Source organism: Jaculus jaculus, chromosome 17 (genome assembly GCF_020740685.1).
Source record: "Jaculus jaculus isolate mJacJac1 chromosome 17, mJacJac1.mat.Y.cur, whole genome shotgun sequence".
NCBI classification, from domain to species: Eukaryota; Metazoa; Chordata; class Mammalia; order Rodentia; family Dipodidae; genus Jaculus; species Jaculus jaculus.
Genome location: NC_059118.1, coordinates 67,704,033 through 68,857,465, shown reverse-complemented (window position 1 = coordinate 68,857,465; position 1,153,433 = coordinate 67,704,033). Strand labels below are relative to the sequence as shown.

Sequence of the window (1,153,433 nt, the reverse complement as noted above, 5' to 3'; positions counted from 1 at the left end):
GTGATGGCCTCTCTACCTATCATCAGTGTCATGCTCAATACCTGAAACATGGAAGAAGTTCATTAAATCTCTACTGAATGAATACTTGAATAAATGAATGAATTCACAAATGAATGAAGTAAGATGGATGTTGTGGAGAAAACAAAAATATTGTTGTACATAGTGAATGTAATCTAGTTGCAGAGCAAGGTAACTCACAAGTTCAGAGGACACAAGAATGTGGAGGTACCTTCCTTGCCCTACATACTAACTCCCTCTCAGAAAACCTGCCAACTTACATGTCTGTGCATGGCACAGCCCCAGGCATCAAGGTTGTTTCACAGAGCAACACCATCTTCTAAGACAGACTCACTGGACTAAGTGAATGACTTTGAATGCATAACTGGGTGGTGGAATGAGGCATACCAGACACTTTTCTCAAGAACTTGAATTGGGATGATGATCAAGTGGCCAACAGTGGAACTGGAGTGAAAATGGTGCTGAGAGGCCTCCTACAAGTTAATACCACAAATATTTCAACTAGAGATGTTTCCATCCTGGTTTCCTTGCTGCTGATGTGGGGTACCTGGGACCCTGAGGGCCTATGACATGAGAGGCCTGAGGGCCCAGCTCCACGCCTCCTGCTCCTGGGCTTCTGGTTCCTTGCTACTGGTATGGTGCTTCTGGAAAAGGTATTATCCTGCAGAAGGGCAAGCACGTGTGTGTGGATGAGAGAAAAGGTGACCCAATCTCCATAATGAATCATCCCCGTGATGAAGGTGTCAAGTCTCTCTGAGGCTCTTCCTTCATACACTGAATACCTCCAACCAGCCCCAGATTTCACTGAGGAATTAAGGCTCCAACACATGAACTTTAGAGGGACACACTTAGACTGTAGCACTGAGTAAAAGATGAGAAAAGATGTAGAGATAAGTCATAGCATAAAAGGTATAGAAACCCATGTTGGAAGAGGTTAATCAATGGCAATTGTGGTGTTCTGCAGAGATGAAATAAAATTACCCCTGTGAGGCCTCAAAGATTCATACAACTGTCCATATTCCATTTCTATGAAGTCCAGTTTTGCAATGCAACATCCCAGATTTCCATAAGAAATTCCTTGCATTGCATGCACAGCCTTACCATGTGCTTCATTTTCCTTCAGTTGTATCACTGTGTCTAGCAACCAGAGATATTTTTCTTATTCAGGGAGGGTTCTCCCAAGATAGGGCATGAAAATGACTGAGGAAAGAACAGCATAAATTCTTTGTAGAGAAAAAAAATGATACCAAAGCCTTGAATGAACAGAACGTTTTTAAATGAATTGGATACTGGAAAGGCTGGCCAAACAAGGCATACTGCATCATTGGAGTCCCAGGAACAGAAAGACCATATAGGTAATAAGACATCTATGCTTGTCATTGTCTTTTCTACAGCTAGGCCAGGCCCCACACTTTGCTGACCTGCAGAACAACTATACTTCCCAGATTTCACTGTGCTAAGACGGTCTGGCAATTTGGCCAAATAGGAGGCAACTCTTTTGGGAAATAGGATGGCAAGGGTCTCTCTATCTCTCTGTCCTTACTCCCTCACCTCATTCCCCTTTTCCCTTTCTCTTTCTTCTCCTTCTCTCTCCCTCCCTCCCCACCTGCTCGTCTTCCTTCTTCTCTCTCCCTCCCTCCCATCTGCCTCATCCTTATTATTCTCTCTCTCTCTCTCTCTCTCTGTCTCTCTCTCCCTCTCTCTCTCTCTCTCTCTCACACACACACACACACATACACACACACACACACACACACACACACACACATACACACCATCTCTAATAGCTTCAGCATCTGCTTAGAGTCAGAGGGAAGCAATTATGTTAGAATTCTTCAGAAATTAAGTGGTTAGAAATGAAAGGTTGATAAAATCCAGAGTTTTCAAAGACAGGTGCTCACATACACTTTGGCTGAAATTCACATTGTGCTACTATTCATAGGACCCATCAGTATCTAACACAACTACATGGCAATAGACCATTTGCCTTACCAATTAGAAACCTAGGAATTAAGATGCTATAAGTCTATACACCTAGAGATTTAGCCATTCTAGGAACCTACCTCTTGTGTAGAAATAAATGGTTGTAGACCCACAAAGTTAAGGGTTTTAGTAGAGACAAATTAGATCAATATAGCTAGTCATCAATTAGGTAAATCTTAAGTGAATTACAGTGTATCCATTATATAGAACATTTTTATCATTCTTTTTTTAAATTTTTTATTAGCATTTTCCATGACATTTGACTGCACTGAAAATTCTTGCTGATATTAAAACAATCAATGAGTCAATCAATCTCTGGTTGTATTTTAAAAGCAAGAAGCAGGGCAGGAAAAAAGGGGATAGTGGAAGTAGAGATAGCACAGACAGCTGAAGCTAAAGAAAGGTAGAAGGCTGCAGGAGTGGGAGAAGAGAAACTGCAGCCAAGATCACTGAAAGAGTCAAGCCTTCAGGCTAAGGGTCTCAAGCAGCCAAGCCTGGAAGATATAATGCTGGCTGCCGCCAGAGGCTAAGGAATTATGATGCTTCTGATGCCCAGAAGCTGTAATGCCAGCTGCTTCTAAGGCCTAATGAACCCCCACTTATGAGGCGAAGGATCCCATTGTTCTAAACCTACACAAAAGTTCTTTCTCATGGGTAGGGCTAAGTGCCCTTATCGGAAGCCTGCACACAAGTAAGGGCACTAGAGGGCGCCACCTGCTGCTGCGCCCACCTACCTGCCGCAGCAGCACAGGGCTGTAAACCAAGGGAGACAAACGCTGCAAAGACCAGCCCTTGAACAGCCGCTGCGCCCAACCTTGACCTCTGTCCCATAGAGCAAAAGAACTCCAGACAGCTGATTGGTAACAATACCAGAGACTGGAATAAAAATTGGCTGAGACCAGTTCCAGGCCACTGAAACCTGAAAGGTTTGACAGGAGATTCTTGGGAATGATTTTTCTATAGTATAGAGAATTAGCATCTGCTAACATTTATTTCAATATGAGGTGCTCCATCAAAACTCATGTTAAAGTTTAATACCCATTGTGAGGTATTCAGAGGTAGAACATTTAAGAGCTGACTAAGGCTCTGAGCTCATTAATGGCTTAAACCATCCATGTGATGATGGACTATTTCAAAAGTGGGTGTGCTGAAAGGGCCAGAATGTCTCACATGAGTTCTGTCTCTCGCTAGGTGGTGCCTGGCACCACCTTGGGGTTCTAGTAGCAAGAAGGTCATTATCAGATATAGCCCTTTGACCTTAGTCCAGAATTGTGATCTAAATAAGCCCTATCTCTTTATAACAGATCCAAGTCTGTGGCATTTACAACAGAAAGAGACTTGTATGGAATCTATATCTCTTCTTTCACTGTCTAACATCTGTGACACTGGCTGGCTCTGTACAAGTATGGTTATCCTGTGATGAATAAGCCAAGTATGAAACTGTCCTACATGGGAATGAGGTTCCCCTGGAACTCTGTAACTTGAATGTAGAAGGGCTCTGCATTCTGAATACCATAGAACCAAAAATTCACTTTTAGGGTTGTACAGTGCCAGCCTAGTCCCTCATCTGGAGCCCTTGTGGCCCAGAATTTCTCATCTCAACTCCCATGTGAAAGCAGGAAGGATTTTAATGGCTGCAGAGATGAAGGGGGAGGTTTGGATTCTCTTTCCCATTCCTAGCCTTCTAGTGAATCAAGGGCATTGATTATGGCTGCCTCCATATGGTAATGTCTTTGGCTGTCTCCCTGAGGACCAGCATCACATGCACAACCTGCTCATTTCTCCCCAACATTGTTTCTTCCCAGATAGATCAGGCATCTCAGATAGTTCCTAACCCCTCAAATATGCACCTCTTCTTTCCCCTTTCCTTTGGGATGTTTTCCTTCAACTTACCTCTTCTTTCAGTTTCCAGGATCCAGGGCACAAAGCTCAGGTGTTCAGCTGAAGGGAAGCTATAGCCTCTTTTTGAGTTTACGTTTTCTATCTTTGACCCTCCTAAGATGGATAAAGAAGCCCCAATGCATCTTCTGGTCAAGGTTGACCAACACACTAAGATTAATGTCAGGATAAGCAATGTGTACATATCAGAGAACTAGAGAGTTACTCCCTATATAAGGAAATGCTCACTAGAAATGATTTTAGTTGTTTTTTTTTTGTATTGTTTTGCTTTGTTCACTGCTAAGGTTGGAACCCAGTGCCTAACACATGCTAGGCAGGAACTTGGCTGCTATGCTACACCTCTAGACTAAAATTTTGTTGCTGTTTGGTTTTGTTTTGTTTTCAGAGGTAGGCTCTCACTCTAGCCCAGGCTGACCTGAAATTTGCTATGTAGTCTCAGGGTGGCCTCGAACTCATGTGATCTTCCTACCTCTGCCTCCTGAGTGCTGGGATTAAAGGTGTGTGCACCACACCAGGCCAGACTAAAATTTTACAGGAGTTATTCAATTTATAAGTCTTCCAAGCTCTTGTAACTAAAGGTCAAATGCAAGCAATGCCAGCTATTCTGTCAAGACAGAGTGGACATGCTTTCTGTGGAAGGGGCCAGCTAGTGCATATGCATATTTTGCAGGCTATTAAGTCTTCATGGCAAACAGGAAATTTGGCTTTGTGATTTACTAATGTCTAAAGAATGTCATAGAAATTTATGATATGAATTTTATTTATAATATTCCCATCATAAGCTACTATTCAGCTTCTGTTTTTTTTTAATTTTTTGGTGTGAATGTGTGTGTCTGTACTATGCAGATGTGTGTGTACCCCATAAATATGAGTTTTGAAACTAGAGAAACATTGAGAGACTGCCTCTCACTGTTTGGAGATCTCCATTTTGGGGCAGACTCCAAGGAACTCCTGTGATTTTCTTTTCTCTACCTTGTCAAAACCGGGGTTACAGGACTGTGTGGCCACACCCAGCTTTTTACAGGGTTCTGGTAATCAAACTCTGATCTTCGTGCTTGTGCTGGAAGTGCTCTAGCTTATGAGCCACCCCTGATGCATTTCTCAATATTAAGAACCCAACATCCATTCTTAGCTCAGAGGCCAGGTGCAGTATTGGTTCTGGAGCCTCATGATACATGCTTCAAGCTAACAGAAACTTCAGAATGGAAATTAGTCTGTCTCAACCAGGAGAGGAGAGCCCTTACGTTGGGACACAGAGATGAGCTCAAAATGACTTCCAGGCAGCCTTCTCTTGATGTATATGCTGCAGAAGATTCCTGCAGAGAACATAAAGTGTTGTTTATTAAACAAAATTTTTTTTATTAAACAAAAATCTTTCTGCCTGAGGCAACTGTAGCTTTCCAGAAAAGATGTAGGAACTGGTAGTATCATCCTCCACCAGTGCTTTTGGGCACAGCTCCATTAAGGAGAAAATAAAGAAAGCTACTTTTTGAAACCATCAGCAGGCTTAACCATTGTGTGGATTTTCTGTTATACATCTTCTCCTGGATATACTCTAACAGTGTATTCATCCAGCTTGAGCTATAACTGGAAATGCTCATAACCCACTGAGAAGCATGATCAGTGAGGTACTTCATTAAAGGAGCTGGTTCTGATTAACCTTCCGTGCCCAGGGAGCAGCCTCAGAGCTCCAAGGCAGGGAGCTGAGCCCCCAAATGCAGCAGCTGTCCCATGCCAGACTCACAGCTTGCCAATGCTTGAGGGGCTACATAGTGCCAGCAAGCTAAGAAGTAACTTTGTTCCACTCTTTATCTAATTTTTTGTTCTTTTATTTACACACTCAATACATGCTCATTTAAGATGTCAGTCCAGAAACGTCTTAAATAAATAAGCAAGTGACATCAGTTTAGCCCTTCCTTGCCCATTCCTCTCTTTTCTCCAAATTTTTTGTTGGCAATTTGACCCATATTGTGTCAATACAAACACACAAACATTATAAATAGGCCTTTGCCATTTTAATGCATTTTGACTAGTTTTCTAGCCCTTAGATAATTTTATTATTCATGAACATATTGCATGTTGTTCATATTCCAATCAGGGAATACTCTTATAGCCTCTTTTGCCCACTTCTATTCGACTGACGTCCATCCTCAGAGGGGTTACTGGTATTCACTGTGGGGTCATTACTGCATTAATCTGTGAGTTTCTCATTTGTGTCAGATGTCAGTAACCTCCACATGCTTATTTAAGACACTTAGTTTTTGGCAGGATGAATTTTCCTGACTTCTGACTACTTGAGACGCAAAACTCTTTTCTCCAGCAGAAGTACTGACTAGGTAGCTGATTCATCATGGTTTGTGTGTGCTGCTTATAGCCTATTCCAGCCATTCCCATGGATGCACCATTTCCCAAGCAGGCATAGTCCTGAAAGTCCATTGGGAGAGATTTACTGCTAGTAGTTCCTCTTCAGAGATTTTATTTATTTTGATGTTTCTGAAATGCATTTTAAAATGAGCCAAACTGCCCATGTGGTATGTGTGATATTATCTAGGAAAACTTTGGATCCCTTCAGAGTCAGCAATGTTTGGACATGTCTGATGAACACAGCCAAAGGGATGCTCTCTACCACCCAGAAAAGTAGGACAAACTCATACCAGGAAGAACAGAGGGAGGAAAGTACACTGGTGATGTAGGTGAGAATAGAAGACTCCAGTTTTGATGAGATACAAATTGTGCCCCATAGCAGTCACACCTTTTAAATGTGCAATTGGATAGTTTGCAGTCAATCTATAGGCTAGAATCTATCCCCATAATCTTGTTCACATTCCCACTCTGAGTTCAGCAGCTGCCAATCTACTTTCTGCCTCTACATATTTCACTTTTTATGGAAATTAAATAAAATGGGATAATAAAATTCACAGTCTTTGATTGGCTTCTTCCACTATGTTTATGGTTTATCTGTGCTGTATGAGTGTCCATTATGAATTCCTTCACAAAAAAGCTTCTGGCAAGCTTTATTAAAGAAATATTTTACATGGTTTATTTTTCATAAGTCTGCTCTGGCATACTTCTAACAATGTCAGAAACACCTAGATCAATGATAGTGTGAATACTTTGTAACACTTTGTGCATGCCAGTTCAGTATTATGTGCCCAGGTCAGTATTATTGTCTCTGTAGAAATAGACACAACTTTTGACCAACATAGCCATCTCCCCAACCTCAGACTTCACTCTTTCCACACTTATAATCAAGTTGTGCGTTTATTTACAGTTTTCTATAAGTCCACCTTTAGTCAGTTACTCCTTTTTTTTACTTAATTTTACTTATCATAAGTAATAACATTTGTGACATCACAAAAACATTGACAGTTATTTTTCTCTGATATAAATTAAAATGTATACTATTAAAGTTATTTATGTTTATGGTAGCTGAAATAATGTTATATACCAGGTATATACCTCAGTTTGGTAATTTAAAAAATATATTGTTGGGCTGGAGAAATGGCTTGGTGGTTAAACGTTTGCCTGTGAAGCCTAAGGACCCTGGTTCGAGGCTCCATTCCCCAGGACCCACGTTATCCAGTTGCACAAGGGAGCGCACACGTCTGGAGATCGTTTGCAGTGGCTGGAGGCCCTGGTGCACCCATTCTCTCTCTCTTTCTCACTATCTGCCTCTTTCTCTCTCTGTCTCACTCTCAAATAAATAAAATAAACAGAAAAATTTATAAAAAATTGTATTCATACTATGAAATATTATTTTATCATTAAAGTATATTTTTCCACAGGAAAATCTTATGATTTAAAGTGGTATAAAATATCAAAAGACAGCATGAAATAAGCAGTATAAAATATGCATATAAGAATACTCAAAAGTAAGAAGAATGGCTGGAGAGATGACTCAGCAGTTAAAAGCACTTGCTTGCAAAGCCTGATGACCCAGGTTCAATTCCCTAGCACCCATGTACTGCCAGATGCACAAAGGGACGCATGTATCTAGCATTCATTTGCAGTGGCAGGAGGCCCTGGCACACCCATTCTCTCTCTCTTTCTCTTTCTCTGACTCATAAATAAATATTTTTTAATGTAAGAGGATTAAGTAAATTACTTGCTATGTTCTTTATGATTTTTTATTATATTTTATAGCAACAGTTCTGCCTACTTTTAAACCACAGGCAGAAAAGCTTCATTTTCAAGCTCTTGATTGCTTCTTTGGTGAGTCTATGGGCCAGGAATTTCCCACAGGCATCCTTGCTTAGGAGAAAGAGGGAGCCCAGAGCCAGGCAGTGAGGATGAGCAGTGCAAACCTGCTCCAGAGGAGCCCCTCTCTTTCATCTGTGCTTTTTCTGCCTCACTGGCTGCAGCAGGGTCACATGGTTTTCTAGTGACCGAAGTGAGGAGATTCTGAATAAGCTCCTCTGAGGATAAACAGATGTCTAATAATATGTGGTGACTTTGATTGGATCACCAATAGCTGAGACCTCCCAAAGACACCTTAAAAGCCAGCCCTTGAGGCATTTTCACAGGGTTCTACATTTTTACAGATGGAACCCTGCCTGGCCCCTAAGACCTGCAGGAATCAGAAACAGATGTGGTCTCATTCCCTGTTCTCACACAAGAGAACCACTATCCCATGCAAAACTCACTGTGTCTTCTGAAAGCAAAGGAGAGGCAACCTGTGCTTATGCCAGATCAGCTCACCATAATGTAGATTATTATTTAAGTATGGTTTATGAAAACATGAATAATATGAATAAATCAATAAATGGAAAAAGCCATTACTAGCGAGAATAAGCAACAAGAGGTTAAGTCTGTGTTTGGATAGAATTTTGACCACCAGGGATGAACTAGCCAGCTGAGGATAACTCTCAGAATTAAAAGATAATGACAGGGACCTGGCCTGTGTGGGTAGGAAGAGTTCATCTCCAAAGGCAATTTTTTAATTACATTTAGATTCCCTCAAATGAACTGTTTATCCCTTGTAGGGCCCACCTTTCAGTGCTTCCCTTTGTCAAGTGTCATGACAACTGTCATAGCTTAATAACACATAACTAGATAGCTTGGTCAGAACACAACTTTGGTCAGGAAAAATGCAAGAAACTTTGTGAGGGATAATACTAATTTTACTGTTTCAAGGGAAGACAATGGCACATTAAATTTTCAGCTATTACTTTAAAATAATCAGAAAGCCTCAATATCAAAAAACTCTCCTAAACCTGAGCCAGTCTACATGTTGAAGCCCACACTTGGCAGATATGAGATGTACAAAGAAGAACTCAGTAAAAAGGAGAAAACAGAAGAGCTCCTGGCCCCACAGAATCAGAGACTTCACCCCCCCCAAACACACACACACATACACACATGCATACATACCAACACAGAGAGAAAGTCTCTGAACTCAAATGATCTTAAGTTGCCACCAATACTAAGAGAACAAAAGATCCTAGGGGTCCAACAGATCCAAGGAGATGGGTTAAGACTATCCTGCAGGTCACTGGGCATCACAAGGGAGGTGTGGGAGAGATGGTCTATCCTAATGCCCACCTCCCACTCAGCTAATCTCAATAGGTAACCCTGGACTAATTCTAGAATGTGCTCATTTGGCTCATTGAGGGGACATGGGAAGCTGTTTTGCTGAGGTCAATCAAGTGCTCTGGATGCTACAACATGATCACAAACTTGATTTTTTTTAACCTAGATCCAAGTGCTTAGCTCTACTATGAGCACTCTTCTATTCCAAGGCAAATTAAAGAAGCATATCATGGCCTAGCCAGTCTTGCAACATCGGGTTGCCTGTGTCATGAAGATTAATTTTGTCCATTTTAAATTTGTCAGACATGGAATGACCACAATCAAACTCAGTTTTTTTTTGTTTTTGTTTTTGTTTTTGTTTTTGTTTTTTGTTTTGTTTTTTTTTGAGAGCGACAGACACAGAGAGAAAGACAGATAGAGGGAGAGAGAGAGAATGGGTGTGCCAGGGCTTCCGGCCTCTGCAAATGAACTCGAGACACGTGCGCCCCCTTGTGCATCTGGCTAACGTGGGTCCTGGGGAATTGAGTCTTGAACTGGGGTCCTTAGGCTTCATAGGCAAGCGCTTAACCACTAAGCCATCTCTCCAGCCCTCAAACTCAGTTTTGACACAGATTTTTTATAACCACTTGCAACACCTTGAATCCTTATACAACCTAGAAATCCCTCTTTCTGTAGATCACAAAACTAGAAATTTGTGATCAAAGAGAAGGACAGACATACCACTATAATCCTCAAAATGGAGCTCAGGGCAGCTGTCATTTTTAAGTAGAAAGAAAGCCAAACCAGGTTCCAGTTTCACACTCAGATTTTAGTATAAATATCAAAATAGACACTATGCAGGACCATGTCAGTGCAAATATTAAAATGGTGGCATCTGAATTGAGTTCAAATGAGAATCAAATATTGAATTAGTTACTTTCTCCTTGCTGTGACCAAATACCTGACCTGAAGCAACTTAAAGAAGGACAGGTTTATTTAGGCTTAGAGTCCCAGGTTACAGCCCATTATGACATAGAAGAGGGCAGGATCTTGAGACAGCTGATCACATTAAGCCCACCGAGAGGAAGCAGAGAACAATGAATGTTGGCAATCAGAGAACTCTCTCCTTTTTATTGAGTCCAGGACCCTGGCCCATGGGATAGAGCCATTCATAGTGAGGGTAAGTCTTTCCACTTAAATTAACCTAATCATGAAAATCTATAACAGACATATCAAGAGATTTCTTTCCAGGATGATTCTAAGTTCTATCAAGTTGATACTCAGAGATTAACCATCATGAGTATCTACCTTTTCTTGTGCTAGATGAAAAAGGAATAAAAAGTAGCACCTATCAATGGAACTTTAAAAACTAACATCTATGTGTGAAACTTTGTACACTCTCTGTTTCTAACAGAGAAAAAAAAAATCTTTACTGTTCCTCAGTATTCCTTTATCACTGTCAGTAGCAGAAATCCCTGCATTTTATTAGCTAATGTCAAAGAAAAAAATTTCAACAATGTATTTTATGATCTTAATAGAAGAGGTTGGTTTCATTTGCAGAAAAAATTGAATAAAGCAGAAACAAACAGAATATCTCCAAATAGACTACTCATTTCCCTGTTACTTCCTTGTGTGCTCAGGACAGAGAGATAGACAATTTGAAAATGATTGATTGGATAATGGGTTACTTCAGGTTATATTTCTGGGGTCAGGATTAATGCACAGAAAATTTCATCATATGAACTTAATATGGACTATTTGGGAAATTTGGTGGTCTCTAATAGCAATTTCTCAAAAGTTCAGATAGACTTAGCTTGATAAGCAGAACTTTAGCATAAGCTACCCCATTTTAATTTTTATGTATATACAGGCCCATTCCAGGAGCTTGGTTTAAAAAAAATCCTTTTGAAATTTCTACTTATCCTTGGACATATGATCCCCAGTAAAAATTCTGAAATACATTTGCCAACCTCCTTTGCAACTTGATATTGATGGTGTGACTAAGGGCAATGGACCATGACTTGGAATAAAATATGAAATATTGTTCATTTTCCCAAACAATGACCTCCTTTGGATCTATGCCTCTTTTCTGGGTTAGAAACTACTGTAAGTGCTATGGTTGTGACAATCATGAATGGAGAGGGACAAAACCACTGCACCAAATACGAAACCATTCACCCTAGACTTTGTCCCTTAGGCAGTAAAAAACTTTATCTCTTACTTATCCACTTAATCTATAACAAAACTAAGTACAAGACACTATTCCTGATAGCAATACCTGTGTGGGGGTGGTTGAATGAGTGAGTGGAAAGGAAAAATTGAACGACAGGCAGACAGGAGAAATGAGTGATATGGGTTCATGTAAGCATTGTGAGATATTACACTCAGCTGTGAAGAATGGAAAAGACTAGACGAGGCAGGAGAAGGGATAAAGAGGGACTTGGAAACTCTTAAGAGTGCGAGTCCTGAAGGCTGTATGGACCCATTGCAAGAAGTATTGCGCATGGGGTCAGCTTTTAGCACCTGTCTGCATAATGACTGAGTGGTGCTCACTGTCCACCGCAGCTCTCAAGATGTACTTGCAGAATAGCTGGGATCTTAGTCTACTTTCTATTTTTATAACAGAATTCCTGATGTGGGGCCATTTATTTAGAAGAGAGTTGCTGTGTTGCTGGCCTTAAATACAGAGGAAGGAAAAAGACAAGAACACTGTTCTCTGCCTACAGCCACCAGAAAACTGCAAAGCTACTAATACTTGGATCTTAGCCCATGAAACCCACTTTGCACTTATGACTTCTAGAACTATAGGTAATACATTTTATGTTGTCTCATGTAAGAAGAAAAACAAAAAAAGAAGAGAAAAATGAAAGAGAAAAAGTTTATTTGGATCATATCTCTGGAAAGATAGATAGACTGGGTGACTATATCTAACAGGGGTCTGTACTACCATCACATGGAGAGAAATAATGTATGGAAGGGCAAATTTGCACATATGGATGGTATAAACAAAGAAGGGTGACCATTCTTTATAGCTTTATAACAATCCAGGCTCTGGGAGCAAGAGTTCATTCCATTAATGTGTCCCATGGGGGTTGGGGCTGGGAGTGTGCTCAGTGGTATGATGCATGAGAGACCCTGGGATCAATTTGCAGCAGGCAGGAAGGGAGCTAGAGGAGAGAAGAGAGGAAATGAAACCACTCCCACAAGAATATTACTGGTATCTCATAATAATCCACCTCCCAGCACCCCAACAACATGAGTTTCCCAGAGAGAAAACCATATTCTAACAATGCTTCTGGCAACCTGGCATAGTATTACACAAGGAGAACCTACTCAGCAGCCTGTAGAATTGTACCATTGCTGAAAATGCAAACAACCTGACGTGATGCTCATACAAGTACAATAGTGGCACATAGCCATGATGGGAAACCAACTTCTCTCAATATGGTTAACTGATCTGCTCAGTGGAACAGAATCCATAATTGGAGCTGGGAAACAAGTGAGAACCATATCCAAAAATGAACCGGCTCTACACTAAGCTATCTCTAAAAAACAATGGTTAACATATCTACTTGGTGCTAACTTCACTCTCCATTGGAGAATCTACTTTTCTTTTGTAGATAGATGCAGATCCAAAGGAGAGAACCACCCCATAACACCTCAACAGGGCCCCAGCTGAAACTAAGAATAATTGGGACAACATGAAAGAATGCTCTTTTCTTGGCGAACCGGGAACCAGCACAACAGTGAAGGAAATAGACACAGAGAATAATCAACCCCTACCAAACCAGATACCCAGAGACACAGAGGCACCCAAGATCTCAACATAGAAGCAGACCTAATATGAACCCAACATGGCTCAGGAAAATTTGTGGAAGAGGGGCAGGGGCTGGAAAGAATGTCAGAGCCACACGTTGGGCCATACATGGTACACAGAGACAATTCCTCCTACCTGAAACTAAAGGCTAACCCCACACAATGCACGACCCATATACCCCAACAAGGAGGGTCGCAGTGGAGTGGGGAGGACAGGGAGGAAGCTAACAATGGTACCAACCTGAATGTGTTCACTGGCTGCAAAAATAAAAATATAATCATATTTGTCACAAAACAGTATTTTATGTACACGTATAGGGCAAAGCAAGTTCCTATTTAAAAATAGTTAAGGATAATAAGAGAGAAATCATGTTTTATCAATATTTTGAGTGGCTAAATGTGTAAACATGTACAATTCAAGCTTTTATTTTCTCAGTAATTGAATATTAAAGAACACAATGAATTAGAAAAATACCTTTTCTTACCTAACAATAAAGTTTAAATATTATGTATCTTTTATGCCCTCATATTTGATAATTACTTTTAAATTCAGTTCAGATTGATATTTTAAAATAAATTTCTATTTGTTTAACTAAGAAAAATACTGGTGCAATATTGCACAAGGAGAACCTATTTAGCAGCCTGTAGAATTGTACTACTGCTGAAAAAAATGAGAAGAAGTTAAGCAAAATAATTTGGAGTTCAAGAAGGCACAGTGGGCATCTTGGGCACAAGGCATGAAGTGGGAAGTTCTGGGCAAACTAGAATGTGTGGGCCATTTAGAAATTAATAACTAGAGCTCATTTCTTGGGTTGCACCTTGATTTATAGTAACTTCCTTTTGCCAACTCTTTTCAAGACCATTTCTATATTTTCCAGGATCTATCAAAATTCTAAAAACAATCATTAACTTCTGTTTTATACTTAAAGGAAGTAAATATTTTTCATCTCCTTTCTCATCATCTTTTCTAGAGTAGTGGAATGTTACTTTTATAAAAAGAGCCATATTTAAAGTCCTGCATTTGCTCCACCCTAAACACACACACAGTACTGACAGGAATAGACTGACATTCTTCCACTTGAAGGCTGACATGCTGAGGATGCCTCTCTGTGTCAAGCCACAGGTCAGCTAAGGGTGTAGAGTGGGGTGACACCACATTAGAGACATGTTCCAGACGGGTGGCTATAGGAACTCCTTTACTTCAGGGTGGATTGATATGAGGATTAATTCAGTCCAGTGGAAGCTTTTCACCTCCTCATTTTAAATATTCCATATTAATAAGTTTTCAGAACTAAATGCCTCAAACATGACATGAGAGGGACTTACCTAGACTCACTGTGAATGCTTTGCACAGATCTTAGCACATGAACAATTTAGTAAACAACACCCACAGCCCCCTCCTCTCAGAGAGCTTTTAGAGGTAAATTCCCAGACAGGGAGGTAAACAGATTTCCCTCCACAGGGGCTCCCAGCAGCACTTCTTGTGGTGTCAATCCCTAGGGAGCTATCAGGCTGAGGCAGGTAAGAACATGCTTGAGCTCCCACCCAAATCAAGCATTTGCTGGTGAAGCTCAGCAGACATGGGCCATCTAATGGGATGTTATTAAACTCCACAGCATCTCAGCTGTCACTACCTGAATCCAAAATGGAAATTACTGTCATCCAGGATATAAGAGACCTCAAACTAAAGCTATTGCCCAGAACAACCCAAGGGATTCACCTAAGGTCACATAATAATGGCAGTGCCATGGTGCTGGCATTACCAAAGATTACCATGCTAGGGAATAGATGAGAGGTGGAGGTACAAGGACCATCTCTCTGAAGAAGCCAGGAACATGCCACAGTTCAGGTGCTGACAGCAGTGACTACAAACCACTGCTGAACCTTCCACTGGCAAGAAAATTGTCAGCATCCCAGATGTCCATTATCTGATGATTCTATCAACTGGAAAAACACAAGGGACCAAAATCCCCCCAAATTGGGGTCCTCAAGCCCAAATGCTGTGGGCTACATACAAAAATTTCACAATATGAATGTAAATGGAATTAAAGCCAAAGTGAGGCTAGAGAGATAGCTTAGTGGTTAAGGTGCTTGCCTGTGAAACCTAAGCAACCAGGTTCAGTTCTCCAGGTCCTCCATAAGCCAGATGCACATGGGAATGCATGGGCCTGGAATTCATTTGCAATGGCTTGAGGCCCTGGTGTGTCCATTTTCTTCATTTCTTCCTTTATCTCTCTCTACTTTTCTCTCTATCTATATGCCTCCTTCTCTCTCATAAATAAATAAATAAAAGCTGGTGTGGTGGCACACACCTTTAATCCAAGCACTGGGAGGCAGAGGTAGGAAAATCGCTATTAGGTCAAGACCACCCTGAGACAACACAGTAAATTTCAGGTCAGTTTGAGATACAATGAAACCACATCTCCAAAAAAAAAAAAAAAAAAAAAAAAGCCAAAGTGAACATTCTCCCAAACACCTACTGCCCTGATCTGCAACTCCTTTAGGTGTCGTTTCACCATATCTGCTGGTTTTAGAGGATGGTGCAGTTGAGAAGTTCATCAACTCAATTAGAGGACTCACAGTAAATGAGGATTAAATAATCACATTTTTTTTTCATTCCAACTTCAAAGCTATTGTATCTTTTCACTTTTATGCATCTACTTAGAACATATATTTTTGAAAATCCTCCAATAACAATCCATTTACTGAATGTGTTTTGCTCAGTTTGTGTCAAACAGAATTGAACAAGAACAAAAATGCTTAATTAATCTAACAAACTCTCTTCCAAGTATGGTTAATGATCATTAATATGGATTCCAGGAAAACTGGGACTTGGGACATACTATGGTTCATTAAATGTCACACAAGGGGCAAGATAGGCCTGGAAACTGTGATTTAATGTCTTCATGTGACTTTGTGACAAATCTCATTGTCACTGTCATTATCACTTTGTTTCCTGCATTGTGTATGTTTTTCTTTTTTTATTTTAGAGAGAGAGAGGAAGAGTGAGCCGGGGTTGTGGCGGGGGGGGGGGGAGAGAGAGAGAGAGAGAGAGAGGGAGAGAATTGGTGTGCCAGAGCCTCAGTCACTGCAACTGAACTCCAGATTATTGCACCACCTAGTGGGCATGTGTGACCTTGTGCTTCCCTCACCTTTGTATCTCTGGGTTTTATGGATCTGGAAAGTTGAACATGGGTCCTTAGGTTTTTCAGGCAAAAGCCTTAACCACTAAGTCATCTCTCAAAGCCTGTATCTTTATATATTTTTTAATTTTCAATTTTTTTATTAACAACTTTCATGATTATAAAAAATATCCCATGGTAATACCCTATATCCCTCCACTTTCCCCTTTGAAACTCCATTCTCCCCATCTCAATCAGTCTCTCTTTTATTTTGATGTCATGATCTTTTCTCCCTATTATGATGATCTTCTGTAGGCAGTGTCAGGCACTGTGAGGTCCTGTATCTTTTATTTTTTTTAAGAGATAAAGGTATGGTTGTCACTGGATTCCAAGGATATTTGGTTCCAGGCACAGTCTGATATCAAACTCCAAGATGTTCAAGTGCATCCTATAAAATGGTGTATTATTTTCACTTGGCCCACATACATGCTCCTGTGCAGTTTAGGTCATCTCATGTGACTTAGGATGCTTCCTATAGTGCCAGTGCCATGTAAAGAGTCATTATGCTGCATTATTAGGAAACAGTGACAATGAGAAAGCCCATGTATATTCTGTACAGATACAATTATTTTTCAGTCTACAATTGGTTGAATATAGTTTGGAATCCAGATATTGAGGCTCATTGTGCAGTAATTTTATAAGAATTCCCTCAGTAATTGCAAATATAGCCTGATACCTAGGGACAGTATGAAAATTCAAGATAAAAGCCATTAGTAACTCCTCATAGTATTGGTCTGTTGATACCTATCCCATCATGACTCAGTGTTCCTAAATTCACTAAGCATGTGCCTCAACTTGTCCTATCATAGTCTCCAGAATACGTCTGGAATGTGTGTTCTCCGTGGCTTGGAAATTTGGATATCCCATCAAAATAGAAGAACATGTTGTTGAAAAGAGCTGCTGAGAAATGGGCAGACAGACAGAGACAGACAAGGATACACATAATGTCATCATGTGGCAGTTTCACAGCTAAGAATGTAGCTTGGCTGAACAGACCATGAAAACTTAGGGAATGTTGTGAGAAATGTAATCCTTTGACATTAGTTTTTGACATTCTAGATGATATAAATAACTTCCCACATCACACAGGGCTAATACATGTGGGCTTGCTAGACGCAATTCTCTTTTACTTATGGAGTGGCAAGAAAGTCTAAGCAAGTTTCACAAGCCACACTCTGAGTAGAAGAAACATGCCTGAGGCTTCAAAGTGGTAGCCTGTCACCTATGCAGTGTTGAGGCACAAAATGGCCCCCAAGGACAACCCAAGCACTGATAATGAGATTCCAGAGACACGTCCTCCAGATGGGAAGAGGAGGCGACTTTGGTGCTCCTAAGTCTCAGGAACACTCCACTGTGAAGGCCTGGAACTCACACCCTAGGGAAAAGATTTGAAGGGGCTGTGTTGGCTTCACCTCTCAGATCCTAAAGCTGAAAACAACTCAAAATCTTGCTCAAGCTGCCAAATTTCCTTCTTATTTTCTCATGTTTTTAACATAAAATTCTTTGCTAAAATACCTAGCTTCAAAAGGCTAGAGTAATTTCATAATTTCTTTTCCTCCTCAACTTCTGGTAAAAATGTGTTCTGCCTATATTTCTCTGGCTCTTCAAAAGAGCAGAAGAAAAGCACACACTGCCTGCTTCCAGGAGGCAGTTCTATCCATAAGAATTCTTTGTAACCCAAGAGTCAAAGAATGAGCCAGGAGCACAGCACCCCTGCCTCTGCAGCATAGCAGGCAATATGCGGAACAGAGACATGGCTCAGCTTCATGATGTGGGGAGTCTAGGTGGGGATCACCTCCTCTTTGTTCTACTGCCACTGACAACTAACCAAAAGTTTTGCCATTGCTGAGGCTGCTGCTTACTGAGTTGTTTCTCATGGCAGCCATTCTTCCTGCTAACCTATGGACAGCCACCTTTGACTCCTGTCCAGTCAGCTGTGCAGGTAGAGCTAAGTTTTCCTCTTGTAAGGTGGGATGTGTCACACACAGTAGCTTCCACAAAAACAGCACAGCACTGGCCATTTCCTCAGGATGGAGAAGCACAGAACAGCTCCATGCCTGTCCTTAATCCAAAAGACAGGCTTTGTTTTCTTGCTGCAGTTCTTGGCACACTGAGTTCAGGTCTCTTTTTCTCCAGATGCAAGTTAAATTGCTTTCTCTGATGTTTTATAGCCTATGAAGGTATTTGAAATAGCTTGACCTGTTCTCCCATACCTTCCATCATCCTGGCTTACTTAGACTGACAGGACCCTCATATCTGGAAGAGCCTTCTTATAAGTGAGATAGTGTGAAGAAATGAAGAGAAGCAACACCCCACTTTTCAAGTAACCACCTTCAAATACCACAGGACTAAAGAGATCTAAAAAAACTAGTAAAAGCTTCCCATCAAATCAGAGGCTAAGCAAGAGCCTCGTTAGCAAAAAGTACATCAGGATTGAAGACATGCTTTCAGGCTAGCCTAGGCATTCACACTTAGCTGTTGAAGTAAAGAAAACCCTGATAACTGGTCACTAAGTCAAGACCATTTTGACAAGAAAAAAAAAAAAAACAACAGTTCTAGTGAGCATATCATATACTGGGGCAGATAAAAATCTCTCTCACCATGGGAATTACTTTCCTCCCATGCTAAACACTCTAGGGTACCCTTCCTGGAGCAGCAGGTGACTCTGACCTAGAAATCTCAGTTGCTTCTTGAAGAAAACAGTTGGCTTGGTTATTGTCATTGGCACAGAAATTGTAAGCACAGAGTAGAATCCAAGATGAATTTGGATTTTGCTTTGGATATTTGAAGGCAAGTAAGTACATCCGAGCTCTGGAAAGAAACCCTTTCTGGGAAAACTACATTAACATTCTGGGTGACACCCCACCTCCCATGATGTCTCTGAATGGTCTTGTGAACTGACTCATATAGACTGTGGCACCATCAGCAGTCCTTTCAGGTACCTTAAGAGTCTCTCTCTCTCTCTCTCTCTCTCTCTCTCTCTCTCTCTCTCTCTCTCTCATGTTTTTTTCCTTCTGCCCCTGCCCACTCCTTATTAATGTTCCCAGTTAATCACTGCATTGGCCTCTTAGATCAGCATGATTCAACCGCCTTTTCTGGGCTCACATGACAGATCCTGAGTGTTAGTCACAGAGCACCAAGAATGCCCCAAAGGAGTGGAGACCACAGACAGGATCATTCCAGATCTAACGTGCAAAACACAGTACTCAGCACTAAATAAACTTGGGGCACGTTCACCGTGTGGCCTGTATGCATGGCACTGCAGCCTCAAGCTAGGGTAATTACATACTGAGTCTTTAGTTTACATTTAGAATTTAGAACAGACTAAATCCTTGATTTAAGAAGGCTGACTTTCATCTTTTTGTCCTTAGAATGAGAGAACAAAACATGAAGAACTCCCTTGAAAGAGAAGGGTCCTGGGTGGAATGGGGGCCAGTGGAAAGGAGAAAAAGATAATGAGACAAGTCCATGATCAAATCATATGTTTGTATATTAAAATTATCCAAATACAAAAAAGAAGACCCACTTTCAATGTTGACATTGAACTTAGACATATGAAGGAAATCTGTGTGTGTATATATATGTGTGTGTACATATGATATATAGGGGTCTTAAAGACTTTCCTGGCTCCTAAAATATATGATTACCTCCACCAAAAACATCCATTTGTGTGTACAGTTACTTTGGATTAAAAATTAAAGGAATAAGTGAGGCATGGTGGCACATGCCTTTAATCCCAGCACTTGGGAGGCAGAGGTAGGAGGATCACCGTGAGTTCAAGGCCACCCTGAGACTACATAGTAAATTCCAGGTCATCCTGGATTAGAGTGAGACCCTACCTTGAAAAACAAAACAACAACAAATATATATATTAAAGGCATAGGCCTAAAAAGAAAACAAGGCCTAAAATACAAATATCCAGGCTATTTAATTGGACATTTCTCTCATTGAATAAAACTGCTCATTGATGTTTCGCTGAAATTAAGCATTACTGGGAATATCAACTGTCCAGCATGCACATGGTTGGAGCAATGAGTTCTGTCAGGGAGAAGCAAACAGCCCATAGCAAGCAGGTTTAGGGGAGAAATGAGGTCTCTTCTATCCTAGCACATCACATCTGGATCTTGAAAAGTCTGTCTTGCTCCCTAAATACAGTGCCAAATTAAATCAGTTGTACCATCCTGACTTCCATATCCTAAGAAATTACTGAAACTTGTAGTCAGGAAATGGCTGAGTCCTAGAGCTCCTGCAGAGTTTAAGGGGCTCCTGTCGTGAAAGTGCGCCTAAGGAGACAATCCACACACAATGACATGTGGAGCATGAGATGCAAACATCACATAGCTTTGAGATGAACTCAGCAAGTATTACAGTAGAAAGGCTCGCAGCAGAATTGAGGGAGAAACAGGAGCTCAGAATTTCCCCTGCTACTACTGAACATGACTCAATTACACTTCTATTATTGATGCATAGGACTTATAAGACTTTATGGCCATTTTAAAAATTATATCCCAATAGAATTTGTATGTATGATCTTAGTTTCCATATTTCTTTTCACTTTTGTACATTTAAACTGAAAATTTACTGAATGGGAGTGTTATAATGGATAGTCAGAGGTTTTCCTATTCAGTATTTTATCCCCATACATGTTATGCCTTCAGGAAACATTTATTTATGAATGAATGAGAAGAATGGGTAATTAAAACATAAACTATAGGATTATGCTTGCCATCAAAGATAATAGTACAATATTTGGATCTATTATTGAATTTCTCATCTCAATCAAGGTATACCATAGAAAAGATATTGTTGTAAACAATCACACCAGCCAGATGTGGTAACTCATGCCTTTAATCCCAGTACTCTGGAGGCTGGGGTAGGAGGCTCACCATGAATTGGAGGCTAGCCTGGCTACAGAGTACATGATAATGCTTCATATTTTTCTGAGGTAAATGCATCTCTAAAATTAAACAGTTCATAAAAGTACAAAGGTCTTTGAGAGTATAGAAAGAGCTCCTATTGTACCAACAATTCTGGATAATAATAGGGTAAAATAGGTGACCACCTGTTTCTCTCTCTTACCTCCAGAGAAGGGCACAGGAGAAAAGCCCAAACCATATAGAAGGAATGGAGCTCAGAGTTTCATGAGAGTCTACTTTGCTGTCTACTCAAACAAAAATGCAATATTTACCTGAGGAACATACTTTAATTCACGATTTCTATAGCAAGTCCTTCATTATATCCAGAAGAAACTCAAGAGAAATCTCAATGGGGTCTGATCAATAGTGACTGAGATGTTGTAATGAGCAATAAGCAGATCTGGATATTTCCAAGAGTGCGAGAGAGAATGAGAGTAAATCTGCACAAAACCCAGGCCCCATTTGAAAATTATATACATATACATATATATATATATATATATATACACATATACACATAATACATACATACATACATACATACATACACATATACATATACATACATATATATGATATTTGGGGGATGTTGAGGTAGAGTTCCACTCTAGCCCAGGCTGACCTAGAATTCACTATGCATTCTCAGACTGGCCTTGAACTCACAGAGATCCTCCTACTTCTGCATCCTGAGTGCTGGGATTAATGGCATGCCCCACCATGCCTGGAAGTATGTTTATTTTTTTAAGTAATTTTAAAAATAACTTTTTGTAACTCAACAAAGGGTAGACACTTAGCATACCAATAACTGGGGATTAACCCCACAGTGCACGACCCATTTACATCAACAAGGAGGGTCTAATGGGAGGGGGTAGATCATAGATGAGCCTAAATAATGGTACCAAACTGCCTGTATTTGATGAAAAGAAAACTAATAAATCAAATTAAAAAAAAAACAACAAAAACCAAAAATGCTATACTCTAGATGTACAATGTTGTTAAAATAATACAAAGGATTATACTCTATGCTGATTTTAAGATTGTTCAGCTAAACCATTATTTTGTATCCTTTATGTTTTGAACATGTTAAATTTTAAGTAGAGTTTCTTAGAAACATTCATATGTTATATAGAAAATATTCATAGTTTCTTAAGTAAATATTCATAGCAGGATATACACAAAGTTTGACAAGAGACAATTTAAAGTGTAGTGATCTCTGAGTTCTGCTTGGGAATATAAACAAAGTACACTTGGAGTGAAGCTCATCAGAGAAACAGACATTGATAATGAGCAAATGAAATTCTGGGTCTGAAAAAATATATATCAAAAATAAAATTTTACTCAATGAGCATAAAAGGATAGTGGAAATGATAAATTGGTGAGCTTGAATATAAGTTTAGAGAAATCAAACACTCTGAAGAACCAAGAGAAAAAATGGTGGAAAACAAGCAAGCAATCATCACTAACAAAATCAGAAGGTATCAAGGAGAGGAATATCATGTAATTAGTTTCAGAAGGAAAAAAGGTAGAGGGAGTGACACACTGCTTGAAAAATGAAGCCCATACTTTCCCAAGAGGGAGTGACACACTGCTTGAAAAATAAAGCCCATACCTTTCCCAATGTGGTTTAAGTTGAAAAAGTTCCAAAGAGTGTGAAGATAGAGTGATAATGAATAGAGCAGCCATATTCACACACTGTGGCGCTTCTTGCTTTGTATCGTTGGAACAGACTGATTTTCCACGTTGTGTTTGAGGTTAGGAAAATCATCTTTCTCTCACATCCTCATCATTTGTGTTTTCACAGAATATGATCAGAACATTTCTTCTTTTTAGTGCTTTCCTGTTTCTAAGTTGTTTTAATTCCACACATGAGAATTTCTAAAGTAATTTTAATATTAAACCAAACATTTGAACTTGAAATACTGTTGAACACAGAACCATAGCATGGATCTGTCAGGAAGGAAAACAAAAATTACAGATGGCTTCAAAGAAATCTCATATCTTTTCTTCTTCTATTTAGCCTTCACTTTAATATCTCAACAGATTAAATATGATATACCCTGAAAGTCAATAACTTTCTTCTTCCAAAAGGAAGGTCCGAATTTTGCAATAGATGAAGCTGATTTTTGTGGTTTGTTTCTCCATGACAATTGCTTAGTCTTGGCTACCAGGGTGACCTCTATGGTCTCAACATGACCCTTCTCAGTTTGCTGAGAATTGTGAATCAGCATGTGATTCCCAGGGCATGCCCGGGTCATCTGGAGATTGTAAAATTGCAAAACAAGAAAGTTCTCTGTATATCATGACTTTGAAGAGGCATGTTTACCTACTGAGCAAATAGTGGAGCATTATGCAGCTTTCCAGACACTTCTCTATGACAAAGGTGCAGAGGCTTACTGAAGGACTTCTTTTTCAATTGTTCTCCTTTCCAATAGACTAGAAATTAGCCTTTCAACTGAGGCCAATGATGCACATTTGTTTGGCCAACAATACAGGCAATGGGGTGTGGTGCAGGATCCTAGGAATCCATCTGCTCTGACAGATGATTCCAAGTCCCTACAGCCAACATCAATTCTACTTTTGCAGGCCACGTGCAGAACATATAAAAGGCAGCCTTCCCTCTTCTCACTAAGCATCTCTATTATTACCATCATCATTTCTTGGAGGGGTTTAAATAACGTGTTGTGCTTGCACAAAGGTGCAAGCCGCCAAAGGCTCTGTACGAGATGGGGAGTTAGTCAGCCTGCACTGTCAGTTCTGCACATTGACTTTGGCAGAAAAACCCATTTCAGCAGGGAAGAATCTGCATGTCAGCTGGGACATGTGATCTTCTCCCAGCGTCACTGCTAGTGCCAACTCGTAGTAAATTAGGCGCCTAACTTATTAATGGTGATGAATCCATTTGAGCTGACAGGCACCTGGCTGTGCTGCCTGCAGTTAACTGTGAGTGGTCAAAAGCACTGCTTGTGAACAAGCGCAACTCAGATGTCAGAGTCACTGCCTCACCTTCCTGTGATTTTGCGAAATTAAGTGGTCAGGAGAAGAATAGATGAGAGATGCATGCCTGTTTCAGACTGAGAATCTGAACTAAAATTAGACACACTTATGGCCTGGCACAAAACCTCAGATTACTGTAAAAACAGGACACTGAAAAAACAACTTTCCACAACTTGGCATAATTGGACGCTCCCTTCTTGTTTGAAACACTTTTCCTTAATGGCATGAAGCATTCAGAAGAAATGCCAAAGTCCCACCCCAGGGTTGGTCTGTCTGTTGGCAGCATGCCTACCTGCTTTGAAATCCAGTTTATGGAAATTACCACACAAATACTTGAAGGACTTTGAAAAGTGATTAATGTATTTCAAGCCATATGCATACACTTAAGAAAGCTAAGGTGGCCACTTTAACAGTACACAAAAGTGCCTTGAGATGGGACATGGGCTGGGCTGTGGAGATGTTTCTGTGTAGGTATGTGGGTGGGTCTAAAGGCACTTCTCTCTCAGAACCTGTCAGAGCTATATACTAAGTTCTGACTATAAATGCCACATGCATGTTTTGATCATCTTAAACAACATGGTTTGCTTTATATATAGTGAGTGGATTTTTTTTAATAGTTTACTTCTGTGCTTTGCAGAAATACTTCAGAGGGGCATTAACCAATCACAGCATTCCATTCAAATACCACCCCCATTTCCTATTTTCAATCCTACTATCATTCATTCTCAGTACAGTCAGAAATTTAAGATTATAGAATTTGTAGCATAGCAGAGTAATTCATAGTAAATATTATGAAACTAAACACTTTGAGTTTTATGGGACAGGGCAAACTTCAGCTCTATTGTTCAAATGCACTATTCTGAGCCAGCTCTGCTGGACATAGGACATTCCCAGCAAAGCAAGAAGTAAAGGATAAAATGATTTTCTTTTACAACCTCTACTCGTGTACCGAATATATCCTCAGGTCTAGAAAATGCATGTATTCATTTATTTGAAGAAGCTGGGAATGACTCAGATTACAAATGACATACTTGTAATGAGGAAAGACATCTTTGAAAGCACCAGAGTGTTAAGCATCCACTGCACTTCTGTGGCATTCTAACTCCCAGCAAGCTTCAAAGTTGCACTCATTGTTCTACAGCTAGGATGATGGTCGGGAAAAGAGATTTGATCAGGTTTCTCCCCCTGTGGTGTAAATGACCACACTTCCCTTTATGCCTAAACAGAGTTTGTTCCTAATCATATCCTCTTGACTTGGATTTCTTCCATCTTTCAGTTGTTACAGTACCAAACACAAGACTGTCAAACATCCCTAGAGCCTCATAAAGACAGGATTTTATTAATTTTGTTCACCTTTGGATTCTATTCTGTACATTAAAGATTTGTTGAAAGAATGAATTACATTTCTTAAAGACATAGAACAGCAATAGACTGTCATTTCTTTAAATCAGTCACTTACATTTGCTCCACTTGTTTTGAGAAATCATTTGTAGATTATGAAGATTGTGTCTTATGACCAGTTTCTATGTTTCTTATTTTCCTACCCAAATTCCAGCCCATCATAAGTTTCTAACAGGAACAAAACTTAGTGAGACTAATAAAGATTAACTCCATTTTGACATGTAATACAGTAAACCCATGAACTAAAATTTGAAAGTAACCAAACTGCACCTTATAAATTCTCCTAAGCTTAAGGAGTTCTGATCATGCATCCTAGATTGCTTTACTTCCTTGACAAATTCATATAACTATCCATCAACATCACAAAGATGGACTCTGTGTTGGCCCTGAGGCTTTATCTCTCCACTCAAACATTACCAGCGCCAAACCCAAACATCGACAAATCCAGTTATTTCTAAAAGAGCCTCAAGCATGTTTTTGGCCAGTTGGGGCTTGCCCACTTCACATGTCCTATAGATATCTCATCTGACAGTGGTCAAGCCACTGAGAAAACAGAACCTTTCTTGCCCCTAGCAGTGCTGCTTTGGGGAGCTGTTTTACCCAGGGACTCCCTGTCATTCTGCTGAGAGACAAAGTGCATTGCCCAGGGCTGTGGCTTACATAAAGTTTAAGGGTCTTTCAAAGGCTTGATCTTCACTGTGGAACTCTGGAGAAATAAGACCTATTGAAAGGTCTTTATTAGCCCTGGGAATGTGCTTTCTGAAGTCTTTCTTCTTAATACTTAGCTCAAGATATGACTGCTTGAGTCACCATGGGCCCTTTTTCAGAGCCAGAGCCTATACCATACTCTTCATAATTAGCCTGTGTTGGGTGTTTTATTGCAGTGACATACAGCTGACTAATATACTGAAACATACAAGTCTCAGTTAGGTTGTTCTTGACCCCTTCTGGATGGCAGTATCTATTGCACACCTCATGCTGCTGTGGTTCCTTCCTTGTTACTCTAGGCAAGTGGTGCCCAGTAAAGCTCAGTGTGTATTACTACTCTCAGGTCCTATCTATCTCCTCAACCTGTCCTTGAAAGAAATTCAAATCCAGCAAATATTTCCTCTATCAGAATTGCATACATCATGAAAAGAATATGTCTGATCTCTTCCTTTGCCTTGAGTGCATAATGTCACCCTTTGTGCTGGGCAGAGCACAGAGACAGGATGAAGACCACAGAGCAAATCTGCCATCCAGAGTTCTCATCAACCCCATGGTAGAAGTGGAATGATCACATAGTCTGAAATCACAGTGTGATATGCAGGATGTGGCCACAGTAAATATGTGGCACAGACAGTTACAGGCTCTAAGGAGAAGCAGAACCTTAAGAGGGGAGATGACAAGTATGACCAGAGTGCCTAAGTATAGCCCTCAGAGAAGAAGGCTTTTTAGCATGCTGATCTCACAAAAATAGGACTGCTAGATCATATGAAAGTTCTATTCTTAACTTAAGGTGGCAGGGGCTCCATTAAATTTGCCATACTGCTGCTCCTCATTAAATTTCCACCAGTAGTGCACAAAAATTTCCTTTTCTCCACATCTTTGATAAAGCGACAGTTATGTGCTCATGTATTATAGTATACTATGGCTAGGATACAGAAACCACCAAAGCTTACATTGACGGAGGAGTAGATAGAGAACTTGTGAGATTAGATAAGTAGATAGATAAATGTATAATGGAATATTATTTAGCCTTAGAAAAGGAAAACCTGTCATTTACCATAAGTAGATGAATCTGGAGGAGCTAAGTGAAATAAGCCAGTCACCAAAAGGCAAAAACAAATGATTTCATTTATGTGTGAAGTAATAAAAGTCAACTTGACAGGACCTACGATTCATTGTGAGGGATTATCTCGATTAGATTATTTGAAGTGGAATTACCCACCTTAACTATGAGTGGCGGAAAAAGCTGGTTTAGCTCCAGCACCCACCACTTTCTGCTCTCATTGTGGAATGCATGTGAGCAGCTCTGCCTCAACCTCCTGTCACCACGCCTTCCCTGCCATGATGGGCTGTAACTTGGAACTATAAACTGAAATAAACCCTTCATTCCTTAAACTGATATTTTTTCTTCAGGTATTTTGTCCAAGAATAAAGAAGGTAACTAATATAATAGTTGCTAGGGAAGACAGGGAAACATTTGTCAAAAGTGTCAAATTTTAGTATGTAAAATGAACAAACTTGAAGGAACTAATATAGAATGCAGTAACCATAGTCAGTAGTACATGTGTTGACATTTTAAGTGTGCCCACTGCTTACACAAACGGGTAACTATACACAGTGATGGGCATTAATTATGTTGACTATAGTAATCATGACACAGTACATATGTGCATAAAGTATTACATTTCTCCTCACCTAAAAGATATACTTTTTAAAATATGTATTTTAATACTTTATTTATATTTACTTATTTGAGAGAGAGATACAGAAATAGACAGGCACAGACAGAGAACCTAGAGCTGCATCCATCCTAAGTAAGTGCTCTACCAACCAAGCTATATCTCTAGCTTGTTTATTTTTCAATTTTTTTATGTTGAAACAGGGGCTCACTAGGTTGTTCATGCTGACTTTGAATTCACTCCACAGCCCAATGAGACCTTGAACTTTCAATATTCACTTCCCAACCTAAAAAGTGACTGGGATTACAGACCTGAGCCATCAGGGTTGGCCTGCAGCTTTTATAATAAAAAAAACTAAAAAACAAATAGAAATTAATCATAAATAAGGAAACGACACAGATCAAGGTGAAAGTTGGTGCAATAGAAAACACAATGCAGTAGAGAAAACTCACATCAAGTACTCTATTGAGACTTATCATGGAAAAAAGAAACAAATGTCAATAATAAATTGAACTGGTAATACCAGATATTAATGACATTAAAAGAATAAGGTAACAATATAAATTTATGTCAATAGACTTGACTTTGATAAAGTGTATAATTCTTCAAAAATATACCCACTAATGTTTGTTTAAAAGGAAATTACCAGCCCAGCCCTTTATCTGTTAAAAGAAATGACAAGACATTAAATTATCTGTTAAGGAAATTTAACAGATTTATTCTGTGTACCCCTTGCCCTAGAAATTAAAAAGAGAAAATACATCTCAACTCAGTCTATGAGCCTAGCATTACTGAAAAACAGGATAAAAACATTAAAATAAAAGGAAAAAAAGCCTAAAATCTTTCATGTATTTTAAACAAATATATTAACAAATGATTTGGCAAACTTAATCCATATAAATATAGATATATAGCATGATTAGTACAAATATCTCATCATCCCAGGAATGCATGACGAGTTTAACATTTAAAATTCAATGGATATAATCCAGGGCTGGAGAGCTATATTAGTGGTTAAGGCTCTTGCTTGCAAGCCTTGCTGACCCAAATTTGAGTCTCTAGGACCTATGTGAAGCCTGATGCACAAAGTGGTACATGCATCTAGAGTTCATTTGCAATGGAGCACCTATTCTCTCCCTCCCTCCCTCTCTCTCTCTCTCTCTCTCTCTCTCTCTCACACACACACACACACACACACACACACTTTGCTTGCAAATAATACTATTTTTTAAAAATACTAAAATCAATGGGCATAATTTTACATGTCAACAAACTAAAAAAGTAAAACCACATGAGGATCTCAATGGGAGAAAGAAAAAGTACTTTATAAAACTCATCTTCATAGAAAACTCAGAAGTTATTCAATTCTCTGAGGGAAGACAGGTAAACTTATTTTTTAAGGACATGCAGAGTGAGGGTTAATGCAGTGGGGATCCTTCTCGTCAAAAGAACCTGATAATGTAATCTTCATTTTTCAGAACCTGGAACATGGAAAACAACCAGTGTGATAGGAAGGGCACTGGTGTGTGAATCAGGTGCCTGGGCTTCATTCTGCTCCTCAATAGTAGCTGCTGACCTTCACTTAACATGCATTTAATCTCTTCCACACCCATTCTTAAAAAAAAATGGACACATTAGAACCATGTTTTTCTAGCTGTATTCATAGCAGGTGGATCTCCAAACTTGTTTTGTTTTTTGAGGTAAGGTCTCACTCTTTCAGGCTGACCTGGCATTCACTGTGTATATCAGACTGGCCTCAAACTCACAACAATCCTCCTACCTTAGCCTCCTGAGAGCTGGAATTAAAGGAGTGCACCACCATGGCTGGCAGAAAGAGAGAGAATGGGTGCAACAGGGCCTCTAGTTGCTGCGAACAAACTCCAGACATGTGTGCCATTTTATGCATCTAATTCTACCTGAGTGCTGGGAAATCAAACTTAGGTTGTTAGACTTTACAGGCAAGTACTTTAACCTCTGAGCCATCTCTCCAGCTCCTGATTTCCAAACTTTTAAAATTGCATTTCCCTCCAGGAAAAGTTGTGACAATATACATTTAGCAGATATTTATTCTTATGTGGCATATATGCATGTGCTATACCATATCAATAAGTTATAAAAGGTCAATTTTTTTCTTTATAGGTGAGATTAAAAAGCAAGCAGACTTGGGCTGGAGAAATAGCTCAGTAGTTAATGTATTTGCCCGCAAAGATTAATGATGCAGGTTCAGTTCTCCAGTGCCCACATAAAGCCAGATGCACAAAGTAGCAAATGAATCTGCAGTTCTTTTGCAATGGCTAGGGGCCCTGACATACCTTTCCCCTCTCTCCCTCTCTCTCTCTCTCTCTCTCTCTCTCTCTCTCTCTCTCTCTCTCTCCATATATATATATATCCTCTCTCCTCTTTGTATGTCTCTGCTTGCAAATAAATAATAATAAAGAAAAACCAAGTATGCTTTTTTCATTGTTTTTCCAGATGCCCATCAACCACTGCACATTTTGTTTTGGACGCTCAAGAAGGGCCAGGATTGGTGAGCAGCCTTGTGAGCATCCACATTGGTCCACTTTCTATTGCTATAACAAAATATATGAGGCTGGGAAAGTATAAAGATGATGAGGCTCATTAGCTCACAGTTCTGGAGGTTCAAGAGCATGATATTAGCTTATGCTCAGCTCTGCTGAGAACCTCATGCATGAATATGTGTGAGAGAAAGAGAAGATATGGCACAGAAGAAGCCAAGGAGCCCTGAGGAGACAGTCTTGCCCTTTTATAATAAGTTCTCTCTTGAGAACTTACTTTATGAGGTCAATACTATTCCCTTCCAATGGTGTTCCATCCACAGACTACGTTCCACTAGGCTATAGCTTTCAGCAGCTCTACCACCTCCTTGGCACCAGCCTTGTAATACATGAAACTTAGAGGCACAAGCCACATCTAAACTATTGCAGACATCAAGTTTTTTTTTTCAACTAAGCACCTTTCTTTTCTGAATTAGAGGAGCATTGATTAAATAACTTTAAAACACAATTGAACTACATGCTATGGTTTTTTTTCTTTTTCTCAAGAAACCCATATTCCTCACTATATTTCCTACCATATAAAGGATGATGTTCTCCTCTACTTTAGCCAGGAAAATGTAAACACTTTACTTTGGGGAAAATTTAAATATCATAATTAAACTTCCCCACATAGCAAACCATGTACATAGTACATATATTTCCTGATGAAAGAAGCAAGTTAAACTTCAATTCTGTTTTGTTTCATTGAATATCACCCCCCTTAACCATCAAGCATAAGAGAAGCTACGGTAGATTCATAAAAAAAAATAAAGCCCACTGTGAAAACATTTCTTTTCATATCGAAATTGTCTTAAGGAAAACCAGGAGAAGCAGTTCCCTAAATGGCCAAAGTTACTGTGAAATGGACCTCACAGAGACCTGCCAGGTGGCACCAGGCAACGCCATCTTGCTCAATAACCAATGCATACAAGAAAGAAAGCAGCCTGATTCCCAGCCTGTGGCCCAGCCCCAGGTAGCAGTGGCCCTGGCTGCATTGCTAGTCATCTCCAGAAGTGAGGCCAGGTATTTTCATACCTTTACAGGCCCAGATGACCCAAAAATAAATGCATGAGGCTTGGAACAAACCCACTTTATGGTAGGGCAATTCAACTTTTGAAGCAGGTTTTCTCTGGATTACTATCCTGGAAAGAGTGTTTTTCTCCTAAAACCCACCTTGAGATCTCTTCAGATCCAGCTCCTGAAAATCTTAAGACCCTATGGCACCACTGTCTCCTAAAGCTACTACAGGAGGTCCTTCCCATGAGACTGTGGAAGAACTAATGTAGTGGGGAACGTAGAAGTGTGGAGTACAAGACCTTACAGAGTAGATTGCAGGCTCAGCATGCTAATCTCATACTTAAAAGATTTATAAAGACACTAAATCCCAGTGAGAACACAGGTCAGGTCACAGGTCTTGACCAAGGCACTGATGAACAGTGGAATTGCTCCACGTGTGGCAAAAGTGAGAGTTCCTATTGTACAACCACCAACTGCAAGTATGACCAAAGGCCTATTCTTAGCTTTCTGCCAGAAATACCTCTTCCTTAAGGAGGATGGAATGCCTCAGACACCTATACAGAGCTTCCTCCAGCTTCCTCTGTCTCAATAGATTCCCGACGGAAGCAACCAACTCAAGAGATCCCAGAATAGGAAGTAGCTAGTTTTCTGATAGGAGGAGGAAGAAACTAGTGAGTCTGTGCGCCCCAGCAGCTCTGGGAGAGAAAGCAAGTGCCTGTTCTGCAATCAACTTAGCAGAGAGTGCTGTCTGAGCTGGACAGTCAGCACTCAGGGAAAGGTAGCTTCAAATGGTGAGGGCACATGGCAAGAATTCTTTCTGGTGGTGTAATAATAATTTAGCACACATGCTTATCAGCCTTGTCTGCCAATAACAAACTCAACAGATGAATATTTGAGAACCCTTAACTTGCACCTGACCACTTGCATATATATATATATAGGTTTTTCAGGGTAGAGTCTCACTGTAGCCCAGGCTGACCTGGAATTCACTATGGGGTCCCAGGATAGCCTTGAACTCATGACAATCCTCCTACCTTTGCCTCCCTAGTGCTGGGATTAAAGGCGTGTGGCACCACGCCCTGCCACTTGTTGCATTTTAAAAACATTTTATTTTATTTTATTTTTATTTTTTATTAACATTTTCCATGATTACAAAATATATCCCATGGTAATTCCCTCCCTCACCACCCCCACACTTTCCCATTTGAAATTCCATTCTCCATCATATTACCTCCTCATTATAATCATTGTAATTACATATATACAATATCAACCTATTAAGTATCCTCCTCCATTCCTTTCTCTTCCCTTTATGTCTCCTTTTCAACTTATTGGCCTCTGCTACTAAGTATTTTCATTCTCAAACAGAAGCCCAATTATCTGTAGCTAGGATCTACATATGAGGGAGAACATGTGGCGCTTGGCTTTCTGGGCCTGGGTTACCTCACTTAGTATAATCCATTCCAGGTCCATCCATTTTTCTGCAAATTTCATAAATTCATTTTTCTTTACCGCTGAGTAGAACTCCATTGTATAAATGTGCCACATTTTCATTATCCACTCATAAGTTGAGGGACATCTAGGCTGGTTCCATTTCCCAGATATTATAAATTGAGCAGCAATAAACATGGTTGAACACGTACTTCTAAGGAAAAGAGATGAGTCCTTTGGATATATGCCTAGGAGTGCTATAGCTGGGTCATATGGTAGATCAATCTTTAGCTGTTTTAGGAACCTCCACACTGTTTTCCACAATGGCTGGACCACAGTGCATTCCCACCAGCAGTGTAGAAGGGTTCCTGTTTTTCCACATCCCTGCCAACATTTATGATCATTTGTTTTCATGATGGTGGCCAATCTGACAGGAGTGAGATGGAATCTCAATGTAGTTTTAATCTGCATTTCCCTGATGACTTGTGACGTAGAACATTTTTTTTAGATGCTTATATGCCATTCATATTTCTTCCTTTGAGAATGGTCTATTTAGCTCCAGAGCCCATTTTTTGATTGGCTTGTTTGATTCCTTATTATTTAACTTTATGAGTTCTGTGTATATCCTAGATATTAATCCTCTATCAGATATACAGCTGGCAAAGAATTTTTCCCATTCTGTAGGTTGCCTCTTTGCTTTTTTCACTGTGTCCTTGGCAGTGAAAAATCTTTGTAATTTCATGAGGTCCCAGTGATTAATCTGTGGTTTTATTGCCTGAGCAATTGGGGTTGTATTCAGAAAGTCTTTGCCAAGACCAATATGTTGAAGGGTTTCCCCTACTTTTTCCTCTAGCAGTTTCAGAGTTTCAGGCCTAAAGTTAAGGTCTTTAATCCATTTGGACTTAATTCTTGTGCATGGCGAGAGAGAAGAATCTATTTTCATCATTCTGCATATATAGATCCAGTTTTCAAAACACCATTTATTGAAGAGGCTGTCTCTTCTCCAATGAGTATTTTTGGCATTTTTATCGAATATCAGGTGGCTATAGCTACTTGGGCTTACATCTGGGTCCTCTATTCTGTTCCACTGATCTACATGTCTGTTTTTGTGCCAGTACCATGCTGGTTTTGTTACTATGGCTCTGTAGTATAGGTTAAAATCAGGTATGGTGATACCACCAGCCTCATTTTTGTTCCTCAGTAATATTTTAGATATTCAAGGTTTTTTGTGATTCCAAATGAATTTTTGGATTGTTTTTTCTATTTCCATGAAGAAAGCCTTTGGAATTTTGATAGGGATTGCATTAAATGTGTAGATTGCTTTAGGTAAGATTGCCATTTTCACAATATTGATTCTTCCAATCCAGGAACAATGAATGTTTCTCCAATTTCTAGTGTCTTCTGCAATTTCTCGCATGAGTGTTTTAAAGTTCTCATTGTAGAGATTCTTTACTTCCTTGGTTAGGTTTATTCCAAGGTACTTTATTTATTTATTTTTTTTTGATGCAACTGTGAATGGGAGTGATTCTCTGATTTCATCCTCTGTGTGTTTGTTGTTAGCATATAAGAAGGCTACTGATTTCTATGTATTTATTTTGTATCCTGCTACATTGCTGTAGGTTTTGATCACCTCTAACAGTTTGTTAGTAGATTCTTTAGGGTCCTTTATGTATAGAATCATGTCATCTGCAAATAATGATAACTTGATCTATTCTTTTCCAATTTGTATCCCTTTTATGTGTGTCTCTTGCCTTATTGTTATGGATAAGACTTCCAAAACTATATTAAATAAAACTGGGGACAGTGGACACCCTTGTCTTGTTCCTGATTTTAGTGGGAAAGCTTCCAGTTTTTCCCCATTTAGTAATATGTTGGCTGTAGGCTTGTCATAAATAGCCTTTATTATATTGAGATATGTTCCTTCTATTCCCAGTCTCTGTAGGACTTTTATCATGAAGGGATGTTGGATTTTGTCAAATGCTTTCTCTGCGTCTAATGAGATGATCATGTGGTTTTTGTCGTTCAACCTGTTTATGTAATGTATTACATTTATAGATTTGCGTATGTTGAACCATCCCTGCATCTTTGGGATAAAGCCTACTTGGTCAGGGTGAATGATCTTTTTGATATACTCTTGTATTCTGTTTGCCAATATTTTGTTGATAATTTTTGCATCTATTTTCATGAGGGAGATTGGTCTGTAATTTTCTTTTTTTGTTCTATCTTTGCCTGGTTTTGGTATCAGGGTGATGCTGGCCTCATAGAAGGAATTTGGTAGAATTCCTTCTTTTTCTATTTCCTGGAAAAGCTTAAGAAGGAATGGTGTTAGCTCTTCCTTAAAAGTCTGGTAAAATTCAGCAGTGAATCCATCCAGGCCTGGGCTTTTTTTAGTTGGGAGATTATTGATAACTGTTCGGATCTCCATGTTTGTTATAGGTCTATTTAAGTGACTAATCTCATTTTGACTTAATTTAGGTAGGTCATATAGAACAAGCAAATCATCCATTTCTTTCAGATTTTCATACTTTGTGGAGTATATGCTTTTATAGTATGTCCCTATGATTTTTTGAATTTCTCTGGAATCTGTTGTGATGTTACCTTGTTAATCTCTGATTTTATTAATTTGTGTCTCTTCTCTCTTTCTTTTGGTCAGATTTGCTAAGGGTTTATCAATCTTGTTTATCCTTTCAAGAAACAACTCTTTGTTTCATTAATTCTTTGGATTGTTCTTTTTGTTTCTATTTCATTAATTTCTGCCCTAATCTTTATTATTTCTTCCCATCTACTGATTTTTGGTTTGCCTTGTTCTTCTTTTTCCAAGGCGTTAAGGTGAAGCATTAGGTCGTTTACTTGCGACCTTTCTAATTTCTTAATATAGGCACTTAAGGCTATAAATTTACCTCTTAGAACTCCCTTCATTTTGTCCCAGAGATTTTGGTATGTTGTGTTCTCATTATCATTTGACTCTATAAATTTTTTTGATTTCCTTCTTGTTTTCTTCATTGACCCATTCATCATTTAGTAGTGTATTGTTTAGTTTCCATGATTTTGTGTATGCTCTGTAGCCTTTCTTGCTACTGATTTGTAGTTTAATTCCATTGTGGTCAGATAGAATGCAAGGAATTATTTCAATTTTCCTGAATTTGTTAAGATTTGTTTTGTGTCCTAATATATGGTCTATTTTAGAGAATGTTCCATGTGCTGCTGAAAAGAATGTATATTCTGCAGCCTTTGGATGAAATGTCCTGTATAAGTCTGTTAAGTCCATTCCTTCTATGACCTCATTTAGTCCAGTTGCTTCTCTGTTTATTTTTTCCTGGGGTGACCTGTCAATTGATGAGAGTGGGGTGTTAAAGTCACCCACCACCACTGTGTTTGATGTTATCTGTGACCTTAGTTCTAATAGTGTTTGTTTGACGAATCTGGGAACCCCCATGTTAGGTGCATATATGTTTAGGATTGTAATGTCCTCCTGTTGGAGTGTGCCCTTAATCAATATAAAATGACCTTCCTTATCTTTCTTGACTGCCGTTGGACTAAAGTCTACCATGTCAGATATTAGTATAGCCACCCCTGCTTTTTTTCTAGGCCCATTTGCTTGAAACATCGTCTTCCTACCTTTCACCCTAAGATAATGTCTATCCTTTGTAGACAGGTGAGTTTCTTGGAGACAACCAATTGTAGGATCCTGCTTTCTAACCCAGTCTGCGAATCTGTCTTTTCTTTGGGGCATTGAGGCTGTTGATATTAAGAGATATTACTGGGCTGGAGAGATGGCTTAGCGGTTAAGCGCTTGCCTGTGAAGCCTAAGGACCCTGGTTCGAGGCTTGGTTCCCCAGGTCCCACGTTAGCCAGATGCACAAGGGGGCGCACGCGTCTGGAGTTTGTTTGCAGAGGCTGGAAGCCCTGTCGCGCCCATTCTCTCTCTCCCTCTATCTGTCTTTCTCTCTGTGTCTGTCGCTCTCAAATAAGTAAATAAATAAATTAAAAAATATATGTTAAAAAAAAAAGCATAAAATGTTTAAAAAAAAAAGAGATATTACTGAAAGGTGTGTATTTATGTTTGCCTCTTTTTTTTTTTTTTTTTTTTTTTTGTGGTTCCGGTTCTACCTGTGCTCTCTTCTGTTAACTAGTATTTGAGTATTGCTTGTTTTTTATAGGTTCCTTATATGTGTGCTTTTCCTTTTCTTCAGCATGGAGGATTCTATCAAGTATTTTCTGTAGAGCTGGTTTTGTCTTCAAATATTCCTTTAATCTGTTTTTGTCATGGAATGTCCTTATTTCTCCGTCTATTTGAATGGATAACTTTTCAGGATAAAGTAACCTTGGTTGACAGTTGTTATCTTTCAGAACTATGAATATATCACTCCAAGCCCTTCTGGCTTTAAAAGTTTGTGTTGAATAATCTGCTGTAATCCTGATGGGTTTGCTTTTGTAGGTAACTTGATTTTTCTCTCTAACCGCTTTCAATATTTTTTCTTTGGTGTGTGTGTTTGGAAGTTTAATTATAATATGGCGTGGAGAGGTTCTTTCCGGGTTTTGTCTGGCTGGTGTTCTAAAGGATTCCTGTATCGGCAATGGCACCTCTTTCCCAATTGGGGAAAATTTTCTCTATGATTTTGTTGAAGACGCCTACTATGCCTTTGGAGTAGATTTCTTCTCCTTCTACTCTGCCCTGAATTCTTATATTGGATCTTTTCATAGTGTCCCGAATATCTTGAAATTCCCACTCATACTTTTCTATAAGTTTGTCTTTCTCTTTGTTGGACTGTATTAGATCTGCCACCTGGTCTTCTAGCTTACATATTCTGTCCTCTCCCTCATCCATCCTACTGGTGAGATTTTCTACAGAGTTTTTTATTTCATTAACTGTGTTCTTCATTGCTAGTAATTCTGACTGGTTTTTCTTTATTATTTCTATTTCCTTATTTATGTCTTATATTGCCCTCTTTATTTCATTAAATTGATGTCCTGCTTCTTCTTTGATTCCTTTGATTTCCTCTTTGATTTCCTCTTTGATTTCTTCTTTGTTTCTTTTGATTTGTTATTTGACCTCTTTGAACATATTTATAATCATTCTTTTGAACTCTTTCTCAGGCATTTCCTCTAACTCGTTCTCGCTGGAGGACATTTCTGATGCATTAATACTTTTAGGTGGATTTATATCATCTTGCTTTTTAGTGTTTCTTGTGTTATAATGTATATATTTTTGTATCTTAGATTAAGTTAATGATTGGATTTTCTAGGTAGCTGGGTATTCTTAGCTGTATCAATTGATTTGATGTAATATGTTTTCAGGGTAGGAGCTTAAGGTGTTAGGTGTGGCTCTTAAGACTCCCAGAGTATCTACAAAGATGTTCTTAGGGGTTGAGTTTCCCTGCTATAGGAGTATTCAAGCAGGCTGAGTGGAATAAAATACAGGTAGATTCTAAAGTTTAACTAAACACTGTACACATTCAATCAAAAACAGCCCCAAGTATGTATGCAAGAGTAGTTATTATATCGACCAGATCCTCTATCAACAAAGAGGTTCAGATTTCTGGTCTGTTGAGGGATCCAAGTCAGCTTGCGACCAAGTGAGACCCTTCCCTGGTGCAATACCAGTTACCTTGGATGATTTTGGTCACAGACAAGTTGCTGCCTGGGTCGTCGGGCTGCTGTTCTGATTTCTGGAGCTGGGCCCTGGCTTTTCCTGCGGGGCAAACCGAGTCTGGCAAGTGTGGCCCTGCAGATCAGCACCCCTGCTGCTGGAACTGCTGCTCAAGCTGCCGCTGCTGGGTCTGTATCTGCTGCTGCTGAAGCTGCTGCTGCTGGACCCACCGCTACTTCTGCCTCTGCTGCTGCTGTAGCTGCCACTGCTGGAGCCCCCACTGCTGCTGAAGCTGCTGCTGCTGTGTCCACTGCCGCTGCTGCCACTGAAGCTGCTGCTGCTGGGTCTGCCGCTGCTACCACTCCTGGGTCTGCTGCTGCTGGGTCTGACGCTGGGGCTGTGACTGGAGCTGCTACTGCTGGGGCCGCTGTTACCGGTGCCGGAGCCACTGATATTGCTGTCGAACTCTGGTCCTGCTTGGGTCCTGCTGTCGGCTCAAGTTGGAGTGGCTGGGTCCTGGGACCGCTGCTCTGTTCGCCAGATCTGGGCTCAGGCAGTGGGGGAGGGGAGGGAGCTGAAGCTGCTCTGGTTCTCTCGCTGCTCCACGTGTTCTTCTACCTCGCGGTCTGCTTCTCCATTGCTCACTGCCACTCTCCCTTCATGTTTCCTGAGCTGTGGAGAGCCCCGGTGTGAGGGGAAGCTCCCGCACCTGTCTTTTCCTGCAGCAGAAGCCGAGCCTGGCAGCTTTCTGGTGCGCCGCCGCTGCCGTGGTTGGCCGAGCTGCCGGAACCGCTTTTGCCAGCCTGTGCAGGCTCTGGATGCTCTGGATCTCTTCTACTTCTCCACTGCTGCTTCAATTTCCTATTCAACTCACTTTTTAGTAAAAGTGTATATTTTGCTGAGTTTGTTTGGTCTTTTTTCCCTCCTAGGATGCTTTGGTGTGGTACCTATGCCGCCATCTTAACCGGAAGTCCTCCAAAAACATTTTATTTTTAATTGCCATATGATTATACCTATCTACAGGTATAGGTGTGGCTTCCACACAAGTATAAATTATAGAATCATCAGGTCAGTTGTGCTTGTCACATCTACCACCACATATGTTCATCTTTCTTTGATGTGTGGGAAGAGCATTCAAAATTCTCCTTTCTTGTTTCTTACTGTATTTTGGCTTCATGTTAAGACTACAGTGCATCCCTGCATGTGCAGATTAAGAGTAGGTGGACATTTCTGGCACAGGTGTAAAGAGTGCATATTGCAGTTTGTATGTGCCATAGGGTCTGAACCGTAACCACTATGACGCTGCCACTGCTGCTTGCAGATGTGTGAGCTGTGGAAACATTGTGTTGTTAACCAGCAATCAGGATATTAGAGAAGGGGAAAAATGCCTCTAAGCGGCCAAAATAAGGACAAGAAGTGGTTTTTTTTCATCAAAACTTTTATGTTCTATACACCAAATAGCACCTGATGTTTATAGTTTCAACTGATACACAGAAAGTGCATTGTTATTCTGCCTATTTTTAAAATAAAGTTTTATCAGTACACAGCCTTTGCCACTTGTCTACATATTGCTTATGGATACTTGGCAAAGGTAGGTGACTGGAACAAAACCAAAAATCTTTTTATCCTTTAGAGAAAAGGCTTGCCAATCCCTGCCTTACATCCTTGGGACCAGACTTGGAGAAGCCATGACCTAGAACACAGCTATTAGTGTCCTCTCTCTCTCTTTTGCTCTCTCGCTTTCTACATATTTAATAAAAGACCCATTGCCTATGCATATTTTCAAATATAACAGACTATGAAGGAAAACAAACAGATCTAATATCTAAAAATGAAGCTAAGACCCTCAAGCAAACAGTCACCGCTAGGTTGACATACTAGCTCTTAGAGGAGCTGTCCTAGCTCTGCTATCCAGATAGGGTGATTACAGTATTCATCGTTATAATAGTCATTCTTTATCTCCCTCAAGTAAGTTAAATGCACATGCAAATATTCACCAAATATTAAGATGTTTTTCATCATTTGACCTTTGAAATTTTATCAGATAACTTTTTGAAGGAAGAGTCTCTTTTGAATATGCCAGCAAAAGTGAGGTCATTGTGATTCCCAAAAAGAGATAATGAGTGGAAATGACTAATGATGGTAAATTCAGCCCATGGCTGAGTGGTGAAATGAAATGCAAGCAACTATTGTTTGGATATCGGTGCAATACTAGAATGCAAGGATGAATGGAAACAAAGAAATTGATCCAAACCATTTCTATGCAGATTCACAAACCAGAATTTGTGAAAGATTTTCTGCCTATCTTGGTTCTTCTTGCCTGTCATTGAAAGAAGAGTGAAAAGGGATAAATTCTCAGAAGAGAGAAAGAAAAAACTGCTCAAAATATTTCAAGTTCTTGAGTCTGGAAAAATTTGACATCAGTGTGCACCCCTGTCCTTCTGGATCTTTTCTCATTCCTCCGCCCCATTCTGTTACCCCTCCCTTGCTTCTCTCTCTACAATCTCTCTTCATTTCTTCTGCTTATGGTCTTTTCTGTTTTATATTTACTCTCTCATATCCAGACCTGTCCTTGCTGCCAGCCCTTTCCCATCTTGGCTGAGAAGGGTGCTGGGCTGAGCAGCATGTGTGGTACAGAATTGAATCACTGCTTTCTCTTCACTGAGGTCACAGGATGTGGAGACATAGCTATCCAGCGTCATCCAAGAACTCATTCTCTGATTACCTAAAATTTGTTCCCTTAGGCAACACAAAATGCCTTTTAGCATTCTAAAGTGTTCTGATTGAGGAAAGTTCAATTATGTTTCCTTACCCTCCTTAATCAAGGTGATCTGGACTGTCACCAATGTTTGTTGTTCCTTCCTTTGAGGAACTTGAAGGAACAACACTAAGAAAACCATGTTATAAGGCACTGGCAATATGGAAAGCACTAATGATGAGGATAAAGTGAATGTATATGGCACTTCATTCCTTCAGAACAGGCTTAAGTCCATTTTTAAAAATTATTTATTGCTTTTAATTTATTTATTTGAGAGACTGAGAGGCAGGGAGAGGGGAGAATGGGTATGCCAATGCCCCCAGCCACTGCAAATGAACTCCAGACACATGTGCCATCTTGTGCATCTGGCTTACATGGGTACTGGAGAATTGAACATGGGTCCTTAGGCTTCACAGGCAAGCACCTTATCCTCTGAGCCATCTCTTCAATCCTGAAGCCTACTTCTTCCATCAAGCCTCAGAAAATTCTTGTTCAAGTGTTGATAACCCAGAGTTCATGGGTGCTCAGTCAGTGCCCTGACATTTGTATAAGCATTGCCCTGAGGGGAGAGGCTCTAACATCTATCAACTTCCCAAATGCCATCTTCACCTCTCCAAGCACATGAGTGGGCACACATAATTACACACAGAAATTAAGATTTTGGTCAGATGTGGTGGTGCACACCTTTAATCCTCAGGAGACAGAGATAGGAGGATCACCATGAATTCAAGGCCATCCTGAGACTATATAGTGAATTCCAGCTCAGACTGAACTAGAGTAAGACCCTACCTTGAAAATCCCCCCAAAAAATTAACTAAGAGTCTGCTCTACAGCCTACATGTGTTTGGAACGGATGCTGATGGATTAGAGAAGCAAGCCTGGTACCATAGTCACTGACAAAGAAGGAAAAGCAAGCATGCGAAGGCACTAACTGGTGTCAGTGGAAGTGACATTTGGGGAATGACACACAGAGAGAAACCTAAAAGACCAAATTTTAGCTTCCATGAAAGCCATAAAGGGGTGCATGCCGTGCAAGAGAAGTGACTCACTGAAAGTTTTGGGGAAGAAGAAATATATACTGATGCTACAGTAGGGAGAAGATACTGGCTTGAAGAGGCCCTCTACGAAATGTACTTGGCAGATAAAGTCAAGGAAACACTTTCTGCAGACATGACAAGCTTAGAGAAATACTTCCTGCCCCTGGCACACCAAAACCCAAGGAGCTGAGTCAAAGAAGACATAAAATATTTTTGTGTGCCAGAGATAAAGCTCATGACCTCATACATGCTAGTGCAAGTGTCTATTAGTGACCTATATTCCCAACCACAAAATAATCTTGAAAATAATACTCAAAAGATTTGTTTGATCAAATGTGCTCAGAGACAGTTTTTATCTCTTGTGTTAAAAACTGATCTTTGTCCTTATGTTTCAGGAACTTTTACTTTTAACAAAACATGATATAATCATATGTATGCTCAAACAAGTTTTGGAAACAGTGTGCCTGTGTGTCTTATTTTCTGATTGGATAAGACTTCTTAGACATCTTGCTAATATGTCATTCTGTCGGCATCCTTAACTGCTCTAATGGCTCAATTGTATCCAAATTTACAAAGGTTCAAGTACAAGATAAAGTAATTCCAAATGGAATTGGGCCCTGAGTTTTAAAAATTGTCGAGTCCAAGTAAACTGCTAAAAGTTGCTTAAGCACCTATAGCCATTGACCCATACCAGAGTCAAAAACATTTTAATATCAGAAATGTCTATAACTATAGAGATGTTTTCTTCTTTTGAATTAATTTAAGTAAAATTGTCAAGAAAAAAAATACATTGAATTATTTGAAAATAGGTAAACTTGAATTTCTTGTCTTGTCCAAACCAGGAAGGAAGATACAGGGGCAGGAAAAGACTGACCCAAATTCATCATTAAATGTTTTTATGTTGACTTAGAAGAAAGCCAATTTGAGTTTATTTTGAAGGCACACATTTAACTTCTAGGAATATGAAATAGATTAAAAGTCCATATGCTGTTCTGATTAAACAAAAACCAGAAATACACGTGCAGAATAAGTAAGCCTATTATAATTTTTGCTGAAATAAAATGATTTAAATAAGTCACTGTCCTTATGTCCTGATAGTACAGTATGCCCAAATCCATGACTATATTTAGGAGTAACTGCTTGAACCAAAAATATAAATAAATACATAACATAGTCAATAGATCCTTTGTACCAAAATAATGCTTTCCAAAGTTTGTGGTACAGTACTTGAAAAATAATAATCAAAACAACAACAACTAGGTTTGACTAAGCACTCCATCTATTTTCAGGCATCATTTATAGAGCTTGATTTTCATTTTTTATAATATAATGAGAGCTAAGTAATGTGTATAGATAAATGTATGAAAACCAACTTTCAGAAAATGCCCATTCCCTGATTCAGTGTGTCTTCTCTTTGTGGTGTAAATGCTCCACTATGGCAGATCTGAAGCCACAAGTAATAGCTCCAATGCAGAAGAGGGAGACATGCCTACAACTGTCTCTTTTATTTGCTTTCACTGGTGAAGAAACAGAAGCAATGAGATATCCTAGAAATTTTAAATCAGAATTCCCCAGCAGGAAAAAAAAAAAAAAAACTAGACATGAGGCTTTGACTCCATTGATGGATGGGGTGGGCATCTCCTTACCATATGGGCTTCAGTGTGACCCATCTTAGGAGAAGGAGAACCCAGCTCAGACCCTGTTAACAGAACAAGCCCCTTAGTTAATGTGGCATCAACCCAGGGCTTGGTGGCTTCTTTTCCCCATCTGTCAGGTGGGGAACAGCCTGCACTGTAAGAATCCTGCAGCAATCATATACACAGGGTTCTGGGAGGCTTTGCATACATAAGTATTAATTGTTATTGTTGAAAGTGAGATTGTTTTTTTTTTTTTTTTTTTTTTACCAGTGTCTTCCATTTATAATGCCACACTTCTTCCTTTACACACTAACAAACAGGAGGAAAATTCCACCTGGACAAATGTGTCCTGATGCCAAAACACAGAACTGCCTGTGTGCTTAATGATGCCCAGCATAAATCAAGAGGCAGGGTATGATTTATCTATAACTGCTGATTTATGAGAGAGAAAACAGATAAGGGGCTATGATGCTGATTGGTACAGGCTAGAATGGAGGGGGCATCATTATTTTCACAAGCTCACCAAGCTATGATAGTTCTACATGCCAGCCTAGTGATACTGCCTAACGCTGGGCAGGGACCAGTAGTGCAAAGCCCAGGACACAGTGCACTACTCCTGACTTCTTGGGTGGGAGCACAACTTTCCTACACAGAGACTCACCCTCCCACTGGCCTACTATTCGATGAGTATTGGTTTCCCATCAGACTCCTGAGGTGAACTTTCAGACCCCCTGAATAAGCAAGGACTAAAACACATGTATCCCCAGGTGGACTCTGCCAGAGCAGGCAGTAGACAAGTGTGTGTTTGTGTGTGTGAAAAGATGTAGAAGAGCAGGCAGTAGAGACAAGTGTGTGCTTGTGTGTGAAAGGATGTAGAAGATCAGTCAGTAGACAAGTGTGTTCTTGTGTCTGTAAAAGGATGTAGAAGAGCAGGCAGTAGACAAGTGTGTGCTTGTGTGTGTGAAAGGATGTAGAAGAGCAGGCAGCAGACAAGTGTGTGCTTGTGTGTGTGAAAAGATGTAGAAGAGCAGGCAGTAGACAAGTGTATGCTTGTGTGTGAAAGGATGTAGAAGAGCAGGCAGTAGACAAGTGTGTGCTTGTGTGTGTGAAAGGATGTAGAAGAGCAGGCAGTAGAGACAAGTGTGGGCTTGTGTGTGAAAGGATGTAGAAGAGCAGGCATAGAGACAAGTGTGTGCTTGTGTGTGTGAAAGGATGTAGAAGAGCAGGCATAGAGACAAGTGTGGGCTTGTGTGTGAAAGGATGTAGAAGAGCAGGCAGTAGACAAGTGTGTGCTTGTGTGTGTGAAAGGATGTAGAAGAGCAGGCAGCAGACAAGTGTGTGCTTGTGTGTGAAAGGATGTAGAAGAGCAGGCAGTAGACAAGTGTGTGCTTGTGTGTGTGAAAGGATGTAGAAGAGCAGGCAGTAGAGACAGGTGTGTGCTTGTGTGTGTGAAAGGATGTAGAAGAGCAGGCAGTAGACAAGTGTGTGCTTGTGTGTGTGAAAGGATATAGAAGAGCAGGCAGTAGAGACAAGTGTGGGCTTGTGTGTGAAAGGATGTAGAAGAGCAGGCAGCAGACAAGTGTGTGCTTGTGTGTGTGAAAAGATGTAGAAGAGCAGGCAGTAGAGACAAGTGTGTGCATGTGTGTGAAAGGATGTAGAAGAGCAGGCAGTAGACAAGTGTGTGCTTGTGTGTGTGAAAGGATGTAGAAGAGCAGGCAGTAGAGACAAGTGTGTGCTTGTGTGTGAAAGGATGTAGAAGATCAGTCAGTAGACAAGTGTGTGCTTGTGTCTGTAAAAGGATGTAGAAGAGCAGGCAGTAGACAAGTGTGTGCTTGTGTGTGTAAAAGGATGTAGAAGAGCAGGCAGTAGAACTATGCACTTCTATCAAAATATTTGACCTAGTATCTATTTAAGATTTAAAAAAAAATGGTTAGCTGTACATAACAGAAAACCCAGCTACAGTGTTCAAAAGGAAAAGATTAGCTTGGCATAATGGAGCACAGCTATAATCCTAACATTTGGAAGGTTATGGCAGGGTGATAATGAGTTCTAGGACATTCTGGGCTACATGCCAATGTACTTTATGAAAAAGGAGAAAAAGAAAGAAGGAAAGAGAAAGATAGAATAAAGAAATGGAGAAATGGAGAAGAAAAGAAAGAAGGAAGAAAGAGTGAGGGAAGGAAGAAAAGTAGAAGGGAAAGACAGAGTGAGCTTGTGTGTGTGTGTGTGTGTGTGTGTGTGTGTGTGTGTGTGTGTGTGTGTTTGTGCACGTGTGTGTGTCAGAGAGAGACAAAGGGAGAGACAGAGGAATAAAGAAAGGGAGGAAGGGAGTTCTACCTTTTTTGCAAAAAAAAGTGCTGGTGTAGGCAGTTACTAGTATTGTTTCACAACTCACATCTCTGAACTTCTCTTGCTTCCCCTCTTGATTGCAGGATAGGGGCTGTAGCTCCGTCCACAATGACCACATGAAAAGAAGGCTACAGTAGAAACACCAGTCACATCTGGCCCTTTATCTGAAATGAAACATTTCAGAAATCCACAGGCAGGCTTATACATGTCACTAATTTGCTTGAACCATGGTATATTTGTCACTGTGTCAAATGTCATCCTTAGGTACATAGAAGACTAGAAAAGGAATGAGGGAGGGAAAGAGGAAGGGAGAGAGAGAGAGAAAGGAGATACTATCCTTGACAGCTTGACCATGGATTCCAGGAAGACATCAATCTCCAAACATACATTCATCTTGCATGGTCACCAAAGTTGGTGGTGCAGGGAACTTTGAACTCTATGCTTGTCAGGTCATTGCACATTGCAAGTCCTCATTACTTCCCGACTCCAAGATTATCTTCTGTCTTCTGAAGGGTTCCAACCATCCAAAGCTCTTATTAGTTAGGAATGGACAAGGACCAAGGCAGTGGTAGTGGTCCCTGCCACTTGCCTACTAGCAAGAAACACTGAGCTTTCAGAGGGGATGAGCTGACAACCATGAACAGTTGAAAATGGGGCTGGGACAATAAAAAATGGGCTATGGAGCTAAACAAAAAGTTCTCAAAGGAAGAAATACAGACAGCATACAAATATCTGAAAAATGTGTTCCACATCCTTAGCCATCAGGGAACCACAAATTAAAACTACCTTAAGATTCCATCTCTCTCCTGTCAGAATGGCTATCATCAAGAAAACAAATAATGGGCTGGAGAAATGGCTTAGTGGTTAAGCACTTGCCAGTGAAGCATAAGGACCCCAGTTCGAGGATTGATTCCCAAAGACCCACGTAAGCCAGATGTACAAGGGGTCACACACATCTGGAATTCGTTTGCAGTGGCTGGAGGCCCTGGCATGCCCATTTTCTCTCTCTCTCTCTATCTCTATCTCTATCTATCTCTCTCTGCCTGTCACTCTCAAATAAATAATTAAAAATTTTTAAAAAGAAAACAAGTGACAATAAATGCTTGTGAGGATGTGGTAAAAGGGGAATCCTTCTACACTGTTGGTGGGAACGTGATCTGGTACAGCCATTGTGGAAATCAGTGTGGAGTTTCTTGAGACAGCTGAAAATAGACTTACCACATGATCCAGGTATAGCACTCTGAGGCACATATTCAAATAACTTCTCTCACTATCAAAGAGATACTTACACAACCATGTTTATTGCTGCTCTATTCACAATATCTAGGAAATGGGACCAGCCTACATGTTCCTCAACAATAGGTGAATGGATAATAATGATGTGGTACATTTACACAATGGAGTTCTATTCAACAGTAAAGAAAAAATGAAATTATGAAATTTGCAGGAAAATAGATGGACTTGGAAAGGATTATACTAAGTGAGGTAACCCAGGCCCAGAAAGCCAAACATCACATGTTCTCTCTCATATGTGGATCCTAGCTACAAATGTTTAAAATTGTATGAGCGCTGGAACCAAAATTTGGTAGCAGAGGCCAATAAGCTAGAAAAGGGCTATCAGGGAGGGAGGAGAGAGAAGGACTTTAGGGGATGGTATTGCATATATGTAAGTAGAATAGATTATAGGGAGTGGAATGGCCTATGTGAGGCCAGGGGAAGAGATTGAGTAAAAGAAGGGTTGGGGAGGGTCAATCTTCATTCAAGATATTCTGAATAAGACATATGAAAGCCTACTTCTTTGAATAATGGCACTTCCAGAAGCCATAGATTGCTACTAGAAAATTTTCAGTGCTATGGATGGGATACCTTCCAGTGAGTTATTGGCCCTGTTGCATCCAAAACATTATAGGCTATTACCAAGACCCTTGGTTTTCCACAAGTAACAGATATTAAGACCCTATTGCTAAGATTTCACATGCCTGGACAGCAAGGTCACTCAGAAATCAAGCTAGTACTAAACTGAACACCTTCTCTCTGTAGACCAGCCAACTGAAAGCTCAGAAAAGCTGCACTGCACACAATCCTATGGGAGACAGAAGTCATTAGTGGTGAAAACAGTGGACACTGGAAGCCTCAAGTTTGGCCAGATAGGCCAAATGACTGAACAGTTGCAATAGTGGTATGTTTGCTCTGGGGAAAACCAACTGCTCTCTAATTGGACTGGAGGCCTGCTCTAAGGGAGGGAATACATACCTAGTACTGAAAGCCTAATCAAAAGCCTATGTCAGGGGAGATCATGAGCCTGATCTTGTCTGGCTAAATGCATATATATATATATATATATATATATATATATATATATATATATATAATTCTCACCAAACTGCCCTAAAAGCACTACACTTAATGTTCATATTCATATATAAATACTAATCTCACTTTTGATTAGAGAAGCTTCTCTTTTCAGGGTGGTGACCACTAGGATGACCCAAAAGACAACATAGAGCTGAGAAGAAGTGACAGAGAAGTGTCCAGCACTAAAACATCTCTGTTACACCCTCGAAGGCTCAAAGTCCATTGCAAAAGAGGTGGCAGAAAGAATGTAAGAGTCAAAGGAAGGGTATCACTCCTTACAATGCAACTGTCCAGACAGAAATTGGCCTCAATATCCATGACCTTGAAGTGCCTAGCAATACTTTCACAAGACCCTCATAATGGGAGAAAAATACAATGACATCAACATAAAAGAGACACTAATGGAGAGGGGGAGGGAATATGATGGAGAGTGGAGTAGTGAAGGAGGAAGTGAGGGAGGGAAAGGAATTATCATGGTTTAATGTCTGTAACTATAGAACTTGTCAATAATTTTTTTAAAAAATGGGGCTTGGAACAAATGGGGCTCAAGGGCTGGAGAGATGGCTCCATGATTAAGGTTTTTGCCTGCAAAGGCCACAGACTCAGATTTGATTCCCCAGTACTTATGTAAAGCTAGATGCACAAAGTGGTGCATGCATCGGGAGTTTGTTGGCACCATCAAGAGGGCCTGTCACACTCATTCTGTTTCTCTCTGTCTGTCTCTCTTCTCTTTTTGTGTGCAAATAACTAAATAATTTTTTTAAATTTAAATGGGGCTCAAGGTATACATGTTACCTAATTTCTTTTCTCTTATTTTCCAAGAAAGACCTTGAAATAAATGACCCTTGGAACTTACCAGGAAGTGAAAAATGCATGTGCTAAAGCCCCACTAAGCTGCTGTGCTGTGCTTTGCCCACCATCCTCTTGTTCTGGCAAGCTCAACAAACTTTTGCTATTACTGTAGGATCAAAACTTTGCAAAATTAAATAGATAGAGAGAGAGGGAGAGAGAGAGATCGAGATATATAGATATAGATATATAATGTGAACTATATATATTTATCAATCATACCTCAGTAAATCAAGAAGTCTGCAGTTTAAACTACTGATTTAAAAAGAATTAGAAGCAAAATAGAAGTGGAGTCAATAGTAAGACCCAAACTCAGAGAAATTCCATGTGCTTCTCTACGATGGTGGATTAATGGTCACAAATATTGATCCCAAGATCATGGAAAGTGGAGAGAACTCCACAAGCAATGAGAGGGTAAGTCTCAGAGACTGGGGACAGAGGAGCATATGTGTTTCCCAAGTCTAACTTGCGATCCTGAAGTACCAGTATATTCTGAAACAAATCGGAAGTATCTGCTGTCGGGTTATATGACATCTAACATGACTATCTGTGCTCAGTATGGACATTCAACTCATGTCTGATAAGTTATACCCAGGTTGCAAACAGTGCATGAAATATATGGGCTTCATTCATAGTACATCAGTTTTTGACCCTAAAGAAAGCACAACAACAGAAACAAGAGCCAACACCCTAATCTGAAATGGCCCCAGTAAGCAAGGGGATCCCCTCAGCACATGACATAGACCCAAGTTTCCTTCCAGACTCTAACAAGAAGAAACTAAATACCTTTATGACTAGGAGGCAGCGTGACACAGAGGAGAGCATGCCATCCCCTTCCATGAGGCCAAAGCACAGCAAATGATAGCAAACTGATGGCCCTGCTATTCTTTAGACATTCTCTGATATCCCCAATTCACAGATTCTATGGCTTAAATAATTCACATTTCCAGGTTTATCTGGGTGATTGAATATCAGTTCCCCTTAGGAGTTTCACATAGCTTTCCTATATAAGCACATGGAGCCGGAAAGACAGAGCTAAAGTTTTCAATTCAAGCATTAGTGCAAACAATCTACATATCATGTAATTTGTTCAATGTTTAAACCTAATAAAGTAATTTTCTCACCAAAAATGTAATAAATACTTAGTGGAAATATTATGCATGCATATATTGTCATTATGCAATATAAATGTTTGCAATCTCTATTGTTTAATTACCAAGAGTGATATTTATAGAATTTCTGTTATTAAGTAAGGGTCTAGAAGAGAGACTTGAGAGAGAGAGGAAGAGAAAGAAGAGAAATATTTAGGATATAGCAACTATATAAGATAATACGGGAGGTTGGAAGCTGCAGTCATATGGCTGAACACCTGGAATCATACCACACTCCATATTACAGCCCAAGTGCTTAGGGGTTATTTGGAATGTTCTTCCCTGTAAGATCCTTAACACCTACAGCAGTTTGGATCTGGAGTGCTACCCAAAGCCCCATGTGTTAGAGGCTTAGTCTTTAACTTGGGGCTATTAGGAAGTGAGGAAACTTTAAGAGGTAGGGACTCTTTAGTTAAGTGTGTATGTGACCATGAAGGGGAGGAACTATGAACACTGTTCTCTATCTTTTTCTCTTTCATTTGGCCTTCTTGGCCATGTGCTCCCCCATGATGCACTATGCCACCATCCACCCGTAGCAATGACATCAGTCAGCCATGGATGAAAACCTCTAAAGGCATGAGTAAAAATAAACCTTTTCTCGTTTTAAGTTATCTTATTTCAAATATTTATTATATTTGCAAACAGATAATGAAACCCTACCTCAAATCTCACACTAATACAAGCTGACACTGACATGCCTAGTTATTGACATGCTACAGATCAATTTTCTCCATAAAATGTTCAGTGCAGCTAGTATAAGAAATTTCATCCTGAAAAGTCTCAAAACATCTCTAACTCTGATATATTTGGTGAACTATATAATACATCTACACTTGGAAGCAAAAAATACTAGCTCTTTTGCTAAGGTACTTGAATGAAAATTTTAAAGTTCCTTGTATAAATCTTACTAAATATTGGAGGCTGGTGTGCACATATAGAAGTGATGAAATATCAAGGGCTGGGAGATGGCTCGTAGATAAAGGTACATGCTTGCAAAACCTGAATGACTGGGTTCAATTCCCCTGTATCCACATAAAGCCAGTGCAAAGAGCTGCATGTTTTTGAAGAAGCAAGTAGCCCTGGAACACCCATACTCACATTCTGTCTCTATCTCTCAAGTAAATGAATAAATAAATAAATAATTTAAAGCAATGATACATGGTGAACAAACTCAAGAAAGTCAAATTCTTAGTACTGTAGGAAAAGCAAAAAACCCACCTAAATTACATCAATAAATCATCCCAGCTCCTGGAAATTTCATGCATGGTTCAGACTGGTTTCTACAAATACGTTTATTATTTACTTATTTATTTGCAAGGAGAGAGATAGTAAAAGTAGGTATTCCAAAGCCTTCGGCCAACTGCAAGTGAACTCTAGATCCAAGTGCCATTTTGTGCATCTAGGTTTATGTGGGTACTGGGAAGTTGAACCTGAGCTATCAGGCTTTGCAAGCAAGAGCCTTTATCCACTGAGCCATCTCTCCATCCAAGGCTGGGGTTTTAAAGAAGGAGTTATGCTCATTCATCTCTGTGTCTGGTCATGTGGTGTGACTCTGAGCAAGAGGTCCAGCATCATTGAGGGTATGGTTCTTCCAGGGAACAAGGACACACAGGAATACTACACCTAGGTCTAGACCTCTGGGCTTTACCATCTCCAGTGTCTAGAAGTAGACATGTCAACAGAGGTCTTCCTTCAAAGTGGCATACCTTTGTTGATATGGTTTATCCAATTGTGGTATTGGCAGGAGTGACCTTTAAGACATAAAGAGGTCATTAAGGGAGATTAATATTTTTCTCCTTGGAGTTCTTACTGCCCTGGACAGGTTGTTCCAAACCATGGTCAGCAGTGAGCTTTGTCTTTCCACACATGTCTACTTGCCCTCACTAGAAGCTGGGGCAGTACAAGGCCTTTAACTGGGCTATGCTCTACTACTTCCCAGCTCTAGCACTGTGAAAGAAAAAATAATTCTGTATTCTTTATAAATTATAAGTCTCAAGTAGTCGTGACAGCAACAACAAAAAAAGACAAAGACACAAATGATTGTATTTGCCAAATCCAGCTAAGTGTCTTACAATTCAGCCCATGTTTTCTTATAACCCACAAAGGATAAGCAGAAAACACCATCTGTTGTAATCAGCTTCACTAACCATCAAGCAAACATCTGTAGTTCAAGTCTGATATCATAACTGACAGTCTCAAGATTGTCAAATTATACCCCTACAGCTAGGCTCAGTAACCAGGAAAAAACTGACCAAAGCCAACAGTGGTCCATGGTACCACTTGCACAGTCATGGTATATGCAAAACACCTTCAGGTCTCCACTGCAAACCATGGCCCATCTTCCAATGGCATCATTATCCTTGTGCCACATCTCAGCAATGGCTCCTGGAACCATGTGCACTTCATGATCACTCCACGTATTTTTCATGCTTCTGAAACCAATATCAGGTGTGCAGGACACAGCCACATTATTAATTCAGGGGCAAAATAAATCATAACTTTGAATAACTGATTCCTATCTTTCTAAGGAGTTTGCATTTCCACCATTCAGTCTTTCTGGGGTGGAATCACCTCAGGCATTCTTTCCATTATTCCAGTGTACAGCAGTTGGGCCATTCTTAATCATGATAATAGCTTAACAATAGTAGCTTCAGCAACCAGTCTTAGTGCCTATAATTTTAAACTTGCTTGAGGTTTTCCAAATTTAAATCTCAAATTACTCCATTTTTTAGCCAAGCACATCAGTCCATTACAAATTTAACCTTGATCACACTCTCTGGGCATGCACATCAGAATGCAGCCAGGCTTCATGCCAATATCCCAGTTCCAACAAAATTCTCTGAAGTCTTTCCTTCCCCTTTGAAAATTCATAAGCAGGCTGGAGAGATGACTTAGTGGTTAAAGCGCTTGCCTGTGAATCTTAAGAATTCATGTTTTTATCTCCAGGTCCCATACAGCCAGATGCACAGTGACACAAGCATGCATTGTCACACATGCACACAAGGGGGCACATGCATCTGGAGTTCATTCACAGTGGCTAAAAGGCCCTGGCATGTACATTCTCTCTCCCTCTCTCTCCCTCTCTCTCTCTCTCTCTCTCTCTCTCTCTCAAAAAAAATTTTTTTATATTGATAAGCAAACCTTCCAAATACAATTCTCCTTGTACTTTGCCTTTTCAAATTCTCACCAAAATAGTCCATAAAACTTGGCTTACTGTGCTGGAAGGCATCTTCAGTTGCAAGTACCAAGTCATGCCCATTGCTCCGAAACAAAGATCCTAAAAGACCAAAATCCACATGGTCAGATTCATCATACACTAACAACCCACTTCTGGTACTAATTTCTATCATAGTCAGCTTCATGTTGTTGGGATGAACCTCCAAACTAGACAGTTTATAGGAATAACAGAATTTATTTCAGGCTGATTGATTTAGGGGATGTTTCATAATAGAGTAAAAGACAAAACCCACCACCAAAAGCAAGAGAAAAAACTGGCAGCCAAGTAGCAGGGAACCCAGGCAGAACTCAAACTGCTCTCTGCATACCTTAGGCTGGAATTCCAGATGTACCCCCAAATGCACCTTGAGGCTGGACCCTAGGATCCACCCACAGCTATACCTCCTCTAACCACATGGCTGGAAATCCAAGTTACAATTTTGAATAATAGTCCTGAATCTATTAGGGAACATCCATTCAAATGACTAAACCATCAAATTCCAAATCTGAAGTCCACTTAATGTAGTTATGTAAACTGTTGCTCAATTATGTTGGATTTGAGTGTCATCTTAATAACCTTCTCTTGTTCTACTCCTTTTACATGTTTTTGCTGCAGAGCTTTATTACAGTATAACTAAATTATTTTTAAAAATAGACATCTAGAGTATAGAATGCAATGATTTGGGAATCCTATTTATTTTGAAATTACTGACACAAACAAATGGATTAACACACACAACACCACTCACAATTACATGTGAAACATAGTAAGGGCACTAATAATGAACATCACTCTCTTTGAAGGAAGAAGAAGGTGTGCACTGGCATGTGATAGTTTCACTTCTTGCCATTCCATGCTTGCCTCAACACAGATGCTGCACATATCTATGGAGCTCACTCAAAACACCACTCTTTAAAAATTTTCGTGACATCCTTAGCATTGTGAGGGGCACCACTGAGTCTACATAAGCAACACTCCTATAATCTATCCTTCCTGATGATAAGTGTTCTTAGCTAAGGACCCCTCCTTTTACCTTTTCCAAGTGTCCTTTAAAGATCTGAGTCATTCTTGGGTCCTTGTGTCAGATCACCCATTATCCTAGATGCCCCCTCCTTCCTTTTGGGGTTGATTATGACTGTATTGCCACACACAGATCATTTTAAAGCTAAGTCTCTCAGCATCTCTGACTATAGGATGGCACATCTCCTAGAACCAAGTACTATCTAGTAATCCTTTTTCATGACAAAAGCTCAAAAAACCTCACAAATCAGGACAATCAACAGTCTGTGCTAAGAGGCCAAGTCAGCTCTCAGGTATTTGACCCTGTGGTTTTAGGCATCTGCAGGTTTCTTAAGTTGTTGGAGACCACTGAGCCAGGTTGCCCCTCCTCCCAACTGTGTCATGTCTGGAAATGAAACCACTGACATGGAAGGGCTGTGGTCAGTTGTTTAACTGACAGACAAATACCAGACAGAGCCACCTGACTGCTTTGGTGTTCTACTGTTGCAAGCAGCCCAGGGCAGGGTCATGGGCCTCTAGTGGTTCTGTGCTCTGCTGAGTATGGCCCCATTGGAGGATTCCAATGTTAGTTGGGACTGCAGTTACCTAGCCTCTCACCTATACAGAATGGTCATGGTAGAGCTTTCACAGGCCTAGAAGTTGATGCTGGCTAGTGGTAGCTGCTGACTAGATGGTTGGCACCAGAGAACATCTACTTTCTCAGGGAGAGCTCCCCAAATGAAGCATTTCAAGGCGCAGGCATAACAAGGCTCTTTCCTTGAACTCACAAGGTACACCACCACTTTTTGTTAACCAAGTAAGCATTGAGGCCAGGCAAGGTGGTAAGTGAAAATTTCCACTGCTAGTGGGGAGTGAAGATATGGGCAGAGCTACCTACTGCTCTAGCTTCAATGTCATTTGACATCTCAGAGGACCCTAGCTTAGAGGCCCAGCTCTGAGATCGAAGAGCTTCATGACCAACACAGTCCAGCCACACCATAGGGTACTTAATGAAGAGCCGCCCTAGTCATGCACAAGCTATCAAATGTAGGAAGCCTCATTTTGTACAATCCTGAAGGCCCATTCTCTCCTCATTATTGTTCGAAAATCAAAACTTAGATATATATCCTATGTATTTCTGTCTGGATAGATTGATTTGTGGAAAGGGCCATTCCATGTCAGAAGTTCAGAAAGGAGTATTCAGACAAGAATCACTTATTAAAGGACCTTCCCCTAATCTCAACAACTGCATGAAATTAATCCAACATTGGGTCAACAAAACTGGCCCTGCCCAGGTGCCTGGCAGGCAGATAAATGGCATCAAAGTTACCTGGTGAGGTGCTGTGGGAGTGGACCCACCTCAGTGGGAAAGACAAGCAATGTAAAGGCTGACATGCAGATCAGTGTCACCCTTGTACAGAAAGGAAGAATAGACAGGACAAGGAGAGAGAGGGGGGGGGGGAGAGACTCTAGGCAGCTAAATTTGACCCTGTAGCTACAGAGGGCATGTGAGTCACACTTATGAGGCAAAAGATAGGGACAGCACAGTCTCCCCGTTTCAACCCCAAAGCCAAGCATATTGCTCCCCTTGGCTTTCTCTTGGGCCCAGGCAAAAGCATCATCATGTCACATTCGCTTTTTGGGTTTCCAGTGGCATTCAGGGAATTCCATGGTATAGGCTCTAGTCCCATATGCCCCAAGGCAGAGATTATGAAGTAAGCTGTGTTTGTATATTCAAGACATGAAACAAAATATTTGTATCATACCCATCGATTTTCTTTTCTTCTTTTTTTTTCATAATTTTTATTAACATTTTCCATGATTATAAAAAATATCCCATGTTAATACTCTCCCTGCCCCCCACTTTCCCCTATGAAATTCCATTCTCCATCATATCCCCTCCCCATCTCAATCATTCTACTTACATATATATAATACCAACCTATTAAGTACCCTCCTCCCTTCCTTTCTTTTCCCTTTATATCTCCTTTTTAACTTACTGGCCTCTGCTAGTGAGTTTTTTTTTTTTTTTCCTTCTCACACAAAAGCCCAATCATCTGTAACTAGGATCCACATATGGGGAAGAACATGTGGCTCTTGGCTTTCTGGGACTGGGTTACTTTACTTAGTATAATCCTTTCCAGATCCATCCATTTTGCGGCAAATTTCATAACTTCGTTTTTCTTTACCGATGAGTAAAACTCCATTGTATAAATGTGACATATATTCATTATCCACTCATCAGTTGAGGGACATCTAGGCTGGTTCTATTTCCCAGCTATTATAAATTGAGCAGCAATGAACATGGTTGACACGTAATTCTAAAAAAATGAGATGAGTCCTTAGGATATATGCCCAGGAGTGCTATACCTGGGTCATATGGTAGATCAATCTTTAGCTGCTTTAGGAACCTCCACACTGATATCCATAAAAGCTGGACCAGATTGCATTATTACCAACAGTGTAGAAGGGTTCCTCTTTTTCCAGATCCCCGCCAACATTTATGATCATTTGTTTTCATGATGGTAGCCAATCTAACAGGAGTGAGATGAAATCTCAATGTAGTTTTAATCTGCATTTACCTGATGACTAGGGATGCTTATATGCCATCCATATTTCTTCCTTTGAGAACTCTATGTAGCTCCATAGCCTATTTTTTGATTGGCTTGTTTGACTTCTTATTATTTAACTCTTTGATTTCTTTGTATATCCTAGATATTAATCCTCTATCAGATATATAGCTGGCAAAGATTTTTTTCCCGTTCTGTAGGTTGCCTCTTTGCATTATTCATAGTGTCCTTGGCAGTGCAAAATCATTGTAATATCATGAGGTCCCAGTGGTTAATCTGTGGTTTTATTGTCTGAGCAATTGGGGTTGGATTCAGAAAGTCTTTGCCAAGACCAATATGTTGAAGGGTTTCCCCTACTTTTTCCTCTAGAAGTTTCAGAGTTTCAGGTCTGATGTCAAGGTCTTTAATCCATTTGGTCTTAATTCTTGTGCAAGGAGAGAGGGAAGAATCTATTTTCATCCTTCTACAGATACACAGCCAGTTTTCCCAAAACCATTTGCTGAAGAGGCTGTCTTTCCTCCAATGAGTATTTTTGGCATTTTTATCAAATATCAAGTGGCTATAGCTACCTAGATTTATATCTGGGTCCTCTACTCTGTTCCATTGATCTACAGGTCTGATTTTGTGCCAGTACCATGCTGTTTTTGTTACTATGGCTCTGTAGTATAGGTTAAAATCAGGTATGGTAATACCACCAGCCTTATTTTTGTTGCTCAGTATTATTTCAGATATTCGAGGTTTTTTGTGATTACACATGAATTTTTGGGTTGTTTTCCTATTTCCATGAAGAATGCCTTTGTAATTTTGATGGGGATTGCATTGAAAGTGTAGATTGCATTTGGTAAGATTGCCATTTTCACAATATTGATTCTTCCAATCTAGGAACAAGGGATGTTTTTCCACTTCCTAGTGTCTTCTGCAATTTCTCACTTGAGTGTTTTAAAGTTCTCATTGTAGAGTTTCTTTACCTCCTTGGTTACATTTATTCCAAGGTACTTTTTTTTTTTTTGATGCAATTGTGAGTGGAAGTGATTCTCTGATTTCATCCTCTGTGTGTTTGTTGTTAGCATATATGAAGGCTACTGATTTCTGTGTATTTATTTTGTATCCTGCTACATGGCTATAGGTTTTGATAAGCTCTAACAATTTGCTAGTAGAGTCTTTAGGGTCCTTTATGTATAGAATCATGTCATCTGCAAATAATGATAACTTGATCTCTTCCTTTCCAAATTTGTATCCCTTTTATGTGCATATTTTGCCTTATTGCTATGGCTGAGACTTCCAGAACTACTTTAAATAAAAGTGGGGACAGTGGGCACCCTTGTCTTGTTCCTGATTTTAGTGGAAAAGCTTCCAGTTTTTCCCCATTTAGTAATATGCTGGCTGTAGGCTTGTCATAAATAGCCTTTATTATATTGAGATATGTTCCTTCTATTCCCAGTCTCTGTAGGACTTTTATCATGAAGGGATGTTGGATTTTGTCAAATGATTTCTCTACATCTAATGAGATGATCATATGATTTTTGTCCTTCAATCCATTTATATAATGTATTATATTTATCAATTTGCATATATTGAACTATGCCTGCATCTCTGGAATAAAGCCTACTTGGTCAAGGTGAATGATCTTTCTGATATATTCTTGTATTCGGTGTGCCAATATTTTATTGAAAATTTTTGCATCTATGTTCATGATAATTTCTTTCTTTCTTTTTTTTTTTTGTTCTATCTTTGTTTGGTTTTGGTATCAGGGTGATGCAGGCTTCATAGAAGGAGTTTGGTAGAATTCCCTCATTTTATATTTTATGGAAAACTTAAGAAGCAATGGTGTTAGCTTTTCCTTGAAGGCCTGGTAAAATTCAGCAGTGAATACATCTGGGCCTGGGGTTTTTTTAGTTGGGAGATTTTTGATAAATGTTTGGATCCCCATGTTTGTTATAGGTCTATTTAAGTGATTAATCTCATCTTGATTTAATTTAGGCAGGTCACATAAATCAAGGAAATCATCCATTTCTTTCAGATTTTCATACTTTGTGGAGTATATGCTTTTATAGTATGTCCCTATGATTTTTTGAATTTCTCTAGCATCTTTTGTGATGTTACCTTTTTCATCACTAATTTTAGTAGTTTGTGTCTCTTCTCTCTTTCTTTTGGTCAGATTTGCTAAGGGCTTATCAATCTTATTATCATCTCAAAGAACTAACTCTTTGTTTCATTAATTCTTTGGATTTTTTTGTCATTGTTTCTAATTCATTAATTTCTGCCCTAGTCTTTATTATTTCTTCCCACCTACTTATTTTTGGTTTGCATTTCTCTTCTTTTTCCAAGGCTTTAAAGTGAAGCATTAGGTCGTTTACTTGCAACTTTTCTAATTTCTTATTTATAGGCACTTAAAGCTATAAATTTACCTCTTAGAACTGTCTTCATTGTGACCCAGAGATTTCGGTATGTTGTGTTCTCATTATCATTTGACTTTGAAAATTTTCTGATTTCCTTCTTGATATCTTTATTGACCCATTCATCATTTACTAGTGTATTGTTTTGTTTCCATGATTTTGTGTATGCTTTATAGGCTTTCTTGCTATTGATTTATAGTTTGATTCCATTATGGTCAGATAGAATGCAAGGAATTATTTCAATTTTCCTGTATTTGTTTAAGATTTGCTTTGTGTAATAATATATATATGTGGGTATATAGATTTCTATTTTTTTATTTTTTTTGAGGTAGGGTTTCACTCTAGTTTGCCATATTTTTATTGTGGTTCTGGTTCTACCTTTGCTCTCTTGTGTTAACTAGTATTTGAGTATTGCTTGGTTTTATTTTTTTCCAGGTTCCTTATATGTGTGCTTTTCCTTCTCTTTGGCATGGAGGATTCTTTCAAGTATTTTCTGTAGTGGTGGTTTTGTCTTCAAATACTCCTTTAGCCAGCTTTTGTTATGGAATGTCCTTATTTCTCCATCTATTTGAATGGATAGCTTTGCAGGATAAAGTAACCTTGGTTTACAGTTGTTATCTTTAAGAATTTGGTATACATCACTCCACGCCTTTCTGGCTTTTAAAGTTGTGTTGAGTAATCTGCTGTAATCCTGATGGGCTTACCTTTGTAGGTAACTTGATTTTTCTCTCAACTGCTTTCAATATTTTTTCTTTGGATTGTGTGTTTCGTGGTTTGATTATAATATAGCGAGGAGAGGTTCTCTCTAGGTTTTGTGTGGCTGGTGTTCTAAAGGCTTCCTGTATCTGCATTGGCATGTCTTTCCAAATTTGGGGGAAGTTTTCTTCTATGATTTTGTTGAGGATGCCTACTATGTCTTTGGAGTGAAATTCTTCTCCTTCTAATATGCCCTGAATTCTTATGTTTGATCTTTTTATAATGTCCCAAATATCTTGAAATGCCCATTCATAGTTTTCTATTGGTTTGTCTTTCTCTTTTTGGACTGTATTAGATGTGCCACCTGGTCTTCTAGCTTAGATATTCTGTCCACTCATTCATCCATTCTACTGGTGATATTTTCTACAGAGTTTTTTATTTCATTAACTGTGTTCTTCATTGACAGTAATTCTGACTGTTTTTCTTTTTTATTTCTATTTCCTTATTTATGTCTTATATTGACTTCTTTATTTCATTAAATTTGTATCCTTTGTCTTCTTTGATTCCTTTGATTTCCTCTTTGGTTCCTTTGATTTCTTCTTTGACTTCTTTGAACATAGTTACAATCATTCTTTTAAATATTTCTCAGGCATTTCCTCTAACTTGTTCTCACTGGAGGTCATTTCTGATGCATTACTACTTTTTGGTGGATTTATATTGTCTTTATTTTTAGTGTTTCTTGTATTTTAATGTATATATTTTTGCATCTTGGAGTAAGTTAATGCTTGGATTTTCTAGCTAGCTGCGTATTCTTAGCTGTATCAATTGACCTGATGTTATATATCTTCAGGGTGAGAACTTAAGGTGTTAGGTGTGGCTCTTAAGACTCTCAGAGTATCTACAAAGGTGTTCCTATGGGTTGGGTTTGCCTGCTATGGGAGTATTCAAGTAGGCTGAGTGGAACAAAATACAGATGGATTCTAAAATATAACTAAACAATGTACACATTCAATGAAAGACAGCACCAAGTATTTATGCAAGAGTAGGTATTGTAACAACCAGATTCTCTATGAACAAACTGGTTAGGATTTCTGGTTTGTTGAGGGTTCCAAGTCCGCTTGTGACCAAGTGAGACTCTTCCCTGGTGCAATCCCAGTTACCTTTTTGGATGAATTTGGTCTCAGTTATGCATCCTTCTTTGGTGCCCTGTGGGTTCATGTAGGCTGGCTGGATTGCTGGACTGTTGTTCTGTTTTCTGGAGCTGGGCACTGTCTTTTCCTGTTGGGAAAACGGAGCCTGGCAACTGTAGCCCTGTAGACTGGCATTGCTGCTGCTGGAACCTCTGCTGCTGCTGCTGAAGCTGCTGCTGCTGGATCCGCCACTGCTGCTGCTGAAGCTGCCACTGCTATAGCTGCCCCTGCTGCTGGAGCTGCTGCTGCTGCTGGAACCACCACCGCTGCTGCTGAAACTGCCACTGCTGGAACCACTGCTGCTGCTGCTGAAGCTGCAACTGCTGGGTATAGCGCTGCTATAGCTGCCACTGCTGTTGCCACCGGAGCTGTAGTCCCGGCTTCCACCACTGCTGTTGCTGCCGGAGCTGTAGTCCCAGCTTCCACCACTGCTGTTGCCGCCGGAGCTGTAGTTCTGGCTTCCACCACTGCTTCCCCTGCCAGAACCAGAGCTGCCGCTGCTTGAGCTGTAGTCCCAGCTTCCACCACTGCTGTTGCTGCTGGAGCTGTAGTCCCGGCTTCCACCACTGCTTCCGCTGCCAGAACCGGAGCTGCCACTGCCAGAACTGTAGTCCCAGCTTCCACCACTGCCTCTGCTGCCGGAGCTGTAGTCCCAGCTTCAACCACTGCTTCTGGTGCCAGAACCAGAGCCGCCGCTGCCAGAGCTGTAGTCCCAGCTTCCACCACTGCTTCTGCTGCCAGAACCAGAGCCGCCACTGCCGGAGCTGCTTCAGCCTGCCTGTGCGGGCTCTGAATGCTCTGATCTCTCCTACTTCTCTGCTGCCATTTTAATTTCTTATATGCCTCACGTTTTAGTAAAAGTGTGTATTTTGCTGGGTTTTCTTTGGCTTTTTCTCCCCTAGGCTGCTTTGGTGTGGTTCCTATGCTGCCATCTTAACTGGAAGTCCACCCAATCAATTTCCTAAATAAAAAAATCTTAAGTTATATTTTATTTTCCTCATGTACATAAAAATACTATAAAAATATGTTTGAAAACATAGTGGGCTCAGCAGCTAAGAGGCTGGCTACAGGCCTTGGAGGGCCCAAGAGCTTTCAAATCCAATCCTCCCAGAACCTATGTAAAAATCTGGGCATTGTCATCCATGTATGTAACTCCATTCTGAGGGATGGATGGGGGTCAGAGTCAGTGGATACCAGAGAATTCCTGAGACTCAATGATTGGAAATGTCAGCTCCAGGCTGGAGAGACCTAGCTCAAGGCAGTAAGAGGCTGAATGATAGTAAAAGGCACCTAGAGTTCTTCTCTGAAATCCACATGCACATGTGTAGCCCATTTATCTACATACACACATGCATATAACACACCACCTGCTACTCACCAACCAATGACCAGCCTTGTCCTAAATGTGCCAGCTTTGGGAGAAGGGCTTTACCCAAAGATCTAAGTTCTCACTGAACAAGATTGGGGCAGGGCTGGAGAGATGGCTCACTGGTTAAGGCACTCTCTTGCAATGTGTAAGGATCTGAGTTCAATTTCTCAGTACATACATAAAGCCAATGCACAAAGTGGTGCATACATCTGGAGTTCATTCTGGAGACCTTGGTGTACCCATTCTGTCTGTCTGTCTTGTATTCCTCTCTGCTTACAATTAAATAAATTAATTTAAAAATATAAGAAAGAAAATTGGGGCAGTTGCTTGCCTCTTCCTGATCTTATTTTTCAAACCAGGGAGTCTGATAAGAACATCTCTAGACAACCTCCAACTATAACACATTGGTTCCAAAGTGTTAAAAACCCGAAAAGGCAAAAGCCAGAAAGAAAAGGCAGGGCCAGAAAAGAGAAAGAAGAGAAAGCTGCCTTCACTTATGTGGCTGCTTCCTGTCCAACTGTGATGTACATCTGTCTGTCTATCAGTGAAGAAAAATTCCTCCCCCCTCACATTTACTCCTTTTTGTATCTGAGATTTTGCTATAACTGACTGGGGTAATTTTGAAGTAGGAAGGGTCTTTAACCAGAAGGACCTCTCCTTCTGTCTGTGCTCAATGACAAAGGTACCAAGAATGCCAGAAGCAAAGGCACAGTGGCAAGATCACATTGATTCTCAGGAAGGGTCACCAACACCAGTGCCAGGCATTCATCCCACATGTGGGGTAGGAGGGAATTGCTGTAAATCTTGGTCTCTTCTTCAGCACATCTATGGTCATGCTGGAGCAACTTTACTTGCAGAATCATCTAATTCCATGGAATGGATGACAGCCCCAAAGTTCTTTTTGGGAATGAGTTAAATACCCAGTTCTCTCTTTTTAAATTTATTTATTTGCAAGCAGAGAGAGAGAGAGAGAGATAAAAAGAATATAGACAGTGAGAATAGGCACACCAGAGCCTCTAGCCACTACAAACTAACTCCATATGCATGTGCCCCTGGTTCATCTGGCTTACTGTGGGTCCTGGGAAATTGAGCCTGGGTCCTTTGGCTTCACAGGCAAGCACCTTAACTGCTAAGCCATCACTCCAGCCCACTCCCTCAGCTCTCTTTTATACTGAAAATTCACTATTCCTTTGATACTTCTGCAGGAGGCCTGGATAAAAGAAGTTACTTGAAAAGAAGGAAGTACCATTCTGGAACTTTCTGGACCATCTGATAAGTAATGGTGCCCACTGGATTGCAAGGAACCAAAAAAAAAAAAAAAAAAAAAAAAAAAAACTATAAGGTGGAGATTTCTTGATGAGGCTCATGTCAATTTAAGTGCCTTCCAACTCTAGAATCCCTAGAGCCATCATCTCTTCCTTCAAAACCTATCACATACACTAAAGAAAGGCTGAATTTCAGGCAAAATAGGAGAAGAATTATTCACCAGAGAAACCCTGCAGGAAATAAAAGAGGCGAGATCATGTATAATATACTATGTTTTCACAAGAGACAATATCAGTAAAGGAATTTATCTAGCTAGTTGAGATCCCTACACAGAAGCAGAATGGACTGCTGCTGATCAGTGTTGATAGGCTCTGGGAAATGCTTCTCCTGGAACACAACTACCCTTCTCTGCTTGCACCAGTAAGAGCCATAGAAACCTCGGCAAAAGGCTTCTCCTTCTCAGTAGGCTTGGAAATCAGAACCTTCCCATAAGCAAGCACCAAACAGCACATGTTGGAGGTGTCACCATTACTGATCTCAAGGTATATTGCAGAGCCATAGTAACAAAGGCAGCATAGTACTGGCACAAAACAAGACATGTATGTAGATCAATAGAACAGAGTAGAAGATCCAGATATTAACCCCATTCAGTTATAGCCATCTTAATTTTTAATAATAATTTTATTGGAAACTTTGAAATATGAACATATTGCAAATTGGTCTTATTTCCATCTGGTATTCCTCTTATGTCCCATCCATGCCTCTCCCACACACACTTATTTCAATAAATGCCAAAAACTCTCACTGAAGAAAAGAAAGCATCTTTAACAAATGTTGCTGGGAAGACTGGATAACTATATGTAGAAGAATGAAAATGGGTCTTTATTTCTCTCCATGCACAAGCATCAACCCCAAATGGATCAAAGACTTTAACATTAGGCCTAAAACTCTGAAACTGCTAGAGGAAAAGGCAAGAGAAACAATTTAAAATATAAGCATTCACAAGGACTTTCTGAATAGGACTCCAGCTGCTCAAGAAACAAGGTCAATATGTGACAAATGGGACCCTTGAAATTAGAAAGCTTTTGTTCAGCACAATAAATAGTCAACTGAGTGAAAAGCCAATTTACAGAATAGGAGAAAATCTTCACCGGCTATAAAATCTGACAGAGGATTAATATCTGTGATAAAAAAAAACTAAAAAAATAAAAACAAAAAATCAAATAACCCAATCAAAAATGGGCTATGCAGCTGGGCATGGTGGCACATGACTTTAATCCCACACTTGGAAGGTAGAGGTAGGAGGATAACTTTGAGTTCAAGGCCACCCTGAGACTGCATAGTGAATTTCAGGCCAGCCTGGGCTACAGTGAGACCCTACCTTGGATCCCCCCCCCCAAAAAAAAAGGCTATGAAGCCGGGAATGGTAGCGCATGCCTTTAATCCCAGCACTTGAGAGGCAGAGGTAGGAGGATTGCTGAGAGTTCCAGGCCACCCTGAGACTACATAGTGAATTCCAAGTCAGCCTGAGGTAGGATGAGAACCTACCTCAGAAAACCAAAAATAAACAAACAAAAAAATGGGCTATACTACTGAACAGTTTTCAAAAGGAGAAATACAAATGGCCAATAGATGTTTCAAAAATGCTCAACTGTGCCAGGCATGATGGTGCATACCTTTAATCCCAGCACTCAGGAGGCAGAGGTAGAAGGATTACTGTGAGTTCAAGTCAAGTCTGGGACTACAAAGTAAGTTCCACATCAGCCTAGGAGAGAGATATTGAGAGAGAGAGAGAGAGAGAGAGCCTATTTTGAGGAGGCGGGACACCTGTTCAACATTTTTTAGTTGTCTTTGAGATTCCATCTCATTCCAGTAAGAATGACCATCATCAAAGAATCAAATGACAACAACTTCTTGCAAGGGTGTATGACAGAGGAACCTTCATCCACAGTTGATGAGAATATTAGCTGGAGCAGCCATTATGAAAGTCAATGTGGAAGTGTCTCATATTTTTAAAACTAGATCTACCATATAACCCAGCTGTAACACTCTGTTCTTATACAATAAGGACTCTACACTGCTATAGAATTACTTTCCATCAGTGTTTGTTATTCCTCTATTCACAATAGCTAGGAAATAGAATCATCCTAGATGCTCATCAACTGATGAATGGATAATGAAGATGCTGTACATACATACAATTGAGTTTTATTCAGTTATAAATAAAGATGAAATTTGTAAGAAAATGAAGTAATCTAGAAAATATTATTCTAGTTGAGATAACCTGGGCTCAGCAAGACAAATGCTACATATTCTCTCTCATGTGTGGATCTTAGGCTCAAATGTTTAGATTTGTATATGAGCTAAAGTGAGGAGTCACTACATACCAGGAAAAGGGCCATGAGAAGAGCAAGTGAGGAGTGCTTATGGAGAATGGACAACGGATATTTAAGGAGAATACAGAATACTAGGTTTGAGTGGAATCGGGAGAGATGATGAAGGAGATTAGAGTATGGGAAAAGGGTTAACAAAAACCAAATAAATTGTGAAAAACCCATATGGAAACCTACTTTTTGTTAGCTATTTAAAAATATAATCTTAGGGCTGTAGAGATGGCTTAGCAGTTAAGCACTTGCCTGTGAAGCCTAAGGATCCCGGTTCTAGGCTTGATTCCCCAGCACCCACATTAGTCAGATGCATGAGGAGGCGCACAGGTCTGGAGTTTGTTTGCAGTGGCTGGAGGCCCTGGTGCACCCATTATCTCTCTCTCTATCTATCTATCTATCTATCTCTCCCTCTTTTTCTCTGTCAGTCACTCTCAAATAAATAAATAAAAATAAACAAAAAAAGAAAAATATAATTTTAAAAAGAGTTTTGGCAGAAGTACCCTATAGGGTAGGGTGCTCAGACTCCACAAGTTGTTACAAGAAAAACCCAATGCCTGGCATGAGTTTGCAGTGTGTTGATGGTCATGGAGGCCCCTAAAACAATACCACTTTTGGTTGCCCACCAGAAATAGATGTCTATAGCTAAAGACACCATATGCTTTGGTTTCAGGACACTGAGAAATCAAGATGGAACTGAGACCCTTCTTTCTACGGACTAGTTTTCAAGGTGCTGGAAAATACTGAGTAGGATGCTAGGGAAGAAAAGTCATCGACAATCCTAACCATCAGTGGACCTCGTATGTGACACTACCAATCTGCTATGCAAAATGTGCCCGTAGGTGCAGTAGTGGCATGATTGTTATGGGGGATGACCAACTGCTCTCTGATTGGATAGAAGGCCCATGCCACAGGAGAGAATTCATGTCCCATACTGAAAACCCAGTCAAATACCTATGGTTTGGAAGGTCATAGGCCCTATAAGGGAAGCTGCTACTGATATTTGGCTAAATGGATATGTTGTGCCCATCAAGTTATCCTCTAAATATTTATAATTATTTTATTTATATAATTATGTCCATGTATTAGTGTGACTTTCACCTTTGGTCAGAGAAGCTTCTTTTTGTAGATGGCATTAACTATTAGGGTGATTCAAAAAGTCATCAAAGTGCTAGGAATAAGTGACTGTGAATATCATGACATCAAGCCTCAGGGAACTTTGCAGAATAGGATGTGGAAAGCATGTAAGAGGACGTGGTGGAGTGTTTTGAAATTCTGTCTTCCAGAAAAGAAGTGGCCATCACATTTATGACCTCACAAGGACTGTTATTACATGCATAAGACCTGCAAAATATTGTACTCATCAACATTTTGTTATGGATGGTGGAAATTGGGGAAAATGATATCAAAATAGAAGAGAAAATATCTATAGAGAAGAAGAGATCCACTGAAATGAAGATGAGGGAGGGAGGACAAAGGAATGTAATGGGAGGAGATTGTGATGAAAATATATTATGTTTATATATGAAAATTGTCAATAAAAGTTTTTTAAAAGGGAGTGCACCCCTTTTCTATTTCATTTTCTCTGTAGTCAAATATTCTACCATCAATCTATAACTCCTTCTTTTCTTCTGAAGTTGCAGTCCTGCCCCAATCCTTATTACTCACTAAAGGAGTACAACCACCAGTTCCCATAGTTAGAAACAGAAATCTCCAAAAAACAAAAGCTCCAACCTGCCAAGCAATTGGTCATACTTTGGTATTTCCTTCTGCCTCTTCCCACATTAAGGGGGAAGTGGTAATATAAATGTCAAAGCTCCGAATAAAATCTAAGGTTCTTGGTAAGAACAGAACTGTTCAGAGATGAGAGGATGAGGGCCTGGGAAGTTTACTCACATTCAAGTTCTTAAATTTTATAATATGAAAAATACATGGACTGCAGGTTTGTTTTATGTATGTTGGACTGAGCATATAACTTTTCATCCACACTGATTATGAGAGCACAGGGGAAACCTAAGATGTGCTTTGGAAAAAATATACATGTATCTTTTATGTATTTTCCCATATTCCACATATGTATCCCATAGGTATTCCACTTAGATATGCCCCATATATATATAATCCCATATAAATATCCCATTTATACAGCTAACATTTGACCACTATAATTTTCCTTGAGATTTTAGACAATTGGATTTATTTATTTTCTAAAATTCACAGATGTTCTCTCTTGGATTTTTCATGACCTGGCTTCTTAGCTAAGCAAAGTATGGAGAATTCTTCCAATATCATGGATGAGCAATGGCTCTACCTGAAATGAGCACCTCTTCTCTCTCCTAGGCCAAAGAACTTATTTGCCTGTTGGGCTTCTGGGGAATCAAAATCCCTTTAAAATAGTATGTAAGCTTGGAATGCATATATGCTTACTAAGGGTACATTCCTACCTTGCATGAGCTTCTCAAAGGTTTAAATTCTCAGAAAGGGTAAGTATGATTCTGCCATATCAACCAATCCAAAACCTTTACTTGAACCATTTTGTTGATATTGATATGGTATTTCAGTTAAAAGGTAAAAGGTGAAAATGAGTCCAGCTTACACTATTTTCTATGAGGTACTAGAATATTTTTGAGACAAGATCTGTCTATACATCCCAGGATGCCCTTGAATTTGTTTTTAGTATGATCTTGAACTTATGATATTCCACATCTGCCATGTACAGCCACACTTGGCTTAAAAATCTTAATTACATAATTGCTTTAGGAAATTAAGAATATTGGAGTATGTTTCAGAAATTCAAACAATACAACTAGACTTTGATACATATATCAAATATGTGCCTCAAGAAAAATGCATGAAATAAAATTCTTGATCTTTTGAAAGTAGATACTTACCAAGTTTCCAGACGCTTTAAATTAATTGATTCTCTTTAAAAGTTTTAAGCAAATCAATGTACTTTTCATCAACTATTAATTTACCTACAAATCTCTTACTTTTTGGAAGATAGATCAAGGTGAATCAATTTGACTTCTGTCTAAATTGCCACACATGCCAATGCTAAGGCTTTGGTTGGCTTGTATTGTACCCATGAGAAGTGACAAAATGCTTGTGTACCAAGGAGATAACAACTAATGTTGAAACAAGTTGATATCAACATTGGATAATATTATATCAGGAGAAATGATAAGAGGGAAAGATTATGCCAAAGATTGGACACATTACATTGTTAGCCAGCCAGGAGCTGGGCAGAGGCAGGCTTGCTATCCATGTTCACACATAGGTGGTCAGCAATGGACACTTGCAAGAGTCCTCTAGCAAGGGTTTCCCCTCAGCCATGACTTCAATTCTGAACTCCATCTGTGGCCCAAAAATATTAAATCAAAATTCTAGATATAAATTCTAAGTTTCTATATAACTTGTATTGTAACATATTATTCTAATCATTCTATTGCTAATCTGCCTAATTTATAAATTAAATATTATTATAAGCAAGTATGTATATAATAAAACATCAAATTCTGGGTTCAGTACCTTCTGTATCTACAAGATTATCTTGCTCATCTTGAACCTTACTCCTTATAGATAAAGAAAATGCTATATTGACCTAGTAAGCTTGAAGTGAGCACAAGCAAAAATTTTAAACTGGTTTCACTGGAACACTTCCTAACATCTGTGTACCTCCTTATCTTTTCTGCATTCACTGGTATGATGCCCTCCCTTGTTTTCACTTCTCTCATTCTTACCTACAGTGTCACCTACCAAAGCACTTGCTACCTCTTCCACATCTGCCAAAGCCAGGAGAACTTGCAGTGGAAGTGGTGCCTTGAACACTGCTCTTGCTACTAGATTGACAACCAGCTCCAAGGTGATGGTGGCACACACAGTGATCAAACAAAAACTATGAAGGCATAAATCCAGAAGCTACAAAGAACTCAACATTAAATCATACTGCTAACAGATTTGACATGGTTCAGGGAACATTGCCGAAGAGTTGGCAGAAAGATTGTAAGAGCTTCACATAAGAAGTGGCCAATAAAGTCCATTTAAATTAAATCACAAAAATTATATTTTAATTAGTAAACAAAGAAGTAGATTTCCATATGGCTGTTTTACAATGTCTTTAGTTTTGTTTAACCCTTTCCTCATCCCATTTTCTCCTCCATCCCCCTTCCCTGACACTCCTTAAACATTTCCACCCACAGTATTCCTCTCCTCTACTTACATTTTTACTATCCCTCTCTTTAAGCCCTCCTGCTACTCCCCTCCCCTCACTCAAAGATTTTTAATGCCATTTTGTCCTTGTCATAATTAATCTGTATTGCCAACTTGATTAGATCCAGAATCAAGTAAGAGATATACCCTTTGGAAAGGCGAATGAGGGCATTTCCAGGAAGGATTAAATGAAGAGGGAAGATCCTCTCTCGGAGTGGGCAGCCTTTATAGTGGCAGTCTATTTTAAAAAGAGGTTCCAGGAGGACCTTTTTGTCTGGCTACACTTGGTACTTGCTGGTGGGTATATTTACCCTGTTGCTGCCATCCTTCACTGGCATCAGAACCCAGCTTCTTCAACCTTCCAACATGTACTGAAGACCAGTACCTCTCCAGAAATCCTCCAAGCTATAGACTGAAATTTCTTGGCATTTGGCCTTGTAGACTGAGTAGCCACTGAGTTCTCAGACTCTCCAACCTGCAGGTAGCAGTTATTGGACTATCTAGCCTTTACCATGTGAATCTCCTTTGTAATATATATATACCTTCTCTTATTCTTCTCTTCTAGAAAACCTTGACAAATGCAGTTAGCATCTCCATGTTTCCAATTCTGGCCTGCATATCCTTTCTTAGTAGGATTCACCTCTTGTTGTCTACAGCCTCTGGCATAGAGAAGGCACTACATTAATATGTGGCCTGGAAAAGAATCCTTCATCAAAAAGATGAACAAATAAGAACTGGAAAGATTGCTTAGTGGTTAAGACATTTGCCTGGGAAGCCTAAGGACCCATATGCAATTCCTCAGTACACTCATAAGCCAGATGCACAAGGTGGCACATGTGTCTGGAGTTCACTTGTAGTGGCCAAAGGTCTTGGCATGCCCATTCTTTCTATATATATGTCTCTTTCTCTCTCAAATAAAGAAATGAAGAAAAAACAAATTTAAAAATAGAAAAAAGCATGTCTTTGAATTGCATATTATCTTTATCCCAAAAGTTCCAGTTCAAAATAGGAAATCAAGATTTTGATGGATCCCCTGCTCCAGAGGGTTCATGTGCAAAATGGTAGCAAGGCCTGAGGAGATAAACTACCCTTCACACTTCAACCAAGCCACAGCTGAAACCACAGAGAAAATGGGGAGATGAGCAAGAGTGCTTCTTCCATCGTGAAGCTGATAATCAGAGCCAGGGTGAAGGATACAGACCCAGAGAACATTCAACACTTGCCAAGGCAGAGATCCAGAGGCTCCTAAGAGCTCATTACTGAAGTAGACTTAAAATTCACCCACCACTGCACAGGAAATTTTATAGAATAGGAGGAGGAGAGACTGTAAGAGCCACAGCTTGAGACATATGCCCAGAGGCATTCCCTCCCCCTCAAAATAACTGACTGCTGCTCCCACAACCAATAACCCACAACCCCATAGGAAGCACCTGCAACCCCACTGAGGACAGTCCCTAGCAGAATGGGGGCAAGGATGAGGAAAAAGGGGGTACTAATACATGATGTATCCATGTAATGTGTTGTTAATAATAAATAAATAAATATAATTTAAGTAAACAAATAAATATTATTATTACTCAATCTTCAGACTTATTGTAAAAGAACAAATAAGTATGGTTGTATGATATTGGTGCAAATTTAAACCTACCATGCGAACATAACAGAATCCAGAAACAGATCACATATCAATGGATGACTGGTTTTTATAAAGATACAAGGACAATTCTGTAACTAAATTATAGTTTTTCAAAATGTGATTCTGGAAGAACTGAATATCCATTTGCAGACCATCCTAACTTTGATCTAGTGTTCCTCATTGCTTATACAGCATGAATTCATACTGGGTAACAGGTATAAGTGTAAAACATAAAACTCCTAGTATGTGGACAAATGTAGAGGATGGAGGATAGGGAAGGGAGTGTTCTGGCTATGAATGACAAAGGAACATGAGATTGTGAAATAATATATATATTCTGTATCTTGATTTATATTAAGGATTCATGTGCATATGTCAAAATAAGTTTCAGGTTTTAATTATGGGCTATTGATGGCATACTAGCTCTGCTACAATAAAGCTATGAAACATTTTTTAAAAAAGATTTTGTCTGATTTTAGTTGATGCTTGCCATAGAAACAACAGAGAGACTTCAACTCAGACAAGGCCAGTCAGTGAGCTTGCTAAAAGTCTGACATGTCACCTGCCAGCTTTTACTGTGCGGTGTGCTTGGGGACAAGGGACCTGCAGCTACAAGCCTGCCTGGCACTATCCTAGGAGGTCCTATCATTGCCATACCAACAGGAGCAACCCTCCAGAAAATGATGTGGTCGACTTCATCTTCTTTGACAATTAAAGCTCAAGGGTGGCATGCTCGTGGAAAGGTGTAAAACACTACAGAGAGTCACTGTTGTTGCATCATAAACACTAATTAGCTTACATTAATTCCAAATAGCCTTGATTAAAATCTTTTAGGCAATGACACTAAAGAACAACATGGTCCAAATCTTCATTCATCAAACAAAACAAACACTGAACAGAACAGTCATACTTGGAGCACAGAGCCACAAAAGTAGACCCATGAAAGACAAGACATCATTCCAGATCATCTGAAGGCTCTCTGGAGAAGTGTCCAAATGTGGGCACAGCAAGAAGCCCAAAGCACCTAGAAGGTATAGGGGTTCAGATATACTCCTTAAAGAAACTACAGGAAGTTCCATATCCTTGGTAGATAAAGCAGACCATAATAAAACATGGACCAGATAGCAAGACCAGGTCCAAGACATCTCCTGCTGGGCTGAGTACAAGCTGGAAGCTGCAGAAGTGTATAGCTCACACTTCCACTTCCTTTTCCTGTTCCCTTGCTCCCAATCAGTATTCCAGTGTCCCATCAGCTATTCTAGCCTCACGTCTGTCTCATCCACCCTGTTCCACTTCTCTACTCTTGTATCTTAATGAAATCAATAGAAATACTGATGTTGGTTAATTACCATCTAATTCAAAAACATTCAGAGCTGGAGAGATGGCTTAGTGGTTACGGCACTTGCCTGTGAAGCCTAGGAACTCATGTTCAAATCTCTAGGTCACACATAAGCCAGCCACACAGCAATGCAAGCATACAATGTTACTCATGTGCACAAGGGGGAGCACACAACTGGAGTTTGTTTTCAGTGGCTGAAGGCCCTGGCACACCCATTTTTTTCTCTTTCTCTCTCCCTCTCTCTGTCTCCTTCTCTCTCTCTAACAACAACAAAAAAAATTCAGTCCCACAATTGTAATACATGTAATACATGATTGTATTGGCTGCATGATCAGAACTCATTGCACCTCTCACTTATTTCATACTGCTTGCCCCTCATCTAAGTCCCTTAGTGAGGTTTAGTGTTCATGAGAAGGGCAGACATGCTCTATACCATGGCTGAAGACAGGATGGATTTCAAGCTTCTATTCAATAGGAGCATTTTAAAAAATATTTATTTATATTTACTTATTTGAGAGATAGAGAGAAAGAATGGGCAGGCCAGGGCTCTAGCCATGCAAAGAAACTCCAGACACATGTGCCACTTTGTGCATCTGGCATATGTAGGTCTTGGGGAGTAGAAAGTGGATCCTTTGCCTTTGCAGGCAAGCACCTTAACTGCTAAGCCATCTCTCCAGCATTCAATAGGAACTTTTTATATGGGTCTTGGTGAGTCCAGTTTGGGTGGTCTCAGGCACTGACAGGTTATCGGAAAATGTTTTTAACCATTGATTCAGATTCATTTCCCAAGCTCCCAGAAGACTCTTTTTGAAGAACACCAGTGACTTGCCACATTCTTATATTCTTAATGAAAGGGTACTCAGGCACAGGTCACCATGAGCAAATCCAAGATCTTACTGTCCTGGTCACATTAGACTAGATCAAAAGCTGGTGCCTTACCCAAAGGCAGTTCAGGAGACAACCCAAAAATAAGAGCTTTGCACAATATAACTTCTCATTACAGGTAACAGACTGGAAGGAACTGATATGTTCCTTTGGTTGGGGTGTTCATGTTACATGTGGTGAGGTCAAAGACACATGAAAAAAAAAAAAAAAAAAAAACAGAGGAACCGGTAGACAGAATCCTTGGAGATGTAGGTTATCAGCAAGCAGATACATGAGATGAAAAGAAGATGAATTTGTTATGTAACACTTGTGAGTCTCTGGTACCTAATCACTGCCCAATACACAGGTATTTGAAGAATGACACAAAGAGGGAGAGGAGCAGAAGAAATAGCTCAGTTAGTAAAGTGTTAGCCACACAAGTATGAGGACCTGAGATCAAATCTCCAGCACTCATATAAAAGCCAGGCATCGCAATGCATATGGGAAATTTTAGAGCTGGGTGACAGAAAAAAGTGGCAGAAAAAGGTGGATTCCTAAGAGCTTGCTGGCTAGCATTAAAAAAAAAAAAAAGTGTGTGTGAGGCCGGAAGGATTGCTTAGCAGTTAAAGCGCTTGCCTACAAAGCTGAAGGACCCAGGACTGACATAAGCCACATGCACAAGGTGGCACATGTGTTTGGAGTTCATTTACAGTGCTTAGAGGCCCTAGAGGCCCTGGCATGCCCATTCCCTTCTCTCTCTCTCTCTCTCTCTCCCTCTCTATCTCCCTCTCAAATAAATAAATAAAAATAAAATATTCTTTTAAAAATGATGTGTTGAACAGTTGAATAAGATACCTGACATCAAATCTGGCCTCCACAGGCACAAACATCCTTGCACCTACTTGCACATACATGTGCACCAGATATATACAAACATGCATGCACACATGCATGCAAAAAGAAAAAAAGAATAGAGCTGGGGATGGTGGCACAGTCCTATAATCTCAGCTACTTGGGAGTCTAAGGCAGAAGAAACAAAAGTACAAGGCCAACTTGGGCTACAGAGCAATTTCATGTCCAGCCTGGACAACTGAAAGAGAAAGAAGGCTGGGGATGTAGCTCAGTACCAGAAGATATGCCTAGCATCCATTAGTTCCTAGGCTCAATCCCCAGTCAAAAAAAATGAGAAGAAACACAAATAAAAACAACAGAAAATAAAAACAGAAACCTGGGAGCTCTTGAGCATTGTGTTTGGACCCAGTGTGTACAGGGACTGTGCCTGCTGTGACTTCGCCATCTGCTGAGTGGCAACACACAATTTGATTCATAAAGGTTCCATATTCTATTAACTTCCCTATTTCCTAAGGCCAAGTTGGATCATTGTAGAGGCTGTTTCCTTTTCTCTCAGTCTTACCTATGTAATTTCAAAACAAAATGACAGTAACTCAATATTCTGATATGTTTTCTAAAACCCTTCAAAAGACCATTAGACCACATCAAAGTGAAAGTAAGCAAACACCTTGAACTGGTTGGAGTTAAAAATGAATGTAGGTCCAGGGAACTTGGAGGCCCAGGGTGTATACCTAGCCATTAATCCTCATGGTATCTTGACTTTGCCTTCTAATTCATAACTTGGATTAATAATGAGGCAGAAAAACTCTTAGTGGGCCTGTTACCAAGAAAGAATTATTCTTCAGATGTTAGTTCCCACACTTGATACCACCACACACTCCCTCTTGTCAGATCAAATGCAGGAGCTTTGTACCTTTGCTTGTAGGAAAGAAACAGGATCTGAACTTGATGATCTGCTCCCACTGAGACCTGGGGCAGATCAACTTCATGCCCAGCTCCAACCTGAGTGAGTCAGCACAACTGGACCCACCCCATAATCAAAGCATGATTTATTCTGGGGCTCTGAACCCACAGCAAAACATTAGATAACAACTAGCCTATTAATGAGAGATGAAAGTGTTATTTTTAGATTAGGCTTAACCTAGAAAAAGAAGTTGACTCAATTTTGGTTTACTAAGATGACCAAGATATGCCCATTATCAGCTCACCTATTTGTGTTCTCGGCAGTACTTAAATTAACATGCACACATCTGCTCTTCTAACTTCATGACAGTTGAATATAGAAACAGGTGATCAAGGTACAGAAGAGTCACCTCTGCAGACAGGTAGTTTTCTCTTTGCTTTTAGAAACTCATTTCAAAATAGCTTCCAAATGTACAGAGCCATGCCTGTAGAGATAGTACAGGTTCAGTACATGCCACTCTTGGATCCAGCTTCATACTAAGGGAACATCTGCTCATCCTCCTTCAGTTCTGTCCTGCAGTGGAAGATGACAGACATGGGCCTTATGACATGGTATAAGAGACTTATGCTGCTGGGTGTCAGAGTAAGATTTTGTTTATTTTTATTTATTTATTTGAAAGTGACAGACAAAGAGGCAGATTGAGAAAGCGAGAGAGAGAATGGTCGCACCAGAGCCTCCAGCCACTGCAAATGAACTCCAGAAGTGTGTGCCCCCTTGTGCATCTGGCTAATGTGGGTCCTGGGGAATTGAGCCTTGAACCAAGGTCTTTAGGCTTCACAGGCAAGTGCTTAACCACTAAGCCATCTCTCCAGCCCTCAGAGTAAGATTTTAAGAGTTCATTTCTCAGTTTCTACATGGAGCTAACTTATAAAAGAATGAGGAATGAGAAATAAGAGAGAATTTGATAAAAATTTTCTTTCTACTTTCACTGTACTCAGTAGTTGTGATAATTAAGTAGCTGAGGCAGCAATTCCATGTTATAGATGAAGAATTGAAGCCACAGGGCCATCTTCCCAGACTGACTTCCTGTTGATTCTGGAATTTTTAAAAGCTGATTTTTCCCACTTTAATTTTAATCTTGTGACTTTGGCAGCATGTATTTCATTATCTCAGTAGATAAAATGAAACCAAAAGAAAAATAGTAGTCCTGAATACACTCTTCTGAAACTTAGCTGCAGTTCCAGTGGGACACAAATGCTGCGGCAGTGTCCTTGGAAATCCACATTTCACGTCTGCCCAGGAAACCAAGATGGACCCATTAAAACCATAACATGAGAAGCAGTCTGGGAAAAGTAATTTCCTTTCGTAGTTGTCAATAAAAAAACAAAGAACATGACATTCATCTTACTGCCACTATGGAAACAGGTTCTAGATTCCACACTCCATCTAGAGTAATTTTTCTGCTGCATGTAAGTATTTTTTACTGCTATTAGAATCTATTCTTTTGACATTCAAATTTGTTTTACTTGCTTTAAAATGCATATCTTTAATTTGGTGTTGGTACACAATTAATTTTTTTTTTTTGCTGTCATTCTCTACCCCCCCCCCTTTTTGTTGTTATTTGGCAACTTTTAGCTGTCCCAATTATTGTAATATAAAGACAGATTTAATAATATTCTGTATCCATAGTAATAATTGCATCAAGCTTAAGTGAGAGATTTTTTCCATATATTAGCCTTTAAATCATTAATGGACAATTGGCTATAAAGGTAGGTCTGTTAACTTTCTTTGTGTGTTCCGGATGAAATTCACCATAGCCTTACAGCTTTCTCAGAAGGTAACTTGTTATAGAGAAATGGCATTTGCATTTCCAGAGTCAGAACCTGTACAGTATGTAAAGCATACAAACCTTGAGTTTAATTTTAGTTCACCACATTCAAGGTTACAGGATGCCAAATATATGTGTGAACATCCAAAACATTTTCTTTGCTGCTTTCTCTCCCTGTGACCTAGTTAAAGAATGTATTGTCGGGCTGGAGAGATGGCGTAGCGGTTAAGCGCTTGCCTGTGAAGCCTAAGGACCCTGGTTCGAGGCTCGGTTCCCCAGGTCCCACGTTAGCCAGATGCACAAGGGGGCGCACGCGTCTGGAGTTCGTTTGCAGAGGCTGGAAGCCCTGGCGCGCCCATTCTCTCTCTCTCCCTCTACCTGTCTTTCTCTCTGTGCCTGTCACTCTCAAATAAATAAATAAATAATTTTAAAAAATATTTAAAAAAAAGAATGTATTGTCGATTGGCATACAATACTGCCTTTAATAGAAAACTAAATGCTGGGGCACATTTCACATAGGACTACCTGAGAATTTGCTTTGTGTCCCACTGTTATTAAAGCAAAAAGTATAATGTTCTTCACTTGAACTAATCAAATACAATAGATTATAAATTGTGTATTGTAAATAAAAGTTCACTCTGTGAGTGCAAAAAGAAAGAAAAACAGTAGTTCCAACTCAAAGTTATTGATGAAAAACTACCATTATTGGCTCTGAGGAAGGAGATTTCATGGGTTCAACCATTCTGCCAAGAATGACTGCTTTTGCTGAGCAAAATACAGACTAAGTTGTTCAAAGACAACAGTGGTCAATTTAGTCATCACTTTGGGATGAAGATTCCAGAGAATAAAACATAAATAAAAATTTACATGTTCATTGTTCTTCCTCATTCTTCTCCTTGAAGCATGCGCTGCTTCCCAAGCAAGATGCCCATAGCTCCCACAGTAAGCAGAGGCTCATAGTACTCAGCAACTGTCACAGCCACGTCCTGGAGATCTAATTCAGAGAAAAGAAATATAGATGAATACACAAGAGAAAGATACAGAGGAGTAAAAGCAATATTTGAAGAGGAACTAGACAAGAATTTTCCCATAGTACCAAGATCGTTAACACTCATACTTTAAAAGCTCTGCAAAGTTGAAACAATATTAAAAATTAAATGGAGGAAAAAATTAAATACATTAGAGTTACATGGTGCTGAAATCACAGGCAGAATTTTATGAAAATAAAAAACAATTGGAAATAATAAACATTGCCAAGGATGAGGACTGGAGGTGAAGTGCATGCCTTTAGAGTCAAAGAAGTAACAATTGACCTGACAGTTGACTTCAAATGAAACACTGGAATCAAGAAAATGACCTCTTCAAAGTTAAAATCATAAATACATGTGAAAATCCAATTATTTGTGTAGTATATTTGTTCCTCTAATGTATATATGCCCTTCCAATCAAGATGTAGACCTGTAAGGAAGCAGTCAAATAAGAAATTATAAACTATTTTAAAAGTAATCATCCAAAGTATTGTTAGGTTCAGAATTTAGAAGACCACTGAGGCAAACTGTTTCTTTTTGGGCCCAAAGTTTTATTACTGGCAGCAAGGGAATAAAAGGGCTTATAGCAAAGAAGGGGGAGGCTTACACGACATTGGTATGGGTTGTCTGGTTCACACTCTATGACTTGTCTGGTTCTCCGTGATCTGTATGTAATCATAGCTTCCACCACTTCCCTGGAGGAGAAAAAGAGTATGTGGACCTCAGCCATATCTTTTGCAGACTCTTCACACTCCAGACCCTCACCACTAACCTCTTGGAATTGAAGCAGTCTGCTCTGTTCACCCTAAATGCAATTATCAACAGGTATTGCATGTTTTCTTGTTCCAATTGACCATTTTCAGTCAGCTTTTACCTCTTTTTTCTTTTTTTTTAGCACACTTACTTTGTTTTCATTTTTTAAGTTTTTTTTAACTTTATTTTATTTATTTATCTATTTGAGAGAGAGAGAGAGAAAGAGGCAGAGAGAGGAGACAGACAGAATGGGCACACCAGGGCCTCCAGCCATTACAAATGAACTCCAAATGCATGCACTCCCTTGTGCATCTGGCTCACATGGGTCCTGGGGAATCAAACTGAGGTCCTTTGGCTTTGCAGGCAAATGCCTTAACTGCTAAGCCATCTCTCCAGCCCAGCTTTTACCTCTTTCATAAAATATATGAACATGTCTGTGTAGGTAGCCTTCTTTCTAGTTTAAAATCATGAGAAAGAATAAATGTGAATATTACACCTGATATCACCCAGTAACTGCAATAGAGAAGAAAATGCCTTTCCCTCAGTATTGTACTCCTAATATTCCAGTGCTGGGTAGAAGAGTCTCAAAGATGAGATGAGTAGATGCATAAATTATCCATTAGGCATGCATGAAGAAATGTATCCAGAGACTATCTAGAAACACCATAAGCACCTTGCCTTGGTAAAGTAGCTCTGGCACCAGATAGTCCTTCCACACCACTCTGTATGCTCATCAACTTTCCAACTGATGGAAGCAAGATTTTGACCTCTATCAGTCTCCTTTTCTCCATTTTGAAATGAGAAAGGTAGTACATGCCTCCCCAAGCTGTGAATATTAAATGAAAGTGTGACTAAGAGCCCAATATAGAGCATGATTTATAATCAGCACTGAAAACATCAGGCATTGTTTTTCTTGTACAGACATACCAGGTAGGAGGAAAGTACTGAATGACAAAGCTTGGTGTGGGACATGGTACCTGATAAGTCCATTGTTGTTTTGAGAATCACTACAAAACAGTGTGTTATTTACACATGCTGGTTCCATATTCTGCAAGCTGTGAAGTTTAGTTGCCTTAGTGATGGGGTACTTACTACCCCTTGGTAAAAAATAAGCACACTGCTGAGAATTTATAGGAAAATGCATTTAATTAAGTGCCATTTGAGCCACCCACACTGTGAATGAGGATTCTGGCAACAGAGGGATTCCTGTTGCCAAGTTTCTGCCAAATGTTATTTTCTTTAGTTAGTTGTTTTTGTTTTTCTTAGTTTTGTTTTGGTTTTATTTCTGGCCAAGGCCTGAACAAAGAGTTCTAGACAGTAACATGAAGTAAAAAGCACCTTTGCCACAGACCAAAAGCTTCCCAAAGCCCAAAGAAGATTGGAAAAAACCTTTAAAAACATCGCCTCTGGGATAGAGCAAGAACATGGGCTGAACAGGCATTAAAGTGGGAAACAATGATGGTTTTGCTCCAGGATAATATCTTGAAAGATGTGTGTTAGCGTGTTTTCATTTTCCAGGCTGGATATGGTGGTGTATGTCTGTAATACTAGCACTTGGGAGGTTGAGGCAAAGGGGATTGCATGTTTGTGGCCAACTTGGGCTATACAACATCCTGTGACACAAAAAATTAGTCTTGCATCTTTGAACGTTCCCTACCCAACAAAGAACACAATGCTGAGGCTATGGAAAGGACATTTCTCACAAGCAGCTTGCTGGATTGAGTAGGATTGATCCTTGGAGGAGAGAAGACTGTCAAGTTCGCAAGAGCAGCATAAGCAATACCAGTCATTGTATTTGCAGAATGCAGACATGAACAGGGAACCTGGGACACTGATTCCAATGATTTAAATAAAATGGAGGTCAAAATTGAAGTGCATTATTTCATAAAAGGACAAATGACTTCATCACATCAAGCCCAAACTAACTTCCAGTCTTCCAAATATAATTGCATCTGACATATTTGTTGGACATAAGCTTACTTGCATTGATAGCAGAAAAATAGACAACAGTTTGCTGGTGCAGAGTAACTTCAGTTGTAAAAGAAGCCATAGTAAAAATAGTAGTCATGAGAGAGGCAGCTGTATGGATGGACAGATGCAGGTGTCTAGCTGGTGGCCCTGCAGCAGGGGAGCACTCTGCAGTAATAAACACAAGCACTTCTGCACATTTGGAAAGTAGAAGAGGAAGGGCTGTTTGAGGGTCAAGGTCATCCCTAGAATACTGTGATCACTCCACAGAGATGGCCATGTATGTCTGTAGACAAGCACTTCATGCAAAATACAACAAGAAAAAGAGAAAAGTGAGGCAAGACATGAGGGGGTAAATATTAGAATATGTGAAACATGGGAATTCAAGGCAACAGTAGCAAGGAATATATATACAGAAATTGGAGACGAGGAAACATGCATGCCAAAGACATGAAAATGAGGACAGCTAGAAACCCATGTCTTAGGCTCTGGCCGTTTGGAATGAAAGTGGTCAGAGTCTGCCTTGCCTCCAATACCAGGAGAAATACTATGTTGATTTGTAGATGCTGGCTACCAGGCAGCACAGGACAGGGATTCCCTAGAGACATGAACAAAATGGGCCCTAGGATGGTCTAATTAATTGATGAAGAGTTTTCTGAGAATACAGTACCAGAGAAAGAGCCCAAACAAACCCAACCAACCCCAGGTTGAGTATTCAAGGTTCTCAAGATGGTTATACTTGCAATGCACAAGGAAGTCTCCTGAAAGATTCCTCCAACGTCTCCCCTGTACTCTTTCTTTTCTTTACAACAGAAGCATACACAAAAGGAGAGCTCCACAAGTCTAAGAGTTCAGTTTTACTATGCCTGGCTCCTTCTCAGGTAATGGAGGTGAAGATGCAACCTGAATTGGGAGGGAGAAATACCAGGATGGAGTAAGCATAACACTCTCGGAACTTATATGGGGTGAGGAATACTTTCTATTTTCATAACTAGGGTGGTAAAGTCTGGGGCACAGAGTGAACCTAGAAGAGCACATGGCCCCAGACCAAAGGCTGCCAAGGGACCACCTACCCAAGCTTGAAAGTGTGTTTCAAAAGATGTTCCCATGTAACTTGAGTCCAGAACAAGGCCCAAGATTTAAAGAACACAAAAACACTCAACTCTCCTCAGACACTAATCCCAATACCTGGAAAAGAGATGTAGCTCAGTTGGTAAGTGCTGGTCCAGCATGCCCAAAGCCCTGGGATCCATCCTGGCACTTCATAATTGAGGCAGAAGGATCAGAAGCTCAAGATCATACTCAGCTATCAAAACAAGCTCAAGGCTAGCCTGAGCTACATGAGACCCTGACACAATAAAAATTAATTTTTGTCTGACTATGAAGAAAGCAATTACCAAATGGGCAAAGTAGCAGGCAAATATAATCAATAATTGGATCTACTGACATAAATAAACCCAGAGATGGCAGAGATGGAAATATCAGTAGATGAGGATATTCAAAGTTATAGCATTCAGTATTTTGCACAGGGTATAGAAAGGTACATCGGGAAGCCACAGAAACATTTTTAAAGAGAACTAAGTTTCAAAGAATAGCTTGTAGAAACTTAAATAATTTATCTGATATTTAGAATGGAGGCAGCAATAGCCAACATAATTGTCTAGACTGACCATTGTTTTACTACTTAGTAGTAATTACCTTGGGAACTCCACGTGTAAAGTGAAACTGTCCAGAGTGGCCGCCATGATGTGATAGTCTTGGCAAGAGAGATCAGGGGCAAGAAGCTATAGGACATGACCATCAAGCATAGTTGGCACCATAAAGCTTCAGTGCTTAGAAAGATGCTCACAGCCTCTTGGACATCTCAGTCACACAAGCAAAGATAGACCATAAATCTCTCTGAAACTGGCTTGTCCTCAGCAGATGTCCCCTCGTGTCCTTACTCATTGCATGGCTGTCTGTGGCCTCTCTCTGTATCTTCCACTGACAGATTCAGTCTCCACTCTACCATCATTTCCCCATCACAGCTGTCACACAAAACCACACTCTCAACAACAGAAGAGTTGAAAAAGAAGTGCTTTCCTGATTTGGGGTCTATATCCTAAGAGTTACCTTCTAGAATCCATGCTTTCACCCTTGACTGTAAGGTGAAAATGCCAGCTACCCTCTGAAGCAGGTAAGGTTTGCCTTTTAGAATACCCTCAAAGTAGATCAAACCAAGGATTGCCTAAGTGTGCCAAACCCTCTTGCAGTTAAACTGAATATTCTAAATTATTTGCCCAAGTGAGTCAAACTATCAGTGGTTGCCAAAAAGAAAGCTGATCACTTTCAAGGTAAAAAATCAGCCTCATGAAACTTCAACATTCCAATTTAATGGTAAGAAATGTCAGTCAAAAGGCATTGTGCAAAAGACACTGTGTTGGGGACTGGGGTGTCTCCTTATGTCAATGAGTCTCTGTTACTAATAATGAGATTATCACAGATCTTGACTTCATGTTATGACCTGATGTAAATCCAACCTAAACCTGTCCTGGAGCATGTGATAAGCCAGAGGAGCCTGGAGCTCCGTTGTCACCACCTTTTCAAATGCAGACATCTTAATTAAAAAATTATAAGCTAGACTTTTGCCAAGGATTCAAACAAAGCATCAAAAGGAAGGGAGATGTGTCTTTCTTTCACAAAAGCTCCCAGGTTGGGATAGGTACATAAAGCACAGAGGAGGCTCCTGAGGCCTGGGACAACATTGGCTGTAACAAAGACAGTTTTCATTTTGGAAAGAGATCCATGGCACAGATGACCATGTATAAATGCAAGTCTTTTCCATCCACTCCCAAGTCCTGTCTTTGAAAACAGGCCAGTCCCAGCATGTGGGAGAAACATACAGAGTATGTTGAGTTTAGATATGAATCTGAATACTATGGAAAATAGCCAAATAAGAAAGTGGGCTCTTTTCTGCCACTGACAGCACTCTGGCTTTCTGTGTTTCAGAACTAGAGCTCAGCCTTGGCTTCCAGCAGACGACACTTAAAACCCTGGGTGCCTCAACATCCATGTGCCATCCTAGTACCTGGTAAATGGTGCAAGGAAAAGTCCCCAAGTTTTACCATCAGTAGTTTCAGTAGATTGAAATCAATAAACATCAATGTTGACAATAGGAAAACTCTTTTCTGTCTATACATTCCAGTATATAATTTGGATATTTCAAAATAGACTTAGGTAAAATGTCCAATTCTTAGGTTGTGAGTGAAGGCTGGAGTTTAGAGAGGACAAAAGGCTGGATTTAGCTGATTTTCAGATGCTCCTAACTTCTCTTTTTCTTCTAGGGTAAAGGAGACTGAAAGGGTGCACAGCAGAGCCCTCACAGCTGGCCTGCCTTCCTCGAGCAGCACACGTCAGAGCAGAAAGCTGGGATTGGTACCCATGTTTCTTCCATCTTCCTCTCCACATTTGTTTCTTTGGGTATAAATTCAGAAATAAAAATCATTGTTATGTGACTATGACAAACTTCACATTTGGCTAAGGGAGAAAATGGAGGCTTTGTTCTCACATATCATTTACATGTACATGAAGGTATATGTGTCTGTATAATTCCTCCCATGCCTATTCAAATACTGTGTTTACATATACAACAATCATATGTAAGAAATGAGGAGTGCGAGCAATTAATTTGAGGAAGAAAAGAACCAGGATTTCAGACTTAACAATGGCTACTGTGAATTTGTATTCTTCTTTGAGTTTTTGGGAATGTGATGTTGATTGCTAGTCCATAAATAATCAGTTGTCCCAATAGGTAGCCTATGCTTCTTGATTTTAATTGGCCAACTAGCAATAACATCGGCTTGGCAGTGACTCATTTCCTTTGATTCAGTCCCAGTGAAATAGTTTTCCATCTATCTGGCTGAACCAGGACTGAAAAAGAACTAACCAAGGTATAATCAAGATGTGATAAATATTGCATACTCAAACAGAGGTAAACATCCATGGCAGTCACAATAAGCCCCTTATGGGGTGTGTCTATCCTTGTGATTAGCAGTGGAAGTCCAAAGTCAAGAAGGAAGCAAGCCCTAAGACAAGACACTGTCAGGACAGCTGAATTCCAGCATTAGTTTCCTCACTCACCACCTGGAGCTGCTAGGATGATCAAAGCTCTGAGAAGGCCTCATCTTGCTTTATCAAAAATAAATCCCTTTTAGCTGGGCGTAGGGGCACACACCTTTAATTCCGACCTTGGGAGGCAGAGGTAGGAGGATCACTGTGAGCTCAAGGCCACCCTGAGACTACATAGTGAATTCCAGGTCAGCCTGAGCCAGAGTGAGACCCTACCTTGAAAAAAGAAAAAAAAATCCCCTTTCAATTCCAGTTTACTATCACTCCAGACATCTCTGGGGATGTCTCTGTCACCTGGATACCAAATGGTATCCCATCAAACTCTTAGTTGGAGTAACCATACCCAATATTGGTGAAGAAGCTGAGGCTGGATGTGGAGAGTAACTACACCAACAGTGAGATATCAGCCATGTACTGCTGAAGTTGTCTTCACCAATGCACAAAGACATATTTGCCATGTACCCATAAAATGCCAGAGAAGACTCTGTACTAGATAGTTTCTTGATCCTATATTCAGGGCGTGATATATCAAAAGTTTCTCAACAAACAAACTCAAAATATTCTGGTTGGCCAGAATTAAATACCAAACAATTTGTTAGCAGGACAAAAAGGAAAATGAGCCTGAGCTTTTGGGATAACCAACAACCATCTAGAAAATAGCCAAGAACCCTTTGACCAGGGAAGAAAGAGAAAGCATGCTTCTCAGATATCAACACATGTTAGAAAGGCATAAAGTCAACACAAAGTGATATTGAAATAAGAATAATAAATCATTTGAATGGACTATAGTGTAAGATAAACCCCAAATGTTTTATATATATGTGTGTGTGTGTGTGTGTGTCACTAATATCTGTGTTATATCTATACAATAAAGGTTAGAATTTTAACTTAAAAGGAAAAATTAATTGTTTAATAAATGGCTTTAATCCTATACTGAGGTATATTATACATACACAAATAGATTACAGAGTGATATACAGAAGTTACCAATATAAGAATTAGAGAGCAATATAGGTAAATCCTTATCTTTTTATTTTTATTATTTATTTATTTATTTATTTATTTATTTATTTATTTGCAAGAGAAAGAGAGGGGGAGGAAGGAAGAGGAAGTGAATGAGCACACCAGGACCTCCAGCCACTGCAAAGGAACTCCAGATTCATGTGCCACCTTGTGCTTCTGGCTTATATGGGTCCTGGACTTATCTTAATACACAGAGTTTCTAAACATAGCCACAGAAGATATAATGAAGGAAAGACAACATGTTTAACTATAGAGAAATGTGAAGTTTTCTCTATAACAGACCATATATATATATACATATATACACACACACATACATACATACATACATATGTGTGTGTGTGTGTGTGTATAAAGAGTTTGAACAAAAGAACCCTGTGTAGTTGGAAAAGGCAACTTTTACACCTAGAAAGTTATTAAGTAAAAGTCTAGCTCAAAGGCAGGAATTGTTAGTCAGGGAGACTCCTAAGGCCCCCCAAATAGTACAGGCTATGTGGTGGCTGTGGGCTGTTCACCAGAACTTGGTGGTAATGCTTTATTATAGGAGATACTTCACACTAGTTGAAAGAAACAGAAATCAAACTGAAACTGATATAGAGGGTTCCTTTCTAATTGCCAGGGGACCCTACAACCTTAAGTATTACACTAACAACCTGCCAGGACAGATGTGCCCATTGGCACAATAATGATATGACTGCTAGAGGGTAACCAACTGCTGACTGGATTTGAAGCCCAGTCAACAAGTAAAATCTTATAACTGATATTGTAAACTTGGTCCAAAACCAGTGACTGGGAAGGTCATAGGCCTCAATGGGGAAGCTACTGCTATTTATGGTTTTGCTAAAAGGACATGTTGTGCCTGTCAAATTTCCTTCTAAGTTTGTTTTTGCCCATAGATTAGTGGTATTGTCAACTTTCAGCTGAGGAGCTTCTTTTTATAGTGGGTAGTGCAGAGACTCCTAATGGTTCAAAGTGCAGAGAATAACTGATTGTTGAGTGCTCAGCCCCTACATGGAACATTTGTACCACCCCTACCCCAAGGCTCAAGGAACACTGCAGAAGAAAGGATGGGAAGAATGTAAGAACCAGATCACAGGGAGGAGTGCTGTAAAATGCTGTTTTCCAGTTATGACATGACCATTGCACTCATGAACTCACTTGCACAAGACTGAGCTCCTCAACATGCCATCATGGGTGAAGAAGTTTCATGGGCCCCTCCCCAAGAAACTTCTGACAGTCAGTGATGGCTGCAGCAGGCTGAGATGATTTATTCAGTGAGATATCCACAAGTAAGCAGCCAATGATCTAGGAAGTAAGCCCCTACATTGTTTGCACAGGTAGGTCTCACTTAACCTCAGCAAGTCATAAGAAAGACAGTTGAATTGGGTCTAAGATTTGAAGAACAAGGGGTTCAGCAAGTTAGAGGGGAACAAGAGAAGGTAATGGAAGGTGAACATGAGCAAAATGCCATATATATATATATATATATATATATATATATATATATATATATATATATACACACACACACACACAGAGAGAGAGAGAGAGAGAGAGAGAGAGAGAGAGAGATTGAGAGAGAGAGTGCTCAGTAGTTAAGGCACTTGCCTGCAAAGTCTAACAACCCAAGTCTGATTCCCCAATACCCATGTAAGCCAGATGTATACAGTGGCACATGCATCAGCAGTTCATTTGCAATAGCTAGAGGCTCTGGCATGCCCATTCTCTATTTCTCTCTCAAATATATAAATAAAAATAAAATATATTTAATACATTTAAAAGTATAGAACAGGGCTGGAGAGATTGCTCAGTGGTTAAGGTACCTAAGGACACTGGTTTGATTCCCCAGTACTCATGTAAAGCCAGACACACAAGGTGGCACATATGTCTGGATTTCGTCTGTTGCAGTGGCTAGAGGCTCTGACACACCCATTCTCTATCTGCCTCTTTCTCCCTCTCTCATGCTCAAATAAATAAATAAATAAATTAAATATTCAAAATAAAAGACAGACTGATTGATATGGGGAGGGGATATGGTGGAGAATGGAATTTCAAAGGGGGAAGAGGGGGTAGGGAGGGTATTACCATGGGTTATTTTTTATAATCATGGAAAATGTTAATAAAAATTGAGAAAAAAAAGTACATAAGGGATAAAAGTGATTCCAGGGGCTATTAAAATATCTGTTTTTTCCTAATTTTATAAAAATTTTATGCACAAATAGTATAAATTTTGGAAATCAGAAAATGTCTCAAAGGATATATGAAACATATAACAATCTCTGTTATTCTACCACTATATGTATATAATATGCACATGGTTTCATATTTATGTACATATATACATGTGTGTATAATTTTGTATATATTGTAAAAGTAATATTTTTTTAAGTTGAGATAGGGCTGGAGAGGTGGCTTAGCAGTTAAGGCACTTGCCTGCGAAGCCTAAGGACACAGGTTCAATTCTCTAGGTCCCACGTTAAGCCAGATGCATATGGTGGCACATGTGTCTGGAGTTCATTTGCAGTGGCTAGAGGCTCTGGTGTGACCATTCTCACTCTCTGTCATCTCTCTCTCCCTCTATCTCTAATAAATAAATAAAAATTAATCTTTAAAAGAAGTTGAGATAAATTATAGAACCTATTTTTAACTTTTTTTTTTGAACCAATTTTGTGAACGTTTCTTTAGTCTTCTAAATTTCTTTCTACAATGTGGTTTTCAATGGCCACATAGAATTCCATGGAATAAATATTCCTCACTTGCTCCTTAAGTTGTTGATATTTGCTATTATGATCAATTATTTTGATTTTTTTATTTTGCAATGATTACATGATTGTTCCCTTAAAGCTCCATAAGTAGGGCTGGAGAGATGAGTTAGTAGTTAAGGTGCTTGCCTGCAAAGCCCAAGGACCTAGACTCAATCACCCAGTACTCATGTTAAACTAGAAGCCCAAGGTGGCACATTGTGTCTGGAGTTATTTGCACTGGCTAGAGGCCCTGGTGTACCCACTCTCTCTGTCACTGTCTCTCTCCCTCTCTCTTTCTATTTCAAAAAGAAGCTTCTTGGACCAGAGTCAACAGTAGCACTAATCTATGGGCATAAACAGAAATAAGTAGAAAGTATTTTTTTTTTAATTTTAGGTACATAGATAAGATAGAGAGAGAGAGAGAGAGAGAATTGGCTCTCCAGGGCCTCAGGCATGGTAAACGAACTCCAGATAGTTGTGCCACCTAGTGGACATGTGCAACCCTGTGCTTGCCTCACCTTTGTGCATCTGGCTTACATGGGATCTGGAGAGAGATTGAACATGGGTCTTTAGGTTTTGTAAGCAAGCGCATTACCCACTAAGCCATATCTCCAGCCCTAGAAAGTATTTTTTAATATTTTATTTATTTATTTATTTATTTATTTATTTATTTATTTATCTGAGAGAGAGAGAGAAAGGCAGGGAGAGAATGGATGGAGCAGGGCCTTCAGCCACTGCAAATGAACTCCACATTTCTATGCTACCTTGTGCATCTGGCTTTAAATGAGATCTGGGGAATCAAACCTGGGTCTTTTGGCTTTGTAGGCAAGCACCTCAACCACCAAGCCATCCCTCTAGCCCTATGGAAGGCATTTTGACAGGCACACCCTTTAAGCATCCTTTGTTCTTTAATCAAAATAATAACAATAGCTTCCCCATTGTGACACATGACCTTCTCAGTCACAGACTTTTGGCCAGGTTTATAGTATCAGATATAAGTTCTTCCTTATGGAATGGACTTCAATTCCAGTCAGAAAGCAGCTCACACGCCTATCATGGTCATGTAATGATTAAACAGTATACACATCTTGTCTGGCAATGCTAGTATGTCGGGTCCACAGCTGAGTTAGTCTGTTGATGGAACAGACCCAATAGCCTACATTGCACCTTCTGATAGGTAATTGAGTATATGTTTTTAAGATGTGTCCTTATGGCATTTTAGATTTCATTGGTATCTGCTGTAATGTCTCCCTTTTCATCTCTAATTTCATTATTTTTTGTCTTATCTCTTTCTTTTAGTTTGGCTAAGGATTATTGATCTTACTTATACTTTCAAAGTACCAATTTGTTGGTTCATCCTTGCATTTTTTTCCCCAATTCTATTTCATTAATTTCTGCCCTGATCTTCATTCTCTCTATCAACTAATTTTGGATTTGGCTGGTTATATTTTGAAGGTCCAAAACTATATCATTAATTTATTTATTTAAGATTTCTCTGATGTCTTCATGTAGTCACTTAAAGCTATAAACTTTCTCATAGGACTGCTTTCATGGTACCAGTAGATTTTGATATATTTTCTAAATTTTCTTAATGATCAATTCAACATTTGATAGTGTTATTTTTAATTGCCATGAGTTTTTTTTTTTCTGTAGTTGCTCATGCTGTTGACTATAGTTTGCTTCCCACTATCATCATGTAGAATGCAAGGAATTACGTAAATTTTCCTATATTCTTAAAATTTTCTTTTTGTTCCAATTATGATCAATTTTAGAGAGAATTCTATGGATTTCTGAGAAGAATGCATATTTTGAATATGGCTGTTAGATCCATTTTTTCTATGTTGTCATTTAGTTCAGATGTTTCTCTGGTTTTTTTTTTAACTTTTTTATTTTGACTTATTTATTTGAGAGTAACAGAGAGAGAAAGAGAGAGAGAGAGAATGGGCACATCAGGGCCTCCAGCCACTGCAAACAAATTCCAGATGCATATGCCACCATGTGCATCTGGCTTACATGGGTACTGGGGAATGGAGCCTTGAACCATGGTCCTTATGCTTCACAGGCAAGCACTTAACTGGTAAGCCACCTCTGCAGCCCATTTCTCTGTTTTTAGCCTGAATGACCTGTCAGTTGGTGACAGTGGGTGCTGCTGTTGTCCACTACTATTGTCCTGGGACTAATCTGTGAGATGGCATGTAATAGTGCCTGTTTTATGAAACTGGCTCACCTATATTTGTTATTTGTTTAGAATTATAACATCCTGTTGTTGGTTTGTTCTCTTAATTAGTATAACATGACCTTCTACATCTGTTATAACTAGTTTTGGTTTGAAGTCTATCTTGTCAGCTATAGAACAGTGACAGGTGCTTATTTCCTAGCCCCTTTTGCTTAAAGTATCATTTTCATCCTAAAATGGTGGTTTTCTTTTATACTAAAATATGTATATTAAAGGCAACAAATAGAAAAAGTCTGCTTTTTAATCATTTCTGATAATCTATTTTTGATTAGGGAATTAAGACCATTTATATTCATAGTTATTATTGAAAGATGTCTATTCATGTCTTTCATTCTTGTTGATTTTGTGGTGCTTGGTGTTTTCCTGTTCCTCTGTTGCTTAACTATTATTCGAGCAGTTTATTCTTTCCTGTAGATTCATGTATATATTTGCCTTTCCCTTCAATTCAAAGGTTCCCTTAAGGTATTTAGGCTTAGTGGCCATGAATTTGTTTTTATCATAGAAAGCTCTTCTTTCTCCTTCCATGATAGCAGATAGCTTTGCTGGGTCTAGCTGCCTGGACTGGCAGTTGCTATCTTTCAGAACTTGAAATGCATCATTTTAAGCTTTCTTCACTTTTAAAGATCTGTTGAGAAATTTGTTATTATTCTAATGGGCCTGGATTTATAAATGACTATTTCTGTCTTGCTGCTTTTGGTATATTTTCCTTGTTCTATATAAGTAATAGGTTATAATATTTATAGGGGATATTTTTTCTGATCTCTGGTTTTATAAATGCCTCCTGTATCTGTATTGGCATATTTTTCTCTAAGTTGTGGGGAAATGACTACTACTATGCATTCTTATATGTCCATAATTCTTAGATTTTCTCTTTTCATTTTGTCTTGAAACATGTCATGTCATGTCTTGAAAGTCTTGATCATGGGCTGGAAAGATGGATTAGTGATTAAAGCGCTTGCCTGTGAAACCAAAGGACCCACGTTCAACTCTCCAGGCCCCATGTGAGCCAGATGCACCAGGTGATGCAAGGTCACACATGTGCACAAGGTGGCACACGTATCTGGAGTTCAATTGCAGTGGCAGGAGGCCTTGGCACACCAGTTCTCTCCCTCCCTCCCCTCACTCTCTCTGTCTCATAAAACAAGAAATTCCTGATCATACCCTCTTTAATTTATCTTTTCCTTGTTGGAATATTTCAATACCTCCATCCTCTCTTCAAGGCCAGACGTTTGTGCTCTCCTTGATCCTTTCTACTGATGATACTTTCCATGGGGGATTTTTTACATTTAATTTGTGAGTTTTCATTTTTAGAGTTTTAGGGGTTTTTTTCCTTTGCCTTATTTTATCTTTACTGTTTACTTAATTTCTCTTTCATATCTTTATTAACCTAATTTCATTTAGCTTGCTTTATTTGTGTGTGTTCTCCTGGAATCCTTTCAGAAGTTTGTTTGTCCTCTTCAATTTCTTTGAAAATACTTATAATTTTTTTTGAGTTTTCTGTTGGGATGTCATAAAATTCATCCTTACTGGAAACCATTAGTATGGGATTAGTAATTTTTGGAAAAATAATGTTATCTTTATTATTATGTTTCTTATATTACTGCATTGAAATTAATGCATGTAGTGTTATTTCATATCTTGGAATTTTATTGCTGTGTTCTCAGGTGCACAGTTTATAAGATATTTTTGGTTCAGGTTGTAACATTGTCTAATGTGGCCTCTATATTACTGACAGGGCAGAATATTAATTGTGGAGACCACACATAGTGGATATGCCTACCATGCAAACATCATACTAGCTAATAACACAGTGTTTCATTTGACTTCAATAACTATAAATAAACAAACAAGGATGATATGGAGTGTACTTGAATTCTTAGTTATGAAGGTTATAAATGAGAGCAAAATAGTCAGAGGTTAATATAAGGACTAGAGCTAGATCATCTTTGAAAATGACTTAGGTGGAAAAGGTATCTTGGAGGGAAAGTTAACATACTGTTAGGGACTCAAATTTTAGAAGTAGTCAAAGCTGAAGAAGGTTGTAACTATGGGTTATAATGATGAGGTGTAAGGAAGAGAGAAATAAGAGATTGAGGGAAAGTTATGAATTGCATGTAAGAAGAATAAACAGAGTACCCCATTGTAGACTGGATGCAAATACAGGGAAATTACTTGTCACATAGTCTCAAAAAATGTTTGTTGCCTTCAACAGTGACAAGAAAACTTTCAGGGACCATTTGATTCCCTGTATTTGTATGGCTGGTTTCATCATGCGATCATAGTCACATTTCTTTTTCCTACCCTCAAAGAGGTGGAGACTGAGTGAAATATGAAATATCCCTAAGATCAAGAAGTAAGCTATGCAAAACATAAATAGAATCAAACACCACTTAAGCAGCTGCACAGACCTCACAATGCTTTTAGTGAACCTTCTCAAGACAACAGGAACAACAGTTATGACAGTAAAGATGCAATCATGACAATTAAACTTAATGGGGGCAATTAGGCCAACATAAATACATAGGCATTCTTTAGATGTCTTTCTTACTGTTCTTGGAGTTCAGAAGAAAAAAAATAAACATATAACCCCAAATCTTCCTACTGTAGAAAGGAGGAAACTGAAGGTGTGCCTCTCATGCCCAGACTCCTTCTTTAGGGAAAATCTGTAATCAGTACTATGAGATGAGTGGAGTCTAGATACAAGCCTTACAAATACTCATGCTTAACTAACTGTGGGAGAGGAGCAGATAGTACCCAGGCCTGAATGACTGTTTATTTATACCTTAATTAAACTTTGCAAGGCACCAACTTTACAAATCAGTTCCTAATTCATCAACAAAAGCAGCTGGCCGCTCTAGACCTGTTGCATTCAGGCCTTGCTCCTGTACACTGTCCCCCACAGCCAGCTCTAAGACCTTTCCTAGTGTCCCAGCCACCCATACCAGCAATTCTACAGGCTATTTGTACTCCTTAATGCTCTACTCAAATAGGTTTCAAACAGCCCTTCCTTTGGTTACATTCTTGTAAGCCACATTCTTACACAGTTTATTGTAATTCCTCAAAATAAAAAGGACCAATTTAGCAATTAAGTATTCATTTGCTTACCGTCTTCCTCCTCTGCCATCTGTTGGGTTATTGTGGCCCTGTCTGATGTCATCTGCTCTCCCTCATGTCCTGGCATCAGACCTGAGCCATCAATCCTATGCGAAAAGGAGAGAAAGGGAGGAAAGATGTCAAAGATGGAGGAAAAGAGCAGAGAAGGAAGCTTACTCTGTTCTGTGTTGCTATCACACACTGTGTAATTTACATGGTCCTAGGACTGGGGGAAACATAGGAGTACAGACAAGAGTCTGCTCACATGTCAGGAGGGCCTCACAGTGTCATGACATGGCACTCTGTGGTGAGACAGAGCAAGTGTGTGAAATCAGCCTCCTTCCTTGTCTCAAAACCCATGAGAGCCATTATGGGCCCCACTCTCATGACCTCATCAAATTCCAATTACCACTCAAAGGTCCCAACTACAAATACATATGGATTTGTGGATTAGGTTTCCAGCAAATGAACTGTGGAAGGAGATAGGCCTTGTCTGCATCCTCTTTCTGGGTAACACACCAGCATAGTGCTGGGCACAGGCTGCCTAGTGTCTAGTGTAGGGTGAGCAGAAACCCTACTCTAGGTTCTTATCTGAGATACACCCAATGTTCTCCATCATCTGGAGGTAATCTAACTGTAATCTAGCAATAGGCACCCCAGTTGTTGGTTTAACATATGCTATTTAATCTGCACCAGTGTCCTGAGACTCAGCTCTGCTCAAAACTACTTCACAAGACAGTAGACTTCTAACAGGTCAGTGTTCTCCTCCTCTACCTCTCCAAATACACTCAGGGTTGCTAGATAAGATATAGAGATCCTGCTAAATGATAAGTTTAAATAAGCCATCAATAGTGTTTATACATAAGCAAGTCCTAAATGGTGCATGGAACATATCTGTTAGGTTTTTTAAATTATCTAATCATAAACTCAGATTTAACTGGGGATACCATATTTGCTAACAATATTTAAACAATCTGTCTAATCACAGGAGTAAAGTATAAAGACTAGAAAAATATGACCATCCAGGTCATTGGACACTTGTACTGCATCAAGTGCTTCCTCTTCTTTGCCAGCAGCTCAAGAACACCAAAACCCCTCTTTTGCTTATCTATGGGGCCAGACACAGTTCTGTAGGAATACTGCTTAATCTGGAAACTCAAGCATTCCCTCTTCTTGGCATACCTAACAGCTACTGTAAATTGCCACCCATGGGCTCATTCCTGCCACTACAACAACAATGTTAACTGCCTTCCACACCAATCCTCTAAACCTGTCCCTTCAGAACCTCCTGGAAATGTCTGGAAATATAGTTGTCCCTCTCATCGGGGAGAGGGGAGATATGTTCCAAGACCTACAGTGATTGTCTGTAACTACAGAAGTTTCACACCATACATACATCATGATTTACCTTCACATACATACCTATGCCGAGATTTAATTCATAAATTGGGCTCTGAAAGAGATTAGCAACTATAACTAATAAACTGTGAATATGTGCACTCTCTGTATCTGTCTCAGGCTCTCTCTCAGGCTCCATGTTTCCCCAAATATCTCATTGTACTGTGCCTATCCTTTTTGTGATGACAGATCATACAAGGAGCTGAATAGTGGTGGTATTATGCAGAGCAGTATGCTGCATCTTTACCCTACAGAGTGAAGTATCACAGGACAGGAGTTATATGTTGGTTTGCTCCTTTCTCTCACTTTCCTTTTTATCATCTTGACCCATCAGCCTTAGTTCATTAAGCTTTCTCATGTCTTTCTGTTAGAGTGCCCATGGGCACTAGCATGCTGTATTTCTCAGTGTTTTTATTACTGAAAGAGAATTTAAGTGAAAACAAATACACAGACATGGCAAAACCATGACTGCACTTCCAACACTCAGATAGGACCCCTCTGTCCTACCATCTTCTGCCCAACTGTGTGCCATCACTGAGTGACAACTGCTGAACTTCCTGGGCCTGAGAGGCAGCAACAGGCTTGGGGGAAACTGACAACCCATGTGGTGTGTGACAAGGAGAGACACCTTCAGACACATAGAAGCAGTTTGTCCAATCCACTCTGATTCACAGTTCTTCAAGTTTATAAGGTACTTTTTTGGAGAAGGAGGAGGAAAAGGTGAAGAAGAAGGAGGAATATAGAAACATTGAATAAAGCAAATCTCACATAAGTCTCTGCTTCCTATAGCCTTCCTTCCACTTCTGAGAAATTCTGAAGCACCAGGAAGGGTTTTTCAGAACCACAGGATGGATGTAGCCCTAGTAAAGTAGTATATTGTCTGAGATATGTATGACTTTCCCCTTTAGGTCCCTGTCCAGAGAATGTGCCACAGACATCCTACACTTTGGTCCTGTCTTCTCATGCAGAAAGATCTCAATTTACAATGGTTCAATTTCACAGTGATATGAAAGACTTTGGCATTTGGTAGAAACCATGCCTGGAATTTTGAATGTCAATCTTTGCCTACACTAGCAATTTTCAACTCAATATTTTCTCATGCTGCTGGGAAGAGCTGTGAGCCATAGTTCCTGATCAGCCCTGCAACCATGAGGGGAAATGGTCAGCACTGAGTGAGGTGCTCTGCCTGAGCCCAGAAGCACCAAGGCCAAAGGATTGTGGTTGGAGCCTCCAAACCAGCAAGCCAAAATGAACCTTTTCCTGTCTTTAGTTGGTTATCCAGGTGTTTGTTAGTTCAGGAAAACTAATAGACACTTGTTATGCTAAGAACATGCAGCTCATCATCTCCCTGCAAGGATGTTACATCACACCTTATTAGAGCCTTTCTAGAGTTACTGACTTCAAATGTGGGACAACCTAATATGCATAAACCTAAGATCTTTATTTTAACTTTTTATTGACAATGCTCATACATATGCACAATATATCCTGATCACCGTCCTGCTTTGTTCCCTTCCTCTGAATACCTGCTTCTTTCCAGCTAAGCCCAAGATCTTGACAGTCAATGAGAGTGGAGGCTGCAGTAAGATTGCTCTCTGCCAGCCTCCTGCTGGTCTCCAAAGCCTCACAACCTTCTCTTTCACTGTGCGAGTGCTAAGTGGCCCTGTCTAATCTTAGGGTCTGTGCTGAATATCTTCCAAAAACTCTGGTGAGAAGATAGGTCTTGGCTTCGATTAGACTACACAGCCATATCCCAGCTTCCTTTCTAAATGAGCAACTGGACTAATAATTGAACTCCACGTGGAGCCGACCTACCCTCTGTGTGGTGTGTGACCTGTCAAACTGACCATCAATCATCACTGTGCTGTCTGCTCTCAATGCTCTGTTCCTTTAGAAGCATTATGGAAAGGGCAAAACGAAAATCTCTAACAATATGTCATGTGATGCATAGATCTCATGTCTTTATTCTTTCCTTACTGTAACAAACAAAATTAAATGATTTAAAATGTGGTAGCTATCTCATACATGAACCAAACAAGTTCAAAATGCACATGGTCTAAGTCCTGATGCTTGTGCTATCCAGTCATGGGTCCTCAAGCAACTTCCTTCACCTCACCTTGCCCATTTTCACAAGAAAGTTAAACCAACTAGCATACTGTCCTTTCTTGCACACACTTAGATTAAGAGTCTTCAAAATGTCAGGATATTCAGGCTGTCAGTACAAAGGTTTTATAGAGAAGAAATAGCCAACATTACAAAGAACAAACACTGAAGACCATGTTGTTTTTAAAAATAAAAGCTAAACCCTGTAATTAGAAACTTAGAGCCATGACTAAGTCTCTCAAAACAACCAGGGAACCACAGGAATGTGTCTGTGAAACTTGCCCATCGAGTGCTTCATGCTCTTGTCATGCCCACACCCAGTGATGCCCCTGCTCCAGGAAGAGCTGTTTGCTGGTAAGGACAGGAATGGGAGCTCATCTTTAATTTACCACTGGAAATAAAATAGCTAAGCTTCTGTTAACATTGGTGTTGTGTCCAGCGGCATCCTAGCAGGAGCTCAAAGCCAACCAAATTCATAGCACAGAGATAGGTGAAGGAGATTACCAGGACCTCACATCTCATAGCCATCCACTCAGTAAAACATTCACTAGCACATGTCATGAGATGTTCAGTTTGGTCCAACGTAAGAACCCAACTTGAAACCAAAACTTGGAATATGTCTGGAATGGGCCTTCTTCTCCATAGGAAATGACCCCTCGTGTTGAAGGAAACTTTCAGTTACTGTCATTTAAATATATAGAGACATGGTCTCCTACTTAGGATGAGTAAACATCAGTTTTCAACTTTTGGGATGAAAGTGAAAAGAATTTAGTAGATATAATACTTTGAGTTGTGAATTTAGACAAATCTTCCCTTATGATGCTGGGAACAGCAGTGAGCCATAATTCCCAGTCAGCCTCCATGAGAAGGGTTCAGGACCATCACTGCAGCATGCTGTGGCTATGGTACAGGAGAGGAGAGGCAGCAAATGAGATTCTGATTGACATTTTCCACTTAATATGGGTAGAAGCAGCCCCACATGTGGAGGAGCATTTGCACAGCTAGTGTGTGCATGTGTGTAGATATGGTGTGTTTATATATGTATACATAAATATGTGCATGTAGGTACATGCATTTGAAATTAATAACTATTGTATGGAAGAACAAGGACCTAATCTGATATGAGAACCAGGATAAACAATGTTGCTTACTTCCAAACATGTTAAATTAATGTTTACTCTAAGCCCTGCTGGTTTTTTTGTCCAAATCACTAAATTTATTTTTCTTATTTATTGATTGATGTGTTGTTGTCTTCCCTTTTTGTGCACTCACTCTCATCCTGCTCTGGGGACATTGTGAAATGAGTTATCTGCTATCTAACTAAAGGAGATCTAACTGTTTAACTTTAACATATGGATAAGGGTCTAAAATATAAAGGCAAAAATAGAAACATTGAGGAAAATATAATCAATGAAAATGTAAATACAAATGAAAAACTAAAGATAGTGAAAAAAATAAATAAACCTTAACGCTGGTTATTTGGAATGACCACTAAGGTCGAATGTCCTTCATCAACCTGATGATAGGAAAGAGATACAGAGAGCTTAATAAAATTAGAATGGTAAACTTCTCAGATGACCATCATTATTGCTGTAGTCAGATTCACATTGCTGGTAGAAATCACCCAACCAAGAGCAGCTTGTGGGAAAAAGAGGTTTATTTTGGTTTACAGGCTTGAGGGAGAAGCTCCACGATGGCAGGGGAAAACGATGGCATGAGTAGAGGATGGACATCATCCCCTGGCCCACATAATGTGGACAACAGGAACAGGAGAGTGTACCCAATACTGGCATGGGGAAGCTGGTTATAATACCCATGAGCCTGTCCCCAACAATACACCACCCCCAGGATGCTTTACTTTCCAATTGTCAATAGCTGGGGAACCTAGTATCCAGAATACCTAAGTTTATGGTGGACACCTGAATCAAACCACTACATTTATGAATAAAATCTTTGATAAATTTCACAAGTAGAATCCATGGAGTCTCAAAAGAATACAGAGAATAATCAATCCAAGTTCAATCAGGGATGTCCCAGCATTCACTATGAGGAAATACTAACATAATTTATCATCCCTATGAAAAAGAATCATACAAACAAATTAACATGCCAAGGTCTTTTGTAAAAATGGAATACCTGTTGAAGTGATGTCAGTTAAGTAGGAACAGAAATAATTGTAGACAGAAAAAATTTAAAGTCACTTCCAGTGATACCAGGAATGTCCAGGAAGGCCTATGACTTCCAATACTGGTCACATGGTCTGACATCCAGTAAGTGTAAAAAGAAGAAAGTCTAAGAGATGCTGAAAAGCAATGCTAGATATTCTTTATCTGCTGCTGATATGAGTCCACATGTAGAAAATCCAAGACATGGGGTGGGGAGAATTATTCAAATTAAACAAAGAATCTGGTAATGTAAATATACAAAAATAAATAATTTTTTATATCATGGTATTAAACTCATGAAAAATAGATGCTGGAGAAATGTTTAATTTGTCATAGGGACTAAATCTATAAAACATAAAAATTCAATAAGAAATACAATTCATGCTAGGCATGTTGGTACATGCCTTTAATCCCTGTACTGGGGAAGCAGAGGTAGGAGAATTGCTATAAGTTTGAGGCCACCCTATGACTACAAGTGAATTCCAGGTCAGCCTGGGCTCATGTGAGACTCTACCTTGAAAAACAAAATAAATAAATAAAAATGAATAAATTTAAAAATAGAGAAGTACAGTTCATTATGTTGCACATGTTGGTACACGCCTTTAATCCCAGCACTTGGCAGGCAGAAGTAGGAGGATCACCATAAGTTCGAGTCTACCTGAGACTACATAGTGAATTCCAGGTCAGAATGGGCTACAGTAAAATTCTACCTGGAAAACCAAAAAGAAAAACAAAAAGAGAGAGAGAGAGAGAGAGAGAGAGAGAGAGAGAGAGAGAGAGAGAGAGGGAGGGAGGGAGGGAGGGAGGAAGGAAGGAAGAAAGAAGGAAAGAAAGAAGGAAATTAGAAAGAAAGACAGTTCATTTTATGTGAAGTAAACTGTAAAGATGTTGAGAAACATTAAACATGCTCTGAATAAATGACAAATGTATTATTGAAAGATTTAATACTATGAAATTTCAAATTACAAAGAAAATTAGTGTATACTACAATTGGATTTAGTGGAATGTGGGTTGAATGAAGCTATGTTCATATCCATATGGAAAAATAAATGCCCGAAGGTAGCAAGAAAAACATTTAGGGCAAGCAGGGATGTGGCCCTTGCCTCACCTGCTACTAAAACACAGTAGAGTTTCACTATAAGAAAAATAAAATGATATTATTGAGAGATAAAAGTAGATTAATGAAGCAAAACAAAGAAACCAGTACCATAACTGAACTAATACAAGAGTTTAATGATGACACAGTTGGTATTTCAGTCCAGTTGACAGAGGTTGGCATACCAAATGAACAGTACTGGCATAAATGACTATCCATCTGGAAGAGAAGATATGTAGAATACCCACCTCATATTACATAAGAAGCACACACAAGAGGAGGGGGAGGATTAAATGGAAAACAACTACCAATGACAAATTCAAAGCAAGTGTTGTGAACACTTAAGTATTTTTTTAAAATAAGAGAAAGAGAAGGGGGTGATCACAGAGGTTATAGAGAAAAATAACTTGGGCATCATGTGTTTGTGTGTGTATATGTGTGTAGAAAAGTTTAACTATACTATATAAGGAAAAATAGTACTGTTTCCTTTTGGTATCCATGGAGGATTGTGCACAGGTCTCCCTGCAAATAACAAAATCCACAGGCACTCAAGTTCTTTCTATAAAACAACACAATGTTCACTCTGACCCTGTGCAAATCCTTCCAGGGCATGACATCATCTCTGGATGATTTATACCCCTTAATACAATTAAAATGCTGTGTAATAGTTCTTATATTGTATTTTAGAGAATGACTACAAGACAAAAGCCAATATATGCTAAGTGCAGACAAGAATCGGCTTTTTAAAAATATTTTTGATCTAAGGTTGGTTGAATCTGCAGATGGAAAACCCATGGACATGGAGGAGTGGCTGCACAAATAAACTTGAAACACAATCCACTAGAGAAAATATCTGTAATATTAATATCTTTTATTATTTATTTATTTCAATCTTGTCATTTCCATAAATGTATATAATGTATTTTGATTTTATCCCCCTCAATTCCCCCTCTCTTATCCCCTTCCCCCTTCCACTAACACCCTTCTTTTCCATTAAACTTCATCTTACTTTCTTGTATCTCTTATATTTATATTTTTTTTATTTATTTGACAGAGAAAGGAGGAGAGAGAGAGAGAGAGAGAGAGAGAGAGAGAGAGAGAATGGGTACAGCAGGGCCTCCAGCCACTGCAAATGAAATCCAGATGTGTGCGACCCCTTGTGCATCTGGCTAACCACTAAGCCATCTCTCCAGCCCTCTTACCTTTTTTAATTTGGGCTCTTTGCATGATCATTGGTGGAAAGATTCTTACCTTGGGATGGGCAGAACCACTGATGAATCTGACTTCTCTTCCACCAACCATTAGCAGCCATTAGCTACTCTGAAAAGTGCAAGGTCTCCTTTCCCCATTGATACTGAAGTATCTACAGGCTAAATATTTTTCAGTAAATCACAGCTGCTATGAATTCATGGATGTAACAGCTATGTCACATCTATAAGGCAGTGTTTTGCAGCCCTCCTCCACACCCTGGTACTTTTAGGCCTTTGCTGCCCCCTCTCACCTAAGGCTCCCTGAGCCTTGAATACAGTGGTGTAGATGTCCTGTCTGAGGATGATCCCACAGAAGTCACTTGTTCTCTGCAATTTGCAGCTAGGTTTAGCTTCATTATCCACTACCCAATGTAATAAGAAACCTCTGTGATCTAGGCCTCAAGCAGCAGCAATGTGGGAACAAATACAGATATAGAGAAATCAGCTTGACATGCTATTTATTTAGAATAACTACAATAGTGGTCTTCTTACCACCACCACCACCCTTCCTTCCCCTAGCCTATGTCCCTAGCCATAGGCTTTTGGCCAGGGTTACAATATCAGACATGAGTTCCCTCCTATGGACTGGGTTTCAAATGCAATCAAAAAGTAGTTTGTTACTCCTATAACATCCATACCACTATTGCACCAGTGGGCACATCTTGCCTGATAGGTCAGTTGTGGAGTACACAGAATCCACACGTGGGTAGAACTGTTGATGGCTTTTCTGCCCCAGTAGCTTCCTAGCACCTGCTGGTACAAAGAAAGCTAGCTGGGGGAGTGGGGAAACTTCCAGTTCAGATCCAGCTTAGTTCCTGTTTTCTGTAACTGAAATGTGTGGTGTCTTCAGCAATAAGGACTCATCTTCTACAAGCAAGAGCAATGACAGTGGCATATATTATTTAATGGGTTTCTGTAGCTTCCCTGACCAAAACTGTATCTCATCCCTGGCACTGAAATTTACAATTAATAGCCTAATTTTTTCAATCCTCATTGAAACCTTTTTTTTTAATTTTTAATTTTAATTAGCTTTCTAAGTAGTAGGCTTCCATATGACTTACTCATATTGCCTTAGTTTGTATTCCTCCTCCCACCATGCCCTTCTGTCCCTTGTTTCCTGCTCCTGACCCAGGTTTAGGCTTTCCCTGCCGCAATCACCCCACCTTGCATTCATGTCCTGTGTGTTCTTCTAGCCCACAAAAAGGTGCTCTCCCTGTGGCTCCCTTTGAGCTTCCTGGTCTCCATGGACTCTCACTCCAATTTACAGCCACTAATCTAGAATCTCAAATCCAGGTTCTGCAAATAAGAGAGAACATGCGACAGGAGTCTATGTTTACGTAACTTAGCATGACCTTTTCCAGTTCCATCAATTTTCCAGCAAATATCACAATTTCATTTTTCCTAAGGGTTGAATAAAATTTCATTGTGTATATTTACATATTTATAATCCATTTATCAGTTGATGGACATCTAGGCTGATTCTATTTCCTAGCTATTGTGTACACAGCAGCTAAAAACATGGGTTAGCAACTACCTCTGAATTAGAATGTATAGTTCTTAGGCTTTATGCTCAGGACTTGTATAGCTGCATCAGAAGGTAGTGCTATTTTTCAGCCTTTTGAGAAATCTCTACACTGATTTCCATAATAGTTGCACCAGTTCATACTCCCATCAATAGTAAATAAGGGTTCCTATTTCCCCATATCCTCCCTAGAATTTTTTGTGTCATTTGGAGGGTTTTTTTTTTTTTTTTTTTTTTTTTTTTTTTTTTTTTTTTTTTTTAGTACTAGCTATTTTGACTGGAGTGAGATGGAATTTCAAAGTATTTCAAATTTGATTTTTCCTGATGGCTAAAGATGTTGAATACTTCTTTAAAGATTTATTAACCAATTGTAGTTCTTCTTTTGAGAACACTTGGTTCAATTTCATAGCCCATTTTTCATAGGGTTGTTCGTTTTCTTGAGGTCTAGCTATTTTAATTCTTTGTATATTCTAGATATTAATCTTCTATCAGATGTATAGCTAGCAAATATCTTCTCCCAATCCATAGGCTGCCTCTTCATTCAATTGACAGTTTTCTGTACTGTACAAAAGCTTTTTAATGTCATGTGTTCCCATTTGCCAATCATCGGCCTTAAGTCCTAAGCAACTGCAGCCTTATTCAGAAAATCCTTACCTATGCTTATTTTTTTTTCTTTTTCTTTTTCTTTTTCTTTATGAGAGAGAGAGAGAGAGAGAGAGAGAGAATTGGCCCACTTGGGCTTCTAGCCATTGCCATTGAAATCCACATACATGTGCCACCTTGTGCACATGTGTGACCTTGTGTATATGGCTTATGTGGGCTCTGAGGAGTTGAATCTGGTCCTTAGGCTTTGCAGACAAGTGTCTTAACCACTAAGCCATCTCTCCAGACCATGCCTATATCTTGTAGCTTACTCCCCACTTCTTTCTTTAGATGTTTCATAGTTTGGGGTCTCATATTGAGATCTTTGACTCATTTGGATCTGATTTTTGTGTAGAGTGAGTGAAAAGGTTCTAGCTTCACTCTCATACATGTAATTGTATCAAATTTTCCAGCACTAATGATTATAAGTGCTTTCTTTCCTCTGGAGTGTATTTTTGAGTCTTTGTCAAAAATCATGTGGCTGTAGTTGCACAGACTGGCATTTGGATACTATATTCATTTCATACTGTTTTATTGATGTGGCTCTACAGTATAACTTGAAATCAAGTGTGATGATACCTCCAGCAGTATTCTTTTTGATGAGGATAGTTTTGGTATCTGGGCTTTTGTGCTTCTGTATGAATTTTACAATTATTTTTCCTGCTTCAGTGAAGAAGATACTGGAATTTTGATTGATATTGATTGCACTGAACCTGTATATTCCTTTTGGTAGGATGAAATTTTTATGATACAAATTCTTCCAATCCACAGACATGAGAGATCTTTTCATCTTCTGATATCTTCCTCAATGTCTTTCCTTAGTATTTTAAAGTTTTCACTTATAATTCTTTTACTTCCTTGGATAGGGGTACTCCTAGATAAATGGTGGATACTGTCAATAGGACTATTTCCCTGAATTTTTTCTCAATATGTTTGTCACTGGTACATAAGAAAGCTACTGATTTTTGCATGTAAATTTTGTATCCTGTCACTTTTCTGAAAGTATTTATAAATTCTGTGAGTTTTCTGCTGGAGTCTTTAGGGACCGTTATGTATAAAATTGTGTCATCTACAAATAAGAATATGTTAACTTCGTTCTTTCTTAGTTTTATTATTTCTTTTTCCTTTTCTTATTTCCCTAGCTAAGACTTCCAATTACTGTGTTGGATAGGAGTGAAGAAAGTGAACACCTGTGTCTTGTTCATGATCCTAATGGGGATGTTTGAGTTTTTCTACATTTAGCATGGTGTTGACAATAGGCTTGTAATATATAGCCTTCATTTTACTAATATATTCTTTTAATCCCTGGCCTTCCAGAACTTTTATCATGAAAGGATATTAGAGTTCATCAAATCCTTTCTGCATCAATTGAGATGATCATGTGATTTCTGTCCTTGAGTTCATTTAAACAATGAATTAAATTATTGGTTCATATATGTTGAACTATCCCTATACCTGCAAGGCCCACTTTATTATAGTGCATGATATTCTTGATGCGTGGTTGAATTTGGTTTGCAAATAATTGTTGGTAATTTTTAGGTCTGTTCATCATGGAGATTGGTCTATAATTTTCTTTTTGTTCTGTCTTTATCAGGTTTTGGTATCAGAGTAATAGTGGCTTCACAGAAGGAGTTTGGAAGGATTTTTTTAATTTCTATTTTATGGAATAATTGGGGAGCATAGGTTTTAGTTCTTCCTTAAAGGTCTAGTAGAATGCTACAGTGAATCCTTCTGGTCAACAGCTTTTAGGTTGCTTTTGCTTGTTTGTTCTTGCTGGGAGATTTTTTTTATTATTGCTTCAATTTTGTTGCTTATTGTAGACCTGTTTAAAGTATTAACTTATCTTGATTCAATTCTGGTAGATCATGTGCATGTAGAAATGCATCTTATTCTTTTACACGATCCAATTAAGTGGATTATGGATTTTTAAATTATATCCTTATGATTTTTTTTAAATTGTTTGTATCAGTTGTAATGTATCCCTTTTCATCTCTAATTTTATTACTTTGGATCTTTCACTCTTTATTTTTATTAAATTGACTGAGGATTGGTCAATCTTATTTACTTTAAAGAATCACATCTTCATTTAATTGATTCTGTGTATTGTTTCTTCTTCCTCTTCTTCTTCTTCTTTCTTTTCTCTCTCTTTTTCTCCCCCCCCCTTCTTTATCTTTTATATTACCTATCTTTTTCTTCCTTCTTTTCCCTTGGTGTTGGCCAGTAACTCACAGTACTATCATGTGGTTAACATCCACATTGATCTGTTGATCAGAGAGACCTATAAATTTTCCCAAAAGAAGACAGATTTCTGTCAGAGTACTTGATGACCCACCAAAGGTTAATGGTAAGACCCTACTACCAAAGACACCATATGCTGTTGGAACTGAATGTGGAATGACCTGGATGAAATCTGGAAGAGAGTCAGTCCCCAGACAGTTACCTCATCTAGTGCCAGAAGGTGCTACATGAGTGACTGAAGGAAAATGGCCAACATCTGTCCAGGCAACTCATGGTCTAAGCTACTCAGCAGCAAACAATCTGACATGATGCTCACACAAGGGCAATAATGGCACACATGGTGAATAAACAACTACTCTTGACTTGGCTAACTGATCCACTCAGTGGAATGGAACTCATAGCTGGAGCTTGGAAACAAGTCAGAACCATACCCAAAAACAAAGCCCACACCCCATTATCAAGCTCCCACAAATTGTGGGCTACAAGAGGGCCTACACCTATTAAATTCTCTCTAAAATAATAATGGTTATTCTATTTATCTGGTGCTGACTTCACTCTCCATTGGAGAATTTTTGAGATGGACACAGAACCTAAGGAGAGAATCAGCCCAACTCACCTCACCAGGGCCCCAGCTGAAACCTTAATTGGGGAAATGAGCAAGAGTGCTGCTTTCTTGGTGAACCTGATACCTGCACAAGGGTGAAGGAGAAATACATAGAGAACACTCAACTCCTCCAAAATCAAATATCCAAAGACACAGAGGCTCCCAAGACTTCATCACTGAAGTAGACCTAAAACCAACCCAGCATGGCTCAGGGAAAGTGAGAGTGGAAAGATTGTTAGAGCCACTTCTTGGGACACTATCCCCAGAGACGGTGCCTCCTCCCTATAAATGATGGCTAACCCCACAATGCAAAACCCACATTCCCCAACAAGAAGGGTCCCTGCAAAGGAAGGAGGACAGGGAGGAGGCTAACAACAATGGTACCAACATGGTTGTATATACACTGTGTGAATAACAAATAAAAAATTAAACATAAAGAACAAAAAAAAAAATAGTCTCTTCTGACACACACACACAAAAAAAAAACAGCTGGGCTGAAGAGATGGCTTAGCGGTTAAGCGCTTGCCTGTGAAGTCTAAGGACCCCGGTTCGAGGCTCGGTTCCCCAGGTCCCACGTTAGCCAGATGCACAAGGGGGCACACGCGTCTGGAGTTCGTTTGCAGAGGTTGGAAGCCCTGGCGCGCCCATTCTCTCTCTCTCCCTCTATCTGTCTTTCTCTCTGTGTCTGTCGCTCTCAAATAAATAAATAAATAAATAAATAATTTTTAAAAAAACCAGCTTCATTTAAGGTACCTATACAATTAATAAACAAGTTACATACTCCCAATTAAAAAAAAGAATCACATCCTCATTTAATTGATACTTTGTATTGATTAAATTATTATCATTATTTCATTAACTATGGCCCTAATATTATTATTAATAATTTCTTCATCTAATGCTTTGGATTTGTTTCTTCTTTTGACTTTTTCTTCTTTTTCCAAAGCTTTAGGGTGCATCATTAAGCTAATTATTTAAGATCTTTTTGATTTTTGAATGTAAGTAAGCACTTTGAGCTATAAATTTCACTCATAGGAATTTCATTCATTGCACACCATAGGTTTTAATATTTTGTGTTCCCAGTTTTATCTGATTCTAGGAAGCTTTTCATTTCCCTGTTGATTTATCCAATGACCCATTCATAATTAAAAATTATATTATTTAATCTATGTGAGTTTACTTCTTTTCTATAATTTTCTATAATTCCTTATGCTATTGATATCTAGCTTTAATCCATTGTGGTCATAACACAAAAAGTTATCTCAATTTGCCTATATTTGTTAAGATCTGCTTGGTTTCCACATTTAAAAAGTCTTATAGGCTTCTGAGAAGAACATGTACTCTGCAGTGTTGGATTAAATGTTTTATAAATATCTATTATTCCCATTTGATCTATGAGACCATTTAACTTCAATGTTTCTCTGTTTTCTGTCAGATTACCTATCAATTACTGAAGGTGGTGTATTGAAGTCAGCATTTCTTTTATTAAGAAATTAGATACACTGATTGGTGTATATATGTCCAGAATTGTCATCTCCTCTTGATGTTTTGTTTCCTTAATTAGTATTAAGTGACTTTCTTTATTGCTTTTGATTACATTTAGTTTGAGGTCTATTTTTTTCAGGTATTAGAAAAATGATGCTGCTTGTTTCCTAGTTCCATTGCTTGGAATATCTTTTATTTTCATGCTTCTGCCTTAAGATAATATCTTTCATTGTAAAGTATGTTCCTTGGAGACAGCATAAAGATAGAAACTATTTTCTAATCCAATCTGATAGTCTGTGTTGAATGGCGGAAATTGAGATAGTTAATATTAAGGGTATTATTAAAAGGGATGTATTAATTCCCATCATTTTGTAGTGTTTGGCATTTTCTTAGTCCTCCATTGCTTAACAACTATCATAGCATTATTTTTTCCCTGTAGCTTTTGTGTGTGTTTATCCTTTTTTTCCTTCTTCCAGTAGCCCATGTTGATCATGTTTGACAGTAATAAAGTTTTTAGCTTATTGTTTATCATGGAAAGTTTTTTCAACTTTAATTAGACTGATTATTTCTCTGGTCTGGTTTGACAATTGTGGTTTGTCATGATTTGAAATACATCATCCCAAGCCTTTCTGGCTTGTGGTGTTTCCATTTAAAAGTCAGCTGTTATTCTCTCTGCAAGAGTTTCTCTCTTGCAGCTCTGGATATTCTTTCTTTGTTCTGCACATTGACTGTTTTTACTGTGATGTGACATGGGAACGTTCATTTCTTGTCCTATCTATTTGGTGCTCTGTGTGCCTCTTGCATCTAGATAGTCATCTCTTCCCAAGATTTTTGAAACTTTCTACTATGATTGTATCAAAAATAGTCTCTCTACAATTGGCATGATGTCCCAGATATCTTGCATGCTGTCTCCAAAATTTTTTTTTCAGCAAAAATACATTTATTGGAATTCAGGAATTTGTCAGTGAATCACAAATTGGATTGTCAACTGATCATGTTTGTATCAAAATACAATGTTTTATTCTCATTTCTTTGTTTCTGAAAACATTGAAATCATCAACAGCAATATAACAAATTTGGTTCCACCCTTTTTGTTTATTGGCAGACATCATATAATTGTCAGGTCATTTATAAAATGTTAGTGGATAATTTATTTCCTTCTCATTTACAAGTAAAATTACTGCATAAATTCTGATTTCATCCACATGATTCATCATTCAGATGATATAGAGTGGGCTTAAAGTTGACAAAAAAATTAAAAAGTGAATACATTTCATAGGCTCATAGTTTTTTAATTATTTTTTATTAATTAGTTTTGTATTCAGCAAATACAGTCAGTTTGGTACCATTATTAGGCTCTTACCCTCTCCCCATTGGTCCCTCCTTGTTGAGGTATATGGGTCATGCATTGTGGAGTTAGCCCACAGTTATGGGTAAGATAAGTGTCTCTGCATATCATGACCAAAAATGTAGCTCTGACATTCTTTCCAGCCCCTATTCCACAAAATTTCCTTGAGTCATATTGGGTTCATTTTTGGTCTGCTTCAGTGATGAGGTGTTGGGGGCCTCTGAGGCTCTGGCTCTCTGATATGGTAGAAGTTAATTTTTCTCTGTGTTGGTCTCCTTCCCCCTTGTGCTGGTATCCGGTTCATCAGGAAAACAGCACCCTTGCTTGTTTCACCAATTTTTCTTAGTTTCAGCCGGGGCCCTTCTGAGGTATGATGGGGTGGCTCTCCCCTTAGGATCTACATCTATCTGAAAAAGAGAAGCAGATTCTCCAATGGAGAGTAAGTTAGCACCAGGACAAATGAGATAACCCTTACATTTTTTATAGAGAATTTAATAGGTGTAGGCCCTCTTGTAGCCCATGATTGATGGTAGCTTGATATTGGAGAGTGGGCTAATGTTTAGATATGGTTCTGACTTGTTTCCCAGTTCCAGATATGGGTCCCATACCACTGAGGGGATCAGTTAGCCAAATCAAGAGCAGTTGGTTCCCCACCATGGTTGTGTGCCACTATTGCACTTGTGTGGGCATCACAACCGGCTATTTGCTGCTAAGTAGGTTAGACCATGAGTTACTTGGACAGATATTGGTCATTTTCCCCCAGTCGCCCATGTAGCACCTTCTGGCACTAGACGCACTGACTGTCTGTGGACTGACTCTCTTCTAGCTTCCAGCCATGCCATTCCATTTTATGTGTCAACAGATCATTCTCAGTGAACTAACCCAATCATAGAAAAAAACATAGCCACATAGTCTCACTCATCTATAGCACCTAACCTGAGTCTATCCAAGATACCTTACATATCCAGCAAGCATCTTGTGGACTAGAAACTAGGATGGATGGGGAGGGAGAGGAAGGCATCGAAGGGGTGGGAAACACAAATCTAGACCCAAACAGCAATGGTATCATAAAATTCTACTTCCTAAAAGGCAGACCAAATGGCTGAACCTTCACCAGTCCCTTACAGGGAACACCTGAACCACAAGACACTGGAGAGTGTAGGATCGAGGCTAACCTTAATCTTCTACATCTTCCCTACCTCTCTCGCCCTCTCCCCCTCCCTCCCTCCCTCTCTCTCTCTCTCTCTCTTTCTCTCTCTCTCTCTCTCTCTCTCTCTCTCTCTCTCTCTCTCTCTCTCTTCTCTCTTCTCTCTTCTCTCTTCTCTCTAACTCTTGTATATTAGTTATCTTTTTCCTCATTTTCTTAGTAGGCACTGACCTGTAACTCCCAGTACCAGCATGGGGCTATCATCCACAATGAGCTTTTGATCAGAGAGACCTACAAGTTTTCCTAAAAGACAGATTTCTGTCAGAGTACTTGATAACCCACCAAAGGTTAGTGGTAAGACCCTACTGCTGAAGACACCATCCAAAATTGTTTTTATTTTATCCTTTTCCTTAACTGAACATACCTAATTATCTACTTTGTCTCCAAGCCCTGAAATTCTGTTCTCTCATGATCCATTCTATTGATGGGGGTTTCCACTGAGATTTTTACTTACTGTATTTTTCATATCCAGTATTACTTTGCTTCTTTCCAATTTTTCTCCTTTATAAATTCTATTTTCATTTCTTTCATTGACTTCCTTATTACACTTAACTGATTATTTATGTTTTTAGGAATTCCTGCATTCTTGCACATATTTATCATCACTTTCTTGAAATTCTTTGTCTGGAATTTTATTTAAGTCACTGTCATCCAGTGCTATCACTCCAGGATTGCTATATTTTGGAAAGGACATGTCTTGGCTTCTCATATTATTTGTGGGGCTTTTGCATTAGAGGTTAGATCATTGGTATATTTTTTTTATTTTCAAATTTATATCTCCTTACTTCTTTCAGTGGAGGTGTTTATTATATTCAAGAGGGACTGGCTTGTAGAATTTTCAAACTGACTGGCCTAATAGTTGGCTCTTTTCTGGACTTCAGCTCTTAGAATGGTGACTTCTCAAGGACATCCTCTCTTATCTTGAAAGGGAAGTTCCACTCAGAGTCTTAGTTCTGCACTCAGGCCACTGCACAGAGCTGAGAATTTCCTTTGCCCTGTAGTCAAATCGATGTGTGTGGGTAGTTACACAATTGTTCCTTGCTGCAGAGTTCTCTTGTTGCAGTTTGAGCCATTTGTCTCAAGCCTGTGATACTGTGGTGTCTAGGAGTGGCCCCTTTCTTCTCTGGAATGTGGAAGGATGGGAATATGGGGCAGTTTATGCCTTGGAAATTTCTTAATTTCAAATTTTCAAGCCCATTGTCTGGTGCTTGCCGGCACTCTCTTGAGAACCTTCCAAGTTCAGGTTTCATTTCCAGTGATATGAGGTACTGGAAATCTTACTCAGTTTCTTCTGTGGCCAAGAGCCTGGAGCTGTGCTTGGAACATGCACTGGATTTGGTGTGGCTGTGGTTCAGAGACCTCAATCTCCACATTCCTGTCTTCATTCAATTTTTTAAATATTTCTTCTTTGGATTTTTATAGGTTCTTCTTTCACTGGGTTAGAGTATTTAAGCTCTTATTTTGATTTTTTTTTTCTTCACTGGCTCACACTAAAACTGCTTCTAGTCCACTGTCTTACCCAGAAGTCTGCCTCCATTGGAGGCAAATGTCTATAATATTTAAAGAGACAGCTATATAAGAAAGGAATTGCTTGCAATATATACAGATATATCTTGAATTTCTAAGGTAAGTACACAAAATCTCAATGGGAAATGGACAAGGGAAGCGAGGTGATTCACAGCACACATCAAAATGGTCAGCACAGGGATGGAAGAAAGATTCAGTTGCACTGCTGCACAGGAAATGGAAAAGGAAAGTTTATATACTGTTCTGTTTTATTGACAACATCTATACTTACAGACAATAAGCCATGATAATTCACTCCACTCCTCCCCTTTCCCCTTCACTCCTCCACTCTCCATCACACCCCTCCTTCTTTCCATTCAGTCTCTCCTTTGTCTTGATGTCATCATCTTTTTCTCCTATTATAAGGATCTTGTGAAGATATTGCTAGGCACTGTAAGGTCATGGATATTGAGGCCAATTTCTGTCTGGACAGTTTCACTCTAAGAAATCGTACCCTTCCTTTGGCTCTTAAATTCTTTCCACAACCTCTTCCTCAATGGACCCTGAATCTTGGAGGGTTTGATAGAGATGTTTCAGGGCTGGACACTTCTCTGTCACTGCTTCTCAGCACTATGTTGCCTTTTGGATCATACCAGTGGTCACCACCATCTGAAAAGAGAAGCTTCTCTAGCCAAAGGTGAGAGTAGCATTAATATATGAATAGGAACATTAAATGTAGTGCTTTCAGAGCAGTTTTGTGAGAATAATATATACATTCAGCCAGACAAAAGCATGTTTTATACCCCTAAGGCTCATTACTTTCCCTACATTGGGCTTTTCATTAGGTTTTGAGTACTAGGCATGTATTCCCTCCCATATAGCAGGCCTCTAATCCAATTAGAGAACAGTTGATTTTCCCAAAGCTGACATGCCACTATTGCACCCATTTGGTCATTTTGTCTGTCTGGCCAAACTTGAGGCTTCCAGTGTCCGCTGTTTCACTGTTGATGACTTCTGTATTCAATACGGCTGCATACAGTGTAGCTTTTTCCAGCTTTCAGTTGGTTGGTCTACAGGGAAAAGGTTTTTAGCTCAGTACAAGCTTGATTTCTCAGTGACCTTACCGGCCAGGTATGTGAAGTCTTCAGCAACAGGGTCTTACTATCAGTTACTCATGGGAATCCAAGGGCCTTGGCAATAGCCTAGGGTATTTGGGAGGAAACAGGGACATCCCTGGCCAACAACTCACAGGAAAGTATCTCATCCTTGGCACTGAAAATTTTATAGTAGCAATCTATGGCTTCCAGATGTGCCACTATCTAAAATAGTAGGATTAATATGTCTTATTCAGAATATCTTGAATTTTGCTTGACCCTCCCCCACTCTTCCCTCTAATTTCTTCCTGTAGCCTCACTTAGGCCATTCCACTCCCTGTAATCTGTTCTTCTACTTACATATATACTATACCATCCCCCCAAATCCTTCCTTCTCCTCCCTCTCTTATAGCTTTTTTTTTTTTTTTTTTTTTTTTTTTTTTTTTTTTTTTTTTTACTTACTGGCCTCTGCTTCCAAGATTTTATTCAAGCTCACACACATCAAAACATTTGTAGCTAGGATCCACATATGAGAGAGAACATGTGACCTTTGGCTTTCTGGGCCTGAGTTACCTCACTTCGTATAAACATTTCCAGATCTATCCATTTCCCTGCAAATTTCATAATTTCATTTCTCTTTACTGCTGAATAGAACTCCATTGTGTAAATGTACCATCTCTTTATTATTCATTCACCTGTTGAGGGATATCTAGGCTCATTCCATTTCCTAAATATTGTGAACAGAGCAGAAACAAATATGGTTGTGCAAATATCTCTGAGATAGTGAGAAGAGTCATTAAGATATGTCCCCAGGAGTGCTATAGCTATAGAATCTAGGGTAAATCTATTTTTAGCTATCTGAAGAACATCCAAACTGACTTCCACAATGGATGTACCAGACTACATTCCCACCAACAGTGCAGAAGGGTTCTCCTTTTATTGCATCTTTGCCAACATTTGTTATTTGTTTTCTTGATGATAGCCATTCTGACAGGAGTGAGATGGAATCTCAACAAGTTTAATTTGCATTTCCCTGATGGCTAAGGATGTAGAACACCTTTTAAGATGTTTATATGCCATTCATATTTCTTCATCTGAGAACTCACTATTTAGTTCCATGGCCCATTTTTTTTAATTGGGTTGTTTGATTTCTTATTGGTTTGTTTGTTGAACTCTTTCACATTCTGGATATTAATCCTCTGTCAGATGTATAGCTGGAAAATATTTTATCCCATTCTGTAGATTTCTCCATTAACAGTGTCCTTTCCTGTATAAAGCTTTGTAATTTCATGATATCCCATTGGTTTTATTTCCTGAGCAATTGAGGGTATATTCAGAAAGTCGTTGCGTATGCCAGTATGTTGAAGGGTTTCCCCTACTTGTTTCTCTAGCACTTTCAGAGTTTCAGGTCTGATATTAAGGTCCTTGTCCATTTGGAGTTGATTCTTGTGCATGGAAAAAGATAAGGATCAATTTTTATCCTTCTACATATATATATCCAGTTTTCCCAGCATCACTTGTTGAAGAGGCTTTTATCCATTGAAGATTATTGGCATTTTTGTCAAAAATTAGATGGCTGTAGCTTCCTGGCTTAACATCTTGTTTCTATATTCTGATTCATTGATCTACATGTCTGTCTTTGTGCCAGTTCCATAATGTTCTATCTTTGTCATGTTTTGGTATCAGGGTGATCCTGGCTTTGTAGAAGGAGTTCAGTAGAAATCCTTCTTTTTCTATCTGATGGAAATGTTTGAGAAGCAGTAGTTCTCTCCCATGAAGATCTGGTAAAATTTAGCAATGAATCCATTTGGGCCTGGACTTTTTTTAGTTGGGAGATTTTTGATAACTGCTTGGATCTCCATACTAATTATAGGTATATTTAAATGGTTTAGGTCATATGAATTAAGGAAATTATCCATTTCTTTCAGATTTTCAAATTTAGAGGCATATATATTCTTAAAGTATGCCCTCAGATTTTCTGAATTTCTTTGGTGTCTGTTGTAATGGTGCCTTTTTCATCTCTAATTTTATTAATTTGTGTCTCTTCTCTCTTCTGGTCAGATTTGCTAAGGGTTTATCAATCTTGTTTATCCTTTCAAAGAACCAAATCTCTATTTCATTGATTCTTTGACTTGTTTTATTTTATATTTCATTAATTTCTGCCCTAGTCTTTATTATTTCTTCTAACACATTGATTTTGGTTTGCCTTATTCTTCTTTTTCCAAGACCTTAAGGTAAAGCAGTAAATTGTTTACGTGTGAACTCTCTGACTTCTTAATATAGACACTTAAAGCTATAAATTTCCCTCTTAGGACTGACTTCACTGTGCCCCAAAAGTATTTCTATGTTGTACTCTCATCATCATTTGATTCTAGGAATTTATTGATTTCTTTTTTTTTATTTCTTTAATGGCCCACTTATCATTCGATGGTGTACTGTTTATAGTCTTCGTGAATTTCTCTATGCTCTGTAGCTTTTCTTGTTGCTGATTTGTAGTTTAATCCCATTGTGGTCAGATAGAGTTAAAAGGACTATTTCAATTTTCTCATACTTGTTAAGATTTGCTTTGTGTCCTAATATATGATCTATTTTGGAGATTGTTCCATGTGCTGCTGAGAAAAATGTATATTCTACAGCATTTGGATGGAAGCTCTGTAGATATCTGTTCAGTCGATTTGTTCCATGATATCATTTAATCCAGATGTCTTTTTATCTTTTGCCTGGATGACCTGTCAATTGATGAGAGTGGGATATTGAAGTCGCTCCTACAATTTGCTTCATGTTATCTTTGACCTTAAGTTTAATTGTGTTTGTTTGATGAAACTAGGAATCCATGTTAGGTGCATATATGTTTAGGATTATAATGTCCTCTTGTTGGAATGTTCTGGTATTTAGTATAAAATGAGCTTCTTTATCTTTCCTCAGTAATGTTGGTTTGAAGTCTATCCTGTCAGATTTTAGGATAGCAATCCCTGCTTGTTTCCTAGGAATGCTTTCTTGAAAAACCATTTTTCATCCTTTTGCCCTAGTAGAGACAATGTCTATCTTTTATTGAGAGATGAGTTTCATGGAAGCAACAAACAGCAGGATCCTGCCTATTAATCCAATCAGCAAGACTGTGTCCTTTGGTTGGGTCATTGAGGCCATTGATATTAAGAGTTAAATAATAAGAAATCAAGCCAATTAAAAAATGGGCATGGAGCTAAATAGAGAGGTCTCAAAAGAAGAAATATGGATGGCATATAAGTATCTAAAAAAATGTTCTTATTGAGATGGGGAGGGGATATGATGGAGAATGGAATTTCAAAGGGGGAAAGTGGGGGAGGGAGGCTATTACCATAGGATATTTTTGATAATCATGGAAAATGTTTTAAAAAATTGAGAAAAAGTAAAATAAGATAAAAAAATGTTCTACATCCCTAGTCATCAGGAAAATGCAGATTAAAACTACATTGAGATTCCATCTCACTCCTGTCAGATTGGCTACCATCATGAAAACAAATGATCATAAATGCTGGTGGGGATGTTGAAAAACAGGAACCCTTCTACACTGTTGGCGGGAATGCAATCTGGTCCAGCCATTGTGGATATCAGTGTGGAGGTTCCTAAGACAGCTAAAAATTGATCTACCATATGACTCAGCTATAGCACTGCTAGGCATATATCCTAAGGGCTCATCTCATTTCCTTAGAAGTACATGCTCAACCATGCTTACTGCTGCTCAATTCGTAATATCTGGGAAATGGAACCAACCTAGATGTCCCTCAACTGATGAGTGGATAATGAAGATGTGGCACATTTATACAATGGAGTTCTACCCAGTGGTAAAGAAAAATGAAGTTAGGAAATTTGCAGGAAAATGGATGTATCTGGAAAGGATTATACTAAGTAAGGTAACCCAGACCCAGAAAGCCAAGTGCCACATGTTCTCCCTCATATGTGGATCCTAGCTACAGATTGTTGGGCTTCTGTGTGAGAAAGAAAAAACTCAGTAGCAGAAGCCAGTAAGTTAAAAAGGAGATATAAAGGGAAGATAAAGGAAGGGAGGAGGGTACTTAAAAGGTTGGTATTGTATATATGTAAGTAGAAGAATATATTAATGGGGATGAAAAGGCCCAAAGTGAGGTCAGGGGAAGAGATTGAGTAAAGGAAAGGTGGAGGGAGGCCTAATAAAATGTAAGAGGATACAAATAAATCATATGGAATCCTCTTGTTTTGGACAATGGAACACTCAGGAACCATAGATCACTGTTAGAAAATTTTCAGTGCCAGTGATAGGATACCTTCCAGTGAATTGTTGGCCAGTGAGGTCCTTGATACCCCAAAACATTATAGGCCATTGCCGAGGCCCTTGGTTTTCCACCAAGAATCGATGGTAAGAACCTATTGCTGAAGACTCCACATACTTGGGCTACAAGGCCACTGAGAAATCCTGCTGGAACTGAGCTAATAACATCCTCCATGTAGACCTGCTGACAGAAAGCTGGAAGAAGCCATTCTACGTGTAGTTCAATGGGAGAGATACCACCAGTGAAGATACTCAACAGTGGACACTGAAAGCCTTAGATTTGGCCAGCTAGCCCAAATGAGCCAACGGGTGCAATAGTGGCAAGTCTGTCATGGTGGAAACCAATTTCCCTCCAATTGGACTGGAGGCCCACTTCATGGGGGGGGGGGACACAGCCCTAATACTGAAAATTTAAAACAGGTGTAGTCATGAGCCCTAGGGGTGTAACATCTGCTGCTGTCTGGAAAAATGTATATAATATGCTTTTCAAACTGCACAGTAAGCACTTCTCTTAATATTTATACCCTTATATTAACACTACTCTCACTTGGGGAAGAATTTGCTATTCTTAGCCCTAAAGAAACCCCAGAAAACATCTTAGCTTTAGGCCCTAAGAAAGGGAGCCCTTGTCTGCCCACAGGACAGTTTTTTATCTCTCATTGGCTCTGTGATATAACCAGTACCAACTCTACTCAGGAAATATAAACATCATCCCCCAGCTTTGCTCTTCCAGGTCTTTAGCCTGAACTCACAGGTAGTCGGTGGGCCTTGGCCTTCAGCACAAGTAGAAACATGGCAACCACTATGGTCCAGGGGGATGCCTGAAGACTTGTCCTATTTCTGGCTGGGTCCTCCTCAGGTACAGCCAGCTGCAGAGTTCATCAGTCTATACCCATAGCTCTTAAATTGGGTCCCTAGTCTCTATAGGCAGAGGGCATCTCTAACACAGAGAGGCCAGTCTGAAAGGGGTGTTTCCTAATTAAGATCTAAGGGGATAGGCATGGTGGCAGAGGTAGGAGGATAATAGTGAGTTCAAGGCCACCCTGATACTACATAGTGAATGCCAGATCAGGCTGAGCTAGAGTGAGACACTGCCTCAAAGAAAAAAAAAAAAAAAAAGATCCAAAGGTTCTGTGGTCTGGGCCCTGGTCTGCAGGTCAAGCAGGCCCTATCTGAGGGATAGAGCCCACTTACATCTGTGAAGGAAGCAGGGTGTGACATCCTACCCCTCACCTCCTCAGAAGCACCACCTGTCTGGGTTCCTAGTGGGGCAAACCAATGAGCATGGCACAGAATGTATGCGAGCTGGAGGGATGTCCCAAGGCTGCAGACTTCTAGAATGTACTCCAACCATAGGTGTATGGCCCCCAGGTGAAATGAGACACCCTCTCCAAAATCCCAAGGGGACAAAAGGGGACCAAGTTCATGCACACAGTCTATATTGTCTCTGGGTCAGAAGAGTCCTTCATACTGTCCCTCTTGTCCACTGCCTTGTTATTCCTCAGTTCTACATCCCAGCAATTCAAGGCAAGGCCACTGAGATGGCCACAGCAAAGTGCAGCAGAGTCCCATGCTCCAGGTTAGCCGGGGATATGTTGCCCAGTGTACATCACTGACCTAGCTCTGGGATGGCCACTATATAAATACACTGCATGTTATGTGGTATAACAATGACATGTGTAAGCAACAGCACTTTCTGCCAGATGACACGCTGATAATATGTCACCCTGAGTGCTGATTTTGAAATGGCTTTGCCTCGCTACACTCTACACACAGCCAGTTCACCAGGCCACTCTGAGCACCGGTTGTTCTTGCTGAACAAGATTAACAATTTGAAACAAGTACCTCAAAGGTGTCAGTAACTTCTACTTAAACTAGAAATGAAGCTGGAAGCAGCCTGGAGTATTTAAGCTGTCCTTCCTGAAGCAAAAGTCCTTATGCTGCTGGCTTTGTGACCCTGAGCCCCAGCCACATGCACAGTGGAGATAAGAATGTTGTTGACTACAGAAATAATTTGAAGTTTTAAATAAGATAATACAAATGTTACCTGTCACATAGCTGTATTATTGCTAGTTATTAATATATGAATTTTTTTTAATGTTTTTGTCGTTTTTTCAAACTGCAAAGTAGCTATGAGGGCATTATGTTTCCACACTAATGAATCACAGATAGATGAGGAGCATGGAGCTGTAAGTAGCTCTGGTTCATGAAGCATTCCCTGTTGTGACTAGGAGACAAAAAAAAAAAAAAAAAAAAACAGAAAGAAAAAGAATACAACAAACAACATACTTATCCATGGTTTTCCAAATTTCTTGAGCAAAAAAAATGGTATTTTAACAACATACCTTTTTTTTGTGTGTCTTAACTGTACCAGTTAAGAATGAGAATGTAAAGAATGTCCCTAAGCCTGAATTGTATGGCCTTGTCACTAATTAACTGATCCACTTATCCAAACATTTACTTGCCTTTGACCCTGAGCCATTGTCTGGCCTGGGCTGGACCTACCCCTCCCCTGTGTAGAGTGCTGTGGTCAACATGGGTCCACCCTTACCCTTTCTGTGTCTTCAAAGCCATAGGGTTCTGACACAGTAACTGTCTGAAAATTTCACACTTAATTTTACACATGAACACCTTTATGTATCATTTGTCTGATCAATAACTATCTTTACTTATTGTATCCCAGCCATATGGATAGTTCATCATCTGAGATCACACTCTACCCCATATACTCTATTCTTGTCTATTCTTCACACTTAAGGGATGGAGTCCACCTTCTACTTTCTATCACTAAAAGCAAAAACTAACTTGGAACAACAGTTGAGATTTTTGTTTGTTTGTTTGTTTTTGTTTTTTTAATGTAGGGTCTTGCTCTAGCTCGGGCTGACCTGGAATTCACTATGTAGTCTCAAGATGGCCTTGAGCTCACAACAATCTCTTACTTCTGCCTCCAGAGTGCTGGGATTAAAGGCATGTGTCACCACTTCTCTGATAAGGTTCTTCAAGTAAGGGTGCCACACCAGAAAGCCAAACGTCACATGCTCTCTCTCATATGTGGATCCTAGCTACAAATGTTTAGATTTGTGTGTGAAATGGAACAAAAAATTGGTAGCAGAGACAGGTAAGCTAGAAAAAGGCTGCAAAGGAAGGAGGAGATGGAAAGACTTTAGGGGATGATATTGTATATATGTAAGTAGAAGAACAAATTACAGGGAATGGAATGGCAGAAGTGAGGCCAGAGGAAGAGATTAAGAGAAGGGTGGGGGGGATGGACAATCAAAATTCAAGATATTATGAATAAGACATATGAATCCTACTTTTTTGGATAATGGCACATCCAGAAGCCACAGATTGCAACTAGAAGATTTTAAGTGCCAGGGATGTGATACTTTGCAGTGAGTTGTTGGCCATGGAGATCCCTATTCCCTCCAGAACATTGCAGGCTAATGCCAATGCCCTTGGTTTCCCATGAGTAACAGATGGTAAGACCCTATTGCTGAAGACGACACCTGCCTGGGTGACAAAGTCACTGAGAAAACAATCTGGTACTGAGCTGAAAACCTTCTCTCCCTGTAGACCAGCCAACTGAAAGCTAGAGAAAAAGCTGCACTGCATGCAGCCGTATTGAAGACAGAAGTCATCAGCAGTGAAACAGTGGATACTGGAAGCCTCCAGTTCATCCAGACAGACCAAATAACTGACAGGTGCAATAGTGGCATGTCTGCTCTGGGGGAAACCAACTGCTCTCTAATGGACTGGAGGCCCTCTCTAAGGGAGGGAATACATGCCTGGTACTGAAAACCTAATCCAAAGCCTACAGCAAGGAAGGTCATGAGCCTTATGGTATAAAGCATGCTCTTGTCCAGCTAAATGCATATATTATTCTTACTAAACTGCCTTGACTACACTAAATGTTCATATTCATATATTAATGCTACTTGCACTTTTGGCTAGAGAAGTGTCTCTTTTCAGATGGTGTTGACCGCTGATATAACCCAAAGGCAACATAGTGCTGAGAACAAGTGACAAAGGAGTGTGCACACAGAAACATCTCTATCACACCCTCCAAGGCTCAGGGTCTATTGCAGAAGAGGTGGTGGAAAGAATGTAAGAGCCAAAGGAACAGTACCACTCCTTACAATGCAACTGTCCAGGCAAAAATTGTCCTTGATATCCATGACCTTACAGTGCCTAGCAATACCTTCACATGACCCTATAAGAGGAGAAAAATACAATGGCATAAAAATAAAAAAGAGACTAATGGAGAGAGGGAGGGGATATGATGGAGAGTGGAGGTATGAAGGGGAAAGTGAAGGAGTGGCAGGAATCATCATGGTTTATTGTCTGTAAGTGTAGATGTTGTCAATAAATAAATAAATAAAATAAGAATGACACTGCATACATGCAAATCTTCGTGGGGCAGCCTTGCAAGGCTTAGAGGTAGTGTATTACAAGATTTTGGAGGGTGGCTTACAACCTAGATGTATAGCAGTCCCATTGGTGGAATATGGAGCTAAGCTTCAGAGCAGGCTTTTCAAGATGTCAGGGCAACAACTATAGTAAAGCCCAGTCCAAAAGGAAAATGGTCCTAAGACGTATTTAAAGACAGACTCAACTCAGTGACCAAGAGTGGATACTCTCATGTGAACTGGGATACACTAAGATCAAACTATGGTCCTCCCATCAGAACTGGCATATATATTCATATCTGCCACCTCTTAGTGGAATGTGATCTGGAGTTACAAGGTGTTTGCTTTGCCTGTATTTTAAGTCAGATATTCCTAACATACTATTGGTGCAAAGCTACCCACTATTCTGTATGATGTAATATTAGGAAAGCAGTTCTTTTTGCTAAAATGATTTGTGATATACAGGTATCAGCTGTCTGGACAGTTGATAAGGCCACTGATTTAATCACTGCAAACAGAGAATGATAAAGTGGCAGGCAGAGATTAAAACTCAGCTTTTACCTGAATGGTTATTGCTCAGTTAATTTCCTGAGTGTGCTTCCTTATAGGACTCCTTGTGTTCCCAGCCTGGTTTTGATTCTAAAGTAAATTTAATAAACATATTAATTAACTAGTGCCTGAATTGATGGATGCTGGTTTGGAGAAAAGCAAGCCCCCATGCATAGTGCCACATCCCTTGGGTAATGACATGGGAGATAGGAAAACTTTTAAGAGGTGAGACAGACTTTCAGTTAAGATGGTGGCACAGGTACCACACCAAAGCAGCCTAGGGGGGAAAAGCCAAAAAAGAAAAAAAAAAGAGCAAAATACACACCTTTACTAAAAAGTGAGGTATATAGGAAATTGAAACAGCAGCAGAGAAGTAGGAGAGATCTAGAGCATTCAGAGTCCACACTGGCTGGCAGAAGCTGCTCCAGCAAGGCGGTTCCACACATGACAGCTCCCAGCTGCCAGGTTCGGCTTGAGCTGCAGGAAAAGCCAGGTGAGGGGATTTTCCACTCACACCAGAGCTCTCTGCAAACTCAAGAAACATGAAGGGAGAAAGCCAGTGAACAATGGAGGAGCAGATCATAAGGTAGAAGAACACATGGAACAGTGGGCAAGCTAGAGCAGCATGGGCTCCCTCCTCCTTCCCCACCGCCAGTGCCCATCCCTAGGGAACACACCAGTGGTCCAGGGACCTGGCCACGCCTACTTGAACTGACAGAGCACCAAAGAGGGACCCAATCAAGAGTGCAGCTGAGAACAAAATCATCCCAAAAGGTAGCTGGGATTACACAAGGTCAGTACCTGCCTAATAAACCTGGTATATAGGCCTGAACCAAAAGTGCTAATTGCACCTTCCATATCAGGATAAATTACATGTTAAATCAGATGGATGGTCAAATTTGCCATTCTTAAATAAGCTGTATTTTGGGCTTGTTATTTGTTGCTTCTTGAATTATAGTGGCTTTATTTACTCTTCTGTTATACATTAGGGAAGGGTCTCACCTGGTCACAACCTGACTTGGAACTGTCTACAGACCAGAAATCTTAACCACCTTGTTGTCAGGATTAAGGGAGTACATGAGGCACCACACATCCTAAGGGACAGACAGAGGATCTGGTTGTCATAACACCTACTCTTGGATAAATACTCTAAGCTGTTTTTCATTGAAAGTATACACTACTTAGTTAAATTTTAGAATATGCCTGTATTTTGGTCCATTAGCCTACTTGAATACTCTCATAGCAGGCACACCCAACACCTAGAGTCACTATTGTAGATACTCTGAGAGTCTTCAGAGCCACACCTAGCACCTTAAGCTCCTACCCTGAAGATATATAACATCAGATCGATTGATACATCCCATAATACCCAGCTAACTGAAAAATCCAATCATTAAATAATCCAAGTTACAAAAATATATACATTATAACACAAGAAATGCCAAAAATCAAGACAATATAAATCCATCAAAAAGTATTAATGCATCAGAAATTACCTCCTGAGAGGATGAGTTAGAGGAAATGCCTGAGAAAGATTTCAAAATAAAGATTAGAAATATGTTCAAAGGAACCAAAGAACACACAGGATGCCAATTTAATAAAATAAAGAGGTCAATACTAGACATAAATAAAGAAATAGAAATAATAAAAAAACAGAATTACTAGCAATAAAGAACAGTTAATGAAATAAAAAACTCTGTAGAAAATCTCACCAGTAGAACGGATGAAGGAGAGAACCAAATATCTAACCTAAAAGACCAGGTGGCAGATCTAATACAGTCCAACAAAGAGAAAGAAAAACTAATAGAAAAGTATGAGTGTGAATTTCAAGATATTTGGGACACTATGAAAAGATCAAACATAAGAATTCAGGGCATAGTGGAAGGAGAACAATTTCACTCCAAATGCATAGTTGGCATCTTCAACAAAATCATAGAAGAAAACTTCCCCCAAATTGTGAAAGAGGTGCCATTGCCGATACAGGAATCCTTGAGAACACCAGCCAGAAAAAAACATGGAAAGAACCTCTCCTCGCCAAATTATAATCAAACTACCAAACATACAAACCAAAGAAAAAATATTGAAAGCAGTCAAAGAGAAAAATCAAGTTACCTACAAAAGCAAGCCTATCAGGATTACAGCAGATTAGTCAACACAAACTTTAAAAGCCAGAAGGGCGTGCAGTGATGTACTCCAAGTTCTTAAAGATAACAACTGTCAACCAAGGTTACCCTATCCTGCAAAGCTATCCATTCAAATAGACAGAGAAATAAGGACATTCCACAACAAAGCAGGCTACAGGAGTATTTGAAGACAAAACCAGCACTACAGAAAATACTTGAAAGAATCTTCCATGCTGAAGAAAAAGAAAAGCACAAATATAAGGAACTGGGAAAGAACAAACAATACTCAAATACTAGTAAACACAGACAGCAAATGTAAAACTGGAAGAACCACAAAACAATGGCAAAAATGAATACACAGCTTTCAATAATATCTCTTAATATCAATGGCCTCAATGCCCCAACCAAAAGACATAGGTTTGCAGCCTGGGTTAAAAAGCAAGATTCTTCAATTTGTTGCCTCCAAGAAACCCACCTTTCCACAAAGGATGGACACAATCTTAGGGGGAAAGTTTGCAAAATGGTGCTGTAAGCAAATGAACCAAGAAAATAAGCAGGGGTTGCAATCCTAATATCTGACAAGGTAGACTTCAGTCCAACATTAGTTAAGAAAGATAAGGAAGGCCACTTTGTATTCATTAAATGCACCCTCCAACAGGAGGACATTACAATCCTATACATACATGAAACTAACATTGGCCCCCCAAATTCATCAAACAAACACTATTAGAACTAAGGTCACAGACAACACCAAACACAGTGGTAGTGGGTGACTTCAACACCCCACTCTCATCAATTGACAGGTCATCCTGGGAAAAAATAAACAGAGAGGCATCTGGACTAAATGAGGTCATAAAAGGAATAGAACTCACAGATATATACAGGACATTTCATCCAAATGCTGCAGAATATACATTCTTTTCAGTAGCACATGGAACATTCTCTAACATAGACCATATATTAGGACACAAAGCAAATCTTAACAAATTCAGGAAAATTGAAATAATTCCTTGCATTCCATCTGACCACAATGGAATCAAACTACAAATCAATAGCAAGAAAACCTATAAAGCATACACAAAATCATGGAAATTAAACAACACATTACTAAATGATAAATGGGTCAAAGAAGAAATCAAGAGGAAAATCAAAAAATTTTTAGAGTCAAACAATAATGAGAACACAACATACTGAAATCTCTGGGTCACAATGAAGGCAGTTCTAAGAGGTAAATTTATAGCTTTAAGTGCCTATAAATAAGAAATTAGAAAAGTCACAAGTAAACGACCTAATGCTTCACTTTAAAGTCTTGGAAAAAGAAGAGAAATGCAAACCAAAAATAAGTAGGCAGGAAGAAATAATAAAGATTAGGGCAGAAATTAATGAGTTAGAAACAACGACAAAAAAAAAAATCCAAAGAATTAATGAAAAGAAGAGTTGGTTCTTTGAAAGGATAAACAAGATTGATAAGCCCTTAGCAAATCTGACCAAAAGAAAGAGAGAAGAGACACAAATTAATAAAATTAGTGATGAAAAAGGTAACATCACAAAAGATGCTAGAGAAATTCAAAAAATCATAGGGACATACTATAAAAGCATGTACTCCACAAAGTATGAAAATCTGAAAGAAATGGATGATTTCCTTGATTTATATGACCTACCTAAATTAAATCAAGATGAGATTAATCACTTAAATAGACCTATAACAAGCATGGGGATCCAAACATTTATCAAAAATCTCCCAACTAAAAAAACCCCAGGCCCAGATGGATTCACTGCTGAATTTTACCAGACCTTCAGGGAAGAGCTAACACCATTTTATCTTAAGCTTTTCCATAAAATATAAAAAGAAGGAATTCTATCAAAGTCTTTTTATGAAGCCAGCATCACCCTGATACCAAAACCAGACAAAGATAGAACAAAAACAGAAATTACACACCAATCTCCCTCATGGACATAGATGCAAAATTTCTCAACAAAATATTGGCAAACCAAATACAAGAATATATCAGAAAGATCATTCACCCTGACCAAGTAGGCTTTATCCCTGAGATGCAGGGATGGTTCAATATATGCAAATCGATAAATATAATACATTATAAAAATGGATTGAAGGACAAAAATCACATGATCATCTCATTAGATGCAGAGAAAGCATTTGACAAAATCCAACATCCCTTCATGATAAAAGTCCTACAGAGACTGGGAATAGAAAGAACATATCTCAATATAATAAAGGCTGTTTATGACAAGCCTACAGCCAACATATTATTAAATGGAGAAAAACTGGAAGCTTTCCCACTAAAATCAGGAAAAAAACAAGGTTGTCCACTGTTCCCACTTTTATTTAATATAGTACTGGAAGTCTTAGCCATAGCAATAAGGCAAGAGACACACATAAAAGGGATACAAATTGGAAAAGAAGAGATCAAGTTATCATCATTTGCAGATGACATGATTCTATACATAAAGGACCCTAAAGACTCTACCAGCAAACTGTTAGAGCTGATAAAAACCTACAGCCATGTGGCAGGATACAAAATAAATACACAGAAATCAGTAGCCTTCCTATATGCTAACAACAAACACATAGAGGATGAAATCAGAGAATCACTCCCATTCACAATTGCATGAAAGAAAATAAAGTACCTTGGAATAAACCTAACCAAGGAAGTAAAGGATCTCTACAATGAAAGCTTTAAAACATTCAAACACGAAATTGCAAAATACCCTAGGAAGTGGAAAAACACCCCTTGTTCCTGGATTGAAAGAATCAATATTGTGAAAATGGCTACCTTACCAAAAGCAATCTACACTTTCAAGGCAATCCCCATCAAAATTGCAAAGGCATTCTTCATGGAGATAGAAAAACAATCCAAAAATTCATGTGTAATCACAAAAAAAACCCTCAAATATCTAAAATAATACTAAGCAACAAAAATAAGGCTGTTGGTATCACCATACCTGATTTTAACCTCTACTACAGAGCCATAGTAACAAAAACAGCATGGTACTGGCACAAAAGCAGACATGTAGATCAATGGAACAGAATACAGGACACTGATGTAATTCCAGGTAGCTATAGCCAACTGATATTTGATAAAAATGCCAAAAATATTCATGGTAGAAAAGAGAGCCTCTTCAGCAAATGGTATTGAGAAAACTGGATATGTATCTGTAGCAGGATGAAAATAGATTCTTCTCTCTCTCCATGCACAAGTATTAATTCCAAATAGATTAAGGAACTTAACAACAGACCAGAAACTCTAAAACTGCTAGAGGAAAAAGTAGGGGAAACCCTTCAACATATTGGTCGTGGCAAAGACTTTCTGAATACAACCCCAGTTGCTCAGGCAATAAAACCACAGATTAACCACTGGGACCTCATGAAATTACAAAGATTTGTACTGCAAAGGACACTGTGAATAAAGCAAAGAGGCAACCTACAGAATGGGAATAAAATCTTTGCCAGCTATATATCTGATAGTGGATTAATATCTAGGATATACAAAGAACTCAAAAAGTTAAATAATAAGAAATCAAACAAGCCAATTAAAAAATGGGCTATGGAGCTAAAGAGAGAGTTCTCAAAGGAAGAAATATGGATGGCATATAAGCATCTAAAAAAAATGTTCTACATCCCTAGTCATCAGGGAAATGTAGATTAAAACTACATTAAGATTCCATCTCACTCCTGTTAGATTGGCTACCATCATGAAAACAAATGATCATAAATGCTGGTGGGGATGTGGAAAAACAGGAACCCTTCTACACTGTTGGTGGGAATGCAATCTGGTCCAGCCATTGTGGATATCAGTGTGGAGGTTCCTAAGACAGCTAAAAATTGATCTACCATATGACTCAGCTATAGCACTGCTAGGCATATATCCTAAGGGCTCATCTCATTTCCTTAGAAGTACATGCTCAACCATGCTTACTGCTGCTCAATTCGTAATATCTGGGAAATGGAACCAACCTAGATGTCCCTCAACTGATGAGTGGATAATGAAGATGTGGCACATTTATACAATGGAGTTCTACCCAGTGGTAAAGAAAAATGAAGTTAGGAAATTTGCAGGAAAATGGATGTATCTGGAAAGGATTATACTAAGTAAGGTAACCCAGACCCAGAAAGCCAAGTGCCACATGTTCTCCCTCATATGTGGATCCTAGCTACAGATTGTTGGGCTTCTGTGTGAGAAAGAAAAAACTCAGTAGCAGAAGCCAGTAAGTTAAAAAAGAGATATAAAGGGAAGAGAAAGGAAGGGAGGAGGGTACTTAAAAGGTTGGTATTGTATATATGAAAGTAAAAGAATAGATTAACGGGGGTGAAAAGGACCAATGTGAGGTTAGGGGAAGAGATTGAGTAAAGGAAAGGCAGAGGGAGGACTAATCAAAATGTAAGAGGATACAAATAAATCATATGGAATCCTCTTGTTTTGGAAAATGGAACAATCAGGAGCTGTAGATCATTGTTAGAAAATTTTCAGTGCCAGTGATGGGATACCTTCCAGCGAATTGTTGGCCAGGGAGGTCCTTGATGCCCCCAAAATATTACAGGCCATTGCCGAGGCTCTTGGTTTCCCACCTGGCAACAATGGTAAGACCCTATTGCTGAATACTCCACATACTTGGGCTGCAAGGCCACTGAGAAATCCCACTGGAACTGAGCTGATAACCTCTTCCATGTAGACCAGATGACAGAATGCTAGAAAAAGCTATTCCACATGTAGTTCAATGGGAGAAAGAGATACCACCAGTGAAGATACTCAACAGTGGACACTGAAAGCCTTAGGATTGGCCAGCCAGGCCAAGTGAGCCAACGGGTGCAATAGCAATAGTGGCAGGTCTGTAATGGTGGAAACCAACTGCCCTCCAATTGGACTGGAGGCCCACTCCAAGGGAGGGAATACATGCCTGATACTGAAAACTTAAAACAGAGGTTGTTATGAGTCCTAGGGGTGTAACATCTGCTGTCGTCTGGATAAATGTATATACTATGCTCACCAAACTGCCCAGTAAGCACTTCTCTTAATGTTCATACCCTTATATTAATGCTACTCTCACTTTGGGTAGAGAATCTTCTCTTTTCAGATGGCAGTGACCTTGGGACAACTCAGAAGTTATCATGGTGCTGAAAAGAAATGACTAGAATACCAAGTAACATCTCGATCACACCTTCCAAGACTCAGGGTCTAATGTGGAAGAGGTGATGGAAAGAATGTAAAAGCCAAAGGAAGGGTAGGACTCCTTACAACGTGCTCCCTCCAGACATAAAATGGCCTCAATATCTATGACCTTATCATGCCTGACACTATCTACATAAGACCATCATAACAGGAGGGAAAGATCACAACATGAAAATAAAAGAGAGACTTATTTAGATGGGGAGGGGATATGATGCAGAATGGAATCTCAAAGGGGAAAATGGGGGGAGGGAGAGTATTAACATGGTATATTTTTTATAATCATGGAAAATGTTAAAATTGAGAAAAAATAAAATAAGATTAAAAATAAAATATAACAAAAAGAACCTATTAAAAAAAAGAAATGGGAATGAAGCATATGTCAGTAGAATAACATATTACTGGTGGTGGAATGTGAGGTCAAGGGAAGAGAATGAGTAAAGGAAATGTGGAGGAAGGGCCAATCAAAATATTAGATTGTATGAATAAGTCACAGGGAAACCTACTTTTTGGATAATGGAACACTCAGCATCCATAGATTGTTACTAAAATATTTTCAGTGCCAGAGATGGGATGCCTTCCAGTGAGTTGTTTGCCAGGGAGGTCACTGATACCCCAAGACATTACAGGCCATTTGCTGAGGCTCTTGGTTTCCCACATGGAATTTATGATAAGACTGAATACTGAATGCTGAATACCCCACATATGTGGGTTGCAAGGTCACTGAGAAATCCTGCTGGAGCTGAGCTGAAAACATCCTCTGTGTAGACCAGCTGGCAGAAAGTTGGGAAAAGATATGTTGCATGCAGTTTCATGGGAGAGAGAGAAATCACCAGGGGAGATAAACAACAGTCGACACTGGAAGCCTTAAATTTGGCCAGCTAGGCCAAATGAGCCAATGGGTGTAATAATGGTATGTCTGTCATGGGGGAAACCAATAGCTCTCTCATTGAGCTTGAGACCTGCTCCACAGGAGAGTATACATGTCTGACTGAAAACCTATGATGGGGAATGACATAAGCCCTAGGGGTGTAACTCCTGCTGATATTTGGCTAATGTATATACAATACTCACTCAACTACCCAGTAAGCACTTTTCTTAATATTCATACCCATATGTTAATGCTGCTCTCACTTTTTGTTAGAGAAGCTTCTCTTTTCAGATGGTGGTGACCTTGGGATGACTCAGAAGGCATCATACTGCTAAAATATGACAGAGGAGTGCTCAGCACTGAAGCATCTCTATCATACCTTCCAAGGCTCAAGGTCCATTGTGGAAGAGGTGGTGGAAAGAATGTAAGAGCGAAAGGAAGGGTAGGACTCCTTACAATACACTCTTCCAGACACAAATTTCCTGGCTATCCATGACCTTGGAGTACCTGATACTACCTACACAATTCCATCTTAACAGGAGGAAAATATGATGAGATCAAAATAAAAGAGAGACTGATTGAGAGGAGGGAGGAGTGTAATAGAGAATGGAGTTGCTAAGGGGAAGATGGGGGAGGAGTAGCATGGTTTATTGCCTATAATTATAGAAGTTGTCAATAAAAAAAAAGAAAGTTGAAATTCCTGGTTCTCACAAAGGCCTCTTATAAACTCCTGGTTTGCTCCATTGCCTGGATCCCTCTTACTGTATGCTCTGACCATAAGGTTGTCTATCACAATTTGAAGTGCCTAGGGGAAATTCACTAGAACCCAGTCCCATAGACTCACATGACTTTTCAGTTTCCCAAACATGCACCAAAAAGTACTACTTTTTTAATAAAGTACTTAGCCTTGGGTATTTCATGATATTAACAAAACATGTATCAATGCATGGCTAGAAACAGATGTATCTAGGATATACAAAGAACTCAAAACCTGAACATCAAGGAAACAAATGATCCAATCTCAAAGTAGTTTGTAGTACTGAAAAGACAACAAAGAAAATATACAAATGGCCAATAAATATTTTTTAAGTGTCCAAAATATTTAGCCATCAAGGAAATGCAAATTAAAACTAGTCACCCTAGTCAGAATAGCTATCATCAAGAAATCTAATGATAACAACTGTGAGGATGTGGGAAAAAAAGAACCATTGTCTGTTGGTGGGAGTATAAACTGGCATAGTCATTGTAGAAATCAGAGAGTACATGTTTGAGACTGCTAAAAACAAATATACCATATTATTCAGTTATGTCACTCCTGAGCATATACCCTAAGGACTCTAAGTTGTTCTATAGAGATACTTGCTCATCCATGTTTGTTAATTCCAATAGCTAGGAAATTAAATCAGCCCAAATACCCATCAACTGATGAATTCACAGTGAAGGTGCTGTACATATACACAATGGAGTTTTAATCGGCTGTTTTAAAAAAAAGAAATGATGAGATTTGCAGAATTGATGGATCTGGAAAGTATCCTACTAAGTGAGGTAATGCAGACTTAGAAGACAAATGCTAGTAACAGTGACTTGAAGTGGCTGTGGTGACAGGAAAGCCCCACCAGAGAAAGTGATGAGACTCAGATCTAGTGATTGCTGATAAGAGTAGCAGAGTGACTTGTTTACTGTTTTGCAAAACTTGTTTCACAGTCACAAACCAAATCACTGTCATTACAAAAGTATTTCCCACATTATTAACAAAATTCAGAGGTCAAGATCAAGATTATTATTCTAATAGCCGGAAATGAGGCTGTGGGTATCCCATTTTGGCATTTCCGCCTTCCTTCAGGGAGACTGAGAGCAAACTTATTTTGTTCATAAACATATAGGTTATCTTAAAGTTCATTAAAATGCCTTTGTGCCTTCAAATATGGAACATATCAGATAATTAAGGACAATATAATAAAATGCATAGGAGGTACACTGGGAAGACCATGAGGAAGTGAGTATGTGTGCTGCAAATAACAGATGCTTACATTTTCAAAGATACAATATCTGTTGGAAAGAAGACTCAAAAAGTCATGTTGTGGAACAGACTGGGGTCTTATCAATCATTGGCGCTAGCCATTAATACCATATTTTTTCAGCCACTAAGATATATGTAGCATGTTGTATATGATTAGCCACTGAAGCCAGCCAGCATCTGTGAAGGGAGCTACATAAAATCCTCCTCTAGCTCTGATTTGGAAAAGAGTTAGTACCAGAGTCATAGTTATTTAATCTTTGATGCCACTTTCTTTCCATTCTTGAAAGCCTATATAAGCTGTTTGGCATGGAGCTGCCAATTTTGGCTTATACTTTAAAAGTAAAATACTGTTTTAAAATTTCTAATTTGTGTTTATGTGTGAGAGTGTAGGCATACACATTTCACTGCATGTATGTGGATGCCAGAGAATAATTTTCAGGTTTCAGTCCTCATCTTCTACCTCACTTGAGGCAAGATCTCTTATTGTCTTTACTGTTCATTGCTGTGTTAACCAGGCTATTATGTCATCGAGTTTCTAGGAAATTCTCTCTGTCTTCCAAATTTCTGGGAAAGTACTGGTATTACAGTAGCCTGTCATGGATTCTGGCTTTTATGTGGAGTCTAAGGACCCAAACCTGAGTACTGAGGCTTGAGAGGCAAGCACTTTATCCATTAGGCCATTTCTCTCCAGCACTGAGAGCAATATATTATTAACGAAGAATGAATTTCACAGATTTGGCTAATAATTATAAATACTGGTTTTAGTAGAATTGTTCAAAAAATCATTTTCCATAAATAAGTACTAACTTTAGAAACCCTTGAACTCTGACATCTGATCTCCAGAGTAAGAAGGAGCTCACCTCCTCCCCTCAGCCTCAGCAGTGGAACCCAGCTAGAGATGAGAAATTGGGCCATGGCTCAACCTCCTAGCTGGCAGCCTCCAAGGCCTACGAAGGTAGGCTATATAGCACAAGATGGTACAGCTTTACCTGACTGAGATCCAGGCATGCCAATTACCACTTAAGCTTAGAGCACAGGTCCTGCACAGCCTCTGAGGAGACATGTGTCAGCTGTCCCAGGCCTCTGAAATGAACTCAGGTAGCAAGAAGCTCAGGGGAAAGCCATCAGGAATGTCTGGAGTAAAGGCCTTCCTTCCAAGAAGTTTGGTAGTCTTCCATAGTGCAGAAATACAGACATCTAAGAAATGCTACTGCACTTAGTTATTCAGCAAATCCTAGTGGAGAAACAGGACACTGGGAGCTCCAGACATGAGAATGCCAAAGTTTCAGATGATCACACCATTGCATAATCCCCTGAAGTCACAAAACATGAAGTTTCTTTTTGCCCAACATTTTTGTGTACCAAGTGACTTCCAACATAGAGAATGACCTCTTTAATTCATCCAAGTCATGAAAAGATACTGCCCTCCACTATATTTGAACTGTCTTAACATCTAGAAAACTTATTTTGGAAAACTTTTACTACCATGATAACTAACAATTGCCCTAAGATTGGCTTCTTTCCAGGAATTATGCTGATGCTGGGTGTTGGGAAAAAAAAAAATATGCCCTGTGGAAAACTATCCTTGAAAAGAGAGAGAGACAAAAGAAACCTTCAACTCATTCTGAACTGAAACTTTAAAACTCTATAATTTATTAACACAGGAATAACTAAATCTTTTCAACCTGGCTCTCCTCTCAGGTGACTTGAAGTTTTTAACACTTCACAAGAGGAAAGAGTTATCTTGGCCCACAGTTTTAAAGATTTGGGTGCATGATTGGTAGGCCTGTTGCATTAGGGTCCGTGGAAAGACAGTGTGTCATTGTAGAAGCACATAGGAGTAAAAATTCTCATCTTAATGCAGGGCAGCAAAAGCCAGGAAGAGCAAGGAAATGGTGTCCATCTGGCAGTCCCTGCAAGGATACATCCCCAAACCCAGAACTTCCATTAGTCCCGCCTCTTAAAGGCTCACCATCTCTCAACAGTACCAGTGCATTTCTATTCTAGACCCTAACTCTAACTGCTCATTACTAGAGCTAAATAGTGAAGGCATTTTAGTGTTAGAGATGTAGCTCAATATTAAAGCACTTACCTAGCATGCCCAAGGTCCAGCACCACACACACAAATATAATTACTGTCTGCTAATTACCACAAAGAGATGGCTCCTTCCAAAGTGGCATTTCCCAAATGTATCACAAGGGAAACTAATGATATTCATAGAAGAACACTTAGCATACAGTTGAATGGCACATTTTCCATGCTCCTACTAGGCATTTTTATTTATTTATTTATATTTATTAGAGAGAATGGTCATGCCAGGGCCTCTAGCCACTGCAAATGAACTCCAGACGTATGTATCACCATGTGCATATGGCTTACACGGGACCTGGAGAATCAAACCTGGGTCCTTAGGTTTCACAGGCATGTGCTTTAGCCACTAAGCCATCTTTCCAATGCTAGGCAGTTTTAAGGCGTATTTATATGTAAAGAGCCATTTGAGTATAGAACCTATTTTTGTAAGACTCTGGTAGGTCTTGAGTTCCCTAGACACTATTTGTAAAATATTAGTTTAAAGGCCTATGTGAGCAATTACAGACATGATTTAAAAAATTCTCATACATTTATTCCCATACTGGCACACTTCTTTTGAAGTACACTTAACAAGCTCAGGTTCCTACTCTGAAGAAGCAGCAAGAAACAATAAAACATCCATACAGGCCTACTGGCAAAACCTGAGCCATCCAGAGTTTACACGAGTAACTTATTTTTCCCATCCTGGCACATCAATATCTCCTTTTGGCACTTCAAATCCTCATGCTGCCTCCTGTCTTGCCATATCTGCTGAGAAGAATCTAACAGAAACTCACCATGATTGCAGTGCATCATAAATATATTGGCATTCTGTTGTGAACAAGAAGCCAACAACAAGCTTTAGACACCCCACAACCTCCCACTCTGCCCCTCTCCCTGTCTCAGACACCAGGGAGGTGTTGTGAATGAAAGAGGTGACAGTCCCATAGGAAGAGATGGGTATACAGTGTCAGACCCCAGCAGCTGACTCTGCTGAGTGAAGAAGAGAAAAGGAGTGATGGAAAACAGCCCTTGAGCTGAGCTGTGGGGATCTCACTGCATTCGAGAAGATGAAAAGGGGGCTGGAGTTAAGGCACTTGCCTGCAAAGCCAAAGGACTCCGCTTAATTCCTCAGGACTCATGTAAGCCAGATGCACAAGGTGGCACATGCATCTGGAGTTCATTTGCAGAGTCTGGAGAGCCTGGCACACCCATGCTCTCTCGCTCTCTCTCTTTCTCTCTCTCTCTCTGTCTTTCTCTCTCTCTCTTCCTCTCCCTCTCCCTCTTTCTCTCTGTCAAGTAAATAAAAATAAGATATTAATAAAATGATGAAAAGTAGTCAATTCTGGGTGTTCACACTAGCTCATGGAAAGAAAAAAAAGACCCTTGATAAAGGGAATATGGATGGTGGAACCAGCTGCAGGAGCTGTGCAGGACGTGTGGGAAAGAGCTTGCAGAAGCAAGGCCAACATCTGCTCCAACTCCTGCCTGCTGTTCCATACGATTTTCAGGAAGGTCCATCACTGTATGAGGTCTATGCTACAAGCAATGTTTCTTCACCTTATCAAGTCACCAGTGGGGTAAAAATGGAAATGATGGTGGAGTTAGTGGTTTCAGAGTGGCACAAGGGGAGGTAATATTTCAGGTCCATGCATCCCAGGGTTCACAGCTTTGGCACCAGTAGCATTTTGTACCAAATAATTCTATACTGCTGTGCTGCCCTGGAATTGTAGGATGTTTATCAGGACACCAGGACTCTGTTCTTTAGTCCACACAGCACACCCAGCACTATTCCTGGCAGTGACAGCCATTTTATGCCTCTAGATATTATCAAGTGGCTCCTGAGAGTGTCAGACCTAAAGGCCCTACTGTTGCTCCCTTTTCACCACAAAGTCACTCACCTAATCTACTGACAAGAAAAACATGCAGTGGGTTATCTGTGGTGCAGTGTTATCCCACATCACCAATGGGAAACAGGACTGTGGCAATACTGGGGAATGAATCCAGGGCCTCTCACATACCAGGCAAGCACTCAATTACTGAGCTATCTCCTGAGTCCTCTTATGTTGCTTTGTAGTTTAAGACTGTATTTCCTATAAACGTAAACACTGTGATGATTGGCTTGCTATATAAATCATGCTCTTCTATTCAGTGTTTTCAGCAAAAAGTCCCAATATACAAAATATGCCACAGAAATTAATACACTGGTCTCTACAAAGCCATATGCAAACCAGCCATAGGGTTTCAAAACAAACAAAAATATTATAATATTCAGATTGAGGGTGGAGAATGAATCTCACCATCACACTTAGAAACTAATATGAATACCTGACAACAATGGGATGAATGTACCTAGGACACAGGCTGGCAGACCCCGAGGGTAATGCAAATACCAAAGTCATCATTGTGCAATCCTTCTCTCCCTGTCAGCAAACTGGTATCAGCCAGCTTCACTGTCTTACAAATAACAATGGAACGGCCCTGTAATCTGTGTGTTTAAGAAAAGAGAACACACACACACGCACGCATACACGGCCTGACACCACTTCCTTCAAGGCACACATGCACGCATACACGGCCTGACACCACTTCCTTCAAGGCACACATGCACGCATACACGGCCTGACACCGCTTCCTTCAAGGCACACATGCACGCATACACGGCCTGACACCACTTCCTTCAAGGCACACATGCACGCATACACGGCCTGACACCGCTTCCTTCAAGGCACACATGCACGCATACACGGCCTGACACTGCTTCCTTCAAGGCACACATGCACGCATACATGGCCTGACACCGCTTCCTTCAAGGCACACATGCACGCATACACGGCCTGACACCGCTTCAAGGCACCACCAAAGCAACATCAAGAACAAATATCCTCCTTGGGAAGGTGCATTTCACCATGACCAACTGACAGGCAGGAAGGAGCCATTCCCACACTTGATTGCTGGCACTTAAAGGGAGGAACTGAAATCCCATCAAGGATGCTCATAGCCAGTCCCAGTAACACAGGCTTTTCATCCCAGTTACTTAAGGGGAACACATGTTCACCTACCTGGGTGTCAGAGTGTGTTCAAGGCCAGCCTGAGGAACTTAAAGAGGTTTCATCTCAAAATAAAAAATGAAATAAGAAGTCTGAGGTTATGCTCAATGGTCAAGTGTTTACCTAGCATGTGTGGGGCCTTAGGTTCAAACTTCAGTGTTAACAATATTTTTTAAAAGAATTCATATAGTAAATAGCACTGTTCCATGGAATACCACAAAAGTTAACTTCCTGAAGTGCTACAGACTAGCAACATAGACGGGATGGCCCACTCCCAGAAGGAGATAAGCTTCCTCCCCATATACTCTTCAATATGAACTGCAGCATGTCTTAGTTCTTGAGCTCCCAGAAGGTGAATTCACACCAGAATGCAGGTAGAATAAGCAAGTAGTCAAGGGTTGTTTTTTTTATCAGGTGAGAAAATAAAGACAGAAAATAAGTACATCCTCCAGAGAGGACGGTGAACTGTCTCTAGTGTCTGGATTTTTAAGTCTTGGTCTAACCATTTCTTCCCTCCTTGCCCACCAGGGTAGGCCCCTTCCCAGAATAGATGGAGGCTTTCTTAGAAGCCCTTTTCACGATTTTTACATTTCAGACTATTACAATTAGAAGTATTAAATCCAGGAATATGTATGAACATGCATGTTCTCACAAAGTTGAGATGTTTACAAGGGGAAAGGGCATCAGTGTGTGCTCCACAGCCAAGACCAGCTTTAGTTATTCCTAGAGCCTCATCCTTCCTCCGAGCTAGTTAACTTGGCTATCTCATGCCATTTCTCTTATTTCTCACCCCTTGGTGTTCTTCACCAAGTCATTTTAACCCTAATGCTTGTTTGACCTTAACAGAAGCCATACTTGCCCCTTTAAATGCTCATTTGGTCTTCAGATTTCATTTGAACTTGCCTTTCTGAGACCATTATCAAGGGGATAAAGATACTAGCAAGTCTGTTCTTTCCTTGTCTGGCACCTTTATCTGTACTTAATTGGATGTTCCCTGGAATTCACCCCTTCTGAGGTTGGGTGGGAGACAATGAAGCTGGGTTGGAAGGTGAGATCTGTGGTGCTGTGAATGAATCACTCTCCAAAGAGCACACAGTAGGTAAAATCTTAAGGGAAGCAAAGCCAAGTCAGTGCTCCGCAACCTTTGCAGCATTAATTCTCCAGTCCTCTAGGATTGCAGCTTGATAGGAGCTTTCTAAGCATTTGCAGCCTGGAGCCCCCACAGCATTCTCAAGGAAAATGCCTCCATGGAGAAGACAAGGGCCACATTTTTTCACAGCCTCCCACTGAAGTTTCAAGAGGCATACTTTCTAGATGAGCCCTAGACTTTCAAGTGCATGTCCACCCTCTGTTTCTTCATTGGCTCTGGGCAAGGGAGGCATGACCAGCTGCTTCTCCTCCTTCCAACTCAGTGCCCGTGTGCCTTCTTACTCCCTTCTTTCACTCGATGGAACCCAGAGGCCACAAAGGAGCAAACCTTTCTATGCCTTCTCTAAAACAGACAGGGAGCTGCTTCCTCTGAAATGGACAAAAGGAACTCACTCTGAGCAGATAAACAGCAACAGAGTCCTGAATGAAGGTTGTCACCAGAACAAAAGCAAGGACATTTCTTCTGTTTGGTTTCGACAGTTGAACGATTTATCAACAAGTGTTACTGGACATGTGCTAAAGGTTTCAGATAAAAGACAAAGTAACTGGAAAACATTCATTCATCCAACAAGGTCTGAGAACACACTGTGTGTCAAGCCCTAAACATTCAAGGATAAGTCAGACTCAGTCTTTGCTTAAGAGGTTCTCAGGCTAATAGGAATGGTACATGGGTAGACAGGAGTTCCAACCTTAGCACTACTGGCATTTGAGGTATGTTCTCCAACAACTTCCTTCACCCATTTAAACAATGTTCACACTGCCCTGTCTCAAGTGTGGTAACCAAAAATATCTCTGGACAGTGCCAGACATTTTCTTGAAAACAAAATGGCTACAAAGAACCACTAACATAGACAAACATTTACACTGTAGTTGTATTACCTACTTATATTGGTGCTGAAAAAAATACCTGACTAAAAAAAAAAAAAAAGAAGAAGAAGAAGAAGAAAAAGAAAAAGAAAGAAAACAAGATAAGGGGTGAGATGGTTTGAGTTAGGTGTCCCCCATAAACTTGGGTATTCTGGATGTTAGGTTCCCCAGCTGATGGCAATTAGAAATTAGCGCCTTCTTTAGGTGGTGTGTTGTAGGGGGCGGGCTTATGGGTGTTATACCCAGGCTCCCCTTGCCAGTGTTTGGAACACTCTCCTGTTGCTATTGTCTACCTTTTGTGTGTCAGGGGGTGATGTCCACCCTCTGCTCATGCCATCATTTTCCCTGCCATCATGGAGTTTTCCCTAGAGTCTGTAAGCTAAAATAAATCCTTTTTCCCAAAATCTGCTCTTGATCAAGTGATTTCTGCCAGCAATGTGAACCTGACTGCAACACAGGGAGAAAGATTTGCTTTGGCTCATGGTTTAGGAGGAAACAGCCCATCATGACAGAGGAGGTATGGCAGAGTTCAAAATGGCAGAGCAGGTGGCTGGAGCTACTCGTGTCAGGGACTCCTGAGAGGAAGAGAGCAGGTATGCTGGCACTTCTTTCTTTTTTTTTTTTTTTTTTTTTTTTTTTTTTTTTTGCTTCATTTGGGAGCCCCAGGCCATTCTAGGTGCGTCTTCCCTCCTTGGTTAACCCTTTCTAGAAGTACCCTCATGGACACATCCAGAGATATGTCCCCTACATGATTCCAAATTCATTCATATTGGCAATCAAGATTAACTTGAACAGTCATATAATAAATTTAGTATTGAAATACTGTATATATAGATTGATGTCACATGAAATAGAATCTAAATAGCTCTGCCTAAAAGAGGACTCAAAGGAGGCAATGTTTCAATGAGACCTGTAAAGAAAATAGCTTTTCAGTGAGATCAGAAAGATGAGTGGGATGGGCCAACCAGGCAGCAAAATGGCAGATATCCAAGGAAGAAGGCCAAAAACTGCAAGAAACTGCCTGCAGTTAGGCAAGACCAGACTACAGCGTGAGTGGGACAGCTAGGGGAAGGAGCTGGCAGGATAGAGCAGTCAGGCCATCATTCTTGGCAAGACACAGAAAAAAGGCCAGCTCATTTAATCTGTAAAAGACAGAGGCATGGAATGTTTCAAGCAACAGCATCATATGAATAGTATTCCTTCATTTGACTGAAACAAATGCTCTGAAGAAAACTATAGTCTAGCATAAAAAACATCAGAGAATGTTACACATGTGCTACAGGTGCAATGAAAAGAGGAAAGAAAAGTTATTACCAGTATGTTTTTTAATGTACCAATCTTTTATGAACAATATTAACTCTTGGGCTGCTATTATTTTTATTTTTAGTAAAACAGATTTGATTATTTCACCTGTGAATTGTTCAATCAGGAAACGGGGTATGTTTTATCTCCATACACCAACACTCAAGAAACCCTGGTGTGTTGACAGCTTCTGTAAGTATTCTTACATAAAGTTCCAGATCAGGAGTCATTGAACTTTGGTGATTCCAGATAGTAAGTATGCAGAGAAGCACTTTACGGAAATTGAGCTACTCCAGGGGTACAGATGTAAAAGGAAAAGGAGTATGTAGGGCCCATCAGCGTACATGTAAAGCAGGCCGTCCCGTCCTTGCTTGCACTTGGGCTCACTGACAGAGGGTACTGGGACACCTCCTTCTGGAGAATGGATTTCTTATAATAATATTAATCTAACACCCAGTGAGGAAACCCTTGAGGGTCTACTTCCTGTTGATTTTTCCCAAAATACTATAATTGAGTTCCCAGGACACAGTGGGCTTTGCAAGGCAATAGTAGTTTTAAAAAACTCCATGCATCCCTCAGGAACTGAGCATTGTTCATAGGCTGCTTCTACTCCCAAGGTCCCCAGGGGTCTCTTCTGTTTTTAAAATGAAAGGGTAAGAACTGAGCACCTAGCAGGTTGAGACAGGATGATTATGAGCTAGAGGCCAGTTTGGCTTAGGGTGGGGTGGAGAAGAAAGGGGAAAAAAGGGTAGAAGGAGAGAAAGAGGGAGAGAGAAAGGAAGTCTGCAGGAATTAGGGACATATTCCAGGTGCAGAAGCTCAAGTTACTCTTTACTAGTTTTGTTTTCATTGTGATCTGGAGATGGGTACAAAATAAAGAGAGAGAATGTGCAGCAATGGCGTTTCAAGTAGAAAACATTTTAGTGATACAGGAATCTCATATCTGAATGGTCCTTGAATGTCATGGAGTTGAAAGTCAGAGAAAGGGGCTGGAGAGATGGCTTAGCTGTTAAGCGCTTGCCTGTGAAGCCTAAGGACCCCGGTTCGAGGCTCAGTTCCCCAGGTCCCACATTAGCCAGATGCACAAGGGGGTGCACGCATCTGGAGTTCGTTTGCAGAGGCTAGAAGCCCTGGCGCACTCATTCTCTCTCTCTCCCTCTATCTGTCTTTCTCTCTGTGTCTGTCGCTCTCAAATAAATTAAAAAAAAAAAAAACTTATCTAAAAATTAAAAAAAAAAAAAGAAAGTCAGAGAAAGTGTTAGCAAGGCAAAATCCTGGGCACATTGCACAACAGAAAGGCAATAGAGGTGCCCCTTTATCTCCATCAGTTAATGTTGATTATTGATGTGGGATTCCTTTCCTAATGCTTTTATAGGCAAATACACCAACTTACATAAGCCATCTCACGTAAACCTCCATATACCAAACTAACACTCAAATGTTAGCTACACTGTAGGTGTTTGGAACAAGTCAACACAATTACCTACATTTCAACTCAGAAAACTTTCCATGGTCAAGTGGCATTTTCAAAATAGGATGTGAGACACTCACAAGAGGATCCCCAGAACAGCTGCTCACAGCATCCCCGCACTGGAGACGGCTAGGGTACTTGGCTTAGGTCAGGTACACCTACTGTTTCAAGCATACTAAATTATTGATTAGCATTGACTTAAGAGAGTCACAACTGTATTTTAAGCTAGGTGAGCACATTAATGCTGGAAATATATTCCCTCTCATACAATTTTTGGAACAACTAGAAATAAAATATTTGCAATAACAAAGAGTATGGAGTATTATAATTGATTGATGTCTTGACTATACCTTACTGTATCTCTTCTCTATACAACACCACACTCAAAGTCTGAATATTTTAAATTCTGAATAGGGAAAATTATGTATCCATTTGACCATAAATTGATGTTAAGTATAAAATAAAAGGAATAGATCTGGAAAGTGTTATACTCAGTGAGGTAATCCAGTCCCAGAAAGCCAAACATCAGATGTTCTCTCTCATATGTGGATCCTAGATACAAATGACTGGACTTCTAGGTGAGTAGGAATAAAACTCAGTACTAGAGGCCAGCAAGCTATAAAGGAGATATGAAGGGAATAGAAAGGGAGGGAGGGGGTACTTAATAGGATGTAGTTGCATATATATGTAAATAAAGGAACATATTAATGGGGTTGAAAATGTCTAACTGAATTGAGGGGAAAAGACTAAGTAAAGGAAAGGTGAAGGGAAGGCTAATCAAAATCTAAGAGGATATAAATAAGTCATATGGAAACCTATTTTTTGGAAGATAGAACACTCAGAAGTCATAGATTGTTACTAGAAAATTTTCAGTGCCAGGGATGGGAAACCTTCTAGTGAGTTGATGGCCAGGGAGGTCCTTGATACCCCACAAACATTACAGGCCATTGCCAAGGCCCGCAGTTTCCCACAAAGTATAGATGGTAACACCCTATTGCTGAAGATTCCATATACTTGGGCTGCAAGGCCACTAAGAAATACTGCTGGAGCTGAGCTGAAAACCTCCTCCATGTAGACCAGCTGACAGAAAGCTGGAAAAAGCCATGCTGCATGCAGTTCAATGGGAGAGAGAGAAATCACCAGTGGGGATACTCAACAGTGGGCACTGCAAGACTTAAATTTGGCCAGCCAGGCCAAAAGAGCCAACAGGTGCAATAGTGGCATGTCTGTTATGGGGGAAAGAAACCACTCTCTAATTGGACTGGAGGCCTGTTCCATGGGAGAGAATACATCCCTGATACTGAAAACCCACAACAAGGGTAGACATGAGCCCTAGCGTGTAATGTCTGCTGGTATCTGGCTAAATGTATATGCTGACCAGTAAGCACTTCTCTTAATCTTCACACCCATATATTAATGCTACTCTCACTTTTGGTTAGAGAAGCTTTTCAGATGGCAGTGAGCTTGGGATGATTCAGAAGGCACCATGGTGCTGAGATGTGACAGAGGAGTGCTCAGCACTGAAATATCTCTATCACACCTTCCAAGACTCAGGGTCTATTGGCAGAGAGGTGGTGGAAAGAATGTAAGAGCCAAAGGAAGGTTAGGACTTCTTACAGTGTGCTCCTCCAGACACCAAATGGCCTAGATATACATGACCTCACTGTGCCTGGTTCTAACCCTAACCCTAACCCAACATAAGACCATCATAATAGGAAGAAAGATCATGACATCAAAATAAAAGAGAAACTGGTTGGGGGGTGGATATGATGGAGAGTGGAGTTTCAAAGGGGAAAGTGGGAGTAGGGAGGCAATTACTATGGGATATTGTTTACAATTATGGAAGTTGTCAATAAATAAATAAATAATAAATTTGCTGGGCATGGTGGTGCATGCCTTTAATACCAGCACTCAGGAGGCAGAGGTAGGAAGATCACTGTGAGTTCAAGGCCACCCTGAGATGACAGAGTGAATTCCAGGTCAGCCTGGACTAGTGTGTGACCCTACCTCGAAAAACCAAAATATATATATATATTAAATAACAAATTCTTAAAAAGAAGGTTGGGCATGACAGCTCACACCTATAATCCCAGCACTTGGTAGGCTGATGCAGGGGAATTGCTTCCAGTTTAATTTCCATGCTAGCCAAAGATCCAAAGGGGGAAAAAATAAGCTGGATGTGGTATCACATACCTTTAATACCAGCACTGGGGAGACTGAGGTAGGAAAATCGTGCTCTCTCTCAAATGCATCTTTTAAAAATGGTAAAAATAAAATTTAAAAACATACTGCTTCCTGGGCTGGAGAGATAGCTTAGTGATTAAGGCACTAGCCTACAAAGCCTAAGGACCCAGGTTCAATTCCCCAGGACCCATATAAGCCAGATGCACAGGAGGGGGAGGGTTGCACACATCTGGAGCTCATTTGCAGTGGCTGGAGGCTGTGGCATGCCCATTATCTTGCTTCTCCTCTCTCTCTCTCTCTCTCTCTCTCTCTCTCTCTCTCTCTCTCCCTGCCTATTTCTCTCTCAAATAAATAAAAAAATAAAGTTAAAAATTAAAGGCATTAATTAATTACATACACAGGTAATGTTCTTTATACATAGAAATTAATGGCTAAAATTTGGTCTTAAAGTTTGAGTTAAAAGTTATTGGGATTGGAAATAATGTGCAGCCAGGATAGGAGGAGGGCAGAGATGGAGTGTGTGGAAGGTTCAAGAACAAACAGTACTCCATACCTTTGGAAGCTGGGAAATTTTGATAAGTTAGACTATGTGCAACAATAAGCCTAAGGTGGCCAGAGGGATATGAGAACTTCCCTGCTTGGTGTCTCTGCAGTGGTGGGACGCCTGCCTGCTCCCTGTGAATCTTCCTCCACCCACAGGCTCATCTTGGCTTGATTTGACATGGTAGAGGCTTGGAAAACTTAGGGCCTTCTTTGAGCTTTCATAGTGCCTTCAGAGGCCAAGGTACACATAGACAACTCACTCGGAGCCACTGTGGCTTTCTCAGTCTTCAACAACCTGGGCTTTATTTCATTCAGTTATAATGATTCTACTCTGTACACATGAGACAGAAGTCACTGATGGGGAATTCCACTTAGCTGGGCAAGAATTAGCATCCCTGAGTTCCTTCTACCTCTTACAAAATATATCAACATCAAAAATTACGTGGCCCCAACCAAGCTCATCTCAAAAGCCATATCATTTGTTCCATCCAATACTTTAAGACATCTGGAACCTTGGAGACCAGAAGAAAAGGGCAGGAAGGAGATTTAGAAACAACAGAGGAACTGGACAAAGGAGATAAGGGATATCAGCATCCAACTGACACCCAGATGTAGCCACAGCCAGCACTGACACTGAAGGGATGAGGGGTTGGGGAAGGAGATGCAGACAGCATGTGCTAGGAAATGACATCACCCACGTCACTCAGTTTGGAGGAGGGGCTCAAGACCTAACCAAGGAATATTACCATTTTCTAAGACATAGGGAACTACTGTGATGATTTGAATGTAAAATGTTCCCCCATAGACTAATGTGTTTGAGTACTTAACTTCCAGTTGGTGGCACTGTTTTGGAAGGTTGTGGTACCTTTAGGAGGTAGCATCTTGCTGGAGGAAGTATATCACTGGAAGCTGGACTTGAGTGTGATGGCTCAGCCCCATTTATCATGGGCTTTCTCTACTTCCTCCTAACTGATGCAATGATGTAACACCAGGGCTTCTGCTCCTGCCATACTTCCTCCACTGTGATAGTATTTCCTTTTTTTTTTTTTTTTTTTTAAATTTTTTATTTATTTATTTGAGAGCGACAGACACAGAGAGAAAGACAGATAGAGGGAGAGAGAGAGAATGGGCGCGCCAGGGCTTCCAGCCTCTGCAAACGAACTCCAGACGCGTGCGCCCCCTTGTGCATCTGGCTAACGTGGGACCTGGGGAACCGAGCCTCGAACCGGGGTCCTTAGGCTTCACAGGCAAGCGCTTAACCGCTAAGCCGTCTCTCCAGCCCTAGTATTTCCTTTTATACTATAAAACCTGTCCTTCCTTAAGCTACTTCTTGTCAGATATTTTGTCCCAGCAGTTAGAAAGTAACTAATGTACCCACAAATTTAACAAACCTTAGGATGATTTGTGGCCCAGCAAAGCAGGCTGAGGCTAAAGATAGGGATCTAGGGCTGATGTTTCAGTCAAGCGTCTTGAGAGTGTCACTGGTCATGAAAAGCAGAGCTAGTAACCCACGCTGAGACTTATTCAAATTGTCAAGGTGAGTCGATCTCCCATCACAAAAATGTTAAGTCGCATTACCTCAGTCACCTCACAGTCATGGCAGTAAAAGGCGTCCCCTTGCCTTCATGGAAGAGTTATAACCCTGTTCTCTGATCCCTGTGTGTATCCTAAAAGCCTTGCATGCCCTTGGGCAAGACTGCATAGCCTGTTTGATCAGATGCAGCTGGAAGTTCAGCATCATCCTCTTCCTAGGCACAAAAATGACTGGACCAAAATTTATAACACTTCCTCAACATCCCCAATGTCTCCACAACCTTCTAGACAATTCTAGATTCTCTTTTATTCAGAGAAATCTGTTGATGTACCTCTTGACTTTGGGCCTAGCACTTTCAAATCTATGGTGTTGACCTAGCTACACCATAGCTCTAAACTTCTATCTCCTTACTTATAAAATTGTAATTCTGACAGCACCCCTTCAAAGATTCAAATGAGAAAATCCTAAGGAAACACAGCACAGTGTCTAGCACACAATGTGGCCTTGTCAATGACAGCCAACCTCACTCTTGGTAGAGTTTCATGAAGCCCTGTGATCCTGTGATCTTGTAAACACACTGGCTACCTCAAAAGCCTAGTCAGTACAAACCAGGAAGAAGAAAAATATCTCCTTAGAGCTTGGAGAAACAAAGGTCTCTACAAATCTGTCTATGAGTTAAGCAGTATTTCTCTTTCTCTCTCATCTGTTCCTCCTCTTTCTTTTCCTTCTCCTCCTCCACTTCTTTTTTTTCTTCTTCTCTCTCTCCTCTTTCCCTCACTCCTTTTTCCCACACCACCTAGCCTATACTCCTCTCCTCTCTGAAAAACATTTCCTGTTTCCTGGGTCCACATGCCCAGGACACTGACTCTCACTGTCCCATGTACTGGCATTGGGACTCAGCTCTGCTGTCTTTCAACCACTCCCTCCTCTCTGTAACCCATCTAACACACACTTCATGTCTACAGTTCAAATTCTTGAGGCAGAGACACAGGTGCTCATCTTGAGTGAAGAATCTACACCTAGCCAAAGAATTTCAGCATCCAGGTACAACATGGAGCCTAAGCCCATCTATTGTGCAGAGAAAGACAGCCTGTGATCCACTGACAGCCACCAAGGTGACCAGCTTGTCCCAGTCAGAGCTGGGCACTGAAGCAGTCCAGGACCGCAGTCATGCATAAGGCTCTTTCTTCCCCACTCCTGGCTGCTCGACTTGCCTGCAGCTCAGAGTGCACACATTTCCTATGGCTCACTCCAACCGGATCAGGCACTGAGCGCCACACCAGGAAAGTGAGTGGCATCCATGTTCTTGACTGAGCAGGCCAGGACATGAAACAAGCAAGGTTCTGAGCCCAACCCTCTAGGTGTTTGCTTGGAATTCCAAATATAGGCTCTCTCAAATAACCCTTTAAGAAGCAACGGATCTGTTTTGCAGTTCGCAAACTCGCCTCCCTTTCAAAAGTTCCTTGGACAAGGAGGTGTCCATATCCCCCATGGCCTCACAGGGAAGGTCTTATGTATCAAGACATCATGAAAAAAATATTCTGCAGGTAAAAACCAGCATTCCCTACACTTGTTTAACCTGAAAACTTTTTTCTAGTTGGAACCATTCAATTCTGATCTTTTAGTTTTTATGATCCCAAAAGGACTGTTTAATTTTTCTATTTTAATGTACTTACTTACCACCACTTGTATGCAACATGATGGCTTGACACACACATATTTTATGTAATGGTTAGGACAATCAAAGTAATCAACACATCTGTCACAATCATACAAATCATGAGATTCCCAGAACTTGTTCTGAAATGGAAAGTTTGTTCCCTTCATCAATATCTCTGTTCCCTCAACCCTATAAACCTAAATGCTACAAGAAAGCCGTGTGAGTAGAGCATCCATGGATGTTATAGAGAGCACTCCTGGGTCACAGTGTGGACAGTGCTGGCCTGTGGCACTCCAGTTTTTTTTCAGCGCCTATCATACTGGACTTGTGCAACTCTATTTATATACTTCTTACTGTTCCAGAAGCCATGGGCACACAGAATACCAAATCTGACTAGAAACCACTTCCTTTATCCTGAACAAGACGGGCTTACCCATGCCCAGTTAGTAAGCCTTACACTCACTCACTCACTCACTCACTCACACTTACACCGTCCCACAGCTTGTCCTTCAACTGCTCCATTTTCCCACTGTTTTCTAAATATTGTGTTCCCAAAATTTACTCATCATTTAGTTTTTACACTAACAAACTGTTACTCTGTATGTTCTCTGCCACATGCCTCAGTCACACCATTCATTATCCCTATGTGTTGGAATGTCCTTTGTGTTCCCATGCTGGACAGGGAGACTGGACAAATCAACAGTAAAATCAGAGAATAGTGCAGGGAAAATAAAGAAATGGGGGCTTCAGGGTGCCCAGGGGGAAGTATAGCTAGATGAAGCTTAAGCCAACAGTGGGAGGGTACATGGCATCCAGTCATATAAGGCTTCTGTCACTAAAGGTTCAGGCTAGAGGCACTGCAGAGCAGGCAAGGGACCTAAGAGACAGGCTAAGGCAGGTTTCTAGTTGACCACAGTAAGGACTTGGGACAGGGGTCACTGTTAGTGGCCTAAAGTGGGCTGTCCACACCCAGTTGACAGTCAGGGCACACACTGGGAGCATACTCTGGCAGTTGCACAGGGTGAGGGAGGAGCCTGGGATGAATGATGCCCAGCACCATAGAGAGTAGGGGAGGGAACAAGGCCCAGGATGTCTGCAGAGACATGAGCTGTCCTGCCAAGGCTGCCCTCATTGGGAACCACCCCTCCAGCCTCATAGTGTGTTTGTTCAAAATCACCATCATTTGATTCACATATCTCTCTTCTCTCACCTTCACTTTATTTTTCACTAAGATTTTTCAAGACTTCAAGCCAAGAATTTCCCAGATACCACCTTCAACACCCCACTCACAAAATCCTGATAATCCTTCCTTTCTCTGTGGCATCCTTTGCCTCTGTCCTTCCCGCTCCATTCCTGTGGTCTGGCCCCAGCATCCCCACCGGTTCACTACATCCCCAAGTGCTCTTTTCTGTAGTCAGTCTTTAGGAGAGCACTGTCACCCATCTCTCATCCTGCTTCACATGATGTGGCTCTATGATACATTTCTACAACTCTGTATAATTTTTTAGTCCATCCAAGTTGATTTCTCCCTCATTGTCTGCTCTCATGGCATTGTAGTTCTCACACCCTTACCCAGAGAACTACCTCTTCTATATGAACCTGAGCCCACTTTATTGCTACAACTTCCCTTCCTTTCCCTGAATGCCAGTAACTCCCACATTCTGCTTTAATCCTTGCACATATAGAATACACTGTTATCCACTATCATCACCTATCTTACTCTTACACCCCTAAAAGACATAGATGGCATTTTGTATTTAGTCTCTGCTCCTGGTAAGCATAATAGCACCATAATAATGTTGTTGAGGATGGACTCTATGCTCCCACTGACTCTGAGTCATTATTGGCTAATCCTGGTCTCCCATGAATAAATGTAGCTTCTGAGTTTGCAACTCATCCTTGAGAAACAATTTGTGCAATAAAGAGAATAGCTCACTGGCTTTTTCCACAGATAAACTCTACAATGATTTCCAATTTTCAAACTTTCTAGAAAACAAGACAGACCTGTTCCACCTGAGAGCAGTTCTAAGAGGGTGTTACAAGTTTATTGTGAATGTTTACATTTATTTATTTGTTTATTTCTTTATTTATTACTTTTTAATTTTTTGCAGGAGGTTCTCACTCTAGCTCAGGTTACCTGGAATCCACTACATACTCTGAGGGTGGTCTCAAACTCTGAGTGATCCTCCTACCTCTGTCTCCCAAGTGCTGGGATTAAAGGTGTACACCACTACGTCTGGCTAAGTTTAACATTTATTGAAAGCTTATAATTTATTAAAAGGTATAACACAGGGCTGGAGAGATGGCTTAGCGGTTAAGTGCTTGCCTGTGAAGCCTAAGGACCCTGGTTCGAGGCTCGGTTCCCCAGGTCCCACATTAGCCAGATGCACAAGGGGGCGCACACGTCTGGAGTTCGTTTGCAGAGGCTGGAAGCCCTGGCACGCCCATTCTCTCTCTCCCTCTATCTGTCTTTCTCTCTGTGTCTGTCGCTCTCAAATAAATAAATAAAAAAAGGTATAACACATTTTAACCTTTGCATCATCTTATCACACTGCATGACGCAGTGTTCATTCTTTTTTTTCTCTTCAGGATCTGCGTCAAGTAGCACTTGTGGCACACACCACTCTGAGCATCACCATGGCTGCTTCTGCGATTTCTGTCTCACTCTGTGATCCACCCAGGAGAATGGGTTGTCTTTATCTTACATGTTTGTGCTACAGTTTTAACCACAGCCAATCAAACTCATGAAAATAACACATATTAGTGATATGGAGAAAACTGAACCTTTGTACACTTGATGGGAATATAATTAACATACCTATTATGGAGAACACTGTGGAGTATTCTCATAAAACTAAAATTAGGCCAGGCATGGTGGCACATACCTTTATTTAAACCCAGCACTCAGGAGGCAGAGGTAGGAGGATCACAGTGAGTTCAAGTGTACCCTAAGATTAATTTCAGGTCAACCTGGGCTACAGTGAGACCCTACCTCAAAAAAAACAAAAACAGGGCTTGAGAGATGGTTTAGCAGTTAAGCACTTGAATGTGAAGCCTAAGGACCCCAGTTCAAGGCTCAATTCCCCAGGACCCATGTTAGCCAGAAGCACAAGGGGGCACACATGTCTGGAGTTCATTTTCAGAGTCTGGATGCCCTGGCACACCCATTCTTTCTCTCTCTCTAACTGCCTCTTTCTCTCTCTGTCTGTCACTCTCAAATGAAAATAAAAATAATAATAAACAAAAGAAACCAAAACCAAAAAACTACAATTAGAACTACCAAGAATTCAGCAGTCTTATCACTGGGTGTATAGCCAAAGGATATTAAACCAATGTGTTGAAGAAACATCTACACTGTCATGTTTACTGCAGTACTATTCACAATGGTTATCAACATCTGAATGAATAAGAAACTCTAGAATAGCTGGGTGTGGTGGCACACACCTTTAATCTCAGCACTTGGGAGGCTGAGGTAAAATTGAGTTCAAGGCCAACCTGGACTACAAGGTGAAGTCCCAGAAAGGCTGAGCTAGAGTGAGACCCTGCTTCAGAAAGAACAAGGATATAGAATGAAAGGAAAAAAAAAAAGAAGGAAGGATGAGAAAGGAAAGAAACAAAGGAAGGGAGGAAGGTAGTATGTGTAATATGTACTCTCGATGAAATATTATTCAACCTCCACAAATAAAATAAAAACAGAATGGAGTTAGAAGGCATTGTGTTAAGTAAAACAAACCAGGCACAGAAAGATAGAGGTCACATGTTCTTATATGTAGAAGATAATGAAGTTGCTCTCAAAAAGGCAAAGCAGTGATTATTAGAGGTTGTAAAGCAAGAATGTGGGAGAGAGAGGCTGGATAATGGATATCAAACCACAGAGAAGAGGACTAAACCAACAGCATGGTGTGCTGACTATCATTCACCATATTGTTGTGTATTTTATAAAGAACTAAAAGAGAGGCATGTGTAGGTTCCAAACATGAAGAATGATAAATATAAGAGTAGATTAAGATACTAATTACTCTAATTTGATCCATATTTATATATGCATAGAACTATCACACTGTACCATAAACAGATAAAATAGGCATCAATTTAAAAATCAAGAGACAATTAACCCAAATAAACAAGATAAGTAAAATGACAGACTATACTGAGTTGCATTTAAACAGGCAACAAAAAATACTTGTTGAAATGAATGTTCTTTTGGAAATGCTGAATTTAAATTTCACCACAATCTTCCAAACTAAGTATTAGGTGCTGCTCTTGCAATGAGAAAACTAAGTCAGGGGTGATAGTGCATGTCTTTAATACTAGCCATTAGGAAACTGATGCAGAAGGATCACAAGTTCAAGGCCAGCCTAAGCAACATAATGAGATTATCTCAAAAAAAAGAGATAGAGAGAGGGAAAGAGGGAGGGAGGGAGGTGGAAAAGAAGAAGGGAGGGGTATAAAGCAATGAGAAAGTCAAGTCTAACAGAAGTGGAAAGCCTTGCCCAACATCACCTAAGCAGCATATGAAGCATGTTACAATCCTGCTTGGTTGGTTGAAGGCATACTTCTGACAAACTTCTAGCAGAGAACAACAAAAACGTCCACACACACTGTTGAGCCCAGGTGAAACCCCATGGGCAAAGCTGGTTTGTCTTTGCACAGGGCACAAACACATGAAAACCAGACCTGTGGTCAGGAGTACACACTACTGGGTAGGGTTTTTCCTCCTTAAAGGGAAGCATTTACACAGACTTTGCTACTTTTTAAAGCTAGGCTGATTGCCTTGCTAAGAGAAGAACAATGGTAGAGGTCAAGCAGGGCAAGACAAAGGGTGCCCTAGGCTACCTCCTAAAATGCCTGACAAAAGCAAACTCACCTTTCTGGAGGACCCTATTTCTACTACATGCCACATGGAACCCACGCTTTACAAGCAAATGTAATCTTGTCATTGTCCACAAACTAAGGTACAATAGATGGAGTCAGAGACAACTACCATTATTCCTCACTAGAGTCCAAACCCCTGCATAGCACAACTTCTAAATGACCAGGAGTCACATATGACAACAGCTAGCATAAAGAACTATAGCTTTAATAACTGTGTATTAAACTTTAGTACCTTCTAAGACATAAAAACTGTTTTCAATAAAATCCTTAGGGAATAAATAAATAGACAAATAGTCACTCTAGTTTCACTATCTTCAAAGGAAATGCTTCTTGTAAAGGAAATAGCCGGGCTTTGAGCTATAATGTATAATGAGAAACTCTGAATTCACATATAAAGAAAACTGGTCATAATGCAGGTGATTCACTTATTAGAAGGAGGAAGCTTATTCTTAAGATGAGAACATCTGCTATTCATTGCTGCTTGACTTAATAGTATTCACAGTATGATTCCTTGTAGTTCTACAATTAACCTTTAGTCATACCACTTTTCTTACATAAGACTTATCTAGACTGTACATAAAGCTTGTGTATGTACGCAAGGTCTTTGATCTGGAGCTGCCATCCACACAGGGCTAATACCATATGGTTGTGAAATTCTGAGGAGGCCTGAAATTCCCTGTGATGTTGGAGACAGAAAAATCATTATGTTTTGCTGTGCTATTCCAAGTGGCAGCGCTTTCAGTTTAATTAATGGTGGTAAATGGGTTAGTTGAGTGATTCTAAGGATGACTGTTATATTAAGACAAATGGATCTATTTCGAAGCCTGTTAAGTACAGTGTATAAATGGCCTGAGCATTTGATCAAATTGTATGGTTAATCCTCTAATTGCCCATTGAGAGACTGTTGCAAGAGTAATTATCATACCTGGTTCTGTTCATATGCATTGCTAATCCTTTTAAAGATCATATGAAGTTATTTGGCTTTACTGTAGACTGAGGCTAAAGGTTTGATAAACATTTACTTTAAATACTGCCCTGCATACACACACACACGCACACACACACACACATACACACACTTGCTTCCAAAGTACTTTCTGTATTTAATGTGTTCCAAATGTTTGCCCGAATTCTTATCTCCATCTGTCAGCTCTTCACTGGAATGAGGGAAAAGCAGACTTAGGAAAATGTATATTCTTTTCTAAACCTGAGTCTAGCCAATTTCTATCTCCCTAAAACTTACATTTTAACTTTCCTGGTGTGGTGACACACACCTTTAATCCCAGTACTTTGGGGGCAGAGGTAGGAGGATCACCATGAGTTCAAGGCCACCCTGAGACTACATACTGAATTCCAGTTCAGCCTGAGCTAGAGTGAGACCCTTCCTCAAAAAGAAAAAGAAAAAGAAAAACATATTTTAGATGTCACCTCCTGCATGCAGTCACTGCAGAGGACCCTTGTGGAAGTGAGCTAGCCTCTGTGATCCCATATGTTCTGCACTTCCTCCATGCAAGGACTGGGTGCTGGCGCTTCAGAAAAGTAAATGAGATCTGTTGCTGTTCTGAAATGAGAAGATAAGGAAGTACAGAGTAATAAGAGTTGTGTAGGTCTTGACATGGGGGGGGATGTAGAAAAGGGATTGGGATATGAGAAATCTGTAAAGGTTGAGGCCAGAGAAAGGATGTAAACAGCAGAACTAGTGTGTGAAAGGCAGGAAGAATCTAGACCACTGACTTAGACCATCTCCATTACTATTAAAAGTAGCTGAGCCTGGATTATATACAAAGAAAAGAGGTTACCTACACCATGATCATAGAGGCAGAAAAGTGTAAGCTTGGACAACCATATCTGGTGGGGGCCTCATGCTGAGTCATGGCAGATGGTACACATGGTGTGAGCTCATGTCCATTGAGTGAACAGTGAGTGGATACCAAAAAGAAAAAGAAGAGAGGGGAATAGCTGACCTGCCTTTAAATAAGCCACTCTTACATGATCCAATCCACCCACAGAAGAAGACAGTGAGTTCTCTTAAAGGACTTACAACACCACTATATTAGCAAGCAACTTTCCATGAATTGAACAGGAATAATCCACTTCAAAATCACAACACACCACTTTCACAGACTCCTGCAGGTTGCCTCTTAGAACAAGCAAAAATGAGGGCCACCTACAGTGACCTCTGAATTAAACCATCTATCTCCCTACCATGCATGAACCCAAGTGTAAATGGTTTCTCAGGCCAGGCCAAGACAATGGCCAGAGAGGTGTCAGCATTCCTCCTGAGATGCAGTCACAGAAAGATGAGTGCTCACAATAAGCAGAAGACTGTGGTAGAGAAGGGTAAACATTTGGACTCTTGCTCAGCTGCCACTCTTTCAGCTTCTTTTCTCAGCTTAGGGGCTATTTGGCCTTACAAGTTCTAATGAAGGCAAACAGTGTCCCTTTACAGGAAGTCAATCCTTACCTCTCTGGTAGTCAGGGCACAGGAGGGACTTGGACTCTGTGTGTCTGGTTGTGACTTAGGAGCTGGCCATGCGAAGGGACAAGTAAAGCCAGCTGCATTTCCTCTGGCCTGCAGGGACTCGTGTAGTTAAGGGAGGTGGCAGCCAGCTCTGATGATGCCCACAGCACAAGCATAGGGGTGCATTCATGTTCCCAGCTGGTATGCCATTGTGGAGACTGATCCCTGCTCTATAGCCTATGAGACCAGCCCTCATGGAAAGGCTGTGTTCTGAGTTTTACTTTGCAGTACATTATTTTTCCTCTTCACTTAGTTGGAACTGGGTTCTGTGTGGCTGGGAACTGACTGGAAAGGGTGGATGGAGTTTTAGAGAGTAGGCATGTGCTGTTTTCAGGGTGGACTTCTCAAAGAAGGCCTCGGGGCAGAAAGCCCTTTGCACTTGTCCAGTCAAGCAGTTCTCAGCAGAATCCCAGGGAGAATGCTTTCCTGCCTACCCATGGTGGAGAAGAGGCAAGGTGGTGGAGAAAGAAGTTGGGAGAGGGATTGTAGCCCAGTGTCCTGGTGGAGGCTGCACAGTCCCTATCCTGGATTCACCGAGAAGGATGACACCTTCGGTACCACACAGTAGATGTGAGCTTTCCTGTGTCCCGTTTTGCAGATGCATGTCACAGCCAGGGCCCTAGAACCTAGTATCCAAGTCCCCATACCCTCCTCCCTACTTCCTCCAAACATTGCTGGTTAACCTGCTTCCAGAACCTTCTGTGGTTTATTTTTCCCTGGGAACAAAGATTGTCCATGATGCTTAGAGAGGCCAAAACCTTGGTTAAGGTCAAGAAAGCATCAACAAGGGGACTAGAAAGAAGAACCACCCTCCACAAAAGGACAAGGTCAGGCCTCTGAATGAGGATGACCATCAGCATGTGTGAGAAAGAGCTGGTAATGGAATACATGGGGAGGAGGGACCAAGGTCATTCTTTCTCGTGGTGCCCCACATCAGTATAAGGAAGAGAAGAATCGCAATCTTGTTCTCCCTTGTGCACTCTGTAAAGTATGCACTAATTGCAGCCCCACTGGAGAGTGGGTGGCTTCATGGCAATTACCCTAAGCACCATAAGGATTAGATTCAACAGTATATGGCACACAGAATTTGTTGTGTTTTATTTTATCACAATACTGAGCCTACTCCTGTTTGTTCATTCTTCTCTTGTTCTAGTAATGTGCTAATCTGACAATAACGTAACCCAAGGGGAACACGAGTTCAGCACAACATGCCTGCAATCAGCACCCTGAGATGCCCTGCCCTCCACACCACCCACCAGTTGAGCTCTGCCATCTCCTCCACCCATGCAAAAGTTTTAGAGAATGGTAATGCTTGTAATTAATAGTATACCAGGGTGAATTGGGAAGAAAATATAAAATAGGTCTGTTAATACCTTAATATTTTTTTAATATGTAATATGTGAACATTAAGAAAAGTCTAACTAGGATGAAGCAATGGTAAAAGCCTAGTCAGAATAAATTAGTCTGTTATCATTTATGATATTTGCACTCCAAATAACTAAAGCAATAACCCCAAGCAGGGACTTCTGAGTGAATTCTCAAGTAGCCACATATATTCATCCCAGTAGTGATCTTTTAGGTGTTTCCACAGCTCAAATCACTATTTGAATTGTAAGCATCTTTCATTTCAGGGTATGGCTATGCCCTCTAGTCCAAAAGATACATCCCAAGATCCCTGGGGATGCCTGGAGATTTGAGAGCAGTCTAGTCATATCCTCACCAGACAGCCATGAGGATCAGTGGAACAGATGATCCCCAATGTCCACTGTTCTAGGGATCACCTTTGACATTTCTTCAGCAGCACCCACAACAAAACACCTCCCCAGGTGTCCCAGCAGGAGCCTCATTCTATATGAAAACCTGGCAGCCAATCACACATGCACGGACATCACCTGAAAACCTGTGCTGACCTGCCGGGGGCCAACGGCATCATGGAGTGGGCCACAGGACTCTACTGGGAAAGTTCATGGACTTCAGAGTAAGGTCCTGAAGTGTCAGCTTTGTTCACACACTCAATTTATGACCTCGGGCAAATTATTCAGCCACAATTTAGTCATCTGTAAAATGGGGATTATCTTGTGTGCTATGTTCATGAGGTTGCTTTGGACCTACATATAAAGTGAAACGTGGTGAGTATGAATCTTCTCCATCTTCAACAAAATTCAGTAAAGTCACTCATTCTCTTCTAATTTCTCCTATTTTCTTAAAATGAGGACCAATAGCTTCTGCCATTTTCTTCACACAAGATGTTGATAAGAAATATTGCATGGCTGTACTATATAGTCTATAAATACTTATTTTTGTAGAGTAGGAGTTATATGAAAGCAAATGGTTTAGTTTTTTAAGCTGCATTTTTCTTCCTATGATAAGTCCCACTTGAAACAACTTAGCATTGCTGTCATCATAATGTCCACTAGAGAATTGTTATTTAAAGCTAACAAACTTGAAATTTCATAAGGCAATAGATTTCATATGTTCTCATCACAAACAATGTAATGGAACATATGAAAAGTAAAGTGAATGTTAGACCAGTGAATTCATTCCATATTTATGCCTATTCCAAAACATCATGCTGTAAATACATTACATTTTTATAAATTTTTATTTTTTAATTTAAATTAGAAATAAAAATTTAAAACGCAAAATTTTAAATTTTAAGAAGTAAGCAGTGGGTCTGGAGAGATGACCAGTTAAGGCACTTGCCCACGAAGCCAATGGACTCATGTTTGATTCTCCAGTTCCCACATAAGCCAGACACACAAAGTAATACAAGTGTACAAGGTTGCACATGTGCACAAGGTGGTACACCTATCTGGAATTCAATTATATTGGCTGGAGGCCCTGGTATGCCAATTCTCTGTTATCTATCTATCTATCATCTATCTATCTATCTATCTATCTATCTATCTATCTATCTATCATCTATCTATCATCTATCTATCTCTCCCTCACTCTCATATAAAAGGGCCAGTCTGTTGGGCTTGCTTCAAAAAATGAATAAACAAATAAAAGTAGTAAGCAGTGCTTACTGGCACATGCCTATAGTCCAAGCTACTCAGGAAACTGAAGCAAAAGGATTATTTGAGCCCATAAACTCAAGACAAGCCTAGACAATATAATACCCTATCTCCAAAAATATGAAAATAAAAAAAATAAACTAATGAGCTGAAAAAAAATCTGTTTTTATGTTAGATAAAAATTACCAAAGCCCCAAGATTAATAATTTGTTACTATCAATAGACAACTATTTCAAAATGTACACACACACACACAGACCCTATTTTTACCTAATAAACAGTGTTATTCTGGAGACCTGCCACAAAGTTGTCTTTACAGAGGCTCTATCCCATCATGATATCCTTTTGTTCTTCCTCAGTCCCTAGTGCCCAAGGTATATATGCTACTCCCACAAATTCCTTTTTACCTCTAATAGTATTTGAAACAAAAGAAAAATTACCTCCTTACCTTCCATATGTTTATCAAGAAACAGCAAATATAAAGTATTTTCTCTTGCTAAGAAGAGAAATAATTGGATTCATATCATGGAACAGAAGTATTAAAATTCTATTACTTATGGAAAATCTGCCAACCAGGGTAGGTAGCATAAAGTAAGTACATAACCAATAAATTCTTGAAGAGTTTTTAAAGCATGTATAATATTTTTTTATTAATTAAAATGAAACAACCAACAAAAATGGATTGTTTGTGCATATACCAACTCTTATGCACTTAATCTGAGAGGTTTCATAAATTTCCAAAAATTATAGCCACTCAGCATTTATGTGCACATAGTACATATGAACATTCATAGATGATTAAAGAGATTAAGCCTGAGCTATGCCATAACATATCAAGTACTTTATCATCATTTAGTTAATCCTGAAATTCCTTTCCATCATCATGAGATAAAATCCTTGACCAGCAAAATTATGTTTGTTTATGTAAAAGACTCACAACATAAAACAATTTTTGACTTAGATTATATAATTCATTAACTGAGTAATTCTGTAGTTAAATATACTGCTTAAATAATGACACTAGCTAAAAGTATTAGATGAGTACAGGAGAAGGCAAAATCTGTAATATATTGATATACAAGAAGCAATTTAATTTTGAAATAGAGCTTAAAATTTGAGTTACTACAAACATAGTTAAGCAAATCTCTCTGGCCTGTGGTTTGAAGGTTTTAGGGTAGATGCCCAGTAAAGGAATAACTGGATCTGTTGGTATCTCTATATTCAGCTTTTTCAGGAGTCTTCATATTGCTTTCCAAAGTGGTTGTACCATCCTACATTCCCACCAAGAGTGGATGAGTGTTCCTACTTCTCCACATCCTTGCCCAGCATTTATTTTCATTTGATTTTTTGATGTTTTATATCCTTATTGGGGTAAGGTGGAATCTCATAGTTGTTTTAATTTGCATTTCTCTGATGACTAGGGATGATGAACATTTTCTTAAGTGTGTGTTTGCCATTTGTATTTCTTCCTCTGTGAACTGCCTGCTCAGCTCTTTGCCCCATTTTGTGAGTGGGGTGTTTGACTTCTTACTGTTTAGATTTTTGAGTTCTTTGTAGATTCTAGAGATTAGGCCTCTATCAGTTGGATAACCTGCAAATATTTTCTCCCATTCTGTGGGTAACCTATTGGCTTTGCTTATTGTATGCTTGTCTGTAAAGAAACTCTTCAGCTTCATGTGATCCCATTGGTTGAGTGACTGTTTAAGATCATGAGCTACTGGGGTTTTGTTCAGGAAGTCTTTTTCCATTCGTGTATCATGGAAAGTATTTCCTAAATTTTCTTCCAGTAGTATTTGAGTTTCTGATCTTATATTGAGGTCTTTGATCCATTTGGATTTCAGTGTAGTGCCTGGTGAAATGTGTGGATCAAGTTTCAGTTTCCTGCATTTGGTTATCCAGTTTGTCCAGCACCATTTGTTGAAGATGCTGTCTTTTTCCAGCCTATATCGTTCAGGCCTTTATCAAATATCAAGTAGCTATAGTTGCTTGACCCAAAGTATGGGTCCTCAAGTCTATTCCATTGGTCTATACTCCTGTTTTTATGCCAGTACCATGCTGTTTTTATTACTATGGCTTTGTAATATAGCTTTAGATCAGGTATGGTAATGCCTCCAGAGGTATTTCTTTTGCTGAAGATAGGTTTGGATATGCGAGGCCTTCTGCCTTTCCATATGAAATTTGAGATCATTTTTTCTATCTCTGAAGAACACTGTAGGGATTCTAATTGAATTTCATTAAATCTTTCTATTGCCTTTGGTAGGATTGTCATCTTCACAATGTTAATTCTGCCTATCCAGGAGCATGGGAGGTATTTCCACTTTCTCAAGTCCTCCTCAATTTCTTTTTTCAGTGTTTTTATGTCCCCAGACAGTCAGCACATCTCGTGCCAGAAGGTGCTACATGGGAAACTGGGGGAAAATGACCAATAAATGACCTGTAACTCCTAGTACCAGCATGGGGATATCACCCACAATGAGCTTTTGATCAGAGAAACCTATAAAGTTTTCTAAAAGGATGACAGATTTCTGTCAGAGTACTTGATGACCCACCAAAGGTTAGCGGTAAGACCCTATTGCTGAAGACACCATATGCAGCTGACATGTAAAATGGAATGACATGGCTGGAAGCCAGGAGAGAGTCTGTCCCCAGACAGTCAGCACATCTGGTGCCAGAAGGTGCTACATGGGCAACTGGGTGAAATGACCAATATATGTCCAAGCAACTCGTGGTCCAACCTACTTAGCAGCAAATAACCTGGTGTGATGCCCACACAAGTGCAACTGTGGCACACAGCCATGGTGGGGAACCCGTTGCTCTTGATTCGGCTAACTGGTCCCCTCAGTGGTATCAGACCCATAGCTGGAGCTGGGAAACAAGTCAGAACAATATCCAAACATAAGACCACTCTAGAATATCAAGCTACCATCAATCATGGGCCACAAGAGGGCCTACACCTATTAAACTCTCTATTAAAAAAAAGTAAGGGCTATCTCATGTGTCCTGGTGCTAACTTACTCTCCGTTGGAGAATCTGCTTCTCTTCTTCATATAGATGCAGATCCTAAGGAGAGAGCCACCCCATCATACCTCAAAAGGGCCCCGGCTGAAACTAAGGAAAATTGGTGAAACAAGCAAGGGTGCTGTTTTCCTGATGAACCACACCAGCGCAAGGGGGAAGGAGACCAACACAGAGAAAAATCAACTCCTACCCAACCAGAGAGCCAGAGCCTCAGAGGCCCCCAACACCTCATCACTGAAACAGACCAAAAATGAACCCAACATGGCTCAGTGAAATTTTGTGGAAGAGGGGGCGGAAAGAATGTCAGAGCCACATGTTGGGTCATGATATGCAGAGACATTTATCTTACCCATAACTGTGGGCTAACCCCACAATGCATGACCCATACACCTCAACAAGGAGGGGTTAATAGGGAGGGGGGTAAGGTAATGAATGAGCCTAATAATGATACCAAACTGACTGTATTTGCTGAATACAAAACTAATTAATAAAAATAAAATAAAATAAAAAATTGCATTACTAAAACAGTTTTAAAACAAATCACTCAAGAATTATTTTAGACTTCATTCTATTACATAATAAAAGTCTTTGCAATAATGTTATTTAGAAAGTAGGTGTGCCTGGGGGCCTTTAAGAACAAATGTGTCATTGCACTTTAGATTTAGAAAAAAAATAAAGCCAATATAAATGCTATCATAAAATAAAAACAACTAAAAGTATTTGACCATTTAAATATATGTTTTAAAAAAGGATCCATTAATTGAAAGAAATGCTCTTAGCAAACTAGTAGGAGAGGGAAATTCTTCTGACTGAATGTAGCAGTTACCTTAACATTGGTGAGACAAAACACCATCCAAAAACAGCTTATTAGAGGAAAAGGATTTATTCTGGCTTATAGTTTGGGGAGAAGTTTCAATGTGAAGGAAGCTGGATCACATCATCATGTATCTACATTCGAGAAAGAAAAGCAGTAAGAGGAAACAAGCTCTGAACATATGGTGGGCTAGACTAAAGAAAATCCCAGCAACACATGTCCTCCAGCAAGGCTTTACCTCCCAAAAGCTAGAAACTCACTTCTCACCAGCTGGTAACCAAGTAAAAGACACACGAATAGTTGAGGCTATGGGAGTCATTTTATATTCAAGCCACCACAATGATAAAAGAGAATCCATAAATAAAACCAAAAGTGAAGTATTGAGTACCTTGCTTTCTATCCTAATATGGAGAATAAGTCAAAGAAATATACCTTCACAATCCTATTGAAAAAATCATACTGGAAGTCCTAACCCTTGAAATGAGGTAAGAAAAAAAAATTAAAAGCCATAAAGATCATAAGGGAATAAGTAAAACTGTATCTATTTGTAAACACTGTCATAATTTACTTATAAACCCTATAAAATCACTAATCACAAAAGTTTATATGAATAATCATTAAGGTCTCAAGATAGATTATTATGCAAAAGTTAGATGTAACTTCAATACTTGCACAAATAACTGGAAAATTATTTTTAAAATATAAAATAGCACTAAAATACATAAATTCTTAGAAGTATTATTATATTGTGTCCAAAATTCTTAGAAGTATTATTATATTGTGCCCAAAATGATATGTGATCTCTACGCTGAAAACTATAAAATTTATATAAAATATATAAATATATTCAAATATATAAAAATAAAAATATATAAAATTTATAAAAAATAAATAAAGGAAAAATATATACCATGTTCATGGATTTGAAGATTAATTATTATTAGGATGTCAGTTCTTCAAAATTTGAGCTCTAGGTTCATAACACCTACTGCTATTTTATAGAAATAATTGCTTTATTCTAAAATGATCCCAGAATTTCCAAAGACCTAAAGGAAATGAAATAATACAAGAAGAATTGAAGGTTTTATAATATAGGACATCAATATGTATAGTTATCAAGAGAACGTAGCAATAGTAGAAGGATATAGACTGAAGAATGATTTTCTTTCTTTTTTTTTCCTGAAGGGGTGAAGGTAATGCAATATGGAAGAATACGATCAATGAAATTAAAAAAACAACAAAACTGGAAAATCTCTCTAGTATTATGGATGAAGGAGAGAACAGACTATCTAAACTAGAAGACCAGGTAGCAGATCTAATACAGTCCAACAAAGAGAAAGATAATCTATCACCAAGGTATAAATGGGAGGGCTGGAGAGATGGCTTAACGGTTAAGCACTTGCCTGTGAAGGCTAAGGATCCCGGTTCAAGGCTCAATTCCCCAGGACCCACGTTAGCCAGATGCACAAGGGGGCGCATGCATCTGGAGTTCATTTGCAATGTCTGGAAGCCCTGGCATGCCCATTCTCTCTCTCTCTCTCTCTCTCTCTCTCTCTCTCTCTCTCTCTTTCTCTCTCTCTCTGTCGCTCTCAAATAAATAAATAAAAATAAACAAAAAAAATTAAATGGGAATTTCAAGATATCCAGAACTATGAAAAGATCAAACATAAGAAATCGGGGGACTTCTGGTTAAGATGGCGTCATAGGTACCATGCCAAAGCAGCCTGGGGGGAAAAAAGACAAAAAAAAAAAAAAACCCAGCAAAATACACACTTTTACTAAAAAGTGAGGGGTATAGGAAATTGAAGCAGCAGCGGAGAAGTAGAAGAGATCCAGAGCATCCAGAGCCCACACAGGCCAACAAAAGCGGCCCCAGCAGCTCCAGCAACTGCAGCGGCAGTGGCGGTGCACCAGAAAGCTGCCAGGCTCGGCTCCAGCCGAAGGAAAAGCCAGGTGTGGGCGCTTCCCCTCACACCAAGCTCTCCGCAGCTCAGGAAACGTGAAGGGAGAGCGGCAGTGAGCAACAGAGGAGCAGACTACAAGGTAGAAGAACATGTGGAACAGCAAGAGAACCAGAGAAGCAGCGGCTCCCTCTCTTCCCCCACCACCTGAGCCCAGTTCCAGCGAGCAGAGCAGTGGTCCTGGGACCAGCCATGCCAACTTGGGCCAACAGCAGGACCCAGCAGCTCCGGCACCTGTAAAAGAGGCCCCAACAGCAGCAGGCCCAGGAGTGGGAGCAGCGGCAGACCCAGCAGCAACAGCTTCAGTGGCGGCAGCAGCAAACCCAGCAGCAGCAGCAGCTTCAGCAGCAGCAGTGGCTCCAGAAGTGGCAGCTACAGCAGCAGCAGCAGCAGAGGCAGCAGCAGTGGTGGGCCCAGCAGCAGCAGCTTCAGCTGCTGATAGACCCAGCAGAGGCAGCTTTAGCAGCAGCAGTTCCAGCAGTGGGGGTGCTGATCTGCAGGGCCACAGTTGCCAGGCTCGGTTTGCCCCACAGGAAAAGCCAGTGCCCAGCTCCAGAAATCAGAAGAGCAGCCCGACGACCAGGCAGCAACTTGACTGAGACCAAAATCATCCAAGGTAACTGGGATTGCACCAGGGAAGGGTCTCACTTGGTCGCAAGCTGACTTGGATCCCCCAACAGACCAGAAATCTTAACCTCTATGTTGATAGAGGATCTAGTTGTAATAATAACTACTCTGGCATACATACTTGGGGCTGTTTTTGATTGAATGGGTACAGTGTTTAGTTAACTTTTAGAATCTACCTGTATTTAATTCCACTCAGCCTACTTGAATACTCCCATAGCAAGGAAACTCAACCCCTAGGAACACCATTGTAGATACTCTGAGAGTCTTAAGAGTCACACCTAACACCTTAAGGTCCTACCCTGAAAATATATAACATCAAATCAACTGATACAGCTAAGAATACCCAGCTAGCTAGAAAATCTAAGCATTAACTTAATCCAAGATGCAAAAATATGTACATTATAACACGAGGAACACTAAAAAGCAGGACAATATAAATCACCTAAAGGTATTAATGCATCAGAAATGACCCCCAGTGAGAATGAGTTAGAGGAAATGCCTGAGAAAGATTTCAAAAGAATGATTGTAAATATGTTCAAAGAAGTCAGAGAACAAATCAAAGGAGGCAAAGAGGAACTTAAAGAGGAAATCAAAGGGATCAAAGAAGATGTAGGACACCAATTTAATGAAATAAAGAAGGCAATACAAGACATAAATAAGGAAATAGAAATAATAAAGAAAAACCAGTCAGAATTGCTAGCAATGAAGAACATAGTTAATGAAATAAAATACTCTGTAGAAAATCTCACCAGTAGAATGGATGAAGGAGAGGACAGAATATCTAAGCCAGAAGACCAGGTGGCAGATCTAATACAGTCCAACAAAGAGAAAGACAAACTTATAAAAAAGTATGAGTGGGAATTTCAAGATATTCGGGACACTATGAAAAGATCAAATATAAGAATTCAGGGCATAGTAGAAGAAGAATTCCTCTCCAAAGGCATAGTAGGTATCTTCAACAAAATCATAGAAGATAATTTCCCCCAAATTGGGAAAGAAGTGCCAATGCAAATACAGGAAGCCTTTAGAACCCCAGCCAGACAAAATCTGGAAAGAGCCTCTCCTCGTCATATTATAATCAAACTACCAAACACACAAACCAAGGAAAAAATACTGAAAGCAGTTAGAAAGAAAAATCAAGTTACCTACAAAAGCAAGCCCATCAGGATTACAGCAGACTATTCAACACAAACTTTTAAAGCCAGAAGGGCTTGGAGTGATATATTCCAAGTTCTGAAAGATAACAACTGTCAACCAAGGTTACATTATCCTGAAAAGTTATCCATTCAAATAGATGGAGAAATAAGGACATTCCATGACAAAAGCAGGTTAAAGGAGTATTTGAAGACAAAACCAGCTCTACAGAAAATACTTGATAGAATCCTCCATGCTGAACAAAAGGAAAAGAACACATATAAGGAACCTATAAAAAACAAGCAATACTCAAATACTAGTTAACACAAGAGAACACAGGTAGAACTGGACCCACACACACAAAAAAAATTGCAAACATAAATACACACCTTTCAATAATATCTCTTAATATCACCGGCCTCAATGCCCCAACCAAAAGACATAGGTTTGCAGACTGGGTTAAAGAGCAGGATCCTCCAATTTGTTGTCTCCAAGAAACTCACCTTTCTACAAAGGATAGACATTATCTTAAGGTGAAAAGTTGGAAGACGGTGTTTCAAGTTAATGGGCCTAGAAAACAAGCAGGGGTTGCTATCCTAACATCTGACAAGGTAGACTTTAGTCCAACGGCAGTCAAGAAAGATGAAGAAGATCACTTTATATTGATTAAGGTCACAATCCAACAGGAGGATATTACAATCCTAAACATATCTGCACCTAACATGGGGGTTCCCAAATTCGTCAAACAAACACTATTAGAACTAAGATCACAGATAACACCAAACACAGTTGTGGTAGGTGACTTTAACACCCCACTCTCATCAATTGACAAGTCATCCCAGGAAAAAATAAGCAGAGAGGCATCTGGACTAAATGAGGTCATAGAAGGAATGGACCTAACAGATATATACACGACATTTCATCCAAATGCTGCAGAATATACATTCTTTTCAGCAGCACATGGAACATTCTTTAAAATAGACCATATATTAGGACACAAAGCAAATCTTAACAAATTCAGGAAAACTGAAATAATTCCTTGCATTCTATCTGACCACAATGGAATTAAACTACAAATCAGTAGCAAGAAAGGCTATAGAGCATACACAAAATCGTGGAAACTAAACAATACACTACTAAATGATGAATGGGTCAATGAAGAAATCAAGAAGGAAATAAAAAAATTATAGAGTCAAACAATAATGAGAACACAACATATCAAAATCTCTGGGACACAATAAAGGCATTTCTAAGAGGTAAATTTATAGCCTTAAGTGCCTATATTAAGAAATTAGAAAGTCACAAGTAAATGACCTAATGCCTCACCTTAAAGCCTTGGAAAAAGAAGAACAAAGCAAACCAAAAATCAGTAGGTGGGAAGAAATAATAAAGATTAGGGCAGAAATTAATGAAATAGAAACAAAAAAAAAATCCAAAGAATTAATGAAACAAAGAGTTGGTTCTTTGAAAGGATAAACAAGATTGAAAAACCCTTAGCAAATCTGACCAAAAGAAAGAGAGAAGAGACACAAATTAATAAAATCAGAGATGAAAAAGGTAACATCACAACAGATTCCAGAGAAATTCAAAAAAATCATAGTAACATACTATAAAAGCATATACTCCACAAAGTATGAAAATCTAAAAGAAATGGATTCTTTCCTTGATTTATATGACCTATACCTAAATTAAATCAAAATGAGATTAATCACTTAAATATGCCTATAACAAACACGGAAATCCAAACAGTTATCAATAATCTCCCAACTAAAAAAAGCCCAGGTCCAGATGGATTCACTGCTGAATTTTACCAGACCTTTAAGGAAGAGCTTATACGATTGCTTCTTAAGCTTTTCCGGGAAATAGAAAAAGAAAGAATTCTACCAAACTCCTTCTATGAGGCTAGCATCACCCTGATACCAAAACCAGGCAAAGATAGAACAAAAAAAGAAAATTACAGACCAATCTCCCTCATGAACATAGATGCAAAAATTCTCAACAAAATATTGGCAAACAGAATATAAGAGTATATCAAAAAGATCATACACCCTGACCAAGTAGGCTTTATCCCAGAGACGCAGGGATGGTTCATCATGAGCAAATCTATAAATGTAATACATTATATAAATGGGTTGAAGGACAAAAATCACATGATCATCTCATTGGACACAGAGAAAGCATTTGACAAAATCCAACATCCCTTCATGATAAAAGTCCTACAGAGACTGGGAATAGAAGGAACATATCTCAATATAATAAAAGCTATTTATGACAAGCCTACAGCCAACATATTACTAAATGGGGAAAAACTGGAAGCTTTCCCACTAAAATCAGGAACAAGACAAGGGTATCCACTGTCCCCACTTTTATTTAATATAGTTTTGGAAGTCTTAGCCATAGCAATAAGGCAAGAGACACACATAAAAGGGATACAAATTGGAAAGGAAGAAATCAAGTTATCATTATTTGCAGATGACATGATTCTATACATAAAGGACCCTAAAAACTCTACTAGCAAACTGTTAGAGCTTATCAAAACCTACAGCCATGTAGCAGGATACAAAATAAATACACAGAAATCAGTAGCCTTCATATATGCTAACAACAAACACACAGAAGATGAAATCAGAGAATCGCTCCCATTCACAATTGCATCATAGTTGCAACATAAAGTACCTTGGAATAAACCTAACCAAGGAAGTAAAGAATCTCTACAATGAGAACTTTAAAACACTCAAGCGAGAAATTGCAGAAGACACTAGAAAGTGGAGAAACATCCCTGTTCCTGGATTCGAAGAAGCAATATTGTGAAAATGGCAATCTTACCAAAAGCAATCTACACATTTAATGCAATCCCTATCAAACTTCCAAAAGAATTCTTCATGGAAATAGAAAAAACAATTCAAAAATTCATTTGGAATCACAGAAAACCTCGAATATCTAAAATAATACTGAGTAACAAAAATAAGGCTCGTGGTATCACCATACCTGATTTTAACCTATACTACAGAGCCATAGTAACAAAACCAGCATGGTACTGGCACAAAAACAGACATGTAGATCAGTGGAACAGAATAGAGGACCCAGATGTAAGCCCAAGTAGCTATAGCCACCTGATATTCAATAAAAATGCCCAAAATACTCATTGGAGAAAAGACAGCCTATTCAGCAAATGGTGTTGGGAAAACTGGATATATATCTGCAGAACGATGAAAATAGATTCTTCACTCTTGCCATGCACAAGAATTAAGTCCAAATGGATTAAAGACCTTAACATCAGACCGGAAACTCTGAAACTGCTAGAGGAAAAAGTAGGGATCACTACAAAATAAGAAGAATGGTGAGAATAAATGCATACCTTTCAATAATAACTCTTAATATCAATGGCCTCAATGCACCATCCAAAAGACAAAGGCTTGCAGACTGGATTAAAGGCAGGATCCTGCCATTTGTTGCCTCCAGGAAACTCATCGCTCAATAAAAGTTAAACACTGCCTTAGGGTGAAAGGATGGAAAATGGTATTCCTAGCAAATGGGCCTAGGAAACAAGCAGGGGTTGCTATCCTAATATTTGACAGGATAGACTTCAAACCAACATTAGTGAGGATAAATAAAGAAGGTCATTTTATACTAATTAAAACAGCATCCAGCAGGAGGACATTATAATCTTACACATATATGCACCTGACATGGGGACTCCCAGTTTCATCAAACAAGCACTATTAGAGTTAAGGTCACAGATAACATGAAACACAATTGTAGTGGGAGACTTCAATACCCACTCTCATCAATGAACAGGTCATCCCAGCAGAAAATAAACAGAGAGACATCTGAATTAAATGATGTCAGAGAACAAATGGATCTAACAGATATCTACAGAACATTCCATCCAAATGCTGTAGAATATACATTTTTCTCAGCAGCACATGGAACATTCTTTAAAATAGACCATATATTAGGACACAAAGCAAATCTACACAAATATAGGAAAATTGAAATAATCCCTTAGACTCTATCTGAACACAATGGGATTAAACTGCAAATCAACACCAAGAAAAGCTACAGAGCATACAGAAATTCATGGAGACTAAACAATACACTATCGAATGATGAATGGATCATTGAAAAAATCAAAATGGAAACCAATAAATTCATAGAATCAAATAATGATGATGATAATACAACATAGAAAACCTTTGGGACACAATCAAGGAAGTCCTAAGAGGGAAATTTATAGCTCTAAGTATCTATATTAAGAAATTAAGGCTGGAGAGATGGCTTAGTAGTTAAGCGCTTGCCTGTGAAGCCTAAGGACCCCAGTTCAAGGCTCAATTCTCCAGGACCCACATTAGCCAGATGCACAAGGAGGCGCATGCGTCTGGAGTTCGTTTGCAGTGGCTGGAGGCCCTGGCACAACCATTCTCTCTTTCTATCTGCCTCTTTCTCTCTCTGTCTGCCACTCTTATATAAATAAATTAAAATAAACATTAAAAAAATAGAGAGTTCACAAATGAACAATTTAATGCTCCACCTTAAGGCCTTGGAAAAAGAAGAACAAGGCAAACCAAACCTCAGTAGATGGGAAGAAATCATAAAGATTAGGGCAGAAATTATTGAAATAGAGACCAAAAAAAAATCCAAGGAATCAATGAAATAAAGAGTTGGTTCTTTCATAGGAAAAAACAAAATTGATAAACTCTTAGCAAATTTGACCAGTAGAAAGAGAGAAGAGACAAAAATTAATAAAATTAGAGATGAAAATGTCACCATTACAAAAGACAATTATAATGACATAGTTTAAGAATATATATGTCTCTAAGTCTGAAAATCTGAAAAAAATGGATGATTTCCTTGATTCATATGACCTACCAAAATTAAATCAAGATGAGATAAACCATTTAAATAGATGTATAACAAGTACAGAGATCAAAGCAGTTACAAAGTCTCCCAACAAAAAGCCCAGGTCCAGATGGATTCACTGGCTAATTTTACCAGACCTTCATGGAAGAGCTAACACCAGTGCTTCTCAAACTTTTCCATAAAATAGAAAAGAAGGAATTCTACCTAACTCTTTTTGAAGCTGGCATCACCCTCATACCAAAACCAGCCAAAAACAGAACAAAAAAAGAAAATTACAGACCAATCTCCCTCATGAATATAGATACAAATTTCTGAACAAAATAGTGGCAAAGAGAATGCAAGAATATATCAAAAAGACTATTCACCCTGACCAAGCTGCCTTTATCCCAGGGATGCAGGGATGGTTCAACATTTGCAAATCAATAAATGTAATACATCATATAAATGGTCTGAAGGACAAAAATCCCATGATTATCACAATACATGCAGAAAAAGCCTTAGACAAAATCCAACATCCTTTCATGTTAAAAGCATTACAGAAACTTGGAAGAAAAGGTATATATCTCAACATAATAAAAGCTATTTATGACAAACCTACAGCCAACATTAATACTAAATGGTGAAAAACTTGAGAAGAAGGGACAGAGGAGTGTCCAGCGCTGAAATGTCTCTCACCCTCCAAGGCTCAGGGTCCATTGCAGAAGAGCTGGTGGAAAGAATGTATGAGCCAAAGGAAGGGTATCACTCCTTACATACAACTGTCTGGACAGAATTTGGCCTCAATATCCAAGACCCTGCAGTACCTAACAATACCACCACACAAGACCCTCATAATAAGAGACAAAGATGATGACATCAAATTAAAAGAGAGACTAATGGAGAGAAGGAGGGGATATGACAGAGAGCAGAGTTATGAAGGAGAAAGTGGGGAAAGGGAAGGGAGGGAAATACCATGTTTTTTTTGTCTGTAAGTATCGAAGTTGTCCCTGTCTCTCTCCCTCCCTCCCTCCCTCTCTCTCTCTCTCTCTCTCTCTCTCTCTTTCTCTCTCTCCATATATATATGTATGTATGTATGTATGTATGTATATATATATATATATATATATATATATAAATCATTACATTATTTTTTTGTTTTTTTGTTGTTTTTGTTTTTTGTGGTGGGCCTCGCTTTAGCCCAGGCTGACCTGGAACTCATTATGTAGTCTCAGGCTAGCCTTGAACTCATGTCAATCCTCCTACCTCTGCCTCTCAAGTGCTGAGATTAAAGGTGTGTTGCCACCATGCCCAGCTAAAAAATATCATTAAATTATTTTATGAAAATGAAAAGGCAAGATACAGACTTGCAGTGAACATTTGTAGAACATGTAACTGACCAAGAACTGGTATTAGATTGTATATGAACTCCTCAGTCTCAATAAAAAGAAGAAAAATAAGAATGAGCATCAGATCCCAACACTTTAATTATTAAGAAGAAACTTTGTATGGACACATCATGTGTTGATGCCATCATTCCCCTCCTCCCTCCACCCACTCCACTGAAGTCCCATCTCAGTGGGATTGCTAGTATTCACCACGGGGTTGTGGGTTATGAGTTGTGAAAGTAGCAATCAATCAATGTGGGAAGAAGGAGGACAATGCCTCTGGATATTCCCTCCCACCCTGAAGCTCTTCTCATCTTTCTACCCCTTCTTCCACAAAATTCCCTGAGCCTTGGCAGGTGTGTTTCAAATCTACCTTAGTATTGAACTCCCAGTGACTTCTGGATTTCTGCTTTGGTATGTTTTGAATTGTCAGGCTCACCATGGAAGCAGCACTCTTGCTCATCTCACCAATTTCTCTGTGGTTTCATCTAGGCCCTGGATGATATACAAAGGGTGGTTCATCTCTTGATAGGGAGTCACCTATCTTTTCTCATCTTGTTGATAGATTTTGGTTATCCTCAGTTCTCACTGCCTTCTGTAAAAGAAAGACAGATTCTCCAATAGAGAGTGAGATCAATATAGGTTAAAGGGGATAATTATAGCCAAGTTAGAGAGATTTTGATGAGTGTAGCCTCTCTTTTGACCTAAGACTATTGGCAGCTTCTCAATGGAGTCCATGGTTCTAGTCCATGATCATGGTCTCCATTGAATTCTGATTTGGCTACCAGTTCCACCTATAGTTCCTTTCCAATAAACAGATCTCTTAACCAACCAGAGAGCCATTGGTTATCCACCTAGGACTGGTGCCATTATTGCATAGGTGTATACATCTTGTGAAATTGGTTGATTTTATATAGCCAGTGTCCCCTGCTTGCTGAAAAAGTTGTTGACCATTTTCCCCCAGCAGTTCATGTAGTACTTTCTAGTACTATATGGGCTAACTATTTGGGAAGTGGCTTCCATCCAGATTCCAGCCCATCTCTTGATGTTCTGTATCAGCGGTATGTGGTACCATCAGCAATAGGGTCATACCTTTTATCTCAGACAGGTAATCACATGCTTCAACAGAAATGTGTCTTATTTGGGGAGGTCTCCCTGACAAACAGCTCAATGTGGATTGTCACAAATTTATAGTATAGTAGTGGGAGCTTAAAAGACATATCCAATTTTTTTAGGGTTAGGCTTCATCTCACCCTCTCTGGGGTCCTTTTTACCAGATGATCCCCCCATACTACTATCAAGGGTTATATCCTTTAGTATGCTATCCAAAGGAAGATTACTATGGTACCAATTCATTTTCACTTTAGTCTTGTGTATATCTTCCCAACCCTCCCATTCCTCCTTCCAAACACTTACACACTATTATCTGTCCCTCAAGTTGCCTGTCAAGTATGCCTGCAACTCAAGCTATTCCAGGTTAGGAATCATATATGAGGGAGTACATGTACCATCTTTCTTTCTGCATTTGTGCAAGTTTGCTTAGATCTAAGTTCCAAGTTGCCCATTTTCCTACAAATTTCTTATTTTATTTTTTACTGCTGGGAATTGATGTGTATATGTACCACATCTTCATGATCAATTCTTCTAATGGTGGGCATCTGGGTTGATTCCAATTCCTAGCTATTGTGAATTGAGCAGCTATAAACATGGCTGAGAAAATACCTCTGCAGTGAAGCATGATGCCTTTAGGGTAGATTCCCAGAAGAAGAGCAGCTGTTGGTAGCTCTATTTTCATCATTTTCAGAAGTCTTCATACTGATTTCATAGTGGCTGTACAAGTTTGTACTCCCACCAGTAGTGAATGAGGGTTCCTCTTTCCCCACATCCTCACCAACATTTATTGTCATTTGGTTTTTTAATGATTACATCTTGACTGGAGTAAAGTGGATACTCCCACACTTTCCAAATGAAGATTACACATGAAAACTGTTCAACATTATAATTAATCAGGGAAATATAAATTAAAACTACAGTGAGAGGCTAAGATATCACTATGCACAAAACAGAAAATTAGTAAAGATTGACAATGGTTAGCATTAGTCAGGATTCATAGCCACTACATCTCTCTTATGTTGTTGGTCTGGGGTATGAAATGTTAAAAACCACTTTGAAAAAAAGATCTTATAGCTTCTTATAAAACAAATGCACACTTATCCTATGAAACAAGTGTACTAATATTTTGCCTAAGGCAAATAAAAGTATATTTCTACAAAATTGTCTATATACAAATGTTTACAATAGCTTTATGTATAATAGCCAAACAGTGAAAACAGCCCATATATCCATCCATGAATAGTACACAGCAACTAAATACTCATCTAGGGAATGTCATTTTTTACTTAATAAGAAATAAATGCTGATTTGCACATAGATGTGCACAACTCTTAAATGCACTTTACCAAATGAGAAAAGGCCTACACAAGAAAACAGATGAAAGGGAATTTCTGAATCCAAGATAAACTATCCTGAGAATGAAGGAGGCAGAGCTCAACAGAGATGTGATAAATTTTAGGTGACTAATGTTCCATATTGTGATGAGGTTTGCATTACACAGTTTATGCTTTTGTCAAAATCAGAGTGATACTTAAAGTTTAGATTTCATTTCATGAAAATGTTATCTCAAAAATTTTTAAATCTATATAAACCATAAAGCCAACCTGTTTATGAAAAGAGTATATTCTTTAAACACATTGAGAAGTAAAATGGGTTGATGGATGGACAGGGAGTGGATATGAAGCATGTTATAAGGCAAATGAAGTCACATTGCTTATCTTGGGTAGTCTGAAATGAATGAGGAGTCCTCTCTGGGAGACTAATTCAGTTTTACTATGTGTTTAAATTTTCCATTGACAAAAAATTAAACTATATGCTCTTAATAACTGATTCAATTAGCTTCCAAGACCAGACAGGGCTTGGTCTTCATTCTACTGTCCCCAGAAAATCCTGGTCTCAAGAAGCATGATGGACACCTGCTCAAACTCAACCTTAGAAATGGTTGAGCTCAGTTTATAGAGTATAGAGAGACATATAAGAACTCATGGAATTTCATGAATTTGAAGTGAAATGCATTTCTATTTACAGACCAAACATAAGTTAAAACATGCCATGTTTTCACTGAGAAAAATTTATGACTATTTGAAGCAATCTACACAATGCTATTACAAATCTAAGTTGACATACAAAGCAAAAAAAAAAGATATAATGAGTTAAGAACATCTCAGTGAGCTTGTCCAATAAATGACACAGAAACAGCAATCACATGGGATTTCCTCAGCAGATAACACATGGAGCGGGCCTGAAGAAGCCTGTAAGTACTCTGAAGGTGCAGGTACAACTCTGCTCATCCAGCCCACTATCTGGACAGACTAGCCATCACATGCAGGGAGTAAGCCAACTCTAGGGACCCGGTCTTTCTGGGAGAGGCAGACCATCTCCTGGAGGGCTCATGTACAATTCTTCAAGGCAAAGGCTGGTCACCCAGTGGAGTAAGTTTGTCTGAATGTAACCCCTCCATGCCCATGCAGAAGACCCCATCCAGCTGGGGGAGGGAGCTGGTCAGACTTGACACACCTGGCCTACATTAGAGACTCAAGATAGCATATAGAAACAGCAGATTCTGATTTTGCCTGTCCAGCCCATGTGGGAGACACCAGTCAATACCCAAGAGACTATCCTAAGTCCCTGGAAAGGAGCTCTGAGACCAGGGCCCTCCTTGATCTCTGGTGCTAGAAAAGAACCAGCATCAACCCTCTACCAGCAAGCTCACCCAGAATCACACAAGTACTATCAAAGAGTTTTCTAGAGTAGCAATAACCAGATTTGTTGATAAATGAAAAATGGGCTTCACTGCCACTCAGCCTCAATAACTACAACGAACACAATCACTAGTGAAGTGGCCACTGGAGACCCTCAGAAAAGGAAATGGACTACAAGCAAATGCTGGAAAAAAGTGAGAATTTAAGCCAAAACAGATTCAAAAAAGAAAAAAGAAGGGAACAACTCCCATGTAATAGACACAAAACCACAAGATAGGGGAAATGTCAGAGAAAAAGCTCAAAACTCGACTTGTAAATGGGATCAATCGCCATATAGAAGACTTGTGCAAGCAGATAATGAACTAAGGACATCCACTCAAGCCCTGACAAGACAGTCTTCAAAGGGAGCAGTACTGTTAGCAAATCGGAAGAGAAAGTCCAAACCATGGAGGACACATCCAGCTAGGAGTTCAGAACACTAAAAAAGAACCAAACATGAATTCTGGAAATGTAACAAATAATTATTCAAATAAAAATCAGAGAACATCACCAATGGGAAACACATGCAAAAGATTGATTTCAGAGACGGAAGACAAAGTTGAGACATTAACACATACTGTAGCAGTTTACCCTCCTTTTGCTGCGACAAGACATCAAACCAGAATGTGGTGGAGTGACTCCACTGTCACCTAACATTCAACCTTAATGCACTCTATTAGTCAGGGTTCTCTAGAGGAAAGAGTCAATAGAATGAACATGTATTATAAATGGGAGTATTAGATTATCTTATAGGATATAAGCTGGGCAGCCTGACAATGGCTGTCTGCAGGCTGGAGAGTCTGAGAACCCAGTAGCTGATCAGTCCATGAGGTTGGATGCATCAACAGTCCCAATCTGGCCATGAAGGCCTGGAGGGATCCTGTAGGCCACTGGTCTTCAGCCCAGATTGATGAAGCTGGGTTCCAATATCCATGAAGGGTAGCAGCAACAGGTAGCAGTACTCATCAGTAAGTAGTACAAGCAACCAGGCAAAAAGCCTTGTGCTCTCTGGAAGCTTTACATAAAGCCCACCACTGGGAAGGCCACCCACTGTGGGGAAGGTCTTTCTCCCTCCATCATATCCTTTCTGGGAAGACCATCACAGACCCACCCAAGCCCTCTTACTTGGTTCCTAATCTGATCAAACTGACAATAGAATTTAACCTTCACAAATTTCCTCTTTCAGCCCCAGAAGAGAAGTCCTCTGTATCCATCTGACAGATTAAAAAAAAAAAAAAAAAAAAACTATGGTAGTACCAGACAAAGTGGCTCACTCAGAATCAAACAACAAATATGGAATGAAATTAGATTCAAACCCAGAGCCCTGCCCTGAGCATCAATGCTCTGTTGCCTGTCCAAACAGCAAAACCATTAGCAGGTAATGACAGTAAGAATACAGCCACACTCTGAATCCACAGGTTCTAAATTCAAGGATTACATCTACCAAAGATTGTTTACTCTAGGGAAAGAAAAACATGCCTCTGTTCAGAATATGCACAGCTATTTTCCATGTCATTGTTACCTGAGGATTCAGCTAAACAGCCATTCCCAAAGAGCTACCCTGAACCACAGTAGGACTGCACAAGCTGCACACAATTACCATGCCAGTCTCTGGAAGGAACTTGAGCGTCTGTGGATTTTGGTACCCATGGGAGTCCTAGAAGTCTTCCTCATCCCCATGTTAGGACCATATACACAAAAGGTGAGCAGATTCCACCAGAATTCCTCAAAGCTCAGTCTGTCAAGGCTCAAATGCCCTGAAAGTAAAGAAATTCTGATAGATGCCAGGGTCCTCCTGGATTCCAACTTTCCCATGTGTTGAATACTTCCAGAGAACACAAATCTGTCCTTCTATGTATAAATGCAGCAAGCTTATCTGCCTAGTGAGTTTGTGATATGCAAAGCAAAGCCCAGTAGTAACTTGGAAGAATTGGAGTCCAGTGTCCATGGAAGGGGTGGTACAGAGAACAGCATTCAATACTGCATATATCCTCATAGGAATGTGATGATATGTACACCATTATCAACTCCTTTTTACATTCCAGGAAACTGAGATGCAGAAAAGCCACAACACTTGATAGGTCACCCACAATTGAGTGGTACAGGTAGGATATGAATCCAATAGTCTACCTTGTAGTCTAGTCCAATGCTGTTCCCCGTGGCTAGACCAGAATCAAAGAGCTGGAAGTGAAAGATAGCACTCATGAAACCCAGGCCCCTTGTTCTAAGCCTGTTTATAAAGTAGCAAAGAATGGTAGACTCAGGAGTCACAGCAGAAAGAACATTCTACTCTAACTCTCAGAGCTAAGGGTCTTTGAAACCCCTCCATCATCCTTTTCCTTCTATCTAGAACAAGCTTTCTTCGCATCACACAGGCCTGTCATCCCCTCATTATGTCATTGGAAAAGTCCATGCTAGGTGTCATGACTTAAGAGGACCAACCAAGCCCCTGGCTCTTTACAAGGAAGGTTGTTTATGTAGACTCAGCTTGGGACAGCTATGGCCAGGCTTCCAGCCAACACATGGGTGAAGAAGGTCAGAACAATAACAAATCCTTTGTCTGAGGTCACAGGAATTGCTTAATTATACACTTCATTGTGTTATTACCCTGCTGCTTTCCACCTCCTGTCCTCAACCTCCCCACTGCTTCCCTGGGTGTGGCCACAGAAACTGCAGGTTTGCTGAAGGGTTTCCATGTACAGACTGGTGGCTTGACAATACAGTGGGCTGGAAGAAAGTAGCCATAGAAGACATGGCCAGCTGATCTGGAGGTAAAACGCAGAGCCAGGTCAGAATGAAAGGGTTTCAGGCTGGGCTCGCATCACACCGCTCCCAATCTACAAATGGTACTTTCTCTATTTTCTTACCAAACAAAAAGGATCACTTCCGTGTGGCTTGGTCGCTTAACAAGGAAAGAGGAACTGTTTCTATTCCTTATCACTGGTTGTTTATTCAGTGAACAGAGGTGAAGTCTTGATACTAATCTGTGGAAAATCCTGTGCCTAAACTGGAAATTCTGGCTTCTTAAGTAATCTGTTCATGAAAGATTATCTTAAATTGATTCTATGTTAGAAATATAGTTATTGCTGCTGATGAGGTATGTTTTAAGGTTATATTAGAGAAGTAAGACTAAGGTAACTTTCCATTATTAACTTATTTTTATTTATGTATTTACTTATTTTTTGCAATACTGGGCATTGAACCAGTGCCTTGCATATGCTAAGCAATGGCTCTACCCATGAAGTTATACCCTCATCCCTCTTTCTTCTTTAGGAAAGAAAATGAAATATAAAAGCATTACATTTAAGGAGCTCTGGAGATTGCTCAGTGGTCCTAATGATCCAAATTTGATTTCCCAGTACCGATGTAAAGCTAGATGCACAAAGTAGCACATGCATCGGGAATTTGTTCGCAGCAGCTGAAGGCCCTAGCATACCCATTATATTTGTCTGCCTCTTCTGTTTTTCTCTGCTTGAAAATAAATAAAAAATAAATTAAATTAAATTAAAATAAAATAAATAAAATTAAATTATTATAATTTTTTTAAAAAAATCTTTACATTTAAAAGGCACCAGTGGAGTGGTTTCAGACAAGGATATCACATAGGTCAATAGAAAGGAGGAGAGAGAAGACATCATCATATAATTGTTAATTGTGAAATTGGTCCTGGATTTTTGTTTAAGACATAGTGTCATTCTGTAGCCTAAGCTTATTGAACTCGCAGTGATTCTTTTGCCTAATTTTCTTGAGTTAATTATCACCTGGCTTGGCTTTGAACATTTTTGTTAATAAAAAAATTTTAATCATATTTTATTGATACTTTTAATACATGTATATACTACTTTTTGTCATAATTCCTCCCATTATCTTCTCTTGTCCCCCCCTTCTCTGTCCTTCTTCCATGGAACCTCTTCTTATTTCCAACTAGTCCTTCTTTTGCTATGATGTCTTCTTTCCCCTTCTCTACCATCTGTGATGCAACGTGAATAGGCCCAAAGTAGTACAGGTCTTGCATAGGTAATGACAGTTAATATGTCATGAGTGAAATGGCTACTTCATGTCCAGAAGACAGCATTTTAAAGCACTCCACCCTGTCCTCTGGCTCTTAAATCCTTCCCATCCCCTCTTCCACAATGTCCCCTGAGCCTTGGAGGGGCTAACATAGATGCCTCATTTAATGCTGAGTTATCAATGCTCACTTATTCTCAGCACTTTGAGAAGTTTGTAGTCTCCTGTACTCACTACAAACTGCACAGAAAAGGGAGTTTGCAAATCAGTCAATTCAGCAGTTAGCCACGGACATCAGATTTATAGTCAGAAGTTTTATTTACTGCTACAGGTGAATTGTGTCCACTCCCTAAAATTCATATTAAACACCTAAGCCTCAGTATCTTAACATGTGACAGCATTTTGAGTTATAATATTTATCAAGATCATTAAATTTAACTGAAGGCATTAGGGATGACCCTGATCCTGTATGATGGGTGTCCTTATAGAACACAGACCCATACAGAGGAAACCCATGTGAGGACACAGGAAGAGGATCATCTGCAATTGAAAGACAGAGGTCTGAGGAGAAACCAGCCCTGCCCACACCTTGACTTGGATTTCAGCCTCCAGAACTGTGGAGAGGAAGTAAAGGTCAGTGGTCTAAGCCTCTGTTGTGGCAGGCTGAGCCAATTAGCACATGTAGCCAAGAACTGTCAATTGAAGTAAGGAATGCAAAGAAATTTGGAAGGTTATCACTGCTGGCTTATCCTTATATGGAGTTCTCTTATCACCCAGAGAAGCCCTTGTGCTCAGGAAATATCCTCAGGGTTCCATGTCCCAGACTGGGAATCATACTGCTGTTCAGTGATGACCTGTGAGTCAAAGTTGGAGCAGAGATAGTAGAATTGTTTTTAAGCTGATTCCATCATGAGACCAGCAGGAGGGTTAGCAGAAAGCTGCTCCACACGTTTGCTCAGCGACTCCTTGAGCTCACTTCTCCCTCCTGAACAGCTCCCTCCACTCAGAGAAGCTGTCTGCAGCTGGATCTTCCTCCTATAATCTCAGGCTGCATCTGGACCCTTCCTTCTGCCTACAAAGCTATGCTGGGATTTTCCTTAGTAGTACCCTCTTGAGCTCCATCACCCTGACTCTTTGCATTCTCATTATTTTATTCTCATCATTTGCATTCTAAAGGACAGGGTAGTTTTGATTCTAGAAAGATTCCTGGCAGATAGTTATTTTCCTGTTATTTGTAAGGTAGTACTACATCAGAGCAATGACATGATCATCTTCAGAGCTCTGTTGCACCAAGGTTAAGCTTCCTCTCTGAGGGTGCTAACAGCAGCTGACAGCATAGCACATCACAATTTATAAGGCAGGTGAACACATACCACTTCATTTAACCTTCACAAAACCCCATGTATTCCCCTGTATATTCCTGTGTATTATGCTGTACATATCCATGGCATATTCCTGTTCAGTTCATGTATATTTTCTTATGAATATTTGTGTGCACAGTGCTGTATTTGTATGTATATTCCTGTGCATGTTCCTATGTCTGTTCCTATGTAAATCTGTATTAAGTTCAGTGTATATTCATATGGATATTTGTGTGTGTATTCCAGTGCTGCAGAGAATCAAATGACTGATTTTCAAATACGCTCAGAAGTTCCTAGTCATTCTGTGTTTGTTTTTTTCTGCTGCTGGACATTTGTGGCCAATTAGCAACAGTCTCTTTAGAAATAGCCAAAAGATCTCTGCTTGAACCAAATCAGAATTCATGAGTGGTACATTTGGCAGCACAGAAGCCCTAAAAGAATTCAGCTACAAAGCAAGATTCCCCTTGTCAGATATACTGCATCTTCCCACAAAGCCCACTCATCCAGGTCCTACAAATAATTGCCAATCGCAGATGCCATAGGAGAAAGAGGGTTATTTTTCCATTTCTAAGCATGAATCATGGGAGAGAAAAAGCGGCAACAGTTGAGGCACCATATGTGAGCCCCTCAGCGCCGGGCTTCATGCTGAGCTGAAGCTGTGGCTTTCTTTATGCACTCCCACAGCAGCATTCCTGGAGCTGTGGAAAGCTGTTGTCATCTCAGATCTGTTCTACTTGTGGTCGGCAGTCTTTCAAAGATTCGTGCATGGAGTATATGGCTACAGGACAAAAGCACAGGCATATTCACAGGCAGAAAATGTAAATTTATATAGCATGTATTCTCCTCTTCCCTCACCAGAAGGATCTCTTTAAAGTGTTCTTTATCATACTTAGTGCTGAAGTTAGCAGCTGAAAACTGTACATGTGTATTTGGCTTCTTCCAAATCAAGAAAACTTTCAGTCCTGTTACCAGTTTCACTAGCTGTAGTATTTTGCATTTCATCAAAAAGGATAGTCCTTTTGTGCCACCTGCAAGTTGCTTGTAAGTTGTTTTTGGTGTCCCAGGGAACCAGATATAAAATTTCTCTGTGCTTTATTATTTCATGTCTAAGTCCAATGTTGCTGGCATTCTTAAGGAGAGAGATTAGCAGTGGGTATTGGCAGAGGCTCTGCAGGACTGGGCCAAGCTTCAGCCTCATTCATATCACAGATCAGCAGCTGAGCCAACACCTGCTCAGGACCGAATCCAATGCAACCTGTCTAAGTGAACACAGCCCACTTAAGTGGTACTGTGGTATACATATAAACTACCCTATGAGCTCCCTTAGAAAACACATGTATGTGCCCACAGACATACCTCCTCACCACCATCCACTTGTCCATCCCCATAGGCTCCTCCTCATTCCCAGTCATATTATTCCTTAGTTCCTGATGCATTTTAAACCCTTTAGATGTTGGTATTTCTTACCTTTTTTGACTCAACTTAGCATCTCCTGTGGTCCATGGAGCAGTCTGGCCAGGTCTACTTGCCACTGGACACCCTATTGGGGAGGCAAAAGCAGTTGGCATAAAAGGAATGGCTGAATTTAGATGTAGAGAGTGAAAAATGTCTACACTACTGAGTCAAAATTGCAGCTCTGCATATGAATGACAGAACCTTTAGGGAGAAAAACTATAGGAGGAGAGAAGGACCAAACACCCCCAAAATTGAAATCACTTTTTAAATTATCTTTGAAATCATTTGCACTTTGTTTTTCTTACTGATGGAAGCCTTGCCAGAAGTTTGTCTCCAGTATTGGGCTATTAAGTTGCTCTAAGTTTGTAGAACACAGGTAGCCAGTCATTCTCTATTGTCAACTTGACTAGATTTAGCATAATCTAGGAAACTGAGATATACCTCAGTTCATGTATGTGAACATATTTCATAGAAGGTGAACAGAGAAATTGAGACATACCTGTGTGTATACAGGTGAGTGCATTCCAGACAAGAGGAACAGAGAAACTGAGACAAACCTCAGTGCAAGTATGTGAGTGTACTCTAGATAAGATTAATGCAAAAATTGAGGCCTACCTGTGTGTATGGATGTGAATGCCTTCCAGAGAAGACTAACACAAAGTGGAAAATCCCATCCTGAATGTGAATGCAATCATCCTATGGAGCAACCCACACTGAACAAAGAAGAAAAAAAGACAAAGTTAGTCAAATGCCAGCAATCCCTTTCCCTGCTTACTGGTCCATCACGATGCCAACAGCTTTCAACATGTATTCTCCACCCTGACTGACTGGATTCCTCTGAAATCATGTGCTAAAATAAATTTTTCCTACTTAGAGTTTGAATGTAAAATGTGCCCAAAAGACTCATGTGTGCCACCAGCTGGGCTTAAGTGTTCAAACTGAACACTTAAACCCAGCTGGTGGCATTACTTAGGAAAGTTGTGGAATCTTCAGGAAGATGGAGCCTTGCAGGAGGTAGTGAGTCACTGAGAGTGGGCCTTGAAGTTTTATAGTCCAGCACTATTTCCTGTTCATCCTCTCTATTCCTGACTAGATGCAATGTGACCAGGGAGCTACCTGTTCCTGCAACCATGCCTCCCAAGCCATACAGAGTGTACCTCTATACTCATAAGACAAAAAAAAAAAAAAAACTATTCCTTATTTAAGCTGCTTCCTGTCAAGTATTTGGTCACAGTAATGAGTTTGGAAGGCCAGAATGTCAAGAGAAATGCAGACAGTTGAGGTCCAGTTCATAAAGATTCAAAGGGAACCAAGTTTTATTCAACCACCAAGGATATTTATATTCCAACAAAGAATCTGTCTGCATTCTGTCTATGTCCTGAGAATCTGAGTGAGACAATATTTAGACGTAACCAATATACAACCTTAAGTTGTTTCTGCTGGGTATTTTGATCACAGAAATGCAAAACCTCATGTATACAGGGAACATGAGTACACTTCCTACCATAACAGTCAGCACCTTTTTCCTAAGCCTGGCCTTGGTGTCTATGAAAGAAATCAGTGTTTTGCAGACATCCTAATACTAAATGTTAAAAGCAGAGCAGTAGACTTCTCTATATGAGCTATAGAAACCTTGAAGGGAATACTGATCATCTTCCACATTACTAGAGGAGATAGATGGGATCCAGAAAATGAGAATGTTCACCCAGTCACTCAGCCAGCTATTGGTTTGTCAGTTGCTGATGTGTTTATAGAACCTCACAGTTCTGAGGCATGGCATGGTCCAATTAGCCCTCAGTGTTTTGGGCCCCACTATGTGTTCAAATACCAAACATGAGCCAGTAAGTTGTATCTAGGCTTCTGGGTGAGGAGATCTCTTTACTTCCTAAGGAATACAATTTTGCCTTTGAATACCTCTGAATGCTATTCATACAGTCCTATGTTTCATGTTGAGGCCTATAATAAAACTATTCTTTGCTTCCACTTTCCAGGAAATTAGAACAAGTGGCATTTAAGTTCTCTCTTGTTTCTCCATCATCTTTTGAAGGTACAGCATAAAGCCTCTTTGTAACCTTTTTCCTTTTATCTTGTCATCTTAATTGTGATGCCTGATACTGAATGGCAATATAGTCACCCCAGTATCCTCAAGGGAATCATTCCAAGATTCCCACTGGATGCCTGAACCAAACTGTACCAAACTGTAGCAGACAGATTCAGGTTCACTGAGATAAACTTCCAGACCAGGCACAGTAATGGAGGAAGGGATATTTATTGAAGCTTACAGACCCAGGGAAGTACCCTAATGGCATAAGAAACTGGCCTGCCTTCACAGGACCAAGCAGAGAGAAGGAGAAGTACAAGCCAAAAGCCTCACAGCACAGCACACTTCAGGAACTCCAGCTAGGCACTCTTTGCATATCTTTAGATTGAAACCTGAAACCCGCCACCACACCTTAAGATCCGCCCAGTGACACTGCCTCCAGCCAGGTGGCTGCAGATGCAAACTACAAACAGTAAAAAACTGAATATATTGGGGGCTATCTATTCAAACTACCACACAAACATTATATGCACTAAACTTTTTTCCTCTGCAAATATACCTATGATTAAGTTTAATCTATAAATTAGACACAGAAAGAGATAAACAACACAATAAGAGATAACAATCATAACAGCAAAGCATAATGAAAGTTATGTCTCTCTTCCTCTCAAAATACAGAATTTGCATTGATTTTTCATGAGTAAAAAAATACAGAGAACAAAACTATGTATAAAGGGAACTACTGTACTCCTAAAGTGGCTAGACTAGCCCAAAGAAGAGCAAGGCAGTCTGTATCATGAGAAACAACCCTCCACAAAGTAACTAAAGAAGGATTGAGCAATATATGGGGGCTACCTTCCATCATGGCACTATATTTTTTTCATACTTGCTGCTACTAAACCACATTTTAACTTTGGTTGCTAAGAAAATTAAGTCTCTGGACAAAAGCGAAGATATTTTACTTTTTTTCATTTTTTTATTAACAACTTCCATGATTATAAAAAATATCTCATAGTAATGCCCTCCCTACCCCCATGTTCCCCTTTGAAACTCCATTCTTCATCAAGGATATTTTACTTTTAAATTTAAATTTAAAGTTTTTAATTTAGCCTTTAAAATACCATTCCAATACAACATGAGGATTACACATAATAATATTGTGTTGTAGTCTATATATTTGCCAAGATACATTTTAGGTACTTTTTCACCTCTCACACTCCCCCACATATGAGATTATGATGGCCATGCTTGTTTCTTAACTATTGCAAGCATTTTATTATGGTTATATTAAAACATTGTATTATCTGGAAGGACACATGCCTGCAGTCCTCACTTCTCAGAAGGAGGATAGCTGTAATGGAGGAGATTAACACCAGTCTAGACAATAGAATGAGGCCCATCTCAAACAAAGAAATCATATTCTACATGACAAAAATATACACTAAGAAGGGGCTGGAGATGTAGCTTGCTGGTAGAGCACAAGGTACAGGGTTCCATTCATATAACCACTATGTGTGTGTATGTATGTGTGTATATATATATATATATATATATACATACATACATACATATACATATATATATATACACACACATACACACATACATACACATATATATATACATATATATATGTATATATTCATCATATATATGGGTATGTATAGCAGAGTGTGTGCTTAGCATGCACAAAACCCTGGATTCAATCACCAGCACATAGATACACAAACACACAGACCCACACATACATACTCCTATATAAATTTTGTTCTTTCTGACATGGGCTTTCCTTCTCACTTGTATTGTGAAGTCCTTTATACCTTGATCTTGTCTGGCCTTTCAATGTGGTTTAACACTGAGCAGAACAATGCTGAGTATCCTAGCTTAGCAGGAGGAGGGTTTCCCAAGGCACTGCTGCCCATTGCATTGACCTGCCCCTGCTGGGCATGTCCACTGAATCTGTTAGGGAAGTATCACCACCCCCACCTGACCTCTAGCCCACACACCTTCACTTCACTTTGTACACAAGGATATAATCACAAGATACTATGCAAACTCCTTGCTGAATCCATCATGGGTGCAGTATATTCTTGACCTACCAGTCTGGGTGGCCTTATCCAAAGAAACAAGAAAATTTGCTTTAATGTGACTTGTGCCTTGGAACCTAGACTTGAGCATGTGCCCTACTGCCCTACCTCTAACAAATATCAAATGATAGGCCCTACCCAGTTTATCAACCCTGAAACATAAGAGTCTGACAAACACTGGCTGACTTGAGGGAGGGGCTGTCTAGAAGCACTTAGAGACCACTGAGGTCTTAGGGCTCTGACTCCCCCATAGTGTGGCTGGATAGGTTTCCCAGAAGTCAAGCAGCACTTTCCTCCAAGGGCAGGAGGATCAGGATGGGGGAAGAAGCACTCAAGGCTGCTGCCAGCTTGTCCATTCTGCCTTCCAAGGGAAATCTCAGAATGCCTCACCTGCTCCTTGAAATAGCATTCTGGGATTGCTTGACTTCAGTCTAGCTCCTTCCTTCTGCAGGCCTGGTCCTTCTTCTGCCACACGATGAAAACCAACACATAGCATCACTTCTGGCCTTTCTGGGTCAATGTTATGAAGTCATGCTGCAGAAGTCTTCAGCATAACACCCCCTAATATATTCAGCACGATCCAGACAAAGGAAAAGATCACAGGGCCTAGGTCCTGCCTTAGACTCACAGATGCCCTCCTTGTCTGCATCCACACCCTAAGTAAAGTGAGAGCTGGCTCTTTGCCAAGCTACAAACCCTCCTGATCAGAATACAATCTAAAATTATTATAGATGGGCCTCAACTCTTTGCTTTGACACAGTGAAGCTCCTCTCACATTGCCTCTCTGGTTTATTGCATATGTATTATGCTGTCGTCATTCTTCAGGGTGCAAGTGGGACCATCACTAGAAGGCAGAGACATTGATAAATGACCCTACAGGTGCTGCTGCCCTTTAACAGATCCTCTAACAAGTAGTTAGGAGGACTGAGGTCATTTCCAGATGTGGCTACTAGGGAATGTTCTGCTAGTGGAATTTCAAAGCAACACCTCTGGGACATGTGTGAACATGGTCACTTTTGAAGAGATAAAATGTCAGTTCCATATGTTAGATTTCATTGAGCCAATATAAGCAAGTATTGCAGAAAACAATATTTGGATACTTGGAATATAGATAATACTATACATATTGTGTATTTTTCAAAGTAGGAAAACATAATAATCTATCCTAACAATATTTGGTGAGCTGAGATTTTTAACTACTCCTAACTATCTAAAGACTCAAACCCTTAAGAATTTGAGGGATTTATTTAACGTTGTTAATACTAGAGCTTATTTTCTTCAATCCAAAATATAGACTTTTCAAGGACAGAGATAGGGAAGGAAGTTGGAGAACCATTGGAATTGAACTAAAACAGACTTGGATGCCAATCCCAGCTTTCCTGATCATCAAACAGGAAGCCTTGAGTTAGTCATTCAAGTGCTTTGATTCTAGTTTCTTTATCTACAAAATGGAAAGATCCCCAACTCTTAGGACATGGCAAGTTAAAAAAAGATACTCACAAAGTACTTAGCATGTGCTGGTTCTTTCTAGAACACCACAGGATTCTGTTACCCTTAACCTTCCTCACTGTACAACAGTGATCCCAATGTGTACTCTACAAAATGTGTGTTCATGAAGTGTTATCCCAAGGAAATCCCCTCATTCACCACATCTGAGACACTGCCTAGCATTTCACTCTCTCTAAAATGCACATGTTATGAGTCACACTGGACTTCATTTGTCATGAAGACAGAAGCACACTGGTTTCTCAGGCCTGACACAAAGCCTGGCCTATGAGCAGCACCCACAGAAAAATGATAAAAAGTGACCAAGGTAGTATGCTCAAAAATAAAGAACACTGCTTCAGGAAATAAAAACTTCTTTCATTCTTTGGAAGTCAACATTACCTAGCTTGTATCACAGAGCCTATTCTCTGAATGCATGCAAGTTGCCTGGAATACCATTCTAGAGTAGATTCAGTTCTAGCCATACTCCAGGGTGGGGAGTCTGTAGATAGAGAGATGAGGAGAGGTAGAACCTGAAGGGTACATCCTACTGTTCCAATTTTACAAAAAACTTTTGTTGATTTTCCTTATATAAAATTAAGTTGAATATAGACTGTGGTGGCACAAGCTTAAAATCTCAGCACTAGGGAGGCTGAGGCAGAAGAAGCTTGAATTTGAGCCTAAGTTACATAGAGTCTTATCAATAAAGGGGGGGGGGAGAGATGGCTTAGCAGCTAGGGCACTTGCCTGCAAAGCATAATGACCAGGATTCAATTCCCCAGTACCCACATAAAGCCAGATGCACAAAGTGCACCTGCATCTAGAGTCTGAGGCAGCTAGAGGTCCTGGTGCACCTATTTTCTCTCTGTGTGTTTCTCTGTGCCTCTCTCTCTCTCTCTCTCTCTCTTTCTGTCTCTCTCTCTCTCCTTATAAATACAAAAGAAACTAAATATTTTTTAAAAAAATAAAGAAAAGAAAACATAATTGCCTTTCTTCTTCCACCAATCATCTTATAAAATACAAATGCTAATGTCGCTCTAAGTCCATATAAGAAAATAATCATTAGAAAGGTTAATGGTTAGTACAATGCAAATCTGGAATTTTCTCTAGTAGGCAGTGAAAGCTAGATTTATACTGTTATGATAACTAATACCTGAGCTGATCAACTTTTTTAAAGGAAGGATTTGTTTTGGCTCTCAGTTTTGGAGGTTACCCTAATAGCTGCTGGCCCCAGGCCAGCATGGAGTCAGCAGAACAGAGACAGTAGAGAACAGAAGCAGGTGGAAGAACCAAAGTAGGCGGAGGCAGCTGTTCTCCCAGAAACAGTCTCTGGGAGTAAAAGAAGAGACAGTTGTCCCATGACCCCATTTAAGGGCATGCCCTGGTGATCTAAAACCTCCCACCACACCCCATCTTTGAAAAGCTCCATCACCTTCCAGTAGCACCAAGATGAGGACCAAGCCTTCAGCATATAGGTCTCTGTAGGACATCTAGGACCTAGGGCTCTATGTAGAAAGTGTTAACATGTTGACTGAGACCAGCTCCTATGCATTAGTCTGAATTAAACTAACATTTAACTTGTGATGTGGTAGCATAGCTCTGTATTCCCAGCATTTGGGAGAATAAGGCAAAAGGATAGAGGGTTCCCAGGACAGCCTGGGCAGCATCATAAGTTTGAGACCAGCTCAGGCAACATAACAAGATCCTGTCTCAACAAAACATCTACACATTCTTTAACTTCTCCCTGGGAAGAATTGAAGGGAATCCACTTCTGTAGTAACAGAGAAATCTGAACTGAAGTCATTTCATGTGCACAAATATCTTTGTAGATATGATCCTTGCAGAGGACTGCGACCCCAATGTGAGAAAGGAAACTGACATGAGCAGGGCCTTGACGCTGCCCCTCATGGATCAAAGCTGAGGAACTTAGCTGCCCCAACATACCTCAGAAGGGGCCCAACTGAAACTAAGGACAACTGGCGAAATAAGCAAGGGTGATGTTTTCCTGTGAACTGGATACCAGCACAAAGGGGAAGGAGATCAATGCAGAGAAAAATCAACTCCTACCAAATCAGAGAGCCAGAGCCTCAGAGGCCCCCAACACCTCAGCACTGAAGCAGACCAAAAATGAACCCAACATGGCTCAGGGAAATCTTGCGGAAGAGGGGGCGGAAAGAATGTCAGAGTTACATGTTGGGTCATGATTTTCAGAGACATTTATCATACTAATAACTGGGGGCTAACTCCACAATGCACAACCCATTTTCAATAACAAGGAGGGTCTAATGGGAGGGGGTAGATCACAGATGAGCCTAAATAATGGTACCAAACTGCCTGTATTTACTGAAAAGAAAACTAATAAATTAAATTTAAAAAAAAAAAGCTGAGGAACATGGAACTCGCCTTGCACCTTGTTGTTGACAAAGTGGGAATGGCTCCCTTCTGCTGCAGGCTATCAATCTATGCTGGAATGAACATTCCAGCACACTCCTACAGTGCTCTTTTTTGCAACTTTGAGAGCCAGCTGAGTGGACTCCACAAGTAGTATTCCTGAATGCAAATCTGCCAAATATGGCAGGGCTGTGCAACCAGCAGGTGGAGAATGGAATCCTGCCAGCCATCCAAGACTATAGTCCAAGAGCTTCATTAATGATTGAGGGGGAAAAAAAGAAAACAACATCCCCCCCTGTAAAGTCCAGGTTTCTACCTGTGAATCTAAACAAAATGTGCTCTGTCCACATGAGAGAACATTATTCCTATTTGTAAAGGAAGGACATCTGGACCCATGCAACAGCATGGATGCACTTTACGGACACTATGATAAGTGTCATAAGCCAATAAAAAAATCAATTATGTAAGGCAGAAAGCAAAAGATGGTTGGTCAGGGGTTGGGGAAGGGACATGAAGTGCAGGGTTTGATGGACACAGAGTTTCAGTTTCACAACATGAAAACATTCTGAAAATCAATGTGCTGAAGGTGGCACAGTCATGGTAACGTGCATAATACCACATACTTTTGAACTGTGTGCTTTAAAATAACTAAGTGGTAAGTTTTATGTTGTATGTATTTTATTTAAAAAAAGAAACAAAGAACCACACATTGACATAATTCTAGCACTCCGGACACACGAAGGAGGATTTCCAGCTTGAGAATATGCCCAGCCTGAGATACATGACAAAATCCTGTCTCAAAACCACAACCCCATGGGGAATACCTACAACCCCACTTAGGAGTGACCCCAACAGAATTGGGCAGGTACAAGGGGAAAGAGGACACCAACACATGATGTATCCATACAAAATACGTTGTTAATAATAACAATAATAATAATAAACATCAAAAACACACCAGCTGTTATTTTCTAACTCCCTAGAAGTATGGACACATCTTATATGCTGCCCCCACACATTCACAAAAGCATGCTTCCTTCCCATCCTGGCACTCTGGCTACTTTAATTTCTGGCACTACTCACACACACGGGATGGCTGGCACTTTCTCTAAGGGGTGCTGCTGTGTAAGCAGGACATTAGCTCTTCCAGTGGGGTGAGGACAGGAGGAGGTGATCTGCACACTACCCACCCCAAAGGTACTCTGTGGAGCTCTAGCCAGAAAAACACACCTTTAGTAAAGATTTTCCACAACTAACACTCTTGCACAATTCTTTCTCTACATAATGGTTTTTTTAAGTACTTTTTCCCATAACTACAGCACAAACAAGTTGCCCCATGAGTCATAGAACTTGAATACACGCTAAGTCCATGTAATAATCTTGATATAGTTTGTTCCTTAGTCATTGCTGGCCCATTAGGCAAATATGTAATGTGCATTTCTTTGAAAAGAATTGGAGCCTTCATAGAAATTCCTGCTGTAAATAGACTGAGCAATAAAGTGTTCTGCAACAAGTTTAACTAAATGGGTATTTTTAAAGATAAAGAGCAGATTTACAGTCACGAATAATGAAACACCATGATCTCCACAAGTCCACCTGGGCATTGCCTGTCTTTTGAACTCCTATCTCAGCACTCAGGATGAATACTAAAGTCTTCTAACTGAGGTCATCTTTGGAAAGGGTGAATGGACAGAACATGGAGTTAAGCCTTTTAGCTCCCTTTGGCAAACTTGACCTTAGCCTTCAGGGATATACCTCCCAAAACCTCTACCAGCTGGAGACTAAGTAGGAAAGTTGATCCTCTGCCCTTATCTGCAAGTTTAAGAGGACATGATTCCAGGGCAAGATTGGACTCCTGAACCCTCTTCCTTGCTTTACAGATGTAACCACATTCATTTCCACCTCTACGAATGCCTGGGTCTTACCATGTCTCTACTAGCCCTATACTTGAGTAATATGACCCCATATTTTAATTGCCATAATATCAATAAAGATATTAAATGTAATTTTAGGTATATTCGTTGAAAATCAAATAGAGGATAATGTAGTAAAAATACTGTAGGTTGACAGCTACTATACCCAGCTTGTCTTTCTGACAAACCCTGGGTTCCTCTTTCCCTTTCCAGAGACTCAGGAGGATACTTCTTGGTGGGCCCTTCTCTGAATTCATCTGAGCTCCCCAGAGCCACTTGCATAGTAACTGCTAATGGGTTAATTTGCTGCACTGGAACTTGAAGTTCTTCGAAAGAGGGACTTCCCTTCCCCTTTACATCAACAGATCAGTGTTTTGTGCTACAGGTGCTGGGACAGACCCAAACCAATCCATCAACAGACACCTGCTGAGTATCTCTCCTTAGGCAGCTTGAGAGATACTATGGGTAAGGAAGAGTGTTGGGAAACAGCACAGGGGATACAATAACAAGCAAGAAAGGACATGTTTAGATAACGAAGTGTACACTACAGAAACATTTCAAAGGAAAGCAATTAGAAAAGCCAGAGAGAAGAATGGAAAAGGGTATCATGCATTTGCACTGCAAAAGAATAAGCTTGGGGCTAAAGAGATAACTCAGTCAGTAAAGTGCTTGTGTCAAAAGCATAAGAACTTCTGGGGAGTGATGGTGCAGGTTTTAATCCCAGCTCTGGGAAGACAGAGGTAGGAGGGTTGCTATGAGTTTGAGGCCACCCTGAGACTACATAGTGAATTCCAGGTCAGCCTGGGCTAGAATGAAACCCTATTTTGAAAAACAAACAAACAAGAGAAAAAATAGCATGAGAACCTTTGTTCAATCCTCAGAACCTGCTAGGCATGGTACTGTAGGCTTAAAATCTCAGCACTAGGAAGCAAAGACAAGTGGATCCCTGAGACTCATTGGCCAGTCAGTCTAACATAATTAGCAAGTTCTAGGTAAATGAGACACCCTGTCTCACAAAAAAGGGGGAAGACAGCACATTAGAAACAATGGTCGTGGTTGTCCTCGAGCCCCCACATGCATACATGTGCACATGCACCCACACACAAGCCAGTCGTGAATGGAAAGAGAGGAACTGGAAACAGAACACCATGAACTGAGAGGCAGTGGAACATAGAGGTTGTGTCTCATCCATTCTCTGTGGCTATCAAAGAATACTTGGCTTTGGGTAATATGTAAAGAAAAAAAGTTTCTATTTGGCTCTCAATTCTAGTGGCTGACGAATTCACACAGAACTATACCAGTGTTCTCCTGAAGCCCTTCCACTTCATTCTGATATGGTGGAGAATGAAAAAGGAACACAGACACAAGACACAAAATAGCCTTGCTTTGTAGAGCCTACTTCCATAAAACCCTCATTGTACACCACCTCTTAAAGGACCCACCATTTCAGAAACACTAATCTAGACCCAAACGGCAATGGTACCATAAAATTCTACTTCCTAAAAGGCAGACCAAATGGCTGAACCTTCGCCAGGCCCTTACAGGAAACACCTGAACCACAAGACACTAGAGAGGGTAGGATCAAGTCTAACCTAAATCCTCTACATCTTCCCTCCTCCCCTCTCCCTCTCCCTCTCTCTATCTCTCCTCTCTAACTCCTATATATCAGTTAGCTTTTTTCCTCATTTTCTCAGGGGGCACTGACCTGTAACTCCCAGTACCAGCATGGGGCTATCACCCACAATGAGCTTTTGATCAGAGAAACCTACAAGGTTTTCTAAAAGGATGACAGATTTCTGTCAGAGTACTTGATGACCCACCAAAGGTTAGTGGTAAGACCCCATTGCTGAAGACACCATATGCAGCTGACACGTAAAATGGAACAGCACGGCTGGAAGCCAGGAGAGAGTCAGTCCCCAGACAGTCAGTGTGTCTGGTGCCAGAAGGTGCTACATGGGCAACTAGGGGAAATGACAAATATATGTCCAAGCAACTCATGATCCAACCTACTTAGCAGCAAATAACCTGGTGTGATGCCCACACAAGTGCAATGGTGGCACACAGCCATGGTGGGGAACCAACTGCTCTTGATTTGGCTAACTGGTCCCCTCAGTGGTACGAGACCCATAGTTGGAGCTGGGAAACCATATCCAAACATAAGACCACTCTCCAATATCAAGCTACCATCAATCATGGGCTACAAGAGGGCCTACACCTATTAAACTCTCTATAAAAAAAAGTAAGGGCAATCTCATTTGTCCTGGTGTTAACTTACTCTCCGTTGGAGAATCTGCTTCTCTTTTTCAGATAGATGAAGATCCTAAGGAGAGAGCCACCCCATCATATCTCAAAAGGGCTCCAGCTGAAACTAAGGTAAATTGGCAAAACAAGCAAGGGTGCTGTTTTCCTGAAGAACCGGATAACAGCACAAGGAGGAAGAAGACCAACAGAGAAAAATCAATGCCTACCAAATCAGAGAGCCAGAGCCCCAGAGGCACCCAACACCTCATCACTGAAGCAGACCAAAAATGAACCCAACATGTCTCAGGGAAATTTTGCAGAAGAGGGGGTGGAAAGAATGTCAGAGTCACATGTTGGGTCATGATATACAGAGACATTTATTATACCAATAACTGTGTATTAACTCCACAATGCATGACCCATATATCTCAACAAGGAGGGGCCAATGGTGGGGGGTAGGTCATGGATGAGCCTAATAATGGTACCAAACTGCCTGTACTTGCAGAATAGAAAACTAATAAAAATAAATAAATAAATAAAATAAAGGACCCACCACTTCAAACACTGCAATACTAGTGTCCAAACTTCTACCACCAAAATCTTTGGTGCATCACATCTAAGCTATAGAAAATGATCCAGATTGTTGGACCTTAACATAGTCATTGCACTTCTTACTATGTGAGATCTATCAATATCATACTCACTTTCTGACTTTTTTCTCTATTAACTGAAATAAGAAAAATAATAATGATGTCTGTGGCAACATTAAAGAGATATCGTAAGTCTGATTATAGGGAGTTTGGAAGACCAAAATTATGCTTAAACGCTAATTTGGAAGAAACCTGAAGTTTTGGGAGGTGTTGTCCTTACCTTTGAGAAAAGAAAGAGGTGAGCCTGCCATCCTGTATGGAACCTCCTCATGCCATTCAAGAGGGTTCCAATGCCTGCCCAAGTTTAACATGTCCCTTCCAAGTACAGTAACATGTCTTGTGGGAGTTCCCACAAATTAAGCATTTCCTCTAAACCTTTGGCAGAGCTGTAATTACTCAGTGGGTTTTTGTTTTGTTTCTATTAACCAAGAGTAATGAAATAGGTTAAAGTAATTGAAGCTCTTCTCACCTCTCACTTGACTCCATGATCAGCTCAGGTGACATGTTCTTGTGCTCTTCATGATGTGTTATCTGTCTATCTATCTATCTATCTATCTATCTATCTATCTATCTATCTATCTATCTATCATCATCATCATCGTCATATATCTCTGTAAGTGGGTGGGAGGAGTGTGGTAGAATGCATATATGTACTATGGAAAGAACCTAGGGCATTGCTAAGCACTGCACCATTGAGCTATATCCCAGCCCTTTTTGCCTTTTTGAACTTTTTATTTTGAGATATCATCTCACTAAGTTGGCCATTCTAGCCTTGAACTTTCCCTGTAGTCTATACTGGCTTGAACTTGTGTCATCACTCCTAAACATATACTGTAAGCATCCCAGGTAAAGCTACTCACCACAATTCTGATACTTCAAGACAAAGCCATCATTTCTTTCATTTGTCTTTGTGATTAGAATATGAACTTACCCAGAGTATAAATGATTTCTTACTCTTCTCTTCCCCTGCCTACAGAGTGGAAAAATTAAGTTGGCCTGTCCACAAAAGGCACTGAATTTGGCTCCTTTGACCAAGCAATGGAAGCCACTAAAACAGTCTTAAGTGGCATATATCCGACAGACACAAAGACATTTTACCTGGGCTCAGAGGATGTGTCTTGGAGGAAAAGACTCCCTCTAGGATGTGCAAAAAGACCTTCCACATCTGGGCACAGTGATACATACAACATATTCTAAAAGGCCTCCTTATGCTTCCTACATCACCACAAGTGATAGTTAATCAGCCAACTAGATATTGGATTTCAATTCAAAATTGCTTGATGTATTTTCCACAAAATTAGTTATGATTCTGAAATTTTCTCTTCTGACTCAAAGCATCACCCTTTCCCCAGTGACCCAAGCTATCATGGGCCTCTGTCCTTCAGCTTAACCAGTGTCAAGAGTAGCCATAAAGCCCAAACCCCACTTCCTAGATGCCTCTGGCATCCATCTCCTCTTTGGCTTCATCATTCGCCTGGGTCACTGCAGCCACTTTCATCTCACCTCCACATCACCATCAAAGTGTCTATCTATCCAAAACCCTCAGTGGTCACCCATTGCAGAAAAGAAGTCCAAACCCCAAACTTGCATTCAAGACCATGAACCCATATTGCCTAATGCTCCCATTGTCTCTTTCACATTCCCCAAGATCAGCCTCCCTGCCAAGGCACACAAGGAGAGAGAGAGCATGCATTCATAACAACAAGATGCCTGCCTTCTTGTCTCCTGATCTTGGGACAGTGCAGTGGGCAAGGATGTGCTGCTAAACATGCAAAGAGATGGAGTCTAACACCCCCAGAGGATTCTCCTTTATTTTTAAAGCTCTTTGTATTATTGTGTGTGGGTGATAATAATGAGTGTGTGTGTGTGTGTGTGTGTGTGTGTGTGTGTGTGTGTGTGTGTGTGTTCAGGTGTATGTGTGGAGGTTAGACAACAACCTCTGGGGTCAGTCCTCATCTTCCACCTTATTTAAGGCAGGCTCTTTGCTATTGACTGCTGCATACCCCAGACTAGCTGGCCCACAAGTTTCTGGGGATTTGCCTGTCTTTGCCTCTCATCTTGTCATAGGCATCATGGGATCATAGATGTATGCTACCATGGTTAGCATTGTGTGGGTTTGGGAAATCTGAACCTCATGCTTAAATAGCAAACACTTTACCCACTTGGCCATCTCTCCAGAAATGGGACTCTCCTTTATAAGAGAAGCCTTACTCCTGAGCCCAAATCCTGATTGTTCATGGGAACCTGCATAATCTAAAATGCATCAAACTAATTTTCCATAAAGTAGTAATGACCTCATACTAATATTAATTAAAATTCTTCCTGTTTTGTTTCAAAATCAAAATCTTATACTGAAGAGAAACTAAAAAAGACACTAAATGGTGGAAAGGCCTCCTATGTGCAAGGATTAGGAGAATTAATATTGTTAAAATGTCCATATCACTTAAATGATCTACATATTCGATGCAAGGTTCATCAAAACTCCAGTAATATTCTACACAAAGTTGGAATCCTAAAATTTAGGTTATATAAAGGAATCCAAATTGCCTAAATAATCCTAAGCAAAAAGAGGAATGCTGGAATCACTATAGTATATGCTTTCAAACCTTCATTACAGACGCATTGTAATAAGACTAGCATATTAGCATGAAGACAGACCCACAGTCCATTATAACAGAAGGTGCAGAAGTAAATCACATCTTCAGCCAACTAATTCTCAACATAAATCCCAGAAATCTGCATTGGAGGAAAGGAGGTCTCTCCAATAAATGATGCCAAAATACTAGATATTTGTGTATAGAATTCTGAATGAGATCCCTGAGTCTTACCATATACAAAAATTAACTCAAAATGGGTCAAAGACCTTAATAATAGACCTGAAAATTTGAAGCAACTAAAGCAAAACATAAGTAAAACACTTCAAGATACTGGCACAGGCAGTATTTCTTGATTTCCTGGATGAGTCCCAGTAGCTCAGGAAAGAAGAGCAAGAATTGATGAATGGCTTCGATGAAACTTAAAAGCTTGTGCACAGCAAAATAATCAACAGAGTGAAGAAACTGCTTACAGCATAGGAACTAATATCTGCCAGCTATTTATTTGGTAAAAGATTAATATTTGGAATATATAGGAAAAAAAACAGCAAAAACTCATCTAATCAACTAAATGGAAATGACCTCAAAAGATACTTCATAAAAGGTAAATACAAATGGCCAATAATTATTCAAAAAAGCTAAACATATTTAGCCATAATGGAAATAAAAAGCTATACGCCATCAACAGATGAACAGATAAAGAAAATATGGCATATATACAAAATGGAATATCATGCAACCAGAAAGAAAAGTTAAGTCCTGTCATTCACAGGAAATGAATGGAACTAATTTTGAGTAAAATTAACTAGACACAGAAAAACAAGTATAACATGTTTTCTCTCATTTATGAGAACTGAAAAACAAAGTAAAACCACAAAAATTACCTGAAAGCATAAGAGGTGCTCTTAAGATCTAGGAAGGTGGTCAAGGAGAAAGGGGAAAGAAAAGAGAAGAGAAGAATTGGAGAAGAGAGATAGGACATGGCCAAACATATGCATATATGTCAAGGCCACAGTGATAACCACTGATTTGTACAACTTATATAATTATAAAAATAATTTCTAAATCCACAGAATATAATATGTGGGGGCAACAATATAGACAGATACAGTCCTTATACATTGCTAGGGGAAATATAAAATGATGTGGCCTCTGCAAAAAACAGTATGGGGTTTCCTAAAACAAATGAAAAAATGGAATTATCACCTGGCCCAGCAATTCCATTTATGGGTATGTACTCATAAGAATTGAAAACTATCAGGACTGGAGAGATGGCTCTGTATTAAAGATGTTTGTTAGCAAGGCATGGCAGTCTGGGTGCCATTCCCCAGTACCCACATAAAGCCAGATGCACAAAGAAATACATATGTCTAGAGTTTGTTTGCAGTGGTGACAACCCTGGCATACCCATTTTCTCTCTCTCTCTCTCTCTCTCTCTCTCACACACACACACACACACACACACACACATTTTAAAAAATAAAACCCTATTAAAAATAATTGAAAGCTAGGAGTTGGAGATATTTGTGAACCCGTACGTATGGCAACATTATTCACAACAGGCAGGAGATGGAGGCGGTGCAGTGCTCATCAATGAGTGAGTACACTGATAAAACATCACCTACTACTCTGCTTTTATTAGGAGGGAAATTCTGACACATGCAACAACTTGGATGAAACCTGAGGACATTAAGCTCAGTAAAATAAGCCAATAAGAGGAGGACAAATAGTAATGACTCTACTCATATCTAGACTAGCTAAGTATATAGATACAGAAAATATATGAGGGGTTTCCAGGAGCTTGGAGAGAGAAAAATGAAAACAGAGCTTCAGTTTGGGGTGATGAAAACATTCTGGAGCCAGATGGTCATGATGGTTATACAATGAATAGGCTGACTGATGTCTCTGAACTGTGCACATAAAGTGATTTACATGGTGAATTCTCTGTTATGTGTATTTTACAATACACAAAGATATTCAAGAGATAGACTCAGAAGCATTTGTGTCCAGAGGGGACAAAGTCAAGTTCCTTATTACAGGTTTTTATGGAACCTTCCTTCAAATTAGTCCGAGAACCTTTTCAGGACCATCAGTAATGTTCATTTTTGCTATTGTTCTTGAACTCTCAAGGTGAGAGCATATGTTTGTTTTGCTGACTCTTCTACCAGCATCAAGCAAGAAAGAGCTGTTGCATAGACCCTGAAGCCATGGGAAGAGCACATCCAAAGTCATAACTGACCACACAATGCCAAATGCACACAACTCCAAACTGAAACTCTGTCACTATTCCTCTGTTTGTCACTATTGCTCTGTTTGTAACTAACACAGCTTTTCCCAAACCTTAGTTGCCCAATATGACAGCCACTAGCCATGTGGGATTATTTAAATTTACACTAATTGTTAAATGAAATTAAGAAGGCTCAGTCTTCTAACTACATTTCAAGTGCTCAAGAGTCACCTATAGTTTGTAGGTATATATTGTATAGCTCAGGACTAGAACATTCTGTAGCTGCAGGAGATGCTACTGAATAGCCCCACCTCTCCTGAAGGAAGAAGAATAGGAAGCTACTCCAGGCTGTTTTGTTTTGTTTTGTTTTTTGACGTAGGGTCTCACTCTCGCCCAGGCTGCCACCACACCCAACTACTCCAGGCTTTTCTTCAGGAACACATCCTCAAGTCTGCTTCAAGGAATGACTATAAGGGCTCAGCATTTTGGAGTTCCTGAATAACCCTTTGTGATGGTATGAATAAAATGTCCGCCATCAACTCATGTGTTTTGAATACTTGGTCCCTGGATGGTGACAATTTGAGAGTTGGAGTCTTGCTAGTGGAAATATATCACTGGAGTTAGGCCTTGGGATTTTGTAATTCAGGACTTAGCTTGCTCTTGCTGCTTCCTTCCAGCAGCTATGACCAGGTGTGACACTCAGTTGTCTATCCTTGGCATCATGAAGCTTCCCCTTGAAACTGTAAGCCAAAATAAACCCTCTGCTTTTGGAATAAGCTGCTTCTGGCCTGGTGTTTGTCCCAGCAACAAGAAATTAACTGCTATAGACCCCTCATGAACTTCAGAATGTGGCCACAGCTAGCCAGGAAGAAAGGGGATTCTCCTGAGAAACACCTCCCAGGTGAAGCCTTATTTCATAAAAAGATTAAGAAAATGTAGGCTCTGGACATACATGGGAACAAAGTGAAAACATGGTTGGGATTTACTGGACAGCTGGGCCTCTGTAGACTGAAGAGATGGTAACAGGATGGTTTAATCAAGGGCTTCTCTGTGGTAGCTGCACATGAGAACCCTTACAGATGGCCAGGCTTCCTTCTGGGCCAGGGTTAGAATTCTGGAGCAGGGCACAGACATTTGACTACATGTCAGAGTCCCTGATGATTTACACATGTGCAAATGTGCCCCAATGTACAATGACTTAGTGATTTTTTCACTTTAGTAGTGTCGACATGATACCTATTTAGTTAGAAACCACAAGTGGAATTTTGCATTTGGATCTTTTCCTAGGATGTCAACATGTGGTACTAACCTCTATCAATGCTGGGCAGTGACACTCGAGATCACAAAGGGAAACAGCTGCTCTCCACAATGTATTGGCTGCTGCTCAGCTAAGTATGGTGCTTCTGATTAATTTTAAATTGATCTTACAAACATTTTGATGACATTTAAATTGCAACTTTCTTCTGAAAGTTACCAGATCTATAGGTGAGCGATAGCCATCCCAGATCTCTTTACTCTCTACCCACTACGTCAGCCTATGGCCGCTCATCACTGGAGAGCATGACCCTTCTGCTTGCCATGCTTTCCATAAGTTTGACATGTAGTTTGCATACATGGTTGAATCTATTACCAAAATGTCCATGTAAGCAGTGATCAGCATTTATTTATGCCTCAAAAGAAACTATAAATAACTTGTATTCTCTCTACTTGTGGAAACTATTTTAAAAAGAGCTGAGTTGTATAAATACTAAATACCCTCCCGGTCCTTGTAATGTAAATAAAAAGTACCAGCATTTAGGAAGACTGTCGTGTGTGTGTGTGTGTGTGTGTGTGTGTGTGTGTCTTTTCAAACTAAAAATTCCCATGGATTGTGGTCCCAATAGTACATCATTACCTCTGTTCATCATTACCCCTGCTCAGACAGCCCAGATGATGACAGATGATCCCTTCCCACCTACTGGTCCTCTGCTTCCCAGTCAGTCCTAGCCTCTGAGGTGGCTTCTATTAGAACCTCCACTGTGCAGAAAAGATAAGTACGACTTCCCAGAGGACATGTTGATTTGACTAAGGTCACCTAGGTTCTAGAGTGACAAGGCTGATATTTAAATTCGCACCCACCTACCTATTTGAGCCCAACTCTGAATCACCAAGACTGACTGCCTGTGTCAGTCCTAGAATATCTCTTTCTATAACATTCCTAGGATAGCCAGTTTTCCCAATCTTTCTGTTCTCAATTTTCTTATATACCTGACTTTATCTCTTAAACCTCCTTCACATACTTTAAAATATAATTCACAAGTCCCCTCCCCTACAGTTAAGCCCTCTGCTTCTTGCTCCTGGTATCCACATATTCTAACCCTGTTTTATGTTATCTGAAATCATAAAATCACCCAATCAGACCACCATCCAAAGGAAAGTTCACTGCTCCAGCTCAGAGCAGATCTGCCTCTCAAACCACTGGTTCTGGTTTAGATGAAAACTTCCCTCAGTCAAAAGTTACCCACATGATAAGCCATTCCCATTGCAATACTCAAATCCTGCAATAACTAGGTGCTCCACAGAAACAAAGCACATTTATGGCCACACGGACTTCAAGGGTTTCTTAGAGAAGGTTCTCCAATCCATCACATTCAACTCTAAATATAACCTCCAGTACACATTACTAAGACTTGGACAGAAGTGATCAAGCTCGGTCTCCAGGAGCATGAAAGTTATTCATTTTAATCATTGGACAGTTGTTCTCAACTCAAGACAGACTAGCACTGAACACTTTCATTACCCCAGGGAAACCTGATCCTCAACAGAACATTAACAGAAAGGCTAAATATAGTTCCTCTGTGGCTGCAGGAACCTTCTTATTCTGACCTCCCAGAATGTTACTGAATACTTTGCATTTCAGATCATAAAATTGCAAAGCCAAACATTGTAAGGATCTTTACTTAGTGCATATGTGTGTCCACATGTGTGTGAGGGTTGCACATGTGCATTCATAGAAGTAGGTTTCAGAGGACAACCTTAGTGTCATTCCTCAGATTCAACACCCAGCTCTTCTTGAATCAGGGTCTCTCATTGACCTGGAGTTCTCCAGTGAAGCTAAACTGGATGGCTAGTGAGCCCCAGCGATCCTCCCATCTCCTCCTCAATACTGGGATTATAGATGTGCATCATCATAGCCCATCATTTTGTGTGGGTACTGGGTATCAAACTCAGGACCTCATGACTAAGCCTACCAAGCTATCTCTTTAACCCATTGAGAAGTCAAACTTACTCACTTTAAGAGTAGCTCCATTTATGCATCTGCTTTAACTGTCATGTGTCAGAACTTGTGAAGGTCAAATGTTTGTGTGCACACCTAAGCACACATTCCCACACAAATACATGGTCCTCTATCCTTAAAGACTTCACTGGTAAGAATGGTATTATAAGCACATATGCTTTAGGGTACAGAGGGTTGACCCTGTATTCTAACCAGAAACAGCTTTCAGGTAAGGGACTCTGGACTAGATACATGTAGTCCTCTAAAATCCACATTGAAATGCTAGCCCACAATCTGGTGATACTGGGAGGTGGAGTCTTTAAGAGGTAATGAAGTCAAAAGGTTAAACCTTTCCTGAATGGTCCTTATAAAAGGGACTATAGTGAGCTCTCCCATCCTCTTTCCATCTTGAGAGATCACAAGAATGAAGTAGCCAACAAACCAGGAAGCCCTCATCATCCTGGACACAGAACATACTATACCTGGAACCCAGCATCCAGAGCTGTGAAAAGTGCATTTCTCTTGTTTATAAGCTACTGTGTATGTTATGGCATTTGGTTAAAACTACCCATGAGAAGGCAGTAGAGACATCTGATTTCTACCTGGCACAAATCATGGGAGAAAAGACCATTCAAAGTTACCTGAATAACTGAATCCACAGGGGAGTGTTTACCCAAACTACATTGAAGATAAACAGAACTGTTGTATGCAAATCTGTATAAATAATGAAAGAAGCCACTTGCCTGTCTTTCTTCCTTCCTGTTACCTGGACTGTGGGAATGAGGGCTGAGGCACTAGCCTTCACTGTTGGTAATGAGGTGGGAAATGATAGAACAGAAGGCTAGTGTCCGTGTCTTTGAGGACTTAGAGTAATAGCCATGTCCAAAGTGGATTTTCTCCTTCACCCTTGCTGAGGACACATCCAACATTACATTGGATTCCCTTGTTAACCTGAGCTTTCTAGATTTTGTAGCTAATCTTATTCCTACCTAAGATAGACAACAACAATGTGGACTATTGCTTTCCCTAAATTAAGTATTTGTTATCTGCTTAAGGGTCATGCTGATTAGCAGAATGGAAGAGGCTGCCTGTGCACTGGGTGCCTTTCATGCTTTCCAGAGCACACTTCACTGTCGGGAGGGATATCCACAATAGAAAGCAGCGTAGTTTGCAGCTGAATAAGCAAAGTGTCCAGTCCCCATCAGTAATGTGCTGGTTTCTCAGGGCCAATTTATGGCTTTTGTTATGCATCATTAAATACTAACTACAACTCCATCAATCTTCTGGGCCACACAGACCCAGAACTCCTTCCTAGCTGGCACATCTGCCTCTCCACTGAGACCATAGAAGCCTTCACATCTTACACATGTCTCCTTAAATGACAAGGCCCTTCTTTCATTAATGACCTGACTGTATTGTTAGTATTTTCCCTTCCTGTTGACTGATTCTAATGAAGATCCAAAGAGCAGTGGAAATTCTGTGATGGCACTGTATGGACAGAACCCTAATAAGTCCTCTGACCTGTGACTCAAAGCATTCTGAAATTGACCCGCTTGCACCATGCTACATTGTCTTTTTATTTAATCTGCTTCCTAGGAGTACTAATTTCTATAAACTTGGAGCTGATATTCTGAAAATGCTCTTGGTACTGAGCATTTGTTTTGTGCTCCAAAATGCCTGGACAAGGAAGAGAACCACAAAGTGACCCTTGCTCTCAGGTCCCCAAATGACAGCTACACATATTTCCTTGTGATTTTAAGAAAAGCACATAATTGTCACTTAAAATATGAATTCTCACTGAATATTAAACCAAAAGTAAGAATCAGAAATTATAAATCTGTTTAAATGAAAATTTATGTATAATAATAATATGGTTATCATCACTGAATTTCAAATGACCTTTTTCACTCACGGCAACAGATAGCATGGCTGTAATAGACAGAATGACAGTCACATTGAAGCAGCCCAACCCAGACTTGACCAAGTACTCACTAAGACTTAAGTAAAACTTCTCAGTTTATACCAATTTGTACTTCTTTCAGACTGGAAGGCAAAGCAATCAAATGATTTAACAGAAAACCACAGAGGCAAATTTTAACTCCCCCAGCTAATAAGCCAGTGTCCCTAGCCAGCCAGGTCTTTGCTGAAAATTCTCACGACAGAAATGGCACTGGCAATGCTCATCTCCAGGCCACTTGAGTAGAGTAAGATGCACTTGTGAGGGTGCCCAGCACAAGTCAAGACTTCTGTGCTCCAGAAAGACTGCAAATCTGAGACTCGCCCTGTTGTTTAAATGTAGTACCAGTGAGTGAGAAAATGTGGTGTCAATGGCTACCTATATGCTCTAGAAAGCTAACCAAAGGAATTTACACTGACCCTGCAGGAAATTAAATAATGGATATATTTTCAAATGAAAATCCAATATCAAAGAATAATGATGACAATAAATGTGTGTTCAATACTTACTATGTGCCAGACATGTTCTAGATATGTTGATCCCATAGGAAAGTGTTATTATCACCATTTCACAAGCATAGGTACACATTTACTAAAAGTGATAGATTCAGGAAAAGATTAGGAAAATCCCAGAGTGCTTGGGTCTAGGAGGGAAGAAGACCAAGTCTTGGACCACCTTGAAACTACCCATCCCAGGTAGCCTTCCCAGTAGGGTCCCTGCAGGATGAGTGGCAGAGATGCTCTGATGCAGGTGAGACCTTCCCCTATACAATCAAGTGTCAGACAGCATTAACTATAAACAACTCCAGGTATGAGGGAAATCTGTAAGGTATTTAGGAAAAAGAATGAAGGGGCCAAATCTGTGAAGCTGAAAGCAAACAGCTAGTAAAATACATTAGACAAGAAGAACTTTTCCTCATTGATACATTTTCCAGAGTCCTCTTTCAATCTGCGCTTTGAGGGCTCTCCAGACTTCAGACAAAGCATTTGCTTCAGTATTTGTCAAACCCAAACAGCCATATGCTATTTTCTTATGCATGTATATTGGTGTTCAATTATAAGAAGATACAGATACCTATCAGATTCCAAAATGACCTGTCAGTTGACAAGGTGAAGGATCTGCTCCAGACCTCCCCTACTGGGAGACAGATGGTGTCTCCCCAGGATGCAGCTCCACTCAGGCCCTTCCCTAAGGCTGACTCAAGCCTCTTCCACCTCCAGGAAGGCTAAGGCCAGCTATTCTGGGAACCCAGTCACAGAGTACAATCAATGCAAGACCCCTGAGCATACAGCAGGTTGAGGAAGCTGTAATCCCTGTGCAGCTCTCTCCAGAGAGAGGCAGGAAAGCTGAGGCCAGATCTGCAAAGGAGACAAAGGCCAGTCCTCACCCTCCCACCACAGTCTTTCATCCCCACATTCATGAGAAAGATGGAAGCACACTAAAGTGAAGCAAGTGGTTTAGGATGTTCTGCCCACACATGCCCACCTCCATTTGCACCCCACTCTGCCCCAGTTCCCTCTATTCTGCCTGGACAGACTACTCAGCCCTCTATGCTATTTCCTTTCTTGGTGTGGGCCCACGAACCTATGCATAAGAAACCCCAAATGTCCCATGAAGCGTGTGATGCCACATGCAGTGGAAAGCCACCTCCTGGCATCATGAAGTCAGCTTACTTCAGCTTGCTGAATCACCAGCAGTCTTTTCTCCATACCTCATTTGAGAAAGAATAGACTAGATAGACTTAGAAGATAAATGGGGTTATCATAATGACTTATTTTTTGTTGCAGTCCCTATGTGTATAAGATTGAAATTTAAAATGGCATATCTTCATCCGGAAACAACTTATAAAGGCATATGTAGGACTGCCCTGGAGCTCATGTTGTTGATGGCCTTCTGATAAGATGTGAAGTCCCTGGAAAATAAAGCCAAAAACATAGGGGACAGAGCACCTGAATTTGGATCCTTGATGTGCTGTGTATCCCTAATTGCTGTAATTTAGATCTTGAATATCCCCAATAGGCCCCCATGTTGAAGGACTGGTTCCCAACCCATGATGCAATTGAGATGTAGTAAAAAAAAAAAAAAAAAAAAAAAAAACTTTAAGAGGTAGAGCTACTAATAGGGAGCTAGAAACATGTCTTTGAAAGGGGGCTGCGGTAGCCTGGTCCTAGCTGCCCATTCATTTCCTGGCAATGAGTTAATTCTGCTCTGCCACACTCTTGTTGAGCACCACCCACATGTTCCTACCATGCTGTGTGTGCTGCTAGTCAAAGTCACAAAGCAATAGGTCAACGGATCATAAGCTAGAACCTCTGAAACTAGAACAAAAATAAATATTTGTTCTTTTTATTTTATCTATGTTTATGTTTGTGTGTGAGCAAGTGCACACATGTGCATATGTATATGGAAGTCAGAAGACAATGTCATTCCCTTCAGGTGCCATCCATCTTTTCTTTTTTAATTTATTTTTATTAGACATGGACATATTTAGTATGTAAATAATACGTGTTAGTACCAACCTTTTTTTCCTGCCCCTTTTATGAAGAGGCCTTAGACTTTGGGGATGCAGGACAACCCCATGGGAATTATGGGTCATGCATTATGGGGGCAGCAGTCAGTCATGGGGGAGAGGCAATGTGTCTGTGCAAAATGTACCAACTTGTGGCTCTAACAATATTTCTGCCCCCTCTTCTGCAAAATTCCCTAATCTGTGTGGGGTAAGCTTTAAGTCTACTTCAGTGATGGGCTCTTAGGAGCCTCTGGATCTCTGGCTTGGTAGCTATTGAGTGTCCTTGGTGTCTATCTCCTTCACCATTGTCCTGATATCAGGTTCATAAAGAAAGCAGCACTCTTGCTAATTTCCCCAGTTCCTCTGTGGTTTCAGCTGGGGCTGGGATGGAGTATGCTAAGTTGTTTATCTCCTCAGGTCCAGCTCCCATCTGAAAAAAAGAGAAGCAGATTCTGTGATAGACAGTGAAGTCAGCACCAGTTAAATGGGATAACCATTATTAATTTAGAGAGAATTTAAAGGGCGTAGACCCTCTTATAGCCCAAGATTAGTGGGAGCTTGACAATGGAAAGCAGAATCTGGATATGATTGACTTGTTTCCCAGTTCCAGATACTGTTATCTTTCCACTAAGAGGATCTGTTAGCCAATCCAAGAGCACTTGGTTACCCACCATGGATGTGTGCCACTATTGCACTTAAGTGAGCATCATGTCAGGTTGCTTGCTTCTGAGTCACTTAGTCTTTGAGTAGCTTGGACAAATGTTAGCCACTTTCACCTGGTAGCTCATGTAGCACATTCCAGCACTAGATGGGCTAATTGTCTGGGGACTGGCTCTCCTCTGGATTCCAACCAGGTCTCTCCATGGTCTGTGCAGATAGTGTATGGTGTCTTCAGCAGTAGGGTCTTCCCATTCATTAACCCTGGTGTGTAAGCAAGTGCTCTGACAGAAGTCTGTCTTGTTTGTTTTGGGAGATCTAGTAGGTCTCTCTGATCAACAGCTCATTGTAGATGTAAACCACATCCTGGCACATGGAGTTACAGGCCAGCGCCAAGAGAAAAGAAAAAGAGGAGGGAGATAAATAGTACAAATTTAAGGTTAGGCTTCATCTCATCCTCTCCAGGACTTTTGATTCAGGTACTCCCCCTAAGGTCCTCTTGAGGGTTCCACCTGTTAGTCTAACTTCCAGGATATAGTATAGTACCAGTTCAATTTGGGTTCAGTTTTGTATAACCGCCCCCACTCTTCCCCTTCCCCCAAGCCCTACTCTCCTTATTGTCCAAGCCTCAAGATGCCATTCAGATATATCAGCAACTCGGGCTGATCCAGGTTAGAAACTGCAGATGAGTGAGACCGTGTGACAATTGTCTTTCTGTGATTGTGTGAGTTCACTTAGAATGATCTGTTTCAAGTTCAACCACTTCTTTACAAATTTCAATGTGTCATTTTATTTCTTACTACAGAGTAGAATTCAATCGTGTAGATATTCCACATCTTGGTTATCCATTTGCCCAATGATGGGCATCAGGATTGATTCCAGTTCTTACCTATTATTAACTGAGCAGCTATAAGCATGCCATCCAATTTTTCTTATGACAGTGTCTTTCACTGGCCTGGAGCTCACCAATCAGGCCAAACTAGCTAATTAGCAAGCCGTAAGGACTGCATGTATCTGATTCCCTAGTGCTGTAATTGTAAGTGCATGCCTCCATGCTCTGCATTTTTACATGGGTTCTGGGAATTGAATTCAGGTCCTCATGCTTGTGAAGCCAGCACTTTCCTGACCCACCTATCTCCTTAGCCTTGCATTTTCTCTTTTTAAGTTGATTCTCTCAGGCACTGTATTACAGTAACAGGAAGCTGACAACAAAGAAGACAAGTTTCAGTCTTGTTCTGTCTACCTTAAAGGGCTGTCATCAGTTCACACGGAACCATGTGTCCAAATGTGCACCTGGGAGGGCAGGGCAGATGCAAGGCATTGTGTGATTTTGACCTGTTGTGAGAAACTCAAACCAGGAAGAGAGGAGATGGATAACAGGGTTGTTCAGGAGGTCCTGAGGACACAGAGCACTACAGAGCTTTCAGATTGATGGCTGTGCAACATCCCAGATACCTTGTATCCATTCAGATGAGACTATTTGGTGCACACAGCTGCAAGATTCCTCCTACTGCTATAAGTTCAAGCAAAACAAGCAAAGAAAATTCAAGGGTTTTTTGTTTGTTTGTTTTTGTGCAGCGTCATTGGCCCTGGGGCTAGTCTTTGACAGCACCTGAGTGTCTACAGCTGACCAGTTCTTTCTGGCTCACCCCACCCCTGAAGAGCCTTGGGAACCTATGCAACCTCTTCATTACTGATGAAGCAAGCAGACTTGAAGTACACACCTCTTACTGGAGGGAACACTGCTGTTCTTTCTATTTTATACAGAGGTGTTGCAAAAGACTACTTCTAATGTCTTCTTGCATGAGTCATAGACTCAGGAATGAAGAAACACTTCTGAGTGACAAACAAGGAAGAGAGAAAAGGAAGAAAGCTATGATGATGGGTTCTTGGAACAAAACCTCAAGTCAGCTTACATGAGCAAAATCAACATGTGGATCTGTGTAGGGTGTTCTGCTAAAGGACAAAAAAAGTCATTCATTTTCTTTTTGTCTGATTAAAAAGATAATACTACATAAAAATTAATTTAAAAGGTGTTTCCCCAGAAGGAAACAATGCCAGCATTTTAAAGTATATCTTTCCAAATATGTTTCTTATACTAAATTAACAGGTGGTTGTACAGCAATGAAGGACATGTAGAGATGATATCTCGGAACCCACTTTTGTTATCTTCAATGTCCAACAGTATTGTAGTCTGATGGTCCTGATAGACAGATAAAAACAAAAACCTATAGCAATAAGTTTTTTGAAGGCCACGGGGTCATAGAGAACCTGGTAACCAGTCCAGGCAGCACTGCCTTCAAAGCTCACTGTGTATCACAGAGCATATGGCCATTATTTTAATATGCAAGTGAGTATATGTGTTCATGTCCTTTGCCCACATTTTCAATTAGAGTATTCATCTTTTTCTTTGTATATTAAAAATATTCACTTTGGAGCTAGGAAGATGGCTCAGTGTTTAAAGGTACTTGTTTACAAAGCCTGCTGGCTGGGTTACAATTCCCAAGTTACCCATGTAAGCTGGCTCTTAAAAATGACACAAGTGTCTGGCATTCATTTTCCATAGCAAGAGGCCCTGGTGTATGCACTGTGTGCTCACATGCACAAGTAAAAAAAATAAATTCTTTAAGTACATTTACAGAAAGAATATTCACTTTCTAATTTTTTTCTTTGTGGAATGTAATGACGCCTATATTTAACTTCTATCTACTAATATAATATTAGCAATAACTGCTATACTTTGAATTAAACCTGCTGTCCCCTGGAGTGCACAGCAGTGAGAAAAGATGGCTTAGCCAAGTAAATAGCATCAGATGTTGCTAGTAGCCCAGCCACAACCAAGAGGTCTGGGCAACATATCACATGGCCACGGAGAGGGGAAGAAATAATAGGCAAGAGAGTCAGTGATCCAACAGCATTGACTGCCCCTTTAGCAAGTCTCCATAAGAGGGTGGTCTCTTTCTGAGAGTTTTCTCACAGGACCTTTTCTGACAGTCTCCTAGCTTTGGCTATCGTCTCCCAAGAAATGGAGTTTTATTAAGCAGCTCAGTGTATAGTGTCCAAAATCTCTTATCCCCAAACTTAAATCACCTATGATGAAAGCAAACAAATAAGTCTTTTTCTAGAGAACACACACATGCCAACCAAGGAATGGACACGTAGTGAGGGTCCCCAGCTTGAGTTCCACCAGGCACTGAGCTGGTGGTGTGGCCATAAGCAAATTGGTTTTCAATTTCTTCACTTCAGTTCCTCATTAGCAAAGATGAGAAGATAATAACTATGTCACAGAATGATGTGAGAATATTGTGAGAAAAGGTTTATTAAGTACCCATGCTCTCCACAGCCAGGAGTGGTTAGACAGTGTCCTCAGCTCTCACCAGGGCTTACAGATCACCCATACCAAAGTCCTTGAGGGCTCTCACTAGAGAACCATAGAAGATTCTGCTAGTAAGCTAGGACTTTAGTCTATGTGTCTCCAAAGTGGATCCAAGAGACTCAGAATTCCACAGCAGGAGAGCAGGTGTGACACGGTCCCAGCCACTTCCGACCCTGTCAGTCTCAGGCACCTGTACTCTTCTACTGTAGCTTAGGCTTTGAACCTTGTTTTTATCTCAGTGGCTCCCCTGAGTTCTGTGTCCCTGGTGCCTCTGTTGTCATATATGTGCCTCTGTTGATTATACAGGACAGAAGAGTATAGTTTTAATAGGCTAATTCTAGATTTATTCTGAGTAAACTCCCCAAAACATCAGAATTCCCTGTAAGGAACAGATGAGAAAGCCATCTTCCTCACTCACTAGAATGGCTGAAGCCACCTCTCCTTGCCACATTCCTACTACAAGTCCCTAGACACCCTCCCCAGTGGCTCCCCTGTGGCTTAAATTCTGTGGATTGCAATACATTCTTCTTTCATAAAGCCCTACAGGAAGTGGGCCTGTCTGGGTGAGCTTTATTTTCTGCAAAGTATCCAACAGTCATTTAATAAGGTCCATCTTATCACCTACTTAAGAAGGAGGAAACCGATTTGTCCAGTTGAGAAGTTCCTGAAGCAACATAACTGACCAATGACCAGACCAGTTGAAGTTCGCTTCATGTAGCCCATCCACTTCCCACCATGCCAGACTTCAGCTTGCACACTTGGTGAAGTGCCCTACATATTTTCTCTTTGATTTTCCCCAAAGTCCTTCAAGGTACCACAACTCTGTTGTCCTCACCTACTGGTGTGAGGCCTAAAGGGGCTACAGGGTATACTCCCTCACTTAGCCTACAAGGGGCAGGTGGGAACTAAGACTAACATGAGCTCACTCCCCTCCAGTCAGCCTCTCGCGATCACCAGTTCTTTCTGAGAGCTCTGGGGTGCATTGTGGAAGAAGGAAAAAATATTTTTACTACTTATGTAACACAAAATAGTCAACTTAAAAATATTTCTGAATTTCTTTTTTCTGTTTTGTCTTCTTTTTTCCTTCATTCCTTTTTATACTTGGGGTAGCACTCTGGGCATCAAATGAGAAATGACTTTCTGAATAGACTTCCAATAGGTCAAGAGCTAAGGATAACAATTGACAATTGGGACTATATGAAATTAAATAACGAAAAATCAAAAAGCACAATCAAAAGAGTGATGAGAGAGTCTATAGAATGAGAGAAAATCTTTGCCAGATACTGAGCCAACCAGAGATTAATACCCATAATATACAAAGAACACAAAAAATTAAACACACAGAGAAAAACAATCCACTCAATAAGTGAATAAAGGAACTGAAAAAATTAAATTGTACAAATGAACTCACTAAAAATAAAAAACAAGCATTCCACGGTGAAAGAAATATAAGGACTAACAAATTTTAAATGCTGATCAACCTCATTGATTAAAAAAATACTCTAAGTAACGACTGGAGAGATGGCTTAGCAGTTAAGGCACTTGCCTGCAAAACCTAAGTACCCAGGTTCAATTCTCCAGGTCCCACATAAGCCAGATACACAAAGTGGCACATGTGTCTGGAGTCTGTAGTGGCTGAAGGCTCTGGCATGCCCATTCCCTGTCTCACAAATAAATAAAAATAATTTTAAAATATATTTTTAAAATACTATAAGTTAAAAAATTAGAGCCTATCATTCCTCACCTAATAAATTGTCAATGATTTTAAAGATTAGCAGGAAACAACACCCTGGACACTCATAGACCTCTATACACTATTGGTGAGAACAGTAATAGTCACCTTCTTTCTGGAGAGGTATTTAAGAATCCTTATCAAGATTTAAGCTACATTTTCTTTACCCAACAGTTCTTAACCAGAGAATGTCCAACAACAATGCAGCATTGTTTCAGCTTAAAAATTGAGAAAAAATAAAATGGCCAACAGATACATGATAAAATTATCAACAACCTTATACACCAGGAAATTATAATTAAAACACATTGAGAGCCGGGCATGGTGGCACATGCCTTTAATCCCAACACTTGGGAGGCAGAGGAAGGAGGATTGCCATGAGTTCAAGGCCACCCTGAGCCTACATAGTTAATTCCAGGTCAGCCTGGACCAAAGTGAGACCCTACCTCCAAAAACAAAAAATAAATAAAAAATAAAAATAAAAAACACATTGAGATTCAAACTCAGTGGTCAAAATGGATATTCTCAACAAAACAAATAGCAACTGTTAGGGAGGACATGGCTAAGGAATGACTTTTACTTACTTTTGGTAGAAACTTAAATTATTCCAACCACTATGGATTCAGTATGCAGATTCCTCAAAAAAAACAAAAATCCAACTCTCACATGATCTAACCACACCAGTCATGGGTATTCACCCCAAAGAATCAAAGTCGGCTTGCTATAGAGATGTCTACACACCTATGTTCATTGTAGCACTACTCAAAATTTTCAAGTTATAGAATTAGCCTAGGTGTCCATCAAAAGATGAATGGATAAAGAAAAGTGAAATTTTGCTCCATTTCACATGAGAGTAATAAGCCAGCCATAAATAATAATAAAAATATGTTGCTTACATAAAAATGTTAAGTGAAGCCGGGCGTACACACCTTTAATCCTAGCACTTGGGAGGCAGAGGTAGGTGGATCGCTGTGAGTTCAAGTCCATCCTGAGATTACATAGTGAATTCCAGGACAGCCTGGGCTAGAGTTAGATTCTACCTCAAGAAATCAAATTAAAAAAATGTTAAGTGAAGTAAGTCAGTTCCATGGAGACAATTATTGCATGTTTTCTCTCAGATGTGAAATCTGGGGATAAAAAAAAAAAAGGACAAGAAAGTAAAGATGCAGAATTAGTATTAGGAAGGATTAGATCCCTATAAAGATAAAAGAGACCCCAGGTCAGTAAACTCCAACTCCAGGTCCTTGCCCAAGATAGCAAAGAATTGAAAATGAGGACTCAGAGAAAGGAAATTTATGAATTATGAGATTAGTTTAGGGAAAGTAAACAAGGAAAGAAGGCAGGAAGGCATCCAGACAAAAGGAAATCTATCCCCTTCCCAGCCTGGTTTAGAAGCAGGAGGGGAGATGGAGAAGAGCCCATCATACAGGGAGTTAAGAGAGGCGAAGGGGTCAGAGAGTCAGAGGAGCCAAGAGCTTACAGAAGGGACCAAGTGCCAAGAGACCCCAAATCAAAGGGCTCACATGTGTGCTTCCAGTCCATTTATATGAATCAAACTTCCAATTAGAATGAGCCTCATCTTCATCTTCAGACTCTGGTGTGTAAGGGAGAGAGATAATTGACTAGTGGGCTCAAGGAGCTATCTCAGGAGGGGATAGCCCATAGGTGTGCCAAACCTCGGAAAGGGTGATGAATAAGAAAGAAGCTGTTAGCTGGGTGTGGTGGCGCACGCCTTTATTCCCAGCACTTGGGAGGCAGAGGTAGAAGGATCACCGTGAGTTCGAGGCCACCCTGAGACTACATAGTGAATTCCAGGTCAGCCTGGGCTAGAGTGAGACCCTACCTCAAAAAAAAAAAAAAAAAAAAAAAAAAAAAAAAAAAAACAGATGAAAAGAAAGAAGCTGTTGCTGAATTGTTCTTGAAGCCATCTTGGATGGCACTAGATCAGACATAGTTATAGTCCTTCCAAGGCAGGCAAGGTAGCATCCATGATTCTGTGGGCCAGTCCCTAGCTAACTACCTATCTAAAAAACAAGCTGTCTTTATCCTATCCCATAACAGTAAAAGTAGGACTACATAGGATATATAAAGGAAAAGGAGAGGGCCAGAGGGATGCCAGGACCAATATTAGCCCGATGCACAAGGGGACACATGCATCTGGAGTTCGTCTGCAGTGGCTGGAGGCACTGGCATGCCCATTCTCTCCCTCCCTCCCTCTCTCTCTCTCTCTCTCTCTCTCTCTCTCTCTCTCTCACTTTCTCTCCTCTTTCTCTGTCAAATAAATTTAAAAAAAAAAGAAATGAAAAGGAGAAAGTGGAGGAGAGGAGATGAATATGATCAAAGTCCATTATACACATGTATGGAAATCCCATAATGACCCACCTCACTTTGTACAATTGATACTAAATAATATATCATAATAATAAAATGTGTAATACTAGTATTATATAAAAAATATACTAATAATATATAATAAAAAGGAAGGAAATACTTCTGAATATTTCAACAAGATGGAGTCAACACTGATCAACTCACTAGGTAATTCTGACTTCAGAAGCCTCAAAATCTCAATGGTCCTCCATAAGGTGATCACTTTGGCTTCAGAAAGAAGGCTGCTCAAAGAAGCCATCATCCCCTTTGAGGGTCAAGCCAGAGTTCAGTCTACTTGTAAACATTTCTTGATATAATTATCTTCTGAGGTCTGAATCCATGGTATAAAGGAAAAGCAAGGGCAGCTCTCAAAAAGAAATATAGTGTCTGTCGCTCTCAAATAAATAAATAAAAATTTAAAAAAAAAAAGAAATATAAAATACAGCCAAAACAAATGTTGCCTGATGAAGGATTAGAATAAACTACAAGAATATCTAGCCTCTCTGCCTCATTTAAGGGCATGAGTCAGTGAGGACAGCATCTCTGTAATGAAGCACAGCAGGATGGCTAGAATGCAACCATGTAAGCTGCTTGTGGTGGTCACCAAAGCCTTGGAGTGTTCATGCAGGAATCACTGTCTTTCTACACTGAATATGATCTTTGCAATAATCCCATAGAGTTCGTTGCCAATTAAGATTTTAAAACTTTTACTTGTTTATTATTTATTTGTTCATTCATTCCTTCATTCATCAGTGAGGGGAGAGAGAAAAAAAAAAAAGAATGGGATTTGACTCTGCACACAAACTCCAAACATATACCACTTTTTGCTTCTGGCTTTATGTGGGCACTGGGAAATCAAACTTGGGCCAACAGACTTTGCAAACAAGACCTAAACCACTGAGCCATCTGCCTGGCCCAGCAATTAACATTTGATAGAATTAATAACCAAGTAGTTTAGTGACTTTCTCAAAGATAAGCTGGTCAGTAACAAAAATAACCAGAATTTAGGGGTTCCATTAACACCTTCATACACATTTTCAACTCTCAAATTAATTTCCTTCCATTTCTCCTACATATATATGCACGTGCACACAGAGATATATGCATGCATCTATGCATAGAGACATATCTACACAAATGCCATTTATCCAGTTATTCAAATTGAACTCTGAATCCAGACATCTAAGCAAGGATAAACCAATAATTATGTGACCTTAGTTACTGTAGTGGTTGATTTCACTTCTGAATTTGATGGGATTAAGAAATATCTGGGAGGTTAGTAAAGCATACTAATGGGTGTGTCTGTAAGAGTATCTCCATAGACAATTATATCATGAGGACCATGGCCTAATGAACTCACCTTAATGGATTCATAATGTGATAACAATATTGGAAGGTGGTGAAAGGTAGGAGGTGGGACATAACTGGAGGAAGTAGTTCACTGCGGTGGTGTCATTGGGTTTTATATCTTACTCTAAACTTTTCCTGTGGTTCCCTCTGCTTACTATCCAAACTGAGATGGAGAATACCCCCACAACATGTCCTCACCCCATGATGTTCTGTCCAAGTAAAGGGGTCAAACAATGAAGGATAAAGCCCTCCAAAACTGTGAGCCAAAATAAATCTATCATCTTCTACATTGTTTTCCTAGTTATTCTGGTCACAGCTACAAAAAAATAGTTAGTGCAGGTAGCATCCTTACTATAATTAACACCTACAAACTCACTGACAGCCAGACCAGTAATAATACTGATCTACAAGCTTGTCAGCTGACAGAGTAGGCAAGCTCCACCATGATGGAGGTGCCTCACAGGTCATTTCTCATCAGAGTCCTTAAGGAAAAATAGGCTCTGCTCCCTCATTTCTGGCATCCATGCCTCCTTGGCTGTTCAAGAATAAATGAGGTGGTGCAAGGCTGGGTGAACATGCAATAAGTTCCAAATAAACAGAAAGGCAGCCAAGACTGCAATTTGCATATGATAGAGAAGTGCAGCATCCGACCTCTTTCTTTCCCAAAATCTAGGTCTCCAGTTTCCTCTTACAGAGTGAATTTTGCAATTTTATCTCATTGTTGTGCTAGGTTTGACAGTCAGCATCTAGTGTACTTCTGGAAAAGGGAAATTTCAAAGCTCCCAAAATTTACCTGGTCAGCAAGCCTTTGCCAAGGGACTCTGAGCTAACACAGTCCTTTCCTGGTTGACATCAGTAACCCAACTCTGCAATGCCTTCCCTGTGTTGCTGAAAGCATCTCACACATTCTCAAGTCATTACATCTGTGATTTCTCTCCCCAACTTAGTCACAAGGCCCTAGAGGGCAATAATTAGCCCTGTTCGGCTTCAAGAACATGTTGACCCTGTGGGAGCACAAAGTGTCTGTTGCCAGAATACCTCTCTTTTCACATTAGCTCACCCTTCCTTGGAAGAAGGCCCCTGACATTATCACTGTTCCCTATAAGTTTGATTCAGTGTGGCTAATGGCCTGGGTAAAGGGCGGGATGATCGCGACTTTTCCCTCTTCTCACATTCTGGACACCAGCTCCTCTACAGATGTCAAGAGCCTGAGGCCAGATTTCAACAGAGGAAGTAAGGCAGACCACTGAAGACCTGGTCCTGAACAGACTTGGAAGCTCTCAGGAATCTCATATGTCTTGCATATACACTGTAACTGGGGAACTATTATCCATCAGTGCAAACTGAAAGCAGTAAAAACTTAAGATGATGCTGTCTTGAAATATACATATGCTGACATTTTATCATATTCTCCCCCATGGTGGGAGTGGAATAACCCCATGGTGGGCACTACTGAAATTTCAAGAGTCCTTCCACCAGCTTCTGCTATGATTAGCACTGTGCAGATATGGCAGGACAAGAGCCCCCACAAAAATCTCCAGATATCTCCCAGGACCCCTGGGCACCCACATAAACAGTACAAGTGTATGAGCTTACCTCCCACTGGGCCATTCCTTGACAAAGGGAGGCCAGTGTCTCATGCTTCACCTTTCTGTGGAAAAATAGGCAGAGCTTAAGTACATTTCTAAGTATCATTTAGAATATCTCTGGGTTACACTCCCCTTTGTATGACTCATCCTGTCTCCCTCCCCCTGTTCCTTATGCCTACTCTCTGGAGTCATTTCTCTTAATAAACTACTGATGTAGCTCCCTTTTAGGCTCTGTGCCAGTGGAGTCCAGGTTCATGCCAATCAGTTCATTCAGGAAGATTCAGTGCTCATTACTTTTGTCAATAAATGGATTATGAGAACTTTCAAATGTCTCTGTGCCACTTTTGCATGTGGCAGGAAAATTTGGACTGGCTTTGGAATACCCAGGGCTCCGGGGCATTTGATTGGCCAGTGTAAATAGTTAGGAAGTTTGACACAGGGCTGTTCTCCAAGATGTTCCTTCTGACCCTCCCCAGAGACCATGCAAACCAGGTTTCACTTCACTTCCCTGGGAGACTGAGCCAGAGTAACACAGAATACTAGGTCTCATTTGGCCATAAGCCAAAATCTGGCCACATCAAGGCTCAGAAGCTGTCACCACACCTGAGTTAAATGGCTGAAATATCTTTGAAAGCACAGTCTCCAGAAAGTTGTGACCAAAAATTCCACACTAAACAAACAGTTTACCTCAAGAGAAAAGATTGCCTCTGAGTGGTGCCTGCTATGTGGTGGAAGAAAGACTACTAATGCCATAGTACTTCAATAATAAATAACATAGAGATTGAGTAATGAATACTGTGCTTTACCAAATATGCAAAATATCTTGGGAGCATCAGAAGGACACGGGTTACCTGCAGACTTGTACAAAGAACCAGACCAACTGCCAGTGTAGCTCAGAACCATTTGGGGGAGAACATCTACACAAATGACTTATAGGGCCTACCAGTGCAAGTCATGCCAGTGAAGACTTTGAGGATTTCTGAGCCACTGAAGAGAAATACAACTGTATCAGGACACAGTAGACCTGACCTACAGCAGCTTCGGGAAAGCTGCTAGAAAATAAGTTATGGGTACAGATATAGTGAACAGGGAAAACAAAGGGATCCTCTCCGCTCGTGCAAGGCATAGGGCCCAAGCAGGGAACAAGGATACTGAGGGCAGGAAGCTCTGGCCAAAGGAGTTTCTGAGTCCCTGAGTTTTGTGCACCTCGGCTTCCTAGTCTTACAAAATTAACTTGATAAAATGAGAAGATAACTGAGGAATTACACATGAAAGAGCACAAAAAAAAAAAATGTTTGACAATGATGATTTTATACCTTGTAGTGTGAGAACTAGGATAGACGGTCAGGTTTGCTTTAAAACCCTGAAGCCAGGAAATACAATTAAGTATCCAGAGGGATGGGTTCTAGTACCAATGGACCCATACTTGAAAACTCAATGCTATTTCTGACTATGAAAAACAGGGCCTCCTTGGACAAGTACGTAATTCCAGGTCTCTGTCCAAAAAAAAGAGCCTATAGTACCTTCATGTACTAGGAGTTCAAGAAGCTATGAATGGACTTATACCAAATGTGCTAAAAATCTGAGGATGCTCAGAACCCTTCCATAAAATGGTGTAGTATTTGTCTAGAATCTATGCATACCCCCATATACTTTAAACCATCTCTAGATGACTTATAATGCCTAATACAATGCAAATGGCGTGTAAACAGTTGTTATACTGTGTTGTTTAGGAAATAATAGATAAAAATGTCTATACATGGTCAACTTAGATACAATTGTTTTTCTGAAATAGTTTTGATCTTCCACTGATTAAACTCACAGATATGTAAGGCTGACTATATTTAAACTACAAATAGGCTTTAAGAAATAGGTCCTAATCTATTTTTATTTTCTTTTTGAAAATTTAATACATGTATGTAATTTATTTTGATGTTATCACCCTCATTACTCTCTTGTTCTCAGCAGCTTCATAAATTATGTCTCTGCCTTAACCTCTGCCCTCTAGTAAAAGAAATTTCTAAGATCCAGGCTGAGAGTAGCACTTACCTACAAGAATAAACATAAATATTTACAAAGAAGTTTGACAACTAGGAACTTAGTATCACAACAATAGTAGGTCCCACTCTAGTTCTAAGATATCCCTAGCCTCAGGCTTTTGACTGGGTTTACAATACTGGCAGTCAATTCTCCCTTGTAGAAAAGGCCTCAAATCCAATCACAAAGCAGTTTGTTACCCCCAAATCAGTAGAGCCACTAATGTGGCAGTGGGCACATTTTGCCTGGTAGGTCAGTTGTGCAGTACACAGAATCCACAGCTGGGTAAGACTGTTGATGATATTTCCCCTTGGCAGACTACACAGTGCCTTCCAACATCATGACAGCTAGCCAGCAGGGAAGAAGCTTCCAGCTCAGCTCCAGGTTGACTTCTCTGTCCTGTAATTGAAACACATGGTGTCTTTAGCAGTATTTAGCTGTGGTGGGCAATCAAGAGCAACAGAAATAGCCTATAATGCTTTGGATCCTCTGTAGCTACCTTGACCAACAATTCCTTGGGAGGTATGTCACTCCCGGCCATGGGATTTTCAATTAATAACCTATGACTTCTGGGAGCAGCTTTATCCACCTGCATAGGGTTCCTTAATTCAGTGAGGGAGAAGGTTAACCAAAACTAAGGACATATGAAAATGCCATGGAATCCTACTACTTTGTAAACTAATTAAAAATACAAATAGCTTTTACATTGACATTCTTTTTTTATTTATTTGAGAGAGAGAGAAAGAAAGTATGAGCACACCAGAGCCTCCTGCTATTGCAAATAAACTGCAGACACATGTGCCACTCTGTGCACTAGGCTTTGTGTGGGCAGTGGGGAATGGAATCCAGATCATCAGGTTTTGTAAGCAAAGCAAGCACTGAGCCATTGCTCTGACCCTACATTGCCATTCTTAAGTACTGCAGAAGCATCCTTATCCTACAGCTAATAGAAAAGCCATTATTGTTCCTTTCAAGTAGACCCAAGGCTACCTTCTCTCCTGGCACTACCTCTGCAACCCAGCTACTTAGAGTGTAACGTCAAACATAACACGAATTTATATAATTTAGGCTGACCCCTTTCTAGCTAGTCAACTTTTCCTTATGCAGGTAAAAAGGTTTTAGTAGAAAGTCCAATTTATCATTGTAATTAGTATTCTAATAAGGACATGGCTAGAAATAATGGTCTAATTTGCATAGAGAAATTCAACCTGGCTAAGTCCAAGTCTCCACGGTAATTAGCCAATTAAAAGAAGCTTTCATCTTCCATGGAAATACAGGCCCCGTAAGATCAGGAGTCAAAAGCCAGTACACAGGAACATCTCAAGTTTGGCCACATATAGTATCCTTTCTTTTTTCTTTTTTTTTTGAGAGAGGGTCTCATTCTTGCCCAAGCTGACCTGGAACTCACTCTGTAGACCTGATTGGACTTGGGACTTGAATTTATGGGAATCCTTCTACCTCATCCTCACAAGTACTGGGATTAAAGGCATGAGCCACCATGCTTGCCTTTGTTTTCCATCTTTAATGGCTCAAAGGTGTCTCCTACCAGCTTTGAAATCAAAAAGTTGAATAAAAAGTCAATATATTTCCTTCAATGTCAGAAAACTGACAATGAAAATGTCTCTTGAATTTGCCATTTGCCATTGTGTATATTCTCCTTACATAATTCTATTTCCATACTGATAACCCACAAATATCTGTTGCTACCCTGTGCTTCTCCTCTGAAGTCTGCAAATTCTTGTATACCCTATTCATCAAGGGGTTGGTCTAATTCCTTCCCTTCTAAAGGTGAGTAAGCCTTACTGCCTTGACACAGTACTACAAAATCTGATGCTACCTGACTTGGAAAGTGTGATTTTAAAAGGTCATGTGGGGACTGGGGAGATAGCTCAGTAGCTAAAGAAAGGTTCTTCCTTGCAAAGTCTCCCTGCCTGGTTCAATTCCACAGCCTCCCATGTAAAGCCAGATGGACGTTTGTTTGCAGCACCAAGAAACACCGGTGCACACATGTACACACAAGCACCACACAGATAAATAAATGGAAATTTAAAAATATTATTTCTAGGCTGGAGAGATGGCTTAGCAGTTAAGCGCTTGCCTGTGAAGCCTAAGGACCCCGGTTCAAGGCTCAGTTCCCCAGGTCCCACGTTAGCCAGATGCACAAGGGGGCGCACGTGTCTGGAGTTCATTTGCAGAGGCTGGAAGCCCTGGCGCGCCCATTCTCTCTCTCTCCCTCTATCTGTCTTTCTCTCTGTGTCTGTCGCTCTCAAATAAATAAATTAAAAAATATTACTTCTTAGTATATAATAGGAATGACTCTGCTGACTGCATGGGGCAATCTCGACAAGCTAAGATAAGCTGCATGAACTACCAATGGTGATGTTTTAACATTATGTGCACAGAAGAAAGTATGAATATGCTATGTTGACTAGGTTATTTTGAATGGGCTGGATTATAGGATGAATTATAATGAACTATATCTCCATTCAAATTTATGTGTTGAAGCTCTAGCCCCCAGTGCCTCAGAATATGACTACAGTGGAAATAAAACGATAAAAGAATCATGAAGACAAAATGAGTTCTTTTAGGTGGGCTCTGATTCAGTGTAACTGATATGCTTATAAAAAGAGATGAGTACACACACACACACACACACACACACACACACAGACACACACACAAGAAACCATGTGCAGACCCAGGGAGAAGATGTCATCTACAAGGCAAGGACAGAGGAGGGGCCTCAGAAGACATCAGGCCTACCCTGCCCACACCTTCATCTCAGATGTCAGGAACCAGAACTGTGAGCAAATAACTTTGTATTGTTCCAGCCACTCAGTTTGTGATACTTTTTTGTGGCAACCCTAGTAGATTAAAAACTGTCTTCAGATGGTTGCTCACAAGGTAAAGAAGGAACAAGGTAAAGAAACAAGAACCAAAACTGAATGTACCTGCATATGCATGGTCTTATAGCGTTGACTCTAAAAGCACATCAACTTTACATAACTATGAAACAACCCCCCCCAAAAAAAAAGTAAAGAAATGAAAAGTAAGATGTACCAACTAATGCTAATTGGATATTGAGTTGATGGCTTAATGACTAGAGACCAATTATCTCAAATCAGTTCAAATTTAACAATTTGACTGTGTGACTAGTGCAACTGAAACCCAAAGGGCAGAAAAGAAAAAGAAAAGCCCCAGCAGGTCTTTTGGCTTTGTATTTGCCTGCAAAGTCAAAGGACCATATTCGACTCCCCAGGATCCACGTTAGCCATATGCACAAGGGGGCACATGCATCTGGAGTTCATTTGCAGTGGCTGGAGGCCTTGCCATGCCCATTCTCTCCCCACTCTGTACTCTGTCAAATAAATATAAACAAAATATTTTTAAAAAAGGAAAGCCCCCAAACATGAAGCTCATGCTGTTTTAAGTTTTTATATTGTTGCCGATTTAATTGAAACTGATATCCCAAAATACTACTAGATAAGCTGAGATAAACTCACACAGGGATGATAAAGCAAACAAACAATTACACTGACATTATATTCTTCATAACAAAGAAACACAGATAGAAAATCAAAAAAGGTTTACTCTATAAAGGGAATGGAAGAGAGAAAGAACCCATAGTAAGAATGTAAAATCTAGTGACTGCATTTTTTAAATTCTTAAAAAGATAAGAATTTGATACTTGTACCCTTAAAACTTTGACAATGGTAAGAATTTTAATTTTTTGACATAACAGAAAACTAAGGTCTAGTAACTTAGGTGGTATAGCAGAAATACAAAGTCAATATCATCTACCTGCAAAGCTCTCATCTATCCAAAGTGGCAATGGCTCTTCTGGAATTGGAAAGTTGGAAAGTCTACCCTACACCCACCCCACAGGCACAGTCTAGATTGCGGGTCCAGGGACTAAGGGACTGGGGTCTAACACAGGAAAGACACCAGACCTTTCACTAGGTACATTGTGAAGTTTCTCTGCATGTTCAGTATGTCTCTCTCTCTCCTTTCCTCCCTCCCTCCCTTGCATGCACATGTGCTTGTTTGCTTAAGTTGGAGATCAACCTAGAACTAAACATGTGCTCCAACACTGAGCTATACTTCCAGTCTTGGCTTGTTTGCACATCTTGATATCTGTTCTCTCCAGGACACTAACTAGATCTCCTTTGTCACCTGCCAGTATTCTGTATTATTTATCTGACATCATAATAATGACTTGTTTAGGGAAGGTAAGAGTCATTTCTTCTCATGAAAGAACTGTCCCTTTATCATGACAAACATCAGGAAGAGCTGATTTTTAACTTATTCTGCTTTTAAAGCTAAGTTTAAAGAGAGTTAAGTAATAGGAAAACTGGACAGTCAGAATCCTGCAGATCTTGTCTTGTCTGAAGGATAGATCCATGTTCCCAACGTCAAAGCTATCATCTTACTGTAATAAATTAGCCCTGGACCATCTTTCATTCCCTGACATGACTTTTACAACCCATACTACAGTGGTTAGAAGTTTGTCTCTGGGTTACAGAACCAGGCTTTTCTCAATCGTCTCTAACCTTGGCAGGCATGGGAGGGAAGTGTCCTACTGTCACTTCCAACACTTTGGTGAGTTTTGAGTCTCTCTAGTAGTGACTTCCACCCGGGAAGAGCAGCTTCTCTGATCAAGGGTGACTGCCCGGGCTGGAGAGATGGTTTGATGGATCAAGCCCTGGCTGCTGGGGCTGCAGTGGCTGAGTTCGTTCCCCAGGACCCACGTGAAAAGCTTGAAGCTGTGACAGGCTTCCATAATTCTAGTATGGTGACACTGATGGCAAGATGGCAAGCAAAGATGAGAATTTCCCCGAAGCTTGAGGCAAAAACAACAGAATGAGTATCCAGAGTAAGAAGTCCTTGTCAAGCCCTAGATAATGTTTTCTACCCTCATACCATCTCTCCTTTAATCCTTCCTTAATTTTTCCTTACTTATTTTCTTTCTTCACATGATTAGACTTGCCTCCCCACCACTCCACACTTCCAAACACCTAATACCTAGAAATTATGTTCACTTAACCCAGCAATTCTTCCAGTTCAATGGGTTATCAAGGGGTTTCCTGATGGCTGCGATGCCCCTAGCTTCAAAAATAAATGTGAAGCACAGCCTGAAATTTGCATCTGTAATTTGCCCAGCCATATTCTAGGATTCTTTTCTTCAACGTTGCTTTCATCAAAAGGACCAAAAGAAGATTGCTAAAACAAGACAAGACAAACAAATCAGCCTGATCCTATTAACACCTTTGAAAAGATATGGGGAAGGGATACATGGAAACTATCCAGAATTTATCTAGCTCATCATATTCACCTCAGTCTCCATAGGATTCTTCCCAATAGTTTAGCATCTACACCTACAAAAGAATTCTGTCAGACTAGAGAGAGATGGGTTAGAAGAGAGAGCAAAGTATGGCTTTTCCTCTCCCATGTTTTTACTAAGACAAAGGGAGCTAGAGAGCTGGGCTTTACCTGTGTAGGAAAAAAAACAACATGCTACTTGGCTCCCAGCCTCCAAGTCAAGCCTTCTTTCAGCCCGAGACTCTGAGCCCAGGTGCGCAGCCTGAGTCTTGCCCTGGGACTCTCACTATTCATCCTTTCTGCATTCCTGAGGTCTCTCCCTTCTGAACTTTAAACTACAGACTAACCAAGACTCTCAGGTCTGCACCAGAAGGCTGTTTTGAATTTGCCTTCGCTTCAAATCCTGGGATGTCCAGTGTGACTATTGATTAAAAAAAAAAAGAAGAAGAAGAAGAGGGCAATCTCCATGTTGCTGAGTGAACATGAGGTGGTTCTGTGGTCTTCTTTATGCTGTCTACTGTCCTGATGCATACAGAACGCCATCAGTGTCTCCACTCCATACCAAGTGATCTGAGGTATTGTAGGAATTAAAATCTTTCTTTTCAAGATTAGAATTTAGAAACTAGGCAGGGAAGCATTATCACTTTATGGAAAGCAGTTTACAGAGCTACTAAATTACCTTTGGTGTCTGGAGATAAATATCTTATTCTTATCTTCCTAAAACCACTTTGATACAAGATCATAGAATTATGAGTCTACCCTCTGCATAGTCTAGCTACTTATCGTCAAAATAAATAAATAAATAAATAAATAAATAAATAAATAAATGGCACGGGGAGAAAGGAGCTAATGAATCTTTCTTACCTAGAAATCTTTGGCCAGGCTCTATCTAACCTATCAATAGCACATTCCAAAAAGATACAAGTAGAGAGGAGACATCTCTGAGAATTTGGAAAAAACTTACAAACAAAATTGAGTGTGTGTTCAATAACTGTCCCCAGACTTGAGGGTGTGAAGAAAGAGGTGCACAGAATGCATGTCCTTCTTCATACATTTGTTTCCTCTCAACACCTGCAAAAAATGAATGATTTCTTGGCTTCAAAATATAATACCAACATTGACTGCAAAAGACTCATTTTATTTCTGGTGTTGATTTGAAGACAAAATATAGCATTCGCTCAGCCAGTGGCACACTGGCAAGAATTAGGGGTCCTTCCATGAAATAAAAAAGACAAAACCACCCTGATGGAGCCTATATATTCTAGTTCCAGGATTCTTTTGTCCAGATGGCCTCCCCCTGCCATTCTCCCACAGATGTCTCCCTTTCCAAAGTCCACATAAATGCTTGAAGGCTGCTCCTGGCCTGGCCATTCCCACCTCTCAAGGGACTTGCTGAGAATTCTTCACCTTCACAAGATCTAAACTTGCCAATAGTAGCTAATTTGATAGGAGTGAGGAGTAGGCCAGTCTTTGCCCTACTGGATATCAAAGTGAGGAGCTGATCTGCAGCTGCAGCTGAGTGGTATGAAAAGGTGACCACAGGTCTGGAGGTGGTGCCCCTACCTTCCCTGGTAGCCACCAGTGATTCCAGGCTTGGAGTCTCTCAATGGCCTTCCTGAGTTCACCCTTCCTGGACTTATCTCCCCTCTAACATAGGCATGTGCCCTCCTGTGCTGGAGTTCAAATGAGGATATTCCTTATTAAGAAAGGTCTTTTATCTCTGGCCAAATCTATGCCTCTTTGCCTGATTTTTTTTTTTTTTTTCCTCAACCGGCTCCTCTTGTTGGTACCCAGGAACCATCAATTCCATGGCTTTCGCTAAGGAGAAACCATCTAGGGTGGCTCTTTCCCAGGGAAGGGAGGGAGAAGCCCTTCCCCACCCACTTTAATGGCGTATATGTAATGAACAGCAGTGTAATCTCAAAACCGAATAGCAGGCTCCACCGTGGATTTGTCATTCGGAATGCCTTTACAACCTCTTGACTGAAGATAAGAGAAGGCTGTGTACGTTTTCTACACAAATGCTGGAAAGTAATAAAATAAACTTCAGAGATGTGCTCCCATGTAGTCTTGGCTGATTTGCTATTTGCAACAAAGGCAGGAAAAAGGAGGAAACTGTGGCGTGGTAGGCAATGAGTCAAGGGTGCACCCTTCCCCAGGGCCAGAACCCCTCTCCCTGGAGTGTAAACACCAGTACACATGGGGTCCCAAGAACCCCAGGACAGCGAGAGGGCCCCTCTCCTAACTGCCTGACAGGATGCCACCGAGCCCATAACAACCAATAAAAGAGGAAAGTTGGAGAGGAGTGGGCACTCCTCCGTCTTGGCCCTGGCCCCTCCACAGGCTCTCCAGTTAACTGTCACAACAGAGAACTGAGCGGAGCTCTCCCTGATTCCCTAGGCTTCCTCAAGGGCTCAAGTGCGGGCACAACCCGCCACACAACTGGCCCACTGAAGAGTGGGACGCTGCCGTCATCCCCTGAGCTTCCAGGCGAAAGAAAGTGAAAGTTGGAGACCAGCGTCAGAGCAAGAGTCAAGGTTACCCAAAACGGATCAAACAATTCCAAGCCTCGTATTTTTTTTTTCATGGTAAAAGGTTAAAAAGCGGTCATTCATAAAAAGAAATCACTGGGAAGGCAGAGCTCGTAGCTTCCGAAGGGTGCCCGCGCGGTTGGTTTCTGCATCCGCGGTCACCAGCAGAGGGGTAGCGGGCAGAGAAGAAAACGCACCCCCCCACCACCACAAATCCAGGAAGTCAAAGGCCTGTGCAAAGTCCCAGTCCCTCGCCCAGCCTTTTTAGGCGTCCCCTTTGGAGTACCACAGAGTGTCTACCCTCTGCCTAGCGCACTGGCCCCTTCGTCTCCGGTCAGCGCGGGACGCGCAGGCCCCTCCCTGGCTGCCCGGGGCGCAGAGCTCACACCTGGGCCGAGGGGCGGGCCGGCGGGACCGCCTCCAGGGCACGCACCGTCAGGGACGCGCACTGCGCTGCCACTGGCTCCCCATTGGTGGGACGGGAAAGGCGGGGCGGCGGACCCAAAACAAACAACCTGCGCCGAGCGACTCCCGCCCCGCAGCCGCGTGGCCTGGGCCTGCTTGCAGCGCCGGGGACCGCGGCTACCTTGGCCACTTCGTTCCCCACCCCTCGGCCGTGGGCGCCCCGGCCCCGCCCCGCGGAGCTGCCACAGGGTTATATTGGGCTGGCCCGAAGGTAGAGGCGAGCTTCTGCCGCAGCCGGCCAGGCCGGACATGCTGCGCGCGAGGCAGGGGCGGGAAGGAGGCTGCGGGCCGGGCCGGGCAGCCGGGAGGACTTGACTCCATGGCCTGTCATAGATGAACAAGTCTGATTGTCCTCTAAGGTTGTGTGTTCGCCAGCCGGCATCAAGTCGGTGCCCTGAGGACTCCTGCCCAGGAGCTGGGACGAGTGAAGAACCCTCCGGGACTCCCGAACGATCGCAGGTGCTCGGGCTTCTTCCTAGAACGAAATCCTGAGCCCGGCGCGCCGGTAGCTCCGCAGACCTCGGATGCATTCACCCCGAAGTCTGTAATCCTCGGATTGAAGGAAGACAACACTGTCCCAACTTTTGTGTTCCCTGCCCTTTCTTACTCCACTCAACACTCATAACCCCTCAAAAAAAGAAAAGAAAAGAAATCGACATAGCGGCAAAGGAGGACTTCCACGGGAACGTGTCACTGTTGGAAAGAGGAAGAAAGACAAGCTCCCGGGAAGGCTGGACTTCCAGCCGCACTGTCGCCACCCCACGCGCGCAACTCGCTGCCCGAGGACCGCGCAGGAAAAGGGGGCCGCGCCGCGCGGGCTGCGAACGCGGGCATGAAACTGGAGGTGTTTGCCCCCCGCGCCGCGCACGGAGACAAGCCAGGCAGCGACCTGGAGGATGCCGGCGGCCCCGACTCGCCGTCCCCGCTGTCGGCGGCCGGCGACGATTCTCTAGGCTCCGACGGGGACTGCGCGGCCAACAGTCCGGCGTCGGGGGACGGAGCCAGGGACCCAGCGAGCGGCGGGCCGAACTCCCAGGGCCGTCCCGAGGCGGCCGCGGGCGGAGCGGAGCCCCGCGCGGAAGGGCCGAGGGCGGGCGGCGGCGGGGGCGCGCGCGGGAAGCCGTACACGCGGCGGCCCAAGCCCCCCTACTCCTACATCGCGCTCATCGCCATGGCCATCCGCGACTCGGCGGGCGGGCGCCTGACGCTGGCCGAGATCAACGAGTACCTCATGGGCAAGTTCCCGTTTTTCCGCGGCAGCTACACGGGCTGGCGCAACTCGGTGCGCCACAACCTCTCGCTCAACGACTGCTTCGTGAAGGTGCTACGCGACCCTTCGCGGCCCTGGGGCAAGGACAACTACTGGATGCTCAACCCCAACAGCGAGTACACCTTCGCCGACGGGGTCTTCCGCCGCCGCCGCAAACGCCTCGGTCACCGGGCAACGGGCCCCACGCCGGGGCTGGGGCCTGAGGAGGCGCCCCCGCCGCCCGCGCCCCCCGCCGCCCCGGCCTCTCCGCGCGCGCGCTCCCCGGCTCGCCAAGAGGAGCGTGGCAGCCCGGCGAGCAAGTTCTCCAGCTCCTTCGCCATCGACAGCATCCTCAGCAAGCCCTTCCACGGTCGCCGCCGCAGCGACGCAGCCTCCGTGCCGCTGCTGTGGGGCGCCGCGCCCTGCCCGCCGCTGCGCGCCTACCCGGCTCTCTTGCCCGCGGCTCCCGGCGGCGCCCTGCTGCCTCTCTGCACCTACGGCGCGGGCGAGCCGGCGCTCCTCGGCGCGCACCGGGCTCCGGTGCAGCCCGCCGCGCCGCCCCTGCTGCTCGGGCCGGTGTCCGCAGCGTCCCCGGCCACAGCCAAGCCCTTCCGAGGTCCCGAGGCCGGCGGGGCCGCGCACCTGTACTGCCCCCTACGGCTGCCCGCGGCCTTGCAGGCGCCTGCGACCTGCGGGCCTGGCCCGCACCTGCTCTACACGGTGGAGAAGCTCCTGGCCTGAGCTCCAGTGGGGAGCAGTGGGACACAGGATCCAGGGCTGTGCACTTGCTATCCAGAGGAAAAGAGACTTTTTCAAAACTCCATCAGAGTGCCTTAAAGATAAGCATTTTGACAGAAGTGTTTTAACTTAGTCCAGAATATTTTCCTTTGCGTTTTTTAACTTAACAGAGGACCAAAGCAGTTCTTTTCACTTGGCCAAGCCTGTCCTCTTCTTAATAAGGTCTCTCCTCCTCCTTCCTCCTTCCCTGGCCCCCAAGTCCTTTTTGTTGCACCTTTCACTGATTTATCTTCCTCACCCTCAAAAAAAAAAAAAAAAAAAAAAGCATATCAGGGAACCATTCCATGGGATAAGTTATATGACTACTATTTGGGGTTAGTGGGACCCCACTGGCGTACGTATGTGGCATTCATAGGTGTGATTGAGTGTGATATCTGTCAGACAGTCTTCGGTCATTGTTCTGCTACTGACCAATGCTTCACTGTGCCAAAAGAGGGGGAAATGTTGGGTTTTGTAGTTAAATTATTTATATATTTTTGAAAAACCTAAATTGAAAGTGTTGCAGGCAACGGCTACAACTTTATTAGTGGTTCTCTAATTATGGTCTCCTTGGGCCAAGCCATTTCTTTAAAGGAAAAGTTAACCTTATGATTCGGGGGTGCCAGGACCACCACCATGTGAAAGCAAGTATGATTTTTATTTTTAATATTATTTTGTTTGTGTCTGTGTAAATATTCATGTATAAATTTTAAGAAACCCAGATATAGTGCTTGTTGTTTTGTTTTTTTTAATAAATTCACAGTTGACTTCCACGCTTTGGAGGTGAGAGCTTTTTACCTCCAGGCCTTCAAAATGGGATTAGTGTTGGGTTTAAAGAAACTTCATTCTAGACACAAAATGCTTACAGCTTCTTTACTAAACATTGCTGAGCAAATTTCCAGGATGAACCTTTCACTGGTGCCTTGAAACTTTTAAGCATTCACTTAAAAGCACAAAACTATTTACCTGTCTCTCCCACCATAGTCCTTTCAGAGGCTGCCTGAGATAGTAACAAGCTATAGCCAAGCAATTTCAGGTCTTTGATTCTGATTTGAGCTCAAGGAGCTGGAAACTTGATCTTGGCATGAAACTAACTTAACACACCAAAGATGTCTTCAGGCAGTTTTCAGAGCAGGTTGAATGCCAGTGTTTTTAATCAAAACAAAACTATCTACCTTTTGGGGAATTAAAACATTCAACTCAAACATTGGGTGTGAACGTTGGTATTTTATTTTTCTTCACTCCTGTTTTTGATGAAGGTATTATTTGTAAATGTGGACACTGTTTCTCAGTAAGTTCAAAGTTGACAGATTCTAGATGTTTATAGATTGTTAAATTCTGAAGAGTGATGAAAATGGTGAAAACTTTAGACACAAGAAACTTGGCTTCTTAACCACTCCTGCCATTCTTGAGTAGAGCTCGTGTTTTCCAGGTCTGAAGCATGCATACTATAAGATGAAAGAAGGAGTGAGCCTGTTAGAGGATGTTCCTGTCATGGTAGGAGTGGGGGAAGAAAGCCCATGCCTATGTCTAGCTTACAGGTAGCAAGCCAGCTCAGCAGTTGTAAAGAACATTAATAGAGCTGGATTATGATGAAAGACATTTGCACCCAAAATGCTGATAATTAGACATGAAAATAATGCTCAAGCAGATATGCAACTGAGAACCAAGAGGGCGCACCTGTGGGCATCACCTCCAGAGAGCCCTCCGTCCAAGGCTGGGAGGGCAGGGAGCGAGCAGCTCTGACTCCATCTGCCCTCTCTCTAACAAGGTCCCATGCCTGCACAAAGCCCTGCCTGTGTGTGGATCTGATTTAGTTCTACTACTCTCATTTCTACGTTAACACACACTTTTCCTTTCAGATGGCATAAATCTTGTGCCATTTAGTAAAATTGCTGTTAATTTATTTTTCAAAGAATACAGAAACAAATTTGAAAGAAAAGTTAAAATGTGTTGCTTTAAAAGCACAACTATTTTCACCTTCCCTCAAAAAGAAAGCCCTCCCCTGAACACAAGTTGTCAATGAACTGCAGTTGCCTCCTTGGCCTCTGTCCCCAAGAACTGGAAAAATGGTCAGCCTCAGGGGGTTCTCTCTGTTCTACCTTTCTGTAGCTAGTTTCATGCTCCTATGCTAAGACCCAAAGAATGGTCACTTTCAGAGGGAGGATCCAGGAATTGGCAACAGCACAACTTCAGTTTGCTCTAGGAACAAAAGTGTTGTAAGGACTCTCAATTGAGGCTACACTGAAACTTCCTGGGCACAGTACAGATGCAGGCCTCCTGAGCTGCAGCTCCATCCTGCTGGCAGGACTGGCTCAAGCTGCAGTCTTGGCATAGTGGGCTTTGCATCCTACCAAAGGCCATCTCTTCTAGTGAGCACTCCGCAAACTTGACTTGCTGCCAGCAAAAAGGGCTTAGTTAGAGCTTTAGGGCCTTGGGACCTGGCTGCACCCCCAGGATTCCCTCTGCCAAGGTCAAGGCCTTTCCTTTCTTATCCTCCAGACTCTGCCAACCTCCTCTTCCCCTCTTCATGGCCACCACTGCTGCCTTCTGAAGGTGAAAACACCAAGCTGCTGTAAGAACTGACCCTGGCCAAGGGAGGGCTGGATCTGTTTGGTTTGGGAATTGCCCTTTGATACCTGTCAAGTCTGCCTAGAGCTCAGAGCTGCTGGTGAGGGCTCAGTGGGTCAGTTTTCAAACAACCCACAGGGCAGCTCTTGCTTGGCCCAGTCAACTCACTTCAACACCCTAGAAAGCTCCTCTAGGCTGGCTAAAAATGGGGGTGAAGAGAAATGTAGGACCCTACCACCACACTGGCCTGGTTCAGTCCGCAGAACTTTGCCCTCTGCACAGCCAAGAATCAAGTCTTTTGCCAGTAAAGGATGGGAAGTCTCTGAACAGTGACACCCTCCTTTAGCTCAGCGCCTGGGTCCAAAGACCTCTGTAAGCTGAACAGCACTGTTTTTGTGAACAGGGAGTGGGGGGAAGGGAGCTGGTGGTGAACTTACTTAGTCATAAGCCAAGAGCAGCCCACTTTCAAAGCTTTGAAAACCAATGAGTCCCCACCCCAGCAGATAAAGATGCTTCTCCTAAGTGGTTTCCCTTACATACTCGGAAGCACTACCAATGAAATCAACTGTGTCCACTCTGGCTTTACTTTGTACAATTTCCCAAGCTTTTTTTTTGTTTTGTTTTGTTTTGCTTCTGGGGATGTGTATTCACACCCAACATAGAAAACAAGGTCAACGGACTACTTGGATAGACTCATATACTTTCAATCTAAGTAAAGAACATTCATTTTATGCACAATAAAACGGTGGCCCACATATTTATTTTAAAACATTTTTATTTATTTATTTATGTATGTATTTAAGAACAACAGACACAGAGAGAAAGACAGATAGAGGGAGAGAGAGAATGGGCGCGCCAGGGCTTCCAGCCTCTGCAAACGAACTCCAGACGCGTGCGCCCCCTTGTGCATCTGGCTAACGTGGGACCTGGGGAACCAAGCCTCGAACCGGGGTCCTTAGGCTTCACAGGCAAGCGCTTAACCGCTAGGCCATCTCTCCAGCCCCAGATTTATTTTAAATATTCCCTGGTAAGTGGCAGACCTGGGTCTGGAACCTGAACATAATTGTTCAGAGGATTCAGACCCAAGCATGACATGCTTTAGCCTGAACCCAGATGAACTATACATGCCATTGTCTCAATTGACCTTGATGACAAGGGTCAGCAGAATCCCTAATTGACAAATGGTTTTTTTCGTTACTGAAAATGTATTCCCTCTCCCCTGAAATTGTCCTTAGTAAAGGTGGCCACATCTCCTCCTTGTCTGGGTGAACTTGAGGTCCAGTGTCTATATTATTATTGAATTAATAATTTATTTCCACAGTGTCTTCTACCACAGATCTTAGCAGCATGGTATTATCATGTAGTTTTCATTGAGTTGTTTTTTAGAGGCCATTATCTTAGACCTGCATTTTACTGCATTGCACATGCTTTAGTCACCAATGATGGTGGCCCTGATTCTGCTCACTTCTGCAGTCCTACAGAATCATTCCTGCAGAGAGAAGCAAGCCAACTTCTGCTTGGAAAAGGTCTGCTAAGAACTGGGTGTCCCAGCAACCCTTCTTCTCTGAAGACAAACAGAAGCACCTGGGCACACCCTGTAGACACTGCCTGTTTCCCCACACCAGACTCCAAACTCACAAACACAACATCCCTGTCCTCTTTTCTCCATTATGAATTGAGTGTCTTATAATGATTCAAGTTCCTTTATTTAGCTTAATAAAGGACAACACAAAGTGTTTACATGACTGATAACATTACCCACATAAGAGGACTGTGTTGTCATCCAGCAGAAAAGAACTTTTCTTCTTTGTGCTACTATTTTATTTTAATTATTTGGAGTACAATAGCTGAGCTTTGCTTCAGTTCTAGAAATTAGATCCTGAAGAGACTTTTAGCAATATTTCCTGCTTTCCAACACTACAGTATTTCTCTCTAAGTAACAGATTTTATAGTTCTCTAATGAGACCATTAAACTTTTGTTATGCTTTAACAACATAATTTGCTAATTCTTAATGTTGTCAACAAATGGCCCTAATAAGTATCTTCCAAGAAGAGCATGATCAAAAACATAAAACTCTAACTCTCCCCAGATTTGAGAACCTCTTTCAAGTTGGCAAACATTTTGAGGTCATGAAATGCTAGTGATTGTACAGTACTCAGCTCTGTATCTTATTTTGGCATTATTAAGATGGATGTGTGATTGGAAGCAAATGTTCTTGCATTTGCCAACTCATGCACAGACTAGGAAGAGAACTGTATCAACCTTTGCTTTTGGCAAACTGGAGGCAAACACAAACATTCACAGGGACCACACTTCCCAAACCATTCCTGGACCTCTTTGCGGCTCTTTTAGGAAGTTTTGCTTTGAGGACTTGCTATAACTGAGCCATTTGCTTTTATCACATCTTTCCTAAGCTCAAAGTAATATATGCATTTGTTGTTTCTGATTGCCAATTTCTAACCATTGAAGAAAAGATGGAAAGTTTTATAACCGTTGGCTGGTTCTGCCACTGTAGGTAAATGTTTGTTAATGTTCAAAGTCTCAAAAACAAGAGGCAGACTTAAGAAAGAACTCAAAATTGCCAAGGAGCTCTGCATCTGAATTTCACCTAGGTAAGTGGCCATCCCTATGGGCCTCAGAAGGGCAACAGTTGGAATAGTCATACTTCACATGGCTTTTCTCACAGTCACCTCCATGAAAATTCTCCAGTAATCTCCAAAATGACATGCAAGTGGGTATTTTTTTCCCTATATGCAACCATATTGATAGCAAATGTGTGCTTCAGGGACAAGTTTTGGCAGAGTACTAAATTTGGTTAAAGTTTTCATAGACGTTGCAAAATACATTGAAAACCATTAGCATACAATAGACACATTCAACTTGTCATTCTGATGTATCATGGTTTCTACTTCCAGGAACATTTTCTCCTAGTGTGTTCTTGACAGCTTAAATTTCTTACTAAGATCTTGGCTTTTGGAATTAAGCAAAAAACACTGGCATGCAGAAGCAAGAGGTAGGGGTTGAGAGACTATGGGCTTTTTTTTTCATAAGATTTCATCATAATCAAAACAATTTTGACTGAGATGAGAGTTCAGGCTAGTTCTCCATTTGTTTATTTAAGAGGCAGTTCTCATTGTGGCAAAGTTGATACAAACTAGAAATGCAGCTAGCACTCAAAGTCCTGAAGGCATGGAAATTCATGTGTGCACATGTGTGTATAAATACAATATAAAAATAAACTAAATAGTAAATGTGGAAAAAAACATAAAGGAGATAAATTTGAAAAGTAGATAAGTGCCCTGAAACCAGCCCAGATATTAATAAATATGGTGATTTAGGAAAATGTATTCTATTTAAATTTTCAAGACCAGGAAATGAATTAATAATGATGATTACATGGTCATCCTTGCAGACATACTCACTGGTATTTTTCTGGGAGATGCCACATTTGTGTCTGAGATCCTCTGTCCCCAGCATCCTTTCTTTTAATTTTTTGTTTATTTTTATTTATTTATTTGAGAGTGACAGACAGAGGCAGAGAGAGAGAGAGAGAATGGGCATGCCAGGGCCTCCAGCCACTGCAGACAAACTCCAGAACCATGCATCCTCTTGTGCATCTGGCTAACGAGGGTCCTGGGGAGTCGAGCCTCAAACCGGGGTCCTTAGGCTTCACAGGCAAGAGCTTAACTGCTAAGCCATCTCTCCAGCCCAGTCCCCAGCATTCTTATTTCTCTCCCTAGAGTAGACTCTGGACAGTCATCCTCCTAGCCTGGCCATCTCTCACCCCAGGGTGTTGGTTTGTGACTAGCAGGACTCAAGGCTCAAGTGCAAGTCTCATTAATGTGTTTCTCTGATGCACATTAGAGCTCTTCTTTCAGACCCCCAGAGGTGCCCTGGCTTCTCTTGCTCATGAATATGAATCTGTTCCTTGGGCATCACCCAGGCACAACTCTGGACAGCCAGAATTCAATGACAGAGTTTCAAAAGGAGACATCATGTGATTATATGTCCCATGACACTGTGAAAGGGGCAAAAGGAACAGAAATGAGAGCAGTGACTTCCAGGAGGTGTGGTGGGGTAGCTCTAGGATGCTGGAAGTACAACACTTGTGATAGTTTGTTCTATTACTATACACATGGCCCATACTCTAATCATACATCTGCAGGGGAGTTTCTATGGCATGCAAATTATCCTTCAGTCATCCTATTCAAGACTCATTCTTACAGAGAATGAATGCCAATACTTACTATGTTGCCCAAACTTGGCATATTTCTCACTAATGGTTAAATTTAAAAAATAAAACTGATTTTGTAGAATTTTGCTAACAGGCCCTGGTCAAGTATTTTTAGAGGAAAAGTAAACTGTAATTTTCCTCTTAAAGCTAGACATAGCACCTCTCAGAGCCTTTACAGTATAGGCAACACTGCCAATGGTCCCAGTGCCCACTGCTCTTCAGTGTGGGAACATGGTCAGAAAACACGACCTAAACGGGACACATTCTTCTTCAGCCATGTCAGAAAACATGACCTTAATGGGCACCTTCTTCTTCAGTCATATGTTGGGTGAGGAAATCAAGAGCTGACAGTCCAAGTTGGATGGAACTGTTTCTGGAGTCAGATTCCTTCAGAAAGTAGCTACTAAATGTAGCCCAAAGTCTAGACCCCCATAAGGAAAAGCCTGTCTTTCACAGACCTGAGACTGAACTAACAGGACTCTGTGAGACACTCATACACCCAGCTTACAGGAAAAAAGCCCCATTATGAAATAGATTGGAAAAGAATACAGTGCCCTCTACTTCCTGACCCCTACCTGCACCCCACTTCCAAAATCACAAGTGTCAGAATGTCTAAGCAATGTTGAGCAAACCAGGTACTTTTGACCCTCATATAAGTTACATATAGTTAGCAATCCAAAAGAGAATAATTATTAGTTCCTCTATTTATTAGATGAATCCTTTTGAATAATAGCCTCAGGGGACATTTATAAATGCAATAAAAGACCTCGTCACAGTTAAATGCATAAGGATGTGGCTCATTCTAGGTTTCAGCTGAAGCAAGCCCAAGAGCGTAGCAGAGCCCCTCTGGATGTGGAAGGGCCCAGATCTTGCTCCTGCTCCTCCACTGGGTCTGGCACCAGCAGCCACCTCAGAATCACAGAGGTTCAAACCAGTAAGATATACCTGAAGATTTGGATCCAATAAAAAAGTGAGCCCATGTTTTCAAACATATAATCCCAATATGACTTGTGAAAATCTGGTGGACCCTGTTTCTCTTCCAACTATGCCCCTGAGCTCACAGATTGGACCCCAGAAGCCTATCTTGCCCAGTGAGTCACAGGAAATGAAAACTTCTTTTATTTAGTCACTGTTGATTCAGTAGAATAAAGAGCCAGCCCCTAGCCATGTCCATGGCAGGTTGCTTGCACAGTGACTCATGAATGGGGCCCAGAATGCTCCTCAGAGAAGGTCTTTCCCTATAACTGCCTCACCAACTCAACCCCACACCACCACCAGATCACCGCAGCCTGTGATGCCATTTGACTTTGTCTACTGAGTTACATAACTTGAAATGAGCAGAGGTCCTACCAAAAGGGGAAACAAATAAGAATGAGGGTCACCATTGTTACACTAAAATGTGACGTTCCCTGTCTCACCTCTTTGTAAATGGCAGAGTCCAGGAGGATTGACTTGCTTCCCTTGGAGGATTCACTATGTACCCAGCACTCTATCCAGACAAACATGAACCCGTCTTCAAAAATAAACATCATCTTGGTGGCACTCTTAAACATTTTTATTACTCAGTGGCAGAGGTACCAGGTTAAAATGAAATGATACATAACCCTCCTAGTAATTGGTAGTATAGTAAATTTACACAGCTAATATGTCACAGTCTATCACAAATAGACCACAATTGGGGTTTTTTTGTTCATAGTGGTCACTGTTCTATTGTGACTAATGGAAGAGTGCATTTAAACATATTTTCTTTTAACGTTCTTGGACAGATCATGTTGCTCCCTCCTACACATGCTTAACCAAAGCTAAAATTCAAAATCAGGACTTAGTAGAACATGCAGGCTAGTATAAATTTGGGGTCCACAGAAATGAGGGTGATACAAGATATTCTGACAGGTTTGCTATGAATAAGAAGGAGGGTCCCGCTTGCATACTCCTTCAGTCACTCCTCTGGGGTCCTGGCTCCATGATCCTTTCCCTACTTCTTCTTTTTGCCCTTTGGAGGATGGAAATGAGTTATTGCCCAGCATGCCCAATAGCCAAAAACTGGAATTATCTGTAAGTCAGAAGCAATGAAGGGTAAAAGGGCTCAGCAGACTCAAACATATCAGTCGCAAATCTCAGTTCTGCCAGGCCCAGGGAACAGAGCTGTTCGAAAGACAGTGGTCCTGAAACATTCTGCTAAGGTCTTCATCATTCCGCATGAGCCAGCACCAGCTTGTCCTGCAGGGACATCCACTCCCTGATGTACTCCTACTGAGAGAGCTAAAGATCACGAGAACCCTCAAGATGATGTGAGATGATTCCTGCAGAGTGACCATCCAGTCTGAGAGGTTCTAGGATTGATGGAGGAAAGAGCTAACTGATTTCTGGTAATGTCTGGACTGTCACGCATTTGCCTCAGTGGCTTCTATCCATGTGTTTAAGGAGAGTCTGGAGCACATACAGTAACTGGCAGTAAACCCTCATCCTCACTGACTTGACCAAAGCCAGCCCAGTCAGGCTTTTTCCATCAAGTCTGGACTCTTCTAGCAGGAACATTGATTTGGGACATGGTCTCTGATTTGTAGCATCTGCCAATATTCATGATGTAAATGCTCTTGTGGTGGCCTGTATCAAGCAATCAGCAGTCAGACCATGGGCCCAGCGTTCCCAACCACTTAATAGCTAGCGGGTGTATTGGGAGCCAGTGAAAGCCTTCTCCGCTGATGTGGGGTAAGGTTGCATACCACCCCTGGCACTCAGGTCCTGAATCACTGGTCTTAGTTTCATTGTTTGTTGTCATCTGGAGATAGGCATCTCTGTAGCCAAACTGCCCAGGTCTGAATCCCAGATCGACCATGTGATACCTGTTGTATCCTTGGATGAGTACTTAACCACTGTGTTTCCTCCCCTATGATGGGCTCACACTGTTCTTGTAAAGGTTAAGTGAGTTGCTATGAACAATGTGACTACAGTGAGCCTGGAACCCAGTGAGCACAGCTTAGGATCAGCTGGAAGGAGCAGTTAGAGAGCCAGGATCATGAAAACATAATGAAGGTGCTTGGTTGTCCTGAAGAGTACGCATATCCTCAGCTATTCCAACCCAGACTTCATTCTGGAAGACAGGGAGAGATGGTAGTCTCCTTTATGAGATCAACTTTTTAATGGCACAATAAACAAAGCAGATCTATAAACCTGAGGTCCTGGAGGGATGGCCTGTGTGTTTGGGAATCAGTGTAGCCTGGACTCAGGACAAAGGTTTGTTTGTTATTGTATACATTATGGTGTACAAAGTGATAATTTGACTTAATGCATCTTATGACATGATCAAATCAAGATAATTAACATATCCATTCACCTCATGTGCTTCTCATTTGTTTGTAGTGAGAACATTTAAGATTTTATCTCCAGGCAATTTTCTTTTCATTTTTTTTGAGAGAGGGGGTAGGGAAGAGGCTCTTTGTTGTTTTGAGACAAGGTCTCACTATGTAGTTCAGCTTAGTCTTAAACTCACAATTCTCCTGCCCCAGTCTTCTGAGTGTTAGGATTATAGGTGTGCACTACCACCATTTTCAAGCATACCACACATTACTACTTGTTACAGTCACCAGTCTGTATAATGTATGACCAGAAGTGCTATTTAACTGAAACTAAACTACTTTTTTGACAAGCAACTCCCAGGCCTTGGCAGTCATCATTCCATGCTTAGTTTATGAGTTCAATTTTTTCAGAGTCCATGATAAAGTGAGAACAGGTTGCATTTGTCCTTTAATGCCTGGCTTATTTTCCTCATCACATGCGCTTTAGGTTCCATCTGTGAAAAAAAAAAAAAAAATCAGGATTTCTCATTTTTAAAAAATATAATTTATTTATTTATTTATTTATTTGAGCGAGAGAGAGAAAGAGAGAGAGAATGGGCATGCAAGGGCCTCTACCACTGCAAACAAACTCCAGATATATGCCCCACCTTGTGCATCTGGCTATATGTGGGTACTGGAGAATCAAACCTGGGTCCTTTGACTTTGCAAGTAAGTGCCTTAACCTCTAAGCCATCTCCCTAGCCCCAAATTTCTAGCTTTTTCTTTCTAAAATGTTTTTTTAAAATTATTTTTATTTATTTGAGAGAGAGATTGAGAGCGCATGAATGGGTGTGCCAGGACCTCCAGCCACTGCAAATGAACTCCAGACACATGCACAACCTTGTCCATCTGGCTTATTTGGGTCCTGGGGAATCAAACCTGGTTCCTTTGACTTTGAAGGCAAGCACCTTAACTGTTAAGCCATCCCTCCATCCTGGATTTCTCTCTTTTTAAAGGCTGTACAGTATTGTTTTGAATATACATTACATTACCTTTATCCATTCATCAACTGATATACACTTAGCTGATTACACACTGAGGCTATTATTAACATGGAAGAACTGGCATCTTTTCAATATGCTGGTTTCATATTCTTTGGATCTACAACTGGTAGTGGGATTACTGGACCATAATGTAGTTTTATTTTAAATTTATATGTGACCCTCTCTCCTATTTCTATAATGGTTATACTAATTTACACTCACAGACACATACACACAGAGTCAGTAACTTGACCCACCCAAGTGCTTGCAGCTGGAAGCTGACCTTGTCGTCTACAGAAACAGCCCTCACTGACCTGGGAGGCTCAGAAGGCGGGCAGCACGACCGAAGGCAGCACACTCAGCGGCCGCGTGGCCCAGGTGAGTCAGGACGGCCTGAGTCAGTGAGCCACGAGGGGCTGGGACAAAGGCAGGTTTCCACAAGCATGGAGATGTATCTCCAAGACTGGAAGATGACTGGACACGGAGGTCAGAAGGGGGACACTGGATGGGTAGAGAAGACATTCACATAACCAAGCATCAAGTAGTTGACCCTACTTGTGTGTATAAGTGCAATCTTTCAGAACTTTTGTGCACATACGGGAAAACATTCATATGAAATCATAACTTTGATTATCAGTTACAATAGATTTTGGGCAGGGAAAGTAAAGTATATTGAAAAAGAAACTACATTTCTCTAATTTGCCCCAAGCATCATCTGAGCCAATCAGTAAGAGGGACCATTGAGTATACATACATGTATGTATTGTGAACAAGAAGATGGAGCATTGACACAGTTGCTGAAGCTAATAATAAAGTGCTCCTGGGAACAGAAAAAGACAAATCTGCTAAGGATGTAGTAGTGTAAGACACTAGTAGAGGATGATGGTGTAGCCATGGGTTCCAAGAGAAAAGAGAAAAGCCCTGAGTGTCACAAAAAAGCAGAAAGAAATAGGAAGGGGTGGAGAGGGCAGAGGAAGGGAGAGGAGAGGAGAAAAAAAAAAAGAAGAGAAGAGATAAAGGAAAGGAAAGAAGGAAGAAAAGAAAAACATGTAAAGGAATCTGAAAGGGAGAGAAGCAAGAGAGGGCAGATGCTGTGAAACCAAGGAGAAACTGCATAGTCAGAAGACATGTCCACCAAGGGCCTAACCAAAAGGGCATCAAGGATAAAAAGTGAGTTTGACTGGCCATACTGACATTGGGAGTATCACTGCTGAGAAATGGAGGGTGAGCAAGCAATATGAAGACCCATTTAGGGACAAGAGCAGGACCTGGGATGAAACCCATAGAACACTGATCACAGAGAGGTCCCAGAAACCTTGGGAAAGAGGTTCTAGGGAAAATTGTCATTCTTAAAGGGAATAGAAAGGGGAAGGGGAAGGAAATTGACTTGATAAGAAAGAAGAAGTGGAGAGTAACTGAGAGAAGGAAGGGAACCAACAAGAGGGGGCAAGGGACATGGTAGAAGGCATTAAGGGAGGGAAAGAATGAAAACGAAGTGTAATGATACATATGTATGAACAATGCATGATGCAATCCGTTACTTTGTATGTGGACCTAAAATAATCTTCCAAGGTTGCTGGAGTGAGGGAGAAAAAGGAGAGGAGAGGAGTACAGAACTTCAAAAGGTTAAGCAACATATATTGCAGAAATACTGTTGAAATAAAAGTCTCAAAAAAATTCATTTTCAGGCTGGAGAGATGCCATAGTGGTTAAGGCACTTGCCTACAAAGCCTAAGGACCCAGGTTTGACTCCCCAGAACCTACACAAGCCAGATGCACAAGGTGACACATGTGCACAAGGTAGTGCATGTGTCTGGAATTCATTTGCAATGTCTAAGGCCCACATGTGCCAAATATTTCTCCCTCCCTCCCTCCCTCCCTCTCTCTCTCTCTCTCTCTCTCTCTCTCTGTTTCTTTCTGTCTCTCGTAAATTTAAAAAAAATCCATTTCCTGTGTATCTTTCTTCAGCAGAGTTGGATAAACATGGCAGCAGATTCCAACTGCCCAGCTATTTGTTCAGGCCAGGGATTCTGCTCTTATTGTTAAAAAAAAAGAAAGAAGCAAGACCTACCAGTCCAAACATTGTGAACATAAGTGGACAGTCCCATTTTTAATTTGTGTTTCTCCTTTCTCACCAGAAGCCTCCGTTCTCTGGTGTTCTCTTGACCTTCCTACCACCTGCCCCTTTGTTCTTCAAGGTCTCTTTCCAAGACAGCTGAGTATTCTCCTGTCTGGAAAAGAGCAGCGTCTTTGATCATAGAAGAAATGAGAATGAAGCAAGCAGCTTCCTGGACCTCATTCAAAGCCTACCTGAATTCTTTTGGAAGTGCAAAGCCTCCCCTGGGCAGCAGGCCACGATAGCCAGCAGGTTCATAGACAAGAATCAGGAGGATCCCTTCAGTCAATCCAAACCTCACTCCCTATACCAGAATATTTTTAAAGAGCAAAAACTTACATGTAAAGCAAATTCATGAGTATTCATAGGAGAAATTAAGGCTGACTTTTACACAAATCCTCAGTGCTACCAAAGGAAGGGCAGATTGTTTGACTCCATAAATACTACTAATTTCCATTAGTTTAAAATATGGCAAGGACAAAAAGCCTTTCTAGTGAATGAAGGCTAATGGCAAATCAACATTTTTATAAATCAATTTTTTAAATAACTAAGAAAACATTGGGTAAGATTATAGCCTTATTTAAAAAAGAAAACATTATGGCAAATAGGTCATAAACATGTGAAACAAGTTCATTTTTTCATAATTAAAATGCAAATTGAAATGATAATGTCTTGCCATTTTTGCCTATGGGCAAAGAATTAATGTTTGCTAGAACTGAGTCTGTGAGGTTTGGAGGAAATGGGTAGTTCTTCTAATGTTAATGGGGTTGTAAATTGGCACAACCCTTTTGCAGGGCAATTTGGCAATATCTATTAAAATGTAAAATGCACATACCCTTTGACCTAGCAATTCCATTGCTAGAAGTTTATGCTAAGGGTATGATCTCTTGACTGTGCAAATAGTACACATGAACTTTTCATATGTTATGATATTGTTAGTGATTCCCCCCAACTGAAAAAAAAAACCCTTAATGCCACTTTAAATAACTGGTTCCATTATTAGAAATATAAGCACACCATGGGCTACTAAGCAGTTAGGAAGTGCATGAGAAGGTGATGGAGCTGGTATAGAAGTCTGTCTGAAAAACATTGTAATATGGGGAAAGCAAGTTGTGGGACAATACATTGACTTTGAAGAGCACCACTGATCATACTGAAAATCTTTATATCCAGTTCAGCAAACACATCCATATGTATGAATGCACTCACAGAAGAAACTGTCAGAAAAATTCCAAAAGAGGCTTAAATCAAGTTACTTCTGGGTAATGATAGGGGCCAGAGAGGTCTGGATGTAGAAAAAGGTTCCCCTTCTTATTTTTACTTAAAAAAGAAATTTAACCATGTATATGTATTACTTAAAGTAAACAAATATGCATTACTGAAAGTAAAGTAAACCAAAGGAAAAAAGGAGAGAAAGAGATGAGGGTGAAGGCATAAAGAAGTGAAAGAGGGAGAAAAGGAGAAAGAAAAAGGAAAAGAAAAAGTAATCCTTGCGTATCCTTTTGAGTAGAAACCCTTTCCTGCATGGTGGGGAAGACTAAGGGCACATTTTAAAACTTTAGACATCTTGCCAGACCTCACAGACACCAGTTGTGGCTTCTTTCATAAATGAAAACAAGGAAGCACTCTATGATTGACTTTGTCCACACTCTTCCTTCGTTTCTGCAAACCACCACTGGGATAAAGTCCTTTCAGCAATTTAAGTCCTGGCTGACTCCAGGAAGCCAGCATGTTTCCTCCCCTAATACACAAAAGTGTATTTTGCCTGATGTTTTTGTCTCTGTGCCCAGATCCCACAGCGATAGGCGCCACTAGAGCATACAGACAGAGTCACGCCTGGTTCTGAAGAGGGGAGTCAGACCCATGGGGGTCAAGAGGCTGACCTTCTAAAGGCCACGGCTTCAGACCAAGTGGAGCAGACAGGGTCGTACTGGTGTGTGAGGCAGGCCGGTGGGAAGATGATGAGACTAAGTTTTCCTTCTGCCCCTTAGCATTCTGGTAGCTGACTAGAAAAGGCACAAAAATACTTCTCACTTACTTTTTAAAATCAAAATTAAAGTCATATTTGAGGCCTATTTTATAATCAATTTTAGTATATGTGCTGCCAAAGTGAGCACACATAATGGGTTATTGCCCAGGATTTTTTAAGACCTAGTTGTGTTGTGTTTTTTCTTTTTTAATTGAGAAATCTGGGTTTGGGAATAGAACTCTTGCTTATTTTACAAAATGTAAAATAAAAACAGAGGACTAACAATTTGAACTCTTTCTATGGCAAAGGAGGGAAGTTTAGAGTTCCCCCAGGGCTGACATATGCAGGACAAAAGTCCTCAAGAAAACTCTACTAGGACCTGGTCACTTCTCTTCTGCAGCTGTCCTGGGCCCTCAACCTGGACTGAGCCCTGCGGCCATTCCTAAAGCTTACAAAATCTTCTGTTGCTGCTGTTCTGGCAGTTTAAATATTAACGAGCATGTAAAGCTACTGGGGGTAAAAGCCTGGAGCGGTAATAAGGAGCAAGCCTCGGCTGGATTCTATAATTGCTTCTTGCGCAACTCCAAGTCCCAGTCACAGCTTCTGAGGATTACACACTTCCAGCCACTCTGGCAGGAGGGTGGTGACTCCACCAGGGTTGCATAAGCCCTCATAGCATGGTAATTAGTCATTAAGAAGCAGAACAAAGGGCCATTGGACCAAGGTGGAACTCTAACAGGGTCTGTATTTGCTTTTAGAAAAGGAGACATTTCTTGCACATTCTGCTCTAGAATGGGCATTGGGAAAGAAATGAAGTGTGAAAAGAAAGATGTAGGTGGAAAGAAAAGGAGATGAGCCCCAAATAGGGCAGAACAGTGGGGTCAGGGGGGAAGTCCTGCTACTACCTTTCTGATTGCTGTTGTTTAAATTCCACCCAAGCCAACAGACTTCCCTTGACCCTTTCCTCTAGGCTAGAGAAAGGGAGTTACCTCCTGCAGGGCCTCTCTGGTCAGCAAGAGAACGGCCCTGGAGTCCACATAGCTAGGCTCCATCAGCCAATACTCCTGGAGCCCTGGTTACTTTTAGTGAAACCTATATTTAGGGATCTGAGCCTTAGATATCAGGGCTGACCCATTCACTCTCCAGGGGAAGAAACTAAGACTACAGGAGTACTTTCTCATAACCCTCGAAGAGGCCTACAGGACACATCCTGCTGTCCTAGTTTCTCAGTCACAGCTCTCCTGGCTGTCTCTTTTCTGGCTGCCTATATCCTGCGCCTACCCACAACCCCCAGCCGACCTGTTTGTACACCTGTGATAATCATGGCAACAGTGCGGCCTGCAGGCCAGGGCGAGGATCACAGCGTGCACCTTGGAAGAGAGCCACCTGACAAGCAGAGACAGCACCTGTTGATGACATCCTGGATGAAAGGATAATGCCTGACAGGGAAAGAGGCTGGTGGGGTTGGGTTGAAATAGTGGAAACAATAGAGGTGGTGGCCATTCAGAGGTACACTTGCCACAGTTCCCACAGTACTGTCCACAGGATCGAGTCTTACTGTACTTTCTAGACAAGGTCTGAGAGGATGGAAAATGACTCCTGCTCACCTCTTTTCCTTCATCCACAGCAGCCATCACTTCTCATCACTAAGAACTACTCCAAGGCAACAAGGGAAAGCATCTTTTCACATTAAACTCATTTCACTATCCAAGAGAGTTTGTTAAATTAATTACTTATTTGTATGCCGGTATGTATGTATGTATGTATGTATGTATGTATGTATGTATGTATGTATGTGTATATATGTGCCACAGTGTACGTTTGAAGGTCATAGGACAACCTTGAGGTGTCTGTGCTCTTCTTTTTCCTCCTTTGCTGCTGCAAAGGAATGCCAGCCTAGCTGGCCCTTCAGCATGGGATTTTCTTGACTCCACTTTTAATAGGCTTGTTGGGAAGTCAGACTTTTGTATCTGGCCTTACATGGGTACCTAGGGCCACTTTATCATCCAGCTTTACATGAGTGCTGGGGAATAAACTTTGATCAGCAAGCTTTGCAAGAAAGTACCTTTAACCCTTAAGCCATCTCCCCTAGACCCTGCTCCTGACCTTAGAGTTTTATTTGATTACATCAGGGAAATGTCAGATGTTAAGTATCTAGGTTTTACTATGTCCCAAAACATCTTGAAGAACCTATACATAAATGAAGAAAAATTAAGTGACAGACGAATTGAGTAGACTAACTACTTGTGCCCCAAAGGTACCAGTGAAAGGATTAATGTCAGTCTACATAGAAGGCTCTGGAGACAGATCCAGGGATTCTTTTCACTTTATTTTCCAACAAATTGCAAAGAACTCTCTTCAGACCCCATTGCCATTTCCCACAAGATGTTTTTTCTAGCCATCTTATCTAAAATTTCATGTCTCCCTCAATTCCTATCCCTTCCCCTGTCTTATTTTTCTCCTTGACAGGTGGCAACTTCTCATTACACACACTTATGTATCACTGCCTTGCTTCTGTCTCCCCACTTGAATAAAGTCTCCAGGCAAACAGAGGTTTCCTTCCATGTTTCTTGCTATATCCTCTGTGCTGAGAACCATGTTTGCCACATATAAGGGCACCCAGGAAGTCATAGTCACTGAATGAAAGCATGGATGGATATGTGCTTATCAAAGTAAAGACAACATAAACCCAGAGGCTGGAGAAAATATTAAATAACAAAGTAAGCAACCACAATTATTTTGCAAGGTGATAACAGTAGTCTGAAACTAGCATGATGGAATTTAACAGGCTCTGTAAATCAATCCCACACTTACATTTCAGAAAACCAATTGCATAATAACAAGATAGGAAAGATAATGTGGCTAAATGACAGCACATGAAGAAATGACAGGGTCCCTGTTGGCTGCCAGCTCAATCTGAGTCCGAAAGAAAACCATCCCATCAAAAAGTGTCATCTGTGGTATCATCACTAATGAAAATAATCAGTTTTCAGTGCACAAGTGTGCTTCTATGCATTCCTTCACTTGAACTCAGTTTCATGTCTGTGTGCATAGTTCAGCCTAATTTGGAAGAGCAAAGATGAGAAATCCTATAATACTCATTAATAGGAACAGAATGAATTTATGACAGAAGCTTCATCATGGAATACATTCTTTTAAAAAATGTTTTATTATGAAATACATTGTCAAGTGAGAACAAGAAGATTCTTAATGACTCAGTGATTTAGAGCAATCTCTAAGATATTACGTGGTGGGGGTGACTAACAAAAAGAAAATAAATGCCAAGTTTTCTTTCCAGTAGGACTCTTGCTACAGGAGTGACCCCAGGCCACTAACATGGACATTCTGGAAGCCTGTGAGAAACGCAGAGGAGAGGACTGTCGGGCCTGACCCTCCTTGCCACTCAACAGAATTAGCTTTGTATTGAGGCTCCCAGATGATTGCTATGAACATAAAAATCTGACAAATACTATCTTATTTTCTGATTTGCAAATATTTTTATTGGGGCAAACTATGCCTAATATAAAACTGACCATTTTAAGAGCTTAATTCAATAGTGCTAAATACGTTCACAATGTTGTATAGGAGCTTCATTATTCATTTCCAGAACTTATATTGATTTAATAGAGGTTTTGAACTATGGGGGTGATTACATTTATCAAACACTTTTAAAGCATATAATATATAGTTATATTTTTCTTATGTGTTTTTGAAGACCCAGCTCCCATTATCTGACTCAAACATTCATTTGATTTGTATCTGTTGTTTATGCTCCTCAAGAAAAAAGAGGAAGAGAGGCACACACACAAAAGATTAGCAGATAAAGTAATGGATTAATGGGGACATTAACTAATTTATCTAGATAATCTTCCCTTCTTTAAATATTTCATTTCTTTATTTGAGAGAGAGATTAACAAAAGAGGGAGAGTGAAAGTAGCAAACAGAAAGAGAATATAGGCACACCAGAGCATTCTGTCACTGTAAACAAATTCCAGATACATGTGCCACTTTATGCATCTGACTTTATTTGGATACTGGGAAATTGAACCCAGGCCATCAGGCTTTGCTAGCAAGTGGCTTTAATGCCTGAGCCATCTCCCCAGCCTGGGAATCATTTCTGATTTCTCCACATACAGACAATTGTATCAAATATGTAAATCATTTTAGGGTGCTTTACTCCTCCCACCCTTCTCATCACTCTTCTTCATTTCTTTTTTTCATCACATTTCTTAAAGCTCCCCTTCTTCTTCTGGGGCCAGGGAGTCCTTACCATGCCCACCAGCTTTCAGTACACACAATAAGCACTGGGCACTCTATAGTCTTCCTTCATTATCCCAGAAGTATCTGGCTCAGCCAATTACTAATGGAAGCATATTTTATATGACCAAACTCTGCTTATCACATAGTATCTGTAAGATTGAGTCAGTTGCTTTTTCTGCTCACACTGCCCAGGTCAGGGCACCTGTTACGGACAGTTATTGCTGACTAAATGTTCACTCAGCAGAGTACCAATCCCAGCCTAGGTTGCATGTTCTCCAGGAATAAGCCCCAGGACACTTTCCATACTGCAGGCCGACTGACAAGCCACAGCACAGCACCCGTTTCACCTGCCAGGCTGAAGACCCTGGTGGAGGCACTATATACAGCACTGGCATCAGTGCTAGAAGCTCGGCATTGCAGTGGTGTCACCTCTGGTGGAGTCACAACCTCCTCCAGTACAGGTGACATCGGTTGTTCTCAGCCTTTCATCTTCTTTCTTCTTGGCCTTACTACCAATTGAGAGGTGATACTCAGCCATGGTCCTCACCCTACTGGGATCTTAGGGCCAAATATCAGCATGAATGAAGTCCTTGCTTATGGGTTGTGAATGTCAAGTTTGGGTTAGATATTTGTCCTGGCCTTACCGGAACTGCCTAGAAGGAGGGGGCACAAGTGTTCAAGGTTGCAAGGAGTGGTAGAGAACACACTAATATTCAGCCTCATATAGGATCTGCAGCCCAGTTATCTCCATGGCATGCACACACTGCTGCTTCACACACCACACGCACTTCATCGGTGCTTTGGCCCCTTCCATCCTCAGCCTTTCAAGAAGCATTCTTAAGTGGAACAAAGAAGATGTAGAACAGTGTCTGTTGAGTGCTCTTGGAATGGGGAGCCATAAGCTTTTATACACGAGTTGTTTCAGTGAACACACAAGGTGGCTCAGATGAATCCAGGAAGATGAAATCATGAACAGCAGTGGCAAGGAGATGGTGTCACAGTTCTTGTTCCCTTTGAATTTGGCACCATGCAAATTTATTACTTATGTAAAAAATATAAATTATAAGTAAATTAAAATATCTTCTTATTTTAACACACACAGTGTTATATTTTATTTAATCAATATACAGTGCCAATACTAAAAGGTGATTACTCTCTATTTTGTATTCTGCAGCATATATATATATATGTTTGGTGTTTATGTAATGAGACCCTTCCTTGTCTTTCCTTCTTCAAAATAGCAAGCAAGATGAACATGGTGGTGCACATCTTTAGTCCCAGCACTCAGGAGGTAGAGGTAGGAGGATCACTGTGAGATTAATACCAGCCTGAGACTACAGAGTAAATTCCAAGTCATTATGGGCTACAGGGAGACCCTACCTCGAAAAAATACAAAAATCAAGCCAAAGATATTCTTGTCTCCAAGATCAAATTGTCATGATGTCTTCACACTGTTCCTGTCCACAAAACACTCTCTCCTGCGCATTGTGTGCTGCACCATTCTTTGTCATAGTGTTAAGACCAGGACCAGCATGTGAGACTAACCTAAGAATGTTCTAAATATAATCTCAAATGATAAAAGCATCTATTAGCAACAAGTTGTGTTTACTGCTGTTATTAAAGATGCAATAATAAGTGGAGGGTTTCCAACTTCCAGGCAAGTATGTGGGCATCTTGGGCTTCATTACTTCCACCCTCACAAGAATAAAAGAGCTAAACAAACTAAACACCAACAATCTATTCAGTTTTCTTCCCTGGTAGGGATAAAAAATGGCTGAGCCACTTTGAAGACAGATTGGAAGCTGCTTGAAAGCTAAGTATTCTCTTACTACATGATTCAGCAACCTTACTGCTCAGTATGTCTCCACAGAAGATGAAAACTTTACCCATATCAAAATCAACACATAGAAACTTGTAGGGGTTTATTCAAAATTTACCAAGGCCAGAGACATCCTTTCATGGATGGACGATTAAACAAACTGTGGTATATCTATATCATGAAATGTTATTCAGCAATAAAAAGAAGTGAAAGACAATTTAAGAAAGTTATTTTTAGTTTCTAAATGAGAGAAGCTACTCTGAAAAGGCATTATGTAAGTAAGTTCAATCACATGGAACTCTAGAAAAGGCAAAAGTAAAGATAACCAAACCATCAGTGGTTTCCAGGGACTGAGGGAAGGAAGGTGGGGATAAGGAAACCACATAGGACCATTCAGCTCAGTTTATGAAAAAATTCTGTTTGATGTGCTGGATCTATGTAATTATAAATTGGTCAACAAATAGAATGTTCCATACCAACAGTGAATGTAAAGTTGGACATTAGACCATTACTGCAAGATGTATCTGAAAGGGAAATTTTTGTGAAAGGATGGAGGGTGGGAGACCCCTGGTCTTTCAATTCAATTGTTGTATAAACCTAAAACTGCTTTTTTAAAGTCTATTAAAAGGTTCGAGAAATGACTCAATGGTTAAGCGTTTACATGCAAAGCCAATGGACCCAGGTTTGATTCCTCAGTACCCAAGTAAAGCCAGATGCACAAGGTAGCACATGGGAGTTAGTTTGTTTGTAGTGGTTAGAGACCCTGGTGTGCTTATTCTCTGCTCTCTCTCAAAAACATTTTTTTTTATTTTTTCAAGTCATTTTTATAGATGTTTTATGTTTATTATTATTATTGTCAAGATGTTTCCTATGGATACATCATGTGTTGTTACCCTCTTTTCCCTTGTCTCTGTAACCAATCTACTGGGATACTCCTCAGTAGGTTTGCAGGTATTTCCCATGGGGTTGTAGTTTATGCATTGTGGTTACATGCATCGAATTCTCCCTAAATTATTAATTCTTATCCCATTTAAACTATGCTACTTCACTCTCGGTTGGAGAATCTGTTCTTCTTTTACAGAAGGTAGCGAGACCAGAGGAGATAAACCACCCCTTGCACTTCAGCCAAGCCACAGTTGAATCCACAGAGGAATGGGGAGATGAGCAAGAGTGCTGCTTCCATGTTGTTCCTGATAATCAGCGCCAGAATGTAGGAGACAAACCCTAAGGATACACAACACCCACCAAAGTAAAGATTCAGAGGTTCCTAAGAGGTCATTGAAGTAGATTTAAAGCTCACCCACCATGGCTCAGGGAATTTTGTGGAAGAAGGGGAAGAAAGATTTTAAGAGCCACAGGTTGAAACATCATGCCCAGAGGCATTCCCTCTCCATAAAAAAATTTTTTAAATAGCAAAATAAAGGTTATTCAAATATTCAAATAATGAGACCTAAAAATAAAAAAAAATAAAATATACTTACCATATGACCAAGCAATTCCACTTTTGAATATGAACCCAAAGGAAATGAAGAGGTATTTACACAATCATGCTTTTAGCATCATTGCTCACAACAGCCAGGAGGGAGTTACCTAAGTATCCATTAACAGAAGAATGGGAAAACAAAATGTGTACACAAATAGTCGTGTGACTAAGTCTTAGAAGGAAATTCTGATCCATACTACAACTTTGATGAACCTTGATCACATGGTATTAGGTGAAACAAGCCAATCACAAAAGGACAAATACTTAATGATTTAATTTTTACAGAGACCCAAAGTATGACAACCTTTTATAAAGGAGGATAGGCACATCTGTATATATGATTACTCCCCATCTAACCACTTCTCCCTTTCCTTTCCTCCAGTCAGTCTCCTAATGCCTTTAAATCTTAAAATAAAATTCCCAAAGCAGAAAGTTAAACATACCAAACAGTCCATTAGCCTTTTGTTTGTGAAATCCACAGCTCATAATAAATGGATTCTTATTATTAATTATGGACATACTCAGTGTGTAAACAGCACATGTTGGTACCATCCTTACCCTCATCCCTGCCCCACCACTCTAAGAGACCCTCCTCATTGGAGATGCTGGTCATCACCATGGGGATTGTGGGTTTGTGCATTGTGGAGGTATCTATCAGTTATGGCGAAGAGGCAATGTCTCTGTGCATAATGTCCCAACTTGTGGTTCTAACAATCTTTCTGCCCCATCTTCCGTGAATTTCCCTGAGCCATGTTGGATTGGTTTAAGGTCTACTTCAGTGATGACCTCTTGGGAGCCTCTGTGTCTCTGGATCTATGAGTTGGTAGGAGTTGAGTGGTCCTCTGTGTCTATCTCCTTCCCTTGTGTTGATAACAGGTTCACCAAGAAAGCAGCACTCTTGCTCATTTACCTATGGTTTCAGAAGGGGCCCTGGTGAGGTGCGATGAGCTGATTCCCTCCTTAGGTTCTGCTTCCATTTGACAGAGAGAAGCAGATTCTCCAATGGAGAGTGAAGTAAGAAATGGTTAAATTTGATAACCATTGTTAGTTTAGAGAGCATTTAATAGGTGTGGGCCCTCTTGTAGCCTAATATTGGGAGGGAGCTTGATATTGGAGAGCAAACTCATTATTTGGATAAGATTCTGACTTGTTTCCCAGTTCCAGGTACGGGTTCCTTTCCACTGAGCAGAGCTGGTAGCCAAAACTAGAGCAGTTGGTTACCCATGATGACTGTGTGCCACTATTGCACTTGGGTGAGCATCACATCAGGTTGTTTGCTGCTGAGTAACTTTGAGTTGCTCAGACAGATGGTCATTTTGCCCCAATAGCTCATGTAGTGTCTTCTGGCACTAGTCGAGCTAACTGTCTGGGGGCTGGCTCTCTTCCAGATTCCAGCCAGGTCTCCCCATGTTCCATACCATCAGCATATGGTGTCTTTGGCAGTAGGGTCTTACCATTAACCTTTGGTGGGTAATCAAGCACTCTGACAGGAGTCTGTCTGCTTATGACCTTGTAGGTCTCTCTGATCAATAACTTATTATGGATGTTAACCACATCCTGGTACAGGGAGTTACCAAGGGAAAAGAAGGAAGAAAAATATAAGTAGTAAAGAAGAAAAAGAAAGAATAAAAATAAGAGAGAGAGGGAGAGAGAGGAGAAAATTAAGGTTAAGCTTCATCATACCCTCTCCAATGCACATTGATTAAGGTGTTCCCTCTAAGGGCCTAATGAGGGTCCAATCCTTTATGCTGTCTTCTAGGATATAGGATTTTATGGTACCATTTCCATTTGGGTCCAAGTTTGTGTCCCCCTACCCTTACCCTCCCCTCCTGCTCCACTATTCCTATTGTCCAATTCTCAATGCCTATTACATATGTCAGCATTTCAGGCTGATCCAGGTTAGGAGCCACAGATGCATAAGACCATGAGACGATTGTCTTTCTGTTATTGGGTGATAAATGATATTTTTGGGCTGGAGAGATGGCTTAGCGGTTAAACGCTTGCCTGTGAAGCCTAAGGACCCCGGTTCAAGGCTCGATTCCCCAGGACCCACGTTAGCCAGATGCACAAGGGGGTGCACGCGTCTGGAGTTCGTTAACAGTGGCTGGAAGCCCTGGCGCACCCATTCTCTCCCTCTTTCTCTCTCTCTCACTCTCTCTCTCTCTCTCTCTCTCTCTCTCTCTCTCTCTGTGTGTGTGTGGGGGGGGGGTGCATGGGTGGGTGTGGATATGTGTCTCTTTCTCTCTCTGTCACACTCAAATAAATAAAAATGAACAAAACAAATTTTAAAAATAAATGAGATTTTTAAGAGGTTATTTTTATTGATGGAAGATAATTCTGCATTTTTCTCCTCTTTTGCTCCAGGTCTTTACAACAAAGCCAGCCTGGTATTCTTACTTTTCTAAGCTGATTTATATACCATTACTTATAAATAGTATTCCTTATTTGGGGGGAAGCGCCATGTCTATTTGTTTATGAAATGCCAGAGTAGATATCACCCCATTGCTTCATGCAAGATAGCACATCATATATACAGCCATGTCTCAGTATCAATGATGCATTAGCTCCCCATGGTTATCAGCCCCACAGATATTTACATAGAATCTACACACATCTCTTTTTTTAATTTAATTTACACACATCTTTTTGTATGCTTTAACGCACCTCTAGACTACTAGCAATGCTAGTGACAATATACCTGCTGTGTTAATAGTTGTTACACTGTGGTATGTATGGGATAATGACATGGAAAACTGTCTCTGTTCAAGACAGGAACAATCTTTTATCCTTTAGTATTTTAATGTATTTTTATTGACAACTTCTATACTTATAGACAATAAACCGTGATAATTCCCTCCCCCACTTTCCCCGTCACAAAGCCATGCTCCATCATATGCTCTCCTTCTCTCTCTGTTAGTCTTTTATTTTGATGTCATATTTTTTCCTACTATTATGAGGGTCTTGTGAAGGTATTGCTAGGCATTGTGATGTCATGGATATTGAGGCCAATTTCTGTCTGGAAAGTTGCATTGTAAAGAGTTGTACCCTTCCTCTGGCTCTTACATTCTTTCCATCTCCTCTTCCACAATGGACCCCGAGCCTTAGAGGGTGTGATAGAGATGTTTCAGTGCTAGACACACCTCTGTCACTTCTTCTTAACACTATGTTGTCTTTTGGGTCATCTCAGTGGTCACCGTCATCTGAAAAGAGAAGCTTCTCTAGCCAAAAGTGAGAGTACCATTAAGATATGAATATGCACATTAAGTATAGGGCTTACAGGGCAGTTTAGTGAGCATAACATAGGAATTTAGCTAGACAAGATCAGGCTTTACACCCCTAAGGCTCATGACCTCCCCCACCATAGGCTTTTAACTAGATTTTCAGTACCAGGTATGTATTCCCTCCCACAGAGTAGGCCTCCAGCCCAATTACAGAGAATTTGATTTCCCCAGAACAAACATTCCATTATTGCACCCGTTCAGTCATTTGACCTGTCTGGCCAAACTTGAGGCTTCCAGTGTCCACTGTTTGCACCACTGGTGGCTCTGTCTCCCAAAGGGCTGCATGCATTACAGCTTTTTCCAGCTTTCAGTCGGCCGGTTTAAAGGGAGGTTTTCAGCTCAGCCCCAGCTTGATTTCTCAGTGACTTTGTCACCTAGGCATGTGTAATCTTTGGCAATAGGGTCTTATCATATGTTTATGGTGGGAAACCAAAGGCCTAGGCAATAGCCTGTAATGTTTTGAAGCAACAGGGACCTCCCTGGCCAACAGTTCACTGGAAGGTATCCCCTCTCTGGTACTGAAAATTTTCTAGTAATAAGTTATGGCTTCTGGATGCACCATTATCCAAAAAAAGTAGGTTTTCATATGCCTTATTTAGAATATCTTGAATTTTTATTGACCCCCCACCACCACCCTTCCTTTACTCAATCTTTTCCCCTGGCCTTGCTTAGGCCATTCCACTCCCTATAATCTGTTATTCTTACATATATAAAATACCATCCCCTTAAGTTCTTCCCTCTCCTCCCTCCCTTATAGCCTTTTTCTAGCTTACTGGCCTGTTACCACTATTTGGTTCCAGCTCACACACAATTCTAAAACCATTTGCAGCTAGGATCCACTTATGAGAGAGAACATATGATGTTTGGCTTTCTGGCCTGAGTTACCTCACTTAGTATAATACTTTCCAGATCCATCCATTTCCCTGAAATTTTAATAATTTCATTCTCTTCTTATCCTTCAATATTTTTAATCCATAATTGGTTGAATCCATAGATATAGAGCCCAAAAGGACAACTATGTAGGTGCATTTATCAATTTTAAACATTTCCAATATCAAAACATCTGTAATTAGGGCTAGAAAGATTGCTTAGTGGTTAAGAAACTTGCCTACACAGGCTAAAATCCCAGGTGTGATTCCCCACAACCCACATAAGCCATTTGCACATGATGGTGCATGCATCTGGAGTTCAACTGCTGTGGCTAGAGGCCCTAGCCCACCCATTCTCTCACTCTCTTGCTCTCTCTCTCTCATAAACAAATAATTAAGTTTAAAAGCACCTGTAATTATGAGAAAATAATATATTTTGGATAAGCTTATATATGCACATATGTAGAAAAAAGAGTTTAGAATTCATGCATCATGGTTATCTATCTATACATTTTTGTCTCCTATCTAGACTCACAGTTCACAAAATGTGGTCTGCATCAGAATAATTGGATGGCTTGTGAAAAGGTATATCTCTAGACCCCATCCCAGACATATCATTGATTAGTCTGAGGTCATGCCCCGATCCTGAATTTCAGCTCTGTCCTCTAGATGCTGGCAGTGCCAGCCAACTGCTCAGACTTTGAAAGCTACACCTAAAGGCATTGGCCGCAAAAATCCACCAATATGGGTGGAAATTTTGAACAGAGAGAAATAAATAGCACAAGAGGAAACTCAAAACTGTGTTCATTTGCAAATAACACTGTCTAAACCATAAAAATGAGAAAATATTTAACGTCACTAGGACAGAAAAGCTTTGTCGTGAACTTTCAAAATTATCAGCAGAATAACAAGTGCAAGCTCTCTGACAAAGGTTGCCTGGCCTGTGCTTCTATCAAATTAGACTTAACTTGAATTGTGAAGTGTAAAGTTTAATGGTTTTTCTCCTGAGTCTCATGCCTTTCTTCCTGGGGCTCTTTTTGCTCCCCAAAATTAACACCTGTCTCTCATTTGGGGCCACCGGAGTCAAAGCTCAAAATGAGTTCTTCCTTTGTCTCTTAAATTCTTTCTACCACCTCTTCCACAGTGGACCATGAGCCTTGGAGGTTGTGAGATGTTTCTGTGCTGGACAGTCCTCCATCCCTTCTTCGCAGAACTATGTTGCCTTTTGGGTCATCCCAATGGTCATCACCATCTGAAAAGAAAAGCTTCTCCAACCAGAAATGAGTTTAGCATTAATATATGAATATGAACATGTAGTGTAGTACATTCAGGGCAATTTTGTGGCATAATATATGCATTTATCCAGACAAGAGAAGACTTTATACCCCTAAGGCTCATGATCTCACCTGCCATAGGAGCCAAAGGAAGGGTACCACTCCTTACATCCATGTCTGGACAGAAATTGGCCTCAATATCCAAGACCTTGCAGTGCCTAGCAATTCCTACACAAGACCCTCATAATAGGAAAAAAAGATGATGACATCAAATTAAAAGAGAGACTAATGGAGAGAGAGGGGGTATGACAGAGAGCAGAGTTATGAAGAAGAAAACAGGGGAGGGGAGGGAAATACCATGGTTTGTTGTCTGTAAGTATAGAAGTTGTCAACAAAAATACATATATTAAAAAGGAAAAAAACAAAAAAAAAGAGTTCTTCCTTTCCTTACATCAAAGCTCTAAATAAAATCAGATTTTATTATATTTTATCCATAATAAATATAGTTTTAGAGTAAACTAAGATTGGGTCAAACAAAAACATAAAGTGGCTGATTTTTTTAAAATATGTGACTCATCTTAGGAAGAACTGATCTAAAATGTTTTTCTTTCTCTCACTTAATACTGATATTTTGATGTTAGAAATGTTTTCTGACATCAGCCAAGGTTCAGGTGAAACCACAAAGGAATTGGAAGTTAAGCAAAAGTGCTACTCTCAAGGTGAGGCTGACCACCTACACCAGGGTGATAGCCATAGACGCTGAGGACACCTAAAATGTATCAAAGAATAAACCTAGAGGCCACTGAGAGCCTAACACTACAGTACACTGAAACACACTCACCTAGGCCCCTAACATACAGCTGATGTTTAGAGCCCAGTGATTCTGTGTACTTGGTTTTGATCAACAGTGGATCAAAAACTGATAAGAAAAATGTACATGTACAGCTGTTTGTTTTGCCATTATTTCATAAACAACATAATATATCAACTATTTCCATAGAATTTAAATGTATTAGATACCACAAGTAATCTAGAGATGACTTACAGTACACAAGACGATATGTGTAGGTTCTAGGGAAATATAATGTCATTTATATAAGAAAGTTGAGCATCCTTGGGTATTAGTATTCTTAGGGGTCTTAGACCCATTTTGCTCAGACAATAAGGGATGAGTCATGCACACTTGTGTTGCACACACAGGGGTGATGCTTCTAGAGCAGCACTGGATTTGGACGTGGTCTTCCCTCATGCCACATTGGTGCCTTTTTCACCTTATTCACAACCCACAGTTCCTCCTCACCCTCTAACAATATCACAAAGGTTGGTGATGATGAGCTCTGGACAATCTAATGGAAGTACCATAGCCCCATGGAGACGCTGTTTAAAATATACATTTGCTGTAACCAAAATCAGGGGGAGAGATAAGCCCAGAGAGAAAGAAGGTGGGGAAAGATGACAAGAAAAGCAACCTGGGAGAGTAATATCATGTTTATGACCCCCAAACACTAATGCCATGCTACTGATTTACCGTGGAGCCAGGCAGACCCTGAGTGACACAGTGTACCAGTGTCATGTCCCATGTGTGCCCATGAAAACTAAACCCTTGTAGGTGGCAATGAATTGGGGAAGCATCACTCCTCTAACCACAGGAGCAGAGAAAGAAGAAACAGGTCATGATGCAGACCAGACTCCTGCCAGGCTCTCCAGGAATCTCAGTATATGTGCAGCAGGCTCGCAGCACTGCCACCCCACCTGGCAGGCTGCTTGAATTTGGAAGGCACCCTTCACAGGCAGAGCCCAACCCAGGAAAGTTGGAGTCAGGCAGTGGGGAGCCTGGGACTTATTTGGCAACATCATCTCAGGAATAAACAGCATCTCCCAAGTCTTGGGTGACAAAAGCTTTTAGTGTGCTAAGGACTGAGAGCCTAGGACAAAAAGTCCCACAAGGCCCAGCCAAGCCTGCCTGAGATGCTGCTTCCCTCACATCACTTCCTGAGGACCTCAAGTGGTTGGCAGGAAGCAATGGCTTCTCCATGTAATCATGAGCACAGCTGCATGTTCTGGCATCCGCAGAGCACCCATCCCTCCAGAGTCTAAATTTAGCCTCAGCAAAAAAGAGATAGCAAGTACAATATTTAATTTTAAACTATGAAATCTTAGATTCAAATTTATAGTATGAATTAAAGAGTTCTAGATATGGCTTTAGAAAGCACAGAGAAAGGATTGAAAAGATGGCTCAGCAGTAAAGATGCTTGCTTGCAAAATTCCCCAGTACCCACAAAAAGCCTTATGTGCAAAGTGGCACGTGCATCTGGAGTTTGTTTGCAATAGAGGCTCTATCACTCCCATTCTCATATTCTCTCTGTGTGTCTCTCTCTCTTCTCTCCTTGCAAGTAAATAATTAATTTGGGGGGAGTAGGGTCTCACTCTAGTCCATGCTGACCTGGAATTCACTATGTATTCTCAGGGTAGCCTTGAACTCACAGCAATCCTCCTACCTCTGCCTCCAGAGTGCTGGGACCCTGCCTGGCTTAAAATATTTTTTTAAAAAAGAACAGGAAAATAACTTGAATGCTAAATTTCTTGGGATTTTAGAAGAGTAGTTTTGTCCCATAAGCATATCTTAACATTATTTTCAGAAATTGAAAATGTGATGTGCCCATCATAACCTCTGAAGCTGACATACAGGAGTTTCAGTTGCTATGGTTTTAAGAAGACACAGGAGGATTAGATCATAAGTTCTAGGACAGCCTGGGCTACATAAAGAAACTTTCTCAAAAATAAATCATATAGTGACCACCTTCCCAGGTCAAAAGATATAAGAGAACTGATTCCTTTGAGTAGCTTCACATATACCACAGTATAGATGTTCTTGTTGGCGGACCACAAAGTTGTCAAGCTATTTTCAGGTTTGCATTGTCAGACAACCCACACATCATGGTGAGTGGCAGGCTGAGACACTCCAGAGAGCCTTTTCCCCTAACAGTAAAGACATATTGGAAGAAACTGCCTTAATAAAGTCTCTTGACCTCTGGAAATTAGCCAAGGCTTGCAACAATCCGGGAAACCTTAATTCACATAAAACAGCTGAATCTCAGCAAGAACAGAAAGTTTTGTGGCATCTAACTTGCCTTGTTCCTGCCTCCACCCCAGCTTCTGGAGAGCCTTGAAAACCAACAGTTGCCAGCCATCAGCCGTACTGAAACCAGCAGGCTCAGCCTATAGACAGAGGAGTCAGCCTGTGACTTCCCTAGAAGCTCTCACTGGCAAGGCTTGTCTTTTTTTATTATTATTAGTTTTCTATTCTGCAAGTACAGGCAGTTTGGTACCATTATTAGGCTCATCTGTGACCTACCCCCTCCCCATTGGCCCCTCCTTGTTGAGGTATATGGGTTGTGCATTGTGGAGCTAGCCCACAGTTATTGGTACGATAAATGTCTCTGTATATCATGACCCAACATATCTGGCCTGTCTCAAATAAAGGACATCCATGTAAAGGTCATGCAGAGGAGCGGGGTAGATGGTGGAAAATAGATCAGTGGCAAATGTTTCATACTATGACCGTCTGAGACAGTGTTAACAGGTGGAACAAAAATAATCCAAAAAGGAAAAGGAAAAGCTAGGAAACAAGACATCTGTGAGATGTTCCAAAAACTTGTGACATTAGCTGGTGTGACGCCTTTAATCCCAGCACTCGGGAGCCAGAGGTAGGAGAATTGCCGTGAGTTGGAGGCCACCCTGAGACTATGTAGTGAATTCCAGATCATCCTGGGCTACAGTGAGACCCTACCTTGAAAAAAAATTTAAAAACTTCTGACACAATCTGGGAATCTAGAAGGCCACATGCTTATGTAGGGCTATGTACATGCCCTGGGCTGTGAACCTGCAAGGAATGAAGCTCTTTGACCTTGAAGCAAGCAACAAGTGAATACCAATACTAACTGCTGAGTATGGAAGGGACACTCCCACCTCACAGTAAAAGGTCCTTAGCAAGGACTAGAAAATATACTTGTTCCAGAAATTCAAGCAATCTTCTGTCCAATCTGGGGTAACTGGACAGAAATCACAGTGAGCACACATGACAAGGCCTTATAGGATGGCTTCAAAAAAGACAACAGTCTGCACACAAGAGAGAGAATTTAGAATTGTAGCTCTATATTACTTTAAATTTCTAGATTTTCTTTAAAAGTACAGGATACCAATAAGACCCAAGACTCATCAAGGTGATGAGATCCTCCAATGCTTACTACTAGGTGAGACATCTCTATCACACCTACCAGGGCTCAGAAAATATTGCAGAAGAGGTGGCAGAAAAATATTAGTGCTGCTTTCTTGGCTAACCAGAAAAGCTTAGCAATAGATATTGAGAAAACTGAAGGTTCATCAGAGTGCTGAAAAAAGGGGGGCTGTTGAGAACTCTGTACTACATAATATATCTCCATCATATCCTCCAAGGCTCAGGGAACATTGTAGAACAGGGAGCAAAAAGATTGTATGGGCTGCAGAGTATGGTGATATACTTTGGGGCACTGTCCTTATGACATAAATTGACAGGTGCATTCATGACCTCACAGTAGATGTTGTTATCTCCACATGATCTGCACAATATTAAGCACATCTACATTTTGACATAGAGAATGGAGGACAAAAAAAAAATGAGACATCAAAACAGAAAAATAACTACTTGAAAAGAGGAGGTTGGTCAGTTGAATAAGGGTACAGAAGGGAGGACAGAGCAAGATAATGGTAGAGGAATACAATCAAATCACAGTATATTCATGTATTAAAATTCTCTATTAAAATAATAAAATTTTAATATATGTAAAGAAATAAGAAACTAAGCTGGACATAGTGGCACACACCTTTAATCCCAGCACTTGGGAGGCAGAAGTAGGAGGATCGCCATGATTTTGAGGCCACCTGATACTACAGAGTAAACTCTAGGTCATCCTGGGCTAAAGTTAAACTCTACCTCAAAAAACAAATAATCCAAATTAAAAAAAATAAATTATGACCCTGATTTGTGGAGTGGGAGGAAGAAAGCAATGTTTAAGAAGTGTATACCTGAAGAAGCCCAGACATTAGATATACTAGAAAAAAGCTAAACAACATTTTAAATGTGTTTAAATAACTAAAAATCACATATCTTTAAAAGTAAAGTTTTCTGGCTAACTGTAAATGGTTGTTAGATTTTATTTAGAAACATCTAGGGTACCAGGGTGGAGAAGCTTCATGAGTTTGAAGCCAGCCTGGGCTATAGAGCAAGTTAAGGACAGTGAGTTATATAGTGAGATCTTGTTTCAGAAAAGTAGAATAAAAGGAAAAGAAATGTCTGGGGAACTAGTGAATCATAGGTGTACTTTTGATATTTCCAGAAACAAATTGAACATGAGCAATCCAACCCAATGAAGGAATTAACAGTGTGATAATATTGAGAAGTTGTGACTTTGTGCAGGTAGAAGGTAGAGCCTTTTCTAAGAAGTGGGTCCCTGGGAGTATGTCCTTGGGGTTTATATCCTCCATGATCTCTTTGGTATGTCCCTTCTCTCTGCATTCCATTTGCTGAGAAATGAAGAACAGCCTGTTCCTCAAGCTTCTGCTGCTATAAATGTCTGCACAAGTGTACGGGTGAACTGACACCTCTGAAATCATGACCAGATATAAATGAGTTATTACTTCTTTAATTTATATCAGGTATTTGGTCACAGTCATGCAAATGACACTAATACAGAAAGCATGAGAATGATATCTCACCAACGCTTAAAGAGAAATGTTTTAAGAAAAAGTACAAAACAGCAATTCTGGAATAAAAAAACAGCACAAGAATTTTAAATGACAATTCAGTAGAAGAGCCTAACAGAAGATTTGAGCCTGTGGAAGAAAAGAATCATCACTCTGAAAGACAGCTTGTTAGAAGTTACCCAAGGTGAGGAACAAACAGAAAAATGAGTGAAGGAGAGTAGTGCGGTACTCTTATGCACAGTGAGAGTCTAACAATGAGAGGATAGAAAATTACAGAAAGCATATTTGAAGAAACAATGACCAGAATAGTCCCAAATTAGATGAGCAATATTAATTTAACACTTGAGAAACTCAATGAACCCAAAGTGGAACAAATGCAGACAAAGTAAGACTTGGATACATTATAATCAAATTGTCAGAGACAAAGAAGGCACCTTAAGGACAGTAAAAAGTAAACTACTTAGGACATGCATGAACTCTGTGGTGGTTTGATTCAGGTATCCCCTATAAACTTAGGTGTTCTGAATGCTAGTTCACCAGCTGATGGCAATTGGAAATTAAAGCTTCCTTGAGGCAGTGTATTGTTCTGAATGGACTTATGGGTGTTATAACTAGTTTTCCCTTGCCAGTGTTTGACACATTCTCCTGTTGCTATTGTCCATCTGATGTTGGCCAGGGGTGATGCCCACCCTCTGCTCATGTTACCATTTTCCCCTGCCATCAGGGAGCTTCCCCTCAAGTCTTTAAGCCAAAATAAACCTTTCTTCCCACAAGCTGCTCTTAGTCAGGTGATTTCTGTCAGCTATGTGAACCTGACTACAACAAACTCCCAATATAGTTAACAACTGATTTCTCTTCAAAACCCACAAAGGTAGTAAAACAATGGAAACACATTCAAAATGTAGATGTGAATGAATAGGGAGATTGTCAACCAAGAACTCTAATTCCAGTGTGCAGTTAGGGCTCAGTGGAAGGGCATTAGCTTAGCATGCAGGAGGACCTGGGTTTGATCCCCAGCACCTTCCTCCAAAGTATGAACATCATGGACTTTCCAAAGACATTCAATCAGATAACTTTATAAGAATTCCATGTCTTGAAAAACTATCAATTAAAAATAAATGAGAAGGGCTGGAGAGATGGCTTAGCAGTTAAGGTGTTTGCCTGCAAAGCCAAAGGACCCAGGTTCAATTCCCCAAGACCCACATCAGCCAGATGCACAAGGTGACACATGTGTCTGGAGTTCGTTTTCAGTGGCTAGAGGCCCTGGCATGTCCCCATTCTCTCTCTCTCTCTCTCATAAATAAATAGATAAATAATTTAAAATATTTTAAAAAATGAATTAGAAATTTAAAAATATTTTGCTAACAGACTTATTCTACAACAAATAATAAGGGAAGAGTTCTTTTGGGCTAAAATGAAAGGATATTTTACAATAACTCAAATTTACATAAAGAAAGAATGTAAAGGTCTATAAAAAATAAATATAAGAGGTTATAAATATGTTATTACAACTGTTTCTGTCTGTCCAATTTGGAAGATGCTCAATCTTTCAAATCAACAACTGTAAACCTGAACTGACAAGTATAAAATACATAAAGATGCAGATTGTGTGATACCAGTGTAAAGGAAAGGGAGTAAGAAGGGTAGACAGCAGCAGCTGTTAGATGCTACTGAAATTATTTGATAGTAATCTAAAGTAGGTAGTTATCACTTAAAATATTGATTGCACAGGTTAAATAGGATAAGCATTATTAATTAGAGAGAATTTAATGGGTGTAGTCCCTCTTATAGCCCAAGATTAGTGAGAGCTTGATATTTGAAGAGCAAAATCATTATCTGGATATGATTCTGACTTGTTTCCCAGTTTCAGATATGGGTTCTTTTCCACTGAGTGTATGTTAGCCAATTCAAGAGTAGCTGGTAACCCACCATGGCTGTGTGCCACTACTGCACTTGGGTGAGCATCAGGTCAGGTTGTTTGCTGCTAAGTAGCTTAGACCTCCAGTTACTTGGACAGATGTTGGCCACTTTCCCCCAGTAGCTCATGTAGTGCCTTCCAGCACTAGAGGGGCTAACTGTCTGGGGACTGGCTCTCTCCCAGATTCCATCCAGGCCCCTCCATGTTCCATACCAATAGTATATGGTGTTTTTGGCAGTAGGGTCTTACCATTAGCCTCTGGTGGGTAATCAAGTGCTCTGACAGAAGTCTGTCTTGTTTTGGGAGAACTTTAAGGTCTCTCTGATCGACAGCTCCTTGTGGGTGTTAACTGTTTCCTGGTCTAAATTAATAACATTTATCCCATTTAACCTGTGCTGGCTTCACTTTCTGTTGGAGAATCTGCTTCTCTTTTTTAGACAAGAGAGGGATCTAAGGAGATAAATGACTCATCGCACTTCAGCCCAGCCCCAGCTGAAACCACCGAGGAATTGGGGAAATGAGCAAGAGTGCTGCTTTCTCAGTGAACTTGATATCAGGACAAAGGTGAAGGAGACAAACACTGAGGACACTCAACACCTACTACCAGAGATCCAGAGGCTCCTAACAGCCCATCACTCAAGTAGACTTAAAGTGCACCCAACATGTCTCAGGAAAGTTTGCGGAAGAGAGGGCGGAAAGATTGTGAGAGCCTCAAGTTGGAACATTATGCACAGAGGAATTACCTCACCCCCACAATGGGACTGCTGCACCCTCAATGCATGAACCACAATCCCCATGGAGATGGCCTGCATCCCCCATGAGGAGGACCCCTTCAGAAAAGTGGAAGGGATGAGGGGAAGGATGGTACCAACATGTGTTGTTTACATACTAAGTATGTCCATAACTACTAAACATAAATTAAAAAATAAAATATTGATTGTTATCCCAAGGGCAACCACTAAGAAAATAACTTCACCAAATGTACCTTAAAAATGACAATGATTTAAGTAGTATAGTAGAAAAAAATCTACATAAGGCAAAGTATTGTAGTATAATAGAGGAAAAAAGTGGTGTAAGAGATAGAAAATAGCAAAATGGTAAATATCATTCCTAACATATCACTAAGTACATTAAATTCAAATAGATAAAATGTCCACTAAAAAGATTGTCGATGGATTTAAATACATAAGTTAAATAAACATATACTATGTAATGTAGATGCACTTTACACTCAGAAACACAAACAGATTGCAAGTAAACATATGGAAGAAGATATACAGCATATGACAACAAAAAGAGAGATGATTAGTCTTTGCCTAGCATAACAAGGACCTGACTCATTTTCCAGCAATATACACACATACAGAGAGTGAGGCAGAGAGAGAGAGAGAGAGAGAGAGAGAGAGAGAGAGAGAGCGCTAAAGTGGATATACCAATATCACACAAAATATATTTCAAGATAGATACAAGAGCCAGAGGGCATTTTGCAATGATAAAGTGGCCAATGTATTTAAAATGACAATTATAAACACTTATCTAGCATATCTGCCAAAAATGTCCTCAAAATACATGACCAAAAGCTGACAAAAATTAAAGGGGGAAATAAATAACTAAACAGTAACAATTGGAAAATTCGATAGCCCATTTCAACAATGGATAGAATACTAGGGCAGGAAGAAATAGAAGGATTATTCAACATTGTAAAACAGCTAGCTAAACGTATATCCATAAAAGATAACACCAGCAAATGACACATTTCTTCTCCAAGATATAGAGCAATCTCCAAGACATGGAACTATCCTTATGTTGTTAATAAATAAAGTCTCAATAAATTTAAAGGGATTGAAAACATACAAAATTTTTTCTGAGTAAAATTTAATAAAATTAAAATCAATAGGAGACTGGTGGGCATAATGAGGAATGATATAACCTCAGAACCAGAAAGACTGGGGCAAGAGTGTCATACGTTTAAGACAAGCATGAGGATATAATGAGACCCACATCTCAAAAAAAAAAAAAAAAAAAAAACTGGGCTGGAGGAATGGTTCAGGGGTTAAGGCACTTGCCTGCAAAGCATAACAATCCAGGTTTGATTCCCCAATGCCCATGTAAAGCCTGATGCACAACGTGGTGCATGCATCAGGACTTTGTTCGCAGCAGTTGGCAGCCCTGGCACACCTATATTCTATATCCATCTATCTATCTGCTTACAAATAAATAAAAATAACATAAAAATAAAAACAAAAGACATAATAAAAAGAAGTTTGGTAATTCACAAGTATATAAAAAGTTTAAAAACATAAATAACTAATGACTCAATGAAGAAGTCATAAGGAATAACAGAAAATACACTGAGATTAACAAATACAAAACCAAAATACAGCAAAACTTATGGGATATAGTGACATAATTGCTTAAAAGCAAATTTATAGCTATATGTTCCTATCTCAATAAAAGATTTCAAAATAATAACTTAACCTTCTGTATTTTTCTGATTGCTGTAACAAAAGCAATTTAAAGAAGGAGGATCATTTTGGCATACAGTTTGAGAGGATATAGCCTATGGCAAGAAAGGCATGGCAACAGGAGTGTGAGGTGGATGGTCACACTGTAGCAGCCCTCAGGAAGCAAACAGATTCATCTAGTGCTCATGTCACTATCTCTCTTTTCCCTTCTCATTCAGTCAGGGCCCTCAGCCCATGTGTTAGTACCACCATCACTCAAGGTTTGCGATCCTTCCTCAGTTAACTTTCTCTGGAAACTCCCTCCACACATCCAATTATGTGTCTCTTGGGTGATTCCAAATTCAGTCAAGTTGATAATGAAAACTAGACATCACAGTTTCTATTTTAAGATACTAGGAAAAAAAGAACAAACTGAAAAGAAAGCAAAAAAGGCAATAAAAATTAAAATAGTTAATGAAAAAACATTAGAAAACAGTGGAACAAAAAGTTGTTTCTTTGAACAATAAACAAACTAAACAAAGCTTTAGCTAGATTGACCAAGAAAAAAAGAAAGAGGACTCAAATTCCTAAGATTATGTACTTAAGAGGAGACATTACCACTGATTTCTTTCCTTACCTCATATGAGAACATTAATTCCATATGATCATAGATCTGAATGTAAGAGCTAAAACAATAACTTCAAAAAAACAAAGGTGCAATAACCTTTGTGACTTTGATTATGCAAAGCCTCTTCTATCCATTTCCAATAGTCAACATGGCAAAAGGAAAACATAAATTGGATTTATTCAGAATTGAAAACTTTAGCTTTAAAATACACAAAAGTAAAATGAAAAGATAATTAATAGGGAAAATTATGCAAACCGTGTATTCTTCTTCTGGACTGAGATGGCTCAGTGGTCAAAGGCACTTCTTTGCCAAGTCTACCACCCTGGGTTCATTTCTTCAGTACACAAATAAAGCCAAATGCAGAAAGTAGCACATGCATCTAGAGTTCTTTTGCAGCAGCATGAGGCCCTGGAGCAACCAATGTTTACTCTCTCTGTCTCTCTCTCTCTCTCACACACACACAGTAAAAAAAAAGTTTTTAAAAACATGCCTTATGATATAGAAGATAAATGTATAATATATAATAAAGAGTAAGTACATTATGACCCTGGTAAGAGATTTATATTCAGAATCTATAATGAAGTTTTCCTCCTCAATATAAACAAAAACATTTTAAATAGAAAAAATACTTTGATGGACATTTATCCAAATATTTATATATACATATATAGAGTGTGTTTAAAATTGCACTCTATCAATAGTCATCAAGAAAATGTAAATCAAAACTGCGGATGCAGTAATTAGAATCAGTGAGAGTGTAAAGGACTTAGAACTGCATGTATTATTGGAATAGGAAATTTTGTTGCCTCTGTGAGTAATAGCTTGCACTAAGCAATTCTACTCCTTGGCATATACTCAAGAGATCTGAAAATACATGTCAACACAAAAACTTGTACATGAATATCCATATGAGCATGATTCAAAATATAGCCCAAATGGAGAAATAACCCAAATGGCCACCAACTGATAAGAAAATTAGAAGCTGTGACAGCTCTACAAAATGGAGTTTTATTTGGCCATAACAAAAGAAATAATGGGCTAGGGAGATGTTTCAGTGGGGAAAGCACCTGCTGCTCCGACATGGAGTCCTGAGTTCAGATTCATAGGATTTATGTAGAGCCAGAGGCAGTAGTACACACATGGAATCTCCGCACTCCTATGGCAAAACAGGAGGCAGAGATCCTGATTCAAACAAGATAGAAGGTGAGGGCCAACACCCAAAGTTGTTCTCTAACCTCCACTTGCACACTGTGGCACATATGTGCCTACACACACACATATAAAGGAATGAGATATTGACACATGCTACAACATGGATAAACCACAAACATTATACTGACTGAAAGAAACCAGGCATAAAACACTACATATTGTTTGTTACTGTGTATACAAAGGGGTCCGTGTGAGCCAATCTATAGCAACAGAGAGATCAGAGCTCTCTTCAGGCTGAGGGAGGAGAGTGGGGAAATGAGTGCTAATGTGCAGAGGGCTCTGCTGCTGATGGTGCTAGGAGGGCTGTGCTCTGGGGTTTTAGAGGTAGCATGGCAATACAACATTGTAAATATAACAATGCCCATGAAATGCATATTTCAAATGAATCAGTTTTATGAAACATGAATCTGAAAAAAAGCTAAACCCCAGCAACAAACACCTATGCCTATGCATTGTTACACATTGGGTTTTTCTTACTCATAGGATGATTCCTGACTGGAAGATGGTGTATCAAAGAAACATCAAGTTCGCCACCTGATTTTACAAATCTCCAAGTTATTTCCCAAGTGTTATGCTGATTCACTCTCACAACAAAAACACATTGAAGGTTTTATTTCTCTAAGTTCTGTATTACTCTCTCCTTTGCATTTTTGCCAAGCTGATGGGTAAAGAAGGGTATCCTTATTTCAACATCATTTCCCTTTTTTATGTAATCTGAAGTTTTCCCACTATGAACTACCAAACTTTCTTCTCTGCCTCTTTTTCACTGCTTTTGTCTTTTCTTAACAGTTAATGAGCATCTGTGTATTAAATATGCTCACCCTTTCTCTTATGCACACAGATTTTGCCCTTCTTTTGTTTATGATAGCTATATCTTTTTTATTAGTTTTGTCCTCAGTGTATACAGTCAAGTTGGTACCATCATTATAGCTGTATCTTTAAATGCCCAATTAGATTAATATAATGTGGTTCAAATAATTTGAAAGATCAAAGAATTACCAAGACAACTTCATATAGTCTCTTTCTTGAAACCTCTATCCTCTTGGGAGTCCTTATTCTCACTGATAAATTGAAACCCTCCAACGAGGAAGTTTTCCCACACCTGGTGCACCAGCTTGCCTGCATCTGTGGCCAGTTAAGTTTCCTAAGTGTTCATTCAGGATCATAGCTCCTGGGCACAACTGCTTTGATAGTTGAATTCGAACCTCTAAGGTGCTCCCTCCCCCCGCCAGGTACGGTCTGGAGGTACAGTCTCTCAATAGCCCAGGCTGGCCTGGAAATTCGCTTTGTAGTCTCAAGTCTTAGGCTGTCCTAGAACTCAGAGTGATCCTCCTACCACAGTCTCCCAAGTGCTGGAATTAAAGGCATGCATCCAAACCTGGCAAACCTCTGGTTTTCTATCAGTCACCATGTCCAGAAATTAGTAGGTGTCAAAAATGCTACTTTTGTCACTGCAAGCAAACACCAGACATTTGTACTACTTTGTGTGTCTGGCTTAAGTGGTTTTATTTGGCATTCAACTCAGGCCATATGGCTTTACAAGCAAGTACCTTTAACCACTAAGCCATCTTCTCAGGCTATAGCACCACTTTTTAAAAGCAGTGGTTAAAAATTTTGGGGTTGGGGCTAGAGATTGCTTAGTGGTTAAGTGCTTGCCTGTGAAGCCTAAGGACCCCAGTTCAAGGCCCAATTCCCCAGAACCCATATAAGTCAGATATACAAGGGGACACATGCATCTGGAGTTTGTTTTCAGTGGCTGTAGGCCCTGGTGTGCCCTCTCTCTCTCTCTCTTTCTCTCTCTCTCTCTCACTCTCAAACAAATAAATAAATTTTTTTAAAAATCTTGGGGTTGGAGAGACAACTTCAAGGTTAAGGCATTTGTCTGTGATGCCTAAAGACCCAGGTTTTACTCCCCGGAACCCACATAAGTCAGGTGCACAAGGCGGCACCCAGAGTTCATTTGCAGTAGCTGAAATCCTAGAGCATCCACTCTCCTCCTGCCCGTCTCTCTCAAATAAATAGGTAAATAATATTTTTAAAACCTCAGGATGTCGTTATACTTTTAAAAATTGAGGATTCAGGGTTGGAGAGATGGCTTAGCAATTAAGGCACTTGCCTGGGAAGCCTAAGGATCCAGGTTAAATTCTCCAGTACCCACATAAGCCAGATGCACAAAGTGGCGTGTGTGCCTGGAATTCATTTGCAATGGCTGGAGGCCCTAGCATGCCTAGTCAGTCTCTCCCTCTCTCTCTCTATCTTTCTTGAAATAAAGAAATAAAGCTGGGCATGGTGGCATATGCCTTTAATCCCAGCACTCGGGAGACAGAGGTAGGAGGATCACCATGATTTCAAGGCCACCCTGAGACACCATAGTGAATTCCAGGTCAGCTTGAGGTAGAGTGAGATATACCTCAAAAATAAATAAATAAATAAAATACTTTTCTAAAAATTGAGGATCCAACAAAAAATAAAATAATAAATATATAAAAATTGAGGTTCCAAGAGAGCTTTTATGTAGATGGTTTATATCTATCCTGTTTACTGTATTTGAAATTTAAAAGTTTTAATTTATTCATTTATTTTCAAAGAATAATCATGAATGTATTATATATTGTCATATAAACTGTTATTGACAAAATAATTGTATTGTCTAAAATAAAACATTAGTAAGACAGATGGCATTGTTTTAGATTTTTACAAATCTCTTTACTGTCTGGCCTGATGGACACAGTTGGATTCTCATACCTGTATTACATCTAATTTCTTGCAATATGATGTTTTGCTTTAAGTCCATGAAGAAAATACAGCTTTACACAGGCAAGCGGCTGCTATGGGGGAGCGGCAGCACTCACCTTCCTTCCCAGATACTTTGTGTATATCTTCTTTAAAGACTTACTACAATATGGAGCCTGAAACCACACAAAAGAACCTGTTATCACTGTCACATAAGACTGCAGGTCTCACTTGCATGATCTTATAACTGGTCATTTGGAAATACCAGCTCACTGAATCATAGCAGATTTTGCTAAATTTTGCCCATTTCATTATCGCTTTATTTTTAATTTAATTTAATATATAATAAGTTACAGTCTTTTGTCCCCTAACCCCTGCTCCCATTTCCTGGGGCCCTTCTCAATAGGGTTAGGGTATTTATTCACTCTGTGGTCGTGAAGGTCTTGGTCAGTCCTTACCTGTTAGCAGAGGTTGGCTGAGGGAATTCCTACCCACTCCGTGGCTCTTACACTCTTGCTGCCCCTCTTCTGCAGTGTCCCTGAGCCATGGCAGGCCTGTTGGCAGTCTGATTTAGTGCTGAGTTCTCTGTGGCCTCTGGATTTTAGCTTTGGTGGTTTTGATCACTGTGTCTGTCATGATAACCTTTTTAAATAAAATTTGTTAATATCACTTACTTTAGCTGAAAATCACTTTTTAAGAGTCTATCAAGCTGACAGTGGTGAACACATATTTTCCAAATGCTAATTTTTATTAGACAACTGGCAACAAAAACTATCAATTATTGCTTCTAGAAGTGACAAGCACACTTCAATAATTTTTAAGAAAAAAACCTGCCAAATATGTGAGTCAGAACATGCATAATATTTTGGTCATTCTTCCAGGTAGAACTAGTGTTCTGTGAAAACAGCAACTAATTCAGCTCTGCTCTAAAGAACTATATGATTGCTTCTGTTAGAGACAGCCTTGCAGGTGAATGCACAGGGGAGGAAAGCCTGATGTGGGCGTTCCACCTTGACACACAGGTCATACAAAACACTGAACTAGATTTCATGGGATGAGTAATTTTAACTGCTGCTTCTTTTGTTGTTGTTGTTTTGTTTTTCGAGGTAGGGTCTCACTCTAGCCCAGTCTGACCTGGAATTCATTTGTAGTCTCCAGGTGGCCTTGAACTCATGGTGATCCTCCTACCTCTGCCTCCCGAGTGCTGGGATTAAAGGCATGCGCCACCACGCCCGGCAACTTTCCCTTCTTCTTCTTTTTTTTTTTTTTTTTTTTTTTTTTGAGGTAGGGTCTCACTCTAGCCCAGGCTAACCTGGAATTCACTATGGAGTCTCAGGGTGGCCTCGAACTCATGGCAATCCTCCTACCTCTGCCTCCGAGTGCTGGGATTAAAGGCGTGCACCACCACGCCCGGCTTAACTTTCCCTTCTTGATGAAGACATTCTTAGGGAATACTGGTTTATGTTTCTTGTTTTACTTTTTTTTTATTGTGGGTATATAGTACTAGGAATACAGGCAGTTTCATAGACCACACATGTGGGGAGGCACCAGCAGTTTGACCCTCCTTTCTTCCATACCATCAGGATGAACATCAACACAGTCCTTCTAGAATAAGCCATGAGATCAGGAAAGCTACTCATTTGTCTGACTATTTCAGTATCATGTGTTTGTTACAGAGCATAGCTATTAAAGAAGCTTCCATTCAATGAGTCATTAATTTGACACCAGCTGAATACAAGCAAAACAGTAAGTCTAGTTACCATTTATAATCCAAAAGCACAATTTTTAAGACAAGCTCCTAACTCAGTCTTCATACCCATAGCTAGACCATTAGTTCAGTTTACTGCACTGTCAGAAAGGGACAATGCCATGTCTTGGCTCACTTTTCAGACCATGGACCTTCAGTGAGGCCAGCTATCCATACTTTGTTCTTCCCTAGGTTGTTGTGTCCACTTATCCAGCAATGTGATGTGGTAACTTGTAATGTTTCTGAAGGTCTTTCAGGTCTAGTCTGAAAAGGTATAAGAAATAAATTGGATTTTTTTAAGGACTCATCATGTCTATGTTTTAAGTGCCCAGTTCATTTTTTTTAAACTCTGATCAATTGGTCCAAAAATGAAGTCACAATTTAACTATTAACACAATACAATTTGATTTCCTTTCTGTTGCACAAGACAAAAAATGTGAATTTTTAAAATATACAGAGCTAAGGGAGGGGGAATAGATTTTAGCACATTTTCACTTCTTATCTACAGTTTGACCCAATTTCTTTGGATTCAATTTCTCTCTTCACAAGTGAGAGAATCCTCATTTTCATCATCTTTATATGCACCTTGAAAAAGCAAGTCTTCTTTTCAAAGCCAATCACCCATCCTTAAATATATAAAAATATGCTCTAAACTTCATATTATTTTGAAATAAAAATAGGTCCTAAAACAGTAGTTTTAGATGAAATTATGAAATTTAGAGTTTTTTTTTTTTTTTTTTTTTTTGGTTTTGGTTTTTCGAGGTAGGGTCTCGCTCTGGTCCAGGCTGACCTGGAATTAACTCTGTAGTCTCAGGGTGGCCTTGAACTCATGGTGATCCTCCCACCTCTGCCTCCCGAGTGCTGGGATTAAAGGCGTGCGCCACCACGCCCGGCTTGAAATTTAGAATTTTTAAAATGAAAATTAATTGAGACAAAATTATTTATAACTTTTGTATTTTGTTCAGTGCAGAAAAGCTACTGGGATTTCAAAATAACTATTAAAAGTCCAGTAGGCACAGGTGAGATGCTAGTAAGAGAAGTACTGAGAACAAACCATATGCACCTCAAACCCACTCCATTGAAAAATTCTGGAGAATATAAGAATATACAAGCACATGTTCCAGTAACCCTTGGAGAAGTGACATCTTTCATATGCCACATAACTTCTAAAAAACTCTACTTTGCTCTCAAGTAAAGGGAAAAATTGTCTTAGTGTTGTTATGAAGATATTATCACTCTCACACTTTCAGACATTGTGGAAATCACTGCTGTAGGCAGTTTTCTTTGGAGACTTCAAGAGTGATAGATTGAAATGGTCCTAAAGGTAGGATCCAGGAAAAGCAAGGACTTCTAGGTAGGAGCATGAGTTTCCTACTAGCCTCAGGAGCCTTGATTCCTTGAACAAGAAGAGTCTGTGAACACACTCGTGCTGTTGGGCCTTTTCCAGCAAGCTCAGGCTTCCAAGGCAGAAGAAGCATTCAGCAGTCAAGCACAGCCCACTTGTCTTTCTTGCTTCTCTGAAGCATGTCCCTCCACTCCTGGGGATGTGTTCAAACTGCACTGCCAACCTCTCACATGTGCACACCATTCTGGAGATGGGTCATAAACATTTAAACTATCTTGGCTCAAGAATGGGGACATTTTGGCTCCAGACTGTGCTGAACTTTGCCCATTCCAGAAATAACCCATAAGACATTCCCAAGGCACTGAGTGATACAGACCACATTTATCCACTTATCGTGGACAAAACTGCGACTGCAGCACAGAACCCAGCTCATTCCCTGAGAGAGGGGATTTGAACAGTGCTTATGATGCAAAGTGTCCTTCCCTCTTGCTTGAGGACATTGCTCCATTGCTCTATGATGATCTTTCCATTGTAGGAGCCATCCTTTTTAGCATCAGTATCAAATTCTTCTCTGCTTCTTTTTTAAACATTGAGTTTTAGTTTTTGGTAAGGTCTGGGAGACACCATCATTACCCTGTTTCAAGAGTTTTGCTGGTAGCAACCATAACAACAGGTGCAATGTTGAAATCAGTAGTCTGTTTTATTTGTTGTATACAAAGGTGGCAAGCATTCAAATTTTTTGGACATACTTTCTAAAATTCAGTTCTATTCAGGCCTACAACAAAGTGACAATGACTGATATTTGACCTGGTAGCCGGAGCACTATCCCTTTCTGTCTCATAGGAGTTTTCTATCTGGATCAGTTAAGTCACTGGCTATCATAACATGCTGCAGACTGAGCAGTTTATAGAACATTTATTGTCTTTTGTCCTGGAGGCTGAAGTCCAGGTCACAACACAGGCAGGTCTGGTTTCTAAAGCATCCTCTTGGCTTGCAGATAGAGTACTGATCATATAGTCTCCTTCTATCTCAATCTCAGCTCTTCTAATAAGGATACCACTGGATTAGGAACCACTCGAAAGGCCTCATTTCATCCAAATTACATCTTATAAGACTTTATATCCAGGTTTAGTCATATTCTGAGGTACTGAAAGGAGCTCAACATACAATTCAACCTGTAACATGAGCAATTCTGTCATTATTTTGGATTTCTTTAAATTGTTCTGTGCCGGCCACTTAGATTGATTCACTCTGTTCACAGCAGAATTGATCATAAAGATTCCTGGGATACAGAAATGACCCTATAAATATAACTTGAAAATATGAATGTTTTATTAATGTTCACTTATAGATCTATTAACATCACAAAGACGTAAAACATTAAAACTTAAACATACTGTTCTGAAGACATCAGGCTACAATTTCAGAATAATAACTATTTATGTCCATATAAAATGCTGCAAAGCATTACACACTTGATGAAATTCTTAAACCTTCAATTATTTCCTGAGTGGTAACAAAGTTATTCTATTGTATTTACTTAACATCTTAACCCTTTTTAAAAAGGTGAGAGAACTAAATAAACTTTTTAAATATTTATTTTTATTTATTTATTTCAGAGAGAGAGAAGGAAAGAGAGAGAAAGAATGGGCCTACCAGGGCTTCTAACCACTGCAAACTACAGATGTATGCACCACCTTGTGCATCTGGCTTATGTGGATCCTGGGAAATCGAATTTGGGTCCTTTGGCTTTGCAGGCAAGTGCTTTAACCACTAAGCCATCTCTCTAGCCCCTAAATAATCTTTTGAAATAATTTCAGAATTAGTTTTACTATTTTCTGAGAAAATATTTATTTTGGATTCTGAAGCAAATGGAGTAAATCTTTCCATGTTGATAGCAAATCTGTGTGTGAACACATTCTCACAATCCACAGCATGTGCACATTAAGGAAAATGCTTTTTAGGTGAAAATGTCCTCCCACGTGTTATCACACCATTCAATTTCACACGCAAATGAGCTCCTTTAAAACATAAATGTTTAAAGGAGGAAATTAAGCAAATCTGGGTTGTTGGGCTTCTCTTACTCTCCTTCTCTCTAAATAGAAAAATAAATGCTTCCCAAGGCATGAGGGAACATGGGGACATTTATATCCTCTATTCCATTGACTCATAAACATCTGCATTTGCATCTGGTGTTATATGGCCTGAGTCTCAACACTGAAAGTCATCCCCACACTGTATCTGGAAAACTATTCATCAAAAGGAAAAGTATTGCAGAATGTAGCTGCCTGTGAAAGGTCATGGAAAAATCTTAAGAAAAAAATCTGAACTCCACAGAATTGGCTGAAAAAAAAATTTGAAGAACAGTATTTAACTATGTCAGTTTTAGGAGCAGAGCATCCTGAAATGTCTTCAGTGGGGGCAACAGGGAGGACAGAAATAGCAACATTGTGTTGGCCTCAGTGGGCCACCCTGTCTATCCAGAACAGTAATCTCTTCTGCCAAGTTTAGGGCAAAGCACAATTTTAGGAAATCCAAACAACCTGTGAACCCATTGACCTACAGATAACCTATTCAGTAACAATTACATTTGCAAAGGACTACAGTTAAAAATAAATAAATAAAATGGAAAAGAAACTTTCAAAAGGGGAAAAACTTCCCCATTTCAGAAGATCTGATGATTCAGATCCCTGCCTTTATAGGTTGTGCTGACTTTGAAGCATAACTGAAGTCATTTTCCTGCAATACATAAATAACCACGGCCCTAAATTCAGGACATATCTCTTCTTGTTGGCACAGAACAACAATTCATAAGCATACAGAGCAGTGGGTGAAACCTCACTTGTAAGGGCCTCACGGTGGCTGCTGTGTGCCTGCTATTGTAGGAAATAACGGCTATGGAGCCCACAGGCCTTTCCAGGCTAAGACATCTCTAAGGTGAAAGTCAGATATAACAGCTCTTCCATGTGGGTTTCAAAGATGTAAATCCAAGCAGGGAGGAAAGGAGTTCAAATGCATGCCAAGATATACTGTTTTAAAGTCCTCCCTCCACTTCATGAAGACCCCATGACCAAATGACTGTTCATATAAATTCCATTCATTACAAAATATACTTGAAAAATCTGTTTTCACATTCAGATTGTAGAAGCCCAGAAAAGCAAAAAGACTTTGATATTTTTGCTTGGTTACTTTGAGACTTGCTCTTTTGTCTGAGACAAGACAAACTTGACAATGGGGAATTTAACAAACTTTCACCAGGATTTCAAGAAAAAAATCCTGAAGAGAGTTAGAATGAACACCTTGAATAGCAGGCACTTGCTCCAAATCAAGTGGAGAAGCAAGAATTTTTAAAGAAGTCTTTTTGCAAAGGAGGATTTGAAAGCAACAGTTTGGGCAGCCAGCGAACAAAGCAGTCCTGTGAAGAACGATCACCAGCAGCGTCACTGGTGGAGCACAGCAGAGTAGGCAATGGAGTGGGTCCCTGCAGGACGTCCCTGGTGTGGCATGATAGAAGCCCATCCCTGAGATGCTCCAGTGGCCACCACCACTCCAGGCCAGCTTTGCAGGATCCAGATAAGGGGGAATGACCTAGCTTTGGTCAACCCAGTAACAACTTCTTCCACAGGGACAAGCACCCGGAAAGGATCTTGGGGTTCCCCTCCTACTTGGAGCTAAAGTAAGTCCTGAGCTGGCCTAGTGCCCATCCATACCTCCTCAAGATACTTCCAGGTTTCAATTCTTGAAGCTTAGATACATTCTACTTTGTGATAAAAGACCATTTTACAAGCTTACCCTTGAAAAACACTGAATAACACTTCCAGTGAGAAACAGTATTGAGTTGGACAAGAAAAGAAAGAGAATGTATGCTTAGTCACAAGAAACCACTGTTTATATTCTAAGCAGTTTGCATGTAAATGTTGAACATTTTGTGACCAGTGGTCCAACTTATGAAGTAGAACCATAAAACAATTCTCTTCATTCCCCTGAAATTATAAAACTTAAGCCAGATGGTTCTTTGGTGTCTCAGAGGTACCGACAGGACTCACCCTCACGAACTCTGACATATTGCTCCAGCCGGCTTCATCTGTGCCCAAGCTCCCAGAGGTGCTCAGACATAGAAAAGCCAAACACAAAAGTAAAGGTGCAGTAATACTTCCACTACGGCAAAGCCTCCTCCACTCACAGGCACAAGATGTGTCCTTTCTTTCCACTGCCCTCTCCTCACTGTTCTCTCTCCCCCCTTCTCTCCTTCTGCTCCTTGGCTCCCTGCTCCTCCTCTTGCTCTCTCTCCCTTTCTCACTCACTCCCCTCCCCCTCTGCTTGATGCATGCAGGCATTAAATGTTCTACTATTGAGCTGTATCCCCAGACCATCTGTCATACTTTATTTTTTATTTGTTTAATTAATTTATTTGAGAGAGAGATTGAGAGAGTGACAGGGCCTCTAGCCACTGCAAACAAACTCCAGATGCATGAGTCACCTTGTGCATCTGGCTTACATGGGTCCTGGGAAATTGAACCTGGTCCTCACCTCCACAGGCAAGAACCTTAACTGCTAAGCCATCTCTCCAGCCCACACCTGTCCTACTTTCTTCGAAAGTCTTTCAACCTTGTTCAACCTTGCCAAAAAGAAAGAGATAAAGACTAACAACTAATACTTCATCTATACATTCCAAGCCTTCCTGTTTCACTCATGTTTCAACTTTATTTTCTTCACTTATTCAAATATGATTTCAATATTCATTAAAATAAAATTTCAAAGCTTTCATGAATCCTAGATTGGGGTTAAATACCAAGAGGAAAGGTAGATACAAGCTTTGTAAGAAAGATGGAAGACAATTCTGGTCCTAAACCTCTTGAATCAGGACTACACAGCTTCTCCTAAAATGCACTGTGTATCCATAGTCAGAATTGAAGACATGTGTATGACCCAGGGCTTGTGTAATATGACTGCATCCCATTCTAATGGTCCTCAAGGAAGCAAGGCAAAGGAAATTACTTGGAACATGAAAAGCGGCCTCAGTGAAAACAGGGAGAGGACGGGAGGGTTTGTAATAAGGTTCATAATAGAACATCCAAGAAGGGCTGAGCCCATTGCTCAGCCTCAGGGTATGCTACTAATAAAAGCAAGTGCTGGCCAGCCCTATGATGTCAGAATTCATTATGCACACAGGGGCTATTTACTGCCATATAAACTTGTAGACAAGGAAATTGTTAGTTTAGAAAAAAAAAAAAAAAAAAAAAAGCTTCCAAAGCTTAAATGCAGTCACTCATTTGGCGGTTCCCTGCAAAGACCACCGATCCATCTCCAAAGACTTTTGCAGCCAAAACCAAAATCCTGTGTCCAGAGTAATAAACCCTTTTGCCCTGGTTCTATTTTGAATACTTTCACCACGTCTGAGACTTGAGTCAAGATGAAGAGCATTCAGTTCTTATCTCTGAGGAACAGATATTTCTACAACCTGGCTAAGGTGAGAAAGCAGAAAAGAAATGAGGGGACCAGAGACAGATATCTGAACATTAATCATTGTTTGGTGGGCAAACAGCATGGTCTCAGGGCCATCTCTTCAAAACTTGGGTTAGACTGCCAATGTTAGGTATCAGCGGGTGCTAAAAGCTGTTTAAGACATAACATCCCAAATAGAGCCTGACACAGAGTAGGCACAAAAAGGAATTGATTGAATGAATAATGAGCAAAGATTATGTTATCTCTAGCTTCCAGCATGGATAAAGATGACAAGTAAGCCAAATATCACCTTTCTGGAGAAAAATGTATATATACTTCACTTAAGAGCATTAAGTTTACAAGAGCCTTGGGTAGTATTCTTATCAAAAAATATTTTCTAGATGCTAGAAACATAGCTCAGTGATAGAATATTTGTCTAGCCTGCACAAGAACCTGTGTTCAATCTCTAGTACCGTGTGTGTGTGTGTGTGTGTGTGTGTGTGTGTGTGTGTGTGTATGTGTAATGTATATGTCTATAGTTGTTGTTCCATAGCCTACATTTGGATCTTTTTCTTTATTGCTTGACAAGCTGATACCTTATATTCAGCAGCCATTGCTGGTCCTTTAAGTCAGAAAATAAAAATAAAAATATTTTTATTAAAGATAATAAATGATATCTGAGTTTATACTACATTAATGCCCAACATAATGCTTAATGATGAAATACTAGGAACATTCTCATTAATTCAGTGGACAATAAAATATCCTCTATCATTAATATCATTTACTGCTGTCTAGACATTCTAGCCAATGCAATAAAACCTGAAAAAAAAAAAAAGAGGTACAACACTTGGCGGCATTTCCAAAGGCTTGTCCCTGGAACACTTCTTTCCTGGAATGTTAAACAAAATAAAGCAGTTTCTCTGATGTAAGACTTTGCAAAGACTTAAATATTCTTATATTTGGCATGATTCTCAAAGAGGAAAAACATTATTGGACATTTGTCAACTTTTGCACATTGAATTATTTTTAAAAACATTTAAGGCTGGAAGGATGTCTTAGTGGTTAAGGCATTTGTCTGCAAAGCCAAAGGACCACAGGTTTCATTTCCCAGGACCCAAGTTAGCCAGATGCACAAGGGGGCGCACACATCTGGAGTTCATCTGCAGTGGCTGGAGGCCCTGGCGCACCCATTCTCTCTCGCCCACTCACTCTCACTCTCTATCCCCACTAGTTCTCTGTCAAATAAATAAAATATTTTAAAAATATTTTTAATTCTGATGTTCTCCTGGACCTAGTGGTGCATACCTGTAATTCCAACTACACAGGAGGCTGAGACAGAAGGATTGCAAGTTTGAGGCTGGGACAACTTAATAAAACCTTAGCTCAAAATAAAACATGAAAATAGGGTTGGTAATACAGGCCAGTAGTAGACTAGCATGCCTGAAGCCCTAGGTCCAGTTCCAAGGACTGCAGAAGAAAGCAGGTGTTTTTGTTCATTTGTTTGTTTTTCCCAAGGTAGGGCCTGTTTCTAGCCCAGGCTTTACTGGAATTCACTACCTAGTCACAGGGTGGTCTTAAACTCAAGGCTATCCTCCTACCTCTGCCTTCCAAGTACTGGAAACAATTCTTTGGGGGTGCCAAAAAGACTGCTCAACAGATCAGGTGCTTGCACACCAGGGTTCAATTCCCCCTTACCCACATAAAACCAGATGCACAAAATGGCACAGGCCTCTAGAATTTGTTTGCAGCATGCCCGTTCTCTCTCTCGTACTCTCTCTCTCTCTTTCTCTCTCTCTCTCTCTCTCTCTCTCTCTCTCTCTACCTTTCCCTCCTTATTTGCTTGAAAATCAAACAATAAAAATATTTTAAACTATTTTCATGTTCTGTAGACTGCTCTTTGGGAAGCTTTTTTTTAAAAGAAAAATTATTCCTTGCAGAGAAAGAGGGAGAGAGAGAGAGAGAGAGAGAGAGAGAGAGAGAAACACCAGAGCCTCTTGCCACTGCAAGCAAATTCCAGGTGTATGGGCCACTATGTGCATCTGGATTTATGTAGGTATTGGGGAATTGAATCTCCAGCTGGCAGGCTTTCTATGAAAGCATTTTTAACCACTCAGCAATCTCCCAAGCCCATCTTTGGGAAGTTTTACATAAATTTTCTGATCTTCAAGTATTTTTTTAAAAAATATTTTATTTTTATTTATTTATTTATTTAACAGAGAAAGAGGGAGAGAGAGATAGAATGGGCATTCAGGGTCTCCAGCTTCTGTAAACAAACTCCAGAAGTGTGTGCCCCCTTGTGCATCTGGCTAACGTGGGTTCTGGGGAATTGAGCCTGGGTCCTTTGGTCTTGCAGGCAAATGCCTTAACTGCTAAGCCATGCCCCCAGCCCTGATCTTCAAGTATTTTAATTCATATATTCAATCAAGTATATCTACTGCCATAATCTAAAACAGTTATTACACACAAAATCTTTGGACTCAGCTCAGTATGAATCATGTGTCTATATTAAAGGACTATAAAATTGTTTTCCTAGACATTCTATAAAATGGAGAATTATCTTACAAGCTATCAGAAATAGTAGATTAATTAATAAAGGGAAAATTACTTCACCCTGGTCATTTTTTAAAAATCAAATTAAGACAATCATGCAATTCTGTTACAAAATAATCAAAGCTAAAAAGAATGCCTTGGCATGCATTCTTCCCAAACCATGGCTGGTGAAGCTATACAACCACCATGAAAAGAAGTTATTTGAGCAGGGTGTAGTCCCAGCACCAGGAGGTAAAGGGTGGAGGACGCTGCAAGTTCAGCCACTCTGAGACTACATAGTAAATTCCAGGTCAGCCTGGGCTAGAGTGAGACCCTGCCTCAAAAAAACAAAAACAAAAAAGAGAGAGAGAAGAAGTGATTTTTGACAATGTAATTAAAAGACAAAATCATTCCTATCTTGTGATATAGAAATTTCACTTCCAGGAAACAATAATATGATAAATATATGTGTTGGAAAACCTTCTTATACTCACCAAATATTAGAAAGAATATAACATACATCAATAGTATCCAAGCAGTGTAACTTCCATTATGGGTGCTACATGTGGGTCTCTTATTTGTTGACTGTTTTTTTTTGGGGGGGGGTGCATTTCCTCCTGCTATGGCCTTCTTGGGAGCTAGTGCCTACCAATCAGAAATTGAGATGGGTGTAGAGGTAGGTATTTAAGGCAAACTCACCCAGTCACTATTTCTGTCCCTACTCATTGATTTGAGCAAGTAAAGAATTAGTTTGTAAATTAAATTATTGGGACTAAGTGTGTAGCTGAGTGGTAAAGCATAGCATAACATACATTTAGAACGTTCAATATCCTGGGTTCAACCCTCAGTACCCAAAAATAAGTTAGATTGCAAATAAAATGAATCATCAAACTGTCTGCTGAATATGTGTATGTCTGTGAGTCTGTGTCTGTGTGTCTATGTATGTATAACATCAATAGTATTTTTTAAATCTCCCCAGAGGTGTGTCTATCTTATATATCTTTTCAAAGAAAGATCTTTGGTTCTATAAATTACTCAGTACTGCAGAAGGAGGTTCTCCATTTCATCAATGTCTACAGTCTTCATTATCTCCTCTTTCTCAAATGTGTAAGCCATTTGTCATGCACATCTATTCTGTCCTCACCTCCTGGGAATTTTCTACATAATTAATGATCTGTCTTCCAAGGCAAGAGCCCAAAACTCACCTTCTCAGCCTGCTGTAGCAGAGCTTCCACATGTAACCTAGATTCTACCCATCAGACTCAGTTCTGTGAGGATTTTATTAGCGTGAGAGTACCCTGAGGAACCAGGCACCATACACCTTTATGTACTTTTCTGGCCAAAGTGATGGCAAAGACATTAGTTGAGGAGACTCTGGCATTGTCCAGCCAGTGGTAGTAGTGCTGGTGGGTGTTGGGACTATGGAAGGGTCTTTCTGCAGCTGTCAGGTATTAGAGTTGGCTGTTGTTTCTGATAGTACAGATTCCAGAACTGACAGGGTGACCCTCTTAAGGATTCAGAGTATTCTTAGCTGTCCTGTAATGAACATAGTTTCTACAGTATCTAATCAGTGAGAGCTCTGTAGCTTCCAAGTAATGACTCTGATAACTTGGGGCTGGGAATTTAACTTACTAGAGTTTTTACCTAGTATGTATGAGGACCTGAGTTTGATCCCCAGTATCACGAAAAAAGCAAAAGTAAAATCTAATCTAGCACATTGTTTCTTCAGATTTGTTCTATTGCCCTTTTTTTCCTCTAAATTTGAACTGTAAGTTTCTTAGTTATCACTCTTTCTTAATTTCTGACAATGGGTTTCAAAGCTATGAATTTCCTTTTAAGTAATAATTTAGCTGTGCTTTGAAGCTGTATTCCCAAATATGTTTTAAGCTATCTTTTTATGTCCTCGTTAAAAATATCTAAATTTATTGCATTGTGGTGACTGCCTATAGCTTATATGATGTTAATTCTTTGAATATCATGGAGAGATCTCTTTGTGGCCTAGGGAATAGTCAGTTTTTGCAAATGCTCTTTATGTGCTTAAACAATTTTCTACTCTGTATTCATTACCAGTAGTTTCCAAATGGGGTTTACCTGACAGGCAACGTAGCTGGCACCTCTGAATTCAGTTCTCAGATCAACATGACCCCAGACTCATGAACACCACCAACATCCAACACTCTTTCACTCTACTCTCATGTATCACCACCATAGGACTTATCTTTCATGACCGCCACCAACATCCAACACTCTTTCACACTATTTTCATGTATCACCACCATAGGACTTATCCTTCATGACCACCACCAACGTCCAACTCTCTTTCACACTACTCTCATGTATCACCACCATAGGACTTATCCTCTTATTTTGGTATGTCTGTCCTCATGCCATTTTATCTATATGAAATGTTTACATACATTGTGTCGGGTATTACAAGTCATCTAGATATAATTTAAAGTATATGGTAGGATACACATAGTCTATATGCAAATAATGAACCTTTTTAAAATTTGCACATAATAATTGTGCAAATTTATGGAGAACAATGTTATGTTGCAGTACATGCCTACACAGGGTAGTGGTAATTAGCATAGCCACAACCTCACATTTTTTATCATTTCTTTGTAGTGAGATCATTCAATAAAGTCTCTCACAGCTATTTTGAAAAATAGAACACATTGTTAATTATAATCATCCTACTGTATAATAGACCGCCAGAACTTCCTTCTATCCAACTGTAACTTTGTACCTGATAACCAGTCCCTTCCTCCTCTTTCCCCTCCCCACCCAGTCTTTGGTACTGTCTCACTGTTTAGTCCTGTGAGATTCATATTTTAGAGGCCACATGTGAGTAAGATTTTGTGGTATTCATATTTTTGTTTGGCTTATTTCACTTAACATAATCTCCTCCAGGTCAAACCATGTTGTGACAAATGATAGAATCTCATCTTTTACAACTACATACTATTCTGTTGTGTATATACTCCACACTTTATTTATGCATTCATCTAGTGTTGAACACTTGGGTCAATATCTTGGCTATTGTGAGTAATGGTGCCATTAATATGGGAGTGAAAGTGTATCTTCTACATAGTTGATTTTATTTTCTTTGGGTAATACCTACTAGTGAGATTGCTTGGTTTTATGGTAATACTGTTTATAATCTCCATACTGTTTTCCATAATGGCTGTACTAACTTAAATTCCCATCAACAGAGTACATGGGTTCCTTTTGTTCCACATCCCAGACAATAATTGGTATCTTTTGTCTGGATAAGGTGAAATATCATTTTGGTTTTCATTTTCATTTCCCTGTGAAGTTGTACATTTCTTTATATAATTGCAACCACTTACTTGTCTTCTTTTGAGCAATACCCACTGCTATCTTTTGAGCTCACTTTTAATAGCATTATTGGTTCTTGGTTTTTGTTGCTGTTTTGCTGTTGAGTTATTTGAATTCCTTATCAGATGTACAGTTTGAAAACATCTCCTTCCATTCTGTGAATTGTCTTTTTGCTTCATTGATTGCTTCCTATGCTGTGCAAGAGCTTTTAAATTGATCTTATTTGCCTGCTTTTGCTTTTATTGCCTGTGCTTTTGAGTTCCTATTTATTTATTTATTCATTTATGAGAGAGAAAGAGAAGAAGAGAGAAAAATGGTCATGCAAATACCTCCTGCCACTGCAAATGAACTACAGATGCATGTGCCACATTGTACTTTGGGCTTTACCTGAGTACTAGGGAGTTATGGCTATGGGGGAACTGAACTAGGGATGCCAGGCATTGTATGCAAGAACATGTAACCACCTAGCCATCTCTGCAGCCCTGAAATATACTTTACATAAAAGATTTCAGAATCTGAAGATTCTGATTTCTGCAGAACATCCTGGAACCAACTGCTGTGAGTACCAATACACAGAAAATTCTGTAGTCATAGAAATGTATGGCATCTTTATCCTTTCTTCTACCATAATGCTTTCTTTAAAAATTCTAAATTATTAATGATAATGTCAAGTTGTATTGACCTCAGGATTTACTTTCAATCTTCCAATGACTTCATTTTCCTATTTTCAAAAATGAGAATGTGATTGGCCTCTTCCACTTTAAGAAATTAATGTGAACCTTAGTAGATATGATAATTCCTCCCTCTATAAATGATAAAATGAGTTACATCATCAGTAAATGCAATGCAACTTTTCAAAAACAAAGGTAAAACTGAGACTTTTAAGGACATTTAAATTTTCAAAGTTAGATTGTTTTCTTAAAGTAATATTTAAAGATAATGTCAACTCCTTTAATAAGAATGAGTAGAAGCCTTGAAAGTAACTTTAGTGATGCAAATGAGCTTTTCTACATTATCTGAGTGATAAGACTTCCACTACTCCCATCAAATCCAATTTCACTGTCAAATTAAGACATAAACGTAAACTGCATGATGCCATTTAGAAGAGACATAAGTGAAAATTGAAGAAAATGTGAAATGATGCACACCAGAAAAAAAAAATTAAGATGTATTGCCTACATTTTGGTCTTGGACCTTTTACATCTTGGACTTTTTTCCATCTTGGAAGTAGAGTCTTCCAAGGTCCAGACATCAATCAAGGGTTGGCTTTAATGTGAGTTCCTACTTAGAAAGGAATGAGAAATGTGCTTGATGAATTCAAGACACCCAACCTTTTTATCCTATTTACATTGCTAGGAACTTACACAAGCAGTTGTTCCAATATTAAAACCAAACCAAACAACTAGCCTTCCTTTCCAGTCTTGCTAACTCTCACAGACACCTGAATTCTCATTATGTGAAATCCCTGTGCCACACAGTGCCAGCAACTCAAATGCAACTTGCAAAAGGAAATCAATTTCAGTCTCAGATCTTTACTTCAATTACAGAAAAGTCTTCTACCAGGAGAAAGTACAAAACAAAATTAAGTTCCAACAGCAAGGCAGATCCCACTTGGATAAGCACAATGTGCCACCAGAACAACCACCACCACCACCTGCCCAGAGCCTCTGGCCAGGGAGGGATGAAGAGAGCCTCAGCCAGCTTCCACATGGGAAGTTCTCTAGGACACCATTGTCCTCCCTACCTCTCCTTGGCTTTGCTTCTCCACAGCAGAGCCCTGAATGTATTCCATCAACATGCTGTGACAAGAAATCCCATAGCCTCCCTTTCTCCCCAGTCTCCATCCCGATTGCAGCCCACCTGGCTTAGCTTCCCAGCCTTCTGTGCTTCCTGGCTCTGGAGAGGTGGTGTGTTTCAGGTCATCAAACAGGGTTTCTTTCCATGGGAGGAACCCCTCCTCCCACTTTTGGTGAATGAAAAGATGACATGTGGACACAACTCCCAGTTTCCATAGTCTTAACATTGTTAAGAATCCGGAAATTTGAAAAGTAAGAAAAGAACCCAGAGATCTGAAAATCAAGTGTCTTGTCAAGTAGTTCATTCTTTAAAGTCCTGGGAAGACTGTTGCCACCATTCTGAAGACAAAACATAGGCTGCAAGACCCTTGAGAAAAGAAGCAAGGAAAGGAACTGAGATGAAAAATGGCTATTTTAAGAGTTTGTGTGAATGATTTTTTTAATGGCTATTAAACAGCAAAGGTGTTTATATATGTAAAATGTGCATATTGGGAGGAAATTAGCTGCTAGCTTAATCTTCCCAAGGGATAATCCAGAATCCTCAACCAATATTGGTCTACCGCAAAGCAACACCCCACCCCAACCTGGAACTCTTAAACAGCCATTCAAGGGCTGAAGAGATGGCTTAGCGGTTAAACGCTTGTCTGTGAAGCTTAAGGACCCCTGTTCCAGGCTGGAGTCCCCAGGACCGTTAGCCAGATGCACCAGAGGGAGCACGCATCTGGAATTCCTGCAGTGGCTGGAGGCCCTGGTGCGCCTCATTCTCTCCCTCTCCCCGCCCCCAGCCCGCCCTCCTTCCCTCTGTCCCTCTTTCTCTTTCTCGGTCCCTCTCAAATAAATAAATAATTTTTTAAAAGTCATTCAAGCCTCAGATGGACTCCGCGTGGCTCCATGTCCCCATCCTTCCATTTCCTTTTCTTAAACCACTTTGCGTGGGATCATTTCCCTCTTCACCCACCTCCCCTTAGGCTCAGCCTGCAGCCGCAGCTGAGGGGGGCTTTGCATTTGGCGACAGGTCGGGGCAGAACTCCCCGGGCAACATCAGACTTTGGAAAGAAGACATCAACAAGGTGGAACCAGTCTCTCCTCCAGCTTATAAATTGTTGCCCTGGGTTCCTTGCCCAGGGATTCAGTCAACCACTGTTGGTATCAACATTTGACCACTGAGCCATTAGACCAAGAGCGCTGTCTCAAGTCGCTTCTTAAGGACTAGGACCCACCCCACCAAGCAGGGGCCTCCTTCCACTGCACCTGCTTCCCAGGCTGCTCCTGGGGGAATCCTGCATGGGATCCTGACTCCCTCAGCCTTTTCCTGCTTTCTACCTCTGACTTCTTAAGCCCTAAGACAGGAGCTTGGTTGGAGACTGTCAAAGGCCTAGGGCCCAATTTCCCACTGGAGAAATCACCACGGGGGAAAAGCCCAAATCCATCGGGGTCCAACGGAATTCACTCCGGGACTTCAGGCCAGACATTTGCTGAGCAAGCGCCTAAGGCTTGTATAAGCGCTTGCCTGATACTAATTCGTTTCATCTTCCCAATGTCCCTATCACTACTATGATTACTTATTATTATCATCCCAAATATATAAAATAAAGCTGTAGTGACATAAGAGAAAGCGACGGGTTCAAGATCATGTAACCACTAAGGGATACAGGGACAAAAATTCCAGGGCGCGTCAGTCTTTGCAGAAAGGGCTGGGACTGCGAGCTAGACCAGAGGCGCAGGGCAGGGCGGGGGGGCTGCGGTCCCTGGAAACCTGAGTGCGGTGGGCTTGCGACCACTGGAACTTCCTGCTGGCCACCCACCCGATAGTTCGGAACCTGAATCTCTGGCTACAGAAATGGGACAGAAAAGGGGAAATTTCTGCCTGGAAAAACTCAACGGGCTGCTTCACACGCAGCCAAACCTGCCTGGAAGTCGGACGGGTCCCTAGAGGCGCTCTCCACAGTCCCGCCGCAGGCACGTCTGCTTTCCGCGCGGTTCGCGCTTTCCAGGATGGAGCAAAGAGCGCAGGACTCATCTAATGCAAACCCCAAGTGAGTGAGCGTCCAAGCCCAGACCTCCCGAAGCCCTTTTTGCTTTGGACCTGGAGACCAGTGGCTCGGTATCTTGTAATCTTCTGCCTCTCCCCACTCCATCCGCGCTACCAATTTTTCTCAGCGCCCGAGGCCACTACACACACACACACACACACACACACACACACGCACGCACGCACACCAGTCATGCCAGCTCGCCAGCCATACATAGTGCCCAGAGCAAATCAAGACACTACCCACAGAGCTGCGATATGGCACATCTCAACCCCGTCCGGGTGCTACGAAAAAGAGTCTGGTATCCGCCCCACCCCACCCCATCCCACCCCATCAAGGTCTTCTTGATTCGGCCTCCCGGAAAACACGCCCCTTCCACTCGAAGGTAACTTTGCGTTGGTGTTCCCACCCACAGCCTTGAAATGTCCATTCCGAGAGCTGCGACCCAGCCTGGGCTTAAACTTGGCTGAGGACAGCCCCACGTTTTCCTTATTAAATAAAAACCAATGTTCACCTAAAAGATTTGCATCGGGAAGGAATGGCAGCAAGTACATATGAAACAATGTGGTAAAAAAAAACGAATCGTAGCCGGGCGTGGTGGCGCACGCCTTTAATCCCAGCACTCGGGAGGCAGAGGTAGGAGGATCCTGAGTTCGAGGCCACCCTGAGAATACAGAGTGAATTCCAGGTCAGCCTGAGCCAGAGGTGAGACCCTACCTTGAAAAACAAAAAAACAAAAACAAACAAACAAACAAACAAACAAACAAAAGAATCGTGCTTTTATTGGCTGGGGCCAAAAGTAACAGTATAAATGTATATATGGTGGAATATTAATAACTTTTACAGCCATTATTTCATCCTTATAGCCACATGGAAGAGGCACTGTCATTATTTTTATTTTTTCCATTTTACAAAAAAAGGTAAAAGCAAAAGTTTAGAGACATTAAGCAACTTACTCAGTCACTAGAGCAGGTGCAATTCTCACACTGTAAATCTAGAGCTGTCACCACAGCATGGCCTCTTGTTCCATAAAGGTTACAAAGAAAGGGAAGACAACATTGAAGGAAGCAGACCTTGTTAGAGGCACAGAAAAATAATCGGTTAAATCACCCATGTCCTGAGGCGGGACTAGGATGCAGCCAATCAATACTTTTCCAGATGCCTCTCAGACCTCTTAGCCCCTCTAGGCTAATCCAAAATTCTCACACAGGCGCTTTCAAACTATGGGGGAAATGCTTCTCTAGCTAGTTAGTATCTGAAGAGATGGTTTGGAAAATGTTGTATGACATGCAAGGATGAGTACATGCATAAATGCATATGTACCTATTTATAGACATTTTTTATCCTGATGAAATTCTGTGTGTATGATGTGGTATCTGTGGAACTGACTATGGTAACTACTAAGACTAAACAGCACTTTTCAAGGCAACAGAGACAGCATACCCTCAGCTTCTAGTCAGAAGTTGGACGGAAAATTCTCCATCTTCTCCCAGCATTCAGCAGCCAGGGGAAACCAGTCAAGAGAATTCTGTTAGTAAAATATAACTGCAGAACCACGTCCTGCACTGACTATGAACTTCTCCAGTGAAACGTGTTTGCAGACATCAAATACAAAGTTAGGGTGCCAGAGTGGAGTAGAGTAAGTAGTAAGATGCATTTTTAAGAACACGAGGTCTAGAATTTTGCTTAAAGCGTTTCAAGGAAATGAAAACAGAGAAAATGTGAATAAAGGTAAGAGTGGCCAAACCCTGTTAATTATGTGCTTGATGTGTGAGGGCTTATTGAACACTCTCTTCACTTCATTGTACTATGAAACTTTTAATCATAACAAATATAAAATGCCAAAATAGAAATGAGCCCTTCACAAAATGGATACTTTAATAAATGTGAAATTTACCCTGCTAAAGCTCTTTTTTTATAAAGCAATTTTTAAGTTACTTGCTATGGGGACTGTCTTCTTGTCTCATATTTTAAAAAGTATTTTCAGACACCATGTCTAGGAGAAAAGTCATTAGGTGAGAAAGGGGTGTCTGGTTACAAGTCCAACGCTGACGAACCTATTCCCGCCTGCCTTAAAACACCCGCTTTGCATCCAACCTACCCCACTCTTTGCACTTCACCTCGCAGAATCTCGCCACAAGACGTTTACAGTGCTGCAAGGGTTTTTCTCAATTAAAAAATTATGAAAACAAAATCAGTTGCCTTCCCGTCACTGTGGACATCCCGAGACCCGGGAGTTATTGGGTCTGGAAGGCTCCTTCCGCAAACACATCCCTTTGGAAGGAGCACGTGTCTTCTTCACAAAGGCTCTCAGATGCTTTACTGTTCAGTGGTTGGTTCGCTTGCTCATTTGTTTTCAACAAGACCTCAGGAAAGCTCATGCTCCGGGCGTACCTTGAAAACCAAGGCACAACACCCTTGAACCTTGCTTCCAAGGAGCAAACTAAGGGGACTGAACTTTGCCTGTCTTTAGCGGGCAAGGCCTGACAAAGCATGTGTGCCCCATTCCCATAAAGGGATACCAAGTACCTGGATTATCTTCCTGTGGGAATGGAAGTGGGAGGGAAAGGGATGGAAAAGCAGAATGTGCCCTGAGGTGGCAGATCACAGTCTGCATTTCGGCGACTCCTGCAGCGAGCAAGCAAAGCGGAGCCCTGGACAGTGGACCTCGAACTGGACTGCCCCAAGGGCTGTGATTTCCAAGAGCCTGTCGCCACCAAGCGGAAGAATGAGGAACTCCTGACGCCTAAGGTGAAGAGTCCTCCCCAAACAGCAAAATCTAAGGCCAGCAGACTCCTAAGGTCTCTCCAAAAGGACACACCTGATGTTCCCAATTCACCCTTCTCCACCAGCAAGGACACGGTGACCATGCCCGGAAAGCATATGGACCAGGCCACCCACACTCTCCATTCCTCCCTGAATCCCAAGAAGAAAAACAAGAAAAGTGCTTTCTGTTAAAATAAAAACTACCCACCAAGGATTATTCAACACGGAGCGCAGTGTGTGCACTGGTAGGCTCGGGGGACAGTGAAGGAGGGGAAGAGTGGGCGGGGGGGGGGGGCGCGTAAATCATTTGGAGAGATTTTTGGCTGGGAGTCCCTGTTTCCGAAAGGTTTGGGGCAGCTTTGACGTTGATTATACAGCCTTTCTCTTTTCAAGTGGGCTCCCCTCCCATTGCACCCCCTTGGTGTCCAAGGATTGTGTTTGAAAGGGAGGAAGCATTCTTGAAGTGGTGGGTGATGGATTGTCTAAACCCTCCTGGGACATTCTGGGCTGGGGTTTTCAAGGCAGCTCATCCATAAACACCCCCCCCCCAGAGAAATGGGTGGAAGAACAGCCCCTGCTAGACAGTCTAGGGTCCCAGAAGGATTCCACTGCAGGGCCCTGGACCTGTAGCCATTGCAGCTTCGGGAGGAGGAGGGTTAGGGTGAGCGGCACAAGGCAGGCGGAGGCTTTCTTCCTGGGAAAGTCCCACTCTCCGCGTGGCCACCTGCAGGTTCAGAGGGTGAATCAATGGAGACAGGAGGCTCCCAAACCTGTGGTGTCAGGGAAGGAGGAAGGGCGCTCTGGAGGTGTGGAACACCCCTTCTGGTCATCTTCCTCTCCTAAGAATAGTTCTTTCTCTCCCCTCCTTTAGGTTCTCACTCGTTTCTTCACCATTTTTGCTGCTTGTAGTTCACTTTGGAGTAGATTTCTTTTCCAAGTCAAGACAGAAAATCTGCCCAAACCAGAAGAACTCATCATAGGGGGACAAGGTTTAAGAATGGCTAGTTTATTCCAACCTGAAGCCAGATGGCTGCAGCCTCAGACGCTGCAGAGCCACGTCACGGTCCCTGGGGAACCAACAGCCCTTGGAGTGCCCTACAGGGCCGTCCATGGACAATCCTGGAACGGGAGGCTACCAGGTACCAGGAGCCTTCTTCCCCAGGAAGCACTGGACACATGTTCCGCGAGTGGACTGCAAACTTGAAGGCACAATGGGCCTGGAGGTGCTGCTTGGACGCAAACTCCTTGGTGGCGCAGCTTTCCTGGCCTTCTCCTCCTCAGTCCCAGCAAGTCCAACACTCCCTTTTCCGTTGGGCTATGCGGAACATTCTCTCTCCAGGGTTCCTAGGTCAGGCTCTCGCTGCAAGGACGGAGGGGGACCCGCAGCCAAGCTGGAGGGGGGGGCGGGGTGCTTAGAGGAGCCTCCCCAAAGGCAGCTCCTCAAAGGCGGCGTCAGGGCACTCGGAGGTCCTAGTCGGCCCCTGGGCGCCGAGCACTTTTTATTTATCCCTTCAGAGGATGCTGAGGGACAAAAGAAATATTTGGACGTCAGAGCTGATTTATATTTTTGGAAGAGCTACGTTTCCTTTTCTGAGGAGAAGCGAGCGCGCCCCATATCCTGAGCTCGGCGGGAGGACTGGAGTGGAGTTTTGATGCGCCAGGAAGTTCATCTGCGCGAAGGCGCGCAGGGCCCGACGCCCCGCCGAGTTCGCTGCCCTTGGAGATATTTATTTATTTGGGGGCAAGGGGGGGCAGGGGGCGAGGAGACGAGCCAGACTAGAGGGGAAAAAAAAACGATCCAACCTCGGTTGGGACCTCCAGGGTGCTTCTGTGAAAGCCCGCGAGCAGCCAGGGGGGCGTCCGAAGCCAGCCTGGCGGCCTGCAGGCACCTTTGATTGGTGCTTCCCGCAGCCCTCCTCCAACACTCTGCCCCGTTCCTTGACCCGGGTGACCCCTCCGGGCCTTCCTGTGCCTCCGAGGTGGGCCGGGGTAGTGGGCCACCAATGCCCAGGGGACGGCCCGGCCTAACTATCTTCCTACTGAGCCTGGAAAGACGGGGAAGAGGGGCCTCGAGGCCACCAACAGAGAAAAAGGCACTTGAGCCTGGGGAGGTGCTGAGCGCCAGGGATCCTCAAAGCGCCTGCGCTGGGCATCCACTTCCTAGAAGCCACAGGCTCCCACCAGTCTCGAGAGAGCCTCAGTCCGAGTGAAGGCTGGGGAATTTCCCTTCCAACCGCACAAACGGAAACAAATGAACGTGGACGCGAGCATCCCGCCCGCACTTGCTTCCAGGAAGTCGGATACAGGCTTCCTCCCATAACTTCCTTCTCCGATGAGAGCCCACTGGTGAGCCTCCTTGAGAAACTCAATGATTTCTCCTCCAATCCAGGCTCCATGTCTCTAAGACAGAGCACCTTGCCCCTGCCATGAGAACTCTTTTGGGTCCTCGAGCACCCAAACCCAAACACAGCAGGCTGTAAAAGTCTTAGTGGTACGGTTAGGTGGACTGGTTTCTGGAGGCATCCTGAGGTTTCAAGCCCACTGGAATCCAAGGCCTCATAATTTGACAAGTAGAGACAGGAAGAGGCCGGGTCTTTGGAGGGGTCTGGTAGGTTAGGCCCTCTCCTTTCTCTTCAGCACCCTCAGACCTGGCCAAGTGGGTAGCGAGTCACGCTGCAACCAGGCCCAGGAGACCGACCAGAGGCTATCAGGACAGACCTCTCAGGATGACCGTCATACTAGAGCCCTACCGGGGACCTGGGCATTGGGAAAAGGAAAGGATGGTTCAAATTCGGCATTGGATGGCTGCGGTTTAGCTCAGGTCTGCGGAGGGAGGGGGCGGCATCAAAGAGGGGCAGCAGACACCATGAGAGCTGTAAAATTCCCAGCTACTCCGCCCAGCCACGTTCCCCTCTCCAATCCTGGCCTCGGAGCCTCAACGTTTTAAGAATTTAGAGGCCTCTGAAGCATGCAGCACACCGACACCTATAGACTCCTGCACCTTGAGCAACTGCAAAGTAGTCGTGAGAGCTGGAAAACTCTCTGCCCGCCTTAACACAGGGTGTACCTAACACCGGGTGAAAGCAACAGGTAGTTTCAGTCTGGACTCCACCAGGCTTTCCACACGGTCCCCAGAACTACTCCGAAATGGTCCTGAACTTGACTAGTACAGACATCTGTCCCGTCGCGACTGGCTTGATCTAAGTCAAGTCATTTCATGTAAAACCCACGACGCATGTTAAGAACATAAGATATAAACCGCAATAATGAAGAGATTTCCTAGAATAAAATGCCGATTACAGAACAAAATCAAAGAAACCCAAGCTTCCCGAAGTTTACATTCCCCTGCGCTGGGCGCTAGGGCAGGGCTAAAACCTAAGGGCTTGGCGCAGGAAAGGAATCCGCAGCCCAGTCTCGGTCGACCAAATCAAACCAACCATCCCATCCCATCCGGGGATGGAGTGCGGACCCATAGGCGCCCCCACGCCCGCTATGCACTGTACATTTCTGGGTTAACCAAGAAGCCTCTGGGCTGATCCAGAATCTTTTTTGGTTTTGTTTTGTTTTGCTTTCCGAGGTAGGTTCTCACTCTAGCCCAGGCTGACCTGGAATTCACTATGTAGTCTCAGGGTAGCCTTGAACTCCTACCTCTGTTCCGGAGTGTGCCACCAGACCTGGCTAGAATCATGTTTTAAATGAATCATACTTATATTTCCCTTAAAATTAAAGTTCAAGATTTGTATTGTTTATAGAGTCAGTCATTGGAGAACAAACAGCTCAACCCATAAGAAGGGACCTAGAAGGAAACAAATACCAACAGGCTGTGTTTCAGCAACAAAAACAACTTTCCATTTCAACCTGACTGCTGAACTGAGGGTGTAACTCAGGTGGAGCAGCTATTTAACTTGCAAAGTGCCCTGGATTCAATCTTCAGCACCAAAAATAAATAAATATGTAAATAAATAAACCGGAGGTTGACACTCTTGCCAAGGAGACTATAACTGACCTAATTTGTTATCAGATGCATTTTTACCCAATAAATTTGTGTGCATCAGCGATGGAAACGCAGGGTTTGCTGCACAGATAGGAAAGGAGAACTGAATTTAAAGCCTGGGTCCTCCCCCCATACAGCAGCTGTGTCACTTGCCTTGGTTCAGTCAGCCCCTGTCCAAGGAACCCCCGGCAGGATTGGGGTCTTCAAGAATGAATTTTGGAAGAGAGCCCTTACTGTTCTACTACTAACCAGTACCAAGCTCCCTAGCTTTCCAGAGTCCTAAGGGGAAGTATCTAGATGTCTAGAGAAAAAGCAGGTTTCAAATCTGTAGACCTCCACCTTCCCTCAATGCTTCCCACTTCTACTGTCTTTCCAGGACCTGCTGGAATGCCTCCACACTAACCTGAGCACAAGTGCAATTCTTGTAAGTTTAGTTTGGGTAAAGTGAGTACCATTGTTAGCTAGACAGAGAAGGGAGTCTTAAAATTATTTTTTTTCTTATAATTTAATAAGTTGAATTGGTAGAAACTAAAAATGTGTTGATATTTTCTTAAAGAGTACCTGAAACATAAAACCTAAGTATTCATTCCCAAACTTACAGATAATGGTGCAGGTTACTTATTTGGCCTTGGGTTTTATGGTTTAGTATTTTTTATTCCTGAGTCTCTGAATCCTAACCCTTTTGGGCCAGTTCTTTAAGACAAATTCCTCTTGACTGAGATACCCAGAATTCCCAGGTGCAGAGAATCAGAGCAGGTGCATAGTTGAATGGCTTTAATACTAACTCAATAAATGTTCCCCAAGCACACTGCTTACCACTTCCATCCACAAGGATGAATGTCACTCTTCTCCCCTGGGTGAATGCTCTTGTATGTGTGTGCATGTGCTCACACGCGTGCATGCGCGCGCGCACACACACACACACACACACACACACACTGACATCTATGACAATGGGGTTCTTTGGGAATATTACCATCCACCCCACCCAGTTTCTATTTTCATTGAAGTAATTATTTTCAGACACGTACAGCTTTGATCTGGTGAGCACATATTAACTTCTATATTTAGTCCCTTAAAACTTTCCATGTAACATCACAAAAGAAGATGTTAAAAAGAAAATAGTATGAAAGAAATGTGTATCTATCTCCCTCAAAATGCTCACTGATCAGTCAAAAAGAACTACCTAGAAAGTAGAATAACTGCAACCCCCCTTACCCACCCCAATGAAAACAGCCTTCCGGAAAAGAGTGACTTGTTTCTTTTTTCTCTTGCAAATGAGTGGTAAACTGAGTTCGGTTTGGCCATGTTTTCTTAGCTGACTCCTGGCTACAATCGGGCCATTTTCGGACACATTCCCATGTAGGTACCAAGGGTGCTCTGGAGGAAGCTGTCGACGCCTGTTCAGCTAATTTAGGTTTTCTTTGTCTAATTACTGTGGAGCTTAGGGAAAAGGAGCCCGGCTCAGGGCAGTAAACTGACACTCGGGCTCTGTGTGTGGTATCCAGGCTGGGTTTGATGGAAAAAGCCTGCTTCCACTCAACTTCAGGTCACTGTCTGGGGCCAGCCCCCTCCCCCCACGCCCACCCTCTCTTCTCCTCTCCTCTCCTACTCAGACCCAGCAACATTCTCAGCCAGGGACAGTCCCCAGGCACTAAGGGCAGGGCAGCGGAACGGTGCCCCCCAGGGGTCAGCCTCCACTCTGCCCCACTGGGGCTCTCCACAGCTTCTTTATCTGAGTCCCTGGGATCTCCTTCCCTCTCCCTCACTTCTCCAGGCTCTTCAGCGCACACTCTTGTACCTTGATTCTTTCAGAGTAGAAACAGGCGTGCCCAGCTGTACCTCCCGTTTGTTCCCCTGGTGGGCATCACCTTCCCTCTGGGCCTCCACCAGCCCTTGTGTGGCCAGGCCTGCTCCAGCCTCCGGCTCTCCTTCCTCTTGCAGGCCCTGTCTGGGGTCAGACTACATTTCCCCGCACGTGTAATCCAATAACTAACTGTCGGGTCTCATTGGAATGATTTCTCTCCAGGGCCATCCCTCTGAGCGCACTCCTACCGAGAAGGGTAGCCACAAGTGAAGGAGTGTTCCCGATTGCAAGTGAGCTGCACCACGGCTCGTGGGGCGGACGGGGAACACAAAATGAAACTAAGGGTTCACACTCACTACAGCTGGACAGTTCTTCATGGCTGATGATAAATGCTGTTATTTCCTCACCTCGGGGAAGGCCTTCACCTTGCCTTTGGGTTTTTTGTTGTTCGTTTTGTTTTGTTTTCTCTTTGCAAAACATGAAGTGGTAACAAGGCCCTGGAAGCTAATGCAAGGAATCCATGTGACCCAGTTTCCCCAGGATCTAAAACTTGGCCCAAGTTTCTTCATCCAAACCCCTCTGCTCAAAGTTCCAAAAATGCCCATAATTGTCCAGGCCACAGCCCAGGGCCGCCCATCGCTCACTCTACTACCAATTGTCCAAAGGCTGCAGGGACTGCCAGAAAGAGAGAGGATTGGCACTTTACCTTGGGGCGTCTGGCACCCTGGCGTGTGGCTGAGTGCGGCACTGTCTACGTGAAGTTGACTGATGGTTGTCAGTTCTGGCACTGGGGATTAGGAGGTTCCACGGCGGCAAGGTGGCCACACGGTAGGGCCCGGAGAAGATGGGGGTGGGGAAGAGGTGGGTTCACTCCCCTGGGGCGGATGGTTTCTGAGACAGGAAGTAGGGGCTGCTGGAAGGGGCAAAGAAAATCACTTGAAGTCAGAAGTGATCGGTTTTGCCAGTGTGGGGGTCCTCCTCCTCCTAGCAGGATGCCAATTGGTCTGTAGTGTCTAGGCTTGCAAAAGGGCGGATGGGGAAGGAGAACCATCCCAGGGTGAATTAGAAAAGGGAGTGGGACCCTGGGGAGCGAGGAGGACCGTCAGAGCAGGAGCTGGCCACCAGGTCGGGAGGGGGAGGAGTGACGCGGGTCCGGGCTGGCGGGCGGGCGGGCGGGCTGCGCGGTGCGAAGCGGGGAGGGGGCAGGGCGGGGTGGAGGGAGGGAGGGAGCGAAGGAGGGAGGGAGAGCGGCCGCGGGGAGGGCGCGCCAGGGAGGAAGTCCGAGAGACAGAGCGAGGAGCGCTCCTGAAAGGAGACGTCGGGCGAGTCCCCAGGGTCCGGGCCGCGGTCCCAGGGTTTGGGCTCATCTGCCCGGCGTCCGGCCTCGTCGCTTCCGCGGCCTGGGAGGCGGTGGTGCAGGGCTCGGGCCCCAGGCTCGGGAGAGGGATGCCCCGGGAGTTGCCTCCCGCGGGCCACGGTCGCCGCCGCCCGCGGCCCCAGAGGAGCTGAGGGAGGCGACGCCGAAGCGCTGGCCCGGAGCGGTCCCGGCTGCAGCGCGGGCGGCGGGCTAGGGCGCTGCTGGCCCGGCTTCTGGGCCGACCCGGCTCCGGCGCCTCCGCACCCGGCCCGGGATCCGCCCCCGAGGCCCGGCCTCGCTCCGCGTTCGCAGATGACCACCGAGGGTGGGCCCCCGCCGCCCCCGCCGCGCCCGCCGCCGGCCCCGCTCCGCCGCGCGTGCAGCCCGGCGCCTGGCGCGCTCCAGGCCGCCTTGATGAGCCCGCCGCCCGCCGCCGCCGCCGCCCTGGAGAGCGCCTCGTCGTCGTCGTCCTCCACTGCCGCCGGCCCGTCCGCTCCCGGCTCGGCCAGCGCCTCCTCGGCCGCCTGCAAGAGCTCGGCGGGCGGCGGCGCGGGCAAGAAGCCGGCGTCGGGGCTGCGGCGGCCCGAGAAGCCGCCCTACTCGTACATCGCGCTCATCGTCATGGCCATCCAGAGCTCGCCCAGCAAGCGCCTGACGCTCAGCGAGATCTACCAGTTCCTGCAGGCGCGCTTCCCCTTCTTCCGCGGCGCCTACCAGGGCTGGAAGAACTCCGTGCGCCACAACCTCTCCCTCAACGAGTGCTTCATCAAGCTGCCCAAGGGCCTCGGGCGGCCCGGGAAGGGCCACTACTGGACCATCGACCCGGCCAGCGAGTTCATGTTCGAGGAGGGCTCGTTCCGCCGGCGGCCGCGCGGCTTCAGGCGAAAATGCCAGGCGCTCAAGCCCATGTACCACCGCGTGGTGAGCGGCTTGGGCTTCGGAGCCTCGCTGCTGCCCCAGGGCTTTGATTTCCAGGCGCCTCCAGCAGCGCCTCTAGGCTGTCACGGCCAGGGCAGCTATGGCGCTCTGGATATGATGCCCACCGGTTACGATGCGGGCGCGGGAGCCCCGGGCCACGCGCATCCGCACCACCTCCACCACCACCACGTCCCGCACATGTCACCCAGCCCCGGCTCCACCTACATGGCCAGCTGTCCCGTGTCTGCAGGCCCGGGGAGCGTCGGCGCATCAGGCGGTGGTGGAAGTGGCGGTGGTGGCGGGGACTATGGGCCAGACAGCAGCAGCAGCCCAGTGCCCTCATCTCCCGCCATGGCGAGCGCCATCGAGTGCCACTCGCCCTACACGAGCCCTGCTACGCATTGGAGCTCGCCTGGAGCCTCACCTTACCTCAAGCAGCCGCCCACCCTAACACCAAGCAGCAATCCGGTGGCCTCTGCAGGCCTACACTCAAGCATGTCCTCCTACTCACTGGAGCAGAGCTACTTGCACCAGAATGCCCGGGAAGATCTCTCAGGTAACGGTGGCCCCATCCGCTGGGGGTATTACCTCTATATCTTCATCCCCAAAGTTACTGCCACCCCCCCATATTGGGGACTGGGGGTTACTGGAAGAAACAGGTGCTGGTGAGGGGAGCTGAGGGGAGAGTCTGTATCTTCTTGCCCTCCTTGGCACTCCCCATTAGGAGCAGGGCCTCCAGAATAGCCCAGCCTCCAGAAGGGTGGTGCAGAGTCCCAGACTTCTTAGTTTCCATAGGACACTGTGGGCTTCAGCTCTCCCAGTTCCAACCTAGCCTGGCTTTGAGAGAAGAAGTCATGTGGCCTTTGGAGACCTTGGTCAAGGGGTTGGGTCTACCCATTTGTTTTCCCTTAGACCTTCATTTTGCTGTACTTTAGTTTCCAAAATAAGTGTCGGAAAGGGAGAGGCACTGTATCTTAGCGTACAAGGGAGGAGGGTTCTTAGCTAAGCAAGTGTTGAGAGAAGTGGCAGGGCGGAAAAAAATCTTTGAGTCCAGGGTCCTCACTCAAAGTCATTCAACGGTAGCAAGGGACACCAAGCTGTTGAGGGGTAGAGAGCGGGGGAGGGATGAGAATCTGTTGGTGCCACACCAGTTAGTCCTGAGCAGCAGGACTTGAGGGCCCTACTGTAACATCCCTGAGAAATGTGCCTGGAAGCCACTTGTAGTGTGGCTGGTTTAAGTTGTGTGAGTTGCAGATTATGAAAATTTATTGACTTGTGAAAATTGGTGAAAGGTGGGAGGACAGGATGGGGTGGAGGAGAAAATTTGAGTGTTTGACTAGCTTTATCTGGAGGATGTGGATAAATCCTATTAACTCCCCTGAGGCTGCCACCGGGTGCAGATTGAAATCAAGGAGCTTGTCTGTCAAGGGCAAAGCCCAAGGATGCTCTTTCTCCCTCTCTCTCCGCCCCCCCCCCACACACACACTCATCTTCCATCCCCATCTAGAAAACTCACAGGATAAAGGCATACTTTATATGTTCGTGACTCTATGTGCAACAGAAGCACGGGGGAGAAGGGAAGCCCAGAAATGGGCAAAAGATGTTGGTTCCCTGGATGGAGAAATTTCCCAAATAGGCCTTTTAACTGAGGGTCTCAGAGGTTAACCAAACAAAGACAGTCTCGGCAGGACCACACCGGAGAGGATTTTAGGCTGACTTAACCCACAAAGAACAGAGTCTTGTTCAATTTTATGGGAATTTCAACAAGTAACCAATACAGATGACCCTCCCTTTTACTCCCCCTCCCCTTGCACTGGCTGTCAATCTCCCTCTGGCTTACTGGGCTGGATCCTGCCTCCCAACTCCTGCCTAGTTCTACTCTTCTGGGTTCTGCTGGCCATCCTTCTCCCTGTGCTGGCTGGAACCCATATTCTCAGGCTTCCCAGCCTCCAGAGAACAATACTCTAGGAACAAATGGACAAAGAAACAAACACATTTGCAGTTGGAAGAGGCTCCTGACCCTTCTGTGAGGCCCTTGCCCCGCGCCACACTAGGCCATGCTCAACCACACACAACTCCCTGGATCTGGAGCCTCAACCCTTTGGGAGAGTGCACACTGTTCAGCCCAGCAAGGGACCTCTGATCTCCGGTCCCCGGACGCTGTGGCTGGCCTTCCCTTGGGGCAAGGCAGCAAAGGCTCAGGCCTATGTGCCCTGGCTGTTCTTTCTTCCTTAGGGCTTGCCCTCCTCTTCCCTTAGTATTCTTTCGATTTGCTCGTGCCTGGTGGGGGGGGGGGGGAGAGGCGGGGTCCGAGGATGCCATAGGTTTGCTGGGCTCTGTCTGGCTTAATTCTCAAGTAAATGCTGCCCTTGGGGACCCACAGACCACTGAGACTGGAAGGGCGGGGGTGGGCTTAGGGCGCCCTCCCTTCCACCTCAGCACACTGCTCAACACACGCAGCAGGACCCTCTCTGGCACACCCATGCGCGCTGCGCCCTCGGCTCCCGGGCTGTGACCCTGCCGCATCTAGTCAGTCCAAGCTCACCAAGTCCTACGTTGGCTTTTCAAATTGGAACTCTGGCCTTTGTGGCCCCTTAAATTGCCCGCCCAGGCCCGGGGTCTGTCGAAAGTACAAGTGGGGCTGTCCACCCTTCGGCGGCGGGCGATCGCACCTGTGAGCAGCGTGGCTGGCCCAGGGCGCGCTGGCCCGAGCGTCTTCTCCGGAGCCGGGCACCCGGTGCGCTCCAGCTAGGTGCCCGGCCTGCCTGCAGAGTGAGCCACCGAGCCGCGGCCCAGTGGCTCCGAGGTTCCGTAGGGCCCAAACGCCTCCGGCTGCGCACATGGTTTTCTTCCATAGAAAACGATGGCAGATTTACGCTGCCCATTAGAACGAGTAGAAAAGACCCCAGCAAAGGACCTCACCAGCGCTGCGCCTGGAGGCCGGGCGGCGGAGAGATGCTGGCGCCTCACACCACGGGCTACCGCTCCCGAGAAACAAAAGCACAAGTGCGGGGGCAGGTCTGTTTTTGGGAAGCCAGACACAGGCCTGCTCATCCTCTGCTCCCACAGGAAATCTGTGCCATTTCCGATACCTCGAGCCTTAGGGTATTTCTTGGCTCCCCGAAGTCCTGCTAGGCTAGTTGAAGCTGAAAAGGCCTGATGCTCCGGAGGGGAAGAGAGGACTGCGCTTGATTTCCTCAGCCTTTTTCTGGCCTTGAGATTGTTTCCTGTCACCCTCGGTGGGCGCTGAGAAAATCCCTGCTTTCTGCTACTGGGACCTGCCAGTAGGAAAATGAGGCTCAAAAGCAGAAGGGCAGGAGGCGAGGATTGAGGCCTGGCAGAATGGTCTTCTAGTCCCAGAGGGAAGCGGGAATTCAGGAACGGATCTCACCCCTCAGGGCGGAACCTGTCTTCCCTTGCCCTCCAAAGAGTCTGAAACCAACGCAAGAGGCAGCCTGGGACTTCGAGATTCTTCCAAATCTGTTTTCCCTACTAGTTTTATAGCAATATACTCAAAGGCTTTTTGTACCCTTGGCCAAAATAAGACAAATTGACTTGAAAATTTTAAAGTAATACACCCCACCATTAGCTAGCTGGGTGACTTTTACTGAAGTTCTTCTTTTTCTCCTTTTCAGTGGGACTCCCCCGTTACCAGCATCACTCTACTCCAGTGTGTGACAGAAAAGATTTCGTCCTCAATTTCAATGGCATTTCTTCTTTCCATCCCTCAGCTAGTGGGCCGTATTATCACCATCACCACCAGACCATGTGCCAGGATATTAAGCCTTGTGTCATGTGAATGGACAGGCAGTATGAAAGCTGCTCTCCAGCTTCTGCCCGCCTCTCCTCTTCCTTCTGCTGGGATCCGCTAGAAACTGCTATTGACTCACATACTGTGCACGCGGGTAGCAGTAAGTAGCACACCACTCACTTAGCCAGATGCCTGCGGAGGCCTGTTCTCCCGTATTGGCATACCCTTGGAAGAGGGAGCTCTCGCAAGGCAGTGCCCCAGAGGAAGGAGAGAATGAAGACGGTGATGGTAGAAAGTTACCAGATGTAAAACAAACTTTCGATTCTGGTGTCCTTATTACCTTCACAAATCAGGGTCTGAGAAAGCAGACGTGTGTGTGTGTGTGTGTGTGTGTGTGTGTGTGTTATTGATCAAAATGTGCGTGCTTTTCAAAAAGGCAGTGCTAAGCACAGCATTTCAAGAAAACTTTGTCTTGTGGCCTAGCTCAATAGGAGAGCTCTTGTTTTCCCCAAACGCTCCCGTTGGATACAGGTGCCAAAGAACATTGTGAAAAAAGTAGAACCAATGAGTCTGGTTTAAGAAAATGGCTCTCAGTATTGTGACAATACAACGTTTTTACAAGGTTGTTTTCTACCACCGTATTTTAAAGATTTTTTTATGATTTTCGTGTATTCTCACACCTTGCTTGTATTTTAAAAGGAGGATATATTTGCACTTATGTATACTTCTACAGTTTGCCAAAATATTTTGATGTAAATTTTTTTTCAATAAAATGTGTATAACAAATAGTTGTTTCAGGAACCTCCTTCCTTTACAGTCACCCTGTGCTGACCACCTCCACCCCTCCTCCAACGCCCCCCCCCCGCATTGCAACTCTACACTGCCCACCCCCAAGTTGTATAATTGACGTGGTGTGGGGTCTCTGCCTTGAGTAATGCAGGCTGGCTCTGACTGTCATTCTCCTAGAGAAAGAAGCAGGGACGACATGACACTTCTGATGTTCTTTCTCTACTTCACCTTCACTTCTTCCGACCAAACCTAAACCAAAAGGTGGAAGGGATTTAAAAAAAAATAGGTAAGATATTGAAATGTATAGGTCTGATCTGAGGAACCCAAAATTTGTGCTACTTTTATTTTCTTTCCTGTGCCCCAAAAGAGTTCCACACTTTGCTATTTCCTCTTTACCACCATCACAGAGTGACACGGTGGTGACCAAGCAGAGAACCAGAAGCCAGAGCCTAGGGCTCCCTCAGAGGTTGCCTTTTCTTATGGGTGCTAGTGATCAAAAGGGTCCAGAGGACCCCTGCTGACTGCTCGGAACAGACTCTAAGCATAATGGTTTGAACTGGTATCCTCTCCACATAGGGCTTCCTCGGATTCCAAAGTCTCTGCTTCCTTTCTTGCTGGACTTCCTGGTCTAGAATGCTAAACACAGAACTGCTGGGGCTCAGGATTAGAGACAGAAATCAGACCAATAAGACCAAAGAGTTTATTTCCCATCCAGCCCACCCTTCTGTCTGCCCAGCCTTCACCCTGGGCTTCGGGGGAGGAGCAGGCGGCCCTGCTGGCAACCAGAGATTGAAGCAAGAGAAGAGAGATGTTCAACTTCAACCAGCTGTGGTCTCTCCAACTCCCAGCTGTATTCTTGTTTTTGGTTTTGCTTTTGCTTTCTGCACCTTTGTTTGTCATTCCCTTAAAGGCCTGCCTCCCACCAGTCTATCACCAGACACTTAAAACACTCAGGAGGCAACTCACTCTGGGATTTTTCTGTTTCAATGAATTTCAGCCAAAGATAGTCTCCTGAATAAAACGTTTTGTTTTCAGAACTCTTAATCATCTTCCTAGGTTTCCTTTCTATATTTTCCAAGATTAAGCACTGATTCAAACATTTTTATTTCTCTACTATCACATTTGCACTTAAAGCCTTCCCAGCCTTCATTTTTGTCTTTTATTCTGAGCTACTTGGGGGCCTGCTATAAATTATGAAGTCAGTCTCAGAGTTTGCTCCGACCACAGTGCTGTGTTTACATTCCTTCCGAGGCAGCCGGCATGGTCGTAATTTATATCCTAAACACTTGAACGTAACTTGTTTATACAGAGAATGATGGGACCTCAAAGACTAAAACTCCATGGGGTCTGGCGGACCGCATCGGGAGAACCAGAACGCCCTCTGGTGGCAGAGGAGACAGACGCATGGGCATCTAGGCTTTCAAAGAGCTTGAAAAAATGACCCTCCCCATTTCGTGTTTAGCCATGGAAACATTTAGAATATCTCACTTTAAGGAATTGTGCTTTCCAATTTTAGGAAACACTTTTTGTTTTATACTTTTTATTTTTTCCATCTACAGTGTCACTTGGGAACTGCTCAAGACTCACTGTCCCCTGACCACATTTAACATCTGGCTAAAATCCTAACTTGCCACTTCTACCATTTCTAGATTTCTCCCCAGCCAAGGTCATTGGTTTCCCTTTGAGTCAAAACTGCTTCTCTTTTAACTTCTCCCTCCAAAACCTAAACACACAGGCTTTTAAATATTCATTTCTTCTTTTTTGTTTTTAATTAAGAAACATGTAGTTCTTAACTTTAAATGTTTCTGAAATACTGGTAAGACATTATACAATAAGTGCCTTTTCAAGTGAAGATAAGTGAAATCAGTCAATTTGGGGTTGAACATATCAACTTTTGTGTGTGCTGGGGATTACAGTCAAGGCATCACATGTGCTCTGCCTTTGAACTACACCCCCAGCCCATGCCTCAACTGGCTCATAAAGACTTGAATGCTTAGAATGTTTGCTAATTGGCAGAATTAGATGCAAAAATATACTTGATAGTCAATTACTAGCTTTTTGTTTGTTATGTTTTTAGGGCTATTAAATATAAAGAAGAAAGACACTGGGTCAGGCATGGTGGCACACACCTTTAATCCCAGCAGAAGTAGGATGACTACCATGAGTTCAAGGCTGCCCTAAGACTACATAGTGAATTCCAGGTCAGTCTGAGCTAGAGTGAGACCCTACCTCAGAAAACCAAATAAATAAATAAATAAAGATGAAAGACACCGGGTAAACACTGTTTACTAGTGTTGGACATGATCTTAGTAGCTCTCATACATCATCTATTATCCTTTCAATTTCTTTATGATGTCCTATCAGTCAGCTTCCATTGCTATAGCAAATTCTGAGATAAGCAGTTTGCACAGAGGAAATGGTGATTTACCTCATAGTTGGGAGGTTCCAGGGATGAAGTTGGTCTGTAGCTTTTATGCTTGAGTGAGGCAGCACATCATGGTGGCAGTGTATGGTGGAGAAAACTATTCACCTCATAGCCAGAGGGTTAGAAAGGAAAAGAGAATGTCCCCACAAAATTCTAGTCAATCCTCAAGTGACCTGAAGACTTTCAATTTTGGCCCCACCTCTTAAAGACTCCCCACCTCCTACTAGCACCCAGACTAGGAGCACACTTTAATAAATGGGCCATTGGAGACATTCCAATCCTAACTATAGCTTGGAGACCTTGATCTTCTTTATAGATAATCCTTAGGTCATGAATTCCCATGTTCATGTGTTGCCCAACATTGCCTAAGATAGCAGACATATAGGCAGGGTAGTGGTCCTCTCCCAGAAGCTGTGGCTCTCAGACCAGAGGGACATTCATAGTGGCCTGGAGAGCAGCTGGGTTCAGTGGGTCTGAGGTAGAGCTCAAGAACCTATACACTTAAGTTCCTCAGTGATGTTGACAATGTTGGGGGACACACTCTGAAGACCATGGCTCTAGAATGATACTTCTGTAGGTTCCACTGGCAAATGCTAAGTCTAGCCAATTGATTAGTTAAGCACACATTTATTTTTTTTAAGAAAAGTAATTTTCCTATCCAAATGCTTCACTCATTGGTTACTGGAACCTGGGAAAATGCTAGAAAATAAAATTGCTTCACTTTTTATTAATTAATTAATCTCAGAGTGAAAGAGAGAAAAAATGGGCATACCAGGGCCTCTAACCATTGCAAATAACTCCAGATGCACATGCCACCATGTGCATCTGGCTTTCATGGGTGCTGGGGAATTGAACTGGAGTCCGTAGGCTTTATAGGCAAGCACCTTAACTGCTAAGCCATCTTTCCAGCCCCAAGATTGCTTCATTTTTATTCAAAGCCATAAGGAGTTATTTTATCCTGGCAAGAGTCCAAAAGAGGAGTCAGATGGCATCACTAAAGTCCCTTGCTGCAGAACAATACATTTCAGCACTTTTCACACAGCATAATGTTTGACAGAATTCTCCAAACAGAAACAGAAGGAAATGGTTGAGAAAAGATATTCTCATGCTGGTTGTACAAATTTCTAAAGGTGGCAGAGGAAGAAGACAAAGGTCCTGGGATCTCTGAGAACGAGCAATGGTGAGCCCTGGGTGTGAGGAGGTCAGGAGGCAAGACCACGGAACAGGAAGGGGGACTAAGAGAAGAAAGAAATGAAGCAGGAGAGAAAAGATGAGGGAAGGTGAGGAGAGAATAGGAAGGAGAAAGGAGAGGCAAAGAAAAGAGATGAGAGAAAAAACAGAGAGGGACAAAAGCAGAGAAAAATAAGAAGAGAAGAAAAGAAGAGACAGGGAAATAAGAAAGGTAGAGAGGAGGAGGAAAGAGGTGAAAGGAGAGGGAGAAACAGAAGGAGCAAGGTCGACAGGAGAAACAGAAGAACGTATCTTGAGCTCCTACCTATGGGGACTGCAGGATCCCTGTCCCCTGAGGCCACTACCATCTTTGTCTCCATTACCAATCCTTTGGAAGACCAAAGGCACTTGTTTCTTTGGGCTTCTGCCTAGGTTCTACGGGAAGTAAGTAGATTCTCTAGCTGGGTATGCCCAAGTTTTCTGAGGAGGTTTTGCAAATTTTAGAGAATTTAGGAAGAGTAGCACTGTAAAAAGTGGAAGTCAGGTTTCTGGGGGAAAATATGGATACCAGGGTGTGCCATTCATTAAGTGGAGTTTGCAAAGTTTTCCAAAAGAAAAACTCTGAAGATTTGAATATATCTAATTACTGTATATTATGTGATTAATTCAAAACAGGCACCAACTTATTTGGAATGGAAATATATTTTAATATATTTTATCAGAACGGAAATACATTTTGCCTAAACTGCCTCTGTGAAACACTATCTTAGCAAGGGAAAAGACCATAAGTGTAGACACTGGGCCAAGCAGGGCCAAACACACAGACAGCAAGATCATTGGGGAAAAAAATGAAAGTCTTGGAAGTTCTTTTGGAGTTCAGAGAACTGTAGTTTTCAGCAACCTAACCAATAAATATGCAGCTCTCTACTCCCTGGGGGCCCTGTGTGATAGACTGTGCTGCAGAACCTGCCCATCCATGTCTCGTTCACCAGCCCTCTTGGCATAAATGTATTCATGAGAGAACAGAGTAGAGTTCTAAGGAGCAGCAGAGAGTGATGCCATCAACTGCTTTCCTTCTAGAAAGGCCCACCTCAGGATCTTTAGCTGAAGGTCCTGCTAGTGAGGCCCCTTACCCCAACTGCTTTTAGTTGCTCTGAGTATAATCAGAATGTAAAATGACAGAGAGTTGCTTCCCCACTTTCTCGGTCTCTTCTAGTCACTGGGCAGTCATTCATGCAGCTGTCGCCCAGCACTGAGCACGCAGGAAACCTGGGGAGACCATGTGTACAGAGTAGCAGAGTCTTGGAACCAGGTGATAGTCCACCCTTCAAGCCAGAGGAAACCAAGCCAACTTGCTCTGAGAGCAGGTTACTGTCCCGGGTTAAGCACAAGCTAACCATGTCCAAATTCAGTGTGTAAACGGATTCCAAAGACATCAAGTTACCTAACACTTACCCTTGGTGCCAGCAATGACTGGATGATGTGCATACTGCTGGCTGGCAGGTTGTCACGAATGGCAAACGTTCTGTGCTGTGAAAAGGCACCCATAGCTGCAGCACCGGAGGGGTCACCTTACCCTTTTGGTCAGCTCATCTGATGGGGACTGAACTCCCTGTTTTTTAAAGCTGCTCCCTGAGATGAGCAGGAGATAATTATATTTAACCAACTCCCACAGGAACGGCAGTTTACAGATACAGCAGCCTTGTGCACTAATCTAAGGGTCTCTTGAGCTCTAATTGTGAGATAGCCCTGAGAACTCTATACTGTCCTGCCTAGATCTCTGATGAGCGGATGCCCGCCCTCACCCAAGCCATGACAACCAATGAAGCCAAGGCTGTGAATAGTTTCCTCTGAGCCACACCCCACAAACCACTCATGCAGCTGCACAATCAACTCTGTAGATCCCCTTTCCTTTTTGCAGGAGGATAAATTATGTAGGGGAGGAGAAGCCAGCCAGCCAATGCTGCCAGCTGTGGCAGCATCTATCAGTTACCTAGGCTCTGGGAGGCCCTGTGGAGTCAAGGAAACACACCACCAGTGTTCAGGACACGGGGCATCTGGAGCATAGACCCCACTATTTAACCCCGCGTTCCCCTGGACTGTCCTAGGAGGCAACTGTCAATATACTAATTTTTAGGGTGGCTGAGACTGGAGAGACCCGAAACTGTAAAGTACATAGCGTCCATGCAGCAAGACACAGAAGTACACCTGAAAAGGCCACAGAGAGGTTTGCCACAGGGTCTGGGAAAGAGCAAAGCCAACCAGGCATTCCAGGCCAAGCCAATTAAAGCACTGCAAAGAAAAAGTGCACTTCAGCACATGTACACACTCACACAGACATGCACACATATCTGAATGCCCATGCACACACACAGATGCATCTTACACACTCACATGCAGTCATACATATACACTTAAACACATACCTCATAGACATAAAGAAACACCTTGGGCTGGAGAGATGGCTCAGCAGTTAAAGGTTCTTCCTTGCAAAACCTAATGACCTGGGTTTGATTACATAGTGCCCACATCAAGCCAGAAGCACAAAGTAACACGTGCATGCATCCAGAGTTCATTTGCAGTGGAAAGAGGTGCTGCCATGACCTTTTTTTTTCTCTCTCTCTCTCTCTTCCTCTTTATCTCTCTCTTTATGCTTGAAAATAAATAAATAAAAATATTTTTAAAGGGCACACCTGCACAACCTATGCACACACAGAAATTAACTTAATGTTACTAGCTGGCATCAGAGCAAAGTACAAAGTTTCAAGGAAATAGTGTATACGGGTGCTTCTGTGTGGGAGTGGGTGTACCTGTGTTTCAGTGTGTGTGGCTACATCTGCTTGTTTATGGGTTTTTCCTTGTGAATGTGTGTAGGTGCTTCTCTGTGTATGTTTAAGTGTGTTTCTGTGTAACCATAAGGGTCCAGGTCTGTCAGGATATCTGTGTGCACGAGTATCCAGGTATGTCTTAATGTCTCTCTGTGTGGGAGTGCATTTAAGTGCTATCTTTGTGTGGGGGTGCAGCTATACATATATACAAGTGTTCCTGGGTTTTTCAGTCTCTCTGTGTGTACGTATGGATGTGCCTATGTATATGTATGAATGTCCACGTGTATTTTTTGTTTCTGTGTGAATGCATGATTGTATCTCTGTGTGTGCATGAATGTCCGGATGACTTTGTATGTGAGTGTGTGTATGAGTGTGTCTGTGTACACATGCCCACATGTGTCTTGATGTCTCTGTGTACATGCATGGTTTTATCTGTGTATGTGTGCATGAGTTCCTAGTTGTATCTTTATGTCTCTGTATATGAGGACATTTCTGGGTATGCATTAGTATTAAGGCTGACTATGTATGTGAGTATGTATGCATGTGTCTTGAGATAAGAATTGGCGATGGCAAGGTGGAGGTTGCTCTTCCTTAGCCTTTAATCATGGGAAATTTAATCAGCAATAAGAATAGGGTCTGGCGGGCTGGAGAAATGGCTTAGTGGTTAAGGCATTTTCCTGTGAATCCAAAAGACAGGTTTGATTCCCCAGGACCCACACAAGCCAGATGCACAAGGGCACATACATCTGGAGTTTGTTTGCAGTGGCTGGGGGCCCTGGCATGCCCATTCTCATTCTCTCTCTGTCTCTCCCCCTCGCCAACTCTCTGCTTGCAAATAAAATAAAATAAAAGAACAGGGTCTGGTGACCTCATTCTTCTTTGTATGGCCTCTTCTTTCCAAGAGGGTTCAAGTCCCAAGAGGAAGCAGAAAGGTTACCGGCAAGAAATTTTTGATTCAGGTGTAAGTCTCAGGCCACACCCTTTTTAGTCGCCACCACCAAGATGCTCCCACTTTGGCTTCCTAGTGGAGGGGTCAGCCTGCAATCAGGCTATTCCAGCCTGTAGGCTTGAGTCCTCTTCCCATTTCACTCCAGCAATTAATTCCTGAGGAAAACATACACTAAGGAAAACTGCCTAGGGAAGGGCTGAAGATCATCCACTGTCGTAGTTATCTTCTCCTTGCTGGGACAAAATACCTGACCAAAAGCAGCTGATGGGAGAAAAGGATTCATTTCAGCTAACAGTCTCGTGGGAACATGTCATCATGGTGGGGAAGGTTGGTGGAGCAGAGACTGGACATGTCATAGCACAGCAGGTATAAAATAGCAAGAGAGTAAGCTGAGCTCTGGCTAGGGGGAACTGGGCTATAGCACTCCAGGCGAATCACCTCCTTCAGTGATGCTCCACCCCCAAACTGCCATCTGGGACCTAAACCTTCAAATAAATGAGGCTGTGGGAAACACCTCATTCAAACCACCACACCCACTCAACCACCCTCACTCCATGAGTCCCTTCCAAAGAGCAACTGTTTCTCCCAAGAAGAAACTGGGCTATTAAAGACAGGAATAATTCTTTTCATTAAAATTCCAGTTCTGCCACTTGTAGCATGATATAAACTGTCTAGGCATGTTTTCTAAGCTGGACAACAGGCTACTACACCAACTCTCAGTGGCTATGGTGGCTTGAATGTGAATGTGTGTCTCCCATAGCCTCAAGGTATTTTTTTAAGATTTAAAAAAATGTATTTATTTATTTATTTAAGACACAGAGAAGAAGATACACAAACACACACACATACAGAAGGAGAATGGCCATGCCAGGGCCTCTAGCCACTGCAAATGAACTCCTGATGCATGTACTACCAGGTGCACCTGGCTTACATGGGACCTGGAGAATTGAACTTGGGTCCTTAGGCTTCACAGGCATGAGCCTTAACTGCTAAGCCATCTTTCCAGCCCGCCTCAGTTATTTTTGATTAAAGGTAAGCTTCCTACTTATGTCTCTAGCAGCCTGCTGAAGGAGGTGTCACTGGGGGCAGGTCCTGGGGTCCAGCCCTAAGGTGTGTGGCAAAAGCAGTTTGAGAAGTTGGAGTTTGTGCTGCTGGCTGTTGGTGGTTTCTTTCTGTGACAGGGAGCCAGCTCCATCCACCACTGCTGGAATTTCTGAAATAAATCCATTCTTCCCTTAGACTATGTCTGCTGGATGTGTTTGTCTCAGCAATGTGGAGCTGACTACAACAGTAGGGTTACCACCAGTACAGTACACATGCTAATGCTGAGGCTCAGGATTCAGCTCCCACAGTAGGTGATTACAGCGTGGAAGCTGGCACCGAGCTGGGAGAGGCCTGGTGCACGGTCCTGCACGCGCACGACTGGCCCACAGTAGGTGATTACAGCGTGGAAGCTGGTGCAGAGCTGGGAGAAGCCTGGTGCATGGTCCTGCACGCGCACGACTGGGCCCCACAGCGGCCTCCACAACGGAGAAGATGGCTGCCACCGGGGTTTGCTGCCGGGGCCATGCAGAGGAAAGCGCCAAGGCTGCTGTAACCCTGCTTCTGCGGCTGCTCCTCCTAGGCAATGAGATAAAAATGACGTTGCTCCTTTTTTTTTTGCGCTTCCTGCCCCACTGTGATATGCAGAACACTCTGAAACCAAGAGCCAAAAACTCTTTCCTCACCTCAGAGTAAAATAAACAGCAATTGATTGTCTCAGATGCTCGAGGGCCAATTAACCCTACATCCAAACATCACTAGGGGTGTTCCTTTGCAGACTAAAAGTGAGGGTCTGTTGCAGGTCTCTCCTGACATGAGAAACCATCTTTCTATGATGCCACCAACCAGGCAAGCTTGGAGCCCACTCTAGTGATTTCATTTTACTTTGACTGTCTTACTAAACATGTTGTCCCAAATAAGTTGCAATTGATGACTGGGATTTTGGATTAGTGCTGGTTATTCAGAAGAATAGAACTGTGTGTGTGTGTGTGTGTGTGTGTGTGTGTGTGTGTGTGTGTGTGTATGAGTTTATTGGACTGGCTTACACAGCCAGAGGCTTCATAGACTCACAATGGCAGTCTGGTACATTGGAGAAATGGAGAAATTGATAACTTGTCAATCCAAAGAGTTGTAAGTCTCACAACAAGAGGGGTATGATGCAGCCTTAGTTGCAGTTAAAGGCCCAGAGGCCCAGAATCCCAGGAGTCTGATGTTGTCCACAGGGTTGGCAGCAGCAACATATGCCTCTACTTGGAGAGTTGAGCACCTCTTCTTCAAGCTTCCCCTTCTGCTCTCTGTCCCATCTGGTCCATGGTCTATGGGAAGGTGCTTCCCACATTTAGGAAGGTCTTCACCCAAAGTTCACTGGCCCACATGCCAGTCATGCCTGGAAACATCCTCACAGACACACCCAGAAGTATCCTTGAGCAACCTCCTAGGAGTTTCTCAATCTAGCCCAATTGACAGCCAAGATAATAGACTTAAGCTTATGTCTTTGGAAGGGTAGGAATGAGCACAGTTCAACCCCCAACAATCATAAATCAAGTTTTCTACAGGACAGAGATATTCCCAGGCTCTGTGGTTCTCCACACAGGCTGTCTGCACTAGCCTAGGCTGGTTCCAGTGAAGCAAGTCTTCAGAAGGAAACTGATGAGAGAATGGCCTTTCTCTCCCTCGCTCTCCCCTTGAGCTGCCAAAGTCCACTTGCTGGATTCCCTTGCCTGTTAGGTATAAGCACTCGAATACAAAGCACATTTAAAGACTCTAAGCCCACTGGACTGCACTGATTGAGGAGGGAAAAGCTGGTGACTTCTTGATCCCACATGACTCTTGATAGGGCCTGGCTGTCTGCAGCCACATAGACCTCAGCTCCCCGAAAGGAGAGGAGGACAAAGTTGTTCTCTTTTTTGAACCTACAAGCATAATGGGCAGGGCCTCCCCTCTCCATCCAGCTATCTTCACTCCTCTGGCAGCATCATGGATATTATAAAGTGAGGCCTGATCACCAGCTCTGCTAATGAGCCGCATGCAGGACCTTGAGCCAGTCCTTGAAATAGTCTCACAAAGTAGACCTAGCTCACCAACACTGCTTTCTACACGATGGTCACACAGCTCTAACTGGGATTTCTGAAACTGCAACCCAAGTCCCACACATGAAAAGCAGGCAGCTGAAGTAAAGAAGAGGCAATAGTTATTCATAGAGTATAGAGAATGCTCTGGAAGGATGCCTATGGCCACATGGCCCTCTCAGTTCAAGAGGTGCACTGGCCCGGTGTCAGCACACTGGTGCTACTAGCGTGAGTTGCAGCCTACACCACAGAGAACAACCCAAAGGAGCAGAATAGAACTCAACAAAAGCAGTGCACCAGCTTCCAGGACTCTTGCACTTCCTCTCTAGGAGATCTAGCTACTTCAGGATTCTCCAGGCTATATGCCAACAGCTTTCCTTTCAAGTGGGAGCAAGCCATGTCCATAGCTGAGCCCAGCTCCAGAGGATGGAGGTCAGTGTGCTGGAAGATCACACTAAGCAGGCTCCATGGACCTCACCGGCCAACTTCCCAGGCACCCAACCTCCTGAGGAAGAGAAGACAGAAGACCTGGCTTCACTAGAAGGTGTGGAAGACAGGAGGAAGGAGAGTGCCAGTTCCAGTGTGCAGAGTGAGGACATGACCCTTGAGGAAGGACTGTGGCCTCCCTGCCACAGGGAGGTGGCACTGATGTGTCTCTTCCACATTGTGAGCAAGCTCCCTGGGTTCTGAAGCTGGGGACTGGACACTCGTTGGGACAGCAGCTCCCTGTAATTCCCTGGGCTTTGCATAGCCTGGGCAGTCCCACAGCTAGCTCTTCTCATTCCTGCAGGACTCCTTGTTTCTCAGATCACAGCAGAGACTGAGTCACTGAGGGACTTTAATTTGGAAAACAAGATTACAAAAGAAAGAAAGAAAGGAACCACAATTCTATTAACAATTAGATACAGAACAAGACCAGAATTACAACTTTCCTTTTTCTTCTCCAAATTCAGGGCTGACATTAAAGAAGGCCTTTCAAAATTTCCGAACAGGCTTAAATCTCCTGGAACAAACGAAAGGTGATGATGGAGTTGGGAAGGGGGATGGGCACAGCATGGACAGTTCATTTCTAGTACTTTTATTTGTTTCCATCAAAGCCCAGACAAAAATGCTAAATATGACTAAACTTACTGGGCTTTTAGGATGGATTGGGGTACAAGGATGCTCTCTAAGGAATAAATAATAAGAACCTGAAAGTAAGGACCCTGTGTGACAGAGACCTGGTAGCTACAAAATCCTCATGGCCACCCTGGGTTGTTATTGCGAACCCTAGGTGAGGGAGTAGCAATGAAGACCCCCAGGGAAGAGTGATTGGAGACCACCTTGTGTTCCTGACTTTGCATTTTTCCCAGGGCATCCAGATAGCCACCTTTGTTTTCCTGTCCCCTCTGCCAGTGCCTTCAGAGCAGGTCTTTCTGTCACTGCCTGGTTTCCTATTTGCAGATCTTGACTATAGTAGCTGAGGGGTTACGAGAAGTCCCTGTTTGGGACTATGCGGGGGCAGGCAGCGGCGGTGCTGCTGCTGCTGCCTGGTTTGCATTTCATTCCTTTCAAAAGGGGAAAAGCCATGGGCAGTGGACAAGCAACCAACACCATGGCCACAGTTGTATGAAGCCCCCAGCTCTACTTCAGCATGTCCCTGGGGTCTCTCTGGGGCCTGAAGGTCCTGGTGCTACCCACCAAGATGAGCACAAACCTTGTCCATGATGTGTTTACCCTCCAGTGACTCAGCTTAGCATCGGTCGTCAGCAATTGTCCATGATTACACAAACCTTCTCAGCTCCTAGAAAAATCACCAGCACATTATTAACTTCCAAGGCCAGACACATGTTTTCCATAGATTTCTTTAATGCTAGTGGCCACCACAGAGGAGCATGCCTTTGAGGAGGAAGAGTGTGTAATTAAGACGTAATCTCTTCTGCTTTGTAATATATGAAGCAGTAAATGGTGGCTGAGCTTGGGCCAACTTTGCAGCTTCCTCAGGCACTGAAATTTCCCAGCTGCGCACCTTCCCCTCACTGGATTTGAAAGCTGTGGGGAGGGCGCGCACAGCCAGAGTCCTCCTTCTGGGTCTCAGTGCCTGGCACAGTGGGGGCTGCATTCACATTACTGTCCACCTAGGAGTGCAGCTGCATGGAAAGCAGGTGATTCTCCTTGCTGGCAGCGAATGGGCTTTGCTTTGACTAGAGCAAGTGCTGGTGGTCTGGAAGATTTGGTCTTGTCAACATGTAGCTCATCATCGAAATTTCCTGCATAGAGCCCAAGCCAGAAAATAATGCCACATGGCTTTTCATGTTTTCAGAGACCTGCCCTTGATAGATGAAAATCCCGAACCACTATAGAGATCTCTACACGAAGGAAACTCCAATTCTACTACATTTGTCTGTGCAGAGTGACAAGATTTTGACTGGTCATCCAAGGACACAGATCTCGGCATCTTGGGCTATTGAGAGTCTCCATATTGAGGTTCTCTTTAGATAACAGTAATTTAAAATCTGCCATTCACATCTTATCATAAAGTTAGCCAATGCTAACTTTTAAATTTAATTTTCTTTCTGTCTTTTTTAGATCAGTTCTCACCCTGTTTGCCTGGACTAGCCTCAAATTCCTGGGTTTAGCAATCCTCCTGTCTTACCTTCCCCACTAATGGAGAGGAGATGGCAGGCATGTCTCCTCACCCATCTGCAGCTAACTTTTTTGGAACGAACTTTCATGACCCCAAGGCACGCAGTCCATCCATCATCTGCCAGGGAGCAAGCACTCTGAAGAATAGTCCTCGCAAAGAAAGACCTCTCTGCAGAGAGGGCTTAGTGGCTCAGGCACTTGACTACAATGCCCAAGGACTCAGACCCCACATAAGCCAGATGAACATAGTGGCACACGTGTCTGGAGTTCATTTGCAGTGGCTAGAGACCCTGGCATGCCCTCTCTCTCTCTCTCTCAAATAAATAAAAAGAAACAGCACTCTAAGTTACACTGAACAGGAACCTGAAAGCCACACAGGGACCTTGCAGAAGTCAACCATGTAATGGAGGAGGCTCCCTAAGGTCATAGACTACACTGCCTAGGCCTTGGCTGGCTTCTAAGTGATGGGCTTCAAAGTATGTAAGTGATGGCCACAGGTCACACTCAGCTGTGATCCAAAGCAGTCTGAGCTGCCCGTACCCACCTGCACCCAGCTCCCAATGCTGTGGAGACCGCCACTCTGCTGCTCTTAGGTGCCTCTCCCGTCCTCGCTGTCCTCACTACTGTTAATGTGTCTCCTTTCACCCTCTGCTTTCCTCAGAGAGTTCCGGGTCAATTTTCAGGGCGTTTTGTTTTTGTTTTTGGAGGTAGGGTCTCACTCTAGCTCAGGCTGGCCTGGATTCGCTATGTAGTCACAGGGTGGCTTCGAACACACAGCAATCCTCCTACCTCTGCCTCCCAAGTGCTGGGATTAAAGGCGTACACCAGCCTCAATTTTCAGTGTTTAATTTGTCATTTTGTTTTCAATTTATTGTATTTTGAATGGATATATGCACATAAAGACCTGCAATGACTTATATGCACAAATACCTACTAAGAAACTGTGTAAACTTCTCTACCACCTCCCACTGCCTCACAGAGTCATCCTGTGTCTGTCTTGGATGTCCTTCTGACAGAGCCTACACTTAAATGAGCAAGTGGAAATGGCACCTGGAGTCATGATAAAGTCCTGTCCTGATAAGTTTGTCAGGAACTGCAAATGTCCTAAGTTGAACATGAACTCCACCCACTGAACTCCCCGTAGCACTAGCCGAGCTGCACAGCAGGGTGGCAATGCTAAAGCTGAAGCACAGAATGCCCAACTGTCTTAAATTAGACCATTTACAGTAAATACACTGAACACTTGTGTTATAATTTTGACATGCACTAAAATAAGGTATGCCTCCCTCAATGTTCAAGCTGATAACTTACTCTTGATTCTCATCCATTTGCTGATCACAGGTGTTGCTTGGAAGAGCCGTGGCAGTCCTGGCACAGGCACACCTGCCCACACAAGTCACCTCCTTTTGCTCTAACTGTCACCTACAAACAATTGATCCCTAATCCATAAGGGCGCACATGAGGCAAAGGATCTCAGAAGACACAAGGGAGGTGTTTCCAGCAGTCCCATTTTGGAAAGCCTGGCTGGCCTGTCCATGGGGATGGAGAAGGTGCAGACATGTCTTCAGGCTGCCTCCCTCTGGGCCTCTACCAGAGCAGAGCAGAGCCTACATAGCCACTGTGGCCTGTGGTGGAAGGGGAGTGAGGGGAACTTCAAGCCATGGGGTTTGAAGCTTCAAACACAGTCTTGTGGCTTCTGATTTTATTACAAGAATCAAAAAACAAACACATTTTATTTATGTGTACATGCAAGTTTACTGCCATAATGGATGGCAATCCTGGGATGCCATGGAAGTATGGGTTCATCTATGTGTCCCCTTGATGACATTTGAGGCAAGTGGTTTTGTGTACACTGTGGGATTCTAGAAGCTTCCCTGGATATTATACTCTTCCTGGCAGTGTCACAACCAAAATCATCTCAAAATTGACAGATGTCCCATAGAGACAAAATCACCATGGTTAGGAACCATTGCTATGTACATTCTGAGACTTTTGACTTCCTTAGATGTCAAAGGAGAATTAAAAGTCAGGAATCCAAGTTCCCCCTGTGGATCCCTAAAGGCAAAATGGGCTCATGTTCAACTCTCAGGGCCCACTGGCCTTCTGTGCCTCTTTGGTGAGCTGCCTCGCAGCTAGGTAAACGACTTAATCGTTCTTAGCTGTGACTCCTTTCTCCATTGGCAACACCTATAGCTGCTCTGCTGAGGGTAAAGAGAAGACAGGACCAGGTGAGATCATACACGTGAATAGGCCGTCCTGACGGAGGACCTGGGTTTTCTCCTTGCTGCGTCTGCCCTGTTCCCAGTCAGGCCCCATTCAGGAAGGTTCTGTGTTTAGTAAAACATGGGTCAGTCTATGTTAGCATAATTATGTTTATACTTCCTGACAGCCAACTGACCTGGGCCTTGGTGCTAGATACTCAGGCGGAAGGCATGAGCTATATGCTCCCCCAACATTAAGAAGGGAAGAATCAGGGCTTTATATTCCAGCCCACCTGAATAGTTCCATGTTGGCTCAGAGTTCAGGCTGCTAGAATCCCACAATGTGTACAAAACCACTTGCCCCAAACATCATACAGACCAACAGAGACAGAAGTGCTCTGGTCTATTGGTATAAAACCTTATAACTCCTTTTAAGAAGTGTCATAAATCTTTAAGGGGATTATGGTTTCTGCAGCCACACTGTATCATCCAAATTAGACTTTCTCTGTGAAAGGGTTACTGGTTTAGCCCCTGTCCTTCAAGAGCGTGTTGTCCAAATGCATATGTCATCACTGCCTTTTCCATAGCTTGCTTTCCATTGTTTCAGTCAGCCACAATCTGAAAATACTAAGTGGAAAATTTCAGAAATAAATATTCACATTTTAACTTCAGGCCACTTCTGAGTAGCATCATGACATTCCACATAATCCCCTTCCCTCCTGCCAGGGACATGAATGACCCCTTTGTCTGTCGTATCCACCTGCTTGCTAGTCACTTAGTCCTGCTTACGAAATGGACTGTCATGGCCTCACAGTACTTCTGGGCAAGACAACCTTCATGTAAGTGTACGATGGGAAGTGGAAGAGTGGTGATGCTGGCACCCTTATCACAGTACATTGTTCCAATTGTCCTGTTCCCTTGGTGATTATGCTGTTAAATCTTCGCACCTAATGGATAAAGCTATAACTACACATGAATAAGAAAGAGTATACAATGTTCAGTTCAGCATCCTCTGCAGTTCAGCCATCCACAAAGGCTCTTAAAACCCCAGAGGGTAAGGCAGGGATTGCATTCTCAGTAATATCTACCTCCAAAAAGTTTCTAGTTTTGCCGTAAGTTTCTTCACCATGCTGAAGGTGACGCATCACGTGAATGGAGAGGAAGGCTCTCTGCCACTCAGCCAGAGGAGGATAGGAGACACACAGGGCACTTCCTGTGCCTGGAGCATAATGACCTTGAGAACTCTCAAAAGCCCAGTGATAGCAACTGTTTAGAACTCCTGATGAAGTGATGTTCCCAGAGTTCCCGGGGCTTATGATGAGATTTTAACATCCCTTCTCAGTGGCAGCTAGTTTATCGTCATTCCATACTATCCCAGACTGGGACAGCTCCTGCTGAACAAACCCACAGGGGACTCTGAAGCAGTCCCAGCCCAGGGACAGCTCGTCCTCCCCCAGATGAAAAAGGAGATGTTTGTGACGTGGCTGCTCCTCACTGCACTGCTCTGGGCATTTCTACATCTGGCAGTACCAGAAACCACAAGCCAAACACAGAATAATTCAACTCCTAACAAAGAGAAGGCCTCTGTCCCATGAACCCACTATCATTTCATTTCTCTTCCCCTGACTGCTCCATTCCAAAATCTTCACTAATTATGACAGGACATTTTGACTAGCAAAGATATACATAGATTAATCCTCATACCAATAAGCTAAGCTCCTCCAAAGCTATTTTTCTTCATTGTTATACAAAAGTTTTGAAATAACATTAATTACAATTAAAAAAATTAAACCTAATGCCATACTTCCTAAAAAGTGAACAATAGACATGGAAGGAACAAAGAAGGGGGATGAGCCTGCAAGCCTGAGAGCCCCAGCCATAGCAGCTGTGGACATGGCGAGGCTGATATTCCAGAAACCCAAGCTTTATGTAAAAAGTCTCATTTTCAAATACTTTCATGTATTTTTCATGTATTTTAGCCTCTATACCAGCTGCATTAAACATATCTGCAAGTTAAATGCCTACCACAGAACATCTCACTGAAACCTGGGGTGTGTAGTTTTGCCTCAAACATGCACAAGAGAAATGGCTGTAGGTCCACATATTCTGCACTTTTAATAATCAGAACTTGTTTAAAGGAATGTTCTCAATAGTATTAACAGCTACTCAGACTCTGAATGTACTAAGAAAATACTGAAATAATAATGTAGCAGAAGAAAAGCTGTCAGTAAATCAACACTCATTATAAACATTACCAGGGAGACATCTTGACCCACCAGACTTGCATGTATATAATTAAAAACTTTAGCAAGAGGATCTGAAGATGAGAAGATTCTAAGGCAATCAATGATGTCACTATGATGCCATAGGGTCAGGACTTCTGGTGCCAACTCAACTGGAACAAACATCTTGGAAGGATTAGTGAATATTAAAAATAGCAAAACTCTCTTTTCAAAGCTCAAGACATAGGAATTAAGTTTTAGTCCATTTCAGAAATGTTGGATAACTGGAGCATCATGTAGTCACTTCTGCTAGAACATTCCCAGTTTTTCTAGACAGTGTCTGACATACGTTAGAGTTTGAATTTTATTCATTCATAATTCAAGTTCACTCATGGACTAAATTCTTTCTGTTCATTTTTATCCCCAAGGGGCCATACTATGAAGCTCATGATGGCCTCGAATTCACAACTCTCCTATCTCAGCCGCCAAAGTTCTGGGAGCACAAGGCATACCAGAGAACCAGTGAGTTTATCTGCAGTTTACCCTCTGGCATCCATGTCCCAGATGCTGGGAGTATGGGATGAACAGAGGGACAATCTTGCTTTTAGTAGTGCAGGTCTGCAGTGGGGGCGGGAGGTGAGGGCTGAAACAAACACAGAGCAGAGACTGTGAAGCAGGGAGCAGTTCAACGAAGCACCAAGCTGCCTGCAGGGTCCCACCTGCATAGGACATCTGAAGATGCAAAGTGGCAAAGTATCCAGAGGTGTCTGACCTGGGAAAGCATAAAGTTTCTTCAAGGGAGACCTGAATGCATGAAGTTGTAACATTAGTGTAAATTAGTTACATTCTGCCATCAAAAGCAATTATTCCATCTGAAGGAAGTCACTCATTTCCACACTGGGCAGGTTAAGAAGACCCTGTTAAGAGGGAGTCCAGGGGCTGGAGAGATGGCTTAGCGGTTAAGGTGCTTGCCTGCAAAGCAAAAGGACTCACGTTCTCGAGTTTGTTTGCAATGGCTGGATGCCCTGGTGCACCCATTCTCTCTCTCTCTTTCTCTTTCTCTTTCTCTCCCTCTCTCTCTCTCTCTCTCTCTCTCTCTCTCTCTCTCTCTCTCTCTTCTGCCTCTTTCTCTCAAATAAATAAATAAAATAAAACATTACAAAAGAGCAAGTCAGGAACCTTCACTTTCCTCATCAAGGAAGTTGCAGATTGAGTAAATCCATTAAGAACCTGTTCTTCCAAGCCAACTTCCTTCAGAACTTACAATCACCATCATCAAGAATATTCTGATCCTGAGGACATACAGACAAGCAACCAGAGCAGAAAGCAGGGGCAGATGCAAAACAAGATTGGCTTTGGCTCCCTGTTTGTCAGTGAGGTGCAGGCATGTGTCAGATCTCTAGATTCTCCCAGTGGCTCTTTCAAGCATGGGGAGGGCAGAAATGCAATATGTCCTGTAATTTCCCTGCATCTGCTTCCTCAGTGGTGGTAAGAATTGCTCAGATGAGACCCATAGAAAACAAGGGCATAGCTGTTTGGTACCTGGATCATTTCTTTGCCAGTCACAATACAATCCCAGCAGGGCCTCCAGGGGATATAAACATAACATCCTAGGTGCTACTTCTTCATACCCACAGACTTCACAACCACAGTCTAGTCCATGGGCTGCAGGTGGCTGGGAAAGTAGCCACCAAAGCCTGACACCTGCTGGGTGCATCCTCATGACCTTCTAAATAGCTTTCATGAAGCTAGCTAGAGGTGGCATCTCTGACAAGGCCCAAAATGGTGTTGAGAAGCTTCACTAAGTTGCTTCACTGGGTGTGGTCACACATGTTTTTAATCCCAGCATGCAGGAGGCTGAGGTCGGGGCTTGATATGAATTAGAGGCCAATCTGGAGCTACAGAGTGAGTTCCAAGTTAGCCTGGGCTGGAATGAGACCTTGCCTTGAAAAAACCAAAACCACTTTTGAAAACAAGATACTTCAGGTTAAGTGCCTGCAACCATCCCTGGCATATAGCAAATGCTTGGTAAATAATTTGCAATTTCTCACATTTATAATAACTTTAATCTACATAACAATTACCACAAGCAAATGCTAGATCCTGCAACAAGAGATTAATACACATTTCCTTACTATCTCCAATTGCTATGTGGTAGGCTATTATAAAAAAAGAAATAAGGCTCAGAAAAGGAAGTAACTTGCCCAGGGCCAGAGAGCTATAGCTTTCATGACAAATGGTACAGAATGAAGACTGGGACCCCAGTCTGTAAGGTGTCCTCCTGTCATGTGTCTCCCACATTTTCTGGGTGTTTATAGATCAGAGACTTTCAAGGTACACAAGAGTGGGTGCTGTCAGATTTGCTGGCAGACAGTAGGTTTGGGTGAAAGGCCAGAGGCCACACACAGCAGCAGTGCTCACCATGCTGGGACCCTTCACAGAGAGATAGCCAGGTCAGTTGGCACAGGGTGCTCAGTGATGCCCTAGATTTTGAATGTACTGTGAAGACAAGTGTGACTTCTCATGGTTGGAGAAACCTAAGCTGCTGGTGTCACCCCACTTCCAGAAAGTGGGGAACTGATGCCTTGTGGGAGGGACCACCCGCAGGAACTCTAATCAGCATCTGGCTTCCCAGCACTGAGGACACAGGGGCACTGCAATGAGAAAGTCACCACCGTGAAATGCCTTCCACTCTCCCCAAGGCGACCACAGGAGCAGGGAGAGGGCTGAGGCAGATCCGCCACCCCTTAGTGCTGGGCTAACTCCAGGAGGCTTGATGCCTGGTCTTGCAGAGCCCAGCTTTGCTTCCCGGTGCCCACAGCCAGCCTCATTCTCTGGCTTCACTCTTCTAGTAAAGCCTCAAGGGTGTCTTTAGGAATACCTGTGCTTTAAATGGGAGGCCAAAGCCACAGGGCTACATCCAACACAGGAAAAGCTAAATTATAAAAGAAAGGAAGGCTGAGGGTGTGGCTCAGTTGCCTGGTTTCCATGCCCAGTACCACACAACAAAAGTGGGTCAACACCAGAGATTTACCTTGGGCTTGCCTCAATGTTTCTGGAAGACTCCTGAAAACACCATCTGGGCCTTGACACCAGTAGCAGAAGGAATTTGGAGACATGAGTGGGTGGCAATCGGGCTATGTAAAGGGCTTGCTTCAGACTTCGGTAGAGATGGCATCCAGCTAACCACACCATACCTTGTGGAGAAGGAAAGGCAAGATCTTTGGGGTCTTTCGGGTTTGCAGATCCTAGCCGACCTACAGTGGGAGGGCGCAGAGGAACAAAGTCGGGACTCTGGTGATTCCTGCACTCTAACCCCAGTCCCTGAGCCCCTCAAGCAGCCGTCACCGCTGTGCCACCAGGGTCCTCCTGCAATGCCCTCAAGCTAAGAGGACTCAAGCCAGAGTTCCCCCGCACTCCTCGGGTTTTCATGCCACCTGCACCTCCATCCCAGCCAGGACCACCCTGCACGGACCAGGTGCTCCTGCCCTTCCTGCAGGCTCCTGGGACCCAGGCAAGCAGGCTAGCACCCCCTCCCACCCGTGGTCTTCCTCCCTCTTCCTTCCTCCTCCCTGCCCCACAGTGTCACAGGGCCCAACAGCTCCACCCACCCCTGCTATGTGGTCCTGAAGACACAGCTATGCAACCCTGGCCAAGCAATGAGCAGAACTTGCAGAAAATCAACAAAGGGTCAATAATTGCATGAATTCTGTCCTCACTAGATTAGACCTAATAGAAAAGAACCAGAAAAGTTTCCAACAGACCCTGCTGTCCTATCCCCTCACTTCTTCGCATCACAGGACCATGCAATCCCATCCTATCCCACCCCCACCACATTGCAACACCAGTCTGCTTTGTCCCACTTCCCCTCTATTCCCTGTCCACTCAGGCAACCTGACCACACAGTCCCATACCCTGAGCCACCAACCAACAAGCCCCTTCATCAGGTCCTCAGGCTCTCACCAGAGCCTCATGGGATCCTTTCCTCTGAGCAGACAGGCCCCATTGTCATCAGAAACCTAATCAAGGCAAACATAAAAGGGAATAATCACTGAAAACACTTCAAGGGTAGACTACAGCTTCCTCCTAAATTAAATAAGATTCTCACACTGTGATAGGCAGACCACAGCACAAAAGGAATAACATGAAAAACCAAATGGAAGTAAATCCAACAAGGTTGCCCAGTTCCACAATGGAAGTCTCTAATCAAAACATAAAAGAGGGCTGGAGAGATGTCTTAGTGGTTGAGCACTGGCCTATGAAGCCTAACGACCCTGGTTCTAGGCTCGATTCCCCAGGACCCATGTTACCCAGATGCAGAAAGGGGCACACATGTCTGGAGTATGTCTGCAGTGGTTGGAGGCCCTGGAGCACACATTCTCTCCCCCCCCTTTCTTTTTTCTCTGTCACTCTCAAATAAATAAATAAATAAATGAACAAAAAAAAATAAAAAGACAGAAGAGACAACAGGATCGGAACCCCAAAATGAAGACACAAGCTATGCAACTCTAGCCAAGCAATTAGCAGAAAATCAACAAAGGGTCAATATTTGCATGAATTCTGCCCTGACTAGATTAGACCTAATAGAAAAGAACCAGAAAAGTTTCCAAAGACAGTTAAATGATCAGAAGGAGAGCAGAAAAAGAGGACCTTAGTAATCAGCTGGCTAAGCTCAATGGAGACATAAATAAATGCAAGGATGAATTCCAATTAGCATTAAGAAAATCAGAAAATGATGTGAAAAGGGAACTCAACAGAGGATGGATACTATACATTACAAGGCAGTAGAAAAATACAAACCAAATTCAAAACTCTATAGAAGCTCTTAAGAATAGAGTCAGTCATATGGAGAATAGAAACTCAGAACTGGAAGACAAAACAGAAGAAACAGTACATGAGTCCAAAAGTTTGAATAAGTTCAAAAGTTTTTGTGAACAGAACATAAGGGGACTGTAGGACACCCTTAAACATCCCAACATTTGGATCATGGGAATACTAGGAGGGAAGAAAAAATCAGACCAAAAGCATGGAGAACTTATCCAACAAAATTATCAAAGAGAACTTTCCCACCCTCTCAAAAGAAAGTCCCATCAAGTTACAAGAAGCTAACAGAACTCCAAACAGACTGGATCAAAGGAGAAACTCTCCAAGACATATTGTCATTAAGACTCTAAACATTGGTAACAGAAAGTCCTAAAAGCAGCTAAGGAGAAACAACACAGTACATATGAAGGTAACCCCATCAGAGTCACTTCAGACTTCTCAATTGAAACCCTGAAAGCTAGAAGGGCCTAGAATGGAACACTGCAAATTCTAAAAACCTATGGCTTCAAACCCAAACTACTCTACCCAGCAAAAGTATTCCTCATAATAGATGGAGAAAGAAAAACGTTCCATGATAAAACTCAGCTTTACAATTATATGAACTCAAAGCCAAACTTTACTTCAGCGAATTCTCCACACAGAAGAGTCAAATAACCAATCTCAAATGCCTACAAGAAGCAGATCACAATAACCAAACTCAGAGAAGGTGCAAAAAACTACAAAGTCCAAGAAACACCAAACCACATAAACCACCACAATATGGCAGGGATTATATCAAAACTCACAGTTAGTACCCTAACCATTAATGGCCTTAATTCACCCATTAAGAGATACAAGCTAACAGGGTAGATCAGAAAATTAGACCCCTTAATCTACTGTCTTCAAGAAACCCACCTCACCACTAAAGACCAACACCTCCTCAGGGTGAAAGGGTAGAAAATGATATTCCAAGCAAATGGAAATAAGAAACAAGGAGGTGTTTGTCCGATATGGAAAAAATAGACTTCAAGCCAAAAGTAATCACAAAAGACAAAGAAGACCATTCCTTACTTATCATGCGAATGATCCAACAAAAGGACATCACAATCATCAATCTTTATGCACCAAATACAGGTGCAACACAATTCTTAAAACAAAACCTACTTGATAGCAAACAGAAATAAATCCCATCACCATCATAGTCAGGGACTTCAATACTCCATTATCAGTAATAGATAGATCATCCAAACAGAAAATTAACAGGGAAGTAAGAAAGCTCAACAATACCATAGATAACAGAACTAATGGATATCTATAGAACATTCTACCCAAAAATCCACAGAATACACATTCTTCTCAGCAGCTCATGGTGCTTTTTCTAAAATAGATTATATACTGGGCCATAAAGACTACCTCCATGTATTTAGGAAAATAGACATAATTTCCTGCATAGTATCAGACCACAATTCTGTAATGCTGTAATTAACAACAAAAGTTGTGCCAGGAATCCCACCAGCTCCTGGAAACTGAACAACACACTTTTAAACAATAAATGGGTAGTGGATGAAATAAAAAATTAAATTGCAAAATTTCTAGAATTGAATGACAATGAGAACACATCAGGCCCAAACTTATGGGGCACAATGAAGGCAGGCCTTAGGGGAAAATTCACAGCACTAAATGCCTTAATAACAAAGACAGATCCAAAATCAATAATCTAACCATCCACCTAAAGGCATTGAAAAAACAAGAAGAATCCAACCCAAAAAGCTCCATATGGAAAGAAAGAATTAAGATCAGAGCAGAAATTAATGAATTGGAAACTAAGAAAAGTAAAGAAACAAAAAGCTAGTTCTTTGAAAAAATAAACAAGATTGATAAACCCCTGGCCAATTTCATCAAGCAAAAGAGAGAGAGAGAGAGAGAGAGAGAGAGAGAGAGAGAGAGAGAGAGAGAGACTTCAAATTAACAAAATTAGAAATGAAGAAGCAAAGATCAGAACAGACATAAGTGAAATTGGGAGAATCATCAGGACTTATTTCATAAACCTCTACTCTATAAAACTGGATAATATGGAGGAAATGGATGAATTTCTGGACACATGTCACCTACCAAAGCTAAACTCAGAGCAGATTAATCTCCTAAGCACACCTATCAAACCCACTGAGATTGAAAAGGTAATCAACCCCCCAGAAAATAAGAGTCCAGGACCAGATGGCTTTTCAATTGAATTCTTTCAAACTTTCATAGAAGAACTGAAACCAATTTTTCTCAAACTTTGTCACATAATTGGAGAACAGGGAAAGCTCCCCAACTCCTTTATATGAAGCTAGTATCACCCTATAGCCCAAACCAGGCAGAGATGCCACAAGAAAAGAAAACTACAGGCCTATTTCCCTGATGAACTTAGATGCAAAGATCCTGAACAAAATCCTCACAAACGAAATCCAACAACACATCAAAAGCATTATCCACCTTGAACAAGTAGGCTTTATCCCAAGAATGCAGAGTTGGTTCAACATATGGGAATTTGTCAATGTAATACACCACATAAATAAGTTTGAACACAAAAGCCACCTGGCCATTTCAATAGATACAGAAAAGGTCTTTGACAAAATACATCACTTCATGACCAAAACATTGGGGAGAATAGGCATGGATGGTTTATATCTCAATATAACAAAGGCTATATATAAAGCACAGAAAGCCCAAATAATACTTAATGAAGGAATTCCCATTGAGATCAGGAAGAATACAGGGGTATACACTCTAACCTCTGCTCTTCAACAAATTACTGGAAGTCCTAGCTCAAGCATTAAGAGCAGGAGAAAGAAATAAAAGGGATACAAATTGGAAAGGAAGAAGTTAAGTTAGCCCTATTACCCAATGACATGATTCTATACATAAGTGACCTGAAAACCTCCATCTTAAAACTCGTGATTAATTCCATCAACAAAGTAGCAGGATACAATAACAATGTACAAAAATCAGTAGCATTTCTATATGCAAAAGACAAAGATACTGAGAAAGAAATTAGTGACATTGTCCCATTTTCAATAACAACAACAACAAAAATAAAATACCTAGGAATAACATTAACCAAGGGTGTGAAATATTTATATAATGAAAACACTCAAAAAAGAAATTGAGGAGGACGTGAGAAAATAGAAAGACATCCCATGCTCCTGGATAGGCAGAATTAACATTGTGAAAATGTTAGTCTTACCAGAATATACAGATTTAATGTAATACTGATAAAAATCCCAACATTTTTCTTCATAGAGATAGAAAGAAAATGATCTCAAAATTCATATGGAATGGCAGAAGACCTCAGATATCCAAGTACATCCTCAGCAAAAGAAACACCACTGGAGGCATCACTATGCCTCACCTAAAACTATATTACAAAGCCATCATAACACAAATAACATGGTACTGGCATATAAACAGGATTATAGACCAATGGAACAGAATAGAGGACCTGGACTTTTGGTCAAGTAACTATAGCTACTTGATATTCGACAAAGGCCTTAACAAGGTAGACTGGCAAAACGACAGCATCTTCAACAAATGGTGCTGGACAAATTGGATAACCATATGCAGGAAAATGGAACTCGATCCACACATCTCAGCATGCACAAAAATCAAGTCCAAATGGATCAAAGACTTCAACACAAGACCAGAAACTCTGCTACTACTGGAAGAAAAACTAGGAGGATCTTTCCACAATATAGGAGTGGTAAAAGACTTCCTGAACAAAACCCCAGTAGCTCAGGAAATTAAACAATCACTCAGCCACTGGGATCTCATGAAGCTGAAAAGGTTTTTCACAGACAAACATACAATAAACAGAGACAATAGACTACCCACAGAATGAGAGAAAAATTTTGCCAGCTATACAAATGATAGAGGCCTAATTGGTAAAATCTACAAAGAACTCACAAACCTAACCAATAAAAAAATCAAACAACCAACTCACAAAATGGGATAGAGAACTTAACAGGGAATTCCCAGAGGAAGAAATATAAATGGCAAACATACACTTAGGAAAATGTTCAACATCGCTAACCATGCAGGAAATGCAAATTAAAACAGCTATGAAATTCCACCTTACCCCAGTGAGGATAGCAAACATTTAAAAATCAAATGAAAACAAATGCTTGTGAGGATATGGAGCCCTCGTCCACTGTTGGCGGGAATGCAAAATGGTATAACCACTATGGAAAGCAATATGGAGACTCCTAAAAAGGTTGACTATAGAGTTACCACAGACCCAATTATTCCCTTATGGGGAATTTTCCCTAAAAGCTCCATGCCTCAGTTCAGAGAGTTTCACCCAGCCATGTTTACAGCTGCTCAATTTATAATAGCTAAGAACTGGAATTAACCCAGATGTCCATCATTAGATGAGTGGATAACCAAGATGTGGTATACCTGCACAATGGAATTCTACACAACAGTAAGAAAAAATGTCACAATGAAATTTGAAGAAAAATGGTCAAGCTTGGAGCAGATCATGCTCAGCGAACTCACCCAATCACAAAAAGAATCATCACATGGTCTCACTCCTCTGTGGCTCCTAACCTGGATCTGCACAAGATGCTTACATACCTAATAGGCCTCTTGAGGACTGGACAATAGGGAGGGTGGGGCTGAAAGGGAGAGTAAGGGCGGGGGACACAAAACTGTACCCAAATGGAAATGGTACCATCAAATCCTATATCCTGAAAGACAGACTAAAAGATTGAACCTTCATCAGGTCCTTGCAGGGAACACCTGAATCAAAAGGCTCTGGATGGGGTATGATGAAGACTAACCTTAATCTTCTCCTGTTTCTCACACTCTCTCTCTTCATTTCTCTTTTATATTACCTACCTTTTCTTCCTTCTTTTCCCTTGGCACTGGCCTGTAATTCCCAATATCAGGATGCAGTTAACATCCACAATAAGCTGTTGATCACAGAGACCTACAAGGCTTCTCATAAGAAGACAGACTTCTGTCAGAGCACTTGATTACCCACCAAAGGTTAATGGTAAGACACTATTGCCAAAGAAACCATATGCTGTTGGTACAGAACATGGGGAGACCTGGCTGGAATCTGGAAGAGAGCCAGTCCCCAGACAGTTAGCTTGTCTACTGCCAGAGGTGCTACATGAGTTACTTGGGGGAAATGGCCAACATTTGTCCAAGCAACTCATGGTCTAAGCTACTCAGCAGCAAAAAACCTGACATGATAATCACACAAGGGCAATAGTGACACACAGCCCTGGTGGGTAACCAACTGTTCTTGGATTGACAAATGGGTCCACTCCGTAGAATGGAACCCATAGCTGGAACTGGGAAACAAATCAGAATCATATCCAAAAAATGAGTTCACTCTCCAATATCAAGCTCCTACAAATCTTGAGCTACAAGAGGGCCTACACCTATTAAATTCTCTCTATAATAGTGGTTGTCCATTTATCCAGCACTGATTTCACTCTCCATTGGAGAATCTACTTCTCTTTTTCAGATGGATGCAGAACCTGAGGAGACAATCACCCCATCACGCCTCACCAAGGCCCCAGCTGAAAACATAGAGTAATTGGGGAACTGAGCAAGAGTGCTGCGTTTTGGTGAACCTGGTATCAGCATAAGGATGAAGGAGATAGACACAGAGAATACTCAACTCCTACCAAACCAGAGATCCAGAGACACAGAGGCTCCCAAGACCTCATCACTGAAGTAGACCTAAAATGAACCCAACAAGGCTCAGGGAATTTTGCAAAAGAAGGGGCAGAAGGATTGTTAGAGGCACAACTTTGGACATTATGCACAGAGATATTGCCTCTTTCCCATAACTGATGGGTACCCCTACAATGCATGACCCACAATCCTCATGGAGATCACTGGCATCCCCAACATGAAGGGTCCCTTCGGGGGGCGGAGGGGAGAGAGGACGGTAAGGATGCTACCAACATGTGCTGTTTACACACTGAGTCTGTACATAACTAATAAAGAAAAAATGGTAACAAAATGACTGTCAAAACAACTGAACTAAGCTATTTGAATTTTGGTGGTATAATGTTTTAATAAAATACATTTATATTCAGAATAGTATAACTAATTTTCAATAAATCTTTTCCAAATATCAAAAACAATAAAGGGCTTGCTTTTTAGAAAAGATACCTTCATCCTGATCTTTTCCCTTTTTTACCCCATTGGTCCTGTAGACAAAGCCCTCTTGTTCCAGGTCAGAGGTGCTCAGGTGGCTCCTCTCCCAAGCACCCTGGACCTGGGCCCACTCAACTCCTTGTCTTGGCACAGCCTCCTTCACTCCTTGTGCCCTCCCTCCCTCACTTTCATCCTCCTTGGATGGGCCTTTAAGGGCACTTCTCAGCTAGCCCCAACCCTCTGTGTCCTAGCTCAAGGTGCACTGTCCCGCATCACAGGGGGGCAGGGTGAAGGGCTACCAAGTGGCTGTGTGCTTCTGGTCTCAGCTGTAACACTTTACAGTCTAGATTGTAGTGAAGGTTGAAGGGCCCAAGAACAAGGTAGAAAATGCTGTCAAGGTCCCTAGGCCAACTTTTGCCAAACTCTATGTGTAGTGGTTTGATTCAGGTGTCCCCCATAAACTTATGTGTTCTGAATGCTAGGTTCCCAGCTGATGGTGATTTGGGAATTAAAGCCTCCTGAAGGGAGTGTCTTGTTGGGGGTGGGCTTATGGGTGTTATCTCCAGCTTTTTCTTACCAGTGCTTGGCACACTCTCCTGTTGCTGTTGTCCATCTGATGTTGGCCAGGAGGTGATGTCCACCCTCTGCTCATGCCATCATTTCCCCTGCCATTATGGAACTAGCCCCCTCGAGTCTGTAAACCAAAATAACCCCACAAGCTGCTTTTGGTCAGAGGTTTTCTGCCAGCAATGTGAACCTGACTGCAGCACTATATCACACACAAACATCTCTTCTTCAGGCTTTTTGAATTTGCTCCACCTTGACGAGTATTCTGCTTTCTGTCCTTTGGGACATGTGGTGGTTTGAATAGATGACCCCCAGTATATTCAGTTCTTTGTTGTTTGTAGTTTGCATCTGCTGGCTACCTGGCTGGAAGCAATATCACTGGGTGATCTTAAGGTGTGGTGGTGGGTTTCAGATTTCAATCTAAGGATATGCAAAGTGTGCCTAGCTGGAGGTCCTGAAGTGTGCTGTGGCTTTTGAGCTTTAGGCTTGTACCTCTCTTCTTTCTCTCTGCTTGGTCCTGTGAAGGCAGGCCAGCTTCTTCTGCCATTATGGAACTTCCCCTGGATCTGTAAGCTTAATAAATCCCTTCCTCCATAACTGTACCTGGTCTGGAAGTTTATCTCAGTGAACCTGAAGCTGTCTGCTACAGGACACATAGCACATTGTTGAAAAGGCACCCTCAGTCTGAGGCCTGGCAATGTGTTAGCAAACTTTACAGCAAGTGTAGGACATAGAATCCTACATGACATAGGGATATACAGGAAGCAAGACCAGCCAGAGGCAAGCCTAAGGCTACCCTGATATGTCAGACTGGACAGCAGTGGACTCTCAGTCCTTTCCCGTCCCTGTAAGATCCTCCTACTCATACATACCTGGGGCATGCCTCATTTAGCCAGAAAAGCTATTTTCAGCATTCCTTTTTAAAATTTAATTTAAGTTTTTAATTAACTAGAAACTTTGTATGAATATACCATGTGTTGGTGCCATCATTTCCCTCTTTCCTGTCCCCATTCTACTGAGAGAACTCCTCAGTGGGATTATTGGTACTCACCATGAGGTTGTGGGTTATGAGTTGTGAGAGCAGAGGTTAGTCATTGTGGGGTGGGCAATACCTCTGGATATTCCCTCCCACCCTGTGACTCTTTCAATCTTTCCTCACCCTCATCCACAAAATTTCTTGAGCTGCGGTGGGTACGTTTTAAGTCTACTTTAGTGCTGAGCTCTCAGCAGCTTCTGGATTCTGCTCTGGTATATTTTGACTGTCCTCAGTCTCTCTCACCCTGGCTCAGGTTGTCAGGCTCACCATGTACGCAGCATTCTCAACTATCTAATTCCTCTGTGGTTTCATCTGGATCCTAGCTGATGTACAAGGGGTAGTTCATCTCCTGCCAGGAAGTCAGCTATCTTTTCTCATCTGGTTGATAGATTTTGGCTGTCCTCAGTTCTTTCTGCCTTCTGAAAAAAAGAAAAGCAGATTCTCCAATGGAGACTGAAATCAGCATAGGTTAAAGGGAATAACCATTGTTAATGTAGGGATATTTTGATGAGTGCAGCCCCTCTTACGGCCAAAGACTCTACTGGAGTCCATAATATTGACCTCTATAGGATTCTTTCTCATTTCCCAGTTCCAACTGTGGGTTACTCTCCACTGAGCAGCTCCTTAGCCAATCAGAGAGCCACTGGTTACCCACCTAGGCTGGGTGCCACTATTGTATGGGTGTGTACATCCTGTCAGGCTGGTTTCTTTCACATAGCAGTGTCCCCTGTTTGCTCACAACATTATTGGCCATTTTTCCCCAGCAGTTTATGCAGCGCTTTCCAGCACTGTACAGACTAATCTTATGGGAACTGGCTTCCTTCCAGGTTACAGCCAGAGATCTTGTTGTTCTATGTCAGCAGCATGTGGTATCCTCAGCAACTTGCTCTACTTTTAGCATTTTCTATTGCTGAATAACAAGCTCTGCCATACAGATTTTGATGGGGAGTTCCAGAGGGCTTGCTCTTCAAGAACTTGCAAACCTGTTCTTCAGAGGGGCAGATGGCAAAGAGTTTCCCTATGCAAGAAAATCACTTTTAGACATAAATAAATAGAGTCATGCTCCAGCTACATTTTGGGCTTGCTAATCTCTGCACTAGGGTGTTGATTCATGATTGGATTCTTCAAGTTGACCAGGGAAAATTGCTGTTTAGAGGACGTCAAACACAACCTGGTGTCCTGAGGGATAGCTTTCATGTTCACACACCTCCACACCACAAAGTGAAGAGTAAAGAATGTGGATCAGGCTGGAGATATGGCTTAGCGGTTAAGCACTTGCCTGTGAAGCCTAGGGACCCCGGTTTGAGGCTCGATTCCCCAGGACCCATGTTAGCCAGATGCACAAAGGGGTGCACACATCTGGAGTTCGTTTGCAGTGGCTGGAGGCCCTGGCGCGCCCATTCTCTCTCTTTCTATCGCCTCTTCCTCTCTCTGTCACTCTCAAATAAATAAATAAAAATAAAAATAAATTTACAAAAAAAGAATGTGGATCAACTTATAGGTAACATGATAGCAGAGCTCAACTTTTAATAGATAACATTAAGTACCAAATGCATGCTGGGTGTTATGGTTTGAATGTACCGTCCACCAAGTTCATGTGTGAACACAATCTCCAATCCAACTGAGTTGAGAGGCAGGTCCTTTAAGAAGAGATTAAGCCGTGGAGGCTCTGATTTCATGAATGGCCTAATGTCCTTGTAGGAATGGGATAGCTATCACAGGAGTGCATTCATCATAAAAGGATAACTTCAGGTGTGAGGTTTTTTTTTTTTCTCTCTCTCTCTCCTCTCTCTCCTCCCTCCCCCTCTTCTATATGATGCCTTCCTCCTGGTTATGTTCCAGATATCCCCTGGACATTGCAGCCTCCAATTAATATTTTGCTGTTTCTTTTTCTTTCTTTCTTTCTTTTTTTTTTTTTTTTGGTTTTTCAATATAGGGTCTTACTCCAGCCCAGGCTGACCTGGAATTCACTATGGAGTCTCAGGGTGGCCTCGAACTCACGGCAATCCTCCTACCTCTGCCTCCCGAGTCCTGGGATTAAAGGCGTGTGCCACCACACCTGGCTTATTTTACTGTTTCTTAATGGGCCCACCTCAGCATCACTTTTGCCACTGCTCAAAAGGAACTGTGATTCTAGTAAGGCAGGTCAGGCAGTTGCTCTTTTAATGTGCACTGAAGTAGTCATTCCCATGTCAAGACAAAACTGGACCTCCCTGCTAAGGCTTGGGAAGTGGCTCAGTTGGTAGAGAGCTTGCCTATCATGCATGAAGCACTGGTTTCAATCGCTAGCACTGCATAAACAGGATGTGGTGTGATGTCACACACTTCTAATCCCAACACTCAGGATCCAAACTTTGAAATTGGCATGTCCCTGCTTGTGCCACAATCTACCAGTGAAAGGGGTCTGCAGGACAATGGGGGTCTAATCTACCTGTGGCTGCTGCCTGGAGGTCGTGGAATGACTGTTCTAGAAATCTCACCAACAGCCACCTCTCTGCCTAGAAACTAGTGATTATGAACTATAGCAGACCTGGCTAGGGATCCTTAAAAGCTGCTGTTCTTCAAACCACTCTTTCGACATTCCAGCACCCTCATTTGCTGTTCTTCTGCTGAGCGTAATGACTAACATTGTGCCACAGAAGCCTTTGTGCCAGAAGTCTGATGAGTCCCCCACTCCTGCTGAGGCAGATATGGATTTGGAGACTCTAAGGCCTGCACAACCTCCCAGAGGACTTCCAACCTCAGACTGCCAGAGGAAAACAGACTTGGTGTCTTGACTGCCATCTAGTGACAGTTGCTGTCGCATGGCAGGATTCAATTTAGATGGGGTTGGTCAAATTAGACTAGAAAAATTAAGTTAGAAGTTTCAATTAGTTTTCATTCAGAGGCAACAAAGAAAGTGGTTGATAGTCACTATTTCATCGAGCCTGAGTACTACTTGTTTGGGGTCCTAGTTCTGGCACCTAACAGCTGTGTGACTTTGGGAATGTCACTTGACCTCTCTGATGTATGTGGTAAGGGTAGTTGTGTACACGAATAACTTGATCAGTTGGAAGCTTCTAGATCCTTATGTGCACAGTTTTAGCTGTGATGTTTCCCTTATGACAATCTTTCTTCATAAAGTTGCCACTTTTCTCTCTTAGGCCCAAACACAGGTTTAAACTACCAGCTGGAAGAGAAGTGAGTCCTTTATCTCAGCACTGAGCTGCCCTGAGGTTTCTCAGCCAGCTCCGCTTTGGAGAGAGTGCTCTTTGGAAGGGACTGCTTCTGAGTGGATTTTTTATTTATGAGAGAGAGAGAGAGAGAGACAGAGAGACAGAGAGAGAATGAATGGGTGCACAAGCTCCTCTTGTTTGACAAAACACCTGTGTCTTTGCCTAAGTGCAGCTGCACGCGGGTCACTGTAGCATCGCACATGCGCTTTGCATAGACAAAAGAAGACTTGCTTTAAAGTGACACATTTTTGGGCTGAGGAGATGGCTCAGGAATTGAAGGCACTTGTTTGCAAAGCCTGCAAGCCCAGGTTTAATTCCCCAGTACCCATCTAAAGGCCGTTGCACAAAGTGGCACATGTGTCTGGAGTTTGCTTGCAGTGGCAAGAGGCCCTGGTGTTCATTCATTCATTATTGTCTCTCTCTCTCTGCCTGCAAATAAATAAATAAATAAATAAATAAATAAATAAATAAATAAAAATTTAAAAATAAATTAACATTTTATTTGGGCCTTTTAAAACACAGCTCAGTGCTCTGTTCTTATGAACAAAATAGTTTGTGCTGACATGGTTCTACTTTTAAGCAGTGTGTTATCACTTGCTGTCTCTGGATTCTCACAGATAATCAGGTGCCAGCAGACAGAATGTGCTGTGAGCTGGTGCCAGTACCTTGAGCAGTAGTACAGGAGTACAGGATAGTGGCCCAAGCTATCATTCACTCAAGGCGCTCTGTCACCAAGAAGGGAGGGACATCATGAACCTTAAAATGAGCAACTGGCAGTAGACTTATAACTCACCCACCAAAGCTCAGGGAACATAGTAGAAGAGGGAGCAGAAAGATTGTAAGAGCCACAGGATAGGAAGGAGTATCCAGAGGCATCCCCCCTCCCCCCGCCAACACAATGATTGATTGCTGCTCTCACAACTCATAAACCATAACCCCATGGTGACTTTATAACCCCACTGAGGAGGACTTTCAGTGTATTGGGGGCAGGGAGGAGGGGAATTGGACCAATAGTGCAGGAGAGTCTGTGACTCTAGAAGGGCAGCAAAGCCCCTGGCTCTGCCCAGCACTGAGTGAGGGAAAGAACCTCCTTCAGGTGTCCCAGTCTGTTCTCAGTCTGGCAGCCAGAACATTCCACACCCCTATGCAAAGCCCATAAAGGCTCTCCCTCACTCAGCAATTTTTTATTTTATGAAAAAATATGATAACTTTCTAGAGGGGCAATAGACAGGATTAGCCTCTGGAACCAAAGAACTACAAAAAAGACATCAAGAAAATGACAGGAGCACACACCATGCAAACCGGATCCAAGAGACAGTGTGTACTGTGTGAACACTGGAGGGAAGCAAGGTGCTCTCAAAGGACACGATTAAGAAACCAGACATTTGGCTTCCTAGATTTGTGAAAAGTCAGCAATAAGAAGAAATGGAGCCCATCTCTTGCATTCTCTCCTCTCTTCCCCTCCCCTCCCCTCCCCTCCCCTCCCCTCCCCTCCTCTCCTCTCTTCTCTTGTCTTCTCTTCTCTTCTCTCCTCTCTCTTCTCATAAGTCCCTTTGTCTTTTCTTCCCCCTCTATCTTTCCGTCTCCCTCCCTCTTTTTTCTGACTCAGTTGTTCTTGGGTTTTGCAGAGCGTTTTTTCTTTTTTGTGGTCCAACACCGCCACCTTATGGACAAAGTTTATATGACTCAAAGTTCTTCCAAAGTGAACATTTTCCTACCGTAGGCCCTGAAGTGATCCATACACTTGAACTTCTTGTCTCAAATGCCATTTATTTTCAGAGAGAGTCCATACAGGATAGTCCCGTCTTTGAGAGATAAACACTTGCAGCAAAATCACATTTTCACATTGTCTTCACTTCCTTCAAGATTAAAACATCTTCAGCACTTGAATGTCATGAGAGGGTCCAGCAGACAGAGCACCTCCACAGATCACCCCCCAGCTCTCTGCACTACCTCTGGGCCTTACCTCCTTCCCAATCTTCTACTATTCTTGGGTATGCAGAGGGGTGCTCTAGCTGGACTCCCTCACCACCCCCTCACCACGAAGCCTCAGAACCACATCACTGCCCACTCTACTTGCCACCCCGTTGTCTTTCCAACTCTTTCCACAATTCCACTGCCATCACCCATTGTGCTGAGAGGGTATGCTGGGTCCCTCCCTCATGACTGCACACAACTGTAACCCCAAGGCTCAATTTCGTCATTTTCCTTAGTTTTGTCCACTGCTGGTTCCATCAGCAGCAGGCAAGTTCAAGGACACAGTAGGCTGCCAGAAAATGGATGCGCTTTGGCGCCAAAATACCAGTTTCAGTCCCAAGTTGATTTTCAGTAATCAAAGATCTCTGAGACACAGCATCAGCAGCATGATCCATCAGAGATCAAACCCATTCATCAGATCCTACCAGATTTAAAACCAAAACCTTTTGCTCTTCAAATAACACTGCTATGAAACTGAAGCCACAAACTGAGAGAAAATATCTGTGATAAAGGACTTGTGTCTGCCATACAAAGAATTCTCAGAACCAATTCTTTTATTAATTTTAGAGAAATATAGTAAGAGAAAGCATGGAAATGTTAGCCTGGAGCTAAGAGGAGAGGTTACAAAAAGGCATGAGGAAACTTAGGGGTGATGAATTTATTTATCATTTTGACTGTGAGTTCAAGGTTCCAACCTCTGGCAAGAACTTAGGCAGCCAAACTCTTTTTGGAAGAGCCTCTGTTCAGAGCATCTCCACGTGGGCCTGTGAGAACTCAGCCCCACATCCTGTACACCAGGCAGTGGCCAGGGCATCAGCCAGCTGCTCTGGCAGGTGTGTACAGTGACTTTCTGTGAGTGTTCATTTGCATTTCACCAGTGACCAAAGCTGTTGTATAGCTTTTCATCCCATAGGCTTTTCTGTTGGGCATGTGGTGAAGCTGGCTTGTCTTTTTAGACTGGCTTAGACTTCACCCGGTTCTTCACAATCACCTACATTCCCCGAACCATGCAGCCATGGTTCTGACCTGAGTTCCTTGTCATTCACACAGATTTCTGCCTACTGTAACTTACACTGTCTATAAAATCATGCCTCTCACACTTTGATTTCTTGGTGAAGCCCTGGAGATGGGGTTATCATAGTAGTTTCTGCAGGCCACACATATTATTGGTTAGCAGATCTCACCTGTAGCTGCTAAACTCTGAGATGCCTCTGTAAAGGTGTGTCTAACCCTCAAAGAAGGCAAGTTCTAACTTCCCAGTTTACATGTTTCTTTAACTTTACCTCTTAAGGCCTCAAATTCTTCAAGGTATCCAAAGTAACTCTTCCAGGTGGGAAGATGGCTCAGTTGTTAAAGGCATTTGCTTTCAAAGCTTACTGGCCTCATTTCAATTCCTTATCCAATCACATAAAACAAGATGGTCATTAGTTTGCTGTGGCAAGAGACTCTGCCATGCACCCCCCACACACAAATAAATTAAAGTTCAAAAACAAACAAACAAACAAACATGGGTCCAAGAAGATGGCTCAGCAGTTCAACATATTTGCTTGCAAAGCCTGCTGGCTAAGGTTCAGTTCCCAGTGCCCACGTAAAGCCAGATGCACAGCGTGGCACATGCACCTGTAGTTCATTTGCAGTGGTGAGAGGCCCTGGTTCATTCCCCCCCCCCCACACACACTTTCTCTTGAAAATATATAAAAGTAGTTTTTACAAAGTAATTTTTCCTAAAATGGTGTTAAACATTAAAGTCCTTTTGCTTTGCTGGTAGTGTGTTAAACAATTATGTTGGAAAGTGAGGCTATGTTGCCACCATCATCACCCTTTTACTGGTAAGGACCCAAAATGTATGGAGGCTAAACTATGTGTCCAGGGTAACAAAGGGGTCAAAATCTTTGACCTTTGGGAACTTCCTGGCCTCTGGTCTTTTACATTTCTTTTTTCAAGAGAAGGTCTCACTGTAGCCAAGGCTGACCTGGAACTCACTCTGTAGTCCCAAGCTGACTTCAAACTCAAGGTGACCCTCATACTTCTGTGCTGGGATTAAAGACATGCTTTAAATGTCTGTACTACACCAGGCTCTTTGTCTTTCCATCAAAATGATTGATAAAAATAGAGTGCTGGGGAGATGATGCTCTGATTTCCTTTTCATTGAAATGTTAAGTTCCTCTTCTTCTATAACATCTGATCCTTTCCCTTTCTTTCTTAGGCAGACTAATATATATCTTGTCTCTCTATATATATAGACAACTTCTATACTTACAGACAAGAAGCCATGATATTTCCCTCCCCTCCTCCACTCAGCCCTTCATAACTCTGCTCTCCATCATATCGCCTCCATCTCTCCGTTAGTCTCTCTTTTAATTTGATGTCATTATCTTTTTCTCCTATTATGAGGGTCTTGTGTAGGTATTCCTAGACACTGCGAGGTCATGGATATCAAGGCCGATTTCTCACATAGATTATTTTTTAGCATAAAGATCCATGTTCTTTGCTCAAAGAATTCCAGCATGGCTGGAATAGCAAAAGTAAGGAAAATGCCACCATATGAGCTTGCCTTCCTTAGCATTGAGTGATAATTCTTCCCAATCACCTTTGTGTGACTTCAGGGAGGAAAAAAGAGAGGGGAAATGCCTCTGGACAAAAAATTCTGAGAACCTGTACCTTCTATTCCCCACCCAGAGGTCACTAACATTTTTTAAGTTTTATTACATATGTGTGTGTGTGTGTGTGTGTGTGTGTGTATAGATCAATATAGATATTAAATATCCATATGTACAATAACAGATTACACTCTTGTATCCCCTCACCTCTGCTCCCATTTCCCTGGGGCCCTCCTTGCAGGGTTATGAGATTCACTTTGGTGTCTTGAAGGTCTCAGTCAGTCCCTATGGAGTAATGGGGGGACTGTGTCCAAGGGTATTCCTACCCCCTCCGTGGCTCTTACCATCTTTCTGTCCCTCTTCTGCAATGTTCCCTGAGCCATGGCAGGCCTGTTGGCATCTGATTTAGCATTGAGCTCTCTGTAGCAACTGGACTTCTGCTTTGATGGGTTTTGATTGGTCACCTTGTCTGCCACCATCACCTTGTAGCTGGTTGTCAGGCTAGCAGTGAGAGCAGTGCTCATGGTGCTGCTTCCACTGTGAGTTCTCCCTGGACTCTGCAGATGTGGAAGAGGTGGAAAGGCTCGTGGTGGGCCAACTTGCCCACCACGAAACATTAACATTTTTTAAGGCTCTGCAAGAAGTTTTGACATTACAAAAATCTCCCCAACAAGCATCCTCAAGTGTGGGTGTCCATCCCACTCTAAGATGAACTGTTAGTCAATCTGACCAGTCTCTGCTCTTTGTCAGGTCGTTACACCCACAAAACAGTTGTTATTTTTATATCTTTCTTCAGTCATTAATGATCAATCTAATGGTCAATTTGTAACTTGCTCAATACATTTTCTAATTTTTAAATTTTTCATCCTTTTAAAATATTTTATTTATTTATTTGAGAGAGAGAGAAAAAGAAACAGATAGAGAAAATGGGTGTGCCAGGGCCTTCAACAACCGCAAACGAATTCTATGTGCCACATGCGCCACCTTGTGCATCTGATTTACATGGGTACTGGGGAATTGAAACTGGGTCCTTAGGCTTTGCAGGCAAGTGCCTTAATGGCCAAGCCATCTCTCCAGCCCCATTTTGCAAATTTTTAATTTTGGCTTCCTTTGCTTTTTGTTCTGGAAATTTTTTCCACCACTTCCCAATAGTGTCACTCTGGGGAACGATCCATTGTCATATGTATCTTTGGGGGACATTCTACATCTAATCTATAGGAGCATCCTTCAATTACCATTAATAGGAGATCCAACTAGGTTGTATGTGGACATCAGTGGTCCACTATTCTGTAGGATTCTAACGTACCACAAGCTATTGCTTCCTACAGCAATTGAAGGACATATGAGGGGTGTGTGTGTGTGTGTGTGTGTGTGTTTATAAGCAATGTTGGTATGAACATTTGCCTACAGGTTTTATGAGAACATGTGTTTTCAAACTAGGGGTGGATTACTGGCTCACCTCATAGGCTGAATGTGACTATAATGGAGACTGCCTTTGTTTTCAGAGCAGCTGTACCCTGTGTATTCCTGCTCAATGGGCAATAGAGTCCTGTTTTTCTCCACTCTTCTCGGTTCTTGATTTTCAGTTGCTGAGTTGTTCTGGCTTTTTCTTTTTTCTTTTATTTTTGAGGGATGGGTTTTCTTAACTCTTTCTAACATTTGCCATGGTGTTCCATTTTGGTTTTAATTTATATTTCTCTGCTGGTTAACAATGTTGATCACCTTTTCATGTGTATATTTGTAATTTGTAGCTCTTCTTTGGTGAAGTATCCCTTCCAACCCTGTGCCAAATTTTTTATTAGGTTGTTTTCTTATTTTTGAGTTGACACAGTGTCTTTCTTATACGCACTGTAAGATCTATGTGAGTCTATTTCTGGATTCTCTGCTTCAGCCCATTCATCTACCTGTCTGTTCCTGGGCCAGGACCACACTGTTTTTATTACTGTAAGAATATATTTCATTTGTCTAAGACAAGTCTTCCCTTATTCTTTTCCAAAAGGGATCTCAGTCATTTTCAAATATTTATTTTCCAGCTCAATGTTAGAATAATTTTGTCAACTCTCACCAAATACTGCTTAGATGTTTACCTGAAGTGATACTCAAGTAACTAGAATTTAGGGAAAACAACCCTTTATGGTACCTACCGTCTTCCAGCACAAGAGCGGACAGATCACCCTTTATTAGAGCCTGCATCTGTGTTGGATACGTTCATTTCTTCCTGGGGTCTTGTTCTTATACCTGTCTGTAGTTGGCACTCACAGGAGCCAGAATTAAATCAGAAGTGAGGATGGGACATGCTTGCAGGGCTCAGGTCCAGGTAGAAGCTGGTCTGGCTGGAGACTACACACTGTCAATAATACATCTGTCCTGATTCAGCTAAGGGTAAAACTTAAGCACTAAGTTTAAGGATTAGTAAAGCAAAGCAGCCCTGTACAATGAAGGCACCATCTTTAATGCAGCCCATAACTCTGCTGTGAATGAACTCTCTTGCAGTTCACCCAAGAGAGAGCCGACTGCTCTCAGAGGGATGCCCATTGCTACTGTGGACTGCAGCCTCTTCTATTAGCTCTACCTTGTGACACACTAAAAATGCCAATGGATCTTAGTACAAATAAAATCCTGTATGCATGCTTTTTCTTTTGATTAATTTTATTTATTTATTTGACAGAGAGAAAAGAGAAAGAGGCAGAGTGAGAGAATGGGCATGCCAAGGCCTCTAGCCACTGCAAACGAACTCCAGATGCATGTGCCACCTTGCACATCTGGCTTTACATGGGTACTGGGCAATTGAACCTGGGTCCTTAAGCTTTTTAGGCAAGTGCTGTAACCACTGAGAAATCTCTCCAGCCCTTATATCTTTTCTTTTGAAAAGAACTATTTAGCCTGATCTGTGAAAGAATTCTTGTCACTAAGACACCACCCTCAGCCTGGCCATGGAACTGCCTGAATGCCTTTCCACAGCACCCAAGTGACAAGGTGTGCTGGGTTCCTCTGCTCCATAGTCCCACATGTAGCCCACACCTCATTTTAACACTATTTTTGATAACTGCTTGTTTGAATGGCTCTTATCTAGCATATTGCAAGTCTCTCAATCATCTTGCAGTTGTGTGCATGTCTCTGCTTCTTTAGAGAAGATTGGTTCTAGGACATTTTGCTTCCTGGAGGCTTTCAGGAAGAATTCAGGTAAGCATTCCAGCAGAATTGGGTTAACTGTCTCCATAATAATGGAAGCCCAGTTTCCTTACAAAGACACTCTAGGTCACAGAAGAAGGCCATATCTCCCTTACATAGATGTAATACTCAGCCCCACTGCGTTGCTAGAAGTCTAGGCTCCTGCCTTACGGCTTTGTTGTCCTTCAAACCTCTTTTGTGTCTGTAGACCAGCATAAGACATTCCAGTTATTAGAGGATAGGGAAGAGAAAGGAAGGGCATGTCCCTTCCCTTTAGTGGCATAATCATAAATCATATGGACCATGACCAGGCAACTCTTTTTGGCCAGTCTATTATTGGCGTGTTGTTGTATAATACACAGTCTCCTAAACTTTATAGTTTTAAACACCAAACATTTGTTGTTCCACAGTTTCTAAAGGTCAGGAACCTAGGTGTGGCTGAGCTGAGTGTTCCTGACTCCAGGGCTTTTTTGAAGTCACAGAGACCATCTCAATAGGATTCAGTGTCATGGGAAGCTTTGCTTAGGAGGAAGCAGGCCTGAGCTTCTTGTGGGGTCTAGAACAGAGGACTCTGATCCCTCCACCCACCCCCAACTCCTGCAAGAAGCTGCCAGGAGCTGTCCTCAGTTTCTTTCTCTTGGGTTCAGCATAGAAAGGTTCATAAACAGACAACTGGCTTCCTTCAGAATGCACCTGAGAGCAGGATGAGAGGCATGATTTATTTTTTTTTTTAATAACTAATCTTGGAAGTGGCATTTCTTTTCTCTTCCTATCTAAGGCAAGACATGTGGGGACATACTCAGTTTCCTGGATCAGCTCATTTTGCTCAGATAAAAAAATCAGAGAACCATTATTTAGATCCTTCCAGCAATGAGGGAAGTTAGGAAGTTACCTTCGGTGGGTGTGTGTACCTACATCCCCAGCTAAAGAGGCCCTAATTCTAAGGAAAAGAATAGATGCTAAGGGGCTTCAGGCCCACTTACCTGGAGACATTCATGGGTCTATGTCAAGTTGCAGTGGTCCACTGAAGAAAAGGTGAGCTCCTGCACAGACCACTGTGTCCCAGGATGCGTCTCAGACATTGGCCTCCCTAGGTAGCTGGGCACTCTAAGTTTCTTCATATATACTAACATAGCAAAGATGCGTGTATTCCCTCCTCCCTGGAGGTGGTGGCTGTGCTAGAAACTGTATCCCAATATTCCCCCACAGAATTGACCTCCAATGTGTTTACTCAGATTTCACTGGCAAAGCTAATGTCATGGCCACTCTTAATCTTCTCCCATCCCATAACAGAGGAATGATAGGAGGCCACAGAATGGTCAAGAACACTGTGACCATGATACTGAGTGAGGTTTCTACTTAGCTCTTTTGTAACAGAACATTCTTGAAGAGGCAACAGGGTAGCTTGGCACCTGTGATGCTCCAGCCCTGGGCTCCTATCCCAGCATGAATGCTGGCTGATGGCGCATCCATGCTGCCACTGACGGTTTCCAGGATTGGACATAAGATCATTCATTCATTCATAGCCAAGCTCAGTTTTCAGTTTTCAGTCTGAATGAGTTTTGTGAACTTGGAACTCATCCCAAGGCAGGAACTAAAAGGCCACAGATAAATTATGTTGTTTATCCATCAAGATAGACCACCCACCTCTTAATTACTTGGGTGCTTTGGTGACTTATTAAATAACTTAGAAAATTTTGCACACAGTACATTTCACATGAAAAATCCTGGCAAGGGAAGCCAACATAAACATGAACTTTTCTGTATTTTCTGCCACAGCTGTTGTTTATCAGCATGGATCCCATCCTTTTACTAAATTAGAATCATTTGCCCAAGGTTTTTAGCCCCAGATTGTTGTCTTTCTTGTGGTATCATGTGGTTGAAGCATTCAGTCCCCCCACGCTCCCCTTATAACACAGAGTAATCAATGAGGCATCCTGTTACTTTAATTCACCTCTTCCCTGTCATCCTGGACTGCTCTGCAGTTATGGAGCACACCACTTCTCATCACACTGCTGTCTTTATCACAGGTGAGGCCACCTGCCTCCTTTCATCTGCTTTGAAGGCATCTCTGCTTAGGAGGGTAACTCTACCTGGTTTATAGATCCGAAAGTTTTCATGGCTCACATGATCTGAGTTTATTTCTCATTTCCTCTTGAGGCAAATCTAACAAACTGGCCTTTTTGATGAGAGAAAGGAAGAGCAAGAGTGAGAGCACACATGTGAGAGAGAAAGAGAGACAACCAGAGAGAACTGGACCACCAGGGCCTCCAACCACTGTCGTAAATCTCCAGACTCAAGTGCTGCATGTGTGACCTTGCACATGTATCACCTTGTGTGTCTGGCTTACGTGGGAGCTGGGGAGTCGAACATGGTCCTTAGGCTTCACAGGCAAGCACCTTAACCACTAAACCATATCACTAGCCCTTATTGCTCAGTTTGTTAAAATCCTAGGGCTAGAAAGATTGCTTAGTGGTTAAGGCGCTTGGCTGCAAAGCCTAAGCATTCTTGTTCAACTTTTCAGCTCCCACATAAGCCAGATGCACAGTGATGCAGGCAGGCAATGTTGCACATGCACACAAGGGGGTTCATGTGTCTGGATTTCGATTGCAGTGGATGGAGGCCCTGGCACGCCAATTTTTTTCCTCTCTCTCTCCTATAAAAAAAGGGAAAAAATCCCAAATGGCTATTCCTGACTTTCATCAATGTCAGTCTCCAGCTCACAGGGTGATTTTGAGACACTAATAGAAGCTACCTCACCTTCAACATGCTTCCAAGTTTGTCCCAGTCACCTACCTCACTCAGAAAAGACAGAGGAATGCATATATTGCATGAGTTCACTGGCTACTGTAACAAATACCACAAACTGAGGTCTTAAGTAAGAGACAAATTTTCTCATACTTCTAGAGGCTGGAAGTCCAAGTCAAGATATGGTCAGTGTTAACTTATTCTAAGTCTTTTCTCCTTGAGTGGCACACAGCTGTCTTCCCTTCTCATATGGTGTATGTGTGTGTGTGTGTGTCCTATTCCACTCTTCTTATAAAGATACGTGTCAAACTTAATTAGGACCTATCCTAATAGCCTCCTTAACTTTGTTTAAACTTGATTGCCTCTTTTAAGACCACAGTTGCACATACCATTGCATGCTAAGATACAGGAGGTTAAGACTTCAATATATGAATTTTAGGACGACCAGTTCAGCCTATAGAACATGTCATATTAAACCAAGAAATGGTACCTGCTTGCCAAGGCTGATCCCACAGCCCCACTCAGATGCAGGGCAGCTGAGAAGGTCCCATGACAAGCAGCAATCCCAGGCCCCTGCTCCCCACTGAGACAGCTAGCCAGCAGCCACTGCAGAGCCTCCTTCCAACTGTCTCTGTGTCCCAAGTGCTATGATGACAGGTATGAACCTCCACCCTTGACCAGGGATTAGAAATTTTTACAGGAAGATTCCCTCAGGCAGAACTTATCTGTGAAGGAACCACATATGTTGAATGTCTTGAAGATGGTTTGACTTGAGCAGAACATCATACTTGTGCAGAGATAGAATGTTGCAGATCAAGAGCTAAAATCATCTTGGGCTTTCTTAGCCACTTTAACAGCCATTCAATATGTGTATCTGACCAAACATTCTCATGACTATTGTGTAAAATTCTCAAGTATATGGCTAAGTTTATCAGGCCTCTAGTCTGAAACAACTCTAGAGGTAAGAACGCTATGAGGTAATATCTTTTTTTTTTTTTAAATGTGAACATCTTTTTTATTAGCTTAAATATTTGATTGATGCTTTTAAAAGTAAAATTCTATCATTGTTACATGGAAAATGCATTCCTCCTTAAGCTTGTGGTAATACTCAAAATTCCCATTGTTACTTTTTGGGGAACTTGTTCTTTAACCCAAATGTGACTAGTTGAATGAAAGAATGTTCAAAGCCATTTGACTCCCATTAATTCTTTTCATACGATTTTTTTTTTTCACTGAAATCATGAAGAAAAAGTTTGAGGAAGTGGGGCACAAAATTTGGAAGTTTAAGTTGATAGGTTTTTGAGAGAGAAAGATCAGGTTAAGGATAGTCTAGAATGGGAAAATAGGAGGTCTTGGCTTGGGTAGTCATATGGCTCCATGAGTTTTCTGGGTATTTCGTGCTGAGGAGTACAAAAAGACAGAAGCAAAGTTTGAACTTGGCCTTATCACCTCATCTGCTTCACGTATTCTTCTTTCTATGAAGAGTAACTTGTTATAGTCATCTACTTGCACAACTGGGAATCTTATGTTAACTATAGCCTTGACTCTAGCTTGCCCTTTTTTTAAAAAAATTTGATTTATTAGTTTTCTTTTCATCAAATACAGGCAGTTTGGTACCATTGTTTAGGCTCATCTATGATCTACCCCCTCCCATTAGACCCTCCTTGTTGATGTAAATGGGTCGTGCATTGTGGAGTTAGTCCCCAGTTATTGGTATGCTAAATGTCTCTGCAAATCATGACCCAACATGTGACTGAGGTAATATCTTGTAGAAAAGATTTCCTTGTGTCAGGCATGGTGGTACACACCTGTAATCTCAGTACTACAGTGGCCAAGATAGGAGAACTTTGAAATTAGTAGAAATGCATTTTTTATCATAGGATGATTGTGAGCCTATGGAGACCAGGAGTATAATTTTGTGGTTTAAATGTAAGATGTGCCCCACAGACTCATGTGGGACTTTTGGGATGTGGGGACTTGCTGGAGGAAGTAAGTCACTAGAGTTGGGCCTTGAGGTTTTATATTGGCCTCAGTGGCTCTTCATCCTCTGCTTGCTGACATCAATCTGACAAGCCAGCCTGATTTATCTTCTGGGTCATGATGGAGTACATCACCTCAAAGCTGCAAGCTGAAGTAAATCCCTTTCCCTCCTTCTGTTGCTTTTGGTCTGGTGTTTGGTCATGGCAATGAGAGAGTAGCTAATACACTGTGCCACCCCTTTATCCCTCACTGTTTCCATTTTTTGCCTACTTGTTGAGCTCAAGTGTGCTCCTTTCCTCCTTGGATCTCACCAAACTCCAATACCATGAACTGTATATGATTGTGACTTTACTATATATCACACAGTGATTTGCATCATTGAATTCTAACATGATTATTGGATTCTAATAAGATTCATCAAAGCAGGATTTGGGGAAGGTTGGAATTTTCCATAGACAGACCTTTGAGAGAGAGATGAGATGAGGATATGGACTTCCTCAGGATTTTTGGTTGGAAGAGGGTACGAGAGCTATATGGGTGGTGTGAAATTTCTTTTCTTTGTGAGGAATCACTTAAGAACAACCAGAAACCCAGTTGTAAGTTCTACTTCTTGGTTAGTGTGCCTCCTGCAACCCCAAGGAAAGGAAAATACCTGTGAAAGCCTTCTTACCCATTGCTCTATGCTTTTATACACAGGACTTCCCTCCCAGTCTTAATGGGCCTCAGCCAGAAAGCAATGAGGTCCACTCACAGAGGCCTTTTCCTACCTGATTTTGTTCCTGGAATGATTCATATCTATTGATTTGGCTCCACTCATCTCTTCTCAGTTCATCTTAAACATGACTGATGAAATGGAACCTGCCCACTCATTTTGTTTAGACAGGCAAGCTTCCTTTCTCAAGTCTTTATTGCTTCCTATTTATCAAGTGAAATTCCAGTGGACATTGGCCTACTCTGTCTCATCTTCAACATTTTCCCCTCATGATTGTATTAGTTACTTTTTCATTACTGGGACAAAAGGCCTGACCAGAAGCAACTTAAGGAAGGAAGGGTTGGTTTTAGTCTATAATTCAAAGTTAAAGTGCCTCATAGTGGGGAAAGTACAGTGGCAGGACTTAAGGCAGCTGGTCCCATTGTTCTGGCAACTAGAAAGCCAATACTGACAATGTCCATAGCCTGGTCACACACTGGAGAGGGCCACTGGGGCAGGTACATAGGGGGCTGGTACTGAAGTTCCTGAGTTCAGGGAGTGCCAACTGAATGTATGGATGGTGCCCACCATTGGTGGAGCATTTATTCTGGTAACTGACATATGTAATGTGGCATATATAATATAGATATGTAGTATTACACCATATATTTCACAAGAGTATTTTATTATGTGTGTATCAGAATTTAAAAACAGATTTCAATATTGCAATGAGCAGAGAATTTAAACCTAATATTGCTTTCTGCCAACAATATTAATTGTTTGAATATGGACAGCAAAACAGATATCAGAATGTTGTTAAAAACAAACTAGGCAATAACATACATCAGGAAGTAACTGATGCTAGGAGGTAATACAATGCATTGCATTATTCAACAACACCATCAACTGAAAAGCAAAATACCCCACCTATTACAAAATATATGTATATCCCACTTTCTTATATTAAGAAAATCCCAGCAGCCATACAAAAATGGTCCCCACAAATTGATCCAGTCTTTCCAATTTAATTTTCATATTTTCTAAATTTTCAATTGGCCTAGTACAAAGCCATTTAGAAATTTCTCTGAGTGAGATGTAAGGATGGTTCAACATATGCAAATCAATAAATGTAATACACTGTGTAAATGTACTGAAGGACAAAAATCACATGATTATCTCAATAGATGCAGAAAAGGCATCCAACAAAACCCAACATCTCTTCATGGTAAAAGGGATACAAATGGGAAAGGAAGAGATCAAGTTATCATTATTTGCAGAAGATATGATTCTATATAGAGAGGACCCTAAAGGCTCTACCAGCAAACTGTTAGAGCCAATAAACACTTTTAACAACATAGAAGAATACAAAATAAACACACAGAAATCAGTAGCTTTCCTATATACTAACAACAAACATGTGGAGGGTGAAATCAGGGAATCTGTCCCATTCCCAGTTGCCTAAAAAATAAAATAAATAAAATACCTTGGAATAAACCTAAGCAAGGATGTGAAGAATCTCTACAATTAGAACTTTAAAACACTCATGTTAGAAATTGCAGAAGACACTAGGAAATGGAAAGACATCCCATGTTCTTGGATTGGAAGAATCAATATTGTGAAAATGTCAATCTTACCAAAAGCAATATTCACACTTAATGCAATCCCCATTCCAATGGCATTCTTTGCAGAAATAGAAAAAAAAAAATCCTAAAATCCATTTGGAAGCACAAAAAACCTCAAATAGCCAAAAACAATTTTGAGCAACAAAAATAAGGCTAGTGGGTGGTATCACCATACCCGATTTTAAGCTAACAGCATGGTACTGGCATAAAGACAGACACGTAGATCTATGGAACCGAATAGGACCAAGATGTTAATCTAGGGAGCTATGGCCATCTGATTTTTGACAAAAATATTCATTGTAGAAAAGACAGCCTCTTCAACAAGTGGTGCTGGGGAAACTGGATATCTATATGTAGAAAGATGAAAATAGATGCTTGTCTTTCTCCATGCACAAGGATCAAGTCCAAATGGATCAGAGACCTAGATACCAGACCTGAAAGTGAAATTGCTAGAGGAAAAAGTAGGGTAAACCCTTCTATATATTGGCATAGGTAATGACTCTCTGAATATAACCAGAATTGCTCAGGAAATAAAACTACTAATCAACCACTGGGATCTCATGAAATTACACAGCTTTTGCACAGCACAGTACACTGTGAATACAGCAGAGATAACTTACAGCATGGGAGAAAATCTTCACCAGCTACACAACTGATGGAGGATTAATATTCAGAATATACAAAGAACTGAAAAAACAGAACAATAAGAAATCATACAACCCAATAAAAAACGGGCTGTGGAACTAAATAGAGCGTTCCCAATGGAAGAAATACAGATGGCATATAAACATCTAAAAAATGTTCTACATCCTTAGCCATCAAAGAAATGCAAATTAAAACTACCTTGAGTTTCCATCTCACTCCTGTCAGAATGGCTACTATCAAGAAAACAAATGACAATAAATGTTGGCAAGCATGTAGAAAAAGCGGAACCCTTCTTCACTGTTGGTGGGAATGTAATCTGGTACAGCCATTGTGGAAATCAGTGTGGAGGTTCTTGAGACAGCTAAAATTAGATTTACCATATGATCGAGCTATTGCCCAGGCAAATACCTTAATGACCCTTCTCACTACCTTAGAGATACTTGCACAACCATGATTTTGGGCTGTATTCACAATAGCTAGGAAATGGGACCAGCCTAGATGTCCCTCCACAGATGAATGGATGATAAATATGTGGTACATTTACACAATGGAGTTCTATTCAGTGGTAAAGAAAAATGAAATTATGAAATTTGCAGGGAAATAGATGGATCTTGACAGATTATACTAAGTGAGGTAACCCAGGCCCAGAAAGCCATGTCATATGTTCTCTCTCATATGTGGATCCCAGCTACATATATAAAGACTTGTGTGTGAGCTGGAACCAAAAATTGGTAGCACAGGCCAGTAATCTGGAAAAAGGAAGGAAGGAGAAGGACTTTAGGGGATGGCATTATATATATGTAAGTAGATGGACAGATTACAGGGAGGGGAAAGGCCTAAGAAAGGCCAGGAGAAGAGATTGTATAAATGAAGGGTGAGTGGGGGAGGGTCAATCAAAATTCAAGATATTCTGAATAAGACACATGAAAACCTACTTTTTTTGAATAATGACATATCTAGAAGCCATAGGTTGTTACTATAAAATTTTCAGTGCCAGGGATGGGATGCCTTCCAGTGAGTTGTTGGCCAAGGAGGTCCCTGTTGCCTCCAAAACATTACAGGCTATTGCCAAGGTCCTTGGTTTCCTTTAAGAAACAGATGATAGATAAGACCCTATTGCTGAAGACTTCACATGCTTGAGCAGCAAAGTTACTGAGAAATCAAGCTGGTATTGAGCAAAAAACCTTCTCCTTGTAGACCAGACAACTGAAAGCTGTAAAAAGATGCACTGTATGCAGCCCTGTGGGAGACAGAAGTCATCAGCAGTGAAAACAGTGGACACTGAAAGCCTCAAGTTTGGCCAGACAGACCAATTTACTGAACAACTGCAATAGTGGCATTTGTGCTCTGGGGGAAACTAACTACTCTCTAATTGGATTGAAGACCCATTCTATGAGAGGGAATACATGCCTGGTACTGAAAACCTAATCAAAAGCCTATGGCAGGGGAGGTCAAGAGTTGTAGGAGTATAAAGCCTGCTCTTGTTTGGATAAATGTATATATTATTCTCACCAAACTGCCCTGAAGGCACTACACTTAATGTTCATATTCATATATTAATACTACTCTCACTTCTACTTAGAGAAGCTTCTTTTTTCAGATGGTGATGACCACTGAGATGACCCAAAAGGCAATATAGTGCTGAGAAGACGTAATGGAGGAGGTCCAGCACCCTCCAAGGCTCAGGGTGCAATGTAGAAGAGTGGCAGAAAGAATGTAAGAGACAAAGGAAGGGTAGTACCACTCCTTAAAATGCAACTGTCCAGACAGAAATTGGCTTCAATATCCATGACCTTGCTCTGCCTAGTAATACCTACACAAGACCCTCATAATAGGTGAAAAAGAGGATGACATCAAAATAAAAGAGACTAATGGAGAAAGGGAGGGAATATTATGGACAGTGGAGTTGTGAAGAGTAAAGTGTTGGAGGGGAGGTAAATATCATGGTTTATTGTCTGTAAGTACAGAAGTTGTCAATAAAATTAAAAATAAAATAAAATATCAAAAAAGCAAAACATACAACCCAATTAAAAAAACTCAGTAGCAGAGGCCAGTAAGTTAAAAAGGAGATATAAAGGGAAGAGAAAGGAAGAGAGGAGGGTACTTAATATGTTGGCATTGTATATATGTAAGTAGAAGAATAGATAAACGAGGGTGAAAAGGCCCAAAGTGAGGTCAGGGGAAGAGATTGAGTAAAGGAAAGGTGGAGGGAGGGCTAATCAAAATCTATGAGGATGCAAATAAATCATATGGAATTCTCCAGTTTCAGACAATGGAAAACTCAGGAGCCATAGATCGTTGTTAGAAATTTTTCAGTGCCAGGGATGGGATACCTCCAGTGAGTTGTTGACCAGGGAGTTCCCTGATGCCCCCAAAACATTATAGGCCACTGCCGAGGCCCTTGGTTTCCCACCAGGAATAGATGGTAAGACCCTATTGCTAAAGACTCCACATACTTGGGCTACAAGGCCACTGAGAAATCCTGCTGGAACTGAGCTGATAACCTCCTCCATGGCGACCAGCTGACAGAAAGCTGGAAGAAGCCATTCTACATGTAGTTCAATGGGAGAAAGAGAAATCACCAGTGAAGATACTCAACAGTGAACACTGAAAGCCTTATAATTGGCCAGCCAGGCCAAATGAGCCAACGGGTGCAATAGTGGCAGGTCTGTCATGGTGGAAACCAACTGCCCTCCAATTAGACTGGAGGCCCGCTCCATGGTGGGGGGGGGTCATTCCTGATACTGAAAACTTAAAACAGGGGTAGTCATGAACCCCAGGAGTGTAACATCTGCTGATGTCTCTCTGAAATCTACTTGGAAATGGGCACCAAGAACACAAACAATAAAATAAGGCCCAGACCAGAGAGTTTACCAGGAAATTCCCAAATCACATGACCAGGCTTCCAAATGACAGCAAATCACAGACCAAGGGCTCTTCACACCAGACCACCTCAAAACCTTGCCCTTTCAGCAATTAAACTCAAATTCTAAAACCCCTTCCCTTTAGCAATAGACACAGTTACAAGTAGCTGCTTCCATGCAGAGGGAAAAAAGCCACGGGATATAAGGTGTGCCCTGACATTTGCTGTGGATTCACTTGTATTCCCACCAGGGGTCTAACCATGAGTTATTTCTTCTGTCTGGCTCCTCAAAACTGTAATTGGAAACTTGCTACAGAGAGAGAGAGAGAGAGAGAGAGAGAGAGAGAGAGAAGAGTGGGGGAGAAAGAGAGATTTCTGTAAAAGGAATGGGCTTATTTATAGTTTTGGCCACATCAGAGAGAAAAATTCCAAGTTTCTCTCCAACTTCTCCACTAATACCTGCTTACTGATAGTGTTTAGGTGCCCAGCTCTGGGGTCCCAAAGGACTTTTATTTTTAAAAAGTTTCTATTACTGTGGTAAAAAAAAAAAAATCTTATCATCATGATGATATTTGAATGCAAAGTTTGATGGCATTATGTACATTTTTCATGTGCCATCACCATCATCCATAGCTATAGATTTCTCACTAGCCCAGACTGAAGCTCTGAACCCATTAAACATTAACTTCTCATTTATTTTCCTCAGTCCTTGGTAACCATCCCCTTATTCACTCTACAAGTTTGATTTTTATATAAGAAAAATATATTTCACTTCATATAAATGGAATTATATAATATTTGTCCTATTATGACTGGCTTATTTCATTTATCACAATGTCTTCAAGGTGCATGCTGTAGCATGTGTCAGAATTCCCCTCCTTTTAAAAGATGTATATATTCCACCATTAATGTCAATCAGATTTTGCTCATTCATTCATTAGATGGAAACTTGGGTTGTTTTCACCTCTTGGCTGCTATGAATGGGTTGCCATGGATTGTGGTAGACAAATATTTGTTAGATGCCATTTCCAATCATTTTTGGCATGTATTTAGGAGAAATTACTGGACCATGTGGTAATTCTATGGCTAATTTCTTTTGGTAAGATCAAGAAGCTTCCAATAAACAGAGCCTAATGGCACATGTATGTAATCCCATCTTTTCTGAAGCCAGGCATGTTGTAAGTTCAAGACCTGTCTGGACTACAGAGTGAACTCAGGGCCAGTAAGGAAATTTAGTGACACAATGTCTAAATTTAAAAATAAAAATAAATCAAAAGAGGAGGCTGGAGAGATTGCTTAGTGGTTAAGGCACTTGCCTGCAAAGCCTAAGAACTCATGTTCAAATCTCCGGGTCTCTCGTAGCCAGAATCACAGTGATGCAAGTACACAATGTTCACATGCACCACAAAGGGGCACACATATCTAGAGTTCATTTGCAGCAGACTAAAGTTCCTGGTGTACCCACTCTGTGTGTGTGTGTGTCTCTCTTTCTCTCTCAAAAAAAAATAATAATTTTTTAAAAAATGAAAAGAGAGCTGGGCGTGGTGGCCCACACATTTAATCCCAGCAGGCCACTCTGAGACTACATAGTGATTTCCAGGTCAGCCTGAACTAGAGTGAAACCCTGCCTCAGGGAAAAAAATATGAAAAGAGGGTAGGGACATATCTAAGTAGTATAGCATTTTACCAGCATGTGTCAAAACCCAAGGTTCAATCCTCAGTACTCAATCAATCAATCAAGCTTCCAATACCTCAAGGAGACAAAGATAACATACATAAGGTCATTCAAAACTAAAGAATAGACAGAACTAACTAGTTTCTTCTGCAAACCAGAAAAGCTAAGGACATGGTAGCCATGCAAGCCCCATCTCCAGAGATGAACTTGAGCATGCCCATAAACCTTCCTAAGCCTAGCTATAAAAGTGGGTCCTTGATATACACTCTTTCTATTCTAAGATGTACATTGTCCTCACCTTGTAGCACCTTTCAAATTACCATGGGTTATTTTCACAGTGTGCCATAGTTTACTTTATATTTCAAAGTCAGGGTCTTATTCTAGCCCAGGCTGCACTGGAACTCAGTCTGTAGCTTAGACTTGCCTTGACTTTATGATGATCCTCTGACCTCAGTCTCCTGAGTGCCTGGCTATCATATTGTAATTGCTGTATTTATACTTCCTTAATGAGACATAAAAGACAGTTTGTTCTTCTTAGCACTGATGGAAACTGTCTTAAATTTAACCATCAGGGAGAAAACAGACAGTAGGAGGTACTCATAATTTAACTGTCTCTTATTTAATTTTGTGTGATTAGCATATAAATGTAACTGATTGTCAAGAAAAGAATGATCATGAAAGAGTTGACTCACTGGGGGAAATTTCTTAAAGGAAGAAAGACTTGAGCATGATGGGTAAGATTAGAATGATCTAAGGTATAGGGAAAGTCATTCTCAACCACAGAGGAGGACTATAGGTGAAAATCAGAGAGAGGACAGTTAACACTCTAAGGTAGTTGGTAGGAAGTAATACTTTCATATGTAAGGGCTGATGAAACTTCAACAACTCAGTACCAAACAGTAATTCAGGCATTTTCTCAAACAGGATGTGTGGTTGGCAAATAGCACACATTTGTTCAATGTAAACAACATAAAATTTGTTCATCATTATTAGACACCAAGGAGATGAAACTTAAAACCATAATGAGATATCTGAGACATCACTACACTCCTGCTAGAACAAGTGAAATGAAACAGTCACAATATAAAACGCAAAAAAGGAAGACGCTTCCTCTTTCAGTGTTCATAGAAATTAAAATGATGAAGGCATGCTTGGAAATAGCTCTAAGTAGAAAGTTAATTGTATAGTCATCACATGGAGCCTTCCTTAGAATTTGTCCCTAGGGACAAATTTTTATCAACATAAAATTCTGCAAGAATGTTCACAGCAGCTTTATTTACAGCAACCAACTAAACCCTGGATAAAACTTAAACGTCCTTTGAAGAGTGAATTGTCAAGCTGTGGAATATTCATACAATGGTATTCTACTCAGTAATAAAGAATAGTTTGTACTTTGGTGGTGAATGTGGTTATATGAATCTATATACATGGGACAAAATTGCACAGAATTATATACACATGAGACCAAGTAAAACCTAGTAGATTCTGCCTAAGGTCTGTAGTCTATTAACAGTATTAGACTAATATCTGTTTTGTGGCTTTTATTTATATACTCCACTTATGTAAGATATAACTATGAGAGGAAGCGGGAGAAAATAAGAAGAGGAACATGGAACCCCTAAAATGATTTTACAAGTTCCTGTGAGTTTATAATTATTTCAAAATATAAGGTTGCTTCTTGCCCTTTTGAATAAGCTCAACTGTACAAGTTAAAATTTTTTCCTGAAAAAAAAATGCCAACATAAGATAACCAGGAATCTGCAAAGATGGGTAAAATCTTCTGTATCTGTGGCCACATCTGAAAAACAACCTGTCCTCTAGGACCTCAGAGACCACTTTCTCCCCACCCAGCCAGAGGTCACTGCTGCCTGCTCCAAGCATGGGGAGAGCCCTCCCAGAAGGAGGGACCTTCACCCATTCCATGCTGCCACCAGCAGGAATGGGGACTAGGACTTGGGAAGGTGGAATGTGGAAGAAGTGAGATTAGGTCCTAGGGGCATGGGGATAGGTGTGGGGCTCCATAAATGCATATGCATGTGGAATGTGTGCATGTGTGTATGTGTGTGCAAGTATATGAGTTACAAGGGAGAAGGCTGCTGTTGATAGAGTTTTCAGTCACCTATTTCCCCCAGTGTTGGCTCCTGCAAAAGCCAGTGCTACCTTGAACTAGTTCAAGATTCCAGGTGAGTCCTTTGGGTCTACATTCAGTTTTGTTCCAAAACACTGGCATGTCTTTTCATTCTCACTTCTCCCAAAGGGACCTAGGAATAGAACGATGGTGTGTCAACTAGTCATCTGTTGACCTACAATAGAGAGGTTTGATATACCACAGGGAGAATTACTGTGAAGCTGAGCTCCATTGTCACATGGAACTGGATTTAAATTCTGCTCATAAAACTAGCCGTGGGACTGGGATCATGTGATATCAGTTTTTTGAACTACAGCATTGCCAGTTAGACTATGTCTCCAGCACCGTCTACATGTCAGGCACTGTGAAAAGTACCTCATAATTTTCTTAGAGCCTTAAGTAAGCTTACAAATCTTAAATTGCCTGGCAGAATACCTATATCAAGAAAGTGGTTGGGGCTACAGATGTAGCTCATGGGTAGAACACTTGCCTGGCATGCATGAAAACCTGGGCTCCACTTAGAGCACTAAATGAAGTAATTAATATTATGCCACTTATCATAGTACTAAAGAAGGAAAAGGAATACCACTTTCCAAAAGGTACAAGAAAGAGGCAGATGTGGTGTTCACACCTTTAATTCCAACACTTGAGAAGCTGAGAAAGGAGGATCTCTTTTAGTTCCAGGTCAGCCTGGGCTGAAGGGAGATCCTACCTCAAAACAACAGCAACAACAAGAAAAGGCACAAGGAACTCTGACAACAGCACTACATGCTCATTTTCAAATATTGAAACAAGGCTAATTTTGGCTTGTGACTTCTATTCCTTAAGAATGTTCTGCTCAATACTTTAGTCACAATTCCTGAAAATTTCAGGACAAAGAATCCATGTGTAAATTATTTCTATAGGATAGAGAGTCCTTTGGGTATATAGCTGAATCATATAGTACTTTCATTTTGCATTTTTTGAGAAACCTGCATACTTATTACCATGATGGCTATATAGCTTACACTCCCACCAGCAGTGATAAAGCACTCCTCTTTCCCCATACCTTCCCTAGCATGTTATCATCTATTTTCTTTTTATAGAATTTCTTTTTTTTAAACATTTTTTTAAAATTTTTATTTATTTATTTGAGAGTGACAGAGACAGAGAGAAAGACAGATAGAGGGAGAGAGAGAGAATGGGCGCGCCAGGGCTTCCAGCCTCTGCAAACGAACTCCAGACGCGTGCGCCCCCTTGTGCATCTGGCTAACGTGGGACCTGGGGAACCGAGCCTTGAACAGGGGTCCTTAGGCTTCACAGGCAAGCGCTTAACCGCTAAGCCATCTCTCCAGCCCTCATCTATTTTCTTGATGATAGCCATTCTGACTGAGAATTTCTGTACAACCATATCACAATAACAAGGAAATGAAACCATCCCAGATGTCCATCAACAGATGAATGGATAATGAAATTGTGGCATATAACCACAATGGAATTTTATTTAACTACAAAGAAAAATGAAATCATGATATTTATAGGAAAATAGATGGATATGGAAAATATATTAAAGAAGGTGACCCAAGTCAGAAAAACAAAAATCCCATGTCCTCTCCCATATGTGGATTTTAGCCTTTAATGTTTATATGTATGTGTATAAGTGAGTGTGAATGTGGGTATAAGCTATGAAATTAGAAAGGAGACAATGAGACAGGAAAAGGAGCTGTTGAAGTGGGTGGAGGAGGGCAAAAAGACACATGTGACTGAAAACGAAAGGGGGGTTGAAGGGAATAAAGGGGCAGAGGCATCAGGGAGAAGAGGGAAAGAGATTATGAAAATGCCATAATGAAACCTAACACTTTACATGCTGATTAAAAATTTTAAAAACTTTGAAAAGGATCCATGTGTTTACCAACACATGTCTTGAAGTTGGAATTCTCCTTAAAATACTCAAAAGATGAAGTGTTCCCCTTAGTGTTAGCAACTCAGAAAACACAAGGCTATTTCCTTTCATCTTACTATGTGATGGCACATCAGCCAAAGTAAACACAGTGCAGCTAGGTAAAAATGTTAGGAGCATCAGTGAAATGTAGATTGGAAATACATTAAATCCATCAAGTAAGGACTTGGCTCTATTGTACAGTAATATACCAAATAAGACCTGACTTCTCTACCTCCCACCTCTTCTCTGAATGACCTCTCTGGATCACCATATTCAATCTTGCATTTTAAATGAACCCCAGCATATGTTTTCACCGCCATTTGTTACCAACTTGATTTGGGTTCCACTGCTGCTCGGCCCAGAATGACGTTGGATATGTGGCACTATCACTCAAGACCTTCTGTTCCAAGGTTATGTGTCACTGTACCCTGCAGAGGAGCAGATGTGGTCTTTTGGGAGAATATTTGAAATCAAACACATCTGTTTGAAGTTATTTGGAACACAGAGGTTCCAAGCCTCAGGAAAATGGAAAAACTATTTTGTGTGGTTTTCAAAGCAAGTTAAGGGGCCAAAATCATTTATGTTTCTTAATCCTCAGCACAACCACTAGGTCCTTCATTCTTCCATTTGAGTCTTTTCCAAATCAGTTACTTCCATAGTTTGAGCTCTTTAATCTTCTTCCCCAGCTCTCCTTTCAGCATAGTTGTAGGGCATGTGGATGCAACCCAAATCTCAGTGCCCCCCCAAACTTACTGGCAATTTGATTTTAAAATTACATACCTAGAGAGCAAGCATATCTAAGAAATTCAGTGAGCAGATTAAAATACAATTTAAAGTTACCTCGTTCCCAAACTGAGGTTTTGTTTTTTTAAATTAATTCTCAAAAAGAAATAGCTGAGGGCTGGAGAGAGATGGCTTAGTGGTTAAGCGCTTGCCTGTGAAGCCTAAGGACACTGGTTCAAGGCTCAATTCCCCAGGACCCACGTTAGCCAGATGCACACTGGGGCGCACACATCTGGAGTTCGTTTGCAGTGGCTGGAAGCCCTGGCGTGCCCATTTTCTCTCTCTACCTGCCTCTTTCTCTGTCACTCTCAAATAAATAAATAAAAATAAAAAAAAAGAAATAGCTGATTCAAAGTGCAAGCACACTGAAATTTACATAGAAAATGCTTAAAAGAAGCTCTGTACTACAATGGCTTTGCCCTCTCCATTTTCAGAAAAACCAAGGGAAACAAAACAGATGAAAAATATTTCATATTGAGGATTTTGTGAAGGGTATTATAAAGAAAGGAAAGAGCTACTGTTTTAGAGACTTTTCTGAAATCCATGCATGCTAAATTCAAGTTCCTGAACCTTCCACCCCTCTTTTAGCAGGACATGAGACAATAGTTGTCACTCTAAAACTCAAATCATGAAAACTGGAGGAAAAAAATTCATTGAGGTCAGGCATAGTAATACATGTTTGAAACCCCAGCACTTGGGAAGATCAGTTTTATACAGATATAATGTATTATGATCATAATCCCCTCTCATTACTTTCTTTTATTCTCTTGCCACTTACACTGAACACTTTCTTCTTTCCCACTGACACCTCTTATTTTTTTTTTTTTTTTTTTTTTGGTTTTTTTGAGGTAGGGTCTCACTCTAGCCCAGGCTGACCTGGAATTCACTATGTAGTCTCAGGGTGGCCTCGAACTCACGGTGATCCTCCTACCTCTGCCTCCCAAGTGCTGGGATTAAAGGCGTGCGCCACCACACCCAGCTACCTCTTATGTTTTGATGTATTTTTCCCCACTTCTACTCATGATGTCATATTGATGGACAGAATATTCCGCAGTCTAGTTTAGGTAATGAGAGCAGCAGTGAGATCATGAATACAGTGGCCACTTTGTCTCTGTCCAGAAGACAGCATTCAAAGCACTCCTCCCCATCTTTTAACTCTTACATTCTTTCCACCCCCTCTTCTACAATGTTCCCTGAGCCTTGGAGGGTGTGATGGAGATGTCCCATTTAGTGCTGAACACTCAACTGTCATTTCTCAGCACTTTGACAAACTTTAAGTCTCTCCAGGAGTCACTGTGATCTACAAAAAGCAGCTTCTCTGATCAAAGTGAGAGCAACACTAATCTGTGGGCACAAGCATTAATATTTTGAAGGCAGTTTTATAGGTACAACATATCAACTTAGCTAAACAATAGTAGTAGCTTTCCCTCTAGCACCTATGACCTTCCAAGTCATAGGCTTTTGACTAAGTCTTCAGTGCCAGGCATGAATTCCTTCCTTTGAAGAGGGTCTTAAACATAATAAGACAGCAATTGGTTGCCCCATTACAGACATGTCATTATTTCACGGCTGGGCACATCTTACCTTGCTAGCCTGTTGTCTGATTCCCAGGGTCCACTACTGGCTAAGACTGTTGATGACATTTCTCTCCAGCAGGCTGCACAGCCATTTCCAGCACTATGACATCCAGCAAGGAGGAGGTTTTTAGCTCAGTTCCTGCTTAATTTCTCAATAGTTTACAACTGAAACATGTGGTGTCTTCAGCAATAGGATCTTACCATCTAGTTCTGGTGGACAAACAAGAGCATTAACAATAGTTTGTATAGTTTGAGGGACTCTCATGGGCTTCTCTGACCAATGATTGACGGATTTTCCTGTAACAACCTATGGCTTCTGGGCATATCATTTTCCATCTCCATGGTTGCTTCTGCCAAAATTCTCGCTCTTTTAAAAATCATAGTTTTAATTATTCAATAAATAAGTAGGTTCCTAGATAGTTTATTCATAAAGTTTTGTTGGCTTACCACCCCCACAAGTCTTCCTCTCCTTGATCCCCTTCCCCGGACCCAAACTAGCTGAATTCTTTCTCTTTACTTACATTCTACCATCCCCTCCCTTACAGCCCTCCTCATTCTCCTATCTCATAGTTTCTTTATAGCTTCCTGGCCTTTACTACAGACTATTACTCCAATTTACAAACAAATCTAAAAATTCAAAGCTAGGATTTACATATGAGAGAACATGTAGCAGTTATAATTCTGAGTCTAGCTTACCTTGCTTACTATATTTCCTAGATCCATTTTCCTACAATTTTCATTTTTCTTCACAATTGTGTAAGTTTCCATTGTTTACATAAGCCACATCTTTATTATTTATTCTTCAGTTGTTGTCTATCTAGGCTGATTCCATTTCCTGGCCATTATGAATACAGCAGCAATAAAAATGAATAGAGCCAGGCATGGAAGTTCATGCCTTTAATCCCAGCACTTGGGAAGCAGAGGTAGAAGTATCACCATGAGTTTGAGGCCACTCTGAGATTACAGAGTGAATTCCAGGTCAGCATGGGCTAAACTGAGACTCTACTGCAAATAAATAAATAAATAAATAACAAGGGCCTGGAAAAATGGCTTAGCAGTTAAGGCACTTGCCAACAAAGCCAAAGGAACCAGTTTCAGTTCCCCAGTACCCACATAAAGCCAGGTACACAAGGTGGCACGTGTTTCTTGAGTTCATTTGCAGTGGCTAGATTTTTCTGGTGCATACATTCTCTCTATCTGCCTCTTATTCTTCTTCTCCTCCTTCTCCTCCTCCTCCTTCTTCTGTCTCTCTCTTTCTCCCCCTCATCTCTCAAGCAAAAAAAACAAAATATTTTAGAAATAAATAAAATGAATGAGCAAGTAGCTCTGTAGTCAAGTGTAAATTCCTTATGGTATATGCCCAGGAGTAGTATAACTGGGTTATATGGTATATCTATTTCTAGTCCTTGAGGAATTGCCACACTGATTTCCATAGTGGCTTCACCACTTTATACTCTCACCAACAGTGAATTAAGGGTCATCTATCCCAACACCCTTACCAACATTTTTTACCATTTGATTTTTGATGATAGCCATTCTGACCAAGTAAAGTCAAATCTCAAAGTAGTTTTATTGTATTTCCCTGATGCCTAAAGATGTTCAGTATTTAAACATTTCTTTCTTTTAGAATTCTTTGTTCTGTTCTATGGCCCATTTTTTGATTGGATTGTGTGATTTTTTTTATTGCTTAGTTTTTTGAGTTATTTGTATACTCCATTAATAATCTGTCAGATGTGTAGCTGGTGAAGATTTTCTCCCATTCTTTAGGCTGCTTCTTGATTCAGTTACAGATTTCTTAGCTGTACAACACCTTTTCAGTTTCATGAGGTTCCATTTGTTGATTGTTTGCCTTAGTTTTTGGATGAATAGGGTCCTATTCAGAAAGCCTTTCTCTACACCTATATCCTTCAGTGTTCTTCCTACTTTTTCCTCTAGTTGTTTTTGGGTTTTAGGTCTAACATTGAGGTCCTTGATTCATTTGGAGTTAATTTTTGTGCATGGTGAGAAATGAGGATCTGGATTCATTTTTCTTTGTATAGATGCATAGTTTCTCCAGGATGATTTGTTAGAAATGTTGCCTTTTTCCTAATATATGTTTTTGGCATCTTTGTTAAAAAGTCAGGTGGCTATAATTACAAGGACTTAGACTTGGATCTCCTATTCTATTTCATTGATCTGTGTGTCTATTTTTGTGCCACTTACTGTGCTGTTTTTATTACAATGACTCTGTGTTACAATATGAATTCAGGTACAGTGCTACTCTAACAAGATTGTTGTTTTTTTTTTTTTTTTTTTTTTGCTGAGGACACATTTGACTATCCAGGGTCTTTTGTGGAATCCATATGAATTTTAAGATAATTTTTTCTACTTTGTAAGAATGATACTGGGGACCTAGAGAGATGGTTTAGTGGTTAAGGCACTTGCCTTCAAAGCCTAAGGACTCAGGTTCAACTCTCCAGTACCCTTGTAAACCAGATGCACAAGATGGCAAGGTGGGGCTGGAGAGATGGTTTAGCAGTTAAGCGCTGGCCTGTAAAGCCTAAGGACCCTGGTTTGAGGCTCTATTCCCCAGGACCCTCGTTAACCAGATGCACAAGGGGGCACATGTGTCTGGAGTTCATTTGCAGTGGCTGGAAGCCCTGGCATGCCCATTCTTTCTTTCTCTCTCTCTCTCTCTCTCTCTCTCTCTCTCTCTCTCTCTCCCTCCTTCTCTTTGTTGCTCTCAAATAACTAAATAAAAAAAATTTTTTTTAAAGATGGCAAGGTGGTGCATACATCTGGAGTTCATTTGTAGTGGCTAGAGGCCCAGAACCACCCATTCTCTATCTTCCTTTCTCTCTCTCTCTCAAATAAAATAAAATTTAAAAGAGAATGGTACTAGGATTTTGATTGGCATTGAATTTAATTCTTAAATTGCTTTTGATAGGATGGCAATTTTAATGACAATTCTTTGAATCCACAAGTATGGGAGGCCTTTCCATCTTCTGATGTCTTTTTCAATTTCTTTCTTCAGTGTTTTATTATAGAGGTCTTTTATTCCTTGGTTAGGGATATTCCATGGCATTTAAGTTTTTGTGGTTATAATGAATGGGACTATCTCCCTAATTTGTCTCTGAGTGTCTTTCATTGATATATAAGAAGACTATTGATTTTTCTGTGTTATTTTTTATCCTGCCACATTGCTGAAAATGTTTATCAACTCCTGGAGTTTTCTTGATGCAGTCCTTAGGGATTCTTATATAGAGAATCATATAACCTGCATATGGGTAATTTGACTTCTTCCTTTCCAGATTGTTTCCATTTTACTTCTTTCTCTTGTCTATAGCTCTAACTAAGACATCTAGTACTATGTTAAGTATCAATGGAGGGAGAGTATACACTTGCCTTGTTCCTGATTTTAGTAAGAATGCTTTGAGTTTTTTTCTCCATTTACTATTATGCTGGCTATAGGTTTGTTATATATAGAATTTATTATGTTAAGATATGTTCCCTCTACCACTAATCTCTCCAATGTTTCTATCATGAAGGATTGTTTTTTTTGTTTGTTTTGTTTTGTTTTCTATTTTCTATTTTTATATTTTATTCAGTAATTTGAGAAGCAGTGCTTTCAATTCTTATATAAATGGTCAGATAAGCTTCTCTAATGTGCCAGTCTGGATCAGGACTTTTTTGTTATTGTTGTTTGGTTATTTGTTTGTTTGTTTGTTTTCTGAGGTAGGGTCTCACTCTAACTCAGGCTGACCTGGGATTTACTATGTAGTCTCAGAATGGTCTAGAACTTATGACAATCCTCCTACCTCTGCCTCTTGAGTTCTGGGATTAAAGGCATGTGCCACCACACCTGACTTGGACTTTTTTTGATTGGGAAATTTTTAATTACTGCTTCAATCTTATTTCTTGTTATAGATATGTATTACTTCATCTCAGTTTAACTTTGGTAGGATCTGAAGATTCATACATTTCTTTTATATTTTCCAACTTGGTGGAATATGAGTGTTTTAGACAGTTCCACATAGCTGGGATGAAAATCCAACTATACACAGTTTATGGGAGGAACAAGATTTATTTCAGCCCTACAGATTCAGGGAAAGCTCCAACAGTGGTGGAAGAAGCTGTCTCCCAGTCATAAAGCCTAGGAGAGGGAGACAACACTAGCAAACATCAAGAAGCAGCAAGCAAAAAAATTCACTGGAGCTCAGTCTGTTCTGGACACCTTTAGGCTGTAATCAGATCTGCCCCCAAACACGCCTCTGGGATGGATCTGAGAATCTGCCCTTCAGTGACACTTCCTCTAGCCAGGTGGCTGGAGACCCAAGTTATAAGCTTAACAAAACACTCAAGACTATGGGATCATACATTCACATTCAAGCCACCACATTCCACCCATGGGCTCCATAGACTGATAATCATACCACATTGTAAGTTGCATTTAGTTCAACTTTAAAGGTCTCATAAGCTTTACCAACTTTAAGACTGTTCCAAAGTCCCAAATCTCATCTGATATTCAAGACTGTCTCTTAACTGCAAGACCTGTAAATCAAAACAAGTTACATACTCCCAACACATAATGGCACAAAGTAACATTTTCATTGCTATAAGGCATAACAAGGAGACAGTGGACCAATGCAAACTCAATAACAATCAGGTAAACATTAAATATTTGCAGTTCAAGTCAGATATCCACAGTGACAATACTCCAGATTTCCTATTTCTATCCCTCCAGCTGGGCTAAGGAGCCAGAAAAACTTCCATCCTATGCCAATAGCACTCTATGGCAGCCTTTGCACAATCCTAGTATATCCAAAACATCTTTGGGTCTCCATTGCAAATCACAGCCCATCATACAATAGCCTCACTGGTCTTCAATACAGTGACATCGCCCTGCTACATCTCAGCAGTGACTCCTGGAACCATTTGTGCCTCATGACTTACTTTCATACACTTTTCATGCTTTCAATACCAAACCAGGTATGCAAAGACACAGCCATTTTGTTAATCCAGGGAGGAAATAAATTGCGATCTTGAAGAACAGGTTTCTTACTTTGAGTCGTCTTCTTTCAAGAGTTTTCATTCCTATTCAATCTTTCCTAGGTAGACATGACCTCAGGCATCTTTCCATTGTTTCAATGTAAGCACCTTAATGGTGGCTATTTGCTTAACAATAACACCTTCAGTAACCTAGAACCTGTCTCTGTGCCAGTAATTTTAAACTTCCTTGAGTATTTCCAACCTTAAATTATATATCTTTCAGTTCTATATCTTCCACCAAGCACACCAGTCCATTACTTTCAAATTCAACTTTGATTAAACTCTCTGGGCATGGATAGCAGAACAATGGCAACCTTTATACCAGTATCTCAGTTCCAACAAGATTCTCTACTGTCTTTCCTTCCCTTTTAAATGTTCATAAACAAAGCCTCCAAATACAATTCTCTCTGCATTTAACGTTTTCAAACTTTCACTAGAATAGCCCATAAAGTTTAGCTTACCACTCTAGCATGCATCTTCAGTTCCAAGTAATAATTCCATATATATTTCTTCAGCATGTAAGTTCTAAAAGACAAGAATCTACATGGTCAGATTTATCTTCAGTAACACCCCAGCTCTCTAGTATGAATTTTTTATTGTCGACAATTCTACATTTCTGGGACAAATATCTAACCAGACACAACTTATTAAGGAATGGGATTTATTTCAGACTGACAGATTCAGTGAAAGTTCCATCAATGGTAAAAGAAGCTATCTCCCATTCATAAAGCCAAGCATAGGGAGAAACCACCACCAGCCAGCAAACATGAAAAAGCAGCAAACGCAAAAACTTTCCAGAGCTCAGACTGCTCTGTATACCTTTAGTCTAGAATCAGATCTGTCCTGAAACACACCTTTGGCCTGGATCCCAGGATCTGCCCCCAGTGACACTTCCTCCAGCCACTTGGCTGGAGACTTAAGTTACAAGCTTAATAAAACATCTGTGGACATATATTCATATTCAAACCACCACAATGGGTTTTTGAAGTATGTCATTATGAGTCTCTTAATTTCATTGATGTATTTTGTAATGTTTCCTTTTTTCATCTCTAGTCTTGTTTATCAGAGCATTCATGTTCTTTTGGTTAATTTGGCTAAGGATTTGCAATCTTGTTTATCTTTTTTAAAAAACAGCTCTCTTTGTGCTGGGCATGGTGTTGCATGCCTCTCAGCACTCAGGAGGCCGAGGTACGAGGATTGCCTGAGACTCCATAGTGACTTCCAAATCAGCCTGGGCTAGAGTGAGACCCTACCTCAAAAAAAAAAAAAAAAAAAAAAAAAACCTCAAAACAACAACAACAAAAACCCAGCTCTTTATTTTATTGATCCTTATTGTTTTTCATTGAGTTATGTACTACTACTGAATATTTCTTTCTGGAATTCTGGGGCATGTCTTTTTCTTGTTTTTCCATAGCCTTCAGCTGCATCATTAGGTTACTTATTTACTTGTGATCTTTCTGTTTCTGTTATATGGGCACTAAGAGCTATAAACTTCCCTCTTAGGACTCCCTTCATTGTGTCCCATAGGTTTTGATATGTTGTGCTTTCATTTTCATTCAACTTCAGGAATTTTTAAATTTCCTTCTTTGCTTCTTCAATGTCCAATAAATTGTTAAATAATGTATTGTTTAATCTCTAAAAGTTTGTATACTTTGTGCATTCTTTCTTGTTATTTTCTAGCTTTATTGAATTGTTGTTGGATAAAATACAAGGAGTTACTTTAGTTTCCCTAAATTTGTTAAGACTTGCTATGGGTCCTGTTACAAGATTTATTTTAGAAATAGTTCCATGGACTGCTGAGGAAAATGTATATTCTGTAGGGTTTGCATGGAATGTTTGGTAAATTTCTGTTAGGTCCATGTGATCTATGGTGCCATTTAACTCCCTTGTTTTTCTATCTTTAGTTTTTTATGTTTAGATGACTTATCTATTGATAATAGTGGTATATTGAAGTCACTCCATATTACTGTGTTGTGTTTTATCTCTGAACTTATGTCTAGTAGATTTTGTTTTGTAAAATTAGGTCCACACATTTGTTGTGCATATGTTTAGAACTGTAATGCCCTGTTGCTGAACTGATACATGAATCAGTATGCAGTGACCTTCTTTGTCTCTTAATATTAATTTTGGTTTGAAGTCTATCTTGTCAGATTTTAGAATATCAGTACTTGAATGTTTTCTGGTTTTGTTTGCTTGGAATATATTTTTCCATCCTTTCACCCTATGGTAATGTCTGTCTTTGTTGGTGAGGTGAGTTTCTTTTTATTCTTTTTTAAATTTTTTGTTTATTCTTATTTATTTGACAGCAACAGAGAGAGAAAGAGGCAGAAAGAGAGAGAGAGAGTGAATGGACATGCCAGGGCCTTCAACCACTGCAAACAAACTCCAGATGCATGCCCCCCCTTGTGCATCTGGCTAATGTGGTCCTGGGAAGTTGAGGCTCGAACTGGGGTCCATAGGCTTCACAGGCAAGCACTTAACCTGTAAGCCATCTCTCCAGACCCATTTTTTTTTATAATTTTTTGTTTATTCTTATTTATTTGAGAGTGACAGAGAGAGAAAGAGGCAGGAAGAGATGTAGGGAGCCAATGCAAATGCCATTACAAGATGGCACTGGCTTCCCGCCAGTCTTGAGGTAATCAATTCCTTATTTAGGCAGTGCCTTGGCGCCAACCTCACTTGAGGTTGCGCATGCGCTTGACGCACCTTGTCCCGAGCCTATCCTGTGGCTCCGGTGGGCGGGTGAGCCTGTGGCAGCCAACCAACAGGAGCCCCATAGTATTCTGCCCTATAAAAGCAGCTACACTCCTGCACCCCTCGCCATCAGCTTTCCTGTTAACCAAGAGGCTCTCCAATAAAGTGTGATCAAGAAGGATCTTCGTTTGCTGGTCGTTCTTCTCCTGATGGTCAGGGGGTTCACCGCAAAGTGGTGCCGAAATCCCGGGATGCCGGGTGCTTTGTGGTCACCGGGCGAGGGGCCGAAGAGGATCCAGAACTTGACACACTCTGAGAGGAAGACGTCGGTAAGTCATCCCCAGTCATAATGTTTTTTCACTTAGATCCCTACCTGATCCTTGTTATTTTCATTCCTGTGTGGTTTATTGTCCTTGTCGTTTGCTGTGAGCGCAACATGGGCAACTCAGAGGACAGAATTGGTAAGGGTACATTGCCGTTTTGGCGGCTGATTCACTCTTGCTTAAGTAAAGAAAACCACATGGAACTTATTAGAAGGGGACGGGAAGTTCTCGCAAGGCATCAGGATAGTCTTTCTGAGTCAGATTCAAATGGGGAGTCAAAAACTAGGCCTAGAAAAAGAAAAAAAAGTAAAAAAGAAGGGATTAAACAAAGATAAAAGTTTAAAAGATGAGCTCAGAGAAACAGGTGAAATCTATAATTGCCCCCCCCCCCCCGAGGGGGGAAAAAGGAGCCTTTGACAGGCTCTACCCTCCCATTGAGGAGCTTACATACTTAAATGTACTTGACACAGATGAGGAGGCTAGCTCCGATTCTGCAGAGGAGGAAGAAAAAAAAATTATTTAAAGGGGAAGAGGAAAGACAAAAGGAGGCCACCGCCTGTTATAAAAGGGAACAATATAGGTCCCTGCCTAGGCACCCTCTGCTAACAAAGGGGCCTCAAGGCCAAGGGTGTGGTCCTTTACAGTCGATAGAGCCTTCCGCACCCCCACCCTATAACTCCCCTGGGGACACATGCCGCTTCATTAAAACAAAAACCTGGTCGCGGCTGGCCTCCACTTTTCCCGTTTTTGAGGACCCAGTAACTCAACAAAGGGGACATGAACCAGCTCCCTATAAACAACTAAAGGATTTGGTTCAGGCTGTCAAGGATTTTGGACCAGGTGCAGATTATTCCGTTGCGCTATTGCGCAGAATCATTACAGCTCCTTTGACTCCTACAGATTGGACAGAGTTGGCAAAGGCTTGTTTTTCAAAAGGCCAATTCCTTGAGTGGAAATCTTTGGTTACAGATAATGCTCAGACACAGGCTAGAGCCCTATTTTGTCTTTTGTTGAAAATAATTTGGTGTATTTTCCTAAAATCACTGCTCAGGAGCCTATTGCATCAGCCCCTGCCATCTTTACCGATGGCTCAAAGTCCGGTCGAGGAGCCTACCTAGTACAGGGCTCAGAGCCTATAATAAAGATGTTCAGGCCTGATTCCCCACAGATCGTTGAGTGCCTGATTGTTTTGGAAGTTTTTCAGACCTTCTCTAATTCTTTTAACTTGTTTACGGATTCCCTATATGTAGCTAATGCGGTTGCTGGCCTAGAGATTGCCGCTTCGGTTCGCTCTACTAGTCTAGTGTCTAATATTCTTTTACAACTTCAGTCTTTAATTTTGCAGCGAACTTGCCCTTTCTATGTAACTCATATTTGGGCACATTCACTACTGCCTGGCCCCTTATCACAGGCTAATGACCTTGTGGACCGGGCCACTAGGCTCGCCATGATTTCTCTGGAAGATACAAAAGCTTCAGCTACTGAATTCCGTAGATTATATCATGTTCCTGCAAACACTTTGAGAAAGAAATTTTCTATTTCCAGAAATGAAGCACGAGACATTGTAAAATCTTGTCAGTCTTGTGTCACCTTTTTGCCCTCCCCACATGTGGGCGTTAACCCCCGGGGCCTACGTCCTAGAGACCGTTGGCAAATGGATGTGACACATCTTCCAGAGTTTGGAAGATTAAAATACCTACATGTCTCAGTGGACACTTGTTCAGGCATTATATTCGCCTCTCCATTGGCAGGTGAAAAGGTCTCTCATGTCAAGACTCATTGTTTGGAGGCCTGGGCTGCTTGGGGAAAGCCGCACCATTTAAAAACTGATAATGGCCCAGCATACACATCTACTGGTTTCCGAGCCTTCTGCGCATAAATGCAGGTCGCTCATACCACTGGCCTTCCTTACAACCCACAAGGTCAAGGTATAGTAGAAAGAGCCAATAAAAGTCTAAAAGCTCTTTTATTTAAACAAAAAAGGGGTATAGCGGAAAATGCAACTCCCAAGGAAAGAGTGTCTTTAGCTCTCTTTACCCTTAATTTTTTAATCTTGGATAATAATAATAAATCTGCAGCTGCACAGTCAACATGTGATTCAATCATCCAGTGAGATGGTGATGTGGAAGGATGTCTTAGATAATAAATGGAAAGGACCGGATCTTGTTAATAAGATCCAGGGGAGCTGTTTGTGTTTTTCCACAGAAACAGGATTCTCCTCATTGGGTTCCAGCCGGCTGGTGAGGACAGTCAAGCGATCTCTGGAGGAGGGTCCAGAAGACAGTAAGGTCCATCAGGGCGGAGATGATAAAGGTCTTGTGGACAATCTTCCTCCTGTGCCTGGAATCCATTAAAGGAGAGCCATGTTGGGGTATTCTGTCAACCTTTCCCAAACCTATGCCGGTGCTCCATTCTGCCACGGTCTTCCCTCGCTTCTTTACAACTCCATTTTCAAAGTGGATTTTATGTGGAACAAATGGCAGCTGCACGGACTTTACACCCTTTGTACTGTTACAAGGAGGACTTGTAGCTTGCAATAATGTGCCCGGGACCCTCCATACGGAGAATCAAGTGGAAGAGGGTGTTAATGACATTGGACATGGCTGTGGGAGGAATACTTCCTTTGCCCCTGCGCTGGCATGTGTTCATCCACCGTTTCTGTTCGTTCTTAGTAACTTCTCTTTCAGTAATTGTACCAATGCTTCCTGTTACTTGTCTCAATGCTGGAATGCCAAGGTATTCAAGAATGCTATGGTCCTTAGGGTGCCCCGGTGGGTCCCCGTGCCTGTAGAGGCCCCCAACACGCTATCGCTATTCAGACAAAAAAGAGATTTTGGTATCACGGCAGTGGTGATAGCAGCTGTGGCCGCAATAGCAGCTGCTGCCACAGCAGCCGGTGTGGCCATAGCCACTTCGGTACAGACTGCTGAAACTTTGAATAGTTTGGCCTCCTCCACTACCGTGGCCCTGGAGACTCAGACAGCCCTAAATTCCCATCTAAAGAGTGTTCTCTTATTTTAAGGAATGGGTAGGAGTGGGAATGTTCCTGGTGTGCTGCCTGGGAGGATGCGTACTTTGCCTCTGGTTGGTTTGCCGCTTGCGAGCCCAGACCAGGAGGGACAAGATGGTCATTTCTCAAGCGCTCGCTGCCTTGGAAAGTGGTTCCTCCCCCCAAATTTGGCTGTCAGCTTTAAAAGGCAAATAGCTCCCCTGGCCCTTGCACCCTCAGGGTCTCAGAGTACCCATTGTACGAGGATGGGCAGGGATCTAGTAGCTTTCGTTTGACCGCCGCCTTTGCACTCTCAGGGGATCTGTCCCATTGCACTGAGGAAGGGGAGGTTGAACTTCTTCCCTTGATCGGTCAACACATCATGAGGTGTGGACCTGATCGGGAAGGTGGCTATTTTTTCCTGAGCTATGCCATAAGTTAATAAAAAAGGGGGAACTGTAGGGAGCCGATGCAAATGCCATTACAAGATGGCACTGGCTTCCTGCCAGTCTTGAGGTAATCAATTCCTTATTTAGGCAGCGCCTTGGCGCCAACCTCACTTGAGGTTGCGCATGCACTTGACGCACCTTGTCCCGAGCCTATCCTGTGGCTCCGGTGGGTGGGTGAGCCTGTGGCAGCCAACCAACAGGCGCCCCATAGTATTCTGCCGTATAAAAGCAGCTACACTCCTGCGCCCCTCGCCATCAGCTTTCCTGTTAACCAAGAGGCTCTCCAATAAAGTGTGATCAAGAAGGATCTTCGTTTGCTGGTTGTTCTTCTCCTGCTGGTCAGGGGGTTCGCCGCAAAGAGAGAGAGAGAGAGAGAGAGAGAGAGAGAGAGAAAACGGTGAGTTTCTTGATGACAGATGGATTCTGTTTTCTGAACCAGCCTGTTAGTCTGTGTCTTTTTTAAAAAGTATTTTATTTATTTACTTAAGAGAGAGAGAGAGAGAATGGGTGCTCTAGGGCTTCCAGCCACTGCAAACGAACTCTGGTTGTATGCACCTTGTGTATCTGGCTTACATGGGTCCTTGGGAATCAAGCCTGGGTCCTTGAGCTTTGCAGGCAAATACCTTAACCACTAAGCCATCTCTCCAGCCCTAGTCTGTGTCTTTTGATTGGGGAGTTAAAACCACTAATATTCAGAGTTATTAATGAAAGGTGTCAGTTATCTCTGTCATGTTTTTGATTCTGTGGAGTTTGAAGTATTCTTGATCTTCATCTGCTTACAATTGTTCTAACAGAATTTTTCCTTCTTCATCCTTTTGAATGTCTTTATCCTTCTCTTCCTTGTGAAACTTATCATCCATTATCCTCTGTTGGGCCAACTTAGTGCTTACAAATTCTTTTAACCTTCTTTTATCATGGGAACTTTTTCTTACTGCTTCTATTATGGGAGATAATCTTGTTAGGTGTAGTAGTTTATATTGTTATCTCTGGTGCTCAAATATTTTAAATACACCATGCCAAGCCCTTGTGGCTTATAGAATTTCCACTGGGTCGGTGGGGGGGAGCTAATTGTGATAGGTATGCTTTTATATGTGGCTACTTTTCAATACCTTTTATTATTTTTTTGTTTTTGTTTTTATTGTTTTGAGTATAATATGACTTGGTAAATTTATTTCCTGGTCCTCTCTACTTGGTACTTTACCAGGTACCTCTTGTACCTGGATGATCTCTTTGCCTATATTTGGTTATTGTCTTCCACAATTTTATGTGCAATTGATCTGAAATAGTTTTCCTTCTTCTATGCCCATAATTCAAACATTTGGTCTTCTCAAGGTGTCCTACATTTCTTGTATTTTGTCTGTCTTCTTTTTAACTTATCAGTGGCTTTGACAAATTGATCCAATTGCTTTTCCTTGTCTGTAAGGCTTGAAATTCTGTCTTCTGCTCAATCTATCCTGTTGGTGAAACTTTTCATGGAGCTTTTGTCTGGTTTACTGTACTTTTCACTTCCAACTTTATTTCAGCTTAGTTTTCTTTAGGATTTCTATCTCATTATTGAGTTCCATTTTCATGTCATGTTATGAAATCTTCATTTTATCTAGTTGTCTGTATCTCTTGGAGTATATTTAGGTAATTACTTGTGTCATTTTTTAATTCATTAAGGATTTAATTCATGCTTTATTTGTGTCTTCTTTGAATTCTTTGTGCACATTCATAATAATTCTTCTGAACTCTTTCTCTGGAGTTTCCTCTAGGTAGTTCTTACCAGGAGTGGGAGACCTCCACAAAGGGACTAGTATTTCTTGTGGGAGACATGCTGGTTTGGTTTTTTGTCTTACAGTGAGACTTACCCATCTAGAGATACTGTGTTAGCCAGGTCTTTCTGGTACACTTGTATTAAGTTAAGATTTACTGGGAGAGAACAGACATCAACAGTCTTATTACTTTGAGCCCTGCCTGCTACACAATATATCTGCTTGATAGAATGTGTGAATTGGTAAAATAGCAACATGACTGTCATGGGTAACCAACCACTCTCTTTCCGTAGATGAGGTCTTCTCTGTAGGAAGGAATTTATCAGTGGTAGTGTAAACTTGGTCAAAACCTGGGGAAGCCATAGGCCATGGGACTTGCTATTGCTACTGTCAAACTGCCTTCTAAATATTTATGTTTACAATGATTAGTGCTGTTCTCAGCTTTGGTCAGGAAAGTTGTTTTTTTTTGTTTTGTTTTGTTTTTTCTCTTTATAATTAACTTTTTAAAGAATGAGCTGCATTTAATTCAGACTCACAGTCGACCAAAGTGCTGAAAAATAAGTCACTGCTCAGTACTCAGCCCTACATAAGGAATCTGTATATCTTTATGGGTCAGGGAACATTGCAGAACAGGGGACAGAAAGAATGTAAAAGCAGAAGGATTGGAAAGAATGCTATGGAACTCTGTCATTTGATATTATAGGGCTATTGCACTCATGAGCTTACAATAGCTGCACAAGACCTGCACATGAAAGTCAAAGTGCCATGCATCTTAGATGAGGAGAGCTCATGAGGCCTTGCCCTGCCCTGTGGAGCTAATGTTTGCTGTGTGGTAGGGAAGAGTAATTCTTTTCAGTGCTATAGCCACTAATAAGTGGTAGGAAGAAGAGGTTCAATGTCAGTGGGATGATGGTAAGAGAGATTAATGAGGTATGTATAAGATATATATGTAATTATAAAAGTACAAATTTTAAAAATTTTAAGTTACTACTAAATAAATAAATTCTGACACATTCTACAACATTGCTATAGTTTGAATGTGAAATATACTCCAAAAGATTCATGTATTCAAGGTTTGGTACAGAGCTGGTAGTTCCAGTCATTGGTATTCTTGGGCCTAGTTGGAAAAAGTGGGTCATTGGGCAAATGCCATGTACAGGTGCACTTTATCCTGGCCCATTCCATTCTCTCTCTGCTTCCTGGCCACCATGAGGTGACCAGTTTTGTTCTTCTACACACTCAAGATGTTCTACTACATTACAGCTAGAAATAATGATTCCATAGGCTGAGACATCTAAAATTTTGAGCCAAATTCATCTCTACTCCCTTGTTGCTTTTTTCAGGTATTTTTTCAGGTTGATTAAAATGTTAAGTAATACCAACATGGATGAACCTCAAGAACATTATGAGGAATGAAACAAGCCAGTCACCAAAAGAAAAATAACGTATGATTCTACTTATGAGAGGTTCCTAAGGTATTTAAAAATCATAAACAGGAGCTATGGGGATCACTAGGGGCCAGAGAAGGAGGGAATGGGTTGTTGACACTTCATGGGTGCAGTCTTTTCATAGTTCTGAAAGCTGAACTCTGAGAACAGGTGTGGGTGGGTTGGTTTCCCCCATGAATACACTCTTTCAGGCTTGCAGGTGGCATCTTGTCTCTGTGTCTTCACATGGTCTCCCTGTGTGTGTCTGTAGGTAAATACAGCAGTCAGATTGGATCAGGACCTACCCTAATTATCTCATTTAACCTCAACTACATCTTCAAAGGATCTATGTCTAAATTCAGTCACAGTCTGAGCATGTGGGAGTCAGCACTTCAAGACACTGGTGTTCAGGGGCACAGCTAGAGAGCCTAGGGATGGAAAAGGAACCCTAAAAGTCTGTCCACCATTACAGACCTAAATGTACCCAGATCAACCCCAACTAATTTACACAATCAAGCTCCTAAATTTACTCACCTCTTTGTGTACTGAAGGAAATTTGCAAAATATGTCTATCTCAATCTTTTCATTCCCTGATAGACTTCTGCACAATGGGGGAGCCTCTTCAAAATGATACCATATCAAATCAAATGCTCTTCTCTTTTCCCAGTGAAGTTTACACTGCCAGATCTAAGGCCATTCTTATCAAAGGCTTTGTCAGCACAAAGCAACTGAGTTAACCCAAGGCCTCTGGAGAAAGCCACATGGTGTCCAGAAGCTGGCCTGGAGCCTCTCGTTTGTTAACCAGATGGATACATGATACCCTTCATAGTCCTGTTTTTCAGTTTCAATCATATATTCCCCAAGTCCCCGGCTGAATAAATAAATTGAATTAAGGAAGGGGTGATCCATTTGCATAGTGTTGGCCCTCCTCTGTGAAACTCTAGATGCCTTTGTCTGGAACCTAGACCAGTTGTTCTTGCCTGGCATAATGGTTCAGCCCCGGCATTAAACTCTTTAATTTGATTGAAAGCCAAGAAGTGCAGACTCAAGAATCTGAAATGATCACTTTCTAGCAAGGCATTGGCAAAGATAACTATCTGTGGGAGATGGGAAAGGGACCTGGCTTCTATTTCTGTGTTCTCCCCTAGGAGGAAACATTCTTTTTATGTATACTTTGATGTAGAAATAAAATAACACTTCCATATCACTGATACTTTAGCATGGGCATTGTATAGAGGACTCGCCTAGATAGTCCCAAACTTTGACACTACCACAAGTCAGGGAGAAAATGACCAATTCTTACAATCCAAGGAGTACAGCTTGGAACACCAACTCCAGTCATTCTCCTTACTCCCAGGTCTCCAGGCCACTCTGCAGGTCCAGGAGATAAGCAGTTTGCACCAACTCCTTAAGCCTCCTCTATCCCCTCATGAAAGCTGAGTGGTCCAAGGCAGAATTTCCAGGAAAACAAGAAGGAAGCATTTCCTGTGAAAGGATGACAGTGTCCATTAATTATTTCTGTGAATAGAGATGCAATCTGGAGCTGGACATGGTGGCACCTGCCTTTAATCTCAGCACTCAAGAAGCAGAGGTAGGATGATTGCCATGAGTTCAAGGCCACCCTGAGACTATATAGTGAATTCCAGGTCAGCTTGGGCTAAAGTGAAACCCTTTCTCAAAAAACAAAAGATGAGATCTGTGGGAAAGGACATATAGCTGCCTAGGTAGAGGGCCAAAATGGAGTGAAGACCTTGTGTTTGCAAGCAAACAAGGCCTGTATGCAGAGACACATGGATGGAGCTAAATTTGACTGCCTCAAGATGCCTCAAGCTGCCTCAAGTGGGGTTTATCTTGGCCAGCCCTAATCTGGGAGAAAGGCATGGAGATGGCAGAGTGCAATGTAGGAGGGTAAAGACTTCTCAGTTTCCTGGGGTCTCCTGTCTAAGGATAATCCTAATGTGTTAGCCTCAGTTCTCCCACACAGGCAGGGCCCAAAAAGCAAACTACAAAATCCTCCAGGTCTGGGCTCAAATCCTGTCTCTGCCATTTGCTATCTGTGAGATCCCAGACAATGCAGCTGGTCCTTACTTACATGGAGAACTGGTTCCAGGATCCCTTAAATGCACAGATGTTCAAGTTTCTTCAATAAAATAGTATGTTTGTACATTACCTACATACATCTCCCACATACTGTATATGATCTCTAGATTACATAAAATGTCTAATACAATGTAAATACCTTGTGCATATTATTATTATGCTGTGCAGTTTAGGAAATAATGACAAAAAAGAATCTGCACATGTTCAATACAGAGGCAATATTTTTCTAATATCTTTCATCCACAGTTGGTTAAATCTATAGACATGGAGGGGCAACTGTACTCTCTTCATCTATAATTAAGGGATCACCTCATCTTTCTCAGCCTGCTATCATGAGGGTTGCATAGAGTACTGGCAGAGCCTGGTGCAGAGTATTATCACCACTGTACTTTCTGAGGCTGCAGGTTCCAGTCCTACAGGGGAAGAATCAGCCTTCCTTGAGTGGCCTCCACAGGCAGGCAATGTGTAGGCACCCTCTGATGGTCATGCTTCAGCATCACCTCATGCCTAGAGGCCTCTCTTCCTTCCTGATCATAGGAGGAGCTACCATGTTGCTATGGACCTCTGAGCACAGGAGACATAAAATAGGGGGGAGGGTCTAGCAATCAGAAAGGAGCCATCTCTTCCTTATCATGCTATGTCCTCTGTAATGTTGAGAAAGAGAATGCATTGGCTCTAGAATGAATATTGTCTTAGTCAATTGTGAGTTTCTGTAACAGAATAGCGGTGGATATGTAATTTATAAACAGCAAAGATTTCTTACAGTCCTGGAGAATGGCTAATGTAAGGGGCCATGTCTTTAGAGGGACTTTTTCTATGTGACTTCATAGAGCAAGGTGTCACATGAGTCACACCTAACATGATTGGATAGGCTTCCAACATCTGAACTTTGGGGTGGTACATTCAAGTCATAGCAGACGTACTCTGTGTTGTGAAAACCTAAGCACAGTCAACAGGACACCTAGGAACCAAAGCTTCTCCATCCTCTTCTACAAATGAAAGTCGAATTTACCAAATTAATGCTTATGGAACCCTAGGGGAATACTGAAATGGTTCTCATCTACCACACTATGAGCATTTTAAGGAGAATTTCCTGGCTGCCATTAACTTCTCTATCATCAGAATTGCAGCACCTGGCACACAGTAATGGCATAGTAGATTTGGGATGAATAGATGAATGAATGCATACAAACATTGATCCATACATACATACATACTCAAGTCTCAGATGCTTAGCTCTCATTTCTGTAAGCAATGTTGACAACATTGATAATTTTTAACAAGCTGATTAGCATCAAAACTTTGATTTTTCTCATCTGTAAAATGGTACTAAACTATGCCTAATTTACCAAAATTATTTTCGTGTGTATGGGTGTGTGTGTGTGTTAGGATCTCTTGCTTCTGCAAACAAATGCCCATCCAGCTTTATATAGTGTCTAGGGAATTGAACCCAGGCTGGCAGTCTTTGCAAGCAAAACCTTTCACCACCAAGCCATCTACCCGGCACCTATGCCAATAATAGAAACAATTCATTCCACTTGGACTTTGACCAGCCTACTTTTGTAATAAGGTAAAATAACTTAAATAGGTTAAAAATAAGACAATATGGCAAAAATGTGGTTAGAAATATCAGGAGACATATAGGAAATAAAAGCAACGTAAATTATTGTTTTACGAAACATTTGCTTTGGTAACATATAAGGTATTATGGACTTGGAATATAAAATATGTTTTTCTTTGTTCCTTTATGTTTATATAGTTTTCAATTTTTATTTTGTTTTCTATCTTTATATACATACATATCTTATTTAATTTTATTTTAACTCTTTAATTTTGTTTTATTATATTTATTTTAAAAATATGGACATATTTGTATTTTAAAGTAATACATATTTTTATTTTCAGTTTTAACTAATACAGTGATTTTCATATCTGATGTTCATGAGCCAGTAGTAAATACTGTGAAAATCTCTGTTACCAAAAATGGCCTATATAGACTAAATGCAATCCCCATCAAAATTCCAAAGAAATTCTTCACAGGAATAGAAGACATAATCTCATGCTCATAAGAGCTTTTCCCAACAAGATAGAAGTGTCAATGGAAATTGCACAAGAGAGTTCTTGTGAATCATCACCTGTGCTGGAGTAGGACTTTTCTGTGACTCAGGTGTCTTTGAGAAAGTACCTCTCACCTCCTGTTAAACAGATGAATTTTTCTTTCAAATTTTTTATCAGTCTATTGAACCTGTAGAACTCACAAATATAGCAGGTTGGTTGGCATTTGTTGTATTAGACACCTAAAACACAATGTGGCCTCTTCCATTTGTGTGTGTGTGTGTGTGTGTGTGTGTGTGTGTGTGTGTGTGTGTGTATTTGTGTCCATGAGCTAGGCTCTAGTCATCAGGTTAGACACACATCCCACCTGCTGAAAACATGGTCAAGTAGGACACTCAGTGTTCTCCTAAGGTGCTCAGGTTTCCTCCAATATCTCTGCAAACTTTTGTCATCAACAATGGATGTGACACTGGGCCAGCCTGGGTTGCCAAGAGATTGTGATGCTGACTAATCTTTACCCCTCCAGAGCTTGTGTTCAAGTCCCAGCTCCAACTTCAGTTCTATATCCCCAACCAAGCACATCATCATTTTCAAATACAACCTTGACTAAACTTTCTGGGCATGGGCAGAAGAATGCAGCCAGCCCCTTATGCCTGTAGACCCGTTCTAACAAAGGTCCTTCCCCTTTAAAGGTCATAAGCAAAGCCTCCAAGTACACTTCTCTCTTCACTTAGCATTTTCAAACTCTCCTCAGAATAAACCATAAGACTTGGTTTACTAATCTCAAGATGGTATCTTCAGTCACAAGTACAGAGTTCTGTCCCATTCCTCTAGCATAAAAGTTCCAAAAATGGACTGGAGAGATGGCTTAGGTGTTAAGATGCTTGCCTGAAAATCCAAAGGACTCAGGTTAGATTCTCCAGTGTCCACATAAAGCCAGATGCACCAGGTAAAGCATGTGTCTGGAATTTGCAGTGGCTAGAGCCCCTGGAATTCTCTCTCAAAATAAATAAATAAATAAGTTCCCCCCAAAAAAACAAAATCTACATTTTGTCAGATTCATCACAGCAATATCACCCCACTTTTATGATGCCAACTTGTATTGTAGTCATCTCCACACTGCTGGGATAAACTTCCAAACAAGACACAGTCTGTGGGAGGAAGGGATTTATTTAAAGCTTACAGATCCAGGGGAATTTTCATTGATGGTGGAAGAAGCTGGCTCTCTTTCACAGATCCAAGCAGAAGGACAAACCAACACCACAAGCAAGAGTGAAACCAGCAGCCAAATAGCAGGAAATTCATGCAGAGTGCATGCATGGAAATCAGCTCTGGCCTGCCCCCTAAAACACATTTTTGTTCTGGACCCCAGGATCTACCCCTACTGGCAACTCTTCCAGACAGATTGCTGGAAATCCAAATCACCATCTCTAATAAAGCTCGTGAGTCGACTGGGAGACATACATTCAAACTACCACAGGAACTATGTAGCTCAGTCCTACCCTAGGATTTTCTCTGTCAAGGTAGGCAAGAGACTAGCTATCAGTCTCTATTTCCTGATGCCTGTGTCACCACCAGCAACTTGGAAGGCACAGATCCAGCAGGTTTCAGTGTGAAAGGGGCAGTTTGTGTCCTAGTGTTTATAAAAGGAAAAGAACCAAGGCACTAGTCAGTGAGCAGATGCGACTCCCTCAAAATTACTTTAAAGTATATGAGTTGTTTCTCCAACATAGGCTCTTCCTCAGAAGCAAGGGGCTATTCATCAACAAAGATTACCCACAAAAACTATACCTACAAGGAAGTCCTTTGGAGGCCCAGATTCAGCCAACTATAAATCAAAACTATTTAAAAAGCCTCCATTAAAACTGAAAATAGAACTACCATAGAACCTGGCTATGTGATTCCTGGACATTTAACCAAAGGACTCTAAGTCAGCATACCAGAGAGATACTTTCACATCCAGTTGCATCCATTTTACTGATAATGCTATAATTTTATTTTTCTTTATGGCTGCACAAAATTCTATTGCATATAAGTAACATATTTTCTTTACTCATCGGTTGATGGACATCTAGGCTGATTCCATTTCTTGACTATTTGTGATTAGAACAGCAATAAACATAAATGTGCAAGTATCTTGAGGACAGATTTCCAAGAAGTTCTACCCACACAACACCCATGCAGCTTCTCCACCACTTAGAGAGCCAGATTCACAATCTTTCTAACCCAGATCCTCAGATGAGGGAGTAGGGGCACTTTCTCCAGAACCTTGTCTCAGTTTGCAGGGTGAAATAACATATATAACTCTATTTATTTATTTAAGAGCAACAGACAGAGAGAGAAAGAGGCAGATAGAGAAAGAATGGGCACACCAGGGCTTCCAGCCACTGCAAATGAACTCCAGACACATGCACTCCTTTGTGCATCTGGCTAATGTGGGTCCTGGGGAATTAAGCCTCAAACCTGGGTCCTCAGGCTTCACAGGCAAGTGTTTAACCACTAAGATATCTCTCCAGCCCTTCATTATTCTTTAGAATAATCAGCCAATCCTCATGACGATAGCCCCCTGTTATAGTTAGTAATTTTTAAAAATTAAAAGCATTCCCTGTTCAAATTGTCCAATGGTTTCTGTCTCCTGATTGGGTCCTGCTGATAGACTTCCTAAGTGGCTCTAATCTTGCCTTTTAGAAAAACAGCATGGTTCATGGAAATGCTGAGGAGGGACAACAAACCAGTGGAGGATGTGGAAATCACATTGTGTAACTATACCTGTGGAGAGTCAAGGCCACCCAAGCCTATTCTAGCAGATGTAATCTGATGAGATGCCTTGTCCTGTTGGACTGAGAATTCAGACAGAGAGAAGGGGGCCAGGAGACACATGATGTGGGGAAGGGGCAAGTTCTGACTCTATGAAGTAAATACTTCTAAGAAGACCAGCTGTCTGGGCAGCCATGCCTGATAAGGTAGGTATAGGCTAGACAAAATCTGGGGAGGGTTTTATGGGGGACTATGGTGTAATAAATGGGACTTCTAGGAATCCACTATTCTGAGAAGATAACAAATGAAATATAGAGAGATGATAAAACAGGAAGAAAAACTAAATGATAACATTACACATCTTGACCTAATACCTGGGTCTCCATTTTCTAACATGGTTGTAATTAAAGATTATTTCCAGTTTTCAAATATTTTATTGTAAATACAGTTGGAAAAAATCATACAAGAAACATATATACATTGAAGCTCTAAAAATATTGGACATGAGAAAAATACATTGTCAATTAAGGTAAAAATGGTATTGTTGGAATTTATTTATTGCACAGCTCTACAATTTGATTTTCAGTTGGTACCAAAACTCACTTGCTGCTTTTTATCCCAGGAACTCTGTTTAACTTAGAAATTTATGATGTACTAAAGTTACTGTGAGAGTTTTTAAATAGTTTGTATTAGAGCATGTGAGTTTATGCTTCTATAAATGTCTTCTTGAACTATGTAAGTGTAGCACTCCTAGAAACCCAGCTCACAAATTCAAACCCAGTTTTGCAATGGCAGATAATCACTTTTCCATCAGCAAGCAATGTTTTTTTCTTATCTTCATTGATTTAAGACAATGACATTACACAGAAAAAATTAATAATTTTACAAATACATTTTGCAAGTCTTTTGCCAGGTGCTGCTAATGTAGTAGCAAGAGAAACAAATATGGCTCCAGTCCTCCTGGGAGAAATTAATCAGGTCCTCTCATGTAAGTGGGAGCCAAAGCTGTGAAAGTTATTGCAGGTAGGATGAGGGAAACCTGAGCTTAGACATGGGAAGGGACAGAGTTTTAGGGAATATCCCTACCTAGAAGAAGGAATATTTAGAATGAGCCTTACAGGTTTGGCTGAAGGAAGTAAGGGAGATGTTTGGAATAAGTCATTATAGCTGTAGATGGAGGAGACTTCATTTTCCACCATGTGAGAACACAGAGCATGCACTGGTCTGAGGATGTTGCACACCTGACGTGGGAAGAGGCTGGAGGAAGTTGAGGGGATGAGGGCTGATGAGAGCTGAGCTTCTCTGTTGATGTCCTAGCCCATTTTCACTGACATAGTAAAGCACTCAGGCTGGCACTGGAAGAGTAAGAAGAGACTGCTTTACCTTCTTGTTTTAGAAGCGAAAAGTCCAAGAGTTGGTAGCTCTGTCTCTTCTGCTCTTAGAATGGCCCCTTAGCTGCATTCCAAGAAAGCAGAAAAACAGAATGGGAAATGCTGCATGTAGAAGGAACAAGTGCCCAGCTGGCCATGATTTGTAACATTCTGACCCTCACTACACAGCTGAGGCTGGTCTTAAACATGTGATCATCTTGCTTCAGCCCCTTAAGTGGTGGAATTTCAGGTGCACACCACTATACTCCACTCTAAAAACCCATTCTTGAAATAATATGACTTCTGGTTAAGATGACAGCATAGGAACCATGCCAAAGCAGCCTCGGGGAGAAAAAGCCCCCACCTCCGAAAAAAAAGCAAAATACACTCTTCTACTACAAAGTAAGGTATATGAGAAATTATCAATAGCAGCAAAGAAGTAGGAGAGATCCAGAGCATCTAGAGCCAACATAGGTAGGCAGAAGTGGCTCCCGCAGCAGCAGCAGCAGCAAGTCCACAGTCTCAGCTACAAAACTCAGCTTGAGCCACAGGAAAAGCCAGGTGAGGGGTGCTTTTCACAAGCTCAAGAAACATGAAGGGATAACCTCAGTGAACAACAGAGGGGCAAATGACAAGGTAGAGGATCACATGGACCAGCAGAAGAACTAGAGCCAGCATCCACAGCCTCCCCTCCCCACTGCCAGCGCAGCACCAGCAAGCACCAGATACCAGGGGAAGGGAGATCACAACACCCAGCACCGGCAACCAGAGCAGCAATCCAACTGCCCAGCCAGCCTACTTGAACCCACAGTGCACCAAGGAGGGACCCAAGCAGGAGTGCAGCATAACTGAGACCAAAGTCATCCCAAAAGGTAACTGGGATTACACCAGGTCAGTACCCACCAAATAAGCCTGGTATATATGCCTGAACCGGAAGTGCTAATTGCACATTCCATATCAGGATAAATTATATGTTAAATCTGATGGATGTTTGGATTTGCCATTCTTAAATAAGCTACATTTTGGGCTTTTTATTTGATGCTTCTTGATTTATAATGGCTTTGTTGCCTCTTCTGTTGTATGTTAGGGAAAAGTCTCACTTGTTCACAATCTGATTCACAACAGACCAGAAATTTTAACCTTCTAGTTGACATGATTTAGGGAGTGGGGCACCATATACCCTAAAGGACAGTGACTTTGTTAGAAGATATGGTTGTCATAATACCTGCTCTTGCATAAATACTCTGTGCTGTTTTTCATTGAATGTATACATTGTTTAGTTAAATTTTAGAATCTGCCTATATTTTGTTCCAATCAGCCTACTTGAATACTCTCATAGCAGGCAACCCAAACACCTAGGGTCACTTTTGTAGATACTCTGAGAGTCTTGAGAGCCACACCCAGTAGCTTAAGCTCCTGCCCTGAAGATATATAACATCAGATTGATTGATACATCTAATAATATTGCAGCTAACTAGAAAATCCAATCATTAAATTAATCCAAGAAGCAAAAATATATACATTATAACACACGAAACACCAAAAATCAAGACAATATAAATCCCCCCAAAAGTATTAATGCATCAGAAATGACCTCCAGTGAGAATGAGTTAAAGGAAATGCCTGAGAAAGATTTCAAAAGAATGATTATAAATATGCTCAAAGAAGTCAAAGAAGAAATCAAATGAATGAAAGAGGAAATCAAAGGAATCAAAGAAGATACAGGAAACCAATATAATGAAATGAACAGATCAATACAAGACATAAGTAAGGAAATAGAAATAATAAAAAAAAAACAGTCAGAATTACTAGCAATGAAGAACATAGTTAATGAAATTTAAAAAAAAAAAAAAAAACCTGTAGAAAATCTCTTCTGTAGAAAATCTCACCAGTAGAATGGATGAAGGAGTGGACAGAATATCTAAACTAGAAGACCAGGTGGCAGATCTAATCCAGTCCAACAAAGAGAAAGACAAACTAATAGGAAAGTATGAATGGGAATTTCAAGATATTTGGGTTACTATAAAAATATCAGACATAAGAATTCAGGGCATAGTACAAGGAGAAGAATTTTACTCCAAAGGCATAGTAGGCATCTTCAACAAAATCATAGAAGAAAACTACCCCACATTGGGAGAGAGGTACCAATGCAGATACAGGAATCCTTTAGAACACCAACCAGACAAAACTTGGAAAGAACCTCTCCTCACCATATTATAATCAAACTACCAAACACACAAACCAAAGAAAATATATTGAAAGCAATTAGAAAGAAAAACCAAGTTACCTACAAAGGCAAGCCCATCAGGATCATAGCAGATGACTCAACACAAACTTTAAAAGCCAGAGGGCTTGGAATGATGTATTCCAAGTTCTGAAAGCTAACAACTAGCAACCAAGGTGACTTTATCCTGCAAAGCTATCCATTCAAGTAGATGGAGAAATAAGGACATTCCACGACAAAAGCAGGCTAAAGGAATATTTGAAGACAAAACCAGCTCTACAGAAAATACTTGAAAGAATCCTCCATGCTGAAGAGAATGAAAAGCACACATATAAGAACCTGGAAAAAGCAAGCCATACTCAAATACTAGTTAATAAAAGAAAGCAAAGGTAAAATGGGAAGAACTACAAAAAAATGGCAAAAATAAATACACATCTTCAATAATATTTCTTAATATCAACGGCCTCAATGCCCCAACCAAAAGACCAAGATTTGAAAACTGGATTATAAAATAGGATCCTTCAATTTGTTGCCTCCAAGAAACTCACCTTTCTATAAAGGATGGACACTATCTTAGGGTAAAGGTTGGAAAATGGTGTTTCAAGCAAATCGACATAGAAAACAAGCAGGCGTTGCTATCCTAATATCTGACAAGGTAGACTTCAGTCCAACGTTAGTTAAGAAAGATAAGGAAGGTCATTTTATATTGATTACAGGCACACTCCAACAGGAGAACATAACAATCCTAAATATATATGCACCTAACATGGGGACTTCCAAATTCATCAAACAAATGCTATGAGAACTAAGGTCACAGATAACACCAAACACAGTTGTGGTGGATGACTTCAACACCCCACTCTCATCAATTGACAGGTCATCCCAGGAAAAAATAAATAGAGAGGCATCTGGAGTAAATGAGGTCATAGATCAAATGAACCTAACAGATATATATAGGACATTTCATTCAAAGGCTGCAGAATATACATTCTTTTCAGCAGCACATGGAACATTCTCTAAAATAGACCATATATTAGGACACAAAGCAAATCTTAGCAAATACAGGAAAATTGAAATAATTCCTTCCATTCTATCTGACCTCATTGGAATCAAACTACAAATCAATAGCAAGAAAAGCTATAGAGCATACACAAAGTCATGGAAACTAAACAATACACTACTAAATAGTGAATGGGTCAATGAAGAAATCAAGAAGGAAATCAAGAAATTCATAGACAAATGATAAGGAGAACACAACATACCAAAACCTTTGGGACACAATGAAGGCACTCCTAAGAGGTAAATTTATAGCCTTAAGTGCCTATATTAAGAAATTAGAAAGGTCGCAAGTAAATGACCAAATGCTTCACCGTAAAGCCTTGGAAAAAGAAGAACAAGGCAATCCAAAAATCAGTAGATGGGAAGACATAATAAAGATTAGGGCAGAAATTAATAAAATAGAAACCACAAAAAGAAAAAGAAATCCAAAAATATCAATGAAACAAAGAGTTGGTTCTTTGGAAGGATAAACAAGATTGATAAACCCTTAGCAAATCTAACCAAAAGAAAGAGAGAAGAGACACAAATTAATAAAATTAGAGATAAAAAGGCAACATCACAACAGATACCAGAGAAATTCAAAAAAATCATAGGAACATACTATAAAAACATATATTCCACTAAGTATGAAAATCTGAAAGGAATGGATGATTTCCTTTATTTATATTACCTACCTAAATTAAATAAAGATGAGATTAATCACTTAAATTGACCTATAACAAGTATGGAGATCCAATCAGTTTTCAAATATCTCCCTACTAAAAAAAGTCCAGGTCCAGATGAATTCACTGGTGAATTTTACCAGACCTTCAGAGAAGAACCAATACCATCTCTTCTGAAGCTTTTCCATAAAATAGAAAAAGAAGGAATCCTACCAAACTCCTATGAAGCCAGCATCACCCTAATACCAAAACTAAATAAAGGTTGAACAAATAAAGAAAATTACAAACCAATCTCCTTCATGAACATAGATACAAAAATTCTCAACAAAATATTGGCAAACAGAATACAAGAATGTATCAGAAAGATCATTTACCCCAAACAAGTAGGCTTTATCCCAGAGATGCAGGGATGGTTCAACACTGGCAAATAAATAAATGTAATACATTATATAAATGGACTGAAGGACAAAAATCACATGATCATCTCATTAGATGAAGAGAAAGCATTTGACAAAATCCAAATCCCTTCATGGTAAAAGTCCTACAGAGACTGGGAATAGAAGGAACATATCTCAATATAATAAAGGCTTCTTATGACAAGCCTACAGCCAACATATTACTAAATGGGAAAATCTGGAAGCTTTTCCACTAAAATCAGGAACAAAACAAGGGTGTCCACTGTCCCCACTTTCATTTAATATAGTACTGGAAATCTTAGCCATAGCAATAAAGCAAGAGACTCACATAAAAGGAATACAAATTGGAAAGGAAGAGATCAAGTTATCATTATTTGCAGATGACATGATTCTATACATAAAGGATCCTAAAGACTCTACCAGCAAACTGTTCGAGCTGATAAACACTTATAGCCATGTAGCAAGATGCAAAATAAATACACAGAAATCAGTAGCTTTCCTATATGTTAACAACAAACACACAGAGGATGAAATCAGAGAACCATTCCCATTCACAATTGTATAAAAAAAATAAGTACCTGGAATAAAGCAAAGAGGCTATACATCTGATAGAGGATTAATATCTTGGATATACAAAGAACTCAAAAAATTAAATAATAATAAAAACCCATTCTTGGGCTGGAGAGATGGCTTAGTAGTTAAGTGCTTGCCTGTGAAGCCTAAGGACCACAGTTCGAGGCTCCATTCCCCAGGACCCATGTTAGCCAGATGCACAAGGGGGCGCACGCGTCTGGAGTTCGTTTGCAGTGGCTGGAGGCTCTGGCGCCCATTCTCTCTCCCTCTCCCTCTCTCTCTCTCTCTCTCTCTCTCTCTCTTTCTCTCTCTGTTGCCGTCAAATAAATAAGTAAATAAAAAAAAAATTCTTGTGAGGACTAACTCACCAGGGCAGGATTTCCAACAGCTTGATTACTTCATACCAAGCCCCACCTCTTAAGGGCCCCACCACTTTTCTGCTTGCTACACTGGGGGCCAAACTTCCAATACACTAACCTTAGGGAGATGAACCATATCCATACATTTTACACACACACACACACACACACACACACACACACACACACACACACACACACAAAATCTTATTCATTTCCCCCTTGCTCCTCTTTACAGCTGAAGATCAAACCTAAAGACCTGTGCGCATGACACAAACCCTGTACCACACTGGCCCACATCCCCAGCCCTCAACTTTTTCTTTGTTACTTTGGTATTTTGACCCATTAAGAGCTATGTGGGTACATGCCCACTCATATGTATATATTTATTGATTTAGGTGTAACAGTATTCCTTATAATTCATCTGGGTCAAAAATGTAAAGGATGTCATTTTATATCCAGTCAACAGAGAGACAAAGGTTTGATATAAAATATGAGCAGTTTTAAAATTCCAACCAAGGTGCAAAGAAGAAATCAGACTGGGTGGGATAAGAAGAGTCAACAGGCAGTTAGAGTGGGAACAAGGAGGGCCTTGTATCTGGGCAGGGCCAGCAGTGATGGACATAAGTGGACAGATTTGAGAAATAGAACCAGTAAAACCTGGAGGTGAGTTTAATGTCTCAAGTGAGGTTATGGGAAGACAAGTCTGTCTTCCAGAATCCTAGCCTAAACAATGCTCATGCCATGGGCAGCTTTTATACAAAAGGGAATTATGGAGAGGGAGTATGCTGGTCTGGGGAATAAGATGCACAGACTAAAATTTTGCCAAGTGCAAAGTTGCTGTGATTAGCTTTGGCTAAGATCATGCTATATCTGTGACATCACTGTAAGTCCTTAAAATATTGGCACTTCATCTGGCTTTGCCTGTTTCATCAGCTTTTTCTATACTTTTGCATAGAAAACTACCTCATTTGAATCCACTGTACTGAGAAGGCTGGATTCCACCCACCATTATTTACTTATAAGTAAAATAGCTTGACTGTCTTTCTATATCAATCTCTTCACACATCACCACTTTCTTTTTATCAGATGCAAATAGTACAGATGAGAGTGTAAGTAATTTCTGTTCTTGAAGGAGATGCAAGTGCCCATACCATGGCCATATAACATCCATCTTTGTATGTCAATGATTCCTGCCAGGAAAACATGTTATTGAAACCAACATGGTGAACAGACCACTGGCTTGCCTCTTGTCATAATGTCAACAATGAAGTCTGACTATATCACCAGGAAACACTTGCTCTCCTGCCCCAGCTCACTATTATTTGTATATGCACTAAATCCTCTAAGGAAAAGAGTGTGCCAAAATCAGCAAACTCCATTAAAAAAAATCTGGTTATTTAGCTCTGAAAAGCTTCCCTAGCCAGATCCTAAAAGACCTCAAGCCCTTTGGAAGGGAGTCACAGAAGTGGCAGATGGGCTTCTTGGGGACCCCAGAAGCAAGGAGACCCCCCTCACCTGATTGATCTCATCATGGAAATGCTTTTCATTGGCGTGGAATGCACTTTGAGTTTCAAGTGCAAAAACATGAATTCCGCAGGAAAACGCGTTATCCAGAATAGGCTTGACCAAACAAAAGTGATGTCACTAAATAAGCATTGACTCACTTACCTAAAGGACAGCTTGTCCAAAAAAACCACCAGTAAGGGACATCTCCAGTGCAAACATGATGAAGGAAGAAAGGGAGCCGATGATGGTGAATGTACAGAGTGATGAGCCCTTGCTGCGTGGGACCCAGTCCTCTCCTCCAGTCCCTCCAGTCCCCAAGCTGACACATGAGGTTTGTGTGTCCCCGCTGGAGCTGAGAACAGTGTCTGGAGAGGATCACAACTGATCTATAAACTGGGACATGGCTCTCTTTACCAAGACCTCCACTTTCTATTAGTCTACAATGCTCAGGACAGACAAAGTGGCCCAGTCCTCTCCAGCCACCCAAAACATGGAACTTGTTTTTCACTGAGACTTGTAATCACTTGAACCACATGACATCCCTTCATGGACAGGCAGACAATAAGAAAAAGGTGCTAACTGAAACATGGAGTTCTGCTTAGGTGTGTTGCAGAGAGATGATAGGATTAGTAATCCATGTGTGAGTCACCAGAGCCCACCTATGCAGCATGTGTCAAAAACATGAATGGGCTAGACTGTCGGAAATTTAAAAAGAAAAAAAACACAGGGCACTAACTACCTGCATCTCTCTTGCAGACATCCAGCGTTGACATCAGAAAGAGGGAAGGCTCTGGCTTCTTGGTACCAGGCAGGACAGCAGGGGGCATCATCAGCACGCCGGTGGGCTTCCAACACCTGCAGTGGCTGGGCGAGCTCCTGTGTCTTCAGCAGCAAGCAAAATAAAGAACAGTAATAAAAGCACTGTACAGTGGATGGCTTCTTGGTTTCTTGACTAAGATCTAATGCAGATACAAAGTGGGACACAGGCTGTGACATTCTGAGTTCCCTTGATCAGACTAAAAGAAAGATGGAAACTACAAGTATCCAGGACTACACAGATCACTGCTGGCCAAGGTCACATGGGGGCAGCATCAGAGTAGCCAGCAGTAAGAGAATTAGGGTCAGCGGGCCTTAGAACAGTAGCACCCCAGGCAACTGCTCTCCTCCCTCTCCTGACATACTCATGGGTTTTGCTTTCAGTGAATTCAAGATTGTGGTGTCCAGGTGATAGCTCCCATGGCAGGGTGCCCCTTAGCCTCTGCCAGATAAGATCACACTCAGTGGAATAGTGTCTCACTGTTTGAAGACAGTCCCACTCCCGACTCTGCTCCTGAACCTACAGCTGGTCCCAAGGAACTCCTACTGGTCCGTATTCAAAATGATCCAGGGACAGTCTCACTTATGTGTCCCACAGAAGCAATTGCCCTGAGCTAACTGCCACCACCTCCTCTCCTGTGAACTGCCTCAGGAACCTCCCAGATTTATGATCTACATGGATCTACCTGGGTTCCTTTCAGTCCAGTCTTCATGCAGCAGCCAAAGGGATCCTGATAAGATGCTTATTGGATTGCTTCACCTCACTGTCTTAAAACTTACATTGGCTTCTCATCTCCCACACAATGAAGACCAATCACCATCTTCAAGTGTACCACATAGCCAAATCTGATCCAAGTACACCTCTGTGGTGGTGAAGTTCTGTTTTCAGCTTGATCAGAATAAGAATCCATAGAATTTCCTCTTGGGCCAGTCTCTGAGGTTGCTTCCAAGAAGGACTGACTGAAGGAGGAAGTTCTTCCTCCAGAGTGAGTCCTTTCTCTAGAGTGGGCAGTTTCCCAGTGGTAGGCTATATGTAAGGAAGGTCTCAGAGGGAATAACCCCCTTTTCCACACAGCTGCCAGTGCTGCTTGTTGGTGAATGCCTTCACTTGTACATGCATCTATCCTGTTCCGCTACCCTTCATCAACACTAAAACTAACTTTCCTCAGCCTCCCAATGTGGACTGAAGACGAGTAACTCTCCAGGAATCCTCTAGGCCTTCAGTGCTGGAGTGGAACTTTCCAAGGGTGGTCACACCTCAAGGCCTTTTGTATACATTGTTGCCTCTACTTAGAAGACTTTTCCCAACTTATTTCCGTGGTTCATTCCTCACGTCTCCGAACTTTAATCAAGTGCATGTCCATAGCCCCCATCCTCGTTGCCTTTATTTTACTTCATAGGATGTATTATCATATAACAGACATATATTTTGCTTATTTAATTCTTATCCTTAACCAGAATGTGAGGACAAAGATTTTAGGGAATGTGTTTATTATAGCCAATGATGTATCTATTCCCAGAGCCTAGAGCAGTGCCTGGTGTCCAGTTACTGCTTAGCAGCTCACTGATGCTTGCCTTCATTGGCAGAAGGAATGAATATAGAATGAATCATGCATTGTAGACAGGATAAAAAAGGCCAAAGAGGAGGTTAGAGGTACTGAGAAGCCAGACAGAGTAAGCTTCCCTTTCTTGACTCCCTTCGCCTTTCCTCCCCCTTCATTTCTTCCCAGTACTGAGGCATGAACCTATAGCATCATGTGTATAAGTATTTAGAAGACAACTTGGTGGGTATAATATATCCATGAAGTCAAACAACAACAGCATCACTCCCCCCTCAGGGCTTTGTGATCCTCCAAATCATAAGTTTTTGACTAGGTTTTCTGTATCAGTCATGAATTAATTCCCTCCCATAGAACTGGCCTCAAATCTAATTAGACAGCAGTTGGTTACCCCCACAACAGGCATGCCATTATTGAACTAGTGGGCACATCTAAGATATTTTGGTCACAGCAACAGGAAAACTAATATAGCTACGAAGTTCAATATAAAGAAAATTTACAAATACATGGAGATGGAATATATATGCTTATACACATACATAGTAAAGGTTAATCTTGTCAACTTGATGGGATGTAGCATCATTATGGAAATAAATCTCTAGGCCTATCTATAGGGAATTTTCTAGACTAGGTTAATTGAGGTAGGAAGATTTACCTTAAATATAGGTGGCACCATTCTGTGTCCAAGGTAGTAGAAAAAGATAGTTAAGCATTAGCACTCATCTCTCTGTGTTCTGATGTCAGACACAATGTGGCCAGCGTCCTCAAGCTCTTATTGCATGTCTTCTTCATATTACGGACTATAGCCCTCTAGCTGTGAGTCCAAATAAACCCTCCTTCCTTAAATTGCTTTCATTGGGCATTTTGCCATAGCAACAAGAAAATAACTAACACACACACATGTATTTTGTGGGGGATATGAGAAGGAGGAGGAGAGCATGCATACCCTGGCTGGTCTGGAATGTGACCTGTAAACAAGACTGGCCTTAAACTATGACAGTCCTCCTGCCTCTGTCTCCTCCAAAGTGATAGGATTACAGACATGTGTCATAATGTCTAGTTTGGAATAGAATATGTTCAATCAAAAACAGTTTTCTATGGTAAAAATAACCATTATTTCATGAAGTTCCTGTTTGGATGCATTAATACATTATTGCACTATAAAATGCATGGCTCACCAGAGTCTATAATCAGAATGACCCTGACAGTAGGTAGAACCATCCCATTTTGCAGGGTCTACAGAGAGCCTTCCCAGCCTGTCTGGACTTCCCAGTGTAGATGTGCTGGTACGCTGTGTCCAGATTTCCTTGGGGCTCATGTTTCTGCATTGTCCTTTCCTTCTTCATGTTGGATGAGTTCTGTTTATTTACTTTCAGATTTGGATGGGTTTTGTATTTTACTTTTCAGTGATTTATTTTTAAGTATTTATCTTTGTACTTTTCAACTTCAGAAATACCATTTGTTTTTTTATGATTTCTGTGACCTTGATAGTCTCTACTTATGAATCATTGCCACCACACCCTTGTTAAATTCCTTAAATATGGTATCCTTGGTTCTGTAACTATATCAATAATCTTGCCTTTTTTGGTTGTTTTGTTTTCTTTTCTCTTTTTTAATTTTTTTTTTAATTTTAATTAACAACTTCTTTATTTACAGACAATAAACCATGATAGTTCCCTCCCCTACAACATTTTCCCCTTCATAACTCTGCTCTTCATCATATCCTGTCGGGAGCTGTTTGGCAGCAAGACTTTACAAAACTATAGCAAAACTTTAGCAATACTATAGCACCTACATGTAAGCAAGATTATGTATATTCAGCGTCGGAAGCCATTTGGCTGGCCTTGATAGTCTTTTGTACTGAGAAGAATTGAAATGCAAAAACTCTGTAACAGGAAGGGTTTTTTGATAGAAACTTGTGTGAAGCTCGTGGAATTTTTGTCCATGGAAAAACTGTTTGTAAGAAGATATAAAAAGGAATGCTGTGAAAATAAACCTGGCTTCAGTCCTTGCTTCGGTCCTGGACTGGAGTCCTTGCTTTCATTCTTTCTCCTGTTTTCTTTAATCCTCATTCCCCATCAGTCTCAAACCCATTCAGCCAGCAGGCTCCAGCAATATCCCCTCCCTCTCTCCATTGGTCTCTTTTTTATTTTGATGTCAGCATCTTTTTCTCCTATTATAAGGGATTGTGAAGGTATTGCTAGGCACTATGAGGTCATGGATAATGAGGCCAATTTCTGTTCAGACAGTTGCATTGTAAGGAGTGGTACCCTTCCTTTGGCTCTTACATTCTTTCCACCACCTCTTCCACAATAGACTCTAAGCCTTAGAGGGTGTAATAGAGATGTTTGAGTGCACTCCTCCGTCACTTCTTCTCAGCACTATGTTGCCTTTTGGATCCCAGTAGTCACTACTATCTGAAAAGACAAGCTTCCCTAAACAAAAGTGAGAGTAGCATTAATATATGAATGAGAACATTAAGTGAAGTGCTTTCAGGACAGTTTGGTATATGTATTTAGCTAGACAAAAGCAGGTTTGATACCCCTAAGGCACATGACCTCCCCTCCTATAGGCTTGTGGTTAGGTTTTCAGTACCAGGCATGCATTCCCTCCCATAGAGTGGGCTTCCAGTCCAATTTGAGAGCAATTGGTTTCCCCCAGAGCAGACATGCCACTATTGCACCCATTTGTTCATTTGGCCTGCCTGGCCAAACTTAATACTTTCATTGTCCACTGTTTTCACCACTGGTGACTCTGTCTCCCATAGGGCTGCATACAGTGCAGCTTTTTCCACCTTTCAGTTGGCTGGGAGAAGGTTTTCAGCTCAGCACTAGATTGATTTCTCAGTGACCTTGCTGCCATGCATGTGAAGTTTTCAGCAATAGGGTCCTACCGTCTGTTACTGCTGTGAAACCAAGGTCCTTGACAAAAGCCTATATTGTTTTGGAGGCAGCAGGAAGCTCCCAGGTCAACAAATCACTGGTAGGTATCCCATCCCTGACACTGAAAATTTTGTAGTAGCAACCTCTGGCTTCTGGATGTGCCATTATCCAAAGAAATATGCTTTCAAATTAGAGTATCTTGAATTTTGAATGACCCTTGCCCCACTCTTCTCTTACTCAATCTCTTCCCCTGGTCTCAGTCCATTCCACTCCCTGTAATCTTCTCTTCGACTTACATATATACCATACCATTCCCTAAATTCCTTCCTTCTCCTCCCTGCATTATAGCCTTTTTCCAGATTACTGGCATCTGCTACCAATATTTTGGTTCCAGCTCAAACACAAGTCTAAACATTTGTAACTAGGATCCACATAGAGAGAACATGCAACATTTGGCTTTCTGAGTTACCTCACTTAGTATAATCTTTTTCAGATCCATCTATTTCCAGCAAATTTCAAATTTTCATTACTGTTAAGTAGAACTCCATTGTGTAGATGTACCACATCTTTATTATCCATTCATTTGTTGAGGGACATCTAGGCTTGTTGCATGTCCTAGCTATTGTGAATAAAGCAGCAAAAACATGGCTGTGCAAGAATCTCTAAAGTGAAAAAAGTCATTAGGCTATATGCCTAGGAATGCTATAGCTGGATCATATGGTCAATCTATTTTTAGCTGTCTCAAGAACCTCTACAGTGGTTTCCACAATAGCTGTACCAGATTACATTCCCATCAACAGTGTAGAAAAGTTCCTCTTTTCCACCATGCTTGCCAGCATTTATGGTCATTTGTTTTCATGATGGTAGCCAACTGACAGGAATGAGATGAAATCTCAACATAGTTTTAATTTGCATTTCCCTGATGACTAGGGATGTAGAACTTTTTTTTAGATGTTTACATGCCATCCATATTTCTTCTTTTGAGAACTCTCTAGTTCCATAGCCCATTTTTTAATTGGGTTGTTTGATTTCTTATTATTTAATTTTTTGAGTTTTTTTTTTCATTAAGGAAAGATGGGTTTACTGTAATTTGATCTTTTACAAAAAATTACTGTAAGTTATTGATAACAGGATTTCTCTTTTACTTTAAGTCTAATTCTCTTGAAAATTCAACCAATGTTTCTGCTCTCTTGATTAAGGTTCAACTATGGTCACCTCAGGAAATCTCCTGTTTATTGTTAATCAGAAATACAAACTGTGTGCACACATTTTCACATTCCTCTTTGAGCCAAGGTTTTGGCTTCACTGTATTTCACAAGAAGACAGAATTGAGTTTTTATATCCTAGATATTAATCCTCTATCAGATGTATAGCTGGCATTGGCATTTCTTTCCCAATTTGGAGAAATTTTTCTTTTATGATTTTGTTGAAAATGCCTACTAAGCCTATGGATTAAAATTCTTCTCCTTCTACTATACTGTGAATTCTTATGTTTGATCTTTTCATAGTGACCCAAATATCTTGAGATTTCCATTCATAACTTCCTATTAGCTTGTCTTTCTTTTTGTTGGACTGTATTAGAACTGCCACCTGGTCTCCTAGTTTAGATATTCTGTTCTCTCCTTTACCCATTCTGAGACTTTCCACAGAGTTTTTTATTTGACTGATTGTGGTTTTCAGAGCTAAAATTTCTGCCTGGTTTTTCTTCAGTATTTCTATTTCCTTACCTGTGTCTTGTAATGACCTCCTTATTTCATTATGCTGATTTCCTGTGTTCTCTTGGAATTCCTTCAGGAGTTTGTTTTCTTCTTTAATTCCTTTGTTTTACTCTTTGACTCATTTAATTTTTTCCCTGATTTCTTTGAATACAGATAAAATTGTTTTATTTTTTGAAATCTTTGTCAGGCATTTCATCTAAAACAGTCTCACTGGGGACCATTTATGATGGATTTATAATTTTTGGTGGGATTGTACTGTCTTGATTTTTTGTGTTTCTTGTATTATAATTTGTAATTTTTTCATCCTGAGTTAATTTGATGCTTGGGTTTTCTAATAATCTGTGGTGCTTTTAGATTTGGAAGTCAAACCTTATTTGCCTTCAGAGTAGGAGTTTAAGGTGTCAAGTGTAGCTCTTGTACTCTAATCCAGCCACAGAAGTGATCCTCGGTGTTAAATTTACCTGCTATTCAATATTCTAGTGGGTTGGGTAGAGCATTTTATTGGAAATTCCTAAAATTCAACTGAACAATGTACAGAATCAATAAAAACCAGCACAGGGTATATAAGTATGGGGATTGAAACAAACAGATAACCTTATAAAGCCACAAACCCTCGGGGTTTGTGTTGCTCTAGACCCTTAATCTTGTCAGCTGGGAGGTTAAGATTTCCGTTCTGAAATGAGTTCTAGTTCAGCCTGGGACTGAATCAAATCCTGACCCCAATAATGACAGAAGAAAAATACAAAGGCCCTAAGAGTCTGCAAGCATTACATGCAACAATAGTCAACTCCCAAACACAGCTTAATGGAGAATGGTAAATCCAACCAATAATATGTAACCTATAACATGCCCTGATATAGAAAGAGAGATTAGCACTTCCAATGCAGGTCTATTGTACCTGATTTTTGGCAGTTGGCCTCGTTACCTTTGAGGGTGGCTTCAAATCTCACCAATGTTGAGTGCCCACATTGATCACTCCCTGTTGTGCTGTGCATCTGGTGCTCTGGTCAGCTGTGCTGGATGCCCTGCTACCTGGAGAGTTGCGGCTCTGTCAGTTGGGGGATGGAAGAGTGCAGAAAACCTGGAGCTGTACTGGAATTGTTCAGTTTGTCGTCCTGCCTGTGTCCAGCTGTCTCCCCTTCAGATTTCTTGACCTTGCAAGGAAGCTGATGGAGTTGGAAAACCTTTTCAAGGAAGCTAATGAAGTTGGAAAATCCCCTTGTTTGGTCTCTGCTCCTACAGCTGGGCACCCAGCACGCACACAGATCCAAGTTGTTGCTCTGGTCCGCAAGCTCCTCAGTAGGATTCTGGCTGGTTTCCTCCTTTCATAGATCTTAGTGTCTCCTGCTTTTCTGTTGTGGTAGAGTAAAACCTATACACTTTCACTTTTCAGATGAAGAGTGTATTTTGCTGTGGTTTTGCTCAAATCCCTCCCTAGGCTGGATTAGTGTGACTCCTGTACTGCCCTCTTACCCAGAATTGATAATCTGCATAGTCTGACACAGGCCCTCTAGGAGGCAATTTCCATTGTATATTTTCCCTTGTCTGTAGACCACACTCTCTGTCTTTTTGTATGCCATTTTTTCAAAACTAATTTCCACTAACTAATGATTGTTTTTCTAAGTAATGGGTCTACCTGAGTCCTCAATCTCTCTTTCTTAGAGACCTGGCCCAGGGCCTTCTGTGCAATCCATACTCAGACCTTCTCTGAAAAACTGACCATCCTCCTTCCTTTAGTGGGTACCTCAAGGAGGAGGCAGGGGACCATAAGGCAGAAGGGGAGTGCAGAGTTTCTTCTCAGTCCCAGACACTAGATCTATCCTGATGAATTTCCCAGATCCTCAGTGCTGAGGGACTGTCTGCTCCCTTTCACCTTCCATAAACCCAGAAGGCCAGAGTTTGCTCATGTTGTCTTTTGTTTACATTTCCCAATGCTAGAACCTTCAACCCTGAAACAGTGCCTAGTACACAGCCAGGTACCCAGTGATGGCCACTACCTGTAGCCATCAATGATTATGACACAATGGTCATAACACCAGAACTCCTCAAGGTAATCTTGAATTTCACCATCTACACCTACTGGGACTGATCCCAGATGCCACTATTTACCCAGATAACTCAAGTCAGGGTCACACAAGCTTGAAGAAAAAATCTCCTCACCTATGTTCTTCCTCTTGGTGCCCCACATGTAAGAGAAACAGCCAGGTAGAGGAGGTTCTGCTTCCACCTTGGAGATGAAGAGAAAGAAAAGATCACCATGTTCTTAAAGGCAATCATTGGTCATAAATATCAGGTGATTGGAGGAAAGGTTCTTTGTGTGTTGGTCCATTTAAGCACCACCAAAGAAGGAGCATCAGGCCATTTTCAGTCAAAGGCATAAAGTTTATGGAGGAGATGATTTTAATAATATCACAGCAAGTTTAGCAGGCCCAGGATTACAATCTGGTTCAACTCCCTCCACAGCTCATACTCTTCCTACTGTACAAGTCACATCTTCCTGTGAAAAGAATATTCATAGGGCTCTAGAGGGCCATCCGGGATGTAAAGTACATTCCAGATAATACATGCAGGAGGTATTCGATTTTTGCACTGCACTATACAAAGTCTTATTTTAAACAGACTTCAGGGGGGGTTGGGAGATGGGTCTGTGGTTAAAGGAGTTTGCTTGCAAATGCCTACCAGCCAGGGTTTAGTTTCCTAGCCACCCATGTAAAGCCAGATGAGTTTTCATTTGCAGTGACAAGAGGCCCTGCCATACCCATGCACACAAATTAATTAATTAATTAAACATACTTCAAGGCTCAATTGCATTGGCCAAAAGTCATTATCTACTCTATAAGCCAACATAGTCATGATGACTTATAATTTTCCCCCTACTAGGATCCAATTCCCCTCTAATTATCACACAACCTAGAGCTAATTCATATATTGTATTTCCACCAAATTTAGTTATGCCTGATGTTTGAAAGTTGTCATTTGGAGCCCCCAACCTTCCTTCAATAATATAATTTATTTCTAATTCACGTGATTGGAATCTAAAGGTCAGAGTCTGCTCTGCTCAAAGCTCTGCTAAAGCAAAGAATGCACAGGTTGCATGGGCATCCCTAATCCAGAGCCCCAAACCGAAAGTGCTCCAAAACCCAAAGCTTTGTGAGTGCCCAAATGACAGCCGGCGGGGGGAAGGGGATTCCATATCAGGAAATTTTGTTTAATGTACAAAATGATGTGTGTGAATAAAATACAACTGAAATATGTATTTATACTTAGGTGTCCTTGCCAAAATATTATAGTGTGCATATGCAAATATTCCAAATTTTGAAAAAAAAAAAGAGCTCAAATACAAAACACTTCTTGCCCTCAGCATTTGGGATAAGGGATACACAATCTCTATTAAATAGTATTTCTGACCATTGAACTGTCATTTTCCCTATTAAAAATGACATTTATGGGCTGGAGAGATGGCTTAGCAGTTAAACACTTGCCTGTGAAGCCTAAGGACCCTGGTGCGAGGCTCGATTCCCCAGGACCCACGTTAGCCAGATGGACAAGGGGAACATGTGTCTGGAGTTCATTTGCAGTGGCTAGAAGCCTTGACGCACCCATTCTCTCTCTCTCTCTTTCCCTCTCTGCCTCTTTCTCTCTCTGTCTGTTACTCTCAAATAAATAAATAAAAATAAACAAATTTTTTAAATGACATTTATTTGTTATTTATTTTAAGTCATTTCATACATATAAAACACAATTTGTCAAAAAGACGTTATTGGTGGGTCCCTGAGCCTTGAATGCTGAATGCACAGGAGGGTCTCCCTCAGGACCATGTAAGTTGCCTGGGATCCCAGAGGGTGGTCAATTCAGCCTGAGAAAAAAACACCCTTCTGAGGCTGTGTAAGAGACCCATTAGTCACAGTGGCACATGGGAATTCAGGTCCAGAGCTCTGGCCAGAAGCAGGTTGTATTGCTTCAAACTTAATTAATAGTTTTATGAGGCAGGCAGCATTACCCTAGGGGCCAACTCAAGGCCACAGGATTTATTGAGCTCTAACTGCAAGCTGACAGTTCCCAGTACTCATACATGAGAACATGTGTTGTCAGAAAAGTAATGTTGCAAGAGTATTCTGTCAAGAGAAGGTGAAGTGATACTCTGTAGCTGGGTCACCAACATACCCAACAGGCGCCAGGTGGACACTAGCAGGTGACATGGAGATGGGTGATGACACTAAGGCATCTCTTCAGGAAGAGGCAGAATTCCAGAGGAAGCTGAATTCCACAATACTACCAGGATCAGGGATCTTAGAGAGTGGGTGCTGTGTGAGGGTGGGGTGGGAAGACAAAGGATATGACAGGATATGTGAGGTGCAATAATTAAGCTTGGCTTCTTGAACAGAAGGACCAGAAAGCTATCGGTCTCTGAGTGCCATGGCAGCATCATCCCAGCACTGTGACAAAGTTTTGAATGCAGTGGACTTTGAGACCACACTTTTGGGAAGTGAAGAGTTTTTTAACAGCTTGGAGTGAGAGTCTTTAGGCAAAGGGGAGGGCGGGGAGCCACCGAATCAGTGGTGGGCTGCAGTCCTGCCAGCCCAGAAGCAGCTGCTGGTGAAGGGGCAGCAGTGGGAGGGGAACCAGGTATGAGAGCTGAGAAGTGAGGGAAGAAGGAGGGAGAAAGGTAAGGACAGGGAGAGGGATGGAGAGAGGAAAGAGGAAAAAAGAGAAGGCTGCATATATAAAGGAAAACAGATGCGACAGAAAGGCTGAGGTGGAGACAGAGAGATAACAGGAAACAATGTGTGCACCTTGTGTAAGAAGAGGTCAGACAAGGAAAAAGATTGGGCCAAGGCCTTTTATATCCATGCCCCTGAAGTGTGGCTGACAGACCAGTGGGAGAGGGCTTTTTGGGGTGGGGGTCAGTGCTCAGGACAGAAGACAGGCTGGCTCAGGCCCCATTGAGCAAGTGAGCCTTCATTTGAGAGGAAGCTCTTGTCAAACAGAAGGACCAGAGAATCACCTGCTCCTGGCTAGGGCAGCACCACCCCTCTGCCATGAGAGGACACAGGGAGGGACCAGTACACACAAATTGAGGAGAGGTGGCTCACCCTAGGTTCACCATATCTAGCAGTGAGGGTCAAGTGTGCTTGAATGCTTATAAGTCTACAAGTTCTAGACCCTGATCGAGGCATGACTCAGAATCTTCCTTTGATATGGATTTTTTGAGAACTTGAATATATGAAAATTTGTAATTTGATTATGTTCCTTTCATGTTATCTTCTTTGGTCCCCTCTCACCCATTTCCATTCCACTGAGGACCTTTCTCTTTCAAAGTAGTCCTTCCTGTTTTGCTGTCTCATTCTTTTTTCCTCCTCTGTTCTCTACATTAATATGTTGATGTGCTCAGAACAGTGCAGGTCTGTCTAACAGGGGTATTGGTAACCACTGTGGAGTCATGAATGCACCAGTCAGTTCATGTCAGGAGAACAGTGCCCCACGGTATGCCTTCCTACCCTGTGGCTCTCTGATGTTTTATTCTTCATCTTCGGTGCCATTCCTTCAGGTTGTTCTCTCTGAAAGACCTCAGGAGGAAGGACTGAAGAGTTCAGCAGGTGGTTCTCTCCCATGTAGTCCTACAGGGCCCCAGGTGTAAGTGTTCTACCAACCATGAACCATAGCTTCCAGGGTCACTGGAAGACTCCATGAGGGATCCTTAAAGGCACTCATGTATTTAAGCCAGAATGTGCCAGAGTGAGGCCTCTAAGGGGCTGAAGGAGCTGGTGACAACTGATCCTAGCTTACCCAAGACTGTAGCGTTCTATCTTCTATTCCAGAATCATCATGGATACCATAAAGTTTCATCCTTATTTGGACATTACACAGTGGCCTAGAGCTTGGACACGGTCCTAGAAATGTTAACATTCTCTCCCTCCGGTGAAAGCTCCAACACTCACCACTGACCTAGTGCCCTCAAATGGCCTTGGCTCCAAAGTGGGAAAAGAGTGATCAGTGGCCCCAGAGACACCCGAGGACTGGAGCCATAGCAGACTCAGTGCTCACCTGGAATAGAGCATCTGCCAAGCACTGGCGGCCAGAGGCAGCCATGGGGCCCCTGTGCCATTGGCCTCTGGGCCATTTGGGGAGCATGGAATCATGCTGCATGCCCAAAGCCCTTCTCTGGTCTCCAACTTGAAGGTCAAGCTCTTCCCCCACTGAGTCCTTTTTTAAATCTGTCTATTTAGTGGTCATGAAAAACAAAGCTCCAAATTCCATTTCTTATCAACCTCGCCTAAGACACATCCTAAAGTAAACTTAGGGAGTTTATTTCCCAGAAATGTGAAGAACTGGGCATAACTCATGTGAAAGGTGGATGAATTGAGTGTGCATGACCCTGAACAAGCACACTGCAATGTGGGCACCAAGCAGCCCCTTTATTTCATGGCTTCTATAAGCCTCTCAACTTGCCTGCAGTGTTTCTCTGGGGTATGAGTTGCACAGCCATGCATAATCCATCCATTACTGTGACAAAAATACCTGAGATAATCAACTTAGAGGAGGAAAATTTAGCAGAACCTGGTGTCCCAGGTCTGTAATCCCAAGTTACTTGATGGTCTAAGACAAGGCCTATCTAGGGCCTTCTAGCACTAGATGGGCTAATTGTCTGGGGACTGGCTCTTGTCTGGTTTCCAACCAGGTCTCTACATGGTCCATGCCAACAGCATTTGGTGTCTTCAGCAGTAGGGTCTTATGGTGAGTAATCAATCAAGTGCTTTGACAGAAGTCTGTCTTGTTGGCTTTGGGAGATCTAGTAGGTCTCTCTGATCAACAGCTCATTTTGGATGTAGACCACATCCTGGTACAGGGAATTATAGGCCAGTGCCAAGGGAAAAGATAAAGAAAAAGCTATAGAAGAAAGAGAAACAGGAGAAATTTGAGGTTAGGTTTCATCTCACTTTCTCCAGGACCCTTTGATTCAGGTGCTCCCTCTAAGGTCCACTTCATGATTCCACCTTTTAATCTGATTTCCAGGATATAGGATTCTATGGTACTAGTTCAATTTGGGTTCAGTTTTGTTTCCCCACCACCATCACCCTTTCCCTTCCCCCAAGCCCTACCCTCCCTATTGTCCAAGCCTCATGACACTATTCAGTTATGTCAGCAACTTGGGCTGATCCAGGTTAGGAACTGCAGATGAGTGAGATCATGTGACGGCTGTCTTTCTGTGATTGTGTGGGTTCATGTAGAATGATCTGTTCCAAGTTCAACCATTTCTCTACAAATTTAAATGTGTCATATTTTTTCTTACTGCTGAGTAGAATTCCATTGGGTAGATATACCAAATCTTGATTATCCACTCATCCAATGATGGGCACTGGGTTGATTCCAGTTTTTAGCCAGATAGATAGATAGATAGATAGATAGATAGATAGATAGATAGATAGATAGAGATTAGATATAGATATAGATTAGATATAGATATAGTTGATATAGATAGATTTTTGTCAGTCACCCTCATTACCTTTTGGGGTGGCTTCCAATCTCACCAATACTGAATGCCCACCTCAATCCCTCCATGCTGTGCTGTGCAGTTGCACCTCTGATCCACTCTGCTGGCTGCACTACCACTGGGGGCTGAATGCTGGAGGTTCATGGTTCTGATGGTGGGGGATGGGAGAGTTCAGACTTCTGGAGTTGCTCACACTTTCAGTAGCGCTTTAGTTGATCTCAGCTGTCTTCCCTTCAGATTTCTTAACTTTGCAAGGAGGCTGATGGAGTTGAAACATGTTTTGCTTGGTCTCTGCTGCTGCTGCTGCCTGGTGCACTTGGTGGGACTTCGGGGGCAGGGCGGCAGCTGTGTGGGTCATGATCGCCTCAGTGGGACTCTGGCAGTTTTCCTCCTTTCTGGTGGCTCTTGTTCTCTCAGGCTTCTCTGCTGTGATAAGAAAACCTATATTTTACTTTTCATGAGAAGAGTGTATTTTGCTGGGGTTTTGTTTAAATCCCTCCCTAGGTGTGGCTCCTAGACTGTTGTCTTACCCAGAAGTTTAATTTAATGATTTTTTAATTAAAAAAAAATTCTGGGCTGGAGAGATGGCTTAGCGGTTAAGCGCTTGCCTGTGAAGCCTAAGGACCCCGGTTCGAGGCTCGGTTCCCCAGGTCCCACGTTAGCCAGATGCACAAGGGGGCGCACGCGTCTGGAGTTCGTTTGCAGAGGTTGGAAGCCCTGGCGCGCCCATTCTCTCTCTCTCTCCCTCTATCTGTCTTTCTCTCTGTCTCTGTCGCTGTCAAATAAATAAATAAAATATTTAAAAAAAAAAAATTCTGACCAAGTCATGAAGATACTCACACTTTCCATTAATAACTTCATGGGCTTGGCTCTTATATTTTGGAATATTATCTACCTCAAATTAATTTTTGTGTATACTGAAAGGGATCTGTGTGCAGAAAGGGGTCTGAATGCACCTTCCCAAGATAACTGGCTTCTACTGCACCATTTAGTATTCTTCCACATTGCATTGCCTTCACCCCTTCAGAAAAGAAATGAAAATCATCATTCTTCAGTCTAACTCCTTTTGCCATTGCTACATTCTCTTAGTAACTATATATATTGATGTCCTATGTTATAAAACCTTCAAATCTTCTGAGATTGTTTGGATTCCTTTAGGTCTTTGGAAATTCTGGGAACATTATATAGGTCTTTCACATCACTGGTTAGTGTTATGTCAAAAAATTTAAATTGTTTTTGTTGCTATTAGAAATGTGACAGCCTTGCTAATTTCTGTCTCTGTATATTTGGCCTTTGCATATAGAAAGGCTACTGATATTTGTGTGTTGATTTTTTTGTCCTACCACTTTACTGAAGGAATTAGCCACCTTTAGACATTTGAGGTGGAGAATTTCAGGTAACTTTTGTATAGCATCATGTCATCTGCAAATAGAGCTAACTTATCTTCTTCCTTTCCAATTTGTAACCCTTTTGTTTCTTTCTCCTGTCTTATTGCTTGGGATAGTACTTCTAGTACTATGTTAAAGAGCAGTGGTGAGAGTTGGCACCCTTCTCTTGCTCCAGATCTCAATGGTAACTCCTTGAGTCTCTCCTCATTAAGTATTATTTAGACATTAGGTACTTTATATATATCGCCTTTATTGTGTTGAGATATAAAGCCTCCATGCCTATTCTTTCCAATGTTTTGATCATGGTGTTGTATTTTGTCAAAGGCCTTCTCTGTATCAATTCAGATGATCATGTGATTCTTATAGTTCTGTTTATTTATGTGGTATATTACATTGACTGATTTCCATATGGTAAACCATCCCTGCATCCCTGGGATAAAGCCTACTTGATCAAGGTGAATAATGCTTTTGATGTGTTGTTGAATTCAGTTTGCAAGGACTTGGTTCAGAATCTTTGCATCTAAGTTCATTAGGGATATAGGCCTATAATTTTCTTTCCTTGTTGCATCTCTGTCTGGTTTTGGTATTAGGGTGATGCTAGCTTCATAAAAGGAGTCAGGGAGGATTCCTTGGTCTCTGATTATGTGGAATAATTTGTGAAAAATTGGTTTCCATTCTTCTATGAAGGTTCAATAGAATTCAGCTGAGAAGCCCATCTAGTCCTAGACTTTTTTTTTAGGGAGGTTTTTTATTACCTTTTCAATCTCCATGGAGGTGACAGTTTTCTTTAGGAGATTAAGCTGCTCTGAGTTTAGTTTTGGTTGGTGGTATGTGGCTAGCAAATCATCCATTTCTCCAAGATTATTAAATTATGTGGAATAGAGGTTTTGGAAGTAGGCCCTGATGCTTCTTCCAATTTAATTAATGTCTGTAGTGACCTCTCCTTTTTTATTTCTGATTTTGTTAGTTTGAGACTTCTGTTTTTGTTTTGTTGATGTTGTTTTTGTTGTTGTTTTGTTTTGTTTTGCTTGATCAGTTTGGCCAGGGGTTTGTCAATATTGTTTCTTCTTCAAAGAACCATCTCTTCATTTCATTGATTTTTAAAATATATATATAAATTGTTTTTTTTAGTTTCCAATTCATTCATTTCTGCTCTAATATTGATTATTCCTTTCTGTCTGTAGCTCTTTGGGTTGAATTCTTGTTTTTACTGCAACCTCTCAGAACCTCTGGTCCATCACTACATAATGAAAGGATTAGAGATTATCCCTATGAGGATTGCCTTTTTGAGAAATGTCCTGGCATAGTATAAGAAGCCAGTGCAAAGGAAGAAGTTGGATAAGAGTCCACCAGACACCTTTTCACACATGATGCCTATGACAATTCAGGTATAACATTTCATACCTATAATCCCAGAATTAGGAAGGCTGAGACAGGAAAATACTGAGTCCAAGGCCAACTTGGACTATATAGTGAGTTTTGGGCCAGCCTAGGTTTAGAATGGGACCCTGTTTCATTTGAAAAATGAGTACCATGGGGAGTCAGGGGTACTTCTGAGCCTCCCAAAGACATATCAGCCTGGGGCTCACGGATTCCCTGTGGAATGACTGACTTTCTTCTGGGAGTATTTTTAGGAAGAGCATGCCTACCTTGCTCCCTGGCTCCTGTTGAGGCAGTTTAGAAGTAATAGCTCCCTGAGCAGGGCATGGTGGTGCACACCTTCAATCGTAGCACTTGAGAGGCAGAGGTAGGAGGATCACCATGAGTTCAAGGCCACCTTGAGACCACATAGTGAATTCCAGTTCAGCCTGGGCTAGAGTGAGACCATACCTCAAAAAATAACAAAATAAATAAAAAATAAAAATAAAGCAATCACTCCCCACCTAAAAGCAAAGGTAAGGATTGTCCTTGCAATCTCCACTTTCCTAGAGGTCAGCAATGTCAAAAGGGTCTGGCCGTTCCTTATTACCTCTTTCTGCCTAAAGATTTCTTTTTATTTAGATTCCTAGATTTCTTTTTCCTTAAACTTGAATCCCTCCCTACATCTCTTCTTTGCTAAAGGAGTTCCCCTTTCCTAGCAAAAATGCAGCAGAAGGATAACTCCCTTTCCTAAAGGATCAAGACCTGATTCCCCTACCTAGAAACATGGTGGCATGAGGGCTGTGTAATTCAACCCCTATATGGTCCATAAAAGACTCCAATCTAGGTCTCTAGATAGGCTTTCCCATTTCTAGGAACCCCACTCCCGCCTCCTCTTGAACAGGACTTCTGAGTTCTTTCCTTCTCCCAAACTCTAGTTGATGCAAGATTTTGTGGTTCAGGGGCTATAAATACCAACTTTTGGATCCTTATAGTACCTAGCAAAGAAGTGGTAAAACAGACTTCAAGGGTAAATTATGAATTATTAAGTTTATTTAAGGAGAAAACAGGAATCATGAGTTTTATTACAGGGGGAAATTAAGAAGCAGGGAGGAGGCTAGCTGAATGACTCAAGCCAGAGGAGAATTCTCCTCCTTGCATGTCTAGAAAGGGAGAGGAAGGAAGAGAGAGAGGCTTTCCATCACAGAGAAATCTCTCTGGTAAAGGTTCTCTGGAAGAGGCACACTCACTCATCAAAGAAAAGCCATACATGCTATCAGAGTGAGAAAACACACCAAAGCAAGCTATCTTACTCCTGTTTCATAGGCACCTAACAAATAACCCAGTGAATCAAAAATGGCTCCATAGCTCTCAAAGACACAGTATTTCCCATATCACTGTCACTCCAGGGGGCTTGCTGTAGCAGCTGTCAGCACTTGTTCAACCTAGCTGGTCTTAGAGTGGCATCCTTCTGGTCCTTCTGAGGGAGCCTCTGGCCCCTGTTAGAACTGTATGGATTTGGGAACACGATTTTTCCATGCAGAGAATTCAGCAGCTCAGAGGGGCCCAGTTCAAGGGGGGATCATTTTGGGAGAGTGGGAGCCAAGACAGAACAGGAGGGGCCATGGCATGCTGCCTATGTTGTATTTGTAGCTGTTGTAGGCAAGTGTTAGCAAAAACCTGGAGTAGATTAGGAAGGTGACAGGATTTGGATTTCAGGATGCAGTGACAAAAGCTGCTATGCAGAGCCATCCTGAGGAATGGGTAGGAAGGGGACTCTGAAAGTAAGAGACAGGAAGAGGGAAAGAGAGGGAGAGAGAGAGAAGTGTGTGTGTGTGTGTGTATGTGTGTGTGTGTGTGTGTGTGTGTGTGTGTGTGTAGAGAAAGAAAGAGAGAGAAACAGATGAGAGGCTGAGACCAAGAGAGACCGAGGGAGAGACACAGAACACCAGAGACACACCATGCACCTTATTTCAGGAAAGAGCTGGAAAGAAAGGGTCAGGGACATCTGGAGAGGCTTTTAAGATCATCCCCCTGAGGGGAGGGGGAACTGCCCTGTCAGAAGAGGGCCTTGGGAGATGTGTGGAAGTGTGGGTTGGGGCTCAGGGAAGGAGCTGGGTTGGCTGTATCTGCCATCCAGCTGGACCTTTAAGGACCTCAGTTTTGGCCAGGTGGAATGGGGAGGGAGCTCTGCAGCTCCCCCATGCTCTCTTCAGAAAGGATGGGGTATCCAGCAGGCCCCTGGGGGTCCCTCTCCCATAAAGTCAGCCTGCCTATGTCAGCACGGGTAGTAATTAGATGGTGGTTTTATGAGGTGGACATGACTCTCTAGGACTGAGGTTGGAGTGACAGATTTATGAGGCCATCCCATTGGCCCTGGGTCCAGCTGGATCTCCTAGGGGTCCCTCTGTGAGGCAGCAGGTATCCCACAGCCTTTCCCGAACTAGCCTTGCCATTCTAGTAGGAACCATGTCAGATGGACACCTAGATAAGCGTGCACCGTGGAAGAGCAACCATGACTATGAGAGCAAACCTGACCCTAGCCTTCAAAACCCAGAGTGTGTCCATCCTGTCACTTTCTCCCTCACAGAAGAAATGCTGAGAAACTGGAAGCTGGAAGGCTGGAGGCATGCACAAAAACCTGCGTTTTACCACACACCAGGATAAAAAGAAAGAAAGAGAGAAGGAAGGAGGGAAGGAGGGAGGGAGGGAAGGAGGGAGGCTGGATATAGGCTGGGCTCTGCTCAGATGTTCAAAGGGAACAATGGTCTTTGTTTACCAACATAATAAAAAGGAGAATGTGTTTTCTTAGACACTGGGAGCCTGTCACCTTACTCAAAAACAGCCTAGGCTGTGGGTTGCAGACAGCCTTCTGCCCACAGCACCTCATACATAGCATCCATGGGGCTGTCGGAAGAAAGGACAGAAGTAGGTGGTTTATAAGTAGCATAATGTGTGCACATTCACATTTGGTGTGTGGGTGCGTACACACATATTTACCTGTACACACACATAAAAGGTGATAGACACTCTCTGTGTGGAGGATGGAAAAGCCATCAAGTGTGGTTTGCCCTGACAAGGTACTTAAAGCACATCTTTGAATGTGTGCAGGTTTAAACATTATTGGGCCACTAGGGTTTTGTGGAAGCAGCCTGACTCAGAGCCCGGCTGCATCTGACCGGGTTGAAAGGGACCATTCTTCCCTCTGTTCCCTCCCTGCCCCCTGTACACCCTCCTTCTAGTGAAACCTGAGCCCTTCCTTTCCGGAAGGCTTCCAGAAGCCTGTGTACCCTGCCAAGCTCTGTGGCTCCAGCAGGCCCATGTGACTACTGAGTGGCAGACCCAGATCCCAAGGTGGGAAATCCTTTGTCAACAGCTGCAGTCTTTATGACCACAGGCCTGGCTCTTCTCCATCTCATGGTGCAATGCAGAGCTATTGTTTAAGTCACCAGTCATGCAGGGAGTTCCCAGGACTTGGGGTTTCTTCTTCAGAATGCTTAATGTAGCTTTTTCCTCCTCAGTTTTTCCATCCAATGATCTGTTGGGATTCAGTGTGAGGGACACCCGCAGCCCACATTCTCCCTGCCTAAAAGGATATCTCTGAGTTTTTCTCTGTTTTTGTTACTTTTTACTCACAGCTACAGACCTCCCTTTGGGGACTGGCTAGTCCTTCTACTTTTCCCATTAGAAAACACAGCCATATGTCCTAAAATACAAAGTGGATCCTCAAGTAGCAATCAACAAGGACCCCAAGATACCAAGATCTTCAGCCACCCAAGTCCCTTACATGCACTGGCAGAGGGTTCACAGGAGACCTGCACACGCCCTCCAGTGGCTTTCACTCACCTCGAGACGACTTGTAATGTGCGGCACCAGGTGAAGCTGAATGAATAGTCACTACTGTACCAATCACGACATGATGAGAAGAGTGAGGCCAATGTGTTCAATGCTGAAATATTGGGAGGGGATTGTTTTCTTTTTAACTTTTTACTTTTTAATGCACCATTGGTTCAATCCATGGATGCAAAACTTATGTATATAGAAGGCTAACTATATATTTTATAGTAATCTACTTGTATTATAAAACAATTTCACATCCTTAAAGAATCTTTGCAAAAAAGGAAAGCTATAAACCACCATATTAACTACATGATTTTAATTTGTTTTAAAATTTTCTATTCCCAACCATATGAATGCATAATTTATCCAGTTTTACGTGGACATCAGCATTTCCACATATGATTATTTAACATGATTATAAGTATACAATCAACAAAATTACATACTATTAACTAACATTGTTTTTTAAAGCCAGTTCCATTTTCCACACATAATCTCCATTTCTTTGTTGCTGTGTTAGACAAGGTGTCAAGCTTTACTTTATTGTTCTTTTCCTGCTGGATGCTTGGGTAGAACAGATGAAGACAGGTTATTTCCTCTATGAATTACATCCTTAAGATGAGCTTCTGTGAGTGTCATGATTGAACTGGCTGATATAATAGTTTTCAGGACTCAGTTAGAGTCTCGGAGCCCCTTTCCCCATACCTTCCCATCTGGCCGAAACTGAGGTCCGCAAAGGGCTCACTTGCTCACTCAGCAGAGAGTTTAGCCAGCCTTTCCCCTCCCTGAGCACTGATCCAAACCCCCACAGGCCCCTCTACCACTGGCCAGTCTGACATGCCCCAAGGGCACAGACATAAAAAGTTTGGTGTTATTCTTTCACTGCCTCTTGCTGTCCTGACTTCTCCCTTCAAGCAAAGAGCATATATCTGTGTCTATATCTCTCTGTTTCCGTATCTCTCTATTTCCACCTCAGCCTCAGTTCTGTTCATTGTGCACTTCTCTCCTCTTTCTCTCTTTTTCGATTCTCTCCTTTTCCCCCATGCTTCTCTTCTGGCACCTGGTCCTCCTCTGTGGAGCTTTGAATCAGCTTGTGCAACAGCAGTCTTGGGCTCCTTTCCACTGCTTTACTTACCTACCTGTGTGCACCAGGTTCCTTCTCCCTCCTTCTGAAGCCACAGAGGTCTGAGTGAGCAACCTGATTCTGGCTCCCCTCTGCCTAAAGCTCCCATTCAGAGCCACTAAAATAAACTCTCCATTTCAAAAAGAGTGTCTGTAGTCAAACCTCTTTTACATGTGTATTCCAGGTCACTTTCTTAAAGCTTTTACCAATTTACAATGCCACCAAAAGCAAGCACAATTGTTTTTTGTAAACTTTCCAGGAATTAAATTGTTGTTACTGACTTAGTAGATAAAAATTGATAATCTTAAAAGGTTACTTAAAAGGTTAGTTTTCATTTCTTTGATGGATAGTGAGGATTTTGTTTTGTACTGGGCTCTGTGGGTTTTTGTTTGCTTTATTTTTCTCTCCTAAACTTGCATTTTTAACCTAGCCTGTAGCTGCACCTTCATCCTGCCTCCCCAGCTCTGACTTTAAAGCCAAGGATTCCAACAAGGCCTAAGGGTGAGAAGGGAGCCTACATCACCAGAACAGCTTGCAGACTGTCTTTCCAGGATCCCTTGTATGCCGGACTCTCCAGGGCTCACAGAATGAGAGATCATACAAGATGATGGAACCAGGGTGCAGACACAATTTCTAGCCAAAGTAGTGGCTGCATCCCAAACTTTGCCTGGGCAATGGTGGGCTATTCTATGCTGACACCTGATTTGTGCTGAGCTAGGCCCCTTCTAGGGGGTGACTCTGACATCCTGGTGGCATAGTTACCTGTGTCCCATGCATGCTCACTCTCTACAGATATTTGGTATTCAAGGACAATACTTGACATTTATTTCTGTGTTGCACAAGATGGAACTCAGAGCTTCCACCTTGCTAGACAAGCACTCTGAGCTACTCACATCTAGCCCCAATGGCATTACTTCGGGCACACTCTTTCCATTTTCTTTTCAATAGAGATGATAGGTTTGCCAAGTTTTCTCCCTATGAAAGGGAACCTTGGTTGTAACCACAGCACACTCATAGTTTTTTCTAGAAAAACAAAAGCAAACAAAGAAAGAAAATCCCTACACTTCCCTGAGCATGCAACCCTTCCTTAGCATTTAAACTAGAAACATGGGTTGGTATAACCTAAATTCTCTAGGCTTTCCTCTCCCTTCAAGAAAAATGTGAATCAGCAGACCCCATCTGCCAAGTTCCTCAACTTCACACTAAACACTTCACATTAAAGCTAAAAAGAACTTAAACTCTCTTTTCGGTAAAGATGATCTTTGGAGACTAAACAAACAAACAAACAAAGACGTTTACCCACTTTCTTGGTCCCTAGGGCAAAATGAGCTATTGCTTGTCCTTGCCCTGACACGTTGTCCTTGATTTTTTAGGCCTCTTTCCAGGGACAAGTAAAGGGACTTGGGTTCTGTAACAAGAGCCATGGGCCAAAGCCTCTAGGACATCTGCTTAGAAAATGGGGTGGGGGAGTCCAGACCTCCAGCCACTGAGGTCATGACACACAGCAGATGAGCAGAGCCTCTGCTCCTGTGGCCATCACCACCTCTGCAGGGACACTGACGCTTTCCCATTGGCTCCTCATGAGGCCAGCAAGAACTGTGCTTGTCTTTCAGGAAAGTTAGGGAACAGGATGTTGAGAAAGATGAACTAAGTGATAAATCACAGGAGAAGCATAGACTGGTGAAGCACACTTGTGATTTCAGGTCCTGGACTGGCTGAGGCAAGAAGACTACAAATTCAAAGCCAACCTGGGCTACATAGTGGGTTAAAGGCCAAGCTGGGCAGATGCCACATTTTCTTCATTAATTTGAAATTTAATTTTAGCATATCTGTTAAATCCTTATGTGTAACAGGATGGATCTGAACTTTTTAAACTATTGTACTGAGCTTTTTCTAAAGTCACACATCAGAGACAGTTTTCATTAGCAGTCTTACAAGTGCTTAACGTTGGCATAGATATTCCTACCATCCCCATTATTTCCTGTTTTTTCTTTAATTTTTATTTATTTATTTGAGAGTGATAGACACAGAGAGGGAGAGAGAGAGAGAGGGAGAGAGAGAGAGCGAGAGAGAATGGATATGCCAGGGCTTCCAGCCACTGCAAATAAACTCTAGACGTGTGCACCCCCTTGTGCATCTGGCTAATGTGGGTCCTGGGGAATCGAGCCTCGATCCGGGGTCCTTAGGCTTCACAGGCAAGCGCTTAACTGCTAAGCCATCTCTCCAGCCCTATTTCCTGTTTATCTAGACTTTTTTTTTTTACCTGTTTGTTCATTTTTCTATCCATGTGAACTTAGTATTAATCTTATGCTATAAGAAAGTATGTGAAGTTTTGATTTTGGAGGTTATTTGGTTGATTTTTTCATTTCTTATTATTACAAGGATTCTGGCTAAATCCTATTTGGATTCCTTTAATAGAATTTTGACATGTCTTTATAGAGATTTTTTTTGACCATTTTTCTGATTAGCTTTGCTCCAGTGTGGACTTTTTGTTATTGCTGTTATTCTACATAGAATGCTTGTTTCACTTCCAGTTCCAGGAGTGGAATATCTCCCAGTGAGTTGTTGGTCAAGGTGGTCCACAAGGACCCCCAAAACAATACAGGCTATTACCACTGCTCTTGGTTGCCCAGCAGAACTAGATGGTAAACTCGTATTGCATTTTGGATGTTACTCAACATGTACCAACTTACAGAAACACCGAAGACAGAGGGACAGTTTACACCCTTCTACAAGGAGGCACTTAGCAAGACCCAGGCTATGGGAAATTGTACACCCAGAGAAGCAGATATAAATAGAGAGTACACCCAGGTTTCTTAACAGGTAAATTCTATGGGAATAAAAGAGGAGAGGGGGGAACACCTCTCAGCCCATTGCGATGTGTGGTCTTATTTATACCCTGATTCTCATAAACAAGATAGAAATTATGCATGAAGCTTATATCTTTGATGATATTTAGGAAGTACAAACAGTTCCCGACTAACAATGTTTCCATTTTATATTGGTATGAAAATGATAAGTATTCAGTAGAAAGTGTTCTTTGAATTGTAAATTTGGACCTTTTCCCAAGCTGGTGATATGGTATAATCCTTTGTCATGATGCTAGGCAGTGACCACGAGCCCCAGGTCCCAGAGAGCCCACAATGACAAGGGGACAGTACTACTACTCTGCAATGTGTTGTGGTTAATTGTGATATATGTTAAGTTAGATGCTGCAAATACATTTTTGATGTGCAGTTTCAACTTCAGACATGTTTATCTTTACAACTTACAAGTTGTGACTTATGACTTATAAGTTGCAGAGCATCTTAATTAGTGTGATAATGGCATTACATGTACTTTATAAAATCAACATCTTTAAGAGCTATTTATGAAAACACTGATGGATGAAATTATGAGCTGTTTGAACTCTGATTCAGAATAATAAGTGGTAGGGTATGTACAGGAATATAAATGCAAACATGGTTACAGGTGAAGCTGTGTGGTGAATCAGCAGGCCCACTGTGCCGTGCTGCTAGCTTTTATATATATTTGAAATTCTCTATTGTACAAACGAAAACAATGAATAATGGCTTTATCTTCCTTTTTATTATTTTTAAAGAAATTTTTTAAATTATTTATTTCAGAGAGCGCGAGAGAGAAGCAGATATATATAGAGAGAGAGAGAGAATGGGCATGCCAGAGCCTTCAGCCACTGCAAACAAACTCCAGATGCATGAGCCACCTTGTGCATCTGGCTTATGTGGGTCCTGGGGAATTGAACCTGGGTCCTGTAGCTTTGTAGGCAAGTGCCTTAACCAGTAAGCCATTTTTCCAGCCCATTATTTTTATTTATTTATTTGAGAAAGAAAGAGGCAGAGAGATAGAGAGAGAGAGAGAGAGAGAGAGAGAGAGAGAGAGAGAGAGAGAGAGAGAAAGGGTGTGCCAGGGCCTCCAGCCTCTGCAAACGAACTCCAGACGCATGTGCCCCCTTGTGCATCTGGCTAACATGGGTCCTGGGGAATCGAGCCTCGAACCAGGGTCCTTAGGCTTCACAGGCAAGTGCTTAACCACTAAGCCATCTCTCCAGCCCTAGCCCATTATTTTTAATTATACTTATTTATAGGGTATAATATGCTAATTCAATACATGAATGCAATGTGCTATGTTCAAAGTAGTGCATTTAAAAGTTTGTTGAGGGGAAAGCTGGAGAGATGGCTTAGTGGTTAAGGCGCTTGTTTGTAAAGCCAAAGAACACAGGTTCAACTCCCCAGGTCCCACGTGAACCAGATGCACAAGGTGGCACATGCATCTGGAATTCATTTACAGTGGCTGGAGGCACCAGGCACCCATTTTCTCTCTCTCTCAATCTGCCTCTTTCTCTCTCTCACTCTCTCTAGCTATCTCTTTCACTCTCTCTGTCAAATAAATAAATAAAAATTAAATGTTTTTTTTTTAAATTTGTAATGAGCTGGAGAAATGGTTCAGTGGTTAAAGGCACTTGCTTTCCCTCCCTTCTCCACCCATTGGTGCCTTTAGTGTGTGGGGCAACAGCCACTTGTAATCAGGGCGTATCTGTATGCAAGCCTATTACAGGCTCTATCATCTCTATCTCTTTCTCTCCTTCTCTCCACACTGCCCACTCTTCCCAGCCAGCTCATACCATTACTCCCGTCACTGACCTACCGTACAATGCAGCTCCTCCCTTTCCAAAGCACAGCCTTAAGCCACAGCAGCTTTAGCTCTTCACTTTCCCTTTTTTCCCACAAGACACCCCCCACCCCAAGCTGCTAATAAGCCCCATTTCTAGAAATGTGGTCCTGAAGCCTCTGTACTCTGTGCTCTGTATTATGTGTTTTTACATGTACAAGGGCTGGTGGATGTATCACTTCTGAATTATATCCTACTTTCAATGAAGATCTAATACCAACACTTCCCAGCTGTTCCACACAATAGAAAGTGAAAGAATATGATCAAACCAATTCTACAAAGCTACCATAATCCTAAAACCAAAGCAAAATAATGACACAACAGAAAAATAAAACTATAGACCAATCTCACTTACAAACATGGATGCAAAAATTCCTCCATAGAATAGTCACAAAAATCAAGCTGGAGAGATGGCTTAGTGGTTAAGGTGCTTGCCTGCAAAGCCTAAGGACTCATGTTCTACTCTCCAGATCCCACATTAGCCAGACGAACAAAGGTGAGGCAAGCTCAAGGTCACACATGCCCACTAGGTGGCACAAACATCTGGAGTTCGATTGCAGTAGCTGAGGCCTTGGCAAGCCAATTCTCTATCCTGCCTCTGTGTATGTATGTGTGTGTGCCTAAAAAAAAAAAAAAAGAATAGAATAAAATAATGAAAATTTAGGATAAAATAGAATAGAATAATAGAATAGTCAGAATAGAATCAAATTCAAGAACACATTAGGAAAATAATATATCATGATGCAATTAGTTTTATCTCAGAGATTCAACATATACAAATTAATAAATGTAATATACCATATCACTAGGTCTGATGGATTCAGGTGTCTCTCGTAAACTTAGGTGTTCTGAATGCTAGGTTCCCAGCTGATGAAGTTTTGGGAATTAATGTCTCCTGGAGGCAGTGTACTGTTGGGGGTGGGCTTATGGGTGTTACAGCCAGTGTCCCTTTGCCAGTGTTTGACACTCTCCTTTTGCTATTGTCCACCTTGTGTTAGCCAGAGGGTGATGTCCACCCTCTGCTCATCCTATCATTTTCCTCTGCCATCATGGAACTTCCCCTTGAGTTTGTAAGCCAAAATAAACCCTTTTTTCCCCCAAAAGCTGCTCTTGGCCAGGCAATTTCTTCCAGCCATGTGACTGCAACACTAGGCATAAAGTCAGAATTCACATAATCACTTCAATAGAAGCAGAAAAGAACATTTTGCAAAATTCATAAACCGTCATGATAAAAGTCCTGAAGAATCTAAGACTAGATGGAGCATACCTTAAAATATAGGCTATATGTCAAACCTATTATAGTCAACATCATGCAAAATGAGGAAAATGGAGACCATTTTCTCTAAAATCTGGAATAAGAAAAAAGGTGCCACTCTCTACTCTTATTAAATACAGTGCTCAATAACTTACTCTCCATTGGAGAATCTGCTTCTCTTTTCCAGATAGATGCAGAACCTAAGAAGAGAGCTGCCCCAACATACCTCAAAAGGGGCCCAACTGAAACTAAGGACAACTGGCGAAATAAGTAAGGATGATGTTTTCCTGTGAACCGGATGCCAGCACAAAGGGGAAGGAGACCAACGCAGAGAAAAATCAACTCCTACCAAATCAGAGAGCCAAAGCCTCAGAGGCCCCCAACACCTCAGCACTGAAGCAGACCAAAAATGAACCCAACATGGCTCAGGGAAATCTTGCGGGAGAGGGGGCGGAAAGAATGTCAGAGTTACATGTTGGGTCATGATTTGCAGAGACATTTATCATACTAATAACTGGGGGCTAACTCCACAATGCACGACCCATTTTCATTAACAAGGAGGGTCTAATGGGAGGGAGTAGATCACAGATGAGCCTAAATAATGGTACCAAACTGCCTGTATTCACTGATAAGAAAACTAATAAATTAAATTAAAAAAAAAATACAGTGCTCAAGTCAGAGCAATATGACGAGAGAAAGATATAAAAGGGATAAACATTTGCAAGGAAGAAGTTAAATTATCTCTATTTGCAGATGATATTATTCTATATTTAACAGATCCCATAGACTCTACCAAAAAACTTTTGAACCTAACAAACACTTTTAGTAAAATAGCAGGATGCGAATTTTAATATATAAAAATCACTAGCGTTTGGGCTGGAGAGATTGCTTAATGGTTAAGGCATTTGCCTACAAAGTCAAAGGACCCAGGTTTGATTTTTCACGGCCCACTTAAGCCAGATGCACAAAGTGGAGCATGCATCTTGGAGTTTGTTTACAGCGGCTAAAGGCTGTGGTGTGCCCATTCTCTCCCTCCCCTCTCTCTCTCTATCTGCCTCTCTCTCTTAAATAAATAAAATAAAATAATTTTTAAAAATCACTAGCTTTTATACACACCAATAACAAGTTTGCTGGAAAAGAAATCTGGAAAATGATCACATTCTCAAAATAAACTATCTAGGAATAAACCTAGCCAAGGTAATGAAAGTCCACTATGAAGAAAACGTTAAGATGCTGAAAAGAAAAACTGAAGAAGACACTAGATGATGAAAAGAACTTCCATGATCCTACATTGGCAGAATTAATACAGTAAAAATAGCTATGTTACCAAAATCAATATATAGATTCATTTCAATGTCTACCTAGATTCCAATAACACTCTTCATGGAACTAGAAAAAAATCCTAAAATTCACATGAAAACACAACAGACCACTGATAGGAAATTCTAAGCAGAAGGAACATAGCTGGAAGCACCACATTATCTAACCTATAGTACTGAGTCATCGTGGTAAAGACAGCCTGGTACTGGCACAAAACAGGAATGCATACCAATGGAACACAATAGAAGATTTAGATATAAACTTATATAGCTATGAACATGCAACTTTTAAAAATTTACTGCAAATGAACTCCAGATGCATGTGCCACCTGTGCATCTGGCTTTACATGGGTACAGGACCTCAAACTTTCATCATTAGGCTTTGTAGGTAAGTGCCTTAGCCACTAAGCCATCTCCCCAGTCCAGAACACTTAATTTGTTTTTTGTTGTTATTTTTCAAGGTAGGGACTCACTCTAGCCCAAGTTGAGCTGGAATTCACTATGTAGTCCCAGGCTGTCCTTGAACTCACAGCAATCCTCCTACCTCTGCCTCCCAAGTGCTGGGAATAAAGGTGTGCTCCACCACACCTGTCTCTGACTACCTAATTTTTGACAAAGGTGCCAAAACACATGCACTGGGAAAACAGCCTTTTCCAATACATGATGCTGGCAAACCTAGACATCCACCTCCAGAAGAACAAAATTTTATCCTTATCTGTACTCTACAATCCAATCCAAACTGCTTCAAAGAACTTAATTTAAAACCAGAAATACATCAAGTGCTAAAGAAAAACATTTCAAGATATAGGTATAGGCAAAATATTTCTGAATAAAACCTCAATAGCACAGGAGATAGTCCCAAAAGTGGACAAATGTGACTACAAAACTTGTAAGCTTCTGCATAGCAAAATAAACTATCAACAGAATGAACAGATAGCCCATAGAATGGAAGAAAATCTTTGCCAGTGATATTCAGATAAGGGGTTAATATATATGTAGAGTACATAAAGAACTGCAAAAGTTAAATACAAAAATCATCAATTAACAAATGGTCAATTGACTAAACAGAAAGTTACCAAAAGAAGAAATATGACTTGCCAACAAACATTTTCATTTTCAAAATGTTTGAAGGTGTTTAACACCTCCAAACATCAAAGAAATGCAAATTAAAGCCACTTTGAGATTCCATTACACCCCAATCAGAGTGGCTACCATCAAGAATACAAATGAAGGCTGGAGAGATGGCTTAGCAGTTAAGCACTTGCCTGTGAAACCTAAGGACCAGGTTCAATTTGAGGCTTGATTCCCCAGGACCCACATTAGCCAGATGCACAAGGAGGCATGCGCTTCTAGAGTTCGTTGGCAGTGGCTGAAAGCCCTGGCGTGCCCATTCATTCTCTCTCTCTCTCCCTCTCTCTCTCTCTCTCTCTCTCTCTCTCTCTCTCTCTCTCTCTGTCTATTACTCTCAAATAAATAAATAATAACACAAAAAAAAAATTGAAAAAGAATACAAATGGCAACACATGGTGGTGAGGGTGTGGGGAAATGGGAACCCTTATCCACTGTTGATATAAGTGTAAACCAGTATAGCCATTTTGGAAATCAGGGTGGAGATTTCTCAAAAAGCTATAATTAGAGCTACCATATGACCTAGCTCTGCCACTCCTAGGCATATACTCTATGGACTGGATATCCTACCCCAGAAATATTTGCTCATCCATGTTGACTGTTGCTTTATGCACAATAGCTAAGAAATGGAATTGGCCTAGATGCCCATCAACAGACGAAGATGGGGTAGATGTACACAACAGAATTTTTTCAGCTGTAAAGAAAAATAAAATTATGAAACTTGCAAGAAAATGGATAGAACTAAAAAACATATAAAGCCATAAATCCAGGCCCAGAAAGACAAATACCAGATACTCTCTTTCATATGCAGTTCTTGTCCATGAGACTGAAGATGTCTTTTAAAAAATATTTTATTCACTTATTTGCAAGGACAAAGAGGGGAGGTGGAGAATGGTCTTCTAGCCACTGTAAGCAAACTTGAGATGCATGCACCATGTTGTGTATCTGGCTTTATTGGGTACTGCAGAAATCAAACCCAAGTCATTAGGCTTTTCAGGAAAGTGCCTTAACCACTGACTGAGCCATCTCTCCAGTTCATGAACAAGAGTCGTTAAGCAAGGGTTGAGAAAGATAATAATGAAACATGAGATATTAAAGTGGAAAGGGAAAAAAAAAATAAAGTGGAAAGGGAAATAGCAAGGATGAAAGGGGATAGTGGGGAAAAGGGACAGGAGACAGGGAAATGGATGGGTAGCAGTCAACCAAAACAAGGTATGTATGAAAATGCCATAAGGAAAGCTGCTACTTTGAAAGCTGATTGAAAAATAAATTATAAAGTTCACCCAAAAAGAAGAGAGAAAGAAGAAGAGGAGGTGGAAGGGTAGAAGGACTGCTGATCAAAATTTAAGATTTTTGAATAAGTAGTTTTAATATGGAGCCATACTTCTTCACTAGCTAATAATATATATATTCTTTAGAAAAAGAGGGAGTTTTGGCACAAATATCTGTGGAGATGGATAATGTTGTGCCTAGAAGCCATACATTGTTATTCAAAAAATTTCAGTACCAGGGATGAGACACCTTCCAGTGAGTTATTGGTTAGGGAGACACCTGATGCCCCCAAAACATTATAGTCTAATGGCAAGACTTTTCATTGCCCAACAGAACTAGACGGTAAGACCCACCTGCTGAAAACTTCACATGCTTGGGCTGCAGTTCATTGAGAAATCAAGATGGAACTGAGTTGGAGGACTCCTTCCTGTTGACATGCTGTCAGGATGCTGGGAATAGCTATGTAGCATGCAGCCTTTGGGAGGAGAAAAGTCATCAGTGGTCACCACCAGCAGTAGACCCTCCAAGCTCCAAGCTTTATGGCTGGATAGCCAGGCCAATTGTACCAACTGGTGCAATGGTGGCATGTCTGTTATAGGGAAAGTAACTGCTCTCTGATTGGACTTGAGGCACACTTCACGAGAAAGAATTCCTACCCATTACTGAAAACTTAATAAAAAAGACTATGGCTTGAGATGTCATAAGCTTGAGGGGGAAAACTATTACTGTTGTCTGGCTAAATTGGTATATTAGGTCCACCAAACTGTTTTCTAAAGACTGGTGTTTATTCCCATATATTAATGCTACTCTTACTTTTGGTTAGATAAGCTTCTCTTTTCAGATGTTGGTGACCACTGGGAGATTCAAAACTTACCAAAATGCTAAAAAGTGACAGTGGCATGTGTAGCACTCAGTGAGACATCTCAGTCACACCCTTCAAGGTTCAGAAACCATTTCAGAAGAGGTGGCAAAAAGAATCTAAGAGCCAAAGGAAGGAAAGGTCTGCTTACAATGCTGTATAACAGATACAAAGTAGCCTTGATATTCATGACCTCACAGTGACCAGATGCTCCCTACAGGAGGGGAAAATAATGACATCAAAATAGAAGAGAAACTAATTGGAAAGAAGGAATTCAGTGGAGGGGGGATTTGAGAGGGGAAAAAGGGAAAGTGGTAGGAGGGGATTATGACCATGGTATATTGTTTATATTTATAGGAGTGGTCAATAAAAAGTTATTTCTTTTCAAAAACATTGAAGGCTACAGAGATTGCTCAGTGATTAAAGGCACTTGCTTTCAAAGCCTGTTTGCCCATGTTTGATTCTCAAGTAACCGTATAAAGCACAAAGTGGCACATGTATCTGGAGTTTGCACCTACAAGAGGCCCTGGTGCTCTCTCTCTCCCTCTCTCTCTCTCTTTCTCTCTCTCTCTCTCTCTCTCTCCCTCTCAAAATAAATCAAAAAAATTAAAACCTGCAATAGGTTGCTGTGAAATGTCTTCAAATCTTACGCTGTACACATTGGAACCGATTTCTGGCTGCGTAACTGTGCTTTGGAACCTGTTACCCTACCTCCCTCTGTCCTTCGCTACCCCCACCCCAAGCTGCTAGTGACCATTACTCTACATTTAAATGCACTTGGTTTTATCCACATTTGAGACAGAACAAACAGTGTATATATTTCTGTGTCTAACTTGTTTCATTTAATACAGTGTCTTCCATTTCTTTTCACAAATATGTTTTAGAATCTGTGAAATAATCAAGTTGTTTATTTTTTCTTATATTCTATTCATATGTATTAACAACATATTTTATATGAGTACATCATGTGTTAGTTCCCTCTTTTCCCTCGTTCCTACACCCATTCCACTGTGGACACTTCTCAGTGGGGTTTCAGGTGTTCCCCATGGTGTTGTGGGATATGTGTCATGGGCATAGCAGTCAGGGGAAGGAGTGCCTCTGGGAGCAATGTTTCACCCTGTGGTTCTTACAGTCTTTCCAGCCCCTTCCACAAAATTCCCTGAGCCATGTTGGGTGGGTTTCAAGTCTACTTTAGTGGTGTGCTCTTTTGATGGGGACTTTGGAACAATGTTTCACTATGTGGCTTGAATGAGCCCCAAACTTGTAATCTTCCTGCCTTGGTCTCTTAAGTGCTTGAGTTATAGGTGCATGCTCTGAGACACCTGTCTTTGGATCACTCTCACATAGACTAGTGATGATCTTGCTTTCAGAGTAAATCCAAGCATGGAATATACCTTGGAGACCTCACAGTAATAATGACAGCAGCAATAACTATCAATAGCCCAGCACAGTGCTGAGCCCTTGGTATCTTGGTTAGTTCTACTCTATCTCATGGGTCTCCACTGCACAGCAGGAAAGAGGGACAGAGCCACATGCTGCTCAGTCTTCATCATTCTGTGAAAATTGCTTGATGCCCTTTTTCACCTTCTTAGCCTAGGAATTGCGGAGCTAAAGCCCAGTGGTCCTAATGGGGGTCTTAGCCTAGATAATGACCTTCATGCAGTTGGTTCTTGACCATCTTCCCTGCCCAGTACCATTCTTCACCAATGATACCCTCTTAGAAAAGTTGGGCACAGTCCAGTGGAATATCTTGAGAATCAGACAGCTATGAAATTTACTTGGAAATTGAATTTTTGTTTTCTGGTATAGTTGTGGTCTCTCATGAAAATGATCATCATAAATTTAACTAATATTAATAGAATTCTATGGATTTAATTAACAATAATGTAATGCAATGACCATAGTGGGCAGGAGATGTTTCTTGATTGAACATTGCATGGAAATGAATACATCAGTATACACAATAAAGCTCAACCTTGTATTTGTAAGAGAGAAAGAGATCCAATTTATCCCCTCATTGTTCTCATTAGAGGTCTCTGGCTGGACTTAGGCACAGAGTTGATACCCAGCTGATTAGCCAGAGAAAAACAAAAGAAAGATTGCTATTCATTGTGGTGGTTTGAATGTAGCATGACCTACCTAGTCTCGTGTGTTTGAATACTTGGGGTGCTTAGCTAGTGCCATCTTTAGTAGGAGGAGCCTTGCTAGAGAAGGTGGGTCACTGGAACTTCCGGCTTTGTAACCCAACTCCATCCTCTCTCTCTCTCTCTCTCTCTCTCTCTCTCTCTCTCTCTCTCTCTCTCTCTCTCTCTGTTTTTGTCTCCTTCCTTCTTGCCTAAGAGCCAAAGGAAGGGAAGGTCTGCTTACAATGCTGTATAACAGATACAAAGTAGCCTTGATATTCATGATATTCATTGATGGTCAGCCAGCTCCCCATTCTGGCCATTCTCTGCCATGATGGACTCTGCCTGCTGAAACTGTAAACTAATATAAACTCTTTCTTTGCCTAAGTTGCTGCTGGTCAGACATGTGTTAACAGGCATGAGAACGTAACTAATATAGAAAATTGGTACTAATAAAGGAAACCATTGTTGTTGTAAACTTGGCCATGTGGCTCATAAGATTTTGAAACTATTTTGTGGGAGGGATATGGAAGAGTTTGTAACTTTGGGCTAAAGAAGGCTTACAATGCTGTAATCAGATTAACGGGCCCTTCTAGTAAGATTTTAAATACCAGAAGGCTGAGCAAAATGTGAACTGTGGAAGGTTGGCTTATGAGGGTTCAGAGAAACAATGGTGTTATCGGGAGGTGGGTTAGAGGCAACTCCTGTGATATTTTGGCAAAGAACTTGACTGCTTTATGCCCATGTCCTGAGAACCTGAGCAAAGTTGAATTTAAAGGTAATGGACTAATCTCCTTTGTAAAGGAAATTTCCAGGCAAAAGAACATTGAGTCTATGGCATGGATTTTACTCAATACTCTTATTCAGATCTACAGTAAAAGAGAAAAATGAAGAACAAAAATGTATGAAAAGTGTGAAGTTTGCAAGGGAAGAAAGTAAGTTGAAAGTTTTATATCTGACAAAAAGGCTGTAATTATTTAAAGAGATTAGCTCCATTTTAAAGAAGTATTACACTGGAACAATAGGAAATATGTCCTCAAGGTAAGATCCCACCCAAGCACTAGCTTGTAAAAATAAATTTTCTTTGGCATGTGTAGTATAAGCAGGGTGTGGTATGTGTGTGTGTGTGTGTGTGTGTGTGTGTGTGTGTTATGAACACATATACACAGATGCACTCAAAGGCACACAGATGGCAGAGAACTTTGGAGATCCTTCCTGTACCACTCTTCCACATATTTTCTTGAAACAAAGGCCCTCCCTGGTCATGGAACTGTAGCTCTCATAGGCCCCTAGAGTTCTCAGATCTCTCCCCCACAGTACTATGGTTATAGACATGCCTGGCAACACCAAGCTATTTACATGGGTCCTGGAGAATGAAATTCAGGTGGTTTTAGGACCTCTCAAGACTTCATGCTTGCAACAAGCACATGATAGACCATCACCCCAGCCCAAGAATGGAAATTCTTTCACAAAGAAGCCTGGATGGAGAATAATGAAATAATTTCCTGACAAGTATGGTCATAGGTTGCTACATCTGAGATCCAAGGGGGAAAACTCCATTCTGAGCTGGCCGCAGAACTTGAAAGCAATGTCCACATGGTACTGGCTTCACAAGCATGAAAATAGTGAAAGTTTGAGGGGGCCATGGAGTATTGCATCATGGTTCTATAGACCTTCTGATGCCAGGAAATGCATGACATAGTCAGATTTCCTGCAAGGAGGCCCCGAGAGGCCACTACATAAAGCTGTGAAGGTGAACCCTAAGTTTCAACAAAGACCCCAGGATGTCGGAGATGCTAGGCACGTAATTTCTACCAAAGAAAGCTGTGGTCATGAAGTGGAGCCTGAGAAGAGGATTGTGCTACAGGTGGCAGAGCTGGAGGGGCAGATCTCCCCAAGCATCGTAGAGTGCTGACAATGTCACCAAGAGTCTCAGATATCAGACATGAAGCTGGAGGACTTAGTGGTTTTTCTGATGAGTTTTAGTCTTACTTTGGTCCAATCTTTCCTTGCTATGCCTCTATTCCTCCCTTTTAGAATGGGAATGTCTATTTGTAGCCATTATATGTTGGAAGAACGTAACTTTGATTTTGATTTCACAGGGCTGTTAATAGATTGCCTTGAGTTTCAGATGGACCTTTGAACTTTTTGAACAGGAAAAAGAGTTTGAACAGAAAAGACAATGGGGCATCTTACCTGCTAAGCCGCCTCTCTGGCCCTACGTTGTCGTATTTTGAGGTGGTAGGCCCTTCAGTCTTCATACCCCATGTGTATGCAGTCACCCACTGAGGAGGTTTGAATGTGAAATGTCCCCCCATTAGCTCATGTGCTTGAATACTTAATCTCAGGCTAGTGGCACTGTTCTGGAAAATTGTGGAATCTCTAGGAGTTAGAGCCTTGATGGAAGAAGTTTGTGGGGGCAGGCCTTCACTTCATATGTGTATATATTGGTTTTTCAAGGCAGTGTCTTGCCCTAGTGCAGGCTGACCTGGAATTCACTGTGTAGTCTCAGGTGGCCTCAAACTCACAGCGATCCTTCTACCTCTGCCTCACAAATTCTGGGATTAAAGGTGTGTCCCACCATATCCTGCTTGGCTTTCACATTTTATCATCCAACCCTGTTGCCTATTTATTGTCTTCACTTTATCTTCTTCATCCCCAATGTGACAATATAACCCCAGCTTCCTACTCCTGCTCTTTCCCTGCCACAATGAACTCAGCTCTCTAGAACCATAAGCCAAAGTCAACTTCTTTTCCTTCTGTTAGTTGCTTCTGGTTCAGTTATTTTGTCCCAGCAATGAGAAAGTAACCAATACATCCAGTGCTTAATGACAAACATATTCTGTGACCTCCCCATTCTGCCTGGCAAAGGGACTTATACTGGCTAGAGGGCTGTGCCATAATGGATGAAACAATCTTATGGGACCATTGTCATATGGGTACCATAATCAGATGAAAAGACAGGGAAAGAAAATACAAAAACATAAACAATGATGCTACAGGTGATATTTTTGATACAGGAACTGGGTTTTTGCAAATACTTTACTGTAAACATATCTAATTTTCATCCACTGCTTAAGTAGCAGAGTAGGCAACTGAAGGCCAGTAGCTATTCTTGCTCTACCACATGTTTATCTTGCTTAGGTAGATTTCCAGAAACATAGTCTATTTACCTGCATTATTTTTAAAAGATTTGTTCAGTAGTTGGCCCAGACATATCCCCTGCAAAGTCTATATTTGCTTATTTTACTGCTTGCCATGTGATCTTATCCTTTTTAAATAGAAAGCAAAGCCACTTAGGAAGCTTATAAGAGCCAGAAACCTTCAAGACCCATGGGCTACTCCCAGAGGTCAGCACATCTGAAGTCCCACAGAGTGGGTCCTCAGGTTGATCCAAGGATCTTTTCCACCCTGTGTATTTCCAGTGCAGAGGATATTTCACATATGAGGTGAGCACTCTATCACTGAACTGTATTCTCAACCCTCTTTTTACTTTATATTTATTTATTGTATTGTAGAATATGTGTGTGGTATGGCATGTGTGATGTGTAGTGTATGTACATGTGTGTGTAGATGCTCATACCCTGCATGTGTGTGCAGAGGCCAGATGAGAACATTGAGTGTGTACTCTTGCTGCTCAACCACATGTTTCTTTCCTTGAGATGGGATCTCTCCCTCAACCTAGAGCTACTGCTCATGAGTAAGCTCCACTGATTCTATGGCCTCTACCACTATGGACGGGGGATATGGACATGTGGCCACACCCAACTTTTATGAGAGTTATGAGGAGTCTAACCTGGCAGTTTCAGGCCTGAAAGGCCCTTGTGCTTAAGCAACAAGCCCTTTTCTTTACCTGCTGAGCCATCTCCCCAGCCCTACTTGTTAATTTCAGACAGACTCACACTGTTATCTAGGCTGACCTTGAACTTGCCATCCTATTTGCCTCAGCCTCTGAAGAAGCTTAGATTGCAGGCCATTGCCACTTAGTTCAGCTAGGGTCTGTATCTCATCTAACAGGTTCCTGTAACTCATGAATCCAGGTTTCTGATTTGCTGCTGTGCTAGCTGCCTGAATGCACATAGAAGCCATACCCAGACCCAGTGCTGCTGAAACTGAAAATAGGCACAGAACCAGATGTGGTGGTGTACACCTTTCATTCCAGCACTTGGGAGGCAGAGGTAGAAGGATCAATCACTGTGAGTTCAAGGTCCCCCTGAGCCTACATAGTGAATTCCAAGTCAGCCTGGGCTAGAGTGAGACCCTACCTCAAAAAAGAAAGAAAGAAAGAAGGAAGGAAGAAAGGAAGGAAGGAAGGAAAGAAGGAAGGAAGGAAGGAAGGAAGGAAGGAAGGAAGGAAGGAAGGAAGGAAGGAAGGAAAAGAAAGAAAGAGAAGAAAAGAAAGAAAGAAAGAAAGAAAGAAAGAAAGAAAGAAAGAAAGAAAGAAAGAAAGAAAGAAAGAAAGAAAGGAGGGGGGGAGGAAGGGAGGGAAGGAAGGAAGGAAGGAAGGAAGGAAGGAAGGAAGGAAGGAAGGAAGGAAGGAAGGAAGAGAAAGAAAGAGAAGAAAAGAAAGAAAGAAAGAAAGAAAGAAAGAAAGAAAGAAAGAAAGAAAGAAAGAAAGAAAGAAACAGAAGAAAGGAAGGAAGAAACTAGGCACAGAACACTTGGTATTCCTTTGCCTCCCTCAGTAACATGAATCATGGACAAAATAGAACCCTAATTTTTCAGGTGCCTTATTTTCAGGGAGGCTGACTCCATGTTCCATGCCCCACCAGCATGTGCACACCACCAGCATGTGCCAGCCACAAGAAAGAGCTCATAGGCTGATTTCCTGCCTGCTTTTATGAAATTTGAGGAATCTGCTCATCAAAGATACCTCAAATCACTTGGTATGCTATTGTTTCAGAAGCAGTGAGTTTAGACTTGAGGCCCCAACCACTGTTCTGCCCAAAGGTAACCCACACTTTCAAGAGCAGGAGAAATGGCCTATGAAAAGCCATTCATCCACCACTCAAAACAGCCAAGTACAGATTTAGCTGACTGCCAAATGAGTAACCCTTTCAAAGGGCTTAAAATCTTTTAAAGAGAAAATTCCAAGAGGATTGAGAATATAGATCAGTTGTAAAGCGCTTGCCTAGCATATGCAATGTCCTAGGCTTAATCTTCAGTTACACACACACACACACACACACACATACACACACACACACTATTTCCAGTGGTCTGAAAGAAATGAAACTTCTCCTATAAAATAAAGAAATGAAATAATTTAACTTTCCACTTATTACTGACAGTACCATTTACAAAAGTAATGGAGACCTCAAAATTGTCCTAAGCCATCCCTCAGGGATGCCAGGCAGTATTCCAAGCACTTGGGTGGCCCCCACACTGAGGTGGAGAAGCCACTGCTGGATCCAGGGGACTCCTGGGGAGCATTACTGGAGTGGTAATAGCTGCACTGAAGCCAGGGCAGTCCCTGAAGACACTCATGAGAGGGCAGCATGAGAAGTCATTCCCCATTATCTGAGAAGTGCAGGGTGGAGCTGGTACATTTGATAAGTCTGCAGTCAATTGCAAGGTTGTTCTTTGGAACAAAGTTGATTTTGAGGTCTAATGCATCTAAATAGGTAAAGGGTTAGAATCAAAATAGGTGGTCCACCACTGCCAAGTTTTGTTTTTTAAATTATGCTCAATGATCATGGCTTTGGAGAATTGACTCATTTTGTTTACTCAATAATGAAGCAAGAAATTTTTAAACCAAAAACATAGACAAAACATAAACCAAAACATTGAAGAAAGCCTGCAGAAACTTTGGGCAGATTGCTTACCTCTGCCCTCATTGCTTCAGGGTACCTGATTAAAATTCTTGCAATAGCCAAGAGCTCCATACCATAGAGCCTGTGGCTACTCTTCCAGGGCAGATAGCTGGACATCAAAAAGGAAGGTCAATGAGCCCAGAGCAGCCCTCCTCAGATGAAGCCAAAGGTCCTGAGCCACTCCCTGTGCCTAGGCTTCCAGGACGATGTCTCACAAACCACAATAATGACTGGAAAGAGCTTCAGTGGGTCAACAGAGAAAGCAGGCTTACTTTAGATCGTGAAGCTACCTGTGCTCAGACATTCACAGAAGTGCCTGACAGCTGAGGAAACGACAGGGTGTCTTTCATATGCAACCTCCAATGTGTGCATGCATCCTGGGAACATTTCTGCAGTAGTCCACTCCATGCTCAGCCACCACAAAGCAGGAGGTAAAAATACTTCTGAGCTTGTCCTATTAGAACAGAAGCATGTCCCTAATGATTTCCTGACTGTGGCCATTCAGTTCTCTGAGCTGTGTGGCCCCAGAAGACACCACTAAGGTCAACCTTTATAATATGAAACTCTCCAGAATCCCCAAGTATAAAGACAGAGACCATGTTCAACACAATCCATATTCAGATGGCTGTGTTTCAGTAGTCCCCCATCCTACTCACAGAGGAGCTACTAAATTCCTGGCTCCATACTAGGTTAATTCTCTTCACAACAGCCTTGCAAGGCAAATGCAGTTATGTCCTCTTCATTGAGTCCTCTCCTTTCCTCAGTCCTGTAGAAGATGCCACTAAGTGGGAGTGAAAACTGAAGGCCAGAGGTCCCATGACTGGCATCAGACCACATGTCCAATGGTTGACAAGTGTGCCCATCAGGATGAAGAACTAGCCAACAGCAGAATCTGCTCTGACTTCAGGCCTCTGAGAACCAGGGGAATAGCACTTGCTCTATAGTTGTTAAGAAAATAAAGTAAGAGCCAGCTGTGGTGGCTCATGCCCCAAATCCCAGCTCGTGGGAGCTGAGGCAAGGGGATTACCATGATTTCTAGGCCAGCCTAGTCTATAGAGCAAGAATTTGCCTCAAAAACAAAACAAAAGAAAAATAACATAAGGTGTACTGGCTAAGGGGCCACAAACTCAAGACCTCTTTGGCCAGTTTTTAGTACCATCTGTTGAATTTTGCTGGCCTAATGCATGTTCAATCTAAGTCAAACAGGTGGGAGATGTTCCCTCTCAGGAAACACACAGCTGGCTCACTAACATACCTTACCATACTGCTTCCCCAAATCCCTTGTGTTTGTGACTCCTGGTGTGGAGTTCCAAGAAGAGATGGACAGAAGACATTGCACTTCACAATGATCCCAAGAGGATAAGGAGGATAAGAGGGCACTCTTGGCCCTGATCCTTGATATGCTGTGTGTTAGCCAGCTTCTACTGTTGAAACAAATGCCTGTGATGAATCAATTTAGGAAGAGGGAAGATTATTTTGGCCCATGGTCACTTGGTCCTGTTGCTTTGGGTCTGTGGTGGCACAGTACACCAAGATGGAAGTGTATTGATGGAGGAGAATGGGATCCCAATATCCTGACAAGGGCTCATGTCCAATGACCTCACTTCTTCACACTAGGCACCACCTTATAAACATTCTACCACTTCCCAATAGCATGATAGGGTGACAACTTCAACAGTGGGCCCTTTGGGGACACTCCAGATCCAAACTATAGCTTTTGTGGTAAAATTGTGGTAAAATATGCATATGTAATGATGGGATTTCCATCAGCCACTTTTAGCTACAAAGGTCCCCTGAAAATAGAGGTGACACACTGAGAATGTGAGATCTGAAAGGTAGAGGTGTCCAGCACTCTGCTGGCATACAGACACTGCCATATCTATCCAGGTATGCCTGTACCTCTAGGCAAAATAAATATTTGTAAGTTAAGTTGCTACAACTGGAGATTTTCTCTCAATACAATGGAACTCAACATTCATCAAAGAAATCTGAGTAAACACTAGAGAGTTTATTGATCCATCTCGTGCAGTGCATCTGGCCAGCTTTCCAATAAACTTCCAGCTCCCAGCTGCTGCTCCAAGCGAAACATGATCGATTACCTGATAACAAACCAAAACATTCCACTTCTGTCCAGGGATTCCTCCTCACCCCAAAACCCAGCCTGTGGCCCTTTGTCCTTTCTACAGGAGAGGCGTTACGCTTCCTTCCCAGACTCCTTGCAGAGCTACGGCGGAGAGTTCCCACCAGTTTTCACTTCTGCAACATGAGTTTCTCCCGTAAATCTTATCCTCATTTTCTCATACATCTCCCTCTTGGATGGAGCCTCTCGCCACAAGGTTGCCATGTCACTTGGTTGTGATGTCTTCTGCAGGCTTCTATCACTTTCTCTCCAAGTGTTAGGAATAGAGTTTCCCGTAAGAGGAAGTTTCTTTTTGATGCAGTAAATTGATATAAGAAAAGGAGAAAACAATTTTCCCTAGGATATATTTGCTTGGATACCTTTTCCAGCTGTCTGACCTAAAGTTGAGAGCTTCTTTAATTCTCTCTGTGTACAAAACAAAAATGAAGCAAAGCCCTCCACAGAAACAAAAATATTTTTCAGAGGGAAGATGTTTGATTCTTTCTTAAAAGACAATGTTTTTTTTAAGATAATTTTTACATGCAATGGTGAGTAAAGTGAAAAACTTGGATTTCAAGGAAACATCATAGTTTACTTATGTCTCTTCTTTGTCTCTAAAATGAGCATGGGTGGATAGAGATAGATAGGTGATATAGCTAGGTAGGTAGACAAATGATAGAGGCAGTTCAAAGATGATAATCTACAAAGATGGGTAGAGAGATAATAGACAATAGATGATATAGATAATAAATAGATGGTAGATGGACAGATGTGTGGATGGATAGGTGGATGCAGGTATGGATGTATTAGACAGGACAAAGTGTTAATACCATAAGCTGGCTGAAAGAAAATCTAGTTCAGTTCCTGTTACTAATGATGAGCAAACCGAAGCCGACTGTGTATCTCCTTTCAGTAGTAACTGAAATCTAGTCCAGAGGTCTTCTCTGCTACTTTGCTTCATTCCCAATAAAATTAGTCAGCTTACACTAATTTATTCAATAACAGGAAGCAGGTCTCAAATCCCCATTGCATGTCCACAGCTGACTGGCAAGTGGGGCTCACCTGGGTTCAGCTGTCAGCCTCAGGTGGGTGGCATCTACCCTCTAAGGTCATGGCCACCTCTACCTCCATCTCCACACGTCTTTAGTTTTCTGTCACCAAGAAAGGGCACAGGGGTCGGTCCCTCAGTAGTTCTCAGTGCCTCCCACAGAAGTGACCTGCCAGTCACTAGCATCTCATTGGCCAAAGCAAGCTTCTGGGAAGTTGAGGAGTATTGCAGTCCGGTTCACATTGCTGGTAGAAATCGCCCAACCAAGAGTAGCTTCTGGGAAAAAAAGAGGTTTATTTTGGCTTACAGGCTCAAAGGGAAGCTTCACGATGGCAGGGGAAAACGATGGCATGAGCAGAGGGTGGACCTCCCCCCTGGCCAACATAAGATGGACCACAGCAACAGAAGGGTGTGCCAAACACTGGCATGGGGAAACTGGCTATAAAGCCCATAAGCCCACCCCCAACAATACACTCCCTCCAGGAGGCATTAATCCCCAAATATCCATCAGCTGGGAACCTACCATTCAGAACACCTGAGTTTATGGGGGACACCTGAATCAAACCACCACATTCTGCCCCTGGCCCCCATAAACTGATATCCATACATTATGTAAAATACAATGCTTTCAGTCTGACTTTAAAAATCCCCATAGTTTTTATCAATCCCAATGATGTTCATACATCCCCATAGTCCAAGTTTTTTTTAACTGAGCCATAATACCAAAAAATAACTTCAAAAAACCCATAATGGCACAGAATAAATATTCACACTGCAAAAGATGGCATTGGGCATAGCAAAGAAACATTCAACCAATACAAGATTTAAAACAACCAGGGCAAATATCAAAACTCTGTAGCTTCAAGTCCAGCAACTCTAGCCAGTGACAAATCTTCAAGTACAATAATTCTAACCAGCAACAAGTCTCTGGCATTCCAATTCCGCCCCTCCAGCTAGGCTACTCACAGTCCTAGAAAACTTCATCGGGGCCGGCAGCTCCTCAGCAGCCATCTCATGGTCCCGGCATCTCCACTGGGTCTCCACTGCAAGCCACGGTTCATCCTCATGGCCCCATGGGGTCTCTATGCAGGCAACCAGCAAACCCGCTTCACACTGCCCATGGCCATTTCCAAAACACAAGACCGTGTTGCAAACTCAATGACCCTTTTTCCAGCATTTCTTATACTCCACAATACCAGGTAGGGTGCCAATTTGTTAATCCAGGGGGGATTAAAGCAGACTTTGAAGAACAGGACTCCTTGAGCACCCAGGCCCTTTCAAAAGAGTCTACATTCTTCTTGTTGCCCCAGCACAGGTCAGCTAGCCCAGTCTCATAGGTTGTAATCTCTCAGTTGCAGCTGAACGGGCAACAGTTCACCCAAAGATTTTTCTTTCTGTGCCATATCCCTCTACACACACCAGTTCATTTCTACACAAAGCAACCCTGTACAACTTCTCAGGACATTGGCATAAGAGCAAGTTTCTCACACAAACTGCTAGCCCAGTTCAAGCAAAGCTCTTTCTCACCCTCATAAGCCAAACCTCAACCTCAGAGTCCATAGTTCTTACTGCCTTCAGGTCTTTCAGCTCTGACCAGAATAGTCCATTAAGCTGTACTTACAGCACTGAAAAGCATCTCTTAGGCCAAGGTTTCAACTCCTTCCACATTCCTCTTGAAAATCAGCTCCAAAAGGCCAAAGCATAGTCAGGTGTCTAGCAGCAATCCCACTCCTCGGTACCACTTTACTGTTGCAGTCCTGTTCACATTGCTGGTAGAAATCACCCAACCAAGAGTAGCTTCTGGGAAAAAAGAGGTTTATTTTGGCTTACAGGCTCAAGGGGAAGCTTCACAATGGCACGGGAAAACGATGGCATGAGCAGAGGGTGGACCTCCCCCCCTGGCCAACATAAGATGGACTACAGCAACAGAAGGGTGTGCCAAACACTGGCATGGGGAAACTGGCTATAAAGCCCATAAGCCCACCCCCAACAATACACTCCCTCCAGGAGGCATTAATTCCCAAATATCCATGAGCTGGGAACCTAGCATTCAGAACACCCAAGTTTATGTGGGACACTTGAATCAAACCACCACAAGGAGGTAACCCTTCCTGTGTTCAAGCAGAGGAGAGAGAACACTGGGGACACTAGAAATCTCTCCCACACTCACTACAGCCCTCTGAAGACACCATTTAGTAGCCCACATCAGTATTTGGAATGGTCCACCACTTCCATGTTGGGTGTCACAAAGGTTGAGATGGGGTTAAGATTTATCTGTGAGAATCTTCAACCTTCCTCCAGATGAACTAAGGCCAATCTGTGATGGAAGCTCAGAAAAACCTAAACCCATCTCCAATACCCATTCTTTGTCACCAACTCTGCAGCAGAGACATTAAGACCTTAAAACCTGACACATAACACTGTGGCCATATAAAACTCTAGTTTTACAGCATACTATGTCTCTGACCTGGGAAAGCTGGATTTCCTCTATCTCCTATGACTGTCCTCACACATATGACAGGAAGATAGTATTGTTACCATCTTATTGGTGATGAGATTGAGGCATATAGGAACAAGGAGAGTTGAAATACTGTATCACCAAATGCACTGGGTTATCCTAGCATGACAAACAGTGTTATACTCCCAGTCCCTGTAGAGACTGTGCATTCTTGCTCATAGTGTCCATTTGGGTTGCCAGGGATTTCTTATGTATGCTATGAGTTGGGGTGCAGGGCAATAATTCCTCCCCATCTTGAAGCCACATCATCAGAAGCATGTATTTTCCTTGGTCACCAGGGCAGGAAGATGCGGGGCTCCTTCCTGGTCAGGTAGTGCCGAGGGAAGGACCAGGCCTGCCGGTTCCTCCCTAGGGGTTGAGGAGGACGATGATGAGTGTCGGACGACTCAGAAACCTCTCTTGGCCACCAGAGAAAAACCACACTGAGTCGGGAGTCTTTTCAATGCAGGAACAACTCGCTTTATTACTCTGAGCAGTTGCCTATATCATGTTGGGGACGAAGGCGGGGATTTTAGGATGGGGGAAAAGGTAAGGGCCAATAGTAAACTTTAACTATTAAAATCATAATTACAATTGCCACGCGGAGGTGGCAGGCCAGAAGCCATTAGGCATCTTGCTGAGGCTTAGCTGGCCAGAGACAGGTCGCCAAACTTTAGCTAAGCTCAGGAAGTTCCACTAGACCTCACGCCTGGGCCTTTCAGAGCCCAACATCCCCCCCTGTTGTTTTTGTAAGAGCATTAGTCACACTGGCCCCTGTCTTAGGTTGTCCCCCTCTGGGGATCTTACCTGTCATTGGTCACATGGAGGGCAGGGGAGGTGGCAGTGGGTCATCTGAGGAACTTAATTCCTGAGTTGCCAGCCTGTGATATCTCGACCTGATGAAGTTTTATTGCCTCTAGCCATGGGTGAATAAATTGTGTAATTTTGTTAATTACACAAGACCCGACAGTGAGGATAAGGAGGAGGGGAAGGAGGGGTCCAGGTAGAGGGAGGAGGTAGTGTAAGAAGTAATGTAAGCCCATCCGCAGCAGGTTGTCCTGGGGGTCCCGTCGCCTCCCCTCCAAGTCTTCCTGGAGCCTCTTAATCTTGTCCTGGATGATTCCCGATTTATTGGCATAAAAGCGGCATTTTTCCTGTAAAAACAAATGTACGCCTCACTTTTCGGCTGTTAGTAGGTCTAGTCCTCTCCTGTTTTGAAGGACTACCTCAGCCAGGGAATCTAGCTTCGAGGAATGATATCTACATCTGGGATTAAGGTGGCTAGGGCACAAGGCCTGTCCAATTGGTGGGCAGAAAGTCATAGGCCATCTCGCCTCCACAAACATAAACCATTCCAGAAGGCGGGCAGCGTTGAGCACTGGGCTCAGTTGTGTTAAAAATACAGAAGGAAGGATGATTGTATCCCACATCTATATGGAAATTATTAGGGGAAGGCAGGGCCCAAATGCCCAGAGGAAACATTGGGAAAAGCTAGATGGGGATGGGGAAGGTGGCTGAGCAGTTTTTGAAGGTCGTATGGGCAATTGCAAGCAGCCAGAGAGGGCCATATCAGAGGCAAAGCCAGCAATCATCCGCAAGGGAGAGAGTTATTTAGTTTAGCAGGGTGAAGGACCATTTTAGGAATAGTCCTCAGGGGTGGGACACTCCCTAGAAGTGATTGTCAGTGTCCCCTTGTTGGGACAAATATTTTAGGTCTCTTGCTGGTACCCAAATGGGTCTTTTTCTTTTTACAAAGTTTTCCCATGGACAAAAATTTTATAAGCTTCACACAAGTTTCTATCAAAAAAAAAAAACTCCTTTCTGTTACAGAGTTTTTGTATTTTAATTACTTCTCAGTACAAAAGACTATTAAGGCCAGTCAAATGGCTTCCAACACTGAATATACATAATCTTGCTTACATGTAGGTGCTAATGTCTTGCTGCTGGAATGGCTTCCTGACACTGAATATACATAATCTTGCTTACTGTAGGTGCTATAGTTTTGCTAAAGCCTTGCTATAGTTTTGCTAAAGTGTTGCTGCTGAAAGCCCAGAGCTATGGATACAAGTCCAGCTAAAATGGCTCCTGACAATTCCCCCTTTTTTATTATTTTTTTATGAACCAGGCCCCTCCGGGCCTTGGTGCAGAAAGACTGTGTCTGTCTTAGGTTGTTCTCTATAATATTTAGGCCTTACCTTCATCGGTACATGAATTTCACCATTCATTCCCTGTCTTAGGTTGACCTAACTTGAGAGAATCTTACCTATCTTTGACTACCAGCCTCTGCAGGGGCTTTAAGATAATGTCTTAGGAAGCTGGGGTTGGGTCTGTAGCTGTATTCCATGTACTTCTGTACGGATATCCATAAAGGATTTTAAAAGGCTTTTAACGAGTATGGGCAGCAGACACAGAATGAGCAAAAGACAAACACCTATAGCAATAAAACTTCCTATCCAAGAAGTGAAAGAATTTCTGCTTGGGCCTGTGAAGGCAGGCCAGCTTTTTCTGTCATCTGGAGTTCGACTGCAGAAGCTGGAAGCCCTGGCGCGCCCATTCTCTTTCTCCCTCTATCTGTCTTTCTCTCTGTGTCTGTCGCTCTCAAATAAATAAATAAATAAAATTTTAAAAAAATACAAAAGCCACTGGCAAACCGAAGGGGAAGGGGAAGAGAAAGGGAATGAAGAGATGTCAACAAGTAAGTACAGGTTATAGAAGCAAAGTTTAGTGCACTAAATATGAAGACTGCCTCGTAACTCATGAGGGTACGCTCACCCGCACACACCGATTACCTCCTCAACAACTGCCTCTCATGGGGTGCACTAGTCTGTCGGGGTCCCAAAGCCCCACGTTGGGTGCCAGATACGGGGCTCCTTCCCGGTCAGGTAGTGCCGAGGGAAGGACCAGGCCTGCTGGTTCCTCCCTAGGGGTTGAGGAGGATGATGAACATCGGACGACACAGAAACCTATCCTGGCCACTGGAGAAAAAACACACTGAGTTGGGGGTCGTTTCGATGCAGGAACTCGCAGAAACAACTCACTTTATTACTCTGAGCAGTTGCCTATATCATGTTGGGGACGAAGGCGGGGATTTTAGGATGGGGAAAGAGGTAAGGACCAATAGTAAACTGTAACTATTGAAATGGTAATTACAATTGACACGCGGAGGTGGCAGGCCAGAAGCCATTAGGCATCTTGCTGAGTCTTAGCTGGCCAGAGACAGGTCACCAAACTTTAGCTAGGCTCAGGAAGTTCCACTAGGCTTTACTCCTGGGCCTTTCAGTGCCCAACAGGCAGAGAGGCAGCTTCCAACGTCAACATGTTCCCACTTGCTGCCTGCACAGGATGGCAATTGTTTCTACTCCCAGCCCATTGTGCCCCCCTGGTGACATGGCTACAAGCCCCAAGCAGAGCTGAGAAGCATAGGCCCCTATTGGGGGGGGGGGTGGTGGGCAGGAGAGAAACTGGCTATCTACACCAATCCGGGTCACTCCAGAGAAGAGGGAGGTGTGGAACCCAAGTCCTCTGTCAAATCCTGACTGAGTACTAAAGAATGAACGCCTTTAAGTAAAACTTCAACTGGAGGGCTTAGAGTTTGGCTTAGAAAGGGCTAAGAGATGGCTTAGCAGTTTAAGGTGCTTACCTACAAAGCCAAAGGACCCAGGTTCAATTCCCCAGTACCCATGTAAGCCAGATGCACAAGGTGGCACATGCCTCTGGAGTTTGTTTACAGCAGCTAGAGGCCCTAGCATGCCCATCCTTCCCTTCTCTGTCTCTCTCTCTCTCTCTCTCTCTCTCTCTCTCTCTCTCTTTCTCTCTCCTCTCTCTCTTTCCCTCTTTCTCTCTCAAGTATATAAATAATAGAAATATTTTTTAAACTTCAACTGGAGCTCCATCCAGTGACCTGAGGTGAGTCACTTTATAAGACTCTGCTTGCTCATTTGTAAATAGAAGCAAAAAAATCCAAGTCAAAGTCATTGTAGAGCTTCTAGAGATGACTGACAGCTTTTACTATAGCATCGGGCAGAGTAAGCCTTGTGGATTGGCTATGGAAGTTTTCATTTTAAGATACATTGTGCTTTGTGGCCTTCAGTTGATGTCAAGACTAGATGTGGTGCTTGCCAGGTGATAGAAACTCCTGCCTCTTCTCTGTGGATTGTGAACTTTTTCAAAAGGACCCACCAGACCTAGGCATGGTGGCTTCCATCTATAATCCGAGCTTTCAGGAAGCTGAGGCAGGAGGAACACTTCAAGTTCCAGGCCACAGAACAAGGTCTTGCTCTCTGAGGTGACACCATGCAAGGGTTGGCAACCTGCCTCTCGGATAATGTGAAAATCCTTTTCCAATATCTGTCAAGAAGTCTGTATTCCTGCTATTTTTTTTTTGTTGTTGTTTTTTGTTTTTCGAGGTAGGGTCTCACTCTGGCTCAGGCTGACCTGGAATTCACTATGTAGTCTCAGGGTGGCCTCGAACTCACGGCGATCCTCCTACCTCTGCCTCCCTAGTGCTGGGATTAAAGGCATGCGCCACCATGCCTGGCTTTGTATTCCTGCTATTTTTATCAATTAGCTCAATAAAAATATACCTTGACCATGTGGTCATTCTAGAAAAATCCATGGTAAATTGAACTTGTCACAAGCTAAGTAAGCATTTCACACCCTTCTTCTGCCTCTCAGGCTGGTTCGGTAGCTGAGCACACCAAGATCCCAGGGCTGACTGGTAGCTGCCACCTGCTGCATCACCCAGCACTGGCAGAAGGGATCAGACCACATACAGCCAGCCTAGAAAAACACTCTGATTCCAAGTAAGATGTTTCCTTTATGTATATTGATCTAGTCAAACTCATAAGTCAAACCATTCTAAGTTAGGAAGTGTATTTGTTAAGTAGGTCCTGTGTCTTAGCCACTATTCCCTGCACCAGGATGATGGGGGAGGGGAACTAGCAAAACTTCTGCCCAGTGGCACCAGTCTTTGAAGAAGCCAAGGTAAGCCAGAAGAGTCTTTGGAAATACAAAGGGATAACAACGTGCTTTGCCTATGAAGTGACCAGGATGTTCTCCAGTAGATACTATCATCAAGTTCAGTGTCTCAACAGATAATGGTTTTGTGCACCATGACTCAGAGCCCTCTCTGTGGGTGAAAGTGGGCATGTGGAGTCCTGCTGTGGCCAGCTCACTGCTGAGCTCTTCAAAATATATTTCCACCCTCCTCAGATAGGGTTCTCTCAAAGCCACACCATGACAGGCAACATCTACCTTCTTCCATGAAGCTGTTCACCTGCCACCAGATCACCCTTGATTAACTCTCATAGGTCCTCTTGGAAGGCTTGGGGAACTGTGCCCCCCACCATGAGCGATCCTCCATCTCAGTGTCAGGGACAGGATATGGAGCATTCTGCTTCTGTCCTTCCTTCTACAACATGCCTCTTTTACAAAGTGACCAGCAACAGAAACTCCACCTAATTGGGAGTGCCAGCAGCATGAACTAAAGTCAAACTAAAGTCACACTATGGGATAACTAATAACAAACGTCCAGGTAGGTGGCTCTCGACCAAAGGAGGGGTAGATACTCCACCTGTGTGGGACTCCAGGCATCCCTTAGGGGACCCAGGCCAGCACCTGTCTGCTCACCAGTCCCAGCAAGTCCCTGAGCACTGCAATACCCTATAGCACATTCCTTTCTGCTCTAGCTACCAAAAATGGTTTTTGCTCCATAGCTGAACCCTGACTGATGCACAAGGCTGGTGCTGGGAGGGCTGGTAAGCAGACCTAAAGGATGGAACTGTAAAATCCTTTAATGTGGTGGCACCCAAACTCCTGCACCAAAGTGTTATGCAGATAATTTTTGTAAAAAAATCTATTTCTAGACTTTCATAAAATCTATTTCTAAACTCTCATCTATATATGCTCCAGGCCCTGAGGGTGTATTTGAATGTACTTTTTAAAAGAAAGCAGTTGCTCTTGCTCTTCCTAGACCCAGTCAGGGGTTCAAGAACAATCAAAGGCCCCAAACCTACCCATGGTGCTACACACTCTCCTTCCCTCCCTCTACCCCTGACCCTGGCACTTTTTGGAAGGGACTTGCTTTAGGAGCAGTGTTCTGACCTTTGTCAACATGTTCTGAATTTAGATATAGTAAATGGAGGTGCTGAGAGCAGCCCAGTTGCCAGTATTTAACAATTTAGTTTCTGCTGTCCCTTCACTGCTGGCAAGGGTTTGGAGAGAGTGCTAAGAGAGATGGGTAAGAAATGCTTTGTGAATGGAACATGGTAACACACACTTGCAATCCCAGGACTTGGGAGGTAGAAGCAGAAGGATGAGGAGTTCAAGGTCATCCACTTCTATGTAGTGAGTTCCAGGCCAGTGGGGAAGCATGAGGCCCTATATAAAAAATGCTTTGTAGTTTGGGGAGTATAACAAGAAAATAACTGGAAGAATGGAGTGAGCTTCCTACAATATAAACCTTTTCCTCCTCATGAGCTTACTTTTGTGGTCAGGATTTTTCGTGAGTTATAGCCTAAAAACACAAAAAGTGAGCTGGGGAGATGGCTCCATAGATAAGAGTGACATGACCGTCTAATGAAGCCTGACTTGCCCTGAGTTTGATTTGCCGGCAGCCACATAAACAGTTGGTGTGACCATGCACATCTGTAACCTCAGTCCTGTGGGGAGTAGAGACTAGAGAATGGCGAAGGCTCACTGGCCAGCCAGCCTGACTGAGATTGGCAGCTGCAGGTTTGATAAGAGACTCGGTCCCAAGGAAGAGAGATAGTAGCACAAGCTAGAGGAGGCTTCGCTCTGGCCCCTGCACATCCCCAGCAAAAACTTACTCCTTAGATTTAGTATCACGGTTATTCTCAATGTTTGTAACAAATTTCGTGTTGCATTCCTACATCACAGGATAGCAACAATTACAAAGATAATTCAAGCCAGAAAATAGCCTTACCTTCTAAAGACTTCTGGTCATGTGAAATAAAGAAAATTTTAAAATATCAATTCACATGTATGCCTTGGTTAGAGAAAGGGGAGAGTAATAAATTTTCAAGCAAATGCAAGGTGAACCTTGAAAACACTCCACTAGCTGACGGGAACCACTATGTAGCCTGAGTCTGTCTCGATGACATTTCCACAAAAAAAGCAACTCCACAGAGACAGAAGTAGATGAGTGGTTAACTAGAACTCAGCAAACAGGTGGGAGTTTGGAGGGTCATAGCTAAGAGATACAAGGCTTTGCTTAGAAACAAAATGTTCTCCAATATATTGTGGCTATACATGTTCTGCTCGGTGATGATGGAAAGACACTGGACTGACTCTTAAGTATGTGAATTGTATAATATGTAAATTATACCTTAATGAATGTTATGACATATCCCAAAGATACACTAGAGGTTACAGCAAGTCTGAGGGTCCAGCTCCGTGTGCAGTGCATGCTTGGCATGCGGGAAGCCCTGGGTTCAATCCTCAGCTTTGAAAGCAATTAAAGAATTCCAAGGGAAAGTACAATGGAAATGTGGATTTAAAGAATTCCAAGAAAACCATAAAATTTTCTCTTTTTCAACCAATGCATTACTTTTTTCTTTCTTTTGTGTGTGTGTACACATGCACATTTGTGCACATGCACATCCATGCACAAGTGTTTGCATGCCACAGAGCATGTGTAGAAGTCAGAGGACACTTTCCAGTCAGTCCTCACCTTCCCCCTTGTTTTGAGGCAGGGTCTCTCTTTTGGCTCCTTTTACAAGCTTCTAGGAAATTCTCCTATCTCCTCCCTTCTCACCATTGAAGCACACTAGAATTACAAAAACCTGCCACAGCTTCCAGCTTGTAATGAGATCTGGGAATCTGAACTCAGGTACTTAAGGTTGTATGACAAACACTCTTGATCCACTGAACCATCTCCCCAGCCCCCAAAATTGTCAAATATTAAAGAAGAGATTTCTTAATTTTTAGGTGTGTGTATGTGTGTGTGTGAGTGTGTGTGGAGGCCATGGGACAACCTCAGGTGCCGCCCTCCTCCTTTGAGACAGGCTCTCTTATTGGCTACACTGGTTGGCCAGTGAGTCCCAGGTATCCTCCTCTCTAGCACTGGGATTATAGGTGTGTGCCACTGTGCCCAGCATTTTATGTGGGCATTGGAGATCAAATTCAGGTCTTCATGCCAGGAAGGTAAGCACTTTACAAACCTCACTATCGCCACAGCCCTGTCCAAGTATTTTAAATGTAAGAAACAGCCAATAGCATGAAATTGTATGAGTGATCTGTGGATGCTTTTTGAAAAGTTACAATGTAGTTTCATTAAACATGTCACTATTTTCTGCTCAATAACAGATTAAGCATGAAGCAAATGGCAGCCTATCTTCAGAGTTTTCATTAACACAGGTTGCTTCAGAGTGCATATTTTAGTAAAATTTGCAGGAGTAAGACCTGCTAACCACAGTAGACTAAGGTTCTTCTTATGTTTCTCTATGGCTTACTTTCCCTCGTGTTCACTGGTATTGTGACAGCCACTTTTGAAAATCTACTGATTAGGGAAAATAAATGCCAGGACATCTGGGTAAGATGGGTAAGAGCCATGCCAAAGCAACCTAGGGGGAAAGTAAGCCGAAAAACAGCAAAATACATTCTTCTAACAAAAAGTGGAGGTGTATAAGAAATCATCAAGCACAGCAGAGCAGTAGGAGAGATCCAGAACATCTAGAGACCACATATGCAGACAGAAGTAGCTCCAGCAGCCAGTGTGGGTCTGCATGGCCACCAGGCTCTGCCTGAGCTGCAGGGGAAGCCAGGTGGTGGGATTTTCCATTCACACCAGCTTCCTCCAAACTCAAGAAAGCTGAAGGAGAGCTGGAAGATTGCATAGTGGTTAAGGCACTTGCCTGCAAAGCCTAAGGACCCATGTTTGACTCTCCAGATCCCACATAAGCCAGACACACAAAGGCAAGTGCAAGGTCGTACATGCCCAGTACGTGGCACAAGATTTGGGAGTTCAAATACAGTGGCTGAGGCCCTGGCATGCCAATTCTCTCTCTCTTTAAAACAAAATTTAAAAATAGTAATAATAAAGAAACCTGAAAGGAAGACAGCAGCTCTTGAGGAAGAGGACCCTGGCAGCCAGCAACACAGCTCTGGTACAACTTCAGGCACCCTCCACAGCTTCCCTTCCCCCAACTGCCAGCAGCAGCAACCACCAGATATCTGGCGAAGGGAACTCAGCTACACAACACCCAACAGTGATCACACCAACGACCCACCAACCCAGCCAGCCTACCTGAGCCTACAGCACAGGAAAGTGAGGCCCAAACAGGCACACAGCACAGCTGAGACCAAAGCCATCCAAAAAGATAACAGCACTTATACCCAGTCAGTACCTGCCAAAAAAGGCCCGGTATATAAGCCTGCATTGGAAGTGCTAATTGCACCATTCATGTCAGGGCAATTTCTGTGTTAAATCTGATGGATGGTCAGATTTGCCATTCTTAAATAGGCTATATTTTGGTGTTGTCATTTGTTGCTTCCTGATTTTTAGTGCCTTTGTCTCTTTCTCTGTCATTCGTTTGGGTCAGGGTCTCACTTCGGCCACAAGGTGACCTGGAACCCTTTACAGACCAGAAGTCTGTCTCCTAGCTGACAGGATTAAGGGTATGGGGCAACACACAGGCTTAGGGATTTTAACTTTGTTAGATGATCTGTTTGTTTTAATACCCACTCTTACATAAATACTCCGGGCTGGTTTTGATTGTGTATATTATTTGTTGAATTTTAGAGTTAGCCTATACTTTGCTCCATCCAGCCGACTAGAACACTGGCAGAGCAGGCAAACCCAGCACCTACAGCCATTCCTGCTGTTACTCTGAGAACCATTTAAGAGCCGCACCTGACACCTGAAGCTCCCACCCGGAAGATACGTAATGTCACATTTACATATCTAAGAATAGTGCAGACAATTAGAAAACCCAAGCATCAAATTAACCCAAGATGAAAATCCACTGATTAAATCAAGATAAATAACTTAGCTTGGCTTTCATGGGATATGTTTATTGGTTTGCAGTTACTTCTGTGGATGGTCAAGTTACTTCTAGCTACCCTAATGTGCACATGGCTTTAGAAATCTTCCTCCTGCCCGTGGTGGTAAAGATAGAAATAATCTTTGGAATATTAATTTTCTGTGGTGCCTAGAATCAAAAAACATTAGACAGCAGGAAAGACAAAAAGCTGGATATGCACAAAATTAGAAGCAAGTAAATACTATAGAACTGTATCAGGCACTTCAACAATAAAAATGTCTCCCTTGAAATTTTTTCATATAAGGTTTTTAAATTTTTTAATATTCTGTGATCTATTTTAACCATTTATACCTGTCAGGAGAATTCCAGATGTCATATTTAAAATGTTTGAAGGAACCTGGGTGTCATAGCACACACCTGTAATCACAGCAGTCGGGAGGCAGAGACAGGAGCACTGAGCGTTCAAAGTTGACTTGGTCTACATGGTGAGAACCTGTATCAGAGAATAAATAAGTAAGTAAATTTAAAAATAAAATAAAAATAAAACTATGTGAAAGGCCCATAGTTTTCCAAAATCTATTTTCAGTAGTCCATGAGGAATCAAGTTTGAAGACCACTAAATGTGCTGGCTTGAGTTTCAGTCACAAAAGATTTCATTTGCCTCAGAAAGCAGGACACCAGAAATGGACTTATAGAAGCTAAGGATAAATGGGCTTTTGAACTCAAGTCCTCATCATGAATGCTGATGCTGCAAACTTCACCCATAATTCTGAATGCAGAACATTTCCTATGTGCTCAGTTTTCTGTGCACAGAAAATACCCACAGTCATCCCTGGCATAGGAAGCGGGTATTATTAAGGTAAAAGGGACTAAGTAAGAGAACTTCCCCAGTCAAAAGTTGTATCATAAGAACTGGACATAGCTCAGTGGCAGAACATTTGCCTAGCCCTGGGTCTGTGCCCAGCCGGGGGTAGTGGGTGGGGGAGCAACATAATCCAACCTTGTGGACTGCCAAAGCTTGGGAGATGTGGCAATGATGAATCCTCTTATGCCTGAATAACTCCCATTTTAGGTCAAAGGAAATACATGTGGTTCTTAGAGGATAGTCATTGTTCACTTCTAACAATTCCAGCTGCTGCTCTAGACTCAGTTTATGACTACATCCAACCTACTTGGCCCCTGCACCTCATTCGAAGGATTCAATTTGAGAAATGGCTTTTCTCTTTCCCAGTGAAACCACTAGAAGCAATATTCTCTTACCCGGTAGGAAAGACATGATATCTGACCCTGTGTTAAGCCCATCTTCTCTCTAATTATACCTGCAAGGGATCCTCTCCCCTCCACCCTCCCAGAGGGCATTGTGCTGTTCCCCAGGTTGGTACTATTGTTTTTATTTTTTCCTATGAAGTATATGGTTCATGTGAGTGTCAGTTCGGACACATTTTCTGATTAGCCCCACAGATGGCCAGCTTTGCTAGGAAACCAGCTCAGGTTGTTCAGGTCATGTGCAAGCAGCTTTACCTCCCACATCTGTAGTAGATCTAATAGTGCTCAGTGTCTGTGGCACTGGGTACTGATGGGGCTGTGGAAGGAAGCCCATGAGGAAAGCCACAGCTAAAGTTGTACATCTTGTTACAGAAGGTAATGGAAGCTTCCCAATATAAGACAGACCATCAGAAATCAGACCTCAGAAACACAGAATTAGACTACCCTTCTAAGCATTCAAAACAGTAAATGTGAAGAGAGAAGGGTTGGGGTGCAGCTCAGTGGAAGAACACTTGCTAGTGTGTGTGAAGCCTGAGTCTTGGTCCCCAGCACTGCAAAAAGCAAAACAAACAAAAAATTAGTTGCAAGACTAGAGCAGTATGCCCATTGTTGTACGGTCAAGCACGATCATCCAGGCATCTGGCTTCCCCAGGAAAGCACGAAGCATAAAGAGAAGCCTCAATGACTATCATCGCTCTAAGGACATTAAAAAGCATGAATGGGCAAGCTTTGTGCTAGTGTAAGATACACCAAGCTTGGCATGGTTTTGGAGCCATTGGCACCAGCAGCCACTTTCTCCTCAGGGAAATTTCTGATTATGCCAGTGAGTATCAGGGTAGATTCCTCATCCTGGCAGGTGGCATGGCTCTGGAGCTATGGAGGCCATCACTGCCTAGCATGGTTGGTAACTGCAAATTAGAGAAGAAGGAATAAATAGCTTTCCAAGTTCTTCAAGGTGGCTTCCAATAGTGCTCTTTAAAAATTCCATCTGCTAAAGGACCCAGGACCCACATTAGCCAGATGCACAAGGAGGCACATGCGTCTGGAATTTGTTTTCAATGGCTGGAGGACCTGGAGAGAGTCAACAAGATGGTTTCTGTCGAGCCTCCCACCCCTCCAGTTGCCTTGAAGTCTCTGCCCTGTGTCAGAGATTCAGAGACTAGTTTTTGTTGTTTACTCATCATTCCATTGTGATACTAAGAAACTCAGAAGCTTAATGAAAAAATTAAATGCTTAAGTTGTTGTTATATTAAAAAAATGTAAGAATGAACAAACTCTGCACATCAGTGAGACGATTAAGAAAGGTAACTTCCTTAGCCTCTTTTCTTTTGACTTTTTATTTCAAAATATTTTAAATATATATAAAAATAGAACATTTTAATGATCTCCACTGTGTCCTTCATTCAACATTGATCAGTTTGCATCGTATTTTGATATACGTTTACTTACTACACATCTCCTCCCAGTTACTTTGAGTTAAATTTCAAAATAAAAAAGCAAGCATTAATTTTGTGTCTAATGGTCTTCATGCTTCCATTCTTTATGCAAAAAAATGTTATTGGCCAGATAAGCCTCATTCCCCCCCCCCCAGAGGAAACACTCACTTCAAAGTATGTCTGTGTATTTGAGCTCATAGTATAAATTCCTGTTCAAGATACACTGTTACACATCTTGGCTCTTTAATATTCACATGGTGGTATCATGCTATACTATTGTTTCATTACTAGCTTTTGACAGGTAAATCTTTTCGAAGATTCACTTAGGGTAAGATATGTGCTTTTTGCATCCATTTAACTGCTATATAGTATTCTATCATATAAAAATACCATTCATTTAGCCATCTATTATAGAAGGATAATTATATTGGTCCCCCTCCTTACCACAGAAAACAGTGTTACAGTGGACAACAGCAAGCACTTGTCCTCGAGAGCTCATCACAGTTAGTGTTTCTCTGGAGAAGGAGGCATAGATGGGGGGACTTGTTTCTATACATAAATTCCCAACTCAGTGCCTAAAATACCAAATTTTCAATCAACGCTTATTGAAGGAAGGAATGAAAATATGAAACCTTATGCATTCAAAAATGAAATACTGATGGACATTAACTAAAACATCACTATGGTTCAGTTATTAAAGATATAAAGCTATCTGGAAGCATTTATAAATGTGAATGGGTTTCTGTGTCTTGACATAAGCCACAGAAATTTCTGTGTGAATGAATTATGGGGAAATGAAGATATACTGCCAGAGAAAAGCAATGGCTCCCCCATGCTAACTTTAGCAATGTATGCAGTTCAGTTCTGAAGATAGAGCTTCACTTGTTAACAAGTCAGAAACTGAAGAACCATGTCAGCCACAGGACTTTGATTTATGGCATCATGAGTTGGAAAGGGATCTAATACCCCCCATCACTGGTAGGGTCTTACTCACTTTTACCTGAATGACCAAGAGCTGAGTCACATATAAACAGATAGACTTTGCCCTAAGAGGCTACCAGAGACATGTATGCCACAAGTTAGAAGCCAACTTTGAGATCAAAAACTGCTTTCACAAAACAATATTCTACTTCTAATATTGGTTTAGAAACTAAATTTTAAAACCTCATAACTTGGTCACTTTCCAACTTTCCCATCTGTGAACCTCCCACATGAAAAGGTAACGTCAGGAATTCATCCATCCCAGCCAAGCATGGTGGCCCACCCCTGTAATCCCAGCACTACAGGGTGGGTGGAGGCCTGAGGCAAAAGGATTATTGGGGCCATCTTGAGCTACATAGTGAGTTTCAGGCCAGCATGAGCTACTTGTCTCAAAAAAAAAAAGAAAGAAAAACATAAGAAGAAAGAAACTACATCTATCTCAAAACATGGAACCACCTGTGTCTTCCTCAGCCAAATCATTAACAATAGACATGATTGCACTTAAACTAAATTGTACCCCCTGGTTCCCAGGAGGGAATTAGTTTTCCCTAAGGCATGGGATGGCACATGGAAAAATGGGTGCTTGAACACATTTAATGTTCCATTAAGAGGAAAGAACAGAAAATAAAGTCTGAGTATGCTGCCAACAGTGTCTGCTATTCTTTTAATCCAAATGTCCACTATCCCACCCTTTCATTTCCAACATCCTTTTACATTCCTCTTGCCATATGTTAAGGTGGATGTGTCTTTATGAAAACTATATTCTACGAAGTACAATCTTCTTTAGTAAGTAGCTTCTCATGTTTAAATTGCACAAGAAGAACCAGGAGAGTCATAGTTAAAAACAAAAACTAGGGCTGGGGAGATGGCTTAGCAGTTAAGCGCTTGCCTGTGAAGCCTAAGGACCCTGGTCCGAGGCTCGAGTCCCCAGGACCCACATTAGCCAGCTGCACAAGGGGGCGCATGCAGCTGGAGTTCATTTACAGTGGCTAGAGGCCCCGGCATGCCCATTCTCTCTCTCTACCTGCCTCTTTCTCTCTCTGTCTGTCACTCTCAAATAAATAAATAAACATAAAAAACTAGTTATATATCATAGAGGAGGTCATGATAAACCAACATTTCTGAGAGGAGTTGAAAAGGGCAAAAGATTTATATGACCTGAAGAGAAACCAGAGTATTGGGATTTAAAATTAAATTGCAACTTCAGGTAAGATGGCAGACTAGCAGCTGCTACTGCAAGTCACTAAAGTCAGTGCTCAGAAAAAGAAAAAATGTACACTTTCTAAGAGAAAAACAATAGAAAAACAAGAAAGTGAATCAAGCTAGGAAGAGCTTAAGGAGAGACAGCACCCCTCAGTGACTCAGGAATAGATCTCATTAGCTGAGAATGACCCTGAAGTTTGTTAGCTCTGAGCCCAAGGGCAGTGGGTGAAGCCATCTAACTGCCCTTCACTGCTGTAAAGGTCAAGCGTTCTTAAGTGGTGGCCCATGCCTTTGATCCCAGCACTCAGGAGGCAGAGGTAGGAGGATGGCCATGAGTTGGAGGCCGCCCTGAAACAACATAGTGAATTCCAGGTCAGCCTGAGCTACAGCAAGATCCTACCTCAAAAAAAAAAAAAAAAAAAAAAAAGCTGTGAAGTTCCAGGGGAAGCATGATTGATACCCATGGCAGCATGCTCCAGCAGAGACTAATGCTCAAGAGGCCGTGAGTGTGACAGCAAGTCCTGGGGGTCTCAGTGCTGGGGTTGCTCTCTATGCTCCCAGCACACTTAGTTGGAAGAGACCCCTCAGCTATCACAGAGGGCATGATCTGAGGATTTTGGGAACAGGCAGAGGATCTACCAACCCCCAGAATACAAAAGTAAAGATATCTAGAAAAGGATACACAAAGAAAGAAAATGGCCAGTGAAAATGAGGCAGGCAGAAATCAGATGTTTGTTCCCAACAGACTCAGCAAGAGCAGAAACCGAAGGGAAGACCAGAGTCCAACTGACTCTCCCCACAACTTCACGCAGATAACTGCAAGTGTTCAATTTTTGAGGATCCAGAAAGACCCTGCTACAACACTCCATCTATTTCTGCTTTGTGTGTTAGTTCCTCTGGTTTTTTTCTACACATTTAGTAAGATTTGTATTGCATTGTATAGTTTCTAAATGTTTATTGTTTTGTCTCCTTTCAGACATTTAGGTTTTTTTTCTACTCTGGGCAACATTTTTTTTATTTTTTTAATTTTTATTAGCATTTTCCATGATTATAAAAAAATATCCCATGTTAATTCCCTCCCTCCCCACCACACTTTCCCCTTTGAAATTCCATTCTCCATCATATTACTTCCCCATCACAATCATTGTACTTACATATATACAATATTGGGCAACATTTTTTTTTCAGTTTCTTTTTTTGCTGTGTTTCCTCATTTTGCCATCTCTATCCATTTAGTGATATTTTCACTTTACTGTAGGCTTTTAAAATGCTCTCACATTTCTATTTGTTATCTTCTCTTGTCCATTTATTGAATTTTATTTCTGAATGTTTTCACTATAGGAAAGTATTTTCTCACTTTCTTTTTTTTTCTTTCTGTTTTTACTAATCTCTTGCTCTTTCCCCTTCTCCTTGACAATGCTCTCTTCATTCTCCATTTCCCTTTCATCTATTTAGCTTTGCTTCTCCTCTTTTCCTATACTTTCCCCTATCTCCTTCTTTTATCTCACTTATTTGCTATTTTCACATATACTCTAAATGAATTTTTAAAATTTCATAGCACAATCTACAGAAGTTTTGCCATTTTTAGTTGTATGATCATGGTATGTATTTGTGGGCTATAGTTGATTTTTAGTGATTTCTGTATGTGGTTTGATGTTATTGTTGCTACTTTGTTTCTTTCTCACCAAGTACTTCTAGGAATTGAGCCTTACTTCTCCTCAGGAAAATCCCTTACCAAAAATCCAACAGAGATATCCGAACCAACAGGTGTGCAAATTTCAAAACATAAATGTAAGAAATGTGAAAAAGCATGTCAATGTGACTCCTTCAAAAGATCATACCTTCTCAAGTTCTGAACTCAAAGATACTGAAATAGGTATAATTAGGTGCAATTTTCAAAATTATTTTGATAAAAAATGATCACCTGCCCAAGAGGTATGTTTCTTACTTGATTTCTGATCCAATCATGCCCACAATAGAAAATAACTATTGCAAGCCCACTCTTTGTCATGCCAAAAACAAAAAAAATTAAAAAAACAGGGGGAGGAATACTCATCGCAATTATAATTTTCATTTCTGGAACTGATCCTTTAGTCTTAGCTGGTATTTATAAGTCCCTTCTCTACTACCCATTTCATATTTCCTCCACCCTCAGAAAGAATCTTGGCAGGTTTTGATTCTTCATATGGAAGAGTTACCCACACTTTCATTCCTTGAGGGTCTTGGCCATATATAACCCTACCTTGATTGGACTGTTGATAACACCAATAGTGACCCTAAATGATCTCCTGCACTCTAGACATACTCTGCCATGCCTATATTGTGGTATCTAATAGTATTCTAAATAAACTGCCCCTGATAGCACTGTAACTCTTATCCTGTTGATGTAAGGGCAGTAGGACTCTAAAGTAGTCAGGCGAAAGTCTTAGCTTCCACTTCAAAGGAATGTTTGCCGTGCTTCCTAGTAGAACCACCTCCACCTTCTGGAACCAAGATTACTAGGTCAGCAGAACATAGAGCCATGGGAACAAAAAGCAGAAAGTCTGCTAGTGGGCTGGGAAGATGGCTCAGTGGTTAAATGTGCTTCCTGCATAAACATGAGGGTGTGGGGGTCTGAAGCTTCCCTAATTTTAATTTTCAGATCCCACATAAAACAGCTGGGTGTGGCCATATATGCCTATTACCCTATTCCTGAAAAGGTGAGCAGAGACCGGGGAATTGCCTGGCTCATTAAAAGTCAAAAGCTGCAATGTCAGTAAGACTCAGCTCAAGTAAGAATGGGTGGAAGAACAATGGAGCAAAGCAGCCGGTGTTCAACTCCGGCCACTTCAGTCAAGAATCTCCCACTCACCACCATCAAACAAGAGTGGATGGGTACCATAAGACCTCATCAGTCAAGAATCCCCCACCCACCACCATCAAACAAGAGTGGATGGGTACCATAAGAGCTCATACCATGCAAATGAATACATCACACATGCCACAGTATGCACACATGTACCACAAAAAATTTTTGTTAGTGGCTTACTCTGGATGATTGTGAGTGGCACTATTTCCATTTCTACCCTTGGACTGCTGTGAATCTTGGCTCTTGGAGAAGCAGTAGTGTATCATTTACTTCTCTTTGCTGGGATGAAGCTGCCGTGACATAGCTTATTGAAAGGATGGGTATATTTCCGCTTATAGTTTCAAGAGGAAGTGTACACAATACCTGGGAAGGCATGGCATGAGCAGACAACAGATGTCACATCTTCCTATCAGCAGGGATGAAAGAGGAAAAGTAAGAACAGAAAGGTGGGGCTGGGTTTAATACCTTGAGACCTGCCCCCAGGGGCACACTTCCTCTATCAAGGCTCCACCTCCTAAAGGTTCCATAACCTTTCAGAATAGTGTCACCAAGTTGGGTTAAGCATTCAAAAACACTAGTCTATAGGGTACATTTCACTTTCAAACCACCACATTCTGTCCCTGACTTCCATATACTCCTGACCAATTCATGATTCAAAATACATTTAGGCTAACTTTAAAAGTCCCCATATTTAGCTGGGCATGGTGGCACTTGGGACGCAGAGATAGGAGGATCACCATGAGTTCAAGGCCACCCTAAGAATACAGAGTGAATTCCAAGTCAGCCTAGACTAGAGGGAAACCCTGCCTCAAAAAAAAAAAAAAAAAAAAAAAAGCACCCATATTTGGGCTGAAGAGATGGCTCAGTGGTGAAAGGCACTTGCTAGAAATGTCTGACAGCCTGAGTTTGATTCACAAGTACCTACATGCACCTGGACTTTGTTTGCAGTGGCAGGAGGCTTTATTGTACCCCTTCCCATCCCCCTCTCTTCACTTGCAAATAAATAAATAATCTTTTGAGTCTGGTGCCTTAGACCACTTAGCCATGCTGACATGCTATTAAATAATTCTTAAAGTCTCCATATTATTTAATCATTCCATGTGATATTAAAATCTTTTAATTGTGAGTCTTATAAAATAAAAACACAAGTTATATACTTCCAACTTATAATGGCAAAGAATAAACATTCACATTCCAAAAATGAGTAATGGGGCCATAACAAGGAACGACTGGAAAAAGCAACACTGAAAAACAGGTCAATCATCAAATCCTGCAGCAATATATCTCGTATCTGGTATGTATTGTGGGGGCTTGATTCAGGTATTCCCCATGAACTTAAATGCTCTGAATTCTTGTTCCCAAGCTGGTGGCAATTTGGGAATTGGTACCTCCTGGAAGTGATGTATTGATGGAGGGTAGGCTTATGGGTGTTATAGCCAGCTTCCCCTTGCCAGTGTTTGGCACACTCTCCTACTGTTGTCTACCTGATATTGGCCAGGAGGTGAAGTCTACCCTCTGCTCATGCCATTGTTTTTCCCTGCCGTCATGGAGCTTCCCCTTGAGTCTGTAAGCCAAAATAAACCCTTTCCTACAACAAGCTGCTTTTGGTTGGGTGTTTTCTGGCAGCAAGGCAAACTAACTGCAACAGTAAAATTGGTACTGAGAAGTAGGGGTGTTACTGCTAGAAACCTGACTATGGCTATGATCATTTGGAACTGATTTTCAGGAAGGATTTGAAACCTTGGCCTAAAAGATGCCTTGCAGTGCTCTAAGAACAACTTGATGGACCATTCTGATCAGAGTTGAAAGGATGCATACAGTAAGGACTACGGACTGTAAGTTTTGGCTTATAAGGGAAAGAAAGAGTTTTGCCTGGACCGGGCTAGAAGCAGTTTGTGTGATAAGCTTGCAGTTATGCCTATGGCCTGAGAACTTGTGCAGGGTTGCATTGCATAGAAATAAGACTGTTAAAAGTAGAGGGAGGGATATGACACAGGAAGAAATTAAATCCTTGTACCAAAACTGCTGCCTGTTCAGCTGCAATTGTTTGACAAGTTAAAACCATTGATATTGGGCCAGCTGATTTGCATTTGAACAAGAGAAAGAATGTAGAGTCTTGTGAAGTACAGGGTCTGAATGCTGAAGGAGTTTGGTATTCTTCAAAGTCTGCTTTATTTCCCCCTGGATTAACAAATTGGTAGTCCACCTGGTACTATGGAGTACAACAAATGCAGGAAAGAGAATGTCATTGAATTTGCAACACAGTTTTGTGTTTTGGAAATGGCCATGCATAGTGTGAAGCAGGCTTGTTGGATGGAGCCGTATGGATGGACCATTGATTGCTGTGGAGACCCAATGGAGATGCCAAGACTATGAGATGAGTGCCAAGGAGTGCTGCTGGCACAAGATGAAGTTTTCCAGGACTGTGAGTAGCCTAGTTGAAGAGGTGGAATTAGAACTCCAGAGACTTGTCACTGGTTAGTATTATCTAACTTGGATACTTGTCACTGGCTAGAGCTGCCAGACTTGGAGCTACAGAACTTGATGTTTGCCCTGTTTTTTTTTTTTAAATCTTATATTGGTTTAAAATTTCTTTGCTATGCCCAATGCCATCTTTTGTAGAGTATTTATTCTCTGCCATTATGGGGTTTTGTTTTGTTTTTGGTATTATGGTTCAGTTAAAAGACCTTGGACTATGGGTATGTTTGAACATCACTGGGATTGAAAAAAACATTAGGGACTTATAGAGTTAGACTGAATGCATTGCATTTTACATCATGGATGGCTATCATTTTATGGGAACCAGGGGTGGAATGTGATGGTTTGATTCAGGTGTCCCCTATAAAGTTATGTTTTCTGAATGATAGGGACCCCAGCTGGTGGCAATTTGAGAATTGGGGGTGGGTTTATCGGTGTTATAGCCAGCTTCCCCTTGCCAGTGTTTGGCATACTCTCCTGCTGCTGTTATTCACCTAATGTTGACCAGGAAGTGATGTCCACCTTCTGCTCATACCATGGTTTTTTTCTGCCATCATGGAGCTTTACCTTGAGTCTGAAAGACAAAATAAATCTTTCCTTCCCACAAGTTGCTCTTGGTTAGGAGTTTTCTGACAGCTACTCAAAGCTGACTGCAATGCATGGTAAAATCATATGGGCTTCAAAGGGCTTGGAAAGCTCTGATCTTCTAGCTATGTTGCCTATAAACTCTCTCCTGTACAAAATGTACCCCAGTCCTCAGATTTTCTTGGAAGTCATCCCATAGTGCTGTGGTCTACAGAATCCTGAGGTCTTCATTGCAACCTTGGGTTCACACTAGCAGCCTCATGTGATGGCATCTCATGGCCTTTCTTAATGGACTTTGACCCTGCTTTGAGATGTTTAGCCTCAACAACATTATGAAACTGTGGTGCAATCCATAACCCCCTTTATCTTGATTTTTCACTTATCTTTTTTAAATATTTATTATTTATTCATTTATTTGAAAGAGAAAGAGACAGAGAGAATAGGTGCACCAGAGCCTCCTGCCACTGTAAATGGACTCTAGATGCATGCACCACTTTGTGAATCTGGCTTTACATAGGTGCTAGGGACTTGAACCCAGGTCATCAACCTTTGTAAGAAAGTGGGATTAATCACTGAGCCATCTCTCCAGCCCTGAATATTTCATTCTTATAATAGTACAATGTGGGCAGTACAGCCAAATTCCACAGTCAGAATGGGAATGAACCCTAGTGCCCATGACCACAGCTGCAGTGGCCTCAGTGTTCTGGCCTTGAGGAGCAGAGACTTCTTTCAGCATGCTTCCATTGGTCATTTTCATTTCAAAAAAATTCACATTCTTATAAGCTTAAGCCTTCAATGAGTTAGATCTTGCATCTTTCCTATTGTCCCAGGACAGAACAGTTGCCTTATTCTTGTTTTTTTGTTTTTTTTTTTTTTGGGGGGGGGTTTCAAGGTAGGGTCTCACTCTGGCTCAGGCTGACCTGGAATTAACTCTGTAGTCTCATGGTGGCCTGGAACTCATGGCGATCCTCCTACCTCTGCCTCCCAAGTGCTGGGATTAAAGGCGTGCACCACCACGCCCGGCTAGTTGCCTTATTCTTAAAGGTGATAATAATCTCTTTAACAATTTCAGCTGAAGTACCTGCAGATTCTGTGCCTGGCACCTCAATCTTGTTGCTATTTCTTTCTGTGACAAACTTTATGTTTTCTAATCTTTCTTCTCTATATTTTACTCTCTTTAATTGTAGATTTGAATAAGAGTACCAAAAATAATCCATGCACATATTCAATGCTTTTCTAATTTGAAATTTCCTTTGTCAAACACATTATTCCATCACTTTTAAGTTCAATTTTGCTCAAGTTCTCAGGACACAGGCAGAATGCAGCCAGATTCTCTGTTGGAACATCACACCAATTCCCTCTAACCCAGTTGGCAGTAAACTCCTTGTTCCCCTCTGAAATCCCATAAGCCAAGACTCTACAGCACACATTTCTCTTGGCTTTCTAGTCTTTCAAGATCCTACCAGAATGACCCATTATGCTCTGTATAAAACATTGTAAGGTTTCTGTAGTCCAAAGTTCTAAATCCTTCTACAAACAAGTTCCAAAAGACTAAGGACTATATAGTCAGGTATATCCCAGCAACAGCCCCACTTCTTTTTTTTTTTTTTTTTTTTTTTTTTTTTTAATTTTTATTAACATTTTCCATGATTATAAAATATATCCCATGGTAATTCCCTCCCTCCCCACCCCCACACTTTCCCGTTTGAAATTCCATTCTCAATCATATTACCTCCCCATTACAATCATTGTAATTACATATATACAATATCAACCTATTAAGTATCCTCCTCCCTTCCTTTCTCCACCCTTTATGTCTCCTATTCAACTTACTGGCCTCTGCTACTAAGTATTTTCATTCTCACACAGAAGCCCAGTCATCTGTAGCTAGGATCCCCATATGAGGGAGAACATGTGGCGCTTGGCTTTCTGGGCCTGGGTTACCTGACTTAGTATAATACTTTCCAGGTCCATCCATTTTTCTGCAAATTTCATAACTTCATTTTTCTTTACCGCTGAGTAGAACTCCATTGTATAAATGTACCACATTTTCATTATCCACTCATCTGTTGAGGGACATCTAGGCTGGTTCCATTTCCCAGCTATTATAAATTGAGCAGCAATAAACATGGTTGAGCATGTACTTCTAAGGAAATGAGATGAATCCTTTGGATATATGCCTAGGAGTGCTATAGCTGGGTCATATGGTAGATCAATCTCTAGCTGCTTTAGGAACCTCCACACTGTTTTCCACAATGGCTGGACCAGATTGCATTCCCACCAGCAGTGCAGAAGGGTTCCTTTTTTTCCACATCCCCGCCAACATTTATGATCATTTGTTTTCATGATGGTGGCCAATCTGACAGGAGTGAGATGGAATCTCAATGTAGTTTTAATCTGCATTTCCCTGATGACTAGTGACGTAGAACATTTTTTTAGGTGCTTATATGCCATTCGTATTTCTTCCTTTGAGAACTCTCTATTTAGCTCCTTAGCCCATTTTTTGATTGGCCTGTTTGATTCCTTATTAGTTATCTTTTTGAGTTCTTTGTATATCCTAGATATTAATCCTTTATCAGATATATAGCTGGCGAAGATTTTTTCCCATTCTGTAGGTTGCCTCTTTGCTTTTTTCACTGTGTCCTTTGCGGTGCAAAATCTTTGTAATTTCATTAGGTCCCAGTGGTTAATCTGTGGTTTTATTGCCTGAGCAATTGGGGTTGTATTTAGAAAGTCTTTGCCAAGACCAATATGTTGGAGGGTTTCCCCAACTTTTTCCTCTAGCAGTTTCAAAGTTTCCGGTCTGATGTTAAGGTCTTTAATCCATTTGGACTTAATTCTTGTGCATGGCGAGAGAGAAGAATCTATTTTCATCCTTCTGCAGATATTTATCCAGTTTTCAAAACACCATTTGCTGAAGAGGCTGTCTCTTCTCCAATGAGTATTTTTGGCATTTTTATCGAATATCAGGTGGCTATAGCTACTTGGGCTTACATCTGGGTCCTCTATTCTGTTCCACTGATCTACATGTCTGTTTTTGTGCCAGTACCATGCTGTTTTTGTTACTATGGCTCTGTAGTATAGGTTAAAATCAGGTATGGTGATACCACCAGCCTCTTGTTTGTTGCTCAGTATTATTTTAGATATTCGAGGTTTTTTATGATTCCAAATGAATTTTTGGATTGTTTTTTCTATTTCCATGAAGAAAGCCTTTGGAATTTTGATAGGGATTGCATTAAATGTGTAGATTGCTTTAGGTAAGATTGCCATTTTCACGATATTGATTCTTCCAAGCCAGGAACAAGGGATGTTTCTCCACTTTCTAGTGTCTTCTGCCATTTCTCGCTTGAGTGTCTTAAAGTTCTCATTGTATAGATTCTTTACTTCCTTAGTTAGGTTTATTCCAAGGTATTTTATTTTTTTTGATGCAATTGTGAATGGGAGTGATTCTCTGATTTCATCCTCTGTGTGTTTGTTGTTAGCATATATGAAGGCTACTGATTTCTGTGTATTTATTTTGTATCCTGCTACATTGCTGTAGGTTTTGATTAGCTCTAACAGCTTGCTAGTAGAGTCTTTAGGGTCCTTTATGTATAGAATCATGTCATCTGCAAATAGTGATAACTTGATTTCTTCCTTTCCAATTTGTATCCCTTTTATGTGTGTCTCTTGCCTTATTGCTATGGCTAAGACTTCCAAAACTATATTAAATAGAAGTGGAGACAGTGGACACCCTTGTCTTGTTCCTGATTTTAGTGGAAAAGCTTCCAGTTTTTCCCCATTTAGTAATATGTTGGCTGTAGGCTTGTCATAAATAGCCTTTATTATATTGAGATATGTTCCTTCTATTCCCAGTCTCTGTAGGACTTTTATCATGAAGGGATGTTGGATTTTGTCAAATGCTTTCTCTGCATCTAATGAGATGATCATGTGATTTTTGTCCTTCAACCCATTTATGTAATGTATTACATTTATAGATTTGCGTATGTTGAACCATCCCTGCATCTCTGGGATAAAGCCTACTTGGTCAGGGTGAATGATCTTTTTGATATACTCTTGTATTCTGTTTGCCAATATTTTGTTGAGAATTTTTGCATCTATGTTCATGAGGGAGATTGGTCTGTAATTTTCTTTTTTTGTTCTATCTTTGCCTGGTTTTGGTATCAGGGTGATGCTGGCCTCATAGAAGGAGTTTGGTAGGATTCCTTCTTTTTCTATTTCCTGGAAAAGCTTAAGAAGCAATGGTGTTAGCTCTTCCTTAAAAGTCTGGTAAAATTCAGCAGTGAATCCATCCGGGCCTGGGCTTTTTTTAGTTGGGAGATTATTGATAACTGCTCGGATCTCCATGTTTGTTATAGGTCTATTTAAGTGATTAATCTCATTTTGATTTAATTTAGGTAGGTCATATAGATCAAGGAAATCATCCATTTCTTTCAGATTTTCATACTTTGTGGAGTATATGCTTTTATAGTATGTCCCTATAATTTTTTGAATTTCTCTGGAATCTGTTGTGATGTTACCTTGTTCATCTCTGATTTTATTAATTTGTGTCTCTTCTCTCTTTCTTTTGGTCAGATTTGCTAAGGGTTTATCAATCTTGTTTATCCTTTCAAAGAACCAACTCTTTGTTTCATTAATTCTTTGGATTGTTCTTTTTGTTTCTATTTCATTAATTTCTGCCCTAATCTTTATTATTTCTTCCCGTCTACTACTTTTTAGTTTGCCTTGTTCTTCTTTTTCCAAGGCTTTAAGGCGAAGCATTAGGTCGTTTACTTGCGACCTTTCTAATTTCTTAATATAGGCACTTAAGGCTATAAATTTACCTCTTAGAACTGCCTTCATTGTGTCCCAGAGATTTTGGCATGTTGTGTTCTCATTATCATTTGACTCTATAAATTTTTTGATTTCCTTTTTGATTTCTTCATTGACCCACTCATCATTTAGTAGTGTATTGTTTAGCTTCCATGATTTTGTGTATGCTCTATATCCTTTCTTGCTACTGATTTGTAGTTTAATTCCATTGTGGTCAGATAGAATGCAAGGAATTATTTCAATTTTCCTGAATTTGTTAAGATTTGCTTTGTGTCCTAATATATGGTCTATTTTAGAGAATGTTCCATGTGCTGCTGAAAAGAATGTATATTCTGCAGCCTTTGGATGAAATGTCCTGTATATATCTGTTAGGTCCATATCTTCTATGACCTCATTTAGTCCAGATGCCTCTCTGTTTATTCTTTCCCTGGATGACCTGTCTATTGATGAGAGTGGGGTGTTAAAGTCACCCACCACCACCGTGTTTGGTGTTATCTGTGACCTTAGTTCTAATAGTGTTTGTTTGACGAATTTGGGAGCCCCCATGTTAGGTGCATATATGTTTAGGATTGTAATGTCCTCCTGTTGGAGTGTGCCCTTAATCAATATAAAGTGACCTTCCTTATCTTTTTTGACTAACTTCGGACTAAAGTCCACCCTGTCTGATATTAGGATAGCAACCCCTGCTTGTTTTCTAGGCCCATTTGCTTGAAACACCGTCTTCCAACCTTTCACCCTAAGATAATGTCTATCCTTTGTAGAAAGGTGAGTTTCTTGAAGACAACAAATTGTAGGATCCTGCTTTTTAACCCAGTCTGCAAATCTATGTCTTTTCGTTGGGGCATTGAGACCGTTGATATTAAGAGATATTATTGAAAGGTATGTATTTATGTTTGCCATTTTTGTGTGTGTGTGTGTGTGTTACTGGTTCTACCTGTGCTCTCTTCTGTTAACTGGTATTTGAGTATGGCTGGTTTTTTCTAGGTTCCTTATATGTGTGCTTTTCCTTTTGTTCAGCATGGAGGATTCTATCAAGTATTTTCTGTAGAGCTGGTTTTGTCTTCAGATATTCCTTTAACCTGCTTTTGTCATGGAATGTCTTTATTTCTCCATCTATTTGGATGGATAACTTTGCAGGATAAAGTAACCTTGGTTGACAGTTGTTATCTTTCAGAACTTGGAATATATCACTCCAGGCCCTTCTGGCTTTAAAAGTTTGTGTTGAATAATCTGCTGTAATCCTGATGGGCTTGCTTTTGTAGGTAACTTGATTTTTCTCTCTAACTGCTTTCAATATTTTTTCTTTGGTTTGTGTGTTTGGAAGTTTGAGTATAATGTGGCGAGGAGAGTTTCTTTCTGGGTTTTGTCTGGCTGGGGTTCTAAAGGCTTCCTGTATCTGTATTGGCACCTCTTTCCCAATTTGGGGAAAATTTTCCTCTATGATTTTGTTGAAGATGCCTACTATGCCTCTGGAGTGGAATTCTTCTCCTTCTACTATGCCCTGAATTCTTATATTGGATCTTTTCATAGTGTCCCGAATATCTTGAAATTCCCACTCATACTTTTCTATAAGTTTGTCTTTCTCTTTGTTGGACTGCATTAGGTCTGCCACCTGATCTTCTAGCTTAGATATTCTGTCCTCTCCCTCATCCATCCTACTGGTGAGATTTTCTACAGAGTTTTTTATTTCATTAACTGTGTTCTTCATTGCTAGTAATTCTGACTGGTTTTTCTTTATTATTTCTATTTCTCTATTTATGTCTTGTATTGCCTTCTTTATTTCATTAAATTGGTGTCCTGCCTCTTCTTTGATTCCTTTGATTTCCTCTTTTATTTCCTCTTTGATTTCTTCTTTGATTGTTTTCATGTGTTCTTTGACCTCTTTGAACATATTTATAATTATTCTTTTGAACTCTTTCTCAGGCATTTCCTCTAACTCTTTCTCACTGGAGGACATTTCTGATGCATTAATACTTTTAGGTGGATTTATATCGTCTTGCTTTTTAGTGTTTCTTGTGTTATAATGTATATATTTTTGCATCTTGGATTAAGTTAATGCTTGGATTTTCTAGCTAGCTGTGTATTCTTAGCTGTATCAATTGATTTGGTGTAAAATATTTTCAGGGTAGGACCTTAAGGTATTAGGTGTGGCTCTTAAGACTCTCAGAGTATCTACAAAGATGTTCTTAGGGGTTGAGTTTCCCTGCTATAGGAGTATTCAAGCAGGCTGAGTGGAATAATATACTGGTAGATTCTAAAATTTAGCTAAACACTGTACCCATTCCATCAAAAACAGCCCCGAGTATGTATGCAAGAGTAGTTATTATAATGACCAGATCCTCTATCAACCAAGAGGTTTAGATTTCTGGTCTGTTGAGGTATCCAAGTCAGCTTGTGACCAGGTGAGACCCTTCCCTGGTGCAATCCCAGTTACCTTGGGTGATTGTGGTCTCAGTCAAGTTGCTGCCTGGGTCGTCGGGCTGCTGTTCTGATTTCTGGAGCTGGGCACTTGCTTTTCCTACGGGGCAAACTGAGCTGCTGCCGCCGCCTCTGCAACTGTTGTAGGTGTCACCGCCGGAGCCCCCACCACTGCTGAAGCTGCCGTTGTCGTGTCCACCGCTGCTGCTCACCCCGAAGCCGCTGCTCTCCTGGGTCCGCTGCTGCTGGGGCCACTGGTACCGGTGCTGGAGCCGCTGAAGTTGCTGCCAAATTCTGCTCCTGCTTGGGTCCCGCCGTCAGCCCAAGTTGGCGTGGCCGGGTCCCGGGCCGCTGCTGTGTTCGCTGGAGCTGGGTTCAGGCGGCAGGGGAGGGGAGGGAGCCGCGCTGTTCTGGTTGTATCGTGTGCTTTTACCTCGCGGTCTGCTCCTCCCTCCGTTGCTCGCTGCCGCTCTCCCCTCACGTTTCCCGAGTTGCGGAGAGCGCGGTGTGAGGGGAAAATCCCGCACCTGGCTTGTCCTGCGGCTCGAGCCGAGAGACCGGCGGTTTTTCTGCCGCTCCGCGGTTGCGGCGGGTAGCCGAGCGGCCCGGAGCCGCTGTTCCCGGCTGTGCAGGCTCTGGATGCTCTGGAACTCTTCTACTTCTCCGCTGCCGCCTCAACTTCCTATACACCTCACTTTTTAGTAAAAGTGTGTATTTTGCTGAGTTTTTTTTGGTCTTCCCCCCCCCCAGGCTGTTTTGGCGTGGTACCTACGCCGCCATCTTAACCGGAACAGCCCCACTTCTTGATACCAATATTCTGTATCAGTTATTGTCTCATTCATGGACCATACCAGAAGCAGCATAAAGGAGGAAATGGTTTATTTTAGCTTAAAATTTCTAGGGAAAGAATTCAATGTGGCAGGCAAAGCATGGCTAGAGCAGACAGCCTCTATCGTAACAGACATAGCAGAAAAGGAGTATGAAACAGGAGAGAGGCAACTGAGGCTTGGTAGTCATACCTTTAGGCCTGCCCCTAGTTAGATACTTCCACCATCAATCTTCTACCTCTTAAAGGTTTCATAGCATTCCAAAAATGTGCCACCAGCCAGAGATTAATTATTCAAACACATGAGTCTATGGGTAGCATTCTACATTCAAACCACTACAAGTACCATATATTGGATACTTATTTAAAGAATCCTGCCCCAACCCTCTAGGCTATTGCTACCTAGTTGGTGATATAACTATGTCTTTAAAGGGCCACTCAACAAAATCAAGTTAGCTGCTTCAGGATGGTGGATGTATTAGTTACATTTTCATTGTTGTAAACTAATTTCTGACCAGAAGCAGAGTAAGAAAGGAAGGGCACATTTCAGCTTAAAGGTCAAAGTTAGAGTCCATCATAGCAAGACAGGCATGACGGCAGGATCATGACACAGCTAGTCACATTACGTTTGCAGTCAAGAAGTAGAGAGCCATGAATGCTTAGACTCGGTTGTATTTCTCCTTTTTATACAGTCCAGGACCCCAGCCTGTAGAACGGTGCCACCCACAAATAAATTATGTCTTTCTTTCTTTTATTATTTTAGAGAAAGAAAGTAAAAGAGGGCAATGGTGCACCAGTGCCTCAGCCACTGCAATCAAACTCTAAACACTTGCGCCACCTAGTAGGCATGTGCAATCTTGCGCTTGCCTCACCTCTGTGTGTCTGGCTTACATGGGATCTGGAGATTGAACATGGGTCCTTAGGCTTCTCTGACAAGTGCCTTAACCACTAAGCCATCTCTCCAGCCCTAAATTGTATCTTTTTACTTCAATTAATGTAATCAAGATAATCCCTTACAGGTACACCCAAAGGATCATTTCCTAGATGATTTTATGTTTTTATCAAGTTCACTATCAATGAAACCATCACAAGTCCTTCCCTTGTCAACTTACCACACAAACACAACATTTAAGTCATAATCTTCCACCCCTTTTATCCATAGGCCATGGCCTGGAATCCTTGGACTACAGCTGCAAAGGCCTCTGTAAGCCTTTAAAGCTGGTATTAATGAAACATTTCCCTAAGCAGTGGTTTCTGAGCAAAGAAAACATCCAATTTAGGCTTTCTTCCTTTAAGTAACTTTGCATTTTCACAAGATGGAGCCTCTGATGGGTGTGGTTTTGTCCTCAGGACACTTGTCCTATTCTCCCACTGTAATGCAGAAGGTTTATTTTCAATGAAGATGGTCTCTTTAACAATTACATTTGCTTCCTCAGCACCAGCCTGATAGTTTTCCTGTCTTGAAATGTCTTCCACAAACAAATTAATCCACTAAATTCAGCATAATTTGAGTTCTATGTGGCCCAGTTCATTTCAAGCATGTAACATAAACTGCCTCTAGCCCAGTTTCCAATAGAATACTTATTTCTCTTTCAAACCTTATTAGCTGGACCTCTTAATACCCTCATTTCTCTTGACAGTCTGGCTTTCCAAATTCTCACCAGAATGGTCCATTAAGCTCTGCTTACAGCATTATAGGAATCTAGGGCTTTTCTAGCCCAAAATTCCAAACTTTTACAAATTCCTCTGGCAAACTAGTTCTTTAAAAACTAAGTACCACATGGCCGAGCTTATCACAGAAAAGACCCTTCTTCTCAGTGCCAATTTTTTTGTGTTAGTTACTTTCTCACTCCTGTGAATAAATATCTGACTGGAAACAACATAAAGAGGGGTTTATTTCGACTTACAGTTCAAGATTGCAGTCCATCATGGCAGGGAAGGCGTGTGGCAAGAATATGATACAGCAGGTCATACTGTGTTGTCAGTCAGGAAGCAGAGAGTCATGAATGCTAACTCAGCCATTTTTCTACTTTCTATACAGACCACGGAGTGGAGCCACCCACAGTTAAGATGGGTATTAGAACCTTAATGAACCTAATCAAGACAATCCCTCACAGGTATGCTCAGAGGTCCAGTTCCCAGGCAATTTCAGGTACTATAAAATTGACAATCAATGTAAATCATCACAGTGAGAAGCATGGAAAGACCAGTGAATTCAGGAGTATCCATCCATTGCTGAACTTCTTTGGTTGTGAGGTGAATTTCTTGCTCAGAAGTAATGCTGTGTGAAATACCATGATGGTGAAGAAGGCATTCTATAGGTCTATGGATAATAGTTTTGAAAGTAGCAGTATGTGCAAGAAAGGTAAATCCATGTCCAGAATAAAAATCTATTCTTATGTGAAAATTGCCTTTCATCACCATCCTTCAGGATTGTCTCAGAAAAGGTAGTGCCTGCATAGTGAACAAAATGATTTATAAACCAATCCACAGATTTTTTTTTCCTCAGTCAGTCAGTTGGTCATAGGTCACACCACACAGGGCCATAGATGAATGTTTAGGAGCAAAGGACATTGTAACAGATGAGGAAACATAAGCATTTGGGAAACTTCATTTAACTTGCACCTTCATGACCTGCTCAGACCTGGTTAAATAAATACCATATCTATTTGATGATAAACTGCTGCTATGCACATGCAAACTTATGGTTTTGTGGGTCAAATAACACCCAAAGGATGATGGGCAGTTCATGTCACATGATGAATTGTTGACTTATTATCAAGCATTCAGTTTCCAATATCAGGCCAAAACCCAAATAGGCTCACTAGTTGTTGTGTTTATTTTCTGATGGTAGGAAGGGCCATGTGCAACAAGTTATCCTTCATCTTAGAATGTCTCTACACACCATTGAATTCCTAGAAATTTTACTGAGATAAAAGGCATTTGAATTATGGCTGGATTGATTTATTGTCCTCTGATACATATATGTTGTAGCAAATCAAATGTAGTTGCTAACTTTTACTCATTTGGTCCAAGTAGCATATCATCAATATAATAGATCAATGTAATGCCTTGGAAACAGACAGGCAGTCAAAATCTACAAAACAGCTGGAGAGATGGCTCAGTGGTTAAGGCATTTGCCTGTGGAGCCTAAGGACCCATGTCCAACTCTCCAGATCCCATGTTAGCCAGACACACTTAGGTGAGGCAATCACAACATCACACATGCCCACTAGGTAGCACAAGCATCTAGAGTTCAAATGCAATGGCTGAGGCACTGGTGTGACAATTCTCTTTCTCTCCCCTCTCTCGGTTTCTTGCTCTCTCTCTCTCTGCCTCTCTCTAAAAATAAAAATAAAAATCCATAAGAACTAAGTTACGGCACAAGACTGGAGGACTAATATAGCCATGAATTAAAACAGTAAAGGTGTACTCCTGACCTTGTATTTCCCTGGTGGCTAAGAATATTGAAACATGTTCATACAGTAAAGTTCATTATTAATAAAAATATGTAACCACTACGAAAAATGTAAACATAAAATAATTATTACCCAATCTTATGTTTTTCAGAACTGTCTATTCAGTTCCATTCTCCACTTTTTGATTGTATTACTTGTTTAGTTAATGGTTCATTTTTTTTTTGAGATTTTTCTATAATATATTTCTATAATCTTTATATTTATATTATTTTTTTATTTTATATTTATATTTATATTATATAAATTATATTATATAATATAATATATATTATAATATATATAATATATATTAATATATATTATATATAAATTATATTATATTATATATATTATATTTATATTTTTTTATTTTATATTTATATTAATTTTTATAATCTTTCTATAATATATTCTATATATTAATTCTTTATAAGATGTGTAAATGGTAAACATTTTCTCAAATTCTGTAGGTTGTCTCTATACTCAGTTTACTATTTTTGTGCTGTCCCAAAGCTTTTTAATTTCATGAGGTCTCCTTGGTCAGTTGTTGCTCTTATTTCCTTAGCAGCTGGAGTGCTATTCAAAAACATCCTTACTTATGCCTATATATTGTTCCTACTTTTTCCTTTAACAGTTTTGGAGTTGTAGATCTTATACTGAGACCTTTAGAGCAATTGGAGTTTATTTTTGTGCAGGGTCTAGCTTCATTCTTCTACATGTAGACATCAGTTGTTTTGTTTTTTTTTGTTTTTTTTTCCCCCCAGCAGTATTTGTTGAAGATTTGGTCTTTTCTCCAATGAGTATTTTTGTCATCTTTGTAAAAAATAAGGTGGCTATGCTCTTATTTGAGCCTGATGTAACAGTACTTTTAAGTTCTTAATAACCATATGTAGAGGTCAAAACGAATTTGAGATACCTGAGCTAAAATGACATCTAATATTTTGGTTCCTGATCCCAGGTCAAAAATGACACAGAAAATGATGGAACACTCATAGGATGTATTACAACTCTGGTAAGCCACATTTCTTCTTGGTGATGGAGGACATGTAGACACAGAGATTGGGCTGAAAGTCAGTGTAAAATCTGTAAGAGGGGAATCACGACAAAGGAACACTTCCAAAGGATGCTACATGGTCAACAGAGCCTTGAATTATCCCAGTAGATGACACAGTCCTTAGAGTCATAGAGCTCCTCACAGGTATCTAGGAGCTACTACTGACCTTCAAAACTACAATACATAGTTAAATACCCATTAAGAGGATCTAACCACAAAATACTACAATGTAAACAAAGATTCAGGCTAATAGGGTTCCCCTGTCCAATGCTAAATCTAGATATCCACTTTTCTTGGTTATATGCTTAAGGCTCACAACTCTAAGCTTTTACTTTGCCTTATACACTTTTCTAACTGGCCAAGATATATATATATATATTTGGTTTTTCGAGGTAAGGTCTCACTCTAGACCAAGCTGACCTGGAATTCACTATGTAATCTCAGGGTGGCCTCAGACTCACAGTGATCCACCTACCTCTGCATCCCAAGTGCTGGGATTAAAGGCATGCACCACCACACCCGGCTAATCTGAATATTTTTGTTAACATTTAACTTCAACGTTTCTCAGTGTATTTTTTATGGATATGACTTGTTTGTTGATAATAGTAAGGTATTTTAGTTATCCACTATTGTGTTGGCATTAATCCCTGACTTTTTTCTAGTAGCATTTGTTTTATGAAATTAGGTGCATCTGTGTTTGGTAGATATACATTTAGAACTATGTTTTCTCAGTAGATCATTACCTTAGTCAATATGACATAGCCTTCTTTGTCTCTTCTGATTAATTTGTAGTGTTTGGTGTCTTCTTAGTCCTCAGTTGCTTCACTATTCTAGCACCATTTATTTTTCCTTGTAGTTCCTTGTATGTGTTTATCCTTTTCTTCTCTCTGAAGTAAGCTTACTAGTATCCTTTGTGGATCTGGCTTTCTCATGAATTCCTTTAGCTTACTTTTATCGTATAAAATTTTTCTTTCTCCTTGAATTATGACAGATACTTTCACAGGGTATAGTAACCTGGTTTGCAATTCTGATCTGCCCAGATTTGAAATATATCATTAAAAAATATATTTATTTATTTTTAAGCAAAGATAGCAGGAGGAGAAAGGAAGAACTGGAAAGAGAGAGAATGGGAATGCCAGGGTCCCCAGCCATGGCAAACTCCAGATACATGTGACACTTTGTGTATCTGGGTTTATATGAGGACTGGGGAATTTAACCTGGGTCATCAAGTTTTGCAGGCAAGTGCCTTAACTACTGAACTACCTCTCCAGCCTGAAATACATCATTTCAAGCCTTTCTGGCTTGTAAAGTTTCCATTGAAAAGTCAGCTATTATTCTGATGGGCTGAAACTTCTCTCTTGTAGCTCTCAGTATTCTTTTTTTGTTCTTATACATTTAGTGTGTAAACAATGATGTGACGTGGGGAGATTCTTTTCTGGCCCTGTTTGGTGTCTACGTGCCTCTTGCACCTGGATGGGTATCTCTTCCCTAGACTTGGAGATTTTCTGCTGTGATTATATTGAAAATATCTGTTTGTTGTGATGTTCTTCTTCTATACCCATGATTTATAGATTTTTGTCTTTTCACTGTGTGACACACAGATCTTGTATGCATCAGTTGTATATTTTTGTAAGTTATCATGTACCTTGACTAAGCAAGCCCTGATATCCTGGGCTTTCCAGGACCTGCTCTATAGGTGAGGCTTTCCACTGAATTTCTTACTTCACTTACTGTATTTTAAATTTCAAGGATCATTTCAGTTTGCCTTTTCCTTGTTATGTCTCTTTATTGAATCCATTTCCATCTCTTACATTGACTTTCTTATTTAATTCAACTGATTATTTGTGTTTCTTGTAATTCTTTCATTCTTTGCCTATAATTATCACCATTCTTTTGAATTCTTTATCTGGAATTTTACTTAACTCTCTGTCATCAAGGGCCATAAGAAGAACATGTTGTCTTGACTTTTCATACTATAATTTTGTCCTGAGACTTTTGCATCAGAGGTTAAATAAGTTTTTGCAATTCTTTTATGTTTAAATTTAGGTTACCTTCCTTCTTTCAATGGAGAAGTTTGCTATATTCAGGAGGTACTGGCTTGTGGTATGATTGAGGTGTTTCTTCTATCAGACTAGTGTTCAGGGCATCAGGCTTTCTTCCTACTCCTCCTTTTCAAGAAATGTACTACTTGTAACAACAGTCACTATCTTGGGATAGATCCATAAACAAATAGTCTATTGTAAAACAATTATCTCTTCAATGCTAGCCATTTTAGGGAGTAATTAACAGTGGCATTATTGCATGTGCAAATATATTAGTCATTGTGGGTATGGGGTGAAAAGCTAAAGGAGGAAGAAACTCCACAGAACAAGTACTTAATATTGAGCAGGTATAGAGAAAAGAAAGGGGAAAGAAAAGAGGAAAAGGTGAAGTTGTAGGAAGAAATGAGAGAAAAATGATTAGGATAGAATGGAGTAATTTTGGCTAACAATACCTGGGGAAATAGAGGTAAAAGCATGCTAAGCTAATGTGAAATGGCTCCATCTCTCCAGAGACTGAGGCCCAGAGTTACTTCAGGCTAGAACAGACTCTGTTCTTTGGGAGAAGAATGTGTAGATGGAAAGAGTGAGGAGAAAAGAAAGAAAAAAAGAAAGCTGAACATCAATTGTAAAACAAAAACAAAGTACAAGAATATCTCTACATACACTCGCATACAAAACAGGCACCAGAGGGTGGGGACAAGTAGGCCTGCTAAAATGACAACAGTACTGAAAACAGGATGGAGAGAGAGAGAGCACTGGGTGGAATCTAGCATTGGAAGCTGACTGAGAAGGATGGTTGGTGCTTGACTGTACTTCCTCGGCTCCTGGAATGATAACTTTGCTGCTGGGACTTCTCTTGCCTAGGAAGGGCAGATTCGTTGTCCCTTGCCTTGGTTGTGAGGTTGGGCCATTGCCCAGAGTTTCGAACTTTATCGGGAGCTGAGCACAAGGGTATGGTTAGTATGGTGGTGATTCCTCATTGGAGAGCTTTCCTGTTGCAGTCTGAACTGTTCCCATGAGAGACTGGGAACATTCAGTTTCTGGAAGCAGTCCCTTTATCCTCAAAACTGTAGCGGGATGAGAAGGGGAGACGCACATTGAAGTCTCATAATATCATGTTCCCAAACTCCTCATCTGGTGTTTGACTATAGTTTTTTGCAACTTCAAATGTGTGCTTCTAAAAGCACCAGACATTGTGGTCTCCAAGAACTTTCTCTCTGGCCAAGAGCTGTGAGCTGTGCTCAGGGAGAACTGTGGATCTGCTTGGCATGGCTGTGGGTCACAGACACAGCTATCTGCATTCCTGGCATTCTTCAAATAAAGATATTACTTTTCTGAGGTACTTCTTCAGTTTTCATATGCTTATCTACATTTTCTGTTTCACCTGCTTGCACTGAGGCTGCCTCAAGCCCACATCTCCCAAAGAAATTACTCGTAATACAAAGGAAAAGTCCTTCCATCTCAAAGATGCAGAGTCTGATGGTGAAGTTTTCAACAGGTCAAGCAGGTAGAAACCAAATAGTATAGGTTTAGAATGAACATGTTTTCTTTAGTTTATTTCATGTTAGGGTTATATTTCCTATAATTTCACTGTGAAAAAGAAATTTAACATAAAGATCTTTAACACACATAAAAAATCCATCATTTCACATATATTATATAGCCTTAATAAAACTTTATAGTTAATACTTGTATATTAAGAATATTCTTAAAAAAGAAATCTATAAAACTGGGTGTGGTGGCTCACATCTATAATCCTAGCATTCAATCATGAATTCAAGGCTAGCCTGGGCTACATAGTTAATTCCAGGTCTGTCTGAGCTAGACTGAGATTCTGCCTCAAAAGAAGAAGAGGAGGAGGGGTGGGGGAGGAGGAAGAAGAAGAAGGAGAAGAAAGGATTGGAAAGATGGCTTAGCAGTTAAGGTGCTTGCCTGCGAAGTCTAAGGACCCAGATTCCAGTCTCCAGAACTCATGGCAACCAGATACACAAGGTGGTACATGAGTCTGGAGTTCATTAGCAGCGGGTAGAGGCCCTGACATGTGCATTCTTTCCCTTCCTTTTTCTCTCATAAATAAATAAAATAAAATAAAATACAAAATAAAGAAGATGATCCATAATAAATTAATCTAATAAGAGGATTTTACTTTACTGAGAATTTTATACACTTATATATAATATATCTTGAATATTGTTTGCACTCCCATTATCTTTTAATGTCCCTCCTCCTTGTCTTCCTTCCACTGAACCCCTTCTTCTTCCCTTTTCTACTTTGATTTCTTCTCTCTCTCTCTCGCGCGCTCTCTCTCTCTCTCTCTCTCTCTCTCTCTCTCTCTCTCTCTCTCTCTGTGTGTGTGTGTGTGTGTGTGTGTGTGTGTGTGTGTGTGTGTGTGCAGTTGAATTTAACTAGGGTTGCCTGCATGAGCACAGGTAGAGATCATTTACCAAAGACACACAACTTACCAGCAGCTGTGCCACTGAAGAAAATGCCTCCCACTCCTCCATCAAGCATTGACTGTCAACTGCTCCCCAGGGAGGAATGAAGCCCTCTAGCCCTTCTCCGCCATCCGTGATGAAACGTTGATAGACCTGGAATTGTGCAGATAGCAGCTGCTGTTGACTTAAAAACACAAAAGCCATGTCATGTCTGACAGATGGAGTTCCCAAGTGCTTCTCCCCGAGCTCTGACAGCCCTGCCCCCTTCTGCAGTGTGCCCTAGGCCTGTGAGAGCATGATAAAGATGTTTCATTTAGTGTTGAGCTCTCAAAGGTTACATAACAAGACTTTTTAATGCATATTACCTAAAGCATTCTTAGCTTTTGTTATTCAGGACTATTTTCAAAATAAAATAGGATTAGTTAATGTTTTTAGAAACTTTTGAAGCAAATAATTATCAAAACCTATGTCCCTAATGTTAATATTTATAGCTTTATGAAACTTTTATTGTATGACCCCAATGAATGTTATTTTATATAAATAATCAGCATTTTTAAGGTCTTATGCAATATTTAGTAGACCCTAATATGACATTTGAATAGGACTTAATAAGTTAGGAATATGCTTAATAGGTTTTTTTTAATAAATCTTATATACTTGCATGCACAAAATTCCATACATTTTAATAAAACTAAAATAAAAAATAACATCAATGCACTGTGAAGGAATGAAAAAAATTGAAGTGGCCACAAGCTGTGTTATTCATCCATTGGGGGAATTTTAGAAGCAAGTGAGTTTTGTGTCATGTTAGCAACACAGAATGACATACAAATAATCACATGGCCACACACACACACACACACACACACACACACACACGACACTGTTACATAAAATCCAGGTGCACCTCTCAAAGAGAAAACCAAGTAATAAGTTTATGACCCTCAGCCTTTGAGAAATGAGAAAGAATCAGTGATGGAGAAGACCAGGGGCAGGTTGTTCTTAAGCACCGGGTTACTACCTCTCTGCTTAAGAGTGAATCAGCAGGGCAGCCTTTACCAAAAGAAATGTTGAATATAATGTAAGATCTCTTTTTCCTTTAGGTTTTATCATAAAACAGGCCACAACAATATTTTCCTTTGAAATAGAATTTGTTCTGCTGAGAGATAAAGAAGAAAGACAAGGTCAGAGCAAGATAAATGAGAGTAGTGATTAAAACTTGTCAGATTTCTCAGAGCTTCTCTTTAGTTCTGACATAATCTAAAATTTTCTTATTACTTTCCTGTCTATTGTGTTTTGGTTTTTGGAGGTAGGGTCTCACTGTAGCCCAAGTTCACCTGGAATTTACTAGGTAGTCTCAGGGTGGCCTTGAATTCATGGTGATCCTCCTACCTCTGCCTCCCAAGTGCTGGGATTAAAGACGTGCACCACCATGCCCGGCTTCCTATATATTTTTATTTGTTTGTTTGTTTGTTGTTTTTAGTTTTTTCAAGGTAGGGTCTCGCTGTAGCCCAGGCTGACCTGAAATTCACTATGTAGTCTCAGGTGGACTTGAGCTCACAGCAATCCTCCTACCTCTGCCTCCTGAGTCCTGGGATTAAAGATGTATACCACCATGCCCAGCTTCCTATCTATTTTTAACATCACCTATAATTTAGATGTGGTTTTAGTGTTTATTAATTGATCTTTAAATGACTAATTTTATCATTTCTCTTTCTTAAATTCCTCCTTTCAAGTTAAATCAACATAGTTATCAAACAGAAAATGGGCTGAAGTACAAATAAGCTGGAGCAAAACAATAAAAGGACTGGAGCATCAAATAGTAGTTTTCATCACAACATTTTCCCAGGAGAAACAGTCAATTGCTAGCAATTACCAAACCGACAAGTCAGAAACAAATTTGCTTTCAAAGATCTGAAAACAAACAAAAACAAATGGAATGGTCAGAAAAATTAAATGCTTGCAAAGCAAACAAAATGAATGCCTAAAACCAAATACTTGGAAAGTCAACAACAGCAAAGCATCCAACAAGTAGGATCCCCAAACCAGCTCAGAATAGATCAATGGACAGTCAAACAAAAGAAGAGAGGTCTACACCCCAGAAAGAACTCACCTAGATCTACCTTCGGAAGCAGTGTCAGATGACAAGATGGTGCAAGAATAACCTGCTGGTACCTTGAGCCAACCTAGCAATTTCTCCTGTGAAAAGGGGATTGTTCTTGGGGTCCTGCATGCAGGCATCTTAACTGTGAACAGAAAAAGAAAAAACAATATAGCTTTCACCTCAAAGCGAATAAGAGGATTAGAGGGATTTCTCAGTAGTTAAAGGCATTTTCTTTCAAAGCCTGACATTCTGGGTTCAATTCCCCAGGACCCACATAAAGCCAGGTGCACAAAGTACAACTGGAGTTTATTTGCAGCAACAGAAGGTCCTGGCACACCCACTCTCTCTCTCCCTCTCTCTCTCTCTCTCTCTCTCTCTCTCATAATAAAGAAATAAAGATTTTCTATAACAGCTAAGCCACCCCTCCATCTCCCCAAAGAAATATTTTCTAGTGGAATAAAATACGGTTTTTTGAGGGGAGGGTCTGGAGGGATGGCTTAGTAGTTAAGGCATTTGCCTGCAAAGCTAAAGGACCCTGGTTCGATTACCCAGGACCCAGGTTAGCCAGATGCACAGGGGACACATGTGTTTGGAGTTCATTTGCAGTGGCTGGAGATCCTGGCACACCCATTCTCTTTCCCTCCCTCCCTCTTTCTCTGTCAAATACAAAAAAATAAAATATTTTTTTAAAAGGGGGGTTTTGGTAGCCACATATGAGTGACAATGGCATTCAAGATCCAATATATTAATATTTTTATAAAGTTGTTTTTATAGTTGCAGAACAAAAGAAGGTCCTAAATAAAAGAATTTTTCAAATACATTCATAAAGACATCAGGTAGGCAGTTGTAGCAAAGTGAGGAAATCTTTACTATCATCCTCAAATGCCATCTGCTGATATTCTTAGCTTTCAGGCTACTGGAAGCAAGATGGTCTACATTTCAAAGGGACTCACTTAAATAGTCATACAATGTTAGGCCAGACACATAGACCAGCAATGAATAACCATTAAGGTGGCTAAGATAGTCGAAGACATCCTGGCTGTGGGCTTACAGCATTTCAACTTCTCCACAACAGCTGAAGTTTGCCTTGGTTGGCTGGCCTTACAGGATGTGTGCAGATGCAGCTGCTTTCAGGGAACTTTCATTCACACATAGCTAGGGTGGTGCTGACATCTTGAGTGCCTTACAGATTTGGAAACCCATGTGAGAGACATACACATAAAATCTAAAGGAACAAGGATGGAAAATTAATTCCCATAAAGTGTGAGGGCTGGCCATGGCAGTACATTTTTGAGGACATTGTGGTTGGGTAAGCTGCATATGATACCTGATAAGGCTACTGATAAAACTCTGTATAATTGGATTAAAGGGGTACCACATGGGATCAGGACAGGAAGGCTCAAGAGGCTTTTTGACAAGCTAGGATACTTGTAGAGCAGGTTAAATATCTGTGAGCCCTGATACTTCAGTGCCCCTTCTTGTTGGAAATCATGAGACACCCAGGGGAGTACAGTTCAGAGCCACAACAGAAACAGCCTGAGCCAACACTCACAATATATAGAGTACAGCAACAGATGGAACCCATTACTGGGGCCACCTCAATGACAGTGAATGCATCAATCAATACTGGTTGCTTCTACCTTTTATCCCTGTGAATAATGCTGCTATGCACACAGGCCTATAAATATCTCCTCCTCAAGTCACTGGTTTCAATTCCTTGGGTTTATATTCTAATGTGAAACTTTGGATCATATTGTATGCTTCAGTTTTTGAGAGCCTGTCACACTGTTTTCCATAGTAGCTACACCATTTTACATTCCCAAGGCCAGAAAACAAAACATCTATTTCTCCACATCTTCTCCATTATTTTCCATTATGTTTTATAGCAGCCATTTCAATGAGTACTAGGTGATGTCTCATTGTGGTTTATGTTTCCTTGAAAGTGAATTGAGTAAGTATTTTTCCACATTCCTATTGACCGTTTATTTGCACACCTCTTTGGGGACATGTCAATCCAAATCATCTGACCATTTTTAAATTGGGTTGTTTGATTTTTGTTGTTGAGCTGCTGTAGTTCCTTATGTATATGGACAGCAGTGACTCATCATATTTTCTAAATTTAATTTAATTTATTTACTTATTGGAGAGAAAGAGGGAGAAAAGAAAGAGGCAGATAGAGAGAATGGGCTCACCAGGACTTCTAGCCACTGCAAATGACTCCCAGATGTCTGTGCCACCTTATGCCTCTGGCTTAGGTGGGTCCTGGGGAATCAAATCTGGGTCTTTAGGCTTTGCAGACAAGTGCCTTAACCACTAAGACATCATCAGATGTCTTAGCCTGACTCATCAGATTTTTAAGTATCCCCTTACAGTCGGGAGGTGGCCTTTTCCCTCTGTTGACTCCATCCTTTGATACACAGAAGGTTCTAGGAGAATAATTATTGTTTTAAACAATTTCCAGTATAATTGGTGAGATAGCACAGTGGTAGAGTACATGCTTAGAATTCATGAGACCCTGAGTTCAACACCCAACAATAAAATAAAAATGTTAATTAAGTATGGTTCAATAATTACAAATGTTTTGCTAGGCAACATATGGAATTATTCACAAGAGAGTTAATCATGAGTGTTCTTTCAAGCATAATCATTCTTAGGGAAGAATATCCAAGATATCACATATATACCCATGAAGGGGACAGAGAAAATTATTTTTATTTAATGCTAATATGCATAAGAATAGTATGCTTTTTCTTTTAAAATAAATAATAAGGATATAAAACTATAACCTTTGTAAAATGTAAATTAATAAATACATAAAAATAAGCAATTTCAAATCTAGTTCCTAAAATACTATACAGATTATGTTATTTGCACAAAGATTTGCCATAGGAATCCTCAGCTGTCTTAAAAAAATTCTGAGCACCCTGTGTCTACCATGCTATGAGAAGGCTGAGGTACCAGAGAACACCCAGCTGAGCCTGACCATCAAGCCATCCTATCCCAGCTGCCAGCATTAACTTCCAAACCTTCCCCTGGCTGATGTAGACATCCTGTCAGACTCACTGAACCTGTCAGCAAATAAAATGGCTGTTTTATGCCATCAACCTTGGGATAGTTTAACAACTGCACATAAGGGAAACACCCAGGATAGACTCTAATACCAGCTCTCAGTCCATTTCCTGTTGTTATAAGAGAATTCCACACCCTGAGTAATTTACAAAGGAAAGACATCTATTTGGCTCATGGTTCCGGAGGCTTCTAGGAAATTCTAGGAAATCCAAGAGCATGGTGCTGGCTATCTGCAGAGCATCTGGTGAGGGCTTCATGCTGTCTTAACCTGAAGGGAGTAGTGATTGGAAGAAGGGAGAAGGAGTGAAGAGCCTGTTATCCTCTGTCTCTGCTCCTCTTGTAAATCAGTCTCATCACAAGGACTTCCCATATGACCTCATCTAATCCTGGTTACTGTCCAGATGCCCCACCTCCACATTTGAACTTGAGGACTGTGTTTCTAGCATGTGAATTTTGAAGGACATGTTCAAATCATAGAAGTTCTGTGCTCAGAGGTCTCCTCTCATGCATCTTCATCAGCAGGTATGAATTTACAATTACGTTGCACAATACAGGAAGATCCAGGAATACACGCCATTGTGCTGGGGATCGCCAGGCCAAAGCCCCACTGCATTTAGGTAGTGGCCTTAGGCTGGGCCCCTTCTTTCCCTGAGAAGACAGCAACTCCAGTACCTATAGTTACTGGAAGAACAGGTTGAATAGGTAGGGGTGGGACATTTCATCAGGTAAGACTTTTCCTGGTTGTGTTCATCAAACTAACCTGGAGCTCAACCTTCAGGTTCACAAAACTCCTGAGGTCGGCACTTATAGATTTCACATTTGCTCCATTATCAAAGCAAGGGGTGTTATTTAAAAATGCAAGACTTTGAGTATAGCACAATAGTAGAGTTTGCCTAGCATGTTTAATGCCCTAGGTCCCCTCCCCAACATTGCAAAAATAAAAAAGGAAAGAGTATTGAATGGAGATTAGATTCAAACAGGTGCACTGACCCAGCTCCACACAGAGGTAAATGTGAGAAGGGCAGGGGTGGGCATTTCACACCCCATCCTGCCTGATTGTAATCTGCAGAGGAATGGCTCCTTCTTGCCAGGCTAGTAGGGGTTTCCCATGGCAACCTTCACATGGAGTACAGGTGCAGTGGTGCCTTATCTTCTGACTTTTGGAACACAAGCTAAAAACCCAGGTTCCAATTTGCAAGTCCCTGATTCTTTTTTAAATAATGACCCAGACTGTTTGGAAATGGTACGTGAATCCAACTAAACACATCTGCAGAAGGAATCTGACTTCCAGGCTGCCAGGCTGCAACCTCTGGGTGAAAAGTTGGGCTCCTGACAAGGCAGGGCAGGACAAGACCTGCTCACAGAAAGCCCCGAACAGGTTTCAGGGGGAAATTCCCAGCCCAGATGGAAGGTGGTAGCCTAGGACCAACTCTATTCACAGAAATCACAGGCTTACAACATCTTGGGGGCCACGGCTCATGCCTTCTATGGTCTTATCTGCTGTTTCTGGTGCTGAAATGGATGGAAATATACAAGGCAATGAGAAGACAGCTCAGTGTTCCTCCAAACTGGCAGATACCCAACATGGTGCAACCTGCCAATAGCTGGGAACTGAACAGCACTGAGATGTGCTGGGGCAATGGGAGCCATGGCACCGTCTGCACCCATCTCCTGTAAGCTCTCGCCACTGCCTCAAGACAAGGGAAAGTAAAGCGCATATTGGACCAACTGCACCAAGTGCCCCTTATCAAGGATGCATTCTAGAGTGCAATGAAACTTAAACTAGAAATACAGGGGAGTTCTGTAGAGACTACATTTTCGTTATACATTTGTACCTATGGTGAAGCTTAATTTATAAAGTAGGCACAATGAAAAATTAACAACAATAACATAATCAAATATAACGCATAGATATAACAAATAGCAATGTCCTATACTATAACATGTCCTATGTGGTGCAATCTCTCTCTTGAAATATCTACTAAACCTGTGCTTTATCACCTAACGGAAGTGCCTGCGCCTTTTCTGCGGCATACCTGAATTGTTTGCATCACTCTTCTTGTGTCTCAGGGCAACTGTTAGGGAAAATCAGAATTGCTGGAACATAATAGCCCATCTGACAACCAAGCTGCTTAACCAGTGACTAACAGAAGGGTAATACACTCAGCATGGAGGTGCTGGACAAAGGTGCAAGATGGCAAGGCTGCATCGCCATACTCAGAACACCATGGAATTTAAAACTTTTAAACTATTTACTTCTGTTTTTCAATACTTATTATTAATTTATTTATTTATTTGAGAGAGATAAAGAGGCAAAGAGAGAGAGAATGGGCATGCTAAGGCCTCTAGCCTCTGCAAACGAACTCCAGGCACATGTGCCACCTTATGCATCTGGCTTACTTGGGTCCTAATGAGTTGGACTTGGGTCCTTTGGCTTTGAAGGCAAGTGCCTTAACCTACTAGTGGTATTTTGGTTGTACTGTCTTTGTATATCAGTTGAACACAGTTAATGGAAACCAAGGAAAGCAATACCACAGATAAGGTGGTCTTCAGTAGCCCAGTGCTAATCAGTTTTCGATCCTGGGCAGCTTTGAATAACCCTCACTCATATATTTCCCCCAGGCATAGTCTCAGCAGGATCTCTCCAGATCTTGCCTCAGGGGCCCCTGTATCTGGCCAACAGCCTTGGTAGATGCATCAAACCAGCTTTTCCAATTGTGGCTCAGTGGTTCCAATATCAATTGTCTAGGACAGTTCCATGATGAATGATGGGTTCTTGACCAGGTCATGATTGGATTTGGGGTACAAGAAAGCAATTCCCATAGGGAGAAATGCAGGAATCTAGGTCCAGATTCCAGCCTTACTAGGCCCAGCATAAACCTTCCTGGAGACTCCAGTTTCTTCTCATCTATGTGGAAGTTACTGGAGGGGTTGAAGTTATACAGTGATTGTCCATCTGGTCCAAAGCCCCAGGTTCCATCTCCAGTAACATAAAAAGAGAGACACTAACTTTTCCATAGCATGGCTATTTCTCTAAGCATATTCTATATCTGGAAGCTGCAGGAAGGCAATTCCCATTTATACTCACTGAGTCTCTACCTCCAGCACCTTGAAGTGTGAATCATGGTCCCAAGTCAACAACTCAATAAACCAATAAACACCCCATCCTCCAGGCCCCTCCCTAGACTACACCTCCATGTGACTCCAGGTTTCTCAGGTCATAACTGTGTTATTCCCCTGGGCCTTCCCTGGGCTTGACTGACCACCCACCCACACAGGAGCCTGGAGCTGCTGCTGGCTTCTTGGCCTGTGACCCCTCATGGTCCTCTTTTCCTGCTTGGTGTGTAGGTGTGGGTAGGTGTGGGAGTTCAAGCCCTTAACAGCTCCAGAGGGCTTTGCTAAAGGAGTAGATTTGAGACAATAAAATGTGTAGCCTCCCAGTTCCCAGGCTCTTTGTCAACCACTGAGCCATGTTGCCTGACAGCTAATGCAGACCTTGGCCTCTCACTCCCTGGGGAGAGGTTTAAGACCACAAGTCTGGTTTGTAGAAACCCAAGCCTCTGACATTTCCTGGCAGTTCCAAGCTGAGAGCAGCAAAGAGAAAGGAGAAATAGGAGAAATAGCCTCAAGTGGTGCTCTCAGGAGACACAGTTTCTACCTGGGAAACTAGAAAATTCAGGCAATAATTCTGATCCACCAAAAGCTTTCTCCAGCCCAGAGCCAGTCAGAGCTCAGTCACCCACACTGCTACAACCCTGGGGGCCACAACCAGAGGGTTTTGGTCTCTAGCTGATCCTTTGCACAAAGCAAGGAATTCCAGGACATTTTCTTTCCCAAGACAGCAAACTCAGATGCTCTATTTTGGTTTCTTCATACCCAGACCTCAGTGCAGTGGGGTGGGGGGGCACACTGTCTGCACAAAGTCCCCACTGGGAAAGAAAGGTTGCACTTGTTCTGCTGGGAAATAGGCTGTGGCTCCCCACAATCTGAGGGGCAGTATGATGATGAAAGCACATATTTCAGCAGGCTTTGTGAGAGACCTTCCGGGTGAGAGGTGGGCGAGGTCCGGACAGGAGGCTGCCAGCTTTGCTTTCTCTGAACTTCTGGTTCTAGTGGGAAAGGAAATTAAAACTTTGTTTTTAATTTTCAGTATGACCCACAGTGCTGAAGTGTCATAGCTTGGGGCTTGGAAACCCAAGCGTGCTGTGAAAAAGTTCTGAATGCTCTGTTGGAAGTCAGTTCAGGAGCCTAGGCTACCTTTTACCATGGAAAAATAAAAGACACAACCAGGGGGTGGTGACATTGTGTCAGGCAGAAAACTCATGCAGTCAGGAAGTGAGATGAACACTCCCCAAGACACACATGAGGAGGAGCCTTAACACTCGCAACTCACCTAATGATTTCTGCAGCACCAGCCTGTGCTGTACAAGAAAGACTGAATGGCAGGCAGCACATAGGGTGATGGTCCCATAAGATTACAACGGAACGGCACAGTCCTCTCTTCTCCAGCAATGCACATGAAGCTGCCTAGGAACCATATCCCACAAGGCAACAACCTTCTGGGACTGAGAGCCCCTGCTGCCCAGCTGAGGGTGGACCAAAGCAACTGAGATGCCAAATGTTTAAATGTGCTTTGGGATCCTCACAGAGAGTCCTTTGAAAGGCATTCTGAGCTGTGCTTAAGGATAAACAGGCAGGGTGCTGGGGAGATGGTTTAGTGGTTAAAGGGGCTTGCTTGCAAAGCCTGGTGACCAAGCTCAAATCCCCTTTACCCACATGATGCCAGATGCACAAAGTGGCATATGCATCTGGAGCTCATTTGCAATGGCAGGAAGCCCTGGAGTGCTCTCTCTCTCTTTCTCTCTCTCTCTCATTACCTCTCTGCTTACAAATAAATAAATCAAGTATTTTAAAAAGAGGGAAATAAACAGGTAGGAGCTGGGGAAATGGTCCAGCAGGTAAGAATGCCGAGTCTACAAGCACAGGGGTCGGAGTTCAATCCCCAGCACCCCCATGAAAATCTGTGTGTGGCCTTATATACTTGAAACCCTAGTGCTGAAAATGGTGGAGGCAGGAGGATTGCTGGGTCTTCCTGGCCAGCCAGTCTATGTGGTGACAAGAAAACAGTGAGCTAAAAATTCAGTGAGGAACTCTGTCAGCGAAATAAGATGGAAAACTAGTAGAGGAGGCCCCTCCTTCTCCAGCCTCTGCACATATGCACACAGGGCATGTATATACACTGCATACATATACACATACATATACATATCTCACAAAAATACACAAATAGGGCTTGAGAGATTGTTCAGTGGCATTCAAAGCCTAACAACCCAGGATTGATTCCCCAGTACCCACGTAGTGCCAGATGCATAAAGTGGCTCATGCATCCAGGGTTTGTTTGCAGTGGCTAGAGACCCTGGTGTACCCATTCCCTTTCTCTCTCTCTCTGTCTCTCTCTCTCTCTCTCTCTCTCTCTCTTTCTCCTCTTGCAAATTATTTATTTGCAAGTAGAGAGAGATAGAAGAGAGACAGACAGAGAAAATGGGTATTCCAGGGCATCTAGACACTGCAAACAAACTCCAGATGCCTAAGCCACTTCGTGCATCTGCCTTTACATGGGTACTAGGGAATTGAACTCTGGTCATTAGTTTTTTTTTCAGGCAAGTGCCTTAACCACTGAGGCATCTTTCCAGCCCTCAAATATTGTTTTTTAAATATATAAAAAAGGGCTGGAATGATGATTTAGCAGTTAAGGTGCTTGCCTGAGAAGCCTAAGGACTCATATTTGATCTCTCTGCAGATCCAACATAAGCCAGATGCACAAAGGTGATGTAAGCACAAGGTTACATATGTGCACTAGGTGGTGCAAGTGTCTGGAATTCAATACAAGTGGTATGCCAGATCTCTCTCTCTCTAACAAAAAAAAAAAGAAAGAAAGAAAGAAAGAAAGAAAGAAAGAAAGAAAGGAAGGAAGGAAGGAAGGAAGGAAGGAAGGAAGGAAGGAAGGAAGGAAAAGAAAAACAAGTACAAGACCCAACGGGGTCCATACCACACTCAGAGTACCCTCACCCTCTGGCTCCCCATCACATTGACAACCCTGCTGGAACACATTACTTCTTCTCCCATGATACTTGCTGCCCAGGCTTTTCAGCAGGCTATGAATTAGGAATCTGTGTCCATGATCCATTCTGACCACAGGAGTTCCACCCATGGTGATGGGAAAGATTTGTGATGTGGAAATAAAGTGGAGTCCCTGGCAGGATGTCTGTATTCATCACAAATAACAGGGTGACACTGTAGAGTGACAGCCCTGAGTCTGTCTGCCCTGCCTGTGGCAGTGATACACAGCAATACCACAGTCCACAGCCCTCCTTCCAAGCCTGGAGCTTTCAAGGATCCAGAGACAAGTCACAAGTCCCAAATAAGGAAAAATATCTGAAAATGGGCACGAAAAAGAGAGGAACACATGGTCATAAAATTGAGTTTCCCCGTCAGGGCATTTGGCAATATTAACAAGGTCCAACATTATGTTTTCACGCTGTGGTCTTTACAGTGTAAGGAATAATGGCAAAGGACACTGAGAACCTTGGATAACATTTCTATCAAGATGTCTCTGGAAAGAAGGAACAACAAGTCCTGAGGACAGCAGCAGGAATAAACACCAGGGATATACCCTGTCCACAGCAGTTTAGAGTGGCCATCAACAGGAACGCCCAGCTGAGCTAGGGAGCAAAGCAACCTGACTTCAGACTCTACTAGTGGAATTTACTTTGGTGCTTCATGCTTTATGTGAAAAGCCCAATTCTGAACAGTTCAAATAAAGGACCTTCAAGACGAAACCAATGAGACAAGGATAGGACCATATGGAACAAGTGTAAGAAGAAAGTCTGCCTTTCTGTTTTCTGTATTTCTTTGCTGGAATTTGTTACCTATGCAAGCACAATGATCATTGAGTAGGGCAATCCACCATCCCTCCAAAAATAATAATGTCATATGTCCAAAATTCCACAGTTGCAAAAACTTTGTGTCCAAACAAAATTGTAAAAAGAGTCCCTCTCTGTTAACAATCTCATACCAAATAAATCTGCCGTTGTCACAAGCTGGCTGTGGTTCTTCCCATTTCTTACATGGGCTTTGAACAGACCATAAATTCATTGATGAGTGAGTCAAGTTTTGACCACAATCCTTTCTGCAAAGGCTGAGCAAGATATGATTAATTCAAGGTTTGTGGCCATCCATAGGAAAAACCATATGAATTCCATCTCCATAAATTGAGGATGAGACATTGAAAGACGACGCCTGATGAGTTCACTTAGAGTCTATCCAGATTCACCGATCCTTTAGTAGCTGTTTAGATGAATGACCATGAAAGCTGTCCTTCGTGAGTTCTGCTCTAGTTCACCAGCCACCAACCATGACTGTGGTCAGCTCACACCTCCTCTGGGCTCAGATTCCTGATCCCTAAAGCTGGTTCCACCTAGGCTCCCAGTTCTGAGATGGTATGTTTTCATCTTGAAAGAAGTAGAGCAAGGGTCAGATATTATCTGGGAAGAAATTAACAGGAAAGTTTGAAGAGAAAGTGCAGATAGGGTGAGCAGGTAGCCCTACCTCCTAAGACCAAGGGAGGAGTAGGCCTTCTGAATCTTCATCCTTTCTGACCACCGGAGGATTTTTCAAGCTGAGTTTAGATTTTGACCTAACATGCACCATTCCCTACCTGAGAACACAGCTGTACAGGAAGGACACGTGTACCAGCATATCAAAGCTGTGTGAGAGATGAGGCCTGGGGATGATTAGTTAATTTCTGTGGCAAAGAAACAACAGGGGCATGAAAGGGTGGAGGGAGGGGGTTTGGGGGAACAACAGCATGTCTTCAGGAAAAGTCCAGGTGTATTTGGTGGGATGCAAACTCTTTCTAAACACTCTGAGGTAAGTCACTTAACAAGATTTGAAAAAAATAAAAGCCATGCCATACAGAGTGTGCACAAAGAGGCCAAGCACTGAATGGGAACAAAGCTCTCTTTATTCCGCAGATCACAACCTCAGTTTAGATGGTAAGAAGACCGCAGACAGTGTGGAGCACCCCAAGTTCAGAGGAACCCTGACATGTTGGAAGCCTTCCAGGAGGGAACCACAAAACTGAGTTACAAGCTGTGAAGACCGAAGCACTGGAGAGGTCAGTGACATTAAATACTGAGTGAGGGCAGCAGCTGTAAGTCCCCGGAGCCAAAAGAACCTAAAAATAATGCCACGTTCTATCCTAGGAAGAGGTTTCCATTCTCCTCGAGACAGGGCCTGGGCAGCTACAGACCTCAGATGGGCCCTTGGCCAAACAGCCAGCAATACACGTCTATTCGGAAGCCTCTAGAGCCCTCTGTTGCTAGCCTCCTTGTGACAGAATTAGCAAACAGACATGGTGCTATGGAAGGTGACAGCTCAGATCAACAATCTCCAGAGGAAGAGGAGAAAGCCTGGGAGATGGAGGGTGTGCTTGGCTCTTTCTCCAGCCCTCTCTCCTTCTCATGCCTTCCTTCATCCTTCTCTCTCCTACAGTGATTCTCAATGACCTTCTGCTCCATAACCCTATGACATAACAAACTGGTTGTCTCAGGTGTGGGTGGCTGTGCAGAATGGAGAGCCTAGGAGACCAGGAGGGCTGTCTGCTAGGGCACTGCATATCTCCCTGACCTTGATCCCACTGGCCCTGAAGTCCTTACAGTCTGGAGGGACAAGGGCCATGGAGACCAGAGGCTAAGGAGGACAGTGCTTGCTGCCGAATTAGTCATCCATGCCCACACCCAGTAAGTTTGAAAAAAATAAAATCAAATTTCAAGATTCAGAGAGGTATAAGAGATTTACTTGCCATTTTCTAACTTTGAAGACAATCTCAGAGAAAAAGTGATTTCTGGGTACAATAATGAGGTTAACACTTGAAATATTCAGGAATGAATGTCTTGGTTCAGCTAGGGGAAAGTTTTGTGAATCTTTTATGTTTGATAATACTTCCAAGCCTTCTAAATTCAGTTACCTCATCTGCAGATTCTACCAGGCATCGAATATGTTAATCACAGATTGAAATGAAGGAATATAGTAGAATAACTATTTTCATGGCAGTTACATTATGTTAGGTATAAGTTATTTAGAGATAAAGTATACTGGCAGAAGTATGTGGGTTATATGCAAATGATATACCACATTATATAAGGAACTTAAGATCTGGGAATTTTGTTATCTAAGGGGTTTCTGGGACCAATCTCATACAGACACCAAGAGACAGCGACCACAAGGGCTGAAAACAAGGATAAATCCAGTATGAGGAAAAACCCACTGGCAGCACAGCTGGAGGGGGAGGAGCCCAGCGACACAGTGGAAACCAGGAGCTGCATGTCACGAGCAGCCCCACAGGCTCGCCCCGCTCCACACACTCACTGGTAAACTGGGGGCCACCAAAACGACCTCACACCCTTAACAGTCATGGTTCAATTGAATCTTCTAAACCTGTGTCCACTTTGGTCAGGGATAGAGGTCCAGCATGCCATGTCATTCATGATGTGGAGGTTCAGGGTGGAACTTTGTGTACCCAATACCCAAGTAGGCACAGGTAGGGATCCAGCAAGGTGCCAGCACACTGCTTTCCTGGGGCATGCAATGTGCCTGAACTAGGATGCAGCAGCCTCTGTTCTTCCTGCTACCCCATTCCCTGGTGCTTGTCCTTCTATTGCCTAAGCCTCTGTCTCATAGGCTCTGCAGAAATAGTGTCCATGCATTGTATTAAAGGAGCCCCTGAGTAAATATCACAGGAGGATTTCAGGCAGGGTGTGCACCTCGTGGACAAGGGTGAAGTTTTCTAAGGACTCAGAATGGAGACCCTTTCCCTGGAGGTCTCTGAGACACCCAGGGAAGTGAGACTTGGACAGCCATCAAGTCCCAAAGACCCCAGACAAGTGCTCATGGACAGAGAGCCTCCTTATCCACCCTCAACCAGGCTGGCTCACAATGAGGCACTGAGTGGGGTGGGGAGGACAGCCAGCCACAAGTGAGCTCAGCCTAAGGCAGGAGATGCTTGAAGACAACTGCCTTCCACCCACCTCAGTGCTCCATGTCATCTTCTCCATCCTCCCAGAGCATCTCACCCTTCCCATCTGACTGCCTACCTGGACGGTGACGAGCACCCCCACTGCTTGACTGATGGTGGAGTTTTGTTCAGATAAAAGCAAAAGGGCACTTGGGGCCCAAAACTGACTAAGGAGCTATCCAGAGAGGGAGAGAGTGCATAGGAAACACAAATTGATAATAGCTCTATGGCAAGAAGTGCAGGACAGGGCAGATGACTAGAACCCCCATGTGGGAAGGACATGGACCGTTAGGAGCTCAACTGTGGTCTAAGAGTCTGAACCACTGGGAATGTCTGACAATGTACATACACCTATGACCCAATACGTCCTTACTGGGGCATACTTAACACAAACAGGTACACATGTGCACTAGGATTCATATATAAGATGTTCACAGAAGACTATTCATGACATCCTCAAATGTAAACAATCAAACAAACATCTAGCAGGGACAAGTAAGTATCAGTAATGAAGGTGATAGCTCTCAGCTATCAATAAGAAAGCTACAATAAAAAAGCTCAGCCTCATAAGCTTGTTGAGGAAAAGCAAGACCCCAGACAATATCCCTCCATGTATATAAAATTCAGACATGTCAAAGACACAGTAAGTAGCAAAGGGAGGAGGATTGTTCTGAGCTATTGCCCAATATTATCCTGTATGTGACATGTTTGACATCATGTGGACACAATGTGACTAGCTTTAACTACTCTGTCCCTCCTAGGCACCCTCAGAGGCAGGCAGGGGACACATGAGGTTCTAGCTTCAGTTTGTTGAACTGAGACATTTTTATTTTTTAGAGAGAGTGAATTGGCACATCAGGGCCTCAGCCACTGCAACTGATTGCCGGATGCTTGTGCCACCTAATGGACATGTGTGACCTTGCACTTGCCTCACCTTTGTGTGGGTACCTAACATGGGATTGGGAAAGTCAAACATGGGTCCTTAGGCTTCGCAGGCAAGCACCTTAACCACTAAGCCATCTCTCCATCCCTGAACTAAGACTGAGTAGAGAATAAATCTGCCAGTGGCCCACATTCCTATGAACCTCTCTGAGGCAAAAGGATGAGGTGTCCTGTACTGTGGTTGAAGGGTGATGGTCACTGCTTCCAACTTGGAACGCACCCTTACTCCCACACGTGGCTTTGCCTCAAGTCTTTCCAGCAGCTGGGCCTTTCACGACCTACCTTATTCCAAGGATCCTTGAGATGAGTGGTGGCCTGAGCTGTGTTACCAAGACAGGCGTGCTCAGGCAATCGGCATGCGGCCTTTCTTTCTCATCACAGTGAGCCTGTCTGCCTCCCCCAGCTTCTAGAACTGGACCAAAGAGAAAGGACTTCGTGGATGCTCTCTGATGGCTGAGGCAAGGAAGGCTGTTTCTGTGGAAGTTGCCAAATGTATTGTGTTGTCATAACTAAAAACATTTATGATTATCTCAAACATGCCCTTACTGGAGGCCTGCTCCATGAGAGGGAAGACATCCCTGATGCTGAAAACCTACAACAGGGGTAGCCATGAGCCCTAGGGGTGTAACAACTGCTGCTGTCTGGCTGAATGTATATACTATGCTCACCAAGCTGCCCAGTAAGCACTTTTCTTAGTGTTCATACCCATATATTAATGCTACTCTTACTTTTGGTTAGAGAAGCTTCTCTTTTCAGATGGCGGTGACCTTGGGATGACTCAGGAGGCACCATGGTGCTGAGAAGAAGTGACAGAGGAGTGCTTAGCACTGCAATATCTCTATCACACCTTCCAAGTCTCAGGGTTCATTGCGGAAGAGGTGGCAGAAAGAATGTAAGAGCCAAAGGAAGGGTAGGACTCCTTACAACGTTCTCCCCCCAGACACAAAATGGCCTGGATATCCATGACCTCACGGTGCCTGACACTACCTACACAAGACCATCATAAGAGGAAGAAAAGATCATGACATCAAAATAAAACAGAGACTGATGAAGAGGGGGAAGAGGTATGATGGACAGTGGAGTTTCAAAGGGGAAAGTGGGGGGAGGGAGAGAATTTCCCTGGAATATTGTCTATAATTATGGAAATTTTCAGTAAAAAATAAAAACTAAAATTCAAAGGGACACAAAAACCCCTATGTGATTAAAGGTTACAATGATGCCTTAAACCACAAAAATAAGAAGGGCAAAGAGCTGTAGAAAAGGAAGTAAAGGTACAACTGGGAATGGTCCATGGCACCCTCACAAAAATAGAAGTGTTGGAGGGCAAGCTAATTGACAGGCTAATCTTCGCACAGGCTAAGCCTGTGGACATGGAAGACTATGTGCCCTGGGTGGAGCTTCTTGAAGACAGAAAACCACAGCTTCTCCAAAGATTTCCTCATAAACATAAACAAACAATTCCTGATCTGATCTGATCTGATGAGAACTCATGATCTGTTTTATGCTCAAACTTTCCATAGCTTTGACCACGTGAAACTGAATAAAAGCTGTGATTATAGTCAGTTTGGGGAATACTAGAGTGCATCCCCCTGGCCCTCCATTAAATCATGTTTTCGTGTTGTGTGTTCATGTCATGTTTGTCCAAACACTGCTGGACGGTGTACACAGGACAGGGTCACAGTGGTTAACTTTTATTGTCAACTTGATGGATTTAGGGTCCCCAGGGAGACACCTCTGGGTATGTCTGTGAGGGTGAGTCAAGAGAGATTTGGCTGAGGAGGGAAGACCTACTCTGAATGAGGGCAGCACTGTGCTACGGGCTGGGTCTTGACTAATGACAAAGGGAAAAGGAAACAAGCATGTACGCGACTCACCTCTCCCTGCATCCCCATCTGTGGGCACAGTGTGACTAGTTGCCTTGTGTTCCCAATTCCATGCCATGAGGGACTTCTTAAACCACAAGCCAAAATTAATCATTTTCCCCTTAAAATTGCTTTGGTTAACTATGTTCTCACAGCAACAAGAAAAGTAACTAATAAAGATAATTTGTTGGCAACAAGTGGAGTCATTAATGAAGGACACCTGACCATTTGTTCATAGGGTTTTGGAGCTGGGTTGTATGAGGCATGTGGAAGAGTTTTGAGCTGTGGGCTAGAGAAGTCCCATAATGCTCTAAGAAGAGTTTAATGGGCTGTTCTGTGGGAGTTCAGAAGATCCAAAGACAGATAGAATTGCTTGCATTGAAAGCACACTTCATGAGGTTTCAGAGGGAAAGAAGGAGTAAGTTTACTAGGAACTGGACCAGAGACCATTCGCACTAGATTCTGGCAAAGAATCTGACTGCAGTCTGTCCACATCCTGAAAATCTGAGGGTGGCTGAATTTAAAAGCAATGATTAGATGAAATAAATTTAAAAGCAATGATTAGATGAAATAAATTTCAAGCAGCATCATATCCAGGCTGTGGCATGGTTACTGCTTACTCCTCTTAGCTCTACAGAGAGAGCAGAACAACATGATCACATGTGTTATTTGGCAAGTAAAGGGGCACAAATGAGCTTACATATGCAGTCAAGGCAAGCGCAAGCAAAGAAAGAAGCTGGTTGCTAAAAGATGTGTGTCTTTAAACACAAGTCTTGTGCTCTGCAATGAGACAATGAGAACAGTAACCTAAGAGCAAGCTCCCATCTAGCAAAGGCTTCAGTCTGTGAAAGTGAAAATTCATTTTCAAGAAGAAAGCCTGAATTGAGAATGCCAATGATCAAAATCAACCACTTGAGCGGAAGAAATGGCTCAGCAGTTGAAGGTGCTTGAAAAAGGCAATAGCTACAGTGTTACTGGTGGCTTGTACCAAGGTTCCAGAAATCTGCTAAGACCAGGCATTGTGTAGCAAAGTCAGGCTCCTTATAAAGAAACCCTGAGAGGCCATGCATGGGATAAAACCTAAGTTGCAATGAAGAGCCAAGGGTATTGGAGATGCCAAGACCATGGGACATTCACCGGCGAAAGCTGCAGGCAACAAGTGAAGCCAGTCCAAAAAAGAGGCCGCACAGGTGGAGAACGGCGGGGCTGGATGCTCACTGCCCACTGACAGCCAGGTGGTGTTACAAGCCCGTTGCCAGATATGGACCTGCAGCGTTTGCTGTTTGACTGGCTGGGTTTTGGTCTTACTTACAGCCAATTTTTCTTGCTAGCTTCTAATTCTTCCCTTTTGAACTGGGAAAATTTGTTCTCAACCATGTATAATAAAGGTATGTAATTTTAAAAAAAAATGTAAATGTTCATTGTTAAGAAATCACCTTGAGTGCCAGGAGATAATTTGGACTTTGAACTTTCAAACAATGTTAGAGCTATTCAGACATTAAGACTCTTATAAATGATCTAAATGTATTTTGCATCATGAGATGGGCATGAGTTCTTTGGTGTGGCTAGGGGTGTAATTTAATGGGTTAAAATGATGTTTAGGTATCAGGTTGACAAAGGGTGGACTTATGATGGTTAATCTTAATTTTCAGCTTGACTGGGTCTAGAATCATCTAGGGGACACTTATTTTTTTTTGTTTGTTTGTTTTTTATTTTTTGAGGTAGGGTCTCACTCTAGCTCAGGCTGACCTGGAATTCACTATGTAGTCTCAGGGTGGCCTGGAACTCAAGGCAATCCTCCTACCTCCACCTCCCAAGTGCTGGGATTAAAGGCATGTGCCACCATGCCTGGCTTGATCCTTCTTCTTTTTTAATATTTTATCTTTATTTATTTATTTGAGCAAGTAAAAGAGAGAGAGAATGAGCATGCCAGGGCTTCCAGCCACTGCAAACAACTCCAGATGCATGTGCAACCTTGTGCATCTAGCTTAAGTGAGTCCTGGGGAATCAAACTGAGGTCCTTAGGCTTTGTAGGCAAGCGCCTTAACCGCTAAGCCATCTCTCCAGCACAACACTTCTTTTTTAAAATTTTTGTTTATTTATTTTCACATGTGTACGTGTGTACATGTGTATGTTTGGGGGGAGTGTGCACCAAGGTTACTTGCCACTGCAAATGAACTCCAGACACTTGTGCTATACTTTCTGTGTCCTGCTGTATGTGGTCCTGAGAATTTGAATCCAGGCCAGCAGGCTCTGCAAGCACCTTCAACCACTGAACCATTTCTCCAGCCCCCATAAGAAATGTCTCTGCAGGTGACACTACTGGGCATGTTTGTGAAGCTATTTCCAGATAGATTTAGCCCTGAATGTGGTTGATACCATGCTTTGGGCTGGAATCCCACACTGAATAAAAAATGACAGGAGGAGAAAGTATGAGCCTCAACATTCATCTCTATCCCTCCAAGTGTGGGAGCTGTGTGACTAGTTGCCTCAAGTCCCAGTGGCCATGTCCTCCAGCCACAGTGGGCTGAGTGCCTCTGAAGCCATGAGCCAAAATAAGCCCAAGTCAAGTTGTTCTGCCAGGCACTTCCTCTTGGTGATGACGAAAGCAGTGAATACAGCGTGCTCCACGTCTTGACCTGGAGCGCATCGCCATGCTGGCTCATGCAGTGAGGCCCTTCTCGTGTGTTTTCTATGGCTTATAGTGTGTTGCTCATCGTTCTGTCACTGTAACAAACATGAAACAGCCAGCTTATGAAGAAAAATGGTTTAGTTTGACTAACAGTTTCTGAGGCTCCAGTCTGTGAATGCTGACCCTGTTGCTATGTACACACAGTGACTCATCTCATCATGGAAGAAGGAAAACAACTCACCACATGCTGAGCCAACAAAGAGAAGAGGAAGAGGCCTGGCTCCCACAGGGGCCTGCCCCAATGACCTAACAGCTCCCACTGAGCCCCACCTCTTAAAGGCTTACCACCCCACCTCCGAGTGGGATCAAGCTAGGGAACCAGCCTTTAACATATGGATCATTGGAGAACATTTATAGAATCAAACTACAGCATCGAGTAAAAGAAAGTAGAGAGGGAGAAATACCACTGAATCTAGATACAAATCCCTGGGTTAGATTCCAGTCTCTTCCACTTAGCAGACCCTCAATCTAATCTTCCTAAGCCTCCATTGTCTTACCTATAAATATGTAGGTACTAAATGTGGGCAGAAATTCCTACTTACTTTAAAGGGCTATGGTATTCCTAATGAAATGAAAATATTTTATGTCTTGCATACCAAAAAGCAACATATAAATGGGAAAATGTGATTTTATAAACTTCCATTTTATAATTTTAACTACAGCTGGAAATCTGGCGGGCACCATGTACTGAGCAGACATCTATTAGATGCTTGCTCCTTGACAGATACTGTCAATTACTTAGCAACCACAGTAAACACAAATAGGCATTTCAGTGGGGACATTTGCATCAATGCTTTAAATGGAACTTGGGGTCCATTAGTGGATAAGTAGATTAAAATATCCATATAGAAAAATTGCATTTATCCCTAAAAATCTATTATTTAGCCTCAAAAAGCAATTTTGACAGATGCTCCACTGTAAATAAACAGTATTAAAACAAGGATCTGTACCATCTCACTACTGCTCAGCACTGTAGTAGAGATGCCATCCAAAGCAATTACATATCAGAAGGAAGTTGGATGTATAAAAATTAAAAGGGAGGTGAGGCTGTGGGAAGATAGAAACAATGTCAACATTAGCCTGCACTATGCCTTTGCTCAAAGTGTCCCACATAGGCAGATGTTTTGAAAGCATGCTCCATTCTGATGGTCACAGGTCCATGGGCACAACTAGGAAACAGCAGGCTGAATTCTAGCCCTGTGCCCTTTCAACCACATCTCCAGTGCAATGACATAGGTACATACATGCAGCATCTCAGCAGTAAGAATGAAGTTAAAATAGAAAGCCGAGCTGGGCGTGGTGGCGTATGTCTTTAATCCCAGCACTTGGGAGGCAGAGGTAGGTAGATCACTATGAGTTCAAGGCCACCCTGAGACTACATAGTAAGTTCCAGGTCAGCCTGGACTAGAATGAAATCCTACCTCAAAAAAAAGAATGAAAAAATAGAAATCTATATACCCACGTGTATACTGTGAAAGCAATGTAAAAATTGTCAGTTCAAAGTATAGTCACTTGTGTCAATGCTAACAATAGCAACAAGATCCTAAACAAAGCAAGTAGGTTATGGGGAAGGTTCTTGGGTGTGGTGGCCTGATAAGTAACTATTACAAAAGACTGCCAAAACAGCAGGCTGCACACAGGCCACCATAGCCTCATTATGTGATGTGACCAGGGATCATTGTTTGAAGTACCTGATGTCTTCTTCAAGTTTATTCTTAAAAAGTTCCCCTTGGTCTGGGCATGGTGGCACACATTAATCCCAGCACTGGAGCAGCAGAGGTAGGAGGATTGCTGTGATTTCAAGGCCAGACTGAGTCTACATAGTGAATTCCAGGTCAGCCTGGTCTAGAGCAAAACCCTACCTTGAAAAAAAGGAAGGAAGGAAGGAAGGAAGGAAGGAAGGAAGGAAGGAAGGAAGGAAGGAAGGAAGGAAGGAAGGAAGGAAGGAAGGAAGGAAGTTTCCCTTTGGCCTGGAGAGACAGATGATTGGTTAAGTGCACTTCTCGCCCAAGCCTGAGACTACTTAAGTTCAGATCTCTAGGACCAATGGAAACAGCTGAACATGGCCATGCACATCTGTAAACCCAGTCCTGTGAGGAGTAGTAACTGGGGAGCAGTAGTTGCTGGAGAGCACCAGGGTTTGTGGACAGCAAGCTCCAGAATCAGGAAGAAACTCCATCACAACGAAACACAGGTGGGTGTGTGATAAACACAGGAGCGTGTGTGATGGAGGGGATCCTTGATGCTCTGCAGCTGCACAGAGCCCACGGCAACCACATCAACACACGCACGCTCCTATGCTGCACACGCTGCGCTGTGACATGCTTACTATACACACAGACCTTAACAAAAGCAACCTTCTTCTTGCCGCAGCCTCCTTGAATACCCATAGTTTACATGCTACATGTATTCCTATTGAGTGCCCTGCTGTTCCCAATAAATGTCACTATTCTTGTTTTAATGTTTTATTTATTTATTTGAGAGAGAGAGAGATAGAAATAGGCAGGTTAGAGAGAGAGAGAGAATGGGCATGCAAGGGCCTCCAGCCACTACAAACAAATTCCAAATGCTTGCACCCCCCTTGTGCATCTGGCTTATGTGGGTCCTGAGGAGTCAAACCTGGGTCCTTTGGCATTGCAGGAAAACGCCTTACCCACTGAGCCATCCCTCCAGCCCAATGTCATTATTCTTTAGAGATGTTCTCTCCAACATGAGTTTTTGTTTTGATTTACCACACAAACAACACTCATTTAAAAGGATCTTTTAAAGATAGTAGAGGGCTTGCAGGTATGGCCCAGTGGTAGAGAACTTTCCTACCTAGCATGCTTGAGGCCCCAGGTTTGGTGTATCTCCAGCACAACAGGAAAAATAAAAAAGATAACATAACAGAAAAGGAAATGCCATGTATAAGAGCCATTTCTTTAAAAGCATCTAGGAAAATCTTAAGAATGTATACATATCCCTTCAGAACAAAGTTTCAAAGTGTTTCTGAAACATATGGGAATAGGACACTTACCCAGGGCTAAGGACACAGTTCAGGGCCTCACTCATGCTAGGCAAATGCTTTACCACTGAGCTGTGACTCCCAGCTCTTCGTGAGACTTTTTGAAGGGAAGGACAAGGTGAGAGTGGTGGCACACACCTTTAATCCTAGAACTTGGGGGGCTGGGGTAGTATTGCTTTGAGTGTAAGACCTGCCTGGGCTACAGAGTAAGGACCAGGTCAGCCTGAGTGACAGTGAAACCCTGCCTCAAAAAGAAATGGGGAGGGGTGGAGAAGACCCAACCCTGTAGCAGTCTTGTCAGGAAGTCATTTCTTTAAGCTCCCCTCAATGTTTAAAAGGGGTATTTTCTGGAATTATATTTTTAAAGGAAAAGAAATCAATAAAATAGTGAAAAGAAAGAAAAATGAAGGATCACCCCTAAGAAGCTTCATTCATATTCCAAACAGTCAACAACTAAAGCTGAAGGAAAATTAGACCCAATGCAAGTAGCAGAAAGCAGCCAGGCGGGGAGGACGGGGGAGTGTGTAAGATGAGCACGGTTCAGTGCTCACTGTGATCTGTGGCAATGACAGGCTTCTCAGACTCTTTCTATTAACTGACATAATAGTTGTACATATTTGAAGGTACCGTGATAATCTGATACATGTATACAACAGGCGATGACAAAATCAAGATAATTAACATTTCATCTTATTTTTGAGATAGTTCTTGCTATGTTTTCCAGGCTTGGCCATACATTCCTGGATTCAAGGGATCTTCCACGTGTAATAAAATGTATGTAACACCATCCTGGCTTTAAGATGGACTTTTAAATAACTAAGTCTGGTATAACCTGAAAGTAATTAGATAAAAGATAAACTTGAGGGCTGGAGAGATGGCTTAGCGGTTAAGCGCTTGCCTATGAAGCCTAAGGACCCCGGTTCGAGGTTCGCTTCCCCAGGTCCCACGTTAGCCAGATGCACAAGGGGGCGCACGCGTCTGGAGTTCATTTGCAGAGGCTGGAAGCCCTGGCGCGCCCATTCTCTCTCTCCCTCTATCTGTCTTTCTCTCTGTGTCTGTCGCTCTCAAATAAATAAATAAATAAATAAATATTTTAAAAAAAAAAAGATAAACTGGATCTACTCTTCACAGAATACATAAGAATAAACCCCAACAATATCATAGATTAGTGTAAGAAAATAAAATCAACCCTAAATTTCAAGGAAATATACCTCAGTTACCTACAGTAGAACTTGTGAACACAGGTACAAAAATTCAGTAATTGGGCTGGGGAGATGGCTCAGTGAATAACACACTTGCTGCTCAAGCTGGAGTACCCAAGTGCCATCCCAAGGCCTCACATAAAAAGCTGGAAGCTAGTCGGGCATGGTGACTAACGCCTCTAATCTCAGCACTTTGGGAGGCAGAGGTATGAGGTCACCATGAGTTCCAGGCCACCCTGAGACTACATAGTGAATTCCAGGTCAGCGTGAGCTAAAGTGAGACCCTGCCTCAAAAATAAAAATAAAAATAAAAATAAAAAAATAAAGCTGGAAGCTATAGCAGACTTCTGTAATTCAAGCACGCTGATGCACAACAAAATGGGAGGCAGAGACATGAGAACTTTCTAGAAGCTTGAAGCTTAAGCAGCAAAGAACACTACAGGGAGAAAACTGAGCAAGAAAGCCTGCTTTAAGTTGAGGTAAACAGTGAGGACTGATCTAAAAGTTGTCCTTTGACCTCCACACAAATGTCATGGTATGTGGACACCTGGACTCACATGTTCACACACTCATGTATGCAGGTGTGCACACACACAAATAAATAAAATATTTCAGTAATCTTTTTTTTCTTTTTGGTTTTTTGAGGTAGAGTCTTGCTCTAGCCCAGGTTGACCTGGAATTCACTATGTAGTCTCATGGTGGCCTCGAACTCACAGCAATCCTCCTACCTCTGCCTCCTGAGAGCCTGGATTAAAGGCATGTGCCACCACGCCCAGCTCAGTAGTCATTTTTAAAAATGGGTGGGGCTAAGCCTGGTGGTAACACTCCCATCATCCCAGGGAGGCTAAAGCAGGAAGCCATCTTGGACTACACAATCAGACCTTGTATCAAAACTAAATTTAAAAAAAAAGGTATTGGTGCTAGAGAGATGGCTCAGCGGGTAAGGCACTTGCCTATAGAGCCTAAGGGTCTGTGTTCAACTCCTCAGTACACATGTAAAGCCAGATGCACAAAGTGGTGCATTTGTCTGGAGTTCATTTGCAGTGGCTAGAAGCACACCCATTCTCTCTACCCTCATTTCTCTCTGCTTATAAATAATTAAGTAAAGATATTGAGAGAATGATTAATGTAAACATACCAAAAATTTTCAATATCTATATGGCAAAAATACCATACATTTATAGATAGTAGATGATATTGGAAAATTACTGTGAATTTTCCTAGGTGTAATAATGATATGATTATGTAAGAAAAGTCCTTACTTTTAGAAAGTGCATGATGAAATTCTAAGGATTAAAGAAATTAAATCATTCTGTCTGGACCTTGTGACCAAATGCTCCCTCACTCACACATGCACACACATAGGCCAGGAGATCTGAGTCACTGAGCTGACACTGAACTCAGGTGGATATACAACTCATCATGTAACAACCCATGAATGGTTTACCTATTTATTGTAGAAAGTGGGAAAATAGATCATCAACAAAGTCAAAAGACAAATGACAAACTAAGAAAAACTAATAACTCACATGTAGAGATGAACCCTCCTAATTCATGAAGAACTCCAAATCAAGAAGGAAGTCCAATGAGAAAAAGAAGTGACAGCTCACAGAAACAAGAACACGGATGGGCAAAACCCTGATCTCGGTCAAAGAAATCTATATCATAGCACAATAACTGTGATTCCCATGTGCCACACTGGCAATGAAAACAAATTTTGCCAACTCCATTAGGCTGGCAAGGCTATGGGGAACTAGGCAGTCTCAGGCATTTCTGATAAAGTGGAAAAATAATAAAACCAATCATCATAAAGTTACCAGTGCACTTACCCTTTGACCAAGCCATCTGGCTGCTGGAGATTCACCAATACTCCACATGTATATGATGACATGCATCAAACACAGTCGCACTGAGTCACTGTTCGTTACAGGAACAGATTGGCAGTAATGCAAGAACCCAACTAAGAGGGTTGGGTAAATGAGCTTTGGCACCTTCCACCCAATGGTGCCTCAGGCAGCTCTGAAAAGAAACTTCCTATGTACTGGGGGAGGGTGACGGGATTCATTTTTATGTGAGAAAAAGTAATGTGATTTTGATTAGGAACAGGAGAAAAGTAAGAGTTTGGGGGGTTACAGATGCATGTATTTGCATGTGTGTGGGTACACGCATATGTGGACGCCTGCACAGACAAGTGCCAGAGGAGGCCAGAGACTGATGTAACGGGTATTTCTTGATTGAACTCCATTTCATTCATTCGCTGAGGCAGCGCCTCTCACTTGAACACAAAGATCACCAAGGGTTTCCTGTCTCCACCTCCCAGGCACTGGGATCACAGGCGGGGCCACCTTATCCAGACAACATCTACCTGGGGGCTTGGTTCTGAACACCAGGCTAGTGCTTGCATTGCAAGTGTTCTATCCACTGAGCCATTGCCCCAGCCCCTGAAAATTAAGAATTTTTTAAGGTTTATGCATATTCATTAGATTTGTAAGAAGTGTGGAGGAAGATATCTCAATATCGACTTCATTTTGTCTTTTCTTCTATTTAAATCATGTTTTTCTTGTTCACGTAAGAAAAAGATAATTTAAAAGGAAGTCCCTTGGCTGGGCATGATAGTGCATGCTTTTAAGCCTAAAACTTGGGAGGCCAGGTCAGAGGATCACTGTGAGTTTAAGGCCAGCCTAAGACTACATAGTGAATTCCAGGTCAGCCTGGGCTACAGTGAGACCCTACCTCAAAATAAACAAATAAATACAGAGGCAGATAGAGAAAGAATGGGCATGCCAAGGCCTCTAGCCATTGCAAATGAACTGCAAATGCATGGACCACCTTGTACATCTGGCTTTATATGGGTAGTGGGGAATAGAACATGGATCCTTTGCTTTGCAAGCAAGCACCTTAACCACTAATCTCTCTCTTCAGCCCCTAATCATCTCTTTTAAATTGTGCAAAACAGTTGGGCATGGTGGTGCATACCTTTAATTCTAGCACTGGGGAGGCAGAGATAGGAGGATCACCAAGAGTTTGAGGCCACCCTGAGACTAATTCCAGGTCATCCTGGGCTAGAGGGAGACCCTGCCTCAAACAACCAAATAAATAAATAAATTGTGTAAATTAATGAGTCACTTGCTTGCCTGGTGAAGCCGGTACAGTGGGAGAACTGACCCAGCAGTTCAGGGCTGATAGTCCCTCTCTGCCCTAACTGAAAACTCAGGGTTTCTGCTAGGATAGCCCACGGGCTCTGCCCTGTGAGTGTGTTTATGGAGACAATATCCCAGTTTCTTCCAGATGCCTCTGAGTGCTTTCCATCTCTGGAAATCAGGCAATCACCTTTCTGTATAATTCCTAAACAAAGATGGAGGTGAGAAAATCAACAGTTCAGGAGGGCTGGCTGCTGTCCAGTAAGATTGAAGATGAGCATTGCTCCACATGGGTCTCATCCAAAAACCCAACCCAAAGCACATCCACACCTGGTGAGCCACCCACACACCAGAAGGCCACACGTGCTGACTGTGGTTCTAGTTCTGCTGTCAAAAGAGAAGATACAAAGTGTCTCTCTTCAGTGCAAAGAACTCTAGCAACTGTGGGAAACCCACTGCCTCACCCAGGAGTGAGTTTCTGGTGTGATCATTCCACAGAATGCCTGTGTGAATAATGTCTCTGGGCCACTCTCCTTCTAAGAAGGTGTCATTGTGGGGAGGTAGGCGCCGCAATGTGCTGACTCTGCCCACATCAGGACTTCTCCTGTGAGCTTTCACGCACACACAGTCAGATACAAAGAAACAACTTTTGGACAACTCCCTTTCCTGGCCAGCCTAAGTTTAGGCCACTGTGTGCTCTGTTCCTATCCAGAGCAGAGCTCAGAAATGAACTTCCTGGAAAGTCGGGTCAGATTCTGATCCCCCAGAGACCCCTCCCTTTTTGCTTGCTATCCCTGAAACAAATCACCTTGATAATTTCATTGTTTCGTTTAATTACTCTTCCTAAATTATTTGGCCTTGTGTCTCCTATGGCTTAAGATCTTCTGTTTTTTATATTACAAAATAAAAGCACACAGGGCAATAAAAGATTTAAATATAAAAATTTTGAGGCCAGCTTTTCCCAAAGCAGGAATGTTAGTGTCTGATGATGGTGCACAGACCTTCTAAAGAGAGCTGCAGGTCGTAAAAATGGACAAGAAAACAATAAAGGGCCTGCTCATCTGGCAGTGGCTACCCAGAAGCAGAACCCTGGATGAGTAGGAGTCTCTTAGCTGTGCAGGGAGCTCTGTGTTCTCCCAGGAAGCTGGAGTCGCCTGTGGTTCCTAGGGTTGCCCTGCCGAGCGGCAGCCCTCTTGGAGTGGAGTGGGAGGCATGCAGACAACTGTTGCCTGCTCTGAGCTTTGCTCCAGCCACACCACATGCCTTCCTCCTTCCCTTTGCTTCTCTTGGAAGGGTCATGGCTTCCCACAGTGTGAAGAGGCAGGTCCTTGGTCATGAGACGGGGTGACATCTCACTCTGAACCCCCCTTTCCCAGTAATTATAGCATTGTGGGATGTGGCCAGAGCCCAGCTTCCACATGGCCACCAAGTCTTTAGAGCACCCTCTCCCACTCAGACTCCACACTCCTACCTGTCAAGTCCCAGGAAAACAGTGTCTCTGTGCTGAAACATTACCACAGGCTATGGAGGACCTGCCCCTCCAGGTACCTCCATCCTGCCTCAGAGCCACGCAGCCATTGTCTGTTCCCCCATGGAAAGAATGACCCTTCTCTACGGGTTGCATAGCCAGACTGACAGTATGTGTGCTTTTGTGTGTCAGTGTGTTTAGATCTGTCTATGTATATGTTATATGTGTTAGGTTATAAGACTATGTGAGAGTGAGTGTGTAAATTGGGTTGGGATGTACATATATGTGTCATATGTGTGTGTGTTTGTGCTTGAGCAAGTTATATGAATATAGATTGGATGTGTGTATGTGTGTGTGAGTCTGTGAATGTTCAATGCATCGTATATGTGTTAGTGTGTGTATGTTTGTTGAATGTATGAAAGTGAATGCAAGTTACATGAGTATGTATCAGGTGCTATTGTGTAGTTGTATCTGAAAGTGTGTGCGAGAGAGAGACAGAAAGAGACAGAGAGAGACAGAATGATAGAGACTCTTGGATACTAGGCTGAGCTTTGAATTCCTGGTGAACTGAAGTCACTAATTCAAATGAAAACTATGTCTTCACTGACTCACAAACGGTTGTGTAATTCTGGCAGAAACTTTACAGAAAAATTTACCTTTGGGCAGACATGGCCCAGCACCAGACAAGAAGATTTCAGCCCCAAAGCATTTGGCAGAGCATGGTGAACAAGTGAATAAATGATTTGGGAAATAAGACTCCTCAGTTCCTTGCCACAAACCTGTTTGTTCCCGTTCATGTGTCCAGTCCCCCAAGCAGGAGGCTTGGCTCCCTTGGCTTGGCAGCTGCAGCATTATGTCCCATGAAGATGCTTGGAAGCTTATGTTAAGTACCTTTATGGAAACATAACATATACACATTTCTCAGGAAAAGCTTTAGCTTCCTTGACATAAAGCTTTGCCTACTCAGAATTGACAACAATCACCTTTCCCACAAAATGTAAATGCACATGTAAGAGTGTGTTTGTCATGCACTGGGGAAGTGACCCCACTTCCCAGGTTCTCCATGACCCTAAACTGCTCATGCCTGTTTTATCTAGATAAAGGAGGTGCATGTGGCTGGTGAGCTGATCCCCAAATGACTCCATTCCCCACTCTATTTTGCATGCATCATCAGTTCCCCAAGGGACAAAAAGAAAAACTCTCAGACTATGAGCATAAAATTTTCAGCCAGCCGTGGTGCCACACACCTTTAATCCCAGCACAGGGGAGGCAGAAGTGGGAGGATTGCTATGGGTTTGAGGGCACCCTGAGACTACATCATGAATTCCAGGTCAGCCTGGGCAAGAGCTAGACCCTACCTGGAAAAATAAACAACAAAAAGACTTCATAGCTATTTGCTAAGTCAGTAATTGTCCAACTCATCGTCATTATTTATTTAATAAACATTTTTCATTTGTTCTAAACTGGGCTGCGAGAAGACAAAGCAAATAAGAAACCGGTGTTATTCAATAAAAGCTGTTTTTCCTACAGTGTTGCATTATGTTAGGCACTGTATTACATTACATTTTCATTTAGTCACCAACAGTCATAATCAATTCCTTTCAGGGAAAAAAAAATCTCTGGTGCAGACACTCTCTGTAGAACAGTTATTGTGTGGAATGAGTCTGCAAAGCCAGGCACAGTATCTGGCACAGGGCACAGAGAAATGGCAGCTGTAATGGTTGCTGTGTAACACAGGGGTAGGAATGAAATCTCATTCTCATTCTCGCATATGTGAGGTCTCCAAGTATTTCCCAGTACCTAGCATGCCTAGCACAGTGCCTGGCACACAGAAATTTGATAATGATGTTATCATGTGTGGAGGTTGGATTCAGGTGTCCCCCATAAACTTAACTGTTCTGAATGCTAGGTTCCCAGCTGCTGGAAATTTGGGAATTAATGCCTCCTGGAGGTGGTGTATTGTAGGGGGAGGGCTTATGGATGTTATAGCCTGTGTCCCCTTGCCAGTGTTTGGCACAACCTCCTGTTGCTACTGTCCACCTTATGTGGGTCAGGGGTGATGTCCACCCTCTGCTCATGCCCTCGTTTTCCCTGCCATCATGAAGCTTTCCCCTTAAACCTGTAAGCCAAAATAAACCCTTTTCTTCCACAAGTTGCTCTTAGTAAGGTAATTTCTACCAGCAATGTGGACCTGACTGCAACATGGTTTTCTCGTGTATGTAAATGACTGATAATAAGTCTCAAACTTAACAATGTAAAAGACAACAGGACCAACTAACTATGGACTGAATCTCCAAAATGTGGGCCACAATAAGCCTCCCTTCTTTCTTTTTTTAATGTTTTTGAGACAGAGTCTCCCTATGAGCCCAAGCTGGCTTTCATCTTGCCTCTACCACCTGAGTACTAAGATTACAGGCATGAACCACCATGTAGGATCAAACTTTTCTCTTGCTATATTACTAGTTATTTGTAATAGGCTGGCAAGTGACTAATGCACTATGTATACTGTATGTCAGCCAGTTCCTAATACAGACTCCCTCTAAAGCCCACTTTGAAGCAATTCTTGACTATATCATCTTAAGCACACGATGCTGCCTACATAGAGAAAGAAAAGCTACAGTGTTTCTTTTTCCCTGGGAAGGGGTTGAAATAGGATCTCACTCTTTAGCCCTTCCTGGCCTGGTACTTGCTATGTAGACCAGGCTGGCCTCAAACTAGCATGCATACTCCTGACTCTGCTAGTGCTGGGATTGGATACTGCAGATGTGTGTCACCTCAGACAGTGTTTCAACAGTGGCAGTTACAAGCCAGGTATCAATCCCACTTTAGCTCAATGAAATTCAAAGAGGAGTGAATTCCAGCTGAAATATTTGCATTTTGTAACTGAAGTTGAGATGGTTATCAGTGCCATGAAAAACAAGATCAAAGGGAAGTCATTGTGTTCTCTTCATGGCAGCGCAGCATCCGCTCTTGGCATAACCTTTGTTGAGCACTGTGTCAGTGGCTCATGAGCATTTCTTGCAAATTCATCTCTGGGGCAGCAGGGCAACAGTCTGTGAACCCAAGAATCAGGAAGGGATTCCCAGGACGCACTGAAAGACAGCAGGCGGAAGTGCAGAGCATTTGCCCCAGACGCTGGGAAAGAGACTTTTAATCTCCATGGTGTTCTGTCTCCCAGAGGCCCCTGGGAGAACTGCAGCCGCCCACACCACAGGCTGAATCCAAAGGCCTGGTCCTCAGGATGGCACTGCTGGAAGGTGGTGGAACCCTAAAGAGGTGGGGCCTAGTAGTAGGAGGCGTTTAGGGCACAGGGATTTAGTACTCAGGCTCCTTCCTCTTCCTCTCTTGTTTCCCAGCTATGGAGTGAATGGCTTTGCTCCCACATTCTCCCACCACAGCCTCACCTTAGGCCCAACAGCAGCAGGGCCAACAAGCCAAGAGCTAGAATCTGCAGAACAGTGAGCCAGAATAAACCTTTCTTAACATATGCAAAACATCTCAGCTGTTTGTCACAGGGACAGAATGCTAATTCACACACTATATATTGTGCCCAGCCAATCTCTGCCACAGGGCTCCCCAAAAGGGACCCCAAAGAATGTTGACACAGGACCATTCCACCGTCAACTCTGTGGGGGACAATCTATGACACTCAGAATGTATATTACCTGTTTGAGGTTGTGCCAAGTAGAGGAACAAGATTAATTCCCAAGTTCATGCAAATGTGTGATTCCATTGCTGTTGTACACAGGCTGCTCTAGGTATGCTAACTTACAGGGACAGCTTCATGATCTCACAATTTTCAGTAAAACTTTCTCATCATGAAAAGCATATCTGAAAGAGATCTGTTTCTTAAAATATTTCACCAGCACGGTCCCAAACTGCAAAAATGCATGAAATTATTTACTCCGAGTACATCTTCATAGTTTAGTGAAGATGGGCCTCTCCTCCTCAGGACAGCACATGCTATTGCATTGTGACTAGTTAATGAAGCTTAAAATCAGAGCCGCAGCAGCTAGTCATACCCGGACCTGTAGGAGGAATTTGGAAAGTGATTTTTTAATTTTTTTTTTTACTTTTAAAACTTTATTATTTATTTATTTGAGAGAGAGAAAGAGGCAGAGAGAGGGAGAGAGAGAATGGGGGCACCAGAGCCTTCAGCCACTGCAAATGAACTCCAGACGCATGCGCCCCCAGCGGACCTGGCTTACATGTGTCCCAGGGAATTAAACCGAGGTTCTTTGGTTTTGCAGGCAAACGCCTTAACCGCTAAGCCATCTCTCCAGCCCTAGAAAGTGATTATATTGACTATATATTATATTTTGATCACAGTCTCCTCCCACCTCTCTCCCTTGACCCCACTACCCCATGCTATGCCCCTCCCACTGAAGCCCCCACCCATCTCCAACCAGTCCCTCTACTATTTTGATTTTCATTTTATTTTTGCCTTCCTTCATCCATGATGACATGTTGATAGGCTCAGTATTGAGCAGAAAATGACAGCCACTGTGAGATCATGAATGCAATGGCCAGAGCCTATCCAGAGCACAGTGCTACAAAGTACTGCTTCCATCAGCTGGCTCTTCCACTCTGCCACTGTGCCATAGTGGTCCCCTGAACCTTTATAACTGTCACTACTTCTCAACACCTTGAAGAGTCTGAGTCCCCTCAGTCATCATCTCCATGTGTGTAAAGAAGCTCCTCTGGTCCAAAGTGCGAGTCGTCCTGCTACAGGAGCATAACCAGGTGGGCTCTGAGTGCACTTTGATGGGCAGCTACAGCATGCCCATGCAGTCAAACAGCAGCAGTAGCTTCCTCGCTAGCACCATGACCCTCCAAGGCATTCAGACTGGATTTTCAGGACCAGGTTAAATTCCCTCCCACGGAGCAGGCCTCAAATCCATTCAGAGACCAGTTGCTTGCCCATATAGTAGGCATACCACCATTGAAGCAGTGGGCTCATCTTGCCTGACTGGCCAGTTACTTACTTCACAGGGTTCTCTACTGGTTAAGGTAGTTGTTCGGTTTTCTCCCTCTGCACCCACATGCACTTCCCAGTACCATGTCAGCTAGCCAAGAGGCATTTAGCTCTACCAGCTTGATTTCTCAGTGCCTACTAGCTGACTCATGTGGTGTGGTAAGCAATGGGGTCACAATCTAGTTCTGGTGGGAACCAAGAGCATTGCCAATAACCTGTATTATTGGGAAGCCTCATGGGCCTTCCTGACCAACATGTCCTTGGGAGGTTTCCCAACCCTGGCACTGGAATTTTCCTATGACAACCAATGGCTTAAGTTTTAGGTTTAGTTATCTAACAAAGAAGTAGGTTTCCACTTTTCCATTCCTCCCCCCCCCCCACCGCCGGCACCACTCCAAGCATCACAATCATGTCCAGACCTCATCAGCCACGAGGAGCTGCTCCCGACATCCGCAAGACTGGAGAGGGTGGATGCAGGTGCTGCGTGGAGGACAAGGTGGTCAGTCCACAGGACTCGCTCAGCGGTGGAAAGGCCACCGCTGCAGGCCCTGTGGGCGAAGGACTGACAGCACAGTAGGCACCAGGGCTGATGGCGCCATGAACCATCACCTACAGGAGACAGTTTTACAAAAGAGGCCTACAGGAAGTACATCTAAGAGGACTTCTGGTTAAGATGACAGCGTAGGTACCACGCCAAAGCAGCCTGGGGGGAAAAAAGACCAAAAAAAACTCAGCAAAACACACATTTTTACTAAAAAGTGAGGTGTATGTATAGGAAATTGAAATGACAGTGGAGAAATAGAAGAGATCCAGAGCATCCAGAGCCCGCACAGGCCGGCAAAAGCAGCCCCAGCAGGTCCGCCAACCGCGGTGGCTGCAGCGCACCAGAAAGCCATCAGGCTCGGCTCGAGCCGCAGGAAAAGCCAGGTGAGAGGAGCTTCCACTCACACCAGAGCTCTCTGCAAACTCTAGGAATGTGAAGGGAGAGCGGCAGTGAACAACGGAGGAGCAGATCACAAGGTAGAAGAACTCATGGAACAGCGAGAGAACCAGAGCAGCATCGGCTCCCTCTCCTCCCCCACTGCCTGTTCCCAGCTTCAGCGAACAGAGCAGCGGTCCTGGAACCCAGCCACACCAACTTGAGCCGACAGTGGGACCCAAGCAGGAGCAAAGTCTGGCAGCAACATCAGCGGCTCTGGCACCAGCATCAGTGGCCCCAGCAGCGGCAGATCCAATAACAACAGCTTCAGCGGCAGCAGTGGCAGATCCAACAGCAGCAGCTTCAAGCAGGCAGCAGCGGCAGATCCAGCAGCAGCAGCTTCAGAGGTAGCAGCGGCAGATCCAGCAGCAGCAGCTTCAGAGGCAGCAGCGGCGGATCCAGCAGTGGCAGCTACAGCAGCAGCAGGAGCGGCAGCAGTAGCAGTGGATCCAGCAGCAGCAGCTTCAGCAGCAGCAGTGACAGACCCAGCAGCGGCAGCTTTAGCAGCAGTGGTGACAGATCCAGCAACGGCAGCTTCAGCAGCAGCAGTAGCAGTTCTAGCAGCAGGGGTACCAATCTGCAGGCCCACAGTTGCCAGGTTCAGTGTGCCCTGCAGGAAAAGCCAGTGCCCAGTTCCAGAAATCAGAACAGCAGCTAAACGACCCAGCCAGCAACTTGACTGAGACCAAAATCATCCAAAGAGGTAATTGGGATTGCACCAGAGGGTCTCACTTGGTCACAAGCTGACTTGGAGCCCTCAACAGACCAGAAACCTTAGGGGCTTTGTTGACAGAGGATCTGGTTATTATAATAACTACTCTTGCATAAATACTCAGTGCTGTTTTTGATTGAATGTGTACAGTGTTTAGTTAAATTTTAGAATCTACCTATATTTTATTCCACTCACCCTACTTGAATACTCCCATAGCAGGGAAACTCAACCATCTTAGGAACACCTTTGTAGATACTCTGAGAGTCTTAAGAGCCACACCTAACACCTTAAGCTCCTACCCTGAAGATATATAACATCAAATCAATTGATACAGCTAAGAATACCCAGCTAACTAGAAAATCCAAGCATTAACTTAATCTAAGATGCAAAAATATATACATTATAACACAAGAAACACTAAAAAGCAAGACAATATAAATCCACCTAAAAGTATTAATGCATCAGAAATGACCTCCAGTGAGAACAAGTTAGAGAAAATGCCTGAGAAAGATTACAAAAGAATGATTGTAAATATGTTCAAAGAAGTCAAAGAACAAATCAAAGGAATCAAAGAGGAAATCAAAGAAGACGCAGGACACCAATTTCATGAAATAAAGAAGGCAATACAAGACATAAATAAGGAAATAGAAATAATAAAGAAAAACCAGTCAGAATTACTACCAATGAAGAACACAGTTAATGAAATAAAAAACTCTGCAGAAAATCTCACCAGTAGAATGGATGAAGGAGAAGACAGAATATCTAAGCTAGAAGACCAGGTGGAAGATCTAATACAGTCCAACAAAGAGAAAGACAAACTTATAGAAAAGTATGAGTGGGAATTTCAAGATATTCGGGACACTATGAAAAGATCAAATATAAGAATTCAGGGCATAGTTGAAAGAGAAGAATTCCACTCCAAAGGCATAGTCGGCATCTTCAACAAAATCAAAGAAGAAAACTTCACCCAAATTGGGAAAGAGGTGCCAAAGCAGATATAGGAAGCCTTTAGAACCCCAGCCAGACAAAACCTGGAAAGAACCACTCCTCACCATATTATAATCAAACTACCAAACACACAAACCAAAGAAAAAATATTGAAAGCAGTTAGAGAGAAAAATCAAGTTACCTACAAAGGCAAGCCCATCAGGACTACAGCAGATTATTCAACACAAACTTTAAAAGCCAGAAGGGCTTGGAGTGATGTATTCCATGTTCTGAAAGATAACAACTGTCAACCAAGGTTACTTTATCCTGCAAAGCTATCCATTCAAATAGATGGAGAAATAAGGACATTCCATGACAAAAGCAGGCTAAAGGAGTATTTAAGACAAAACCAGCTCTACAGAAAATAGTTGATAGAATCCTCCATGCTGAAGAAAAGGAAAATCAGACATATAAGGAACCTGGAAAAAACAAGCAATAATCAAATACTAGTTAACACAAGACAGCAAAGGTAGAACCAGAACCACAAAACAATGGCAAACATAAATACACACCTTTCAATAATATCTCTTAATATCCACGGCCTCAATGCCCCAACCAAAAGACATAGTTTTGCAGACTGGGTTAAAAAGCAGGATCCTACAATTTGTTGTCTCCAAGAAACTCACCCTTCTACAAAGGATAGACATTATCTTAGGGTGAAAGGTTGGAAAACAATGTTTCAAGCAAATGGACCTAGAAAACAAGCAGGGGTTGCTATCCTAATATCTGACAAGGTAGACTTCAGTCCAACATTAGTCAAGAAAGATAAGGAAGGTCACTTTATTTGATTAAGGGCACACTCCAACAGGAGGACATTATAATCCTAAACATATATGTACCTAACATGGGGGCTCCCAAATTCATCAAACAAACACTATTAGAACTAAGGTCACATATGACACCAAACACAATGGTGGTAGGTGACTTTAACTCCTCACTCTCATCAATTGACAGGTCATCCCAGGCAAAAATAAACAGAGAGCATCTGGACTAAATGAGGTCATAGGAGGAATGGACCTAACAGGCATATACAGGACATTTCATCCAAATGCTGCAGAATATATATTCTTTTCATCAGCACATGGAACATTCTCTAAAACAGACCATATATTAGGACACAAAGCAAATCTTAACAAATTCAGGAAAACTGAAATAATTCCTTGCATTCTATCTGACCACAATGGAATTAAACTACAAATCAGTAGCAAGAAAGGCTATAGAGCATACACAAAATCATGGAAAATAAACAATATACTACTAAATGATGAATGGGTCAATGAAGAAATCAAGAAGGAAATCAAGAAATTCATAGACAAATTATAAGGAGAACACAACATACCAAAACCTTTGGGACAAAATGAAGGCACTCGTAAGAGGTAAATTTATAGCCTTAAGTGCCTATATTAAGAAATTAGAAAGGTTGCAAGTAAACGACCTAATGCTTCACTTTAAAGCCTTGGAAAAAGAAGAACAAGGCAAACAAAATATCAGTAGTTGGGAAGAAATAATAAAGATTAGGGCAGAAATTAATGAAATAGAAACAAAAAAAATCAATCCAAAGAATTAATGAAACAAAGAGTTGGTTCTTTGAAAGGATAAACAAGATTGATAAACCCTTAGCAAATCTGACCAAAAGAGAGAAGAGACACAAATTAATAAAATCAGAGATGAAAAAGGTAACATCACAACAGAGTCCAGAGAAATTCAAAAAATCATAGGGACATACTATAAAAGCATATACTCCACAAAGTATGAAAATCTGAAAGAAATGAATGATTTCATTGATTTATTGGACCTACCTAAATTAAATCAAGATGAGATTAATCACTTAAATAGACCTATCACAAGGAAGTACATCTAAGATGTGGGCTGGAGAGATGGCTTAGCTGTTAAGTGCTTGCCTGTCAGGCCTAAGGAGCCCTGTTCCCCAGGACCTACGTTAGCCAGATGCACAAGGGGCACACACGTCTGGAGTTCCTTTGCATTGGTAGAGGTCCTGGTGTGCCCATTCTCTATCTATCTATCTGCCTCTTTCTCTCTCTGTCTGTCGCTCTCAAATAAAAAAATAAATAAATAATAAAAATTAAAAAAAGATGACACAAAGTCACTCAGAGACAAACCTGAAGAACAGAATCCAGAAAGAGTAAAGCCTTCTACAACAGGAGCTATGGAGCAAGTCAAGCACATCCTTGCTCATTTCAGTAACTACTAGCTTTTTATTGGTGAAACTATGAACACAGATGGCGTGGTTGTTCTCCTGGACTACAGTGATGGTGGTATAACGCCTTTCATGATTTTCTTTAAGGATAGCTTAGAAATGGAAAAATGTTAACACATCGGCAGTTATTTGGTTCTATCATGTGTCGTCACAGCTGGCTGCTGCTTGCCAGCCATACACCACCAGAACTAGAAGAACGGGACTGACGTCATCTTGACCTTTTATTTTGACTGACATTGTCTTTGTTTTTTGGGTTTTTGTTTATTTGTTTTTTAAGGAAAAAAAAAAAAGCATGTCACGTAGGTTGTCTAAAAATAAAGCACCTTTAACTCAAAAAAAGTAGTAGGTTTCCATATGGTTTATTTATAACTTTGACTTTTATTGCATCTCCCTTCCCCTTCCTCTCTTCCAACCCCCTCCCCTAATACTCCTTAGATCTTTCTACTCCCAATATTCTTTCCCTCTATTTACATATATACTATCCTTTCCCCTTAAGCTGGCCACCCTCCCACTTCATTGTCTCTTTCTAGCTTATTGGCCTCTAACACTGTCTTGTTCCATCTCACAGACTCATCTAAAAATTCAATGCTAGGACCCACATATGAGACAGAACATATGGCATTTTTCTTTCACTACTTGAGTTACATCATGTAGTATAATATGTTCTGCGTCTATCCATTTTCCTGCAAATTTCATAATTTCATTTTTCTTTGCAGTTGAATAAAATTCCACTGTGTACCACATCTTCATTATCCATTCATCAGTTAGTGGACATCTAGGTTGATTCAATTTCTTAGCTATTGTGAATAGAGCAGCAATAAACATGGATGAGCAGGTATGTCTATAGTAAAGTGTGGAACCTTTGGGTCATATGCCCAGAAGCAGCATGTTTGGGTCACATGGTAGATCTATTTTCAACATACTGAGGGCTCCCCATAGTGGTTATACCAATGTAATCTCCACCAACAGTGATAAGGGTTCTTTCAGCACACTCTCGTCAGCATTTGTTATTTGATTTTTTGATGATAGCCATTATGACTGGAATGCAATGGAATCTTGAGGTTTTAAATTGCATGTCTCTGATAACTAAAGATGTTGAACATTATTTTGGGGGTCTTTTATATTTCTTATTTTGAAAACACTTTGTTTAGTTCCTTGGCCCACTTTTGATTGAGTTGTGTGGAGTTTTGTTGTTTGGTCTTTTGAGTTTTTTGTATATATTCTAGATATTTACCCTCCAGCAGATGTGTAGATGGTAAAGATCTCCTCCCTTTCTATAGGTTGTCTCTTGTCTCAGTTCACAGGTGTTTTTTGTTTTTTCTTTGTTGTACAATAGCTTTTCAGTTTCATGAGGTCCCATATATTAATTGTTTGCCTTATTTCCTGGGCACCCAGAGTCCTATCCAGAAAATCCTTCCCTATGCCCATATCTTAACAAGCCCTCTCTACTTTTTCCTGTAGTCACTTCAGGGTTTCAGACCTGCTATTAAAGTCCTTGATCCATTTGGAGTGTTTCTTTGTTTAGGGTGAGAGAATGAGAGGGCATCAGGTAGCTTTATTAGGTAGTTCAGGATGACTAGGCCCCAAAAGTAAAGGCAGGAATGTCCTCACAATCTCCACTTTGCTGGAGATCAAAGAATGATCTGACTTCTTATCTTTTGCCTAGAGTTCTCTAGACCTAGATTATTCCATGAACAACCTGAGTCCCTCCAGATGGGAGTCCCCTCTCCTAGAATTTAAATCTGATCCTGACATTATGGTTGGTTACAGCCTGGCGGGCCTCTACTTGAGCTAGTCCCTAGCCCGGCCCAGTCAGTCCTCACTCTGACTCAGCTAGGCCTGAAGGTGAAGTCCACCATCAAAGTGATAAATAGATCCTTACCAGGAGTGAGGGCTCTCTTGGCTGGCTTCCCATTCATCACTCCTGAACTTCCAAGTTCTTGTGAGGCTCCCAGCTAAGCTGAGAGGAGAACCCCCTGACCCCTCCTCCCACATGGCCTCTCAATACCCCCTCCTGCCCTCCACATGGCAGGAACGCTTTGCACTTTCTTTTCTTCCCTCTGTAACTTCCTTTCACATTTCTTCCAGGCCCACCACATGAGCACTCACACCACATGGGTGTATCCATTTTCCTTTTCTTGGTTTTGTACTTCCTTCAATAAATGTGGTAATTTAATAATTCTCCTTCTCAGCCTTATTTTATCCAATTCTTTGGTAACTCAGGATTCAGAGTTTGGAGATGCATTCATAAACTCCAGTAATACCCATTCCAAGATAAAGATTTAGATTAATTCTTCTACATGCAGTGATTCAGTTTTCCAAGCACCACTTGTTGAAAATGCTGTCTTTTCTCCAATGTGTGTTTCTGGCCTCTCTGTCAAGAACTAGGAAACTATAGTTACATAACTGAAACCTGTTCTATCCCATTGACTTACATGTCTGTCCTGTGCTCGTTCTGTGCTATTTCATTGCTACTGCTCCACAGTACAGCCTGAAATCAGGTATGGTAATACTTTCAGCAGGATTCTTTTTGCTGAGAATAATTTTGGCTATCTGGGTCCTTTGTGCTTTCATATGAATTTCAAGATTTTTTTTCCCCATTTCTGTGAAGAATAGTACTAGAATTTTTATTGGGATTGTATTGAATCTGTACATTGCTTTTGTAGGATGGCCATTTTCACAATATAAATTCTTTCACTCCATAAGCATGAGAGACCTTTCAATCTTCTAAAATCTTCATCAGTGCCTTCATTATTAACGTTTTAAAGGTTTTATTGTAGAGGTCTTTCTCTTCCTTGGTTAGGGATGTTCTGAGATATTTAATTATGTGTGGCTGTTGTAAATGGATTATTTCACTGATTCCTTTCTCAATATGTTTGCCATAGGTATATACAAATGCTACTGATATCTGTGTGTTAATTTGTGTGTGCCACTTTGCTGAAAGTGTTTGTGAGCCCTGGGTGGTTTCTCGTGGAGTCTTTAGGGCCACTTACATATAGAATTATGTCATATGCAAATAAGGATAGTTTGATTGTTCCTCTCTGATGTGGTTCCCTTTTATCTCATTCTCTTGTTTTATCTCTCTAGCTAAGGCTTCTAGTACTATGTTAAGTAGTAGTAGGAGAGAGACAACTTGCCTTGTCCCAGGTCATTTAGGAATGCTTCAGGTTTTTCTCCATTTAGTATGATGCTAGCTAGAGGTTTGTTACACATAATCACTATCGTGTTGGAATGAGTTAGCTCCATCCCTAGTCTTTTTATCATGAAGAGATTTGGATTTTGTCAAAGGCCTTTTCTGCATCTATTGAGATGATTATGTGCTTCTGTTCTTGAGTCTATTTGAGTGATGTATTACATTTATTAATTTCCATGTATTGAACCATCCCTGCATATCAGGAATACAGCCTACTTGATTGAAGTGAGATGATCTTTTTGATATGCTCTTGTATTCAGTTTGTATGAGTTTTTGTTGTTTTGGTTTGGTTTGGTTGTGGATTCTTGAGGTTGGGCCCCCTTGTAACCCAGGCCAACCTGGAACTCACTCTACAGGCTCAGGCTGGTCCCAAATTTCAGTGATTCTCCTACCACTGCCTCCTGCGTGATAGGACTAAAGGCATGCACTACCATGGCCAACCAGTTTGCATGTTTTTTATTGAGAATTTTTGCATCCATGTTCACTGAGGATATTGATGCACACTTTTCTTTTTTATTGTGTCTCTGGTTTTGCAATAACTCTAGTGCTGAATTCATAGAAGGAGTTGGGGATTATCCCCTTTTTTGTATTGTAAAACCCATGGAAAAATACCAGGAGCCAAAAACAGCCCCCAGATGCAGACAGGCAAACAATCTTGTGACAATAGCATGACCATTGACCCCGCCTAATGTACTATTGATAACCCTGACAGGATGCTTCCGAGAAGAAAACAAAAAAAAAAGATCCCCACCGACCCCAAGTCTATTAATAAGTAACCAGTGCTGGGACTGTAACCATGCTTCTGCTTCTGTAAACCTGCTTCTGCTCTCCCTAACCCTATAAAAAGAGACCCTTCCCATTGCCCGGCGCGCTCAGCCTCTCGAAGGACTGGAGTGCCCGCAGGCGCCTGTGTGAACAATAAAGCTGCCTCTAGCCTTTGCATCCAGTGGCTCGGTCTTGGTTCTTGGGCGTGGGTCTCCCACCACAGAAGATTCCCCCTCCCCCGGGAATCTTACAGTATATTATGAAATAACTGGAGAGCAGTGATTGTAGTCCCACTATAAAGGTTTGATAGAATTCTCCAGTGAACCCATCTGGACCTGTACACTCTTTGATTGGGAGATTTATAATTACTGCTTGATCCATCGCTTGTTATAGAGCTGTTTAAATTATTTATTTCATCTTTGTTTAACTTTGGTAGGTCATATTGATAGAGGATTTGGGGTTCAGAAGCAGTACTCCCAGGTTTATGAACTCCAATTTTGGGTCCTCTTTTTTTTAACAAAGAATTCATTAAAATTAATAAGGATTAATTATGAATTATTGAGTTTAGGGAGAAATAACAAGTTATAGTTTATTTAAAGGAAACTGGGAACCTACAGCAGAACCATAAGCACATGGGAAGTGGGAAACATGCCCTCAGGTGGAAACTGTAGAGTTTATAAGGTCACTTAAGAGACATTGAGGCTTCAAGGAAAGACTGGAATAGAGCCACAGGCATGTGGAAGAGAGAACCATAAGCACATGGGAAGTGGGAAACATGCCCTCAGGTGGAGACTGTGGAATTCATAATGGTGCATACATGTAGGGAAATTTAGCAGAAACACACATATAGCATCTACCTTGTGCTTCCCTGTGGAAGGATGTTAAGAGGGAAAGTGGAGAATAGCAGAGGGAAAATATCAAAGCAGAGTCCTAGAACTTTAGAAGAGAAATGAGTAGTAAAGAGAGTTGTACCCCTGGCTGCCCCACGTTTAGAGAAGTTACACATGAAACAGGTCTTGCGTTAGTAAAAACACCCACATGGTAGATCTGAAGTGTGAGGGAAATACACAAGTGATTGACTTAAAGACAGGAGGAAAACCACATGTGTAATTAAAGTGCGAAGTTACCCCACACTCTACAGCAGAGGCAAGCAGAAATGTTCCCCCAGACTAAGAAATAGTATTATACTCTCCTCTCCACCAGCCAGTCTGACTGGGGAGCAGGCCAGGCTCGTGTGTCTCCTTGAGGCCAGAATGAGGCAAGACAGGCAGAGAGAGCAACAAGAAGAAGGCTGCAGCCTTTATAATGCAGAAAATATATTCTTTGTCAGTTTCAGATCTGTAAGGGGCGGGGAAGACCAGCCGCCTAGGAAGTGTGCTGGGCTGTGGGCAGCAGTGGGCGCTGCGCCGTGCCTGGTCGGAGACGAATCTTGCAGGTGAGTCTTGATCAGACACGAATTCCATTCCTGCCGACCGTCCCATTCATGCTAATTTATGCAAAAGAGGGTTGGCATGTGGAGTGGCATTTCTTGGTTCTTTCTGGGCCTCAATTTCTAACCAAAACTGCTTAAAAGAAGCTAGCTTTCTGGGCTAGAGAGATGGCTTAGCGGTTAAGTGCTTGCTTGTGAAGCCTAAGGAACGCAGTTTGAGGCTCAATTCCCCAGGACCACGTTAGCCAGATGCACAAGGGGGGGGCACACGTCTGGAGTTTGTTTGCAGTGGCTGGAGGCCCTGGTGCACCCATTCTCTTTCTCTCTCTCTCTCTTTCCTATTTTCTGTATCTGTCTGTCACTCTCAAATAAATAAATTTTTAAAAAAAGAAGCTAGCTTTCTCCTATTTCTCCTTCAATACGTATTGAGAAATTCATTTGTTCCTTTCAGATTTTCCAATTTGGTGGGATATAGGTTCTTAAAGTGTTGTCTTATTGATTCTTTCAATTTCATTGATCTATGTTATAAGGTCTCCTTTTAAAAATATTTTATTTATTTATTTGAGAGAGAGAGAGAGTGAGTGAGAGCGAGCAAGCATGGGTGCTCCAGGGTCTCTAGCCACTGCAAATGAATGCCAAACATATGCTCCACCTTGTGCAGCTGGCTTACATGGGAACTGGGGAATCAAACCTGGGTCCTTTGGCTTTGCAGACAAGCACCTCTTCAAACAATCAATGTTAGTGCTTCGTTTTATCAATTCTTTTCACAGCTTTTGTTTGTGTCTGTATCATTGATTTCTGTCCCAATCTTGATGAGTTCTTGACATATGGTACTTTGGGTTTTGGTTTGTTCTTTATTTTTCTAAGGCTTTCAGGTGTATCATTACATTATTTGAGATCTAGTTTTGTTATGAAGGCATTTTTGAGCTGTAAACTTCCCTAATACTACTGCATTCATTGTGTCTCATAGGTTTTAGTATGTTATGTTTTCTTTCTCATTCAATGCTAGGAATATTTTTCTTTCTTTATTTATTTCTTTAATAACCATTTATTGTTCAGTAATGTATTACTTGATCTCCAGGAACTTGTGCATTCTCTTGCCGATTTCTGGCTTTATTGAATGTGGTCAGACACAATAAAGGAACTATTTCAATTTTCCTAAATGCATTGAAACTTACTCTGTGTCGTATCTATTGAGAAAGTTCCATGGGCTGCTGAGAAGAACATATATGCTTTGGTGTTTGGTTGAAATGTTCTGTGAATATCTGCCAGGCCCATTTGACTGATAGTGTCCCTTAAGTCCTCTGTTCCTCTGTTTGTTTTCTGTCCACAATGACTTGTCTACTAGTGATAATGGGGTCCTGAAGTTGCCATTATTATTGTATTGTGATTTATCTCTGGATTTATATCCTCACCATTGCAAAAAGGACAAATGTCATCTAAACATGAATAACAGGGCTTTTAGCTGTCAGTCCCATGTCAGTGAACAAACAGCAAGTATGAACCGAGGTGTCCTTGAGTGAAATCCTCACAGAACAGAACATTCTAGACAGGTGATGAGAGGTCACTCTGAAGTACCCACCCTGTACTTGCCCTGCAAGCAACTGCTGTGTGCGGAAGCCCCCGCCACCTTCCCCAGGGGTGTGCTGCCCAATGTTCCAGACGCCTGAAGCCACAGATAGCGTCAAACCTACATATGGAGTCATTTTCTTTCTATATATAACATAAAGTTTAATTTGCAAATTAGATGCAGTAAGAAATGAATAATAGCAATAAAATTGACCAATTATAATAATATGTACAATGAACTTTATTAAAAACTCATGAGCACCAAACTGCCTGTATTTGCTGAATACAAAACTAACAAAAAAAAAAAAAAAAACTCATGAGCTGCCTCCTTCTGGAAATTCCCATTTTCTTTTTCAAACCACAGACATTGAAGAGTCACTGGGAAGGAGCTGTGTGGCAGTTCAGGACTTGAGCTGACTTTCTAGAACATGGCTGCCAAGATCGTGACTCTCACGGGCTAGAACAGAGGCACTCTGGGCAAGGTCGCCTTCCAGAAGAAGCCTCGTAGAGGTTGGACAGGGCGAGTTCATGGAGCGAGGAAACTGCGCATGAGTCGGGCAGCACAGGCTGCAAATTCTTTGGATAGAAGTCCCCTTGGCCAGCACCAGGGAGCTCCAGCAGACCCTGCAGCCTGCCCAGGGAGTGCTTGTCGATCTGCTGCCAGTCTGCAGGCTGTGTGTGTGAGCTGACTGCTTCCCCTCCTGCCTTCAGCACAGTTTTGGTTCGTCCAGTTCCTAGTGGAGTCAACAAAAGGAGACCCTAGAAGGCAGGATTTCATTCTCACCAGTTAGCTGGGAACTGTAATAGAGATCCCTAGTAGAGGTATTTCCTTAGCTGCATTTAAGTCAAGATATACTGTGTCAGAAATGCCATAATCGGGGCTGAGGTGTAGCTCAGCACTGCAGCAAGTGCTTACCGTAGGCATGATGCTGTGGTTCTGCCCCTAGAAGCCCCAAAACCATGGTAACCAAATACAGTGGTGCCTCAGTTTGTAGTTTCACTGACCCCAGTTTCAGTTTCCCACAGTCAACCATACTCTGGTAATAGTAAATGGAAAATTCCAAAAATGAACATTTCATAAATTTTAAATGCTTTGATATTCACAAGACTACACAGAGAGGAAAACAGTGCAGGCAGGGTTGGCACTGTGCTCATTTGCTGACACCCTTGTCTGAGAACATGTCCCCCACAGACAAAAGGGAGACTGTCCACCTGCACTCCACCTTGCGAAGGCCTGATACATCACGGAATAGATTCCACGTTGTAACTTCACTCTCTAAAGATTCTGGTTGCCCCTTAATGAGGGGCACTTGATTGATGTGCCATCTCCTCTCCTCCTTAGCCTTGTCACCCACAACTACAGGCTGGGCATTTTGGCTGACTTCAAAGAGAACTTGTTGAGGCATTGGAAGGACAAAGCTCAAGGTACCACCCATCACTTCAACTTGGCCATCTTGGCATTCCACAGGTGCCAAAGTGGCCCACAGTGACTTCTGGAGGAACAGGAGTTCAAAATCCCATTTTCTTTAACACCTCCCTGCTCCACTCCACACACAGCCACGCCCATCAGGTGCAATCTAAAAACAAAAGCTTGTTTTTAGACTCAGCTTCTGAGTAGAAGGGTATAGCCAAGTAAGAATGCTTTTTAAGGTTTATTCAGTGGAAAATACATAGCACACACACAGAGCACTTTGCACTCATACCCCCAAGCCCAGGTGCAGCATGCATATTACATGACGTGATAATTCTATGGCTATAAAGAGATACATTTGTAGATTGAAATAGCACATTTTTCCTTTGAACTGAACTGATGAAAAGATCCCTGGGCGATTTTAAGGCTGAGCCGAGTGTTTGCGAGAAATGAAGTAATTGGCAAGGGGTTTTGCTTGGCTTGTGCAAACACACCATGAGCGAGGGGAAAACAGACACAAAATCAGTCTCCTCAGCGGTGTGCGTTCCGGGAGCCCCTGCTCCTCTGGCAAGGTTTCCGGAAGCCCTACTGAGTCCGTGGCCACCCTATGCATGTCTAACACATTGGCAGCTGCACTTGCTGGGTATGTTTGGGGACAACTCATGCCAAACCCAAAAGAAGCCAGAGCCTGCCACCTCTAGAAGGAAGTCACAGGTAAGTGTTGAGAGTGGGTCCCACTCTAGGGTGCCCAACCTACTGGCTAAGAATTAGTCACAGTTATTTCTCTTGGGACAGAAATGGGGAGTGACTTATGAGCAGGGTTCTGTGGAGGCATACTGGAGGGCATTTTTCCTTCCTTCTAAGAAAAACAAAGTTCTGGAATGAAGTTGCTTGCATCTGCAGGCAGTAGAAGGCTACAGTGTTTGTACAACCCCAGGGATGAATTCAGGTGTGTGTGTGTGTGTGTGTGTGTGTGTGTGTGTGTGTTTTAATGATTTTTAAAGTTATTTTAATTTTTCTTTTTTTAAAAAAAGTTAAGACTTTCAAAAAACCTCACTGGTAGGCTGGAGAGAAAGATCAGCAGTTAAAGGTGCTTGCTTGCAAAGCCTGATGGCCTGAGTTTGATTCCTTAGAACCCACATAAAGCCAGATGCACAAAGTGGTACATGTGTCTGGAGTTCACTTGCAATGGCAAGAGGACCTTGCTCAACCATTCTGTCTCTCCTCTCCCTCTCCCTCTCCCCCTCCCTCCCTCCCTCCTTCTCCCTCCCTCCCTCCCTCTCTCTCTCTCCTTGCAAATAAGAAAAAAAATATTTAAAAATAAAAAAACCTCCCTGCTTGTGAAAGAAACTGCTTTCAAGCACCAGCTTTCTTACAGCTACATCACTTGGCTCCACAGCACTGACAGGGGAAAGGTTGCCACGCCAGGAAGGAGGCAGACTTGCTTGCTGGCTGCTCACACTCCCTGGCCTCCCTGTGGTAGCAGTGGTGGACCACGCGTGAGCCCTAGTCCTTGCAGCCAGCTACAAGTCTGTCATGCTGAAAACCAAACCTGAGGAAGTACATGCATTTACAGTTTCCTTGAAATCAACTGAACCCTGTGACTGAAACATACATAGTTAGGTTGTATTATAAACTAATAAGATTCAACAAAAGGGCTTGAAAGTGGTTCAGTGGTACAGTGTTCATGTGGTGCATATATGCCAGGCCATGGTTCTAATCCTGCCAGTAAAATGGTAGGCCTTTCCAAAAATCAGAGGAAGGAAAGTGTGGTGGTTTGAATCAGATGTCTCTTATGAACTCATGGGTTCTGAATGCTTGGTCCCCAGCTGATGGCAGTTTGGGAATGAGAGCCTTGTTGGAGGGGGTGTGCTGATGGGGAGGGCTTATGGGTGTTATAGCCAGCTTCCCCTTGCCAAGTGTTAAGCTCATTTTCATGCTATGGCATTCCACCCTCCATTGAGAGGTGATTACAGCCTCTGCTCATGCCAACCTTTCCCCTGCCATCATGGAACCTCAAGTCTATAAGCCAAAAAAATGGCCTCTCTTCCAGTTGATGCTTTGTCCCACTAACGAGAAGGTAACTACAACAGAAAGCAAGCCCTGCGTTGTCTTTCATCTGTAAATGATTGGAATTCTGTTGTCTAAACCCTGCCTTGTGGACGTCAGAAGTTCTGTGGACATGGCTGAGGCAGCAAGTGTCAGAGCTGAGAAGAGCCACAACCCAGGCAGAAGACCCACTTTGTGCTCACATACCCCACAGCTCCTGGAGGCCTCTATGTAATGCCACTGGGCAGTGCTGGGCAGGCAGTTGGCTGGGTGAGGTCTGACGTCCCCCAGCCTAGAAGGCCTGCCTGGCTACAAAGCCCACTGGCAGCCTGTTCTGGTCACAGCCACCTCCCAGACCTAGGGCCAGCAGCTGCCAGCCACACCTTCGTCAGTCCCACAGATCCAACTTGCTAGCTGGTTCCTGTCCTAATCTGAGATTCAGACTGTGACAATGTCCTGACAATGATCAAATGTTTAGAAGTGTTCTGCACTAGGGGAGATGGAAATGTCCCCTCCTCATGCAGACACTCTCACAGCCCACAGCCTGGTGAGGGTCCACACCCTGGAGTCCCTGCAGGGCTCAGGGAACACTCACCTTCCTGAGGCCACTCCCTGGAACTCCTTTCTGTGCTTTCTAGAGCACCTTCAGTTCCATTTCCTCGAACACACTGAAGTTCAGCAAACAAAGGGACAACCAGCTGCAATGGGGAGCTAAGTGTCCTTTAGGAGACGTGGGCCCTCCAAGAAGCACGCGCAGGACCCGTGATGACAAACACATTTTGAAGCTTTCCAAGGCTCGTGGGTACATTCTAACTTGAAGATGGAGAGGACAAAAGTACAAAACAAGGGAACCTTTTTGGGTCCCCCCCACACACACACACTCTATAAAAAGAGGCCCCAGGGGCATTCTATGACATTCAGCTATGCTAACGAGCTAGAATCTCTCTAAGGGATAACTTGTAAGCCGATGAAGTGTGTGCTGTCCAGACCCAGTGAGAAGCTTCATGGCTTGCAAATCACCGTCTAACCCAGCAGGTTCCTCAGCTTGCTGGTGGGGAAACTGCCTGGCCTTTCCAGAGGCTTCCAAGGACAAGAACACTGCTCCACTCTTGCCACTAGATGGCACCAGAGCTCCATTCCAGTCCCTACAGGCCTTAACAAGGGACTCAAAACTTGGGTTCCTGGGGAAAACAAGGGGAATGGAGCACAGAGAGAAAAAGAGATGAAAAATAACTTCTGCTAACACAGTCCTATGAAGTAGAGGAATAATGCAGTCTTCAAAACTGAAGTCCTATTTAGTTATCAAAGGCCCAGTGCAGAAAAACCTCAACAACTAAATTTGTGACAACTAAGCCCTCCACATAAAATTTGTCTATAGTTTGTAACCTGAATAAAACAGCACTGGGTGCATCCTGTATGCACAAAATAATCTGGCAATGGGATTTTTAAAGATTTCTTTTCGTTAATGCTAAAGGGCTCTCGAAGTCACTTTGGCTGTCTCTGAACTCAGCAAACATCCTGATTCTTCAGTTCTTTCCTATTCTCAGAAACGTTAACACTAACACTACATAAAAGCCTTGGCTCTCCCCTCCCAGTAACAGCACAGAGTAAAGCTCCAAGATTAAGCTTGCCAAGGGACAAAGCCTCATGAAAATTCTTCTCCCACTGGGGAAGCCAGAGCCATGTGCCCTGGAGGCTTATGGACGGATGGACACACACACACACACACACACACCCGGAAAAACAAGAAGAACAGCCTGGGCTACCAGCCCTCACCTGGCCAGCCCCTTCCTCCACAGCCTCAGCTCCCTGCCCTGCCTCCACACTTCCCACCAGCAATGCCAAGAGATATGATTCCTCCAAATGACTAGGAAGCCTGTACTCCCTGCAGCTTGGGCCCCTACCCCACCCCCACATTAAGGTAATTCACTGCACCTTCATTTTGTGAATGGGAAAATGTTATATAAGCGATTTACCATCTCCAAGTGCGATAGCATCAGGCCGGAGGGAGAGGAAGGGCTTTCTGTGAAACCCAATGCTGGGGTTGCCTGTACGGGAGGCTTTGCCTCCTGCCTCCCAGGAGCTTGAGGCAGGTTATCTCTTCCTCTCACCAAATTACTCAGGGCCATTCACACCTCTCCTTCCTTCCCCCACCAACACTGGCTTCTTTTTCTTCCCAGGCCTCCCTACCCTTGTTCATGGGGGACCTTTTGGAAGGTTCAGGGAGGGATTTTTGCCTCTCAAATTGCAATCTGTCTCCAAATTCCATCTTTCTACCAAGTAATGATCAAAAGCACCATCCCACTGCCCAGAGGATTGTTGCAATTTGCAGTTTGGACAGTTTTCACCTAAATGAAGCCACTGGCAGCTCACCATCCACATTTTGCCAAGGCTCACCCTTCTGTTCTGTCACCACAGGAAGCCAGTGTTTTAATTAATGCACATTGAATTGGCTTCAAACTCTGTGTCACCATGAACACTCCCATGTAGGTCTGGAGAGCAGCTCAGCAGGGCTGAGACCTGTCTAGCGTGCCACAGTCCCTAGACTCCCCGACACTGCAAACAAGAAAAAATCCCATTTGTATTTAACATACAGAACACGCTACTGTAGGTAGAATATCATTCGTGTGGCTTACGTGCATCTACAAGCTGAGTGGCTAACTGTGCTCATGAAGGACTATTCCCCAGCTTTCATAGTTCCTTTTGCTTCACACTGTAACCCTGTTTCTCTGAAACTTTGTGAGATGCTAATGAGTGCTCCAGAAAGAGGAATTCCTCCCCCCCCCCAATCCGTTCTCTGCCAAACTAATGACCTCTCATCACACTCCCGGCCCAGCAGTCTCCTGTCCTGTCCACCTGGGCTTGTGGCAATTAGGCTCTGGTGACTAACTGGAACATCAGAGAAACATGATTCTTTCATAAGAAACAATCCTTATTTATTTTAAAATTTCCTATACTTGTAGTTTCTGTTTTCAGAAGAATTTCAAAGGTTTTTTCATTGAGACCATCTCTTGAAAGAGTCCCTCCTTTAACATTTCAGTAAGACACAGGCATCCATCTCTCCATGGAAAAGGGAAAGGAAGGCATGGTTAAGCACTTCGGGCAGACCCTCTGTCGACCTGGCCCTCAGGGCCTTGTGGAGGGAAGAAGGATGCGTGACTGCCCACAGGCCAGCCTGAGTCCTTGCCCCACACCCTGCCGCTAACACTTCATGGTACTTGGGGGTGGGTCATTTTCCTGTCTGTCAGATTTTGCTTGGACAGCCCAACTGCTTTGTTCCATTGAGATAATTGGGAGACATTTCTTTTTCCACAGGCCTCCTGCCTGTACTTCATCCTGTGTATGATTTTGGATCTGCTTCAGAAAGGAAAATGCCTTTCATGGTATGTGTTACATGTGGGCTAAATTTGGACCAAGCTGACAGGGAGCTCCATGTGGAGATGGAAACTTCATGGAGAACAGCCACAGTCTTCCTGGGAGGGAGCAAGGGCACTACAGATTGAGCCACTAAGTCACAGCACAGAAGGGTGGCCCCATACCTACTGGGTGGGGAGCCCTGGGCTCCTGCAGCAGCCGGCTTTGTGGGAAGGGCTCTCCTGCCCCATGCAGTTGCTATGGCAAGAGAGCCCCAGACGTTTCTCCAGACTGCCAGGTGTGAGTCAGTGTCCTATGGGCTGGGTTCTGAGGGTCTCTAGGGACCACTGCCTGTCTGATGCTCCACTGGCTTCTGATGTCAAGGATATGGCTGCCCCCTAGAGAGGAGGGGCTACCCTGAACCCCACGGCTCAGATCACATGTGGGCTTCACCAGGGCAGGGATCTTGCTGAGTTCTCCCAAGCAGTTCCAGAGATGTGCAGGAACTTAGGAAGTGGCAGTTAACTCCTCCCTCTGTCCTTCTCCCTGGGGCCTGTGAGTGTCTCTAATGAAGGAAAGTGATTTTGTGCATTTAAGCCTGAGAATTCATGTGCCTTGTATGTGTGTGTGTGTATGTGTGTGACTGCAGGTGTACATGTGCCATGGCAGTCGTGTGTGGAGGTCACATACAACTTTGAGGTCCTTTCTTGCCATCTCCTCGAGGCAAGGTAACACACTGTTCTAGCTGGGCCCCCATTTCCAGTGGATCCTCCTGTGCGCGCTCCCTTCTTGCCCGTCTACATGGCTGATACCACAAATGCAGGCCATAGCCTCCCACTTGTTACATGGGTGCTGGTGTTTCAAGCTTGGGTACTGATACTCCAGGACAAGCACTTGATCCACTGAGCCATGTCCTCAGCTCACTCATGTAGCTTTTTGAAAACAGAGAAAAGCATCACTGATGGAGAATATGGCCTTGGTTTCAGTCTCCAGCACCCTCCGTTCCGAAGGAAAAAAGGGGGAACATACTTGAACAGCAACAGACCACACCATCACAGAAAAACAATCCAGCAAAATGGGGGACGTACTTGAACAGCTACAGACCACAACGCCATGGAAAAACAAGCCAGCAAGCAGGGGTAAAGCCTCTTCTTCATGTACCCAGTGCTAAGGGCTCCCACCTGGGCAGGATTCAGGTGAATCACCAAACTCTCACCTCCAGACTTTTTTTTTTTTTTTTTTTTTTTGAGGTAGGGCCTCAGTCTAGCCAGCCCAAACTCACAGCACTCTTCCTCCTCCTGAGTGCTGGGGTTAAAGGTGTGTGCCACCACACCACTCCTGGCACTTCCAGACTTTTTAATACTATATGTTCATTAATAAGCCCTTCAAAATATGAGTTGCTGGCATGTTTCCCTCAGAAATTTGGTCCTCATTTTGTTTTTGTTTCTTTAAATTCAACTTGCTTTTTTTTAAGCTGACACAAAAATATCAGCATTGTTCCTATTAACAGGGTATATGAGATATTTCTATGTATATACACATTGCTTGGACCTCACTTGATCTCATTCTGACCCCACCTCCCTTCTCACCTTCCATTCCTCCACATCCACCTAACTTCATATTTTTAAGTAAATGGTTGTAAATATGACACAGAGGGGATGAGTTAAATCAATCAAGATATACATCAGGGTGAATGAGTCAAAATTCCATTACCATTTTCTAAGAAAAAAAAATGTACTCATCATTCTGGTTCCCTCCAAATGTAGACACAATATTTGTTTGTTTGGTGGATAAAAGTAAAAGTATTGGCAAGAAATATTGCATCCAGCAATATTACTTGGATCTTGTTTTGGAGTGCTTTCTGGGTTCTGAATGCTTTCTTGGAAAATGTCTGGCACAGAAAATGAAGTACGACTATCTCCCTTATGAGGTTTACAACAGACTGTCAACGCCATCTGATAATCAAGTCTCCGGGAAGTTAGCAGAGCTGCACAGATACCATCAAGAAAGCTGGTGTACAAACCATCAAGAAAGGAGAAGAGAGGAAGAAAAACATGTTTACTCTATTTAATGTGTCATCAAGGAATCTCAAAATTTGCCAAACTTGGGAAAAATAGGGGATGCAGGTTTTGTTTTCAAACTATTTAAAAGTGAAAGGGGGCTGGGGAGATGGGCCAGTGGATAATGCACTCACCACTCCAGTCACTGAGCTTGAGTGAACCCACGTGCAAAGCTGGAAGCCATGGCCGTGTCTTGTAATCCCAGCATGCTGATGGCAAGACAGGAGGCAAAGACAGGAACATAGACACACAAATAAATAATTAAATACAATTTAAAAGTTAAAGGAACATCAAAATGCATTAGCTGTCTGGTGTTTTTTTTTTTTGTTTGTTTGTTTGTTTTTGTTTTGTTGGGGTTTTTTGTTTGTTTTGTTTTGTTTTCAAGGTAGGGTCTCACTCTAGCTCAGGCTGACCTGGAATTCACTATGGAGTCTCAGGGTGGCCCCAAACTCACTGAAATCCTCCTACCTCTGCCTCCCAAGTGCTGGGATTAAAGGCGTGTGCCACCAACACCACCACCACCCCCCCAGCAGCTCTCTGGGTTTTTTTTTATTGTTCTTGTGGTAGTGGGGATGGAACCCAGGGCCTCCATGACCTGCTCAAGTGCTTTGCCCCTGGGATACGGGCTCCAGTCCAGGGATCAGACACCTTGTACATTTTTCTTGGACTTTTTCTGCACGTCATTCTTCAGGGCATAGAATAACATGAATTTGTAACTTTATTTACTAAGCTGCTGGCAATTGAACCAAGAGCCTTACACACCTCTACAGCAGGGCATTCCAGCCCAGAACTCTTTTAAAAGGTCCAGAGACAGATAGAAAACTGAAGTGAGCGATGTGAAGTGGCACCTGTGGGGGTCTCTAAGCTCAGTCCAGGAAAACAGTTGGCACCAACGACAAGGGTGTTTGCTAGAAAACAAAATTGCCTCCAGCAGACAGTAGACAATGTGAGTGATACTAAACAAAATATGTGACTGCGCTGGCCTTGATGTCAGGAGGGCGGGCCATGGGCCTGCCCTGCCCACTGCGAAAACATTTCCCAGTGCCACGTCTGCTTGCCTTTGGACTCATTCCTTACTAAAACAAATAAGCCTAACAAATCATCTTTGATAGCAAATACGCATGGAGATAAACAATGAAAACTACTGTGTTGTGTTTCTTAGGACAGCCGCCACTGTGTGCAATTGCCACACACAAAAGCAAAACAGTTGGGCCTGCCAGGCCAGCTCCCAGAAGTCGGCAACTTATGGCAACTTGCTGTTTCTTGGCAGGTCATTTTCCTGGCTCTGGACAGTGGTGGTCCTCTTCCTAAGCAGTCATGCTGTGGCTGCGCATTGCTCATTAGTAAAATGACACAACTGCATTAAAAACAAAATGACTATAAGCGCACTTGGACCAGTCAGAGGAGTGCCGCTCTGAGGCCGTCCTGGCACCGGGTGAAAGTGTCATTTAGGCTTATCTAATCTGGTGCCTGTTTCATCACAGGGATAGCCAATAATGTCAACCTTTGTGTTGAAGGAAGGCAGAAAAGCATACCCAGCCAGCCTGGCCACTCTCCTGTGAGCCAGCCCCAATTCTAAACAATAGTCAGGCTGCGGGGTTTTGCCATCCCAGGACAGTAGGTGAGAAAATGATGGATGTTCAGGGTACTGTGAGGCAGAAATGGCTAAGAGACTCATTTCCTCTTCCCATCTGTTCAGGAAGGACGTCAGCAAAGTAGACTAAACACAGTCCCTGCTCAGGGTTCCTAGTGTGCGCCTGTAGCCTGTGTGCATACAGCAGCGGCCTGCAGAGGGACCTTCCTTGTCTACGCTGGGGGAGACAAAGGCAGCCAGATGCCTGCCAGGCTGGTTTTGAAAAGAAGCAGGACAGTCCCTGACTGTCAGCCTAGCTGGTGGGGCCTGGAGCATTCCCTGGAGAATCTAGCATGGCAATACAGCCTGCATTGGCTAGCAGTGGTGGGGACACCAGCACCCTGGGGATAGTAAGCTCATCTGGGTCCCTGGGCACCACTGTGGTGGTTCCTACCTACACACACCCTCCCCCCCAACACACACACCCCTATGGGAAAGCAAGGCCGCAGCTCACTCCTATGGTACAGCAGGAACACAGTTGTCCTAATGTCTGCATGGTGGCTGTGGTAGTTTGGATAGATGGCCCCAAATATATTTTGTGTTTTATTAGTTTGTAGTTTGCATCTGCAGCCACCTGGCTGGAGGTGGTGTCACTGGGAAAGCAGGCCGGCTTCTTCTGCCATTGTGGAACTCCCCCTGGATCTGTAAGCTTCAATAAATCCCTTCCCTCATGACTGTGCCTGGGCTGCACGTTCATCTCAGCGAACCCAAAGCTGTCTGCTGCAGTGGCCAAGCACCTGCACACTGGAGACACACTGAGCCTGTGCATGGCTGAGGCCCTAGGGCCCCTTTCATTCCTCCCACCCAGGGGCCTTCACCCCTCTGCTGGCCTTGGAATCACACTCCCAGACCCAGACCAAGCCCAAGCTCAGTTGAGCAGGGGAGGGGTTCTTGGAAGCGAAGCAAGGCCCAGGCCCTTGGCTGCCCTTCTTGCCTGGCCACCTCTCTCCCTTTCTGTGCTCTGCTCCTCCACCCTCTCTGCTGCCACCCTGAGGAACCCATCTGCACCAGACCTGTGGGAGGTAAAGCCAAAGAACCACCTTGGAAGGCTAAGCACTGCCAGTCATCCATAGGAGCCTTGCCTTATCTTGGGCCACTTTCCTTCTGTGTGCCTTGGTTTCTTTCCCTGACTTCAACAGCCTGACTCTAAGGCTTCTCGATAGTCCTGGCATGGGGTCCCAGAGATGAGCCACAGCTTCTGTGGCGCCATGTCTACTCAGCCTCTTGGGCCGGAAGGTTAAGGACAGAGAAGGCTGCTTCCTAGCTGCAAGGTCCTGTCTAACCAGCTCCTCTGACAGCAGGCTGGAGCTGAGGACAGGGCCATCATAGATGAGGGGAGCCCTTCTTCCTCTGGTGCTATATGCATGGAAGAATCTTCTTTAAGGAAACAACATGAAAAAGAAATGAGGACAGGAGTCACCAGTATCCAAGAAGCTGAAGACAACTGCCAGCAGGGCCTCCATTCACCGACTCACACAGCCAAGCCCTTCACGTGGAGGAGGCGGAGGCAAGGGTTCTCAAATTCAAAACCAGCCCAGCAACTTGGTAGGACTCTGTCTCAAAAAAATTATATCTATCTATCTATCTATCTATCTATATATATATATAGAGAGAGAGAGAGAGAGAGATTGCTTGGTGGTTAGAGGCAATGGCTTGGAAAGCCTGGCGACCTGGGTCTGATTCCTCAGTACCTATGTGAAGGCAGGAGCAAAAAGCAGTGGGCTCCAACTGCACGCTGTTTACAGTGGCAAGACACCACGCTCTGCTTGCTCTCTCTAATTAATAAAAAAAATTTAAAAACATAAAAATAGCTCTGGATATAGCTCAGTGGTATTATATTTCCCTAGAATGTATGGGGTCCTGGGTTCAATCCCAGTCCCACTAAATAAGTATTCACACCAAAATATATAGCATTTGTCTGTCTGGTTCTGATTGATGTCACTGGTATGAACATGTCTGGAATCAGTGTGAGTGTGCAGATGAACCAGCCCAGTGCAAGTGCATGTTTCACTTAAACAGTAGATTCTAGCACTGATGTGCTGAACATTCTTCTCATGGTTATTCGTAGGAACCCTCTACTAGGAGTTCTGTAAAGGGTGTCCTGTTATGAGCCCAGCTGCTAGAATCACACCACAGGAAAGGGCCCCAGGGACTTGATTAAATGATTTAGTAAGTGTGTCACTGATCTGAAATGTACAGAAAAAAAAATACTTTTTTAACATCTGAAATAAAGGCGAGATTTAACCGTGGGTTTTTGTTTTGTTTTGGCTTTTAGTTTTGAGGCAAGGTCTCATTCTAGCCCAGGCTGACCTGGAACTCACTCTGTAGCCCAGGCTGGCCCTGAACTCAGCGGCTCCTCTTCCCTCAGCTTCCCAAGCACTGGGATTATAGGTGTGAACCACACCACACACTGCCATTAGTGACATTTAATAATTTAATTTTTCCTCTTTTGGCACATAAATGGTGTTCTTATAAGTGGTGTTCTAGATCCAATGGGGCACAGTAGGTCACAGTATAAGGCAGATTATTTATTCACTGTTAGCTTTCTTTTTCCCACCAGGAGAAGCTAATAGCGAACATGTCAGGGTCCCAGTGTGGGTTAACTGGAGTGATTATTTGTAGCACTTGGCAGCATGACAGAATGAGAGCTTCAAGCATCTTAGGTGTCTTTCTTATCGTGGTCATTAGCGTCTGCTCGTAAGAGAGAGAGAAGCCACCTACAGGATGAACGTACCCTCCATCCCTGTCCAAGCTCTGACCAACGAGCTTAGGCAGCAGGGAAGCTGGCTCATTTGGTGAGCAGGAGAAATTCTCTAATTCCAGCTGGGGTCTTTGTGACCTCGAGCAAAAGGGGACGTTTTATAAAAGATGTTCGTGAGACTGGAGCGGCTGGGGGTGCACGACTCAGTGGTATTTATAGCCAGTGCTTGGCATGTTTGAGGCTCTGGGTTTAATGACCAGCGCCGAAGGAAAAAAGTCAATTCTGCATTTGTCGTTGCCTTATTTTGTAGTTTAACCCTGGCAAACGATAGGTGCTTAAAAAAAAAGATTAGGTTAACCACAGCTAGACACAAAGCTACAACCATGAGTAGGTAGGTACAAAGCAAGCACCTTCTTTCTTTGCATTTACTTATTTCAGTCGAGTATTTTGTGGCCATTTGTGTCTATTCAGCTCTCCTTTGAGCTTCACTTCCAAGCTAAACAGCTCTCGCTAATCCCAGCGCACACCTCCCCGGTGCCAGCTGCCCGCGTCCGTCGGGGGCAGGCGGCGAGGTGTGCGCGGGCTGTTCTCACGCGGTAAGCGCACGCGGGGGTGTTTGACCGCACCAGCAGCCGCCACCTCTGCCACTCACTCTACTTGTTCTCTAAACCGGCTCTTTGGAGATTCCGTTTTAGGTAATTAAGACGAAGGAGTGCTTTGGAAACAGAAGTAAATTTTCCTGGAAACCCGCGTTCTTCACTTGCAACTTTTATTGGCAGACTTGGCGGCCAGTAAATGCATTCCTTGGCATCTTCCAGAATGTAATTCACCGATGAAGCAGCCTCGCTTTTTCGGTAAAGTGTACATCAATCTAAAGGAGCCGCTAGGCGGTGGAGAGGGACAGGACGCCTCTGGTCTGTGCCTAGGGGCCTGACCAGCTCCTTGGGATGGGACGGTCCAGTCGGGTCTCCGGGTCAGCGAGCGAGCGAGAGAAGCTGCCTGCGCGAGAACGCCAAGAGCCAGAGCCTAAGAGGACACCCGAAGCCGATCCTCCGGGAAGCCGGCGAAGGGGTGAGCCAGCCTGGAGACCGCGCAGAGCGGAGCCGCCGAGGAGCAGCTGAGGTCGGCAGGGGGCGCTCCGAGCACGCCAGCGCCGCGGCTCCGCCACCAGCTCCCAAGGCGCGAGGTCTGCCGGGGATCTGCGTCTCCGAGCCGAGGAGCGCACGCACGGGTTTGCCTGGTGGCCCTTCCACGTCGTTCCTTCTTTTCCGCCCGCGGTGGCCGGGAAGGGATGGAAACATGCAGAGGGCGGAAGGTGCTCCGTGTCCCCGGGAAGCATCCTCGAGCCTCTCCCCGAGGCCTGTTGCCCTGAGTCCAGATTATGCTTTGTGCCCGAAGAGGTGCAAACGCCCAGCTCCAGCCCGGGCCACGGCTCCTCGTGATGCCCCGGGCGAGGCCCAGCTCCAGGCGCCAAGCCAGACCGAGTGTGCGTCCCACTCCGGGGACTGGCGAAGTGCACCAGGGCGAACCTTCCAGAGCCCAGGTCATCTGCGCACGCCCAGGGGACTAGGGCGCAGAGGCCCCCTCGAAGGTCGCCCGGTGGAAAATAGATTTTCCGTAGCCCTGGTGCCTAGGTCATCCGGGCAGAACCCTGGGTCTGCCAGGGGCAGCCGGTCCACACTGGCCTAACAGTGCCAGAGCCCAGTGCGGGTCTGCGAGGCTGAGCGAACCCTTCCCCGCACCCGCGTTGCAGGAAGGCCGGCGCAGCAGACGCGAGGGCCGGCGCTAGCTCGCAGCCCGCAGTTTCTGGCTGTGCTGGTCTCTGGATTCTGCAGACCCGCCGGCATTTCACGTCGGCCTTGAGTGAACTGAGGCTGGGAAGTGACGGGGCCTTTGCCTTTCCAAGCCCTGAAACGCGGTTTCCGCCCTGGGTCTGCAGGGGACCTGCATGGGGAGAAACCGAGGCAAAAGCGCGGAGTTCCCAGCGCACGGTCTTTACACGGCGGGGTCTTGTTGGAGCTGACAGCTGGGCTCTTCAACTACGTCTTTGTAGAACAAGAAAGTCCCGGAGCAGATTCATGTCTTCCATGCTCTGTGGCCCCTTTATGGTTTAGCACTGCTCTGAACCCGGGATGCTCTGGGAGACTGGGGCATTCCAGCCGAGGGGCGACACGTGGGCCGACCAAGGGAATAACAAGCAGGTGTTGCTACCTCTCCCGGTAAGCAATTAGAGGGGCTATGGGGACTAACCTTCTTGGGGACTTGGAGGATGACATTAAATTATTCCATCATACAAAGTTCCCCTGGAGGACCGCCTGTAAATGGGCGGCTATCCGATTAATTCAATCATGAAGTCAGGCAATATAGATCATTTTGTCGTGAAAGTAATCGAAAGACAAACGCCCTTTTCGTTTATTGTGGGAATACTTTCTAAGACGAGGTTAAATTAGAAGAACCTCGTTACAAAACTTCTGCTTACAAATTCCTCAAGTCAGAGAAGGAAGTCCATCCGCCGGGAAGGAGTCTCAGCCACCCAGGTGTCTGGCCCGCGCCTCCTCCCTCTGCTGAAAAGTCACACCGGTGGCAAACGCTACCTGGTGGCCTGATGGTTTGGTAACGAATAACGGACACTGACACCAGGACATGCATCCTCTCCTGCTTCGGGTTGACTTGAAGATGGCCAAATGGAGAACTGAGGTCATTATCCAAATAGTTCAAAGACACCGCAAACGGACTAAGCGCCCCTTGTCTGTGGTGGCAGCCTCGTGGGAAGATTTATTGCATCAATGCACACACTTCACCTTCCCTTGCTCTTTCTGCAGCGACGGGGCGATGCTGGCGTGCAGCAGCCTCCCACCCGCGTGTGCCCAGCCCCCGGGAAGCCTTGCTCTGTGTCTGGCAGGCATGCTCCTTTCTGCCCCTCCTCAGCCTGCCCTTCTGGGTCCCGCAGCTCTGTCTGGGGCCTGGCGGGGGCCATGGGGCCAGCAGGAGGGATTCTGTTCCCTCCCCACATGCGTGGGCTTACAAAGCTGAACTCAGAGTTGAGGGCGTGGAGAAACCTGAAAAGCCGGGGCGGGGGACGTCAGTGGCTGTCCTGGGGAGAGGGGACCTGAGAGGTTCCAGAGGGGCCTCTCATGGCGAGGACAGACTGCACAGCCTGGGCCTGCGCCACACCTCTGGGAGTGAGTTTCTGCATAATTCCTACCATCTCTACTTTTCTCATAGAAGGAGCTAGAGCTCTTCCAGGCTCCTAACGACTCGGGACGTGGCTGGAATGCCGCCCTCGCCTCCCCCGCCCCCCTTTCCTGTAGTGTCACCAGTCCCCAGTCTGAGCCTTTCCCAGAGCGCTCGCCACGTCCCCCTTCCCAGTGTTTTTGTGCCGAGGGGCCCCCAGAGGCCTGGTTTTAAACATTGCTGTGACGTCACGCCCCCTCCTCAAAACTAAGAATTCTTCGGTGGTCCCCGGGAATTGTAACCCCGCCTGGCTGGTCAGAGAGAGGAATGAGGGGCGGGTACACCGAGCCTCGGTTCCACCAAGTATCCATTACCGCTGTCGCTTATGGGGCCTTCAGGCTGTGAAGTACTGTAGGTGTCTGAAAAGAGCCTTATGGTGTCCCGTGGGGCAATTCTGCCACTTGAGGTTTTACGGGAGACGAATGAGAAGCAAAAAAGAGGCACCCGAAAATGAAAACTACAGTTTGTTCCTCAAAAGACTATGTTTTGATTTTCAAACAACGCCAGTAACAACCATAATAAAAAAGTGAAGTGCTTGAAATACAATCAAACCGTTCACTGGAGATTTGCTTCCGAGTAAGTGTATAAACCCCAAATGTAAATATCTTTTCCTGGCGAAAATCCAGAGCTAAAGCATGGAAAGTTGGTCTTTATAAAACTGAACCCCTCCATTTTTTTTTCACATGCCAGATACTAATTTCTCAACGCAATTTTTATACCCAAAACCGGGAGCGGAGAACACTGCTGTTGTTCGATTAACTGTTTACAGAACAAGCTGTGTACACTTCCCTGGGCTTGTTTTTTTTTGGGGGGGGGGACCCGGGCAGGGGGAAAGCCGCCCAGCACACGGTCCCTTGCAGAGCCCCACCCGCTGGAACGTGGAAGCCCCACATTCGGAAAGTAAAGGAGTTGCTAAAAGCTGCATTCGTCTGCTTGCGCTGCTATCAGAGCAAACGCAATTTAAAGACCAAATGCCAAGGTGTTGAGGGTCATCGCTTTCTAACTGTCTCCTAGCTGAAGCCAGAGCTCGGAGGCTCGCCCTGGGAACTGAGGAGGCCTTCAACGTGCTAGGGGAGCTAGGCAGGAATTCCAGTTTCAAGCCTAGAGGCTTTCATCACCACCATCCCCCCTCCATCCAAGTATCTCTAGTCATCACCGACTACTGCCCCTCCTGTGACAAATGTGGCGCTTCTCCCAACCCACCAGTGAATTGGTCTTGCAAACAGCCGGGGAAGGGGGTCTCCAGTGAGCCAAGTGTGCAGCAGGCTGAGGCAACTATCTTCCTGGGTGGAAGTGAGTGTAGGAGAAGGAGAGCAAATTTTAGAAACCATAAGTCATCTCCTTCCTTTGACACAAGTGTCCATTTTAAAACACAATTTATGTACTTTTTAAAAGTTCCAGTGACACAGAGCTGTACTGGCTACACAAGTGGGCATCCTTAATGTCTACCAACCGAAGTTGTAATTGTGATTTTTGTACATACGTGACGAAGGGGGGATTCAAGCTGAAGCCAAAGGGGGGGTCCCAGCAAGTCCTCGACTTGTCAGAACTCAGAGAAGTACAAAGGTGTAAACTGCATCACATATACTTTTTCATAGGCTCCCAAACCCACGCTCGCCCGGATTGTACCAAACGACTTAGTGACCAAAGTCGCCAAAGGGTCTTTTCTAGAACAGTTGCTGAAATGCAGGCCAAGGGAGGCCCATCCCTTTCCTGTTCCTTCGCGCCCCTCCCCTGCACCTCACGTCTCCGGATCCCATTCCCGTCACTCAGAGATTGCAAGTCTCTCTTGAGCACACGCACTAACTAGTATGGGGGGGGGTCTTCCTGTACTCATCCCTCTGGAATCGAATCAGAGCCCTGGCTCCAACCCCGCCATTGTCTCCGCGAGCGGGTGGAGATGGAGATTGGCTTGGGGAAGCATTAAGCTCTAGGACGTAGTTTATTTGGTTCTTGTCATCACACCTGCTCATATCTCAGTGCCTACAACCTGGCTGCCCCTTAGAACCGAAATGTACCCAACGGACCAGAGGAGGCGGCAGCAGCTCTGCGAGGAGACTCCTGCAGCGCCCGAGGCCCGCGGCCTGCCTGTAGCTACCAAAGGCTCTGGGCGCCCACGAGACTGGGGCCCGCATCGTGGGAGGCAGGGTCTACCCATAGGGGGGGGACTGTCCCCTCTCCTTATTTCGACTAGAGAGTGGGACAGCACCTTCCTCACTGTAAACTGTGACTGACCCTTGGGCCGGAATCGAAAACCTCCAGGTGGGGCAAATAGGGATGTGGGTTTATTCCGGTGTGACAGACGCTGCATACATGCCGGGACTAGGCATGGGGAGGCCAGGGGACGGGCGGAGGGGCAGAGAGGGCCGGAAACCCCGGCTCTGAAGCCAGCCACGTCGGGAAAGGAATGGGGCCGAGCCAGGGCGAGGCGGAGCTCGAGGGCTCCGTGGACATCTGGGAGTGGTGGACGGAGAAAGGCTCAGCGTGGGCCCCCCTTCGCCCCACCCCACCCCGCCCCGCTCGCAGGACCTGGGCAGACTGGAGGAACAATGCGAGTCCCTGAGGATGGCAGGGAGTAAGAAGCTGTGTCTGGCGGCGACCGAGTGGGCGCGGGGCCGCAGCGGCGGCGGGCTGCGGCCGGGGTCGCGGGCTCAAGGCCCAGGCGGCCGGCGCGCGTGTGGTCAGCCCCGCGGTCCTCGGGCCGCCGGGCGCGGGCTGGCGGGGCCCGGCCTCCGGCTCATTCAGAGGCGGCTCTCGCTTCCCATTGGCTGCCGCCTCCGTGGCGGGGCGGGGCTCCGCTGCCCGGAAAAAAATGTAACTGCGTAAAAAAGTCCTCGCCGGGGTGACGGATGCTCAAAAGTTCAGAAGTTTTCCCAATGCTTCCTTAAGCGGCCGGTGCTAGAGAGACCGCGAAAAGGTGACGCGGGGGCCCGGGCAGGCGGCCGGCGCGCTGCCCCCGCCCCTGGTTATTTGGCCGCCGCTGCCAGCAGCCCGAGCGAAGTCTCCGGGAAGGCGCAGGCGGCGTGGCGAGAAGGGCGCCTGCTTGTTTTCACTCGGGGCTCCTTTTTCCCCCTCTTCGCGCCTGGAAGTTGCTGTGCTAGTTCCTCCGGGGCGTCGTCGCGAGCCCTGTGTCCTCGTTGCGATCCTCGCTCGCGCCCGGCGCGGGACCGGAGGGGCGCCGGGAGAGGCCGCGCGGCCCGGAGGCGGCGGCGGCGGCGGCCGGGCCACAGGCGGGCCGGCGGGAGCGCGGCGCGGCCGGGACTTGGACTGACTTGGACTCGGCGGCCGGCGCGGCGCGGCCCGGCCCGGGCGAGGGTGGGGGGCGGCGGGCGGCGCGGGGCGGCGGCGAGCCGGGGCCATGCAGGCGCGCTACTCCGTGTCCAGCCCCAACTCCCTGGGAGTGGTGCCCTACCTCGGCGGCGAGCAGAGTTACTACCGCGCGGCGGCGGCGGCGGCGGCCGGGGGCGGCTACTCGGCCATGCCGGCGCCCATGAGCGTGTACTCGCACCCGGCGCACGCCGAGCAGTACCCGGGTGGCATGGCCCGCGCCTACGGGCCCTACACGCCGCAGCCTCAGCCCAAGGACATGGTGAAGCCGCCCTACAGCTACATCGCGCTCATCACCATGGCCATCCAGAACGCCCCGGACAAGAAGATCACCTTGAACGGCATCTACCAGTTCATCATGGACCGCTTTCCCTTCTACCGGGACAACAAGCAGGGCTGGCAGAACAGCATCCGCCACAACCTCTCGCTCAACGAGTGCTTCGTCAAGGTGCCCCGCGACGACAAGAAGCCGGGCAAGGGGAGCTACTGGACGCTGGATCCGGACTCCTATAACATGTTCGAGAACGGCAGCTTCCTGCGGCGGCGGCGGCGCTTCAAGAAGAAGGACGCGGTGAAGGACAAGGAGGAGAAGGACCGGCTGCACCTCAAGGAGCCGCCGCCGCCGCCCGGACGCCAGCCCGCTCCCGCCCCGCCGGAACAGGCCGAGGGCACCGGGCCCGGGCCGCAGCCGCCACCCGTGCGCATCCAGGACATCAAGACGGAGAACGGTACGTGCCCCTCGCCGCCCCAGCCCTTGTCCCCGGCCGCCGCCGCCGCCGCCGTGCCCAAAATCGAGAGCCCCGACAGCAGCAGCAGCAGCCTGTCGAGCGGGAGCAGCCCCCGCGGCGGCCTGTCGGCGGCGTCGGCGCGGCCGCTGAGCCTGGACGCCGCGGAGCCCGCGCCCCCGCCGCCGCCCGCGCCGCACCACGGCCAGGGCTTCAGCGTGGACAACATCATGACCTCGCTGCGGGGGTCGCCGCAGGGCGCGGCCGGCGAGCTGGGCTCGGGCCTCCTGGCCTCGGCCGTGGCGTCGTCGCGCGCGGGCATCGCGCCCCCGCTGCCCCTGGGCGCCTACTCCCCGGGCCAGAGCACCCTCTACAGCTCCCCCTGCAGCCAGAGCTCCGGCGCGGGTGGCTCCGGCGCGGGCGGCGGCGGGGGCGGCGGCGGCGGCTCGGGGGGCGCGGGCGGCGCAGGAACCTACCACTGCAACCTGCAGGCCATGAGCCTGTACGCGGCCGGAGAGCGCGGCGGCCACTTGCAGGGCGCTCCGGGGGGCGCGGGCGGCTCGGCCGTGGACGACCCCCTGCCCGACTACTCGCTGCCCCCGGTCACCAGCAGCAGCTCGTCGTCCCTGAGTCACGGCGGGGGCGGCCAGGAGGCCGGCCACCACCCTGCGGCCCACCAAGGGCGGCTCACCTCGTGGTACCTGAACCAGGCAGGTGGAGACCTGGGCCACTTGGCGAGCGCGGCGGCGGCGGCGGCCGCCGCGGGCTACCCTGGCCAGCAGCAGAACTTCCACTCGGTGCGCGAGATGTTCGAGTCGCAGCGGATCGGCTTGAACAACTCTCCCGTGAATGGGAATAGTAGCTGTCAGATGGCCTTCCCAGCAAGCCAGTCGCTGTACCGCACGTCCGGGGCTTTCGTCTATGACTGTAGCAAGTTCTGACTTCTCCAGCTCCTCACCCCCCCTCACCTCAAAGCCAAACTGAACGGTATCCCAACGCAGGAACAGCTGAAGGGACCCAGCAATGCAAAATCGAAACTAAAAACACCTAATTTTTAAAAACTTGAGAAAATTCAGTACACCAGCGAACAGAATTCCTCCCCAAATTCAACTCACCAGCACCACCGTCTCAAAGAAAATCTATTTTCTTAAAAGGTATATGCAGAGCCTCTTCTACTTTGCCTTATCTAAGTAACCCAAACCGTAAACTATTTTGTACAGAGACAGCAAAATCATGGTTTATTAATGGACAGTGTTACTCCAGATAACACGTAAGTTCCTTCTCGCTTTCAGACATAGCTCTCTCCAGCTCCTTCCTCCCGCTTCCCAGCTTCTGCCCTGCCTTTTACCTGTAAGATAGTGCTTCTTCCTATGTTGAAAGGAGGGGGAAAGTCCCCTTTTATGAAAATCGCTTTCTTTTTATTCATGGACTTGTTTTAAAATGTAAATTGCAACATAGTAATTTATTTTTAATTTGTAGTTGGATGTTGTGGACCAAACGCCAGAAAGTGTTCCAGAAGCTGGAGTTCATTGTCTGAGAATTTAAGTGCTTACCCTATAGTGATAAAAGGAGAACTGTATTAATCTTATTCTAGCATCCTTTCCTTTTTGTTGAACATATTCATTGTTTATTAATAAATTGTCATTCAGTTTGAATGAGACCTATATGCCTGGATATTTTAATACAGCTTTAATATAAAGAAGACATTTCAGAGCAAAAATACTAGGAGTTGCATATTCGCTAACTCTCTGAAATATGGAAAAAATCCTCTTTTACTCCATGTCAAATTTCTCTAAAATTTTTGTTTTTTAGTTTCTCTCTCCCCCTTCCCAGCATCTTCTGTGAAATGTATTATGTAGTCAACTTGCTTTGTGACTAGTAAAAAAAAAAAAAAAAAAAAAAAAAAAAATTTCCTAAACAGGTCTGGGTTGGCATATAAACAAATACTTTTTCTAGTAATAACAGAACATGATTTGGCGATTTTAAACCCATGAGTCAGCAACAGTGCTACAGTGTGGAGATGCAGATGTAGCTCAAGACAGATGGTATCAGCTCCTGCACCCCATATAAACTGCAGTGAGTATTAAACAGTCCTGTGTGCCAGGTGATGAATAGATTTTTTTTTCTACTAACTTCAGTCCTTTGTAAGAGGCAAAATAAACCAGTTTCTAAATATGTATGCAACTCATGTACATTGCAGTTCTTCATGGACCACATAGAAGGATTGTCTAAAAACGTAAGTGTACTGTGGATGGAAAAGGATATTTAATCTTAGGGACACTTTTAGAAGATATGTCTGTAGAACAATTATTTTTGGAAAGGATTTAAAGCAATAACAAAGGAGAACATTTTCGTCTAGGGTGGTTTCTTTTCAAACCAATTTTTCTTGTTAATTTACAGTTAAACCTAGGGGGCAGTCTGGATTGGCCCTTCCCCCCTTTTGTAAATAAGCCAGGAAATGTAATAAATTCATTATCGTAGGGTGATCTGCCCTGTCAATCAGACTTGGGGAGATGGCGACTTGATTACAGACATTCAGGCCTTCGGTTTGTTTTCGAGATAATGCAGGCTCCTATCTGCCGATCCTATCTCGCGGCAACACTTAAGCAGTAATTGCTGTTGCTTGTTGTCAAAATTTGATCATTGTTAAAGGATTGCTGCAAATAAATACACTCTAATTTCAGTCAAAAACTGACTTACGTGGCCTCTGATTCACACTGTTCCCTCCCCCAGAGCTGTAACCTAATAGCCAGGGAAGATCTCTCCTGCGCTGGCTGGGAGTCTGCTTGGGGCTGGCCGGCTGGGGCTGGCCTCACTGCTGAATTTCAATCTTCCTGGGCTGTCCCAGCCGTGGGTCCTCGTCTACTTAGACCTCCTCGGCTTACCCTTTTCTGGGGACGGGGTGAGAACAGGCGACGGTGAAGCATCCACTGACAAATTTCTTACAGTTGCTTCTCTGCTCTACTCCCCACTGTAGGAAGTTAGGCGTGCAGCTGGGATTTGTGCCCCAAAAGTTTGTTGGCCTGAAGCTGAGCTGTCAAAGCCTGTCTGCGGGACCTGCAGCAGGTGACTCACGGCCCGGTTCCCACCGACGAGTAGATGGATCCGCGGGCCGGGCGGGAGCCGAGACAGCTTAGAGTATCCCCTTCTTCTGTTAGGATAGGGGTGGCACGTGAGATGAAGACCCGCGGCCAGTAGCTTTCCAGCTGAGGCGTCTGTCCGCGGCCGGGCCCTTCAGAGTCGCGTGGGACCCCGACGCCAGCCTCCCGGACGCCGCCCAGGGCCGGGAACGCTCCGCGGCTAATGAGCTGTAATTACCCGCGGCGGCGGGCCGACTTCTGTTTGCGGCTTCCTCCTCCCCCGCGCGCCCCCGCCTCCAGTTCCCGCTCGCGTCTCCCCAACCTGCTCCCAAAATAAGTTGTTTGGGGAGAAAATAGAGTCCAAGGAGACCTTTGTTTTTGTTTGATGAGTGAATCACAGGTAGAGTCGGTGTGCCGGGAAGATCGCGCCGAGCATTAGGTGACGCGGGGCCGGCGCGTGGACGTGGTCGGCACGCGGAGCGCCTCGCTCCCTTCTGGCCCCGCGGCGGCCCAGGCCTCCCTTTTCCTCCTCGCTCCCCGCCTTTGTTTTGAAGACACACGTGTGTTTGGGAGCCCGGCGCGGGTGGAAAGGTCTTAGGCACTCCGTTGCTCACGAGTGACAGCGGGTCCCGCGGCCTCGGCAGGCGCAGGGAGCCGCTCCGCGAGTGCACGACCGGCGAGCAGCGCGCCGGGATCCTGGTCGGTCCGGGCCCCGCTGCGCCCGGCGTGCCCGGGAGGCCTCCCCGACAGGGCTGCGTCCAGACCCGCTGCGCGAGGCTGCGGGGCCAGGGGTACGTTTGACTAGGCTGTGGCCCTGCGGGGAGCCTAATGGACCGAGGGCGTGCGGGCTGCCCCGGGCGCTCCACGTACCCGCGACTCCCCAAGTCTCCTGGACCTACGCTTTGTCCCAATTGCGGCCGCAGCCGACCCCGACCTGGGCCCAGCTGGCCCGGGGAACCTGGTGGCGAGGGAAAGAGTAGATGGCTCCAGCCCTAGACCAGTGGCCTGTGGGTGCCCCTTTCCCTTTGTGGGCCTTGCGAGGGGCTGGGCCCAGTGTGAAAAAGTCCCTTGTCGCAGTTCCTGGGAGTGTTTTCATGCTGGGCCAAAAAAAGAGAGAGATTCTTCTTTTTGCTCTCTTCTGTTTGAAGGTTTGAAAAAATTAGGCACTGAAGACGTATGTATCCAAAAAGGTGTTTTTGGTATACAGGGAATTATTTCTGCGGACGTTTCCTATACAGTAGTTCCGTGTTGTGTGTGAATGGAGGCAGAGGAGGTCTACCCATGATTGTGCTTCTTAAAACCACACACAGTGAAATTTTCTATTTGCTTTTGAATTATATTCAATTTAAGAACAAAAATCCAATTTCTGTCGGCCTTATATAATGTGGGATTATTTATTCCTTGGTAGTTTGCACATCTGATTTGCAGTTTTTACTGCAAATTCGTTTGTAAAACCTTGATATGTTAACCAATAGCCAGTACAATTGGAAATTCGCTTGTTGCTGGTGGGCAGGACCTTGGTGGGGAGTGTGTTCATTTTGTAAATTGCCTCTAGAAAGCTTTAGGATTGTGTTCGGTCCACTAAGTAGAAGTTGGGGTTCATTTGTTTTCTTAGCAATTCCTATGCAAACAACAGCATGGGACCTGCCATATAAAAATTTGAATTTGGCTTGTTATGCGAGTGGCAGCCGCACATGCTATTTTCCAGAGTGAATTAGTAGGCTTTTTTTCAACAAGCTGCATGTAAACAAGCATACATTTTATAATTTATCATTCCACACAGTCTGCGTCATTGATAATGGAGTAATAATAGATTGTAGAGAAACAGGACTCAATCGTACTGGTTCCCTGTGAGCTCTTGGCTGTTTACTGCTGGTCAGAAATAAAGAGCATCTTACTGCCCTTTTGGGCTTTACCAGACTTTAACAAGTGAGGAGAAAAATGTGGCCCCTTTTCTTGTTCACACTGGGTGAGGGGAGTCATTTTAAGATGGAGGGCCATTAGTTTTGTTTTTAATAGTGCAGAATAGTTCCAGGCTCTGGACTCTGCTCATTTTGGCCACTTAGCCTGACAGCCTTAAGGCAACCTTACTGATCCAGGCCTCAACTACCTACACCACATTCTCTGAGGCTGTCATTGGCACCCAAGCAGGGCTCCTAAAGTGAGTTTCCTTCTCTCCCACCCCATCTTGGATTCTGAAAGGTGTGTGTGTGGGGGGGGGTGCATTTGCTTTGGAGTCTGCACTCCGGAATCACTTACCTGAGTATTGCCTAGTGTTACAGGGTCTTCAGTTTTACTCTTCCCCACTCATTTCATGCATGCTGGTTTACATAGGCATTAACTTTCCTGCCCAGTCATAAACAAATACTCTTTTAGGGACAAGAGTGAGGGTATCTAAGTAATAAAGCTGGCCAGGCAGGATAGACTATTATTTGGTGGCAGCAGTCACTCCTAGCCCAACATGACTGGGGCTTGGGGAGAAGGGATGCAGAGGCCTATCCACCCAGTTACAGACTAGGCGCAGACAGAGGGGTCCAGAGAGCTCCCATCAATGTATTCAGGCAGTGGATACTGGGCAGAAAAGGAAATCTATGAAGACTTGCCAAAGGATCCAGATGCCAGCTGTGGAAACCCCACTTCCCTGGAATCTATTTGGATTTTAACACAGCCCAAAGCTTCCCACCTGCACAGAAGTTCCTTTGCTATTAGAGCTCTATCTTATCTAGAGACTTCTGTGTCCCAACTCCCTGTATCTCAGCACCGTCTTTCCCGCACGTGTGCAATGTGATCATTGGATTCTGTTCCTTTGTGTTGATGTCCTGCTGTCTCTTTTGTTTTTCCCATAGAAAGTCGTGGGGCTCCCGGTTTACCTGGACTGGGCAGTCTCACTCTCAGCCTGTACTACCCCTCTGGCTCCAGTGCCTGCCCACTGCTATCCTTGTGATGCCTCCGTGACCACGTTCTCACCAAGGCAGAACAGAGCTGAGGCCTCACGGGAGCAGGAGAGGAAGGTTCTGGGTTCCAGTCAGATTGGGAAAGGAACAATTACTCAATTAATTTTAGTTAAAGCCCATTCAGGAGAATGAAAGCTGTCCCCAGCAACGTTCTCCATGTGATTAGGAGTGGAAAATTGAGCAAAATGCACCATGTCCATCTTATTGGAAACCGGAATAAGGCACAGAGCACGCAGAGACTTAAGACGTTTGTTGCCTTCTTGCCCATCTTACCTTGCTCCAAAGAAATTCTGTTTTGTATTAGTTTTTTTTGTTTACTTGATGTTTTCCTTCACTGATTTTAAATTTGTAGCATATTGAGCGTATTATAGGCGATGCAGTAGGATCTGGAATTTCCTTGCATATGGGCTGAGGCTCCCGGGAGAGGAGAAGTTGGTCTGGGTCTGCCCGGACTTTAGATTGGGTCTGACATAGCTTCCAGCTCAGAATTTCCAGGTCTGGGTTCCTGAAGTGATTTAGAAGCCTCAGCTGTCCTTTTGCAGATCCTTTGACCTCAGATGGCCTCCTCTTCTTCCAAAGAGCCTCTTCTGCCCTAGGGCTCTTTCAAGACCCCTTGTGGCGCCATCACACCTAACTTCCCAGCCGCCCTTTAAAGTGGCTCCTCGGAAGGGGACTGGGCAAGCTGTTCCCTTGCCCCTAAGTCAGCATAGCTTGGCCTACTTGGGTGGGCATGGGAGAAGTCATTTGTGAACTCAGTAAGCCAGAAACAGGTGGGTGGCCATGGCTGATCAGTTGAGACCTTTTGCTTGCCCTGGGTGGTGGGACTTGAGGTAGAAGAGGCTCAAGGGAGGGTCCGCGGTTCATGAGATAAGTGTGGGAAATGAAGAGGTTCGGAAGGCTTTGGGGGGGGAATGAGAGACCCCATTCCCTCCCCATTTCCTACTCTAGGGAAAAAGCAGGAAAACCAACACATTTAGTGCCATTAACTCTTAAGGCCTCCGCATTTCCTTCAGTATAAAAGCCCTCACTGGTTCCTGAGGCTGTGTGCGGGCCTCCTTAATGGCCGCAGGCATTCTAGCCGAACTGGGGTGGGGAGTAGAGTGGCAATTGGATTCTTTAAAGTCGGCTGGTAGAAGAGAAACGAAAACTTTGTTCTTTTAGTTGAGCAAAATATGAGCCTGATAGCGCGCAAAGGGGCCCTCTCAGGCCTGCTCTGGGAGCTCTGTGCTCTGGCTGAGGCTGTATGCTCTGAGCCTCCCAGCTGGCAGCTCAGCGGCTTTCAGGTTCTGCAGGGCATCCACCAGCCGTTTTAGGAGCTCACAGTGCAACGGATGAACAGCTAGAGACATTTCTCGGATTCTAAAGATGAGATATTACCACTTGCTACTAAGGCCATGCTGGCCATTGAGAAAGGAGTGGGCACCCCAGCCAGTGTCCAGTGAGGAGCTCAGCAGAGAAACATCATTTGGTTCCCACTGCCAAGGGCAGGCTTGGTGGTATATTTTCCCCAGAGAACCGTTGGGCGTGGGGGTGCGACGGCCGGGGTCAGTAGCCCCGCTCTCTGTGCAGCCCCTATGCCCCCCACTCCCGCAGGTCAGCGCCCACAGACTATCTGGGGGGTGCAAGGCAGTGGTTTGCAGCGAGTGTGTTTGGTGTTTGGTAAGAGAGGAAGAATGTGGTATTTCCTGCATTTGTCCGCTGGTTCCAGGGCAGGTCTGTCCGCGACCTGGCTTTGGGACCTGGGCAGCGGTAAAGGCCTCTCTGCCCGCTGGTGCGGCAGTAGCGTACCCCTGCGGGCGCTGCTGGGGAAGTGGTACCTCAGGAAAGCCTGGCCAGCAGGCCCTTCCCAGCCAGCTTCCTCGCCATAAAAAGCCAGGCTCCAGCCGAGGTCCTGACCCCTTCCAAATATACATTCACTCGGTGAGGCCGTGAGGCCGCCACTCCAGCCCAGGCCTGGGGCTGCGCAGCTTCCTCTCTACACTCGGAGCCCAGGATTGGTGGAGGAGCCGATGTTTGCCACCCCAGCTCCCCAGCTTTGGGGCAGTTGGCCCGCAGGCACCTCCTCAATGGTGGCGCATGTGTAAAACACTCTGGCATGCATAAAACACACTGGCAGAGTCGGGGCCATGGCAGTGAGGGTTTCTCCTTTGTAAGACTGTCCTTCCTCATCATCTCACCTTTGCTGGACTCCAGGGTTGGGAAGCCAGAGTCTGTGAGAACCCTGGACATATGCAGCACCCGCAGGGCAGGGCCAGTGGCAGTCAGCTGGTACAATGGCTCTTTCATGATCGAGGCTGGGAAAGCCAGAGACTCAGAGCAAGCGGAGGTCGCACCCAGAGGTAGCGAACAGGGAGTCTCAGCAGTCAGTGATCTTCAGCGAAGCTGTAGCAAATGGGCCGGTGGTGCGGTGCGGCCAGCTGTGGACACCATGCAGGCACCCTGGAAGGGGAATTCAGAGATCAAAGGGGCAACTGAGGCTGGGCATCCACTCTGTATAACCCTTGGCCCTGGAGGAAGGACTGGAGTGAAGATTAGGCCTCAGGCCAGGAGGGTGGTGGTGGTGGTGGTTAGGTTTCAGTTGTCTATGGGTTTGTAACAGATGCAAGAACAGGAATGAAGGTTGGGTGGGCCCTGGGAAAGATCTTGGCTACATAGAGCTCAGTTCTGGTGCACTGAACTGGCCTGAGAGTGATGCGGTAGCAGCCTTGCTGGCCTAGGACAAAGAAAATGGCTTGAGGTTTGGGGGCACGCATAACCCAACAGCGCCTATCTGGGTGTGTGCTCCAGGCAGCAAGATGAGTGTGAAGGAGGGGCTGGTTGCTGGGAGTACAAGGCCTCAGGCCCTAGGCATAAGACGGGCTCAAGTCTTCCTACTGAGAGAGGCTGAGTCCCAGAGTGTTCTCAGTAAGCCAAGGCTGTGGAGGATGGGCCAGCTCTAAGGACATCCTTATGTCCTAGTCATTGTTGTGGTCTGTGAAAGTTCTCAGCACCCCCCCCACCCCCCACCCCCCGCCCCCCGCCAGTGAGGAAAACCCCAAGTTTTGATGAGGTGCTGATGACATGTTGGGACTTCTCTTACAAACAGATATGCACACAATCTGGGTGGGAAAACACCTCCCTCCCCCCACGACATCCACCAATCAAGTAAGGAAGCAGTGCAGGCTGGAAGACATAGCCTGGAAACTTGGTGCAGGTCAGCACTGAGGCTTCCTAGTTAGCATCTTCAGGTACAAAGAGGTGCGGGGGTGGGGGGAGGCGGTGGCTATGAGTCTCTCTCTTTTTCCCTCCTGCCCTTCTTTCTTTCTCTCCCTCTCCCTAACCTAGAAAATTGTTTGCAAACAATGCACTTAAGGTTATGTACGTAGAGGTCTGTGAGTGGGCCCGTGCTCTCCTGTGTGCCATGCCAGGAAAGCCCTCCCCCACGGAACTATAGCCCCAGAACTCAGACTATTATTTGATAATGAAAATTTAAAGTGATGCTGCCTGGTTCTAGTTTGAAAGACAGGATAAAGCACATTTACTGTGGCCCATCATGTCAGGCCAGAGTTAGATGTGGTATTGGTAAAGGTGATGAAGAGGGCTCAACGTGAGGCTGAAGCAGTTTGAGACCTATCCCTCACTGGGCCCATCATGAAGGCTGGTCGATTTGCCTGTCTTCCTCAGCAGTGGTTTTTTTTTTTTTTTTTGATTTTTTGAATTTTTTTGAGGTAGGGTCTCACTCTAGCCCAGGCTGACCTGGAATTCACTATGGAGTCTCAGGGTGGCCTCGAACTCTCGGCGATCCTCCTACCTCTGCCTCCCAAGTGCTGGGATTAAAGGCGTGCGCCAACACGCCCAGCCCTCAGCAGTGTTTTGCAGAGCACTATCTCCTGATGCACTGAGCATTCTCCTTCAGAGCTGTAGCCCGTGTTCTCAGTGCCTGTGCCTACCCAGCTGCAGAACTGTCTAGCCACAGCGTGCCCTGCCTCTCTCTCTCTCTCTCTCTCTTTTTCTCAGAACTCCTCAGGATAAAGGACAGCAGATACAGCCCAAGACTGGCCCAGCAGGCAGACCTGAAGGAAAGCGAGGGAAATGTTTTATAATACCTAAAATGAATATCAAAAGTTTACAAAGCAGGACAAAAGAAAGTTTGAAGGACATATAAAAAAAATTACTAAAATTGAGACTAGAGATAGAAGCAGCCCTTTAGTAAGGTCCAGAAGGATGGCAACCATGGAATTCAGCACAGAAAGTTGGTACTGAAGCAAATCTACTTTTCTTCAACACTCATCAGGAAGCCAAGGGAGCTCCCACTGTGGCTGAGGGCAAGCCTGGTGACAAGGCTGCAATTTAAAATATTTCCCTTCAGAAACTGATGCTTACGCCCAGTTGGCTCCACTGGAGTTGCACTGAATCCTGCCCAGGGTCTCCTGATTCTCCCTGAGGAGCTCATTATGGCTTGGGGCTAGAAAGCCACAAAGCGCTGAATTAAACAGGCCCACTGCAGGCTTAACAGGCCCCTGGAATGGCGTCTTCTGGGTGTGGGATGACCAACTTAGGTGGTCAAAGAGAGGGTGGACCTGTCCACCAGGGTCAAGTCTAAAAACCACATGATTATTTTTGACATTTGTGAATGTGTATAACAGTGAATTGAGTTTGCACATATTTGTGTATGGGATGCCACATTTGTGAGTCTGTGAATGTATTTGTATTTGTGAGTGAGTTGTTGTGTCTGATATGTGCATGGCAATGCGTGCCCACATGTGATGGTGTATGCCCACCACCTGCCAGTCCTGGAGGCCCTGCCTACCAGCGACCATCTGCTTCTAATTAGCAGCATACCTCTTAGGAGCAGAGACAGCAGGCAATCCTTGGGATGGCTTTTGAGAGTCAGGTGGGCTAGCCCAGGCCACCCCAGTTCTGCTCTGTGGGGGCTGAGGCCACCTTAGCCAATATGCTTTAGCAGCACAGGGCACCCCACAAAAGCTCTGGTCCTTTCCCAGATTAAAACCTGCCTGTGAAGACATTCAGAAATCATTCACATGCACTCACATGCATGTGCAAAGGCTGGAATGCCATTCCCTGAAAAATTTTTATTTTGTTTTGTTTGGAAGGGGAGTGGAGGGAAGACGAGTCCTGACCTAATCTGTTCTAGGCCAGAGACTACTTCATAAAGACCCTTGCTGGCTCTTTGGGGTGTTTTGCACACTTTTATGTCACCCTTCCCAGAACTGCGCAGCACACAGCTCTGGTGCAGGCCTGTGGTTACAACCCAAGCACATAAACCATGCACTCACTGAAGCTGGATCCTGGAATATGAGGCTGGACATTAATCCTTGTTTTTAGAACTTCCAATTAACACTGGTGTTGTTCATACACAAGTACAATGGCATACATGAGGCACTGGATACAATTGGTAGAAAGAATGAATAAAAAAATTCAGCTTAAAACATTACAAGAGGTTGGAAGTAAGCATTGTGTGAAGGATTCTAGAAGACAAGCTTAGGCTGGGAGACCTCTGGGTAGCCCAGGGGCTTTGGCCTGAAATGTTTTAAACAATATTTACTTACCTTCAAGTTTCTTCTTCTAACCCCTCAGCATTTCAAGACATCTTGTGAGAGGGTCAGGGCCCAGTGGTTCTAATTAAAGTCAGCAGAGACCAGTAGAGGTGTGAAAGCCTCAATTGAGGAGGGAAAAGATCATCCCAGGCTGAGGCGCTTAGCTAGAAGCTGCTCAGGAGAGGGCTTCCCAGCAGGGCTTTCTCAAAAGGAAGCAAGACCTTTGGGATGGTGTGGATTTGAGTAGTCTTGTTTTGGGGCCCATAAACTCCCTTTATATTACAACTTGGAGAAAACAGTGACTCTATTAATGCTGGTTCATAGAAAGGTCATTTAATAAGAAAGGAGAAAAACACTTTGAAGGCTCCACAATTTAAGTTGTCTAGTGACATAATTTCAAGTAAAGTGAGTATGTGATTAAAACATCTTGATTTCCCAAAAAACATTGACAGGAGGCTTCGACAAAAGCAGAGGCCTGAGCTCCGAAGTGCATGTCCCATCGGCTCCAAACCTCCGCCCGGGCTCTAGGTGCAGGGACAACGTGACGAGGGTCGCGGGCCGCAGGACTGCACACTCCCGGGGTGGGTCACCAGCTCTGCACTCAGGCGTTGGGGTTGGTCCTCATGAGCTCAACGTCGGCTTGCACCATCTCCCTCACCAGCTCCTGCGACCCAAGACCCGGGTGGGCAGTGAGGGTGGAGTTTCTGCCACCCCCTCCCGCGTTGCCCTTCCGTGGGGAGGGAGGCCGCCCCCGCCTGCTGTCCCCCCTTCTCCCCCCGCCCCCGCCCGCCGCAGGGCCGTAGCTACCTCGGCAGGGACCCGCAGCCAGACACTTACGTCAAAGGCGACCCGGGGCTTCCAGTTCAGCTTCTGCTGCGCCTTGGAGCAGTCTCCCTGCAGAAAGTCCTGCGGAAGGAGGGCGGATGGAGCGGCGCCCACCCGCCGCGCCCCCGTTAACCCGCCGGTCACCGTCTGGCACGGTAAATCGCGCGAAGACAGCGGCGGGCTACGAAAGCGCCGTTGAAGCCTGCGAGGGTGACCGGTCCCCAACTCGCCCCAGCAGCTCAACTCTTCTTGCCCCACCCCTTGCCCCACCAAGTCCCAGACGGCTTTTTTTTTTTTTTTTTTTTTTTTTTAAATTTTAAGTTGCCAGGGACGCTACTGTGAGAACTGTTTCAAATCACTGCACTCCCCGGCAAGGGACCGGGGAAACCCTGCCCGAGCTCCCGAGACGCGCAGGCGGGCTGCAGTAGGAAGGGCCGCTCCCGGACCCCCGGTTCTCTCCACTGATCCCGGTCTCTCCCCGACCCCCGAGTCTCTCCACAGATCCCGGGTCTCTTCATGGATCCCGAGTCTCTCCCCGACCCCTGGGTCTCTCCACGGATCCCGGGTCTCTTCATGGATCCCGAGTCTCTCCCCGACCCTCGGGTCTCTCCCAGTCCTCCGGGTCTCTCCACGGATCCCGGGTCTCTTCATGGATCCCGAGTCTCTCCCCGTCCCCCGGGTCTGTCCACGGATCCCGGGTCTCTTCATGGATCCCGAGTCTCTCCCCGATCCCCGGGTCTCTCCCCGTCCTCCGGGTCTCTCCACGGATCCCGGGTCTCTTCATGGATCCCGAGTCTCTCCCCGTCCCCCGGGTCTCTCCACGGATCCCGGGTCTCTCCATGGATCCCGAGTCTTTCCCCGACCCCCGGGTCTCTTCCTGGCCCCCGCCCGTCGGGTCGCCGGTTGAGCTGAGTAGCCCGAGGCTTCGCTGGAGGCTGGCGCGCGGATCCCGGCTGGATTTTTCTGACCATTGTGGAAACAGCTCGCGTCGCCTGCAGCGCACCCACACGCGCCTAAACCGAAACTGAAGTTTTACCCCGCATGCATGGCCACCACAAGGGTCTGCTGTACCCTCCTCCTCATTCTTTTGAAGACGCTGATCTCTGAGCACCGGTAAAACCGCTGCCTCCCTAGGGGTGCTGCTTCCTCTGCTCAGGTCTCTTTTTCAGAGTCTTCCACCTCTCGACCCTCCCTACCGACTAGCAAGAACCGCTTGACTTTCAAGGAGCCTGTAGGGACCGGGCTGCCAGGTGCCAGACATTTGAGTGCCTCATCCCAAAGTAGGGTCTTATCAAGACAGTAAAAGGAGGCCAAGGGCTCCGGATCTGCCTGCTCAGCTCCGAATTTACAGGAGGGAAGCCCAGACACACCGGGGCTTCCTGAAGACGTCTAGGGAAACTAGGGAAGTTTTCACTTCCATCTGCTTAAGAGGCTTGGCTGGAAAGGAAAACTGGCTTAAGAAATGGTGGAGAAAAAATGAAGTTTACATCTTATCTCTCAGTTTCTTTATTGCAGGTCTCAAGACTGGTGAGAACGTGATGGGCTGCAAGAGGGAAGAAGGAAAGGAAGAGAAAGGAGGGAGAGAAGGGAAGGAAGAAAAAGGGAGGAACATCATTTTTGGAGATGACATAAACGTGTAGCTTTTGCATGCTCATATGCATTTCTCCAATAGTGCATATGTTGTGACTCAAAATAACCAGAGACTGAAGGCAGGAAGAAATCTTCAAGCGACAAATACTCTAAGGCACTCCAGGTTATCCATACACTTAAAGGAACACGCTGAAATCAGCCATAACAAGTGACAGTCGGAAGCTGCAAAAGAGGCCTCTCCTGCCCATTTCCTTCAGATCCCCTAAACCTGGCAGGCAAAGGCCCTTGGTTCAGAATCCCAACTGGGCAGGTCAGAGTGCTGGGCACGACCTGTTTACCCTGGTCACTTGGAGGTCACCTGGGCTTTGTGGCAGAGGTGGCCTGGATCCCACTTCCCTTAGTGCAGCTCCTGCCGGAATCTGTGCACTAGCGGAGGACTTGGGGACTCTTCCCAGGCATCCATCACTGCCTTTAAGCCAGAATAAACCAAACTCCCAAAGGCTTTGCACTTCACAATACATTGAAGTCCCCACTTCCTCCCCAGAGTGCAAGCCTGAGTAAAGCAAGTCATTTCTGCTATCCCACAAGTCCATTTACAGACTCCTTAGGAAAGGTAGGGTAGAAGAATTAGTAATTAGCATTTTAACACAGTGGTACCTCGAGCTGCCAATGTCAGTGGAAAAACAAACCAAGTAATTTATCTCTCTTTACTCTCTCTAAATAAACTTGGATAGACTTTTACAATGCTTCCCTTTACTGTGAGAGTCACATAAAAATATTCCTCCTTCTTCCCCAGAGGAAGCTGTACGAGGTGGAGCTATGAGCGGAGCTGGTGGGCTGCCCGCCCACCCTCCTTTCCCTCTGTCCAGCAACTGCGTCGGGTAGAGAACATGGTTACTGTTGAGTCACATACCACTGGCTGTAAATCAACCAGCTCAGCATGGATGCAGCTCATGGCTGTGAATGTACACTTAGCAAAACCCTAAAACCCAGTTTGGCTTCAAGTGATCTCAGTAGACTTGGGAAAGGGAGCTTTGTATTGTAATTATGTTTCCTGTATTTTTCTACAAGTAGCTCATAATATAAAAACAACCAGGGAACTACAATTAAGGAAAAGAAAAATGGTTTTCAAAAGCTTAGCAACAGACACTGCTACCATATGCTGTAAAAGTATTTCATTGAAACCAGAGACAGGCCCAGTTAAACTTCCCAATTTAGTTTTGAGCCCAGTTCTTAGACTACAGCCTAGCAGCTTCCTTTAGCATTCTGCCAAGGCTCTGTCTCCCTGAAATTTAATTAGACCAAGAGACCTTGGGAAGGAAGAGGATGAGGTCCCATCAGAAAAGACAGTGGCTCGCCATGCCAGCTGCCAGTGAGCCAACATCTGGATGAAGCTTCTATTCCATCACCTTCCTTTTTTTTTCTCCTAGGCACTGAGTGACACATAGCACCCACAGCCCCCATCAACTTGTTAGGGAAGATGAAGGACAACTCCACTTGTTTTGTCCCTCACTGTCCTTAAGAAACTTCTTACTTTACACCATGATACCATTAATAGGAAAGATATAGTCAGTGGTTCATTTAAAAGGTTCTGGGCACAGGCATAATGCATGCGTGGTGTGGAGAGGCCTGCGCAGAAGGGCACATGGCGCTGGACAGGAGGGCAGACAGGAAGTGCTCGGCAAACACGGTTCCACTGACCTGAGCAGAGGCAGGGGTGAGGCTAGAAAGGATGAGCTGCTGTGCTCACAGGGAGTTGGATTTGGATTTTTGAAAGCCAGGCCACAGTATGCATTCACTTAGATTTAAATTTTTACAAAACTCTCAAATCTTGATACATTCCCCCCACTGGGACCTACTGGCTTCCAAGGGCAAGTGAGAAGGGTGAGTTTATCTAATTTGTTCTTCATTTTGAACAGTTCTGTGCCTTCTTTATTTATAAAACTCACAGTAGCATATGACAATGGGGCAAAAGCTGAATTGGTGATGATTTTATGTAGTTTCCAGAAAGGTCTTTGTATAGTGGGTGGTCTGGAGATTTTTTTGGGGGGGGGGATGAGACAATAAAGCTCTGAGAAAAATTTAAAGCATTGCTATGTGCATCTGACATTTTCTGAGCCCTGGCTTCTGGTGTCTTCACTGTTTTCCTTGCTGTTTCTTAGGTGAACTATACGGTTTCAATATGTAATTTATTATTGTCAAATTCAATTAGGTTTAACTGAGCATTTTACAGCAGCAAAACAGCACAGAAAAGAGGAAATGTCTCTGTATAGACCCTTCCTTTTCCTTAGACTTGCACCTGGGGTTTCTTCATTTGCCCCGAGAAGCCATCCTTTAGCCCTGGCTTCCAGACACAGCTGGAGGGTGGGGTGAGGGGGTGCTCAGCACCCTAAACAAAGAAGATGCAAACAGCAGCCTGGCAGAAGGGGCTTGGCACCCACAGAAGACTTGCCACAGCCTGGCAGAAGGACATGTTCACTGTGGCAATTCTTCAGGCTTCCTGGCTCATGTTCTTATTGTAGTGAACAGATAAAGAACCATACTAAATCCTGGAAAAGTCATTAAGCCAGCTCCTGAGCCCACAGGAGTTAACGGAAAATCCAGAAAAGGAGCACCCACACTATGCCATTATTGTTCCTCAGATCTCTTGGCTCTCCTTTTTCATCTCTGTCAAGATAACAGCACACCTTTCAGTCATACCTCTAGTTACTTTCTTTCCTTCCCCAATCTAATTTCTTTAAAATACTTTTTTCAATTTATTTATTTATTTGGGAGAGAGAGAAAGAGGCAGATAGAGAGGGAGAATGGGCATACCAGGGCTTTCAGCCACTGCAAACGAACTCCAGACTCATGTGCCACCTTGTGCATCTTGCTTATGTGGATCCTGGGGCATCAAACCTGGGTCCTTTGGCTTTGCAGGCAAGTGCCTTAACCACTAAGCAATCCCTCCAGCCCACAATCTGATTTTGATTGTTCTTTAACTCATAAATCCCTTTAAAATCACTCCCCCAATAGTTTCCTTAAATAACAGTAGGGAATGGAGTAAACTGAATAATATAGGACAACTCCAACCTCACAGCATTATTTCTTTTCCTCCCCTTTCTCTAAGTTTGTTTTGGGAAATTTTTACTATTTAGTTTGAACTATAAGTTGGATACCACATTTCCTTAAAGGTCTATGGGTAGGGTTTGCAAGGACCATCTGGTAAGGTGGAGAGACATTTTAAGAGTGTGACATTTCTTGGCAGGATCTTGTTAAGTTTCTAATGCACATATTGAGAGAAAAAGACTTTTGTGTTCTATAAATAAGGAAAAGGTGTACAGACAGGGATGTTACTAAGGAAAACCAGGACTGGTGGAACCTTGGTTAAACATCTTCAGGAATTTAAGACATGAAGCTCTGAGTGTCACAAAAATAGTCAATTTTTCCCCTCCTGCTTTTCTTAGGAAAACAAAATTGAGGAATAGCTCAGGTTCCAAGGGAATAAAAGAATGCCAATAAGTTTGGTCCTTGATCTAACTTTAAGTTAATAGAGTGACTAGGAAAGCTTTGCTCCTACAGTAATGCTTCTCTTGGGAAACACAGAACTGCTAAAAACAAAACAAAATCTCAGGAAAAGCTTTGAAGTTGCACAGCATATCATAGTCAAGATTCAAGATAAGCAGGGAGCAACAGGAAGGAAAAGTGAGAAATGAAGTCTCAAGGTTCCCCACTAGCCTGCAGTGTGTTCTATGACTGGGACAGTTTTTGTGGTAGGGGCTGGCATGAGGAACAGTTGAGCATTGCCCTCTCCACATGAATGCTCTAGAGTAGCACAGATTGACGTTGACACCAGGGCTCACTAATCACAAGGGCTGATAAGATGCAAGGAGAAACAGCAGGCTGTCTAGTCTGCTCAGAAAGCAGGCTCAGGGGACTGTCTATCAGGGGCTTGACAGAGTACCTAAGAGCTCAACCCACCTAATACTCAGCCAGGCTCAGGGACCTTGGGTCAGTGAGCAGGGCTCCAGAGTGCAGCCCAGCACTGGGCATGAAACACCAGAAGCAGGCTTGCCGAAGCCTTCCTCAGCTCATATGCAGGCTTACTCAGGACCAAGCTCTGGGCAGCCCCACGTGGCCTTGGACTCATCACCACCATTCTCTCCTCCAAGGTGAGTATGTTGGTCATGCCACCTTAAAATCTAGTAGCCTTCTCACTGGTTCTGTATTTTTCTGGGGTCGCTACTTATTTGAACATGTTATCTGGGTGTAAGAGCTACTAAGAGATACTAAAAAAATGGAAAGAAACATCCATTTGCATGTGTGTCCTAGACTCTAATAAAAGAAGCTAGCCCAGAACTTTCTGGAAAGTTAATGAGGACACTGTCTTCCTGATGTGTCCACCTGCCAATATGTCATAGTGTGGGAAATCTTTTTAAAAGCATAAAAGAAGAGCTTAAGCAATGACATCTATAGTACAGCCTACATATTTACAGTTATATTCTGAAAATACAGTTAGGACAAGTAGAGAGATGCAGTTAGGCAGGAAGGGCTCTCTAGAAGCTACACAGAGAACATAATTACAAATGGCACACCAAATTTGTGGGGTTTGCCCCCACAGATTCTACCAAGCATGGAATAAAAATAGGAAAAAAATGGCATCTGCACTGAAGAAGTGCAGACTTTTTCTTGTCATCATTCCCTAGTAATGCAGTTCCACAGCTGCTGACATGGCATTTACTTTGTGTTAGGAACTGGAAGTTACCTGGGATGTCTCAGTGAGTGCAAGCCAGTGTGTTTAACTCCACGCAAATACTGTATGACTAGGGAGCAAGTTAAATCTGAGGATTTGGGGATCCAAAAGGGTCTTGGAACCAAACCTCTGTGGATTTTAGGAATGACTGTACTTGGGGGATGGCAGGCTTTAAACTTTGTAAGTTCCCTCAAAATTGTAAAGAGATGCTGCAGAAAGTCCTCTCAGGCCTGCATGCTTGAGACATGGACAGAGGGTCCACTCTTTCTATGGACTGGATCACACACACCGCACCATTCATGCCAACATAGTAACTGAAGCCCAGCGTGGTGGCACACGCCTTTAATCCCAGAACTCGGGAGGTAGAGGCAGGAGGATTGCTTTGAGGTTGAGGCCACCCTGAGACTACATTGTGAATTCCAGATCAGCCTGGGCTAAAAGGAGACCCTAACTGGAGGAAAAAAAGTTGTAACTCTTTCCTTAGCAGCTTGGAAGTCTCCATTGTACCCTGCATTCTGCCCACTGTCCATCACTCATCCACCATGGAACTTCTGGCTAGAGTAGAGGAGGACTCCTGCCCTGTGCAATGCTATAGGACCAGGGCCCGGCCCATCCAACAAGCCTGCTCTTAGCTGGAGTAGAGGAGGACTCCTGCCCCATGCGACGCTATAGGACCAGGGCCCGGCCCATCCAACAAGCCCGCTCTTAGCTGGAGTAGAGGAGGACTCCTGCCCTGTGCAATGCTATAGGACCAGGGCCCGGCCCATCCAACAAGCCTGCTCTTAGCTGGAGTACAGGAGGACTCCTGCCCCGTGCGACGCTATAGGACCAGGGCCCGGCCCATCCAACAAGCCTGCTCTTAGCTGGAGTACAGGAGGACTCCTGCCCCGTGCGACTCTATAGGACCAGGGCCCGGCCCATCCAACAAGCCTGCTCTTAGCTGGAGTACAGGAGGACTCCTGCCCCGTGCAACGCTATAGGACCAGGGCCCGGCCCATCCAACAAGCCCGCTCTTAGCTGGAGTAGAGGAGGACTCCTGCCCCGTGCGACGCTATAGGACCAGGGCCCGGCCCATCCAACAAGCCCGCTCTTAGCTGGAGTAGAGGAGGACTCCTGCCCCGTGTGACGCTATAGGACCAGGGCCCGGCCCATCCAACAAGCCCGCTCTTAGCTGGAGTAGAGGAGGACTCCTGCCCTGTGCAATGCTATAGGACCAGGGCCCGGCCCATCCAACAAGCCCACTCTTAGCTGGAGTAGAGGAGGACTCCTGCCCCGTGCGACGCTATAGGACCAGGGCCCGGCCCATCCAACAAGCCTGCTCTTAGCTGGCTAAGTAGAAGGCAATTTTTTCATAAGAGAGCAAATATTTAGATTTCCACTCATTCATATCACTGTCATTATCATAGACAAAGAATGGACTGGTTATGAGGTATTTTGAAGAAGATGTGCCTAGTAGCTTTTGGGATGCTTCTACTTATAGGTAGGAGCCCAAGGGGCTGCAGGTGAAGTGTTGGGGTGATTAACTTGGAGCATACAGATTTATCATCTATGATGCCTCTTTACCTGTTCTATGTCTAAAATCTACAACTGTAATTGTGGAATCAACATTTTTTCTTCCTTTTTATTTTTCCTGAGGGAGGGTCTCACTGGAGCTCAGGGTGACCTGGAATTCACTATGTAGTCTCAGGGTGGCCTCAAACTCATGGCAATCCTCCTACCTCTACTTCCAGGATCTGGGATTAAAGGCCACCATGCCCAGCTGGAATTCACATTTTTGTTCGTATTACTTCTTGAAGTCTGATGCTTCCAGTAAGTAGTAGCATGGACTCAGGGAGAGTGAACTGAGTGACCTACTGAACTGAAGACTCTTCTCCTGATCCCTTCACTGATGCTCATCCTGCCTAGCTGATGGGGAGTGAGGAGGCTGAGTCAGTGTAAAGTAGGGGCGACTTAATGACAGGGAGATTAGGCTGTTAGTGACCTCAGCATTCCAGGCTTCAAAGTCAGCACCATCTTCCTTGGAAATGACTGGTTACTGTTAATAACTGCATGGGGGGGGGGTGGAAAGATTTACCTATGCTAATAGAAGGTGGCACCCCTTCCCCCCAGGAAAGGAGATAAAGCACCTTTAAGTGGACCAATTAGGGACTGTTGTGACATAATTGGCAAGTGGCACTTTGGACACAAGGGGCAGGCTGCATTTCTTTTGCTACTTAGCACTTCCTGCCCTCAAAGCACTTTGTGAAGTTAAACTAATTAAACCCAAAGACAGCTACAAGCAAGATGCAACTCAGGAGATTTCATATCGGCTCCAGAGGCCTCTTTCCTAGAGATGAAAGTTCTTTACAAAGTACTCTGGAGCTAAAAGCCAAACTCTGTCATCTGTCTTATCTGGAGTCTGTATCCTCTCGTCCAGGAAGGTAGCTTAGGCCACAGGGCATCCAGAATTGCACAAGACAAAGGTAAACATTTTTTTTTTTCTTTTTAAAATTTGTTAGGCAATCTACCATCTCTGAGAAAAACCCCATCCTCATTTTGAACTTTAATAACAGAAAGCATTGTAAATAATACAAATAACCTTATAAGAAGTTTTCCTATGAGGCATTTTTCAACTTATATAGTATGTTAGGGTCCTCTAATTCAAGGTTAAGTTCCTCTAATTCCCCTCAATAATCTATCCATCTCTTCCTCCTTTTCCCTAAAACAAACTGAAATGACCTAAAAGAATCATTCAAATATACACTGACATATACACCAACATTCCAGTCCCCAGCAACTTCTTAAGAAACTTAAGGACTAGCCATGTAAATGTCCACAGCTAAAATCATGCTTTTTGGCCTTTTTTCTCTGGGGACTTATTGAAGACAAATTAAGGCAACTATGAGACATTTCTTAGCAAGCTTCTTGAGAAGCACAGAGGAGGGCTGAGCATGAAGGTGCTCCCTTAGCTTCCCCACACCCCGACTTTCTCTCCAGCTGGTTTCTTGCTACGTCATGTACAGTGTTTCCGATGCTGTTGGTGCTGTACTGTGTGGTTACTTTGCTTTTTTCTTTTTTTCATTTCTACATGAAAGGAAAAGTGTCATCCTATTCCTAAATTCTGGAATCCCTATTCCTATCTGTGGAATAATTTAAGCCAAATACCCTGATTAATACCACAAAACTGTCTACTAGTAGGTTTTGAGCTAGAAGGCAAGATTTCTAATTTGGTCCAGCAGTGCCAATGCTCAAAGTATGAAATGTTCTGTAGAAGCAGTGTGCATGGTGTCCAAAATACATTAATGTGAGCAGAGAGGACTCTAGGTAACACTGTGTCAGCACATTGGGGTACCAACACCCACAGATGCTGGATGCAGGAAGCCAACACAGGCACATGTGCTCTAGGACAGGTAAGGTTACCATGCAACCTGATGTACATGTGCTCTAGGAATGGCGAGGTCGCCACGCAACCTGATGTACACATGCTCTAGGAATGGCGAGGTCATCATGCAACCTGATGTACACGTGCTCTAGGAATGGCGAGGTCATCACGCAACCTGATGTACACGTGCTCTAGGAATGGCGAGGTCATCACGCAACCTGATGTACATGTGCTCTAGGAATGGCTAGGTCATCATGCAACCTGATGTACACGTGCTCTATGATAGGTGAGGTCATCATGCAACCTGATGTACATGTGCTCTAGGAATGGCTAGGTCATCACGCAACCTGATGTACACGTGCTCTATGATAGGCGAGGTCATCATGCAACCTGATGTACACGTGCTCTAGGAATGGCGAGGTCACCACGCAACCTGATGTACATGTGCTCTAGGATAGGCGAGGTCATCATGCAACCTGATGTACACGTGCTCTAGGATAGGCGAGGTCATCACGCAACCTGATGTACACGTGCTCTAGGAATGGCGAGGTCATCATGCAACCTGATGTACACGTGCTCTAGGATAGGCGAGGTCATCATGCAACCTGATGTACACGTGCTCTAGGATAGGCGAGGTCATCATGCAACCTGATGTACACGTGCTCTAGGATAGGCGAGGTCGCCACGCAACCTGATGTACACGTGCTCTAGGAATGGCGAGGTCATCATGCAACCTGATGTGCATGCCCTCTAGGATAGGCAACAGGGAAGGTGCTGACTATGAAGGTGCAGGAGAGGAACTTGGGGAGAAGAATGAATATTCCTTACATGGACAAGAATATGTTACAAGATCCCATATATTTGTCAAAACCGATCAAATTTCAGTTAATATTTGTGCATTTCACAATGAATTATTGCTTAATGGAAGCAGTCTTAGACATTAGAAATAGCACAAAGATATTACTGGAGGGACCTAGGCTCCTATTAGGGTTCAACTACTTAGCTGTTTGTGAACAACTCTAAGCTTCAGGGAAACACTATTTACCCTGGAGGTTGTAGTGAGAATTCAACACTATACAGGAGCAGCAGCTAGCACCCTTTTCCCCCTTGCACTGCTGGAGGATTAAACCTAGAGCCTTGCACATGCTAGGAAGTGCTCTACCCCTGAGCCAAAGCCCAGCTCTCAAGTTGTATTTTTAGGATTTCATTTTCTGGACCATTATTCCTAGGACTGTGCATTCTGCTTTTCTCTAGATATTGCATCCAGGGTCTGTGGCCAGATATGACTACTGTAAGCATCCTGGAGCAAATGTGCTCAGAGAGAGGTCCTGGCTGTTATGGTGCCTGTGTTTGATAGGAAAAACAGCAGGGGAGTACACAGACATGAGTGGCATGTCAGCTAATAGAGAGTGAGGGACAAGGTCGCAGAGGTGGGTACTTGATAAGAGTGTAAGGGCTTCACTGGTTGGGGTTATTCTATATTTTTATTTTTTTTATTTTTATTTATTTATTTTTTTTGGTTTTTCGAGGTAGGGTCTCACTTTAGCCCAGGCTGACCTGGAATTCACTATGGAGTCTCAGGGTGGCCTCGAACTCATGGTGATCCTCCCACCTCTGCCTCCCGAGTGCTGGGATTAAAGGCGTGCGCCACCACGCCCGGCTTGGGGTTATTCTATAGAGGTGACGAGATCTGAATGACGGAGCATGTCACATGAAGGTCTGGGTAAAGGGTCTCTCAGGGGAAATCACCAATGTGAAGGTATTTAGTAAATAGCATGTCAGCTCTGAGGAGTGCAGATGAGGCCACTGTTTGTGAACACATGAGCAAGGATAAAACAGCCCCTGGTGAAACTAGAGGGACAGAAAGGCCTGTCATAGAGTTCAACCCTTTCTCTGTAGAAGCGCTATTCTCTGATTCATGCCTGACTTTCCCTTAGAGTATTAGCCTTAGGGCCATAGCTAAGAAGCTGGCTGACTTAGTTTATATATGCAAGATGTTTGATTTTCTGGGGCCAACATAATTTTCAAAGGTATTGACTTGTAGTTGTACATGTTAATTTGTGGAAAAGTTATATTTGCCTCAGTATTACAACTCTTATGCATGAACCCTTTCCCCTCTAAAACAGTCTGCTACTCTGATGTTTGAGGCACATGGCCTGTAAGCACCCATTCACTTGTGCAAGGACTAGGACTTGGCTTATTTCCATGGAGACTCAGGATGGCACTTTGGTGGGAGGCCAGGGAGCACAGACCCGGCAGTACTGCTCAGCATTGACTGTGGTGTGTGCTGTTGGGTCTGCTCCTCCTCTGCACTCTGAGGGCTACTCAGAGGCTACCTTCCCCTTCAACTCTTTCTAGCTCCAGCTTGGGGAGCTGGCTAAGGAGCCTCTTCCTCCTTCCTAACCAGCTCTCAAGAGGGTGGACGCAGCACTGGAACCTGCCTGAATTAAAAGGTTCTTTGTTGATTTTAACTACACTGTGTCTGTGCATGTGTGACTTTCTATCTGGGCATAAGCATTTCTGTACAATGCACTCATCTGTAGAGAAGCAGACCCTGGCATTCATAGCAAGGAGTCTGGGCTTTGTTCCGGGCTCTGGAGAGTTCAAGTGCTGAAGGCAAAGGCTCCTTTGGAGTTACAGAGAGGGTTGTGGAGGCTGTACTAGAGTAGAGGCATCACCAGAGCAGGAGAGGAGACCTGCTATGATACCTTGTCCACAAGTGTGAGGAGAAACACAGTAGCTGGACAACGTCAGTGGTAAGGAATCTGACTATAGAAAAAAAAAAAAATTCAGGAGGTACAGCAGAGGACTCTTGGATGTAGCTGAGGGAAAAAGTATTCCCAGAGACCTCCCAGGATTTTGGCTTCAATGAGAACCCCAAGATAGAGTCTCTTATAGCCCAGGCTAGCCTCAAGCCCACTATGTAGCCAAGGATGACCCTGAACTCCTGATCTTCCTGCCTTTACTTCCCCAGTGCTGGGATTTCAGATTTATGCCTCCATGTCTGGTTTTATGCAGTGCTACATGTTGAACCCAGGACTTCATGCATGCTAGGCAAACATATATCCACTTAAGTGCTTTTCCAGACTGAACGTTTTTGTCTAAGGCATTGTATTTATTTATAATGCTATAAGACTTTTTACTACAACCTCACTAGCATTATGTAGTATCTCCTTTTCAAGGAGAGAAGGAGAGAGAGGGGGGGGGGAGGGAGAAAACGGAAGAGAAACAGATGGACAGAAGGACATGAGTATGGGCCTCTTGTCACTGCAAATGAACCCCAGATACATGTGCCACTTTGGACATTTGGCTGTGTGTAGGTACTGGGGAATCAACCCAGGCCAGTAGCCTTTGCATGCAAGTGCCATTAATGGGTGAGCTGTCTCTCCAGTCCACATCATGAGTCCTGATTTTCCACCAGTGCCTTTAGCTGAGGAAGTCTGCTTAGTGCCCAGAAAATAAGTTCTGGCTATATTTTCATGAAAGGAAGGCTGAGGGAAATGCTCACCTTCTTCTGTGAGCTGTGCTGGCAGACAAGTGAGGAAGGGGTTAAGTTCAGCTGTGTCCACTGCACTCTACCAACATATCCCACTTTTATCCTCTGCTTGCAGCCAGAGGAAGTCCGAGAGGTGGCTTTTCAAATGACATCATAAAAGCCTGATTTATCGCCAGTCACCAAACATTAGAAAATCATAACATCCTTTCAGGAAAATGCAGTGGAAAATAATCAGGCCGACTTTGATGAAAGCTTTGGTGGAGACTCTAAGTGTGACACCCTGCACAGTCACTTTTGGCAGGTGCTTTGTTTCTCCTATGCACTGGCCTTGCTGACAAGGCTGAGGGTCTGGTCTATACAGTGGCCTGTGATGGAGGGTAGCTTCCTGTTCATAGACTGAATGAGTGTGGATCACACTCTGCCAGCTTGACAAAATCATCATCAGTGTACATGAGCCTGCATTGGAAATGGTAGCTTGGACCAAATGTGAGAAATTATTAATAATGGAATTATGAAAAAAATCATACTTTGTTACGTCATGCACTGCCATCTCTGAAAGGCCAGGCCACCACATGTCCCAGATGCATCAGTAATCTGTCCTTCTCTGCTTTGAGCAAGGCCTGTCTTTATTGACTGATTTAAGTAATTGTGATGATTATTTTTTTCAGGGCCAGGGAAGATCTCAGGGCCTTGTGCATGCTAGGCAAGCACTCTACCACTGAGCTACACTGCAGCCCAGTGCTTGTTTTTAGGGTACCATTCTTCAGTTAGAGTTAGACTCTTCTCTCAAGTCAGTTTACCTATATCCATTTACAGAGCAGTATGCCGCAGAAGCATTATTCCTCACTGTGGGGTGAGAGAGGACAGAAGAAACTTCACAAAATGTCAGGAAATCAAGTTGTGAGTTCCTCACAGTACCAGATATCCACTACAGTAATGCCTGTACTTCTCCAGTGCTTCCCTCGCTTAGTCATTTGTTAAACCACCAAGCAGGAGTCTCTTCTTTGATGCACATGAGCTCTGCACATTAACTCAGGCTGAGGCATGGAAGGTTCTAGGATTCTGGACACATCAATTCTCTAGAGGTCTGTTGGTAGGGAAAGCAGGCCTATCTTTGTAGTCCAAGGTTAGTTCTGAAGGTCTTGGGATGCAGTTTTAAAAACTTTAAAAAATATTCAGTTGTTTGCAAGCAGAGAGAGAGAGAGAGAGAGAGAGAGAGAGAGAGAGAGAGAGAGAGAGGGAAGGAAATGGGTACACCTGGGCCTGTAGTCACTGCAAACAAACTCCTGCATGTGTCCCTTTGTGTGTCTGGCTTTCTGGCTTTCTGTGGGTACTGGGGAATTGAACCTAGGTCGTTATGCTTTGCATGCAAGTGCCTTAACTTCTGGGCCAACTCTCAAGCCAGGATCTTGGTATTCTTGAGTCTCAGAGAGGAAAGCAATTGTAAAGGCAGGGTTGGAAAGGAGCTGGTCTGGGTTTCATGGTGGTAGTAAAGTCACTTTCACCTAACTTTGCTGCTAATCTGGCAATTGTGTGGCACAAATACTGTGCCTAAACATAAGGACCCAGGTGATCAGATATAGCCCAACACCTCTCTGGCCACCATAAAGGTTCCTAGAAGGCTGATGCTGGTGGCCACCAGGGAGGCGTGAGTTATCTGTGACTGGAGCCAACCCTGGCCTTCTCTCTTCAGCCACATTACCCACTGCAACATGAGCAGACTTACCACCTACATTTTCTTTCTTTTTTTAAAATTTTATTTATTTATTTGAGAGTGACAGTCACAGAGAGAAAGACAGATAAGAGGGAGAGAGAGAATGGGCGCGCCAGGGCTTCCAGCCTCTGCAAATGAACTCCAGACGTGTGCGCCCCCTTGTGCATCTGGCTAACGTGAGACCTGGGGAACCGAGCCTCGAAGCGGGGTCCTTAGGCTTCACAGGCAAGTGTTTAACCGCTAAGCCATCTCTCCAGCCCTCACCTACATTTTCACAAGTTTGGTTTTTTGACTGCACCACTGAGCCACCAGTGAGCCATGCAGATGAGTCTTGCACTGCATGCTCTGTTCCTGCTCTCCTCACATTGCTGCTCTGAGCCTGCTCCCTCGAGGGGCCATGCTGTTCCTTGCCTAGTGTAGGTGGTCATCATTCTACAGCTGCCAAGCAGCAGGCCTCCAGCTCTTCTCCAGGTGGGCTGGGCTGTGCAGTTCCAGCACGGAGTCTGAATCAAGCTGAGTGGCCAGGAGAATTTGGTGACAGAGGGTAGTGGCATCCTTTATTGGCCTAGCCTCCCTGAACCATAGCCTGGTAAGGCCTTTTCAGGTATCTTATCTTAGTCCCATAGCCCGGGACAGATTTAAAAGCCAGCTCCACACAGCACCAGGGCACAGGTCTGATTTTGGTGCGTGTGCTAAACAAGGCCCCAAAGGAACTGATGTTCCTAACTCTCCTATGGCAGCATGCCTGGGCATCCTGGGAGCTTTTACTTACCACATTGAGCTTTCTGTTGTGCTGGCACAATCTCATGGCTGCAAAGACAACTATGCCATCTAATTGCCCTTGGTAAAGCATGCCACTGAAACATTTGGATCACAAGTAGGTGATGGCAAATGGGGAGATGAATTTGACACAAGTCATTCTCCACTAGCCTGGCCTAGTAGCAACTGCTGCTGTGACAGGGGAGTGCCAGTCAGCACACTCCCCTGTTCATGATGGGCTCTTCTTTGGGTTGGTTGTGCAGGGAGCAGAGATCCAGAGCCAACATTGACTAGGCCCCTCTTTTGTGCTATCACCAATTCCACTGAACAGCCATGTTGTTTAACATGCTAACAGTCCTACATCATAGGTAAGGCCAGTGTATTAGGTAACTTTCTTGCTCACTGTCACTTGGGATCTGGAGCTTAGATTCAAATTCAGGCATGTAGGACTCCATGAGTAAGTTAAGATTAAATGGTCTCCCTCAAGAGTTGAACGGGCTGACAGTTGAACACAATATACAAAGCTATGCATTCATCCCCCAAGTAGAAGTCTTGGGTATAGACGAAGTGTGTCAAAAAGAAGGGCTTACTGAAGATGCATATGGGCTGTCATGGTGGTGGAGACCTCTGGTCTAGCACTTGGGTGGTTGAGGCAGAAGGATCATGAGTTGAGGTCAACCTGAGCTACGTAGTGAGCTCAAGATCAGTTTGGTCTACATCATAAGACCCTGTCCTGAGAAAGCAAGGGCTGTGGATATAGCTTAGGGGTACAGCACTTAATGTACCATGCACAAGGCTCTGGGTTCCAAGCACTAAAAAAAAAAAAAAAAAAAAAAAAAAAGGAAGAAAAAGAAAATAAATCAAGAAGGAAGGAAAGAAGAAAGAAATAAAAAATAAAGAAGAAAGAACATGCTTTCATTCCAACAGGCCCAGAGACACAAAAGCTGTTGTGTAAGCCACTGACATAAATCAAACTGGGCCTGTTTGGAGACAGGAGCCTCAGTGGGAAACACCTTTGATTTGGCTATGTGATTAATGTCGCTTTCTCAAAGTCAACTATGGATTTCTTGGTGCCATCAGGAATGGTTACAATTTCTCCTTAGGAGCAAATAAGACCATGTGCTGTTTCCCCATGGGAAGATCTTCTCTCTCTAGGATCTCTTGGTACTCTAAGGCAAAGACACTCCCTGTGGACTTCCTCCAGCAGAATGGGGCTCTGGGGCATTCTTCAAGGAACTGCTGCTTTCTAGGACCACAAGGAACACTACAAACTGTTTGGCATGGGAACTCCAAGGCTTGGGAATCTTTCAAGGGGTCCATGTTTAGAATATGGCCCCATAAAAATCACTTTTCTATGAAAAGACTTCAACCTACAGAACAAAAGCAAATGGCTTTTATTTAGGACACCATCACAGCAGCTCCTAACAGAGAGAGAGCTGCTCCTGAGGGTGCAGAGTTTTGTCTTCTTCAGGATCTATTTGCAGAGTGAAGGAGACCACACTCTGGGTCTATGCACCTGGAAGAAGTAGAGCAAGTCTGGAAATGTGAGATAGCTACTTTACCCAAATTGATGTAATTTTGAATTTTGCTAGTGAGGGTTCAGAAAGAAAGGGCTACCCCAAATTATCACTGTCTTAGTAATTAGAGTAACAGTGGTCACGAATGACCTTCTGATCTGTTTTCTCCAAAACCTTGGCAACATTCATTCAGTCACTTGTATTCTCATCAGTCAAAGATATCTGGCCCTCAGGAGTTCAAGGTTAATGATGGAGACCAACAGACAGCAATAGCTGATGTGTGCCATGCTTTGAATAAGTGACAGAGAGCAGGGTGACAGATTCAGAATGACTACATAAAAGGCAGGGGCGGGCTGGAGAGATGGCTTAGTGGTTAAGCGCTTGCCTGTGAAGCTAAGGACCCCAGTTTGAGGCTTGATTCCCCAGGACCCACATTAGCCAGATGCATAAGGGGGTACATGCATGTGGAGTTTGTTTACAGTGGCTGGAGGACCTGGTGCACCCGTTCTTTCTTTCTCTCTCTGCCTCTTTCTCTCTGTGTCTGCACTCTCAAATAAATAAAAGTAAACAACAACAACAACAAATTAAAAGGCAGGGGTGTGACCTGCAGAGGTATATAAAGGGGAAGGAGAAAGGGCACAGTGGTAGGCCGTAACAGAGCCCTGTGTTCAGCAGGCTGCTGATGCACATGCAGAAGTAATGGGATTTCTTGTCAGACAGTTATCCCCTGGGAAAATGCCAGGATTAAGACCCCTTCATGGCAGGCAGAGGAAGGCTGCACAACCCAATATGAAGAGGGAACTCAGTGAAGTTTTCCTAGTCCCCAGCATGGTGGTGGAGAACGAACGGGAGGCTCAAGGCAAAGAGCAGGGCTTGGAAGACTGGGTAAACACAGGAACAGACTTCAAAGCACAAAGAGGTTCAGATAACCCTCACAATTTGGCATAAGGCTGAGGAAGACACAGGGCAGAAGGGGACTTTCCCCTCTGGCTGGAAGTGGATTAGGTGCACCGAAGTTAGCATCAGCTCAGCATGAACTCTGGTGCCAGATCTTTCTAAGCTGAATTTAGTTCTTCCCCTTATTTTCTGGATGACCTGAACCTCACTGGGCCTCAGGTTCATCACAAGCCTGTTACATCATATCTTTGAATGATAAAGAGGAGTGATAACAACAATGGCTAATGTGAGCAGGAACTCAGTACATCACAGCTTCTGCCAGAATGTGTCTCTATGGTTCTATTGGGGCCAAGGGAATCCAATTAGGTCCCTTAGATGGACACTCATGTCCTCTGTACTGCTTTTGTGACACTGGTGCCAAATGTCCACGATGTAAGCCCTGCTGTGCTAGTAGGCTGCACCCCTTCTTTTTCAACCTCAAAACCTCCCATGCCTCAAAACCCTGCACTCTTCCTTCCATGTGCCCTATGCACAAGGCCAAGTCAGAAGGGCCAGGGCTTTAGGCGACAGGGTAGATAATACAATTATTATGAGCTGCTGGGTGGACTGTGTAAGGGTGTGGTCTCATTTGACCTTCAATACGCCTTGGCATCCCCATAGTATTGCTCCAGGACTGCTTAGCAGCAGCCCACATGACCAGTGGATGGCTTATGCCCCACTATGGTAGTACTGCCACTCCAGAAACAAGCAAGAAGAAACTGGGTAGAGTTAAGGGCTACCAGAACAGCAAAACTGGGCAGTGGGGGGTCAGGAATGCTGCTAAGGTGATGGGGTGGTTGACAGGGACAGGGGAACTCCAGACAAGAACTCAGGGTGGAGTCCCTTGAGCTGGAATGGGGGAGTTTGCTGCCAGCCAAAAGCCCTGAACTTCATTTAAGCTTCTGTGGGGCAGCTATTAAGTGGTAACGATGACTCCAAGATATAACAGTAATTTATGGCTTTATCAAGACAGACTTCTCAGCTGTGTGGTGTCACATACCTATAATTCCAGCAGTCAGGGTTAGAAGCAGGAAATGGCAAGCTAGGGGCCAGCTGGAGAACATAGTGAGCTCTCCCCCATTAATAAAAGATACTGGAATAAAGAGTTTTCTCTGAGTACTTGTCAGACCCTCAGCCTACAGGTAGTCTTGGGGTCCCTTTTGGGAATGCTGCTGGTTTGCCTGAACTCATCCTAGCTGTCCTGGGACTATGCCTCTGTCAGGAGTGGTAAAGCTTTAAGATTGAAAGGAGTCACAGGGATCATTCCCCTTTGTCCACTTGTTTGCCCCATTGTTCCTGAGGGGGCACAATGACAATCTGTGCCACGGCACTATGTCAACAAAAGAAAATTGTGGGCAATGTGGTCAGCGAATTGAAGGAATGTAGAAAGTACCATGGAAGGCCCCACCAGGTCATGGATGAAGCAGGTCTTTCAACAGAAAGGATCCATCTTCTGCTACAGGAGGAATGTCACTCTCAGAAGGTCATGGAATTCTGGAGTACAGCAGGGGCCTGCCTAGACCCTAACAGTGGCAGAACCTGAAGGGCCACTTTGGTGACTCAACATAGCATTGGGCAGAGTTGGTTTCCTATGTAAACACAGAAGGACATGGGGATGGCTCTTCAGCCACCCGGAGCAGGTGTGCGGCATGCTTCAGGAGCAGATCCCTTATGGCTCATTTCTCTTAGATGATTTTTCTGTCTCTTTTCTTCCCTTTGCTTTTGAAGGACTCAGTTAACTTAAATGGTGAGGTGTTTATCCATCAGGCAGGCTTCTGCTTAGTGTTTTGGGCATGTTCGGAGGCTCCTCCTTTTATCTCCTCTAGCCTACTACCTTTGCACTACCACAACAAGCATTCTTCTTTTATCCCCAAGCAATGGAAATGCATTAGGAAGTTCCTCGGAGCCTAAAAGCCTCAAGGCCCTTTGTACTGTGAAGGGGCACAGCTCTGGGGGCTAAGAGGTTTGCTGATGAACACAGGACCAGGGATGGAGGCAATCATAGTGCTGGGTTGCCCAACCACTAGTCTGTGGAACCTGGGCCTGCTCTAAATTTCCCATTGCCTAGTTCCTCCAACAGCCCAAGGGGCTGACTACCAGCTCACTGTGCAGATGAGCAAGGCGAGGCTTTGTCCATCACAGCACGTGAGTGGGGTCAGGACAGTGACATACACACTCTTGTACCTTTGTTCTCCTTCCTCAAAGTGAATTGACAGCTCAGAAGGGTAGAGAGCGAGCAATAGTTTTCAAAGACCACTGGTATCTTCTCTGCCTCCTACAAACAGCAGGTCTACAAGTCACCAGGGAAACTACTGGACAAAAGCAAGTTTTAGCCACTTTGCAAACAGGAGTCTTTATTTCCCAAGCACCCTTGCCTGGTGTCCTATATTCTATATGACATGCTCTTGCCACCCTAAGCTCTGTCTCCCCCATATTTCTGCCTGATCTACCCCAGATGGTGCCCCTGGTTTCCTCATACCCCTCATTCTTGCCCACTCTCCAAGCCCACATCTCTGCCCCAGCCCTGGCAGGTCCTCTTGAGAGGTTTCTTTCTGCTCACCCTGCCAGTCCCGTCTACTGGGACATCACCATCTCCACCTTTAACCTTCCTTCTCCATGTGCCAGATCTCTAATCTTTTCTTTCTTGTGGTTCAGTGCCCATGGCACCTCAAAGTTTTAATGCCTAGGGAGCCCTTCCCATAAATGTCTCCAGACCCACCCTGCTATTCTCTTTCACACTGATACTTTATTTCCCAGAAGGCTTTTGTACTGTTGGAAATCATTTTTTTACTTTCTGTGATCTCAATTCTTTGGCCACCCAAGACTGTACACTCTGTGAGGTCACTGCTATCTACATCTCATATCCCTGTATCATCAAGGTTTGAAGCATATCAGACACCCAAATGGCATTTCCTGACTGGATAAAAGAAAGCTTAAACCTGATGATAGCATTGTTTTCCCCAAGCCAATACAACAGCTCCTTCCCCTGTTGCTTTGTTACCATTGCTGACTGACCTGCCCAACCCCCCAACATGCAGACTAAAAACTGCTGCACTTCAGCTTATCCTATGGTTTGTCCTTGTTTGCTTTCTGAGTCTTTCCCAGCATCTATACTCAGACTGTGCATTCTTGTCCCCTCACTGCTATCATGGCCCAAAGTCTTGGGCGCTTCCACTAGGACACCACGTTTCCCCTTTACAGATCAGCCCTCTCTGCTCAGGGTCCTGACACTTTCTAGGATCTTTCCCGTTTGTCAGACATTCAAATCCTCTCAAGTTTGCCTGTCAAATACAATCCAGACTCCCACTTTGACCTTAATGTCCTTGACAATTTGACCCCAAACTCCTTTCCCAAGTTTATTTCCAGTTCCTTTCAAACCATGTCCTGCATTCTGGATGACTTGGGTTAGCCAGGAGCCACAACGTACAGAGGGCTCCCCACCTCTACATGCTTTGACACTCACTGAAGTAATGTTAACTGAATACTTGCTACTTTCCAGATCCCAGGTGCTTGACACACCCAGCCAATGGTGGTGGGGTGCTACGGAGAGGTTGGTTCAAACCAGACTTGTTGGTCTTTTTGGGCTAGGGAGGGCAGAAGTCAAGGACGAATGCACTGGGCTGCAGTGCATAAAGGTGATAAGAGTTGGCCAGCAAGCCAGACGAGTGGCAGAGTAAGAAGACAAGTGTTCTGCAAGAAACAACCTTCTGGAACAAGCCTGTCTTCAACAATGTTAATACGGGCTGACCCCTCACATATAACTCCAAACCTTTACCTTTGGAGCTTCACAACATGGGAAATGGAAGCCATGTGAGAGGCAGAGCAAAACCAGAACATTAGTGGGGCCAGGCAATTCTCAGGGTCCTGGAGAGACACAGGGTTTCTAGATGTCCGGGGGACAGGAATTCAAGCAGTTTGTCACTTTACTTTAGAAACAGCAACACAAAATTAAACTTTATAAACTATTCTCAGTAGACTAAGAGTCTAGAAACCGCAATATGGCTGCTATTTTGCTTACTGAAATAAGCCAAAAGCAGGAATAAAAAGTGTGGATGTTTGGATTTTTAAAAATTTTGTTTTTGTGTGGGACTTTTTTATTTTGTTTTGTTTTGTTTTTATGGTTCAGCATAACTTGAGACATTTGAAAGCTTTTCAATCTAAATGTGGGGAGAAAACACGTAAGGTGTTATTTTTGCACAAAACTAGCATTTCTAATAGTACAGATGAATCAGATGATGCCTCTAAAAAGGGTGAGAAGCCATATACTTACTAGAATAATTTAGGTTTTCTTTCTATGGCTTCACAAATTATCCCTATGTAAATTCTACTTGCCCAGAGCTGTTGTAGTAACCAAAATATAACTAGATAAGAGTACAACCTTTTCCTAAAATCTGGCAAAAGTTTTTGCTCATATGCAAAAAAATCTATTTTTAAATTAGACTTCAAGCAAATGTACAAGTTGAATTCCTCAGAACCTTCTAATATCTATAGCAACACTTGATTCTTGCTTTGAAATACAAATGGTGTGAAGTATGGTTTCTCCAACAGTGTACTGAGCTACTGTACAGTAGCTTTGTGAGTCAGTTTCATGTCACGCTGGGAACTCTTTGTGAGGTGGCCATAAGCAGCACCAGCCCACCTACCCACCTGCACACTGTTAGTATGGGGCCATTAGCTGTTTATTCCTTTACTCTTTCCTTATTCATCCTGACCAAGAAATATCTTTGATTATGATCAGTGTATTATGTTAAAATGCAGGCTATTTTAACCAGGCACAGTGGTGCATGCCCTTAATCCCAGGCAGATACAGGAGGATCACTGTGAGTTTGAGGCTATCCTGAGACTAAAGAGTGGTTCCAGGTCAGCCTGGGCTAAGTGAGAATCTACCTCAAAAAGAAAAAAAAAAAGTAGGCTAGCTAAAGTTCTGTAAATTTGCCTAGAATATCACTTGTTAGGTTATAAACACAAAATCTAAAGGAAAGGTTTTATGTGTTGTGTACAAAGCTGAATTATTTTAAAATGGACAGACTTGTCATTACATTTGTAACCTTGTACAGAGGATTTTTTACTATGTGCCTAGCTTGGTGTTCATTCAGCTAAAACAGAAAAAGGGGGAATAAAGCATTAAAATCAGTTGAACAAAATATCTGTAGGGATGACTATTTAATATTATATGGCCCAATCCTGTATTTATTTCTATACCCTTTTAGAAGATATTTATAAAATTAGTTGAGGAGAGCTGTATTTTTTTAATTGGACTATTTAGTAGAATTTGTTAGTTCTTGTCTCTATGTGAATAAATGCTGTATATTTTTCAATACACAAAAAAAGAATAAGCCACAAGCATCATACCATCAGCTGAAAGGAGCAGAAGGCAAACACAAAGGCTATGGAGCTGTAAATCAGAGTAATGAGACACTGACAAGGCAGTGACTGCACAATGACGGGAAGAAAGCAGTGATGGGGAGGGGGCTCCTCAACACAGGGCTACTCCTCAGGGAAAGGGTGATTCTCAGGGAGGTAGAGTATCTGGTTGAATCCTAAGGAAGCCTGGAACCCTCCCCACGCTAGGGTAGAGAGAGGCAGACATGCTACCAGAACACATCTCTCTCCATCTGACTCATGCTCACCTCTTAAACCTAACCCTAACCCTAACCCTAATCCCGAGCCCCTATCAGAAGTGACCCAGCCTTCCCACCTCTAGTGGCTCTGGCTCACCTTGCCACTTTCCTGAGGCGGTGATCTGGGCTGCAGGGCTGCAGGGACACAGCTCTCTGCCTTATTCAGCACCCCCCATGCAGAGTTGGAGTTAGGCTGCATACACGGGGCCTCAAAAGACATTTCTGGCTCAACACTCTCCTCTGCTATGTGGGAAACAGCTGGGGGTTGTGCTTTGAGCAAAGGCTCATGACATCCTCCTTTCAGGATCTCCTTGCTGTTATCTTTGGAAGCAGCAACATAAGCAGTGTGGTGGTTCTTTGCAGCAGTCTTGTGCAACGATGCTGCACTGAGCTGCATGGCTCTCCCATGTATGGACACTCGACACTGGCCCTATTCTGATGGACCCTCCTCTCCAGTACTGTGTGATGTGAGCTGTCCACTTATTTGAAGCTGCTGTACTTAGAAGCCTAGGAGGCTCTAGAGACCATTTTTACATGGTCCCTAGAGCTGCTTCACAGGTATGACTCAACTCTAACCCTTTGCAACAGTGACACACAACCTGCATGAGAAACAGCCAGGCAGTATCAGCTTAAACCCATATGCCTTGCTTTCATTGTAAGAGACAGTCTTGACATGGTAAGAATTTACAATTGAATGCTGCTGTATTCAGGAACAGCATCTCAATAAAAGGCAGCGTGCTTTTCCCAGAGGACTGTTGGGTCTGCTGAGTTTCCTTGCACTTTAACCCATATGCCATTCAGCTCATTGCTACTCCCCAGCAGTGAAATGTAGCAAGGAACAATTTTACATGCAACTGTTTTTTTGTAAAGTGGCTGTACTTTACTGGTCCCAGTATGAAGCCCCTGGCCTGGGCCTGGCCTGGGCCTGGCCTAGGCCTGCTCATGCTCAGCTGGGTTTTTTTGTTGGATACTGTTGTAAAGGGGCTGCACTTTACTGGTCCCAGTATGAAGCCCCTGGCCTGGGCCTGCTCATGCTCAGCTGGGTTTTTTGTTGGATACTGCAGAGGCCTTGCTGATGAAAGACCTGAAGTTCCAAGTCTTCCCTGGAGCTTGCCTTCGAGCTGCCACTGCTCTTTCTCTGTAGATGCAGCGCCACACAAGATCTGAAAGAACAGCCTGGGCTTATTTATTATTGTATTTTAGTGGTATGAAGTTACCTTTTTTTAAGACTCCACATAAACACTTTCTCTCAGTATTCCCTTCTCCTTCTACATGTAGTCATTAGTTGCCTCTTAAGTGGGAAAATAAAACTGAATTTATATTAGCAAATGAAAGTGCAAGTCTGTACAGCTAGGCTCAGCAGCAAAAGGGAAGAACATAAATGAAAATGAAAAACTGATGGACAGATGCCCCCCAGAACAAAGACATCTAGGAAGGTCCTTGTCCTGGGCACCACACACAGTCAACAGTTCATCATGTTTTAATTGCTCTGAAACAAGCAAACCAATTTTTTTTTTAATTTAAATTTTTTTTTTTTGATTTAAAGAAATAGTAAATCTTTATTCCCCCCACCCCCGGCAATTTGGGATCAGGTAAGGCAAAGGCAAGTCCCACCATCATAGGGGACAGCAGCAACACACAAACTTCAGAAGTTTCCCTGACTTCTCAGCAGCAGTCTCTCATGGTAGATCAGGAGGAGAAAAGTGCATCCCAGTAAAGCAAGTCTGCCATGTGGCATCACATTCTCCCAACTTACTTATCTGAAAAACTGTACATATACATTACTGTCTAGGACAATAAAGTGTTTTCTTGCTCTAAAAAGAAAATGTGTTCTTTTTTTTTTCACATGTTAAAACTTGTTAGGATTCATGTATGTGGTGGTTTGATTCAGGTGTCCCCCATAAACTTAGGTGTTCTGAATGCTAGATTCCCAGCTGATGGAGATTTGGGAATTAATGCCTCCTGGAGGGAGTGTATTATTGGGGGCTGGCTTATGGGTATTAAAGCCAGTTTCCCCTTGCCAGTGTTTGGCATACCCTTCTGTTGCTGTGATCCACCTTATGTTGGCCAGGGAGTGATGTCCACCCTCTGCTCATGCCATTGTTTTCCCCTGCCATCATGGAGCGTCCCCTCAAGCCTGTAAGCCAAAATAAATATCTTTTTCCCAGAAGTTGCTCTTGGTTGGGTGATTTCTACCAGCAATGTGAACCGGACTGCAACAATGTACAAGGAGTTGCAAGAAGTATGTGGCATCTGGGTTTGCAGAATGTCCATGCACACACTGCATCTACAAGAACCTGGTCATCTGCCTCCACAAATAGAGCATTAAGGTGAACTTTAAAAACACATGAATAGTTGAAATTCTTATTGTTTAAAACCTGTTAATTTATGACACTTTCCCTCAAATTTTTCTTTCCATCTGAGGCTTTAGGTAATGCTGCAAAATCTGGCCATAGGATGTGGTTCATGGGGTATGCTATATTAGCCCTTTCCACCTACAGGTGTGCTATTTTTACTCAAAAATTGTATTGTGTATTCTCAGGAAGTAAATTTGGGAACCAAGAAGAAACAAACCTACTACTGCTTGGGGGTTCTGGATGGTCTTGCCATGAACTCTCTCACCAGTGTGCACATTTCATGTACACACCCTGAACAAGATGGGATAAGCTTACTTATAGGCCAATGGCTGCCTGTGTGTTGAATTCAGGTCTGGATATCAGATACTTTCTTAATTCTGAATTTGCCACATTGTATTTATGCTAAGAACATTAAAGGTGTCTGTAATAGCATGAGCCTAGGCCCCCTTCAGAGTTTTCCTAGTCACCTGTCTATTAAACTTGGCTTCTGCAGGATCTTCCCCACACCTCCTCATGGGGAAGAATGTCCCACCAGGAGCAAGTTCAAGTGTTCCTGCCCTAGTTAGTATGCCTACCTTATGTGCAAGCTGAATGACCTTTTCTCCTTTCACTATATTCCAACTCATTCTCAAACACAAAGCCAATCCTTACTCCAGGCTCTTTAAAAAAAATATTTTCATTTATTTACTGAATTCATTTCAGAGAGAAAAAGAGGGAGGGAGGGAGGGAGAGAGAGAGAGAGAGAGAGAGAGAGAGAGAGAGACAGAGAGACAGAGGGAGAGAGAGACAGAGAGAGAGAGAGAGGGAGAGGGAGAGGGAGAGGGAAAGAGAGAGAGAGAATGGGTGCACCAGGGCCTCCAGCCACTGCAAATGAACTCCAAATGCATGCGCCCCCTTGTGCATCTGGCTTGCGTGGGTCCTGGAGAGTCCAACTGGGCTCCTTTGTCTTTGTAGGCAAATTCCTTAACCACTAAGCCATCCCTCCAGGCCTCCAGGTTCTTTCCAAAGCATTCATCTTTGTGTTTAAAGAAAAGTTTATTGCACCCTTCTCTAGTGAAGACATTTTGTTATGTTTTGGATTGCCCTTAGATATAATGACCCAAGTGGTCCTTCAAAGCTTTAACAGACCTTGTTTCTTTGTACAGGTGACTGGTGCCTGGTGAGACAGTTTTTCAAATTTATCTGACAGCCCCAAAAGCAGCGGAATGGAACTTTCCAGCATGTCTCCTGGACAGTGACTCTCTTCCTCACTTTGTGAAAGCAACTTTGATTGGCCGTTTGTCTGACAATGTGGTACTAACAGCCTGTGGACCTTCATTTCCTCACCTGGGAGCTGGAAAACTTGAATTCCCGAGATCTCTCCCAGAAGACAGCTCTGAGATGAGACCCTTCTCCTCATCTGTCTCTGGAGCCTGGTATCAAAAAAGAGTAGCAACTGTACTGGTGGCACAGGCTTAATCTACCAGGGAGCCTGGAAAAGGCAGAGAGTACTTATTTTGCATGTGACTCCACTGGCCCTAATCCGACCCAGATCTCTGCCAAGAGAATAAACCAGGAATTCTATGCTAATTTCTTTAAAAGTGCTCCATTGGGTAGTCTGTTAAAAGTGGTGCCCATTTAGGGCCAAGGTATATGACAAGCCACAACACATTAGTGACTGGCTGGCATTATCAATGTTCCAAGATACCCCCACCAGTTCCCTTCCATTTCAACAAGAACGCTCACAGGAAAATCTTCCTCTACTGTCTATTGATGAAATGATTTGAAGAATAATGAACAGTTCTTAGACTGAACAGTAAAGGAATAACACAATGTATCAGAGCAAAACTGACACAGCCTCAGTGGGGCAGGGCAGTTCCAAGATGGAGACTGCATTCAGAAATGCACCTTCCCCTCTCAGGAGTAGATACGGTTTTGTTGTTTGTGGAGTTGGCCACCTAACTTGAGGCCTCAGGCATGCCAGGGAAGTTCTCTACCATTGAACTTAACTACCAGACCCTGAGCAACATATCTGAAGGAGACCAGTCATATGGGTCCCTGGGCCATCAGGAGCACAGTGTGTGCAAACGTCTAACTGGATCTAATGTGCTGGGTGCCACACAGTACTGACATGTGCCCCAATGGCTCCTTCTCCCCAATCTTCACTTTACACCTATCACAAGGGGTGAGAACAAATTTAAGCAACCAGTTCCAACAGTCAATTTGTCATGGGACACATCCTGGGTACATGGGCCTGGGATTGTCATTTTCAGATGGGAGTTCTACCTGAGCTCCATTCTCAGATGCTTCATGAGCTTCAATTTCTGTTTTCTTTCTTTTTTTCCTGTCACCAGGGCTTTTACCATAGGAGGTGCACATCTCCTTTCAGTAGAATGGGAGTTGTACAGAGATTTGCCAGTCTGGTTCCCATATTCCCTATCGTATAGAAAGTTTGAAGCTATAGGGTCAGCTGACTCCAGACTGTCTCTCTGCCTCTAACATAGGAGAAGGCTGGCCAGATACCTTCAGCTGATGTCTTAAAGGTAAGGCCCAGATGTCTTCAGCTGGTGTCTTAAAGGTAAGGCTGTTCAGTTTGTAGCTTCTTCTTCAACTCAGATATGCTTTGAGCTCTGCCCAATGAAATTAGAAGTAGGTAAATGAAATGGTGAAATCTGAAGGCTCCTAGACTTCCTTGATAAGTCACTGTGTTCCTTCTTCCTTCCTGTTCTTAATGCACAAATGCCTTGTTTTACAAGCATGGCTTAGAGAGAGCCCACGAACTTCCACATCATCTTTCAACCAAGTGCTCTCCACACACAGGAAGCTGGGGCTCCTTACTGATGCTCTCCTCAAGTCATGCTGTGGGAAGTCTCCAGTAGGATTCCTCTTACTGAGCTGGATGTCCAGCCAGCTCCCACAGTGGCTCTAGTCTCCTTCCTGTTTGTGCATCCCAATCTCTTCTTCCTCAGCTGGTGACATACACAGGTGCTGCCTGGCCTTCCTCCCACGGCTCCAGGTTATCTGTATCTACTTCAGCTCTTCTCTCTTGCCTTGTCCCTTAGGCTAGTCTGCTTTGAATGCTGCCTTCCAGTCCACTGCTGTCATCCAGGTCACCAATTCCCTGGCACCTTGCTTGCACCCCTCTGTCAGATTCCCACAGGACCCAAAGTTGGGCAGAACAGAACATGCTTGTCTCCATGCATGGTCTCAGAGAACTGTTGTCAGTGGACACCACACTGCTATAGGACTAATACTATATTTTTATTGTTTTGATGACCAAGGGTGGTACTATGCTTACAACAGGCCTTCAATAATAAGTGTAAGATACACCAAGAAATGGAGACACACCCTATGTTTATGGATGGAAAGACTTATGATTGTTACAATAGGACAATCATCCCCAAATGATCTACAGAGTCAGCATGCCCTGATCACCCTCTGCCCCAGGGGTTTGGTGGGTTTTTAAATTTTTGGTGGAGGGCTGAAGAAACAACTTAGTGGTTAAGGCATTTTCCTGCAAAGCCAGGTTTAATTCCCCAGGGCCCATGTAAGCCAGATGCACAAGGTAGCACATGCATCTGACATTCGTTTGCAGTGGCTAGAGACCTTGATATGCCCAATTTTCCCTCCCTCACTCTCTCTCTCTCATAAATAAATAAAAAAATTAAATTTTTGGTGGAAATACAAATCCAGTCTAATTTTTTTTTTTTAATGAAATCCCCAGGGACTCCAAATAGCCAAAAGAAGAAGAAAGTTGAAGGACTCATATATCCTGATTTCCAAACTTAGTTCAAAGACAAGCAATGAAAAACTGTGGCACTGGCATAAACACTTATGGACACCTAGAGGGAATAGAGTTTGGAAATAGCCTCACAAGCAGAAGACATTGATTTAGACAAAGGTACAAGGCCATTCAGTGGGAGAAAGGTCAGCATTTTCAACTAATGGTCCTGGGAAAACTGGATATCCATATGCAAGAAAATGAACTTAGATGCTATGTAAGCTCAAAGCAGATCAGAACCCTGAGCAGAGATGTCACATTAGAAACCATCAGGGGTAAGCATGGAGGGAATACAACACTGAGTATAACAATAATTTCTTGGCCATGACACCAAAAGCTGGGCCACAAAAGTAAGAATATATACTTGACTACATCAGACACTAACAGGTAACCAAAAGAATGGAAGAAAGTATTTGAAAGTCAGATGTCTAATAAAAGGCTATTATCTCCAATATATTAAGAACTCCTACAATTCAACAGCACAGCACAACCCAATTTTAAAGGAGCAAAAGTCTTAAATAGGCATTTTTTTTTCTGAAGAAGATATATAGCCAACAAGGATGAAAAAAGATACTTAACATTACTACTCACCAGGAAAATGCAAACCAAAGTCATAATGAGATACTGTCTCACACATGATAGGATGGCTACTGTCAAAACACTACAAGGGTCGGCAATGATATGGACAGATGAGTATCCTTGTGCATTGCTGGCAGGAATGGAAGACTGTGTGTAGTCACTATGGATGATAGCACAATAGTATTTAAAAATTAAATAAGCCGAGCATGGTGGCACACGCCTTTAGTCCCAGCACTTTGGAGGCAGAGGTAGGAGGATCACCATGAGTTCGAGGCCACCCTGAGATTACATGGTGAGTTTCAGGTCAGCTTGGGGTAAAATGAGATCCTATCTCGAAAAAAAAAAAAATTAAATCATAATTACCATATAATCCAGTAGCTCCATTTATAGGTTTATCACCAAAGAACTGAAAGCAGGGCTGGAGAAATGAATTTTAAAGCACTGCCTGTGAAGCCCAAGGACCCAGGTTTGATTCCTCAGGACCCACATAAGCCAGACACACAAGGTAGGAGCCCTGGCATGCCTATTCTCTGTCTCTAACTGCCTTTTTTTCCTCCCTCTTATATAACAGATAAATAAAAATAAAATTAAAAATAGTTTTTAAGAAAAATAACTCAGAGCCAGGCGTGGTGGCGCACGCCTTTAATCCTAGCACTCGGGAGGCAGAGGTAGGAGGATTGCCATGAGTTCAAGGCCACCCTGAGATGACAGAGTTAATTCCAGGTCAGCCTGGACCAGAGTGAGACCCTATCTCGAAAAAACCAAAAAAAAAAAAAAAAAAAAAAAAAACACCAAACAAACTCAAAGTACAGTCCAGAGCATGTAAGTGTAACAGTATTTAGAATAATATAAATATTAGTACTTATAGCAGTGTTATTATTCATGGTTACAGTATTATTCAAAATAGCCAAACATGGAAGCAACTCACATGCCCACCAATGACTGGATAGGTAAACCAACTGTGTTACATAAATACAATGGAATAAAAACTTTGAACCTGGAAAGGAATTCTGATATGACACAGATGAACCTTGGGATGATTATGCAAATTAGAGTGGCAAGTCACCAAAAGACTCTTAATTATAAGACTTCACTTATATAAAGTTTCTAGCAGTCAAATTCATAGAGACAGAATGGGAATTTCAGGGTCTTAGAGTAGAGGGATGGAGAGTTAGTACTTAATGGGTAGAATTTCACTTTCCTAAGACAGAAAGAATTCTGTAGATGAATAAAGGTGATGGAAGCAAAACAGTGAAAATGTACTTAATGTAAATGACCTTGAAGATGACAATATTGTAAGTTTTATGTTATGTGTATTTTACTCTAATCATTTTCTAGCACAGAGCTGACACCATCATGGGAACTCAATAAGTTTATTTTTTTTGGAAATAAGCATGTAGGAATGAATGCACTATTATTTTTAGGTTTCTAAAGTTACTCATTTGTATTATATTCATATGCATATATTCCCTTTAATTGAAAATGTCCTATTTGTATAAAATATTTACACTAGATTTTAAAATGTATTTTGAAAATGATAATTTTAAAATAAAGAGAGCCTCTGTATACATTCTTAGATGTAACAATCCAGTTTCTTTTTACCTTTCCTTTCCTTTATTTATTTTTTGTTTTTGAGTCAAGCCCAACAGACTAGCCTTTTTTCATGTGAGAGACCATGAGTGAGAGAGACAGGGGGGGGAGAGAGAGAGAGAGAGAGAGAGAGAGAGAGAGAGAGAGAGAGAGAGAGGGAGAGGGAGGGAGGGAGAGAGAAAGAGAGAGAACTGGCACACTAAGGCCTCCAGCCACTGCAATCAAACTCCAGACATGTGTGCCACCTTGTGCACATGTGCAATGTTGCACACTTGCATCACTTTGTGCATCTGGCTTACATGGGACCTGGAGAGTCCAACATGGGTCCTTATGCTTCACAGGTAAGTGCCTTAATGGCTAAGCCATCTCTCCAGCCCCAGTTTCTTTTTTAATCTGTCCATGGTGTGAATTGTGTATTAAAGACAACATCAGTGTCAGGGAGCAATTTTCATGTTATATGTACTGGACTTCTCAGGGTACAGATGTGGAGACTGAGAGAAAGGGAGGTCAGTAGGCTCACCAAGGTCCCACAGATGGTAGGAGGTGTTAGAGATGACTACCTGGACACAGGATGCCTGCTTCCATAGCTCAGCTTCAAGAACAATGTCTGCCAAAATGCATTATACTGAATGTCTTCTTTCTTTCTTTATACCAGTTAGTTAGTTGTCTTAATTAACTGGTATACAATTAACTTTCCAAAACCATTTGACCAAATTTCTAGAAGAGAAACACACAGGTGAAGAGTCTGTAGTCTGTACTGTTGGTGCATCGTCTGCTTCTATGAGCTTGGTTTCACTCTTGAGTCCAGTCTTTTTAGAGGCAGGGTACTGAGGCACACAGAGTTCCACGGCAACAGGAACACAAAGCTGTGCAGTTCAGAAGAGAGTGGTAACCTCTACAGCCGGTTACTCGGTTGCTTAATTAGACCCAGATTTGTCCTCTTTTCCTTTTTTATCATTGAGGAAGCAATTTTGGGAAAATGTCTAAAATCTTTTCTTTCACTCTGTTCCTAGCCAGGTTCATCACCACAAAACACACACTTAGGTTCCAATGAGGTGACACTTGGAAGCAGACCACAAATGTCAAGTCAGGACATGTGCTAGGTGGAGCTGGCTTGAGGATGGGAGGTGCAAGTTCACTTCTCCAAATACAGTTTGGCTTCTGGCTGTATTTATGCCACTGCCACTATAGATATGAGATGCTGTGAACAAGGCAAACAGTAAGAAGAGGTCTAAGGGATTCAAGAGGTCCCTTGGCAGAAATTTAAAAAAAGCAATTTTTACAGTGACCTACAGGAGCCACAAAGAGAGACTGAAAAGTGTGGCCTCCCAGAGGTCCATGTCAGTGTGAGTGTGTGTGAGGTGTGAATGAGTGTGCATGTGAGGGACATCAGTTCAGGCAAGAACTTCTCAAGGCTTCTGACCCATCTAGTTTCACAGGAGACCCTCTGCAAAGAGATACCTGAGAGGTTTGCTTCCAACAGGATGGTCCATTGGGTCCCTGAGAGTCTGAGTCTTTTGAGTGATTCATGGTGTCTGACCAGGAAGGGTGCACAGATGTCTTTGATGCCACCAGATTCACGATAAGCATGACACTTTCGTGCTGGGTGCCATTGGCATGGCAGAGTCTCTGTTTCATGGATGTCATTCTCCAGAGCTGAGAGTGAGTTATGAAGGAAGGATAGTATGCAGGTGTGTGTGTGTGTGTGTGTGTGTGTGTGTGTGTGTGTGTGTGCGCGTGTGTGTGTGTGGCTGTAGACAGAACCTGTTAGTTTTGGCACTAGATGTGCTGCTTACATCCTTGGCAGGTGCTGAAAAGAAAGAGGCAGAGGTTGTGGATGGACAGTAGTGGAGTCCAGACAACAGCTACCTCGGGGATCATAAAAACCCTATGAGCTAGTAGATAGCTGCTATGTAATAATTCATGTCACAGTAAAAACGTCAGGTTTTTCCATTATTTTGTAAAATTGACTAGCTTAGAAATGCTTTCAAGCAAGACACTGATACCCACCACTGTTAAAAACAGACCTAGGCATTTATTAACTGGTGTTCACACGGCTCTTTCACAGCCCAGATTTGTGAAGCGAGACCAGACTTCCTGTCCTTAGAATTCCTACAGGAGCAGCAAGCACATGGCCAGCAAGGTGAAGAGTTTTCATCCCAAATACAGCCAGCTAGGCTGTGCCCATGCACTCCTGCCCTTCCCTTTCTCTCTTGGGATAGTTAGGCAAAATTCTCATCCATTAATTTTATTCATTACTCCTAAAACCTCCTCATAACAAAGAAGGAATCACCAACAGCTTCCCTCCCTTCTCAGTGGGAGTTAGTTGAGTGCTGTGGACAGCAGAAGACAGAAGGCAGGCTCTCTTCTCAGCCTTGCCTTGCTGATGCTGGGGCCAATGTTTCCGGGGTGTTCTCACAGATCTACTCAGGGTGGAGACTAAGGGCTGTGTGTGTGTGCACAGCTAGATTCCAGAATGATTATCCAGGAAACGTGCCCCTGAATCCTAAGGGAGAAAACTTCACTATGTGGGGTGTTTGCTTCTCTTCAGTGTGGGCAGTGCATTGTGAGCTGACTTTAAACACACGAGCCTACATGGAGAAAAGTGCACGTGATGCTATTTTTGTGTGGAGATTTTGGTGAGATAATGACTTATTTTTATTTTAATTTTTTTGAGGCATGGTTTCACTGTAGGCTGACCTGGAATTTGCTCGGTAGCCCCAGGCTGGTCTTGAACTCATGTACTTCTCCTATCTCAGCCTCCTGAGTAAATACTGATTTTTATCTGGCAGTTGCTTCTTTAATGATGGCTCTTCAACCCACTCATTGTTTCTCAACTGAGGCTACCACATGTTAAGTCTAACCTGCCTTAACTTTTCCACTGCGACTCAACTGCAGCACACACACCAATGGCTGGCCACTCCAGACTACTGCTTCCTTGCTGGGCTCAGCCACAGCCGCCCGCAGCCAGGTGAGATGCAGTGTGGTGTCAGGGCAGGAGGTAGGCAGCTTCCTGCTCTACTCAGGGCTTCACTTACAATGCACTCTGCCAAATGACATTCACCTATCATGAAGGATACAAGCAGCCTCTATAGAGGATGATGTTTTTAAAAAATACTCTTTTGGGGCTCAGTGGATAAAGTGCTTGATGTACATGTGTAAGTACCTGACCTCGGATCTCCAGCACCCTCATTAAAAAAAAAAAAAAAACAGATGGAGCTGGGGGTGTGGCGCAAACCTTTAGTCCCAGCATTCAGGAGGCAGAGGTAGGAGATCACCGTGAGTTTGAGGCCACTCTGAGACTACATAGTGAATTCCAGGTTAGGCTGAGCTAGAGTGAAGCCTTACCTTGAAAAACAAAACAAAACAAAAAACAAATAAACAACAACAAAAAAAGATGGACTCCATGGTGGCAGGTGTTTCTAATCCCAGCCATGCCAGCCATGACAAGGAAGCTAAAGACAGGAGACTCTCCAGGAAGCTGGGGCACCACTAGCCTGGCAGACAGTGATGAACACTGTGAGATGCAGCCTTAAGGAGGTGGAGGGAGAGACCAACACCAGGAGTTGTCCTCTGACCTCCACAAGTATGCTGTGATATGCGTGTCTATCTACATCGTCTCTCGCCCTCTCTCTCTCACACACAAAATTAATGCTTTTTACAGGTCTAGGGGTGTAACTCACTAGTGGACTATGTGTTTAGCATGTGTATGGCTGTGTTCACCACACACAAACAAAACACAAAAACAAACCCAAAATTTGTCTGTTTGCATAGCTCAGCTTTCATCTCAAATATGGGAAAGTGAGGCACCAGGGTTGGGGATGCCAGCATTTTCACATATGTCATTATTGCCTGAGTTTTCACCCTAGACAATCTACTGGTTATAAACACTCAAAGAATAGGATAGCTTGGAGTATGTAAACATTGAAGTAAGATGGTGGTAGGTTTTAATTTTATTGAAAATCCCAAACAATTTCTAATCACAGCCTTCTGAGGCTGCAAAGGAGTAAGTGCCTTGTGAACTAGTATTCCCTCATTGTCTGGTGACAGATCAGGCCTGATAACCTTCATGGAGACATGTGCGCATTCTGGAGTTGGTGGAGGGAGCTGGGAATGCCCCTGGCAGGACCTGAAGAGATCCTACACTGGGAAACCTTTGAAACAGGTTTTTTTTTTTCTTATAACTTTACTTTTGCATATTTTATATAACTCACCCATTTCAATTTGATGATCACTAATAACCTTACCAAGTCGTGTGCTTATCATCATAAGTAAATTGTAGAACATTCACTCCAATAAGATCCTGAGGACTGTGCTAACTAAAGACTTCTCTTGGGCTGTGACTATATGGTGAGTGACTGAATCATTAGCATCACAACCCAAACACTCCTACCATTGCAGCCTGGGACCTGGCTCGGAGTTGTTTAGCTACTGTACCCATGAACCACACCCGAAGTCCTTGCTGAGACAGGGTAAGGGAATGCAGGGGCAGGTGAAATAAGCCCAGGGGTGGTCAAAGGCCAGATGCCGCTGAGGTGGCAACAAGAGTAGTACTTCTCTCTCTGGTTCTTCCAACCCATAAAGAAAGTTCTAGTCATAACAAATCCATGGAAAGTAGTAAGTAGACATATTACACTATAAAAATTTATAACTTCGAACTCTAAGGGACCTTAAACATGAAATTACTTGAAAACAAAATTTAAGCTTCTAAGCAAAAGATCATTATTGCTATATAACATCCATTTTATTTTTCATTATTTTTTATTGTATTATTTTTTTGAGACAGGCTCTAAGGTGGTATAGGCCGGCCTCAAATCCTCTGTATAGCTGAGGATGACCTTGAACTTCTGATCCTCTGGTTTCTACCTCCCTGGTACTGGGTTTGTAGGCAAATACCATCAAGCCTAGTTTATGCAATGGTGAAGACTGACACCTCAGACTTTGTGTGTGTTAGGTTAGCACTCTACCAATTGAGCCATAGCATATCCCTGGCCATTTTTCATTTTTGAAAGTATATCCATTTTTACTTTTTTTAATTTTGGAGAGATCAAGTGAGAGAGAAAGAAACAGAGAATTGGCTCACCAGGGCCTCAGCCACTGTAATCAAACTCCAGATGCTTTCGCCACCTAGTGGGTATGTGTAACCTTGCACTTGCCTCACTGTGTGTCTGGCTTGTATGAGATCTGGAGAGTTGAACATGAGTCCTTAGGCTTTGCAGGCAAGCGCCTTAACTGCTAAGCCACTTCTCCAGTCCAGTACATCCATTTTTAAACCCAATTTACTTCTCAAGTAAGCTAACATGTTGTTCAAAACAGGGAATTTTGCATCTGGTTTTCTGAGGTGTACCTGACTGACTCTGTCACCCAGGCCAGTGGAACACTGCTCCTCATCCCAGAGGCCTTCCATGTTCTTAAAGCAGGTGCCTCGGTAGCACCTAGAAGGAAACGATGTGCTTGGTGATGTATAAATGTGCCCCAGCTTCCTTGCTAGAGCATGCTCAGAAAGCAAGCCTCTGCTAATCAGCCTTGGGTATAATCATGGAGTGGGCCAAGAGAAACCATCCACCCACATGCTTATTACATTCAAAGAGGTCCTCATTGGATTGGAAGAATCCACTTTTGATCCTAGGACTCCAGCCATTATATGATTGTGAAAATTTCAATTCTTCATACAAAACCTTCAAAGTTGGAGCCCATATATGTCTTTTAAGTTTAAAACATGAAAAATCAAAAAGCAACAAAAGTATCCAGAAAAACCATGAAAGCCATTTTTGCTTTATGAAGCTTGAAAATGTCATAGGCATATAAAATTCAGGGTAATGGCACATGCCTATAATCCTAGTACTTAGGAGTTGGAGGCAAGAGGATCAAAAGTTCAAGGTCACCTTTGACTATATAGTGAGTTCCAGGCCACTTAAGGACAAATGAGTCCCTGTTTCATAGATTAGGGGCTTGAGAGATTGCTTAGTGGTTAAGGCACTTGCCTGTGAAGCATAAGTATCCAGGTTCAATTCCTCAGACACCCACCTAGGCCAGATGCATGTGTCTGGAGTTCATTTGCAGTGGCTGGAGGCCCTAGTGTGCCCATTCTCTCTCTTTCTCTCTATCTGCCTTTCTCTCTCTTTCACACATAAATAAATAAATTAAATTAAATATTAAAAAATATCAGACATAAAACATTTTCCAGAGAGGCAAGAAGGAAAGGGATCCAAGTGGGCCCTGTTGTAATAACAGGCAAAGACTGTCATCAGAACACAGAAATACTCAGGCAGCCCTGCATCTTCAAAGCCTTTTACTCACATTAATTAATACATACTCATCTAGCTGGAAAAATAAGCTATGTCACTGAGAATGTTCAGGAGTCACATCTTGGGTAAGTGTCATCAAAGCTGTCAAATGCTGGGCGCATTGGGCAAAAACTCTAATGACATTTTGGAATGGGTTTTTTCTATCCCTGTTACCAGCTATCTAGAAGTTGAACCCAAACCACATGTTCAGTTTGTGAGGTACAAGCAATGTGACATGACAGAGGATGATCTTTTGCACTTAAAATCCAAACCTTTTTCTGATGTCTTTTTAACTGGTTTTGGCCACACAGAATGAGCAGCCCAGAACACTCACACACAACACCTGGAGTCTTTCAGAGCTGCCTGGAAGGCCGGCAAACAAGGAACTCTCCCTCCCAGCACAGTTCCATGAGTTTGAACATAAATCAGTGCTGATCATGCCATATGGCCTCCATTTTCTCCCGTTGTGACCCTGAGATATGGCCTGAGGAGACCACAAGTCCCAGCAAGCAGTTTCTGTCTCTGAGCAGCACCACGTAAAAGGTGAAAGCAATTACAGTGAGCGCCGTTTGTAGCCAGTCCCTCGATGCAAGCCTGCCGGCTTCTGGAAAATTGCTAGGGAGCCCCGTAACTGGCTCAGAGTTCGGGCACAGGCCTCACCGACATCTTTTTCCAATTATATATCCATTTAGGTTAAATTCTCATGGGTAATGCTTTAGATCCCTGCATGGATTTCACAGCAGGTGCTATTACATCCTAGTTGTAATCAGTGAGGGATGGTCCAGGAACCTGGGAAGGCTCTAATAACATGCAAGGACTATCATCAGAATACTTAAACACTTAGGCAGCTCTGCATCTTCAAAGCTCTTTACAAACATTATTAATTAATATACACTACACCCCTGTGATGTCGTTAAGTATTATTATCTGCATTTGACATATAAGGAAGCAGACAGGTTAAGTGGCTTGCTTGAGGCCACACAACAAGCCCAGAGTGGGTCTGGGAGTATAAATTAGAAGCGCCTGATTCCTGGATCACACACGTATGCTATGGTGGTCACCTACCCCCCAACTCTTGCTGCCCAGCGCAAGCAAGTGGCCCTGTGGTGCAGGGCACCCACTGGCATTCTGTGGGAGGAGCAAGGTGCTGGCAAGCTCTGTCCTATTCTTAAGCCTTTTCCAACCTAGATGAGTTGGCAGAAGATTCACAACAGACAGCACCAATGCCAGTGAATGCAACTCTATGTCCATGCTAGTATTTGCATTGCACACTTATTTTCCAAAGTCAGATGTTAGTGGTACTTGGAGGAGGACCTTTGGAGAGTGGGTGAGGCAGGTCCCTCAAGAGTACATTATTCCCTTGTAAATTAATGCAATGATAGGTTATCCATGCCCTGTTGTAAGAGTGGACTTGCTTGCTGTCTCCCCAAGCAGTGTCTAGTGTCACTATGGGAACGCAGAGCTTCCCTGCAGGGATGCCCTTATGGATGGGCCCTGTGCCCTTGGATTTCCCGCACCTCCAGGACTGTACAAAGAAAACTGCTTTTGTGTAGTGCCTAGTCTGGGGTATTCTGATCAGCTGAAGGCAGCCCACTTGCTGTCTTATGGAGGTGAGGGGCTTGCACTTGGAGAACTATGACAGCTGACTGGAAGGGAAGGCCCAGGAGCTGGACTAACACATGTTAGGGATAAAGAGTATAAGTAAGCCAGGAGAAAATGGTAGAAAAGAGAAAACAAAAGCAGGAGAAGTTTATTATCTGAGAGTCACCAAAATCCATGGCAAACCACCACAAAAAACTACCAGAAACAACAGTTAGGGAAATAGAGGGGGGTACCAGGGAGATAGCTAGGCAGATAGTCTTTGGCTGGGCATGATGGCTTACTCTGGAAATAAGAAGCTGGGAAGGCACTGACTGGTAGGCAGGAAGTACTCTGGGAGAGTAAGAAAGGGAAGGAGAACTAGCATCTCTTGGGCACCTTCTGCACTCCTGGCACTCAACAATCAGCTCTATGTGGGGAGTGCCACCTTCCTCTCTGCTTTGTCTTAGGTGGGAAAACATAACAGTGGCCAATGATCACGCAGTGCTAGCATCAAGTCTAGGTGTGGATTGCCCATGCCCTGCCAGACAAGGAGAGGAGAGCTAGAGGAAGGCATGGGTTTGGGAGACGCTGGAAAAATAGCAATAGCAGCTGGGCTGGGGGGATGACTCAGTGGTTGCAAAGTCTGCTGGCCCAGGTTCGATACCCCAGTAACCACATAAAACCAAAACACAAAGTGCCACATGCATCTGGAGTTCACTTACAGAGGTAAGAAGCCCTGGTGTGCTAACACACATACACACACTCTCTCTCTTTCCCCCTTCTCAAATAAATAAATATTTTAAAAATGGCAGCAGCATTGTGTGAGACAGAGGTTGACTGAACACTGACACCTGTACATGTGGGTGGCTGGTAACCTGGTATCCAGGGATTAAAGCTCCCATAGGAAGCAGCTTAGATGGTTTGAGGACAGTCAAGGGAGAAGGGAAGGTAGGGAGGGAGAGGGGCACAGATACCACAGGTACCTAGGGCATGCTCAGTTGTGGGACGATAGTATGATGCTCTCAGTGTAACTTGCTGGAACATTCAAGAAGCAGTCCAGTGGAAGGTTATGTCCTACCAACTGGTTTACATTGATACATACTGTGTGTCCTGAGAGCCAAGCAGGGAAAATGACTTGCCTTTTTATTCCAATGTTCGCCATTGGTAGCTGATAGGCAGAGTGAGGCTTGCTACAGCTTAGGTCTATGCTCTCTGGCCAGGTGCTGAGGGCAGCTGGCTGCTTTGGGGAGAGAGGGAGATGGAAAGATGGTGGAATGAATTGACTTCAAGGCAAAACTTGAATAAACCTTTGTCCTGTCAGAACAAGGACACAGGTTTCCATTCATGGGTGGGGGAGGGGCATTAAAAGCCTCCTATTTTCCCTCTTTCTGGATGTGTATGAAAGCTTTGACCTTTTCCTTTCACATATGACCTTTCTCTGATCTTCTTCAGAAGATGTCATGTATGAAGCATAATTTTATAGTAATGGTCAGAGGTAGTATCTGTGACTAGATTGTATCACTATCAGGTAGCTTTTCTAGAGGTACACTGGGGAAAGGAAGGGAATTCAACTCCAACACAACAAGTCTTTGAAATCTTTGCTGGGGGTGTGGGAACTCTGCAGGGGAAGCCCTTGGAAGTGGGCTGAGGTTCTGGCTCCAAGAGCAGCTGCTGCTTACCTTCATGAGCCTGGTGCAGCTGAACCCCAGTGCCTTCAACAAAGCACCCCAAGCTGCCCCAGGTTCTGATATACTCCCAGAAAGACACTTGGCAGTCACCTCGTCTGGGAAAACAATGGCGAAGCAAGCTCCTGTCTCACCTCCAGTGTTACCTTGCAGTCATTCTGAAGCACTGCAGCAGTCCTTTTAGTATAAATGTCACACTGTGGTGCTCCTGTGACACTAACCCTGAGGCTCCTCTCATATACTGGGACCTGAAACCCTAACATGCATCCACAGTGTCATGTTACTGGCCTATGGCTAGTCTTTCTTCATTCCTGCCACACACTGGTCCTAGTGTAATTCCTTCAGCTGGCAAAGAAAGCATACAGCTGTCTCGGGGTCTTTGCACTGTATCTCCTTTGGAACACCCTCCTGTGAAGAGGCGTGCAGCCTGCTCCTTCATGGCTTTACTGCACTGTCTCATTATTAGAGTCCTTCCCCTGTCACCGTTTACTCTTCTTCACAGAGAACATCTTTACTGAGGTTACTCATGCATCCATGCTCGCTGTTGTCCAGGAAGGACGTAGGCACCCTGCCAGTGGGGCACTCTGGGAGCTCCAGGCCTAGGGTAGGGCTGGCACGCAGCCAGTACACGCACTTGTCCATAAGTGCGTACATCCACTGAGCAGATAAACTCCACATACCACCTTTTATTGTTTCTTCACATTAGGCTAAAAGCTATTCATAATAAAAGAATTATGGCTGGAGAGATGGCTTAGCAGTTGAGGCACTTGCCTGCGAAGCCTAAAGACCCAGGCTGACTCCCCATGCCCCACCTAAGCTAGATGCACAAGGTGGTGCTGTATCTGGAGTTTGTTTGCAGTGGCTGGAGGCCCTGATGTACTCACCTCTCTCTAATAAATAAATATAAATTAAATAAATTTAAAAAAGAATCAGAGTAAGAAAGACAAACTATCACGTTTTCTCTCACATGTGGATCTCTTTACCATCCATCCATCCATCCATCCATCCATCCACCCACCCACCCATCCACCCACCCATCCATCCATTCTACTTATCTCACATGAAAGTAGAAGGAGAAGTAGAGGCGGGGTGAGGAAGGAACAGGGAGAGTGCAAGGGTGTATATAAACAAATACAATAATAGGTATGTATAAAAATGTCAATGAAATCCACTATTTTATACTCCAACTAAAAAATTGCTAAAAATAAAAAAACAACTTGGTGAATTTTGCATTAATGGTTTTTAAAAATCAAAATAATTCAAAATGTTACACATGCTTATTCTAAGACCAATTCTTTGGATCTTCATAATTTCTTTTCAGAATAAGAATCTATTCTTTGCAACAAAAGAAATATATGAAAGGAATAAAAATTGGAAAGGAAAAAATGAAATTATCTTTATTCACATATGATCTTATACTTAAAAGTCTCAACCAGAAAAATCTTACATATAATAAACAATTTCACTAAAGTTTCAGGATATAAAATCAACATGCAAAATTCAGTAGCTATCATATATACTAATAATGAATTTGATGAAAAAGAAATCAGGAAAAATATCCAATCCACAATAGCTTCCATAAAAATGAATAATAAATAAATAAAAATAAATAATAAATAAGTACCCTAGGAATAACCATAATGAAGGAAGTGAATTTTTTTTTTTTTTTTTTCGAGGTAGGGTCTCACTTTTTAGCTCGGGCTGACCTGGAATTCACTCTGTAGTCTCAGGGTGGCCTCAAACTCTTGGCGATCCTCCTACCTCTGCCTCCCGTGTGCTGGGATTAAAGGCGTGTGCCACCACACCTGGCAGAAATATTTTTATAATGAAAAATAAATAAGATACTAGATGTAAAGAACTTGCATGTTCCTGGATTGACAGAATCAGTACTGTGAAAATAACTACATTATCAATAGTTATCTACCAATCAATGCGATATCCACAGAAATCTCAATGACAAAGGGCTGGGAATATTGCTCAGTGGTTAAAAATATTTGCTTGCAAAGGTTACCTGCCTTGCTTCAGTTCCCAAGCAACTCACTTAAGCTGGATGTAGAAAGAGGCACAAGCATCTGGGGTCTATTTACAGTGACAAGAGGCCCTGGTGTGTGCACATGAGCACACACAAATAATAATTTTTAAAAATCCCAATGATATAAAAATTAAAATTGAAGCACAAAAGAACCACAAATAACCAAAGCAATCTTAAGCAGAAAGCATAGTGGTGAAGGCATCACAATAACCTGACCTCAAACTACACGACACCACCATGGTAAGAAAATCAAATCAGACAGAGTAGAGGACACAGAATTAAACCACACAGATAAGATCACTTAGTTTTTGACAAAGGCATTAAAAACATAGATTGGAGAAAAGACAGCCTCTTCAACAAATAGTGCTGGCAAATTAGATATCAGCCTGTAGAAGAAGGAATTAAAGCCAGATCCTTCACTCTGGAAAAAACAAACAAACAAACCAATAATCAGTTCAAGGCTGGAGAGATGGCTTAGTGGTTAAGGCACTAATCTTTGAAACCTAAGGATCTAGGTTCAATTCCCCAGTACCCACATCAAGCCAGATACACAAAGTAGTACACACATCTGGCATGCTATCTGCCTTTCTCCCTCCCTCTCTCAAAATAAGTAAATAAATAAATAAAAAATCAATTCAAAGTAGATCAAAGATCTTAATATAAAACCTGAAATGCTGAACTGACTAGAGGGAAACTGAGAATACACTTCAATATATATCCTCACTCTGTTGTACACAGGACCTTGTGGAGTGTCTATCTGCTCCCCAAGTCAGTAACAAATGCCCACCAATTCCCAACACCCTAATACCTGCTCCCACAATGCACAAAGCATTGTTGAATGCCTGATTGATCCCCAGGTCAGAGGTCATACTTCTAACTCCTGGCATCCCAATCTACTGACACTGTATGCAGGACCCTGAAGAGGGCCTGAGGGCCTGCAATTCCCCAGATCTGATCAGTCTTTGCTGACCCTGGCACTCATACTTCTACTGCTGTACACAGGATCCTCCTGGATCACATAGCTCCTTCTCAGGTCAGAGGCCACAGCCCTTTCAACCCTTGGCAGCCCAAACCTCACTGCCACACATAGGACTTTCCAGAGTGCCCTCCTACTCCTCAGATCAGAAGCCACACCGTTGCAAACCCTGACATCCCACCCACTTCCCAACTCATGTTTAATGCCCACTTGTGTAGTCAGAGGCTGTGCTTCCACTAACTGAGCAGGAATCACTGCAGTTACCTTACCCATGAATCAGTATTCAGTGTCCCCACAATCAAACTTCAAGCATCATCCAGTTGACCCAAAACCAGCTAAGCTGAGGCAACAAGCAAACACAGATCTAAATGCTCACTCAGTGTAGGTGAATCAGAAAATTATACCAAAGTATTCAACTACTGCACTAACTCCAGATGAGTAAATCCTATCTAAAAAACAGAAGCAACGTGGAAAAAAAGACATGTCTTCTCCAAAAATTATCAACCTAATAGTAAAGATCCCTAATGAGAACAGCTTATATGAAAATCCAGACAAAGGATTGCAAAGATCAATTACAAATATGTTTGAAGAGATACAAACTACAGAATGAATTTAAAGAAGGCAGGAATAAATGGCTGAATGAATTCCAAGAAATCTAAAACAGCTGAATGTAATAAGGATGTGAAAACAGAATTTGATAAAGAGATGGGATTACTGAAGATAACACAAACTGAAATGTACCTGGAAATGAAAAATTCAAAAGGTCAAAAAAACCTACTCATTGGGAAGGCTCACCAATAGAATGGATCATGTGGGGGACAGAATATCAGGGCTTGAAGACAAGGTAAAAGGATAGGATTATTAAAAAAAAAAAAACTGACATTTTTAAAAATTGATGTGTAAAACATGTGATATCTCTGTGTTACCATAAAAAGACCAATTCTATCTATTATGAGCAGAGAAGAAAGAAAATTCTATGCCAAAGGCATAGAAAACATTTTCATTAAGATCATAGATGAAGCTGGGCATGGTGGCACATGCTTTTGATCCCAGCACTCGGAAAGCAGAGATAGGAAGATTGCTGTGGGTTTGAGGCCAGCCTGAGACTACACAGTGAATTCCAGGTCAGCCTGGGCAAGAGTGAGACTCTACCTCAAAACAAAAAAAAACAAAACAACCCCCCCCCCAAAAAAAATGAAAAAGAAAGAAATAGATGAACTGTTAGATGCATATAACCTACCAAAGACAAAACAACCTGAGACAAGTATCTCTTAATAAACACTATGACTGAAGAAGCACTAAAACAAAGTCTCTTAAGAAAGTCCAGGACCAGGTAGATTCACTGAGAATTCTACCAGACATTTAATGATAAGCTAAACTCAATATTTCCAAATTATTCCATGAAATAGTAAAGGAAGGAATGCTACCAAATTTCTTTTAAGAAGCCAGTATTATTGATACCCAAACCGATAAAGACACAGCAACAACATATAAGTCCTTTAGACCACTCTCCCTGATGAACATAGATATACAATTGTCAACAAAATGCTTGAAAACGGAATATATTATCCATGCAAATTGCTAAGTGTAATTGATCATATAAATGAACTCAAGGAAATAAATCACATGGTCACTTTGACAGGTACAGAAAATGTCTTTAAAAATCCAACATCCTTTCATGATAAAAGCTCTAGACAGGATAGAGATGAGAAAAAATATCTCAGCATATATATTGGTTTTTCAAGGCAAAGTCTCACTCTAGCCCAGGCTGGTCCTGAACTCATTGCGTCTCTCCTGTCTCAACATTGTTAGTGCTGGGATTACAGGTGTGAACCACCATGACCAGCTCTTATCTTGGCACATTAAAGGCAATACATGACAAACCTATAATCATATCATGTTAAATGGAGTAAACCTCAGTGTTTCCTCACTAACATCCTCACTAAAAGCAAGAGTGTCTACCCTCTTCATTCATATTCAACATAGTTTGAAGTCTTAGCTATAGTAATAAGACAAAAATAAATAAAAGAGATACAAATAGGGAAACAATAAGCCAAATTATCCCTGTTTGCACATGTTTGTTTCTATACATAAGAGACCATAAGAATTTAACCCCAAAATTCCTAGAATGCTAAACAATTTCAGTGAAGTGGCAGGATACTAAATTAACATATAAAATCATTAGTCTTTTTATATACCAATGAAAGAAATGCAGAGAAAGAATCATATTCACAATAGCCTCAAAAGAAAATAAAATAATATACTCTGGGGCTGGAGAGATGGCTTAGCAGTTAAGCGCTTGCCTGTGAAGCCTAAGGACTCCGGTTTGAGGCTCGGTTCCCCAGGTCCCACGTTAGCCAGATGCACAAGGGGGCGCACGCGTCTGGAGTTCATTTGCAGAGGCTGGAAGCCCTGGCACACCCATTCTCTCTCTCTCTCTCTATCTGTCTTTCTCTCTGTGTCTGCCACTCTCAAATAAATAAATAAATAAATTAAAAATATATATATACTCTGGAGTAAACCTAACCAAGGAAGTAAATGACCTCTACAATGAAAACCTTACAGATTGGAGTAAGGAAATCAATGAAGATTCATGGATTGGAAGAATTAATTTTGTAAAAATAGCTATGCTACCAAAATCCATCTACAACCATATATATTCAATACAGTCTCAAATACTATCTTATGGATATGATGAGGTTTTCCAATAATGAATATATAGCAGCTGTGGTTACCTGCACAAAACCTGTGTGTGCACATGTGAGTGTGCACACACACACACACACACACACACACACACACAAAGAGAGAGAGAGAGAGAAAGCAGGAGAGAGAGAAAAGTAGGAAGGAGATTATTTTGGTAGAATAAGGGGATTAGCAACAGTGGGAAGGAGATGGAAGAGTGATGGATGAGGAATATGGCTTCAGTACATTGCACATGCTTGAAATTGTCAAAAAGTTGTAAAATTAAAACAGTGATGGCACCACAACCCTATGACTACACTGCATTAAGTATCACTGAATTGTGTAAATGTGCAAACTATATTATGTACCTTACTTACAATAATTCACAAATGGTACTACATGAATCGATGAGCTTTCTGTACAGCACAGCTAACTATCAGCAGAGTGGCTGCAGCTTACAGTACAGGAGAAAGTCTTTGCCAGTTATAGTTCAGGTGGGGTTGACATACAGGACATATAAAGAACTATAAAAATTATACATCAACCCCCCAAAAATTGCTAATCAATAAATGGGCTAATGAAATGAACAGTTCTTAAAAGAAGAAACAAAATACCAAAAGGTATTTTAAAGCATTCAACATCATTAGACATCAGGGCAATGCAAATTAAACTTATTTTGTGATCTCATCTCACCCTGGTCAGAATGGCTATCATCAGGAAAATAGCAACAGATGCTGGAGAGAACATGGAAAAGCAGAACCCTTATTCATTGCTGGTGGGATGTACTCTGGTACAGCCACTATGGAGGTCAGTGTGGAGGTTTCTCAAAAAGCTAAACACAGAACAACCATCTGACCCAGTTATACCCCAAGGACTCCACAATCTACTACAAAGATACTAGCATGTCCACATTTATTGCTGCATTATTCATAACAGCAAGGAAATTTAACCAACCTAGATACCCATCAACAGATAAATAGACAATGAAAATGTGATACATATGCACAGTGCAATTTTATTCAACTACAAACACAAATGAAACTGATATTTTCAGGAAAACTGATGGACCTGGAAAACAATAAGTGAGGTAACCTAGATCTGCATTCTCTCTCATATGCAGATTCCACCTTTTAATTTTTGTATGTATGTATGATATATGTTTGTATGTATGTAAGTGGGGTACCGACTATGAAACTAAAAAGGAGACCACAGAAGAGGAAAATGGTGTTGAGGAAGGGGAGGAGGGCAATAAGATGCATGTGACATGGATGTGGGAAGGAGGCTACAGCAAAGTAGAAAGTTACAAGGAGCACAGAGGGATGGGGGACAGAGGGATGGGGAGACAAAGGGAGAAGAGAATCAACAAAAAGAAATTCTGTTTGAAAATGTCATGATGAAACTATCTACTATGTTTGGATTTTGGAACACTGTACGTTTGCAGGGTCCCTGCCTTGCCTGTCTGCCTCCTCTGATTCCACTGTCCTGAGAGTGAATCTGAGAAAGCTTCCATGTGCTGGCTGTGCTGGAAGCGAGGCTCTCTGTGGCATGGTAGCTTGCTCTGTCACTGAAGTGTTTGAGCCTCTGATAAACCCTTCTCTGTTCAGCTGTGGTTCTGGCCTCATAATCAAGGAGAAATGCTAATATTTAATGTTTAATCATAATATTTGATTTGGAAAAGCCTAGTTATTTTATAGCAGATAAGTAGAGATTTTCATAATCTCATGATATCCAGGGTGTAAGTCAGTAAAGACATTTTGAAAGTGAAGTTAATATTGTTCTGAATGTAGAATTAACATATTTTGCTGCAGTAATATTCATCAAGATCCCTTACCCATGGCACAGGTACTGTGTAAATATACAGATCCTTCTGCACACACAGTTGACTTTGCAAGTCTCTAACACCCTTGGACAGGCATGATTCATGAAATTGGCAGCTGGTAGTTTATCTTTCACTGCTATAGTCAAAGGTGGTACATGTGTATATGCATTTAAGGGTACAAAACAACATACCAAGATGGTTCAAGCAGAGTGTGTGTCTGTATGCACATGCATGAGGTGTTTTGTTTTTTTTTTACCTATGCACAGGGGCAAGCACAGTGTGCAATCAGCATGCAAGTTTGTCCTTAGTAATAGATGTAAGAACAAAGGCTACATGAGACCCCCAAAGGTCAAGGGACTGTGAGGTATGTGAGAGGAAATTCAGCTCTGATCCAAAGGTCCTTTCAATTTCATTAAAATACTTGCCTCTCCCTTTTCTGTACTTTTCCACTGTGAATCTGACAGGCCAGCTTCTTTTCCTATTTTGTGGAGCAAATATGATAAGTACTAAGAGTTAGGGAACTGTCCCCTTTTCCCCACTCTCTAAAGCCATGCTGTACCCAGAAGGTAAAAGCTCCTGTTATGGTTTGAAGACGAAATGTCCCCCAGGTTCACGCTCTGAATGCATGTTCCCTGCTGGCCGTGCTATCCTGGGAGGCTACGTGGATATGGGGCCTCGCTAGCAGAAGTCAGTCCCTTGGGCAGGCCTTGCGGCTTTTACCTGGCCTCTGCTTACTGTTGTGTCCTCTTGCCTCCCCGGCCACGGGCTGAGCAGCTTTTGTTTCATACTTCCACCATGCACTGAGCTGCTTTTCCAGCCTTGCCAGCCATGCACCCACACTCTCTGAAATCATAAGGCAAGTAAGTCTTTCCTCCTAAGTTATCTCTGTCAGTTCTTTGTGGTCACAGGGATAGAAAAGTAATGAATACAGCTTCCTATCTTGCTTATTGTAAGAACCTTCCTGCAAAGCAAAAAAGCTATATATTCAATGAGTCAAAGGTAAAATTTGTGAAGACTTTAGAGGCCTAGATAAGACTTATGGCCCATTTATAGTTTTAGTATTCAAGGTCACACCATCATTGTATCCCTGGTACTAAGTAAGCAAACCTGAATGATGGTGGAGATTAGGATCTATCTTTAAATTTCTTTTCTTTGACAACAAGAACTCAGTTGGACATCAGGCTCTTATTCATCTTTGTCTAGCAGTCCATGTGGTCATCTGTCCCAGCTGGATAATAACCAAAGCACCCTAGGGAGGTGCTGTGGCATCTGCTGGGCTTGTGACCTTGGGGCACAGAGAGAAGTAAGGCAGAGCACAGAAACATGGGCTTCATTTAAGGGGAGACTGGGTAAAGCCAGATGAGCTTAGTAACACTTATGTTCAGCCAACCTGCCTGTGCCCTAGCAGGCAAGGATGGCTACTTGTGAGGATGGAGTGGGGGTGGGGCAGAAGAAGTAAGTCTCACCAACAAACTGCTAGATGGCTAGACTGGGTAGATCAAAGCCATTTGCCTTTTCTATCTGGAAGTGTAACTCAAAAATGAAAGTGCTCTATGCTTTACCCTCCTCACCATTAAATTCCCTTCAATCATAGTAGGCAAAACTCAGTGAAGCTCATGCAGCCAGATGTTATCATTGCAGACCTCTCCTTGTAAACGCATGCTGAAACCTGAGTGGTTGATGAGACCAGCTAAGCAGTTGTACCTTTGACCCAACTGCATTAAACTTGCCCTATCAATGTGAGCTTAGTGTAAACACCATTTCCCAGAGCCCCCTGAGCAGTCAGCAGGGAGAAGCTGACTAAGCCTAGACATTTTTAACAGCAATCTTGTCTTACAACACCAAGGGGATTTGCTGGGCATCTAGGGCTTTATAAAACCATATGCACATGCCGAAGGAATTAGAGTCCTTTCGAAATGAAGAATTGACGGTGACAGTCCTTTCTGAGCACTGCTGGTGTGACGGCACCCGACATGGGGGAAGGAAGTGCTTAGAAACATATCTGTAGTTTTTAAAGTGTCATATTTTCTTTCTTTCTTTAATATTTGCTTTAAGTTATCTATTCAATAAAAAATGAAAAAAATTGAGCCACTTATCAGTAACCTAGACATTTTAAGGAGGGGTGGACTATATTTCTGGTCGTTATTAAGTTTCTTTGTAATGAAGATTGGAACTCCTCCTTGTTAGGCACCTTAGACAAAACTATCAAAATTCTTCCCATCCACATTGCATAGAGCTGGCATCCATACATGGGATCTGAGATAAATGATGATAAATGGATGGTGATCATAACATTGTTATTTATTTGTTAATATTCCTTATCTTTTTCTTTTGGTAATGGCAATCAAACTCAGGGTTTCACATATGCTCTGCAAGCACTATAACACTGAGCCACACTTCAAGCCCACTATTTTCCATGTAAATGAAACTTATATGTTCTATAAAACTGTTATATTTATAATTTATAAATAAGTATACTACAAGGTAAGACTATTTCAAAGGAGAAGACCAAAGTGTTTATTTCCTTTCTCTTGTGTTTGCTTTGTATAAAAGATTGTTCAGTCTCTTTGTGGCTTACTTTCTAAATAAGTAGGGTACTGTCACATCTTCTTAATTTGCTAAAATAGGATACCAATGACCAAACAAGTATGTCTTTATTATAAGGTTCATAAACTCATATGTAAATTACTTACAATATTATCAGTTTGGTTAAAAAAGTCAGACTGATAAATTCTAAATTTCATAAAATAGGTACAACACATAAATATTTTAAGAGACATGGTGTATGTAGTATGTGTGGGCATATGGAAAGAATTGAAATAGGGAAACACAATTGTCTCCATTGGAGGGAAAATGGTGTGATGCTAGAAATCAAGATTCTCAGAACAAATGAAAAGGTGTGTAATTAGACAATGAATATATCATCTGACTCCTGCCAAATGAAACAAATGTCAAGGTGTGTGCCCCGGAAAGCAAAGCCAGCAAGTGTCAAGAGGGTCACCAACCTCAGGCATGCTGCCACCAGCGAGGGTGTAGACCTGAGTAGGACGTGCTTCTACCTCAAGGGTGTGTGGTGCTAAATAGCTAATTTATTTCTTTCTTTTTAATTTATTCTTTGTTTTTTTGAGGTAGGGTCTCATTTTAGCTCAAGCTGACCTGGAATTCACTATGGAGTCTCAGGGTGGCCTTGAACTCACAGCGATCCTCCTACCTGCCTCCTGAGTGCTGGGAAAGGCGTGTGCCACCATGCCTGGCTTATTTTTTATTTTTACTTTTGGTTTTTCTTTTTTTTTCAATTATTTTTATATTTTTATTTATTTATTAGAGACAGAGAAAGAATGGGTGTGCCAGGGCCTCTAGCCACTGCAAACAAACTCCAGATGTGTGCACCACCAGGTGCATCTGGCTTACGTGGGACCTAGAGAACCAAACCTGGGTCCTTAGGCTTCACAGGCATTTGCTTTAACTGCTAAGCCACCTCTCCAGCCCAAAGCAGTGAATTACTTTCTAAAACCTTAATATGAAATACTGAGACCGAGGGAAACTGTGTCAGTGTCTTGCTTGCCTGACTAAAGGAATCATTCTAAGTCAGGTGTGGCAACACATGCCTATCGTCCCAACAATTGTGAGGCTCAGGCACAAGGATCACAGGTGTGAGGTCAGTCTGGGTTATCCTCTCAAAAACAAAACAAAACAGTTGTTATAGTCCTTCTCTTCAGATGGAGAGGTCCTCTTCATGGGCTAAAGGTAGGAACAGCTCAGACTGCACATGGAAGGCTGGGGTCTAGGTGTGGCCACCATAGCTGGTGATGCCTACACATGGAAGGCTGGGGTCTAGGTGTAGCCGCCATAGCTGGTGAGGACTGGCAAAAGTGGGACCTCTGTGGTCTGGGCCTCCTTACCCATGTCACTTCAGAACAGCTTGGAGTTCTGATCCCATGCCATCAATGCACAAATTTTATCTCAGATGACCCTTACAATCATTTCTAAGACTCTGTCTCTATGATTCAACATATGCATGAATCATTTGCTTAGAAAGAAAAAAATGTACTTTGTGAATAACAACATCCTCTAACATAGATAAAAAGAAACAACATACATGTGTGCTTTACCATGTCCAAGTGGTGTTGAGAACAAGGTCATGACATTCTGTAGTACTTTGCAGGGAGCTCTTAAGCTTCCATGTGGGAGTGAAGATCTGACATCAAGAACAGACACCATCTGCTCTATAGTGCCTGCTTAGTGATAAAGACCATGCAAGCTTCCAAGGGAGCCCAGGGGGGCTGGTATCATCAGAGAGGGGGCATAAGTCCTTTGTCTCCTAGATGCTCAAGTAAGAGCTGAATAGATGACTGCCCCAGCATCATTTAACTTGGGATGGGAATTGACTGCCTGGTCGGGCACTGGGAAGTATGTGGCTTCTGCCAGCTGGTGCAAATGAATGTTAGATGTTGTGAGGGGACCAGAGGAAAGAAGAGATGTGCCAATCATGAGTGCTGTACACACCTTTCAGGAATTATATGTGAGTAATATTTGTCTCACCTTAATCTGAAAGTGTTGCTTCAAAATTAACTCTCTCTGAGACAGGGTTTTGTACTTGAGATTCTCCTGAAAGCTAACATTACATCCATGCACTATTGTGCCTAGCTAAAAACAAAAACAAACAAAAAAAAAAACAGAAAGAAATTTAGTTTATTGATTTCATGAGATCTGGCAGTGAAAAGACAGGGCATGGGTAGATTTTTTGGGGGGTAAGCAACTTCTTCTGTTGAGTGTTAATGTGAGCTGGTACGTGGAACTGGGAGTTTGTTTTCCTAAGGCTCAGTGACTGCTAAGAAAGTTTTCCTCTTTAAAAATTTTTTTTGCTTATTTTATTTATTTATTTGACAGCAACGGGAGGGAGGGGGTCACGGGCATGCTGGGGCCTCTAGCCACTGCAAACAAACTCCAAATGCGTGTGCCCCCTTGTGCATCTGGCTAACGTGAGTCCTGGGGAATCGAGCCTCGAACCAGTGTCCTTAGGCTTCAAAGGCAAGCTCTTAACCACTAAGCCATCTCTCCAGTCCAGTTTTCCTCTTTTTTAAGCACTTCAGATAGTTAAATGAAATTGGTTTCTCTATACTAAGATATGAGAGAAAAATGTCAATATGAAAAACTAAGGTATTTTCTAGATAGTTTTCTTTTTTTTTAATTTTTTTTGTTCAATTTTTATTTATTTGAGAGCAACAGACATAGAGAGAAAGACAGATAGAGGGAGAGAGAGAGAATGGGCGCGCCAGGGCTTCCAGCCTCTGCAAACGAACTCCAGACGCGTGCGCCCCCTTGTGCATCTGGCTAACGTGGGACCTGGGGAACCGAGCCTCGAACCGGGGTCCTTAGGCTTCACAGGCAAGCGCTTAACCGCTAAGCCATCTCTCCAGCCCTAGATAGTTTTCTAATAGGGAAGGCATTTAACATAAGGAAAGGGCAACAGAGCTATCCTCTGAACATTTTCCCCAAGGTAACAGTTCAGTAGTACTAAGAGATAGCATCTCTTTGTGTCTTTTGTTTCCAGCTATATTTTTAGTTTTCATTCTGCATTCCATGTTTCCAAAGGCTGAAGTCATCTGCAGGTCACACCATGGCCTGAGGTAAGTACCTAGTACATCTCAAAAACATACATCTTCATTCTGAAAACATGAAGACTCTTGCTCTGAGGCGGGATGGAACAAGCCACGCCTCTTACAAGCTATTCATCTTTCCCCCTTAGTGGGCTCTTACTCAAAGCTCGGCTGTCACCACACAGCTGCAGGGCTTCTCAAAATTCTAGACAATGCAGCTCATTTCCATGCTGCTAACCTCCCAGCGGCAACAGGGTTCAGAAAGCAGAAACCTGTGGGCTGCTGTCCTGCAAACCACAGGAACCAGCGGAGGCCCCGGAGCACTGTGACTGCTCAAAGGTGTCAATCAGTTACCCTGAGCTTGCCTTTAGTGGCAGCCTGTGACCAACAGAGTTGCCAGCCTGCTCGAGCCTGATGGCAGGCTTGTCACTCTCTATGGGAGATTACAGATCTGTGCATGTCGGTGCATGTGTTCGAAGACCTGCTTTGCTCAATGCCCCATTTACAGTAAGCGAGCTTTCCTCTGGGGTCATTCTTTACTTGACGCACCTCAACCATCAGACAGTGCATGTTTGCCTGTGGGATCAGCCTGGAGCAGCTGCAGAACCCTTCAACCCACCACCAAAAGCTACTTCTGGCAAAGGGCCTCAGTACTTTCTGGGCATATCATCACAAATGTATATAAATGGAATCCACAAAGTAACTATACCAACATGCTTAATGACTGATTTCATCCTGGTAATGAGAAGCAAGCATTCTGTATACTCCCAAATATGTATAAGAGAAATTAAAAGTGGGCAAGATTACCAAACAATACCACCTTACGCTTCGGTTTGTATTCCTACAGAAGAGTTTTTTCTGCCTTGGAGTCTCCCAGACAACCACATTCTGGCTTGTCAGTGGTGTGTGAGGGCTAAGTTGCATGGTGTTGCCAACTTGAAGCCACTGATCCAGGTGACTCAGTATTCACATCATGATGCTGACTGACAGGGTAAGTGGGATGGCAAGAGTGAGGGAGAATTGGAAGGCAAAGAATGGTGGGCTACTGGGATAAAAGTGAAGTGGAAAAGTTGGTAAGAGGAAAGAGAAGCTGGGTGCCTGTGACAGATGGCAGTTCATGAGTACCTGATGAGGGGTGTGTGTGTGTGTGTGTGTGTGTGTGTGTGTGTGTGTGTGTGTGTGTGTAGTATGTATAAACATAAACAGATGGAATGATTTGGGAAGCTTCTGCAGTAGTGATAATTCTTAGACACAAAAGTCTCTAAAATTTAACTTCCATGTCAGACATTCTCTATCACAGTTTGCATCTTAAAGATTAGGATAAAAAGAATCATTTCATAATGGCCAGTGAGGAGAACAAGCCAAGCCAGCTCTGGGTAATTAAGGGTATATAGGTTAACAGTTTTGACCTGAGTTATTCCATTTTAAATATAAGTGCCAAGAAAGAATGAGATCTTGTTTACTCAAGTAAACAGCGACTATCTGCAAGCACACCAGGATGCCCCATCGGTAAATAATTTGTGTTAATAAGTCATGACACTTGGCATATCTGCTTCAGTCCTCTTCTGTGACACGTAGCCCACTTTAAACTGACATTCAAAACTGCCTGCAATCTAAGCTTGCATTTGACAACTCTGGGTTCTTAGTAGTTCCTTGCCTTTAATTCCTAAATTTTTTTTGGGGGGGGGGTTCCTCTGCCTCTATGGAGCCTTTTCTTTGTGTCAGTATCAGCTCTTCCTCCAACTTCAGAGAAACCCAGCTGAATGTGGCAGCCTCTTTAACCCTTCCTTCGTCATTCTATGTATGTACTCCGGTGACCTGAGAGTACATATCAGTGATGAAGATTAAAGAACCTATGATTGCCAATGGCCGTTTCTATCAAGTGAAATCAGTAGTATTTGCTGAATTCAAGTCAATGGAATTGATATAGTTTATAAACTTGTTATTCAATAGAGTGCGGTATTGAAGGAAAACACTAACATATCTGTTTCTGGCACAGTGTACTCATGACAGCTGTTTTCCTTTTAGCGTGTGAAATCTGATGCTGGAAGTGGTTATTAAGGAGCCCAAACATGAGGCTCAGAGGGTGCACACTGCTGGCACATGAGGGGAGCACTTTCCAGAAGGCAGGACCCCTGCTACTGAAATGGGGCCTGTCTCATGCCTCCTTCTTCTGACCCTTAGGAAACTTTTCCAAGATGCTTCCTAATCCTGCGTGTCAGAAGCTGGGGTGCCAAGGGATTGTAGAGAATTCCCTGTATTCTCTCTGGATGTTCAGGAAATACAACTTATTGCTGGCTCGTCTAGTCCAGCAACCACAGGCAAGTATTTCAGTGGCGATCCATTAACTACCACCCAATTATGAATTCTATGATTTTACATTCAGCATGAAACAAGCAGTGGACCAACCAAGTAGAGCCAGCAGCAGATCAAACAGGCCCATGGCTTGGGGCTTTCTACTTTCAGCCACTGCTATCACTGACTAGTTTCCCTGTGACTCAAGCCATCCACTCTGCTCACCCTTGGCACACTGAGGCCTGTGCAAACTCCCATATGCCAAGTCCCAGAAGTGACAGCTCCAGGTGACCATGGCCTCACCGGTTCCCTTCTCCCTCTCCACTACTTCACTGGCATGATAATTCTCTTTCATTGTGAATTCTCACATAGCTTAACAAGGTACTCAATTTTTTTTTTTTTTTTTTTTTTTTTTTTTGGTTTTTCGAGGTAGGGTCTCACTCTGGTCCAGGCTGACCTGGAAGTAACTCTGTAGTCTCAGGGTGGCCTTGAACTCACGGTGATCCTCCTACCTCTGCCTCCCGAGTGCTGGGATTAAAGGCGTGCGCCACCACGCCCGGCTCAAGGTACTCAATTTTTAAAAATTAAATTTTAAAAACAGCTAGCAGTTTTAGGTTTATAAAAAAAATAACACAGAAAGTGGAGTTCTTGAGTATCCATGGTCTCCACACATTTCTCATATACTAACATCTGCATTAGAATAGTATGCTTGCTATAATTGCTCAATTGATACAAATGCATTCTTATTAACTAAAGTCCATTCTAGAATTCTCAGTTTTGCTGTATGATGTCATATGTCCACCATTATAGTCTCACAAAGAATTGTGTCACTGCCACAAACCCTCCATTCCTCTCCTCCAATGGCCCGCTCCAACCCCGGACAATCATTTCTCATCAGTTGTGTGTCCATGTGTAGGTGTGCATGAGCCATCCTATGCCTGTGGAGGTCAGAGGACAACCCTGAGTGCTTGTCTTTGCCTTCTGTCTGGTTTGAGGCAGGGTATCTCTTGTTCTTCTCCACTGTGTTTGCTAGGCTGGCTGCCCTGTGAGCTTCACAATTTTCCCGTCTGCCTTCTTTCTCTCCATGGGTACATTAGGATTACTGATGCTTGCACTAAGCACTTGTCTGGCTTTACATAGGCTCAAGGGATCCAAACTCAGGTCGTTACACTTGCACAGCAAGCTCCTTACCCCTGAGCCATCTCCTCTGCTCCCATTGGTTTCTTTAATTCTTTCAAGTTTTGCCCTTCCCATACCATGTGGTTGTCTTCATACAGTGGACAGCCTTCTCAAATGGGCTTCTTTCACTAAGCAATACGCATTTGCTTCCTCTACATTTTTCTTTTTGGCAGATGACAGCACAATCAATAAGACCACCATTTATATTTTTAAAAAATCATGCGCTGGAGAGATGGCTCAGTGGTTGAAGGCACTTGCTTACAAAGCCTGACTGCTCAGATTCCCCAGTACCTACTTAAAACCAGAAGCACAAAGTAGGACATGTATTTAGACTTTGTTTTCAGTGGCAGAGGCCCCATATGCCCATTCTGTCTCTCTCATAAATAAATAAATATATTTAAAAAACCAAAAAAAGCCTGTCAGCAAATTAGGAATGGAGGATCCTTTCCTTAATGACAAAATGTCAACAAAATACTTACAGCTACATAACATTATACTTAAGATACTAGGATTTTCTTTGAGACAAGGTATTACTATATAGCCTACTTTAGCCTTGAGTTTGTGATCTTCTTGCCTCTGCCTCTCAACTGTTGGGATCACAGGCATGAGCTGCTATGCCCTCTCCTGACAGATCATCTATTTAAGTAATACTCCATTGTACGAACAGCTTGTGGTTTATCCACTCCCTTACAGAAGTGTATTTTGCTTGTTTCTAGTATTGTCAGTTGAAAACAAAGCTGTATAAATATCATGCAGAGGGCTTTGTGTGGGTATTACTTTTAATGTAATTGGGCAGATATCCCAGCACAGCTGTGTTTCAAATGATAAAAATAACAAAACAAAAGAAACAAACAAAATGGTTAGCTTTTCAGGAAAGTGCTAGAACCACTTGGCACTTGCATCAGCTGACGAGAGTCCCCACTGCTCTGTGTCCTTGCCAGCACTTGGTGGTGGTGTGTTTTGGGTGTTTAATTTCCCTGAAGTTCTACTCATCAACTTTTGCTTTCCACAAACCCCAAAGTCACCTAGAATTTCTCCTACATTATTGCTTAGAAGTTTCATATTTTGCATTCAGGTCCACCATGTATGAGTTAGATTTTCTGAACAGTCTATGGTCTGTGTCTACATCCATGTTTTGCATGTGCATGTGCAACTGTCCAGTATAGCTTTCTTAATGACTTTCTGTCCCTTCTCAATTGCCTTTGTAAAAAACTATTTGAGTGTACTCATGTGAATCCAATTCTTGGTTTTCTGTTGATTTATTTATCTCTGCTTTCACCACTACTTCCTTGTCTTGGTCACTTAGCTTTATGATAACCCTGAAGTCAGGCAGTGTCAGTTTCTTATTATTCTTCTTACAGTGCTGGCTATTCTGGGACATCAGCCTCTCCATCTAAAGTTTTTTTTAAAAAATTAATTTCTTAATATCCAGAAATTAAATCACTGGGCTTCTGATTGGGATTTCACAAAATCTATAGCTAGAGTTCAGAAAAATCTTAGCAGTATCTTAATAATATCAAATTGTCCTATCATTAACATGGAATATCTCTCCATTTATTTGGGCTTGTAATTTCATTAGAGCTTTGTATCTTTCCTCATATAGATCTTGTACATATCTTTCCACACTTAGATAAGCATTTCTAATTTTTGGTGTTAATATAAATTATGTTGTTTTTACTTTCAAATTGCACTTGTTTGTTGTTGGAGGACACAATGGATGATGATATATTAATCCTGCTATACTTGCATACTAATCCTGAGATTTTTGTTTTGACTCTGGGATTTTCTTCACAGATCAAGGTCATCTGTGCACCAAGATAATGTCATTTCCTCCTTCCTAGTTTGTAAGATTTATTTCTTTTGTGATCTTATTGTATTAGCAAGCATTTCTACTTCAATACTGAATAATAGCGGTGACAAGGGGTACCCTTGTTCTCCATCTCAAGGGGAAATATCCTGTTTTTGTGGCTACCCTTCACTATTAGGAGAGGAATCTGGTGTGGCTGCCTTCATGTTGCCAGAACAACCAAAAACATCTGATGTGAGGAAAGGGTTGGTTTTGGCTTACAGTCTTGAGGGGAAGCTTCTTTTTAACTTTTAAAAATATTTTATTTGTCTATTCATTTATGAAACAGAAAGGGGGGAGGCAGGTAGAAAAAGAATTGGTGGGCCAGGGCTTCCAGGCACTGCAAACAAACTCCAGATGCATGTGCCACCTTGTGCAGCTGGCTTACGTGCATACTGGGGAACTGAACCTGGGTCCTTGGGCTTTGCAGGCAAGTGCCTTAACCACTAAGCAATATCACCAACCCAGGGAGAAGCTTCTTGATGGCAGGGGAAAGTATGGCATGAGCAGAAGCTGCTTCTGCCATACCAGGTAGCAAACAGCAGCAAGTATGAGCTGAGCTAGCATTGGCAATCTGGGAATACTAAACCTCAAGGTCTGCCCCAGTGACACACCTCCTCTAGCAGGGCTCCACTTCCCAAATTGCCACTAGTTGGGGACCAAGCATTTGAAACAAATGAGTTCATGGGGAATGTCTGATTCAAACTACCAGTGTATCCTACATTTTTAATCTGCTGAGACAAAAAACATGACTAAAATGCTTTGTCTATGTTCTATGATTTTTCTTCTTTAGCCTACTGATATGATGTAATACACTGATTTTTCCTTTTCCTAAAATTATTTCAGAGAGACAGATAGAAAGAAGCGGGGGGGGGGAGGGGAATTGTGCACTAGGGCCTCCTGTCATCATGCAAACAGACTCCAGGTGCATGGGCCACTTTGTACATCTGGCTTTATGTGGGTACTGTAGAATTAAACCCAGGCATCAGGCTTTGCAAGTAAGTGCCTTTAACTACAGAGCCATTTCCAGTCCTACAATGATTTTCTGACATGTCTTTCATACCTGGGGGGAAGAAAACCTGCTTTGCTTTACTGAATTCTGCTCTAAATTTTTGCACTGTGTGTGTGGTGGATCATAGTCCTTGGAAGGCTAAGGCAGGTGGATGGCTGTAAGGCCAACAGTCTACAGTAAATAGCCACTTGTTTTTCCAGCATGGCTGCTCACACTGGCTCTGCTGTGGCAGAAGTTTCTGTTCCTGGTAAGCTCTGAATCTTCATGTTCATGTATCTTTCCAGTTTGAGTGCTTTGCCTTGTGACCTTGACTTCCCCATGTATCCAGGAAGGGTTGTTGACTTTCAGGCTTGTTCCACTTTCTTCTCCAAGTGAGAACAAAGCGATGGCTTCCAGATTTCTTATATGTTTGACTGAAACCCAAAGTCAGCTCAGTGGGCATTTTAAATTTTCTTTTTGTCAAGGGCAGATTGAGCATGGAAAGGTAACTCATGAGGCAGGTACAGAAGCAAGCAGGCTATTTCAATCATTTTAAGTTTGTTACAGATGAAAAAAGATAAATTTCATAATCACCTTTCCACAGAATAGATTTGTAAATTCTTTTTATTTATTTTTTCATTACTTTTTTAAAAAATTGTTTATTTGAGAGTGACAGAGAGAGAAAGAGGCAGAGAAAGAGAGAGAGAGAGAGAGAATGGGCGTGCCAGGGCCTCCAGCCACTGCAAACGGACTCCAGATGTGTGCATCTCCTTGTTCATCTGGCTAATGTGGGTCCTAGGGGATCAAGCCTCAAACCAGGGTCCTTAGGCTTCAAAGGCAAGCGCTTAACCACTAAATTCTTTTTATTGAACACACAAGTGTTTTTATTTTTTTTAAGATTTATTTTTATTTATTTACTAGAGACAGACAGAGAGAGAGAATGGGCAGCCAGGAACTCTAGCCACTGCAAGTGAACTCCAGACACATGCACCACCATGTGCATCTGGCTTATGTGGGACCTGGGGACTCGAACCTGGTTCCTTAGGCTTCACAGGTAAACGCCTTGACTGCTAAGCCATCACTGAGGCCCAGTTTATAAATCCTTATAAGGATGGATTTATTTGTATTAAAATATCTTCTCAGATATATTTTTTGATCATTTGGAACCTATCAATTTAAAAACATTAAATAAGTATAGGACTGGGGAGATAACTCAGATGGTAAAATGTTTATCTTACCAGCATCATCACCTGACTCTGATCCCTACAGCCACATAAAAACTGCTGGGCCTGATGGCATGAGCCTATAGCCCCAGTGCTGGGAAAGGGTAAACAGGAGATATTCTTGGGGTTGACTGTTCAGCTAGTCTAGCATAACTGGTGACATCCAGGCCAATGAGAGACCCTGTTTCAAACAAGATAGACAGTATTCTTGAGGATGAGACCTGAGGTTGTCCTTTGGCCTTCACATGAATATGCACATGTGCATACACATGCATACACATATACACACATGCATACATACAAACATGCATATACACATGAACACACACATTACATATACACGTTTAAAAATAAACCAAGCATTTTCATTTACACAGGCATGTTGTACTCACTACAGGGATAGCAGCTCTTTGTTTTAAACTATCACCTGCCACAATATATCCTGATACCTGATATCAACAACAACTTAAATGAGTGCCATCTGCCACAACAGCCACAGCTGGAAGTGCTTCTGGGAAGGTTTATGTGTATGCAGGCCGCACACAGTGTTCTGTCTCCTCACACACTGTGTTCATAAAGGAAATCACCACTTTTTCTGAGATTCCTGTGTGGAGATCATGATCAGTACATGCACTTCTGCCCAATGTGCTAGAGATGGCCCTGGATCACAGCAGCAGTAAACTACCTGTGTAAGGGCTTGCTTTGGCTCTGGCTCTAAACTGGTATGCAGACCTGTGACGCCCTTTTCTATTGAGGCACATAGATTGTTCCAGCCTGTGGGGGTGGGTGGGAAAGAGTTTTAAAATATAAATAGAGACCAGGACAATGACTATATTTATTTAGAGGTGACAACATCATTAAATAATTTAGGTCAGCTGATGCAAGAGAAGCTGAACCTTTACAACAACTGGCATGAGGCTCTATCTTAATTACAAGGCCAGTAAAGTATGCCCTGGCTAATGCCACTCTTCAGATAGCTTTCTGCTCCCACAGTGGCTGGTACCAACCTTGTAGCAGGTTCATACCTGAAGGATAAGGACTGGGCACTAACTGGACAGCGAGAATGTGCATCTCTCTGTGTTGTATAACTTTGTGCACAGAGGCCACTTTAAAGTGATGTTCAACCACTGCAGGCTGCTGCAGGCTGCTGCAGTTCAGTGTGCATTGCATTTTGATAACACACAGACAGTGTTTTATTGCAGTCAAATAATATCTTGATCTCTCACAACAGCAAACTGCAGGAACTTCAAAGGAATTCCAGTCCAACTGGAACCGTCATTACAAAACAAATTTTAGCTTTATTGTCAGCCAGACCACAAAGGGGCACAGACTGTGCCAAAGTAAATGCTCTTGAAATCTCCTCTGTATATTACCTTTGAACAATTAATTGGTCTCCTGGAGACAAGAGGAAAAAAAAAGAAAGAAAACAAAATAAAAGATTGACAATGGAATATATTGTTCTTGGATGACATGGCACAGACGACTCATAGGTATATTGCATCAAATACTATCACACTGATTATTCATTTCAAATAGTCTATAATGTCACCCATTAGACTTGGTGTTACATGCTAAAATTATGGCCACTGTGTAGTTATATTTTTTACCACAAAGTGAAGATTCTATTGCTTACTCTCCTATGTACTATATTTAATACTAACAGTCCATTGTCACAAGGCCTCCGAGGTAAAGTCCACAGCTGAGGCATTTCTCTGTGGCTAGCACTGGTCCTTGTGCCGTTCATCCACCTGTCTCCTTTGAGCACCTTCCAAAGGGCTATGACAGTGCTCTGGGTAGTCAGGTTAGTGAGCCGCATAAGCAGTAAGGTGAACTTTGTCAGGAAACAATAGCAACTACAGCACCCCTGTGCCTAGATCAGTATCTCTCCCCTCACACTTCATGCCTTGTAAGAGGTAAGACTCAGGTCTGATAACAGTTTTGACTGTCCTATGGCTTGCTTTCTCACATCGCGTCTGGCACTTGCCTTCTGGCTTCCCTGTCTTGGAAGCTAAGCTAGTCCAAGTAATGTGACACTGATCAGACCCTTTGGGACCCTGCTGTTAGAGGGGCTCTAATGGCAAGGTGCCATTGATGGCTTTATGTTCAGCTACCAAAGCCACATAATAATTTCTCTAGTAACTATGTCTTTCATGGGCTACATGGCAAACTCCAGAGATGGCCTGTTTAGGTGTCTGCTTATACCAATGCCTGGGTGGTACTTGTGACACTGATACTAGTGACCATTCTACAGGCTGCTTTTCATGACCAGTTGTCCTGAATGTTGTTTCCTGAAGAAAAGTCACTTAGGTGGACTGCAGATAACTTAACTCTTGGTCTGCTCTCTGACACTCAACATTTGCCACTGCTTCTTTATATCACACAAAACCACACACATGTGCACAATGCATACAGCAATGCATGTGGTGGGCATGTATGTTGGTGTGGGAGGGGAAGGTGTCCGTGTATCATCCTTTTACCCTGTCACCTAGACATGCTGGTACCCGTGGAATTGCAGAAGAAGCTTCCTCTACCTGGCTTGCACCACTTCCCACTACAAATCCCATCACATTACAGGGTAACTAACATACTTTCAGTCTGACATGCTTCAGTACTCAGGAAGAAAGCAGCCCTCCAGTGTTTACAAATGAAGTTGGAAGAAATGATGGAAGGCTTTGTATTTGGGACAAAGCTGAAAATCAGAGTATGCTTTGAGTATGGCTGTCTAGGTAGCAGCTATGGCTATCAGTAGACAGTGGGTAGTACCAAGTTCAAGGGTAGCCCAGGCTGCTGAGGGAACATCAAATCCCACCAGCCCTTCTAACCTGAGCCACCATAATAGAGCACTCAAAGGTAAATAAAAAGAGTGCTGTGAATTAAAAAAAAAAAAAACAATTGCAAACATTTCTGTGGAAATGTCCCTTAATGCATTATAGAAAGATTCAAAGACTTAGAGAGTCTGGCTCAAGTCATGGCTTCTTTACCTGCAAGCCTCTGTGCCTTTGTATTCTGTGTACCTAGGTTGATGAAATGTACCTTGTTTTATCCCTAAATCTTTGATGTTTGCTAAACACCTACATCTTACCTTCCCATGTAGATACAATTATAATTTGATGAGCTTCACTCATTTTATTCTAAGATAAATATGAAGAAGAAAGGGAGTCACGTTCCCACCAGACCTCACACTGGAACATGCCACACCTGAGGCAGGAGAACGATGGCAGTGCTAGAAACCCAAACACATTCGAGTCTTCATCCTCCCACCCTCCCTGCTGTCACCCCACTGGTGACACTCAGACTGGTGGGATTCTTCTCTGTGCCCTTTGGCTGCTCTGGTCCTTTTGCCACGTGTGGGGCTCAGGTGGCAGCCCACCGTGACCCAGGGGCCTGCAAGCAGACTACGTGGCCCTGACTCAGGTCAGTAGACTAAGTGGCAGGGAATGTGTAGCTAGTGTGGATGGATTTATTTTACAAACAGTAAATCTGGATTTTGTTTTTTTGTGTGTGTGAAAACTGTAGATACTTAAATTCAATTAAAGGAAGTCCCTCTGTTGTCCAAATTGGCCTTGGAGATCCTCAATGTGAGGATAATACATGGGGCCCCTGAGAGGACAGAAAATGCACACCTGTGGCCATATTCAGGGACAGTGCACCATGTCAGTCTCCATTGTCTTTGGGACTGGTGGTTCCCATATCACACATCTACCTCACAGAGGCTCCAGTTTTAAAGGTCTTGGGATCTCTGTCTTTAGCTTGATCACAAAGGAGAACTTATTTTAACTCAGGAAATTGGCGGGAAGGCTGATGTTCGAAGCCCAGAAATCCTGGCTCTAGTGCTGAGTTTGTCCCAAGTTCAGCAATTAGGGCATGACTGTTTGTTTTTTATGCTTTTAAGGAACAGAGCCAGTCACCACATAGAAATGACACAATACACTGATTTGGAGAATGCTTAAGACATGAGTTTCTCTAAACTTGTTTTGCAGTTAATTAAAAAGTTTCTTTTTATATATTCAACTTTGACAACAGTGTAGTGCTATTGTGAGAATTGACTGAAGTAGTGTGTTGTCCTAGGACATGGGATAGGAGGAAGTCTCATGTTGCTGGTAGGATATGAAAGGGCAGAGCCACTCTCTGAAGCAGTACAGCAGAGTTTTATAAAGTTAAAAATAAACTACCTGTATGTATGGACCAACAATCCTATTCATAAGTACAATGCAGGAATGAAAACACATGTCTATGTAAATCTCATATGTGGACACTTGTAGGAAGAACATCATATCATTCCAAAAGGAAACAGCTCAAAGGACTTCTAGTGGTGAGTGGATAACCATACCATACCAAGACAACACAAAGGAAAGGACCAATGACATGCTTATGCACAGATGTCACTCTCAAAGACACAAGACACATGTCAAATATGTCCATCTCTGATATTCTGAGGCTGCTGAGCCAGAGAGACACAAGTTGTAGGGGGGAAGAAATTCAATGGTGCAAAAAATGCTCTGCTTCTTGGTAGTGAAGCCAGAAGCCTGTGGCTAGGGAGGTTTGCATGCGGTAGGCAACTGTGACACTGCTAACTGACAACGCCTTTTTTAAGTGGGAGCTTTAATTTCAAGTCAGTCACATGTTCCTAGCACTGGGGGTTAAATCAAGTCCCAGGCCTGGCTCCAAGCGAATATACACAGTGAGCTGAAAATCCTCTCCCTGTGGTAGTAATTATGATTACAGGCACAGGTCTTTATGTGTTAAGGTCACCTGTCACTGATGCCTCTCTGAAGCTTCAGCTTTTTGTGTCCTTCAAGGACTTTTGATACAAGAATGCCTTAAAAAATTACTGGGCTGGAGAGATGGCTCAGCAGTTAAAGACACTTCTTGCAAAGCTAATGGCCAGGGTTTGATTTTACAGTGCCCATGGAAAGCCAGATACACAGGGTGGCACATGCATCTGGGTTCGTTTGCAGTGGCAGAAGGCCCTGGTGTGTCCATACGCACTTTCTGTCTGCCTCTCTCAAATAAATAATAAATATTAAAAATTATTTATGTACCTCAAAAATCAAAACCATCTCTATCCCAAACCAGGGTCATGAGACCTACTTCCAAACATAAGACTCCTTGAAGTACTTGGATAAAAGAGATATGGGAGTGCCAAGTGCTGGTGCTGTGATACAGACAGTGAAGTTCTTTGTTTACTAAGCGGCTTTAATGAACTAAAAAAGCTCTTTATTATTACAGTGCAAGTTGAAAGGACACCTGACAAATATATTTCTAGTCTCCCTTTGTGTTGACATGTCTGTGTTGCTCTTTTGTCTTCATGGAGTTTTCCAGGTCAAGCATTTTCTCTACCTCACAGTGATAAGTTCCCTGGAAAGTCTCTGTCAAGTGCAGGGGTGGCCCTCACCGGGAAGGACTTGCTTGAAGGGCACGGAGAAGAACTGGAGGGATAGGGTGAACATCAGGCCTACAGCTAAAAGGGAAACAATATGGCCATTTCACTCAACATTTCTTGGTTTCAGTGATTTTTAACAATCCGGCAGCCTTCTGCAGCTAACCAGTACATTGCTGAGTAGCACACACCGAGGTCTTCTTGGCATAGGGCAGACATGAATGTAGATCTCTCCCATGCCAGGTGACCATGCAGTAAGATGTGGAGTTACTTTCAGAGCCACAAAGCCCATCCCAACTGGGAAATTTCTAGTGGGATCTGGTCACTAGTGGGCCTTGTATGAAGTGGTGAGGGGAGAGTTGGTAACCTTCATTACGACCCTTTCCTGGCAACGGGCAGAAGCTGCAAGTGGAGGGCTGAGCCGGGACTTTCTCAGGCTCTGCACTCTGAAACCCAAGACGACGCGGCCTCCTTCCTGCTCAACAGCGGAGAGTGCTCGTGGCGTTATGACTTGTCTGGTTCCCACAGAGAGAGGAATCCTGCCAAATATTTGTAATCTGTGCTTAAGTATGCAATCAGGGAAGCCACACCCAGAAGCAAGTGCATGGCTGCGTAATTACAATGCTCTTGTTGGAAGAGCAGCTGGAAACCCTGGGAGGAAGAACAAGCCAATGACTGAGAGGCAGCAGGCCCTGACACTGTGGCTGGGGTTCTCTGCAAAGTATTTTCTTTCCTCTGGATCTGGTGCCATGCAACTTCATTCTTGGCCTACTAATGAATCACTGTGTTTCAGTGTCTGTACTGCACTTAATGAGATAACTATGTCCCCCAGGTTGGCTTGTGTTGATATCATAAGACATTTCTGTGCACTTACACCAACATCCTTATCTCCTATAAGGAAAGCACTCTGGCAGGTTGCTGTGACAGGACTGGGTGGAAGCATACTGTAGGTTGATGTAGGCTGCTGTGATATTTAGTTGACCATTGTTTCAGGGCTGGCATGGCTAATGTCAAGACTTTTCATTCTGAGGTACTGCTAAGGAGTTAAACAAATGAGTGTGTCATCCCAGGACACAATCACTTTTCAAAAAATAAAATTACTGATGTTAAAACTTAACTTTTTCAGTCAGCTAATAGTTATGAGCAGCGCCATCTGTTGAAACATTAAGAAACATCATTTTTCTGTTTCAAGGAATATTTATTTTAGGGATGATCAAATGTTTGGGATCACAGAGAGGGTGGAAACTGTGTCCCCAGTTTTAGCAATATCACAACGACAGTATGTTCTAGGATGGAGGGGCTGCCTCATTTGCAACCATCTCGTTGGCAGGACATTCCTCCGTGACAGCAAACCAAACAGCTCATACTGCCAGGCCCACTCACCCTTGGGCTGATGAGTAGCCGGCAGCGCACAGCCCGACTCTCCTGCTCTTCAAGCCTCACTGCACTTCAGGGCCACAAGAGGCCCAGGTTCTATCTTTAGGGAAGGAGAGCAGACCTACTTACTAGGTCTCTGTGTTGCCCAGAATCAGACAGGTGCTAAGTATCAAGGTCAATACTTGAATCCAGGCCCAGGTGATGTGAATTCCAACCCTGAACTCTTCCCACTGCATTCCAGGCCTCTTTCCCAGTGGTGTGTAGGGTCAGTGCTAACTCTTCCCTTGGGCAGGCATGGGACATGTCTATATCCAGGGATAGACCTGGATCCTGCAGTCAGTCAGCAGGGTGTAACATGCAGCAGATAGGGAAGGGGGATGCCCAATGGTGGGCACATTTCTGACATGAAGTGCTGTTCCACTGAGGCTATTCTGACACCAAGACAGAGGGATAGAGAGGCAGCCCTGCACCCTAGCTTCCTGGGGGAGGAGCAGGTCACCACCCTGAGGTGAGTGGAAGGGTCAGAGTGCTTGGAGGGAGGTCAGCAGGGTGAAAGGACAGGAACTAGGCTCTGCCCTAGGGGTCAGAGTGGCTTTGGCAATACTGATGCCTGTGAGATTGATTTCTGAGGTGGAAAGTCACAGAAGGTCTGGAGCAAGGGGACACAGTGATGTCCTTTTATTCTGAAAGTGCTGCTATGTCCTTGAGAACAAGCTGCGGTGGTGGCAGGAAGGAAGTGAGGATACTCCCTGGGAAATCTAGGCAGAGGGGATGGTGGCTCTGTCTAGTCGTGCTGGAGGAGGTGCTGAGACAAGGGTGTGTTCATTCTGGATTACTTTCCAAAGGGCAGAGGGTAAAGTTTGCTGTGGATGACAAAAGAGAGGAGCTACATCTGACTCAGGTTCAGTGGAAAATAATCACGATATGTGCAGGGCACTTACTGTGGGTCAGACATGTTATCTCTAATACTGCCTGAGACTTTGCAAGATAAGTTTGCTTCCCCACTATCATATGGACACAACAGACACAGGCCTGTCTACAGAGTTCCTGTGCTCTGTCCTACTTGTATCTGTCACCAGTAATGAAGTAATTCCAGTTCCCTGCACTAAGCTTTGTTTCCACATGGTACCTCTGTGATAGGAATCCTGAAATCTACCCTATTCTTCAAAACACATGCATATCTACTGAGCCACAAGTCCAAGGAGGCTCTCAGAAAGTCTCCTTAGACAGAGGATGGCCTGGGGACTTATTCTACCTACAGCTTAGTGGATATTAAAGATCTTGCTAGGACAATCTTTTTAGGCATAAAGATGAAATAAAGTCAAGATTCTATGACCACAGTCACTAGCACTCAGGGTATATGTAGATTTCTGAGGTGGCACCTTACTAGAGATCATCTAAAACCACATTAGAATGTGATCATGCTGTGCAAATGACCTCTTGTCCCATGCTTTTCTTAATAAGGGTGGTACATCTAACTTAGGTGTCAGCATCAGCTCTAGCAGACTGCTGTGTGGCTGTTCTAACAAGCTGATCTGTTGCTATGTCAGTGGGGAAAGGCCTGGGCCTGGCCTGAGGAGCCCATGTTTCATAGCTGGTTGGACATGATCCCGGAAGGACACACCTGCTGCTTCCCTCTTCCGCTTCATCTCACTTTGCTCCACACCCATTCGTACGAACATGAGCCAAGAGACCTCGTAAAATTACTTAAGTGCAGGCCTTTACAACCACCTCTCAGTGAGTACTTGAAAGCTTTCACTGGCTATTATAAAGTGAGTTTTTATTCTCTCAATGACCTGCCTCATGAGTAATGTCATCTAGCAGTAGAGCAACTGAAGGACGCTCCCCCTAAATCACAACCCAGGCACAGCAAGTGCAATGCTGAAACACCACCTGCCTCTTTTAATCAGGTATGGTTGCACCTTCCAATGTAAATGGCTGGATACTGAAAGTGGGGCTGTTCTGGGAATCCTTGAGCTTGTGAGCCTGAAGCTCCAGAGTAGTCACTACAACACCCAAGACTTCCCCTTCTGCTTCCATCTCCTTCTCTTGTATGACTCCCTCCCCAGGGATCTCCTCTAAGTAGCCTTTCTACTGCCCACAGCCTAATTTGGGGATTGTCTTACACACCCAGCTCTCAGAGCTCAGGGCTTACCTACATAGCAGGGCTATGCAAATAAGCACTTCACAAATATTGTCTAAAGATTATAGTAAGGAGCCATGATTTCCTTATGCCAAGTGGACCATAAACTTGGCTTAATCATAGTAAACATTCAAATTAATTTTCAATAGCACAAAAACTAGGCTGAAATACATGTGGGTAATATTCAAAGCCAGACCACAAGTAATAAGACTGCTCTTGTTATATAAAACTGGGTACACATTTACATATGCAGGTGAATTAAGAAATAATCTTGGACACCTAATGTTAATAATGCCAGACTTGGTTCAAAATATTTCTGGAATATCTCTTTGAGAATTGCTTTAATTTTGAGTTTATATGTCACACTGAAAACCAGTTTTAGACAATGGAATATAGCTCAACAGTAAAACAGTTTCTTGGCCTGTAAGGCCCTGGGTTCATCCTTTGCACCCCAAACACACAAACCTGTTTTAGATGGTTAATTACAGTATTTTAAAACGTGTTTATTTTATCAGCTTTACTAAGGCCTGTCATCACTTGTGCTATAGAGCCACTCTACTTATCACAGTTCCATGGTGAGGACCTTTCCTCTGATTGCCCGTGTAGCATCCCTGCAGCCAATTCTAATGTCTTTGTCAGTTCTGGAATATTTTTGAGTGTTTCTTTTCTCACTTATTAAGAAACCTGTTTTCTACATATTTCCAATCACAAGGTTTTGGAGAGGAGGTTCTTTTTAGAGACAGGGTCATGCTGGATAGCTGTGGCTCTCCTGAAATTTGCTATGTACACCAGGCTGGCCTTGAACATGTGACAATACTACTGCATTTGCATCCCAAGTGTTGAGATTACAGGTGTGTGCTATCATACCTGGCCAAGCATATGATTTATGATTGGATGTTATCAATTATAGAATTTGCCTTACAGTGGGGGAGGTATTTTTGCACTCTTATACTTGTGAGATTTGTTTTGGACACAGATATGTTACTGAAAAGTGAGGCCCTTTGGGATCCCCTTTGATGATTTGTTAGGGTTAGGCTTAGAAGGAGTGCCCCATCTTGGGGTTACAAATCTCACTATGGAGGTGAGACCCCTCTCATCATTCTATGCAAGACTCCAAGGACTCAGCTTTTCCAGTCGGGCTGGCAGGAGCAGAACCCCAGCCCTGTGTGAACACTCTGTGCTCTTTCTGGTTATCCCTTTGGGTGCTTCTCCTAGTTCAGGCAGATCCTCAGGTCTCCATCTGAGCAGCATACTCTGCCTAAGTGAGGGGCACTGCAGAGCTGGGCAGCCATCCAGACCATGCCCAACTCAACCGCCACCTCCTCCACCTCTGCTATCTCCTCTTCCTGCTTCTCCTCATGCCTGTCCCAGACCCTGGCCTTCATTCTCTTGCCAGTCAGGCCTCTCTGACTTCTCCCTTTTGCCCTCTCAGTGAGGTCATCTGCTGACCCACCCTGACTCTTGCCCCCATGATGTGTCCTATTAACTCTCCCAACAGTGGGCTGGAGCAAATGAAGGGCTCATGTAATTTGGTCCCCATGTCTCAGAGCCTTTGTCCTCTATTGTCTAATACACAGCGTACTGAAACTCATTTTTCATGTATTTTATATTGATTGCTTTATCTTCCTTCAAGCAGGAGATAAACCCAATCCTTTTCACTCTATCTTGGCTTAATCATCGCTAACAACACAGCTATTAATTTGGCAAGGATTGGCTTTGGACTACTTTTGTTTCCTTCAGGAAAATTAAATTAAATGCCAAATGATAATACTCCATTAAAAACAAGCATACTGGGTGGAGAGATTGCTTAGTGGTTAAGGAGCTTACCTGTGAAGCCTAATGATCCAGGTTCAATTCCCCACTACCCACGTTAAGCCAGATGCACATGGTGGCACATGTGTCTGGAGATCATTTGCAGTGGCTAAAAGCCCTGGCGTTCTCTCTCTCCCTCTCCCTTTCTCTCAAATAAATAAATAAATAAAATATTTTAAAAAGCAAGCTATTATGTTGCCCTCTTGTTCACAGAGTATGTAACACATACCTGTCAGGAATGTTGTTTTATATATGCCATCTCATTTTAATCTGTCATAACAACTTTATAAGTAAATATTTGAGACTTACAAGGGTCATGTGACTTGCTCAAGGTTGGTTCTGTAGTTACTAAGTGGCAAAGACGAGTGTTTAAACCTGTTTTCTTATTACGGATAACTCTAAGTACACTAAGGAAAAGATCTTGAGCACCAAAAGAATGTGTCAGAACTGCAGATGAACATGTGTGTGTGCAGCACCTTCTCTGGTAACATGATGGAGGATGGCGACAGCAAGCACTCAGTGTCAACGATTCTCAGCTGCACTGACTTCCATAAGTACTACTGTTTATCTGCCTCCACCACTGAGCTGAGATGATATAGTAGACACCATCAACTTTAGTAAGTCTCTCAATTTTACAAATGTTCAAAATGAAACGATTTGCATGTTAAAATCCATAAAATGTTACAACACTATTTATTAAGTATCTACTAGGTGTCATTATTGTAATCAACTCTTTCAACAACCCTAACAGTAATCATTACATTCTGCAATTTATAGACGTAGAAACCAAGGCTCAGAGTGGGATGTGATATATACCAAGTCATACAGTGGGTAAATGTCTGAGCCAAGCATTTGCTATGGCATATTAACCTCATGTGTGCAATGCAAGTATAAGTGTGGGTACTGGAGAATTGAACTTGGGTCTTTGGACTTTGTAGGCAAGCACCTTAACCACTGAGCAATCTCTCCAGCCCAGGACTTCTTTATACCATTTTCTAATTCTGAGTCTGTTTAGTATAAACAGAATCATACTTCTATCAATGAATACATTTTCCTCATAGTTTTGTATATAGGTGGTGTGAGTATGTTCTGGTACGTATGCTTTTGTGTGTGCATTAATGTGGTCAATTGTTGCTGTGTCTTGGTTCAGAAGGGTAAAGGAAACAGGAGTGAGGCAGCATGTAGGGAACACACTTTCTTCCACCCAGGTCCTAACTAGGCACAACTCTGCTTAGTTTCTGAGATGGGGCACATTCAGGTTGGCATGACCATAGTCAGGGAACACATTTTCTCATCACTAGATACAGTAATTATAGAGGGCCCCCTCTCACACACAGTGGTAAACAATATCTAATGGACCAGTTCTTTCTTGACATAGACATCCATATATGTGGCCATGATGAATGGAGAACAAAAGACCTTGTCCTGGTACTCTGAGGCTATCAAATCTCCTCTCATAGGTCCCAGCTCTGGTTCATATTTAGTCGTACCCCTGAGCACAATGCTAAGAGGCAGCTTGTGGTTTGGGAGCAGGCTGAGTCTGATCAGAAAATAATACACACTTTCTAAGTTAAGTTTTGATTAGAAAAACAGTGCTGTGCCAGGAGTGGGCAGGATGGTGCAGCTGCCGGATGCCAAGTCTACACGCACAGACACCATGGATAAAGAGAAAAGCTGGAGCCATTAGCATTCAGAAGGGTGGCTGTCTTCTGATCTTGCTACTCTAGAGCTCCTAATGTTTTTGGCACATAGAAAATGACTGTGATGACTATAAGAAGACATTTAACCCAAAGGAAGTATAGCCTTTTACCACTGCAACTTGTCTGACAAAAGCGTTTCAAACTAGCCAGCCTCCTTGAGCTGGGCTTGCCATGTTACTCTAAGATGGGTCACATAAGAGGCTAATTCTTGAAAAACCAGCTGAAGGGTCATTTCTCGCCTTGGAGTTTTCTTCTGTCTTTTGTTAATTTTAGCTACTTTAGCTGTGTTGTTTCTCTTCCACTTAAGTTTATCTGCCAAATCTTTCTTCAGGAATAGCAAAAGATTTAACAGCTGAGTGATTTGAAAAGCACCTTGAGAAGTTCCTGACAAACTTACAAGCTTCATTTTCAAACAAGACAACCTAAGGCAGAAGGTGGGGAAGACATTTTGTGCCCATTTCACAGATAAGGAAGGTGAAAGGCAACTTAAGGCATGGCTCAGTGATAGGGTACATACTTATCATGTACAAGTTCCTGGGCCCCAGCAAACACAGTAAGGCAACTGGATGTGCACTAGACAGCTAGCAGCTAGAAGTAGCAGGGCCTAAGCCCAGACATGCTGATGTTAAGCCCACTGCTTTCTAGTCTAAAATGCCTTTCTCTTCATTGAAGAACAGGAGTGGTTAAAGGAATAAGCACTTAATACAGAAAGACTTAAAGAACAAGGTATTCTTAACAGAAAACAATGCAAACACCTTGGGTGCCTGTGACTCAATGAGTTAAACCTGTGGTCTTCAGTGCTGTCCCCAGGCCTGGTGAGCAGCAAAAGCATCACCTGAGAGGTGTGAGGGAAGTCCACTGTGGGGCACCATGCCACACCAATGAGTCAAAGCCATGCATGTGGATGGTTGTGAGGTCCACTCAAGTCCCGAAGATGTGTGTGGGGCACAGGAAGAAGCCAGAGCAGATGCCAAACAGACTGGAAACCACAGCAGCCTACAGAGAAGCCTTGCTCTCTTCCTTGCTCACAGCCACCAGGTCTGATGCTCAGACTGGCCTGCAGCAACCATCAGGCTCTGCCAGCCCCTTTTTGTCCTAGGACTCCAGTAGGATTTGGAGAGTACTAAGTGTAACACACTCACAAGAAAGGCACCTTCAGGGACAAGTCATATGGGTTACATTGTTTATGGCCACATGCAAACTGTTTATGCACATGTTCTAGGAAGGCAGACAGAGTAAAGAGGGATTCCTCTCAGCCTGATACCAGCAATGGGGCTGCTCTCTCCAGCTGGTGCTTAGCCTGATCACTCATGGGAGATTAAAGCCTTGGTGAGCACAGTTTATCTTAGCTAATGTATGCTTCAGCTTTGTACACATACACACACACACACACACACACACACACACACACACACACACACACTTTGTAGTATTTGGAGAGCATATGTGTGTGATATGTTACTGGAGATGAGGCCTCGAATGAGCAGAGACATCTAGGAAGCTGGAGCCAAGATCTTTCACATGAAAACTTGTCTCCCTGACTGACCCCTCCTGTGCACTGCACACATTCAAGTGGGTACGGGAGGACACAGTCCTCCTTCTCCTCCCCACAAGCAGGTTCTGCAGGCTCTCTCTCTGTCTTCAGGAATTAGAAGCATATTGTAGTGGCATCTTTTTGTCTCTGGGGACTCTGCTTATTAGAAAAAGGCAGGATGGCGAGCTCCTGAATTGGGTGATGAGATGGTCTGAAGACAGCAGACTTAGGCTGCTGCTCTAAGTCAAGCCCACTTGACTGGAAGTGGGAAAAGCACTTAGTGCCAGAAGGCTGGCACTGAAGCAGGTGGTGCTGGCATACACGACCTAGCCATGCAGATGGAGGGCAGGGCCACTGGACATGCCTGTTCTAATGCTCTAGGTCACATTTCCTATTTTCTTTTTACATTGCTACAGATGTATATTTCCTCAGGAACAAGCAGGTAAGTCTCGCCTTAGGATTGTGAATATTCTTGTCATTTGGCAAAATAGATGCCAAAGGTTACTCTGAATATGTGGTGTCACTAGGATTTAAGGTATATGTTCATGGCATACTGTGTGTTAACCACTCTCAGAAGATCATCTGTGGAAACAGAAAGGGCAGCTTGGCTGTATGCAATGTGACAGAGGTAGAAGTGCATGATAGGCTCTGGCTGTCTGCTTGACCTGCCCTCCTGCTTTTTGTGCAGATTATACAAACAACACATGCCCAGACTAGGTTAACAAGAGAAGCTGAATGTGGCATTCCACATAGCTCTTCCATCTAATAACTTGCCAGGGAAGAAAGAAGGGGAAAATGAAGACTGTGAGTCAGGCTGGATGTGAGCTAGAGAGGGGAGGAACGATAAGAAGAGGAGACGGGAGTGGGGAGAGTGAAAAGAAGCTACAGGGCCTTCAGGAGCTGCAGCAGCAGCAGGGCAGCAGGAGTGGGCCAGGCAATGCTGCAGGGTGGGGAGGCAGAGAAGCTGCTGTCTTCACTAGAACTGCTTGCCCTCACAGATTACTGTACACTGGGGTCTTACAGTCTGGGTGGGGACAAGGGTGATCCTATAGGGAACTCCAAGAGAATCTGTTCTCTTGCCTTCTGCTTCTCTGAGGTTACCCATTTCACAGTCTCTTCCTCATGTCACTGGGACCAATGATTCTGACGCCATATCATCTCTCAATCTTGACTACCCTGCCTGCCTCTTTAAGGCCCCGTGGTCATTACAGTGCCCATGGCAATCCTCCCAAGTGGATGCTGGACCCTGTGGATGGTACTAAGCCCTAGGCATACAGGGTTTCCTACCCAAGTCTATCTATGATAAAGCTTATTTTTATGCTAGGCAACACACCTGGTTTGAGAGAATTTAGCTTATACACCATGAGTAGTGATGGTATATACAATACAGTAGAACAATTGCAACTATACTGCAATGTAAATTATGTGAGATCTATAGCTGGAATTTTCCATTTGATATTTTTGCACCATTGGTAACTAGGAGAATAAAATTGGACAAAGGGGTACTATTGTACAACCAGAGCCCATCTACATAATCCAGAACTATCCCCTGGCGTAAGCTCCTTAAGTGATCCCAGGTAAGAAGTGTTCAGAGTTTTTATCACGCAAGGTAACACAGGCATGGCTCTGAGATTAGGATGGGGATATCCTATTTAGGGACCACTAGTCTGCCCACCACAGTGATCATGGTGCAGCACATGCCTGCTCTAGTCTCTTTCCTGGTGGGCTCCAGAGTGTGACCACGTCTTCACACACAGAGGCAGCAGGCCTGAGGCCACCCAGCCTCATTGTCTCACCTGTACTTTCCAGGCCAACAACAGGTCACATAAACTTTTGTCAAACATCTACAAGGATCATATATTTTTGAAATCTTCATTTGGGAGTCTGTCCAAATATATGACTTCCCACAAAAACTGGAGCAGCCCCATGTGTACATTAAGTCTATCTTTTTAGATTCTTGGAAGAAAGCTGTTGTTAATCTGAAGTACTCTGTAGTTAATAAGACAGCAGAAACAGCAAATACTGAGTTAAAGGAAAGCACTTCTTTTCTGGTGTGTGTGGGGGGGCGTGTGAGCACATGCATACATGTCATGGCCATGCATGGAGGTCAAAGGATAAATGTGGGTGATAGTCCATCCTATTGGAAGAAGGGTCTTTCTTTGTTGTTCACTGACACATTTGCCAGGCTGGCTGACCCAAACGCTTTTACAAATTCTCTGATTTCTGCTTCTTTATTCAGCATTGGTACACTGGGCTTACCGATGTCCACTTCAGCATCAGGCTTTTACATGGCTGGTGGGGATATAAGCACAGGTGTGCAAACCAGTGTGGCAAGCACTTTATCTACTAAGCTATCTCCTCAGAACCAAAATGAATCATTTCTTTCTTTCTTTTTTTTTCTGAGGTAGGGTCTCCTCTAGCCCAGGCTGACCAGGAATTCACTATGTAGTCTCAGGGTGGCCTTGAACTCTCGGTGATCCTCCCCCCTCTGCCTCCTGAGTGCTGGGATTAAAGGCATCGCCACCGCACCCAGCTCTGAAGCATTTCTTTAAGGGAACATTTTCATAGTCCTTGTAACTTTTTATGTAAGACAATTTAAAAATTATTATTTGCTGGCTGTGGTGGCACATGCCTTTAATCCTAGCACTCCAGAGGCACAGGTAGGAGGATTGTTGTGAGTTCGAGGCCACCCTGAGTCTCCATAGTGAATTCCAGGTCAGCCTGGGCTAGAATGAGACCCTACCTCAAAAAACCAAAATAAATAAATAAATATTTAAAAAATTTCTCACTTATATTTTTACTACTTTTTGGAAGGTTTTATGTTCTGAATTGTATTATTCTGCTAATTGGAAAAAATTAGCATTTCCTTAATCCCATTTTCATATAATTACAAAAAAAATTAGATGAAATTGGGTTTTTTCCTTAATCCCATTTTCATATAGTTACAAAAAGCATCAGATGAAATTGGACTTGAAGCCTAGCTCAAATGGAGTCCCTAGGTACCCTAAAGGAGGATGGGAAGAAGAGCCTGTGGCAGGTTTTATGGACTTCAAACCATGAGTTTCTTCTGGAGGGCAGAGCTCTGTCTCCTCTGACTGCATCAGAGGTTGCACAGGAAACATTACCCACATTTACATGCTTGCGGAGTCAGTAAAGGACTTGCCATGTGTGAGGCCCTTCCTTGGGATTCCCTAGCACCCACATAAAAGCTGGGTAAAATGCCTGCGGATGGCCAAACCAGGAAGAAACTGGAGACTGCCTGGGTGCAGAGGACTGCGCTGAGCAGAGGAAGGCAGGGCTACCATGCCTGCTGCTGGTGTCCTGCGGACTTGAGCTGTGCTGCCCGATGAGGAGATTATAGGATGGACAGAGGCAGTGGGCCCCAGAGGAGCCACACATCATGCTGAGGTCCCTCCCTAGTCTGGCTCAATGACACGGAGCTAAGCCATGCTTCACCAGGCAGACACCTGGGTCTCAAAGATCCATCCCAGTCCTCTTTCTGGAAATCGGAGACCCTGACTGTACTTTAAAATATAATTGATGGAAAGCAGAGGGAATCAAGAAAGGCCAGTGGTAACTTACCCTATTCATAAATCAGTCAGAATAGCCAGGGTCGGGGCCCAGACTGGGCACTCTGGGTGCAGAAATCTGTTTGGGAAGCTTCAGGCAGTTCACTATGCAATGCCTGAAGGTCCCTCTGTGTTGTTTCTGCAGTCCATCCTCTGCTGGCACGGCACTTCATTCTTACCTTCTCTGCCTCCCCACCCTTCTCCTGGTGGGTAAACATGGTTCTGTACAAAGGAATGAACTAGACTTGTGTTGAGTTTGGTTTACAGTGAACCAACTGACCCTAATTTCCACATAAAATATATTTATTATTAAAAAAACTCTAGGTTACTGTTCTTTCATCTATTATTGTTTCACTGTATATACATAATGTTTCCTTCTATAGAAAATGAAATGAAACCCACAAAATCTATCTCTGTCTCTGCTATGTGTCTCTCATGCCCCTTCTCAGCATTCAGAGAGGAAGACCCACTTGCTTTGACAATCTCTTTTATCCATCCACACAGTTCCAACTTAAATACAATTCTGCACAATTTTCAAAGACACATACATATTCCTGTTGCTGAGAAATGGGTATTTTGATATGTGCTCACAGAATTGAAAGTTAACTAATTTATAATGTTTTGTTTTGTCACAGTGTGCCACCCATCAAAGGGCCCTGGAACAGAGGAACAGCTCTTCCATTGTGGCTAGCAGCTGACTCATGACAGGCAAACTATATGTTAGGAAACATCCCACATACAATTTTTCTGAGCAGGATGTGAGGGGTTCCTCTAAAAGATCTGGGGCCTCCTAGGGTATCATAAGACTTGAAACTGAAATACCCCTTTTGGATTAGACAAATTCTAAAGAGCCACAATATCATATAGTCAATGAGGACTGTTTTCTGAGCAAGGCCTGACATAGCCTCAGGTTTTGGTAAGAGTAATGTGAGCCTGACCTTCTGTCAGCCAGTGAAGCTCAGTCCTGCCTGCTGGAGAACTACAAACCCTGGGAGAGAGACAGGGGCTCTCAACGGGGCTCATGTTGGGATCACCGCTGGTTGCGCAGCCACGATGGAGCAGCGAAGCACATCTGCCCCTTCACGCCAGCCTGACTGGATGAGGCTCCCTGTACGCTGGAGCCCAGTGTGCCACACCAGGGGTGTGGGGAGAGTCCTTAAATGCTTTCAGCGCAATGTTTCTGCAGGCAGATGACTGGGTGAAGCTCCCTGTACACGGGAGCCCAGTGTGCCACACCAGGGGCGTGCTGAGAGTCCTTAAATGCTTTCAGGGCAAGGTTTCTGCAGGCAGATGCACTTATGCCTAAGCACTCAGAGGCTCTGAGCAGCAATACTGAAGTGCAGAGAACCATACACCTTTTCACCCTGCTGCTGACCCTAACCTCAACCTGGGGAAGTAGCTTCCCTATGAAAGGGGGCTTTATTTCTGGCACAACTCCATTCTAGTCCACACTAGGAAGAGTGATGATCACTTGTGTTGATTTCTGAATGCAGGTTTTTGTGTTACAGATCACTATCTAGTGAGGATTTCCTAACACAGTTGGATGAGAGCCCATATGGGTAAAGACATGCTTAAGTGCCAATCAACGCCCCCATGGAGGGACAGATGCAGCTGCACACTTGGGTGAGTGCTGAGCTCCTTCTTAAGTGCAGTGCAGCTGGGGTGTATGCAGTGGGTTCCCTGATGGAGCAATTCCTCTGTGAAGCAATGGAGCTGGGGGCCACATGGGCACAAGGTAGGTTCACATTGTCCTTCTCTCCTTCCTTTTTTCTTCCTCACTTGCTTCCCCTGAAGACAGCATAAGAAGATGGTTTAGCTGATAGTCTGTAAATATTCTTACTACCTAAGTTCACCTTTCTTATCTCCAGTTCCTCCTGAAAATGAAAATACAACATATTGAAACATGTCCTGTCATTCCAAAGGAACAGGTAGCTCAGGTGGAGACTTTCATTACCAAAAACAAAACAAAGCCTTAAAAGTTGCTTTTGTAAATCGCATTTTCTGCCCCGGGTAGAAGTTCATTTAAGATGACTTTGCAAGCTGAGGGTGTAGCTCAGTGTAGAGTATGTGCTTAGCATGCACAAGCCCTGTATTTAGTCTGAAGCTTCTTCCTCAACTCTCGTACAAATACAAAAATATAACCCTTTTTCTCACCCTACCACCAATGATGCCATCAGGCAACATGCAGGCTACTATCCCTGATGTGCCCATAAGTCCAGTAAGCACAGGATGAGCATGACGAACATGGTCCCCTGACCCTCACAAGAGACAGGCCTGTAATCTGAGGATCCCAGGATGAACACTTGGTTCACTAGGTGTACTGACAACTCATATTTAGAGGCACATTCAGGACTCAAGTCGTCCTACTTTCCTCCCTGCCCCCATCACTATTGACATAGGCTTCTAAAAAATGCATTCAAAAACAGCCAGATAAGTTTCTGAAAGTCTGCAGCCTGATTTTCCTAAGCTAGTCACTCACGAAATTCATTCAATATCAGTTTTCTGCTGTCGTAACAGGTGCTGTGTGAAATACAACAGCAAGACAAGGCATGGTTCTTGACTTTGGCAAGTTAACAGTTTCATTACGGGGACAAAGTTAACACTGATGATACAACCGATTAACAGTACAAAGTTGGGTGATTGTGGTTGTGAATATAACAGAGCCATCCAGAAGAGAATGAACATCCTGGGAGATGGGTACAACCTGAGTAAAGGCAGGGTACCCACGAGGTGAAAGGACAGCTTTGACTGGCAGGGAGGATGCATAGCACTCTGGATAATCTTGGAGAGCCCTGAAGGCTGGCAAAGCAATGCACATGCCATGAATGTAGTAATGAGGCACTGCAGGGAGCCAGGTAGGACAGGATGTGTTTGAGGATCGAAGATGAGTACAGTCCAAGTCAAGACTCCTTGCTGAACACAGAAGATGCTGCGAATAACCGGAATGAAACTTCAGGAAGTCAAAGACACTCAGAAAGGAAGAGGGGGCTGGAGAAATGGCTTAGTGGTTAAGCGCTTGCCTGTGAAGCCTAAGGACCCTGGTTCGAGGCTCGGTTCCCCAGGTCCCACGTTAGCCAGATGCACAAGGGGGCGCACGTATCTGGAGTTCGTTTGCAGAGGCTGGAAGTCCTGGCGCGCCCATTCTCTCTCTCTCCCTCTATCTGTCTTTCTCTCTGTGTCTGTCGTTCTCAAATAAATAAATAAAAAATATTTAAAAAAAAAAGAAAGGAAGAGGACCTGGATAGGTAGTTGGAGGCGTGTCACTGAAAAGATGAAATGAGAACTCACTCAGGAAACAGTGCCAATGGTGCAAGATGTGCTCAGCACACACAGCTTGTGGTTTCCATGTGTGACAAGAAAAGTGAACAAGCAGGAACCAGATACCATAGTCCCTGTATGTATGGAGCTTCTGGGGACTACTGGTATTGTCACTGAATTAAGACAGCCCTTGTTCTGCTATCGGCAGGGGCTGACTGCACTCTTGTTGGATTGGACCTAACTATCCCTAGAACCAGATCAAGAAGTGGTTTTAGTATCAATGATGTTAAAATTCCAGGCATTTTCCAGACAGAAGTGTTGTTGGATGACCAGACACTACTTCTGTAGACACTTATTAAACACCACTGACAAAGTGACGAAGACCAAAGTTTAATTCCACTGCTCGGGAATAAGAGTTTGTCACATGCCAGGTATTGCTGGTGACACAGTGTAACAAAACATGTCCCAACTTTTACAGAGGTTACAATACATGCTACAAACAAACATGACCCAGCAACTGGAATGCAGGTTCTCATGTCTTTTGAAGATCCTTAGCAGTATTCAGAACTTCAGTGCTGGAAGATGAGGTGGTCAACCCAACTGATGCCAGGGTCTCCTTTCACTTTCAACATGTGGACTTGTGGTCACCCTAATCTCATCTTCTCAACAACCAGCGATGCCTGGCTGGCATCTCATAATCAAACTTATGAAGAGCCCTTCAGTAAGATGCATGGGCATTTGCAGGGAATGATAAAAACACAGACCACAAGTCTGGAGAGATGGATCAGTGGTTAAAGCACTTGCCCACCAAACCTACTGACCTGAGTTCAATTCCCCAGTGCTGATGTGAAGGTAGATGCACAAAGTGGCACATGCATCTGAAGTTACTTTGCAGTGACTGGATGCTCTGGCATGCCCATTCTCTCTCTTTCTGTATATATATCTGTTTCTCTCTGCTTGCAAATAAATGAAAATATTAAAAAAAAGACAGACCATAAATAGTCTTATGTGGTGGTCTTATGTAGGTCTGAGGAGGGGACTGGGTGGAGTCAAGTCTGAGCTGGAGGCTGGAACATTGAGGACAGGCAAGGGGGCTGCGGCCTAGAGGCACAGGTGACTGGTTAGAGGGAGAAGCAGTGGGGAGGCAGGGAGGCTCATGAAGGAAGCTCCAAGGGCCTTGAAAACGCTTCTCACATTTCTCTTTATTCTAACTGATGAGAGCAATCCAGGGTCTGAATAATGGATTTTATCTATTTTATTTTAGTCATTCTCCTCAATAACATGTGGAAAACATGGAACAACAGGGCAGTCCCTTCAGAAGCCCATCTTAAAACATCACAGCCACTGAGAGTTCCATAGGAATGAGGCCACAGGGCACAAGGCTTCAGCAGACAAGGCCACATTGTCTGGGATGCCTGAGGTATCCCTGACCATGACTTCCTGACCTGTGCAAAGGCTTGCTCACACAGCTATGGCCACACTATCTGCACAACTGTTATATTTCTTTTTTTACTTTTCACAGCCTGGATGAAAGCAGGTTTTGCCCCACCATGCTAATGGGAAGCTTGATGACCCTTCTGTTTGGACACTACACTGTGTAATATTGCTCTAAACTCAAAGGGAATTATTTTGAAATTAACCTCTTATGCCAAAACTTTAGGGGAAGGCGAGGAAACATTTGGCATCTCTCACTGGTTCCTAGCTTGCAACTTTCCAAATATTCTTGCTGTCAACTAAATTGGGCAAGGAACCATTCACAGCTGGTGGTTTGTGGATAACAGAGTAGTATTTTAGCAGTTAAGTGAATCTCAAGTTTCAGTATCTCTCAAATGTTGTTTACTCAAAATTTCAATATTATTATTGGTTTGGAACAGAAGGAATTAAAATTACATCTCCATGGTGCCCACCAGAACCACGTCTCTGCCAACAATACTTTAAGAAAGCAAAGTCAAGTCATAAGGTTTTGAGGTTAAAAAAAAGAGAAAGGGGCTGAGGCTGGGGGGATGGTTCAGCGGGTGACAGTGGATGCCCAGCAAGCATGAAGGCCCAATTTTCCCTGAATTCATTCCCCAGCACCTATGTAAACAGCTGGGTGTGGCTAGGCATGCCAGTAACCATAGTCCCATGGGAAGTGGGGACTGGAGAATTGCTGGGGCTTGTTTGTCAGCCAGTCTGACAGAAAAACTTCAGCCTCAGGCCTAGTGAGAGATTCTGTCTCAAGAAATAAGGGGATGAGAAAAAAAAATGCCTGATGTTCTCCTCTCACTTCTGCACATGTATATGGTGCATGTGCATCTGCACATACATGTTTATATACCACTACACACACCATACCATACATGTACATCTATACACATTCATCTACCACATATATACCAAACAGATGTTCATATACCACACTATACCCTGCATATCACACCACACATACATTTTTTATGACACACTACACACACCACACCATAATTCACATTCAAATACCACACCAGACATACATGTTCATGTACCGTACCATATCGTACATACCACACCATACATACATACTCACACATAACACATACCACACTAGACATACATATAAGCAAAAAAAGAGCCAAAGAGACTCTGATTATTAAAAATAATTATTTGTTCATCTATCTATGACTTAAAAAATATTCAACACTTACCAAAGCAGAGATCCAGAGGCTCCTAAGAGCTCATCACTGAAGTACACTTAAAACTCACCTATCACAGCTCAGAGAAATTTGTAGAAGAGGGGATGGAAAGATTGTAAGGGCCAAAGGTTGAGGCATCATGCCCAGACACATTCCCTTCCCCCCCAAAACACAACTGGCCACTGCTCCCACAACGTTTAACCTACAACCCCATGGGTAATACATGCAACTCCACTGAGGAGGGTCCCCAGTGGAATGGAGGCAGGGACGAGGGAAAAAGGTGTACTAACACATGATGTATCCATATAAAATATGTTGTTAATAATAAATCAAAAATATTTATTGGTAGGGAAGACTTAATGATAGATTGAAGAACTTTGGAGTTAAGAAGACAGCACTCTCAAAGGACCTGTTCCAGAGCCCTACTGTCCTAAGCAAAGTCCAGGGAAAGTGCTGGAAGGAGGGAGCCACTATCTTGGTCTTACTCAGGGCAGCCCTTGCATGGGCATGCCACAATATGCTAAGAATAAGCTCTTCTGACCTCCTGTCCTCTCCCACTCCACGCTTCTTGAGAGATGCATGTTGTTAGCACCCACACATGGTACTCACAATGTATATCTGTAAATAAAGCAATTTTGCATATGAAACTAAGTGAATCTAAAACATTTTTGTCTGTAGTTTAGGTATGATAGTAGGAGAAAAGAATTTGGTTGGCATTGATTTGGCCTTAATGCTATTGAAATATGGTTTCTGGAAGAAAAGCGTTTTCAAATTCCCTGGTTGTCCTTATACGAGACTTGCCAAAGGGCCACATCCATAGTGCTCACATGGACAAGTAGATGGACATTAACATTTCCTCAAGTGAGGTGGAGTGTAAATGGGTGAGGTGAGAAGCAGTACGTGTGCTGCTCATCAGAGTCTGCTGGAGAGGAGGCACCCTGAAGACTGCATGGGGATGGTGCCTCCACCCTCCTAAGGATAGGAAGGCCACAAGGAAGCCAGTTGTTTACCATCTGCACAAAAGCAAGTGAAATGAAATGTGGCATCTTGATGTATCTCAAAGGTAGAAGAGAAACAACTAGAAGACTGGAATTTTCCTAACTCTTTAGGTGTCACTCCGCAAGGCAGCATTCCCTGCAAGCAACGAGGCATGTGCAGAGGAACTAAAGAGTGGATGAGGTTAATGGGAGGGATTGTGGGGATGTGCTTGCAGCCAGAACCCTCTGGGGGGCTTTGTCAATCCAGGAGCAGCTACAAAGATGAACATGTCTCTTGGGTAGGACTGGGTATGCACTGCACAGGAATAAGCAGATCATTATATAATGAAAGAGGACATCACTCAGTTCTGAAGACAGCAGCAGAGGGGAAGCCCCACATCAGATCACTGGGCTACTGAACTTCAGACATTGAGAAAGTAGGCTTGGGCTTTCCTCAAGCCGTGCTTCTTGGAACTTCACTAGTCAAACATGTATTTTCTTTGGGGCAGTGTCATTGACGGGCCCAGGGCTTTGAGCACACTAGCCAGGTGGCTCTATCACTGAGTTACAGCGAGCCTTAGAATAATCTTTCAAGTTGACATCTCATGGTGAATGCAAGGACTTCCAGACCTTAATCACATTTGCTTGGTCATTGATACCTGAAAACTCAAAGGAACATGGAAGGTTACATGGTCACATGTGGCATTCCACAAATTGAGTTTATGTTTTTTTTTTTTTTTTTTTGCAAACTGTAAAGCACAAGTAGCTCTACACAGTGAACAAATGTTTTATGAGCCATGTACTGAAAAGACAGAGTCTTTGTTGGGACCTGACAGTTACCACTCTCAGGAAGTTCTTCAGAGGCTCCAGGCTTGCTGCTAGAGTTGCTAGGGGAAAGGGAATAGCCAAATAAGCCATATGCCCATGCTCCAGCTCAAAGATTAGCATGGCAAGTCACATCCCCGCTTGCACTAGTGGCCTGTGAGAGTGACTTGTAGTTCTGGGCTACTAAGGAAGTGTTGCATAGATTGGCTGCCTGAGAAAAGCATGGTGCTGGTGCCAGTGCTAACCTTCTTAGTACCATGGATGTAGATGAGCCCATAGTCATGAGAGAGAGTGTGTGTATTATTGTGGGGATGGCTCAGAACACATGATCCTGGAGAAAAGGGAATCAGGGTTCATGAGAACGGACAGGAGGGCAGGCACCTGTGCCATGCAGTGAGGCCTTGGGCAGCTCAGCCCCGTATCTGAGGTGAAGACAGTACAGATGAAGCTTCTACAGCAGAGGAAGAAATGGCGAGGAGGCTGTGCACTGCACAAGACAGAAGACACCACATCTGAGGTGAAGACCATGCAGGTAATGCTCCTGCAGCAGGGGAAGAAATGGTGAGGAAGCTCTGCACTGCACCAGACAGAGGATGCCACATCTGAGGTGAAAACCATGCAGGTGATGCTCCTGCAGCAGAGGAAGAAATGGTGAGGAAGCTCTGCACTGCACCAGACGGAGGATGCCACATCTGAGGTGAAGACCATGCAGGTGATGCTCCTGCAGCAGAGGAAGAAATGGTGAGGAGGCTCTGCACTGCACAAGACAGAAGACGCCACATCTGAGGTGAAGACCATGCAGGTGATGCTCCTGCAGCAGAGGAAGAAATGGTGAGGAGGCTCTGCACTGCACAAGACAGAGGACGCCACATCTGAGGTGAAGACCATGCAGGTGATGCTCCTGCAGCAGAGGAAGAAATGGTGAGGAGGCTCTGCACTGCACAAGACAGGGGACGCCACATCTGAGGTGAAGACCATGCAGGTGATGCTCCTGCAGCAGAGGAAGAAATGGTGAGGAAGCTCTGCACTGCACAAGACAGAAGACGCCACATCTGAGGTGAAGACCATGCAGGTGATGCTCCTGCAGCAGAGGAAGAAATGTTGAGGAGGCTCTGCACTGCACAAGACAGAAGACACCACATCCCCCAAATTGTGCAGGTCACCATCTGTCCAAGGTGCTTCACTGAACTTTGGAAAACAGGTTTAGTTCGTCTTTACAGAATCAGAGTAATGACAAGTAATGTGGCCCAGGGCCTGTCTTTTCTTTTTTGTGTCTTTTCTTTCTATTTTTTTTTTTTTTTTCACATAGGGTTTCACTTCATCCCAGGCTTATCTGGAATTCACTATGTAGTCTCAGGGTGGCCTCGAACTCACAGCGATCTTCCTACCTCTGCCTCCCGAGTGCTGGGATTAAAAGCGAGCACCAGCACTTGTGCCTTCTCCCTGGTTCTGAAGCCAGAGATTGCCTTGCTGGCGGCACTCACACTAGTAAGACAGAGAAGACAACAAGGTACTTATGGAGAATCAATGGTATAACTAGGATTTACAGTTGGAACTGAGAGGAGCTTGAAGTTTGGGAGGAAAAACAGCATCTCATCTCAGTGAACATGACCCTCAGCTATGAACCTGACTGGCTTAGCTGAGGCAAACTCTTAAGAACAGAGTTTGCTCCTCATACAGCACCCTTGGCATAAATGCACAATCACTGCTGGAAATGGTCAATAAAAATTACATCTGTATATAAAAAGATAACATGAAACCACAAACCAAACAAGTGCGCTTTATTTGAATGACTTCATATCTTAAAAGTTGTTTTTACATGGCCTGAGTCATTGATGCCAGAACTCCTGTTAAAGCTGGATGCGTCCCCAAATCTCAGCTTGTCAACCCCTCTTCATGCAGAGTGCTGCTTACCTGAGCTCTGCTACCACCCTGCCTTTGTCTCAACATATTCTGCTTCTGTTCCACCTTCCATCAGAGCAAGAGCCTCAGCATGTGCCTCAGACACTTTACTACAGGATAGCTGAGAACACAAGTCTGCCCATTAGCTTAGTATCCATCTCCTTCATGGACCAGATGCCTCAAATAGCCAGCTGATGCTAGACTATCTTTCTCATGTGTATCTGTGGCATTCACATAGACTTAGATGCTCAGTGGCCACCTGCTCTGCACCTGGTATGAGGTAAGTCTGCAGAGGTGCAGCCCATCAGGGACATGTGGCACAGCAGATGGGCTCCACAGTAAGCAGCTAAAATATCTGCACAGACATTCTAGGAACCCTTGAAAATTCTCCTTAGTGGACACCCCTTGAACATGGAGCTCCACAGAATGAGGAAGTAAGGCTGTCTAGGCATCAAACTTGCCCTTCTACAGTTTGACTACTGGTTTAGCTTTAACTGATAAGTTATCTAGTGATGCACAGTGAGGTCCAATGTGCAGACCCTGTAAGGCACTGTCCCACAGAGAAGGGAACAACATGAAGCTCGCCCAAAGCAGCTATGTGAGCTTGTAGAGGGTTTAATTACAACCATGTCAAGGAGCTGACCACACATCAGAAACAACACAAGTAAGAGTCTGCATTAGCCAAAGTACACAATTACAAAACAAAACTGTCCATGAAGAATCTTCCAAACCAAGCATAATCTTGAGCTTGGAAGAAGTGAAGACTCATCACCAGTAGACATACAAAATCGAATTCTTGACCCAGTCAATTTTTTTTTTAATTATTTATTTGAGAGCAACAGACAGAGAGAGAAAGGGGCAGGTATATAGAGAGAATGGGCGCACCAGGACCCCCAGCCACTGCAAATGAACTCCAGATGCGTGCACCCCGTTGTGCATCTGGCTAACATGGGTCCTGGAAATGGAGCCTCTAATTGGTGTCCTTAGGCTTCATAGGCAAGCGCTTAACCACAAAGCCATTTCTCCAGCCCGACCCAATCTATTTTTGTCTGACTCTCAATAAGGTTAATGAAACTAAGAAGGCTCAAGAACAACTGAACTCTCTGCATTACTTCCACTGCTGATCAATGCATAGCCCCGCTGCAACTGTGCATTTGGCCTTGAAGCCAGTCATTCAGGGTTCTGCAGAGCTGTGTACCAGAGACCACTGCCCAAATGGAACACTGATGAGCCATGGGAAGGGAGTCCAAGACACCAGCCCAGGAACTACAAACCAAGGTTCTACCCTTTACAAAACATGACTCTGCTTACGGCCATGGTGCCTGGGGAGAAATGGGTCTTGGGATCTAAGGACTTCTGGGCAACTTTGAGAATTGCATCTCCTATGGCTCTGACTTCTAAGTGACAGTGAGTGGGGCATGGTGGCACATACCTTAATCCCAACACTCAGGAGGCCAAGGGAGGAGGATCACTGTGAATTCAAGGCCAGCCTGGGCTAGAGTGAGACCCTGCCTTGGGGGGAAAAATGGAAACATACTGATTGGAAATAAGTGGAGAAACCCCATTTTGCCATTGTTCACATTAAATTTGTTGTGTATGTGCCCTGTGGTGTTGGGGTGTTCTGCACTTTTTTACACATGGCTAAGTTTCAGCATGGTTTGTAGAGCTATCTTACCTCTATGTAATCAGTCTGTCTATCTGAGGCTCAAGGTTGCCTGGGTACCTCCTTTCTTGTTCCAAAACTGACTTGGGAAAGGTTTGGAAAGCCATCTTTTAGTCCCTGCTGGTGTCATGGGATGAACTGGGTGGAAGGGCTACTTACACGACACAGAAAATGCCTCTGTGAGAATTTATGGTGGACATAATCCTGTTTGCTACAAGCTGTGCTCATAGTCACCAGTAGAACATGCTCTCGTGTTATCTCAGCCTCTCCTCAGCTTTAACTAATGTCCGACACATGCCTCTGTTTATGATTCTATGACAGTGACATCTCTAATCCTCCTCAACACCTGGAAACAGACTCCAGGATAAAGAGAGGAAAATACAATAGAGGTTTGTTGCTTAACAGCAGATATAGACAATGGTGGATAATTTAGTCAGATTAATACAGACTCCTTTGAGGAGTTCTTTTCTTTGATAGTAATTACGTCAGTTAGCAGTAAAATGGTATCTTTGATCATATGGTCTCAACTCATTTCACAAACACTAATTTAACCTCTCACTACTTTGGTGAAGTTTAGCATTATCACCCTTTGTTTAGCTGATGGGGAAGCTGCACTTATGCATAAAGATAGAGGTGTCAAAAATTAAGTGTAGAACTTTCCAATCTGCCTTCTATGCTAACCTTTAGTTATTGTGTTTTCCCTCAGATGAAAAAACCTACATTATCACCAATAAGTTACATAAATAATAGTAGATATAAAAACTACATTTCTAACATATCCTCCTAGCTGAACTTAACATAAGATGTATAACAAACTCATTCTACCTGCAAAAAATGAGGGTTTCAGACACAAAGTAAAATTGAAAAAAATATAAAGATAAAGAAAACAAGATTAACTTCTTTAGAAAAAAGAAAGGAAGAGAAGGAAATAATATTTCTAGTAAGCAATAGTTTAAGTCTGGATTTTTGCAGGGATCTGTGGAGTCAGTACATGAATAGAATTAAGGTGGGGGGGTGGAGGGAACAGAAAGAGCAGCGTGAATCAGAAGGGCTGACAAATGTCCATTAGTGACTGTGGACACAGAGCAGGCATGCAAAGCTGCTTCCACTGTAGAAAACTGAAAGCCAAGGCCATATATCTATACTTATCTGAAGCATAATTCTATGACTACAGATTGTGGAGAACCTAGTCACTGATGTGAGGCTAAACTGTGGTAGACTTACTATAAGCACCCTCAACAGGCAAGCAACTAACTGTACTATGTTTTCTAGATAAACTGAAATGACGGGGTAAGCATTAGCCTTTTAATAAATGGGTTAAGTGAAATACTCCCTCAGCCATGGCTTTCCTCATGGGCTGGAATGTCCTAGTTTTCCACTGTGTTGTCTTTTCACCTCCTTTCTGGAGTCACTTGGTGGTTGCTCAGCACCACATGTGACAGCTGGGCACAAGCCCTGGCTGCTCCCAGCACCTACCACCAGCCCACGCTGGGATCCAGGGCTTGGGCCGTTTGTTCAGTGTCTCCTCCCTGTGGCTGCCTCCCACTGCCCTCATCGCCAGCTGAAAGAAGAGACAAAGCTTTGCATTAGGAGGCATCCCACCTTTGGGACAAGTGGGAGGCACTGACTCATGAAGACAGGATTTCATCTCAATAGAAAAGCAGGACTGGATCAGTGGACTCCCTGCATCCTGCACTTAAGCGCATTCACACACAGGCTACATTTTACAGAGGGGCAAACTGCATGAAAGTGACTTCTTTCCCATCTCAGTGTGGTGGCATGGAGCACAAGCAACTCAAAAGGAAAATTAATAGCTGTTCTGACTCATCTTTTCCCACCATTCATCTGATCCAGTGGCCACATGAGAGGTTTTTTTAATGCCCTCACTATAAATTAATATTTTTAGTAAAATAGATATTCATGCTCAACCAGGCTATTTCTCTTCATGTGGGCAATATAATATTAAAGAAAATTATGTTAGGAAGTTTATCTAAAGTCTATACCAGTTTGTGAGGCCAAACTGCTAACCAAAATGGGTATATACAGGCTTCACTAGGAAAATCTCTGTGGCCCAACATTTACTTCAGAAATTAAAAGAAATTGCTGTTCAAAATGGTTAGTATTTCCTTACACAAACATGCTCATTTTTAAAAAAAACAGAAGGGAAACAGAGACTCTACAGAAGGAAAAGAAGTAGTGGCATGTTAGCAGGTGTCTGGTAGATTTTGGCTCCACAGCAACAATACTCGGCACAGCTGCCATTTCCTGATTAATTCTTATTTCTCACTGTTCCATTAAGAAAGCCTAAGAGACAGAACAGCAGAAGCAAGTGTGCAGTAGATGAGGCTCAAAGCACTGAGTGTCTCTTATATGTTATACAGTTTCAGAGAGGGTACAAGAGAGACAGAAATGGCCAATGCTAGAAGGCTCTGTTTGGCCAAATGGGCTTTCTTTGTTTAGAGAAGCCATGTTAGGATGCCTTTTGTACATGTAGTGTCATTGGTACAGTACCAATAATATCTGTCTCAAACACAAGTATTTAAGACATAATCACATTATCAGATTGTTCAAAAGTGTCCACAGCATGCTGTGGGAGCCAGAGGTTTGTTGCTCTGCCGGGCTGGAAGGCAGGATTGCTGTGCTGTTGCTGACAGTAGCACTTCCTATGATGAGCAGCCAGAAATCACCTCTGGTGTGTTGGGCTTGTATGAGATGGTTGAGATAAATTAAAAAGAAAAGTTCAGAAACAGACACGGGGAAACAGTACATATGAAGGTCAGAGTTTCAGAAGAGATGGAGAAAAATGAAGGGCCCATCAGCAAAAACCCTAAAAGAGAAGGGTAGAAAATAAAAGAATTACAGAAAGGGGTGACAGAGAAACAGGAATAGAAATGGAGTAAGGCCATTTTAATGGTTGGATAGATACATGTAAGCTGTAAGTTGACAGCTTAATAATCATCTTCTAAAGAATTTCAAATAGAAAGAAAATTAGGAAATTTATTTTTTATTTCTGCTGTTTAGAATTTAACTATAGTTTAATATAATAGCTTGAGCCATTTTGGTGATACCAGAGCTGGTTGGACACCATGAGAATGGATCTTTGGTAATGTGTACACATTCATTCATCCTGTACAACCTGCCAGTGACCTCAAGGCTGTCACTGTCATCCTGAACTCCAGGCTCCCAGGTGGAAATGACACATCACAATGCAGTGTGGTAAGTGCACCACAGAGGCGAAGTTGAGTTTTCCTGAGGTAAGAGCATGCTTCATCAAGGGGATGACATCTGTATAGTTCCTTAAAACTAACAAGGCACCCATTTCTACAATGTATCCACTGAGGTTGGTGAGAAAGTATCCATTATTATCATTATTATGCTACATTTATGGGAAAAACAGAAGGCCAAGAGATTTAAAGAAGAGATACAAAAAATCTGAAAGCCGGGAAGAAAGGTATTGGGGCTTCTTTATTCTGTGTTTGTAATGCAAGCCCCCAAATCACACTGAAATTATCACTGTACTTTCCTTAAACAGAATTCCAGCAATAACTGGGGTTATTAGTACCTTGTACTTGTTCTAAACTATAACTGATTTAGAACCAAATATGTCTTATTGAATTATCTCAGGGATAACCTAACATAGTTCCCAAAGTTTCAACAGCTGGCTTAAGATGATGATGTTAGGGATAGTTTGTATCGTCTATTTTCAAAACAGAATGGAAACAACCTGAATTCAAAATGTACAGTGTCTTTCTAATGCTATTAAGACATTCTTTAACACAGAATCAAATTCCTTCTCAACAAAATCCCTATAAAATAGAAAAACTTTTCATTATAATGTTGAAAAATTTGTAAAAAAAAAAACCAACAAAAAAACCTCAATATCTTTAGCATGCTCTTTTTTGAACTGTTTATGATACAGGTTTCTCTTATGCAAGTAAGGTCCTCTCCCCTCTGCCTTGTCATCACTAAAGCAATTGGAAACTATGTAAGAATCTGTCTCAAACACAACTGTTTAACTAACTTAATAGAGCAAGTGAGGTGACACCTCCCTGGATTCCAGCAATGTGGGTGATGGGCAGACAGCAGCTATTAAAAGACAATTTGGTAGTCTCAGAAAGAAGCATGACTATGTGAAATTTAAGCAGTAGCAAGAAAAGAAAAGAGAAGAAAAAAGGTTAATGGAAAGGAAACAAAATACAGGAAGAGAAGGCAAAACTGAAGGGGAGGAGCAGCTTGAGGGCCAGAGGTACTTGCTGGAGGCCCCAGGCAGGAAGGCAGGCAAGGGTGTGGTGACTTGGAGATGCCAGCATCATTTTTCTGGGTTCCTGTGGCCATAATTCATCTAGAGGTACATTCCCACAGCTCTATTGCATGACTAAAGCAGCCTTATTTCCATCTGCTTCCAAACATTTTACACAGACTCACTTTCAATCCCCATTCATTAATAGTCTGGCTAGCACCTTAGCAGGTTTCTCCTCCAGTTTTAGGAAGCTCTGCCACCATCTATGTATATGCCAGTGTTGTATCAATTTGGACATTATGAAGCGACCAGTGGATGAACCAGTGTCCTTTCTCTCTTTTAAGTGATTAGTGACAGGTTTTCTAAACAACCACTAGCAATAGTTCAAGCAATTGACTAGCTTATTTGGCCAGCAGAAATCTCTTAGGCCTTAACAGGAATGTGGCCTTGTCAATACTTTGACTTTCGCTTGGTGGCACCCAGTTAGGACTTCTGGCCTTCAGAATGAAAGATGATAAATACAGAAGTTTATGCAGCTGAAGGTAAAAGTTTGTGATGCTTTGCTCAAGCGGCAATAGGAGACTAAGCCAGATTTTAGACTATGGACAGGAGATCCTGCAAATGCCATGCAACAAGCACAGGCAGGTGCTTGTAGGAAGATTTGTGAGCAATGAGTTAGGGAGGCAGTTCAAGGTGAATATAAATGACAAACTGCCTTCTTCTGTGTAGCTTCACTCTTCCCTGCTGGGGACACTAAGGTTCTAGAGCAGCCACAGAACACACTGAAGCTCAGTGCTGCTCATAGGAGCATATGGCTTAGGCAGAATCAAGAGTTACCACGCCAACACATCCCTGCCTTCCACTATGACCCTGATGTCTACCGCTAGCACCGAGCTAGTAGGACTAAGCAGCCATTTTGCTACATGAAGTTGTTTAGGTATGAAGCAAGAAATCAGATACAAGACATTCTAGGAATTGCAGAGCCCCAGTCTCCTTCTAGAAGGTATCCTTGATAACAAAAGATTTTATGTTAGTAAATCATGAGGATAATTAATAACAAAAAAACTAATGAAAATAGCAATACACAGCACAGAGAAGCTTGAAGAGCCCTTTCATCTTTTAGGATTCCAGTTTATTCTCATCCTACTTCTAGGCTATGCTACCTGCAGCTGGGTGTCTATTTGCCTCTGGAACTCAGTTTGCCTGGACTGGACTATAGCCACCTAGTGAAAATTCGGTCTAGCCCCTGAAATACCAAATTAACCTGAAGGCAGAGGGGAATTACCCAGGCAGGGAGTAAGTTTCATGCAGCCTTAAGGCTCTGGGATAATTACCAATGCTTCATTTATGAATTTTCTTTTCTTTTCTTTTTTTTTTTTTTTCGAGGTAGGGTCTCACTCTATCCCAGGCTGACCTATAATTCACTATGCAGTCTCAGGTTGGCCTAAAACACCTGGTGACCTCCTACCTCTGCCTCCCAAGTGCTGGGATAAAGACGTGCACCACCACACCCAGCTGGCCATTTATGAATTCTTAACCCAAATTTTTCAAAATGCATGTCTTAGACTTAGCTCCTGGAATTCATGATTGGTCTGGCTTTGAGACACCTCCCTATGCATGGTTCTCCCCTGCCTTCCTGAAGTGTTCTTTTGGGGAGCCCATCTCATGCTTCTCACTCTTGCCTCTTATACATCTAGTTCCCAGTTTGACTGCCTTCATCTTCTTCCGGTGTCCAGTCCAGTCTGCCTCCTTACTATGTCTCTGTGGATATCTTCAATGCCTGCTGAGTGCTCTGATACCTCCGACTCGAGCCTTCCATACTCCTATCCACCTCTGCTCACACTCTCTCCCATTAGCCACTGTCCAGTCTCATCACTGATGAACTGCTTTTCTTGCCTCTAACAAACCTATGTCAGAGAAACACTTGTTCTGCCTTCTTAGGAGCTCCACAACCCCTTGTCATTTGGTTGAGTCTCTATTAGACAAGGACCTTAGCACATTCATTTTAAATTTCTAGCTGTTAGAGATAGGCTAGTTTCCATGGTAGGAATGGAATCAAGACTTTATTTTTTAACCACTGTCTGTCTAAATAGTCATGTATTTCTAAGAAACTGAAGGTAAATCAGAATGGTATTTTAAATGTTACCACAGTGAACGCAGAACCTACAGAATTTATGGAATGAATACTAAAACCTGAAGAATATTTACTCCCTATGCCCTACTCATGTGCTAGTCTGATATTCTGACACTAAGTTTTCACGAAGCACATTTCACTTATCCAGGAGGCCAGAAGTTTATGCCAGCATGACACATGTACAAATGATCATGCTATCAAGGCAATACTTATCCCTGAGTGAAGATGAAAGGAACTCCACATTAAATACCCTATCTGTAGGCAGAGCAGAGCTACAATAGGGAGTAAAACCATCAGCTAGCTATAGGTGTCTCACTTTGGAGGTTTATGGCAAAAGCAGCCAGGTGGCATCTCAACCTTGCTAGTAGTTGTTAAGTGAATGAAGAAACCAGTCTGGCCTGAGCCACAGGTGTAAGAGTGAGGCAAGAGAAGACATGTAGAGTAAAAGCAGGGTGGAGCCCAGAGGAGATATACAAGCTACACCTCAGTACCCAGAGGAGATATGCAAGCTACATGTCAGTACCCAGAGGAAATATAGGGGCTACACCTCAGTACCCAGAGGAGATATATAAGCTACAGCTCTGTAACCAGAGGAGATATACAAACTATAGCTCAGTACCCAGAGGAGATTTACAAGGTACATCTCAGTACCCAGAGGAGATATACGGGCTACACCTCAGTACCCAGAGGAGATATGCAAGCTACATGTCAGTACCCAGAGGAGATTTACAAGGTACATCTCAGTACCCAGAGGAAATATACAGGCTACACCTCAGTACCCAGAGGAGATATACAGGCTACATGTCAGTACCCAGAGGAGATATACGGGCTACACCTCAGTACCCAGAGGAGATATACAGGCTACATGTCAGTACCCAGAGGAGATATACGGGCTACACCTCAGCACCCAGAGGAGATATACAGGCTACATGTCAGTACCCAGAGGAGATATACGGGCTACACCTCAGTACCCAGAGGAAATATACGGGCTACACCTCAGTACCCAGAGGAGATATACAGGCTACATGTCAGTACCCAGAGGAGATATACGGGCTACACCTCAGTACCCAGAGGAAATATACGGGCTACACCTCAGTACCTAGAGGAGATATACAGGCTACATGTCAGTACCCAGAGGAGATATACAAGCTACATGTCAGTACCCAGAGGAGATATGCAAGCTACATGTCAGTACCCAGAGGAGATATACAAGCTACATGTCAGTACCCAGAGGAGATATGCAAGCTACATGTCAGTACCCAGAGGAAATATAGGGGCTACACCTCAGTACCCAGAGGAGATATACAAGCTGCACCTCAATACCCAGAGGAGATAGACATACTACATTTCAGTACCCAAAGGAGATATACAAATTACATCTCAGTACCCAGAGGAGATATACAAGCTACAGCTAAGTACCCAGAGGAGATATACAGGCTACATCTCAGTACCCAGAGGAGATATACAAGGTACATCTCAGTACCCCAGAGGAATTATATGAACTACATCTCTGTACCCAGAGGAGATATACAAATTACATCTCAGTACCCAGAGGAGATATACAGGCTACACCTCAGTACCCTGTGGAGATATATAAGCTACAGCTCTGTAACCAGAGGAGATATACAAACTATAGCTCAGTACCCAGAGGAGATTTACAAGGTACATCTCAGTACCCCAGAGGAATTATATAAACTACATCTCTGTACCCAGAGGAGGTATACAAATTACATTTCAGTGCCCAGAGGAGATATACAAATTATATCTCAGTACCCAGAGGAGATATACAGGCTACATGTCTGTACCCAGAACAATTTATAGCCAGACAGCAACTATGTTCAAGTAATATGTGCTAAGAAGAAAATTACATTTTATATAAGATAATTAACCTGTGGGAGTGTATGGCAGATAGGGTAAAGGAAGAAAATTAGACAGTAATCATTATAAAACCTCCATGAATAAATATTTTTGATGTAATCATTCTAGAAGGTAAATATGACTTGTGGTACAGGAAGAATACTGTTGATTTCTAAAAAATATTTTTATTTATTTTAGAGACAGACACAGAAAGAGAAAACAGCAGATAGAGAAAAAATGAGCACTCCAGGACCTCCAGCCACTAACAAACAAATGCCAGATGCATGTGCCATCTTGTGTATGTGGCTTACTTGGGTACTGGGGAATCAAACCTGGGTCCTTAGGCTTTACAGTCAAGTACCTTAACCACTAAAAGCCATTTCTTCAGCCTGAATACTGTTGATTAAAAAAAAATCAGCAAATAGAGATTTATTCTTCTGGAGTACTGCATAATGTGTGTGTATTCACAATATGAGTGTAGGCATCTGTGTGCTATGGCTCACCTGTGGAGGTCAGGGGACTTCAGATGTTGATTCTTACCTTTTACCTTGCTTGAGGCAGAGTTTTTCATTTCATTTTTCACCACTGCATTCTCTAGCTTGTAGAGATTCCAAGTGATTCTCCTGTCTTTACTCCCTTCTTGCTCTACATACACTGGGATTACAGACTCAGGCTCTACAGCTTCTGACTTTTATGTGGGTTTTAGGGATCTTAGCTCAGATGCTCACACTTGCTCAGCAAGACTTCACTCACTGACCAATCTCCCAAATTCAGGATTTTTTTTTAAATCAGAATACTGGCCAGGATAGAGATAAAAATGCAAGTGATCATGTTGGTGACATATGTATATCTCATAAGTAATACAATACTTTGTGTAACCCGCATGTTATAGTACATATGAAGTGTTCTACAAAAGATTTATGTATGGAAGGCTTTGTCCTTCACTGGTATATTCAATCACTGAAAGTTGACTAGATCCTAAACTCTCTGATTTAATCAATGCATTAATCAACTGATGGATAAATATGATACTGTTATTGGGAGATGGGGCCTATTTGGGGAAATGGGTCATTGGCCATATATCCTAGAGAGATATACCTGTTCTCAGCTCCTTCAAGGTCTCCCTTCTTCCCCATCTCCATGTTGTCTGTGGTAAATGGTTCATTTCTAGCTAGCCTCTCCAGTGGTGAGCGGTTCTACTGTAGCTAGCCTTTCTTGTGGTAAGCGGTTTGACTGTAGCTTGCCTCTCCTGTGGTGAGTGGTTTGACTGTAGTTTGTCTCTCCTGTGGTGAGTGGTTTGACTGTAGCTTGCCTCTTCTGTGGTGAGTGGTTTGACTGTAGCTAGCCTCTCCTGTGGTAAGTGGTTCTACTGTAACTTGTTTCTCCTGTGGTCAGTGATTCTACTCTAGCTGGCCTATCCTGTGGCGAGTGGTTTGACTGTAGCTTGTTTCTCCTGTGGTGAGCGGTACTACTCCAGCTAGCCTCTCCTGTGATGAGGGGTTCTACTGCAACTTGCCTCTCCTGCCAAGATGCTATGCTGTATCAAAAGCCTGGAAAAAACAGAATCAGTCAATCATTGACTGAAACTTCTGAAACCATGACCCAAACTAAATCTCTTCTTCTTTATTTCCCTAGGTAGTGACTATGACAACAAAAAGGGTGACTAATACACTATATCAGAACTAGTTTAAGTAGAAGCTGAGCTCAACTACTAATTGTTCTCCCTACAGAAAGTAGTTGAAGATGCTATAAACAAATTTCTAAGGTTATTGAAAGATATTTGAAGTTATTTTTCAGAGATTAGGAGGTCTATAGTCATATTATAAATACAGACACTTATTATCTGAATAGCTTTTTGGAAAAAGGGGAACAGATTCCCCTGGAATTCCTTTTGGCATAAGTCATGAAAAGTATTGACCTTAATGATACTAGGCAGGTTTAAGGATAAATCAAAAATATTTTTTTAAGTAAGGGAAGATATCTACCTATGTATATAAATTTTTGAGTCTTTAATGATATCATAAGAAATGGCTGTAAAGAAGAAGGTGGGAAAAGCTGAAGGCATTATATATACTCAGTGTACAAGGGGCCCACTGCTGAGGAATGATTGCAGGATTCAGCAGAAATGGTATATGCCCTGAGGGTTTTCAATGTGATCCTATGAAGTATGGAAAATACACAGTGGAATATTTGAGAATCAACTGAAGAGACTGAAATTTAAAGCTCTGTTGGTTAAGTCCTGGGAAGGAAAAGGGCAGGAAAGGGCAATGTGATTAAGGAAGGATATAAAAGATTAGCATGAGAAGCCTAAGAGGGAGGCTTAAAATATATAAACAGTGATTTAGAGATATAAACTATTTATAAAATCAAGCAGTAAGAAGACCAGAGAATGATGCAGAAGGTGGCAGGATGTGACCAGCCACTACTGATAGTACTCCAACCGTAGCACATAGCTGCGAAAGCAGAAGGTGGCAGGATGTGGCCAAAGGAAGGAATGTTTCAGACCCAGCAGCCAGATTTCTTTTATAGACCCAGCTAGCAGTGCTGGAAGAGAGGCACTGGCCCTTAGTCTGGTCTCTCTGCCTCCTGTGGTCCCAGCTCCCTCCAGTCAGAGCAAGGAACAAAGGCAGGCAGTAGTGGAGGGGGCACAAGAGCTTTGAGGTCACAGGATCAGGACCTGAGCGACAGGCTGATCTCCACTTTGGCTGGAGCAAGGGTTAGCACAAGGGGATCTCATTTCCTACCCCAGGAGGCAAGTGTAAGAAGGTGATGAGAACAGCAATGGAGTAGAGAGGACAGTTTCAGGACAAAAGGCCAGCCTGATGAACATAGCAAGAACTTTTTTTTATCCCAGACACTCAGAGGCAGAGCTGAGGGACATTCAGACTGGTCCATATACAAGTTTTCAGATGATGGATCAGATTCCTGAGGTCTGGAAAGTGTTACCTAACATTATTCTAAACAGGGCCATGAGATAGAGCAAGCAATTACAGGCCATTTAACTTAACATCATTTACAAAAAAATATTAGGAAAAGTTTATGGGGGGCATTAGGGGACAACTCAACAAGCACATGGTAATTTGATTAGAAACAGCCCACATGTTTTCACTGGAGAAAGGTGTTGTTTTAACTAGCTCACTGGATTTCTTTGAAGTTTCTGCTTTCTTAGGTCTAGATTTTAACCCAAATATCAGTAGAGACTAGGAGTAAGTGTAAGGTATCTAAGTAAATGAAACAAAAGCCAATTATAAGTAAAGACATTAGAAATAACAATGAGAAGAAAAATTAATGTTAAAGACTAATGCTATAGCAAGAGAAAAGTGTAAGTAGCAGAGTTTAAGCCATATTTTATGAAAAACATATACTTTTTGTCTGTGAATATTTCCTTTATACTGTGTTAAAGTGGGGAAAATGGCTTTCAATTTGCTTCACTAAAACAAACAAACAAACAACAACAATCATCCCAAGCAGCCACTCTTTCTTGTTAGTAGATTGACCTGACCATCTAATGTGGTTAAAAATTTGGCATAGGAGGATAAATATTTCATGAGTCCCTCCTTTTTAAATTTTCCAAGTTAAAAATTCTCAAAGAAAAAGAAGATATCTCTGTAGATGTTTTATATTAAGTAATAGGTCAATATCAATTTTTCTCATATTTCTTTAATTCCATACCACTGAATAGCTTCCAAGCAATCAGAAAGATATTCTCAAAGTAAAAGAAAAGAAAAGAACAAGCTTTTTTTGTTTGTTTGTTTGTTTAAATGGGCGCTCTGGTTTTGGAAGCTTGATGGCCCTGCTTTTTTCTTCAGTGGCCATTCACACAGTGCCTGGTGCTGCTCCTACTTTTCAGGCTCTCCCCTCCAGGAACTAATGCACTTGTTCATCTACCAGTTTCCTGGGGCCTGTGCCCTTTTGTTTATCACTATATTCCCAATGTCTAGCACAGGGTTGGACATTTCATTAAATAGATAAAGAAGAAATGAAGACAAGTAACAATACTATTTACTGTGTTCAAGCTAACTACTTTTTAATCCTCCACTAATTCTTTGAAAGAGGGTCTATAATTAGTCCCATTTTTAACCATGAGGAAACAAAGGCACTGAGGAGTTGCTCAAGGTCATATTACTAGTAACTGTCAGGGTTTGAACTCCAGCAGTCTGGCCCAAGGACTCACATTTAAGCACAATATTCCCCAGAAATAAATGCACTGTGTAATAACTTTGTGAGTTACCAAATGCATGGAAGGAAGCTATCCACAAGGCAGGTATGTTTTACTCGACTTGGTTTTTCAAGGCTGGGACTGGAACATGGAGATTAGGAGGATTAGGAGCAAGGCAAATACTCGACCACTGAACTACCTCCAGCCCAAGACAGGGGTCTTTAGTGACACAGACACTGAAGCAGCGATATGGCCAGCATCAAATACTAGCACTCAGGGACAATGGGAAGTGTGAAGCTTCATTTCCCAGCAAGTGCCTCTGCATCTGATAGGGACCTTGAGGACCATAGGGCAAGCATTAAATGATGTGGTTCCACTCAGCAATCATTGCAAGTTTGAGCTTTGAATCCAGAATGATGAAAACTTTACAGACTTTTCATGGTGGTATGGAGGCTAGGGTTAAGTAAGGTTCTGTGTCTCAATCAGTGATAAGCATAAGTGTTACCACATGCAAATCTATACCTTGTATCAGTTCATGGCCTCTTGTGTCAGTACCTGGCTCAGCTGAGTAAAGGGCCTTCTGAAGACTAGGCCAAAGGTAATTGAAAAAACAAAACAAAACAAAAACAAACAAACAAGCAACAACAAAACTCCATTACTTCCTTTTGTCTTGCTTTAGGATATTAATGTTCTGAGGACTTGATATATATGGCCTCATTGGGTTTTCAGATTTTATTTAATTTTTTTTCCTTCCTACCTTACTATTTCTTTTTTTGAAAATATTTTATGTTATTTATTTGAGAGAGAAAGAGAGGAAAAGAGGGAGTGTCTGGTCATGTCAGGGTGTCTTGCCACTGCAAATGAACTCCAGAGGCATGAGCCACTTTGTGTGTCTGGCTTTACATAGGTACTAGGAAATTAATTAAACCCAGGCTGGCAGGCTTTGTAAACAAGTACCTTTAACCCCTGAGCCATCTCCGCAGCCTCCCTCCCTCTTTCTTTCTTTCTTTGGTAATTCTGAAACCATTTACCCATAAGAAGATCTAGTTGATACTTTAAAAGAAATATTTCATCTATTTTAGGAGTACTAGGAATTGAATCCAGGGCTTTATGTACACTAGGCAAGTAATCTGCTACTAAGTTACACCTCCAGCCCCAGGTAATGCTTTTGGCTTTGAGAATCTCTGTGTGATGAAAGTCTTGGGGACAGATGACAGAAGGTGATCACAAGAACAAACTGTGATGGAACCTCAGGAACAGTGACACACAGGATAGACTAAGATGCTGAGGATGGGAGGACTGAGTTTAGACACAGGAGAATCCCATGTCTGCTTTTCATGGAGCACTCTCTCAGCATACCTCTGCTCAGGTCTAAGCCAGCCTCAGAGGAACGTGGTACTTGCAGAGAATTACTCTTGTGGCTGCCATGACCCCACTCGGGGCAAGAGTTTGTATAAGATGCAGTCATAAGTTCTGGTCACTTTTCAACAAGAACATTGCTGCCCCCACCCACCAGGCAACTACACAGAAGGCCATCACTTCACATGGATCTAAGTTTCAGGGGACTTTGCTGTTTTGAGGAATGGGGTTAAAAGTTTAGTTTCACTATAAAAGGAAAGCATGTCAGTAGGGTGAAATGTGGTGAATGAAGCGAACACAGCCTTGAGTCCCAGGGCGATGAAACACAGCTCCAGATCCATAACCAGGCAGTAGAAGTAACCTAGGGGAGAGCTAGACGGAAGCGGGAAAGCTGGCATATGAAACCAGACACCTCTCCTATGTTCCAACAATGCTGCTGTCAGCAGAGTTGCAGAACAGGTATGATGATAGAATTGAATGCACAAAGGAATGGGAGGGGAAGAGATGCAGTGGGGCAGGAAAGGGGGTCATGGGGATTCAAGAGCAGTCTTGTTAGTCAAGGGTCCTTTTCCTGCTCTACAAATTCTTTTGTTCTCAGTCCTTATCGATCTCACACCTTGCCTAAGTGTGAATGACAGACAAGCCATTCTTAATGACTTCCTAGCTTTTGAAACTATTCTGGAGTCAGAGAAAGAACCAAGTTTAAGCTGTTTTAAGAACACAGGTTTCTGTTGGCAAGGTAAAGTTTCCACTCTGAAGTAATCATTTTTGTTTGTAAGCAGAGAAACAAATTTGTTCCTAAATGTGATTTGTGTAGTGTTTCGGACAAACGATGCTCTTGCAGCCTCTCCTCAGGCTAGTGGAACAAGAGGCTGGGGCTCTAGACAGAGGTCCTTGAGGTGTCCCAGCTGTGGACTGACATCTTCCTCCCCCACAGACAGGCACATCCTCTCCTAGGCACACCCACTTACATTAGCACAGAGAACAATGTTCCCTGTGTAGAAGCCTGACCACGCCCGGCGGGGACAATGCAGGACCGCAGAGCATACCTCTCCCAAGCTCTGCTCACTTCCTTTGCTGTGGGTTTCCTCTTGTGCACTAAACACAGCCTTTCCTTCAGTTTGAAACACATTTGAAAGGGAGTTGGTGACCACACATTCTCAATCTCTCTTTATTGGATTTTTCTAGCCTCTGAAAGTTGTGTGACAGGCAGGAATTTGGTTCAAAACATAAGAGAAATAGGTTTTAGTCAATATGTACTTCCTTAGGCAACCATCACATCCAACTTTTTTTTTTTTTTTCCTGAGACAGGATCTTTATTATTAAGGTTAGTAAGTTCCTATTAGCCTTAGAAATTTATATTGAACAACTTGAGTTTTGTTACCATAGTGAGAATGGATTGCATCAAGGAATGATATCAAGCTATATATTTTATATAAACATAGAAAAGGAAGATGCTATGTACTGACAAATATACTGTTGATACTAACAACCCAAGGTATTTCTTAAGACAGACACTTCTGTATTTCCACATTTATCTGTTTACCTACTAGTCAGTATTAAGCACATACCTTGTTAGTCTTTTGCTTTTAAAAAAGTTCCTATCTTCAAGGAATTCAGAGTTAGAAAAGGGAGGGTACAGGAAAACAGATGATTATAACAGGACCTATAGTAGAATTAGGTAGTATGCGCAAGGTAGATGCAGAGACATGGAAGAAAGATCAATGGGGGTAGAATATTGGTTAGAAAAGGCTTTATGGACAGGGTAGTGTCTACCTGAGCCTTAAAAACATGTGTGTGAGATCATCTACAACTTCAATGTGCATATGACTTAGTCCATGAATGGGTGAACTTGTGTTTGGGCATGGCTGGCAAGGCTGGTAGAAGGGAGATGGCCATATTCTTCATAGACCCTTTCGGGTCTGGGGCTGAGCAAGGCATATATCCTGAAGGTATCAAGGATCAGCCCTCAGAGCAGACTCATGAGATGAGATTTACCCAAACAATGATCTTCTCTTCTGGAATCATCTACTTCCCTGGGTGTGTTCTACTTTTGTTTTCTTTACAGAGCAATAGATTTTTTGTGGTGATAATGGTATCTCAAAGTTAATTTTCTGTGCTCTGGTTTGTGATGGGCCTGCTGAAAGATGCCAGAAAGTTGTAAGGAGAGCTTTGAAGGTTGGTAGCAGGCATTCCATGAGGGCATTTTCCCAGCCAGCAGGCCAAGTGTGGCCAGGCACTGGGTGGCAAGGGAGTCCTTACCACTTCAGTTGGTCGGTAGTATTTCAGATCCACAGTCACATGCACTTTGCCGGTCTCTTTACATCTGCCCACTTCATTTTCATTCTTTCCTTCCCACCTGCAAAGAAGACAAACAGTCATCTCTGACTGCTTGGAAGCACTTGGCCACGCTGTGCTGCACAGGGTGCTCAACTTTCTTTCCCTGAAGGAGGGAGGAAGCCCATTAGCTTCAGCCACAGGACAGCCCTTCTTCGTTACAGTAATGGTGGCTTTCAAAGCCTTTTCAGATCTGTTTGAAAGGTAGTTTCCCTCTACTTCTTTAAAAGAAAACATTGATGAATTTATAAGTGAGACTTTCGATATAAACAAATTTAGTCAACAAAAGGGAATTGGATTCCCAAGTTTTTTTTTTTGTTTTTTGTTTTTTCGAGGTAGGGTCTCACTCTAGCTCAGGCTGACCTGGAATTCACTATGGAGTCTCAGGATGGCCTCAAACTCATGGCAGTCCTCCTACCTCTGCCTGCCAAGTGCTGGAATTAAAGACGTGTGCCACCCCGTTCGGCTTTTTTTGTATTTCTTTAAAAATTTTTACTGGGCTGGCTTAGTGGTTAAGCGCTTGCCTGTGAAGCCAAGGACCTTGGTTCCAGGCTCAATCCCCCAGGACCCACATTAGCCAGATGCACAAGGGGGCACATGCGTCTGGAGTTCATTGACAGTGGCTGGAGGCCCTGGCGCGCCCATTCTCTATCTGCCTCTTTCTCTGTCTGTCACTCTCAAATAAATAAATAAAAATAAACAAAAAATTTAAAAAAATTATCATCCATCTGCTTGTCTATTTATATCTATTTATTTGTGTGTGTGTGTAAGGGTGTGTTTACCACAGTGTATGTGCTGGGGATCAGAGAACAAGTTTAAGGTGTCTGTGTTCTACCGTCTGTGAGTCAGGGTCTCTTGCTGATACAAGTGGACTGCCAGTCTGCAAACTAGTTGGCCCAAGAAAGCTGGTTTCACCTGGCTCTACCTCCCATTGTCATAGGCACACTGGGATTATAGACACATAGGCCACTTGAGCTGACTTTTTCCCCCAGTCAGCTGGTGCTGGGGAATTGATGCTGGGATGGCAAGCTTTATGATCAAGTTCCTTTAGTCACTGAGGAATACCCCAGCCCTATCTTTCTATGCATTTTACACTCATTCTTCATAGCCAACTATGAATTGTCATTTCCCATCTCCTTTATTCTTCCTTCCTTCTTGACTCTAGAGGTCCTGAGTACAGATAGGTTCCACACATAGCTGCCCAGTCTACCCCAGTGCTCTCCAGCCCCATTAGCAGTGGCCTCATTACTGCATCTCAGATGATTGCTCACTGCCTGCTACAAGGAACAGCAGCAGCAGCTTTTCCCCACGACCTTCTCTAACTAGGCAGGGATGTTACTAGACTGGCCTAGACTGGAGTGTGCCTCACTAAACAACTTTAGCTGCCCGTATATGGATCCCCAAGGGCACACTGCATAGGACACATATGTCCCTCCTTAGGGAAACTCTACTTACGTGCTTCATGATCTCATTTTTCATAAATGAGGCACCTAGAGTTGGGCCTGGTGACATACACCTCTATAATCCCAGCTACTCAGGAGGCTGAGCTAGAAGGGTCTCAAGTTCAAGGCCAATTTGGACAATATATTGACTCCGTTTCAAAGGGAGGTGGAGAGGGAGAGAGAGATTGACTGACTTCTGGTTTAATGGTGACCTTTGAATTTCTATAATCTTATAACCCAAATAACAGAATATAGTGTGTCATTTAAGTACTTTTTACAAGGAAAATTTTTTGGTGAGGAAAGAAAAGAAATGAGTAAATCAGACTTATGTTTCACGTCACTGCTTATTCTCAGAACAAGTTTGCTTTATCAGCTGGAGATGAAGTCTAAGAGCACAGGACAAGTCTGTGCTGCTCAGATTACTCCAAGTGGATCAAAGGCAGGACACCACATTCAGTTCATTTCTTGACTATGTGAGTCACAGGTGCCTTTGAAAGTGAGCATCAAATATTGAAGGTGATACTTTAATGTAAGTTGCACTCTGAAGACACAAATTTGGCCTCACAAACTATATCTAATTAACCATCTGAATAGTCTGTCAAATCACTTGGCTGCAGAAGGGAACTCTTTTCTCTTTGGAAGAATGATGTTCTCTGGCATGCTGAATTTCCCAATAAAAATCAAGGCAGATATGAAAAATGTCTCATGATGCAGAAAGACTAACACAATGTGCTGAACTAATTAAACTTTATAACCAGTTACCACTAATTTTATCTTGATTAACTCAAAAGATGTATTTGTCTTATTTACTAGGTTTAACTTCTTAATATCGAGTACATCAGCTTGACAAGTAATGTCAAGCTGAGAAATTCATAGCAACGGGATCAGAAATAACTATTTGGAAAATCTACCTGGAAATAAGGGATAGATGTTTTGGAGAATGATGATTAATAATGTTCTACAATGAGATGGCCTCTTTTGGATAAAGACCAGCTCTGACATACTTCTGGCAAAGGAGGATAACAGTAATCATACCTTTTGGAAAACAAGTATGTTTGATTCTCAAATTGTTTGAGTGGAATCTTTTCATTGCTTTGGCTTATAGGAAATGTCATTTTTATTTCATAGGCATGTTTTTATTTTTTTCCACATTTCGTACTTCACAGAGACATAATTTTAACAGATAATTTCATGATAGCAGCTCTAGGTAAGAGGGTTAGTAGAAACAAAATTCACAACTTTGCTGTTTTTTTCCATTTGTAGGTAAGTATTCAGTCTTTGATAAGCAAACTAATTTATACACACACATATTCCACTGTTCTTCATATTGGTAAATCTCCTTACATATCATAAACTTGAGCATTAATGATTCAAGTCTATCCATAACTCATGTAAAAAGATCGCACAAACACACATCCATAGTCCATAAAGCCCTGTTAAGAACTTGAAGAGATTTCTGTGTGGGAGGCATGAAGCCAGCCAGGGGACTTCGGACCAAGGGCTGCAAGCTTGCTCATGAGGAGCCAGATGAAAATATGCTGAGCGTCATGGGCCACATGCTTCCTTTATTGTCCTCCTCTAGCTTCTTTTTTCTCCCCCTTCTCTTCATCCTCAGTGTCTCTTCTCATTCCCCCAAAATACTATGGGAATCTGTAAAACCTATCCTTTGCTCAAGGGTAGTGTAAAGCAGGCCTCAGCTGGGTTTTGGGCTACACGTCAGAGGTGCCCCTTATTTTAGCCAATTGTGTCACTGGCAGCTATTCACAGTCAGTGAATGAAAAACATGCCATTCCTTTTTATATTAATAGGCTAGGGTACCAGAGATTCTCTGTGGTTGATCTGTTTGCAACAACAAGCATTTGAGATATGTAATACGAGTTCAAATGGGAAAAGGCTGAAGAAAGGATATTGCTCCTCTCAGGGCTGATTAAATGCAACAAGATGAGAGTCAGGCTTGCAGTTAATGCTACTTTGGCAGTTTCAGGTCTGCACATTCAGCAAGCCTTTCCTATTGCTCTCTGAAATGGGCTGCTAGGCTTCCATCTTGTAAACTCTAGACTATAGTCAAAAAAAATCACAGCTATGAAGAACAATGAGAGTTGAGAATGCTAACCATTACACGATGGAAGCTCTCAACTTAGAAGAATGAGATTGCAGAGTACCAGCAGGGTGAAGCCTCTCAATACAGAACAGTTAACTGGAACCAGGGAATGGATCACAGTAGAACTGAGCTTATGGAAACCACCCTCTCATCTGTACCAGATCTTTGTGAGGGCAGTAAGCAAAGGTTTTAGCCAAGGGTCAAAAAATAACTTTCAGTTACAAAAAAATAAAAAATGAAACACTTGTGCTAACATGTAAAAGGTGATAGCTAGCTTGTCCTAGCAAGTCAGACCTTGACTCAGAACAGAGCTGCTATCAATGAAATGACTGTGGTTTGACAGGACTAAAGGGTTCAGCCAATTAATAGGAATTACTTCCCACTAATTTACATTGGCAGCTCCTCAGGCATGGATTCTGTATAATTCAATTTTTAAAATAGATTGCCAGCTCCAAACAAGCATTATAAAGCAGCAGAAAGCACTGAAGAATAGCAGAATTACTCACATTAAAACAAGATGAGGTCCCATTAAAATCTACTCAGCTGTGGGGCTGGTAAAGTAGATCACTGGTAGAGCTTTGGCCTTGCATGTACAGCAGTAAATACTAAGAAAACCAGCTAAAAGAGTGAGTAAAGCACAATGGTATTCTCAGAAAGAGCGAGCAGGTGAAAGTAGAGTAAATACCTTGAAATAAATCAAGACAATTTTATCAGGGCAGAACAACATAATTTCAAGACAGAAAAGAGCTCAGAGAATGTCCTAATAACACATAGGACTGGTTGGTCAAACAGGGATGAAAGAGGACAGATTCCTGGGGTTGTGTCAATTCTTGTAGAAAGAATGGAGAATAGGTTATATGCTTGAAAAGAAACCCTCATAAACCAACAGCAAAAAGGTCACAAACAAGCATGAGCACAATATGTCCTGGACCATGGCAGACCAACCATCCCAGTAGCCCCTCTATGTGGCACAGAAGTTCTGGAATAATCCAAGACAAGCTTCATTCTGACCTTGCTAAAGCTTTGCTCTATGCACAGACTTTGTATCCTGGGCCTCCCATACCAAACTACTTCCCCCCAAGTTTCTTTCTGCCACCTTGCCTCTGACATGGGAGTGGCTAATGCTTCTGTAATACTCAACATGCCAGCAGCTCCAGTACTGAGAAACTATCCAAAAGGTGGATAAATGGGTTAATTGGATATCTGGGATGAAACTATCTGCAAGAGCTAGGTGTACAACCAAGAACATTACTTAAGACACCCAGGGGAGAAGGTATCTGCCAGGGGATGATCAGCAATGGCAGATGCTGATGGCAAGATGTAAGTAGGATGTGAGAATGAAACAGGGCCTATGGAAAGCTGTTGTAGTGGGTGTGGGATCCCTACTCCAGTGGTAAAAGACAGTAAACAAGGCCTACAGAAAGGGGCTGTGGTGGGTGTGGGATCCCTAACTCCAGTGGTAAAAGACAGTAAACAAGGCCTACAGAAAGGGGCTGTGGTGGGTGTGGGATCCCTACTCCAGTGGTAAAAGACAGTAAACAAGGCCTACAGAAAGGGGCTGTGGTGGGTGTGGGATCCCTACTCCAGTGGTAAAAAACAGTAAACAAGGCCTACAGAAAGGGGCTGTGGTGGGTGTGGGATCCCTAACTCCAGTGGCAAAAGACAGTAAACAAGGCCTACAGAAAGGGGCTGTGGTGGGTGTGGGATCCCTAACTCCAGTGGCAAAAGACAGTAAACAAGGCCTACAGAAAGGGGCTGTGGTGTGTGTGGGATCCCTACTCCAGTGGTAAAAGACAGTAAACAAGGCCTACAGAAAGGGGCTGTGGTGGGTGTGGGATCCCTACTCCAGTGGTAAAAGACAGTAAACAAGGCCTACAGAAAGGGGCTGTGGTGGGTGTGGGATCCCTAACTCCAGTGGTAAAAGACAGTAAACAAGGTCTACAGAAAGGGGCTGAGGTGGGTGTGGGATCCCTAACTCCAGTGGTAAAAGAAGTAAACAAGGCCTACAGAAAGGGGCTGTGGTGGGTGTGGGATCCCTAACTCCAGTGGTAAAAGACAGTAAACAAGGCCTACAGAAAGGGGCTGTGGTGGGTGTGGGATCCCTAACTCCAGTGGTAAAAGACAGTAAACAAGGCCTACAGAAAGGGGCTGTGGTGGGTGTGGGATCCCTTACTCCAGTGGCAAAAGACAGTAAACAAGGCCTACAGAAAGGGGCTGTGGTGGGTGTGGGATCCCTTACTCCAGTGGCAAAAGACAGTAAACAAGGCCTACAGAAGGGGGCTGTGGTGGGTGTGGGATCCCTAACTCCAGTGGTAAAAGACAGTAAACAAGGCCTACAGAAAGGGGCTGTGGTGGGTGTGGGATCCCTAACTCCAGTGGTAAAAGACAGTAAACAAGGCCTACAGAAGGGGGCTGTGGTGGGTGTGGAATCCCTAACTCCAGTGGTAAAAGACAGTAAACAAGGCCTACAGAAAGGGGCTGTGGTGGGTGTGGAATCCCTAACTCCAGTGGTAAAAGACAGTAAACAAGGCCTACAGAAAGGGGCTGTGTGAGTGTGGGATCCCTATTCCACTGGTAAAAGACAGAGTGCTAATAGAAAGGGCTATAGAAAGAAAGAAATTGCAGAAGACACAAGGAAATGGAAAGATATCTTATGTTCTTGGATTGGAAGAATCAATAATGTAAAAATGTCAATTTTACAAAAAGCAATCTACACATTTAATGCAATCCCCATTAAAATTCCAATAGCATTCTTCACAGGAATAGAAAAAAATTCTAAATCTCATTTGGAAGCAGAAAAATCCTCAAATAGCCAGAACAATTTTGAGCAACAAAAGTAAGGCTGGTGGTATCACCATGCCTGGTTTTAAGCTATATTACAGAGCCATAGTAATAAAAACAGCATGGGATGGCACAAAGACAGATATATAGATCAATAGAACAGAATAAAGGACCCAGATGTTAATCTAGGCAGCTACAGCCATTTGATTTTTGACAAAAATGCCAAAAATATTCACTGGAGAAAATAGCCTCTTCAAGTGGTGCTGAGAAAACTGGATATCTATATGTAGGAAAATGAAAATAGATCCTTGTCTTTCTCCATGAACAAGAATCAAATCCAAGTGGATCAGGGACCTTAATATCAGACCTGAAACTCTGAAATTGCTAGAGAAAAAGGTAGGGGAAACCCATCAACATATTGGCATAGGTAATGAGTTTCTGAATATAACCTCAATTGCTCAGCAAATAAAACCACTAATCAACCACTGGGATCTCACAAAATTACAAAGCTTTTGTACAGCAAAGGACACTGTGAATAGAGCAAAGAGACAACCTACATAATGGGAGAAAATCTTTGCCAGTTACACATCTGACAGAAGATTAATATCCAGAATATACAAAGAACTCAAAAAACAGAACAATAAGAAATCAAACAACCCAATCAAAAAATGGACTATGGAACCAAATAGAGAGTTCTCACTATAAGAAATACAGATGGGGCTGGAGAGATGGCTTAGCGGTTAAGCGCTTGCCTGTGAAGCCTAAGGACCCCGGTTCGAGGCTCGGTTCCCCAGGTCCCACGTTAGCCAGATGCACAAGGGGGCACACGCGTCTGGAGTTCGTTTGCAGAGGCTGGAAGCCCTGGCGCGCCCATTCTCTCTCTCTCCCTCTATCTGTCTTCCTCTCTGTGTCTGTCGCTCTCAAATAAATAAATAAATAATTTTAAATTAAAAAAAAAAAGAAATACAGATGGCATATAAACATCTAAGAATGTTCTAGGGCTGGAGAGATGGCTTAGCAGTTAAGTGCTTGCCTGTGAAGCCTAAGGACCCTGGTTTGAGGCTTGATTCCCCAGGACCCATATTAGCCAGATGCACAATGGGGCACACGACTGGAATTCGTTTGCAGTGGGTGGAAACCCTGGCACACCCATTTTTTTCCTCTCTCTCTCTCTGCCTTTCTCTCCTGTCTGTCACTCTCAAATAAATAAATAAAAATAAAATAAAATTTAAAAAAGTGTTCTACATCCTTAGCCATCAGGGAAATGCAAATTAAAACTACCTTGAGATTCCATCTCTCTCCTGTCAGAATGGCTACCATCAAGAAAACAAATGACAATAAATGTTGGCGATGATGTGGTAAAAGAGGAACCCTTCTGCACTGTTGGTGGGAATGTAATCTGTTAAAACCATCATGGAAATCAGTGTGGAGGTTCTTGAGACAGCTAAAAATAGATTTGCCATCTGATTCAGCTATAGCACTCTTAGGCATATATCCTAATGACTCTTCTCACTATCTTAGAGATACTTGCACAACCATGTTTATTGCTGTTCTATTCACAATAGCTAGGAAATAGAACCAGCCGAGATGTCTATCCACAAATGACTGGATAATAAAGATGTGGTATATCTACACAATGAAATTCTATTCAGCAGTAAAGAAAAATGAAATTATGAAATTTTCAGGGAAATGGATGATCTGGAAAGGGTTATACTAAGTGAGGGAACCCAGGCCCAGAAAGTTAAACATCACATGTTTTTCCTTATATGTAGATCCTAGCTACAAATGTATAGACTTGTGTGTGATCTGGAACCAAAAATCAGTAGTAGCAGAGGCCCATAATCTAGAAAAAGGCTATAAGGGAGGGAGGACAGGGAAGGACACTGGAAACCTCAAGTTTGGCCAGACAGGCCAAATGACTGAACGACTGCAATAGTGGCATGTCTGCTCTGGGAAAACCAACTGATCTCTAACTGGACTGAAGGCCCACTCTATGGGAGGGAATATGTGCCTGGTACTGAAAACCTAATCAAAGGCCTATGGCAGGGGAGGTCATGAGCCTTAGAGATATAAACCCTGCTCTTGTTTGGATAAATGCATATATTACTCTCACCAAATTGTCCTGAAAGCACTACACTTAATGTTCATAGTCATATATTAATGCTACTCTTACTTCTGGTTAGAGAAGCTTTTCTTTTCAGATGGTGATGACCACTGGGATGACCCAATAGGCAACATACTGCTGAGAAGAAGGGATGGAGGAGTGTCCAGCACTGAAACATCTCACACCCACCAAGGTTCAGGGTCCATTGCAGAAGAGGTGGCGGAAAGAATGTAAGAACCAAAGGAAGGGTATCATTCCTTACATACAACTGTCCTGACAGAATTTGGCCTCGATATCCAAGACCTCACAATGCCTAGCAATACCCACACAAGACCCTCATAATAGGAGAAAAAGATGATGACATTAAATTAAGAGAGACTAATGGAGAGAGGGAAGGGATATAACAGAGAGAAGAGTTATAAAGGAGAAAGTGGAGGAGGGGAGGGGAGGGAAATACCATGGTTTGTTGTCTGTAAGTATAGAAATTATCAAAAATATATATATTAATAAAAAAGAAGGGTATTTTGTTAGTAACTCCCCTTACTCAGGGAAAGTAACAGATATACTCAATTGGGTGGGGTGGTATCAAGATCAACAAGGAGTTGAGATTTACAAAAAAAAGTGTACTGAAAAGGCATTTTAATCATTGAGCCTAAATTTATGTTGGTTTTGGTGTCCTTTTTTTAAAAAAATTATTTATTTATTTGAGAGCGACAGACACAGAGAGAAAGACAGGTAGAGGGAGAGACAGAATGGGTGTGCCAGGGCTTCCAGCCTCTGCAAACGGACTCCAGACGCGTGCGCCCCCTTGTGCATCTGGCTAACGTGGGACCTGGGGAACCGAGCCTCGAACTGGGGTCCTTAGGCTTCACAGGCAAGCACTTAACCGCTAAGCCATATCTCCAGCCCCTTGATGTCCTTTTTAAGAACCCTGGTGATAGGAACACGGACACACACACACACACACACACACACACACACACACACACATGTGTGTGTCAATCACGTTTATCGTAGTCAGAGCCTGCACAAGCATACCAATCATTAACGTATGGGCCTACTTGCCTAAGCATTCATTTGCATGTGTCTCTAAATCTTTTCTTTACTGTTCAAACAGCTAGTGACCTTTATCATTAACAAGAAAATTAACAGCAGGAGGAAACTTATTTTTAATGATGCTGGGACCAAGTTGTTTAACTTAAATCTGAACTTTTTTCTTCCAGTCCTGCTTAATGCCTGACAAATATTAATTACGGAATGGCAGACAGAGATTCTGACTCTCAGTCTCTGTGACTAACCCTTTGCTTTTATGTTTAATTAGCATGATAAAAACATCTCTCCTTTATCATTCTTTTTTCTTTTCTCCTGGAGTCTCCAGTACAAGAATAACAATCTTGGGATTTCGCTAAAGCTCCCATAACCTTTACAAATTTACCTAGATTATTCTAAATGAAACTGTCTGAGGACAGTTCCTACAGGATTTTAATTATTTATCTTAATGAGCACATATTAGTGGTTCAGAAATAAAGCTTTAATGTCATAAAAAAAGAACAAACAGGGCCTATGGAAAGCTGTTGTGGTGGGTGTGGGACCCTACTGCGGTGGTAGAAGTCAGTGTTTGCTTGTGTGCTGTGTACACATGACACCTCCACTGCACACTTCCCATTGTTGCTAAACAGAGAATAGTCTCCTCCAACTTGCCTTAGAATTCCCCCATTATAATCATGATGTTAACTTTTCTTAGGGTGTCTATCAGCAAGAGGTTTAAAAAAATAAAAAATAGTAGATGATTTGCTTCAGCTGAAAATGTCAGTGAATTTTCAAATGCACTGTTTCTGTGCTATCGTTACCTGAATGCTAAATGTGCCCTGCTACCTGCTTCCCTTCCTCCCTCTCTCTCTCCCTCCCTTCTTCCTTTTCTTCACTCCTTCTCTGCTGGGGCATTACTACCCACCCACAGGATAAAGGTAGAGTTTCTACATTTTGGGGGAAAAAAAGCAGAATTCCAGTCTTGCTACAGGCTGGGAGGAAGACTGCTTTCAGTCACTACTCTGCTTTCAGTGACAACTTCCATGGCCCTATTTGCTGGTCTGTCTTCTGCCCCTGTGGCCCTACCTGCCAGATACAATGCAAGCCAGTTGCTGGACCTGTCCTCTGTCTTCCAGGGCTCAGAGACTGTCTCTTGGATATCCATGGGAAGTAGCTGGAAAAGCAGTGGAGACCACAGGGGCAGGTTGCTCTTGTTATGCCCATGTGTTCAAGCTGGTCCACCTAGCTTACTGGCTTGCCCAGTAACCACAGACACTTCACTGCCTTTTGCCACCATGCCTTCTCATTCAATTAATCCACTGGATTTGCCTTCCTTCATCTCAACTATGATCCATACATCTTGGATTCAATATAAGGGCTAGATTCAGTCTTTCTTTATGCAGCTGTCCCTCCCATGTTATTCATGGCATCATAACTTCAGGACTGACAGAATACCTTTGCACAATGCCAGTATCAATTTGCTCATATTCATAATGTGTCATTAACTCTCTCTCAATTAGTGTTTATTTTTTATCAAGAGCAAGGAAATGTCTGTTTATTCTCTTTGATGAGTTTGAGAAAAAATGTGGTGGGCCAGGGCACAGTCACTCAGCATCCACGTGTGGCAGGTATTTGCTGGCTCTCAAGTAGGCAATTACTTTTAAAGGTAGCTGTTATCTCAGGATCTCACAGGTCCTTAGTTAACAAATAAAACTGACCTGCTACCTGGCAAAATGGTACCAGCTTCATATAAAGCAGAGTAAGAGCTGCCTTGGCCAGTAGAGCATCTAAGGGCTTAGACCAGCCTCAGACATGCCAGGAAGGGCTTACCTTGCTTGAATGGATTAAAATTTCATGTACCTGAGAAGTTTATAAAAATAAATGACAATAGGACTTAGATTCCCTGGGGAGAGACACAGGGAGACAGGGCAGAAGGGAGAAAGGCGAGAGAAGGGAGACCTCTTTAAATGGGAACCTAGAGATTACATGAAAGGTCTAGTTTCTCTTGTGACTAAACAGATTGTGGACACTTTGAAGGCCTGAGTCTGTTAGACAATATCCAGAAAGTTCTTAGAATGGGCATTTCTATACAGCTTGCTTGGTGGAGTGTCAGGCTCTACCTCTAACAGCAAATTTTGAGTGATAATGCATGAGGTGAGCCATGTTTCTGTCAGTCTAATCTATCTCATTCAAGTTGGTAGGACAGTGTGGATGATGGAGATTGGTCAAATTGCTGAGGTGGGAGTCAGAGCTTGTTTGCCAAGGCTAATACCTGAGTATGGACCCTCTGAAGCCATGGGGTGAGGGGAGAGAGGCGCAGTGGTCGTTCTCCTGACTGCCCTGCAGGCACAGCCCTTGGGAACATGCCACATGGTGGGAAGGACTTGTTCCTCACAGTGCCATTGAAATGTCACAGACTCCGCAAACTCTTGGGGAGGTACAAAAATGGACCCAGGGCCACATGACTCACTCTGGAACACTGCACTCGCTGCCCTGCCTCCTTACACCTCCTTGGGGCCTTATCCAGTGGCCAGGGCCCGAGATCGAGACTCCCAGGGAACAGTGCCGTATGTGCAGAAGCACACAACAGATCAGCTTCTGTGTCAGCCAGGAAGGTCTGAAAAAAATGTCTTCTTTTCAACATCTGACAATTTTCCCTGTTATTTTACTGAATTTTTTTCCCTAAGAAGTATTTTTATTTATTTGTGAGATGCTGAGGGGAAATGAGAGAGAGAGAGACAGACCAGGGCTGCAAAAAAACTCTAGACACATGTACCACTTTGTGCATCTTGCTTTACATGGGTACTAGAGAATTGAACAGGTACCACTGGTAGGATTTGCAAGGACATGCCTTTAACCACTGAGAAATCTCAGCCCATGTTTTACTGAAAATCTAAACAGAACCACAAACTGTGAAAAACACTTCCATTGCTTGAAACATTATTCCCCTCAGCTGCAGATGTTGGCTCACACATGGATACAAGTTATTCTTATTACTCTTCTCAAAATTTAACCCATGAACAACAGAAAATGAGTTAAGGCAAGTATTGACCCACTTGGTTCATCCTACTACCATCTTACTTATAGAAAAGAAGTGTTTTCATATTAGTAATAAGCTGACAGGAAGATGAAATACAAAACAGACATTAAAAAAAGAATCCCTCTACCCCAACTTCCTTCTCCTCTACCTCCTCATAAGAGCTTGTAGTATTCTTAGAGGGAAATAGGCTCTGCCATGGGCTGCCCTCTTGATACAAATGACTGCATGAGAATTTCATCACCCAGAGTTGTATCAGGCTAGTATGTGACATGAAATATCTTCCACTAGACCAAACTCATTGTGCAAATTTTTTTGAGCAGGATAGTGAAAATTCATCATGCTGCTTACAATGGTGCACAATTTAAAACTTTATAGTTGTTAACTTCTAGAAATGTTCAACTATCATTTTAGATTGTAGTTGACTGCTATTAAGTCAAACCTCAGAAAGTGAAAGTACAGATAAGACAAGAGTATTAGTCTTAAAGTCCCATAGAAAACACCTTTCTAATACCACACACAGCACTCAGCCTCCAGAGTTTTCTTCAGACCTTAATGTGTTTTGTCTGCTTCTGACAGTTTTTTGACTGCAAGGACACGCCTCCGAAGGAAGGCTCATGATCACCTCAGAAGCAGGGCCCAGGCATGCCTACAGCCTCCCTGTGGCCTTCCAGATGAGATAGGCATTCTCATGAATGTGCCAGGGAGAACAAGAGCAAAGAGACTAGAAACAAAAATAAGGACACATAAATTGCAGGTAGCATTCCAAAAGCTATTATAATGCTTTTATGTGGCCTAGAGAAGTAATTTACATCTTTTAGAAGAAATGACAGGTTGAATATCCCTTATCTGATGTGCTTGGAACCAGAAATTTTGGGTTTTTTGGTTTGGGAATATTTACATATATTTAATGAGATACATTTGGAATGAGACTCAACTCTAAACACAAAACTCATTTATGTTTCATATAGACATATCCTGAAGGTAATATTGGACAATAATTTTTGCATGCCTATGTTGCCTTTGATCTATCACATGAGGCCAAGTCTGGGATTTTCCTCTTACGGCATCACATCAGTGCTCAAACATTTTCAGTTTGGAGCATTTCATACTTGGGATTAAGAATGCTTGAACTGCTTGAAGAGTAGGTATTGTGGGAGTTCTAAACTTCACTGATATACTTGAGAAGACCTGAAACAGATGCTGTATACACAGGAGGGCGCCATCTACAGCCCCGACAGCAGCAGTCACTAGCATGATAGGCTGCCACCCAGGAGACTTGTATTAAATGAACACCTCATACTCATTTCTCTTGTATGGAAGAAAGTTAAAAGGCTTTGGATAATACCAACATTTTATGTAGCTACTATTTTAAGATAATTTTTAGCATACCACTAAAAGCTGCTATATTTTATTTTCACATACAACATGATAATATTGCAGTTGGTAACACTTGCAAAAGATGTCAGTGCCTGAAAGTTCAAGTAGATCTCAATGAAACTGCCTAGGCTGTTGCACTATTCTTTCTCTACTGGGAAGCCAGTACGGACAAGGTCTGCCTGAGGGTAAGAATGAGTCAGATACAAGATGACAGGGTGACAGAGAGTTGCCTCGTAGACACTCTTTCTTATTTGGGATTTTAAGTCAGATCTGAAGATTTAGCTGGGGCTAGGGTAAAACTTGTTGATAGAACATGTTTGTCCCATATGCAGGCTTTCAGTTTCCCTTCAACACCAAAAAATAAGTAAGTAATAAATAATTCAGTGTAGAATAATGCTAGGGTTAAGCATTGTTAAATAGTTCCTCTCCTATAGACTATTTTTTTTTTATCTATTACTGATAGATTTTTAATATTTTAGTTGTTTATTTAGAAGGAGATAGAGAATGGGACTCTTTTTTTATTAGATTTATTTTTTATTTATTAGACAGAGAGAGACAGAGAAAAAGAGAGAGAGAGAGAATGGACATGCCAGGGGCTTTAGCCACTGCAAACGAACTCTAGATACATGCACCACTATTTGCATCTGGCTTACATGGGTTCTGGGGAATTTAGCCTGGTCCTTAGCCTTCGCAGGCAAGCGCCTTAACTGCTAAGCCATCTCTCCTGCCCTCATATCATCTTGTGACTCTGTACTGGTGGTACCCCATTAGGGACTTGCCAAACAAAGTATTTTCTAAATAGACAAGACATGGAATGCTATTTAGAAGGGTTCCAGTTTGGGAAAGATACTGGGTCAAAAGACAAGTATTCCGCTCATAAGACTAGAAGACAAAACAATATCATGACTGCATTCAAAACGTTATCTCCAAGATTGGAGAAGGGGATGGTGTCATGTGTTTACAGGGAACATACTTGTAAGACTACTCAAGAATTTTAAATTATGCTTAAGATAACTTCTTACAGCAAAAGTATCTAAGTTCACTACAAAACTTGGAAAGTAGAGAAAACTAAAAGTAACTAGTAACACCATCACTATTAACTTTGGAAGCATATTTTAAAGGTTTTTAGAGTATATAAATAACAGGTCTAAACTTATATTATTTTCATCTAATGTCACCAAAGTCATATTTAACAGCATTTATATTCTTCACTGTGCTATTTTAAGTCTTTACATAACCAATTAACTTTTCTCTGTAATGATTTCCTAGACTCTTTTAAATATTCCAACAAAAATGTGTGTGATGCAATAAGTACATAGAGTACACGTTTATGCACTACACCAGCCTGGTGGAAGGCACAGCATGGGCCTAACTGTCAAAACTCAGATGGGTTATGAGGATTAAATGGCAATAATTTATCACTCTGAATCTCCTCAGTTTGATAGTTATATCAAGTTTATGTAAGACAATGCCATTGTTTGTGGGAAACATAGGTAAGTTCAGAATGATAGAACATGAGGTTACAATTAATACTCAATGGTTCAGGGAAAAGAGATCTTCCTGTAAATTTTTGATGGCTTCAGATTTCAAATATATAAAATGAAAGTAGTAGAACAGATTGACTAATATCTTCCTATTGGTCTTGTAAGAGTACAATCAGCCACAGTAAAATTGTGGCACAGCTTAGCATTTATCTCATGATAAAATTTTTTACAGTGGAAAAAAAATAGAAATTTAAAAGCAAAAGCACCTCAAATAAGAAATCTTGAAAACACTGAGTTTAGATACTTACAGTGCTTTGATATAATTTACCTGGAGTTGGATATGTATCTCACACAGAACACTCCCATATTACTTTACAAGAGAGCAAAAGGGGAAAAAGAGAAACAGAATCAAAGGGAATGAGTATGCACAGATGCACACCTGCCATCACACACCTGGAGAGCAAGCCACAATCAATGCAGATGTACTTACACAATAGTTTTTCCAATGTGCAGAAATGATTTTTCAACAAACTCACGGACACTGTGGACTTCCCCAGTAGCTATGACAAAGTCCTCTGGTTCTTCATTTTGCAACATCAGCCACATGGCCTACAGAGAAAGGAGCAAAGCCACAGAAAAGTCAGATGCAGTTGCTACTGTGGGAAAGCCACACTGTCACAGGCATATGATTGGATGTGGATACACATTGCTAGAAAATGAATGTGAGTTATACACGATACTGTAAGTACTCTGGGATGATTCTCTTGATTTACTGTGCCCAGAAACATGTGGGGAATGCATTACAGTGGATGCTTGGCCCAGTTAGGGACTCAGTAAAAATCTTAGCAGAAGATTCCCATGCAGCAGGCCTGTGGAATACAACTTGGGGGACAAATGGTGTTGGCCAATGCCTGTGGTAAATAGCCTTTATAAAGCATGCCACACAAGTGTGAGGGCATGTGTTCAGATCTGTAGTACCCATGTAAATGCTGGGCATGACAGTATGCACCTGTATTTCCATTACTAGGGATATAGAGATAGGAGGATCCCTGGGACTTGCTGGCTAGCTAGAGTAGCTGAATTCATGAGCTCTGGGTCCAGTGAGAGACCCTTGTCTCCATGAAAAGGTGGTAAGTGATTGAAGAAGGCAGCCAATGTTCACTTCAGCCCACACACACCCACATACCTCCCCACCCCTCCCACACACGCCCCCCCACCCCTCCACACTCCCATACCCACCCCCACACACCCCGACACACATCCATACACCCCCCACACACACCCACACACACCCACTCACCCACACACACCCCACCCACCTGACCCCACTCTCCATACACCCCCCACATCCCCATACATCCCCCACAACCCAACACATGCCCCCACCCCCCCACACCTCCACACATAAACACACAAAACAAGCATTCAAACCAGAATCATGAACGGACAAATAAGCACATGTAGACAGTACTAGCATTTAAAAAGTTATGTGGCAAGCAACAAGATTCATAAGACAGTATTTCAAAGCTGGTTGCTCGATCTTTGCATGGTGAAGATATGGATCTACTAGTGAGGAGCTCTTCCTCACAGGAATGAGGAAATGCAGCACCATTATGTCCAGGGACTGGTGGCAAAATCTTTAGTCTGGCTCGCCTTGATTAGGAAAGCATTTACCAATAGCATACAGGCCAATAGTTTCCATTAATTGCACATTAACTATTTATAATTTTTACACATATGGCATGCATATTTTCAAAAAATTATGTTGGAAGTTGGACTCTGACAATAACATTTTTTTTTTTTTTTTGGATTTTTCAAGGTAGGGTCTCACTGTAGCCCAGGCTGACCTGGAATTCACTATGTAGTCTTAGGGTGGCCTCGAATTCATGGCAACATTCTGACCTCTGTCTCCCAAGTGCTAGGATTAAAAGCTTGCACCACCACACCTGGCTTTAATGACATTTTTTAAAAATTTTATTTATTTATTTATTTGAGAGCGACAGACACAGAGAGAAAGACAGATAGAGGGGGAGAGAGAGAATGGGCGCGCCAGGGCTTCCAGCCTCTGCAAACGAACTCCAGACGCGTGCGCCCCCTTGTGCATCTGGCTAACGTGGGACCTGGGGAACCGAGCCTCGAACTGGGGTCCTTAGGCTTCACAGGCAAGCGCTTAACCACTAAGCCATCTCTCCAGCCCTTAATGACATTTTTTTAAAAGAAAGATTCCAATAGGCCTAGGAATACAACACGGTGGCGTATGTTCTTAGCTTTCATAAGACTCTACGTTCTGTCCCTTGCACTTTCCCACACAGTCTCCAGGGGAAACAGTTTTATTTTCTATTACTCCCAGCCATTTCTAAGAAAAAAACAGGTGAAGAGAATTCATACTTCACTCTGACAGAGTCCACAGGGATCTGCTCTCTGAATGTTGCTCTAACATAGAAAGCAAATTGCACTGAGCATTAATCCCAGCACTCGGGAGGCAGAGGTAGGAGGACTGCCATGATTGCCATGAGTTCGAGGCCACCCTGAGATTGCCTAGTGAATTCCAGGCCAGCCTGGGCTAGAGTGAGACTACCTGGAATAACAAAAAAAAAAAAAAAAAGAAAGAAAGCAATTTGCTTTGGTTGGTTCCTCTCTAGTTGCTCCTAGACTCTGAGAAACAAATCAGTGAGCCAACCTAGTTTCCCCTATAAAATGCCACCCTTTTTATTTTTGCACTTATAAAAATCTTCTGATAAAATATTTTTCCTTTTCATTTGAAGTTATTTTATGAATATTTTCATATACTTTGTCTACTACTTTAAATCATCTTTTTGTTCGATGAAAGATGATGTTTGGGCAGTTTTCCATTACAAGTGTACACACACTCACACACATATATGGTTTTATTTTTTTGAGGCTTCTGCCTCAAATTTGTGATCCTCCTGTCTCACTCTTCTAAATGCTGGGATCATAGACATATGCCACTTTTCTCGGCTGAAGAGACTGTTTTGTTCATATTACTGAAATATCTGTAGTTTCATTTTACATTAAGAGATCATGGTTTATGTAGTTAGTTACAGTATTTTTTTAAAAAAAATTTATTTATTTATTTGAGAGCGACAGACACAGAGAGAGAGAGAATGGGTGCGCCAGGGCTTCCAGCCTCTGCAAACGAACTCCAGACGCATGTGCCCCCTTGTGCATCTGGCTAACGTGGGACCTGGGGAACCGAGCCTCGAACCAGGGTCCTTAGAAGCCTAAGGACCAGGCAAGCACTTAACCACTAAGCCATCTCTCCAGCCTTACAGTATTTTTTTAATGCTATACTGCCAATACTATAATAAAGCTTAGTCCACTTTTTGTTGTTGGGTTTTTTTTTTTTTTTTTTTGAGGTAGACTCTTGCATTAGCCCAGGCTAACCTGGGCTTTGCTATGTACTCTCAGAGTGGCTCTGAACTCTCAGCAATCCTCCTCCTTCTGCAACCCAAGTGCTGGGATAGATCCACTTTTCAAAATCACAAAAAAAAAAAAAAAAAAAGCTGCCTTTTTCATGGGCACATGGATTGGGAGCCTCTGCCTACTGTCAATCACTGGGGAAAGAGCATAGAAGTGCTTTTCGCAATGGCTGACTTCCGGTACCCAAGGATCCTGTAAGGGCAGGCTTACATGCGCAGTTTCCTTGGCCTGAAATCCATGCTCTCGTTTCATCTATCTCGGAGCGCTGACCTTCCCTTCTACATCCTGGACTAAGGTCTCCAGTCTAGCCAGTGGAATGATTTCCTGTTGTCTCACTGGGTTTCCACAGCATGGTGACCTGGCTGGGCCTGAGCTATTATTTGGCTTCCCTTCCCAACCAAGGCAACGTCCCACCCATCTTGAGCGCTTGAACGTGGGCAGCCATGTCCAGACACACAGACACACAGGTGTGCACACACACAAACTTGTTTTGGCTGTTATGTCAAGACACACAGACACACAGGTACGCACACACACAAACTTGTTTTGGCTGTTGTGAAAATATTTTCAGTTTTAGGAAAGACTAAATTATGCTAGAGCTTTTTTTTTTTTTTAAGATTTGTCTAGGGGATTAGCTGTAATGGGGTAAGTACACTGAAGTGTGTCTCACTGGGATTTCATTCTAAACAAATCATTTCAGATATGTTTTTCAGGATCACTCAACTGAATTTATTTCGGTAAGAATACATTGTTGGTCCACTAACAAAAAAGTTCTGATTTTAGTCACATGAAAGAAAACAAAGGCTTGGTAGCAATGAAAGAATGAAGTGTGACTGGCAGTCGGTGGACCCCTCTATACACTGGGGCCCCTGCGGCTTGTGTGGTTCCTGGCAGGAATTGGGGATCAGCAGGAGCCTCTTGCTTGCATGAGAGTCAGAGCCAAGAATCTGCTCTTTTCTTCTCCATCAAACTATCTGTGGCCTCTGACCTATCAATTTCTAGGCATTTCCTCTACAGTTCATATTGTGCCAGACTCCAGTCTGGGAATGAGGAGGGACGGATATACAACTCCAGATCTATTTGTTATTGCTGAAGAGTTTACTGGTTTTAACAGAGGGAAAGGGCTTTGTTTAAATTTCCATGGAGCATAATTAATGGTTATTGACTGGTAAATGAAGAACAGGTGACACTCTGGATTAGAAGATAAATGATCCTGTGTTCTGGTGTGATAATGGGTTCGTAATTTGCCACAAAGCCGAGCCCCAGTGCATCCCGCTGTAATGCTAGATCCTGTCCAGAGACAAAGGCCCTGTGTGAGGAGGACTGAGCCCTCACCTCTGTGTTCACTGTGTGAGGACTGAGCCCTCGCCTTTGTCACTGTGTGAGGAGTTCTGAGCCCTCGCCTGTGTTCAGCTGCACACACTGATCTGCTCCATTTGCTCTCTGATGGATGGCATAGCCGAGGCAAGAGTTCACCCATTCTCACCTTCCTGTTCACATGTGGGACCACACGACCCATGACATGCTGGGCCACAGGCTGTGAGCAAATTGCCACCCAGGCTTGGCTTCCGACTGCAGAAACAGTCTTGAGGTGACAAATTTTAGAGGTCAGTCTTCTTCTCTCTCTCAAGGAGTCAAGAAGGAAAAGCACAATTCGCCCCACATTCTTGTGGTGCCCTTTAAGGATGTGACTGACTTAGCCACTTCCTCAGACACTTATTTACTTTCAGTCCTGACCCGATTACCAGCACACACGAAAAAAATGTCTTGCTTTTTCATCCATCCCACAGGGAGGAAAGCAAATCAGTTAAGGAATGTAACAGAGCTTTGGATTCTTCCCCAAGAAAATGTCCCTTGGTGGCAAGTGAACAATGAAGTTTTCAAATCATGTCTTACATTCCTTTTGTATTTAAGACACATGAGGGTTAAAGGAAATCTAGCACCATTTAATTGACATTTGACAACCAAGTTGAGATGGGTATAAATATTAAATTTGCAGTATGATTTCTTGTAACTATATAATTAATCTATCTGTTCAACAAATTTAATTTAGAGAAATCAAATACACCTTTACTTTTAAACCTTTCAAACAAAAATACTCTGAGTCTTCTGTTCGGCCACTAAATAATGAATGTGCAAGAGGCTCAGAGGGCCTAGGTGAGGGGCCAATCTTGCTTGATAAACTGCCAGTTCTGGTTGCTGTTCACAGCTGGACCAGTGAAGGAGAACACCCAAAGTACATCAGCACAGCCCGCTGACTACATCTGATTCCATGCATGCCTTCTGGGGTGTGATGTGTGCTTGTCTTAAAAATCTGGATTCTACAATTGCTTCCACTTCCCCATTAACCTCCAGTTCAGTATCCAAGCCACAGACACTTATTAACTGAGCTGGCACCCATGAATAACAAGACTGGTTAATCAAGGTGATGTTTAACTATGTGTATTTGACTGCTGCTTTTTCAGACTTGAGCTTTTGTGCTTATGTGCCACTGTCATGAAAATAATCTGCACATATACATGGATCTACTTCAGAGGCGAAAATATGGGGGTTAGTTCTAATATAAATCACAGAAGTTGGGGGGTACAGCTTGTGTAGAGCTTGTCTAGAATACACAAGGTCCTGGGCTCAAACTTTGATACTATAAAAAAATCAACCAAACAAACAAAAAGTTCAAAACAGCAATAAAAACATGTGAGTTTGAACAAATGGGTTTTGGAAATTTATGTTTCAAATAAAGGGTGTGAGTGGGGCTCTTTTCACGTGCCTTTATGTTTAGGCTTCGTTCTGTCAGTGTTTTTTTTTTTTTTTTTCTTTTTTTTGATGACAGCCTACTAGTTAACAGTCTGGGTTGGCACCTAGTGGTTGTAGGATAGGGTGTGCTTTAGGCATTGCAGTACCCATTAGATGGCATCGGGTCAAGCTCAGAAGAATACCCTCCACTTTGGGATTTTTTTTTTTTTCTGATACAAGTCTCATGTAGTTTAGGCTGCCCTCAAACACACTGTAGGTGAGGATGGCCTTGCAGTCTCAATCTTCTCACATTTGCCTCCTGAGAGCTTGGATTGCAGTGTGCTCCACCATACTCAACTCCCTCTGACATTTTGGGGAAGTAAGAATCCAATGATTTAATGATGACAAAACTATAGTAATAAAGTTAAATAATATAAAACCAAAGCCTAGAATTATGATCTTTTCAATCTATTAATTTTATTCATGGACAAAAATACCATGTTATGTAGATTCCTTTGTGTAAAGGCCTTTCAGACATTTAAAGATGGAAAGTTACTGAGTAGTAAAAACCAATAGGAAACTCATAAAACCACCAAAGCAAAATATATCTGTCTTTTCTTCTCTTTTTGTCCTCTTCTCTTCCTATCTCCCTATCTAGCTAGCATATCACTCTCCACTGGCACCATATATATTCTGAAAAAGGATCTTTTTCTAGCCAGTCCTACCAAAATGTGAAGTCCATGGTTGTCATTAATTTTCATCTCCTTACTGTATGACATAAAACCTAAAAGATCTTTGTCATGTGTGCTAATCATTCTGTCTTATTTTTTGAGGAATTTCTTATCTTTCAATAAGTAGATCCTAATTAACAGAATAGTATGTTTAGTAAATAGCATCTACTTCCGTTTATTGCTGAATATATTTTATCTCTTCTACTTATTCCATTTCTTTTTCAGACATACCAGTTATGCATAGGTTGTATCTCTTCTGCTCTAGTTCCTGAATCTAGCATCTTTAATCAGTTTAATGTCTTTTTTTCTCTTATATTATTTTCTGTTTCTCAGGCTGTTCACCTGATTGTTTTGAGTAACATTTATTTTACTCTAGAATTGTGACTTCAATTCTGTCTTGATTTTCTCTCTTCCATAGCTCTCCTCATCATTACCAGCTTGCTTTCTATTGCTTTGATCCAAGACAGGGACAGGTCTTTAACTTGAGAGGCTAGGGTGCATACATTTTAAACTGGGGACCACATGGTATTTACCACCACTGGGCTCTACTGTCACAGTACAAATCAGCCATGGGATGACAAAAACAAAAACAAGCAGAAAGATTTCACCAAAAGATGTCTTAGAAAGCTCACAGGTTATAGTTTGTCCTCCTTTGCTCACAGACTTACAGGGAGTATGTTGTTTGTAATTTCTTCCCATCCGTGGTGAACAGCCACCCACACTCAGCTCTTATCTTCCTTGAATACCGCTCTCTTGTTTCACGGTTCCCTTTCTTCATTCAGCTCTCTCCTTCTCAGATAGAAAGGCTAGGGCCTTCCCACCGTCCTTGCACTTGCACAGCTGACTGAGGCTGGAGAGTCTGCAGCAGCGCATGGCTCCCATGGAGGCAGCCCTGACTCTTCCTGGCAGACTCACCACATGTCCGGCACTGTCTCAGCATGGGGTGGGTACAGAGTCCCCCCTAACTTCGCGCAGGACCCAGTTTTCAGGGTCCCATAGCCAGGTGGCTGAGCCCTCTACTGTAGTGCAGGCATTCTGAGCAGCACACGGGTACCCGTGTGGCAGTGCAGGAGCAGGTGTTGCCACCATATGCTCCATGTTCTTCAGTAATGAGCAGGTGACAAAGGCTGTAGGCTCCAGGTAAAGTTTCTGAATTCCTAGAGTCTTCTTTTGTTTTCTTCCAATTTTATGGCATCTGCCTCAAATTCTTAATATCTTATAATTCAAGTTATGATTAATTTTATTGTTAGGATGAAGTTTACTTTTTCTGCCATATCTTTAAATTTCAAAATTTTTCAAGAAAATTGTTGAATATACATAGTTCAATACTGTCATGTGATATTTCTCTTTATATTAATTTTGAAGCATAATATCTGAAAGGATTAAGGTTGTATACCTTACTGGATATAGTGCTCAGTACCATATATTGTGAATGAGTACATGCTTTTAATCCCTGCACTCAGGAGGCTGAAGTGGGAGTATTGTTGTGAGTTTGAGGCCAGCCTGAGACTACATAGTGAATTCCAAGACAGCCTGGCCAAGGACACCCTATCTCAAAAAACTAAAAAAAGAATTATCAGTAGCCATTTTAAGCCACTGGTGGTACATGCTTATATTCCCAGCACTTGGGAGGTAGAGGCAAGAGGATCAGGAATTCAAGGTCATTCTCAACTACATCAAAATATGTGAACATATAAATAACATATAAAAGAACCTTAATGAACCTGTCATACACAAGTAGCAGTTATGGCACTGATCCACAGCTGTTGATAAAACATAGTGGTTGCAGCTGCAGCTTTTTGTTGCTCAGGATTCTATAGTCAGTTGCTCTGCAGGGTTCAAGGATATGGTTCAACTCAGCTCCTGGTGGTTCTGGTCCTGAGGTCTGGCTGGACTGGGGGACAGGAACGGCCTGACTTCCAGAACTCAGTGCTTCATGCTGCACCTCCTGGACATGATTCTCTAACGAGTGGCATGGTCTCTGCCACTCATTAGTCTAGCCTGAGCTCTTTTCCATGACTGCTACTAAAAGGCAAATGGTTCTGAAGGCTTTATAAGGCTTAGGCCTAGAAGCTACTCCCCCTTCACTTTCTATACAAAATATTGGTCACAGAGTCAGCCCAATATCAAACAAAGAGGAACTGGAGACTGTTTCCATAAGAAGGTATAGAGGATTCTGGCTGCTATCTCCGGAAGAATCTACCAAAAAGGGCCATCATGTGATAACTATAATGTTGGCTGAATGTTTCAGTGTAACACCAAAACCCCTGTTTGTGTTTGCTTGCTTGCTTGCTTGAGAAAGAGTCAGTCTTTAGGCAAAGATGGCCTGGGACTGGAAATCCTCCTGCCTCAGCCTCTTGCTGGGAGTATGAGCACGCACCACCACACCTGCTCTACATTTGTCTTTTATGTAAACACTATTGCTTCCTCTTTCAGTTTCTGTGTAAACATCTCTATATCCTTAACATGGCTCAAATATGGGTTTAATATGAAGGTAAAAATAACTCAGTCTGGCACCAAGGATATCAAAGCTCACTTTCATGTCACTATAATTTGACAGAGGCTCCAACTTGGCCTCATCACACTACTGTCACAGCACATTTCCCAGAAGCAGTTGTTTCCTGGAGCTAACCCAGCCACCTACATTGGCCAGGTGTTTCCAATTATCTCCCACTCAAACACCCAGGTAAGCCATTCTAGAACTAGTGCATGGCTCAGCAGGGACAGCACAGAAGCTCTGGTTAAGGCAGAAATCCCTTTACACTTGAGACCACCGGATCCCCCATCTCTCTGCAATTGGCTTCTTGCTGTGCTGCCTAAACCTGCTGCTGCTGCTTCTCATGTTGCAATGACCAATCCCTCAAGCCTGTCTGGACCATCTGATTCTGCCTCTGGCCTTGAAAATCTAATTCTGAGCTAGGTCTAGGTTCCTTTTGGAATTGGTAATGGCATTGCCACAGGTCTTGTATTGCTAGTAAATAAAAACTATACATAGGGGCTGGAGAGATGGCTTAGTGGCTAAGGTACTTGCCTACAAAGCCTAAGGACCCAGGTCCAATTCCCCAGTACCCATGTAAGCCAGATGCACACAGTAGAACATGCATCAGGAGTTTGTTTCAAGTGGCTAGAGACCCTGGCACACCCATACTCTCTGTCTGTCTGTCTGTCTCTCTCTCTCTCTCTGTTGCAAATAAATAAATAAAATATTTAAAAAAAAACAAAAAGCAAACATAGTACATTGCTTTGGGGATATAGCTTAGTGGTAGAGCACCTGACTGCATAGTACCTTGAATGCATTAATATGTATGACAAAATCAATGCAAACTAGCACTGTCTAAGAGCAATGTGTACCACACATATATAAAATCTTTATATTTGTCACATTAAAATATGAAAAGAAATAATGCAGATACCTTTAATATTTTATTTAACCCAATATGTTATTCTAAGACATAAGCTGCTATTGAGATACTTTACAAACCTTACACTACACCAAGTCCCAAGTCCTGTGTGCACCTCACTATGGCTCTCAGTGCAGAAGAGTCACCTCTTGACTGCTATACGGCCAGTGTCTGTCATGCTGGACAGTGCAGGGTGCACGAGCTGGTCTCACTTAAGGAAGGAAGGTTAACCTACTATGACACTCTAGCTTGCTCACTCTGCCAAGAGATTGTGGGGACTCTGAGGAGGAATAACCCCATCTCTCCTCCCTCCTTACTCATTGTCTCCATTCCCTGACTTCTGAATCAATTTCATCAGTAATGTCAACTAGCAGAGCAAATGAGCTTGAAAAGTAATTCAGTTGGCTCTTCCTTTATGGGCACTGGCATTTGAGTGCTAGCCTCATTTACCCACAAAGAGGCAGGTACGCTTCCTCCCTGCCAGAATACCTTGGAGTAAACACCCAATGGGCATTTATGGATTGGTGAAATGTAGTGATGAAGAGAGTAGGCAGAACTTCTCAAGTGTTATCACACATCAGAAGCACCTAAGACAAAACACAGATTGCTTACCACCTTCAATCCAGGAGACTAGAAGACCACCAAAAAGCACTCATTATAAGTTCCACAGGGAAGTGAAATAACACCAAGTGCTTCTGCAGGAACAGGCTTGGGACCAGACCACCTGTGTCTAAACTCCAGCCCAAGACTTACAGGTTAAAGTGAGTTACTCAACCTTCTGACACTCAGTAAAATCAGAACCCTACTTCATGGGGTTGGTTAAAAGCTAAAGTAGCTAATATGTTTAGTGCCTGTAAGAGTGCCTGAGACATAGGAAGTGATCTAAATTATCGTTTATTATCAGGACAATGGTGGAGACAATTCTTATGTGGCTTGGGAGTTTCCCCATCACCAATCAAATGGCAAAAGGAGGGAAGGCCTGTTGGGCGGGGTGTCAGTTAGTCAGAGCCTCAGAATTTTATAGCTGGAAGGAACCTCAGAGATGTTCTTAGTCAATTCAATTCACTCTAAAGATGAAGCAACTGAAACCAGAGACTCAGTGGCTCACGTAAAGTCACACACCTACTCAGTACTGAACCGGGTGGGACTAGAGCTCAGGCTCTTCTCTGGAGTCCTTTTTGCTACATTTTGCTAACATATTTCTCAGAGAAAAGGTCAAGGAACTTCTTCAGGCTAACCCAGAGGCTATCCCAGGAAGCGGAAGACAGGGCACACTGCCTAGCTCAGGAAGAGCCTAGCTTCTGATGAGGAAGAGCTCCAGTGGTATCTGGGAGCCAGCAGGAGTGGCTCCTTCTAAGTACTTCTTCCTGATAAGTAAGTAAGCTTGTTCCCACCCTTCACTTCTGCTGAAGGTGAATCAAAGGCAGCTAGCTGTCTTTAAGCCAGGTGACCTGTCACTGTGCCTCCTGCCCAGCCAACCCTTTATCTTGGATTGAGACTTGACAAGTCTGGACCAATCAGAGTCTCTGCCTGCAGGAGACAGACCCTGAGCCAGCAGGGAGCAGCCACTGAAGTTTCTTGTTGATGATGTGGGAGGCTGGCCCAGGGAACGCTAGCGTGGTCCAGGTCTGGAGACTTGCATAGCAGAGGAGTCGAAAAGGAGTCCCTGAGTCTTAGGGGTAAAAAGGGAAGTGACGAAGCCACTGAGCTAAGTGGGTCTTATTTTCAGTGCCTTTGAAGTGTCCTGAGGTCTCTCATGACAAATCTCTTCCTGCTTGAATTACCTTGAGTTGGTTTGTGTTCCACGTTGCAACAATCTCAGATGAAGACAGATGGAGACCAGATAAGACCTGTGGGCCTGAAAGCCTGGGGACCAGCCATGTGTGTGCTCCAAGGACACACAGCAGACGCCTGCTTGGCCACGGGGAGGTGCAATGTGACAAAGAGGTTACTTAGATCGGTGACTACCTTTGGTTTCTATTTGACAGTAACAGGGATGGTGAGCCAGCATATCTGCCTTTTTAGTTACTGGGAATCTAGTGTCCCATTGGACTGGTTCACTGAGATTCATGTGTCCTCACTGAGCTCAATCCCAAAGCAGCAGCATCAAATGAAGAGTTTTTCCCTTGTTCTATGCTCATAAATATATTGTGTGGACCAGATACACTCCCTCTTCCTCTCTGCCTGCTAAATGCAGAATGCAGAAATAGCATAGGAACTGTCCCTCCCAGTGAGCATGCTGCTCTATCTGACTTGGATGAGTTCATGCTCCTGTGTCTAGGTCACAGAGATTTCTAGATTCTGGCTCTACAACATCCCTGACCAACATAGCTGAAACGGGAAGCCAGCTACGTTTAGGAAAACACTAATTATAACAGCAATGTGTTAGTCCAGTGACACAGGAGAAAAGAAATTGCACCGTACATATACATGAAAACACCCCTCTCCCGACCAATGGCCCATCCACACTCATAAACAAAGAAGGCCCTTTGTGTTCTACAATATTTAAAATAAAAATTCAATTATTAAAAAATGCATAGATGGGCAAGGGAGACTTCAAAACTTTTAAGTCAATATAACTACATGAAGTCAAGAAAAAAAGTAGAAAAGCAAACATAATAAATTTGTATTACCAAAATATTTTCACATGTAGTTTAAATTTCTCAAATACCCAAAGATATTGTTTTTAAAATCCTCTTTTAGAGACATAAATTATTACACTCTGAAGAATGAACAATTTTTTTGGTGCCTAAAATTTTCAGTAATTTGCCAAGTATCAATGATTGTTAAATTTGTCTATCGCTATACAATACTCCAAGTCATGTCATCTAGGCAAATGCTATAGACTGAGTTCTAAAAGAAATCTTTTCTGTTAATACAACACAACATTTTCATATTCATTTCATATGAATGAACAATATGTTCATTGTTTTCCTGAACACTAATTTAGTGTTGCATTTTTTGCTTGTGTCAATGAGTGTCAAAATATTGTTCTTTTAATACATGAAAGTATTTGCATAGAGCTTTATTCCTAATCTTCAGATGTTACCTGGAGGCAAAATCAAACAGAGTCCAGACGTTCCAGTTGGGAAATCTCACTAGCAATGCAAAGCAAGAGTCTTTAACACAGTCAGCTTGCCTGCCAGCTCTTTTTCCCAGGTATACAATAATTTATTTACTTCACAACTGGTGAGATTCAAAGCAGGGTCCAGAGTAAAATAATAACAAACAAAACTATACTCCAACTATAAAAATTCATTTCCTTAAAAATGAAACAGAAAGCTTACAAGGAAAAACTAAAAACACAATGAGACCCTAAGATCCTGACATGAATCAAAGACAATGCAATTCAAGTCAGTTCTAGACAGCCAAGAACACTGTGTCATTTGGTGGCAAATCGGGCAGCATGGGCAGCTTCCATCAAGTTGGCCCTGCTGCATCATTACGTACTCCATGCTTGCTGCTGTGTTCATCTCAATTACCAGTTGAAGAGTCTACCAAGCAGATGCTAGAAGTGGTTCAATTCTGTTTTTTATCTCCCTAGTGCTAGTGATTTTGTCTTCTGGTATTGCTTGAAGAGGGAAAATGTCCTTTCTTTCACCGAGACACAGGTTCTGATGGGTTACTCACGACGAAACTGAGGGCCATACCCAGGCTGCGGTTGGGACAGGGCAGCCCAGAGTTGGCTGCCAGGCAGGCTAGTGAAGGCCATGCTCACACAGCGAGCAGCCAGACCAGCCTTTCAAGTCAAGTGCTGGCTTGTAGACGCATCAGCTAATCAGCTATGGAATCACCACCACAATGTACTTATTGATCACACAGGGCCATGACGCAAACTTTTGGCCTAGAGAGGATGTGTGCTTCATTCTCTCAGCCTCCAACCTTCAGAGAAAGAGCACTTTGAGTGATGTTTATGCAGAGGCAGATGTTAATACTGTGGTCTGAACCTTCCTAGGCAGATGGGCAATGGGGACCTTTCAGAGTGAAGCATCTGCCTCTAGCACACTCACACTTTTACAGGGCTCAGTGTTGTTTACACTTCATTTTACTCATGGAGGGGAGGATTCAAAAAGTCCCAAACTGATGAAATTACAAAACTAAGTTTTTACCATGCTCTTTTGAATTTTAGTCTCTGCCTTGAGACCCCAGGGAATGTGGACCACATTTTTAAAAATAACATTAAAAAACAGCTCCTGAATCTTTGTTCTAGAATTCCAAATATGTATTATGAAAAGTAGTAATTTTAAAGTACTGGTCTACCTGCACCTAGAACACTTGGTATACTTTTACTGCTCTTGCGAATGAGCCAGTAGATGTGTGGTAATCATACTGGTCACTCCTCATTCTTGTTTCTGCAAACTTCTCTGTATGTTCAGGAAGGTGGATGAGAATGACTTGGTCTGTTGGAGCTTTGGATCTGTTCTGAGACACTCCCAAACATAGGTCATGGAGTCCTCTAGAAATGTGACAGTAAATCAAGGAGCCTTTTCCCAATCCAGCAGCTCCAATGTTCTGTTCTCTAGAATGTATCTTCTTAGCCATAGTGTAAAGGATCAAAATTGGTTTAGTCAAGTAAGAGGAATGACACAGTATGCTGAGGACTCAGTGAATTAAGTCTTACAGATAAGCTTTCAGTAAATCAATTCTCCAAGGGCACAGAGATAAAATCCAGAGTCTTCTAGAGAGTGATGTGACTGCTAAGTGACAAAAGCTCTATCCCTAGGCCCTCTGTGCTCTGACTGGGTCAGCTGGCTTAGCATGCCCAGACATTAGACAGCAGAGTTAGCATGAGAATAAGCACACTTGCTTCAGTGACAGCCACAAGATTGCCCCTTCCTTTCTATTTTACTTCATATAGATTGTCCTATGTATGGCCAACTTCAGGAAAAACAGAAATAAAAACCAACAAAAAACAATGCATGTGCGTACAAGTGCATGAACACCCCCCCACACACACCAAGAATTGTATTCCTACTAGTACAATAGGCTCCATGTTTGTTTTGGGATGGGGGTTGGGGTGAGAGGGTACAGGCCATTGAGAACAATGGGACAGCCCAATGCTTGTGGTGGTGGCTCCAAGATCAGCAGTCTGTTTGTATGGACATATTCTGCCCTCCCATTCAGTATTAGATTTATTTGAAAGTTTGCTAGGACCACTGAAGAAAGAGATGGCAAAGGACCATTTGTTTCTAAACCTGCATAGTGCCCCCAACTACAGGGCTCAGAGGTGTGTACACCAGGAGGAGATGGTGCCACCTGCTGGTGCTGCCTAGTAACCCTCTGCCTGTTAGATGATCTGGAGTCAAGAGCACACAGAAAAGCACCCAGACCCGCCTGCTTTTTGCCTGCCTCTACTTCTTGAGTGCTAATGGGGCTGGAGGTCAAGAATGAAAGAGAGAGAAAGTTGTGTTTGTTTATTTTTCTGAAATTATCTTGTCCCTAGCAACAAAGCCAGCACATGTATCTTAGGAGGCATCTCTGAAATCACCTGTATTGTGCACCTTTATACAAGAAGGAACTACTATTTATAGCTGGAGGTGTGATACTGGAAGGAAGTGCAGAAACACACATTCACAGCAAAATTGTATGCTGGAGAGGCAAGCTGATGGCCAGTGTTGAGAGATGAGTCCTTGGTTTGCCCATCTATCCAAATGAAGAAGCTTTATAGGCCAGTCTTCCTGATGTGTCATGACAAGGACTCAACCAAAGTCTCAGGCTTTTGAGGCGTTGCTGCTGAAAATGCCTGCCACTTTAGACAATGCCCCAGCTTACTTCACCCCTGACTTTCTTACACAGGCTAGAGGGTTTTAGATGTCTCTTCCAAAAATATGTTGAGAGCACTCTGTGATCTACTAAGTGTTATTGCTATTATAAACAATAATATTATTGGAGAAAATTCCTGGGTTAATGTTGGAGAGATCAGTGCTCCATAAGGATACTTGGGATATGATGTGATAATTCCATGGGCTGTTATCACACCAAACATAAAAGTATAGCCTTTTTCAGAACACTAATTCCTGTAAGGAACACATTTTTGAAGAGTATCTGAGGCATAAAATTTCTAACCATCAGAATTTATGACTCTCTGTCCAAAATAAGTTAGGTAAGTTCAAGTTATTAAAAAGCATAAAAACCTGGAAGTTCATATATGTGCCTCACATGTATGTTTCTGACACTTGAAGTAAGCTTGTGCTACACAGAGTGCTACTTCTGAGGGATGGTCTTGTTTTCTGAATAGTTAGCTTTATTAGTTATTGATAAATAACATTCCTTTGTGTAATAACATTCTTCAATAGTAAACAGATATCAATAAAATTATTTTTCTACTTTGATTTCACCATGAAGAAGAAAAACCTCTAAGTGAAGCCAAAACTGAAGGATGAGTAGACAATTTAAACAAATTAAATATTTTAAAGGACAGAAACCAAACCACAGCAAAGTAAAATGAAAAACCTTTTAAAACTGATCAGCTAGCTAGAGATTGTGCTGTTGGAGCGAGATTCTACCTTAATCATAACGCAATTCTAATGCCATCTTTATTCAACTTCATTTACCTAATTAACATAGCCTAATTGTTTCTAAACTTTACTGTTTATTTTGGCTTAAGGCCTCTCAGCCCCTCCACTCACTTCCTGGGGCTGGGCTGGTAGTCACAAGGTTAGGTGGGAACACAGTCTGCTGCGGCTGAGGTCTGAAAACGCTGCAAACAGGTGAGAGTGTGCTCTTCAGTATGAAGAGAGCAAGGCTGAGCCCCACAAGTGTTCTTGTGCAACAGTTACAAGAAGAATAATCAGAATGATCTCCCCAACATTTTTAAATCATAAAGTTCACTCCACTAACTTTACAGATGGAGAAACTGAGACATGCTTGGGGGACTGACTGGCAACAAGGTCACATAGCACTTGAACAGGAACAGAAGGCAAATTTCCTGGTCCCTCAGCCAGCTTTCCACTCCATCTACCCATCAAAATGAAACAGCAGAAGCTTAGTTTTTGATAAGCAGTTCCATGAAAACACATCCTGTGCCAGATTCTCTGCAGTGCTCAAAGACACTCCCTGGCGGGAGTGAAGGTGCAGATTCCTTTAACTCCTTCACACACGATTAGGCTATGAGACAGGAGGAAAGCCAGAGGCTTTGGGAAGTTATCTTCAAGACTCCATACGTGACCCTTCTTTCTTCCCATTCCATACTCTATTCCTGACACCAAGGGTTGAACTGTAGAAACTGGGTTCTTTGAAACATGCCTGGCCCCCAGATTAAAGCCTCCACTGCAGCCACCAACTGCACATCTCCTTTTTCACTGGTCAGACAGGGTGGGTTTTACGACAAGTGTATGAGATTTGAGGTGAGTGCTGAAGTGGAAAATGCTTCTTGTCTTGACAGAGGAGCCTGTGTCAGTGCAACCCTCTGGAGCATCAGAATGGGTGAAGATTATGCTTTTCTTTTAGTGATTGAGAAACTAGAAGTTCAGAAACTGAAGCTAAAATGCACTGCACTACTGGAACAGAGGACACACAATGTTTGAGAGTTAGCGGGTTTGTTTGGGTCTTTAGAGATAAGGAAACTGGGGTTCCAAGAGGCTTCCTGATAGCTGGGACCAGGCTCAGTGTCAGAGCTTCTCTCTATCAGGTTAAGTCTTTTTCCAGGTCAGATGGCTAAAAGCAACCTGACAGTCATGATGGAAGCTTGTACCAGATAAAAGGGGAATGCACTATGTAGATACAGCTCTACTTCCACATAGAAAGAAAGTATGAATCACTAACTTTGTAGTGATCAAAGTACCTTGCTCTGAAGTGACTTCTCATTGTTTTTTTGAGGCAAGCCCAACAGACTGGCTGTTTTTCTTTTTTTTTAATGTGTGTGTGTGAGAGAGAGAATTGGCAATCCAGGGCCTCTAGCCACTGTAATCAAACTCCAGATGCATGTGCTACCTTATGCACATGTGTGACCTTGTATGCTTGTGTCATCTTGTGTATCTGGCTTACACAGGACCTGGAGAGTCAAACATGAATCCTTAGGTATCACAGGCAAGAACCTTAACCACCAAGCCATCTCTGCAGCCCGACTTCTGCTTGTGGCACAGGAATAGGGTGTGAGATGAAGGGCACTACTGCTGTGTCTCCAGGGCAGGGCTGGGCAATTCAGGCACCTATAGGGGCTCCCCCTCCAGAGATACAGTAAACCTGACTCTCTAGCAGGCATGGAGGGCTATGGAGGGAGCAGGGCTTTGGGGGGCGCAGGCTCACCAGCTCTTCCGGCCACATGGGGAGCTGTCCATCAGCAATGCTATACAAGCAGAAGGATGTTAAATGCAAACAGTTAAGACCTTAGTTGGCTGACACCTTGGCTACACTACTGGATGAGCTCTGGCACGGCAAGCCTCAGCTCCATAATCTGCCTTCTAAGAATTCCCTAAGAAAGGCCTGTCCTCTAAGAAATCTGATTTAACTGTGAATGAGTGGGAACTCCTTCCTCCAAACTACCTTCTTACTCCACACCCCCCGCCAGTGGAACGCACACTGAACTTACCATTCAGTAGAATATGAAATAGACAACTGATAAATGTGGCTTCCTGGGTGTGTTTACAATATAGACTCCATATTTAATAATATTAATTTTTCTACATTTCTAAAATTTTTATATGAAAAATGTAAACCATAAAAGTGGATATGATTTTTAAGACAGAAAATATTTCCCAGCCCTCATTTTCAGAAGCACAAGAGGAAACATTCTCTGTAAAATAGCTATTCCAATTACAAGATAGTTATAGATGTCTTATGTGATTAAATTTAAAAAAAAATAAAACAGGGCTGGGGAGATGGCTCAGCAGTTAGAGGTGCTTGCCTGAAAAGCCTGTCAGCCTGAGTTCAATTTCCCAGGACCTATGCAAAGCCAGATGCAGCAGCAAGAGGCCTGGTACACCTGTACTTTCACTTTCCCTTTTCCTCTCTTCCTCTCTCAAAAAATATACCATACACACACACGCACATCTCCCTTACATCAGTCTTTAAAGACCAAGCAGCTTAGCTGTGCGTGGTGGCGCACGCCTTTAATCCCAGCACTCAGGCGGCAGAGGTAGGAGGATCACTGTGAGTTCAAGGCCAGCCTGGAACTACAGAGTGAGTTCCAGGTCAGCCTGGGCTACAGTAAGGCCCTACCTCAAAAAGCAAATAAGTCAAAAGAAACCCCAAACAAAAAACAAACAAACAAGCAACAACAACAACAAAAAACCCAGGAGTTTGTTTTTGAGGAGTTAAAGGAGCAGTTCCTCTGAAGCACACTCAGAATGACTTAACTGTGCTCTGCCCATCGTGCAGAGGGCTCTTCAGTAGCAGCAAGGGACACAAAGAGAACTTGCCTTTGCTGCACCTCCCTGGACTCGGAGCTGCTACCTCTGTCATCTTCAGGCTGACCTCTGAGTCAAGCCAGATGGGACTGAGAGAGATGTCAAGCAAGTGCTGACAAGGTGACTGGAGGGTCTGCAGCTGAGTCTGGAGCAAGTCTCTTCACAGACTCTCTGGGGCTGCTTTCCAATTCCTCAGGAATGTTTAATTCTCCACATCCCTTCACTGCTTCTCTCTCTGAGAGGTCAGGGAAGCCTTGACACCCCCGAGGGCACTGCCTAACTAAATTAGCATGAGAGAACTTTGGACTTTCTCCCAAACATGAAAATACATGGGGGAGAATTTCATTAAAAGCAGAAGACTGGGTGATCCAAGTTAATCCTAGCTCTAAGCTGCTGTAGAAATGTGCTGTGTTGATATTTTGATTCTCTTCTGTGACAGCTCACTGAATGCCATCTATACTACATGTACAGCTTGACCTCCAGTGGCCAAACTTTGGCTTCAAAATAAAGTTAAAAAATGAGTATAATGGTGTTAAAATAAGTATGTAGCCTGTTGTTGTGCTACTATATGGAGCAGAAGATCCAGAGGTCAAAACTAAACATTTCAATACTTTGGCCTTTAAATATCTTTAAAATCAGGAAACAGGAAACTTTAATAGGTAACATGAGTCATTAACCATATGTATGTGTGTAAACATAGAAATACCTAATGTCAGTTTGGTAAGAAATATAATGTCATGGAGATATGCTTTCTGTTAAAGCTAGAAAGATTTAGAAAGGTAATATAATTAATGAGATATGTTCAAAGAGTACAAGGATAATTTCAGCATTTGTTTCTTAAAAGTTTATGGTAGTTTATAAGGTATTAGAGATAAAATATCAAAGAATTCCAATTTGAATACATGTCTTAGACTTTTCTTCTTCTACCAACAAAGCTCTATGCCTACCAATTCTTCAATGAAGAAATATTACTAGCTATTGTCTCTTTGTATATGTTTGGCTTCTATTTAAAATATCTATTGCTCCGTTTGAGCATTTATAATTTGTGAAAATTAGAATTTCATAGCTATTTACCTTGTGACATTTTCAATTTTGGATTCCTTTCGCTGTTCCTTGGTTATTGTACAGGATGAAATGTGGTCTGTGCAGGCTGATTATCTTACATTCTACAGGCAGGTGAAGTGCTCGGTGACAACAACTGCTTGTGTCACACTTCAAGTGAGGCTGTCCTGGCAGTCACCTCGTAGAAAACTCTGTGCAATTTGCCAACAAATGTACTGATTCTTCACAATGACTAACAAGTTGAACTCATAACACACACTGGCACTGGGCAATCAAAGATAAAGTGGAAATGGGAAATGGACCTCCACCCTGAAGCCTATAGTACAGCAGAAGGAAAGCAGTCTAACCTGGAGTAGACAACATGCCCGAGTATCAAACATTAAGTTAAGAAACTCCCTCAAAGGGGAAAAGTAAAAGAAAGGAAGGAAGGAAGGAACGAATGAACAAATGAGGGAGGGAGGGAGGGCAAGTGTTTAAGGATATGGTTAGGGATGGGGTTGATCACTGTACTGTAATTCCCAGTCTCCTAATTTTCCTCTTCTTTTCTTTTCATCAGGACATTTTCAAGATGGTTAGCGTAACTCAGTGAAGTCAATGGCCACGGAACTGCATATTAATCAGGCAATGGGAAGACTCAAGCCCAAGTGTCAACTGCATTTGATATGAGCTCTAACAAACTAAAATTAACTAGCTTAAACAACAAAGCCCAACCGAATCTAAATTCCTGATGTTTTTTCTGTTATTCCTTAAGAGTACTAAATAGAATCTTCAAATATTTCATGGATATTTTTAAATTTTTAAAGTAGTGATTATCTGTGTCATAGATCCCTTTGAGAATGAAGAAAAATGTGGATAAATTCTTCCATGAAAAACACACACATTCATGAATGTGCACAGGAATATCTCCTTGTGTAAAATTTTAGGAGACAATAATCTCCCTAAATCCTGTATTATGAATGTTTGAATTAAATAAACGAGGCCGCAGTCCCCACTGATGTTGTACTCATTGGTGTTTCTAGATTGCACGCCCTTACTGAAGGCTCCTTCAAGGGGCCACACTGTGGGCTGTGCAGAATTCAAAGGGAGCAGCAGAGAGTCCGACTGGAGCAGGTGCAGGCTGGACTGGAGGCCTTTCCACATAGCTGCCCTGGGTGCCTCTGGGGTGGTAGCTTCCTCCTTACAGATCTGGAGGTTATGTTGTGACCTCTATAAAAGGGGAGAGAAAATGTGAGAAACAGTGCTTGCTTTGTCAATGGGAAGGAGTGTGCAAATGTTAGTTGTTGGTTTTATGATGTCAAACTTGCTTTCCTGTTTGAGAGCCAACCATTGAGTAATAAAGCAAAACCTTCTACCAGGAATGTGAAAGTGAGATGTGGGAGAACTAACCAGAAACATCCCAGGGTCTTCTTCATGAGCACAGGCTATGTGCCAAAAGTTAACATCAACTGTTTTGAAATGTTTCTTTAAAATAGTGTTCTAAGCTGGGCGTGGTGGCGCACGCCTTTAATCCCAGCACTCGGGAGACAGAGGTAGGAGGATCACCGTGAGTTCAAGGCCACCCTGAGATGACAGAGTTAATTCCAGGTCAGCCTGGACCAGAGTGAGACCCTACCTCGAAAAACCAAAAAATAAAATAAGATAAAATAAAAAAAAATAATAGTGATCTAGAAAGACTTAGAACTTCTGACAGGATAGTGGAGTTAGCCTTTGCTGGAGAGTGAGCCTGGCATTTGCTGTAAACTGGGCCTTGACTTTCATCTTTAGGCAATCCCAGACATGTCTGTTCTATGCAAAATCATGAGGCACTTAAGTATCCTTTATTTGTTTCATAGGCTATGCCAATAAACTGAAATTAAATAAGTGACATATTTATAAGACAAAGTCACTTTTACAACTCAATTATCTCTCATATTTTATATGCTATCACCTGCCCCACCCTGTTACTCAAACCAAGTTCTTTTGGAACTAACACTCCTAAAACTGCAAGTACCATTAATCTGAGACATGGCAGCTGCCAGTCGGTCAAATGCACCCACTGTGGATGGCTGTACTGGGACCTGCAATCTTCCCTTCATCCTACCTGATGGTGAAGGGAGGAGCCAGGAGACAAGCCTAGGCCTTGCACAGACCTGGGCTTGAAACCCACCATTGATACTTAATCATGAGGGTGCTAGGCTAGTGATTTCTGTTGTAAAATAAGGATAACAATACCTCTTCTATAGGCTTCTTTTCTTTATAAAATGAGGGGAAAAATGAATGCCATGTTTCAGTAACAGTGGTTGTCACACAGTAGCTGATCAATACATCAGTAACTGCTATCATATGTAGAGTTGATGCAAGACCCTCAGCAAACTACATACAAATATCCCTATCCATAGTAATAGCTTTGTTTACAAAATATTCTCATAATAGACATTTGACCCTCATGACAAAACTGAACTAAATATGCAGGTACTATTGCCTCTCTTTCATATATGCAAAAACAGTAAATGAGGTATGTTCATTTGTTTCCTAACATCATCCAGGGATAGAAATATAAAATGACCCAACTGAAATCCAGCAGTTTTATAATATCTGCTATGTCCATAGAGGAAAATACTGGAAAGAAGCAAGAAAAGTTAAAAGAGAAGACCATTTTCAAAGTTTCAACGCACAACAAGGAGATATCAAGTCTTGGGAAAAACGTATTAGTTACAAGGAAGAAAAGCACAAGTAAGTACATTTATTTATTTATTTATTTGAGTGAGACAGAGAAATGAGAGGAGAGATAGAGAGAGATGGGGGGTTGAAGGGAGGGAGAGAGAACATGGACGGTCACTCCGGGGCCTCCTGCCACGGCAAACAAACTCTGGACGTGTGCCACTTTGTCTGTCTGGCTTTACGTGGGTGCTAAAGAATTGAGTCTGGGCTATCAGGCTTCGCAGGCAAGTGCCACCTTCCCAGTCTGGAAGTACCTTTTTGCTGGCTTTCTAGTGCAGCAGCAGCCCTGCTGTGAGCAAGACCTGTGGCTGTGCTAAGGTCAGGCTCACCTGGATAGAAGAATGGTCCTCATGGAGACAGCATGCTCACGGGTCAAAGCACACACCGCTACTGGGAATCTCCAGAAGCATGTGCTGTCTTCAGTGATAACTCCATGGCAAATGGAGCAAAGGAGACAATGAGTGAAAGTTTTTTTTCTTAACCCCTGAGGGTGGAACATACAAGGACTATGCTAAGAACAAAGAAAAATATGTGGAAGTGCTTAAAGCATGTGTGGGAAAATGTTGAAGCACACAGTAAGAAATGAGGCAGATGATGAATTGGCTATGCATAACTATGCATAACTAAAAGGCCAATTTTCAAGTGCAACAGGGGACCTTGGAGAATTTCAATGGGTGAGCATGGGGAGTTTATCCCAAGAAAGACTCTACAAATCACACCTAGCCTCAGAGGGAAATAAAGAGCGCTTGAGCAGGGATTCCAGAGAACAGGGCCACAGTCTGTGACACTGCCACTCTACTGCCCTGTGGTATACTACCCAGCCTGCCTTAGGAACAGTTTATAAGCGCCCGGACATGATCAAAGACTGCACAGGAGAACAGGTGGCAGGAATCTCCATTACAAAAGAAAAAGCCTGAAAATAGTCCTCATTTTGTCTGCATCTCTCTGCACATTGTTAGTAAAAGGTAGTGTATGGAAGGAGGCTTTATTGAAAATATTATGTGCATGCTCCTATTTGATACTCGTCATGCTTAAGCTGGGATGCACATTACAGAGTCAAACAGAAAGCAAAAAGATCATGGAGGACTTCTGATAGTCAGTAGCTGGGACTAACATTAAAATCACGTTCTTCTGTCACTGTGCGTGGTAATGCCTAAGACCCTGCACCATAAACCTGGGGCTTACATGGCAAAGAGAGAGCAAAGACAAAGATAAGAGGCTTTGTCAGGGAGGGTTTGTACCAGCTCGCTGCGTGATGGGAAGCAGGAGACAAGAGGGTGTACGTATCACGCTGCATCTGGATCCAGGACAGTCAGCACTTACAAGGGTCCTGTTTGGACCTTAAGTGAAGTGTATATCTGAGAGAAATAGCTTAGTGATTGGAAGTAACCTCGGTCTTTCTGAATAGTTATGCCACCCTTGGAAAGCATTAGCATATACTCAAGCAAAAATGTCTCAAATAAAACTCCAGCCTCTGAATGAGATTATTACAAAAGTTCTGTTCCCTCTCAAAATGCACAGCACTCAGTAACATTAGACTGCTGGGCATGAAGTATGTATCTGCATGAAACTCTTTCATGAAAGGGTTTGGGTGTCTGGGGAGTACAATAAGCAGAGTGACACAAATGTAGGAAGAGGAACACCATTCGGAGAAGTGTACGTGTGCAAAGGGAAATTCTAGCACATGTAGTGGGCCAGCTTCGCCATGTGGACAAGGAAAATGAGCAACTCACTGTGACACAGGTGAGTTACTAATGGAGCACACACTGAGCAGCCTGGCGGCTACTGGAGGAACACCGTGGTTCTCCTTTATTATTACCTGACATGTGAATTCTGCTGGATAGAATTTGGGTAGGAAACCATTTTTGTAAATAATTAAGTCTTATTCCAAGTAGCAAAGAGTTCTAATTTTTAGCCTCTTTGAGCAGAGGCAGTTTAACATGAAAGGATGTAGGCATGTTTTCAAGGCTTGTCAAGTCCACTCACAGGTTGTGAGTATCTCAAAATATTTACCACTAAGTCAAAAGTTCACATTGTATAATTTTGTAAAAATAGGGGAAAACAGACCTGAATTTTTCAATAAAAGCTTCAATTTAGATGATAAGGCTGTTTGGAACCAATATTAGTTGGCTCACAAACTCTGGAGAATGAGACTGACAGTACTCCTGACCACTGCTATTTTCCCCAAGGTCCCAACGCGCACTGCGTATCTGAGGAAAGGCCTCAGAAGAAGCAAAGTCCTTAGACTTCTACTTCCCTCCACCTTTCTCGACTGCTAAGATGAACACTGCTGTGGAATAAAGGATAGTACATTATCTGGTGTGGAAAGATGCACTGTCTTCTTATCTCACTTGTGCCTCATCACTCACATATCGCAGGGTTTAGCCTCCTCCTCTACAGAACTAGCATCCTTGGCTTATGGAGTCTACCATGTGCTCTTTCTGCCTTCATGGGGGACACAAGGAACAGTGCACTACAGGAGGTATGGAACCTTAGATGAATTATGCATATTATTCCTTCACAGCTGTGGACAGTTTTCATATTTTGTAAAACAAAGCATGATACAATCTCTCACTACATTATTTAAGGGGGCTAAGGCCCACCAGTATCCCCAAACTCTGCCTGAGTATAAGTGTGCGGACATTGAAAAACACATGTGCCAGTACACATACTCTGCTCTTCCGTCCAACCCAATGGCCAGCAAAGATGTTTCAGGTCATGGTCACATTGAAAACATATGCAGCAAGTTCCAGTTTACAAAGGCACATTGGGATAGAAATGACTTGACTCCACATGAAAAGAGAGTTGCATCCCAATTTCCCCTTTGTGCTTAGAAAGCAGCAGAGTTAGAGGGGGCTGGAGGTAACTTGGTGGCAGAGTGCTTGCCCAAAGCCCTGTGCCGAAAGATTGCCCAAAACTAATGGTTCCTTCCTGTTGCATTACTGCAGTCCTCTCTCCAATTGCCCTCCCTGGCTAAATCAAGAATGCATGTCACTTTAGATAATGAGGAGACTTCAGGAAGCTTTGTTTATCTGTTTATGTTTGACACAGGGTCTCACTATGTAGCCCAGGCTGGCCTTGAACTAGCAATCCCCGTGCCTCAGCCTTTCTAGTGCTGGGATTATAGGTATGAACATCATGCTTGTTTTTAGGACACTTTAGATTGAAGAGGAGGAATAATTTAAGATGGCTGGAGATTCAATGGCTTGTCAGTGGCAAAGCCAGAACTGACTACCTAATTGTCGCTGGGATCAGAAAAATGGCCACAGTCTCCTGGGACAGAGGTAGTCTTTCCAAGTGGAAACGATTCAGCAGCCTCTGGTTTTTGGCTTTTCCAAAGGGCAAGTATGTGAGATACAACCATCTAATTAAACCCATACCACCTCATGAAGAGCACTAGGAAAAGTGGTTGTTAGTTCCAGGGATAGGGGTGCAATTAGAGATCCAGGAGCAAGGTTCTTCAGGTTGACCAGTCACCCAGAGAAGAGCTGCAGCAGACTCTGCCAGTGGTGTGCCTGCATGGATGCAGGGGTTTGAGACTGACCCCTGGGAGACCTTGAGAGTCATGTGTGAGTCCATCTTCTTCACTTGCACCATGTCCTCATGTATGTCAGCAGTCTTTGGAGACAGTAGAAGGACCAGGTAAATGGCAGCGCCAATGACAGCAACCACCACACAACCATCTGCTGTTACTAAGGGTGGCTACCACAGAAAGGACGTTTCTGTTTGCATTAGGAAAAGGGGCCTTTTAATTTCAGTCTGCTGAAAAATCATATTAATATGCTGATCACAAGAGGAGTTTGAGGCCAGCCTGGGCAGTATACTGAGATCCCCATCTCAAAAGTAAATGAATGAATAAAAAAAGGTGTAGCTCAGCACTTGCCCAGCATACACAAGGACCTGGGTCTTCAGCATGAGGAATCATGCTGTAATTTTTAAAAATAAGGGCTGCTTCTATGACATAATTTTCTTCAACTTCTCTATACTTTCCATAAGGAATGTCTATTATTTGTTGTATATTGTAATAGCTTACTTGTAGGAAATGTACATGGGAACATGGGGGGTATGGGTGTCTTTATGGTCACACTTCTTAGTAGTGCAGTGCATCCCGCCATCTGCTTTTTGAGCTCGCTCAGTCTTCGGACTTCTGCCACCTTGGATTAACATACACTGGCCAGACTATGAGGATCAATTCCTGCATCCTTTGTACATGTAAAATTGTGACCATTCAAAATCTAGAGTTGATCACTCCTCAGGGCTACAGAATACTGACTCTTCTTGATCTGGGTTTGTGTTAGTAAAGCTACAACACAGTTGTTTTTCTTTAAACAAATTATGCTAAGATAACAGAAGTTCAGCTTAAGTCTAAAGCATCCCTGTTAAGAGGACTGTGTCACACACAGAACCCACAGAATCTTATACTAGAGGTGGTCTGAGAATGGTCTGAGGTCATAGTGCTGGCCATACCTGATAGTTAAATACTGGAATCTCAGGCTCTTCACAGACCTTCATTGAGCCACTGGCACTCAACAGGCCTGCTGGAGAGAGCCTTTGAACCCAGACGATATTGAAATGGGCAGGTGAAGATTGAGGCTTTTCCCCATCAGGACTGCAAAATCCTAGAGGACATGGCTCTAACCTTCACAGCTGCCATAGCAACAGGACATCTGTAGGCAGTAATCTAGCAATGGGTCACAGGTGATGGATGAGGTGTCACACAACCACCAGTATGAAAACAAATGGCTTCAGAAGTTAGTTCCAGGCACCTTTTACCCAACAGAACTTGGCATGATGCTGAAAAAGCTCATCTTATATGGAGGCCTGCCAGGGGCCAGGTGTCATGAGGCCTTTCCGTTCCCTAGTCCTCACCCCATCAATGAAGAAATGATATTGCTCCCATGAGATGCAAGAGAATGGAGGTCAGATGCACCAGTGTGTGAGCATCACGCCTGTCTCCTGCCCATGGCACTCAAAGAGTACATGCTTCTTTGGTAAAGCCCACATTTTTCAGGAGGAAGGTTTGGAACTTTATTTATTTTTTGTTCAAAGCAGAGTCGCACTCTAGCCCAGGTTATTCTGGAACTCACTATGAAGTCCCAGGGTGGCCTCGAACTCACGGTAATCCTACTTACCTCTGCCTCCCAAGTGCTGGGGTTAAAGTGTGTGCTACCACACCTGGCTTGAAACTTTTATGTTTAAATTTTTTTTATTACTTTATTTTTTTTGAGAGAATGAGCATGCTAGGTCCTTCAGCCACTGTGAACAAACTCCAGACACATGCACCACCTGTGTATCTAGTTGATGTGGGCCCTGAGGAATAGAACCTGGGTCCTTTGGCTTTGCAGGGAAGTGCTTTAACTGCTAAGCCATCTCTCCAACCTGGAAGTTTACTTTTTTCTTTTAAGATTTATTTTTATTTATTTATTTATTAGAGCCAGAGAGACAGGGAGGTAGAGAGAGAGTGAGAATGGGCACACCAGGACCTCTAGCCACTGCAAACAAACTCTAGATGGCATCTGGCTTATGTGGGACCTGGAGAATCAAACCTGGGTCCTTAGGCTTCGCAAGCAAGTGCCTTAACCACTAAGCTATGTCTCCAGCCCTGAAACTTTACTTTTTAATGTGGCAGCTCTACAAAGAAAGTTGATCTGCTTTTATTTTTATTTTACATTATTTCTTTGTTTCTCCTGGTATATTTCCAAGCTCACTGCTGAAGGCTGAGAGTACTTTGGTTTGGGAAATCCAAGCACAAGCATGCGTGCGCACACACACACGTGCTCTATGTGCATGTCTCCACTTCAACAGTGCTGTTACCTCACTTTCAGGAGTTTCCCAGGACCACATTGACACTCCTATTTCTAGGAAATGGAAAATGATGTGCAGAAAAGCTCTCCTAAAGGGCCGTCAAGTGCATTCAGCAGCCACAGGCAGTGGACAGAAGTCCAGTTGAACTTGATACTCTCTCAGTGAAGTTCACATTTGTGGAACAGTTTCTTCTTTGGAGGATGGATGAGAGATACCAAGAAGGCATAACGTGCCTTCCTAATTATAAGATGCAAATTGTTCTTTTTAGACTGCTCATGGGGAATAACGAACCTGGGAATTAAAAGCTTTAAACCTGTTAAAGAAGCAATATTAAGTTTGGTATAAATATAGCTGAACTAATCCAGACAGTTTTATGACCTTACACCCCAAATAAAGGTGAAATGCTGAATTCTTTCCCTAGAAATAGAGGTAAACACAGCTAACAGATGGAAGAGCTAAATGGAAATTTCAATAAAGAGGGCCACAAAGAAGCATTTGTAAGCTCAGGGGTGCATGCATTAAAAAAGAAGCTGAAAAATGGAACTTTGTTTTATTTTGATAGAGTGCCAAAACAGTGCTGCATTCCTTAAAGAACTGAATAAAGGATCGAGTTAGACCGGCCTTCTCAACACCTCACAAAAAGCCCCCTTGGGTCTCGTTTTGCTGGGAAGACTATTTATATGACAGGTAAGGGAATAATTTTGCTGGATTCTGTTACACTAGGGCCTCTGCGACCCCTGGGTCAAAAGAGCAAATGCAAAAGTGACAATGTGGATAATTGCCTGTTTAGGATAATGGAATACTGATTGAAGTCAATTATTATAACACCTGAAAGATAAATGAGCTGATGTGAAAGGTTCAGGGGAGATGGCTGAGGAGGGAAGCAGAAGGCACCACACTAAGGGGTGGCTAGCAACTGTGGAATGCAAGGGGCAGGTTCCCTGACCTGGAGCTCACTCCGGCCTGGATCTAAAGTAAGTTAGTTTGTAAAACATGCCATAAAACAGAAATTCAGCCCTGTGCCCCAAACTGCAGGATTAGAGTAACATTAGTTAATGTGGCCCTCCATTAATTTTCACTATAACCTCTAAAGGCCTCGACTTGCCCCAAATCCATTAGCTCAGCTTTGTCTGTCACTAGAGGGAACTCTCCTTTCCTCCTGCTAGAAAAAAGCCTGCTGACATAGGCAGCTCTAACCTCAAAGTGGCAGCAGCCCTGACCAGCGTGGACCGGGCGGTACCACCAGCATCATACTCAGCTCAGCCACTCAGATTTTTTTTTTTTTTTTTTTTTTGTCTTGTGGCAGAAAAGTGTCTGAAATGTTTTCAACCCCAACACTTCTGCCACCCTTCCAGTTCAGGTTTTTATTGCAGAGCTTGGTCCAGCCTTCAAAGGCTGCCTGCCACCTCCCAGAGCTGATACAGTCCCCTGGCTGTTCTTTAGTGAAGAGTGGTGCTCATGGGGGTCTCAGAGGCAGAGCAGCAATACCAGAGGTGGGCACATCCATCTCACACACTGGGTATGGGTAGCTTTTCTCTAGCCATCCCTGTTTCCATGGCATGGACTTTCTCCCTGACTCCCAAGAGAAGAGTCTTTCAGTCCTCCAGTGGTTCCCTCTGAGCCCTGGTGTAAATCTAACCTTTCTGATTAGTCCTGATGACACAGGCTCCTGACCAGAACAAGCAGCAAGCAGGGTGCTTGTGGAGGTGCAACTGTCCCTGTGGCTGACAGATGACCTCACTGAGGCTGGAGGTCACATTCCAGGAGTTGACAGCCTGGGACTCTGTGGCCTCTTCCTCAAGCACCTCTCCATCAGTGAGCAGAGATAAAGTTAACCTTTCTCTTCAGTGAGACTATTAGTGACCTGAGAAGTTTCTAGAAATGAAGAGTGTTGGGAAAGATTTTGATCAAGTATTCAGGTTTCCAGTAAGAGATGACATAGCTGATCCCTCAGGACACCTTCATTTCCATGCACACACATCTGGTCCTGACAAGAAGTGTCTAGAAAGTGATCTCCTGTGCTTCCTCCCCAGAAGAGCAGCATCTAGGGAGCAGCCGGCAAGCTCACCTCAACCACATGGCAATCTTCTCTGCTGAGAGACACAGAGTCAAACACCACTGGTCCAATTCCATTTCATCTTTGATTTATTGAAGGCCACAGATTTAATTAAACTAAGTCACTGTATTTTCATTGCTCAGAACCCTGCAGAGGAGTCAGACCTGTAACTGGGATATCAACAGACACAACCAAAGCTGTTGAACAAAATCACCCTTCCCCAGAGTTCTGCTGCAGCTGGTTCAAGGCCCCCATAGGCAGTTTGGCTCCAATTTTTAGTATAGTCCTCTGAGAACGCATTCCCTCCAACAGTTCCTATAGGCCAGAAGGCATAGAGAGGCAAAATACAAAGAGAGAAACATGTTTGATACACTCTTCCATCATGACCTGTTGCTGTTTTAGTAACTGCATTCACATATAGGAATATAAACTCTACCTTCTAAATGATGATACCTAGCCCTTTGGAGATATATGACTTTGGGGAACTTTCAAACTTTTCTGTGTCCTGATCTCATCTGTAGAATGGAGATGTCAGCCCATAGAGACTATTGTTGGAATTAAATTACACTCCTTAGCATGGTGGGAAGCACAGAATTTACTCTATAAGTGGCAATAATTGTTGTGACTATGAAGGTGCCTTAGAGGCAAAGGTGGCCCTGAGGTTCCTAAGGAGCATCTCCTTTGGGTTATGAGAGGGAAGATCAGAAAGATTCTGCCTCTGCCTCAAGGTTCTCAGTACAATTAGGCTCTTCACTGTACCCTGGTACTGTGGTGGTAGGTGATAAACCATTTCCTCTCTCCTGCTGTCCAGTATGAGGGGGTCAGGAGTTCTAGTGTCACAGAAGTTAGGACCTTCAGACAGTAAGGGCACAGTCTATGGGGAATAACAAGCTAGGCATGCAGTCTGTTACAAGCTGTAGTCACACAGCACAAGAACAAAAAGGAAAAAGTCTCGTCAGTAACCTTTAGAACAAGTACAACTAGTTGGGAGAGCAAGTGAACAAGATGACCATGATGCATGATCAGCTCCTCGATTGGGGGCATGAACAAGGCATGTAGGTTTGGTCCATAGTGTACTTAAAGAACAACTAATCTCAGTAAAGATTACCTCAGTTTCTATCCAGTTTCTGCCATAAGTCTCATAAAAGGCCAGTAAACTAGACAACTCATTGGCAATCTCTCTCCCAGATTGCCCCTCCTACTTGGGAGTCCTTTTCACTATCTCCTTAATAAATCGACTTCCGCTTGCTCACCTCTTGCCTACACTCCTTAATTCCTCTGAATAATACTGACTAGGGACATGGTTTGGGTAGCACCCTGTCTTCCTTGTTCTCCCTTCAGATCCCTTATGTTGACCCCAGGTCCTAAGCAAGAGACTAAGTTCAGCCTGGGTTCTGCTGCTGCTGCTGCTGGCCCTTCCTACTTGCTGGTTCTTGCTGCAGTGGGTTTCTGGGGCCAAGCTGCCTCTCTTCACACTGCAGACTGGCTCTGCCAGGCCTGCCTGCTCCCTGGATGGCTTTGCCTGCTGGGTTTCGGTTTTGTATAGTGCCCTGGCTGGAGACCAAGCTTTAGGGCTGGCTCTGTCTACTGTTCCAGGTCAACTGGGCTTTGCTCCCACGCTTCCTCCCCTCATATGAAGCATGTTGGTGGCTCTTCCATGGGGACTAAAACCCTACTGAACTGTCAGGTGGGGAAACAACATCCTGCTGGGACTCCTCTGGAATGAACCCCGCTGCTTGGAACTTCCTGTCCTTTCAACTTAGCTGAAAGATGAGTCACCAGATTCCAATAATCTTAGTGGTCCTGGGGTCCTTTTGTAATCTATAGATTATAAAAAGAATAATAATTTAGGATTGGCACAATCTTTTCAAACTAATTTTTCTCCTAAAGTTGGTTTTCAGAAAAATCCTAGCTGCCCTAAAATACTGATGAGCAGGGTGTAATATGCTGACTTTAAGCAGGAATCCCAGCTCCCAGTCTGGCTGCCAAGTTCAACAGACTGCACAGCGATAGGCTGTTGTGCTTGGATCTAGAGGATCTGAGTCTCAAGGCAGCTTGAAACACAACAGATTTTATTATGAATTAAATTAATTCAGTAGAATTCTATTGAAACTGCAAGGGGTGGAGGTCTCTATTCCATACACAAAATTTGATTCACTTCTCTCATTTACTTCCTACCACAACTTGGCCCAAAAGAAAATTCTAGCAAAAGATCCAGGGATATGTTTTTTAAAAAGCAGGAGGGAAAAATAAAATTTCCAAAGTAGCCCAGCCAAAACCAGGTAAGCAGCCACTCCTCCCAGTTACACTGTACAGCTGGAGCTTAGGAGCATCTTCCCTTATATGACTGAGGACAAGCAGAAGCCTTTCTCATTATCACATCAGAAGCCGTACAAAGTACAAAGCTTGAGAATCTTAGTCTAATAATTTCTTTCAAGTTTCCAGCTTTTATTGGTCCTAAAAATTGCTCTAAACTCAAGTTTTTATTGGTCCTAGCCAATAAAACCTAAATTTAGTCTAAATGGGACCACATCAAACACAAATTCTTCTATCACCACCTAGACATAAAAACTCTTTGGAGACTTTGGACAGTCACACCTCTCAACTCCATCTCTGACTCTAAGTACTTGCTTAAGTTAACGTAATCTCAGCAAAGACAAGTATTAGGAATTGTTAGGAAGGAATGAATAAAGATGAAATGACAATGTAGATCAAAATGAAATGAAATATTCAGGTTGGGGAGATGGCTTTGCTTTCTACACAAGTGTAGAGTACCTGAATTCATATCCGCAGAACCCATATAAAATCTGGAGGCTGTGGCAGCATTTTGTATTCTCACCACACCCATGGCAAGATGAGAGACAGAGATGGGCGAATTTCCCAGAAGCTCACAGACTAGCTAGAATGACAAATATAGCAGTGAACAATGAGAATAAGAGACCCTGCTTCAAATGTCTAAGAAGGCAAGGACCAACCCTGAAAAGTTGTCCTCTGACTTCTACACATGCAAATGACATGCATGAGCCTGTGTATACATATATGAGTATACACACAGATACACACATACAGCCATACAAAATGAAAAGAAACACTTATAAAATGTTTATAAAATATTTTTACTAAATTCCGACAGTGTGGTAGATATGGCAGTGTCTCTATCTCCAGTGCCAGCCTGTAGAGGGGGTGCTATTGTTTCTGTCACAAAGGGGAGAGGGGTTAGTACCTGGGAAACTGCATTTGGAATAAGTTACCAGTCACCTTATCCTGTGCAGCCTTAGCCTGAAGGGGCCTGGGCTGTGGCCCTCTGAGAAGTTAGTAGTCCACACACTTGGCTGGCCCTGTAATACTGCACACTCTCTGACTCCCTGATGGCAGCACAGTGTTTTACTGCCACTGTCTCCCACTGGCCCATTCAATAAATATCAGATAACACTAAACCTTGAAGTAAGACCCTGTCCCTCCCCAGGGGCCCAGAGGGGGGATGTTTCTCTTACTCTTTAAAATACAAAATCTGAACAAAGTTTGTGAATCCGAACAATGAAATGTGTAGTACATAGTGAATTTCCCTTACTCTTTAGGGAAAATAGAAATGACACAGGAAATGGCAACCTTACTGAACTAGATATAACCTGGCCATTTTAAGAACTAATAATTTTATTATCAAAAATACACACAGTAAAGAATATTTTGAAAACATTTCTCTTTCATATTATTAAACTCCAGATACACACACCAAAAGGTTATAGGCTCTTTGGTGCTTTGTGACTGCAAAAATGTTATGGTGAGTATGTGTAATATATAAAGTCATGCCCCTTTGAGCCCTAAAGTTGTGATAAGTAGGTAAGTTGTTAGGATAAACAGACAAAAAAAGTTAAGAAAACATCTCAATGTTAGTGAGTACCCCAACCACCACTAATTGGGAACTTAAGGTGTATTTATTTTCCTCCTCATTTTTCCTCTTCTTATTGGTTGTACTGGGCATCAAACCATACATTACAGGCAAGTACTCTTCCAACCCCTAAATGATATATGTTGTAGTTCATAGATTGGCTATTTGTAACTGTCTTTTCAAAAGGAAACATTGGGATTGGAGAGATGGCTTAATAGTTTGGAGTTTGTCTGCAGTGGCTGGATGTCCTGGCACACCTATTCTTTGTCTCTCTTCTCTGTCTACATTCAAATAATTTTTTTTTTTTGTAAAGAGGAAATGTCTAAGCATGTCAACCTATGACAGGAGGAAAGTTAATTTGCACATATTCAGTCACTCTCTTGCCCCTACCAAGGATGCAGGGCTTCTCTCTGTGCCTAGGTCTATCTGGTGCTGAAAGGAGAGCAGAGACCAAAGCCAGAGCCAGAGCAGACGAAAGAGCTGTGGGTCTGAAAAGAGTATGGGGTAGAGAAGGATAAAAACAACATGGAGGTCTCTGGGCAGCCAGATGAGTGAAGAGGAACTTCTGGGCATAGGCTGTGTCTTGTGACTGACACCTTTTCACCACCTCACTAGAGACTTATGGAAAACAATCAAGCTACCTATCAGTCCTTGGTAGAGCAGAGTTCAGGCTTCTTTAGGACCTGGTGCCTCAAACAGATGCACGAGAGTGACAGCTGGGTTCTCTTTATGCTACATGTAGCACAGTCCCGCATTATTCTTTGATATACTACAAGTATGCCTTGGTAGGTGTCAACAGTGTCTCAACTGCAAATTTGTGCTGAACATTACTACTCAAAAAGCATGACCAGATATAGAATTTTCTACAGTAGCCTTGATATGATGATAATCCTTGTCACATCATGCATTTCTCTCTCTAAAAAACACTTAAAGGATGACTTTTCAGCTCACCAAGGCAAAATGAACTCAAACTGTGCTGGAAAAAGTTGCAGCAGCATCTCAAAGTCCTGAAAAGTACTTTCTAGCAGAGAATTCATCAGCCAGCCCTGATGGGGGCTATAACTCATGAATTTCTTGGTTTGGATATAACAAATCCAAAAGGTTTTACATTGGAAAAAAATTAAAAGACATTTTTATCAGTACTCAATAAATCTTTAGCATGATAAAAAAAAAACAGCTACAGCTAGTAGGTTAATAAAAATGCTAACAAGTAGTAAGAAAAATACTTTTCTCAAATGGATCTTAAGTTATATACAATTATAATAGGATATGTCAGAAGGCTTCACTTCCTAAACTGGGATAGTTTTACCATAACCATGTCTGTGGCAACTAAATGCCATGATGGGCATTCTCTGTGTTGTAGTCAGGTTCGCACTGCTGGTAGAAATCACCCAACCAAGAGCAGCTTGTGGGAAAAAGAGATTTATTTTGGCTTATAGGCTCAAGAAGAAGCTCCACGATGGCAGGAGAAAATGATGGCATGAACAGAGGGTGCACATCACCCCCTGGCCAACATCAGGTGGACAACAGCAACAGAAAAGTGTGCAAGGGGGGTGCTGGCTGTAACACCCATAAGCCTTCCCCCATCAATACACTCCCTCCAGGAGGTGATAATTCCCAAATCTCCATCAGCTGGGAAACTAGCATTCAGAACACTTAAGTTTATGGAGACACCAAACCACCACATTCTACCCTGGCCCCCATAAACTGAAAACCATATGTGATGAAAAATACAGTACATTCATCCAACTTTAAAAGTTCTCATAGTTTTTTATCAATTTCAATGATATTCATACATCCTTATAATCCAAGGTCTTTTAACTGAGCCATAAGACCAACCCCTCCAAACCCATAATGGCACAGAATAAACATTCACACTGCAAAAGATGGCATTGGGCGTAGCAAAGAAATATTCAGCCAATACAAGATTTAAACAGGGCAAACATAAAACTCTGTAGGTTCAAGTCCAACAACTCTAGTCAGTGACAAATCTCCAAGTCCTATATAGTTCTAACCAGCAACCCATCTCTGGCATTCCAATTCTGCCCCTCCAGCTAGGCTACTCACAGTCCCATAGAACTTCATCTATAACCAGCAACTTTCCTTAGCAGCCATCTCGTGGTCCTGACATCTCCACTGAGTCTCCACTGCAATCCACGGTTCATCCTCATGGCCCCATGGGGTCTCCATGCAGACATCCAGCAAATTTGCTTCACACTGCCCATGGCCATTTCCAAAACACAAGACTGTGTTGCAAACTCAATGACCCTCTTTTTTCTATATTTCTTATATGCCATAATACCAGGTAGAGTGCCAATTTGTTAATCCAAGGGGGAATAAAGCAGACTTTGAAGAACAGGACACTCCTTGAGCACTCATGCCCCTTCAAGAAAGTCTACATTCTTCTTGTTTTTCCAGTTCAGGTCAGCTGGCCCAATCTCAAAGTTTGTAATCTCTCAATTGCAGCTGAACAGGCAGCAGTTCACTCAAACTCCTATGCCATATCCCTCTGCTCACACCAATTCTTTTCTATGCCAAGCAACCCTGCACAACTTCTCAGGATATGGGCATAACAGCAAGTTTCTCATACAAACTGCTAGCCCAGTCCAAGCAAAGCTCTTTCTCACCCTCATAAGTCAAACCTTACACTCCATAGTTCTTACTGCATTCAGGTCTTTGCAACTCTGACCAGAATAGTCCACCAAGCTGTACTTACAGCACTGCAAGGCATCTCTGAGGCCAAGGTTTCAAATCCTTCCATGTTCCTCCTGAGAATCAGCTCCAAAAGGCAAAAGCCACACAGTCAGGTGTCTAGCAGCAATCCCACTCCTCAGTACCACTTTACTGTTGAGTCAGGTTCGCCTGACCAAGAGCTGCTTGTGTGAAAAAAGAGGTTTATTTTGGCTTACAGGCTTGAGGGGGAAGCTCCATGATGGCAGGGAAAATGATGGCATTAGCAGAGGGTGGACATCACCCCCTGGCCAGAATAAGGTAGACAATAGCAACAGGAGAGTGTGCTAAACAGTAGCAAGGGGGAGCTGACTAAAACACCCATAAGCCTGCCCCCAACAATACACTCCCTCCAGGAGGCATTAATTCCCAAATCTCCATCAGCTGGGAACCTAGCATTCAGAACACCTAAGTTTATGGGGGACACCTGAATCAAACAACCACACTCTGTAAAACTTTCTTTTGTCTTAGTGACAGCACAGGAAAACAATGCTTAAAGCTGGAGAGATTGCTTAGTGGTTAAGGCACTTGCCTGTGAAGCCTAAGGAACCTGGTTCAATTCCCTATAACCCATGTAAGCCACATGCACATGGTGGCACATGTATCTGGAGTTTTTTGCAGTGGCTAGAGGCCCTGGTTGCACCATTCTCTAATAAATAAATATTTTAAGAAAACACTTAGTTCACTTTGTTTTAAGATTAGCAATGTGGGCAACATCTCAATCTCCTTCTGGACAAGTAAATTTGTATAAAAATGGCCTAGTGTTATTTTAGAGTATCTTCTTAAACTGTGGGAGGGAGATACAAAATGGGCAATAATGAAATACTCAGTGATCACAATCAAATGAACTCAAAAATCAAATGACTAATGAATCCATGGTATTCTGGGAGCTCTTGCCCTTGTTGTACTATGCGATTTCTGTAGCCTTGCCTCTGAATGTAGGCCATGTGCACTGGGCATGACCAGGACACACCTCAGCCCAGGTTCAAGACTGTCATGTTAGGAATCACAGTGTTTTTACAGTGCATATAGTTTCCTTCTCTTGCAGAAACATAATGGTTTAATTATGGAAAACTTTTAATATTTTCCTGCTGTCATTTCTTAATTTGATATAAGCATCAAATTAATATATCTACCAGGTATGGTGGCCCATGCCTTTAATCCCAGCACTTGGGAGGCCGAGATAGAAAGATCACTGTCAGTTTAAGGCCAGCCTGCCACTACATAGTGAATTCTAGGTCAGGATGGACTAGAGTGAGACCCTATCTCAAAAAGCCAAAATAAATAAATAAATAAATGAAAATAGAAAAAATAGTATTTTTAGTTTGTATTGTGTTAGAATGTTTAATTTTTAAAATTGCTATTTTAGTTGCTGACTTATATTTCATCAAAAACCATTAAAATTAATTTTGGTTTGGGATTAGGGCAGAATTTCCAATAATTTTTTTCCTTTTTTTAAAAAGGTATAATGTTCAGTTTTATTCATTTATTTTCAAGCAGAGAGAAACAGGAGAGAGAAAGAGAGAGAGAGTGAGAGAAAATGAATAGGTGTGCTAGGGTCTCTAGCCTTTGCAAATGAACTCTAGATGCATGTAACACGTTGTGTGTTTGGCTTTATGTGGGTACTGGGGAATTGAACGTGGGTCCTTAGGCTTAGTAGCAAGTGCCTTAATCACTAAACCATCTCTCTAGCTCTCCAGCAATTTTTGAAACAGTCCTAACATACTTTTGCCATTTTGTACTGTATCTATGTGAATTAGCATTCTCAGTACTAACAATTAAAAAAATCAAAATATCTATCTACTCTAAGGAACGCTGAAGATGTTCTACATCATGTGGTGTCAATGTTCAGACAAGATGTCATTGATAATGCAAAAATAAGCAAGCATATCCATCTCATTAATATGTATATTTAATTTCATGTTTTTTTTTAAATTTTTATTTGTGTGTGTAAGTGTGCACACAGTTGGCACTTTGAGGAGTATATGGTCTTCTTCCACCTTCTCTGACACAGGGTCTCTTACTGCTGCAAAAGAATGCCAGTCTAGCTTGCCTATGAAGTTCAGGTTCTCCTAGTTCCACCTCCTGTTGTCAGAAGCACACTGGGATTACAGATGCATGTGCCAGTTGGTATTCAGCTTTGCATGAGTGTTGGGGAATTGAACTCAAGTCAGCAGGCTTTGCTAGAAAATACTTAATTTCTGAACCACCACTCCAGCTCCATTTTCATCTTTAATAAATGGCAAAATTATATGATCTATATGAAGGATATTTTGTTACCAGTCAATATTTGTGTATCTACTTAATATACTTTTATACCTGAGGCTAAGTAAAAAGTTCTTGGGTTTTTAAAAAGAAGTCATGAGTGTACAAAGTTCAAGAAGCTCAGCTCTTAAAGAACAGTCTACAAGATACTTTAATGGAACCAATTCATTTGCTTAGATTACATCCTGCTATAACTGGTAAATCATGAAATCTCTATTCTTTAACACAGCCCTGTCCACCAGAAATGCACTGGTGATTACTGCATGAATAATTTAAAGTTTCTAGTAGCCACATTAGAAAATAAAAAGGGTGAAATGTTTTTTAATAATCTTACTTAACCTACTATGCAAAATAGTATCACTCCAACCTGTAATACACATAAATAATTACTATGATACTTTGCTCTAAATTTATTTTAGGTTGTTTCTGAAATCCACTGCACACACCAGATTGGGTCAGGCTGGACTCATTTCAAGTGCTCAGTAGTCACATGGCCAGGCTGTCAGTCCATACTATCAATGCATCCTGGGCATAAGGAACAGATCAGTATCCCAGCACATCCACTATGCTGAATAATCTGAATCCTGGTCTTTTGTAAGGGCTAATATGCAGTTCCCAAACTGCCTGGCTGGGAGTTAGGCAATATTCTTTCTATGGACTGAGCCAAGCTTCAGCTCAGACCAGTACTCCAAATAGCCAGGGGACTGACATGTTCCAAATGAGACGGTATGCCATGAAATTATTGCAGTTAAGGCAGTATGTCAATAATTTGTCCATTTTATTATTGTTACAATAACTTGAAGATAATTCTATTGGAAATTTTAAAAAGAAAGTTTTCATAAAAACCAAACATAACCAAGGAGCTGCCATGTTTATGATCCTGAGCTAAGGATATGTGCATACGTCTCTTATTACTCGGCAGCTAACCCACCCACAGTGATGGGTACATCAGCAAATACAATCCTGCAATTCATGACTCTCCACACTCACTTGTGTAAAACAAAATGAAAGTTTCCCACTTAATAAAAACAAAAGGCTAATAGGCTTGAACATTTACTGCATGTTTTTTGAGCATGCCTTACTCTCCCCCTTGGCTAAGTTGCCATCATATAAGTCAGACCCATAAGTTATCATTGTTATAGTAGTAATAAAAATAATAATAAAAGTACTGTGAGGTCAGAAAATGTCAAGAACAGTCAGAAAAATGGGGGAGACATAAAACAAAGTAAAAAAGAACAGCTAGGACTGAAAAAACTCAGGTACTGTACCTCCAAGTGTACTCAGCAGGAGGGAGCTGCCACTGCTGTTTTATTTAATGAGCCTCCAGTAAATCCCAGCTGCTAACCATGCGATAAGTCCTCAGAGCACCAGAGACCCTTTCTCGTCGAGCTCTGACCTGGCTGCCACGAATGAGAAGTCATTACAATGAAGCCACAAAACAGTTTTTGAGACTGGAATTTGTTTTTTTTTTTTTAAATTTTATTCAATTTTTATTCATTTGAGAGAGACACAGAGAGAGAAAGATGCAGAGAGAGAGAGAGAGAGAATGGGCGCAACAGGGCCTTCAGCCACTGCAAACTAACTCCAGACCCATGCGCATGCACCCTCTTGGGCATCTGGCTAATGTGGGTCCTGGGGTATCGAGCCTCAAACCGGGGTCATCTGGCTTCACAGGCAAGTGCTTAACTGCTAAGCCATCTCTCCCTGGAATTTGGTTTTAAGTTGACTATTTTTAAATATTCATATTTTTTAACTTTGGTGTGTGTGTGTGTGTATTGTATGGTGTGTGATGTGATGTGTACGGTCTCCAGGAGAATGTTGGACTTCTTTTATCCACTTGTTTCCTTGAAACATGAAACAGTCTGTCACTCAACCCTGACCTGCTGTTTTCAGTTTTGTTGTTCTTTTTTCTGTGGGGGATGGGGTAGTCAGCAAGCCTAAGGGATTCCCCAGTCTCTGTCCCTTGCAGGCTGGCGTTATGGATATTTTCATGAGTGCTGTGCTTGCATATCAAATGCTCTTTACTGCTGAGCCATCTCTTCAGAGGGTTTTAGCTTTTTGGGAGGTGGGGCAACAAAATTAGCATGCAAAGTCTCTCAATGCAAATCTATCAAAGTGAAAGAAAAGTAATCTTAGACACTTAATCAGCTTTAGTGGAGAAGTGAAAGCACTTTCTTGAATACCAGAGAGAAAGAAAAATTTCACAAGCTGTCCAAAATGAGTTAACAGACAAACATTTAAAAAATTATTTATTTGATACAGAGATATAGAGAGAATGGCACACCAGGGCCTCTAGCCACTGTAAATGAACTTCAGATGCATGTGCTACCTTGTGCATCTGGCTTATGTGGATCCTGGGGAATGGAATCTGGGTCCTTTGGCTTTGCAAGCAAGCATCTTAACCACTAAGCCATCCTTCCAGCCTGAGGAAAGAAACTTTTGTTTTGAATGTCTCTCTTGTAGGGCACACACTTTGTAAATCTCCTAACCCTAACGTCTCAGTTACGTTGTCCTGCATCTTTCATAGTGGAATAGATATAGAGGACTGAAGTGCAGTGGCCACCTGGTGATGTGTACTGGGATGGTGGGAGGCAGCATGGGAGAGGAGAAGGAGAAGGTTTCCTTGGGGTGTCTGGGCCAGAGGCCCGTTCCTGCTGCATACGGTCTGTGTAACTTTGGCAGGATGCTTCCCCTCTGTCTTAGTTGCTTGTATATCAGGTTGGAATATTAATGCACAGAGGTTAGAACAGACAACAGGAAAGGAAGGCTTGGCAAGCAAGGCAGAAACAGGCACTGGGAGTCAGTCATGAGTCACAAGCAACAAAGCAGAGGCAGGGACTGGGAGATGTCAAGGCCTTAGTCAGGAGGGGGTCCAGAGTTCAGACCAGGGAGACAGAGGAGCTAGGGAAAGGGGTGGAGGGTCCAGAACAATGCTGCAGAGTAAAACTGTATGGGAAGTCAGGCACTGTGCAATGGTGCATGCCTGTAATGCCCAAACTTGGCAGGTAGAGAAAGGAGAACTGTTGCAAGCTTGAGGCCACACTGCTCTACATAGCAAGGTGTAGGCCAACCAGGCTGGACATAGTAAGGCCCTAACAAGAAAACCCCACAAGAACAATAAACAAAAGGTTCCCTGGCACTGCAGTGTAATCTTCCAATTTCTTCAAATTAAAAAGCAACAGCAGGGCAGCAGAGACAGGCAGATCCCTGAGGCTTGGTAGCCACCTAGCCTCCTTGGTGAGTTCCAAGCCAATGAGACACCCTGTCTCAACAAAGATAGATAGCACTTGTGGTGGTTTGAATATAAAATGCCACCACAGACTCATGTGTTTGAATATTGAGTTCCCAGTTGGTGGTGCTGTTTGGAAAATTTGTGGAGCCTATAGAAGGTGGAGACTTGCTAAAGGAGTTTTTGCTAGGGGTGGGCCTTGGGTGTTATAGTTCAGCCCCATTTGGGGCTTTGACACTTTTCTACATCCTCTTGCTGATGTGAAGATGTGACCAGCTGTATACTCCTGCAGTGCTTTTCTAACATGGTGGACACTTCCCTTTGAAACTGTAAGCAGATATAAGCCCTTTCCTTCCATAATCTGCTCTGGTTGGCATTCTGTCCCAGAATGAGAAAGTAACTGATGCAGTACTTGAGGAAGCACACCCGAGGTTGTCCTCTGGCTTCCATGCACATGCATATATACAAGCACTACACACACACACACACACACACACACACACGGCTATTTGGGACTTTATGCTGGCCTTCTCAACACCAATAAGGGGCAGAGAAATCTAAGAAGAATTGCCTGGAAATGGATAGGTAGCTTTCCAAGCTCAAGCAATAATGGGGGTAGAGCCACAAGGTCTACAGGAGATGAGACAATAACCCTGTTATCAGAATTCTCTTCTAACCTCTAATCTAGGCCCAACCTTCAATTCACTCAAAAAAAAGTTCTATGTTCCCTAACATGCTAGAATGTGTTTCAAAGAGTGTCAATGGAATTTGCCGTTCTATATTTTAGATCAGATGACTTTTAACTTTTCCAAGAATTGTTTGATTTTTAATTCATTGTTGTAAATATCTGGATGCTCTTTCATGTACCCCAGTGCATGAGTTCATCAGCACAATGCCATGACAGAATGCACCCAGAGCTTGTATTGCAGGCATAGTCCCCAGCCACCTAAATTCTCATCACCTCACTATAGATTCAAGGGGTCTCCACAGCACTCTCAGGTGTGACAGTTTGCTAGTATGACTGGGGAAGGTGCTATGTACTACAGCAGCTTTATTAGAAAGGGACCAACTCAGAAGCAGCCAAGTAAAGGGACAGTTTGGTGTGCTCATGACACATCACATATTTGCAGTATCAATACACTCCCTAACAGGGAAATCCCACTAAGCATCCTTGATAGAATTCTTGGGTTTCATGTCCTAGTTGTAACTGGCCATGAGGCTAATCTCAATATTCAGCTACTCTTCCCTGGCAATCCAGAGTTTAGACTGAACCTATATGAGTGCAGACAGTTGATCTTTTCAGCAAGACCAGGCTGGTCCTAAAAACTACCTAGCCTTCTGACCCCAAGCCAAAGAGACACTCTCATTACTCAAGAAAGAATTACTTTCCCTCCCTCCAAGGAACAAACAAAGATAGGCCAAATTGTTTTCCTTTTCTTCTTCCCCTCCCCTCCTTTCTTCTCCCTTTCTCCCTTCTACTCACCTACCTCCCTTTCCTTTCCTTTCCTTTCTTATTTCTTTTTCCCTCCCTCTGTCCTTTCCTTTCCTCTCCTCCTCCTTTCTTTCTTTCAACAGGACTTTGCTATGCAGAGCAGGCTGGTTGCAAACCTGCAATCTTCCTGACTCAGCCTCCTTGGTTGCTAGGGTTACAGTCATGTATCAAAGCTGAGCTCTGTAATTATTTATAGAGATCTGGATAAAGAATGTTCATAGTTGTATCTTACTGTTGGTGATGCAGCTACACACCACACTAGACCTGCATTTACAAGAGCAGCATATCATACTTCCAGGAATTAACTTCTGTAATTCAAGTAATCTGTAATCCACTCTGGTATATTTTATCATTCCCATCCTATATTCACAAAAGTTTGTTCTTAAATATGAGACTTTTAGATTTACTGCTATTAAAAGTTTATTTCTGACAAAATGGTTCTTTCATTTTCAAGACAGTCTCCAGTGTGTCAGTGTTTTGGGGCAATGACTGATAATTCAGAACTGAGAATACTCATACATTCTTTACAAATGAGCTGACTGGGATCTATAGAGCCCAAGGAACCTCCATAGACTCACAAGGCAGTGGGAGAGTTGGCTTTTAAACTTTGTTGTTCAGCACCTAAACTCTTCTACTTTTAAAGCAGAAGTTGTCATATCTACCTGTTTCAAAGGAAATGATTTTATAAGGCATTTTTTTTAAAGTTCCCAAAATTTCTAAAATATCCAGGTTTTCTTACATGCGTGTGTTAACATGTGTGCAGATGTGCATGCATGTGAAGGCCTGAGACTGACATCATATGTCTTCCTCTATTGCTCTCCTCTTTATTTATTGAGGCGGAATCGCTTACTTGAACCTAAAAATTGCCAATCTGACTGATCTTGCTAGCCATCTTGCTTCAGGGATCCCTGTCTCTTCCTGTTAAGTACTGGGGTTACAGATGGGCTGCCGTGCCAGCCTAACATCTACGTGGATGGCAGGTATCCAAACTCTGGCCATTAAGCTTGTGCAGCAAATGCTAGCAGTAATGGTCTTAGCTGTGAAGTCTTTGTTCATCCACTTCTGTGGATGTTCCCCAGTTATTGTAATCTCAGTGTTTATATTCTTTAGTTCTGGGAATTTCTTCAAATATTCACTTAATAATTTCCCCCTAGTTTTTCTTTTCTTTCAAGAAATTCTTTTTTTTTTTTTTTTTTTTTTTTTTTTTTGGTGACAGTCTCTTACAGCTCAGGCTGACCTCAACCCCTAACTCCTAATCCTCTTGACTCCACCTCTGAAGTTCTAGGACTAAGTGTGTGCCACCATGGCAGGTTTCCTCATGACATTGTTATCAGACATTCTCACTCCTTGACATCTTTTCTAGATCTCATGTCTTTAACCTTCATACCTTTCTTGGTGCCTTTTCCCTGTGTGCCCTCATTTTTAATAGTGGTATCATCCCAGTTCAACAAATGGCTTCTTGAGTTCTCCTTTAGGGGAACTGTGGAAAAATTTCTGGGTCATTATACATTTTCAGGTGTCCCATGTTCTGTACTAGCCTCAGACCTTGATAAAGTAATGTATTTTTCTATGTGTACATGGCTTTAGGAGCCCACATGGCAGTTCTAGGGATATAGCTATGGAGAAAATCGAGTCTTAGAGTTGAGTTCAGAACAGTTACAAGAAGTTCAGGTAAGCTGATTAATTCTTAGGTACGTTTAAAGCACTTAGAAGTTTATAAAATGAAAATTGGATTTAGAACCTTAAGATGTCCATAGATTTGACAAGGTTGATCTGTATCAAAAGAAAGACACCAGCTGTAGGACCCTGGATGCTCCTAAGCCAGCCCAGGGAAGCTGGAGCTCTCTCCAATGCAGAGATGAGAGATATATTTCATTTTGAAGGTAACTAAACTTCCCAATCTAAAATGGCAAAACATCTGAAGCCTACGAGGGGATAATTACCATCATTTTCCTTCACACTCTGTAATTTTATGGCTACCTAAAATTCTGGGTTTCTTATTTTGCTTATATTCCTGAATTCAAACAGATCATCTGCCAGTATATCTCACCTCTCAGAGTTTCTCTCAACTGCCTATGATTTAAAAGAGGCAAGTTTTACAATTTGGTGTTCCAATAATGTCTACACTTTGCTTCAAGTACAATGTACCTGAACTGAGTATGATGAGGAATCCTGCAAAGATGGTAGGACGGTAGGAGAGAGACTTGTGTGCTTCTGTGGTAATAGGCTAGTTTTAGAAGGCCAGTAGACAAAGATGGGAATTTCTAAAGAGGGGTGGGGATGGCACTGCTCTTCGTATGGAGGCGAGCTTAGTGAGAAGGAAGGGGCTTCCATCACTTCTGCAGTGCTGTGCAAACACACTGTGAGTTCTTCCTTCTTTTACGATGATCTCATGGCAATCTCCACAATTAAATAACTACAGTCTCAATTTTGTTTAATTGTACTTATAGCTATTCTACTGAGCACTCCCGAATCCAAGCTAATGTCTAACTAGCTCATTGAGGGAAAAAAAAAAAAAAAAAAAAAAAAAAAACCTGGGAAAGTGCAATGCCAAATAAATAGCCTGAGTGGTTTAAAAACTAAAATAGGCAAAGACACAGGCATCTCAGGAAAAATCTCAAGAAATCATGGATTATTTATAAAGCCAGGTGTTTGGTGCTTTGAAACCATTAATGACCACCTGTGATGATTCTATGTGTAAGGACAGAACTAGAGTTCAAATCCTGTAGTAAGAGGCTGGCTGCAGAAAATGTATGAGTCTTGGAAGAGTGTGACCCAAGCTGGACTTCAAGAAGGAGTGATGAACACTGTTGACTTGGGTTGAAGGAACAATGATCATTTTCAATGCTTCCCCTGAACTCTAAATCTTAGCAGTGCATCCAATTACTGTATAAGCAAATTCAAACTATGGGCTCTTAGTGAAAGGAACTTTGTATGGATATGTACAATGCTGGCACATGTCATTCCTACTCCAAGGATATAAAATCCACTTAGAATCTTCAAAAAGGAAATGGGGAAAATGTACCATACAAGACTAAATATATTGTGATGTTCATAATATTTTAGGTTATTTAAAATAAATGTACCATTATAAAGTTATTTCTGTATTTTATGCTATCAGAGACTATATGGTTACAGCATTTTTAAAATTAATTCTAACTTATATTTAAAGCCCACAGATATTAAAATTATACAAATGCACACAGTGTTATTCTAAGGGCTGAGATGACTATGTGAAGTCAAAGTGCAGAGCCTTGAATGTTTGAGTTCCCCATTTATATGAATATATGTATACACATGTCTTTTACATCAGCTCTTAGAGGGAGCTGTACATAAATAATAGATCATATTTATTTATGGGATAATAACTAAAGGCTGAGTGAAAACTTACAGATTTAAAGACAACCACACGATAGCAGGTGAGAAAGTTAGTGGGGACTATGCCTGGGATTCAAATAAAGTATAATGATGAGTTTTGTTAAAATGCAAGGTTCACATGGAATGCCTCAATGATTGGATGAATTCTACAACTTAAAGAACATGTAAGTCTATGTTCCTATTGTAAAGGGTATTCATTCACACCACATTCCTCTACATTTTATTTAATACAATGAACTTAAACAACTCTTTGATTTACAGATATGCAAGAAATATTTGTGACACATCCTCAAAGAAGCTCTCACATTAGTAGAATATTTCCTAAGTACACAATCCACATTTGTAGTCACTCCACTGCCAGTAAAGCCAGGGTGGGGACCAAAACAGAGTCTGGCCTAGGTTTCTTTTTGGTTTATACATGCCACCAAATTGGCAGGTAGCATGCAGTGGAAAAGCCAGTGGCAAACAAAAAGTACGCACTGGAAGAGCTGGCTGCAGGCAGGAAGTGTGCAGATGATGAGCTGGTGGCGTTCAGCCAGAGGAGCTGCTTCTTCTCGGGGAGAAGCGCATGGCATTTGCATGCTCTGCTGAGTGCCATCTCAGCAGTCTGCAGGCCTCAAGGGTTCCCTCGTGAACTTCTAGAGAACTGGGATCCTGGCCATCTTATGTTACACAGGAAGATGTGAGGAGGAAACAGACACAAGGAGACATGAATAAAAGTTGCAGTTTTTCAAGCAAACATCTTGAACTGCTGAGCCATTTCTGCAGTCTCTCTGAAAGTTGCTATTTTTCAATAAGGCACATCAGAAAAGTAGGATAAGAAATGAAGTGGTCTACCTTGTATACTACACTCTTTTCATGTGTATGATAACACCACTGTGATACTTAAAAACCAAAGCCAAATTCTCAGACCCATTTTCTGGAAACTGCAATTAGGTCAAATGGAGATATTTTATAAATCTTTTTTTTTTTTTTTCCCTTACATTGTGTGGGGAATCAGGCCCAAGCATACATTCTAGGCAAATGGTCTATAACTGACATATATTTCTAGTCCTTCTCCAAATGTTCTTAATGATCAACCCATGTTTGGGATTTCACTATGATGCCATCTTGGAAACTTGCCTTTGCATAACACTACTCAAGTCACAATCCTCAAATTTTATTTCAGGTTTTAAGCATTATACTCCTATATGTATTTCCTCCATTGCAACATAATTTTTGATGACTACTACCTCATTTCAATTAAAAATAACAAATGCAATATAGTAATTTGCTTCATTTTCTGTCCAAAAGCTCATTTTGTTTTAGACCCAGAAAACTTGGAGGCAGAGAGTAAGGTTTCCCATTCCTCAGTCCTTCCTTAGATTTGCCCCTGAAACACTACTCATCTTACGTACTCAATGTCATATTGTCCCTCCACTAGTAACACTTCAAAAAAGTTTTCTGTATCAGGGATGTGTTTCCTTCCATGGAGCGGGCCTCCAGTCCAATTGGAGGGCAGTTGGTTTCCACCATGACAGACCTGCCACTATTGCACCCGTTGGCTCATTTGGTCTAGGTGGCCAATTATAAGTCTTGCAGTGTCCACTGTTGAGTATCTTCATTGGTGGTATTTCTTTCTCCTATTGAACTACATGTAGAATGGCTTCCTCCAGCTTTCTGTCAGCTGATCTACATGGAGGAGGTTAACAGCTCAGTTCCAGCAGGATTTCTCAGTGGCCTTGCAGCCCAAGGATGTGGAGTCTTCAGCAATAGGGTCTTACCATCTATTCCTTGTGGGAAACCAAGGGCCTTGGCAATGGCCTATAATGTTTTGGGGTCATCAGGGACCTCCCTGGCCAACAACTCACTGGAGGTATGCCATTCCCTGGCACTGAAAATTTTCTAACAATGATCTATGGCTCCTGAGTGTTTCATTGTCCAAAACTGGAGGATTCCATATGATTTACTTGCATCCTCTTAGATTTTTTATTAGCCCTCCCTACACCTTCCTTTACTCAATCTCCCTGACCTCACTTTGGCCTTTTCATTCCCGTTAATCTGTTCTTCTACTTACATATATACAATATCAAGCTGCTAAGTACCCTGCTCCCTTCCTTTCTCTTCCCTTTATAAAAAACTTAAAACTGTGGTAGTCATGAGCCCTAGGGGTGTAATATCTGCTGATGTCTGGAAAAATGTATATACTATGATTATCAAACTGCCCAGTAAGCACTTATCTTAATATTTATACCCTTATATTAATGTTAATCTCACTTTGGGTAGAGAATCTTCTCTTTTCAGATGGCAGTGACTTTGGGATGACTCAGAAGGTATATAGTGCTGGAAAGAAGTGACTGGAGTACTGAGTAACATCTTGATCACACCTTCCAAGGCTCAGGGGTATAATGTGGAAGAGGTGGTGGAAAGAATCTAAGAGCCAAAGGAAGGGTAGGACTACTTACAACATGCTCCCTCCAGACATAAAATGTCCTGAATATCCATGACCTCATAGTGCCTGATACTACCTACACAAGACCATCATAAGAGGAGGAAAAGACCATGACATCAAAATAAAAGAGAGACTGATTGAGATGGGGAGGGGATATGATGGAGAATGGAATTTCAAAGGGGAAAGTGGGTGGGGGGGAGAGGGAGGGTATTACCATGGGATACTTTTTATAATCATGGAAAATATTAATAGAAGTTGAGAAAAAAAAGTTTTCTTCTTCCAGCTTTCTGGCAGCTGGTCTACATGGAGGAGGTTACCAGCTCAGTTCCAGTAAGATTTTTGCATGCAGTTCAATGGAAGAAAGAGAAATCACCAGTGAAGATACTCAGCAGTAGATACTGCAGGACTTATGCTTGGCCAGCCAGGCCAAATGAGCCAACTGGTGCAATAGTGACACATCCGTCATGGTAGAAACCAACTGCCCTCTAATTGGACTGGAGGCTCACTCTTTAGGAGGGTAAACATTCCTGATACTGAAAACTTAAAACAGGGGTAGTCATGAGCCCTAGGGATATAACATCTGTTGCTGTCTGGCTAAATGTATATGCTTATCAAACTGCCCAGTAAGCACTTCTCTTAATTTTCATGCCCTTATATTAATGCTACTCTCACTTTTGGTAGAGAATCTTTTCTTTTCAGATGGCAGTGACCTTGGGTGACTCAGAAGGTATGATGTTGCTGGAAAGAAGTGAGAGAGCGCTCAGTACTGCAATATCTCTATCACACCTTCCAAGGCTCAGGGTCTATTGTGGAAAAGGTGGTGGAAAGAATGTAAGAGCCAAAGGAAGGGTAGGACTCCTTACAACGTGTTCCTCCAGGCACAAAATGGCCTGGACATCCATGACCTCACAGTGCCTGACACTACCTAGACAAGACTGTTATAACAGAAAGACAAGATCATGACATCAAAATAAAAGAGAGACTGCTTGAGATGGAGAGGGGATATGATGGAGAATGGAGTTTCAAAGGGGAAAGTGGGGGGAAGAAGGGTATTACCATGCGATATTTTTTATAATCATGGAAGTTGTTAATAAAAATTTGAAAAGAAAAAAAAGTTTTCTTGCTTCTGCTGAGACATGTTTATTTAAATGGCCCACAAGCAGCAAGGGTGGTGCTATTGTATGACCCTGACTCTGCTAAGCTAAAAAACAAACTTCCTGGCTGTGTGAGGCAGGCACAGACAATTTAAAACGGGATACAAAGGCAAAAGGAAGGCTTTCACGAAGGCCACTGTGGACTTATCTCTGTATAGGCTGACTTTCTAGGAGAATAGAAGTCTTCTGGAGTGTGTATCTCATGATGTTCTCATCCGTAAGACACAAACAGGGTGCCAAGTGAGTCAGCACCATTATCTCCATCTTGGTTGCTAACATTTCAAGGCACTCTTAGATTCAGTACTTTACATATATTAACTCCCCACTGAAGTTCTGTGAAATAAGAACTACTGGTATCTTTATCTTGCAAATGGAGAAAGTAAAGCTCAAAGAACTTACTATAGCAATTTAGTATTTCACAGCAGAGTTGATCTCTGGACATAGTGAGTCCAGTGCTCAGGTTTATGTTCTTATGGACATCAACTCACACAGAGCACCAAGAGAGGCTGCAGAGGAGGCTCCTCCATGCCTTAGCATCCCAGGACAGACCTCGCATTCTAGTGACAGGCAGGCCATTGTGGATTTCTGTTTTAACTTTGTCTCTGGTTCTAATTCTAGCAATGGCACAGTTACTTTTTAGATTTGTGTTCTCTAAAGTCATCCTGGAAAACACTCTCCTGCAGCTCCTGAACAAACTAGCCAATGATGATCCTGTCACATTTCCCAGCGGAGCCCACTCCTACTTGGTACTAGCTTCAGACAAGTACAAATTCTAGAAGTTTCTAGAGTTCCAGAAACTTCAGTAAATGTAAATGCATAGTGAAGGAGCATAGCCTTACCTAACTGTGATTTATGATTTAATTCCCAATTGCACAGCAGTCATGTATATAAGCATACATATGTCTGTCCATAAGGAAAGTTTTAGAAGCCATCACACTGCAAAATTCGCCCCTGTATGTATTGACTCTCACATAAATAACAACAATGGATAATTAAAAAAAATTTTTTTAGAGAGAGACAGAGAGGGAGGGGGAGAAAAAGTTGGCATGCCAGGGCCTCAGCCACTGTAATCAAACACCAGACACTTGCCTCACCTTTGTACATCTGGCTTATGTGGGATCTGGAGAACCAAACATGGGTCCTTAGGCTTTTCAGGCAAATACCTTAACCACTAAGCCATCTCTCCAGCCCAATGGATAATTTTTAAAATAAGTTTAAAAAATATTATTTATTTATTTGAGAGAGAGAAAGAGGCAGAGAGAAGGAGAGACAGAGACAGAGAATGAGGGCCTCCAGCCACTGCAAACAAACTCCAGAGACATGCGCCACCTTGTGCATTTGGCTTACATGGGTCCTAGGGAATCAAACCTGGGTCCTTTGGCTTTGTAGGCACGTGCCTTAACTTCTAAGCCATCTCCCTAGGCCCCAACGGGCAATTTTTAAAGCAAGCCTTTTTCAAAAGATATTATGAGGGGTTGGAGAGATGGTTCGGCAGTGGAGGCACTTGCCTGCAAAGCCTAACAATCTGCATTTGATTCCCCAATATCCATGTAAAGGTAGATGTACAAAGTAATGCATGCATCTAGAGTTCATTTGCAGCAACTGGAGGCCCTGGCACAGCATTCTCTCTTCTTTATTTGCTTATAAATAAATTTTAAAAATTTCTTTTTTTTTCTTTTTTTTTTTTTTTTTTGGTTTTTCAAGGTAGGGTCTCACTCTAGCCCAGGCTGACCTGGAATTTGCTATGTAGTCTCAGAGTGGCCTTGAATTCAAGGTGATCCTCCTACCTCTGCCTCTCGAGTGCTGGGATTAAAGGCATGCACCACCACACCCAGGTTAAATTAAAAAAAATTTATGGATGTATGAAGGCAATCTTTTTGTACAACCTCTGTACTTTTTGTTCTTGGGTAAAAACAAAGCCTGCAGAACCCCGAGTCCTACAACTGGAATGTGGTGAGGAACATGGAGACCTCTGGTCAGAGGGCAGCATAACTGCTCCATAGATAGTGGTCCCTGACTGCCTAAGAACAAGGCCCTTCTCTGGGCATGTTATGCATTTGGAGTGCCCCAAGCAAATGTCCCCCAAATGTCAAGGAGAATAAGGCATCTAAATTTCTGTTTTACCAGTTTTGCCTTCCTTGCAATCAAATCCCATTTCTGGGGGTAGGGGGTTGGGCCCTAGATGCTCTTAGACAGTAGTAAGCAAACTGCTATGGTTATACCCTTACTGGGGCTATGAATGGCATGCTGTGACACAAACCTGCATTTTGCCTCAAAATATGCTTTCTCCTTGTGGGGTGCAGTGTTATGAATTTTGTCAGGCAGGAAAGCAGTACACAAATGGCTTAGAAACCCTTAATCTGTCGTCAATGCGGTATTCTGGCCTTTGTACTTACTTTTTAAATATGAACTTCCAAACCTTTCATTCCTACCAGGATGGCATGCAGGTAAAGGAGGAGCAATAGAAGGACTAGAACAGGACTCTGCTGTGAGGAATAAGGAAGAAGACAGATAGCCAGGCTCAGCGCTTCTCACAGGCAGGAGTTAAATGCCTTCTCCATCATCACATGAAGAAAATGTATTCTCTTTAACATGTCAAACTTAGCATGGATCTAATCCCTCATGATAAATATGGATGCTCAAATGTGGAGCTGCAGGCTTGGAATAGTTGCTGGGGCCTAATTTTTAACAACCAGTTGCTTGGGAGAAAAGGTGAGATATATCCAGGTCTCAGCCCCAGAGCACATTCAAGATGTTTATAGCTAAGGTCTAATTTTTGCTTTCAAATTATAGATGGTCAGATGGTAGTATTTTTTTAAGTAGGAAAAAGCCTTAACATCTTTATTAAAGAATAGCAGAAATTAAGGGATCCTAGCATGAGAAAAAGAAAAAGGTTGGGCAGGATAGTTGGGGGGAAATGGGTAGGAAGTAAAGAGGGAAGATAATCAGAGCTGGTGAAAGACTTTAGAAAGATGGTTCCTGAGATATGTATATGCTGCCCAGTTACTATGCATATGACCATACTTGATTTCAAGTTATACCACAGAGCTACAGTAATAAAAATAAAAATAAAAATGATATTCATACAAAAGAGATATGTAATTCAACACAATGGAACAGAATAGAGGATCCAGATATCCATTCACACAACTACAGTCACCTAATTTTTGACAAAGATACCAAGAATACACAGTGGAGAAAAGGCAGCAGCTTCAACGAATGGTGGTGGGAAAATTAACTATCTATATGGAAACGAATGAAGCTACACCTTAATCTCTCACCCCATACAAAAACCAACTCCAAATGGATCAAAGACTCCAATGTAAGATCTGAACCTGAAACTGCTAAAGGAAAAAGTAGTTTACAGAATTGGAGAAAATCTTTTCCAGCTATATATCTGACTGAGGATTAATATCCAGAATATATAAAGAACTCAAAAAAATTAATATCAAGGAAACAAAGAACCTCATCAAAAATGGGTTATGGTGGGCTGGAGAGATGGTTTGGCGGTTAAGTGCTTGCCTGTGAAGCCTAAGGACTCCAGTTCGAGGCTCGATTCCCCGGGACCCACGTTAGCCAGATGCACAAGGGGGAGCATGTGTCTGGAGTTTGTTTGCAGTGGCTGGAGGCCCTGGCACGCCCATTCTCTTTCTCTCTCTCTCTGTATCTGCCTCTTTCTCGCTCTGTCTGTTGCTCTCAAATAAATAAATAAAAATGAACAAAAAAATTTATTAAAAAAATGGGCTATTGTTGGGAAAATGTAAATTAAATCCACTTTGAGATTTTGTCTCATCCCCATCAGAATGCTTATCATCAAGAAAACTAATGACAACAAATGCTGGCCAAGTTGTAACAAACAGGGGAATTCTTATGCACTGTTGGTGGGAGTAAACTGGTACAGCCACTGTGGAAATCAATGTGGAATTTTCTCAAAAATCTAAAAACTGAACTACCATTATGACTCAGCTATATCACTCCAGGACATGTATCTGAAGGACTCTATCCTACTCCAGAGATACTTCCACATCCATTTGCATTGTTGTTCTATTCATAATTCCTAGGAAATGGAATCAAATGCCCACCAACTGATGAATGGATCATGGAGGAGGCAGAGAACACACGAATGACTATGTTTTTAGCTGCTCAGAGCTTCCTTCTCTATTAGTTGCTAGTTAGCCTCTGAAATCATTCCTTCTAAACAACTAGGTCTATTTTCAAACTAAAGGGTGTCTAGGTTAGGTAATATTCTGTGATATTAATGTTATATTGTGAATTAATGTGACTTTCAGTTCTGAAAACTCTGGATGTGACTCCCAGCACCTCTAGGTCTATATTCACAAATGCAGGTCATATTGATTCCAGACATATTCCTTAAACCTGCTAAGTATGGGTTACTCATCAGTAAAAGTGAATAGTTGAAGCAACTGTTCTCAGAGGACTACTGTGAACCCCACAGGAGGTGACATCTACAACTGTTCTCAGGGGACTACTGTGAACACCACAGGAGGTAACATCTATAACTGTTCTCAGGGGACTACTGTGAACACCACAGGAGGTAACATCTATAGCTGTTCTCAGGGGACTACTGTGAACACCACAGGAGGTAACATCTACAAGGGACTTTCATAGAGGTCAGAGGCTCTCACTGCTGTTTTGATCTTTAGGGCACTGAACTGTAATCAGCTTCTCTGAAGGGACAGGGTGAAGGTTATTTCACAAGCAGGGATAAATGGGCATAACTCTGGATCTGAGTACACAGACCCAAGCAGGGGGTCTTCAAGAACAGAGGCACACCAAAAAGTCCCATGGTATTCATGCCAGCTCCTGAGAACTACCAAGAGAGAGAGTCTAACGGTAACAATTCTTCAAGTGCATGTCTGAGTTTAGGGTGGTGGTGAAAGATTTTAGCAGCAGGCAGTCTTCACTACAACCTTGCCACTGAAAGTGACACTCCCAGGATACAACCTGCTTCCATGTGCTCCTTGAAAACGTCCAATCCTGTCTATGAGAACCAGTGATGAGAATAACTTACTCAGGTGTTAGAAACAGTTCTCTGTTAAAATGTCCTCATTCTTTAAGAGCCATGTTGAAATTATTTTTCAGTATGCTCTGCGAGGAAGCTGTGTAAGGTGGTCTGTGAGGTGAGGGTGTAAGGATACATTTCTAGTTTGTTCCTTTTAGTTTTAAAGGCAAGCTATGTGTTTTATAGGAACAAAGATCTTGTCTTATTGGAGAAAATTTAGTATATACACTTTTGTTGTCTTAGTTGCCAATCCTGGTAGCTATTCAGTAGATAATTGGTAACAGTTTTGTTGGATCATGAGTATCAGAGATTCATACCCTTTGAACATAGCCTTAATGTAGCAATAAAGGTTTATAGCTGTATAAAGCTGTCCAGCTGGAGTGGAAGCAACCCACAATATTTTCCATGCAAAACTCACATGATGCTTTCCCCACCCCACTTCACTCCCATCGGGAGGCAGGGCAAATGGAGCAGATGTCTGTACTGGAATTTTCTCAGGGCTTAATTCAAGAAAGTAAATAGCCAGCATACCGGCAGCCTCATGCAGAAGACGCATGCTTGAAGACCGATGTATGCTTGTGGAAAGCCACAGAGAGTGGGAAAGAAAAGGATTCTACCTTTTATAGTTAGCATTCTATCCACTTCATAGAACATTGCTTAACTCCATCAGCTTTCCAGAAGTAGAAAGGTTATATTTTTGAATTTGTTGAATTCTGTGGGTGTTTTTATTATCTCAGAGTAAGTATAGTGTCTACTGCTATTCCTTGTCCTGTCCGTTATAAATGACATTGGGTCCTGTAATGCTGAGAACTACACTGACCTTCAAAAGCAACATCTCAGCCACTGCTAGCAACCAAGTTTGGCATCGGATATTTAAAGCAGATCGTGTTAAATAAAGGTTCTATTTGCTTAAGTAGGGAATCAGTACCACATAAGGAAAGTGAAACAAGATGTTGAGCCAGTTTCAGTAGCAGATTCCAGTACAAAATAAAATCTGCTTTGTAAAATCTCAGAACACGCAAGTGTTCACTTGAGAGCCTGAAGTATATTGATCAATACTGTTGTAAGGAGTACACAAATTCATGCAGTTACCAGTCAGTGCTGGCCCTTGTGTACAGTTGGTACTCAATAAATGTTACTTGAACTGAAGGACAAGATTGAATTCCAAAAGATCAAAAAGAAAGAAGAAAGTTTCTACAAAGCAAGCATTTTCTATAATAGGCATATCTCAAACTAATAGGCAGGAAGTATATTTAAAAAATGTTTTTGCTTTAGGTCTAAAAGATTTTCTTTTCCAACTATAAAACAGCTGAAATCATGTATCTTCAGCCCAACATAATTTCACGCCTAATTTATGGAAATAGAATACCAAAGGCCCCTGAAAGGGAGAGGGCAGGCAGGAGGGAGAGGATAGTGTGACATTGACACAGGGACCTGTTTGCTGTTGTCTTGCAGCAGCCAGGGCGGGAGGCAGCCCTACAAGGGCGGCACAGTGAGGTTCCAGCAAAAACATGTGTTGTATGGGGAGGAGGGGGCTCAGCTGAATGAACTTACTGTTACCTTTCCCCCTCTCACATAAGTCTTCTTTTCCCTGATACTGTCTGAATCTGAAACATCTAATTTAATCCGTTGGAGGGCCAGTCTTCCTTTTATTTCCTGTCTGTACTGAGCAGTCGCCTGTTTCAATTACGACTTTCTCCAGCTCCTCCATTTCTCCTGCTCCAGCTGGCTCAGAGTGCACTTCCTTGAAGGTAAATGCACTAACTGTGCTGATCGGAGACTGATAGCTGGAGAGCCACAATATTTAATAGCTGCACTGATAAGGAGGCTTAAAAAATGCATTTCTGAGCCTAAACAAAAGGATATTATGTAGCTGTATGTTCAATTAAGATCTAGTTAAATTCTTTTTTCTCATTATGTGGAGCTTCGTGCAGGCAGTCAACATAATTCATAGTGTTATGGCAAATTTCATCGGCACTGTATGTTTGAGCAATGTTTCCCTCCTGCCTCTCAATTTGTTACTGCTGATTTGGGACCAGCTTGGTGCAATTATTTCAAAGCACAGAACTGTGGGATTGATACAGCATTCTTGCAAAACCTTGGCTGGCTAAAAATAAGACTGTTTTGTAGTCAAGAAGGCAAAAAAAAAAAAAAAAAAAGCCTCTGGACTGTAAACACCAGTCAATGTATTTCTTTTCTGCTTTATGAAAACCAGAGTTTTTTTTCTCCCCTCCCATCTTCTTTACTCATAGTACAGTTAATTACAGTTTAATCTCTTTCAGCAAGCAGCCCTAGAGACCTTATTGTTCAGTCACAGTGTTATCAAGGCTACAGCTACAATTTATGGGAAAAAGTAGAGGTTCCCTTTAGAAAAATCAAAATGCTTCTTCCCCCACAAATAAATAAATATAATAGTCACTTTATTACTAACTCACATTACAATTTTTTATTAGGCCCCAGAGATGCCAGGCCAATAATTAAAGAAATACCTGTGAGGTGTTGATCAACACTTACCCCGTTTAACTCTACTGGGCCAATAAATCTGCAGGAAAACTTTTAAGTGAACGAGATTGTTTGGTCTCCAGTTGCTGAGAGTATTTGGTTACACTGAGGGGAAATGAGGAGGGAGAGCGTGGAGGAAGGTTCAGAAGCAAAACCTCCTCCTCTGCACAAGCAAGGCACAGGATACAGTAGGAATATGCTGCAATTGAAGGGGTCAATATGTCAGTAAAATATTTTTGCTGCTTTCAGCTCACAGGTGACATTTAGTGTCTCTGAATTGTGAGTAGGCACTTTGAAAGAGCTGACAACTTCCAAGAGGTTTCAGTGAAAGGGTAGGGGAAATGTGACTGTTCACCTGAAGAAAACAGACTTGCTAAGAATAAGGCAGCTACCAGATTGGAGACGGAGCTTTACCTCATGGCTGCTTTGTTGTTTTCCTGTCCGTTTTCATTCAGTAACTCCTCTGTAGTCTATATGGTTCACAAATGCATTTGATCTGAAGAAGCAGAAATAATGAAAACTCTTCATGAAACTTCAGTGCTCCCAGGATTCATGGAAGGCTTGACTTATCACACCTTGACATAGTTCTAACAGAAGCCTGTGGAATGCCATTCAGAGCCCTTCCATCTGAAGTCACATCCAGATAGCAGCCTGAGGCAGACCATGGCATACAAGGACCAAAGACCAATGACCCTCTGGCCACCTCTATTCCCCTTGCTTTTGCTTTCTCCTTGAACACTTCTAGAATTGTGTAACAAAAATGTTGTCTTTATGCTAATTTATGAGCATGCTGGTCCTTCAAAGCAGGCTTCAGGCTCTCCTACTACTTACTACCCCAGAGTTCTGATGATGTTTACTTATCACACTTTAATTTCATCATTATATAATAATCTTTATGAAAAGGAAGAAGTTAGCAAACAGAATATTCTCACAATGAACTCACTTTCAAATCTTATGAGTGGGTACTTTTTATTTTATTTTATTTATTTATTTGAAAGAGAGACAGGCAGATAGAGAAAGATAGAATCGGCGCACTAGGACCTCTAGCCACTGCAAACGAACTCCAGACACATGCACTATCATGTGCATATGGCTTACGTGGGTACTAGGGAATCAAACCTGGGTCTTCAGGCTTCCTAGGCAAGCCCCTTAACTGGTAAGCCATCTCTCCAGCCTTGGAAGGGCATTTTTTACATGGCATAGATAGACTGTTTATTTTATACTTTTCTAAAAATAAGTAACATGAGATGATTATTTTAAATTACAACTGAAATATATTATCTGTAACATTTTCTAGGCTAAAATATTCTCTGCAAACTATAAGGTATAGATCTTTAGGACTTCCCATGGAATCGTTTCTAAGTGCTTGAGCAAAATTCAAGCTGTTTTTTGAGAGAAAACACCAGGCTCCAGGTGTCTGGCAGTCAACCTCCTAAAAGAGAAATTGTCTTTGGATATCAAAAGGAAATGATGAAAGGTGTCTTTCCAGCTATATTAGCTCCCTGTTTTATCTTGAGAGAGGATGGGTCTGTCTTTAGTCACACAGAGCTTATAGCTCTAGGAATTCTATAAGGAAATTTGTTAGTTTGGCTCCTAAAGATGTTTAGTGTTACATAGATGATTTTATTAAGTACTGATGTTAGAAAGGTTTTGATATTTATGCTTTTCCCATTTTGTGTTTTATATGCATTTGAATATTTTAATATGCTATTTGCAAAGTAGTAGAAGCATATATTAACAACTTATTTTGGTGTACTGTTAGGTTCCACATATGTGCCATTTTACAGGCTACCTGGTATTCTGCCAATCTGCTGTATGTGGCAACCACAAGCACAGGGCAGAGCTTTTCAAAGTGTGGTTCAGAGACCCCCAAGTCCTGACTGCCTTTCATTTGCTCTGCCATGATGTTCTTAAGATCACAGCTATTCCCATTCTCTCAGCAGTACACAGGTGTTCAGACCTGGTTAGGGGCACTGAAAAAGATGCTGTTGAGGCACATAAGAGAATCCAACTGTCTTCTATCAATCAAGACATTATGGGATTTTTGAAATATCATCTATTTGTTTTTAAAATGTTATGTTACATGAATTAGTAGGTACATTTTAAATTTGCAGTTTACTTACTAATATGGTCAACAGACTAATCCACACAAACCAGAGTGTCCAGGGCACTTCTGTAATTGTGCATTGGAATGGGGCCCTGCAGCAACAGCAGTTTGAGTTAACTCTAGTACAAGGCCCGTAGGCTGTGTCTAATTTTGGGTAATTCTACTGCGCAGCTCCAATTTACATAAAAATGCAGATAATGTATAATGTATGTGGGTAAACAACTTATTTCCCAAAGTACATTTCATATGCTGAAGGAAGTATCTAGCCACTTCAAAATTAGCCTTAGGCACTAGAAAGAAAGTTATTCCCACCTAAAAAATAGGTACTAGATTTGTTTCCCATAGGCTACTTAAAATATTGAAGACTTGGGCTGGAGAGATGGCCTAGCGGTTAAGCGCTTGCCTGTGAAGCCTAAGGACCCCGGTTCGAGGCTCAGTTCCCCAGGTCCCACGTTAGCCAGATGCACAAGGGGGCGCACGCGTCTGGAGTTCGTTTGCAGAGGCTGGAAGCCCTGGCGCGCCTATTCTCTCTCTCTCTCCCTCTATCTGTCTTTCTCTCTGTGTCTGTTGCTCTCCAATAAATAAATAAATAAAAATTTAAAAAAAAATATTGAAGACTACCAAAAGTTCATATAAATTACTAACAGCTTTGGGCTACCTTGGGTGAGAGTTTATGCTGACAGTGTAATCCAAACATTCTGATTTTGGGTATAGGCATTCTGTCATCATCATGAGTGTACACAGGCAGGTGTGCAGACAAGTACACACACACATGGGCATGCATGCATTCATCCACAAGTTCTGGAGGCTGGAGTTGTTAGGGCCTTTTGTACCTGAACAAATGGGAGCTCTGGGAACTTGACTTTAAATTCTACTTATTATTTGGCACTGAAGCTTTCTGTTATTACAATGATGTTAGCATTGTCAGCGGCACAGAATGTATTATTTTGGCTATGTTAAATTTAGGATTCTTACATCTCAAAAAAGGAAAGTGACTCTACTGATATTTTCACATGCTAATATACATCACTGAAGGAGAGGACTGGATTTAACCCATAGCTATTTTTCCAAAAAAAGAGAACTATATATACACTAACTTCATGAATCAATTAATGTTCTATCTTCAAGCTGATGGTCTCTTCATTTTATGTATATACATTTTGTCAGGTTTAGAACAAAAGAAATATTATTGTTCATCCACTCCAACCTTATGAATTACTGACATATTCTGTCCCAATTATATAAAAGAAACTTGCATATTGATCTTCATTAAGGTCAGGATATCTCAGTATGTAGGATGGTGGTGGGGAAGTCTTGAGTTCTTGAAAACATATTTTCAGTATTATAGAGGCTTTGTTTTAGTCACAATATTTATTTCTTAAAATTATAGGAACAGATTAGAGACAATGAGATTAATGGGCAGGGGTTTTGTATCTATAATGACAGACTTTTATTCTACAAAACTTTCCTCCCTGATTCAGTCTTAAAGATAGGTCCAGGTACTGTAAATCCTACAGACGTAGGGCTGAATCTATTTTTCACCTTTATTTTGACCATAAAAGATTCATTACTCTACAATGAAAGAATTCATAGATTAAAGATTCTTAAAAATTCATCTATCATACTTTATTTTGTTTTGAGATAAGGTCTCACGTAGCTCAGGCTGGCCTCAAACTCATGATTACCTTGCCTCATCTTCTCAAGTGATGGGATTACACACATATGTATCAGCATGTCCAACATTGGTCAACTATTCTAATTTTAAACTGAGAACAGGTCATTCACTGTGAGAAAAGTAAGCATTCCACTCAGGCTCTACAACAACCGGATATCCATGTGGGAAAGAAAGAGTGCCAACCCAACACACCATGCTCAACATTACTTAAGGTAGATCCCAGATGTATTCAGCAACAGTAAAACTATAAAGACTTACAAGGTGTGATGGTTATTTTATGTCAACTTGATCTGTTTAGGAATCCACAGACATTCCTCGTAAGTGGGACTCTGAGGTTGCTTCCAGGAAGGATTAAGTAAACAAGGAATCCTTCCACCACAGTGAGCCCTTCCCCCAGAATGCCCCCTCTCAGAGGGGGACTTTAGATTATCCAAGGAAACTCTGGGAAGGAAAGTATCCCCTCCTCCCACCTGGCTGTCAGTGCTGCTTGCTATTTGCTGCTTTTCAGTGTGGACTGAGGACCAGTGTGGAGTAAAGACCAGCATGGACTCAAGAGTAGCATCTCTCTAGGAGGCCTCCAGACCTTCAGCCCCAGATTGGGACTGCTGAGGCATCCAGCCTCATGGACTGAGTAGCTACCGGGTTCCTTGACTCTAAGGCCTGCAATCTGATATTATAGGACTGCTGTAAGATAATCCAATAAATTCCCTTTTAATACAATTTATTCTATCATCTTTGTTCCTCTAGAGAATCCTGTTTAATACAGACTGTGGTGCCAGACGGTGGAATGTGGTAGTCTGAATAGATGGCCCCCAACATATTCAGTGTTCTATTAGTTTGTAGTTTAGATCTGCAGCCACTTCTCTAGAGGAGGTATCACTGGGTGGATCTTAAGGTGTGGTGGTGGGTTTGAAATTCCAATTGAAAGATATGCAAAGTGCCTAGTTCTGCCTGGAGTACCTAAAGTGTGCTTTGTGGCTTTTGGCTTCTCTCACTGCTTGGGCCTTCTTCTGCCATTATGGAACTTCCTCTGGATCTGTAAACACTAATAAATATCACTTCCTCCATAACTATGCCTGGTCTGGAAGTTCATCTCAGTGAACTGGAAGTTGTCTGCTACAAAAATTGGTACCAGAAGTGGGGTGACCATTTGGATTTTGGTTTTTTGGAACTTTTTGGAGCAACAGGCATGGACTTGGTACTTGCAAATGAAGATGCCTTCTGGAGTGGTAAACCAAGTATTATGGACTATTCTGATGAGAATTTGAGAATGCTAATTACAGACCATACTGAACTTTGAGGCTTGGCTTATGAGCTTTCTAAGAGGAAGGAAAGAGAGTAAAGGACTTTATTGGAGCTGGACTACTAGCATAGGGGTTGGCTGTGTTCTGCTGCCAAGACCCAGAGAGTTTGATCAAGGTTAAATTTGTAATAGAATGATGTGCTTGGCTAAAGATGTTGGACTGAAAGATTTAAGAATTTAAGTTGGAAAACCTGAAGTGAGTTAAATTTACAGATAGTAAGACTGGTTGTAGGTTAACAAAACTGCTATTGTTAAAACATTAACAGTCTTAAGGAAGATGGACCAATTGCTTTACATTAAAACACTGGAGAGGATGCCTGCAGAAAGACTATGATAGACATTCAGACTCTTTTGGAAAGAGTTGACCAGAAAGGAAACCTGCTATTCAAGGTCATGATTTATTTTGTCCCTGAATTAAGAACATGACTGAACTGCACACCTAGTATTGGTTTCAGAAACATAAAGAATGTGTTGAGGGGACATGAAATGCACATGGCTCTAGGAGTCACTGCTAAGATGTGGCATGAGGCAGGGCATGGTGACCCTCATGAGGCAGGCATGATGACCCTTATGGGTAGGCTGACAGAGCCTTTGGAAGATCTACTGTGGTTTACATGGAGACCTGAAGATGTTTTGGATATACCAGTACTGTACAAGGGCTACCATGGAGGCTGCTGGCTAAGGACAGCAGATGGCCCTTGCTACTCAGCCCAGCTAGAGGAGTGGAATTGGAAAATTTGGAGACTGCTTTAAAAATGTTTACTCTGTGCCTTTATATGTTGAAAATATTTAACTATTTTGATTTTACAGGACTCACAATAAGAAAATATCTTAAATCTCAGAGGAGACTTGGACATTGGAACTGTCTGAAGTTGGTCAAGACTGTGGAGACCTTTGAAACTGGACTAAATACAATTTATAATGTACAAAGGTTTTGAATCTACTGGAGGCCAGGGCAAAATGTGGTAGTTTAAATAGATGGCCCCCAAATATATTCAGTGTTTTATTAGTTTGTAGTTCCTAAAGTGTGCTGTGTGGCATTTGTGCCTGGTCTGGAAGTTCATGTCAGTGAACCTGAAGCTGTGTGCTACACAAGGGAACAGAGCAGCTTTATGACTGTGGGATAAGCCAAGACTTTTTAAAGAGCAATCATAAAGAGAAAAATTACAAACTGGACTTGCTGGAAAGTAAAATATGCTTATCAAAAGAAAGCTTTAAGAAAGTGAAGAGATGGGCCACATCTCAGAGAAAATACTGCCCAAACTAGAAGACTACTTGTGTCTAGAGTGGAAGTTAGTAATGAAATGTGAAGATACCAGCCCTTTTTCAAATGAAGAACATCATTTGTCCAGAAAAGTAGAATCAAAAGTACCAGCAAGCTAGTAGCTTACTCATTTAAATATTCAGACAAGTTCCCGCTACATGACTCCATTAGGAAATATGCCCACACAGCTACTAAAATATAAGGCAGTGGATGGGAACATCACATGGTACCCCATAAACATGTTGAACTATTGTGTATTAGTTTTTCAAAAGTCCATGGCAAGAAGCTCTCAGTGGAAAATTCTAACAGTGCTGATTTGTGGGAGAACACAAAAGAGGTCCTGCCCAGAGATCCCACAATTGGTTCTATTTCATATGATAAGGCATCAGTCACTCTTCACCTCTGAGATATGACACTGAGATATGATGTAACAGCAATAATAAGGTTGAATTTGTTGTTTATAGAATAGATATTTATTTTATTTCTTTTTTTTGAGGCAGGTCCTCATTTTATAGCTCAGGCTTCCCTTGAACTTCTAAAAATCCTCTTGCCAAGGAGGCATGAGCCATCATTCCTGGCAATAACTTAAAACTAAAGGTATATTCTTGTAACTGTCTTATTGGCTAGTATCTGAAGCATGAGTTTGGACCTAAGTGTTTGAGGGTTTCAATCTGCTAAGTTTGACATAACTACCTCTAGTACCAGATGCTTTGGATGTACACGAATAATAATCCAAAAGAAGAGACAGTTGTATATTTAAAAATTATTAAAAGCAAGCCAAGCGTGGTGGCCCATGCCTTTAATCCCAGTACTCAGGACACCGAGGTAGGAGGATTGCCATGAGTTCGAGGCCACCCTGAGACACCATAGTGAATTCCAGGTCAGCCTGGGCTAGAGTGAGACCCTACCTCACAAAACCAATAAATAAATAAATAAATAAATAAATAAATAAATAAATAAATAAATAAAAACAGGGCTGGGGAGACAGCTCAGTGGTTAGAGGTACCTGCTTGCAAAGCCTGCCAGCCTGAGTTCAATTCCCCAAAACTCACATAAAGCCAGATGCAGAATGCAAGAGGCTCTGGCACTTTCATTCATTTTCATTCTCTCTCTCTCTCAAGTAATTAAATAAATTTAAAAAATATTAAAAGCTGAGCATGGTGGCACATGCCTTCAACCCCAACACTTGAAAGGCTGTGGTAGGAGGATCACCATGAGTTTGAGGCTAGACTGAGACTACATAGTGAGTTCCATGTCAGTTGGGGCTAGAGGCCCTACCTCAATATATATATATTGAAAACAATGTGCTACCTAAGATTGCTGTATAGAAATAGATTAACTTACCTTGTTGGGAACTTAGATTTTCTTCCTTCTATATATACTAAAAGGTAAGGCTGACTAGAATTTCATCAAATACTAAACCAAAGCCAGCCTTATAAAACAATGCTGACCAAGGTGAATGATTTTCAATGAAATTCTGTGTCTGCTTACTCACACTTGTTTGTCATGGTGTGCTCTTGTACACATGTGTTTGTGGTTCACACATATGACCCTTAGCTCTGTAGTCTCTATGTCTCTCATCAGATGAAGGAAACAGTCTTCAGTCCTTGTCTTTTCCTTTCTCCATGATGCCTTTACACCAGTGTTTTCCACAAACACATCTGGTGTTTCTTTATAGCCTGGATTTACTAAATGTCATATCTAATGAAAGAAGGATTTATATGTTTTTTTGACATAAATTCACTTCATTTTCTCCAGGTTCCTCCCTCACTACTCAAAGCTGATGACATCTTAAACCAATATGGTTGGTTAGAATCCAATCAAGAATATAAAGGCAACTGAATAAATAAAGCCATGAAGTAAGTGTAAAATATTAGTGTCCAGACATCTGAGATGTATGTGGCTACTATGAAACTTCTACAGCTGTACCAGCCTTGAGCTCACGTGGTCCCCCAGCTTTAACAGAACCCATTACCAGTACTAGTTTTATTTGCTTAATAAATTATATTCTAAAGCACAATAGCCTGGGTTCATGGCTGTAAAATTGCCAAATATTGTCAATGACCACTCTCTCATCATAAATAACTAAATAATCTATGACTCACTGGATTTTTGATTCCCAAGGCAGTTTTTTCTCACCATTACTAAAAAAATGTAAAAAAGTGATTCTATGTGGCATTTTATAGAGGTTATAAATTACTCAAAGGAGATGACATAGGACAGATTTGTAGGCCGAGTAACAGGAACCAGCCAACCAAATGTGTAAATTACAAACCTCCTGAGGAAGAGGAGCAATAGTGGAGAATTTTGAAATTCTAAGAAGAGGTAAAATTGTGAAGGAAGGAAAGTGATGTGGCAACTGTTCAGGGAACACTTATGTCACCTGGTATGCAATGTAGTGTAGAGACTGAACTGTTTCCTGGGAACAACCTTGACAGAAACTTCACTGTATTCACACAAAAGTCTGGGTGTCTATCTGTTCCAGAGAAAAATCTGGGAAGGTGATTTATAAAATTATAGGAATTGTTTAAATCTGACCAATAGCTCTTCCCTCTGAGCAGCTACAACACACTGAGGAGTGTGCAGGCCAGTGTGCAGGCCAGGGCTGGAAAAGAGATTAATGAGGCCTGGCCTACCTACTCCCCCTGCCCAAGGGGAGAGCTGAAATTTGAAGAGAGGTGGATATAGCCAGCTTGTTACAGGTGTCCTGTGTACTCTTATGGGATGGGACCCCATGGTATGGCAGGGGCATGAGAGAGGAATCTAAACCAGCACAAGGATGTGGGAAGGACAAATGGGAAGAAAGGGTGACGACAAGAACAGTGCTTTTGAAAGTGGAACAGTGGTGTGTGTGTGTGTGAGAGAGAGGGGGGGGGGAGCAATCAAGAGGGATTCCTTAGCACAGAAGGGGTGGGTCTTGCCTTTTAGACAGGCAGGCCAATGACAAGAGGAGAGTGCATTCAGAGAGCTTGTTCTTTTAGCATTATGGTTAGTTTTAGTATGGCATTTTTTTTTTTTTTTTTGAGGTAGGGTCTCACTCTAGCTCAGGCTAACCTGGAATTTACTATGTAGTTTCAGAGTGGCCTTGAACTCACGGTGATCCTCCTACCTCTGCCTCCCAAATGCTGGGATTAAAGGCGTGCTCTACCATGCCCGGCAATGGCACACTTTTTAATGGTTAATAGCTTTAACTTTAAGCAGAACAATCATGGAAACTGAAAAGGTACCATTGTGGCACTTACATTGTCTATGCATACAGTCTCCCTCTCTTTTCCCTTCCTCCCCTCAATTCAGTATTGTATAGAATAATTTGCACTGTCTTAGGAAATTTTAGAAACAGGGACCTTGTTGATGAGTTAGTTTATCATGTGCTAAAGATTTTAAAATTATCTTTTGCTGTCTTGATTCTGTAGATGAACAGCAAAGGCAATGGTAGGTAAAATTTCTAAGGCTAAGAAGATTATAGAACAATTATTTAAAATAATTTACCTTCATCAAAGAGGACTCTCAGAAAGTAAGAACACTGTTTTGAGGCTGCTGCTACCATTCCTGATGACACTAGGAGGCTTGATCTGATGTGGTGGACAGTGACATATTATATTCAGTAACCACAGCTTCACAGTAGATGTAAAGTATGGAACACATGCTTTAAATACTTTGGATAAATCGAAGAAATGGGCCCTGTTTTTAATTCTGGTTCCTTCACTTTAAAGCTTCATATGTTTGTGGGTATTTTTATCTTTTTGTTTCCTTTTTTGTTGTTGTTTTGTTTTCCAAGGTAGGATCTCATTCTAGCCCAGGCTGACCTGGAATTTACTATGTTTTCTCAGGTTGGCCTCGAACTCATGACAATCCACCTCTCTCTGCCTCCCAAGTGCTGGGATTAGAGGTGTGCGCCACCATGCCTGGCATTGTCTATAATTTTTTAAAGCAAATTCTTGTTATACAGCTCAGGCTGGCTTCAAACTCATGATCCTATTACCTCACACTCCCAAGTGCTAAGATTATAGGTATGTGGTACTACTACCATTTTAATATTTTAAGATACATTTAATACATAAAATTGAATTTGTATAACAAAAAACTTTGCTATTGGATATTATTCTCATTATTGGAGCCAAGGTTATATATAGATATGTAAGATCATATATGTACGTATGGCATGGAAATTGAAACAAACTCTCCAGGGGACAGAGGAGTCTAATAAGAGCAGGGAGAATAAAAGGGGGAGGGTAAAGGTATGGAGGGAAAATGGCCAAGGAAAATTATATACCTGTATGAAAATGTCCTTATGAAATAAAGCATAGTATTATGTACTAAAAATTTATACCAATAAAATATTTTTAAAAATATTTTGATTGTCCAAACACTTTTTAAAAGGAAGAACATATTTTGGTGGATTACTGAGTCTTGATTCTTGCTGCAACAGCATTCAAGAATATGCACATGCTCAGTGCCTCACTAGAAGATGGAAAAATGGCTCATCCTCCATTTTACTGCAGAGTAGGCACTTTGTGTTAAATGATGGGCTGCACTCATTTACTATTCTATTTTTCTCTTCTTCTCTGCTTAAGTTTGATGGTTCACTGGAGGGACTATGCCCAGAGAACTCTCCTTGAATAGCTAACACAGACCTCTTGTAAAGTAAGCATCTAACTTTATTTTGATACCTTAGAATTAGAAGCTCTAATATTCATTCAACTAATGATCAGTATGTGCCCACTATATTCTAAGCACAGTGCTGAATATGCATGTGTGTCTACACACACACACACACACACACACACACACACACACACACCCTTTTCTACTATGTTATAAACAATGGTTGAGCAGGGGCAGGAATTTTAACTATGACATGATGAACACAAAATACAGACCTGCACCCATGCTTCAGAAGCACAATGGAGGAAGGAGTTAATTTTGAGTGGTGTGTAGGAGAGGTAGAATGGAATGAAGAGGTACTCATGAGCCCTGAGAGGCTGTGCAGTGCAGGCAGTACAGTCATCACAAGAGCATGAGCAGGGTACAGGAGAAGGGGGCTTGAATTAGCAAATTAATAATTTGATATGGAAAGGTCCAACTTCCATAGGAAAAATGCACTTAGAGAAATACAGACAACCAGAAGTTCCCAATGTTCAGAGTTGTAGAATCATCTTGGAATTCTTTAATGAAGATGTGAGGGAAAAACGAAAGAGAAGAGGAAACGGAGGAGGGAAGGTGGAGAAGAACCTGGAGGTAGAGAGAGTGAGCACAAAGAAGGGCTCTGCCAGTCAGAGGCTGAGCATGGGGGACAGATGACTGGCATCTCCCCACCACCACCTCCTCTGGCCTGAAGCAGTGCCCACTGGCTGGCAGCAGAGGAGCCCGCACATCTCAGCACTTTGAGATCTGCAGGCATATATTCTCAGGCTAAGAGGAAGGTGGATTGTTTTTGAGGGAGGGATCCCAGTTGGAAGGTTCTCAGACACCAGTCCAGGGAGAATATATCCCAGGAACAGATTTCTAGTTTTGCTACTGGCTTCCTATATTTATGTTTTTACTTAATTAATTAATATACGAGAGAGAGAGAGGGAGAAGGAGAGGGAGAGGGAGAGGGAGAGGGAGAGGGAGAGGGAGAGGGAGAGGGAGAGGGAGAGGGAGAGGGAGAGGGAGAGGGAGAGGGAGAGGGAGAGGGAGAGGGAGAGGGAGAGGGAGAGGGAGAGGGAGAGGGAGGGGGAGAATGAATTGGCACAGAAGGGCCTCAGCCAGTACAGTTGAACTCCAGATGCTGATGAAACATAGTGGGCGTGTGCGACCTTGTTCTTGCCTCACCTTTGATCATTTGGTTTATGTATAATCTGGAGAGTCAAACATGGATCCTTAGGCTTCACAGGCAAGCACCTTACCTGCTAAGCCATCTTTTTAGATCCCATTTTTATGTTTTTGATAGGTCTCTGCAACTATGTACTTCTACAATATGAGATCTTAAGAGCCAGTGTTTTTAAGAATCATTGAAAAAAAATACAAACTCTGTTCTTCTAAAAGCTAACCATATAAAGAGTCCTTAAAATGAAAGCCAGATGAAGTTCTGTTAGGCACTTCTATTCCTATGCCATGTGTAACTTATCTGACTTGAGAGACTGGACAAACTGTTTTGGGCTTCCTTTTTCATCTGAAAACTTAACATGATGTCCCAGGAGCCAGCAAGAGTCATAAGATCCTTAAAGTTGATTCTTGGATAGCTAAAAATGTATAGCTGAGGAACAAGAGAGTCCACCAGAGGTTCTTAGGAGAATATCTTCCCAAGGATTACAACTTCCTGGGGAGATATTCCAGATCTTCTAGAGAGGGAAGAAGCAATCCACTGACTTACCTGTAGTAACCATGGCTCTAGTCATTTGTGTTATGTATGTATGGTTTAACACAACCCTTCCTTTAGAGGTTTTACAGAACACAGCAACAAAATAAAAATTTGTTCGGTTGTTTTATCATTGCAACTACTGGGGGGAAACCATAGAATTCCATGCACTGGTTACATGAACAGTGATATTTGGTTTCACAGAAGGAAAGATACAAACCAAATTATAAAATCCAGAATGATGGGAGTGGCACTTTAGCTTCAAATGAAACCCAGGGCTCAAAGGCTACTTGGAGCCTATATGTCTCTTCTTTCTATCTCCATTTTGGCAGATTTTGAGGTATGGATATGACAGACAGTGCAGTTTTGAGCCAAATCAGAATGTCAGAACTATTCTATGAGTGTGCATAAAGCTGCCATGGCTACAGGAAGGTTTTCTTCCTCTCCTGCAGTGAGACAGAAACCTTTACAATATTGAGAAGCATTTGAGGGACCATGGCTTACAGGGCTGGTCCTTATCTTTTCAAAGGAGGTGTACATTTTGAGGACAGAAAGAATATTGTGTCCTTATAAGAAGTCTTAACAATGTTTGTAACATTGGTACCCAAGATAAGAGTATCCAGAGGAAAAAAAATAATTGCAGCTGCTTTCGGAACACTCGGGACCACCCAAGCTGTGGTCTCTAAGTTTGCGGATATGCCATATGAACAAAGAAGCAATGCAAACCTATGTGGAAATTATTAGACTTAAAACATAAAGACAATATGAGAGAGCAATGTAATAATATGCTTTAAAAGAATTATGAGGTAGAAGATGAACTGATTGAATTTAAAGACACTATATTTTTATAAAGATATATCAATGATGGAGAATGGAATTTCAAAGGGGAAAACGGGGGGGGGGAGGGTATTACCATGGGATCATGGGATATTTTTTATAATCATGGAAAATGTTAATAAAAATTGAGAAAAAAAGAAATATCAATATCAAATGAGTATTATATACATATTAGTTCATGATAATTTAAAGTTATACATTAACATTTAATTAAGTTATACTAAATATTTTTGTCATATATATTTTTTTCCAAAATATACTTACATAAAAAACAATCCTATTTTATGATTCAGAGGCTAATTTTATGTAAAACCAGTCATATTACTGGCATTTATTTCATGATTTTACAAAAGTTCCTGATATTTGTTTCCAATTAAAACTGATACAATGAAAAATTATTTATCCAAATGATTTGTTCTAAGAAAGGAAAGATGTTTAGTTTAAGTCAAATGTGGTAAAAAATAAACCTAGGCTATATTTAGGGAGAATAACTATACAATAGAACATCACAAACTCAAAGACAAAATACAAGATGTGGGCTAGAGAGATGGCTTTGCAGTTAAAGCACTTGTCTGCAAAGCCTAAGGTCTCAGGTTTGATGCTCTAGGTCCCATGTAAGCCTGATGCACATGGTGCCACCTACATCTGGAGTTTGTTTGCAGTGGCTAGAGGCCATGGTGTGCCTATTCTCTCCCACTCTTTCTCTTCCTCTCTCAAATAAATAAATAAGGAAAAATCCGAAAAAAAAGTAAAAAAATAAAATAAAAGTTGTGATGAAATATTGCTCCTTTAAGCACAGGAGAAAAAAATACCCATCTTCACAAATGGAACCAATTCTGTTGTGGATAAATCCCCTATAAAAATGGTGTGACTTTTTGAAGTAGAAATCTGATGCCCCTCTGAATGGTGAATTACCTTAGATCATTTATAATAGTTTCTTCCTAATGGATGTACTGTCTATCATAAAAATAAATGTATAGAAAAAATTCTTAATTCACCTTACTTTTAAGATTAAAGTGTCACTCCTTCACACATACAAAATTTATGCCCTAACGAGTTATTATTCACAAATTAAAAGAATAGGCCAATAGGCATGGTGGCACAGGGCTTTAATCCCAGCACTTGGGAGAAAGAGGTAGGAGGATCACTTTGGGTTCTAGGCCAACCTGAGACTACATAGTGAATTCCAGGTAAGACCCTATCTCGAAAACAAAACAAAGCAAGACAAAACAAAAAAAGAATAGGTAATGTTTCCAAGAAATAAACATTAGATAACTTGTTTAACTTCTAAAGAAAAAGAGTTGTGGTAGAAAATACGAAGGCCTTTAATTTTTCTGCCAAATTATAAATGAAGGTTGTTTATGGTCTACTCCTTTGATCCCATATGGACAGGTGCTTGAACATGGCAATGGCTCTACATGGACCTGAAAGGAAACCAGACTTCTACTTGGTGATTAAGATCATGGGCTAATCCATTCTTTAGAAAACCAAATGAAAAATAATAAATTTTGTTTGTTTTTCTTCTTTGTGATGAACCACATACTTTCAAACATTTTTTATTAAAAAGAACCAGTAAGGTTGTTCAATTGAGATTTTTAAAATAAAGTCACTCCTATTTAGTCAAAATGAGCCTTCCAACTCCCTTCTTTCTTTTCTTAGCTAAAAAGCTCCAGTAGTAGAGCAGTGGAGATGTTGTGTGCTGTGGTGAGGGTAGTTGTTTCTGATGGTCCTCAGCCTGTACACTGATGTCTATCTCACTTTTACTCTTCCAATTTATTTCACAAGAACACTTGGGCTAACAACATATTGCAAGGCAAAGAGAAACAGAAAGAACCTTGGATGGAGGAACAAAAAGACATCATCCTTCATGACATCAAATTCATTTCCTACTACTGTTCAATGCTTGCTAACATTGCTCATTGTTTGCAACAGGAGATCAGTGGCGAGGGTCTGGGGATGCAGGTCCATGCTAAAGTGCATATCTCCCATGTGCGAAGGTTGGGTTCAAGCATGGAAGAGAAGGAAGAAGGAAGCGTGGGGGTTGGGGCTTGTGCTCCTGGCCCTGGTCTAGCCCCAGATGCAGGAAGACTAAGGCAAGGAAAGGGAGTGAAAGAAGTAATCATTCCTTTACTTATCTGTTCATTCAGTATTTAGGAAGCTCTCCTTGTGCTTGGGGAAGTTCTGGGCAACATCTAAGCGAGATCTGCCATATGCTAGCAGCTGTACCTATCTCCACTCATTTGTGTACTATCTTATGAACATAGCAGTGTTAGCCCTTACAGATAAGGAAACTGAGGACCAGAGAGATTATTTCACTACCTTAAATCACATGAACCAAGGACTAGATCACAGTTCCATCACACTGCAAAGCTTGGGTGTTCCCTGATGACTAAACCACAGTGGCCCTACAAAGCATTTATTCCAATACAGCAACAGAGCTCTCTTCTAAAATATATTGTCAAGAGATGTAATATGGTAGGCAGTTTTGGATAATTTAGAATATATTATAGACAATTTTTCTATTAGTTTTAGTTTTATGACTTTAATATGAAGGCAATATATTCTCATTGTAATTAGTCAATGATTATAGAGTGCACAAAGAGTTAATATAGGTTTTCTACACTTGTTTCAACCAATGATAAATTCACCCAAACAGTATCTGAAGTTTGTGGTTGTTTTCATCCCTGTCTATCCAAAAGTACAACAGATGCATGCACACACACAGGTGTGGGTTTCTGAGGGTGGTGGAGGTTTTCTTCATGTCTGTTGACTGTAAGGTGCTTCTCTGATGGTTGCAGTAGAGGGACAGTGATAGTTTTGGAAGACGGAGACTTAGCAGGGAATGGCAGGTCTGGAAGTAAAGTTTTTTAGAGTTTAACTTTTTATGGAGAACACTTTTTTCCCCCTTTCTTTTAAAGTAGGATCTAGAAAATTACTCATTAGTAAATTAGTAGTGACCACATCTAAGAAAACTAGCATGACTACCTGAGAATATATGTGCGTATTTGATCCTTTGCTGGCTATCATGTACATACTTCTCTCTCTCTCTCTCTCTCTCTCTCTCTCTCTCTCTCTCTCTCTCTCTCTCTCTCTCACATACACACACACACACACACACACAAGGTTACTGATAGATTGCAATCTAGAACATGCTTTCCTGTTCTAATACAAATGGGTCTGCATTTTCTTTTAACTTGGCAAGGTTAAAAAACAGACTCGTCATAAGTGTGTAATGTCTTGAACCAAAATAGACTTCCTTAATGATTTGTTTTCTCCAATTTCACCACAAAATGTAATGCCGCCAACAAAAGAACTATTCTTCCCCCATGTATAATAACATGTTATTCAACAATCATGTAAGAAAGCCTATACATAAGACTGCCAAGGATTTGGAATTGAGTTTCTTACTTAAATGTCTGGGAAGAAATCTTTTTATTTTTATTTTTTTGCTTCAAATTTTATTCTGAGGGCTTGAGTGAAGTGATATAAATATCTAGGGATATACAATTTTGCTTTACTCCTATAACATGCTTACAGAAGTAGTTATGGTTTACTTTATAACATGGGCCACTGAAAACATTAACCATAAAAACATATAAAAGCAAAAACAAGCTCTCAGTAGGCCGTTTATGTTGTACCAGAACAGTTTAATTGCTTCTGTCCCTGTGAGAGCAGGCAGCTCCTGATGCCGCCAGGGTTGGGGCACTAGGGTTTGTGGACAGCCTCTTCACCCTGATCCTCTCTGGTTTCTCATCTATTTATTTTTAATTTCATTTAATTTTTTTTTTTTTTTTTGAGGTAGAGTCTTGCTCTAGCCCTTCCCTGACATACTCAAAACTTAAAGGTCACTCTGCACTGGGATGGGAACAGCATGGTTAGCAAGTGTAAAGGCAACCCTGTCCAGTACACCCTAAAAGAGATTGTAACAGGAGGATTTGCTTCATGTTTTATAAAAGAAACACTATTATAAAATTCCAAAAGAAAGAGAAATTGTAAAACTGCAAGTAAAAATAGGTGAATCTACTAGTTTTCTGAAATACAGTGCTATCTCTAAAATTATAGTTCACAGCCACAAGCCCAACAGAAAGCAAGCTACAGAGACTGCAAAAGGGGCCACTGAAATGGCTCAGTGGATAAAGCACTTGCCACTAAAGTCGGAGTACCTGGTTCAATTCCCAGACTCCACATAAAAAGCTGGAAGATGTAGTGGGTTTATATAAGCCCAACACACTGACACAGAGATGGGGTGGGAGGTGCAGACAAGAGAATTTTATGAAAGCCCATAAGTTCACTGCAAGCAAAGCAGTCAAAAGCAACACCAAGAGTACACACACACACACACACACACACACACAGAGAGAGAGAGAGAGAGGCTCTGTCTCAAATGAGGTGGAAGGCGAGGACCAACCTGAAAGTTGTCCTCTGATTTCTGCAGGCACACCACAGTACATACATACTTATAGTCACAAATGCACACACACACAATAAAAATATAAAGAAACTATGAGACAAAAGAGTGCAAATGAATGAACACGTTTTTGGTAAAATGATAGCAATTGATATTTATAGCACTAAATATGAATGCAACTCCTAGATCTGGTATATTAATTGAGTTAATTAAAATGCTGGCCAAGACAAAGGTCTAAAAGGTTGCAATATCAAGGACAGATTTTTAAAAATTTTTTTATTTATTTATTTGAGAGCGACAGACACAGAGCGAAAGACAGATAGAGGGAGAGAGAGAGAATGGGCGCACCAGGGCTTCCAGCCTCTACAAAGGAACTCCAGATGCGTGCGCCCCCTTGTGCATCTGGCTAACGTGGGACCTGGGGAACCGAGCCTCGAACCGGGGTCCTTAGGCTTCACAGGCAAGCGCTTAACTGCTAAGCCATCTCTCCAGCCCAAGGACAGATTTTTTTTTTAATGACTGTAAGGTTTTCTCTAAATAAGCTTTCTCCCCTGAGAAAATGAGTATTTACAGTAAAAATTCTAATACAAGTACATCTATCTGTAAAAATGTGTACATAGATACAAACACATGTATATAAATGGATACAAGACATGTATGCAATACATTATATACATATTCTAGGTTGTAACTAAGTGGCATGTTTTGCAGTTTGTAGAGCGTGGAATTAGATTCCAGATCCACGCTTTATCACTTACAAGTTCTCGTGTGAGTCATTTCATCTTTCATTGGCTCATATTAGGGACTGTACCACTCATCTTGCATAGTTACTAAGAGAAATAAAACCTTAATGTAGATAAGGCCCTAGTGTTGTACTCTGAAACTAATAGATATTTATGTTCTTCAACATACAATGAATCTACCCCATGGATTTTATGTGATTATGTGAAAAGTATCTAAAAGTATTGTGTCATATGAAGAAGGCAACATGGGGGAGATCTCTCCTTGAAGGTGTTTCTTCATAGCCATTTAAACATTAGGGTTAGGGTTATCAAAGAGACAGTCAGTGACAAGTGGATATACTATGGACAACCTTACTATCACTGTTCCATCTCAGCGTTGAAAACATTAAGACAATAAAGGAGTGCCATACAAATTAGGATCACTCTTGCTAAGCAGAAACTAATACTGGGATTTAGAGTATTTATTTGGGTAATTTGTACAATCATACATACATATATACATTATAAAAAAACTTATGCCTGGTACAAATATGAAACTTCTCATAAAATTACCATTATTTGTGTAATATTGCATGTTTCCCAACAATTACCTTATAAGCTAAACATCTTTGACTCAGCATTAATGGAAAGAAAATTAAAATCTTGAAAACATGATTAGTAGAAATTATAAATGGGGAAAGTATTTAGGGCAGTAATCTGCTACATGCTGAAAGAAAAGACATAAACTTTATTAGGAAAAATAAGAAATGGATAAAGAATTTCTGGTAATAAAAACATGCACAAAAAAGCACTGGATTTCACAATCAAAATCTAGTGAGAATTTTACCTCTTTGTCAATAAAACAAAGATTCCAAGAAAATAGTTTAAATTCTCTTTACAAAGTTCAAGTATAGCTATTGGACATTAATTTGCAAATATGAGAAATAAAATATTGGTGTAAATCTCTAAGCAATGACTATTTATATACTCTATAAAGCTTAGACTATTTTAAATACTTAATATATAACTTTTTGAGCACTGAAACTTCTATTTACTTTGTGCAAGTCCACAAAGATGCATTACAATTCTACTAGACTCCTAAAATTCTATTTGAAATGTGAGGTACATAGTTCATCTATGGGAATAATCAATTTATGTGATTTTTTAAAAAAAGAAGTAAAGGTGTTTGGGGGAGAGCTCATGCAGTAAAAAGCAAGTTCATATTATTTCTAAAAATCTGATGAACACTATAGATTACACAATGCTCTGGAATGGTAAGTCTCAAACTTTGAATTCCTATTTCATAAGTGTGAGCTGTCAAAGATTTCTCTGCCTACACCCAGATGAAGAGGGAGACCTCAATGCTCTGGTGGTTCTAGGCACCTGAGTAAGGGGTTCCAGCTCCATCTGACTGCCATTAACCTTTTGTGTAGCTTCAGAGAAGTCATGGGGCTAGTACATCCCAAATGGACTTTTTTTTTTGAGGTAGGGTTTCACACTAGCCCAGGCTGACCTGGAACTTACTATGTAGTCTCAGGATGGCCTCAAACTCATGGCAATTCTCTCCTAATTCTGCCTCCTGAGTGCTGAGATAAAAGGTGTGAGCCACCACACCTGGCCACAAATGGACATTATTTATTTATTTATTTTTGGTTTTTCAAGGTATGGTCTCAGTGTACCTCAGGCTGACCTGGACTTCACCATGTAATCTCAGGGTGGCCTAGAACTCACAGCGATTCTCCTACCTTTGCCTTCCAAGTGATAGGATTAAAGGTGTGCGCCACCATGCCTAGCTCCAAATGTACATTTTTTTAAAAAAGTTGTGTTTATAAAAAGCTATCCACTATGTTTTACATAGATAGATACTATAAATGGATACATACATTATAGTCAATTATGGATACCCCAGAGGGCAGGAATGTCTGGAGAGAATCAATTATTACAGCATGTAAGATGGAAATATTCCTTCTCATTGCTGGAGCTTCAAAGAAGAACTTTTGTTCCTTGTCTCCTGGAGAACTGGGAAAATTCCCTGTATATGTCAGAAGACCATGGTCTGCTAGAGGCTTGAGAAAAGTCTCAATACTCCTAAATGGTGAAAACACTTCTGGTTCCTCTAGAGCTGGGAACCTCAGTCAACACGAACCTTAGGTGCGGCCTGAGCAGATACTGGTGATGGGTGACTGGGGGAGTGCAGGGCATGCTAGGGGACCACAGTGTATGCTGGCTTCAGAGAGTAAGCCCTGGTAGGCCAGGGTGGACAGTAGTGAGGAGACTGATTTTTTATTGGTAATAAAAACACAGTTTATATAAACTATAGGAGACTTGGTGAGAAAGGAAAAGAGGTGATTGTCCACATTCTACATGCCTTCCTTTAAAAGACACGTTGGCTATCACTCATGGACTGGGCGGCTGTGAACAATTTTGTTCTTTCTTTTTTCCCTATACCCTACAATAAACATCATGCTGAAGACAAGAGGTAGCTCTCTAGAAAATGAGATTCTGAAACTCTGTCGAAACCTAACTGTGGTGCACACATTATTAAAGAAATCAGGAAAGCCTGCAGTCTGAAATTTGAAAGCAGGCTCAGTCTGTTCTCCAATTAAGAAGGACCACATTTCAGCTTTCACTACAGGGGCAGGCTTCATCTTTGAGGGGAAAAAGAGGCCAATTCTGTGTGCACATCTGTTTCCAGTGTGATGCTGGTATGCAAACTATTGTCTATTGGAAGTGTGTTGTGGTAACGTTTGCCAGGGTTAAAGGCTAGGTCAATTTGATCAAGAAGCTAAAATTAGCTTCTGTGTGTTTTCCTGAAAAGAAAAAAATATACTGTAAAGCTCTTTGTTTTCCTTCAAGTGCTGTTCTCAGATTTCAGTTTCTGGTGTGTAAATGACCAGGAAACAGACGGCTATGACAACTGACTTCTTGTTCACGGAGCTCTGTATAATGAAATGGTGCCACTCTTCATGGAGCTGGAAGATGGATGCCGGGAAAAGCAAGCTTTCTGTGACAAGTCACAGTTTCCCACTTAAAAATATAAATGTTATAAAATTACTTAGCATGAATTAACTTGGAAATTGAAATCCTAAGCACACTAGCAAGTGTGTGATGGCACAGCCAAAGTTAAGAAACTCATCACTCTGAGAAGCACTGAGGTAAAGTTTAGGTCACATATTCCTTGTAGTGTTGACAGTGCTCTGATTATTTTCACAGGAAATGGGTTTCTTAAGATGAAAAAGTGGGGGGAAATACTGAAAACAAAACTCCAAATCAGGAATAATGTGACAGATTCAAGAGGAAAAGGATTATAGGAACAAAACAAGTAGTCATGAGATAGTTTTAGAAAAGTAATCCAAGATTTTTCTAGATGGACAAAATTACTCAGAGACATTTTATTAATTTTGTATATTTTTTAATTTATTCATTTGCAAGCAGAGACAGACAGAGAAAGAGAAGGAGGGAGGGAAAGAAAAGGAGGAGGAGGGAAGAGAGAGAGAGAGAGAGAGAGAGAGAGGAAGGAAAGAGAGGCATACAGGGCATCCTGTCACTGCAAACGAATTCCAGATGCATGCATGACATTGTGCATCTGGATTTATGTGGGAACTTGGGATTTGAACCCATGTTGTGGGGCTTTGCAAGAAAGTGCCTTTAAACCACTCAGCCATCTTTTCAAGCCCTTAGCCACTTCTTAATGTTTATATTCTAACAGATGAAAGAGAGAGGAAAAAACAGAAGTAGAATTATTTGGTTTCAGCTTTAAAACTGTTATGAATACACAAACCTGAAATAAAAAAAAACATGTTTTAATTTTTTTAAATTTTGAGTGATGCTGTTTTAATTTTCAAGAAAACCTATTTAATCTAGGCTGGCCTCAAACTTGAACTCAATGTGTATCCCAGTCTGGTCTCAAACATGAAATTCTCTTGCTTTAGAGTGCTGGGATTATAGGTCCAGGCATATTATAATACCATGTGTGGCATATATTTGAAATTTATTTATATCATCACAGTCTTGCTTTTTCTTACATGAGATACTAAGTAAGAGTACTAGACTTATTCTGACTTTAGTAAAAGGATCTTTTAATATTTTAACCACTTAAACATTCATTCTTAAAATGGTCTAAGATATAAAGTGATCTACAATATAAAATGTATTATATATTTTTACTAAAAAAAAATCCCAGCCAGGCATGATAGTGCATGCCTTTAAATCCCAGCACTCGGGAGGCATAGGTAGGAGGATCACCATGAGTGTGAGGCCACCCTGAGACTACACAGTGAATTCCAGGTCAGCCTAGGCTAGAGTGAGACCCTACCTCTAAAAACAAAAAAAAAAATTTCCCTCACATAGAGGAGTCTGGGGCAAAAGATAAATAGATTTTCTCCAAATTCCAAAATGTAACAGAAAATATTTTAACCTAGTTATGCCAGGGTGACCAAATGTCAATCATCTATACCACAGAATTTGATTCTTTCTCCTCTCAATTTTAGTGGCTTTTTGTGCCTTATGAATTTAGAGCTCTTTAAAAGATTTTGTATAGATACTAGAAATATGTAAAATATTTGGCAGTTTATTTATAAATAAAATCTACCTGTTTGTAAAATCTTTATAGCATTACCTAATTTTTATATTTTAATGACCATTAAACTCAATGCATACAGTAGATGCAACTAATGACTGCTGTCATTTCCTTGTATCTGAAATCATAACGAATATCTACATTTTGACATCAAGTTAATAAAATTCCACATTATCTCTTATTTCTCACCAATAACTCTACAGTTCAGAATGTTGACTTTTTACATAATTCTCTATACAAATAGAAATGCAATATAAAGAGCAACAATTTTCTATTCATCAAGTTAAAGTTTATCAAAAACCATATAGTAATGGCATTGTTGAGACACAGCTGGCTGCAGCCATCTTCAAGAGGTCATGGAGTCGGAACCCCACCCTCCCCAGGTATTCTTCCACTTCTCTTCCTGGCACCAGAGCTTTAGCCAGAGTCTACAAGGTCAGACCTCATCTCACTTCTTTTACCTTTCTTTTTTTAAAATTTTTTAAAAAAATTTTTATTTGAGAGTGACAGAGAGAGAGGCAGATAGAGACAGAGAAAATGGGTGCGCCAGGGCCTCCAGCCACTGCAAACCGAACTCCAGATGTGTGCGCCCCTTTGTGCATCTGGCTAACATGGGTCCTGGGGAATTGAATCTTGAACCGGGATCCTTAGGATTCACAGGCAAGAGCTTAACCGCTAAGCCATCTCTCCAGCCCTTCTTTTACCTTTCACGTACTGTTTTCCACAAAGTTACCCATTAGTAAGGCTTTAAAGTACTTGGGTTTCTAGACCAGGGGTTTTTGTGATTGTGTGCCTAAGATACTGTCTCACCCTACAAAATGGAGCTGATGATCCTCCTGCCTCAGCCTCCTGAGTGCTAGGATTATAGGTATGTGCTACCACTCCTAGTTTGGCCCAAGAATTTTTAACCCAGGTAAGGAAGGTCCATGGATATACCTCAGGGAGTTCATTAGACTCTTAAAATCTGTTAAAAATATATACACATTTTCCATTTTGACTGAAAATCTAAACTTCTTTGAAAGTTGCCCCCACACCAAAAAACCTCTGACACTCTAGCCCCTTTCTCACAGGAGAATGCCATTTCCTTTGGGGGGAGGGGAGTGTATCTATATTCGTATGTGTGTGGGTCCTTGCACATGTGTGTGAAGGCCAGAGGTCAACATTGGGTGTTTTCTTCAATCATTCTTATTGATACCTATTTTGAGATAATGTTTCTCACTAACCCTAGAGTTCACTCATTTGGCAAGACTAGCTGGATCTCAGGTGCTGAGATCCAGACTAATACCCCCGTGCTTGCACAGCATTCTGCTAGCTAAGCCATCCTCCTGACCTCCCTTTCCCTGAGCACTATTTCTACTAGCCTAACTGAACTGAACACCTCTGCTTGAATTATTTTCTTTCTCTTCTCTTCTTTTTTTTTAAAAATTATTTATTTATTTATTTGAGAGCAACAGACACAGAGAGAAAGACAGGCCTAGAGGGAGAGAGAGAGAATGGGCATGCTAGGGCTTCCAGCCTCTGCAAACGAACTCCAGACGCATGTGCCCCCTTGTGCATCTGGCTAACGTGGGACCTGGGGAACAGAGCCTCGAACCGGGGTCCTTAGGCTTCACAGGCAAGTGCTTAACCGCTACGCCATCTCTCCAGCCTTTTTTTTTTTTTAAGGAAGTCCAACAGACTGACCTTTCCTTATGTGAGAAAGTGAGAGCTAGAATGAGAGCACACAGGAATGCATGGGGGGGGGGGAAACGGAGGGGGAGGGGACTCCAGCCACTAAAATAAAACTCCAGACATGTGCACCACCTTGTGCACATGTGCAACCTTGCACATTCCTGTCACTTCGTGCATCTGGCTTATGTGGGATGTGGAGAGTTGAACATGAGTCCTTAGGCTTTACAGGCAAGCACCTTAATGACTAAGCCGTATCTCCAGCCCTCCTCTTGAGTTTTTCTACTGTCAATAGTGCTACAAATTGTTCCACTGTCTGTTTTGACTTGAGGAAATTGCTTTTCTCATGTCTTCTAATTGTTCATCTGACTTCTTTTCCTCTTTCATTCAGTAATTCCAATTGATGCAATGTACTAATTTGTTTTTACTACAACTCCTTCAGCTCAGGCCCTTGAAACATTCTATGTGATTCTATGTGTGTGCCTCCTGACTGCCTGTCTGTCCTGTGAATCCATTGTGGCATGAGTGTAAACTGTCAAACTTCCTGTGTTTCCAACACATCTCCATGTGATTAAAGTCCTATGACTGTGTGTACAACCGATGAACTCAGGTGTAAACTTCTATAATCTCTGCAGTAGCATTCCCACTTCTTCCTGCGGGCTGACCTTCTGCCTTCCCCAGTCAACTATTTATATTCCCTGTATATAGCCACACCTTTTCTAAATGCTTTTGTGCCACAACTCCTGCTACCTATGTGTCTTAGAAGAATGAAACTATATCCCCACATCTCACAATGCCTGTCTGTCCTGTTTGTCTCTTGTGAGGCTCCTGGGAGAGATGAGTGTCTGCAGTAAAGGTGTAGGCATTACACCAAGACCAAAGTGGCAATATATAAACTACTTAAGGCATCCACACTCAGGGCCTCCATCCAAGGTGAAGATAAAAGTTAAAAGTCAGTATTGGAGGATTAAAGGGAATAAAGCATGTTAAGTACCTGGTAGATTGCAAGTGCTCAACACTTCTGAGCTATTCTTTTACTAATGTCACTACCAGCAATGACTGGTTCTATCCTCTGCACTGAACTTAGTACTGTCTACCTGCTGCTTGCTTGCTTGCTTCCCCAGACATGGTTCACATGTCAGGGTGTGTAGTACGTCCTTCCTTGAGCATCTGAGACATGGTGGGTTCTTGTTAAATATGTGGTTACTTTTTCTGAAGTGACACTTTCTTGAGTTAAAAGTTATTAGAGTACAAAAGGACAAAAGGGTAAAAATCTTTTAAACTTTTCACCATATATGAATCCATTACTTGCAAAAATCTGTGTGTGAGAGCCAGTCATGACTTCAGAGATGCACAAAGCACATATTACCTGGCATCATCATCCAAGGAATAAAAGTAAAGAACTGGATGAGAATACTTCCTGATGAAGTTGTACAGTTCCTTCAACACACCCTGAGTTTTACAGCAACATGTTCACAGGAGAAACAGAAACTTAGAAACTTTATAAAATATATATTCTTTTAATTTTAGGAGCATGTAACAGACCAAATACATTTTAAGCCTTCAGGCATGATAATATATAGCATATAAATATAGCAGACAGATAAATTTAAAATTGGCCTAATTAAGTGGTGTTGACTGAAGAAAGCCAGTTTAATGAGAAGCTCCATGAACCTATACAAAGCAGGGTGAGGACTTTCCATGTGTAGGGCTAAAAGATCCACATTTATAAACAGGGATGACATTTGTATTAGCAAACTGCTTTCATGCAAATGGGAGCTCCAAAAATTATTTTAAAAGCTTAGATAGTATGGTATGTTTGTATCATTTGTACTTGATTAAGCTGTGAAAATCATAAACAAAACTTTTTTTTACAGATACTGTAAAGATATAATTATTAACTTCAAATTAATACATCAGTACAACTTCATCAGGAAGTATTCTCATCCAGTCTCATTTTAATTATACAAAGTACTAACAGCATTTTCAATTCTGAAGTCTTATTAGGAGTGATCTGAGAACCTAAATATATATAAGCTTTGAATTGTGATCTGAAATTATTCCATATTAGAAACATACTATATGCAATATAATGTTTACTAAAATTTAACAAATATCTGCTGAGTATAATTGTAGCTTCAGAAATTGTACTGAATATTTTAGAAGAGTATTGAACAGAATCACTGATTCTAACAGTAAATTTTTTAATTTTGTAGCTTTATTAAAAGAAAGCAATTTGTTAGCACTGTTTCAACCTCAAGTGGTTAGAGCAGCTTCCAGGGAATTAAAAGAAATACTATCTTTTTGTTTTGTTTTGTTTTTGGTTACTTAAACAACCACAATGTGGGGATTTAGATTGCTACTGCACATACCTAGGAAAGACACAGGCTAATTAATTCAACACCACCAAAAACAACATAGAGACCTCCTGTTTTCACCTCAAGGTAATAGCCAACAAATATGTACTCTGCAACAATAAAAAAGCCAACAAATGCCAGGGAGGAAGAGAGATAGAGAAAGAATCTGGTTTTTAGAGCTTCCTAAAATATTATGATACAAATGTTCAAGTTTTAATAACAGATAATAAGACATAAAAAATAAAAGAAAGTATGCCTATTTCAAAGGAACAAAATTCATAGATATAATACATACCTGAGGAAGCCTAGATTTTGTATTTATTAAATAACTATCATAAAGATAATCAAGAATCTAAAGGATATAATTGACAATAACAGGGAAACAGCTTGTGAATGAAATGACACTATCAATGACAGATAAAAAGCCAAACAGAATTTCTGCTGCTGAAAAGTACACAAATTGAAATGAAAAATATAATAGAGGGTTTGAAAAACAGATGTGAACAAGCAAAAAAATAAATAAAAAATCCACCAATTAGAAAAGGGCCAGAGAGAAGTGAACAGAGGCCAAGGGACATGCAGAACACCATGAAGCACACAGTGGAATGTATTATTGTTCTAACAGGATACCATAAAGCAGACTACACTGTGCATTGTGGACCTGCAGGACACTGTGAAGCCGACTACAATGTGCATTTTGGAAACTCCAGCAGTAGTGGGGAAAAAAAGGGCCAGAAAGAATATCTGAAGAAAAAAAGGCTAAAAATTCCCTAAATTTGATGAAAGCCATTATTCCAAAATATGCACCAAACATGTAGGTTAAGTTCCCTTGGAACTACTCTGAGACACATACCACCCTGTCAAAATACAAAGAATCTTTAAAGCAACAGACAGAAGTAACAAGCCAGTTCACATTAGTTTCTTGGGGAGCAGAAGATTTACTGGCTAAAAGAAGCTAGATAGTGCCTGAAGTAATCTGAGCACTTGGAAGTTGAAGGCAGGATGGCTTGGAGTTCAAGGCTTGTCTCAGCTACACAGGGAGTTGAAGCCAGCCCAGGCTACATGAGTAGGTGTCTCAAAAAACCATAACAAAATCAACATCAGAAAAAAAAAAAACAAGAAAAATAGCAAAAGAAAGACAAAGCAATGGTTTTATAGTACTGAAAGACACTGCTGAGCAAGAATTCTGTATTCAGCAGAATGAGGGAGCAAATGAATTCCCAAATGAACAAAATCTAGGGAAGTTCGTTATCTTGTATAGTAGGAAATGTTAAAGCATATCTTCCAGATTAAAGGGAGAGTAAATTAGCAATAACATGACACCAGATGAAGACAAAAACACCTCCAGTAAAGATAAATATGAGTGCCATTACAAAAGCTAGAGTTATTGTAATTACGATTGCAAAACACATAAAACTGGACATCTATACAATTGTAATCTGTGATATAAGTAAAAGAAAAGGATCAAACAGCACATGAAATATCTATAGAAACCACAGGGAAAATATCTATAGAATGTAGATGAGAATGGACAAAGATATTTTGTAACCAGATCTTTCATTTACTAAGCAGGTGTCCACAGGCTGGCCACTTAACACTTTAGAATCTTAGTGTACTTTTGGATGTAATGGGATTAGTACTAGTTGCTGTGTCTACCAAATAGAGTCATAACAAGGATCATGATGTCTAATATAAGTAAAATGCTTGCACAGTATAACGTCCATAAAGAATGTAGATGCATTTATTTGAAATTACCTTGTTTCAATTGAACCTGCCATACTAATATCTATAATAGTAGTATGAGTTCTCTCCAGTCTTTTTATAAAAAGAGAGGATGATTTATGAGCCTGACCTTTTTTGTTCAGTAAAACAAATAGTGTTTCAATAGTGTTTCATAAACAGGAAATATTCTAGTGTTCATTATTTCTAATGACACATTCAATTTTTAATTATGTGGATATGAGTTTTCACAATTCAGTAATTGTAATCTTTGGCCATTCCTCTGAAAAGATCAAATATTTATTAACATCAGTCCCAACTCTAGCTTAGGTAGAACTCTCTGATAACTGACTGGGCTTCACAACCATTTTCTGCTAGAATTTCTCCACAGGGATACAACTTGTTTTTAGCTAACTTACAAGAGTCTGTTACAAATAGTACTAGGAAAATGTGTAGTGATCAAAAACTCAGCCTTTAGCATACTTTTATCTTTACACTTGGGTACGCTTGCCTGTGTATAGAAAGAAAGAAGCAAATGTCATTCAACCTTAGGCAAGCCTGCATGTAACCTACAGGGCATACTTCTCAAGAAGGTGCATTTAGCATTCTACCTGGGACTTAGATACTCAAAATTAGTCAACAGAGAGGTGAACATGATTGAACAAGCCTAGAAGTATAGTTAAACTAACTAGCTGTAAATGATCCAAGGATTAACAGTAAAATGAAAAGTTAAAGAACCATTTTGGTGTATATTTGCTGTGTACGCATATGTCTGTGCAGATGCACGCACCCTGTGCACATGTGCATGCAGACAGGACATCAGGAATATTCCTCTATCACTCTTCCCCTTATTTCCTTGACACAGAATCATCTGTGGAATCTGGAGCTTGCCATTTCCCACATAGGCTGGCTAATAGTGATCCCCCAAATCCTTCTGTATCTATTCCCAAGTGTTGGAATTAAAGGCATGCACTATGCACTGGTGGCTGAGCTCAGGTCCTCATACTTACCCAGCAAGTGCTTTTACTCATTGAGCCATGTCCCCACATCAGTGACACTAACTTAACGGTACGAATAACTGGCTCTTTCCGCCAGGTGAGTGATAACTTTCTTTGAAGGAAAGATAAGGGCTTACAACTTCCCCAGGGATGATGGGTAGAGTTTATATAATCAATAAGTCCACTATGTGACTGAGGACATTATGTTACCCACTGATCCACTATAACCTTACAAGTTCTCAGCGGCATGTTAGAAATATTTTTATCTGTCCTTAAACTTGATTAGTCTATGCTTTGTCACAGGCTGACTCTACATACTGAAAACAAAATTTTAAGAAATAGTACACTCTGTAGAGCTATCTACTATGTTCAGATTCCAGGTGGCACAAAGCCTGTTAAGAGAAGAGTGCTGCTGACATGAAAGTCATGTACACTATCATGCCTGGAGCTTACCTCAGGATCCAAGAAGTAAAAGTATGAATGAGACAAGACCAACCTTAGGTGGGAACTTACAGTGTTTTATTGCATTATGTGATATTGTCTAATTTTGTATGCATGAAATACTCTAAAATGCAATGCTTTTAAAAAGTGAATTCCTGTTTGATTTGCTATAAACTTGAACTGTATTTACCAGGGCTTTCTGTTTCTACAAAACATTTTGTTTAACCATCCCCATATTCCTTATTCATCATCCTACCCAACTTATACTACTTGGAGTACATGCCAGTCTATCTGCAAGGCATCCCTTCTGGAACCAAGTGACTCCATTCTGATCAACACTGATCATGCCCTAGAGTGGAATCATAGCTACCAGACCAGGGTTTCTTTTCTTTTCCTGTTTTAGTTATGTCATTCCTGCACCATGCATTTCTGTATGGCTTCTTTGTTATTTCAGTAACAGGGCTGTTAAAGAGGCATAGTAAAAAACTGATTTTGACCTTCCCAGCAACAGTGTGGTTGGATAAGGAAAAATTGATTAAATAAAATATATATGTCAATTTTTATATATTGGTAAATTTATATTTTCTTTCAGAATTTTGAGGGTTTTGATGAACTCTTATTTATGGTGCTGCTGACAGGAAGTCTCAATGCTCGCTGCCTTCTTGTTAGGCTGTGGATGACCTGTGTTTACTTTCCTGGCCTTTGCATTAGTCTCCATCTTCACAGAGGCAGAGGCATGGACGGCTGGCCTCATTCATCTCCTTCAGCTTTGTAGATCTCAACTTAGGGTCCCAGACCTCAGAAAGCTCTGGGGATTTCCTCTTATAACTTTTAGTCAGAAATTTGATTATCTTTGATATTTTCTATGTATCGTTTTCATGTCCTAGCATAGTTTTATCCACCCATTTTTGTATGGGAACATTTAACTTAGCAATTATATATTTTATTCTCCTGAATACTGCTCTTTTAGTGTGTTCAATTCTGTTTCATGCATGCAATGTTCAGCTGAATCTCTTTATAGATACTAATGAGAAATGAAAGAAGGGGAACCTAAGCTAGAGGTCTCAGCACGAATGTGCATGGTCTAGCAATGCTAAGTGGGGGAATAACATAACTATATATTCTAAGATCCACTGTATGTGGAGGCACAAATAGTAATTAATTCTTCAAAATTTAGTTCAAGAACTACCCCTTGTGTGCTATGTTTCTGGAAAGTCATCTCTTTCAGGTTTCATTCTTTTTTTGGGGGGGAGGGCATCATCCTATCTCCTCCTACAAGCCTGGATTTTTGTGAAATATTTTCCAAGGAGCTGTTATCATTGGTTAACTCACTTTCCTTTAGACTGACATTGTCCAACATGGTAACCATCTCCTTTAAAATTTAAATCTACATTAATCAGAATTAAGAGTCCTTATATTAGCATACATATATTTCAAGTGCTAGAAGTCCTCATGTGGTCACTGGCTACCAGATGAAACAGTGACAGTACAGAATACACATCATCTGGTAAAGTTCCGTTCAGTAAATTTGTTCTAGAAAGAAGACTTTCAACTCTGTGACTACTGTCATTACATGTCAAATAACTATCTGTTATAGTATAAGTCTTGTACACTCATGTGTGTGTTTGCTTATTTATTTATTGTGCTATGGATTAAATGGCTTCTCATTTGTTGGGCAAACACAACACTGCTATGCTACACCCTAACGCTCTGTCCTCTGCAGTTTAGATTGCTTAGTAGCCTCTCTACTCTCTCGGTGTAAAGAGTATCTCCCCATAACAACAATCAAGAATGTCTCCACATATTGCACCTCATTCAGAACTACCACTCTACAATCTAAACATGTTAACATGACACACTCTATCCCTTTGGGTTTGTGTTACATATATCCAACAGCAGTGCCTGCTGCATTACGGAAATTCAGGGTACATTTAGGGTTAAGAAAGAAAGGAGAGGCAGAAGAAAAGCTGAAGAAACGGTTATTTTTCTTTTTCCAATCCAACAAAGTCAAAACTCTTCTGTAGTTAAAGGGAAGAGATGCTAACAGAAAACACTCTGGCAGGGATGGTGCCGAAACGCAGAGTGATGAAGCACACCGGACTTCTGCTCAGAAGTCTGCGCTTCATGAGAATCAGCAAGAAGATAAAATTGTCTGACACTGCCACCAAAGTGAGCATCAGGCACCTCAAAGATAAAGCATGCAGAACTGCTACTGTATCATTGAAAATATCCTTACCTTTTATATTGATTTTTGTGAAATTTTACCCGCACACTCCATAAAATGTACCCTCCTTTCACTCATACCAAGAAAAAGGTTGAAAGTATGATAGTTTCTAGGTTGTTCTTCAAAAGTAACTCCACAAATAACTTAGAAGCATGTTTGATGTTTCTAACCAGAACAACCCAAGGAGCTAGTTATTCTGTCAAGACCATTTGTAAATTGCTTCTTGGTAGGTGACAAAAGCCTCACTCCCATTACAGGGTTAGAGGAAGTTAATGGCTTTCTCCCTTCAAAATCACTCCTCTGGCCACACTGGTCTCTTGAATATGAGCTTAATGCCTCATAGTGAAGAGTTAAGATTCTGCAGCCCAACATGTACCTGCAATAAATTCACAATGTACATGAATGAATACAATTATATGTCCGTAAAAAATTATATCAGGGGAAAAAAAGATTCTGGAACCAAGAAAGTCAGTGGCTATGTCCTTCAGCTTCTGGGATGGGCATATGAGTTTCAGAAAGCCTTAGACTATATATTTGGTGGTTACCAATGAGATCTTTCTCGGGGTGGGGGTAACATGAAGAATCAAAACAGTAACACACCTTCTATATAGAGATCAGTGGGTATAGGGAGTGTTACAATCAGCTGTGAGACTCTAAATGGGGGCAGATTTTGATTTTGGTGCTTTAGACTTGGCTCTAAAATGCTCTGCAAAAGGGTTAGGGAAGAGCATGCATTAATGGGAAGTATGAATTCTAGAGGTATCCTTCATGAAAGTATGGTTTAATAAACTAAAACAACTTCTACAGAATGCCATGCCACTTGGGGATAGGAAAAGGCAGTCTCTTATTCTGGGTTTTGGAGAGTTCTTTTAGGTTTTTGAAGAAACTCTGAAAGTTCTTTATGTAAGTAACTATTTGCATTACGAGCTGATGGCTGATCCAGGGGCATCTGTCAGGGCAAACTGGCAAAGCTACTGGTTCCATCCATGCCAGCCTGGCTCTGGAACACACTAGAGTCTCTACCCAGCCAGTCTTGATAACTTTTATTCTTCTCATTTCTACCTCTGTGCTGGAGTTTTCTAAGTAATTCTGAGGAAGTTTTTCTTCATGGTTAAATGTCCTACAACAGATACATAAGCATAAGGTAGTTGGGAACATACTCTGAGAAACTGAATAAAAATACATGCTGTAATATATACCATTTTACCCTGAGCTAAAAGAAGGTTAGAGGGTCTGTTGAGGCTCATCTGATGAGCACTGTGAGCCTTTTGTTCTCTCTTGAGAACAAGCAGATGTGTGGAAGCCAGTCATGGAATGGCCACCTTCTGTCTTGTGTGCAAGTTACACAGGGAGAACATGGTTTCTGGGGACTTATTGGGTGTTCAGGATAAAAAAAGCAGAAAGGTGAAAAAGAAAAAAGTGAGGGTAAAGAGAGCCAAATACTTTCCAGGCTTAAAAATAACTTGGCTTCTGATTGTCAGTTTGATGTAAACATTTAGGAAGAAAAAGACAAACCAGGGGCGACTGTCAATTTCAGAAAGCCTATTTGCAAAAGCTTTGTCATATAACAGTGACTTTCCATTTTCTCGCCCTTGAGTGGAGCTCCAGGCTACAGGCCTGGAGATGTGTGGCCATACAAGTACAGTAAACTTTATCAGGCTGTCTTTGTGGCGACTTTCCAAATCACACATTTCCACAGCAGAAATGTTCAGGCCACGCAAGGAAGGAAGTGTTCAGCTACTGAAGATCATTAGCAGTGCTGACTGCAACCACTGTCAGTTGCTTCAGGTTGGCCTCTGATCACTCTACAAAGGACGGAAAATTGCTGGTGCCATTGGCCTTGTGCCCAGCTTGCCCAGTGGTGGAGCATATGAAAGCTGCCCTTTTTTTAAAAACTATATAAGTGACACACTAGAAGGGGGCAAAGGGTGGCCTGGACTCTCAGGCACATTAATCAGCAGGGGAATCAGCCAAATGTCACCTCCTGCTGGGATTCCTTGCCAAAGTTCCATGTGTCAGAGACTCCTAGAAAAGGGGAGGCCCCAAAATAACACTGGATGCATCAAATGTCCTCCCTTCCTTCATATGGAAAGCTCATCTCCAAGGTGTCAGGATAAAATGAGAGAATAGCATCTGTCCTTTGAGAGCAGCAGGAGTGATTCACCATTTCATGGCACAGAGAGGGGAGGAGAACCTTGTAATAAAACTTTATAAGGTGAAATCTAAATCCTGAATGTACCTCAAAAAAAAATAACTTTTTTTGTCTTTTCTTCCTTTTCCTTCTCCTCCCTTTCCTGAGGGAACATAACACAATATAATTAAGTGGTAAATTACTCAAGAAAGAAATGTTTAGACTCATGACAAATCTTTGTGCAGAAAACAAAATTTCACACTCCACACATACTTTGTATGACCTAGTTCTCCCAGCAAAGAGAAAGCTATAAACAAACATGTATGAAGAATAATTTTCATATGAAAGAGTAGTAAGTTGAAAAATCTTCATAATTCATGTGCAAGATAATTTATGGAAGCAGAAATCAACACCAAATGCATGTTGCTCAGTAAGTAAACACAGATTCTACTGCCTTTGGTGAGCTTTTCTCTATCTGTAGTCACTGTCTACACAGGAAAAGTGTTGTCCTGGAAAATCACAATGCACACATTCCAGCAAATCCTGGGAACAGCCATGTATATTCTTCCTACTCATTCAGAAAGGAAGATTGTGAGCCAACAACTAAATCATCATGGGAGAGCTGAAAGCTTGGCTAAAATTAAAAAAAAAATGAAAGAATTTATTAAGGATTAGTATTTTAAAATATAGTAGTTAAAATGAGAACCAGGAAAGTTATAGAACTGAAGGTCAAAATGTTTGGCATAGTTTGAAATTGAGCCATCTGATATTAATTTCATCAATTAGCATAAAATAAAATATATTCTACAAGGTTTTATTAAGGAACTACTGAAAGTTTTGAAAAAAGCATTTAAATCTAAAAAGAGATTCCATTTAAAATATTCTCAGGGATGGGGGAAAAACTGAGCTGTTTTAAGATACTAATTTCCACCTCACAGAGCAGACCCAGAGCTGCATGATGCAGCTTTCCCCAGGCAACTGTCCTGAGTGCTGGGAGCTGTGGCATGTCAGGAACACCATGATGCCTTCGATGTGCTAGCTCCAGTTGGGACCCATATTTTATCAGTGTGGGACGTCCTTGTGAGAGGCAGTGATTCCCTCTTTCATTTAGGAACAGAACATAATAAAACCCATCATTTTTAGTGCTTTGTAAGATTTGGTTTAATCACCAGAATTTAGTTCTTGATATGCTTTCAATCAGAACACTATTTTAAAGAAATGAATGAAGAACAATTTCTATCAATTACATGCAATAATGTCAAATTAACTCATTTAAAAAATCAAATATTACACTCATATATTTAAAAACTCAAAAATTAGCAAGGCATGTACTGAACTGTCTGCATTTGATCCCTGTGAACACCCTCTCCCACTTTACCTCCGGTAAGCAGGCAACCACAGTGAATTTTTCTTAAGGCAGAGTCTCACTCCAGCCTAGACTGCACTGGAACTTACTCTGTGCTCAGTCTGGTCTTAAACTCATGGCAGTCCTCAGCTATCAGTTTAAAACTCAGCCTCCTGAGTTTTAGGATGAAAGGTATGTGCCATCACACCTGGCTCACACTCCCGTTTTGACACTATACTATCTAGGTGTACCATTTTGATCTTGCCTTTTCAAATTACTATATGTGAAAGGACTTTTTGCATATTACTCTTACATGTTTTGAGAGCTATAAGAAAGACACATTATACATTAAAGATAATTTAAATAACCATTTTCTACTGACGGAGATATGTTTTCCCTTCCTCTGGCAAGAAAAAAAATTGAGAAAAATGTCTTTGGATTTTTATATCTTACAGTGATTCTGTTCTGCAGCCCTCCTCTGACCACCTAGGTTACTTGTTCTGGATATTGAGTTTGCTCTACAACCAGTTTGTAATGGCCTTGTGTCCTACTTGTGATTTATCTTTTAAAAAGTACTTATAATTATTCTAGAAGTCAAATAGAGGAAACTAGAGAAATTTCCATTGTCTACTAGAAACCACAATGTTATTAGTGAGACAAGTCATATAGCTTAAAAGGATCCAATGTAGTATATGACCAGCATCCAGATAAAACCTGCGTGTGTTCAGATGCTCCTAGGTAAGTTAATTAATACTTGTTAAAATTTTTTTTAGATAGTAGTGGTTTTCAACAGAAGTACTGAGTTCAAATATAGAGTCTATCATTTTCTATCTATCTTTTCATATGAAGGGGTCTCTTCTTACCTCAGAGGACTCCTGATTAGTGGATGACAGGGCATGGACACTTCTCAAGAGGTGATGAGTGTTGGAGAAATGGCTCAACTGTTAAAGGCACTGACTGCAAAGCCTGACAATCTGGATTCGATTCTCTAGAGCCCACATAAAACCAGATGCACAAAATGCCTCGAGTCTGCAGTTTGTTTGCAGTGGCAAGAGGCTTAGTGTGCCCATTCTCTCTTCCTCTCTATCTCTCTTTGCTTGACAATAAATAAAAAATATATTGTAAAGAAGAAAGAAGTGATGGGCTCTAAAATGTGAGAGAGAAAAGTTTTTGGCAGGTACCTCTTACTGAACAGGAGGGCTAGAGGGAAAGGGATGTGGGAGATCAGACCAGTGCTGAGTGCTCACTGGGGCTTTAAGCCCCTTTTCCTAGAAGTTTTGTTGTGTTATTGAAACATTGTTCAAGCATGAACTCTGATTTGACCTAAGAAAGCCAGAAAAGGTCCAATGACATGCCTGCTGAGGTATATATGCACGTTATGCCACCATCAACTCAACTACTATGCTGTTTCACCTGAGTGTGGCCTCCACAATTTCTTCTAATTCTGTGTTCTTGGTTAGGTATCTTCGTGTTTTCTATGACTAGGTAAAGATATTTCAGTCTTACTGAATGTGAAAAATGTCAGAAAGCAGTGATAATATATTTTATGCTAAAATAACTCATGTCTTCAGTATAATACATCTACTAGTTATTTCAGTTTGCATAGAAATGTTTTTATTCTGAAGGTAGTCTTTAAGAAGAAGGCTAGGCAAAAATGGCCAAAGAACTGGTTACATGCATGCTTACTTCACTGAAGTTTGTGGCGTTCACCCTTAGCTTCTTAAAAAACTCTGTGCACTCCTGCAAAATCCTCATTCTCCTAAGACAAGCTCTCCTCCCGAGTGGCAGACCCTGACTTACATAAATCTCTATGGCGGAGCTACATTTCTGTACAGAGCAAGGGCCGTCAGGTACTGAAGAAGAACAGCCTGGCGGAGGGCTTGATGGGATCCAGCTGCTGCTCTTTGCGACTTGCAGATAAGGCTTTCTCTTAAGTTCACAGTAAAGAAAGTTTGGTAAAAAGCTAAAATATCATCTACAGGAAGTGGAAGCCTTTGTACTTCATATAACTTCCTCTAACTCTTGCAATTATGTTCATAACAGGTTTAACTTTTACAATGTTTGAATGTGTCACCATAAGACTTTAAAAATATATTTTAAATCACATTTCTAAGTGTAGAAATATTATACCTTAGGGAAAGGACATTTAACCTATTTGGACTCACCACATGTTCTGATAAGATAAACCTAGAAAAGCACAAGATTGCTAAAGTTTACTCAAATTATGTATCATCATGTATGAAATAACAAAGGAGAGTGTGGGGCAAGACAGAGAACCCTTTTCTAATACAAATGTGGTACCCACTTTTTCATAACATGTATCATAAAAAATTACATGGCAAATACCAAACAAATGACATTTAACCCAGGATTCAGAGTCTAACAGGATGCAATGCTTAGGTGTCTTAATGGAGTTATTTGCTTGATGGTTCTATTCAAAGTGCAAACCAGTGTGACAGACCTTTGGATGCAAACTTGACTTTTCTAAGGGCAGAAATGCAGCATGATTAGAACGTGGTAGAGGAAGTTACTGGGAAAACTCTCTGTGGGAGCTGAGCAATGCAGACTCTTGGGAAAGCACTGCAGCTTTTGACATGAGAGTGCTTGTTCTGGGGATAACCGCAGAGAAGCTGGAGTTAATGCTGAGCTCTCAGGTCTTGCATGTTCGTGATGCCTTCCTGGCACAGTTCCTTCTCTAGTGATGGAAATGGGTGCTGGACACATAAACGCTAGGGCTTTGCATTTTCCCACAACTCTGGACAGGACACGCAGCTCAGATCTACTGCTCAGAGGAAAGAGAACTGGGCCTCACAGGGAGGGGAACAGACAGGAGGCCTGGGAGCCCCAAGCTCCATTGGTTGCCAAGTTATCTGAGGGCTTGATAAACATGGCCATGGTCTTTTATTATTCTTTGGCAAAAGATGAATGAGGGTTAGGGTCATGTACCTGTCAGGAGGCATTTTCTGCTATAGGTGCAAACCTCCCATGAGTGGACTTCAGGGCCCGTTAGTCCTTGCAGGAAGTCACCAGTCAGGAAAAAGCCATAAAATGAAAAGGGGGGAGGCTCTGCTCTCCTTCTCCAGCAGGGCTCCTCCAACATCTCATGTTACAAATTTGCAAGCTAATTACTTAGAGCCAGACATATTAAAAAAAAATTCCCTTTACAACTAAGTGAATACAGAGAGATTCAAAACAGAGTAGTTGGCTCCAGACTTAGATAGAGTTCTGAATTTAAAAGCCTAATTAAGAAGAATCCTGTTTGCCATGTAGTTCCCTCAAACACGAGCATTATTTAAATTACTCCTAACGACTTAATTGATTTAACCAACACTTCAGCAGTAATTAGTCCAGCCCGCAGAAGCTGGAGTGTTAGGGATGACAAGGTTTGCTATAATAGTTTGGGCTACATTTTTTTCCACATAAACTTATCTCTGAAATTTTGAGCTTGACAATTTTTCCACAAAGACACAGCAGTGGAAATGAAATATCAAAACAGCTCATTTGTGTGAGATGATTCCTGTATTATCATTAAGACTAGGGCAGGGAGAGTAAGGGGTTCTTTTTCCTTCCCTCCATAGCAAAGGGGAGGGGCCAGGGCAGCACTTGGTGACTCACCCTTTGGAACAGCATTGCAAGTGTGATTTACTTAATATAGCCCTATAAATCACCTAATGTAGAAACAATCTCCAGATCTGCGTGTAAACATAGCTATTAAAATATTACCATTACTCTGTTTGCTTAGTGCTCATAAAGTGTATCTCATCTGAAGGTAAACAGCTTTGTTCCTGAGGTGGGGCGTCCATAGTGGCATCCAATTACACGCCCCTCTAGGAACGCTGAGCTGGCATCAAGACTGCAGCATATAGGTCTAATGACAAGTGTGTGACTAGGAGACGATTATACCTTTTCAGCTAAGATTTTTCTGCCATCAAGTTGCTGTGATGGTTTGGAGTCTAATTTATTTAATATCATATTTAACTACAATACCAGTAGGCAATTATTAATCACAGAGAAAATTTTCAGCTCAAGAAAAAAGTAGGCATGTCTTTTGACTACATTTGTTTTTGAGATTTATTCTGTGACAGCCACAGGGCATTTATTTTTAAATGTAAGTGAGCCAGGTGATCTGGATATACATGCCTTTTGGTAATACTTGTTTTTGGTTCACAAGATGTAACTTTGTGTCATGTGGTAATCTCTAACTATAAGCAATCATCCTCTCGGTTAGTACTGGGTTGAAAACTGTAAAGCACCTATAATTATTAGCATGATCTCTAACCCCTATAAGGTGGTAATCCAGTATTGGTTGTTAGTTGTCAAATTTATTTCCCCTTGATGAAATATACCCTGTATTTAATTAGGAGTCATTTTTGATACATTATAGAGCTGAGCCCAAACACTGTGACTTTAACATTTAACCTGTGACCCTTAAATATTTACCAGCTTTTAAATGGCATTGTACAATTATCACTTCAGGTATATCCCAGATCCATCATTCAGGCCACTGATGTTGGAACTGGACATAAAACTGCACTTGTGCACAACAGATGAGCTACACCGAGCAAGGCTGACAGCACTGGCTGCGAGATGGCTGCACCCATGGAAGGAAGGAAAGACAGACCACAAGTGGGTGGGGCTTCTCATGAGGACAACCCTGGGGAGCCTGCCTCCCAGGATGGTAGAGCAGACTCTGCTCTTTGGGCTTTGGGCAGCCACTGAGCCTGGTGTGGAACCGCAGAACCACTGAGACATGAAAGGACACCTTTTGAAACATTTCTCCATTTGAAATCAATATCATGAGTTAAGATTTGGAAAGCACATTTATTTTATACTGCCTGGACTTTTCCTAGGTAGCAAGATGCCCTTGAATGGAAGCAATACAAGGAAAGGACTGCTTTTTCTATTCTAAATTTGACATCTAATACATAAACTGAGTGTTCTTCCAAATGTTAGAATTTTAGAAACATATTTTCATCAAAACACTGAAGGAAGAAAAGGCCCTCATTAGGCAATACCCAATTAAAGAGGGTGAATGGGTGCTGGATGCTGCTCTACTGACAGTTTGCAAGACATCACATGGAAAGTTGCTCTAGGTCTCCTCCAGGGACAATACCTCCTACCCTAGCTGCTTCTCCAGAGCACATGCGGTGCATCCCACACAGAACAGATTCTCAATGACTTTTTGAATGAACATGAAATAAACATAGTCATAAAAACAGCTTACAAAGTCACACCAACTAGAAACGGCAACAAGGATTTCACAAGTGGGAATAGGTGAGAAGAATCAGAGCCAGAAAAACGGAAGCATGGATCTCTTATCCCCCTGTGTAGTGCCAAACTGGTCAGAGCAAGGGAAAAAGTGCATAGGAGAAGAATGTGCTGCAAGGGTGTGGGTATGGTTGGAGGGTAAGCTAAGTCTATTATAGGGCCAGAGGTGGGTTCTGGCTACTTCAAAAGCTGTCTGGGTCAGGTGCACTTCAAGTAGAGCAAGAACAAGAAGGGAGGCTCTGGGCACTGGCTGGGGACCAGCAATCCAGAAGCCTACTTCCTGCATATGAATCAGGACTTAGGAAAGAAAAGCCATGATGTGTGATCCCAAACTGGTAAGTGTTCAAGAACAGTCTGGTGCTTCCTGGCTGTGGTACTTCCTCTTCTGGGAGGGCCCTTGCTGCATCACTCAGCTGCATTGTGTGCTCAGTGCAAGTTCAACAGGAGTCAAATCTCGTTCATGTTTCCCTCAGGAAGACATCTTAGAAAATAGTACATAGATTTTAGGCGTTACAGACTCACAGTGATATATTTTAAATCCCTGGGATTCTTTATCAAGCTTTAGTAAGTAAGGCTTTAGTGGTGGGAACAGATCCTTGGCAGTGGGAAGACCAGGATGCGAAGTGGACTTGCTGAAACAACCAGACCATGTGAGGAGTGAAGAGTTACCATGGAGGCGGGGCATGACCACGTGGGAGTGAGTGCTAAAAGAAAATGAACTCCTATCTCCTATGATTCCCTTGGCTTCAGAATATCCCAAAATATTTTAAGGCATTCCTTGTTTTCAGTGTTTGTCTTAGTTCAAGGTTGGTGAACTTCATGCAGGGTGGAGGCTGACTAAGCATATTTCAGTCATTTGTAAGAAACATGATCCTGGAAAATAGTGCTTCTTCCCCTAAATTTTAAGTGAATCTTATGTGGAACTGAACAGATTCACAAGTAACTGATAACCAAATGCTGAGGTTTCTGAAATGATTGACCCTTATTAAAGAGCAGTGTTTCAGCTAACTATAAAAACCTTTTCTTAAGTGATCTAAGCTTTTATATCCTCAAACAAGTGCCATTGTGCATTAAAAATGGTTCCATAAACTGGGAGGTGAAAGCTATTAATACTAGGGAAGTGAGTAAGTTAAATTTAGTATTTTGCAAGTACATGTTTTAGTTTTGCAACAGTGTCACTGCCCCAGGTACTTCTTCCCAGACCATACAGCTCCAGGGATGTGCAGAGTGGAGGGCTTGTTATGAAAGGAGGTTGACCTGGGTGTTCACAGCAGCCCAAGGACCAGGAGCTTATTCTGATTTATCACCCCATTCTGCTTCCTTCCCTCAAATCTAACTGCCCCAGACACCCGGCAGCTGCCTGGGAAGTAGCCATGAATGTCCTCTTTCAGCTTCTAGGTATTCAGGAGCTTCCTCCTACCTGGTCTAGATCACTCCCAAGAGTCACACATGGCACATACAGTCCTTTTTCCCTAAGACTTGTTCCCCATTATAATCATCCTCTAAAGCTTATACACAGTATTCTTCCCACAAAGACCTCTGTATTTCCTAAACTTTCTGTATAAGAGACTTAAGGTCTTTTGCTTTCCCATCCCTAATTTATTAAAAAATTAGCATGCTAATTCTCTCCTCCCAGGAGCCTTCCCTCTGTAGTGGTTTGGGTGCTTTCTACCTTTTGTTTGTTTGTTTGCTTTTCCTTCTGAAGGGGATGCAGTACAGCTTGGGTGCTCATCCTTACCCTTGTGCCTCACGGAGGCCACTCACTGAAGCAGTCCCATTTCTGACTGGCATATGGCCCAACACTAATCCGGAAGAAGGAAGAGCAGGACTGCAGGGACTTCTGGAAAAGTCAAGTCCCCCTCTTCTTCCAGAAGGACATGGCTCTATTGTCATACTAGGACTACACTGTGGACCAACAAGAGAAGAGACAGCCTGAGATTCTGTACAGCACTGGATTAGTCAATAGGAAGACACTGTCTGATACTATGTGATATGTCATGTGAGGTAAGTATCTTTTCTCATACTTGAAGGAAGCTAAACATAGCCTGACTGTTTAGGATCTAGATACATTTTGCTTTTAGTGAGAGATGGAGGTGTACTTTGCATAGTTTTAATAATAAAACTCCTAGTTCTTGTGTGGTTAGGTTCTGCCTGGGTGGTAAAGAGTTAAAACTGACCAGTTATAAGCCAATGTTCCCATAACCTAAAGGGGCATTCCAAGTTGCAGGAAGTGCAAATTTGAGGCAGGCAAATCCATTCATGCACAAAGCAAGCTACACTATGTGGGTAGCAGGAGGGAGCTACAACCCTGCTGTAGTTCTGACTCCAAAGTCAGGAAAGATTCCACCATTGTATAGTTCTGGTGCAGAGGCAGCAAGACTGGAGAACAGGGCTATATAGGGACTATCTCCATTGAAAGCATCTCTTTGCACAGGGCAGTCTCTGACACTGCCATGGCCTACACCACTGGCCCTTCTGAAAGCAGAAAGGGGCGTGGAACTGAGGTCACTGTGTTTATGTGACCCGCAGGGCCCTGTGACATCAGCACATTAGACATGGCTTCAACTTACCGTAAGCAACTTTTTCTCACTTTGTTTATAAGTTTTGCGCCTTTAGTATTAACAGCCGTGGTGATAAGAAATATGTATGGAGTATGTCCCATGTTCTGGGATAAGATTAAGTTTTATAAATGTCATCACATTTAATTCTCATAGTTCTAGTTGCTGTTTCTTATTGCCTCCCAAGTCCATAGTTGGGATAGTGGTAGAGTTAGGATTGGAGTAAAAACATGTCTAAATCTTGTATTTTTCCTAGTATGATAGATATATAATATAATTAACAAGTTTGTGTGAGGGGTGGGAAGCTGGAAATGGTGGTATGCATCTGTAATCCCAACCCTCAGGAAGCTGATGTACCAGGATCACAAGTTCAAGGGCAGCCTGACTTGGTGTCCTACAGTTAACAATTCTGATAAACATATCTTAAAATAACAACATGAGAGGATTTAAAAAAATTAATCCCAAAGAAAAGAAAATTATGGAGAGGAAGGATGTGATAAATATTTTTAGTCAATTATTATAAAATTTATGTGTATATTAAATCATCATAGTGTACCTTAGAAGTCTGTACAACTATATGTATCTATAAAAACAAAATTTATATAAAATAAGCAATAGAAAGTACTACAAGAAACTTACCTTAAACAGCTTTTATCTATGCCAAGACTAAACTTGGAATTCATGGTATGCTGTACTTTTTGCACTTAGCTTGAATTTTTCTTCTGAATATTATCATTTAAAAAATACTTAGCATGAATCTTCCTAAAACTAATACCAGATAGCCTTCATTATCAGAGAAAGTATTTGAAAACTTTGTACTGGGAAACAACCTAGACATTTTTTTAGAGGGATCTGAAAACAATCTTATTTCAGCAGAGCCTTTTTGATTGTTTATAATATTTTGGCTGCAATTATAGCAAAGAAAATGAGTCTACATGTTGCCTGTCCTATATCCAGCAACTACTAGTGGCATTAATAAATGAAAATACCTAAGCTGGCCTCAAACAGATTTTGTAGGTAAGGATGGTCTTGAATTTCTAATACTCTTCCTTCTACTTCACAATCAGTGGAATTACATGTGTGTGCCATCACCTCTAGTTTATATGGTGCTAGGAATTTAATCCAGGGCTTTTGTGCTTGCTGCACAAGCACTCTTAACCACATTAAAAGCAAAAGAAATGACTTCTATAACAAGATTGTAGGCTGATTTCTTAGTAGGGAGTGTAATGGGCTTCATGGCTACTGTTTATATCCATATTCAAAACTGTACTTAGGTTTGACCTTCTCTTTGTACCACTACCAACACACTTACAGATTACACACACCACAAAAACATGGGAAGTGCAAAAAATGCACATACAGGTTATAGGAACATCCTTAGATTCAAATTTATAAAAAGGTTAACTTATGTCTCAATTTCCTTTAAGTAAAAGAAATTAACAGCACTGTTATATTAGTAGTCTTTATAAATCCATGAGCATTTCTTCACGTGAATGGTAGTGACTAAACAAAGCGGCCTTGTGAAGTGGATGGGGAATCTGTTTCAGAAGAGTTCTTTGGGTTACTGCTCTTCTCATTGAACTATGTTAATGCTCAAAGTGGTGAAATCATGTGTTCTCAATATTTTTCTCATGTTCAAATCGATTATAAAATGTGACTCTGGTTACAGAAGAAAAGTAGAAACATTCAAAATAATGGCAAGACAAATTGTCTTCATGTCACACAGCATTTACATCTGAAACCCAGGCAATTCATCAATGTCATCATTAGACGTACGGAGGATTTCTCTATTGTACATTAAAAGAAACAGAAATGACTTGTGTTGGCTGAGTTCATGGTAGAAAGTGTAATGGATTTCATGGCCAACATTTATATCTAAATTCAAGGCTGTACTTAAGCTTTTAGTGCTATTTTCACCACTATCAGCTAATTATAGATACACCCTCAACACACATAGTATAGCATGGGAAATACAGAAAATGCACATGCAGATTACAGCAGAATAATGCTGACCCAACTTACTAGCCAATCCTTTCAATACTTATATTAAATGGACCTATAATTTGTTTTTGATTATTTTTTCCACAGCGGAAGTATCAAACATATTTGGGGCCTTCTGGACTTTATTACTTATTTGTTGGTTGGTTCTGGAGTTGGAAGTCAAGGTCTAGTCCCTGCTAAGCACAAGCTCTACTACTGAGCCACACCCCCAGCTCTTAGGTTTGTTTTTAAATTTTTTTGTTCATTTTTGTTTATTCATTTGAGAGTGAGAGAGAGAGAAAGAGGCAGATAGAGAGAGAGAGAGAGAATGGGCATTCCAGGGCCTCCAGCCACTGCAAATGAACTCCAGACACATGTGCCCCCTTGTGCATCTGGTTAACGTGGGTCCTGGAGAATCAAGCCTCGAACTGGGGTCCTCAGGCTTCAGAGGCAAGCGTTTAACCGCTAAGCCATCTCTCCAGCCCTCTTCAGTATTTTTAATCTGCTCCATGGGCATCCTTTTTCTAAATGCTATCCATCCTCACAGCAGCTAGCAGGAAGAAGATCTGAATCCCAGGCCTATGGTAGAGAAACCCCTTTCCCTGTGGTCTCCTTAATAACAGGAGGTAGGCAGGTGGGGCAGGAGCCAGACACCGTGATTTCTCACGTGCCTTTCATCGCTATACCTTCTCAAACCCAAGTAAAAGAAACAAACTATAGCACTGGATTAAAGTCAGCCATGCTTTACTTAAAAATTATGAATTGTTCACTATAGAGAGTACAAAAGCAGAGAAAAGTTAGAAGTTAGAGGGCATGCACTCACAGAAAGAGAAGATGCTCTCTGCATTCTTTGAAATCCAAGACTATTGATCTCTATCTCCTTTTCTGAATCATAAAATCTGCAATTTGTGGCATGGAAAGAAGGACTGGGCAGGCCAGCATGCTGGAAGACACATTCTGAGGGGAGAGTAGAAAGAAGCTGGAGATGTGGCCAGAGCAAGATCATGTCATCACACATGGCCTGAGCCAATAGATTTTTAAAAAACTTAAGAGCTTTCACAGCTTGTAGCTTTTAGGACACAGGGGATGCATCGCTCTGAACTCCACCAAACTAAGAGGGTAGACACTGGCAAAGCATGGTAAGTGGAAAAGACTTCTGCTAACAACTAACACACTGAAGAGAAGCAGGTGAACTCATTCTTGACCCTCCAGATTATTTATTTATTTTTGTTCATTTTTTATTTATCTATTTGAGACCAACAGACACAGAAAGAAAGGCAGAGAGAGGGACAGAGAGACAGAGAATGGGCATGCCAGGGCCTCCAGCCACTGCAAATGAACTCAAGACGTGTGCGCCCCCTTATGCATCTGGCTATCGTGGGTCCTGGGGAATTGAGCCAGGAACCTGGGTCCTTAAGCTTCACAGGCAAGCACTTAACTGCTAAGCCATCTCTCCAGCCCCAGATATATTTAAAGATAACTGTCACATATTTATTGGAGACAGGGTAAAATGCTCTTAAAGGAATCTAGAAGATGAGAAAGGTATAGGAACACTGTGAAAATCTCCATAGTTGGAAATGTTCAAGAGATCAAGTTTCTACAAACCTAAGCAGCCTGTAGTTTTTAAGCACCACCACTTAAGTTGATTCTCATATCCTGAGTTCTCTACCACATTTCCTGCATTTTTAATTTTTCCCACAAAGTACCAACCAGCATATCAATGTCAGCATGTCCAGAACAGAACACGGCCTCTTTCCTGCGCATGTGTCGACCTGAGTGCTCCTTTGACAGGAATATTAACATTGCTAATGCACCACACAAGTCCTGCAGAAGGGCTTCCAACCCTGGAGTCATTTTTAATTCATGCTTTAATTCTGCATCAATACCAATTAGTTGGTAAGTTCTAAGCAACATCTCTATGAACTTGGGCTGAAGTTCTACTTTGCACTGGCCTGGTGTTTGGACATATGTGGTTCCTGCTCTGAGAGTGTGTGTGGTTCTAAGGGAAGGTTGGTGCTTTAGGAGGAGGAAAGAGTGATGTAAGATTTATGGGAGAGACATAAAGACACCACAGAAGTGGACAGCAGGGCATTAAACCACACCTTGTGTTAGGGAAGCTTCTCTGAGGACATGCCACTGGGAGGTGACCTGAGGTGGGAGGTGGAAGGCACTGGGTGGTCCAAGCACCACTGTCAGTTTAATCCTCTTGAAGTCCACTGCAAATCATGTCACTCCAATCTTCACGGCTCCTCAATGCCTGTGGCATGACACGCTGTCTTCTTACCTCTGTGCTTCAATTCTCTGTATCAAGTACCAGCATCTTTTTCCAATTTGTCATCTCACGCAGCTTCCCTTCAAGGCATGGGCTCGAGTTATTCTCCCCCCCCCCCCCCCCCCCGTGCAGTCCCTGTTCACAGCCCCACCTTCTACCCATTATGCCTCTGCTCATTGGTTCTTCTACCCAGAATTCTGTGTCACAAGACTTACTTTTCACTAGAAACACTGCATTTTTACTCAGTTCTTCTAATACTACTCTCAATACTGCCCATTCTGTGCCTTGGGTCATTTAGGCAATGGTGACTAAGCCAAGTACTCCTGCTTTCTTTCCACCAATGTGCCTAGCAGTGCCTATATTCTAAGTATGCTTCTTTCTCCCAGGGTTTTATTTACATGTTGGATAAACTGTTAAGTAGCAATGTACACTGGAGACCTATGTTTGACAATAAATACTTAAACAACCTTGCAAATGAGGTGACTCCATAAAGAAGAAAATGATATTCTTATTTCTTTACACTCCAGACTCAGAAAAGTTTGTTGACATATGCATATTAAGATTTTTGTTTGTTTGTTTGTTTGCTTTTGTGACCAGGTTGTGGCTCCCTTGTTAGTGCCTCAAGTTATATGGAATAAAATAATGCTGTCATTGCAAAATCAAATCCTAGAATTACTGTTGCTGTAACTTTTCTTTGAATTTGACTTTCCTAAATCTTTGCTGCTCCTTCCAAAGAGTATATTGCAAGAATTGCCCTATTATATGCAAAGAACCAACAGTTCAGATGCAAGTTCTTTGGTACATTGTCTTAAACAGCAACACCATCAGGATTATGATGACAGTTTGGCAATCCCTTCTCTCTAGCTAACAAAGAACTTTTCAAAAGACCTTTTGTGAAGGTAGAATTGCTTAGAAAATGTAGACGTTCTTTGCAAAATATGAGTTCATTTTCACAAGAAGGAAGTTAAGTCTTAGCTTTTGTACCCAAAAGGCATTTGTTGCATGTAAGATACTGTTTGTTTCCCGAGAGACTCTTCGTGTTCCTATGCAGAATTCAGGGCTGTCCTTCCTCCTGCTGCACTTCAGCCCTCCTCCTCTTCTTGCAGGTCCTGGAACTCTCGCTGGCCACTTCCAAATAGAGGCGTGAGCTGGCAGCAAGCAGAAGCAAACTCCTGAATAGTCTTTCCTGTGCCAAGCTGCTATCGGATGTAAACACATTCCCAGACTGTGTTAGGAGCTGGCTCTTAGGTTTTGCCTCAATCTTAGTTACCCTGGTTGTGTTGTCAAAAGCTCATTACCATGGGCATTAATGTCAAAATACATGTGGCAGTGAGGCTCTTCAGCTTAGCTCACAGTCACACTTTTGTCTCAGCCACCCAAAACTGCTTTTTATCTTAGTCAGTTTTCAATTAATTTGCAATGCTGACTTGTTTATCAGAACTGGAAGTGGGCCAGGCCTTCAGGGTATTTGATGAGCTTTACAATAACCCTGAATGCACCTGTTAATTTTGCCTCTGGGTAAACAGTTGAAAACTCCTCAGCTATTTCCTCAAATTGGGTGGAAACAAAGAAACATGAGATTTAAAAAAAATGGGCTAGATTAGGGAATTGGAGATGCATTAATTCAAAATGGGAACAGGGTCAAATGAGGGATAGGAGGCTAATAAGCACAGAGCACACAGCAGAAAGCTCCCAGCAGGGTAAGAGTTCACTCAATTTATTTGGCGATTTATTCCAGACGCAGTCAATGATACATTATTGGATCCAGACCTGCAACTGCTTCTTAGGACCAATGTTGTTCAGTGTCACTGCCCCTCCCTTTTAGAAATACTGTTGTTACTCAAACCTGTCCGCAGGGTGGGCGGGCTGGCTCAGCTGGCAGCCCGCTGACTTTTGTTCTCTGTGATGCTCTCTCTCGCTCCCCTCTCTGCTGTGGGAGTTAGGCAGAACCACCACCATGCAAACCGCAGAACACCCAAGTTGATTCTACTTGAGAGATTTTTAGTACTTTATTACACAGAAAGTCAATCCCAGGGATAGCAGACTATAAACAGCAGCAAATGCTCTACTGAGCAGGCTATGCAAGGGTAAGGACTATGAGAGATGTACTGGAGCGGTTGTGAGCAGAGATGTACTATATCAAACACCACACTGGGAAAAAGAAAAAAGAAAAATGAAGAAATATAATATGAGAAATTCTAGTTAAGATGCAGAAAACCTCTATGCCTGTTCTAAACAATGACAGGAAGGCTGAGTGATTAACTTTGTGAGATTGTTTTCCAACCTTTTAATTATCATTAATATGGAGCATTGTAAGCCTGAGAAAACACAGATTTTATTGCAACAAAAGTTACAGATGTTTGCTGATGTCATTTCAATATTTAACTATCTTAAATGCATTTGGGATATACAGCATACTTATAGGGGCTTACCAGATATGACATTTCATTAAAGTGTGGGCCTAGAGACAGGTATCTACTTCTCCCTTGTGCTGAGGTTTGCAAGCACACACTCTGTTGCAGCCCCACACTGAATAGAAGATTGTGGGCACTCTATAGGGAACTTGTTTATAAGGCTATAATTACAAGCCAAGCAATGAGGAAGAAGTCACCAATGCTCATGTGCTAGGCAGCTTCTCTTGCCTTACATTTTTTACCACTAGACACCCTACTATAATAATAGTTTTAAAAAGTAAAAGCTGGGCTAGGAGTGTAGCCCAGTGAGAGTGCTTGCCTAGTGTGCATGAAACTGAGGTTTGACCCTCAACACTGCAGAATTGCTTCCTCCACCCACCCACAAAAAAAAGAAGAAACCCTGGGATTAGAAAGTGCCCACAGATCATGAAATTGTTTTTATTTTAAAAACTTGATAAAAGATAGTATTTCAAACTTCAAACACCCCCCCCCCCCCCCAGCACGCTCAGCTCTTGTGCCTGGTCAGTTTGGGCACTGCACAAGACAGGTCCACTGTGAGCAGCATTAGTTCCCCTACCCTTCTGGGCACCTTCTCTCCCTTGTTTGCTGGCCCTGTTTGCACTTGGGCTCTCGTTTTAGAGGAATAGTTTGAGCGGACAGCCTTCCAGATCTTCTCTATGGCTTGTCCCTCACCAGGGCTTTCCCTCCAGTGACATCCCCATCAGGCTGTCTTGGGGGAGGGACAGGGTAAAGGGCACAGGCACTGAGTGCAGCAGTGGCATAAGGTTTTGGTCAATCCAGGGCTTGTTCTCCTTCCCAAGGAATGCTTTTAAGGTCTATACTACCCTTTATTTTGTGGACTATTCAGGGTTTTTTTTTTTAAATTATTTATTTATTTATTTGAGAGCGACAGACACAGAGAGAAAGACAGATAGAGGGAGAAAGAGAGAGAATGGGCACGCCAGGGCTTCCAGCCTCTGCAAACGAACTCCAGACATGTGCGCCCCCTTGTGCATCTGGCTAACGTGGGACCTGGGGAGCCGAGCCTCAAACCGGGGTCCTTAGGCTTCACAGGCAAGCGCTTAACCACTAAGCTATCTCTCCAGCCCCTTTTCAGGGTTTTAACTGAGAAAAGAATGACAGGCCAATAAGCAGACTTTGGAGTACACACATGCCTTCTTCCCCCAGCATGCATATCCTCTGCTTCTGGGCACTTTTTGTAGCTCACCATCTCTTTGCTCTGCCCCACAGCTAATGAAAGAAAGAAAATCAACCCTGAATCAAAGGTGCCCCTCAAGGGCACAGAGAGGTAGATGTGGGATATGCCTTTCTGGCTAGTACCATCTACTCATACCTATCTCTTATGGTCATTCGGACCCAGGGCTCTGAAGGTAGCTGCAGTTAAGTAATGTGACTATTATTACATACTTCCCTGGAAGGCACAGCTTCAAGGGCTCACAAAACACCCTCTGAATGTAGGACCAAATGCAAGAATATAATGTGTGGCTGAGAATTTAGGATCAAACAAAAAAAATTTCAGGGTTTCCTTTCCTTGAAAACCTTTTGAGTGATTTTTTCCATAACAATAAAATTCTTTCTTGTTTAAGGAGTAACTTCAACCATAAGAAAAGGGGAAACTTAAGTGTCGCTTTCATTCTAGACACAGCGATAATTTTTCTGCCCTATGCCTCACAGAGAGCCTGTGTAAAAAAACTACTTCACTATTTCTTTCATTTTCCATAAGCTTTTCCTTATATTAAGATGTTCCTCACAACTCTTGTATTTTATTAATTATTTATTTAAATTGTATATTGCTAACAATCAAACTCAGGACCCTGCACATACTAGGTAAACTGCCACTGAGCTATAGGCCCAGCTTCTTCCATTGTCACTCTTTTGATATCATATATCATTTTATTTTTCTTCTCACTGTTTTTCTTTTTTTGTTACTAGTTACGCTAAGATATTTTTTCTATTCCTAGTAATGGTGGAAGGATGGAGGGAGGTAGGAACAGCAGTAATATCTGTTTATAACTTTGCATCTTTTTGTTGTTGTTGTTTTTCTAAGGTAGGGTCTCACTCTAGCCCAGGCTGACCTGGAATTCACTGTGTAGTCTCAGGCTGGCCTTGAACTCATGGTGATCCTTCTACCTCTTCCTTCAGTGTGCTGGGAGTACCACCACGTCTGGCTGTTTATAACTTTGAAAATTCTGTGTTGAGAGGAAGGAGAAATGCATGTGCTTAAGAGAACCTGAAAGGGTGACTTAAGTTTGTGTGCACACACAGACATGTGTACATATACAAATATGCATACACACACTTGGTAACAATACAGATGGCATAAGATAGAAAACATTACTTCAAGCTTTCCAGATGGGCCATTTAGAGCTATAGAACATATCAAAATTTCAAATATTTAGTTAGAGCAAAAAGAAGTGATTAGCTTACTAAAAACTAATAATTGTACAATGGGCTTAGCAGTTCAAGATTCACTTAAGTTGAAAAATGTAACCAAAAGGCATTATATCAATTTATGTGGTGAAACATAGAAGTCCCATGTGGATCAAACCTACTTATTTCTTTTAGAAAACTCTCTGTGTTGAATGAATGAGTCATGCATGCAAGGTGTATTTTTTATTTTAAGTTGTTTCCCCTGCTCTGATATCAGTGCCAAATCCTCCCCACCCCCCCCCCAGTCCTTTAGCACTATTCAGATATAGACAATGCTACCACTGTTCTCAGCTCATGACACGGTCAAGAAAGGAATAATATAATGATGCCATTTGCAGCAGGGCAGCTAAGGTTGTGTCAGCATTTCCATTATAAAAATCTCCTTTCAAGGATTAATATCTCAGTTGTAAAAATTCACACCCAGGCAAAATCTGGTGGCATAAATGATTTCGGTCTGTAAAACTGCAAAATATGCTTGTCTCAAAAGTCTTATTTGTAATGTGTACCATTCCCCATGTACAGATACGTGTTAACAGAACTTAGAGAAAAACAAATATATATATATATATATATGTATATATATATATATATATATATATATATATATATACACACACACAGAGAGAGAGAGAGAGAGAGAGAGAGAGGCGCCACTGAACTAAGGTTATCTTAATAACAGTATTTTATAGAAATCAAGGATCAAAAACCATGTACCAAGTTGGAATTCCAGACTTTCAATACTCATTATGGTTGTAAACACCAACCCAAACACAACAGTCAAACAAACCTCCAATATCATCAATTAATGTTATTCCCTACTCCTTTCTGCCCACATCCATCTTTCATGAGCTGGGGGAATGGCTATCTCCAGAGAGACATTTGCCTGTATCCAGAGACAACTGTGGTGTCACTGCTGGGGCCACCTGGGGCTAAGGTGTGTGGCGGACAGGACTACTGCTGTACACCGTTAGCATGCATGCCAGATTTTGGCTGCACAGCCTCCTTTCTCAGCAGAGAAGTACCTTGGACACAAAGCGGACCAGACTCCCTATTAGGACAGGCCATATTCAGAAACATCCCATTCTCCACTGTCCTGAAGCACTTATTCATTGTTTCCATTTTTTTCATTACATTTTAGGAAGAGTAGACTTAAAAACCTCAGATGAGGTATTATGGAATATTTCTTTTATCATACTTCTTTTAAAGCATAGAATGACTATGAAGGGAAAGACAGGGTGAGCACCAGTGGGTATGTACTATGAACAATGCTTATTTTTTCCCATGGAGGGATGGGCTGCAGGGCTAGAGTGTGGAACTGTTGCAAGAAGCTCAAGCCCTCATTTACAGCAGGCCCCGTTGTGGCTTGAAGTGCCTCTCTTCCCTCTATGGCTCACTATGGCACACATACACACACACACACACACACACACACACACACACACACACACACACACACTGAATCCCATGCTTACTTGTCTGCTTCCTCAACCAGTCAGCACCCTACTTTGGACCAGACAGGATCTCGGGGGGCTCTATGTGCCTCCATGACATACATGCAAATGACATGGGACAGGCACAGAAGAATAACTTAAAGGAAAGTCCAGGTTAAGTTCCTGGCCATTAGTGCAGTTACCAGGTACCATCCACATGCTCAGTACTTTGATCAAGTAGCAAATCTTGGCAATTTCAACAAGCGTTTTTATTCTATTATGGTGGGGGCAGAGGCCTCCATAGTGAAGAAAAAGTAGAAAGCAAGAAGCTGGAGGATGGACAAGGATTTATCAGTTATCAGTAAACAGAACAGAGCTCTATTCTAGAACAGACACAATGTGTTATCTAAACATTTTGAGATTCAGGTGGAACACAATAAAAATGTGATTTTTGTCAAAATACAGTCTGAATGGCAGGGGGACCACTAGCAAACTGATAATGGAGACAGTATTGTTCAGGAAAAGTACATAAACCTACCCTTTCAAGTGAAAACATTTCAAAATAAATTATATTTTTAACAACATTGAGGGACAATATTATATGTCTTCCTTATTTTTCAGCCATTACTACCATGTAACACATCATACAAATATCAATTACTACTATGCAACACATCCATACAAACTTTGGAGGGACCTGTTGTGGTCTTTGGGTCTCTCAACTCAAGATCTTCTCAAAATCATTTCAATGCCCTTTATTAATTTTAAATGGCGTAACAATGAACAGCCTAGTATTTTGGGAAAGCTAAACTTCTCTGTAATAGAAGACTGTATTGAGGAGTTACAGCTTTAGATTTCAGAGTTCAGGCTAATGAGGACCAAGCATGGTGATGATAGATATATGCTTAAAGTATCTTAACTATTTTACCTACTGATTTTGGTAAATAAAGCTGCCAAAAATCAAAACTTTGTACTTCACGTAAGAACACTGCCATGACACAGAGTGTACACCCTGCCTGGGAGGAGCTGCACACACTGAGTCTTCTTGCACTTCAGCACCAACACTCTCTCCCTCACTCCAGTCAGAAAAGTCTTCCTTCCCTAAGCATATGGACTGCACCGCTCTGGCCACTCATACAGATGTGAGCTCTTCAAATGGCTGAGAGCTAGCCTATTTGCCCAGTTTTCATTTTAATAGTCTGCAGCTGCAAGTTGACTCCCTTCACTTTATGATGGGGATGCCCCAGCTTTCTCAAGATAGACTGTTTTGGCATGCTTCCCAGAGCATGACAGCTGTAGCTCATATGGTCAAAATGCACCAAAGCACAGTCTCTTATTTCCTACAGAAGTCAACATGCACAGACTACACCCTGGACCTAGAAGCCAGCTCAGGTGAGCATGAGTGCAACACAATTGTTTGATTGGCTTGCACTGCTTGGCCATTTCATTCTTACTACTATACCTCTAGACTAACCACTCTCACCACCACAGATCCCATGGATGTGAACAGACTAATACCTAGGCCTGCCTTGGAATGAGGGGCACCCCTTCTTATGTGTTCTTCTGTGTCACAGTCAGCTAGTGCAAAAATAAATAAATAAATAAAAGCCATTCCTGAAATGATGCCTTATGATGAGTTTATGACTTTTAAATTGTACTCATAATTTAAGTAATGAAGCAGGTTAATTCAGGCCCAGAATACAAAGATGCTTTACATGCTAATAGATTTCTGCCTCTCTGGAGACTTTTCTGTGCTTTCTGGAAAGAACATGACCAGCATGCACACAGACGGCACAGGGGCTTGTCACTCAGCTCCGTTTTTGTCTGAGAAGCTGCAAGACTTCTGTCAGACAATATCAACTCCATTGCCCTGTTATAATGTCTGAGGTAAACATGATCTTGACATGGTACAAAGGAAAACATCTGCCCAACTTCACTGTAGTGCAAGAACTAGGTCTTGCTATGCTCACATTTTGAAAATGGAACTGCTGGTGTGCTAAGTTTAGTTCCAGTCATTGTAAGAGAAGTATAAGATTGTTCAGGCAGCAGCTCCCAATGCCAGTGAGCAATACATGAGGGCCAGGACTCAGGAAACCATGGACTCCACTGAGCTTACCACTGGGCTTACTGTGGATCAAGGCTGACAGTGGTTGTCTGTTCCAGTACCTTCAGTTCTTTGTACCTTGGAATTTAGCTGTGGCCAATGGTTCATTTTAGAACCACAACAGGAGATAATTTAGAAAGTTCCCCTGACTTTCTTTATATCAGGAAGCCTCTAAGGTAAATATATTTGCTTCCTATTTATGAGTGTGGGACCTGCCAAGAGGAAAGCAGTCATCTAGACACCTCACGATGTACGTTTCGACTCTTTGTTGCATTATGAGTGTAATAGGATACATCTGTGAAGTTAATGGGACTTCACAACAGGACTTAGCCATGCTTTGTTTGATTTATTTATTTATATGAGAGAGAAAGGGAGACAGAGAGGGAAATAGAGATTGAGAGAGAGAGAGAGAGAGAGAGAGACAATATGGATGGATGTGCCAGGGCCTTTAGCCACTGCAAATGAACTCCAGACACATGTGCCACCCTGTGTATCTGGCCTATGTGGGTACTGGGGAATGGAACCTAGGTCCTTTGGCTTTGCAGGCAAGTGTCTCAACCACTGAGCCATCACTGAAGCCCCTGTTGTTTTATTGACATAGGTCATAAATTTGGTTCTATGTTCTTGACAGTCTGTTGGGACTGCATTTCTGTGCAGGTATCAGCCTCCTCTTGGCAGCATAGCAGAGGCCCTCAGGCATACAGCTGCCACATCCATCCACACTGCCATGGTCATGACCTCTGTTCCATCCATGCCACATAAAAAAGTGCATGTCTGCAAAGATCAGCACCGTCCTATAGAACAGCAAAGTGCCTACTGGTGTAATGAAGATCTTACCATATAAAGGCAAAGTTATAGAGCTGAGAGTCAGAAGTCTTATGTACAATTCTCCTGTGGTTCCAAACAGACAATAAGGAACCATAATGTAAAATCTTAAAAGAATAATAAAACCTAGAGAAAAGCGCTTAGATGCTACCCCTCATTTCTTGCAAAGTAAAGCTCATATGTAAGTTCAGATGGACTGGGTTAACAATCACTATTTTTAATGTTAAAATGCCCTGGGGAAGTTATAAACACACCAAATGTGCTGTTAACCTGACTATATTGTGTGCAGCTGCAAGGCTTTCTACCAGGGACCAAGCTTCCTAACTGGCCAGCAAAGTGAAAGAGGCTTTCCCCAAACCTTTCCAAACAAAGTTTTGTTTGTCTTCAGTTTTCCATCTCATTCTTTCCTAGGACTCCACATTAGTATTGGGTTAAGGTTTTATTACTTCTAATTACTTCTTTTGGTTGTCACTTTTCACTAAGAAGCACTACGTGATACAAATAGAAATAAGAGCAGGCAAAGAAATGTACAGGACAGAGGCAAGAGAAAATTCCGTGTTTGTTTGTGATACCCAGAGTCAGTGGGTGTGGAGCCCCACAACAAGGAACAAGATGAAGGAGACATGTTTCCGCCTATTTCCCAGATCACAGATATTCATAATCATCAGCTGAGCTCATGAGAACTCAACAAAGATGAAATTCTATTTTATACTATCTACACAGGAGGTTAAAATCTATTCAACTTTTTAAAACAAAATTTTAATGCTTTTAAATCTTCACAAGCAGGGCACATTCAAGAGGAAATACTTCAGTGTTTGGTTTGCACAGGACTTGGATGAAATCAGAAGTACTGTGATCAGATGTGAAGGTCTCAGATCTTTGGGCCTGCACTCTGATCTTTGTGCTAGTGGCACATCAGGTCAACCCTAGCTCCCTAGAAATCACGAAGATGTAAGCATTCTGTCACATGATTCTTTGTGCATGTCACATGATAGACACAGCACTGATCTGGAGGAATGACTACAGATATGTATACCACACTGGAAAGGAGAATTCCAATTACAAACCAGATGCTGCTTTGGGGCTGCTAACAGATACAGTATTTTCAAATGTTCCTGTTTGTTTAATGACCTTCTACAAAATATTCATGAAAATGTCCTTCATGATAGAGGATACCATAGTATATCAGGTAAGAAGATATGCTAATGAGTTAAATTAAATTGGGTATAAAACTGCAACAGTTTAGTTGCATACTACAGTATGCCACCAAAAGTGCAATGGAATGAATGTTATTAGCTTAACAAACATATGTTCCATAATTTTGAGTTTAAAACTTTGAATTGATTCTTTCATTGAGACAGCTATATTGTGGGCCTGGAACTTACAAGCTTCTTGCTTTAGCTTCCTGAGTATTGGGATTATATGCTTGATACACCAGGAATAACTCTTGGGAATGGGCCTTGACCAGGTGATTTTCATGGCCTCGCAACAGGCACAATTGACAAGTGCAAACAACAGATAGACTATTGTGCTTATTAAATGTTTTCAAACACATTTTGTCTTTTTATTCACTTTATATTATTTTATGCTATTTGCAGTACTGATAATTGAACTGAGGACCTTGTGCATACTAAGGACACACTTCATTGTTGAGCTAAATCTGAAGCCCCCATTATCAGTCCTCATTTTAGGAAGGAAATACTTATGAAATTTTTTTTGAAGGATTAGTAAATTTTTTCCTATGACTGGACTAAAGTCTGAAACACAGACTGGGATCTGCTTTAGTAGGAAGATCGTCTTGATCCCCACTAACTTCCTACAATACCATTCACAGCAAGAAAGAGACCAAGAAAATAATAATAGAAATAAAGCAATAATTAAAAACAGAAACAAATATTATATAGGGGCTAGAGAGATGACCTAGTGGTTAAGGCACTTGCCTGCAAAGCCTAAGTACCCCCAGTATGATTCCTCAGCACTCAAGTAAGCCAGATGCACAAGGTGGTACGTGAGTCTGGCCTTTCTTGCAGTGGCTGGAGGCCCTGGTGCACCCATATTCTCTCTTTCTGCCTTTTCTTCTGTCTCTCCCCCTATCAAATAAATAAATAAAATTAAAGAAAAAAATCTTGAATAATAATGATATAAAAAGAACATGCCCAGAAATTCAAAACTAACTGTTGCGCTGCAGAATTTGAAAAAAGTCTATAATTTACTATTGAAAAACACTGAAATTTGAAATATAATGAAAATGTGATAGTTATTTTTATTTATTTACATGTTCATTCATCTATTCATATTTATTTATTTATTTATTTATTTTTGTTTTTTTGAGGTAGGGTCTCACTTTGGCCCAGGCTGACCTAGAATTCACTCTGTAGTGTCAGGGTCTCCTCAAACTCATAGTAATCCTCCTACCTCTGCCTCCTGAGTGATGGGATTAAAGGCATGCACCACCATGTCCGGCTTTCATCTACTTATATTTGAAGCAGGGTTTCACATGCATGGTTCCAGGCAGTCTGACATGGAACTCATTCTGTACCTTAGGCTGCCTCAAACTCACAATGATCCTCCTACCTTTTGCTGGGATTACAGGCATGAGCCATCACACTCAGGTTGATGAAGTTATTCTTTTTTTTTGTTCCAGTTAAAAATTGGTAATCTGTTAGACCAGCTACTCTCAACAATAACAAAGTAAAATGGCTGAATCTCAGACACACATGCTAAGTGAAGAAAACAGACTGCAGAACCTACCTACTGTGTTATTTCATGACATTATAGTTTGTAAAGAGAAAGATGTCAGGAGCTGGCCATCTGAGGTCAGGGTGTGGGGATTATGAGTGATGGAATAATTTATGACTTGCTTATGTTGGTGGTTACACAACCCTATGGCATTTTAAAATATAGAACTACATGCTAGAAAGGACGAATTTGGTTGCATGTGAGTTCAATCTACTTTTTATTTTAAATCTGGCATTTAAAAGAAAACAGCTGAGTTTTTACTAATATAGTTTTGATGCTAAAAATAAGGAGAAGATTGGTAGACTTGGGTTGTCAGCAGTGAGTAAGAGCGCCTGGTCTTCAGGTTTGAATTTTAGAAACCTAATGAGGAAGGCAAAATCCAAAGGTTCTTTTAAAGGTTTTAAGAAGCTCTTCAACATGCTAGTTACACAGCAATCAAATCCTACAGGGAAGTAGATAAGAATCTGAGTGTTTCTGCTTTTACGATGATTATGGCACACAGGCAAGGTGCCTTTCCTCATCCTGAGCTGTTAGCTGCTGGTCAATTAGCACGAACTCGCATGTGCACATCTTGGCACAGAGCCCACCGTAGCAGCAATGAAATATCATGCCTCTCGGTTCAAGAACACACTTTACAAAAATGAGATCTGCCTTTTCTCTCTCTTCCAGTTGCTGTACTGTTAAACCAAACAAGAAGTCTGCTTTTGAACTACATCCCTGGAAAGCTTTGCCAATCACCTAAAAGGTGGAACATCTACAACTCAAGAATACCTCAGTAAGCAAAAGAGCAAGAAAGCAGATTTCCTGAGGTAATGGGCTCCCATTCAAGTGTAGAAGTGGCAATCACTGTAGGAAGACAGGGACAGGCAGAGAGAAGAGATGGCGACCGTTTAAACATGTTTTAAAAGTACACATAAAGAGAAAATCGGACGGAAACACCAGGGTCTAAGTAGCAAGGGCTCCTTTGGCATCACACATCTGAGCTTTAGTTTGACAGCACAGCACACTGCGTAAGCATCACAGATCCTGATGAGGAAAAGCGTGTTCCTGAGGGAACTGCAGCACATAGCACTGAACTCCTAGTACTGACCAGGATGACCAAGTTCCTCTAATTTCAAAGCATGAAGCAGAAATGTCAGTAAAGGTCATCAATGCTCTTTCTCTCCTAAAAAAAAAAAGCAAAGAAAAAAATAAATTACGAACACTACAAGTCACAGAGAAAATGGCTAGTAGGCTACAAGTCTGGCCTACTATCAGCCTCATAACTTGCTGTCTCGCTCTATTGTGTGTATGAGAGAAAACTTGAACACATGCATATACCAGCCCCTAGGCACCAGTGAACCAAGGGTCTTATAAACATGTTGGTTTCATTTCTAGAGAACAAAAGACAAAATGCTCATCCACTGAGAACTATGTTTGCTAAAAGAAAATTGAAAAGTAGGTATTATTAAGTAGGTTTAAGAACACAGAAGAAAGTTATACAAACATTACCAAAAAAAAAAAAAAAAACAGATACAGAGAGAATAGTCATTTCCATCAAGTTCCTAACCACCTCCATTTTTAGTTTTTTTTTTTTTTAAGTTTTTGAGAATTTAACCGAGATTCATAGAAAATAGCTCAAATAAGGAAAACGATGATGAGAGCACCAACAGTTCCACACAGGACTTCATAGGACTCATCCTCCATAAACCAGACCAATAAAAATAATGTTTTGTTTGATGACTTAAGCTCATTTATTTATTTGAGAGGCTGCCGGTGATTCATCAGAATTGAAATAGAAATAAAAATTATTTTGTTTAATCTTTTAAACTACAATAATGGTTCCCCCTTTATATAAACATACCTTGCACAACAGGAGATAGAAAAGACAGGAGATCCTGCTACCTGGGTGTGGATCCAGCATACCAGATACATTGGCCTCTGGCGTGGCTGTGGCTCCAGCATGCCAGCATCACCAGATGCAACAGCCACACACATCACTGCTCTGTAAGGGACAGTGCAGTGAGCCAAGTCATTCAGAAAATTTGCTGAACAGACCAAGTGTGTCTTAAAAATCCTTTCTATTAGCTAGAATGAGTTTGACAAACATTAAACTCTGCTATAACAGGATTCAGTGATTGGTAGATTTCTACAGCTTGCTAGAATTTGTACTGACTAGTCTCTGCCAAAGAATCTCCCAGCTGCATGTGGCAATATCATGGATTGACAACCCTGTCACATTAAGTTGAAAACACCTAACATTCTACTCATATAGTATTTCCCTAGGTGAAAATTGTAGATTTATTATTATTTTGTTCCAGTGAGTTACACTCTTCTTTGGGATAAAAATAATGGTCATAACATGAAACCTCTAGGTGAAGAGTGAGCAATAAATCTTTGGCACACAGTGTTTATAACACTGTTGAGAGTATTTCCATGAAGAAGCATCTCTTTCAAACATAAAGCCTGCATAAACAACTCACACAAAACATGGAGCAAGCATCCCTGTGGTTAGAGAGGCCGACTAGGAGTAAGAACAACTCAGAAGCCAAACTGTTATTTTACTTGAGTTGTGCTTGTATTCTGTTCGAAGAATGGGAAGAAAGGACTTCAGGAAACCGGATCTTAAACACTCTACTGAAAAGCACTTTCTCATCCTTTGCTACCCTCTGGCCTCTGAGTGTATAGAAAGGAGGTTTCAGAGTGCTCCAGGAGCTGACAGTACCAATCAGCTCTTAAGAGGTGTTAAAATCATGCATAACTTTTAGATTCTTCTAACATGCTGAGGAAAATTCTCCATAGGAAAAATTCTACTAAAAATGAATATGTTTTCAGGTTTTACTTTAGAGAGTAACTTTTTCCTGCTTAAGTATACTTTGGTGTGTAAAGAGGCAGGCTGGAAATGGCTCCCACAAACACTTGTCTGTAAAACTAATGAATCACGTAATGTGTCCACATTTTATTTCTTCAGTTAGCACTTACAAACACAGAAAAAACATTTGTGTTTGTGTGCGGATATGTGTCTTCCAGGTTAAATTGTAACCAAAATGGCCTACTAATAATTTTTATTTGGCATCTCTAAATTTACATGAAGTATTTGTCTAGCTTTTCTTTTCAATGGCGCAAGAATATTATATTTTATAACTAATAATTTAAAGATTCTGATACCTCCTAAAAGCTTGTTAATCTAATAGCTCTATTTTTGAATTCAGTATTAATACTAAAGAACCAGATTAAAAACATTTTAAGAGCTAATCATTGCAGAGTTTGATAACTTATAAATTACTCTTTATCTTGGCCAATGTGACAGGAACATTATTTATCAATACAAGCATCTTAGATGCATGCAATTTTTTATACCTGTATACTTTAGAAAATCAATCACATTTATTTCAAAATAAAAAACAAGTTTGATAAACATATTTTCTAGTGTCTACCATTTAAAAGAGAGAGCTGATTTTGAAAATACTAGCCAATGAACCAGTAGGTAAAAAGGTAGCAAATTTTAGATGATAAATTGTTTAAGATGGATAGAGCATAACATTTTACTTATAAAAAATTTTAATCACTTTTACAAAAATAAGAAATATAGTTTGGGTTTGTCATCACTTCCAAAAAAATTCCAAAGATATACAAATATCAAGTTATTGTTATAAGATCTGGTCATTATTTATTGGCATTATTACATAAGAATAATATTTGGATCAATCTTTTCAAAGCAGGGATTTGGGAAGCTGCTACTATTAACTTCTGTAGTAGAAAGAAAGATAAGGAATGGATTTTTTTTTTTTTTTGCCATATGTTTTACCATATGGGACATAATGTTGTTTCCAGAACACTTTTCAAAACAGAGGTATAAATTTAGGCAACTGTGACAGAGGGAAAATGAACTCAATAAGACTCAATTCTTAATTCCAATGATTAAAATATTTTGTATCTTAACCATAGTAAGAAACACTAACTGTACATTTAAATTATTGGCTAACAAAAATTATTAAGCAGAGGTCACAACAATGACATGTATTTTTCTTTCTAGGTCATGGGTGTCAGCACATGTGGGGAGGAAACTCCCATGCTCCCATGTCTGGCCTTCGTTCATTTAGCAATGTTGACTAAATGTGGCAAAGGTGGATTTGCTGGTGATGAACTCGGGATAAAATGGGAAAAATGTGAACCCTGACCTTTTTAACACCACTTAAAAATCAGAACCAGACCCTTCAGCATACCACCCCACTGCCTTTAGCCTAACAAATTGGAAACCTGATCTCCTCCTATCCCGTAGAACAGAGCTTGTCTATGGTAAGCTGCTGGGACCCTTGACGCTGCTTTAACTGCTGCAGATATACCGCAAGACCCGAATATAGTCTATCTTCCTCCAGGATTTACAGTTCACAGCAACATGTATTACCAAGCATCTTTGGACTCCTCACTGCTTCTACTGCCTTATTTTCACTTTCCATTTGCAAATCATAACGGCGAAGTATAAACTAATGGGACAGGATGCATGTGCACAGTGTTGCTGCTGGGGCCCAGACACTGTCATCCGTACTCTTCTTAGCTTATGATGTTAAACTGACCCATATCCCCATTGCTTCAGGACTTCTGTGCCATCACTTGGTCTTTGATTAGATGGGGGTCTGCGACGGGAGACAAAGTGTAAGGAGGACAGCACCCCCTGCTCTGGTAGCTAGTAAAGAGGGGCGTGTGCTGACTTCAGGAAAACAAAGTCTGCTGAAAACATCTGCTGTCCTCCATTTTTCAAACTGGAAAACCTAAGGTGAAGTTTTACAACAAATTAAGCTAGGGTGATAAAATCCATAAGGGAAGAGGAGGGTAAATGACATTAAAAAACCCAAGTCTTCATTTGATTAACCTTAATCTAATTGTAAAAAGTCACTGCTCAGCTTTCTACCAAACAAGCAGACCTCAGAAGACTCAAGGAAAAAAAAAAATAGAAGGGAAGAAAAGGAAAGAAAAAGAACGAAGAAAGAGGTTAGAGAAGCAAAAATAATACTGAATTAAAACATTTGGAGGCCAATGGCTTTGAACCTGGGCTCCACCACCATTCCACTGTCTGCACAGGCTTGGGGTCTTATTCACAGAGCCCTCATTGTTCTCAACAGCAGCTAGAAAAATGCTGCTTTATATCGCCTCACACCACACACTCTATGCACAGCCCATGGAAAGGGCAGACTAGAGTATGCAATCCACAGGAAATAAAAAAATGCAGGGAATATACAAACCCCTACCCATCTCCCTCCACTTCTACCCTCACCCCCTCCAAGGCAGAAAAATACTTTTTTTTTTTTTCCTGGTATAAACTACCCCATACTCAATTCCTGCCTGGCAAACTGGTAAAGGATGTTATGGTGGTGCATAATTTATAACTGGAAACTTCTGATTCATGTGGGATTTGGGGCATTTCTTGCCCTTTACCCACCACCTCTCAGTTTCCACCTCCAGTACAGGGAGGTGAAAGCCGTCAGGCAGGGAGGAGATAAACACTGAGTTTTTTGAGAGGGCAGTGATTCCACACCTGTTTAAAATGTTTATATAGTAATTAAAGATTAATGCTTATTCCAGACCAGATAAATGCTAGACAGTGTGTATGTACATACTATGAATCTGCAATGCTGCAGAGAACAAAGGCATGATTGTATCCCGCTGACTTAGTGAAGGGCATAAGCTTTTAAAAGGCCCGAGCTTCACAGAGTTTATATTACGGGGGGCGAGGCGGGGGGAGGCTTAAAAATGTTAAGTGGTTGGAGCTACTGAGTACTATACAGAAAGCAGGTAGTTAGTAGTATGAGCTAATTCTGAAGCTAATAGTTTGGTTTTCTATATGTGAAAGGGGCGGGTCTCAGATCTGAATTGCTTGCTGTTCAACAATTAAACCTGCTGAGACCAGGAAAAAGAAAATAATTAACCTTTAAAAATAGTAATTATAACATTTAGGTTTCCTTTTCAAGTAGGGCAGTGCAGTCCCAGGCAGTGAGGAGTAGTGGCTGCTGAGTACAGAGGGTGCTCTCACCACCAGGCCACCCAGCACAGTTGTGGCAGTAGGACTAGATCATGTCCTCTGGGATAAAAAGCACCCAGCATACATCATGCTCCCAGAATTCCTACACAGGCAGCACACACCACACACCCTGAATTCCTATACAGACAGCACACAACACACTCACTGAATTACTACACACACATGCTCCTCTTGAATTTCACAGATAGGTTTCTTGGTTGTCTTGTTTAATTCATAGATTTTTAATTTTTTTGGGGGGGGGTGACCTGGAACTCACTTTGTCCAGGCAGGCCTTGAATTCACAGTGATCTATCTACCTCAGTCTCTAGGGTGTGCCACCACACTTGGCACTTGTTTACTTTTTAATCAATAATCAGAAGTTAAAAGAATCAGTATTTTCAGATTTATGCAAAAAAATATGCTCCTGATAGGTTGCATGGGTATATTTGGCCACAATTCAAATTTATTCACAATAATTCAGATTCTTTTTTTCTGACATTAATTTTGGTAAGTTCTTAATAAATGCAAAAAATTACTTTGAACTTTAAGTAATTGTATATTCTGACAATGTTTAAATCTTAAAATGTCTATATTCAGGATAACTGAGTTAAATAAAAATTATTTTAAAAAGTAGTTAAATATGGTTCATAAAATAATCTTCAAATATTATCTATAAACAAAAAAGTGTGTTTTTTTCCTCCTAGAAATGTTGCTCAAATCATTTATACTATTATAGGGTAATATAAGCACAAGTTTCAAAAGGTACCAATGAAAACATATTTGACAGACTTTTCAGGAAAATAGCCACAATTGTGACCAACTTGAAATTTATCCATCTGGACCCTACCCCACAGTGGACACAGACCAGAAACTTCATATCATGACTTCCTTCCTGAGCCCTGAAAATTCTGTGTGCATAGCAGAGGAAGTCTGACTGGAGATTCCTAAAATTAGTGGAGCACAAATCTTGAGAAAGAGATGAGGGCAAGTTTTCTTCTACTTAAATAATTTTCATTTATTTATAAGCATGACTAAGATGATTAATAAAAAAGTCAGCAAACCCAAACCATGAGGAAACAAGTCATAATAAAAGTTATAATTGACTAGAAAGTGCACTTACGAAGAAAAGACGCACTAAAGAATAAGAAAATGTAGACGTCTTGGGAGTATAATAAATAACACCCTGTTATCTGTGGGTGCTCCATTCACTGGTGAAAGGGCTAGCCAAAGAAACAGCTCTAGGAAAAGAAGGTACAAACACCAGTCTTCAGTAGCTGTTCTGCCATCGGATGTTTACGCACTAAATTATCAGGTAGCCTGCAAAGTGTTTTCCTCTATGAAGGAAATAAACATGAGGTGATTCTCCAGTTAATGGGAACTGGCAAGGTATGTTGAATGTACCTAGTTTCCTCAACCAAGTATAATTCAGGCACATATATTCCAACTCTGAGCCAAAACAGACATTGAAAGTTGCAATTTGGGCTGGAGAGATGGCTTAGCAGTCAAGGCAAGCATCTGCAAAGTGTAAGGACCCATGTTCAATTCTCCAGATCCCATGTAAGCCAGACACACAAAGGTGAGGCAAGTGCAAGGTCACACATGCCCACTAGGTGGTACAAACATCCAGCTTCAATTTCAGTGGTTGAGGCCCTAACATGCAAATTCTCTTTCTCTCTCTCTCTCTTTCTCCCCCTGTCTCTATCTCTGTAAATAAAAATAAAAATAAGTTGCAATGTTGTAGGACATCAAGGTACCAATTCTACAGTCATCATTTCATTTAGTCATTTTAAAGAAAGGAACATAATCCAGTGTTGGGGCTCATACCACAGGAAGGAACACATTCACACTGGGGATCCATCCAGAAGTAAGGGACTTCCTTGCTGCTCCCTGCTGTGCCTGCCATGTGCTAAAGTCACCAGCACAGGGCCATATCCAGCACACAGGACACCTGTATGCCCTGCAGAGAGTCTCTTCTCAAGAGGACAGGCCTGGATGTGGTGTCTGTTTCTCTGGGCCAAGGACAAGAATAGGGTCACAACAAGCATCCACAGGGCTATGATGCTGGCAGCCACAATGCCTTCTATATGTGAGAGGGAGCTTTTCATGTCTGCTTTAACACAGTGCTCACTTTAAAAGAGTTTTTCCTTCATAAGAAACAGTAAATCCAACTGGGTTCTTTTAGTCCTCCTTTGCTCCTTTGAGCTGAATGACACTCCCAGATCAGTATAAGAGGTCTTTACAGAGAATTCACTTGGTAATCACTGCTACATCAATGGGCAGCCAGTAAGAAAACTAGACATACTTTGAATTATCTCTGCCACAAGACAAGGATAAACACTGCATCCAGCAACTATCTTCCACAGCACTTACAAACTCAGCCGTTAGAAGCAGACTGCATCTCTGCATTAATCCACCCACATTTCCAGTCCTACCCCCTGCTCTTATATGCAGCACAGTTGCAGAGCAAGACTCTTCACTGCTGGGGATTTAGGCTTCTTGGGCTGGCTGCAGCTTCAGCATAGCTTGTCTTTCCAAGGAAGAAATGGTTCAGTTCCAGTTATCTTCTGAATATATATGCACACACACATACTCTCTCTTCCTTACAATAGTTCTTTAATGGAATAATTATTTGCATTACATCCAAGACACACATAATAAGTTTAAATTATTTAGGAATAGTATACAAAACACATATCAAACACACATTATTAGTGAAATTAAGCCAAAATATGAAAGTAGAATTTTGTTTTTATTATATTAGTTCTTCAAGAAGGAAGAAATGATACATTTTAACAACCAGTTTATCGAAGCAAAAATTAATATGCCCAGGGTACTAACAAAGTTACCCTTTTCATATGCTAGAGAGAAGTTTTAGTTTGCAGCAAACATTCACTGTTTTTCATCTGAAACAATTCGGTTTGGATGGCTTCCCTAATTATAGACCAAATACCTCTCCTTTTCTAAAGGAATACACCCCTCCAAATGTACATCCTTGTCCCTACCCCACATGTAAACCATTATGTAATCCCAAAGAGCATCCATAGGGAAGTGAGCAAAACTCTAGCTTAATAGGCAAGCCAGGAAAGAAAGGGACAGACAGGGAACCCTCCAGCTGGGACCTGTTTGATATTTCTCAGCCTCACTGTTTGAGGCTTTGTGGCATTTTTATTGCTAGTGTCTCAGTGATCATGTGCAAGCATGGAGATATATTAAAACCTTAAGTAAATACATTCAAAGAATAGATCATTAGAGAAAATACCAAAAGAACATTAATTTTAAAGTGACATAAAGAGAATGCAATATTTTATTTTTTAAAATGTCATTAGTTCCTGATGCTATTATTCCAATTGAGTACTTTGAGGAGCATAGAAAAATGATTATAAACAATATTTCCTGAAATAAAAAGCTATGAAAAACCTTTGGCAAACTGTACTTTCACCATGCTTTTGCTGCCACAGATTTTTTTTTTGTGATACTGTACAATGATTCACCTGCCAATTTATAATAGAAAAGTGTAATTATCATTGCCATAGACATACCTCTCCCATGCTAAATACAAAGACACTGCTGTTGTACGCTGCTGGGACTAACAAGGAAAGCCAATAATGTATCCCTTGTAAAGCTATACACAGGGCTGCGGAGATGGCTCACTAGTTAAAAACCCTTACTGCTCAACTCTGAGTACTTGAGTTCGATCATCCCCAGAGCCTCCATAAAAAGGTAGCAGCAGTGGCAGGTTTTTGTGATCCCTGCACTCTGTGAGAGGGGAGGCAGAGACAGGAGAGACTCCTGGTGCTCACTGCAAAGAACAGCAGCAGCAGAAAGCCAGAGAGAATCCTCTCAAAAGGTGGAATGCAAGACACAGGCCCAGTGATGTCCTCTGAGTGCCACACAAACACAGCTGTACTGTCATGAGCACACACACCAAGTTACAAATAGCTTAACTCTTACTCATTTTCTACAAGAACATAGATCAGATTACTAACATGGCACGTTATTTTCCCTTCCTTCTTCTTCTTCTTTTTTTTTTTTTAATGGGATCTGAGGACAATTACATCATGTGACACAGATATGCTGGCATCATCCTTTTCCTGGGGAATGCTATGAACACCTTTGGATACAGGATTACTTGTCGGACACATGAAGCACTTTGTTTTAAATGCTGCCAGATAAGCATCCTCCTTCCCCTAGGACAGGCAGTCACTTCCCATATTCCCGCTTCATATTAAGTTCTCCCCCTATAGACAACAGTGCCTCACAGGGCCCACATATGAATGCAGGCCTGACTGCAGAGCTAGGCTGACTTGTGGACATTCCCCACTCTGGCTGGTTGGGACAGCTTAATTTCCACAAAAGGAATAGGTAATATTTTAACTGTAATAATTCAGTCCATACTAAATATAATGCAATGCTTATTATTTATATCTCTGCCTAGGCCTTGCATGATATGTCCATTATTCAAGGAAAATGATGATTAATGCTTTATGGAAATGTTGAGGTGAACACATTTGTTTATAAGTAAACTCCTTTTAAAATTTTCCTTGTTGCTCTGTCAGGTGTTACTTTTTTTGCAGGGATGTGACAGTCCTGGATAAAATAGCCCACATTTGTTAGCTGCATGTGACAACCTCCAAAATGGGTACAATATATCACTGAAACAGCTCGCAACCTGGCTATCACGTTATTTATTACGAGCCACACATGTGACAAATTATTTAACTCAGTTGATCTTAATAAGTCAAAGAGCAAGCAATTAGCTAACTCAGTCAGAGGGCTGTTTGTGGCAATTTATAGATGCGCTCAAGCTGTCCAGGCACTTCAAAGCCCCATTAAGGGGAAACCTTTTAATGACTCACTTGAGATGACAAGCATTACACAGCACACATGGCAGTAAAGGATTTGGCAGCCTGCTCTGTTACGGTCGCCTCCATGGCCCCCAACAGCTGTTTACGTGGTTGCTGCTGAAGGACCAGGAGCCTGGGTATTTCCAAGAGCAACAAGTGGCTTGAGATTCTTGCATCACACAAATTTCTGGGAACTGGTGAAGTCCTGACTTCAGTGGCTCTGTGTGAGTTGTTTCACAGAAAACAACAAACACCAGGACAGTGAGGGACTACACAGACTACTAAAACTCTGTGTCACTTCTTTGTAGGCACAATGACGATAATAAAACCTCTTTCACACGGGTGTCAAAATGAAGGAAGTGAATGTTAGGAACATGCTTTGAAGAAGGATGTTGTGGAAGTCCCAAGCACTGTGACTATGTTCTGCAGTATGAACTGTGCAGGACACATATATTTGAACCTCCTCCCTGTACTTTTGAAGGAAATGTTCACTTGGGCTGGATTCACATTCATATCCTCCTTTCTAGCTGCCCTACCCATGGAAGGACACAATGCCACAACTAAGCTACTCATCAAAGGAATGAATTCTCAGCAACAGCTTCCTGGAGGGATGCCAATGTGGGACCACTTTCCCCTGGAAACAAGGCATGCAAAATGCTTAGTTATAGACAAGTGAAACACCAGCAAACATATTCAGGAACATCTTAACCCACAAGGTTCTGTGGAGAAGCTAGCACTGAGATAATGACTGAGAAAGACACAGACTGAAGATGTTTTCTAGGCAGGAAATAGTCACTTGGGCTTATGTGAAGGTCCTACTCTGTGCTTTCAGGACTTTGGTAAGGTGTGCCTGGTGAGGGACAATGTTAATGAGTAGAAGTTGGTGACAACAGAGAAACAGAACACCCTGCTTTGTCTGGATGAGGCCATGATTTACTGAGAAAAGGCAAGTGTTAATTGCTTCCAAAGTGCTGGCAACCACCAGAACTCATTAAAACCTCTTGCCCATATGCTCAGTCACAAGAAGAAAAAAAAATCATGACTTGTACCTGTGTATTTTAGAAAAGGCAAAGCTGCATTGGGGCCATCTGCAATGTAGAATGCTTGTAGAAGTTAAGGATGATCACTGTGCCAATCAGAGACAACATGCCCAGAGGCCCACCATCCCACCTGACCTCCACAGCAGGAATCACTGTTTTTACTAAAACTAAAAGGTTTTCACTTAAGCTTGATGGAATTTTAGGTTTGTTATTTTGATGATGAAGAAAAGTTTTTAAAAATGTGACCATCAACAGGTGTTCCCAACAGAACAGTGGAGTCATGGGTGTTTAATTTTAGTTGTGATTTAAATTTTCACATCTCTATCTTGAAACCTCTTGGCAAAAAGGGAGTCACCTTGTATTGATAAATTAAAAGTCCATGTACAGTGGGCACACTTGGTTATATTACTTTGAACAACTGGGAATTGTTGGGGTCAAAAAAGTCAGTTTGAGTTAATGTTGTATGTACATCTGTTTCTGGATGAAACAGCTAACAACAAGTGGTAAAAATGTGCATGTAATTATTATGTGTATAAATTCATAATTATCAGAGGCTGATATATCTAGCATTGGTGGCTCATGCCTATAATCTCAGTATAAGAAAGGCCAAAGCAGGAGAATCACTGAGTTCAAGGACAGCCTGGGCTACAACGTGAGACCTTATGTCAACACTCATGCCTCCCAAAAAGGGTTTGATACTGTGTAAGAGGTTATGGGAAACCCAGTCACGTCTGTCTCTGACATGAGGCTAGAGGTGTAGCTCAGTGCAGTAGTCCACTGCTTTCCTAGCATGTCCAGAGCCTTGAGTTTGAGCCAAGAGCAGAAAAAAAGGACAAAAACTGATTTGACTGCAAAATAATGTAAGAATTTCAATAAAGTTCAAATCAAAGAAATCTTTGAAGTTAATAAATTTGAATTTATTTAGGAGAAAATCAACTTTAACATTTGTGTTATGATTTAAATTTTATAGAAAATATTTGAACAAGCTTGATATAATCAAACCTATTTTATATTTCTGCCTTTTTAATATTTATACATACAAGGACTGGAAGGATACATGCCACATAATCTCTGAATGATGAAAATAAAATGTGCTTTAAATGTATGTAAATGTTACAGTTTAAAAAAAAAAACACTTTTTAGTCACTTCATCAGCATGTATGCACACCAACAAAGCCTACAACATTCTGCTACTTCAAAACTTTCAAACACCAGAACTTCACAGGTAGACACAAAGCCTTGTATTTTGACTATTAATAAAGTCCCTCTACTAGATACAGTAAGTGTTCCCTTCTTGTAGTACTGTCAAACGTTTTCACAATTTCTACTTGCCAGATATATCAAAGTAAGTTTGACAAAGTAAAATTCACTCAAAATAATAACAGCACATGATGATGATCAAGGGTACCATCTGACTCATGCAAGAAAGGGACCAATAAGCAGGGTGGATACACAGCTGGTAAGTACAGGCTCCCACCAGGGCTTACACGCTCTGGAAGGAGAGTTAATCCACCAGTGGGGTAATGAGCATATTCATGTAAGCATATCATGTTTAAGATCACTTAAATCTTAACCATGCTAAGTTTTGGTGTGCCACCATATTCATATTAAAGAGTTTTATTATAGCTTCAAATAAAATTAAAAAAGAATAGTATATAATTGTATTTTTAGATATGCAAGCAAGCACATTTTTAGCTCCTCTATTATGTCTTTTTATTTATTTATTTATTTATTTTAAAGAAAAAGACTAGTAAAGCTAAGGACACTTTCCAGCTGTGATGTCTAGTAAGCCCAGAGATGGAGAAAATGAGTGATGAATACTTTACTGATTCATACATTCCTTCACCTTAGGATATAAGCTTCAGGAAAGATAGGAATGCGGCAACTTGTTAAAGAACTCAACCTATCTCCAGGTTATTGAAGGGCTAATGTATTTGGCAGGTAGAAAGCAGGGAAGGCTGAAAGAGACTAGGGACTAGGGCCAGGCATGGCTCTCAATCCTGAGCTTCTGTGCTCTTTCTGTCCCTCCCAAGCCATGGGGAGCATAACACTATATGTGCCACTATGAGGACCCATGACAGGATGCTATACAGGGAAATGTTTTCTGGAAACTGACACTATAGATGTTAGGTATACCTTATGCATGTCAGTTTGCTTATTCAGGAAATATATTTGGAATATATCATAAGATAAAACATTTTCATTCTTTTTTGTAGTTTATTTTTAATTAATTTTCCTTTATAAAGAGGTCTCGTCATCTTCATCTGTTCCCAGGGGACAAACTAGGAGAGGGGGCCTGTGGGAAAGATGACCTGGGGGCTATTGTGGCTAGCTGGTCTCACTTCATAATGTCTGGTTCCTAACATATCTTAGAGTTATAGTTCTTTTCAGAATAAGAAGTAGTGCTGTTTCTTGCCTGGGTTTCTGACAAGCTAATGGAAACAGGGCAAGCCCTCCCTTGTCCTAAGGTATATTTCCAGAAGAGTCACCCAGCTGGGACTGACCATCACCTCCACCTGTGGGGAGGTCTGACTGTGCAGAACTCTGAAGTCTCACAGCCAAAGCCACAGAAACATGGTCTCAGTTTACAGTAGATTCCCAGATGTCCAGTGGAACTGTCTATGAGCAAAAGAAAAAAAAGGGCGTGAAGAAACTGGAGGACTGGGCTGGAGAGATGGCTTAGCAGTTAAGCGCTTGCCTGTGAAGCCTAAGGACCCTGGTTCCAGGCTCAGTTCCCCAGGACCCACGTTAGCCAGATGCACAAGGGGGAGCATGCGTCTGGAGTTTGTTTGCAATGGCTGGAGGCCCTGGTACACCCATTCTCTCTCTCTCTCTCTCTATCTGCCTCTTTCTCTCTCTGTCACTCTCAAATAAATAAATAAAAATACACAAAATATTAAAAAAAAAAAGAAACTGGAGGACTTTCTTTGTCAAATATCTCACTTTGCTCTTGAGACCATAAAAGTGCTTCTAGGGCAAGGGGTGCGGGAGTGGGTGTGCACAGTTAAGACATAGCAAGTACAGAATATGTGTAACATACTGAGAGCAATTTAGAGATTAAAAAGGCTGGCAGTTATGCTATTTGCATGGCCACCTGGCATGAAATATCTCTATTATAAATAGCTTAGGATGTGAGGTTTAGTTGAGTTCACATTTTCTGAGAGATTCTTTGATTATGGAGTAAACTTATATATACTATAAAATCTTTAGGCAAAAACATTCCTTTGCTACTTGGAGGAAGAATTTATAACATAGAGGTCAAGCACACCTCTTTGCTTTGTCTGGCTCTCCTGGCCATGTGACATGTGCTTGTTGCTAGTAGCTGAGACACATGACTGCAGAAATGTCATCTAGGTGTCTTCAACAGAATCATAAAAGAAAACTTCCCACAAATTGGGAAAGAGGTGCCAATGCAGATACAGGAAGCCTTTAGAACCCCAGCCAGACAAAACCTGGAAAGAACCTCTCAATCGCCATATTATAATCAAACTACCAAACACACAAACCAAGGAAAAAAATATTGAAAGCAGTTAGAGAGAAATATCAAGTTACCTACAAAGGCAAGCCCATCAGGATTACAGCAGATTATTCAACATAAACTTTAAAAGCCAGAAGAGCTTCGAGTGATGTATTCCAAGTTCTGAAAGATAACAACTGTCAACCAAGGTTACTTTATCTTGCAAAGCTATCCATTCAAATTGACGGAGAAATAAGGACATTCCACAACAAAAGCAGGCTAAAGGAGTATTTGAAGACAAAACTAGCTCTACAGAAAATAGTTGATAGAATCCTCCATGCTGAAGAAAAGGAAAAGCACACATATAAGGAACCTGGAAAAAACAAGCAATAATCAAATACTAGTTAACACAAGACAGCAAAGGTAGAACCGGAACCACAAAACAAAAAATGGCAAACACAAATACACACCTTTCAATAATATCTCTTAATATCAATGGCCTCAATGCCCCAACCAAAAGACATAGGTTTGCAGACTGGGTTAAAAAGCAGGATCCTACAATTTGTTGTCTCCAAGAAACTCACCCTTCTACAAAGGATAGACATTATCTTAGGGTGAAAGGTTGGAAAACCGTGTTTCAAGCAAATGGGCCTAGAAAACAAGCAGGGGTTGCTATCCTAATATGTGACAAGGTAGACTTCAGTCCAACGTTAGTCAAGAAAGATAAGGAAGGTCACTTTATATTGATTAAGGGCAGCCTCCAACAGGAGGGCATTACAATCCTAAACATATATGCACCTAACATGGGGGCTCCCAAATTCATCAAACAAACACTATTAAAACTAAGGTCACAGATAACACCAAACACAGTGGTGGTGGGTGACTTTAACACCCCACTCTCATCAATTGACAAGTCATCCAGGGAAAGAATAAACAGAGAGGCATCTGGACTAAATGAGGTCATAGAAGGAATGGACCTAACAGATATATACAGGACATTTCATCCAAAGGCTGCAGAATATACATTCTTTTCAGCAGCACATGGAACATTTCTAAAATAGACCATATGTTAGGACACAAAGCAAATCTTAACAAATTCAGTAAAATTGAAATAATTCCTTGCATTCTATCTGACCAAATGGAATTAAACTACAATCAGTAGCAAGAAAGGCTATAGAGAATACACAAAATCATGGAAACTAAACAATACACTACTAAATGATGAATGGGTCAATGAAGAAATCAAGAAGGAAATCAAAAAATTTATAGAGTCAAATGATAATGAGAACACAACATACCAAAATCTCTGGGACACAATGAAGGCAGTTCTAAGGGGTAAATTTATAGCCTTAAGTGCCTATATTAAGAAATTAGAAAGGTCGCAAGTAAACGACCTAATGCTTCACCTTAAAGCCTTGGAAAAAGAAGAACAAGGCAAACCAAAAATCAGTAGACGGGAAGAAATAATAAAGATTAGGGCAGAAATTACTGAAATAGAAACAAAAAAAATCCGAAGAATTAATGAAACAAAGAGTTGGTTCTTTGAAAGGATAAACAAGATTGATAACCCTTAGCATATCTGACCAAAAGAAAGAGAGAAGAGACACAAATTAATAAAATCAGAGATGAACAAGGTAACATCACAACAGATTTCAGAGAAATTCAAAATATCATACGGACATACTATAAAAGCATATACTCCGCAAAGTATGAAAATCTGAAAGAAATGGATGATTTCCTTGATCTATATGACCTACCGAAATTAAATAAAAATGAGATTAATCACTTAAATAGACCTGTAACAAACATGGAGATCCGAACAGTTATCAAAAATCTCCCAACTAAAAAAAAGCCCAGGACCAGATGGATTCACTGCTGAATTTTACCAGACCTTCAAGGAAGAGCTAACACCATTGCTTCTTAAGCTTTTCCAGGAAATAGAAAAAGAAGGAATTCTACCAAACTCCTTCTATGAAGCCAGCATCACCCTGATACCAAAACCAGGCAAAGATAGAAGAAAAAAAGAAAATTACAGACCAATCTCCCTCATGAACATAGATGCAAAAATTCTCAACAAAATATTGGCAAACAGAATATAAGAATATATCAAAAAGATCATTCACCCTCATCAAGTAGGCTTTATCCCAGAGATACAGGATGGTTCAATATATGCAAATCTATAAATGTAATACATTATATAAATGGGTTGAAGGACAAAAATCAAATGATCATCTCATTAGATGCAGAGAAAGCAACTGACAAAATCAAACATCCCTTCATGATAAAGGTCCTACAGAGACTAGGAATAGAAGGAACATATCTCAATATAATAAAAGCCATTTATGACAAGCCTACAGCCAACATATTACTAAATGGGGAAAAACTGGAAGCTTTTCCACTAAAATCAGGAACAAGACAAGGGTGTCCACTGTCCCCACTTTTATTTAATATAGTTTTGGAAGTCTTAGCCATAGCAATAAGGCAAGACACACAGATAAAAGGGATACAAACTGGAAAGGAAGAGATCAAGTTATCATTATTTGCAGATGACATGATTCCATACATAAAGGACCCTAAAGACTCTACTAGCAAACTGTTAGAGCTGATCAAAACCTACAGCCATGTAGCAGGATACAAAATAAATACACAGAAATCAGTAGCCTTCATATATGCTAACAACAAACCTAACCAAGGAAGTAAAGAGTCTCTACAATGAGAACTTTAAAACACTCAAGTGAGAAATTGCAGAAGACACTAGAAAGTGGAGAAGCATCCCTTGTTTCTGGATTGGAAGAAACAATATTGTGAAAATGGCAATTTTACGAAAAACATTCTACACATTTAATGCAATCCCTATCAAAATTCCAAAGGCATTTCTCATAAAAATAGAAAAAACAATCCAAAAATTCATTTGGAATCACAAAAAACCTCAAATATCTAAAATAATACTGAGCAACAAAAATAAGGCTGGTGGTATCACCATACCTGATTTTAACCTATACTACAGAGCCATAATAACAAAAACAGCATCGTACTGGCAGAAAAACAGACATGTAGATTAATGGAACAGAATAGAGGACCCAGATGTAAGTCCAGGTAGCTATAGCCACCTGATATTTGATAAAAATGCCAAAAATACTCATTGGAGAAAAGACAGCCTCTTCAGCAAATGGTGTTGGGAAAACTGGATATATATCTGTAGAAGGATGAAAATAGATTCTTCTTTCTCTGCATGTACAAGAATTAAGTCCAAGTGGATTAAAGACCTTAATATCAAACTGGAAACTCTGAAACTGCTAGAGGAAAAAGTAGGGGAAACCCTTTAACATATTGGTCTTGGCAAAGGTTTTCTGAATACAACCCCAATTGCTCAGGCAATAAAAACCACAGATTAATCACTGGGACCTAATGAAATTACAAAGATTTTGCACTGCAAAGGACACAGTGAAAAAAGCAAAGAGGCAACCTACAGAATGGGAAAAAAAGTCTTCTCCAGCTATGTATCTGATAGAGGATCAATATCTAGGATATACAAAGAACTCAAAAAGTTAAATAATAAGGAATCAAACAAGCCAATCAAAAAATGGGCTATGGAGCTAAATAGAGAGTTCTCAAAGGAAGAAATATGAATGGTATATAAGCATCTAAACAATGTTCTACATCCCTAGTCATCAGGGAAATGCAGATTAAAACTACATTGAGATTCCATCTCACTCCTGTCAGATTGGCTACCATCATGAAAACAAATGATCATAAATGTTGGCGGGGATGTGGAAAAAGAGGAAACCTCCTACACTGCTGGTGGGAATCCAATCTGGTCCAGCCATTGTGAAAATCAGTGTGGAGGTTCCTAAAACAGCTAAAGATTGATCTACCATATGACCCAGCTATAGCACTCCTAGGCATATATCCTAAGGACTCATCTCATTTCCGTAGAAGTACGTGCTCAACCATGTTTATTGCTGCTCAATTTACAATAGCTGGGAAATGGAACCAGCCTAGATGTCCCTCAACTGATGAGTGGATAATGAAGATATGGCACATTTATGCAATGGAGTTCTACTCAGCAGTAAAGAAAAATGAAGTTATGAAATTTGCAGAAAAATGGATGGATCTGGAAAGGATTATACTAAGCGAGGTAACCCAGGCCCAGAAAGCCAAGCACCACATGTTCTCCCTCATATGTGGATCCTAGCTACAGATGATTGGGCTTCTGCATGAGAAGGAAAATACTTAGTAGCTGAGGCCAGTAAGGTAAAAAGGAGATATAAAGAGAAGAGAAAGGAAGGGAGGAGGGTACTTAATAGGTTGGTATTGTGTGAGATGGGGAGGTAATATGATGGAGAATGGAATTTCAAAGGGGAAAGTGTGGGGGGGAGGGAGGGTATTACCATGGGATATTTTTTTATAATCATAGGAAATGTTACTAAAAATTGTGAAAAGAAAAAAATAATAAAAATAAAAATAAAATTAAAACAAAAAAGAAATGTCATCTCTTTGAAAAGTCCTTAAAGTTTCCAGACAATGTTCATTAATTTGTCCCCCTGTAATCTGTCTTCATTTTTACAACAGCAGTTTTCTTAAGGACTGTGTCCTGTGCCAAGCTTCAGACACAGGGTTAGCAACCATGGGGAAACTCTTGGCTCTAGACATTTGTCCTGAGAAGAGCACTGACGTGGACAGATGACATTGATCCTATGGAGCAAGGCTAGAGCATTGCTTCTGGCAACATGGAACTGCTCTTGTGTGAAAATAAATTTACATTTGTGAATAAGAAAAAGCAGAAAGTAGGGTTCAAAAACCTTTACGCTTCCTAAACCCACCTGGAATTGAGCATCAGCTCAGCAGAGCTTATAGAGGGCCTCCCTGAGCACACTCCTCTGTTACACAGGGCCTATATGGGGTGAGGAGTCAGGGCGTCTGCGGCGTTCACAACCCATCTCCAGTGCCAAACCATAAAGTCTCAATGAACGGCTAGTATTAAGAAATACTTGCTAAATGAATGATATAAAGAAGTTGTGAATGATAAAAAAGAGGATTTTAAGGATTATTTCTAAAATTTCATCTTGCATAGAGAAAACAATGGCTTTATCTATTTAAACAGGAAATAGACACAAAAATGCCAAAAATATTTAAAGTAGTAAGACTCCTTTTTAAAATTTATTTATTTATTTGGGTGAAAAGAATGGGTAACCAAGGCCTCTTGCCACAACAAAGGAACACCAGATGCATGCACCACTTTCTGAGTCAGGCTTTAAGTTAGTAGTGAGGAACTGAAATTAGGCTGGCAGGTTTTGTAAGCAAACACTTTTAACCACTAAGCTATCTCCCCAGTCCAAGAAGGACTTCTTGTCAATAAGAAAGATAAAACACAAAAGGGGTCCCATGGCAGGCAATGGGACTTCTCAGACTAAGGATAGAGGTGCCCTACTAAAGGATCAACCAGTCTTGATCAACAAGTTTAAAGTGACTTCAGCCAGGCATGGTGGTACTCGTCTTTAATACCGTCATTGGGGAGACTGAAGTAGGGAGATAACTGTGAGTTCAAGACCAGCCTAAGACTAATTCCAGGTCAGGCTGAGGTATAGCAAGATCCTGCCTCAAAAAACAACAACAAAAAATAAAATAAAAAGTAAATAAAATAAAGTGACTTCATAAGCAAAAGAAGAAAATATGGGCATTTTTTTGTCATATAAAAAAATCGAGCTGGGCGTGGTGGCGCACGCCTTTAATCCCAGCACTCGGGAGGTAGAGGTAGGTGGATCGCCATGAGTTCAAGGCCACCCTGAGATGACAGAGTTAATTCCAGGTCAGCCTGGACGAGAGTGAGACCTTATCTCGAAAAAACAAAAAAAACCAAAACAAAACAAAACAAAAAAATCAAGGCTAGGATGGTGGTGCATGTAATCCCAACACTTAGAAAGTCAAGGCAGGAAAATCATAAGTTTGAGTTCAGCCTGTGCAACATATGGAAACCCTGCTAAACCAGCTCCAATCCATACCAAAAATCTCTAAATGTTTCTTGAAAATTTCAATTCTTATTTTTCAACATGCCACTGCAGACTTTTCTTTCCTGCCAGGATGAAGAAATCTTTTCACTATAGATTTGCTCTCATTTCTAGTTCTGTGGTGATACATCAAATCCCATAATTTCACTCAGTAAACATGCTATGAGACCGGTTCTGTGACTTTGGCCAGGTCAGCCACACAGGAGGTGGCTTTATTTTTCCAATTCAGAAATCAGCTGTGTTTCCCAAACATTTCTGAGAACTGTCCTTACAGAACGCAACTGGATATAGACAGGTAGGAGAATGTGGCAGTGTTCTAAGCGAGGAAGTTCTGCAGGCCCTCTCAGGGGATATGTCTGAGTGTAGGTGCTAACTCGAGGTCTATGATTTCACATCAACAACACAAGACCTGGTTCCACATATGAGAAATGAAAAAAAAAAAAAACTTCGTAAATATGAGCAGAGAGATAATGCAGATTCTTATTTAGCACATATATGAGTTCACCAGTGGGAAAGGAATAATGAAAATGAATGATGATGTGTGTTTTTAGAGTAGAAAGTCAGAACATGAAAATGAAAAGGAAGGAAGAAAAAGCAGTCTAATGTTAAAAGAACCACTTTAAAACATAACTGGCTTGAGTTAGCGGTTTACTATTTTATTTTACCCAATAGTAGTATTCTTGCTTCAGCAAACTAAGTGCACTGCTCTGAATCCTCACCGTTGTGGTTTGTTGGGCTCAGAAAGGCCCAGGCGTGAGGCCTAGTGAAACTTCCTGAGCTTAGCTAAAGTTTGGCGACCTGTCTCTGGCCAGCTATGACTCAGCAAGAAGCCTAATGGCTTCTGGCCTGCTACCTCTGCATGGCAATTGTAATTACCATTTCAATAATTAAAGTTTACTATTGGCTCTTACCTCTACCCCCATTCTAAAATCCCTGCCTTCGTCCCCAACATGATATAGGCAACTGCTCAGAGTAATAAAGCGAGTTGTTTCTGCGAGTTCCTGCTTCCACAAGACTCCCGACTCTGTGGTTTTTCTCTGGTGGCCAGGAGAGTTTTCTGAGTCGTCCAACTTTCATCATCCTCTTAACCCCTAGGGAGGAACCAGCAGGCCTGGTTCTTCCCTCGGCACTACCTGACCGGGAAGGAGCCCAGCAGTGGTTAACATCCAAATAGCTGCTGCAGTTGGCTATATTTTTAGCCATTTACATGGTACTGAATGTACAGATGGACATCAATATGGTTGACCACACCTCAAAGGTCTTCAGAAACAGTGTCTCATGTCTAGGCAAGCATTTGAAGCACTGCCTGTCCATGATGTAATCTCATCATAGTCATGCAAACACCAAAATAATTAATTATAAATCACCATTAGACACAGAAAGGCACTTGGTAGAAAAATTAAACTAGAAAAAGATATTAAAAACTGATGAAATATGGAAGTAGAAACTAAGGGCAAAGACACAAAAAGGAACATTCATTTATCTACAAAATCTTAGACTACACAAAGGCATATTCATTCCTGAAGTGTATTTTAGAGAAAGATAAATGGGCAATTTTTGGATTCAGGTTTTTTTTAATTGTTGTTTGTTTGGCAGGAGGAGGTTGAGGGGTGAGGAAACCATCGAAAACTAAAAAATAAACAGAATGGTTGACTCTTGAAGCAATAGAACCAGTGATATGATTAACTGGATATATCCACCAAAATATGCAAGAATCACAAATGAAATAAAGAGAATCTGTATTATCCACAGTGCATTGTACTAAATCCCTGCTTGGAAAATAAGTATACAAGACAAGGGAAAGAGGGAGAGAGTAAGGGAGAGGATGAGGAGGAAGTGGCAGCTAAGAGATTTAAATGAGGGCTCCAACTGAATATAGAATTCATACAGAATTTGTTTTAACAAATTCATATAGAATTTGTTTAGTGCACAAGACAGCAGATTTAATCCCTGATATTTCACTTACCTATACCCAGACTTAAGAGAGAGACTGGAGAAAAAAAAAAAAAAAAGACTTGCTTTCTAGACAAAAAGAAAGTAGCAAAAAGGTCTAAGAAAAGTGACTTGAACAACTACCAGCAGAGGTTCACTATGAACTTCTGTCTGCAAGGGCAGTACTAATCTAGCCAAAGCGATGACTAAAGAAATATGCTCTACTTCCAACTGAAGAATGTGATTATAATGAAAGCCATGAAAATGAGGCAAATTAATCTAGCAAAAATGCCTATTCTGGTTCTCAGCAAACCTCTCATCTCATAGCCCAATGTATGGGCAGTATTGCTGTAACTTAGCCCAGAAATCCTACTGAGTTCTCTGGCAATGTCAGGACTCAGATGACTTCAGGGATCAAGAGCATCTGCTTTCCTGCAAGACACACAGCAGGGCCAGCAGGAGGCATCACGCAAGATCTGGAGTCACAATAGTCAGAGAGAACCAACTGGTCAGAGTTCCAGTAGGAGGAGGCAGACAAACCTTTCAGAGCCACACACAACAGGGCAAGAAAGCCTTACAAGTTACAGAAAAATTCATAAACTTTTCCCCCTAAACAAGGTTCCAGGTGAATGAAACTTTGCCCACCCACAAAAGATAATCAAATGATTATTTTTGAATATACATATAAATAGGTTTATTTGTGGTATTTTATTTTTAGAACTACTTTTCTAAGTCAACCAAGGAAGGTACTAGCTTGAAAACATGATGTGATATTTTCAAATTGGAACATATATTTTATGCTGTCTAAGTTTAAGTGTACTTTGCAGGGGTCTGAGAATTCTCTGGTCACTCTATGGTCATGTTTTATTTTGATTCTTTTTTTTAAAGACAGGCTTTTGCTGTGGAGGCCAGGCTGGACTGGAAATTCATGATCCTCCTGCCTCAGTCTCCTTGATTCCTCAGAACTGAAAGTGGAAAAAACATCCATGCACAAGTACTCCAGACACAGGGCCAAAAAAGAAAAAAAAGGCCTCTTTGGTCGGCTTGTGAAAATGAAGATTTAAGCATAAAATTGTTTAGAAATGCATGCATGTAAGTATTGGTGATAATTCAATCCCCAACTGAGTTGTATGAGAGTATTCCTACGTGTGTGCATCCATGTAAGCTCATCTATGATCATTCAAATATGGAGAAAAAGCTGGAATGAAGCAAAGCTAAGGACTCTCAATCATGCTCTCAAGACAAGGATGACCACCTAAAAGTTTGGTCCTTTTCAAGTAGAATGAGCATGACCCAGGATCGGTCAGAAAGAGGAGAACTCACAAAATGAAAAACTCTACATATGGACTTTGGATGGTGAAAAACTCCAAGTTCTGTCCTAAAAGACCCAGAACTGTTAGAACTATCTAGCAGGAGTCAGTGATCAGGAAGAAGAACCCTTATTTAGGTCCTCTTCCTCTTCATATGAGCAATGCTAACTGTGCTACTGTGTCTAACTCATCTTGGGTGAACTAGACTGCACTACCACTGTCAATCAGAACTAACCAGAAAGAGGCACAAATAGTCTGGAAGCCATGTATGTTTAAATCAATTAATTTTGTGTGTGTATATTCAGGTATGTGTAGATGTGCATGCACTTATGGAAAATAAATGTGAAGACCACAGAACACCTGTTGTTCTTTCTTCTTCCTTTCCTTTCCTTTCCTTTCCTTTCCTTTCCTTTCCTTTCCTTTCCTTTCTTCCTTTCTTTCTTCCTTCCTTCCTTTCTCTCTCTTTCTCTTATTTGACCCAAGGTTTTCACTGGCCTAAAGCTCACCAAGCAGGCTACACTGGCTGGCCTGGAAGTTCCTGGGATCTGCCAGTCTCTACCTCCCCAGCTCTGGAATTCTGGAATCACAGGCATGCAACTACTAGCTGCTGCTGTTTTCTTTTCTTTTTTTTTTGCTTTTTTTCTTTTGTAATGTGGGTTCTTGAGCTCAAACTCAGGTTCCCATGCTTGCACTGTACATTCGTGAGCACATGAGCCATCTCCCCAGGCCTGGAGACTGTGTTATAATCTCCACCAACTACCATTTATTAGAGCCTCAGCTAGATCCATAATATTCTGACTGCACAGCTCTTGATCCTAGTTCATAAGCACTATGGATCTGTAAGTTAGATAGGGTCTTTAAATGCTTTGTGGTATTGCTCTTAATCATCTGGTGATGTCTCAGAATAGACTTAGAAGGATAAGGCAGCAAGATGTAACCCAGAAATCGTAGGTGACCCAGGTCTTTATAGCTTTTTGGCTTAGCTTCAGTATTTTCCACTTGTAAAACTAAGCTAGTGATTTCTATCATGAGGAACATCTGAGGAATTGTTGAAATATTATATATGACTGTGGCTAGTTCCTCATTGGAGCTCATAAAACAGGGGCTACACTTGAAGATGTATGAACCATTTCTTAGAGAAAAGAATTCCTCTTGGTACACATATATGGTGTGTGACAATAAAATACACACATATTTAAGTCCTTACTTTCTAACTAGAACTTTCTATTGTACTTTTTTGTAAGGTACTAGGGGTAGAAGCCAGGACTCATGAATGCAAGGCAAATGCTCTATTATTTAGCTGTTTCTCTAACACACAACTCTCTACTGAGCTTATATTTTACACCTTGATCAAAGGATTTTAAAAGTTTATAACAAATAAAAAAAATTAAATACCTTAAAGATCAATTTAAGTAGGAAGGACTTTCCATACACGTTATAAAATAGCTAGAAGGACTCCCAGAAGTATGATCTATCACTCTAAAAACACTATCTTGCTAAGAAAACGTGGGTGAGACTAAGTTGTACATAGGCACATATATACCTAAGAAGCAGATTCAGGTCTGTAAGCCAGCTCCTCTGGTTCTTAGAGACTGATCCTTTGATTTAAAAGTATAAAAATTATTTTCATACTGAGTCAAGGGATTAAAACAGTCTTATCAGTTAAGCAGTTAAGGCATTTAACTGTGATGCCAAAGGATCCAAGTTCAATTCCCCAGGACCCATGTAAGCCAGATGGCCAGATGCACAAGTGGCACATGTGTCTGGAATCCAATTGCAGTGGCTGGAGGCCCAGGTATGCCAATTCTCTCTCTGTCTCTCTCTCTATTTTTTTTTTAAAGCATTTAAGGGGCTAGATAGATGGCTTAGCAATTAGGCACTTGCCTGTGAAGCCTAAGGATCCTGGTTTGAGGCTCAATTCCCCAGTACCCACCTAAGCCAGATGCACAAGGTGGTACATGCATCTGGAGTTCACTTGCAGTGGCTGGAGGCCCTGGTATGTCTGTTCTCTCTTTCTCTCTCTCTCTCTCTCCTTGCCTCTTTCTCTATGTTGCTAATAAATAAAAATAAAAAATATTTAGTTTTAAAAAGCATTTAAAATTTAATGTTAGGACTGGAGAGATGGCTCAGCAGTTAAGGTGCTTGCCTGCAAAGCCTAAGGACCCAGGTTTGAGTCCCCAGTACCCATGTAAGCCACACGCACAAGGTCATTCATGTACATAAGGTGGCACACATGTCTGGAATTTGACTGCAGTGGCTAGAGGCCCTGCTGTGCCAATAATCTTTCTCTCTCGCTCATAAAAACGTTTTTAAAGTTTTAAACACAATTTAATGTTAGCTTAATTTAAATAGAATATAGTCAAATGCCAATCCTCTATGTTTTATGTTTCATTATTAAACAAAAGACTCAATATGCTTATGTAATAAAAACAATATACAAATTATTATAAAATTTATTGCCTAGTTTTAAGGCTTGTTCACTCAGAATTAATGGAATATGGCCATCTAGGTAATATTTACCTTAAAATTTTCTACTTGCAAAGATTTTCACTTAATAGAATTATAGAGACTCCAAGTTTAAGGAAAAAGATGCTTGTAGCATCACATGGAAGGACATGTAACATTGCATGCAGGAACTTGAATGCTGAGTCCTTTTCCCTCTATCCTATGTATTTATTTTTCTCACCAGCTGGTCTAAGCTTCCAATTAAATATTTATTAAAAAGGTGATCAATGTAATCATTTATTAAGCTTAAATGGTTAAGAACCTCTTTTGGGAGAATTCCCTGAAGATCAAAACACAGCCAGTAAGAGAATATATGAGGGTGCTGTATGTGTAATTCAAATGATCACATTACATTAAAAGCACCACTCCCAGAGATCTGGGAGAGGAAATGATGCAGCCTTACCCAGGGACAGCCTACAAATAGGACTAGTGGTCAGTGATGTCTTCATTCAAGTGGCATTTTTGCCAACAAGACTCTTGGCAGCAAGTAAGGGCTAAGCAAGTATGATTTACCAAATATGGTGGGGAATGTGAAAACATCACAAATATTAGCATTTATTTTTGAGGCTAACATAATGCAGTCACAGGCTTGCCACCAGAGTCCATAGCCAGAAAGTGATAACTGAAACAGTGGAATGCAAACACCCCGTTGGCTCACATTCATGTCACATCTATCTGTGGATGTTCCCAGTCCCCCCACCCCCAGTTCTGGGGGCAACTCACTTGCTTTTCAGGAGCATAACCCATGGGCAATATATTTAAATGAAGTTAAATTATGAGCACACTAGTTAGCAGTGGTTTACTCATTGGAAAGTACATTAGGTGGTTGTACTCTGAGCTGTTTGACCTCGAAGCTGATCACTTCTAACTTGCTTGAACAAAAGAAAATTATTTATCTACTAGCAGGCATACAAGATTTATCTAAGTCACAAAGATGCATCATTTATCCATAAGCTCCTTATTCCATGTTACATTCTGAAATGCCAACTTAACTATAGGAGGAAACTATACTCAAAAATGAAAGATGAATGTAGAAAGCTGATAAAATAGAAACTATCTAAGTAATCTGGCACCTCTCCTCTGAGAAGTTAAAAGGAAGTTTCAAATAATTTATGGATTTAAGGGGATAAAGCCCTTGTTGTGAAGAAGTAGGGTCAAAAGGTTCAGAGCACTTGACCCCGAGACGTCACGCTGGACTTCTGGTTGTGGAAAGAGTAAAACTCAGAAATTTATTAGAAAAGCCTACATGGAAATTAATTTACTGCCCAGTTATCTCCATGCTACAGAGATAAATATAATTATTTCTCATTTTGAAGTTAAAAAAGAAAAGCTATCTTAGAATAAGTGGGTTCTCCCACTCATTCTGGTTCTGCTGTTTATCTTTGCCATATATCAAATTAATGTGTTCACAAATCCAAGTAGAAAAGCAAAGTGCTTAAAGTGAACTTCATGTCACTTTCTCATGCCAGGAAGAGTAGGAGAAATAATAGAATACATCCAAACTAACATGGGCTGGAAACTGTAAAGGTGACAAGACACAGCAGTGCTTCCTAGTGCAAAACACACGAGGTGTCTGTGAGCACAGAGCACCATGGAAAGTGAGAGGCCATGTCTCTATGACTGTGTGGTGGCCGAGGCTCCCTTGGTGTCCAAAGATAAGTAGAGTATACTCTGTCAGTCCATGGGCTGCCTGCTTACCTGCCAAGGCCTCGCCCTTTCTGTCCTCCTCTATGGCCATGCGTCTGGCATTCTCTACATAATACTGCTCCTCATGGTTCTGGACAGCAAGGCTGGCAGACATTTCTTCTACAATGTAAGGGCCCACCTGGGCCACTGACCTGCATCCAGTACAGACAGAGGGGCCAACATCAGTTTTTTCCTCTTGCTCCACATTCCCGAACATAGGAGACCTCTGAACACTGGGTGATACTGAGACAGACATGAGGGTGCCCATACTGCTATGATTACTGCTGTCTGCAAAAGTGCTGAAACACAGTGAGCTGAGAAGCATAACATGCTATTCAAATGGAACATTTCTATAATTTATATATAAAAAATCCCCTACTTGGTCATTTGAGGAAAAAAAGAAAAGTATGGTATTCCTCCCCCCTCCTCCCAAAAGGTAAAAGCAATGCCAAGAATGTCCCTTAAAAATATAACATTAATTTCCAACTTCAAGAACTTAACATACTGCCATCAAGTTCAATCTCCATCAGAAATCCATTAGAGTATATACTTTTAGGACCTATCAAATCATTCTTTCTCAGTTGTGTAATTCTGTTGGAATTTTACTGTAACAAGCACTAAAATATCAATGGAAAAATGATAATGACCAGAAATGTCACAGATTTTATTCTGCAGTAAATCAAGTAACTTTATCATATATCAGAGATTGAAAGGTAAACATAAATTAGAGATCCTATTTCTGTGAACAAAAGGAGGATTTATACTAAGATGTTTCATGTCCAGAGGTCTATGAATCTGACCATTTCTTCCTTAGTTACATCCTAAATAAGAACACATACCATTAGATGACTTGTTAGGGCATCTCACTAGTCCAGTGGGTCTGTAGTAGACAAGAACTGAACTCACTTTCCTATTAAGAAATGGTGAACAGAAGTGTTATTTGTTATGCTTCTCAATGCCAGTGACTGAGCCGAACAAAGCCCGAAGTTTCCGTGCCATAGGTAATACTATCTGGTTATTGTAATAACAGGTAAGATCTGCTTCTCAGCAAGTAGTAAAAGTTTATCACAGCAAGGCCAGGCTTTAATTAGAATCAATGGTTAAGTCAGCAGAGCTCTTTCTTGTTGGGGCATTCTGAGCAATTGGTATAATTTTTTTCCTTTCTTCGCTAAGTGAGCTCATATATACTAATAGCCATTTTCTTGTCCTCATCTTCACAGGTCCATGGGATCACTGCATTTAACATAGCATTTCCTGAGGAGAAAACAGAGGCACAGAAAGGAAAGGTGGTGGCCCTGGGATAGAACCAGAACAGTTTGTTCTAGGGCATTACGCTTTACCAATTGTCTACCAGCTGTATTACCCAATAAAACTTTCTGACAACCATGGCAGAGACCTTATACATAGATGTGTGAGAACACATGCCTCAAGAGGGCCACAGAAGGCCCTGATGCTCAGCAGAGGTAAAGCTTCCCCTAGAGCTCCTCACCCTGCAGGGTCTCAGGAATGTCCAGGTGGCAGGCACTCCTTATATGTAGCCACATTTCACAGCAGTCATCAAGGCCATTTTTGCCTACCTTCATGATGGGAAGAAGGGGCTGTGGAAGTGTCTGGGGTACTCAATGTCATAATTCCTGGCAAAACCTAGATCTAGAGTTGTATTTTGAATTTTCCTACCCTGCTGGCTCTGTTCTTCTGTCTATAAATCACAAGATTCCTTCATATGTAAAGCCACTGTGAGAGTTCAAATGTAAAAGGGCCCCCATAGGCTCATGTGCTTGAACAGTTGGTGGTGCCATTTAGGAAGGTTGTAGAACCCTTAGGAGGGGAGCCTTACTGGAGGAAGTCATTGGGGGTCGAACCTGAGTTTTCATGGCCAGGTCCAGAATGTTTTTTCTTTGATTCTAGCGGCACTGCAAAGCCAGCTCTCAGATGTGGCCTGCCGTGTCTCCCTCACCATGATGCATTCTACTCTCTGGAACTGTAGGCCTAGTTAAATGCCTTGCTTCTTCAAAAGCTGCTTCTGCTTAGATATTTTGTTCCAGCCATGAGAAAGTAACCAATGCTGTCATTTTCACTATCAACAGTAAGAATTTCCTTTTACCTTCATCAACTTCTTCCTTTTTTGGCTAAACTCTTTAAAAACTAGTCTAGGACTTTCCTCAAGCCTTTGTCCATCTTCTACACAGCTAGTAAAACTAGCTGGTCTTCTCCACCAGTCAGCCTCTCCTTCCCGCCATGGCTCGGTGCTGCTTTGGTGTTCTCCTTGCTCTGAGGCACCTCCACCTCGCTTCCTCCTGCCCTCAGAAAAGAGCCATGCCCCTGGGTCTGCATTCAAACAACTTCAGCGTTCCTTTGTGAGCTCACCACAGGCATGTCATTCCCTTCCACAGCCTTGCCTACATATCCAGCAGACAGTCCTGTACTTTCCAGTTTCCAAGTGTCTGCCAGGTTTCACCCTTCATGGACTCTTGATTTCTTAAGATTCAAGTTTTTAAAACTTTTTTTAAAACCATCCTTATGCATATATAACTTATATATCTTAAAATTTACCCATTTAGAATACATAATTCAGTGGATTTTAAAAAATAATAATAACATTAGAGTAGATAATCACCACAAAAGAAACTGTGATCATTAGCAACTATTTTCCATCCATGGTCCGCTACTGTCAGCAGCCATCAATGTACTTTCTGAAGAAATCTAAACATAACTCTACTCTGGACATTTCACCTGTATGGAGGCATATAATATGTTGCCTTTGGAGATAGTTTTTCCCCTAGGATGTTCTCAGGCTCTTCTACATTGTAGCAGGTGTCGCTTCACTCCTTATATGACTGAATAAGAGTCACTATATAGATCTATCCGCCTTATCTGCTTCTCTCTTCAGGAGTTAATGGCTAAAACATTTTATAGTCCTAATGTATGACCAATGGGTAGAAAGTTGTATTTCACTAGGATTTTGATTTGCATTTCCTCAACTAGTCGTGTGTACATCATTATTTCTTCTGCATAACAGACATATGAATATCTTCCTTGAAGAAGTGTCCATTTGGGACTTGGCCTGCTTTTAATGGGGTTATTTGCCTTTCTGTTCCTGACCTGTTGGTATGTGTTCTATAGTCCACATACAATTCTTTTATAAAGGAGAATATTTACAAATATCTCTTCTTATTCTGCAGGTTGCTTGTTCTGCTTTCTTGATATTATCCCACAAAATATAACTCTTTTTAACTTTAATTATATGTATACAAATACATTCATATATTTATATATATACATATATGTATACATGTGTGTATATATCTACTATTGTTGAGTCTATATTTCTAAGGTCAGGAAAGACTATCTTCTGTGTTCTAAAAAGTGTTATAGTTTTAGCTCTTTCATTTAGGAATATGATCCATTTTGAGTACAGAATTAACTTTTTGTATGACATGGGGTTCTTTTCCACTGATTTATCTTGCATCTTTGTAGAAAAATCAATCACCTATAACAGTACTGTTTAATATTCTCTACCAAAGCAAACTCTGGATTTTTTTTTAAAAAGTAGTATTGCCATGTATTGCCCTTGTTTTATACATATAGCCATTTTTGACTCTTTCCTGTTTTTGTCATCCCATATGCAAGCATTTGTCAAACCATATGGTTTCCATTTCTGCATGCTGTTTTCGTGTATCATTCCTACTCTCAGTGCCACTGTACTAAGTCAGATCCTCACTCCTTTTCTCACCAAGAGAGCTGTGACTGAGTCCCTATCTGACCTGGTCTTCTAAGCTGTCACAAGTCCAAGCTGACATGACAGGGTGCTCATGTTCAAGGCAGAGGAGAGGAACAAGATGACACACTGGTGCTACAAATGGATGTGTTGGCTTTTATTTTAAAGATACTTTAAAAAATATCTTATTTAGTCAAAGAAACTAATTCTGACAACTTACTTACCATTTTTTCATTGTTGGGTTGGGCTAAAATTGAGTAGCTTGGGCAACAGGCCTGAAAATGAGCAGCAAGAGCAGCAGCAGCACCCAGCCATAGAGTTTTTTACCAGTGAAATTCTTGGGTCCTACCCAGACCTACGCCACGAGAAGCCCTGTGATAAGGACCAGAAACAGTGTTGTAACAGCCTATCCAGCCTTATCTATGCTACAAGTTTGAGGACCACTAAATTAGTATGACAGGAGAGCAACTGGAGCCTAGACAATGGCATCAGGCTCTTCAGGTGTCATGACAATGCCTCAAGTACATATTGATATGCTCAGGAAGATCAAAGAGCGCTAGAAACTCAACTCTCAACATTTGTGACTTACACCTCAATAGCAGGCCAACCACAATGTGTTATGGCCAATGATTACTTTGTAAAGGCATTGTGCTTTGGAAATTATTAAAAATTTAATATTCTCTGAAGGAAAATTTGATTATTTTGATATTACAAGCCCTATAAATTAGAAGCAGCATAGCAGAAATGTAGAATAGCACTTACTAAATATGCTTATATTGAAATATAGCATTTGTTTGTCTTGAGAAACACTACATACCCAAAGACAAAACCATGATACCCAACAGCCTTTACCTAGAGTATTTCCTCTCTGGGCCTAAAAACAATCTGCTTCGGGAATCTAGAATCTGGTGGTGTGCATTTCCACAATGTATCATTTACCAAAGCATGCAATAAATCTACGTTTAATTGCCCTTTTAGCACCCCATGTGAATCACTTAAAATAACTTTGGGATCCAACACTGGGACTCAAGTTTAGCAGGGTGCATTAGGCTCAACAGAGTTTGTCGAAAGAAGTGCTGCTATTTTTCACTTTACACAGCTGGCCCAGCCTACTTTGATTAGCCACGCGCTCTCAGTCACAGCTACAGCTGTGCAATGTCTCCTTGCTGTGGGCTCCTATCTAAGTACAGGTAACTTTGCCTCAGCGCCGAGCTTCATTCTCTCTGTTGCTCATTCCTTCCTTTCCATCTGCCTGTTGTTGGTTCCATACTAACTACCTGTTTCCATCAGTTCTGGAATGAAACCAGGGAAGAGAAGACAAGTCCCAGGGAGGTTGAGAAAAGTGCAAGGCCAGATGCATAAGCCAGAATAATCTGGCTTCAGCCCCCCTCACTCCCACCTGTTTCCCACCCTACCTGGTTTGGAGAAAATGCAGAGGGGCCTGTTGGGGAAAGAAAAGGCACACGAGGAAGAGAATCATGAAGTTCTTCATCTCCTCTCTCTGACAGCCTCCCATCCCAACCTGATCCATCCCTTCTCATTCTCAGTTGCCATACTGAGCTTTCTTCACAAATTAAATCCTGTTTTCCAAATTGGCCAGAGAAAAGTTTTTGCCATGCTGAAATCATTCCCAGAGCTAAATCAGGAAACCTGAGGCAGCTGGGCAGCCTTACAGCTGGCTGGAATGCAGTTTGCAATAAAAGGCAGTGTGAATAAGGTGTATTGAAACTAAATTGGATTCATGTGAAGGGCCATTTATTCGGAGGGGGGTGGAGATGGAAGGAGAGGAATTAATGAACATAAGAAATTAAATTAGCTCGACTAGGCCTTTAAAAAACGTACTGAAAAATGTTTGACCTGCCTTGAACTTTGTTAAAAAATAGAGACCTTTGGGTTTAGTCCTGGCCCAAGGGAAGCCCTTGGAAGGAGTTAGATAAGACAGGGTGGTGTGGGGTATTCTCCTTGCATTCTGAAGGACCGAAGGTGGAGCTAAGAAAGTGAACATGCACAAGAGACAAGAGGTCACCAGAAACGATAAATACAACCACAGAATACCTGACAAAAATAAACATGGCTTTTCATTTTAGCTATCCCGTTTGCTTCAATAAATTGACAAGAAATCATGATTTATTATATTCTTAAAAATCATTTATCAGGGCCAGAAAGATGGCTTAGCAGTTAAGGTGTTTGCCTGCAAAGCCAAAGGACCTAGGTTTGATTCTCCAGGACCCATGTAAGCCAGATGCACAAGGGGCCACATGCGTCTGGAGTTCGTTTGCAATGGCTGGAGGCCTTGGCGCGCCCATTCTCTCTCTCTATGCCTCTTTCTCTCAAATAAATAAATAAAAATAATTTAAAAAATTATTGATAGTCAGGCATGGTGGTGCATGCCTTTAATCCCAGCACTCTGGAGGTAGAGGTAGGAGGATCACCTTGAGTTCGAGGCCACCCTGAGAATGCAGAGTGAATTCCAGGTCAGCCTGAGCTAGAGTGAGACTCTACCTCAAAAAAATAAAAAAATAAAAAAAGCACTGATAAATTTAAGAGATCAATGCTTTAATTGATTGCAACAATATTTTATTCATACTTCTAATCTGGTCTTCCTGTCACTTTGAGAAAAGTCAAAGAATTAACCAAACAAACTGATGCTGCAGTTATAAACTAAAGTTTTTTAATTGAAAGTACATTTAATATTTTATAATGTAGGTATGTACATTTCATATTAGGTGTATTACAGTATTGAAATAATTTAATATAATAGTATTAAAATAATATGGCTATAGAAAATATTTCCTCCTTAAGTAATCATCAAATTTTAGTATTAAGATGTTTAATAACAGTAAAATAATAATAGAACATAGTGATAATGGTATCAAATACCTTGAATTCTGTTTAACCCTTTTTTTTCTTCCTTTTCCTCCTCCTCACTCCTTTCCTCCTTTTCTTTTTTTGTGGGAATGTGTGCTGAAGAGCATGTGTACTGCGTGTGCACTGGTATGCCCTGGTGGTGCTCTGTATGTTTGCCTGTAGCAGAAGTCGCTTGCCTGCAGTGACTTAAGTGTAATTTTGGGAGTCCGGGTGGAGTACTCTTCCATCTGGTCTGGTTTCTGAGTAGTAGCTTCCTTTACACTGATTCCAAAGATTGTCGGGTCTCTATTCCCCTGCAAGACTGAAGTTAGGGGCTCGCATGCCACACCCAGATGTTTTGAGTGGGATCTGGAGATTTGAACTCTGGAGATTTCAAGCCCTCCTGCTTGAGTAGGAAGCACACAGCCACTGAGCATACTCTACAGACTTCTTTCTTGCTTCCTTTCTCTCTTTCTCTTTTCTTTCTGTATTTTGAGATAAGGTTTCACTATGTATCTGAGGCTGGTCTCAAAACTCACCAAGTTGCTCAGCCTGACCTTCAACTGGAATTGGAGGTATGCACTACCACACCTTACATAACATTTTCTTAACAGGTTTAGAATGTTAACCTACATTTATCTCATTTTCACCGAAATATTTCTTATTATTGCATGGAAAGCAAGAACAATGTTTATCATTTTTTATGTGATTACCATGCTGGATGATTTTTGTTACGGTGTCATTATGAGTGAACAAATAAGGACAGAATGACTTTCATTGAGATGACTTGAGTGTTAATCCACAACCATAAGTCTGGGAGATATAGCCAGACTACAAGGAAGCATTTTTGGATAGCAGAGTGAGCCCAAGTGTCAAGTTAGCCAACTCCAGAAAGAAAAGGTGCCAGATAAAATGCAGGGTGCCTAGTTAAATTCACATATTATGTAACAATTTTTAGTATAAATATTTTTATGCAGTACTTAGGACATACAGTAAAAATTATTATTTATTTAAAACTGAATTTTAACTGGGTCCCTTATATTTTTGTTTCTTAAATATAGCCACCCTACCATGGACAGTCATTTCATATACACATCATACCAGTCTGATCATTTACCTTTCAGATATAAAAGACTACCAGAGGATACAAGCATTCACTCATCAAACTTTACTAAGGATTAACTATGTGTTTGCAGTGACCTCTCAAATGGAAGGGTTAAGGCTCTTGCTTATAAAGCCCGCCAGCCCAGGTCTAAATGCCCAGTCCCACATAAAGCTGGACACAAAAGCGTGCATGGGTCTGTGACTGCTGCTCACCAATAACAAGGGGAGTCAGAGCTAGGAGAGTCCAAACAAGAGACCTTGTCTCCAAAAAGGCAGAACAGACAAGTACTCTGACCACTGCACATGCACACAGGTAGGTATTCAAACAAGATCCTGTAAGGAAATAGCATGAACAATGCCTACAAAGAGCTGACATGCCAGTCTACGTTAATTCTAAAGAATATTATGCACAAAGAAGGTGATTCAGTAAAAATTTCCTTTTTTATATGATCAGTTAATGTTTAAAATTTTCACAAAAATTATCTGCTTTTCATATACTAATACTTGGTTTAAAACAGTATTACCATCTCAGCATGCTTGACTTGTGTCAGGCTTATACACATTGCAAGTTTTCAGTTCTGCAGATTCAGACTAAAATGTTTAAAGTGCTTAAAAAGAACATATGCAGACGAAAAAGTAACAATAATGGCCTTAGAACACAATGGAAAAAAATGTAATGTCAAATGCCAGCACAAAAAATGTAACTTTTGGATAAAATAAACCTTTGACCTCTCAAAAGGGAATGGAAACCTGAGAAATGTATAACAAACATATGTTACTGAGAAAATAACTTCTTTGTTATGAGAAAAAGTATGTATCTGTAGACTTCTAGAGTGTGTTTTGAAAACACGGAAAGCTTTACAAATTGTGTCATCCTTGTATAGGGCTATGCTAATCTTCTCCATTACTCCAATTTCAGTATCGGTGCTGCTGAAGTGAGCACCTAGTTTTTAATGAGTGAAGTTTTTCAAAAAGCACTCCTCTAGAAGCTGGGCGTGGTAGTGCACACCTTTAATCCAGCACTCAGGAGGCAGAGGTAGGAGGATGACCGTGAGTTTGAGGCCACCCTGAGACTACATAGTTAATTCAGGTCAGCCTGGACCAGAGTGAGACCCTACCTCGAAAAAAAAAAAAAATCACTCCTCTAAAAATAATCATATAAGTTCAGGTTAGGCTGACTGCTGCCAAAGTATATATACAACACGTAGCTTACCATGAATACCATCCAAAAGCTTGTGGTCACATCCATTATAAATGCTATTTACCACTAAGACACTAGAAGGGAAGAAGAAAGTTAGAAAAAAACCCTTCCTTTCAACCTGTTCCTTCACACAACCCATCTGTCTAGAGACTTGCTAAGACTTCTATTGTAAACAGGCCAGGTACACAGTAAATAGTTATAGAGTCACTTTCAATGTTTTTGAGCTCTATGTTCTATTTTTACTTTATGTATTGTGATATTAGATATAAATGTCAGCATTGGTACTTTTTGCTGAATACTTCATCCATTATATATTGTTGTACTGACATAGTTACTAATAATTTTTTAATTTATTTGTTTGAGAGTGACAGAGAGAGAGAGAGAGAATGGACATGCCAAGGCCTCCAGCTATTGCAAACAAACTCCAGATGCATACGCCACCTTTTGCATCTGGCTTACATGGGTCCTGGGGAATAGAGCCCATAACCAGGGTCCTTAGGCTTCACAGGCAAGCACTTAAGTGCTAAGCCATCTCTCCAGTCTGTTACTAATAATTTTATTACTAGGAGAAAATTTAAAACAATGGTTGTACAACTTACTTTACTCATTGCTATGTCCAAATACCTGATAAAAAAGCAGCTTAAATAAGGAAGGATTTATTTTAGTTAACACTTCAGGTTTTAGTCTTTCATGGTGGGAAAGGCATTGTAGTAAATGCATGAATCAAAGCTGGTCACTCTACAATCAGGAATCAGTAAGTGAGGCCAGCCTATAAAACCTCAGAGCTCCCCTCCCGAGACCCATCTCTTCCAGCAAGGCTCCACTTCCTAGAGATTCCACAACCTTACCAAACAGTACTACTATCTGGGGACCAAATGTTCAAATGTACATGAGCTTGAGTGGCATTTTTACATTCACACCACAATGATAGCTCTGGGCACTCTGGCTCTATGGAGTGGAAGTACAGCAAACTGTGTCTCCAATGTTCACACTGCAAAGTAGACTAATACCAACTTGTGAGGTTCTCAAAGACCTTGGCCATGAGGCCTGGTGTTAAAGCTGTACTGAACCAACAGAGAACCCTCAGGCCATTACAGGAAATGATGGAAGAAAGCAGAATTGTAGTCAGTTTACTATAAAAAATATTAAATTTCAAAGCCAAAACATAATCTAGAGCCTTAGTAGAACTGCAGCTCAGACTGCTCTATAAACATGACCTCATCTTATTAAAGACAGAATCGGCTGGAATTGGCAGTGAAGAAGGGGCAACAGAACAGTTACTATGCTAAGGTCCTATCATATGGCCTGCCTTCAGCCCAGGGGAAGGTCCCCTACCCTCCACACACGTGTAGCTAGCTTCAGGGAGAAGTCACTCTATTTTCTACAAAGGATGGCCCTCTCCCTAGAAAGGAGAGCTCTAAGTTGCAGAAAGCTGTATCAGTGCCAAAAGTGTTGTTCTGAGGCCTGTTCAACAGCCAGGGCTGGCAGGCTTGTAAAGCAGAAGAGTGGAATTGTGGGTTCCAGCACAGGGTAGAAGCCACTCAGGGTAGCAGTTCCTGAGCAGATGATCAACAATCTAATAGTTGACTATGAAGGGTCTACAATAATCCCTGTCAAAAATCTATAAAGAAAAGTTAACCTGTCTGGCATTTTAGCCCAGAACACACAGTAGCAACTAAATCCATTCTTTAATGCCTACTTCTTCAGTTGTAAGAATCATGCATTATTACATAGTGGGCCACAAAGAGCCCATTCTGGTAAGCTTGTGAGGCATCATAAACCAGGAGGTTTCCAGGTTGTCATACTGAAGGACAATATACAAGTAAGAAGGCAGTCACATCACTAACATATGGCTTGGTGCACTTCAAAAGCTAAACATGAAATGTTATGGTACACTTCTTCCAGATAAGATGATAGCAAGAGAATCTGGGACAACAGAAAGGAACAACCAAGAGAGATGGAAGTCATTATTTCAGTTCTGGCTGTGTAACTGGATAAAACATTGGCTTCTTCTAGTCTTCTTTTGCACATATTATCATAGAAGGCAATTTGTGAGTGTTCCATCTAGTCTAAACTGTTACAATGCACTTTTGTAGACATTCTTGACACCACAGCAAGTGCTCCACATGAGGCCATCTGAAACAGTTTCAAATTCTTGGCTGTGTCAACATGCTATCCTAACCTACTGTCTTGCTAGGGAGACAATTAGGCCAAGGCCTGCTTTTTCCTGATGGCCATTTTCTCATACAGTCACTGCGAAAAAGTGTGTGTCTTCAGTAATTGTCACAAAGAGAAATCAGCAATCAGCAGCAGAGTCCACCTGGTTTTCCAGTGAGCCACGCACTGGAGGCACAGGCTTCCTGTTCCTGGGCTCCCAGCCCTTGCTGCTAGAGACAGCGTGACTGAAGTCACCATCAGGTCCAGAGGCTGCAAAGGTCCTTTGATAATTAATACAGGAACTTAATAATGATTTTGATTTTAACAAGCTCTTAAAGGCAGTTGCTTTCTGAGTTTTGATAAGTAGTGTTAATTTTAACAATTCATGTGCTCACTTAATGAAAACTACACCAAGAGTGGTAAAGTCAGCTTTAAAAAGATAGAAGGAAAAGTATATAATAAAAACATTGTTTCAGGAACCAGGGACCTAGTTCCTTCAGATTAGTTGAGGATTATTTACAACCGCTTCTTTAATTTTTAAATTTAATTTTAAAAGTATTTTCATTTATTTATTTGCAAGCAGAGAGAGAAGAGAGGCAGAGAAAGAGAGAAAGCATGGGCACACCAGGGCCTCTAGTCACTGTAAACAAACTCCAGATGCATGCACCACTTTATGCGGGGACTGGGAAAATGAACTGGGTAGTTAGGCTTTGCAGACAGGCACATTAATCTCTGAGCCATCTCTCCAGCCTCCTTCTACAGGTTTAAGGCATCTAAATACAAAGATCTATCACATCTTCCAAAATACTTACTGCAGGAATTTTGTTGTTTTTTTTGTTTGTTTGTTTGCCTGCTTGGTTTTTGGTTTTTGAGGTAGGATCTCACTCTAGACCAGGGTGACCTGCATTTTACTATGTAGTTTCAATGTGGCTTTGAACTTTTAGTGGTCCTCCTACCTCAGCTTCTGGAGTGCTGGGATTAAAGGCATGTGCCACCACACCTGGCTTATATTGTTTTCCTTAGAGAAATCTGTGGTGGCCATTGATATGCTTGGGCCAATGACATACCAAATTGTTCTCAGTAGCCTAAGAAGACACATGCCTGCCTTTATTCATTCAGTCATCCTGTGTTTGTTACTGAGTTTGCTACCAAAGGAACCAACTGAAATGAACCCTTCTGGCCCCTGAAGAATGAGTAGTCTGCTTAGATAGGCAGATGCATAAATTAAGGGATACACTGTTGCTATTGAGGCTACATGCACTAGAGGTGAGGGGATGGAGGATTACTGTAAGCACTTGGATTGTTTTAGTCTAACAGTCAAGGGGCACTCTTCCACAGTTAAAACAGAAGAGAACAATCTAACGGATTAATATATGTAAAACATATAAGAGATTCTATGCTATCTACCCAGTGCCAACTTGCTCAAAATTCTAGAAGTGCAGAATTAAAGTCTGAATATCAGGGGCTGAGAAAGCAAGAGGATTTAAAATGGACAATGGAAAAACTTAACTCTAAAATTTCTGACTTAAAACCCAGCCTTCAAGCTGGGCACATTAAGTCCTCATTCTACCATAAGCTCCAGTGTCACAAATTAAAATATAAACTAAAAGGCAATGGTAAAGATAAAAGTTATTTATGGATTAAGCAATAAAGCAGGAACTGACAGTTCATAATACATTTTTATATTATAATATTTATATATAGTTATATTACATTTCATTAGCATGCATATAATGTAATTAAATTGTAACTTTATAATAAGTTGCTTTTTTCTAGCTTGTATGGTAAAATGAAGAAGAACTCTAAGAAAAATTACATCCTGCTAGATCCTTAACACCACCCAATGACCCATGAGTCTTCAGTAATCCTGAAAGGTGTGCAGATCACTGGAAAGCTGCTGAGACTGCTTCTCTGAGCAGATGAGCTAGTCTACTTAAATGGCTACTTCAACCAGGCAGCCAAACAAAGAAAAATGAAAATCTCATCTACACAGCTTTCTCAGTCTACAAAATTTACAAGTTCTGTACACATTACACATCAATGTCAGCAACTCATTTTAAAGTATTGGAACTTCCTTTATTTGCTTCTTTTCTTTTATCTCACTTAAACAAGATTTCTGTAAACCAGTACCTTTTTGAGCCATTTCTCTAGCCAAGACAAGATTTCTGATCTATTATATTCTCCTTTAATTTAAGCATTGAGTGTGCACAGTCTGACAGACTTGTTTTAATTAATTCATTCACATATTTTTGCTTCATTAGAAGCTTGTCCTATTTTCTGCACACTAGATGAGTCCACCCAGATGTGCTGCTGATGGGTCCCTCCCTCCCTGGGTCCCTCCCAACCCTGGATGCCTTTCCATCCTACTCCTCCATGTTCTTGGGTGGGCAGGAGCCTAGGAGACGTGGCCACCAGGCAGACTGCTGCTCTCCTGTAGCACATCTGGGCTTTATATCAGGCCTTTAATTAATCCTCAGTGAAAGCCACACTATGACATTTTGACTGGGCAGGCTCCAGCTCTGGACAGGTCTTGATTTATTGCGACTGAGTCTCAACTAACTTTGATTTATTTCAGCTTTGGGGAGGAGGATAGACTCCAAACAGAAAAGTGCTGTTGAATGTTGAGCACGTGATGGTGTCAGGACAGGACCTCCAGACTTCTGAGAGCTGTAGGGCATGAGGAGCAGAAGAGAATGGCCTCTGAGAAAGCTGTTTTTAAAAACTGGAGATCTAAATAACATAAAAAGTACAATATAGAATAAGTACCACTAAGAAGGAAACAAAGTAGTTCCTACACTAGTTAGCTTATGGCTGGAGTATCAGAAGTGCAGCCTTATCTCTGGGCAAAGGAGGACTGCCCTGAAGTAAATGTCAATCAGGGCTCTTGTTGCTTTCTAGAGGGTGGTCCACCTTCTTGAGGGCTCAGGTGGAGAGGGAGGGAGGGAGGGAGGGAGGGACTCCAAGCTGGTTCTAGTCCTTAGCAAACTGCTTTTGGCTTTTAAATCAGGTCTGTTCTCAGACAGAACAAATCAAAAGAAGGCAGAGCTATTTGATTAAACAAAGACAAAAGATTTAGTTGACTTAACCAATGAATTCTGTCTTGAGCAGAATTTCCTTACTATGGCCTTGACAATGAGCTGTACTGACTGCCCAGTCCTTGAGCAAAGCCCATCAGAATGGTATCTCCTTTACAGGGCAGCTGTCATTGGCCTAAAGCTCACAAATCCTCAACCTCTGAGAAGGATGGGCCTGTTCCCAATGTCACAAGGAACAAACATGGCTGAGAAAAGACAAGTGCCAATAATCATTAGAGGCAGTTAAGTTCCTTAAAAGTCAGCTAGTTGTAGGAAAAATGGGTTGCAAAAGAAAGAAGTAGAGAAAGGCTATTGGGGCAGGAGAGATGGACAGAGGCAGCCAGTCCAGAAGTGTAGGCATGACTTTTCATGGCTCTATTCAGCTTCCTTAACCAATAGGAGCCTCCTACTCTTCAGGGGCAAGAGGATCAAACACATATTGTGTAGGGCTGTTGGGAAGACCAAAAAAGGCTCATAAAAATCTCTCAAACTTTAACTCAGGGCTATGCTGCTACTGAGGAACCAGGCTGCTATACTAGGGATGGCAACTTCAAGGAACCTGTGTGTATCTTTTTTTTATTAAAATTTCTTTGTCCATTTTTATTTATTTAGTTCAGAATGACAGAGAGGGAAAGAGGCAGATAGAGAAAGAGAGAATGGGCGCGCCAGGGCCTCCAGCCACTGCAAATGAACTCCAGATGCGTGCGCCCCCTTGTGCATCTGGCTAACATGGGCCCTGGGGAATTGAGCCTCGAACCAGGGTCCTTAGGTTTCACAGGCAAACGTTTAACCACTAAGCCATCTCTCAAGCCCCTGTGTATCTTAAATAGTGTCAATACACAGCTGTCAACTGTGGGCCCTACTGTGTGAGAAGGACTCTACAGGTTTTCTAGAGTACCTTGAAGAGGTGTCTCTTGGAATTGCCCCTAGGTGGCTGTGAATCTGCCACCCCCCGCCCCCGTCACCTTGCCATCTGCCATTCTATGGAGAAGCAAAGAACTCACTGGATCTTGATTCACAGGTCCACATAGGGAGGGCTGCTCCCAAAAGCACAATCATTTTTTTCTTACAATCATGGAGTGAGTGATACCTATGACAAGTACAAATGTATTCACTAGCTTTGGGACTAGAATTAAAAGTTGAGCAGCACATTATGGATGTCAAAGAGGTGCTATCATATTTCAAACTGGCTTCAGGACAACATACAGACTCACTCACTCACACGTCTTGTGGGTGGTCAGATTCCTTATTTCTTCAAAGTCAAGTGCCTCTTTTGAGAACTGGTATCACAGTCAGAGAGCACCAAGCATGGGGGAGTCTTCACTGTGACCTCTCAGCATCCCCAGGATTCTCAAGCACTGAGCATCCCACACCAAAATACTACATCCTGCAAATGAACTAGCTAGTCAGAGCTACCAACTGCAAAGAAGTGTTTTCCTTTTGTCACTAAAGTCAGCCCATATGAATTTCTGGTGTTTCCCCACCCCCTTCAATACAAAATTAAAGTTACATGAATATATTTATTCTCTGATTTAGAAATCAAACTTTGCTGGGGCTCAAGGCATTGCTTGGGACTTCAGCAGGGAGTGCCTTGGGGTAGCAAGTACAGGAAAGAGTTTTCCGCTGAAGAGATTTTTATATTATAATATTTATATATAGTTGTATTACATTTCATTAGCATGCATATAATATAATGTAATTAAAATGTAATTTTAATTTAAATGTAATTTTCTTATTTACCAGTTGTACTAGAGGAACAAGCTGGAAACCAAACATCACACTAATGTTCAGCAGAACTTTCTTGTAGGCCACTGGCTATTCCTTGGGCTCATTCATCCATCTAAAAGTATACCCCCCAATAAAAGTGCCCACAGACTCCAGCTCCTTCCATTAGTCCCAAAGAGTGTCCCTTCTCTCTCCTATGAAAAGGGTACCGAAGCGTCAACAATCCACCCTGCTGAGCTGCATGTGACTCCCACACACATTATTAAACCTGCCTTTTCTCTTGTTTATGCATTGTTTATTTCAGATCCTTCAACTATTAGGAGCCTTCAGAGGGAGAGTCTGAACTTTTCTATGGTGTTTTTCTTTTTCTAGATGAACAGGCCAGTGAATTAATAAAGCAAATGTCAGTGAGTTGTTGCACATTACAGAGCAAGTCTGTCATGAAGCTACCATGAAAGCTGCCTTCTGGGCCTCCAGGAAGCTGACACATGTTTACAAAAGTAAAAAAAGGTTTAAGGTAATATTGGCTTATAAGGAGTAAGATGTATGTCTACACATGACACAATAACTGACTACTAAGTGGTATGTATGTATGTATGTATGTACATATGCATGTATGTATGTATGTATACATGTATGTATATATGTATGTATTTAGTGTTGGGATGGAAACCAAGGCTCTGACACGCTCTGTAAGCATACCATTGCCAAGCTGCGCTCCATGCCCCTATGGTATTGTTTTTAAAGTTTTTATTTATTTATTTGAGAGAAAGAAAGGCAAAAAAAGAGAATTGGTGTGACAGGGCCTCCAGCCACTGCAAAAGAACTCCACACCACATGTGCCACCTTGTGCATCTGGCTTACGTGGGTCATGAGCAATCAAACCTGGGTCCTTTGGCTTTGTCAGCAAACACTTTAACCACTGAGCAACCTCTCCAGGCCCTTCCCCCTATGGTATTTTTAAAGGGTCTTTATATTTTTTCACTTAAAATATTAACCTAAGGTAGTTTTCAAATGTGGTTCAGTTTTATTCTAAATATATCTTGGACAATATTCTTTGTACAACTGAAAACATTTTAAGGAGTTGCATACAATTTGAGTTTTAAAAATATTTTACTTATCTAAGAGAGAGTGAGAGAGAGAAAGAATATGGGTGCCAGGGCCTCTAGTTACTAGAAACGAACACCAGACACATATGCCACCTTGTGCATCTGGCTTACATGGGTCCTGGGGAATTGAACCCAGGTCCTTAGGTTTTGCAGGCAAGTGCCTTAACCACTGAACCATCTCTCCAGCTCCAATCTGAGTTTTGATAACACTTTAATAAGGGCAGTGCCATTCTCATCTCATCAGCATAACTCATACAACTTCAGAGAGGCATGTAAGCTTACTGCCCCTTTCTGCTTCATTTCATTCTCCTTTTCCATTTACCTTTTCTGATCATCACTCTGACCATAAGACAGACACTTGGCTATCCAAGGTAGAGCTGCTTCTTGTCACAAGGATTCCACCACAGGTGGAGCAGCTCAGACCTATCTAGGGCTGCTTGCTCACAGGCAGCTGGATATCTGGTAGAATGACCTACCACATTGTTTTTTCATATTGCTTAGTAAAGATTAGAGCAGAAACCCTACATCTGTCCCACACTTATGACTGTCCATAGGTATAAAGCATGCTAGGCCCAAGGGAATTGCAATGCATACTTCTCTGTATCAAAACATTGCCCAAGAGTCTTAGAAGAAAGAGGTACTGTAAGTGGAAAGGATGGCTGGATTCTTTTCTATTGCTGACATTAAGAACATAAAGACCACCACAGGAACCTTGGGGAAATTCCTTTAGAACACAGGTTTGGGGGCTTCTCTGAATAGCACTTTGGCATTCTTTAAACAGTGAGATGAAGCAGGGAGAAGGTGTTGCTGATACTCTTGTCTGCAACTGAGGCACTTAAGGACAGTGAGCTAGCCAGAATCCCACTGACAACGGAGGCCCACCTACTTCTGAATAACCCACCAAAGAAGATAGAATTAAAAGATCCCAAGAGGGCAGGAGAGATGGCTTAGTGGTTAAGGCGTTTGCCCGTGAAACCTACGGACCCACGTTCTACTTACTCTTCAGATACCACGTAAGCCAGACACACAAGGTGGTGCATGCAAGGTCACATGTGTGCACAAGGTGATGCACATATCTGGAGTTTGGTTACAGTGGTTGGAGGCCCTGGCATGCCAATTCTCTCTCTTGCATTAAAAAAAAGTTCCAAGATACAAGTCTGTCCCAGGGTTGATCCTGTATCAGCACCTGGATGAATTCTTAGGGTCTTTGGTTTGAAAATGGTGTGTTTCTCAGGACAACACAGGGCACTTGCTACAAGGCGCTCTGCTCTGGACTGGTGTGGAGACGCGTGAGTGACTGCTCCTATCCATGAGCACTCTGCACTCTACCAGACTGAGACACTGGTTAGTGTGGTACTGACACAGCCATTCCTTAACTTCTGTGAGCTTTCTCCCTCTGGAATAAAACTAGAATCGTGTCTGTAAACTCCACTGGTGTGCAGGACCAGCATGGCTGGGGACAACCATAGATAAAATGAGGGTTATTAAGGCGCCAGTCAGGTGATCAATCACAGATGAAATGAAGGACCCACTACTCCAAGAGCCAGAAGAAAAACTTTAATTCAGCCAATATCCAGTCCTGTACAGCATTCACAAGGGCAGGAACTGACTCTCAGTGCAGCCTGCATGCACTATTGCCTGGCTGGCACGAGTGATACAATGTGTCAAGTCCTCACTCCAGTACCAAAATTTAAAAAAAAAAAGAAAGAAAGAAAAGTTTCTCACTAAGTTTTAAGTACACTTTAATTATTTAAATAATATTGGGGCTAAGTATTAATGTTGTTTTGACCTTTTTCAGTATAGTTTTCTTTTTTAATTTTATTATTTCATATTTTTGATGCTGGGACCTGAATTCAATGCCTTAAACAGGCTAAGCATATGTTCTACCACTGAGCTATAATTCCAAGTAGAACAGGGACATAACATAAAATTATATGATACACATGTGTAGCTTAAATTACATTCCTATTAGATTTACTTTGTATAGTATCTTTAACCTTGTGCTGTAAAAAATAATAGGTGTTGTCTTAAAGTAGCCCAGAATAGCTGGTTGAAATTGGGGCAGGAGAAGATGGTATACAGCCACATAAATTCTCTTTGTCACTTAAGAATTTCACAATGTCAGGACATAGGATCATTGCATACCACAGAGCACTATGTTCTGCGCAGGTGCTTATAAAAGCATCAGTTCTATACTAGGTAGGAAATAATGCCTGCAGGGGCATGGGGCAAGAGTCATCCTGTTCTCAGATCATATCACTTTAGCTCCCTGGTTCTAATGTTGGGAAATCAAAGTGACTTGTCTGAGGCAGAGAGAAGGGTGACAGAAGGGACATACCGCACTAGCATACACAGTACCTTGGGCGAGGCCAACATAGTCACAGCCTCCGCCACGGTTTTGAGGCTAAGAAAAGAGTAGAGTAGATACAAACACGCACGATGAAGGTTCATGCAGTAATAATTGTATCTGTGCACACATACTTTAAAAATATAGAACAAGTGATGAAATTAATGCCTTCTGGGAATATGACAAGTTTTTCTCTAAATGAATAAAGTCTTTAACTTTCAGAAAGTACTACAGAAAAACTGGGTTATGCTTTTAAGAAAAACCTAGAGGGCTAAGGGATAGAACTCAGTGGTGAAGCCTTGGGTACAGAAGGTTCTCAGTTTGTTCTTCAACAACAAAATCTCTAGAAACTGGAAAGATAAGGCAATTAATTAATAACATTTATTACAAAAAATGTTCACCCTGCTCTATTCCCTGGTTGCTCTACAACCTTTCTGGCTGTGTATGCAGCCAGTAAGGCATAGTCACATATCCTAGTCACTGAAATACCCCCTTTCAAGTGGTCTGATGTGAGATGTGTTCCTACAGCCTGGACCCTGCAGTTGGGGTAGTCTGATGCCTGAGATAGTTCTTAAACAAGGAAAATAGCAAGCAATGAACATGTAAACTTGATGTGGGTAACAGAATGGACCATGCAAGAGTGCTGTTTCTAAAAGTAATAAGCTTTCCCCTCATACTGGTTTCTCAAACCCAGAGGTCAGGAAATCATCTCTAGGGGCACATTAATGTCTCTCAGAGAAGAGCAGCAGAAACTTCAGCTGTTCTATCTTTGGACCATTAATACTGGATGTTGAGTCAGGCTACCTCCCCAAACACCTATAACTGAAAAGTAATTCTTCTCAAATGATAACTGGCATATTAAGTGTACCCTCTGGGTTTGAGGAATGTTTCCCATCCTAAAATAAAATTTTAAGCACAAAGAGACAGTCAGAAATGGTCACTCATCTGATAAGTATGTTTTATTTACTAGTATGTGTGATAGTGGATAAAAATTACAGATTAAACAGACCTTTATATTTTAATTCCCTTTGCCTGTCCATTATCCCCTTAAAAATATGGAATTTGACCTGGAGAGATGGCTTAGTGGTTAAGGCACTTGTCTGCAAAGCCTAAGGACAAGGGTTGACTACCCACATAAGCTACATGCACAAGGCGGTGCATGTGTCTAGAGTTCACTTTCAGTGGCTGGAGGCCCTGGTGTACCCATTCTCTCCCTGTCTCTCATATAAGTAAATTTTAAATGTGGAATTTTTCAAAAGATGGAAGAGAAATCATGGAAGTATGTTATGCCTTCCATGTCAGAGTGGGTCATTTTTAAAAAAAAATTTTATTAGCATTTTCCATGATTATAAAAAAATATCCCATGGTAATTCCCTCCCTTCCGCCCCCACACTTTATCCTTTGAAATTCCATTCTCCATCATATTACCTCCCCATCACAATCATTGTACTTACATATATACAATATCAACCTATTAAGTACTCTCCTCCCTTCCTTTCTCTTCCCTTTATGTCTCCTTTTTAACTTACTGGCTTCTGCTACTAAGTATTGTCCTTCTCACGCAGAAGCCCAATCATCTGTAGCTAGGATCCACATATGAGAGAGAACATGTGGCGTTTGGTTTTCTGGGCCTGGGTTACCTCACTTAGTATAATCCTTTCCAGGTCCATCCATTTTTCTGCAAATTTCATAACTTCATTTTTCTTTACCGCTGAGTAGAACTCCATTGTATAAATGTGCCACATCTTCATTATCCACTCATCAGTTGAGGGACATCTAGGCTGGTTCCATTTCCCAGCTATTATAAATTGAGCAGCAATAAACATGGTTGAGCACGTACTTCTATAGAAATGAGATGAGTCCTTAGGATATATGCCTAGGAGTGCTATAGCTAGGTCGTATGGTAGATCAATCTTCAGCTGTTTTAGGAACCTCCACACTGATTTCCACAATGGCTGGACCAGATTGCATTCAGAGTGGGTCATTTTTAAGGGAAAATAATTGTAGCCAAAGAAGACATTGCCACATACATGTAGTAACAGAATGAACTATTCTGATTTGCAACACAAATTGAACCAGTAAAGGAATTAAATGTTCCTCATTAACTTTTATTGGCCTCAATTTCAAATATTTTTCTTTCCTTTTAAAATTATAACTGACTATTCTTTTGAACCTTTCATGCCTTCAAGCAGCATTTGGAGTAAGAAGGTATCTTCCAGTGATTGTGGACTAGTCAGGCTATGGGGGAAAACAGTACCTCAGATAACAGAATCCTCTGATGCAAAATGTGTTCCAAGTCTCTAAAACATTCATTAATAAAATAGCAAGCCTGAGGTTGTATTTTTAAAACTTTTAGACTTCATTTTGGAAAGAAGTGCTTTTTAAAGCCTGTCACTATGAATAAAAAGAAGTAATCAATGCAAGAGAAGTAGAGATGACGACATTTTGTAAAGTCTTCCTATGTGAAGTGCACTAGGTTAAACATTGCATTTTTACCTTGCACAACTTTAAATGCAAACAGGTATAAGATACTCCTGTTTGGAAATGTAATTCAGTGGTAGAACACTTACCTAGCACATGTAATACCCTGTGTTCCACCCAGCAATGAAAAAGTATTGTGAACTGGTTGAGAGATACAGAAAAAAAAAAAAAAATGAGAGTGAGAAACACAGACACGCACACACGCACACACACACACACCTAAAACCTTTTTGTTTGTCCCTAAAAGTTAAAAATGTAACATTAAAATACAGCATTTCAAAAAACATAGGTCCACATTGGGTCAAAAATTTTCAAAATCTCTGTAATGTTACAACACAAAAATCAAGAATTACAGCTTCTGCATCTGTGGAAATACATCCAATGATTACTTGATCTTTTCTATGAGGACTGAAGGCCAAAGTGGCACTAGAAACTATCTGTAAAAATTGGATTTACATCACCCCTGTTGCACACAATATACACTACAATTCTCTGGTTTCATAATTTGCATGTGATTACTATTCATTGTTAATGGCCCTTTTAAGAACATGTCAATGTGGTAATCATGTTTTACTGTTTGTTACCATGCAAATTTAGTAGCAAATGATCTAAGACATCTTATATGTACTGTTCGTCAAAGACTAGAATGTAGAGCTTTAAAAAAATACTTTTATTTATTTATGTCCATGTGAATGTGTGTGTGTATGAGTATGCTAGGGCCTCTTGCCACTGCAGACACATGTCACTTGCAGCTGGTTTTACATGAATACTGGGGAATTGAACCAGTGATGGAAGGCTTTACAAGCAAGAACATTTAACTACTGAGCCATTTTCCCTGTTCCAGCATGCTGCTTTATTTTAGTGTATGTGCTGCCGAAGCGAGCACAAGTACAGTGCTTTTTAAAAGACTGTATTCTGTATTGCCTTCCAGACGTTAAGTGGCTGATGCACTCATGCCCTCACATTGGCTGTTGCTATCTATACAAGACCTGCATAATACGATGGCAAAAAAATGACATGAAAGTAGCAGAAGGACTAATTGTAAAGAAGGGGTTCACTGGAGGGAGGACAGGGGAGATGGGGACAAAAGAGAGTGGTGGGAGGGGATTATGATCAGGGTATATTAGGTAGATGAATGAAGGTTGTCAATAAAAAAGAAAAAAGGAAAAAAAAAAAACTACCATCTCCTCCTACCCTGTCCCAACTCCCTACATGCTGATCACAAGATCCCCTGGATAACAGCTCTCGCTGGCATCTCTCGCTTCAGATGGTCACTTCTTAGTAGCAGCAATAACACTGTTCACCTCTGACATGGAAGGCACGCAATAAAGGCATATTACATTTTTAAACAAAAAGTATATTCCAGTTACAGACAGAAATATAATAAAAATGACAATAGAAGGCATTTTTTTTTTCACTTTGGAAAATTCAGACTTGAAAAAAAGCCTACAGGGAAAGTTTTCCATCACTCTGGTTGCACTGAAGACCACCAGTGTAATACCACCACTCACCAAACCACAGGCTGGCCTTGTTAGAATACACAAAGCTGCCTAGAAACAGGAAATGGAGCCAGATGGTTCTGCTGAGGGAAGTACTTTTTCCTTTATAAAGCTAAAAAAGCACTAATAGGTCAAATGCAAAAATGCAAGAGAGTAAAAAGAAAGCTAGCCAGAAGCCTTATGTAAATGAGGCACATTTGGTTTATAAAAATATTTATTTATGGGGGGGGCAGAGAGAGAATGGGCATGCTAGAGCCTCTAGCCACTGCAAATGAACTCCAGATGCATGTGCAACCTTGTGCATCTGGCTTTATGTGGGTACTGGGGAATGGAAACTGGGTCTTTTGGGTTTCCTGACAAGCTCTTTAACCATTAAACCATCTCTCCACCACAATGTATTTGGTTTTTGCATTATTTCTCCTATACATTGGTAAATGGTCAATATAGGAAAAAGGAGAAAGTAAACACTGTAGATTTATCTCATAGATCTACATGGTTTTGATGGGGCAAAGGTTATTGAAGATGCTACTTGGGCACAGCTGCAAAATTTGGAAACCAATAGCACTGAGCAACTGTGAATCATCCTGGAAATAGGCTTTTAGGTGAACCTTTAAATATACTCTGAAGTAATCACAGTCTATACTCTCACCTTATACACCCAGTTAAATGAGGTTATTCACAGCTGCATGAAGTCCAGACATAGGATGACATAGCAATGGATGCTAGCTTTCTGGGAGGGAAGCCATGTGCATATTCTCTCCTGTGCCCTAAAATTACAGAATCACAGCAGGCACTCAAACATGGGCACATGTCTCTAGCCATTCTCCATGTCTTTGGAGTGCCTTCACCTTGTTTCCTCAATTAGAGTCTGTGGGACAAAAAACCTGGCCTGGCCTTCCCTCTAATTGATTGGTTATGAAATCCTTGAGTGGGCAGCTAGAGCTCTATGGCCTGTTCTGTCCCCAGTCCCGGCCACCCCTAGGGTCTGGTGTGGGCTGAAAAGTATATAGGACAAGAGCAGCCATGTGCCTTAGCTCACAGAAGGCCTGTTGTGGCAGCTGTGGAGCATGTGCTGGCCAGTGGTTATCCACCTGTGGATTGCATGGCTCTGCTTATCTGTGACATAATTGAGACAACCAGTCTCGAAAAGCCACTGGCAACTTCAGGTCCTCACAGTGGCTTTACCTGAAGCTAGCAGTTCTAAACAATGGGCTTTGCCTACTGGACAAAGGGGCTAAGGAAATGAGATATAAAGTTGTTTTAGTGCCTAAATAAAACAAATTCACGAACCTGATGTGGTGTGACTTTGTTCATTCCCTTACGTGGTCCTAAATAGGTGAACACTGTGTACCTGTGCCTAAGATACCATGAAGAGCATTGGGGCCTACAGATAGAGGGCTTGCAGGTAGGCTTGCAGAGCTAAAGGCCAACACAGGAAATAACTAGTTCCTTGGGGAAGTGGCTGGGGGAGAAGGGTGAAAAGAGGTCAGTTCCTGAAAAAGACACCCAGGAAGAAGCCTAGAAGTTTAAGAAGCAGCAGGAATGGTTGACAGGGAAGTCCAAGGAGCCCACAGGGGCCATGTACAGAGCCCTACTCAGGGAAAGCAGTAAGTGGGGAAGTAGAAGGACGGGGGTAGGGCAGAAGTTGTAAAAGAGCGTCTAACAAGGATGGTGGTCCTGCCCAGGACCCAGAATGCCATACTGCCACTACCAGTTATATTCTACAGTGAAGTTCTTAAGAAGCAATGCTATGAGGGCATCTGTATCTTCGAAAGGTCACTTGGCAATAGGTGGAAGGCACAGGACAGGGTCTGCTGAGTGATGAATGGAAGGGGTGATTTTACACTCCATATCACATGTTATTTTGCCTTGAGTGGGAAAGGAAGAGACTGTACCTACCTATGTTGCTATATTGTTGTGAAAATAAAATTGCAAGGTGTCAAGTAGTTTAAACAGTGCTAGCAATCAATAAGGTTTTAAAGTCAAAATTAAGGCTGAGTGAATATTTTAATTAATGGTATTTCAGATCTAGGAAAGGCATTTTCTTTAAAGAAACAACTGACAGCTATAGGTGTTCATGATGGGATAGGCATGACTACCCTGCTGCATAGACTCAGGCTGCTCAGTGCCCCTCAAAGGGCTTCTTGAGTGGAAAACTGTGATATTGACTTCAGGTAACATTTTTCATACACAGTGCTATCTATAATTCTCATTCATGTAGGTTAACCATTTACTCTTGAAATGTAGTTCTACTGTGTTCTACACAGGAAGCATAGCTATAGGAATAAGAAAGACTGATGGGCACTTATTTATGAGCCCTGTGCAGGCTGAGGATGGTGGTATTACTGATGCAAGTGGAGGTGGCTCACCATATTCTGTGTCTTCACTGTGCAAGCCAGGGGTGAATGAAGACTCAGGCCATGGTGTACTCTGTCACAGCAGGAAGACTTCGGGTACTGGCTCCTACCTATTGGTCAGGAGAGAGAAGGAAGGAAAGGCAGCAAAGTACAAGGACAGAGGGAGAGATAAAGAGAGATACACAGAAGAAGAAAGGTGAGACAGGGAGGTCAGGAGAGATACTATTGAAGTGCTTAACTAAGCCACTGTTCTTTCTTTGAGCCACACTAGATCTCTAACATCCTAGAGACCTATGCAATACACAATTAAGCAAGCAAACCCGTAATTCATTAGGGATAATTTTAATAGATGACTCATTGGACCAAGCAGTCAAGGGTGCTTTGGTTTCCCAAAGGCCCTGGCAGATAACCACAATGAAGCTTTCAGCTCCACTGACAAAAGGCAAAGGAATTTAAACTACCCCTGCTACTTCTTGAAACTTCTTCAGTTTTTTGAAGATAAGGATCAAATGACAGGACTTCTCTTAAACTTGCATTTCCTGTACAGAGGTGATACCTTCTTCAGATTATGTGACTAAACAACTATTAAAGTAGGACTGCAGAGGAAGCCTCATTTAGGGTGCTGGCCCTGGCTTTGTAATTCTAGCCTTTCAAGTACTTCTCTGGGCTCTTTTCACTCCACATCTCATATTTAAGTTGTTTCATATTTCAATTGTTAAAGTAACAAAAATAAAGCTGGAGAGATGGGTTAGCAGTTAAGGCACTTGCCTGCATAGTCTGAGGACCCAGATTTTATTCCCTAGGACCCATGTAAGTCAGATGCACAAGCTGCGGCATGTGTCTAGAGTTCATTTGCAGTGGCTGGAGGCCCTGGAGCATCCAGTCTCTCTCTCTCTCTCTCTCTCTCTCAAATACATAAAATTAAAATTAATATTTTTAAAAGTAATAGAATGTTTTATCTGCAATTCTTAGTGAGAGGTATATATCTATTTATGGCCAACATTTTGTTGGTGGAAAAGGCATCTGAAACCTCACAAGAACCAACAAAATACATCAAACTGACCCAAGAGCACGTGAGGCACCAGAGAAAAGCAATGACGGTCTGGAGGAGTTCCCTCCCCTACACCTGCCAGGGAACAGGGAAGAGAGGGCAGCTGCTTTCAGAGCCATGCTTTTCTCATGAAAACTACGAATAATGACCTATATTGTCCTAGCCATGTTTAGGGGTTTGCTGGGTGAGTCAAATGTAAGAATGTATGCCATGACACACCAGGTTGGCAGACACTCCTCTCCTGGGTGAGTCTAAGATCAGGTTTGGCAAGAGTGCTTTATACTGATTTATGTTCAAATTGGAGATTTCAGGTATAATGATAGTCAGCAAGTCATTCCTAACCAAAAGGAGATACCAGATTGGAAAAAAAAAAAAGAAAAAGGTATGAAACCATGCAGCTGTTGGGATCCCAATTTTTTCCTTTCCCGAGTGAAGAGGAGGTCAGCATGGCTATGACCCCTGCGAAGTACAGACTTGGTACAGAATTCTAGAGGCAGGAAGCCACAGTCATCTGACTGGAATGCAACATGTCCCCTCAAGCACTGCAGCCACACATCCTCCCTCTGCTCTGCTCAGTAAGTCACAGGCTGTGAGACAGACACAAGAACTTGGATCTGTCCTCTGAATGTGTGTGGTGATCTACAGCCAGCAGGAAATGAATTCACACCTAGCAAGACCCTGACAGGAACTGCAGAATGTGCCTGTTTTCTTCTTTCCAAAGTGCTCTTTAAGTTTTCTACTCCTCCTGTAAAGCAAATCTGCATTAAGAATCTTTAATAAGAGATCAAAGTATAGTGTGCAAAGTTAGGGTCCATAAGCTTAGGTGAGGCCTGGCATCCATCTCCAGAACTTACAAACTAGAAATATGTAAGTAAAATTTTAAACATATTTAAATGCAAAGTCCATTATTAGAAGATATTGCTACTTCTAAGTTTTGTGTGGTGAAGTTAGGAAAGTGAGAGAAGAGAAGGAAGAGGGAAAGGCAGAAGAGAAGGGAGAAAGGAACAGTAGAAAAGTCTGAAGCTTCCCAGTAACAACATGACTGATGAAAATCAGAGTCTACCTGGAAGAAAGTCAGGGTCTACCTGGAAGAACCCTCAAACAAGCAAGATCTTCGGAGCTGAGACAAGTCCACCAATACCAAAGTGTCTTATTGAGCAATACCACATTCTCAAGACAGTGGAGGCACTGCGCCTTATAAATAAATGAATGCTATTTTTGTGTATTTTACATTTTGTTGTATAAATCAAGGTCAGTGGAACATGGAACATTTCTATTTTTCTATCTGCTCAGATATCCTTTTCTAAAAGCAGGAGTAAAGCCCAACAGTAGGATATAAATGTGGATGTTCTACTGTTAGAAGAGAGATAACCAAGAAAGTGGCTATGGCAGAAAGACATGTGAGCACTACTATGTTTTTATCTATGGTAGATTCTTGGAGATATTCTGTTAGAGTTCCACAAATGTGTCACAACTCAAGATAAAGGTAGTGAGATTTTTTTTCTGTGGAAAATGCCATAGACTAAGAAAATGTCTCAAATAGTAAAAGGAATTAAAAAAAAAATAAGGAAGCAATCATGTATTTATTGGCATCATTTTGACCAGACATATTGGGTGGTACAATTAACAATGAAGATGAGTAAGATCCAGCCATATCTTCAAGGCTGCCCTGAGTGATAATTCACAGCCCTGACAGCAATGGGGGACTGGCTCTGCCCTTGGGCCACACTCCTTACTGAATGAAGAAGTCATGAACAATAATGACTTAAGCCCATCTAATTCTCTGGATGATGGGAGAGAAAGGAGCACAAGTGATCTCAAGTAGTTTGCACAACTCCATGAAATGCTTAGGTAAGGTACCAAAAGGAGTAATTTTATTGTTTTCTTGGAGACCTTTACTAATAATTTCTATATGAAGCTTACACCAACAATGCCAAGACAATTTCTCAAAGGATTTCTCAGTTTGGCCATTAGATATTTCAGATTTTGTTAAAACCATCCTTATGAACTACCTGGGCTTAGTTAAAGTCCAATTCTTTTCCTTAAATTGCCTTAATTACCTTAAATTCATTCATATGAAGCATATTTAATTCACAAAATGCCCACAGTTTCAAATGCAGTTGAAAACTTTGGAAATTTGGCTTAAAAAGGACCAGGTCTTTTGAACAACACAAACTTATTCACATACAGAATCATGCTGTGATGGTTTGATTCAGGTGTCCCACATAAACTTAGGTGTTCTGAGTGTTAGGTTCCTATTTAATGAAAAATTTGGAATTAATTCCTGCTGGAGGTAGTGTATTGTTGGAGGCAGGCTTATGGGTGTTATAGCCAGTTTCCCCATGCCAGTGTTTGGCACACTCTCCTGCCTTATGTTGGTCAGGGGCTGATGTCCACCCTCTGCTCATGCCATCGTTTTCCCTGTCATCATAGAGCTTCCTCCTTGAGCCTGTAAGCCAAAATAAATCTCTTTTCCCACAAGCCACAGTCTGCTCTTGATTGGGTGATTTCTACAAGCAATGTGAACCTGACCGCAACAGTAAGGTGGTACTGAGGAGTGGGATTGCTGCTAGACTGTATGGCTTTGGCCTTTTGGTAATGATTTTTTTTTTTTAATTTATTTGAGAGCAACAGACACAGAGAGAAAGACAGATAGAGGGAGAGAGAGAGAATGGGCGTGCCAGGGATTCCAGCCTCTGCAAACGAACTCCAGACGCGTGCGCCCCCTTGTGCATCTGGCTAACGTGGGACCTGGGGAGCCGAGCCTCGAACCGGGGTCCTTAGGCTTCACAGGCAAGCGCTTAACCGCTAAGCCATCTCTCCAGCCCTTGGTAATGATTTTTAAGAGGAATGTGGAGGCATTTGAAACCTTGGCCTAAGAGTTGCCTTGCAGTGCTGTAAGTACAGCTTGATGGAATATTTATTATGGTCAGAGTTGAAAGACTGAACTCAGTAAGAACTATGGACTGTGAAGTTTGGCTTATGAGGGTTAGAAAGAGCTTTGCTTGGACTGGGCTAGCAGTCTGTGTGAGAAGCTTGCTATTATGCCCATGTCCTGAGAAGTTGTGCAGGGTTGTTTTTCATAGAAATGAACTGGTGTGAGCAGAGGGATACTGCACAGAAAGAAAAATCTTTGGGTGAACTGCTGCTCATTCAGCCGCAATTGAGAGATTACAACCTTTGAGATTGGGCCAGCTGACCTGTACTGGGCCAACAAAATGTAGAGTCTTTTGAAGGGGCCTGAATGCTCAAGGAGTATCTTGTTCTTCAAACTCTGTTTTATTCCCATCTGGATTAACAAATTGGCACCCTACCTGGTATTGTGGAGTATAAGAAATGCTGGAGAGATGGTCACTGAGTTTGCAACACGGTCTTGTGTTTTTGAAATGGCCATGGGCAGTATGAAGCAGGTTTGCTGGATGCCTGCATGGAGACCCCATGGAGCCATGAGGATGAACAGTGGGTTACAGTGGAGACCAAGAGGAGATGCCAGGACCATAAGATGCCTGCTAACAAGCTGCCACCTGATGAAGTTTTCCAGGACTGTGAGTAGTCTACCTGGAGGGGCAGAATTGGAATGCCAGAGCCTTGTTGCTGGTTAGAATTATCGGACTTGGAGATTTGTCACTGGCTAGAGTTGCTGGACTTGAAGCTACAGAGTTCAATGTTTTCCCTGGTTGTTTTAAATCTTGTATTGGTTCAATATTTCTTTGCTATGCCCAATCCCATCTTTTGCAGTGTGAATGTTTATTCTGTGCCACTATGGGTTTTTTAGCTATTATGGCTCAGTTAAAAGATCTTGGATTATGGGGACATTTGGACATCATTAAGATTGATAAAAACTATAGGGACTTTTAAAGATGGACTGCATGCATTGAATTTTACATCATGGATGGTTAACAGTTTATGGAGGCCAGGGGTAGAATGCAGTGGTTTGATTCAGGTGTCCCTCAGAACGTATGTGTTCTTAGTGTTAGGTTCCCAGCTGATGGAAATTTGGGAATTAATGCCTCCTGGAAGGGGCGTATTCTTGTAGGTGGGCTTATGGGTGTTATAGCCAGCTTCCCCTTGCCAGTGTTTGTTACACTCTCTTGTTCCTGTTGTCCACCTTATTATGTTGGTCAAGGGCTGATGTCCACCCTCTGCTAATGCCATCATTTTACCTGCTGTCATGGAGTTTCCCCCTCGTGCCTGTAAGCCAAAATAAATCTTTTTTTTTTTCCCACAAGCTGCTCTTGGTTGGGTGATTTCTACCAGCAATATGAACCTGACTGAAACACATGCCATTAGCTTCTTTTTATCTATTTACTTGTGTGTGTGTGTGTGTGTGTGTGTTCCTGAATGTGCGCATAAGTGTGGAATCCAGAGGACAACTTCAGATATCATTCCTCACATACCATTTACATTTTGTTTTGAGATGAGGTCCTTCATTGCCCCGTAACTTGCTGTTGCAGTAACCTTTGTGTTGCTGGCACAAAGTAGCCACCAAAAGCAAACAATGGGAAGAAAGTTGTTTAGTTTGGCTTACAGACTCAAGGGTAAACTCTGTGATGGCATGAGCAGAAGCTGTACATTACCTCCTAGCCAACATCAGGTGTACAACCTTGATAGGAGAATATGCTACACACTGGCAAGGGAGAGCTAGCTATAAAACTCGTAAGCCCACCCCCAACAATGTACCTCCTCCAGTAGGCTCCAATTCCCAAATTTCCATCAGCTGGAGATCAAGCATTCAGAACACATGAGGTTATAGGGAACACCTAATTCAAACCACCACACTTGACACGTAGGCATGCCAAAATAGGAATCTGCCTGTTTCTGCCTCACCTACATGAACATTACAGACCCATGTCATCATGCATGTACTTTTTAAAAATGAGTGTCCTGGGACTCAAATTTAGAGTCTTTGTGCTTGTAAGGCAAGCATTTTACTGGTTGAATTCTTGCCCCAATCCTCACTAGCCTATTTTAAAGTTATTTTTTAAAAAAGTGAAAGTATGAAGCACCTTCCTATATAGCATCTATCCCATTGCCTACAATGTCTGTTCCACTTCATCTCGATTTCACATTACTGCTCTAGTGATCAGGTAACCAGCAGAATGACCGCTACAGCATCAACTGCCGTGGTTTTATGATCAATTTCACTCTAAAAAAGATATCAGTTATTTAAGTTTTACTGTTGTCAACAGGTGGGAAAAATAATAAATCTTAAAATGCACATGATTCAGCATTTGGACAAGGAATCAAATTGTTTTTCTTCACTGAAAGAAAATCAAGAGAATCTTTGGGACATAATTGCTGAGAAAAAAAAAAAAAACAAGAAACATTTCCATCTTGGAGTAAATAGGAGCAGAAAATAAAAATCTGTTCCTTTACTTTAGGGAATATTCAAAATGGAAAGGGTTTTGACTTTGTGGGTTTGGATAAAAAGGCACAATTAACTGTTTATATTAAAGGGTCCCTTAAGGCCAAGCTTGGGACTCTGGGCCCTGGCATGGGCATTTCAGTGATCCAGAAAGCAATAGGGCAGAGTCTGAATCTTCCTTGCCAAGCTCTGTGAGGATACAACATGTAATTTTGGCAAATGATTTCCTGCAATAAAGGTGGCCATAAGTAGAATAAAGCCAAATAACACTGGATAATGAATTTGAAACCAGGGATTTCAACTTTTAGCTGGGTGTGTGGGTGTATAAAGGAAGAAGAAACAGAGAAGAGGAGGAGGAAGAAGCAGGAAAGGGAGGAGAGAAAAGCAAATAATAGGGGAGAAAAGGAAAGAAGAAGGAGGAAGAAGGGAGAAAAGGAGGGAGAGAGAGGAGAAAGGTAAAGAAATTTATGATGAATGGTGTTTGCATGCATAGAGAACACAAATAAGATAAAGACTGTTGACTGCAAATACATTTTCCCCCTTCCTAAATACATTAGTGCAAAAATGAATAGTCAATATTGCTATTTGCTTATTTCCATAACCCAAACAATCAACAAATAAAGATGGTGTCCTACCTGATGAAGATATTCCATCTATATCACATGAATAGTCTTGTTATAAAATTAACAGATTTCATTCATGTGTGTTTGGAAGTGGACATCAGAAGGGGTCGCTGGGTGTAGGGGACTTAGAGAATGTCATGGGCTTGCACAGAGGGATGAATGTGCAGGACAGGTCAGTCAAGGCAGAAGGAGGAAACTGGAGTAGTCCTCTGTGCAAATGCAATGTGACTATACCATCTAAGTATGAAAAAAAATCACACTGTTTTCCCATGAGTTTCATTCTAATGACTTAGAGCATGATTATCTTTGTTACAAAGTCACTGTATTATCCAAAAACTATGATGACCTGTCCCATCAGCAGGAATGACTACAGGGTGGAGAACAAGTAAAGTGCTTAATTGCTACTCTGTAGAACTGTAAATAGCATTTACAGTTTCCTAACCTGTGTCACAGGCTCTAGGCCTACAGAATCTGCAACTTCATTCTATGTGCATTTCCATCACCACACCTTTATAAACATACATGCACATGCACACACACACACAAAATCTTCCAGACCTTCTTTTAAAATTTAATCTCATATCTTCAGCTTCATATGTTTATATTTAAACTGAAAATATGTTCTAAAATATACTTATCTTTTTTTTTATCTGAAATCACCCTGGGTAAGAATTTGGTCAACAATTCATCTAAAACATAGATAGGACAATTGTCTTTTACTAAGACTACAATTTAAGTGAAGTCTCTATAAGAGCATAGCCCATCCTAGGCTAAAAATTGAGACCTGGCAGATGAAAGAGGCAATGGTAGCTCTGCTTTATTTATTTATTTATTTATTTGCTTTTAAAAAACAATACATAGGCCTGGAGAAATAGCTTCACAGTTAAGGCATTTGCCTGTGAAACTAAAGGACCCAGGTTTGATTCTCCAGGACCCATGTAAGCCAGATGCACAAGGGGCACATGCATCTGGAGTTCATTTGCAGTGGCTAGAGGCCCTGGCATACCCATTCTCTCTCTGTCTGCCTCTTTTATCTCTCTCTTTCTTTCTCTGCTTGCAAATAAAATAACATAAAATAAAATCTTAAAAGAAAAAAAAAATACACGGAGAACATAGCTCAGTGGTAGAGCCGGTGCCTAAAATGTAGAGGGTGTAGTTCAGTGGCAAAGTCCTTACCTGTAATGTACACTAAAGATTTAGCTCAGTGGTAGAACCCTTGCCTAGCATGTAACAAGGTTCCATCCCTAGCAGCATTGCCCCACCCCCCCCCCGCGCGCGCGCACACACACACACACACACAATTTTATTTACAATATTTAAGTTATGACCCACAGATAACAAAAGAAAGAAGTAAAAAGGGTAAAATAGCAAGAAGGATTTGTTACCCTTCTCCAAAGCCACATCAGGGAAAGAGAAAAACCCAAATTAAAAATTCATTTATTGGGCTGGAGAGATGGCTTAGAGGTTAAGCGCTCGCCTGTGAAGCCTATGGACTGTGAAGCCTGGTTCAAGGCTCAGTTCCCCAGGTCCCACGTTAGCCAGATGCACAAGGGGGCGCACGCATCTGGAGTTCGTTTGCAATGGCTGGAAGCCCTGGCATGCCCATTCTCTCTCTCTCCTCCTGTCTGTCTATCTCTCTGTGTCTGTCGCTCTCAAATAAATAAAAAATGAACAAAAACAAAAAAAAATTTAAAAATTAATTTACTCTGCACTGGATCAATCACTGCTACAGCACTGAAAAAATAACTACTACAGCACTGAATAATTCACTACTACAGAGCTGGATCAATCACTGCTACAGCACTGGCTCAATCACTGATACAGCACTGAATGAATAACTACTACAGCACTGGATCAATCACTGTTACAGCACTGGATCAATCACTGATACAGCACTGAATAAATTACTACAGCACTGGACCAATCACTGATACAGCACTGAATAAATAACTACTACAGCACTGGATCAATCACTGTTACAGCACTGGATCAATCACTGATACAGCACTGAATGAATAACTACTACAGCACTGGATCAATCACTGTTACAGCACTGACTCAATCACTGATACAGCACTGGATCAATCACTGTTACAGCACTGACTCAATCACTGATACAGCACTGAATAAATACTACAGCACTGAATCAATCACTGTTACAGCACTGAATGAATAACTACTACAGCACTGGACCAATCACTGCTACAGCACTGAATAAATAACTACTACAGCACTGGATCAATCACTGCTACAGCACTGACTCAATCACTGATACAGCCCTGAATGAATAACTACTACAGCACTGAATCAATCAATGCTACAGCACTGGATCAATCACTGCTACAGAACTGAATAAATAACTAATACAGCACTGAATCAATCACTGCTATAGCAGTGATCAATTACTGCTATAGCAGTGGATAAATTACTGCTACAGCACTGGATCAATCACTGTTACAGCACTGGATTAATTACTACTATAGCACTTAATCACTAGTACATCACCGGATCAATCACTGCTATACCACTGACTCTGTCACTGCCACAGCACTGAATCAATCACTGATAAAGCACTGAACCAATTACTACTATAGCACTGGATCAATTGCTACTATAGCAGTAAATCAATCACTGCTACAACACTGGATCAATTACTAGTACAGCACTGAATAAATCACTACTACAGCATGGGATCAATTACTTCTACAGCACTGGATCAATCACTGCCACAGTACTGAATCAACCACTATTATAACACTGGATCAATCCCTGCTACAGCACTGGCTCAATCACTGATACAGCACTGAATGAATAACTACTACAGCACTGAATCAATCAATGCTACAGCACTGGATCAATCACTTCTACAGCTCTGAATCAATTACTACTACAGCACTGAATCAATCACTGCTACAGCACTGAGTCCTCAGCAGACCCCAGGCATACTGATTTGATCTATGGCTCCCAAATGAGAATATGTGCCTGGACTTGTGGAGTGAACATAAATCTATTGGTAAAGTCATTGAAACACAGATTCTGGTGTCATTAACATTTTATACAATGGAAACATGAAAACAGCTATTATTTTTTAATTTTTTTTGTTCATTTTTATTTATTTATTTGAGAGCAACAGACAGAGAGAGAAAGAGGCAGAGAGAGAGAGAGAGAGAGAGAGAGAGAGAGAGAATGGCATACTAGGGCCTCCAGCCACTGCAAACGAACGCCAGACGCATACACCCCCTTGTGCATCTGGCTAACGTGGGTTCTGGGGAATCGAGCCTCAAACCAGGGTCCTTACGCTTCACAGGCAAGCGCTTAACCACTAAGCTATCTCTCTAGCCCGAAAACTGCTATTTTTAAAAGGGTTTATTCATTTTATTTTATTTATTTGCAAGGAAAGAGAGTGAGTGTAGGAGAGAGACAGAGACACAAACAGAAAATGGTATACTGGGGCCTCTTGTCACTGCTAATGAGCTCCAGGTACACATGCCACTCTGAATCCAGCTTTACATGGCTACTGCAAAATTGAACCTGGGACCTGAGGCTTGGCAACCAAGCGCCTGAACCATTAAGTCATCTCTCCAGCCCTGAAAGATGTTATTTTTATGTGCTATTCTGCATGGATACATGCTTGTATGTATCAAAATATCCCAGTTTATTGACAGTGATGGTATAACCAGAAAACACCCCTTAAGTAAGATATCAGGATCTTTCACAGAGATGCAAAACACTAAAGAAAACTGACAGAGACAAAGGATGATCAAATGAGGCCAGTTCTCTCCAGCTCTAAGGTCTCCTTCCCTGCAGAGGTTTCCCAGTTTTTGCTGTAGCAGCAGAGAACTGGAACTGCAGTAATGGGTAACTGAGAGATGAACATAGGCAGAGAGGGATGAAGATGTTGCTACGCATTTACCCCAAATACAGATCTGCCTGACACAGCTGGGAGTGCAGACCAGCAAGATGTAAGCCCTGTCCCTGTCACCCTCCTATCCTCCACATATTTCTCACATGAACAGCAGTTAGAGAAAAAGAGGGGGGGTATAGAGAGAGGCTTAATTTTTCACTTTCTTAGAACTGGAAGGTTATTTAGACCCTCGTGCCTATATCCCCATCCCTGTTATCAACACAAATGAGAAGTGCTGCTCAGGCACCATGTCTGGCCTGGAGTTCTGTTTTCACTTGCCTATATTTTCTAGGGCTTTGGGCAAAGCCTCATGGAGCCCCTCATTTCCTCAGTTCTTTCATCTGTGAAATAAGAAATGCTATTATCTCTTTCAGGGTTGTTATGTTTATTATATAAGATGATATACATAAAGTCCTCAGTAATGATTCTGGCATATGCCCTCTGGGGCATTCCCAAAAAGAGAATCTGGCATATGATAAGTGAATGGCACTTAGCAATAATTGTATTTCTACAAGTATCATCACTATGATTTAGCTTATACTCCTTCCAAAACAAAACAAGTCATCCAATGAACTTTAAGCCTACTACTAAGGTGGACTTAAAGTTCTTGGGCTTGACTCTTCACAGTAGAACTCTCCTAGGCAACTGTGAGGTTCGTTATGTGCATGAAAACCTATTGCTAATTCATAAATATTATTATGATGTGCCAGAAGTATGGAATCTCTCAAGGGCAAGAGCTTATCTTTTTAAAAAGTTATTTATTTATTTGAGAGAAAGAGAGAGACAGAGAGAGAGAATGGGCATGCCAGGGCCTCTAACCACTGCAACTGAAGTCCAGATGCATTTGCCACCATGTGCATTTAGCTTAAGTGGGTTCTAGGGAGTCAAACCTTGGTTCTTAGGCATACAAGCAAGTTCCTTAACCACTCACCAATCTCTCAGCCCAAGAGCTTATCTTTTAAGTGGCAAAAGCATGAAGTTACTTCTGGATAGAGCCTCCCAATGAGCTTATCTTTCAGTATTTTCTGGCTAGAGTTATATTCCATGAGCAGTAGTGGGATCTTGTTAATCAAATGGGTAACATGAACTGTATGCAAAAACATGGCACCACTTCCCAGCTTTGTATAATGTCACTAAGTGCATCTGCTTATTTTTGTTCAAGTGTTCATAGATCAAACAAGATTGAACAGTATTTAAATCAAAGTTGACTACAGCACACAGCAAGATATCATATATTTAGCGCATTCTATTATACTATCAAGAAATTTGCTTAATTTTGTGGAATCTATAGGACTTTTCAGTCTTAGATGGCTTCACACAGAGCTTAGATTTTCATCAGTAGCAACTAGAATATGACCATGACAGTGCTCAACAGAATATATGTTGAAGAACAATGAATGCTGTGACGTGACATTGCAGGTTCTTCTCAGCTGTCTTCAGACACCCTGACAATCCATGGTCTTGGCTTGAACATAAGACCTTTTTAGTGTGAGTGTAAATGTTCCCCATAGCTCACATGTCTGAACACTTGGACCCCAGTTGTTGGCACTTATTTGAAGAGTTGTGGAACCTTTAGGAGGTGGAGACTTGCTGGAGGAAGCAAGTCACTAAGTGGGTCACTAAGGTGGAGCCTTGAAGTATTTTAGCCTGGCTCTACTTCCTGTTTGCTTTCTGTTTCCTGCCTGTCAATGTGACAGGTTGGCTCCTCATTATACCACCATGCTTTCCTCACTGAGAAACTTCCTCTCAAAACTACAAGCAGAAAATAAACATTTTTCTTCCTTGAGCTGTTTCTAGATAGGAACTGTTCACAGCAACAAGTAGGTAACTATGGATCTGTGCATTCTCGCGCACACCAGGAATCTCTTCAGTGTGCATGAAAGAAACATATGGAGGGCTCACAGAAACTGAAAAACTTTAAAAGGTTGAATTATTATGTAGGTATATTTTATAAAAAGTACAAAAATTTGCTAACTTATGTTTATATAAATTAAGTATTTAAAATATCAGTCATTAACACTACAGTAATTGTCTAAATAATAGTGTTTTTTTTTTCCCTCAATATAGCATGGCATTTGGTGTTAATTATAGAATATGGGTGGTATGTGAGTATTGATGGTAAAATTTATCTAAATATTCCACATATTTTAATAGAACATGAGTGCATAAAGTGTTCAAAATGCTTACAAGATAGAGGCTGACTCTAATCATGTATGTCAGAGCATTAGTGCTAATTGTTTTTACACGGTTGTTCTTATACCCTTTTCATAGATGGGTAAACTGAATCATAATACTTATAAGTACAGCAGAGGAGCAAGTCACTGGCACTGCTGGGATTCTCTGCACTATGTCACAACATGAAAAGCAAATGCTCTCTACTGGGGGAAAGTCACCCACAAGTCAATCATGCAAAAACGTTAATCTAAAGACTGACCAACAGTCTTGTGTTTAAATGACAGGCACTGTGTAGCTGCTACATACTAATGAAGTGCAGTTACGTGCTACCTGATGGACAGAAACTTAGGAATGGCTCTGGCTGGTGCCGCTGTTGAACAGCATATGACTCTGAATCAAGGCATGCTTCACTTTTTGCATTTTTACTATTTGGCTTTGATTTTAGCAACAAACTTAGTTATCTCTGAAGTAATCTCATCCTAATGCACTTACAATCACAAAAACTGCAATGTTTCTTTAATTGGAAAGTAGCAAACTATGGATTCTTATTTAAATAATGGTACTGCTTCAGGAATTAAGACATTTAGGCTTCTTTCAGGACTCATAAATGAGAACTATAAAAACCTTACATCACCAACATATGTTACTATTAGAACCCAGGAGAACGCTCAATACACAAGCCCACTTGTCTTGTAGAACCAATCGAGTCTGGGATGTCAAGAAGGAAGGGTGTGTGTGTGCGTGCATGCGTGTGTGTCACCTTCTACTTATTAAAATGTTTAATCACCCTAATCTCAGGTGGATACTTTGGCATCGGGGCGTTTGATAGTGACACCAGCTTGTCAAACAACCATTAAATTAACTTCATCTGAGACAACTTTTTTAAAGTATTTGAGCCAAAATGTTTATGAACTGTTTATTTTTAATTTATGTGGATACAAATGTGGGTCTTCTTGTCTGTGTAGCACTGCTACTTAACCTTTGGAGGGTGAGAGGGCCACAAAATTTTTCCTTGTTAGTTATTTATCTACTGTTTAACAGTCTTAGTCCTCCTTTGTTGGATCTTTTTTGCCTTATTTTTAAATGTCATTTCCAAAACTGATTGCAAAGGTTACACCCTTCAGGGATAGCAGCAGAGCAAGCAGAAAGAAGAAAGTAAACATAAACAGTCACAAGTACTTTCAGCAGTCTGATAAAGCATTTTCCCTACTATCAAAATGTAATGGATTTCTGAGCTCTAATATAAATTCCTTTTGTATTTAAGGAAACAAGTATTAAAAAACAAAGTAAGGGCTTGGTACATTGAGCCCAGTTGGCAAAGCACTCATCACATAAGCATGAGGTCTTAAGTTCATACCCTCAGAAGTCATGTAAAGGCAGATGCAGTGGCATGAATCTATAATCCTGGCATGCCTATGGTGAGATGGGGAGCACAGGCAAGACAGTACCTAGAAGTTTAGATGGTTCAGCTAGCCTGGCATACACAGCAGCACACAAGAGACCCTGTTTCACACAAAGTTGAACAACACTTATGGTTGTTCTCTGACCTCCATATGCATGCGTAAGCACACCAATATTTATAAAAAACACATTCGCATACCCCCCACACATTAATCTACACACAAAAAGTACATAAATAGGGCTGGAGAAATGGCTCTGCAGTTAGAGGTACTTGCTTGAAAAGCAAGTTCCCCAGAACTCACATAAAACCAGATGCCCAAAGTGATAGATATGTCTGGAGGTTGTTCAGTGGCAGAAGGCCTTGGAGTGCCCCCTTTTCTCTTTCTCATAAATAAATAAGTAAACCATATTAAAAATAAACTAAAAAATAAAATTCACCTTAATTTGCTCCTGAAACAAGAAGTTACTTAGACATACATTTCTAGGCAATCTTTTTATATTCATATAAATAATAAGAGGCTAAACACCAAATGATACCACTGAGACAATATATATATACGTTTTTAAAAACAAAACTTGCCTGTGTTTCCAGTTTTAGCTTTTTCTACCCATACCTCCTGTTTTCTTTCTTATAATTTCCCAAAGTGTTCTATCTGATATACAGATCCCTACTATAAAATGCTTCTTTGCAATCACAGCTTAGAAGACCACATTAAAAGATTAAAATGTTGCACTATTCAAAAATTTAAATCAGAAATTTTTGTCCAAAAATAAATAAATATTACAAGTTCAAGTACATAAACATTTTAGTTGCTATAAATAAAAACATGGTAATATCAACCTGTGTAGTGAAATAAACTGCTTTTTAGCTTTCTTTTGTAAGTGTTAAGCTTATTTTTCAGATCACATCAATGCACATGGAAGCCAGATAGTTTCCAGACAAGATGCCTTTAAAACAGAGACTCACATGGGCACAGGAAATGTAGGCATACCTGAATAAGGACAGGCCACTCCAGGGAAAGAAATACACTGTACCAAGCTAGCTCATGGCTGGCTGTGGAACCAACATGGAGATTTCAAAGTACAGTAATCAGAGCAAAGGCCAAAGAAACCACTTGTTTAACAAAAAGAGAAAATGAACTACACCCTTCCATATGTAACCCAGTGATCAACACCCAATCTTAACTATGTAGGAATCTTAAGAATAGAAACCTGAATTTCTCTTTAATGGTATCACTGTATTTTGCAATAGTTACATGTTTAACATCTCTCTCTTTTTAATGCACACAGCTCATTGGCACTCCATCGCAAGCAGTGCATGGGATTATAACCAGATTTGAATATTACTCTGAGAGAAATATGGTAGGATAATGCTTACCTCAAGGTCTTAGATGAAAGATATTAGAATTGGTGATTATTTAAATGAAGATCTGAGAACTAGCACTTTAAAAAAAGTTTTTTAATTTTTTTGTTTATTATTTTTATTTATTTGAGAGTGACAGAGAAAGAGGCAGAGAGAGAGAGAGAGAGAGAGAGAGAGAGAGAGAATGGACATGCCAGGGCCTCCAGCCACTGCAGACGAACTCCAGATGCATGTGCACCCTTGTGCATCTGGCTAACGTGGGTCCTGGGGACTTGAGCCTCGAACTGGGGCCCTTAGGCTTCACAGGCAAGTGCTTAACCGCTAAGCCATCTCTCCAGCCCAGAACTAGCACTTTTATATCCAAAACCTTTCTCACGAGTGGTTATGTGAACAAGTGGGGCAGGATGAAAATGTCAGAAGTGAAAAGGAGCAAGATTCCAACACTTTCTTCATCCAGAATCCACATGCCTACCATTCACAGCAACAGAAAGCACCTTTGTTGGTGAAAGATGCCCATGTTCAGGAACATTCAACATAAGACATAAGCAATCTGTTCTCCAGAGCCATCCAGCATCAAACTAAAAGTAGCACACTATGAACCACATACACTTCAGTAGAAGTTTACCCCTGACCTCTAGGTCATATTTCTCTCTACAGGCCTGGCACTTAAAATATCATCCAACACAATTCTCTGATAGCAAGTCAGTTCCTACCTCTACGTAGTCCTTGGCATGGCCCCAGTCTCGTTTGGCATCCAGATTTCCCAAACTGAAACTTTCCAGTTGTCCGAGGTAAATCTTAGCTACTGACCGGCTGATTTTCCGAGTAACAAAATTAGCTCCTAAAAAGACACAAAACACTTATTATCAGTGGGACACATTTGACATTTAACAGTTTAATAAACCAAAGCCAGCATCAGCCGCTGGGTATTTCTTTCATTCCCCTTCTCCCCTGTGTAAAGTCAAATAGAAAGAAGCAAAATCTCTACCTGCCATTCAGACAAGTTAAGAACCTCTAATTCTAGGTGTCATATCAGTTCTGCTTTCATAACAAACATTTCTTCTTTGGAGGACTTAACATTCCTAATTTTCTACTTCAATATGTAACCCAGGCTTTATGCCAAAATAAAGCTCCTGGAATGCCAGTTCTTAAAGAAAATTCTAAAGGGTTGTATAAAGGGAAATCCCAGAATGAAAGACAGACATCTAAGACCACCCTGATTTTTTTAAAGAGCAAACATCACTTATTTCTATTAATATGGCTGTTTGGGGGCCCTTAGGAAGAGTGGGGAAACTGAGAGTTCACAGAGTAAACTAGCTAAAGGCAACAAAAAAATTTTATTTGGGCTGCCTTTCTATTATCAAAATAAGTAGTGCTCACTTTTATTTAAAACCTGTGCAGGCATCCAAATACAAAGTGTGACATACTTTCAAGTTGAAAGTTTCTCTGTGCTATCTTGACAGCAAACCTAGCTTCAAATAGGGGTCATTTCAGGAGTTCTTGACTTTTCTATAAATATTTTGAAATGACTGGATGAAAGGTACTATAAACTGATATAAGAACCAAATTTGTTTTAATATTCTGTTTTTAATGATGCCTCCATCTGCTTTTACTTTTTCTTTTGTTTTGTCTTTATCTTCAAAAGAAAAAAAGTGTCAAAATGGGTATAATGATACACATCTGTAATACCAATTCTCAGAGGAGCAAAATTTTCAGACTAGCCTGAGCTATATAGTGAGATTCTATCTGTAAACAAATAACAATGAGGGAGGAAAATGGAGACATGTACACATGCATGTGTGTGCATGTATACACATACACACCACACACGTGTCTCACTTTACTGCCCAAGTGGGCCGCATCGCCTGTGCTCGTGATTCTCCTACTTCAGCTTCCTGAGTAGCTGGGATGGCATATGCCTTTACTTCTTTCTACTTTAAAAGATTACAAAATAGGATAAAGACATATCTAGATCTAGAAAAGATGATCAGAGAGCATTATTTAATGCCAAGTTCTCAGGCAAAAATACACATTGGAACAGTTACTAATGGTTTTACATAGTTGAGAAACATTAATAACATAACATGTCACATCTCTAAATTTACTTTAGATTTTTGTAGATGAAGCAGAGAGTCAAATCTGACAGAAGCTTTGGGCTTCTGAAGGCACAGGCACAGAAACGAGGAGGTTATTTCTACACTGGCTTTCTATCTGTGGCCTAGCACAAGTCTAAACATATACTAGACTATACATTCATACCAGTGCCATATCACTGAAAACACAATGGGACTCCAAAGGGTGTTCAAATGCTCATATTCTCTACACAATTCATTGTGTACATTGAGACACAAACTCTTTGGCGTGGTGGTGCACACCTGAAATCCTAGCACATGACAGGTAGAGACAGGAAGACTGAATTCAAAGCTACCCTGACCTGCAGAGCAGGGAACTCTGTCTCAAAACAATACAATAATAACAACAACAATAACAACAAATCATTTTCAACTTTTCACAACAATTTACAAAACACACAAATGTCCTTAAATAAAGATTATTTCAAAATGAAGACTTAGAGGGCTAGAAAGATGGCTAAGTGTTTAAGGTGCTCGCCTGCAAAGCCAAAGGATTTGAGTTCAATTCCCCAGTACTTGCATAAAGTCAGATGCACAAAGTGGCCCATGCATCTGGAGTTTGTTGGCAGCAGCTAATGGCCCTGCCCATTCTCTGTCTGTTTCTTCTCTTGCTCTCTCTGCTTACAAGTAAGTAAATGAAAAAGAAAGAAAAAAAATGAAGACTTATCTATTGGACACAATTCTTCTAATTACTTATTTGTATTATTTTCTATTGATCTGAAATAAAGTTAACTTTATAATTAAATTTAGGTATATGTCTGTCTTTCCTTTAATGTAAGGTCTACACTATTGTTCTAAAATAAACAAGTTTAACTTGATCCCAAATTTTTAGACTATGCTTCCAATACAAATCAGTGAGATTTTTCTATTTATCAGGCAGTATCTAATCTTGTCTGAGTTACCACCCAGCATAAACATGGAGCTACGCACGGGGCACTGGGAATAAGAGGCAGGCCTTGCTGTCTGGCAGCAAAGAGAAGGGAAGGTGGGCCAATTAAACCAGGCTCATTAATTGAGCTTGAAATTTTTCTATTCCATATAGTTCGTACAAATGGATGCAATATCAGGTCTTTTTGTGACTAGCTTCTTTTACTCAGTATAACATTTTCAAGGTTTATGTATGGTATAGCTTGAGTTAGAACATAATTCCCTTTTTGTGGTCACAATTTTTTCTATTGTAGGGAAATAGCATACTTAATTTGCACATTTAACAGTCATTGAACATCTGAGCTCTTTCTGTTGTTTGCCTTTGTCAATATCTCTGCTATGAACATACTTGTTTTAGCTTATCTTGGGAATATAGCTAGCAGTGGAATTCGTGGGTCACATAGTAGCTGCACATGTGGCATGTTCAGGAACTGTGAACTATTCCTTTGGTGCTTCAATGCTCACATCCCAACCAACAGTGAAATAGGGTTCTGAATCCTTTACAATCTCCCAGCACTGCTATGGTTAGGATCTATCTCCATTACAACAATTAGCAGGCATCCAGCTGTGGTTTTGATTGCCTTTCTCTAATAACTAGTGGTGTGAAGAATCTATGTCTTCATGTGCTTACTGGATGGACACTTGTATATGCTCTGTTGAGAAATGCTACCACAGTCCTTTGCCCATTTGTACCAATCTTTTAATTAATTATAGAATTGCACAAGTTTTTTATACACCCTGGATCCAAACCTGTTACTGCATAATTTGGAAACATTTTCTTTCATTGTGTACACTGTCCTTTTACTTTCTCAACAGTGCTCTTTGAGGCCCATTTAAAATTTTTGGTGAAAGGCTGGAGGGATGGATTAGTAGTTACAGTGCTTGCCTGTGAATCCTAAGGACCCAGGTTCGATCCCCTAGTACCTACATAAGCCAGCTGCACATGGTGGCGCATTTGTCTGGAGTTCATTGGCAGTGGCTAGAGGCCCTGGTGTGCCCATTCTCTGCCTCTCCCAAAAGATAAATAAAAAATTGATGAAGTCCAATTTGCCTATTTTTGCTGTGTTCCCTGTGATTTTGGGGTCCTATCCAAGGCTTTGTTAACTTAAGGTCAGGAAGTTATACCATATTTTCTTTTATGAACCATATGCATTAGTTCTTACATTTGGGCCTTTGTGCCATTACTAGTTAGCTTTTATATATAGTATGATGAAAGGGCCCTAGATCTTTCATCTGTATACAGATACCCAGGTTTTCTGGCATTTTTTCCTGAAAACCATTCATAAAAGTGACAGTTTATTTTAGTCCCAACCCATGGATATATGTCCATGCTTATATCACTGATAAACATATCCATGCATCATCAGTACCACTGCTAAACATGTCCATGCTTATATCACTACCACTGATAGATATGTCCATACTTATATAAGTACCATTGATAGACATGTCCACACTTACATCAATACCATTGATAGACATGCCCAAATTTATATTAGTACCATGGGTAGACATGTCCATCCTTGTATCAGTAACACTGATAGACATAGCCATGTTTATATCAGTTATATGGATAGACATGTTCACACTTATATCAGTACTACTGGCAAACACATCAATACATGTATCAGTACCATTAATAGACATGACCACACTTATATCTTTGACAGACACATCCATATGTCTATCAGTACAATTGACAGACATGTACATGTTTATATCAGTACCTTGGATAGATATGTCTACACTTATATCAGAACCATTAGCAGATACATCTATGTGTTTATCAGTATCATTGACAGACATGCCCATGCTTATAAGAAAACCACTGACAGACACACCCATGCTTGTATCTGTACTGTGGATAGATATGCCCACACTTACATCAGCACTAACACTTTGCTTACTATAGCTTCAAAGAAGTTTTAAAATCAGAAAATATGAGGTTTTTTTGAGACTGTTTGAGCTTTTCTTATCCGTTGAATTTTCATATAAAGTTTAAGTTAAACTTACAGATTTCAACAAAAATGCCACCTGGGGTTTTCATGGATGACATTAAATCTGTAGGTTAACAATTTCAGGCCTTCCAATGCATGAACATAGACTGAATTTCTATTTCTATAAGTCTTTTAAAATTTCTCTCAAAAGTATTTATTAAATTGGGCTAGTGAGAGGGCTTAGCAGTTAAGGCACTTGCCTAAGACCAAGGACCCAGGTTCCAGTACTCAAGAACTACATAAGCCAAATACACAAATACACATTCTTGGAACTTTTTTATTTTGTCTTTTGAGGTAGGGTTAGACCTGGGAATTACTATGTAGTTGCAAGGTGGCCTGTAACTCACGGAGATCCTCCTACCTCTGCCTCCTGGGTGCTGGAATTAAAGGAAGGCACCACCATGCCTGGCTGGAATTATTGTTTTTATTTATTCAATCATTCATTGATTCATCCACTCATCCTGGGCTACAGACACTACCTCAAAAAAATGAAGAAGAAAAAGAAGAAAAGAAGGATGTGTGGAAAGAAGGAGGAACACAATCACTATGGAAATCATTCCTACAGTTCTGAAAAACACTAAGCCAAAGCTAATGCTAGCATTTGACCCAGCACTGGGCAGGCAGGCCGAGACAGGAGAATCACTCTGAGTCTTAGGCTAGTCTGGGTTTACACAGTGAGGTCCACATCACCCTGAACTGGAGAGAGACCTTGCCTGCCTCAAAATAGACAAAGGACCCTGGTGTGGGGTAGTGACTCAAGCCTTTTACCTAGTCTCCCTTATTCCAAAATGGCAAATAGTTCCTCATTTCAGAATAATTTTAGTAATTATTTTTTTCAATGATATATTTCACTAGTTAATTCTTAGGATGGGTTTTAAATTTTTTTTTAAATCCACTCTAATTTTTACACTTTATCACACACAAAAATATGATTTTCAGGAGTTAACTATACCAAATCACAGAACATAGGGCTGGGATTTTCCTCCTATCCTAAACATAGAGATGAGGACAGATAACTTCTAGGAGGCTCAGAGACAGGCCAAGTGTCTATGCCTGTCCTCAGCAGGCCCCACTTCAGGCAGAAGCCCTCCTTCAACAAGATGACTTCACACATGTAAAGTAGAACATGGTGTGGAAAATGGAACCCTCATGCCTACTTTAAACACACACTTGATTTCTCATAACCTTAAAACTCAAAACTCTACTGAGGAAGAGGCCTAAGAACAGTTAGGCCAGTAAACCTGAATGAAGAACAGCTGTGTTAGTCAATGGTCATCTTATCATTTACAAGCCATTAAGCAGCTCTGGGGTTAGAATCTCCTCTGAAAATGACCTGCACAGTTATATTTGCTCTACCACAGGGTACATTAATGCAGCTAAGAAATGGCAATGCAGAACTGTTGTAGAGTGATGTCCTCCAAGTATAACAGCCATTACCTTCTTCATTAGAGGAGCTGTGACTACCTATGACAACACAAGACTGGGTCTGTTGATGGGTTCTTCATAGGAGGAGGTGTACAGGATTATCACTCCATCATTTGATATCTTAGTAGCTTTCTCATGTGTCTCCCTCCCACTTGCATGTAATTGGGAACAAGGTAGTTATGGTCATGCAGTCTCGGGAGGTGCTGAAGTGTACATTGAGTAGAAGATTAACCAAAGGGTGGGGGATCATTATCCATGCTAGAATGAGACTTGTTGGTGATGCTACTTTGAAGTCATCTACATTCTTGAAGGTAATCCTTAACTCATGCTGTATAAGGAAGCCCAATAAACTGACTGGCTCACCAAATTTGCTTGGTGGAATTGTACTTTGGCTATCATTGTTGCCCTATCTGGATGGAGCAGACATTTGCTTCTCCAGAAAAATGTTTTATGTAAGAACATAATCATTACAGGAATGATAATAAAATAAGGATAATAGCTGATTTGAGGTTAAAGAAAATCCAGGCAATATGATTAGTAAATACACTGAATGTTGATTTTTTACATTAAATGGAACATTACTACATAATTATTACATTAAACTGCTATCCATAATTGAGTCTCATTGAAAAGTTCAAACTTCTCTATCACTGTCTCATAATTCCCTAATTTTGAAACTTTTCTATTGAGAGCAAATCTAAAGAAGTACTCACTACCATTAGCAGACACATGGACTCACAAAGGAAGAGGCACCAATAAACACTTCTGCAAGCACGGCAGGTTATCCTCCCAATACAAGCTCATTAAAACTAGAAAGAGAGCACCCACATAGACGTGCACTCATGAGAGAGCAATTAAAGCAGGTGTTCAGCCCAAACACCAATTTTCCAAGACCAAGGACATGAGTTTTTCCAGCACAGGGAAATGAACAGAACAGAGTTTCAGACAATAGAGCAGACAAAAAGCTGCCACAATGAAAACATCAGTAATTCTCTATAAAATATGATGGCCATTTTCTAAAATCTAAAGCAGAAAGCAGGGTGGGAGGGTGCACATCTGTACTATCAGTACTTGGGGGGTAGAGACTTGTGGAATTCCATTCCAGACCAGTATGAGCTATAGGGAGGGATGGGAGGTGGGGATAGCAGAGTCTCTCACACTTATAAGGAAGTCCACTGGTGGTGATGGACTCTGGGACAGAAAGCATGTGGAGTCCTGCTGGCAGTAAGAACCAAGGGTCACCTCAGAACCTGGAAACAGACCTTAATACACAAGCCAAGCAAAGGGAAAGACCTCTGAAGTGAGATGCCTGAACTTAGTCTAACAGTTTATTGATTGTTTACACTTACAATTTTGTTAACTTTTATCAGTGCTACTGCTGAAAGTGCAGCTTCTCCAACTGTGCTCTGGCCCCATGAATTGGGTCACAATAATTTGGAAACAGGTGAGAGAGATGGCTCAGTGGGTAAAAGCACTTTCTATAGAAGTCTGAAGAGCTGAATCCAGATCCCCAGCACCCATGTGAAATGCCAGCTGTGATGGCATGCACCTTTAATGCCAGGGCTGGGGAGACAGAGACAGGCAGACACTGAGGGCCCACTGGCTAGACTAGTTGATGTGGTGAACATTTGGTTCATCAAAAGAAGTTCTCAAGAAATAAGGTGGAGAGTAACTGAAGAGGAAACTCAATATCAACCTCCTGCCTCCACATACTTGTACATGTACACATGTGCTTGAGCACCTGCACATACATGTTCACCCACATGCATACACACATACCAAAAATTGGGCAACAGAAATGTGTTACTAATTAAGCAACAACCAAAATTAAAGGGGCATTAGGTTAAGTGGACTTCAGGTCCCAGAGCACCACCGTGCTTCGTGTTTGAGCCTAGTGATATCCTTGGGCTTCGTTAGACAGACCTAAGGCAGATGCTGCAAGACATGCTAGACTTAGGCTCTGCCACAAGACTCAAGTGGTGATAAAGGGGCTGGTAAGTGACACCTGGATCCTGGACTCTGGGTAGGTCCACAGTTGAGGAAGGGAAGGTATTCTTTATAAGACTAAATCTGGAGAGGGGCTGGAGAGATGGCTTAGTGGTTAAGGTGCTTGACTCCAAAGCCTAAGGACTCAGGTTCAATTTCCCAGTATCCATATAAGCCAGATGTACATGGCGGTACATGTATTTTGAGTTTATTTGCAGAGGATGGGGTTTCTGGCATGCCAATTCTCATTCTCTCTGTCTCCTCTCTATCTATCTCTATTTATAGATAAATAAATAAATACTTTTAAAAAAGAAGTTGTAGAGAGAAGATCCCCAAGAAGTGACTTGGACTCAGTTCAGGGGTACAAGAAAGAGAAGAAGCTTGGGAATTTTATCAACAGCAAACTCTGGAAGAGCCAGGCCTGGTCCGACTGGCACAACAAGTATGCAAGAGAACACTCACCCAAGCAACTCTGCCATTGAGATCACAGGCATGCAGAGTCCTACATGATGGCTCTTAGCATGCCAGCTGTCCCAGACATGAGCATGCAAGGTACCTCCCTTATCCTGGATGCCAGCATGAAGAGAAACAAAGAGCATGGCATATCAAGAAGCTTTTACTAACAGACATTTTATAGAAGAAACTGATTCCTTCTGAAATATAATCTGTTTGTTTTGGGAAAAGATATAAATAACCTCTGAGAACTATATTAATTTCCTATGGCTGCCACAACAAATTACCATGGTAGGTGGTTTAAAATGACAGTTATTGATAGCTGGAAGCCTAACATCCTACAGGGTTATAATGATGGCCAAATCTGTGGGAGAACTTTTTCTCTCCTCCTCCCCCCTTCATCTTTCTTTTCCTTTCCCCTCCTTCCCTCTCTCCTTCCTTCCTGCATCTGGAGATTGCCTGGCATTATGGAGTGTGTTCATATTGTCACATTGTTCCAAACCACTCCATCTTCACACTGCCTTCTCCTCTGGGGATCTCCACTTTTACTTTTTCTGTTTCCTGTGATGGTACTTGTTATCAGACTAAGTAAGGGTCTACCGAAATAATCCACATTTTTTTCATGTGAAAATCTTTAATTTAGATATATCTTCAAATACCTTATCTTTTATAGAAGGTACATCACAGTTTCCATATATTAGGATGTGGACTCAAGCAGGGGTATATTATCTGAGATATTTGATAAAAAATAATGAGACATAATTTAATTATATGTCAATTTAAGAGTAATCACATATATGTATGTGCATATAGATGTGTGCATGTGTGTATTTTAGGAGGACAAGATACAAATGAAGCCTTTATTTGTATGCGATTTATAGGTGATAAGACAGGTTTCCCCTAATTATCCTTGCAAGTTTGCCTCAGTTAATTATTCAAAGCTCTTCAGGAAATATACATATAATTTCTCACTGAAAATGTAGTGGCCAATTCTGTGTTTCTCAATTTTCTTTGTTAGCAGTCCTTGCTACATCTTTCTTCTAGAACAATTTGCCTTCTTATAATACATTCTTCCCTATCCATACCCTTTGCTGAGTATGCCCTGGAACATGCTGGGCAGCTGCTCTGACACTGACCTTACCATCCTAGAATGCATTCTTGAAAATCTCCTTCCACGTGTGCACAAACTATCTGACTCTTACATGAAAGATAGTTTTACACAAAAACAGTGCATACAATCCCAGATTGACTTTTTTTTTTCTCTTTCCTGTTGATGATATTGGCCCACTTTCTTCTGCTTCATGGTTATTACCAGTTTGCTATTGCTTCATAGGTTAATGTCTTGCTCCTCTTGTTAGTGGGAAGATGTTCTTCTCTGTCTTGGCATACAAGACCTTCATCTAATATGTCTAGACTTAGTGTTTCCACACCTGGGAGACCTTCAAATTTCTCCATGACTCTCTTTTTAAATGTGGCCTGTTCTTCAACCCACTTTCTTTTTTCTTCAGGAAAGAATCTTGGGCTTTCTCATGTTTCATATTCATTTCTAACTTTCTTTGAAATAACTTTCATCTGTTTTCTTTTCTGGAGTATTAATGGTAATTTTTGTAGATCCATTTTAGTTTTCCTTTACCAGTTTAATACTGGAGTCATTTCATTTCTCATTTCAAAAGTTTGTTTTTTTTGTAAAAAGTTCATTTTCAAATATATCTATTTTTATATTTTGCAATTGTTAATCTTTTTAATTTATCATTTTATTTATTTGCATGTGTTTCAGTAATTTTATGCTATACATATGGTCATGCTTATACTTCAAGTTCTTTGTGACTAATTTCTTAATTATCTTTTCAGCTGACTTGGATTAATGGTGGTTTACTTCCTTGGGCCTTTAATGAGAGTTCATGATTAGGAATTATAATCTGTAGAAGATAAGAGAATAAAGGCTCCTCCTGAGAGGATCAGTATTCACTTCTTGTGAGATCCAGGAGAAACTAATATCTGGAGGTCTCATCCCCTTCTTGTGCCTTTGGAAAACAGGGATTTGCTCTTCTATATTGCCAAAGTGTGCTGATAAAAAAGGTTGTGGCATTCCTTGCAGTCAGATGAGCACTGCCATATCCCGGCAAGTGAAGAGGATGAGATGCCATGCCTTAGCCCCAGGGCTTCCCACATGACCACAGGAAAGGAAAGGAGCCACCAGGATGAAGAACACATTTAGAGAGGTAAAGACTGCACTTTCCCTGTGCTTAGCATGGCTGAGGAGTTACCATGACACCCTCGACACATTATCTTTATTTTGGCTTTGGAGGTTCAGAAAAACTTGACTTCTATGTTTTATCTTCTGTATGGATTTATGTGTGTATCTACCTAAAGTGTATGCTTAAAAAAAAAAGCTTTCATTTTTGCCCACACCATTTCACTAATTTAAGTGATTTTTTTTCACATTCCAGGCAAACATATAAGCTTTTTCTTCTCATAAAATTCCAAGCCAGAAGAGCATTTTGACTTTGTCATTCTAACGGTGACACTGGGCCTTACTTCCTGTGAAGAGAGGTGACCACTGTGAGGACAAGCCACAAGTCACTCACCAGAGAGTGGCTCAAATCCAGAGCTACAGCCAAGCTTTTTATTTCCTTGCTTTGTTTTTATGTTTAATCCTCAAATCAATGTGCATATGTAAAAATACATATGCACGTGTGTGCACACATATGCACACTCCCTGATGATAATGTCCTTAGGTAGGCATATCAACATTACACTCTTGTAACCTGTACTTGCTAAAACAAAAACTGCAGGAAAAGAACTGACAAAACTTATTTTTATTTATTTTTAAATTTTATTTATTTGAAAGAGGCAGATGTAAATAGATAAGTAGGTAGGTAAGTAGGTAGACAGACAGACAGACAGACAGACAAAGAAAGTAAGCATGCCAGGGCCTCTGGCCACTACAAAGGAACTCCAGACCCATGCACCCCCTTGTGCATCTGGCTTATGTGGATCCTGGGGAATCAAATCAGGGTCCTTTGGGTTCACAAGCAAAAGCCTTAACCACTAAGATGTCTCCTTCATCCCAGAACTGACAAAGTTTATAAAGCATGTATTTTAAATGACTAGATAAAGCTGGAGACAATGGATTGCATGTCAGATATTAAAGAATTTAATTAGCTATTATCCACAACTTTTTCACAAGGTACTACTTACATATATATTTTTTTGAAGGACAGAATGTGATATAAAACAAACTCTGCTGATGCCCAAAATGGAGGGGAGAACCTGGTCAATCAGGATGCTCACCGCGCAACCCCAAACCAGTCTACTTTCAAACACTATTTCCCACAGCTCCGAAGCTGGCTCGCTTAACTTCTAAGAAGCAATATAACTGTGTGTGGTAATGTTCATTGTATGAACGTAAACATATACACAAGATGGTATGTGTATATGGGCATATACATATATGTAAAATTTACATCAGTATCCAAAAGAATTTGAAGTAACTGCAATGCAGTTCCTCTAATAATCCTATCCGATCACTTTTTTTTTTTTTTTTTTTTTTTTTAGTTAAAGCACAAAGACAATTTAGACAATATTCATTGCAAAACAGAAATCCTTCCAATTCATCATGAACCCCATGTGAACCTCCGTAGTGGGCTGTGTTTTCCCTGTGGTAATCTCTGGCCACCCCACTGAGAGCTGCTGGGGCATGGCTCCATGCAGACAGCATGCAGAGAGGAGAGACTGAGAAGGTCATGACTGCTGAGCAGACTGCTGAGATCAGAGAGGCCATGCCATATTTGCTCACCAAACCCCTGCCAAGAGCAACACTATTTGACTGCAGGTACTCAAATCCAGTGGGTGTGTTTAAAGGAATCCCAGGCTTTAAAGAGGACAATTCACAATATGTATCTGTTGGGGAGAGTTACCACCTTCTGGCCAGTATTCCTAAATATGTGCTTAGAGACATTCAAAGTACTTTGTTATTTTCATCAAATAGTCAATGCATTTTTCCACAGACAGATAATTCAAATTCATAAACCCTTGTTTCATTTTCTCAACTTTGGTACTGTTGACTTTGGGGCTAAATAATTCTCTTTTTTGTTGCAGCTGTCCTGTGCTTCCCTAGCTTTTGGCCATGAGACACCAGCAGTTCACTCTGAGCTGAGACAACCAAAGAGTCAGACATTGTCCACTTCCCTCAGGGAGACAAAACCACTGCCTTAGTCAAAGCAAACACCCTGACAATATAAAAGCCACCATTACTCACAGATGCACTATGTTATTTCAAGTCTTTCTACTCACTTGATACACTAACCAAGCTTTTATGGACTTGATGAACTAGGAATCTTGACATCATGCCTAGACTAGAGTAAGTTTTTAATCTGAAGTCAGAGTGACTCTCAGCCTGGCCTTATGAGGAGGGTTGAAGCTGAGAGTACACATTTGGGAACCAGCCATATGTAGATGGTATTTCAAGCCTGGAGACTGGTTGAGACCACCAAGAGGGAATGAGCAGAAAAACAAATGATCCACAAGCCAAACGCACTGACACTGCCCCATTCAGAGGTCAGACAGACAAGGAACAAGCAGTAAAGAGACAGAACAGGAGACAGCAGTGAGGCAAAGGGGGAAAAACTTTGTGAGGGACCCTGAAATTGTGCAATGCCCATGTTCAGTAGGCAAACACAAAGTACCAGGTGAGAACAAAGACAGACAGAGAAGTGGTCATGGGCATGGCAACTCAAAGGTGATTGGGGCCTACTATACAGCTTGTGTGCAGTGTGGACAAAAGTCCATGGGCAGACAGAACTGAAGAAAGGAGATGGAGAGGGCTGAGCTATGGACCAATGGAAAAAGCATGCCCTGGGCTAGAGGGGTGGCTTAGCAGTTAAGGCATTTGCCTGCAAAGCCAAAGGACCCGGATTAGATTCCCCAGGACCTACGTAAGCCAGATGCACAAGGGGGCACACATGTCTAGAGTTCATTTGTAGTGGCTGGAGGCCCTGGCACACCCATTCTCTCAATCTCTCTCCCTTCCTCCCTCCTTCTCTCTTTCTCTATCAAATAAATAAATATAAAATAAAATATTTGAAAAAAAAAGAGCCTACCCTAGCATGTTCGTGGCCCCAGGGTGCAGTAGGAGGAAAAGCAGAGCTATGTGATTTTTTTTAAAAAGATGTATTTTATTAATAAAATGTCCATACAATGAGCCTTGCTCTTTTATTTGTAGTGCTATAACTCCAGCTTCTCAGGCATGATTAAAATCTTAAACTGATACATTTTCTTCTCAAGGCTGTAGTTTCCCAAGTCATCATGAAGCTTCCCCTCCAGAATATAAGCCAGAATAAATCCTATCCTCCATCAGCTGATTTTGTTGGGTGTTTCATCCCAGCAATGAGAAGGTAACTATAATAGAGGGTAACAGAAGCTGTGCCTTCTCTGTGACAGGGAATAAAGTGGACGTCTTGCTTTATGGAAAGTAAGTAATGAGGAAAGAAATGGGGGAGAAAAAGTACAGTATTTTTCAGGTTATGCTGAAATTATGCCATGTTTGACTAAGAACACACAGATTCACATATTGAACACTTGGTTCTCACCTGATGGTACTATTTTGAAAAATGGTAGAAATTTGGAGAGGTGAGGACTTGCTGGAAGAAATATGTCACTGGTGTGTAACTGGGGGCTATAACTGGCCATGCCCCTTCCTGTGTTCTTTCTTAGCTTCCTATCTGCTGGAAGGTACAATAACATTTTCCTCCACACAGTAAAGCTTCTACAAGCCCAAGTACATGGGGCCAAGAAACCTTAGACTTGAATCCTCTGAAACCAGGAGCTAAAATAAAATATTCCTTACTTAGGCTGTTGTATCATGATTTGGCTCACAGCAATAAGAAAGCTAATACAGAATATACAAGAAAGCAAACACCTCTCCTCCCTCCCTAACTCCTATCTACCCCAGGTACATAGCATTGAATTTTAGAGCCTATAGGCCAATATTTGATTTGCATGAAAGCAAGGTCTATAAGCTATAAACTCCAATATTCTTAAAAATCAGCTAAGAACAAATGTCAAAAATCATAAGGAATTTAAAGAATTTTGAAAAATGAAGACATTTGGCTAAATATAGTAGCTCACACCTTTAATGACAGTACTCAGAGGCTGAGGTAGGATGACTTTACAGAGTGAGTTCCAGGTCAGCCTGGGCTATAGTGAGACTCCACCTCAGAAAAAGGAAGGAAGGAAGGAAGGGAGGGAGGGAGGGAGGGAGGGAGGGAGGGAGGGAGGGAGGGAGGGAGGGAGGGAGGGAGGGAGGGAGGAAGGAAGGAAGGAAGGAAGGAAGGAAGGAAGGAAGGAAGGAAGGAAGGAAACATTGGTATTTGTGATCCGTGTAACACTGAAATGACAAGATAATTTCTATAAACTAAGACCTGTGAGACAACACTTTCAAAAACTAGCAGACCCAGTTCAGGGCTAACACAATCCCAGTTGCAATGCCAACTATGTAGCAAAGCTCAAGTGAAAGAAAGATTTGCTTTCCGACTTCAGCATTTTATCTTTTCACTAATGTTAATTAGTGAAAAACATATTAGCATATTATAATGTTCAGTAAAATTAAACGAGACTGAAACAAACATACCATGTAACTCACATTAGTATAGACTAAAGTAATGTTTTTTTCCACGTTTGTAATTTTTGTAACAAACCCATATGTTTTCCAGAAAAGATATTTCTATAACCATTAATAATAATTTAAAAAATCACTATAAGATACTTGCAGATTCACTATTTTTTTATCAAAGATCTGTTATAGGCCTTTTGTATCTGTCCTTTAATTTTTTAACCCACATCAACTTTTTCTTTTCTTTTCTTTTTTTTACTTACACTTTCCTAATTGATCAGTGACCGGTCTACCTGTCAGAGTTCCACATACAAATGACCTTCCCGATGTTCTCAGCAATTTCCCATCACCACTTCATGTTATCTTTTTGCGATTAGTAAGTATCTCCTAATCACCGTACTTTACCTGTAGAGTTCATTGTTGGAGTCATGGTCTTGGGCTCCAGACTGCGCCCAAATGGCAGACTTTGCTGCTGCCATATTTCTCACTGGCCTACTCCTAGGCAAAAGACTCCAGAAGACCACATGAAACTGGCTACCAATGCACATTCCCCTCAAAGGAGAGGAGTGAGGTCGGTAACACACTGCAAGTCAGTGCTGAACATATGAGGGAAAGAAGAGAAGGGAACACAGGTGGGGGAAGAGGAAGAGAAGAAACAAGCAAATGCGCGAGGAGCAAGAAACAAACAAACGCTTGCTTTCCAAGCACCAGATTAATCCTCTTCTGTTACCAGACAGTGAGCTAAGGAGGCAGGTGACCCTTGCAATGCCCCTCCTGGGTGGGTATGGTCATGCTCTCCATGCACAGATGAGGAACCTAAAGTCTGAGTGAATAAGTTACACAAATGCACAGCTTGTGAGTGATCAACCTCTCTGTGCACACTGCCTGATGATATCGGAAACAGCTATGCCACAGTGGTATCAGCTAGTAGTTTGGTTTCAAACACAAATGATGCAGTTTATGAGACACTGAAACCCCCCTTCAATTAAATTACACAATCACAGATGGTCCATTTTATTCAATAGGAATAACCATCTCAAGTAGACCAAGGATTTCTTGAAAAGTTGTACCTCTTCAATCCACAGACAACAGTGGAACAGCCAAGGGTGCATGTCATCCATGGAGCAGCACAGACTGCAAATGCAATACCAACCCCATGGTGCCACTTTGTGACCCAACCAGGAAGACCACCCAAACCTTGTGGGTATAAGGACAGTGGCCAACCATCTAATGATTTATGAATGAACAAAATGGCATTGTTAAAAACTGTTAAGCTCCATGAAACTCAGATAGGTTACTTCATTACTGTATTTCACAATGAGCAGCATTTTTTTTTCTTGCAGTAAGTTAAGGCTCTGATGCCTATCTAAAAAACAAATAAAAATCATAAAGTACCTTTGATAGAAAAATGAATAAATATAAAGTGCTTAATACTGGATTTCTTATTCCATGATAATTTTATATAGCATGAGTGGAATTTGCTCATCACATTGTCAAATTATTCTTTTATAGATCACTTTACTCACACACACATTAGCTATGGGGGGAAATGAGGACTTTATACCCATACTCCAGTTACTTAATTTCTGTCGTACATTATGCTATCTCCTGAAGCACCAAATTTTCTAGGAACTCTAAGTATTTTAAAGAAAAATTCTCATTTGTAGGAAACCTCTCATAGTGCTTTCTCATTGATTTTTGAGGTAAAGGATGGTTATAGACCCTCAACTGGACCTGTGAATCAACAGAAGGGGGATAAAAAAGCTTAGATTTGAGTGTGAGAGAAATGGTGGAAGCTACAACTCTGCTGTGTCCATTCTTCAGGATCTAAGGCCAAAACAGCCTCATATGGAGTTACTAAAACCAGAATGTTCTGGGTTTGCTAAAGTTCTGCCAAGGACTCCTGCAGAGGGTAAGAGCTATACAAAGAAAAAGGGGGTGACATTCATCTAGAGCCTATGAGAACATTCTGGGATCAAACTATGGGGAAAAGTTTCTCATGCTCAGCAGTACTACCATTTTGCACTGGGTCATTTTTTTTGTCCTGAGGTCCTGTCCAGTGGGCTGTAGGAAGTTTAGCAGATGGCAGGCACAAAGACAAACAGAGGTATCATGACACTGCCACAAGTCCCCCTGGGGGCAAAGACACTCTGCACTTCTCATCCCCTTAGCTGCAGTTGAGAAACCCTAGACTAGACTATGAATCTTATTTTTTAAAACAGCAAATAAATAAATACTTTAGAAGTATACAAAGGATAAATCATTAGAAATTTTACTTATACAATTAGTTTTGAAGTATACCTTAAAATTTCTGAGATTAATTTATGACACTAGTTACACATATCTCAAATAAAACACTTGGCAGCTAAAAACTGCTTAGAACCACAAGTTCATGAACCTTACAATGCCAGATTCACTCAGTGAGGTGAATACTGTGTTTAGACTGATATATATGATTTCTTTGAAGCCCATATTTAGAGTGATGTGCTATATCATTTAAAAATGGCTCAATATCCAAACACTGGTGGCATACCATCCATTTGTGGGTAGACCCAAACAGTTAATTATGAGTATATTTAAAGTACTTTGTAACTTGGAATTGCATCATGATTTTAATTATATTAGCTTTATTTTATCTTATTGATAATTTCTTATTGATACTCTAGTTATCTGTTTCATAACACATTTATAATTTTAATATTAAAAGGAATATTTTATCATTTTGTTGAAAATCTGAAAGGACTATCACAATTAACCACACCAATCAATCTTTTATATAAACAAGAACCATTGAGATGTTAAATTTACAACTGTTCCACTTGCAAATTCAAGTGCCCACCCAATCTCACAAAAGTTGATCCCTTCCAGTGCCACATTTAAAATCCATGTGCACAGATTCTACACATGAATGATGTTCATGTGGCTCCTGTACCAGGATTATTTTACCTTCACTGCCGTTTATTCGGTTCAGAAACTCAGGTCAATCTCATGCTACTTAGGTTCTTCATTAATTAAAAAAAAAAAAATAGAAGGACATGATCTTTAAATTCCTTTCTCTTATAAATTCTATTTTGGTAGACCTGCATATTACCTAGTTCTTTCAAAGACATTACTTTATCATTTTAATTAGAAAAATTAGCTATAAGAGGGCCTACACCTATTAAATTCTCTATAAAAAAGTAAGGGTCATCCCATTTATCTGGTGCTAACTTTACTCTCCGTTGGAGAATCTGCTCCTCTTTTTCAGATAGACACAGATCCTAAGGAAAGAACCACCACATCATACCTCAAAAGGGCCCCAGCTGAAACTAATAATAATTGGCAAAACAAGCAAGGGTGATGTTTTCTTGGGGAACCTGGTACCAGCACAAGGGTGAAGGAGATCGACACAGAGAACAATCAACTCCTACCAAATCATATCCAGAGACTCAGAGGCCCGCAATACCTCATGACTGAAGCAGACCAAAAATGAATTCAACATGGCTCAGTGAAAATTTGTGGAAGAGGGGAAGGAAAGAATATCAGAGCCACACATTGGGACATGATATGCAGAGACATTTCTCCTACCCATAACTGGGCTAACTCCACAATGCATGACCCAGATACCTCGACAAGGAGCAGGTAGGACATGGTTGAGCCTAACAATGATACCAACTTGACTGTGTTCACTGAGTACAAAACTAATTAATAAAAAAATAAAAAATTAGATATACGTATAAATCTACCTACAAATAAATATGTACCCTAAACAACATAAGCAAAATGTATCTAAAAAAAATTTCAAGTGGTAAACCACTTAATGAGATTACCAAAATCAGCTTTTCAGTATTACAATTGCTGATAAAGACAACACAGTGAGTGGAAATCAGCTGCTGGTCACAGTCTTTTCAATATTATAATGCTTACTGGTCAAGATGATACAACAAGTAAACTAATGACTTCTCAGCCCCATGAGTATGTAATCTAATCTCTCAGTGGTATGCATGTGCTAGGTTTAAGTAGAATTCAGGGCACACAGGGAGTCCAGGGGCTGAAGAGCTCCTGGGAAAAGCAGTGGTGTTGTCAGTCCCACAATCACAGAGAAGACAGGCCAGTTATACATGACATACACTAGCAGTCAGGCAACACAGCAGGAAGAAATACAGGAAACTGTCTGAGAAGAGAGAATATTTCACCTAGCTCAGGAAATAATCAAGTCTTGGTTTTGGCAATACTAGAGATGGAACCCAGGATCTTATACAGGCTAGGCAAGTACTTTGCCACTGAGCCACACTGCCAGTCCCACAACCCATTTGAAAGCACTCAAAGGAACAGGTGGGAGAAGCAGGAGCAGCACACTGTCCAAATGAAGTTTGACTTCTGATGCAGGTGAGAGGTGTCCAGGGACAAGGGTGATGACTACATGTGATGACTACACCACTGGTTAATGAACAGCCCCAAAAGTAAGTACACTGAGATAAATTAAATTTCACCTCCTACAGTCAACTTTGAAGCAGTTGGAAGTACAGTGCCCAGACTTTCCAACAGATAGAAGGCTGATGAGATTGATCCAGCACAAGAAAAATGTCCTCATCAAATAGCTGAGCTGACACTGATCTACAGAGCTCACATGTCCAGAGTGGGAACCCAGCACAGCCACATTGCACATACTCCTGGCTGGGCCTTTCTTGAACCCCAGGACTGGACTCTGGCCAGTTTTGTAGAAGCCCTAGCCACTCCTTAGCTATGGGAAGGCTAAGCCTCTAATTCTACTTGCACACTGAAGACAAAATCCAAAGAAGTTTTGCTTGTTTTCAGTATAATGATAATTTTACCCCTTAATCATGAGGGCCATAACCCTCAAAATCAGGAAACCAAGTTTAATGTGACAGCTGAATTGTCTTAACCACTTAAACTAGAAGGTATGAGATATTGCTTTTGGAATTCTTTTAATTTTAAACCAAAATGCAATAAATATATCTGCATTGATATTTTATAAGTAAATATGAAATCATGCACGCCAAAGTACTCTATAAATATGTTAAGATTGATTCTTTTTTTTCTTTTTGGCTTTTCGAGGTAGGGTCTTACTCTAGCCCAGGCTGACCTGGAATTCACTCGGTATTCTCAGTGTGGCCTCAAACTCACAATGATCCTCCTACCTTTGCCTCCCTTAGTGCTGGGATTAAGGGCGTGCACCCCTCGCCTTGCTCTCCTTAAGACTTTTTTAATTGACAACATCTATACTTACAGACAATAAACCAAAAATGCGCTCCCCTCCCCCACTTTCCCTGCCATACCTCCACTCTTCATCATATCCTCTCCCTCTCTCTGTTAGTCTCTCTTTTATTTTGATGTCATTGTCATTTTCTTCAATTATGAGGGTCTTTTGAAGGTACTTCTAGGCACAGCGAGGTCATGGATATGAAGGCCAAATTCTGTTCACACCACTCTATGTAAGGAGTGGTACCCTTCCTTTGGCTCTTACATTCTTTCTACCACCTCTTCTGCAATAGACCCTGAGCCTTAGAGGGTGTGATAGAGATGTTTCAGTGCTGGACACTCCTCTGTCAATTCTTCTTAGCACTATGTTGTCTTTTGGGTCATCCAATGGTCATTGCCATCTGAAAAGAAAAGTTTCTCTAACCAAAAGTGAGAGTACCATTAATATATGAATATGAGTATTAAGTGTAGTGCTTTCAGGCCAGTTTGGTGAGAATAATATATGCATTTAGCCAGACAAGAGCATGATTTTTACCTCTAAGCCTCATGGCCTCCCCTGCCATAGGCTTTTGATTAGGTTTTCAGTACTAGGCATGTATTCCCTTCCATAGAGTGGGCCTTTAGTCCAATTAGAGAGCAGTTGGTTTCCCCAAGAGCAGACATGCCACTATTGCACCTGTTCAATCATTTGGCCTATCTGGCCAAACTTGAAGCTTCTAGTGTCCACTGTTTTCACCACTGATGATTTCTGTTTCCCATAGGGCTGCATGCAGTACAGCTTTTTCCAGTTTTCAGTCAGCAGGGCTACAGGGAGAAGGTTTTCAGCTCAGAGCCAGCTTGATTTCTCACTGACCTTGCAACCCAGACATGTGAAGTCTTCAGCAATATTGTCTTACCATCTGTTACTCCTGGGAAACCAAGGGCCTTGGCAAAAGCCTGTAATGTTTTAGAGGGAACAGGGACCTCCCTGGCCGACAGCTCACTGGAAGGTATCCCATTCCTGGCACTGAAAATTTTCTAGTAGCAATCTACAGCTTCTGGATGTGCCAGTATCCAAAAAAAGTAGCCTTTTGTATGTCTTATTCAGAATATCTTGAATTTTGAATGACCCTCACCACACTCTTCTGTTATGTCTCTTCCCCTGGCCTCACTTCTGCCATTTCACTCCTTGTAATCTCTTCTTCTACTTACATATATACAATATCATCCCTCAAATTCCTTCACTCTCCTACCTCCCTTATAGCCTATTTCTAGCTTACTGGCCTCTGCTACCAATTTTTGGTTCCAGCTCACACACATGTAAACATTTGTAGTTAGGACTGACATATGAGAGAGAACATGCAAAGTTTGGGTTTCTGTGACTGGGTTACCTCACTTAGCATAATCCTTTCCAGATCCATCAATTTCCCTGCAAATTTCATAATTTCATTTTCTTTCCCACTGAACAGAACTCCATTGTGTAAATGTACTACATCTTTATTATCCATTTACCTGCTGAGGGACATGTAAACTGGCTCCATTTCCTACCTATTGTAAATAGAGTGGCAATAAACATGGCTGTGCAAGTATGTGTAAGGTAGTGAGAAGAGTCATTAGGATATATACTTAGGAGTGCTATAGCTGAATCATATGATATAAATCTATTTTTAGCTGTTTCAATAACCTCCACATTGATTTCCACAATAGCTGTATCAGACTACATTCCTACCAACAGTATAGAAGGATTCCCCTTTTTCTGCACCCTCGCCAACATTTGTTGCCATTTGTTTTCTTGATGATAGCCATTCTGACAGGAGTTTTAATTTGCATTTCCCTGATCACTGAGGATGTAGAATTTTTTTTAGATGTTTCTATGCTGTATTTCTATGTTGCTATCTGTATTTCTTCTTTTGAGAACTACTTAGTTCCATAGACCATTTTTTAATTAGGTTGTTTGATTTCTTATTGTTTTGTTTTTTGAGCTCATTGTATATTCTGGATATTAATCCTCTGTCAAATATATAGCTGGCAAAGATTCTCTCCCATTCTGTAGGTTGTCTCTTTGCTCCATTCACAGTGTATTTCCTGTACAAGACCTTTGAAATTTCATGAGATCCCATTGATGGATTAGTGGTTTTATTTCCTGAGCAATTGGGGTTATATTCAGAAAGTCAATACCTATGTCAATATGCTAAAGGGTTTCTCCTACATTTTCTTTAAGCAATTTCAGAGTTTCAGGTCTGATATTAAGGACCTTGATCCATTTGGACTGATTTTTGGTTAGCCTTGTTCTTCTTTTTCCAAGGTCTAAGGTAAAGCAGTAAACAATTTACTTGTGAACTGATTTCTTAATATAGGCACTAGAAGCTATACCTTTTCCTCTTAAGACTGCCTTCACTATGTCCTAAAGGTTTTGCTTATATTGTATTCTTATCATCATTTGAGTCTATGAATTTCATTTCTTCAGTGACCCATTCATCATTCAATAGTGTACTGCTTATTCTCCATGAATTTCTGTATGTTTTGTAGTTTTTCTTCTTGCTGATTTGCAGTTTAATCCTACTGTGGTCAGATAAGGGTACAAGTGATTATTTTAATTTTCCTGTATTTGTTAAGATTTGCTTTGTGTCCTAATATATGGTCTATTTTAGAGAATGTTCCATGTGCTGCTGAAAAAAATGTGTATTTTGCAGCATTTGGATGGAATGTTCTATAGATATCTGTTAGGTCCATTTGTTACTGGGATGACCTGTCAATTGATGAGAGTGGGGTATTGAAGTCACCCACTACGTGTTATCTGTGAATTTAAGTCTAATAGTGTTTGTTTGATAAAATTGAGAGCTCCCATGTTAGGTGCATAGTTTAGGATTGTAATGTCCTCTTGTGGTGTTTCCTTTAATCTGTATAAAGTGACCATCTTTATCTTTCCTCACTAATGTTGGTTTGAAGTCTATTCTGTCAGATACTAGGATAGCAACCCCTACTGGTTTCCTAGGCCCATTTACTTGAACTACCATTTTATATCCTTTTACCCTAAGACTGTATCTATCTTTTATTGAGAGATGAATTTTCCAGAGGCAACAAACAGCTTGGATCCTGCCTTTTAATCCAGTTTGCAAGCCCGTGTCTTTTGGTTGGGGCATTGAGGCCATTAATATGAAGAGTTATTATTATTGCCGGGGGTGGTGGTGCATGCTTTTAATCCCAGTACTCAGGAGGCAGAGGTAGGAGGAGCTCTGTGAGTTTGAGGCCACCCTGAGACTACATAGTAAATTCCAGGTCAGCCTGGGCTAAAGTGAGACCCTACCTTGAAAACAACAACAACAAAAAAACGAGTTATTGAAAGGTATGTGTTTATTCTTGCAATTCTTGTAGTGCTTCCTTTACTCTCTCATTTTAACTCTAATTTGAGTATGGTTTATTCTTTCCTGTTTCCTCTTATGTGTGCTTTGCTTTCTCTTCAGAGTCAAGGATGCTTTCAAGTATTTTCTGTAGAACTGGCTTAGTTGTCATAAATTCCTTTAATCTGTTTTTGTTGTGGAATATCCTCATTTCTCCTTCAATTTGGATAGATAGCTTTACAGGATAAAGTACTCTGGGTTGACAGTTGTCATCTTTCAGAACTTGGAATACATCATTCCAAGCCCTTCTGGTTTTAAAATGTATGTTGAGTAATCTGCTGTGATCCTGATGGGCTTGCTTTTATAGATGACTTGCTTTTTCTCTCTAACTGCTTTCAACATATTGTCTGTAGATTCCATGTTCAATAGTTTAATTATAACATGGTGAGGAGAGGTTCTTTCCAGGTTGTCTGTTTGATATTCTAAAAGTTTCTTGTATCTGCATTGGCATTTCTTTCCCTTTTTGGGAAAATTTTTCTTCCAAGATTTTGTTGCAAATGCCTACTAATGCCTCTGGATTGAAAATCTTCTCCTTTCACTATACCCTTGATTCTTATGTTGGATCTTTTCGTAGTGTCCCAGATATCTTGAACTTCTGATTCATACCTTACCTTTCTCTTTGATGGACTGTATTAGATCTGCCACCGGGTCTTCTAGTTTAGATATTCTGTTCTCTAATTCATCCATTCTACTGGTGAAACTTTCCAGTTTTTTTTTTTGTTGTTGTTGTTGTTGTTGCTGTTTATTTTTATTTATTTATTTGAGAGCAACAGACAGACAGACAGGCAAAGAGGCAGATAAGAGAGAGAATGGGTATGCCAGGGCCTCCAGCCACTGCAAAGGAACTCCAGACTTGTGTGACCCCTTGTGAATCTGGGTAACATGGGTCCTAGGGAATCGAGCCCAGAATAAGGGTCCTTAGGCTTCACAGGCAAGCACCTAACCACTAAGCTATCTCTCCAGCCCTCCACAGAGTTTTTAATTGACTGTGTTTGTCATTACTAGAATTTCTGCATGGTTTTCTTCAGGATTTCTACTTCCTTACTCATGTCTTGTAAGAACCTCCTTATTTCATTAAGCTGGTTTCCTGTGTTCTCTTGGAATTCCTTCAGGAGTTTGTTTCTTCTTTAATTCCTTTGCTTTCTTCTACGATTCCTTTGATTTCTTTGGGTATAGACAAAATCATTTTTTTAAACTCTGTGCCAGGTACTTACTTTATCTAAAACAGTCTCATTGGTGGTCATTTCTGATGGATTGTTAATATTTGGAGGGATTGTATTGTCTTAATTCTTTGTATTTCTTGTATTATAATGTGATTTTTACATCCTGAGTTGATTTGATGCTTGGATTTTCTAATAATCTCTGATGCTTTTATATCTGGAAATCCAGCTTTATGTACCTACAGAGTAGGAGTTTAAGGTGCCAAGTGTAGCTCTTGTACTCCAACCCAACCACAGAAGTAATTCTAGGTGTTGAGTTTGCCTGCTATTCAAGTATTCTACTGGGCTGGGTGGATCATTTTACTGGCAAATTCTAAAATTGAACTGAGCAATATACACATTCAATAAAAGCCAGCACAGAGTATGCAAGTGCGGGGACTGAAACAAACAGATAACCTTATAAAGCCCAAATCCCTAAGGGTGCGTGTTGCTCTACACCCTTAATCCTGTCAGCTGGAAGGTTGAGATTTCTGTTCTGAAATGAGTCTAAATCAAATCCTGCCCTCAATAATGACAGAGGAAAAGACAAAGGTGCTAGGAACCTGCAAGCATCAAATGGAACAATAGTCAACTCCCAAGTACAGATTAATTGAGAATGGTAAATCCATCCAAGAATATGTAACCCATAACCTGCCCTGATATACAAATAGAGATTAGCACTTCCAGTGCAGGCCTACTACACTTGCTTCTTTGTCAGTGAGCCTCATTACCTTTTGGGGTGGCTTCAAATCTCACCAATGCTGAGTGCCCACTTCAATCCCTCAGTGTTGTGCTGTGTATCTGGTGCTCTGATCAGCTGTGCTGGATGCCCTGCCTCTAGCTGAATGTGTTCTCCAGAGGTTTGTGGTTCTGCCGGTTTGGGGATGGGAGAGTGCAGGGAACCTGGAGTTGTACTGAAACTGCTCAGCTCTGGGATCCTGTGTCCCATTGTCTCCCCTTTAGATTTCTTGACGTTATAAGGAGGCTGATGAGGTTGAAAAATCCCCTTGTTTGATCTCTGCTTCTGCAGCTGGGTGCCGAGCAGGCGTGCAGATCTATGCAGATCCTGCGGCTCAGGTCCCAGACCAGGTCCAGGTCTGCAAGCACCTTGGTGGGATTCTGGCTGTTTTCCTCCTTTCTGATAGATCTTAGTGTCTCCTGCTTCTCCTCTGTGGCAGATAAAAACCTATGTACCCTTACTTTTCAGACAAAGAGTGTATTTTGCTATGGTTTTATTCAAATCCCTCCCTAGGCTAGATTAGTGTGACTCCTATGCTGCCATCTTATCCAGAAGATCCCTTAAGATTAATTCTTAATTAGTGAACTGACTGCATTATACAGATAACCATAGTAGATATTTTTATTTAACTTCCTAAGGTAATAATCACAACTAGAAATATTATTTATAGCCTTACTATGTCAGCTTTGTTTTAATGTTGTAATGTGAAGATTAATCTCAAATGTAAGAGTAATTTTGTTTGGTATGGTGGCACCCACCTATAATCATAACACTTGGGAGGGTGAGACAGGGGAATCTCGAGTTTGAGAGCAGCTTAGACCACAAAGTGGAACACTACTTCAAAAAATCTTCAAGACTAAAGAAACCACACAAGGAGCAAATGTTTTTCAGTGACACAAACAGTTTTGAGCAATTAATTCATAAAATAAATCACATAAATGAATAGTATAATTTTAAAACTAAATGAATGCATATGAATAAGAACAGCTTTTTAATAACTGTCTCAATGTGTAATACATAGTAATAGTTATTTATAAGATGTGCCATATAGGTATTCAGTTCTAAAATCTTACCTGTATTCACTAGCTTATAGTGAGTTTTGATAGTTTATAGATTGTCAGAACCGAAAATCATGCTGTGTTTACTAGTGACAAATTATCTAGATTAGGTTAGCCTCTAGATATGCCTGTGAAGGATTATCTTGACTAGTTTGAACATAATGGAAGTCCCACTTTACTTGTATGATATTATTCCATGGACTGGAGCCTTGGACTGTATGAAAAGAATAGTGGCTGAGTACAAGCATACATTCCTCTCTGCTTCCTTACTGTGGACTGAATATGACCAGTTGCCTCAAGTACCTGCCACCATACCTTCTTGCCACAAGTAAACTCAAGCTGTAAGCTGAAATGAAGCTCCCTTAAGTAGCTTGTTATAGGGTATTTGGTCACAGGGAGAGACGGTATTGATATGTAAGGAATTGCTAATATGATTGCCTCTTATGTGAGCAACAAAACAGCACAGATCATCTTAGTTTCATGGAAGGAGTGAATAGATGATTCACTGAAGGACTTGGTGGCCATAGGATCACAGTTTTTTTTTTTTTTTTTAACCTCACATCCATAAATTCTACTCTATTAATGAAAACACAGGTGATTCTATATCTAGGTATATGCCAAAATTCTCATAATCACTCAAGCATTTTAAAATTTTATTTATTTAAGAGAGAGGGACAGACACAAAGAATGAGCATGCCAGGGCCTCTGGACTGCAAACTAACTTCAGATGCATGAGCCACCTTGTGCATCTGGTTTACATGGGTACTGGGGGATCAAGCCTGGGTCTTCAGGCTTCACAGACAAGTGCCTTAATCACTGAGCCATCACTCCAGCCCTCAAATGTTATTTATTTAGTTGAAAGAGGGAAGCGGGGGGGGGGGGGGGAGAAACAGAGAAAGAAAGGGCCCAGGTTCCATCCCCCAGGACCCATGTAAGCCAGATATACAAGGTGGCGTATATGCCTGGAGTTTGTTTGCAGGGGCTAGAGCCCCTGGTGTATCCATTTTCCTTCTCTCTCAATACATACATACATACATACATACATACATACATACATAAATAAAAAGTCTGGATTTGGTCTATATACCATAGTTTGTCAGAATATGATATAGAATACCTTATATAGAGAGTTACCAACAGACCCAGTTATTCCCTTATTGGGCATTTACCCTCAAAGCTCCATACCTCTATTCAGAGAGATTTGCTCAATCATGTTTATAGCTGCTCAATTCATAATGGCTAAAAACTGGAATCAACCTAGATGTCCATCATTAGACGAATGGATAATCAAGATGTGGTATATCTACACAATGGAATGCTACACAGCACTAAGGAAAAATGACACAATGAAATTGAAGAAAAATGGCCAAACTTGAAACAGAGAATTCTCAGAGAGCTCACCCAATCACAGAAAGACAGCTGTCACATGGTCTCACTCATATGTAGCTCCTAACCTGCATCTTCACAAGATGCTAATAGGCATCTTGAGGACTGGACCACTGGAGGGGAGGGGAGGAGGGGAGGAGGGGAGGGCAAGGGTGGGAGGTAACACAAAACTGGACCCATAAGATCCTATATTCTGAAAGACAGACAAAAAATTTGAATCTTCATCAGGTCCTTGGAGGGAACACCTGAATCAAAGGGTCCTGGAGAGGGTATGATAAAGATTAACCTTAATCTTGTCCTCTCTCTCTCTTCTCTCTTTATCCGTTATATTACTTATCTTTTTCTTCCTTCTTTTCCCTAGGTGCTTGCCTGTAACTCCCAGTCCCAAGATGCGGTTAACATCCAAAAAGAGCTGGTGATCAGAGAGACTTACAAGGTTTCCCAAAAGAAGACAGATTTCTGTCAGCATACTTGATGATCCATCAAAGGTTAATGGTAAGACGCTACTGCCAAAGACACCATATGCTGTTGGCACAGAACATGGACAGACCTGCCTGGAATCTGGAAGATAGTCCCCAGACAGTTAGCTTGTCTACTGCCAGAAGGTGCTACATGAGTGACTGGGAGAAAATGGCCAAAATCTGTATAAGCAACTTGTGGTCTAAGCTACTCATCAGCAAACAACCTGACGAGATGCTCACCCAAGTGCACTAGTGGCACACAGCCATGATGGGTAAACAATTGCTCTTGAATTGGATAACAGATCTGATCAGTGGAATGGAACCTATACCTGGAACTGGGAAAGAAGTCAGAATCATATCTGAAAAATGAGTTCACTCTCCAAGATCAAGCTCCCACCAATCTTGGGCTACAAGAGGGCCTACACCTAATAAATTCACTCTAAAATAATAATGGTTATCCCATTTATCTGGTGCTGACTTCACTCTCCATTGGAGATTCTGCTTCTCTTGGTCAGATGGACATAGAACCTGAGGAGAGAATCAGCCCATCATACCTCACCAGGGCCCCAGCTGAAACCATAGAATAACTGAGGAAATGAGCAAGAGTGCTGCTTTCTTGGTGAACCTGGTACCAGCACAAGGGTGAAGGAGATAGACACAGACGCTGTTCAACTCCCACCAAACCATACATGCAGAGACACAGAGGCTCCCAAGACCTGATCACTGAAGTAGACCTAAAATGAACCCAACATGGCCCATGGAAATTCACAGAAGAGGGGGTCGGAAAGATTGTTAGAGCCTCAAGTTGGGACATTATGCACAGAGACATTGCCTCTTCTTCATAATTGATGGCTCCCCCCATAATCTGCCCCCAACAATCCACTAATCCCTAATGAGGAGGGTCCCTTTGTAGGGCTGAGGATAGAGAGGAGGCTAATGATGGTACCAACATGTCATGTTTACACACTGAGTTTGTACATAATTAACAATGAAAAACTATTTCACACTTTTTCAAATTAGAAATTATCATAAAATATTATCAGAGTAATCCAAAGGACAGTAATTATTATTTTCATTAGAGGAAGTGTTTATGTCTCCATCACACTACATTAACCTGGGTTCTAATGATTATGGATTTGTGATGGTACCTTGGAATAGATTGAGGTTCTTCACTGTCCCATCAAGAAATAAAATTGTTTTTTCCTATGATAGTCAGGCTTAGGAACTTAAGAAAATAAAGTCACTTAAAGTGTCATCTCAAGCTATAGTTATAAACCCAAGATTATTGAAAGTGAATTCTATCTGTCAAAGTATGTTAGAATGAATTACTCGTTCAAATAGTTTGTTATCATTAATTACTGTGTAAGTGTGATATCAATAAAACATTCATTTAATATTCTACTGTAAGATTTGTGGTTTTCTAATTTTGACTACCTCATCTTTAAATAAGTTAAGTTTTACTGACACAGGAGATGGTCATTTAAAAGTATTCATGAGATGCCTAGTAGAAGGGGGCTTTGCTTTGGGTGTTGAAGATTTCAGAATGTAACCTGGTCCTCCCACTACAACAGCCTCAATCTGGCACAAAATTAGTCTCAGAAAATAATGTTTAATCTTTAAAACAGCACTACAGTCAGATTAACTTAATTTCAATTTTTAAAGATTAAGAAGTACCTTAAATAATAGGTTTCAGATGTTTTACCAAAGCTAACACTAACATCATTTTCACAATTGCACCTATATTTTTTAATTACATGATTATACCCACAGATTGGAAATAAACAGAATATTACGGATTTATATAATAATACAAAATAAAATGGTGTGGATACAAAGTCAAGTTACCAACAAATATTTAGCAGACTCCCAAGTTATAGAACAATACATAGGATAACTCCCTTTGCAGGTTTGAAGACAAAGACATTTCTGGAGGCATGTTAACACTGACTCCAGGATGAAAGAGTTAATATGAGGACAAGAATTGTTTTCATTCTCCTTATACACTCCCTTAGTTTTCTTTAAATGAAGGTGTATTATTTATTTTAAAAAGAACCAGAAAGGGGTCAGCATTATTGACAACTGTACAATCTAAGAATATTTTTCCCCTCTCCTAATCTCAGTCACAATTAGCGTTTACCATGGGGGCAAGGGAGTTGAAGACAGAACACTACCTGACCTAACAATGTGTACATGGAGTTTGGTGTGAAGAGAGGCAGAGTTCCACTCACTGGGCCCACTAGGAGTGCCCAGGGCAAGCATCAGAAGCTTCCTCAGACAGAAATAACTAAGGTCTTCCTTTTCCTTTTCCCTTTACCAGCAATACTCAGATCCACAAATTCATCGCAAAAATGTTTCTTGCCACTCTGGCACCAGAGATGACAGGCTGGCGTCTTATGCTTTTACAGCCCATCCTGGGAATTGTTAACCTAAGCAATTATAAAATAAAAATGTACTGACACTAAAGATACCTTTATAAACCTGTCACCTCAATCTTTCTTCATAACGTGTTAGTTTAATTAGGTTAATATACAGTCACATAAAGTTTCACTGAAACAGTTATAAATATTATTGTTGGGCAAGAAATAGCTATAATATTGGGTTTTTTCTCATATATTCTCAGACTCCAAGACTACATGACAGTGAGATGTAATAAAATGTCTTAGACTTAATTTTTACTTTGTGAAAAAATACATATGCATTGAGGTTCTATCATCACTGCAAAAAAAAATGAGTGCATATGCTTGGTTAAGCTCTCTCATGTTTTACTAAATCAGAAAAAGTGATGGAAATATGCTTTTTTACATAAAACCCAATGTTGGGAAACAAGACAGCCACTATGTTGCTAAGTTTCAGTGATAACCAGGCCAAGGCAAACAAATAAGATTTACTTGAAAAAAGAAGAAGTTAAGAATTGATTTCAAATTTATTTTAAAACACATTCTAAACTGGGTATGGTGGTACACACCTTTGATCCCAGCACTCAGGAGGCAGAGGTAAGAGAAGTGCCGTGAGTTTAAGGCCACCCTGAGGCTACATAGTGAATTCTAGGTCAGCCTGGGATAGAGTGATACCCTACTTTGAAAAACCAAAATAATCTTAAAAAAAAAAACATAAAACACTTGAAGAATAATTATTTCTAGGGTGTATTTAATAAAACATAAAGAAAAACCAATTGGATGAGTTTAGGTAAGTCGAGGTGACTTCTAAAAAACACCATTAATTTATTCCCTTTTTGTTTGCATTCATATGGAAACCTCCTAATACTTAGGTTAAAGACTACTAATAAATTAGTACAATTCTACTGAGGTTTTCATGTTGAAATAAGAAACAACAGCTAGACATAATGGTGCATGCCTCTAATCCCAGCACTTGAGAGGCAGAGATAGGAGTTGGAGGTCAGCCTAGGATTACAGAGTGAGTTTCTGGTCAGAGAAGACAAGAAAAACATACAGACTTGATTATAAATTAAGGCCACATTTCCATTTAATCATTTACCACTTCTGACATTTGTAACAGAAATAGATGTATAAGTTTTCAGTCATTACAACAACTGCAGAATATACACAGAACCCTTTGTTGTTTTTAAAGTGAGAAATAGCTTTTTAAAATAATATATTTACTGACCTCTTCTGGGACTCTCATGATTAAAGAGAATGCCATTCACTGCGAAGAGATTATAAGCCTCCCGGAAGTTCACCACAATCCAATAAGCATAGAGCTTGGCTGCTCCTGTTGGAATAATTTTTTAAAGACAAATGTTTACTATAAAATATATTGCTTTTCAATAAAGTAATATAGTAACATGAAAAATTAATCAAAAGTCAAAGTAAATGTATGCCAATTAACCATGTTCATCAGGAAATGTCTGATCATTTCCTATTGTCATAATATGCATAGCTCAGTTTTCACCATCTAACCAATTCATCTATATTGTGTACAATATACCAAGTTTACCTTTCTTAGGCCAGATATATATTAAAATTTAGGTAATTAGAAAAGTATTGAGGATCAGTTTTCTATATGGGTGTACGTGTGTGTGTGTGTGTACATGTGTGCATTTGCATATAGAGGCCAAATATTAATATCTGGTATCATTCCTAATCACGTTTCACCTTATGTTTTGAGATAGTTTTTCATTGAACCTGGAACTCACTGATTTGGCTAGACTAGCTAGCCAGCAAACTAAAGGAGTCTTCCTTTTTCTACCATCCCAGTGCTGGAATTACAGATGCATGCCAACATGCCTGAATTTTTAGTGCTGGTAATCTGAACTCAGATTCTTGTGTTTGTATACATTGCCCACTGAACCATGTCCCCAGCCCCAACATTAGGGACCTTAACATTGAAGCTGTTTTAAAATTCCACCTAAGCCAGGAGTGGTGGTGCACACCTTTAGTCCTAGCACTCAGGAGGCAGGGGTAGAAAGATCACCATGAGTTGGAGGCCACCCTGAGACTACATAGTGAATTCCAGGTCAGCCTGAGCTAGAGTGAGACCTTACCTTGAAAAAAAAAAAAGAGACACAAAACAAAATTCTATCTATGGGCTGGAGAGATTGCTTAGTGATTAAGGCACTTGCTTGAAAAGCCAAAAGACCCAGGTTCAATTCCTCAGGAGCCACATTAGCCAGATGCACAAAGAGGTACATGTGTTTATAGTGTCTGGAGACCTTGGTGTGCCCATTCTCTCTCTCTCTGTTCCTCCCCGCCTCCCCCCCCGCCCTCAGAATCCCTCCCTGTCTCTTTCTCTCTCAAATAAATAAATAAAAATAGAATATTTAAAAAAGATTATATCCAGCAAGTCCTTTATGAACATTCTCTTTACAAATGTGCTAGATAGCTTCTTTTTTTTAATTAAAAGTTTGAGCTCACAAAAGTCATGAACAAGTTAAAAAGCCCACGTTTTTATTTCTTTTGAATGGAGAAAATGTCAGTTAGGAATACTTGAGGTTTGAGATTATGTGTGTGCATGAACGGGGATTGGAAATGCAATGGTAATTTCTCCCAGAGGCAATGGAAACAGTGTACCCAGGTATGCTTCACAAGTATCACCACTCTAGTCTATCTCTGTGTCAGTCTTTTACCCAAAATTACTTCAGCTGTAAGACATGTACAGAATGAAAGCAGAAACACCCCCACACCACAGAGAACACTGCTTTCAGCTGAGCATGTATGAACTTACCATAGGGAGACCGAGGATAGAAAGGGGTGGTCTCTTTCTGGGGTATTTCCTGCACTTTTCCATAAAGTTCACTTGTTGAGGCTTGGTAAAATTTCACAGAGTTGATAAGGCCACAGGTTTTAATTGCATCCAGAAGTCTCAAGGTGCCAACCCCATCAACATCGGCTGTGTACTCAGCTAAGTCAAAGGAGATCTGCAAAGAGAAGGTAGAGATGCAACAATGGTGACAGTGACAGGTGCTGGCAAGGGTGGCAAAAACAGGAGCTTCACACTGTGAAATGTTATGTTAGTGAGAAAACAATATTATATCCTAATGTAATTTTGAATGTGGATACTAACCATTTCTAATAGCAAATAGCTAGAAAATATCTTAATATCGACTCATCACTAACAGTAGTATGAAGAACAATTTAGCCACATTTATATTACCTCCTCACTCTAGGATTAACCCTTCAAAAGCTTTTAGTCATGGAGAAAAGTCCTGTTTCTCAGAAGTTATTCCTTAAAAATTCATTTTGAATCAATGTCTCGGGGACGTGGGTCCTAGGACAACACACTTTTAAACAATTACCACTTGATTTTTCTGCACATCAAAGACTGAAAACATGCGCTTAGAACATAGTTCATTTTTTAAAAAATGTTTGTGAGGAGCAAGAAAAGGCCTCAGGACCTGGGTTTCAACAACTCCTTGAAAATAACAAACAGTATTATTCAAGTCCTCAGGACAGAGAAGACAACATTCAAAGCAGTTTGAATGAATACATGGTTTAATTCTAAGAACAGGTAAGGAGTTAATCTGAAACAGAAAAATAAGAGCAAGTGGAGAGTTGTCATGGTGAATATAATATATACTGTATATGTTACATACCTGTGTTCTTGTCAGGGTCCATATGTATCCTTAAACTTTAGAACAAATGATAAAGAAACACTTCTCTATTTAACCTAAGTTAAATATGTCCCTAAGTGGGACAATGTACATTGGACACACTGACGAAAAAGGATTGAAAGCAATTAGTCCAAATCCATCAAATATGACAGGGAATGGTAGGGGAAGGAATGGATTTATGCCTGCAAAGTTTTATGTAACTTCATTGAGCAAAAGGGATGTGCTTAAGAGTCAAAATTATGGAGGATAAGATTGACTTATACAAAGATAATTATGAAAGTCTTTCTTGACGTAAAGTAACGAATTAAGTGTTCTGTTATCCAGTCAAAACAGTAAAGTATAGTTTGATAAACTCTTACTGGCTACAAGTGTGATTCTTAAAATATCAGAGGTTCAGAAAATTACAGCTCATGGGCTAAATTTGGCCAGCTGCCTACTGGGGGATAAACTTTTACAGGGTACAGCCACATTCACTCTCATACTCACACGTTTTCAACAATTGTTTTCATGCTGTAGCCAGAGTTCATTCAGGTTGCTCTACAGAATATATTTCTCATAAAGCTGAAAATATAGATTTCCCATTTATAGAAATAGTTTTCTGGACTAAATTATAGCTATGTCTGATCCAAAGACAGTAATTTTATAAATGCTAATGTTACTTCTCTATGCTCTGAATGCTGGTGCTCCTGGACTTTAGATTAGGTCCCAATCAACCCATCATCAATCAAAAGTGAAGTTAATGGACCCACTGCGCATCCCAACTCAGACATAGCAATGGGGATGCTTGTGGTAAGCGATCATGTGGCAACTCCCAAACCATGCCACATTTAGAGGGTGGGCAGGAGAAAAGCCATCTCCCCACATACTGAGTCCCAGGTTTGGAGCAGAAAAACCCTGTAAAGGCATCAGAACCTGGAGAGATGCTGCCTGTGAAGTGGAAGATCTAGAAGACTATAGGATCCAGAACCCAGGAGAGGTATTTCTGTAAAGGGATTTAGTGAAGTATCACAAGCCCACAGAAAAACCCAAATTCAAAATTTTCTTATTTCTACTGAATGTGTGTAGCCTTTGCACCACAATAGAGTCGAAAACCTCTAAAATGGGGACCAACTGCATTATGAGCACAAACAGAGGTATAGTTTCAAAGGCATGAAATTTGGCTAACAGCCAAAACTTCACATGGTAAGGAGAATAGACAAAATCCAACTGATTTTGAAGAACAACATAAACAGACACCCATGCCTACAAAACACTTCCCTAACTCCCTTTACAGATGGCAGCAGATAATGATACTCAAAACTCATCCAATAATTCATGTTTTGAAATAGGTCAAAATGAAAAGAAAGAACAGATCTGATAAAGGATCAAATACAAACCAGGAAATACTGAATACAATCAGCAAGACCTCAGCTTTGCAACTTCAAACAGAAGCAAAAATCTCTACAAAGCACACCAACAGCCTCTCAAGCAAGAAGAGACATCATTTCCTTCTTGAGCCCTCAATATCTATTACAACAGGAGGGATGTAGCTAGAAGCATAAGAAGAGATGGGGCATTCTAGAACTGAAAAGTGAGAAAAAGAGTATCATTCACAGACTACCTGGGCTTCAAAACTATAACTCATCATAATAAATCTTGAAGAGGGAGCAATGTCCTTTTAAATAAAAGAAATGTGGAAACTTGAAATTGTAGGCACTCAATAATTTTCTAAGACTATTTTTCATGCTGTCATAAATATTCCACTGTACAGGCTAGGCTTTGGGCACTCTGAAATCCTGAAGGAACAAAGTGGCTCCACTTAGAATGTGGAAAGGTGCCATTCTCCAAATGCCAAGAGAACACTTGAAGACAGGTGCAAATTCTAACTTGCTTACATTCTTCAAAGCAGGTGTATTAGTCAGACCAGTGCAGTTGCAGTTGTTTGCCAGTCTTGAAAATGACCTTTCCTAGGAGTTTGTGGAAGTGAAATAAGAATTTACTACCTGCTTTCTCTACCAGAGGATACTCTTGGATTTTTTCAAAATGAACGACCCACGGTCACTGTCTATGCTGGGTGTCCAGGATCGCTCTGTGCAGCTACGGGAAGATCACTGTCTATGCTGGGTGAGCAAATCCTCCGTTCAAATATGGGAAGGTTTCTGTACATGCTAGGGGAGCAGGATCCATCTGTATAGCTGTATGTAAGTCGCTGGCCAGGCTGGGGTGCAAGATCTATCTTTGCAACTATGGTGAAATCACTGTCCATGCTGGGTGTTCAGGATCCCTCTGTACAACTATAAAAAGGTCGCTGTCCATGCTGGGTATTCAGGATCCCTCTGTACAACTACAAGAAGGTCACTGTCCATGCTGGGTCTTCAGGATCCCTCTGTACAACTAGAAGGAGGTCACTGTCCATGCTGAGTGTTCAGGATCCCTCTGTACAACTAGAAGGAGGTCGCTGTCCATGCTGAGTATTCAAGATCCTTCTGTACAACTAGAAGGAGGTCATTGTCCATGCTGGGTGTTCAGGATCCCTCTGTACAACTAGAAAGAGGTCACTTTCCATGTTGGGTGTTCAGGATCCCTCTGTACAACTAGAAGGTCATCTCTGTCCATGCTGGGTGTTCAGGATCCCTCTGTACAACTATAAGGAGGTCATTGTCCATGCTGGGTGTTCATGATCCCTCTGTACAACTATAAGAAGGTCACTGTGCATGCTGGGTGTTCAGGATTCCTCTGTACAACTATAAGGAGGTCACTGTCCATTCTTGGTATTCAGGATCCCTCTGTACAACTATAAGGAGGTCACTGTACATGCTGGCTATCAGGATCCGTCTGTACAAGTATAAGGAGGTCACTGTCCATGCTGGGTGTTCAGGATCTGTCTGTACAAGTATAAGAAGGTCACTGTCCATTCTGGGTATTCAGGGTGCCCCTGTCCAACTATAAGAAAGTCACCATCCATTCTGGGTATTCAGGATCCCTCTGTACAACTATAAGGAGGTCACTGTCCATGCTGGCTATTCAGGATCCGTCTGTACAAGGAGATCACTGTCCATGCTGGGTGTTCAGGATCCGTCTGTATAAGTATAAGAAGGTCACTGTCCATTCTGGGTATTCAGGGTCCCTCTGCCCAACTATAAGGAGGTCGCTGTCCATTCTGGAGGGACATGCTTTGATGTTTGGTTGCTTCTGTCAGTAGCCCTCAACCATGCTCTGTAAGAAAGTCCAGTGACCTTACTGGTTTGCCAGCTGAACTTTGACAGACTCATCTTTTTATTTATTTAATTAATTAATTTATTTGAAACAGAGAGAGGGTGAGAGAAAATGGGCATGCCAGGGTCTCTAGCCATTGCAAACAAACTCCAGGTGCATGTGCTACCATGTGTATCTGGCTTGTATGGGACCTGTAGATTCGAACCTGGATCCTTAAGCTTCACAGGCATGTATCTTAATCACTAATCATCTCTCCAGCCCGACAGATTCATCTTTTAGTCTCTTGTTGGTGTTCTACCTGTGAGGGAGTAAGTGCTAGTTGGCACCTCCTCCAAAGAGTTCACATAATACATATACACAGTACTCTCCTCCAAATACACTATCGACAAGGGCAGAGAAAAAAATAATCAGTCTTCCAACTCACCACAACCAAGGACCCAGATGTTGCATTTGTGCAGTTTTAACCACCTACATTTGCCTTCTCTATGAATACCAGACTTTCACTTCCAGGATGAGAGTAGAAAATATAGAGGAACTGCATAGCTATAAGAACTGTCTTAAGCTTCTAAGAATGAAAGTGACACTACATTGTCATGAAGTTGTTCTAATAGCTTATTGGTATGGCAATCTCCTTTATAAATGGTAGACTTTATATAAATGAACACAACAATATGAAAATAAAACACAAGGTGCCCAATTGATCTTTTGGGATCACCAGACACATGATGATGACCTCAAATTTACATCTTGCTTCTAGTTTTGCCATTCTTCAGTCATTGTTACTAACATTACGGTTTGAGGAATAGCCAGGAATATGTGATTAAAACAGAAAGTGGGATGTAATATTAAGGAAATCAAGACTAGACTGTGGAATACTAGGTCATACTTTCAAACAAAATGAGACTTCAGTGCCCAAAATAACTACATATAATAATAGAAATATGGTAAGCTATAGTCACAGTAAACACAACTACGGGCTGGGCACTAAGCCAAATGCTTCATAAGCATGCTGCCTCTCTGCACCACAGCAAATCTGTGAGTCAGACACTACTATTACATCTATTTTGCATTTGGAAAAACTGAAGCTCAGCGCAATCAAGAAGCTTGCCTGTAGATATCATAGTTGAGCTGGAATTAACACCAGGAGAAAAATAACAAAAGAGGAAAAAAGTGAAACCATTGCCAATCCACACACTCCAACATATGCATCTTTTCCCACTGATGCTTTCTATAAAGCACAGCTGCTTCTATAACCACAAGCTAGATACACCAGGACTGTCATTCTGGAGCGATGCCTTCCATGTAAATTAAAGAGAAAGGAAATTCTCTCTAGACATGTAAAGGTCCAGAAGACCTAGTCTTTAAACAACAAAAATGCTCTGGGTGACCAGTACCTCATGAGCATTTGATGGCAACTCACTTCTCCCCAGACCTACTAGAGTGATCTAAAGAGGACGATAAGGGACATGGCAGAGATTGGCTTTGATGAAGAAAAGAGGGGATGGTGCAGGTGCAATGGGTAATAACTTGCCAGGTTCAGGCACACCTTCTTGTCTCTCAGAATCCAGGCAGATGAACCTTCATACAGAAAGCAACATCAGATTCCCAGTACTCTGAAACACTGATTTCAGAAAGAAGGTCCCCAATGAGGAAGTGAGTTGGTCTTCCAGATATGTTAAGATCATCATATAGGAATTTTTTAATAGTTATATTTCTAAAATGCACACCACTATCTAAAATAACAAATATTAAAACATGATGGTTCTTATTTTATAAAAGCTATGACTTTAAATTTAATAAGTAGCTCTTGGGAATACAGGAAGATTTCTAAGTGTTTTTCCAATAAAATGTGCATTTAGGGTATGCTTAATCAGAAGAATTCAAAGAGGTCCAGAGCTTCAAGGCATGCCCTGCCTGGAGATGATGTTCCTATAGCGGAGACCATCATCATAGTCATGGGAGGCTGGGCTCATGCCAGCACTTGCACAGGGCCTCCTGGAACAGGGCAGGAGGTTAAATGCACAGCCAACCTTTGCTGAATAAGGAAAATAAAAAGAAGGCTATCTGTGATAGAATACAATGAGAGAATACAAACAAGAAATGACTCAGTTTTAGAGTACAAAGGGATCCAAGAAGAAAAGGGTGGAAGCACCACAGTGTGCTGTGCAGAAATACAGGTACAGGTGCACAATGTTTGTGTTCTTCAGATTAGGCAAACTGGAGTGAAGCTGTTTATGAATTCCAGCTGGACAAAACAAGGAATCAAGACACAGAAAACCTATCCCAAGCATGTTAGTGCAGAAGAGGCTAGTTTCTGCTGTATGAATAAACAAAATCAAAACACCTAATGGTAGAATTAAAGTTGTTTCCTTCCTGGTTTCAAGATAACAACCTAACACATAGGAATTAAAATGCTGTATGCATTGTGTAGGGTTTCATATTCTGTCTTCATTAGTTGTCTTAAGCCAAAAGTGGTAGAAAATATCCAAGAAATCAATCAACACATAAAAATAGCTATCTTCAGGTTTTTTTATTTATATAAATTTTATTTTATTTATATAAATTCTCTTTTGAGCTCATTCTTTATTTTCTAATACATGTAAACTAGCCTTTTCTAATAAGCTTTAAGGCTCTGAACTTTGTCTTTTGGGTGTGTATAGTGTGTATGGTATGGTGTATGCTTGTGTACCTGTGAGGTCAGAAGAGAATGTTGGGTATCTTTTTCTATCACTATATGCATATTTCTTGAGAGGGAGTCTCTCTAAACCCAGAGATGCCATTTTCACAAGCCACAGCGATTCTCCAGTCTCTGTACCCCACAGGACTGAGGTTACAAGCCTACGTGGTTACACCCAGCTGTTTATGTGGGAACTAAAACTCAAACAGGGCGATTCAGGCTCAAGCCCTCATGCTTACACAGCACGCACCCTTACGCAGAACTGTCGCTTTAACCTCCAAATCTCCTAAACCTTTTAAGAACATTTTATCCTTTAGGAATATTATGAGTTACCAAGTGTTAAGAAGGGTGTGAAGGTAGAGCTGGGTGTAATATTTAGCTCTGAGTGAATGTGACACAGAGGAGTCGCTGTAGAGAACAAATTCCAGGCAACTATGTTCAAACCCATAGAACTGTCATGAGATATAGGTATAGCTCTGTGTTGGCAGGGAAATGGTGATTAAGCTCTGACAACAGATAAGCCTTGCAGAGCATTCTTTCTGCAAGACTTAAGGATTTGTGTGGTCACATGAACAGTTACTGTCCTGCTTCTGACACAGCAATCCTGGGCCACATGTGCAGCAGTCTGCAGTCTAACCGGGTGGAAGAATAACAGTGCAAATGTATGTGGGTCCACGCACCAGAGCCGTTTCTTCCCTGCCTGCACACTCAACACCTACCTTTTCTCCTGCAAACCGAGGCAAAGGGCATATTCCTGTCTTATGAACTTGATTTGGTGTTTCACTTTTTGTAAATATCTCTGAGACTCATTTATGTACCACGAGAAGCACAGCACATGGGATACCAAGGGGTAGGGCATGTTTTCATTATACACTCCTCTTAGGAGTTTGCTTCATTTTGTTTCTTGTTTGTTTGTGTTGAGACAGGTTTGCAAGAATCCCAGGTTTATAATCATGGGAAATGTTAACAAAAATTGTGAAAGGAAAAAAAAAAAAACAATGTAAACTTACTATATAAAAAAAAAGAATCCCAGGCTTTATCTTAAATTTGCTACATAGCCAAAGATGAACTTCTTGAACTTTGATCCTCCTGTCTCTCTCTCTCAATATCCTGAGATTATAAATTCCACCATTACACTGGCTTACACTGGGGAGTTGATGCAAGCTCCTCTTCATTTCCCCATGACCTCCATTTCTTACCCTAGCACACCATCCAGAAACAGCTGCTAAGAGGCTGTTTGTCAAGAAGCTACTGACACTGTCTACTAAATTTCATATAAATCTTGAAATTTTCACTATAGAGGTCCAGGTGTTCCCCTATATGACCCCAATCTATCTGTCCACATTCATCTGCTAAGTGACCCTTCCTCCGTAACAAAAGCTCACTCAATTGTGGGATTAATAGGAGTGATAAGAGTATACACAGAAGTCACCTGAAATCTAGGGATCTGCAGAAAGGATAAGCCTCTCCATGGTATCTTCAAAACAGAGTAGATAGATGATAGATGACAGACAGATAGATAGATGATAGGCAGATATACATGATAGAGATGGACGGATGGATGGATAGAAAGATAGATAGATCATGGATGATACACACACACACACACACACACACACACACACACACACACACACTGAGGACTGAACCTAAAGTCTAGTGCATTCTATTCAAGTACTCTGCCACTTAGCCAAATCTCTAGACCACCAACCTATATTTTTTCACTCTCAGAGATAATCTTTCTTCACTTTCTTAAGCTGTGATGCATACAAACCATATCTCAGGCTGGAGAGATGGCTCAACTGTTAAAGGCACTTGTTTTTGAAGCCTGATGGCCCAAGGCTGATTACTAACAACCCACATAAAGGCAAATGCATCTGAAGTTTGTTTGCAGTGGCAAAAGGTCCTGGTATGCCTATAATTTATTTTATTTATTTATTTATTTATTTTGATGTGGATCTCACTCTAGCCCAGGCTGATCTGGTACTCACTCTGTAGTTCCAGGCTGACCTCAAATTCACAGCAATCCTCTGCCTCCTAAGTGCTAGGATTAAAGGAGTATGCCACCCTACTTGGCTTCATACTCACTCACTCTTTCTTTTCCTTCATTCCTTGCTTGCTTGCTTCCTTCCTTTTTTCCTCTCAAATAATAAATAAAGTATTTTTTTAAAACACACCTGTATTTCATAATTGTAACTAAGCCAGGGCTCATTCTCATCAAACTAAGGAGAGAAATGAAACAAACACCAGCTTGCTCTCATCCCCTCAAATTCCAGCTTCCTAGACTGGGGCGGTAGGGGGAGGGGCATCAAGGACATATAGTCACTTCTCAGACTACATACTGGAAAGCATCCTCTCTGTGTCTAGACTGGCCTTCCTTACTTGGTCGTGAAAGTATCAGATGTGGTTGATGGAGCCTGGGCTATTCTGAACATGTTACAGACATATATAAAACACCTCATATATACCTCAGTTGCCTCATATATATAAAAGGGCATCATTCATATTCTGTAAGACAATTTTCTATAAGACAACTGTCAATATTTCCCAGAATTAAGTACTTAAAGGCCATAGAGGCAAAAGCCACTACTATGGACATCCTATCTTGCTGAGTAATTCCATCTTTGGCTTCCTACTATGATCTATGCAAGGCACCTTGCAGGTAAATAAGATACTTCAATGATGCAACCTTTTGCTCAGAGTAAGTCTCTGCTTCCTTTTGGTCATGTTGCTGGTTCACAGCACATCAACTTGGCCTTTATTTACACTGATACTAGAACATAACTCGGATATATTCCAGACACTTACCAACCAATTCTTTTTTTTTTTTTTTCAATCTGACTCCCTGTCCTGCCAAACCTGTTAAAACACAAAGCAAACCTTAACAAATACAGGAAAATGGAAATAATTCCTTGCACTCTATCAGATCTCAATGGGATTAAACTACAAATCAACAGCAATACAAACTACAAAGCATACACAAAATCATGGAAAGTAAACAGTACACTACTACATGATGAATGGATCAATGAAGTATCAAGAAGTATGAAGAAGTATCAAGAAGGAAATAAAGAATTCATAGAATCAAATGATAAAGAGAACACAACATACCAAAACCTTTGGAACACAATGAAGAAAAGAAGAATGGAGAAAGAAGAACAAGGCAACTGAAAATCAGTAGATGGGAAGAAATAATAAAGATTAGAGCAGAGCTGGGTGTGGTAGCGCACGCCTTTAATCCCAGCACTTGGGAGGCAGAGGTAGGAGGATTACTGTGAATTCGAGGCTACCCTGAGACTACATAGTGAATTCCAGGTCATCCTGAGCTAGAGTAAGACCCTACCTTGAAGAACCAAAAAAAAAAAAAAAAAAAAAAAACCAAATAAATAGAAATAGAAAAAAACAATCTTAAACTTCATTTGGAAGCACAAAAACAACCTCGAATAGCCAAAACAATTTGAGCAACAAAAATAAGGCTAATGATATCACCATACCTGCTTTTAGCCTATATTACAGAGCCTAAGTAACAAAAACAGCATGGTACTGGAACAAAAACAGACATATCAATCAATGGAACAGCCTAGATATAAGTCCAGGTAGCTATACCCATCGATTTTCAACAAAAATGCCAAAAATATTCATTGGAAAAAAGACAGCCTCTTCAACAAATGAAGCTGGGAAAACTAGACATTTCTATATGCAGAAGGATGAAAATGATCCTTATCTCCTCCATGCATAAGAATCAAGTTCAAATGGGTCAAAAACCTTAGTATCAAACCTGAAACACTGAAACTCCTACAGGAAAAAGTAGGGGAAACCCTGTAACATCTTGGCATAGGCAATGACTTTCTGAATATGACCTCAGTTGCTTAGGAAATAAAACCACTCATCAACCACTGGGACTTCATGAATGACAAAGCTTTTGTACAGCAAAGGACACAGTGAATAGAGCAAAAAGACAACCTATAGAATGGGAGAAAATATCTGCCAGCTATACATCTGACAGAGGACTAATATCCAGGATATATACAAAGAACTCAGAAAACTAAATAATAAGAAATCAACCCAACTTAAAAAATGGGCTATGGAACTAAGTAGACAGTTCTCAAAAGAAGAAATGAAAATGGCCTATAAGCATCTAAAATATGTTACACATTCTTAGCCATCAGGGAAATGTAACTTAAAACTAAGATTCCATCTCACACCTGTCAGAATGGCTATCATCAAGAAAACAAATGACAATAAATCCTGGTGAGGATGCAGGAAAAGAGGAAGCCTTCTATACTGTTGGTGGGAATGTAATATGGTACAGCCATTGTGGACATCAGTGTGGAGGTTCACAAGACAGCTAAAAATAGATTTATCATATGGTCCAGCTATACCACTCTTAGGCATATATCCTAAGGACTCGTCTCACTACCTTAGAGATACTTGCACAGCCATGTTTATTGCTGTCCTATTCACAATAGGTAGGAAATGGAACCAGTTTACTTAGTTTCTAAAGTAATGCCTAGATAATAAAGATGTGGTACATTTATACAATGGAGTTCTATTCAGCAGTAAAGACAAATGAAATTATGGAATTTCCAGGGAAGTAGATGGACCTGGAGAGGTTTTTCCTTAGTGAGATACCCAGGCCCAGAAAGCCAAGCACCACATGTACTCTCTCATATGTGGATCCTAGCTACAAATGTTTGGACTTGTAGGTGAGTTAGAATAAAACTCAGTAGCAGTGGCCACTAAGCTAGCAAAGGGGCTATCTGGGGGTGGGGGAGAAGGAAGGACTTATGGGGATGGCAATTGTATATATCTAAGTAGAAGAACAAATTCTGGGATGCACCCATGTGTTACTAGAAAATTTTCAGTGCCCAGGGATGGGATACCTTCCAGCGTATTGTTGGCCAGAGAGGTCCCTGATGCCCCCAAAACCTTACAGACCACTGCCAAGGCTCTTAGTTTCCCACCAGGAATAGATGATAAGACCCTACTGCTTAAGACTCCACAGGCAAGGGCTGCAAGGTCACTGAGAAATCTTGCTGGAGCTGAACTGAAAACCTCCTCCATGTAGAACTGCTGAGAGAAAGATGGCAAAAACTACAACTGCATACAGCTCTATGGGGGAGAAAGAAGTCATCAGTGGAGATAAACAGCAATGGCCACTACCAGCCTTATGTTTTGCCAGCCAGGCCAAATGTGCCAATGGGTGCAATAGTGGCATGTCTGTTATGGGGGAAACCAACCACTCTCTAATTGGTATGGAGGCTTGCTTCACAGAGGAAAATACATGCCTATTACTGAAAAACCTATGTCAGGGGAAGGTTAAGCCCTAGGGGTGTAACACCTGCTGGTGTCTGGCCAAATGCATATATTATGTGCACAAAACTGTCTGGTTTATACCCATATATTAATGATCTCATGTATAGTTAGAGAAGCTTCTCTTTTCAGATGGTGGTGACCTCTGGGATGACTCAAAAGGCACCACAGTGCTGAGAAGTGACAGAAGAGTGCTCATCACTAAAACATTTCTATCATACCTCCCGAGGCTCAATATCCATTGTGGAAGAGATTGTGGAAAGAATGTAAGAGACAAAAGAAGGGTAGAACTCCTTACAATGTAATCTTCCAGACACAAAATGGCTTGGATATCCATGACCTTACAATGATGCCTGGCATTACCTACACATGATCGGTATAATAGGAGGAAAAGATGATGACATCAAAATAAAACAGGAACTAGCTGGGTGTGGCAGCATATGCCTTTAATCCCAGCACTTGGGAGGCAGAGATAGGAGGATCACCATGAGTTCAAGACCACCCTTAGACTACATAGTGAATTCCAGGTCAGCCTGGACTAGTGAGATTCTACCTACAAACCAAAAACAGACCTTGAGAAGGGATGAGATGAAGAATGCAATTGTGAAGGGGAGATTCAGGGGGATTGTCATGATTTATTGTATATAATTATGGAAGTTGTCAATAATAAAAAATATTAAAAATATATACTGGCATGAATATCAGTAAAGCAGTCAATGAATTTAATTAATCATGTTACCACTTCCTGACCCCACACTGGGGATGGAACTCAGGGTCTCAGAAACATGGCAACACTCTAACACCAAGTTTCAGGCCCATCCCCTGTTCCCATATCTACAATTAGCCCCCTTCTGAGTCTTCTGCCACCCTTCACCATTCCTACCCTTTTGCATTTTTTCTACACTATACTTGTTTACCCAGGAAACTCATTTCCTGGACACAGACACTGCACCCTTTTCCATCAGGAGAGAGAATATCTATTCCTTTGCAGGATGCAGCTTTCCTTACTCAGCCTTCTCTCCTCTCATGCATAAGTGGCTTCAATGGCAAGCTAGGAAAGCCTACTTCTCTACTTTTCACCAGCCCACCTTCCACATACTAGTATTGTCAAATGACAAGAATAGTCTGTGTTGCTATTTTCCATTCTCACTACTAGTATGTCTGGTCTCCTATGATTGGCCTTTCCAACAATGACTCTAACTGTAAAGTCCAACACCACTTCCTGGACTGTATAACCCAGATTTCCCAGAGTTTCAACCTCACACTCCTCATAAATTCACCAATTTTATTTTGGCAATTTCTTGTTCTTTTCTTTTTTAAAATTTGTTTATTTGTAAGCATAGAGAGACATAGAGATAAAGATAGAAATATCAGAGAGAGAGAGAGAGAGAGAGAGAGGGGGGGGGGGGAGAGGGAAGGAGGGAAGGAGAGAGAGAGACATTCCAGGGCCTCTAGCCACCACAAAAGAACTACAGATAAATGCACCACCCTTTGCATCTGGCTTTATGTGGGTACTGAGGAATCAAAACTGGGTCCTTAGGCTTTGCAAACAAATGCCTATACCACTAAGCAATCTCTTCAGCCCTGTCATTCTTTTTTTTTTTTTTTAAGGTAATGTCTTACTAAGTAGCCCAGGCTATTAGCCAAATTTTTGACTTCTCTGGTTATTCTTTGTTTTTCATTTTTATTAACATTTTCCATGATTATAAAAAATATCCCATGGCAATAGCCTCCCCTTCTTTCCCCTTTGAAATTCCATTCTCCATCATATTCCCTCCCCATCTCAATCAGTCTGTCTTTTATTTTGGTGTCATGATCTTTTCCTCCTCTTATGATGGTCTTGTGCAGGTACTGTCAGGCACTATGAGGTCATGGATATCCAGGCCATTTTATGTCTGTAGGGAGCACATTGTAAGGAGTCCCACCCTTCCTTTGACTCTTACATTCTTTCCGCCACCTCTTCCGCATTAGACCCTGAGCCTTGGAAGGTGTGATCAAGATGTTACTCAGTACTCCAATCACTTCTTTCCAGCACTATGATACCTTCTGAGTCGTCCCAACGTCACTGCCATCTGAAAAGAGAAGATTCTCTACCCAAAGTGAGAGTAGCATTAATATAAGAGTATGAATATTAAGAAAAGTGCTTACTGGGCAGTTTGATAAGAATAGTATATACATTTATCTAGACCTCAGCAGATGTTATGCCCCTAGGGCTCATGACTAACCCTCTTTTATGTTTTCAGTATCAGGGATGTATTCCCTCTCATGGAGGAGGCCTCCAGTCAAATTGGAGGGCAGTTGGTTTCTACCATGATAGACTCATTTGGCCTGGCTGGCCAATTATAAGGCTTGCAGTGTCCAATGCTGAGTATCTTCACTGGTGGTATATCTGTCTCCCATTAAACTGCATGTAGAATGGCTTCTTCCAGCTTTCTGTCAACTGGTCTACATGGAGGAGGTTATCAGCTCAGTACCAGCAGGGTTTCTCAGTGGCCTTGCAGCCCAAGTATGTGCAGTCTTCAGAAATAGGGTCTTATCTGGTTATTCTTTATTTATTCTTAACCAGGTGACACACCTACCTAAAAGCCCAGCTACACAAGGCTGAGGTGGCGTGATAACTCGAGGCTAGAAATTATTTGATACCAGTATAAGTAACAGTGATATTTAGTCTCATTAAAAAAAAAATTCTCTTCCCTAGCTCTTTACGTGTGATCTTCCAATTATCTGTTTGCCTTGGCTAGGGTAGGGACTAAACCAAATCTCCTCAAAAAGATACATTAAAGTTCTAAACCCGAGTACCACAAAATGTGATCTAATTATATACAGATGTCATTAGTTACGATGACCCCATAGAAAAGTAGGGTGGCCCCAATATACTGACTGTAGTGTTCAAAGAGACATGGAGACAGTGACAGGAGAAACAGCTCAGGTGATGAAGGCTGTCTAGAGCAATGCCCTTGATGGTAAAGAATACTAAAGATATCAAAAGAATCAGGGGCTAGAAGAGCCAAGGAGCTGTTCCATCACACTTCCTTAGGGAGCACAGACTTCTGGCACCTTGCTTTTGGACTCCTAGCCTCCAGAATGATGACAGAGTCAACTTCTTTTGTTTCACCCACATAGTGTATGAGACTTTATTGGGAAAATTCCAGGAAGACAATGTAGGTAAGCATGTTCTTCCATACTTGATTAAGTGGTCAAACATTAACAAAGGTAGACATGTAGGCAGGGATAGAGGGGAGAAGGAGGCTGAATTCTGCAGAAGGCCACAGTGTAGTAACTACATAGATACTGGGCTTGCTCAGGCTGCTTCATTTCCTTAGACTGTGTAGATCCTCTGCACATTAACAGTAAAAGAACAGGAGGCATGGATCAAGGATCCCCAGCTAAATAGGGGTAAGCAGGATAGGTTGGAGGCAAGCCATGAAGAGAGAACTCACAGGATGGAAAAAGGCAAGGAGTAGAAAGGTCCCTTTGAGTCTTGGCCATTAGGCCAAGTAGGACACTCCTGAATGCCTATGAGATATATCCCTTTATATGCCATGCACAGAACAGTGGGACACAAGAAGATGGCAAGGAGCAAGGGAAGTTCTACAAAGCTTTGCAAAGCAAGGGCAGAAAAGGAAAAGTATACTGAGTGCTCAGATGGCCTAACTCGCCTGTATGCAAGCTGAGTAAGTAAGTAACTCCACGTTTCTGGAGAGAGTAGAATGAAGGTGTATAGCACACAATCTGTCCTCAGGAAGAACCTCCTGGAGGAGGAAAAGAAACTCATGGGTTAGTCCTGAACTACGTTAAGCCCACCATACAAAGGCACACAGTTTGAGTAAAAGGACAAAATAGTATTAGGAATAGAAAACCAACCGTACTTTTTGTACATGTGCATAAAACATTTTAAACTTTAAGATATGAATTTATATGTATATACACACACACATAACATAAATAATTTCCTTGAAAATTCCAATGAGTCAATCCTGCCAAGTTCAGTGGCCTGTCTAAACATTCTGGACATTAAACTACTTGTACCAAAGTCCAAAAGAAACTATGACCAGCATTAAAGCAAAAATTTTTAGGGGGCAACAGCAGCAAATTCCAGATACCTGGTAGGTAAGCTCACAAGAAATAGGAGCTGCACAAGTCCTTTTTTCATCCATAGTCATAGCGTATTTTTCTTAAAGTCTCAAAATAGACAATTTGAAATATAATATAAGTTAGCAAGGTCTTAAATCTTGAAATCTTCCTTGTAATGGGAAAGGATAAAATTACCTTAGAATAAGTTAGTGCCATCAAAGGTCAGGAAAAACAGTACACCAGAACAGAACCAGGGCCCTATTGTTTGAAGTTGCTATTGTCTTAAATGCTATTGTAACCCCCTTGTCCAACACTGTGATTACTTAATGTTAGCAGGCCCTAAATTTTTGGCACACATCAAAAAAGTTATATTTTGATACCTCGACACCAACTATATGTTAAATTATGATCTGCCAGCGGGCTCCGGATTACACCTTGGTGGTGGAGCACTAACCTAGAATGTAGTCAAGAGAGATCCTAATTTTAAGTAAGTTTTAAGTGTATTTCTAAGGTCTGAATTTAATACTGCTCTTCAGAACATTACTTGATTTGAAGGGCAGTATTAATAAGGTTTTAGATTGCCTCCATATAAGGCTTTATAAAAAGTGTTAAGCATCATTAGGATTTAGGGAACTTAACTATAAGGTCTAAGACAAAGGTAAGAAAATTCTTATCAGAGCCAGTCTACAATGTCCACTCACTCATTAGAAAACAAATGCCTCTTTATGATTTTAACCCTGTAAATGCAAAGGATAAAAGCCCAGTGTCCTAGGATGGACAGAGAATGATATTATATTTAAAGTCAACTTGCATTTGTCATGTTAACCCCGGTTTAACAGCATTAGGTTCTGGCGGTCTTCTTTCCATCAGAAATCTAGGCAAATCCAGAAAAGGCCTAGGTATCATGGCCTGCCCTTCCTCACTCTACCAAGACCTAACTTTCTGAAACTCATGATCTAATTCCTAACTAGAGTGTGTTCAGCATCTGGCCCTCATTTCAAATGCATGGACACCATGTTGTTCCTTTTACCTGCACATGATTTATCATGCCTCTCAAGCCACACCCCCTTCTTTTAGTTTCTGGATGCACCAACTCAACTGCTTCTGTAACAAAGCTCTCTTTACCCAAGACACTTAACTCTGTATTTCCCCATAGAACTCACTCTGTCACACAGGTTTCTTCACACTTGGTTTTCACTGAGTAAATGTACTAGAACCCTTCATTCTCCTGAGTCAGCTATTGCAGTGGCTGCAGACAGGCACATCATGCTCTCTGCCTCCATGTTCTTCCCTTCACTTAGCTGCATTGACAAATGTCAGTGCAATCAATCCACTAGTGCCAGAGCCGAAGGGTAAAACACATTCTTAACTGCCCCCAAATATGAATTTTATTTCATAAGTAAATGCAAAAATGAATATCATTATTTTTACTATTTATGCATAATATTTATACATTTCATTATGAATAATACTGTAAAATGAATGTTTATGTTTCTATTTTAATGTATCTATAATAGCTGAAACAGACCCCTCATTCTACTATATCGGCCACAGTTTTCTTCTGTGTAACCAAAAAGAAGTGTTATGAGATATATGAACATATATGTTTTTTGGAAAAGAAAAATCTGTTCTGTAATTACTTAGAATTTTCCATAAGGGTGGGGGAAAAGTGGCATATAAGAAAGGTTCTCATAGAGCATCTCTTGTTCCTTTAAAACACAACAGAGATTAGCAAATTTTTGGAAAATACTCAATAACCTGAGCAGGTCTGATGGCAGAGGGACTGTAACCCTCTCCCCTTTCAGTTCCTAACGGCAGGAAGTGCCTCATATACCCTCAGGCATGCCTTTGTGTGTAGAGAGGAGAGCTGGCTTCCCCTTTCAGGGAGCAGAGAGCTGCTGGTGTTGAAGAGTGCACAGAGCTCTGCAGAGGGGACAAGCAAGCAATAAACCACTGTAACACATGAGGATATCCTACAGGGATGAGGTGGCAGGCATGAACACTAAGCACAGATGTCTCTACAAGGATTCTCTCTCTACTTACACTGAAAGCTATGTGAAATCTCAGCCTGTATCTTCATGAGTGTCCTTTATCGACTTCTAGTTTTTCTTTCACCATCAAGAATATTACATAGCTTGACTTTTATTTCTAAATTCAGAGTAACTGCATGTATAACTCTCTTTATTACTCATTTCTCAGCTTTGATATTTTCCCTCTTCTATTCTTCCTTAAGTCACTACCACTGCCCTCTTAACTTTTTTCCATAGGGAAGTTCAGGGCAGATGCTGTGCTTCTAAATCTCCCATGAGCACCTAGGCTATATCTTCCCCATGTTGTGGCTCTACGCCAGCATTTCTCTTCACTGAGTGTGTTTCTCCTATTTTCCAGATGCTTATGATTCTGCTCTAGCCTTAACTGACTCAAAAAGTATAAATTATGGATTATTAAGTTTGTTTTTGAAGAAATCTCAAATTGTGAGTTTATTTAAAGGAGATTGGAATCTAGGATTTTTTTCCAGTGTTATCAAATTCAATGGGCTTCATTTAAAAGGCCTCTAAGGGCTGGAGGGATGGTTTGGTGGTTAAGGCATTTGCCTGCAAAGCCAAAGGGCCCAGGTTTGATTCCCCAGGACGTACATTAGCCAAATGCAAAAGGGAGTGCATGCATCTGGAGTTCATTTGAAGAGGCTGGAGGTCCTGGCATGCCCATTCTCTCTGTATCTCTATCTCTCTCCCCCTCTTTCTCTGTCAAGCAAATAAATAAATTAAATTAAATATTTAAAAGGCCTTTTAATTTTTGTATGAAAAGCAAGTTGTTAGACTTGTTATGCAGTACTTGTTATGCAGTTTGTACAAATAAAGCAGGAAGCAAGAAGTAAGTGGTGTCATTATTCTCATTACTTGGTACCCAGGAATTCAATTAATCTTTTAAGCATTGTGGTGGTAGTATTATCTGTAAGAAATATTTTTATTTACTTTTGGAAACAGAAAGAGAGAGAGAGAACATGTGCACGACAGGGCCTTTTGCCAGTGCAAATGGATTCCAGATGCATTTCACACTTTTCCAACAGGCTTTACATGGGCACTGAGGAAGTGAACCCTAGACAGCAGGCTTTGGTAGCAAGCACTATGACTTCTGAGCCCTCTCTCCAGCCTTATTATCTTTACATAAAATATAACAATGGTGAAGTTTATATTCAATTCTACTTACGAACTGTTCAGTCACATTTGGGGATATATGTTTTTCAGAATTTTGCCCCTCCCCTCTGTTAAGTCCCATGTGTGCACTCAAATATCCACTCTGTACTCTGTATCTTCTCTCACTGACATTCGGTGAAACCATGGACAAAGAGTGACATGCCAACTCCTAACGGTGCCAGGGAGCTAGTCAAGGACATCAACCTTTAATCATCTGTATTTATAAACATGGCTTTTGTCTATTCTTAACTTAAAAAAACAACTATCTTTCTTTTATAAATGGTCACTCCAAAACTCACTTCTGGTACAGAAACTACATTTTCCAATGATTCACAGAGTAGATGTGAATACAGAACATGAAACTAAAGTTATAAGAAGTCCTTGCTGTGTGTGTGTCTCTGTGTGTTGTGTTGTATATGGAGGGTTTTTGTCTTGGAGACAGGGTCTCACTTTGGCCCATGAATTTTCAGATTCTCCTGGCTTTGCCTTCCATTGCTGTTAGAAGCTTGGGATTATAAATTCATGTACCACTTCACACCCTGCTTTACATGGATGATGGGAATATCTCAAGCCTGCAGACTTACAAGCAACTTTAACCACTCTCTAGCCCCAGAGCTATAAGACTCCTTAAGGACACAGAAAAGCAGACAGTGTCATGTTAGCAAGTTAAAAAAAAATAATGTTCTGGCTGGCTTTAAGAATCCTACTAGGGGAAATTTCAACCTAGTGAGAGATGAAGTGGAAGTGAACATACATGAATTAGAGGTCTGTAGCAGAAGAAAAGCATGCATGAGACATTCAAGTACATGTCTTCTCAACCTACACAAAATTTAATAAAATGTAACAATGTAATCAGGTAAACATACTATATATCAGTTGCCTAAAAATAATGTCTTCCAAAAGGACAATCAGTTGATTGCTGAAAAGAAAATTTTGCTTGTATTTGATCAAAACCATGTTCAAATATTACTTCAAATTAAATACTATATTTATCTGACATTAAATAGTTTACAGTTACTTTGATGAAATATATCCCTACGTTGTTCATCTGCAACTGAAAAATTATTTAATCTAAAGTTGTTTTCCATATAATGAATTCACCAATCATTTTTTTCACCTGACTTGACTCACAAGTGGCCAAAAGGTACCTAACCCTACTTCTCTACCTAGAACTCACTGTACCACAGAGGTATGAACATACATAGGTTTCACTAAAGTGCACTAACATGTTTAAACCAGATTCCTCTCAGTGAAAAGATGAATAAAGAATATTGTGTTAACCAGTTTTGCTGTCACATAGCTGTGGTGAAAGAAATGTAGAAACCCCTGTTTTCACATGTAATGATGATTATGTGTGTAAGTGTTATCAGGTCAAATAATGTTTTTCAACCACAGTCATGCTGTTTTGCAGTTAAAGTATCTATAATCTAGAACTGTTAACCAAAAACAGGTTTGGTATTGGACAGTCTACATAAGCAATCTGTTATTCTGTTTGCAAAATGTCAAAAAAAGAAACTGTATGAGCATATGAAACACATGTAATTACAAAGTACAAAAAGAACACATTATACCTTGGCTATTAATTGCAGTGATTCATTCATTCATTTGATAAATATCTGTCAAGTACAACTTTATAAAAGACAGCAGGACTATACTGAAAATATTGGTACATTAAGTACAAATATTCTACCATGCAAAAGTAGTTTTACAACTGTCATTGAAACAAATGAGAATGTTACTTAAAAGATACCCACAAAATAACAAGAAGAAGAGACACAGATAAAATGTTTATTAAATATAGAAAGTGATTTGTGCCTTTCCATTCTGATGACCCGGAGACAATTTTTTGGAAATGAGGTAGCATGCAACTGAAAGCACAGGAAGAAACAAACTGGTAAAATGGGACACTGAGGAACAGCCTATCAAACAAAAGGAGTGGATTGTGTAAGCACACACTTGGAATGTAGAGAAGTGGGAGGTTATGTGTGAATACACAAAAGCCATCCCAACCCTTTAAGACTTGGATTTAAAAGGACTGCTCTTAGGGAAGTGGCCACTGTTCACTGGCTAAATGGAGACATTATGCCCAACAAAACACCTTTAAAATGTGTATGTTTGTGCCCTTTGATTAGTGCTATTCTCACTTTTGGTTAGAGTGAGTTGCAAGTCAGCCTGGGCTAGAGTGAGACCCTACCTCAAAAAACAAAACAAAACAAAAGTTGGCCTATATTGTCACTAGATCACCAAACACTGCTGAAGAAAACTGTATACTTCAATATATCTGATAAAGAATAAAGCTACCTCTTAATTTTAATGACAAAATATTTTTCAATTTAAAAAAACTGCTATGGGGGCTGGAGATATGGCTTAGTAGTTGAGGTGCTTTCCTGCAAAGCCTAAGGACCCAGGCCGATTATCCAGGTGCACAAGATGGCACATGTGTCTGGAATTTGTTTGCAGTAGCTAGAGGCCCTGACGCACCCATGCTCGCTCGCTCTCTCGCTCTCTCACTCTCTCTCCTTCTCCCTGTCTCAAGTAAAAAAAAAAAAAAAATTAATAATAAACTGCTATGTAGTCTTAACAAGTCTGTTTATATGACTGATACCAAACATATCTGTCATATTTATTCCAAGAAAATGATATTTTAAGAAAGTTATCCCTGGGCCGATGGGATGGCTTAGTGGTTAATACATTTGCCAGCAAGGCCAAAGGAGCCAGGTTTGATTCCCCAGGACCCACGTTAGCCAAATGCACAACAGGGCAATGGTGCACATGCATCTGGAGTTCGTTTGCAGTGGCTGGAGGCCCTGGTGCGCCCATTTTCTCTCTCTTTCCCTCTTTCTCTGTCAAATAAATATAACATATAAAGCTTACTATTTGTTAAAAAAGAGAGTTATCCTTCAGAATAATATAGGTACATATGAAAACTATGAGAAGATGTAGACATTATTTATATATCATATAAATATATATATTTATTATTCCTAAAGGCTATAATTACAATCAATGATAACATACAGAATACTAAATAAAAAGGTTTAACAACTAAAGTAAAATAAAAATACTCAAACATAATACTTTTCCAGGTCTATAAATTAAGGGAGGCAGAATAATTCCTTTAAAAAACACACACAACTTATTTTTAGAGAAGCACATCTTTCATTAAAAGCATCATAAAAGTGTTAAGAGAACAACAGCACATTTCACAGTGCTTTAAAAAAGCATGAGGATGAATTGAGATGTATGTTTTTCTTAACCACAATCAGAGAGCTCGCACTGGCAAAAAGTGCTTAATAGATGTTTAGTGATGGAAATTATTATCAATTAATAAAAATAAAGTCAGTGATTATTTTTAAAGTGATAAAAATACCTAAATAGAGAATCTGGCAAAATTACAGTAATACAGGGTTACCCAAAAATAAGATCCATAGGAAGAAATTCTACTTAAATCGTACATCAATAAATTTGTTATTTTCCTTAAATAGCACATGGAGTGTTGCTAACAAAAAAAAAAAAAAAAACAACCTTTCAAACCCTGAGACTGAGTATGTGCTTATCTCCTAAGCACATCTGAAAATAAAGCAAGCAGGGAGGTATTTTTGAGCTCACTCTCCTCTGCATGTCTGGAGCTACTCCGCCCCCAGCTGAGCTAGTGTCAGCTTCCTCTTCTCTCACAGCTGCTCCTCCCGCTTTGCCTTTAATCAGGTTCAGAGCAGGAACTTTGCATCCTGTTGCCTTGCTCTGATTAGCACGAGTCAGATTCTACAAATTGGCAGGTTTCTGCTTGCAGTGATTCTATTTGATGAATCATTTGCTTTTAAGTATTTGAAAAAGGGCCATTAGTGAAGCAGTAACCCAGCCTGTCGCTATTTTCTGGTCTATTTATAACCAACCATTAGAGGAACCAAACATGATCCTCTTCATCTACTGAGCCTAAAATTTATAAATACAACAAGGAATGGGTAAATACCACCTAGTTGAAATAAAAGCAATAGCCACCCGCAGCTGAGACACTAGTTGTAATTATCTTCAGGGTATTAAGCTAGTAAATTAACAAAGAGACTTCATCACTTTTTTCCTGATTACCACAGGCATGAAATGAATATTTAAACGCTCAGTCCAAATGCATGAGGAATCAATCACTATTCATTGGAAATACACAATTAAAATTAGAAAGGGAAAAAGCCAAAATTAATATGATCAGCAAAAGACTTACGACCTTGTTAGCACAAAGGTCTTGTCTTAATTCCTAAAACTCTTAACTGAAGTTTTAATATATCAAAGTTCCCAGAATCTTGGACAGGTAAAACATAGCAGCTATATCAACTCACAGCAATGTTCCCAGCAAGTTCCCATTGTCATCCACCTAGAAAAATGTGCTCCTCCCATACCACATTGGCCTCCAGTCCAGTTGCCAGGTAAGGTGTTATTAACAATGTATTTATCACCCTGCCAAGGCCGTGAAATAAAAAGTTTCATTAAGACTTGGCCACTGTCTCTTTCTCAACTTCATCAACTTGCTAACATAGCTGAGCCAACAGAAAATGGTCTTTATGTAACCCTAGTAAGACAAATGATGAAGAAGGTTGGGACTGAGGGTAAGCGAAGGCTTTTCATTGAAACCCAAGTTGTATAAAGCCTACAGAAGACAGCAACAGATGCAGATGCCTCAGCATGGGAAGACCAAAGGTACCCAAGTGCAGCAAAATGTGAAGACAATCTCACAGGTATCATGGGGGAGGGGATTTAAGGCTGCACAGACCAGTCAGTGTGTGGAGGGCACACATTCACAGTACTGAATGAGAATGATGAGGTAGGACACATGCCAAGGAACAACAGCACCTTGCTGGGCAACCTCAAGTTCCAAAAGCCCAGTGACAACTCTGTGCATTTATCTGGAATTTCTTTACATTTGTTAGATGCAAAAGGTTAAGAAGTGATATAGTGATGCTTGCCAATACTTAAAATAATAACAAACTTCAATAATTTTTAAAAATTAAATTTTAAAAGAAAAAGAAGAAATGACAAGATCACTTGTTAAATCTGCTAATAATAAACTTTATAAAGTAAATATCACCACTTCAATTAACAATTCAGGTTGTTAGGTACTATTGGGCCAAGTGCAAGGAAAAAATTTAGACTAAAATACTTATTTTCAAGTTTCATTCTATTGACTGGGTACCTCACTAATAAACAGGAGGACAGCATTCCAAAAAGCAATATGATTTTACTTTGTATATAAATAATTTGGAAATCAGTATTTTAAAGTACCCTAGCCATATATTAAAGCCAGTTCAGAGCATATAAAAAGGAATTACAAAAGGATAATAAGATTTCAGTCTAAGACTTATCAAACTATTTAGGGAGTTATCTTTTAAGAACTGTGTGTTCCACCTAAATTCACATAATTAGAAGGTTTATATAAACACAGCTCTTGGGCCTCATTATCTAGTAATGTCAAGACACTCTGGTACAAGACCCACAAACTCATTAGTTTCACCATAATATCATGAAGTTAATGGCTAAGAATTTTCCAGAACTAATGAAAGGTATTGTGCTCTAGAGAAAATGAATATTAATAAGTTATAGAGAAATCGATGAACAGTGGAATCAAAAAGACAAAAAATAAGTCTTCAAAGGAGAAGGTCTGAGAGATTACTTACAAAAGAATAATAATTATACAAGTAGCAAGAATAAACATTAAGTGATATCAAGAATATTTTCATACTGCCATGAAAATATCTATTATTTCCCAATCACCCACTTCAAGACTGTCAGCAAAGAAAGATATTTTCTGGAAAAAAGTAGAGCCTATAATTTATATACTTTACAGAAGTCATCATAAGTAACATACCATAATGCAGGAGGGTTGAACTAAAACATAAAAGAGGAATCAATGACTATGGGTGAAGAACTAGTAATCATATGCAGTCCCTGGAAATTATTAGCCACCTTGAAAACTAAGAATTTAATCTGAAAAGTGGAAGGGAACAAGAAACACCCCAAGGTTGTTCTTTTCCCTCTACACATATGTCATGGAACATGCATACTCATCATATACCTATACACACATATAAATATACACAAATAACATTTTAAAATTTTTATCTTTTTCATTTGTTCTTTGATTTTACAAAAGGTAAAACTCTGTATCCCCTTGCCCCTTCTCTCCTTTTCCCAAGGGGTCTCCTTAGCAGGGTTGTTGGTAGTCACTGTAGGGTCATGAAGGCCTATGTCATTCTCTGTGAGGGGATATGCCTCAGGGTATTCCTACTCACTCTGTGGCTCTTACAACCACTTCTCTTCTGAAAGGTTTCTAGAACCAGGGTGGTGTTATCAGCAGTCTGATTTAGTATGGAGATCTCTGTGGCCTCACTAAGTTTGATTAGCCACATTGCCTTTCACCATCTGCCCATCCCCCATGCAGTGAGTGCAGCTCTCAGGTGGTTGCTTCTCCTGGGTACTAGCTGATGTGAGGCATCTTGTATAAAAAAAATCCAGTTTGTTTCCACTTGCATTCAATGTTGTTAACCCATAAAGTAAGGACTGATATGAAAAGTGATAAAAAATATTTTAAAACTCTCAACTTCCAGCATGGTTCCCTAAATACCATAAGGATGAGTCATGGTCATTTAAGAAATATTTGAGTGATGGAAAATGGCTCAGTCTGCAAAATGCTTGCCCTTTAAGTGTGAAGAACAGAGTTCAGTTTCTAGAACCCATGTTAAAAAGCTGGATATACACCAAACTGTACTCAAAATACTTGTGTTTATACCCATTAATGCTAATCTAACTGTTAGTCAGAAAAGCTTCTCTATTTAACTCCCTCACTGAATCATACTCAGTGACTCAAAACTCACCAAAATGCTAAGAAGTGACCTTGGAGTGTTCAACACCAAGTGAGACATCTCTGTCACATCCTCCAAGGCCTATGGTCTATTGCAGAAGAGGTGGCAAAAAAGAATTTAAGAGCCAAAGGAAGGGGAGGAATGCTTACAATACTGTTTTCCAAATACAAAGTGGCCTTGATGTTCATGACCTCACAGTGGCTGATACTACTTGCACAAGAACTGCATAATAGGAGGAAAAAAAATCAGTAATATCAAAGTAGAAGAGACACTAGTTGGAAAAGAAGAGGAGATTCAGTAGAGGGAGGATTTGAGAGGGGAGGAAGGGAGGGCGGTAGATTATGATCATGGTATATTGCTTATGTTTATGGAAGTTGTCAACAAAAACATTAAAAAAAAAAAAAGCTGGGCATACTGTCACATGTGTATAATCCCAGTACTGGGAAGGCAGAAATAGGTGGGTCTCTGAGACTCTCTACCCAGTCAACTTAGATTAATTGGCTAGTTCCAGGCCAGTTTGAGACCCTATCTTTAAAAAAAAAAAAAAGGAGCTGGAGTGATTGCTCAGCGGTTAAGGCACTTGCCTGCAAAGCCTAACGACCTGGGTTTGAATCCCAGATACACACATAAGCCAGATGCAAAGTGGTGCATGCATCTGGAGTTCACTTGCAGTGGCTGTAGGCCCTGGTACGTCCATTCTCCCTCCCTCCCCTCTCAGTTTCTCTGTCTGTATCTATCTGTTTGCAAATGAATAAAAACATTTTTTTAAATGATGGAAGATATTCCTGAAGAACAGCATTTAAAGTTGTCTTCTGGCCTCCACACACATGCATATACATTTTCATATGCAAACACAAATGAATAAATAAATATTAATTTTACCAGTACCTATTGAATGGCCCAGATAAACTAGAATGGCTGTATTAAGAGTTTAGAGGTCATCAGAAAGATTTAAAAACCTTAATGGACACACATGCACACAAATAAGAATTCTTTTTGAAGCCGGGCGTGGTGGCGCATGCCTTTAATCCCAGCACTCGGGAGGCAGAGGTACAAGGATCGCCATGAGTTTGAGGCCACCCTGAGACTACATAGTGAATTCCAGGTGAGTCTGTGCTAGAGTGAGACCCTACCTCAAACAGCAACAACAACAACAACAACAACAAAAAAAAAAAAAATAGAAAAGTTCCTTTTTATTCTTAAGAAACTGACATAGGGAATGTTAGTCTGAATAAAGAATGAACTTCATAACATCAACTTATTAAGCTATATATTAATTATCAAGACTTTCTTAAGATGATGGGCTGTATTTGTCCTGCTTTCCAAGCCCTGGGCTAATATCTTCAGTATGCATTATGGTCCTAATGAGGTAAAAAGTAAAGATTAAATGATCTTTTCTAAACATAAGCAAAAAAAATATCTCTGCAATGTATAAGACATATGAAGGTTTACTGCACAGACCATTTTTCTTAGCATATAAAAATGGCATTTTCAAAATCACTACCATTTAAGATATTATTCTTATTTTCCATATCATTGGCTATAGATGCAATCTTACTGAAAATCTCAATTTTGTCTTGGAAAAAGCCCAAGCAAGCAGAAAGTTTTTAACAAGTAGAAAGCTCTGAACTCCAAGTCATAATGACTGCTCATTTTCCTTAGGATCAAGAAATGGCTAACATGAAGTGACTGAAAGAGATTATTTTTACTAAATACATAAGATATGTAGAAATGAGAGCAAGAAACCCTGTAAGAACCTGTAAATCCATGAAAAAAGTGCTAGGATATGTGGAATAGAACCAGTAATGACATCAACATCATTATAAACAAACTTGTCCTTTAAATAAGAGCCCCCAAAAGAATTTACTAATCTCTGGATATGGCAACTAGAAGGCAAGGAGTCTTCTAGAAATAAAAGCAGGGAAATAGGAAGACAGGAGAATGTATAACCATTATTATGAAATAGTTCAATTAACACACTGTAAGACAGATTTGATATAAGCCATAAATTTATAGTCACATGTTAACTGTATTGAAATAATTCTTTTATTAAATATAATGAAAAGAAGCAAAGTTCATGAAGTTATCTACATAATATGAAATTCTTGTGGTTTGAATGCTAAGTTTCCCTTACAGGCTCATGTGTTTGAACAACTGATTCCGAGCAGGTGACTCTGTTTAGGGAGGTTGTGGAACTTTTAGGTGGTAGAGCCTTGCTAGAAGACATAGGTCACTGTGGGTGGGCCTTCGGGTTTTATAGCCCAGCCCTACTTCCTACTCACCTCTATGATTCCTGATTGTGGACATGATGTGACCACTTCATGCCTTCTCCTCCATGAAAATGTCCCTTGGAACTGTAAGCTAAAAGTAACCCTTCCAACTTGAAGCTGCTTTTTGTTAGGTATTTGTTGTCAGCCAAGTGCAAAGTAACTAATGCAATATGTACAGAAGAAAAACAAAATTTTGTGTAGTATTAATTATGTAACAATTTGAGTATATAAGCCACTTGTTACCATTTTAGAGTCCTTTTCTTCTATATTAGTACACTGACAAAAAGCCTAGTTTCCATTCTATGAATAAAAGCTTTAAAAACCTTCAAAATTTCAGAAAAAAAATCCATAGAACTTTTGGCAAAAAGACATCCTTGAAGACAGCTATCATAAAGAGTCTAGTTCATAAAGTCTGATTTACAAAAAAGTAGTTTAAATACTTCAATAGTTCTGCTTTAGGCTTCTATTTTAGCTTCTTTTAACAATGTTTAAGTGTGTGAATGCTTCCATCCAACAGTCTTGCTCTGTTTATCATTAATTTATAAAGACAAAATTGCTTAGTGCATGACATGGACATAAACCTTTACAAGAAGAAAAGCAGTATAGACAAGATCATTTAATTGAAGTTAATTATGTTTCAAGTTTTCAAATGGAGAAAAGATAAACATAGTTTTATATCCCAAATCATTTACCCTCTGCAATTATCTCATCTACCAGAACTCTAAAATCAATTTCAATAGACTTTCATTTATGCTTTATAATAGGAAAAAATGACACATTTCCAAATTCAATTAACCAAAACAAAAATTCCTAGGATACCCCATGTAATTCTAAGTAGACTGAACAATACATTTTAGCCACTCAGGACAAAAGGTCATTTGGAAGGGATGTGCCTTTAAGGTTTTACAAAGGCTTGGTCTCCAGTCCTATAATGAAAGAGGAAGCACATCTAGGTGGAGGAAGGATGCCCACTTTAAATAAGGAAATGGGTTTGCAGGATGCACACATGCTGCTTTCTTTCAACGATAAGCAGAGTCCACAAAACCTGTCCAGACTGCTTGAGCTTTCATGTAGAAGACCTGCAGAGTATGCCTAATGTAAACAGAGTGACAAGCAATGTGTCCACTCACTGTTTTATAAAATGATTTATGTCTTCATAAGAGGGGCTAGTAAATACTGAGAACTATATTCCAGTTAAGAGCTGTAATTACTAGTGTGGTGACTGCATGCCAGGACCAATGCCAGTACTGTTTTGGAGAGAAGCATGCTTCAGGGTTTATGAGAGTAATCATGCAAGATGAATAGCTATGCGAGAAGACTTTTTTTTTAACCAGAGGGAATGGGAAGGCATAGCTTTTTTTTTTTTTTAAAGAACTTCACTTTAATTAAATAATTTACGAGCTATGTTTATAAACTGTAACACATTTTGTTAAAGTTTGATTTCCTTTAAGATGTCATAAACTTGATATCTCACAAGTATTAATTTAATTTTAACAACCATTCTTTGGCTTTTTACACGATAGCTGCATTGACGTGTCCCTTCATCTCACAGTTCTGCACTTATTCGACTACAAGAAATTCTCATCTTTTTTTAATTCCTCTGCAGAGGACCGTCAATCTATAAGTGTGCCTCCGTCACCTCATTTCTCATCACTGCCAACATAGCATCCTAACTAAAGATATGCAAGAGGAGGTGAATTATGAGCCTGGCAAAACCCAATACAAGCTGGTGGGATGTTGGCGATTCCCCAAAACTGGCCTTGTTATGAGGGGCATGGTAATGAGCTCATCTAGGGTCCAGCCTAATTTCTCCTTACAGTATCAGTGGTAAGTTTTAGAACCCTGGAAGAACACTCATATTGAAAGACTCATGTCCAACATGACTTCTATTATAAAATAATCTTGAGTTATGTTCAGGGCAGATATGGAGTTGTCCCTGCTGGGTTACAAAAAGGCTATGTACATGCACAGGCTCATTTGAAATCATTTATATAGAATTTTGTCAACAACATATTCCATAAAGCTATTTTAATTTTAAAATAAAGTAAACTCTGTGTTACTTTGAATTACATACTGAAAGCACTTGCAATAATATGTTTGGGATGTTATTCTGATCCTAGTCACACCTATATTGTGAAACAGATGGCATGCATGCTATCAAATCCCTGAACTGCCTTTCTCACTGTAAGAATGACCAGGGCAGGGCTGGAGAGATGACTTAGTGGTTAAGCGCTTGCCTGTGAAACCTAAGGACCCCGGTTTGAGGCTCAATTCCCCAGGACCCATGTTAGCCAGATGCACAAGGGGGCACATGCATCTGGCATTCATCTGCAGTGGCTGGAGGCCCTGGTGCGCCCATTCTCTCTCTCTCTATCTATCTGCCTTTCTCTCTGTGTCTGTCACTTCCAAATAAATAAATAAAAATGAACAAAAATTTAAAAAAAGAATGACCAGGGCAGTGTGCTATAAGAGCAATGTCAAAAGATGGATGGACAATATGGGACGAGAAAAGACTGATGTCCACATGGACATCCAGAAAAACTCACATTACTCTGATAATGCCCTCCACACTTGGGCCAGAGGCTATCCTTGTGGGATGTTGCTGATCTTTCCCATGAAAGACTGACCCTTTGGTCCGGATTTCTTTAAAAGATCATTTCAACATAGAGCATGAACAAGAATAAATACTCATTTACATTTTCTTCAAGTATGTTGAAGATAGTGCCCAGGCACACCTGTGTCAAGTTTGTGAAGTTGGAAAGCCAAGAAAAAGGTGCCCAAGGTAAATGTTAACTTAATCATAAAATGCTTAAAGAATACTTGCTGTTTCTATCTCAGCATCTGGAATTTGTAGGGATAGGTCAAGAAGAAGAACCCAATTTCAAGTATTGTGACAATCTCTATTTTGCATGGACTGTGCTCCATATATAAAATACACACATAATGCTTTCTCATCTAAAATTTCCCAAGGATTTTCAGCAATGTTTGTACAACCAGTTCAAGCACAGTAAGTCTGAAGACTCTAACTCTCCTAGGGATCAATGACAATTGTTCAGAGAAGAATATATGACTCACAACTACAGTTCCCTTGGCAGTATTACTTTCTGATGGAGAAGTTAGTATATATCTTTTAAAAGTGGTACACTTGCCAAAATGTGTAGTGGCTCCAAACAAGGCTGTGTGCATTGGACAACTACAGTAAAATTGTTATAAAGTGGCTCAGTAAAATGTGAACACACTGTAGGTCAGAGCACAATGCTTGCAGACATAGTGTTATATAGCCCATGTTTCACTAGACCCTAAAAGCCTCCAACATTTGTATTATCCTTATGATTCAATACCAAGAGAATAACAAAGATGTTCTCCAGTTGCTTCAGTATAAACAAAATCAATTATTACTGTGTCAACTCTCTCACACATAAAAATGATCATATTACTCTTATGCCAGGGTCGAAAATTCAAGTGCCTATGGGGGCAAGGCTGTAATATAAGTGAAGCAGACCAGGTGCAGGCTGTGGTAAACTCCAAATGCTCTCTAGTTCAATGTGCATGAAGAAACCCCTTTTAAAATGCAGCTCAGTGGAGCAGATGTAGATGGCACCCACAACTTTTTCTTTCTAACAAGCTTCTCAAAAAGGTACAGAACTACAGAGCTTCTCCCTCTCCAAGGGTACCCGATCACAGGAAGGTCATCAGGCTCCAAGACTGAAATTCACTCATTCAATCCATTTCCCACCAGCCCGTGTTCCAGGAAGTATAGGGACTGCAGGCATAGCGTAAGACCATTAGATAAAAGTACCTATCCTCTTAGAATTAAAGGGAGGGAGAAAAACTCAGCAGAGATACCTGGAGTAATCAGTGAATGAAAAAATTGTGTGTTGTAATGAAGGTTTGCACAGTATTAGGTGGAATGGCCAGAGACAATCTTCCTGGGAATATAACAATGACTATGAGTACTCCAGGAAAGGTGAAGAATGAAGCAGAGGCACAAGACCAGGCTGTGAGTGCTTCTCAGCTAGAAGTTAGGCCGGGTGAGACGGTAGGAAGCCAACTAGGTTGGGAGTGCTCCTTGGCTAGCAAAGAGGCCAGGTGGGTGAGCAGAAAGACCACCAGGACAGTGCAGCACCACAGGATTCGTGGAGGTCCTTCTGATTTCTTACTCTGGACAGCCCCTTCTGACTTCTGTTGTTCTGAAGAGCTGAGAAATACTGAAATGCTATGTGATTAAATTATTACCCATTTTTATTATTGCTTAAGCTCTTCTCTTAAGCAACATTGAAAGTATGTGCAGGTGGGAGCATGTAGCTCAATATGCTTAGTATATATAAAGCCTTCAAATGAAGAGAGAACAAGAGCGAAAGAGAGCAAGCAGTGAACAGCACTCCTGGTGCTGGTGGTGTTCAGGATCATGTAACAGTGCCTGTGCTTCTCAGTGATCAATGTGAAACATTTGCAAGGTAAGTGGCCCATGTTAAAAATACTATAAGACACAGTAATCCTATGTACCCATTTACTGTCCTGACATAGCATCTGTTCATCTGGAATTCAGGGAGCCAAACCTGCACCTTCCCCAGGAAGTTTACAGAATGTTATGTATGTCATTGTAAACAAAATCTTATCCTTGATACCATCTTACAGTGCTACCTATATTTTGAATGCCTCAGGGTTCCTTCCTTACAAAACTTGTTTTCTCTTTGCTTATTTTGCTTCACAATCATTAAGTTACCTTATTCTTAAAATGACATTGAAATACATTAAAAATCTACTGAATTCCTATTCTACGATAGGTACTATTTTAAGTTCTGGGTGTACATAAGAGAACAAAACATATTGTTACCCTGAAAAAGCTTGTAAAAATAAAAATAATTACACATAGGCAAAAGAGAAGAGGGGAACACACTCACATAGAGTTTGATGTGGCCAGCACTGCAGGTGACAGCCATATCTCCACTCATCATTACAAAACTACTAGTGCATAGTCAGCTGGCATATCTTCCCCCAAAATCACAGAATAAAGCTTAATACAACCACGTTTACATGCACAATATAGTTCCTCTTGGTGACTTCCTACATAACTCACTAATTCCTATAGAATAATAGGAGAGGAAAATTTCAACACCAATAGGGCCTTCTTAGATCTCATTTTTAGGAATCTTAAATGAAAAATTAAAAAAGGATTAAATCATGCATAACCCATATAATATGTGATTAAAATTATGTATAAGTATTTATTCAAAGGTAAATTGATATTAGGTCACATGAAGAGTTGAGTGCTTAATGTTTGTACTTCCTAAAGGAACAGGGTGTGCGATGCACCAGATCAGTACTTCTTCAGGAACAATTTATTCCATGCTCATTGCCATGGCTTTCATTGCACTGTTTGTCCCATATGTACCTGGGCCAGATAGTTGAGGTCCTTCTATCTGAATCTTTGACTTACTAAAGGCAGTGTATCAATGAGCGTTCTCCAGAGGAACACAACTGATAGAATGAACATATATTATAAAGGGTATTTATTAGATTGGCTTACCCAAAACAGGCTGAGCAGTTCAACAATGGCTGTGTGTGTGCAGGCCATAGTCTGAGTACTCGATAACTGCTCAGCTTTACACACTGGCTGCCTAAGTAGTTCCAGTCTGGCTCTGAAGGAATGGAGGGTTGCTGGAGAGCTGCTGGTCTCCAATCCATGCTGGGAAGCCAAAGAAGTGGTGTTCTAATATCTGCTTAGGATGGCAGCTACAGGAGAGATCCCCTCTCCAGTGAAGGGTGGTGGTGGGCTTGGAAGGTAGCTGCTTCTTCCTGGAAACTCTTAACCCACAAGCTGCCATGCTGTCCAATCTCAGGGAAGGTCCACTTAAGACGACCCTTACTGGAAATGCCCTACAGATCTTACCAAGAAATGTGTATCTTACCTGGATCCTGATCCAATCAATTTGATATTAAAAATTAACCATCACAAGCAGATTCCTTGGTTCTAATTTTAACAAATCTCTTTCAGGAGCCTTAAGGTAGAGAACTAAAAGTTATTTTTGATAAATGTTAACATGAATCTCACATAACCTATTTGTTAGTAAATGCTTTGGAGTCATTAATAGAGATCAGAATATATACTCCTTGACAGGCCTATACACACTGCCATATAAAACTTCTTTCTTTAATCCCATTCATTTTAATTCTTATATTGAATAATTATTAGCATAAAATACATTCAAATATGCATATGTGTACATACATGTGTGTAAGACTATTGCTCAAAACACATTTCCAAGCAGGCATGGTAGCTGACACTTGTAATCTGCATTATCTAGAGGAGCTGAGGCAGTTGCATTGCTCTAGTTCAAAGACAGTCTGGTCTACATAGTGAGTTCTAGGCCAGTCTGGGTTGTGGAGTAAAACTGTTGTAAATGCCTACAATAAAACAAACAAAATTTTGAATAAAAATTTGCTCTCATCTTTAATTATTAAAATTTTTTTGTTTATTTACTTATTTGACAGCAACAGACATAGAGAGGAAGAGGCAGAGAGAGAGAGAGAGAGAGAGAGAGAGAGAGAGAGAGAGAGAATGGGCACGCCGGGGCATCTAGCCTCTGCGAACGAACTCCAGATGCGTGTGCCCCCTTGTGCATCTGGCTAACGTGGGTCCTGGGGAATCAAGCCTCGAACTGGGGTCCTTAGGCTTCACAGGCAACCGCATAACCACTAAGCCATCTCTCCAGCCCTGATCTTTAATTTTTAGAGAAAGCCTGTACATGTTGTCTGTTCAGACAGTGAATACTTTCATTATTTTAGGCCTCTTCCTCTGTATATAAAGGATCCTATCTGATGCCTTTGAAAGCTTTGTTTGGCCCACCCTGGATGGATTCCCTCCATCAGGCTTAGCCAGTACAATTTTGGGGACCTCCTCAGATATTCCTTCCTTTATGTGCTAAGCAAGTACCTACTGTTCTTTTCTACCATATCAGACTCTCAAAAGGCTTTACATTCTGTTTCACATATTTCTCTGTCCTGCAACGGTATAACTGTCACACTAATTTCTGTATCTGGCATCATATTCACCCCAACACTTTGTATTACATACAAGCTCACAGGTTCTTCAGAAGCAAGCATCACAGAATGGAACAGTCTTTAAAACTTCTCTCTGGGGGTGCTGGGAGATGGCTTATCAGTTAAGGCATTTGCCTGCAAAGCCAATGAACTCAGGCTTGATTCCCCAGGACCCACATAATCCAGATACACAAGGTAGCACATGCATCTGGAGTTCATTTACAGCAGATGAAGGCCCTAGTGGGCCCATTCTCTCCCTCCCTCTCTCTTTGCATCTTTCTCTCGCTCTCAAATAAAATAAAATGGCACATAAATGAAATCTGCACAGCTGTCTTCACTAGGCTGGACCTAACAAACAAAGCACATAGAGACCTCAAAAGAGTTAAGTGAACTCAATGATCCAAAAAATAGAGGATCTCAATAACCAGCTGGTGAAGCTTAATGAGGATGTAAGTAAATATAAGAATGAGCCTGGCATAGTGGCATATGCCTTTAATCCTAGCAGTCCAGAGGCAGAGGTAGGAGGATCACTGTGAGTTCGAGGCCACCCTGAGACCACATAGTTAATTCCAGGTCAGCCTGGACCACAGTGAGACCCTACATTGTAAAACCAAAAAAAAAAAAAAAAAAAAAAGAATGAATTAAAAGTGTTAGGAAAATCAATAAATGACCTGAAATTCAAACAAAACAAAGGGATGATTGCTTTAAAGGAAAATGCAATAGAAAATACAAGCCAAATTGAACTAGTGAAACCTCTCTAGAAACCATCAAGAGCAGAGTTGATCATGTGGAGGACAGAACCTCAGAGCTGGAAGACAAAACAGAAGAAATGGTTTGGGAGTCCTAAAACTTTAATAAATTCAAAATTTCTTGCTAAGATATCATGAGGGAATTGTGGGATACCCTAAAACATCCTAACATTTTGATCATGTGCATACCAGAAGAGGAAGAAATTCACAAAAGCATGGAGAACTTATTCAACAAAATTATTGAAGAAAAATTTCCCACCCTTCCAAAAAAGAGTCCCATCAAGAAGCTAGCAGAACTCCAAACAGACTAGACCAAAGAAGGACCCTCAAAGGCACATCATCATTAAAACTCTAAGCAATGAAAAGAAGGCGAGTGCTAAAAGCAGCAAGAAAGAAATAATGCATTACAAACAAAGGCAACTCCATCAGAATTACCTCAGATTTCTCAATGAAAACCCTGAAAGCCAGAAGAGCCTGGAAAGAAGCACTTCAAAGTCTAAAAAACTATAGTTTCCAAACCAAACTACTGTACCCAGTGAAAGTATCCCTCATAATAGATGGTGAATGAAAAAATTTCCACAATATAAGCCAGCTCTACAATTATATGAACACAAAGCCAAGTTTACAGAGAATAGTTTAGGGAATTCTCTATACAGAAGAGTCAAACAACTAATCTCAAGAGCCTACAAGAAGCAGATCAAAATAATCAAAACAAATTACAGGGAGGGGAAAGACCTAAGCTAGGTCAGGGGAAGGGATTGTATAAAAAAGAAAGGTGGGGTGGGGGAGGGTCAGTCAAAATTCAAGACATTCTGAATAAGACACATAAAAATCTATTTTCTTGAATAATGGCACATCCAGAAGCCATAGATTGTTACTAGAAAATTTTCAGTGCCAGGGACGGAGATGAGTTATTGGCCAGGGAGCTCCCTGTTACCTCCAAAACATTATAGGCTATTGCCAAGACCCTTGGTTTCCCATAAGAAAGACATAGTAAAACCCTATTGCTGAAAACTTCCCATGCCTGAGCAGCACAGTCACTGAGAAATCAAGCTGCTACTGAGCTGAAAACTTTCTCCCTCTAGCCAAGCCAACGGAAAGCTGGAAAGTCATCAGTGGTGAAAACAGTGGACTTCAAGTTTCAAGTTTGGCCAGACAGGCCAAATGACTAAATGAGTGCAACAGTGGCATGTCTGTTCTGGGGAAAACCAACTGCTCTCTAATTGGACTGAAGGCCCACTCTATGGGAGGGAATACATGCCTGGTACTGAAAACCTAATCAAAAGCCTATGGCAGGGGAGGTCATGAGCCTTAGGGATATAAAGCCTGCTTTTGTCTGGATAAATGCATATATTACTCTCATCAAATTGCCCTGAAAGCACTACATTTAATGTTCATACTCATATATTAATGCTACTCTCACTTATGGATAAAGAAGCCTCTCTTTTCAGATGGCAATGAACACTGGGATGACTCAAAAGGCAACATAGTGCTGAGAAGAAGGGACAGAGGAGTGTCCAGCACCCAAACATCTCACACCCTCCAAGGCTCTGGGTCCACTGCAGAAGAGATGGCAAAAAGAATGTAAAAGCCAAAGGAAGGGTACCACACCTTACATACAACTGTCCAGACAGAATTTGGCCTCGATATCCAGACCTCACATAGCCTAGCAATATGTACACAAGACCCTCATAATAAAAGGAAAAGATGATGACATCAAATTAAAAGATAGACTAATGGAGAGAGGGAGGGGATATGACAGAGAGCAAAGTTGTAAAGGGGAAAGTAGGGGAGGGGAGGGAAATACCATGGTTTGTTGTATGCAAGTATAGAATTTGTCAATAAAAATATATATTTTTTAAAAAGTACAAAGTCCAAGAACAAAACCAAACTTCATAAAGCACCCAAACATGGCAGAAATTAATTTAGACCTCACATGTATAACCTTAAATATTAACGGTCTTAATTCACCCATCCAAAGACATAGGTGAGCAAGGTAGAACAGAAAAATGAACCCTTCAATCTGCTGTCTTTAAGGAACCTACTTCACCATTAAGGATAGACACCTACTCATGGTGAAAGGATGGAAAATGATATTCTAAGCAAATGGCAATAAGAAACAGGCAGGTGTTACTATATTTATATCTGATAAAATAGACTTCAAACCAAAAGGTATCAATGAGACAAAGAAGGCCACGTCTTGGTCATCAAGGGAATGATCTAACATGAGGACATCACAATCTTAAATCTATATGCACCAAACAAGGTGCACCACAGTTTATAAAACAAGACCTACTTGATGACAAAACAGAAAATAAACACCAACACCATCATAGTTGAGGACTTCAATACTACACTATCTATCATCAATAGACAGATCATTCAAGCAGAAAATAATAGGGAAATCATAGAGCTCAACACCACCATAGATCAACTAGACCTAACAGACATCAACAGAACATTCTACCCCAAAATCTACAGAATATACATTCTCTCAGCAGCTCATGTAACCTTCTCCAAAATAGACCATATATTAGGCCATAAAGCCTGCCTCTGTAAGTTCAGAAAAACTGACATAATTTCCTGCATGTTATCAGATGCTGTAAAGCTAGAAATTAATAAGAAGAGACACTGCAGGAATTCTATCGGCTCCTGGAGACAGAACAACACACTTTTAAACAATAAATTGGTAGTGGAGGAAATCAAAAAGAAAATTGTAAAACGTCTAGAATTGAATGACAGTATGAACATAACTTAGCAAAACTTATGGAACACAGTGAAGGCAGTCCTTAGGGAACAATTCATATCACTAAATGCCTTTGTAACAAAGACAAAGGGATCCCAAATTAATAAGCCAACCATCCATCTAAAGGCTTTGGAAAAACAAGAAAAGGCCAACCTAAAGAGCTCCAGATGGAAAGAAATAATCAAGATGAGAGCATAAATTAATTAATGAATTAGAAACTAAGAAAATAATCAAGAAAGCTGATGAAATGAAGACCTGATTCTTTGAAAATATAAGGAAGATTGATAAACCTCTGACCAAGTTGATCAAGCAAAAGATAGAGAGAGAGAGATGCTTCAAATTAACAAAATTAGAAATGAAAAAGGAGAGGTCACAACAGCCATTACTAAAATTGGAAGAATCATGAGGACATACTTCCAAAATCTCCATGCCACAGAATTGGATAATCTGGAAGAGATGGATGAATGTAAAAGACACATACCACCTACCAAAACTAAACATAGAGCTGATTAATCTCCTAAATAATCCTATCACATCCATCAAGATTAAAAAAGTAATTAAAAAAATCCTCCCCAGAAAGAAAAGTCCAGGACTAGATAGCTTTTTAGCTGAATTCTATCAAACCGTCATTGAAGAACTGAAACCAATTTTTCTCAAACTGTTTGACATAATCAGAAAACAGGGAATGCTCCCTAATTCCTTTTATGAAGCTAACATCACCCTAATACCAAAATATCAACAACAAAAAAACCTCCATGAGTAATTTCTTGTCAAAGGCAAGGCAGGCCTGCAGCCTGCCTCAGTCTCCAGGTTCTTGTACCATAAAGGCTGAGACAATAGTGTTGTTTCATGACTTTAAATAGTAAAATACTGTCCTAATGAAAATCAAGTCACCCTGAACTCCCTTTTAAAGCCAAAGATGGGAAAATTAACTAGAGAAATAAAGCCCCTTTAAGGATAATTTATGAACCCTCTGTAGAAAGTACGTCAGATAAAAAGGTGTTGATAAATCAGGCCATGGTTTGTTAATGGTCTAAATCTGTCAGCACAATAGACTACAACATTGTGATCATAAATGTGCAACCCAGGAATAAAGTAGCTTAGTGATTCTTCTGAATGTTTCCTAACTAGCACAAAATCACTGCTTCCCAGAGCCTGGTTGCATATTGGCACTGAAAATTCCAAGCTATGTCCCTCATAAGAAAGTGTGCCACAGGCCTAGGAGTTAGCTGTCCTAAAGAGAAGACCCATCACAACATCTCTCTAATCCAAAGAAGCTGTGCTCCAAGCAAAATGCCAGAAGAGAGGCTGAGGAGATGGCTAAGAAGTTAAGGCAACTGCCTTCCAAACCTAACAACCAGAGTTCAGTTCTCCAGTACCCACATAATGCCAGATGCACAAAGAGGACACATACATCTGGAGTTTGTTTGTAGCAGCTAAAGGCCCTAGTGTGTCCATTCTCTTTCTCTCTTCCTCTTCCCCTCTCCCTCTCTCCCTCCCTCCCCCCCCCTTTCTCCTTCCCTCCTTCCCTTGGCTTGCAAACAAATAAGTAAAAAGTTAAAAACAGGATCATGTATACTGATTAATGATAATTCTCTTATGAATCTCAGTAACTACATATAGGATATACTGATCATAAGCTGTTAACCTTAAGGAATTCTATGGGGAAAAATGAGCTATAAATAAGTTAAACACAAGCTGTTTTTGTGTGTAGGGGGAGTACACACATGTATGCATGTATATGCACATGTGGAGCATGCACATGTATGCACATGTGTAGTAAGGCAAGAAGTCAATATCCCTTATCACTCTCCACCTTATTTCTTGAGACAAGGTTTCTCACTGAACCCCACAATTACCAATGCAGCTAAGCTAGCTACCAGCAAGTTCCAGGAATCTTCCTGCTTCTGCCTCTCAACTGGAATACAAGCACATACCACCACACTTGGCTCTTATCAGGGTGCTGGAGATCTTAGGTGATCTGAATGTAAAATGTCCCCAGAGTTTCAAGGGCTTGTGATTAAGCCTCCTACTTAATTGCCAGCTGTTAAAACCTTTGTGAGGCGGAGCCTTGCTAGAGAAGGTGTGTCACTGATCATGGGCCTTAAGAGTTATTAGTCTATCACTACAGTGTTAAGAACTAACTCACTCTAAGACAGCTTTTCTCCTACTGCCACGACAAGATGTGACTTTCCAGCTGCATGCTCTGCCATGCATTCATCAATAACATCATGATTATGAGCATATTTCCCTGACAAAAGTATTGCTACTGACCAAGCTGGAAAACTAGACAGTATTTAAGCTTCACACTCTGTTGTGAACCTGCTCAGACCATTTCTGCTATACCACAGCAAGATCTTACACTTTGTGCCTTCTGACGCTGCTTTTTATGAAAGAAAAGAAAATCCTAGAAAAGAATTACAAATAATCCAAAAGGGAGGTAAATCAGATTGATTTCCTGTTCTTTGGAATCAACCAAAATGCTGTGCTGTGTGTGCTGTGTTGTGTGCACTGTGCTGTGCGTTGTGTGTGTGTGTGTGTGTGTGTGTGTGTGTGTGTGTACTGTGTGTGTGTGTGTATGCAGGGCTGTGTGTGTTGTGCTGTCTGTGTGTGTTTTGTGTGTGTGTGTGCTGTGCTATGATGTGTGCATTGTATGTGCTGTGTGTTTATGTGCTGTGTGTGTGTGCTGTGTTGTGGGGGGGGCTGAGCTGTGTGTGTGCTGTGCTATGATGTGTGCATTGTGGGTGCTATGTGTGTGTGTGCAGTGCTGCGCATGCTGTGTTATGTGTGTGTGCTGTGTGTTGTGTGTGTGCTGTGGTATGATGTGTGCATTGTGTGTGTTGTGTGTTTATGTGCTGTGTGTGTGTGCAGTGCTGTGTGTGCTGTCTTTGTGTGTTGTGTGTGTGTGTGTGCTGTGCTATGATGTGTGCATTGTGTGTGCTGTGTGTTTATGTGCTGTGTGTGTGCTGTGTGTTTATGTGCTATGTGTGTGCTGTGTTATGTGTGTGTGTGTGCAGTCCTGTCTGTTGTGCTGTGTTATGTGTGTGTGCTGTGTCATGTGTGTGTGCTGTGTGTTTTGTGTGTGCTGTCCTGTCCTGTGCTCTGCCCTGCTATGCTGTACTATGTAACAAGAGCCTTCAAATAAAACATTCTCACTGAAACTCGTTGGTTCATACTACACATCCTTCCCTGGCAAGCCAGGTCTGGGCTTCTGGTCATCTTAGTCACAGCGACAGAGGCTGTATCCAGGGACTAGATCCGTAGTCATAAGCACACTGAAGAAGAAACCCCAGCATAGATAATGTGCGCTCTAATCTGAGGTGCGACTCTACCTTACATCCCAAGATGGCATCAATGCCCACAGTATCATTCAGCCACATTAGTATTGTTATTGGTTTTGAAAATCTACAAATTAGTGATGTGACATAAAGTGCTTGAGTTCTATAAGACAAAGTGATCGTTTGTGATGGGTTCTTTTCCTCTCAAGTTTTTATAGACTTGTTAGCTGTACGTTCCTTACTGGTAGGATCTAAAATATGTTGGTATCTGGCACATTTATTTGTGAAATACTGTGAAATGAAGCAAGATAACAGTAAAGAAAACAAAACAAAACCAAAAAGCATGGGGATGATAGAAAAGGGGAGAAATGGCAACATAACAGTGGCTTACAGAGATCAGGATTAAACCATGACTTACCATGATATATCTACAATCTACCTGCCTCTATGAGCCATGCTTTTAAAATTAACCTTAAATCTCAAAATTAAAGGGAGGGTATGCCTACCCCACCAAAGAAGACTTATAAATTAAAGCTTGAAGTTGGGTTCAGCCACTTTTCATTGAAAGACAGTTCCCTCCCTCCCTTTCCTGACACAAAGCTGGCTTTGTCCCCAGCCTGGCATCAGCTGCACAGCACAGCGCGCACATGCTGAAAGGCAGCTGTTTGCTGACAGTTGTGAGCTGGGAAACTAAAGTTAAGTGAAGTGGTTAGCCCACATCCCTTCCCAACCGATAAAGTGCTTTGATAAGCAAGATATACTGGTAGAAGCTGGAGAGGCTGCCAGAAGGGCTCCCAGGAATGAATGTCAGCTTGTCTGGGATCCTGTGTTTTGTGTCCTCTTCGCAAGCAAGCATTCATTCCTGGTCCCCAGCCTCCACTGACCTGCATGTTTCACTGGTCAGTTAGCAGTAAGACCAATTCTTTGATATGTCAAAGCAATATCCTTCTCATACAGGAAAACAAATATGTATGTATTTAAAACTGCAAGAAATATTTTTACTTTTCTCAAAAGCATTCTTTCCAATTCGAACTCCAACTACAAAGTACTCCTCCTAAAAACTGGTCTTCAGATCAGTTGTTGCTGAGTAACATTTTCTTAAGAAAATGAAACTTGAAGTTTGAAAATCCATGGTTAATTTGGGATTTCAACTACTTGGGAATTGTGATTTCACACTGGCCTTAGCCAATGCTTTCCTTCAAGGATGTATGCTTCATTTAGAATTGTGGACTACATGGACCAAATTCTGATAATATCCCTTTTTTTTTTTTTCCAGCCTAGTATCTCCTGATACAGTTTGAATGTCACCAAGAACATCCATGTTAAAAATGTCATTCGGATGACATGGAAGGACCTTTAGGAGGTGGGCAGAGGTGAATGGGTAGAGGAATGGATTGATGCTTTCGCTGCAGAACTGGGCTTGTTGCAGGTATTGAAACAGTGCTTTGTTAGAAGAGCAAGCCCTCTTAGATGCCCTTTGCCATATCACAACACAGCAAGAACCTCCTCCTCAGATGTAACCTGCTCCTGAATCTTAGAATTCTAAGCTTCCAGAACTACGAGCTAAGTTTCTATTGACTATAATTTCCTCAGTTTGCAGTATTCTGTTGTAGCAGCACAATATAGACTCAGACAATGTCTCACCATAGATATGGAAGCACACTGGACAATACTGGCCCTCTCTGTAAGAAAACACCTCACCATCCATGTAAAAGAACACTGGGCCACACTAGCCATCTTTGCAGAATAGGCAGGCAGCAGGTGGCCACATTTACAAATGGAGTTCAAGGAAAGCTCAATAGCAAGACTGGATGATACAAGCAGATGCAAGTGATCATCAATGCTAAGCTGTCAAGTCCTGTGTACATCATAAACCTGACCAAAATGTACTTAAGAAAATATGATTTTATAAGCATGCTTTTAAAAGAAATTATAACAAACAGTTTGCTGTTCAGAACATGATCAGGAAAGAGTATGTGCCCTACTTAGCCTGCTCTCAGACATGATTAATATCTATAGCAAATCTTAATAATACTGTCACTGCATTCATGATTGATAAGTTCTCCTATAGAAGAAATGTCCATTCATATTTAAAGGAATACAGGTAAGCTTGTTAACAGCATAGGAGTCCAAACACAGGATCAAAAGTTACAGGAGACCAGGCCCAGAACACTCTGCCCAGATTAGAGCAGTAGGACATGTGAAAGGAAGTGGAAACAGAAGGCCCCTTTCGTCTACCCCAGAGGCCCTGCCCCACCCAGAGGAAAGGAACGCATTCTTCTCTGACGGCACAAGGAAGAGTTGGAGCAGAGTAGCTTTGTGCCCATTAGATCATATCATCAGTCTTCCAATCAGATTACATACTACTGGTCACTCCTCACCAAATTTAGCATTAAAACACACAGGCTTTAAGCTGGAAGGTGGCTCAGTGGTTAAGAGCTCTTTCTGTGCAAATACAAGGACCTCAGAACCTACTTAAACAGCAAGACATGGCTTCACACACCTGCAACCCTCGTGCTGAGGGAAGGACAGACAGAAGCATCTCTGGCACTCCTTGATCAGCCAATATAACTGAAACAACAAGGAGCTCTAAGTTCACTGGAAGATTCAATCTTAAGTAATAAGGTGAAAGGGTAATAGGTGATGCCAACTGGGTCTTCCTCTGGCCTCTGTATTGCACATATATCTGGCACACATGTACATACACCACACACACATGCACACACACACACATACACATATAGCATAACACACAGGGTTCAGAGTCTCCTTTCTGTTTAGGTCTTTATTTCTGAAGGCTTTCATATCACAAAAAAATATTCTATATGTAGAATAAAATGGAATGTTTTTTTTTCTTTTTTTTTTTTTAAGAAATCTCATGGAACTGTCCTCATGGAATGTTTTTTTAAACCCATTTATCTTTGTTACAAGGTCTTCTACATAGGAGAAAAACAGCCTTACTTTTTTTTTCCCCAAACTAAGCAACTCTACTTACAGAGTTCTTGCTTTAAGGTCCTAAATGCTTAAAAGGACATTATACCAAGCACTAATGTGCTTGTGCATAAAAATTAACTTATACATATGTGCCTATATATGTAAATATAACTTCTAATAACTGCAAAGGCTGCTCTATAAAGTAGAAAAGATTAGTGAAAAATGTGTATGTGATTACTACAATATGAAAGAGGGAAAAACAATTTAAATAAACAAATGTAAAAGAAGGTGACTCTTCCAATTACTAAGAAAGGTGTTTAAACTAATGGATCTCATGTGACAATAGCAATATGCAAGACATTTTTCTTAACACCATTCAAATAAACTATTTTTTTCTAATGTAAGACTATACTACTGTCCTTAATGTCTTTGTTTCCGTGCCCAACAGGTCCTTACTAATTGAAGTAGTCTTACAGAGTACCCAAGTCAAGTCTACTCCATAAATTCATGGTTCCTGTCACTAGCACATAGAGGCAGTCTTGACATGTTGATAAGGATGGACTTAGAGACCAAGCCTAGCCTAGGAGTCACAGAGCTACAGACAGAACATACAGTCTCACACTGCACCAGATACTTATATTCAGCCATGGTGGAAACTGACAAAATAAAAAATATAGATTAAATACAATACAAAACTAAACTTCATTTTATTTGTTTCTTATTTTAATGACTACTAGGAACTTTAAAATTGCATATGTACTCACATTGCTCTTTAAATGTGTGTGTACATATCCCACGGTATACATGTGGGAGTCAGAGAATAACCTGCAGTGCCAGTCTTTATCTTCTACTTTGTTTGAAGGAGGGTATCTGTTCTTTGGTTGTTTTTTCTTTTAGCTTTAGTGACAATTTTCATACATGTACCTAATTTATTTATATCATAACCACTTTCTATCAACATTTTTCCTGCTTCCTTCATCCCTCTTACATTGTATCCCTTCTCCTTTTCAATGAGCTCCTCTTCAATTTTAATGTCTTTTTCCCCTCCTCCACCTTGAATCTGTACATCAATCCTGTCCAGAGAGTAACCCTTAGGTTTCCAAAATGTATTTTATTTGAATGAAGAAACACAAGTCTTATCCTTTTGAAATATTTTATACCTATTGTTGTGATAGTGATATAGAAATATGAACAACACCTACAGGACTAAAAGTCATCACCAAATTCATCATAATCCTGCCATTAAGTGGTAGTTTGAGAAATTAGTTTTCCATTCAGTTAAAAAGATCAGAGAATATGCATATAATATGTGAATATACCCATGATTGTGTGCTGTACCCATGCATGCTCATTTACATGGAAAAATCCCTGGAAGCACTACATAGGGGCACAAGTCTTCAATCTCAGCATTTTGGAGCCCAAGAGTGATATTTTAAAACTGAAGTATTCAAATAACACACACACAATTCTCTGGTGGAGATCTTGAAAATCTCCTTGGGACACTTCCACTGGAGCACCTTTTCTTCCCTCAATTTTTATTAACATTTTCCATGATTATAAAAAATATCCCATGGTAATACCCTCCCTCCCCCCATTTTCCCTTTTGAAATTTCATATCCCCTCCCTATTTCAATGAGTCTCTCTTTTATTTTGATGTTATGGTCTTTTCCTCCTCTTATGATGGTCTTGTGCAGGTAGTGTCAGGCACTATGAGGTCACAGATATCCAGGCCATTTTATGTCTGGAGGAAGCACGTTGTAAGGAGTCCTACCCTTCCTTTGGCTCTTACATTCTTTCCAACACCTCTTCCGCATTAGACCCTGAGTCTTGGAAGGTGTGATCGAGATGTTACTTGGTACTCTAATCACTTCTTTCCATCTTGAATGTGACATCAAGCAAACCTCGGACAGCTCAGTAGTTTGCAGCAAGATTAAGTTCAAGAAATATTTCTATGTCAGCTCTCAGGAATTCTTTGCTACAAACAAGAACATGGTCTGTTATCATCTTCAAGAGAAAAAGGGTCATCCGTAGAGCATTGTATACCATTAAATATCCTTTTTGGTGGTTGTTGTTTATTTTTATTTATTTGAGAGTGACAGAGAGAGAAAGAGGCAGAGAGAGAGAGAGAGAGAGAGAGAGAGAGAGAGAGAGAATGGGCATGCCAGGGCCTCCAGCCACTGCAAACGAACTCCAGATGTGTGCGCCCCTTTGTGCATCTGGCTAATGTGGGTCCTGGGGAATCAAGCCTAGAACTGGGGTCCTTAGGCTTCAGAGGCAAGTGCTTAGCCACTAAGCCATCTCTCCAATCCTAAGTGGCCTTTTTAATTGCTCAATTAACATTGTTTGGAGGGAAAACTGGACAGTCATCATCTTTATCACCCATATCTCCCAAAACATTCTTGCTCAGCAATTTCTATGACAAATTCAAAGTTTCCCATGAGACTCCTCTAAATTGAAAGTTTCATTCATTTAGACCAGAGGTGGATAGGAATAATGTAGTGTACATACAAGCAGACAGAAAAGGCGGGAGGGAAGGCCAGTACACACATAGGGATTCCCAGAAACCACTCTCACTGTAATCAAGGGCATATACATATATACAAAAATATATACTTGAGGTGAATGAGCAAATAATCTTAGAAATAAGGCATAGTATAAAAAAATGGACCGGATGTGATGCCCACACAAGTGCAATAGGGGTACACAGCCATGGTGAGGAATCAATTGCTCTTGATTTGGCTAACTGATCCACTCAGTGGTACTAGACCCATAGCTGAAGCTGGGAAACAAGTCAGAACCATACCCAAACACAAGCCCACTCTACAATATCAAGCTACCATCAATCATGGGGTATAAGGTGGCCTAAACCTATCATACTGTCTATCAAAAAAGTAAGTGCTATCTCAATTTTCCAGATGCTAACTTACTCTCCGTTGGAGAATCTGCTTCTCTTTTCCAGATAGATGCAGATCCTAAGAAGAGAGCTGCCCCAACATACCTCAAAAGGGGCCCAACTGAAACTAAGGACAACTGGCGAAATAAGCAAGGGTGATGTTTTCCTGTGAACTGGATGCTAGCACAAAGGGGAAGGAGATCAACGCAGAGAAAAATCAACTCCTACCAAATCAGAGAGCCAGAGCCTCAGAGGCCCCCAACACCTCGGCACTGAAGCAGACCAAAAATGAACCCAACATGGCTCAGGGAAATCTTGCGGAAGAGGGGCGCGGAAAGAATGTCAGAGTCACATGTTGGATCATGATTTGCAGAGACATTTATCATACCAATAACTGGGGGCTAACTCCACAATGCACGACCCATTTTCATTAACAAGGAGGGTCTAATGGGAGGGGGTAGATCACAGATGAGTCTAAATAATGGTACCAAACTGCCTGTATTTACTGAAAAGAAAACTAATAAATTAAATTAAAAAAAATGGACCAGAGAAAACTCTGGGTTGGATGTGCTTATGCTTGTCTGTAATCCCAATTGAGGAGCACTCAAGAGGGGGTAGTAGGAGGAGCATGAGTTTAAAGCCAGCCTGGGTTACATAGCATGACCTTATCTGAAGGTGGGAGGAGGGCAAAACCCTGTGAGCACCATATTGGGATAAAATGGGCTTGGTTAACCGGCAAATGAAATCAGCAGCAGATTCAATGACAGAGGAAAATAGATACAGGAATGTAAGCTGTCATATATGAGTAACAGAAAGAAAAAATAGTGAATGAATATTAGGTATCTTGAGAAATATTAAAACACTACTATAAACTGAGCTCCTAGAAAAAGAAAAAAAAAATAAGAGGCAGAAGAAATAAATTTCCCCTTAGAGCAAAATCACCAAATTTTAAATTTATAAAGCAAATCCCAAGCAGGATAAAAACAAAGATAACCACACCTTGAAATGCTGGTTAAACTTTTCAAGGCCAGCAATGGAGACAATCACCAAGTGGTCTTTGCCTGCTATTCACTGCACAGTGTTCACAGTTTCCTACATGCTGACACGCCTGGCTATAACACCTTTGGTTTTATGTCGGCCAGAACCTGCATCAAGGCTGTCAAATTACTTTCCCCATCACAGGATACTTCCCCTAGGTAGTTATGTTACACACCGAACTAAGTTGTTGACAAAATAGAGAGATGAACTTGGAATTCACTGTTTATACATTTATTGCCCTTTTATTTTCAAACAACCCCGTGTAGATTGTGGGTACATCTATAGATCACATAGCAAAGTCAGCATAACACAGTGATTGACAGCTGAATTTTGAAATCTAATGTGTTTGAATCTTAATTTGAGGTCTTCTTTCAGCTGCCTCAAAATAACCATCTGGAATGAAGTTACTGTTACTGATATGAAAATAAATACTTATAGCCATCACACAGAAAATTCCTTGATAGTTTTGTTGTTATTTTACTTTGTTTATTTATTTTTGAGAAATGGTCAAATGTACTCCAGACTGGCTTTGCTATGTAGCTAAGGCTGGCCTGAACTCTTGATATTTCTGCCTCTACCGCCAGAGTGCTGGGACTACAGGTGTGTGCAATCATGTGTTAGTTGATTAAAATTAAAATTGTTGCTACAAGTATTAAGTTTAAAGAAGAGACTCAGGCATTCCATTTTATTAAAACCAAAATTAATGTAACCCAACATTTATACTTAACAACATAAACAAACTTAAGACATTAACAATTTTAAGACAAACCCAAATTTTGAGTTCTATGCAAGAACAGCCTTGCTAAGCAACCACAGCATTCTATTAGTTGTATGTCACCTTCTCTGTACAGAGCTAGTAGCATGCATATCTTAGAATCAATTATACCTACATATACATATACACATACATATACATATACATATACATTTGCTAGTTTCTCCTCATCTACAATTTCAGTTACTAGTGGTTGACTAAGGTCCAATAATATTATCTAGAAAGTTCCAGGAAGAAAACAAAACCAATTCACAGGATGGGGAGATGGCTCAGTGGTTAAAGGCACTTGCTCACATAGCCTACCTGCCCAGTTTCAACTCTCCAGTATCCACATAAAGTCACATACACAAAGCAGCACTTGGGTCTGGAGTTCTTTTGCAATGGCAAGAGGCCCCAGGGTCCAGACACACACATACTCTTGCTCTTTTTCTCTCTCATATAAAAAACATGGGCTGGAGAGGTGGCTTAGCAGTTAAGCACATGCCTGTGAAGTCTAAGGACCCCAGTTCGAGGCTCGATTCCCCAGGACCCATATTAGCCAGATGCACAAGGGGGTTCACATGTCTGGAGTTCATTTGCAGTGGCTGGAGGCCCTGGTATGCCCATTTTCTCTCTCTCTCTCTGCCTCTTTCTCTGTCTGTTGCTCTCAAATAAATAAATAAAAATAACAATTTTTTTAAAAAAACATAAAAAAGCAATTCATAAGTTTTCAATTGCATAGTATTTGATGTAGCATGCTAAAGTGTCATCCAATACCTCTCTAGGCTTCCAGAAGATGTGCCTTAGACCACTGTTATCCATGTTATATATGCTTCCTACTCTCAGGTATCAGGTCTGCCTGGAGGGTAATGAGGGCCTGGTGAGACAGTAACAAGCAGTAGCAGAATATAAACTCCCACAGGCCATCCACCTCACTTTGTGCCACCATGTGGGCAATGCATCCCATCACAAAGAGAAGGAAATGGCTACAGCATATTATTACAGTTGTTTCACTTTATTATGAGAGTTGTTAATCTCATCCTATATCTAACTTATAAATTGCACTCTAGCAAAGGCTTGTGGGAACAAACATACCATATTTCAGTACTATCTGCAATTTCAGACATCCACTGGAGCCCTTGGGACGTATTCCTCTCAGTTAAGGGGACTACCGATTAAATTTGTTGACTCCTCATTAAGTCTTATAAGATCAATACTATTTTTCCATTTGTCAGAGAAGAAATTGAGGTATGCAACAGGAAGGAACTTGCACAAAGTAACAAAGGTAGTATATGCTGAGGCAAGATTCCCAGAGAGGCAACTTGATATCTGAGTTTTTTAACTAGCCTCTGCAATTTAATGTCTATTTCTATTGCATTCTGTAATTTTATGAAGGTGCCAATACCAGAGGACTTAAATATATATCAGTATAAAGATGGGTTCAGAGGGCACCCCAATTTCATATCACAGGAGAAAAAAATATGACACTTAGTATTCACTACAAGTGCTACAAAGGAGTGTGGCTGCCTGTCAGAATCACTTCAGGTGTATAAAACTCACAGCTGGGGCTAGGGCTGGGGTACAGCTCAGCAGGGGAGAGTGCTTGGCACAAAAGAAGGAGGACCTGAGAGAGCTTAACCCCAATGCCCTAGCACCCTTGTAAACAGCTGAATGTGGCCACAACCTGTAATTCCAGTCCTGTAGGGAGCAGAGACTGGAAAATGACTGAGGCTTAGCAGTTAGCCAGGCTAAATGAAATCAGCTCTGGGCTCAGTAAGAGACTCCATTTCAAAGAAACATAAAACATGGAATGAATGATAAAGGAGGAAACTGAATGTGTTCTTCTGACCTCCTCTTGCATGTGCTCAGAGTCTGTGGATCTACACACACTTGTGCATAACACGTACACAGGAAGGAAGGAAGGAAGGAAGGGAGGGAGGGAGGGAGGGAGGGAGGGGGGAGAGGGAGGGAGGGGGGAGAGGGAGGGAGGGAGGGAAGATCAACTGCTGACAAGCAACAGCCTCTACATGGGTCTGAGTCTCCTACACTAGACAGTAAGAATCTGTATACTTTTCTAGTGCTCAAAGAGAACTATGATATATAACAGCCTTGAGTACTGATTAATGTTGGTTGTAATTACTTCATTTTCTCCACCCACACACTCTTCATTACTCTTACCACCAATGATCTACATCCAATTAATAAGTTGATTATGTATCAGCTAAGAGTATTCTAATGTTAACATAACATTAACTGCATTACATTTTTAAAAATTATTTATTTATTTATTTATTTATTTTATTTATTTATTTGAGAGCGACAGACACAGAGAGAAAGACAGGTAGAGGAACAGAGAGAGAATGGGCGCGCCAGGGCTTCCAGCCTCTGCAAACGAACTCCAGACGCGTGCGCCCCCTTGTGCATCTGGCTAACGTGGGACCTGGGGAACCGAGCCTCGAACCGGGGTCCTTAGGCTTCACAGGCAAGCGCTTAACCGCTACGCCATCTCCCCAGCCCATCATTACATTTTTAAAAATGAAAAAACTGAGGTTGGGCGTGGTGGCGCACGCCTTTAATCCCAGCCCTTGGGAGGCAGAGGTAGGAAGATTACCATGAGTCCAAAGCCACCCTGAGACTAAAAAATGAATTCCACGTCAGCCTGGGCTACAGTGACACCCTGTCTTGAAAAACCAACAAGAAAAAGAAAAAAAATTATTGATTGTTCAATTAGGGTTGTAGAGAAAAGAAATTTTTGTTTCTGGGTAAATGCAGCATTACTCCCAACATTTGATACAATGATAGAAATGTGGCAGTTCCCAGCAGGATAGGGAAATGAAACCAAATGCTTTTATGAAACATCAATGCCTTTGTCAAATTTCTACCTGAGACTCAAACTCTGGTATTACACAATTTGGTCATATCTTTCCAAGCAATGACCTTGCTTCCTGAGGATGTCATCCCTGTCCCTCTCTCTGTCACTCCACAGAAAACTGCAGTGTTCTACATCTACGAGCACTGCCCACTAGTTGGCATCTGAAGAGCCATGGGAGAGACTCCACAACAGCATCTTCTACATATATCTCAGTGCCAAGAAAGAGTAAAAACTCAAAAATAAGTGCTGAATGAATTAATGTTCTCTGCAACTAATTGCTACTTCATGCTTAAATCAGTGTTTTACATACAGACATCTGTACGTATGCAGGTACGTACGTACGTACGTACGTACGTACATACATACATATATATATATATATATATATATATATATATATATATATATATATATATATATATATTTAATAAAATTTAATCACATCCCCAACTTCCTATTCCAGATCTATCTCTAATGACAAAATCTCACATACCTTGATACCTAAAATGACTTGTGTTTTCCTGCAGTACTGTGTTTACCTTCAGAAATGGGCAAGTCCACCAATATCTCTTCTATAAATCATAGCCACCCCTCAACTCACAAATTTAGTGATTTCCCTTCATTAAAAACTTGTCTAACTCCCGAAAATAAAATGTGGCATTATAACACATCTGTCATAGTCAAATAAAGAGAAATAAGAATATAAAGAGAAACAAAAATAATTTATGGTATTCTTTTTCTGCTTCATGGGCCAAGTAAGGAATCAATATGAAAGTAGAACCATACTGTCCAATGCAACTTGCTGTAAAAATAAAAATATTTTATAGAACTGCTGTGACTGCAATAGCCAACATGACTGCTAAATACTTATGATGTGACTATGCAGCTAGAGAACTAGATTTTTCATTACCTTTAAATTTAATGAAGATCTCAATGTCCCATAGTTCATGCAGTGTGGGATGAGAAACTGAGGACAGCTTAGAATGCTATCTTTGGCCTCATCCTACTAAATCTTTATATTAATGCTTTCTTAATGGGAAAAAAGCTAGAATAAGAAATTGTAAGATAAAAAGAATAATCTTATTTCTTAACAGGGTACTGAAGTGCCATGTCAGTATCCATTCTAGATAATGAAAATGTAAAGTTATGTATTATACAAACCTATTTCAGCCAATGATGGAGCTGTGCACAATGATGGCCACTATGATTTTAACACTTTCTCCCACCACAGACGTCTCAGTTTGTATAAGTTCATTTGTGATATTTGTACAACAAAGCTGCCCTTCTCAGAATATGTCCCTGCTATTAAGTGGCTCATGACTATAAAAGAGAATAAAATACCAACCACCAAAACAAACAACAAAGTGTCATGAGTGTAGGATGATGATGGTATAGGCACATTGGTATACAAGCTGGAAAAAGAAAATAAAACTGACTAATTAACTGAAGCTTAACACATAAATGGCATGATAGTAACTACTTGAAGAAGCTATGACATCATGGATACATACAGACAGAAGCTATTTCCAGAGCCAGAGCACTCAGCCACTCCCACCACTGCAAGCTTGGAAGCTGCAGCTAGTTGACAGACTAAATCAGGGCATCACACCAAAGGCAAGGCCTGGTCCAATTAGAGAAGGCTTCGTGAAATGGGATCTAGATGGAAGTGGTGGGCTCTGTGATGTTTGCAGAGGACTGGGGAAAAGGCCAGAGAAGCTTAATTTCAAAGAAAAAGTTGATATTACTTCTTAGAATGTTTCACCTATTTTGATACAACTGGATAAACACCAAGCTTTCACAAAGAGCTATATGATGGTAGAAAGAAGTGTATGTATATATGTTTAATATAAACAAAGATATTAGAATATGTTCATCAACCAATATGGAGGTCCCCTATGAAGTTTTGCAGACAGCATTGTTAACAGTTCAGGGAAAAGAAGCCATGAAAGTTTAAGCTTAGAAGTCCAAGAAAAAATGAAAAAGGAAGAATCTGGTTTTCATACCTGCTGACCTAAAAACTGAAGGCCACCGAGGAGCATAGCTAGATCTTCCAGGCCCCTGTCCATGTCACTTTAGAACAGATACTCACAGATTTCAAGGGTCCTGGGGTTCAGATTTAACCGCTGGTACTGATATCCATCCACTAAGCACTCCCTCAAGTCCAGAGTTCCTTATGAATTCCACAAAGAACTGTATGTACTTGAAACTGCGAACTTTTTAGAATTACCTTCAAGTCTGAGGCAGACAATCAAAGTCTAACCATAATTATAAACACTACAGTTTTACTTACACTGTTCATTGGCATATCTTTCATCAGCGACATCCTAGAAAAGTTTCATTTACTCTTATTGAGACATATTTGTGCAACTTTAAGGGATGCATGATAGTACTTCAATACAGATATATGATGTGTAATTATCAAGTCAAGTAACAAACATTTCCATTTTGTCAACTATTAAGCATATTTGTGAACTTTCCTTTTCTAGTTATCTTGAAATATTTGACTTTGTTGCAAAGAACATGAGAGTGCAAATATCTTTCTTGGTATAAGAATTTTAACATGTAACTGTTGGTTATCTGTATGTCTTCATCAATGAGTTGTATGAAATTAAATTAATGTCTAGGTTCTCTCTTAGTCCACTGATCTATGTTTCTGTTTTTATGTCAGTTCCCATGCTATTTTACTTAACATATTTTTTTAGTATGCTCATTAATCCGGTATTATAATGCTTCCAGCTCTGCCTCCCTCCTGCTCAGAATGTCTTAGGCTATTCAGGACCTTTGTGGCTCATATGAATTGTGCAAATGCCTTGACTGTATATTGTTGGCATTTTGATGGGAACGGCATTATATCTACGGATTAGTTTGGGGAGGTTGGTCACGTTAACCACACTGATTCTTCCACTCCATGAACATGGATTTTTACATTTTTATTCCTTAAAAAAATGGTTTTGTGTTTTGTAGCTATTTTACTCATAATAATTTAGAAAAATTAAAAGGCATTAACAGTTGAAGTCCTTTGGGAAAATAAAACTTGAATCTGTTTATATTAATTAAACTTCAAATATATATAATTTAAATAGAATAGGATAATGTATATAATTTCAATAGAATAAACCAGAGCCATTGTACTTAAAAGATTGCATGGTCGCAAACATTTAAAAATGTGCCATTTAGGGATGACGAGATTGATTAGTAGTTAAGGCATTTGCCTGCAAAGCCAAAGGACCCAGGTTAAATTTCCCAGGACCCACATAAGCCACAAGCCAGATCCACAAGGTAGCACATGCATCTGGAGTTCGTTTGCAGCAGCTGGAGGTCCAAGTGCACCCATTTTCTTTCTCTCTCTCTCTCTCTCTAATAAATGAATGAATAAAAATAAAATCCTTAAAAAAGTCCCACTTAGAACACTGGTATTACAGTCTGACTTCAGAATCTTTTTCATTTTATAAACAGCTTTACAGTTGAAATGAGAAGTAATAATACAACCATATTTTTAATTTTTTTTCATTCATTTTTATTTATTTATTTGAGAGCAACAGACAGACAGAGAAAGAGGCAGATAGAGAGAAAGAGAGAGAGAGAGAGAGAGAATGGGCATGGCAGGGCCTCCAGCCACTGCAAACGAACTCCAGACATGTGAGCCCCCTTGTGCATCTGGCTAATGTAGGACCTGGGGAATCTAGCCTTGAACCAGGATCCTTAGGCGTCACAGGCAAGCGCCTAACCGCTAAGCCATCTCTCCAGCCCACGGCCATATTTTTTAAATAAGGTTAAAAAAAAAAAGAATATATAGGAAAACAGTATGAGTTGATCTAATTTTCCACTAGTTTTGTTTTACTTCTAAACTATTCTCTATAATCGATAAATCATACAAGTAATATTAGTGACTCAAACACTAAGGTCATATAACAGCTGTACCCACCAGGAGTGACACTGAAACCCTGTCCTTGGTATTTGTTCACCACAACCAACCACTGCTCCGATGATCTGTGAGAGCTGGGGAAAGACCTCCACAACAGTACTGTTTTCCTTAATGCCAAGCAGAAAGCTTAAATATTATTACTTTACTTTATAACTACAGATTAAAGCAGCAAAACAAAATGAAACTAGTTTCTAAGTTCTGTGTTTACCAAGGACCATCACCATTCTCAACCCAGGAGGAGCTACAGAGACAAATCTCTGCCTTCATGGACTTCCTACCTTACTAAGTAAGCAGTGAATTCTAAAAACAATCAAAGGAAGCAAGCAACACACTGAACCCTCAAGAAGAAATCCCTTAGGCAGAAGTGTGGTTCCCAGGTTCGACAGAAAAGCCAATATGGCTACCATCAAGGGTAGAAGGGGAAGGACAGCAAGGGTGTATGAAACTATGCCTTGCAGACCCCAGTAGAAGTGACCTGTTAACTGTCCACTGCCTTCCCCATCCATCTATCCTCTCTCCCTACACTGTATACCTGTACTTGAAGCTGCAGAGTTGAGAGGCTATTATCTAGAAGTCTTTGTGGTATTTTGGAAATAAAGGAAACATTTTTTTGTAGATTATTTACAGGTTTCTCTAGATTGATTGTTTCTTATCCTCAAGTGCAAATGCTCTCTGCAGAGTGAAAATAATATTACATGCTGATTTATATTAAAGATTTGTAGTGGTAGGCTGGAGGTATGGCTTAATGGTTTAAGGCATTTGCCTGCAAAACAAAGGACCCAGGTTTGATTCCCAGGACCCACGTTAGCCAAATGCACAAGGGGCCGCACATGTCTACAGTTTGTCTGCAGTAGCTGGAGGCCCTGGTGCTCCCATTTTCTCTTTCTCTCTCTCCCCACTTTCTCTGTCAAATAAATAAATAAATAAATAAATAAATAATATATATATTTTAAAAATCTGTAGTGGTTATCAAAACCAAATTATTTATTTGAAATTATCTGCCTGTATTAGAGGGTTTATTAGAAATGTTTACCATACCCAAAGTACAAAAAGTAAGAGAAATGAAGGAAAGGGAAAAAGGCTATGTACTGATTTAATCTCTATTTCATTAGTCCTTGTTTATCCCTGCAATACATTAAAATTTCTCAGATGGTTTTATAGTAATGAATTTTGACTTTAAAACCTGAAATTCTAAGCCACTGCAAGGCTTAAGGCTTGGGTTATTTCCTATAGCTAAGAGTTTGGCAGCTGCATAAAATTGAAAACTATGTTAATTATTCTTGACCACAATTATGCACAGATCAGCATAAGAACTCAGAGGAAGCATCACCAGTAGTATTCCTTGCACTGCCCTTGAAGCAATTTCCCATCTGTGGTCACAGGAGGGGACGCATGGACAGGCATTTCCCTCATGCCTGGAGGGGGGCGCTAGCAAGGCTGTTCTGTATATGCCACAATTCCTATCTGTGGTCACAGGAGGGGAAGGAATCAGGGACGTCCCTCTTACCCTGGAGGGGGCGCTGGTAAGGCTGCTCAATATATGCCACAATTTTCCATCTGTGGTTACAGGAGGAAAGAATGGAGGGGTATCTCCCTCATGCCCTGCAGGGGGCGCTGGTAAGACAAGCTCGATTATGTGCCACAACTGCCCATTTGTGGTGGCAGGAGGGGAAGCATGGAGGGACATCTCCCTCATGCCTTGCAGGGGGTCCTAATAAGGCTGCTCAGTAAGTGTGAAAATTTCCCATCTGTGGTTGCACGAAGGGAAGCATAGAGGTGAGGGATCTCCCTCATGCCCTGGAGGGAGTATAGATGAAGCCTTCTCAGTACATGTAACAGTTTTGGGTTACTTTCTCCTTCAATAATTAGACAGTGGTTCCTCTATATCCATGAGTTGTTGGTTCCAGGACCTCCTGAAATACTAAAACCCTGAAAGCTCAAACCCTTTTTATAAAATGTAGTATTTTACAACTGCATGTACACATCCTACCATACACTTTAATCTAGATTGCTATTGTAATACCTAATATAGTACAAATACTATAAAAAGAGTTGTTAAATTGTATTGATTAAGGCTGAATGACAGAACAGTCTACACATTGTTAGTATAAATACAACTTATTTATTTCAATTATATTCCATTCCTGATTACTTCAACTCATGGCTATTAAATGAACTAATAGTGAGGGCCAATTATATCTAGACATTAGGATATTCCATAAAACTATAAAATGGATCTACTTCAGAAACAAAATTACAAATATATTGTGTATTGTTAAACTGCTGACTTTCCTAGAACAATTGTCTGCTTTGAATAAAACCTAGGAAGAATTCTATACACTTAGAATCACAGTGCCTAAAGAGGATATTTCTGAAGGTCATAAGAAAGAACACAAATGTACTATTACTTTGAATTTAAAAAAAGAACTCCGTGTCTTAGTAAAGACATGCATAAACCACATTCAAAGATTCCCCAGTACCCATGTAAGCCACATGGGCAAGGTGGCACATGAATCTGGAGTTTGTAGTGGCTAAGAGGCCCTAGCATGACCACTTTCTCCTCCCCTTCCTGCCTCTCCCCTCCCCTCCTCTCCTCTCCTTTCTCTCTCTCCTCTCTTTCTTTCTCCCTCTCTTTCTCTTTCCTTCCCTCCCTGCCTCTTTCTCTCAAATGAATAAAATAAATATTTTAAATGTAGATGGAATTTCAAAGCTAAGTATTCTTCAATCACTGTTTATTTTAAAAAGTAAACAGCAAGTTAGAAAAATAACAGATTTCATTGTTAATGAACCAAATTCCTAAGCTTTAAGTGACAGTGCTTTCACTTCACTACAAACCCAGTTAACATTAAGATCTATACCAAGAGATAAATCATGACATCAAGTATCAATTGGTAACAAATAACATGGAATTTCAAATTTCAGCAGAAAGTAGGGCAAATTCACTAATTTTCTAAGCCTTGGTTTACTTAACTACAACATGAGGTTATAAATAATTCCTTCCTACTTGTGAGCATTTATTTATCAATAAGTTACAGCTATTTTTGCTATCAGTGTGCTTTGGAATTTGTTTTGGGTCCAACCCTACAAACAAGGCATTTACCCTAATAAGCATGAACATAAGGTATGGTACTCAAGCCTAGGAGCAGAGAACTCATCTATCAGCATTACAGCTTCCTTCCATTTTCATGACATAGCACCTGGAATGAAAAATACACTGAATAAATATCTCTTCATTGGATAACTCACTACCCCAGTAGATTATTTAAATATGCCTTAAAGTTGAGGTTATCCTAAAATTTTCATCAATTACTGCTAAAACATTATTCTCTGATGTTTCTTATGTTAATAATGACAGTGAGGAAAATAATTTAATTTCCTTAGACATTCATTTACCTGAAGTTGTCAAGTATTTGCTGCACTTTAAATTTGAAAATACAGATCAAAATATCCATTGTGGCCAGGTGTGGTGGCGCACACCTTTAATCCCAGCACTCTGGAGGCAGAGAGGTAGAAGGATCACCATGAGTTCTAAGCCAACCTGAGACTACATAGTGAATTCCAGGTCGGCCTGGGCCAGAATGAGTCCCTACCTCAAAAAACCAAAAAACAAACAAACAAACAACAACAAAAAATCATTGTGTTATAAAACCTAAAAGGCTAAGGAATCAGAAAGCACAAATATTCCTCATATAGACACAGTAGTTATACTTCTCACACTGGGAGACTATGTAAAAACAAGCAAATAAGCAAAGCAAGAACACCAATGCCAAGGCCAAACTACAATAGAAAGGACTCTGAAATGTTTAAAACCTACTCACATTGAATTACTTTTTACAAGGCCAGCTCTTACAGGCAAGGTCCAAGCTCAATAAAGAAGCTGGATGTCACTATGAATATGTGAACCATGCGAGTCAAAACACAATCTAAAGAGAACAAAGCAGTTGTGGATCTGTGTCTCAGCAGCGCTAAATAACATCCCACCTGTCATTATGTCAAGTAATTTGGCCGGCTTCCCATAACAAGACAAAAGCCACTTTTGTTTTGTGTCAAATGTACTGAGAGAACCCAGGAAAACTTGTTTGAAGGTTAGGAATACATGGTTAAAAAGAACAGCAATATATAAAACTTATTAATGGCCCTAACATTACTAGTCAAAAACAGTCATGAATTAACAGATGCGCTAGTAGACTACATACACAGGTGATGGACAAATGAGTTATATATAAACAGGTAATCTACAAATAAAGATATCATGAATAATTAATCCAGACCATGAGGGAAAGATATGTCAAAAATTTAATACATGAATAAATGGCACACATTGAAATGGATTTCAAAATATAAAGGGTAGGCCTCATATGTTCCATCACCTGAAAAGCAGACCATGTCATAAATTATTATGTCTTCATATACCGAATTGACACAAAAGGATAACTCAGCTTTTGGAAACTACTTTACTATTTGAAACTTGTAAAAACTAGCATGACAGAATTCAGAAAAGTAAATCTGAAAGGAGAATAAGAAACAACAAAACCAAGAAAAGGCTTTAAAGAAATGTAAGTGAAGGGGCAGAAGAAAAATAAAGGGAGAGAAAGAGAACAAAGTATGTTTTAAAATAACCATACTTATTCACACAAAGTACATTCATTCTTTGCTGAATATTTCTCCTTATGGTTCCCCTGAGTGCTGATTGACAGAGAAATTTTGTCCATGTAACGCGAAAGCTTGTTTCCACTGTGATCTGGACCAGGGTCCCAAGGTACACAGCCCCTATGCCTTCCTATTTCTTCCTGCTTTATTCACCTCCACATACAACTCATTTATCCCATTGTGGCCAAATCACTTGAGTTAACTTTCTGACTCAAGCCCTGACACTGAGGTGGAGTGGCCAGGCCAGGGTATTACAGAGCTCACATGGCAAAAAAAGTAGTTCTGTTTCTTTGCTCCTGAGTACCAGGCTGACCTCACACCAGCTGATTCCTCAGGAAGAGGACAACCTGCAACTTTTGGAGAAGTCTTTCCTAGTATGAAGGTGAGGGTTATTACATATTTCACTCATATTCCTATAAATTTCAGAAAAACCTAAGGAAGAACTAACATCTCTGTGTTGTAAACAAAGAAACAGATGGGGAAAAGTTAAATGGTTTGCTCAACATCACAGGATACCAAGTGGCAGAGGCAAGTTGAAGGCCAAGCCACCTGGCTCTAGGATCAGATTAAGACACTGATTATTGTGGATCACTCCTGAAATACTACTTAAAATTTGGAGCAAAAAAAAAAAAATCAAATAAGGTATGATATAAAGGTGGAATATGAAAATCTCCTAAAATTTGAGTTCTGACTTGGTTACAGATACAAAAGAGAAGTTGGTTATGATGTTTATCTCTCTTAGCTTCAAAAGAGCAACAGAAGCTAATCAGCCCAACAAATAATTTTGAATGGATCTGAGTCAAAATAAAGAGGGGATAATAGGATGGGATATATTATGTGTAATTAGGTAATATTTAGGCATGTCCACATTTCGGAAAAGGAGGCATGGCTTGATAGTAGTCCATGTGCTGCAGAGCAGCGAGCATGGCCTGTCCACAAGTCTAGCTAACATGCACCGCCACAGGACTGCCAAGTAAGATAAAGAGCTAATTCAGACATCTCAGGCACAGCAAGATGGGTACTATGTGAATATTTAGGGGTAAAAATGATCTACATAATTTATTTGTAACAAGAAGCTGACATTCTATTCTTTTATTATATATCTAAGGTACACAAAATGTTTCAATGCATGTATACCTAGTGAAACTGTTCCCATAGTCAAACAAATTAATATATCTACCATTCCAGTACTGTAAGATCACCTAAAATCATTCATAGCAAAACTCCTGACTAAAATTCTGAGTTCTTCTGACTAGAGTTCTCATGTTGTATATAAGGTCTTTGGACTTGTTCATCCTTCATATCTATATCAAGATCTATCTATTTATGTATTTATTTATTTTTATTTGAGAGAGAAGCAGAAAGAGAATCAGTGTGCCAGAGCCTCTAGCCACTGCAAACAATTTACTCCAGAGGCATGCACCAACATGTACATCTGGCTTACATGGGTTCTGGGGAATTGAACGGGGCTCCTTAAGCTTCGCAGGCAAGCACTTTAAACACTAAGTCATCTCTCCAGCCCATGCTCTATTTCTTTTTTCTTTTTCTTGTTTTTTCGAGGTAAGGTCTCACTCTAGCCCAGGCTGACCTGGAATTCACTATGGAGTCTCAGGGTGGCCTCGAACTCACGGTGATCCTCCTACCACTGCCTCCTAAGTGCTGGGATTAAAGGTGTGCGCCACCACGCCCGGCCCATGCTCTATTTTAAAAGTAAACAATTTAAAAATAGTCACAATATAGCCTATTATTGCTATAATCCTGATACTCAGAGCCATACAGAGGAAATGATATACTGAGACACAGTGTGAATGAGGTAAGATTACACATAGGGTTCTTTATACTTACACAATCCCTAAAAACTTATGACGATCAAGTACACCTGGATTCTCAAAGGTGGCAGGCAAGTTTTCTCTGATTAGCACTTTAATTTCTTCAAAACATACCTCTACTTTAATAATGTCATGAAAATATAAAAATCATGGCTTTAACTCCATTACTAACAACTCAGCAGGAGAAAATAACCTTTTTAATGTCCTTCCTTACTTGTGCAAGCTAGGCAACTGCTCAACTGGTGAATTACAGTCCTGCCCAATCCAAATTTTTAAAGTCTAAAATATATTTTAAATGTTACAAAGGGATATTTTATAGAGAAAGAAGTAATATGTGTGTGCACACACACACGTCCTTACCTCTCAAAACATCTTAACTTCCAATTATTTTTTTTTCACTAGAATATACTATAATTGGACTGGAGAGATGGTTTAGCAGTTGAGCACTTGCCTGTGAAGCCTAAGGACCCCAGTTTGAGACTTGATTTCCCAGGAACCACATTAGCAAGATGCACAAGGGGGTGCACATGTCTGGAGTTCGTTTGCAGTGCCTAGAGGTCCTGGCGAACCCATTCCGGCCCCCGGCCCTCGTCTCTGTGTATGTGTGTGTGTGTGTGTGTGTGTGTGTGTGTGTGTGTGTGTGTGTGCGTGTGTGTGCGCGCGCGCGTGCGCGCCTTTCTCTCTCTACTCTTCTCAAATGAATAAATTTAAAATAATTAAAAAGATACTACAATTATAAAATGTCTGCAATAGTCTATCCTATTGGTACCCTACTTTACCAAAACAGAAAACCTGCATAAAGGATGTTGAATGCTTTGTCCACACACACCCATCCAGGAAGTAACACAGCTCAACACTGAATAACTGAGAGCCATGTCTGGACCCCTTCCTCTTCCCCTTCCTCACCTGACTCTTGTTGAGGAAAAAGATCCTAGCTAGGGGGATCAGGAGGCAGACACCAGCTTATACTGTCACTTCACTAATGTAATCCAGTTAGAATTAAGAGAGTTGAATCTTGATGGACTATATTACGCCTCTACATGTGGGAGCAGAGAGGCTCTGAGTGTACTCATTCTCTGCTCCTTGCCCAAATGCATATGTCCACGTAGTACTTACTGCATGAAAGCCCTGTGCTCAGAGCTCAAGATGGTAGCTCCCAGGGTGCTATGTGGCACTTTCTGTCCTGTGGACGTCTTTGGTTAGCACCTGAGAAGCTTGTGGGTCTTTTGCCAGAATAGTGTTTTTCAAAACACAAAATAAATGGCATAAAATTACAGATGAAATCTATCATACTGAAAAAGTATTATCACAGTATTATGAAAAATGGGGCTGGATGGCCTAAGAGAGCCTGAGCTGGCATGAGTTTGACATGGTGGCTCCCAGGGTACTATGTGGCACTCTTTGTCCTACGAACATCTTTGATTAGCAACCTGGGAAACCGTTGAGTCTTTTCTCAGTGTGTTTTTCACAAACACAAAATAAATGGCATTAAATTACACATGAAATATTTCACATTGAAAAACTATATCAAAATATTATTAAAAATGAGCCGAGCGTGGTGACACACACCTTTAATCCCTGCACTCGAGAGGCAGAGGTGGGAGGATCTCTGTGAGTTCAAGGCCACCCTGAGACTACATAATGACCTAGAATTCTAGGTCAGCCTGGGCTAGAGCAAGACCCTACCTCAAAAAACAAAAGCAAAAAAAAAAAAAAAAAAAGATTTCTTTGGGCTGGAGAGATGGCTTAGTAGTTAAGGCACTTGCCTGCCCTGCAAAGCCAAAGGACCCAGGTTCAATTCCCCAGTACCTACATTCCAGATGCACAAGGGGGTGCATGCATCCGGAATTCGTTTGCAGTGGATAGTGGCCCTGATGTGCCCACTCTCTCTGTCTATTTCCCCCCACCTCCACAAATAAATAAACAAATAATAAAAACTTTAAAAATTTTATGGAAATGGGTCTGGAGGATCTGAGCTGGCATGAGTTTGATCTCCAGCAACTACATAAAAAGCTGGGCATGGCTACACATATGTAACCCCAGTCCTGTGAGGGATTGAGACCAGATAATTGCTAGAGCTCAGCCAGTCTCAATGAAAAAAACAACAGCTGCAGGTTTAGTGAGAGACTACATTTCGAGGAAATAATATGGAAGAGACATAGAGGAGGACAACTGATGTTCTCCTCTGGCTTCACACATGTGCCTAACGGGGTTAACACATTTTCACATATGTACATACACTATATATACACACCAACATACACCATACCACAGACCACATGCATCAAATAATTTTAAATATGATGAAAAATAAATTCATGACACAGTAATACATGTTCTTTAAGATCTTAAATTTGATGGAGGAAGACATCAAGCAGAGGATGGAAAGATAGTCAAATAAGCCACTTCCTTGTGTATGTTTACAAACAGCATCAATACTACCATGTATGACAAAAGTCACATGATCGCAGAGACAACTCTAGAAGCCACTATGGCTCTTAAATCCACCCATATTACTCAATACTAATATCCTTGGCCTCATCAGCACTTCTGATCCAGGAGGTCCTCACCTGGGCTCTGGGCATGCTACAATTACTTGCCTCTCCTCCTACCTTTCTTGCTACGCTTGCTCTGCTTTCTGAAGCTTCTCTGATTTCTTTTTATTTGTGTGCATATATGTGTTTATATATGCACATATATGTCACAACACATGTGTGTTGAACAGAGGACAACTTTGAGGTGCATGTCCTCCCTTCCACCTTGTTGGAGACAGGGTTTCTCTTGTTTGCTTCTGGGAAGGCCAGAACAGCTGGCCCAAGATCTTTTGCAGTCTCCTGGCTCTATCTTAGACTCACTGGGATTCCAGATACATGTAACACTTTGCACCCTGCATCCAGCTTTAGGTGGGGACTGGGTATGGAACTCAGGTTGGAAAGCTTACAAAGCAAGTACCTTCAGTCACGGATCCACTTCCATAAGCCCAGTGCTTCTGATTTCCAAACACAAAGGTGTCCAAGGTATTTCTATTAGTATGTGCACCACGGAAATAGTATCTTATAGAACTCTGCCTGATAAACTCTTGACTAGTTCTCCTGCTATCATGTCCTGTGTGTATACAGCACAGTTACTGGTAGACAGGGTTTCCTCCCTCTTGCTTACCCACAGAAGCCATGGCCTTGCTGCAGACCAAAACAGACTGTCCCTGTCAAGCCCAGGCAAAGAGCTCTATTTACTTCCAGTGGTTTGCACTGTCCACTGTAATAGCTAAATTAGAAACTTCTAAGATACAGTGTACAGGAATACCTGCTGTCTTATTTATTTTTCTATTTTACTATATAGGTTTTTAGGTTTCCTATCCTAGTGAGTTGAATTTAAGAAATGTTAAGGATCCCTTTATTCCTATTAACACAACAGTTACTGGGGCCAAATAGGCCTGAATGATACCATCTGCCCTAATGAGTAAGAAATTCTTATGGACAATGTGATATACCTGTGCATGGCTCACATAGCTATCACACACTAACAGGAGTGCCACAAATGCTGAACGAGTAAAAAAGCAGCAAATAAATATGGGCTAGCGACATGCACGAGGCTGCATCACTAGCAAAACTTTAGCATTTTATTTCTTCAGCTAAGTTGAATTAGCTATGAAAAACAAATATGATACCACATTATTAGGCAATAGTACTGTGAACCCTCAAACCCCAAACCTTCATGAAGTTGCTTATGATGTCTTACTTGAAATTTCCATGACAGCAAAATGGAAAGTGGTACAAAGTGAGTACCCTGTGCCTATGTTCCTCAGCATCAAGGATACCTGATAGTACAGAGTGCTCACCCAGACCTCCTTTTCATTCCTAAGTTACAGATGCTTCCATTAAGGCCACTGTGGATAACAGCATAGGTATAAGTGATGGCAAAACCTGCTGCCAGTTTGTAGAAGAGCTCTTTGTAATGAAGAGCATGTGTGTATAGTGAATATTTGTATGTTCAACTATAGATTCATTTTATGTTTTAGACATTTAACTTTTTCTTCGCACATCAGAAAACTCATGCCATAGGAAAGTCACTATAATTTATTATGTTAAATTAATAGTTTATTTTAAAATGCAACAGTTTCTATAACTCACATCTCCAAAAATGTTTAAGATCCAAAAGAAAATGCTTCCAACACTCAATGACTACAATACTTCCAGCTTCTAAAGGTCACTCCTTGTGACTCATTTGGAGAAATGCAAAGTATTTATAGATTTTATTGGAGTAATGAAAGATAGTAGCCTAACTTTAAAAAAAAAAATAAAGATGATCAAACATGGAAGCAATGCTACTCTAAAATATGCTAAAACTTCCAATTCTCTCCAAGACCTTTCTCCTAGGGGAACATTACTTCTAAATTCTGATTTCTAAGCAGCAGGGAATAGATTGTGAAGGTGTAGTTCTGTTTTTAGTGACTAATTTCTGCAAACTAAGGTTTAAGGAAAGATACTGTAAGTCATCCAAAATCAATCTTCTTTCAATTTCATCACCTCAGGACAAGCAGATCTTTTGCACTGCATGGAACAAAACCAATAAATGCCAAGAAAAACAGGCATGGCTTTCCAAGACCATGTCATCCAGAGGCAGATACGATGCAGCATCTGCACACAGCTACAACAACGTTTCACTTTGAGATTCACTGTGCTCTAATGGGAGCCCCACTTTCAAGTTGCAAATGCAAATTCAATATAACTATAGCTACAAAACCCGAACATGTGTAGGTCAGGTTCAGATACCCTGTATCAATACAGTGAACATGTCTACCTCAAGTTCAGACGGCCTGCATCAATACACTGAACACATCGACTTCAGGTTCTAATAGGCTGCAACAATAGACTGAACATATCTGCTTCAGTTCAGGTAGCCTACATTAATACACTGAAAATAGCTACCTCAAGTTCAGTACAAAACAGTACAGCCTTCAAATTATTGTGCTATACCTAGCCTTGCTCAGATTTACCCTGGCCACAAATGGAGAAGAGAAAGACAGAGAGACAGAGAGAGACAGACAGACAGGCAAGGAAAAAAAAAACCTCATGTCTTAATGGTCAAAAAGGATTTACCCCACCTTGAAGAAAAATATACACCCCCATTGAACATATGTGTGCTTACATTCAAACACACACATACCCACAGGCACCAAGTAAGCATGTACTCACATTCAAACACACACATGCACTCACAGACACAAGTGAGCATGTGCTCACATTCAAACACACACAGGCACCCACAGTCACCAAATGAGCATGCACTCACATCCAAATGCACACACGCACCCACAGACAGCGAGTGAGCATGCACTCACACACAGGCACCCACAGTCACTAAGTGAGCATGCGCTCACATCCAAACACACACTCACACACCCAAAGACACTGAGAGAGCATGAGCTCACATTCAAGCACACACACACACACACACACACACACACACACCGAGTGAGCATGCACTCACATTCAAACACACACACAGACATACACAGACACCAAGTGAGCATGTGCTCACATTTAAGCACACACACAGACACAGCATGAGCTCACATCCAAACACACACACACACACAGAGTGAGCTTTCACTCACATTCAAATACACACAGGTACCCACAGATACCTAGTGAGCATGCACTCACATTCAAACATACACACACACACACACACAGAGTGAGCATACGCTCACATTCATTCAAACACATACACACCCACAGATACTGAGTGAGCCATGTGCTCATGTTCAAACACACACACACACAGACACCAAGTGAGCATACGTTCACATTCATTCAAACACACACATGTACCCACAGGCACCAAGTAAGCATGCGCTCACATTCAAACACACCCACACACCCACAGTCACCAAGTAAGCATGCACTCATATTCAAACACACACATGCACTCACAGTCACCGAGTGTGCATGTGCTCACATTCAAACACACACGCACCCACAGGCATGGAATGAGCATGCACTCACAAAAACATATACGCACCCACAGGCACCAAATGAGCATGCATTCACATTCAAACACACACACATATAACCACAGGCACGGAATGAGCATGGAGTGAGAGCCTGACAGATCCCACCAGCTGAAGAGGACAGAAAGGTGCCACTACCAGCGGGTAGGCTGCCTAGGATCTGGCAGGGAGTCACCACAGAAGTCCCTCTATAGTTGTCCCCACTTTTCTGATGCACAGGCTCTTACAGCTACCTTCCATAGTAAATGAGGCTTACAAGTATCACTGCTTAAAACTCAACTTGGTTTTTAGAGGCAAAAAAAAAAAAAATTGCATAGTAATTATCCATTTAAAATTTTAAAACTGAGAGTAATCAATCTAAGAGTATCTATTCCAATGTTTTCTTTTTTAATAGTTTTTAAATTTAATTTAATTTTTATTTATTTATTTGAAAGAGAGAGAGAGAGATACAGAAATAGGCAGGTAGAGCAAAAAAGAAAGAGAATGAGCACACCAGGGCCTCTAGCCACTGCAAACGAACTCCAGATGTGTTCAACCCCTTGTACATCTGGCTTATGTGGGTCTTGGTGAACATAACCTAGGTCATTTGGCTTTGCAGGCAAGTGCCTTAACAGCTAAGCCATCTCTCCAGCTCTATCCATTGTTTTCTAACTGCAGGTGATGGTAGTAGGTCATGAAGCCAGTCTACCATGTGACATTAGAAAGGAAAAAAATGGAGTTGGGCATGTTGGCATACACCTTTAATTGCAGCACTTGGGAGGCAGAGGTAGGAGGATTGCCATGAATTCAAGGCCACCCTGAGACTACCGAGTGAATTCCAAGTCATCCTGGGCTAAGCAAGACCCTACCTTAAAAAAAAAAAAAAATCCCCCACCCCTAGAAAGAAAAGAAAGAATATTGTAAGATCATACATTATTTTACGAATCTTGTTTTCAATATACAAAGTTGTGCTTAAATGCTTTCTTTCTAAAATATATTCATATTGAGGGGTTATAGTAAAAATAATGTTTACTTATTTGTCAAAACTAGATGTTGAGAGTCAGATCACTTTCACATAGCCTCACCAAGCATGGTGGGGCATACCTGTCCACCAACACTCAGAGGCTGGGACAGGAGGACTCAGAGGTCTAGGTCAGCCAGGGTTACATAGACAGATCATGGCTCTGGAAATAAAATTAATAAAATCAAATGGTTTAAAAATAAAAAAAAAAACCTAAGTTTAAAAAAAGCCTCAATGTGGTTAAAAGACACAATTTGCTCCTGGCATAGGCTTCAAATCTAATCATATGTTATGCCAAGATGACTTTTTTAAAACGCAGTTCTTTTCCAACAATCCTTCTAAATATCATCATTTATTAGAACAGCAAATCCTCTCTAAGGCACTGGTAAACCTGAGCTCAAAGGGTAAATCACTGAGCACAGTCAGAAACCAGAACTGTTTTTCATCAATACAAGCTAAGATACCTCAAAAACATAAAAACTTCAACACAATGTCAAGCACTTAATAAATGCTAATATCTTCTATAATCACCCCTCCTTACAATCCCATCCATATGGCTTGAGCCTAAATCAAGACCATATCCTCCAAGACAATAGAAAATCACCAATCAAAATTAAGGGTGCAAAAGTGAAATCTAGCACTGAATAATCAGTAATCCTTCAAGTATTTATGGTATCCCTAAGAATAAAAAACCCCAAAACATTCTGAGTTAATCTTGTAGAATATAGAATTAAAACATGTAGGCATCAAAAACGGACCCAAAACAACTACCTTGGAAAGAAGCTGGTCAAATTCTCTCAGAGGATTAACTCACAGCTCTTTTGACACTTCAGGTTAGTTGTAACTGCATAGAAAAATTGGCCAAACACCTCTGAGAGGGTTAGGAGTTGAAGACCTTGCCTGTGGCCTCAAAAAGCTAAATTTGTCTTGACTTTACACTAAAGTCTCTAACTTCTCAAAAGTCTTCATGCTATTTGTGTATTCTTACAGTAACCACAGTTTATTTAAGCAAATCTATCACCAAGTAATTAAAAAATTATGGTATTTTAAGCAAATCTATCACCAAGCAATTAAAAATTATGGTATTTTGAAATTATAGTATAGTTATCATTTGCTATTGATTGCTGACAGATATATTCAAGTAGAGGTCTATTTTTTTTTTTGTCAAAACATACCAGTTAATTGGGAGGTAGACATCGCAATATCCCAGATTAATAGAAGTTATTCTACTTGAACAGAAAGAAATAGCAAGACTCAAATAAGCAGTATTTGAAATGTAATGAATGATAAGTCTGTCAGTCATAAGTACATGTTTTTATGATATCTCAAGAACAGTTCTGCCTAGATAAAACAATTAACAAATATTTCATCATATGTTTTCTTTATGCAAGAATGTGGTACACTGTCTTTAAGGCAAATGCAGGTAAGATTTTTGGCTACAATCTCAGGTCAGTCACACAATCATGTGTGTGACTTGGCCTCTTTTTAAAAATAATTATTTTTTTATTATCAGTCCATGTATCTTGAAGCCCATCACCTATGATGGTGAGGAACTACATTTCTGGATTTGGCAGGTTTCAGGAGAGGAATGACAGTTTGTATCATACAGACTGTGATAAACCCATGATCACAGACAACTCTGTAGACGGGCTCTTCCCATCACCACTGAGCTCACATCTGAGAAGCTGATTACTTATTCAAGTGGCACATGGAGATCCAATTTTCCAATCTCTGAAATAGTTTCCAGATCCTAGATTAGCCAATTACCCATCATTTTGCAGCAAGTAGCTATAATAAAATAATCCAAATAAAATTCTTCAATTCTACTCTCCAATGACAGCTAGTTTACATATAGTTTGAGAAAACCCAAGAGGTGTTACCATGTATCTGAAATTTTATAACAGTATTAAAAGGAGAATCACTCTTGCAAATGAACATATAAATTCACAACCAAGTTCAGCATCCAGTACAAAATTTAGCAACTCTTTCATTCCTCAATGTGATACAAGGTTTTCCAAGGCAGTCTAGGAAAAGAACCTAAACACAGTCACACTTAGAGAAGCATGCTTCTTCTACAAGCAAGTCTGACCAATGCACTGAGATTCACTGAGTTACAAAAGCACAGAGTTCAAAGCAGAGACTTCATCTTCTCTTTCTACCTCTCCCTCTGGACAGGCATAACATGGATCATATTGTTTTCATTACTTGTTCAGCTTATTTTATAAACCACCTATGTCTTTCCAATTTGGATGTCAATCAAATATGTTCTCTTGCTAGTCAAATAATTCTGATTATACACTGAATTAAGAACATGATTCTTTAATTAACTGCCTATGCACCTTATATACCAACATTTTAACGGTCATATCTGCTTTCTTCTAACTACTTTCTTTTTCACATCAATCTCATCAAAGGAGGAAAAATTCACCAAATTAAGATATAATTGTAATAAGGAAACACTATATTCAACTGGAGGCTCTCCCCTCATTCATTAATTCTGTGGTCTTAAAATACTCACAGAACCATCTCTGAGTTTGTCTACCCATCAATATAATGTGGCATGCAACACAGATTGTATATGCCTATAGCTCCTAGCACAGAACATGACCCCAGCTGGTTATGTTGCTGTTGCTCTTTTCCACATGCTCTGTGTGATCAACATACATGAAAACGGGCATTGTCCCAAAGACACATACATGCTTCTAACTCTGAAGATGACCCTGAGAAGAACACTGTTCCAGCAAGAGTGCAAAACAATCTTGCAGGGCTGGAGAGATGGCTTAGTGGTTAAGCGCTTGCCTGTGAAGCCTAAGGACCCCGGTTCGAGGCTCGGTTCCCCGGGTCCCACATTAGCCAGATGCACAAGGGGGCGCACGCGTCTGGAGTTCGTTTGCAGAGGCTGGAAGCCCTGGCGCGCCCATTCTCTCTCTCTCCCTCTATCTGTCTTTCTCTCTGTGTCTATCGCTCTCAAATAAATAAATAAAATTTAAAAAAAAAAAAACAATCTTGCAGTCCTACTTTCCCTGCCATTGTACATCTTGAATCAACGGCTTTTTCTGTATGTGCCCCCATGAGCAGGCAGAATCTGAAAACCCTCTCTGAGTGCCTTTTTCACTCTGTACCCCTCTACTAACAGCACCACTTCTTTTATTCAAAAACACAACTCAAAGAATATGATGACCCATGTATCTTGGGTTCTCATCATTCTATAATACAATGTACATAACTCAACTGAAAGCCAGACTTTTCAAGGCTCTTTGATAAGATAGTATCTGCATTTTTTTCAGGAGACAATGGCTTACCAAAAGTAAGCCGCAAGCAGCTCTTCCTCCCAGAGCTGTTCTGTGACCACCTCAGGGACTGTAAAGCTTCATTAGTAGTACAAAGAGCAGCCTCTGAGGATTTGTATGCCATATGATTCAAATAATAGACATTTTGCAGAAAGTTGTGGACATATGTCATTCTGCCTATATATACCAGATAATTGTGCTTTACTTCCCTTCAGGGCTATGTGCTGGCACAAAGTAACACAATGAAGAGGGGCTACTTGCATTTCCAGGCCCTTCATGGCCAAAGCTATGAAAGAAGGGCTTTGACTAAAAACTTCAGTCCAGCTATAATGGTTTTCCTTTAGTACATTATTGTTGCCATGTGTTTGCTGCTGTCTAGAGAAGAAGCAGAGGTGGGGGGGGGGAGCTCTGAAATATTTCTGTGTCCTTCATAGACACAAGAGTTTCCATAAGAGAAATAAATCACTTGGAAAGTCACATAATTGCTCCAAATAAAACATTAACAAAGAAACTTGCTTAAATGGTAAGCTAAAATGCTAAGGAATTGTTACCACAGTGTAATTTGTGAGGGTCTGAATGCCTCGGCTTCACAAAGGCTTTTCCATCCATTCCCACTACACAAATGTGTTTAATATTATTCACACACGACTAATACCACCACCAGGATGGACAGATTTGGAGGATCCTCTGAAGGACAGATTACAAGGACAAAGAAAGATGTCATGATTCAGTGCCTAAGAAGAGGTCATCAAATAAACCAATAGCTAATCCTTAAGATTGTTTCTAAAGAAACTTTTTTTTATTCTGTACGAAAAATGTAGGCACTTTTTCTTTCCATCATCCTAAGTGTAGATTTATTTCTTTGATTTGAAGAATATGGCCTTACAAATATGATAAGTAACTAGTAGTGATATCTACAGGACAAAAAGTTGGATCAAAGGTAATAGAATAATCTCTAGTATCTGTGAATTCTCTCTGAATTCTAAGAAATTCTCCATGGAAGACACTATGTGAACCCAGTCCCATCACCTCTCCCTCACATTTCACTTTTAATACAGCTCTGTATGTCCTCAATATCTAGAACAGTAAACACTATATAAATCCTTTGCTGGTTAGAGAAGACAGGAAAATGAAGGGGAGAGAAGAGAAAACAAAAGAAGGGAGGGGAAGGGAAAGATAGGGAAGGAAGGAAGGAAGAAGGGAGGAAGGAAATTCAGACTCATCCATTTTACTTCTCTGCAAAGTAATACAATCTACCCAAATATTGAAATGAAAGAATAAGAAGTAGCTAGAGGGGCTAGAGAGATGGCTTACTGGCTAAAGGTGTTGCTTTTAAAGCCTAATGGCTCGGATTTGATTCCCCAATACCCACGTAAAGCCAGATGCACAAGTGGCACACATGTCTGGAGTTAGATTGCAGTGGCAGAAGTTCTTACACACCATTCAATCTCTCATAAATAAATAAATAAATAATATTTTAAAAGAGGTGGCTAGAAAGGCAATTAAAAGGTGAAATAAATAGCAAAAGAAAATGGTATAGCATGAAGTATGTAAGGCAGGACAAAAAGCAGGGAAAATTTGGTGGACATGAGAAGGGAAAAGAGCCCCCACTCAGAAGTCTGTTTGAAGCCTCTCACCAGCAGAAAATAAAGAATTCCAACACAATTAACAACTGCTTAAGGGCTTTTTCTCTTCTCAGATATAATAAACCTGCAATTTTCTAGAAGTCTCAACAGACCCCTAGTACAGGGAAAACACATGCACTAAATTCCCTGCACAAGCCTAGTGGCTTCTGCTTTCATGTTATCTGATTATAATTCCACCCAAGGTTCCTCTACAGCCACCCCATAAACTTGCTTATCAAAAAAGAGAAAGGGGATAGCAGGTTTCTTAGCAACCTTTTGCAATGTGACTTGAGTCATCAAAATGGTGTACACAGCTAATGCTACGACACTTAACTGTGGCCCTCTCAGAAGCCCCGCTCCATGGTCATGGGCATGCTCTCCTCTTTCTGAGCACCTTTCTCTCTCCCAATTCCCATGCTTAAGCCTATATAAAAACATCTGTGATAAAATCGCCAACTCTGCTTCAGGCTCCTCCTGAAATTCTTTTCAGCATCGAACCCATGAATCTTGGGTTAGCCTGATGTAGGGTCCCTAAGAATCTAGGGGATCTCCCAGGAGTACTGAGGGTGATCATGTGCAGCCATGACTCAGTCCCCTCACCACTTTCAAATGGATCTTACAAATGAGAACATCATAGAAGAAGGTCAGTGTTGTGCTTGGGTTAAAAGGCTAAATTAGCCATAGCAACAGGGATTAGAAAAAAAAATACAGAACAATCAGAGTGGAGGGAAATAGCAAATGATCAATTCATGCTTCTGGAAATGACCTAGGTACTCATTAGCAAAAACAAAATCTGCCTGGACATTACATTGTTTATAAAATGCAATTAATTAGGTCTATGTTCCTATATGATAGGATTGGTATAAAGATAAAAAGAGACAGGAAAATGTTTTGCTAAGCACACACCTCTGATAAAAGTTGGTAGTTTCTATCAACCTCAGCCTGCCTAGGATAATTCACATCTTCTTCAAACCTCAACATTCCTGCAGCTATAGTTAAACCAAAACAATTCTCTGCTTGCTCTTTGGTGAAAATCTGATATATTTTTTGTCTTTGGTTTACTCAAAATAAAGAACTTTTTTTTTTTTAATTGGTTCTAGGAAAAAAAACACAGAGAAAACTAGTCATTGCTGATTACAAGCTTGATCCCAGAGGTGAAAACTAGCAAGAGAAGAGACATCAGGCCTTATGTCATTCTCTAAGCATCGCTGATGCTAGCAGTGTTCCTTTCCTCATCCCACTATCTATCAAGTAAGCTGAAACAGAGATTGCTGGAAAGATGTATAACTTTAACACACTGGTGGCACATGGATAAGTCTACTACAGGTAGTCTACACTGTCACAAGCATGTCAGAGGTGGTTCTTTCCCCAAAATCAAATTAAAGAACTCTCATTTCTCTTAACCACATATGGATTACCTTATAATATAGTATATTTAATATAAAAATGAATCACACAAGTGTTTTCAAGTATTTCCTCCAATTATAAGGAAATCAAATACCATGATTAGGCTTAAGTTTCATAAAGAAACTCTCAAAGGAGTATAAGACACTTTCTACTCACATGCACCTGGTTTACTAGTGAATCTGGGGAAAACTCAAAAGGCTCCAATAACAGCCGCCCAGTTTGAGATGATGAGGAAAGATGCAAAAGAAAAAAAAAGAAAAATTAATATTTTGAGATCATTCCAGTGAAATACACAGACACAAAAGTGAAGAAGGAAGAGCATTAGGAAGAAAGGAAAAAAGTAAGAGAGAAAAGCAAGCCAAGGGTGATGTGGGAAGAGAGCTCTCCTTAGAATCTTTTTTGTTTGAATGTTTTATTTATTTATTTATTTTAATTGCATGCTACTTATGGCCCAAGCAAAACTCATTTGGATTCAACAGGCCTGAGGGCTTACCATCTCAGAAAGTGCCTCTGTTTCTACTGGGCTGGACCAAAGAAAATGTTCCTGTGAGTCCTCTGGGGGTAAAAACAGGATTTAGATCCAAGTTTCCCTACACCTAAGGATGTAGCCCTTGGAGTCTTATTCTAACACAGCTTACATTCTATAACTATAGCCTCCCTTTCTTTCCCCTAAGTATTTGCCTGATAATGACCTTCTATCTTTATTAGTTCAATTAATTATCATATTTGTCTACTTGCAGGCCTTTACACAAAATCTTGTTATGTAGCTCAGACCGGCCTCAAACTCACAGCAATCTTCATGCTTAAGGCTCTTAAGAGTTGGGACTATAGGCATGAGCCAGGTTATTAAGGACTTTATTTTTATTTTATTTATTTTCCATTTTTTATTGACAACTTCCATAATTGTAAACAATATCCTATGATAATTCCCTCCCCTCCTTCCCCCCACTTTCCCCTTTGAAACTCCACTTTTCATCATATCCCCTTCCCCCTCTCAATCAGTCTCTCTTTTATTTTGGTGTCATCATCTTTTCCTCCTATTATGATGGCCTTGTGTAAGTAGTGTCAGGCACTGTGAGGTCATAGATATCTAGGCTATTTTGTGTCTGGGGGAAGCATGCTGTAAGGAGTCCTCCCCTTCCTTTGGCTCTTACATTCTTTCTGCCACCTCTTCTGCAATGGACCCTGAGCCTCAGAAGGTGTGATAGAAATATTTCAGTTTAGTAAGGACTTTAAAGAATTCCACAGCCTGCATTTTTAGCTCCTTTCAATCAATGATTTGATCCAAATAATCTTCCTCTTAATATTCCCAGATGTGAAACAAAACTATGAATTCAAGTCTCTGAGTACAGAAAATACTGCCACCAACTTAGAAAATATCTAGTTGCAAATGTGCTGGCAAAAAGGAAGAGAAAACCAATATAAAACGATCCCACATTTAAAAAAGGGGGGAGGGGGAGCTGCAGAGATGGCTTAGTGGTTAAGCACTTACCTGTGAAGCCTAAGGATCCTGGTTTGAGGCTCAATTCCCCAGTACCCACGTAAGCCAGATGCACAAGGAGGTCCATGCATCTGGAGTTTGTTTATAGTGGCTGGAGGCCCTGATGCACCCATTCTCTCCCTCCCTCTCTCTCTCTCTTTAGCTCTCTATGCCTGTCTGTCACTCTAAAATAAATAAATAAAAATAAACAATTTTTTAGTCAGGTGAGGTAGTACACACCTTTAAACTCAACATTGTGGCTGTTGAGTTAGGAAGATTACTGTGAGTTCAAGGATAGCCTGAGGCTATAGGGTGAGTTCCAGGTCAGCCAGAACAAGAGTGAGATACTGCCTTGTAAACAAACAACTGAGGTAAACATATCTTTTAATAGTTATAAATAATGTTATTTACCACCAAAAACTGTTTTACTATGGCCAATAACCAAAGAAAACACAGAAAATAGTCTTATTAATAGACAGTCTATCAACAAATCCCTTAAATTTTCAAAGTAATAATCAATCTAAATAAACAGGAATAGATTTTAAAAAGTCAAAAACTTATAAAACGACTCCTTTTCTTGGCTTTCTAGGATTCCAATCACAAGCTAGAACAACAAAAACAATAAACCTTCTAATCATAGCGGTATAAAAACCAAGTTTTTAGAATGGTACTTTGATTTATACTGATACCACTTCAAATTAAAACAAATATTTTTAAATATTTGAACTTTTAGTATGTTTATAATGGCATAGTTTGAACAACCCCCCATAACCAAAGTGGAATACATGCTTTAGTGTATCAAAGGATTTAGCTGAAGTTTCAAGGTCTCGTCACTTATGAGTTCAAACTATCATCCTAACAGAACTAAAAGGAAAAGTGACACTATATTCATTATGTGATTTACGTATAAAATACTGCCATGATAAATATTTGGAAATTCTAAGCTTTTATAAAAGCATACTTTATGTACAATATCAGCATTCATCCCTTTAGGGTGCACAATGTGGACTGCCTCTAGGGGAATTTATCTCATTTTATTTTCATTCTACATTCCACTTTTGAGTTGCAAACTAAATTGCTTCTTGGTTTATAGTACGGAAGACTTCATAATGTTTAGCTGGCATTGCTTACTTTTAAAGTATGCTGATAGAAAACCCAATGTGGTCTAAAATATCCTCACCAGATGTTTGGATGGACATGAACCCAACACATATCAAAAGGATCCAAAATACCATTAGCTGTATAGAACACAGGTTCATATACATAACAAGTTCAATGGATCAAAACACATTAGAACTCCAGTGGAAATGAACTTAGTTCTTGCATTTTTCATTCTAATCATTCTAAATAAATCATTCTAAGTAAAGGGGAGCTTTATAGGACTTCCTGTTTTCTTCTATTAAAATAGTGACCTACATTAAGACAGAAGATGGAAGGAGGAGGAGGAAGAAGCTGTTGTAATCCCATTTCCATTCCTGGCACCTATGTGGTATCTGGATAGCTTTAATTGCCTGTCATACTGTAGGGAGCTGGTGTATTTTAATATTTCATATTTATATTTTATATATTTTACTTTATATTTATGTTTATTTTATATTTATTTATTTATTTGACAGAGAAAGAGGGAAAGCAAGAGAATGGGCATGTCAGGACTTCCAGCCACTGCAAACAAACTCCAAATATGTGTGCCCCCTTGTGCATCTGGCTAACATGGGTCCTGGGGAATCAAACCTGGGTCCTTTGGCTTTGCAGGCAAACGTCTTAACTGCTAAGCCATCCCTCCAGCCCACTGGTGTATTTTAAAGGCAAATAATATTCATATACCAGATACAGAATCAACCTTGTTAACTTTTTTAAGACACTGATATTCTATAGACTTAGAAAAGGGGGAAATATGGCTCAGTCAAAGCACTTGGTGCACAAACATGAAGACCTGAATTCAGATGCACAGTGCCTATGTAAAATGCCAAGCATGGTGACTTGTGCCTGTAATTCTAGTACTACTGTGGCAGAGATAGGAGGATGCTTGGTGGAGCTAATGGTCTAGTGTACCTGGCCAAATCAGTGAAATCTGAGTTCAGTGAGAGATCCTGTCTCAAAATAAGGTGGTAAGTGACAAGAAGACCCCCAACATCAACCTCTAGCCTCCACACACATATGAACATGTGTGCGTGTGTGCATGTTTCTGTGTGCGCGCACACATGCACGCATGCACACACACACACATGAAAATGCTCACATACCATACATACCTACACATAAACAAAATAAAGCAGAATGTTTGGAGGATAAGGAAATATAATATTTATCACGAAATATAGAGAGAGATGTCCCATGAAGGAGTCATGCAATATTATCCAGCCAATAAAATGTGACTCAATACAAGATATTTTAAATAAAAACTTAAATTATTATAAATTATACAGTATTGAATATATGTTATGATTTCATGTATCTCACAAATATATGAAAAAAACTAGAAAGAAAAATAGCAGAAAATAAAACCCCATCTCTCCCAAACAAACAAACAAACAAACAAAAACTACCAGTAAACTATAGATTCTAAGTGTTAGGATTTTAGGTAATTTTTGGGGGGGGTTTTTCCAAATTTAATGTTATATTACTCTTGCTATTTAGAAATAAAATTTCATGAAATTTTTTTTAAAAGACAAGATATAATGGAGTAAAAATGGTAAATATAGGAAACAGATTTCTCAAGGAACAATTTTTTTGTCCTAACACATGAGTCAGCCAGAAACCTGCCATAGGGAGTGGCTGCATGTGTTAGGAAATAACAAGATCAGAGATGATCATAGCCACAGTGCATGTTCCACAGCACATGAAAGCTTTTGATTTAATTTCTACAAACAGAACACATACAACCTACATTGACAAGGGGCAACTTAACACCAACAATAAAAAGCTGGAGTCCTAATGCCTAATGGACCAAACTTTTGGGTATTTGAATTTTTACCCAGAGCTTAACATAATGGCCAAAGAAGCAAATAGGACTGAAGGTGCCTATACTGCACAGGTGTTATAGAGTGCCATATAGCCTATTCCACAACTACCTCTGCACTCAGTTTTCACAGAAGCACTCAAAGAAAGAGGAACAGACTTCAGGATATATTCAAAATCTGGAGGAGAAATAACTTAAAAGAGGGACAGATACAAGTGGTACAGTTTAGAGACTAGGGAGAGCTAAAAAATCAATGGCATCAAAATCAGTATTAAAAACAAAAAAAAGGTTCCCCTGGCAACATAGCAGTTTCAATACAGAGGGGCTATGGGCAATGACCATCCACCTCATGCACAGAAGACTGCACTCAAATAAGAGCTAAGTGAATTCTTTGTGCAGTCATGAAAAATACAAAAACCTCCTCTATTACTTAACGGGTAAGAAGGGAGTATCTTGGAAAATATTGTCCAGCTGCCAGAGTTCAAAACTTGTAGACTTATCCAGCTTAAGGACACATAGTATAGAAGGTACAACAATCCTAACACCAAGGAGAAAAGAGAATTCCACATAGGATTTTCCCACTAGATCTAATGGAGGAGATGTTCTGTCCCCAAAGCATCAAACATGTGTGCCTAGACTGACAACTGAAAACAGAAGGACATGCATCCTATATGAACAATTTTCCCAATACAGACATATCTCTGAAATCAGGCAGAACCTTACAATGTAGGCAGCCAAGTTGTTCCATAGATGCCACTGACTGTATGTGCACCTGAATCTTTGCTATTCATGCTGTTGTGAGGGCACACATACTATTATATACTTTAAATTTAATGACAATTCCATATGGCTGTACATAGAAAAAATTAAAATGCAGTGGGGCACAAATTACTGGTTTTTTTTTTTGCATACCTGTGTATATGGTATCCATGCATGTGTGTATCCATGTTCAAATATATGTAGACACATGTGTCTATGCACGTGAAGGCCAGAGGTCAATGCTGGGTGTCTTCCTCAATCAGTGTCCACCTTATTCTTTGATACAGGGTCTCTCATTGAACCTGGAGCTCAGTAGTCCAGGTGGTCAAGCCAGACAGCAAGCCCGGAGACCAATCTACCCCCACAGTACTGGAATAACAGATACAAGCCATCATGCTTGTCATTTACATGGGTACTGGGAATCAGAACTCAGATCTTCATGCTTGTATGTTGTTGCAGTTAACTTCTCATTGCTGGAATGAAAAGCACCCAAACAAAAGCAACTGATGAAAGTATTTTGGTGTACAGTCTTCAGAGGAAGGTCTCTGATGGCAGGAGAAAGATGGTAGAACAAAGGGTCAACACCAGGTGGAAACAGTAGCAACATCAGGTGTTAACAGTAGCAGGAGAGTGAGCCAACTAACACTTGCAAGTTAGGGCTAATAAACCTCAAGGTCCACCCCTAGTAACACACTTCCTACAGCAAGGCTCCACCTCCCAGACTACCACCAGCTGGGGAACAAGCATTCAGAACACGTAAATTTATGGGGAACACCTGGTTCAAACCACCACACATGGCAAGCACTTTACCTACTGTGTTATTTTGCCAGCCTCAGAAATTTAATATTAACAATCAAACATTTTTCACTTGAAGAATGTCTATAAATCCATATTTTCTTGCACAGAAACCAACATAAGAATTGGAAGTAAGTATCACTTAGTTGGAGTTCTTGTCTAGAAAGAACAAGGCCCTAAATTCAATACTCAGTAGCACTAAAAACCAAAAAGAAAACTGACTAATTATGCTTATATTTTGATTTTAGCTGTATACATGAATGGTTATACAAATTTGTGTCTTGATAAATTGAAATTTACTTATCAGTAAGTAGATAAAAATAGTATCAGTTTCACCAGAAGGGCTGTCCTTTTCCAAGAGTACATGAAGCAGTGATGCATCTGAAAATCAGTGGGATCACAGACTCTATAAAACAACATTTAAAAAAAAATTGTTTATTTTTTATTTATTTGGAAGTGAGAGAAAGAGAAAGGGAGAGAGAGAGAGAGAGAGAGAGAGAGAGAGAGAGAGAGAGAGAGAATGGGCGTGCCAGAGCCTCCAGCCAATGCAAATGAACTCCAGTCACGTGCGCCCCCTTGTGCATCTGGCTAAAGTGAGTCCTGGGGAATCGAGCCTCGAACCAGGGTCCTTAGGTTTCATAAGCAAGCACTTAACTGCTAAGCCATCTCTCCAGCCCTAAAAAAACATTTGTTGCAAATGTGATATATATTTCATACCACGTGGAACATTATCTTCATCTGTAATATAATGAACTCCTAGGACTATAGAACTGCAAAAAACTTAGAAAGTCACTTCAACTAATTCAATTTAGTGTACAAATCCTTTCAAGAATATGCTAACTGTGCCAGATGACAACTTTTTAAGGCACTTAAATGTTCCCAGAAATTGTGGGAAACATGCTATCCAAAAGGACTTCTCAAACACATCACAGATGGGGAAGGAGGGAACCAGCCTCACCAAAAGTCAAGATTTATGTACTGTGAAGGATATCACAAAGCTAGAATAGGACTAACAAAGTGGAAGAATGTATTTTATAACATAGATAACTGATAAAAGATTAATAGGAATTCCTACAAATCAGCAAGCAAAAGAGGCTGAAAAACTGAATGGAGAGCAGATACAAACAGGCATTTCACAGAAAAGAACACCAGAATATTTAATAACCCATAAAGTGAGTTAAACTCCATCACGGAGCAGAGACATAGTCATAATGTTAGATACTTCTCCTCTAGGTAACTGATAAAACAGTATGTTAATGGTGAAGGGACACAAAGGTCATTAAAAATAGTAATCCTGAAATGAAGGAAGCATTTACTTTACAGCTAAAAATCATCATCTTAATTTCTTTTCTAAATTAAGGTTTTTTTTAACATGTCTACTTGTATTAAAGTAGGGTAGACCTGTTCAGAAGAAAAACCTTTTATAATTTCTAAATAAATACATTTAGTCTATTTCTTTTTTATTTCTGGAATTTAGTTTTCCTTAAGGAAACACAACACACTTATTATAATTGAGTAAAGCCCATAAGGAAAAAAATTCACTGTGTCTGTCTGATGTTAACTGATGTAGTGAAAATAGCTACAGCAATGGTTTGCCACTTTAAGGAAAATGACAAGTTGAGTAGCAGCTGTTAATAGGTCAAATGCAAGTCAGAATCATTAAGAGCACTACATAGTAACTTCTGAACAGCAATTTATTAGGTTCCCTAGTTGTAAAATTCACTCACTACTTGATAATTCTAGGACTAATCTAACATAAGAAGAAGAAAAATTTTAAAAACAATTCTCACTATTCTAGCAACAAGGAAAAGCTACTTGAGGAGACATTTGTACAAACAGAGGGGTCTCCAAGCTCAAGTACAACTGTCTCACTAAATCCCAAGAAGTCACAATGAGTACATGTCATCAAAAGCCAGTATCAACTCTGTATTTTAGCTATGGGTCTGTGTGTGCACACACATCTAGAGCCTAGTTAAGTTACTACCTGCAAATTTTCTATTAAGAAATGTCTATACATTTGAGTTCAACAAGATGTCTTTTTCAAAAAGTGGTTACCAAAGATAGATCTACAATATATACATACATAGAAAATATGAATTTAACAAACATCACCTTAGTATCATGCTGTGCAAAAACACAAAGAAATTTTACTTGAATGATAAAGGAAAAGAAAAACATACAAGCTGCAGGTAATAAATGAACAAAATAATTGCAAGGACACTGAGAACTCCAAAACAAACTATAAAGATCAATGAATTTTTGGAATCTCAGCCCTCTGTATTTCTAATTTTTTATTACTGCAGATAATTGTAGATATCAGTCCCTGTGGAGCAGTGCTGAAGTTCCTGGGGTAGAGAAAACAGATGGTTTTAGTCAAAGTCCTCTAAGGACTTAGTTACCACCTATGTGTTGGGGGAGGTGCTCAGGGGCCTCCAGGGCAGGATGAATGTTACTGGGAAGAGAAGGGGCAGCAGCTTAAATCACAGACAGACAGGTGACGCAGTAAGGGGTGAAAATGCATGTAAATTATGTTTGGCTTTAAATATAAGGGTTTTAATGTTTTATTAGTAATAAATCTACTTCTCTCCCTCCCTTTAACTGCTATTGCAAAATATATTAGTGGCCCCTGACAAATGCCTAAAAATTGTTGCCATCACTATCACACAGGAAAGTCATTGACTGAATTCCAAGCCATCCATCCATGTCATACATAGACAAAGAGAGTAAGAGGCCATGAGGAGAGAAGATTTAGCTTTGAGTGAGGAATAAAAAAGCAAGGCTTTTCTCTAGCCACAATTTTGCCCCACATAGCCAAGTTGTTTGACCTAGGGCAACCCACCCAAAGGGAGGTCTTAATTTTCATGAGATTCAGTTATTTAATAAATAAAATGAAGGAATCAGACTAAGATCTTCCAGCTGTAAGAAGGTAATTATCAATCTGCATAGTTCTGGTAATAACAAGAAATATGTTAAGAAAGTAAACTGTTAGCATGAATTGCCATTCATAACTCATTTTCAGGTTCTTTTAAAATTGAATACTGCATCTTTTTAAACAAAAAAATCAAATAAGCTACCAAAAGCAAGGGGGAGAGAGGTGAGGTGAATAATCATGTCTGTATTTTAGTTAAAAAAAAACTAAGCTAAAATATTAAGAAAATTAAACATCATTTATTTTTATAGTCACTCCTCAATAAAATTTAGTCACAAAGAAGGTAATCTATTTAAAACTGTTTTAGTTTTAATTGCTCATAAGAATTTGCATATAATTTACAATTTCATTTCCACAACATTTAACTTCTTATGATGATTGCAGAGAAGATGAAAAAAATTAACTTTGATGTGATTATTTTAGTTAGACTGTACCAAACTTCTAAAATTGCCGTAAGGCATATTAGTAAACTTATTAAAAACTTAGAGAAAATATATGAAGAATGCCTGAATTGGAACTAAAATAATATTGGTAATAAGTTAAACACTTAGAAACACATTTGCCACTTTGCACTAAACTGGAAATAGAAAATAGATTCTGGATGGTTAAAAAATAATCGAATCCATGCAGGACATTTGAATCCATTGCTTGGGCATACAAAGTTAAATACAATGACAGTTAAAAGGAAAAAACATGTATTAGTATGACACATTTTTCTTTGACTTTTATAAACCCTGGAGTAAACAGCAATTCCATGTCAAATTTAAAAAATCAACAAGCAAGGAATATAGTTCAGGGGTAGAGTGTGCCTATCACATGCAAGGCCCTCAGTTTGATCATCAGTGAACAAACACTTCCATACCTCAGAAATGAAATCTTTTAACTTAGTGTTTTTTGTTTCTGTTTTTGCTTTTGGTTTTGCCAGGCGATAAATTAGTACTGGGCTGGGGAGAGTATAAAAGCTTTTACCTTTTGTTCTCTAAGATTATCATCTATAGTCAACCACTGTATTGCTCATGATAAACTCTCATTAAATACACATTCAGTAGAACTGCTACCACTGACTCATAATCCTATAAATCAAATAGGTATGGCAGAGGTAGGTTAGTCGCCACCAAACTCTCTTTTTCACTGAAAACAGTAACAATTCATTAAATAGAAACTTCTAGAAAATAGTACTTGAATGATAGTTATTTGTAATATTTAGAAACTTGGTTCCTATGATCCAACCTGCTTATTTAATTATTCAGAGCATGAAACAGGTGTGTTTGTTGTTTGTATGTTTCTGATTTTTCTTGATGAACAAATGTAGGGCACAACAGATTCTACTGCAATCATCTATAATTTTAAAGAAATAAACATACAGATAGTAAAGTTAAATGTAGAAAAGAATGAACATTGGTAACAAAAATTATTAGTGAGTCAATTCAAGAAAATTCACATATAATTCTTTTCCTATAAGAAAATCACTATATACTGTCAGAAAACAATTAGAAAATGTTCACATATTGGCGTTCCTCTAAAGAAGCTATTCCTGTGGTAAGAGCACTGCTACTGTTCACAGAATACTCCACTTAACTCATGCTTTCCAACGAAATGGAGTTTAATGCTTTTTCCATCCCAAAGTTGCCACGATTCTGCATGAAATGTTTAAAAGGTATAAACCTACTTTAAAGAAGAATGCTAAATATTTGTTGAGAAAAATCACTTTATACTAAACTCTATCAAGTGATTCTTCACCCAAAAGAATAGCTTTTATAAAAGACTAGATTGTTTACCCTTAGGTCTTATTAACATTTGTTTTACATTGCATCGAACACAATGTTTATGTGGCAAAGATGCCGTTTCAAAGTACATCAGAAATGACAGACTTTGGTGGTTGAGTGAGTTCTTGTAGAATGTCCCAAAGCCTCATACTTATCCCAACTGAAAGGAGACTGAGGCCCAGAAGGCTGTGTTTTGACCAGAACTTTTACTTTACATAAGCATAAATCCTGAAAAGTCTAATTCTCTTATTTCTCAAGACACATGCAATCACACATGCATGCATGCACATACATGTGTGTATATGCTCATGCATGTGCATGCACACACACACACACACAAATAGCCTGTGCTAGTATATAGGTCTTACATTTCAATATATAAATGACAGATGTAAGGCAATAAGGCTTTAATTAAATAACTATATAACCAAAATTGGTGAAATTGTCAATACAGTGAAAGTCTTAGTTGTTTTGGTTCAATTTGTCAACCTGGAAGCTACTTCTTAATTTTTTTTAATCAGTTCCTGAGATAATTTGAGTCTTTTTAGGAGTTAGTTATGCTTTATTTCTTTAATATTATAAATGTTACAAAAAGTCATATTTTATCATTATACTGATGTATCATTAAGATATGTATGCAACAAATTGTATTTTATTTTCTAAAGCTCTATTTGTAAAGGCCTAAAGTCATGATACATTTTAAATAAACTACAAATTATCCAGGAAGGAATTTGATATGTGGCAGCAAACGTATGTCTTTAGTTTGATGAATGCAGATGGAGAACGGCATGAAAGTCAAGAAGGACATGGCAGCAACCAGGTCTGTGTCAGTATGTCTAGATACTCCTCGTAGCTTTAGTCCACAGAACGAACTTTAAACACTCAAACATACAATAGGAACCCTATACAAAATGTCATGTGCTAATATCTAGTCTGAAGATGACTTCTCATTACTCCTCAAAGAATACAAATATGGATAATACACTAATAAATATAAGTGTTCTGCACCAAAATAAAGTCACATCCTATGGGAAAAAGCATGGAGGGAAGTAAGTTTAGAAGTCAAAGTTAAACCTTAAGATATTCATATTTCATTTTCCCACTGCTCATTAATATTTCATGAAAAAGAATGAACACATGAGAAAATACACTTAGTGATTATAGTCTCTCTTCTCTATCAATAAAAATACTCTAAAAATCTATCGTTTTAAGAATTTTATATCAGCTAAAAGAGCTCAATTTGAGCATAGAAAGAAAGAAAACTAAGACTCAAACCTCATATACTCTGGTAGCAGAATTCAAAGGATGGAGTACACTCTATTTCACTAATCAAATGGAATGCTTCTTCATTAAATACACTAAAATCAACATAATTAAGAAAATAAAAATATTACAGAAGCTATTTCATTATGCAATATTTTTAAATTGCTAAGATTTAGTAAGATTTACAAATGTAAACAAATTCAAAGCTACCATAAATTAACACTAGCTATAAAATGCTAATAAAATATTGTACTCCTCTATATCTTATGTAAAATGTTTTTCAACTCTGAAAACTATACAAAAATATTTATAAAGCATATGCTTTTTAAAACTCCATTTAAAAAAATAAATATGCTTTAAAATCTAATTGATTCTCCAACATTTAACTATCAATATAAAACGTTATCAAGGAAAATAAGTCTACCAGTGCTAATATTAAGAAAACCAGGACACTGGTTTTTTTTTTTTGTTGTTGTTGTTTTTAATAAAATTGAGAACAATGTTCTTCTGTTAGTAAGCAATAGAAATCACTTAGAGTTGGCTACTTGAGACATGAGTCTTTTGAAACCAAACAGTTGGAGGAAGTGGTGTTGCAATCCTGTCCTTTTTATGAAAACCGTGGCAATGGAAAGGTCAAATAAATAATCTGTGTGATGCAGTACTACTAGAAAAACGAGCAGCACCAACCCAGTGCCTGCAAACAAGGGTGAAACATGTGAAAGACAACGGTACAACCCAACAGAACACACTCTATTCTGGACAGAAGTTCTTTTTAAGTATAGCATGATAATCTACAGCTCAATTAAGAAATATTGGATATTTTATTTATAACCCATAAAGGAATTCAAACACCCTAGACTTTGATTTACAAAATATACAATGATGAAAATTCATCTTTTGAAATTCCACCAAATTAATTAAAAATTATCAAATAATTACATGTGTACAAATCCAAATTTTCTTAGTTCTTGCATTTATACTACCATGCTAAATGCACTTGAGTTATCTATCTATGCATACAAATTAAGGTTAAGCCAATAAAGACAGGAAAACTACATATGTATGTATCTTCTCTTGCTGATATATAACAGCGTAAACTTTATTCATTGACAAGTAACAAACAGCAGCCAAAACGTGTTTTATGCGTCACTGAGACCTCATGGAAGCCCTTACAAGTCCTCAGCAAAGTGATACTGGAAACCACCCTGCCTTAGCCACCACATTCCCTCCTGACCTCACTCGGCTAAAGCACCCAGAGGTGAATGGCAACACTCTCAAGTAAGCCTTTATTAAGTATGAGAAATAAATTATATTAAGTGTTAGTTTTTGAACTCAAATGAGGGAAGGGGTTGTTAAGATATCAAATTTACTAAGAAAATAATTATGTGAGAAATAAGTTGCTGTCACAAGAGAAACTTGCCAGATACTGCATTTAAGCAAGCTGTTATGTACACCTTTAGAATCAATTTTTGTAACACAGAGATTAGTCTGTGGTACTAAATCGCTTGAGAAGAGATAAAAATAAATAAATAAATAATAAAAACACTAGAGCGTGGGGGGAGTGTTTTACCTGAACATTACCATTTCTGTGGTGGCACTTGCAAGCAGGAGACTGAGGTAATTCGATTGTTCAGGACATGGTACAAATTGCTTTCTTATAACTCACTTCCAGATTTCAGTTTCTAGTAAACACATTTCTACTTCATTGGATCCTCCCATCTGTGATTCTACCAACTGTAATTCTAAAACTGGAAAATTACCTGGAAATTTGTGAGAACCCACAGAAAGGTCGTAAGAAGCAGACGCATATTAAATATTAATTATAATGATGACTGCCATTTACAGTGATTATATCATTATGTAGGAATGCTAATTAAGGCATAAAATGACTTGTTAATTGAGAATGCATTCTGGAACAAAAGCATTTGTACTTATGCATTTAATAGCAAATCCAGTCTGGAGACTGGGCCATAATAGACTACAGTTCTATTTTCTAAAATGCTGACATTTGAGCAAATGTTCCCATGGAATGTTTTCCTGATTCGTGGACTGACATTTCCTCTTTGTAACTTACTTAACTAAAAGAAGCTATGTGGGCCAAACTCCACAGTACCCTCAGGCAGCAGGCCATGACTTGCCACTGCAGCTTATAGATGGTTTCTCTTTTACTTCCCTCTTCCCCTTCCAGTGCTGACCTTCACTGTCTCTCTATTTTGACATGCACATTAACTTACTTAGCTGCTCCCAATCACCTTACAGGAGTAGATGACATACCTGAATAGTTAAGCTTTCCCACCTGAGATTGTCCAGATACTCAGTGTTATAGCTTCCCACAGCTTCCTTCATTCTCTTGTGTTATCAACAGTAGCTTTCTTTCTTATTTTAGGACTAACTATGGGATCTAGGGAACTAACTGATGGAAATCAGTTTGTCACTCAGGCTTCTGCTAACAAGGCTGACCTTCCTTGTCGCTAACACTTTGCTGCCATCTATGTGTCTAAAAAGGAACAACACACTTCCGAGAAACTGGGTTCCAACTGGAATTATGTCTTATCTAATCAGACCTAAGAAAGAGCTTTGGGAATGATTTGCTTCCCTACCTAAGAGTGAAAGCTTGCCAGGAATTTCTATTACTTCTTCTATGACAACTCTCATAAAAAGGAAAGACTACTGGATGTGTACTACTTAACACACAACAAGCAAAGAAGCCTCCAGGGTGAGCCCTGCAAGATCAGGAACACAAATGGAATTGTCCTCTGCATGCAGCAATCCACATAAGTAAGAGGGGCTATTATTTAACACAGTAAATAGTCTTTACCATTATTTACATAATAAATTATACTTAATGTGTTAAGTTTTACTGAGTTACAAAGGAAGAAGGAAAAAGAAAAGTTGACATTTTAATTCAAGTAAACAATTCTAATAAAATTATTTTTGCAAAGTTGAAAATTAAGTTATCTTGTCAAATGGTAGGATTAAATGATCACTTAGCAAAACACTGTCATAATATTTAATCTAAGATAGTATTTCTTCACATGATTTAAATTCAAATGCTGTGATATGATAATCATATTATTTCTGCTGAACACTCTTTATTCTCTTTCAAGGAACATGAAGAAACCTACAGGAACACACCAGAGAGCCTCTCAACTTAGGTGTGAAAGGTCCTGACAAGTACACAACAAGCAAGCAAGTCTCCAGGGTGAGCCATGTGGGAGCAGAAATGCAAAATGCCCTCAATACCCATCAACCCACAGGAAAGGTAAGGAGCGTGACTGACAGGTAGGAATAATGGTGTGGACTAACAGCCCTAAAGAATATCCTTTAAAGGTTAAAGGTTTGATTTGTTGATGCTACTAATTTCTAAAAGGCTGTGTGGGGACAGGAGAATAAAAAAGACCTGGGAGAAATGTGGCCTACATTCTTCAGGCAATGAGGAACCCTCAGTGTGCTGGTTTCTTCTCTGCTCATCACTCTCATGATCTCACCATCACCAGAAGCACCTCACTGGAAAATTTTATTTTAATCATTAATACTATAGCCATATGCCAACTAGCTCATCTTTTAAACTGCAACATTTTCTATTCTAGTCCAAGTTATTCTAATGATGAACATAGCTTTAACATGCAGAAACAAGATGGCATAGTTTTTTAAAGATTTTATATTTATTTATTTATTACAGTCAGAGAGAGGGTGAAAGAGAGAGAAAGAGAGAATGGGTGCACCAGGGCTTCTAGTCACTGCAAACAAACACAGACGCATGCATCACCATGTGCATCTGGCTTATGTGGGACCTGGAGAATTGAATCTGGGTCCTTAGGCCTCACAGACATGCACCTTAACCACTAAGCCACCTCTCCAGGCCCTCATACAGCTTTAAAAAAAAAAATTTTTCAATTCATTTCACAGTTTCAAAATTAACATCCTCATACTGGACTGTCATGTGTAATGCTATTATTTTAAAAACAGTAACAAGAATACCTATTAAGGTTTTTAAAAATATATTTTTATTTATTTATTTGCAAGTAGAGAGAGTGATCAAGAGAAGAGAGACAGAGAATGGGCACACTAGGGACTCCAGCTGCTGCAACTAAACTCCAGATGTCATTTTGTACATCTGGCTTTATGTGGGTACTAGGGAATTGAACCTGGGTTCTTAGACTTTGCAGATAAGTGCCTTCTCCATTGAACCATCTCTCTAGCCCTTACTAATGTTTTGTTACACATGTTTCAAAAAAATAATCATCTAGTACAGTAAAATAATATTTTTTTTTCATGCTGGTACTAGCAAGGAATCAAGTTAAGGATTTACACAGGAATTAATTTAAAAAGTTCTGATGCATTAAATTTCTTTGAATTGTAAATGTTTCACAGTATATCCCAACTTTAAGGACTTAATAAGACAAATTTTATAAACTCTCCTTTACTAAAATGAAAAACTAAAAATCATACCTAAAACTAAGATTTCTTAGTTTTTTTTTAAGAGAACTTAAATTTGATTCCTTAGATTTACACACAACTTTATGAAGAGAGAAGATACATCTACCTGTGGTATTAAACAAAATATTATTAATCGATAACAAATTTGGGCAATATTATACTTTAGCTAGGGATCCTAAAACATATTTCCACTCATTATTTAAAGTCCAAAACAAAAAATTTCACAAGAAGTATGTTTAGTAGTGACTTACTACTTCGTACCCTTGGCATGGATATATTCACCTAGAAACTTTCACTAAGATTAATATGTACATTTAGCCGTTTTAATTAATTTTTGTTTAATATGTATATAGTAATTATTACAATTCTAAAATACTACTACTTTGGATTTTATTTAATAAACAAGCTACCACTATAAACAGGTTAGGTGGAAAAGCTAACAAACATCTTTTTGTGTGGTCCACTAATTAATTATACACACAATTCCTAATGTTATTAACTGTTATCAAAATTTACAGCACCACCTAGATCTAGTAAAAATAGAATATGTTTGAACAGGGAGAAGAGAACTTTCATAGAGTGCTCTCTCCTATATAACATCTTAATGGACTATAAAAGACTTTTTAAGTGGTTTAAGATTTGAATTCAACTGCTACAATCTATAATAGGCTTCCAAGAAGAATTTGAGCCAGATGACACACAGAAACCCCCACAGCAGTGTGCACTCCTACCTAGGAACCAGGGAACTGGCTAGTCATATTTATAGCAGGAGGGATTATGTACTATAAACACAAACAATAAGCTTTGAAATAAAAATCCCTATTCTAATTTTGCCTCATAATAAACTGAAGTAAATACTAACTATAAAATATCACAAGGATTGTGACTATACAGAGGAGGAACAATGACCAAAAGGATAGAAATGGGGGAAGCAGCTGGTGAGATGGCTCAGTGGTTAAGAGCTCTTGCTGCTTAAACATCAGGACCTGGGAGGTACCTGAGACTACAGACCACATGTAAAAAGCTGGGTGTGGCCTCATATGACCATAACCCCACTCTGCGGAGGAGGGGAGAAGTGCTGGGCTTGGTTATCAAAACAAGGCACCTCCAGATTGAGTCAGAGACCCTGTCTCAAGGAAGTATGCAGATAAGCAAGAGAAGGACACTCTCTTGCCTCCATATGCATGCATACACACGCATACAGCACACATAATACACTATACTACACATCCTCCACACACAGACACACACATGCTCCCCAAAAAGAAACAAATGGAACCATGCAGAACTAAAACAAACGAAAGGGCATATAGGTTTACTGGCCCATGCCATCCATCTACAGAGATTAAAACACCAGCAAGTGCTGCCATCATCTGCCTGTTCACTCTTACTTTAAGAGAACTATCTTTTACAGAAGCAGATACTCTAGAATGCATGAATACCTGTGTGAATGAACAGCAGATCTACACAAAAACCCTACAGAGAAACCCCCAAGTTCTCAAAGCCTCACTCGTTGCTCTCTATCAAAGTACAACCTTCTTATGAAGCCTCATGACTATTTCAACATTCACAATGTGGTAATAATCTAAAGGCTTTATGTTGCTCTGATCAGTGCAATAATTGTATATGACCATAGAACAACTTCTTCAATTGATATACAATTTCACTGATTCATGTAAAACCAAGTTATCTTCAGAAACCCAACAGTTATAATTTATGCATATTAATAACTGGACAAAAGACTGTGGTCACTTGAGATGATTTAATACTATGGATTCCTACTTCCACTATGAATTTATTTAAGTATCACTGATGTGCTCATGCCACACCTACCATTGCATTTGATGGTTTTCTTAGCTATGCAAACACTACTCATGAGATTAATTATACCAGTTCCCTCCAACAAGGAAAAGAAATGTTTTTAATTCAAACCTATTGTACTGAAATTTCATTTCACTATAGTAAATGATGGGATTGACGAAAGGCAAAACTTCTCTCATAGACAGTTCAATAACACTTTCTCCCTCATTGCCTTGATCCTCGCACCTCAGCAGCACAAGACTGGTGTCAGCTCTAGGTACAAGCTCTTAGACAGAGCCTGGTGAAATAAGGGTTTGAGCTGGGTCATTGCCAAGAGCTCTGCCACCTCAGAAATCTATGGCCCATATAATAAAAGACACAGGGATCCAAACATTATTTCTCCCTTTAGAATATGCCATGCAAGCTAATATTTCAACAGCAGGAACTATAAACATTTAACCAAGAAAAATAGTCCTGCCTGTCATTTCAAAACAGCAAGTTGAAGCAAACAGCAGGCCCCATAGACAGAAGCAACCATCACAGGCAGGCTGACTACGGAACTTTATCCCATCCACTTCTTTTAGACAGCACACTCAGACTATGACAAGGGCCAGGTGCTTTTCCTTCTTTCCCTTTGCCCGCTGCAATCACGCTCACCTACTTCCTAAGGATGGGTTTTCCTCTCCCCAGGAGCATCACTACAAACAAAAATAGGTGTGGGGGGGGGGCTGGAGAGATGGCTTAGTGGTTAAGCACTTGCCTGTGAAGCCTAAGGACCCTGGTTCAAGGCTCAATTACCCAGGACCCACGTAAGCCAGATGCACAAAGTGACACATGCATCTAGAATTCATTTGCAGTGGCTGGAGGCCCTAGCCTGCCTTCTCTTTCTCTCTCTCTCTCTCTCTCTCTCTCTCTCTCTCTCTCTCCCCCTAGCCTGTCCATTCTCCCCCCACCCCCAGTCTGTCTGTCTCTCTTTCCCTCTTTCTTTGTCTCTCAAATAAATAAATAAAAATAAACAAAAAAATAGACAGGATGTCTCACCTGCAGGTTAATCATTCAGTAAAAATCAAGCATAAGCAAGACAATGAGATGGCTGATAGGTAGGGAAAAGAGTATTAGTGCCAAGTACAAGTACATGAGGCACATGCAAACCCTGGTATAGGAAACCATAACATAAGAGAGCTGAGTCCTCTGCCACACAGTCCTGGTTAGGCATGGTTAGGATGCCTTGAGGAGGACTGCACAAGCTCCTCCCCTTGGGCTGCTACATCAGTCTGTTGGCTGATCTGCACAACTGGGAGAAGGAAACCTCAGCTGCTACCCACCTGATCTGCTCTGCATCCTGGGAAACCAGTTATCCTCACTGTCATAAAACAAAGCTGCACAAGTAACTCAAAGAGAATCAAAGGAAAAATAATAAGGATAATAAAAGGGTTAAGAGAGGATATAAACTATGGAGTTGATCCTATTCAATAAAGAAAAAGTCATAATAAAGATCATTAGCAATGAGACTTAAAAACTGTTCTCCAAAGTAAAGATAGGAAGTAACCTGTTTTCACCAAAATCACAGGGAGAAATAAGCACAAGAAAGGTAGCTAGGTGGGAGAACACAGTACTGAATGAGGACTACTTTACAAAAGAATTAACACGGAGAAAGACAGCATTTTATTTTTATAAATTTTTTATTTATTTATTTGCAAGCAGAGAGAGATAGAAGAGAGACAGAGAGAATGGGTGCACCAGGGCCTCCAGCTGCTGCTAACAAACTCCAGATGCCAAGTGCCATTTTGTGCATCTGGATTTACATGGGTACTGGGGAACAAACCAGGGCCACTGGGCTGTGCAGACAAGCGCTTTAGCCACTGAGCCACCTCTCCAATGCAACAACCATTTTCTTGATTTGTCTTTAAAGTAAATTACATAATATGAAGATCTGAGATAACATCCTGGGTTTGACATTAAAGTAACCAGATGTATAACTTTGAGCAGGTGACCTCATTTGCAAAAATGAAAATTACATTCAAATTTTAAAGTTTCTACCAGCCATTATGAATGCATAATTTTCATATATTTGAAAAAAGGTAATTCCAAGATAACACTATAAGGCAGACGCAAATAAAACTGGACTAGGTTCATAGTGGAAAGGTCTTACCCAACACTATGTCCAAGAAAGATATAAAATCACCAATGAAGCTGAAAGAAATGGTGGATAAATCCAAAAAGCATAGAATAACAAATGAAGAAGAGATTAAAAACACTATGATTTCTACTGGATAAAAAACACAAAACAATAAACTCAAAAAGCAGGCTATTAAAACTGATTTTCTGTTAAGATGGGTGTGATTATATATTGGATCATTTGTTCCTACTTGAATGATGTCATCATGCTAGGTTTAACTGCTTTGAGTAACTAGTACATTTCAGTCATCTCACATTCTCCCACATAAGATCCAATCAGCCTTTCAATGAACTACTTCATGACTCATAATTCCTCTGTTTATGATTCAGAAAAATACTTTCAGTCAGTTTTCCCAGACTGTTATGGGTCTATTCCAAGAACCAATTTCATCTTCATTGGTTTCCTACAGGAAACCAGATCAACTTCCTATTATTTTATTTTCCTTACTTTTAGCATACTATAGCCCACATCAAATTAACTAGAAGTGAGAATGATAGAAGGCTTTATTCTGCACAAAGAGAAGCCAATAAAAACAATGCCCAGTCTAGAAGTCATAAATTCAAAATACAAGAGTGCTAATATTAGAACTGTCTTTTAAAATAGTACCAACAGTATGATATTGTTTTAACTAATCTTACTTCAAGCATTCCACTAGTCAAAAAAATTGTTTCATTTAAAAATTTCTACAAACACATTAAATCCTATAAATGTGATTAGTACAGAGAAAATAAAAAAATACTTCAATCAACTAATAAACTACTAGGAAAAAAAATGCAAAAACCTTAAACCCCAAATACAGCCTACAGTGATCAGGAGACAGAGCACTTTGCTCTAGCTGCCTGGCAGGTGAGCAGTCAGTATATCCTGGACCTTGACCCCTAAGCCCCTTCCAAAGTCCACTCTGCCCATGAGTAAGAATCTACCTGTATTTAGCCACATCATAGTCAGAGGTATAAACAAGGAGATTTTAAAGGACATGCTAACTGTGGATTTTACTCACGCCATGTCTCTAAAATACTCATTCTCTTTGGCTGACATGGCTTGGAAAAGATTTCTGTGTGAAGAACTGGAACTTAAAGTTTTGTTAAAATCTCTTCAGGATCTCTCTATTCTTAAAGGTGTATCAGAATCTCTACTTTTACAGGTGTATCAGAATCTCTTCAGGATTTCTCTATTCTTTTTTCTTAATTTATTTTTATTTTATTTATTTGAGAGCAACAGAAACAGCGAGAGAAAGAGTCAGGAAGAGAGTGAAAGAGAGAGAGAATGAGCACGTGAGTGCCTCCAGCCACTGTAAATGTATTCCAGATGGGTACACCCCTTGTGCATCTGGCTAACATGGGTACTGGGGGAATCAAGCCTCAAACCAGGGTCCGTAGACTTCACAGGCAAGCACTTAACCACTAAGCCATCTCTCCAGCCCAGGATATCTTTATTCTTAAAAGGGGCATAATATCACCATAGGATCACTCCAGGCTTAAAGGTATATCAGATTCTCATCAGGAAGTCTCTCTTTTAAATATATTTTATTTTTATTCATTTATGTGAGAGAGAAGGGGGGAAGAGAAAGAGAGAGAATTGCTAAAAGTGCCTCTAGCCACTGAAAATGTACTCCAGATACATGTGCCACCATGTGCATCTAGCTTATTGTGGGTACTGGGGAATCAAACCTGGGTCCTTAGGCTTTGCAGGTGAGCACCTTAACCATTAAGCCATCTCTGTAGTCCTCATCATGATCTCTCTGTTCTTGGCATTCATGACTGCAAATTTAGTTTAGGCTTTAAAAGCTTGACTGGTTAAGTAATAGGTGTATATCAAACTTAGGAGTTGACACATTAAAGGAAAAATGTCTAAGAAGAATGCATTTAAAGCATATAGTCTACATGGGTGAACCAAGACACTTGAAATGCTACAAAAATGTCAAAATGTGTTTCCCAGACTAAGTGTGGTATCATTTGGACATATCTTAGAAATCCAAGTTCTCAGCCCTCACTGAAGACCTAAGAAAACAGAAATGCTGTGCTGGAGAGATGGCACAGTGGTTACAGACACTTGTTTGTCAAGGCCTACTACTTGGGGTTTGATTCCACAGGACCCACTTTAAACCAAATACATGAAGTGGCACAAGCATCTGAAACTTGTTTGTATTGGCATAAGGCCCTAAAGAGACCATATTCACTCTTTCTCCCTCACAATCTTTCTCTCTCAAATAAATAAATAAAATATTTAATTTTTTTTAAGCAAAGATTCTGGGCTGAAGAGATGGCTTAGTGGTTAAGATGCTTACCTGTGAAGTCTAAGGACACAGGTTCAACTCCCCAGAACCCACATAAGCCAGATGCACATGATGGTGCATGTGTATGGAGATCGTCTGCACTGGACAGAGGTCCTAGCATGCTCATATTTTTCTCCTCTCTCCCTCCCTTGCTCTCCCTTTCTCTCATAAACAAATAAATTTTAAAAATCATGTTTTTTTTAAAGCAGAGATTCTGAAGAAGGAGTTTAGTAACCTTGAGTGAACACATATTAATATGAACTTTATCATATTCTCTCTGCTTTCCATCAGGAAATTTCTAGAAAAGAATTCAGGCTACTCAACTTATATGTCCTCCTAACCTCTGAACTTCTAAAGCCCTTGTGCTGTGGCTACTTTGGTCCCCTACTTCAATGCTCCTTTCACAAGTCTTAAATTAATCTTATGGTGTGGTCATTCCAAACTTACTGCCAAGGCCCGTGACCTTTCTCAGTTCCTGTCCCCCAACCTCACTCACTCTGCTTAAAGTAGCCTGACTTTCCATGGCACAATTCAATCCGCTGTCTCTTGTCTCCTCCGTTCCTGCTACCAGCCCTACTGGTCCTCCTCCTACCCTATAATCACCCGCATGTTCCCAAAGATCAATCTTCAATCTTCTTCTACCTCTTTTCTTCCAGCTCCCACCTAGTATCTTAAGGACACCAAAGCCGAAGTTATACCCTAATAGTCTCCCAAGTCCCACACATACTTTAAACTACCTCATGGCTGCTTGTTTCCCCTTCGTGTTCTACAAGTACTGACAGTTTCCCCACCTCCCTCATGAGCACAGAGAAGTCTATCTACCCCTCTAGGTGACCTGTTCCTGCCATCTTCACAATGCTCCCCTCACTCTCCTGTCTGAATATATTTCTTCCCCCGACCAACCTGGAGGCTGCATGAATACATACATGAATATAATGTATTTTGATCTTTTTCAGCCACCATTACCCTCCCATCCCTCTCCCACTAAACCCTTTCCTCTTTCCAATGAGACCTTCTTCCAACTTTCACACCTTTTTTTTTTTGGCGACTCAATTACTTTAATTAGGGTTGCTTGCATGAGAATGTGTGGAAAGTGGGGGAGGATTCTTAATGGAGCAACATTCTTGCCAATTAACCTATTAGGAGAAGCCGCCAAAATAACACAGAATCAGATAAACTGCCAAATTTCCCTACTACTTATAGTACAACCATTCCAGATCACTACTGTGTTCACTGTAACTAAAGAAAATGTAACATGTTTTCGAACTACCAATGTATTTTGGAGAAAGGACCAGTTCACTTGATACTATAGAGGGAGGTAGCTACAAATAAAAACTTTCATAAAATCTCCTTCATCTCCCATCATGCTAGTTTATGACTTCTACAAGATAAGCAATCTATGATCAAACCTTCTTAATCACAGGAAAACTGAGTAACAAAATGTTCATTCCAAAGTTCTCCACTTTATCTAGAAGACACTCCCATGGCTTGTCAGGAAGGTTGAGAAAAAGCCAGGTGAGTAACAGTGTAAAAGTTAGGCTGACTGCCTCAGTTAGGGGAAAACATCTTCACTGCTGGAGTCATGAAGTCACTTCTTCTCTGCTGGAAAAGAAGGCAGGCACTCTCTCAAGTATAGACTTCTAAGACATCTTTTCAGTATGGGAGAGTGGTGAAAATCCACCTGGAAAGCAACTCTACTCAAACATAATGACCCATATACCTTTCACAGACCAAATTGGAAACCTAGATACAAAACAAAATGACCAAAGATTAAGACAGCTTCAGAGTTCAGGATATGCCTTTGGTACAGCATATGCTCTGCATGTACAAGGACCTTGGGTTCAAGCCTCAACACCAGAGGGGAAAAAAATAAAGCAAGAGAGAGAGATTTTTTTTCACTAGATAGCATGGACAGATAAGCACTGTCTTTGTGATTAATACAGGACATTTTCGAGAAAACTCTGTTATCAGAACTAACCTTCAATTTCTGTAAATTTGCCCTGTACAACTGGACTTACTACAGTATGTCATTAGACTCAGTTAATAATTTCTTCCTTAAATAGCAAAGGTACAGAAAATAGGCAGACAGCCTCTATTCTGTACAAAGTTGAAGATATTAAGAAACATTACATTACCTAAAATACTTCATCAAACAAAACTTCTGTATATATCTACTAAATAGAAAAAAGAAGGGCTAATAGATTTTTTTTCTGGATTTTTTTTTTTAAATTAGAACCATGTGCTTTTATTTCTAGGTTCTACTAGCCACCTGGCTGAAGAGGTATCCAAATAAAACCAACAGGATCTCCAGTTTCTGAATTCATTTACCCAAGGGAGCATCAGTGCAGAACCACAAGAACCTGGGCTTCTCTGGCTCACCATGACTGGGTCCAGAAAAAAAAGAGAAAGATGAGCACAAGTCAGAGAGCCTGCATACAGGGCAAGTCAGCGCTAAGGATGGCACTGTGTACAGGAGGAGTCTGTGCTAAGGATGTCACACTGGTACAGAGCAAGTCAGAGCTAAGGGAGTCACACTGCATACAGGGTGAGTCGGTGCTAGGGTGTCACACTGCATACAGGAGGAGTCGGAGCTAAGGGTGTCACACTGAATACAAGGCAAGTCAGCACTAAGGGTGTCACACTACGTACAGGGTGAGTCGGCGCTAAGGGTGTCACACTGAATACAGGGCAAGTCAGCACTAAGGATGTCACACTATGTACAGGAGGAGTCGGCGCTAAGGGTGTCACACTGAAAAGAAATTGCTTATAAAGCGAACACTTCCTTATTTATTATTTTTGGCATGTGTATATGTGTAGTGAGGGGAAGTGTATGGTATACACGTATGTGTGTGCAGATGCATATGCAGCTTGTGCACACACATGCAAAGGCCAGGGGAAAACATTGAGTGTCCTCCTGTACTGCTCTTCCACATCATTTCCTTGAGACCGAGTCTGTTTTTTTCTTTTTAGGTAGGGTCTCACTGTAGCCCAGGCTGACCTGGAATTATCTCAGGGTGTCCTCAAACTCACTACAATCCTCCTACCTCTGCCTTCCAAGTGATGAGATTAAAGGCCTGTGTCATCACAACTGGTTAGAATGAGTATTTTACTAAACATGAAACTGCTGTTTTCAGTCACACTAGTTAACTAGAGAGCCCTAGAAATGCAGTCTCAGCCCCCACAGGACTTGGGTTATAGGCATGCATTGCCACAGCCAGCTTTTTTTTTTTTTTTTTTTTTGCATGAATGCTGGGAATAAAACTCAAGCCCTCATAGTAGTCTGGCAGGCATTCTCATCCTCTGAGCCATTTCTCCAGACCCCTTTTCACAACAAAAAGTTAATTGAGCTATTTTTTACCATATTATTGCAATTCAAAGAACATTCCTTAGCCTGTGAAAAATTAGCATTAAGATAGTTTACTGAGCCTGGTGTGATGGCGCATGCCATTAGCTCCAGGACTCAGGAGACAGGGATAGGAGAATTACCATGAGTTCAAGGCCAGCCTGATACTACATAGTGAACTCCAGGTCAGGCTGGGCTAGAGTGAGATCCTACCTCAAAAAAATAATTTATTGAGTCATAAAATTAATATTAAAAAAGATTTTACTGAGTCACCCCTTCTAAAATTTTTTGTTTTTATTTTTTATTTCATATATATAAAATATTTTCACACACAAGTTTACAGTCTTAAATCTAGTAAAACCCAGTCCCCATTTCCCTGGTATTCACTTTGGGGAAATTAGGACCTCTGTTAGAATTGCCTTCCTTCTAACACTTTGAGAAATTGACATTCAAAAATTGATGTGATATAGGAGGAAATGGCTCATAATTATATAACCAAGACAAAGTAAATGTAAACTGAATTTCAATGCTACCAGTAACTTTTAAGCTGCAAGATAGCACATACCAGTCTATAAAAAAATCCATGAAGACCAGCAGGTACATGACTATATTCAGTACTGAATAACAGTGAGAACCAGCGGTGCATGACTGCAGTGAGTAGTGAATGCCAGTGAGGACCAGCGGTGCATGACTGAAGTGAGTAGTGAATGCCAGTGAGGACCAGCGGTGCGTGACTGCAGTGAGTAGTGAATGACAGTGAGGACCAGTGGTGCGTGACTGCAGTGAGTAGTGAACGACAGTAAGGACTAGCAGTGTGTGGTAACAGTGAATGACAGTGAGGACCAGCAGTGTGTGATGACAGTGAATGACAGTGAGGACCAGCAGTGTGTGACTGCAGTGAGAAATGAATAACAGTGAGGACCAGCAGTGCATGAATGCAGCGAGTAGTGAATGACAGTGATGACTTGCGGTGCGTGACTGCAGTGAGTAGCGAATGACAGTGAGGACCTGCAGTGCGTGACTGCAGTGAGTAGCGAATGTCAGTGAGGACCAGCGGTGCGTGACTGCAGTGAGTAGTGAATGACAGTGAGGACCAGCGGTGCGTGACTGCAGTGAGTAGTGAATGACAGTGAGGACCAGCGGTGCATGACTGCCATAAGAAATGAATGTCAGTGAGGACCAGTGGTGCATGACTGCAGTGAGAAGTGAACCACAGTGAGGACCTGTGGTGTGTGACTGTACTGAGCAGTGAACTACAGTGAGGACATGTGGTGCATGACTGCCCTGAGCAGTGAATGACAGTGAGGACCTGTGGTGCATGACTGCCCTGAGCAGTGAATGACAGTGAGGACCTGTGGTGCATGACTGCCCTGAGCAGTGAATGACAGTGAGGACCTGTGGTGCATGACTGCCCTGAGCAGTGAACCACAGTGAGGACCAGCAGTGTGTGACTGCCCTGAGCAGTGAACCACAGTGAGGACCAGCAGTGTGTGACTGCAGTGAGTAGTGAATGACAGTGAGGACCAGCAGTGCATGACTGCAGTGAGAAGTGAACCACAGTGAGGACCTGTGGTGTGTGACTGTACTGAGCAGTGATCTACAGTGAGGACCAGCAGTGTGTGACTGCAGTGAGAAGTGAACAACAGTGAGGACCAGCAGTCAGTGCATGACTGCAGTGAGAAGTGAACGACAGTGAGGACCTGTGGTGCGTCACTGCCCTCAGCAGTGAATGACAGTGAGGACCAGCGGTGTGTGACTGCACTGAGCAGTAATTGACAGTGAGGACCAGTGCTGCATGATTGCAATGAGAAGTGAAATACAGTTAGGACCAGTGCTCCTTGACTGCACTGAACAGTGAACAACAGTGAGGATGAGCAGTGCATGACTGCAGTGAGTAATGAATGACAGTGAAGATCAACACTGCGTAACTGTAGTTAGGAGTGAACAACAGTGAGGACCAGTGCTGTGTGACTGCACTGAGTAGTGAACAACAATGAGGACCAGCAGTGCATTGCTGCACTGAGTAGTGAATGACAGTGAGGACCTTGGTGGGTAACTGCACTGAGCAGTGAACGACAGTGAGGACCAGCAGTGCGTGACTGCAGTCAGAGGTGAATGACAGAGAGGACCAGGAGTTGCATGATTGTATTGAGGAGCAACACCTACAGAGAAAACAGATCAACACAAGGATGAAGTGAGTGAGATGATAGCAATGAGGAGGACTTACTTTAACATGGCTCTGGGCGCCAAGATTGTAAATCTCGGTGGGCTTGACTTCATTGATGATCTTTACCAAGCAAGTGCTATCAGTGAGGTCTCCATAGTGCAGCTTCATGTCTAGGATTCCAAGATATATTATTAGGGAAAACAAAACTACAAAAATTTATGTTTCCTGAAACATCAAAATTGAAATCCATATTGTACAGTATCAAAACCAAAGTTTGTGTGTTGACACACATCTGTCACCATAGAACTAAAGACTTTGAGACAGATCAAGATCTTGAGTTTCAGCTACCCTGAACTACATAGTGAGACACAGTCTCTAACCTAAGAAACAAACAAATAACAAAAAAAAAGTGTGGACATAAATATGTAGATATATACATATAAAGGTTCTGTAATAATAATCTCAGATGGGTTTGTTTAAAGAAGTGGTAATATTTTGATAGATGTTATACAATTAACATATTTCCAGGTGGTTGAAACATGTGTTCTATAAAATTGAGTCAGACACTTCATTCTCTGTTGGAGAATCTATTTTTATTTTTCAGAAGGTAGAGAGACCCGAGGAGATAAACCACCCTTCACACTCAGCCAAGGCCCAGGTGACCACAGAGGAATTGGGGAGATGAGCAAGAGTGCTGCTTCCACAGTGAGCCTGACAGTCACTAGAGTGAAGGAGACAGGCGCTGAGGATAAACAACACAAACCAAAGCAGATATCCAGAAGCTCCTGAAAGCTTAACACTGAAGTTAACTTAAATAAAACACCCACCATGGCTCAGGGAACTTTGTGGAAGAGGGGGTATAAAGACTGTAAGAGCCACAGGTTGGGAGGGCAAACCCAGAGGCCTTGTCCTCCTTCAAAGACCGCTGCCTTCACAATGCATACCCCACAACCCCATGGAGCGTACCAGCAACCCCACTGAGGTAAACCCTTGGCATATTGGATTGGGGACAGAGAGGAGGGAACAATGGTTCCAATACATGATGTATCCATACAAAGTATATTCTTAGTTTAAAAAAAAAAAAAGCCCCACTTTGATCTCTCCTGCCACATTCCAATCCTTCAATCTGGCATTTTCAAATACAATGGTTTTTGATCCCTCTCCTGTTCTTGTCTCCCCCTCCCTCCCATTATCCTCTCCACTGAATCACAGTTATTCCTTTGTTCTACCCTTTCCTCTCTTCTAGCTCATCTCTGCATATTCATGTTTGGTTACAGTGCTACCTTTATATGTTTAATTCCCCTTTGCCACTAAATATACATACTTATTAGATATTTCAAGGTAAGATCCACATATCAGAAATAAAAAGGAGATCTGGTAAAAAAAAAAAAATGAGTCAGACAAATAAACCTTGGACCATCATACACTGAGGATACTGAAAATACCTCTGTTTTGGTAATTTTGTTCAGATACTTCTATCTAAGGATTTTTAACCTTATAAAATCAGTTGGTAAGCTGTTTATTATATACTCACAGTAGTAACATTGACTGATTAAAGGACAACCAACTTATTCTAATTCCTCCATCTAAGTCACTCCATATACCAACTTCATTCTTGTAGAAATATGAGATGCATGTAGGAATATGAGAGTGATTTACTAATTATGTCTCCTCATTATTTTGTATTATACTGATATATAATTAGATCCATTGACAGTATCATTCTGTACTTTGCACAAAAATAACACTTGTTGAGCATCCCTAATCTGAAAGTTCAAAATTTGAAATGATCTAAAATTTAAAACTTTAAAAATACTGACAATGTGATACCTACAGTCAATAAATGCTATAATATGAAATTGCTTGTGCCTAAAATTATTTAAAATGTTGGGCTGTAGAGATATCTTAGTGGCTAAGGCACCAAAGCCAAAGGACCTCAGTTCAATTCCCCAAGACTATGTAAGCCAGATGCACAAGGTGGCACATGCATCTGGAGTTCGTCTGCACTGACTAGAGGCACTGGTGCACCCATATTCATTCTCTCTCATTCATTCATTCATTCATTCATTCATTCATTCAATATCTCCTCTCTCTCTCTCTCTCTCTCTCTCTCTCCCCCTCTCCCTTTTCCTCTCTCTCAAGTAAATAAATAAATAAAAATAATTTTTTAATGTTGATAAAATTACTTTTTAGGTTTTATATAAGGTATACATGTACTGCAATCATAAATTTTGTGTTTAGACTTGGGCCCTATTCTATAGCTTTCTCACTATAAACCTGAGTAATACCAAAAGTCTTCTGGTTTCCCAGAATTTTAGATAAGAAATAATCAACTTTTGAAAATTTCTAAGAAAGATGCTTTGAATTAGTTGTACACGAAGAAGTTTTTTCTTTGGGTCACTGGACCACCCCCGTAGTGCTAACCCTATGTCTAAAGTAATACAATCGTCAACTACTCAGGGCAGCATAAGTGATTTCCCCTTTGGGTTACAGGCTACCTGTATCATACTTCCAAGCCTGAAAAAAACTGTCTTAGACCAAGCTCTGCCTTCAGCACAAAGTGCAGTCTTGGTAAAGTCACAACCTTGCTCCAGTTCCATTTCCTCATGTATAAAATGGTCTCTCTCTAATGACCTCATGTGAAAACATTGTGATGGTACTGTGTAAACCATATAGCTATTAGCTATGAATAGGTAAATGGTATCAACAAAAAATAAGAAAAACTGCAAATCCTTCAGCTGTAAATCAAATACAAACAATTTTGAGTTCCATCAGATTTGGGACCTTTCTTCACAAATTATTTTTAGAATTCAGTGTTCAAAGATTGATTAACTTGAGCAAATTAGAACAAATATACTAAGCAAAGAAATGTTCTTTTTATTTTATTTATTTAAGAGAAAAAAGCAAAGATATAGACAGAAACAAAACGGGCATGCCAGAGCCTCTAGCCACTGCAAACAAACTCCAGACACATGTGCCACTTTGTGCACCTGGCTTATGTGGGTATCAGGAAATCAAACCTGAGTCCTTAAGCTTTGTAGCCAAGTGCCTTAACCGCTAAGCCATCTCTCCAGCCCAGGAGTGTTCTCTTTATATTGAACTGCTCATACTTGAGAAATGGAGACACCTGAAGAAGTGTGAATAAAGGTAAGTGCTCCTTTGTTCTCTTCAAGAATTCTATTCATTACCTTTCTAACTACCAAAATAGTATGGTACTATAGCCTAGGGCAACAAGAAGGACTTTCATGGCATGCAGGTCAGGCCATACTCAAAGCATTAATCATGGATGAGTAACTGTGACTAGATGGACTTTGAGGATAATGACATTTGCAAACATCTTATCTGCAGATAGAAAGTGTCAGGGAGATATCAGAGAGATAAAATTACTTACTTCCTTCAATATGAGCCTGGGGATTCTTGTACAAATGTTCAATTCGACCTGTATTGAATGAACTGGATCGTCGTACAATTCCATGGACCTAAGTTTTTAAGTATGAAAACATGAAAGTAAATTAGAAATGTAAAAACAGATGTTCTTTTGCTAATGTTTGGCTCTATAAAAATGTAAGTACTTATAAACATTATTTTTAATTATAACAAATAATTCTATTTACTTGCTCCTCAAAAAAACCTGGCCACTCCTTTTCTCCAGTGTTTTACTGTCAGTTTCAATATAAGTAATTAATAGTTAAATGACTTTATGAAGAGTTGAATACACAGCCACAGTGATGACAAAAATATCTTTCATATTTGAAAGTAGACACAGTACACCTGATATTATATCTGTGAAGTAGATATAACATACACAGCATACAGTATTTCTGAGGACACAGGGAAATCTGGAAGCTCCATGATCTGTGGCCTGTATAACATAGGGCATGCGGCTGGCACAGATCAAGAAGACAGAAGTTTCTAGTATGCAGCTCTATGGAAAAATAGAGAACTAAACTGTATAGGGTTAAAAACAAGATATTTATATACTGCTAAATTTAAGACATGTTTAAAAACCTCAAAAGTTTTCAAACAAACAAAAAAGAAATCTTCCTGACATAACCAGGTCAATATGAAGTGACAGTCACCAAGATAGGAAGGCATACCTACTACTGCTACAGAAAGAATCACTTGTGTCTGGCATAAGAGAAACTGTTCCATACTCTGTCCCACTTCCTCCTTGTCAAGATCACTCTCTTTGTGCTGCCAATGCTGACACCAGCTTATGTCACCAGCTGCTGGAGTTCCAATCCTACTGGTGGCAGCTAGAATCCCTGACTTCTTTGAGATGTGTTTCTTCTACTGTTGGGTAGGGTCATTTGCAGCTGAATACACTTCTATATTTTAACTCAATCATTTTCTATTTTAAACCAAAATTAATCCCTGGCATGACTCAAATATTCCACATGCAAGTGGAAAATTATAAACAAATAAGACTTTCTTTCAAACAGAAAAAAGGTCATCACCACTTTAGGTGGCATACAGGAGAAGTTGACTTCTGCAAAGGACCTGACACACCCATAATTAATAATTTTGCTGGTTAACTACTTTAGCCAAGAGACAAGCATCCATCAACATCATGTTTTTAAAAACAAGGCCCAAGATAAGATTATAAATATGAAAATATTGTAGGATAGGAGCACTAAAAACTTAGTCAATACTCGAGGTAAACAGCAACATCTAGGATGCATTGGACTGAAATTTGGATAAAGATATACCCAGTTCTTAATTTATAGGCATAGAAAATAACACAAATATTGTTTAGAGTATGTTGTACTGGATTGAAAATGTCAGGTTGATCTACAACTTGGTGTTTATACCAAAGTTACTTCTGAAACATAGATTTGTCAAATACAAGAGCTTTGTTGTATTGACAGAGAAATTTCTTATCTTCTAAAAAAGTGATCATTTATCTTTGGTAAGTAATATGTTATTATTATTTAGGTGACCTTCTCTTGAATGCTGAACTTTACAGAAACTACATGTTCTAATAGCCAAAATCACAGACAACTATCATATACCTTGTGGTAGTTTGACTGTATGCCCCCCATAGACTCAGAAGTTTTATTAAAACTTGTAACTTGTGTCTCCAGCTACCTGGCTGGAGAAGGTGTCACCAGAGACAGATCCTACAGTCTAGCACAAAGGTGTGTATGGGGGCAAATCTGATTTCCAGTTAAGGACTGTGGAACAGTCTGAGCTCTGGCGGGGTCCATGCTACCTGGTACCCACTTGTGCTGCTGCTTTTGGTTTTTGCTGGCTATTTGTTTTTTTCTCTCTGCTTGGATGCAAGGACATAGCTTCTTCCGCCACTGATGAAACTTACTACTAGATCTTGAAACAAATCCCTTCCTCCCCTAAACTGTGCCTGGTTTGGATGTTCATCCCAGCGCCATCGAACTAAGTACAACACATGCTAACATGAATGTTAATGATAAGAACATTCAACAGTTTGAATGGGTTTTTGAGAAGGAGGCACCTACACAAAATCAGCCAGTAGTACCAAGGGCCCTCATATCACCCCTACAAGGAACAACAAGAAGCACTGGCTTTCATTTTGATTCCACTTAATGGGGAGAGAAGAGGGGTTAATTTCCCCTCACTCACAACCCCTGATATGTGTTTGGAAGGAAAGGAAAACTTGCCAAATGCTTAATCCATAACAACAGTTATGATCCCACAAGTTAGAGAAAGCTAAGACTATGTGTTATTGAGACAGATGAAATGCAAAGATCAAGACAACCCAAAATGTGTGCAAAGTGCATAATCTAGTTGAGATTCCCATCTTTCTTTTTACAGAAAAGATGTAAGCAGAGTTTCTCTTGGGTATATATTTATAATGATTTGGGGAGAAATTAGATGAGAGTTAGGAAACCAGACCTAAAAGAAAAATGAAGCTTTATATAAGCACAATAAGAATTGTTGTTACATTATACTAGTTCAGAAACAAGGCATAATTGAAAAACTGAGGTATTAAATGCAAGAGGATATTTGATAAACAAATTTCAGCAACAGCCATCTAGCTGGTAAGGAGGAACATTTCAAGTTCTCTTAGTATCAGAAGAAAGTTGATATGATTTCCAAATGAGTCAAAGTAGGTAGTATAACAAAGATAGGTGTATTTATTTATTATAATTAAGAAAATGGGTGATTTGTGTCACTGGGTCTCAAATTCTCCAGTGTCTAGGCTGCTCTTGAAGCAAAATGTCTCCCAGAGATGGTTAGTGCCACTACCCTTTAGAAGGTATGAGTTACCTAGGTCATATCACCAGCTGACATTTATACTTCTGTGACAAGGTGCCAGATACTGGTCTTTACAAACACTAAGTCTCTTCACCTTCACCACTATTACCCCACCCTAGAGCTGAGCACACTGCCTGCAATGACACAGCTTCCATTAGTGGTAGTGTGAAAGGGCACACTAGATCTACCCTCCCTGGTATGCAGTACCTTTTGAAAATGTAATCTATATAAAGCATGGCCTTTTTCAAATCAAATAACCAAGGCTTCAGGGCAGAAAAATATGTCCAAAATTCTCACAGATCAAGAAAGGAAGCATAGGAACTCCATATCCTAACAATCTCCTAGAGATAACAATTAGACAATCCTTATAACCAATTTTGTTTCTGTTTTTTGTTTTGTTTTCATTTTTGGTTTTTCAAGGTAGGGTCTCGCTCTAGTCCAGGTTGAAATTCACTATGGAATCTCAGGCTGGCCTTGAACTCACAGCAATCCTCCTACTTCTGCCTCTTGCGTGCTGGGATTAAAGGTGTGCACCACCACGCCCAGCCCTTTGTTTCTGTTTTTATATGCCACTGCAGAAAGAAGGAAAAAGAGCACTGTACTTGTTGTTTATGTTGAATTATGAAATGTTCTGTTACTACTGTCACATTATTTAATAGAGTTGTTTCTTATATACACAGACAAATGTTATCTTTTGAAGAATCAACTTAGTCTTTAGTATTAGTCTTTATTCTTCAAGTTTCCTCTCTAGAAAATGGGTACACAAGTGTTTTGTTGGCACTACCCTATCAGTTTATCTGCAGTGGTGAAGCTGAGAAACTAGAATGGCACTTGAAAATACAATGTGCTTCCAAACAAGCTTCATGCCCATTGATTTTCCTGTTTCCCTGACCATGAGAGAGAATGCAGGCATTAGCACTCTAGGCAGAGCACATTCCTGCAACACAACCAATTAATTGAAGTCAGGAGACTTCTATATATACCATGTGCCCAGGTTTGCCACTCTTGTATCTGTAAGCATCTTGTATTCCACATAGCTCCACTGGCTGTTTCCCACGTGCTGTCTCACCTCATCTTCCCAAGAACCCTAGGGGATAGACAGATGAGCTCATAGTTCCCAACTATAGACAAGGAAACAAATTTCTTTTTTCTTCAGGTAAAGTCTCCCTCCAGCTCAGTCTGACCAAGAACTCACTCTATGGTCCTAGACTGGTCTCTAACTCCTATCTCTGCTGGGATTAAAGGCGTGTGTCACCACACCTGTGGCCAACAAAATGGCCACAAAATCTTAAGAGTGGTCAAAAGACTTGCTAGAGGCCACAGAGCCAGCAAGAATGGGGGAGGATTAAAACACAAACACCAGTGCCTGAATAGCAGAACTCCTTGCCAGGAGGACTGGACTGTTTGTTCAGCTCCTTGCTCTATGCTGATCAACAGGGAATCAAGGAAAAATGGTCTTTTGAGCTTTGGCAAGGTACAGAAATAAGAATTTTCCATAAAACCTGGCAATTCTTGGTTTTCCTCACAGTGGAAGAGTGTGTGCACACACCAAGAAAGAGTGAGTGCTGGGCAGACATGGTGGTGCACATCGCTCATAATCTCAGCACACACAGTGGAAGCAGGAGGACCACTAGCTCCAGGACAGCCTGGCCTATCTCCAGATGGAAGAGGATGGGATAGACTTTTTCTTATCACCATTCCCTGGACAATTCAACTAGTTACATTTATGTTGTATGAGGCATCAGAACTATCTTTGGATTTAAACTCATTAAAGTACTTGTAATATGTAGGTAATATGCAAATGCTGCATTTTAGAAATGTTTTTGTTTATTATTTATTTGAGAGCAACAAAAAGAGAGAGAAAGAGGGAGGGAGGGAGATAGAGATAGACAGAAAGAGAGAGAGAGAGAGAGAATGGGTGTGCCAGGGCCTCCAGCCACTGCAAATGAATTCCAGATGCGTGTGCCCCCTTGTGCATCTGGCTAACTTGGGTCCTGGGGAATCAAAAATAATTTTTTTAAAAAAAATCAATTCTTTTGTTCTTATGACCTCCTCCAAAACTCTCTGCTTTGAAAAATATTTATATGCTCAATTATTATAGAGTCTAATCATATGGACATATATAAACACAGGTCTTTCATAATTACATTTACCTTATCTTGCTATTGCAAATAGTAGAACTACCATATAAGAGTATACAACAACTAAGCATTCTGCTGACTTCTTAAAGTCCAAGAAAAAGCTCCGGGAAATGATCATGAATTAAAGTAAGAAAAATTTTCCCTTTTCCCCTTTTATTTCCTCCCCCCACCCCCACATTATTTTCTGTTCTTCCAATCCTGTAGCTTGCTAAATTTCTTGCTATTGCTTTTTTATTTTTCCAAGTATACATTTTTATACAATATCCCTATCATTAACTGGGATAAAGAGATAATGCACAAATATTAATGGAAACATTGCCAAACAGACAAAACATTTGGGTCACTATAGGTTTTTATTATCGGTAGAATACTCACTTGTACACATATATCTGAAAAGTGCACTACAAAAGTAAGGTACATGGACTGAACTACATCAAAGTTAATGTAAACATCTTGCTTCTTTTAAGAAAAGGAGAAAATATTGAAGAAAAGACAACAATGACAAGAGCAGAAGCAGCACTAAACAGATTTAACCGCCATAAATAGCACAGCTTTCTGTTAGAAAGCATAAGCCTACAGGTGTAAATTTTTCACCCGACCTTGCCAAAGATCAGCTTGGATTTTATTGCACTGTGCAATTTCCGAATTAAGTGACTTCACCATGAGTGGAACTTTTTAATGTAGCACATTACATCATAAACTAACACTCACACTCTACAATTGGGTTCACACAGACTGCTGCTGTATCAGAGAGCAGAGGAGCATAGACAGTTGAGCCCCATGTTCCTGGTAAATAGACAGCACAATGAACTTCCCGCATCACAGGCGCCAGGGGCAGTTGCCCTGATTCCTTATCAGTTTATGTGGAAACATATGCAGAGGAAGCAAGGCTGTGGCATCCCAGCAATTCTGTCACTGCTGACCCACCCAGACACTCACCTCATACCCTTTCTCCAGGAGAAACTCTGCCAAGTATGAGCCATCCTAGAAAGAAAGAAAATTGGAACGTGTTAGACCCAGGTTGCCCAGAAAGGTGATCTAGACTGAGAGGTGGAGAAAAGCATTTAAAAGGTGATGTGAACAAAATTAAAGACATGAAAGTAACATTACTGCTGCTACCATCATGTCTTCTCCTTCAACATTTTTTCCTATTCTTAAAAGAAACGGGACATTTTCATTCAATGTGATGTAGCTAAGTGAGTATACCTTACCTTTTCAAACACTTTTCAGGTATACATGTGTATAAATTCACAATAATAAAAATGATAATGAGAACCAAACAGCACAGAGCACAGTTAGCTCCAAGCAGGTTCCATAGAGACAGGAAGAAGCCAGAACCCAAATCTGTCTCCAAATGAAAGCAACAGAGATGGAACAAAGTTTCAGAATAACATGGATTTGGATTCAAGTTTTATTACTTACAAGTGAAATATGCAAATATGTGTACAAAGCAAATAGAAATCAAAAATATAACAAGTTCTAGGGAGGGGTAAAGGTAGAGAAATGCTGGGGCTGGAGAGATGGTTTAGAGGTCGAGGCACTTGCCTGTGAAGCCTAAGAACCAAGGTTCAATTCCCCAGAACCCACATAAGCCAGATGCACATGATGGTGCATATGTCTGAATTCCTTTGCAGTGGCTAGAGGCCCTGGCATGCCCATTCTCTTTATTTTTTCTCTCTCTCTTTCATAAATAAATAAAAATTGAATATTTAAAAAAAATTAAAGGGGAATGCTGAGGAGGGGATAAGGTGAGCTAGGAGAGAGGAAAAGGACATGCACGAAGGAAGCAGAGAGGACAGGAAGCTGGCATTACTGAGAATGACTTGACATTAGCAATGGAAAGAGCCAGAGATGCTGTACAAGAAGGTGAGCACCTCCAGGGAGGAGTCCAGGCACTTGAGGGAACATGGTATTAATGATTATGACTCTGCAATATTGTGGAGAAGACCAAAACAGCTGTGGAGGGAGGTGAGTACTTCTGCAGAGAGCTTCCAAGTACCAGAGGGGAATAGACAACTGAGCACTTAAAAGGGAAGGGGTGTAATATGAATTGTATTAACATAGCATATGATGCATATGTACATATGAGGGAGGATGTTAATTTTAATGAGTACTTCATTTGTATTTGCCTTAATCATGTAATTAATTCCTACTTTAAGATAAATGTGTCTGATTAAACACTTATATTCTCAACTGTTAGTAATTCTTTTAGAAATTTTTGTGTTGTTGTTTCTATTCAAACTAAAGAATTTTTAGAGGGAGAAAGAATGAGAGATATCTAATTAAACTAGTCAGGGGCCAAAAGTTGTTCCATGGCCTTGCTAGTGGCACTAGTCTTTCTCCAAAAAGGAATTGGGCATGTACTTTATAACCAATCTTATAATTGCCCTTAACCCCAACAGGAGTCCCTTCTACCACACCCAGGTTTAATATAAAACTCAGAGATTCCAACTCCTGATGATTTTTGTCCTCAAGAGCAGTTGGGAGTATTTAAGCTTTCTTGGGTTTCAATAGCTTCAAAAAGCTTAAAATACCTCATTGAGTTTCAGAAGTTCCTACCAGGTACTACAAGAAAACAAAAAAATGAAGCAAACCTTATTATCATGGCCTGTCCTAAAGTTGGAACTGGAGACACCCTATGGGTCCTAAAATGACAGGGCTGACAATCAGTGTTTACAGCATTAATTTAGAAGCCTTGCAGAAATTCAGGCAGAATGACAAGGCCAGGCATACAAGGGACACATTTTGTGGTTCATTAAAATCTTCAGCAGATTTTCTTTGATTTCTTGACATATATATTCTGGTGTATAGACTCACATAAAGAAAAGAGAGTTTGGGCTTTTCATTCTAATCTTACAATGTATGTGGGTTTTATATATCCTGGTGTTAACTAAATCAGATCATAAGTTACCAGTTCAGGCCAGGGTATGCCAGGATACCTACATGATTAGTAGTACTATGAATTAGTCAGTGAGAATACAACTTGATAAGAAAAAAAATAGTTGCTTAATAATAATTTGAGGTTTTGAAAGTCCTACATGAAATTTTATTGCTCTATTGCTGTTGCTTTGAAATATGTAACATCACACTCAATATGGCATCCACCTGGAATGGAAAGTTAAAAGGCCTTGTGTTCGACCTCAGTCACAGAGAATATTTAACAAGGAAGAAAAGGCAGAGGTGACTAGGATGGGGTGGGGAGAATTGTGATTATTCAGAACATGATATGAAACAGATTGGACCAGGACTGAACCCTGTCAATAAGGTCTTGTTCTTCTCACCCAGGCTACTCCTCAGACTTTCCAACCACTTTGGAACACTGTGAACCAACAGTGGCCTCGCTTCCTCCACTTCCTTGCCAGGCTCCTCCAGTGATAGGGCCTGACTGCACAATGAGTGGGAAACCGGCTCCTGGTCTCTGGCCCAGGGAGCCCAGCTGGCCTCCCCTTTATCCTCCCCACCACCCCCAGAGGACTCCAAGAGAGACACGGTATCTGAACAGGCAGACGTCCGCCAAGCTGGTGGGGATGGCTGATAGAGAATGCTCCAATCGAATAATGACTAAAATGTCACACCAAGAACCTGTAGCTAACTTTAAGTCTGACAGCTGACTCCTCTGAAACCAAGGAAAAAAACAAAATAAATCTACTCATTCACTATGTCCACAATTAGTCTGTAATAAATTTCAGCCTCAGTATAAACCCTGTTGCCAAAAACTTTTTAATTGAAGAGACAATATCCTAACTGTGACCCTTTTAAATTCAATTTTGCGTATGGTAACTGAAGGTATCTATTTCATTTAAGGCAATCACCATGGCTCTAATATTTTCAAGACATAGGCATATTTTCTGTCTCATGCTCACAAAAACACAGTTAAGAAGGTAAGCAGCAGTATGGTATCTGAAGCCTCGTGCCACACAACTCCTTACAGAGGAAATGAAGTCTTATGTCTCAACTGGAAAATCATCTCCTTCCTCACCATCCACCTACCAAACATGCCAAACCCACACAAAGTAACCACGGACCACTAAAGGGACTCATCCTCACAACATGATCCGGCGTATCCCAAGCAGGCAGTTTTAGGGATCAAACAGTTGAAATCAAGGAGTCCAAGCACAAAAAAGGCATATCACTTTAGATGATTCCAGAGCTTAAAGGAAGGAGAAAGGATCCAGTGCCTGAGTTTTCCTAGATCTAGGTTAGCAGTGCAGAGTTGTCTGGGAGTGGACTGCTATGGTGGAAGATGTATGTGGGAGGGATGAGGCTCCTTGCCTGGGTCCAAATAAGCCAGGTTTCTGTGGACCTGATAACCTATCCTATTGTTTAGGAGCAGGGACCTGTCAGTTTTCATGGAGCACAGAAAGGTATTCCCCAGAATGACTTTAAAAAATAGTGGTAGTGCTCGCTTCGGCAGCACATATACTAAAATTGTAACGATACAGAGTAGATTAGCATGGCCCCTGCGCAAGGATGACACGCAAATTCGTGAAGCGTTCCACATTTTTCTATCTGCCTTTCTCTCTGTGTCTGTCACTCTCAAATAAATAAATAAAAATTTAAAAAAAAATAGTGGTATGTCTATTACCCACAGCTCTCTGAGTGAAACTGAGGCCTGTTCCACAGGAGGAAATTCATGCTGGTACTGAAAACCTAGGCAAAAACCTATGGCTGAGAAAGTCATAAGTCCAGGTAATAAGCTACTACTGTTGTTTGCCTAAATGAATATGATGTACCCATCAAGTTGCCCTCTCAATGTTTATTTTTATGGCCATGGACTACCACTACTCTCACTTTTAGAGAAGTTTCCTTTTACAAATGTCATTGACTACTGCAGTGGCTCAAAAGTCATCAAAGTGCTTAGAAGACATAACTTAGGGCGCTCATCATTAAACGAGATACTGTTATCATGTCCTCCCAAAGCTAAGGGAACATAACTAAAAAAGGACAAGAAGAATGTTATGAAGCAAAAGATGGGGAAGACTGCTTTGAAACACATGAAAAGAAAAAGAATACCCCCAAGAAAGATTCTTTTCAGCTACTTGCACCTACAACCTCCAGGTATTCTACAACTCCAATAAAAGTAGCATAAACACCTCAATGATCAGGGAAGGGTACTGTTTTGAATCAGAATGAAAATTTCCAGTGACTTAACTATTGGGGTGTGAAGCATCCAGAGGCAGAGCATATTCCATAAGCATTTATACCTGGCTCATATTGGGAACAAACCACTGGGTAGCATCCCAGCCAGGCTCATAGGATTTAAAAGACTACAGTATTAATTAATCTAACTCTCTCAATTTGCAGCCCAGGAAATTGAGATTCAAAAGAGTGGGGTGCTTAGTGTACAGTCACACACTGAGACATGGTATAAGTTGTATGTACAGGAGCATGCACACACATGCGCACACAGGTCTCAGATGTGCAAATCTCAGACTTTTGCACTAAAAGTACTTTACAGTTTGGTCTGAATATACATACCTGTCACCCCAGCATTGAGGAAGCTAAAGCAGGAAGATCAAGAGTAAGAGGGTCCTCCTTGGCTACAGAGAAAGGCCCTGTCTCAAAATTAAGGCAAAACAAAACCAAATAAAATTCAGAATTTAAGTTTAACCCCTAAAATGAAAAACATGGGAGTACAGACAAGCAAGTAAGACACTAAAGCACTACTTCAGTGAAGAGGATGATCAGGAATAATGGCTAGAAGAACAAGTAACTGACCTGCTGGTAGAAAGGAAATGAGGCTGTATCTGCATTTCAAACATATATTTCCATCTCATATAATCCTTAAAGTTGAAAATCATTTCACTTCACATGCTGCTGTCACCAAAGAACAGACTTTCACTTCTTTTGATTTGCTTCCTGGCAGACTGAAGCATAGCAGTCCAAGATCATCAACCACCTCTAGAAATAAGAACTGACCACATCCTACAAAGACCCTTTGCAGCTACCCTTCCTTTTCCCCAAAGAAAGGGTCTTCTAAGCAGGTTCTCAATGGCTCATGCACCATGACAAGACAGTGACTGCAGAAAACACTCCACTTTCCAACAAGTTTCTGAGATTCCAGAAAGCAGACAGATTCTTCCAACCATCTCATCTATACATTGATCCACCATGAGCCAAAGTTCTTCTCTCAAATGATATGATTTCCAAAGGTTATAATGCTGAGTTTTGTATCCATGGTCAGTTAAAAAAAAAAAAAAAGCTGGGTGTGGTGGTGCACACCTTTAATCCCAGCACTCGGGAGCTTGGTAGGCAGAGGTAGGAAGAAGGCTGTGAGTTGAAGAAGAAGAAAAGAAGAAGAAGAAGAGGAGGAGGAGGAGGAGGAAGAGGAGGAGGTGGCGGCGGAGAACAATACAGGCTAGGAAAAAATAACTCAGGAATTAAAGGTTTTGGCTAGTAAAGCCTGGCAGCCCTGGTCCAATTCCCCAGCACCCATGTAAAGCCAGATGCAGTCTATGACCACAGTGGCCCGAGCACAGCAGGAGGTAGAACCAGGAGAAGATGAAGCTCACTGACCAGACTCCAGCACCAACAGACCCTGTCTCACAGAAAGAAGCAGAGGTACCCCAAGGTTGGCCTGACTTCCTCCCTACACTATGGCAGGCACACACCGTACACACATATACACAATATATATTTAAAAAAAACATATATCAAAAGCATGAAAGAAATAAAAATTTCATAAAAAGGGCTAGAGAGATGACTTAGTGGTTACGGCAATTGCCTGCAAAGCCTAAGGACCTAGGTTCGACTCCCTGGAACCCACACAAACCAGATGCACAAGGTGACACATACAGACAAGGTGGCACCTACACACAAGGTTTTGGATGTACACAAGGTGGCATATGTGTCTGGAGTTTGCTTGCAATGGCTAAGGCCCTGGTGTGCCAACTCACATACTCTCTCTCTCATAAATAATAAAAAGACTAATTTTAAAAAGATTTTTGGAATGTGATATATTTGAAAAATTGTATAATGGGGCTTTCTCCTTCTTCATTCTTTTATTCCAGGCTGACCTGGAATTCATTCTGGCCTCAAACTCACAGTAATCCTCCTACCTCTGCCCTCTAAGTGCTGGGATTAAAGGTGTATGCCACCATGCCCAGCTTCTCCTTTTTTTTTTTTTTTTGACTAATGTTAACACCAAAGACTTTTGCATTTGTGATATTACTTATCATTCTTTCTAGAAATTTCTCTTATTTTAGATTTACACATTTTTCTACCTGTCTATATTTTGTTGATCAATTTATTTCAACTACCTAATTAAAAATATTTTTATTTATTTGCAGAGAAATAGAAGAGGGACATAAGAATGGGCATACAAGGGACTCCAGCCACTGCAAATGAACTCCAGATCCATGTGCAACCTTGTGCTTTACATGGATACTGGGGAATGAAACCTGGGACATTAGGCTTTGCAAGCATGTGCGTTAACCACTGAGTTGTCATTCCAGCTCCTACCTTATTTTTTGCTCTTTCATAAAAACCAGTCAAAAAACTGTCTTTCTTCCAAGATGTGAATGATTATTGTAGACCCTTAGTTCAGTGAGCTAGCAATAAAGTGAATACCAAAATTTAAACTCAGGTGTATTTTACATAAGCCAGAATTAATTTCAACAAGCTAAAATAATGTTCTGTAATTTGGTATGTATTTTAAAGAAGATTTTAAACAAACCAAGCAGGTAGAAAGGAAGTCTTTATTGATAAGGCCTGAGATAAATTTTAAACAAATCATCAAGAAAAGGGCAGCACATATAATTTCAGAAATGCTTGAATACCTCTAAGGTAAATCCAAGGACACTTTTTAATGGTACGCATGTTATATAACATGTGTCCAACCTTTGTCTCCACATGAATAAAAAAATCTTACCCATGGGTTTTCTTTTCAAAATAATGTCATTTATTTTGAACACCTGTTTTTCCCCCTCACCATACATATCATTCTTGCCCTCATGTTAATGAAGTTTTTAATCTGAGGGGGAAAATTCTACTATGAACAACTATACTACAAATGATAACAGACAGCTGTAACAACAGTGAGCACTTTCACAACTCATAACACACCTACATCATGCCTGCCTCACCTGTCCACTGCTAACATCTACCTAACAAACTATGAGGCTGGCACTCTTATTGCCTCCACTTACAAGACAGAAAACCAGAGCAAATTCAGAGAAACCTGTTCAAGGTCTAATAGAACTACAGTCAGGATTAAAGTGAGGCATTTTTGGAATAACTAATTTATATGGCAATCTGCCTCATTAATAGGCTCCATCACTCCATAATGATGTACCTACAGATTTTAACATACAGTGTTATTTCTACAGACAATGAACCATGGAAAGAGAGCAGAATTGGTGAATATCAAACATCCTCTTGAGGCTTGGGGTGTTATGGAATGGAGAATGACAGGAAGGAAATGGAAGATTCATTCCCTGCTCTGTTGCCCTGAGAAGCATCTGGGAGGCCACACATTTCCTGGCCTAGATAGTATTATGCTTCAACACCAGCTAGGACCTCCAGATTCCACATGCATCAGCACACCCACACGTGGGCAGGATAAGAATAGTAAGCAGGTAACCTATACAGCTAATCAAAATGTCCTGCTATTAAGGAACAAAAGTGCAAGCATGAGTCACGGACAAGGGATGGCAAGACTTTGTGGATGAAAGAAAAGCTATGAAACACTATCACACTGACCTCTTCTATACTGAGTGGCAAACTGCCCTGGAGAAATAAATCACCACTCTTGAGCATGAAATCAAGGACTGGTGGAGAGGGAGGGTGGTTAAACACAGAGGAAATACAAGAAGCATATCCCTGTCAAAATCTTGTCAAAAACAAATCCACCTAACTGGCCAATTCAGTGCTGGTGTGAATAACTTCTTTCAGGTCTAGAACAATATACTAGCTGAAAGTCTCTATAAATTAGGGCCCCAAATACATGGATAAGGACTTGTATAGAGTTGTAGGCATGCTAATAGTAAGTTACCAGTAAACTTCATGGTCAAACAAAAATCTCTTTACAGCTATAACTGTACAAAAACTAAGACTGTACAAAGTTTGCAAAGTGAATTCCTTTCCCTTTCCTTTTGCCTTCCTCACTATCTTTCAAAGTGACAGCCCATACAATTAAAGGCTGTTTCTTAGCAAAGTACATGATTACGTAGCTCAAATCACTCAAATGATTTACAGAGGAAATGATATTTTGCAGGTACTCTAAGGAAAACAGAGCTGCACTTTGTCTAGTACTCAAGGCCAGGCTTAATGAAAACTTGAAAGTTGGAAGAAAAAGCACTTCAGATTGAAAAGAGAAAACTTATGAAATTTTAGCATCTACCTGATTTATTAACATTTCCCTATACATTTCTTTTTATAATGTTTCCTGACTATAGCAGGAAGACAAAAAAAAAGTCTTTGTTTATGGCTTCAAAAAGTTCATAAGACTAGCAAAAGGATACACAAATACTCATTTGAATAGTTGCTGAAAAAATATTACTGTTGGTTACAAATATTTATTTATAAATATTCTTGCACTTTTTAGTCTAATTTCTTTCAGTCATATAACTAACTAGCACAATCCAGTTAAAATTGCTCCCAAAATAAGTGCATGTCATGAGATAAGTGGCTCCCTGATGTATTTCAGAACTGCTCTGCACTGGAGTCCTTGTCATGCAGGAAACATTGTAATTCACTAAAGATGCAATTAAGAACTATCATTTGTGGGGTAGGGGGCATCGCTCTGTAGTAAAGCACTTGCTTAGCACATGCCAAGACCCTGGTCCCAAAAACAAAACAAATAAACAAAAGCACACGCCGTGCTTTCTGTAATTTAAAATCTCTAAATGCAAGTGAAATTCAATTGTATATATGAGTATAAATGCAGAAATGCACAAGCATCTATCCAGAAATCTGCACTGATCAGGTCATAATGCTAACAGGGACAGATGGAAGACTCAGAGGTACAAGCAGATCTAAAACAAGGGAAGCTGATTTCACAGGATAGTCCTAGGACAGGTTCAGCTAGTAAAATTCAATTTTGTGGGCTAGCATATCCCTATCGTTACTTGTTAAGGTGTGCTGTATTATACCACACATTAATTATTGTTGTACTGCCCAGAAAGGCCCTGGGAAAGAGTTGGGAATAAGGAGGGCAGTGATCCACATATTTCAAAGAATATGTCTCTACTATGCTTGCACTGTCTTCCAGCATACAGTCTAGGCACTGTGCTCCAATACAGAAACTGATGGAGATAAAACAAACTTGGGGGCTGGAGAGATGGCTTAGCGGTTAAGCACTTGCTTGTGAAGCCTAAGGACCCCAGGTGGAGGCTCAATTCCCCAGGACGCATGTTAGCCAGATACACAAGGGGGCACACACATCTCGAGTTTGTTTGCAGTGGCTGGAGGCCATTAACATGCCCTATCTCTCTCGCGTGCACTCTCTCTCCCTCTCTCCCTCCCTCCCCCCCTCTCTCTCTCCCTCTTTCTCTCTCTCTGTCACTTTCAAATAAATAAATAAAATTAAAATAAACAAATTTTTTTTTAAAAAACTTGGTAAAATGACGAGAGACAGATTGCAGCTCAAGTCTCTGCAAACCTAAGGCTGTGAGTGGTTTTTATTTTATTTCTTCAATCTGTACTCCATGAGAATGATAGAAAATATTGTCAAGACTCCATTGGGACCATAGCTTTGGATGGAAGGGTGATAAGGCTCTGTAAGGGAAATAATAATGAACTTCCTAGTAGGGACTGGACATCACTTCTATCTTGATCTCTGAAGGCTCTGTACATGCCAGAGCCTAGGGCTAAGGTGGGCGAGCTCCATGAGCTTACAGAAGCTAAAACACAGCTGTTTGTGATTCACAGCACCTTTCAGTTCAATCTTGTAACATGTAAATGTCTGGTCATTGCTTCACCTTCCCAGCTTTCCCACCTGAGATATAAAATGTATTTTAGCTTGTCTACATTTTATTGGTTTGGATCACACATTGAAGCTATCTAGTCTATCTATAGCTATCAGTCATTCAACCTTACATCATAGCATATATGTTTGTCAAAGCATCTATTATTGTTTCTATGAAAACAATATTTTCCCATTTATATTTAACAACTTCCTATTGACACATTCTTATTTTTCCAGATTAGAAAAGTTGCAGTTCAGACACATGCTCAATGGTCAAAGAGGCAGAATTTGGCAGATAGTACTTCAGTTTATCTACTCCTAACTATAGTATAATTTTCATCATACTTCTGCCTTAATCAAAATCAAAAATCAGAATACTTCTACTAAAATAAGACGCCACAGTTTTAAAACTTGTATTTAATAAATAAACTAAACAGAGTATCAAAAATCCATTTTCTTTAATCTTCATATAAAGTAATGGTTTACTTTTCTCCAATAACTGATTTGACTTTACTACAGAGGAGTATCCATTGCAAAACCACATCAGTGAAGTAAACTCAGCTAGTGTGGTGTCAAGGCTTTATTCACACCAAATTGAAATGTGTATTTGTGTAAATTGGAAAGCAATTCCACATATATACTAACAATACATTCTTCAAGTTCTTTCTAACTTTTTGAGCCAATTGATGTAATGGTGTTTATAATTAAAATCCTCTGTATATTGACATATCAAAATATGTGCAAAATTATAATATCAATGTCTACTATGAACAACTAAGCTCTCATACCTGCCTAGCAAAGGTTACAAATCAGCTTTTCCTTCCCCAAATGTTTTAAATTTAGTTCAAATAAGTATGATCTTACAGGGAGAGCAAAACTATATTTTCTTTTGAAGCAATAAAATATTCACCAAGCTTCCCTTTCATTTCAAGAAACAAAAGGAAATCATTTATTGGAGTACATATATAACACAAGTTATAAAACCTGTGCATGACTCTACCCATGAGCACAGACAAGAAACGTGGTCTCTATTCATTGTCTTCAATTACTTCCAAAAGGTGACCAACTGGCAGTAATGTAGTCACACATGTAGACTGAACAACTGCATCTAAGACATGCTTTACAGTTTATTCCAGAAAATAATCAAGTAAAGCAATGCAAAACATGTCTCATTTTTAAATTCCAATAACTGCAAGTATTTAAGCTAAGATAGCTAGACTACTGATACAACAGAAGTTAATTTTCCATCTCCATCTGAGATCTTTCACATCTGTACAACATTCAAAACTATGCTCTGAGGGCCGGGAGTGGTGGCACATGCCTTTAATCCCAGCACATGGGAGGCAGAGGTAGGAGGATTGCTGTGAGTTCAAGGCCACCCTGAGATGCCACAGTCCATACTGAATTCCAGGTCAGCCTGGGCTAGAGCGAGACCATACCTCAAAAAAAAAAAACTGGGCGGGAGAGATGGCTTAGCAGTTAAGCACTTGCTGTGAAGCCTAAGGACCCCAGTTCGACGGTTCGAGGCTCAACTCCCCAGGACCCACATTAGCCAGATGCACAAGGGGGCACACGTGACGGGAGTTCCTTTGCAGTGGCTAGAGGCCCTGGCGCACCCATATTCATTCTTTCTCTCTCTCTCTCTCTCTCTCTCTCTCTCTCTGCCTATTTCTCTGTCTGTTGCTCTCAAATAAATAAATTTTTAAAAAAACTATGCTATGAATCTGGTACTCAGAACCCAAGTTTCCAATACTTCCTAAGAAATGCCCCCAAGACTTTTGAATCAAGGTATCTAAAACACCAGCTGACTGAAAAGTACTTACTTTTCTCAAGTTTCAAATCAACTGATATTTCATATTGTTAGAAAGATCAGAAAAGTCTAGTGATTTAACTAAAGATTTTCACATTTTGTGCTATGCCTTTTCTTATAATTTTCAACTTAAATTTCAGGAAATTAAATGATTTCTTTTGTCTTATCTCCATCTAAAAATGGTTCTTTTGTGTATTAAATCAAGATATTATCAGGCTTCGGTAAGAAGTTCTTTTAAAAATTTAAAACTTGCTGGGCGTGGTGGCACACGCCTCTAAGCCCAGCACTCAGGAGGCAGAGGTAGGAGGATTGCCATGAGTTCGAGGCCACCCCGAGACTCCATAGTGAATTCCAGATCAGCCTGGGCTAGAGTGAGACCCTACTTTGAAAAGGCAAAAAATAAAATAAAATAAAACTTGCCGGGTGTGGTGGTGCACACCTGTAATCCTACACTTAGGAGGCAGAGGTAGGAGGATCACCATGAGTTTGAGGCTACCCTGAGACTACAGAGTGAATTCCAGGTCAGCCTGAGCTAGAGTGAGACCCTACCTCGGAAAACCGAAATAAATAAATAAATAAATAAAAATAAAAAAAATTAAAGCTTGTTAGACATTAAATCATGATTGCAGGCAACTAGTTGCATTCTTTTTTTTCACATTAAAGAGAAAACGTCTGATCAAATCCACTACAAACTGTTGTTTAAAAATGTAATATTACTTACTTTTTTTCCTTCACAATAGCCTTTCATAGTTAACTTGTTTTGCTCTGGTTATAGCAAATTACAAATGTCACTCATGGTGAAATCCTTAGGACTCTTTCCCCTACTCTCATGAAGGACTTGTGTATGCCTCTGCACTCAGTTCTACAGCAAGTAGCAGTATGCCTGTACTTTCAACTCAGAAATCCGCCTATAGTTATTTTAGCTAAATATAGTTCTCAATGATTAGTAAAATAGTAAACATTTGAATTTAATTAACAATGATAGTGTTCCAATTTACTGTAAAGCATACTATATGCATTAAACAAAAATGTTACAATACAAAAAATACTTTAATTAGTTAATGCCAATAAAAACACCTTAGTGAACATCAACAACAATTAGTTCACACCAAGATCAGTATAGTGTGTGAAATATATTAATTATTAGTTAGTTCTACCAAAACATGAAAGTTGTGCTTTTGACTAAGATCTATTTTATATTGCTGCCTTTTAAAAGCTTTAGTTCCTCCATTGCAATTGATTCATGTGTGGCCCTGGCTGATAGGTTCCAAGCAAGCAGTTTATATCAATTAAACAATTCTCACAACTTTACTATTGGAGTAGTTAGCCTAATTATCTTCTCGTCACTAAGTGCTGAGCAAGTTCTCTAGTCTAACCCTTCCAAAATAATGGACTTCCTAGTGCTCTGCATAGGAGGACTATGGTAAAAACAAGACCCATTAGCTTCCAGTAGCATTAATACTTCTCTTAACAACTTTTGGGAAATCCTGACCTAAGATATGTCCTGGAAGGCATGTAGTTCATGCTCAAAGTCGCAAGCTTACTCAAACACAATGCAAAACCATTGATTGTTTTGTTTTGTTTTGAGAAACCACCACAAGGAACTGATCACTTACAGTGAGGATATCCAGGCCTTCTGACCCAGAATTTAGGATGGCTTCAAAGTGGTGGTTCAATGGGATAATTTGGGAAATAAACTTGTGAGCAGCTGGAGTAGGCCTCCCACCTAGTGATGCTGCACTCTACACTCCCTCGTCCTCCAGGAAGAGTTACAACTGGTAAGGCTTCCAAGGTAATAAGTGGGAAATGACAGCAAAGAATAGGATAAGTGCTGCTCCTGCAGGACTATACTCAAAGAGAAGACAAGCTAGCAACACTTCCCAGCAAGTGAGGGCTAATTATAACTGAGAAATGGGTTCCAAAGAGTTGTTCAATAGAAGCCAAACCTGAAACAGTCAAGGGGGTAGGAAATGTCAATATGCCATTGTCCATGAACATGACAGAAGCTTTGCGTTGACCAGGACACTCTTGAGATTCATAGGCAAACTTCTTGTTATCAGAGGGGAAATCCACACCACGTAGGAAAGTGGCCCTGACTGCCAGTACACCTTCTCTAAGATTCCACTCTAATAGCTGGCCATAGACCGGTTTGTCATGCCCACGTGCAGAGCTGGAATAATAACTGAATACAGTCAACACTCTATTACACCATAGGTGATGTTCAAAGGATGAGCAGGGGCTGTAGAGATGGTTAAACAGTTAAATGCACTTCCTTCACAAGCATGAGGATATAAGGGGCCAGAAACAACCCAAGTTCTACTGTCCAGAACCCATGTTAAAATAGCTGGACATGACCATGCATAAATGTAACCTCAGTACCATAAGGGAACATAGACACAAAAATCACCAGAGTTTGCAAAAAATCAGCAAGCTCCAAGGTAAGTAAGAGACTCTGGCTCAAACAAGAATGGGTGGAAAAACAACAGAGCGAGACCACTGATTTTCTGCTCCAAGCATTGCAGGCAAACACATCCCACCACAGGTAGTACCTAGGGAGCCAGGTCACATACACATGCATAACCCCCCCCCACACACACACACACACATACATGCATTCAAATAAAGGAGAAGGAAGGAGAAAGGAGGAGGAGAATAAATACTGAGCAATCTATGCAGCCTGGGAGTTTATTATCCAGAACAGCTACCAGCTTACATGCCTACCCAGAGCACTTGCCAATGGATTTTAGCCTTCATAAAACTGTTAACATTGACCTGGAGGTGAATATGGATTCTGAGCAGGGGGGATAACAGAGGAATGGGGGAAACAATCCATGTAAAAACTTTTATTGGAACAGACAATAGGTCCTTGGCTTGGAAAGCCACAGGATGGAAAACAAGGATAACTAGGTAAACTGGAAGCTACTTTTGGGACTTAAAGGGCCAGGAGTCACACACTGTGGCACCAAAGTCTCCAAGACTGCAGTTTCTGCACCTTCTGCAAACTAATTACATGCCAGGAAACTAGAGTTTGTTTGGCTTGTGTGTATTCTTTTAATTCATACTCACTCTCTTTCCCATGTCCTTCCTCTCCCTCCTCCCAGCACAAATCTCAGTCCCACTATTTTTAGGCTAGTAATATCCACTTGGCAGCAACTAATAGGTTTAATGCTCAACAACAGGCACTTGTATTTTCGTATAAAGTAAATTATAGCACCCAAACAAAGACCTATTCTCTGAGGTTTACTGCTTGTTTTCTACAAGCCAGTTTCAATTTTATGGTTTGACCCTAGGCATTAAGACAAAGGAAGGTAAAGTTTTGTTTCTAGTAGAAGGGACTATTTTTTAAAATCAAGTTAAAAACAGTGTCTGTCACAGGTTGAATTTCATCTTCCAACCCCATTTACACATAATCCTAACCCACTAGTACCTCAAAATGAGACTACTTGAATATAGGGCCTTAGCAGACAAAACTAGTTAAGATGAAGTCACACTGGATCAAGGTAGGCCTCTAATCCTATATGGTTGGTCCTCTTATGAAAGGGAGCAATATATAGAGAAACAGACCGACACACAAACACACACACAAAGAACTCTACAGAAGACCAAGGCAGAGACAGGGATTACTTCATAGCTGAAGAGGCCAGATTGCCAGAAAACCACCAGAAGCTAGAGACAGGGCAGGTTCTATTTCATAAACTTAGAAGCCAATCTCAGACCCCTGGCCTCCAAATGGAGGCCAAGGACTATGTTAAACACCCTACCTTCAGTACTTCGTCAGGGCAACTCTAGTAAACTAGCAAATACCTCAAAGGAATGAGGAAATGTCTTCTAGAATGCCAGTAGGATGGGAGTTAGGAGGAAAGTGTCTTTACTCAATAACCCTATAGTCATGTTCAGGAATCACAGGTCTGGGGCAACCTAGGTCTCTGTGCTGGTCAACTAACCCACCATGCCAACCTTCTTTGGGCTCTGTGGCCTGTGTCTACTAAGCATCACATAAGGTGTTCTTCTTCCTCAACTCTTGTGTTTGCTCTGGCCTGGCCCCTCTTACTCAGTACAACTTCAGTAAAAGGTGCTGACCAATGCTCATTGCTGTAGGAACTCCTGCTCAAGCCCAGTCAGATCCCAGCTGTGAGAAACCCTCAAAGCACACTGTACTTTTCTCTCATAATTGTGTCGCAATATTCCTAAGCAATATCTTGACTAATGCAACAGAATGTACTATCTGCTTTCCCTGCTGTACTACAGGGTGCACACGGATAGCACTGTAACTACTCTATTCATTACCACCCTGCACACTGCTGTGTGACTGACTTTTACTGTATCTTTGCATTATGAGTTAAAATTCAATGCCCTGATATACATGATCTCATAGGTCCTAGGTCTCCAGGCAGACATGCCAAAGATCTGATAATATCTGAAACTTAAACATCAAAGCTATGCTAACAACCAGTAGGCACCCTCATCTTCAGACATGGGGACAAAGAATGCTTGCCTGTAGCCCTGTCTATAGACAATGTGACCCTTCTCTATAGAGGCCAGTTGGGCTCTCCCCCTGGAAAGCACTCCGACTTATTGCTGCATTTACTCCACTCACCTCATGCGGGTACAGCCCTGCACCCAGCAGCCAGGCTGCCACACAGTCAGCACACCTTGCTAATTCTCATTAACACTCAGCTGATGCCCACTTCCAAATCAAATGTTTTTTTTTTTTTTTTACTTCTTGTTTTTATTTTGTTTTGTTTTGTTTTGTTTTCCCTCCCATGACATGAAACACTTTCCAATGGTTCTTAAGTAGGAATGACATAAATGAAGGCCGGAACCAACATGGTGGTAGAACACTTACTTGCCTCGCATATATAAAGACTTGGGTTCTAGCCCCAGCATTGCAGAGTGAAATCAATAGGAGGGTAGGCAGGAGGAAGAGAGGGATCCAATAAAAGCAAGGGCTTAGTGCCCACTGGTTAGGTAGCCAGGTCAGGGGAGCTATGAAAGGCAACTGGAAGAGGCAAGGCCCCTCCCACATACTTGGTTTCCAATTCCCCAGGGTCACATATTGGTTCCCAGCCCTTTAGCTAAACTTGAGACATCTCCAGTCAAGAAAGGCTCTTAAACCACAACTTTATAAGTCATGGGCCATGTGAAAGAATCAAGACTCCTTAGTCAAGGAGTTGTACTTCTCCATTAACTATTACCTCGATTTTCAAAGCCTAACCAAATGAAAACAATCATTTTTATGTGAGCATTTCATGTTCTGTCTCTTTTCCCCATCCCCACCCTCCCATGTTTGCTTTTTCGAGCCACTCATGTGTCAGACATCTGCAGATATATATCAGCCATGGTACTGGGATAAGCATAACTGATAAGACAGTCCTATCCATCAAAAAATATAACAGTAGTGCCAACTAAACAGGTAATATTTTCCATGGGCAGCAATGCTAGAAGCATTCTCCAAGCAGTAATCTGAAGGACCTCATGGGTAGGGTCCCATGATGATGCTGATGATTCCAGTGAGAAAAGGGTGAGGACAAGGAGTCTTGAGGAAGTGAAGTCAGGCTGCACAGCTCCCTAGAGGTGAAGATCCAAAACCATATGTTCTATGTTCTTCTGGTGATGGTCAGTCAGATGCAGCCATAATAGGAAGTACAGGAAAGGATCAGGAAAACAAGGTGCACTGTGGTTACAGTTCACAAGTCACAGGTCACAGACAGCAGGCACAGCACACACCACGCACAGTAGTGAGAGAAAGCCAAAGCCAGCAACTCTATTGGGTTTCCAGGAAAGGTTAGGCAGACAGGGTGAGCAGCCTAAAGCTGGCCAGTGTAAACAACCTTGGGCTCTGAGCTATGGGAATGGTGTCAAGGTGCCTGGGACAAAGATAGCACCCTAAGGTGTGTGTGCCAGACAGAGGATGCACTGGAGCAATTAACTCCAGATCAAGGGCATATTCCCACTTGAGCCTTTGGGAGGGAAAGTCTCTTCTCAGCCAGAAAGATTTATAAGATGTCAAAATGTCATAATATGGCACCAGTAAAACACACATACAGAGTAAAAGAAAATAAACAAACACAAATAATATGCCAGACTACCTGACTTCAAGCCTGCCACTATACCTGTTGTATCCCCAGCATGTCATACAAAAGCAGAACAGGAACAACATATTACCAATGAGGGATACAGGAAACATACCTATATACAGATAAAAGGATCCACAAAGAAGGCAACAGTTGAAAGAAATACTAAATGAAAAATGAGAGTGTCCCCCACACCAACCACCACCACTAGGATAAACAGGAAGAAGGGCTGTCCAGGCAGACAGATGGACCTATGGAAAGGAAACCAGGGTCCTGGTAAAACAGAACAGACAAGGACAGAAATGAAGGCTTAAAGGGCCAGAAGAAGCCTCACGGTTCTAATCTGGCATTTAAAACAAATAACACATGATATGAACAGGTTCACACTTCAGCTCAGCTTCAAGGGTTCACTGGGTATGATCTATGCAAACATACAACAAGAACATTTAGTACCCAGAATAGATCAAGAAGTGCTACGTGCAAGTTTTAAAAGACAACTCAAAAGATGTACTTGCAATTGTACAGAAAATAAATTATAGCCTGTAATAATATGAAAGATGTTCAGTGCTATGTTTTGGGTATTGTTTAGGTGTGAGTGTATGCCCAAAAGCTCATGTGCTGGAAGCTTAGTCCTCAGTGTGGAAGTGGTGAAAGGTCTAAGAGACAGAGCCTAGTGAGGGGCATTTAGGGGTGAAAGGGGGTAGTGCAGATTTCACAAAGCAACCAAGAAATTTAGAGGACAAGTTGTTATAAAGCGAGGCAATCCCATTTGCTTGGTCTCTTCTGCACACAAGTAGCTCCCTTTCCATTTCTCTGTGATGTTGTGACCCAGTCAATCTTGAACTTCTTTCCAAAATTATGAGATAAACAAACTTCCTACATAAACAGCATGCCTCAGATATATTTGATAGAAACAGAAAACAAAACACTATACACTCATCATCATTAGCAATCAGGGAAATGTAAATTACATTTTATATCCACTAGATTAACCCGAGTAAACACTTAGTAAAGTCAGTTATTAGCAAAGAATTATTCTTGTAAAATTACAGTGTATGAGGCATGTTCTTGTATGCTGCTATTGGACTTTCAATTGATAAAAACCACTTTACAGATTAACAATTTTTCTCACTACTGAAGTTGTTTATGTCATATGATACAGAATATAGCTGTGAGACATGAGGATCCTAAAACAAGTGGTAACAATGAATAAATACGTAACAGGAAGGCAAAAAATGCCCCAACAAATCCAATAGACAATCTTTGGTTGTGTAATACTGGGACTGAATGAAGTTACATAATCTCTAATGGCACTTGTAGCTCTAGCATTCCACAATACTACAACAATATCTGAAAAGGCTGAGCTTCATGGCTCCATCAGGTAATCTTCTGTAATATAACTCTTTCCTTGCACATTCAAATATGTTTTTTAAAAAACTCCTCACCCAATTTTCTTTATAACAGAAGTGTCCAACCTTTTTCACTTTCTCTAAGCTTTCTGGACAAATTCTCCTAAGCCACTGATTAAATATGGATTCTGAGTTTTATCTTGGTTCTTTCAAGTACACAATGGGTTCCCACCACAAGTAAGACAAAGTGTCTGTCTTCTCTCCTCAGAATGCCTTGTACTAATATGTTATTCATACAATGAGTAGCTCATTTTCTTCCTAAACAGAAAACAGCTGTCAGGCAAAATCTGCCCAACCCATAAAAAACGCTCTCAATGAATTCTAAGTTAACATTTTGAGGATGCAGGGAAACTTAACTAGCAAAGAAAAGGAATGAGATTTTTTTTGGCAGAAGGAAAGGTGTGTCTCAGAGGTGGGAGGACCTAAAAGAAGAAGCTGCTGACAGAAACAGCACACTACTGACAGATATGGTACACTATAAAGAGATAAGGTGCTCTACTAATTGCCAACAGATATGATGCACTATTGACTGCTGACAGATTAGGTGCACTATTAGCTGGCACTAAAGCACCAGAGGCCAACAGATACAGTGCAGGGCGCTATTAAGAGATATGATTCACTATTATTCACACTGAAGGATCAGAGGAAAAAAAAAAAAGGGGGGAGTCCTGTTTGACTTGTATGTCTCTAGTGCTTCTTAATTCAATCTTAAAATGTCTCTTATGATATCTTAGAGTCAAGGGCTGTATTCTGGAATGAAGAGAAAAATAGAATAATTCAGAAAACTGGTTTTGATGAAGCCTTTAAAAAGTTACTGGCTGGCCAAACTGTGAAAGTGATGGTCTGAAAAAAAAAATCATGAAGATAATCAAAATAGTAATCATTTAAACCTCTGACAGCAGACTCTGCCAAGAGTGGGAAACCAACACTAACTTCCCCTGGCTCACACACACACAGAGTCTCCCTAGTTTCAGTGGTACGTGACATTGGTTGCTGTCCCAGAAGAGATGCATGAGACTCTGAAAATAAAGTTTCCAGTGACTTGGTCCAAAGGGATATTTTGATAATGTTCCAAATGGGGAAAAAAGACCTAGACATCAGATTGCTGTAATTCTGCAATCTTGGCATTAATTATCTCTCGTCTGGCGTGAAGGCACTGGAAACCTTTGCATCATTCCAGGATCATCACTCTGGAGCCCACATTTATCAGTCTGTCGCTCCCTCCCAGATGTCATTATCATCCGTCAAGAGAACAGCAGTAATATTGTATTTTCACAGGATTTCATTCCTTAATGAGATCCTTACAAAGTAAGTCATGCTATAAAACATAAAACTTCTCTAAGAATCTCTAAAAAAATATAACATATCAAATCTAGTAAATGCTTTGAGTTTAGAACAATTTCCCATCATGCCAGATAATTCAGCAACTTAAGAACTAAAAGTAGCTACCTTCTATGAATAATGTAATAGAGGTGCAGCTGACAAGTTTTCTTTTTTTTTTTTTAATTTTATTTATTTATTTGAGAGCGACAGACACAGAGAGAAAGACAGATAGAGGGAGAGAGAGAGAATGGGTGCGCCAGGGCTTCCAGCCTGTGCAAACGAACTCCAGACACATGCGCCCCCTTGTGCATCTGGCTAACGTGGGACCTGGGGAACCGAGCCTCAAACCGGGGTCCTTAGGCTTCACAGGCAAGCGCTTAACCGCTAAGCCATCTCTCCAGCCCTGACAAGTTTTCTTAATAAAATATTTAAATACTGACTCTCATGTGAAATATGCTAAGTACTGTATGTCAAAAAATTTTGTGGGCAATCCTCTATAAAGGTTGCTATGAGTGCTGGAGAGATGGCTTAGCGGTTAAGTGCTTGCCTGTGCAGCCTATGAACCCCAATTCGAGGCTCGATTCCCCAGGACCCACGTTAGCCAGATGCACAAGGGGGTGCTCGCGTCTGGAGTTTGTTTGCAGTGACTGGAGGCCCTGGTGCACCCATTCTCTCTCTCCATCTGCCTCTTTCTCTCTCTGTAGCTCTCAAATAAATAAATAAAAATAAACAAAAACATATTTTTAAAAAGGTTGCTCTGAGATATTTTTGTGGTGCACCCATACCACATAATTAAACTACCTGTCTCAAGCCAGCATTTAGAAACATGTTTGTACTATTCCTGGAAGCATTTTAACATTTTGTCAGATGTTCAGAGAGCAAGAGGGTAAATAACTTTCAACGACATTTTTAGAGTAGTAAAACCTTAAGCTCCATGCTAGTAGAGCTGATCCAAAATAAACTAAGTGTTAGTGTGACCAAGCCGAGTGTGGTCAATTCAGATTTGTCGTGTGAAAACCTCTAGCTAATGGGTCTATTCAGTGATTCACTATGTGCTTCCAAGTCCTAAAGAGGGCAAGCAAAGTATAAACACAGACTTAAACACAGCCTCTGGCCTCTTTGGTCTCACAGCTAAGAAGTTAATAGTCATACAGCAGGGATTCACCAAAACATATCATACCCTCTTGGGCAGCCTCAGCTGTCTGGGGAGATAACCCCTAAATGTGGGTAAGCCTGTGGGAGCGCTGTGCATGGATGAGCAAACACAGCTGAAAGGTCAGCGGTATATTAGAGCATGAGCATCTGGCCTGAGTTTGGAGATACACTGTGATTGCTGCACTGCAGCTCCACAATAGGAATCACACCAGGAGAGGTCCTAGAGATGAACAAGATGCCATTATTTCACCAGTGGAAAAAAGGAACACCTCAACAATATAAAACACAAGGAGAAAAACACAGAACTGTCATTTTGCTTGCCCAAACTTACCTCAGACAGTTTAAGTAAATGGTTTTACATGGAATAATTAACTAAGAGAGAAGAAGAAAATAGTTATTTCCTTATTTGGAAAAAAGTCCTTGAAAAGCAAGTTGACTGCACTAAAATGAAGGTCAAGAACTGGAGTATAGCTCAGTGGTCAAGACCAGTTCACACATAAAGTCCTGTGGTATATCATCAGCACCATAAAATAAAAAATATTTTGAAAATTTCAAAATAGAAGTACATAGCACAAAGTGTATCTTTTTCTGTTATTGCTTCAATAGAATCACTAACAGATATTGGTTCATTTATATATATTTCCTTCTGTTTGGAAACCTAATAGGCGCATACTTTAACCACAACACTCCTGCAAGCAGGCACACACAATAAATGTGAACACAAGGATTATGTAAAATCCTCCCACAGAAGGCGTTTCAAGCCACCTGAATTTTGGCCCACTAAAAGAAACTGGGGAGTGCAGAAGTAGAACAGCTGTCCCAACACAAGCAATAATGGCGCTGAAAATATTCCCACACCAATTCTCCTGAATTCAGCCAATTTTATGCTTTTGCATGGATTCAAGGAAACAGAACTACTATTTAAAAGTGCATTTACAAAGAAGCCTTTTAAAAGCGTCAAAATAAATTACTTTGAAGTGTATTTCTCCAACACGCCTCCAGCTTTCCCTGCTTTCCCCATTTGCTGGTCAACAGAACCCAACTGTGACTATATTTAACCACCTTTACAAGCTGTGGGGAGACTTGGGACCCAACAGATCCCAACCAGAACTGTGGATATTAACTAAGTCCCAAGGCTTAGGGACCTGGGAGTTTTCCTTTTCTTGCTCCTTCTGTTTTTATAATCTGTCTTAAAAGTACCTTACATAGTGGAAATGACAGGATATGTTTTATAAGAGTATCTTAGTTTGTTATGTATGTTGAGCACTCATTTTCATATCAAAAACAATGTGCCCGAGACCAGTACTGCCGGCCACAGAATTCTTACAGCTTATATTTCATTACTTCTCTCAAAAAAATACTCATTTTACATAGCATATATTCTAAGAAACCCTGCTAAGAACTATAAGAATGGCAGCAAATTTAAAAATTTTGATTAAGGTCAAGGTAACTGGCCACTTTCAGAGTGTGATTTTCTGACTCTGTAGCTCACATCTCCCACTACTACAAAATTGTGTCCACACAGTTCCAGATGACCAATCGTAGCATCAGACTGGTTTTTACCCATGTATTGCATTTCCCTCTGAAAAAATCTTTTTTTTTTTTTTGGTTTTAGTTTACATTAATAAAATTACATTCTGAAACTCTAAAATGTTCTCTGAAATTATCTCCATCTATCAGAAGCAATTATTCTGGATTAAGAATCTACAGCAGCTGAAACTAAAGAATATTCAAAAGGCCAGATATTTCTGCAACTTTGTAGTTGTTGGCCACAAACTATGTTCTAACCACTCATTCAGTTTAAAAAGTTTTGGTTGACTAATATTTCTAAGTGCTATCAATACCTCTATCATTATGTTATACCTAAAATAAACTATGTCTTTCTACTCCACAAAAATTTATATAAACCAACTTAAAGTTCAGTTTCAGGCTGGAGAGATAGCTTAGCTGTTATGCCACTAACCTAAAAAGCCAAAGGACCCTGGTTCGATTCCCCAGGACCCACATAAACCAGATGCACAAGGTGGCACATTCATCTGGAGTTCATAAGCAGCGACTGGAGGCCCTGGTGCACCCATCCTCTTTCTCTCTATCTACCTTTCTTTCTCTTCCTCTCTCCATCTCAAATAAATAACTACATAAATAAATAAGTTTTTTTAAAGTTCGCGGTTTCTAAAATAGTTTGAAAATTTGAAAATTTTGAATATGAATGAGTGAAATGCATTCACATGGGCACATTTCTGTTAGATATCCCTAAAATACTATGTCCAAAAATACACTGAGAATGTATTTTTTTTAATGAAACTGTCTAGGTAAAGGTAAAGATCTTTAATTCTGTTTTCCTTGAAGATGCCCAAAGACAAGTATTACATTCACACATAACGTTCTCTGTAAACATGAATGAATCAAAATGCATTCTAAGAACAAAAAGTCTTCAATACATTTGCAGGAGGGCCACTTGCTAGCTATCTAATGGGGTGTGATTAAACTGCATAATTTCTTTGAGATAATATCAGTAATAAGAATTCCTACACTAATTTATGAGAAAACAATGGATGCTCCTAGCATAACTACTTGTTCACAGCAACCTTCAATATTGTTTCCAGCACTGTTATTTACTTGACACTGCTACTAAAACACACACACACACACACACACACACATACACACACACAAAATACTCTTGATCTCTGCAAATGTATGTGTTTAATACTAATCTGAAACTTGGTTTTCCATATTTAAAATAATTTAAGGCATTTAATGTTACTGTATTGTTTTTAGATCTTTCTTTATCAAAGCATCATAACCTCGTTTTAGGCAAATGTCAAACATGACAACACAGGATGAAGGAGTAGACAATTTTTTGCCAAGATAAATTAAAATAAATATAACTGCTCATTTTAAATGTACCACTTAACATGTCATATGATGTTACCAACAGGTTTGAGGAATAATAATTTTAAATGACATTGGCTAAACTGCACTAAGTCTTCAAACTAAAGTTTCCTTCTTCTAGAAATGCCACAAATAAACTTTTAGGTTAATGTCATAAGCATGAACATTTCTCCAACCTGAAAATATCAATGTAGTAAACAACTGTCTAAGTCCATAATTTTTACTTTGTTATACTGTGGCTTTATTCCTTGAAGAATGGCACTTAAAGTACTTTCGGTAAAAGCAAACTAAATCCAGGAATAAACTTCTTAAAAAACTGTTTAAAATCTAATTTAATTTAGTCAAGGCTTAGCCCATTTGGAAAGTTTTTAAAAGACAAAGGATCAGTTATGCTGCTACCAATGTGACTGGGAGAAAAGACAAAAGTCATCTGGCCAAAACTATAGCCCTAAGAACTCAAGTCTATTCAAAATTAACTGAATAAAAATCTGTCATTCAAAATTAAGTATTTTCAATTTGAAAGCAGTATCACTTAATAAAATTATACTGAGAAAATATTCTATTTATAATATAAATCAAATTTGAATATCTAAAATAGAGAATAAGATATTGTTAAGAAGTATATATACAAAAAACCCTCTGAAGCTCTTCTAACATCTATAAAAACAGAAAATAATTTACAACATGGAAAGGCAATCCTTGTTCTTAGAAGATTCAACATTATGAAGACACATAATATGCTTAAATTCACCTGAAATTAATTCACTGACTAGCTAGAAGTCTGGACATAAGGTGATAAAATTATATGTAAGAGTCAAATGAAAGGAAAGAATAATGTAAATCCCAGTTCTAGAATTGGGTTGCCATGCACAGTGAACTGTTGTTCAGGGAGGCCCATGACGTCCCCAAAACAATGCAGACCTTTGCCAAACCACTTGGTTATCCACCAGTTCTAAATGGAAAGACCCTACTGCTGAACACACCACAGGCTATGGCCACAGGACATCAAGATATCAAACTAGAAATGAGAAGGAAGCCAAATCCCTGCTGGCTAGACTCAGAATGCTACGAAGTATTTTGCAAGCAACAAGGGGAAAATGATCATCAACAGTGAGAACAAGAAGGAGATCCCGAAAGTTACAAAATTAACTTGCTGTGCAAGATGTACACAACTGTGCAATAATGGCATACAGGCTATGGGGGTAATCAACTGCTCTATGAGTGGACATGAGACAAACTTAATGGGAGGGAACTCATACCTGATACTAAGAACCAAATTAGAAGCCAACAGCTTAGAAAGTCATACAGTCTTACCAGGAAGCTCCCACTGTTCTTTGGCTAAGATGAGAGGGTATACCTGTCCAAAACATATTTTAACTGACTCTTCTTATCCTTGGTGATCCATGCTGCTCTCATACTTAGTTGGAGAATCTATTTCTTAGAGATGACAGCGAATACCAAGGAGACCAAGATACATCCATATGACAAGAAAAGAAAGCTGACTGCTAGCACGAGATAGGTCATCTCCATCACCTCTTCCAGGGCCCAGGAGACATTTCAGAGGAAGTGGATGATTAGACACAAGTGCTATCACTGCTTGTCTGAGCACCTCCTCCAGGGAGATGGCAGTACACACCACGGAGACTCAAAACTCATCAAAATAATTTTTAAAAAAAGCAGAGCCTGCAGAGAGCTCAGTACTGAAGGAGACTTATGTGTCCTCTAAGGCACAGGAAACATTGTGAAAGAGGGGGGAAGAAAGATTTTAAGAGCCACAGGAATATTGTTCCCCACAGAGAGACTGACAACAGGCACATTCAAGACCAATACCAATAACCCCACTGAGGAGAGCTTTCAGGGAAATGGGCACAGGGGAAAGGGGATATGACAGTATAACTTTATGGGAATATGACCAATACATAATATATTCATTCAGTAAAGTTCACAATTAATAAAAATTTTTAAAATTATTAGTCATGAAGATGATGTATTATAAAAACATAGTAATTATAGCAGAGAGACATCAATGATGTAATCAAATCCCACTAACAGAAATTTACATAGAAATGGGTTTATAAACAATTTATGCAAAGATACTAACTTTACTCAAAATGAAAATAGTATAAATCAAAATAAAATATATTTTTCTTCTACTGAATAAATGTGTAAAAAGTATAACAAATCTACTGTGGAAGGTGCTTTGGTATGCTACTGTCAACATATTTTTAGAGAGCAGTTTGGAAAAACATAATCTAATGCAACATTTCTATTGACAGGAATTTTTCAGTCAGCTTACACTAAACTTAATACAAATTAAATACATATACATGAACAAAAATGCTTATTCCAACAAGGGGCCGAATGTAATATAGTTATATAAAATTTTTAAAGTCATAGTGTACTCATGAAATTGTTTCTGAAAAGAGGAACTAAAAACTGAATTTGGAAAGGATGACAGAACATTAATGGTAAATGTGACAAGAGAGCCTTTTTGGACAGAGGGGGCATTAAGAGTTAAGAGTCTTGGATATGATGTAACCCATGCCAGCCTCGAACTCACTCTCCTCCAGCCTTTGCCTTCTGAGTGCTAGGATTACAGGTATGCAATGTTGCATCCAAGTCATAATGACAGGACTAAAAATTTAAATGAGAAGATTTTGATATGTCATACTAAAGTAGAAAGAAAATCATTAGTCTTTATTTTTAAGCTGTTGGCCCAATCTCTGTTCTTTTGGACTTAAAAGGAAAACAATATGTGGATACATACAACAATTCTCTATTTGGGAAATATTTTTCCTCTATTTCAGAAACTTTATCCAATATCAAAATATATTAAATTTTATTTTCTATGCAGATTATTAATAAGTTACATTAATACACAAAAAGTAATGCTCAAGCTGGGCATGGTGGCGCATGCCTTTAATCCCAGCACTCGGGAGGCAGAGGTAGGAGGATCACCATGAGGTCAAGGTCACCCTGAGACTGCATAGTGAATTCCAGGTCAGCCTGGGCTAGAGTGAGACCCTACCTCGAAAAACCAAAAAAAAAAAAAAAAAAGTAATGCTCAAAATCACACGTATTCAAGTTTAAATTAAGGTACTGGAAATTGGTTAGTATCTATAAATCTAATTTTTTCCATGTAAGGTAGAAAAAAGACAGGCAATAACTATAGGTATGAACCAACTGTTTTCTCTTTCTTTTTTTTCCAGGTAGGGTCTCACTGTAGCCCAGGCTGACCTGGAATTCACTACGGAATCTCAGGGTGGCCTCGAACTCATGGCGATCCTCCTACCTCTGCCTCCCAAGTGCTGGGATTAAAGGCATGTGCCACCATGCCCAGCAGAAACTCTTTTCTAACTCAAATTCAGTGAATGATATTCCACCTAAACCTACACCCTTCGCTTCCAAGTAAGTCACTGTCAGATGCCACCCAAAACTTGTTTTCTTGACTAATTTTAATGTTCGTAGTGTTGGTAAATTATACCAATAAATGATGTATGCATGAAATTCTTTTATATGAATAATCAGGGCAAAGCTGGATTTTTCCAAGCTATTTATCATCAAGAATATGAACTTTCACTAGATATAACCATAACTTTTATCTGGCTATATAGGCAAGGTTAACAAAAGTCTCTTGAGAAAATGAAACAAAAAAGGGCTTGGGGCAGCTAGAGAGATGGTATGGTGATTAAGGCACGTGCCTGCAAAGCCTAATGACCCAGGTTCAATTCCCCACTACTCAGGTAAAGCCAGATGCACAACATGTGCATGCATCTAGAGTTCATTTGCAGCAGCAGCAGCTAGAGGTTCTGACACTCCCATTCTGTTTCTCTTCTATCTCTTCCTACTTACAAATTACACACACACACACACACACACACACACACACACACACACACACAAACACATTTAAACCCATATATTGGTTTTTGAGGTAGGGTCTCACATTAACCCAGGCTGACCTAGATTTCTTTATATAGGCTCAGAGTGACTTCAGACTCACAGTTATCCTACCTCTGCCTCCACAGTGCTGGGATTAAAGGCATGTGCTACCATGTCCAGCAATAAAAACATTGTTTTAAAAGACTTAGAGTAAACCAGTTTACTAAAAAGCAGAACAACATGAAATTGCCAGTATCTAACAGTCTGTTTCATATGGATAAACCTAATACTCTTAAGAAGTGGGTAATCATTATTTCATGACATTTATTTTTGACTCATAATATGTACAAATATACTTTATTTTTAAACACATTTCCCAAACCTTTCCAAAGTAAGGCTTTGCCTCCTTTCCTTCACAATGCTTGAACACTAACCACACCAACGAAGACCAGCTACTTTACATAAGCCTGAGCCTCCACATGCCCAGTGTGACACAATGCTAAAACATTGTCATAACTTACCCATCACAAGTCATCCATTCTAGTTTATCTTTGCTATCTTTCTTATTTCCCATTAACTACATGCAACTGAGAACTCAGAAGGGATGACCTGAAAACAAAATAATGATTTTTCTCTAATCTGACAATTAACAAAGGAACCAGAAAGCTGGACAATTTCCAAAACTGAAGTAGACTCACACTCTGACATGAAAGATAATTATTTGGGAGGGTGTCTTTTAGGGCTAGACCTTGTGACAAATGCCCCAAATTAATTTTGGATCTCTCTCATTAATGATATTCCCACTTAAAAGGGAAACATTTCACTTCTTTACCACCAATACAGGACACAACATTTCAAACCAATTGCTTCTCACTGACAAGAGTCAAGATAAGCACATTTCCAGCAACAGGTAACAAGAACATTTTATTTTTTTTCAAGTACAGGTACCATAGCCATAAGAGTTCTCTACTAGCAGAGCCCTTTGGCCACCATATCCTTAACAAAAAGGAATTGTAAGAATGCATATCACCAATTCCCATTCAAGCAATTGTGGCAGTATGTTATTTGTTCATTCCTATAGTGGAGAAAGAAGAGGTGTCTCAGTGGAGAGTACTCTGTGGAACTGCCTTTTGAAGACTTCACAAATCTGAGTCCAAAATATGTAAATAAAATCAAACATGTGAAAAGATACATTCAACTCACTTATTTATAAAATCAAACTGAAGCACAAGGAAATCAGTAACACAAAAAATTTTAACTTGCCCATTATTATCTTTGGCATTTATTAGGCATGATTATCAGGGTTACTTTTATTTTTTAACAATTCAAGAAATGCAGGTGATGCACAAAAGCGGGATACTTAGCTTTGCTGGCTGTCAAGAAAATTCTAAATAAGTTGTATCATGTTTTCTTATTATAAATGTCAAGTACCACTTTCTGATTTAGGGTTAACAAAATTAAATACACAAAAGTGTAAAGTGAATAAACTAGAAAAGAAGAATCTGTAAATGATGGTTTAAAACTCTTGCACTGCTGATTCAACAGTGTTATTAAAAACTGGAGGAGAAAATGCTCTTTGCCAAAATAAGTGATTTGGCTCAGAAAGCCTCAACCCATGGCATACACTCAATAGTAGAAGGTGAGAGAGTGACAGAAAAAGTAAGAACTAGGCTCAAAACCAAATATTAACTTTTCTAACTAAAAAGTTACTAGATTTTATAATGTAATTATTTTTGTCTCTGAAATGCTTCAATTTTCGTTATGCATTCCACATAATCCACACATTCTTCAATATCCTATTGAAAAGAAATTTATAAAAAAAAAACACTCAGGATTTTAAGTAAAAGAGCCAACTGCCATGGTTTTTCTCTGCTAAAATTATAGAAGAGAAATTAAATGATCCCCAAATTACTATTAAAGAAAACAACTACCTAAGATGACTTTGCAGAACAGGGCTGCAGTGACTGACAGACACACAGAAAACTCCCCAAAGACAGCACCATATGCCCAGGCAGCTTTAGCACCTCAACACAGTCAAGAGCAAACCTGGCTTTAAAAATAAAAAAATCTAAGTTCTAATTCGGAGGAGCAGGGCTGAGATGGACTCTGTTTCTCTGGCTCTCAAGGGACACTGTTCATCTGTGCATCACACTGGGAAGCAAGGTTCTGGTAAGTATACCCCAAGACAACAGATTCATTCTGCTCTAAACAGGGGCACTGTGCTATAATTTCTATGGTGGATGACAACAGCCAGGTCTGTTTGCTTTACAAATGACCCTGCACATGAGCACATGGCCAGGTATCTGGACCTCAGCCACTGACTACGGGCAGTTAACCTGCTAACCTGGATAGAAAAGGGCACCTCATCTGTGGCTAATATGCAGATGCTCTCTCAGCCAGACCAGAGAAGCCAGGGCTCATCTTGTCACGGGAGCAAACATTTTTGCTGCCAAAAGGAAATCTACACAGAGGAAAGACTTGCCAAAAAAATTAGGGCTTCAGTAATTAGGAAACCACAGACACTAGGCTTCTTGCATCAGCCAGAGATGAATGGGAACACTTGCAAAAGTATTTCACCATTAGTCTGATTTGTGAAAGACAGCCATAGGAAAAAACAGGAATTTTTAAATTCCTTTATTCCCCAATACAATTATGTTTTTCAGCCTAAACTAACTCTGGCACTGTTCAGCAAGATTCTTTCATTCCTCAAGGGTAAAACGAGAAGCAGAACAAATATGGGCAGTCTATGTTAACCTCTCTGTGAATTGTAGAGAGACATTGATGTTTGGAAATGGCCACTAAAACCTGCCGGCTAAGTTCTGATTCACTATTGTCTCTAAGATGGTAACTGAAACAAAAACAAACCACAGTCCCTAAAACCACATCAAAACCTCCCTCCTCATGAAAGCACTATTCTTTTGTGTTCAACTCCTGCAGTGAGTGGCCTTTCCTCTGGTTTCAACTATTAATTTCCCTTCATAGTACTAGCATTGCTAAAATACACACACTTACATATTGATATGTACATATAATGGAAACAGATCCCAAAAGTCTGCTTCAGTTGACATTTGAATACTCACCCCCACAAGACAGGGATTCTTTAATTTACAGTAAGAAAATACTTTCTAAAGTATGGTAAGACACAAAAGCAATACACGCATACACACACACACACACACACACACACACACACACACACACAACTAGGTTTGCATTAAGAATGAAAAAGAATTGTTAAGTAAAATTACCCATAAAGTCAAACAAATGCCATCGAGATTTCAAACTAAAATGGTACACTCCATCAGTTACATGGATGTGATAATGTTCCAAAGACCGGCAGCATAAGAACATCCAAACTTCAGTAAGAGGCGTGAGACCAGACTGTTTGCTCTAAGAGTAGACTGTTTTGGATCTCTACTGATCATTTCATTACTACTAAGTTACTATGACCTACTCAAAATTGGTAGAAGAAAGGGGAAAGTCTAGAGGGAACTTTACCAACACTTTGATGGCTCTCCACCATCTTCACTCAAAACCAACTCACAGAAATAAGGTCAATATGGCTTTTTACTTTCCCAAATGGTAAAAATGTTGTATCCATTGTAAGTTATCCCATATACTGCTGCAGGGAGTAAGAGGAACAAAGTACTTAGCTATTATTGACAAATATGTCTATTTATATCAGGAAATCACCAAGAATAAAATTTTACAGGATGAGATAGCATTGAAAAAAGAGGGGGAGGGAAAAGATTAATCAATAATTGCGTGTTCTGGGTAAACAAAGCCAAATACTGGTACTTAGCTATATTTTTAAAACTAGATTGCATTTTTCCTAACTTTTTTAGAATTCTGTCACTTTAAAATAAAGCTTTCTTCACACGGAGTTAAACGAAGTCCAACTTTAGGAATATATTTTAAGTTGAGGCCAAGAGAGGTTTCTTGTTGGCTTGTTCATTAATTTTTTGCTCTAAGACAAAATCTTCCCATGCAGCCCAGGCTAGGCTGAAACTCAAAATTCTCTTGCCTCAGCTAGCACAACAGGCCTGCACTGCCATATCCAGATTCCAAAAAGATTATTTTTTCTTAGATTCTTTGTAATTTGTTAAAATGGACAGTTCCTTAGTCACACTTATAACGCCATGCAGAAGAGTCTAAATGAGGAGCTAGGGAGGTGGCTAAGTGGAAGAAGCACACAAATGCATGAGGACCCCAGAACCCAGGCACCTGCAGGGTGGGTAAGGCAGGCAGTTGCTGTGACACCAGCCTTTATGAGGTGAGGCAGAGACAAGGTACCTCCAAAAGCAAGCTTGTGGTCTGAGTTCAATGGGAGAGGCCACCTCAAGAAAAACAGAAATGCAAAGGACACACCTGACACCAACTTCTAGCCTCCAAGTATACCTGCACACACATGAGCCCAGTACCATACACATACCTATGACCCCCCAAAACCCTAATGCCAAGGAAGCAACAACTATAGTTCTTAAACTCCAGATATACTTCAATCCTTTTAGAAGTAATGAGAAATAACTGTGATCTATTTAAGCCTAAAAATTAACATTTTAAAGAAAGATAAAAGTTAAAAGGTAGCAGGGTGTGGTGGTGCATGCCTTTAATCCCAGCACACCACACACAGAGGCCAAGGTAGGAGCATTGCTGTGAATTTGAGTCCAGCCTAAGACTACATAGTGAATTCCAGGTCAGGCTGGCCTAGAGGAAGACCCTACCACAAAAAAAAAAAAAAAAAAAAAAAAGACGAAGAAAATAAAAATAACTTAAAAGGTAGTAATAGCTGAGCCTGATGTTACATGCCTATAGTTTCATGCTGAGGCAGGAAGATCATGAGTTCAAGACCAGCATGAGCCATGCAGTGAGTATGAGGCCAGTCACGACTATATAGCAAGACCCTGTACCAAAGTTCCAAAAAATAAAAGATAGTGATACTTTATTACTTCTCAATAGGTATTTGATGCATATAATATCAGTTGTTCTTATAAACTGTAGAGCCAAAATTCCACATGTAAATTCAAGAAGTCAATTTTGAATACGGATTCTTTACAGGAAGAATGACTTCAGCTGACACTTACAGAAAGTGCCCAGGTTTTGTGCTAAACACTTAACACAGCCTCTTAAATGTGATTTTCACGAACACCTGGTGAGTGAGCATTACTATGCTCCATCTTAAGGTTCAGACCATCTCAGAAAGAAAGTAGAGCAAACTCAGCCTGACTCCTACTCCTACAAAATTAATTTTTTTAATTAATTCTTTAAAGACAAATTTTCAAATCACAGGAAGTCATTCAGTTGTGGCGACTGGAATAAGCCTATGGAGATTCTGATGTGGCATTAATCAAATGCACTTTACTAAACCAACAAAGATAACAAAGATTCTAGTAAGGACAACTTCTATATATATATGTACTTCTAGTCAGTCTTACAACCCAAATAAACAGACTATACCTCTGAAAATCATTTTTAAAACTTTGTCGAAAGCATTATGCTCAAATAATTCTGAAATGTAACTGATCTTTTATTCTATGTATATGTTACCTTTACCTACTGATGAAATGAGCTACTTATATGGGAACAAAATGGTATAAGTAATCACCATGCCCTGCACACTGCCCCAGACTAGAGTTACAAATTGGGAAGAAAGTAAGCAGCTTCCCTTGAGAAACTTCAGAGAGGCTGTTCAGATGGACGTTTGGTTGGTTGGGTGGGTGGGGTTGGTTGGGTGGGTGGTTGATGGCCGATTAGTTAGGTGGGTTGTTTTGAGGGTTTTTCTTTCTACTTGGGTGCCTCTGAGGAAATGGAAAGGCATGTCCATCACCAGCTCACCAGCACATCCTTCAGACCAACTGGTCTAAGGCAGAACAAGACTGTGAGGCTACTGACAAAGCCTATATCTTTCAATAGAAAAACCAAGCACCCTTTTTTTAGGCAGAGTTGCCAACTTCTAAACTGTTCCTGAAACACAAATAAAGGGTTTGGCTTCAAAGGACTTCCTAGTTGGATTTCACCCTGCTAAAAATCAGAATAAAAGGAGAGAAAGCCAAGACCTCATCCAAGCAAGTCACTGACAGCAAGATCTGCCCCAGATAAACTACAATACAGCTAATTCACTCAGGAAAAACAGCTAGCTATGTGTTTTACACCACAATATATTCACCAAGGAAAATAATATTCTGCCAAATAACATCTTAATGACACAGGAAATTGTCTATGCTTGATAAGGTCACTGTTCATAAGCAAAATCTCCTGAGACTAAACTGGCCCCAACACCAGGATATACATTTCAATGCATATTTAAAAAATTAAAAAGCAGGTATTCTTTCTAAAGAACAGAAAGACAGGTGGCATGTGTACTTGGGTTCTAGTCCTATCATCCCCTAACTGCTTGTCCTTGGAATATTGAGTGAGTCATAATATGGAAGGCCAGTTTTTATGCTGATAAAAAAGGAACTGACTGGGCAAATTCATAGGTTCTCAAACCCTTCCTCTATGTAACACTAGGGCTCTACAAATTAAGAATGTGTTTTTCTTCAACTAAAAATCAAGTAATAGATATCAGTCCTCAGCATTCTTTCCCATTATTTTGTTTTTCACATCCTTTGGGGCTTGAAAATACTAGTCTGGTAAGAGAAAACAGAAATTGATTACTAAGATAAAAACCGATTTTGTATTCTATTTTTCTAGTCTCTTGTATTCAGGGTTGGAATTCAAAATTTCATACCTAAAATAGTCAACAACTAGTGAAATTAAGACTGGTTCAAATGATAGAATTATACACACCAGGTTTACATAACATTTCAACAAATATGTAAATGTGTATGTATGCAAACATATATCTTCCCTGTAACTTGCTCCATGGTCTGACCTGGGACCCAGAAAAATAGGAACTTATACAACACAGTCCTGAGTTGAGAGGCAATAACAACAATGATACGCATTGCTTTCCAAAGGACTGAATTCACTCCTGCTCTCTAGGATTGGGAACCACTGCACTTTACCTCATTCCTATCATTGTGCATACACCACCCTTCTCTATCACCCTACCTGAGGAACAGTAGCCCAAAAGTTTAGCTATTTCTCTGATTTTCTCACTGATCCAAGCACTATAACAATGATATGAAATCGTCCTAAAGAGAGTTAGGCATGTTCATGAGATATCAAATGAGGATGACATACACCTTACTTTACAGCATTGAACAATGGTGTGTGGCCCAGACGACAACTGTCCTAACAATGAAAAAGGATTATTAAAAACTACCTTCAAGGGCTGGAGAGATGGCTTAGTGGTTAAGCACTTGCCTGTGAAGCTGAAGGACCCTGGTTCGAGGCTTGATTCCCCAGGACCCACGTTAGCCAGATGCACAAGGGGGCAGGCAGGTTTGCATTGCTGGCTTGAGAAGGAAGCTCCATGATGGCAGGGAAAACAATGGCATGAGCAGAGGGTGGACATCACCCCCCATCCAACAACAGGTAGACAACAGAAACAGGACAGTGTACCAAACACTGGCAAGGGGATACTGGCTATAATACCCATAAGCCCACCCCGACAATACACTCCTTCCTGGAGGCATTAATTTCCAAATCTCCATCAGCTGGGAACCTAGCATTCAAAACACCCAAGTTTATGGGGGACACCTAAATCAAACCACCACATTCCACCCTTGCCCCCATAAAACTGTTAACCATCCATGATGTAAAATGCAATGCATTCAGTCCAACTTTCAAAGTTCCCACATTTTTTGATCAATTCTGATGATGTTCAAACATCCCCATAATCCAAGGTCTTTTAACTGAGCCATAATACAAAAAATAAAATAAAATCCCCCCCCAAAAAAACCATAATGGCACAGAATACACATTCATACTGCAAAAGATGGCATTGGGCATAGCAAAGAAATACTCAAGCAATACATGATTTAAACAGGGCAAACACCAAACTCTGTAGCTCCAAGTCCAACAACCCTAGCTAGTGCCAACTCTCTATGTCCAATAATTCTAAACAGAACAAGTCTCTGGAGTTCCAATTACATCCCTCCAGCGAGGCTACTCACAATCCTGGAAAACTTAATCTGGGGCTGGCAGCTTTCCTTAGGAGCTATCTGGTGGTCCCAGCATCTCCACTGGGTCTCCACTGCAATCCACGGTTCATCCTCAGGTCTCCATGCAGGCAACCAGCAAACCTGATTCACACTGCCCATGGCTGTTTCCAACACACAAAATCGCATTGCAAACTCAATGACCCTCTCTTTCTTGCATTTCTTATACTCCACAATACCAGGTAGAGTGCCAATTTGTTAATCCAGGACGGAATAAAGCAGACTTTTAAGCAGGGGAGGGGAGGGGAGGGGAGAGGAGGGGAGGGGAGGGGAGGGAAGGGAAGATAGAGGAGGGAGAGAGAGAAGGGAATATAAAAGAAAGAAGGGCAGAAGAAAGAGAAAGAAATAAGGGGGAAGGCAATAAAGGAAAAAAAGTGGACAGGAAAGGAAAGCTCTAACAGAAGAGCATATTCCATGGAATCAGGAAGCAAGAGGTCTATTAGTGGACAATGGTGAGTGGTGTCACTCTTTTCCAACCCCTTGATACCTGGCATACAAATGCTGACTACAAAAGAAGCAAGACTACACGAGACACTGATTCAGGGTACACATAGTCTCTGGAGAGAAGGCCCTGCTACTGAAATGTAAAGCACTTTCATCTAACATGCACTGCAACTTACAAGGCCATTCCACCACTCCATCAAGGCACCTGCTTCAGGATGGTGGGGAAAGAAAAGGCCTGTGAATTCCATGAACTCGTACCCACTGTGAAGCCAGTTCCTTGGTCAAAAACAATGCTGTATGGAAAGAAGTGACAGTAGATAAGGCATTTTGCACATATATAAACAGGTTAGCTAAAGTGCTCCATGCAAAGGAGATAAATCTAGCTGTATCTGGAACACCCATTATAAAAACACAATGCTTCCCCTCCACAACAGAAATGATTCAATGTCAACAACCTCCCACCAGGAAGCTCCTGGGAATGGAGGTTTATCAAACCAATAATACTGATCTCAGTTTCTGGTAATAATTAAGTCAGTCTTAGTAAGTGGAAGTCCAGGTGTCTAAGCCCATGCATAGCTCTATCCCTGTTACCATAGCCACTGTGATCATGAACCTGTTGGACAACAACAGGAATGACTGTAAAAACCTAACTGATAAAAGTCAGAGTGGGTTAGCCTATCAATGATTATCAAAATCTTCCTTTGCTGAGGTCACCTTTTGGGTGAGCACCCTAATATCTTCATCTTCTTTGCCATTCAAAGATCTTGTCTTTCCCTAAATGTTCATGTTACCAATTTTCCAACCACATTCAATATCCCTGTCCTCTAACCAAATCAATAGACACAGATCATAAATCAGTACAAAATCATGCATCTGATTATTTCTCCTTCCAAGTAAAGTGAGCATCTAGATTCCACCTATGGGGAAAACAATTTCCTTCATAACATCTATCAGAGTTGGCACAGATAGCAGCTACAATGCTATAGCTGCCCCGTTAGAATGGTGCCTGCACAACCTTCAGATGCATCTGCAAAGCCAAGCCTGAGCCTGCTTTGTCTGTCAAGAGATGGTAGGGTGGCTCCTAGGAAACCTACGTGCAGGTCGGGAGAAAGATGGTGGTATAACCATGTGGAAAGCAGGAGGATTGGGTCACTTGTCTGACTGGGTCATCTGCCACTTGTGTCTTCAAAGTCTATTGATACCTAGTCACATGTACTCCACTGCCATGTGATGATGGACTACTGCTGTGCATACCCAACTTTATGACTTGGTGAATCAGATAACATCCCACTCATGATGAACAGCTTAGGATGTATTATATATAACTTGTTGACCCATGGTTGAGTGTTCAGACCCAGTAGCAAACTAAAAATTGTTTCCCAAAGCAAAGTAGTTTCCCACATATTGGTAGGATTGTGCTCCAAAACCCTAGGGACCTTCTATATGATATATTAACAGAGGTCCCACCAAAGGCTCTAAAAAGTTTCCCTATCTGCACCACCACCTTGAATACCTGTTGAATCACCTGGCCTGAGAGGCAAAGTAGCCTGCTACCAAGCTTTCTCTTGTTGTAGGCACCACTCAAAACAAGCAGATTTTCAGGTCACCCCATAAAAAATATTGGACTAATACACCAAATGAGGTATATGTGAAGCCTAAGGACCTGGTTCAAGGCTCAATTCCCCAGTACCCAAGTAGGCCACATGTACAAGGTGACACACGCATCTGGAGTTTGTTTGTAGTATCTGGAGGCTCTGGTGCACCCATTCTCTCTTTCTCTCTCTGCTTCTTTCTCTCTCTGTCATTCTCAAATAAATAAATAAATAAAAGTTAAAATTAAATTTTATTAAAATTAAAGCATATGATAAATATTCATGCTCCAGTTCTTCTCATCTGTCCTCTTTAGCTCTCTGGTTTTCTAAAAACTATAGAAAGGAAGGATGTGATGCATGTTATTCACCCAAACAGTATATGCTGGAGACCAAACTATTTTTATACCCAACTCTTTCACTTGTACCATTTCAAGGTCTGAGAACCACAGGCAGAAGAGCCTGAAAAATGAACCAAAGTACCACTTCGCAACAAATGAAATGTAAACAGCAGAACATGGAACCAGAAAAAGTATCAGACCTCAAATGGGATTATAAGTAAATATTAATATCTGTATTTATATGCTTATATAACAAAGGATACTCCAAGAAAAGCCCCAATTATTTTATCTAACAATTTGTCTGATTTTATCTAATAAAACACAAAACTGGATTTCTATTACACTTTTTGCATGCTTTGCTATTATTTCTTAACTTGAATAAGCTAGTTACATTCTTCAAATACTAGCCAGAACACATCAGCTGCTTATTTTAAAAGAAACCCCCCAAATAGGGTAAAGCAGATACCAAAGAAAGATGATTTATAAATATGAATTTAATACAAGCTTTGTAGATGAGATCAAAAATATTGAAAGGAAATCTACATATGAATCTTTAGAGGAAAAAAGTTCATTCTCAACTTTTATACATGTTAATACTTATAGTCAAGAAAAGGACAAAAATATTGATAGTTTAAATTCAACCTGAATATATTCTGTTGATAAAAACATAATGTTAATAATGATAACTAAGTTGTATAAATACCAAAAATTGTAAGTTGCAGGTAGAAAGAGTAATTGAAAACAAATACTAAGATTCAGAGAGACTGGTAGTTTTTTTTTTTTCATTTTTTCAAGGTAAGGTCTCACTCCAGCCCAGGCTGATCTGGATTTTACTGTACAGTCTCAGGGTGGACTCAAACTCACAGCAATCCTCCTACCTCAGCCTTCCAAGTGCTGAGATTAAAGGTGTGCGCCACCACGACCAGCTCTGGCAGATTTTATTTTAGACTTCACAGTCTATGTTCTAGGGAGATAAGAGTAGAGGTCCATCATAAACCATAGACAAGTGAAGAATTAGAAGACTCATCAAGAAACTAAGTAGTGAAAGAGTTATTATAAAAACAATGAACTGAAAGGAGGACAAAAAAGAATGAGATATTAAAACAGCAGGACTGCTTGGAGTGAGGAGCATGCTCAATGGAACTGTGGAGTGAGGGAGGGGGCTAAGAGAGGATAATAGGGTAGCAATACAATCAAACCCCAATATATAACGTATTAAAATTCTCAATTAAAATATAAAACAACTGAACATCAGATGCATCATGGGAAGAAACATACACAATAGAAAAAAGATATTGTAACCCAAATTTGTTAATCAAACCAGAGAACCACCCCACCCAAAATGTGACCCTAGCAACTGACCCATCACTCCAATAAAGAGAAGTTCCAGTTTATTTCCTGGTGCCCTTGACTGAGAACATGCCACTAACGTGGCCCACTACACCTTTAGCAATATATTCAAATCTTTATTATTGCTTTGTTTATTATAAAGGGTCTTACTGCTTCACTAAAAATAATAGTGAACTAAAAAAGTCCATAGTCTAAAGATATAAAAAAACAGTTGACAAACCCTCACACAGAAACACTGAAAAACAGCTCATTAAATAATTCTATATATAACACGTTAAATCAATCAGGCAGAAAAAAAAGCAAGGGATAATTTTTAAGTCTTCTTGGAAAACAGAAATTATCAATTACAACTTATTTTTCCCTTTACTTTCCTAAAAAACTTGCTAAGAACTGAGATTTTTAAACTCACATAACCCCTCCAGCAGAACACTATCCACACTCACACTCTTTGAGGATCTATCATGTAACCGTTGAGTAGTATTGGATTGCCAACAGCTGTGTGGGCTGTTTTAGACTGCACTGACAGATGGTGTAACACAAAAGAAAATCCCAGCTAGGTGTGGTGGCGCACGCCTTTAATCCCAACACTGTGAGACAGAGGTAGGAGGACTGCTATGAATTCAAGGCCACCCTGAGACTACATAGTCAATTCCAGGTGAGCTTGAGCCAGTGAGACCCTACCTCAAAAAAACAAAAACAACAACAAAAAAGAGAATCCCACTTTCTCCACAAAATTTTAGGAAAACTGTTACTTTCAGACTGCTTTGTCTCTTTTACCTATTACCATATATTCTAGACTAAATAAAAGCATATTTATGTTAAAGACTCACTATCTGCCCAGTTACCATTTTAGAAAGTAAAAATTCTAAAACCTATTATTTCTTCAGATGGACAAAAATTGCTATCAGATCTGTAACTCAAAATAAAGTACTAAAACTGATAAAAAGTGCCAGAGACTGTGGCATATGCCTTTAATCCCAGAATTCAGGAGGCAGAAGTAGGAAAATTGCTGTGAGTTCAAGGCCAGCCTGAGTCTCAAAGTTGATTCCAGGTAAGCCTAGAGTGAGACCCTAACTTGAAAAACCTTGGGGGGAAAAAAAAGCCAAAAAAAAAAATAGTAAATAAAACTGAACAATACACATGGGTAAGCGAGTTTCAGGAGCTCATTTTAATTATGAAATCCATGTCTTTTAACTATAAACACATAAACATGAGAATAAATAAATACATGAAATAAGTAAAGTCACTAGAATTAATAAAAACATGAGAACTCTCACATAAATGCCTCAGGAGCTCAATCAAATTGGATGATGAATATAATTCAAAAATAAAATAAAATAAGAGAAAAACTAGGAAGACAGAATTAGAGGAAATATTTAAAATGTGTTTACATAGCACTGTCTTATTAAAATTTAGACATTTAGAACACAGTAAGCATATAGCTCCCTTGTTAAGATAAAATAGCATGCTTCCCAATCTACATATTTTATTAGATAATAAAGAGAGGAGAGAAAAGGGGAGAGAAGGAAGCACTTAACAAAATCTAAAAACATAATGAAGATTATTATTGGTTTTAAATCTGCCTTAAGATTAAATGATCTGAATTTAGACATAGAGTTATGGTGAACTAGAAATCACAAGATACACTTCCAGGAGTCACATAAGAAAAAATAGCAAGAATGAAACTATCATTATGAAACCAAATGTACTGTACAATGAGTAAGTGTTAATAAAATTCTAAGAGAGAGAAGAGAAGCACAGCTTGCTAACACACACCTATAATCCAAGCACTTGGGAGAAGGAAGGAAGAGGATCAGGAGTTCAAAGTAATCCTTGCTACATAGCTAGTTCAAGACCAGTCTGGGATACATCAAACCCTATCTCAAAACAAAACAATACAAGACAAAACACACACAAGGAGGAGAAGGATAGCAAGACAATCCTTAGATAAGGGTTAGACTAAGGAGGAAAGAAGAAACTCTCTCTACATCCAGCTGGGGAACTAAGGTATCACCGAGATTATAATAGTCAATATTTATTAAATATATCTATCAGTTATATTCATTGGGACATAATTTTGCATGGGTCTTTCAAGGTCTTGTACATCTGCCCTAAGCCATCTTTCTTAACATGATAATTTTACAATAAGTTGGTCCTTTTGCTTAGTGTCATTTTTTTCTTCTTTTTCTGTTTGTTTCAAGGTAGGGTCTCAATGTAGCCCTGACCTGGAATTCACTCTGTAGTCCCAGGCTGGCCTCAAACTCATGGCCATCCTTCAACCTCAGGCTCCCAATTGCTGGGATTAAAGGTGTGTGCCACCATACCCAACTCCTCCTTCTTTCTCCTCTTCTTTTTTCTTTCTTTCCCCCTCTCTCCTTCTTCTTCCTTCTTCCCCTTCCTCCTCCTCATCTTTTCTTCTTCTCTTCCTCCACTGTTTTTTGTGCATGCATGCACCTGTGCATTGAGTGTGGTCATAAACATGCCGTCCATAGCGCAAGTGTGGAGGTCAGAAGACAAACTCAGGTGTCAGTTCTGGTCTTCTACTTTGTTTGAATAATAGGATGCTTCACTGTTCAGTGCAACATCTGCCAGGCTAGCTAGTTTGCAAGCTTCTGGAGGATTCTACAGTCTCTACCACCCACTTTACCAAAGACATGCTGAGATTACAAAAATCCACTCTACTTCTCTGGCTTTGCATGGGTTGTAACGATCCTAACTCAGTTTTGCATGTTTGTGTGGCAAGTACTTTATCCAGTGACCCATCATACCAGCCCTCGCTGTCCTTTATAAACAACTCAGATGCCATAAGATCAAAGTTCTTGTTCAGTCACCATGTCATCATGTCACCCTGTAAGAACAAGGGTGACATAATAAGAAATCAAACAACCCAGTTAAAAATGGGTTATGGAACTAAACAGAGAGTTTTCAAAAGAAGAAATATACTTGGCATATAAACATCTAAAAAAATGTTCTACATCCTTAGCCATCAGGGGAATTCAAATTAAAACTACTATGAGATTCAATCTCACTTCTGGCATCAAGGAAACAAACGACAATAAATGCTGGTGAAGATCCGGAGATAGAGGAACTCTTCTATGCTGTTGGTGAGAATGCAATCTGATCCAGCCATGTGGAAAACAGTGTGGAGGTTCCTGAAACAACTAAAAATAGATTTACCATATGATCCAGCTATAGCACTCCTAGGCATATATCCTAAGGACTTGCTGCACTACCTCAGAGATACTTACTTGTACATCCATGTTTATTGCCACTCTATTCACAATAGCTAGGAAATGGAACCAGCCTAGGTGTCCCTCAACTGATGAGAGGATAATGAAGATGTAGTAAATTTATACAATGGAGTTCTACTGAGCAGTAAAGAAAAATGAAATTTACAGGGAAATGGATGGATCTGGAAAGGATTCTATTTAGTCAGTTAACCCAAGCCCAGAAAGCCAAACATCACATATATGGATCTTAGCTACAAATGACTGGACTTCAATGTAAGTTGGAGTAAAACTCAGTAGCAGAGGCCAGTAGAAAGGGGATATAAAGGGAATAGAAAGCAGGGGTGGGGACTTAATAGGATGGTATTTTATATATGTATGTAGAAAAACAGATTACTGGGGGTGGAAAGGCCTAAGTGAGGTCAAGGGAAGAGAATGAATAAAAGAAAAGTGGAGGGAGGGCTAATAAAAATCTGAGAGGATATAAATAAGTCATATGGAAACCTAATTTTTTTGGACAATGGCACACCCAGAAGCCATAGATTATTACTAGAAAATTTTCAGTGCCAGGGATGGGATACCTTCCAGTGAGTTGTTGGTCAGAGAGGTCCCTGATACTCCCCAAAACATTACAGGCCACTGTCAAGGCTCTTGGTTTCCCATCAGAAATAAGACAGTAAGACCCTATTGCTGAAGACTCCACATACTTGGACTGCAAAGTCACTTAGAAACCCTACTGGAGCTGAGCTGAAAATCTCTTCCATATAGACCAGTTGTCAGAAAGCTGGAAAAAGCTACACTACAAGCAGGTAGTTCCATGGGAGAGTGAGAAATTACCAGTGGAGATAAACAAAAGTGAACACTGCAAGCCTTCAATTTGGCCAGCCAGGCCAAATGAGCCAATGGGTGAAATAGTGGCATGTCTGTTATGGGGGAAACCAGTTACTCTCTAATTGGACTGGAGGCCCGCTCCATGAGAGGGAATACATGCCTGCTACTGAAAACCTACAACAGGGGAAGTCATGAGCCCTAGGGGTGTAACGTCTGCTGATGTCTAGCTAAATGTATAAATTCTGCTCACCAAACTGCCTAGTAAGCACTTTTCTTAATTTTCATACCCATATATTAATATTACTCTCATTTTTGGTTAGAGAACATTCTCTTTCCAGATGGCAGTGAACCTTGGGATGACTCAGAATGCACCATAGTGCTGAGAAGAATTAACAGAGGAATTCTTAGCACTAAAATACCTCTATCGCACCTTCCAAAGCTCAGGGTCCATTGTGGAAGAGGTGGTGTAAAGAATGTAAGAGCCAAAAAAAGGGCAGGACTCCTTACAATGCAGTCCTCCAGACACAAAATGGCCTGGATACCCATGACTTTGCAGTGCCTGATACTACCTACACAAGACCATCATAATAGAAGAAAACATGATGACATCAAAATAAAAAAGAGATAGGTTAAGAAGGGGAAGGGGTATGATGGAGAATAGAGTTACAAAGGAGAAAGTAGGGGGAGGAAGGGAATTACCATGGTTTATTGTCTATAATTATAGAAGTTGTCAATTTAAAAAAAAAGAAAGAAAGAAAAGAAAACATGGTCTAGGGCTTGGGAAAATGACTCTGCAGTAAAGCCTGCCAGCTTGAGTTCAATTCCCCAACCACCCACATCAAAAACTAAATAGGCATTCATTTGCAGCAGAGACCCAGGTATGCCTCTGCACACACGTGGGTGCAGACAAATTAGATAGATTGATGGATGGGTAAATGGATGGATGATAGAGATGACAGAGGATGGATGGATAGATGATAGATAGATAGATAGATAGATAGATAGATAGATAGATAGATAGATGACAGATGAACAATTTTTAAAAACTTGTCTAAATACTCTCTATATACTAGCTCATAAATCCACATGAAAAACCCTATCAGGCTTAAAGTACTATTATTAATGTTCAGTTTAAAGTACTATTATTAATGTTCATTTTATAAGTTAATACTATTTTTATCACATTTTTGAGATAAGGAAACAGAAACAATATTCCCACCCAGTTGCCTAGGTGCACTGCAGTGTCACACAAGACTCATTCAGTACACAGATGCCTGACTGTTCTCCAAAGGCTCAAGGCAACAGATATTATGCTGGCCACCTGGGACTCTGATAGCACCTGCCTTCCTACATCTGCCACCCAAGATGGAAATTCTATTCTGGAACTGACAAATAGGATCAAAGCAGAATAGATTCAGATTCACTCTATTAGCTGACAAACTAAATATCAGCTAGTTTGTCTAAACATATAGCCCTCATTTTGTCTTAAAATGAGTAACAAAAGAATTTCAAGCATGTAAGGCAATTCACAATGGCTAAAAGTTTTTCAATTTTTATTTATTTGAGAGAGAACATGGGCACACCTCAGCCTCCTGCCACTGGGAGCACACTCCAAACACATGCTTTCACACCTAGCTTTACATCCCCTGGGGATTCAAAACTGGGCCGTCACACTTTACAAGCAAGTGACTTTGACCACTGAGCCATTTCTTCAGCCCTAAAAATAGATTTTTGAACTGAGAAGTTTGGGCTCTTACTAGAGCTGTCCTACTTCCCCCAAGTGATGCCACTTTTCTGTACTCCACTAGTGCAAAGGCATGGTTCTTCATGAAATCTGTCAAAGACTTTAGCATGATGTTCCAGATACAATGTCTGGCGAAACAATATAGCCTGAAAATTTGCAGTGAGGAAAGGCTCACAGAACTCATCTAAGAGCTTAACTGGGAACCACATGTACATAACTTGATTGGCTGGTTGAAATAAGAGAACAGCTACATGAACAGTACAATGGCAGCAAGGATGCCTGGACAAGACATGCTGAAAAGAAAACCTTCCTCATTCATGCTTCTCCTCAATAACCCCTCCTAGGAACCTGAGAGAGAAAAGCACAAGTTAGCTGAGAAGCAGTTCCAGAAGCTACCTCCTTCTCCACCAATGGCTTCTCTCTGCACTGAGGTCACAGGCTGCGTTACACAGGCAACTTGCAGGGTGAAGGAGTGAGGGAGAGTCAGGTGAAGAGCCAATGAGAAGATCTTTGAAAGGTAGGATCATAAAAACAGAAGGATAGAACATTCAACTTAGGGAGCTGGAGAGATGGCTAAGCAGTTAAGGCACTTGCCTGCAAAACCTAAGGACCTGTGTTCAATTCCCCAACACTCTAGTAAAGCCAGATGTACAAGGTGGCACATGCATCTGGAGTTCCTTTACACTGGCTAGAGACCCTAGCATGCCCATTCATTCTCATTCTCTTTCCCTCTCTCTCCATCTGGAAAGAAAGAAAGGAAAGGAAAGGAAAGGAAAAGGAAAAGGCAATGTAAAATGTAATGGCAATGTAATAAAAAGAAAGTCAATGTTAGCTTTTTGGTTTTTTAAGGTAGGGTGTCACTGTAGCCCAGGCTGACCTGAAATTCATGGTGGCCTGGAACTCACAGAGATCTTCCTACCCTGCTTCCCAAGTGCAGGGTTAAAGGTGCACCTCTATGCCTGGCTACAGTCTTCTTTCTTTTTATTTCAAATTTTTTTTGTCCATTATTTACTTATTTATTTGAGAGCAACAGACAGAGCAAAAGACAGATAGAGGGAGAGAGAGAGAGAATGGGCATGCCAGGGCTTCCAGCCACTGCAAACGAACTCCAGACGCATGTACCCCCTTGTGCATCTGGCTAACGTGGGTCCTGGGTAACTGAGCCTCAAACCAGGGTCCTTAGGCTTCACAGGCAAGCGCTTAACCGCTAAACCATCTCTCCAGCCCTACAGTCTTCTTTTTTAAGACAAAGATAACCTAAGAAAGTTGGAAAAGAAAAGGCACAAAATAAATGCAGGGATCCAGAAAGAAAAGCTTTAGATGGGCTGAAGGGATGGCTTAGCAGTTAAGGCATTTGCCTGCAAAGCCAAAGGACCCAGGTTCCATTCCCCAGGACCCACATTAGCCAGATGCACAAGGGGGTGCACGTGCCTGGAGTTCGTTCGTTTGCACTGGCTGGAAGCCCTGGCATGCCCATTCTCTCTTCCTCTCTCTCTCTCTGTCTCTCTTCCTCCATCCCTCTTTCTCTGTCAAATAAATAAATATATTTTTTTAAAAAAAGAAAAGCTTTGGATCAAGGTCCCAGCAGAAGGACCAGGGTTAATATGTGGGCATGTTCTCTTCAGATACTAAGCAAGAGAGGATCAGAAGACCAATGAGATTGCAACAGGATGGAGTTATGCTTTTCCTAAGGTTTGGGTTAAAGCCAGTAAGATGGAAACAGAGACTTTGCGAAAAGGAACAAGTCTGTTGTAAAATTCAGAAAGATCAGAAAAGAGGGATAGGTTTGTAGCTATAATTATGAAAAGAACTAGACGATGAAATGAATAAAATTATAGCTAACATTGCACTTTAGAATTTAAAAGAATTTTCACATAATTCCTTTGTTCTAATATCTTTGAACATCCCTAAACCCTGATTTCCTCCATTGACAATGATTTAGTAACCAAACAAACTGTCATAAACATTCTTTGCTCTACTGAAGATAATGCACTGGTTTACCACTCATAAGGCACTGGGTTCAATCCCCGACAGTACAAGGGAGAAAATTTTTCTTTGTTAAAAATTAGTCTAGGTCTGGGCTAGAGGGATGGCTTAGCGGTTAAGGTGTTTGCCTACATAGCCAAAGAACCCATGTTTGATTCACCAGGACCCACATTAGCCAGATGCACAAGGGGGCGCAAGCATCTGGAGTTCGTTTGCAGTGGTTGGAAGCCCTGGTGCGCCCATTCTCTCACTCTCTCTCTGTCAGTCTCTCTCTCTCCCTCTTTCTCTGTCAAATAAGTAAATAAAGTATTTTTAAAAAATTAGTCTAGGTCTGGAGAGAGAGCTTAACAGTTAAGGTGCTTATCTGCACAGCCAAAGAGACAGGTTCGATTCCCTAGTACCCACATAAAGCCAGATGCATAAGGTGACACATATGTTTGGAGTTCATTTACAGTGGCTAGAGGCCCTGGCATGCACATTCTCTCATGCTCTCTCTCATTAATATATAAATAAATAAATAAATAAATAAATAAATAAATAAATAAATAAAATTAACCTAAAAAGCTACTTGCAATGGTGCTACTCTGGGAGGCTGAAACTACAAGACTGCATTAGATCAAGAGCTGAAGCTAGCTTGGGCCCCACATAAAGCAAGACCCTATTTTCTTTAACTTAAAAAAAGAACCATTTATCACAAATCAGTACAAAAAACAGAAACACCATGATCAGAACAGAATAACTTATTGTGTGCATATGTATATATAGTATGTGGTATATATGTATGCAGATGCACATACCTGTGTGTGCACAGAGGTCAATGTTCAGTGCCTTACCCTTTCACCCTCCACCTTTAATTTTGAGATAGTCTCACACTGAACCTGAAGCCCACTGATTCTGCTAGACTAGCTGGCTCCAGAGTTCTCCTATCTGTACCAGAATACTTTAAAATCTCCCAACATTCTTTCATTAAAACCCTACTTTGGACAAAAGACAATTTTATTCTCTGTATAAAATATAACAATAAACAACAATGCTTCCTGATTTTAAGAGCATTATTATCTAGTTCAAAGGACAAGAACTATGCCAGCCACCTCAGCATATATACAAAAACATCCTAAAGACAGAAAAGTGCTGATAAATATACAACAATCAAACTTAAATCAAAGTAACACCTTTGCAGAAAGAGGCAGTTGGTCTTCATGGCTTAGTGGTTAAGCGCTTGCCTGTGAAGCCTAAGGACCCCGGTTCGAGGCTCTGTTCCCCAGGACCCATATTAACCAGATGCACAATGGGATGCACACGTCTGGAGTTCGTTTGCAGTGGCTGGAGGCTCTGGCATGCCCATTCTCTCCCTCTCCCTCTCTCTCTCTCTCGCTCTCCAAATGAATAAATAAAAATAAACTTTTTTAAAAAAGTTTTTGTCTCCTTAAAACTTGATTATAAGAAGTCACAGTAGTGAGATCCATAGGCAGTACAAAAGAGTTATGCAAAACAAGATAAATCATTTGGGGTTTTCAATCTTGAAATTATGATTAGCTGTCTGTTGTGACTTGAATACTCCCAAAACTTCATGTGTTAAAACTTTATGTCTATAATGGTGGCATGAAGAAGGAAGACCTCTTAGAAGTCATGAGGGTACCATCTTAGAAGCAGAGAGCAGCCCCCACCAACACCAATCCTGCTGGCTCCTGGACCTTGGACTTTTTTTTTTCAAGATAGGGTTTCACTCTAGACCAGGCTGACCTGTAATTCACTAAGTAGTCTCAGGGTAGCCTCGAAGTCATGGTGATTCTCTCAGCTCTGCCTCCCAAGTGCTGGGATTAAAGGTGTGCGCCACCAAGCCCGGCTGGACCTTTGACTTTTCAGTCTCCACAATGACAAGAAATAGTTTTCTATTGCTTATGAATTACTCAGTCTGTGATATTTTGTTGCAGCAATACAAACAAAACGTACAAAAAAAAAAAAAATCAGGGATTGGAGAGATGGCTTAGAGGTTAAGGAGCTTGCTTGCCTGTGAGGCCTAAGGACTCAGGCTCTACTACTCAGAACCCATATAAACCAAATGCACATGGTGTTACATGCTTCTGGGGTTCTTTTGCAGTGGCTAGAGGCCCTGGTATGCCCATTCTCTTTCTCTCTCATATACACACACACATAAATAAATAAACAAATACGGAAAATCTATTAAATCATTTAGAAACAGAAATTAAATATCAAATGATTTACCCATTGAATCAGAATATATACTAAAATCAATCCACAGAATTTGGCAACATAGTTTCTTTAAAAGGGCCAGTTGCGAGGCACAGGCTAACCTGTAGGTAATCATGTAGTTCATCTGGCCTGTGGTCTGAGTAAAAGCAACCAGAGCACTCGAGACTGCTCTGAGGGATGCAGGAAGGAGCCCAAGAGAGCAGACAACCAGCCAAATTGGCTACTGACCCAGGCAGAGATTGTGCAAAATTGAGTCATATTTCAAAATCAAAGGACTTTCCCAGAGAAATTTTTAAAAAGGTCAAAATCTTGCTTCATAGAACCTATACCAAGTCAAAGTACCTGGTTCTTTCTGGAGAGACTAATAATGCAGAGAAAGAAACACCAGACAGAGTCTCTTTTCTCAGCTGTCCCCATAGCCACAGGCTAAGTCTACTGTAGCAATTCCAGCTTGATGACAAATCTTGACCTGTTCCTCTTTTAAGTAAGAAAAAAAATGTACTAGAAAACAAGGACAAGTTGAAAAAATAAAGTTTACTGCTCAAAAGCTAGTACAAAAGTTTTCTGTTACTAACATACCATGATCAAGCTGTATCATGACCCATGATATCTTTCTCTACTTCACTATTTGAATAACTTGTTCTTTGGTGGAATGAATAGACAAAAATGTCACTTTAGAACTGATATCTGAAATGAACAAATTCTCATATTAATTCCAAGGACTGCTTCTGAGAGTTGTCAAAATAATAAAAAATGATTTTAAGCCATTAGAAGAACTAGCTGGAAGACCTCAAGAAGCTTACTTTTATTAAGAATTTCCTCTCTGAGTCGTGTGTTCAAATAGCACATGTGAGGATATATTGAATTCCATGTTTAGAAGGACTCATTAGAAAACACAGGACCTGGGTATGGTGGTATATACCCATAAACCAGCCCATGGAAGACTGAGGCAGGAGGATCTCTAATTTGAGGTCAGCCTTAGCTACATGTTGAAACCCTGCCTTAAAAAAAAGAAAGTGCCGGGTGTGGTGGTGTGCACGCCTTTAATCCCAGCACTTGGAAGACTCGGTAGGAGGATTGCCATGAGTTCAAGGCCACCCTGAGACTCCATAGTGAATTCCAGGTCACCCTGGGCTAGAGTGAGACCCTACCTTGAAAAAACAATAAATAAATAAATAAATAAATAAACAAATAAATAAATAAATAGAAAGAATGGATGAACATAGGAACAAGAAATATAACCACTACTTAATTCCTTAATCCTTAATTCCTACTCACCTCTCTCCTCAAAAAGGGTCTCTTTGCCTTCGATAAATGGCATTTCTAGCTATCCAAATAACCAAGACAAAGGATTCATTCTTGACCACTCACTCACTTTGATACTGGAAATCCAACTCATCAGCAAACTATCAGTTCAGTTTCAACCCACTGTACAGATCTGTCTACATTTCCTTATCTCTGCTCTCAGCTCTTGCCTAGAGTATTGCAAAAGTCTCCTGATATTCTTTCACTCTTTATCCCTTGAAATCTATATGTAGAACAAAATGATCTTAAACTATGAATGAAACCACACATTTATACAACAATAGCCAAACAAAACACAAACCTGACTTGTGCCAAAGGTCAAGGAGCCCCTAGAGAATTGGCCTTTGTGAACCTGCCTCTCCATCACCTCTCATCATTCTCTTACTCAGTATGTTCCTGGTCTCATTTTATCCTTAGAACATGTTAAACAGGATTTTTGTTTCTGTGAGGGCTTTGCACTTTTTTGTTTGTTCTGAGTAGAAAGGTCTTCCCCAGTGTTTCTAGTTTCAGTACAGACCTCATCTTCAGAGGCCTACCTGACCAAAGTAGCAACCATTCCACTCCTTAGCCTATTGAACTATCTGATAAATCATCATCTTATCTTCTTGTATTTCTAAGACAATGACATAGAATTCTTGGAAAATAATCAGAAAAACTGGCTTTCTTTTTTTGATTTTCTTTTTTTAACCCTTTTTTTCTTTATTAGTTATGTACATACTCAGTGTGTAAATAGCACATGTTGGTACCATCCTTATCTTCCTCACTATCCTCCTCCCTCTAAAAGAAACCCCCTCATTAGGGATGCTAGTTATGCCCATGGGGATTGTGGGTGTAGCCATCAGTTATGGGGAAGAGGCAGTGTAAAGACTTGATTTTCAAAAGAAAGAAAATAGTAACAAAACATTAATGATTTTCATGATAAATAAAAAATCTTCTCTTCCACATCAGAAAATAGCCTTTGTTTTTTTGTTGTTGTTGTTGTTGTTTTTGGTTTTTTTTTGTTTTGTATTTTTTTGTTGTTGTTTTTTTATCTCAGTGCAAACCAGCACAACTTTCAAAAGACCAGGCTATGACCCTACTCCAGTTTGTACAGGGCATTCTCTTCTCAGCACTCTGCATGCTCCAGAATCAGTGCTCATTTCACTATGTTAAACTTTTCTTTTGGGTTGGGGAAGTTTCAAGGTAGGGTCTCACTGTAGCCCAGACTGACCTGGAATTCACTATGTAGCCTCACGATGACTTTGAACTCAAGGCAACCCTCCTACCTCCGGCCCCCAAGTGCTGGGATTAAAGGTTTGCACCACCACACCCAGCCATTTCTATGTTGATCTGCACTAGACTGTCTTGGACAACAAAGTTACAATAATGAATGAAAGAGAAAAGGCATGGGTCTGATTCAGAGTGGAACCTCTAAAGTTCATGTGCACACCATTTATTAAAGAAAAATTGTGTTCATTGCACTGTATGTTATTTATATTGTGTAATGATCGAGTATTTAAATCAAAATAATCCTAATTTGCCGAGCGTGGTGGCGCATGCCTTTAATCCCAGCACTTGGGAGGCAGAGGTAGGAGGACTGCCGTGAGTTTGAGTCCACCCTGAGATTACACAGTGAATTCCAGGTCAGCCTGGACTAGAATGAAACCCTACCTCAAAAAACAAAAACAAATTAACAAAAAAATAATAATCCTAATTTTATGTTCACATCCAGATAGTGACTTGGATGATCTGAAAATGTGGAAAAATAAACCATCTTTAGCAGGTATCTGGAGCCAATAGCCATTGTACTTGTTTTCCACAACTAAATCACCAGGCTGTACACTGTCTGCCCTAATGGTATTATCAGCCTTGCATACAAGTTCCTTCACCCACATCCAAAATCAGTAGCTCAATAAATAATCAGAGTTTCTCTTCAGATATAATCAGTGCTTTAGCTTTGTCACTCTACGGGCAAGAATTTAATGCCTATTGAGTACATATTCCACATTTCTTTTGGCCTCATCAGTTATGGTAAAATAAGACCCCATACAAAATATACACACTGGGTTCCACCTACATAAACACCAGATCCAGGGCCATACCTCGAGTGTCTAAGACATGCCTTCATTCCATTCCCACTCAACCAACTGGCACTCTCACCCAATCTTTACATTGGCTTTCCTATTTTATAGATGAGAGAACTGAGAACCAGAGGTGTTCAGTAACTGGATTTTTAAAATAAATTAACATTCTATTAAATACAGTGTTATTCTCATCAGTAAGTCTCAAAACTTGGCTTGTATTCAAATCATCGCACTGCAGTCATAAAGACTACCAGGTGGTTCTAGTGAAGCCAAACTGATATTAGAAATCAATGAACTTCGCCTGTAAAAACTAATTGTGCATCTGGACAGAAATATGAAGGAAATGTTAGAAAACAAAAGCTGCAAGTTTTCAAAATTTATAAGACCTAATATGATATTTTAATGTGCAATGTTATTAGAATGCTGTTTGTGTGGCAAGTCAAAAACTACTAGGATGTTTATGTTATTGCAAACAAGGATCAGGCCTGTCCTTTAGAAACAGCAAAAGTGCCAATTAATGGAACCTGGCATAAGTCTACCTATTCAATTTAGGCAAAATAAGGCCAAGGGCATTGTTTAGAGATTTCCATTAAAACACCTGAATATGTGAAACAACCTGATTGGAGGTGGAGACTGTAACAAGCCTCTGCAATTATTTTCACAGAAACAATGTGCTCGTTAGCCTCCTCATAATAAACTAAACATGCTAAAAGAACTTCAGCTCTAGGTTTCATGTCCCTTCCAGCTGCCTTCCAGCATTTGCTCTAATACACACTAAGGACCATTGTTTGAACTTGTTTTTATTAATTTGAAGAAAAAAATTCATTCTGTCAAGAAAGGGCTGAAAATTCCACAACCACCTACCCAATTTCATTTATCAACATACAACTGATTAAGTGAAGGACTGAAATTACTGAGTGGGTCTGCTAAAACTCTTCAGTTGTTGAATTTTTATTATTAAACTTTAGTTACCTCTTTGCCTACTGCCACCTTTCACAAACACACATACACAGATATCTAATTGATTTTGTATAAAATAATATATATAATACATGTTTTATATGTAATTGTTTATTTGAAAATTTTAATACTCTCAACACAGAGTAATACATACCTCAAATATTAGTGATATTGTATGTTTAAAAACAATACAGCCCTTAAATTTTTTGCCAGCTCCCTAAAACATCTTAAATGGTTTCCACTATCTAGGCAACCATACTTTAATCTTTATACTGTATCATTTTGGGTGTGTAGACCTGACAATGGCATCATATGGAGCAGAGATCCTCAGCTTTCATCCAAGTTCATAAAAGAAATATATGAGCAAACTGGTTTCAACAGAAGCTCTGGGGAATGGGGTAGGAGCATCCAGCTAGCTGGCTGGTAAAGCATTCTGTCTCCGCTAAAAGGAGGGGCCTGCTCTCAAATTCTGCTTCACCTGCATCTTACGGGTCGAGGAGAAAATCTCAGTGACTAGCAAGACCTGTGACATGCTTGGGAAAGAAATCCTATTCTTTTATCACCTGCCAATATTCATAATTCTGTGGATGTGACTTACCTGTACCCCATTAGTCACAGCCACAAGCCTGACTGTCATCCAAGTAGACCTAAGCCACTCCTTGGAGAGGTACCAAGCTGCTACACAGTGTAAGTGAAGCAGCAGCACCAGGACAAAAGAAAAGCTCACAGCAATACAGGACAATGAAACGCGCCAACCATCAGCCAGATTCTGAGCCCACGAAGGCTGGTGTTTAAGGGCAAATAAGGAAGCTGTGCCTAAGAAGGTATGACAAAGTTTTACAATAAAAACTTTAGACCCTGTACTATAACTTTTATCTTATTTTACTAATGAAGACCATGTAATCCCGTGGACAATACAATAATGCATCAACAATGAGCAATGGCTTCCAAGCACTTCATGAAGTTGCTTTATCCATAGGGATTGTTACAACAAGGCATAGTGGCACATGCAGATAATCTAGGTTCTGGGGAATTTGTGGACTAGATGAAAGCCAGAGTACTAATGGAAGCCAGCTAGACTACATAGCAAGACTCTGCCTCAAGCAAACAAACAAAAGAAGGATTTGTGATTAAAAGGCTTTTCAATACAATTAATAAACAGCAAAGAATTGTGGATTCAAAGTGGCACTTCCATTTCAGAACCACTCTTCCAGTCTTGTCTCTAAAGTCCCAGAAACCAAAGCAATACCCATAAGAAACTGACAGTGAAAGCAGGCTCCCTGCAGGGCTTTCGGCTTAATATAGAAATGATGGGCACCAAATCCAGGTATTTTGATAACTCATGTCCTCTTCCACTCAGAGTAGATTGGATCTCTCCTCGGGGCTACAACCTCCTTGGAGGCCAAAAAAAAAGGCCATGTCCACCTAAGAGGAAAAAAAAATTCCATGTCTACCTAAGGTGGGGGCATGTCACAAAAGGAGTGTACAAGGTTCCTACACTAGAGTGGGAGTCTGATTATCTAACTATTCAGAACATTCTCTTATGACAGAAAGTCCAACTTAGCTGAAACTGTCATTGGTCACCCCCCCCACAAAACCAAGCATAATTTAAAACCACCAATAAAAACAAATCAAGAACATTCTTTTGGTTTCTTAGCTGCCTCATCTGAGAGATCTAGAACATATAACCTCTATCTTGAAAGAAAAATGCTATTTTGACATGGATAGTTTCATTCCCAAGGTAGGAAAAAATAATGAGATCTTAATTCTTGTACCTTGCAAGGACACATTTTTCAGATAATCTCAATGCTGAAGAATTCAAGTTATTGCCCTACCTATATGGTTGGGCTTCTTTACTCAGTGTTGCAAGAATATCAAGTCCTGATTCCTGGGAGTTCAGCAACCAGTCCTAAGGCTAAACCAATAACCAATTAATTACAACCCACAGCAAAGGACTGAGGATGACAATACATCTGGTAAAGAAGAGACAAGGGGGCTGGAGAGATGGCTTAGTAGTTAAGGCACTTGCCTGCAAAGCCAAAGGACCCAGATTTGATTCCCCAGGACCTACATTAGCCAGCACAAGGGGGCACATGCATCTGGAGTTTGTTTGCAGTGGCTGGAAGCCCTGGTGCACCCATTCTCTATCTCTTCTCACTCTCCCTCTGTCAAACAAATATTTAAAAAAAAAAAAAAGAAGAAGAAGGGAAAAGGACACCTTCTTCAAGGATAGGAAACTGATACAAGTTATGAAGAACAACACAGGAGAGCAACAATGAAGACCTTCTGAGGTAAGATGCCATCCAGAAGCAACAATGGAGGATACTGGGGAAAAGTGAGGAAGAAAGGAGGAGAGTCAATTGCCCGTAAAGCATTGATAGGTACGAGGTAAAAATACTAGACAGACAACAGAAATTCAGGGGAAACATATCTGTAGACTTTGTTTTCCAATCCATAATGATGATTTCCAAATCTACAGAATGATCAAAATCAACTGGGGAATCTACGAAGCCAAGATCCCCCAGGCACCATGCTAAGAAATCCTTGTTAGACTTGGGATGAGGACTCGGAGCCTTCAGCAGAAGCTACTGCTATGTGGCTCTCTGCTCCTGTTGCAGTTCATAATCTCCTGCCTGAATATACTTTCAGAACATATTCCCTACGATGGCATTTGCAGGATGTGAAACTACACCTTTCTGGAGGACTAGAAACATATTTTATGTCTGAAAATAATTACTTCTCAGTCTGTGGCCCAGTGGTTAAGGGGAATGGCTTTGAAATCCTGCTAGACTACTGATGGCTAAGGTCTGAAGGAATCAATTACTGCAACATAAATATCAATTCTTCTAAAACTTTTTGTGACCAAGGCAACTCATAATTCCACAATTACTAGGATAGTTACAGTAGCCAGAAGGTGCCTCACTGTAAGTAAGGGAGCTCAGTGAGCACACAGATGGCTTGTGTCATCAGATAAGGACGTTCTGTGGACACCAGTAACTTCTGCCCATGTTTCAGTGGGCATCCTGGCTTCAGGGCCTCCCACAACTCCTACCTCCCTTCCCACTTCACAAAAGTAGGGGCATATAGCTCAGGAAAACAAGTCTGTCAATGAAAATATTCAACCTGTAACTTTTTTTAAAAGAGTAAGGTGCTTTAGTTTTATAATTTAATTTCTAAAGAAAAAGAAATACAGGAGGGGGGCCAGTCTTGATGGTACCCAGCTTTAATCCCAGCACTTGGGAGGCAGAGGTAGGATTGTCCTAAGTAAGCCAGCCTGAGACTACATAGTTAATTCAGGATAGCCTGGGTTAGGGCAGGACCCTACCTCAAAAAGAAATATAAGAGGGGAGAAAGGAGCTGCACAATAGATACCTGACAGTGCAAACACCACGAATTGCTTTTTTGCTGTGTAGTGTGGGTGTGTGGTGTACACATACATGCATGCTGATGTGGTCAGAGGTGCCAGAGGACAACATAGGATAACAACCCACCTCTCCATCCCCATCACTCATCCACATATTTCTTCAAGTGTCTCTCTGAACACAGAGCTGTGTGCCGTTTTCACAAGTCCTAGTTATTCTCTAGTCTTTGATCCCCACAAGAATGGAATTACAAACAGGCGTGTCTCATCCAGCAGCTGTATCCATGGGTCCAGGGGAATTGAACTCAGGTGGCCTCAGGACCCCTTCAGGCCTTCATGCTTGTAGCAGCAGTCTTACCTATTGAACCATCTCCCCAAGCCCAAGAATTCTACTGTTTAATATTTCTTTTTTTTTTTGCTGTTTAATATTTCTAATGAAACAGCAAAGACTAACTAATTTCAAATGAAACAGCAAAGACTGCTTAGTATCAGAGGAGCCTTAAACCTATCTGTTGATTATCTATTTTCTTTTTTTATTTAAAAAAGAAAAAAGTGATAGTGTTACTTCCTAGCCCACTGCCAAAAGAAAAAAAAAAAAAAAAAACAAGTAACCATTCACACTTCACTATCTATGACACAAACTGTGAGTTCTCAATTACTCTGTCTTCCTCTCCTGTGGGTGACTTTATGGTCTTCACTTCTGGAGATGAAACGCCCAGGCTTGGCAAACGGTCTCTGCTCAGAGTCTCTCTGTCTTGGGAGTGAGGCAGAAATCTACCCAGTGCTTCCTGAGGACACTGTCATCTTCAAGACTCACAGAAGAGAATATAAAGACAAGGGGAAAAAAAAAAAAAAAACAGGTCAACTGTAAAATGGCCACAGATCATGTTTTTGCTGCATCCCATCTGAGCACAGGCCAAACTCCCCTCCTCTGACCTGACAGGGAGGAAGCAGGCCCTGCCGGTAACCCTCTACAGAATCCCGCACTGCCTGCTCCTAACTGGCTGTGGAACACACAGATGAGGAATGTACCAGGTCTAAGCACTGGCTCTCTAACCTTTCGCTCCCAAAGGATGATCTGGGATTTAAGAACCCACTTTTGGCTGCCACATCACTGGGATGCTAGTGGTACTCAGTGGGTGGAGAACTGGAATGAACTCGTTTCATGAAATACAGTCTACACAGCCAAGGGCTATTCTGCATTCATCAAGACTTTCTAAAAGTACAGCTGGAAATTCATATGGGTAAAAAATTTGTTATTGACTGAGCACAGAACCTAATATATTTTTTTAAATAGAAATGTGTGTTGCAAAGCATGTAACTAAAAAATGACAAACATTTTATCATTATCTAGCCAAATGTGATGACTTGGAAACATGCTGACGTGACCAGCATGGCACCAGTGCTGAAGCCCCCAAGTTCCTGAGCACTGGCCTCCAAACGCTCCAGTGCAGCACTGTCTACTCACGTGTGAATGCAGTCTGGTGCTCTGGGCCAAGGTGCTTCACTTTGTTTCCTTTTTTAGTGTAATAAAAATACAGACTTTTATATGGACTTTTGAATAAAATAATGTGTAGTTAAGAAATACTATCCACATGTTTCACTGCGACAGTAGAAAGGTGACAAATTGCTACAGAATGTCTACCTGGACAACCGGAATGGTGAAAGCTTAATGAAAGTTCCATGGAAACAAAGACATGATAAGTATTATCTCTTTCTTAGTTCAGTATACTGCAAGTCACATGAAGCAGTCCTCACGCCCCAGGAAATCCTGACTTACTCAGTTTTGTCAGCAGTTCATACTTGAAGGGTTGGGGACTATCAATCAAGGTGCCTTTATTTAATTAGATAAATAGATTTTGTTTGTTTATTTATTTGCAAGCAGAGAGGGAAAGACAGAGAAAAACGTATGGGCGCATCAGGGCCTCTTGCCACTGCAAACTAAGTCCAGATGTATGCACTACTTTGTGCATCTGGCTCTAAGTGGGTACTGGAGAATCAAACCAGGATCATTATTCTTTGCAGGCAAGCGCCTTACCTGATGAGCCATCTCTCTAGTCCAAGGTACCTTTATAGTCTACACTTGAGTTATTTTTGAGTTAAAATCTCAAACTTTTCAAGTTCACAGTAATTTCTGAAAAAATTTTCAACTAAGGCTAATTAAAAAGAAATTTAGAACACAAAGAAATGCCATTACAAATACTCACATATGCAAATTTGTTTGCAAAATTGTTTGAAGAACTTGTAAAGAAAGAATTTTTTAAAAGGGGGGGATTTCCTGATTTTTAAAAGATCAAGCTATTTTCTCATGGGATTCATTATACTTTTTATCTTTTTGTAGTGAAGTTTGAACCTAGTACCTCTCACATGCCAGACAAGTGTTCTACACTCCAATCAACATACGCCTGAAAATACACACACACACTCCCTCCCCCGCCTCGTAATTTAAACCCAATAAATAAACATGACAGCTAAAAGTATTATAACACTAAATTTTATCTTTAAGTATTTTCTACCAATTTTTCTTCCTTCATTATCAATTGACATGTTCCATATCCTAATCCCTTTGTCATCATAACAAAAAAGATTACATTTTCATGCCCAAATCAAATTAACTAGGATTGAAAAGTGCTATAACACACACACACATATTTGTTGTTATATTGTCCTGATCTTGGAGGAAAGGGAGTTCAAACAGCTTCTTCTATACAGTTTACAGTCAGGAAAAGTTCATTAAAAATCACATCAATGTCCCTGAAAAATGAAGACCTGAACAAGAATACATTATATAGGACTCATGATTACCGCTTGGCTAACATAGTGAAAACAAACATTGTCAAATGAATATATACCAAGACCAAGCAAGACATAAAGACAGAGTAATACTGCATCTGCCAAGTACAGTAGTGATGTTTAATAAGTCATTGGAATTATCAGCCTTCACTAATTTAAAAAAATAAAACATTTTTGTTTTATTTATTTTTTTAATTTTTTATTTATTTATTAGAGTCAGAGAGAGAGGGAGAAAAAGAGAAAGAGAGAGAATGTATGGGCATGCCAGGGCATCCAGCCACTGCAAATGAACTCCAGATGCATGCACACCCTTGTATATCTGGCTAACATGGGTCCTGGGGAATTAGAACCTCGGTCCTTAGGCTTTGCAGGCAAGCACCTTAACTGCTAAGCCATCCCTCCAGCCCAAGAAAACATTTTTAATAACCATAAAGACCATGTTTTCTTTTCTGAGGGAATTACACTTACATGGAGTTAATAGAGGAACTAGACTCTCTCAGTAATTTTTAAATACATTCTTAAAGATATTTTCTGCAAGACCTTTAATTAGAATTTGTATGAAGGATTGATTTAAATGTAACTTTCTTTTCCTTTTTTCTTTTCTGAAAAATAAGTGATAGTAATTAATATCTATGTGAAAATGAAGATTTAAATAACCATAAAACTGGACATTACATTTTTATTTAAATTCACATTTAATTAAAGTTGTATTTCATTTTCTATTATTCCTTGAGCTTTTCTGGAAAACAAAATCCATCTCATTATTCTATGATTAAAAACTACAAGTATAAGAACCAAGCTGTCCAGGTCTCCACAGGACAGCAGCAGGGATAACTTAACTGTACTTCAAGGCATTTATGTGTTTGCTCTGTAGTCTTTTCTCCCGGTGTAAGTGGAAAGCTCTAGAGAAACTTTCTTCTCCTGGAATAAGTTTTTTAAATTTTTTCAGATTCTTTTGAGGGAACAGTCTATAAGACATAACTTTCCATTCTGATTTCCTAACTATAATGTTTCCTCTTTATTTTCTAAAGAATAGAGATACTATAGTTGTTGTAGCAAAAATAATAAAAATATAAACCAGATTCACATTTTAAAAGTAAAATTAGAAGCCAAGAGTGCTGGTACAGGCCTTTTTTCTAGCCCTTGGGAAGATGAAATAGGAGGATCACAGTGAGTTAAAGGCCATCCTAGAGGTAGAGTTCTAGGTCACTCTGGGATACAGTAAGACCCTACATTAAAAAAAAAAAAAAAAGAATAAAAGGTAAAATTAGAGTTAGGACAGCCTAGTGATACAGCACTTACCTGCCATGCAGGGAGCACTAGATTCAATCACTAGTACTGGGGAAAAAAGTAAACATCAATTAATATTATCTTAACTGTGGAAAGAATTTGTAAATCATAAACATAATGTCATAAGATTCATGACAAATGAGTACTTATTTCAGCCAAAAAAAAAAATGTACAAGCTTTATTATTACCCAACAAAAGTGTCTGTGTCCAAAAAATTTGTGAATGTCAGTCACTGATGATTCAAAGCAGTCAACCTTCTGCCTTAGCATTCTAATATTATATGGAAAAGTAAATAACTTCTTACCAATGATTCATATTAAATACTTTCTTTAAAGCATGAAGCAACGGCAAAACTTAATCACTGAGGACTCAATGCCGCACAGGCTATATACTGGAGCCACCTGGTGGTTTGTTTTCCTACAGCACTGTAAACACTCCATGCTATGCACACAGCATGATCTACTTTCAGTACCAACACCATAAGGAAGATTACAATTTCTGTTTACCAAGATGTAGTTAACAGTGAGGGTCAGATGACCCAACTCCATGTAGAAGAACTCAGAGTTCACTGCCACTAAGGCAGGAAGAAACTTCCCTAAACCTACTCTGCTACAAGTTGTGTCATATTTTCTTAGCAGTGTCTGACACCTAGACATGAACCCAAAACAAATTCCAAGAAGCTTCAGAACACACATGGGACTGCCTGTGGACCACTCACTTCTCACCTAGTTCTGAGCAGTGCAGGTCAGGGCAAATTTAACTTCAAAAGGATAATGCTGTCCTTTGGTGATAGGAGTTATAGTAGGTGCTCAGAGATAACAGTTTAAAAACAAAAACAGATAAACTCTATTACTAAGAGGAAAGTTGCTATACACTGACCTTTGTAACTCTCTGGACACAGAGGCATATAGCTCTAATCCCAGCTACTTGGGGAAGCTAAGACAAGAAGATTATTTAAGCCCAAGAGTTCAAGAGACGCTTGGACAACATGGCAACAGCAAGACGCCATCCTGGGGAGACAGCTCAGCGACACGAAGTGAAGGAGGGAGTATGGATTCCTAGCACGCACATAAATGCCAAGTGGATGTGGTAGCATGTCTGTAACCCCAAAGACAGGGATCCTCAGGTGAGATGGCTAGGTAGGTTAGCCAAGTCAGTGAGCTCTGTGTTCACTGAGAGTCTCTGTCTCAATACATAAGGTGGAGAATGATCCAGAAAGACATGTAACATCAACCTCTAGTCCCCACACACATGTGCACACATGTGTACTTGTGCACATACAACCAAATATACACACATGCAAAAAATAAGAAAAAATTCCCCCAGTGGAATTCCAGAATGAGTTTAGGGAGTTCTGAGTCAAACCTTTACAAAATTATAATATGGCCAAAGCATACCATTAAAAAAAAATTTTATTTGCTGGCAGACATGGTGGTGCATGCCTTTAATCACAACACTTGGGAGGTAGAGGATCACCATGAGTTTGAGGACACCCTGAGATTACGTAGTGAATTCCAAGTCAACCCGAGCTAGACTAAGATCCTACCTCAAAAAAAAAAGAAAAATCGCACAGAGAAAGACAGGGAGTGAGAGAAAGAAAATGGGTGAGCACCCCAGGGCCTCTAGCAACTGCAAATGAACTTTAATTTTTTTTGTTTGTTTATTTATTTGAGAGCGACAAACAGAGAGAGAAAGAGACAGAGAAAGAGAGAGAATGGACGTGCCAGGGCCTCCAGCCACTGCAAATGAACTCCAGACGTGTGCATCACCTTGAGCATCTGGCTAATGTGGGTCCTGGGGAACTGAGCCTCAAACCAGGGTCCTTAGGCTTCACAGGCAAGCACTTAACCACTAAGCCATCTCTCCAACCATGCAAATGAACTTTACATGCATGCACCACTTTGTGCATCTGCTTTTACATGGGTACTGGAGGTTTGAACCTGGGTTGTTCTCTCTCTCCCCTCCCCTCCCTTCCCCTCTTTTCTCTCTCCCTCCCTCCCTCCATCCCTCCCTCCCCCCTCATTAAAAAGCATTTTCAACAAGTTGAGCCTTTGAACTAGTATATGGATTACAGAGGTGACCATGGAGTCCAACAGTTCACACCCAGAACAGGCAACTTCCTTGGTCCTCTTCCATGAAGAATCAATAAACTCCACACTAAAGAAGTAATTAGCCAGCTCACAAATCCACACGCTCCATTCCAACCTCTGGCTATAATGGGAGGTGTGCAGGTACAGATGCCAGAGGCTTCTCTCCACCTTCTTGTCAAAGTGCTCCATGTTCCTGACTCACCCCAGAGATTCAAGGCCACACAGCTCATGAAGTGGAAATGCTGAGTGGGAAGGAGGTTTCAAAGGATGCCTCTATTCATCTGCCAGCCTAGGTCTGCAGCAGACATGAGAATGCTATTAAAAGACTAGTTTCCTGAGGAAGGTAGACAGTTTCAGGGAAAGACCATTTGGCTGGGAGGAGGCGGCCTGGCCGCCAGCTGTCTCTGCAGCCCCACTCCCTGTGTGGCCTCTAGTAAGTTGCTAACCCTGACCACTTCAAGGACCAGGTCTATGAGTGAGGGTATTTCCCATAAAAGGCTGCCTAGCTCTGCTATTTGCCTTCACCAGGGAGCAAAGGCAGAGAAGCTCTGTCTCTGCTGTGTACAAATCAAAAAGTAGGATGCACCCTTGACATGTTCCTCAGTGCAAGTTCAAATGTCCCATTTTGTTGACACATTCTAGCAAGACAGCATAGCTTTAATTTTTCACCCTTCCTAATTACAGGTGTTCCCTGACACAGCCAGTATTACACAATATCACAAGCAGAGAAGTCCTAAATCTGCAAGACAGTGTGAGTGGCCTAAGATGATCCCCTCCATAGACTTCTTCACAGAGGGCAGTTATGTGGGTCAAGTAGCAGATGCCACTATTAGTGTCATTTCTTCCAGAGGTTGTATCTAAGAAACAACACCAATATTAGTAGAAATATAACATACGCCAAAATCAGAAGGCTTCAGTTCAAACGTCAGCTGAGTCACTAATTTGTCAGAGAGATGCTGCACAAAGTAACAAAGTAACTTTCATGACCATCATTGTCCCCATCTGTAACATGGAAATAATGCACATTGTCCCATAGGCCACTGTTCAGTGTATGCTAAGAAGGTTTGTAGAATTCACTATGTAAGCCATCACTGGGGGCAGACACAGGTGAGGCTAGCCAAGGAAAAAAATAACAAAATATGCAGCATTTTCTCTAAGAGCTAAGGGGTTCAGTTCCTGCCCCTAATGAGGAATCTGGAAATGTAGTTTATAAGTATATTTAGACACATGTACACAAATTATGTATTCCTAGAAAAATGTAAGGCTTGTTGGTACATTTATGATTTATGAAACTGCCAACTTCTTGGTAGACAAAAAATTTGTAAGAAAATGAAGTTCACCCCAAAAATTGAAAGGCTTTAAGGCCCTTGCCATAAACTAATATACTTTGCATTCTCTACAATGACACAGTTTTCACTCTTTTGGACTTGTTTTTTCTTTGTGTGTTTCTTTCTTTCCTTTTACTTTCTATCTTTCCTAAACATTAAGGCATGCTGGGACTCTTCAATGCCAGAAAGTCCAATGTTATATGATATTTTAGTCATATTCCAAAGATCACTGGATCAGAACACAAAAAGTAAGAACTCAACAATAAAGGAAAACAGAGATACAAATGAGGACTAAGTAATTTTCATTTCACAGTTAGAAAGTATTTTATAAAATCAGAATATTATGATTATAAAAACAGAAAACAGTTGGGCACAGTAGCACACACCTTTAATCCCAGCACTCGGGAGGCAGAAGTAGGAGGAATGCTGTGAGTTCAAGGCCATCCTGAGACTACATAGAAAATTCCAAGTCAGTCTGGGCTAGAGTGAGACCCTACCTTGAAAAACCAAAAAAAAAAAAAAAAAAAGAAGAAGAAAAGAAAAGAAAACATTAGAATTGTTAAAATATGTACACCACATAAGATTTTTTTTTATCAAATTAAAAAAAAAAAACAACTTAGGGGCTAGACAGATGTTTTAGCAATCAAGATGCTAGCCTATGAAACCCAATGACCTAGGTTCAATTCCCCAATATACACATAAGCCAGAAGCACAAGTGGCACGAACGACTGGAGTTCATCTGCAGTGGCTAGAGGCCTTAGTGTGCCCATTTCCTGTCTCTCTCTGATTCCCCTCTGCCTTTCTCTCTCAGATAAATAAAATATTTTTAAAGAACAGCATTTTGAACCTCACTGCATCTGGAAGAAAAAGTGTATAGGTCTTTTCTCTATCTGCCTTTCTCTCTCAAATAAATAAAATAAAATAAATCTTTAAAAAGAGAAAAAGAAAATCAAAAAGGGCTGGAGGGATGGTTTAGTGGTTAAGGCACTTGCCTACAAAGTCAAAACACGCGGGTTTAATTTCCCAGGACCCCCGTAAGCCTGATGCACAAAGTGGCACATGCGCCTGGAGTTCATTTGCAGTGGCTGAAGGCCCTGGTGTTCCCATTCTCTCTCTGCCCATCTCCCTCCCCCGCTTTCCTCCTTCTTTCCTTCCCTCTCTCTAATAAAATAAAATATTTTAAAAAAGAAGTGTATAGATCCTAGAGCAATTCTAGTAGAATTATACTAGTCTGCAAGGTGTCTCAGACCCCTATGGGAACACTGTTAGTTAGAATGGGAAGGGCAGAAAGGGTAATATTTACAGTTACTAACTCAGGCTTGGTAATGTCTTTGCATTCCTTATAAGGATTCTTACCAGTTGGCAATTGTGACACTGGACCAAAAACACAGTATCCTTATTTATAAAGTTAAATCTCAATTCGAACCACCTATTAATTTCCTTATCCTATAATATCTGAAAATGAAATTTCCTCCATCATAAAAGACTTTATAATCTAAGACTGTTCATTTCTTATTAGTCATAATGGTAAAAATATTTAGACTATTTACTCTGTGTTTTCAATTTTCAGAACCTTAACACATACTGCTGTTTGTTTATTCAATAGATGATATTTTCCTAAATAGCATTTAATGAAAAAGATTATATGGGTTGGAGAGAGAGCACAGTGGTTAGGGTACTTACTTGCCTGTGAAGCATAACAACCCAGGTTCAAATCCCCAGTACACACATTAAGCCAGATGCACAAAGTGGCACATGCATCTGGAGTTCATTTTCAGAGGTTGGATACCCTGGCATGCCCATTCTCTCTGCTTCTCTTCTATCTCTCTCTGCTTGAAAATAATGAAATAAAAATATTTTTAAAAAGAAAAAAGATTGTAATTTTATGAATGGTAATAAAAATTAGGCATTATACTAAAATCTGTTACACCTTTAAATGGAATTCAAAATAGATTTATTCACTGATACAACAACTCCAAGGCAGGCACAGAATTCTCTCTGAAATATAAATCAGCTGCCATTTCACAGACTTCCCACTTAAGTGGAAGAAAATGTAAACTTGATGTGAGTATCTACAAAATCCAACATAATCTTTCCCCTGCTTACTTTGTGCTTCTAAAATAGCCCCACTCTCTCCCTTTCATACTCCTCTGCTAGTTGCCCTGTTCTGCACACACTGCAGCCACATGGGTCTTCCTCCTTTTCCAATATTCAGTTCCTGGACACACCCTCAGAAAGTCCTGTTACTAACAGTAACAATGTTCTAAAGCAATGCTCTGGTTCCAAGCCAATTCAGGATCTAATCACAAAATTTTTTCATGGCATTTATCACTTGTTGAAATCATGTCTTCTTCATTTAAGTACAGTGTCCAAAACAGGAAGGCTCTCTCCACATGTGCTACTTTCTAGCCATACCTAGAAGCAATGCCATGTATACAGCAGATACAAGAAATGTTTGCCAAAAGAAACACGCAAATATAGGGCCAGATAATTAGAATTACTAAAAGATAAATGGTAAAGCCCCAAGCAAACAGTGTATGTTAGTCCAAGCAAGTACAAACATTGAGGGATCATATATAATACACATGAACACTGTTACTGTCACCTGTAAACCTAAGCCTGTGTACAGTGGCTCCACTCACTCACTCACTCACTAAACTCACTCACTAAACATGTAGTTATTGCCTATCTACTGAGATGCTGCTCTTCTGAATGAAGGTTCTAGCAATAAACACACACACAACCCTACACTTAGGAAGCTCACACTCGACCAGAGGATGACAGAGAAGAAACAAGTCCACTTGACAAGTGATGAGAAGTGCAACAGAGAAAAACAAGGCATGGGAAGGGAGTGGGAAGGGAGCAGACTGCAATGCTCACTCAGGGCCTCGTGAGAGACATCTCAGACGAGGCAGAGAGGGACAAAAACACGACAGGAACGCCTGACTTAGAATGACGTAGGCAATGGTAAGACAAGTTCAGAACATGCTTGAAGTACTCAAGGAATGGTACTGAACGAGCCTGACTGAGCCAGCTGGGAAGAGTGGAAGAAGGTGAAGACAGCAATGTGACAGGAGCAACCAGCCCAAGAGAAACCACAGAAATTTGGCCTTTCTGGGTAAGGTTGGGAAAAGAGGGTGACACACTCTGGCCTACAGTTAAAGGGTCCCTCTGACCACTGTGTCTAGAGGAAGTCTAGCAGGGGGTTAAGGGCAGGGGCAAGACACCAGCTAGGAATCCTGAAGCAGAAGCAAGGATCTTGCTAGGCATTAGATGCTTGGGGCATAGGGCACTTATTTTAATTACCAGAAGGCTTTGTGGTTTTTCTTGTGGGGTAAGATAAATAATGATAATTTCCAGGAATCTAACACCTACATATATTAGACTCTATCTGTTAGATAGACTTTTTTATCATAACAAACAAAATACATTTTCATATATGTAATGTCAACAGTGAGTACATAACTAATTAATGCAAAACTAGACTTCAAAACAATAAATATTACCAGGGATTTATAAAAGAACATTCTATATAGATAAGAAAGTAAACTCATCAAAAGATAACTTTTCCTAGAGGAAACTGCATATAATGACAGATCTTCAAATCTATTAAGCAAAAACTGATATATGATGCAGCTCCTCCGTGAGTCCCAGAGCACCCTTGGAAAATGTTATTCAGTGCAGCTTCCTAGGGTAAAAACCTCATATGACACAAAACACAGAGGCCCAACATATTTAGAGTTGAGAAGGTGATAATTCAGAATTCACAACTCTGCTATTACGTGTAGACTCCATGAGACACCTCATTCTATAATTCTGAGATCGATGCTATGAGCATGTCCTCAGGCCAACAGCCGCTGGGCCATGGCCACCACAGCATACTAAATTTAAACATACACAAATTCATTATTAAAATAACTGAACTTAGTAGCAACAACCTGTTTGGGCACACAAGACTAAATTTTATAAGCTAGTGTCATTTTTATGGGTTTAAAATACTTGAATATGATAAGTTCATATTATTTTAACATAATATATGTTATAAAGAACAAAGTACAAATCATCCACTGTAGTAATTTCATCCTTTTTAAAATTGGCTATTTTTAGAGCTTATGTTTAGAGGAATTTTAGGTACATGACAAAGTTGAGCAGAAGGTAGAGATTTCCTATAGACTCCTTTACATACACCCACACATGCACAGCCTCCCACATTTCCAATAATAATCTCATTTTAATTATAAAAACACACAGTATTATGTCTAACTTTTGATGTGGCAATTTAGCAATACTGGTTTTATATAACTTTTCTCAAATACTTCAAGCAAAAACTGCTGCATGAAGGAGGCATGGTGGTACATGCCTTTGCCTTTAATCCCAGCACTTGGGAGGCAGAGGTAGGAGGATCCTCATGAGTTCAAGGCCACCCTGAGATTACATAGTGAAGTCCAGGTCAGCCTGGGCTAGAGTGAATCCCTACCTCAAGAAACCAGAAAGAAAGAGTGTATGTGTGTGTATGTGTTACAAAAAAACTACTACATGAATTCAGGGAAGAAATAAGTGAAGACAAGAGCTGCGGATACAATTCCTCAGTGCTTCTCTGGCATTTCCCTCGAGCTGAAAGCTAAAATGTCCTTAGTTTTATGTGGTCCATGTGCTTGGCCTTAAGCTCTTCTTATGGATCCTTTAACTGTGTAGACATTCAATGCGGTTAACAGGCCTAAAATGAAACAAGGACAGCACAGAAGATGCCTATGTATCTTAAGAATGAAAAAGAGGGCTTGCTTAGTGGTTAAGGCACTTGCCTGAAAGTCAAAGGATCCTGGTTGATACTCCCCAATACCCACATAAGCCAGATACACACGGTGGCACATGTGTCTGGAGTTTATTTGCAGTAGCTAGAGGCCCTGTCATGCCCATTCTCTCCCCTCACCCCCTCTCCCCCTCTCTTTGTGTATCTATCTCTATCTCTCTCAAATAAACAAGTAAATAAAATATTTATTAAATAAGAATGAAAAGGAGGGTGGGCATAGCCATGCATACCTGTAACCCTAGCCCTGTAAGCAGAAGAGACCAAATAATAGCTGGGGCATGCGGGTCAACCAAGCTGACCAAAAACAGTGAAGCTCCAGGTTCAGTGAAAGACAGAATAATAGGACCTCCTCTGGTCTCCATACACATACACACCAGGCACACCAATCTGCACACACACATGAATACAACAATACACATACACACACGACAAAAGAAAAAAATTAAATCTTTTTAAAAACTACTTAACCTTATTGGGCTGGAGAGATGGCTTAGTGGTTAAGTAGTTTGCCTGCAAAGCCAAAGGACCCAGGTTCAATTCCCCAAGACCCACATAAGCCAGATGCACAAGGTGACACATGGGTCTGGGTCTGGAATTCCTTTACAGTGGCTCAAGGCCCTAGTGTGCCCATATTCTCTCTCTCTTAAATAAAAATAAAAATAAAAATATTTCTTTTAAAAATACCCTTATGAAAAGTAGTTTTTGGTATCTACAACAAGGAACCTTCCCAACCTTGTTTGTCGATATAACCTTATGATAAACAATTACATTATAGCAAAGTGAAGGTTGCATAGTGCTAGCTGACTGGGTGGTTGAGATGAAAATTTAAATACTCATGTAAAACTATTACCAAATTCCTCCCTCAACTTCCTTCTTTCCCTCTCTCTTTATTTCTCCCTTTCCTACCCCCTAACCCCACACAATTTTCTTTTGACACTGGGCATGCTTGAATGTCTAGTTTCAACTCAAATGTTTGTTCAACTACCTCTGAATACAATTTGCCTTAATCTAGAAAGAAGGGAGACCAGGTAAGCTGGGAAGAGTCATGGTAGCTATATAGGCTGAGAACACACTTGTTCTTGGTCTACTCTTGGCACAGAAGACCCAGGAGGAGGTTTACTGGCATAGAATAGGCTGCTTCTGCTTTGAAACCTTCTTGCCATAAGAAAGAAACCATATTAGTTCTCAACTGGAACTTGTCAGAATGGCTAAAGCTAAGGAGGAAACCAAGTGGACTCCCCATGGTAGGCACTGTTGGAGAGAAGCCATCCTGGTGTCTCACACTTGACAGGTCTGCAGAAAGTCATCCTGAGTCAAGTAACAAAGACATTTAAAAGAGAGTTGGTCACTCCCTCCACCAAGGGTATTATACTCTATTTCCATCTGAAAGGTTTCTAAAAAATGCTCTGTGTGTCTTGAACGGTTCATACTTGTTAACTTTATAGGAATGTGTGTTCATAGGAAGCCTGTTAATCAAACTGCCATCACAAATTACCTTTCCTCATTTTTGATGGCTAGTCCAATTAATAAAAGGCTGATGCTTATGTATCAGAGTTATTTTAGGCCACTGGGGGTCTCAGGGAAGTTAACATTTATTGATTCAATGTAGTTTTTCCTGTCAAAATGAAGACATTTATTCAATTTTAAAATGAAAAATGATGGCAAAATTGGAAAAGAACATGTAAAAAAGAAATTAATGAAAAACAATTCCCCAATTTAACAATAATACTGCTTTTCCCCAATCAGACTTTGCTGCCAGCTGTCATTTAAACTGTGCCTAGTGTGAGTCCATAGCTCGGGCCTGTATTAGCAGGAAACCAGGGCATTTATGATTGAGTTCCTGTTATTGATGTATTCTTAGACAAAGTGCCAAGTTTCTTTAGACATGGGACAGTAGGCGCACTGTAAAAGCCCAGTATGAATACTGTTGTGACATTTAGGCTGCAATTTTTGATTTTTTTGTGTCAAGACCTTTTAAAATGACTTTTAAAGCAATGTTTTCTGCAATGATTTGGAGAAAGTAGTTAATTTTAAAATGAACTATACTTTTAAAATATCTTCTAACCTGTACAGAAAAAGAACTATAAGTGGCTCAAGTTGACTCCATGGATTACTATGTTTCTTGGTAGATGAATATATTTTTATCTAAAAACATGTGGCAAAGTAGAGGCTTGGGGGATGGAGAAGATAACTTCATAATAATATAAGAAACAAAACAGTTTTAAATATCACTTCTTAGGAAAGCAAATGCTTTGGGAAGAATAAAAATTAATCAGTAAGGAAAAAAAAAAAACTATTGTAGATCAACCTAGATCTTCATTTAAGCTTTTTCCTTGTTGGGTGGGGAGAAAAAGAGGTACAACTCCCCATGCAGCTAAACTGAGGTATCTTTGAACAACATGACTTTTTAAATGTGCTTACTTAGGGCTGTAGAGATGGCTCAGAAAGCAAGAGTCCTTGCTATATCAGCATGAGGGCCTGAGAGGAGGTCCTGGTCAGCACCAAGTTCAATTTCTTAGTGCCTGCATAAAAAGCGGGGAGTGGTCATCCATGCCTGTTATCCCAGTTCTTGGGAGCAGGGACTCACGAGTCAGTCACCATGACTGAAGAAATGCAGCTTGGGGTTCAATGAGAAACTTTGTCTCAAGGAAAGATGTATGAGAGAGCCACAGAAGGATACTCAGTATTCTCTGGCCTCCACATGCACTCACAGGAAATCCAGTATCTATATACACGCATGCATATGCCACACACTAACACCTCATCAGGGTTACACACATACATGGCACTTACACCAAAAATAAAGAAATAAATAAAACCTTCCTTGACCAGAGTGATATAATCTTGAGGAAATCTGTGCCGGGAAAGTACAAGTCTAGGGCTTTAGGTTGACTTTATCTTAACAGGCTTTTCTTTCACAAAATCTTCAAATCTTGCACATATGCTGTGTTGTTTTAAACAGTTATATCCAGGGACAGATGGCAAGTCCTTGCATGCCCAGCACTTACTTTCCAGAGCCACAGAGTAAGTAGTCATAGCCACAAGTAGGTACTGAAAATCTGATAATGCACCAGTCTCATTTCAACTGCTTCACAAATCATGTGTGGCTGGGCAGAGGCTGCTGTGGCCTCTCCAGAGTGGAAAACAGTCTCATCATCACAAAAGTTGCATTGGATAGCACTGTCCTAGTGTAGCCTTTATTTGATGGTCTACAATCAGATAAGTATGAAGGGATGACATAATCTGGCTCGTCCTACCACCAAAAGTTGTCGAACTACTTAGGTGGCTCACAGCTTGACAGGAGCCCTCTGTTTTCAGTCTTCCTTAAAGGAGGAGACCACTGATAAAAAGCTACCTATGGTCTGGGGAGGTGGCTCAACACATCAAGTGTTTGCCATGCAACAGTGAGTATCTGTCTGGATTCCCAGAACTCACATAATAGCTGGACCCTGTGGCAGGTATCTACTGTCCCAGAGTGCCTGCAGTAAGATAGATGAAAGGCAGAGACAGCAGAATGTCTCAGAAGCTCACAGATCAGTTATCCTAGAGAACAGACACCTTGCCTCACATAAGGTAGAAGGCAAAAATAAACACATGAGAGATTATCCTCTGACCTTCACGCATATGCGATGGATGGTGGTTTGAATTAGGCATCCCCCATAAACTGTTATGTTCTGGATACTTGATCCCCAGCTGATGGTAGTTTGGGAGTTGGAGCCTTGCAGGAGGAAATGTGTTACTGGGGTGGACCTTGATGGTGTATTAGCCCTAGCTTGCCAGTGTTACTTTGGCTCACTCCTGCTGCTGTTGTCTACATGATATCCACCCTCTGCTCTACCATTTTTCCCCTGCCATCATAGAGTTTCCCTTCAAGACTACAAGCCAAAATAAATACTTTCCTCCCATAAGCTGCTTTTGGTAAGATGCTTCCTCCCAACAATGAGAAATAACACCATGTCATGTGTACCCTGCAGAGAGAGAGAAAGAGAGAGAACGCCTAGAAAAGTTAGTACAGAGACTAAATCTATGCTAGGAAAAAGCAATTGTTGTATAAAAATAAAAGTTATCAATAATGTGATTGCATGACAAAAAACAAGTTTCTAATTTGTGTTTGAGTTTCATAAATGCTAAGTACCCATTCTACCATTTAGTTATACTGCCATCCTCCTAAAATTTTTGTATTAACTTTTACAAAGGATAAAAGAAATGACTCCTAGCTGGGCATGGTGGCACATGCCTTTAATCCCAGCACTAAGGAAGCAGACATAGGAGGATCTTGGTGAGTTCAAGGCCAGCCTGGGACTATAGAGTAAGTTCCAGATTAGCCTGGGCTAGAGTGGGACCCTACCTCAAGAAAAAAAAAAAAAAAAAAAAAAAAGGAAGGGCTACTACTTTTTAAGCATCTACTATTTGCGTGAAATTAATTGTTCTAACCCCTGAACAAATGTTATCAACTATTCTCCCAGTAATCCTCATGGTACAAAAGAGGAAGTTGAAGACATGCCTTGGCTAAAGGGCCAAAAACAAGTGTTAGCTGAAGCAACCAACAAAGGGGTATGTTTCTTAAATATTGTACTTATTTATTAGAAAGAGGAAAAGAGAGAGAGAATGGGAGTGCCAAGGCCTCCAGCCACTGCAGACAAACTCCAGATCCATGTGCCACCTTGTGCATATGGCTTATGTGGGTCCTGGGAAATCAAACCTGGATAGTTAGGCTTTGCAGGCAAGCCCTTTAACTGCTAAGAAGTCCTCTGCTGTGTTTTTAATGCTGTGATTCCTCCTCTAAGTGAGGTCCCACCTGAAACTCCTTCACGAAAAAGGTCAGCTCAAACTAATCCTGTAGCAAATCCCACAATTCTGTCTCAAAGGTACATCTCAAACCAAATCCATTCTCACCATGCCCCCGATACAAGTCACAAAACTATTCTCATCACATCCTGACTGAGCCCTTTTCTTCTACTGTTGTCTTAAGACCACCACCCACAAAGCAACCAAAGGGCTTGGGTTCTGGACAATATGGTGTACCTACTGTTCTCAACTCCAGCAACTAATGCCCTGGGAGCAATACACAACTATATAGTATAAGCCTTCAATGTTGGCCCATGTGTTTGTTTTTTGGGCATTTCTGCATGTGAAAGACAGAGGGTTTTTTTTAATAATGATACCAGTTTCTTTAATAGATGCGCATGTGTATTCTGTTGTCAATCAATTTTAAAAGGCTGCTTTTTCTAGTTATTTGTTGAACTTTATTGAAATATTTTTGCAGACATATAGAGACATACTAAAATCTGAAATTAGTTTTCATCTTCAGAGTGTCCTTTCCTTTGATTCTGGATGGCTCTAAGTTCTTATTCTGACTAGGCTACAATGACTGGCAAACTTCCAGACTACCTCTGGAGGCACCAGCAAGCACAGAGATACTATCCTTACTCCCTGGAAGGTATGCTTATCTTTTGCATGAGGTTCTGATCCTTTTGAAGTACTCATCTGTCTGTTCAGTAGGAAATAAGGAGAAACAAATTGAACAGAGGTGTATGGTCACTGTCAACAAGTTCAAACTTACCCAAACACTGTCACTTTGGCCTTGCTCATATGCACATACTATTTTATTTGCGTAACAAAATGTAGAAGATCTAGTTTTGGATTGTGGTGATGTGTGCGTGTGTGTGTGTGCACTCACACGTGCGCACGCTCGCTCTCTCTCTCTCTCTCTCTCTCACACACACACACACACACACACACATACACACACACAAAGGCCAGGCAAATGTTCTATTACTAAACTACACTCCAGTCCCATGGCAGAGGTTATTAACTTTTGCCTACATACAAGTCATTCATTAAAACACTGTTAGGCAGGCATGGTGGCACATGCCTTTAATACCAGCACTCAGGAGGCAGAGGTAGGAAGAGTGCTATGAGTTCAAGGCCACCCTAAGATTATACTATGAATTCCAGGTCAGCCTTGGCTAGAGCAAGACCTTACCTTGAAAACTTAAATTTAAAAAACAAAAAAAAACTACTTGTGTGCCACTCCCCACCCCCTGCTATAACCAAGTTCTGACTCACTAAGCCTTTCAAGTCCTAAAACATTTCCAGGCTGATTGATGCCAGTGCTGTTTTGGATAACACATCTTGGGAGCCACTGTTTTGAAAGTAGTTCCAAGCACATTCTTTAATTTGAGCTCAGCCTTGCCTGTAATCTGAAATAACACTACCAAGTCATCATGAAAAGGGCAGTAATATCAGCTGGCTGGAGGCTTGCACAACCCTGCTGTGAGAAGAGAGGCCCATGAAAACAGGGGCTTGCTTAATCCTGAACAGTCAGGTACAGCAGCACGTAAGAATTCAACTTGCGCTGGACGTGGTTGTGCATGCCTTTAATCCCAGCACTCAGGAGGCAGAGGCAGAGGCAGGAGGATCACCGTGAGTTCGTGGCCACCCTGAGAATACAGAGTGGAGTGAATTCCAGGTCCACCTGGGCTAGAGTGAGACCCTACCTCAAAAAAAAAAAAAAAAAAAAAAAAGAATTCAACTCACATCAGAGAAAAATGTCTGCTGGTGGCCAGTCCAGTGCTATTGATCCCAGATTCCAAAGTAAACAGGGACTTATCCTATTTTTCTGGCATCTAGCTTCATAGTCACTTCAGTTGCCAAAAATGTTACCAGAGATCCAGACACCAAGTAGTACAGGAAGAAGGCAAAAGAAAAGGAAGGCTTCCAGCTCCCTTTTCTACAAGTCCCACAAAGCACTCCCTCTTCTACTAACTAGCTTTACCTTAATCACAGACCAACAGCAACTGCTAAAACACAAAACAGAAAATGTTAACATTTAACAAAACATAAGCTGATACCAAATAATATAAGGATTGTGATTATAAGGAAGAAAAGAATAGTAAGCAACTAACTGTACTCCATGACACAAGAAGACTGAAATACTGAGCTTATTATAAGCTCAGGGTTTATAATTGTAATAAAACTTACAAATTTTATATTAGATTCTATTTCTCCCTTGATTTTCTGCATTGTTCCTAGAACCATTCTGTTCCTAGGACCTAGCAGATGCACAATATATACTTATTGGAAGAATAAAACTTATCCCCAATAGCTGGGCGTGGTGGCATATGCCTTTAATTCCAGCAGTCAGGAGGCAGAGGTAGGAGGATCACTGTGTGTTTGAGGCCACCCTGAGATAACATAGTGAATTCCAGGTCAACCTGGGTTTGAACAAAAACCACAAAAAAGAGAGAGAGAGAGAAAGAAAGTAAAAGAAAAAAGAAATTAAAAATTTATCCCCAGTATCTATTAATATATAATCATTATATAAAATATAAAAGTAAGTTCCACACAGAGCCCTCCTTCTGCTCTTGAAATTACAGTCTTGGCCAGGTGGAGACTCGCCTAGAAGACTATAAGATTCAAAGTGCCACAAGCAACAAAGTTAGCGACTAAGGGGAGTTGTTTTGCCAATAAATCTTCAAGGAATAAAAAAACTGAACCTATTTCTCTAAACTAGAATCTCAAACACCAGGAAGTAGATATTTGCCTACCAGTGCTGGTTGTAACAGTGTAGGCATGCAAAACACCTGGGCTGCAGACATGAGGCAGGAAAAGTAGACAGGCACTTCCTTTCCCAGATCAGAAAGGACTCCCCCCTCTATTTTCAAGAGGCCAATTCTATCCTTAGATATCACAACTCAACAATTTATTGGCTTATTTTTACTTATAGCCCAGGTTTTAGAGATGACAAAACTGCTGCAAGGGAAGGCTGAGTAATTCACCTAAGAGTATTATCAAATCACTAGCAGAACTGTAACTATAAGCTGCTATTCCTGATTTCCAATCCATACATCTTGTAATCACATAGAACCATGCAAACAAGGTCATACAACTTCCCAGAGATTCACAGGGCCATGGAGCAGAGATACTGATGGCAGTCCACTGATTACGGATGTTGAAAAGGAACTGTCCACATATCAGTCAAAAGACACTGCCATGGGATTATGTGTGAAGGGGCTCAGTGCAATTGAAATAGACAAAGGGAAGTAAAAGCACTTCAGAAAACACCATGTCCAAGAAGAGTAGCATGGGAGGCCACAGTTTTTCAAAGATAGCTTTATTATTTGAGTAAAATCTGAAAAATGTTGTTAAATGTTATTTTATCCTTAAGCCTGTATAGTAGGCTATATTAAGAAAATTAAGAAACAGCTCTCTGAAAACTCTCTATTAGTCTTCTAATTTAAGGAGAAATAGAGGTAACTGTTGGGAGGTGATCTGCTGTTGTCTATACTTCAGTATCTGACTGCTAGCACCAACAGTCCCTAGGACAGGAGCAGGGATCTTACTAAATTTAAACTTATCTCAAATGCAGCACAAAGGCGACTTCCATTACCCCAAGATAACTATTTTGCACTTTCATCTTCCCATCATTATTAGTGCCATTCCATGACCAAGTGCTCACCAGGTTATTATAAAGAGGAAAGAAATGACGGAGGGAGAGAGGTTAAGGAAGGAAGGAAAAGGGAAAGGAAAGGTAAAGAAAGAGAAATTAAGATACTAGATAAACCAACAATTAAGTATTCAGACAAGATCTTCTACTCTTAGTGCCTAATTTTTTCAAATAAAGACCTCTATTTTACACGACGGCAAATATTTAGACCTACTATTTGACAGGAGGACTTGGGGTTTGTTACTTTAAATACCCTTAGGTGACAAAACAGCACTGGTAGCCCGAAGGGGAAAAAAAAAAAAAAGGCTACAACAGGAGGTAGATGCTGCTAATTAAGGTATTCAAAAAAAGTCTGGGCCACAAAAAACTTGTTCCCTTACAAAGTGGATGGTGTGTGTTTTCTCAGCTCTAATTCCTAAATAGGCTGGTTTGCTCATCTCCCCCTCTAGGGGGAGCAGCCCTGCACAGCAAAGAGCTGTGGATTAGCCAGGACTGAAGGCCTTCTAACAGCAAACACCAACACACCTGTCTAAGAAACTGTAGGTATTTAAGGAAAAGGATGAAGGTGGTGATTCGCATACTACACCAAATGCATCTTTCACACAATGTTAACACACAATCAAACTTTACTTATATCACTTACATCTAACAAAATAAAGCATGTATTATTAAAACCTCTAGAAATAGGATGTGTGTTCTTAAAAATTAAGTGAGAATTCTACCTTGGGGGTACTAACATACTGTTTATATGATTTATCACAATGCTTACCCACAGCACAAATGATGTCAGAAAAAAAAAGATGGCTAAGCCCAGCCTGTCCTCACTACTACCATGAGCCAAGTTCACAAAGACTAAACAATAACCTGATACACATGAAGAGATGGCCATGTGACATTAGTGAAAAAGACAACAATTATTGCACAGTGTAAAGAAACATGAATTTTCACATAACTTAGTTTTCTGTCTACCAATGTAGATCCTGAGCCCTTTTAAAAATCCTAATAACAAATCTGTACATAATATTTCAAAAACATATTTTCTATTTCCTATGGGTTACATTTGGATGATTCAAGCTCTAGACCATAGTGCAGGATGAGAATCCCAGGCCATACTGCACAATGGAAAGGGATGAAAAGAAGAGACCCTAACAAGAACTTATAAAGCAGCTCAGGGCCTAAATGAAAAGATGCTTAAACAAACCACACTGTGCTCCTTAGTGAGACCCCACTCCAGAAAAACAGTAATAGGAAGTTTTTTTTAACTCCCAGCAAACAAGAAAGACAGGGATAAAATTGCTTTCATGTTTGTATTCCTGCAATAATCTATGCTGTAAAATTAGAAAGACATATGAAAATGAGTCCATAAAACTACTGCAGAATTATAAATTCCTAGAAAATGCCTATTTTATTTAAAACCAAGACTAAGGGGCTACAAAGATGACTAAACAGTTAAAGACACTTGTTCCACAAGCCTGACAACCGAAGTTCAATCCCCAGCATCCACATAAAACTGGACTAAAAGTGGCTCACACATCTATAATCCTAATACAACTATAGCAATGGAAAATAAAGTCAGAAGAATTGTGAAGCCCATGGGCCAGCTAAACTAGCCTTTACAGTGGCAAAACAAGAAAAGAGGTCTGCCCTTGGTCTTGAAGGTGGAAGGCAAGGACCCACACCACAAGGTTTTCCTCTGAACTGCCACATGTGCACTGTGGCAAGCTCCCCCCCCCACACACACACATGCATACATACAGATATACATATACAAATATATACACAAAAATTAAAAATAAACTAGAAACAACACCAAGTTTATGACCTCTAATCTTTTAGGTGAACTAAAGTAGAAATACAGCAATCCACTTACAAGAGTTAATATACAAGCAGTCCAAAAATACAGCTTCCCTGTCACTTTTGTTTTTTTAAACATTTTTCTTTTAATTTTTTATTTATTTATTTGAGAGTGACAGACACAAAGAGAAAGACAGATAGAGGGAGAGAGAGAATGGGCGCGCCAGGGCTTCCAGCCTCTGCAAACGAACTCCAGACGCGTGTGCCCCCTTGTGCATCTGGCTAACATGGGACCTGGGGAACAGAGCCTCGAACCGGGGTCCTTAGGCTTCACAGGCAAGCGCTTAACCGCTAAGCCATCTCTCCAGCCCTTCCCTGTCACTTTTACCAGGGAAAATCACCTAAAATTTAACTAAACTTTCAACAACAGGTAATAATTTAACCCATCCTTTTTGAATTATAGCCACTCAATTAAGTAAATATAACAAAACTTTATGAGGAAGTTTAATATTAGTGTCTACTTCTTTTCAGATGAGAACCTATGTTACATTTCTCTATAATTCAATTGATTAAAAAGTCAATTAGAAGTGTTATTTTCTGATGTGATAAAGAAAAAAGACCTATTAGTTCAATAATGGATTTTTAAAGCACATGAATTCAATTATAAAATAGCAACACTTCAGGCTTCCCGTTAAGACGGCGGTGTAGGTACTGTGCCAAAGCACCCTAGGGGGTAAACGCCAAAAAAACTCAGCAAAATACAAACTTTTACTAAAAAGTGAGGTGTATAGGAAACTGGAACAGCAGCAGAGAAGTAGGAGAGATCCAGAGCATCCAGAGAGCACACAGGCCGGCAGAACAGCTCCTGCAGGCACGCAGACAACAGCGGCAGTGACAGCAGCAGTGGGCCAGAAAGCAGCCAGGTTCAGCTAGAGCCACAGGAAAAGCCAGATGAGGGGACTTTCCACTCACACTGGAGCTCTCCACAAACTCAAGAAACATGAAGGGAGAAGGGCAGTGAACAACAGAGGAGCAGATCACAAGGTAGAAGTACACATGGAACAGCAGGCAAACTACAGCAGCATCAGCAGCCTCCCCTCCCCCACCTCCACTGCTCAGCTCCAGCAAACAGAGCAGCGGTCCAGGGACCCAGCCACGGCAACTTGAACCATCAGCAGGACCCAGGCAGGAGCAGAGGTAACTGGGACTACACCAGGGAAGGGTCTCACCTGGTCACAAGCTGACTTGGAACCCTCAACAGATGAGAAATCTTAACCTAGTTATTGTCAGGATTAAGGGTGTGGGTGGGGCACCACACACCCTAAGGGACAGTTAGAGAATCTGGTTGTCATGATATCTACTCTTGGATACATACTCTGAGCTGTTTCTAATTGAAAGTGTACATTGTTTATTTAAATTTTAGAAACTATCTGTATTTGGTTCAACTCAGCCTACTTGAATACACTCATAGCAGGCAAACCAAACACCTATGGTCAGTTGTAGATACTCTGAGAGTCTTGAGAGCCACACCTAATGCCTTAAGCTCCTGCCCTGAAGTTATATAACATCAGATTGACTGATATATCTCATAATACCCAGCTAACTAGAAAATCCAATCATTAAATAATGCAGGATGCAACAATATATACATTATTACACAAGAAACACCAAAAATCAAGACAATATAAATCCACCAAAAAGTATTAATGCATCAGAAATGACCTCCAGTGAGAACGAGTTGGAGGAAATGCCTGAGAAAGATTTCAAAAGAATGATTTTAAATACATTCAGAGAACTCAAAGAAGAAATCAAAGGAAGCAAAGAAGACACAGGTCGCCTATTTAATGAAATAAGGAGGTCAATGCTAGACATAAATAAGGAAATAGAAATAATAAAGAAAAACCAGTTAGAATTACTAGCAATAAAGAACACAGTTAATGAAATTAAAAAAACTCTGTAGAAAATCTCACCAGTAGAATGGATAAAGGAGAGGGACAGAATATCTAAGCTAGAAGACCAGGTGGCAGATCTAATACAGTCCAACAAAGAGAAACACAAACTAATAGAAAACTATGAGTGGGAATTTCAAGATATTCAAGACACTATGAAAAGATCAAGCATAAAAATTCAGGGCATAGTAGAAGGAGAAGAATTTCACTCCAAAGACATAGTAGGCATCTTCAACATAATCATAGAAGAAAACGTCCCCCAAATTGGGAAAGAGGAGCCAATGCAAATACAGGAATCGTTTAGAAGCCCAGCCAGACAAAACCTGGAAAGAACCTCTCCTTGCCATATTATAATCAAACTACCAAACATATACACCAAAGGAAAAATATTGAAAACAGTCAGAGAAAAAAAATCAAGTAACCCACAAAGGCAAGCCTATCAGGATTACAGCAGACTACTCAACACAAATTTTAAAAGCCAGAAGGGTGTGCCTGGAGTAATATATTCCAAATCCTGAAAGATAACAACTGTCAACCAAGGTTACTTTATCCTGCAAAACTAAACATGCCAATAGACAGAAAAAGAAGGACATTCCACGACAAAAGCAAGCTAAAGGAGTATTTGAAGACAAAACCAGCACTACAGAAAATACCTGAAAGAATCCTCCATGCTAAAGAAAAAAAAAAAAAAGCATACATATAAGAAACCGGGAAAAACAAACAATACTCAGACACTAGTTAACACAAGAGAGCAAAGGTAAAACCAGAAGAACTACAAAAAATGGCAAAAATCAATACATACATTTCAATATTATCTGTTTATATCAACGGCCATAATGCCCCAAGCAAAAGGCATAGGTTCGCACACTGCGCTAAAAAGCAGGATTCTGGGCTGGAGAGATGGCTTAGGAGTTAAGCGCTTGTCTGTGAATCCTAAGGAAACTGGTTCAAGGCTTGATTCCCCAGAACCCACGTTAGCCAGATGCACAAGTGGGCGCACGAATCTGGAGTTCATTTACAGTGGCTAGAGGCCCTGGCACAACCGTACACTGTGTGTGTGTGTGTGTGTGTGTGTGTGTGTATGTGTGTCTTTCTGTGTCTGTCGTTCTCAAATAAATAAATAAAAATTAAAAAAAAAAAAGCATGAACCTTCAATTTGTTGCCTCCAAGAAACTCACCTTTCTATAAAGGATGGACGCTATCTTACGGTGAAAGAAAGGAAAATGGTGTTTCAAGCAAATGGACCTAGAAAACAAGCAGGGGTTGCTATCCTAATATCTGACAAGGTAGACTTCAGTCCTACATTAATTAAGAAAGATAAGGAAGGTCACTTTATATTGATTAAAGGCACCCTCCAACAGGAGGAAATTACAATCCTAAACATATATATGCACCTAACATGGGGGACCCCAAATTCATCAAACAAACACTATTAGAACTAAGGTCACAGGTAACACCAAACACAGTGGTAGTAGGTGACTTCAACACCCCACTGTCATCAATTGACAGGTCATCTCAGGAAAAAATAAACACAGAGGCATCAGGAATAAATGAGGTCATAGAAGGAATGGACCTAACAGATATATACAGATATATACATTTCATCCAAATGCTGTAGAATATACATTCTTTTCAGCAGCACATGGAACATTCTTGAAAATAGACCATATGTTAGGACACAAAGCAAAACTTTTTTTTATTTTTTTTTAATTAGTTTTCTATTCAGAAAATACAGGCAGTTTGGTACCATTATTAGGCTCATCCATGACCTACCCCCTCCCCATTGACCCCTCCTTGTTGAGGTATATAGGTCATGCCTTGTGGAGTTAGCCCACAGTTATTGGCACGACAAATGTCTCTGCAGATCCTGACCCAACATGTGGCAATGACATTCTTTCCGCCCCCTCTTCCACAAAATTTCCCTGAGTCATGTTGGGTTCATTTTTGGTCTGCTTCAATGCTGAAGTGTTGGGGGCCTCGGAGGCTCTGGCTCTCTGATTTGGTAGGAGTTGATTTTTCTCTGTGTTGGTCTCCTTCCCCCTTGTGCTGTTATTCGGTTCATCAGGAAAACAGCACCCTTGCTTGTTTCGCTAATTTTCCTTAGTTTTAGCCGGGGCCCTTTTGAGGTATGATGGGGTGGCTCTCTCCTTAGAATCTGCATCTATCTGAAAAAGAGAAGCAGATTCTCCAACAGAGAGGAAGTTAGTTCCAGGACAAATGAAATAACCCTTACTTTTTTTTATAGAGAGTTTAATAAGTGTAGGCCCTCTTGTAGCCCATGATTGATGGTAGCTTGATATTGGAGAGAGGATTTATGTTTGGATATGATTCTGACTTGTTTCCAGCTCCAACTATGGGTCCAGTACAACTGAGGGGATCAGTTAGCCAAATCAAGAGCAGCTGGTTCCCCACCATGGCTGTGTGCCACTATTGCACTTGTGTGGGCATCACAGCCGGTTATTTGTTGCTAAGTAGGTTAGACCATGAGTTGCTTGGAGAGCTATTGGCTATTTCCCCCAGTCGCCCATGTAGCACCTTCTGGCACTAAATATGCTGAGTGTCTGGGGACTGACTCTCTCCTGGCTTCCAGGCATGCCATTCCATTTTACATGTCAGCTGCATATGGTGTCTTCAGCAAAAGGGTCTTACCACTTTGGTAACCTTTGGTGGGTCATCAAGTACTCTGACAAAAATCTATCATTCTTTTAGGAAACCTTATAGGTTTCTTTGATCAAAAGCTCATTGTGGATGATAGCCCCATGCTGGTACTGGGAGTCACAGGTGAGTGCCCACTAAGAAAATGAGGAAGACTATAACTAATATAAAAGAGTTAGGGAGGGGAGAGAGAGGGGGGAGGGAGGGAGGGAGGGAGGAAGGGAGGGAAAGAGAGGAAAGATGTAGAAGGTTTAGGTTAGATTGATCCTACCTTCTCCAGTGTCTTGTGGTTCAGGTGTTTCCTATAAGGGCCTGTTGAGGGTTCAACCATTTAGTCTGCCTTTTAGGAAGTAGGATTTTATGGTACCATTGCCATTTGGGTCTAAATTAGTGTTTCCCATCCCTTCTATGCCCTCCCCTCCCTCCCGATTCATCCTAGTGTCTAGTCCATGAAATGCTTGCTGGATATGTAAGGTATCTTGGGTAGATTCAGGTTAGGTGCTGTAGATGAGTGAGACTATGTGGCAATTTTTTTTCTATGACTGGGTAAGTTCACTGAGGATGATCTGTTCCGGGTCCACCCATTTTTCCTCAAATTTCTTTGTGTCTTTTTTTTCTTACTGCTGTGTAGAATTCCATTGTGTAGATATACCCCATCTTAGTTATCCATTCTTCTAGTGATGGACATCTGGATTGATTCCAGCTCTTAGCTATTACAAATTGAGCCGCTACAAACATGGTTGAGCAAATCTCTCTGGCCTGTGGTTTTAAGGTTTCAGGGTAGATGCCCAGTAAAGGAATAACTGGGTCTGTTGGTAACTCTATAGTCAGCTTTTTCAGGAGTCTCCATATTGCTTTCCAAAGTGGTTGTACCATCCTACATTCCCACCAACAGTGGATGAGTGTTCCTACTCCTCCACATCATTGCCAGCATTTATTTTCATTTGATTTTTTGATGCTTGCTATCCTTATTGAGGTAAGGTGGAATCTCATAGTTGTTTCAATTTGCATTTCTCTGATGATTAGGGATGATGAACATTTTCTTAAGTGTGTGTTTGCCATTTGTGTTTCTTCCTCTGTGAACTGCCTGTTCAGCTCTTTGCCCCATTTTGTGAGTGGGGTGTTTGACTTCTTACTGTTTAGATTTTTTGAGTTCTTTGTAGATTCTAGAGATTAGGCCTCTATCAGTTGAATAACCCACAAATATATTCTCCCATTCTGTGGGTAATCTATTGGCTTTGCTTATTGTATGCTTGTCTATAAAGAAACTCTTCAGCTTCATGTGATCCCATTGGTTGAGTGACTGTTTAAGAACTTGAGCTACTGGGGTTTTGTTCAGGAAGTCTTTTTCCATTCCTATTATCATGGAAAGTACTTCCTAAATATTCTTCCAGTAGTATTTGAGTTACTGGTCTTATATTGAGGTCTTTGATCCATTTGGATTTGAGTGTAGTGCATGGTGAAATGTGTGGATCACGTTTCAGTTTCCTGCATGTGGTTATCCGGTTTGTCCAGGACCATTTGTTGAACATGCTAGTCTTTTTTCCAGCCTATATTGTTCAGGCTTTTGTTGAATATCAAGTACCTATAGTTACTTGACCCAAAGCCCAGGTCCTCAAGTCAATTCCATTGGTCTATACTCCTACTTTTATGCCAGTACCTTGCTGTTTTTATTACTATGGCTTTGTAATATAGCTTTAGATCAGGTACAGAGATGCCACCAGAGGTATTTCTTTTGCTAAGGATATTTTTGGATATGCGAGGCCTTCTGCCTTTCCATATGAACTTTGAGATCATTTTTTCTATCTCTGTGAAGAACACTGTAGGGATTTTAAATGCAATTGCATTAAATCTATATATCCCTGCCATCTTCACAATGTTAATTCTCCCTATCCAGGAGCATGGGAGGTCTTTCCATTTTCTCAAGTCCTCAATTTCTTTTTTGAGGGTTCTTATGTCTTCTTTGTATAGATCTTTCACTTCCTTGGTAAACATTATTTCAAGGTATTTTATTTTTTTGTTGCTATTGAAAATGGGACTATGTCCTTTATTTCTTTCTCTGTATCTTTGTAATTTGCATATAGAAATGCTACTGATTTTTGTGCATTGATTTTGTATCCTGCTACTTTGCTATAGGAGTTAATCACCTTCAGGAGTTTTGGGTGGAGTCTCTCAGGTCTCTTACATATACAATCATGTCATCAGCGAATAGAGCTAACTTAACTTCTTCCATTCCAAATTGTATCCCTTTTACTTCCTTCCCCTGTCTTATTTCTTGAGCTAGGACTTCCAGTACTATATTGAAAAGAGGACAACCCTGTCTTGTTCCTGATCTTATTGGGAATTCCTGCAGTCTCTCTCCATTAAGTATTATTTGAATTTTGAATTTTGTTAATTTGAAGCTTCTCCTTTTTTTGCTTGATCAAATTGGCCAGGGTTTGTCAATCTTGTTTATTTTTTCAAAGAACCAGCTCTTTGTTTTGTCAATTTCTTAATTGTTTCCTTGGTTTCCAATTCATTAATTTCTGCTCTAATTTTAATTATTTCTTTCCTTCTGGAGTTCTTTGGATTGGATTTTTCTTGTTTTTCCAGTGCCTTTAGGTAGATGGTTAGGATATTGATTTGGGATCTGTCTTTTTTATGAAGGCATTGAGTGCTATGAATTTTCTCCTGAGGACCACCTTCATTGTTCCCATAAGTTTTGGTATGATGTGTTCTCATTGTCATTCAATTCCAGGAATTTTGCAATTTCCTTTTTTATTTTATCCACTATACATTTATTGTTTAAAAGTGTGCTGTTCAGTTTCCAGGTGCCCTTGGGATTCTTGGTGGGTCTTTTGTTGTTGATTTCTAGCAATATAGCATTGTGATCTGATATCATGCAGGGGATTATGTCAATTTTCCTAAATATGTAGAGGTAGTCTTTGTGACCCAGTATATGGTCTATTTTAGAGAATGTTCCATGGGCTGCTGAGAAAAATGTGTAGTCTGTGGATTTGGGATGGAAAGTTCTGTAGATGTCCGTTAGGTCTAAGTGCTCTATGGTTGTGTTGAGCTCTCTTACGTCCCTGTTGCGTTACTGTTTGGATGATCTGTCTATTACTGATAATGGTATATTGAAGTCCCCAGCTGTGATGGTGTTTTATTGTCAAGTAGGTTTTGTTTTATGAACTGTGGTGCCCCTGTGTTTGGTGCATACAAATTTATGATTGTAATATCCTCTTGATGGATTGTTCCCTTGATGAGTAGGAAATAGCCTTCTTTCTCTTTTTGGTTATATTTGAAGTCTATGTTATCCAACATTAATATAGCTATACCTGCTTGTTTCTTATTCCCATTTGCTTGGAATATTGTCTTCCACCCCTTTACCCTGTGGAGGTGTCTGTCTTTAGTGGTGAGGCGGGTTTCTTGAAGGCAACAGATTGAGGGGTGTAATTTTTTGATGCATCCTACTAGCTTTCAATCTCTTATGAAATTATTCTAGCTTAGTGATGGTAGCATCAACACGATTATCAGTCCTTTGTTGCTTTCCTGCAAGTACTATCAGTAGGTTGGTCAGGGTTGCATTGCTCATGACTTCAATTTGATGTTCTGATCCTAATAACTCTTCTATGTTTTGGTTAGGTGCATTCATTGTAGGATTGGGTGGTCTAACTAGGTTTTCTTGCATTTGATTTTCCACGTTATTTCTTTTGTGCTATGGTCTGCCATGACAGTGTATGGGCAGGTAGGCGGGTGGATCAGCCTGGGCTCTAGTGCAATGGGAATCTGAGGTAGCCTGGGGCAGTTGTCAGGCAGCCTGGGCTTTGGCTCCCACTTGCCAAAGCCATCTATCTACTGCCTGAGAGGGGCACCAAAGTTGCCTGAAATCTGAAGCGGTAATGCGCCAAAGCTGCCTGTGTTCGAGCTTGGAGGAGGACTGAGGTACAAAGCCCTGAAGCAACCCAAACTCTGGCTGGGAACCCTGGGACCCGGAAACAGTCTGTGCTCCACTGCCACAGGAGAATGTAGGATGGCAGGCACGGAAGACAGGTGGGAGGGGGCACCTGAGTGGGTGCAAGCAAGAGACACTCTGGGCTTGTGTGGCAACTGCTGTAGGACTAGGCTCGCTGAACAGTAGTGTGGGCAAGTGTGCACAGTGGTTTAAGCTTCCGCACACAGGGATGGATCTGTGTGCACGATCTGGGTGCTGCTGCAGAATGGTGCGGGACCTTGATGGCGGGTCACAAACCCGTGGGTCCCCAGGGGTGGGTGGGGAGCCACAGCGGCGGACGTAAAGCCAAGGAAAGGCATCCCAGGGCCGCAGCGGTGGGGCACGACGGCTATTTGGTGTTAGGGGTGGTCTTCCCGCCCACAAGGGGATCTATGATTCACTGTTTCCTCCCCTCTGTGCCCTCCCACTGATAAGAAGTCCCAGAAAACCCTTAATGTATTGCCTTTCTTTCCTCAGGATTTGCAGGGCAGCTAGGCAGTCGCCATCTTGGCCAGAAGTTCACAAAGCAAATCTTAACAAATACAGGAAAATTGAAGTAATTCCTTGCATTCTATCTGACCACAATGGAATCAAACTACAAATCAATAGCAAGAAAGGATATAGAGCATACCCAAAATCATGGAAATTAAACAACACATCACTAAATGATGAATGGGTCAATGAGGAAATCAGAAAATTTATAGAGTCAAACAATAATGAGAACACAACATACCAAAATCTCTGGGACACAATGAAGGCAGTCCTAAGAGGTAAATTTATAGCTTTAAGTGCCTATATTAAGAAATTAGAAAGATCACAATTAAATGACCTAATGCTTCACCTTAAGACATTGTAAAAAGAATAAGGCAAAGCAAAAGAAAGTAGATGGGAAGAAATAATAAAAATTAGTGTAGAAATTAATGAATAGAAACAAAAAATAAAAAACAAAGAATCGGGACTTCCGGTTAAGATGGCGGCGTAGGTACCACGCCAAAGCAGCCTAGAGGGGAAAAAGACCAAAAAAACTCAGCAAAATACACACTTTTACTAAAAAGTGAGGTGTATAGGAAATTGAGGCGGCAGCGGAGAAGTAGAAGAGTTATAGAGCATCCAGAGCCTGCACAGGCGGGAACAGCGGCTCCGGGGCGGCTCGGCCACCCGCCGAGAAAGCCACCGGACTCTCGGCTGGAGCCACAGGACAAGCCAGGTGCGGGATTTTCCCCTCACACCGCGTTCTCCGCAACTCGGGAAACGTGAGGGGAGAGCGGCAGCGAGCAACGGAGGGAAGAGCAGACCGCGAGGTAGAAGCACACGTGGAACAGCGATACAACCAGAGCAGCCGCGGCTCCCTCCCCTCCCCCACCGCCTGAACCCAGCTCCAGCAAACACAGCAGCGGCCCGGGACCCGGCCACGCCAACTTGGGCTGACAGCGGGACCCAAGCAGGAGCAGAGTTCGGCAGCTACTTCAGCGGCTCCAGCACCGGTACCAGTGGCCCCAGCAGCAGCGGACCCAGGAGCGGCAGCGGCGGCAGATCCCGCAGCAGCGGCTTCGGGGTGAGCAGCGGCGGTGGACACGGCAGCGGCAGCTTCAGCAGCGGTGGTGACTCCGGGGGTGGCAGCTACAACAGCAGCAGAGGCAGCAGCAGCAGCTCAGTTTGCCCCGTAGGAAAAGCAAGTGCCCAGCTCCAGAAATCAGAACAGCAGCCCGACAACCCAGGCAGCAACTTGACTGAGACCACAATCACCCAAGGTAACTGGGATTGCACCAGGGAAGGGTCTCACTTGGGCACAACTGACTTGGATACCTCAACAGACCAGAAATCTAAACCTCTTTGTTGATAGAGGATCTGGTCATTATAATAACTACTCTTGCATACATACTCGGGGCTGTTTTTGATTGAATGTGTACAGTGTTTAGTTAAATTTTAGAATCTACCAGTATTTTATTCCACTCAGCCTGCTTGAATACTCCTATAGCAGGGAAACTCAACCCCTAAGAACATCTTTGTAGATACTCTGAGAGTCTTAAGAGCCACATCTAATACCTTAAGGTGCTACCCTGAAAATATATTACATCAAATCAATTGATACAGCTAAGAATACACAGCTAGCTAGAAAATCCAAGCATTAACTTAATCCAAGATGCAAAAATATATACATTATAACACAAGAAACACTAAAAAGCAAGACGATATAAATCCACCTAAAAGTATTAATGCATCAGAAATATCCTCCAGTGAGAAAGAGTTAGAGGAAATGCCTGAGAAAGAGTTCAAAAGAATAATTATAAATATGTTCAAAGAGGTCAAAGAACACATGAAAACAATCAAAGAAGAAATCAAAGAGGAAATCAAAGAGGAAATCAAAGGAATCAAAGAAGAGGCAGGACACCAATTTAATGAAATAAAGAAGGCAATACAAGACATAAATAGGGAAATAGAAGTAATAAAGAAAAACCAGTCAGAATTACTAGCAATGAAGAACACAGTTAATGAAATAAAAAACTCTGTAGAAAATCTCACCAGTAGGATGGATGAGGGAGAGGACAGAATATCTAAGCTAGAAGATCAGGTGGCAGACCTAATGCAGTGCAACAAAGAGAAAGACAAACTTATAGAAAAGTATGAGTGGGAATTTCAAGATATTCGGGACACTATGAAAAGATCCAATATAAGAATTCAGGGCATAGTAGAAGGAGAAGAACTCCACTCCAGAGGCATAGTAGGCATCTTCAACAAAATCATAGAGGAAAATTTTCCCCAAATTGGGAAAGAGGTGCCAATACAGATACAGGAAGCCTTTAGAACCCCAGCCAGACAAAACCCAGAAAGAAACTCTCCTCACCACATTATACTCAAACTTCCAAACACACAAACCAAAGAAAAAATATTGAAAGCAGTTAGAGAGAAAAATCAAGTTACCTACAAAAGCAAGCCCATAAGGATTACAGCAGATTATTCAACACAAACTTTTAAAGCCAGAAGGGCTTGGAGTGATATATTCCAAGTTCTGAAAGATAACAACTGTCAACCAAGGTTACTTTATCCTGCAAAGTTATCCATCCAAATAGATGGAGAAATAAAGACATTCCATGACAAAAGCAGGTTAAAGGAGTATCTGAAGACAAAACCAGCTCTACAGAAAATACTTGATAGAATCCTCCATGCTGAACAAAAGGAAAAGCACACATATAAGGAACCTAGAAAAAACAAGCTATACTCAAATACCAGTTAACAGAAGAGAGCACAGGTAGAACAAGTAACACACACACACACACACACAAATGGCAAACATAAATACACACCTTTCAATAATATCTCTTAATATCAACGGTCTCAATGCCCCAACGAAAAGACATAGATTTGCAGACTGGGTTAAAAAGCAGGATCCTACAATTTGTTGTCTCCAAGAAACTCACCTTTCTACAAAGGATAGACATTATCTGAGGGTGAAAGGTTGGAAGACGGTGTTTCAAGCAAATGGGCCTAGAAAACAAGCAGGGGTTGCTATCCTAATATCAGACAGGGTAGACTTTAGTCCGACGTTAGTCAAAAAAGATAAGGAAGGTCACTTTATATTGATTAAGGGCACACTCCAACAGGAGGACATTACAATCCTAAACATATATGCACCTAACATGGGGGCTCCCAAATTCGTCAAACAAACACTATTAGAACTAAGGTCACAGATAACACCAAACACAGTGGTGGTGGGTGACTTTAACACCCCACTCTCATCAATTGACAGGTCATCCAGGGAAAGAATAAACAGAGAGGCATCTGGACTAAATGAGGTCATAGAAGGAATGGACCTAACAGATATATACAGGACATTTCATCCAAAGGCTGCAGAATATACATTCTTTTCAGCAGCACATGGAACATTCTCTAAAATAGACCATATATTAGGACACAAAGCAAATCTTAACAAATTCAGGAAAATTGAAATAATTCCTTGCATTCTATCTGACCACAATGGAATTAAACTACAAATCAGTAGCAAGAAAGGCTATAGAGCATACACAAAAATCATGGAAACTAAAAAATACACTACTAAATGATGAGTGGGTCAATGAAGAAATCAAAAAGGAAATCAAAAAATTTATAGAGTCAAATGATAATGAGAACACAACATACCAAAATCTCTGGGACACAATGAAGGCAGTTCTAAGAGGTAAATTTATAGCCTTAAGTGCCTATATTAAGAAATTAGAAAGGTCGCAAGTAAACGACCTAATGCTTCGCCTTAAAGCCTTGGAAAAAGAAGAACAAGGCAAACCAAAAAGTAGTAGACGGGAAGAAATAATAAAGATTAGGGCAGAAATTAATGAAATAGAAACAAAAAGAACAATCCAAAGAATTAATGAAACAAAGAGTTGGTTCTTTGAAAGGATAAACAAGATTGATAAACCCTTAGCAAATCTGACCAAAAGAAAGAGAGAAGAGACACAAATTAATAAAATCAGAGATGAACAAGGTAACATCACAACAGATTCCAGAGAAATTCAAAAAATTATAGGGACATACTATAAAAGCATATACTCCACAAAGTATGAAAATCTGAAAGAAATGGATGATTTCCTTGATCTATATGACCTACCTAAATTAAATCAAAATGAGATTAATCACTTAAATAGACCTATAACAAACATGGAGATCCGAGCAGTTATCAATAATCTCCCAACTAAAAAAAGCCCAGGCCCGGATGGATTCACTGCTGAATTTTACCAGACTTTTAAGGAAGAGCTAACACCATTGCTTCTTAAGCTTTTCCAGGAAATAGAAAAAGAAGGAATCCTACCAAACTCCTTCTATGAGGCCAGCATCACCCTGATACCAAAACCAGGCAAAGATAGAACAAAAAAAGAAAATTACAGACCAATCTCCCTCATGAACATAGATGCAAAAATTCTCAACAAAATATTGGCAAACAGAATACAAGAGTATATCAAAAAGATCATTCACCCTGACCAAGTAGGCTTTATCCCAGAGATGCAGGGATGGTTCAACATACGCAAATCTATAAATGTAATACATTACATAAATGGGTTGAAGGACAAAAATCACATGATCATCTCATTAGATGCAGAGAAAGCATTTGACAAAATCCAACATCCCTTCATGATAAAAGTCCTACAGAGACTGGGAATAGAAGGAACATATCTCAATATAATAAAGGCTATTTATGACAAGCCTACAGCCAACATATTACTAAATGGGGAAAAACTGGAAACTTTTCCACTAAAATCAGGAACAAGACAAGGGTGTCCACTGTCTCCACTTCTATTTAATATAGTCTTGGAAGTCTTAGCCATAGCAATAAGGCAAGAGACACACATAAAAGGGATACAAATTGGAAAGGAAGAAATCAAGTTATCATTATTTGCAGATGACATGATTCTATACATAAAGGACCCTAAAGACTCTACTAGCAAGCTGTTAGAGCTGATCAAAACCTACAGCAATGTAGCAGGATACAAAATAAATACACAGAAATCAGTAGCCTTCGTATATGCTAACAACAAACACACAGAGGATGAAATCAGAGAATCACTCCCATTCACAATTGCATCAAAAAAAATAAAATACCTTGGAATAAACCTAACCAAGGAAGTAAAGAATCTATACAATGAGAACTTTAAAACACTCAAGCGAGAAATTGCAGAAGACACTAGAAAGTGGAGAAACATCCCTTGTTCCTGGCTTGGAAGAATCAATATCGTGAAAATGGCAATCATACCTAAAGCAATCTACACATTTAATGCAATCCCTATCAAAATTCCAAAGGCTTTCTTCATGGAAATAGAAAAAACAATCCAAAAATTCATTTGGAATCACAAAAAAACCTCGAATATCTAAAATAATACTGAGCAACAAAAAAGAGGCTGGTGGTATCACCATACCTGATTTTAACCTATACTACAGAGCCATAGTAACAAAAACAGCATGGTACTGGCACAAAAACAGACATGTAGATCAGTGGAACAGAATAGAGGACCCAGATGTAAGCCCAAGTAGCTATAGCCACCTGATATTCGATAAAAATGCCAAAAATACTCATTGGAGAAGAGACAGCCTCTTCAGCAAATGGTGTTGGGAAAACTGGATAAATATCTGCAGAAGGATGAAAATAGATTCTTCTCTCTCGCCATGCACAAGAATTAAGTCCAAATGGATTAAAGACCTTAACATCAGACCGGAAACTTTGAAACTGCTAGAGGAAAAAGTAGGGGAAACCCTTCAACATATTGGTCTTGGCAAAGACTTTCTGAATACAACCCCAATTGCTCAGGCAATAAAACCACAGATTAACCACTGGGACCTAATGAAATTACAAAGATTTTGCACCGCAAAGGACACAGTGAAAAAAGCAAAGAGGCAACCTACAGAATGGGAAAAAATCTTCGCCAGCTATATATCTGATAGAGGATTAATATCTAGGATATACAAAGAACTCAAAAAGTTAACCAATAAGGAATCAAACAAGCCAATCAAGAAATGGGCTAAGGAGCTAAATAGAGAGTTCTCAAAGGAAGAAATACGAATGGCATATAAGCACCTAAAAAAATGTTCTACGTCACTAGTCATCAGGGAAATGCAGATTAAAACTACATTGAGATTCCATCTCACTCCTGTCAGATTGGCCACTATCATGAAAACAAATGATCATCAATGTTGGCGGGGATGTGGAAAAAAAGGAACCCTTCTGCACTGCTGGTGGGAATGCAATCTGGTCCAGCCATTGTGGAAAACAGTGTGGAGGTTCCTAAAGCAGCTAGAGATTGATCTACCATATGACCCAGCTATAGCACTCCTAGGCATATATCCAAAGGACTCATCTCATTTCCTTAGAAGTACATGCTCAACCATGTTTATTGCTGCTCAATTTATAATAGCTGGGAAATGGAACCAGCCTAGATGTCCCTCAACAGATGAGTGGATAATGAAGATGTGGTACATTTATACAATGGAGTTCTACTCAGCGGTAAAGAAAAATGAAGTTATGAAATTTGCAGAAAAATGGATGGACCTGGAAAGTATTATACTAAGTCAGGTAACCCAGGCCCAGAAAGCCAAGCGCCACATGTTCTCTCTCATATGGGGATCCTAGCTACAGATGACTGGACTTCTGTGTGAGAATGAAAATACTTAGTAGCAGAGGCCAGTAAGTTGAAAAGGAGACATAAAGGGTGGAGAAAGGAAGGGAGGGGGATACTTAATAGGTTGATATTGTATATATGTAATTACAATGATTGTAATGGGGAGGTAATATGATTGAGAATGGAATTTCAAACGGGAAAGTGTGGGGGTGAGGAGGGAGGGAATTACCATGGGATATATTTTATAATCATGGAAAATGTTAATAAAAATTTAAAAAAAAAAAAATCAATAAAACAAAGAGTTAGTTCTTTGAAGGGATAAAGAAGATTGATAAACCCTTAGCAAATCTGACCAAAAGAAAGAGAAGAGAAACATATTAGTAAAATTAGAGATGAAAAAGGTAACCATATAACACATGCCAGAGAATTCAAAAAATCATAGGGACATACTATAAAAGCATATACTCAACAAAGTATGAAAATCTGAAAGAAATGGATGATTTCCTTGATTTACATGACCTACCTAAGTTAAATCAAAATGAGACTAATCACTTATATAGACCTATAACAAGCATGGAGATCCGAACAGTTATCAAAAATCTCCCAACTGGGCTGGAGAGATGGCTTAGTGGTTAAGCGCTTGCCTGTGAAGCCTAAGGACCCCGGTTCGAGGCTCGGTTCCCCAGGTCCCACGTTAGCCAGATGCACAAGGGGGCGCACGCGTCTGGAGTTCGTTTGCAGTGGCTGGAAGCCCTGGCGCGCCCATTCTCTCTCTTTCTCCCTCTATCTGTCTTTCTCTCTGTGTCTGTCGCTCTCAAATAAATAAATAAATAAAAATTATTAAAAAAAAAATCTCCCAACTAAAAAAAGTCCAGGCCCAGATGGATTCACTGCTGAATTTTACCAGACCTTCAGGGAAGAGCTAATACCATTGCTTCTTAAGCTTTCCCAGGAAATAGAAAAAGAAGGAATTCTGCCAAACTCCTTCTATGAAGCCAGCATCACCCTGATACCAAAACCAGGCAAAGGTAGAAAAAAAGGAAAATTACAGACCAATCTCCCTCATGAACATAGATGCAAAAATTCTCAACAAAATATTGTCAAACAGAATACACGAATATATCAGAAAGACCATTCACCCTGACCAAGAAGGCTTTATCCCAGAGATGCAGGGATGGTTAAATATATGCAAATCGAAAAATGTAATACATTGTATAAATGGATTGAAGGACAAAATCACACAATCATTTCATTAGACACAGAGAAAGTGTTTGACAAAATCAAACATCCCTTCATGATAAAAATCCTACAGAGATTGGGAAAAGAAGGAACATATCTCAATATAATACAGGCTATTTATAACAAGCCTACAGCCAACATATTACTTAATGGGGAAAAACTGGAAGCTTTTCCACTAAAATCAGGAACAAGACAAGGGTGTCCATTGTCCCCACTTTTATTTAATATACTACTGGAAGTCTTAGCCATAGCAATAAGGCAAGAGACACACATAAAAGGGATACAAATTGGAAAGGAAGAAATCAAGTTATCATTATTTGCAAATGACATGATCCTATATATAAGGGACCCTAAAGATTCTACTAGCAAAACTGTTAGAGCTGATAAACACCCACAGCCATGTAGCAGGATACAAAATAAATACACAGAATTCAGCATCATTCAAATATGCTAACAACAAACACACAGAGGTTGAAATCAGAGAATCACTCCCATTCACAATTGCATCAAAAAATAAATAAATAAATAAAGTACTTTGGAATAAACCTAACCCAGGAGCAAAGGATCTCTACAATGAAAACTTTAAAACACTCAAGCAAGAAACTGCAGAAGACACTAGGAAATGGAAAAACATCCCTTTTATACACATTTATACAATGGAGTTCTACTCAGCGGTAAAGAAAAATGAAGTTATGAAATTTGCAGAAAAATGGATGGACCTGGAAAGGATTATACTAAGTGAGGTAACCCAGGCCCAGAAAGCCAAGTGCCACATGTTCTCTCTCATATGTGGATCCTAGCTACAGATGATTGGGATTCTGCCTGAGAAGGAAAATACCTGGTAGCAGAGGCCAGTAAGTTAAAAAGGAGACATAAAGGGAAGAGAAAGGAAGGGAAGAGGGTACTTAATAGGTTGATATTGTATATATATAATTACAATGATTGTAATGGGGAGGTAATATGATGGAGAATGGAATTTCAAAGGGGAAAGTGTGGGGGGTGGGGAGGGAGGGAATTACCATGGGATATTTTTTTATAATCATAGAAAATGTTAATAAAAATTTAAAAATTAAACCGGGCGTGGTGGCGCACGCCTTTAATCCCAGCATTGGGGAGGCAGAGGTAGGAGGATCGCCGAGAGTTCGAGGCCAACCTGAGACTACAGAGTGAATTCCAGGTCAGCCTGAGCTACAGTGAGACCCTACCTCCAAAAACAAACAAACAACAAAAAAAAAGCAATAAAAATTTAAAAATTAAAAAAAAGAAAAATGAAGTTATGAAATTTGCAGGAAAATGGATGGATCTGGAAAGGATTATACTAAGTGAGGTAACCCAGGCCCAGAAAGCCAAGCGCCACATGTTCTCTTTCATATGTGGATCCTAGCTACAGATGATTGGGCTTCTGTGTGAGAAGGAAAAAACTCAGTAGCAGAGGCCAGTAAGCTAAAAAATTTGATACAAAGGGAAGAGAAAGGAATGGAGGAGGGTACTTAATAGGTTGGTATTGTACATATGTAAGTAAAAGAATAGTCTACTTGGGGTGAAAAGGCCCAAAGTGAGGTCAGGGAAGGAGATTGAGTAAAGGAAAGGTGGAGGGAGAGCTAATCAAAATCTAAGAGGATATAAATAATTCATATGGAATCCTCCGGTTTTGGACAATAGAACACTGAGGAGCCATAGATCGTTGCTAGAAAATTTTCAGTGCCAGGGATGGGATAACTTCCAGTGAGTTGTTGGGTAGGGACATCCCTGATGCCCCCAAAACATTATAGGCCATTGCCGAGGCCCTTGGTTTCCCACCAGGAATCAATGGTTAGACCCTATTGCTGAAGACTCCACATACTTGGGCTACAAGGCTACTGAGAAATCCTGCTGGAACTAAGCTGATAACCTCCCCCATGTAGACCAGCTGACAGAAACCTGGAAGAAGCCATTCTACGTGCAGTTCAAAGGGAGAAAGAGATACCAACAGTGAAAATACTCAACAGTGGACACTGCAAGCCTCATAATTGGCCAGCCTGGTCAAATGAGCCAATGGGTGCAATAGTGGCACATCTGTCATGGTGGAAACCAACTGCCCTCCAATTGGACTGGAGGCCCGCTCCATGGGAGGGAATACATGCCTGATACTGAAAACTTAAAACAGGTAGTCATGAGCCCTAGGGGTGTAACATCTGTTAATGTCTGGATAAGTGTATATACTATGCTTATCAAACTGCCCAGTAAGCACTTCTCTTAATAGTCATACCCCTATATTAATGCTACTCTCACTTTGGGTAGAGAATCTTCTCTTTTCAGATGGCAGTGACTTTGGGACGACTCAGAAGGTATCATGGTGCTGGAAATAAGTGACTAGAGTACTGAGTAACATCTAGATCACACCTTCCAAGGCTCAGGGTCTAATGCGGAAGAGCTGGCGGATAAAATGTAAAAGCCAAAGGAAGGGTAGGACTCCTTACAGTGTGCTCCCTCCAGAAATAAAATGGCCTCGATATCCATGACCTCATAGTGTCTGACACTACCAACACAAGACCATCATTAGAGGAGGGAAAGATCATGACATCAAAATAAAAGAGAGACTGATTGAGATGGGGAGGAGATAAGATGGAGAATGGAATTTCAAAGGGGAAAGGGGGGACAGTGGAGGGTATTACCATGGGATATTTTTTATAATCATGGAAAATGTTTAAAAATTTGAGAAAAAATTAAATTAAATTAAATTTTTTTAAAAAAGAGTTCAAGGCAGCCTGGACAACACAGCAAGACCTACCTTAAAAAAATACAATCAATACTTCACTAGTATGACACAGTAAGAAAACTTCTTAGTTAAAAGATGCTCAATTCAGTCAGGCATGGTGGCACAACCCCCCTCAGAATGAAGAGGCAGTGGAAGAATGACAAGGTCAAGGTCTTCTACTGGTCAGTCTGGGCAACTTAGTGAGACCCTGTCTCAAACTGAAAAGTAAAAATAGAGGTACCCATTTACTGAGACCCCTCTCTGTTGCACAGATATTTTGTTCTTTTACTTTTCTTTTGTTAATAAAACTACTTGCAGGCTAGGGAGATGGCTCGGTTGTTACAGATGCTTGCTTGCAAAGCCTGTCAACTTTGATTCAATTCCCCAATACCCATGTAGAATCAGAAGTACAAAGTGACACCTTCATCTGGAGTTTGTTTGTAGCAGCAAGAGACCCTGGCTCAAGAGAGTGAGAGATTCAATTAACTTGTTGCATTAGTAGTATTTTACAAAATTTTTAGGGGCAGAGCTTATAGTAATGCAGTTATCATGATAACAGCAATAAGAGTACCCAGCTCACTGCTTACCCCACAATTAGTCTATCAACTCCCTGATGACAAGACAAAGTAACATCTATTTTGTCCACTGTGACATCCCCAGCTCCTAGCTCAGCACACAGTATCAATGATATTTGCTCATTAAAAATTCAATGTCATGAACCCTAGATTCTAAATGCAAATATGATTATATATTTTTATTAATTCATATAAAAAGAACAAGACTTTTTTAATCCTCTCTCACTCAAAAAAAATCACTTCATTTATTTGGTATATCCTACAAAAGTGAACAGGTCTAAGTAGTTACTCTAACCTTACTCACAAATTCTGGCTAAATTCAATTCATACAAGATTTTCTTCTTACTTTACACACAAGTTTAAATGCAATAAGTAGTTCACTGGTTCCATTTTTTTAAATGTATTTTATTTATTTGAGGGGGGGAGTGGGTACACCAGGGCCTCCAGCCACTGCAAACAAACTCCAGATGCATGCGCCCCCTTGTGTATCTATTTGCCTTACATGGGTCCTGGAGAATCAAGCCAGGATCCTTTGGCTTTGCAGGCTAATGACTTAACTGCTAAGCCATCTCTCCAGCTCTGGCTCCATTTTTTGTAAATTCTCCTACTTGCCTTACCTTTGTAACAGATATTAAATGTTTGCACTGATAAATATAAGCATAGTCTTCCATTTTTAACTACACATAGTTAAATTTCGGCATTCAATTATTAAGTCCACCACCTTTATACTAGGAACAGACTTCAAAATTACCTGACAATACTTCATGTTCAGCTAAGAAACCAACTCAGAAAAAAGTAAGGCTATACAATAGCTAGAATTAAATCCCAGGCACTGACACTCAGAACAGAGCACTTCCACTTTGTTACATGTAATGTAAAGACTTAAAGACTTCCGGCCACATAGTAATCTTTGAGCAAAGCAGGACAGTACATAAAATATCTCTTTCATCTCCAATTATTCCTAATTTTTTTATCCCAACACCACAAATCCCAGTAAGGAAGATTTAGAGTGGAAGTCACTGCCCACAATCCTCTTATGACAAGATTAAGACCAGATCTGCTTTGCACATTAAGTCTAAGACACACTGGAGCAGCAAGTCCGCTGGACTCTCAGAACTTTATATCCTTGTGGTTGACTCCAAATACACAAACTTTTCACTTCTAACTAATTCAGGCTTCATGCAAAGCAAGGCTCAGTATTTCCCACATTCAACTTCTTTTGCTAAAGTTCAAGAAAACTATATTATTTTGTTACCATTGTAAAGAAATCTCCATTCTCATAAGGCAGCTAAGGAGTCCACTATGTGGCAAACTTATTTCCTGTTTGGTAGGAATTACTCCTCCAAGATGGCAGGAAAAAAGTAACTTACCTAGAGCCAGGTAGGCTCGAAGTACTTACACAGTAACTAACACTCAAATTGGTCTAGAAACCCAACTCGTTTATTCTATTACAGTCTTCAGAGTTTGCAAAATTAGTAATTATCAATATGGGCACTGCAAATAATTAACAAAAGACATGACCCAAATACCTGTGCAATAAATGATGAAGCAAATAAAGCAAAATGGAAGTCATTTAATTTAGTAGCTGATAAAGGCTTATATAATTACCATATTCCCCTCCCCCCAATTCACAATGGACAGGCTCCTGGAGGCCAGGCATGTAGCTCAGCTGGTCAAGTGCTTGCCTAGCATGCGCAAACCCTGGGGTTTCATCCCTAGCACTATATAAACCACACATGGTGGCTCATGTCTATAATCCCAGCACTCCAGAGGTCCAGGCAGAAGGGTCGGGAGTTTAAGGTCATCCTTAGCTACATAGCAACTTTAAGGGTAACTTGGGCTACAATTACAATTAGTTACCTTAGATTTACTATTTAGTTACATTAGATTTCATTTATTAGTACAAATTCCAAAAGTAATTGAAAATAGAACCACTGACATTTGTACTTGAAATCAGACTCTGCAAACAACTCAAGCAACCATCAGGCAATAATCTTAATCTCTGCATTCCTTGGGGATAATAAGAAAACCACCTCCTAAGAATATTGACCCACTGCTTCACAAGTAATACACTTTGAATGAACTGTGAACAGTGCGTACCTGTCACAAAGCAAATACTCCACACATGTTAATTACTATAATCATCTTTATCATCATTACGAGTAGTACATCAATGCCATGAAAACAATTTTAGTCCATTCTATTTCCTGCTGTAGCTCTGTGCCTGACATATAACTGGCACTCAGATATTTGTGGGATGTGTTAGCCATGATTACTAATACTTCTCTCATAAAGCACAGGATAAATTGAACCAAAATGTGATGTCCTCTAGAAGAAAAGATAAATTAATCCTGGAGGGATGGGAGCGAGCCCTAAATTGGTGCTTAGATATTTAAGAGGGAAGAAACATAGAGCTGTTATAATAACCCAAATAGGAAGAGAGTGGCTAAGAATTATTTGTAGTGATCACACAATCAAGGATTCTCTTGTGCCCACCACATTTGATGCTCCCCACCCTCATGTGCTCTCAGAACTCACATCAGGCTCTCCACATACAATTTTACTCAACAACCACTCCCAAAAAGCAGCCCAGGGCCCTAACTCTCTCTGAGGGTCACATGAATTGACTACTGGTTCTCCATCCTTCACTTCAAGATAAGACTTTTTCTCCCAAGAATAATTGGTCTCATTATTGGCTAGCTGGCTCTTGCTCCTAACCAGAAGTAACTTATAGGTAAGGAAGGTACTGTGCTCTCAGCATGCTCTTATCTTTGCCTGTAAAAAATTTCAGAGTAGAATATGAACCTCAAAGCTGGCCTCAGAGAACAGAGCCTTTCACCTCCCTGGTTCACCTGACTTTATTCGAGACTTTTCAGGGTAACTAATCTTGTAGTATCACTCAGTAGGCATGAAGAACACTTCTCAAGCAGTTAATTGCTTTTAAAAACAACTTCTTGGACTCATACATGTAATCCCAGAAGGACTGCTGTGAGTATCAGCCAAGCCTGGTCTATTTAGTGAGAAATGTAGTTCCTTCATGTTGCTGGGACAAAACACCTGATCAAAAGCAGCTGATGGGAAGAAAAAGTTTATTTTAACTTACAGCCTCAAGGGACAGCTTCATGACAGCAGGGAAGCAGAGGAAGGACATCACAATCTTGCCACAGCAAAAAGAAACTAGCAAGAATGTAAGCTGACCTAGCACTGGCAAAGTGGGGACTAATAAACCTCAAGGTCTGTCCCCAGTGACAAATGTCCTCCAGCAAGGCTCCACCTCCCCAGCTGAGGACTAAGCTTTGTAAACACAAGTTTACAGGGGACATCTGATTCAAACCACTACAGTGAGTTACAGGGCAGTCTGAGGTACAAAGTGAAACCTTGTTTTAAAAAAAAAAGGATTTTTTTGAGAAGAACAAACATAGTTTCTAAAAACAGGTACCACTTTGAATGATATTAGAAAATTTATGCAAAGTACTTGGCCCTCAGTATCATTCTATGTGTCCATGAATTTTCCATATACTCACCTCACAAATAATTACCTACCAAGTATCCAGAATGCCAGTAGATAAATATTTTGCCTCACCCCTATGCATGACTTTTTTTCCACAGAATTACAGCCAAATAATTCTCACTTGCCTACACATCCAGTGATGGTTTTTGTCTACAAAGGTTAAGGAAAGCTCACTTCAAAGGATAAGCAAAGGCTGAAAGTGTAGCTTGGTGAGAATGCTCCATCTTCAGGATACCTCTCTCACATACACACACAGACAGGCATTGTAAAGTCTGTAACTCAAAGAAACTAATCAGGATCACAAGGGCAGAAAAGGAAGTGCTTCATAGTTCATCTGAGAAATCAAGTCAAGACCTAGTAAAACTCATCTTCAGGGGGCTAGAGAGATGGCTTAGAGGTTAAGGTGCTTGCCTGCAAAGCCAAAGGACCTCTGTGCAATTCCCCAGGAACCACGTAAGCCAGATGCACCAGGTGGTGCATGCCTCTAGAGTTTGTTTGCAGTGGCGCCCATATTCTCTCTCTCTTTCTCTCTCTCTCTCCCTCCCTCCCTTCCCCTCCTTTGCCTCTCTGAAATAAATAAAAATATTTTTAAAAAAAACTCACCTTTAGTTTCATTCAAACTTGGGGTCATGAGCCCAACATACTGGGTCTTCCAAGTCATGAGCTAATAGGGTGTCACTCAAAAAAGTTCTGAGGCACTGACAACAAATTACCAGTCAAGGACTGTGTATGGTCATGAGTAGATGATAAATGCTTAAGTGCTCTAAAAATATGTTGGTCAATTTAACCTCTTTCATTAGTGCCCTATAATCTTAATTTTTCTTTGTATATCAAATCCTAAAGAGTCCTAAGTATTCTAAGTTCCTCAATCTTTTCAAACTACATATTTTTAATTAAAAGTTATATAACATTTCCCCCAATGTTGAAAAAGGTTTCACTATTCAGATATTTATCATACAAATTTACAAAATATAATATGCAGTTAACTGCAACGCTTTTCTCACTCCAGTTTTTGTGACTCATAGCAGTCTCTCTTTCTTAGTATTAGTGGGGAAACAGCATTAATCAATATTCTGAGACATCTGAAACACCAACTGCCTAGCACACAGAAGTCTGAGGTTCCAGTCCTAATGCTAGCACTAATTTGCTGTTACCTAGGGATGGCATACTCTCAGCCTCCTGCCCTATTTTAAGTAATTGTAGTTATTAAGACCCAACATGTATGCCAACGGACTGTTTCTTTTGTTTGTTTAAGGTCTCGTCTAACCTACATTGTCCTCAAACTCAGTATGTAGCCAGGAATGACTGAGTTTCAGATGCTCCTGCTTGCTCACCTCCCCTGGAATGACAGCCCTGGCTTATGAAGTGCTGAAGAGAGGACATACTAGGCAAACCTGCTGTCAACTAAGCCACATCCTGAGAACTTTTTCTTTTGTAAGTGTGTACTGTAGCATGTTTGGTACCATGTGTATGTGGTATACAAACATGTGTACAAATATGCCCTCAATGCATGACCATGTAGATTCTAGAGAATCCTGGGTATCTTCTTCTACCACTCATCCTCTTTATTTCCTTGCTACAGAGCCACTGAACCTGCACCTGCCATTTTTAAACACACTGGCTGACCAGTGAGCCCAGTGATTGTCCAGTGTCTAGTCTCCACAGGAGAGGTCATGGATATAACCAGCTATGTATGTGGGTGCTGGGGATCAAATTCAGGATAAATCAAGCTGTCTCATGCCCTCATGCTTACCTGCTGTGCCATCTCTCAAGCCTTGCATTTAAAAAATAAAATCAGTGATTGAGCAAAAAGATGGACAAGTTATTCTTCCCTAAAATTGGCCTAAGTCCTCTAAATTTATAATAATTATTTTCCATAAATGTCAACTTATCCATTAGGTATGTGCTATCAGTATCCTAACAATGCCTTGCCTCTACCTAACCATTTAAAGGTATTAGTAAAATTACTGAAAACTTTTTAAAAGAAAGGCCATATGAATAAATTTTTGAGACAAAGTATTGTGCCTTAAATAACCTGATCTTAAGTCAAAGTGCCCACTCCTTCATCTATGCAACACTCACCTACGTTTCCTATCTACAATATGCAACAAGTTACCTCCTCTTGGCCATGGCTGGCTACTGTTTAAAGCCAGGTGCTTTGTCTTGAGTGCATCACAGTGTGGATCCCTGGAACCTTGAATTAGCACTTGTTTCAATGCTTAGGTAGATCTCAAAGGACTTCACCAAGGGCTGGAAGGATGGCTTAGTGTTTGCCTGCAAAACCAAAGGACCCAGGTTTGATTCCCCAGGACCCAGGTTAGCCAGAAGCACAAAGGGGCACACACGTCTGGAGTTCGTTTGCAGTGCCTGGAGGCCCTGGTGCACCCATTCTCTGTCTGTCTGTATCTGTCTGTCTCTCTCTCTCCTTCTTTCTCTGCTAAATAAATAAATTAATTAAATGTTTTTAAACAAGGACCTCACTAAGTCAAATTCTTTTATATTTAAACACCAGTATTAGTGCTACCATGAGACACACATGGTATTCAGAGTACAAGGCTCTTGTCCAGAGAAGTGTACAAAGTAATCTATAGCTCCAACTTGTTGCTCTTCTAGCAGTCAACTGCTTGAGACAACAGTTATTTCAAAGGGGAAAATGCCAGATATTCTAACAATGGAATGGTTAATGGAAATTCTGTAAGTCTCTACCAAAAAGTGTACTTTCACCTTTTCTTTAAGATTCGTAGGAAAGCCAAACATGGTGGCACATACACTTAATCCCAGCGCTAAGGTAAGAGGAATACCATGAGTTCAAGGCCAGCCTGGCCTACAGTTAGACCCTACTTCAAAAGAAAAAAAAAAAAAAACTGGGTAGCACACACCTTTAATCCCAGCATTCAGGAGGCAGAGATAAGGGAATCACCATGAGTTTGCAGCCACCCTGAGACTACATAGTGAATTCCAGGTCAGCCTGAGCTACATTGAGACCCTGCCCCAAAAAACAAACAAACAAAAAAAAAACTAAAAAGAGATAGAGGGGGGGGGCTGGAGAGAGATGACTTAGCAGTAAGATACTTGCCAGCAAAGGCAAAAGACTCAGGTTCAATTCCCCAGTACACACATAAAACTAGATGCACAAGGTGGCACTTGCATCCGGAGTTTGTTTGCAGTGGTTAGAGGCCCTGGCATGCCCATTCTCTGCCTCACCCTCTCTTTCTCTTTCACTCTCAAATAAAATATTAAAAAAATAAAAAGAAAGTTATAAAACAGAATACCCTCAGAAAGCACTTCTATCTTTTTACAAAGGCTACTAAGAGCCAGGCATGGTGGTATTCACCCTATAATTCCAGTACGGGGGGGGGGGGGGGGGAGAGGACTGGGGAAGAGGGTCCAGAGTTTGTGGCCAGCCTAGGAAACACAGGGAGACTCTGAGGGTATGTGTTGTAGTTAGTTACCTTTGCACTGCTGGTACGAGACAGCTAACCAAAAGCAGCCGATGGGAGTGAAGGATTTATTTTGGCTTACAGCCTTGAGAGGAAGCTTCATGGTGGCACAGACAGGATGGAAAAGCAGAGGCTGGACATCCCACCTTACCACAGCACCTGGTAGGTAGCAGCAAGAGTGAGCTGAGCTCTGGCAAGGGGAACTAGGCTACCCCCAAGCATACCCCCAGCAACACATCTCCTCCAGCAGGGTTCTACCTTCCCAAATGCCAACAGCTGGGGACCAAATCATCAAAACACATGAGGCTATGGGAGACAATTCACATTCAAACCACCACCACATGATACCACCAGGTCACTTACACATCCATTTTGACTTGACTGTCAGGAAACTCAAAGTTAAATTCTATACTCTACTGGGAGCCATTGTCCTGAGCCATAGGTGGTATATTATTCCACTGTTCTACTGAATACTCCAAGATTTTGTTGTGATTTTTTGATGCTGAGGATTAAATCCAGGGCTTCATGCATGCTAAGTATGTGCCCTTCCACTGAGCTACAACCTCAGCTCATTTTTTTTTTTTTTTACAATGGGCCCAATGATTTGCATTTTAATGAAATCACCACAAAATCTTTTTTGGACATGAGAGCTGGGGCTATAGCTTAGTGGTAGAGTACAAGGGTCCAGGTTCAAACTTCTGCACCACCTAAAAGAAAATCTTCTTTTATTGCCCCCAAACTTCCTCTTTCTACACTCCTGCATCTGCTGCTTACCCAGTCTCTTCTGTTTTTAGGATTCAATCTCCCAGAAGATTAGAAGGGTACTCACCTGGCCTCTTAAACTCTCATGCAATACTAACTTTTTCAGTGCACTGTCTTTTCATGTGTATTGTGTTAAGTTCCTCAAAGATACTAGTGGGAATAGAGTATATCTTACATATCCTTTCACCACCAGCAACCTCAAATGGGGGAAATAAAACAACATTTTTTAAAACCCACTAGATAAAGCCAAGTAGGAGGTAACAGGCTGAAACTGAAATTTCTATCTGAAGGCATTTTACACAAGCAGGACTACGTAAATAACCTACAGACCCAACAGGAATGCATAATGCTCAAAGGGAGTTCCTGGAGTGGCTACCTTTGGCAAGGTTAGTCTTCGAACACTGAGGCTTTTAGCCAAGTTAAAAGAAATAGAACTTACCCATTTAGCTATAAACAATGACTCCAAAAAGGTACAAGGCAACATTACTCAAAGAACAGTAAGAACATTTCCAGGAGTGCAATAAAGAACAGCAAACATCACTAGACAATGAAGGTGTGCTCTGGGGACAGATGGCAGGGGGGCCTGGACAGCAATGCAAAGCCACAGGCTGGGTTTCTTAGAGGGTGAGTTAATAAGATACACACTTTGGAAAAAGATTTATCACCACTGGATCAAGAACAAACAGAAGGGGAAAACAAGAATAAGAAGTCTTAAAGCATATGCTAGAGGTTCAGTGTCAACAAGACACCCTGGCTGTCTGTGATATTCTCAAGTAGGAGTCTGAGATAAGCCAACTTGCACCCTTCCCATGAGACAGGACACATGAATCAAGCAATACTCCTCCCTAACTAATGCACATGGCTACTGAAGGCAATAAAACACTGTGACTTAAAGCAATGCATTGCCTCCTGGGTTCAGATCTCAGCTCTAACACCTATTAGGTGTGTGACTACAAGAACATACTTAATCTTAACCAGGCATAAAAGCCTACATAACAAACAGCGGGGAGCTACCACCAAGCCTTCCTGGCCACTCAGTTCCAGCCCAATCAACTCTCAAATACAAGTTACACCTACATTTTACATGGGGACATATAAAATGCTTAGCAGAATAAGTAGCTTAATAACTTACCTACCAGCCAATAATATTAAGAAAAAATGCCAGGTATTGATATGGATTAAGAAAAAGGTATCTTGGGCTGGAAAGATGGCCTAGCAGGTAAGGTGCTTGCCTGCGAAGCCTAAGAACTCAAGTTCGATTCCCCAGTACCCACGTAAAGCCAGATGCACAAAGTGGTACATGTATCTGGAGTTCATTTTCAGTGGCTGAAGGCCATGGTGCAACCATTCACATTTTCTTTCTCTTTCTCCTCTTCTCTCTTTCTCTGCTGGAAAATAAGTCATTATGTTTTTTAAGGGCTGGAGAGATGGCTTAGCAGTTAAGGCATTTGCCTAGGAAGCCAAAGAACCCAGGTTGCATTCCCCACTACCCACCTAAAGCCAGAAGCACTAAGTGGCCTCTCTCTCTTTTTCTGCTTGCAAATAAATCAATAAATTAAAAAAAAAAAAAAAAGGCCTAGAGAGACAGCTTAGCAATTAAGGCATTTGCCTACAAAGCCAAAGGATCCAGGTTCCATTCCCGGTACCCACATAAAGCCAGATGCACTAAGTGGCACATGCATCTGGAGTTCATTTGCAGTGGCTAGAGGGCCTGGCACACCCATTCTTTCTCTATCTGCCTCTTTCTCTCAAGTAAATATATAAAAAGGAAGGAGGGCTGGAGAGATAGTCCAGTAGTTATAAGTACTTGCTTGCAAAGCCTGACAACAATTCCCCAGTACCCACATAAAGCCAAAGGCACAAAGCGATGCATGTGTCTGGAGCTCCTTTGCAGTGGCAGGAGGCCTTTGTATGCCCAAACTCACTCTCTTTCTGTCTCTTTCTTGCTGTCTCTCAAATAAAAAGTATTTTTTAAAAGAGAACAGGGCTGGAGAGATGGCTTAGCTATTAAACGCTTGCCTGTGAAGCCTAAGGACCCAGATTCAAGGCTCGATTCTCCAGGACCCAAGTTAGCCAGATGCATAAGGTGGCACACACATCTGGAGTTCGTTTGCAGTGGCCAGAGGCCCTGTTGTGCCCATTCTCTCTCTCTCTATCTGCCTCTTTCTCTCTCTATCCATTGCTTTCAAATAAATAAATAAATAAAAAATAAACAAAAAAAGAAAAGAGAGAGAACAGGGTTGGGGGTACCTGGAGGGAACAGCAGTGCTGGGAGCACGAGAGGGTGGGAGAATATGTAGGCCCTGTCCCATACTGCCGTGTGCCTGACTCAACAAGATGAAGAATAACCAGAAATTAATTAGTATCCGGTGACTGAAATAATGTTCTATTCTGGGACTGTGTTTCTGATTAATTCAACTTCTCTTCTAATGCCAGAGAGCTTTGACAGCATCTCCAAGCCCCAAATAGACTCTGCTTACCCATTAGGTGTCAGGCGACTCAAACTGCTAACCCTCAATTTCCACATCTACAAGGTAGGAATAAGGAGAATGGCTGCATCAGTATTAGCCAAGTGACTAGATATTACCATCTTTACTGCATCTTCATTTCACGATTACATTAGCCATCTCCAGGAGATGGCCAAAGGTACACACCTTATACTTTTTCTATGGCAATACAAGCATGCCTATGCCATCATAGTTGAATCTGAAGCAGCACAGCTTGAGAAGAAGGTGGTGGGCCCTACCTGTTGCAACACCTCTAGGAGATGACTGTCACAAAGTCATGCTCAGCACAAGGCATGAGGTCTCAACTCACCACCTAGGAACTCCTTTCTTTGGAACAGGAACGCTGTGAACACAGTTCTCTCAAGTTTGTAACACTAAAAGAACAAACATACAAATACTGGTCCGTGACTTCTATTTTTATTTTCTTTGCTATATGGGAACCTGGTAAGGGACAATCAAAACTCCAAGTCAGTCCCAAGCATTACAGGTAAGCGCGATGAAGCAGGAGGGCGCCACACTGTCGCACGGACGATCAGATCTCCAGTTCTTTCCGGGTCCGGCACGAGCTCGGCCCAGAGGGGAACCCCAGGCGTGCCTTCGGGCTCGGGAGCAGTGCTAGTCACCTGGTGGACAGGTGAGCGAGGTCCGGGGTGGGCAGACGCCGTCGCGGGGGCTCAGTGCCCACGGCCCGAGCGCGAGCGCCCGCTTCGCCGGGGCAGCCGGCCGGCCCCGGGTCGCGGCGGACACCTTCCGGACGCCCACCTTCCGGGACGCCCACGGCCTGATCCCCGAGCCCCGCACGTGCCCCGGCGGCGGCAGGCCCGGCTCCTCCCCGCCCACACTCACCTGACCCGTGATGCCGGTGATGAGAGCCACCTTCCTGGGCTTGCCCATCTCGCCGTCCCCGGAACCCCGGGGGCTCGGGCGGCACGCCGGAGCGAGAGCCATGTCGCCGCGGGCGGAGGGCCGGGCTGGCGGGAGGGCGGCGGCAGAGGGCCTGCGGGGACGGGAGCGCGCGCCAGCCGCTTCGCCCGGCTGCGGCTGGGGAAGCGAGAGCGCGCCGCCACGGTCTGACAGGACGCGCGGGAGGCCGGGCGAGCAGGCGGGGGCTGGCCGAAGGTGGGCGGGCGGACGCCGCGTCAGCCGTCCTCGGCGTGGCCGCGCGGCCCCAGCAGGCCCCGCCCCGCCCGCGGGTCGGTACTTGGCCACGCCCACTGGGGCGGGGCATCGTGGGGCGCGGGGCGGAGCCTCGGGCTGAACGTAGAGGAAGGATACCCCGGCGGGCGGGGCGCGGCCTAGGCTCCATCCGCTTCTCGTCTCCCACCCCAGCCCACCGCCGGCCCTTGACCCTCCCCACATCACCCATGGGTGCTGGCAGGACCGGCCGGCTAACGTTTCCGGGAGGAAAAAGCCCCCGGTTCCAGATGCAGGCATTACTTGAATCAGTCGTTCCAGGAAACCTGTGACAGGGCCCTTTTGAACATCCGCTGTCTGGTTTTACGTTAAGGGTTCTGAATGGGATCTGATATGGGGGATGACTAGCCTGGCCCCTCGCCTGGTTTCTTGAAGTATCTAGCACTTTCCCGAGTTTGGGAGTGGCAGGGAAGTTCCAAGTAGCTCCTTCAAAGTTCAGTATTTAATTTGCTGGGCTAGACGTACTTGTCCACAGAGACTGATATAAAGAAACACTGAAAAGATTCCACGGGTCAATAAAGCTGGGTGTGACAAATTGCAGTGGGGTCCCAGCGCAGTGTCTGTTGAATTTGACTTCCTTTTGACCTGTGCACAATGTCAGGGAAAGGACTGGCCATGGGAGGAGATTGATTCAGTGTAAGGGGCAATGAGGTACAAACTTCTTTGTCACTGCTCTGCTTCTTTCTCAGCCAACAAATAATTTCAGATGATCCATCCAGCCAGACTGAGCTACTATGATGCGCTGGGCAGTGTGTGCAAGATGTGATACAGATCCGGAGTCCCTAGCTCCTCAGAAGTAGACTTAGACGGTTTCACACCTTGCTTCTCCTCTGTTGCATTCTGTACAAAGAGACCCTAAACCAAAAGAAACAAACTCATAGCCAGAACTGTCTGAGGACTGGAGAGCTGGCTCAGCAGCTAAGGTACTTGCCTGCAAAGCCTAACCGATTGGATTCAATTCCCTAGTACCCACATAAAGCCAGATGCACAAAGTGGCTCGTGCATCTGGAGTTCGTTTTCAGTGGCTACAGGCCCTAGGCCACCCATTCACACATACATTCTCTCGTGCTCTCTCTACCATGGGAGATTTTTCACACCCTGTGGGACATTTGACAATTCCTGAAGACATTTTTTTTTTTTTTTTTTGCTATGGCAACTAGAATTATTTAGTAATTAGAAGCCAGGTCTGTTAGTAAACGTCCATAATGTACAGCCCAGTACTTCCCAACAAACAGTTATCTGACCCACGATGCCTATATGGTCCATACACCATGTAAGGAAAGTGTAAAAGAAAAACAAAAGAGAACACCGGACTTGATCTCTACAGACAAGACTGTTTTATTGAGCGAAAACAGAAAGGATCCTCTGCTTTCCCGTGGGATGAAGGCTGAAGCACTGAACCAGGCTAGGGTGTAACTTTTTAAGGAGAATCCCAAGAAAAACAGACTGTACCAGGTGCAGTTGATAAGAAAATTGTAGCTGTTGGTGTCCTTGTTCAGAACAATTTCAGCCAGGAATGTCTAGGGAGGCTACTCAGATGGTCTCTGGCCCCTCAAGCCATCTAGGCTAAGGGGAATACATCAATCAGGGAAGGGTGTCAGACTTCTTTATTTCCCTCAAGTTTTTTGGGTAGCTATTAACTGTAGGTACCATTAGTTTTCAGGGAAGGCTATTAACCCTTCATACTATCCATGTGTTCTGTATCCATGTGGCAAGCCAAACCTGGAGCATGTAGTACTAAACTAAAGTTTTGCCATTGGGAGACTATTTATTATAAAGAGAGTCATATTGTTTATAATCTTTGGGGATTGGCCTTTTCACTTTGGAGATTCATCCAAGTTGTGTACAATTCATTAGTAAGTGCAGAACTCATCCTCTGGAAATAAAATGGCCAACACCTTGTTGAAATCAGAATAGCAGTGATTACCCTCATGATATCCTCACAAGATTGAGTCCATTAATATTCCCTCATGGAGGCAGGGAAGGGGTCTGGAGGAAGCATACTAGTCACATGAGGCTCCACCCATTCCCAGGATTAGCAGCTGTAGGGAAGAGGAAAGGCTTCTTTCAGTAGTGTAGCTACCCCTAAGTTGCCCATGCTCCTGTAAGGAACCCTTTACCCATGCTCCTGTAAGTAACCTCAATTAAACTCATTGGTTCACCAAGCTAGATACTACTGTATTTTCTTTGGTCTGTTATTGGTGCCCTATCTGTGATAAATAGATATCTATTCACATCTTTCCAGGAGAAGTTACTACAAAAAAAATAGTGCAGGACTGGAGAGATTGCTTAGCAGTTATGGCATTTGCCTGCAAAGCCTAAGGACTCAGGTTTGACTCTCCAGATCCCACATAAGACAGACGATCAAAGATGAGGCAAGTGCAAGGTTGCATATTCCCACTAGGTGGTGCAAGCATCTGGAGTTCGATTTCAGGGGCTGAGACACTGGTGCACCAGTTCTTTCTCACATACTCTCTTTCTCTGTCTTTTTCAAAAAAAAAAAAAAAAAACTAAACTAAAAATAAATAATTCAGGGCTGGAGAGATGGCTTAGCATTTAAGGTGCTTGCCTGAGAAGCCTAAGTGGCTGAAGCCCTGGTACTCCAGTTTTCTCGATCCCCCTCCCTCCCTCCCTCCCTTTCTCTCCCTCCCTCCCTCCCTCTCTCCCCCCCCTCTCTCTTTTTTCCTCTCCCTCTCATTCCCTCTCCCCCCTCTCTCTCTCTTTCTCCCTCTCCCTCTCATCCCCTCTCCCTCTCTCTCTCCCTCTCCCTCTCATTCACTCTCTCTCTCTCTCCCTCTCTCTCTCCCTCTCATTCCCTCTCCCTCTCTTTCTCCCTCTCCCTCTCTGTCTCTCCCTCTCCCTTTCTCTCTTTTTCTCTCTCTCTCTCTCTCCCTCCCTTAAAAAAATAGTTCATACATTTGTACTGTTCAGTAACATTCCACTATATGTATGCACCATATTTTATTTAATCACTCGCCCACTTAATTGTTTCTGGACTGTTTCCAATTTGGGGTAAAACTGTCATGAACTTCCATTCCTGGGTCTTTAAGTGAATGAAAAAATTTTCATTTTACACAAAGGCAGCCTTGCTGGGTGTTATGGTAATTGCAATAAAATACACAATTCATTCCAATGAACTGGAAAGTAAGGCTTTCCCATGGCTGCTTTGGGCTCTTGATGCCCTTGAGTAAACAAGCCTAAGCAAGGAGTTGCAATGTTAGTAGAGGTGAAACTAGACTACTTATATTTCTCCACAATGGAGCTAATATGTCTAGAGTGAAGAGGATCTTTTAAGGAGTCTCTTGGTATTACTATGTCATGTGAATAAAGTCAATCAGAAACTACAATCCAATAAAGGCAAGACAATAAATGGCCTGGTCCCTTTCTGGAATGAAGGTATGAGTCACCCCTCCACTTAAGGAACCAAGACCTCATGAAGTACTTTCTGAGGGTGGAGGGAATAGGAAAGAGGAGCAAAAGAAGATGGTTATAAGCCAGGTGTGGTGGTACATGCCTTTAACAGCAGCACTCAGGAGGCAGAGGTGAGAGGATCAGTGTGAGTCTGAAGCTACCCTGAAACTGAAACTACTTAGTGAATTCTAGGTCAGCCTGAGCTAGAAGAGACCCTACCTTGAAAAAAAAAAACAAAGACAAAAAAGTATAGTTATGAATATCAACTACACCAGCTACAGCCACATGAAGTTACAGAAACAGCAATCACAATTGTCACAAGTGTTTCTGTCCTATTTTGTTAAGAATAAGTATGCACTAAAGGTTAGTGGGCTGTCTTCATGAAAGATTGATGGACTTTCTTTAACTCAGAAAACCAAGGAACTGTAACAATTTGAGACATTCTGCCCTGCAGAAAACCCCCAAGGCAGCTCCTCTGACTCACTGTGGAAGATCCAACAAGCCAGACACTGCTGTGATTCAGTTACTGTCCACCCCACCAGACTGCACCTGACTCCTGTCACGGGCTCAGGTAGCGCCCTTATAACCTGAGCCGCTTCTCCTGCTGAGTGCTTCAGCCTCCATGCCACGGGAAGGCTGCGGGCTGCGGCTCCTCGCTGTGCTTCGGTAAACAGTCTCTGTCTGTGGAGAAAATCCCGGTTTGCTTTTCTGTTTCACTTTCTTACATTTCTGATGCTGGGACTCAGATCAATACCCTTCGGGGCTTTCAGGCCATGTGCCTTCTCCTTCTGTTCACTTCTTTCTACTTCCCTACCAGTGTTTCACTGCCTCAGGAGCACACATGCTTGCTGTGCTCACTAACTGGACATACACTCTGGTGAATATCCAAAATCCCACTCTGCGCTCAGCCTAGTCTCTGACAGCCTTTGGGTAATCCACTGTGTCACACTTCCTTCTCTCCCTCCCTTCTCCCTCCAGACTTTTGAACACCAGATGAGAAGGCCATTCACCATTTGACCAAGTTCCATCCACCTCACATTCCAGCCTTCACAACAAAGAATTCATTCGTGGTCTGCTGCGGAAGTGCCCCATCTCAGACCTTAGAAATTCCAGGAGTTTCTCACTCTCTCCTCTGTCCATGGACAATCGAAGGTCCCAGGACAACCCAAGCATTAGGAGTGTGGGGATGCTTCCTCCTGATCCTTGGGAATCACCTTATTGCCCTCCCTAAGCCTTGGAGATGTTCCTGGTGGTGGGGTCAGCCACTCCACTTTCCTTATACTCCAAAGAGGTGCTAAACTATCTATTACAAAAGACACTCCATTGGCATGTCTCAGCACTAACTTAAGGAACTCAAACTAACTAAGCACCCACCCACTAAATTATTCCAATTTTCTGTTCAATCAAATTTCACTACAATATTCTGTTTGATACTTTCAATTTCAACATTCTCATTGATCTTGATAACTCTCCAACAAAATGGGAAATGGTCCGAGGTTCCTCACATCCAAGGTTTTTATTTTTCCCTCAGCTCCTGCCCCTCCCTCTGTACCCTTCCCTCTGTTCCACTCACCAAACCATCCTGTGCCACAAAATACCCTCTGAAATGCCCCTAGCAGGACCCACCCTCAGATACAAACCCATCTGACAAGCCCCTCCCTATCAAACTCCCCCTTTCCCATTTTCTCCTGGAACACTGTCTTCTACTTTTGACCCAGCCTCCACTCCTTTTCTTTCTCAAACCCACATAGCTTCCCCTTTTCCTTATCCTCCCCTTCTACCTTACTCAAGCTACTCTCAATCCGGTCTGAGCCTCAGCCCCATTACACAAAACTCTTTCTCATCCCTCTATCTCTAAACAATTAGTAGTCATGAACAGTGACCACATAAATTGTACTTTGTGGAACCAGGTTAAAAAAAAGTGTTAACTTTAAATTCAAATGGCTAGTAACTGTCTTTGTGGAAGTGTTTATGGCTAAGAGTATAAATATATTGTTAAGATTGTTAATAGGATGACATGGACTAATAAGTAAATACTCATATAATTTTTTAAATATCTGACAAACAAGTCCTCATCAATTTAAGCTATAATTATAATTTTAAAGAAAAAACATCTTACTCTCTTTAATAATATTATAGGTCTTACATGTCTGTTACATGTCTCCTGCTGGCCAGCCACTCCTCACACTGTCATATGTGTCATGTAGTCTGTCATTATGTACAACTAAAATTATGGTCACTAAGTGTTCTAAAGTTCATAGATGTATGTTAAGATATACTAAGTTACTACAAACAGATTTACAATATATTTAAAATAATTAACCTCTGTGTTTTTGGCAACATGCTTGTTCATGCTTAATACAATAGACATGCTTATATACCAAATTTTAATCCTGCTTCTACAGAAGGAGATATAATTTTAGATCAGAAAAGACTTTATAAGGTAAAAGACTGTTCTAAGGTATATTGTTAAAAGAATATGAAAGTTGATATTAAAAGCTTGTGAGACTTAAACTGGAAAAGAGTTGAGTTGACTGTGGTAAAATGAGTTAACTTAAAAGTTTACATTCTCCATATTGTCTCTCACCTTAATTGTTCACATAATTCAGACTTTACTCTTTGTATTAAGTTAATAAGTATATTTATGTTTCCATGTCTCAAATCAAAGTTAAAATTGAGCTATACCTATCGTTCCTACTGATAAGCTCTGACTACTAAAAAAATGGATATTTAACAAAATCAAGATTCATTTTAATGAGTTTTTGTTTGTTTATTTAAACTTTATCTAAATGTAACATAAAAGTTAAAATATAGAAGTAATATAACTCACTTTCTGGATATTCAATAAAAAATTGGCCTAGGGGACTGCTGACCCAGGGAAATGGAAAGGCAGACAGTAAGAATCCAGTCTATTTATGACTAACCACAGGGATAGAAAACCATAAAAACAAAAGTTGGGGGGGAGTTGTTAAGTTTCTCATTAAGATATATTTAAAGAGCAAACAAAGAGGAAGACTTAAGTATATTATTAATGTTTTTAATTTCACAGGTCAAAATTCAAGTTTTCTTAAATGATCCTGCTGGGTTTTTTTTGTTTGTTTTTTGGTTTTCTAATGTAGGTTCTCTAGCCCAGGATGACCTGTAATTCACTCTGTATTCTCAAAGTGGTCTCAAACTCCTGGTGATCCCCTTCCCTCTGCCTCCTGAGTACTGGGATTAAAGGTGTGCCCTACCATGCCCAGCTTGATTCTGCTCTTTATAATGTTTATGAAATTCCTGATTATCTGTTTACAACAAGAGATTTCCTACATATTAATCTACTTTTATACTAATGCTCACAAAATAGTTTACAATAAAAATTTTATGTTATGGTGGAGCATGCGTCTGGAGTTCGTTTGCAATGGCTAGAGGCCTTGGAGCACCCATTCTCTCTCTCTCTCTCCCTCTCTCTTTTTCTAATAAATAAATAAAAAAAAATAAATTCTTTAAAAATATTTATGTTAAATGAGATACTTAAATCTTATAATTAAATTATATACAAATGCTAAGTTTACATGTTTTGCAATAGATAAAGTCTTCATTTGTTTGATAGAACATCTGCTTCTCTGATTACAGTGAATTCTTACATATTCTGCTCTTATAGGCTTTCCCATTAAAAAATTTATTTGTTAAAATATTATTTTAATAGATAACAATTAGGCCCAATTATATAAACTTTCATTATACTTATAAAATAAACAACTGACAGGCTGGGGAAGTGGCTTTGTGGTTAAGGCATTTGCCTGCAAAGCCTAAAGACCCTAGTTTGATTCCCCAGGACCCACGTCAGCCAGAGGCAAAAGGGGGCACATGTGTCTGGAGCTTGTTTGCAGTGGCTAGAGGCCCTGGCATGCCCATTCTGTCTTTCTCTCTATGTGTCTTTTTCTCTGTCTCTCAAATAAATAAATAAAATATCTTTAAAATAAATAAATAAATAACTGATAATATATTAGCAAGATTAATCAAAACTTCTAGTTTTTTCAGCTTGACATACTTTTATTAGTCACTAGTTCTTCTAAAGTTATGACCTCTTTTTTATTTTTTTTTTAAGTTTTTCAAGGTAGGGTCTCACCTACCTCTAAAAGAGGCAGACCTCTTTTGATCTCTGTACCAAGTAAGTAAAATTACAAGCCACCTATATTAAAAACTTATAAAGAATTTTTAAACTTAATATCTAAACTTCAAAATTAGTTAATTTCCTAGTTTCTACCAAGTTTAACTTTAAAATGCCTTCTTCCAAGCCAGGCATGGTGGTGCATGCCTTTAATCCCAGCACTCGGGAGGCAGAGGTAGGAGGATCGTCGTGAGTTCAAGGCCACCCTGAGAATGCAGAGTGAATTCCAGGTCAGCCTGGGCTAGAGTGAGACCCTACCTCGAAAAAACAAAAAAAAAAAACAAAAAAAATAAATTAAAAAAATAAATAAATGCCTTCTTCCTTACCTCTACAGACATTTCTTGTTTCCTTACCTACCACTTATGTACTATTTTCACTCAAGGGTTTAATACTTAGATGCCACCTGTAGGTGTCAGGTCACATACAAAAAAAAAAAAAAATTTGTGTGTGTATATACATAATGACCAGATCATAATAACTAATAGATTTAACATGACCTAGAAGTTTCTTTCATAATGGCTCTGATAAGTGTCAGTCTACTGAAGAGTTGCCTCCTACCTGTACAACATCATCTATAACAGACTCCAGGAGAAAGCATCCTAGACACATGGGGAAGCCGTCTGCCACTTACAGAAAGTACAAAATGATGTTTGTTAGAAACAAAAAAAAACAAACACCAAGGCTCCCTAAAGCCATGCCCATGTTACCAAGACTTCAGCAATAGAGTACAATAGTTGTGGAGAAGTAAATGTCCTCAATACAGAGCCAAAATTATTTTGGACTATATTGGCCTTTTAAAATAGCCAATTCAGTCAGGCATGGTGGCACATGCCTTTAATCCCAGCACTCAGGAGGTAGAGGTAGAGGATCACCATAAGTTCAAGGGCACCCTGAGACTACATAGTGAATTCCAGGTCAGCTGAACTACAGTGAGACCCTACCTCAAAAAAATGAATAATAATATAAAATAAAATAGCCAATTTATTTTTTTTTTCCTGTGTATGCCCTGACATCTCCTTGACCAGCTAAAATACCTGTTACTTAAAGTTATAATTCCTTTTCCTACTAAGCTAGACTTACACATGGAACATTGCTTACTTCCTCTGAGGTAAACCCCATTATCTTGTATGCCAGTGCTCCCTCACAATTACTGTTTTCTACTTCATATAACTCAATCTTTTCTTTGCCTACTTAGACAGTTTGTTTCAACAGTTCCAATTCCAAATGGTTTCTTAAATGCCTATTGTTACTTAGAACTCTGTGATTGCCTCCTAGTATGATTTTACTTCTAGATCCACTTCTTGGGACAAGATAAAGTTCATGCTCCTACTATAGTCACACGGAGCCACAAATCCACCTTGACTTCCATAATCAAAACATGTGACTGTAACCTGTACCTGTAAAGCCTGTTCCTATTCAAAATACAACTATAAAAAGGTCTTACAGCCCAATCTCCAGATTCCACAGGTTTCCTTGTTTATGACTCTTGAGTTCTACTTTCAAGATTTCTAACATACCTTCCAAAAGAAAATCTGCCTATGATCAGTCACATGATACCTTCCAAATAAGTAAAACCTCAAAGTGTGTGTCTCCACTAACTGGGCTGACATATACGCTCTGGGCCTTCTGTCTCCTGCTATATCTCTTATACCTCCTGATTCCCCTATTCCAATTCTCATAACTGCTAATATAAAGCCTAAAAGAGACATAATTTTTCTCCCCCTTCTTACATGAGTAAGTATCTTTACAGGTATGGCCACAGGAGCAACTAGACTCAGAATGTATATGCATGAAAAAATTTTCCTATCGTGCCAGCTGGCAAGAAGACTAAAAGAAATGTAATATCAGATTATTCCATCCAAGATCATTTTGATTCCCTGGACCCTATAAAACTTCAAAATCACAGAATACTTAACCTCTTCATCACTACCAATGGGTCAAGTGACTCCAGGACCAGACAAACAAAGCTTCAACAGTGACATATCAATGTCTCAGGATGGGGCTATGGGTTACTTCCAACCAGGTTACTCCCCATACTTATGCCCTTCCTTCCTCCTAATAATAATCCTACTTATGTTTTTTGCCCTGTCTTCTACATTTTTTACAAAGATTTCTTCTAGAATGTCTTAATGCCATCACTTGCTCCACATCACTTCCCAATTTCTTTGTTTTCCAGAGTCCAGATATAAAGACTTTCTTCATGAACTATTGATGGACTTTCTCTAACTCAGAAAACTGAGAAACTGAAACAATTTGAGACATCCTGCCCTGCAGAAAACCACTGAACCAGCTCTTCTGACTCACTGTGGAAGATCCAACAAACCAAACATTGCTGTTATTCAGTTACTGTCCACCCCACCAGACTGCACCTGACTCCTGTCACGGGCTCAGATAGCGCCCTTATAACCTGAGCTCTTCCCATCCTAAGTGCTTCAGCCTCCATCCTATGGGAAGGCTGTGGCCCCTCGCTGTGCTTCAGTAAACAGTCTCTGTCTGTGGAGATGAAGCCTGGTTTGCTTTTCTCTTTCACTTTCTTACATGCACACATATGAAACACATGATTTTTCTTTCTTGTTGCTTTACCATGTAATATAACATTCATTGAGATAATATCAGTATTTAAGTGTTAAAATCTACATCGTGGTATTTAAGTCATAAGTATTCCTCAAGGAACCTTGCCATCTATTCTGGGGGGAAGAATTCCATAGAATAGGTATAACAGATTCTTTAGTATATTTATGACCTTGTTGCTGACATCATTTGGAAATTACGATGATATAAGGAGATATGTATGGCTAGGCACCAAGTTGACAGGGTACAGTACAGTACAGATGGTGATTCTTTATTGTTATCTTAATGGGATGTGGAATCAGTGAGGACACAGTTGTGTGTGGGTCTATGAGGACATCTTCAGGAATGATTTACTGAGGGGAAAAGACCCTCCCCCCAGACTGAGTGGCATCTTCTGGCTGTGGCCCAGAAATGAAGTCCAAGGAAAAGTCAATGCTGTTTCATTGCTGCTTTCTTGCCTGCCATTGATTCTTGCTGGTGAGTGTCTATGCTATCACCACCATCGTTTGCTTCCATCAGAATCTAGTGTCTTGATCTCCCAAAATGCACTGAAGACATGTGACTCTCCAAGAATCTTCAGGCTTTCAGTGTCCGGTTGGAACTGCTGAGACATCCAGCTTCATGGACTGAGCAAATAACTGGATTCTCAGCCTCTCTAAACATGCAGCCAACCATTGTTGGACTAACCAGTCCCTACCACTTGTAAGCTATTCTAATGAATTTAGTCTCTCTCTCTCTCTCTCTCCATATATATATGTATGATATATATATAAAATCAGTTCTGTTCTTCCAAAGAACTCTGACTAATGCAGTCCCTTTCTGCTTGAAATACCTATAGCTGTCTCTGTTTCCAGCTCTAAGTCTTATTTAACATGGGGGTACAAGCAAGAATCAAGTTCCCAACTTTTACCAAGACTGAAAGACAAGATGATCACATAGCATGTGAGCTATGTTGAGAAAGAAGGAATGAATCAGCAGAAATATGGGAGAAACAGACTTCATTTGCTGTTTATATTCCTTCAACTTCAGGATTTATACTCAATTTCCAATCCAGGAATTTAGAAAGACAGAAGCATTAGATTTTAAATAAAATTCAACCTTTCATATGATACCTGATTTTCCTCTGGGATTAAATTGCATGACATCATTAAACCAGGCATGGTGTCACACACCTTTAATCCCAGAATTTGGGAGCCAGAGGTAAGAGGATTGCTGAGTTCATTTGAGGCAGCCTAGCACTACAGATTGAGTTTCAAGTCAGCCTGGACCAAAGTGAGACCCTACCTAGAAAAAAAAAATTTTTTGTAAATGTACATAAGCATTCTTTCTTAGGGGGCTGCCCAGAGGCATCAGGTATGAGCCAGAATTGGAAGAGGGTGATACAGCCATGAAATTCCTAGCTACTTCCTGAAATCCGTCCCCTAGACTTTGAAATAAACCACTCTACTAATGGAATCATACAATTATTGAAAGATTTATTTTTAGATAGTGTGTTTATATTTTGTGTATGATATGCATGTACATGTGTGTCTATATGTGTTGGTGCACATGTTTGCATATGAATGTGTGTCTGTGCATGCATGTGGAAGCCATAGGTGAATCAAACCCAAAGCTCACTAATTAGCCTAGACAAACCAGACAGTGGGCCCCGAGGAATCTTCCTATCTCCGATTCCCCAATGCTGGGATTACAGGTATGTACTACCATGTTCAGCATTTTACATTGGTGTTTAGGATCTGAACTTAGGTCCTCATACTTCAAAGGCAACCACAGAGCCATTTCCCCATCCCATTTGTGTACTTTAAGATTTATTTTATTTTTATTTTTATTTTTGAGATGGACTCACTCTCTGTTGTCCAAGCTGGTCTTATACTCTTGGACACAAGTAATTTTCCTGCCTCAGCCTCCCAATCAGCATGGATTTACAGGCACATGGAACCATACCTTGGTGTCTTCAAACAGTTAAAGGCATTTCTGTTATAGCATTAGTCATATAGTTTTTCATCAGCTAGATCTCTGTGTTCAGTCAAATAAGTATTATAAGTATGAACCATTGGCCATACACCTATGCATGTTTATCTCCTGACCAACACACGTGCATGCCCAAAGCCACTTTCTCTCCAGATTTGTCACTTTTTAATTTTCAAATGCTCTTTTAAAACTGGGCCAATGGGGCTGGAGAGATAGCTTAGCAGTTAAGTGCTTGCCTGTGAAGCCTAAGGACCCCGGTTGGAGGCTCCATTCTCCAGGACCCACATTAGCCAGATGCACCAGGAGGTGCACGCATCTGGAGTTCGTTTACAGTGGCTGGAGGCCCTGGCGTGCCCATTCTCTCTCTCTCTTTGTCACTCTCAAATAAATACATAAAAATAAAAATAAAGGGCTGGAGAGTTGGCTTAGCGGTTAAGTGCTTGCCTGTGAAGCTTAAGGACCCTGGTTCGAGGCTCGATTCCCCAGGACCCACGTTAGCCAGATGCACAAGGGGGCGCACGCGTCTGGAGTTCGTTTGCAGCATCTGGAAGCCCTGGTGTACCCATTCTCTCTCTTGCTCTCTGCCTCTTTCTCTCTCAATGTCGCTCTCAAATAAATAAAAATAATAATAAAAGCATGTGCCACCAGGCCTGGCCAAATTTATAAAAAAAAAATTAAATTAAATTTAAAAAAAAACTGGGCCAATGATGTTCAAGATACAAAAAAGCTATTGACTGAGAAAGTCTCACTGGGAAAGTTTTCCATTCCAATACTCTTGTTTCTCAGTGCATATAACCCAGGGAGCAGCACCTTGGAGTCATTGTGGTGTTTTCTAATATATGAATCTCCTCTGGGGAAGCTTGACCTCATTTTTCCATCAGTGGCAGCAAACCCAGAGAGGAAAATCATATGAAGCTTTAAGTCTTTTCTTGGCCCCTATTTACTGCATACTCCTCTCAGAATGTGAGAATATATCCATGTGCAGGCCTCTGTTTGTGACATTTCTTAAAGTCCTGCTCAATAAAAGTGGATGCCTAGTAACATAAAATACCAGAGATGAAGTAATACATTGTTCTTTACATTAGATGAGGTAATAAAACATCTTGGACTGCTTGTGGAAACTTGCCAGTACCTGGCTACTAGTCTGATCCTTATAATATGTCAAAATTGCCTCAAGGTTAAGATACTGGTCTCATTTTAAATTCTAATCTCTCAACTGCAAGGGAAACCTTACCCTTTTGTACTAACATGTTTAACATGTTCAAGATGTTAACATACCTCAGGTTCATCCAGGAAGAGTACACTGCATCCATAATGACTTTTAATCTCCCTTCTAGTATTTTGATGCCCAGTCAAGGTCTTGATCAGGAGCCTAATCTGCCATGAGGATTATAAAGGCAAGTGCCTTGAGTCATATGCATTACAGAATTTCCTAGACCTTTTGGGAGTACCAGTAAATGGAATTTCATCCCTAAAGAATTCTTTACGTTGTTCACTCCTCCAAACCAAAACCTTTTGTCTCTGGAAGTCATTTCTTTGGAAATTCACATTAAGACAAAAGACTGCTGAAGATTATCTGGGCTCTGTCCTGTGCTGTGCCCTAATGCTTAATGAAATGAGCCACTTTTGACATGATGAGAAGTGGGACCATGAAAAAAATCCTCAGGTGCTACTTTGGGATATTTTGTTCCAAGTGCTCAAAGCAAACCATAAGCCAGAGAAAAGCAAGGCACTTGCCTAAAAACCTTCCCAAAAAGCACGAAGCAGCACTAGCAGCTTAACCTTCAGCCACTGGTGAACTTGGACAGAGGGATGACCAAATCACTGTAGGCCGTGGTCCTACCAGGATAACCGTGAGAGCACATGATCCCTGGGACAGACACTGCAGCTTGTCTTCAAAGTAAGGATGTCTGCAAGCAGTCATGGGTAAAAAAGGATGAGGTTGTGGGTGTTGATGAGCCAAAGCCAGCAGGATGACTCCACTCCCCTGCTCAGTGAAGGATATGGACATTGGCATGGTGCTTATACAGCCTCCAAGACATGTTGTGTGAAAGAACTCTGTCTGGTGACTCCCTCCCACTCACTCATGCATGGAAGCCATTCCAGCTCAGTGTTGTTACCAGGAGCACATGGTTCCTCTCATGGGTTCTTACTCTCACAGATAAAATAATTGAAAATCAGATGCAGAAGGAAACTTGAGGGCAATATTACGGAGTTTTAGAGAAAAAAAAAAAGGCAGGCAAGCTGGAGATGTTGGCAGCAGCTAGGAGGAGAGGAAGGAGATTCAGATCAAGGAAGCAGGCAGCTGCATGTGTGGGGGTAGGGCTTCAGAGAGTGAGAATGAGGAGACTATCAAGACAAGCAGGCTTATGATTTTGGCCAGTATCCAACAAAAAAAAAAAAAAAAAGAGCAGGAAAGATAAGGAAAAACTCAGAATGTCAGTAGGCTTAGCAGTGAAGATCTCGAAGCCACTGTGTTGAAGCAGGGACTTCAGAGATATATAAGCATACATCTCATTAAAGGATGAGATATTTTCAACACACTTTTAAGTGCATCATATTTCTTTTCATAGCAGTACACACCTTTAATCCCAGCACTCAGGAGGCAGAAGTAGGAGGATCACCATGAGTTTGAGGCCACCCTAAGACTACATAGTGAATTCCAAGTCAGCCTGGGCTACAGTGAGACCCTACCTTGGAAAAACCAATACACACACACACACATACACACACAAGGAATTTCTTTTTACTTTCTGACTTCAGGATGTTCTCTTGATGCTGTAAAACATGATTTTCTCATTGCTAAAAGTCAGTTGTGTCCAATAAACAAGGACGTGATGATGGCTTACATGTGATCATCATGTAAAGGGAGGTGACAGAAACTGGAAGACTGAGAACCTTCCCAATGCAGGAAATGTATCACAACAGAGCATGAGCCAAGAAAAAAAACATGATACACACGTATAAAAAAGGCACATGCTATGTTTGATCTATAAAGGCACATGAGGCTCTCTTGGCCCAGCTCTTTGGGAGTTTATTTATCTCTTTCCCAGATCACTAGCTGTATCAGTTGCTTTTTCATTTTTGGGACAAAACACCTGCCTAGAAGAAGCTTAAGGAAAGAAAGGGTTTATTTTCGGCTTACAGTTTCAAGGGAAAGTTTTATCATGATGGAAAAAACATGACAAGAGCAGGATTCTGACATCACATAGTCACATCAGAGGGGAGAAAGTAAAGATGACTGCTGCACAATTATCTAGCTTTCTCCCTTCACACAGTCCAGGAACCCAGCCCACAGGAAGGTGCAGTACACAGTTGTCCACCTCAACTACTCTAACCTAGAAATCCTGCAAGGACATGACCAGAGATTTGTTTTCATGGTGAATTTAAATCTGTGAAGTTGACAATCAAAGATTAACCATCATCACACTAGCCCTCCTCCATTCTGGATAGTGTCTTAGTCTTTCTTTAAATTGTCTCTATTTCTATTAGCTTACTATGTGTCTTTGGTTCAATTCCTTGTCATGTGAAATGAGAACCTGCAGGCAGTGGGTGTTCCCAAATGAGGTCCCTTCTCCAATTTTAGTTGGCAAGCCAGCAAGAAGGTGAAATCTCTACCTCACATTCCCCAGGACACTTGGAAACCTTACATGTGAGGATCTCTTTACTTTTTGCCTTGGATTACAGTGCCCCAGCCTGGAGGTCAAAGGTATGCCTGGACCCTTTTCTTGCCCTATTGTTATATAAGCTGAAGGTGGAATTGTGCCAATTGGCTGATGGCAGTCTGGGACTCCCATCTTTAAAACTGAGAAACACTGGAGGATCACAGTGACCTAGCATCAAGACACATGGATTCTGGAACCCAGCACAGAGACACACAAATCCTGGGAACCTGCAATAATTGGACTGGGGCTTACATAGCGAAGATGGCAGCACTCACACAGTTACTCCTGGGCCTGCACCTCCAGACTTTCTTGCTCTGCCACCATTCCTCAATGAATTTATCATTTAAGAGAATTTATCAATTGTCTTCCTCCTTCCTTCAATCCTAACCCCCCCCCAACACACACACCCCAGAATGACAGGAACAGCAGACTCAGACAAGGTTCTAGGACTCAAGTCACCATCTTTTCAGATAGATAAGGTCCTAAAGTCTAAAGGTCAGCTCCACATGCTGGTCCCTCCAAATAACACTGAGCTTTTGCTTTTTCCTCTATAAAGGGACAATCCATGGTGGAAACAGGGATTTTAAGTCCCATCTCAATGAATCCAAAGTGAGATATGAGCAAGGGCACATACTGAGGGGACAAGCAACAATAACAACAACAAACAAACTGGGGCTGGAGAGATGGCTTAGCAGTTAAGGCATTCACCTGTGAAGCCTAAGGACCCAGGTTCTATTCCCCAGTACCTACATAAACTAGATGCACATGGTGGTACATGTCTCTGGAGTTCATTTGCAGTACCTGGAGGCCCTGGTGTGGCCATTCTCTTGATCTGCCTCTCTCTCTCTCTCTCTTTCTCTCTCTCTCCCTCTCAAATAAATAAGTAAATAATATAATTATTTTAAAGCCAAACAGAATGCTGTCTTATCCTCTTGTCCTAAGGGCAGATTCCCCTCTTGGAGAAATAATGTCTACAAGTCAGGCTAGGAAAACAGGTCCTTTCCCTCTCAGGACTTTTAGTGAACTGTGTTGTTTGTTTCTGCTTTATTGTACCCTTTCTGTTCTAATCTTGATGTTCATTTCCTATAGGCAAGAACACATATAGAAAATTAAAAAGATCAACCCTATTCTAAATTTTTTTTTTAGTTCCTGCCGACTGAGATGTTGAGCATGGACCCCAGTTCCCAATGTGTTTTGGTTTTCACCAACTACAGTAACTCCTAAAGTGAGCAGTACATGCTGCTGGCTATTCCCAGGCCACGGGGGCCCTGACCTGTGCAGGCAACTTACAGCTGCTCTGGATTCCCAAGTTTTCAAGACTTGTGGATGTGCCACTCACATAGATTCTTCATAATTGGGACACACTTAATTGCCCCAAGCCTTAGAAAAAGGGAAGTTAACTTGGCTGTGTACATTGTCAACAGAAAACTAAGTTAGATGTTTTTTAAATTTTTTAAAATTTTTGTTTGTTTAATTTTATTTATTTATTTGAGAACAACAGACAGAGAAAGGGGGGGGAGGGAGAGAAAATGGGCATGCCAGGGCCTCCAGCCACTGTAAACGAACTCCAGATGAGGGCACCCCCTTTTGCTTCTGGCTTACATGG

General features: G+C 41.3%; 4 protein-coding genes, 1 long non-coding RNA gene, 1 other non-coding gene and 2 pseudogenes across 9 annotated transcripts; 5 read left to right on the top strand and 3 right to left on the bottom strand.

The window, feature by feature from the left end:
• Positions 1-79,418: 79,418 nt before the first annotated feature.
• On the bottom strand, positions 79,419-230,158 carry LOC123455571. 3 transcript variants are annotated; one of them, XR_006633995.1, is made up of 8 exons: positions 230,051-230,158; positions 223,968-224,166; positions 221,738-221,792; positions 185,921-186,018; positions 185,318-185,390; positions 95,517-95,611; positions 80,188-80,275; positions 79,419-79,546 (listed from the first exon to the last, which is right to left on the bottom strand). It is a non-coding gene; the product is annotated as an uncharacterized LOC123455571 (long non-coding RNA). The 3 variants fall into 3 exon arrangements; XR_006633996.1 differs by lacking the exon at positions 80,188-80,275; XR_006633997.1 differs by lacking the exons at positions 79,419-79,546; positions 80,188-80,275; positions 95,517-95,611 and adding an exon at positions 184,323-184,628.
• Positions 230,159-232,914: 2,756 nt separating this feature from the next.
• On the top strand, positions 232,915-234,831 carry Foxq1 (forkhead box Q1). The gene has a single exon (XM_004666175.2). The coding sequence runs from the start codon at positions 232,915-232,917 to the stop codon at positions 234,070-234,072; it is 1,158 nt and encodes a 385-aa protein (XP_004666232.2). The 3' UTR covers positions 234,073-234,831.
• Positions 234,832-305,459: 70,628 nt separating this feature from the next.
• Positions 305,460-310,549, top strand: Foxf2 (forkhead box F2). The gene is made up of 2 exons (XM_004666141.2): positions 305,460-306,621; positions 309,701-310,549. The coding sequence occupies exons 1-2, from the start codon at positions 305,460-305,462 to the stop codon at positions 309,862-309,864; spliced, it is 1,326 nt and encodes a 441-aa protein (XP_004666198.2). The 3' UTR covers positions 309,865-310,549.
• Positions 310,550-519,122: 208,573 nt separating this feature from the next.
• On the top strand, positions 519,123-523,723 carry LOC105944611 (annotated as a pseudogene).
• A 26,642-nt stretch (positions 523,724-550,365) lies between these two features.
• Foxc1 (forkhead box C1) lies at positions 550,366-552,971 on the top strand. The gene has a single exon (XM_045136337.1). It carries the CDS (start codon positions 550,366-550,368, stop codon positions 551,998-552,000), a length of 1,635 nt encoding a protein of 544 aa, XP_044992272.1. The 3' UTR covers positions 552,001-552,971.
• Positions 552,972-562,941: 9,970 nt separating this feature from the next.
• Positions 562,942-1,135,839, bottom strand: Gmds (GDP-mannose 4,6-dehydratase). Of its 2 annotated transcripts, XM_045136338.1 has the most exons (11): positions 1,135,709-1,135,836; positions 1,023,826-1,023,870; positions 1,017,903-1,017,990; positions 1,014,572-1,014,681; positions 909,850-910,042; positions 908,293-908,397; positions 876,424-876,551; positions 686,392-686,510; positions 670,469-670,565; positions 563,468-563,536; positions 562,942-563,294 (listed from the first exon to the last, which is right to left on the bottom strand). In XM_045136338.1, the coding sequence occupies exons 1-11, from the start codon at positions 1,135,808-1,135,810 to the stop codon at positions 563,232-563,234; spliced, it is 1,119 nt and encodes a 372-aa protein (XP_044992273.1). In that variant the 5' UTR covers positions 1,135,811-1,135,836; the 3' UTR covers positions 562,942-563,231. The 2 variants fall into 2 exon arrangements, with proteins under 2 accessions (XP_044992273.1, XP_044992274.1); XM_045136339.1 differs by lacking the exon at positions 670,469-670,565 and having other exon boundaries at positions 1,135,709-1,135,839.
• On the bottom strand, positions 842,721-842,821 carry LOC123455665 (annotated as a pseudogene).
• On the top strand, positions 1,027,285-1,027,391 carry LOC123455725. Its single transcript, XR_006634100.1, has one exon. It is a non-coding gene; the product is annotated as a U6 spliceosomal RNA (small nuclear RNA).
• Positions 1,135,840-1,153,433: the final 17,594 nt, after the last annotated feature.

Excerpts from the sequence above, each read along its gene's own strand:
- Foxq1 (XM_004666175.2), top strand. The coding sequence starts at position 232,915 with ATGAAACTGGAGGTGTTTGCCCCCCGCGCCGCGCACGGAGACAAGCCA.
- Foxf2 (XM_004666141.2), top strand. The coding sequence starts at position 305,460 with ATGACCACCGAGGGTGGGCCCCCGCCGCCCCCGCCGCGCCCGCCGCCG. Across the intron at positions 306,622-309,700 it reads TGCCCGGGAAGATCTCTCAG|TGGGACTCCCCCGTTACCAG; the intron begins GTAACGGTGGCC and ends TCTCCTTTTCAG.
- Foxc1 (XM_045136337.1), top strand. The coding sequence starts at position 550,366 with ATGCAGGCGCGCTACTCCGTGTCCAGCCCCAACTCCCTGGGAGTGGTG.
- Gmds (XM_045136338.1), bottom strand. The coding sequence starts at position 1,135,810 with ATGGCTCTCGCTCCGGCGTGCCGCCCGAGCCCCCGGGGTTCCGGGGAC. Across the intron at positions 1,023,871-1,135,708 it reads TCACCGGCATCACGGGTCAG|GATGGCTCATACTTGGCAGA; the intron begins GTGAGTGTGGGC and ends CTTTCTTTCTAG. Across the intron at positions 876,552-908,292 it reads TCATGAGAGTCCCAGAAGAG|GAGCTAATTTTGTTACTCGG; the intron begins GTCAGTAAATAT and ends GTGTCTTTTTAG.